Here is a 992500-nt window from a genome sequence, read left to right on the forward strand (position 1 = left end):
GTTTCACAGTCACCATTACTGTAACTGGCTTATAATTCCCGATTTATTACTTAATTGAATTAAAATTTCACCAGCTGTCATGGTGGGATTTGAACCCAAGCCCACAGTGACATTACCGCTATGCCACTGTCTCCCGTCATGGGTGCTTCATGGGGGTGTCGGGGGGAAGGGTGTCCCTTGTGACCCTGCCCCTTGCGGCCTTGCCCCTTTCTCGACCTGGGCCCGCCAAATCAGCCTGGATGTGTTCCGCGCCAACAGAAAATCCCAGTTGGCATGGCAACGGGGCCTTACACTAAATTGACTCGCTGCTTCTTGCTGGAGCCTAACCGCTTGTGACCCGGCCCAGCCTCTCTGAAAATGGCTCGAGATCGGGATTGTGGTGTCGAGCCAATACAGTGACCCAGCAGTGGGTCCGCCCATCTCCGATCCTGACCCCGATCTCCTTTGAAAATCAGCCCATTGTAGCTACGCCAGGCAGTGTAAAGAAGCAGCGCTGTGAGGCGGGTCAGTGTTAACACTGCCGATGCTGGGTGCCTTTATTTATCCAGCCACAGCTGGGATTGGCAGAATGTTCTTAAAGGCTGATGGTGACAATATCTCATGGTTTCGGGGTGCACCTCCTGGAATCAAATGGTTCTGTGCAGCCACAGGCTGTGAGCCTAATAACAACCCCTGGTGGAGTGTGAACACATTCCCATTCAGCCCGCAAAGCCGTTCAAACTGAACATTTCAGCAGGTTTAATGGGAAGGGTACACTTAAAGAAAGAAATACAGACTTGCATTTATATAGTGCCCTTCACAGCCACAGGACATCCCAAAGTGTTTTACCACCAATTAAGTATTTTTGAAATGTGGTTGCTGTTCTAACTTAAGGGACACAGCAGCCAATTTGCACACAGAAAGATCCAACAAGCAGCGATGTGATAATGAGCAGATGATCCATTTTTAGTGGTTGTTTGAGGGGTAAATATTGCTAGGACTCTGGAAAAAAAACTTCCTCATGCTTCCTAGAAATAGTTTCTGCTTTTTATGCTTCTGCTTTGGTTGTGCTGGCATCACAGACCATCATCCGTATTCTGCCAACATTTATGGATGCATTTAACAATATGATAATGAGCAGATAATCTATGTTTCTTTGTGTGTGTGATGTTGATAGAGGGGTAGGTCCATGGGATCTTTTGAGTGCACCTGAGAGGCGACCTCTAGCTGTCCAGGACAAAAGTGAGCACATCTAAACCCTTTCAATAGTTTTCAGTCTTTTATTGTAAATGTTCACACATTTTCCCTTCAGGTTACTGTACAAAGCAATTTTGTATGCAAGTCTGGGGTGTTTACACCAATGGGCCCTAGGTGAACAGGCAGTGCAATTACCCATCTACCTAGAGTCTTCCTGAAGCTGATTTCCCAATGAAGCACTTCACGGTGAGCAGTCCTGCCTTTATAACAAATCTAGCCATGGTGATCGAGTACACTACCGAAAGCAAATGGAACCATTTCCAGTAGCTGTGTCACATGGTATTGTGTACAGAATCTCTGATACAGTAAGAATGAAAATAAATTAGGAAAGTGTAAAACAAAAGACAACTGTGGAACAAAGTAAATAATTCAATGCAACATGCAAGGCATGCAGTCTATGGTTGGAAGGTTGAAGGTTACAGACACCAATACCCACAGATGGTCTCTAAGTCGAAAGTCGTCGGTTTATGAATCAAAACAATTGTGCTCTTTTTGTGTACACTACATGTAGCAGCGGGCCGGGGAATCTTTTTATGCTTACGGATGTTTTGCTTTACTGCCCAGTTTTTTGAACTCAGCTTCCATTCAACGTTGGCTCCCAAAGGTGAGTCAGTTGCAATTAAGTCCAGCCAGCTCTCCAGTCTTTTAAACAAGAGGGTCTTCCACGTGCCCCAGTATTACAAGAGCAGAAACGATGATTTGTGTGCACAGTGATTCATTGCAGAAGAAACAAGCAGAACTAGGGCTAAATTGTGACTTTGCGCAACGGTATTGAGACAAGTGGTAGTGAGCCAGTGGCCTGTTTTGCCTCCCTCCATTGAAGTCGAAGGAAATAAAAACTGGGATAGGCGTAAAACAGGCTGCGGCCTCGCTATCACCCATTTCACATTATTGCACCAAGTCATGATCAATCTTTACCACCACCATCCCTGGCACCCTCCCAGAATCAGAAAGTGGTATAATTGCTACACGCTTTGCAGCAGGGAGTTGAGTCAACATTTCTGAGATGAAATAAGAAGCACAGTTGCCGCTTCTTCTTGATAAATTGTAGGGATTATCCTATATTTGCTTTTGAAATGAGACTGAGAATCTGTAAAGACCATCCCCATATCACTGCACAGAGCTACAATACACAGTGGTTCCTCACGGATAAAGAATTATCTATAGGGAATTACTACAGTTCAGTGAGTTACTCTATACAAATTATTTGTCAGTAAAGGAGCCATTTATAATGAATGTCTTAAAGTTAGTGTGAACTACTTTGTAGAAGATTCTGGCTAGATTGAATAACTCTGCATAAAATATCAATTGACAGTGATATAGTCTGTATAAAGAGTCAGCTGATACGGAATCAATCTTGTGTAAAGACATTAAACATTAGTGTGCAAACCCATCTGGGTGCGAAATTAGGATCAGCAGCATCCGTTATTTGGGGCCAAAATGGTGTCCGTTGGGCACCTGCACACTTCTGCCACGAATTAGGCTGGACTGACATCTCGGTAAAGGATAAACAAGTGATGTCCTTTACCCACACCTGAAGCAGGTGCAAGTTCATTTACATATGCAAATGAGGGGCCTACTGCATGCTTCTGCTTCCTCTCTGGTTTTCACCGAGGAAGCCAGCTCTAGCGCTAATGGTCTCCAGCTAAGCATCGCCTAAGTGAAGAAAGGTAGGATCTACCACAATCAAGCCACACCCAGTCCAGAGATTTCTCACCACATTCCCGATTCCAACTTCTAGGCTCCTCCAATTTCTCCCACGTTACTTCCAAGATCTGCGACTTTCCTACCTGCCACCCACCAATGTTAACAATTTTCCTGTGGTCTGCAGTCTTTCTATCTGATCCATAAAATCACTCTGATCCACTCCTGGCCTCCAACAGCATTTTCTAGGTCTGCTCCCTTCATCCTGATCCCCGGCAGCACTCCCAGTCTTTCCTGAACAGTACCCCTGAGCCCTGGGGTCTTCCTACCCTAACCCCCACCGAATCTTGGTCACAGGCTGGTCCGAGGCCAACCCATTCCTTCTCCAGGCCCCCACAGCCCAAGCCGATCACATGCCTGGAATTTGGAGCACTAACCTGCGTGGCATCCCACCACAGCACCATTATGACGAGGATCGAAGAACCAAAATCCAGGCCCTCTCAGGCCTCCTCATTTGATCGTGGGCTGCTAACACTGTGCGGCTAAAGTGCCCAATAATGGGCTTGTCTGAATTTCGCGGCCCCTGTCTTTAATCACGCGATTTAAAACTGAGTTTCTGTCATGTGTGGAAAGGGGCTTCAAATAATAATCACTGCAGAAAGTAGTTTGTGTATTAAATGACGTGGCAGAGCTTGACTGGATATGAGGTAATAGGGCCTCCCATCGTGAACCCTGTAATGACTAGGCCAGCCCACACCAGCCAGACCGTGCCTTCGCAGTCATCAACATTTCATTTCTTTGGTGCTGCATCACACCAGTCGCAGACAAACCCAGATGAAAGTCTCATAATTATTAACAGTTTCATTCACGCAATTGGGGATTTGCTTGGCGGTGGGGGGGGCGTGGGGGAAAGATGGAAAAGAAAGGAATTAAAGAAAAAGTTTATCCCAAGGCTCTTCTTTAACATTTTTAAAGTCATTTTTTGGATTTCTTCAGAATACTTGAACCGCCTTTTCTTAGGCCAAAGAGACGGCAGCCACTCTATCTGATGGGTAGGGGTGTGACCTTTGCCTCGTCAAGTAGGCCCAGGCTGTACATGCCCAACTGGGGTGCTGTCCCACCCTCCCTCTTCAGCCTGATCTTGACCTGCGCCTATTCTGTAAGGCCCAGCCACACTGGCGGGGGGCAGGACATTCTCAACTTGTCGGTCAGTGAGAGTGGGCTGCCATCGAGGTGCCTTACTTTGGATCTCCCACCCTCTTCAAATCTGCACCACAGCCTAACTTTTTCACTAGAGACCTGAGCAAAGAGGACGGGGAAATAAATAAAAACATGGGCTTGACCCACAATTACACGAATGAGCAAATCAAAAAGCAACTACCAGTCACAAAGTATCACGTCAAAACCCAGAGCAAAATTTAACCAACACGAAAAAAAAGTTGCTCAAGATTACTCATGTTTCTTAAACAATCTCACTTCTTTGTGATTTTACACAAGCCTTTTATAACCAGAAAGAAAGGTATGCACACAACTATGTTGAAATTATCCATGCAGACTTCCTCTGAGAAAAAGGTATAATGCTTTGGACAAGACCAACAATCCAATGAGCTCAGCAGCAGGAACAGCATGTGGGCTAGACAGACTGGCTAACGTGTTGCACCCATCAAAAAAAAAAACTCAACTTGTACAGGACTAGCTTTTAATTTCTCATTGAAAAGAAAAGCATTACGAAGCAGATAGGGGTAGATAAGTCACTAGCAGCAGGAAATATAAGAGCACTTTTGAATATCAAGCTACTTCTTTGCTTCCTGTCCATCTGATTATCCCAGAGATTCCGCAGACAAGCTATTCCCTCTAGCTTCTTCCTCAAACTTCTAATGTCTCAGATCCGACCGATCTCATTTTCACAGCAAGCTGTGTCTGGGTTAAAAATATTCTTCTCAAGATACTTTGTTATCGCTAGAAGAAAGGGCATGCCTTTCATAATTGTGCCACTTGCGTCAAGTATGGTGAGTGTACAAGGTGTTTTGTCCACCTGGTCAAATATTCACAGTGTATGATGCTGTAGGAATGATGGTTTTATTTAGAGTGTAATGTACCTTTAAGAATAATTCTTGTTAGGCAAGATCACATGATATGTGATAACTAACAGGAGAGCAGCACGGGGCTACCTCAGGAGTCAGTGTAGAGATAGAGTTAGAGTTGAAAGCACACGTGTAGTTGCTGCTGAGTATATTGTAAGTAAACTTGATGTTTCCACCCAAGAAATGTCTACAGAATCAACCCTATCTTTAATAGCACAACTCAGCCACCCTACAACAAACTGGTGATGAGCATAAAACAGGATTGAACAGAAGAAATCAACTTAGAAAGAAATTGGCACTGCACATCCCCCGTAATCTCATTCACTTGAAAAAAGAATGTGAGGAGCTCTATGTATTGAGACCTATCATCTGTGGCTGGTTCTCCAAAATTGTGGCATTTTGAGACAGGGTAACTTCTTCAGCTTTAACGGAGCTCGCCAAGAAGCGGGAAACAGCCCCGCTGGCCGAAGAACAAGGAAAAATAACTTAGCAGTGAAATCAAAGAATAACTTTAATAGAGGTGGATTAGCAGTTTAAAAAAAATCGAATGCTACTATTGTCATAGAAGTGGATATATGATGAGGCAATGCAAGGAAAGGTTCAAGCAGGCTTGTAAACAGAAGAAGAAGCCCAATGAAATCTACAATGTAGAAGAGCCTGAAACAACAAATTCAGACATTTACTTGTTATTTAGTCTGAAAGTTGGAAAGACAGAACCAATATTTGTCACAGTGAAAGTAAATGGCAAACCTGTTAGAATGGAAGTGGACACAGGAGCTTCCACCACAGTAATTGGGGAACATACCTTCAGACATTTGAATAATGGTAAATATCAATTAAGTTTAGAAGAAACAGCCGCAAAGCTACAAACATACACGGCTGAAGACATTCAAGAGAAGGCATAAGCAGAGTAACTGTCCATTATGGAAGCCAATCGGCAAAGCTACCGGTGTTGATATTGAGAGGCAGAGGATCAAGCATTCTAGGGTGAAACTGGCTAAGGGAAATCAATCTCGATTGGCCACTGAGAGTCCAAAAGGAAGCTGGAAGCATTCCTGTATTGAAAGAGGAGAGTGCAAGGACTCAACAAGCTGAAGAAGTGCAGGCTGTCTTAAATCAAAATCTGGAAGAACAGCAGAAGGAACTCGAAGAGACCCTGCGTGATGACAGAGTTCGACACGCGGTGAACAACCTTTGAAAGGAAAAAGAAAACCTGCTCAAAGACTATCACACACTATAAGATTCCCTCAGGACAAAGTTTGTACCTCTGGAAAAGTATGAAGAAACAGAGAAAGAATTCAGCACCTCTTTGAACAAATTGAAGGATGAGTTGGCAGAGGAGCCACAACAATGTTCAATTTTCCAGGAGGCAGCAAACAAATACAGAAAAGAGACGGAAGAGCTGAAGAATCAGCTAAATGAAGCCAAAGAAGCTTTGGAAGCAAAAGTTCCTGAATTTCCCAAGAAGCAGAGACAGACAATGAAATTTTGGGAGATTCAGCCACTGAGCTCAGATAAGTTGAGCTTCCATCTGAGAGAAGTCTGGCCAACAGTGAAGTCAAAAAGAAGGCCAAGATTAAAGCCTGCGCTAGAAAGGAGAAGGCATGTAGAAAGGTACAGAAATACTAATAGGGCCTTAATTCTGGCAGCATACTAATACACTTTTGCACATACGCCTAGCAATCAAATCACAAACACTGATACCCTTAGCCATTTGCCTTTACAAGAAAATGATGAGCACATCCCAGTTCCACAGGAACTTGTTTCACTGTTAAATTTCTTAGATTCCTCGCCGGTATGTGCTCGACAGATCAGAGACTGGACAAGTTGGGACCCAGTCCTATCTCAGGTACGAGAACAAGTGCTACATGGTTGGTCACAGGAGCCCGTATCTGATTAAATGAAACTGTACTGCAGCAGAAGACATGAAATAACCAGCCAGAATGGCATCTTATTGTGGGGAGCACGAGTGATAATTCCTCCAAAGGGAAGGGAGCCACTTTAATTGAACTACACTGTGCACATCCAGGAATTCCCCGAATGAAGACCATAGCACTCAGCTAACTATGGTGGCCTGGGATGGATGTTAAAATGGAGAGTTTAGTAAAGCATTGTGTGCAATGTCAGCAACTGCAAAAGTTGCCAGTGATAGCTCCATTACACCAATGGGAGTGGTCAGGTAGACCCTGGGTGCGGTTACACATTGACTACGTTGGACCTTTCCTGGGAACAATGTTTCTGCTCATTGTCGATGCCCGTTCAAAATGGTTGGACGTATATGAGGTGAAGTCACCAATGTCGGCCGCTACAATTGAGAAACTACGTCAGAGTTTTGCCATTCACGGACTACCAGACGTAGTCGTTTCCGATAACGGCACAGCATTTACGAGTGCTGAGTTTCAACCGTTTATCAGCCTCAGAGATATCACTCATGTAAAAACTGCACTGTACCACCCTTACCCCAAACGGACTGGCCGAAAGGGCAGTTTAAACGTTCAAAGCCGGCATGAAAAAGCTAACTGGTGATTCCTTGGCAATCAAGCTAGCACGCCTTCTTTATCATTTCAGGGCGACCCCTCACACAATAACAGGTGTCACACCTGCCGAGTTATTGCTCACACGCTGTCTCAGGATGAGATTGAGCTTAATAATGCCAAATTTAGAGGGGAAGGTGGAAAGGAGTCAGGGAAATCAGAAAACTAGAGGCGACTGGCATAGTTACGAGAGGAAATTTACCCTGGGAGGGATGGCATACTTGAAAAATTTCAGGGAAGGACCAAAATGGTTACCGGGTGAAATAAGTGCGGTGACTGGACCTCTATCTTACTGCGTGGAGGTGGAAGGCTGGATCATCCGTAAACATGTGGGCCATTTAAGGAAGAGAGAGACAAATCACCAAGATATGGTTCCACCAGTGACCATGACCGGGTCTGCGTTTCCTGTTGAGAATACTCAACCCAGGACTGACATATCTGAGGTTCCTGTAAGAGTTGAGGATACAGAACTGCAAGTGCCCACCGAAGCACCTGATGTTCAGGCAACTCCGGAAAAGGAGGTTCCTGACAAAGAATCTGAAGCTGTGGAGCTGCGACATTCCACACGTACCAGGAAACCACCTGAAAGACTGAACTTGTACATTCCTTACCCAATATAAATATTATGTTATCTTGAAAAATATGTACTTGTAAATATAATATGTATAGCCAAGTTAAAGGGAAAGGAATGTAGTAATTATAGTTTTACTTAAATGTGTAATGTACCTTTAAGAGTAATACTTGTTAGGCATGATCACATGATCTGTGGTAACCAATAGGAGAGTAGTGCTGGCTACCTCGGCAGTCAGCGTAGAGATAGAGTTGGGGTTGAAAGCACACGCTGAGTATATTGTAAATAAACTTAGCGTTTCCACCCAAGAAATGTCTGCAGATCAGCTTTATCATTGATAGCACAACTCGGCCGCCCTACAACAGATGCATTCAACGTCTTTATTTTATGCCCTGTTTAAACTGTGGAAACTGCAGCCCTTTCAATCAGGCAACTGTATGTTCTGTTACGTAGAAAATGACTGCTTATGTGATATATATAAACAATTCAAAATAGATATGTTTCCACACATCTTTGCGATGTTTCTCCCGGAAGTCATAGGATTGTTCACTCATAGTCTGGCTCTATATAGACCATATGTCACGGTAACATCTGCTGTGTGCCCGGGATGAGCTACTGTCCCAATAGCCCCACTAGTTTCGCCACCCCATAACCACACACACCCCTCCACCCCCCAACAATCTTGCTATCATTTCAAATAAAGGTGTAGATCAGCCATAATTATTTTGAATGACAACATCTTGAGGGGCTGAATGGCCTACTCCTGATCCCACGTTTAAGACTCATTATTTATGCAACTTCCGGAAGCAATACTTTTAAGACTCTGAATGGCATTTCCCTTTATGTTCGTGCGCGGACGTGTTAAAGTGGCACGACAGCATTTATATTGAAACCCTTGGCACTGGCTTTTTGTTAAACTTGCCATCCAGAAAGAACTGAACAAGTATTCTGAAGAGAGTTGAGTTGACCTTTAGCTGGAACACCCCTTCCCCATAAATGCTTCAATTCTTTTCCATTTGTGACTACACGAGCAAGATTCCCAATATGTTATCGACACGTAAAAACTGGTTTTCAAAATTTACAGGACACGTAATCATATTAAAGGGAGTCTTTGCAACAGGCAAGTTTTCTACTGCCAGTCATGCTGTGCCTAAGCATTGTTGTCCAGTTCCTTCAATGAAACATTATTTTATTTATTCTTTTGGGTGGATTACTTCTCAGCAGCAAGGACTGGACATAATAATTGCTTTGGACGCGCTGCAGACTTTTCCACTTAAGAAGGGCAGTTGCCAGCGCTATTTTGTTCTCCTTAGTTGACTCTTCGGTTAGACAAACCTTCATCCAACTCAAGTTCAAATGACCCAACAGCATCCAAATACCTCCCTCCCACCCCCACCCACACCCCTTTGTCGTTTAGTAAAAACCCTTCTGTAAGGCAAGAAAGCTCTTAGTGATTGATGAAGATACAGGACAGTCCTCTACAAAATGTCTTGTGGTTTTTCTTTAAATATTTGTAGGATGTATGCTGCCCTCTTCAATGGGACCACCTCCAGTGTTTTTTCCTTAAAGAGTGGAATATTGTTGGCAAGTATTGCACTGTGTTCGAAGAGATTTCAAGTGACGTGTCTCTTTGGGGCTAGCAGAGGGGTCTCCTTTGCTTTAGAACCCCTTGATGTAGCAGTAGGCTTCCAAACAAGAAAACAGAATGTACAGTAACCACAATCCTCCAAATAACATGGCGGTGACAATGCGAGGTCCCCACGGACCGCCGAGCTCTCCCCCAATGTGCGGCCGCCTCCTGTACAGCAGGATGCTGATGCTGACGAAAGCGAAGATGGTGAAGAGAGTGACGGAGAACGCCAAGGTGCCTGCATCGACATGGAACTCCTTGCCCTGGGACGCCCAGTAGATGGCAGCAACGGACCACGCCAATCCTATGCCCAGGAAAACATTGACTGCATTGCTTCCAGTGACATTTCCAATGGAGGCGTCGGCATAGTGGTCCTGGACGGCCGCCACTTTGCTGGCAAAGGTATCTGTAAAGTAACAAGAGGCACAGCAGATTAGAACAACAATGAGGCAAAAACTTCCGTATCATTCCCTGCAGCACCAGAAATAACGCCCCCCAAAAACGATTGGGATTGAGTTACTCACTTTGCTTTCCATTCCAACTCCCTTCATCCAAATGTCTTATGTTATGCTGTTACTTATAAGTTGGAAATGACTGGTCCTGGTCTGAACTGGAGTTCCATTTTAAGGTATACAAGACCAGTTTGGATCAGCACCAATCATTTCCCAAGTTTTACAGTTTTTTTTTCCCTGCAGGCCAATGCTAGCCGAAATGTTCATTCCTCATGCGTTTGGCTAAGAGTGTCAACAACCTATTACCCTACCCAGGGGCAATACAGCCAAGTCAACCATGTCCTCACCTGTCACTCTTGCACCTTACAGCAGGAGTCATGGGGCAGCGATCAGGAGTGGGAACCCTGGCTGGCTTCTAAGATCATAAGAAATAGGAGCAGGAGTAGGCCATTCGTTCCATCGAACCTGCTCAACGGGATCATGGCTAATCTGATTGTGCCCTTAATGGCCTGTCCCCCATAACCTTTAACTCCCGTGTCAATCAAAAATCTGTCTAATTCAACCTTGAATATATTCAATGACCCAGCCTCCAGTGCTCTCTGTGGGAGAGAATTCCAAAGATTTAATGAAACTCAGAGAAGGAATTCCTCTTCATCTCTGACTTAAATGGGAGGCCCCTTATTTTTAAACGATGCCTCCAGTTCCAGATTTCCCCACTAGGAACCATCCCCACAGCATCTACCCTGTCAAGTCCCCTCAGAATCTTATATGTTTCATCAAGATCACCTCTCATTCTTCTAAACACCAATGAGTGTAGGTCTAACCTGATCAATGTTTCCTTATGGGAAAAACACCTTTATGCCCAGGAATCAGACTTATGAACCTTCTCTGAACTGCTTCCAATACAAGTATGTCCTTCTTTTAGTAAGGTGGCCAAAACTGTACACACTCTTGGTGCGATCTCACCAATGCCCTGTACAGATGTAGCAAGACCTCCCTACTTTTATACTCCATCCCCCTTGCAATAAAGGCCCTGCCTATATATCCACCTGAAGCATCGGAACCTGAACTATCAGAACGGGCTGTCGTTGCCCCATGAGCTTGACTACAAGAGTTAGCAGAGATTAGCTGTAGGGGCCTTCCTGCTCACTTCTGCACTTGGGACGATGTTTACCAACCCAGTCTTTGGTATAATACCCAGACTTTGTTTGGTACAAGGAGCTAAGACCTAAACCTTTGGCTGGTGGACGAGGTAATAAAGCTACCCTTCAGCAAGTCTGAAACCTGAGAGGCTCTAATATTACATTGCCTCATCTACTGGGTAACAGAATAGGTCTGGGGCCGCCATCTCTTGCACTACAGCATTATTTTATCACTATGCACAGGGCTTCAGGCAACCTAGAATTTCTAAGGGATACAAATCGAGACCAGTACCAGATACTCCTACTACAAACAATCTGGGAACCTCCTGGCTGAATGGAAACATTACTGAGGCATTAAGGTGTGAAATGCAAATTGCAAGATTATGGTGGTAGTCTCTATGCGTGAGCTACAGAAGATTCCTCCAAGTTACATCTAGGTCTAATGAAAATGCATTGAAGAATGTAGATTCCTACGTCCCATTCCCTGGTGCGAGATGGGAGTAGTGTAGTCAAAGTGCATGCTGGACTCCGGATATCAGAACCTTGTATAAATATCCCCACCTGAAACTCTATGCCCATCTCCGGGATCTCCCTGGACCCTCTCTGGTCAGCAGGTATCTGCGAGCCAGTCACTGGGGCACATTATCTGAGCGGACATGCCTGAGGTACCCCACAAACAAACAAATCTAGTACTGAGGCGGGAGACAGGGAAGTACCTGCTTCTTTTATTTATCCTTTCATGGGACGTGAGCGTCGCTGACAAGGGCAGTATTTATTGCCCATCCCTAATTGCCCTTGAACTGAATGGCTTGCTCGGCCATTTCAGAGGGCAGTTAAGAGTCAACCGCATTGATGTGGGTCTGGACAGAACAGAATTGGAGTTATTCAGCCACATGTTACTCAGTTGCTCTGATAGTGCTTTTCTATTTTATGCAGCATAACATTCCTACTGTAGGCCAGACCAGGTAAGGAGGGCAGATTTCCTTCCCTAAAGGACATTATTGAACCAGATGGATTGTTACAACAATCAACAAATTGTTGAGACTAGCTTTCAATTCTAGATTTTTATTAATTGAATTTAAATTCAGTTAGCTGCCGTGGTGAGATTTGAACCATGGGTGGAATTTTACAGCCCTGGCGCAGTGGTGGTGGGGTGGGGGGGGGGGCTCAAAAATACAGCGAGTTATTCGAAACTCCATTAACTTCAGCGTGACCGGGAGGTGCCGCCAACGCGAGCGGCTGTAAAATTCCATCCCGTGTGTCTAGGACATTAGCCTGGGCCTCTGGATTACTAGTCCAGTGACATTACCACTATGCCACCATCTCCCTACTTGCCTCATTTGTATATCTCTGTCTGGCCTGCATCAACTCCAGGCGCTGTACCAGGAGGTGAAAGCCTGCACCATTCCATTTTTGTGTACAGCAAAACGTCCACTGAGTGTGACCACTTTGCCCGACTCATTTTGTTGATTTGACAGAACAGAATTGAATTTATTCAGCCACAGTTGCTCAGTTGCTCTGATCGTGCGTTCTGTTTTATATAGCATAACACCCCTCCTGTTATATAGTGTGCCATTCCCATGAAGAATATACTAAGGCACTTCATGGATAGGCATGTGGAGACCAGAGATCGAGAGGTTAGGAGGAGTGACCTAAAACTTGGTTGAAGGGATGGGTTTTGAGGAGCTTTTTCAAGCACAAGGGAGAGGTAGAGACACAAAGAAGGGAATTCAAGGGTAGGAGTCAGAAGGGTCGACCAATTATGGTGATGTGAATGAAGGAGAGGTTCGTGTATGTGCAGTGGTGTTGGCTGAAGGAGGAATAATGATCCCAGCCTCTGCCGATTTTCCAGCGGAACTTGTTTGTGTTGGAACTCCCATCTATACCAAATGAGGATCCCTATCTCACAGGGGGAACGTGGTCAGGGGAGAGGGCAACCTGCTCAGGCATTTCCATGTTCCTGGTCTGGCTGGTCCTGATAAAATGGCCGCAACTGACCGCATGCTGGTTTCTGGAAGATTCTAAGCAGTTTTAATGGACAAAGGCTACCTCATCTTCCTGGAATGTTACTTGTATTGTATAAACATTCCAGCCAAGCCAACACAAAGGATTTGTAGACGATAAGTCTGTACCAGTCAGCTATGGGCAAAGGGAGAGCTATTTGTGACTCTAATCTCCAATGTCGTGCTAATGGCCCCACCGTTACCTGCTCCAAAACACAATAGGTTTTAACCAGGCACCTTGTTAGCTGAATAGCTCGACCCAAAACCACCCAGTCACATGATCAAGACTGAGCTTTTTGAATTAATTTAATCATACAGCTCGAATTTTATCCTCAGTCCCTGTTGGACCTCGAAAAGAAGCATGAATCCAGGCATGCAGCCTGCCTCTGTCTACCCTTTTATCACCTAACAGGTAGCAGCAGAAAGAGCTCTGTCCAGGTCAATGGCCTTGCTCATATCTACACTGTGAACTACCGGAATCTTGGAGCATCTGTATCCATGCTGTCGAGGCTAATTCATCTCTACGCGCCTTCTCCCATTGTGCAAGTCCTCGCTTCTGGAAAGTCGAATCACCCCGCAACAGCTTCAGCCTCTAAGCTCTGAAGGAATACGCCATTGGACTTTTGGTTCTGGACTCTGGACTCATGTGAAACCATAATTCTTATTTTTATTGTGGTCTTTGCCCTGAACCCCTTTATTTCCCTTATCCTTCTTTTGTTCCATGAATGTAAAAAAGGGGCAGATGTTGCGAGACCCCTTCCCGCATTGTGTGCGTTTCTGTAAAATAAACTATCCCTCTTATTTTACCTTATCTCAAGTTTGCTGTGGGGTTATTAATAGAGGATTGGATAACTCCAAAACTGACAGGTTGGGGAAAATACGCCACCACTTATGAAGGGGGAAATCAAAAATCAAAAACACCTTTCTGTTTATGGATGAGTAGTGAGAGGAGAAATCAGGGCTGTTTAAATTAAGCCCCCTCCAATCCATTACATTATAGAAGACCTTGGGATTCACTTTTATGTTCGCTGCCAGCCTCTTTTCGTGCTCCGTCCTTGCTTTTCTTATTAGTTTCTTCACTTCTCCTCTGGTCCTTCTATATTCAGCCTGATTCTCCATTGTATTTTCTCCCTGACACTTGTCGAAAGTGCACTTATTCCTTTTCACCTTTACTTCTATCTCTCCCATCATCCAGGGTGCTCTGGATTTATTTTATCCTAACTTTCCCCTTCAAGGGAACATACCTTGACATTGCTTGCAATATTTTTTCTTCGAAAGTAGCCCATTGTTCAGCCACTGTCTTCTCTGCCAATATTTGATTCCAGCTCACACGACTCAGATGCATTCCCATCCCATCGAAGTTGGCTTTCCCCCAATTAATTATCCCTGCTCTGGATTGTTCCCTGTCCTTTTCCATGATTAACCTGAACCTTATGATACAATGGTCACTTGTCTCCTAAATGTTCTCCCACTGATATTTGATCCAGTTGGCCCAACTCATTCCTCAGAACCAGGTCCAACAGTGCCTGCCCTCTCGTTGGACCGGAAACATACTGCTGCAGAAAATGATCCTGAACACATTCCAGGATCTCTCGCCCCCCTCTTGCCCCTTTGCACGATTCCTATCCCAGTCGATTTTTGGCTGTGTCAGAGGGTAAGTAGCAGCTCTGTCGAGGTTGAGGTTTTCTTGCTGCAGATATTTCCAGAATCTCTCCCTCCCTTCCCCACCATCCCCCCACCACAATTATTGCGCAATAACAGCAGTAAGGGGAGGTGAGGTGCGATTTTGTATTTATGTATCTCTGTTCATCAACTCATAAACCTGGAACCCGCTCGCGCACGCTATTGGCTTTCCATGACATCACTTCCACCGACATCACCCGGAGCATGTCCGGCCAGAGTTGACAATTCTAAGTACTAAGGGAATGCTGTGCTGTATTGTCAATGATGTATTGGCCCATGATCCTGGCTACTACATTGGGATTGTGCCCCCAGTGATCCTCTGGTCTTCACCTGTCTACCGTCTTCCAGCCTGTGTTGTGCTTGGGGGGGGTGGTGGGGGGGGAGGGCTAAGAGGCCTAATGCAACCTCTGAGGCCCACTTTAAGTGGGTGTTGCAGTGTTTCTGTTTCAATCATGAGGAAACCATAGAAAATGGAAAGGGAGGTTTTGCGGCATGATTTTCCATATCATATATTTGCTGAACATCTGGTTGTCTATTGCTCAGGCAGCCACACTCCTGTCGAGCGCAAAAATGGCTGCCGCCTTAACAACACTCGCTGCACTTCCAAAAGTAATTCATTGCAGCCGAAGCGTTTGGAGAAATTTCAATAAGATAACATGTAAGTGCTGAAGATACTGGAAAAAAAAACTCAGCAAGTCTGGCTGCATCTGTGGAGAGAGAAACAGAGTTGACGTTTCGAGTTCTTCAGAGCTCTGAAGAAGAGTCATGCGGACTTGAAACGTTTCTCTCTCCACAGACGCTGCCAGACCTGCTGAGTTTATCCAGCATTTTCTGTTTTTATTTCAGATTTCCAGCATCTGCTGTATTTTGCTTTAAACATATCAATTTCTCCCGAGTTGAAGTTCTTTAAGTTAACGTGAAAATTCTCCAGCAATTTTAATAGAATAAAACTTTTTTAAAAAATTTTACAAACAGGGAGTGAGTAGCACTCAGGTTTTTTTTTTGGGGCGTCCTTATGTTCATTTACCTGGTACTGAAGTGCCAAGAGCTACAAATACCACAGCTGTGACTGAATCCTTCAGGCCAATCGTGCAGCCAAAGTGAGAGGCCAGATCACCAATGATGGCTGTCAGGAGGCCAATGATGATAATGGACGTAACAAAGCAGGCCCATCCATTCCAGTATTCAGTGGGAGGCACACAGGCAAACAGGACCTTCCAGAAGACGGTCAGAAAATGCATCACGTAGTCAAAACATGAAGGCAGCCGTTCCTCTCCCGTGTCTTCATCCTCTTCATCACCTGCTGGACATATCACAGAGAGATCGCGTTAAGTCAGCAGGAAATCACATGGGACACAAGCAGGTCAACCACTCAGGGTCATTTAAATAAAACCCGTGCAGCCATGAAGATGTAAGCATTCCCCCTTCATAGTGAAGAACTGAGTCATGAGGACCAGGAAGATTACAATTTTGATCCACAAATTCTACTGAGCTGCATTCAGTGAGGAAGATAGTACAGGTGCCAATAAATAACCTCAACTTCCCTTGACTAAAGTACAGCACCATCAATAAGTGAAGCCCCCTGCTGCAAGGTGTAGCTATGTGGATGTAAAGGCCAGTGATGACCTCTGCAGTTGAATAACCATATGACCCTCACTAACCAGATTCACATATGGATATGTGAATGGATATATGGATATGTCAACAATCAATTGGTGAGCTAGCAGATTGCTGTCAGAACCTGTGGGAGAGTCACTATCCCGAGAAAAGTAAAGGAGTCTTAAGCAGAAAGAAAACTCAAGCTCATATTTCTTAAGGAATGTCTTCAGAACTTTTTATTTCTTTTGTGGCTTTTATCCTGCCATCAGGCAGCTTTCGGAGCAGTCGCAATGCTCCAGCTCTTGCAAAGGTGTCAGTGAACATCTGTCACTGAATCAACATTTACTAAAATTGTCACTGCATCTGTATGTGGACTTCATTCACAGTCACTCAAGGTGTACAACATTTTCTCCAATAAATAACGAGAGCAACATAAACAGAAAAGGTGCCACACTGTCCAGAGGCTCCTTTAGTCAGCACAGTGAGAAATTCTTTCCAAAGCAGTATGTAGTAACCTTGCTGAACCTGGCTGTCAGAGAACGAAGTACTGTATTACACACATATTGCACCCCCATGGTCCTCTATTTTGACCTGCTCTTCTGAGCAGGCTGCATGGACACCCACCTAATCTGGTGAGGGTCCTTCATTAACTACGCAGATCGGGCCCCGAAGGACCCCAGGGGTAGAATCTCCAGCTCGGTGAGCAGGGGCAGGGCCCGTTTGCTGAGGGGTAAAACAACGCGCAGTGATGACGGGCGTGTGTCCCAACGTCACCGTGTGTCATTTAGGTTTTCGGTTCGGCGGGCACACAGCTGAGTCGGCTGCGCACCCACCAAACTGTCAAAGGCCTATCAAGGCCATTTACAAAGCCAATAAAGCAATTAGCTGAGCTGCCCATCCAACCTTAAGGTTGGCGGGCAGGCGAAGAGTCCAGGCAGCCTTCACATTTTCCACAGGCGGGATGACATTTTTAAAACGTTTGAAAAATTTTTAATAAAATTAATGGACATTTCCCAGCTCATGTGACAGTTTCACATGAGGGGACATGTCCTTAAATTTTTTCTTTACCTTTATTCAATGTTTATCAGTGAAAGTAATCTCCCTGAGCCACAGAGGTGCCTGAGGGAGACTTCTGCGCTCTTTGGCCCGCCCACATAAAATGGCGGCGCCCGGCCAATCGGGGGCGCCGTTCGGCTGCCAGCCCGCCCCCACACAACTCCCCCGACGGGGAGAAAACTCCGCCCGAGGTCTCAAATGCTATGGTTACTGGTGTGGTGCGTCAGGGGTGGTGGGGACAGGGGCAGGGGGGAGGGAGGTGTCGCAGTGTTTCCAATTCAATCATGAGGAAGCCATAGAAAAATGGCAAGGGAGGTGTAGTGACATAATTTTCCATGTCATGCATTTACTAAACACCTGGTCGTTTGTTCCTCAGGCAGCCGCACCCTGCTCCTTCTCCCTCTGCTTTGAGCCTGGAAAATAGGCACAGCCCGATGGGAAAGCAGGAGAAAATCAGCCCCGTTAATTACCCAAGATGCTGCTTGTGGAATCTTGCCGAGTGCGAAAATGGCTGCCGCCTTCACCACTGCACATCAAAAGTAATTCACTGCAGCTGAAGCAATGTGGTTTTCTTGCCAGTAGGCAGCAGAACAGAAGAACATAAGAAATAGGAGCAGGAGTAGGCCATAAGGCCCGTCGAGCCTGTTCAGCCATTGAATACGATCATGGCTGATCTGCAGCCTCAACTCCAGTTTCCTGCCCTGTGGTAATTATGGTTTTATTTAGTGTGTAATGTACCTTTAAGAATAATACTTGTTAGGCAAGATCACATGATTTGTAGTCGCCAATAGGAGGGTAGTGCGGGCTACCTCACAAGTCAGTATGGAGATAGAGTTGGAGTTGAGAGCACACGTGTAGTTGCTGCTGAGTATAGTGTAAGTAAACTTAATGTTTCCACCCAAGAAGTGTCAGCATTTCAACTCTATCATTAATAGGACAGCTCGGCCACCCTACAACACACCCACTCCCCATATCCCTTGATTCGCTGAGAGACCTAAAATCTGTTAATCTCTGCCTTAAAGATATTCAACAATGAAGCATCCAGAACCCCCTGGGGGAGAAAATTCCAAAGATTCAAAACCCTTTGAGTGAAGAAATTTCTTGTTTTCTCAGTCCTAAATGATCGGCCCCCTTACCCTGAGGCTGTGCCCTGGGGCAGAATCTTGCCCTTGTCAGGCGGGTTCAGCGAGGGGCAGTCAGGAAGCTGCCCGCCGCCCGCGATCAAGACTGGAAGGCGATTTCACGCTGGTGGGCCAACTAAGGCCCGCCCAGCGTGAAACGTGAGCGGCAGCGCTCAGCGCTACTACCTGTGCAGGTGAGGGAAGGAGGGCCAGCGCAAACTTGGTGCACGCGCGTGAGAGCATGCTTCATAATTTCCCCGAGGCTCAGAGCTGCCTCAAGGGGATGAAGAGTTTTAAAGAAAAATAATAAAGAAATTAAAAATCTTATAAAACATGTCCCCGCTTACGTGACTCTGTCCATGGTGACATTTGAACTCACGGCCTCTAGGTTTTACGTTCAGTATCACAACCAGGATACTGCCGTACACGAGAGGCAGCTGTTCATTTTTTATATTGTAGCTTGTATTTTAGTCATTTGACAGAAGAAAAGTCAAACTGGTAGCGATGACTCAAGGCAACATAATTAAAGCCTCAATATGACTCTGTCACAGCAGCAGGGTCATGTTATTAATTAGAGTCTTAACTTTTAATTTGATTTTTATTTGCTTTAGGAAACCTCAACCCGCCCATGGATGTGGTTTCCTAAAAAGTGCAAAGGCCCCCTTGGCCTTTTCGCCTGCAGCGAGAAATGTCAGTCAGCTGATACTTCAATGGCCTTCACAGGCCTTTCAATTGTCGGCGGGCACGCTGCCAATTCTCACACGCGCCCACTGACCGAAATATTGCACGGCCGACCCTCACCCGACATCAACGTACGTCATTTTACACTCGAGCACCCACTCGCCGAGCAAAAAGTTTTGCCCCGGTGTTCTAGATTTCCCAGCCAGGGGAAGTGTTTACCCTGTCAAGATATTGTACGCTTCAATGAGATCCCCTCTCATTCTTTTAAGCTCCAGGGAATGTAAACCCAATTTACTCAGTTTCTCATCGTAGGACAACCCCCTCATCCCAGCAACCAATCGCTGCAATGTTTCCCCCCCCCCAACTTTCTTCCATCTGTGTGCAGAATGAATTTTGTTGCGTGCACCAATGTCAACTTCATGTGCGGATGTGTGCCACCAGTAGAAACAAAACTACCGATATGTAAAATATACTTTGAAAAAGTTACCATGGATACGGAAGAAGAAGAAAGAACACCACCCTCAGCCATCTCCATGGTAACATGCTAATCCATAAATCACCAACTTTGCTAAATTCAATTTCAAATTTACCATGGTGCCATTCGTACTCACAACCTCTAGGTTATACGTTCAGTACCACAACCAAGACACTACTATACACGAGAAGCAGCTGTTCGTTTTTTATATTGTAGCTTGTATTTTAGTCATTTGACAGAAGAAAGTCAAACTGGTAGCGATGACTCAAGGCAACATAGTTAAAGCCTCAATATGACAAGCTCAAACTAGAAATCGATAAGGAGGCTTGCCTTTTGAACTGGTAGAAAATGTGGAAAAGGAACAATTTTTCCAGCTTATTGAATGTTTTCTTCGCTTAAAACAGCGATGAATAGTGAGGAAAACAGCTCAGACATTTCTTCATATCAACAAACTCAATCAGGCAGAGGTAAAGTGGGAAATGACTTGGTGAATTTGGAGAAGGGCTGGCTCTTGTTAACTAGGAGGGTGAAGGTCAGAGCAGGGCAGGGTCAGGGCAGTGCCATACCAGAATTGCAACAAGTGCGGTAGTGAGCGGGAAAAAGGACATTTTACCTGCCGGCCGTAATGGCGGCTTTTTGTGCCGTATTGTCCCACTCTCGGCGCGTCCTGCCTCATTAATGATGTATTCACAGGGAACATGTCAGTTTTCACTGGCGGGTGAGCTCAGATCTTCCCACCACGCCGTGGCCTCAGCACTTCCTCACTCCGGGCGCCATACTTCAAGCACACCAGATGGGCTGCCTACTTCATGTCTTCAGACCAGGACTGCTCCAGGCGACAAGTGGCCCCAAAACCAAAACAGACGGCAGCCCCCAAATTTAGTGACGCCACTCTGGGGCGCCTGCTAGATGCAGTGGAAGGCCGCTGCGATGTCCTCTACACCCGCTCTGGCTGCAGGAGGTCCACCAGAGTCACCAATCCGGTCTGGGAGGTGGTGGCAGCGGCAGTCAGCGCCATTGGAGCACAGCAGAGGTCACCCATCTGGTGCAGGAAGAGGATGAATGCTCTCATCCATTCCACCAGGGTAATTCAACCACCTCATCACTCTCAACTCACACACTCACAAACCCATCACACATCCACAGGGATCTCACACCTCAAGGGATAATACCACTAACTCTCACACACACCCTCACATCTCCATCAGGCTCATACCCTCTGGAGCTCGCGTCCTCATCCCGTCCATGGCTCCGCTCTCCACACAAACATTCCACACAGTGTCATGTGTCCTGCTCACACTCTCTCCATCTGTTTTCATGCAGGAGAAGCTGCCTCACATCAGCAGGGAGAGGTCCCAGACCGGGGGTGGATTGCCCCACATTAGATCCCTCACTCACTTTGAGCAGCGTGCCATTGCGCTGATTGGTGAGGATGTGGACTGTGCCTGCGGTGACGGTGAGGTCGGCAGCGAACACCCACATAAGGATCCTGCACCACATCATCCCTTTCTCAACCTAACTGTGAGTGCTCTCTCCCTGCCTTTGACTTTGTTGCCATGGACTAATTATCTCGACATTGGTTCGCAGGGAACACTGCTAAGCGACCGACACCCTCAGCCAGCCACTCCCTCAGCTCCATCCAGGTCCTCACCTCCAGCCAAGAGGACACCTCCTGGACTCTAAAGATGTCCAGGGGTATGGGGAGAGAGTGGGAGTACGGCTTTGAGATAGAGGATCAGCCATGATCATACTGAACAGCACAGCAGGCTCTAAGGACCGAATGACCTACTGCTGCTCCTATTTTCTATGTTTCTCCTCCTAAGCAGCCAGGAAGACCCGTCACAGCGCTTACCCTCACCCTCCACCAGCACAGAGACACTCACCTTGGTGGGACCTAGATCTAGAGCAGGCTCGGGTTCACAATCTGGTGGTCACCGCACGGACACCTGCCCAAAGCAGGAGGAGGCAGGATCAGCCGAGCTCCCTGGCACTTGGAGGGCTGCTGGGGAAGAGGCATCTGTGAGGCCCGAGTCAGATGACGAGCCTCTGGATTCAGCCTTCCAACTCATCCTGGAGAGTCAGCAGAAGGTGGGGGAACATCACGCAGAGCTGTTGTAAGCCCGCAACAGAGTGACACGTGAGTCGGAGGGCTTCGTCTGCCTGCTCTCTGATGAAGTGGTGCCCACATGTGCGTGTATGGAGGTCTCCATGGGAAAGATGGCGGACGGCATGGAAAGCCTGGTCCAACAGAACGTGGAGATGTGCACAGACCTGTGCTCCATCATGATAGCCATGGATGAGTCCATGGAAACGCAAGAGGGAAACGGGGCACCTCAACATCCCTCCAGGTGCCCCTTCCCCTCAAGGAGTCAGGCCGGGGCCCTTGGGCAGCTGAAGGGAGGAGGAGCGACAGCTGGATACCCCTGGGAGATCCACTCGGAAATCTCAGAAAATATCCGCTCCCTTCGAGTGTCCCCCTCAACCTCATCCTCTGTCACTAAAATGGGTGCAGCTGGCCCACAGGATAACAGCCAAAACAAGCTGGGACCCTAAAGGCTTCAGCTCTCCTGAGGACCCACGCTGAAGTCACCAGATGCAACAGAGCCAACCATTGCACAGGCTGTCTCCACCTTTCCTGCGGATGTCAGGGCAGCACCTAGAAGTGGTAGGCCTGGAAAAGTAAGAATTTTTAGATCACAATTGGTTGCACGGATGAACACATTTTGCCACTTTATAATCTGAAAATATATCCACTTTCACTGAGTAATGTGTAATGGTGTCTTTTAGCTTCATTTACAGCCTTTGCGAGATCTCCCAGTGTATACCACCACCACTAGCAGTTCAGCTGCACGCAGCCAGACCATGAGTGATTCCGGAGGGAGAAGTGTGTGTGTGGCAGGGCCTTTCGGAGCCTCCTGCGAGCACACTCCCATGCACGTGGCTCCTTCCCCCATCACACTCATCTCAATGTCCCGAGCATTCTCAATGCTGCCTGCTGGGGTTCTCTTTCCGTTGTCTATCTGAGCTGACCTGTATCTCCGCCCACCCACCGATCACATTCCCATGTAGCACCTGTGGCTGCCCAACATGAGGCTCGATTTGAAAAACATGGTCAAAGCAAGGTTTCTTCTCAGCTCCCCATCCTTTCCCCTATCCCAGCCACCCACGTCCTGTCCCCCATCAATGTTGACCACCCCGGCATCACCTTCCACCTCCCCACCATCACCTACCAACCAGAACCCTTTTCTTTCCAGGATGTCCAGGTGAATGTGCATGTCCCCTACCTTTCCTGAGAATCCCACCCCCATCCACATTGACCTCCCCAATCTCTTCCTTCCCACCCGCAGGTTCTGAGTCTGCCGAGTTCCCACCAACCACCCTTGCCATTACTTCTGCAGCTACTGCCACACCCTCATCCTCCCACCTTTCTGGCTCACTCGGTGCCCTCATACTCACCATTCCCTCCTATCACACCCACCATCAGTTCACTCTCCAGGAGGTAATCATTGACTCCACAGACACCCCACTTGCACGTTCACCTGGACAACCCCCTCCTTACTCCCTCCTCTACCCTTACCCCGTCCTCCACTCTTATTCCCTCCTTCCCACAGAGTCCTTATTCCACCCTTACCACTTCCTCCCCCTGGATTCCCTCCCTCCGACACCTTCATTCCTCCTTCCGGTACAGCTTCCTCTCCCAGCCAAACATAGACCTTCCTCTCCACCCACAGCTGGATCTTCCTCTCCCCCTCCCCCACCTCGCTGATCAACTATAAAAGCCCAAGGCCAAGACCGTGATGTTCTGAAGCAGACCCGAGACATCAATGGACACCTCCCACTTCCTGTGAGCTGCTTCGCGGCAGAGCCACATCCATGAGAATCCACCCAGTATGCGATGCACGCGTTCCTCCAGGGTCCAGTAGCTGTAGGGCTGCAACAGCTTAAGCTCCTCAGATGTCCATGATCTGAGCAAGGCCCTAAGGGTATGTCCCGACTTCTGCATGTCACACTCGCCCAGACGTGTTCCGGGCCGGTGTCATGAAGAGATATTAATGTCTATAATGTTATTGGAAATGATTTTTAAATTGGAATTGTAGTGGGGTCTGTGTCTATGTGTGTGTCTGTGTGTGTCTTAATTGGGTTAAAGCCAGCCAGCCTGGGTGCTTTGATGTATAACAGTTTGAGATGTTAATTGGGTAAACAGTATGGAGGATAGAAGGTTAAGTGTAAATTTGCATTTGTTGAATAAAGCATTCAGGAGTGGGAGTAAAATCTTGCACCTAGCTAGGAAATGCCAAGCAATGTGTTTATATTACTAATAAAATTAGTGGGATGAAAATGTTATTGTTAGTAGGTGTGACGTTAAATCCTAGGATACCCTGGAAAATTTACATTCAAAGGGCAAGTTAGGTATAAAGAGGGAAAGGAGATTGTGTGTAAGGCAGAGGCATTTAAGATCTAACCGGCCTGTAAGCCTACAACAGTGTCTGCAAAGGAACCAAATTACAAGGGACCTCATTTTGAATTCGTAAGGTCAAATGTGCTTTGCCTGGTGTCTGTTTAAAGTCTATGGGTTATTGTTGCCTTTGTGAAGATTTACCTGGGAATGATTAATTTGGGGATTTGTTTAAAAATTATTATGGTAGTAATTTGTAGACATGTGTATGTGTTTAATTTGATGTTAAATTAATAAATGTTTAATTTAGTTTTATACAAAAAACCTCTTGAGGCTCAGTGGTCTTATTCCTGAATTCAGAGCTGCGTCTCAAACAATTGTCAATATAGGTTATGACAGTTGTTCAAGTTTCCCTCGGGCATTTAAACAGCTTAGCCTTTACCAGCTGCTGTGTCATAACAACTGGGGCTCTTGGCAGGATAATATTTGTAATTCCTTGATTGGTTTGGAATTGGTGAATCTTAAGGCTATGAATATGAGAAGCACTTTGAATTCAGGAGTTGGTGAGGTTTTTTGTAAGTGGTGAGACTGCAAGATGGCTTTGGAAATTGTCAAGACTGGCCTGGGAGTAGAAGATATAACTCTGATTGAGCTACAAAAAGTAACCAAGAATAAGTTAACAGAGTTGGCAGATAAGTTAAAATTGGGGTTACTTGTAGGGGTGAAGAAAGCAGATATAATTAAAGGTATAGCACAGCATCTATAGTTGGAAGTGATACCTGACACTAGTGAGTTACAGCTGGAGGTAGTGATACTTCATTTACAAATGAAGACGCTTGAACTTGAACAAGCAGAGGAATTGAAAAAACCTGAACTAGAAGCAAAGAAAAGAGAAAGGGCATTTCAAAGAGAGCAAGCAGGAAGGCAGGAGAAAGAAAGGAAGCTGGAAGTGGAATTTCAGGCAAGAGACAAAGATAAAAAAAGAGGCAAGGGAAAGAGAGAAAGAGAATACATGCTTAAAAGGTTGGAAGTTAAAAAAAAAATCTCAGATTCTGAGGAGAGTTCTGATGATGAAAAAAATCTTTAACCTAAAACCCAGCGGGGAGATGTTTAGATCTGTACAAGCTCTTCCAAGTTTGACTAAAAAGATGTTGAAGCATTCTTTATTTCAGTTGAGGAGATAGCTAAGCTGTTGAAATGGTCACAGGAAAACTGGACATTGTTGTTGCAATCCAGGTTGGTGGGTAGAGCGCATAAGGTATATGTTTTGCTATCTGAAGAGGTATCAGTGAATTATGATGTGGTGAAAAAGACTATTTTGAGTGCATATGAGTTTGTTCCTGAGGCATACAGGCAGAAATTTAGGAATATGAGAAAACAGCCTGGGCAAACTTATATTGAGTTTGAGAGAGTAAAACAAAGTAATTTTGACCGGTGGATACCGGTAGGCGTTAAAAATAGAGAAAACATATGCAGCTGTTAGAGAGGTAATTCTTTTGGAAGAATTTGAAGATTCAATTCCTTCCATAGTGAGAACTCATGTGGAGGAACAGAGGGTTCAAATGGTAAGACAAGCAGCAGAGATAGCTGATGATTATTAGTTAGTGCTTGGAGCAAAACCTTTTTTTCTGTAAGCCCTTTAAATCTGAAAAGGATAGAAAGTGGGAAGGTGAAAGGAAGGTGGGTAGTCAAGGAAGAGAAGGAGTAGCTGGAAATTCCCAGGAAGTTATTTCTCAGAATGAAAAGAAAGGTGCTGAGGTAGGAGTGACATTTGAAAATTGAAGTGTTTTCATTGTAATAAAGTGGGGTATCTGAAGTCAGTGTGTTGGAAATTACTAGGAAAATCTGTTGGAATTATTGAGGTGCAGAAAAGTTCTGGAAATAAAAGTACCATGGGTTCTGAGGTTCAGGTAGGAAAAAACAGTGGTGTGTGTACAGGTAAAACAGAAAGAATCAGTGATGGGTAAAGAAATGGGAATGTGTTCACAATTTACCAAGAGAATTCTGAGGGGCAAGTTGCATAAATGTTTAAAGGCTGTGGGCTGAATTTTTCCCCTGTCAGGGGGGACATTGAAGAGCGGGTGCGCACAGGCGCGCTTCCGATTGGTGTCATTTTATGTGGGCGGGCCAATTAAGGCCTGCCCAGCGTGACGTCCGCATGGAAGCGTTATGCGCTCCCTGCTCCCCGCCCCCACTCGCCGATGCATTAAAATCTTGCCCTTTGTGTGTGATGGGTAAATCTTTCCATGTGTACAGGGTACAGTAGGTAAAGATGTTAAAATTATAAGAGGCACAGGCGCTAGTCAATCCTTAATGATGACATCTGTTGTTCAGAGGGATTATTGCAGGAGCAAGTGATAATAAGTGGGGTTCAGGGAGATGCTAAACCTATCCCATTGTGGAAGATAAATTTAAAGAGCAAATGGAAGACAGGTGAATCTATTGTTGGAGTAGTGGAAAAATTGCCCATTGCAAGGGTTCAATTTATTTTGGGTAATGATATAGTTGGGTCACAGATTTGGGTGATGCCTATGGTAGTTGAGCAGTGTAGAAGTGGTTTGAACAGAGGTGTTACAGAGAGCATCCTTGATTGTTTCCAGATTACGTGGTAACGCGATCACAGGCTCATAGATTGAAACAAGAAAAACAAGAAGGGCAGGTAGTTCAAAGGCAAGAAGAAGGTGTTGAAATCCAATTAGCTGGTACTGTGTTTGATAACATTGTTCAGGAATAATGACTACAGGGCAATTCAGCTGAAGTGTTTAACTCAAGGAGGCTAGTGCAGTTACAGAAAAATGATTTGCAATTAAAACAGTTATATCAGGCAGCTTACTCTGAAGCAAGCAAAATGTATTTCAGTATGTTATTACCTAAGGGGTGATATTTTAATCAGAAAATGGAGGCCTGATCATGTCTCAGCAAATAAAAGCTGTAGTGAGGTGCATCAGATTGTTATCCCAGTTGGGTATAGAAGTGAAATGTTGAGGATTGCTCATGAAATTCCAATGGAGGGACATTTAGAAATTAGGAAAATACAGTAAAAGATACTCACATGCTCTGTTCAATCTTTCCCTGAAATTTGATACCTAATCTAGGAGAATAGTTTTTGAATTTTTGACCCACCAATTTCTCATGAATCAATTTCAGTGGCCCCCTTACCTCATGACCATAAACGAGCTCAAAAGGGCAAAAACCAGTCAATGCATTAGGAGTGTCGCTAATAACAAATAACAAGAATAGAATTCCTGTATCCCAGTCCTGTGGATAATCCTGACAGTACGTTGTTATCATAGTTGCATAAGGATGTAGTCAAATTCTGTAGGACATGGCACACATGTCAGGTAATAGGAAAACCACAAGCAGTGATTAAGCTGGCACCTTTAATCCCAATACCAACATTTGAAGAACCTTTTATCAGGGTCATTATTGATTGTGTAGGACCCCTCCCTAAGACTAAAAGTGGAAAGTAGTACTTACTGACATTAATGAATGTGTCTACCAGGTTTTCTGAAGCGATACCTTTAAGAAATATTACAACCAAGAAGATTGTGGAAGAGTTAATTACATTTTTTACAAGATATAGTTTACCTAAAGAAATACAATCAGATCAGGGGTCAAATTTCATATCATGACTGTTTAAGGAAGTAATGAACAGTTTGGGGATAAAACAGTTTAAGTCAACAACTTACCATTTGGAGTCCCGAGGGGCTTTGGAAAGATGGCATCAAACTTTAAAAACTATGCTAACAATGTACTATCAGGATTATCCACAGGATTGGGATACAGGAATTCTATTCTTGTTATTTGCTATTAGCGACCCTCCTAATGCATCGACTGTTTTTTGCCCTTTTGAACTAGTTTATGGTCATAAGGTAAAGGGGCCACTGAAATTGATGGGTCAAAAATTCAGAAACTATTCTCCTGGATTAGGTATCAAATTTCAGGGAAAGATTGAACAGAGCATGTGAGTTGGTTAGGGAACGTATAAAGATGTCACAGCAAGTAATAAAAAATGAAGGCAGACAAGAAAGCAACAGCTCGCAGTTCTGTTTCTGGTGAGAAAGTGCTAGTTCTGTCACTAGTACTTGGTGATTCATTAAATGCGAGGTTTAGTGGACCTTACAGGGTTGAAAAGAAATTGAGTGAAGTAAATTATTTAATAAATACTCCAGATAGAAGAAAGAAGCAGAGGGTGTTTCATGTAAATATGCTTAAAAAGTACTTTGACAGGGAAGAGGAACAAAAAGAGGTATTAGTGATGGTGGATGATAAGAAAGAGGTAGATGTGCAGGACTCTGAAATTGATTTTCCGCAAATCAAATTGGATAATGAGGGGGTGCTTGAAAATTTAAATGAAACATTGAGTTACCTTCCAAACAGGTGTCAAAGTAATTTGGAAAACCTATTACAATCACACAAACCTATTTGTGGGAATAAGTTGGGGAAGACAGATTTAGCTATACATGATGTATATGTAAACATTTCATCTTCAATAAGGCAACATCCTTATAGATTAAATCCAGCAAAGTTATCACATGTACAAAAAGAAATTGACTTCATGCTTCAAAATGATATCTTGAGTCTAGTTGCAGTAACTGGAGTTCACCTATTGCGTTGGCATCGAAACTAATGGAACACAAAGACTGTCTGTGGACTATTGACTATTGAAAGGTGAATGCAGTGACAAAAGCAGATTCATATCCTAAACCATGGTTGGAAGATTGCATTGAGAAAGTGGGATAATCGAAATTTATCACAAAGATTGACTTGCTAAAACGACATTGGTAGGTACCATTGTCAGAAAGAACAAATGATATATCAGCTTTTGTGATGCCAGATGGATTATATCAGTTTAAAGTCATGCCATTTGGTATGAAGAATGCACCTGTAACATTTCAAAGACTGACAAACAAAGTAATTGCAGGTCCTAGCAATTGTGCTGTTTATACTGATGATCTAATAGTTTTCAGTCAGACATGAGAGGAGCATTCACAGCATCTGGAAGAATTATTTACTCAATTACAAGAAGCTAATTTGGTGATGAACTTGACTAAAAGTTAAGTTGCAAAGGCGCAAGTTACGTATCTAGGCCATACCATTGGACATGGTAAGCTGGCTCCAAGAGATGTGAAAGTCAAGGTTATTGTGGATTTTCCAGTGCCAGCAAAAGAGAAGTTTTGAGATTTCTGGGCATGAGTGAGTTTTACTGAAAATTTGCACCAAATTTTAGCCATGTGGCTGCTCCACTGACTGAGCTATTCAAAAAGAACAAGAGGTTTCAATGGACACTGGAGAGTCAGAAGTCTTTACCAGTTTGAAAACTGTATTAACCACGATACCAGTTTTGGCAGTACCCAATTATGCCAAGCAATTTAAGTTGGCCATTGACATGAGCGATAAAGGCATAGGAGCCATACTGTCACAACAGAATGATACTAGAATTGAAAAACTGATATTTTTCATGGAAGCTGAATGTACAACAGGGAAGATATTTAATGATTGAAAAAGAGACCTTGGGTTTGGTGGTTAGCATTTTGAAATTTATGTTGCAAACAATTCATCAGAAACAACTGATATTATACAGACCACAATCCTTTGAGGTTTTTGGCCAAATTTCGAGACAAAAGTGCAAGACTTTTCAGCTGGAGTCTATTATTATAACCATTTAATCTACGGATTATACATGTTGCTGGTAGAGAAAATCTGTTTGCAGATGCGTTATCAAGAGTTTGGAGCTTAAAGGGAAAATTGGATATTTTTAAAAATCTGGACACCTTTTGGAGTGATTTCTGTTGATACCAAGGATTTGTATATATGTATTGTTATGTTATTGCATGCATCTGGTAATGTAATAGTTAAGTATAGGAGATGGTGTGAGATGGGATATTCAAAATGAAGCTGTCTTTTAAAATTATGATGGTTCATTTTTTGATAGGGAGGGGGATGTCATGAAGAGATATTAATGTCTATAATGTTATTGGAAATTATTTTTAAATTGGAATTGTAGTAGGGTCTGTGTGTGTCTTAATTGGGTTAAAGCCAGCTAGTCTGGGTGCTTTGATGTATAATAGTTTGAGATGTTAATTGGGTAAACAGTATGGAGGATAGAAGGTAAAGTGTAAATTTGCATTTATTGAATAAAGCATTCAGGAGTGGGAGTAAAATCTTGTACCTAGCTGGGAGATGCCAAGCAATGTGTTTATATTACTAATAAAATTAGTGGGATGAAAATGTTATTGTTAGAAGATGTGACATTAAAAGCCTAGGATACCCTGGAAAATTTACATTCAAAGGGGAAGCTTAGTATAAAGAGGGAAAGGAGATTGTGTGTAAGGCAGAGGCATTTAAGATCTAACCAGCCTGTAAGCCTACAGCTGTGTCTGCAAAGGAACTAAATTACAAGGAACCTCATTTTGAATTTGTAAGGTCAAATGTGCTTTGTCTGGTGTCTGTTTAAAGTCTATGGGTTACTGTTGACTTGGTGAAGATTTACCTGGGAATGATTAATTTGGGGATTTGTTTAAAAGTTATTATGGTAGTAATTTGTAGACATGTGTATGTGTTTAATTTGTTGTTAAATGAATAAATGGTTAACTTAGCTTCATATAAAAAAACCTCTTGAGGCTCGGTGGTCTTATTCCTGAATTCAGAGCTGCATCTCAAACATACCAATTGACAATGTAGGTTATGACAGTTGTTCAAGTTTTTCCTCTGGGATTTAAATCGCTCAGCCTTTACCAACTGCTGTGTCATAACAGCTGTCATGTTTCCCTACCAGTGTAACGGTCAATCTGGCATGGGGGGACGATTCCGCTCGGGCCTTACCTTGCATCCATTAGCAGGATGGAAAGTGGGTTCATGCCAGTCTCCAGCAGCATTGGCATTCTGCCATGGCAGACACCATCAGGTGATCCCGCTGGGCTTTCACACCAGCGTGAAACTAATTATTGGCCTTCCTGCCAGATTGAACCCCCACCCACCGCGAAGCCTAATGCCAACAGGGGCAGAAAATTCCAACCACAGTGTCCCTGTAAATCGAGTGAATACTGAAGGGGAAACTACATCTGGGAACTGGAGAAGAGAGCATTCTGCTGAAGAGAGATTGGAATCTCAGGAGGGAGGATGACCGTTGATGAAGAAGTGGCATTTATTCCACCTACAGCACTGAGCTACCAGTCGCCTGCCCACCGCCCTCCCCACTCCTGATTCTCCCGCCCACCGCTCCCCTCCCCTCCCCGACCATCCCACTTGCCCCTTCAGAGTGCAATATGGCAAGCGAGCTCTGTGTGCTATACTGGAGTCCTTAAACATCTCTATTGCCCTGTCTGTGGGCCCTCTTCCCCGCCCCCCCAATCTCTCCTTATGGCAGGTTCAAAAAAATGAATATATGAAGTGAAAATCTGGCAAAAGACATGGTCCCACTTGCAGCCCTTTTTATCTGCCCTTGCACCACCTCCTCATACCCAGCATGACTCACTCCCAATGACTTTCCGGCATGTGCAGCGTCAGCTACACAAAATCAGAGTCGACTGTCTTGCTAACAAGCTGAATTGGTCTTTGGTTTGTTTTTAAAAAATGGCAGCTGGGCTGCCGGTTTTGGTGCCCGTGCACCTTCTGTATAATCACAGACCGGCCTGATGCCGAACCGATGTTACCATGCCAAGTTTTTCGCCCCGAAAGGGGCAGTGGGTGGCGCGCCCGATTTGGCAATGTAAAATCCAGCCAATAGACCTGAGGAAGGAGCAGTCTAAAACAAGGACTTTGTCATGGAACAAGATTGGTATTTAGGAAGCTGTTTTCTTTGGTGATAGGTACAGGTTTCAAGGAAATAGAGTGTTCATTCCGCGAATAATATTGAGCCCATCAGATGTAAACCTGTCTTTTCAACACAGGAGAAAACAGTCCCCAGCTAGACTTTCATATTCTATGACTATAAACAAGTCAGAAGGCCAGGCTCTTGACAAAATTTGTATTTACATCCCTAGGCTGGGAGGCCTTGTGGTGTAGAGGTAGTGTCCTTAGCTCTGGGTTCAAGCCCACTTCAGGACTTGATGGCTGTATGTGAATGTATGCTCATAATGTGACCAAACAGGTTGATTATCAGCCTATAAATCCTTCCAGTGTGGCAGGTGGTAAGAACAGAAGAGTTTTCTGGTCAGCCATACTGCAGAAGGCAATGGCAAAGCTCTGCAGCACTTTGCCAGGTATGATCATGGACCAGTCCCTGGTTACCAATGCCCTCTTAGGGCATGGCACCCGGAGGAGGAGGATTCTGAAGCCTGTTCTTGGGCTTTATGTAGATTTTCACAGAGTGAGATTTTTTGATTCTGTTAAAGTCTTTGATGAAAATGTAACTAGAGATCCTGCATTTAAAGAAGAACTTCTGCAATAAAAACACTAATTTGAAGGCAAATATTTTGCGGATCTCTGTTCAGCTTCATATAATGCAAATATATAAGGGTACATAGAAAATAACCAATAATACACTCTTTAAATTGTTCTGAAAATAAAAAAAGCTCTTAAGAGTCCTTTACAAATCTTTTGATTGACTCTCTGATTAAAGCTTTGCAGCAAAAGTACCTGGACCTCTTTATACTGTCAAACCCACTATCAGGACAGTGGGATTTAAATCCAAGAAAACCCCACATGTCTTTTGGAATTTTGTCTTGTGCTTCTCAAGGACAAACATCACCACTCCAATGAAAAGTAAGTACTGGAAAAAGACGTTAATGAGAACGCGAACATCCATCAGCTGGGTCTCTTCACCAAGGCCAAAAATCAGTTGTCACTGGAATTTCAATGAGTGTGAAAATATACTGAGGACTTGGGATAGTGAACTTCTTCTACTTTTCCCATCTGCAGTCTGCAATTTCTGATGCAATTAATTTATGAATTCAAACAATAACACCACAGTTCAGGGCCAGATGGGACAGACAGTCATCAACTGAGTCCTCACCATAGCTTCCCTGTATTAAATTTCACCCCAACAAAGGCAAGAACATAAGAACATAAGAACTAGGAGCAGGAGTAGGCAATTCAGCCCCTCAAGCCTGCCTCACCATTCATTACGATCGTGGCTGATCTCATTTCGGCCTCAACTCCAATTTCCTGCCCTCTCCCCATAACCTTTCAACCCATTATTAATTAAAATTAAAAATCTGTCTATCTCCTCCTTAAATTTATTCAGCGTCCTGGCATCCACTGCACTCTGAGGTAGTGAATTCCACAGATTCACGACCCTTTGAGAAAAGTAATTCCTCCTCATCTCTGATTAAATCTACCACCCCTTAGCCTAAAACTATGGCCTCTCGTTCCAGAATTCCCCACAAGGGAAACATCCACTCTACGTCTACTTTGTCTATCCCCTTTAGCATCTTATAAACCTCAATTACCTCCTCTCATCCTTCTAAACTCTAGCGAGTATAGGCCTAAACTGCTCAATCTCTCCTCATAAAACAAGCCCCACGTGTCTGGAATCAATCTAGTGAACCTCCTCTGAACCGCCTCCAGTGCAACTACATCCTTCCTCAAATAAAGGGACCAAAACTGTGCACAGTACTCCAGGTGCGGTCTCACCAATGCCTTGTACAGTTGCAACACTTCCCTATTTTTATACTCTATTCCTTTAGCAATAAATGCCAAAATTCCATTTGCCTTCCTTATTACCTGCTGTACCTGTATACTAGCTGTTAGCGATTCATGCACAGGGACACCCAGATCCCTCTGCACTGAAGCATTCTGAAGTTTCTCTCCATTTAAATAATAAGTCGTCTTTTTTATTCTTCCGACCAAAATCGATAACCTCACACTTATCCATGTTAAACTCCATCTGCCAAATTTTGGCCCATTCACCTAACCTGTCCATATCCATTTGTAAATTTCTTATTTCTTCATTGTAACTTACTTTCCCACCTATTTTGGTGTCATCTGCAAATTTAGCTATAGTACCTTCTATCCCTGAATCCAAGTCATTAATATAGGTTGTAAATAGTTGGGGCCCAAGGACCAAACCCTGTGGCACCCCGCTAGTTACAGCTTGCCATCCAGAAAAAGACCCATTTATCCCAACTCTCTGCTTTCTGTTAGTTAGCCAATCCTCTATCCAAGCTAATACCCCTAACCCCGTGTGATCTTATCTTGTCTATTAATCTTTTGCGCGGCACCTTATCAAAGGCCTTCTGGAAGTCCAGATATACTACATCTACAGGATCCCCATTATCCACTTTGCTTGTTACATCTTCAAAGAACTCTAGCAAATTAGTCAAACATGATTTACTCTTCATAAAACCATGCTGACTCTGATGCATTTTGACTTTCCAAATGCCCCATTACTACTTCCTTAATAATGGATTCCAACAATTTCCCAATGACAGAGGTTAAACTAACTGGTCTAAAGTTTCCTACTTTCTGCCTTCATCCCTTTTTGAATAAGGACGTTATATTAGCATTTTTCCAATCCACTGGAACCTTTCCAGAATCTAGGGAATTTTGGAATATTATAGCCAATGCATCCACTATCTCCGCTGCCACTTCCTTTAAGACCCTGGGATGTAGGCTTTCAGGTCCTGGGGACTTGTCACCCTTTAATCCCAATAGTTTGCTCAGTACTTTTTCTCCAGTGATGGTGATTGTTCTAAGCTCCTCCTTCTCTATACCCTCCACACTACCTGTCACTATTGGGGTGGTACTAGTGCCCTCCACCGTGAAAACTGAGGCAAAATATTGATTAAGTGTCTGTGCCATTTCTGCATTCCCCACTATTAACTCCCCAGTCTCATCCTCCAAGGGACCAACATTCACTTTAGCTATTCTCTTTCCTTTTATATACTTGTAGAAGCTTTTGCTATCAGTTTTTACATTTTGCACTAGGTTTCTTTCATAATTTACCTTTGGTCTTTTTATTATTTTTTAAGTAATACTTTGTTGATCTTTAAAAGTTTCCCAATCTTCCAGCCTGCCACTGACCTTCGCAATTTGGTATGCCTTAGTTTTTGCCTTTATGCTATCTTTAACTTCCTTGCTTAGCCATGGATGCTTTTTCCCCCTCTTATCATCTTTCTTCTTCTTTGGAATATATTTTACTTGGGAGGAATTGAATATCTCCTTAAATATCTGCCACTGTTCATCAACTGTCCTACCTTGTAGTCTTCCTGCCCAGTCTACTAGGGCCAAATCTGCCCTCATGTCTATATAGTTACCTTTGTTTAACTCCAGAACACTAGTGTGGGACTCAGGTTTCTCGCTCTCAAACTGAACTTGAAATTCTAGCATGCTATGATCACTCTTCCCTAGGGGATCCTTTACTATGAGATCATTAATTAATCCCATCTCATTACACAAAACCAAATCCAGAATAGCCTGTTCCCTAGTTGGTTCCACAGCATATTGCTCCAAGAAAAAATCTCTAACACACTCTATGAACTCTCCTTCAAGGCTACCCTTGCTAATTTGATTAGTCCAGTCTATATGCATATTAAAATCACCAATGATTATTGCCGTGCCTTTTTTATATGTTCCCAATATTTCCTGGTTTATACTGTTCCCTACTGCTGAACTACTGTTTGGTGACCTATAGATTACTCCCACCAAGGACTTCTTTCCATTGCTATCTCTTATTTCTACCCAGACTGACTCTACGTCTTGCTTTCCAGTGCCTATATCATTCCTCGCTATAGCACTGATCTCTTCCTTTACCAACAAAGCTACACCACCTCCTTTTCCTTCCTGCCTATCCTTCCGAAACACTGAGTACCCTTGGATACTCAACTCCCAAACCTGTTCTCCCCGTAACCACATCTCAGAAATCGCCACCAAATCGTATTTATTTATCTCTATTTGCGCTGTTAACTCATTAGTTTTATTCCAAATACTATGCGCATTCAGATACAAAGCCTATAAGCTTGCCCTATTTTCCATTTTCCCTACTCTTATATGATTCTTTAGTGCAATACGGAATTCACACACTCTGTCCCTTCCTTTCACTTCTTGGTAACAATCAGCCTCGTCACTAACCTACATTCTTATCCTCTCCTTAAACTTTGATTTCTTATATTTCCATGCAACTGAACCCTCCCCCCAACTATTTAGTTTAAAGCCCTGTCTACAACCCTAGTTATACGATTCGCCAGGGCACTGGTCCCAGCATGATTCAAGTAGAGCCCGTCCGAACAGAATAGCTCCCTTCTCCCAGTACTGCCAATGTCCCATGAATTCAAACCCATTTCTCCCACACCAATCTTTGAGCCACGCATTTACCTCTTTAACCTTATTGACCCTGTGCCAATTAATTTGTGGCTCAGATAGTAATCCGGAGATTATTACCTTTTTGGTTCTGCTTTTTAATTTAGCCCCAAGCTGCTCGTATTCCCTCAGCAGAACCTCTTTCCTCGTTCTACCTATATCGTTGGTACCTACGTGGACCACGACAACTGGATCTTTCCCCTCCCACTCCAAGTTCCTCTCCAACCCAAAAGAGATGCCCTGAACATTGGCCCCAGGTAGGCAACACAGCCTTTAGGACTCTTGATTCTGGCTACAGAGAACAGTATCTATTCCCCTAACTATACTATCCCCGATTGCAAGGTAACTTTTCAGAACATAATTACCCAGATGTTTAAGTTGTATTAGCCTAACCAAAAAAAAACACACACAAGTTCTTATTTGAGGCATCATATATATTGTTTTCATCATATTGCTCAGATGGCTATGTTAAAAAAGAGTTTATGTTAGTGGCTGTTTCATATACTGGGTGTGTGGCCTGTGTTACCTCGAGTAACTGTGGTCTGACTCAGGTAGTTACTTCAAACTGCTTTATTTACACTAAAAACATTATGAACTACTAGGTGGGCACATCTCTCGAGTGTAGACCATTCCATCTTGTTTTTTACTCATTTACGGGATGTGGGCAAAGCTGGCTAGGCCAGCATTTATTGCGCATCCCTAATTGTCCTTGAGAAGGTATTGGTGAGCTGCCTTCTTGAACTGCTGCAGTCCTGTGGTGTAGGTACATCCATAGTGCTGTTAGGGAGGGAGTTCCAGGATTTTGACCCAGCGACAGTGAAGGAATGGCGATATATTCCCAAGTCAGGATGGTGAGTGGCTTGGAGGGGAACTTGCAGGTGGTGGTGTTCCCATGTGTCTGCTGCCCTTGTCCTTCTAGTTGGTAACAGTCGTCAGTTAGGAAGATGCTGCCTAAGGAGCCTTGGTGAGTTCCTGCAGTGCATCTTGTAGATGGTACATACTGCTGCCACTGTGCATTGGTGGAGGAGGGAGTGAATGTCTGTCAAAGAGGTCCCAACCAAGTGGGCAGCTTTGTCTTGGATGGTGTGAAGCTTCTTGAGTGTTGTTGGAGCTGCACTCATCCAGGCAAATTCACACACTCATTTCACATCACCCTTCTGACTTGCGCCTTGTAGATGATGAACAGCCTTTGGAGAGTCAGGAAGTGAGTTACTCGCAGCAGAATTCCTAGCCTCTGGTCTACTCTTGTAGCCACAGTATTTATATGGCTAGTCCAGTTCAGTTTCTAATCAATGGTAACCCCGCGGATGTTGATAGTGGGGGATTCAGCGACGGTAATGCCATTGAGTGTTAATGGGTGATGGTTAGATTCTCCCTTGTTGGAGATGGTCATTGCCTGGCACTTGTGTGGCACAAATGTTACTTGCCACTTGTCAGCCCAAGCCTGGATATTATCCAGGCTGCTACATTTGGACATAGACTACTTCAGTATCTCAGGAGTCGCGAATGGTGCTGAACATTGTACAATCATCAGCGAACATCCCCACTTCTGACATTATGAAGGAAGAAAGGTCATCGATGAAGCGGCTGAAGATGGTTGGGCCGAGGACACTACCCTGAGGAACTCCTGCAGTGATGTCCTGGGCTTTACAGAGTCTCTAGCACATGACTGCTGATGTCATTGTCACATCATGATCTACATCAGTCATTACCATAGCTATTATTAAAATGCATTATACTACAACAATCATCATTATGATGTTCACTCAGTATCAGCACCAGTCATTCTGAGATCAGGTACAGCACAGTCAGCTGCAGAACAAAACTCCCTTGTTTTGTGCCAGCACCATGTCTTATAACTCCAACCTTGGAAGAGCAACCCCATCACAAGCAATGCCAATATTTCCGCTTTCCACACCAGCCACCCTTATGGCTCAGGCTGAAACGCTCATGCCAATTTATGATAGCTTTGTCCTGTGGGCCAGTGCTCAGTCGGAACCTCTCCAAAACAAAGGAGCCAGCCAGCCAGCTACACAAAGCAGGCTTTCATCTGATTAGTCTGAATTGGACTCTGAGGCAGGTGGCGGAGGTGAAAGCTCAGTGTGCTAAAAGACAGCATCACCAAGCTTCATCACTCTTTGCCAAGTCTTCAAATGAATTCTGATGGAATCAGGGAAAACTGGAGCAAAAACAATTAAGAGCTACGAAGGATGCAGTCAAATAGCTAAAGCTGGATCTGTAGGGCATTGTCATCTTCCATTTAACAGCAGCTCTGCACCACCTTTATAATCCAATGTGATGGGGGGATGCTTCATTCATTCAGAAACAGTCAAACTGGGTATTGGTAAATGCATTTGCATCTTCAATCTAGAACAGTTATCCAGTGAGTATTATTCTCCATAAATGTTAGGAAAATATACACAGAGCGCACTTCAAGCAGGTAATGGGCTAGGAATTCTGCAGCAAGTAACTCACCTCCTGACTCCCCAAAGCCTGTCCGCCATCTACAAAGCACAAGTCAGGAATGTGACTGGATACTTCCCATTTGCCTGGATGAGTGCAGTTCCATCAGCACTCAAGAAGCTCAACACTATCCAGGCCAAAGCAGCCCGCTTGATCGGTACCCCATCCACCACCTTCAACATTCACTCCCTCCACCACCGACGCACAGTGGCAGCAGTGTGCATCATCGACAAGATGCACTGCAGCAACTCACCAAGGCTCCTTAGCACCTTCCAAGCCCGTGACCACTACCATCTAGAAGGACAAGGGCAGGAGGCACATGAAAATACCACCTCCCCCAAGTTCCCCTCAAAGTCACACATCATGCTGGCTTGGAATCGTATTACTATTCCTTCATTGTCGGTGGGTCATAATACTGGAGCCACCGACCAAACAGCAATGTGGTGGTAATTTTGCCACAGATACTGCAACAGTTTAAGAAAACAACTCACCATCATCTTCTCAATGGCAATTGGAATGGGCAATAGTTGCTGGCCGAGCCAGTGACGCCCACATCATGTGAACGAACAAATAAAAGAAAAAACCCTTCGTACATGAAATCCCGATGGGTAAATTCAAACATTGAAGGCACAACATTGTGCTGCATTTCAAGGGAGGTTTAGGTGCACGGTTTCTGAACAAATCTTTGAATTTTTACTTAACAGTGATGCATTCTAATCAATTTTAAAAGTACAACATCTTTCATTATTAATGGATCTTTAGTCCAAATAACACCAAGTAAATTTGGCTTTTCACTAGACCATCATTTCCCCACCAATAGAGATTAAACAAATTAACGATTTTTTAAAATGTTATTTTGGAAGTTGTGAACAGCTAATGTGTTTCTTGGCTTTAAAACCCTGATTACTTGTGGCAGGACAAAAGACTGGAGTGAGTGGTAAGGAGCTTCACAGAGAAGGATGACTTAGGCAAAGACATTGTGCAATGAGTCTTCACCACCAGATTAGAGGAAGAAGAACATTTCATGCTGTTTGTGGAGTCTTGCTGTGTGTAAAATAACAGCTATATTTCCCTACATAAATGTCAGTATGGGCTTTGGCCTTGCAGCCATTACAATGTAGTTGAGACTGGCTAAACTGATTGTATACAGAACCTGTACCATGAGTTAGCAAACACTTTCACCCTATTAGCCTGGGCCAGTTTTGAACATAGATCCCAGATGGGACAACTTCTGATGTCCAACCCAGTCCCCTAGATTCTAGGGTTTTTACACTCTATTCACAGCTCCTGGCGGGTTTAACAGCACCATCTGCAACTACCTTTGTTGTTCTCAATCTCAAACTGGATTATATTTAACAGCCAATTAACTTTTGTGAGGTCAAGTACTTCTGCAATGTCATTGAAAATATCAGGGCGAGTGTCAGTCTTTAGGCATTGATGATAAATAATTAATCATATTTTCATTATTAATGCCCATCATTGTTAAAAAAGAAATGTGCAGTAATCCTGCATTCAAAAAATACATATCCATAAAAGAGACTCATTAAAACTCAATTGAAATACAGCACTCCAATGTAGCAGCATGAAGATTAATTAAGATTGAGATTAGAGTAAAATAATGGCAACACAGGCCTCCAATCATTAGAATTAATAATTTAATCAAGATAAATCACCAGATTCAAAAGTAATTAGATTAGAAAAATAACAACTGTTGATTTTGGTTAACGAGAGCAGAAATCTTGCTGCTCGCAGTCTGTCACGGTTGGGTCCCCGTTGTATTTTCAGTTTTGATATTTCCTTCGCTCTCTTCATTTTTTTTGTAACCACAGCAATGTGGTTAACTCTTAACTGCCCTCAGCAAGCATTCAGTTTCAAGGCCGTTAAGGATGGGCAACCTGGATAGGCTGTTCCTGCCAGGGACACCCACATCCCATGAATAAATTAAGAAAAAACTTCAGTACTAACATTGTATAATGACATTTTCAAATTACCCCATCTGCATGAATCCTTTACAAACCGGTCTCCCTGTTGTTTCATTTTACTTCTGCTAATTTCTAAGTTATACGTCGAATGGTTTGGCTTTATCCACTGTCAGGCCTCAGTATAAGTAACTACAAAACCCCAATACAACAACAAACCTTCTCTCTGATTCTTGTCTATCTGATTTGATGTTTGCAGTTTTACAAACCTCTTTCCTCTCTCTCTTTTACGGTTTAGGGAGTTTAAATCTAACAAATGTACTCTGTTTTTTACCTCTGTCCTTCTGAAATATGCTTTCCCTGCCAACATAGGAGGAATGTACCTCCAGACCAGAAACTCCTCAACCTATTAAGATTGAAAGCCAATGAAGTGCAGCACCTCCTGATCAGGGAACTTCTGCATGCTGATGATGCTGCACTAGTCGCCTAAACAGAAGACCAGCTCCAAAGGCGCCTGGGTCCTCTGTCCCATGCCTGTGTCCTGTTCTTCCTTGCTACCAGTGTTAAGAAAACTGTAGTTATGGGATAGGGTGTTGTGCTTCTGTCTGTAATCAGACTAACAACACACCAGTGGAAGCAATCAGCAAACTCTGCTATCTTGAAACGAAGATGACCGACAGCCTGTCATTTGATGAAGAGATTGGCACATGCATTGGCAAGGCAGCCACCAACTTTGGCCGACTAACAAAACGGGCATGGAGTAACAACAAGCTGACCTGTAGGATCAAGATACTTATCTATGAGGTCGGTGAGGAGTCAGCACAATGCTGCATGGCAACAAAGCCTGGACAACTTACACCTACCAAGAAAAAAGTCTCGATAACTTCCATCTCTGAAGTCTATGATGACATCACAATGTCAGCAATGAAGCAGTCCTTTCAAGAGTAAACATGCCAAGCATGCTAATGCTAATCAAGCAAAGAAGGTTTGTTGACTTGGGCATGTGCACAGGATGGAAGAAAGCTGCATCCTTAATGATATGCTATACAGGGAGGTAGCCCAAGCCAAGGGACCAGCAGGGTTCCCAAAGCTCTGATTGAAGGATACTGTCAAAACAGACGTGAATCACAACAAGTGGGAAATTCTAGCTGACGATTGATGCAAATGACGACACCAGCTGTGAGCAGGAACTCGCCGCCATGACGACATATGGTTTCAGAAGCTCCAAAGCAGACACCAGCCCTGCAAACAAGGTCTCAGCAGAGATCGTTCTGCACCTCCGGCAAGGGACAACCTCATGTGCGGCACTTCTGGCAGGCTTTGCCTTTCTAGAATCAGCTTGTTCAGCAATCAGAAAAAGTGCATCGGATGATCTCACCTGGCCTCACTGAAGTTCTGAGGTTGCATTCCCATCATCATCTCACAGATGGAAGGATGTCAATCAATCAGGTCTAACAATTAACCCCAATTATGTTAAATTACTGGAGAAATCGTGGGACACCCACCATTTTTTCTGGTCACCTCAGTAAGTGGGAAAGTGTCACATCTCTACACCACAATCTTGAGGCCAAACCTACTCCAAATGTATTTTTTAATGACGCAAAATGTGTGTGGGAGTTAGGAATTGGGATGAAATAGGCTCTAAGCTGATCTGGAAACAGTAGAAGAATGGGTCTGGGTATCATTGATACCCTTTAATTGTAATAAAGGAAATGGGCTACACGTGGGCCAGTGTAATTCCTGGCACATGTTACCTGTTTGTGGCTGTGGGAGAGGAGAAGGACCTGGAGTCATGGATCATGAGATGCTGAAGGTCCTCAAGCAGTGTCACAAGACCAGAGGGAAAGTTGACTGCTCTGAAAACTGGATGTACAGTGAGCAGAAGGGGCTGAAGCACTGCTATTGACATGGGGGGGCGCGGGGGGGTGGGGTTGTCATAATTGCTCAGCACATTGCGTTGGATAGACCCAAAAGATAAAAAGTAATTTTTAAAAATCCTTAACCAAAAAATAAAAATACCTGGAAAAACTCAGTATCTTACAGCATCTGCGGAGAGGAATACAGTTAACGTTTCGAGTCCGTATGACTCTTCAACAGAACTAAGGAAAAACAGAAGAGAGGTGAGATATAAGCTGGTTTAAGGGGGGCTGGGACAAGTGGCAAAAGAGAGATGCGGAAATCCTGTCAGAGAGAAGAGCAATACTTCTTCAAGGTAGGCATTCCTTGAAGAGAAGTGGCAGTCAATTAAACACTAAGATAAAAGCAAAAAACTGCAGATGCTGGAAATCCAAAACCAAAAAATAAAAAATAAAAATACCTGGAAAAACTCAGCAGGTCTGACAGCATCTGAAAATCCTTTTTTTCTGTCAGCTGGGAAAGTCCAAGTAACTGCCTTGTTATGACACCAAGGTTGTAAATATCTCTCAGACCTGGGTGTTTGGCATCTCTATGGTGGGTGGAAGTCTTACTCTTCCAAAAATGCCTCTCACAGGAAAATGTAAGATTATTCTTACTGGGGTTGCATTGATAAAAGGCATGGAAAATAGAGAGGTGAAGAGCACAGGAGCCCCCAGGTTCAAAGAAAATCTCTCCTCGAAATCAGCATTACCCATTCAATTTTAATGGATTTTGGCATACTCGCAATAGTGGCATCTTACCCCATGACTGTGACAGCAATCTTAAATTGCTTTGTCAACATAAAACACAGGGTCAGCTGCATCCATTAGATAATCATAATCACTAGAGATAGAGCATCACAGATGTTACATCTCCATCTTAGAAGCTTCCCACATGTTCCCACACATAACATATGCTTACATCTGTTTCCATAGTTGTTTTTTTATCCTGGAACAAGTCGCTAGCCTGTCACCTGAGGCTATAGCTTGAGGGGCACCACTCCAAGTCACTCATGGCTGACCAGGAGATTCTCCCACTCTTACCACCTGCCATAGGCGTATTGGAAGGATTTTCAGGTTGATAATCAACTTCAACAACATTATGAACACACGTTCCATAGCTATCAAGTTCATGGAAGTAGGCACTTGATCCCAAAGCTCCCACTGCACCACAAGACCATGCACGGAAGCTTCTAAGACAGGGATGTAACATTTGTAATGCCCTAACTCTGGTGATTGTGATTAACTGATGAATGCAGGTGACCCTGAGTTTTATGATTGCAAAGTAAGTTGATCAATCTGGGTCAAGCTGCCTGGTTTAAATTTCCAACAATTCTTGGCAGTTAACTGTCAGTCACTATCACTGGTGCATTCTTCATGGCAGCACCTCTATCAATCAGACTCCACTTGCTAACCAATCAGCACTCTCTTCTCATACAGTGTAAATTGTTGTTTTCCCTTATATTGGTATTCTCGTGTAGTGTCCTGATGAGTGCAAGTCAAAAAGCTTTGATGTCTCTTTTTTCAGCAATACTCAAATTAAGCTCTATTGACAAGTGTGATTTAAGATTGGTGTCACAGTCATGGATTCTGATATCACTATAAATAAATATAAATGAAATGTTATCACCAAGTTTCACCACCAAGGCATGAGAGAGCATCCAAACTCAGCTCAACCTACCATCCCAACACTCCATCTATCCACACCACCCACATTCATATTTGTGAAGAGATATTTACTGCAATCCAAGTAAATCAGTGGAAATCTCACACCATCGCAGCTCTAAAGCAAGAGCAGTATATTCACGAAAGACTAAAGCAATCTTTGGTAGTGTAGTAATTATGGTTTTATTTAGTGTGCAATGTATCTTTAAGAATAATACTTGTTAAGGAAGATCACGTGATCTGTAGTAACCAATAGGAGAATAGCGCAGGCTACCTTAGCAGTCAGCGTAGAGATAGAGTTGGAGTTGAAAGCCCACGTGTAGTTGCTGCTGAGTATATTGTAAATAAACTTAACGTTTCCACCCAAAAAGTGTTTGCAGGTCAACTCTATCATTAATAGCACAACTCAGCCACCCTACAACAAACTGGTGATGAGGATGGGATCAGACCTGGCGCTTTCCCTTGCCCGGCTCCCTTGTGAGTGTTTAAGATAATTAAAGAGAAAAGAAGATAGACTCACTGTTGTCGCTTTAAGTTAAAGAAAAAATGGGCCTCGATCCAAATGGCTGAGAAATCTTCCGGAGCACTCCTGACATTTAAAAAAAAATACCAAAATTGCAAGATCCCTAAGTGAGAATGTGCAAGACAGGTGAGCAAACCACAAAAAAAAAGAGAATCTGCACTTAACTTATAAAATAGGCAGCAGAAGGCCCACAATCATGGGGATCCTGCCAAAATTTGAAAAGCATGGGAAACACATCACAGAAAAGCCAACAGCTGCAGAGACAAAAAAACAGTGACTGCACTTAAAGTGGCAATACATTTAAAGTGGTAAATACAAGAAAAATGGCTATGGTCAGAAAATTAGAAGAGATCCCAGAGAGAGGGCAACACTGCCAAAGGAAACAAGAGACCCCAGAGAGAGGGCAACTCCCCTAAGGGCAATAGGAGACCCCAGAGGGAGGGCAACAAGAAATTAAACAGTTAAAAGAACAGCTGATTGTTCTTCAAGATCAAATGTAAAAGGAATGTGTAGCCATTCAGCAATGTGAAGAAATGAAGGCCGTCTCAATGGAATGGAAGCACAGCAGACGAAACGTGAAGAGGGCTCAGTGGAAGCCCTGGTGATTGGAAAGGGCTCAAGGGTAGCCCTGGTAATAAGAGAGCACTCAGGGGATGCCCTGGTAATCAGAGAGGGCTCAGGGGACACCCCGGTAATTGGAGAGAGCTCACAAGAAGCCCTGGGAGTCGTGTATAGCTGGATACAGTCAGGCGACAGGAGTTCTGATAAACTCCAAGGCAGTGCCAGCTCAGTGAAGTTAGCTGTCTAGCAAAGAGCTGAGGAATCAGCTCAATGAAGCCAAAGAGGCCTTGGAAGCAAAAAGTCACAGAATTTCCCAAGAAGCAGATAGATAATGAAATTTTGGGAGACTCAGCCACTAAGCGTAGACAAGTTTAGCTTGCATCTGAGAAAAGTCTGGCCAATAGTGAAGTAAAAAAGGCCGAGATTAAAGTCTGTACTAGAAAGAAAAAGGCATTTAGAAAGATACAGAAATACTAATAGGTCCTCCACCTGGTTGAGATAAAGTGAGAGCCATAAGATAGGCACCTGCTCCAAGGAACGCCTCAGAGCTCAAATCATTCCTAGGAATTATCAACTATTATGGGCAGTTCTTACCCAATTTGTCTACACTGCTGGCCCCCCTGCATTCTCTACTCAAAGAGAACCAACATTGGTCTTGGGAGCCGCCCCAGAAAGAAGCTTTCATAAAGGTGAAACGATTGTTGCACTCGTCCAATCTATTAGTGTATTAAGACCCGATGAAAGAATTGGTGCCTTTTATACATATGTAAAAAGCAAGAGGGTAGCCAGGGAAAGGGTAGGCCTACTAAGGGACAGAGGTGGGAATTTGTGTGTGGAGCCAGAAGAAATGGAGAGATACTAAATGAATACTTCTCATCAGTATTCACCAAAAAGAAGGACTTAGCGGTCGATTTGTCTAGGGAAGAGTGTGTAGATAGCCTGGATCATTTTGAGATCAAAAGAGAGGTGTTAGGCGTCTTGAAGAATATTAAGGTGGATAAGTCCCCTGGGCCAGATGGGATCTACCCCAGTGTACTGAGGGAGGCAAGGGAGGAGGTTTCTGGGGCCTTGACAGAAATCTTTGCATCCTCACTGGCTACGGGTGAGATCCCAGAGGACTGGAGAATGGCCAATGTTGTTCCATTGTTTAAGAAGGGTAGCAGAGATAATCCAGGAAATTACAGGCCGGTGAGCCTTACGTCAGTGGTAGGGAAATTATTGGAGAAGATTCTTTGTGACTACCATTTGGAAGCAAATGGGCATACTAGTGAGAGGCAGCATGGTTTTGTGAAGGGGAGGTCGTGTCTCACTAACTTGATCGAGTTTTTGGAGGAAGTGACAAAGATTATCGATGGTGGAAGGGCAGTGGATGTTATATACATGGATTTCAGTAAGGCCTTTGACAAGGTCCCTCATGGCAGACTGGTACAGAAGGTAAAGTCGCACGGGATCAGAGGTGAGCTGGCAAGATGGATACAGAATTGGCTTGGTCATGGAAGACAGAGGGTAGCAGTGGAAGGGTGCTTTTCTGAATGGAGAGCTGTGACTAGGTGTAATACAGGCAGGAATTATACAGTAAATGGCAGAACCCTTAAGTGCATTGACGGGCAGAGGGATCTGGGTGTACAGGTCCACAGGTCACTGAAAGTGGCAACGCAGGTGGATAAGGTAGTCAGGAAGGCATATGGCATGCTTGCCTTCATTGGCAGGGGTATTGAGTATAAAAGCTCTGAAGTCATGCTGCAGCTGTATAGAACCTTGGTTAGGCCACACTTGGAACATTGCGTGCAATTCTGGTCGCCACATTACCAGAAGGATATGGAGGCGTTGGAGAAGGTGCAGAGGAGGTTTACCAGGATGCTGCCTGGTCTGGAGGTTATTAGCTATGAGGAGAGGTTGGAGAAACTCGGATTGTTCTCACTGGAGTGATGGAGATTGAGGGGCAATTTGATAGAAGTTTACAAAATTATGAGTGGCATGGACAGAGTAGATAGTCAGAAGCTTTTTCCCAGGGTGGAAGAGTCAATTACTAGGGGATATAGATTTAAGGTGAGAGGAGAAAACTATAGAGGAGATGTGCAGGGCCAAGTTTTTTACGCAGAGGGTAGTGAGTGTCTGGAATTCGCTGACAGAGGAGGTGGTGGAAGCAGGTATGATAGTGGTGTTTAAGAGGCAGCTTGACAAATACATGAATAGGATGGGAATAGAGGGATATGGACTCCGGAAGTGCAAAATGTTTTAGTTGACGGGCAATATGATTGGCGCAGGCTTGGAGGGCCGAAGGGCCTGTTCCTGTGCTGTACTTTTCTTTGTTCTTTGTTCTTTGTATGTGACGCATCTCCCTGTGGAGTGGGAGCAGTGCTCTCTCTCATCGGATGGGTGACGGCACGGAATGGCCAATAGGTTACGTATCAAGAACACTTACCACAGCGGAAAAGAGACACTCACAGATCGAAAAAGGCCTGTCCATCATCTTTGGTGTCAAGAAATTTCACCTGTTGCTATTTTACAATTGTTTCAGACCACAAACCATTGCTAGGATTGTTTAGTGAGGACAAGGCTATACCACCCACAACCTCAGCAAGAATACAATGATGGGCTTCAATTCTGGCAGTATACGAATTCACTATCATATATAGGCCTGGCAATCAAATCACAAACACTGATACCCTTAGCCATTTGCCTTTACAAGAAAATGATGAGCACACCCCAGTTCCACAGGAATTTGTTTTACTGTTAAATTTCTTAGATTCCTTGCCGGTATGTGCTCGACAGATCAGCGACTGGACAAGTCGGATCCTAGTCCTATCTCAGGTACGAGAACAAGTGCTACATGGTTGGTCACAGGAGCCCGTATCTGACAAAATGAAACTGTACTTCAACAGAAGACATGAAATAACCAGCCAGAATGGCATCTTATTGTGGGGAGCACGAGTGATAATTCCTCCAAAGGAAAGGGAGCCACTTTTAATTGAACTACACAGTGCCCATCCAGGAATTTCCCAAATGAAGACCATAGCACTCAGCTAACTATGGTGGCCTGGGACGGATGACGAAATAGAGAGTTTAGTAAAGCACTGTGTGCAATGTCAGCAACTGCAAAAGTTGCCTGTGACAGCTCCATTACACCCATGGGAGCGGCCAGGTAGACCCTGGGTGCGGTTACACATTGACTACGTTGGACCTTTCCTAGGAACAATGTTTCTGCTCATTGTCGAAGCCCATTCAAAATGGTTGGACGTAAATGAGGTGAAGTCACCAACATCGGCCGCTACAATTGAGAAACTCCGTCAGGGTTTTGCCATTCACGGACTACCAGACGTAGTCGTTTCCGATAACGGCACAGCATTTACGAGTGCTGAGTTTCAACCGTTTATCAGCCTCATGTGAAACCTGCATCGTACCACCCTTCCTCAAACGGACTGGCCGAAAGGGCGGTTCAAACATTCAAGACAGGCATGAAAAAGCTAACTGGCGATTCCTTGGCAACCAAGCTAACACACTTTCTTTTTCATTTCAGGACTACCCCTCACACAACAACAGGTGTCACACCTGCGGAGTTATTGTTGAAACGCTGCCTCAAGACAAGATTGAGTTTAATAATGCCAAATTTAGAGGGGAAGTTGGAAAGGAGTCAGGGAAGCCAGAAAACTAGACACAACTGGCATAGTCGCAAGAGGAAATTTACCCTGGGAGAGCCGGTATACATGAAAACTTTCGGGGAAGGACCAAATTGGTTACCGGGTGAAATAAGTGCGGTGACTGGACCTCTATCTTACTGCGTGGAGGTGGAAGGCCGGATCATCCGTAAACATGTGGACTGTTTAAGGAAAAGAGAGACAAATCACTAACATTTGGTTCCACCAGTGACCACGACCGGGTCTGTGTTTCCTGTTGAGGATACTCAACCCAGGACTGACATGTCTGATGTTCCCGTAAGAGTTGAGGATACAGAACTGCAAGTGTGCATCGAAGCACCTGATGTTTAGGCAACTCTGGAAAAGGAGGTTCCTGACAAAGAATCTGAAGTTGTGGAGCTATCGACGTTCCACACGTACCAGGAAACCACCTGAAAGACTGAACTTGTACGTTTCTTACCCAATGTAAATATTATGTTGTTTTGAAAAATATGTACTTGTAAATATATGTATAGCTGAATTAAAGGGGAGGAATGTAGTAGTTATGGTTTTACTTAGTGTGCAATGGACCTTTAAGAATAATACTTGTTAGGCAAGATCACATGATCTGTAGTGACCAATAGGAGAGTAGCGTTGGACACCTCAGCAGTCAGTGTAGAGATAGAGTTGGGGTTGAAAGCACATGTGTAGTTCTGCTGAGTATATTGAAATTAAAATTAATGTTTCAATCCAAGAAGTGTCTGCAGATCAACTCTATCATCAATAGCACAACGCGGCTACCCTACAACAGGTAGTAAGGAAATTAAGTCTAGCTTGCCACTTAAAAGTGTTCAAGAAACATCTATCATATTGTCTGATCACTTCAACTGGACTCCTCTGTAGTAAACACAATGGCAACATCAGTTTGATATTGATTGTGTCTTCCTAATCTTGGCAAGTTGATATTCATTGTTTTCCTCTGGAAATGTCAAGAGCTGAGGTGCCTGAATTTTAAAATGCGACTCAGTTCAGGTGACTTCAGTCTTTGCCATGACTGTTCAGCAGTGACACTAACTACACTCTGCTCAGGGCCAATGCAATGCTTTGTGCGTTTCCAGACAAATGAGTTCAAATAGAAAAAAAAAATTGTGAATTCTGATTCCTGTAAATAAAGCATTGTGGATCATCTGAGAGAGAAGGTTGAAATTGGTGTGGCGCAATATCAGTAAGGAGTGTGAACAAAGCCTGCTGATTTCAAACAGGCATTTGCACAAATGACAGGGAAATTTCACACAATTGAGATTTAATACCAATAATACGCTCTGACTCAAATTGTTAGCTGGTGACAGTGTCATACAATATCACATATGACTTACAAAACTGTTGACATGGTTCCTAATGGTAATAAGATTATTTACTTTTGAGAAAAGAGTGACATGTGCATATGCCGGCCCCCAGTACCTGATATTAAGTAACAATGGCACCTCCAATTAATGGTGCAAAAGCACAAACTGATTCACTAATCAGCCATAGAGGTGAGGTGAATTTGCAGATTGATTTTCTGTCAATACAAAAAATAAGTGGCTGTGGAACATTACACAGACCTGTAGGACTTAGTTCAAATTGGTAATGAATCTTTGAGTTCAGGTTTGGCTCTATCTGATATGTTAATTATTTTGACAGGTTAAAAGCTAAACTCAATTCTGAATGCTGATAACAATTGAATTCTCATCAGAGCTAATTATTGGATTAGAGTGTTCAGGGCTGAAAGAGTTAATGTGTGGGACTGGGGAAACAGGACTGCCCACATGATGATGTAAGAGGGAATCACATGACCAGGAGTCTAGGTGTAAGCTCATGGCTCAGACATAGGATGGAATCGGCACAGAATTGCACTAAGTGCGGTAGCGGGTGGGAAAAACGACATTTTACCTGCTGACCGCAATGGCGGCTTTTCACACCATGTCACCCCAAACACGCTGCATTAATGATGCATTCCCAGGAAACACGCCGTTTCCATGGCAGGCGGGCTCTCATTCGCCCGCCACGCCATCACCTCACCACTTCATCACACCAGGCGCCATATTTAAAGTGCAGCCGCACACACACCTCTCAGTGCTTCCAGCCCAAGACTGCTGCATGGAAGACATGGCCCCGAAAGGCAAGAAGACTGCAGCTCCCAAGTTCAATGATGTGTCCCTTGAGCGCCTTTTGGATGCAGTGGAGGCTCGCCATTATGTCCTCGACCCCCGCTCTGGTCGCAGGATGGGCAGCAACATCACCATCTGGCTTGGGAGGCAGCAGTAGTCAGTGCCAATGCCCTGCAAAAGAGGACATTCACCCAGTGCCACAAAAGGATGAATGATCTCCTCCGTTCCGCCAGGGTAAATCACTTTCAACTCACACACTCGCAAACCCATCACACATCCACAGGGCCCTCACTCACTGCCAGTTCAAGGGACATCACCATTCACTCTCGCACACGCACCTTCATTGTCCTCATCCCATCCACTGGACCACTCACCACCCACACATGCCAGGTATATGTAACATCTGGCCTGGCAGGCATTCTGTTTACACTCTCCATCTCTATTCATGCGGGACAAGCTGGCACACAACAAGGAGAGGTCGCAGACTGGTGGAGGAATGCCTGAAATCAAGGTCCTCACAGATTTCGAAAACAGAGCCATCCAGCTGGCTGGTGATGATCTGGACCGGTCCTGTGCTGACGGTGAGATTAGTGGTGCTCTACCAAGTGAGGATCCAGCAGTGCAACATCCATCAGACAACCATGCTGTGCGTGATGTGTCCTGTTTCACAGGCCACTGCCATGCACTAATTATCTCCCCTTGCTTTCGAGATACATCTGGGAAACTGCCAAGGAAGTCCATGACCCAGGGCCCTCCAATCAAGCCCTGAGGGAATATCAGAAGAGGAATCCACTTAAGCCCCCCGTGAAGACCTGTCACAGCGCTCACCCACACCCTCCACCAGCGCAGACACACACCTCGACGGGACCTAGCTTTACAGTAGCCTTGGGATCACAATCTGGTGAGCACATCGCACTATCTAACCCAAAGCAGGCAGTAGCAGGGGCTGCCTACGTGTTGAGCACTAGGAGGACTATTGGAGGCCACAAATTTATCAAGTCCAAATCAGATGACAAGTCTCTGGACTCGGTCATGTCACAGTTGCTGGAGCTCCAAAGGCAAGCTCGGGAACATCAGGAAGGGATGTCCACTGTACTCCTCAGATTGCAAGGCACGATGGAGGAGTCCGTCCACCTTCAGGCTGAGGTGATAGCACTGGCATGTCAACGCACCAAGGTCAACACTGGTAGGATGGCGGCCGCCATGGAGACCTTGGTCCAGGACATCAATCCTGCACTGATGTGCGGGCTCAACTCCATAGCCGACGCCATAGTTGGCCTCCAACACTGTGTACACGAGAGGGGTGCAGGGAAGCCTGGTCTCACTCCAGCTACCTTCAATGGTGGGACAGCCCTTGCCCCCAACCCCCAACCTTCAATTCACCTCAACCGCAGGGCAGCCCTTGCCCCCATGCAACGCGCTTCAACCTTGAAGTCCAACAGGCAGTGTTACTGTGTACTCACCTCCGAGTTCCCCTCAGAGTGCAGCCCACCAAGTGCGCAGCTTTTAAATGCTGTTGTGAAACACGTCGGCGTGCAATCCCGCCGAGTGGGCAGGCGATCCAGTTGGGGGTGGGTGATTCCAGCAAGCTGTCCTTATAATGATAGGCAGATGTATTACAATGAGGTTCCCGATGTCCGATGGCGGGAAACGTGGCCCGCCATCCACGAACTGAGTGGACGATTGCAAACTGGATTTTAGGCCTTCTCGCCATATTGTCCGCTCACATCACCAGGCACGCCCAACACCAGCGGGCACAGATGATTCTGCCCATTGTAATACCTGTCGTCTTGTATATGTGTAAATAGTTATGTGATACAATAAACCAGTTATTGTTCAGGCATACCTATGTATCCACAACCATTCCTTAACCAGTCACAACCAACATACAACACTAATTATTAGCATCATTTATTTCATAAATAAAACACATCTTGGCTGTTGCAGTCAAAGTGACCATAATGATTGCAAGAAAACCTTCAGCTCAAAAGAGAAAAGCTATTGTACATTTGAAGAAAGGATATTTTTGTCACTCTGCACATGTACCTACCTACCGATGTCGCACTTTTTAAAAGAGACAGTGCATAACTAAATCATAAAAGCTCTGACCATGTTAAGATTCTCAGCAGCAAGTCTCAAATTCAGACCAATTTTCATTCAACAGCCACTTAAGACTTTGAGTGCGCTGCTGCTTGAACAATAGGATATTTTGTAGACATCTTCGTGAAGACATTCACAAAATGGAGCAATGTCAACCATCAGCATGGTGAGGTGACCTCATGCAATGACCTTTGAGGCAATCAGACCAGTAATCCCGGAAAGAATTTATTACCACCTTTGGGAATTTCTAATCTGATGTCTCCGTCAACACCTGTATTATCATGTACACATTTTTGGTTCTGACGAGCCAGAAATTCCTGAAAACATAGGCCTCACATTCAGAAAATAATCTGTTTTTAAACTACTCATAGAGCACTGGCACAATGACAAAAAGACTGACGTTCAGAGGGAAAAAATAGCTTTAGTGTCATTTTTAATTCGCTTTTTCTCTGAGGTTTGTTTTTTTCATGCACATCAGGACTGGTACGTTAAGACAAGATTCATGCTGCTCTTCACATTCATCAGTTCCAGACTCTGCCATTGAACTGACCTTACAGACACATATTTACAGCGAGGGATTGACAGGCAGAAGCACAAGCGGAGAGAGAAAGATAAACACACACACGCACGCACACACACACACACACACGCACAGACACAAACACACACACACACACACACACACAAACACTGACTGAATGAGATATAAGTGTAGAAATTAGTCATTGTTGGGCTTGTTATCAGCATGGAAACACGGTCTGCCATGGGCCATATTCATGCCGAATGATTTTTCATGAAATAGGCCGAGATCCCTTGTCTATGTTAATAAAAGTCCTCATGCCTTTTTTAAGCATTGCTCGGGGAAATTGGGCTTCCCTGACTGGAGCAATGTCAGGTTCTGTTGGCATGAATGCAAAGTGGTAAGTGGCCGCCACCAAAAGGCTGCATACATTTTTATTAGCATGAAGCTGGGAGGGGGAGGAGTACCCTCAGCCTCGCCGCACTCCTGATGGCCATTGCTCTGCCCGTCCTCTCCTGGTTTAATTTTCCTGAAGGGTGAACTGCCTGTAGAGGGGTGTCAGATGGCGGAGCCTTGCCTAGAATATTTGGATAAGGTCCCTATGGCTCAATCTTGGGCTGACTGTGGGCCTCTCAATTAATTTAGACGGACAGGTTACAATGCACCACATGGCCTCCTACATGCGCAGTTATCTTGTGAATAAACAGCATATCATGGTTTCTTTTCATTTAACCAGGAGTGAAGTAAACAGACTTCCTGTTCTTCCCAACTTTTCCACAAACTTGCCAGGTATTTACTAAATGGCCCCACCAGAGGGAACACAAGAGTTAACAGCTGCTGTGTCAGAAACCTTGATACTCTGCACTGAGTTGCAAACTGTAAATAAAATGGCTATGTTATCACAGATCGCAAGGGTTGGCGATGACAATCAGATCTGATATTGGATTAGGCAGTAATACAATTATGTTCTAAAACCAATTATAAGAAGATGGAACACCAATTGTCTACAATTCTCTGATGAAATCTTCATAATCCTTTTAAGATATTGGCTCGGCGGCATAGCTGATGCATAATGGATGTGGCGAAAGGGTGGGGGACATCAATGCGGAATACCAGGATATCCTTTGATCGCTGTACTTTGTCAGTATGAACTGGCAGGATTTTCGGGTCATCGGGCGGGCGTGGTGGGCGGGCCTGGAAGCAGCTGGGGAACAGGCCGCTGCCCGCGATCGGCCCCCGACCGCGATTTCACGCTGGCTGGCCAGGCAGGGTGAAACGCACGCTGAAAGGCTCAGCGCTTCCGGGGTGGGGGGTGGGAAGGGGACGAGCGCTGAAGTCTGCGTGGGCGCAGGGGGAGCGCGTAATGGAAGCTCCCTGAAGGCAGAGAGCTGCCTCAGGGAAGCGGAAGAACTTTAAACCATGAAATAAAGATTTGGAAAGGCAGGGAAAAAAAATGTCCACACATCAGACTCCCTCACATGAACATATAGATTATAAAAATCCTGTCAAAACGTTTTTTTAAAGCTAATATAGGAGACCTCATCCTGCCCATGGATGAGGTTTCCTCAAAAGTCCAAAGGCCGCCTGGCCGATTCGCTCGCCCAGCAACCGTAACATTGGATGGACAGCGAAAAATCGCGCTTAATTCATACATTATTGGCCTTTATAGGCTTCTTAATTGTCGGCAGACGCACTGCCGATTCTCGCGCGCACCCACCGACTGAAACATCGCGCGCTATTTTATGCCCGATCGGGCCAGGTGCGCGATTGCCCTTGGGACATAAAATTCTGCCCTAAGTGTTTGGTTATTGGCAAGTTGTTTACGGCAATCGCTTCCAGTAGAACCTATAAATGTAATTTTTTACATCTATCCTGAGTTTTCCACAGGACTACACTAAGATATTAGTTCCGCTTAAAGCAACACAAAGATGTCACAGTGATTAGATCATATTGTAGACTGACTACTCAGTATCTTCTACTTATTGAACTGTTGTTTTCCATTAGTCATGATGGATCCATCTTATTACCAAGTCTTCTACCGTGGTTCTAAAATGTAATCATTAGGTGCATCGTGTTGCAGCCATTTTAACCCCATGGATGATAGCCATGTTATTTATTAAACAAGTGTGGGTTTTAACTCTTGCTTAGGTGAACGCCAGGGGCCCTTCAGGTGTAGCACACCTCAGCAAAAAATGCAAGCAAGCACTGCTGTTATTTATCCTGGGGTGAGGGACGTATTTTATGAAGAAAGGTTGAACAGGTTTGGCCTGTACCCACTGGAGTTTAGAAGAATGAGAGCTGATCTTACTGAAACATATCAGATCCTGAGGGGATTTGATAGGGTGGATACCAGGAGGATATTTCCACTTGTGGGAGAGACTAGAACCGAGGACACAGTTTTAGAATAAGAGGTCTGCTGTTTAAGACAGAGATGAGGAGAATTTTTTTTTTCTCAAAGGGTTGTTATTATGTGGAATTCTCTTCCCCAGAAAGCAGTGGAGGCTGGGTCATTGAATTTATTCAAAGCTGAGTTAGATAGATTTTTTGATCAACAAGGGAGTCAAGAGTTATGGGACGCAGACAGGAAAGTGGAGTTGAGACAAGAACCAGATCAGCCATGATCTTATTGAATAGTGCAGCAGGCCCGAAGGACTGAATGGCCTACTCCTACTCTTAAGTCCTATGTTCCTATGTGCTGACCAACACCCTATTCTAGACTCTACCAACTGGAGCTGTTTCAGCAGCATCTCCTTGCCTCTATTCCAAATAGGCATCGAGCCCTAATTATATCAGTACACATTCTCAAAAATGGCCTCAAGCTAATGCCTTTCAGCAGCTGTCTTTCCAAGTCTTAGGAATCCAAGATTTCCCACATACACAAACCTCACCACAATTGTGATGTAATGGGCAGGAATGGTGCCCACCAGAGGCCATGCACATCGAATCTGTTGTTCATTAGGGTCAGTCTTATTTGGAACAAGGAGAGTGAACTCCTTGTGTTAGAAGTATCTCTAAATGGGTGCTTGCCAATGCTGGGAGGGGGAGGGGAGGCGTTAAAAAATAACATGTTGTAAAATGGGTTAAATCCCTGCAGTAGCCTATAAGAAACAGACATTAGAAACATTATTAGAAGAGTTACATTTATGATTGCCAAAATGTCAAGAGAGATCAGTTGACATGGAAGGTTGTAGGCTGACATGGAAGACTTCGGTTAAGCTGATGGTGCCCCAAGGAAAGCTGCAGGAACAATGGAAATCAGTAGATACTAAGTGCTCGTCCAACCACTCCAGGCATGGCCATTCAGTGCAGGAAAAAGGTTAAAGGTCCTACCAGGTCAGGAAAGGTAAGAGAAGTCAAGCGTGCCTACCAATAATGCACTATCCTAAATGCATCTGCCATTTACAATGGCCTTCCTTATATACTGTGCTGAAGTGCTTAAACTACTAGTTTATGTAGCGGCCTTCAACACCCCTGACCTTCACATGGAAATGCTGCTTATCTCACATCCTTCTGTGTATTCATCACACATATAGAACTTGTGCACTCACTTTCAGCACAACCTTTATGGGCTGCATGTCAGTTTTATTATACATTATAGGAATTGAAGGTAACCAAATGTTTTGAGTTTTCTTTTTAAACGCTAAAAGAAATTGGTGACACATAGTGTCCCCCAAACTTGTGATCTTTCACCTTCTGGTGAGGAGGAAATCTTGCAGGTGCAGACTCGATGGGCCGAAGGGCCTCTTCTGCACTGTGTGATTCTGTAATTCTGAGGAGGGAAGCATTAGAGGCTGTCCGGGATGGAGAAGTAGGAAGTATAAGGTTAACTGAGGATTCATTATGACATGTTGCTTCATTATGACATGTTGCTTCTCTCCTTTCTTGACCCTACAGTAACTGTCAGCAAAACATATCAGAAAATCCTCATGTGATTCAATTTTTTCTAAATGTGTCACAATATGAAGAGGAAGCAGACCATTCATCATCTGTCAATGCCCATGCTTTACAGGACATACCTTCACTCACTCTAACCCTCCCAAGCACCAGCTCCATGGCCTCCACTGTGAGATACAGAGAGTGCAATGGGTAACATACAGATCATGGGTGAGGAGAAGCCAGGAGTGTCCCATTAGCAAGAGGATGTTCCTAGCCACAATCACCTCAGGGGATTGGCAGTTCGCGGCTCCTCCATTTAAAACAACGATGCCGGCAAATGTTGGTGAAGGCAGTGGGGGCTGTATCAGACTGTGCTCTGCCAATGGCCGACTGAATGGAGGAGTCTACTAGAGACTAATAACATGCATTGGAGGATGGGTTTTACCAGCAAAAGCTCTGACAGTATCTGCAACATGAGACAGGTGCTCAGGACAATATGCGATTCCTCTTTGGATGCTGAGGCTGCTTTTGTGTTGGCTTGGATGCCAATTGAAGGGGACTATCTCTCCCAGCTTCGCAGTTCTTAGGGGTAACATTAGGTTTGCTATCCTGAAAATGAATGGCAATTGACTTCCGTTTCCATTAATACTGGTAGAGCAGGAAAGTGCTCAGATGATAATGCTGTCTATCAAGACAGCAAGATATGTACGTCATCCTACCAGCCATCTCCGATTCTTGCATGGGAGGGGAAGGGAGGAAGACCAGGTTGTCCAAGTAGCAGCACAAGAGGTGTAGTCTGCAGTAAGTTCATCTTAGCTACCATGAGATGAGGGCCACCTCAGTCCCAATAGGCTTGCAGTGGCACACAATAACCAGCCATCTGCAGCACTTCTGCATTTCGGATAGCACCTAGGATAAGCACAAGTTAGCATTGAGATTTCATATTTCATTACACTGACACCATTGGAAAGGGCAGCAACGAAAAAAATGTTACATTTATATAGTGTCTTTCTCAACCACCCGACATTGCAAAGTGCTTTATTGCCAAAGAAGTACGTTTGAAGTGTCTTCACTGTTGTAATGTAGGAAATGTATTAAGAAACGCCAGGAACATACAGTGTGGATTGCCAATAAAATTACAGTGGCATTAAATTTGCATGCGCAAACTTCATATTTGTAAAACACATACACTCAGTGAATATACATGAGAGCGTAATGTGTTGTGTAGCAAATTATGGCATTTTTCTGGAAGGTGATAAAACTGATAATGGAAAATGGGACAGGTGCTGAAAGGGAGAACTCTCATCCCTTTCACACCACCAATTTCTTCTTCTTGAGTTATCTGCGTGTAGGCAGGGGCTTGGCAATTACTTACTGAACCATGGCAAAGTGCTATGATTTTTTACTACAGGTAGAACAAGGAGCCAGGCCCTGAGTCTACTTCAGCTGGAACGACATTAAGCTGATCCACACGCTAGCCACCAAGCCAACTGAGCTAACCAGCCCTAACCCCCATCACTCCCTGACTACCAATGCATATGAACATACAAACTAGGAGCAGCAGTAGGCCACTTGGCCCCTCGAGCCGGCTTTGCCATTCAATATTATCATAGCTGATCTGATTGTAACCTCAAATCCACATTCCCGCTTATCCCCGATAAACTTTCACCCCCTTGTTTATCAAGAAACTATCTAGCTCTGTCTTAAAAATATAATGCTTCCATTGCTTTTTGAGGAAGAGAGTTCCAAAGACTCACAACCCTCTGAGAGAAAAAATTCTCCTCATCTCTGTCTTAAATGAGTGACCCCTTATTTTTAAGCAGTGACCCCTAGTTCTAGGTTCTCCCACAAAAGGAAACATCCTCTCCACATCCACTGCGTCAAGACCCTTCAGTATCTTATATGTTTCAATCAAATTGCCTCTTTCTCTTCTAACGTCCAGCAGATACAAGCCTAGCCTGTCCAACCTTTCTTTATAAGACAACCTGTCCAATCCAGCTATTAGTTTAGTAAACATTCTCTGAACTGCTTCCAATGCATTTGCATCCTTCCTTAAATAAGGAGACCGATATTGTACACAGTCCTCCAGATGTGGTCTCACCAGTGCCCTGTATAACTGAAGCATAGCCTCCCTACTTTTGTGTTCAATTCATCTCGCAATAAATGATAACATTCTATTGGTTTTCCTAATTACTTGCTGTACCTGCATACTAATCTTTTTGTGATTTGTGCAGTAGGACACCCAGATCGCCCTGAATCTCAGAGCTCTGCAATCTCTCGCCGTTTAGATAATATGCTTTATTTACTCTCCCTGCCAAAATGAATAATTTCACTTTCCCACATTATACTCCATTTGCCAGGTCTTTGCCCACTCACTTAACCTATGTCCCTTTGTAGCCTCCTTATGTCCTCTTTGCAGCTTACTTGCCTACCTATCTTTGTGTCATCAGCAAATTTAGCAACCATACCTTTGGTCCCTTCATCCAAGTCATTTATATAAATTGCAAAAAGTTGAGGCCCCAGCACACCACTCGTTACATCTTGCCAACCTGAAAAAGACCCATTTATGCCTACTCTCTGTTTCCTGTGATTGCCATTCTTCTATCCATGCCAATACGTTACCTCCTATACCATGAGCTTTTATTTTCCGCAATAACCTTTGATGTGGCACCTTATAAAATGCAGGATATACACAGGCTAGAAGGGACCATACAAACTCCCTTGATGCTCTAAATGTTTGTGTTGGTGCAGTTCGAGGGAAAGTTTTCATTTTTCACGTTTTTGTCCACGTTGCTGGATGATTAACTGCGATATTATCACAGCAATTTTTTTAAATGGTAAGGGGGGAACTGGTCATCCAACCATAAAAGAAATTTTGAGACGTGTCCAACACATGGTGCCGCACATTAACATTTCTCAGTCAAAATTAAGTGGGAACACAAAAAGAAGGAAAGAAAGCCAATGAATTCCACAGCGGAAAATAACCTCTATTCAAGCTCAGGGGCCTGAATGTTCAGGTCAGCGGGTGGATGGGCGTGATCGGCAGGCCCAGGAGTGGTCAGGAAATGGACCGCCGACCGCGATCAGCCCCCAACCTCAATTTTGCACTGGCTGGTCAATTAATGGCCTCAGAGAGCTACCTCAGGGAGCTGAAGACTTTAAAACCAATAAATAAAGTTTTTAAAATCTGGAAAAAAATGTTCACGCATCATAATCAGTCACCTGAGCATATACGTGGTAAAAATTCTGTCCACATATTTTTTAAAAATTGAATAACGGAAACCTCATCCCGCCCTTGGATGAGGTTTCATGAAAAATGCAAAGGCCGCCTGGCTGATTAGCCCGCCCGCCAACCAGAAGGTTGGATGGACCACGAAAAATCAGAGACAATTACAACCTTAATTCTCTTAACTGGCCTCTTAATAGTTGGCGGGCGTGCTTCTGACTTTTGTGTGCGTCCGCCGACCGAAATATCGCCTGAGCACGGGATGACATCGGGACGCTCACCCGACATCATCCAGCGCGATTTCGCAGCCAATTGGGTTGGGCGCGCGTCCACATGCTGACCTCAAAATTCTGCCCAGGGTATAATTCAAAGCAAATAGCTTTGAATTGACCTCAGGATGTGATTAACCAATGGAATACATCTTTGTGGCCCTAAAGGAACAAACAATGTTACACACATAAACTTTTATGTATATTAAAGTATTCAAGAATAATACTTTAAGCATTACACAGTACTGTCCTGCTGTTTTCTAAAAGCACAGGGATGAAATTTAACTTTGGCACAAAGCAGGGTGGTAACTGATTGGCTGCCCATTATGTATCCTATCATTTTCATTGGCTTCAACCTTCATATCTTCTAAAGCAGCAACATTCAAGGACAGTGGAAATTATCACAATGTCAATTAATAGGAGTGAAGATTTTCTGTAACTTCATATAATACATTTCTCTAGATTGTTTACCATGAATTACCACATAAGTATATGGAAATCGCTGCTTTGCCTCTACATGGTCTTGTGGCGCAATGGGTAGCATCCCTGCCTCTGAGCCAGAAGCTATGGCTTCAAGCCCCACCCCAGGACTTGATGGCCAAGGAAGGTGAGTTTGTAAGAAGGCCAAACAGGTTGAGTATCAAATCCTTCCAACATGCACCAATGATGGACAGTAAGAGTGGGAGGAATTCCTGGTCGGCCATGTGGTGGAAAGAAAGTTGGAGCCTCTCCCACCACCATCCATAGCTCCAGATACAATATGCATGTGAACGTGCATGTTGCCACAGCAACTCAGATTCCCAAGTGATCTGTAACTCACCACCACCGTCTCTGCATGAAGATACTGAAGTGGCAACTTGCATATTGCTGCACCAAGTTCTGAGATCATCTCGAGGTGTTTTGTGACCAAGTCACTTTAGTTCAACAGGTAAAGTGTCACTCAGTACATCGAAAGCAATTAAGGCCCCACAGATAGCAAATTAGGTGGAGGACCAATTAAAGGGATAAGTTTAGGATGGATATTCAAGGCACGGTAATGGGCCCAAAATGGGGCAAGTAGACTTATATCCCTGTTAGCACCACCGAGTGACCCATTGCCACTTCAATGGGTCCTATCGCTGGCCAGCCCATGTATTTGCCTGTTTCAGGCCACAGGCCTCATTTGTCATAGAACCCCAGTTTCCAATTTAGGCCCCACAGAAATAATACTGGCTGCTGCCAGCCTGCACTACTGCCACTCCCTGATTTTGTTACTCACCCTCGTATCCTTACTGGCAGCCCAGCAGCCTCCGTGCTGCCCTATACTGGACCAGGCTGAATCTGTTGAGCTGCAATGGCCCCTCTGTGTTTTGAGTCTAGAGCTTGTTGGCCACATTCAAATGGGCCTCATAATGGCTTTGGGCCTCTTCACTCCCAGAGTGGGCAAGCTGCTGATTGGCCCTGCAGCCAGAAGTTAACACTGACCCCAGTCCATTTGTGATTATGTTGGCTGAGGGAGCAGAGCTGGCTAAGTCACCTGAACTCCCTGCTCTTTTACGAATAGTGCAGTGGGATACTTAACAAACACTTAAAGATGGGGGCTTAGCTTAACACCTCATGTGAAAGGTCACCTAAATTCAGGGTGACCAGCTCTCATCGTGGAAATTTAAGGGACACTTTGGCGGGGCTGCGTGGGAGGGTTTTAGTGTGGGCTTACTGCAGAGGTGAGAGCAGAGGGGTTCTACTAGAGCTGTCAGGGGGGGGAGGAAGGGAGAGCGTTTACTACGCATGCGTGAGAGGTCCAAATTACAGGAAAGAAAGTGTCCCAGATGCATCTAGCCCGGGACGCGGGACAGTGTCCCGTGCAGCCTGGGGCGTGGGACAGTGTCCGCAAATACGGGACAATCCCATAAAGTAAGGGATGTTTAGTCACCCTGCCTGAATTATGTCCTCTGCAATGGGATCTGACCCATAACTCAGAGGCACGAGTGCTGCGGACTGAACACATTAATAGAATGTAAAAACCCGAAACTTTATAGTACATTCTTAGATACTTCTCAAGGGACAATTATAATCTAGTGGGGATTCTGCACCACTTGTTAATTGACGAACCACATGGAAGAAATAAACTGTGTCCCTTTGACTTCCAGTCTTTGAGTTATGTTCTCAGCTACAATACATGCAAAACTGCCCCTTATCTCACTCAATCTCAGGTTGCATAGATTTGGGTTGTATTCCCTTGAGTCTAGAACAATGTTTAATGAAGTATTTAAGATGATTAAAGGATAGAGAGGGTAGATAGCGAGAAACTATTTCCTCTGGAAGGTAGAATCCAGAACAAGGGGGTAGAACTTTAACATTAGAACTAGGCCATTCAAGCAGATGCACAATAACATAAGAATTAGGAGCAGGAGTGGGCCATTCGACCCCTCGTCCTACTCCACCATTCGATAAGATCATGGCTGATCTGATTGCGGCCTCAACTACACTTTCCTGTTTGCCTACCATAACCCTTGACTCCCTTGTCGATTAAAAATCTTTCAAACTCAGCCTTGAATACATTCAACGGCCCAGCATCCACTGATCTCTGGGGAAGAGAATTCCACAGACTGACAATCTCAGAGAGAAAAAAGTTCTTCTCACTTCAGTCTTAAATTGGACACCCCTAATTTTAAAACTGTCCCCCTCCACCAATTCCAGGCTCCCCTCAAGGGGAAACATCCTCTCAACATTCAGTCTGTCAAGTGATGTCAGGATGTAACTCCTTCCCACTAGGTGTCGTGGATACCTGGAATTTTTACCCCAAAAGAAAACTGTTGAGGTGAGGTCAACTAAAAATTTCAAAAATGACATTAATATATTTTTGCTTGGCAAGGATGTGTAAGGGCAGTGGAACCTTGGTGGGTAGATGGAGTTAAGATACAGCTCAACTTTAATCTAACTGATTGGTGGAACAGGCTCAATAATGATCCACTCCTGTTTCTATATATCTTCCGATGTCTCCCTCAATGGAATTTCCAGCTTGCAACAGCAAACTGATCCTGCCCAATTTTTCCAGGGATCTGAAAAAGCCTGACAGGGTCAGCATAGGCCCCTGCAGACACAATCCCAATAGGAAATTCTGCACTTTTCCCCGGCCCATTTCCGCAGTGGTGTGTTCTCTCCGGGAGAGCCCGTCCTGCGTGGTTAATGATTCCTAAGCCTGGAAGATGGGTCAGGGGTCAAGTGACTAGAAGAGGTCCTGCTTGATCCCTCTCTGCTGGTGAGCCAGACTCGGGGGAAAGTCCTCGCATGTGCCTGCTTGAAGCAGCCAGTACTGCGCAAAGAGGGCATAAAATGAAGAGGGAAAAAGTATGTGGTGTGCAACTATGTCGGATAACAGAACTCCATGCAATTTCAAACCAATTGTGAGCTGAAGATGTCCATTTCAAGTTCACATGAAAAACTTGACTGGAATCCATCCTAAGTTCCTGACCCATTCCTGCCCTTAGACCCGGGCACCATACTGCCGATGTCAAACTGTAAAGCAATTTGTTCAAAGCGTCAGCTCAGAAGGCAGTGTGATCAGTCAGGTCAAATTCAGCTCAGGCGTCTAGGTCCAAAATCTGTCTGATATCCTCTGAAAAGTGAGCTGTGCTTATAAAAACACCTCGGGGCTACTTCTCAGGCGCGCTGTGAGAGCAGCAGGGAATAGGTTTGTGTAGGCAAGCAGAATACAGAGATTCAGGAGTCAACCAATAATGCAGTCTCCTGACATGATGGCCTGGGATTCTCCTCCCACTGCCAGTATGCCACGCAGTGCCTCTATTGCCCATTAAGATTCCATCACTAATTCTTCCCAAAACCCTCGACAACCACGCAAGGCATCCTGGATGCTAAGAAATTGCCCCTCATTAGTTTAATAACATTGGGAGGGACAGAGTGAAGAAGGGAGGGAGGGAGGAAAATACTGCTCTGGTGCAGCCTTTAAAATGCTGCGGCCAGTTAAAGGGAATCTTGCCATTTACTGCTCCAGATATTGTAAAGATTTCTGGGGGGGAACTGAAGTCTCAGACATGGGAGCAGTAACAAGGGATCTGCGAAGAGGCTGGTCAGCAAACATAAAGTGCAAGGAAGCACAGTCTCAAGGACACTGGGGGTAGAACATCCCATAAGAGGGTGGCACAGACCAAGAACTGCCGTGCATTGCCATAGTAGGCTCATTTACCTCACATGAGTGGCCAAAGTAAGTCCAGGCAGCCATAACACTCTACCATCAATGGAGCTTTCACTCACTCCCATACAATAACTACCTCAGCCTGGTCATCAGGGGAAATCCTAATACAAAAGCCGACAACCTCAAAAACTCAAGCACTATCTATACAATCCGGCCACTCTCTTCACTCACTTCTCCTGCCATGCCGGCTGCCGCTGGTCTTCAAGCACAATGCATTTTCAATTCTCATCATCATGGGATTGATGCACTCACATGGGGGAAGTGCCTCTTACAGGACTGTAATGTAGGACTGAATTTTTGGGGTACGGGCTGGGAGCAGGAAGGCTGGCAAAATGGTGTGGGGTTGTGCCAGCTGGAGTGCCCATCTGCTTTCCATTGCCATTGACATTTTTCCAGCAGCATGAAAGGTGACAGGTAGCCCATCCTCTCAGAGACAAACTCAGCTACTTAAGTAGCCAATTAAAGGCCTTTTCCAACCTGTGCTGGCACTTTACTAGCCACTGGGGGGCCCACCACCGCAAGCCCAAGGCAGGTGGGAAAATTGTGGTGCCTCCATTTTGTAGGCTCTTTGGCCCACAAAGGGGCATGGCAACGACACTGCCTGCCCCCACCGAACCCCAGCACCTCCACCTCTGGCCGGGGCCTGCCTGACTGACCTTGGCATTCCCAGAGCCCACTTCCCTGACTTTAAGGGCGCACAGTCCAGATGTGCCCTCATCCTCCAGCTGCAGCCCCAGGAATGGCCACCGCTCACAGTGGCGCTGCTGAGGCTGCCAAGCTGCTGGCCCTCTGATTGGTCGGCAGCTCTTGGAGGTGGGCCACCATCCTTAACAAGGACAGCATCCCCAACGGCAGCCAATTGGCTGCTGACAGGAAAAGGCGGCTCCGGGTCCCACTGCCCACTGAAGAGGGGTTGTCCCCCGCTTTCAACTCTGGCAACAGGACCCCTGCCGCCTACATAAAATCCAGCCTATAGTCTTTCTACTCTCCAGAGGAAAGGCTGGCCTACAACCTGCACGAAAAAAATACCACCTTCTGTGATGATGGGAGATGCTGAGTCCAGAGGAAACTCTTTCGAGTTACCAACAGTCACAGATTGCAACTTCTTTCGAGTACAATCACAGTTCTTGGTTTTCCAGGAGTGGGACATGAACCCACAACCCTCTGAAACTCTTTCGAGTTATCAACAGTCACAGATTGCAACTCGTTTGAGTACAATCACAGTTCTTGGTTTCCGGGAGTGGGACATGAACCCACAACCCTCTGATTCAAAGGCGAGGGTGCTATGAACTGAGCCACAGCTGACACCTCCAACACAACCCTCTGAAGAGAGAGGAAATGTACCAGCAGCAATAGGCTATTCAGCCCCTCAAACCTGTGCTGCCATTCAATTAGATCATGGCTGATCTGTATCTTAATTCAATTCACCTGCCTTGGTTTGGTTACCTTTAGCAACTTTGCCTAACAAGAATCCATCAATCTCACTTTTGAATTTTTCAACTGACCCTCCCGGCCTCAACAACGTTTTGAAGAAGAGTTCTAGATTTCCACCACCCTTCGTGTGAATAAATACTTCCTGACATCACCCCTGAATGGCCTGGCTCTATTTTTAAGGTTACACCCCCCGTGTTTTGGACTCCCTCACTAGAAGAAATAATTTTTTGCTTTCGCCCTTTTGATCATCTTAAGCACCTCAGTTAGGTCACCCCTGAATCTTCTATCCTGAGCGGAATGCAAGCATAGTCTTTGCAACCCTGTCCTCACAACTTACCCCTTTCGGCCTAAGTGCCATTCTGCAAGTGACCCAAATTCTGGGCAGGAGCAGTGGAAGCCAATTCTGCTGGAATTCTGCCAGCTCTATTGATATGTTGCTGCCAGGCCTTCTGAGGTCAGGACTGGCGAGAAGGGGGAGGGGGGCAGTGAATAGGGGTCCTTATTTCCTTGGCAATGGTGAGCATGCCTGCTGCTACGGGTACTTGGCTGCCTAAGAAGTCCAAAAGCCCAGTCAAAAATTGCCCAACTGGGAGGTAGATGCTAATTTCCTGCCTCCTCCTGGAGTGGGTGGAATTTCTGCTACAAAAATCTTTGAGGACCCTACTGGCATGAGGGTGGGACCTCAATGGTATCAGCCATCCTGATGTAGCATCCATCAAAGTTACAGTGGGGATGTGCTTGGACCACCAAATGACCTTTGACTCTTTTTTTTAACATTTGGAGGGGAGGATTTTAAACCTAAGAAAAAGAATTTTAAAACTCAGGATAAGGTCTGTGAGTCCCACAGTACTTTCGCTTCTCACACAGCAGCCTCAGTTTCAAATATATCAGAAAAATTACTCGTGAACCCAGGATGGTTGTGTCACTGGACTGATAATCCAGAGAATGCGAGTTTAAATTCAGCCATGGCAGTTCAAAATTTTGAATTCAATTTAAAAAGAAATCTGGAATTAAAGAAGATGGCACCAGTTAAATTGATTTACTTGATTGGCACCCCATCCACCACCTTCAACATTCACTACCTTCACCACCGACACTCAGTAGCAGCAGTGTGCACCAGTGTGCACAAGATGCACTACTGCAACACACCAAGAGTCCTTCAACAACACCTTTCAAACCCACTACTACCTAGAAGGACAAGGGCAGCGGATGCATGGGAACACCACCCCCGGAAAGTTCCCCTCCAAGCCACACATCATCCTGAGTTGGAAATATGTCACCGTTCCTTCACTGTCGCTGGGTCAAAGTCCAGGAACTCCCTCCCTAACAGCACTGTGGGTGTACCTACACCACATGGACAGCAGCGGTTCAAGAAGGCAGCTCACCACCACCTTCTCAAGGGCAATTAGGGCTGGGTAATAAATGCTGGCCCAGCCAGGGACGCCCACATCCCATGAACAAATAAAAAAAAAAGTTGCCACTTTGATGTAAAAATCCAAGTAGTTCATTCATGTCATTATTGGGAAGGAAATCTGCTGTCCTTGCCCAGTCTATCCTATATATGACTCAAGTCCCACACCAACATGGTTGGTTGTTAATGGCCTTATGTGCAAATGACTGAGTTGTGTAAAACTGCTAAAAAGATCTTAGGGCAAGAAAAATAAATGACAGCCTTGCCAGCGAGAATGAACAAAAGAAATAAAAGCACAATATGGAAGATGCACAAATTTATTTCACATTTTGAACTGTCATTTTGTTTCTTCGCCTGTTAAGCGATGCTGATTTTTGCAACACTGGTACCTATGAGTAAATTCAATGCTTAAATGTTATGACAGTGATGAAGAGTACATCTGAGGATTGTTTCGATTCCTGGACAGTCAATTCGGACTCTGAATTCTGACAAAATGGGGGCTCTCCCTAAATGTTATTTATCAAATAACATAGCCTTCATTCTTTAACACAATGTTCCAATGTCAAACTAAATCTGCCCGCAAACCAAGCAAAAGCATGCTCTTAGTAATTTAAATACTGCCAGGCAGGATAGTTTGACATGGGCCTTGTGGTTCATGTTTGGGACTTGCCCATCATTAATTCCATAGAAAATATCCTGTTGCCTATTACATACGCTGGGTGTGGATCAGCTGAATCAGCGTTAACATGTCAGAACAATAACTAATAATGTTTGCATGGCCTGGAAACTGCCATGTTGTCAGCCAGCATACTGCCTCATGAGATGGCCTGTCCAGTAACAGGAAACGCACATGCTCCTCTGTCCATCTTACTCATGTGCAACTCTTATGACGCGGCAGATAACGTGTGCCAGGCAGATCGAATCCACGAGGGAAACTTGATCACGCTATCACAACAGTTTTGCAATTTGTATTTATTTTGAAATGTGTGCCCTGAATTCAGAAGTAATAAGTCCACCAGGACTCCAGATTTTTAAAATAAAACTAAATTAAACATTTTTTAACAAAAGAAAAGGTTTCAAGCACATACACAGGTCTACAAATTACTACCATACTAACTCCTAAAATCCCTAATTAATCTGGCTTCCAGTTACACCCCCCGCTAAGGCAATGGTAAAAAAATAGATTTTAAACTGATTCCAGCAAGTTACCACAATACCCTGGACAGCAGAATTCAAAGAGGTTTTTCCCAGCTATGGTTTCTGTAGACAGCAGGCTTAATGTACAAATACTGGAGGCTTCTCACACTTCTGTTGAATCCTACAATATCTTCCTCCTTTATACATGCTTCCCCCTTTAATGTGTAAATTCCACTGTCCATGTGTCTTTGAAACTTTACTTGTCTCATAATATAAATCTTTCATGTTGCCACTATATCTTGTCAATAACCCTTGAGAAAAATAAACACATTCCTCAGCTTGCTTGTCTGGCTATTTGTAAACAGACTGAGATCTCTTTGAAAACCAAATCCCCCTGTCTATCTAAAAATGCAAATTCCCTTTACACCTTACATGCTAAGACCCCAACCATGTTTACTTATTAACAAATTAAAGACACTTCCACATCTTACCTCTTTTAATAGCTTCAACCTGTAGTCTGCCTGGCTACAAGATGTAATTAAATCACACACAGACAGAACACAAACCTCCACAAACTTACTTGACACTAAACTAGAAAAATATTATGAAAATTATTATTAACCCTCTTGTTCAGATCTGACGCAATTCTACTTTCCAGGGAGTAGCTAACGATGGTTTTGAAGGGTCACTTACCTTCCTTGTGGTCCATCAAAAATGCATTCCCATTATGTGATTCATAGAGTCACGTACAGCACAGGAGGAGGCCATTCAGCCCATTGTGCCTGTGCTGGCTCTTTGAAAGAGCAATCATGCCTAGCCCCATACGACCGTTTTTTGACCGTAATCCTGTAAATTTCCTCCTCCTCAAGTCCTTCAGACTATTTCTGGAATCAGTTTCCACCCTCTTTCCGGATCAAGCATTCCAGATTCCAACAACTCTCTGAGTGAGGAAATTTCTCCTCATCCTCCGTCTAGATCTTTTGCAATTGATTTTAAATCTATAGCCTCTGGTAAGTGATCCACTCACTAGAGGGAACAGGTTTTCTCCATATCAAAGCCTCTTGTCATCTTGAAAACCTCAATTAGATCATCTCCTAACTTTTTCTGTTCCAATCACAACCTTTGCAAATTCTCCCCGTATATGATGTCCTTCATATTAAGTGGATTTGAACACCAAAGTTTTGCTGCTTATCTATATTAATCAAAGTTGCACTAGACAGTCTTTCCATATTAATTCTCCCAAAGTCCATCATCACACCAGTGCATTGAACTCCATCTGTACGCTTCTGCCTATTTCACCATTCTATATATATTGTTCTGAAGTCTACAGCTATCCACATTGTTTTTCAGTATGTTGCCAAGTTTGACATCATCTCCAAACATTATAATGTTGCTCCCTACACCTGGGCAGCAGGGTCCATTCCTAAATTGCTGAAATTAGCTCTTCCCTAGGAAAGCATGTTGTTATAAGTCTGTCAATGAAATGCATGCACTCATTTTAAGTGAGAATAGTTGTTACTAATTGGGGAAATTTTAGGGTATTATTCTTCTTATAAGAACAGGTGTGAGGGAAGGAAAAGGAGTTCCGTGCCTATGTTCTCTGGGTTTTGTGAATAAATCTATGATAAGGAATGACTGGTATGAGATTCTTCCTTTACTCAGTGATTGAGCAGCAAATTATAACAGAGCATTATTGCTTGCCTGTTTCCCTTTTCAGCTTTTCCAATGTTACATGGGGTCACCACAATGCTGGCTGATCATCCTCCATATTAACCATCATTGCTTTATTAGGCAGTTTGGCAGGTGCTTTCACAGCCCTTCATGCGTTAACCCTCCCCATTTAACTGGGCTGAGGACCAGCACCAACACACACTGGCTTGCCTGCACCAGTGGTTGGGCCAGTTCAGTGTTATTACCTTGAACATTTTCTGGTCTCTTTCCATAATTACTCTAAATAGAATTATGTTAGCTAGATGATCTCCTAGTGTTTAAAAAAAATTCCACTTGAATTACTTCACTTCCCAGAACCAGATCCTTGTTGGACTGGAGAGATATTGATCAATGATTTATTTCCAGGCCCCATTCAGCATTTTGGAAATTACCAGTGAATTACTGCTGTTTCAGTTTTGCCCAGGTTTTGTGCAGTTTAAGTGGTGCTGTACACTGGGGAATGGTTTTTTTACTAAAAATTAAACAGTTTTGATTTCTAATATTCCGTTTATCTAGGATGTGAAGAATATCCTCACAGCTCCCAATAAAGAGGCATTGAATGCAAGGACCATAATTTTTTTAGAATGGGGCAAGGCACGTGTTCCAAAATGTCTCTCCATTTTTGATTACTGTTAACTTCAGATACCCAAAACATATCACACCCATTTATCTCTTGTAAAACCATTTATTGGCCTGAATTTTCTGTTTGGCGGGCGGAGCAGGAGCATCCGTGGGCGGGTGCTGACCCGAAGATCACACGGGCGCCTGAAAAATCGGCATCGATTGACGAAGGGCCTTAACTAGCCTGTTAATTAATGGCGGGCGCGCGTTGAACTTCATCGTGCGCCCGCCCAGTGAAATATCGCGATGGCGCGCGGTGACATCAGGATGCTCGCCTGACGTCACCACGTTTCATTTTACACACTGACGTGCGGGGCCCAGGCCCACCCCCACCCCCCCCCCCCCCCGCACGTCAAGCAGAAAATTCTGCCCATCGTCTTTCTCAAAGGGCCTTCTCTGGTAACGCAGCCCAGAATTATACCAGCCTGTGTGGACGTTCATACAACAAACCTCCTCATTTTTTATCTTGTATCTCCCTGTAATGGCTACTTGCACCAAACAGAACAATTTGCCATGTTTGATTTTGCTATAGTTCTCTTCATGTTTTTATGCCGGAAGGTGCCTTCCACAAGATATGTCAGCGTGTCACATGACTAAGAGGAAGGAATAAACTTCAACACATTGACTGGGTGGTTCAACCGCTGAAAATTCTTCAGGACTGTACTACCTTGGGGTGGCAGTGAAAAGATTGTTGCACACCTCCCTCTGTCCCTGAGCTTATAGAGAAAACTGGGAAAAGTGAACTTTTTCCTATCAACTGTGCAACACTTTCACAACCGCAGACCCTTGTGCTGTGGACTATATCCCCGAGCATATTTTGAGAAAGATTTCCACTGCGGCTAGAAACTGGATCCTTCAAGTGGTCCACCTGGAATTTGCTGGTTTCCTGACATTTTCTTACAGACTCACACATTCCATAGTCCTGGGCGAGATGTCCGGAGATGCACTTAGGCTTCAAGGCAACTGTTGCAAAGGCAAGTGGCAAGTGTATGGCTACTTAATGTTTCCGTACACTCAACTGTTTTCTCTTTGGAAGAGACAAGCATTTCTGGGCCAAGTTTCTTCAAATAAAATGTTCAAACAAATTGGTCAGTTAACATTGCACAAGTTTGGTTACCTACAAAGCTGGACTGCCCTCAGTGTAGCCTTTCTGTAAAGAGCTTCTTTATTTTCCAACTCAATGGGCGGTATTTAAGGGAGCCCATCGTGGCGGGAACCATGGCATAATCGCGGAGAGACCCCGCGTCATTCTCCTGGTGGCGGTAAAACCTCCCCCAATAAAGTCGGAGGGCAGAGGTTGCTGACGCAGGATTCCCAGCCGCCGGCAACGGAATGTCAATTAAGCTCATTAATGAGCCAATTATCACTGGTTATCGGTAAGCCCACTGCAATTTAGTGGCGCCTCAGGGATTAAATGGGAGCCATCTGGCTTTCCTGAAGGCTGCAGCACAAATGCTGTTGGCTTTGCCAGCGGGCTGCCAGGACGGGCCCCTCCTTATTGTGCATTCGATGCCGGACATTGGGAAGGTGGGGGAGTGTATTGAAAACCACCCCCCTTCCCCTTGCCTCTGACCTCCCTGCCCTCCCCACCGCGCAACCCCCCATGGTGCTCTCACTCACCATTGGCCCAGAGTCCCTCGGTGATCCTGGGCCTCTGGTGGGTGCATTACCAGCGACTGCCATGTCCCAGTGGGCGCTGACAGCAATGAACTGTCGGCAGCTCTTGGCGAGCGCAATTTCTAGCACCGGGGTCCTCAATAGTGGGGAAGGCCCGGCGGTGGCCACCAAAGTGCCTGAAAGGCACTTGATTCAGTCAGGCCTCCCCTTTGGAACAGCAGGGCTTCCCCACCAGTTCTCTGACCAGTAGGTGAGACCCTCATTGGATGGTTAAATCCTGCCCAATAACAGAGTTTTTATTTAGTCACTACCCTGCAAATTTAAGTGATCAAACTTACATCCCATCAACAAGCATCTCCAATGACAAAATCCACCCAAATGTGCAAGCTACTTTGTTAGCAAAGAGAAGTGAAAGCTGTCCTTGTGGGTTACGACCATGCCTAGGTTTGACTCTTCATCCAGATCATAGGAAGATTATGTCCCATGTTAAAAACACCCAACAAAGCTCACACATTTAAGGTAATAGTTCTTACCAGCGCTGACTGTGATGGCCTCCATGAACTGATCCCGCCAGGAATGTGTCCCCACCACGAGTGCAAGGTTCGTCTTCTTTATGAGCTTGTCCACTGTGCTCTGCCAGTTAAAGGACACAGAATAAATCACTGGACAAACAGCACATCACAGAATCACAGAAACATACAGCACAGGAGGATGACATTTGGCCATTGTACCTGTACTGGATCTTTGAGAGAACTATCCAATTAGTTCCATTCACCTGCTATTGCCCCACAGTGCTGCAAGTTACATCTACTGTAATCTCTTTTTGCGGTAATGCTTTTATACATACAAAAGTAATGGACAAGAAAAGATCTAGTTTGTCCCACCCAAATGTGATGCTTTGTGGATCAGAATATATACACTCCCACGCTATCTAAAGCCACATCGGAAAATCAGATAAAAACCGAGACCAATTAGGGAAATTTCCTCTTCGATCCTCCTTGGTGATTGAAACTAGTACAAGAGATCATGCTGGGCCTGATTTATGTTACACAATACCTGCCTCTAGTATGAGGTGATCTTCACCCCAGCCAGATAAAGATGTGAGTCTAAGTTTGAAAGAACACAGCAAAATCAGCGAATTCACTGCATGAACTGACAACCTGTTCCCCAGGTCCACCATTCACAGAGAAAAGAAACACTCATCAGCAACCTGATTCTGAGCTTGCATAATATGTAAACAAGGTCCCATGTCTTCCCCAACCTATTCAGTTGAAATAATTGGGCTTTTAAACACAATCTAGTCCTTTCATGATTTTATAAACCTGGATCAAACTACCCCAAATTCAAACATTTCTCTGAAGAATAAAGACCAAGCTCATTGAGCCTATTTGAGTAACAAAGGTGCTATGAACTGGGAATTAATCTCGTGGTACTCCTCTGTACCCTTTTCAAAGTCTCAATAGCCCTACCGAATGAGGAGGCCAAAACTGGACACACTGTTCTAACTGAGGCATAACCAAAGTATTCTACAAGAAGAAAATGAAATGCTTTGTTTTATAGTGTATCGTCCTATGAATACTGTTATAGGGTTGATTTGCCAGGCAGCTTTTCTTGGTGGAAACATTGAACTTTATTTACATGAAAGCAGCAGCAACTACATGTGTGCATCTAACTCTATAGCTAAAGAAGAACCTTCCCCTAGAGGTTCCCTGTGCTGTTAACTCATCGGTTTACACAGATCATGTGATTTTACAACACAGGATTATTTTTAAAGCTACAGTCCTATGTTTATCAAAACTACAATTACTACAAATACACTCTAGAATCTTCTTTGCTTTAGCTATAGATTTACAGCATGGGTACAGCCTCTAGAGGTTCTTGTGCTAACTCACCTGGATCACTTTCTTCCACCACTGACTTTAACTCTTTTCATTGTAGGCAGGTTTGCATCTGGCCTACCCACCTGCCTACCACCACTTCTTATATTAGCCATAATTTTCTGAGTGTGGGCACAATTGCCCAGCATATCTGGATCTGCTTGTGGTAACAGAGTGTCCTGTCGAGTCCTCTCACTGATATCTTGGTGTCATCCACAAACTTGTGCATCATTGCCCCAACACCTAAGTCCAGATCATTAATAAAAACAGTTCACAGCAAAAGCCCCAATACTGATCGCTGGGGAAAACCATTGGTAGCCGGGATTCAAGCAGATCCAAATCCACTGACAACAACTGACCTGCCTACGAGCATTCAGTCAATCACCAATCCACTGTGGCAGATTACCACTAATTGCTCTAGAGTCTATATTGAAGTTAGGTGCCTTGTCAATAGTTCCTCAAAGTCCAGGTAGACAATGTCCACCAGGTTAGCCTCATTCACTAACCTGGTGACTTCTAAAAATTCAAATTGCTAAGGCACAACATACTTTTTTGGAAGCCACGTTGAGATATGGCCTTCCCTGTCAATGATAATATACTCCATCCACTGATGTCATGTTAATGGGCCTATAATTACCTGATTCCGCTTTATCCAATTGTTTAAAAAAAACTGGAACCACATTGGCATGATTCCAGTATAAGGGAACAGTTCCTTACTCAAGCAAACTGTTCTTTCAAAAGCCATATCCATACCTATTTTAATTGTTTTCTTTGTCAATAGTATCATTTAATACTGGCAGTTGCTCATCGTTCTGCATAGTGAAGCAAAGTACTCATTTAGTAACTTTGCTATACCCTAAGATTCCTTTCTTACTTGTTCTTGAGCAGCTTTCTCTGTACTAATACAGTCCATAATAATCTATAATCAATCTGTAATCATCCTGTCATTCATTGAGCTGAAAGAGCTTTCCCATTACTATCACAGTAGTCCACGATATAATCTTTTCCACTGACTTTTTTGCTGATCTGATTGTGGCTTCAGTTATTTTTAACTTCTTTGCTGTGTATAATTTGTTTTAATTAAGAAGTAAGTTTGTTTAAGTCATATTTATTTTTGTGCATGACAAGTCAGCAAGCTTGGTTTCCGATTACCACAGTTTCTTCTCTTGGGGACATACGTGGTTTCTACCTGTTTGACTTTGCTCTTAAAAAAAACTTCCCTATCTATATTCCGCATTGAACTGGAACTCACTTGTTCCAAATGCTCTGCCATTCGGTTAGTGTTAGCCCTTCTTAAATCTGGAATTAATTGTAGATTTTCAATATCTTTAGTTCCACCAGCTAATTGAAATCTTAAAGTATTGTGATCACATTCCTCCAGGTGAACTCCCAAATAGAGGTCTGATACGAAGTTAGGCTCAATAGGAGCGGGATTTTCCGGTCCCGCCAGCAGCAGGCATTGTTGCGGGTGGGGCGAGAAAATTTGGAGAGCGGCCAAAACTCAGGCCGCTCCCCAAATGTTCCCATCCTGCCTGTGACGATGCCTGCTGCTGGGGGAACCAGAAAATCCCAGCCTGGGTCTAATATATGATTGCCGCTGACATACTGAAATGGCTCTGTGTTATTTTGACAAATTTTACAGTTCCACTCCCAGCACGTCTTTTATGAATACGTAACCACCCACCCAAATTTCCAAGCTCCTTTTGAGATATCTGAGGACCTATCTTGGTCCAATTCATTTAGTTCCCATGAACGAATAAATTTTTAAAAATTAGTCCCCTGAGGCAAATGAATAATCGCAGGTAAAGCTTACAAAAGAACTTTGAGATTTACACCTCGATACATCATACCATCTTACATTGAACCACTGGCATCTCGAAGCGCATACATTTGTTTGTTTGGCTGTGATGAATTTGTCCATCTTACATGGGTCAACAGTAAGGGGTGCTATAATTGATCTCAGCATCCCTAGGCCGGGAAAGGGAAAAAATAATCACTAAGCGTTCCCATCCTTAATTGCCCTTCAGCAGCCCCACTCGAAAAGCCAAGTGAACAGAGAGCTTGGGTCATTGTGATGGATCTCCAAAGCACAGAAGTCAGAATTCTGAGGTCCAAGGAGCTTGGATGGTGCCACCATGTATGTCAAAGTTTGAGTGGAAGTCAAAGTTTCCACCCATTTGGGAAAGTGCAACAAGTAAGTGTGAACAGGACACGTGTAGAAAATTCCCTGGGCTTTCCCAGGAATGTGACCACTCCAATCTGACACGACAGAACAGCGAGCCCTCAGATTAGTTCCATTCAGGCCCTAACAAAGGCCCAAAGTGATCAAGATTAATGTAAACAATTCCATAACATATTGATTGCTTTTAAACTTATGGCCTGATCCCCTTTTGGAGTAGAAATGATCTGTGGGCCACTCTGACTACAACTTATTGGGGTGTGCACTTCATTTAATTTGGCATAAGGTTAGCAGGCTTCTCCATGGGCAGCTGGAATTTCTACAATGCCACACTTCTGCTGGCACACAGACAGCCCCCAAATTTCAGTGCCTCTGGGTTGGGTTTTCCCATCTACCTGGGGCTGAAATGCATCTGGTGGGCTTTAAAAATGGTGGACAGGACCTCAATCTGGAATTCCGCCCCCATTCCTAGTGGCGGCAATTTTCATTGGCGGTAATTTTCATTGGTGCAGGATAAGAGGGCAGATCAACAGCCTGCATGTTGCTGTCCCAACACTGGCAGCACCATTACAGAAGTGGGCATTTCCAAACTTACATAATTTTGATGGAAGATGGAGGGCTTTGGTAGGCAACATGAATCACACCAGCACAAGGGTGTTGTGAGCCATGAGTGAATCATGGTTTGCAGGTGGGAACCGTTTGGAAGTTCAATACAAAAGGTGCTGTCTACTTCACATGTCATAATGAAATGCTGTTGCATAAATCATATCTGTTTTAACTACTGTGAGTAATCATAATGTTTTGTTTCAAAAAGGTAAATGACTACTAAATAATGTGGCTGCCAGATTGTTATATCTGACAACTGGAAATTGTCAAAGGACAGAACAGCATTGCAAAAGTGGAAACATCTTCAGGTGCATTAGAATACATTATCCACTAAACAAAATGCTATTCTGCATTGTGCAATATTGAAATACAGATCTGATTGTGTGTAATGTTCCCATTACTTTCAGTTTTTACAACTCAGTCACTTGTTTTGTTGTTTTGAAGCTTTGACAGATAGCTTAGCTGGCTGTTCAAAGTCTCTAATGGATTCTGCTCAGGAGGGTTTCATGGCACAGTTGTTCAGTGGAATCTCATTAAGAATGTTTGGTTGCCTTCCAACCCACTATTGTATTATGCTCAGCAGGGTTTGTTGACACAGCTGTACAGGGGAATAAGAGCTTGTTTTTTTTGACAGATTTATGAGCTTTTAAGGGAGTTTTTTTAAGGGGCTATTCAAGTAATATTTGGTTATTTGACATATTTATGAGCTTTTCAAAGACTTCCAAATGTTAATTATAGGGCTCTTGAGTTCTGTTTAATGTAGGTACAGAGTGAGTGGGTTGGGGAGGGTATGGGGGGAGTAAGGGGGTTGTGGTGGGGGCGAAGGGAGGTGAGAGAATAATGGGGCATCACATTCATCTCCAGAACTGGGCCGATGTCTCAGCAAACAGAGGTGGGCCTTTTAACCTGCACACGTCAGCATCAGCCCACCTCCATCTCCAATTCAGGCCTCTGTGAGGCACTTCTGGGTAAGAGGCAGGATCACAATATCAGGAAATCTTCCATCTCCGATTTGCACCTCAAAGATGAAAATGCGGCCTGCTGCCTCCAATGTTTAATATGAAGAACAGATGTGGCAGCTAGCACCTCCGTGTTTCATACCAGGGTGGGGGTGAGAGGGGCAGGAGTGGTCATTGGCATTTTTCAGTTGAGAGTAGAACGTCAGAGGAGGAAATGAAGCAGACTCTGATATTTCACCTTAACCCCTAAACATTATGAATCTTATCTTTTAGTTATCAATCCAACATTAGGAAGGACACAAAACTCAGTTTTATTTTCCTCTTATGATTTCATATGATTCTTCCATTTTAGTGGAAATTAAACTCTAACAAAGTAAATATATGTAACCATGACAGAGTAAAAGCTGCCCGTTCATCCACATGGCATATTATTGATATATATCTCTGTGCCAAACCCTGACCATTTACGTTATAAAATGGCTGTTGGGATAAACAAGTGGACTATCCTTTATCACTCTTTATTTGTCTTCATAACAATAAAGCTACTGTTTTTATAAGCATATCCATGCCTCCTATGAACCAAGATTTCTTTGTGTTTGGAGTGGATGCCACAGGGTTAATAATCTATTGCAGTCAGACAGGATGCCAATCATGTGCTTCAACAGGTAGAAGAGCATACATTGTGTCCGGTGAGAAGGTACAAAGAAGAAAAAATCTAAACGAAATTTGTTTCTCTTCCATATTCTCTTGTTTAAATTCTGTTTTTTTAAAATGGACAAATGACGGGACTGATAAAATGGCCACCGCTGACCACATGATGGAAGTTTCTGAGCAGTTTAAAAATGGGCAATGGCTAACATATCAAACCTCTGGAATGTAACACTCCTTGCATTGCATAAACATTCCAGTCAAGCCAACACAAAGGATAGTAGACGAGACGTCTTCACCAATCAGCTGTGGTCAAAAGCAGAGCTATTTGGGACTCCTCATCGTCCACGTTGTGCTAATGGTTCTACAGTTACCTGTCCAAAACACAATGGATTTTAACAAGGGGGCCTCGTGAACTAAATAGCTTGCCCCAAAACCACCCTGTCACATGACCGAGACTTGATCTTCAGTCACTGTTTAAACTCAGAGGGGAACCAGGACTCCAGGCTAGTAGTCTGCCTCTGCCTGCCATCTTCCATCAACAGAGCAGCAACGGAACCAGGGCTCTTGCCCAGGTTTTAAATTACATGGCCCTCATCTACACTGTTTATTACTAGAATATCTGAACTTCTATATCTGTGCCTAAAAGACTAATTCTTCTCTACGTGCCTTCTTCCATCATGGAAGTTATCCCTTTTGGCAAAACAGATCACTCTGCAAAAGTTTCAGCCTGTTAACCTCTGTAGGAATACACCATTGGACTTTTTGATTCTCAACTCTGGACTCAAGTAAAATCATAATTCTTATTTTTATCGTGGTCTCTGCCCTAAACCACTTTCTTTCCCTTATCCCTCTCTTATTGTATGAATGCAAAAACGGGGTGGATGTTGCGAAACCCCTTCCCACGTCTTGTGTGTGTGTAAAATAAAACTAACCTTACTATTTTACCTTACCTCGAGTTTGCTGTGGAGTTACTAATTAAGGATTGGATCACTCCAAACTGAAGGGTTGGGGAAAATATGCCACCACTTATAAAGGGGGAAATCAAAAATCAAAAACGCCTTTCTGTTTATGGATGGGTAGCGAGTGGAGAAATCAGGGCTGTTGTAAATTAAATCCCCGCCTGTCCATTACAATAGATAGGTCATGTAATTCAGGCTAAATCTACAAAACTGCTTATTTGCTAGACATAAGTTCACACAGAAGCAAGGTAGCTCAGCTGACAAACAATAGTTTACAACAATACTTTAAATCATTATGTTGCAATCAAAATAATTAAATATTTGAAAGTCTCTTCATCCTTTGTGACTCTTGGATGAATGTAGCATGAACACTTCAGCTTGACTTGTGTGATATAATTTACTGAGTGAACCATAAAAGTGGAAGAGCTGGCAATTTAGAAAAAATTAGTGATTAGTTAAGAGATGCAAACCTCAATTCCAAATAGTTTTTAACCTAGCCCAAATTATAGTCCACTTTCATATGTACATGCATCAGCACCATCTTCTGAGTGAGAAGTTTGTGGGTTCAAGTCCCAGTTGAGCACAAAATCTAGGTTGACACTCCAGTGCCACAGTGACAGAGTGCTGCACTGTTACAGTCTGTCCTCTCATGTGGGCATGAATGATCCTGGGGATCTATTTCTAAGAAAACAAGGGGAGGTCTTAAATTGCTGCTGGTGGGAGAATGCTGCATTTCCTATATTGTAGCAGTGACTACAGTTCAAAAGTACCTCATTGGCCGTTGGCTGTGAAGCGCTTTGGAACATCTTGAGGTCTCGAAAGGTGTTATATAAATACAAGTTCTTTCTTTTCCTCCTTCAGTCTTTCTAATGTTTAATTGGAGGAGATTGTAGCTCAACCAAAACAGGATATCGGACAAGCCGTCTGGCAACCCAGCAATGTGGCTAAGAGATGCTGGAGGGGTTGAGTTGGGTGTTGTCAACAGACAAGTGGAACCTAACCCTAGGTCAGTGGATGTTGCTGCCAAGGGGCAGCATGTAGATGAGGAACAAGAGTGAGCTAATGTTAGTTCTTTGGGGGAACCCGGAGACATGAGCATGTAAAAAATAGCCATTGCTGAAAGTTCCCTGCCTATAATGAGATTGGTAAAATTGAAGCCAAGGGAAAGCAGCCCAACAGATTGAGATAATGGGGGACATGTGATGGAGGTGAAACTGCGTGAAAGATAACAGAGAGGTCAAGGAGAGGAGCGCCACAGACCCGTCACAGAGAACTAATTTTTATGTGACTTTGATTCTGGCTGTTCCGTTGGTGTGGTGGGACAAAATCTGTTTGGAGAGATTCAAGCATGGTGTCCCAGCAGATGTTAAGCCAATAACATCTTGGTAAGCACCTTTACTAAGTTGGAAATTAATAAAGATTCAATGGCCATCATATCATCCTGAACTCCCAGGGGATGAGGTCCCAGTATTTTTAATGCAATTGTTAAATCTTGTTAGTATCGAATGATAAATTCTAACGAGAAGCTGACTTTAAATGAAGTTACATACCTCTTAGTCCCTCGTCCATCATCTTCATCAACTGCCTTGACTGAAGAGTTTGAGCCAACCTACTTAAATTAACTTTAAGCACCGTCGAGGTTTTCAAAACATAGAATTGTAACTGCAAACAGGTTTTATTTACTGTAAATTCCTCGCTTCTGTGTATACACTGCTTGTGTTAATTGCTACAGCCAATATGAGCTCTTCCATTTCTCTGTGTAACATATTGACTGAGGGGAATATAAGTAAATGCTTCGTGTGCATTTTGCGCGGTGGAGAATGCAGGGCTGTTTATGTTTTCACAGCAGTTTATAAGTCAATCTCAAATATATGTTAGGAAAGTGATAGCCTTTTAATTAAATGGAAGGCATTTCAAAAGTAATCTCAGTTTTTTAAATAAAAATATCTGGCACTGAGGAGACATTTATCTCAAACATGTTTACTTGAATGGCTCACCAATCAAATCTCATTTTCACCATTAGAATCACAGTCATTTGAAGATTTGCCTTTCTAATTCCCAGCATATTGCTTGTAACTCTTTCGAGTTATCAACAGATCGCATGTAACTCTTTCAAGTACATTCCCAGTTCTTGGTTTCCGGGAGTGGGACATGAACCCACAACCTTCTGAATCAAAGGCGAGGGTGCTATGAACTGAGCCACAGCTGACACCTCGTTTAAGATGTAACTCTTTCGCGTACATTCACAGTTCTTTGACTTTTTTTTTCCGGGAGTGGGACATGAACCCACAACCTTCTGACTCAAAGGCGAGGGTGCTATGAACTGAGCCACAGCTGACACCTCGCATATTGCTTGTAGGTGACTGAAGGAGCCTGTCTCTGCAATCAGTGTCTGACCTTGTCTGGGTCTTGGGTTTGGGGTGAAGCCTGGCTCGCCACTGAGATGAAGTTGTACCTTCCCCCAATTAATGTGAATGGAGATGATCGCAATGGGTGATCAATGCTGGATGTGGGGGCTGTCACACTCTGCTGGGGTGCTGCGAATCATTATATATTTGGGGAAGGAGGCCTTGAGAATCAGTGATGTGCAAATGGCACACAGTACAACACAGAAGTTCAGCTCACATCAGCAGTCCTATCCCTTTCAAACTTTCCCTTAATCTTCAATATTTCCTGAAGGTAAATAAAGTCAAATTGAATTATTTAGTAAGGCAAGTGGCCAAATTTCCACACCCGCCTTCCGGCCAGGTAGTCAACCTGGTTGGGGACGGTGGAGTTTTATTTAAATGAGGACCTATTATTAAGGTGACCTTTCCAGGTTCACCGGTGGCTACCAGTACACATTCCTTCACCCATCCTGCCTCCCATGAAAATCAAAGCCATTGTGTCACCTGAAAGCATTAATTTCATCATAGTAATCATTGCCCTCAACACAAAGAAAACCCTCCTTTAAAATTCATGGGGCTCTGTGCGCTCATTGCTTCAGCAGGTGGTTTGCCTCAGTCACTGTTTGAACACTGCTCTCTGAATACTGATTGAATTGCTCTATACTGATTAATTATGTTATCATTATCTTCCAGCAGCTCCAGCAAACAACTGATTGGCACAATTCGTGCACAATGAACATAAATCAGAGTATCAAATGGTCTTGCTTTTACACACCTTCCAATCGATAGATTCATTCCTTTCTGCCAAGCGGGTCACCTTCCGTTACTTATGTTTAATTCTAAGAGACTCCTAACTGTACACTTCCAAAGCTATCAGACATTTGATCCAGTGACTTTCTGCCACACTTCAGAGACTTAAATACTTTCAGAGACCACATATACAATGGACTTTGCTCCAGTTTTCTGGTCCCCATTGACAAAAAAAATGTGGCATAACCATGGATGTGAAGTTGATAAACTGACACCATGTTGCACTTTAGCGTGTGGCATGACACCACCTTGAGTTGGAATCGTTTCACAGATTGATGCAAAGTGAAGTTTCACTAATTCCAATATGCATTTTGCACGCCTTCATTTTTAACCGTTCTAGTGTCGATGCTGAGATGCAAATATAACTTGGTTCTTTCTGCTCTATATCAGACTTACCCTCAAACCAGCAACTGGAATCAGAGAAGTTCACTTCACAAACACAGACCTGTGAGCCCATCAAGTCTGGTCTATTTTTCTCCACATGAGCCTCCTTATTCCACTCACCTCCTCAGGCAATTTAGCATTTATTATTCCTCCTTTGCAAGCAACGATCTAAATGTCATGAAACCACTTGTGGACATTTTACATTACAACAATAAACATTTGGGACAACCTGAGGCGATGGAAGGTTTTTGTTCTTTCTTTCTAGCCACTCTCTGTTCTGATCATAATCGTTCATTATCTTGAAGCCCTCAAACAGATGATCCCTTAAATTTATAAGCTGTGGTGAAACAAGTCCCATCTTCTCAAGACTCTTTTAGGGCTGATTTATACAAGGTGTTGGATTCCCCTCCGTTATTAGGCTGCGGACAGAATTTCCGCCCCTCAGGAACAGGAGGTCCCATCTCAAAGAGCTGATGGCCAATAAGAGGCTGGCTTCTCTCCCATGCTTTGGGACAGAGACGGGTGGCTTTGGATCAGGCATTGGTTATGTGTTTGGGGGTCTCACCGGCTGCCAAGCTGGCAGGTCCCAGCAATACGGGAGAGGGGGGGGGTCTGAAAATCCACCCCCCCACTCCGCCTGCCACCAGTCCACACAGGGAAACCTCTCCCACAGTCGGATTAATCCCAGCAGCAGTGCGATGGGCTCTTAAGTGGGAATTAACTACCCACTGAAGGACCACAATTGACCCACTGACAGGAAGGCAGCCCAACACTCCCTCTGTCACTGGTATAGTTGCGGTTGGGACAGGGATGGATGGGTAGATGATGGGCAGTTGAATTTAACGAGCCTCCTACCTTCAAACCCCACAGGCGGGAGAGAGTAAAATCTAGCCACTCATAACTGTAACCCCTCACCTCGATTCGATCCTAATGAAATAATGCTGCATTCTTCCCACAGTTTCAATATCCTTCCTATAGTGGGCTTCTCAAGCTATACACTAACCTCCAACTGCAGCCTAACTAACTTAAACCTCAGGCAGCCTGAATGAAGTCATCATGTGTTTGTTTTTCTATTTTGTTAGTGTTTGCTTTTTCTATGTCGTTAAAGATAAAGCAGGGAGAAATGTATCCTGCTGCGATCCCTCAGTTGTCTGTTTACCTCACTCTCTCCAGTCCCGGGTGTTTCTCAAGAAAGCTCAGAATTCTTGGCCTGTGCTTTAATTCTCAATCTCCACTGTTCTTTTTTCCCATCAGCAAAATGGATTTTACTGCACAGCCCTCCCCATTGCATTCACACGCGAACGTCTGAAAAGCAGTCACACTGCCAAACAGGTGAGGCTGTCAGTCAAGTGGATACTCAGCAAACCTGACAGCGCCCCTCCTTACCTGTGCGAGAATCTTAAGGGTTATAATTTGCAATTGCGCTGTGGAAATGATACTCAAACAAAAAGGGTTGTTATTTTGGAAGAATGCTTGACATTGCAATTTTCTGAAAGATATGCCAATCACTTTAATGGTTGTGGTTATATTGTCACTAATTAAAGCAGCAGTTTGTCAAATGTTCTGTTTGTTTTGTTTTCGAGCGGTGCAATAAGATAGATTATTTTTAAAAACGAGAATGACTATCTTTAAAATAACCGAGGGCGCTCCTAACTCACAGACTTCTGTTTGCCGGCCGCTAGATCGTCACTTCTGCCATTTTTTCTGTCTAGGGAAATGGAGCCATGTCTTGCAGGGGAGTGAGAATGTACGATTGCAGTTTGCTCAGCCTGCCCATGTTAAAAACCCCAGCTCCATTGGGCTAGCTGGAGTGACATTCAAAAATATGTAACCCCCATATTTTAATTAGTAAGACAATTACCAATGAGATGCTAGCTTCTCGGCTGCGAGCAGACACCAATTAAGGTACGCTGCTATTTAAAGTTGGCCCATGCTTATTCTCACCATTGTAAGCTGTACTGGTGACATGTTGCACAGTGAAGCACTGAGCTGGATCTGAGACACAGGAGGGGGTGTCAGTGCTACTATAACATCTGTGGATCTGAATATTCATGGGAAATTACAATGAGGCTTAATGAGATATCATCATTGTTAGTGATACCCGCAGCAAGTTAAGAGAGCAAGCTGTGTGGCCTACATATTGCCCAGGTTTTATCAGCACCAAAGTAATGACACAGCCTCATAATTTTAAAAGGCATTTCTCTTCACTGTGTTAAAAAAAAATATTTGGCAAACAATCATGTTTCGTTGACTTCCTTCCCATTCAGAGGGGAACAGTTACACAGACCCCCAATTAGGTCATCCAAATGGCCATTTTTCATTTGCTTTTGCAGCCCCTCTCTCCCCCTTTTGCACCCCTGCTCCCCTTTGACAGACCCTCTCTCCCCCTTTTTGCACCCCCTCTCCCCTTTCGCAGCCCCACTCTACCCCTTTTGCAGCTCCTCTCTCCCCCTTCACAGCCCCTCTGCCCTTTGCAGGCCTTTCTCCAACCTGTGCAGCCACTTTCTCCCTCTTTTGCATCCCCTCTCACCCCTTTGCAGCCCTTCTCTCCCCCCTTTGCAATCTCACTCTCCCCCTTTTGCAGTCCCTCTTTTCCCCCACTTTGCAGCCCCTCCTGCCCATTCTCGCAAGCCTCACTTCCCACTGAGGTCACTTCCCCCATCTTTGCTTCCCTCCAGCCTCACCTCCTCCCCACAATCTAGCTCCCCGCTCCCGGCCTCACCGCCTCGCATCCCGCACAGCCCCACTTTCACCTCTTGCCCCCACCCCTCCTCCCCCCTCCCCCAATCCAGTTTCACTTCCCTACCCCAAGCCTGCCAGCCTCCCACTGCCACTTCTCCGGTCCTCAGGCCTCGCCCGCCGCCGCCACTCACCTTTCCACTGCTTGCCTGTCCTCCAATCACAGGCTGTTGCTCTCCCACGCTCGCTGCTGATAGGCCCACTAGTAAGCCTATCAGCAGCAAGCGTGGGAAAGAGCCAGCCTCTGATTGAGGGAGTAGCTCCTTACAGAATCTCTCATTGCCAATGCAGGGTTTCTCTGGCTGCCCCCACAATTGAACTTTCCAGGGATTTCTGGGGGCTTTTGGGGGCTAATTCGCTCACCGCTCCTGTGTATTTTGAGCTCTGCAGGTGAGACAGAGGCTGGCACCCGTGGCAGGACAGAGCCTTGCTTCATTGATGCCGACCTGGATCTAATGCTGGGGGCTGCGAGGAAGAAGAGGGAGGTCCACTTCCCAGAGGGTGGCAGGAAGAGGATGCAGCAGAGGCACCTCTCGATTCAGCCTCCTCTCCCTCTACCTCCAATGCCTCATCCCCTCTTATCTCCTGCTCCTTCTCCGATGAGCTGTCTCCTTCCAGGGCCTCACCATCCTCAAGGTCCAAACCTCTCTGGAGGGCCATGTTATGGAGAGTGTAGGTGATCACCATAATGACAGAACCCCTTGCAGGAGAGTACTGGAGGGCCACCACACGACGGGTCCAGACTTTGGGGTCTCACCTTCAGAAGCCCAATGGCCAGCTCAACGGGTGTCCTGCTGAGCAGGTGGCGTTGGTTCTATCGCATCTGTGCCTTTGTCTGGGGCTCCCACAGACGGGTCAGTAACCCTCTCTTCAAGGATTTCCCTCATCCTCTGGGATCTATCCATGCACTTTGGGGGTTGGAGTGAAGATCTGAGGCAGCCTGGACTGAAGGATGATGAAGGGGTCATGACAACTGCCAGGAAAATGAGCGCACATATGGAGGAAACTCTTGTTGTGGTCGCAGACCAGTTGCATATTGATGGAGTGGAAGCCCTTCCTCTTGATGGGTTTTACTGGCCAGTCACTGGGTGTCTTGATGGCAACATGAGTGCAATCAATGATGCCCTGCACTTGGGGAAATTCAGCAAAAGTGGCAAAACCCAGTGCCCTCTGTGCCTGTGATGCCCCATCAATTGTGAATCTGATGTGTTATCCAGCCTTGACAAAGAGGGCATCTGTCGCCTGGGTGATGCATTGGTGTGCAGCTGCCTGTGAGATGGGGCGGAGGTCTGCAACTGACCCTTCAAAGGATCCAGCGGTGAAGAAATTCAAGGTCACAGTGACCATAACTGCTACTGGAAAGGCATGGCAATCAGTGGTGTGAGACCTATATTGACGAGAGTACAGATGTCTGTGACCATCTCCCCAGAGAGTCACAGCCTCCTTCATCGCTGACTCTCTGATGTCCAGCTGGCTTTGCCTCTGCCTGTAGACGCTGTGCTCAAGGCAGTGTCTCCTTCTCCTTTGTATCTCTTGTGTCTCTCCTCTGGCCTCCTGATGCCCAGAGCTCTGCCTTTCCTGTGCAGGCTGGTGCTCTTCACCTCCAATGGCCTCGATCTCTGAGGGGACAGCACCCATTTCCAGCTGCAGCCGCCTTGGTGCCCAGGTGGAGTCTGAATAGCCTTGCCCACTGTTCTGATGCCTGTGTGATGCCAGGATGATGATGATCTCTCTGACCTGGAAAAGTTCTTACTGCTTTCTCCCCCCCTGACCCCCGATGGGCTGCTACAACCTTTCCTTTATAGGGATAAGCCATTTCAGCTTGGATCAGCCTTTGGACTTACCTGCAAACACTCTTCTGGCCTCCCCAACAGTCACCAGATTTGGTCCACGCCTGCCTTCAGCTAGTCTGAGGCAGACAGCTCCTGAATGCCGGCTGCCTTCAACAAATTTAAAACCTGATAGAAAGCGAGGTAGAAGGCCCTTACCTATTTTAGTTGGCCTAAGCAGCAGTGTGAGTGAATTTGCAGACCTTCACTCTCCCTGCTCTCACTAAGACTTCTGATATAAGGGCCCGAGGCAGGACATTGGCACACACAAAGTCGGAGCCATTATTTTGAGTCACCCGCCTCCATTCCAACCTAACCTGGTGCTCGAAAAGCCAGCCCCAATTTGGGAAAGGGAAGTGGACTTGGCCCAAAAGGACAGCTACAGCGGTTGATGGAGTTGAGATTCATATGACTCTGGCAGGTTTGAACAGTATTCATCCATTAGAGAATACAGACTACTCATTTTTGATCATGTCAACACAGAGTCAATTACCATCCAGTGTTCATTATTCCTACTGGCTGAAGGCCTAGAATTTATCTGTTGCTATGGTGGCTGTAAGAAGGACTTTACAATATTAAATAATCCATCTAGTAAAAGCAAGTTGTTGTCAAGTGAGTAAAGATGCATTATCGCTATGTACCTCTGCCTCACAAAGAATTTAACCTTGCACTAATTCATAGCAATTTTCTCAATGTTGGTGTTTTGCGGTAGCTTTTAAATCATATTTTAAAATCTGTAATAGGCTAATTCCTGATAGCACTCTGTTTAAAATAATTAGTGAGATTCACTTTTAGAAATCAGGCTACTTAAAAAAAAGACCAAGCTTAATGCTCTTATTTCTCTTTAAATAGTCATCGCTGCTGATAACATAATTGGTTGAGTTGACAGCCAGAATTCTGCATCCTAATATGTAATATAACAGTCGGGAACAGCCAGTGACAAACATTACAAGAACAGATGTCTTAGCACTCTAACATTGGCAAGAGTTCAGAGAGCACAGACAAGACACGGGAGAATGGAATGGAACAAATTAGGTGTGAATTTTCCATCCCCTTAAGACTTGCTCCCCATAAGTAACAACAACAATTTGCTCTTTTTACATTGTGATATATCACAAAGCATTTCACAGAAGCGTTATCCAATTTGATAGCAAGCTGCAAAAGCAACATTCGGACCACGGGCTCCAACCACCACACTGGAACAGGAAGTCAGTGCTGCTGACATCATCATTGTGGGTCTGGAACAGGAAGTGGGCACCCAGTCCACCCTAGACGCATGCGTGGTGCCGCTGATGTCATCATTGTGGGCCTGGTGAACGCACGCCACCCACTTGCTCACTTCGCTCACCGCCCCACTTGCCACTCTGCTTGCTGCCCAGCTCCCAACCCTTGGCCTCTTTGCTCGCTGCCCAGTTCGCTGCCTGTGGACAGTGAGGGTACAGGGCAGTGAGTGAGAGGGAAGTGGCAAGTGCGAGGCAGCGAAGGGTTGGGAGCGGGGCGGCCAGTGAGGCAGTGGCAAGGCGGTAAGCAAGTCACAATCACGATCCCAGGATTTTTAACTGGTGTTTTGGGGTTGAATATTCTGTGAAAACCTTAATCATGGTGAAAACAAACCCACACACTTTACTGGTGCTGCACTTGCTTAAATATCTTTACACTGCTCAATATTATGGTTGGTCCTACTCTTTGATGCAGGCAGCTACCTGTGGCTGGCAGCGACAACACGGGCACTGCGATTGCGTGTCCTCTACAGTTGCAGTGGCAGCAAATGCAGCCCATTAGGACAGGTGACCATAAGCTTAGTTAAAGAAGTAGGTTTCAAGGAGAGTCTGGAAGGAAGGAGGGGAGGTAAAAGGGGTGAGGAGGTTTAGGGAAGGAATTCCAGAATTTGGGGGCGGAATTTTATGTCCCTGTCGCGGTGGGGCCATAAAATGCGGTGAGCCATTCAAAAGTCCATTGGCTTCAGCGGGACAGTAAATTCCCGCCAGCGTAAAATTCCATCCTAGGAGTCTGACAGCTGAAGGCACAGCCACCAAATGTAGAATGATGAAAAATGGAGAGGAGCCAGATACAGAGATTTTAGAGGGTTGTAGGCAGATTACAGAGAGAGGGAGGGGTGAGTCCATGGAATGAGCTGTAAACAAGGATGAAAATTTTAAATTTGAGGCAATGCTGGATCTGGAACCAATAAAGATCAGTGAACACAGAGTTAATGGATGAACGGCACTTGGTGCGAGTCAGGCCATCCATTGTAGAACCTGCCTGATTGATAGAGGTATTCTGACTACAATGGAATAATTTATTCTAGGCTGGGTTAGACAAAATTGTGACAGACAAGGGAGTCAAGGGTAATGGGGGGCAGACAGGAAATTGGAGTTGAGACCACAGCCAGATCAGCCATGACCTTATTGAATGGTGGAGTAGTCTCAAAGGGCCGAATGGCCTACTCCTGCTCCTAAATGCTATGTTCCTAGGTAAGCGTGGAATTAAATGAATGTAGACTAACGAAGCTTGACGGCAGAGAGGCACTGGGGAAGCATAGTGCTACCGAGTGTGTAAAGGTTTCAGAGAGTGTTAGAGGACAAAGAAGGATACACCATGGGCACAGTCAATTATTCATCATTGGTTAAAGCCATTTTGAGGCTAGGGTGGAATTCAAACAGGAGCTGCAGCAGAGATGGGCATGGATCTGCAAGATGATACCATGTTCAAGCACTTTGGAGAGGAAAGAGAGGGTGGGAATGGGGTGGTAATGAAGATTGGGTTTTTTGGGGAGGGAATGATGACAGTAGTTTTGAAAGTGAGGAGGTCAATACCTGCAGAGGTAGATGGGAGAAAAACTAGAAAGACAGGTGATAAGGACTAAGATAGGTAGTGGATTAGAGGGAGAGATTTTGGCTAATAAAGGGAAGGAGGAGATGCAACAAAGGCAAGGGAAAAGGTGTTGTCTATTACGATGATGTAAAAAGCTCTGCGTTCCCTGCCCTTCTTGTTACAAGTGAGGGATAAGAGCATGGAAGAAGAAATTAAAGAGAGTTTGTTTTACTCTTTAGGAGCATTCGCTTTAATTGAGTAAAGAAGCCAGGAGTTATCTTTGGTCTCCTGGATGATCTCATAATAGTGAATGGTTTTGGCAGAGAAGAGTGAGGTTCAGTCATGTGTGAAGTGGTACAGTCAAATCTAAGTTGCATAGATTTTTGATTGGAGAGGGAGTGAAGGGTTATGGGTGGGGTGCATATAGGAAAGTGGAGTTGAGACCACCATCAGATCAACCATGATCTTAATGAATGATGGAGCAGGTTTGGAGAGCTGAATGGCCAATTCCTGCTCCTAAGTCCTATGTTCCCAGTAATGGATGGCTAAGCCAGTTGTGCTGAATTCTGTTTCCGTTAGAGTTGATGAAACAAAGGTGGGGCCTACACCTGGGTAACAACCAGGATGAAATATGGGAAAAGATTTTGCTGGGGACAAGGTCACCAATCGTGGAGGCCAGGGAGTTGTAGCGTAAATCCACTCCTCCCATGGTTTCGAATATGCTCAGGTATGTAGATGGGGAGTCAGTGCTATCTGAAATGGGAGGAGACCACAAAGGCAAAGCAATAGAAGCCAAGGCCGAGGTGAGCATCGCCTGAGAAAGGGAAGGTTTAAGTAAGACATAGGGAAACATTGCTGAGAGCTGGGAGGTTGTTTTTTTTTCAAATAATTTATACCAAGAGAGATTACCAGAAGCAGGTAGCTTAAGTTTCTTCGAGATGGAATTGGAGAGATATCTCAGAGAGGAATACGTTACCAGATTTAACACTGTGGATAATAGGTGAGGGTGCAGTTTCCTCAAGAGAAAGACTGGCTTATCAGCATAATTCCAGCAATTTACGGGTTGTGGGGGAGGGGTAGAGGATAAGGTGGAGGAAAGGATATTGTGCAAACAACTATTCCACTGGATTCCCATGACCTGGCACCACTTCTGGGATTTCCCATTGGAACTGATGTCAGCTATTCAATATATTTTCCCATATATGAGCTGCTTTATTCTAATGAGATGCAAATGACAGGAATATGTTGAATAATCAAGATTGCACACCACAGCAACTCTGGGTGCTTGGGACACCATGCATTCTTGGCATACATTACTGCTATGGCATGAGGAGGAGAGATGTACATTTTAACAGGGAGTATAATCAGTTATGAGGCAAATTAAGTTTGCCGCTTCAGAAAAGCCACCGGTATTGATTTCCCTCCATTTCCCAAGGTGGGCTCCTGATGCAAGCAAGAATCCTGCCATGTGCCCGCTGAACATATTCAAATGACCCTGATCCCATGAACCTGCCAGGATCGAGGACTGCAGATGTGGGGCGAGTGAAAATGCTATCAAAGCTGTGACAGCTTAAGGGTCTAACACCTTCCTGAAAGCAAGGCGACTGCAATAGTTAAAAGCTCACCACAACATTCTCCAAACAACTAGGAATGGGGAATAAATGTGCCACGCCAATATCTTTGCTACTAAGATACACTTGACTTCAATAACGTCTTAATTCTGGTTCCAAAATGTAAAGCAATTCCCTTTATTCATGTGAATTTATTCAGTGAAGGCCTAATAATAGTAGCCCTGTGTTCTAAATTAACTTCAGAGGCTTGTAACTAAAATTTTATCACAACAAAGTAGAGATTGCAAACAGTGAATATATCCTTTTAACCTTTAATTTAATCTCATTTCCCTAGAGACTTTCATAAGCTACCCAGGTCTATTAGGTAAATTACTTCTATATTATTTATTGCTAACTGTATCTCTCTCTCTTCAGGTACCATGCCCTATGTGGGCACTGGTGACCAAGGACCTCCATGTTAATACTCCTCTAGAGGCATGGATCATCCTCATTGGTGGTACATTCAGCCAGTTTGCAAGTCTCTTTAAAGATAGTTCTTTGTCTACCTCGATCTCTTTGACCATCGATCTTTCCCATCAGCATCAGACTTTCTAAATCATGGTTTCTTATTACGGCCCAAGAAATTCCAACTGTCTGTTTCTGATCTTGCTCAGCAGCATTCTTTTGGTCTCAGGTTTTACAAGCACCTCTTCATTGGTAGTGTGACTTGTCCAAGATAGCTTCATTATTCACCTCAAATACCACAACTCTGCGGCCTCAATTTTTCCCTCCATTGCTTCACTGATCGTCCAGACTCGCCACCATGTGTCAAAATTGGTCTGATGTAGCATTCCAGGATTCTCAGCCTTGTTTTCATGACTAATTTTGTGTTGATCGCAATCTGTTATTCCAATTTGTCAAGTGCTCTTCCATAATTTGAAAATGAAATGCAATGATTTCTTACCTTGAATTCATAGGATTCTTCAATGATGACCTCCAGTTTTGGATGCTCGCCCAAAATGGGTTTCCCCATTTCTGCAATCCGTTTTGCCTCCTCCTCTTCAATCGTCAGCTTCCTGCCCGTGTCCTCTGTAAAACAAACATCTCATTCATCAGTTAAAGCTGCAGTGTGGAATATTTCCTGCGCATGGGACTTCCCCCATTGATTCTAGAGCTTCCCGGAGCCTGGGCAGTAACTGGATGCAGTACTGCTGCACCTTTACTCTGAGATCCGCAAGACAACAGTCAATTGTTTCATGTAAATTTTGTATTGATCCAAGCTAATACCTGAGCAGCTAAATGGCTACAAATCCTGTTGAATTTAACATTATATTTAAACTCCAATCCTGAGCCTGGATGACGGGTCTGCCTTTGGTTTCAATGGTTTCCTCTTGGCACAGACTGACAAATACACACAGGACTAAAACTAAGTTAAAATTAACTAACCCACGATTAATTTTTGTAATGTTCTCAGTGCTTTCCCCAACCCACTCTTCCAGGTATTCACAGCACCCTTCTCAATCAAGAGTGCAGGGCAGACTTTCTAGAAATGGGATTGTGTTGTTGCTAAGTCGATGTGGTAAAAGGCATGTTGGGTGACTTTCCTTCTTTGTCTCATGCACTGCCACACAGTGTGTTGCTCTCCAGCAGAAACCTGATTGTTTCAGTGAAGATGAAGGGTAAAACTTGGTACCAGAGTTGGACACGCGAAAATGTCTTACAGCAATAGGACGTTGTGTGAAATATATTAAAAGCTTGTGCCATTCCTAATATCTGGGAGTCTAAAGTGACACTTAGTACATTTGGTTACATGCCATGCCTTTGGTGATTCTTCATCCATATAAAATTGTCACCTGGTTAGAAGGCTTGAACCAGCCACTATGAAGGGTGTTAAGTGTAGTCTAAGGTAATTCATCTCATAATCTTCCCTCTCACTCTCTGAGTCTTCTCACTGGCACCTTCCTCAGAAGACAGTGGCAAGTTCATGATCGTGTTACTTGAGATTCAGGAACATGAGTCTAAGTTCTAGAGTTCCATGGATTGGCTCATACATCGAAATACTGCACCATTACTCCACATACGAATTAGCAGCAAGAGTAGGCCACTTGGCCCCTCAAGCCTGCTTCGCCATTCAATAAGATCATGGCTGATCTGAATGTAACCTCAACCCCACATTCCTCCCTATCCTCGATAACCATTCACCCCCTTGTTAATCAAGAATCTATCTAGCTCTGCCTTAAAAATATTCAAAGACTCTGGTTCCACCACCTTTTGAGGAAGAGAGTTCCAAAGACTCACAACCCTCTGGGAGAAGAAATTTCTCCTCGTCTCTGTCTTAAATGAGTGGCCCCCTTTTTTTAAACAGTGACCCCTAGTCCTAGATTCTCTCACAAGAGGAAAATCCTCTCCACATCCATCCTGTCAAGACACCTCAGGATCATAAAGGTTTCGAGTCAATGTCACTGATATAAAATAAAGGCTGTTAAATGGTGTTGAGCCAGTTTTGGATTTGACTCAGACATGACAGCAACTTACAGAAGTTTCCCTTGCAATATTTTTACATTCTTGCTCAAGTTAGGAGTATGATATTCAATATTTTATAACTGAAAAATTTGAACATGTTTTTGCATATAGGTCAATGATAAACATATTATTAGCTAAAGGCTAAAAGACAGAGAGAACAATCTAACGTTCCAGAGCAGTCTAGCATTGAACCATGTGCCATGGGCTCACAACTGTGATTTCCCATATGCTGAGGTCCTGATCCCACTTGGCATGCGGGAGGAGTCAAGGTGGAAAAATAGACTGTGCACTTTTAGTGTTCTATCGGCTTTACCCTTCTCCACCTCTGTAACCTCCTCCGGCCCTACAACTCTCCAAAACCTCTCCTCAAATTCCGGCCTCTTGTGCAACCATGATTTTCATCATTTCACCATTGGTGGTTATGCCTTCAGTTGCCTCTGTCTAACTTCACAATTCCCTCCCCAAACCTCTCTACCTCCCTCTCCTCTTTTAAGAAACTCCCTCCTACCTCCCTCTTTGACCAAGTTTTTGGGTGCCAGTGCAAATATTTCCTTATGTCAGAGTTTGTTTAATAACTTGGCTTGGGATGTTTTATTATGTTAAGAGCATAAAGTAAATGTGCAGTGTTGTAGAACAATGTTGACAGTGCTTTCGCCCACCGTCAAGAGCTAAGGAATGCTTTTTACAAAGGACACGCCTCATGAATAATTGTTTCTTGATACCAAAGCTGTAGCCATAGTGCAAATGCAGCTAAATCCAGACTTGGGGCTTGACTTCATATCTCAGCAAAGTGCAGTGAGTCTCCCTGGGAAGATAAGGTCTCACTCCACTTTGCTGCAGTGTCATTTGGGTCTTAATATCTGAATTACGCTCCAAGTTCAGTGAGAGTTAAAAGGCAAAACCCTTTTCAGCTACTTTAAGCCTGCTGTGTAAATGCACCCTCAGATGGTCAGGAAGCAGATCATTCAATTGATTTTGACACCTGAATGATTTTAAGGTGCGTCAAATGAAAGTTTAATCAGTGTAGAAAACTCAGGGTGTCTTGTTTGCCTTCCTATGAGACTGCGTAAACAGACGGACCGGACGCAGGGATGATGTTCCCTCTGGCTGGCGGGGGCTGGGCCTAAAACAAGGGGGTCACGGTCTCAGGATACGGACTGAGATGAGGAGGATTTTCTTCACTCAGAGGTTGGTGAACCTGTGGAACTCACTACCACAGAAGGCTGTGGAGGCCAAGTCATTGAATATACTTAAGAAGGAAACGGATAGATTTCTTGGCTCTAAAGGTGTCAAGGGGTATGGGGGGGAGAGCGGGAGGGAGGCGCCGAGATAGAGAATCAGCCAGGATCATACTGAGTGGCAAAGCAGCCTCAAAGGGCCGAATGACCTACTGCTGCTCCGGTTTTAAACCTTGTGCATGCTTTTATCCCCCCCACCCAAAAAAAAGCGTAAACAATTTGGCTCCTTCCACAAAATAAAAATTATCAGTCACCTGAAAGATGCTGACCTTTCAGAGCTCTCTTAATCAATGATTCAAGAAAGCAATACAGCTAGCAGTGCCGGTCACGTTCCAGGAGTTTAGTGATGGCTCGGTAAGAAAGCAGACAGGGCTGTCTTCATAACGATTAATTAGCTCAGTGGCAGGCCTCTCGAATTTGCTTAATCACTTTGCCTTGCACATAAGGTTAGCATATTGAAGATAAATACTCAAGGGAGAAATGGAGATAAGGAGGTCTAGCTGTAGTGCCGCAGTGTTAGATTCCCATTTGCAAAGTCCTGTCAGCCCCATGTTTGCTTGTGATTTTCCCACAGTTTCAATTAATGTCTATGTTTTGTTTGCTACAACTGGGATGCGAAGGACAATAGTCGATTATCGCATCACCTAGGAGATGCAGGAAGGAGGAGAAGATAAGGCACAAAGAAAAAGCATTTTCTAACTAAACGCAATACAATAGTGTGTGATCCTTGGATTTGCTGCTGTACCAGATGATGCTCAAAGAATTTCAGAGACATTAAGATCCCATCACTCACTGTCGCCCCCCCCTCATCCCTCAGTCCTGGAGCCAAGTGAACTGACTGAGTGCTGTCGTTTGGAAATGGGGAGGGGGAATATCTGCAGAGAGCATGTCCCATCTTTCTCCCCAATCCTCCACCATCCACGTGTGCAAGGCTCCCAGCTAGCTCAGTCTGGCACTCCTAATCCCAGAGTTGTGGGTTCAAGCCCCATGTTGGGCATGTAACTGTTTTCCTGTGTACGCAAATCTAGAATTAGGGGGGGGCACCAAGAGGTCTCCCATTTAAGGTGGAGATGAGAAGGAATCTCTTCTCTTGGAGGGTTTTTAGTATTTGGAATTCTCTCCCCCAGCAAGCAGCGGAGACTGGGTAATTTAGTATTTGTATTCAAGGCTGAGTTGGACACATTTATGATCTACAAGGGAGTCAAGGAGCATGGGGGACAGGCAGGAAAGTGGAGTTGAGCCTACATTAGATCGGCCATTATCTTATTGACCAGCGGAGCAGATATGAGGGGCCGAATGGCCTACTCCTGCTCCTATTTCTTATGTTCATATGTTCAAAGGAACATGTTGCAGATGCCAGCTTCCTATCACAATCTGGGGACAGTTGATGGAGGAGTGGGGAGCAGAAATGGGCATCTTAAAAAAAGGTAAAACAAATGCAGTGAAATACAAAGATAATAGGCAAGAGCTCAAAGTAAGAGAATGGTGTAAATGTATTTTGTGCAAAGCTACTCGAAATGCAAAGGACGATCCAAAGCTCAGCCTTCTCAATGGATCAAAATTGCACCTGGTACTGAATGCCTTGTTGCCAACTGACCATCACCAGTGCTCGTATCATCAGTATGTGAATTCTATCCTACCAACGTTTCACTGGGAAACCCATACACTATTTGCTATCCAGTTACAAGTTTATGACTCCTGCACTCCAAAAAATGTCAGAGAGCCAGAAACAGAACTGACGTCTGCCACTTTGGACTGCAGCATCTTCTGACCGACCTTAACTCCTATGCTGCGCCTAAAATCCCATCTCACCCCTTCAAACCACTGCTGGGAAAATATTTTCAAAGCCAAGGCCAGGGCCCTCAGGCACCCGAAGGGAGGAGGGGCAGCAACTGGACACCCCTGGGTCATCCAATCAGGAATCTCAGAGGCTGTCCGCTCCCTCTGAGTCCCCTTTGCCTGTGACCCCCCCTCAACCTCGTCCTCTGTCACCGCAGAGGGAGAAGCTGGCCCACAGGAGGACAGTCAAAGCAAACCCAGGGCCCTCAAGACCTCAGCTCTCCAGAGGACAGACACCAAAGTCATCAGAGGCAACAGGACCAACCATTGCACAGGATGTCTCCAACCCTGCTTTGGATTTCAGGGCAGGGCCTAGAAGAAGTGGTAGGCTTAGAAAAGTTAGGAAATTCTGATCACAAGTGGTTGCATGGGTGAACATATTTTGTGACTTTATAATCTGAAAATATATTCACTTTCACTGAATAGTGTGTAATGTCTTTCAAGTTCATTGAGAGGCTTCGTGAGTCCTTCCATTGTATCACCCCCAACTATCAGTTCAGCTGCAAGCAGCCGGACCACGAGTGATTCTGGAGGGAGAAGTGTGTGTGACAAGGATTTTTGGAGCCTCATGCGAGCACACTCCCAAACATGTGGAGCCCTCATCCATCACACTCATCTTACTGTCCTGAGCATTCTCAATGCTGCCTGCTGGGGTCTCTATCAGTTGTCCATCTGAGCTGTCCCTTCTAGTGTTACTAATGCACCCTCACCCTCCCACCCGACTGGCTCTCTCTGACCCCTCTCGCACTTACCATTCCCTCCTACCGCGCCCACCCTCAGTTCACTCCCCAGGAAGCAGTCATTGACTCCACAGACCCCTCCCAAGCATGTTCACCTGGACATTCTCCCGCCCCACTCCCTCCTCCACCCTTACTCCCTACTCCATCCTTACTCCTTCCTTCCCACGGACACCTTCCTCTCTCCAAACTCTCTACTTTATAACTTCCTGCCCCCTTACACCTAGCTCCCCGCTTGCAGCATTGTTCCCCATTATGCCCTCCTCCCCCCACGCACCCTCCTTCCCCCTCCCAACATCACTCCCCCCGACACCTTTGTCCCCCATTCCCAACCTCAACCCCCTAACGCATTCACTCTCCCCTCCCATCCTCAGCCCTCCTCCCCCCACCCTGGTACACCTTCCTCTCCCGCTCACACCTAGACCTTCCTCTCCCCGTGCCCCCACCCCGGTATACCTTCCTCTCCCGCTCACAGCTTTCCCTACCCCGACCCTCGCCGATCATCAACAGCTGCCCATGGCCAAGACCGAGATGTTCCGAAGTAGACCTGAAGCATCAACGGAGACCTCCCACCTTCAGAGAGCTGCTTCACGGTGAAGCCAAGTCCATGAGAATGCAGCCAGCATGCCATGAAGATGTTCCTCCAGGGTCCGGTAGCTGTAGGGCTCCAGCATCTTTCCTCTCCTCGGATGTCCACGATCTCAGCAAGGCCCTAATGGTAAGTCCCGACTTCTGCACGTCCCACCTTTCCAGATGTGTTCTAGGCTGGTGGGCTTTCCCACCAGTGTAATGGTAAGTCAGGCGCGGGGTACGATTCCGGTCAGGTCTTCCTTTGTATCCCATTACTGGGATGCAAATTTGGTTCACACCTTCCTCCAGTGAGATTCGCGTCCCGCCATGGCGGACACTGTCGGACGATCCCGCTGTGGCTTCACGTCAGCGTGAAACCAATTTCTGCCCCTACCGCCGAATTGTCCAACCGCCCCCTCCCCCCCACCCCCCCCCCCCCCCCCCCCCCCCCCGCGACCCTACCCACCATGACGCCCGCCACCAATGGGACCAGGTGATTCCACCCTGAGAGTGAGCCGGATAAACAAAATTTGACAATTTGACCTTCTCTCACTCTAATGATCATCTTTATTAATTAATCATTATTTAAATTATCAATTTATTGCTTTAACATTGCTTTATTTTTGCTCAGGGAATTGTCTCTTTCCTTCATACCTCAACATTTTATGAGATTCATGTTTAATGTTGCGCCGAACCTTCCCTTTTCGAAATGCTCATCGGCCCCTTGAGTGAGAAAAGAATTGAAATGTGGCCTCTCAGATGAGAAGGTTGCACCAGCCTGGTGTTGAGCATCTCATGACACTATTTTGATGAAGAGCAGGGGAGTTATCCTTGGTGTCCTGGCCAATATTTGTCCCTCAACCAAAATCACAAAAAACAGACTATCCGGCCTTGATCACATTCCTGATTGTGGGAGTTTGCTGTGTGTAAATTAGCTCCCGCGTTCCCTACATTACAACAGTAACTACACTTCAGAAAGTGCGTCAGCGTCTGTAAAGCACTTTGAACTGTCCGGTGGTCATGAAAAGCACTATATAAATTCACGTCTTTTTTTTTCTTTTACTAGCTGTTATATGAAATTGTCCAACCCTGGCTCTAACATCTATTGAATCCTTCTAACCCATCCAGGAGCAATGGTAGGGGGAGGGGTTTGAATTGGTTAGTTCCTGAAAATGGGCGTGGGGATCATGATGTACAATTAAATCACGTGTGTTGAGTGGAATGCAGGCTGCATGCCAACTTTGTGCTTCTTGTAAATGGCAATTTCTGTGTAGAGCGGTGCTCCTCATGCTGTTCATTGGCTGCAAGCATCAGTGGGTGGCCCAATACCGTGAGTGGCCAGCATTACTTAAAGCTAGCCTGCTCCTCTTAAAGGGGAGATGCACAATGGTTGGAGCAGCTGCAGGGAGTCGTTCTGCAACTGAATCTAAGTTGAGAAAAAGAGAACAATGGCTGAGCATGGGACAGCAAAGGCCTTTGGGTTTTCTGATGCTGCATTGGAGGTCTTCCTGGAGAAGGAGGAAAGGAGAGATATCCTGTATCCTCTGAGAGACAGGAGGCTCTCCAGACACATGATGGGAAGGCAGTGATAACAGATAGCCGCAGAGATGAATGCCAGGAGTATAGCCTCAAGGATGTAATTGCAGTGCCACGAGAAATTCAATATCCTGGCATGAGCCAACAAGGTCAGTACACCCATCTTCAAATGTTGTATCCCCACCAACTGCCTCAGCCACTGGTCAATTCACAACACCTCCATCACTCACTTACCAACAAGCACGATATACCTCACTGCCATATGCTTCACCTCACCCTCAGGCACTTAGCATTGTGCAAGCCTCATAGCTTGTGCACACTGTCAGATAGTTAACAATTATGGCCACATTGTCCAAACAGATTGCAAGGCAACTAAAGCACTTCCTTTTCTCTTACAGAAGCAAGTGGCCCAAAATTAGAAGCTGAACTAACCAACGGGGCATAGGCATGCCTCCGTGTTTTGAACCCCATGGATAAGATGGCGTTGGCCATTGCGGAAAGATTCATTGCTGATGCCAGAGGCAGGGCTGAAGCAATCGATGATGGTGGTATCTTTACATCTAATCCTCCTTTTCACATCTCACTTCTCTCTCATCCCTAACTCGCTCCTGACTGAGAGGCTGCAGATGGTGTGTGCGCATTGTAACAACCAGGTGAAAAGTGATCAAATGGCTCCCCTCGATGCACACCTCTTGGTTGACCACCGCAGGTGTTTTTAAAAGAATTTGTTTGCCATTTCAGCGAGTGTTTAACTGTTTAAATTCTGTGAGTGTAAACGACACACACGGACAAGTTCTCCTGTAAATTTTTAAAAGAAAAGGAAATGGCATTTATTGTATTTAACACCCAATATGTAAAAAAATTAAAAAATGCTCCAACACTCACTCACACTTGCATTCGAGAGGTTCACACACACATACACACAAGTAAATTACAAGAGAGAATGTAGGTAAATGGTTTAAGAGTCCAAAAAGAGAGTCAATCATATACAGTTGCTGTAAATTGATGACTTGGATGGTTTCAGGCTGAGTTTGGTGATCTTTCGGGATTCCGCATCGAGACAATTGAAAATGTTGACGGGCGGTCTCTGTCTCTTCTTCTAGAGTCAGCAACTGCTTGGTTTATGTTAAAGATGCTGCCTGCAGTGTTTTACAGGTCAGAATTCAGGCAAGGCAGCTTTGTGAAATAGCTGGAGAGAAAGAGAGGGAACCACGAGTCTTCTTTTTGTTGTTATCCACGCGTCGCCTTTCTGCACTCTGACCCTGGCAATCAGTGTCTCTTTACACAAAGAGCTGGTTTACAGTCACATGACCTTCCTTCACAAACTAACCAATTACCAAACATGGTCATAACAAGTTAATTCCAGGTCCATTGTTCAATGTGACTAGATTAAGATGGTAGGTGTCACCTTCCTTTCTCAGCCAGGGTTCATTGTCCAAAGCGATTGAGTTAACGGATTGGTCCTCATCTGAATAATTAGATTATGTCTGAATGCCTCTGAGTAGTTCAGGAAATGGTAGTTCACACTCACTTAAACTTATTATCCTTGGTGGGCTGCCTCTCCCAGACAGCTCCTTTCTGTTCAGATAGCTTTGTAAATTGTCAGGTGTAGTTATGTAAATGTTCGGCTGTTTTGAGACTCACTTGAGTCTTTTTAAAACTTATTCTGTGCCTTCAGCCCACTCCATAAACAAAATCATATTTTGATATAAAGCAGAGTTTTATAACAACACAGTTCTTACCATCTTTTCTCCCCTCACCAGAACTCTACCCTCGTCCCTTTTAATTTCAGCTACCCAAGAATAGCAAACTGCCAGACAGTGAAGGAGGAGCAGGAAGACAGTGATAATGAAGACACCATTGTCACCTGATTTCACGGGGTCAGGCATCAGCTCAGACAGTGACACTACATGTAATCTAGAGGATAGTATACAGGCAGGATCTGCACATAATGAGACACCAAGCACAAGGGCAAGGGGTAAGGATAGTGCAAATGCCAGTTCACCAAAGGGCAAAGTCACACCACAAGTTCTGCTGCAGAGGATTCAGGTGAGAGTTTCAATGGGAAAAGGAAAAGGCTGAAGGTGTACACACCCAAAAAGCTTGGCACCTTGGAAAGCCTGTCAGAGAGTCGGCGGTCAATGTCAAGGAGCATGGAGGAGTCCAGCATCAACTTGGCACAGGGCTTTATGCAGAACTTGCAGCCCATGCTCTATCCAGGATGGAACGGGTAGCTAACTCCATCAACACACTTGTGGACCCAACCATAATGCAGCATCTAAGATCTGATCATTCAGACTCTTTTTCAGTACTAGCTGGGCTGCGGTGCAGGCTCAAAATGCTGCCACCATGGTTCTGGATACCTTTGTTCAAAGAGAATTCCAGGAGTTCACAGCATTCCAGCAACCTGTCCTGCGACATATTACTAGGACTACTGAGGCACCATCCCACAAAGGTGCCAATGGGCCCATGGAGCATGAAGCTACTGTCCTCTCTGAGGGTGGCAGCATTCCTGCTCCCACCCCTGCCACTCCATCACTCTCCTTGCTCTTAACTGCCAGCCAGCCAGCCTAGGCTGCTACTGCCCATGGCAAGATGGTGCAGTCCGAAGCTGGGCTCTCAAGGCCCCGAACTGCTCGAGGGCATCCTACAAGGCCATCTTAATCTGCCCTTCCACCAGCCATGCTGCAATCACTGGGGTGGCAACTCATAGAAGCCCTAGGACAGGCCAAAGACACACAAAAGATTCACTAACGTAATGTACGAGCGTGAATACTCGACTTGTGTCTGCAATGTGATTTAATTTATAAGTTTACATTGGACTGTGTATTTTGTGTTGGCTTTTACTTTTTGCACTGTGGTTATGAATGATGGCCAGTAATGACAGGATGGTGAGGAGGGTGGCACTGGTTGGTGAATGGGGAATTGAGGTTGAGTTTACTGGTATTGCTCTTGAGTTAATCCTTTGTGTACAGCTTGGGCAGAAAGGAGCTCTCTAGACAGACTCCTTTCCTCTTCCTCCACCTCCTCAGCTTCTTGCTTGATAAGTGGTGGCAAGATTGTGCACTGTACAGTATATCACAACAAGACTCACTCAGCTGACTATTGTAGGGCTCCTCCACCCAGGCAGTGGTACTGTTGCTTTAGAACACCAGCGGTCTGCTCTGTTGTATTTCTTGTTGGCAGCATGACTTTCATTGTAGCCCTGCTGCACATGTGTGCGTGGGTTGCTGACCAGAGTCATGGCTGTCATCGGTACATGGCCCTTGTCGCCCAATAGAAACCCTTTGAGTTGCTATGATAGGTGAAATGTAGCTGGCACAGAGGATTGTCACTGAATGAATACATCGTGAGTGCTGTTGGGACACTGGCCATTCACCCGGGTGATACACTACCCATGGCCATATGCCTGCTGCACGTTAAGGACTGGAATCCTTTTAGGCTCAGGTACATGGCTGAGTTAGGACGCAAAGCAATGTCCATGTTGGCAATGGTACCCTGCATCATGAGGAAATCTGCGATCCTTGCAAGCTCTCCTGCTTGCTCTGCCTACTTCTCTCTTACAAGAGGGAACAGGATTAAGTTATCTGTCTTTGAATAGAGAGCCTCAGAATCCTCCCTTATGCAACACTGCACTGCAAACTGCCAGATGTTGCTAATATCTCCAGCATTATCCTGGACGGAGCCAGACACATACAAGTTCATAGGTCACGGTCACATTACCAGCTGCTGGCAATCTGGTCCTTGCCCTGCTCTGAGATTGGAATGGTGGCTGTAGCAGCTGGCAGAGTTCAGTCACAATCTCCTTAGTCTCACAGACGTCTCAAACATTGGTCCTTACTGAACTTCAGATAGGAGAATTGCTCCCTAAGGTCTCTGGGTGCATATGGCCAGCTGCTTAGTGCCCTTCTGCTCCTCCCTCTTCTAGTCGCTTGCCCTGCTCTCCATGGCCTCTGCTTATTCTCCCAGTTTTGCTCAATTCCAAGGGGAAAGGCCGCTTGTGCATCCAAGTCTGGCAGTAAAACTTTGAAATCTGCAAAAATGTAACTCAGCACCTGCCAAGTCATTCCCTGTCGGCTTTTGAAACTTTAAACAATCGCAGAAAGCACCTGAAACTCGTAGAATTACAGCAACGACCAGGAGAAATAAAGCAGAAACTAGCTCTTAAGTAGTTGATGATCCTGTTAAAGAGCACCAGTGGAGTGTGTGGGTTAGGATGGGTGGAGGTCCTTGATCATGCTCAGTTGTGTGATGTTAAGAGAGGGTATAGGGTGCAGCATGGAGGTCCAAAATGGCAGCATTGGTATCTAATTAGCATCACATGCTGATTGACACCATGATCTGCCTACTGCCGGTAGACATTAGATACACACACGCTACTTTCTTTGTCAGTTTGGGGTCTGGCACGCTTCACATTAGAATCATGTGCGTGAACCATGACCCCATTCCTTAGAGGTCCTCATGGTACCCAGAAAGTGGGTGCTGAGCTCAATTTCACCCACTGGGAATCAAAAATTAAGATAATTCAATAGTACTTCATTTGCATGTTGTTGAGTCATCACCACAGTCTGCAATTAAATTATTCTTAGGGTTTCGATCCAATTTTCCATTTGAAAAATCAACACAAACAAATTATTTCCACCTCCTCAAAACTCCACACTGGAAGCTAATAATATCGAAGATCTTACTGAACTACTTTTCATTGATGATCATTCTGTATTGTATTCAATTAAAAATTATAAAGCCTTTTGGTCTAATAATTGCACAGGGCAGCTGCTAGATAAAACACTCACATCCTTTCATACTCATGAGCAGCACAGAAGCCATTAGAGATGGATTGGGATGCATTGATATTTCATTGTAATCAACTGCAAATTATTTCTTGATAAACTTTATAACTTTGTCACAAAAGCTGATCCTTCAGCGAAGACCAAGGGAAAACTTTTCCCCCCGTTGGTGGGGGGAAGTGCAGGAACGGGCACGCCTCTGATCGATGCCTCCGATTGGGGGCGGGCCACCATTTTACTTAGGTGGGCCTATTAAGGCCCACTCAGCGTGATGTCCGCCAGGAAGCGCTATGCGCTCCCTGTGTGGACGGGGGGATTCCCTCAGCTGAGTGTGTGCTCTTTCGCGTATGCGCACAAGAGAGCACACTGATCTGCTTGAGGCTAAGTGCTGCCTCAGGGAGATCGGCTCCAAATGTTAAAATGTTAAAGACACAAAAACCCCAAATTTCCCTGACGTGTCCCCTCATGTGACACTGTCACATGAGCTGGGACATGTCCATCACTTTTAGTGAAACCTTCATTAAATATTTAAAAACCCTCATGAAACCTCATCCCGCCAGTGGATGAGGTTTCATGCTTTTTCTAATGCCCGCCAGGGCTCCCGGCCTGCCCGCCAACCTTAAGGTTGGTCCATTAATGATGTTAAGTACTTTTTAAATGGCCTCAATAGGCCGTTGACAGGTCGGGGGGGGAGGGGGCGCACAGCTGATTCAACTGCGCCCCCGCTGACCTGAATGGAAATGGCGCGGGATGACGTTGGGAGTTCCACCTGACATCATCCCGCGTCATTTTACGCGTCGGCGAGCGAGCTCCGCCCCCTCTTGCCGACCGGAAGATCCTGTCCCAAAAGCTGCTGCTGCCTCCAAAAGACTGAACAAAAGCATTGCCTAAGGTTCATGTTGTGTTTTAAACAGACAAGGTTAGATACCTGGGTGCCGACCATTTTAAAATCATTGTTTAGGTTCCGATATGACTGTTAGTTTCAAATATTATCTGTAATTTCAACATATTGCTACCTTGTAAGTGTGCACAAGAAAGGGGGTCTTGTGACGCAGTAGATATTGCCCCTACATTTGAGTCAGAGGCTTTGTGTTCAAGTCCCACCCAGGGCTTGATGACCAAGGAAGATGCGTGCTCAATGTGGCCAAACAGGTTTAGTATCAACTTGCAAATCCTGGGAAGAGTGGGAGAGATTCCTGGTCAGCCATGTGATGGAAGGAAACTTGGAGTCTTGACCATCACTATCCATAGCTCCAGGATACAACATGCTTGTTGCCACAGCAACCTGGGCCCTCTGAGTGAACTGTAACTTCCCAACAATTATTTGCATCAATCCATTATTATTGCTAGAATATGTCAATGCATAATCCTTTGCAATGTTATGGCTCTTTAAAGGTTACCATATGTGGGCAAACTGGGGACAAAAGCACACTGGACTTTCAACATGACAGTTCCATTAACACCAGCACCAACAAAAGCACACAGATAAAGCATTAAATTGCTGCTTGAAGCATGGGTCCCACTGCACAATCATTGAACCTTTGGGAAGATTTGATGTTATCCAGTGCCTGGCTCATTTCACATTTGAGTATCAGTGGATACAGGCCACTTCTAATTTCATCCCCGGATTCATCAGGGCAGGAATGTCGACTGCCAACAGTCTGCGAGAATCCACATCATGACCAATCAGCAGGGCTCATTTTATCAGGTGGGAATGAGATCGGGCAAGATTTTTAGGCCCCAATGGGGGAAGTGTGGAGACGGGCGGACGCAGAAATTCACATCGGCCAACAGGCATGCCACCACCATCCTGCCCCTGTGTCATTTACCAGAAGACGGAATGGGCGGGGGGTTGGGGGTGGTTTGTTGGTGATGGCAGGGTTACCTGGCTATAGGTCACAGGCAGCCAATTGAGGGTCTATAAAGGCCTATTAAGGTCCATTGTCAGAGGCCTACAGTCAGCTTCCGGATCCCCCGAGGCATTCAGGACATTTCTTTTTATTTATTCATGGGATGTGGGCTTCACTGGCTGAGCCAGCATTATGTGCCCATCCCCAGTTACCCTTGAGATGGTGGTGGAGCTGCCTTCTTGAACCACTGCAGTCCATGTGGTATAGGTACACCCACAGTGCTGTTAGGCCACTTGCGTCCAGGCAGAAGACAGCCAGCACTCCAGGCAGGCTTTGAGGCCTTCTCCACCTGCCTAGTCACAGCTGCAGGAGAGGCTCCTGCTCTATAATGGTAGCCCGGATGCTGAAGAAACTTATAAATGTAAAAATGTAATATGTTGGAGAGAAGGAACCTTAACATGGAGGTACACTCTCTCTCGCTTATCTGAACTGTAAATTTCAGCTTCTTCCAAGCCGCAAGGCCTCCTACTGGAGGCTGACTGTGCGGGTTGTGATCACCGTTTGACCCCGATGTTGGGGTCCTGACTCATAGGGTAGAATCCTACCCGTGAGTATTACAAGTAAAATGGATGAGTTAAGGGTGAGGATTGACACATGGAATTGTGATATAGTAGCCATCACAGAGACGTGGTTGAGGGAGGGGCAGGATTGGCAGCTCAACATTCTGGGATGTAGAATCTTCAGGGGAGAGGGTAAAAGAGGAGGAGGTATTGCATTATTAGTTAAGGAGTCAGTTACTGCAGTAAGGAGAGATGATATCTTGGAGGGGGCATCGAATGAAGCTTTGTGGGTAGAGCTTAGGAACAAAAAAGGGGCAGCCACACTGTTAGGTGTTTATTATAGACCCCCAGATAGTCAGCGGGAAATTGAGGAGCAAATATCTGCACAATTTGCAGAGGTGTGTAAAAACAATAACAATAGGGTAATTATATCAGGTGATTTCAACTTTCCCAACATTAATTGGGATAGACAGAGTGTTAAAGGCTTGGATGGAGTGGATTTCTTGATGTGTGTACAGGAGAACATTTTAGGTCAATATGTAGAGGGTCCAACAAGGGACGGCACAGTGCTGGACCTAATTCTAGGGAATGAAGCTGGACAGGTGGCTGAGGTGGTGGTGGGGGAGCATTTTAGTGATAGCGACCACAACATGGTACAATTTAAGCTTGTTATGGACAAAGAAATAGACAAGTTGCAAAAAAATGTTTTGGATTGGGGGAGAGTGGATTTTAGTAAAATAAGGCAGGATCTGGCCAAGGTAAACTGGGAACAGCTACTTGTGGGGAAATCTACAGAGGAGCAGGGGGGGGGGGCGTTCCAAGAGGAAATGGAGAGGGTACAGGTTCAACATGTCCCCTCTAGGATGATAGGAAGGAGTAACAAGCCCAGAGAACCATGGATGACCAGAGATATTCAGGATATGATGAGAAGGAAAAGAGCAGCTTTTAGCAGATACAAGGGGAGCAAATTAGCAGAGGCATTAGTGGAGTCCAGAAAGTGCAGGGTGGAGCTTAAGAGAGCAATTTGGAGAGCAAAGAGGGGATATGAGAAAGCTCTGGCTGGTAAAAGTAGGGAAAGTCCCAAGATATTCTATAGGTATTTCAATGGGAAGAGGATAACCAGGGAATGTGTAGGGCCCATTAGGGACGATGGGGGCAATCTATGTCCAGGGGACATCGGTAGACTGTTGAACGAATACTTCACATCCATCTTCACCCAAGAGAATGAGGAAGAAGGTATGGAACTCGGGGAGAGAGAGTGCGAGGTTCTTGAGCAAATTGATACAGGGAGTGACAAGGTATTGGAGGCGTTGGCAGACTCAAAAGTGGACAAATCTCCAGGTCCAGATGATTTGTGTCCTAGACTGCTGAGGGAGGCAAGGGAGGAGATCGCAGGGGCTCTGACTCAAAATTTTAATTCCTCTCTGGCCATGGGGGAGGTGTCAGAGGACTGGAGAACAGCTAATGTGATTCCGCTATTTAAGAAGCATTGTAGAGATAAGTCAGGGAACTACAGGCCAGTGAGTCTCATGTCAGTGGTAGGGAAACTATTGGAGAAAATTCTGAAGGAGAGAATCTATCTCCACTTGGAGAGGCAAGGTTTGATCAGGGATAGTCAGCATGGCTTTGTCAGAGGGAGGCCATGCCTAAAAAATTTGATTGAATTTTTGAGGAGGTGACCAGGTGTGTAGATGAGGGTAGTGCAGTTGATGTCATTTATATGGATTTCAGCAAAGCCTTTGACAAGGTCCCACATGGGAGACTTATGGCGGCACATGCACATGGGATAGAGGGTAATTTGATAAGGTGGATTCAAAATTGGCTTAGTTGTAGGAGACAGAGGGTGATGACAGAAGGATGCTTTAGTGAATGGAAGCCAGTGTCCAGTGGCGTACCACAGGGACTTGTGCTGGGTCCCCTATTATTCGTCATTTATATAAATGACATAGATGACTATGTGGGGTAGGATTAGTAAGTTTGCGGATGACACAAAGATTGGCCGGGTGGTTAACAGTGAGGTTGAGTGTCTTGGGCTACAGAAAGATATAGACGGGATTGTCAAATGGACAGATAAGTGGCAGATGGAATTTAACCCTGAAAAATGTGAGGTGATACACTTTGGAAGGAGTAATTTGACAAGGAAGTATTCAATGAACGGCATGACACTAAGAAGTTCTGAGGAACAAAGGGGCCTTGGCGTGTGTGCCCATACATCTCTGAAGGCGGAGGGGCATGTTAGTTGGGTGGTGAAAAAGGCATATGGGACACTTGCCTTTATCAATCGAGGCATAGATTACAAAAGTAGGGAGGTCATGTTGGAGTTTTATAGAACCTTGGTGAGGCCACAGCTGGAGTACTGTGTGCAGTCACCACATTATAGGAAGGATGTGATTGCACTGGAGGGGGTGCAGAAGAGATTCACCAGGATGTTGCCTGGGATGAAACATTTAAGTTATGAAGAGAGGTTGGATAGACTTGGGTTGTTTTCGTTGGAGCAGAGAAGACTGAAGGGCGACCTGATCATGGTGTATAAGATTATGAGGGGCTTGGACAGGGTGAAAAGGGAGCAACTGTTCCCCTTAGTTGAAGGGTCACAAGGGGACACAAGTTCAAGGTGAAGGGCAGGAGGTTTAGGGGGGATGTGAGGAAAAACCTTTTTACCCAAAGGGTGGTGCCGGTCTGGAATGCGCTGCCTGGGAGGGTGGTGGATGCGGGTTGCCTCACATCCTTTAAAAAGTACCTAGGTGAGCACTTGGCACATCATAACATTCAAGGCTATGGGCCAAGTGCTGGTAAATGGGATTAGGTAGGTAGGTCAGGTGATTCTCACGTGTCGGTGCAGACTCAATGGGCTGAAGGGCCTCTTCTGCACTCTGTGATTCTGTGTCAAAAATGGTTTCTACTTCCTAATTTTCAGTAGCTTGAACCATTAATTCAGTAGCAGGCATCTTGTTAGTTAGAAAAAGCTAGATTGGCTAATGCAATTAAGGCTGAGTAACATTCATAGCAAATAATACAAACGCACAGGAACCCTCGATAATTTATCAAAACCCTGTTGACAAAAATTTCATTCCTGTTTTGATTTTTCAGAGCCACCTTCTTCTGATATTCTGTTGGAGCTGAAAGAGCTCATTGAAAATCCTGAAAGGAGTTCAGATTTAAAAGTAATTGTACTCATTGTCATAATTTAAAGAGTTTCATGAAGGCAACCACTTAAGGCGTATTTTTTCAATTCATTCTCAGGATGTGGGCATCACTGGCGAGGCCAACAATTACTGGTCATCCTTGTTATCCTCGAGAAGGGTGATGGTGACCCTTCTTTTTGTGCTCTAACAGTGCTGATCGTGAGTTCCAGAGTTTTGACCCAGCTGTAATGAAGGAAGAGCAATGCATTTCCAAGTCAGGATGGTTTGTAAGGATGACTTGAGCGGGCGGACGCTGAGAGATTGTTTCCGCTAGGCTGAGGAATCTAAAACACGGGGGCAAAGTCTCACGAGAAAGGACCGATCATTTAGGGCTGAGATAAGGAGAACTTTGTTCACTCAAAGGGTTGTGAATCTCTGGAATTCTCCACCAATTGCGGATGCTCCATTGTTGAATACAGTTAAGGCTGGGGTAAACAGATTTTTGGTCACTCGGGGAAATCAAGGAATATGGGGAGCGGGCAGGAAAGTGGAGTTGAAGCCCAAGATTAGCCATGATCAAACAGAATGGTGGAACAGGATTGATGAGCCACATAGTCTACTCCTGCTCCTGCTCCTATTTCTGTGTTCTTCTGTGACTTGGAAATGATCCTGTGCCCATGCACTTGCTGCCCCTGCCCTTCACAGTGATGAATGCCCTGGGTTTGGGAGGCGCTATCGAAGAAGCATCAGCAAGTTGCTGCAATGCAGTCTCACACAGTACACACTGTAGCCATGTTGCCCCCGTAGTGGAGGGAGTGAATGTTTAAAGGCAGATAGGTTATCCTTGCACAGTGTCAAGATTCTTGAGTATTATTGCAGCTGCACCCATTCAGGCAAGTGGAGAGTATTCATTCCATCACATGCCTGACTTGTGCCTAATAAGTGGTGGATAGACTTTGGGGTGTCAAAAGATGAGCCCATCCGCCAAATATCCAGCCTTTGACTCATAGCCAGAGCATTTATATGGCTGGTCCGGTTGACTTTCTGGTCAATGAGGTCCCACCAAGGCCGGTAAATAACTATAAATGAAAACTCGTAATCTGAAAACTGCAAAAAACAAAAGCAACTTCAATTGTTATAAAATATGCAAAAAATAAATGATGCAAGTTTTGATCTTGGCCCAGATATTCTCTTGGTTACTGCGAGTTACTCCTGTAAGTGGTCTGAATGCTTACGATTTGGTGAGCATCCGTACAAAATCTAGATTGGAGATGAGGAAAAAATTTTTTCACTCAGAGTTGTCGAGATCTGGAACACTTTACCTGAAACGGTGCTGGAGGTTGATTCCATAAACAATTTTAAAAGGAAGATAGAAAGGTGTCACAGTGTCACAGTATCTTTACAGTGCAGAAGGAGGCCATTTGACCCATCGAGTCAGCACTGGCTCGATGAAAGAACATTCCACCTAGTCCCACTCCCCTGCCTTATCCTGTAACCTTGCACATTCTTTCTTTTCAGGTAGCAATCCAATTCCCTTTTGAGTACCTTGATCGAATACTTCTCTGCCTCCACCACCCCTTCAGGAAGTTTGTTCCAGACTCCAACCACTTTCTGGGTGAAAAAAAAAATTCCTCACATCACATTTACTCCTTTTGCCAATTATTTTGAATCTCTGCCCTCTCATTCTTGATGTTCTCTTGAGTGAAAACAGTTTCTCACTATTTACCTTGTCCATACTCCTCAGGATCTTGAATACCTCTATCAAGTCTCATCTCAGCCTTCTTTTCTCCAAAGAAAACAGTCCCAACTTCTCCAATCTGTCCTCATAGCTACAGTTCTTTATCCCTGGAATCATTCTTCTGAATCTCCTCTGTACTTTCTCCAAAGCCTTCACATCCTTCCTCAAGTATGGCACCCAGAACTGGACACAGTACTCCAAGTGAGGCCTAACTAGTGTCTTATACAGGTTCAAAATGACCTCCTTACTCCTGTATTCAATGCCCCTATTAATAAAGCCTAAGATACTATGTGTTTTATTAACTGCTCTCTCAACATGCCCTGCCATCTTCAATGACCTATGTACATATACACCGAGGTCCCTCTATTCCTGCACCTCCTTTAGAGGCTCTCCCTTTATTTTATACTGTCTTGCCATATTTTTCCTGCCAAAACGAATCACCACACACTTCTCTGAATTGAACTTCATCTGCCACTTGTCTGCCCAATCCACCAACATGTCTATGTCCTTCTAAAGTTCAAGACTCTCCTCATCACAGTTGACAACATTTCCAATCTTCATATCATCTGCAAATTTTGAAATCACGCCCTGCATACCACAGGTCATTAATATATATCAGGAAGAGCAAGGGTCCCTGAGGAACACCATTACAAACCTTTCTCCAATCTGAAAAACAACCATTTATCACTACTCTATTTCCTGTCACTCAGCCAATTTCCTATCCAAGTGCCCACTTTCCCTTTTATTCCCTTTTATGCCGCGACCTAGAATTTTGCTCACAAGTCTGTTGTGTGGCACTGTATCAAATGCCTTTGGAAAATCCATATACACCGCATCAACAAAGTTTCCTTTATCAACCTTCTCTGTTACCTCCTCGAAAAACTCCAGCAAGTTAGTTAAACTTGATTTTCCCTTGATGAATCCATGCTGGCTTTCCTTAATTATCCTGCACTTGTCGAAGTGATTATTAATTTTATCCCCTACTATAGTTACCAGAATTTTCCCTACCACTGAGGTGAAACTGACTGGGCTGTAGTTGCCAGCTTTTCCCTTGCATCCCTTTTTGAACAAGGGTGTAACAGTCACAATTCTCCAGTCCCCCGGCACCTCCCCTATGTCTAAGGAAGACTGGGAGAGTCTTCACTAGTGCCTCTGCAATCTCCACTCTCACTTCCCTCAGTACCCTTGGATGTATCTCATCCAGTCCTGGTACCTTATCTATTTTAAGTAAAGATAGCCTTTCCAACACCTCCTTCCTCTCAACTGTAAGTTCTTCTAGCATACCAGTTACCGCCTATTTGACCTCAGCCTAGAGGATACTTAGGGATGAGAAACTTATAGGGTTACGGACAAAAAGGACATCCGCTGGACCTGATGGCCTGCATCCTAGGTTCTTCAAAGAAGTGGCTGCAGAGTTGGTGGATGCATTGGTTGTAATCTTCCAAAATTCCTTAGATTCTGGATAGGTTCCAGTGGACTGGAAAACCAGAAATCTAACACCATTATTCAAGGATAGTGGCAGACAGAAGACAGAAAACTATAGGCCAGTTAGCCTAACATCTGTCATTGGGAAAATGTTGGAATCCATTATTGAGGAAGTGGTAGCAGGACACTTAGAAAATCACAATACAATCAAGCAGAGTCAGCCTGGCTTAACGAAGGGTTTCATCCTTTCAGAATTAGCTTTATTCCAATCTATTACCTTTGTCTGTGTCTTAGTAATGCCTTTCTCAATCTTTATCTTAAACTTTATTACTTTGTGATCACTATTGCCTAGATGTTGCTCTACGCTAATTTCTCTTACCTGCTCTGGTTTATTCCCCATTGCTAGATCCAGTTGTGATTCCTTTCTTGTTGGGCTTCCTACGAACTGGGTAAGGATGGAGTCCTGAACATACGATAAAATCTCCAGTCCCTTCTCCCCTTTCTCTCTCCTTCCCAGTTTAATTAATGGTCGTTGAAAACTTCCACAATTATTATTGTTTGTCCTTTACTCAGGTTCTTCCTCCATTTCTTTCCACTTTGAAGAAGGGTGTGGGGCAGTGGTAATAATTAGAGAAAACACAATGGAAAATATAGGCATATCTAACACTACTATAGGAACGGAATCCATTTGGAGTGAGATAAAAGATAAGAGAGATTGATCACACCCTTCTTTCTTCTTTATTAGCTATAGTGCCTGATTATGGAGGGTTGGTTGGCTCAGATGGCTTGAGTGTGGTGCAGAATGGTGCCAACAGTGTGGGTTCAATTCCTGTACCAGCTGTGGCAATTCAAGGAGAGCTGCACCTTATCTTACCCTGTGCTTGATGCTAAGTGGTACCCCTCAAGCTATATAACCCCTTGTCTCTCTCTAACAGAGAGAGATGCTTATGGTCCCTTGTGGACTTTGGCTCATTACCTCACCTAACTAATTGTCTCTGATTCACATGCTACACACAGTGACACATTATTAGAAAGACTCTCATCTTACACAGAGACTCAATTTGATTATTCCAATGCTCCCCTGGCTGGCCTCTCATCTTGCACTCTTCATAACCTTGAGCACATTGCAAACTCCCTTACCACAGCAAATCCCATTCACCCATCACTCCTGTGTTCACTGAGCTATATTGGCTCACAGTCCAGCAATGTCTTGACTTTAACATTCTCATCTGTTTTTACATCTCTCCATGGCCTAGCCCCTGCCTATCTCTGCAACTCCCTCCAACCCTACAACCTTCCGAGATCTGTGTGTTCCTCCAATCCTGGCCTCTAGTATATCACTGATTGTCATCGCTCCACCACTGACCATCACCCACACTGAAAATCAGCCGAACTGACAAGCGCCAGAAATAAAAACACCCGAACTGAAAACTAGCTGAATTGAAAATCACCAAAGTGAAAATCAACTGAAACTGAAGAGCACTTGAAACTGAAAACCGCCCTAAATGAAAAGAAACGAAAATCATTACCTTCAGCTTCCAAGATGCTAAGCTCTGGAATTCTACTCCTAACTCTCCCCACCTCGCTTTCCTTCTCAAAGCCTACATCTTTGACCAAGCTTTTGGTCACCAGTTCTAATGTTCCCTTATGTAGCTTAATGTCAAATTTTGTTTGAGTCTGCTCCTTTTGAATAGCCTTTGGAGTTTTTTTTACAAATTATTTTAAGGGCACTATAAAAATGCAAGTAGTTGTTGATACAGTACTGGCTCATATCTGATTCACCTCAAACACAGTGATAGCCTTGGACAGAGTAGTTGATTCTCCCTGTAAAAACAGTGATACAGTATTACACAGAGTTTCAAATTTCATCAGTACTCATTCACTGGAGCAGTTTTAAATTGTATGTCTACATCAAATGACCCTTGCTGGAAGGTGAGTGTGTGCGATCATTAATATTCAGATGTGACACCATCTCTTCTCCCCAACCGCAGTTAAACAACTTCCTGACACTCAACATGAAGACTGACAAATGAGCTAATTGGCGGTATCCACCACCCTGGGGTCATTCTCCAGCAAGCGACTGTCATGCTTTCAGGAGAGGACAGCGGAACAAAACATAAAGTAAGAATCCTCACCCTTAAAAGCCAGCTACTGAACCTATAAAAATCAATTACAAGCATGAGCATTGGTCCTCATGTTAGGAAGAAATCCATTGCTCGTCAATAATTTAAGCAGGTAGTCAACACTGAGCTGCAGTATTTCCTACTCAAGTTCAACTCAGACTTACAGAATCACAGAATGGTTACAGAATAGAAGGAGGCCATTTGTCCCCTTGCATCTGCGCAGGTTCTCTGTAGAACAATTTACTTATTGTCACTCCCTCACTTTCTCTTCATGACCCTCACATTCTTCCTTTTCAGATAACAATCCAATTCCCTCTTGAATGCCTCGATTGAATCTGCCTCCACCACACTCTCAGGCAGTGCATTCGAGATCTTAATCGCCCGCTGTGTGAAAAAGCTTTCCCTCATGTCACCATTGCTTCTTTTACCAGTTACCTTAAAGTTGTGTCCTCTGGTTCTCAATCCTTCCACCAATGGGAGCAGTTTTTCCCTAGCTATTCTGCCCAGACCTCTCATGATTTTGAATACCTTTATCAAATCTCCTCTCAATCTTCTCTTCTCCAAGGAAAACAGTCCTCATCTATGTGACTTTTCTTGTGAATCTTTTCTGCGCACTCTGTAATGCCCTCACATCTTCCCTAAAATATGGGGCTCAGAACTGGGCCTATACTCCAGTTGAGGCTTAACCAGTGTTCTATACAAGTTTAACATAACTTCCTTGCCTTTATACTCTAAGCCCCTATTAATAAAGCCCAGAATGCAATTGGCTTTATCAGCCTGTCCTGCCGCTTTCAATGATTTATGCACATATACATCCAGGTCCCTCTGCTCCTACACCCCCTTTAGAATTGTACCCTTTATTTTACATTTACTCTCTGTGTCCTTCCTACCAAAATGAATCACTTTACACTTCTCGGCACTAAAATTTCATCTGTTATTTGTCCCCCTTGTCTATGTCCTTTTGAAGTTCTACACTATCCTGCTCACAGTTCACAGTGCTTCCAAGTTTTGCATCATTCTCAAGTTTTAAAATTGTGCCCTGAACACCAAGGTCTAGGTCATTACTGTAGATCTGGAAGAGCAAAGGTGCCAACTGAACCCTGGGAAACTCCAATACAAACTTTCATCTAGTCCAAAAAAAATCCATTAACCACTAGTTTTTTGTTTCCTGTCACTCAGTCAATTTTGCATCCATGTTACGACTGTCCCCTTTTATTCCATAATTATCTTAAGCACATATGCTGTGTCATTAAATTATAGTAACATTTCTGCCCTCAGCATTCTATGGCTTGGCTGAAACACTGCTTCAAGTGATACAAAGCTCCACACTGCAACTGCCAGGTTACAGATAGACTCCTGTTGCACAGCAGGGACCAAAAACAATTAGTTCAAAAACAAACTGGCAAAATACTAATCAGCACCAAACCTGGAGCATTTCTGCGTCACTATAAACTGTGTTAATACAGGCACACACTCCTTTTTTATCTATCACAGTTGAAGTGAATGAAAGGGAGAAAGCTAAGCTCAGAGTTCATGTGCATTTCAAAATGCAATACTTAATACCATTTCAAATAGCACAGGAAAATCTTTACTCAGGATTTCTAGGTAACAGTTACTTAGAAATCCTAATTATCTGGCAGGAAGAATAAAAAAGAAACTTATTATCTAAATGGTGAGAGATTGCAGAGCTCTGAGGTTCAGGAGGATCTGGGTGTCCTGGTGCATGAATCACAAAAGGTTACTATGCAGGTCCAGCAGGTAATTAGGAAAGCTAATAAAATGTTATCATTTATTGTGAGAGGAATTGATTACAAAAGTAGGGAGGTTATGCTTCAGTTGTACAGGGCATTGGTGAGACCACGTCTGGAGTATTGCGTGCAGTACTGTCTCCTTATTTAAAGAAAGATGTAAATGCATTGGAAGCAGTTCAGAAGAGATTTACTAGACTAATACCAGGAATGGGCAGGTTGTCTTATGAGGAAAGGCTGGAAAGGTTAGGCTTGTATCCACTGGAATTTAGAAGAGTAAGAGGCTACTTAATTGAAACCTTAAGACCCTGAGGGGTCTTGACAGGGTGGATGTGGAGAGGATGTTTCCTCTTGTAGGAGAATCTAGAACTAGGGGTCACTGTTTAAAAATAAGGGGTCGCTCATTCAAGACAGAGATAAGGAAAAATTTTTCTCTCAGAGGGTTGTGAGTCTTTGGAACCCTCTTCCTCAAAAGGCGGTGGAAGCAGGGTCTTTGAATATTTTTAAGGCAGAGCTCGATAGATTCTTGATTAACAACAACACAGCCTCCCTATGGGGAGGTGATGGCATAGTGGTATTGTCACTGGTAGTAATCCAGAGACCCAGGGTAATGCTCAGGGGACCTGGGTTTGAATTGTGCTATAGCAGATGGTGGAATTTGAATTCAATAAAAATCTGTAATAATTCCAATAAAAGTCTAATGATGACCATGAAACCATTGTTGATTGTTGTAAAAAACTAATGTCCTTTAGAGAAATAAATCTGCTGCCTTTACCTGGTCTGGCCTACATGTGACTCTGGACCCACAGCATTGTGGTTGACACTTAACTGCCGCACTGCACAAGGGCAACTAGGGATGGGTAATAAATGCTGGCCTGGCCAGCAATGGCCACATCCAATGAATTAAAAAAAAGGGGGTGAAAGGTTATGGGGGTAAGCAGGAATGTGGGGTTGAGGTTATATTCAGATCAGCCATGATCCTGCTCGTATGTAAGCTTGAATCATTGTTACCACTACAATTCCAAATATGTACGTTTTAATCGACTGAGAGTAATTGTAACTTGTTACTGCTGAATATTTCATGCAGATTTTTACACAGAATTGTTGCAACATGGAATTCTTTGCTCGAGAGTAGTTGAGGCTGCCTACTGCATTTTTAAGTGAATGAATAAACATTGTTGGCATAGGGAGAAATAAGACAGCTTTCTTTTGGATTGCTGTGGTGTTCCATACACAACGAGCTCAATGGCTTCCTTTTAAACTGTAAACTAGGATTCTTTTTATGTAACTTTCTCAAGAAAGCACATTCACATTTCATGAATTATATACATTATAGATTCACAGATACTTTACAAAGCCACTGTGTATTCAATGCACATTTAGATACATATGAGGACATACCCAATACACGGTAAAATGGGTGGCCATTTCGGAGGGTAAGAAGAGCTGGGCATTGCAGGAATCCTCTGGGGCTGTGGAGCTCACTCACCAGTTTTCGGTACTGGTGAGGGCTATGACACCTTGGGGGAGTGCATGACGGAATCGTACAGCAAAGGGCTAGACAGGGAGACACAGCAATGCATAGGAATGCAGATGTTACATGATGTGTTGCCTCCATCGTGCCAGGGCCCTGTGGTGGGGGGGGTGTGTGTGCACAAGGTGCAAAACGCCGGGGCCCAGGGGGTTAGGGGGGGTCCCGAGTTCGTCATAAATGGAGTTCTCGTTATTGCCCAGACTGAGCAACCAGAGTTTCAGATCAGAAAGGGCAGCTTGAAAAAAAATCCAAGCTGTCAGGTTCATCTCGCTGACGGTCGCTGCACTGCTACTTCCGGTCTTCAGGCAGCTTTGTGGTTCCGATTTTTTTCAAAGAGCCCACCGGAAAACCAAGAAGGTGCCCTAGCAGCCTGAAATAATGTCTTATAAATATTCAGATCTGGTCCTGGATGTTGGGATCGTCGATTAGAGAAGTAAATAACTTCTCTGGAGAGGAAATTCAGCAGGAGTGAAAAATAAACATTCAACTCAAGCCTGTCCCTACTGGGTGAGTTAGGATAAAATCCTAAAATCCAACTTAGCTTGAGGTTATAATGTGAACACAAACAGAAACTATAACTGGTATGTGGAAGCCTGTCAGGTCTAAAATGAATTCCATTAACACATACACAAACAACCTGTTTCTTCGTAATATAAATTTATTACAAACATTACCCAAATAGAGTTTTTGTAATTTGCAGTTCCAGATTTTATTCAAATAATCTGAAAAATAACCAAAAAGATTTGGACTTGAATTTTCAGATGGTGGGGGCTCAATATCGCAGGGTCAGCGACGCATCCCCGCTGACTGCAGCAACCCCGATGCTATATTAGCCTCTAATGAGCATTGATTAGCACAAGACATGACTTCTGCCCTTCACTTGGGAGAAAATCCCGCCTTGGAGAGCTGCCAGCTAATCTGATTGGCAGGCAGCTATCCAGTCCCTCCAGGCACAGCGCTGCAGTGGCCGGAAGAGGCACTGCAGGGAGCGGCCTGGCACGAAGGCCAGGATTTTGCCCCCCCATCGGGCGGGCTCGGCGGGGGCGGGTAGGAGCAGTCGGGAAGCCGACCACCGCCTGTGATCGGGCCGCGATTTCACGCTGGTGGGCCAATTTAAGCCCCAGGGCAGGGAAGGTTGGGAAAGCCTGAGGGGTCACGGGGTGGGGGGGGGCGATCAGGGTCTCTCGGGATAGGCCAGGTGGGGAGGGAGGTACGGAAGTCACCAGGCCTTAAAGGGAGGGCACCCTCAGTCAGAAGGGGGCTTCTGATGGAGGCGCCTCTCCCTCCTCCCCCACATCCCACAGATCTAAGAAGGAATAAGAGGAGCAAAGGTAGAGCATGGGAATAACTTAGTGACAAACATAAAAGAGAACCTGGAAGTCTTTTATAAACATATAAATCGTAATATGGTAGTCAAAGGAAGGGTGGGCTCAACTTGGAGCACAGAGGAAACATTGTGGAAAAGAGGGGATGATTGATTCACCAAATGAGAACTTTGCATTTGTCTTCACTTGAAAAGAAGATGCTGTCATTGTAGCAGTGAAGGAAGAGGTACGAATGATATTTAATAGGATAAAAATAGTTAAAGAGGATATACTCACCATGTAAGCGCTCAAAGTAGAAAATCACCCAGTCTACATGGGGTGCTTCCTTAGGTACTGAGGGAGGTGAAAGTTAAAAACTGGGGAGGCTCTGACCACAATCTTCCAATTCACCTTGGATATGGAGGTGGTGCCAGAGGACTGGAAGATTGCAAATATTCAAACTCTTGTTCAAAAATATGCAGGGGGATAAAACCAGTCAACCTAATGTCAGTAGTGGGGAAACTTCTATAGAAAATAATCTGGAACAAAGCCAATGAGTAAAGTCTGGGTTAATAACTGAAAGTCAGCACAGATTTGGTCAAAGGCAAATTACGTTTAACCAACCTGATTGAGTTATTTGCTGAAGTAATGGAAAGAGGGTAGTGTATTTGATGTTGTGCAGATAAACTTGCAAAATAATACCGCATAACAGACTTTTTAGCAAAAGGATCAAAGGGGCAGTGGTTATAGGATAAGTACACGATTGGCTCAGGGACATAAGGTAGAAAGTTCTGTAGTCTGCCAGATTAGAGAAAGTATACAGTTGTCAGTATTAGAGCCATTGCTGCTTTTTGATATATATTCATGGTCTAGTGGAGGTCTTGTGGCTCAGTAGGTAATGCCCCTGTCTCCGAGCCAGAAGCTCTAGGTTCAAGTCCTATCCCAGGAGTTGTTGGCCATAGAAGAAGCATTCATGATGCAGTTCAATAAGTATATAACCAGCCTGCTAATCCTCCCAACACATCCCCAGTATTCCCAAATGGGGAAAAATAAAGCGCAGATACAAAACAATGGTCTGGTATTGGATTTGCAGGGCATAATGTCATAGTTTGCAGTTGACACAGAGGCAGTATGTCTGCAAGGACAAAAAGGGCCCTGACTCCTCAATTAAACCTCTCAAGATTCCAGACCTGGAAAAATACATTCTTTGTCCCAAACCCAGGAGAAGTGGTGGAAGCTATGCCACAGGACCACCCCGAAGCTGCTAGAACCTGTAATATTGCTGTGTGGAAGTAAACCCAGGCAGTCTACCATTTTAGCACCTCACAGGATCACAGAATTGTTACGGTGTAGGAGGCCATTTGGCCCATCTGTCTGCACCGGCTCTCTGAGCATTTTAACTTAGTGCCAATCTCCTGCCTTTTCCCCGCAACCCTGCACATTGTTTCTATTTAAATAATCATCCAATGCCCTCTTGAATGCCTCAACCGAATCTGCCTCCACCACACTTCCAGGCAGTGCATTCTAAACTCTAACTACTCGCTGTGTGAAAAAGTTTTCTCTCACCTTGCAGCTGTTTCTTTTGCAAAACACTTTAAAACTGTGCCCCCTGGTTCTCAATTGTTACTATCTACACTGTCCAGACCCCTCATGATTTTGAAAACTTCTATCAAGTCTCCTCTTAGATTTCTCCTGTCCAAGGATTTGACAGGTAGCAGCACAAAGAGCTCTGTCTAGGTAAACTGCCTGGCCCTAACCTATACTTGAATTACTGGAATATTGGAACTTCTGTATCTGGACCTATAAGACTAATTCATCTTTACCGCCTTCTTCCACCAGGGAAGTCCTCACTTCTGCACCCTGCAACAGTTTCAGCCTGCTAACTTCTGAAGGAATACACTATTGGACTTTTTATTCTGGACTCTGGACTCACGTGAAACAATAACTCTTACTTTGCTTGTGCTCTTGCCCTGAACCCCCTTTCTTTCCCTTATCCCTCTTTAATTGTTTGAGTGCAAAAAAAGGTCAGAAGTTGCGAAACCCCTTTCCATGTTTTGTGTGTGTGTAAAACAAAATAAAATAATTGCACTTCCTGCTTGCTGTATTGGAGACTTGTGAGGCCATTTATCCTGAGTGCCGCATGGCTGAAATCCTACGACAGTAAACAGTATGAAGTTGTTTTTGAACTGTAAATGTTCTAGTCAGGCCACCCCTGGAGTACTGTATCTAGTTGTGTTAACCAAGAAGAAGGGAGGTATTCAAACCATGTAGGTGATGCAGAGAAGAGCCACAAAACTGACCCCTAACCTCACAAACTGTGAAAGGAATGACCATATTGAAATGATTGCAATATTCATTGATTGTATTGATGCACCTCGTGATCCATGTGTAAAAGTTGAATCTGATTGTGCTTTTGTGATGGCGATTTTGAAATGTTTTGTAATGTTCTTCCAGATATTTTATGAATAAAGTATATTTTTCAAAAAAAAAGGTGATTTTTTAAAAAGCTTTTTAGAATAGTAAATAATAGCAAATATAAATCTGGAACTCTAAATGGTGACATCGGAAGAAGAAGAAGTGTTTAAACTAGTGAAAGATAAATGAAGATTAATACTTGGACGTTCTTCACACAGAGACAGAATAGACCTCTGGGTAAAATGGTAAAATGGAACCTAAAACCCTGGTAAAACGTAAGAAACGGCAGGATGTTGCTGAAAAAGAGCAGAAGGGTCTTTCTGAATTGGTCTGATAGTAGACGTAAATAGCTTTTCAATGCCATCCCTGTAGCGTGATCCCAGATTTAAGAACACGTTATCACTGAACCATAGAAACTTAGTGTGCACATCACAGAAACTGATGTCGTAAACTAAATAACCTAAATTACAGACGGAACTATTCAATTTATTTCACTGTTTTCATTTGCAAGTACATCATACAGGATTATGTTCAGAAGGGAAACGATGTGTGGCGCTGTCTTCGTTTGTGCCCATCAAGATGAGAGGTATTAGCTCTGGGAGCCAACATCAAGCATTTCCCAGGTGAGGTCCCACTACACTGCACAGGTAATGTCTCTCAGGCCAAAAATCTTGGCAGTATCCTTACCTTGTTTTTTCACATTTGAGAGATCAAGGCCCATAGTGCATCACGCTATAAAGGCCAGCAAAAATAAAACTGCTCGGGCAAATCAAGAAGGCTGACACGTCACTTGGATTTTAAAAGCCTGAAGAAAGGAAAGGTTAAGTCGTAAGGACCTTTACAGAAACAATAAAGTTAATGTGGGAAGCTGTGGATCCTAATTTCAACACAAGGGGGATGCAAGTTCTATTCTAATGGATCGTATTAGGTCCTTACCCACCACATGTTCTGATTTTCTTTACTGGAGGACAGTGAGTCTCTGAGAAAATAAGTATTTTCTGGGACCACACCTAACTCCTTGCTGAAGGAGTGTGCATGTACGCCCTCAGGTCTTATCACTTTTATCTCAAAAGGTACCAAATTGGATAGAGTGCTATTCCTTCCATTATTTCTAAAACCCTCAATCATATCTCACCCCACCCCTGCCCACCTCGACCTCAAGAATGTCTATCTCTGAAGTACAGCCCTAACTAATCAGATAACAGAACTGTATAACATCATTGTTGCTGCTTTGTTCAAAAACTATCAATTACAAGGACGTTGGATACTAAGACCAATGCAGACCATAAGGCAAATGAAGAGGTGCTTGAAATTGCCAGAGCAAAAAGTGACATCCAAAAAAGATGTCAGTATTTCAGCATTTGATCAGAACTCAAAAGCTCCAGAAACCTCTCCTCGATGGAAAAGTGGAGAGCAGCAGAAAGAGGGATTGTGTAGTTGGATGACGGATGTCACAGAGTGCATGCAGCTGAGCTACAGTGGATGCGTGAGGATGGCACAAGACAGGTGAGCATGACATACCATGACAGAAGAGCCCTGGGAGCAGTATCTACAAGGAAGACAGGGCAGGAAAGGAGGATATGTACTCCCATCGGAGCAAGGGGATTGGAAAGTGCATAGTTCCCAGACATTAAATGGTGCAACTCCATTGGAACTGACGTTAACTCACAAGCAATGAAAGAAAAGCTCAGGAAGCTTACATTCATCACTTGCAGAAGTGCCATAAAATCAATGAACTGTCTAAGGATCTCTTCTCATCAAAGCATTTCTGCCAACTGTGATCTGATTTCAATAGCAGTCAATGTGAAAGCAAGGGCAGCAATGCCTCCCTAAGTGTTGAGAACCACCTGATGAGGGTGTAATCATTCTCACAACTTGCACAAAGTTGTAGCTATGCTTCAGTGGCATTGGGTTGCTATTTCAAAATCCTATACAAAACCCTATAACTAGTTTATGGTATGAAATCTAAAGTTGTGCTAAATTTGTGACTAAGGTTATAATTTGACAATGGGTTACTGGAATTCACTCCTTTGTGTACGTAATTTGTACAAATAAGGATACCTAGGAGAATTGTAAGGTATTTTCTTTTTTTAAAGTTTGTTCTGTGGATCTGGATGATTCTGTCAAAGCTGCATTTAGTCGCCAACCTCTGTTAGAGGTGGGTCTTCTTTTTGAACCGTAGGAGATTCGATTATTAAGGGATAGTTAATGTCCTCTGTAGTCATGACTGAGAATTGAGGAGGGTGTGTTACCTACCTGGTACAAAGGAAACAGAGCAACTGGAGAAATTAGGTTAAGAATCCAGTAGTTTCAGGTCAATGTTGGGGCCAATGACATGGGAAAGAAAAGGGAGGAAGCCCCACTAAAGGAATATCAGAAGTTAGGAACTAAATTTTAAAAAATTGAACATCATGGGCAGTAATCTCAACACTATTACCCGAGCCATGGGATAGGCAAATCAGGAAGGTGAATGTGTGGCTGAAAGAGTTATGTGTGAAGAAGCGGTAACATTTCTTGGGACACTGGCACCTGTACTGTAGCTGTACTGTACTGTGCCAGTGCAGGGGTTGTACCGCTGGAATGGACTCCACCTGAACCAGGGTGGAACCAATGTCCGAGTGGAAAGGATAGACAGGGCTGTTACTAGGACTTTAAACTGGCAAGGAGGGAGAAGGATCTGGCGAAAATGACATAAGTCTGAACATGAAAGAGATAAGAGTAAAGGTCGGATCAAGGTAATAAACATACGCACAGGGGAGCAAATACAGTTAGAAGGATTTAACAATGAGGACGTAAATATAAAGTTAAAGGAACAGCTACTAAAGATAAATTAAACCGGTTGTACAGCAATGTGCACAGCATTCAGAATAAAATGATAGAACTGGAAACAATCTGCAGCGAGAAACCAGATGTAGTAGGAATAACTGAAACATGGCTATATAAGGAACAAGATTGACAACTAAATATTGCGCTTTATGATATAATCAGAAAGGAAAGGGAAGAAAGATGGAGGGGCAGTGGTGGGGGCGGGGTGGGGTGAGGGGGGTGATGTAGCTCCACTAATTAAACGTAATATGGGAGTAGAAAGAGACATTACCAAACAAAGGTGAGAAACAAAATCCATATGGATTGAAAAAGGCATTGATCATGTGAATAGGGGTATACTACAGATCACCTCATAGCGGAAGGTGAAATGAGTCAAGGGCTTAGAAGAATAATCAAGGGAGATTTTAACTACCCCAAACAAACTGGAAAGAAGAGATAGCAAAAAAAAAGGTACAGGGAATGGATTTTTAACAGTTTGTGAAAGACTCCTTTCTTATAGCAAGAAAAAGAGCACTTCTGGAGCTACCTTCTGGGAAATGAACCAGAACAGATGAGAGAAATAAGTGTAGGGAATATCTAAGCAATAGCAATCACAACATAATAAGGTTTAAGAAAAAGATTGATCAGGACATAAGTAAAACAAGACAAAAGTAATAAATTAGCAAAAAAGCAGATTTTTAAGGAGAAAATAAACAGGACAAAAATACTCAAAAAAGAAACAGTGACATTTAAAATGGTGATCAATGCAATCCAGGAGAAATGTATCCCACTAGAAAGCCAGAATAAACTAGCCAGTAATCATACGTCATGATGAAAAAGGAAATAAGGCAAAACCGAAACTAAATAAAACAGTATGCACTAAGTAAACAGGCAACAAAGGAGTGGATGACAAAAGGAATACAAAAAGTTTAGGAGGGAATTAAAAAAAACAATTCGGAAGGCAAAGAGAAATTACAAAAGTAAATTATCAAGGAATATAAAAACAAATAGTACAGTATTCAACGGACACGTACATAGCAAAAGAAAGATCAAGATAGGAATGGGGCCACTAAGGGATGTTATACTCCAGAAAGCCAGTTGGTAAAGTATGATAATGGAACAAATGTTTACTCAGTCTTAATTTATTTGCAGACTGAAACATTACCAACATACACCTCCTAACTCAACCACACCACATTTTCAGTGTCTTTTTAAAAGTGCTCAAATGAACTCCCTAATAATGCCCTCTACTTGCATAAAATTGAACACAACTGATATACAATTAACAAGGGATATGTGGGTATTCACAAGTAATAACAGTGAAAAGGCAGAAATATTAAATAATTATTTTGACTCAGTATTTACCAGGGAAACTAACATGGTGGATATGATAGTGGAAGATGCAAAAAGGATTTTAAAAATTGAAGGTAGAAGGGGAGGCGATAATTGATAAGCTAATCAAACTTTGAGAGGATAAAACCTCTAGTCCAGAAGGATTGCATCTGCGCATATTAAAAATGAGGGCAGAGATAGCAATGGCACTATTACATACATTATAAAAGCCACAAGGAATTAATTAGTGCCAGAGGTCTGGTAAAGAACTAATGCGATTTGTACATATAACAAAGGAGAAAGGACAAACCCAGAGTACCAATATGTTTAACATCAATGGGAGGAAAGATAATGGATAAAAGTTTCAGGATGGTGTGTTACTATAATCTTGTGGTTCGTTCTCCTGTTGGTGGTACAGCTCAAAGAGTGGGATTTGCTGTCAAAGTTAGTTTGTTGACTTGCTGCAGTGCGCCATTTGAAAACTGCAATTCTCAAGCCGCCATGGTGGGATTTAGACTTGTGTTCACTGGGTTAATCAGTGCAGATCATTTGATACTAATCCAGGAACATGACTGCTAAACTATTATAAATTCTGATAGTTCTTCACAAGTAGTTTCAGGTCAATGTTGGGGCCCCTGACATAGGAAAGAAAAAGCAGTGCCGCTAAGGGAATATCAGAAAATTTTTTAAATGTCGACACTATTACCCGAGCCATGAGATAGGCAATTCAGGAAGGTGAATGTGTGGCTGGGAGAGTTGTGTGCGAAGAAGCGGTAACATTTCATGGGACACTGGCACCAGTGCACCAGCACCAATGCATGACATGGATATCCGGGTAGAATAATGGAAGTGAAAGCCTTTGGATTATTTAAGAGCCAACTGAATGCGGCAAGGAGAGATCTGAGGGCTGTTCTACATGGAAGAGCTGAGATTGGCCAAACGGCCTCCATCCGGAATTATTTTCGGATCTTGTGTGAAACTCCAGAACACAGGGCAGCTCGACTGCAGTGGCATCCTTCTAAACTGCAGGCTCCTAACTGTCCAAAAGTCAATTTGCAAGTCACAATTTGGGTTGGTGCCTGCCTTTTTAAACATAGGTGTGTCTGAGACACAGCCACGCAATTGCGAATCAAGGGTTGACGTTCATGGTACTAGCACATAAGCTGCGACCAATGTCAGGGGAGAAACAGGCTCACTGCTGGCTCTTTCACACTCAACTTCAATGCCAGTGCTGATATCAGGCCTGATGTCTTTTCCCTGCCCAATCAGCAAAGAGACGTGGCGCATCAAGTTCAATTGGGACAGAACTGCGTGCAGCAGCTTAATGTCCCTTTTCTTTAATCTAGCATCCTAGAAATCAGCTTACTATACATGTCACTATGCAAAGCAAAAGTAGCCCTAATGCTTCATTCCTTCATATGCTTCTCATTTATTCAATGTGATACCTCTCAGGAAAGCATGTGTGTCGCGCTATTTATCACAGGCCTTAAGAACTGACTGACCAAATTATCCTAAAGTCTGGGGCTCTGCAGATTTCTCTCTGTATGTTCCACATTCCAGCCAGTATCTGTACGCTGCTCCCCCACCCAACACATGAAAGAACCAATCAGATGACACCGGTCTGAAGATATTTTTCTATTATAGTCATTATTTTGTCTAATTTAATGAGGCAATTTATTCCCTCCTGCATGACACTTCTAACAAAGATCAGTTAGTCCCTTTTCAAAGTCACTACGTGAAACCTTCAGGCAACATGTTGCTTTATTCATTCAGACTGAATGCAGGGATGGAAATGAATTGAATTAATTGGCCTGTGATCAAACCATCTAATAGTTTCAGGATTATAGTAAAATGAAAACAGCTATAGGGGAGGCGGTGTAGTGGCACTGTCACTGGACTAGTATTCCGGAGACCCAGGGTTTGATCCCACCATGGCAAATGGTGAAATTTGAATTCAATAAACATCTGGACTTAAAAGTCTAATGATGACCATGAAACCATTGTCAATTGTTGTAAAAACCCATCTGGTTCACTAATGTCCTTTAGGGAAGGAAATCTGCCATCCTTACCTGGTCTGGCCTACATGTGACTCCAGACCCACAGTGATATGGTTGACCCTTAAAAATGCTCTTTGAACAAGGGCAATTGGGGATGGGCAATAAATGCTGGCCTAGCCAGCGATGCCCATGTAAAAAAAAAAATTGTAAGAACAGCATCGTCTAACAGATCAGAGGAAAGCCAGGAAATTTGAGTTACTCTACTGCTCGCCTGCGTCTCTGGCAAATTTGAATCCAGAATGGAGCTGGGAGCACATTGAGCGGCTAACCAGCTTGTGTGAAAATACTTTGGGCAGAATTTTCTGCCTGTCGGGCAGGCAGGCCCGACCCAATCTCCAGCGGGCGTGGAGCCAATCGCCACCAGCGAAGTGGGCCGCACCGCCATTTTACGTGGGCGGGCCAATTAAGGCCCGCCCAGCGTGACGTCCGCCGGGAAGCGCTATGCGCTCCCTGTGCGGGCAGGGGGGAATCCCTAAAATCGAGAGTGCGCTCTTTCGCACATGCGCATGAAAGAGTGCACATCTCCCTGAGGCTAAGTGCTGCCTCAGGGAGATCGCTTCGACTTTTAAAACTATTAAAAATAGAGAAAAGAAAAATCCTTTACATGTCCCCTCATGTGACAATGTCACATGAGTTGGGACATGTTCATAATTTACAGAACAACTTTATTACAATTTTTAAAACCCTACATGAAACCTCATCCCGCCGCTGGATGAGGTTTCGTGTTTTTTCTATTCCCCGCCGGGGCTCCTGGCCGACCCACCAACCTTAAGGTTTGACGGGCAGGTCCTTTAATTGTTTAAATGATCCTGTTAATGGCCTCAATTGGCCATTGACAGGTCGGCGGGCGGACAGCTAATTTTGCTGCGCCCCCGCCTTCCTGAAAATTTAAATGGGGCGGAATGATGTCGGGAATTCCACCCGACGTCACTGTGTGTCATTTTACGCGTTGGCGAGCAGGCCCCACCCCCTGCTCGCCGACGGCAAAATTCAGCCCTTTGTGTTAGTTTTAAAATCATTAACCTTGTTAAGGCTTTGGCTTTTTAAAACGCTTTCCTTTTGTACTGTCGCCAGCTGCCTCAGCTCATGTGCTGCAGAAACCCGCATCCATGCTTTTGTTACCTCTAGAGACTTGACACACCGCTGGTCAGCCTCCCATTTTCTACGCTCTGTAAATGTGAGGACGTGCAAATTTAACCATCACACCCATGCTCGCTGACCCTACACTGGCTCCTGGTGAGGCAACGCATTGATTTTAAAACTCTCATCCTTCTTCTCAAAGCCTTCTATGACCTCGCCCCTCCCTATCCCGGTAATTTCCTGCAGCCCTCCAATCCTCCGAGATTTCTGCATTCATCCCAGCCTGACCTCCTCAACATCCTGGATTTTCATTGCTCCACCATGAACGGCTGACGTCTTCTCCTACCAAGGCCCCAAGCTCTGGAATTCCCTCCCGAAACCTCTCCACATCTTGGCCTCATTTTTTTTCCTTTAAGACGCTCTTTAAGATCTACCTCTTTGACCAAGCTTTTGGTCAATTGCACGAATATCTTCTAATGTGGCTCAGTGCAAAAGCTTGGTAATGCTCTGGTGAGGCACCTGGAGACGTTTAACATATTAAAGGCGCTATATAAATACAAGTTGTTTTTGCTGAAGTACCATTTTCCCTGTCAGCGAGCTGTGCCCCTCATGGATTGTATGAGCTGTGTAGCCCAGGATTAACAACTTACCTTACTTTCTAATCGCATAGGATTTCCACTGTCCGTTTTAATAATGGATTAAACAGGAGTTTTACACCAGCATTTTAACCAACGTAACAGAGTGAGTGAGGGACAATATGAACCATGGGCTTTGAGATTCCTACATCTGCTCAGAAGTGCAACTTTAAGAAACTGTAAATGTCAATGGCCAAGACAAAAGGTGGTAGTGCCATAAGAAATCATTAAAGGCAACTAAGATTAATTAGGAATGCTTCAGTCTTTTATCCTTTGAAGCTGGGAAATGTTCTTGTTTTGCTATGCTAAAGGCACTGTATAAATGCAAGGTGCTGCTGTTATTGTTATCCAACATTATTTTTCTCTTACGCTTAGTTTTAAGAAGAATTCTGGCTTACAATCTGGTGTTCATGAATACAACATTAACCTGCAAAAAGCACTGGCGTGCAGGGTACTTAACATAAACAACTGTTTACTGCCATTCTCGCTCATGTCATTATGCAGTATTATCACTAAATAGTTTACAGTAGATTACAAGGAAAGTCAATATCCTGCACTGATTGAGACTTGAATGTTTGATCCTTCATGCTGATTTGACCTATGAATGGAATCGGGCAGGTGTTTTTTCATTCCTCCTCTATTCCGAAATGGGCCCTAACTGGTGCTAGCTGACTCCATCGTCAATGTTCTTCTTTTTCTAACGTTTCCTTTCGTCTGAGGTGCATCTCAGGGCCTGTTGAATGTCACACAGAAAATAAATCACCTTTGAAGTTAAATCTCAAGTACAGAGGCGTACTCCAGTATCTGCCTACTCACTGATAGTTTTAGTGGCATCCTTGAAAGGTCAAAAGTATTTACGTTGTGAACATGATTTCCTGCTCATTGTCCTCTCAAGGTGCAGTGCGTATGCACGCCTCAACTCCAAAGAATTGTTCATGACAGGATTAAATGCTTTGTAATAAATCCTTCCAAACATGGCATCCCCAAGGCTGCTGGAGAAGGCATTCACTTTATTTTGTATGTTGAGCTAGGGGTAGCTATTTTGAACTGAGCAATGAAATGATATCTTAGTAATGGACGGAACCTCATTGACTAATTACACCACCTAGCTCTTTGTTGGCTGTCCAACTGATGATATAGTGATAGACAAAATAACCTTACAATCATTAACCCATCAGTCATTCTGATAGCATGGTTTGCAGGACACAAGTAGAGCTTGAACTGCAGTCTCCTGGCGTTCTTTCATGCACAGTAAACTTGGTAGGCATCACTGAGCAACATTACAAATTAAGGACTAGAACTAATTATTTCCTGCAGGACATAAAGGAGCTATTTCTTTGCTGAAGAATAAAGCCTCTTGATTTTATGGGGCTCTTGGGAAATACCAGAAATATGGAAAGCTTTTACTATGGTCCAAACCAATTTCACAACGTGTATAATAATGCATTCATGTTAAAACAAACGTGAGGTGCAATACAAATTTCCTATCAATACCTGGTGTTGCAAGATCATTAAAAAAACGAATCACCTGATCATAATTTGTATGCACACTAACTCACTGAGCTATAAAAGATACGGCTCCAAAGTGCAGCCGTTGGAGCATTTGTTTTGATCTTTTAAGTGAAAGAGTGACGCTCAATAGCACTGCTTCCTTTTATGAATGAGATTATTCACCCCAATCCTTATAGGAGGCGGGCAGGGGAAAGGTGGAAAATCCTGCAAGGCCAAGGATGTGGAGGACCCGCTGAATTTAATGTTAGGATCTCCTTATAATTGATGTCATCCCTTTCCCTCACGGCAGCCAGCCAAATTCATAGGGTGCCGAGTGGGAAAACCAGCACCATCAGGTTGCCGTCGTGGAGCCTTGGGGGCAGCCTGCCGGGTTACAGGACAGACTAGAGATCAGGGATTCAGGGGTGCGCTGGTTGAACGTGCACATTGCAGGGGCTAGAGAGAGTTCATGTTTGGCAGAAGGGAGGCTGGAGGCTTCCTTGAGGGTCCGAGGGGAGGAGCAATCCTGCTGCTCCTGATCCACATGGAGTGCTACATAGAGCACTTACCTTCTTGAGCTGACAGCTCTAGCTTTCCTTTTGCTGCCAGATTTCCCTGGTGGGGTGGGGGCGGGGTGGGTTCCTCCACATGATGCCCAAAACTGGAGTCCCCCTCAGCCTGAAAGAAGGCTCAATATCTCCTGCCACTGGTCAAATACCAGCGGCGGAAGGAGGAGTCCCTTAAGTAGCCATTAATTGCACACTTAAGGGTCTCATATGGCCCAGAATGGGCGGGCCACCTGATACTGCCCCCGCTGCTGGTAAAATAAAAGTGGAAGTGGGCAGGTGGTGGGCATGGCACCCGATTTTACAGCCCACCATGCCTGCCAGCCAACTCCCGAGAAGGCCAATAACTCAGTTTCTCTCCCCATGAGTGTTACCTGACCTGCTGAGTATCTCCAGCACTTTTTTGTTTTTTATTTCAGACTTCCACCATCTGTAGTATATTGCATTTGTTTCACATAGCTACTGCAAGAAGATACATGAGGTTCAGCTGAGCTGAGTTGCCCTTATATCTTTTGTTCACTACCTTCATTTGACAACCACCTAAGACTGTGCACCTTGCAGTTTTACTGAAGAATTTCAACAAGGCCAGCAGTTGATGAATGCCAATGGGCCATCACTGTAACAAACGCTAAAAATGTTACTGGTTACTATGCACCAGTATTCCAGGAGCAGTTTACAAAAAATTCTTGCACAGGAAATGTCTGGAGCAAATAAGCACGTTGGTTGGCTCTACAATATTTACTGGTCCATTAGGCCTGTCACACTCTCACTAATTCGCTGATGAATGCTCACACTGTCTGTGAGAGCAACCAAGATGCAAACATGCATCATCGATCTGCCAGCTCCAAACGTATTGTGGCGCTGGCCCACTGCTGATTAGGGTGCAGGACCCCAGGAAGCAACTTTCTAAAGTACTGACCATATTTTACCATTAGTATCTTTTGATGAAATGGCCTATAGCTGACACATTCCAATTGACCTGTACTAGTTTTGTGCAAGGCTGAAATATGAGCACCATGGAACACTTGCTCCTCAGTCACAATAAGAATGACTGCGGTTTGCGACTTCTTAAGTGAAGAAGAACAGATGAAAATATGCTTATGGCACTAGGTAGATTGATGCTGGCAATAGCTTGAGTTGTTTTAATTTGTTTAAGCTAATGAACCACGAGTAGCATTCTCCTTTTATTCCTATGTCATTATGGGGTTTTAATGTAACCTGAAGATATTTGATTTTGTAAGCTTTTGATACTTGAAAGAGTCAGCACCAATCGGGATTGTATATTTGTGGTTTCAGGCAGTTAATCTCCATCTTCATGCTGCATTTCTCCCTTCATGCTGCATTTCTCCAGGATTTCCATTCATTCCTTAAATCAGACAGGATCAATGATTTTCTATTTAAGATACACTTTTGCACTCTCGCAATTTGATTTCAGTACCAAGTTCATGTGCCTCATAAAAACTGAGCTGCATTGAGCCAAGGTCAAGGACTAATTTCACTGGACTAGTAATCTAGAGGCCCAGGCTAATGCTCTGGGGACATGGGTTCAAATCCCACCACTGTAGCTGGTGGAATTTAAATTCAATTAATAAATCTGGAATATAAAAGCTAGTTTCAGTAATGCTGACTATGAAACTATCATCGATAGTTGTAAAAACCCATCTGGTTCATTAATGTTCCTTAGGGAAGGAAATCTGCTGTCCTTACCCAGTCTGGTCTACATGTGATTCCAAACCCACAGCAATGTGGTTGACTCTTAACCGCTCTCTGAAATGGCCCTAGCAAGACATTCAGTTCAAGGGGGAATTAGGGATGGGCTGCAAATGCTGGCCTTGCCAGCGATGCCCACATCCCGTGAAAGAATAATTTTTAAAAAAAATCTTGTCAGACAGCAATTAAAGAAGGACCCCAAAGCCTCCTTGTAAATAGAAAGGCATTAATACAGTACAGTCCTAATTAGTTAAAGAAAAAATATGTAGTTATAATAATAACTGTTTTGCTTTCATCAATAAGGCAAAGCAGTCTTAATAAATATTTAATAGTAAATAAAGATTTAAATAAATAATGATCCTGAGCTAGGAGGGTTTCCGAAATATTAGATTCCCTCATACATTAACATATAGGGCCCCATCCATATTTGATGTTCTCATAGCCAATTAACCATGTTATTTGGAGTAACCGATCATTATTTGAGAGTTTAGCTTGGTCAGCACCTTGGGTGTTTAATGGGACTATTAATAGCTTTCATTTTTAAAAATTTATCTTTCCATCACTGAGCCTAGCTTTATATCCCAGATATATTAATGGAATTTAAATTCCACCAGTTGCCCATAACGGTGGGATTTGAACCTGTACCCCCCAGAGTACTAACCTGGGCCTTGGATTCTTAGCCCAGTGACACTGCTACAACAACACCATCTTCCCATGTTACCTGAAGCCATTCTACTAATGTCAAACAGCTCAGTTGAATTTGTCAATATAAGACTGTTGTAACCTAATCAACTTTATCAATAAGAAGGCTTTATCAATAATTATGCGTCCACTTTTCTGACAAGTTATCAAGCGTGTAGTGGGAACAAAGGTACTCATTCAGTCACACACAATAAAAGGTAACATGGAACAATTAAGATAGATCTTAGCCGGTTGCTCAGTTTACTTTCAACAAGATGGTAATGGGATTAAGTGTAGATCTCATCCATGCACATTGTTCCCAACCACTGCCAATAACTCATGATCTGGTCTCAGAAAACACAAAGGCAAAAATGTATACTGAAACAGTCTTACCAAGTCAAGTGCTTCATTGGAAAGGAGCCTCTTTACATCTGAACTCCAGAAATGCTTTGATTTCTTCCAAGGGTAATAAGTGGCACTAATGTTTGAAGGAATACCAAGAAGAAAAAGAAACAGAGCCTAGACATATGATATGGAGTGGCAGATATCATTCCTCTCAGATGATGCTTCATTCAGTCAAATGCTGGCCGGTCACACCTCAGCGGACAGTTCCACTTAAAGTTTGGGTTAGAATAAAAATACCTCAGATTTAAGAGTTTTGAAATGGTCTGGCACTGAGCATAACAAATGCAAACTGAATTTCTTACAAAACAAATGGATTAATCTTCCATTAACAAGGTCAGAGCTCAAGATGTGGAGGAAGGTAACGATAGATACATCTGTCCAAAGCAACAGTGTAGGGCAGTTGCTATTTTTTTCATACCCTCTTCATCTTTCCTCTGCCTCTGTTCTGTCAAACAGCTTGTCGCAATTTCCTCCATTTAACTAGGAAATCTAACGTCTTGGGTTTCTTCACTTTCAACCTTCGCATCAAACCTTTAGTCACTGATTCCATCCCCTTGAGTGGACGCTTTCTCATATTGAACCAGACTTTGGCACCCTATTTGATCCTGACTGGAGCTTCAGACACTTATATCCTATGCATCTCAAGGTCCGTCTATTTCCACTTCCACTATATGATCCATCTCCACCCCTACCCCAGCCGACTGACTGCTGAAACCCTCATTCGTGCCTCTGTCATTTCCAGACTCGACTGCTTCAATGGTAAAAACAAAAAGCTAAAAGCTACTGCAGATGCTGGAAATCCAAAACAAAAACAGAATTACCTGGAAAAACTCAGCAGGTCTGGCAGCATCGGCCAGACCTGCTGAGTTTTTCCAGGTAATTCTGTTTTTGTTTTGGATTTCCAACATCCGCAGTAGCTTTTAGCTTTTTGTTTTTATCTCTGTGTTTAATTGACCCCTCTTCAAGAAATGCCCTCTTTGAAGAAGTACGGTTCTAACTGATTTCTTCTCCGCCGATGCTGCCAGACCTGCTGAGTTTTTCCAGGTAATTCTGTTTTTGCTCCAATGGTTTGCCTGGCTGGTCTCCAATGCTCCCTCTAAATTCTCTGTGCTATGCATGGCTTGTTTTTTGCTTTGCGCAGTCCCTTTACGGTTGGTGCTTTCTCGCACAAGTGTGCACCTTACAGGGAACATTAACTGTGCATTGGTTCCCTGCATGGTAATTCTGGATTCTTGCAAGACTGCACACCCATGCAGCTTAGAGGGAAGACAGCTGGCATCCCATCCTTCTCCCCCCAAATAAATTTCAGCTCGTCCAACACCCATATCTCAGGTCACCTGTATAAAGTCCTGTTTACCCATCATTTCTATCCTTGCTAACCCACATTAGCCAAATCCCCTAACACCCCTCATTTAAAATTCACATATTCATGCATAAGTACCTTCGTGGCATTGCCTCTCCCTACCTCTGCACCCACCTCTACACCTACACCCCACCCCGGAGTTTTTTGTTGCTCCTGTACCCCTTAAGCTCATCATTGGCAGCCAAACCTACACAGCTTGCTCTGGAATTCCCTCCCTAAACCTCTTTGTCTCTCCACTTCCTTCAGTCCTTGAAGACTCTCCTTAAAACTTACTCCTAAGACCAAGCTTCTCATTCACCCTCCAGTTAGCTCCTTTCCTGCCTTGTTGTCCTGGTGTCTCATTATGTCTCTTACGCTCTTCGATGTTAAAGGTGCTATATAAATGTAAGTTGCAATGGCATTGCATTTGCTGACAAGGTGAGTGAAAGCTTTCTGAACGAGATGGCACAGTTATCCGAGAATGTGTGCCCACTGGTATGGTTTCATTTTTAAAGATTCACAACTTTCTAAGCAAAATGCTCAATGGGCTGGGTTTAATGCATGTGGCAAGGGTCTCGCCCGCCAGCTGGAGAGCCGGTGGGAACCCTGCATCGCCTCTTTTAGGGAAAGCCGGACAAATTAAGTGCCACTCAAGCGCTCGACTGAACAGCAGCAGGCCTTCCCCAGGATCAATGACCCCAGGGGAGATAGAGGACACGTCCCCTGAGAACTGCCAGCAGATCCATTCAGTGGCAACTCCACCAGGGAGATGGTGGCTACTCCCAATGCGGCACCCACCTGAGGCCTAGGATTTCCCAGGCCAGATGTGAGCGATGGCAGGAGGCGGGATTTGCGGGGTGGGGAGGAAGGGGGCTCAGCAGCAACGGGGGGGGGAGTGTGGCTGTAAGCGGGTCTCTGCCCCGGCTTCCCAATGCTGTGTCCCTCAGTCAGGCACTGAGTGCCTTTGCATGAGGGACCAGCCTCGGAGCCGGCAGGCAACCCTGCACGGGTTCGCTTGTTGTGCCCCCCTGCACACTTGAGCCCCCCGCCCACCACTGGTTAATACCAATGGCGGCGAAAGTGGGCATTAATTGCCCACTTAAGGGCTTCAGTTGGTGGTGGGGCAGGAAGGCCATCCAAGGGCCTTCCCATCACGGTCTTAATCAGGGTGGAGGTAGGAAGGCGGTGGGGTCTCCAACTGTCACCCTCCCACCTGAATAAGTGGTCCACCTCCACCAAACACGCCATGGAAAAGGGCATTAAATTCGGTCCAGTATATTTCAAGTCTGACTATTATCTAAATGAATTAGGATTTTCGTTGAGAAACTTACCTGAATAGTTAAGTCCCATAATGCCCAATGCAACCAAGTTTAAAAGCTGAGATAAATCAAGGAGTTAAATCAACTTACTTTGAGTAAGTCAAAGTAAAATCATTTGAGCAAATGTAAAAAGAAGACAGATACAGCTACGCAGCAAATAATGATATTGCAAATCTGAGGGTGAATTACTCTCAACTCAACTTTGTGACTGTAGGACTCAGTGACTTTTATGTGGCAGCTCTGTGATGGAATATCTTTAATCTCTATCTACATTCATTTGTTTTAATAGTTTCAAAAAATCCCATTAAACAATATTAAAATGCCTAGAAAAATCAATATTTAAAAGGTGAAATGTAATCCCAGGGATTCTGCTCAAGATGATCTTTTGTTTGATAAATCTATTCTGAAATCATAATTTGTAATGATACACTTAGTCACACGCCGCATCACACAAATTTATAATAATTTAATGGATCAATTGAGAGCTACGAACTAGGCAGAGGGCTGAAAGGGACTGCTCCTGGTATTATTACGGCATTTTATGTCACGTTCATCCACAAGTGCTTCCTGGATGTGGACACATGCACAAGGTAAATTTGTTTCTGTGTCAAATAATTTATTGCATGACTGAGTTTACCCCATTGCAACACCTTGTTAACAGCTGGGGGTTGTTAACATGCAAAAGAATGTGGAACATGGCAGTGCCAATATTGGAGCACTACAACCTTCAACACACAATGGTGTCTTCACATGGTCAATGTGAATTGAGGGTCAGTTGAGCTCTGTGGGCTGTGGAGGCACAGTCATCGAGTACGTTCAAGGCAGAGATCGATGGATTTCTAGATAGTAAAGACATCAAGGGATATGGAGATGGTGCAGGAAAATGGCATTGAGGTACAAGATCAGCCATGATCTAGATGAATGGTGGAGCAGGTTTGAAGGGTTGAATGATCCACTCCTGCTCCTATTTCCTATGTCAATCCAATGGATGAACAAGAGCACTGGCAGAGTGACAATGATGGAAGAACGAATCCTGTCATCCTAACACAGGATGGCAGATTCCTGCTCCATGGAGCCACTGCAGCTACCCCTTGGCACACCGCCCCCCACCAACTCCCCTCCAGCACTTCCAGGGTCGCATGTCAGCACTCCTAGCAACAGGTTGGAGGATAGATTGCTGGACTGCAGTGGAACGCTGCTATTCCCTTTGCAGACTGGTAATCACAGCTGTGCTGTCAGCAAGCTGAGCTTACATCAGAGCAGTTTGTGCTAGCACTGCAGCAGCAAGGCATTGGGTGGCTTCTGCTTGTGCTATAATGGAAGTTGAGACATCAGCCATCAGACACTGCATCGTGGCTTGGTCAGCAAGGGTGAAAATGGGGTTGATCACAGCTTCCATGTTGGAAGGGATGGGCTCCAAGGTCTGCGAAAAGCCCTGTGCCAAGTTGGTGATGGACTCCTCCATGTTCCTCGACAGTGATGCCAGCCCTCTAGCAGGCCTGATCATGCACCAAGCATTTCATTGTTCGTACCTGGCAGCGTTCTTCTGTAACATAGTCTGAAAATGCTAGAAAAACTCAGCAGGCCTGACCACATCTGTGGAGAGAGAAACAGAGTTAACGCTTCGAGTCCCGTATGACTCTTCTTCAGAACTCCAGAACGTTGGAACTATTTTAGTGTCCTTCTGTAGCCTGCGCCCCCATCAAAGTCCTCATCTGAGTCCTCACTAGTGGAACTTGTGTACGACCTTACCCTCCGGCAAGCTGGCACCTGTGCTAACCCTGCTCTGGCTGCAGTCTGCTCACGTCCAGTGTCTCAGCTTGTGTAGGTCCCATCTCTAGGCTGTCCTCTAAAGTATGCACAGCTGAGGGGGTGACTGTGAATGAGAGAGCGAGTGACAATATTTCATCACTGTCTTCCTGTTCTTCCACCTCTTGCTCTTGTGCTGCTGCCTGGTCAGATTACAGTCCTTGGGTATCTGAAAGGAGAAAGGCACAAGGGTATGTACGGCTGTGGGGAGGGCTGGAAAGCAAAAGGTACACGTTTACACACCTGTAGCTTGTAAATCAGAAGACAGCGTGGGATGGGAAGGAAGCGGAATGTGAAAAGGAGAGCTGTGTATGAACATACCCTCATTTTCAATATTTTCAGCGCCTTTGCTGGCCATAGCCTCAGTCATGGCCACCCCAAAGGTGACGATCACCTCTTCTGCATGGGTATGAGGACATGCAGCTGTGCCTGTCTCCCTGCTACCTTTGGTTCCGCAGCACATTATCCAGACGATAGAGTGAAGTGTGTCAGCGAGTGTGATAATGTGTTTGACTTTTGTAGCTGTCATGGTTTATTAGTTTGCAGTGTGTGCAAGCTGTGGGATGTGGGTGTGAGGCTTGTAGCGCAGTGTGAAGTATGTGAGGGTGAGGTTGATGATAGTTAGGCATGAGTTGTGATTGATAGGGATTGTTGGTAAGTTAGTAATGGGGGTGTGACACACTGAGCATGTGTGTGAGGCTAATGGTACAGTCAGTGGGTTTTGGTATTTGATGATGTAGTTACTGACCTCGATCACTCATGTGAGGTTATTAAACTTTTTGTGGCACTGCACCCAGGTCATTGACCGGTGCAGCTATCAGAAGCCACTGCTTTCTGAGAGTTTTTCTGGAGGGTCTCCTGGCCTTGTGTGGGTAGAGGACACCTTTCCTCTTCAACCAAGGCCTCCAGTACGATGTTGGACAATCATGCAGTTTGCTCTCTGTCATGTTGGCGCTATCATTCTGTGTTCTTCCAGTTCACACTCTCCTCTGCAACCAGTTCCTGCACCTGCTCCAGCCACAATGCACCTCCCCTTTTAAGAGAAGCAGCTGCCTTTAGTGAAGGTTGGCCCCTCATGATTTTACATCTCCTGTTTGGCTGTGCAGCCACACAGCAGCACACTACAGTCACTTAACTGAGCTGGCAGGGGGAAGCTTGCGCGCTGCCCGCATCGGAAGCAACGGGCACAGGGTTAATTGGGCAACCCAGACCCCCTCATCCATTTGAGCCCTATTGAATTTCACATCCAGGGAATCTCCATTGGAAAAAAAACAAGCAGCCAGCTGGAATTTCACCATACTGAATATTTATTAATCGAGGGCAGCCCAGGTATTGTGAATTTTAAGGTTTGATATATGTTTCCGTACCTGTGCGGGATCATCATGTGAAATAGCTGCCAGTTTCACAAGATGCCAGTTAGGAACCAGTACCCTGTCCTCTCCAAAGCCCAACAATCACTTAACTTGTGATAAATGGCATCTGCATGGACAGCAACTGAGTCATTTGTTCCAATGAGTATTTTAGCACTGATAGATACATTAGTCGGAAATAAATGATTATTTTTACTTCAAGCAAGCTTGAATGTATAATCTGTTGCCACTCTTCTGTCAATTCAGAACTTCATTCACGTGAGCACTTTTCTTGTCTAAGGATGCAGATGCAGTGTGGGTGTACTATTTGACTGTGTGTGTGGTAGGGGTGGAGGGCAGCTCACAGATCAGCCCAACTCAATTGTCATGGGCAGTTTCAACACCGTTCAAAACCTTGCCAATTCTTGGCACAAATTGGCAATAACTCAGCAGGCATGATAGGAGAAGGCTGGCGAACGCTTATTATGGGATATGGAACAGTCGCTGCTCGACTGTGACAAGTTAACTGTGTGTTCAGACCAGCCGATTTGTGTTTTTAGAGTCAGCAGGAGGCAGGTTTGCTGTTATTGTTGACTTTTTAATGGTGTCACGGCACCAGTGTACCACTTTGGATTTCTCCCCAGTACACAATAGGCTCCATCTTTCAGAGGCCGAGATGGCAGCTCAGAGCCTCTGTTGCTTGGTGAATATGGTCTGTCAGTCCTATATTGCATGTGCTGTTGCCTTGCCCCTCATCACCCTCTGGAGTAGCTTGACTTTCAGGTCAGGATCCTATGTCACCACACATAAACAAATTGCTTCATGCTCCAATGCATTTGATGTTCAATCTGGAAGTGACCCTGAGGTTGACCCTGCCAATGTGTATCATCTTGCACTTCTAATTGCCTGCTCTCACCAAAGAACTAAACGGCAGACTATTTTCTACTGGTAAGGAACACCGAATACTTGAAGGAAATGTATTTACTTTCTCACATTACAAACCACAAAGAAGGTGCCTCACTCTCAGAATTTATCCTTTTGCATGGAAGCCTCAATATGCAGACAGGCCACATACTAAATTGGCTTTGTTTATGCTTTATGCAGGCTGCCAAAGAATTTTTTTTAATCATTACAATATGTGATTGTAGGCAATATGGAAGGGGCAGACTGTATTTTAAAACCACTATTCAACTGGTTACACTGTGTAATACAAGGAGAGCGACATTCTGTCTGAGAATTAATTGTTAATCTATCAACACCCTGGGGGTTACCATTGACCAGAAACTGAACTGGACCAGCCATATAAACACTGTGGCTGCAAGAACAGGTCAGAGGCTGGGAAATCTGTGGAAAGTAGCTCACTTCCTGACTCCCCAAAGCCCACAAGGCACAAGTCAGGAGTGTGATGGAATACTCTCCACTTGCCTGGATGAGTGCAGCTCCAACATCACACAAGAAGCTCGACACCATCCAGGACAAAGCAGACCGCTTGACTGGCATTCCATCCACCACCTTAAGCATTCACTCCCTCCACCACTGATGCACAGTCGCAGCACTGTGTGCCAACTACAGGGTACACTGCAACAACTCCCCAAGGCTCCTTCAGCAGCATCTTCCAAACCCGCAACCTCTACCGCCTGGAAGGGCAAGATGCATGGGAACACCAGCACTTGCAAGTACCCCTCCAAGCCACACGCCATCCTGACTTGGAAATATATCGCCGTTCACTGCCTTCACTGTTGCTGGGTCAAAATCATGGAACTCGTTTCCTAACAGCACTATCGGTTTACCTACACTACATGGACTGCAGTGGTTCAAGAAGGCAGCTCACCACCACCTTCTCAAGGGCAATTAGGGATGGGCAATAAATACTGGCCTAAGCCAGCGATGCCCACAGCCCTTGAACAAATTTTTAAAAATTAATAGCTGATTTTCCACACTTCATTTTCCTTTATTATATTTGTGCTCTGCTTTAAGTCATACATTGGGAGTAATCAGCACCGATCCCTGATTATTCTGCAGGTAAATGTTGCACTATAGATATACATTGAGTTGTGCATACCTGGGAACATTTAAGATTCAGTACCTGGCCAGCTGATCTCAGCCAAATTTGCTGATAGGGCACTACAATGATGTGCTTCCCCCTTCCCATCTAACTTGTACAAAGGCCACTCGATTGGCAATGCTGGGAGAGAGACAGATATGCTGACTTCTGGTAAAGATTGACACTCAACAGGAAAGGCATCATTTCTCAAAGGAAAAAAATTGGGGGATGAAATCAGACATGGTAAGATCCACATTTTGGGCCCTATGAGTGCCCTTAGGGTTCCAAAATGATGATCATTACGCACACACTCACTTCTGCCAGAAATGGATGGCATCTTGGTAAAGGGATTAGTGCGTGCGTGTGCATTTAACATCGCTAAAGTATACACAATAGATAGATTGTGATGTCAATCTGCGTGTAATGCTGACTTGACGCTAGAATTGCCATTTTAGATTTCTATACACCAGCCAATGCCATGTCTTAACCTGGCACAGCTGAACATGCATTAAACAGCTCTATTTAAAGTAAATATAAACTACTTACAGGTTGATTTCTTTCAGTTTTTGCTACAACTCAACATACTTTTGGTGCTTTACACAGGTATTTCATGTTTGGTCTGGTAGGTGCTGAAATACCTTTTGCTCACTTTAAGGCTTCAGCCCAAAGCAGCCTCTTAGGTGCACGAGGAGGCCTCCTTCCTGGAACACAGCATGGCTTGGAGAATGAGCAGAGGTCACACAGAACAGGACAAGCTGCTGGAAGATGGAGTAGGAGGGAGGAGAGAAAGGCTCTTAGCATGAGGCCGGGGTAAGACATGACACGCCAAATGGCCTCCTTCTGTGCTGTAACAATTTTATGATTCTGTGGGTGCTTAGGGAACAATACTCCTGCCTAAACCTCAGCGATGATCAATGTTTAATACTTCTGCATTCCACTAAAGAGTTCATCACTAAAATCTAACAACTGCTGTAGCCACAACTCCAAGCTCAAAGCAGGGTAAGGACCACCATGGCTGTGAAGGTGACTGTGGTGATGAGCTTTACGTGTCTGGATTCTTCTAGGCTTGTGTTGTAGATATTAGCAACATCACAATGTTGCGTAAGAGCACCGAGGCTTTCTATACAAAGAAAGGTAACTACATTTTATTCCCCCATACCAGAGAGAAGCAGGCAGAAGGGTGAGGGTTTGCAAAGATTGCAAGCTTCCCCATTTTGCTGGGTGTCATTGCTTTGCCTGGGCCTCCTGTCAAAGTACCTGAACAGAAAGGGACTCCAGGGCCTCAGCATGCAACTGACACATGACCATTGGCAGCGCATCATCCCAGTCAACACCGGTATCCTGGCCGCAGTCATTCTAAGACAGTCTGCTGTGCCCGCTGTACTTCAGCCACCATTTCAAATCGAAGAATGGCTCCTAGGCGACGAGGGGCTATCATCTGCTGACAAAATGCCTCATGAGCCTAGTTTGAAAAGTGCACACATGTGCAGCATGGATGAGATGAGAACCACGCTGCCACAAGCAATGTGATAGGGCAGACCATTGGCGCGCTGAAGTAATAATTCTGCTACCTGGAGGAGAACTGCAGTACTTGGCTGACAGAATTTCAAAATCTGAGGCTGTATGCTGCACAAGCTGGCCATCCTGAGTGCCTCTGCCACCAGCCCACCCCGTCTGGTAAAAAAGTGAAGGGGAGGAGTGTGAGGAGGAGGAGGAGGAGAAGGTTGTGAATGAGGAAGGGGGGAGCCTGATGCCCATATAGCCATTTTCTGCCCAGGCTGTACACAATGACCTAATTCAAGTGCAAGGTCAATATCCTCAGCCCCAATTCCAGATTCACCAACAATCTCACACCTCGTAAATTCCCTCTCTCACTGACCATCACGTCATCCACGGCGCAAAAATAAAAGCCAACACATAATTGCTCCCTCTTCAAGCAACATCCTTGTTTAAATGAGGGTCAGCTAATCATGGCTTATGCCATGACATCACCATGGGGCAAGCTGAGGAGGCAGGCCCTGAGCTGGTACCTCAGCTGTAGCAGAACTTGCGTGTGACCTCGCCCCCTGGCAAGCTGGCACCTGAGCTATCTGTGCCCCTTGCCCAGAATCTCATCACATGCAGACCCCCAACTCTATATGTTCCTCTAAATTACACACGCTGTCAGTATCTGAGCCAGCGGCTGTACGTGAAATCATGGGATGATGCTGTGCCTTCAGCGTTACTGTCTTCTTGGTTTCCCCCTACTGCCTTGGGGGTGGGGGGTGGGGAAAAGGTTGCAGTTCTTGGATATCATTTTTTTTTTATTTGTTCATGGGATGTGGGCATCTCTGTCTAGACCAGAATACATTGCCTATCCCTAATTGCCCCTTGAGAAGGTGGTGGTGAGCTGCCTTCTTGAACTGCTGCAGTCCCTGCGGTGTACGTACACCCATAGTGCTGTTAGGGAGGAAGTTCCAGGATTTTGATCCAACGACAGCGAAGGCTCTGAAAGCAAAAAAAAACACACAAGTGTAGGGTTGTGGGGAGGGCAACAGGAAAAGTAAGAAGTGTATGATTATACCATCTGCAGCTTGTAAGCCAGAAGAGATTGTGGGATAAGGGGGAAATGGAATAGATGAAAGGAGAATTAGGTATGAAGAGACTGTCCTCTTCAGTCGATTCAGCCTTGTCACTGGCCACCACTTCAGCAATGGTCTTTTCAATAACACCGAGCACCGGAGGTGGCTAGAGGTGGGCCTCACTCCCTTCGGTTCACTCTTGCTGCCTCCAGATGTGTGCCACCTGACCCTGCAAGAGAGAGGGAAAGGGATGTCATGCAGTATGTTTGGGTGCTATGACTGTAATGATTGATTAGAGGGCAATGTGTGAAAAGTGTGAGGTAAGGGTTTGAAGCTTGCAGCAGTGCTACTAAATGTGTGAGGGGAAGGTCAAGTGTATGAGTATCAGGTATAAGTGCTGATTTTTAGAGGTTGTTGGTAGGTCAGTGATTGGGGTGTGTTGATTTGAACAGTGGCTGAGGCTAGTGGTGCAGTTGGTGAGTGATGGCATTTGAAGATGCATTCACTGACCTTGACCACTCTTGTAAGGTTATTGAACTTCCTGCAGCACTGCATCCAGGTCCTTGTGGATAAACTCCTGGCATTGAAGTCCAAGGCTCTCTGTTCCTACTGCCTTCTCATCGCCCTGAGGACCTCCTGCCACCCCTGCAGATACAAAACATCTCTCCTCCCTTCCACCTCCTCCACCTTATCCTCCAATGGAGCATCAGAAACACTTGGTGCGCGCGCTGCTGCAAGGTCAGCCATCAAACACAGCATCTCCAGCAGCCACGATATGCTTTCCCTTTAAGTGGCACAGGTAGCTTTAAGTCATGTGGGCCCACAGGCGTGCAGCCAAGAAACAGTGCAGTTAGCACTGGCTACATGCAGAGATCATGATAATGAACAGGCAACACAAAGATGGCGTGCTGTTTGCATTACATTTAACGGGCACGGGATAGCCACTAATCACTATTCTCGCGCCTGCTTTTGGGTGCTGCCCAATTTAACTAGCTTTTGGTATGACTTTCTGATTGAAATGCCATCCTTTACAGCTTCTCAGCTTGTTTCACTCTCTCTTTTCTTCTCTCTCTCTTATCAGGAATGTGTAGCTTGTGTGATAGGTGTGATGGCAGGGTACCCCCATCTATCCAACTTTGAAGCAGATGGCCCCATTTTCTTGATGTTAACCAGCTGTACCTGCACAATTAGACTCATTAGCTCAATTTGATCATGTATCTCGATGTAATGCAGGAAGCAATGGCCTGAAAATAGCACTGGGTCACTTGCAACCCCATTGAGCTGGATGGACAGCCTAGGCTTGTATCCACTGGAGACTTGATTGAAACATATAAAATCCTGAGTGGTCTTGACAGGGTGGATGTGGAAAAGATGTTTACTTTTGTTGGAGAATCTAGAACTAGGAGTCACTGTTTAAAAATAAGGGGTTGCCCATTTAACACAGAGATGAGAAAAAGACATTTCTCTCAGGAGGTTGTGAATCTTTGGTTGTGAGTCTTCCTCAAAGGCAATGGAAGCAGAGTCTTTGAATATTTCTAAGGCAGAGGTAGATAGATTCTTGATAAGCAAGGGGGTGAAAGGTTATCGGGGGTAGGTGGGAATGTGCAGTTGAGGTTAAAATCAAGTCAGTCATGATCTGACCGAATGGTGGAGCAGGCTCGAGGGGCTGAGTGGCCTACTCCTGCTCCTAATTTATGCGTGTGTGTGTGGGGCCAATGAGAGGCCTAAACAGCAGTGTTTAAAGGGACCAAGTAACCACTGAAAAAAAACAAAGATATGTTCAACTTTTGTGAGGCCTGATCGAACAGGAGGAACTGACCACACAAAAAATACTCCGGCCATCTGATCAGGACCCCTCCCCTCCCCCCACCAACTACCCTGGCATTGTCTCCCCTCCTACAATCCAATGTTAGTTCCACTTGGTTGCCTCTTCCCATAATCTCCAACTGGTCAGCTGGCTCCGAGGGCCAGTTTGGCATCAATAGCTCACAAAGGAGAACAGGCCTCAAATAATGGCTGAGTGACACACACATAAAATAAAAAAATTGACCCCTCTATGATTTCAACAACCCCCACCACCCCCACCCAGGTACCACCCCCCCTTCCCCTCCCCCTCCCCCTCCCCCTTGGATTTCCATTTAGTTTTGCACTGGGCAAATGATCCAACTGCAATGGCTGTGATATCATGCTGCCTGTATACACTGTGATATAAGGTGTATGAAACAGCAGTTGCCAATTAATTCAATTGCCTTGATAAACGGTATACAAAGTGGCTCTATCCCATCCAATGAGTGTGACAGCAATGATGAGACATTTTAAGGGATTCTACAAATCATAAGGCTTTAGGAAGAATGTGAAGACATTGGAGAGAGTGTCGAAAAAATTCACGAGAATGGTTTCAGGGATGAGGAACTTCAGTTATGAGGATAGATTGGAGAAGTTGTAACTGTTTCCTTGGAGAACAGAAGGCTGAGAGGAGATTTGATAGAGATATTGAAAATCATGAGGGGTCTGAACAGAGCAGATAGGGAGAAACTGTTCCCACTCGTAAAAGGTTCGAGGACGAGAGGGCACAGATTTAAAGTAATTGGCAAAAGAAGTAAAAGCAACTCAAGGAAGTGTGCATGCAGCGAGTGGATAGGGTCTGGAATGCGCTGCCTGAGTGCGGTGGAGACAGGTTCAATTGAAGCATTCGAAAGGGAATTAGACTGTTATCTGAAAAGGAAAAATGTGCAAATTTACAGGGAGAAGGTGGAGAAATGGCACTCGGCAAAATGCTCATTTGACGAGCTGCTGGAGACACGATGGGTTGAATGGCCTCCTTCTGTGCTGTACCAATTCTGTGGTTCTGTGATTTGATGTAATGATGAAACAGAGCACAACATAGTGGCTTGTGTGCTGTGCCTTGTGGTTTCTGCTGCAACGATTTAAATCGCTTACTTGTTCAGTTCCTCAACAAAAATCGGAATGCCAATAGAGCCCAGTAACAAGAAGGAAAGCCTTTCCCTCGACAAGAAACACAGGAGACAAACGGCTTCCTTATGAAGCAGATGATGATGGTGTAATAGAGAGAAAGTGTTCCCAGTGCCGAAAGGATCGATAAACAGAACACATCGATTTAAGGTACTTAGGGAGGCATGAGGAAAAAGATTTTTATGCAGTGCACAGTTAGGATCTAGAATGCATTGCTCGACAGTGCGGTGGAGGCAGGTTCAACTGGGAATTGGATCAATACCTGAAGAGAAGAAAGCTTCAGGGCTATCGGGAAAGGGTTGGGAGCGGGACAAGCTGAACAGCTCCTGTAGAGAGCGGCCATGGGCACGTCAGATGAATGGGGTCCTTCTGTGCTGCAACCATGCATATTTTTCTATGATGATGCACTGTCTATATAACACACATTTCTGGTGGATGGCCAGTTATGCTTTGTAGATTAATGCTCTTGGGGAAAGTTTACAGTGTATATTAGGTCCTTCCCTATCTCTGTATTCTCCAGCCCTAATTCTCCGGGTATTCCATGACGTTTCAATTCTGGCCTATTTTGCATGCCGGACTTCCTTCTCCTGACATTTGCAATCATGCCTTCAGCAGACTAGACCCTAAGCTCTGGAATTCCCTCCCTAAATTTCTCTGCCTCTCACGCCCGCTCTCACTCGCTCTCTGTCCTCCTTCAAGAAGTTCCTTAAAATCTACATCTTTGATCAAACTTTTAAGCAACGTTCTAATGTCTCCTCCTTTGTCATGGTATCAATGGTCTGATTAAGTTCCTGTGAAGTACCTTGGGAAATTTTAGTAAATTAAAGGCACTACATAGACGCAAGTTGTTGTTGTTGTGGGTCCAAATAGCATCATTAATTAATGTTATCCCGAACACAAAATTATACCCTTGAAGGTTCTTTAAGTTAAGATTAATTGTTTTTGTGTGATTGCATATCATGGAACCATACTTGCATATCATCAGCACACTTCAATACCAGCAGGTTTGATTATGATAACAAAATGTCCTTCTAAAGTTTTGCAAGTGTCTGGAGCTGTGCGTTTTGCATGAATAATGAAAATTTACAGACAAGGTCACACTGACAGACAGCACTCCACTCTAACTATTACACAGGGAAAGCAATGAGGAATTTGTAACATTAGATCATGCAGGTTGTAGGGTATTATGCTCTTATACATCACAGAATCCTTTGTGGATGACAACTGTTTATTAAAACTCACAGCAAAACAGAAATCAACTGAAAGTTTAACCAGTTAGAAATATTTAATTGGATCAGGAATTGTGCACAGGAAGTGCTGTGATAATCTGGTAGATGGGACTTGATATGTGCTTTCATAGAGGGAGTTGCGGATACCTAGGATTGTTAAAGTGTGTATGTATGTATAATGCATTCTTATTTAAATGTAAAGTTAGGTTAATTTTCTTTTAAGGTTTTTCCCTTGTACCATGCATCTATGGGAAGCAGTAGGATCAGCTCCTCCCACCACCTGCCCGCACCCACCACACACCCCAAGACCACCCCCTACCCCGGCCTCTAATCTGGGCTGTTCTAGTGGATTCCCGCATCCAGATAACATTTGAAGAAATCAATTGTTGACTCTCTGGGCAAAACTATGATGCATGGTGCCTTGAGATAGTGACAGGGATAAGATGAGAGTGCCCTGTCAGCACACTTAGATACAAACTCTGCCAAAAGCAGTGCTCAGTACACCACCGGAGATGACCAGGAAAGTCCTGGCCAACATTTAGCACAGGGATTAAAGCGAGAGGGCAGGCCACTAAATTCATCTGTTTCTTCTGGCTTAGTACTAGACCAAGTGAGCAGTAACATCTTTTAGAATAGGAAAGGCAGCAGCCTTGAAGACAAGGGGGAAACAAGAGCACAGGAGTCATCTTGGTGGTAATGAGGATGGTAATTGTGTTGGAAAAGGCTGTGTATGGAGTTTTTAGAAAATATATGAAAGATAGCTCGAGTGGGACTAGATGTGCTTCATTAAGATATCTATGACTGGAGATTTTGATGCATCAATATTCCCTCTTATAAACCTCCAATGTTCTAAGTAGCAACAGCCTAACAGCTCCTGTGCTTTATTGCTTTGTGATGCTTATAATAGGAGAAATATAAGCACAAAATCATTTTGACCCATTGTGCCTGTAGTACAGTGCTAGCCCTGGCACCAAAGCCATTTAATCTCGCTTTCTCATTCTTTCTCTGTACTATTTCGTAATGTTCTTCTTCAAGTACTTAACTAGCTCCTTCTTAAACATTGTAATTACATTGTAATAGCCACTGGGGGTAACATATTCAAAATTCTAATCATCAAAGTATCATTCAGCACAGAAGGAGGCCATTCAGCCCACTGTGCCTGTGCTGGCTCTCTGAAAATGCAACAAATTAGTCCCACCCCTTTACTCTTGCCCCATAGACCTACGATTGCTTTTCCTCATTATGTATGCATCCACTTACCTTTTGAAAGATACAATTGAATCTGCTTCCACCACCCTTTCAGTCCATTTCAGAGCATAACAACATGATGAATAATATGGCCACTGGATATTTTGCCAATCACCTTAAATCTGTGTTCTCTGGTATTCAATCCTTCTGTTAGTGGAAACAGCTTCTCTCCACAATTCCATTAAAATTCCTCATAATTTTGAGCTGCTTTATTAACTCTCCTTAAGCTCTTATGCTCCAAGGAGAACTATCCCAGGTACTCTCGTCTAATTTAAATAACTGAATTTCTCCATCCCCTGGTACCATTCTGGTAGATCTCCTCTGCACCCTTCCCAAGACCTTGACTTGTTTTCTAAAGTGTGGTGCCCAGGACTTTTTTTATTCTTTCATGTGATGTGGGCATCACTGGCAAGGCCATCATTTATTGTCATCCCCAACTGCCCGTGAGAAGGTGGTGGTGAGCCACCATCTTGAACAGCTGCAGTCCATCTGGTAGCAGTTTGGTACAACTTGCCAGACCATCTTAGAGGGCATTTAAGAGTCAACCACATTGCAGTGGGTCTGGAGTCACATGTAGGCCAGACCAGGTAAGGACAGCAGATTTCTTTCCCTAAAGGACATTAGTGAACCAGATGGGTTTTTACAACAATCAACGACAGCTTCATAGCAACCATTACTGAGACTAGCTTTTAAATTCAGGTTTATTAGTTAATTTAATTTAAATTCCACCAGCTGGTATGTTGGGATTTGAACCCATGTCCCCAAAGCATTAGCTTGGGCCTCAGAATAACTAGCCCAGTGACATTACCACTGAACCACCAACCCCCAGCTAAGGACAAGGTCTGACCAGTGATATATGAAGGTTTATCATAACATTCTTTTTGCCTCTATCAATAAACTCAAGAATTCTTTATGTTTTATTAACAGCCTTATTGACACCCTATCACCTTCAAAGTTTTCTTTATTTGAAACCCCAGGTCTCTCTGATTCACCATTAAAACGTTGTCATTTAGTTTATATTGCCTCTCCTCATTCCTCCTTCCAAAATGCACCACTTCACAATTCAATCCATTGAATAAAAATATTTATTTCGAATCCACCTTTCAGTTTATAGTACTGATCTCAAATCCTCGGTTAGAAAGGCATCCCGATTGAGGAAAAGTAGTGTGGGAAATTATTATACCTGGGTTCCAATCTAGTCTATCTCCAGTTTGAACTAGCATAATGTGAGACAGCTGTTCTTGCTCTTGTTTAGAGGAGTGCATGTACCTCATCTTCACCAACCCTTCCTCTGCTGCAGCCTGGCTGAGGGGTCATGAAGCTTATCGCACACGCGCTGCTAGATGGCTTAAGCGGCAGGCCTTACTAGATCTCCCCAAAGTCACGGAGATGTGAGGCAAGACAACTAAATCTATTCTATCGGATCGGCTGATTGCAAGAGTGCCTTTGGCTTTCAGAATGCATTTCAATATAGTTCACACAGAATAATTCAACAAAGAAGAATGCTGCTTTCAACTCAGCCTCTTTCCAAATGTGTATTTCATGCAGGGATGATGTCACTCTGGGTTATGTAATGCATAGCACCAAAACAAGTACAGAGGAGGAGACCAAATGTACTAGCATTAGAATCCATTGACTACATCATTCATTTAGTTATGAATTACACAATGAACAAGCCACAATTCACAGTCTGACTTATTCCAAACTGTGATCTTCGAGGAAAAGTTCAGCATTATAAATCAGAATGAAATGAGATGACGATCAGTGAGGAGGAAGCACAACAGGAGTAAAGAATCTAGGAATGTAAATGAAGATCTCAAGGTGGATTTAAAACCTTTTGGGTTGAAACTTTGTGTTGCAGCATTAAACAAACATGAAATTTTGTTGTCTGCTATTTTAAGGCAGCAAGTAAACCATTTAAAATAAACTGATTTGTTACTAATAGCACAATTTCCAACCCAGTGTATACTCATGAATCACCTTATGAGATTAGTCATGAGAATATAGGGCTATCCCTAAATAAATTACAATCTTGGCATTTTAGGTTATACCGTCATCAGAAACATTTTGTTTAATGTACGTATATTACAGTCACATCTATGCCTGTGGGAATACTGCACTGTATCAGGCAATGGAAATGGTTTCAAGAGTCATAAGATAATAATTTCACTAGATAATAATTATACAATTAGTTATCTGGAGGGAGAAGGGATTGACTATCATGGTGACAAATAATGGGAATGGGCTTGTTCAAGGGCAAAAAAAGAGATTCTTATTGGACCTGATGGTTATTCCAGCTCCTAAAGATTAGAATATATTTTTCAACTGGCCTTCTATGGTCTATCCTTTATTTTGTTCTCAGCTTCTGACCTATAGAAGCCTGGCTTGTGGAAGCTGATCACAGAATACCACTGGCAGCTGCTGTTAAGTCCATTGCCTAGGCCAGGGGCTGACAACCTTAACAACAAGAGGCATTCTTTAGATTTAGTCAAAAACGCAATATCTTCAGAGTCGCAATGGTGTTACTCCAATGTCAATACTAATGAAAACCAAGACACAGACAGGAGACAGGCATATTTATATTGGCATAAGTTAGACGACGGTTGCAAAAAGCAGGAAAAAAAAGTAACTTTTACTTTAATGCGATTTCTGCTGTTGGGTTTCTTCGGACAAGTTGAAAAACATGTTCAATTGACCAAGGCCGGGAGCTGCACATGAGTCCTTAACGAGCCGGATACGACTCCGGAACCTTAACGAGCCGGATACGACTCCGGAACCTTAACAAGCCGGATACGACTCCGGAACCTTAACGAGCCGGATACGACTCCGGAACCTTAACGAGCCGGATACGACTCCGGAACCTTAATGAGCCGGATACAACTCCAGAACCATGTGTTGCAGACCTCCAACCTCGGCCTTGTCACCATCTCAGTTTAAGAAGGAAGAAAAATGTCAGTGTATGACAGAAGGCTGGACTGTCTTACTCTCCGCTGAATCAGAATGAGCATGGCAGCAGCAAATAGCGCACTGCTCTCTTCTCTAAAGGAGGTAGATCCTGATGAACATCACTGGACGCTTTCCAAATCTATTATCATTAATTTCTTTCTTCTAATCTTGTGAGTGTTACCAAGAAATGGGAGGGTACATTTTTCAAGCTTACGTGCCAATGGTGGAACCCCTTGCATGACAAACACAATCAGAAAATTCGCGGCAGTGTGATTTTCCAATCCAACTGCACGCCATCTTTCACTGGCAGCATGAGATCTCAGAAGGTCCCTCCTGTATTCTCAAGGTCATGCTCATGATAATTCCCATGTGAAAGCCACTTCTAAAGAATACAAACTCTAGTCTTGTAAAACTAAAGTCACTTTGCTGCCATAACTTGCATCTCCAAAACAGATCTTCATGTACATTCATGCAGAATGGGTTAAAAAGGAATGACATTAGAAAAACCAAGGAAAAATCTGCTTACCCTGTGCCAACAAGAGCGCTGTGGAGAAAGAGAAGGAAAAGAGAGAAAGGATCAAATCTCAGTTACAATTATTAGCAGCCTTCCATTTTCGCTTGGAACAGATGAGGTAAGTGCAGCTGGCAATGACTCTCAGCTCCTTTCATTTTTTCATTTCTCTGGCTTGAAATGTTTGACATCATTCAGTTTTTATTCTTGCAACTTTTGCAGACTATCAAAGTGTATTTTATTAGCACACCCCAAATAGCACCTTAAGGATATGGAACAGTAAGAAATATATTCATTTACTCTTAATGAACAAATAAATAATTTTAATCAAAATAAATATATTTTGCGCCATTATGCAAAATTAGGTTATATCCTGATCAAGGCATAAAGCAGAGGGCATTTATTTTACACCTGGACTGGTTAGAAAATTCGCGGCAGTGTGATTTTCCAATCCAACTGCACCCCATCTTCCACTGGTAGCATGAGATCTCAGAAGGTCCCTCCTGTATTCTCAAGGTCACGATGGTCACTGAATGTGTCCGTGGTTACTTTGAGGTGGTTTTTATGATGTATTTCAACTGCCCAATCCAAATTCTTTTGGGTTTAGGGGGTTGGGGGGAGTGGTTTCCCACTCTACATTTATATAGCGCCTTTAGTTAAAAAGCCCCAAGGTGCTTCTCAGGGACATAATCAGACAAAAACTTACTCTGAGCCAAAGGAGGAGATATTAGGACAATTAACTAAAAGCTTGGCCAAAGAGGTAGGTTTAAAGTGTGTCTTACAGGATGAGAGAAAACTTGGTGCCTAGAGCCCTGCATGGATGAAGGTGCATGACTGCCAATGGTAGAGCCAAGATGTGGGGACGATGCAGAAGACGCCAGAGTTGGAGAAATGCAAAGCTCTCAGAAGGTTGTAGGGCTGGGTGAGGTTACAGAAATTTGGCGGGGGTGGGGGTGAAGAGGCTAAATCCATGGAGGGATTTGAACACAAGGATGAGTACTTTAAATTCAAGGCCTTGGTGGACAGGGAGCCAATGTAGGTCAATGCCCACAGACATGAAAGGTGAATGGAACTTGGTGCAAGTTAGGATACAGGGAGCAGGTTTTGGCTAATCCAAGTTCACAGTCACTGTACTTGAAAGTAATTGAATCCATTGAGCACAATGCGATACAGAGCTGTATCAAAATGCAAGTTGTGAAATTGGGGCCAATTGGGAACAGGGTCGCACATGTTATAATATGCCTAGATCAGGATTACCTGCATACTGAGGACGAAGGAGAACGGTCATCCTGCATGCTGGAATTTGGGACACAAATTTCAATTGGATTAAATAAACATTAGTGGAATCTGAATTTCTAACATTGCACTATATGAATCTCATGTTCCAGAATACTACACCAAATCCAAGGCCCTGTTCCATATCGAATAACACATTTCTGCATAGTCTTCTTAATATTGCTTATTTCACTAGGAATTGCTTTTTTGTAGCAACCGCTTGCTGTACACAGGGATTAGGTAATGAGCCAAAAAGAAAACAATGCGGAGTCAACAGTATCCACTCAATTCAATGTGCACAGGCCGGATTTCTAACAATCCAAAATAAAATAAACGCAACAGGAGTTTGACTAACAACACAGTGTAAAACGGCTAGCCAGTTCCTGCACTCCTTCTCCAGGGTATATCCCATTTTGGTAATTATTTAACTCCTTTGGCCACATTTTTAAACAAAGGGAGAAAGCAACAAAATAAAGTGTTTCAAACCCTTTTCTTTATCGTGCGATAACAGTTTAAAATAAATACTACGACCTGTATTTAGTTAACCATCATCTGAATAACTTTGATTGACTGTTCAATCAAGGTAACCTGGAGAGTGGGAGTATGCTGATTGGGCAATTCAGGCTTGCTCATCCAATTAGCTGGAATCAAAATGATCTAATTGGGTCCTTCAATTTAAAGGGAAGCCACTCTACAAATTTAATATGCTACAAAGTATGTGGCATGTGAGAATAAAAAAGACTAAGTGGTCCATCAAATCCACCCCATTTAAAATATCTGAAGAATGGTCATACAGACTTGAAACGTTAACTCTGTTTCTCTCTCCACAGATGCTGTCAGACCTGCTGAGCTTCTCCAGCATTTTCTTGTTTTTGTTCCAATTAAAATATACTTGCCTACAATTAAAACCCCAGTAAACTTGAAACAATTCAGTTAGGTACATTTAACTCAGTCAAATCGCTCAGGGGTAAAATGTCTGCAGGATCAATGTGATCTCCCGGACTGCCTAAGGGGTTTAGTGAGGGAATTTTCTAGATTTCCACCATTTTTTTTGTCGTGTGTTTTTTTTTTGCCTCTCCCAGGCGACTGGATGCCAGGGAGGAGAAGTATAGGAAGTGTCAAGTCATGATACTTCAGTCATTGTGAGTGTGTTATAGGCTAGACTGGACTTTTCCTGCTTGTCCATATGTAACTTTCCTCAATTAAGTGGCTCATTTTTCAGTTCTCTTTTTAAGAACGGAAAATGCTGTAAATGTGCACCAGGCAGAGAAAGGACAGCTTGTGTGTAGACAGTCCAACTGAGCCACCTTTTCCTTTTCTGGACAAGACTCCAAAGGGCCTGCATCTGAAATGTTAATCTGTCTTATCTTGTTTCCAATGCTAATGGGCCTGCTGTGTAGCTCCAACGTGTTCCCTTCATACTTTGGCTCCTAGTATTAGCAGTGTTTAATCTTATCATGTTGCTTTTGCTGTTTTTCACTTATTGCTGTCTACCACTGCTGGTCACGTGACTCTTGTGACCAACGGGGTGAGCAAATGGTCTGTTCCAAGCCTTTGGTTTATACGCCTGTTGAGTCAGCTGCTGTGAGGTGAGGAACAGCAGCCATCTTATGACTACCTTTCCTCTCATTCCCCTTTCCTGAGCGAGGAGGTGCCTGCCCTCATCACAAAAGTACAGTTGAAAGCAAGATCTCAGCAGATCAGGGGTTAGGGATTTGCTAGGAATCAAATACCTGCTGTGACATTCCACAACTTGTATTCGTTTATACATGCACCGGCTATAAGCATGTAACAAACCAATAGTAATTATAAATCACAGAATGGAAAAATCAAGTTTGGAAGTGCAATTTAAGTAGCTACATGAAGCGGAATAAAATCTGAAATAAAATCTGAATTAAATTGGAATAAAGTGGTTCTCTTTGGAAAGAGGATGTGCTAAATCTAAATAGAATTGTTCTTTTTGGAAAGGGGATGTGCTGACTTGCTCATGAGCTGCTCTTGGCATGGAGTGGCTCAGCTGTTGATCATGTCCTAACCCAAGGAAGAAGCTGCAGCAAACCAAACTTCTGGCCCAACACTGCATGCACTCAGAACTCCAGATCACATTCAAGAGAATAAATGCACAAAAGGCACATTGGATGGACTTTTTCAGGAATTAATGGTGCTCAGGTCTTGGCTTATAAGATTCCAACCTCCCAAAGCATTCCCCAGTGTGTTACTTTCTCCCATTCTAAATGCCATCAAAAGTGAACCAAGTCGCAGTGCTCGTACTGAATACTTTCGACACTGCTTTTTAATTTTTTGCAATATGCATAAACAGCATTGCATATCAAAGGTTAGTGACTCCTTCATCTCAGTTTTTTTTTATTATGTAACCTTTGTATTGCCAGAGCAACTGAGAGATGCAAAGCTCCTGAGAAGGTGAAAGGATCTGGGGGAGGGGAAACACTGTGCAAACTGCATTTTTTACACGGTTACTGAATCCGGTTTGTGTAGATCACGAGAATGATACTGTTGCTCCGTCAAACCTGCAGAGCCTCCACTTTGTTGGTAATTTCTGCCATGGTGAGTCTCAGAGCTTTTCTGGCATGCTTCTTTAACCAAACCAAGATACAACACATTCTTGTCATTCAACAGGCAGGACAGCAACAGAACGGGAGAGCAAACAAATGTGAAGAGGTGCACACAACTGATGACAGCACTGTCACAAGCAAAAATGAAAGTGTATTTAAAGAGACAGCATCCCCTTCATGATTATTATTCAGCATTACATTAGCTGAAAAACGACACCTGACTGAACCCTGGACTAGAAAGTTACAGCTTTTTATTTACTGAGGTGGGGCAGGAAAGGAAAATTATTTGAAATTTGAAAGCCACCAATTGAAATTGTTTAAATAGCTCATTTAGCATGTTCATCTTTTAAAAAGTAAACTGCATTTGATTAGACAAAATATTACATGGGAGTTTAATATTGTTGAGTGCTTTATTAAACAGCCACAAATATTCAACGGAAATTATTAATAATTTCAATAGCGAATTCTGCCCTGTTGTAAGACACAAAGAACTGGAATAAAATGTGTTCATTTAAAACTGGGCTCTGGCTGCCTGGTTTCTATTTTCAAACTTTCGAGACAACCCACGCACTATGCTATCCCAGCAACGCTAGTGTGGGGTGAAGTCAAAATTAATGATCACAGATGGCTCCTTAGACAGCATCTTCCAAGCCCACGACCACTACTACTTTTTTTATTCATTCATGGCTTGTAGGCGTCGCTGGCTAGGCCAGCGTTTATTGCCCATCCCTAATTGCCTTTGAGAAGGTGGTGGTAAGCTGCCTTCTTGAACCGCTACAGTCCATGTGGTGTAGGTACACCCACAGTGCTGTTAGGGAAGGAATTCCAGGATTTTGACCCAGCAACAGTGAAGGAACGGCGGTATATTTCCAAGTCAGGATGGTGAGTGGCTTGGAGGGGAACTTCCAGATGGTGGTGTTCATCTGCTGCCCTTGTCCTTCTAGGTGGTAGCGGTCGTGGGTTTGGAAGGTGCTGTCTAAGGAGCCTTGGCGAATTCCTGCAGTGCATCTTGTAAATGGTACAAACTACTGTCACTATGCATCGGTGGTGGAGGGAGTGAATGTTTATGGATGAGGTGCTAATCAAGTGGGTTGCTTTGTCCTGGATGGTGTCTAGCTTCTTGAGTGTTGTGGGAGCTGCACTCATCCAGGCAAGTGGAGAGAATTCCATTGTACACCTGACTTATGCCTTGTAGATGGTGGACAGGCTTTGGGGAGTCAGAAGGTGAATTACTCGCTGCAAGATTTCTAGCCTCTGACCTACTCTTGTAGCCACAGTATTTATATGGCTAGTCTAGTTCAGTTTCTGGTCAATGGTAACCCGCAGGATATTGATAGTGGGGGATTCAGCCATGGTAATGCCATTGAATGTCAAGAGGCAACAGTTTGATCCTCTCTTGTTGGAGATGGTCATTGTCTGACACTTGTGTGGTGCCAATGTTACTTGCCACTTGTCAGCCCAAGCCTGGATATTGTCCAGGTCTTGCTGCATTTGGACATGGACTGCTTCAGTATCTGAGGAGTTGCAAATGATGCTGAACATTGTGCAATCATCAGCGAACATCCCCATTTATGACTTTACGATGGAAGGAAGGTCATTGTGAAGCAGCTGAAGGTGGTTGGGTTGAGGACACTACCCTGAGGAACTCCTGCGGTGATGTCCTAGAGCTGAGATGACTGACCTCCAAAAACCACAACCATCTTCCTTTGTGCTAGGTATGACTCCAACCAGTGGAGAGTTTTCCCCCTGATTCCCATTGACTCCAGTTTTGCTGGGGCTCCTTGTTGCCACATTCAGTCAAATGCTGCCTTAATGTCAAGGGCAGTCACTCTCAACTCACCTCTGGAGTTCAGCTCTTTTGTCCATGTTTGAACCAAGGCTGTAATGAGGTCCAGAGCCGAGTGGCCCTGGCGGAACCCAAACTGAGCATCAGTGAGCAGGTTATTGCTAAGCAAGTGCTACTTGATAGCACTTTTGATGGCCCCTTTCATCACCTTACTGATGACAGTGGACTGATAGGGTGGTAGTTGGCCGGGTTGGATTTGTCTTGTTTTTTGTGTACAGGGCATACTTGGGCAATTTTCCACATAGCCGGGTAGATTCCAGTGTTGTAGCTGTACTGGAACAGCTTGGCTAGGGGTGCGGCAAGTTCTGGAGCACGAGTCTTCGGTACTTTTGCCGGAATATTGTCAGGGCCCATAGCCTTTTGTAGTATCCAGTGCCTTCAGCTGTTTCTTGATATCTAGTGGAGTGAATGAAATTGGCTGAAGACTGGCATCTGTGCTGCTGGGAACTCTGGACGAGGCTGAGATGGATCATCCAGTTGTTACCTCTGGCTGAAGATTGTTGCAAATGCTTCAGCCTTATCTTTTGCACTAATGTGCTGGGCTCCCTCATCACGGAGGATGGAAGTATTTGTGGAGCCTCCTCCTCCTCCAGTGAGATGTTTAATTGTCCACCACCATTCACAACTGTGGCTATCTAGAAGGACAAGGGCAGTAGACACATGGGAAAACCACCACCTAGAAGTTCCCCTCCAAGCCACTCACCATCCTGACTTAGAAATATATCGCTGTTCCTTCACTGTTGCTGGGTTAAAATTCTGGAGCTCTCTTCCTAACAGCACTGTGGGTGTACCTACACCACATGGACCGCATCGGTTCAAGAAGACAGCTCACCACCACCTTCTCAAGGACAGTTAGGAGTGGGCAACGAATGCTGGCCTAGCCAGCGACGCCCACATCCCATGAATGAATTTTTAAAATGTCAAATACTGTGTGCAACCTGATCTTTTAATCCAGACGTAAGTAAGTTGTCTTCGAAGAAGTGGAGAAGTAACTGAAAAGATGCGGTGTGAGGCAGGACCACTCATTGTGATGAGTCATTCATGGCCATTGTCATGATTTTCAAACTGTTTTGAATCAAACATGTGCCACTATACTGTGACCCTCACATTACACTGTGACCCCACACACTATAATGTGACCCCTCGTAGCTATTGTGACCCTTCATAACTATTCTGTGACCCCCTCACACACTGTGACCCCTCATAACTATTCTGTGACCCCTCACACTATTCTGTGCCATCTCACACTACATTGTGAACCCTTGCACTATTCTGTGACCCTTTACACTGTATTGTGACCCCTTACAGTATTCTGTAACCCCTTGCACTATTCTGTGACCCCTCACACTATACTATGACCCTCCCCCACACTCTACTGTGACCCTTCATACTATTGTGACCCCTCACACTATTCTGTGACCCTTCACATATTCTATGACCCCTCGCACTATACTGTGACCCCCATACTATCCTGTGACCCCTCACACTATACTTTAACACCTCACACTATTCAGTGACCTTCGCACTATACAGTGACCCTCACACTATTCTGTGACCCCTTACTCTATACTGTGACACCTGGCACTATCCTGATACCCCTCACACTATTTCATGACCCTTCACACTATACTGTGACCCCTCACACTATACTGTGACCCCTTGCTCTATATTGTAATCTCTTGCTAGGCCTCAATAGCTCCAAACCAATTCTGCTCAACAAACATTATTAGTCAAGGCTATTTTGACAAATTTGGTTAAAGTTTTGAATTCTTTTGCATGCTTTACTGTTTTTGACTGATCATTTGCTGTTAATCTTGGGTTAAGCCTCTCGTTCCCAAAGTTCATGACAGCCTCACACCACAGTAGCAAGCTATAAACATCAAAGGAACAGAGCGAAATCATTCCGATTTGCCACTTAGCATTGCTGCTCTTTTACTAGTGTCCCTTTTGTGTGGATTAGACAAGTCAAGATCAGGCCCTGTTGTAAGGGCACTTGAACGTCTCTTGGGGAAGCTGCTTACCCTGACATGGGTCAGAACCTGGAATCACAGGATCGTACAGCATGAAAGAATCGTTCAGTCAGGATCTGAATGATCACAGCTTGAAGTCTATGGGTAACAACAGTTAAGGATCCATCATAATGAACGGCCTATAACACTCCAACCGGTACTTCAGCTCTCCACTTCTTTGAAGGCAATTTCATTACTTCTGCATTAAAAGATCAGATTCCATGGAACATTTTCCTTATTCTGTGATTAGTAATGTGGTCCCTGCCTGGTCAGTCTTGACGGGAGAGCACAGTATGAGCGTGTCAGTGCTGCCTCTTTGAAAGAGCAATCCAATGACTCCCACTTCACCTGCTCTTTCCCCATAGCCCTGTAAATTTTACCCTTCAAGTATTCAAGTATCCAATTTTCTTTTGAAAGCCAATATCCATCGCCCTTTCAGGTTGGACATTCCAGATCACAACTAAGCGCCGTGTAGAAACATTTCTCTGGGCCTTCTCTCTGGTTCCTTTGCCAATTACCTTAAAACCTGCCAGGGTTAACAGTTTCACCCTATCTACCTGATCAAATCCCCTCTTAACTTTGGACCACTCAATTAATTGCCCCATAATCTTCTCTGCTCTAGAGAGAACAATCCCAGCTTCTCGAGCCTCTCCACAGGAGAGAGAGAATGGAAGGTTTGCGAGACAAGGTAGGGGAAAATGGAACAAAAAAATACTACTGTCATGATGAGCACAGTCATTTAAAGTTGGGTTATTTTCTTGTTATTCATTCATGGGATGTGAGTGTCACTGGCAAGGCCAGTATTTATTACCTTGAAACTATGCAAGTAGTTGCAGTCAGTTTAAGAAAATAAAATGGATGTGGTTGTTGCAAGGTCCCTGGGATTCTATTGGAGTTAACCCCCTTTCTCAATCCCATTGAACACTGATTAAAAAAACAGCTTGAAGAACATCCTTAGCTGCTCAAATCGAGGGGATGCTGTCTCCTCAGTGATGGACATGTACGGCTGACTGGCTGGAAAGATGCTAATCTTAAATTTTCTTAAAATAAAGTAATGACGAATAAAAGAGCAACAGAATTAAGCTGATCACAGGAAAATGGAGACATGTGCATTGCCTCAGGACCTCTGGAGTTTGGCTCACAGGAATAAAGAAGAGGCCTCATGCCCTTGTGGCAATGAGGCAAGAAGTACAAAATAATAGACCAGGCTGAGGCAATACAGTGCACGTTGTCTTGGAGAGAAACAAAAAAAGCACTAGGCGTAGATGACCGAAACAGGGTGAGAGCGGGAATACAGGAGGAAAAATGATAGATTTTCTCAAAAAGCCGTTACATCTCAGGATCTCACACCTGATATTCCTCGTTTCATCCATTTCGGTTCACCAAGCACAATGAAGAAATGTTCTTGCTTTTCGTATTCCTCATCATCATTTATTTTAACGCTTATGGCTTTCCTGTAAGGATATAAGAAAGAAAATGTACAATGGGTTGCTACAAAACCACTGCAGTCGCACATGCGATTTTTTATTTTTTGTAAACTTGCTTGACGGTTAGTGGGAGGCGGCCTGCAGCACACCCAGATTGGTGTCACATGTCACCATTCTCTTGGTTTATTAGTAGAACATATTAAAGCTAAATTTAGGCCTTCTTCCCCATTCATCCCTCCACACTCCACCCCCCCTCCCCCACACACTCCCTCCCCCCACCCCCAACTCTTAATTACATCAAGTGCTGGTAAAGAGATGACAAAGTTCCAGTCATATAACCTGCCAAACCCTTCAAGCGTCCAACTCTGAGTAGCTTTATTCTGAAGCCAACTTAAATCCCAACTCAAGCCGATGGGGAAAGCAAAAATAAGTCCGCACCCAGGACGCAAAAAACAGCTCAGACCAGAACTCTTATTTCCCAGTTTATGCTGGTGTCCTATTTTTAAGGTATACAAAACCAGTTCGGACCAGTGTTCTTATTTCCCGGTTTTTACTGTTTTTTTTCCCTTTTGGGCAGTTTTTATTTGGACGTCCTTGTCACTGCATTCCTGCCTGGTGAATACCTGGTTCAGTCAGTCAAGGCAGGTGAAGAAGGTGCTTCTAACGTGTTAAGTGTGGTTGTTATTGTGCAGTCTAAAAGTAGTGCAGGGACTGGCCAAAGTCTTTTGAAAGGGAAGGGTTTTTAAAAAAATTTTCATGGGATGTGGGCATCAGTATCGAGTTCAGCCTTTGTTGCCCATGCTTCATCGTGTCTGAACTGAGAGGCTTGCTAGGTCATTTCAGAGGGCAGTCAAGAGTCAACCACATTGCTGTGGGTCTGGAGTCACATGTAGGCCAGACCAGGTAAGGATGGCAGATTTCCTTCCCTCAAGGGGATTAGTGAACCAGATGGGTTTTCACTACAATCAATGAAAGTTGAAATATTGCTATCTTCCAGATTTATTAATTTGAATTTAAACCAACCCACCAGCTGCCATGGTGGGATTTGAATCCCTGTCTCCAGAGCGTGGCCTGAGCCTCTGAATTCCTAATTCAGTGACATTACCACTATACCACCATCACCCCATAAATGAGACATTTAATGCCAGCACACTTGCCCTGGTACGTTTATACAGGCCAGTCAAATTGCAGTCTGAATTCAACCATATCTCAGAGTTTCAGTGTCAACTCATGTGTGGTTGGTGATCAGCTTGCTAGACCACTGCATAGATCTGTTAAAAGTCAACCACGTTGTATGGGGCTGGAGTCACATCGAGGCCAGATTGGGTCATGTATTCTTCCCAAAGTTAGTGAACCAGCAAGGTTTAACAGAGTCTTTATTTTTAAAACTGAATTCCAATTCTCAAACTTTCATGATGAGATTTGAATTCAATATCCTCTGGATTATTAGTCCAGGCATTAGACCAGGTTTACAACTGCACTGTGCTATCATGTCCCTTCCTGCTGCCACCCCTAATCCCTTGCGCTAGAGGTGAAGGAAATCCTGCTTTGTGTGTGTTTAATTTGCCGACAGCTCATGTTGGTCTGTGAGGCCGTCAGGTCTCAAGATTGAGTTATTGTGCTGAGAACGACTTGGAAAATGCTGCAGCAAAGCACTGCGTTGTCATAGTACCATCAGAGTGTGCTCTCAGGCAAGATGGGGTTAGGATACATGCCCCTGTACCTGCCTGCTCCAGCTTTTGGAATAAACAGTGCAGCCCAGGTACTGCGAGCTAAGGGCAGTATGCACCACTCACACAGCAGAGCACTAGCCTCCCCTCAAGCGCCTTATCAAAGTAACCCTCCCCTTCAGTTATTTGATCTGGAATTTGAAGAAATGGTGTGATGTTTTAATATTTCAAATTCGGTGGCTCTCTGCAGGATGAAAAGTTAATTTTGGGCTGCAATTCCTTTTGCCTGGGATTCCCTCAGCCGTGGCATGGCCAAGAAGCCTTTCTGTTTCCAGGACACTGCACGCTTCTTGGCATCCTATGTTTATTGAACACAGGGAAGCACCATCTTGATTTCATTGCTGGTACGTCAAGGTCGTTGTGCCTTCTTTACAGTGCAATGCTGCCAGTGGAGGTGGTCTGGGCCTTTGGGACAACACTCCAGTTTAAATGTGGTGTTCCTGCCAGCAGAGGCAAAACGCACCATCTCCAGAGATGCTGCTAGCCTCCTCCTGCCAAGGCTGCAAATAGCTATTTCTTTCTGGCTGCTGACAGTCCAGCAATGCAACAACCATAGTGTTGGGCTGTACATACCCTACCCCTCGCCAAAACTGAATACCATGATTTGAACAGTGCAAATACATGATGGTTCTCCCCTGTCACCCATGCAGCACTGTTCAGCTTGAACCAGCTCAGGTATATGTTTATTTATATCAAGGGGTCATATTATTCAGCTTGCAGGGACCAAAGTTGGACCAGCACACTGACACATGCTCATGGGCCGCACTTTCTACAATGGGCACAAGAGACTGTAAGCTGTTGGCAACAGGAAAAAGCATGGTTGTCATTTAAAAAAGGCTCAGAGTTGGCAGGTTATTGAAACGGTGATGGGTGGGTCAGCTGGGCAGCTCACTAATACACCAAGGTCGAAATGGGCGGCATGTGACAGATCTGACTGCGAGAGTGCAGCAGTGTTAAATATCTCTTGGGAATCAAGCAGTCAAACAAGACAAAGAGAGAGGGGGAGGGGGAAATAAGAGAAAGGGAAAGAAGGAAGGAGAGAGGAGGGTCTTCAGCAGTGGCTCATTCTGGGCGAGTACTCCACCTTTCTGTGAACTCATATCCACCATGCGGGGGTCCATCAGCTCAATGAAGAAACTCTTGTTTTTTTCATATTCCTCATCATCAATTATTTTGATCTGAGCTCTTTTGCTGCAAATGAAAAACAATAATGTCACAAGGGAAGGGAAAGGAAGGGAGGAGGGGGAGGAAAAGAATGGGTGGGGGAAGGGTGGGACCATGGGTGCAGTGATGGGTGAGTATCGCCAATAAGGGCAATTAGTACCCCAGAGCAGAGATTACATTGTCAGTGATGAACTGTACTATACCTGTGGACAAACAACAAACAAAACCTGGAAAGCTCCGCTCTGGTGATCAGATGCATTTTGTGTATTAGTATAACCTACACAGTAATATGTTTGTGTAAAATTCCTCTGTCTGCTATTCTAACACAGACCAGTCTAAAATGCGTGGGCACCTCGCTGGGCTAAAATGCCGTCAAAGGAATTCACACTGATGTGTTGATGGTTCTCTCATGATCTCTCCCACAACGTGAGGCCTCCTCAGGATTAAGGCAGTCAAAATGCCGCTGCTATACAACGCTCGTTAGTCAACACAATGGGCTACTAGTTTCCCCCTCAGCAGATCACTGCTGGTACACTCTAATGGAAAACTCCTCCTATATGCGTTCAGAATTTAGTTAAAACTTCCACCAGTTAAAAAAAAATATTAAAAATAAAAATTCTTGAAGATAAAGTCCTCTCCTAAATTTCCACAAAATATATATATATTTAATTAGAACATAACATAAGAACACTTATAGGAGCTAATGGCAATAATCACCTCTTTGCATATATTTAGACCTGCTTTATGAGCCTCCCTTTAATATGCAATGATTATGTACATAACGAGCTGTTAGTAACCAGGCTAGAATTTGACTGAAAAGTTCTAATAAGATCAGAAATCACTAGACCCTGAGTGAATTGGCAGTATGAATATTTAATACAGTATATACCCTGTCATCAGTTCAAGGCCGTAATCCTATCTTGGCGACCTGTCAGCTATCTTCAACCAATACAATAAACACACTGCACGATGTTATCATAGATGTTGAATTGCTTGATGAGATTACTGGCTTTTTATCACTCTCCATCACCCTATACACAATTTGCACAGAATGTGTTACATTTCTTCAAAGCAGAGTGCCTTCAGAATAACTCTGGCAAGGGCTTGAATCAATTAAGAGTTGTATGAGCTTACGAACATGTGGAATAGGAGCAGAAGTAGGCCATTCGGCCCCTCAAGCCTGCTCTGCCATCCAATAAAGATCATGGCTGATCTGCTTGCGTTTTGAATTCCACATTCCCATCTACCCCTGGTAACCTTTGATACCCTTGCCTAACAAGAATCTACCTTAAAAATATTCAATGACCCCGCCTCCACCGCCTTCTGAGGCAGAGTTCCAAAGTCGCACAACCCTCAGGGAAAAAAAAAATTCTCCTCATCTCAGTCCTAAAACGGAAACCCTTAATTTTAAAACAGTGCCCCCTAGTTCTGGACTCACCCACAACAGGAAACATCCTTTTGACGTCCACCTTGTCAATACCGTTTACGATCTTATATACTTCAATCAAGTCACCCCTCACTCTTCTAAACTCCACTGGATACAAGCCTAGTCTGTCCAACTTTTCCTCATAAGACAACCCGCTCATTCCGGATATGAATCCAGTAAACCTCCTCTGAACCGCTTCCAATGCATTTACATCCTTCCTTAAATAAAGAGGTCAAAACTGCACATAGTATTTGAGGTGAGGTCTCACCAATGCCCTGTATAACTGAAGAATAAAATTCCTACTTTTTTGTTCAATTTCTTTTGTAATAAAGGAAAGCATTCCATTAGCCTTCTTAATTACTTGCTGTACCTGCATACTAACTTTTTGTGACTCATGCACTAGAACACCTAGATGTCTCTGCACTTCGGAATTCTGCAGCTGTTCTCTGTTTAAGTAATACTTATTTTTTTTATTCTTCCTGCCAAAGTGAACAACTTCACATTTTCCCACATTATACTCCAACTGCCAGATTTTGGCTCACTCACTCAACCTGTCTATAGCCATCTGTTACCTTATGTCCTTTTCACAACATACTTTCCTACCTATCTTTGTGTCATCTGCAAATTTAGCTATCATGCCTTCACTCCCCTCATCTAAGTCATTGATATAAGTTGTAAAATGTTGAGGCCCCAGCACAGACCCCTGTGGGACTCCACTCGTCACATCCTGCCAGTCAGATAAAAACCCTTTCATGCATACTCTCTGCTTCCTGTCAGCCAGCCAATCTTCTATCCAGGCTAATATGTTACCCCCTACACCATGCGCTTTAATTTTCCACAACAACCTTTGATGTGGCACCTCATCAAATGCCTTCTGGAAATCCAAGTATAGTACATCTACAGGCTCTCCTTTAACCACAGCGCATGTTACTCCTTCAAAGAACTCCAGTAAACTGATTAAACATGATTTCCCTTTCACAACGCTTACCTTGAGCTTCTCTAAGTGCCCAGCTATAACCTCCTTAATGATCGATTTTAACACCTTCCCCATGACAGAGGTCAGGCTAACTGGCCTATAGTTTCCTGTTTCTGCCTCCCTTCTCTGCATTCTTGAAAAGAGGGTTTATATTTGCTACTTTTCAGTCTGATGGAACCTTTCCGGAATCTAGGGAATTTTGGAAAATGAACACTGATGCATCTACTACCTCATTAGCCACCTCTGTTAAGACCCTAGGATGAAGCCCATCAGCACCCGGAGACTTGTCAGCCCGCGGCGCCATCAGTTTGCTCAGTGCTGCTTCACTAGTGATTGTAATTTCACCAAGGTCCCTTCTCCCTTTCACCTCCTGACTTACAGCTATTACTGGAATGTTTTTTGTATCCTGCAAGGCCTCTCTCATTCCAGGTTTCATTACGGTCATGTTTCTGATGGCTACATAGCGCCCACTGCTGGCAAGTGAACTTCTGGATGCAAATGTTGGCTGGGGACAGAGCCTGGCTGATCTGTAACATTCCCCTGGTGGAATACCTCACCGACAGTTTGGTGTCCAGGCTGACATATAATGAGCCTCTGGGCGAGGTATTCCAGCATGGGCTACAGGGTTTAGGCATGAAGGGAAAAGGCACACACTCCAAAGCCATTGTATTTAAACAGTTGAATTCCTGTCCTTGGATTAAAAGTGTGCCAAATAAAACATAGGATAGGCAACTACAGACCCTGTACCGTAAAGAACCAATAAAGCATCAGTCAACCCATTAACATCGAAAGTAATACAAGGAATCTAATACACTCAAATTAACAATCAAATGGTTGATTTTAATTATTGATTTATCACTGGCATTAAAAATATAAAAATCAAAGAGAAACACCCTCATTTATCGATCAACACCAACTTTCAGCTTAGATATCTGGGGCAAGTTCCAGTGGGAGTGTAACGGGAATAAATAAGTATTGTTTCATATTTATGAAATTTAACATTATTTGGTAATAAAATGAAAAGCCAGGTCAGATTATATTCAGGTGTCTCACATCTCTATAAATGCATAAAATTAGTCAATTTAAAGGCCAACGGTGGCTTGCTCACTATACGACATGAAGACATGACATTAGCCACAGGCCTCTTTGACTGTTTGGTCTTGACACTTTACGGGCAGTGCAGACTGAGCTGCCAGGAACTGACAGCAGGGTCATGTTGTTGGCTTGCTGTGACTCAAGGAGGTCCCTACCTGTACAAAGCAGTCGAAGGTGCAACGTGTTAACTTTACAGGAACCAGCCGTAGTCATGGTTTTATTCTTTCCATTTGATTGGGAGGATGAAGGTTGTGCAATGGCACTCTCTGCTCTTAGTTGGGTCAGTTGCAGAGTAAAGCTCTCTCCTTTGTGCCTTCAAAGGTGTACTTTTTAGCAAGAACATCAAACGAATCGAGCACCCCTACTAAAATTCCATGCAGCCCTCCTCCTCAGATTGCCAGTTTGCGGGCAGTTTGTGCTGTAGGCAGCTTCAAACACCCTCCCGGTTGTCAGTATGTGGGAATCTAAACTCATTTGGCATAAGACTCTTAAAATTTAGACATAAACCATCAGCCCAGGCCAGGGGTCGGCAGCCTGAGACTCATTAAGGACTCATGTGCAACTGCTGGCCTCAATCCATTTTCACTCGTTATTTATATTTCGAAAATAGTTATTGAAATGTGTTCCTGATTAAAAAGAGCATCAGGCATCTGAAAATCTCCTTGCCGATGGATATTTTAACACATAACAGCTAGCACTTGTGACAGGTTTAATCATAAAAATACGAAATTCTATCAAAACACCCAGGGATCAAAAATCATGATGAATTACAGTTGTACTGTATTTCTAAGCAAAATGACATCATGTGCCATTGCTTATCACCCACAGATATTGATGGCAATTAAGTGGCTTGTTTCATTTTCTTAAATGCTTATGAACATTGTACTTGTGTGAAAGTGTTATTCATTTAACAACTTTTTTGTTTAAAAAAACCTTTAAAATGTTTTTGGCAATCAAATGACTGCTTTCAATGATATTAATTCATGTATGTTTATGAGCGTCAGTGAAAAGATGTTGCACAGAAATCCAAAAGTGAAGCCCTGTCCTGTTTTTCATGATATGAGTAACTGCACTGCGGCTCTTACGATATTGCATTTTTGATTGCATTTTGAAAATGGCTCTTCGTGTTATTAAGATTGCCGAGCCCAGGCATAGAGAGTTTAATATCAAGGTCCTGAAAGGAAAATAAAACCCCTTGACCGGGATTTTCAGTGCCCGCTGACGTTGGGCATGTTCAGTGGCGTCGGCGGACAATATGGCACAATCGGTTTCAAGGGGGCGCGAAAGCAGCTTGTGATCGTCCGCTCTGCCCGCTGATGGCGGCCGTGTTTCCTGCCATCACGGACATCGTGCACCTCGCTGTAATATATCAGCATATCATAAAAGGCCAGCCCGTCGGACTCATCCCCCCCACTCCACCCGCTGGATCGTCCGCCCATGTTGGTGGGAAAACACGCCGACGTGTTTCATAACAGCACGTAAGTGACATGCACCTCGTTTGTCTGCCTACCTTGCTGCAGTCAGCACTCGAAGTCATTAGCACCAGGCCTCATAGGCAGCACCACATAACTTTTAGGGAGGCTCATGAGCAGGTCGCTACCTACCAGATCAGCCATATGTGGGTGGCTTTTCAACAGCTGCAGGGCTAGGGCTTGTTTGGGGAAGGGGAAGAAATGGCCTCAGGTAAGGGAAGGGGCTGCAGGATGAGGCCTGTACTGGGGAAAGAGGGTAACCCAGGGTGTGTGTTGATCTGTGCAAGTGGCCTCAAGATGGTGAGGGCTGAGGGGGCAGTCTCCAGAGGAGATGAGGCCAGATGGAGATGTGAGGGTGTGTGTGAGAGAGTGAGTGGTGATGTCCCTTGAGCTGGCAGTGAGTGAGATGCCAGTGAATGTGCGATGGGCTTGAGTGTATGAGTTTAGAGTGATGAGATGGTTGCCATACCCTTGCTGCACGGATGAGATCATTCGTCCTCTATCTGCATTGGATGGCCAATCTCTTCTGTGCAGCATTGGCACTGACCACCACTGCCACACCTGCCATGCTGGATTGGTGATGCCACTGCCCATCCTGCAGCCAGAGCGGGGACTAGAGGACATCACAGTTGGCCTCCATAGCGTCCACATGGCATTCCAGTGACGCGTCATTTAACCTGGGGGCTGAGGTTTTTTGCCTTTCGTGGACATCTTCCCTGCGATAGTCGTGGGCTGGAAACACTGCGAGGTGTGCGCGTGGCTGGACTTTAAATATAGCGCCCGGCGTGATGAAGCAGTGAGGTGATGGCATAGTGGGTGAATGAGAGCCCGCCTGCCATTGAAATGCTTGTTTCATGGGAATGCATAAGTAATGTGGCGGGTTTGGGACGATACAGCGTGAAAACTCGCCATCACGGCCGGCAGGAAAAACATCGTTTCACCCGCTTGCTACTGCACTTAGTGCAAATCTGGAGCGCTTCTGCCCTTTGTTTTAGCCCCTTCTTCCACACAGTTTGGAGAAAATATTGTTGGTGGGGATAAAAAAAGGCAGACAGTTAGCAATCAGCTTGAAATGGTTGGGGGGGGTGGGGGAGGTGGCGGTGCTGTGGGGCTGGGGGAAGGGTCCCACGTTTGTTGAATCTTTACCAGTGCAACAAAAGGCCTGATGATTGAGTCCAATCTAATGGAGGAAAGGTACAAGCCAACACCACACATGGCCCAGGTTCAATATCCCAGAGAGCTTTGCCAAAGAAAGGTCAGGGATGTGAAGGAACCTGTCAGTATTGGAAGGGTGAACAACATCTACAGCCATAGACAGACTTGTCTTGGTCCCCGGCAGGAAAAAAACATCCACGGAGCATCTTCATCACAATGTGATGCGATATTATTTTACTGACCACGCTTCTCGAAGTGGCTGGAATTTTACGGGACTTCACAGGGCATGCTGGGAGATGGGGTGGGGCAAACAAATCAGGTGGGAGGACTGGGGATGACAGGCCTGTCGCCTTGCCATTGGTATCTTACCCATAGGCCGCACCCCCACCCCCCCACCACCCTTCCCCACCCCGGCTGCAAGGATCAAAACTTCTTGGCTTTTATACTCTGTGCCTCCATTTATAAAGCCCATCGAAAGCTCAGGTTTCAGTATGATGCATTTTACAACCACAGCTTTGTCAGACAGTTACACACAACTTGGTCGTTCATATTATACAACCAGCTCAGTTTCTTTGAACCTGGCCCTATGCAATATCCAGACAGCAACATCCAAAAAAGTTGGCCTTCACAAGCACAGCAAGCAACAATCCAATGCACACATAAGAATTTCTTGAACTAACAATGACATGTTCTATTGGCGCATGACTCCTGGTTTCACTTCCAAGTTTAAAAATGGCAAAACCTTCCAGTAAATTAGCGCCAACCTATTCATATGTAATCGTGCGCTGTTTCTATCCACACAAGTGGCCTTTGTGAACAGAAAAATTACACTTTGCATTGAGTGATAAATATTTTCTCATTCTAAATTGAAACTCACCACACTTACAAATGCTCAGCATGAAGCATATAATAGGAGAGCAAAGTACTGCAGATGGTGGAAATCTGAAATATAAACAGAAAATGCTGGAGATACTCAGCAGGCCAGGCAGCATCTGTGGAGAGAGAAACAGAGTCAACGCTACAGGTCCACGATCTGCACTAGTTCTGCAAGAGGTCACTGACCTCTGTATCTCTCTGCACAGATGCCGCTAGATGTGCCGAGCATTTCCAACACTTCCTGTTTCTATTGGAGTTAAAATAACCCCTTTTGCCAGCCCCCCAAAAAGCCGTCAGACTTCTTGTGAGCCTTTCATTCCCCTTCAGCAAGAAGCCCAGCAGCAGCTGCCTGAGATCTGGTTTGGCACAACATTAAATTAAAGACCTGGGATAACAGAATCAGGCTCCCTATTCCCTTCCCAAAGGTGCAGATGGTAGACTACTCGTCTTCCCATTAGTGACTCAGTGTTTCTCTAACGGCAATTATGGTTGTATTAATCTGTATCAGTTCCCTGCTGTGGGATCCACACTGAGTAAACAACACAATGTATTAGTCAGAGCTACCTGTGACTCAATACAACCTCGTGTCATTGATATGTTACTTGTACTGCAGCCCTCAGCTGCACACTTCGGCTTAATTTGCACTTCTCTTGTTGACAAATACTGTTGCCTGTTTCCTATAAGTAAAAGATTTATAATATATATGCATTTATATTACACACGCACACACATACACGCACAAACAAACACACACGAATACATGCGCCCGCACACATATATACACTCACATACACACTCTCACGCACACATATAAGCACACATACACACACTCTCTCACACACATACAAGCACACACACATGCGCATGCACACATACACACACTCTCTCTCACACACACACACACACGTGCACAGATGCGCCCACACACTCACGCGCACACACACATATAAGCACACATTAAAGGGAGGTCATGTCTGACCAATTTGATTGAATTTTTTGAAGAGATGACCAGGTGTGTAGATGAGGGCAATGGATTTGACGTAGTCTACTTAGACTTCAGCAAGGCTTTTGATAAGGTCCCGCATGGGAGACTGATAATGAAGGTAAGAGCCCATGGGATCCAAGGCAATTTGGCAAATTGGATTCAGAATTGGCTGAGTGGCAGGAAGCAGAGGGTGATGGTCGAGAGGTGTTTTTGTGACTGGATGCCTGTGTCCAGTGGGGTTCCACAGGGATCGGTGTTGGGTCTCTTGCTGTTTGTGGTATATAAGAATGATTTAGACTTAAATGTAGGAGGGTTGATCAGTAAGTTCGTGGATGACACGAAAATTGGCGGGGTGGCAAATAGTGAGGAGGATATAAACGGGCTGGTCAGATGGGCTGATCAGTGGCAAATGGAATTTAATCTGGATAAGTGTGAGGTGATGCACTTGGGCAAGACAAAGAAGGCACGAGAATACACGATGAATGGTGGGACCCTGGGAAGTACCGAGGAGCAGAGGGACCTTGGTGTGCATGTCCACTGTTCCCTTAAGGTAGCGGGACAGGTAGATAAGGTGGTTAAGAAGGCATATGGGATACTTGTCTTTATTAGCTGAGGCATGGAATATAAGAGCAGGGAGGTTATACTGGAACTGTATAAAACGCTGGTTAGGCCACAGCTAGAGTATTGCGTGCAGTTCTGGAATCTGCATTATAGGAAGGATGTGAGTGCAGAGGAGATTTACCAGGATGTTGCCTGGGCTGGAGAGTTTTAGTTATGAGGAGAGATTGGATAGACTGGGGTTATTTTCCCTGGAGCAGAGGAGATTGAGGAGGGACATGATTGAGGTGTATAAAATTATGAGGGGCATAGATAGGGTAGACAGGAAGGAACTTTTCCCCTTGGTGGAGGGATCAATAACCAGGGGGCATAGATTTAATGTAAGGGGCAGGAGGTTTAGAGGGAATGTGAGGAAGAATTTTTTCACCCAGAAGGTGGTGGGAATCTGGAACTCACTACCTGAAAGGGTGGTAGAGGCAGATACCCTCTTAACATTTAAGAAGTATTTGGATGTGCACTTGCGATGCCATGGCATACAAGGCTATAGGCCTAATGCTGGAAAATGGGATTAAAATAGTTAAGTACTTGTTTGACCGGCGCAGACTCGATGGGCCAAAGGGTCTTTTTCTGTGCTGTAGACCTCTATGACATACACACACGCGCACACACACGTATATACGCACACACACACTCACACATGTGCAAACACACACACGCACACACACACTCTCACACATGCACACACGTGCAAACACACATGCACACACTCGCACACATGCACACCCGTGCAAACACACATGCACACGCACTCTCACACATGCACACCCGTCCAAACACACATGCACACACACTCTCACACGTGCAAACACACACACACATACGTAGGTTCCTTTATCACTTGTACTTGTTGCGTATTATCTCCAACCTAATATGTGTTTGCTGGTGTCAGACACACTGATTATTTCTATCTCTGGCAAATGTTCATTATAGTTCAATAGGTGGGGAAAAGAACAGCAGCAGCCTATTTTTTTCAGGACCTGGGTTTGTATTCTTTCTCAGACAGATGGATTGAAGCTTATTTCTCTCTCCTTTGAGCTGGCTGTAAAAGCATATATGTTAAACTAGAAAATCAATGGAAGCTGATCAATAGCTGGGAAAAGCTGACACAGATCTATGATATGTTGTTACATAGAATCTTTCAAACCTGAAACAGATCATTCGGTCCAATTGGTCTATGTCAGCGTGTTCCACACGAGCTTCTTCCCATCTTGCTTTATTTCAACCCTACCAACAAATCCTTCTATTTCATTCTCCTTCATAAGATCCTAAGAACATAAGAAGTAGGAGCAGGAGTAGACTATTCCGCCCCTCAAGCTTGCTCTGTCACTCACTAAGATCATGGTTGATATGAATTGTGGCCTCATTGCTACTTTCCTGCGCACCCCTTCAACCCCATAACCCTTCACTCCCTTGTCGATCAAAAATTGTCCAACTCCGCCTTGAATACATTCAATGGCCCAGCATTCACTCCTCGCTGGGGGAGAGTTCCTCATACTAATGACCCTCAGAGAAGAAATTCTTCCTCATCTCTGACTTAAATGGGAGACCTCTTATTTATAAACTGTGACCCCTAGTTCTAGGCTCCCCCAGAAAGGAAAACAGCATCCTAGCACCCACCCTGCCAGGTCCCCTCAGAATCTTTTATCTTTCAATAAGATCACCTCTAAACTCCAATGAGTACAGGCCTAACCTACTCAACCTTTTCTCATACAACAAAACTTATCTAAGTAAGTACTTCATGTACTTAACTTTACTCCCTTTAAATGCATTTCTGCCACTCGCCTTTTTTTATTCATGGGTATGAGCATCTCTGACATTTATTGTCCATCCCCAATTGCCCTTGAGAAGGTGGTAGTAAGCCACCTTCTTGAACTGCTTCAGTCCTTGTGCTATTAGGGAGGGAGTTCCAGGATTTTGACCCAGCAATAATGAAGGAACGGTGATATGTTCCATCACACTCCTGACTTGTGCCTTGTAGATGGTGGACAGGCTTTGGAGAGTCAGGAGATGAGTTACTCATCACAGGAATCCCAACCTCTGACCTGATCTTGTATGGTCAGTATTTATTTGGCTAGTCCAGTTAGGTTTCTGGTTAATGGTAATCACCAACCAACCCCCACCCCATACCCTGACAGGATGTTGATGAAGTTATGTTGAACCTTCATAAAGCTCTAGTTAGGCCACAACTAAAGTATTGCATCCAGTTCCGGTCTCCGCACTTTAGGAGAGATGCGAGGATCTTTGAGGGATGCACAGGAGATTTACCAGAATGGATCCAGGGATGAAGGATTGTAGCTAATGTTAGATTGGAGAAGCTGGGGTTGTTCTGTGGAGTAAAGGAGGTTGTGAGAAGAGATCTGATAGAGGTGTGCATAAGTATGGCAGTTTTAGATAGGATAAATAAAGGAAAAGTTGTTTCCATTAGCTGATAGTGCAAGGACTAGGGCACACAGATTTAAGGCTTTGGACAAAAGATACTGGGAGTTGGGAGGAAGAACTTTTTTACACAGCTATGGCTCAGTTGGTAGCACTCTTTCCTCTGAGACTGAAGGCTCTGGGTTCAACAGCATTGAAGGAGTACTGCACTGTTGGAAGGGCCTTCTTTTGGCTGAGATGCTAAACCAAGGCCTGGTCTACTCTCTAACATGGTTGTGTAAGAGTCCAAGGCACTATCCTGAAGAAGAGAAGCAGGGTTCTTACTCATGGCCTGGCCAATATTTATCCCTCAATCAACATCACTAAAACAGATGATCTGGTCATTTTCATATTGCTGTTTGTGGGAGCTTGCTGTCCGCAAATTGGCTACCGTGTTTCCTACATTGCAATCGTGACTAGACTTCCAAAGCACTTCATTGGCTGTGAAGTGCTTTGGGATATCCTGAGGTTGTGAATTGTAATACAAATGTAAGTTTTTCTTACCTGATCTTCCAAAATGCAACACATCACACTTACTTACATTGAGATTCACTTGCTATTGACATGCCCTTTCTGCCAGTTTGTTGTACTGATTGTCTAGTGGGGTGAAGGGCTTGTCATAGTATAAGCTGCGGGCATCCAAAGGTTTAGGGAGGGAGTTCTACAGTGTAAGGTTGAGGTGGTTGGAGGCTCATTGACTCAGTAAAGAGAGTGGGTGATGAACAAAATGGCCCAACTTAGAGGCTCAGTAGCAATGCCCTATATTCCATTCACTGCATTACTTCAATCTCTATATATGTTTCCATATAAGTGTACCATCAGCATGATATCACTGTAATGGTTGATGCTGTTAATCCAATCCTCATCTAATTCCCTGTTCTGAGTTCCGGATGTATCAAATATTAAGTGAAAAAGATTAATCAAACTATGCTCTCAACCTTCAAACCACCCCCATGACATATTACTTTGGACATTTCTCATAGAACTGATGCATTGCATTACCCAGTATTGAACCGTTGTGATGAAACACTGCACAGGGAACAAACCAATCTCATTCTGCCCATAATGTTGGACAATAAGGGCACAAACAAAATTAACAATTCCAACAGGAGTCAGACAGAACCCCGAACTGCTGAGCTCACTGTGGTCTTCCCAGAATCAAAATAATCTCATTAAGTGTTTCAGTATACGAATACAGCTCTTGTCATTCAAATACAAGCAATGCTAACCTGGACACTGAAATGCACTAACAATCCCTATCCAGCTGTTTGAGTATTAACAGCTCCTGTACAGCGGCTCAAGCACTAACAGCCCCTGTCCAGCTGTTTGATTATTAACAGTCCTGTCCAGCTTTTTGAGTACTAACAGCCCCTGTCCAGTTGTCCAGGTATTAACACCCCTGCCCAGCTGCTCAATGACTAACAGCCCCTATCCAGCTGTTCGAATAAGACTGCCCTGTCTACCTGTTCGAGTGCTAACAGCCCCTGTCCACCTGTTCGGCTACTAACAGCCCTTGTCGAGCTGTTCAATTATTAACAGCCCCTGTCCAGCTGTTCAATTATTAACAGCCCCTGTCCAGCTGTTTGATTATTAACAGCCCCTGTCCAGCTGTTTGATTATTAACAGCCCCTGTCCAGCTGTTTGATTATTAACAGCCCCTGTCCAGCTGTTAGATTATTAACAGCCCCAGTCCAGCTGTTTGATTATTAACAGCCCCTGTCCAGCTGTTTGAGTGCTCAAAGTCCATCTCCAACTATTTGAATATTAACAGCCCATGTCCAGCGGCTCGAGTACTAACAGCCTCTGTCCAGTTGTTTGAGTACTAACGATCACAGTCCAGCTGCAAGAAGTACAACTGTGTGGATTTTAGGCCGAGTTTACCTGTGGAGTCTTTGATCTGATCAGCCTGTTGAAGGCCACTGTCAAGGCTTACACCAGGAAAAAACAGTCAGCCAGGATCCCAAGGGCTGTCTCATGCCTGTGCCTCTGTATTCCAGCAAGAGGTCACTGTCATCAGAGGTGCAGGGCGGGAAAGAGTGGAGGGGAAAAGAAACTAAACTTGCCAGCACCCAGCCACTACTTCACGATTTCTCCCACTCACACACGCCCAGAAGTCACCACACGGACACAGGCCAGTGGGCCCATCCGGTCTGTATTGGCTTTTATCTTAAACAACAACAAATAGTTCGAATGGCATTTTCACATGTCTTTAGAACCTTTTTATTTATTTACCTATACAATCTAACCTAGTTTCTGTCTCAACCTCTACACCGAGAAGTGAATTCTTCTCCTGCTCTCTGTTCTCAATCTGTTACAATTAATCTTCTATCCATGGCCCCTCATTCTTTATCCCTCAAGTATTACAAACACTCTGCTTCCATCTATACTGTCCCATCCTTTCACAATTTTAAATACCCCGATCTCAACTGACCCATAATCTGCTTTATACGAACATTTTCAACTTTGATGATGTCCCGCCTTGACCCTTCATCTAGATTCCTCAATAGATCAATAACAAGCTCTGCTTAGGGGGCTATTGCACCATATTTGAAGTTAACTAAAGATTTGATTCATTTTTCAGTTTTTACTTCTCATGAGACAAGATTGAAAACCCACACAAGTGCATCGCCTCATCTGTGACCTTCTGTAGTTTATTTCTCTCCGAGGCCTCGCTGTTTCATGGCTATTTTATTGAAGTCATCAAGTGTTGACAGTTCCTTCTCCTAAGTCAACTGCAAATGTCTTGGATGGTTTATTGGGAATTTTTGAAAGGAACTTGGTGATCTATGAAAATGGAAACTGCCTTTTCAACTTGTAGCAAGCTCAAGGGCTTCATGGAGGCACATGATTGAAGACAGTGCCAGCGAAAGGAGCCTTCAAATAGTCAGTAAATATCGACTAGCCTACAAAGTTATATTGTTCACGGGTGAACGTCAGTCAACATGCTTCCTTCTCTGAGTCGTAAGGGTACTTTTCGAATTAGCACAAGGCGCTCAATGGTGGAGCACGTGGAACCTACTTTATCAATACAGGTGGAGTATCCTTTAACCAACCCCTCGGGACCGATCATTTCAGATAATTTTGGTTTTCGAATGCGCCATATAGACCTAGACCTACTTACATTACAATGGCCGAAGCCTACGCTAGCTATAGCCTAAAGTAATTAAAATGGCTAGAAAAGTAAGATGTATCACTGAGTAATAAATACAGGGGACTTGTAATAAGTTCCCACCATCTGCAATTCTGCTTATAGGAGAGGGTAAACAGTGCAGACAAACAACTAGACTTCCTGCTGTAAAGGTCGGGTGCAGTTGATGAGGTTCGTGTCTGCTCGGGTCACAAACTTCCCGTGGTAAAAGGTTGATGAGATTCAAAAAAAGTGCAGTTTTTGGTTGTGTTCGGTTTTTGGATTTACGATAAAGGATATTCGAACTGTATCTTGTGTAGGTGATCGGCCTAACCAGGCGCAGACCAGCTCTCATTTTCTAGATCTACCTTTTGAGGCTAGTGAAGTACCATTGTAAACCGCATGCTCCTTTAGGCACCATATTTTGCCTAAATCGAAGGAACATGCCACAGATAGGACCTTATGACATACCCATTCCTAAATCCCTTGAAAACAGTCTACTCATGTAAAGAGCTGTAGCTGTTTACGCCGAAGCTACTTCCCTCAAACAAGACTGCCTAGCTTAACTGTTCTCGAATCCTTTGAAGAGGAGACTGTTAACTATTATCTTTCAATACAATAGTTAGTAGATCCCTCTGCCCATGTGTATTATCCTAGCCACTAAATAAAGTTATACTTTAACCAGTCATGGTTGATATTGTGACTGTCACTTACATTCTGACAGAAGGACATCTTGTACACCATGATTTCTTCTCATCATTCTTTCAAGTCATTCTGTTTATACTGAAAACTTTGTTGCTCCGTGGTGGAAGGATTTTCAATTATTAATCCTTCGCTCCTCAAGACGTCCAATATTATATTGTCCCCACCTAAAAGAACAGTAAGCTCATAACAGCAACATGTGTAGGTTGATAGCCTTCCAGCTGGAAATCTGGATGGCAAGGTCTCCTTAGCTGCTACCTTGTACGAGAAAGGTCGAATGACTGAATATCTGCTTCTGCCTAAGATGGACTAATCCTTTACCAGGGACTGGGCCTTTTAAAAGAGTTTCGTATCCAGTTACAGTCTATTGCAAAGTTAACACATAATTGTTCATTGTACAAAATACTTTATTGATATTCTCTTAGCCGTATCCTGGCTGCTAAGTCATGCATGAAAGAAGGAAGAATTGATATAATGCCTCATTGTATCTCGATTTGCTTCAATTAACTTCTTTGTAAGACTGTTATTGTATAGACATACACAACAACCATTCCTGTGTTTAACAGAAATGACACAAATGCTGAGTTTTTATTTTCATTGGTGCTGATTGAAGGAGAGTTGTTTGTCCAGGACATTAGGAGAATGTCTCGCTCTTCTTTAGAGACCAACTCAAATGCAGCCTGAATCACTGGAATAGGTGGATATGGACTCAACTTGGATAATTCATTACACCACCTGAGTACCAGTCTTTTTCCTTCTGAAATCACTATAAAGAGCACCCATGCACAGCTTCCTTTCTGACACACAGATGGTTTCTCATGCGATGCACAGAAAATAATGATCGCCTTAACAAAAAATAATGATGACCAACTCCAAAACACATAGACCCACACTCACTCAGACAAAAAAGGACAGGTTGGTTCAATAAATAAGATGAACATCTTCAGTGCATAAGGCGAGCGATCCATCTCCAAACAAGGTAGGGGAGTCTCTGTGCTCGCTACCCCACATCCCATTGAAACTCTTCTCAGTAGTTAAGCTTCTAGGTTTTGTTTTCCTTTTCAAGATACAGTACAGCACAAGTGGCAAATTATAATAAACTGTAAGCTGTTTGTTAATGAAATTTGATGCATCCTGGCACATGCTTGCAATGCAACAGAACTAAGTACGTGAGCAAGTCCTGGGAACTTCATCTTTCTGACCTTCTACGATGAGGAAACACTCAAACAATCTGTTTGGAGATTGTCCTTAGGTAACCCTGCCTACTCTGCATTGAGTATGATAACTGGCTCAGCTGGATGGTGAAGTACGAAACTATACACAAGTCCTTTTCTTGATTGTTCCTTTATTTACAGAATACAGCATTACATATGTCTGCCTTCTACTTATCAACCCAGTGCCCTAGCAGTCCTTCTTTACATGTGCTCGATACTTCACCAATCAATAACCTTAACAATATAATTAACATAAAATTAACAAGTATCCACCTCCATCTCTTCTTCATTCCCAGTCCCTAATATATGAGGTTCCGCAAATGCATTCCCTCACACTAAGGGGACAAGATGAGGCACACCTTAGGCCCATGATTCCAGGTGGAGACATTGGCCCAGGTTTTGCTGTCAAAGTTATGGAAAAGCTGATGATTCTCACAGCTATTTATTGATAAATGCTATAGAAACTTCAGGCAAGGAGCAAATGTGCAGTTAAATGTGGATATCCAAAAGGCTAAGTATTCTTTTCATAACATATTAAATGTTAGTGATTGCCAAACGACTTTGCTAGAACTGAAAATGAACTATTCCAAGTGTGGAGCCTCATTCCTTGGCTTTTCTGAATTTTTTGGTGAGATTTTAAAAATGTAAAATTTTAATAATTTTTCTTACTTTTTCTTTCTGTCTTTTCTCTCTCTACGTCTAACCTTTCTTCCCCTCAATTTATTTCCCTTCCTGAGCCTGATCTGACATTGAATTCACTCTCTTAATCATCCTCCTTCTCAGTCCTTGTACTGTTTATGACCCAACCTTTCCATCTCATTGGTTAAGGATATACACAGTTGCTTGCCCTGTTCCCTCAGGCTCCTGAAGCCCTGCTTCCCTCGCTGCTCTGTCATAAGCTCGTACTTTCAGCAACTTTGTGGGCATAGGTACTCTGAGCTGAAGGGTGCAGGGTTGAGTCTAAATAACAGCAGATGCCGGCAGGTGCCCTGCCACAGCAAAATCTGGCCCACGATCATTTCTGTGGCTACTGGAGGCTTTGAGCCCTGCACTCTAGACCTTAGAGGAAACTGCAAGACACACAGGAAAAAAGGAAAGGAGATAATGTGCATAAGAAATAAACACACTAGATATTTAGCAAAAGACAGAAAGACATATACAGAAATTTCATGAGCAGCATAGTGATAGGGTTAAATTAAGCAGGGGGGGGGAAGAGGCTCGTGTGGAACATAAACAATGACACACGCCAGTTGAGCCAAATGGTCTGTTTCTGTAGTGTAAATGTTTCATCCTTCACGCGTGCTCTGCCTGAAGGCAGGACCCTGCTCATTGCTGATGTTTCACCCTGAACCACTTTCTTGACAGTTTTTGCTAGCGGCAGCTTGCCACGGGGGTCAGGGGCAGCACGAGGAGGCAGGTCCCAAGTCTACCTCAGCCAGGACAGGGATGGAGCCCACGCTGTTGGCATTGTTCTGAATCACATGCTAGCCATCTAACCGACTGAGCTAACCAACCCCCATTGTAAATACAATGGCCGGGATTTTCCGACCCGCCGTGGGTGAGGCAGTGCCCCAGCCAGATGCCCATTGACTTGCGGCGGAACCGGAAGATCCCAGCGGCGGGCAGGTGCGGAAAATCCCGCCCTATGAGTTCTCAGAAGGAAAAAACAGTAAAAACTGGGAAATAAGAGTACTCGTCTGAACTGGTTTTTCCTGCTGGGTTACTAATAATTCACAGAATGCATCACGGGGTGTCTGGTTACATTAAGTATGCAACTTGGAGCCCATCATCAGCTTTGTCAGTTTTGGTTTCTGGACAATTCTGTTACTCAGCTTAAAGTAGCGTGTAGCATGTGCCCCTGTTGATGCCACATGGTTCGTGCACATGTCACGGCCACATTCCCAATTAAATCCCAAACTCAGTTCCACACCCAGCTAACTTACACAAAATCACCAGTAAATCTAACAGGTTTACGGGGTCACTGTGGAATGAACAGAATTGGAGACTTTGCATCAGGGTCTGCCCTGGGGACTCGCACACGACTCCCCAAATTAATGGCACGCTTGCGATAACCATTGTTCTATCAGTGAAAGTGACAGTTTTAAGGTGAACTGCTTCTTAACTCTTAAGCAATTCACTTTCCTGAACGGAGGCTCAGGGTCAGAGGAGGGCCAAGCCAAAAATGGCCCCTGCTGGCTGGTATGCCAGTTCTCCTGCTCCACCTCACCTCGGGTGCAGTAGAGCGGAAGAACTGACACACCAGGAGGTGTAGAGGCAGGATCAAGGGCTGGCAGGACTACCTGCCTGCACAGCAGCATTATGAACCTTACTGAGTTTAAATAAAGGTGAACATCTGGAATTTTCCAATTGGCCTCCAGATTCTTGCAGGCAGTGGGGGCCAGTTTAGGTGTCTGGAGGTGAACATCACTGGGGTCCAGAGAGGCCTCGAGGTTGTTCTTGCCTGCCAGGGTGCAGAAGCAGCCATAAACTGCCCTGCAGAGGAGTTCCCCCTCACCACAGTGGTGGCCTGGTAGCTAAATTTTATTTTCACAATAAAGTTGGAGAAAGGGCATCTCCATTTTTGAAGCTCCCTCTCTCTTTCTTACCCATTAAAACCCGCTGCTCCTCTTAAGCTGGAAGGCCTCTAATTGGCCTGCCGGTTTCAAAAGCCCGCCCACTATCCTTAATTGGACAACAAACCTGTCTCCAGGCAAGTAATTGGATGCCCTGTGGAAAATCACAGTTGAGTGACTTTCCCCCCCCCACCCACAACAGGGGTGGGTTCAGGACCCAGAAACCCAGAAGAGAAAGTCCAACTCTAGGAAAATGAAGCTGAATGTCACTGGCATGAAGTTATCTAATCCCAGCTGCACTGATTCTCTGCTACTTGGCCCTCTCCTTGTGTAGGGCCTACTTTAGAGGCTGTTGGCCTTGTAGTTTCTCCACAAGCTGGGTGAGGTATCTCCTACACCTGAGAAAGCTTGCGACATACCATCAGTCCGGCCTGCCTGTCACCCGGGTAAATCACCGCATGAACACGAGCATCCTCCAGGAAGCGGGATGGGCTGCTGCATCAGAATGCTGAATACTTTGCCTTCAGAAGTTTGCTCTCTACTACCAAATCGTGCAGCGGGAAAGTTTCAAAGATACCCTGAAAGCCTGTTTGAAGAAGACTGGCTGGGAAGAGAGTGCACTGGACCGCCCACGATGGCGAGCTCTGCTTCACCAAGGTGTCGCTGGTTTTGAAGCGGGGTGGATAATAAAGGCCGAAGACGCAAAAGCAAGAAGAAAGCTTAAGAAGGCGCTAAACTCCTCATCGACCATGGACTGACCAACTGGCTGACTAATGACTGACTGCCGATGTGGATTTTGGATTTTTTTCTCCTGTTAATGCTGTTTCTCCCTTAGCCTTTTCCTTTCCCTTTTCCACTTTCTTTATGTTGCACTAACCTCATCCCTATCTCTTACAGCCTCTCTTTCTTTCTCTCCCCCTTCTCTCTCTCTCCCTCTCCCTACTCTAGGACTCTATGGCAAGCGTCCTCCTCGCTCCGAGAGCCCACGATTAGTTTCCCCAATGATGGAATGCAACAGATCCCGGTGTTGCACTGGCCCAATCCTTCATACCAAAGCTTCACACTTGCCTTTGTCCTTCACTAGCTACTGAAGAAAACAAAACTGAACAATGGATGAAAAAATGCATCAGCCCCACACAGCATCCCACACATACCAGGTGGAAATCACATACGCCATACCATTGTCAGCTGTGGCTGACCTTTAGGTCAGGATGCTGTGGGTTCAAGCATCACTCCGCACATAATCTAGACTGACACTTCAATGCAGCGCTGATTGATCACTGCCAGAAGCACCATCGTTTGGAGGAGGTCTTAAACCATCTTCTCAGGATGGTGCAAAAAAATCCCATGGTACCATTTTGGAGAAGAACGGTTGACTTCTCCTCAGTGTCCTGGCCAATATTTGTCCCACACCCAACCTTTAAAGCAATTTTTAAAAAAATTATTCTTTCACGGGATGTGGGCATCGCTGGCAAGGCCAGCACTTATTGTCCATCCCTAACTGCCCTTGAGAAGATGGTGGTGAGTTGCCTTTTTGAACCACTGCAGTCCATGTGTTGTAGGAACACCCACAGTGCCGTTTGGAAGGAGGTTCCAGGATGTTAACTCAGCAACAGTGAAGGAATGGAGATATATTCCCGAGTCAGGACAGTGTGTGACTTGGAGGGGAACTTGTAGGTGGTGGTGTCCCCATGCACCTGTTACCCTTGTCCTTCTAAGTTTGGGGGTTTGGAAGGGGCTGTCGAAGGAGGCTTGATGAGTTGCTGTAGTGCATCTCAAAGATGGTAAACGCTGCTGCCAGTGTGCATCGGTGGTGGAGGGAGTGAATATTTGTGGAAGGGGTGCCAGTCAAGCGGGGCTGCTTTGCTCTGGATAGTGCCAAGCTTATTGAGTGTTGTGAGAGCTGCACTCATCCAGGCAAGTGAAGAGTATTCCTTCATACCCCTGACTTGTGCCTTGTAGATGGTGGACAGGCTTTGGGGAGTCAGCAGGTGAGTTACCTGCTGCAGAATTCCTAGCCCCTAACCTGCTCTTGTAGCCACAGTATTTATATGGCTAGTCCAGTTCAGGTTCTGGTCAATGGTAACCCCCAGGATGTTGATAGAGGGGGATTCTGTGATGATAATGCCACTGACTGTCAAGGCAATATATATGACCATGCCATTATATCTGGCCATTATCACATTTCTGTTTGTGGGAATTTGCTGGAACATATTTGACTGCTGAGTTTTCAGCATTACAACAGTCACTACACTACTAAATGCTTTGGGATGTCCTGAGATTGTGCAAGGTGCTATGCATTTCCCTGGGAAAATCCATGTACATCGATATCATACGAGGAAAGGATCGGTCTCAAACACGGCGCCCCAAGTGGTTGAATAGCTCACCAGCACTCACAGCCCTATCTCACTCATGAGGAATTACCATGTAATGGAGGTAGCTTCCATCTTGGATCAGCACCAACAGCAGAGAGGGGAGGGAGAAGAAAATTGTAACAAATGTGCTTCATACTATGACAGTAAAAGCTGCCCCTTTTTAATAATAAATGAATACAGAATATTAAAACACATAATCAGCTTTATTTTCCCTCTCCCAGTGTGATTAAAACATAATCTTTAGCTGCCTCATTAAAGGATAATTCATTTTTCATAAACTTCCCAACAGCTCTGCAATTTAAAACACCCTGCACCGGATGAATGTTTGGAACTTCTAAATCCATATTTCAATTTACTGCAGCATAAAACGCATCTCGCACCCACGCTTTGCCTCAGAACACTCCAGCACTCCCCTGTTCCCAAGCACAGGTTTCATATTTTGCCAATAAACCACCCACACTGCAGAAAAACAAATTACTACATTAGCACTTGCTAATGCGCCAATTCCATTTCAAATAGATATGTCCACATGATATGTGCTGCTCCAAGTGTATCATAAATCTCGCTTCGGCTAAAGACTCATGTTAGGAAAGGTAGAGTGGGATGGGAGTGGGGGAGAGCAGACATGCCTGTTAAACATTATGCAGAGAATCTTTCCGATTAAAGAGTAGGAGGGCCGATTTTCCAATTGCGCGCTCCAAGCGCTTGCCAGGAACTCACGGATCCCCAGATTCTTATTTTTTCCTTTTATTTTTCCAACGGATAGGGCAAGGCCAGCAATTGTTGCCCATCCCTAATTGACCTTGAACAGAGTGGCTTAGCTAGGCCACTTCAGAGGGCAGTTAACGACATGGCTGTGGGTCTGGAGTCACATGTAGATCAGACCAGCTAAGGATGGCAGAAAGCCTTCCCTAAAGGACATCAGTGAGCCAGATGGGTTGTTGCATTGGTCACCATTCCTGAGGCAAGCTTTATATTCCAGATTTAGTAATTAAACTTAAATTCCACCAGTTGCTATGGTGGGGTTTGAATATATCCCCAAAAGCATTAGGCCAGGCCTCTGGATTACTAGTCCAGCGACATTACCACTGTGTCATCATATTCCCTGTTTATTTGAATTAATGGGCAGAAAAATGGACAAGCTGATGATTTCCTGACTCGTGGCCCCGGTGAATGCCACACCCTGAAATCAGCCCTAGGTCAGGATTTTCCCTTTGTCAGGCGGGCGCACTGGGCAGCCTGGGAGTGGCCACGAAATGGACCGCCACCTGCAATCGGGCCTCGACTGTGGTTTCACACCGGCCGGCCAATTAACAGCCAGCCAACGTCAAAGGCCCGTTGAAAGGCTCAGCCCTGCCATGGTGGGTGCTGGAGGAGGGCGAGCGTGGAAGTCTGCGGACGGGCGGGGGGAGTGCGCGCTAACAGCTCCCTGAGGGCACAGGGCTGCCTCAGGGAGCTGAAGATTCGAATAAAGGAGAATAAAGCTTTAATAAATTATATGAACTTGTCCCCATGTGTGGTTCAATCACATGAAGAGGGACATGTTTAAAATGAAGTGGAAACGTTTTGTTCTTCCCGTTGGAAACCTCATCCGGCCTGTGGATGAGGTTTCATAAAAAATGCAAAGGCCGCCCGGTCTATTCGCCGGCCCGCCAACCGAATGTTTGAGCGGGCAACGAAAATAGAACTTAATTAATGATAGGCCTTAGTAGGCCCCTTAATTGTCGGCGGACACGCTGCTGACGCTCGCACGGGCCAGCCAACCGAAAGTGCGCGAAGGCATCGGGACACTGGCAATGGGAGCCAAGTTAGAATAAAGTCAAAATTATGGGATGTGGATCTGCTCCATCTCTCTCTTCCTCAGCAAGTCTCACTCCAATAGTTTCAAAATGAAATCCATTTTAATCTCTTCTCATTCTTAGCAAGTGAAAGCTTAACACACTTGCGCAATATGGTTTTGATAATTATTTTAAGCAGCGTGAAAGTTACGAGCAACGATTAGACGCTGTATGCTTGCAATGAGCCTTTTTCTTTGTCATTCATCTTTGGAATGAGATTTCAGGCCAGATAACAGAGATAGTAACACCAGAGATACTCGGAACCCAGCTGGTTGCAGGTGTTACAATTTGGCTCTTTAGTCATGCTCACCACAGGAAGAAAATTCCAGAACCACGTAGAATGAATGAATTCCCCAGGGTAACAATCTACCTTCCTACAGGATTCTGTTGGATATAATAGGTTTCCTACCATATAATTTCTTCAGTAGGTGGAAAACCGTCATGTTCACAGAGCAGACCTCAAGCTAAATTGTGAATTATGAGAAAGAAATATGAATCAAAAGCAAACTCAATCAGCAGATAAAGTGCAATACTTTGCCTTCTTGCATACTTAGATGTTATAAAATTTTTGCAATTTTCCATTCATTTCCTTTACCTGAAATGTTCATCTAAATGCACTCTCCTGGCAATGGCCTAAACATATAGTTGAATTGAATCAAATGCTAACTTTGAGATCTCCACAGTGTTACTGGCAGACAGCCCCTGTCCCCATTCTGAGGGTACAGTCTTACAAATAAAGGCTCAGTCTATCTCCCTCAGGGGTAAGCTGTATGCCGCGTACAGTGGGCAGAATTTAATGTGGGTGACAGGGGTCTCGCATGGGGCTGGTGAGAGCCCTGCGCACCTCTTTTTGGGAAGGCCTGCCGAATTAAGTGCCACCAATCAGGCACTTAACTGGGCAGCGACAGGCCTGTCCCGCAAACATCCCCGCCCACCAAGAAATGCCAGCCAATCAGAGGCCAGCAGCTCTTCGCTGCTCGGCAGTGCCACCAGGGAGGCGGTAGCCACTGCCAGCAATGCACCAAGGATTGCCAAGGTACCCAGGCACAGGTGAGTGATGCAGGAGAGGGATCACATAGTGGAAGTTGCGGGGGAGGGGTGGTCAGCAGCAAAGTCGATGGGTGACTCTCTGTGGGCCCTGCCTTCCCGATGCTGCATCCATTGATCAGGCACGGAGGAGGGATCCCACCACCACCCAACCCTCCTTCAAAGCCTGCAAGCTAAGATGCCAGGGTTCAGGGTGACCAGCTTTGAAGAAGCAAAATAAGGGTCACTTGGAGGGAGTGGTGGAGGTATGGGTCGAACATTACTGAGAGGAAGAACTTGCATGTGCACCATCAATCCAGCACCCTGCTCTTCCATGCTTGCCCTCCTCCTTGTGGCCACTAGCAAGAGCCTACTGCACCTGTGCAAAAGGGAAAAAGACACAAAGGCAGTGACACAGTAAATAGCCCCACTACCATCTAGAAGGACAAGGACAGCAGATAGATGGGAACACCACCACCTGGAAGTTCCCCTCCAAGTCACTCACCATCCTGACTTGGAAATATATCGCTGTTCCTTCACTGTCTCTGGGTCAAAATCCTGGAACTCCCTCTCTGACAGCACTGTGGGTGTACCTACACCACATGGACTGCAGCAGTTCAAGAAGGCAACTCACCACCATCTTCTCAAGGGCAATGAGGGATGGGCAATAAATGCTGGCCCAGCCAGCGACGCCCACATCCGGTGAACAAATATTTTTAAAAATTACTACCACACGGAGTGGTTGAGGTAAATAGCACAGATGCATGTAAAGGGAGGTTAGAGAATCATATAAGTGAGAAGATTGGAGGGTTATGCTGACAGGGCTAAATGAGGAAGTTTCTTTATTCTTTCATGGGATGTGCGCAACACTGGCAAGGCCAGAATTTGTTGCCCATCCCTAATTACCCTTGAACTGAGTGGCTTGCTAGGCCATTTCAGAGGGCAATTAAGAGTCAACCATGTTGCTGCAGGTCTGGAGTCACATGTAGGCCAGACTGGATGGCAGATTTCCTTCCCTAATGGACATTAGTGAACCAGATAGGTCTTTACGACAATCGATGATTGTTGTCATGGTCACCATTACTGAGACTAGCTTTCAATTCCAGATTTTATTAATTGAATTTAAATTCCACCAGCTGCCGTGGTGGGATTTGAACCCATGTCCCCAGAGCGTTATCCTGGGCCACTGGATTACTGGTCCAGTGACATTACCACTACCATCTCCCCAAGGGAGATGGCTTGAATGGCTGGGCTGAATGGCCTCTTTCTGTGCAGTATATCCTATGCAATTCTAAGAATTAAAGTCACTGTTGTGTGGAGTGGCAGATAATTTGTGCACTGAGCAGCAATCTGATGAATGACCTTTGCCTCTGTTGGTGATGTTGTTTGTTAGTGAATGACAGATACTGGTCAGTACACCGGAGAGAACTCCCCCCTGCTCTTGGCTAAAATAGTGCCATGGGATCTTTTACATCTTATATAAGAGAGCAGGTATCTCATCAGAAAGATGGCATCTCCAACAGTGCAGCATTCCCTCACTACCGCACTGAAGTGCTGGCTTAGGTCATGTTCTCAAGTTTATGGAAATGGCCTTCGAGGCTTTTAAGAAGCCAATGCTGTTGCAGGAAAGCCGGAGCTGGAATATGGGAAGTGAAATTCTCACCCTGCTACAGAGAATGCTCCTCTTGCGGCTGGGAGGTTAAGCTACATTCTCAGTATAGAGCAAGAGCGGCTTTACTCTGCAGCTTAACGTGCAAGACAGTAAAAGCCTTCACTTACTAATATAACTGAGCTGACAAACAAACAAATAACATATAACTGAAAAGAGAGAGAATAAGCAGGCAATATCACCACAAAATGCTTTTATAAAGTTCAAAAGACTACATGTTTGGATTGAGTGTTAGCCCATAATTTTTCTCCATGTTCCCCTTTTTGCTGTCACTGGCCCATATATCTTCTGTAACGCATTCCTGGTTAAGTAGCAAGGTGCAAGGACAGACACTGATTGCTGCATTGACCCTTCCCTGCCTCCTGTGAAACTATCCGGTCTTAATGCACTGAACAGGCACAGAATCAAACATCAACTTATTTGAATCCCACCACAGCTCAATGAACAAAACAGTCCTTCAGCTCTCCAACAACTACAATGGAGATGGAACATCTCTCTGCTGGTGGAGACTGACCCCCGATGAAGCAAAGCAGATACCATAAGAAGAAATTGCAGTTTACAAAGCCTATCTGTCTCTTCATCGCCTGCAGTTAATTCAGGGAATTGTATATGTTCTTGTAAAAAGAAAAAGAGACTGCAGTACAATGGGAAAAGAGCGACGGATTGGCACTAATTGGATGGCTCTAATTGGAATCACAGAAACAATAGGCTGAATGACTCTTTTTGCAGCGCAAGATTCTATGATTATCACAGTAGTGGCAACCCTTAACCAAAGTCAATTGTTTACCATCTTTTGGCAGCAGTGGTAGCACCATCTTACCTCTCGGCAAGATGTAAGAGATCCACTATTTCGAAGTAGAGCAGGGGAGTTGCCCCCTGGTGTCCTGGCCAGTATTTATCCCTCAGCCAACGTCGCTAAAATAAATCAGATCACCTGGTCATATCACACGCTCTGTTTGTGGGAGCTTGCTGTGCGCAAATTGACTGCCAGGTTTCCCGCATTACAACAGTGGCCACACTTCAAAAGTGCTTCTGTGGTTGTGCTTTGGGGTGTCCCATGGCTGTGAAGGGTGCTTTTGAAATGCAAATCTATATTTTTACCAGAGGCACAAAAGGAAATTTTACATGGGGTGTGGAGGAGAGATATTACTACAGTAAGTAGCTCAGGGGGCTGTCCAACCTTGTTTCTAAGGCCTTCAACGCCACATTCATAAACCACAGAGCCCTCTTTTTGTCCTGGCATTACACTTGACGGGTCTCCAATTGCAGCACTGTCAGTCAGTCGCAGCATCCTGTGATTCAGTGCGGCTTCCCTTCAAGAGAGACAGGCTGCCTAGTTGAGCTGGAGGCCAGCTGCAACACATGCAGGCCTCACACTGTGTTAGACCCTCTGTCGTGCGTGCAGCCAGCCAGCAGTGCCAGTCACACTAGGTTGCCCACAGAAATCATGAATATGAGGAAGAAGCATGAGGTTTGCCTGCTACCTGCCTCGACGGGCGGGAGTGCAGTCAGATTGAGAATTGCAGTCCCCAAGCCTGAAACCTAGTCGAATTTTCCCCCCACCACATCTCCAGTCCAATAAGGACGAAAGCAGAATTTGATCTGGATCTAAGAAGTGAAGGAAGGCAAGAGGAATGTGCTTTTTTTATTCTTTCATGGGATGTGGGCATCAGTAGCAAGGCCAACATTTGTTGCCCATCTCTAATTGCCCTCGAGAAGCTGGCGATGAGGCACCTTCTTGAACTCCTGCAAATCATGTGATGTCGGTACATGCACAGTGCTGTTAGGGAGGGAGTTCCAAGATTTTAACTCAACAACAGTAAAGGAATGACGATAATGTTCGAAGTCAGGATGGTGAGTGGCCTGGAGGGGAACTTGCAGGTGGCGGTTTTCCCATGTGTCCGCTGCCCTTGTCCTTCTAGGTGGTAGGGGTCATGGGTTTGGAAGGTGCTGTTGAAGGAGCATTGGTAAGTTGCTGCAGTGCATCTCTTGCCACTGTGCATTGGTGATGGAGGGAGTGAGTGTTTAAGTTGATGGAAGAAATGCTGGTCTAAAGGGCTGCTTTGTCCTGGTTGGTGTTGAGCTTCTTGACTGTTGTTGGAGCTATACTCATTCAGGCAAGTGCAGAGTATTCCATCACACTCCTGACTTGTGCCTTGTAGATAGTGGGCAGGCTTTGGGGAGTCATTACGCTAAAAGTGAAGAGGGAAGTTACAGGTAGGACAGTAATAGAGAAAACGCAGTCACCTGATCCAGATGGAATGTATCCTAGGTTGCTGAAAGAAGCAAAGATAGAAATAGTAGAGACATTGATCACAATCTTTCAAACCTTATTGGGTACAGGAGTAATGCTGGGGAACTGGAAGGTTGCTAATGTTATATTACTATTCAAGAAAAGGGAAAGGGATAAATCAGGAAGCGATAAACCAGTCAGCCCAACATGGTGGGTAAGTTATTGGAAACTATTATCAGGGACAAAATAAACATTTATTTATCTTGGCTCACCAAGAAGAACCAGCAAGGATTTGCTAAAGGCAAATCTAATTTGATTAAAGATCTGATTATTTGATGAAAGATCGAACAGTACATCCCTTCAGCCATTTTCAATAGGCAGAGTACTAACTGTATTCAACTAGCATGCGCTTTCAAAACCCAGAACATAGGGCAGAATCTTCGGGTCAGCCGTTCGCCGACGCGTAAAATGACGCGTGGTGACGTCGGGCGTGTGTCCCAATGTCACTGCGCGTAATTCAGGTCTTCAGTTCGGCGGGTGTGCACCAGAGTTGGCTGCGCGCCGGCCAAATTGTCAAAGGCCTATTAAGGCCATTTAAACGTCAAATCAAATGCTTAACTGAGCTTAGTTGAGCTTAAGTCCGACCTTAAGACAGGCCAAGAGCCCAAGTGGCCTATGCATTTATCATGAAACTTCATTCATGGGCGGGATGAGGTTTCATGAAGGTTTTTAAAGTGTAATAAAATTTTTACGTAAAATTCATTGACATGTCCCAGCTCATGTCACATGAGGGGACATTTCTTAAAACTTCTTTTTTTTGGCTTTATTAAAATGTTTTTAAAAAACAAACTGATCTCCCTGAGGCAGCTCTTTGCCTCAGGGAGATTGCTGCGCTCTTTCGCGCGTAGGCCCCAACTCAGCCTACTCCCCCTGCCCACACAGGGAGCGCTCAGTGCTTCCGGGTATGCGTCACGCTGGGTGAGCTTTAATTGGCCAGCCCACATAAAATGGCGGCCCGCAGCCGATCGTGGGCGGCGATCGGCTGCACGCCCGCTCCTGCCCAACCCCCCCGATGGGGAGAAAATTCTCCCCATAATGTTTAAAGTTAGATGTGATTCCATTATTGTACAGCACTCGCTGAACTATCCTGACTGTGCTAAGAATTGCACTAACAATGAATTTAAGATTATCAGCCAGTTTTACAATGTGGCTCACTTATACTTGCTAGAAGCTGCATATATTCTTATGCAGGGACCTGTTCTCCGCAGGGAAAAGGAACATGTCCAAGCATTGAGCCTTTTTGAATTAAACAAAAGCCGGGGGGACAATAGTTCCCTTGTACATTCTCCATGGCAATGACTCGATGACTCAGAATTGACTTGCCAATCAATCAGCACCCTTTTTTCATGTAGTATAAGTTGTTCCTCCCTTTCAAATTTGGTATTCTTGCATCTGTCCTGATGAGTGCAAGAAGAAAAGCTTTGATAACTTGTCTCTTTCTTCAGCTATACTTAACTTGATTGAATTCTTTTGGGGTAGCAGAGAAGATTGATCAAGGTAGTAGAATAGATGTTGTGCACATGGATTTTTGGAAGACATTTGACAAAGTGCCACAAAGGAGATGTATTAAAAAGATGAACGTCCATGGGAATTAATGGGAAAATGGTGGTATGGATACAGAATTGGCTCAGTGACAGGAAACAAAGTGGATGCGTGTTTTTTAGACTGCAAGGTGGTTTGCAGAGGTGATTCCCCGACGGCCAGTTTTGGGACCATTACTCTTCACAATTTTTGTAACCAACCTAGACTAAGATGTAGAGAGCAGCATTAGAAAGTTTGGAGATGACATGGATCTTGGCAACATCACAGAGATTGATGAATGGCAGATGGTGTACAATGCAGAGAAGTGTGACGTGATGAACTCAGGAAGGACCAATATGGAAAGACAGCGTACTATAATTTTGAGTAATGCAATTTTGAGAAGCGTAGATGAGCAGAGAGACTTTGGTGTTCATACATACAAATCCATAAACCTGGCACAGCAAGCTGATACGGTGGTTAAAAAAGCCCTTGGTTACTTGGGCCAGGATTTCCCGGTCGATGAGCGGGGCCCACTCGCCGACATGTAAAATGACGCAGGATGGCATCGGGCGGAAATCCTGACATCACCGCACCCCATTTAAATTTTCAGGTAGGCAAGGGTTCAGCAGAATCGGCTGTGCGCCCGCCGACTTGTCAATGGCCAATTAAAGCCATTGACAGAGTCATTAAACTAATTAATGGAGCTGCCCATCCAGCCTTAAGGTTGGCGGGCAGGCCGGGAGCCCTGGCGGGCATTAGAAAAAGGCCACGAGCAGGATGAGGTTTCATGTAGGTTTTTAAAAATGTAATTAAACTGTATTTAAAAGCGATAGACATGTCCCAACTCATGTCAGGGAAATTATTTTTTCTATTTTTCAGATTTTTTATTGTGGAGCCGATCTCCCTGAGGCAGCACCTAGCCGCAGAGAGATGAGTGTGCTCTTTCGTGCGCATGCATGAGAGAGTGCAGTCTCAGCTCAGGGAATCCACCCCACCCCCCGCCCGCACAGGGAGCGCATAGCGCCTCCTTGCGGATGTCACACTGGGTAGGCCTTAATTGGCCCGCCCACATAAAATAGCGGCGCACCCCCAATCAGGGGCGCCGATCGGAGGCGCACCTCTGCGCACCCGCTCCTAAACTTCCCCCCCAACAGAGAGAAAATTCTGCTCTTGGAGTTTTAAATAGAAGCATCAAGTATAAAAGCAAGGACCATGTTTCAACTTTATAAATTACTGTATTGTTTGGATTTAAGTGAGACTACTGTGGACAGTTCTGGCCACCGGACTTCAGGAAACATGTAAAGGCTTTCAAAAGGGTCCACAGGAGGTTTACTAGAATGTTACCAGATGTGAAGGAGTTCAGTTAGGAGGAGAGTTTGGAATAGTTAGGACTGTTCTCCTTTGGAAAGAGAATGTTAAGATTATTAGAGATCAAAGGAAGGTTTACATTATTTTACTGAGAAGAAGATGCAAGGTATCTACACTTGAGGACAATGGCAGTAGTCTCAGAGTTTACAATGAGTAGACTTTGAGTTTCCCAAAGTCCCAGAAGGTGTTGCAGATACTGGGTTGTAAACAGTTATGCTGTAAACTGTCCATTTACTTTTAAGGTAAAAGGGAGTTGGGATCAAGAATAGCTAATTAGCATTTCTACCCAGATAAAGTTAAGGTGTTTCATATTGTCATGCGGAAGAAGGCAGAGGAAGCAATTTTTGAGATCAGGTTGCAGGCTTCCCTATAAACTCAATGAATATCACAAACAGGAGCAGTCCTGTGTGGTCATCAGAGAGAAAAGGCTACTTGGCTTGTGAACCACCACAGCCAGGTGTAGGAGGGAGACAGTCTCGCGTAGAAGAGATGCATCCTGCAGCCTTCTAAGGGTTCCAGGAGATTTGTTCTGGCATGGCCAGGGGAAGAGGAATTGTTGGAACAGGCTTTAATGCTGGTGGACTTACTAAATGCTCCAAAAACTAAGGGCCTTGAGACAGTCATTCAAAGTTACTACTTGGTGAAACAGGGATACGGGATCCCAACAGAAGCTGGAAGCAACAGTGAACTGTTTGCGATCAGGACTGTAATTCCATAGAGAGTAAAATATGTGCAAAATACAAGAGGGGAATGTTCTTTTCTGCAGTTTAAAGTATAAGTTGCCTACAAAAATAGTGTTTAGTCAATAGTGTTTTAGTCATTAGTTACAGTAAAAGTTTTAAAACGTGAAATCTTGATGTGTAATCCTTTCAGCTATTAACTGGAAGTTCGGGCTTTTTTTTAAAGTTATCAGTCTCTACAGGGATTCTGGCACACTCTACCTGAAAAGGAGGCGGAAGGTGTTTTCATAAATAATCTTAGAAGGTTGTCAGACCACTTACTTGATGATGAGGAATTTAGGATTACGGGCAAAAAAACAGGGATGTGAGACTAAAGAGCCAGCACAGGTACATCGGGCTGAATGGCCTCCCTCTATGCCATAAATTTCTATGGTTAAATGAGCTTTGGTGCATCCCTACTTGAGGAAACTAGCTCACAGTACTAATCCTGAACTGCTGTTAACACTGCTAAAATAATTTCAATAATATAATCATGCTGAGAGCAGTTGGACCTTTAACTCTACACAAGTTCTCTGCAGCTCAAAAACTGCCTTCTTAAAACACCTGTGAAATGGCCTCTATGACTTTGAAAGCTCTTATAGGTCTTAAAATAGGTTGGATTATTGCTTCTATAATATCTAATAGGTTTACACTATAACATATATGAACTTGTTCCAAATATTAGGAGTTGCAAATATTAATGCAACACCCAAACATTCAAATATACACGGACCTACACTAACAAGGATGATTTTGTTTTAAAGCCGTGATTTATCCTTTGAACTTTTTTTTAAAAGGGAAATTGGAGCATAGATGAAATTTCCAGAGAAGGTAGTTCACTTGGAGTCAACTGTCAATTTTAAAAGGCAGCTAAATCAATATTTATAGAAAAGGAAGATTTGTGGGGCAGAGAGAGGTCAATAGTATTGCAATTATTTGAGCAACATTGGTGGAATACCAGTCAAGGCCTCTGATTGGAACCGTGTAAGAGACTGTCCTTGGCACTGAAAATATTTCAATTGAACTGGCCTCATATTTCACAAGCAATGAGTATGTTATATAGATCAAGGTATGGGCTGGTTGCCATATGACAATACTGTATCAATTGGAGCAGCAAACAATTTTCTATCTACACCACCAAAGTACTTTGAACCATTGACTCAGAAATGGAACAAATTCAGACAGTGATTACTCCATGCATTTCAATTTTGTTCCTTGGCTCAAGTACAAATACAAACATGGATAAGTATATACATATAGATAATATCTGTTTCCCCCTACGTTTACAACAAATCACTTCAGTCTCTTTCATTTCTGCTATATTGAATTGTCTAGAATGCAGCAACAGCACAGGGTTAAACTCTTCAGCTACCAGAAGATAAGGGCACTGTGTGCTATTTCCATTAATGCAGTTGAACTTTCTAACACCACCATTCTGCTCCACAGTGAGGGACTCTCTCACATAACCTCTCTTTCCAGCCCAAAATAGTTACCGAGCCATATGACTCCTGCGATGTGACTTCTTTGCATAACCATACATCATTGCTGAGGTGTAATGTCAAGATCCAAGTAGCTCCACCATCCAGGCTATGCAAACAAAGCTATTCCAATGTCCATGGGGGCTCTTTTATCCCATGGCATGATATTTTAGATTGGCGGTCACGCTTCAGATGCACAAGTGTGGTTTTGCAAATGGCTGCCTTTGTTGCGGAGTTGCTATTTGTTTTATCTTAGACTGAACAATCTTGTTTCCTGAGTCCTGTGCCCCAGAAATGATTCAAATGAAACCTGGATGCCAAAATCCTGATTTGTATTACAGACGCTACTATTTTCTGTGTCCCGTGATATCAAGGCATTGAAGATTCCAACGAATATTCACCAATAGCAGAACGGAAGCCAGGATTCCATCCATTACACGCTGCTTCTTTTGTCATCCTGTCCAGTTCTGAATTTGAGAAACCTTATACCGGGGAAAGGATGGGATAAGGGAGAGGTTCTCTCCCTCTGGAGGGAGACGGCATGCTTGTACAAGATCCTGCTGTGTGAAACAGCTACTCTTAAGCTGCACCTTCTGTGACAAACTAGACCCAAGCTCTGTACATGTTAAGTAAACTGAACAGCAAGACTACTCAAGCTGGCTAAATATTCAATGACAAGGGCCTGAATCTAGAAAGGTGAAGGCCATGTTCCAGGAGTGAAACAGGCTTCCAACAATCCAACATGGCAGGTGGGATGTGTGCACGAATTCCACACATTAGACAAGGTCCCTGCGACAGGATCTGTAAATAGGTGCACACAACAGCAGTTCAAGGCCCTTATTGCAAAATCCAATTGCCACTGACGATAGCCGGAACTGCGCATGATGTGATCAACATTCTAAGCTTAGTATTTTTTTCCACTTACATTATGTAGGAGTGCTTCTCCCAACTGCACATTAAAGTCATGGGCCAGTGCTGCCACTTACTCTCCTCCCCACACAATGGCTCCACCAGCACCCCAGTCCCTACTGCCACACCCACCATTGCCTCCAACACCCTCCCAGGCTTCAGTTACAGCCTCAGCCTCCCACCACCTAAGCTGGTCAATTCTGATGCCTCCCTAGACTGAAGAGTTGCCTTGGTACCATGATTGGCATCCACGGCTCATCGGGAATAAGCCAACGAGGCAAGTGGACCAATCTGCTATTGCCCTACTGCCAACCACCACATAGGCATGCACAGCACACCCTAATTTACATGTCATCCAATTCGTAGGCCATCCATATATCCTATTTCAAAATGGTGAAAATCTGTAGGCTTTACAGTCAGGGAATGGGGGGCCGGGGTGATGAGGGGTGGGTGGGGGGATTGCCTCAAGAATTTACCAAGTTGTTAAGACTCAATTCTCCTCCACACAGACACCCACTGTTTGTCCCTCACATTCATAGGAGAAACCCAAAAACTCAACTGGGTATTCCAAACCATTTATAAATCATGTAAGATGAGAGTAAATAAATTGTTCATCTAAGAAACATACGTACTTTATGCATGTTGAGCCTCTGTTTGTAGCACTGTCAAGATACAGTGCCCTGGACTCTAAATTTCCATCAATACTTGGTATAAACGTAGTTAAATAAAATCAACGAACACCGGTACAATGTATAAATGCGAGTGTCAGTGGCTGCCTGTGCAGCAATTCATTCTACCAAATCGCAATACTCCATTGGGACTTATCCATTCAATTGCAACATGCTATTAAGTATCTCCTTAATCCGCTGTCGCTATTAATAGACTCACACGGGGCTCTGGGGATGTCCTCAGTTAGTATCAGCATTTCCACCAACGCCTCAGTCTCAGAGCGTGATATCAACAGTGGCAGCTTATTACTGCCCTTTCACACAATGTTCCTTCTCTCTGCTTCTTTATCTCTTATTTAGGAGCATAAGAACAGTAGACCATCCAGCCCCTGTAGCCAGTTCTACCATTCAGTTCGATCCTGACAGATCTGTATCTGAACTCCATCTACCCACTTTGGTTCCATAACTCTTAAGACCCCTGCCTAGCAAAAATATATCAACCTCATGTTTGACATTCTCAATTGCCTCCCAACCTCAACAATTGTTTTGGGGGAGAGATTTCCAGATTTCCATTATACTTTGTATGAAGGAGTGCTTCCTGGCTTCACCCCTCTATGGCCTAACCCTGATTTTAAACGGCTGGGCTACCCTGCCAGGGGAAATGGTTTCACTTTCTGTCCACATTAGCAAATCCTTAATCACCTTACGCAATAAACATGCTTTCAGATAATCTTGCAGAGTTGGCTGACACCTCACAAGTCAAGTGGGAATTCTTCATGCCTCAGCCAAGGGTGCCCAGCTGCAGAGACATGCCTGTTCCTGTCCTCACCAAGATTTTCAGAGCATCAGCAGCGTCCCACATGAAAGACTCTTGCACTAAAATTAATGGAATAAATGGGGATGCGCTGAATTCAATAAAAACGGCTCATTGAAAGAAAGCAAGGAACAACAGTAAATGAGAGGACATTGGACGAGGATTCTGTTGTTGGTGACGTGCCTTAAGAATTAGTGTTGGGATCATTGCTGTCTATCATCATCATCAAAAAAAGTGTTGTAAATGACTTGGAGATAAGAGTTAGTCCAAACATGTCTAAGTTTTCGAGTGGCACTAAAATGGGAACAGTGAAGTATAGTGAAAACTAATGCACATGAATTCAAAAATACTTGAAGATGCTAGGCCCTGTGGGCAGAAAAAGTTGGCAAATACAGTTTAATGTATGAAAATATGAAGTGAATCCTGTTTTTTGAATAATTCCATGGACTGTGCTGTACTCCAATTTTCCTGGCTACGCCAACCTGCATGAGTATAGTACGAAATATGGAATTTATCTTGGTGAATCATTCAGCTATTCATTCTGAAGATCCGTGGAGTTCGTACTCATTGGCTGCATGTGGAGCTCAATATATCTGGTGTGCAAGGGAATGGCGTTTTAGTGCTACCTGACCAGGAAGCAACATCAGACCACTGAGACCCTAAGTCGCTACATAGCCTGATCTGGAAGTAACACTGTCAGGTGACTGATATTGGAAGTAGCTGTATAGTGCCACTAATCATTCCATAAAATGATTGGGCCAGTGCAAAACTGTAAATGGCAAATTCAAACAAGGTCAAAAATGACAATATTCATTCCTGGGCTGATAAGTGGCAGAGAACGTTTATGTCACACTAGTGCCAGATAACGAATATCTCCAACAAGAGAGAGTCCAATCCCTTCCCCTTGACATTCAATACCATTACCATAGTCAAATCCCCCACCGTTAACAAGCTGAGCATCACCATTGACCAGAAATCTAACTGGGCCAGCCACATAAATACTGTGGATATACAAGAGTAGGTCAGAGACTGGGTGTTCTGTAGTGAGTAACTCACCTCCTGACCGCCCAACCTACAAGGCACAAGTCAGGAGTGCCATGGAATATTCTCCACTTGCCTGGATGAGTGCAGCTCCAACAACACTCAAGAAGCTCGACATCATCCAGGACAAAGCAACCTGCCTGATTGGCACCCCATCCACCACCTTCAACATTCACTCCCTCCACCATTGGCACACAGCATCAACAGTGTGTGTCACCTACTAGGTGCACTGCAGCAACTTGGCAAGGCTCCTTCAATAGCACCTTCCAAACCCACAACCTCTAACACCTAGAAGGACAAGGCAGCAGATGCATGGGAACATCACTGCCTGCAAGTTGCCCCTCCAAGTCACATGCCGTCCTGACTATCGCTGTTCCTTTACTGTGACTTGGTGAAAAATCTGGAACTCCCTCCCTAACAGCACCGTGGGTGTACCTACAACACATGGACTGCAGTGGTTCAAGAAGATGACTCACCACCACCTTCTCAAGAACAATTAGGGATAGGCAATAAATGTTAACCTTGCCAACAATACCCACATCCGATGATGAATTAAACAAATTAATATGTTATAAAGGGGTCAAATGCCTTTTAAGGGCCTCTATAAAATTGTTACTATTGAGGTGGGACAGTGTCATTAGGCCCTCACTGCTCAGGTTTCTTCAGTTGTTCTTGTGGCTGGCAACTAAATATCAGCAGGTGTGCTCCCCGCAACTCCCAGTCCTTGCAGCCAACAAAGCAGCTAAGACAGTGGCCAGGATTTTCCACTCAGCGATTTGGGTGCGAGGCCCGCTCGCCGAGGGGAAAATGACGTGGGATGACGTCGGGAGGAATCCCCGACATCATCCCTGTCCCTTTAAATTTTTAGGAAGGTGGGCGGACGGCGAAATCAGCTGTCCACCCGCCAACCTGTCAATGGCCAATTGAGGCCATTGACAGGCTAGTTAAGATAATTAAAGACCTACCCATCCGAGCTTAAGGCTGGTGGGCAGGCCAGGAGCCCCAGCGGGCTTCTGATAATACGTGAAACCTCATCCACTGGCGGGATGAAGTTTCATGTCTATTTTTTTAAAATGTAATAAATTTTAAGTGTTTATTATTAACATGTCCCATCTCGCGTGACATTGTCACATGAGGAGGACACGTTAATAATTTTAATATTTTTCTATTTTTAGACTTTACTTACCTCTCACGAATCTCCCTGAGATAGGACTTTGCCTCAGGGAGCTGTGCGCATGTGTGAAAGAGCGCACTTTTACAGATGGGGATTCCCTCCACCCCCACACAGGAAGCGCATAGTGTTTCCTGTCGGGCAGCCCGCTGGGTGGGCCTTAATTGGCCCGCCCACTCAAAATGGTGGCGGGCCCCATTTCGGTGGTGGGGGTCAGCTGTCTGCCCACCGCCGAGCCGGTGGGGCCCACCCGCCATCCGAGGGCAAAATTCTGCCCAGTGATACCTCACAAAGGCAAAGGCTGCACAGATGCATTTTGTTTACTTCCCTGGGGATAGGGGTTCAAATCCCACCACAGCAGCAGCTGGTAGAACTTGAATTCAGTTAATAAATCTGGAATATAAAGCGAGTCTCAGTAATGGTGACCATGAAACTATCATTGGTTGTTGTAAAAACCCATCTGGGGTTCAGGAATGGGAATCCGCCATCCTTACCTGGTCTGGCCTACTGGTTACTCCAGACCACGGCAACTCTGTGGTTGACTCTTTACCTCCCTCTGAAATGACCTAGCAAGGTCAGTTCAGAGGGCAGTTAGGGGATGGGCATCAAATGCTGGCCTTGCCAGTGACACCCACACCCGAAGAAAGAATAAAGAAAAAAAACTGTTGCTGTCCTTGTTCTATTGTACCTTAAATCATGCACAATGCCACACAGACAATACACGCAAGTAAGTCTCTGGGTCTATGGAATGAGGTCAGCTGCTTCATTCAAATTTAACTGCGCTGTCAGAGGTATTAATGTCTCACTTGTGATAAAGTCTTACATTTGGAGACACTGTCCTTCAGAAGAAGGTTCTGCACAAACAGAACTTTCTCTGTGTGCTATTTACTAACAAGAACCACTCGCTTTCAGACAGAACCATTAATGTGTCTGATGGTGCTTTGGGATCTTAAAGGAGGAGGGAGAGACAGATGTCAAAGTTGTTTAGGGATGGAATTGCAGACCATACGGTCGAGGTGGATGAAAGAAGGGCTGCCAATGCTATTACTGGGGTAAGGGAAGGAGTGAGGAATGCACCAGAGGTCAGGATTACAGATGTGCAAAAATCTCAGAGATTTATAGGGCTGGAAGAGATTACAGACATCAGGAGGGGCAAGGCTGTGAAGGGATTTAAACACAATGATAAAAATCACAAATGAGGCATTTGGGGTCCAGGAGCCAACACAGTTCAGCGAGGATGAGAGTTATTGGCTAAGAGAAGCAGAGTTTTGGATGAGCTAGCATTTACAGATGTTGAAAAGTGGGATGGTGGCTCAGAAAGTATTGGAGCAGTCAGTCTGGAGTTGACAAATGCATGGATGAGGATTTCAGCTGCCGATTGGTCGATGCAGAAGTGAAGATAGGCAATGATACCGAGATTGAAGAAAGTGGACTCAATGTTGGGAGAGAAACAGTGAAAGGTCATAAGTACTGAAAAGTGAGTCATTGGAAAAAGGGCATAAATTTAGGGGAAGTAAAAGAGGCAGATTGCCTTTTGCTTAGAGGGTTGTTAGAACATAGACTACATTATGCAAGGGACTACCAGAGCTGAACCAACTGTGGCATTTGAGAGGGAATTAGATAGGAAGAAAAATGTAAAAATGCACCAAGAAAGAATGCTAAAGTAGGACTAGAGTGGATGGTTCTGGTGTGGAGCGGATATTGACACATGGCCTCCTTCTGTGATGAAATGTCTATGATTGATAATGTGTGATTCGTGGTATTTGGGAAGTAAATGTACAGGACTCAGTGTACATTTTCATTCAGTTGCACTCCATTGATAGACTCTGGGCAGAATGGCATGTGCCCGCTGGTGTCGGGCATGCTTGGTGGCATGAGCAGACAATATGGCGAGAAGGCCAAAAATCAATTTCACGACTCATGAAATCAGTTTGCGATCGTCCGTTCAGCCCATTGATGGTGGGCCATTTACCTGCCGTTGGACGTCGGGAACCTCATTGTAATATATCTCCATATCAGTATAAGGCTAGCTCACCAGACTCATCCCCCCCATGCTGGATTGTCCAACCCAATCACACCGACGTGTTTCACAACAGCACATGAGCAATGTGCACCTGGTGAGCTGCACTTTGCTCGGGACTTTGAGGTTTGTTTGCCTGCCTTTGGGCAGCACTCGCAGTCATCAGCACCAGGCTTCGCAGTCAGCACCACATCACTTTTAGGGGGGCTCACGGGCAGGTCTCTACCTACCAGATCAGTCATAAGGTGGGGGTGGCTTTGTATAGCTTCAGGGCTAGGGCTTGTTTGGGGAAGGGGGAGAAGTGGCCTCAGGCAAGGGAAGAGCTGCAGGGTGTGGGCTGTACTGGGGAAGGCGGGTATCCCAGGGTGTATGTGGGGGCACATGTTGATCTGTGCAAATGGCCTCAAGATGGTGAGGGCTGAGGAGGCAGCCTCCACAGGAGATGAGGCCAGACGGAGATGTGAGGGTGTGTGTGAGAGAGTGAGTGGTGATGTCCCTGGAGCTGGCAGTGAGTGAGATGCCAGTGAATGTGTGATGGGCTTGTGAGTGTGTAAGTTTAGAGTGATGAGATCTTACCCTGGTGGCACAGATGAGATCATTCATCCTCTATCTGCATTGGATGGCCAAACTCTTCTGTGCAGTGTTGGCACTGATCACCACTGCCATCGCCTACCAAGCCGGAGTGGTAACGTTGCTGCTCCTCCCGTGGCCAGAGCGGGGGTAGAGGGCATCATGATGGGCCTCCACAGTGTCCAAAGGGCACTCGAGGGATGCGTCACTAAACCAGGGGGCTGCAGTCTTTTTTGCCTTTCAGGGCCTTTTCTTATTTGCAGCAGTCCTGGGCTGGAAGCACTGAGAGATGTGCACGCAACTGTACTTTAAATGTGGCACCCAGCATGACGAAGCAGGGAGGTGATGGCATGGCGGGCGAATCGGAGCCTGCCCACCATGGAAACGGCGTGTATCCCGGGAATGCATAATTAATGCAGCGGGTTTGGGATGATACGGCTTCAAAAGCCGCAATTGCAGCTGGCGGGTAAAACGCCCACTACCGCACTTAGTGCAAATCTGGGACGATTCCGCCCTCTGTCTGTGCAGAATCGCTGGAGTATTTTTAATAAACTCAGGATCAAATTGATCTTTATTCATTCAACAATTAGCGGCTGGAGCGTGGATACCAAAGCACTTTAATTTATCAAACAGGAGACGGAACTGAAAGGCATAGTGATTCATTCTTGGTGCTTTGTTTTCAAGTTCCCCTCCTCACTTTTCCCCATTACTCTTCCAACTCATGCAAGCGTGTGGTTTCAGTTACCAACTATAGCCCAACGCCTCACTCAAGTGGCCATTTTATCATCTATAAGCCCTGACAGAGAGAAAGGGAAATGGGAGACAGACTATTTATTTTCTGCCTCATTAGTCAAATGGTGGGAACGCAATTATCTTTCAAGCATGCCTGAGAATACGATTGTGTTAGTGGGTCATCAGCTACGGAGGTAGTTGGGATTCTCCCATGTTTTACTAAAGAAGCGTATTTCAACTTCCAAATGCTGGTGGGCTATTTGACTAAAGAGTCGCCACAAGCAAGCCCAATTGCGCTCTTAGTGGATCTCGTTTAGCATGAGTCAATGGATGGCAACCAGGGGTTTTGGATCAGAATCCCTAAGTCAGGGTCAAATGCAGGTCCCGTCCCTGCAATGTGTGGGGAACAGTCACCAGGCAGTGATTTACCATGAATTGGCCAATTAGTGGCCAGATGGCGCCCTCGCCCTCCAAATAACAATGGCCGATGGGCTCTCAATGCCGGCAGGCCAAATGGAGGCCCTCCTCCAGCTCGGAATGAGTGGCAGCCCGCCATTTCAGGCAACAGAGGGAGAGGGTGCCCCGTCTTCCAGCGCCCTCTCAGCATTTCAGTGAAAATAGCCAGAGCTGCCAGCTCAACATCGTGGAGGGGGGAAGCCCCTCGGCAGGGCGGCCTGTGGTCGCAGCTGTAGCCAGGTAGGTGGGGAAGGCCTCAAAGCCTGCCTGGAGTACTGATCCACTGGTTTGCTGCCAGGGAACCACTTCCAGGCAACTGGCTTGTTCTCGTTGCCGTGGGGGCCCGTAAGCCAGCTGGAAAATTCTTCCCCCCCCCCACCCCCCCACCACCACTGGGAAAATGGCCCAGGGGCAGGATGGGTGCTGACAAGCCGGCACCCCAACCAGCAGCGAGAAATACCTGTCCCCCTTCACACTCACCCCCATACTGAGGTGAAAGTTCAGCCCCAGGAGCTAATACCTGGGCTAACCTTTCCTCTCTCATCGGGTGACATAGGGCCTAACTGTTAGGAACATAATTTAAACAGGACTTTTTGTAAACCCTAAAACTGTTTAATGAATTATTGAGCGACAATTGCAAAGTGTCAAAGGAAATACTGACGTACCAGCATCTAAATAAATCCACCCTCCTGCATTTTCACAGTGCGACTGCTTACAGTACCTGAATTCTGTTATCAGCAGGTAATTAAAAACTCTAAATATAGATCTACGCTTTGGGGATTCCAAGCTTTTAAAATCAAAGGCTAAAAAAATGTTTAAATAAATTCAACTTTGTGCCCAATGCTTCAGGAATTAATGAAAACAGTTTGTTTGTTATTTGTCAGCTGCTCGATATAAAGAGTGATGTGTGAATAGCCTCTAGATGGAACTAAAGCCAGTTTTCAATTGGGGAAAGGGTGTGTCACCTTCCGGCTCAATTTCTGCAATTGTCAGTGCCAAAAACTGTGTGATGTGCATGCACCTTTAAGGGAACATATTTTAAATTGCTGTCCATCACTATCTACCACGAGAGAGGATGTGATGTATAATGCCATGTACTCGGTAGATGGAACATAGCAGCAATCCTACAGGTTAGACATGTCTACATAGCCTCCCACTTACCATTACATTACCCAGTACATAGTCTTATCTTCAAATAAAGAATCCAGATTATTGTTTTACCAATCCTTGCTGTATGATTGGTACATTTGTGATAAACAGAAGAACACAACAAAAACTACATTCAAAAAGAAAGAAAGGTTTGCATTTTGAACACACCTTTCATGACCTCAGGACATCCCAAAGTGCTTTACAACCAATGAGGTTGTAGAGCAGTCACTGCTGTAATGTAGGAATACCTGCAAATACATGGAGGAGAGTTCGCCATGTGCGTAACCCCTTTGGTAAGTGTGGCACCCATTGTAGCACTGAGAAATACAGATTGGGAGGATGGGGGTGTTGGGCCAGTTGGGTTCCTGGTCTGAGTGGAGACCAGAAGTGGGGAAGATGACGATTTAAAACTAACCTGGCCTTTGGAAAACTGATGAGATTGGACGTAATGACGGCTTCTCACCCTGCTTGATTTTACTCTCCACTGAAGTAACATAGGACGGGGTGTTAAACCAGCATCCCATCCAATCCTATGGCGAGTTAGGTTAAAATTACAACACCCCCCACCACCCCCACCAAGCCCCCCTGCCAGTAATAGGGTTGCTACAAATGGCCCTTGTGTCCCGGGTTAGGGAAGGGATTTTAAGCCAGGATTCTCACTCCTGATTCCTTGCCGGTGACTTGTGCTGGTCAAGCCCCACATGTGATAGTCAGATGAGGATGTAGGATTGAACTCGGCTGTTGTATGTGAAAAGTGTGCCAATGTTCACCACCTCATCTCATCTGTGGCGAGTTACCATTCGATAGAGGCTGCAGGAGGCAGTAGCTGACAGTGCAGCTGTAACACAGTCCATTCCTCTTGAAAAGGCAATGGCTGAATGGAGACTTAATCACAATGATCAGAGTGGCTGTGCCTACATGAGTGTGAAATTGTGCCGCATTCCTTTCCCTGCTGATTGATAAAATAATATAGTGGTCAATATAATGGGTGACATGATCTGGCAAATTTTAATCCCAAAAATGGGTGGATTCGGGTTGAGATGTTAAAATAGCTCAAAGCTGAACCCAACCTGCCTAACGGAGGTGGAATATAGAGGGCAGAATATTACAGCCGCTGTTCAAAAGCCCATTGACTTCGGCGGGACTGTAAAATCCCACCAGCGTAAATTTCCACCCAGGGGATGGGAAACCCACTTTTAATGAGACTGTGTGTCTCAGACACTGTCTCTGTTGCAGCTTTACTGCTGGCTGCCTGGGTTTCTCAGGTCCCAGGAAACCTTTGAAGGGGGCGGGCGTGGCAAGGGCTGCTTATTGGAAGATATGAGTGTTGTTCCAGCTCTGCTTGTGGGTCAGGAGGAGCAGGACTGCTTTGCCTCGGCCCCCATGTCAACCTGTTTCCCACTCCGTGTGCTCAGAACCTTCCCCACGATTAATGACACCCTACCCCAGCACCCCCAGCCCCGAGATCGGTGATCCCCACCCCCAATCTCCCTCTGATGCGCCTCCCCGACTCTCATGATCACCCCCTCAACTCTACAAATCACCAGGCCCGCTCATACAATCCATAACCTGAGCTGCAAGAAACCTACCAGCACATAGGCCAGGGCTTCTTCTGCAGTATTTTCCACCCGGAAGATGGTCGAACCTGTAAATCAGGCTGGTTCCGGCTGGGGAACACAGTGAAATTTGGATTTTACAGCCCCAATCGAAACTTCTCCCCAGCCCCCCAACCCCCTTGCAAACCTTGCCCCAGGGAATATCAGGACCAAGATGTCATCATTGCACCAGTGCTATCAGTCCATATGCCTTTTGTCTTCAAACTTGAGGTCTTGTGCATGATATTATACACCAGAAACTACCCCTTTGAAATACTCAAGCACATTTTATATGTTAATGAATACAGCCTTGACATCTCGTCATTATAATCCACTATTTATCTTGTTCCCAAACATTGCTCTAATGAGGTGCTACAGAGGTTATATGCAGCAACTAGGTATCAATTTAATATGATAATCTGCTCCCAAGTCGAGACAGAAAGGGAGAGAGATCCACAAGGGTGGAACATATTTTAAAGATTTCTTCCAATGAATATCAGAATAATGCAACATTAACTGGTGAGATATTCTGCTTATTTTTCAGGTTACTTTGAGACAGATTGCAATTCACTGTGGAGATCTACACTCAGCAGACTCTATTAGGGAGTATGTATTACCTATTGAGATTATTATTACTTACATACGAGCATACGAATTAGGCGCAGGAGTAGGCCACTCAGCCCCTTGATCCTGCTTCACCATTCAATAAGATCATGGCTGATCTTATTTTAACCTCAACCCCACATTCCTGCCTACCCTGATAACCTTCCGCACCCTTGTTAATCAAGAATCTATCTCGCTCTGCCTTAAAAATATTCAAAGACCCTGCTTCCACCAGCTTTAGAGGAAGGGAGTTCCAAAGACTCACAACCCCGAGAGAAAAAAATTTCTCCTCATCTCTGTCTTAAATGGGCGACCCCTTATTTTTAAGCAGTGACCCCTAGTTCTAGGTTATCCCACAAGAGGAAACATCCTCTCCACATTCACCATGTCAAGACCCCTCAGGATATTCGAACAAAAACAAAAATACCTGGAAAAACTCAGCAGGTCTGACAACATCTGCGGAGAGGAATACAGCTGACATTTCAAGTCTGTATGACTCTTCATCAGAACTGAGCAAATATAGAAATGAGGTGAAATATAAGCTGGTAGAAGGGGTGGGACAGGTGGAGCTCAATAGGGGGCCTGTGAAAGGTGGAGGCCAAGAAGAGACTGCCAAAGATGTCATAGATAAAAGGACAAAGGGGTGTTGACAGTGGTGATATTATCTAAGGAATGTGCTAATGGGGACATTAAGGGTAGCAAGCAGGACAAGCTAGTGGCAGATGGAAAACAAAAACAAAAATAGCTGGAAAAACTCAACTGGTCTGACAGCATCTGCGGAGAGGAACACAGTCAACTCTTCGAGTCCGAATGACTTTGCCCTAGTGGGGGTGGGGTGGGGGGAAGGGATTCGAAATGGGCTAAAAGGTGGAGATAAAACAATAGATCAAAATAAATTTAAAATTAGGCGGGAAAAGAAGAATATATTTGTAAAAATATTATAAATTATTGGAAAAAGGGGGATCGGAAAGGGGATGGGGATGGAGGAGAGAGGTCATGATCTAAATTGTTGAACTCAATATTAAGTCCGGAAGGCTGTAAAGTGCCTAGTCGGAAGATGAGGTGCTGTTCCCCCAGTTTGCGCTGAGCTTCACTGGAACAATGCAGCAGGCCAAGGACGGACATGTGGGCAAGAGAGCAGGGTGGTGTGTTGAAATGGCAAGCGACAGGGAGGTCTGGGTCATGCTTGCGGACAGACCGAAGGTGTTCCGCAAAGCGGTCGCCCAGTCTGCGTTTGGTCTCTCCAACGTAGAGGAAACCGCATTGGGAGCAGCGAATGCAGTAGACTAAATTGAGGGAAGTGCAAGTGAAATGCTGCTTCACTTGAAAGGAGTATTTGGGCCCTTGGACGGTGCGGAGGGGGGAAGTAAAGGGGCGGGTGTTACACCTTCTGCGGTTGCATGGGAAGGTGCTGTGGGAGGGGGTTGAGGTGTAGGGGATGATGGAGGAGTGGGCCAGTGTGTCCCGGAGGGAACGATCCCTGTGGAAAGCCGCCAGGGGGGTGAAGGGTAGATGCGTTTGGTGGTGGCATCATGCTGGAGTTGGCGGAAATGGCGGAGGTTGATCCTTTGAAAGCGGAGGCTGGTGGGGTGATAAGTGAGGACAAGGGGGACCCTATCATGGTTCTGGGAGGGAGAGGAAGGTGTGAGGGTGGATGCGCGGGAGATGGGCTAGACACGGTTGAGGGCCCTGTCAACCGCCGTGGGTGGAAAAACTCGGTTAAGGAAGAAGGAAGACATGTCAGAGGAACTGGTTTGGAAAGTGGTATCACCAGAACAGATGCGACAGAGGCGAAGGAACTGAGAGAATGGGATGGAGTCCTTACTAGAAGCGGGGTATGAGGATCTGTAGTCGAGGTAGCTGTGGGAGTCGGTAGGCTTGTAATGAATATTGGTGGACAGTCTATCACCAGAAATTGAGACTGAGAGGTCAGGGAAGGGAAGTGTCAGTGATGGACCACGTGAAAATGATGGAGGAGTGGAGATTGGAAGCAAAATTAATACATTTTTCCAGATTCAGACGAGAGCATGAAGCAGCACCGAAGCAGTCATCAATGTACCAGAGAAAGAGTTGTGAGAGGGGTCCTGAGTAGGACTGGAACAAGGAATATTCCACATACCCCATAAAGAGACAGGCATAACTGTCTCCGTCTTCGACTTACCCCACGTGGATTCCACCTATCACTGGCCCCCTATTGAACTCTACCTGTCTCATCCCCCTCTACCAGCTTATATTTCACCTCATTTCTCTATTTCCTTAGTTCTGATGAAGGGTCATACGGACTGGAAACGTCAACGGTATTCCTCTCCGCAGATGCTGTCAGACCTGCTGAGTTTTTCCAGGTATTTTTGTTTTTGTTCTAGATTTCCAGCATCTGCAGTATTTTGCTTTTATCCCCTCAAGACATTAAAGGTTTCAATTAAGTCACCTCTTACTCTTCTTAACTCCAGTGGGTACAAGCCTAACTTGTCCAGCCTTTCCTCATAATTTGATGACTAGCAGCCTTGGCTTAGCAATGGTTAGGCAAAAATAGAAGATTTTCCCTTATGGCTCACTGACAACAAATTATGTAAGAAACTCTCATTGGTGGAATGTAAATAGACATTACACATGTGCCAAATATATATCCTACAGGTCACTTTGGGCGGGGAGAGTCTATTAAATAAGGTGGTGTAGTACACTGAAAGGAGAATAATTTTGTGAGAAAGTGTTTGACGAAGTGTTCCACTCAGGAGCAGAAGCAGCTGGAAAACCATAATTTCTGTCATGAACAAGTGATAATTTCTACGCAATTTGCATTACTGCATTGTTTTCCCATAAGCAAATGCAAGACCAAACGCTTACACAAACACTTACACAATTAGGCTGATGTATAATGTCACAGGAGAAAGCTCCTGTGATATCACATTAGTCAATGTGATATAGTATAAAGATCTTGCAAGCTGTTTATATTTCACAATTAACACATTACTTCTGGTAGAAAAACTCAGAAATTACTATATGATTGCGTGTGGGATCTTGTTCCTCAGCAAGAGGTATACCTCTACTGTCTGTCATCCTCTCTGTATCTTTCAATTTCTGAGTCCAATCCAAGTTCTATGTTCCCTTTTGTGTAAGTACAATAGCCAGTATTTCCTTTTAAATAAATTCATATGGTTTGTTGCCAACCGGTGGGATTGCTATCGCAACTATTGTGAACACTGCTGTATAGTTTTATCTTGAGAAATGTGTATGCCTATCTACAGCTGTTACTTTGCCTGACTGCATTTCTGGATATTTTCTCTACCAGTCAGGCTGGGGAGTGTTTGTTCTTTTTTTGATTATCTGTGAGAAGAGAAGTGCCCTGTTCTAAAGACTGCTCTTATCACCATAAAGTGAACTGTTGCCACCTCCCCCAACATTCTCCCTCTCTTCTTCCTGCCGAACTTCCCTCGGCTTATTACTATACCCAGGATACCATACACCTTCTGCAGTACACTGCTAAAATATCATCAAATAGGAACAAAGTTCAGAGAAAGGAGCTAACCTCTGGCAATCCACATCCAAGACTGCAGCATTTTAGAGATCTAATCCTGAGAGTTATACTGTCCAATATTAACTGAACAATGCTCAACACATTGATATCAAGTTAGCCTCTCCATTCCCTCCCATGCTCCAATCCATCTTGTCACTACACTTCAACTATACGAACACAAATCCAAGGCCACTGCACATACACTAACAAAGGGACGAGAGGGTGTATTAAATCATCAGTCGCTCAATGGAGAAAATCAATGATAAAAGCTCAGTCAATGTGATTGCAATTCCTAGGAGGTTAACAGGCACAGATATAGCCACATATCAAGAAGACTCAGCGCTCTTCTGGAAATGGGATTGAGTCTGAGGGGCAGTGAGGTCTCACATCTAGGAAGGTCTACAAGTCCATGCAGGCAGAGGGGCTAAAAATGTAATGGTCTAGGGTCCCCTAAATGCTCACAGCTCCAGGGACACAGCAAAGAGCAACAAAAAGTTCCTAAGAGAGAAGCAAGCAAATGTAAGGTAAAGTAGAATTCATTTGTATCAATTATAAGGTTAGTTTATGGCAACTTTAGTGATTGTTGCCAGTTTAAATTTTCATGATTTTATGAAGGTTTAAATATTATTTTCAGAAGAAGTTAGCTGGCTAGGCATCAAATATTTTGGTGGAAAGGTGCCTATAGTTGAAAGCGTTTAATTGCATGGCTTTGTGGTGCTTGTTGGTTGTCCAATGATAGCTTTTCAATAACTGGATATTTTTTAGAAAGTTATTTAGTAAATTTTGTGTAAATATTGGTTTTCGTTTGCTTGTTTTATTGTTATTATTATTAATTAACTAGCATGTTTTGTCCAACAGATGGTTTGTGATTCATTCATTTTTTTTTTGTGATTCGGGTATTTGACCCATTCAGGTACTTCGTACTGGCGGACACTTTCCCCCATCCTGACACTTCCCAGACCTCGGATAGGCATAGATCCAAGAAACGGAATATTTAATGCTCTAGCTGGGCATGAAGGCCGGGGCAGAAAGGTGTTCCGCTTTCATTCTCGTCAGCCTGTGATTTTTAATTCAATCATTAATGGGTGGAATAATCACTGGCTGCCAAACACAGATGTGGAACCCTACTTCCCTACAGCTCTGGAGAAGGGGCATACGGACTCGAAACATTAACTATCGCCGCAGATGCTGCCAGGCCGGCTGAGTTTTTGCAGCATTTCCTGTTTTTGTTTCTGATTTCCAGCATCCGCAGTGTTTTGCTTCCATACAGATGTGGAAAGCCGCAGCTGACGCGATCACAGGTCAACCACAACCATCTGACTCAGGAATCTGATCAACAGTTAACGGTGTGACACGTGACGAATGACCACATCAAACAAAAAGTGCGTTACATGTGATGATTTCAGAACAGCCAACAATGGACATGCTTTAAAAGTGTTATCTCTTTTTTTTTGACGACATCTTCACATGTGTTCCTTTGCCTGGGTCATGCTCTCTCTTGCGACGGAAGGTCAAGTAGATCACCTGCCCCCAGCCTTCTGTCAACACTTTGCTAAAGTCAGAACCTTGAAATAAATGAAGCTAGCTTCGGGATGCTTCCACCTTGAATTATTCCTCCTCCTCTGTTTAAAACTGCCTTCCCTGTCACGTAGCACAAGCGTCATAGGAATGAACTTACTTCCATCCTCTCCATGCCCCAGTTTGTCAGCGTTGCACTGCATTATGTCACCATGCCATTAAAGAGACATTAATTTCAAATGTGCTCTTGAGCTCAGTAATAGATATACACTTAGTTGGATTAAATGTCTGGGCTTCCTGCCTCAAGGTTTAAATTGACTCCCTAGCTGTTTATGGCCTGCTACATTCCCTGGCAATGCATGCTCATGCTTCATGATCTCACTGGGGCACTTGCTGGGTACTCCTCATTCCAAAAAGCACACCACAGTGCTTATATGCTGCCCATCATAACAAATATTGACACTGCAGATGCTAGAATACCAAGGCAAAATTCTAAAGTAATGAAACATTCATGGCACTTGTTATAGTGTCCAAGTGACACTAGAGACAGAGATGGTGGAGGTCCGAACAAGATAACAACTTTATTACAAGTGTGCACACAGGGGACACAGCTTGTGGAGAGACTGCCTCCCCGGTCGTAGTTCGTTTTACAGATTTATACACTTTACAATGAAGTTGGTTACTTAGGTGTTCTGATTATCATGTGACTACAAGCTATGCAGAGCTATTACAGTACTTTACATTTCTTTGCGAAACCATTCGAGTCTCTAGCTGAGGCATTTTACAGTGGTCATGTATCTTTGTGTTTTAAAACAGGTTTACAGCAATCATTTCATTTTAAAGTTAAACGAGTTTTACATATATTACTATGGCCATGTCCTCTTTGTGTTTTAAACAGGTCTCGGTTTTGAGTTAAATATGTCTCGGCCCCTTTTGATGCCGACAGCCATGTGTCGCCCCCCTTTCTATATACCTGGCTAATCGTTTCTGTATCTATGGGCAGAATTTTCTGCTCATCGGGCGGGTGCGCGCCCGACCCAAACGAGCGTAAAATGACGCACGATGACATCGGGACGCTTACCTAACGTCATCGTACGCTCGGCACGATATTTCGCTCAGTGGACGGGTGCGGGTGTTGGCAGTGCACCCACCGACAATTAACAGGCCCATTAAGGCCAATAGCAGCCCAGTTGACTTAAATTTTTCGCTGCCATCCAACCTTACAGAGCAGGCAGTATCGGCGGGGATGTGCTCTCTGCCGACTCTTCGGATGGTGGGAAGGGAAACCCCGCCATCCTAAAAATCCTGGCCCAGGAGTCTATTCCACATGGTCATCACGTGTGAAGAACCCCCAGACATCAGTAATTGCACCACTATTTTGAACCTATTGAATTTGAAGTCATGCGTTGGATTTCCCTCTTCTGTTTAACATCTTATTTCTCTGTGGCCAGTCTCCTCCTCTAAAGGCTGAAATGCCCAGGTTGTTCCAGTCTTTCCTCATGACTCAGTCTTCTGTGCACTGTCTTCAGTCTCCTTTGGGATTGACCAGAACTGGACACAACACTCAAAATAATGGCCTGAGCAGAGGCCCGGACATGCACTACCTTATTTTGCTCATGTAGATCAGCATCATTCTAGCTCAGCCCTAGAAACATTGGAAAAACATGGGGATGCTTGGGGCGGGGGGTGCGGGCAGGCTATAAGTTATTTCAAAGATGTTAAAAATTGTAGGAAATAGTACACATTAGAGAGAATTGTCTCTCCTTTATGACATTTTGTATTAGAAGCTAGTTCCACACGCTACACTTCTGATTTAAATAGCAAAATATGCAGGTCATATTTTGACTACTTTCAATAATTAATTCTCTGAGCTCAGATGAACCGTGATCTTACTGAATGGCGTACTAGGCTCAATGGGCCGAAGGGCCTACTCCTGTTCCTATTTCGTATGTTTGTATGTTCTATGTCTTTAATGGTATTCATCCACTAATCCAGCAAACTTCATCTGTACATTGTTGTTAATAATCTCAATCATTGACACACAAATTCAGTGAGTGCAGTGACGAGCAGCAGTGTCTCTCAATGTGTCTCTAAGCTTCGTGTTGTGTTGCTTCCGTTACTTCAAAGAAAAATAACGTACTCTTAAAAAGTGAAAAAATCCAAATTGCTCTTTTGTCTCTGAATTGAACACAGATATAGTCAGCATCCGTGGAACTTTGGGAGCGAACCAGAGTAAACCCACACACGTACAAACTCCACACAGACAGGCACCTGAGGTCAGAATCACACCTGAATCCCTGGAGCTGTGAGGCAGCAGTGCTAACCGCTGCGCCACCATGCCACCCCACACCCAAACAGTGACTGTCAAACTCATATTAATGTCCTGTTGCCTCCTACTTTCCTATCTATTGACACACCTGTCTGGAAATTGGTAATAGGCCATGTTTAAAACCAACTGTTAAACTTCAATTTCGGCCTGAACAATCAAATCTATCCGCTCTGATATTCATGTAAGCTTTGTTACTTAACGGGGTATAGATCTTTCCAATGAAGAGATTTATGTTCCTACACTCAAATTCTCTGGCCCAGAAAGATAGCAATGGGAATTGTGAATCTTAGTTTCAAATTGTTGTTAGGGTTTTAAAAAAAATAACTGGCTTTACTTTACTGTACTCTTTCTTTTCCTCTCTTTATTTCTCTTTCTGTATCTAATTCAGCCTATTCCCTCCCCTGTTTCTTTCTTGATTCTTAAATCTCATCATTTGAGGAGACACACTGTTTGGTCCCATCTGTCACCAAGGTCCCAGAGGCCCTGTTGCCCTCACCCTGTTATTATCAGCTTGCACGTCAATAGTTAATGGCAAAAAACTTTCGAACAAAAAGGTCCAACTAGCAGGATGCAAACTCTAAGACAGTATATTTTAGAAGTAATCAACTGCAAACACTCTTGCATTGTAGAGAGGAGAGGGGACTGAACAGTCAGTGCTTTGCTTTGATCCTTTTCTGCACACTATTTGGCACAGTGACTGATGCAGCCTTGCTAACCTAGGCGCAGTCTGGTTAACACATCGGTGCACTGACAAGGAACGAGGAGGAGTTCATTAAAGTTGCAATAAGCAAAAGATAATAAAAGGTGTACGGTCCATTTAAGAAGTTTCATCAAATCTATAAAGCAAAACTCAAATCACCTGGAAGTGGCAGGTGCTTTGTCCTGGAGCCTGAACTCTGGACTGTGCTGTTTCAAATCTCTGCTGCCAAAGCACTATACTGTTGAATACTGCATTCTGGCTGGAGCGTGAACTTATCCTATGTGATGCTCGGGTTTTGTCCCAGTTACAATAACAAGTATGTACAACAATGTAAAATATTTTTGCTTAAATACCATGAGGCACATTTTCCAGCCACTCTTTACCATCCGCAGTGTTCACATTTCTAGCCCAACTACCAGAAATAGGCTAATACACATCTATTTGAATATTTCATTTAGTCACTACGAATATCTGTGTCTTTTCTGCCAGTGGTTGCTCACTAAAGTTCACTAATAGCAAAATCCCGGTCCCAAAAGGTGGACGCTGAAGATACTATGGGGTTGAATTTGTGTTGAGCAACAATAGCAATGAATAATTTATCAATTTTATGACCTTTGTCACCTATGACAAGCCTTGGTCTCTAATCATTTGTCCTTCGATCACCTCCCCCTGCTCCATCTCTCTTACCTCTGTTTTAACACCCTGTTCATTTTCCATACCCCCAAACCTGACCCTGTGAAATCCTCCCTTTCTTCTTCCTCAGTTTCTGAACCAAATGAAGTTTTTAATTCAGTTATTTAAATTTTCATCATAGCCCCCCTGCTCTTCTGAATTGACCATCCACATGTCCCCCCTATATCTTCCCTTCATATAAATCCTCCCACCTATGTACACAGCAAACTCCTTGACCTCGCCAATTCTCATGCTGTCCATCAGTGATGGAGCTATCTCTGACCACTTCCTTATATTCCCCAGTTCCTCAAAAAAACACCCTGAACCTTTCTATCCATGTTAATAACTGCCCTTTCTCCAAGCACCATTTCCTCTGTAAAGTCTTTGAAGATGTTGTTCCTCTCCCAGATCTCTTCCCATAGCTTTCTGAATCTCTCCAGGTAGGAATCCACCCTACCCAAATCACTGAAATAGCCCTAGGCATTGCCATGAACAACATTCTCTGTGCCTGTGGCCATGGTGTATAATCTCTCTTCAGCCCCTCCGCAGCGTTTGACATGGTATAACTCCAATTCCTTTCTTCCCTCCATCAGCACCAAAGACACCCTATGCTTAGTTCCAATCTTATCTATCCAATTGTAGATAGGGCATCCCTGCCAATGGCTTGTTCTCCTACCCCGTACTATCACCTCTGAAATTTCCAAGAATACATTCTTCACTCCCTCCTCTTCCGTTGGTGATATCATCCAAAGATATGGGGTCAATGTCTACATGTACACCAATCATAGTATGCTCATCTCTCTACTACTTCTTTCGACTGTGTCCATGCTTCAGACTGCTTCTCTAACTTCCACACTTGAATTACCTTAACTTACTCTGAAGCTATCGTTTTTAGCTCCCACAACAAACTCCTTATTGCACCACTTATTCAATCCCTGAATATTGACTCAAGCTGGTTCTCGACATCCTGAGCTTCCTCGTCATCGCCTACTGCCACCGAAACCCATTTATACTCCTTAACTCAGTCTACTTCCTGTTGAAACCCTCTGTCATCTCCAGACTTAACCACACCAACACTCTCCTAACCAGCCTTTCATCCTCCATAATCTTTGGCTCATTGAAATCTCTGCTGCTCATATCCTAGTCCACAAATCTGGCTCATCCGTGGATCTTGGAATCCAGACCACCAACCCGACAAACTTAAAATCCTTAATCTTATGTCTTCATCGTGCCTTTCATTTGTCAAACGTTCCGGGGTACTTCACAGGAGCGTAAGCAAACGAAAGCTGACATCGTGCCACAAAAGGAGTTATTAGGACAGGTGACCAACACGTTGGTGAAAGAAGTAGGTCTTAAAGAGCATCTTACAGGAGGAGACAGAGGTGGAATAGTTTATGGAAGAAATTCCAGAGCTTAGAGGCCAGGCAGCTGGTGGAGGAATGAAAATCTAGAATTGGAGGAGGGTAATGATTGGCGGGCAATAGGGCTGTACCAGGTTACAGAGATAGGCAGAGGTGAGTACATAAAGGGATTTGAACACAAGAATGAGAATTTTAAAATCAAGGCATGCAAAATACCATTTATAACCACATTTAGATAGTTTTATTTTGTAAACTGTACACACAATCAGACATAACACAGCAAATAGATAGATAGCCTAGCTCCAACCTTTGCTCATCATTCACTCACTCCTACAGTTCATCTATTTATTCCCTAGTTAATGTTTGAGCTGATTTATCCTTTCATGGGACATCACTGGCAAGACCAGCATTTGTTGCCCATCCCTAATTGCCCTTGAACTGAGTAGCTAGCTAGGCTATTTCAGAGGGTAGCTATGAGTCAACTCCATTGCTGTGGGTCAGGAGTCACATGTAGGTCAGGCCAGGTAAGGACGGCAGATTTCCTTCCCTAAAGGGCATTAGTGAACTAGATGGGTTTTTGTGACAATTGCTGATAGTTGTTACAGTCACCATTACTGAAACTAGTTTCCAACTCCAGACTTATTAAATGAATTTAAATTCCACCAGCTACCATGATGGGATTTGAACCCATGTCCCCTGAGCATATGCCTGGGCACCTAGATTATTAGTCCAGTGACATTACCATTACACCACCATCTCCCCAGTTGTGCACTCTTTTCATCTCATGTCAGTGCCAAGTACTCTTTGCTTCAGCATGATGCAGGCTAAATATAGAGTAAAACTTTCCTCATTCTGTCCCAAGAATATGCTTTAAATCCAACCTTAGGGCAGAATTTCTCAAAATGAATTATCCATTCTCACATATCTGTCATTCTGCAAACCTTGTACTTTGTGCAAGCAGAGATACATATATCTTGATTTTAAAATAGTTAAGATCAGCAAGGCTCTCACCTTCTTGCTAAGCCGGATTCTGTAGTTAATTCTGAACTCCCCTGCACTCTCATCAGCTCCCCGTTCATATCGAGAGCATGGACACAGGTAGAAGACAAACAGAGGCCTGAATTTTCATAGGGTTGGAAAGGGTCTCTGGTTTAGCCAAAATGGCACCGGAGACCCAATTCCAGTAGTCCAGCCTCCAAACCCAGAACTCACCTTTTCCACTGGGGGGAGGGGGGGGCGGGGCTAGTGCAAATCCGTGGTTCAAGGAGGCAGTGTACATTGAAAAGTGCAGCTACTTTCAAACAGTTCCAATTTTCGTTGGTGGGATGTCAAAAGCATGACTCGTGGGCTTTCGACCTTGGAAGAAAAGGTCCAAAGCTGCCAGAATTATTTGGCGAGGTCAGGTATTTTTTTTGTATAGGTCCAGCGACCCCTTTTGGATAGAGGTAAGGTACATTTTGAGATTGGGAGAGGTAAGGTACCTTTTGAGATTGGTAAGAGTACACATAAATTTGCTTTAGAAGTGGATAAGCTCTGTGGAACTGCAAAGCTTTCCATGAATTTAAATCTACTGCCCTTTAAATTAAAAAGAAGTTTTTTAAAAAATTAGCGCTTGCAATTTCACTCTGTCTGTTGACATAAGCCTGAAGGCTATCATTATAGGATTTGTGCTACATGACTGATTTCACAACCTACCATTATCACAGTGGAATATAGCACTTTTTCACAGAGATCATGTCAGATTAAAAATGTTAAAAGCAAAACATCAGTCCGGGGATGGCGTTTGCAAAGGATAATATTCAATCTGAAATATCTCACAGCTTCTTGTAGTTGAGCCACTTCTTTCACTAGAGTCGGACTTCTAGTTAGAAGAGCCAACATGGCACTAAACATTCTCACTTCAGAAATGGAGAATTTCTTCTCAAAGGCACAACATATTTTTAGCCATATTTGCTGGGTGAAAGGGGTTTGTGGTTTATATGGAATGAATTTTCCTCCACCCAGGATAACATTCTCTTCTCTCATTTTTTTGCAGATTCTTACACTGTTGGTGGAAAAGGAGATGAAAGCAGTTAAAATAGACCACTTTCATTTCCTCCTGTGTTAGAACATAAGAAGGAGGAGCAGGAGTAGGCCATTCGGACCCTCAAGCTTGCCCCACCATTCAGTAAGATCATGGCTGATCTGCCCCAGGCCTCCATTCCTCTTTCATGCCAGCTCCCAGTAGCCCTCAACTCCCTAATATTTCATAAATCTATCTTCCTCCTCTTTAAGTACTTTCAGTGATCTAGCCTCCACAACTCTCTGGGGTAGAGAGTTCCAGACATTCACTACCCTCTGAGAGAAGAAATTTCTTCACATCTCGGTTTTAAATGAGTGTCCCCTTATTCTGTAGCTATGTGTCCTGGTTCAAGATTCCCCCACTAGCGGAAACATCTTCTCAACATCTACCCTGTCAAGCCCCCTCGGAATCTTGTACGTTTCAATAAGATCGTCCCTCATTCTTCTAAACTCTAATGAATAAAGGCCTAACCTGTTTAGCCGTTCTTGATAAGTCAACCCCTTCATCCCAGGAATTAGTGTTGCCAGTTTTTAACACCACAGCTTTTGATAGTAGACATGCCTCCAGTCAGACTTTGGCAAGAGTCTCGTTAATAATACGAGTCAGGGTCCGGTGATGTGCATAGGATCCTGTTGGCCTTTAAAACCCCCTCCTGGGTCAGGTGCCTGCTGTGGCCACCCAGTCAGGTAAAGCAGTTCAGTGATCAGCGAAGCCCACTTAAAGTAAGTTAAGCAAGTAGGATCAGGACAGACTCCAGACGCGTATTCTGCTGAGCCAGACACTCCACCCCCCAACCGAACTAACCCTTACCCAGCTGTGGGGCCCAGTCACAACATCGCACCACAATCAGACTTCCTTTGGTGCCAGCAGCCTTCTCTCGGAGGTGCCCACCTGATTTTTAGCCAACCCATGTGCACCCGCCCGCAACCACCCCCCAAAAGTGTTGCTTTCCTAGCAAAGCGGATGAGCAGTGCCCCAGCAGTGTTCAACTGATGCCCAATGGTCAAAGTCCGACAGAGGCTCCAGCTGGGATTGCTGTCTAACCTCCCACAGAAGTTCCCCATTAGGAGTGAAAACAGGCCTTAGTGAGTCTTCTGGTGTAGTTGTATGCAGGGGCTGGGGCTGGCTGTGTGGGCACTTGTCAAGCTTCCAGAGTTTGCCTGCGAATGCTTCTGTATTATCAGCACTCTGGCCCAAAACCCCTTACCCCCTCTAACTCCGAGACACCCACAGAACCCCGTGCTCTTTTGGAATCAATCTTCTTCTTGTAGTGTATCATGTTTCTTGAGGTTGTAGTTATGGTGGATTAATGTGGTGGAACAGAGTGACTTAGACTCTGGATTCAACCTATGCTTGGTGAAAGCGATGATGGGGTTTAAAAACAAAGAGAGACAATATCATTCTCCTGTACTCCCATTTCCTTCAGCACGAGCACCACATCATTTATTTTTAGTTCAAATTTCTTTAAGAATTGGCAACTATACATAATTATTTTTTCTCATGAATTGATTTAGTGGCAATAGAAAAAGACGAGATGCACTTGGAGATTTGACAGATCACTAACTCGAAGAGTCAGCTTGCCACTCTGACAACCCGAGTTTACAATCTTTCAGAAAGACCAGCATTAGCTGACAGAGGGAGCAGCAGAGCTGTTGCGAGAAGTGATTGAATATTTAGCAGCAAGAAGAGCCCTGCGTCTCCTTTTAATTAAACATAACTGCTCGAAAAATATATATCAACAGAGGACGGGATAATCAACAAATCCCTCCACAAACCTATACCGAGAGATGTTGTTCAGTTATTCGACAACCGTTATCTGAATTATCAGTGTTTACGTATTTTTAAGTTTAGAGTGGAAATGTGAATTAGCTTTCCCTTATAGTAGTTAAATAATAATACAGTAATCGTTTGCCTCTAGTTTTCAGTGTACCATGCTCCAGGCATTTCTACAAAGATTACTCAGGGATGATGCAGGGTTGGTCTAGTGTCTCTTCAGTTTCTAGATTCAAAATCTATAATCTGACCTTGTATCCATGGTAACCATCTTTGCACAGATTCATTTAGGCATCACAATCTCCATTTTAAAAAAAATATATATACCTGTTAAAAAATCAATTCATGATACATATTATTTGCATTTTTAACATTCTCTAGCGTTAACAGTCAAAGCACATAACCCCCTGGGGAATCGAATAGAAGTTCATTTGAAATCTGCTTTTTAAACATTAACTAATATCTTTGAGCTCCACGCCACATCTCATTCTGCTAAAGTCTAGACTCATGCGCTATGCATCAGCTATTGCTGTAATGTTGACCTTCTGTACAGGCCAGGAGAAGAGGGGCATGTTTTAAAAATAGACTATTTAAAGGCTTGTTAAAGGGACAATGCTGGGATATAGGGTGAAATTGAATACCCACTACCCCCTACCCCGACCCGGGTGAGTTCAGAGGTGTGGGGGAAGGTGAGGGCCTCATCGCGCCACCTCTGGTATTCAACAAGTGGTGGGCAGGGGACTCGTCATTTTGAGAGGCCGCCCCCCCAGAAGGAAAGACCAGTTCAGACCAGTACCCTTATTTCCCAGTTTTTACTGATGTTCCATTTTAAGATATAAAAGACCAGTTCAGACCAGTACCCTTATTTCCCAGTTTTTACTGATGTTCCATTTTAAGATATACAAGACCAGTTTGGACCAGTACTCTTATTTCCCAGGTTTTACTGTTCTTTCCTTCTGGGCCAGAAAACCCTATTGGGTTTGCCAGTGACCTACCAGAGATTTGGGGCAGTGAGAGGAGGGAGGGTCCCTCATTCCTGGGTACTCCGTACCTGATTGAGGGACCCGACTCACCTGGCATCTGAAGAGGGCAACCCCGCAGGAAATCACTCCCCTGCCCGTGCTCCTGACCCCCTCACCCAGTCCACGTGACCTCCATCCCGCCCATACTCACCTCTATTGGGATCCATCGGAGATCCTCAAAGTAGGCCCCACCGTAATGCCGGCAGTTGGCATTACTGGCACTGGACAGTTGTTGGCCTCTGATTGGCCAGAAGCTCTCAGGGTGGGATTTCCTCTCTACAGGGGGCTTGATTCAACAGGAAGCTCAGCACTGCCCATTTGGGTGCGTGACTACCTTGAAGCAGCATCAGGCCCTCCCGGAAAAAAGTGACACAGGGCTCCTACAAATTCTCCAACTGGTATGCGAGACCTCCCCATTACTCACATCAAATCCCAGCCATAGTCTCAAACCAGGAGTTGATCTACAAATATTACATTCGGAATATATTATTTCCTAGACATACTTTCCATCCAGAAATTTTTGTAAGTCAACATGGTGGACTGCCACCAAACTATCCTGAGCCCATTATGACGCTGACTCACTTTGTCACACTGGCCTGTCATGTCTTACTATAGGAAACAGCTTCAATACCTACTGGTCCTTGAAGCAGGCATGTATGGTTATATGCCCTTTGAACCAGCACAGCGAAGGTGGCCATGTCACCAAAGATCAGATCAAACCGCCAAAGGTTTTTCAACTGAGGTCGGGGGGATGTTTTAACCTAATTCACCCAGCAGGCAACTGACGGCACTGGGTCAAGCACCCGGGTTACATGCTACCCAAGTTTGATTTCAATTGAAGTCAGTATGGTCGAATCTCACAGCCTGAGGTAAAGGCGTTACAATGAAAAGCAAATGAAACACCAGAAATTTTTTAAAAATTCAATCTCCCATTAAAATCTCCTGACTAAAACTAATCATGACGTGATGCCTACACCCATCATTCACCTTCCTACCTTTTCAAAGTGCATTGTGGAACAAAGTTTATTTTTTTAAATGAGCATTGCTGAAAAAGGACACTTTGTCGAAGCTTTTCGTCTCACACTCACCAGGACAATTGCAAGAATACCAATGTCAGAGGAAACAACAACTTTATACTGTATGAGAAGAGAGTGCTGACTGGTTGGCAAGTGGACGTACTAGTTGAAAAATCTGACGGGGGGTTCTCTGCCACAGTCTACCGTCAGCCTACATTCACTGGTCAATACACGCGTTAGGATTCTTACAGATCTGCGTGCTATATAACTGGCCTTATCGGCAACCTAGTAAATAGTGCCCAAGCCATTTGCTCACCATGCAAGATTGAAGCTGAAATAGGGCACATCAAAGACATCCTGCGGGATAATGGCTACCCTGATCAGATCATTTTGCGCTGTATATCACGCAAACTCATGAACAGACAAAGGCTGTCACCTATGGCCCTGAAAAGTGCCCAGTCTACCTTAGATTACCCTGGAAGGGCAAAGTATCTCAAAAATTTGAGCAGCAGGTGAAGTTGGCTGTTTTACGCTGTTACTATGCAGTAGCAACATGAGTGGTATTCACCACTAACAGGATGCTGCTGTCAAGCCAAAAAGATGCTCTGCCTATCACACAAATGAGTAATGTAGTATATGAATTTCAGTGCCAGTATGATGTGAGGTATATAGGCCGTACGTCCCAAAGACTGGCAGATCATGTCAAACAACATCTCCCTTTCACTGTTCACAATGGGCAAGGTACACACTGTACCCAACCAGCCCGTATTTGTAAACCTCAAGACAGTGTCCAGCATTAGATATGATTCTGCGATTGGGTATTCGCTAAATAATCCTCAGCATGTTAAAAATTATGCTGACAACCAGTTTAAGATTGTCAGTCAGGCTCACAGTGGGACACATTTGCGTGTACTGGAAGCTACATAGATTAGTACACAGGACCCTGTTCTTTGCAGACAGAAAGAACATGTATACACTTTGTGCCTGTTTCAGCTAAACAAAATAATTGACAGTCATTCGCTGGTTCATTTCTCAGGGCAATGCCTTGACCAATCAGAATCAAGCTGCCTGGTTTAAATTTCAAACAAAGCTTGGTTTTTAACGGTCAGTGACCATTAACTGGTGCATTCTCCATGGCAACGTCTCAACCAATCAGAGTCCACTTACCAAGCAATCAGCACTCTTTTCTCATACAGTATAAAGTTGTTGCTTCCACTGACATTGGTATTCTTGCGATTGTGCTGATGGGTGCAAGATGAAAGGCTTTGACAAAATGTCTTTTTTCAGCAGTACTCAAGTTCTGTACTCCCAAACAGCTATTTTTAAAATGTCCTAAATAAAATGCAAGCTTTTTTGTGCTGGTATGGCTAATATTGCCTCAGAAGAACGTTCTGACACTTGAAGAGGTTATGGGTAATAAAGAAAGGATGTCTGTTGCTTGGGATGCCAACTGAGACATTGCCTTGCCTTCCAATGGACTATTAATTAAGCTAAAAGCTGGTGGGATTCCAAGAAAACCTTAGGAATGGACAAGAAGGAAAGGAATGTTAATTATGTCAGATGTGGGAGGTTACTGAGTAGTATACTTCAGAGCTCGGGACTGAGACAATGACTGTTTCAAATTTATAGAATTGGTCAGGATTTAGAAAATAAGTAGTACGTTTTTAGATTTTGAGATGATGCCAGACTAGGAAAGGCAGTGAAACTGGAAGAGGCAGCTGAGAAATTACACAGCATGCTGACAAAATGTGCAAGTGGGCAGAACAATGCTAGATGAGATATAATGGCAATTTAAGGGCAATCAGAGATGGGCAATAATTGCTGGCCTTGCCAGCAACACTCACATATGAATGAATAAAAAAAATTATAGCGTGCTACACATCGGAAGGAAAAATGGACAGCATGCACTCTGCAAATAGTTTTGGAATATCCAAGGATAAAGAGACCATCAGGCTTAAGATGGTTCAATGCTAAACACAACCAGCCACTGCAAAGTAGCAATCAGAAAACCATTAGGACATTGAACTACACAAAAAAAAATGCATAAGCTACATGAAAATAGAAAATTGCTGTTGTGCTTATTTAGCTGTGCACACTAAACTGTTTTGCAAGTTTCCAGCATTTAAACAGTGACTACACTTCAAATGTACTTTGTTGGCTGCAAAGCAATTTGGGAAATCCTGAGGTTCTGAATGGCATTATACCGAAGCAAGTCTATCTTTGAACTCCAAGGACAGAGCAGCGGAATTAATGATCAAACCATTAGACTGCAGCTTGAATATGCGTCCAGCTCTGATTGCAAAAAAAACAATTGGAGGCATTGCAGAGAAAAGCCATGAGGCTGATGGCCAGAGAAGGGGTCCAGGATTTTCATGGCTCTGTCCAAGTCAGAATGGATGGAGGTTGCAGAGGGTGTGGGTGGGGGGGGCGGTGTGGGGTGGGATTAAAACATGGCAGCCAGGGCCCGACTCCAGGATTCCTGCTGCCATTGTCGGCATGTGGGATTTTTAATGGATAAGGGTGCAGATGGCAATCTCGCACACAACAATCCTGCCCTTGCCTACTTTATTTACTCCTTTGCAGGGGTGGGCATTTTAGACCTCCTGCTATTTTCATGGAGTCTGGCCCATTAGGATACATGGTTCACTGCATGTCAGAGGAGTCAGGAAGCCTGTTGTGGAGTGGGGAACCTATTGACAGGTAAATGTAAAAGATCTTAGCAACTTCAACTGTCATATGTGATGCTCTATAGGTGGAATATGTTTTTTTTAATACAGTGATTGATCAAAGAGCTCTGTTCTTAAAAGTTGACCATTAACTTGACCAGCAGTATGTCAGTGTTCATATTCATTAGAGTACTTTATCCAGTGGATAAAGTTCTCTTCTCCATTCAGGATTATTGAGAATCTGACTTTAATGCATCCACTAGACAACTGCTTTCATTTTTCCATTGATCTAAAGTCCAGAAATCTGTTGAACCTTTGAAGAATGTTTCCAGTATCTATTATGGGCTGAACTGCTCATGAAACTGTCAAAATACGCAAACATCCATTTAAACCTCTTGAAAGATAAAGCTTAAATCCAGTAAGTGCTCAGAAACTGTCAAGATAAACAAACAGGCATCCAAAAAGCACTTTAAAGGCACCAAAGCCCCTCAGTGGCTCATAAAACTGCCAATCAAACAATGCACATGGAGCCATTCACAGATTTGTAAAGTACCCCTAGAGAGCTGAATCCAATTTTAGGGCTTGGAGCTCAGCCAAACACTCATAATTAGATTCCATTTCATAGTTACATAAACAGAGGCTCTAGAGATTAATCCATTTAATCCATTGAAGCAGGTTGAAGAGATGGCCATCTGACTCAACAGATGGCTGAATTCTTTGCTTGACAGGTGATTCAAAGCTGAGGTGGAGAGTTGGTGGGAGTTGAGGTGTAGAGAGCCTAACTATTATTTACAGAACTGGGCCATTGTCTCAGTGAATAACCTACCCGCCTCAGCATCTGCCCGACTCCATTCCTGCTTTGGGCCTGGTTCAGGAGGTGATGGCCCCGGCTCCAGCTGGTCCCACCCTCCCCAACATGAAAATAGCATTGGCAGGCATTGCTGGGCAGAAGACAGGATTGCAAGGTTGGAAAATTGCCCGATCATGATTCCTGCCTCATGGGTGAAAATCTAGGCCCAGGTTTTTGTTATGTGGAAAGATGAGGGAGACCAGGCCGCAAAATTCAATAAGGCCTGAAAATGGGTGTGGAGATCACGATGCATGACTAACTAATGACCATTGCTTGCTTGCTCATTTAAAGGATTGCTGCCTGCAGCCAATGCTAAAGTACAGGCCGTATACAGGCTGCATGCCTGGGCAGGGTATAAAACCATGAGAGGCAAGCACCATTTAAAGATAGTGCGTACTACTCAAAGCCAGCCTGCACCTCTTATGGCTGCAGCAGGTGCTGGACCATGTTTCAGAAGAGAGTATGAGCTACTGGAACATTGAATGATGGTGTAACATGGGAGAGAGCAGACTCCAAGATTTTCCGACCCAGTTCTGGAGGCCTTGGTTAAGGTGGTGCAGAGGAAAAGAGGTGTAATCGATCTACTGCAGGCAGGAGATTCTCCAGACAATTCCCAGACATTTCATGGGAAATCTTGGGACCAAATAGCTGTGGCAGTCATTGCTAAGAGTCTAGCCTCGATGCAGTGCTGCAGCCAGTTCAATGACCTCACTTGAACGGTCAAGGTCAGTATGTGCACCAAGTGCCAAATCTCACCTACTGAACCATTAGTCTCACACATTGCTCAGTACAACACATCCCCATCACTCTCCAGCCAACAATCTCTATCAGGCCTCAGACCTAACATTCATATACTTCCCCTCATGCTCACTCATTTGCACTTCTGCAACCCTCACACATATGGCAGTTATAACATCTGAATACATTGCATCACACTCAGTGGCACCCTTCCCTCTCTCTTACATGACAGTATGGCGTTTAACCAGAGGGAGCAGTAGCTAACCTGCGGCAGACAGGTGTCCCTGGTGTCCTCACACCCATGGAGGAGACACTGCTAGCTAATATTTGAGCAGCCATTGTTAATTGTATATCAATTGCATGTTAACTGGGGAGCCACACGTGCCTATTTATGGAGGTTGACAGACAGTTTTTGGTTGGAGGTGCATTGTGTGTCTCTGTAAATAAAAATTTGTTTAGAATATAGACAAGTCTTCAGTGTTCTCTCCTGTCTGTGTGAGCCACAGCTGAAGTCATGGTCAATGGTGGGCCTGAAACCATCAGGGATGATTATATTCTCATACCTAATCTTCCTTTTCACTTACCATTTCCCCCTCATAACACAAACGCTTGTGATTTACAAACTGCTTTTTTAAAAAATTCATTCATGGGATGTGGATGTCGCTGGCTAGGTCAGCATTTATTGCCCATCCCTAATTGCCCTTGAGAAGGTGGTGGTGAGCTGCCTTCTTGAACCACTGCAGTCCCTGTGGTGTAGGTACACCCACAGTGCTGTTAGGGAGGGAGTTCCAGGATTTTGACTCAACAACAGTGTAGGAACACCGATATATTTAGTTTGCCGTTGTCATTTTCAGTGTCTAGGTTGATGCCGGGTGGTCTGTCTGGTTTCATTCCTTTTAGACTTTTTAGCAGTTTGATAAAACTGAATGGCTCAAAGGACATTAGTGAACCAGATGAGTTTTTCCGACAATCAACAATGATTTTTATGGTCAGCATTGGACTTTTGATTCCAGATTTTTCTTCACTGAATTCAAATTCCACCATCTAGAGCATTGTCCTGGGTCTCCGGATTACCGGTCCAGTGACAATACCACAGGCACCATCGCCTCCCTCAATGCTGATGGTGCAAGCATGCATCTCTCACTTACCACACCCACTACCCCCACACTTTCCTCACCACAATCCAATCCTTGTGCCTTTCTCCTTTCAGACACCCAGGAAATGCAACTTGGCCAGGCAGTGGGCAGAAAAGGAGATGGAAAAGTAAGAAGAGTGTGATAAAGAGGAATCGCTGTCATCGGTCTGACACTCGCGTGCAGATTACTGGACAACATAGATGGGATCTGCACATGTTGAGGCAGCTGGCACAAGTGGCCTGCAGCCTTGGCAGGAATTAAGCTCTGCTCAGATGAGGACTTTGATGGGGTGCCACAGGAGATGGCTGACGGGTATCCATGCTAAATTGGCAGACCTACCCGAAAGCCTACAGTCACTGTCAAGATGCAGAGAGGAATCCAACATCAACTTGCCACATGACTTTGCACAGAGCTTGCAGCCCATTCTATCCAATGTGGAAGTGAAGGCCAACTCCATTAGCACACTTGCAGATCCAACTAAGATGCAATATCTGATGGCTGATGCCTTAGCTTCCATTGCAGTATAAACAGAAACTACCTAGTACCTTGCATGGAATCATGCGAGCTCAGCTTCCTGCTACCCAAGTTCGTGCTGCTGCTATCATAGCTGCAGATATCGGTGTGCAAGAGACTTTTTGGGTCTGACAGAGGTCTAGCAATCTGTCCTCCAACAGATTTGTTTAATTTTATTCTTTCACGGGATGTGGGCTTTGTTGGCTGGGCCAGCATTAATTGCCCATCCCTAATTGCCCTTGAGAGGGTGGTGGTGAACTGCCTTCCTGAACCGCTGCAGTCCAGGTGGTGTAGGTACACCCACAGTGCTGTTAGGAAGGGGAGTTCCAGGATTTCGACCCAGCAACAGTGAAGGAACGGCGATATATTTCCAAGTCAGGATGGCGAGTGACTTGTAGGAGAACTTTCAGGTGGTGGTGTTCCCATGTAACTCCTTCCCTTATCCTTCTAGATGGTAGTGGTCGTGGGTTTGGAAGGTTCTGTCTAAGGCACCTTAGTGAATTCCTGCAGTGCATCTTGCACACTGCTGCTACTGTGTGTCAGTGGTGGAGGAAGTGAATGTTTGTGGATGTGGTGCCAATCAAGCGGGCTGCTTTGTCCTGGATGGTGTCCAGCTTTTTGAGTGTTGTGGGAGCTGCACTCATCCAGGCAAGTGGGGAGCATTCCATCACACTCCCTACTTGTGCCTTGTAGATGGTGGACAGGTTTTGAGGAGTCAGGAAGTGAGTTACTCGTCGCGAGATTCCTAGCCTCTGATTTGCTCCTGTAGCCACTGTATTTATATGGCTAGTCCAGTTCAGTTTCTGGTCAACCCCGAGGATGTTCCTGTGGGAGATTCAGTCATGGTAATGTCATTGAACATCAAGAGGCGATGGTTAGATTCTTTCTTGTTGGAGATGGTCATTGTCTGGCACTTGTGTGACGCGAATGTTACTTGTCACATGCCAGCCTAAGCCTGGATATTGTCCAGGCCTTGCTGCATTTGGACATGGACTGCTTCAGTAATTGAGGAGTCGTGAATGGTGCTGAACATTGTGCAATCATCAGCGAACATCCCTACTTCTGACCTTATGATGGAAGGAAGGCCATTGATGAAGCAGCTGAAGATGGTTGGGCCTAGGACACTATCCTGAGGATCTCCTGCAGTGATGTCCTGGAGCTGAGATGATTAACCTCCGACAACCACAACCATCTTCCTTTGTGCTAGGTATGACTGCAACTAGTGGAGACTTGTCCCCCTGATTCCCATTGACTCCAGTTTTGCTAGGGCTCCTTGATGCCACACTCGGTCAAATGCTGCCTTGATGTCAAGGGCAGCCACTCTCACCTCACCTCTGGCAATCAGTTCTTTTGTCTATGTTTGAACCAAGGCTGTAATAAGGCCAGGAGCTGAGTGGCACTGGTGGAACCCAAAGTGGGCATCAGTGAGCAGGTTATTGCTAAGAAAGTGCCGCTTGATAGCACTATTGATGACCCCTTCCATTACTTTACTGATGGAGAGTAGACTGATGGGGCGGTAATTTGCCACGTTGGATTTGTCCTTCTTTTTGTGTACAGGACATACCTGGGCAATTTTCCACAAAGCCTGTTAGATGCCAGTGTTGTAGCTGTACTGGAAGAACTTGGCTAGGGGCGCAGCAATTTCTGGAGCACAAGTCTTCAGTACTATTGCCGGAATATTGTCAGAGCCCATAGCCTTTGCAGTATCCAGTGCTTTCGGCCATTGCTTGATATCACGTAGAGTGAATCAAATTGGCTGAAGGCTGGCACCTGTGATGCTGGGGACCTCCGGAGGAAGCCGAGATGGATCATCCATTCGGCACTTTTGGCTGAAGATTGTTGTGAATGCTTCAGCCTTATCTTTTGCATTGATGTGCTGGGCTCCCCCATCATTGAGGATGGGGATATTTGTGGAGCCTCCTCCTCCAGTGAGTCCACCACCATTCATGACTGGATGTGGCAGGACTGCAAAACTTAGATCTGATCCATTGGTTGTGGGATCGCTTAGCTCTATCACTTGCTACTTATGCAAGTAGTTCTGAGTTATAGCTTCACCAGGTTGACATCTCATTTTTAGGTATGCCTGGTGCTGCTCCTGGCATGCCCCCCTGCACTCTTCACTCAACCAGGTTAATCCCCTGGCTTGATTGTAATGGTAGAGTGGGGGACATGCTGGGTCATGAGGTTATAGATTATGTTCAATTACAATTCTGCTGCTGCTAATGGCCCACAGTGCCTCATGGGCGCCCAATCTTGAGTTGCTATATCTGTTCGAAATCTATTCCATTTAGCATGGTGGTAGTGCCACACAACACAATGGAGGGTATCCCCAATGTGAAGGCGGGACTTCGTCTCCACAACGATTGTGTGGTGGTCACTCCTACCATTACTGCCGTGGACAAATGCATCTGCAGCAGGCAAGTTGGTGAAAATGAGGTACCTCTCCATTGGAATGGGAATGGCAATGGCTCCGTGGGGCACAAAACTGCTGTCCTCTGTCAGGGTAATAGTATTCATCCTCCAGCCACCAGTAGTGCTCTTGCTGTTGCCTGTCGGCTTAGACTGCTGACAGCTTACTCTCTCTGCCATGTTGTAGGCTGAGTGAGACAGCAAATATGGCACCCATGTTTGGGACCAAGCGGTCTGAGCAGAACTCTTGAAGTCACAACCAAGACCTTCCCTCCAAGGCTAAACTTCGGCAACTTTAAATATAACTTTAGGAAGCAGTACGTACCACCAAACACTTCCTAACTAACTCAGCAGCTGCCAACAAAAACCGATCAGCAACTAACCCGAAAGCAGTTGATGATCTCTTTCGATAGCAGTTGTGAAAGTTTCTTTCAGCTTCTGGATGCATGTTAAGAGGTTAAGGGAAGTCATTAGATGAAGCATCAAAAATGACACCACTGGTGCCAAATCAGCTACACATGCTGACTGGCACTACAATCGCCCTACTCTGCATAATGCAAGTACCCATTCTAATGCTATTACCAAAATAAAAGCAAAATACTGCGGATGCTGGAAATCTGAAATAAAAACAGAAAATACTGGAAAAACTGAGCAGAGCTCTGAAGAAGAGTTTTACAGACTCAAAACATTAACTCTGTTTCTCTCTCCACAGTTGCTGCCAGACCTGCTGAGTTTATCCAGCATTTTCTGTTTCTGTTACCAAAGTGAGGTCCAGTGCGGCCCACACCAGAAAGGTGTGCACAAGGGACGGACACCATTTTGAACCCACGGTGGCAGCCATAGTGTCAGAACTACAGGTATTATGCAACCGAATTTTGCAGCCTGGAGCTTTTCAACTTAATAAGGAGGGACCTGATGCATGACCCCTGGGATTATGTGACCGTTAGGGGTACAAAAGTCGTAAACACCATTAGTACTTTAAGCTAAACTGCATTAGACAAAAAGCGATGCAGATTCAGAAAGCATGAAGGCAAAAACCCTGGAAACAACTGGATGGTACAGAATGTGCAGATGCTCGGATCTTCTGGATGGATGAATTAATATGAGTCGAATATTCTTTTTCTCATCCATAACTGTCTTGTTAGTTTGTCACCCCCAAAGTTTAGATTCATGTGCAATTCCAGCCAGTTCTACCAAGTGTATTACACAAAGGAAGTCAGGGCACAGCAACAGTACAAGCCACATTGTTCATCATGCTAATTCATCTTAGAATTCATTTCTGAAACATACTTCTGAAAAATGTTGTACTTGTCCAATAAATATGATTTGTATAAACAATAGATTATGAAATACAGGCAAAATGCCAGGGAATGATGGCATTGCACAGATTGGACACAAGCATTACTGACCACAAACTCTTGGGCTGCAGAATTCTGAAATTGAGTTACAATTTCAAAACCAACTCAGCTATGCAGGGATTTACCGAGAGTCGTGCTATTACAGAATGCACAGCAGCTTCTGTCAGCTTATCGTGGAGCTAAGATCTAATTACTAGCTAACATAGAAAGAATATAATTGGCATTTGTCATTGACCAACCTTAAGGGTTTTGTACTCTATTAATTTAGGATCAGTAAAATTGTTAGGTGTTCAAAGAACATTTGCATAGCATTAAGTGCTTCATGGGCTGTGTCAGTACAAGCACAATATGCTTTAAAGCTGAAAGGATTTGAACATGTTTCTCACTGCACCACTGCAAAACGAATGATCGACATTTTGTGACATGTTGTAAAATTGCAAGAAAGCCACTGATACACAAGATAATTAGTATGAATTTTGTGAGCCACGCTTAAGGCTATTGTTTTGATGAGGTGTCTGATGGGTTGCTACAAGGTGCTATAACAGTAAGATTCCAGGAGCCTGACTCCCATTTGCAGCCTTCCCCGTTCACAGCTTCTAAAACTACAGCAAGACTACAGCAAAACTACAGCTCGACAGAACCTCGGTGGTACCAACAGCATAAGATAGCGGATTTAGTAGCATAAACCCTGGAAACCAGCACACAACTCTCAGTCTCCCTGAATCTGAACTGGAGGAACAACAGGGTAAAAGCCTACATAGGCTGGGAAAGCAGGGGAGTAACTTTTTTATCTTTAAAATTGGAGTTAGAGAACCAAGGCTGCTAATGCAGAGCATTTTAAGCACCATTCGCGACTCCTCGGGTACTAAAGCAGTCCATGTCCAAATGCAGCAAGATCTGGACAATATCCAGGCTTGGGCTTACAAATGACAAGTAACATTCGCACCACACACGTGCCAGGCAATGACTATCTCCAACAAGCTAGAATCCAACCATCACCTCTTGATGTTCAATGGCATTACCATCACTGAATCCCCCACTATCAACATCCTGGGGGTTACCATTGGCCAGAAACTGAACTGGACTAGCCATATAAATCCTGTGGCTATAACAGCAGGTCAGATGCTAGGCTAGGAATCATGTGACGATTAACTCACATCCTGACTCTCCAAAGCTGCCCACCATCTACAAGGCACAAGTCAGGAGTGTGATGGAATACTCCCCACTTGCCTGGATGAGTGCAGCTCCTACAACACTAAAGAAGCTTGACACTGTCCAGGACAAAGCTGCCCGCTTAATTGGCACCACATCCACAAATATTCACTCCCTCCACCACTGTTGCTTAGTAGCAGCAGTGTGTACCATCTACAAGATGCACTGCAGGAATTCACCAAGGCTCCTTCAACAGCACCTTCCAAACCCACAACCACTACCATCTAGAAGGACAAGGACAGCAGATAGATGGGAACACCACCACCTGCAAGTTCCCCTCCAAGTCACTCATCATCCTGACTTGGAAATATATCGCCGTTCCTTCACTGTCGCTGGGTCAAAATCCTGGAACTCCCTTCCTAACAGCTTTGCGGGTGTACCTACTCCACATGGACTGCAGCTGTTCAAGAAGGCAGCTCACCACCACCTTCTTAAGGGCAGCTAAGGATGGGCAATAAATGCTGGCCCAGCCAGCGAAGCCCACATCCCATGAATGAATATTAAAAAAAAGTTAAGATAGAAAAGAGTGAAAGAGATTAGGCAAGTCGGTCAGGGAATGATTGAAATAAGAAGGCACAAGAAAATCCTTGTGTGACTTTACAGTGTGTATGAGAGGTAGCAGCAGTACTAGCCCAGGTAATCCCAGGCAATTATTACTGTGCAAGTGTGATGTGGTACCAGTTGTGTAATAGAGTTGTGTAATATTTATCACCTTTACACAGCATGAGTGCACAGCTTTGCAAATGCAGAATTATGAAGCTGGTGCCACCCCTGCCTCCTGGTAAACTGATGCCACATCGCCCTGCTGGGCAAGCTGGTGTCATCTCACCCTGCAGGTAAATTGATGCCACCTCACCTTGCTGGGCAAGTTGGTGCCATCTCACCCTGTTGGGCAAGCTGGTGTCATCTCACCCTGCTGGTAAACTGGTGCCATCTCACCCTGTTGGGAAGATGGAAAAGGGAAATTTCTAGGTAAGGGCTCAAATCCATGGAACCAGCTTTTTCAAACCAATGTAAACATCTTAACGATTAAACAGAAATGTCAAGATAGTCTCCATTTTTCAAAATCTGGATGGCAGTAGAAGGATGACCATTTTCCCATTTGAAAAATAAACGTATGCCTATTTTTGCTGGACCTTTCTGGTCACTGATTATAAACTGCAGCCAATGTGCATCAAGGTGCAAGAGCAACTCTTCCAGACAGGTTTTGTTACAATTCAAGTCATTATCAATCAGTGTGTTTTATTTTTGCATTGCCGGCTCTGCTTTAATAAACAAGCCTGCACACTTACTACCAACACTAAATAACCCAGAACTAGACCTTATGCTTAATATGTATGATAGAGCATGCCATGGGACAAACTATGAATCCTACTACAGTTTGTATATGGAGCAGAATTGGTGCAAATTGCACACTTTGTCCTCCAAAACTCTGAATCAACTACAACATCATGCTGGAAGCCCATAAAACTCAGGCTAAATACCATTAATCAAGTTTATTGCAAAAAGTAAAGTTAAGCAGAAGCAAAAATAAATGAGCAGATTTGACAGCATAGATTAAATTAATTAATTTGCATGAGGTGACAACACTCAATCATCTTTTGAGACCAACATAATAAATGGTAACAAAAACAGAAAATGCTGGGAAAACTCAGCATCTGTGGAGAAAGAAACAGAGTTAGCATTTCAAGTGTATATGACCCTTCTTCAGAGCTACCTAAATAAATGGTTATCAAGCTACTCAGTCCTTCCCTTGAGCCCTTGTAATTTTGTTTGAGCAATACATGATCATGCACATTTCTAGCTCCTCGTGGCCTTATCTCGCCACATTGACATAGACCTGTGATAAATAAATGGAATACATGAACTCAGTTATCAATAGCTCATCATGCTTATCCCCAGACTCTGGATACAAAATAGGTGAATCAATACCAAGGGTAAAAACCGTTGATGTTTTATGGCATACCATGTTAATAAGCCACATTATCCTGTGATACTAAGGAATGTTGCTGTGATACAGTATGTATCTGCCTCAACATATTAAAACTGTAGGGTGGATTTTTCTACATAAGAACATAAGAAATAGGAGCAGGGGTAGACTGCATAACCCATCGAGCCTGCACGGCCATTCAATATGATCATGGCTGATCTGGACTTGAAACCCATTTTCCCGCCTGCTCCCCATATCCCTTAATTCCCTTAGAGACCAAAATTATGGTTATCCAGGCCTTAAACGTATTCAATGATGGAGCATCCACACCCTCCGGGATAAAGAATTCCAACGATTCACAACCCTTTGAGTGAAGAAATTTCTCCTCATCTCAGACCTAAATGATCAGCCCTTATCCTGAGACTGTGTCTCCGTGTTTTAGATTCCCCGACCAGCAGAAACAATCTCTCAGCGTCTACCCTATTAGGTCTCTTCAGCATTTTGTAGGTTTCGATGAGATCGCCTCTCATTCTTCTAAACTCCAGAGAATATAAGCCCAATTTACTCAGCCTCCCATCAAAGTAAAACCGCCTTCTCCCAGGAACAAATTCAGTGAACCTAGTGAATAGGTTCAAGTCATTATCAATCAATGTGTTTTATTTTTGCGCTGCCGGCTCTGCTTTAATAAACAAGCCTGCATACTTACTACCAACACCAGATAACCTATCTCGATTCGCAGATAAGTCAATAACCAGGATGCATGGATTGAAAGTAATTGGCAGAGGATTAGAGGGATTTGAGGAGTAAATATTTTGGTCAGAGTGGTGGGGGTCTGGAACTTGCTGCCTGAAAGTCAAAAAATCTTTATCCCTTAAAAAAAACCCACAGATATGCACTGGTGCCATAACCCACAGGGCAACGGACCAAGATCTGGAAGACATGATTAGACTTGATAGCCTCTTTTTTGATCTGGCATGGAGATGATGGGCCAAATAGTCTCCCTCTGTGCTGTAAATATTCCTATGTTATAAGAAACATATTTTGCGACCATCACTTTGCTTGATTCCACTTCTGGGTAGAAGGAGCAGAGATGCTGGCTGACAAGAAAAGTTTTGTGAGGGCAATCTATTTACCAGTATTTAATATGTGAAGATGGATGCTATATTTTTAAATATTTTTGGGAGAACGGTATTCTGTAAAGAAGGCTGTGTGTGTCTGTGTGTGTGTGTGTGTGTGTATGTGCGTGTGTGTGTGTTGGAGTGTGTTTGTGTGTTTGTGTGTGTGTGTGTGTTTGTGTGTTTGTGTGTGCCCATGAGTAACTGAGCTGGGGGAAGGTTAGTAAAGACTTTCTGTGGGAACTGAGAGATGGAAGGTAAAGGTGCTAGATGCAAGCATTTGTAATGAGAGGCTATGGTGAAGCTTGAATTACAAGTAAATAAATTAGGTTTAAAGTTTGCATTAGGTGATAGTTAAGGGCTTGACTTTTCAGCTGTTAAATTTCAAAGGGAGTTTAAGGCACTTTTACAACTCACAAAGGTTTCATAAGCAAACAAGGGAAGTTTATTAAATTTTACTTGACTCGAAAGTGGAGGCAATAGGAACACATGAAAAATGTTTATATTTTGTAAAAGTGGAGTTCAAAGAGGTGCTTAGGACAATGGAGTCTAGGATGAAAGAGGGAAAAAAGATACTTAAGGGAGATGTTTAGTTGATTTGAGGGACACAGTGGAAGAAATGCCCTGAGACCAGATGTGAGCTGTGAATTTGAAGCAGCCATTCAGTTTCAAGCCAGAAAAGTCTTTGTTTTCAGAAAGCAGTCTGTTTCTGAACTTCCACAGCAGAGTGGAAGGGAGCGAGGAGTCATGTGGTATACTTTATTAAAGTAGATGCAGCTTTTGCTTTGAGTAATACCACTTGATTTTTATGGTTAAAAATCTATAAACTATAAATATCTGTTGCCAAGTAGTTTACTTGTGTGTTCTGGCCAAGTGGGGTTATTTGGGGGGAATGTTTTGTAACACTGTTTCAACTGTGTAACTTTAAGGTTGTGTGTTATAAGTTTTATTTCTTTTTGTTAATAAATCTTCTAATTTTAAAATTCTGTGTTACTGGGATCCTATGCTTCTGGGATCAGCAGCTTTTCTCTTGTTTTCAAAATACAACAGGAAAGGTTATGATCAGTTAAGACAAGTTTCCCTCTGGGATTTGGCTTGTTCAGCGAATAACATCGGCTGTGGTCGGAAGAAATTACAATAATTTGTTAAATCCGCCTTATTACAGGATATGATCACATTCATTATTTACCTTCACCTCATGCCAGCTTCACTTTTCTATTTCTGAAATTATCGCCTCTCACTCTGGTTATTACTTCACCTCACAGGCTCCCCACTTGCAGCAGCAGAGTCAGCTGATAAAGCTACTTTCCAAGCTATCATGTTCAAACAAGCAGTCAGGCAGCAGATGACGTTGGGCCCTGTCGATCAGACAGTGTAAGTGACTCACAGCCCACCAGAGCCCTGGGGGAGAGCGGTGCACACGGTGCTAATCACCGGGGCCTGTGCCTTCAGGGGGCCCAGATTGGGCAGCTCTGCCCCTCTCTCAAAAAGCTGCCTCATGCTTCAACATGCGTACGGTGGGCCCTCCGCTCTGTGACACAGTTCTGTAGTATAAGGGGCTATTGCAGCAAGAGCCCAAGTCCACGCAGCCATTTATTTGACAACCAGGCTGCATTCTGGGTGATGTAGTTCACCCTTGGCCATGCCCTCGTCCTCCCACGCATGTGCCGACCCACTAAAGAACTACAAGAGCCAAGATGGCAGAGTGGGCCGGAGAGGCCAGAAAAAACGGCGCTTGCAGCAACAGCAAGGCTGGAGTGTTAGACAGGACAGGGCCACCTTCCCAGCTGTCCCAAACTCCTCCTCAGTGATCAAATCATTAAATCTCCTGGAGGGTGTGAGAGTGAGTGTGAGGGAATGAGAGAGTGAGCATGAAAGTGAGTGTATGTGAGAGCAAATGGGTGTGTGTGAGAGTGAGTGAAAGAGCGAGAAAGAGAACCCTGAGACTGGGAGCGAGCCGGGGGAACACTCACACAGACAGCTTGGTGCAGACACTCACACACAGACAGCTTGGTGCAGACACTCACACACAGACAGCTTGGTGCAGACACTCACACACAGACAGCTTGGTGCAGACACTCACACACAGACAGCTTGGTGCAGACACTCACACACAGACAGCTTGGTGCAGGCACTCACACACAGACAGCTTGGTGCAGACACACTCACACAGACAGCTTGGTGCAGACACACTCACACAGACAGCTTGGTGCAGACACACTCACACAGACAGCTTGGTGCAGACACTCACACACAGACAGCTTGGTGCAGACACTCACACACAGACAGCTTGGTGCAGACACACACACACAGACAGCTTGGTGCAGACACACTCACACAGACAGCTTGGTGCAGACACACTCACACAGACAGCTTGGTGCAGACACTCACACACAGACAGCTTGGTGCAGAGACACACACACAGACAGTTTGGTGCAGACACTCACACACAGACAGCTTGGTGCAGACACTCACACACACACACACACACACACAGACAGCTTGGTGCAGACACTCACACACAGACAGCTTGGTGCAGACACACACACACAGACAGCTTAGTGCAGACACTCACACACAGACAGCTTGGTGCAGACACTCTCACACACACACACACACACACACAGCTTGGTGCAGACACTCACACACACACACACACGCATACAGACAGCTTGGTGCAGACACTCACACACAGACAGCTTGGTGCAGACACACACACACACACACAGACAGCTTGGTGCAGACACTCACACACAGACAGCTTGGTGCAGACACACGCACACAGACAGCTTGGTGCAGACACACACACAGACAGCTTGGTGCAGACACACTCACACAGACAGCTTGGTGCAGACACTCACACACAGACAGCTTGGTGCAGACACACACACACAGACAGCTTGGTGCAGACACTCACACACAGACAGCTTGGTGCAGACACTCACACACACACACACACACACACACAGACAGCTTGGTGCAGACACTCACACACAGACAGCTTGGTGCAGACACACACACTCACACACAGACAGCTTAGTGCAGACACACACACAGACAGCTTGGTGCAGACACTCGCACACACACACACACAGACAGCTTGGTGCAGACACACACACACACACACACACACAGAGACAGCTTGGTGCAGACACTCACACACACGCACACAGACAGCTTGGTGCAGACACTCACACACACACACACGCACACAGACAGCTTGGTGCAGACACACTCACACAGACAGCTTGGTGCAGACACTCACACACACACACACACACATCCTCCTCCTCCTCCCTCCCCATGTGAATAATAAAAACTTATTCACACGCCAGACTGAGAAAGGAGGAACACCAGACTGAAAGGTAACCCACTTCAAACTCCACGTTCATATGAATTCTGCTGAGGCCAGCTCAGAGTGTGCACCACCAGAAGCGAACGCAAGGTCGGCGCTAGTTAAATTGTTTATGTTTTCTTCATACCTTAACTTTTTTTCTTGAAATCCATGTTTAGTGTTGTACCAAACCAGATCTCAGGCAGCTGCTGCTGGGCTTCTTGCTGAAGGGGAACGAGAGGCTCAGAAGAAGTCTGATTGGCTTTTGGAGGGCTGATAACAGGGGTTATTTTAGCTTTAATAGAAACGGGAAGTGTTGGAAATGCTCAGCACCTCTGGCACATCTGTGCTGAGAGATCCAGAGGTCAGTGACCCTTCGACAAAACTATGTAGATCATGGACCTGAAGCGTTGACTCTGTTTCTCCCTCTACAGATGCTGCCTGGCCTGCTGAGTATCTCCAGCATTTTCTGTTTATATTTCAGATTTCCAGTATTTACAGTACTTTGCTCTCCTATTGTATGCTTCATGATGTCATTTGTAAGCATGGTTAGTTTCAACTTAAAATGAGAAAATATTTATCACTCAGTGCAGAGTGTAATTTTTCTGTAAACAAAACCTACTTGTGTGGATAGAAACAGCACATGATTGCCAGTGAATAGGTTGCTGCTAATTTACTGGGACGTTTTGCCATTTCTAAACTTGGAAGCGAAACCAGGAGTCATGTGCCAATAGAATATGTCACTGTTGATTCTAGATATTCTCATTTGTGCATAAGATGGTTGTTTGCGGTGCTTGTGAGGTTCAAATCTTCTGGATGTTGTGGTCCGGATATTGCATAGGGCCAGATTCAAAGAAGCAGAGCCAGTTGCATAATATGAATGATCACGTTGTTGTATAACTGCCTGATAAAGCCATGATTGTAAAACGAATCATACTGAAACCTGAGCTTTCAACAGACTTTATGAATAGAGGCATCTAGGACAAAAGCCAAGAAGTTTTGCGAAACCTATATAAAACTTTTCAACCCCACAATGACCATGGGTTCCCAATTCTGGACATTCGAAGGATGTGATGGAGAGAGTTAAAAAATTGGGGGGGTTGGGGGTTGGGGGGGGGTGGCGGGGAAGGGTGGTGGATAAGGGCTCAGAATCAGGCAAAACATCAGGGCCCCCTGATTTCTCTCTCTGGCCCTGACAGCCACAGCTGGTTCAAAGTGGCTGATGGCACATAGATGTCAGTTTCAATGCATGTGCAGCCTATGTTGGTAAGGGGGCATCGCATCATTGTGAAGCCAAGTTGGAACTGCTGCATAATCCTTATAAACCCTTTCTGAAAACCAGATGCTTTAAAAAAAAAGCTTAGAAAGTTAAAGCTTTGTTCTGTTTAGTTGTAAAACATCATGGGAATGGCTTATCTTCACATTCACCATCAAAGAAAATCATTCATATCATACTTTTAAAAATAAGAAATCGTGTATCTGATTTGTATCCATCACCCTCCAAATAAAACAATCAAGACATCACATTCGGTTACATATACAATTTTTAAAAAAAGTCACTGAACTGAGACCAAGACTTAATAAGCGTTTACCAAGCTACAATGAAGTCTGATTGGTCTCATCCTCACTTAGCAGCAATTAGGCTTTGGCATCTGCAACTCGCAGCCGCGCCTTAGCAGGAGAATGCACAAAACTTAATACATGGTGGCAGCGTTACAGGTCATTCAGGAAGTCTGAGTATCTGTGGCAATATATTCTGGAGCTATGGATAGTGTTGGTTAAGGCTCCAATTTGCTTTCCATCACATGGCTGACCAGGAATCTCTCCCGCTCTTACCGCCTGCCATTGGCGTGCATTGGGAGGATTTGCTGATTGATACTCAACCAGCTTGACCACATTAAGGACGCACCTTCCTTGACCACCAAGTCCTGAAGTGGGACTCAAACCTGAAGCTTCTGACTCAGAGGAAAAGGACACTATCCTGCCACAAGATCTCCCTTAGATCTAGCTTAGTATTACACTTTCTAAAATAACACATCTACCTTATCATGAGCACATTCATTAGCTTTATAAAATTAGGTGTATAGAAGGTCATACATGAGTCACAAGAGAACAGCAGCCCATATTTATCCGTAAGCAACGTTCTCTTTAACTTCTGTTTGCTGTGAATGGCCGGCTTGTTGCACTGCACAGTCCTTTTAAGGTGGATGCGTTCCTGCGCATGTGCACATCTTAAAGGGGAACTCTACTTGTGCACGATAATAACTGAAAATGCTAGAAATACTTAGCAGGCCAGGTAGCATCTGTGGAGGGAAGCAATGTTAACCTTTCAGGTTGACGGCTCTTCAACAGAATGAAGGGAAAATAGAAATGTAATAGGTTCTGAGCAAATGAAAGGGGTGGGAGGGAGGGGAGGAAGAACAAAAGGAAAGGCCTGTGATAGGCTGGATGACAGGAGAAATTAAATGATAAAAAGGTGACATGATACAAAAGCCAAAGGCCGAATGTGAAGTAAAAAAAAAAGGCCGGAGTTTTACTGGCCCTTCGCACAGGGACAAGGCCGTAAAATAGATCCACTCAGAACTCCAATGGGCAGAATCTTCCTCTCGTTGGCTGGACGAGTGCCCCCCCCATGTCATCGCGCATTCTTGCGATACTTCACTCAATTAACTTCATGACCTCCTCCTTCTCTAGTAGAAAGTCTCATGGATTGTTTCCTTTGTGCAGGGAATCTTTTTTTTTTGTGGTAAGCTCGTGCTGATAAAATGTCAACACCGTGTTTTTTTACTGAAATGGACCACGTCTACCTATTAATTCATCTGGTAAATTATGTTGTTCTCTTTCGTACGTCCATGTGATTCTCCCATTGCTTCTCTCACAGTTTATACCTGAATATCTCATCTCTCTGACAGATTTAATAACGTCTTTTTATTCGGTTAATCACCTGACTATCCGGCTCGGTGAGCAGAATGCACGTCGTCTATCCTTTCAGATCATTAATCAGCTCACAGCTTCTCATCTTATCCTTCTAGAGCCTGCTTCTATTGCTGGTCCTTAGGTTTTAATGTGTTTAAGTGTGGTTACTGTTGAGAAATATTTAATAAAACTATTGGAATTATTCAGGTCTTCCCCACCTGGCCTCCCTCTGTCTACATTCCCCACCTCGAGGCTCAAGAAGGTTCATCTTTTTCAAAGCTTTTCTCTTGGTCAGTGCAAACATTTCCATTATGTTCTTTCTTTATATTTTGACTATTGAGGCCCTTAATCAATTAATTAAATTGGATTTTTCGCTGCCCGTCCACCTGTTGGCGAAAAGGCCAAGCGGCCATTGGATTTTTTTATGAAGCCTCATCCACGGGCAGGATGAGGTTTGCGACAGGAACTAAAAATAAAAAGAATGTTTAAATCTCATTTATAACCTGTCCCTGCTCATGGGACAGGGTCACATGAGGGGACATGTTTTTTTAACATTTGTAAGTTTTTTATTTTTTATTTTAAAAATCTTCAGCTCCCTGAGGCAGCTCTGGGCCTCAGGGAGCTTTCATTGCGCCCACCCGCACGCATGAGCCAACCTCTTTGCCCGCCCTCCTCCCTTGGAGGAAGAGGGGTGTGAGCGGTATAATTTTATTACATTTCAATGTTCCCTCAGTCCTGATGAAAGGAGATTGACCTGAAATGTTAACTTTGCTTCTCTTCACAGATCGTGCCTGACCAGCTGAATATTTCCAGCTTTTGCAGTATTTTGCTTTCGTTTCGGTCTTACTTGTCCACGGCCCGTTTGTTGCTTGCGTGGCCCATTCCCGATTCCCGTGTCCTATCTGGAACATTGTCCAGGCGTTAGTCTTTAATTTACAAGCAAAGCTGATTTTGCATTTCTGTACGATTTGAAGAGGATCATTGCTCCAAATCATACAGAAATGCAAAATCAGCTTTGCTTGTAAATAACAGGATTATTTGACTGTGGGGATCTTCAAGTTGAGTCCAATCCTATCATTCAAGTGTCCACTCCTTCCAGCAAGCAGTTCTAGACAGTGATCAGGAACCGAGCTCTGGCTGAAATTTCCTCGGACTAGCCGGTGGCCCCAGTGATGCCCCAGTGTGGCTTGATCGACAGCAGCAAACTCAACATTGAGTGGGGTGTCTTCCTGGGATTGAAAACAGAAAATGCCGGAAAAACTCAGCAGGTCTGGCAGCATTTGCAGAGTGAGAAACAGAGTTAACATTTCGTGTCCGTATGACTCTTCTTCATACAGACTTGAATCGCTAACTCTGTTTCTCTCTCCGCAGATGCTGCCAGGCCTGCTGAGTTTTTCCGGCATTTTCTGTTTTTATTTCAGATTTCCAGCATCCATGGTATTTTGTTTGTGTCTTCCTGCAATGTGTGGCTCAGCACCAATTTTATATTTCAGGGCTTTATGGCCAGTTTAGTGCAGAAAGAATCTGGAAACAAGCTCCATGTTCAGTGGTGTAAAACTCTAGCTTCAGGTACTGAAATAGAGAAGCGTTTAAATGTTCATAGGCGAGGTATTGAAGACGAGTTCCACAGCGACTGGGAACAAGAGCTGACCTCGTATTTCATTTCTGACTTCCTCCAGATATCCACACCCATTACTACTCGTGACATTATTTATTTTAGCCCAACACGAGGTTTCTGTTGCCAATCCACACGTGTGGATTGAGGGGGAAGGTAGCTGGCTGGTTTCATCAACAGGCCCACTGGCCACTCAATGAAGAGGGAGAAAGACAAACAGGAAATCCATCCTCCTGTCCACTTCCTGTGGTCAAAAGTAAGAGAAAGAGAATGGACCACGTGTTTAATTTAATGACCATGGTGGTGGCCCTGTCCACTGGTTGGAAAGCCAAAGCCAATCCCCATTTCAGGAAACCCCTATCAGGCTGTTACGTATCTGCCGTTGGGGTCCCTGGGGCTTTCAAGGTGACGATCCCATCTCCAATTAGAGGGCAGGCAGCTCTTCAGTCCCAGCAGTGCCACCAGGGGTGGTGACCACTGCTGGGGCTGCAGTAGGCACTGGAGACCTAGAGAAGAGATACTTGGGGCAGGTTCGCTGTGTCAGTCGGGCAGGCAGGCACTTGAGAGGGGCTGCAGTGGTGGTGCTCAGTGTGGAAGGCAGGGTCAGCGGGGCAGCCCTTGCCACTGCTGGGGCCATCTTTGCGGCATGGTGCCCAATCAGGAGGGTTCCCTTCCCCCGAGCCAGCAGGCTGCCCCCAGGGCATACCTGGTGACCTGCCCACGTGGCATGGCCATTCAACCCCACCATTGGTGGAATGCCACCGGAGGGAGGTTGAAGCCCTTAAGTGGCCCTTCAATGGCCGAGGGGCGGGAAGGCTGAACTCGACCTTCCCCGTCCCTGACAGCATCGGGTGCAGTCGGGAAGGTAACAGGTTTGCACCCTGTGGCTTCCTGCCCGTTTACATGGCCAACCCACCTCCCAGCTCTTTCCTGGGTGACCATAAAACCCCACATATATGTCATTCAGTTTGGTGTAAGTGCTGTTGAGGGAGAGAAGTGGAGGAGGGATTCCTTTGTTTAGGAGAGTCAACCGGTCCTTTGGAGAGCCAGTGAGATTCAGCAATTAGACTGACAAGGCATGGTGTGGGATGGAATGCACTGCCTGGGAGCGTGGTGGAGGCAGGTTCAATTGAGGCATTCAGGAGGACATTAGATGATTATTTAAATAGAAATGACATGCAGGGTTATGGGGAAAAGGCTGGAGAATGGCACTGAGCCATGTTGCTCATTCGAAGAGCCAGTGTAGGCATGATGGGCTGAATGGCCTCCATCTGCAATGTAACTACTCTGTGATTCTTTAGGCCATCACTTTCTGTAGTCGGATATCTAACAGCATCTGCCATTCATTAGACGTACCTTAGCACATTTAGGTTTCTTAATGTTTTGCGTGGCAAGTTACTGAAAATGTGAGCTGATAATGGCACAGCGAGGGAAATAGGGCATCAGGGACCTGTATAAATAAGGCAAGAAACAGTATATCTCCTCGGGAATCAGATTGAAGAATTGGCAATTAAACAGGGCAAGAGCTGAGAATGAAATGTAATTTAAAATGGGTGAACCCAAGTCAAATCAGATACAGAAAGAGAGGCAAAGTGAGGAAAAGAGAGATTGGATTGACAGAAAAGAGACGGAAAGGAAAAGTAAATATAAATTTAAATGTTTTTACATTTGACTTTTCTTTAAAAATCTCTAACAACAATTAAAACCCGAAGAAATGAGACTGCACACTTGTAAAAGCTCATTTACAGTGCCAGTGAAGTTAGCAATTAACATCTATCACATTGTTAATGCTTACAATTTTGTGACAAATTTAGATCATATCCACTGCACAAATACAGCAAATTCACGTTCAGTGCAATTCAGCGATGAGGCAGAAAATAAAACGCCGTCTTTGAATCACTAATGGTGGCGCAGTGCAATCTGAGCCAAAACCTTCTGTTGCTGTAGCATTATTAATGTCCAGTGCCATTTGTTACACAGGTATTTAGACAGAAAAACATATGGGCCAATATTTTATTTGCTGCGGGGAATAACCCGGTTACTACAAATGTTCTGTTTGCCTACTTTCCATTGGAGAAGAAAATGGTTGTGAATTTGCATTTTGCCTCCTTTCTTAAAAATATGAATCAGTTGCGTCGTCTGGGTTACGCCATTCGATAATGGGCTTTGAACTTTGAGGCAAAGCAGAGACGGATGGGAATGGCTAACACCGCTGAACCCGAGGAGATATCGAAGGTCGAAGCAAAATTGGGCGTGTATATGTCAAGCACCATCTGATCATGGTCAGCAATAATCATTGCCAGGTTGAAGAAGTGCAGTCAGGCAGCTGCAATAGGTATTTGCCAACCGAGGGAACACATTTTGTACTGAATCATCCACTTGGTGACTGCAACATAGGGCTGGGTCTCAGCAAGGTGGTTTTTGGGTGAAACGGAAGGTCCCTGGGTCTGCAGTACCTACTGCAGCTTCCTTGCCGGCCAGGACTTTTTGGATGGCGGGGTTTTCCGTCCCACCGTCCAAAGAGTCGGTTGGTAACACATCCCCACCGACACTGCCTGCCCCGCAGCCATTTCAGGCTCCAATGAGCATTAACCGGCTGCACATGGGACTTCCACTCATCACGCGAGAGGAAGTCCCGCCGTGGAGAGTGGCTGGCCAATCTGACCGGTCGGCAGCTCTCTAGCCTTTGCAGCACCAGAAGCTGCTGTGGAGGGAAATGAGGCTTCATGTGGTCCACGGGGCCTAAGGGTGTCATCCAAGAATTGCACTAAGTGTGGTACTGGGCGTGAAATACGATGTTTTTGCCGCTTACTGCAAGGGCGGGTTTTTGCGCTGTGTCGTCCACTTCCTGCCTCACTAATTATGCAGCCACAGGAAAGGCGCCGTCTCGCTGGCGAACGGCCTGTGAATTGCCCACCACACCGTTACCTCACCGATTCCTCACTCCGGGTGCCATATCTAAACTGCAGCCACACACACAGAGTTCTCAATGCTTACAGCCCAGAACTGCCCCAGTGAAGACATGGCCCTGAAAGCCGAGAAGGGTTCAGTGACCTGTCACTGGAATGTCTTTTGGAGGCACTCGTGATGTCCTCCACCCCAGCTCTGGCTGCAGGAGGCCCATCAGTCTCGCCACTCCGGCTTGGTAGGCAATGGCAATGGTGATCAGTGCCAATGCTGCACAGAAGAGGTTGGCCATCCAATGCAAATAGAGCATGAATGATCTCACCCGTGCTGCCAGGGTAAGGCAACCATCTCATCACTCTAAACTCACACACTCAAGCCCATCACACATTCACTGGCATCTCATTCACTGCCAGCTCAAGAGACATCACCACTCACTCTCTCACACACCGCCTCACATCACCATCTGGCCTCATCTCCTCTGGAGGCTGCCTCCTCAGCCCTCACTATCTTGAGGCCACTTGCAGAGATCAACATGTGCCCCCATGGGATCCCCTCCTTCCCCAGTACAGCCCTCGCCCTGCAGCCTTTGAAAAGCCACCCCCGTCTTACGGCTCATCTGGTAGGTAGAGACCTGCCCGTGAGACCCCTAAAAGTGATGTGGTGCGGCGGGCAGAGCCTGGTGCTGATGACTGTGAGTCCTGCCCGAAGCAAGGTAGGCAAACAAACCTTGATGTCCCGAGCAAAGTGCAGCTCACCAAGTGCACGTCGCTCGTGTACAGTTGCGAAACATGTTGGTGTGCAATCACACTGTCGTGTTCGGATGATCCAGCGTTGGGGGGGGGGGGGCGGATATCGGTGAGTGGGGCTTATAATAAGATGCTGAAGTATTGAAATTACCTTCCCGACGTGCGACGGTGGGAAATGCGGCCCGACATTGATGGGTGGAGCGGACGATCGCAAACTAGTTTTACAACAACGTGAAACTGATTTTTGGCCTTCTTGCCATATTGTTTGCTCACGCTGCCAAACTGGCCCACCACCAAACAGGCCCACCACCAAACATATCCACCGCCAAACAGATCCAACGCCAAACATATCCACCGCCAAACTGATCCAACGCCAAACAGATCCAACGCCAAACATATCCACCGCCAAAAAGATCCAACGCCAAACAGATCCACCGCCAAACAGATCCAACGCCAAACAGATCCAACGCCAAACAGATCCAATGCCAAACATAACCACCGTCAAACAGATCCAATGCCAAACATATCCACCGCCAAACATATCCACCGCCAAAAAGATCCAACGTCAAACATAACCACCGTCAAACAGATCCAATGCCAAACATATCCACCGCCAAACATATCCACCGCCAAAAAGATCCACCGCCAAACATATCCACCGCCAAACAGATCCACCGCCAAACAGATCCAATGCCAAACAGGCCCACCGCCAAACAGATCCAACGCCAAACAGATCCAACACCAAACAGGCCCACCGCCAAACAGATCCAACACCAAACAGATCCACCACCAAACAGGCCCACCGCCAAACAGATCCGCCGCCAAACAGATCCACCAATGGGAGCGGAAAATTCCGCCCCAAATCTCGGGGGTGCAGGAAAGGTTAAGATTTTGGAGTCTCAGGACGAGGAGCGTGGGGAAGGCCTGAGGTGTTGATAGTGATGGATTGGGGTGTCGGGGGAAAGGCCCATAGGGAAGGGAGGATCTTATGGTGGGGAGGTGGTGATGACCAAATTTAGAAGGGGGCTTCTGATGGAGGCACATTCCCCCTTTCCCACCTGAGGCCTAAAACAGATCATTCTCGGGCCTCCCCCATACCCAGAAAATTATTCTGCCAGCCTAAAAATTGAGGCTGGGTGGGAAACGGCCCTTAAGTGGTCAATAAATGGCACTTACCGGCCTCAAATGGGACAAGGGTGGGCGGGCTGGACGAGGTCCCGCCCACCCCAGCATAAAATTGGCAAGAGGTTGGGATGGGCGGGAACCCAGCAGGAAGTCCATTTGTGCTATTTCACACTCACTGTCTCCCCCTACGTCTAAAAACCCTCCATCAGGGGAGCATGAAATTAAGACCATATTCTCAGTTAACTCAGATCTTCTGCAACGGTGACACATATTACAATGAAGCATGGACACAAATCCATTTTTTGAGAATGTTTTATCATCCCTACACCATTGGAAAATGATAAATATGTTCAATGGGATGAACTACAGCACAAAAGATGTGTATTGTGACCAATACACTGTGCCCAAAACTAGAACATGGGGATGATCAGAGGCTCAAACAGCACAAATCCTTCTTTTTCCCAACACCCAATCGTCCTTACTGAAGAGAATGTGGCTCACAAGGGCAACCAATTCATAGAGAAACCAGGACAATGATCTGAAGCACAAGGACAAGAAAAAGTACAAGAGCAAGGAGCTTATGCTGAGTTTACATGAGACACTAGTTAGACCTCAGCTGGAGTATCGTGTACAGTTCTGGGCGCCACATTATAGAAAGGATGTGAACACATTGGGGAGAGTGCAGAAGAGGTTTGCAAGAATGGTTCCAGGGATGAGAAACTTCAGCTATGAGGATAGATTGGAGAGGTTGGGGCTGCCCTCCTTGGAGAGGGGAAGGCTGAGAGGAGATTTGATAGGGTTGTTCAAAATCATGAGGCGGCTGGATAGAGTAGATGGAGATAAACTGTTCCGGCTCGTAAAAGGATCAAGAACAAGAGGGCACAGATTTAAAGTGCTTTGCAAAAGAAGCAAATGTGATGCGAGAAAAAACATTTTCACACAGCGAGTGGTTCGAGTCTGGCACTGCCTGGAAGTGTGGTGGAGGCAGGTTCAATCGAAGCAATAAAGAGGGCATTAGATGATTATCTGAATAGGAACAATGTGCAAGGGTACGGGGAAAAGGCAGGAGAACGGCACTGAGTCATAATGCTCATTTAGAGAGCCAGTACAGACACGATGGGCTGAATGGCCTCTTTCAGTGCCATAACAATTCTGTGACTCTGATAAACTTGCATTGCTTCCAACTCCCAATTGTGGCAAGAAACCTATCAAAGAAACATCAATGTAAGCCTCCTAGAAGCACGAGGCACAATGCCTTGATAAAATATATATGCGATTGTAAAAATTCTGTAAAGTACAAGAAAAACAGGTCACTTGATCTAAAAAGACAAAAAGATTATCAATGCAGAAAGGGCTTGGCAGAGAGATCCTTAGATCTCTTTCTCCACTCTGTTGCTCTAACATAAGGTAAGCTATGATCGCATTTGACAGATATTACAGCTGAAAAGGGTATGCCTGGCTAACATTTTTATAATTCTCCATTAATATTTTATTATTAAGTCTTTGCTACAGATATTTCAGGCCCAATCGGAAACTCGCACCATTCTGCTTATGTAAGTGTTGAAAGTAATAATTACATGATGAGTCAATGAGCCACATACTGCACTCTTACCTTTGGGGCCTACATTAGAAGCCAGTCCAGATTGATGGGTTGAGTCTTCTTTGTCTACTGGGCATAACATACCTAAATGACATGAGGCTGGGCATGTTCAATCCAATTCTTGGTGGGCCCAAGGCCCAAAATTAGCACAAATGGGTTTAAGTTAGTTTTCAAATGTATGCTGATGACATTCAGCTGTGCTTCATCACCACCCCTCCCGACCCTTCCACTGTTCACGGAATCACAGAATTTTAATGGCACAGAAGGAGGCCATTTGGCCCATCGTGTCTGCTTGTTAAATGATCAGACTGCTCACCTGACATCCAGTACTGGATAAGCAGACATTTATCCTCCAATTTAATACTGGGAAAACTGAAGCCAGCGGGCAGAATTTTTGATTGCATGAGGAGGTGGGTCAGGCTCGATGGGCTGAATGGCTTCCTTCTGCTCCTGTTTCGGGTGGGCCCACAATTACCACACACTAGCTGGTGCGCAGACATGTTCCTGCCTCTGGGCCATTTTGGAACAGGGTTCAAAATACACAAGGACGGCGGGAGAATTCTCCCTCGAAACCTCACAAATAGACTGAAAAATCAAAAATGGGGGCGGAAAATTCAAAATATTGAAAGAAAGGTAGCCCTCGTGTATTTTGACTGGTGGAACTGCGAACATGGCTCCCCCCATGCCACCACCACATAACGTTCTGCCCAAGATGTCAAGATCAAGTGCAGCATTCAGGTCCAGCACTGAGAGGCAAAGTGATCATTAGGAACGGAATTTAACTGCCTCAGCTCTGGGATAAACAGAGCTTGTTGGGGGAACTGGGACTGGCTGCTTCACCTTTCATTGTTGTGTCCTCCTCCTTCAAATACCATGCCCTGGCAAGCATGGACTTCTATTGGATTGGTCCATGGCTACGCTTGGCAGAGTACTGCAGTGGTTCACCATTGCCATCTGCCGTATGGTTGGTCAGAAAACTCTCATGCTCTTACCACCTGCCGTCAAAGCATATTGGAAGGATTTACATTGATCTGTTTGGCCATGTTATACACACACCTTCCATGGATATCAAGTCCTGAAGTGGGACTTGAACCCAGAGCTTCTGGCCTAGAGATAAGACATAACCACTGCACCTCATGGCCATTCATTGTTGTGTCATCTGTTCAAAGGTAGATGGTATGGAGTTAGCTTCTCTTCCAGCTGAAGAACTCCCTTGGCAGGTAGAACCTTCGATTTTGAAAGCTTCTCTTCTAAGTTGCAGAAGGAGAGAGAGAACTGTCAATTGGTCAGGTTGTATGCTTTTGGGACGCTGTGCAGCAGACATGGCATAGGTTATCCAGGGTGCTACAACACTGGGTCATGTTGCTGGAGATGCTGCTTCAATTACTTCTGAAATACTCAAGTCTGTTTCACAGCATTTTGCCAATGCTTGAATACCCACTGAAAAATGGTTCTGAATGCTAATGCTTTCTGTGGCCATGGAAACTCCGTAGAATAGACGAAAGATTAAAAAAAAACTACCCATCAATAAACAAATGTTCGATAAACACAATTGGGGCCACCCTGTCCCAGATGAAGATGGCATAATGTGACCTTTCCATTTTACGCACCTGTGGCCTGTCAGATTGAGGTTGGCAATCTGGGGCTGTATTTTTTAGGCCTCGTGGCCTAAATAGGAGCTGGGTTTAAGGCTGTCCAGATATTGTTCCATACAGTATTCTTCAAGTCACAGGGCTAGACAGACTAGATGCAGGGAGGATGTTTCCCCTGATTGGGGAGTCTAGAACCAGAGGCCACAGTCTCAGGATACTCGGCAGGCCATTTAAGGCTGAGATGAGGAAAAATCTCTTCACTCAGAGGGTGGTCAACCTTGTGGAATTCTCTACCACTGAAGGCTGTGGAGGCCGGGTCACTAAGTACATTCAAGAAAGAAACTGATAAATTTTTGGACATTAGGGACATCAAGGGGTATGGAGAGAAAGTGAGAATAGAGGAGAATTGAGATAGGGGATCAGCCATGATCATATTGAATGGCGGAGCAGGCTCGAAGGGCTGAATGGCCTACTCCTGCTCCTAGTTTCTACAGGGTTTCTATGTATGTTTCTCTCCTATAAGCCAGGGCTAGGATTAAACATAGTTCATGAGGTGAAAGGACAGTGGCATCACCAAGTTCCCCTCGAATTTCTTACCCTTCCCTACCTCCACCTTACCCTCCCATTTGGGGGATCAACATCCCAGAAACGGGGATATCAGGTCACCTTCAAGCTTCTGTTTGTGGGAGCTTGCTGTGTATAAATTGGTATCACCTGATAAAGTAATTAATGAAAATGGAAAATGAGCTCCTAAAAACCATAAGTCGCCCTGAAAATCAAAAAGTAGCTCTCAAGAAAATTAAGCGAGGAAGGTTTATTTTTCCTCAAAAAAAGCCTGTTAAAAAATTACCTTGATCCCTGTTTTGGAACATGCTGGTTCAGGAGGGAAATGGCTTCCTGCCTGCAAGTGGCAGGTAGCCAATTATGCATGTTAAGGGGCCTTTCAATTGGCAAACCAGCCCCACCACGGTGCCAGGAATCCAGCCAGGGTGGCCTCCAGGGGTGGGGGGTGGGGAGGTGCAGTAGGGAGGAAGTGTTTCAACTAGTTTTTTAAATCTACCCCCCACTGCCCACAAATTATAAATATCCACAGTTACAGGGCTTTCCCCTCTACAATGGCATCTCTGGTAGCTGTGGACAGCTTTTATTACAGAAAATTTGTAAGCTTTGAAAGAGCACCTCCATTTTGAGGCTCTCTCTCTCTCTTACCTGCATCAACAGCATCTACTATTGTCAGATGAGCTACCACTCTCTCAGTGGTGCACGGCCTCCCTTGGCCTCTAGACTTAACTATTCCAATGCACTCATGGCTGGCACCCCACGTTCTACCCACTGTAAACCTGAGGTCACCAAAACTCTGTTGCCTGTGCAAGCCCCGTGCACCTATCACCCCTGTGCTCGCTGACCTACACTGGCTTCCAGTCAAGCAACATCTTGATATTAAAAATGTCTTACTTGTTTTCAAATCTATCCATGGCCTTGCCTCTGCCTGTCTCTGAAACCTCCTGTGCCCCATAACCCTCCATAAAGTATCCTTCAAGCCACCGTATGTAAAGGAGAGTCTGTTTCTCTCGTATAAGCCAGGGCTAGGATTAAATATAGTTTGTGAGGTGAAAGGACGGTGGCATCACTAAGTTCAAATTTCTCCCCCTTCCCTACCTCCGCCACACCCTCCAATCTGGGGGATCAACATTCCAGAAACAGGATATTTGGTCATCATCAGGTGTCTGTTTGTGGGAGCTTGCTGTGTATAAATTGGTATCATCTGATAAAGTAATTAGTGAAAATAAAAAATGAGCTCCTGAAAACCATAAGCAGCCCTGAAAATCTGTGCTCATCTAATTCTGGCCTCTCGCTGATTTTAATCCCTCCACTATCGGTGGCAGTGCCTTCAGTTGCCTAGGCCCCAAGCTCTGGAATACCTGCCTCCCAACATCATTTTCCTCCTTTAAGACCTTTAAGATATTCCTAAAACTTACCTCTTGTCCATCTGACCCAATATTCCATATATGGTTTGGCGTCATACTTTATTTTATAGTGCTTCTGTGAAGTGCCTTGGGATATGTTATTATTTTAAAGGCATTATATTTATACGATAAGGATAAAGAGAGCTAATTGATTAATACAGTATGATGTTTGCCATGGAATCACAGAATTGTTATGGTGTAGAAGGAGGCCATTCGGCCCATCGTGCCTGCACCGGCTCTCTGAGCATTTTAACTTAGCGCCAATCTCGTGCCTTTTCCCCGTGACCCTGCACATTGTTTCTATTTAAGTAATCATCCAATGCCCTCTTCAATGCCTCAACTGAACCAGATGGCTAGCATGTGGCTCAGATTAATGCCAACAGCACGGGGTTCAATCTCTGTTCCGGCTGATGCAGACTCTGGGCCTGCCTTTATATCCTACTCATCCTAAAGGAACCTTGGCCCTTTGCCATCGTTTGGCAAATAATTGCCCATGGTCTACCTTCTGGCAGAGAGCTCAAGAGAAAGATATTTGTCATAGCATTTCATCTTAATGTACCCTCAGCAGACACCCAAGAAGAATTTGTCCTTCACACTGGCTAACCTGTGGTGTAGATTAGAAGGCTTCCATAATTAACAATATGACAAATTGCTCTTATTGTTCTCGCAAGGTTATGCATGGGCAGAAAACAAGTAGTGTTGGCCTGGAGTAAATGCCATTGATGGTCAATGGCATTACCATCGCTGAATCCCCCACTATCAACATCCTGGGGGGGTTACCATTGGCCAGAAACTGAACTGGACTAGCCATATAAATACTGTGGCTACAAGAGCAGGTCAGAGGCTAGGAATCGTACAACAAGTAACTCACCTCCTGACTCCCCAAAGCCTGTCCACCGTCTACAAGGCACAAGTCAGGAGTGTGATGGAATACTCCCCACTTGCCTGCATGACTGCAGCTCCCACAACTCTCAAGAATCCCAGGAATGAGTAAAAATAAGTACCACCTAATAAACTTACACCAAGTAAAACTCCCTTCCTCAGGAAATGACTTGCTCAGTTACAAGGGAAACAGTGCAGGACTATCTATTAAAGTGCCATTTTGTCTTATCTATTGATTTCTCTGTTGAATTGAAGCATATTTCTGACTGAACTTCAGTATGAAATTAGGCCATGGAGGAATTGAGTGACACAGCAGGTTAGAGCACTCTCCTTTTACACATGGGATTCCTAAGAGGCCCAAGCTGATGAGATGAAAAGTCTCATCTCGCTAATTACTTTAATGAGTTTAATTCCCCCTGTACATTATTTTTTTAATACACTTGTTAACGCACTTACATGAATTTTTGTCTGCAGTAAAAATGGTGCAGACTGGAATTTATGCAAATACATTAATGAGTTCATTTAAAATTTCGCAGAGGGAATTAAAAACCTAAAGAGTCACAAGTCTTTAAGTAAGTTTGTGCCAATCTCAGCTGAGATCCTGTGGGGTCTGAGCCCACAGTACAAAACTGCCACTCATTTGGAGGCAATAGGTATTTCACGCTTGCACCAACAAGGCAAAAGTTAGAAAATATCACATTGTTCTCAGATTATAACTAAAGCGTATTCTGAGTTTGGTCTTTGTTGTACCTCTGCTTCAGGTATATTCTTTTGCTGGTACAGAACTTGGGTATTGCTGAAAAAAGAGACATGCTGTCAAAGCTTTACATCTTGCACTCATCAGGACAGATTTCAAAATTACCAATAGTAAAGGGAACAACAACTTAAACTGCATGAGAAGAGAGTGCTGATTGGTTGGGATGTGGATGCTGATTAGTAGAGGCATTGCCATGGAGAATGCAGCAGGGAACAGATAACTGACAAGATATTGTTCAAATTCAAACCAGGCAGATCGACTCTGATTGGTCAAGGCATTGCCATGGGGAATGAACCAAGGAATGGCTGTCCCTCAAGCTTTTGTTTAATTGAAAAAGGCACAATGTGTGGACCTGCTCATTCTATTTGCAAAGGACAGGGTCCCATGTGTGAACATATGTGGCTTCTAGCATGCGTAAGTGAGCCACACTGCTATCCCGACTGATAATCTTAAATTGGTTTTCAGTGTAATTCTTTGCAAAATCAGGATTGTTTAGCAAGTGTTGTCCAATCGCGGAATCGCATCTAAAATGTTGGACACTATATTTTGAGTTTTGCAAGCATGGACTGGTTGGGTATGTATGTTGTCTATTAGTACATTGCCTATTGCAAAGAGGAAAAAGCTTATACAGCATGTCTCTCTTGTCAGCAATACTAAAGCATATTTGGGAGAACATCCTACATAGAGTGCAATCCTGAAACTGCTCTGCATAAGCATACTCATAATTTTGTTAAGTAGGTGCCAAGGGCATCTTTCTCCATTGAAGGGGCATAGAGGATTCTATCTACCCTGTGTCCACACCATACCACATCTCACCTAGAATAGCACTGGTACACACAGCGATTAGCTTAATATGCAGAAAATTGCTTCCACTACAATGTCTTAAAATAAAAGTCCAATTCAGAAACATATACTGTATATGCCCTTGTAAATACTGACTCCATTAAAAGTTGACCAATGATTTTTGGTTTAAAATTTTGTAGTTTGTCGTATACTTCATTTAAAAGCCAACCTTTGTTCTCAAGGAAGAAAAGCCGTTCCTCTGCCTCACGCCCCTCACTTCCCACTCTTCTGGGAACCCATTCACACGCACCGAAAAAAAGGTGTCAGACAGGAGGCTACAGCCCAGGAAAGCCCTGACGCCAACCTGCTTGCCTGCCAGGAGCTGCGCGAACTAAAGTTCCGCTCCCATCGCCATTGCAGGCAGCCCAAATCACAGCACTCCCCAAGAAGGTGCAGTCATGTCCAAACAATCTGCTGATCTCAACCCGCCACACCAGGGCTCAGACCTAAAGGGCGCAACCTGTTTGACTGCAGCAGACCAGGCCTTGCCAAGGTACACCATTCCTGCCATAGCAACAAGCCGGGAACAATTGGCCAATCAGTAAATTCATCCGGATGTTCACTGTACACTCAGGATGCTGTGTGGGCCCAAATCAAGCATGTAAATCCCTCGAAAATATTACTCGTGTAAAGATCAACCCTTAACTTTTTGCCTAAAAGACTGGTCTCAAAAATTCAACTTTTGCACAGCTATGCATGTTAATCTTGCTGCTTTACTAATTCCCAGTAAAATTCAGAAATGTAAGGCAAACTCCAGGCATAACAAATAATAACAAATTGCAAAGCACCTCAACTAGGCTGATGATAGATTTGCAAATTCCCTATGTTCCAATGGCTGCTAAAGAAAATTCCTTTCCCTCTGTCCTCATTCTCCACTGAAAGTGCCACCCATCATTCAGCACGACAGCAACTTGTATTTATATCGCGCTTATAATATAGCAAAAACCCCAAGGCACTTCACAGGAGCATAATCAGACAAAGATTGACAGTGAACCATGGAAGAAGACATGAGTGACCAAAAGCTTGATCGAAAGGTAGGTTTTAAGGAGCTAAAACCTTAAAGGAGGGGAGAGAGAGAGAGGTGGGGATGTTTAGGGAGAGGATTCCCGAGTTTTGATCCTGGGCAGATGACAACATTGGTCGCCAATGTGGATGGGGTGGAACATAAGAACATACGAAATAGGAGCAGGAGTAGATCATTCGCCCCCTTTGGGCCCACTCCACTATTCAGTCAGATCACAGCTGATCTCCTACTTCAACCCCATTTCCCTGCACTATCTCCGTATCCCCTGATGTTTTGAATATGTAGAAATCTATCGATCTCAGTCTTGAACATACTCCATGACTGAGCCTCCACAGCCCCCTGAGGCAGAGAATTCCAAAGATTCATCACCCTCTGAGTGAAGAAATTCCTCCTCATCTCAGTCTCAAATGGCCTGCCCCTTATTCTGAGACTATGTCCCCTGGTTCTAGGTTCCCCAGCAGGGAAAACATCCTTCCTGCATCTACCCTGTTGAGCACTGTAAGAATTTTGTACATTTGAATGAGATCACCTCTCATTCTTCTAAACTCCAGCGAATAAAAGCCTAATCCATTCAACCTTTCCTGAATGGACAGTCCCTCCATCCCAAGAATTAGTTTGGTGAACCTTTGTTGCACTCCCTCACTGGCAAGTATATCTTTCTTCAGATAAAGAGACCAAAACTGCACACAATATTCCAGGTGCAGTCTCGCCAAAGCTTTATATAATTGTAGTAAGATATCTTTACTCGTATACGCAAATCCTCTTGTAATACAGGCCAACATACTATTTGCCTTCTTACTTGCGTGCTGTACCTGTATGTTAGCTTCCAGTGACTCACGAACAAGGACATCTAAGTCCCTTTGAAGCTTAACGCTCTCTAACCTCTCGCCATTTAAGAAATACTGTGTATTTCTGTTTTTCCTACCAAAGTGGATAGCCTTACATTTCTCCACATTGTATACCATCTGCCAAATTTTTTGCCCACTCGCTTAGCATCTCCAAATTCACTTGAAGCATCTTTGCATCCTCCTCACAACTCAGACTTCCAACTCGTTTTGTGTCAACGGCAAACTTGGAAATATTACATTTAATCCCCACATCCAAGTCATTGATATAGATTGTGAAGAGCTGAGGCCCCAGCACTGATCCTTGCCGTCAATTAGAGCTAATGCACTAATTGAGATTAAATTTGCAATATCTCCAAAGGAGGCAATAAGAACTTCCATGTCGCTGCCAGAAGCAGATTCCCTTTTCAGCTTGGAGGCAAAGGCATATTTATGTTGGCTGACCTGTGTCTGACCTGCTTGATATGTGGGGGAAAAAACCCTGCAGCACGATTCCAAAATAATGTTATATGGCTAAACTTAGAAAGTAATTAATGCCCGAAGTCTGTGATAAATGGGCACCTTCATCCGGTTGGTTCTCTTCTAACTCAATAATCTATAAAGTTAAATTATTTAAGAAGGCTAATATATTACAAACAATTCAATTGACCTGTGCGGCTACCTTCAATGCGAGTGTCTGAAGAAAATGAAATTAGGCAAAATAAAGGGATTTCTTTGCTGCGTGGGAAGGAAAGTGATAAATTAGAGACATATCTGAGAATAAGCGTCTTCCGTAAGCAAAGAGAAAGGCCAGTGCCTCAAACCGACACCTTCAATTCCGGTGCAGTTTATACATTTTATAGATAATAATTATAATGAGATTTCTAAGGCCTAATACTTAATGCTGCTGCTGCTGCTTGTAGCTACTCTGCCAGGAGATCTGCTGTCGTGGTTTGTCACGCTCGCCTGTCTTGCACCATCCTCACACGTCCACTGTAGCTCATCTGCAACTGTTCTGTGACGTCCATCATCCAACTACACCCAGGTCAACCCCTCTTTGTGCTGCCCTCCACTTTACCCTCTGGATTAGATCTCTTTAGCTTTTCAGCTCTGAACAAATCGCTGAAATACTGACATTTTCTTTTCTGGATGTTGCTTTTTAGAGTTCTTCATCCTCTTACAATTTCAAGCACCACTTTATTTGTCTTCAGGGGCAGAATTTTGCCCTTGGCATGCGGGCTTGGCGGGGGTGGTCCGGAAGCTGACCGCTGCCTGCGATCGGCGCTGCACCGTGATTTCATGCTGGGTGGGCCAATTGAGCGCTGCCTGTGCAGGCGGGAGGAGGAGGGCCAGTGGGCTGAGAGCGAACTTCCTGCATGCGTGCGAGTGCGCGCTACATGGGGCAGGATTTTACACGTCGGTGAGCGGGGGCGGGGCCCACTTGCCAACACATAAAATAACGCACGGTGACGTCGGGGGGAACTCCCAATGTCACCCCGCCCCATTTAAATTTTCAGGAAGGCGGGGGCGCAGCAAAATCAGCTGCGGGCCCACCGACCTGTCAATGGCCAATTGAGGCCATTGACAGAGGCTATTAAGACATTAAAGGACCTGCCCGTCCAACCTTAACGTTGGTGGACAGGCCAGGAGCCCTGGCATGAACTAGAAAAACATGAAACCTCATCCACCGGTGGGATGAGGTTTCATGTATGTTTTTAAAAAATTTAATAAAGTTTTTGTGAAAATGATGGACATGTCCCAACTCATGTGACATTGTCACATGAGGGGACATGTTAGGGAAATTTTACTTTTCTATTTTTAGGTTTTTTACATTTCGAGCTGATCTCCCTGAGGCTGCACTTAGCCTCAGGGAGATGACTGCGCTCTTTAGTGCGAAAGAGCGCACTCTCAGCTGAGGGATTCCCCCCCTCCCCCCCACCCCCCCTGCAGAGGAAGCGCATAGCACTTCTGTGTGGACGTCACGCTGGGCGGGCCTTTAACTTCGTCCCCAACGGAGGTGGGGGGGTGAAATTCAGCCCATAATCTCCTTGAGGCACGGAGCTGCCTCAGGGAGATGAAGCGCTGTTTAAAAAAAAAAATTTAAAAATAAAAATTTAATAAAACATGTCGCCTCATGTGACGTGAGCAGGGATGTGTTTTTAATTCAAGTCTAAAATTTTTATTTGTTTTTATTTGCTTTAGAAATCCCGCCCGTGGATTGGTTTCCTAAAAAGTGCAAAGGCTGCTTGGCCTTTTCGCCTGCCCGCCAGCCGCAAGGTTGGACAGGCAGCGTAAATTTGATTTTAATTACCTTGAAAATGGCTTTAACAGGCCTTTTAATTATCGCTGAACAAAATATCGCAGGGCTGCGCAATGATGTTGGGACGCTCGCCCGACGTCAGCATGTGCCATTTTACGCTCGGTCAGGCCGGGCGCGCACCCGCCCACCAAGCTTAATATTCTGCCCCTGGTCTGTATATGGAATTTTAAACGTACGTCTTAGCATCCACATTTCAAAGGCCTCTACTTTCTTCCGCAGATCTTTATTTAATGCCCAGGCTTCTGAGGCAGACAGGCAAGTGGATAGAATGTCGCACCTCATGGCCTGAATTCTCCTGTCACCCCACTCACCATTGAGTAAAATGACACGGGGTGACATTGGGCGGGCGTCCTGACATCACCGCGCGTCATTTAGATTTCCAGGTCGGCGGGCGCGCAGCTGACTCGGCTGCCCACCCGCCGAACTGTCGAAGGCCCTTTAAGGCCTGTTAAAAACTACTTAAAGCAATTAAATGAGCTGCCCGTCCAACCTTAAGGTTGGCGGGGGGCAGGTGAAGAGCCCAGGCGGCCTTCGCATTTTTCATGAAACCTCATCCACGGGCGGGATGAGGTTTCAGGAAGGGTTTTAAAATTCAATAAAAATTTTTAAAGTAATTATTTGACATGTCCCGTGTCACATGAGGGGACATGTTTTAAAAGCTTTTAAATGCTTTTTTTCAGGTTTTAAATGTCAAACCGATCTCCCTGAGGGACAGAGGTGCCTCGGGGAGATTTCTGTGCTCTTTCGCGTGCGCAGGCCCCGACTCAGGGAATTCCCCCCACCCCCACAGGGAGCGCTCAGCGCTTCCGGGCGAGCATCACGCTGGGGGGGGCCTTAATTGGCCCGCCCACGTAAAATGGCGGCGCGTCCCCGGTTGGGGGTGTCGATCGGGTTCACACACACCCCCGCTCCTTGTTGTTAACACATCCTATCATCTTCACTAAATTACTTCTGGCTTTCTCTATCCTTCTTCTGGCTTCGGCATCACATCAACCATCTCCTGTTATCATTTTCCTTATTTATTTATTTGTCCATATTTAATACACATGGGGAAATTATACTTCAGCTTGACATAGATTGGGCTCTAAGGCACGACCGCATTTGGTGTTCTGCTTCTTTCGTGCTATCAAGTGTGGTGGTAGCTTTGCAGATTTTTTCCCAGCTAAGTAATGGCTTATTATCAGTTTTGGCTGCAAGAGCCATAATTAAACCCCTCATCAACGTTTCTATGAGCTCCAAAACTCCAACGTTGCCAGCAAAGGAAAAACATACTGTACCATCCACCAAGCAACAGCATTAATGCACTTGGAAGTAGATCCTCCAGAGACTGAAACAAGTCACAGGCTCATTAACTAGAAAGGAATTCAGCCATTCTTCATTGGATTAGACTACGTAAAACATAAATCCTTTTTTTGCCTTGCACCTGCTGCCACTTTTACAGAATATCTAAGTATTAAAACTTTGTAGGTCTGAGACAGTATCTGTTTGCAGATTTATCTACATGCTTAAAAACACCAAAGACAAATTGTGTTATCTAGGTTTTTTTTTTGACAACATTCCCAGTCTAGGAGAATCCTTTGGAAGCACTTCCCTCATGGCTACAAATAAAGACGTCAGACAATCAAATGAGGCATTTGTGGCTGTGTTCATCATTTGCGATAAAATCTGTTATCAGCCTGAAACGCTGGCTATAGCTTTCTACATGCTGAAGGGGGAGGGGGGCAGGGGGATTCAACCCTACTTTATTCTAATTTAACATTAGTTGTGATTCTACTGCTCTACTCTAGTATTCCATCTAGTTATCTGATATTGCTGTGAATCGGTGATTAAATTCACCCTGCCTTTCTGACTTTCCTTGACTAAACATTTCTTTTGGCAAAGGTAACCCTCCTTCAAGAAAAATGTCCTGTTGCAATTATTTTGGGCTTCATAGAAAGGGCACTAAAGCAATCTGCTGAGAGTGGGCCCTTTGGCTACTACAGTATGACTTCTTAATGTATTTAAATACAACCTCATTGCTATTTAACACAGGCACTACCCAGATAAAATATGAGTTGGCACTGTTAATATACTGAACAACACAACTTAATTGATGTATTAAGCATTCATGCGATAATACTCAGAGAACTCTAACTTCAAGGTGTACTCGAAGCGTTATTTGATTATTTTCATATAAATAAATACAGATTTTCCTCCAAAATTGTTGGCGAGACTAGAAAATTTTAGCTATGAGGAAAGATTAGATAGGCTGGCATTGCTTTCTTTGGAACAGAGGATGCAGAGGGAAGATTTAATTGAGGTGTATAAAATTATGAGGGATCCAGATGGAATGGATAGGGAGGGTCTATTTCTCTTGTCAAGAGCTCAATAGCCAGGGGCCATCGATTTAAAGTAATCGGTAGAAAGATTAGCGGGCAGTCGAGGATATATTTATTCACCCAGAAAGAGTGTTTGGGGCCTGGGACTCACTGCCCGAAAGGATAATAGAAGCAGAAACCCTCATCGTATTTAAAAAAATACTTCGATTTGCACTTGAAGCACCGCTACAAATGCTGCAAATCTTAGAGCTAGAGAGTGGGGTTAAAATGGACAGCTCTTTTCTGGCTGGCACAGACATGAGTTGAATGGCCTCCTCCTGTGCCATAAATCTCCATGATTCCATTTTGTGAAATGGATGCCATGACAACTCAATATTTCTAACAGGGGGCAGCACTGGCAGTTGAGTGCATGCTCGAATGTGGTGGCTGTACGGTCACAGGGATGAGCTGACTCCTTAGAAATCATCTGGTTAATTAATCTAGGATTGATTAAATTTATGTTGTGAGGGGAAATCATCATCAAGATGAGGGACATCAGAGCGGAGGAATGGGACATTGCTGCTTTGTGCACTTCTGGTGTCTGTGTCAAGCCCTGTCTGGTTAGGCCATTGGGTAATACCTCCTCTTTTCTCCCTGAACTGCAACCATAGGGAGTTAGACTGCATACACATAGGGAAGAATTTTCCCCCCGTTGTGGGGGAAGTGCAGGTGTGGGCGCGCCTCCAACCGGCGCCCCAATTGGGGGCGTGCCGCCATTTTACGTGGGTGGGCCTTAGTGGCATCCACCAGAAAGCGCTACACGCTCTCTGTGCGGGTGGGGTGGGATTCCCTCAGCCGGCAGTGCACTCCTTCATGCATGCGCGCAAAAGAACGCACTCATCTCCCTGAGGCTAAGTGCTGCCTCAGGGAGATCAGCACCAAATTTAAAAATGGTCAATGGACAAAAATAAAATTTCCCTGACATGTCCCCTTCATGTGACACTGTCACATGAGTTGGGACATGTCCATCACTTTTATTCAAACTTTTATTCAATTTTTAAAAACACTCATGAAACCTCATCCCGCTGGTGGATGAGGTTCCACGCTTTTTCTGAAGCCCACCAGGGCTCCTGGCCTACCCGCCAACCTTAAGGTTGGACGGGCAGGTCCACTAATTACTTGAATTAGTTTTTAAATGGCCTCAATTGGCTGTTGACAGGTCGGCGGGCGCACAGCTGATTCGGCTGCGCCCCCGCCAACCTGAAAATTGAAATGACGCGGGGTGACGTCAGGAGTTCCACCCGACGCCATCCTGTGTCATTTTACACGTCAGCGAGTGGGCTCCGCACCCTCGCTCGCCGACCTCAATATCCTAGCCATACACATGAAAATTGTGGTCAGAATCCAGGGGAATGTGGGGAGTGGATTTGAGTAAATTGTCACACTTTTTCCTACTATATATCTATAAGAATGCATAACAATGCTAGCTATCTACTTTGTTTGAGTCCATCTTGCATTTGAGCCCTGCACAGGAATCAGGGAGCGAAGATTTTGGGAGACTTGGCTGGGCAAAACTGAAAAACCAAACGGAGAAGTGCCTGAGACTCAGAACATGAAGAATGAAAAGTTGAAGATGATGAGGTAAAAAGCAAAAACAGTAAGACATATGGGATATCATCAAAACCGGCTCCCTGTTCTATAAGAGAGAGGATAAAAGAAACAAGCTTTAATGTCATGGTGCTAAATTGGCTCCCGAGACATGTTTGAAAGACACTGGTCAAAACAGGGACAGATTAGGTTTTTAAGTCTACAACACTCTTCAGCAATTGAAGATGATAGGAGACCAATGAGATTCTATGGGCCTACTGGAGTTCAGTGGGACCTTCTCAAGGTTCTAGTTCATTACGATGAAGATTCAATTACTGGCTTAAAGATTTTTTAATTTGGTATTCAGCATCTGCAGTGTCACAAATCAGGTTTAACCATGACACAAAAACCCATGACTCTTAAGAACATTAAAAAAAGAGCAAGGAGAGGTTAATCCCTTCACAGTATAAACTTGTTCCTCCACAGTCTATAAACATTTCATCCTTTCACAGTACCTATCCACCCCATTGGGTCTCCTGAGGAAACTAATCAGCTAGACATAGGCCCTCCAAGGTAAAGCTCAAGGCTGTTCAGCTACTTGCACTCTTGGGAGACAGTGGCATAGTGGTAGTGTCACTGGATTAATAATCTGGAGGCTGAGGCTGTTTCTCTGGGGACATGGATTCAAATCTCATTACAGCAGCTGGTGGAATTTAAATTCAATTAATAAATCTGGAGTATAATGCTAGTCACAGTAACGGTGACCATGACACAATCATTCATTGTTGTAAAAACCCATCTGCTTCACAAATGTCCATTAAAGAAAGGAGTCTTCCATCTTTGCATGGCCTACATGTGACTCCAGATCCACAGCAATGTGGTTGACTCTTAACTGCCCTCTGAAATGACCTAACAAGCCACTCAGTTCAAGGGCAATTAGGGATTGGCAATAAATGATGGCCTTGCCAGTGACACCCACATCCCATGGAAGAATGAAAAGAAAGTCAAGTAATCAGGGTTATTAATCCTATTGCGCATCCTTTTCTATTCAGTTGCAAACCACAGGCCCATTATCACTTGTGTCAGAGGCACCCAATTATGTCCTTTAGGGTATTTGACCATAGATTTTTACAGTTGCCCTCATATCTGCAATCTATGCTTCAATGGATTTTTTATCCAGCATTTTCACAAAAGCATTAGGTACTGCATTGACTGGTTTGCATGGTGTTATGACGCGGTAGATGATGTGTGCCTGGCAGACCAAATCCATGAGGGAAATTTGATTGCGCTATCACAATGGTTTTGCAACTAGTATTTATTTTGAGATGCGTGCACTGACTTCAGAAGTAATAAGTCCACCAAGACTTCTAGAGATATTAAAAAATTAAAATTAAAATATTTATTAACAACAGAAAAGATTTCAAGCACATACATAAGACTACAAATTACTACTATAATAAATCCTAAAATTCCTAATTAACCTGACTCCCAATTACACCCCCTTTAAGGCAACGGTCCAAAAATAGATTTTAGATTTTAAACAGGTCCAGAAAATTAACACATCACCTTGGACAGTGGAACTCAAAATGGCTTTTCTCCAGCTCCAGTTTTGATACACAGCTGGCTTATGCACAAATGCAGGAGGCTTCATTAAGACTATTTCACATACTTCTGTTAGATCTCACAGGGCCTTCTCCTGTCACATAGCCTCATTCTCTTTTATATATGTTTCCCTCTTTTTAATATGTAAATTTTATTGTTTCATAAGTCTTTGAAACTATAACTTCCTCACAATATAAAAACTTTCATGCTGCCACTATGTATTGTCAGTAACCTTTGGGAAAAACAAACACATTCCTTAGCCTTGCTTATCTGGTTAGTTGTAAACACACTTTGAGATCCTTTTGAAATCCAAATCCCCCTTCACCTATCTCAAAATGCAAACTCCCTTCGCATCTTACATTCTAAGCCAACATCCATGTTTACTAATTAGCATGTCAAGTACCTAACTTCTTTTGGTTAGTTGGAGCTTGCAGTCTACTTGATTCCAACTGTAATTAAATCAAACACAGACATCCAACTATACTTACCCCGATAAACCTACTTCCCAATAAAACATAAAAATATTATGAACATTTTACTTTCATGACAAAGGGAAGCCATTCTACATACATAATACTCTATAAGGAAGCAAAGTATTTCTCATCTCGAGTCTCGTTCGAAACGGATTATTTCTTTTGTACTCATGTCCTCTATTTCTACACCTAGGCCAGGATATTGAGGTCGGCGAGCCGGGGTCGGGACCCGCTCACTGATGCGTAAAATAATGCAGGATGGCATCGGGTGGAACTCCCGACGTCACCCTGCGTCATTTCAATTTCCAGGTCGGCTGGGGGGGGCACAGCCGAATCAGCTGTGCACCCACCAACCTGTCAACGGCCAATTGAGACCATTTAAAAAGTAATTGAGCTAGTTAATGGACCTGCCCGTCCAACCTTAAGGTTGGCGGGCAGGCCGGGAGCCCTGTTGGGCTTCAGATAAAGCATGGAACCTCATCCACCAGCGGGATGGGGTTTCATGTAGGTTTTTAAAAATTTAATCAAAGTTTGATTGAAAGTGATGGACATGTCCCAACTCATGTGACAGTGTCACACGAGGGGACATATCAGGAAAATTTTATTTCTCAACATTTACCATTTTTAAATTTGGCGCCGATCTCCCTGAGGCAGCACTTAGCCTCAGAGAGATGAGTGTGCTCTTTTGTGCGCATGCGCGAGAGAGTTCAGGGAAGGCCACCCCCGCCCACCGGCCCACACAGGGAGTGCATAGCGCTCCCTTAATTGCCTTAACTGGCCCACCCACGTAAAATGGTGGCACGCCCACAATCAGGGGTGCCAATCGGAGGGACGCCCACTCCTGAACTTCCCCCCCAACGGGGGGAAAATTCTGCCCCTACAATATAGGTTAAATAATCTGGTTGCATTATCCATTCTTCTCATGATTGCAAAAGGACCCACATTACGGCATGCTTATTCTCAATCACCTTTTATGTACCAGGTACAGGTTCGGTTCTGGCAGTCCACCTTCATAACTTGTAGCGCCTCAGCATCAGAATCATCCTTTTATTTTGTACTCTTTCCAATGTTCCATTCAAGAATAAGGTGCTCAAAAGTGCTCAGATTATTCCACCTGCCACATTATCAGTGATTAGTGTCATGAAATCATTTTCATAATACTGTTGTGATTTATTGTAAAGGTGGGTTCATAGTGGGGTTTGGATTAGTTTCTCTGAGTGTATGTGTGTGGGGGGATTTAATTGAATTGAAGACAGATAGTCTGGAGCTTTTGAGTTAGAAATGCTAAATATGTAAACATGGTTGAAGTTTTAGAATGTGAGGTGTGAGGAACATTTGCATTTTTAGATAAACCAGAGTAGTTTGAATTTCAAAGAGATGGTAAGGTATTACACCTAGCCATAAGAGGCTAAGCCAAACAGTGTGTTTATTTTTCTCAAAGGTTACTGATAATATGGGTACTATGAAAGATTTATATTATGAGAGAAGTAAAGTCGCAAAGTCATATTGGAACAATGGAAGTTACAGTAAAAAGGGAGAAACATGTATAAAGGAGCTGAGGTTATGTGTAAGGGGGAAGGCATTCTAAGATCTAAGGAGTGTGAAAAGCCTCCAGCCTCTGTGCACCTCTGTCTACAGGAACCAAAGCTAAGAAAACTCACTGTGAATATGACTGTCCAGGATATTATGCGCTTTGCCTCAGTCTATTGAAATCAAGTTTGTTTTTACTGTTGCCTTAAGGGAGGCGTAACTGGGGGTCAGGTTAATTAGGGGAGCTAGGAGTTATTATAGTTATAATTTGCAGACTTATGTATGTGCTTAAAATCTTTTCTTCTATTAATAAATGTTTCATTTAGTTTTGTAAAAAAACCTCTAAGACTTGGTGGACTTATTACTACTGAATTCAAGGCACGCATCTTGAAATAAAATACAAATTGCAAAGAAAAGTCGGGGCAGCTGTTTCAAGTTTCCCTCTGGGATTTGAGCAGCTCAGCATTTACCATCCGGCTGTGCCATAACAAAATTGGGGGCTCTTTGTGGGATATATTTGAAATTCCTTGGTTTGGAGTTGGTGAATCTTAAGGTTACGAGTACAAGAAGCACTTTGAATTCAGGAGCTGGTGTGAGGTGTTTTTTTTTAAAGTGGTGAGACTGCAATATGGCTTTGGCAGTTGCTAAGACTTATCTGGGATCTGAAGTTATAATTTTGGTTGGTTTACAAAAGGCAAATAAATCCAAGTTAATGGAATTGGCAGATAAGTTACAATTAGTATTATCTGCAGGGGTAAGGATATCAGACATAACTGAAGGTATAGCACAGCATTTAAAATTGGAAGGAACACCCAAGAGACCAAGTTCTCCAAGGTCGTGGGTCATTGGAATGGGCTTAAATTCAGTTGCAAATGAAAAAACTGGAACTAGAGGCAGCAGAAAAAGAAAAAAAAAAGAAAGGGCATTACTAAGGGAAACAGGCAGAAATGCAGGAGGGGGAAAGAAAACAGGAAAGGGAATCTCTGACTCAGAGATGAGAATGCATTGAGCCAGCCTTACAATATAAAAATATTATTCCATTGTGGTCACACAATACACATTTTTCACAGCAACCCAGCACATAAGCAGCCCTGTCAAAGGCCCATTGAAATCTAACATTGAGGATAACTGCACACACTGAATGAAACATTTTATTTCTTCTCATTCTGATTGGCAACAGCGAGATGTTTTAATTTCTTTCTGCCTCCTTGGATTAGGGTTCTAACAGCTGCAACTGCTTTCCAACAAGCTGCCCAGGTGGCCTTGCATTAACTTGAACAGTTAGACAGCTCGGCTATTTGACTGCAGTGCACCTCACAGTCAGGCCTCGGCCTGTCTTTACCTCCTGCAACTCCAGCTGAGGTCAGCAAACGTAGCACAGACCAGACCTCCAATCCACAGAGCCTGCAACTGTGTGTTGAGTACAGCGCAAAGGAGGAGATATTATTCCAAAGCTTTCCAGTACCTTTCATTAAAGCTGGACACGTCCACGAATTCGACACTTTGCTAAGGATCACAGCTTTCCCAGTTTTAGGTACTTGGCTGGCAAACTGGATGAAGTGACAATGTTATGACGAGGTGAGAAGGAGTGAACTGACTTCCCTCTATTCAACCTCCTTGGTTGGTCACAACAAAGTTTAAGTTTCTTCTTCACGAGGATTTGCATTTTCCAAATCCAAACGTATTTAACTATGTTAGCTGTGAGCAATGAGGAGCCAATCAAACAAGGTTTTCTTGAGTCAGAGAAAGAGCAAATTTATTAACCACTAAACCAGAGGGTAAAAAATAATAAAAAGGTGACATCACACACACACGGGTATCAGGAATAATGGAAGTTAGAGTCCAATAAAAAACATTAAAAGAATGTACGGTTAAGTGTCCTTTGATTAGAAACATAGAAAATAGGAGCAGGAGTGGATCATTCGGCCCTTCAAGCCTGCTCCGCCATTCAATATGATCATGGTCGATCCTCTATTTCGACACCATACTCCCACTCTCTCCCCATACCCCTTGAAACCTCTACAGTCTAGAAATCTATGTATTTCCTTCTTAAATATATTCAATGACTTGGCCTCCATAGCCTTCTGTGGTAGAGAATTTCACAGGTTCACCACCCTCTGAGTAAAGAAATTTCTCTTTATCTCAGTCCTAAATGGCCTACCCCGTATCCTGAGACTGTGATTCCTTGTTCTAGACTCCTCAGCCGGAGGAAACATCATCCCTACATCCAGTCTGTCCTGCCCTGTCAGAATTATATACGTTTCAATGAGGTCCCCTCTCATTTTTCTAAACTCCAGCGAATACAGGCCCAATCAATCCAATCTGTCTGCATATGACAATTCTGCCATCCCAGGAATCAGTCTGGTGAACCTTCACTGCACTCCCTCTATGGCAAGTATATCCTTTCCTAGGTAATGAAACCAGAACTGCACACAATACTCCAGGTGTGGTCTCACCAAGGCCCTGTTCAGTAAGACATCCTTGTTCCTGTACTCAAATCCTCTTGCAATGAAGGCCAACATACCATTTGCCTTCTTAACTGCTTGCTGCACCTGCATGCTTGCTTTCAGTGATTGGTGTACAAGGACGCCCAGGTCACTTTGCATCTCAATATTTCCCAGTCTATCACCACTTAAATAACACTGCCATTCTGTTTTTCCTACCAAAGTGGATAACTTCACACTTATCCATATTATACTGCATCTGCCATGTATTTGCTCACTCACTCAACCTGTCTAAATTTCCTTGAAGCCTCTTAACATCCTCCTCACCACTCACTTTCTCACCTAGTTTTGTGCGGTCAGCAAACTTGGAAATATTACATTTGGTTTCCTCATCCAAATCATTGATATATATTGTGAATAGCTGGGGCCCAAGCACTGATCCCTGTGGTACCCCACTAGTCACCACCTGCCACTCCATTTATTCCTACTCTCCGTTTCCTATCTGCTAACCAATTCTCAATCCATGCTAATATATTAACCCCAATCCCATGTGCTTTAATTTTGCACACTGACCTCTTATGTGGACTTTTAGGTTTTCTGAAAATCCAAATACACCACCACATCCACTGGTTCTCCCTTATCTATTCTGCTAATTACATCCTCAAAACAGTAGGTTTGTCAAACATGATTTCCCTTTCATAAATCCATGTTGACTTTGTCTAATCCCATTGATATTTTCTAGGGGGAGAATTTTCTCCCCATCGGGGGGGGGTGGGGGGTGCTGAGCAATAGCAGACATGCAGCCAATCGCCGCCCGCAATCTGCTGCGCGCCGCCATTTTACGTGGGCGGGCCAATTAAGGCTCGTCCAGTGTGACGCGCACCTGGAAGTGCTGAGCGCTTCCTGTACTGGCGGGGGGAGGGGGTTGAGTCCAGGCCTGCGGTCTTTCACGCATGCACACGAAAGAGCGCAGAAATCTCCCTGAGGCATGGAGCTGCCTTGAATTGATATTTAAATGGCCTTAATAGGCCTTTGACAGTTCAATGGGCACCCTGCCGACTCCAGTGCACGCCCGTCAAACTGAAAGTCTGAATGACGCACGGTGATGTCGGGATGCACACCCGACCTCACCACAACCAATATATCCACTATTTCCATGGCCACTTCCTTTAGTACCCTGGAATGTAGAATGTCAGGCCCCGAGGATTTATCAGCTTTCAGTCCCATTCATTTCTCCAACACTACTTTTTTTTACTAATACTAATTTCCTTCAATTCCTCCTGCTCACTAGACCCTTGGTTCCCTGGCATTCCTGTGAAGTTACTTGTGTTTTCTTCTGTGAAGTCAGAATTAAAATAGTTGTTTAATTGCTCTACTATTTTCTTGTTCTCTATTATAGATTCTCCCGTTTCAGATTGTAAGGGACCTACATTTATCTTCACTAATCTTTTTCTTTTTACATGTTTATTGAAGCTTTTACAGTCCGCTTTTATGTTTACTCTCATGCACTATTTTTTTCCTCTTATCAATCTCTTGGTCCTCCTTTGCCAAATTCTAAGTTGTTCCCAATCCTTAGGCTTGATACTTTTTCGAGCAACTTTATATGATTCTTCTTTAGATCTAATACTATCCTTAATTTCTTTTGTTAGCCATGGTTGGGCCACTTTACCTGTTGTGTTTTTGCACCAGAAAGGCATGTATAACTGTTGCAATGCATACATTAGTTCCTTAAATATTGTCTATCTATTGTCACGTTGTTTAATGGAGTTCTCCAGTCTATCATAGCAAACTCATCCCTCATACCTTCATAGTTTCCTTTGTTCAGATTTAGGGCGCTAGTTTAGGATTGGATTACTTCACTTTCCATCCTAATGAAGAATTCTATCATGTTATGGTCACTCTTCCCTAAAGGGGAGAGGCACAACAAGATTGTTAATTAACTCCTTCTCACTGCACAATACCAAATCTAGGATAGCCTGTTTCCTAAATTGGTTCCTCAGCATACTCCAAAAAACCATCCTGTATACACTCCAGGAATTCATCCACCAGAGCATTATTGCTAATTTGGTTTGCCCAATCTATATATAAATTAAAGTCACCCACGATGACTGTAGTTACATGTCTGATGCCATCCCCTACCTTACCACTATTGTTTGGAGGCCTATACACAGCTCCCTCTAATGTTTTCCACCCCTTGTTGCTTTTTAGTTCCACTCAGGCTAATTCTACATCTAGATTTTCTGAGCCAATATCCTTTTTCACTATTATACTCATTTCACCCTTAACTAACAACGCCACCCCACCTCCTTTTTCTTTTTGCCTGTCCTTCCTTGTAGCATAGGTTTATAAGCACTGCAGCCGATCTGGATTAGCTGGTTTCATGGATGTGATCAGAAGTAGAAGATGTTGCAATTATGATGAGATCTTGGCTTGCTGATAGATTTCTAATGGTGTTGGCTTCCGAACTGGGTAATACACTTGTTTCAAAAGAGAGAGAGACAGCCCAGCTTTCAGCCTGTTTCCTCTACTGAAGTCTCGCTTGCAATCTCTCTGCAGTAGCTGCAGCCTGGCCTGTTATACTTCACCCATTGTGTAAGGGGTTTTGGGTGGGTCTGTCTGTGGCAGCCATTATTTCAATATCCAGCACTTTGCATTTTAATGTCCCTTCCTTAGACGGTGATGAGTTTCGCTGGGTCTCTGAATTATAGGAAATGTCTCTCTCTCTCTTCTCACTCCCCTGCCTGATTCTCACCTTTACCTTAGAAGGTGGCCTTGCGTTTTTAAGTAGTTTATTCTGCCTCAATTCGATTGCAAAATTTCCAGTCAGTTAAAAGTTGAAAAATCATACTTTCAAAAAATAAAGGGGTATAGCCTCGTGACAACTTGTGGACAACTGTTTCCCCTTTAAGAAGCTGTTTACATACTTGAGAAGTCACAGTTTACAAAAAGCACTGCCGCCTTCCAAGTATCAACAAACCCTGAATAGGTTTCTTTTCCTGCTGACTGTGCGGTGAGAATTTCAATGTCCGTGCTCATTGTGGTATTCAGTGCCTGCTGTCAACTGTCAACAGATGGAATGTTAAGTGTAGATAGTTGCAAGTCATTAATTATAGAGATCAGAGTGATATACTATCGAGCTACCCTCTAATCCTTTTCTCTCAGCTTCATGGTCACGGCTGAAGCTTAGACAAATCCTCAAAATCAGATTCTGCACCAAGAAATGGCTATGCCATTTTAAACCTTAATCTTTCTTGCCAACTCCAACCCACGTAGCAAAGAATTATGTAAAAGATGGCCCGCCCTATCCAGACAAACTGTGTCATTAATTATCAATGACAAACAAAAAGTCCTGTTACTTCAGAAACACAATCATTGATGTTGACCTTATTTAGCAAAGTGTCAGCATTGACGGCTTAAAGAGTTTTGTATTAATCAAGTTGCAACGATACTGACTAGCCAATAATTTATGGCAGCAATTCGCAGTACATTCTTAAATTCAAAGCCTGCTGCTCAGAAATAGATCAACCCATGCCAGACCAGTTGGTTTCTGAGATCCACAGCAGATAACGTGGAGTGGTTCCCCACGGCGGGATTTATTCTAAAAACATTGATAGGACCACGCAAATGAGGGCTTAACTAAAATGCCTGTTCCAGTTACCAAGGCAAAATACTGAATCACTCTTGATATGTGAAACAATGGCAGCAGCAGTGACAAACCTGCATTAATGAGCTCCAGCTTGTTATCAGCACGCTCGAATTTACCTCCTGAAAGGCTTGCCCTGTACGAGTGAGAAACTCGTTTGCATGGCATCTCCCTGCAGGAACTGTCATTACACAAAGGCCTGCCTGGTCAACTGGGAAAGGAAGCCAAGTGTAAGTGTGTGAGTCAATGTCGGTGTGCATGTGCATGAAGGGAGCAAGAGTGCACGTTTGAGAGCGTGTATGTGAGTGTGAAAGGAGAGAGCAATTGTGCGAGTGTGCATGAGTGAATGTGAAGGGAGAGGGTGTGGGTGTATCACAATATGTGTGTGTGAGTGGTGTAGGTGTGAAGGTATAGAGAGCATGCTTGTGTGCGCACGTGTGTATGAGTGGCTGTGAAGTGTGTGCGCGCGCTTGCCTTCGTGCGGTGCGTGCGTGTGTGCGCAGTGCGTATATGTGAGAGTTTTGCTGAATAAGTGAGCGAATGTCTAAGTGATTGTGCAGTGCATATGTGTCAATTTAAGTTTATGAGAGCCAGTTGGAGGATGTCACAATTGAAATATAGGGCGGAATTTTATGCCCCATTGCCGCTGGGGTGGAGCTGTAAAATACAGCGAGCCGTTCAAAAGTCCACTGACTTTGGCGCGACTGGAAAATCCCGCCGGTGTAAAATTCTGCTAATAATTAAATAACTCAAGAAGTTGACTAACTCAATACAGTGGGAGGTACAGCATGAAGCCAAGGGATACCAGTTAAATGCACAAACAAGTCAAAAACATTCAATAATAGGCAACAGAGCTTTACAAAATATTTTTGGTGGGCAGCAATTATAATCATTCCAATTGCCAGTAAACTTCAGGGTGAAGATGTTGCGCTGGGATTTAATTGTTATGTCATTGTTCCTCATATTATCAAAGGAGTGTTTTACTGACACAAAAGGAACATTGCCAATTGCAAAAGAAAAGGACCTGGGAGTGGTTTTTGTCACATCACACACAGATAAACATGTGTGTCCAGTTTCACAATGGAGCTTTCTGATGGAAAGTGCATAATTGCATCATAAAATCAGAAAACATACTAATATGCTGGCCATGGCCTTTTATGCCTTATTCTCTTTTCTAGTGCAGCTGGTAACATTGGGGCATGGTTGCACAGCAATCGGGCAAAGGGATTGAATTGTTTTGGTTTACTTCTCCAGGTTTTTGTCACTTAAGACACTGATTCATGGTAGAGTATAATTCCATAGTGCTGGCCACTTTCTGGTGTTTTGTTAACACTGGGAACAGAGGACAAGGGGAGGCCATTCAGTACAACACTCATGTTCTGCCATTTTGTTAGCCATGGTGATTTGTTGTCTTTTTGATCCAAATTTCCCATTCTTTCTTCATATGTCTTAACCAGTACTTGCCAAGTAAGTAACTATTTTTAAAGACTCCAATTAATTCTGCATTCATGACCTTCATCGAGATCAAAATCGGGATTTATATCATGTCTTTTGTGAACTTAGGACGTCCCAAAGTGCTTTACAGCCAAAGAAATGCATTGGAAGTGTGGTTACTGCTGTCATGCAAAAACAACGGCAGCCAATTTGCGGACAGCAAGCTCCCATCAACAGCAGTGTGATAATGACCAGATCATCTGTTGTTGACATTGGCTGAGTGTTAAATATTGGCCAAGGCACTGGGAGAAGTTCACTGCACTCCTTCAAAATAGTTCCATGGAATCCACTTGGAAAGGCAGAGGGTCTCATCTGAAATACGGCACCTTAGACAATACAATACTGCACTCCTTCAGTATTGCACCAGAGTGACGGCCAAGATTTTGTGCTCAAGCGTTTGGAGTGGGAATTAGACCCTCCAACTTCTGACTCAGAGGCCATATCGTAAACTGAAGCAGTGTTATTCAAAATTCAGGCGGCATCATAACCAAGCCTAACTCTGTCCAACATGTACTCTTTATCTTGCCATCAAGAGCAACCTTGAATGACTATACCCTGAAGACGCAGAAAATTTGGATTTATTTTAAAGTGCCAGCCAGGGCCAGCAGCTAGGGCACCAAAGCATACACAGACAATCCCAGCCTTACATGAAAACTAAAAGCTTGTACAAAGGGCTCAACTGTAAATTTGCAATTAGGAAATGGGAGACACACACGGGCGGGAACACGGGAAGACTCGATCAAGAAATGGGGAAGGCCATTTAACACCGTCTGATAGCCTCGAACCACATCCAGTCAGCCCCCCGTAGACCTATTGTGTAAAACAAACAAACATTCTTTGCTATCTTCAAAAGGACAATGCCCAGTCTCCGCACTGCAATTACTGTACAAGAACATAATTATCAGCCCACCAGGGGGGTCATTGCGCTGTGGCCTTTGTCTAACTAATACCATTAAGTTGTAACTGACAGTAAAAAATATATAAACTGTGCTCATTTGAACCTCAGTGGAGAAGCGCCTGGATTACCCAGCGTTTGCTCCCCACGTGCGTAATAAAGGAACCACTTGAATATTGCATCTGGACTCCGAGTGTTGAAATTTTGTACCAGAGTGTTCCTCGGACCTTTCAATCCCAAGTACAATAATCTGACCGAATGATGATCATGGGCTGAACTTTGTATCTTCCTGCTCCATCAGGTTCAGCTCCGCACCTTACTGCCTCACTAGAGTTTGCAAGGGTGCCAGCTGAGCAGAGGAGAATTCTGCTTAGGCATTCAGTGGCTGTGCCTCAGGTCTGACTTCTCTGACAGCGGGTGTTATGGAGATGGATGAAGTCAGCTCATTGCTGCATCAGTCAATCCAACTGACAAGGAGGGAGGTGGAACTGACTATGTGTCCGTGCAGGTACTTGCGAGCACCCATGTGTCAAGAAGTGGTTCATTCCACTAACTAATGATGCAATGGGATAGAAAATGGGGGTGGGGCAGGGGGAATGTCTCCAAATCAGCTGTAGTAATGGTGTGAACATTTCAGTGAGGTTTCTGCTCCGAGTTTCGGCAGGTCATCAGGAAAACTTCCACAGATATTCTATCAAAATAAATCAGATCTGTTTTCACATAGTATTACTCTCCCTTTAAAAGGAGCACTCACTTTGTGCATTTTTTTCTCTCTCATTAGCAGGCACACAATGGAATGGCACCTCAATTGAAAAACACTGTTATGCTGCCTTTGTGCAAGGCTATCAAGAAAGCATAAACAAACTAACATTTGTATATTCACTTTACACATTTTCCAGATGTCCCAAAGCATTTCACAGCCAATGAAGTACTTCTTTATTGCTGAAATAAAGAGACATACTGTCAAAGCTTTTTCACTTGCACTCATCAGGACAGATGCAAGGATACCAAATTTCAAAGGAAGGAACAATTTATACTGCATGAGAAAAGGGTGCCGATTGGTTGACAACTCAACTTTGATTGGTCAAAGCATTGTCATGGAGAATGCACCAGGGAACTATTGTCCCCCATGCTTTTGCTTAACTCAGAAAAGGCGCAATGTCTGGACATGTTCTTCCTGCTTGCAGGCAGGGCCCTGTCTATAAATATAGGTGGCTTCTAGCAAGCATAAGTGAGTCACATTGCAAACCCGACTGTTAATCTTAAATTCATTGTTAGTGTAATTCTTAGAACATTCGGGATTGTTCAGCAAGTGCTGTCCAATTGTGGAATCACATCTAATGTTAGACATCATGTTTTGAGTTTTGCAAGTACGGGCTGGTTGAGTATGGTCGGTACTCTGCTTATTGTGAGCAGCCGAAGGGAAGTGCTGTTTGATACGATCTGCCAGTCACTGGTACATACAGCCTATGTTTCTAGCCTCACACCGGCACTGAAATTCATATTTACATTGTTCAGGGAAAACATCTTTTTGGCTTGACGGCAGCATTCAATTAGTGGAAAATACCACTCGTGTTGTCACCGCATAGTAGCAATGTGAAACGGCTAGCTTAATCTGTTGCTCAATTTTTTGAGGTACCTTACCCTCCTAGGGTAATATGAGGTAGACTGGGCACTTTTCAAGTCTGAAAGTGGCAGCCTTAGGCCCGTTCGTGAGTATGCGTGATACACAGCGAGCAATGATTTGACTGAGGTAGCCATTATTCCGCAGGGAAGCTTTGATGCGCCCTATATCGGTGTCAAGTTTGCACAGTAAGCAAACGTTTCGGGCCCTATTTATAAGGTTGCCAATAAGACCAATCTTATAGAGGTGCAGCTGTAGAAATCCCAACATGTACAGTGTTTTGCGTTATAGTCACTGTTGTAAAGTAGGAAATGCAGCAGCCAATTTGCCCATAGCAGGGTTCCTCAAATGACCACGGGATAAATGACCAGATAATCTGTTTCAGTGAAAATGGTTGAGAGATAAATGTTGGCCAGATGATTGGAAGAAACCTCCTGGTCATCTCTGAATATTTCAAGGGGAATGTCTGCATTGTCCAGAAGGATAGATGGACCCTCAGTTTAACCACTCCTCTGAAAGGCAGCAATTCCAGTGGAGCACCCTCTCAGAGTTGCTAAACCAGTCTGGAATGTGTGCACAAATCTGGGAAGCCATGGGCCAGGATTTTACAGTCCCTCCCGCCGCGTGGGATATTACAGTCCTGCTGAACTAAATGGGGAGTTAAGTGGCTTGCCACCTCCACCGGGGGGGCAGAGGGGGAGGGGTGGGGGCAGTGGGGGAGGGGGGAGGCATGCTGCGGCAGGGCTGTAAAATCCTGGCCCATGTGTACTTGAAACCACGAGCTTCTGATTCGGGGTGAGTGCTACCACTGAGGCAAGGTTAACACTGATGCAAAAATGAAATCATCGCACGAGCCTGCCCTTCCCCCCCAAGCACCTTTCCATCAAGATGGAGTTCTTTTAACGGAGAAGACAATAACGAGGCACGCTAAGCTTTTACTCGTTTCTATCAGTGTTAACAGTCAATAGAGTAATGGAATTCAACGTGTATGCGATCATTTTGGATTTGGATTTGCTCCTACTAAGCAAAGTCCTGCCAACAGTTTCTGCTCCCTGCAGTCACGCTCCTGGCAACTGTTTGCAAGATCCCTGTAAAGACTGGGAGGAAAGGATCCATGACTGTGTGTCACAGCGTGTTGTGAAGTGCTATAAAATTTCAATTGTTCGGTTTGGAGAGCAAATGTAAGGTCCTAAGAGATGAGTTTCTGCAATGGAGACAGCTAAAATGAGCCTTCAGCTATTTTCACAGGGGATTTTCAAAAAAAATAGATGACAGAACTGTATTTCTACCCTTTCGAAAGTAGCTGACAAATGGGATTTCAACTTGGAAGCTTCCAGGTGTATGTGGCTGGTGCTGGCAGAACTCCACATCATTATTCAGGAAACTCGAGCTCAAAGGATACAAATTGATTTATGCAGATTCCAGGTTGCGTGTCATTTTTTATGACTTAAAAAATGGAGGCTTCATGTCATTTGAATCTTAAGCATATTCAATATGCAGTGCCAAACAATTTGGCAGGGGCAAATTTACTTTGGTTCGTCCCCATGGTCACCTTCATCTTTGTTCTCAATACTGACTGAACAATGGATCTGAATGAACACCATAAGTGAGAAAGAACTCGCATTTATTTAGCGCCTTTCACAGCCTCAAGGTGTCCCAAAGCATTTAAGCCTGGGCACAATTCTTCAGGGCTCTGCTGAGTGGCTGCTCCGAGTTGTTGTCAGCTGTGGCTCAGGGAAGGTGGTAGCATTGTAGTTTTGTCACTGGACTGGTGTTCCGGAGACAATGCTCTGGGGACCAGGTTCAAATCCCACCATGGCAAATGGTGAAATTTGAATTCAATGAAAAATCTGGAATTAAAAGTCTGATGATGACCACAAAACCATTGTCAATTGTTGTAAAAACCCACCTGGTTCACTAATGCCCTTTAGGGAAGGAAATCTGCCGTCCTTACCTGGTCTGGCCTACATGTGACTCCAGTTCTGCAGCAATGTGATTGACTCTTAAATGCCCTCTGAACATGGGCAATTAAGGATGGGCAATAAATGCTGGCCTAGCCAGCGACACCCACATCCCATGAATGAGTAAAAAATAGAGCTGTTAATACAGTTGTCCCCTGAATCATGGGGCCCTGGGTTCAAATCCCACTCTTGGACTTGAGCACAAAAATCAAGGCTGACTCTGCTGCCACCTTTTCAATGAGATGAATGGGGATTTAAATGAATTTACTTTTCTGAGGCCCCGTCTGCCTGCTTGGATGGATGTAAAAGATCCCATGGCACTACTTTGAAGAAGAGCAAGGACTTATCCCTGGTCTCAGGGGCAATAGTTATCCCTCAATCAGCATTACAGAAAAACAGCTTACCTGGCCATGATCACATTTCTGTTTGTGGGAGTTTGCACAAACTACCTACTGTATTTCCTACATTACAACAGTAACCATACCTCAAAAAGTATGGCTGCAAAGTACTTGAGAGGTCTGACGGTCATAAAAAGTATTATATAAATGCGAGTCTATCTTTTCTCTTTGACCTTTTTCCAACAACAAAAATGGAGAACAGGGAGGGAGAGCTGCAATCTATAATGAATTTGTTACTTTGTAACTTGCAATTGAAGTTGGCCTCACATTATCTCTCAAATGTAATATTAAGCAGTTGGTCTTGTGGCACAGTGGGTAGCATCCCTGCCTCTAGGCTAGAAGCTCTGGGTTTGAGTTGATGGCCAAGGAAGGTGCATTCATAATGCGGCTAAACAGGTTGAATATCCACCCACACATCCTGCCTACACACACCAATGGCAGGCGGTAAGAGTGGGATAGGTTCCTGGTCAGCCATGTGATGGAAAGAACATTGGAGCCACTGTTGTTATCCATAGCTCCATGTAAAAAGTGTATGTTGCCATAGCAACTTGGGCTCCCTGAGTGAACTGTAACAGCCTCTACTGGATGTAGAATATAAGGCTGCCTTGCATAGGCCCTTCCAATCTGCTAATGCCCCAAGAATAGTTCATGAAGAGACTCTACACAACAGTTCCAGGAGGTGTTATGAAGGCAATAAGCACGAGACTTCATGCTTCTATGTTGGGAACAACCTGAGGTTATGAATTCACACCACGTCATGGTAAGTTGTGGAGCTGAATTCAATAAACCTGGTGCAGAAGCATCAGAAAGAAATGACCAGGAAAGAAACCCAACTGGTTCATTGATGTCCTCCAGGGAAAGGAACCAGACAGCCTTAGCAAATCAGGCCCAGTATCCTCTGTAAAAGACCATCAAACCACTCAACTGGACAGGGCAACTAGGGTGAGCAATAAATGCAGGCATGCTAGTGGTGCCAACATTGCATTCCCAAAGTTCATGGTTGGCACTTAGGCAGCAGATAGACAAGCAGACTCTACTGAAGCTTTGATCTTCCATCTGGGTGGAATCACCATTTCTATTGGATTATAGAGTGTGTCCATGCTGTGGTCAAGACAATGGTGGCAATGGACTCACATTTTACAGCAAGCTGTGCCATTTACCACTTGTCATGTGAGTAGTTCCTGGTCTGTGCTGTCTGCCAACTGAGGGCTCACCTTCAGTTGTTAGTTGTTTAATGACAGAGTGGTGAGCACTGACCTGGGACAATAGGAATATAACCACAAAACCAAAGACCCTTACACAATGGAGGAGGCTATTCATGTCTGTGTCAACACTTTGAAAGAGCTATTTAATTAGTCCCACAGCTTTGCTCTTTCTCCGTGGGCCTGCAAGGTTTCCTTCTTAAGTATGTGTCCAATTTCCTTTTGAAAGTTATTTATTAGGGGCTCTTTTGGCTCCATGCTAGTTTAATTCATCAGGTAGCCATGCCAGCCAGGCCTGTTTTAGCCTGGGCACTATTGATAATTGACCTACCTCATTGACGGAACACGGAGGATAACCTTATCACTGTTACTAAGACTCCTTTGCTCTATCAGACCCACTGGACAGTGGGAAACAATCCTGTGCATGTGTCCTGATAAACTGCACACCTTTAACTAGTTAAACTTGGGCAATATCGATGTGCATACTTACAAATCCAAAAGCACTGAGACAACAAGAAAGTTGCTGCTGGGGAAATCTTGACCAGCTTGGGTTGGATTTGGAAACTCTTAAACATGCTGGTGGATTTTTGCACAGGAGGTGTGATCAAAAAATCAGCCCCAGCTACCATTGCACCCCCTACTGAGTCAACAGCAATAAAGGTTTCTGAATCTACCAGGAGTTGTAACGTTATGGATACATTTTAGGGTAATAACTGTAATTACAACATTAATTGATACCGATACATCGGTTATTGCGTAGTTGAGTGTAGTTCCACCAATAACCATATGTTACAGATGAATAACTTAACATAGTAATTACAAAGTAAATGAAGCATCGATTAAAGCATTAACATCACAATAATACTTTTGCAGTTACACGCTCATTCACTGGTGTTTGATGGGTAACAGTGCCATTCTTCACAATTTTCATTCACTAACCAGCAATTCTCTGATGGTGCACCTCATGACAGGATAGAGGATAAATATGCTCTTTCATAAAGACACCGTGCATATGCCTTATGACATCCACTGTATTATTCTGCTGGTGTGTGTAAATTAGCAGGTCCCCTTAAGGCCAGAAAAACGGTTGGTGCCATCCTGGGCGAAAGAGAGGTCAGCTTGTTTTCTTATTAAAACGTTTTCTTTTTAAATTGTGGCTCCTTAAGGTAAGAGATCGACCTGCATGATTGACAGTGCACCATCTTACCTGTGTTGGCCACGAACATACGTTGTGAGCTGCGTTTCTCAGCCGAGCCTCAGGTCAAACAGAATTTAATTGTTTGGTGAGGGAACTGTCAAAGGTGAGGTCAGATTGTGATTGCAAGTCAGATTCCAGACCACAATATCTGGCTTTTTCCCTCTTGTTTTTTTTTTAAGCGTGATTATCGAACGTACTTTTTAAGTGACACACTACGAGAAAACCGTCTCCTGTCTCAGTAAGGTACTTTTTGTTGCTGATAAGTTCTTAATGTTCCGAATGACTACTTTCTCTTATTTGCCTGGGAGAAATCTGCATGCAAGCTAATTAACTGCCTCAAATTAAATATGACATTTGACAAGCAGTTCAAATCCTCTCACATTATGGCTTGTGGACTGCCATCTACAATCACGGGTTACTCCTGCCAGACACGGCAGTCAAGAGATTTTACCTTACTTTTGCAGAAAGGCTAAGATAGAGTGAACCATTTTTCCGTTACCTCAGGGAGGAGAGGGTGAGGCAGCTAGAGCTGAGTGCGCCTCCGAGGGTTGATATCTGGTCAATATTGCATAGGGCATGCCACAAGGTTCTTTGTCACTTACGACAGCGCAATTAAGTTCTGATAACGTCATGAATTATGCACCTCGCGTAAGCCAGAAAGTTATGTGTATCAGCTTGGTTCTGTTGGCAGTAACTCTCATCTTGAAGTCAGATGGTAGCCTCAAGTGCTGCGGAGTATGGCTGACGTTGAATCATGTAAGAGATTCTTTCTGTTTTCCCTCCTTAGTATGCAGGTTTTCCAGAAGAACTTGGCCAGGTTTTTACACCCTCCCCCAAACCCAGTGTGAACTGTTAGACCGGGGGTTGGGAGGTGTGTGTAAAATTGCATGGGATGGTGGGGGGGACGTGCTGTGCCCATCATCTACCAGCCTCCACTGGTATTTTTCCAGCAGTGGGATAGGTGGCAGGCAACCCACCCTCCCTTGAGCCAACCAAGGCACTCAAGTTAAAAGCAAAATTCTGCGGATGTTGGAAATCTGAAATAAAAACAGAAAATGCTGGAAAAGCTCAACAGGTCTCACAGCATCTGTGGGGAGAGAAACAGAGCTGATGTTTAGAGTTCGTATGACTCTTCTTCAAGGCCCAGAAGTGTTCAATTAATGGCCACCTAAGGGTCCTTTCCTGTGGGGTCAAGGGAGCATAGGGAGGGGTGGGGGGTGCCTTCTGACTGGGTGCACTGATGTGAATAGAATTTTGCTGGGAAATGAGTTCAAGGCCTGAGTTTTACCCTTGGCGGGTGCGTGCTTCAGCGATTTCACACTGGCTGACCAATTAAGGCCCAGTCAGCATGAAACGTGTCTTCCTAATGGTCAGGAAGGGGCGGGTGGGGGCCTGTCAGCCCCTTTCATCTTGGACTGCCTGCTGGTCCTGCCCCCCTTGTGCCTGTGCCTCTCCTCCGACAGGAGTCTCCCCTGGAAACTGCATTGGGACACCTGGCCTCCTCTCCTTTCTGCCCCTCTCTTCATCCTCAGAGGAGATGCCTTCAGCGGAGACCACAATCCCCATTACCAGGGTACGGAGGCTGTCTGATACCTGGAAGGGTCCATAACGGTCAAAATCCTCCGGGGGCCTTGGAGACACCAATAAGCCCTGGAATGGGGCCTAGTTATGCTAAGACTGAACAGAGGTGAAGCTGTCAGGTTCAAATAAGCAACCAGCAGCAAACTATCTCCAAAACTCCTCACTACTTACACTGGCAATGCTGCTGACCCTTTTTATCCCGCGCTTGGATGAAGTTTCGCAAAATGTGGGCTGCCCGCCTGCCCATTTTGCCCGTGCGACGAGTGCAAAAGTGCACGGGCAATGTAAAATCGGGTTCAATTGGGTTTTTAGTGGCCTTTTAATTGATGGCAGGCGTGGCTCTGACCCCTGTGCATGCCAGTCAACCTGAGGATTGCATGCGTGCGGGAAGACATCGGGACGCTTATCCGACGTCTTCTCACGCTATTTTATGCCCAATCGGATGCCTGCCTGCCCGTGAGGCATAAAATTCTGCCCCAAGAGATAGTGAGACAAGGCAGCGGGCAGCCAACGGGAAACGCGCACTGAGAACCTCAGCGCTGCCAGGGTGGGGGCGGGAGGAGCGCGAGCGCTGAAGTCAGCGCATGCGCGGAGGGTGCGCTCAGCGAAAGCTCCCTGAAGGCACAGAGCTGCCTCAGGGAGATAAAGAATTTTAAAATGAAAAATTAAGATTTTACATACGATATAAACAAGTGACTCAGTCTCATGAAGAGGGGCATGTTAAAAATTGTAAAAAAAAAATTCTATTGTCTATTTATTTATCATTGGAAACCTGATCCGGCCCATGGATGAGGTTTCGCAAAAAATGCAAAGGCCGCCTGGCCTATTTGCCCACCCACCAAACGAACGGTTGAGTGGGCAAATGAAAAGTACAAATTAATTACTCCTTTAAGGGCCTTAATAGGCCTCGTAACCATTGGCGGGCGCACTGTCGACTCTCACACGTGCCCGACGACCGAAAGATCACGAGAGTGCGCAATGATGTCGGGATGCTTGCCTGATGTCACCGCGCACTAGTTTACTCCCGATCGGGTCGGGCGTGCACCCGCCCGCTGGATGAAAAATTCTGCCGTCTGTTTTGACTACTACCCCAAAAAACAGCGTTCAAAACGCCTCCAGTACGTTCCTGGCTCGACGTCGCAGAGGAGAAGGAATCGATTCGCAAATGGATCTGCTTCCCGTCCCTCTCCACCTCTCTCAGTGAGAATGACTCGGCATCCGATGTTAGGCCCAAATAACACACCCGGCTATTGAAAGAATAGGAAAATGAGGCCAGACGTGTGGGAACCACCCTTACCTCCCAGTTTAAAATGACTGCTGCGACCTGCTCCTGTTGCAAGTGCAAGCTGTGTGCTGAGACCTTCCCCGGAAACCCCTGTTAATGTTGAGGGAGGGTGACCAAGTGCCCCAGGTCTCCATCGGCTTCCTGTGTTTAGCATCCACGGAATCAGCATGCCTCACAAAAAAAACTCTCTCTTTCCCCGCTGTTTAATAAATTAGTACATGCTGTAATATTCCAAACGTCTAAATCCTGCCGAATATCTTTACACAATGGAAAATTAAATAAACAAAGCTAAAAGAAATAATTTAGAGTAAGATCAGCCAAAAATAGTTAATTCAACATGAATTAACTGTCAGTAGTGTTATCTGCATGAATGAGCAAACTTGTGTCTTGGCCTATGTATTTCCCTCAAGGCACATGTCAAGAAAATCTATATTAGCTATAGCTTTTACCACTGCTACTTGTTGTGGACATATCATGTCAGAGGCTGACAGTAATAGATTTAGATCTAATTATGAATTATATTATGGACCATTTAGAATTGCTACATTATTCAAACAGATACTGATATGTTGATTAACTCTCTTACCTTTGCCCCAAAAAATGTACTGTATAAATGGCTAGAGGTAGATGAATGCAGCATATATATGGAATTCAAACTCCCCTCTTAACTCCCCTCCCCTTTTATATAGGATACAACTTTCCCTCCTCTTTCTACTGTCCTGAATCATAGATGAACCCTTAAACAGTCGGTCTTTATCTTCCCCACAATCTTTTCCCGTTCTTCCCTCAGACTTACTTAGCCTTAGAGGGCTTCTGCTCTTAGAGACACGAGACAGACAAAGCACATGCTTTTCCATAGCTGGTGTTTCCCAAAACAGGTTGCAAGGCTGAAGCAGGAGGCAACAGCTTCTAGGCACTACTCTGCATCAATTGTCACTGAGTGAGTGACTCTCCCACCCTTACCACCCGCCACAGGCAGGTTAAAGGATTCACAGGTTGGCAATCAACACATTACCAACCTGCCTTCCATAGTCTTCAAATCCTGGAGTGGGACTTAAAGCCTGAGCTTCTGGCTCAGGAGTAGCAATGCTACCCACTGCACCACAAGACCTCCCTTGCCTGAGGGTGGTGAATCTTATCATAACATGCTTCCACAACCAGAAACCGCTCCCCAGGGCCTTGCCCTAATCATCATTCTTCAGCAGGTTAATCAGTCACAAGAGCCAAGTCAAATCCAAGAGTAATTTCCAACAGGGTCATGAAAGGTCAGTCAACAGCAGAACCCCGTGGCATTTTCTGTCTTTTCCTAGCCCAGGGACACTCAAATCAATTGCACCATATATATTGCCACATGGAGGCCTTGTGGTGCAGTGGGAGCGTCCCTACCTCTGAGCCAGAAGCTTTGCGTTCAAATCCCATTCCAGGACTTGGTGGTCATGGAAGGTGCTTTTGTAACATGGCCATATAGGTTGATTTTTTAAAAATTCAGCCTGTAAATCCTTCCACTAAGCCTGATATTAGGCAGCAAGAGTGGAAGAGTTTCTGCCATACTGCAGAAAGCAACAGCAAACCACTGAGGTATTTTGCCAAGCATAACCATGGACCAGCCCAATGGAAGTCCATAGTTGCCAACACCCACTTGTTATGGAACCAGGACGAGGAGGATATTGAAACATGTGTATGTTTTATAGGGTCATGTTAATAAAGAAACTATACACTGAAAGTTTCTTTCAAGCTTTCTCTGCACTCACTGCAAAATAACTCGTCCTCTCAGCTTACTTACACAGGTAAAGCAAGTGGATTACTGATCTGCATCCAGCCACAAGCTGCCATGATACTAGATCACTCTTCAAGGAGCATCACCAATATATTGCACATTGTCTTGACAAACGCAGGGTATTGTTATCCTGTGCCAAGTAGGCAAAGATTTATGGGTTATACATTTTTTTTTACATTAGAAAGGCCAGCTATTTGGCATTTTAAAATTGGTGTCTGATACCTTTGTTAATGTAAAGTGGATAGCCCTCACATGCTAGACACCGACGATCATTCCCAAAGATGACCCTTCACCCTGCAACGAACCACACGTGTCTCCTCTCAGCAAAATGTCGGGTATCATAGAATCGTCCAGGGTTTGACCTGCACAACCACCTCACCGTGAGTGGCTCACAGGAATTGAGATGAAGCCTCTCGTGAGATCCTATTTTTTGGATTAATGAAAGACTAACCATTCTGTTAGACCAGGTGGTTTAGGCTATCGTCTTTGAATTATATGAATCAGGCTTTTTTTAAAGTGATTTCTGGAGTTACCACACAGTGTAACGCTGATGCATCCTGTTAAATAAGGAATCAGGTGTAACAGCAAGCCTGCCTCCACTCCATCCTGCAGGCATAATGTAATGCTGCTATAGAGGGAAGGTGCTGTAGAATGGCACACAGAAACACAGAGAAACACTCCCTTTAACTGACCTCATTCCTTTAAATTTCACATATGCTCAATTTTCCTCTCCCACCACCCGTTTGCTCTGTACATTTACCCAAGCTTACTTCCGAAGCTTTGCTAATGAGTTGACCAAGGAAAACTTAGTTAAAATCCCTCCTCCACAGCAACCTGTCTGAGCTCTGTAGTCATTCTGGCAGGAAACACGAGGCAGATATCATGCAAGACTGTCCTGATTCATCTACATTTTCAACAGAGAGGAACTGTCTCTGTGACCATTCTTCTAGTCATTAAATGGATTAGCGGTACCCTGAAGAGCAACAGGGTAAACAAACATAACCAGCTGCATATAATGTCACCTTTATTCCTAGCTAAAATGAAGATGCTTGGGTAAATGCCCTGTCAATCACATCTGGAGGTCACCCGACTATAACTAACTGGGATTAATTTATGCACATAATTCATATAATGTAACCATTCTCCATTCACTGCATTTTGCTGGAGAGATCACCCTACCTATATTAAGGGATGTTGCTGCAGTTTTGATCATGAATTCCATTTGCTGGAGTTCATGGAGGCTCTTCTTAAATAGACTCTGTTTGCTGAGCAAATAGACCTTATTTGCTCTAAAATAAACGTTGCTGTGAGTCATGCCCCACTTCCAACTCATTGGCTGACACAGTCACGTTAATGGACACTGAGTTTCTCTTCTAGTCATTAAATGGATTAGCAGTACCCTGAAGAGCAACAGGGATTACACTTGTAAATGTCAGCGACTGTCTATCAGAGATTATTGCTGACAAGCTTTTAGGGGGGTTTTGCAGAGTTGAGAAAGCAGACTAATTCAAAACAGCAAGAACTGTCCACTTCCATGCCCACCAGTCTTTGATTCTCTGTCCATTCATCTTAATGGAAGGGACATTATGGGTTGTCGAGCACAAAAACAGAAAACCCTCACCACCTTTAGCGGCTGACCAATTGAAGACTACACTGGACAGGGAGGTGTAAAACCTTGGGATGACACTTGTGTCATGACTGACCTCTTTCGACATTGCCACAGTGATTTAGTTTAGTTCAGATATCAAGCTTTGCATAGTTTCTCGCTTTTTGAGCCTCGCTTTCCAATGATCACTAATGAGGGTGATGACACACACGTGTTAAAAATAACACCAATCAGAACATCCAAAGTTCTGTATTTCATGCAGTAGGAAGGAATATTACCTCAGCTACACGCAAGTATCATATTAGCAAAACCGTTTCCTTCAAAGTCTTGCTGATATATCAGACTACATACTCTTAGGGATCATCTCTAAAGTTTTTTTTCTAGAGAAACATGTTTCTGGAGTGTTTGGTCTCACTACATACAGAATGCGTTTAAAGGAAGATATTTAAGTCCCTTGTAGATTGATCTATCCTTATTGACTTCAAACCAGCTGATTTTAATTCTGGTGCAATTCCAGGAGGGAAGGAGGGCTGGAAAGGAAGCCCTTTCGAGCGGGAAGGGCGGAGGTCCATGGACAGTGAGATCCAAACTTTTCTAAAGGGGCTCAGAGGCGCATTCCTGATCATGGTATCCTGATTTGCATTTATTAATGATGTCTCACTGGAGTCCAGAGGGAGGCCCAGCTGTCAGCAAAACTAGCAGCTAAACTTGCAGAACAGTGTGGGAGAGGGATCCCATTCCATTTTAACCGCTCCCTACTCCATTCCCTTAAGTATTTGTAACATTAATACTTGCTATGTGTTTCTGATTCTATGTAATTATGGGCAGAATTTCCCTCCCATCGGGGGGGAAGTTCAGGAGCGGGCGCGTGGAGGCATGCCTCCAATCGGTGCCCCTGATTGGGGGCACGCTGCCATTTTACGTGGGCGGGCCAATTAAGGCCCGCCCATCGTGACGTCCGCCAGGAAGCGCTATGCGCTCCCTGTGCGGGCTGGGGGGGGGGGAAATTCCCTGAGCCGAGAGTGTGCTCTTTCACGCTTGCGCACGAGAGAGCGCACTCATCTCCCTGAGGCTAAGTGCTGCCTCAAGGAGATCGGCTCCAAATGTAAAAATGCTAAAAATAGAAAAATAAAATTTCTCTGACATGTCACGAGTTGGGACATGTCCATCACTTTTAGTTAAACTTTTATTAAATTTTTAAAAACCTACATGAAACCTCATCCCGCCCGTGGATGAGGTCTCATGCTTTCTCTGAAGCCCGCCAGGGCTCCCAGCCTGCCCGCCAACCTTAAGGTTGGACAGCCAGGTCCATTAATGAGGTTAATGAGTTTGTCAATGGCCTCAATAGGCAATTGACAGGTCGGTGAACACACAGCTGATTCAGCTGAGCCCCCGCCAACCTGAAAATTGAAATGACACGGGGTGAGGTCGGGAGTTCCGCCCGATGTCATCCTGCGTCATTTTACGCGTCAGCGCGTGGGCCCCGCCCCCCGCTCGCCAACCGGGAAATCCTGCCCTATGTTACTTTTAATAAATTTCGCTATTAATTTTAGCCTGAAGCTTCTCAAAATATACAGAAAAGTATAGTGGGAATCCTTACTGATTGGAGATGCACTGTAATGTATCCGAACAGTTAATCGTTTGTCTTGAGACTAACTAATATTCACAGATCTGAGTCTCACATGATAAGTTGAACACAAGTTAAAAGTACTGGGAGATAGCCAATCTGTAACATTTTGTTCAGAGAAGCTAAGCTTGCACGGTCTGGGGCTTGAATCTAGGGCCTGTCTTGTATTTCTGTATTTATCCACTGAAACATCTGGGCAGCTGTATTTTGTCTCTTCTCACATACCCACTCCCTTTCCCTAAAGACTCGGTAATTATGGTACATATGTCCTCAAAGAAGTTGCATCAGCAAGAAAGTTGTGTTGAACAGTTTTATTTTGGTAATAAGTATCCTTGCCAGTAAACATGTTAAACGAAAATTGATTGGTAGCTGCTCAATTCCAATTAGTAGAATCAGAATCGCACCAAGCAGATTGCACAGAATGTCACCAGTTACAGCCCAGGACTTGCACTGCAATGTAGCTGGTTTTCTCCAAAGCATTGTTACATTGGCTAGAATACTTAATTAAAGGTGACAGGTCTAGCTGAATAAGTTTGCTTCCATTGGCTGGAGAGTCTAGAACTAAGGGTTACAGTCTCAGTACATTTAGGACTGAGATGAGAAAAAATTTCCTTCACTCAAAAGGTTGTGAATCTTTGGAATTCTCTACCCCAGAGGGCTGTGGATGCTCAGTTGTTCAATATGTTCAAGACTGAGATCAATATATTCTTAGGCACAAAGGAAAGTCAGGGATTTATGGGGATATGACAGGAAAGGGGAGTTGATACAGAAGTTCAACCAGGATCTTATTGAATGGTGGAACAGGCTTGAGAGGCTCTATGGCCTACTCCTGCTCTTATTTCTAATGCTCTGATGTTGTAATGGAGGCTTGGCAAAGCCTTTGTTATTCAGGGCAAGAGAAGATTTCTTTGCGTCATTAAGGCATTAGCACAAGTGATGCAATGCTGCCTTTTGTCATGAGTGTATCATGAGTTTGTGACCAAAATAAGTGTCTGCCAAATATTTCTTTGCCTAGGCCCTGAAGCTCAAGCCCAGTTCTGATCACCTAGAGGTGGTTCAGGTAAGAGGCAGAAAATTAACCTAGCGACACAGGATGGTATTAATCAGGAAACTGCGAATCCTGGGCTTTTTTAATGCAGGGAGGAGGTGACTGAACTGACTTCAGAGAAATCGCATAGATCCAAACACTCCCTTAATTAGATAAAAGCAAATTACTGTGGATGCTGGAAATCTGAAACAAAAGTAAAAATAGCTGGAAAAACTCAGCAGGTCTGACAGCATCTGCGGAGAGGAACACAGTTAATGTTTCGAGTCCGTATGACTCTTCATCAGAGCTGAGGAAATGTAGAAATGAGGTGAAATATAAGCTGGTTGAGGGACTGGGACAGCGTGACCAGAGGTCACAAGTTTAAACCAATGAAAAACTATTGTAGGACTGATGTCAGGAAGCTCTTCACCTAAGAAGTGATCAACGCGTGGAATGTGCTCTGGATATAGCAGTATAAGTGAAAACCTGAAATAATTCAAAAAACACAGGTGAATGCCTTCCTGAGCAGATTCTTTCTGCAGAGGGAAATGAAAATGAACAAATGGCTTCTTTCAACCTTCTCTCTCTCACGACGTCTCAGTTTGTGTAATTCAAAATATAAACTGACCTTGAACCCGAAGGTACCATTCTAACTTCCAATGTGATGGTCTGGATAGAACAACCAAAATGCCAGGAACTCCAGTATTGAATGCTTATCCAGTGCATGTCAGATATATGAGAGGATTCCCATACATTATGAGACTCCGGCGATTATGGAATGTAGAAGTGATTTCCAAAGGTTAACATTTAGTAGGTTGCAATACATCCACTTACCAAGTTAAAATGACAGCACCGCTAAGACGTGTTTGGAAAATGGCAGCAGAATTGAGTCAGAGGCAGAGGCAGAGGTTCTTCAGGGTGTGTTGCAAATCCTACACAGAGAAGATGCATTTGTTTTCTTCCCCCACCCTGTATGGTGCCTGGTGCAAGCAGAAGGCAACATGTCATTAACCACATGATGGGCAAAGAATACATACGTAGAAAGAAAGAAACCCTACACTGAGACAGAGAGAGAAAGAGAAGAGGAAGGGACGAGGCTGCATTTTGCATTCGCAAAGCGAGCGTGCTACACCCCCTCCCCCTACTCCCCACCTCCCCATGCGCTGACAAAATATTTGGTGTATTGATGCCGTGTCAGTAAAGCTACGTCATCACACCAGTCTCCCAAATCATGGCAGGCGAGAGAGCACAGAGGTCGCAGCTCACCCGCCATTTTTGACATCACTAGTTTACAAGCTATTGTTAACAACCTAGTCATCCTCAATTTCTCGTTGCCTACTGCATCTTTCAGATGTCGAAAGGTTTGGGAGCTGTACCGAGGTGGCACCATGGCTGAATGTACCGGCAGATTCTGCTGGGGAAGGTGGCAGGGTCTGTACGATTTTTTAATGACAAATTTTTACATTCTTTATCACGCCTTCAATAAAAATGAAGACTGATTCTGAGAGAAGGGGGTCTTTACAATTCTAGTTGTGACCGACTTCCTATTTTACCACCACATGACATCCTGGCCTGCAGGTCCGATTGGGTGCGGAGCTCCCTACCCCTTGCTCCTCGAGTTGGCTTCCTTCCCACCGGACAGCCACTAACTGGCCATCCGATGTTTGATTGGACGATGGGGGTGGGACCAAGCAGACCCCTCTGTTTCCATTCAGCCTCTCTCAGCCTGCCGAGAAATGTAAAATCCAGGCCAAGGAGTGGAGGTAAAAGGCCAATAAAGTATGCGGTAAAACTGGGAGGCTTGGTAGGAGGGAGAAATGCAAAAACAAAGCAAAAGGACGGGGAAAAGTCCCAAAAGGTATGAGAGTTCCTCACTAGGCAGTGATGCAGAGAAGCTGAACTGTCACAAAATCTTGAACGGTTTAAAGGGAGAAATTAGTCCATTTACCTAGGTCTCCCTACCAATACTTTGGGCAGAATGTTACCAATTAGGCAGATGGCCCAACATGGGAAGGGAATGAGGGTTGCCGGTAAGCAGGGGTGGAGAGGGGCCTTCCACCTGGAATTCTACAGGTGGCAGCCCCCAGGTGCTATCAGGCCGCTCAGAGGGCCAGCAGCTCAGGGCCAGCAGCGGCCTCAGCTGAGCCAGACCTGGAGACCTGCTGCGTTTAGCAGGAAAGGTAAAAAAAAAAGTCAACAATTGCACAGGGCTGATTGCTGGAGGGGGAAACCACTCCCGGGAATCTGTGGGGGCCGGGGGCGGGGTGGTGGGCCTACCCTTCTCCGCCTGCGCCCTTCTTTGCTTAAGGCAATCTCCTAGGCTCCATTTAGCTGGCAGCCTCCCCAAGTGGCGGGGGGGGTCAATCTGCCATCGGCAACATGCCTTCACAGACTAAAACTGACTGCCCGCTTCTTTGAGGCAGGCAGCCTACCTGATGTCAATCGTGCTGCCGGTAAAATCTCCAGACAGCAAGACATGGTCGGGGGGGTGGGGGTGGGGGGGTGCCAATCTGCCACGGCTCCCCCACGGTTTTACTGCTCCCCCTTGCCTCCATTCCCGCCTCCTGTGGGAGGCCAGTAAAATCCTGCCCTTCGGTGCCACATTTCAAATCACCACGACTAAAACTGACCTAGTTGCAAAACTAGGCCAGAGGATTTTGACCCACGCAAGTTTGTGATGCTAACATGCATGGAAACAAAAATGTAATTGTATTCTTCAAAGGATTACAGTGTCATGACGACTAGTGTTTCCATGGAGACAATCGCGACTAAATCCATTTTCCCAATACTTGATTGCGGAGTGTTTCAGAACTGCACAGTATGACAAGATTAGTCAACACTGTGTGAGGAAACCATTGAACGTGTTACTTTGCTAACGTGTTTGACAACATTAATGGGTAGGCTACATGAATGGACAAATTTGGCGTTTTAAAATAAACCAACCTCTCATTCTTTCTGCAATACTTGGTTTTCTCAATACTCAAATTGTTTTATAAATTCTCCAAGCTGGGAGGACTGAGTGCAGTTAAACTTTCAACTAAGTCCCATGTGGATCCAGTTCAGAAGGATGCCATAAAATTTAGCTTCTACCCAGTGGTTCTAAGGGTTCTAACTGAAATGAGTTTGTACAGTGTTGTCCCAAGTACCATTGAGTGCTAGCTGACATTATAAACTTATAGCACATAAAATCCAAACCGTAGAGCAACAAAAATAATCAAAAGGTTCAAAGTACTCCAGGCAAAATCAAGCAAATGGCTTTTGTTTGAGTTTTTACCAGGTAAAGAACTTGTATTGCTATGGGACCTTTCATAGCCCTAGGGTGTCACAGGATGTTGCACAGTCAATTCAATACTGTTCAAGCCTAACCTCTGTCACAGAAACACGTAGCAGCCAATTTCCATACAGCAAGGTTGCAAAAAACAGTAAACTGAGAATGTTCAGTTAGCCTGTTTGACGATGTTGGTTGAAGGATAAATATTGGCCAGAACGCCTGGGATTATTCACCTACTTCTCTTTGATATACCATTGTATCACTTATGCCTATTTAAGGGGTCTCAGTTTAGCATTGCATCTGAAAACTAGCACCTCCGACACTGTGGCACTCCCTCAGTACTGCACTAGAGTGTCAACCTTGATTAGGCGCTCAAGTCAATGGAGATGGGCTTAAACCTATAGCCTTCTGATTCAGGCACAAAAGTGCTGCCATTAAACCAAGACTCCAATCCTTAAAGGGCTTTGCTCAGGGAGGGAGAAAAACGAAAAGATCCATGTGTCATTACTCCACAACAACGTCAACACCCATCATGCCATTGACTGTTTCTCATGTTTTTAAACAAATAAAATCAAGTTTCACCGAGAGCTTTTATCGCAGAAATTCCAATATAAATTCAGATATGAAGTTGACGTATGCCCACAAGCCTAGTCATTTTATTTTTGATGCTATATATGTATTCTCCTGGTCATTGTAGAGTCCAGCATTCACTTTAGGAACACAATGACCGGAAAGTTCTCAACACTCACTGTACTCCCTGACTGCAGTGCTGACTCACCAGAAAATTCCATTAGACTCTCACAGCGTCCGCTGAGCAGGCAGCATTTTCACACTCACCGTCTCATTAACTGCAAGCTGGCCCACATCTGAGTGCTTTTCCATTTACTCCCACGGGAGTGGATTCCAAGCGCATACACGGCATTATACTTATTAACAGTTTGCCACCTGCAGCACGTCCCAGCTATGTAAAGGTGACCTTGTTCCATGTTGTGCTGTTGCCTTCAACCATTAATCACCCAGGGCAGCGTTGCAAAATGTGTCTGAATATGCTAATAGCCCATTGTCAAAAGTGAAAATACAGGAACAGTTCATCTCTACATCACACATACACCTCGGATTTCCCAGCAGGATGTCCAAGCTGGGAAGCCTAGTCTCTTGCAATCAAGATCAAGAAGCCCTTATCTGAGCTTATGGTTCTTATTTGCTGGCTTGAACTGTTTAAATTTTCAATGCCTGGATGTATTAGCATCAGCATCTTGAGATATATGCAAATTAAAGTGTATACGAATTCCAACTTTATATACAGCCATCAGGGACGCATAACGTGCCCTTGCAACCTCTTAAAGATGAGCGTATTTTCAAAGCGGGTGTCAGGAACCCAACACCTGGATGAATTCTGCACCCCAATCCTACGCCTCAACTGCGTCACTCTCGCAGCACGAATTTTGAATGTAAATGTAGTTGGCCAGGAGGCTAGCTCGCTGCCCAAATAGTGGTGCCAAGTGCCTCCAGGTAGCGGGAGCTGCCTGCCTGGCGCCAATGGCAAAGGCAGGCGGCAGCCATGTTAGAGCCTGCCACTGCCTTGCCAAGGAGAGCAGGTAGCTCCTCAAAGGGCCAGCAAGGGATAAATACTTGAGAATGATGGCAGGCAGGTCAAACCAAGTTAACATGCACGTTCAGGGGCAGATTACCCGAGGGCTCGATAAATTAGACCATTAGAAGAAATGCTTTCCATTGGCCTGGCAGCAACCCAATCAGCTGTGTACTAACATGTGACCAGGCTGTTCGGGTTCGCCAAAATAAACATTAAAAATTGCACTCCCGACAGCCCTAGCCTCTTAAAAAGCTCCTCAAGGAGCATAATAGGCCCTTCATTAGCAGTGAGTGGGTTCCCTATTCCCTTCCCACCCACCAACTCCCCCCCACCACTGGCACTTTCAAAATTTCAGACAGTCCCTGAGACATTGGAATCCTGAGGCAACCACGGGGGCTGTGATTATTAAATCATGCCCACACTGAGTCCCAAACCCACTGGCATTTGAAAATCTGGCCCAAGAAGTTTGAACACACCTGCAGTAATGCACAGCTAGTTTACCTTTTGCTTTTAACCATTTAGGGTTCTATTTTCCAATTACAAAATCGAGCAGCAGAGGGTGTTCCAAAAAAGTTGGCTCGGACACCACCAGCTGTAATTCCCCCTCCAAGCCACATGCCATCCCGATTTGGAACTTTACTGACGTTCCTTCACTGTCACTGGTTCAAAGTCCTGGAACTGCCTTCCTAACAGCACTGTGGGTGTGCCTTCACCAGATGGACTGCAGCGCTTCAAGAAGGCGGCTCACCACCAGCTTCTCCAGGGCAATTAGTGATGGGCAACAAATGCTGGCCCAGCCAGTGACTCCACGCCCCATGAATGAATGAATTAAGAAGAAATTCTTGCTCAGGTAATGTCACTGGACTAGTTATCCAAAGGCCCAGGCTAACACTCTGGGGCACTGCAACAGCTGGCAGAAAGAAAAATGACCATTTTCTCCCTCCATATAACATGAACATACTTTAATGAATCAATAATTTCAGAACAGGATCCTGGGTTGTTCACTGAGAAGCCATTTCAGGCCTTACGCTTGAGAGGAATTGACACAATGGCCTAGACTGAGAATGAAGAGAGTTATATGACGGCTATGGAGAAGGAACCTGCAAATCACAAAGATGGGAAATCTGACCTCGGTGAGCTGTGGTCTCATTTCAAACAGGCAGCACTGCCGATGCCAACTTTATACAATCTATATTTCTCAGCCTGCAATGAGCTGAGAGGGTGAAACCCAGATGCACATTTGGGGTACTAGTGTAGTTTTGTGTTGAGCCTCCAAGTAAGCCATCTTTACGCCTGTCAATTTGTCTGACTGTGCGCTTATGAAGCCCATTGGAACACTGTACCACACCTCAAGGATAATTCAGAATAACTTTCCAGGCAAGTGCGGAAATTCATGCCGGCTGCAGGCACCCTCCTGCCCCTGGGCATTGATGGCAAAAAGGCGAACCACCACTTGTGGCCGATTAAGAGAGGCTGATTGGAATTTTCCAGACAGCGTGTGGGTCCCCCCAACAGGCAATTTTCCTGGAGGGTGGCCCCCAACCCCCAGCAACAGACCAGGGGGGTGGCCAGCAGTCCAGGCAGCTTTGAGGCACCCCCTGCCTGCCTGGCACAGCTGCAGTCACAGGCCGCCCTGTGCAGGGATTCCCCAGTTATTGCTGCGGCTGGTGTTCTCTGGCTGCTGTTGCCATTTTGAATTTAACACTTTTAAAAGTTGTAGAGAGGTGCCCTCCGTCTCTCTCTTACCTGGGCTGCAGGCTGTTGCTCCTTCTGAACGGGAGGGCCTTCTATTAGGCTTGCAACTCTGAGAACCTGCAGGCCCAACCTTTGGCCACCAAGCGGCCTATTCACTGTCGGATGGCTGTTTCCCACATAGTGCGGGGTTGTGACCCCCAGTTGACTCTGATGAGAGGTGAGGACCCAAAACCCAAAATCCTGCCCGTAATTCTTCATTCAAAACTAAGGTGGGATCTTTTACTGTTGACTGCGAATGGATGGGAGTGAGGGAGAAGGAGGAAGAGCTAACTCCAGTTCTGGCAATCAGCAGAGTGCAGCCACTCTGGGCAATTTTCCAAAAGGCTGTCCTGGAACGTACTCACCCCAAGTGCTGATTGGCACTTTACAATTACGGTTTGATAAGAATTGATACACTCTGCCGCTTCACAGAGAGGGTTGATGTGCAATGCTTCTTGTTCATAATTCTATCAAAACAAAAGTTGGCACAAGCACAAAACTGAATTTCACTCTCATTTCTTCAGTAGAACTATTGACAGCGCTTCCCTGTGCTAGAAAGCAGGTCACTCTCTCCACTAAAAGCAAACTTCCTGTCATTCTACACATCTAAATTTACTATTCTCATACAAGGCTATGAATCACTATGGTTGTGCTCCCAGCCTCTGTAGTTTCCAAGCTCTTCTACAGAGCACCCTCTTTGGCCTGTTTCAGACCAGAATCGTGGATAGCCAACTTGAAAACCAAGAAATAAGATGAAAGGAGAGAAAATAAAACAGTTTGAAGGGACTGAGTGTCCCTCAGCAACTCAGGATTATGTTCAAGCCTTGCACATTTGTCCAATCACCTGGGAGCTCAGGGAGCCCAGTGTTCCCTTTAGCTCCCTCCATAGCAACATCTCGGCCAGAGTCAACTTGCCAACAAATCAGCCTCCTTTCTGCCCGTAGCATAAATTGTTGTGATCATTTGAAATTTGGCATTCGTGCATTTGTCCTGATGAGTATAAGACAAAAAGTTTTGGCGACATGTCTCTCCTTTCAACAACAACTAAGATCTTAATTTTTTTTCTCGCTACTTATTTCATTTAGCTTTCGCTCCAGCGGAGGGAAGGGAAAAGTTCTCAGTGAGGTGGGGAACGGAAATAGGAATGTGGAATGGGAGGAGGCTACTCAGTCCCCTAGAGACAACACCACCATTCAATGGCTCACCTGTACTTCAACACCACTTATTCACATTAGCTCCATATCCACTTCATGACCTGATCTAACAAAATGCTTTTGATGCCTGGAGGAAAATTTCAGTCCAATTGGCAATTCAAACGCTGTGGTTTTCTGCTGTGCCTTTGGTGTGGGAAGGGGGGAGGGGAGGTGAGAAACATGAGGATGGAGGAAGGCAAGAGTATTCTTGATATGTCCTGACCCACAGGCAAGAAACCGCACCTCGAATACTGTGTGCAGTTTTGGCCTCCTTATTTAAGGAAGGATGTAAATGCATTGGAGGAGGTTTACTAGATTGGAGGTTTACTAGATTGATAACAAAAATAAAAATAAAAATACCTGGAAAAACTCAGCAGGTCTGGCAGCATCTGCGGAGAGGAACACAGTTAACATTTCGAGTCCATATGACTCTTCAACAGAACTAAGGAAAAATAGAAACGGGGTGAAATATAAGCTGGTTTAAGGGAGGATGGGATAAGTAGAGCTGGATAGAGGGCCTGTGATAGGTGGAGATAGCCAAAAGATGTCATAGACAAAAAGACAAAGAGGTGTTAAAGGTGGTGATATTATCTAAGGAATGTGCTATTAGGTTACATTAAGGGTAGAAAGCAGGACGAACAAGGTACAGATAGCCCTAGTGGGGGTGGGGTGGGAGGAAGGGATCGAAATAGGCTAAAAGGTAGAGATAAAACAATGGATGGAAATACATTTAAAAATAATGGAAATAGGTGGGAAAAGAAAAATCTATATAAATTATTGGAAAAAAGGGGGATCGGAAAGGGGGTGGGGATGGAGCAGAGAGTTCATGATCTAAAATTGTTGAACTCAATATTCAATCCAGAAGGCTGTAAAGTGCCTAGTCGGAAGATGAGGTGCTGTTCCTCCAGTTTGTGTTGAGCTTCAATGGAACATTGCAGCAGGCCAAGGACGTACATGTGGGCATGAGAGCAGGGTGGAGGGTTGAAATGGCAAGCGACAGGGAGGTCTGGGTCATGCTTGCGGACAGACCGAAGGTGTTCCGCAAAGCGGTCACCCAGTCTGCGTTTGGTCTCTCCAATGTAGAGGAAACCGCATTGGGAGAAGCGAATGCAGTAGACTAAATTGAGGGAAGTGCAAGTGAAATGCTGCTTCACCTGAAATGAGTGTTTGGGCCCATGGATGGTGAGGAGAGGGGAAGTAAAGGGGCAGGTGTTACACCTTCTGCAGTTGCATGGGAAGGTGCCGTGGGAGGGGGTTGAGGTGCAGGAGGTGATGGAGGAGTGGGCCAGGGTGTCCCGGAGGGAACGATCCCTGAAGAATGCCGCCGGTGGTGGGGGTGAAGGGAAGATGTGTTTGGTGGTGGCGTCATGCTGGAGTTGGCGGAAATGGCAGAGGATGGTCCTTTGAATGCGGAGGCTGGTGAGGTGATAAGTGAGGACAAGGGGGACCCTATCATGGTTCTGGGAGGGAGAAGAAGGTATGAGGGCGGATGCATGGGAGATGGGTTGGACATGGTTGAGGGCCCTGTCAACCACCGTGGGTGGAAAACTTCGGTTAAGGAAGAAGGAAGACATGTCAGAGGAACTGTTTTTGAAAGTGGAATCATCAAAACAGATGCGACGGAGGCGAAGGAACTGAGAGAATGGGATGGAGTCCTTACAGGAAGCGGGGTATGAGGAGCTGTAGTCAAGGTAGCTGTGGGAGTCGGTAGGCTTGTAATGAATATTCGTGGACAGTCTATCACCAGAAATAGAGATAGTGAGGTCAAGGAAGGGAAGGAAAGTGTCAGAGATGGACCATGTGAAAATGATAGAGGGGTGGAAATTGTAAGCAAAATTAATAAATGTTTCCAGGTCCAGACGAGAGCATGAAGCAGCACCGAAGCAATCATCGATGTACCGGAGAAAGAGTTGTGGGAGGGGGCCGGAGTAGGTCTGGAACAAGGAATGTTCCACGTAGCCCATAAAGAGACAGGCATAGCTTCCAGAACCATGATAGGGTCCCCCTTATCCTCACTTATCACCCCACCAGTCTCTGCATTTAAAGGATCATCCTCCGCCATTTCCGCCAACTCCAGCATGATGCCACCACCAAACACATCTTCCCTTCACCCCCCCGGCGGCATTCCGCAGGGATCGTTCCCTCCGGGACACCTTGGTCCACTCCTCCATCACCCCCTACGCCTCAACCCCCTCCCACGGCACCTTCCCATGCAACCGCAGAAGGTGTAAAACCTGCCCCTTTCCTTCCCCTCTCCTCACCGTCCAAGGGCCCAAACATTCCTTTCAAGTGAAGCAGCATTTCACTTGCACTTCCCTCAATTTAGTCTACTGCATTCGCTGCTCCCAATGCGGTTTCCTCTATATTGGAGAGACCAAACGCAGACTGGGTGACCGCTTGGCGGAACACCTTCGGTATGTCCGCAAGCATGACCCAGACCTCTCTGTCGCTTGCCATTCCAACACTCCACCCTGCTCTCATGCCCACGTGTCCATCCTTGGCCTGCTGCATTGTTCCAGTGAAGCTCAACACAATCTGGAGGAACAGCACCCCATCTTCCAACTAGGCACTTTACAGCCTTTCGGACTGAATATTGAGTTCAACAATTTTAGATCATGAACTCTCTCCTCCATCCCCACCCCCTTTCCGATCCCCCTTTTTTCCAATAGTTTATATAGATTTTTCTTTTCTCACCTACTTCCATTATTTTTAAATGTATTTCCATCCATTGTTTTATCTCTACCTTTTAGCCTATTTTGATCCCTTCCCCCCACCCCACCCCCACTAGGGCTATCTGTACCTTGCTTGTCCTGCTTTCTACCCTTAATTAGCACATTCCTTAGATAATATCACCACCTTCAGCACCTCTTTGTCCTTTTGTCTATGACATCTTTTGGTTATCTCCACCTATCACTGGCCCTCTATCCAGCTCTACTTGTCCCACCCCCCTCAACCAGCTTATATTTCACCTCTTCTCTATTTTTCCTTAGTTCTGTTGAAGAGTCATACGGACTCGAAACATTAACTGTGTTCCTCTCCGCAGATGCTGTCGGACCTGCTGAGTTTTTCCAGCTATTTTTATTTTTGTTTTGGATTTCCAGCATCCGCAGTTTTTTGCTTTTACTAGATTGAGGCCTGGAATGAGTCGGTTGTCTTACGAGGGAAGGTTGGACAGACTGGGTTTGTTTCCACTGGAGTTTAGAAGAGTGAGGGGTGATTTGATTGAAGTGTACAAGATCCTGAACGGCTTTGACAAGGTGGACGCTGAAAGGATGTTTCGTCTTGTGGGTGAGTCCTGGCACTGTTTTAAAATTAGGGGTCGCCCTTTTAGGACAGAGATGAGGAGAAATTTTTTTCTCTCAGAAGGTTGTGCGACTTTAGAATTCTCTGCCTGAAAAGGTGGTGGAGGCGGGGTATATTTTTAAGACAGAGGTAGATAGATTCTTGTTAGGCAAGGGAATCAAAGGTTATCGGGATTAGATGGGAATGTGGAAATCGAAACACAAGAAGATCAGCCATGATCTTATTGAATGGCGGAGCAGGCTCGAGGGGCAAAACGGTCTATTCCTGTTCCTATTTCTTATGCTCTTATGTTCTTAAAGGAGGCTGAGAAGGGAAGGTACAGGGGAATCATAGGCAAACTGTTGTCCTCCTTCCTTAATCCACCTGAAAAAAATAGCCCAGGGGCTCAGGAGATGAATTGGCTGTAAAAGAAACTCAGAGCACCGCATCAAACTGTCAAAGCATCAGATTTACTGCCAGGTTAACCTGTTACCGGCTATAAATGCACTTGAATACAAATGACACAGTGGGTCTACTCTGACAGGATGACAAATAGTCAGTAAAGGAAATTGAAAAGAACAAAAAAAAACAAAGCTACACAACTAATGAGGGGTTAGTTCTTCTTGCTACCTGTTCTAGAGTAGAGACGCCAGCACATTACTTAACCTGAAAGAGGAACTTTTTAACCAGTTAAGAATCTCGAGTCCCAAAAATATTTTTCTCCAATAAGTCATACTGAATAGCACCGGAAAAGTATCACTGGAGGATCTCAGAGGTCATTTTGCCAATCAACTTGCCCCCCCCGCTTAAATGAAAGTTTGATGTATTGAAGCCTTTAAGTATTACTGAAAGCTGGGCAAAATACATAGCACGCAGTGAAATCTTTCACTGATTCATATTTCATATACCTCTGCATAAAGGTTCTTTTTAATCAAGGCAATGCTCTACTGCTTCAGGCAGATTTTGATGTGCTGGGAGATTGGGGCTCACGAATGGCAAATGATGTTTAATTTGGAAAAGTGCAGGGTTATGAATGTGGACAGAGCAAATACTCAACAGACACACACCCTTCAGTGAAAAGCATTAGAGAAGGTGGAGAAAGAAAAAGACCCAGGCGGTTTGTGTATCTATCGCGAAGCAGCAATTAAAGTGAATAGGGTATTGGGGGTATATTCATAAAGTGAGCGATTATAAGACCAGGCATATTATTTTGTCCTTGTTAAATATCTCAGTTAGACCTCACTTGTAATATGGTGTCTACTTTTGATCTCCTCAAATGGTGGATGATATTGAGGTTTTGGAAAGGCTACAGGGAGGAGCCAGTGGATTCATTCCCAATATAAAGCAGCTTAGTTATCAAGATAGGTGAAAAGAGTTGCGACAATCCGCTTTAGAGATTCAAAGATTTAGGAGTGATCTGATCAAGGTTTATAAGATGATGAAGGGGGTAGCTTGTGATCAAGACAACAGTTTGTTCCAATTAATTAGTTTATGGGGGACTGAAGTTGCCATTTTAAGTTGCATAAGACCATATCTAGGTTTGATGTCTAGAGATCCTTTTCCCAGAGAATGGTGGATCTCCGATACAGGCTACCAGCTTGTGTGGTGGATGCTGATTCGCTGAATTCCTTCAAGCAAGAGCTGGACACATTTCTGGCTGGGTTGGAGATCACCTTTTAAAAACGGTGGGCTCTCTAGGGAACTCAGGGCCAAAGTGGTCTCATGGACTAGTTTTGATCGCCAAGAGGGATTGGAGAGGAACTTCCCAGAACTTATTTTTTGTCTGTCATGGTTTGCCTCTCCCAGGAGGCCACGTGAGTTTTTGGGTAGGATGGTTCATGATACACAAAAGTAGCATGAGTGTGTAAGGTCAGCTGGATAGACCAGAGGGTCTTCCTCTGTCCGTCACTGCTTTTGTGTTCATTAATTACCTGAAGGACCAAGGCCGCAAGAAGCGATTCTGTGTTGCATTGAGATAAAAGCTGAAGTTATTATGAACATCTGGTGTTGGGGCTCTGACTGTGGCTGTACAGATGGTTGAGACTGAAGTACAGGACACAAACAAGATTAAAAAGAAAGAGAAGCAGTCTCTGCCAATAACCAAAATATGATTTTTCTCTCTATTTTATTTGATTTTAATTACTCCCTACAATATTCTCTGGCTGAGAGTGGTGGAAGGTCAGATGAAGTTGTGATGAGGTGAAAAGAGGAAGGGAGCGGGTAAAGGATTGAAGTTCTGAGAAACATGTATTGGTAGAGAATGATGTGAGCAGTCTAGTTTTCAAAACAGTTAGAATACACAGAGGAGGGAGACTATGGAGGATGGCAGATTGACAGCTAAAGGGGAACAAAAAAGGGCTGAAATATGTAGAGTAATTCAGAATATTTTTCTCCAGCAAGTGCAAGCAAGGGGTTTTGCTTTAGTGCTTCACTGCTCTCTGAAGCTCTACCAGTACAGCATGCTCCCACAGTGTAAACCGTCAGGTTTCAGATATAATCAGGAGCATACCCAACGTCAAACCGCAGATAAAAAAACAAGTTCCCTGTGGCCCATTTTCCTGTTAAACATGGTTCGCTGAACACAACTACTGATCATCTCCGCTGCAGGAGGCTATCATTACCTTTATTTCTCCAACTCACTGCAATTGTGATTCTATGTATGATTACATGAAGAGGAAATACCAGAAAACAAGCCCTTTTAGCAAAGCACGTCACCATAGCAACAGAAATAATGGGAGGGTTAGAAGCTGTTGCCCTCCCGACATGCGAGACACATCACCAAATGCAGGTACTGCCCTGCGTTCCTCTGTAGTTGGCACCTGGTACCCATGCTGCTGGCTATGCACCAAGTGTGCAGAGTACTTCCTTGCTGAAGTGCTTTGCAAACCTCTTAACTGTTTCCCAAAGGTGTAAGCGATGACGCAAGAATCTATTTGAGGTGTTTAAGATAACCTAAGGGTAGGATAGATCGAGAGAAACTATTTTAGTCCAGAAGAAAGGGGGAATTATCCTGAAGATTAGAGCTGGGCCATTGAGAGGGGCTATCAGGAAACACTTCTTCACACAAAAAGCCCTTGAGGCTGGAGGTCAATTGAAAATGTCAAAACTGATATTGATGATTTTTTGTCAGGCAAGGGGATTATGGATAATGGTATCAAGTCAGATAGATGGAGTTCAGATACAGATCAGCAATAATCTACTTGAATGATGGAACAGGCTCAAGGGTTGAGTGGATTCTTCCTGCTCCAATGTGCCTAAGTGTGATTGTCCCACAAAATACAACTGCAAAAATTGATCAGGACATCAGGTGTAAAAATAGCAACCAGCCATTGCACTGTTCCACTCCCAGTACAAAGAGAGCAGTGTTGTTTGATCCAAGTTGCTGTCCTCCTTCCCTGCGAGGGTTGGCTCCTATATCTTTCTCAAGTGGCCATTCTTCATGTGTCAGAAAATGACTGTCACAGACATGGCCAGTCCTGCCTCAACTTGTACACATGGGGTTGAACTTCTGGGGGAGAAAGCAGGGTAAGAGAGGGGTCTTCCTAATCATGTCCCGTAAGGCCAGCAGAATATTCTCCGAAGACGCTGTTTACGCTATCTCTCTGCGGTTTCTGCGAACATTCTGCTAATGTTATGGCAGAGGATCGGGGGAACCCCCGTGGAAATTCAACTCCATTGCCTCATTTAGCACGAAACATTGGATAATGATCAATAATGGGGACATGGCTAAATGGTTTTCTGTGTGTAGCTCCTCAGGACAGGAGGGTCAACTGTAGTGTTCCCATCATCAGCCAGCTAAATGCATGAAATGAGAGTGGAACGTGGATCTTCCCCAGTCTGTATGGCTTCACTGGTACCATATTGGGCAGTAACATGAGCTACAGAGGGGACTTCTTTCCTCAAATATAGTGTACACATTCCTTTTTACACTACCCATGCAGACTGAATATCGGCGGTTCATTTGTAGTGGATTATTTTTGGCAGTGGTACGTCTGTTGGTTCCCACAATCCCATAATTGATGCATGTTTGTGCCAAATGATGGCATCATGATAGAGTAGATAAAGAAAAACTATTCCCTCTGGCGTCGGGGGTCATAGATTTAAATTCATTGACAAAAGATCCAAAGGGGAGGTGAGGAGATGTTTATGCACTCAGGGAATTGTTGCGATCTGGGATGCTCTAACCAAAAAGCTGATACCATAAATAATTCTAAAGGGAGTTGGGCAGGTACTGAAGAACATAAGAAACAGGAGCTTGAGTAGGCCATTCGCCCCCTCAAGCCTGCTGCACCATTCAATGAGATCATTGCTGATCTGATGTGGTCTGAACTCCATGTTATTGACTGTCCCCCCAATGACCTTTGACTCCCTTGTCAGTCTAACTCAGCCTTGAATATATTAAATGAGCCAGACTCCACTGCTCTCCGTGGAAGAGAATTCCAAAGACTAATGACCTGGTGAGGGGAGGAATTCCTCATCTCCATCTTAAATGGGAGGTCCCTTACTTTGAAACTGTGTCCTAGTTCTAGATTCCCCCAGGAGGGGAAACATTCTTTCAGCATCTACCCTGTTAAGTTTCCTCAAAACTTTAAACCCTGCAATAAGATCACCTCTCATTCTTCTAAACTCCAATGGGCATAGAATTGACCTGCTCAACCTTTCCTCATGAGATTCACCCCAGGAATCAGCCTAGGCAACCTTCTCTAAACTGCTTCCAATGGAAGTATGTCCCTCCTTAAGTAGGGACAAGGAACTTATAGGAATATGGACAAAAAGCCAGGTTGAGAGATTAAGTGTGATTGCTCTTTCAAAGAGCCAGCACAGACTGGATAGGATGAATGGCCTCCTTTTGTGCTGTAAATTTCTCCTCACACCGGCACCGTATCAGTCACAATGGTCTTGTCATTGCTACAGGAGTCATCGCTCCGCTGAACCACGTGACTGCTCCTGTGACAGCAACACTATCACAGCACAGGCAGCCCACCTTCCATCATGGTAAAGCATAGGGACCTTTCAACAAAATCACCTCCATATACTTCTTAGCTCCACCAATGTTGTACAGGAACCTAGGTGGCCAGGTAAGTTGCCGTAGAACTCAAGAAGACAGTGAAAGGCACTCACAGTCACTCTGAGGGTAAGAGAATGCACACCGTAACAATCTACCAGCGTAACTTTACTTTCTTATACCTGACCATGGAGCAGGTGTACAGAGGCTGAGGCAGACACCGAGTGGTGTGTAGGTCAGTGGAAACCTCTCAAAAAATCTTTTGTTGCAAAATCTCAACACCTGGGTACAGGCACGTGAGACTGCGGGGGAAGGGTAGGGTCTAAGGTCTAACAATTGGAGAATACGATACAGGACGAATGAATATAGCAATGTACACAAAGATCTTTCAGTGTTGGGTGAACAATCCAAGAACCAGCATCAAAACATATCTGAAAGGAAAACACCCCGAAGCAAGCTTGAATTTTCAAATCCATTCCATGGACTTCACTATAAATAATCTCAATGTCTTTTGATTTGTGACGATTTACTTCTAACAGGTTGTTCTCTCAAAGTGCTTTCAGGGCACAGCCAAAGAGCTGCATCCCTGTAAGATCCTCGCCATTTGAACACATGCCGAAAAATAATGGCTGTGCTGTAATTATTCAGCTGCTGTCTGACAGGAAAGGAGAAAAGACCAAGCGATGCATTCCTTTGTTCATTTGCCAGTGGCAACTGTTGTGCTGGCAGTATACAGGAAGTACCCACATGGATCTCACCCTGCAAGAAATGCTTTCAGTAGCACAGTCAAGTTAAAGGGAAGAGCTGAGGAAACATATTCCTTGGAAATCAATGTTTCCAAATTACCAGAACTGCAAACCACACGGACAAAAGACATTCCCCAAAAGATTGTAGATTTGTCTCTGTCCCCTGTAATTATTTATGCTGGCAGCAGAACACTGAGCTAGGTAAAAACAGGAGCAGGCCATGTTGATCCATAAATCCTTCTCCTCCTATCCCAGCCTCACATTTAATAAAGCTAACAGGCCAGCTCATTGACGTCATCATCTGCAAACTGCGCTTGTTGGAAAGGATTACTGAATCCCTTTATTACTCTCTTGCCTTTTCACTTCAGTTTAACAGGAAGTTAAGATTGGTCTGTGATCAGCAGCTAATTAATAAATGATATGGATATAATGGAATTTCATTTAAAAGAAATTCAGCCTTACTTCAAACAACCTACAGTAAGAGCTCCTCTGAGCACCAAGTGCATTATCAACGTATGTGCGTCGGTGTAAGATTTCCTGTGCCAGGTCATTCTAGAAAAATCATAAATACTAACAGTTGCTTGATAGTACAGGACTTGAATATTGCTGAAAAGAGAGAACATGTTGCTGAAGATTTTTGCCTTGCACTCATCAGGACAAACACAAGAGTGCCAAATTTCAAACTCTCATAACAATTAATACTGCACGAGAAATGGGTGCTGATTGGTTGGCAAAGCAAGGGGCAGCTCAGTTTAAAGGACAAGGGGTATCTTTCCACGGCGGTGGCTCTTGGTAGGCTCGACAGGGTATATCTGGCAGTTTGCCCACACGGTGCACCCTGTACCCGCCCTCACTGCTCTAGAACACCACCAGTGGCGGGATGAGGCTTTGAAGTGAGCACCTGAGGGCATCAACTGGCGGAAGTCTGCCCCTGACCCTGCCCACTCTGAACTTAACTGGGTGGAGTCGGGAAGGTGCCAGCCTCTCCACCCTGCGCCTTCCTGTCCCAGTTTTAGGGCCTCCCAGCCTGCTCCCGGGTGGCAGGGTAGGGGGAGGTAATTAAATTCTTCCTAAATAAATATTAGAGTAGGCAACCAAAAGAAAACTGTTGGCTGAAGGAGGAGAGAGAGGTAGAGTGGCAGCAAGGTTAGGGGGGAATTCCCAAGTTTACAATCGAGGGAACTAAAGACACGGACACCAATTGTGGAGTGATGGACAAGATTGGAGGAGTGCAGAGATCTCAGAAGGTTATAATCCAAGTACACTTCTCATCTCCTTCTGCCTGGCCTCATAGTTAAATGTGAAATAAAGGAGCTTAACATCTAAAGTGAATAAATAGGTTTTGTTTTCCCTTGAAATTAGGAAAGCATGAAATAGATTTTAAATTGAACTTTCATAATAAATTGCTGAGACAAATCATTACATTAGTTAGAGGCTGACGTGTATGTGTAGCACGATTGGTCTGGCATCTATTAGAACATTTCCAACCTATCAGAATTAAGCCGCATCGTGACTCTAACATGTGTTGCTTTTCCCAATTTAAGAAAAACTCAATTGATTTAGGTGACACAGAGCTCAAGGTAATATTTGAAGGAAAGTAAACCTTCAGGATGGATACAGGGATTGCATATTCAGAATCTTACCTTTAGTATTACAGCATTTAATGGTCCAGGAATAAATGCTGATAAATGTTAATGTTAACGACAAATGGGACAGTTTAGGCTGAGGATTAGGACACTAACCCCCAGGACCATGGGTGAGAACAAAGAGGCTTATGTCTCCTTCCACTCAGCTGCCAACATTCAGGGGACAAGTGTGAGGAGGAATCATCTAGAAGGAAAAGGAAAAGTAAGAAAGACGGGAAAGATGGAAGGAAGGAGGGAAGAGTGAGAGAGTGGGAGAAAGGCAAGAGAGAGAGGAAGCCGTTGTAAGGGTTTGTTCAGTAGGTCTCATAAAGAGGTTCAAAGGTTTGTAAGGTTGAACAGTAACTGTTTATTGGTAACACATAACTATATATATATATGTACAAAGTATAGCCCAAACTAGGAGCTAACTTCATGTTGGCTTCTCCTCAACTCTCTCCACACAGCTCAGTCTCCTGTCTACTGTCATGTGACTCTCTACATCACAATGTGGGCGGTACTGTTCTCCAGTCCTATATTAACCCTTGCTATGCTGAACACCTTTATACTACAAAAGCGAGGGAGGGAGAGAGAGAGAGAGGGAGGGAGGAAGGGAGGGAGGGAGAGGGAAGGGGGTGGGAGAAAGAGGGAGGGAGGGAGAGAGAGGGGGGAGAGAGCGAGGGAGAGAAATGGAGGGAGGAAGGAAGGAAAGGAGCCGGAGGGAGGGAGAGGGAAGGAGGGAGGAAGGGAGGGATGGAGGGAGGGAGAGGGAAGGGGAGGGAGAGAAAGGGAGGGAGAGGGGGAGGGAGAGAGGGTGGGGGGAGGGAGGGAGGGAGGAGGGAGAGAGCGAGGGAGAGATTTGGAGGGAGAAAGGAAGGAATGAAGGAAGAAACTTGCATTTATTTAGTGCTTTTCACATACATAAATTGGTAACAGCACAAAAATTATGCCAAAACGAGACACGACATATTATTTTGTCACCCATGTGTAATATTTCTGCTCATCCTATTCATCAGAGCTATTGCATCATCCTTTTCTCCTCCATACTGACTGTGATTGCCCATTAAGGGTCTTCATTGAAAATATGGTTTTAGCCTCATCACATTTGCCAATAGACATCAGAGTTAAGTACAAAACTGTGCATAATTTGGCTTTAACAGTGATGACATGAACACTCTGCTTGTGGAGAGAATGGCATAGGAACTAGCATGCCTCTGCAGTGGGGAGTGCACTGGAGAGGTTGGCGCGAGGGCACTTTGTTAGTCAGATCAGAGAGAATTTTATATCACATCTGGCTTGTACTGTGATTGACCTTGGAGACAAGCCTAGAAAAATATTCCATTCCTCACAGCATCAAAGTAAATGAATAAATCATTCACTTTGAACACACATCCTGAACACATTCCCGTGATCAGAGTGACATTTCTGAAGCTTGTGAGTGAAAGATTCTAGTCATGTGACTTATAGTAATGTACTTCTTACAAGGGGTACCTGGTGTGCACCATCTATGACTTATTTGAACAACAACGGCATTTTCTATTAGTGCACATCAAAGGAAAGAATCCACATACTGAGTAATAGAGCATTTCAGCATGTTGTGCCAGCATCAAACACTCACAGATTAGATATAGCCTCAGAATAAAGGTCCCTTGTGCGCTGTCACTTGCGTTCCTCAGCTTTAGGCTCAAAAGACTAGCCCGTTCTACTTCAGTGTGACATTTCCATCTTTGTGGTTTCTTGGCGTGAGGATACAGCATTGCTACTCGTTCCCAAGTTGGAGTTTTATTGTAACGTTCATGATTCAATGTGGGACACCTAAACATGCAACGACCAGTGCTTATACTTATTGTGCAGATCTCGAGGCTCATAAGCGAATTGTGACTGTCGCCCACACAAAGGCTGCCAATTTAATGCTAATTTAAGCCAACTTCAAAAGCAATTAAAGAAGAAAAGACCATTAAACCAACTTGCTTCAGTTCATGTACAACTGGCACTTTAATAGGTTCTAATCAACTGGCTTCTTCTCCTGAGGGGAGCAGTTTGTCACAGGCAAAACCTCCAAGCAACTGATGTTCCAATTCCCTCTCTTTCCTGTCACTAACTCCAAAAAGATATTCATTGAACTCACACTCACAGCATTTACCAGTTGCACAACACAAGTGACTCATCCCTGCACGCAGAAATGCAGAAATGGTGGAGGATCATTGACCGGAAACATTGGACGAGATTTTAAGTCACCCAAAACCCATTCAATTGCGCAAAGTTAAAATCAGGCCTACTAACTTCTGTTTCTCTCTCCACAGATGCTGCCTGTTGTGCTGGGCATTCCCAATGTTTTTGGTTTTTAATTGCAGGTTTCCAGCATTGGCAGTATTTCACTTCTGTTTCACTGCAAGAATGATTGCAATGCGTAGAATATGTTCACCTAGGTCTATGCTTAGAACCTTCAGCCCCAACCTTCAACGTATTTACCCAGCTTCTCCTTCAAAGAATCAATCAACATAACATAACTACATTTCATTTTCCTCAATCTCTATTCAATTCATTCAGTACACTGACTGTTACTCTAACTCGTTCATTCTGGGCATTCATATCGGTAGAACTCCACATCACTTCAACTGCCTCTTCGTTCTACAATCCACAGAGTTTGATGGCATCAGATACCATTAATCCCCAGTTCCTTGCACCTCCATTCCTGTTCTACTCAACCTTGGTGGTGACTTTTTATGAGCCTTGAACCTTCACCTAGATTTCCCAATTAGAAAAGAACTGCATATTGCTTTTATCAGCAGTACTACTTTGAGAAGTATGGGGGATCTCTTTTAGGTATAGCAGTTCTATACTGCGATCTTTATCTTCTTGAACAGAGGTCAAGTCAGCCCAAACTTATTCCGCTAAATAAAACTGCAGCCTACATTTGTAGAGCCAAGGCAAAAAGAGAAGATTTTATGAGGGAGTGAACAATGGCTACAAGCACAGCTACCAATGGTAAGGAAAAGGGCTATGAGGAGCTGCACAAGAGGGGGTGTCAGTGGAATAGTCAGAGGGGGGAAAGGGGTTTTAATAGCATGGGAGGAGGTTACAGAGATAGGGAGAGGCTAGTCCCTCAATGGATTTAAACATAAGGATGCAAATTTGAATTTTGAGGCATTAGGGACATTAGGAGCTAAAGTAGTCATAGTTTGCTTTGCAAATATGAAAGATTTGCCAAACATCTGTCCCAATGTTACTGATTACAGCATGCACCGCAGAGTCCAAAACCTTCTGGATTTTAAATTTCTCTCTGGCACATTCCCAGGATTTGCTCCGACTTGCCTTGAATAATTCTGCTTGATTCTATCGGGTACTGTCAAGTACGGATGAGCACCTATGATATAAATCATTCCCTTATCACTATTATTCTGCCAAACACAAAGTAGCGCTATTTTGTTTTTTGAATTCAGCAGTATCACACATTATTTTAATCTATTTTTTAAAATAGGTTATCATACAAAGAATTCAAAATGGAAAAAGGAGTGAAAGAGAGTTTTTCTTTACTTGAGTAAAGTCAATTGTAAAGGCCAGAGATGACATCACAGCAGAACATTTGGCCTTAAAAGTGCAAGTTAAATGTAGGTGTCATTGATCTGCTTGTCCACATATCCATATTGTGAGCAATGAATTTGTATTAGATGATAGTTTTGGCTCAGTGGTAGCACACTTACCTCTAAGTCAGAAGGTTGTGGGCTCAAGTCCCACTTGAGCGCAAATTTTACTGACACTCTAGTGCCGGTCTGAGGGAGTCCTGTATTGTCAGAGTTGCCATCTTTCGGATAAGACATTCAAACAAAGCCCACTTCTGCCTTCTTGAGGGCAGAGCCAGTCTCCCAATGTCCTGGCTAATCAACATTCCATTCCACAACCAACACCTTTTAACAAACAGGTGACGTGGTCACTTATTTCACCGCTATTTGTGGAACCTTGTAAATTTCCCATGTGACAACAGTGATTACTTTTCAGAGGGACGTCACTGGCTGTGAAGCACTGTGGGATATCCTGGGGTCATGAAAGTTGCAATAGAGACGCAAGTTGTTTCTTTCTTTATAGGCTGTACGTCACTGTGGATCGGAAATAGAAGTTCAACTATGGCTACCAAATCTCCATATTTGATAACCCAAGCATGACCCTCTGAAGTCCACGTCAAATATTATGCACTGTTGTTAAAATGAGCAAATGTTAGGTAACTGGTCAGCTTTGCCTGAAGATAAGTAGCCTATTATTTCTATGAATGGTCCAGGATTATTGCTCCTTTCAGTAAATACAATGAGTAAGAAATAAATACATTTATACTGGAGGCCTAGGCATTAAAATGTTACCGACATGTAATTTGCAGATTGCAAGTGGGTTTGTGCTGATTTCTTCCCTTTGCAGAGTAAACAGTTTAACAAAAACATTTAGAGCATTATAAATTTCATTACAAACATGAAACAATATGCAGCATTGAAGTTTTCCAATTTCAAGAGATGTAAGCTTGAGGTGAATGATTGATTCAACTTCAAACAAGTTCACATTGATTTTATCATTAGTTGAAACATCTGATGAAGTTTACTGGCATTCCACAATTATCAGTAATTCAAATGTTAGTTGACTTTTTTAAAAAAGCCTTTAGGAAAGGGGGGCAAATTCAAAAAGAATAAATACCCAATTTTGCTAGGGATGCTCTCTGTAGCATAATGGGTTAATAATTATGGTAATGAGAGAGTGACATGTATCATGATGTAACAGTGACATCAGCAGTCATGTGCTAGAGGCTCTGTTAGAAAGATGGAATAGTCCGCACACCAGAGAGAAGTACTTACCTCGTAGCTTATCATGCATATAGTGTGAATAAAGTAGTTTTGAAGAAACCTACCTGAGTCTGACCAGAGTCACTCATGAGCAGAAAGAAACCTTCCCAGGATAGAATAGGCCACAAGATTAACCATAAAACACTCTCCAGAGAAAATCTTTGGGAGCACATTTAGCGTTGTGACGCTAATTGCTATGATTTTTCTCCTCTTGTTTGCAAGTTTTATAGCATCAAGCACAACTCGAGTTACTGAGTACGTCTGTGTAACTGTGTCACAAAATAGGAACATTTAGGGCAGAATTTTTCATCCCACAGGCAGGCACACACCCGACCCGAACGGGAGTGAAATAGTATGCGATGATGTCGGGCGAGCTTCCCAACGTCATCGCGATCTATCAGACAGCGGGCACGCGCGAGAGGCAGCAGCGCACCCACCAACAATTAAGAGGTCTATTTAGGCCCTTAAGTAACTAATTAAGTTGCCTTGTTTGCTTCCCGCTCAACCGTTCGGTTGACGGGCGGGCGGGCAAAAAGGCCAGGCGACCTGTGCATTTTTAACGAAGCCTCATCCATGGGCGGGATGAGGTTTCCAACGCTTACTGAAAAAAAAAATCATTTTTACCATCCTTTTTTACATGTGACTGAGTCACATGTGGGAACATGTTTATCTCATGAGTAAGAGTTTATTCTTGTATTTAAAATCCGTCAGCTCCCTGAGGCAGCTCTGTGCCTTCAGGAATCTGTCAGTGCGCGCTCCACGGCACATGCACACACTTCGTCCCTCGCGCTCCTCCCGCCCCCGACCCCCGACCCCAGCACCGCCGAGGCTCTCAGTGCACCTTTCGCGCTGGCTGGCCATTAATTGGCCAGCTGGCATGAAATCGGCGCCCCGATCGTGGGTGGCAGTCAGTCTCGTGGCTGTTCCCGGGCCCGCCCGCCATGCCCACCTGACAAGGTAAAAGTCCTGCCCCTTAGATTTCATCTGCAAATCTTTACCCGCACTAGTCTTAAACAATGCATTGTTTAAACCAGAAGCCCTTCACTTTGGCACATTTAATTCCCTGCAGGCTGTAATTAATCATTTTACGGCAGAGAAAATTGGGAGCAGAATGTGTCCACCAAGCGCAGACCAGATGTGACTGTTATTAGGCACAGAATATAAGCTGAACTGCCTTGGTATTGTTCACACGTAGCCTGGCAGCTGTAGCGCAGTTGTGTGTTGCCATTCTGTGCCAGGCTGCCGAGCACAGCTGTGGAGGAATGGGCAGCTGCGCTCAGCAAAGCGGGGAAACAAGTAGAGTACTGAGGCTGGCTACCGCAAGGATGATACCAGAACTGAGGGGAGATGCTGATTAGGAAAGGCTGAACAGACTGGGGCTCGTTTCTCTAGAAATGGCTGAGGGGGAGTAATCTGATAAATGGCCTTTAAGACGATGAGATAGTGTCATAGGGTGGACATGGAGAAAGAAATTCCACCTGTGAGGGATTGAAACCTAGGATGGTCACTCATGAATTGAACAGGAAATTCAGGAGAAAAGTCTTTTCCTAAACAGTGAAAGAATGTGGAATTTGCAACTACAAGGAGCAGTTGAATGAAACAGCCTAGGTGCGTTTAAGGGGAAGCTAGATAACCACATGAGGGAAAATGGAACAGAAGTATATGTTGATAGGAATAGGTGAGGAGGGGTAGGACGAGGCTTACGGGACGCATAAACATCAGCATATACCAGTCGGGCCGAATGGCCTGTTTCTGTGCTACAGGCACGATGCAATGGGACGGGAGAGGGCGGCTAGGGATTGGACCATGTTGGTTGAGGGGGTTGTTAAAGAGAGCATGTTAATGGGGAGGCAGGATTGGAGTCCAGCAGAACACTGGAAAAACAGAAATCAAATTTTATAGTAAAGTTTTGTGCTATCCAGCACCCTACCAACCAGAATTCTCTACTAACTGGAATTTCTGATGTTCCACGAATACAATTCATCACTTTACCAACTGGAAGCAATTACAAAGTTATCTGGAACCCATACCTGTGTGTTGTATTGTTTTATACTTTAATTTTAGAATTTAAGATTAGAAGAAAAAGGAATATTGCTCTTTACTTCCTGAGTACTTGCATATTAGTTCAGGCTACAAGTATTGCGCTGTATTCCATCGGTAAATGGATTAACTGGCATTGCCCATTCCCCATGCATGCTGGATAATAAAGATTTTATTGTACATCCACTGGGCTTTGAAGATCCTCCCAATGTTATAGAGACAGGGGTGTGCCAGGTTGTGATGGGGCTGCTTAGAGGATTATCCTTCCTGAATTGGATTTCCAATTGGACGCGCTTATCTGGAATGGATTTTTTAGAATCTGCGGTGACTGGCTATGATTGGCCAAAGTTTGTCTAAATACTTATTTTTTGTATGTTAAATTCTAACTGTTCATCAAGAACTGAACAAAGACCAACCAGTCTGTAAGATTGTTTTTGCTTATTTAGAGAATTAACGTTGTTTACAGTTGCTGATTTACCTCCTGTGGCCTTAACAACAATTTTTGTTTTTTTTTGTATCATATTTATAGCTTTTCCTTTTTATGATGCTGTTCATTTATGTTTCCATAAAGCCTGTCAAAATCCACCAGAATACTACAGGTTGTGCTGTGTATGAAACTCACAGCAGTACTGGAAAGACCAAAATCAGTCTCTCAGTACCTATTTAAAACACATACTGTAGTCGTTTGGTAGTACAGAACTTGAGAATTGCTGAACAAAGAGACACATTGAAGCTTTTTGTCTTGCACTCATCAGGACGCTTCGTGAGAATGCTAATATAAGGGGAAAACAACAATTTATACTGTACGTGAAGAGAGTGCTGATTGTTTGGCAAGTGGTAGAGGCATTGCCATGGAGAATGCACCAGTGATGGTGATTGACAGTATTCTCGTGTGTCCTGATGAGTACAAGATGAAAAGCTTTGACATGTCTCTTTTTTCAGCAATACTTTAACACACTATTCAGAACTGAAGTTTCATTTTAATTATTGCTGACTGACTCTTACCACTTGGGAATTTCCATTGAATTGAAATGTGCAATCCAGATTTCTCAGTTTATAATTAATGTTTACTTGTTCGCCTCACCCTCTTTTGGATCTCCAGAAAAGGATAACAATTAGCAATCAGGCTATGAGGGGGTGTATGTTCACACCATTGAACATATTGGCTGTAAACTGAATAAAACTTGAGGCATTTTCAGACAAGCACCTGCTAAGATTTCTAGCTCCCTGTTATGACATCCATGAAAGGAGTCTCCAAATGTTTTGGCTTTGCTTTGGATAATTATCTGAAGAGAACAAAGGTGCAGGACTACGAGGAAGAGGTGAGGGAGAGGGACTCGCTGTGTTGCTTTTGCAGGGAGCTGGAACAGACACAATGGGCAGAATGGCCTCCATCTGTGCTGTAACAACTCTATAATTCTATTTGTAGTTCACAGCTCCATTACTTAACAATTTCTTGTTTTGGTAATTCATTGCTAAAATTGTTCTTCAACTTTTGTGTTACTTGTAGGTGTGTAAAATGCCATACGAGCTCAATAAATGCAGAGATCTCCTGCGCTAGGTCCAGGAACCTGTGAAGTAGGCTGCACAGTCACAATATTCATTTCAATTTTGGGGCAAGAGACTAACTATTTTTATATCTTCTCTGAGCTAGATTGTAAATTCGGTGTTGAGTCCAGTCTGCTATGAATGAGGCGGAGGTAACCTCAAACATATTTTATCTTAAAGGTGGGACCAAAGGGAGATTGCCATACCATCAATCTGAGCTGAATTCAAACATAGGACAGGGGAACATCAAAAACTCATCGCCAGGACAGGTGTCTCCATGCCTGTATCTCTGAACATTACGAAAGACTAATTAAAAAAGCAATCAGTAAAACGAAGCTGTAATTAATTATCCAAAACATTATCACACTCAGACTCTATTAGATGCAAATAGCCTGTAAACTGTTGTGCAATGCACACACTCTCTCCTCACACTATCTCTGATGCAAATGCTAGCAGCTTTTACCATTCTCAGCCCTCTTGATCATATTCTGCCATTAAAGTTTCCGAAAGAGAAATTAAAGACAGCGGACGGCCAACAGGAAGGAGAGCTGGTGATCTACTGGAGGGTTCTTCCACTTATGCTGTTGTCTCTGTCACTTTGGGCTACCCACTTTCCATTTTAAGAGCTTGAAACTCAGCTTGTTCCACCAAAACTTCTGAGCCCCCAGATACATGCCAATTCTGATTTTCTCTAGTTATCACCTTCTGATTAGCACTCAGCAAGTTGGCTGGGATTTACAGAGTCACAGAATTATTACAGCACAGAAGGAGGCCATTTGGCCCTTCGAGTCTGCACCAGCTCTCTTGAGTCAGCAATTCAGCCAGTGCCATTCCCCGCCTCCACCCCGTGACCCTGCAAATTCTTCCTTTTCAGATAATAATCCAATTCCCTCTTGAATGCCTCAATTGAACCTGTCTCCACCACACACTCAGGCAGTACATTACAGATCTTAACCACTTGCTGTGTGAAAGGGTTTATCGTGTCCCCATTGCTTCCTTTACCAATTGCCTTAAATCAGTGCCCTCTCATTCTTGATCCTTCCACCAGCAGTTTTTCCCTACCTACTTTGTCCAGGCCCCTCATGATTTTGAACACATCTATCAAGTCTCCCCTCAACCTTCTCTCCTCCAAGGAAAACAGTCCCAACTTCTCCAATCTATGTAACTGAAGTTCCTCGTGCCTGGAACCATTCTCGTGAATCTTTTCTGCGTCCTCTCTTGAAGCTTTCTCATCTTTCCTAAAGTGTGGTGCCCAGAAATGGATGCCATATTCCAGTTGAAGCCAAACCAATGTTTTATATAAGTTTAACACAACCTCCTTGCTCTTATACTCCATGATTGTCTAACACTTACTAAACCTTCAGTGAGGATGTTACAGAGTGTCAGAGAGCTTCCTGGCTGATGTCTGCCATGATACTCACCCCTAAACGCAAAACTGCAAAAGCGGAGAAAAACTGCCCCCCCCTCATAATAACCTGTATTTATGTAGCTGGTTTAATGTAGTAAAACCTCCCAAGTCATCCCGAATTCCCAGGACACATTATGCAAAATAACAAATTCAACCTTAAAGCCGTGATCAGGGCCCAGATGCTAAACTAAAAACCAACCCTATGCCCTTCAAGTGAGCTCAATGCCACGTACTCACTCCTGAGGAACCGTTCTTCCCTATTCAGAATCCAAATGAGATTTTACGTCTTTGATCGCATTAAAAGCATGAGATCATTCCAAGTCCTTTGTCCTTCAGCATTCATTGCTGTGCTCCAACCTGACAAACAGGTAATGGATCTGAACCGTTCCCAATGAGATGGACAGGGATTGCTTGCTTTCTTGGCACTGCAGTTAAGCTATCAGCCAACAGGGAGATCTCTAAGATTGATATCCCTCCCTGTGGATGGCCTGATAACTCTCCTTATCACAGCAGCTTGGATAACCCCGAACTAAAGCCTTTTCTTGCAATGATCATACTGCTGTACATTCCACAGTCTACTTTCTATACTTCACATTCTACCTGAATTATGGGCTGCAGCAAGGCAGTGCAGACATTTATGAAGATATAAACAGAGGTTCATAATATTGCTGATGGGCATTAATGAGCAAAACCTGAAATTGTTGTAATTCTCACTGGTAAATGATCTGCAGCGCTAACTGAAATAGTATCAGGGCAGTTTCCTTTTTCTCTTCGTTTACAGGATGTGGGCATCGCTGGCTGGGTCAGCATTTATTGCCCGTCCCTAATTGCCCTTGAGAAGGTGGTGGTTGAGCTGCTTGAACCGCTGCAGTCCATGTGGTGTAGGTACACCCACAGCACTGTTAGGGAGGGAGTGCCAGGGTTTTGACAGTGAAGGAACGGTGAGATATTTCCAAGTCAGGATGGTAAGTGACTTGGAAGGGAACCTGCTGGTCGTGATGTTCCCAGCTATCTGCTGTCCTTGTCCTTCTAGGTGGTAGTGGCCGTGGGTTTGGAAGATGCTGCCTAAGGAGCCTTGGTGAGTTCCTGCAGTGCATCTTGTACATGGTACACAATGCTGCCATTGTTCGTTGGTGGTGGAGAGAGTGAATGTTTGTGGAAGGGGTACCAATCAAGTGGGTTGTTTTGTCCTGGATGGTGTCAAGCTTCTTGAGCGTTGTTGGAGCTGCCTTCATCCAGGCAAGTGAAGAGTATTCCATCACACTCCTGAGTTGTGCCTTGTAGATGGTGAACAGGCTTTGGGGTGACAGGAGCTGAGTTACTCGCTGCAGGACTCCTAGCCTCTGACCTGCTCATGTAGCCACAGCATTTATATGGCTAGTCCAGTTCAGTTTCTGGTCAATGGTAACCCTCCAGGATGTTGACAGTGGGGGATTCAGCAATCGTAATGCCACTGAATGTTATGGGATGATAGTTAGATTCTCTCTTGTTGGAAATAGTCATTGCCTGGCACTTGTCTGGCACGAATGTTACTTGCCATTTGTCAGCCCAAACCTGGGTATTGTTCAGGTCTTGCTGCATTTGGGCATGGACTGCTTTAGTATCTGAGGAGTCGCGAATGGTGCTGAACATTGTGCAATCATCAGCGAACATCCCCACTTCTGACCTTATGATGGAAGGAAGGTCATTGACACAGGTGGAATGCCAATGCCTCAAATTTCAAACTGCAGCAATAACTTTACGAAATAGTCAATTGCAACCAGGCTTCAGACACATAGCAACACCAAATATAATAGAGATAAAAACAAAAAGCTAAAAGCTACTGCGGATGCTGGAAATCCAAAACAAAAACAGAATTACCTGGAAAAACTCAGCAGGTCTGGCAGCATCGGCGGAGAAGAAAACAGTTGACGTTTCGAGTCCTCACGACCCTTAGGATGATTTAATATGCAGCCAAGTCCCCTCTCTAAGTTCAACCCTGCATCCCTGCACCAAGCCCCCCACCACACCCCACTCCACACACTAGTTTATGCTGTTGACAGCATTGAGCCTTAAGTATTTGGACTTCTGTTCAGCGCAGACGGTCTAACAACTAAAAGACAAGAAATGAAAAAGGAAAACGGAAAAACTCAGCAGGTCTGGCAGCATCTGCGGAGAGAGGAACAGAGTTCACGTTTCAAGTCCAATATGACTCTTCTTTGGCATATAAGTCAACCTTTGAAGCCTCAAAATCCTTCCAAAAATGGGGGTCGACTCATACTCCGAGTATAAAATGTGAGCGGCTGGTGTTGTCCTAGGTGGTCACCATTTTGAAACGTGAAAAAAATAACACAGGTAATTCAAATCAAATCTATGAGACACATTTTATTGGATGAATTAATTCAGCAAACACACCTTAAACACAACTATCAATTTCATTGTCTTCAGCATCCGATGCAGAGTTCATCAAATTCATTGAGTCACTTTGGCTATGGCATCATAGGCCAAAGCAAGGATCTCACTCTGGATTAGATTTGGCCCTTTCGGTTTCAGAATCATCCGCCCACAACAAATCATCTTCCTCTCCATCCATTTAATTGGATATTCCGCATTTTTTGAACCATCTGATGACACTTAGTGCACTAAAAGCATCCCACAATTTGATAATGAAACCTCACAAGACATTAAGTGGGGCAGTGTATTTTCACTTTTTGTGAAGGTTTTTTTTTCCCATCCACCTACTCCATTCGGCATAAACATGATTCTTGAATGGCCTGTTGAGACACACATCCAAAGTTTGAACTACAGGCATTAGAACACCAGTATAACTGCAATCTAGGTGTTATTTCCTCACAGGGGCCTCTTGAGCTCATCGGTTATGTGGGATCTGAACATGTCCCACATTGATTAGCTGCATTCTTAACGTCAGCCACTAGGGCACCAATTCAGATAATCGATCCATAACTTCATTCCATCCTCATCTATCCAACGGTTGTCATGGATATGCACAAAATCTCCTGCGGGGAACTTGACTTCCAGCATGGTTTTACATTTGAAAATTACCGTAGGCTTTCATTTTGTTCCATCAGCCATGCTGGCTAGTGCCACCACGTGAATCATGTCTTCATGTCCTGTCATTTTCACTAGGCCTGTTTTCAAAACTTTCAACTCCACAGTTTGGCTTCTGGGGCACATAAAAGTTCATGGGTGTTTCATCCGTGTTGCTAATGTGACACAACGGGTGCTCATGTTTTTGCTGCTGCCTGATGGTGATTCGTTAGAAACTGGTTACTTCAGCATCAAGCAGTCTTGGTCTTCTGAGCAGCATTGGTCTTCTGCTGCAACACTAGACTGTTTTGTTCCAGAAAGTGGCTACACCAACTAGATGTTACTCTGAAATCTTTGCTAGACTCAGGGTTTGATTTGGCCCACTTAAATGCGTCTATACACATTACATTTCTGATGTGGCCATGGCAACGATTTTCGAGGACCCATTCTGATGCAGGCGTCTCAAGATTAGGCCAGTGGCTCGTCGCCGTTCTGATCTGGTCTTGGGGCATCTTGTTCAGGGTAGATTCCTTCTTCTTCCATTGTCACAGTTGTTTAATTACATTGTCAACAATTAAAACTAATATGATCATTATTATCAGAAGAGATTTACTACCTGCAGTGACATCACACATGTAAAATAGTATATTTGCATATCCAATTAAAGGGTACAATCATGGCATACACTGTAATATCAAAATCCTGGAACTCCCACCCTAACAGCACTGTGGGTGTACCTACACCGCATGGACTGCAGCAGTTCAAGAAGGCAGCTCACCACCACCCTCTCAAGGGCAATTAGCGATGGGCAATAAATGCTGGCCTAGCCAGCGGTGCCCACATCCCTTGAATAAATTTTTTTAAAACTCTGTAATGCATTACCATTAAACATGAGGTCTAAATCTCTGATACAAGAGCAAAATACTGCAGGTGCTGGAAATCTTAAATAAAAACAAAAAATGTTGGAAATACTCAGCAGGTCTGACAGCACCTGTTGAGAGAGAAATAGAGCTTAGGGCAGGATTTTAGTGGAGTTGGAACAACTCCAGAGCCTTTTAAAAATGGCATGCACAACTTGATTCCAGGGGTCTCGGATCCATTTCCTGGCACCCCCAATTTTCACTGGCATGGGATAAGATGAGGGTAGCCAGCCCAAGACCTGGCCAATTCCATTGCAGCGGGAGGCATCTCCTTAGCACCGCCCCCTCCACTCCACCCCGCCCCCCCCACCCCCCCACCCCCCCCAGACCCACCCACCAGAAATTTTCGTGGTGTTGGGTTAGCTTCTCCATAACTCATGACTCATGGCCCCTCAGAGGAGTCGTGAAGGCAGAATCCGGATTCAGGAGCCTTGCGAAAGGTATGTTCACCCAAGATCCCCATGTCCCTTCCATTCCAACTCAGTGCCAACTCATGCCCCTTTCATGCCCATTCACCCACTATGCACATAACAAATGGGCCATATAATAACAATGGCAAGTGTTGAACTGCTGAGAGAAAGAAAACCATTCACAAATCTTTTGAAAAAAAACTTCTGTTCCTACAAACCTGTAAAAAAGTGTCAGACAGACCAAACTGTCAATAGCAGGGGTTTTAAACACTTCATACCTCTTCATCTTATCCAAATAAAAATTGAGACATTGACAAAAGAGATCACCAAAGAGCCACTTATTATAACCATTTAAAGATGTAGTTCAAGCAAAGTCAACATTTCACTTCAGTTATCAAAACAGAACTCCCTGCTGAACTAATGCCTTGATTAGTCAAAGCCAGACTAGGTGGCAGTTCTTGGGTATCCGAAAGGAGAAAGATACGAGGGTAGGCCTCTAGTGAGGGAAGAGGTGGAAAGCAAGAGGTACATGCTTGCACCTTCTGCATCTCGTAGATCAGAAGACATTGTAAAATGAGAGGGATATGGGATGTGAGAAGGTGGATTAGGTAGGAACAGATCTTTACCTTCTATGATTTTAGCCCAGCGATGATCATGATCTCATTGGTGGCTACTCCAATGATTGCCAGCTTCATCTCCACCATGGCTATACTGACATGAGAAACGTGTCTGTCCCCCACCAGTTAGGTGCTGTCTCTAATTCTGTGCCATGTAGTCCTGCAAGAGTGCATGTCAGTGAGAGGGGGGCAATGTGTTTGGGTGATATGCCTGTTGTAGTTGAATAGCTTGTAGCGTGTACATGGTAAGAGATGTTTGTGAGGCTTGCAGCACTGCTAGGTTTGTGAGGCTGAGGTGAGGCTATAAATGTTTGGTTTGATTTATGCTTGATTGAGATTGTTGGTAGGTAAGTAAGCAGGGCTGGTAAATGAAGCAGTGTGTGAGGCTGGTGGTTCATTTGTAAGGATATGGCATTTGAAAATACATTCACTGACCTTGAGACTCATGAGAGGTTATTAAAAGTTTTCCTGCACTGTGTTGAGGTCCTCTGGCCTAGACTGCTTGCATCCACAGTGATAGTTATCTGCCCGCTCTGCCTTCTGAGTCTACCCACAATGCCTCCTGCTCCTCCATCCTCCTGGGCATGCTCTCTGCCCTGTTGTGCCATTTGCATAGTTCCTCCCGCTCAGAAATTCTTCTGCAGGCAGAATGCACCTCACCTTTAAGAGGTGTTGGCTGCCTTTAAGAAGCACGGGTTAGCTTTTAAGTGGTGCTATCCTCACACAAACTTGAGGCCCCCAGGCATGCAGCCAATCAACTGCGCACTGAGCATTGGGTTGCTTGCTACTATGATTATAATGGGGAAGTGGCACAAAGTTTGTGTGCTGCCTACATCACAACGCATGAGTGGCAGTTCATAGCGCATCGCGCTCCTGCACCTGCTTTTGGGCCTTATCCCCACTGAGTCTAAGGGTGACTAAAGCTGGGAGAAGGATTTCAGGTGAGGGGCTGAAGTCAGAGCACAGGTAATGTTAGAGAGGTGGGAGTCTGGGCAATGGATTGGAAATGGAGGTTGAAGCTCAAGCTACAAGGAAAGTGACGGAAAGTTAGCGTAGGTCAACGGTTCAATGGTTTGGACAAATCCTGCGGATAACATCATTGAAGCGCAGCATGTAACTGAGGAAGAGGAGGCGGCCATAGATAGGAAAACTCTGGGAAGTGACTGCTCCAGGTAAGAAAAGAAGCCATCACTGCACTTGTGTTGACTGTGATTGAACAGATTAGGAATGGAGTTACAGAAGACAACAGTGAAGAGGCAGTGGATAATGATAGCATGGGTCAACCACGGAGGAATAAAGCACCATCTTCAGTGGCCCAGAGAGTGTGACTTTGGCGAAGGTGACCATAGTGACAGAAGCAGGGGAGAAGCCAGACTGAAAGGATTCTAACAAGCAGTCCTGGGAGAGATAGGTAGTGAGCCAGCAGGCAAGGACATATAGAGGTCCTCTATCCATAGCAAGTGATAAGTTTTAAGAAAAATCCCTGTTTACGCAGCAGCTTCAGAGTCCGAAACACTAAAATAACTTCAGTGCTGAATGGAGACAATGAGCTGGAGAGATACAGTTCAATGAAGTCCATGCATTACCTTCCCTTCCCTCCCATTGTGTCGGGGCAGAAAAGAGGCCCCAATTATCTATTTTTGTTCCTGCTGAATGCACTCCACATTAAATATAATTAAAACACTGACAAACTGCATCCAGGGACAGTGGCACATTTTTGAAATCTAATCACTTTTAAGCAAATTATAGGTGTTTGTTCATTATTTTCAGTTGTTTTCATTCAGATTGAATCACTGGATGGATGATTAAATGAGCTGTGGTGCAAAGGTTTGCAAATTAGCTGTTCTTTGTAGCAAGCAAAGGCCATTCAGTCCTTGAACTCAGATGAATTGTTTAAATCCATGTAGCTACTCCATGGGCCAGCTTATAATTATGAAGTAGGTGTAGTGAAGAACAAAAGTGAATGATGAACTGACAAACTGGCAGGATGTCCTTTTTAGTTTCAAAGGCATCACTGCATTTGAGCATTGCACAGGAATAGGCTGGCTTCATTGATTAAGCTTCATATAATTTCTTCAGGCAGATATTTTATAACCTTGGGTGCTTCTGGAAAGATGTAAAGAAAGTAGCGAGGCAGAGGATATCTTTGCCAGTTTGCAAAAGCTTTCTTGGGACTGATCGTCTCGTCACACAGCTCGCCCATGCCCGTCGCGCCCGCCCATCCATTCCCAGCCCTGGTCTGGCCCCTTTTCTCTGGCATCTTCACTGGGCTTGGCTTGGCTCATTATGCCTGCCTGACTCCCTTGCTTATGGCTACAATGAAGAGGACAGCTAATCACCTGCCAGTCTGAGATCTGGGCACAAGGCATTGAGTGGTCCTGATGTGGAGGATCCACTCCAATTATTTTTACCTGCCATGATGGAAGACCCTATTCGTGTCTGCTCCTCAGGAAACCAGGAATCTGGTTAGCGCAAAATGTCTCCCACCCAAATCCTTTCCATAAAGCAATTGTGTCCATCAGGATAAAAAGTAGATAAAAATAAACTTTGCATAACAGTGAGCTCCCTTGGCATGACATTCCTAAACAACCCTTAATAGGAAGCAATAAAGATCAGCCATTTTCTCAACTTACGGGATCTGAAAATAATGCTTTGTGAGCTTTCACAGATATCGTTGAATGCCCAGGCTCAGATCTATCACGATTACGTTATCAGTTATAAATTCCCTATTCCCCAGGTTAGTACAACTTTCAAGCTGGAGCGCCTTTTGCAATCACAAGTGAAAGGTGGAGCTTTACATTTTGATCAAAAACTATCCAAGGCTCTCAATCAGCAGACCAGATATTGGAAGATCAGGTCCATGTAATCGTTCACTTCCTGGACCATGACAATGATGGAGGGAGAGAGACACATGTATCAACTCTGAACAAATAGGCAGCAGGAAGGTGTGGTTTAATGTTGGATCACAAGATAAAGAAGGATAAGGAAATTCATTTGATCCAACATTGCTCTTCACTCAAAAGGAACCTAAATTCTCCCCCTGCCCATATCACAGTATCTCATTATTTTAAAAATCATATCAGGAGGTTTGTCTCTACCACCCAACCTCAAAGTTTGTCATGAATTGTACAAATCTCACATCAGTCTCACATTTCACCTTTCATTATTTGAGCCTAACCTGCTGTCACAGTTCGTCTTAACCTAGAGTTTAACCCCTCTATTCTAGTTACTTTTTAAATAAACATCTATCTACCTCAATGTAATAAAAGCAAAATACTGCGGATGCTGGAAATCTGAAATAAAAAACAGAAAATGTTGGAAAAACTCAGCAGGTCTGACAGCATCTGTGGAGGGAGAAACAGAGTTAACGTTTCGAGTCCGTATGACTCTTCTTCAGAGCACCTCAGAGCCTCAGAGCACTCTGAAGAAGAGTCACATGGATTTGAAACATTAACTCTGTTTCTCTCTCTCTCCACAGATGCTGCCAGACCTGCTGAGCTTTCCCAGCATTTTCTGTACCTATCTACCTCAGCCTTGAAAGCTCCAAGTCTTAGTATTCTCCATTTTGGAGGGAGTTCCAGGTTGCAGGAGAGCTCCACATTTCACAGTGATAAAGGTACGGAAAAAATGAAAAAAAGCTGTCACTTCCTGTTTCGTCTTTGATACCCTCCCCTGCTGTCAGGTGAATTTACAAGCCGCTGTCTACATGGAGTCGGTTCTCACAGAAAATAACCTCTTAGGCCTGGATTTTCGATCCCAAGGTGGGTACACTTCTGGAAAAAACTACCCCAAATGGCCAGATGCTCGTTGCTGGGGGAGGAGGGATGGGGGTGGTGGTGGGGGTGGTGGTGGTGAGGGGAGGAAGAAGGGGGATGGGGGCAGTGGGATGGGGTTGGGCCCACTGCCGCAGGATCAGAGACAATCACAGAGGCTGCCAAGTGCCGAGGTGGGCTGCTTAAAAGGCCCACCTCAGTTGTTTGGGATTTCATCTCTATTGTTTCCTTAGACATTAGGTCCTCTAGCTCTCACCCTTCATACTCCTTCACTTCCTACCCACTCCTCAGGCCCATACATGCCAACTCATGACAACCCATGCCTCCACCCACCCCAAATGGCCTCTCATACCCTCCATGCCAACTCATGCCACCCACCCACTCCCATGGCCCCTTTATAGCCCCATGCCAACTTAGTGCTAACTCATGCCAACTCATGACACCCCACCCACCACCCTTTGCCCTTTCACCCTCCAAGCCAATTCACCCAGTATCCACCATGGGAAGATCTCAGGAACTATGCTCAGATGAAATAAAATAAAATAAAGTTCTACATCTCTATTACAGACTTCACTATATAAAGAAAACTATCATTCATGATAGGCTTTTCCATGCATTTACATCCCGTGAAGTACTTAATCTCTTATAAAAATAAACTTTGTATTCATGGCCCCACATCAAAGACAGTTAATTCTTCAATAACTTCTTTGAGCTGTCAATAAAACCGTGAACTTACAATGCTCACTATGATAATGACAGGTTGTGGAAAGTAGTCAAGCAGTGATAATGTTATAATGTTAACATTTAATGTGATGTCAACAAACAGCTATTGAAACTACTAGAACAGATTTTGTTTTCAATTTTCACAAACAGGCATGCTGTTTTTTCAATTTTTAAAAGGCTGGTCATTTAAATAACTTGACAACTGACAGTTCTACAGATCTTATTCACTCTTCATGAGCATTTACGACTTCTCTAAAGATTCATAACTCTCACACTGTGGAATAAGGCCCTTGCTCCACCGAAAATGGAGTCTGTTTAAACTCAGCACTGAGTTGAAATGACCCTGCTGAGTGTGGGTTTCCTGTGTGTGGGGGTCACATCCTGCCCTCCATGGAACCACCCCACCCTCAGTGAAAATGGTTTCTGCCAGAAACGGGGGCAGGGCTACCAGCTCTGGGGGCCGTCCACCATTTTGGATATGCTGTAGAGTCTCCATGACTCTGAGACAATCCAGGCCTATATCCGTTTAACCCATTAATCACTGGGAACCCTGGGGCATTGGTCTTAAAGAACAGGGCCACATTAACCATAGCACCATTCTGAATGTCACTATTGTGCCATTGACGTCATCCACAAGATTTCAGTTAGCACCCAAAAATAGTCCGTATATGCCTCCCTTCTGACTAAATAGAATCAAATTACATGTTTGGTCAAAGATAAATTTCTTCTATATAATTTGAAGCTTATGTCATTTACATTTCTATCTGATGATACAAAACTTAGGAGCAATCATTATTTGTAGTGGGATTATTGTAGCAACACATGGCAGCACTGATTGTAGAACATCTTGAGGTTTGCTGTCAATTTGTGTTAAAATAGCACTTCAGTATCAAAATATTACATCGGTGTGCATCTTGCAATCAGTCAATATGACACCAGATTCTGCCAATATGGGTGACTTAATTATTACTTTTGACAAATTCTCGCAAAAAAAAGGTTTGCGTTTACATGGTGCTTTCCATAATTTTCCAGAGCACTTAACTGCCAATGAGGTATTTTTTCAAAGAACACATTTAAATCCCCTCAATTTAAACTTAAAATTTAGGAAATGGGACAGCCAATTTACATGCGGCAAGCTCCCACAAACAGCTATACGTTAATGGCCAGATAATCTGTTTACATGACGATGATTGAGGGTAAATATTGGCGAGGACATTAGGACTCCTGCTGCTCTTCTTCAAAATAGTGCCCTAGGATTTTTTACATCCTCCTGAGAGGGCAGTTGGGGCCTGAGTTTTAATGTTTCATCTGAAAGACAATACCTCCGACAGTGCAGCACTCCCTCAGAGCTGCACTGTCAGCCTCGGCTTTTGAGCTCAAAGTTCTGGAGTGAGGCTTAAGCTCACTTTCCGACTCAGGGCGGGATTGTAACAACTGAGCCACAGCTGACACACAAATGATGTAATTCCCTCACTTCATTCACTGCCAGCTGCAGAGGTCTCTCTGCACTGCGCCTCTGCATTCGCCTGTTGGCACAGTGAAAGCATATTTCCAACAAACACTCCCTCAGATCTACTTTCCGTGGAGTCATTCCAATATGTTGGGTTCCCTAGCGCAGCTTCTGAACACCTGAGTGTGGAAGTAAGAATTGGGATTTGATCATGAGACATCCAGAGTTCACAAGCTCAGTCTCCCTTCAGCTTCCTCACCCATATAATATTTTTGCTGTCAGTGACTCCACAATGAGCTCAACACTGTAAATGTTTACAGCTCCCCAGCTAGGAAGCTCAAGCAAACTGGTTTTTTTCTCCTTTTAACTCAATCACCAGTCAGTTTCAGACTATGCCTGTGTAACTGTGTCCATATAAAATGGGTTAATCGTTAATTGTGTCTCTATATTTTTTAGATGAATAACTATGATTTTTTTAACTAGAATGCACTGTGCTTCATATGAAATTATTTTCCAGGGAATTTTGCCCCATGTTCCACTGAAAATGTGGGTCTCCGGGTGTCGGGCAGGCTATTAATCCTTTTGTGCATTGGCTTGAGGTCAAATTAGACATAAGGCACAAAAACATAAGAAACAAAGCTTAACCCCAAATGACTGCCCCAAATGTGAGCTCTCAGGCTCAGGCCATCTCTGGGCACCACTGTCTGCTGCTCAAGTACTTCACTTCAGGAAAATGAAGTCAACCTTGAATCGTTTCTACGGGCAGAATTTTACGACAGCGGGATTTTACGTTCCCGCTGAAGTCAATGGGGTTTATAATGGCTCCCCGCATTTTACAGCCCAGTCCCCACCGAAACAGAGCCATAAAATTCCGCCCAATGCCTTTCCATGCTGGATCTTGGCAACAGGCTAGCTTCTTCATATAATCAGAAGAAGAACCAACATTGAAGTGAGTTAGGTTTTGTATTTTTCATTCATACTCATCATGCTGTCGCCTACAACTCATGACTTTCCCCACAGCTTAAAACAGAAGACCTCATTACCCTCCTCAGCCTTTGTTTGTTCCGACACTCCAGATGCTTCTAAACCCTGTTTTGCCATTACCTAAGACGTTTGAATTAATTCCGCTCCTACCCTTTACAACTGTGATGGTGTCCTACAGCCTGGGCCTTGTCCCAGTACCTAGCTCTGCCAACTAAAAAATTCAAAAATTAATAACAGACACAAAATTAAAGCAACTAGAAAATCTCCAAACACATAAACAATACTGTTTTTAGTTGGAGATTTGTTACTAGGGCAGAGATAATTCAATTTATTCACATTCATTCCATTCATTTTTATCTAGAGTAGTGGGTAGAGAATTAATGTGGCATGTCCATGGCAGGGGAAGTTCCTCTTTCCAGTTTGGGCCTCAAGCAGACCTGTATAAATTAAGATAAATTATAAGTAATTTTGGAGTGGGTAGAATTACTTTTACGTTCCTTTACTTTATTCATTCATGGGTGGCGTCGTTGGCAAGGCCAGCATTTGTTGCCCATCCCTAATTGCCCATGAACTGAGCAGCTCGCTAGGCCTTTTCAGAGTCAACCACATTGCTGTGGGTCTGGAGTCACATGTAGGCCAGGCCAGGTAAGGACGGCAGATTTCCCTCCCTAAAGGGCATTTGTGAACCAGGTGGGCTTTTACGACAATCGATGATAGCTTCATGAGAATAGTCATTCCAGGTTTTTTTTAAAAATTGAATTGACCTTAAATCCCACCAGCTGCCATTTTGGGATTTGAACCTAAGCGCACAGAACATTAGCTTTTGCCCCAGGAATAACAATCCAGTAACATTACCATGACACCACCATCACCCTCCAATTGTCAATCCGATACTAACACATGGGGCGGAATCAGCCCAGAACTGCGCCGAGTGTGGTAGCGAGCATGAAAAAAGCTGTTTTACCAGCCGGTCACAATAGCGGGTTTTTATACCTCATCATCCCATTCCCGGCGGGTCCCGCCTCATTAATTATGCATTCAAGGCAAACACCCTAGATCACTGGCGGGCGGGGCTCAGATTTGCCCACCACACTGTGGCCTCAGTGTTTCCTCACTCCGGCATCATATTTAAAGTGCACCAAAGCGTAACCTACTTCATGTTCAGTGCGTGGGGGCAGGCCCCGCTCGCCGATGTGTAAAATGACGCGGGGTGATGTCGGGCGTGCGTCCTGACTTCACCGCGCGTCATTCCGATTTTCAGTTCGGCGGACGCACACTGGAGTCGCTGCGTCCCCGCCGAACTGTCAAAGACCTATTAAGGCCATTTAAAAACTAATTAAAACAATCACTGGAGCTGCCCGTCTAACCTTAAGGTTGTCGGGCAGGTGAAGAGCCCAGGCGGCCTTCGCATTTGTCATGAAACCTCATCCACAGGCGAGATGAGGTTTCATGAAGGATTTAGAAATCCAATGAATTTTTTAATTAAAATTCATTGACATGTCCCAGCTCATGAGACACTGTCACATGAGGCGACATGTCTGGAAATTTCATTTCTTTATTTAAATTTTGAAAAATGAAATTAAACTCCCCGAGGCAGCTCTGTACCTCAGGGAGATTTCTGCGCTCTCTCACACGCATGCGGGAAAATGGCGGTGCACAGCCGATCACGGGCACCGAGCAGCTGCGCGCCCACCTGTGCCTGTTCCTGCTCAGTCACCCCACCAAAGGGGGGGAAATTCTCCCCCATGTCTCCAGACCAGGACTGCTCCAGGTGACAGGTGGCCCCGAAAGCAAAGGTGACGGCAGCCCCCAAATTTACTGACGTCTCTCTGGGACGCCTGCTGGACGCAGTGGAAGGCCGCCGCAATGTCCTCTACCCCCACTCTGGCTGCAGGAGGTCCACCAGAGTCACCAATCTGGCCTGGGAGGTGGTGGCAGCGGCAGTCAGAGCCACTGGAGCACAGAGGAAGTCACTCATCCGGTGCAGGGAGAGGATGAATGGTCTCATCCATTCCGCCAGGGAAAGTCAACCACCTCATCACTCTCAACTCACACACTCCCCAACCCATCACACATCCACAGGGATCTCACACCTCAATGGGCAACACCACTAACTCTCACACACACCCTCACATCTCCATCAGGCTCATACCCTCTGGAGCTCAAGTCCTCATCCCGTCCATGGCTCTGCTCACCACACAAACATTCCACACAGTGTCATAAATCCTGCTCACACTCTCTCCATGCAGAAGAAGCTGGCTCACAACAGCAGGGAGAGGTCCCAGACCGGAGTTGGAGTGGCCCACATTAGGCCCCTCACTCACCTTAAAGACCATACATCGTGCTGACTGGTGATGATGTGGACTGTGCCTGTGGCGATAGTGAGGTCAGTGTGAACACCCACGTGAGGACCCTGCATCACATCATCCCCCTCTCAATGCAACTGCGAATGCTCTCTCTCCTGCTTTTGACTCTGCTGCGGTGCACTAATTATCTCTACTTTGGTTCACAGGGAGCTCTGCCAAGCAACCGACACCCTCAGCCAGCCAGTCCCTCAGCTTCATCCAGGTCCTCACCTCCAGCCAAGAAGACACCTCCTCCATTGAAGAGCTGGAAATAAGCAGCCTGGGAGACCCGTCACAGCGCTTACCCACACCCTCCACCAGCGCAGAGACACACACCTCGATAGGACCTAGAGCTAGAGCAGGCTCGGGTTCACAATTTGCTGGTCACCACATGGACATCTGTCCGCAGCAGGAGGAGGCAGGTTCAGCCAAGCTCCCCGGCACTCGGTGAGCTGCTGGGGAAGAAGCATCTATGAGGCCCGAGTCAGATGACGAGCCTCTGGGTTTGGCCTTCCAACTCACCCTGGAGAGTCAGCAGAACGTGGGGGAACCTCACACAAAGATATTGGAAAGCCCTCAACAGAGTGGCACATGAGTCAGAGGAGTGCTTCCGCCTGCTCTCTGATGAGGTGGTGCCCAAATGTGCGCGTATTGAGGTCTCCATGGGGAGGCCCTGGTCCAGCAGGAAGTGGAGATGCACAAGGACCTGCACTCCATCGCGGTAGCTATGGGTGAGTTCCTGCAGTGGTAATGTGACAGGGAAATGGGGCACCTCGACATCCCTCCAGGTGCTCCTTCACCTCAAGGAGTCAGGTTGGGGCCCCCCGGAACCCAAGGGGAGGGGGAGCGGCAACCCAGCTCCCCGCCTTTTCCCTTCACCTAGTCACCCATTTCCTTTTCCCCACCACAGCTGAACCCCTTGCACGCCCCTCTCCGGACCCCTTCCCTTCCTGGAACTCCATCCCTCCCTCTGGATCCCTTCCCCCCACCCAGAACCCCTTCCCCCCTTGGAACCTCTCCCCCCACAGGACCCCCTTGGAACCCCTTCCTCCCCCATAAGCCCTTCCCACCACCCTCCCCCACCGCTTAGTCTTCCCTTCCCCCCGGACTCCCCCCACCACTTAGTCCCTCCCCCTCCCTGACTTCCTCAGATACCATTATTTTTGCCCCACCCTTAGTCCCCCTCACCAAAACTCCTTCCTCCGACCTTACTTCTTCGTCTCGCCTTACTCCTTTCCTGTTCCTGACTCCCTCAGACACCCTCACTTCTTCCTCCAGCTTTACTCCTTCCTCTTTACCGACTTCTTCCTCCACCCTTACTTCTTCCTCCACTCTTACTCCTTCCCCTCTTCGCACTCCTTCCTCTCCCCAGACTCCCTCCTCTCTCACTCCTTCCTCCCTCCGGACTCCTTCCCTTCTCTGCACTCCTCCCCCCCCCACCCCACCCACCCGAACACCTCTGCACTCTTTCCACCTCCCTCTCCCTCACACCTACCTCCCCAGTTGCCATCTTCTCCCCCGTTACCCAATCCCCCCCTGTACCTCCCCAAAACCTTAGCCCCCGAAACCTTCATTCCACCGCCCCCCCCCTTCCAACCTCACCCCCCCCCTGACCGCTCATCCTCTCCCAGTCGATCCTAGACCTTCCTCTCCCACCCGCTCGACCATCATCCATTGTGAGCATCAACAGTGACTTTCCAACTTCCGTGAGCTGCTTCACAGCAGAGCCATGTCCATGAGAATCCACCCACCATGCCATGGATGTTCCTCCAGGATCCCGTTGGTGTCGGGCTCCAGCCTCTTCTCAGACGTCTGCGAGGTGAGCAAGGCCCTGGCGGTAAGTCACGACTTCTGTACGTCAAAGTTGTCAAGACATCTTCGGCACCATTGTGCTTTCTCGCTGAGGTGGGCGGATGATCCAGCAGGGGGCACGGGGGGTGAGTCCAGCGGGCTGGCCTTATAATAATATGCTGGTGCATTACAATGAGGTTCCCGACATCCGATGGCAGGGAACGCGGCCCACCACCGACAGGCGGAGCAGGCAATCACAAGCTGGTTTCACGACGCCATTAAACCAATTTCTGGCCTTCTCACCATATTGTCTACTCATGCCATCGAACGCGCCCGACGCCAGCGAGCACGGAAAATCCCGGCCATTGACTTGGTAACTTCAGCAGCTCCAGCATCAGAGCAGAATTGCTGAGAGAGGTCAAGCATATTGAGCTGCGCCCAGAGCTCAGACAGAGAGTAAAGGCGGAATGAGTGGTCAAGTTCCTGCCTTGGTTGGTTAAGTATAATTCTTGTTTCTTACTAAATTCTCTTGATTTACTGCATCAAAATATTTCCTCTTGCCTTTGTTATAATCTCGGTCGAGAACAGTAACTATTTTTTCTAAAAAGTAGGCAAATTCAAAATCCCAGTTATTTACAAAGAGAATGAAACCACAAGATCCCATTAAAACAGAGGAATTTTTACTATACAAGAGACAACAAAACAAACATTAAATACTGTCAATCCTATACGCTAACATCTCAGAATTAGCATGAATTAAACATGAATTAACAGACAAATCGTGGTGGAATGGAAACTATTAACTGCAAATTAAACAGTAAACTAAGACCAATCTTATGAATTGGCTCAGCAATCCATTCAGGTTTTAGTGATCACAGTGAGTCACAAAGTACTTCAAACTCTGTCTTCCTCATGAGGAATTTCAGACCCTCCTTCTCGGAGCTGGTCTGAACTCCAGCCAACAGCAGTGCAGAACCAACCCGAGTTCCATGGGCATGGTCTTCACCACAACTGGTACATGTCTGCAGAACCTTGTCAACCTGGTCTAGATGGCATGGATCTTCCATTGTTATCTTCAGCTAACAGAAACAGCTGCAACAACTTCTTCCCTTTGCTTATTATCAGCTTTTGGATCTAGTCCCTTATTCTTGAGTCTTCTTCACCTCGCCTGTTCTGCTCTGGTGACCTCAACAACTGTTACTGTCCAGCTTGGACTGACTGTGTCCTTTTATATCTTTCAGCAGAGTTTAGTTTTGACTTCCCAACCTCAGCTTGCTCCCGATTTCCTTAAAGACAGGGAGGTTCAGTTTCATTTCTGTGTTTACCTTTACTGCTTTCCTTTCAGTTTCATTTTCAGTTCAGCTTCTGTTTTGAGATAGGGTCTGCCTCAAAAACCATAGAAATTAAGTGTAAAAATACAGGTTCCCTCACACCTTATTTGTTTTCGTCTTGTTGAACTCAATCTGGAGTGAGCCCAAAAGCTTACAATAGGTGCCTGAATAGCAGTAGCACTGAATAAGGTGCCTTAATCCCAATCACAGGACAGTTTTCACCCCCTTTGTCCCTCCATCAATCTGTCCACAGTCTCTAACTGATTAATGTCCAGGCAGTTTGGAATTGTCTTGTCGCCCTTATGCATAATATGAAGTCTCTTTACTCAGCTGCTTGAAAGAGCTATCAGACCATATTTATGCAGCGACACAATGATCTTCTTGCTTCTTTAAAGGGCAGCTGTCACGATGGAAAAGTTTCCCCTGAGAATCTTTATCACGTCTGTATACGGCTGAGTGCACAATGATATGATGATTGATGTTGTTATGTCTGGCAGCGTACGCTGTTTCTTTTTATAATACGCTGGCAAAAAAACTGATCCCATTGCAAAAGAGAAGAGACAAATGCATCAGGAATGTCACACGGCAATGATGCAGCATCTGCTACAGTGAGAACTTTCTCTGGCACCCACCAAAGTGGATGTTTGGGAGTGATTCTGAACCTGGCACAGAAGCTGTCAGAAAGGCTCCCAATGTAACGTCCGTTTAAAGGAAAAACCTCCTGAAATGATGCACCAATTGTCCTAAAGGAGCTTTATAACTACAAGGTGACGCTCTTATTGTATGGCACCTCGTTGCTTTATATTGGCTTCTATGAACCACTGTCAGGAGCATTTACATTTCGAAAATGTTGCAGTTACATAAGAGAAACTACTTTCTGTGGATATTTCTTGGACCTCGGAGTTACACAAAGAGAGAGTGTAAACGTTGCCATTGTTACTGAGCTGCTTTCAAGTCATTCAATGGGTGAAATTAAGGCTGAAAACAATCCAACTTGCTTCCAACGAACGGCAGCATTTTATAGCCTTTCTCTTATCATTGAGAAGCCGAGGTGAAGGGCCACAACCCACACGGCACAACTCCAATGAGAAAAAAAAAGAAAAGCTTGTATTCGTTTACACGCGGCCTTCCACAGTCTCCTAGCACCTCAGAGCGGCTGGCAGCCGATACAATACCTTTGAAGCGGGGTCACGAGTCGTAAAAGGCAGCAGCTAAGTTGTGCACAGCAAGATCCCAAAAAAAACAGAACCGTGGTTCAAACCAAATCATCTGGTTGAGGGAGAAATATTGGCCAGGATGTACCCCAAACAGAATTTGCTCTTCAAATAGTGCCAAGGGATCATTTGTGTCCAACTAGGCGGGCATATGGGACTTCGATTTAACATCTCATCTGAAGGATGGCATTTCTGACAGATCAGTACTGCATCGAAACATCAGTCTAGACTGTGCGCTCAAGTCTCTGGAATGGGACTTGAGTTCCCAACCTTCTGATTCAGAGATGACAGTGCTACCACTGAGCCAATACTGAGGCAAGTAAGACAGAAAACAGGTTAAATCAGGCAATAGTAATTATCTGATTCAATGTTTGAGTTTTAAAATGATGACAGGCTGCGGGAGGAAGATGTCTAAAGGAGGCATGTCACTGTATAATGTTGAGCTCCTGAATGAGATGAAGCCAGAGTCAATGATGTTATCATAAGTCAGCACAAAAGCAAAATACTGCAAAGGCTGGAAATCTGAAATAAAAAACAGAAAGTGCCGGGAATCCTGGAAGGATGGCCTGAAACGTCAACGCTGTTTCTCTCCACAGATGCTGCCTGACCTGCCGAGTGTTTTCCAGGGTGTTCTGTTTTTAACTTGTGCTGCTAAAAGGTCACAATTTTAAAAGAGTGAGGATGCAGGGAGGAGGAGGAGAGTACAGACTGATGAATGTGCAGCTTAGGAGGAACAAGTGTCAAAGTAATGATCATATTTAATATTAAATATGATGAGAGGGACAGAGACAGGGAGATGAGGACACAAGGGGAAAAGAAAGTGAGGTAAGGTGAGATGAGGTAAGGTGATGTGAGGTGAGGTGAGGTGAGGTGAGGTGAGGTGAGCTGAGACACCACAATCACTTACCAGACAAAAACAGGGAATTTAATTTGATGGTTTTGACCTATGTAACCAATCCAATAACAAATCCAATTTTGCTACTGGACATCTCGAAGCTGAAGGTGAAACCTTGGGCAGAATTTTACGGCCTCGTCGCGGTGGGGGTGGGGCCAGAAAACTCAGCGAGACATTCAAAACTCCACTGAGGACCGGAAGATCCTGCTGGCAGAAGGGACCGTAAAATCCCGCCCCTTCTCATCGGCTCGGGCAAGCTGCTGGAGACGCTAATGCATTTTTTAAGAAACACGCGATGCAAGCTACGGGTACCCAAATTTTTGTTTCCGATGTGTGCTTACAGAGCTAAGCATGCACTTTGATATTGAGCGCAGCCTGCTGTACTTGACAAATCCTGAATCTCCCCTTCAGCTATTACTGCAAAATTCCCTTCCCTCGAGGTAAGGTTGTTGCTGCGTCTTTGTAAATCGCCTTATAAAGGCAGGGGTTTGGCAAGGTACCTGGCAGCTCTCATTGTTAATGGCAAGCGGTTGAGATAAACCTCTAATGCTGCCCCCCTCATGTACTAGAACTTTGTTGGCTGCTGACAGCTCTCCCTGAAGGACCTATTCTGCAAAGCCATTTCTCATTCTTGTTTGTATGCCAACTCTTTCAGATGTGCAACTGCATAAGCTGTCCCTGTGGCATCCCTTGCAACAGCTTAGGAAAGCCGAACACCTTGTGTTTGATGTTCGTGCGTGAAAGTCAAAGCAATAATAAAAGTGCGCTGGCAGGACTCTGTTTCTCGCTTCACCCAACAAGAACATTATCAAAGCAAAACTCCGTGGATACTGGAAATCTGAAACAAATACAGAAAACGCGGGAAAAGCTCAGCAGGTCTGGCGGCAGCTGTGGAGAGAGAAACAGAGTTAACGTTTCGGGTCCGTATGACCCTTCTTCAGGACATTATCAACTTTATTCAGGGTCCAAGGGCAACTTATTGGCAATGTTTGTAAATCAGCAAGTCAACAGATAAGAAGACCTGCATGGATCATAGGGTTTGTCAAATCCACGGGGGGCTTCCTAAAGGGAATATATACTTAACAAGGTAGCAAAATAAATCCGAAATAATACCAACAGATATGCTGGGCAACAGGATAAAAGAGCACTGGTTCATGGTTGTGAAGGGAAAATTAGAGCAGACATTTAGAAGTATCTCTTTTGCACAGATTGGACTGCACATCTTATTTGCACAGATTGGACTGCGTATTTGTTTGTACAGATTGGACTGCGTATCTTTTTTGCGCAGATTGGACTGCATTGTTTTGCACAGATTGGACTGCGTATCTTTTTTGCACAGATTGGGCTGCATTTCTTTGCACAGATTGGACTGTGTATCTTTTTTGCACAGATTGGACTGCGTATATTTTTTGCACAGATTGGACTGCGTATCTTTTTTGCACAGATTGGACTGCGTATCTTTTTTGTGCAGATTGGACTGCGTATTTTTTGCACATATTGGACTGCGTATTTTTTTGCACAGATTGGACTGCATATCTTTTTTGCACAGATTGGACAGTGTATTTTTTTGCACAGATTGGACTGTGTATCTTTTTTGCACAGATTGGGCAGCGTATTTTTTTGCACAGATTGGACTGTGTATCTTTTTTGCACAGATTGAACTGCATTTTTTTTTGCACAGATTGAACTGCATAACTTTTTTGCACAGATTGGACTGAGTATCTTTTTTGCACAGATTCGACTGCGTATCTTTTTTGTACAGATTCGACTGCGTATCTTTTTGCACAGATTGGACTGCATATCTTTTTTGCACAGGTTGGGCTGCGTATTTTTTTTGCACAGATTGGACTGCATATCTTTTTTGCACAGATTGGGCTGCTGTCAGGAAGGATGGTTGAGAGCATGACACTGGTTTTAAATAAGAAACAGCTAGATGTTATCAACAGGGGAAAAAAGAGGACCTGGGTGTCAGTCTTGGCTCAGTGATAAAATGTTTGCTTCTAAATCAGATGTTAAGGGGTTCAAACCCCACTCCAAGGCATAATCTATACTGGCACCAATGCAGTACTCAGGGGGTGCTGCACTGCTGGGAATGCTGTCTTCCATTGTTGGTGGCAGTGAAAGATGCCATGAAAGTCTTCAAAGATTGGGGGAGTTCTCCTGGCACCCTGCATGATATTTACCGAAAATACAATACTCAATAATTTATCTCGCTGCTGTTTTCTGGGTGTAAACTGATTGCTGAACTTCCCTATGCTGCATCATTGACTACATTTCAAAAGTACTTCATTGGCTGAGAAACACGTTGGGATTTCATGAGGTGCCATTCTGATAAATCTCCTGTGCATCCTCTCCAAAGTCTTGATGTCCTTCCGAATGTATAGTACCCAGAAAAATACTTCAACTGAGGCCTAACCAGTGACTTACAATGTTTTGGCATATCTTTCTTGCTATTATACTCCATACTCTATTTATAAAACCAAGGATCCCATATACTTTTTAACAGCCTTATCAAGTTGCCTTTCCACCTTCAAAGAATTGTGTTCGTATACTGCCCAGGTCTCTCTGTCCCTGCACGTTCTACAACTACAGCAGTTAGCATGTGTTTAAATTTCTCACACTACAGCTTTGCCCACTAGCACCGTCTTTCTTGGGAAGATTGAGCTCAGACTATATGTACTTGGAACATTCACAATGTTATGAAATAGTTTACGGTCTCAAAGGTAAGATTTTTCAAAAGTGTTTAGGGGATGGGTTTCCTAGGGAGACACAGGCAATCTTCAAAGAGAAAGAGAGATCACAGCACAGTCCTGTTAATTGGATGAAAGATGACAAGCTATATTGTATTCAGAAACCAAGAGACAGGGATTTTGTAAATTATATATCTGTGTGTATGTATTCATATATAATATATACGTATGTGCGTGTGTGCTTTAATAATATACAAATATAATGTTTACTTACTTTGTTTCTCTTTTCATACAATGAGTTGCCCATTACGGTTTGTACTTTGGTGATGATGTCTTTTTCCAGAGATAGGATGCCCCATTGTATAGGGTCATTAATCTCACAACCTAGCCAAGCTAGGCAAATTCTCCAGTCTTCCTTGTCCTCTGAGGAGATGGGATAGTCCAAGTCCTGGACTCCTCCAATTTGCAATTAGCCAGCGATTCAATTCCTTCCTCTCCCAAACACACAATACTCCATGGGCAGCATTTTCTGGTCGCTGAGCGGGGGCAGGGCCTGCTCGCTGATACGTAAAATGATGCGGGGTGATGTCGGGTGTGCGTCCTGACATCACCCCGCATCCTCTAGATTCTTAGTTCGGCGGGCGCACAGCCGACTCAGTTGCGCGCCCGCCAACCTGTCAACGGCCACTCAAGGCCATTAGTGAGGTACTTAAAACACTTAATGGACCTGCCCATCCGACCTTAAGGTTGGCGGGCAGGCCGGGAGCCCTGACGGGCTTCAGAAAAAACATGAAACCTCATCCACGAGCGGGAAGAGGTTTCATGAGGGTTTTAAAATCTTAACATACTCTTCAAATAAAAGTTATGGACACGTCCCAGCTCATGTGACAGTGTCGCATGAGGGGACATGTCAGTGAAATATTTTCTATTCTTTAATCTGTTTTTCACATTTGAGCCGATCTCCCTGAGGCAGCACTTAGCCTCAGGGAGATCTGTGCACTCTTTCGCGTGCATGCACAAAAGAGTGCACTCCCAGCTCAGGGAATCCCCCCCTTCCCCCCGCCTGCACAGGGAGCGCAGAGCACTTCTGGGCGTACGTCACGATGGGCGGGCCTTAATTGGGCCACCCACGTAAAATGGCGGCGCAATCAGGAACCCGCCCGCCCGTGCCTGCTCCCGCACAAGCCCCCACAATGGGGGGGAAAATGCTGCCCCATAAACCATTCAAGAAAGATGCCTGTATACTTGTCGTTTTCTATTGTACTTGACTATTCAAATTTACTCATGGTTCTACCCCAGTAACGAGATCAGAGGATGTTGGTGTTTCTGACTCCATTACATTCCTATTAAAACAACAATTAGTAGCTATCATATATTTTAGATATGTATGGTCGGTAGTTCCTCAGGTTCAGTGTCACTGGGCACTCTTATAAGCAATGTTCACGCTCCTATCTTAAATATTTATATTAAATTTTAGCAAAATCCAGGGATTATAACAGAGCTCTTACACTGTACATCTGCTACTGAAATCTATCACTGTCCGTATGGTTCTCTTCTCTCAGAATAACAGGCCAAAAAGCATACTGTCAACGTCTGACACTGAATTAACAAATGGCTTCATTCACATGAGACAGGTGAATATATATGTAGAAATCACACAGTTCCCTAGCCTCCTTTACAGGTATCATAAAAGCGTCTCTCACTTTCTCTGAAGACACAGACAATAAATTATATTTGTACATAGACTCTGTTTACTGCAATCCGGCCCAGCTTCTGAACCGACTGGCAAAAAAAACTTGAACAACGTTTGGCTGCTGCAGCAAAATTAATACTCGTTGACTGAACTTCTTGTACCAAAGAAATACAACTGAAATCACTTTAAAGTTATACAGAAACAAAAGGCAATAGACAAATGCATGCCATAATAACGTTAGATCTATTGATATTGAATGGATAACAATCTTTGCAAAGAAATCTGTGATTGAATGTAATAGCTCCAACCAAGTAAGGAATTAACATCTTGGCCTCCTTATTCTGCTTTCCCCTATTTCCTGGCAACTTGTAAAACTCTTGCAGCTTGCCTTTCTGGACTCAGATTGTTGCTTTTCTGTTGAGAAATACACTGTGTGATGTTGGCTGTTAGTCCCATCCTTACAAGATGTTTCCAATGAGGCCACATACAGCCAACACAAACAAAAATCCAATATGCACAAAGTAAAACGATAAAAGCTATCGCCATGTTGTTTACTTTTCCTGAATAGCTGAAATATTGTTGATGTGTTCACCCCGAAGTAGCATGGTAATTAAGAACAAAGGATCTGGATCTGACAGTGCAAACACATCCACAGTACTGGATTCATTGAATGCAGTGTGGCCTAAGCCTGCTGCTCTTCCTGCTTTCGGACTGCATTCAACTACATCTGGTAGAGCACTTTAATACTTTAAAATGGAACTAAATCAACACAACTTTGCAGCCTGGCCTTTACATTCAATTGAGTCCCACAAATCCATTTATTAATATGTGTAAGAGTCTGTATGGCTATTATGCTGCTAAATAATAATTGCTCTCTTTGCTACTCTGTAATAAATTACAGTATGTTTGATATTTATTTTAATCAAAGATTGGGCAATAACTCTTTCCTTTGACGTAGCTTCTCCACAATTAAAAATGGATTATACTTTAAACTCTTATTTTGATGTAATTGCCTTCCCACTGAGCAAATTAGGCAGCTTGCAGTGCGAAACAGAATAAAGAAAATTCTATATTTAAGAGATGGAATTGCTCATTAAGGCTAAACACTTTGTCACTCTGTTAGAACGTGCATATTTGTATTTCCAAAACCCAAAATCCATTCGATTCATGGTACGAAGGAGCGCACAGCATTCTATGCTTGCATTCCAACCTGACTGAAGCTTTGATGGTCAATTAGCAAACAAGTAGCCAAAATTACAATCTCAGTTTGCAGTATCCTTTCAAGTCTTACTCACCATCACGTTCACCCTCGATGAAAGCATTAGCCGATCCACTATAGTTTAAATTAGTGTTTCGTCCATTAACTTTCTTGGTCAATGCTGGGTTTGCTATTTCATGACACTCCATTCTCCAGTTAGAGCAAAAGCAAAGTAGCCTCCAACCCTGACTATCACTCCATTAGACTGGTTCTCCCTTTCTACCTCTTCCAGTTCTAACTAAGGGCAGGATTGTCCAGTCAGCAAGCGGGCCCCACCCCCTGCGGAACTCCCGACGTCACCGCGCCCCATTTAAATTTCCAGGTAGGCGGGGGCTCAGCAGAATCAGCTGTGCGCCCACAGACCTGTCAATGGCCAATTGAGGCCACTGACAGAGTCATTAAACTAATTAATGGACTTGCCCGTCCAACGTTAAGGTTGGTGGACAGGCCAGGAGCCCCAGCGGGAATTAGAAAAAGCAATGAAACCTCATCCACGGGCGGGATGAGGTCTCAGGTAGGTTTTAAAAAATGTAATTGAAGTTTTTTAAGAAATTATGGACATGACCCAACTCAGGTGACAGCATCACATGAGGGGACATGTCAAAGAATTTTCTTTTTCTATTTTTAATATTTTTGACAGTAGAGACGATCTCCCTGAGGCTGCACTTAGCCTCAGGGAGATGAGTGCGCTCTTTCATGCGCATGCATGAGAGAGCACACTCCCAGGTTTAGGGATTTCCCCCCCTGCGTGCATAGCACTTCCGTGAGGACGTCACACTGGGCGGGCCTTAATTGGCCCACCCACGTAAAATGGCGGCCCGGAGGCGCACCTCCGCGCACCCGCAATTCAAATTCGCCCCGATGGGGGGGAAAATCCTGCCCTAATAATGGATCTACTGACCTATCACATCTCGTCCTCCATCTGTACAAATATTTGGAAATCTGGGTACGATGTTTGCCATTAGTGGATTATGTTATTGTTTTCATTTTTCCATGAGTAACCCCTCGTCTCTCTTTGGCAATCTAGCTTGGCACAAAAGTGTATGAAATTCACCCACACTCAGCCCAGAGGCCGTGAACCTGAATAGAGCTCAGCAATATCTGAAACTTGGCCTTGTAAACCTAAATCAAGCCAGACCAAAACAACTTTAAAATAAAAAGGGTAGTCTTTTAATATTTTTTAAGATCTTGCATTTTGCTTTATTTTAACTTTGATTATCTGGTTTGATTATTTAAGGGACCTTAATTGACTGCATGCGAAACTCATTCCAAATTAGAACATTTGATATCAAATGATCGATTTTGAGTGTATTTGAATGTAAAAATTATGTCAAAATTTTCGGGTAAATTATCTCCTGGTATCTTTTCTTCCAAGACACTTTACCAGGTTTTTAAAGGTACAAAAACATTACAAAGTTTCTTCAGAGTGCTGAAGGAGAGTCATCCTGACTTGAAACGTTAGCTCCGTTTCTCTCTCCACAGATGCTGTCAGGCCTGCTGAGGTTTTCCAGCATTTTTTTCTTTTTACTCCAGTTTTTGATCTGATGGGAAGAGCTTTTTTTTCCCCCCCTTGGGTGAAAGAGCTAAGGTTCTCCACATGGTCTTCCTCATCTGTGTTTATCTTGTGATCTCGGAATACATTGGAAGAGCTGAAGAAAACATCCCACTTCAGGAGCTGAGTGTGGCATCCCTGTGTTTTTTTTCAATCTGAGAAATATTCCAATACGTTTGAAAGAGGGAATCTAAAATCCCTTAAGCGTGAAGTGCACAAATATCACTGTAACTAATCTTCATTGCCTGGAATTCATTTCCCACTGAAGTGTATAAAAACTTGAAGCTGTACATTTTCAAGGAACAACACTGTCAGGCTGATGTGCCAGTGTGATTTCTGCACTTTATTGATGCTGTTTAATAGCAGCTGCAATCGTGAATATCAAGCAACTTAAACTACGTAGCTTCAGAGGTTCAGAGTGAGCTCAGACTGCAAATGAGAGCTACCACAAGCAAACCACTAACCTTACAGCCACCTTTCGGTCTTTGACTTATTTTTGTCAAACCTCGCCAACGTATCCTCGATTCCTTCATATAGACGGTACTGACATCTCGCACCGCCATGTGGAATTCTGAATTCAAAAGTTCAATGGTGTGAAGTCTCTGTGCCAGTAATATACGCATGAAAGCAACTAATAAATTCTACAACAGCTCCATGCTGGTTTATCTTCAAGCCTCCCATCGGTAAGACGGGAGACGCCAGGGTGAGTTGCCATCTGAGATTCATTCCCTTTGAATAAAATCGAATAAAATCATGTGTTGCATTTTCTTTCACAAGAGCTGAAAAGGAAACCCTGGCTTCATGCATGATTTAAATAACAGCCCAGCAAGAAAGCAGGAGCGCTGAAAATAAATAAAACTCCCCCTCTTTCGGTAATTTGGGTGAGTTCTCTGATGGCCTGGCTGAAAACGAGAGATCATTGACAAAGCTAACGGTCCTAGTCGTGGGTCAACCATGGGAGGCAGGAGGCAACGTTAAAATCCTACGGGCAGAATCTTCGGCTCAGCGAGTGGGGGCGGGGCCCGCTCGCCCAGGCGTAAAATGACGCGCGGTGACGTTCGGATCACTAAGGTTTTCAGTTCGGGCGGGCGCGCATCCGACTCGGCTGTGCGGCCGCCGAGCCGTCAAAGGCCTATTAAGGCCAGTTAGCTATCAGTTAAATCAATTAACGGAGCTGCCCGTCCAACCTTAAGTTTGTCGGGGGGCAGGCGAAGAGCCCAGGCGGCCTTCGCATTTTTCATGGAACCTCATCCACGGGCGGGATGAGATTTCATGGAGGTTTTTTAAAGTCTTGTAAAAAATTTTAATAAAATTAATAGACGTGTCCCAGCTCATGTGACAGTTTCACATGAGGGGACATGTATTAAAAATTTTTTTTTCCCTTTATTAAATTTTTTTGCACTTAAACTAATCTCCCCGTGGCAGCTCGGTGCCTCAGTGAGATTTCTGCACTCTTTTGCACGCATCCCCCGCCCGCACAGGGAGCGCTAGCGCTTCCGGGCGCGTCACGCTGGGCGGGCCATGTAAAATGGCGGCGCGCAGCCGATCGTGGGCGGCGATTGGCCACGCGCATGCCCATGCCTGCTCCCACCCAACCCTCCCCACTCCCGTCCCCACCCCCAAAGGGGAGAAAATTCTCCCCTTTTTCTTCTGGTAAAGACAATGCCACAGGTGACATAGGATAATCCAATACTAACAGAATTGTGTATGTGAATGGCATCATTGTATTAATTACTTGCTGATTACAGACAGAAAGACTTGCATTTATATAGTACCCTTCACAACCACTGGATGTCCTGAAGCACATTACAGCCAATGAGGTACCCTTGAAGTGTAGTCACATTATGTAGAAAAATGCAGCAGCCAACTTTGCACACAGCTAAGCTCCCACAAACAATACTATGATAATGAACAGACATTCTGTTTTTGTGATGCTGATTGTGGAATAAATATTGGCCAGGCCATCAAGGGTAATTCCTGTGCTCTTCTTCAAAGTAGTGCCTTGGGATCTTTTACATCCATCTAAGAGACATGGCCTCGGCTTAGCGGCTGTTCTGACAGACATTGCCTCCAACAGTGCAGCACTCCGTCAGTACTGCATTTCAGTGTCAGCCTAAATTTATTGTACTCAAGGCCTGTACTGGGGCTTGAGCCAAAAAACGTCTGAGTCAGAGGTGAGAGTGCTACCAACTAAAACATGGCTGTCACTTGCAAAGCGCAATAAGGGATGGGCAACAAATGCTGGCCCAGCCAGCGACACTCACACCCCGTGCAAGAATAAAAAGAAAGTTTACTGTATGTGAAGTGTTTTGAGATGTTTCTGAGCAATGCAATAAGTCACAATGGTTACAATTTGGGTTGTCTGCCAATCCACTTTATTAATTCTCACTGCAAAAAGCAGCTTCAATAAGTAGGCTTGTGCCTTGCATGAACCAAGACTACGTGAATGCTGAATGGTACATAATGGGCTTCAGGGATAAAAGTCTTACCATTGGTGGGAATAGTATCAAAGGCAACCCATGCACATGCAGGCACATAAAGCCAGAAAAAGGGCCGATGAAATTTGCGGTTTGATAAATGGGGTATTTGATGCAAAGGCATTGAAATGTTGATGATTTTGCACAGCATATTGGCTGGGTCACAGTGAGAGTGGGGTGTGCCATTTTGGACACCCTGTTTTAGAAGGACATTAAGGCCACAAAGATCATACAGCACGTGATGATGGCAGGGTGGGAAATATAGTATGGGAGACCTGATGACTTCCACGCTAGGGTATTAAAACAAACAGGAGAGGAAATTACAGATGTGTCCCGCCTAATTTTTCAAAGAGCTGCTAGATTTTATTTCTCTCTCTCTTCATCCAATCTTTGATCTTTCCCTCTCTTTCGTTTTCTTTCTAAACCCAGGTTTGACTTTGAATTCACCCACTCTAATTCACATTTCCTGGTTCAGACTTTGTGCTGCTCATTTCACAATCCTTCGATCTGATCGGTTCAGGAGGTACATCTGCGAGGCTGGGTTTTCCATTTGGGGTCGGGGGGCCTGACGTTAGGGCCAAATGTGGGTCGCGGCCCCGCACCATGTCGGGAATAGTCACCCCGTACGACTTTTGGAAAACTGGCCAACCAGGGGCCAGGGAGAGCCCTCACTGTCCAATTAAGGATGGCAGGTGTGGCTCCTGAGGCTAGAAAGCCAATTGAAGGTCCTCCAGCAATGCCACATTGGCAGCCCCACTATCTGAGGTGTGATGTCTCCAGAGAGAGAATGAGAATGCCTCACAAAGGAAGCACTGCCCTCTAAAAACCAGACAAAGAAATTTGACTTAAAATGGCCACAACTGCCAGGCTGTGATCATAGAGGGGCAAACCCTCGACTGGGTAGTCAACAGCCACAGTTATGGCCCAAATGCCTTGGCATGTGCTGGGAGAGGGGTAATATCCCCAGCAGAATGAAGCATTGCCCCCCCTCCCCCACCCCACCACACATCCTCCCCACTACTGCCTGCAGGCTGCCTCTTCTTACTGGCCTTGTTTCAGCCGGAGTGGAAAATTCCAGTTGGCGTTTGCCCAGAAATAACCTCAACTGTCTGCCCGCCACTTTCCAGCGATGGCTCAGGGGTGGGCGGGGCGGGGCGGTGACAAATCGGCACACCGGCTGGGGGCGTGAAATTTCGGGCCCTCCCATCTCCGGTCCTGCCCACATCAGCCTCCGAATCCTGCCCGCGGAGACTGTCGTCATTCTGCGATTCTGCTTGTCCTGTTCACTCAGGTTCCAGGTGACAAGTGGAGGGCTCTATAATGTTTCCACCTCACACTTACAGCAACCTGCAACGCGAAACATTGTGTGTTCAAACAAGCAAGGATAAGCCTAACCAACTGGTTGTAGGAATTTTACGCTGTGGTGTTTAAGGCTTGTTGCAGTTTGTACTGACTTCAAGAGGCACAGGGCAAGATGTAATAATTATCCATAGTTTGGAACACCAACGTAATCCTGATAAATACTATAACAGGCAGGGGATTATGTGGCTATTCTCCTTTTGACAAGTGCTTGTCCATTTTATAGGTATCCGCAATGAAAGCAAACTTGGCTATGGGACTTAACCTTTCATATTGGGAGTAAGAAGAAGGTTCCACTGACACTGGAATAACAATCAGCACTTTGTACATTCTGCTGCAGAACAATTAGCAGATACACAGCACTGCACTCAGGTTACAGCTACAAAGCCTTTGATGAGTTGCCGCGAAAGAGTGACGCGACGGAGAACAAGCTAGGGGAAAAGAAAAGGATTTGCCTCTCACATGAGGAATCCAAGGATCCGAGAGGTTTCACAAGAGTGTCCCCGAGCCCCATGTGTCCAGTTTTCTGTGTCTGCCTGTGGTTTGATCGCCGAAATTTCCTCATTTGTGGACTGGCTGCCACTTTAGTTCTGCAGCTCTGTAGCGATGAATAAAAACACATTTCATGCAATGGCGGGGTCGACTTGCTTTGGATAGCCAACGCAGTGTTTCAGGATTCAGAGCTGGAGGAGTCGGCATTGCGGTGGAGTTGGGGGAGGGTGGGGTGGGGGGGTGGGGGGAGGGTGGGGTGGGGGGGTGGGGGAGTGTGGGGCAGTGGGGTGGGGGAAGGGTGGGGCGGTGGGGTGGGGGGAGGGTGGGGCGATGGGGTGGGGGGAGGGTGGGGTGGTGGGGTGGGGGGAGGGTGGGGTGAGGGGGTGGTGGGCTGGGGGTTGGACCTGGCTGCTTGCTAATAATTGCATGGGGTCCTTAAAATTGTGCTAATCTTCAATAAAGTGTTACCTAGAATGACTCAAAATTTGTGAGGAGGCCATTCCTCAGGAAGTCTCAAACTCTGTAAGGCTAACAAAAAGGTTTGAAAGCCACTGTTACATACAACACAAAAATAGGTTTTAAAGGATTATATGGAAAAACCCTAAAGTTGATCTTCTACACACAAAAATTGGACTTAAAGATATTGCATTATCACTTGTTTGTCCTTTGATGCAAGGGTGACCATGTTAATCATCTGGGGTGTTTAGTAGAGTTCCCATGGGTACGTAGGTAGCTGCTAAGGTCAAACTGTGCCCAGGAGGTTGTGCTGCCAATAGGATGGGATGTCACAGACAATTGAGTTTTGGACAGGTTGCTAGCTCCTTGCATTTTATCTCTGCCTCTGATCTGCCCCTGTTTTCGAAGGAGGCCTCACTGTTTTTTATTTGGTTGCGCCAGGTGCAGTGACCCTGGGCGAGCTTTTCCCAGGGCTCGGAGTCGATATCAAAACTCCTGAGTGAACACTTCACACGAGCATACGAATTAGGAGCAGGGGTAGGCCATACTGGCCCTCAAGCCTGCTCAGCTTTCCTGAATTAAAGGCTCTGTGTCTGACTGCAGATAGCATTTGTAATGAAACTAGATGAATTGACAGCTCAAGTAGAAATAAATGTGTATGATCTGATAGCCATTACAGAGGCATGCCTGCAAGATGGCAAAGACTGGGACCTGAATATTCAAGGGTACATGACATTTCGGAAAGGCAGGAAGCTAGGAAAAGGTGGAGGGGTAGCTCTGTTAATTGAGGATGACATTAGTACAATAGAGAGAGATGACATTAGTTCTAAAGATTAAGATGTAGAATCAGCTTGGAGATAAGAAATAGTAAAGGTTAGGATGTCACTTGTGGGAGCAGTTTATAGACTTCCTAACAGTAGGAAGGAGTACACAGGAAGAAATAATGGGGGCTTGTGAGAAAAGTATGGTGATAATCATGGGAGATTTTATTCAACATATGGATTGGGCAAATCAGATTGGCAAAGGTAGCCTGCAAGATGAGTTCATAGAGTGTTTTCTGGACATTTTTTCTGAGCTTTATCTCGGCAGCATACTCTCTTGAGCTGTCTATATTGACAACAAGACACATGCAAGAATTGCCAAAGCAGTTGCAGCCTTTGGTGGACTTCGAATGTTAGTCTGGGAACGAAGAGAAGTAAGTCTGCTTATAAAACTGAAAGTCTATGAAACAATAGTCTTGCCCACTCTGCTCCACACATGAAAGACTTGGACTGTATACCAGAGCCATGCCAAGAAGCACAACCACTTTCACCGTATAATATCTTTATCGAGAAAGATTAAGGAAGAGACAGAGAATCCATCACATTTTTGTAAAGCTTGTTATGTTTGCTTATAGTAACAACATTGTGGTGGGATCAATTTGCATTTAAATGAGTACTTCTTTGATACAATCCACAAATAACAACATTTTAATAGCTTAATCACAGACTTTTCTGTGCAGGCAAGTGTAAGTCAGGTTAATGACCTGTCTATAATGTTACAGAAGCAATTCAGATTATGATTCTGCTGGACTCAAAAGCAATGGAGGTAACAAACTCCCCGAAGTGCCTTCAGGCACAGTGGAGGAGTAGAACAAGAGGCCGCCCATGAACATTCAAACCGATGGTGCTGTGGGGTTTACGTTTTCATAAATGTGTTTACAAATTGCAAGTGCATAACTTCAGTGAACAGCCCAATTGAGGTGTCTTTAATCAGAGGTAATCAGCAGTTAAACAAAGTTTAATTTGATGTTAAGCAGTGATGATGATGCTGCCCAGATGTCAGTGTTTTTTCAAAAAATTATTCTTCTTTCAAGTATTTCACAGTAATACATGGATAACACAGATGGAGATAAAACTGCACATGCTATAGACTCTTATACAAAAAAAAATTCTTCACTAAGTATTCTACATAACTCCTCACTCGTTTTTAGTAACTCTACTTCTTCCCTGAATTACCAACACAGTCCCTTTATCCTCCTCTCAGCTTTGTCATGCTGTCATTCACTGTACTGTTAATACACCATTCACCCTCTCCCCGACCCCTAATTGCTCTCCCCAAGGATGTGGATAATAAGCCGAAGTAACAATACAATCAACAAAACACATTTGGTCTCCCTCTCATCTCTCTATCAGTGGGAAGGGAAGCATTTATCAGCACGCTTACCCTGCACAAAGGCAAGCCCTTGGCTCATTATCTGCTGGTGCTTCACCCTGAAGCTGTTTCCCTTGGCAGTTTTTGTCCATGGTATTTGGCATTGTCTTCCATTCTAAGGGGGAGGGCGAGGAAACAGGTCCCAAGTCTACCTCAGGTGGGGCAGGAGTCGAACCAGTGCTGGTTGGCATTGTTCTGAACCACAAGCTAGCCATCTAACCAACAGAGGCTGGGGCTAGTGCTTGAGGTACAGAAGTCCAAATGCCACCACAGCAGCTCATGGAATTTAAATTCAACTAATTAATAGTCTGGAATTTAAAAAATAATCTCAGTTACGGTGACCATGAAACTATTAGATTGTCATAAAAACCCATCTGGTTCATGAATGCCCTTTAGGGAAGGAAATCTGCCACCCTTACCTGGTCTGGCCTACATGTGACTCCAGGCCCACAGTATAAGTGGTTGACTTTTAACTGCCCTCTGAAGTGGCCTAGCAAGGCTCTTAGGTGTATTAAACCACTACAGCCAAGATGAATAAGAATTAAACTGACGGACCACCTAGCATCAACCTAAACATCGGGAATGACAATGGCACACATCTAGCCCTGTTGACCCTGCAAAGTTCTCCTGATTAACATTGGTGGACTGGTGCGAAAAGTGGGAGATCTGTCTGACGGACTAGTCAAGCAACAGCCTGGTATAGTCATACTCACTGAATCCCACCTTACAGCTAATGTCCCAGATTCCTTCAACCCCATCTCTGGGCACATCTTGTCCCACTGGCAGGGTTGACCCACTATACAGTGGTATACAGTTGGGCGGGAGCAGCCAGGGGAATCCTCAACATGGACCCCAGACCCCATGAAGTCTCAGTGAACATCAGTTCAAACATGGGCAAGGTAACCTCCAGCTGATTACACCTACCACCCTCCCTGAGGTGGTGACACGATACCCCTCCATGTTGAACACCACTTGGAGGAAGCACAGAGGGTAACAAGAGCACAGAATGCACTCTGGGTGGGGAACTTCAATGTCCATCACCAAGAGTAGCTCGGTACCACCATCACCATAGTCCTTGTGGAAACTTAGTTCCATCTTCATACTGAGGACACCCGTCATCATTTTGTGTGGTACCATCACCGTGCTAATGGGAATTAATTCAGAACAGACCTAGCATCTCAAATTTAGGCATGCATGAGGTGCTTGGTGCCATCAGCTAGAGCAGAATTGTATTCCACCAAAATCTTTAACCTCACGGTCTGGCACATCCCCACTCTACCATTACCATCAAACCGGGAGATCTGAGTCAATGAAGAGTGCAATGAGGAGGATGCCATGAGCAGTGTCAGGCATATCTAAAATTAGGTGCAAGCCTGGCGATGCTACATGCATACTGAAAAGTGAAAGCAGCATATGATAGACAGGGCTAAGCAATCTCATAACCAACAGATAAGATCAAAGTTCTGCAGTCCTGCCACATCAAGTAGTGAATCCATGGATAATTAAAGAACTCACTAGAGAACAAGGCTCCACAGACACCCCCATCTCAATTATGGGGGAGCTCTGCACATCAGTGCAAGGACAAGCCCGAAGCATTTTCAACCACCTTCAGCCAGAAGTGCCAAGTGGATGATCCATCTCGGCCTCCTCCTGAGGTCACAGCACCACAGCTGCCAATCTTCAGCCAATTCGATTCACTCCACGTAATATCAAGAAATGGCTGATGGCAATGGATACAGCAACGGCCATGGGCCCTGACAACATCATGGCTGTAGTACTGAAGGTTTGTGCTCCAGAGCTAGTCATATCACTAATCAAGCTGTTCCAGTGCAGCTACAAGACTGGCATCTAGCCGGTAATGTGGAAAATTGCCCAGTTATGTCCACAAAGAGCAAGACAAATCCAACCCGGCCAACTACAGTCCCATCCGTCTACTCTCGATCATCAGCAAAGTGATGGAAGGGGACGTCACCAGTGCTATCAAGCAGCACTTACTTAGCAATAACCTGCTCACTGACGCTCAGTTTGGGTTCCGCCAGGGCCACTCAGCTCCTGACCTCATTGCAACCTTGGTTCAAACACGGACAAAAGAGCTGAACTCCAGCGATGAGGTGAGAGTGATTACCCTTGACATCATGGCAGCATTTGACAGAGTATGGTAACAAGGAGCCCTAACAAAACTGGAGTCAATGGGAATCAGGGGGGAAACTCTCTGCTGGTTGGAGTCATACCTAGCACAAAGGAAAATGGTTGTGGTTATTGGAGGTCAATCATCTCAGTTCCAGCACATCACTGCAGGAGTTCCTCAGGTGTCCTAGGCCCAACCATCTTCAGCTACTTCATTAATGACCTTCCTTTCATCATAAAATCAAAAGTGGGGATGTTCACTCAGTATCATTCACGACTCCTCAGATACTGAAGCAGTTCATTCCCATGTGCAGCAAGACCTGGACAACATTCAGGCTTGGGCTGATAAGTAACATTCACGCCACACAAGTGACAGGCAATGATCATCCCCAATAAAAGAGAATCTAACCATCTGTCCTTGACTTTCAACAGCATTGCCATTGCTGAATCTCCCACCATCAACATTCCACTGACCAGAAATTTAACTTGATCAGCCATATAAATACTATGGCTACAAGAGCAGGTCAGGCTGGGAATTCTTTGGTGAGTAACTCACCTCCTGACTCCCTAAAGCCTGTCCAACATCTACAAGGCACAAATCAGGAGTGTGATGGAATACTCTTCACCTGCCTGGATGAGTACAGTTCCAAAAACAGTCAAGAAGCTTGACACCACCCAGGACAAAGCAGCCCGCTTCATTGGCATCCAATCTAACACCTTAAATATCCACTCCCTCCACCACTGATGCACAGTGGCAGCAGTGTATGCTATCTACAAGATGCACTGCATTAATTTGCTTCTTTGACAGCATCTTCCAAACCTGAGTTAAGCCCCACCTGGAAGGATAAGGGAGCAGATATATGGGAACACCACCACCTGTAAGTTCCCCCAATCCACTCACCATCCTGACATGGAAATATATCGCCGTTCCTTCACTGTCGCTGGGTCAAAATCCTGGGACCCCCTCCCTGACAGCACTGTGGGTGTACCTACAGCACATGGACTGCAGCGGTTCAAGAAGGTGGCTCATCACCACCTTCTCAAGGGCAATTCGGGATGGGCAATAAATTGTTGGCCTAGACATCCCATGAAAGAATATCTTTTAAAAAATCTACCTTCTTCTCTTTCTGCCAGTAAAAGGCACAAATCAACAGCTTGCATTTCTGAAGCACATTTAACGTGAAAGAAGATCACAAGGTGATTCACAAAAGGTTATTAAAAGACACAAAGGGCAATCAGCTGATAAAACCTAATTGTGTTGTTGTGGCATATGCAGTATTTTTAAAATATTTTGCTTAAGCCCTAAATGTTTCTAACTGAGAAACCATTTACAGGATACATTTTGAGAGAAGTGGAAACCCAGAGGCCACACTGCACAGAGTGATGTGCAAAGGCAGAGCAAACCCTGACTGAATAGGCATTGGAATTTATGATGGGCCTTAATGTGTGACAAGAGCGTGAAAACAGCAAGTCAGACAGAAGCTGTTCACGGGCTTAAGAATTTAAATTTGTGACTGGTTAATAATTACGCCGCAAAATTTTTTGGCTGTTTAAATAGGGGGGAAGCAACCCTGGTTGGAATATCAGTCTTTCTACATCAAGCAGCCTGAGAATCTGGTGGGGCACGAAATGAAGATTCTACCACAGCCCAGCTCACCAGGGTTACAAGTGTAGCGTGACACATTTATGCTGAGGAGGTGAGGTGTTGCAGGCTTCCATTATAAAATGGGGATGCTAGAATGGAATGTGCAATGGGAAAATTGACAGGAAAGCGAGTAAAAATTTGACACCAGGAAGCAATATTTTGTGGCCAGGAAGTATATTTCAGTATAGGTGGACACGTGGACACACGTGGCAGCAGAATGGGCAGTGAGGTCCCATCTACGGAATCATATTCCATCTGCAGACTGATAAGTAGGCCAACTGGTAGCATTGACTTTGAACTGTTTTCAGGCCAATTTTGTTTCCCTGAGTCCCTGCTGATTCTTGTCTTGTACCATTCAGGATGCTGACCATGTCTTCACTGCGGCTTTTTACGCTGTACCCTAACTGTCCTGCTTTCATTACAAACGCAAGTAATGTAAGCTTGGCACAAATTTTACTAATCCAGGAGAGCCATCTAAAACTGGCATCACATCCCTCAGGTATGTAAATTGAAATCCTACACTGGTCGCAGGACAATGCAGGTGTGATTCAGGTTCAGTCACCGGCCGACTTCCTGCCCTTCCCAGCCAGCGAGCAGCAGCGGAGTGTCCGCCCGACATTCGCAGCTTGACGGCGGCATTATAAACGAAGCTCAAAACCAACATGAGCTGGGGCCTCAGGGCACATTGCGCGGGCACACAGGATTCTGCTGAATTTATGCCTGTTTTGGGCTCAAGTCAAATTTCTCCACCGTAACATCATGGTGGAGGTAATGAGCACATAGCCGAAGAGCTATATTTTGCAGAAGCTTCAGAGGGTGGGGGGAGCAATGGATAGATGAAGGGGCTTAACTGCTCCACGTTATAGGGTTGAGATGGCGAAAGGCCCTGCCACTTGAAGGTGGAGCAGAAGGAGGAGGGAATGGCCAGAGAGCCAGAGGCAAATGGACAAAGGACATGGTGGGGATTGAGGGATAGTGAGCAGCAAGACCATGGAGGGAACTGTGGACAAGAATAAAGATTTTGAATTCAATGTACCAGGTGAACCAAAGCCAGTGGTGGGGGGGTATCAGCAGGAGTAGGATGGGAGTGTTGGATTTTGACAAAATAAACCATGCAAGGTGAAGTTTGGGGAACTAGTGAGGAGGACATTGGAGATGTTGAGCTGGGTGATAAAGTTGGGCTTCAACAGTGACAAATGTGAGGTAGGGGTTGAGGTTATGTTATTGAGATGGGTATAGGAAGTCATGGTATTGGAAAGTATGTTGTTATAACTGTCTCTTTCATGGGTTATATTAAGGGTTAAAGATGTAGAGTTTTGATTTCAATTTGAAGTGAATTGGGGGCTGTTTACTTTCGGTTAGGTTTAGTACGCCTGTGTGTGTTTACAAACCATGCTTGAATTTTTGACCCAGCTGAGAGGTTTTTAGAAGCAAGAAAACCCTGAGGTTACCTATGGAGAACATTTCTGATGGTGGAGCTCTGCTGTAAAAGGAAAACTGGTTGGTTTTGTTTTTTTTAAAGTAAGTGTAAGTGAAGCTGACCTGCAGGTTGCAGATATCCAGTCTGTTGTGTTTAATCAGAGAATTCAGCTCTGTATGTTTAGAGAGGAAAAGGGGGAGTTCTAGAGAATTGCATTGGACTAAGTAGCTCTGCAAAGAGAGGAAAAGTCCAGCTACAGAATAGATGCTAAAGGAGTGTCTGCGTGTGTCTGGTGGGTCACAGCATGTGACTATCAGCAACACCTATACTTGGACCAGCAGATTGTATTGACAGGAATATACCATACACCTGAGCTGTGACCTGTGCAGCCAGGCCCAGAGAAAAGGAAATGCCTTCAAGAGTACAAGTATGTTTAAAAGCCTATCGGAGTGAAAGCCACAGTAAAAAGGTTAAACTGGGATAAATCTGTTCGATTGAGTTTAAGTTAGAAGCTCATATTGTTTGGAATCATTGGGGAGAATTCTCTCCCCATCGGGGGGAGGGATGTGCTAGGGCGGGTGTGGACTTGATTGGCACCCCCAATCGGGTCCGTGCCGCCATTTTACGTGGGTGGACCAATTAAGGCCTGCCCAAGGTGATGTGCGCCCTGAAGCGCTGAGCGCTCCCTGTGCAGGCAGGGAGGGGTTTCCCTGAGTCGAGGCCTGCACTCTTTCACACAGAGGTGCCTCAGGGAGATTAGTTTAAGTTTAAAAGTTTAAATAAAGAAAAGAAAAGATTTTGAGACATGTCCCCTCATGTGACAGTGTCACACAAGCTGGGACATGTCAATGAATTTTTATAAAAATTTTTATTCAATTTATAAACACTTCATGAAACCTCATCTCGCCCGTGGATGAGGTTCCATGAAAAATGCGGAGGCCGCCTGGGCTCTTCGCCTGCCCCCCGACAACCTCAATGTTGGACGGGCAGCTCAGTTTATTAGTTTAAATAGCTCTTAAATGGCCTTAATAGGCCTTTGACAGTTCAACTCGGCTGCGCGTCTGCCGAACTGAAAATCTAAATGACGCGCACCCGACATCACCCAGCATCATTTTACACCTCAGCGAGTGGGCCCCGTCCCCACTCGCTGAGCCGAAAATTCTGGCCACTATCTTATTTGCTCAGTGTACCTATTTAGTCATTATCGCTTGCGCTTGTTTTGTCCAAGTTTGGATAGTAAAGATTCTTTTGGGGCAGGATTTTCACCTCGGCATGCGGGCACGTGCCCGACACGCATGAGCGTGAAATAACACGCAGTGGCATCCAGCGAGCGTCCCAATGCCACCACGCATTCGTGTGATATTTGTCGGCAGGCACGCACGAGAGTTGGCAGTGTGCCCACTGACAATTAAGAGGGCTAATAAGCCCATTAATCAACTACTAAATAGAATTTTACGCTGCCCGTCCAACCTTACAGTTGACCAGGCGGCCTTTGTAATTTTTGCAAAACCTCATCCACGGGCGGGATGAGGTTTCCAACAGTGACTGAGAAAGCAATAAATATTTTTAAAGCTAATTTTTCACATGTCCCTGTTCATGTGACAGAGTCACATGGGGGGGACATGTTTTCCTTATTTTTCGAATCTTTATTTTTCCATTTCAAAAATCTTCAGCTCCCCTGAGGCAGCACTGTGCCTCCAGGGAGCTTTCGCTCAGCGCACCCTCCGCACATGCGCTGACTTCAGCGCTCGCGCTCCTCCCACCCCCGCCCCGGCAGCACTGAGGCTCTCAGCGCGCGTTTCGTGCTGGCTGACCGTTAACTGGCCAGCCAGTGTGAAATCGCGGTCAGGGCCCAATCGCGGGCGGTGGTCAGTTTCATGGCCGCTGCTGGACCCATCTGCTGAGCCCACCTGAGGGTCCTGCCCTTGGTCTTTCAACTTAACCTTCAAGTCCTGCCATTTATTTCCTTACCCTTGGTTCTTCTACACATTACATTCTTTAAATGATGATGGTCTAGCAAGCCAAACCCTAACAACTATCCGGCATGACCAGTATTCTCATAGCCGGGATCATAACAAGATGGAGATTAAAACCGAGCTCAGGGTCGAAGAGAACATCTTGACTGCAGAGTCAGGTTCAGCCCAAGTAAGCAACGAGTGAAAGGGTATTGGATGAGGTGCCGAGTTTCTGACCAAAGCTCAATTGATCCCTTTCTGCCTCATCCACAACAATGTTGAACAAGCAGTCGTTACACGTTGGCGGAAGAGGAATTGATAGTGTGCTGCCAAAGCCATGATGTCATTGGCACATGTAAGCTTCTATGAATGTTATCACCAAGTGGAAACACGCAGCCAAGGAACAGGAATCCAGCCAAGGACGAAACTTTGCAGCAGACCCAAGGGGCAGAACTTTGCTGTCGGTGAGCAGGGGGCGGGGCCTGCTCGCCGACACGTAAAATGATGCAGGATGACGTTGGGCGGAACCCCCGACATCACCCCGCCCCATTTAAATTTTCAGGATGGCGGGGGCGCAGCAAAATCAGCTGTGGGCCCACCGACCTGTCAATGGCCAATTGAGGCCATTGACAGGATCATTTAAACAATTAAAGGACCTGCCCGTCCAACCTTAAGGTTGGTGGGTCGGCCAGAGCCCCGGCGGCAAATAGAAAAAACATGAAACCTCATCCAGAGGCAGGATGAGGTTTCATGTAGAGTTTAAAAAAGTTTAATAAAGTTTTACTGTAATTATGAACATGTCCCATCTCATGTGACATTGTCACATGAGGGGGATATGTTAGGGAATTTTTTTTTTCTATTTTTAATCTTTTTAAAAGTGTCAACGATCTCCCTGAGGCTGCACTTAGCCTCAGGGAGATGTGCGCTCTTTTGTGCGCATGCGCGAAAGAGCGCACTCTCACTTTTGGGGAATCGCCCCCCGCCCGCACAGGGAGCGCATAGTGCTTCCCACCGGACGTCACGCTGCACGGGCCTTAATTGGCCTGCCCACGTAAAATGGAGGCGGGGCCCGCTTCTCCGGCGGGGATCGTCTCCCTGTCTGTCGGAGATTGGGTCGGGCCCGCTCGCTCGACAGGCAGAAAATTCTGCCCAAGGTGACTGCGACAATGGGAAAAAGTGCAATGGGGATATACTGGCTCAGTACGAGGCCATGGAGGGAGACCAAAGAGGACAGACAGTAGAGAGATCTTAACCAAGAAAGTGGCAGCATCATGGGAAGACTGGAAGCTAGCTATTAGATATTAAAAATCACAATTAAAATATGAAACTGTTCTGCTATTTTTTAAGAAGGAAATAACCCCTGAAGAAACAAATTGTGTGAAACTTTCACAAGTAACACAAAAAGTTACATTTAGCTGACTGCAGAGCTTGGGACTCCCATGTTAACAGGTTTGACCAATCTTAACAGCTCACAGTAAAATTGAATTGGTGAGGTATTTCTGTGACCCAAGCTGCAAACTGGTTTCATCAAGCAAAACAAAACCAAAATTTAAACAGACATGTTCCTCCTCAACGGATTGAAAATGATGGATGTTTGTATTCTCACATTCATCGTAAAGCAGGGAGCCGTGAACTAGCTACAAGAGCATTCGCAGCTCCCGTGCTCTCTTACGTCCTACTGAAGCATTTATCACCGTCTCAGTTCCGAGTCCTGTTGTTTCGCAGCCACATTTACGGAGCAGAATAAAAGGTTCTCTGCATTGTCCTTGAGTTCGAAATGGACAACAAGCATTGTTTAAACATAGGCAAAGACAAAGGCCATAAGGAAGGAGCTACCGACAAATATGGTGGGTTGAACTTTACCACCCCCTGGCAAAAGGTTGGCAGGCGGGAGGGCTGTAAAATGTCATGGGTGTGTCCTCGCCACCTACCCACCGACCCCTACCGTAATTTTTCCAGCAGCAGTGGAGCAGTGGGGAGGCCCACCCAACCCATGGGCCAATTGAGGCCCTTAAGCGGCCAATTCATGGTAAAGTTTATTCCGTTTGTTTAAAACCATGGAATCTTCTGGCTTTAATCTCCTAGCGGGTAACTTGGATTTCAAACTTTGCCTTCTGAAAACAAAAAGTTACTGGTTCCCTAACCAGATCGCAACACAGCACGGAAGGGAAAAGCTATTGGGCGGGATTTTCCTCATCTGCCCGCCTCCGGGATCTTCCGGTCCCTCCGTAGGTCAACGGGCTTCCGGCTGGGGCACCGCCTCACCCACGGCGGGTCCCACCCGCGATGGGGCCGGAAAATCCCGGCCATTGTTTCCAATTCAGAACAGTTGCCATTTTAACATCCCTCAGGCAGGGAAAGATTCTTCCACTAGGGTTTTGCTTCCCTGCTTGCAGTTGTTTATTGGGCTGAGGTGTAAGAATTTCAATAGAAGTAGAAATTGGATAAAAAAGAGGGGCCTTTTTTTAGTTTTAAGTCCCTTACCAATGAGCCCTGCTTTATTTTAGATTTAATAAAGTGCAATTGGGCAGATTCCTTTGTAAATGTCTAATAAACAAACATCTTCTGAAATTGGGGTAGGGAGAACCCATTTCTCAACACACCAAAACTACTCCTGGCGCGTTGGCCCTGAGGTAACGGCAAACTCTGATCCAAGTGACACTCAGACCTTCCAAAATGAGTCTAGTCTCACACACCACGGTGCCCGATGCAAAAAACGCCTCAGGTGCTGGGTGAGCAAAGAATCATTGGCCGGGATTTTCCAGCTCCGTCACCGACGTCACTGACTTGCGGCAGGACCGGGAGGTCACGGCAGCGGGCGGGTCCGGAAAATCCCGCCCATTGGCATAGAGTCACGGAGGTCTACAGCACAGAAAAAGGCCCTTCGGCCCATCGAGTCTGCGCCAGTCAAACAACTACCTAACTATTCTAATCCCATTTCCCAGCACTAGGCCCATAGCCTTGTATGCCATGACATCGCAAGTGCACATCCAAATACTTCTTAAATGTTATGAGGGTTTCTGCCTCCACCACCCTTTCAGGCAGTGAGTTCCAGATTCCCACCACCCTCTGGGTGAAATAATTCTTCTTCATATCCCCTCTAAACCTCCTGTCCCTTACCTTAAATCTATGCCCCCTGGTTATTGATCCCTCCACCAAGTGGAAAAGTTCCTTCCTGTCTACCCTATCTATGCCCCTCATAATTTTATACACCTCAATCATGTCCCCCCTCAATCTCCTCTGCTCCAGGGAAAATAACCCCAGTCTATCCAATCTCTCCTCATAACTAAAACTCTCCAGCCCAGGCAACATCCTGGTAAATCTCCTCTGCACTCTCTCTAATGCAATCACATCCTTCATATAATGCGGATTCCAGAACTGCACGCAATACTCCAGCTGTGGCCTAACCAGCGTTTTATACAGCTCCAGTGTAACCTCCCTGCTCTTACATTCTATACCTCGGCTAATAAAGGCAAGTAAAGCAATAAAGGCATTGTCTGGGAAAGGGGGAAAGCTGTACAGTGGTAAATGTTGGGTAGCTGTAAAAATCAGTGTGTTTTAATCACATCATTCTAGTAAATACCTTTAAAAATATATATATTATATATCTATTGGTTAGCCTGTTGCAATTGCGGTAAACCTACAAGAGTCAGAGATAAGTGAAAAGAAAAATAAGCATCAATAACATTTTGACTGCCATATAAAACCTAGAATATACTTCTTCATGAATAGACAGCTTCATTCTTCATATAAGTAACCCTGAGTGGAATCTTGTGCTCTCACTGGTGGCAGGCTTGGAGCCAGGAAGGGCATGTCCTTAGGCAGGATGGTGGCGTACCAGGACCCCGGGCAGTGGGTATGGTCCCTTGATCAAAGACAAATCAGTGCCCGATCAAAGGACTGGGCATCGGGAAGAGGTCAGCCGACTGAGATCCACACCCTTGCCCTTGTTACTGACCCCCCCCCCGCACCCCTCTCTCCATGAACCTCACCCAACCCCAAGATTATTTACCAGAGGCCTGGGTCACTCCACGATCCTGGAGCTTTAGTGACTGTCCTTCTGGCAGCAGCCACGGCCTCCCCTGGTTGGACGGCAGCTCTGGATAGGTGAGATTTCCACCCTCGGGGTCTTGATTCCAGGGGAAGGCCTTGCCACTGCAGCAGGCCTTCCCAAAAAGAGGCAGTGAGGGTCTCTCACTGGCTCTCCAGCTGGCAGGCAAGACCTCCGATGCCTCAGCAAGGTTCCACCCCATACCTAGGCCTGAATTTTCGCTCCCTAACACAGTGTCAGGACAATTCCTTGCTCCATGAAACCGACTCCTGAAAAACTGCCCCAAAGTTCCGATTTTTGTTCCAGGAGGGCGGGGGGAGGCGGGGTGTAATGGGAGTCAGGCCTGCTGACCCCAGAAACAGCTCAGTGGCAGCACAGGGCCTGCCAGGTGCCATGGTGGGCTGAGCAAAAGGCCGGCCTTGCTGATCCGGCACTTTCCCCCAGCTACGAAAGAAACAATAAAACAAAAAAACAGTCCTCTAGCCCTATCCCCCTCACAACCCCTCACCCCTCACACATTCCCCATGCCCCATCCATGCCTCATTAATGCCACACCCCCTTACTCCACCCATTAGCCCATGCCACTTCTTTCCCCCCATCCACCCCTCTCATGGCCCCTCATACCCTCCATGCCACCTTATGGCCCTACCCGCCCTTCATGGCCGCTCATACACCCCATGCCAACCTGTGCCCCCCACTCACCCCCATGGCCCCTCATACCATCCATGCCACATTATATCCATACCTACCCCTCAAGGCCCCTCATATGCTCCATGCCAATCTTTGTTCCTCTACCCACCCCTATGGTCCTTTATAGTCCATGCCAACTTAGTGCCAACTCATGCCAATTCCCCACCCACCTTCCACCCTCCATGCCAACTCACCCTGTATCCACCAAGGGTAGACCTCAGGACCCCATGCTGAGAGGAAATAAAATAAAGTTGGGTCTTTTGATAAATTCACTATTTAAAAAACAACACTCATTGATAAAAATTCATTCACTACATTTAAATTCCTTCAACTAGTTAATCCCTTAGAACAACAAGCATCTGTATTCATAGCCCCACTTCAAAGACTTCAGAAGCACTTGGATCTGTCAATCAAACTGTGAACTGACAGGCATCCCTAATGATAATGTTAGGTTGTGAAAAAAGTAATGCAGAACTAATACTATAATGATAATCCTCAGGCTTATGCCAGACAGAGTGAAATAGCGAGTACTGATTTTTTTTTAAACTGCAGGCAGCTTTTTTTCAAATATTTATAGAGCTGGGTATTTAAATTCCTTGACAGCTCCCTTGGCAGTTCCAATGAGCTTGAACGTTCCAATGACTTTATCCACTTTTTAAACACATTCACTTCTACCCTTCTAACAATCGTAAAGGGCACTTTACCTCTCTCAAAGGACACACCGCCTCTCCCATAGGTGTCTGGAGGCCATATTCAAAAGGGTACCAGACTTCTCCAAAAGGGTACTCTACCTCTCCAAAGAGTTTAACAAACTTTAGACCTTCTCCTGTTAGGCCTAAAGTGCACAAGTCATGTTTTGGACATCACACTAATCACAAAATTGGATCTGATGGGAGGCAACTGTACCATGTAAACAGAGGAATTTGGAAATGTTTAGTGAATCACAGCATCTGTCCCTAAACTGCAATTTGATTAACCATCAGAATACTCCTGTTTTGATAGAAAAAATAACAGTGGGTGATTTCAGGAATATTGCATTTATTTTTAAATTACATTTGTTGCCTTAATAGTATCATGCCATCGCACTTTGCAAACACTTCTCTTTCAACTGTTTTATACTGATATCTACATTCCTGAATAATTAATGTAAAATCTAAATTCAATCAGAACATGAACAATCTAGTTTGAATCCCGTGAAATTCACTTTTTAATTAAAAAAACATACACAAAATAAAAAAAGTACGTCAACTGTCAAACGTGAATACTGATGTGCCCAATAAAGTGCCAAATTTAATTTAGATCTTAGTCTATTTTGTAAAGCTCACTCCCAAGGGATGCAGAATTTCAATCTACTTGCAAAACTGTAATTATTAGTGATCGCCAGAGAGGCAGAAACAATTTTCAGACCTGAGACCCAAGCGAGAGCTCATCAGGGAATAACAAGGTGAAGATGACCTGTTTGAAAAGGCAATTTTTCCTTCAAGGTTTTGATTGAGAAGACCAGTTGATTTTGCACTAATGGAGCAAAGTGACTTTTGCTTTATAATTAAAAGACTCCTTCATGCCAAGCAGCTAGGAGCATGCATCCATTGCTTGGGTAGAAGGGAGAGGCAGTAGGAAGAGGGAAGCTCACAATAATCTTGATTTAATAGTAGGGAAAACCACCGCTGGCTGGTCAAGGGCTTGGGCAGAGGCAACATTGCTGTGTGTCTGGAATCACACGTAGGTCAGTATTTTGGCTGATTGGCATTCATCGCTAGGTCAGAAAATTGTGGATTTGAATTCCACACTGGTTTTTCGCAGTTATCCTTCAATCATCTAGGCTAACGTTTCAATGCATGACTTGTGCACTTTAGGCCTAACAGGAGAAGGTCTAAAGTTTGTGAAACTCTTTGGAGAGGTAGAGTACCCTTTTGGAGAAGTCTGGTACCCTTTTGAATATTGCCTCCGGACACCTATGGGAGAGGCGGTGTGTCCTTTGAGAGAGGTAAAGTGCCCTTTACGATTGTTAGAAGTAGACATGAATGTGTTTAAACATTTCCAAATTCCTCTGTTTACATGGTACAGTTGCCTCCCTTCAGATCCCTCTAACAACACTGTCGGGCCACTTTCACCACATGGACTGCTGGGCCAGGGTTTTACAGCAACTCCCGCCCGGCGGGCTATTACGGTCCTGCCGAACTGAATGGAGGTTCAAATGGCTTCACCGCATCTGCCAGGGGGTGAGACACGCCGCAGCCGGGCTGTAAAATCCTGGCCCTGGAGTTCAAGAAGGTTCGCCACCAGCTTCTCAGGAGCAAGCTCGCCAGATAAATGCTCTGTGTGTGAGAGCAGGTCAGAGCCTGGGGATTCTGCAGTGAGCGGCTCACTCCTTTACTCCCCAGAGCCTCTTCACTGCCTATCAGCTACAAACCGAGTGGCTTACTTCTGCTCCTAATTCATAAGTATGTATATTAACCCAGTGTCTGTTTAGAATACTCTCTATTTACCTAGGAAGTTGCAGCTCCAACAAACCCAAGGGGCAGAAATTTTTGCTTGGTGGGCGGGCGTGTGCCCGACCCGCGGAAGTGTGAAATGATGCGAGTTGACATTGGCCAAACGTGCCGACGTCAACGCGCAGTCGCACGATAGTTCGGTCGGCGGGCTCGCACTGGAGTCGGCAGCACGCCCGCTGACAATTAAAAGGCCTGTTAAGGCCATTAAAAAATCAATTAAGCCAAATTTTGCATTGCCCATCCAACCTAACGGTCGGCAGGCAGGCGAAAAGGCCAAGCGGCCTTTGCATTTTTTTTGGAAACCTCATCCACAGGAGGGATGAGGTTTCCAAAAGCAAATAAAAATAAAAGTTTTACAATTGAATTAATAATGTGTCCCTGATCACGTGACAAAGTCACATGAGGGGACACGGCTTTATTACATTTTCATTTTCTTTTTCTTTTATATCTCTTCATCTCCCCGAGGTAGCTCCCTGTGCCTCAGGGAGATGATGAACCGTCATTCGTGCTCATGTGTGAAGTTCCCACGCAGCCCGCTTGCCCTCGTTCCCCACCCACGCCCCCCGACCCCAGCACAGGCAGCACTGAGTGCTGCTGCTTGCGTTTCATGCTAGGCGGGCCTTAATTGGCCCACCAGCATGAAATCGCGGTGCGGTGCTGACCGCAGGCGGTGGTTGGCATCCCAACCGCCTCCACCTGCCCCCACCGAGCCCACCCACCAAGGGGAAAATTCTGCCCAAGAAGCCTAACATCCCAAAACAAAATAGCCCGCTTTGTTGGCAACCCAATCGTCAACTCAAACACCCATCCCCCCCTTCACCACCAGCACACCATGGCTGCAGTGCGCTGTACTCACAGGATGCACTGCAGCAACTCACCAAGGCTTCTACGACAGCACGTCCCAAATCCATGACCTCTACCACCCAGGGAGACCATGGCAGCAAATGGTCAGGAACACCACCACTTCCAAGTTCCCCTCCAAATCGCACACCACCTTGACTTGTAACTAAATCGTCATATCTTCGTCACCGCTGGGTCAGCATTGCAGAGCTCCCTCTAACAACATTATCGGGCCACTTTCACCACACGGACTGCTGGGCCAGGGTTTTACAGCAACTCCCGCCCGGCGGGATATTACGGTCCTGCCGAACTGACTGGAGGTTTAAATGGTTTCACCGCATCTGCCGGGGGGTGAGACACGCCGCAGCCGGGCTGTAAAATCCTGGCCCCTGGAGTTCAAGAAGGTTCGCCACCGACTTCTCAGGAGCAACTCAAGATGAGCACTAAACGTTGGTCTTGCTCAAGATGCCCACCTGGTGAGATTTATTTTACTTTTTAAAGTGACTCGGTCAGCCAGACCAGAAATGCTCTAAATTTGAACCGTGGTCTGTGCTATTAGATAATCTCAGCCCAGACAATGACAGAGTGATCACACTGGCTTTGTCAACCCTGAGCTACAGAGGAGTAAAAGGTATTCAGCTAAATGTTCCTACTGGGAAACGTACATGCCAGTGCCAGGCAAGATAACAGCCAGAAACAGAAATACCTGGAAAAACTCAGCAGGTCTGGCAGCATCGGTGGAGAAGAGCACAGTTGACGTTCCGAGTCCTCGAGGACTCGAAACATCAGCTGTGCTCTTCTCCGCCAATGCTGCCAGACCTGCTGAGTTTTTCCAGGTATTTCTGTTTCTGTTTTTGTTTTGGATTTCCAGCATCCGCAGTTCTTTGCTTTTATCTCTGAAGATAACAGCCAGGTTTGCTTGTCAGTCTCATCTGCCAACGCACTAATAGTACACTTAAAGAATGGCTACTTGGGTAAGGCAGAGCATGTACCCATACAATACTACCTCACAGTAAACATTTGGGGGAGGAAGGAAAAATGGAGGAAAGGAAGAAAATAGAACGTGGAAACTTAGATACGAAAAAGCAACAGCTGCATTCATCTAGTATGCCACAAGACTATAGGCTATACCCTTGATGCCTTTTTCGTAATGATTGATCCAATAAGGAGAACCCTAGAGAGCAGCAGAGTTGCACCAATCTAAAGACTGATGAGGCAAATGTGTTTCGGGAGGAAAACTGGATTTTCAAAGTGGGAATTTTCTAACAAACAAAAGTGTGCCAAATGTTATTAAACACTGGCTGCTTGCCACTTAATTATTTTTCATTAGCTTTAAGCATTCTAAGTGTTCCCATTTAGAAAATAGACTCAGTTCATTTTTTTTTATTTGCTGGCTTTAGTGAATTAAGGAATTGATGTTTCGGCTCATGGGTTCTTATTCAAAACGGTTTAATAAATATCCAGGTCGGTATTTTACTGTTTTGCAGCATTCTGAAAGGATGATGCAAAGGGTGTTAACTTAGTCGCTTCCAATATGAACACAAGAACACAAGAAATAGGAGCGGGAGTTGACAAGATGGCCATCGCGCCTGCTCCGCCATTCAATACGATCACGGCTGACCTTGGGTTTCAACTCCATCTTCCCGCCTACTCTCCATATCCCTTAATTCGCAGAGAATCCAAAAAATCTGCCTGTCCCAGCCTTAAATGTATTCAATGATGGAGCATCCACAACCCTCTTACCTGAAGTGAAAAAAGGGCAATAAAAATGGCAAAGAGAATGCTTTTCAAAAATTATTTCTATCTTTTCACGGAATTTATGGGTGTCACTGGCAGGGCCAGCATTTGTTGCCCATCCTAACTGCCCTTTGACCTGAGTGGCTTCCTGGGCCATTTCAGATGGAAGTAAGGAATCAACCACATTGCTGTGTGTCCAGAGTCACATGTAGGCCAGAGTGGGTAAGGATGGCAGGTTTACGTCCCTAAAGGGCATTAGTGAACCAGATGGATCTTTACAACAATCAATGGTAGCTGTCATGGTCACCAGTACTGAGGCTAGCTTTCAATTCCCAATGTATTAACTGAATTTAAATACCACCAGCTGCTGTGCCATTAGCCTGGGCCTCTGGATTACTAGCCCAGTGACATTACCACTACGCCACCACCTCCCTCAGAATGCAGGGATACAGAGCCAGCATGTCTGAGTACAACTGTACTTTATAATGTATCAGTCAGACCTTACTCAAGAGTACTCTGCAATCCTAGTAATCATATTAAAACAATGTCAGGCATCTGAGCTGCAGAGAAGGGTGGCAGGAATTAACCCAAATGTAATGTGGGGGATGAGCTGCGAGGAAAGCCTAGAGAAAAGATAATTAAGGGCCAATCTCTTAAGGTGTAAATGGAATCGATAAGCTGAATCCAGAATATTACTACAAGGTCAGTATGGTCAGTAGAATTTAGACTAATGAAAAGTAGTTACATTTAGTTAAAAAATCCTTATACATGGGCTAAGAAATATTTGGAGCTAAGGAATTAGAATCAAAGAATCCAGGGAAATCCAGGATACATTGGATGCTACGCTGGGTGACTTGAGATTTTATTGGATGCCAGGTTGAATAAGTTGAGATATTAGAGGGACAAACTAAATGATCTTTCCTTGCCCTGATTTTTCCTTCCATTCTGTTCTTTATCGTTGACATCTTCCAGTTTTGCATTTTTAACCTACTTCTGCCTTCACGTCAGATTACATAGGATTTATATCACAGAAGCAGCAACCAGTCCATGCCGGGTTTATGCTCTACTCAAGCCTCCTCCCATCTTATCTCATCTAAATCCATCATTGTAACAATCTATTCACTTCAACCTCACCTTGTGGTAGCAAGTTCCATATTCTCACCACACTTTGGGTAAAGAAGTTTCTTCTGAATTCTCTATTGGATTTCTTGGTGACTATTTTATATTGATGGCCTCCAGTTATGCACTTCCTCACAAGAGGAAACATTCTCGCTCTATCCACTCCATCAAAACCTTTCAGAATTTTAAATGCCTCTTCAGCCTTCTTCAGTCAAGAGAAAAGAGACTCAGCTTGCCAATCCTTTCATGATAACGTATACATACACATTTCTGGTAAATCTTCACTGCACCCTCTCCAGGGCCTCTATGTCCTTTTTATAATATGGCAAACAGAGCTGCACACAGTGCTCTAACTGTGGTCTAACCAAGGTTCAATACAGATTTGACATAACTTCCCTACCTTTCAATTCTATCCCTCTAGAAACAACGCCCACAGCACGGCTTGCATTTTTTTTCATGGCTTGCTAACCTGTGGTGCAATTTTTAGTGATTGATGTATTTACACTCCCTTTGTCCACAAGAACTAGGAGCAGGAGTAGGCCATTCGGTCCCTCGAGCCTGCTCCGCCATTTGATAAGGTAATCGCTGATCTGATGGGATTCCTCTACCTCACCTAGACTTGCACCTTTTAAGTAATAAGTACCTCCCTATTCTTCCTACCAAAATGTACTACCTCACATTTATCTGTGTTGAACTTCACTTGCCAATTTTTTGTCCCCCTGTAATTTGTTGCAGCGCTCCTTGGTATTGAATACCCCCTCAATTTGGTGGCATCCATAGACTTAGAAAAAGTATTTTTTGTTCCAAAGTCGAAATTGTTAATGTAAACTGTGAACAACAGTGGTCCCAGCACTGATCCTTGTGGAACGCAGCATCCCCCCTTCTCCCACTGTGAATAACTACCCTTTACTCCCTCTCCCTGCTTCTTGTCTTGAAACCATCCTGCCACTTGTCCCCTCTCTGACTTGTCCCATTCTCTGACCTTATTCATTAGTCTATGATGGGGTACCTTATCTAAGGCCTTTTGAAAATCTAGTGAAATCACGTCCACTGCATGCATTACCATTGTCACTCTCTCGTGTTACCTCCTCAAAAAATTCAATAAGATTGATCAAACCCACGTTGACTATTCATTATTATATTTCCCATTTCTCAATGTTCTTCTATTCTCTCCTTTAGCAAGAGTTCCATTATTTTTCTTACCATCAATGCTAAGCTGACCGCTCTATAATTTCCTGGCCATGTTCTGTTCCCCTTCCTCAATATAGGAATTACATTAGCTGCCCACCATCTGGCACTACACCTTTCAGTAACAAATTATAATATATGAATAGTAGTGCCTCTGCTATCTCTTCCCTAGATTATTTAAAAATACCTGGATGTAATCCATTTGAACCGGGGGGTTTACCTTCTTTGATTTTGTTTAGTTTATTCAATACCTCCCCTTTTTTTATTTTAAATGGGCTTATCTCATTACTCATCTCATCATTCAATGTCATATCTACCTGTCCTATCTTCTAGCTAGGTGCTAAAGCTAAATAATTATCGTATATAATACTCATGTAAAAGCCAAATTATTGAGACCAATGTTTTAAGTCCAAAGTCGTGGGGTTGGCTTTTACATGGGGAATGTTTTTGAGAAGTTGATATGTTGCTTAATATGGGCCCGAGTGAAATCTATAAAAGGTCATCGGCCTTTTATAGGATTTTTATTTTAAAAAATGGAAAAAATAAAAAGCCACCGACACCGAAGACATCATATTAATTATCAAACAGTTATTTGTTTTATAACATTACAAACCGGAAACATTTCATCACTATTAATTATCTAACATGTATTCATTGGTTTATTGGTATTCATTTTCATTAGTATTTACAATGAAATTGAATCAATAACATCTCCGGGATTATACTTTGCTTCCGAAATTTTGGGGTTTTGATCCCTGAAAAACTCGGGTCGACTTTCACACAAAGTTCATGAAACATTACGGGGTTTTATCGGCCAAAAATCATGGGGTTGATTTTTACATAAGATTGGCTTTTACATGAGTAATTACGGTATTTAATATTTCTGCCATCTCTGCATTGTTTCCTGTCATATCATAGAACTGTAGAAAAGTTACAGCACAGAAAAAGGCCATTCAGCCCATCATGTTTATCCCTTAATGGTCCTATTCCCACTGCATCCTTCATTTTATATTGATGTGCCTGAAACATATTTCCTATTTTGTTTTATATTTCTTTATGATTTAATTCCATAGCTCCTCTTTAATTGTTTCTTTCAACTTCTCTTCTAATCTCTTCATATTTTCAATTATCATGCACTCCTCTGTTGCCTATGTACAATGTGGGTGACTCTTAACTGCCCTCTGAAATGGCCAAGCAAGCCATTCAGCTCAGGGGCAATTAGGGATGGGCAACAAATGCTGGCCTTGCTAACAACGCCCACATCCCTTGAAAGAATAAAGAACTTAATGTCTGCCTCTTTCCTAACCTTCAATTGTTCCTTTATGCCTTTATTCATCTATTGTAGTCCAACTAGTGTTTGCTTTGCTCTTTCATCGTAGCAGAATATGTTTTCCCTGTACTCTGTTGAACGTCGTTTTAAATGTTTCCCAAGGTTGCTTTCCATGGTTGTTTGTCAATATACATGCCCATTTTATTTTCCCTAATTCTAACCCCAGACCCTCAAAATCAGCTTACCGTCATCCATCTTACATTGGCAACTCTTTCCTCCCTACTGTTTCCAGCCCAGACTCCTCCTCCACACTGTTATTATCAGTTATAGTTCAGAGCAGTAGGTACAGCTGTGACAGACAGAGCTCCTTTTCTCAATGGGGCAAGGTGACTCATCCATCACCAGTATTCCAAAGAGGCTGTCATCCCTGAACAATCAAGAGTCGTCAGAAACCCTCACAGGGCAACACAATTCACCTCACCTAGGAAGCACCCTATTTTTATTATCCAGAAGTCTGTTAAGGGGTGTGACATGGCCTTTGTAATCAAATCATAAGCCTTCCAAATGCCAGGACAACATTTGAGAAAAAGAGCTTGTCAATGTTGGAACACGTGTGCAAGTATATGGCACATTCGCTACACGTTAGAGGCTTCACTTGAGGGTAAAAAACATCCTAAACAAACAGGTGGTAAACAAAAGGCAACAAACTTCACCTCTCCCTTTGGAAGAAAAGATTAAGTTCACAGCAATTCTCGGAGAGCAGCAGCAAACTGACAGAATGAGGTCACAAAGGGGCCAGTTGACTCTGAAGACTTTGTGCTTGTAACACGAAGGGAGTGGAAATTGTTCCAATTCTCAGATTTAACCATTATAACAGGTATGTGTTACCCAGATAATCGACTTGTCTCATATATTTCCTGGCGCTGTGCATTTTCATTCAAGTCGGTACCTCTCGCCTGTGACATTCTCCAAGTGTATGAGATGTGGGTCTATCCACAAACTCATAATTAATGGCAGCTGTGCACTGAAAGCTGGTGAAGAGGCAGCGAGGAAACAGAGGTTTGTACATCCAGCTGATCAATCCGAGCGATTTCAATTGCATTTACATATAAATTGGAAAGAGACAGGAACATTGTATCAATAAATCTGCAGTTTTTGCTAGCAGGTTCCTGATGTACAAATTAATAGCCACAATGGTTTTTATCTCCAGCATTCCCACCGCTCCAAATTTATGCCGGGGCATCGCGCCTAACTATCAATCAAATGGGAAATGAAATGCAGGAACACATTCGGTAGCCATGGTCACCATGACAGTAGCACTGATAAATTACTTCAGTAAAAGTGGAGCGGAACAAACCAAATATTATTTTCTTCTGAAGACAAACTACTGTTTTTAAAAAACAGAAAGCTGAGCTCTGCTCATTGAACGTGACATATATGGCCGGCTTATCAGGATATTCTCTGCTTAGTTTTCCATCTTTATCATAAAGAGAAGGTTATCACAGCATGGAATACTTTACCACGCTGGGGGTTTGAGTCAGAGACCATTTAAAGGAAAGGTGACTATAAGGAGGCAGTAGCGTAATGGTAATGTCACTGGACTAGTAACCCGGAGGCTAAAACTAATGGTTCCCTAACCCACCAAAGCTGGTGAAGCTCAGATTAAAGAATCTAGAATCCTGGCAATGGTGACCGTTGTCATATACAAAAACCAATCCGGTTGACTAACGTTCTTTTTTTAGGGAAGGAAATTTGCCAGCCTCACCTGGTCTGGCTGACCTGTGACTCCAGGCCCACAGCAATGCGGTTGGCTCTTAACTGCCTTTGGGAATGGCCGAGCAAGCCTCTCAGCTGCACCAAACCCACTGCAGCAAAGTTGCATTGGACTGCAGCGGCTCAAGAAGGCAGCTCACCACCACCTTCTCAAGGGCAGTTAGGGGATGGGCAACAAATGCTGGCCCAGCCAGCGACACCCACATTCCATCAAAGAAGGCATGAAGTGAAAGAAAACAAAGGGCAAGAGGGTAATGGAATTAATTTTGGATCTCGCAGCAAAAAGCCAACATGGACATGATGGACTGAATGGTTTCCTTCCTTGTTGTAAACATCTGTTGTCCGGTGGTTATTTTTTCAGTTTAAATGAACGTGCTGCTAGAAAATTGTTTATTCACCATTTAGACATAAAAATAATAGGCACCCTGTCAACACCCATGGCCAAACTCTGAAAATCTGCCAACCGTTGCTCAAACACTACTTACATTGATCAGCTAAAATAAGTGCCATTTTGTTCACAAAGTCTTAGGCTAAATGAATGTGACATGCCATTCAAAAACAAGAACGACATTTCGCCAAGCCTTTAAACAAGTAGAAGCCTGATATTTTTATTGTTGAGGTGACTATCTGAGAAATACATCATTCTCCATCTTTGGGGCAGCTGGTGTGAAGCATCAAGAAGTGTTCCCAGATGAGGCAGATCATGAGTTGCGTGCTAAGTAAGATTTCTTCGACTCTGCTCCCACAACATGCCTCAAGGCCACTGCACAGCCGACATCTCTACTTACCAGGGAGCCTTCCTTGTGGACTGAGTTAAATCACCAGTTCAAAAACTATAAATATAAGATAGTCAGTAATAAATTGAATAGGGAATTCGGAAGAAACCTCCTAGAGAGTGGTGAGAAAGTGGAACTTGCTACCACATGGAGTGGTTGAGGCGATTAGCATAGGTGTATTTAAGGGGAAGCTAGATATATGCATGAGGGAGAGAGGAGTAGAAGGAGATGCTAATAGGGTAGGATGAAATAAGATGGGGGGAGGCTTGAGTGGAGCATAAACACCAGCTTTTGGTTCAGCCAAATGCACTGTTTCTGTGCTGTAAATGTAAAATAACAAAAAAGAATGCACAGCTAAGAATACCATGATCTAGGACTAAGTTAAATGTGAGTGCATCTTAAGGAGCAAGTGGGGACATCCTGAGGCCTAGCTTTTTCAGCCACTGACCAGCCATTTTCCACAAGTGTTGATCATGTTCAGCAAGGGAGGAAATTAGAAATTGGCGACCCATTTCACTGTTGAATGTGGACTATAAGATTCTATCCAAGGTCATCGCCAATCGGGTCAAGTCCGCTCTGGAATTGGTGATCCACCCTGACCAGACCTGCACTGTGCCGGGCAGGAAGATCTCTGACAGCCTCGCGCTGCTCAGGGATACGATTGCCAATGTGCAGGACAGGGGTGTGGACACCTGCCTCATCAGCCTGGATCAGGAGAAGGCCTTTGACAGAATATCGCACACCTACATGGTGGATGTGCTCTCCAAAATAGGGTTTGAGGAGGGAATTCGCAAATGGATCCAACTGCTCTACACTAACATCAGTAGCGCAGTCTCAATCAATGGGTGGGAATCAGATAGCTTTCCTATTAAATCTGGAGTCAGGCAGGGCTGCCCTCTTTCCCCTGTCCTGTTTGTGTGTTGCACAGAACCCTTTGCTAGTCCATCAGGAAGGATCCGGGCATAAGAGGAGTGACAATCCCAGGCAGTGGAGGAACTCAGGTCAAAGCCTCCCTGTACATGGGCGATGTCACCGTCTTCTGCTCGGATCCGCTGTCGGTGCGCAGACTGATCCACATCTGCGACCAGTTCGAACTGGCCTCGGGAGCCAAGGTAAATCGTGGGAAGAGCGAGGCCATGTTCTTTGGAAACTGGGCTGACCGATCCTTTGTCCCCTTCAGCTTCAGGGCTGACGGCCTGAAGGTGCTGGGGATATGGTTCGGAGGGACCGGGGCATGCGTTAGAAACTGGAAGGAGCGAGTGTCTATGGTGAAAAGAAAACTGGGCATGTGGGAGCGACACTCCCTCTCCATTGCAGGTAAGAACCTGGTCATCAGGAGTGAGGCACTCTCGCTGTTGCTGTACGTGGCGCAGGTCTGGCCCATTCCAGACTCCTGCGCGATGGCGATCACCCGAGCCATCTTTCGCTTTATCTGGAGGTCGAAAATGGATCGTGTCCGCAGGGACGTGATGTACAAGCCTCTAGATAAAGGGGGAAAAAACGTGCCCAACATCGCCCTCATCCTGATGGCCACCTTTGTGTGCGGTAGCATCAAACTGTGCGTAGACCCTCGGTACGCAAACACCAAGTGTCACTACGTGCTGAGGTTCTGCCTGTCCCCGGTGTTGCGAAGGATGGGTCTGGCCACGCTGCCGCGGAACGCTCCAAGTAGTTGGACCGTGCTGTACCACCTGTCCCTCGTGGAAAAATTTAAGCAGAGAAACACCTTTGACCACAAGTCCATCAGGCAGTGGTCGGCAGGTAACGTCTTAGAGGCCCTGCGGGAAAAGGAGAGGGTGGATCCTGTGGGATGGTTCCCCGAGCAGACTGTCAAAGTCATTTGGCAGAATGCCTCATCGCCAGAACTTTCCAACAAACACCAAGACGTAGCTTGGCTGGTGGTGAGAAAGGCCCTCCCCGTCAGATCCTTCCAACACGCCAGGAGTCTCACCCCCTCGGCACGTTGCCCTCGAGGTGACTGTGATGGGGACGAGACCGTTGTTCACCTCCTTGTGGATTGTGCCTTTGCAAAGAAGGTCTGGAGAGAGATGCAGTGGTTTCTGTCGAGGTTCATCCTGTGCAGTTCTGTGACACAGGACTCTGTGCTCTACGGGCTGTTCCCAGGGACACACACCAAGACAAACATCAACTGCAGCTGGAGGATCATCAACTCGGTGAAAGATGCTCTTTGGTCTGCCCGAAACTTGGTCTTCCAGCACAAAGAGTTGTCCCCAACCGAGTGTTGCAGACTGGCACATTCCAAAGTCCAGGACTACATGCTGAGGGACGCACTAAAGCTTGGGGCAGCCGCCGCAAAGGCGCAATGGGGAAAGGTCTCTGTCTAAGATCTTTCTGCCACAGCGCATCGATGGGCTGGGAACTGTTGAGAGCCCCTCGGGCTGTACAGCTCAAAATGAATGTCTGCATTGAATACTAATTGTATTATAAATGTATTGAAGCACCTCAGAGTGCAACATGATGTATGTTGACAGCTCCAATATCATTGTCTGATTGTCTGCATTGACCAGATTGAAATGATTGTAATATTCATTGATTGTATTGATGCACCTTGTGATACATGTGTAAAAATTGAACCTGATTGTACTTTTGTGATGGTGATTTTGAAATGGTTTGGAATGTTCTTCCAGATATTTTAAGAACAAATTATATTTTTCAAAAAAAAAATCATGTTCAGCAAGTGCAAAGTAAATATAAACTTTAATCTTCCAAACAGAGAACGCAGCAACAAAGAAACTAATGCAGGTGCTAAGAGTGCAAGGTTACGAGATGGAATAAATTCACTTTACATTTTTTTAGCTTACATCTAATGTTTCATCAAGTGTGACTTTTTCCCCAGCTCTGCAATTTTCCTCTGATAAATTTACCACAAAAGATAACTGAATTACAACCGGAAAGGCAAATCAGTTTGTTTTAATAATCAGGGCTGTTGCTTTATGATTGTGGACATTTTGATTTTGATGCTACACCGAGCCGGGTAATTAATGCCACATTGCAAAGGACTGATGAGGAGACGTATACAACCATAACAGCAGACATGAAGAACGGCCTTTTCACGATAGATGTTACTGTCCATATCTTGCTGCTGGTGTCGTGTGGTATCAGGCACTATGGGCTGCATTTTCAAGCTGACGTTGGGAATCCAAAGCCTGGGATACTCCCGGATCCCAACCTTGTCAGAATCAGCGATGCAACACAATTTTAAAATGCAAAGAGTCTAACTGGCCCGGGGCCCCCAGAAGGAAAAAACGGTTCGGACCAGTACTCTTCTTTCCCAGTTTTTACTGGTGTTCTATTTTAAAGCATACAAGGCCAGTTCGGACCAGTATTCTTATTCCCCAGTTTTACTGTTTTTTCCTTCTGGGCAAGAGTTCGCCGCCCAATTAGCGGCGCAGGGAGCTGCCGAGAGGCGAGCGGAAACCATGAGCAGCCTTGCCATTCACTGGGGAGATGGCACTGGAGGGTTTGCAGAAGGTCAGTGTTGGCAGGGGGGGGGTCCCCAAGGTCCCCAGCCACCACCCTCCCATCTGATTAAATGCCCCTCCCCACCGCCAAACAGGCCTCAGCGGGGTGCACAAGGTTCCACCCACCATTCTCTCCTCACCCTGCAGGGAAAGAGAGCTCACAACAGTCATGAGATATCTCGAAAGGCTGGTGGTGTGGCAGACCTGCACAATCTGACATGGATGGAGGAGACGGCACAAGGGAGATTGTGAGGGTGCCATCATGACAGGCTATGGGTGATGGCGAGGCAGCGGGCCATGAAGAGCAGGGTCATTTGGTTGCACGGACTTCAGGTGAAGGACATGGAGGAAATGCCTGCCCGATGTGCCTGTGGCTCTTAGACCGCTGACATTTATGGAGTTGGTTGTGCCGATGCACCTGCAGAGTAGCCCTGGGTTCTCATCATCAACTTCTTGTGTTTCCCCCAGGGCCTGTAGCGGAGGGGGAGCCAGGAGTCCCTGCAGAGTACTCTCCTCAGCCTCCTCCACAGGAAGGGGAGTGGCGGTGGGGTGCCAGGCACCTCAGAGCCTGCGCTGTCACATCATACCTCTGCACCGTCCACCAGCACAGACACTTACTCACCTCGGTTGGGCCTAAATCAAGATTAGAACGGGAAGCACTGTGCAAGCAGCACATCACGAGTGAGGAGGAGGAGGAGGGGGGCGAGGTAGAGTCAGCGGTGGCCAGTTTCCCTCAGAGAATGGAGGACAGGCACACCCAAGGTCCACTGGGCGGAGATGTTGGGCCTCGGGTGTCACACACAAGGAAGGGTTTTTCTGGGGCAGCAGAAGCAGACGAGCTCCCTATTGTCGGAGCTCTCTGAGGTATTGCAGAGCCATGGAAAGACAATGGAGGAATCCGTGCAGCAACTATGCACCATGATGTCTGGGGAATTTGAGTGCATGAGTGGCCACCCTCATTATACTGCACCACACTGAGTGGGTGCAAGAGCAGCGCACTCACCTGCACAAAGAGTGAGCCTCTCTGTATAGCTGACCACTCAGTGTTGCTGATGGTACAGAAATACAAGGAGTGGATGCCAGCTGTGTTCATGACCGCTGCAGCCCGACGTGTCCCAGGCACTGCGTATTTCCCCCTGTCTGCCAATTAAAAATTTCAAACTGCTCGTCTGGGGCCTGTCAATGAGCTCCAGAAGCTGCTAACCGGAGACCTGTGGGTTTCCTGAACCCTCCTCCCTTTTAAAAGTGCATCACCTTCCAGAGACATCAGGGTCCAGTCACACCCACCGGAAACATGATTTCAATGCATGCCCACACCCGTGCCCACCCCCATCACCTACTGAAAACCCAGCCCTATGTCTGCGCCATCCTGGGTTTTGTAAAGCCAGGGTATCTTGTGGAGACTTTCACCCTTTTTTTCCTAAAAGGAATTACACGTAGCTGTGTCTGTTGGCCATGGTTCAGTGGCTGCACTCTTGCCTCTGAATAAAATCTGCCTCAAGTCCCACTCCAGAGATTCCAGGCTGACACTCCAGTCCAGCACTGAGGGAGTGCTGCCCTGTCAGAGGTGTCACCTTGCAGATGAGATGGCAAACCAAGGCTCTCTCAGGTGAATGTAAGAGATCCCTTGGCCTTGTTTGGAGAACAGTAGGGGGGTTTTTCAGGCATCCTTGCCAAAACTTATCCCCCATTCAATATCAGTTAAAAAAAAATGGGTGATCCGGTCATTATCACATTGCTGTTTGTGGGGGTTTGCTGCCATTTCTCTGCATTACAACAATGACCATACTTCATAAATAAAACACTTTGGGACATCCTGGAGGTCACAGAAGATGCGATATAAATGTACATTTGTTTTCCCCTTATTTAGCAGAGGTGCAGCAATTTTTTCCCCAATTCACAATGGATTCAGTACGTGATGAAATCTCCAAGCAAACAGTGTGCCAGTCATTACTGTCCCTGACCTATAATTTAAATACTCCATTTCGCACCACAATACCCAGCCCTGAATACAATTTTCAAACGGATACAGGTGAACCATTGTGGAAGCGATTACAACCCTCGTGTCATTATGATTGACTTGGAGTTTTCTAGCATAGCTGACATTTCTTCTTAAACTGAAACATCCGCCTGAAGCCAGAATTTTGCAGAAATGCAATTAGCTAGATTATACTATTTCTGACTTTCATTGGTTTTGCTCCTATTGTCCCTGGTTGCTTTTCAGACAGAAGGGAGACATGCAGTCCCCAGGAGTTGACCCTAGGACCACTGCATTTCTTGACACATATTAATGAGCTAGACTTGGCATAATTTCAGTTGGCACAAAACTTGGAAGGATTGTGAAGGAGGATAGTGATAGACTTCAGGGGCACAGAGACAGTTGCTGGTATGGGCGGATGAGTGGGAGATGCGATTTAATGCACAGAAGTATGAAGTGGTACATTTTGGTATAAAGACTGAGGAGAAGCAAGATAAAATTATGAGTGTAATTGTGAAGGGGGGTGCAAGAACAGAGCAACCTGGGTTATATCTGCACAAATCGTTGAAGATGGCAGGACAGGTTGAGACAATGGTTAAAAAGACATACAGGATCCTAGGCCTTGTAAATGGAGGCATAGAGTACACAAGTAAGGAAGTTATGATGGATCTTTGTCAAACTGTTGTTCAGTCTCAACTGGAGTATCATGTCCAATTCTGGGCACTACACTTGAGGAAGGATCTGAAAGCATTAGAGAGGTTGCAGAAAAGATTTATGAGAACGGTTGCAGGTCTGTGAGGCTTCAGTTACGTGGAGAGGTTGGGGGAGTTAGGGCTGTTGCTCTTTCATAGCGCACCCGTACCTACTATATCATCAGCCGGCAGCGGGTTCCACCAGCGAAAATCTTCCCCCTGCCACAGCCAGGATTTTCCGGCCCCCGTTGTGGTGAAACGCACCACAGGGGGGAGGGTTTGGCAGCGCAGCCAAAAGTCCGATGGCTTTCAGCGGGCCCGGAAAATCCCGGCCCACCTGATCGCGCATGTCTCCCGCGCACGCCGCCGGTTGCTTTAATATCGATTGGAATCGCCTGGGAGCCAGCAAAATGCAAGAGAGCTGAAGGGGTGACAACTTCCTGTTCCACCGCCAGGGACCGTGTGCCGTGGCTGAACCTCCGCCTTCTGGTTCTGTTCTATGGTTCATCTTTGTTCGTCATTTTTGCACTTCCCCAGCATTTTTATATCCTTTTGTAACCAGAATCGTGGATGGTATCCCACTTGTGGTCTAACCAAGGTCCTGTGTAAGCTCAAAATAACTTCCCTACGTTTGAATTCCATTCCTCTAAAAATAAACCCCTGTGCTTTGTTTGCACTTTTTATGGTTCTGTTAGCATGTGTTGCTGCTTTTAATGATTTATGAAGCCGTACCTCCAGCTTACTTTGCATTTCTGCGCCATTTAGATGCTTATTTTCCAAGAAGCAGATGGTATTCCATCAAAATGCATCACTTTGCACTGACTTACATTGAAATTAATTTCCTATTTGCATGCAAATTTCTTACTGTCCGCTTGTATTTTGCCACAGTCTGCCTCAGTGCCTCAGTGCTAACTACGCAACCCAAATTGGTGTCATGCAAACATTTTGAGGGACGGAATTTAGTGTGAAGCCCGCCAGAGCCCGGGGGAGGGGGGGTGGCGAGAGAATTGGGTGGGAATACCCGCTTCAGATTCCCAGCGGTAGGATAACTCCCAAATTTAGTCGGTGGGGAGTGGGGTGGCAGGGAGGGTCTGACGCAGGACTCCCACCTGCTGGTACAGGATTGATGAGCCACTTAAAGTCAATTATCCCTCAGCCCACCGGGATTTAATGGCACCCGCGCAGGTCTCCCATGCCTCCCAAAAGCCACCCAGCAAACGCTGTCAGCTTTGTCAGCGGTTTACCAAGAGGGTTCCTTGCTCACAGGCACTCAGTGCCCGATTGAGGGACCCGGCGTCAGGAAGGGAGTGGGGGTGTGCTGCTGAAAGCCAAACCCCTGCCCTTGCTTCCGAACCCTTTGCCAGCGACTCCCCCACCATGAGCCCCATTCCACCCCACATCTGTCTCTGGGGATCCCGCGGCTTCCCTTGAAGGCCTCAGGGCATTGCCGGGAGCAGCCAGCGCACCCAGTGGCACTGCCCGCCAATGGCCAACTGGCGGCTTCTGATTGGTCAGCAGCTCTTGGGGGCGGGATTTTGCTTTTCTGGCGCCTTATTCGCATGGCAACACCGGCCAGGTAAGTGTCTGTTTGCACTTAAATTCCATTGGGCCTTCTAGAGAGAAGCAACGTGGAGCTCCCGCCAGTTGGAGATGGGGACCCCCATTGCACAAACTAAATTCTGCCTGACATTGACTTCCAACTGCTGATTCTGAATCATTTATTTAAATGGTGAACAACAATGGTCCCAGCACTGATCCCTGTGAAGCACCATTATCCACCTTGCGCCGGTCTCTAACTGCTTTTAACCTCCTACTCCCTGTTTTGTAGCCAGTTTACTACACATTCTACAGCTTATCCCAATTCCACATGCTCCAGAATCTTGGTCATGAGTCTACCATGTCCTGACTGAACGCTTTTGGAAGTCCATGACATCTACTACTTTACCCTTATCTGCTCTTTCTGGAACTTCTTCAAAGAAGTATCATTGTTTTTTTTTTAATTTGTGAGTCTGATCATAACTCTTACTCTCCTTATTCACATGGATTTAGAGATTTATGTCTGGCCTCGCTTCAACATGTGACTACTCGGTCCCACTTTGGGGAATTTGAAGAGGTTCGCATCCAAACGACATAAATATCGGGTTCTGATCATAAGGGGACAAGACTGTTAACCGTCACGTTGTTATATATTACACAGTGTGAGCACGTTGCCAAAATGTAAGATGCTCAAACTACTTGCAGGACTATACCTGACTTCTCACCACAACACCACTACACCTGAGAATTTGTGGTGTGAGTCTTAAACCTTCTTTAAGGGACCTTGCTGACCAGCTGTGGACGGCCAACGTTCTTCTACATTATCAGAAGTGAACCATTGACTCCTGATCGAGAGACAGCTCCCTCCCACTCATTGACCTGCTCCTTACCAAGAACATGCAGAACTTTCTTAAGATAATAGCAGACTCCACTATTACTATAAACCAGTACACCAGAGGGCTCAAAGATTGAACCTATTTGGTTCAGAGTTAAGGAACAGGAAAGGAACTGTTACACTGTTGAGCATTGAGTATGGCCCCCTCCAAAAATGAGAAGAAGGTAGGAGGAAATCTGTAGACAAAGGTCAAAAAATACAAAAACAACAGGGAAACAACAGTGGGAAGTTTCAACTAGCCTAATGCAGACTGGGGAAAAATCATTGTAAAAGAGAATGAAAACGTGTACAGGAGAACCTTTTAATCAGTATGTTTCTAGCCATGAGCTATAAGATTCTATGCTTGTTTGCCTTCCACCCTGCAACACTCTCCTTCACTACAAAATAAATTATTATTTTCAATACCTCTAAACAGAGGTATTGTTCCTTATATTGTTTCTTATATTGTTCCTTGCCCCTGCACCCTGGCCAGAATTCTCATTCAGACTTTGGAAACTATGACAGAAGTAGAATTTGCCACATGGTAAGTGAGGACCGACTGAGTGGGTTAAGGCTGACTACCAATGGGATCAGCTCTACCAGCAACCTATGGCAGAGGTTTCAGACTGAATGATCTGTCATCATGTCCTGATCGAGGTGGTACATTACATGATTCATACTGGGGTACCAGGTGCTCTTATTCTTGAGTCTGACACAGGCACATTGCAGTTTTCTGTATATATGTACACAGCACGTATACTACCTATGTCCCAATAAAATCCAAATTCACAATTAGACAGGAAGTAGACTTCAGCCGATACGCTCATCGAATCTCCAATCACTTGATGGTCCAAACACTGGAATCAAAAGCACTTTCTGCACAAACCAAAATAGTCTCATCTATGTCTGCTGCCCTTTCAGTGACCTGTAGCCTCATCCCATATCCACAGGGTATATCACAGTCTCATGCTGCAAAGCTCCCAAATCCAACTCTTGCCTTAAGTTTTCCCTGTTTGGTCAGGGGTATTCCGACATATTTTTTGCAACGATCAAGTTATTTATTTCTCCCAGCGAGTGCTTATCTCAAATGCTTGAGTGATTGCAAAGGTGGAGGTTGTGTGTGCTGTTCTGAATAAGCAGACAATAGGAAGCGCGAGCTGCAGCTGACTCTAGTAGTTTCAAAGTAGGAGCTAAAATCTAATTTATTTTGGCTGGTTTGTTGGCCGCAGGAAAAGCAGTTGCGGGAAAATGCCTCCATCCTGTGCTCCGACAGTTTAAACCTTTAACCTTTGAGTAGCCAAAGCCACCTCCTGACTGTGACTCTCTCCATAGGTAGAATTCAGTTCACTCCTCCTCACAGGTTCCAGTAATGAGACACCTCTTCACATCTTCAGCTCTTTCGAATGAGTTCCCTGGAAAGATGCCAAAGGGAACTGCTGCAGCATCAATGCATCTTTTAGTAGCATTCCTTACAGTCATGGGAGTTTCCCAAGCAAAGATTAGCTGATTGAAACAGCAGTCTCTTAACATATTGCACCTTTCAGATTGGGTCCAAGATAGATTGAGATTCAAATCACAGTGATTTGGACCTAGCAGTAACAAAACAAAGGCAGCTTATTTAATAAATGCAATGAACCCATTCATTGTGAATGCCTTACAGCTGTTGGGTTAGACAAATTTACTGTTGACTCCTAACACCACTACGAACCCATCAACATTGGTTAAACTGAGAACTAAATAAATTAGTTAAACAGCAATGAATAATGGGAATTAGTCCCACTAGGATTTTCATTGCACAGTAATTATCCTCCCTCTCTCTGGCATTTCCCATGTCTAGCACATTGGCGTTACTCCTATGGTTAATGAATATAGATGAATCCTCCACTAACCTTCTGCAATCTGGTGGAAGAGAGAGTGAAAATGAGACAGGGCCATGTTTTCTTTACAACTTTCTAGGCAGTTTTATGTGGAGATGGTGGTGTAGTGATAGTGTCACTGGACTAGTAATTCAGCAGCCGAGGCTAACGCTCTGGGGGTATGGGTTCAAATCCCACCTGGACAGCTGGTTAGTTAACTTTATTAATTAATATAATCTGGAATTAAAAGACGGTCTCAGTAATGGTGACCATGAAACTATCATCGATTGTTGTAAAAACGCTTCTCCCTTTAGGGAAGGAAATCTGCCATCCTTACCTGGTCTGACCTACTCGTGACTCCAGATCCACAATAATGTAGTTGACCCTCTGCCACCCTCTGAAATGGCCTAGCAAGCCACTTGGTTCAAGAACAATTAGGGGTGGTCAACAAATGCTGGCCTGGCCATTCACACCCACATTCCATGAAACAATATAAAAGAAACAAGGAGGCTCACTTGCAATGGTGACCGCAGAAAGGAGTCAAAGATATATGTGACAAAAGGGTTCATTTGTCTTGAAGTGTCTTTATATTGTAGTAATATTAACAAACAGATTTGTCTGTTACATGAGTCTCTGATAGTGTAATCATAAGACAGGCTTGCTTTATTTTGGTTAATATAGGAAGTAGTGAAGTGCAACAGTGATGTTGGACGGTAAGTGTAATTAAAACACAATCCAGTAATTAGTTGATCACAAATTCTGAAGAAGGATACATGTACAAGCACATCATACTTATTAGAGGTACAAGTATAGAGAAATAACTAGTGAAAACAAAAGTTATTTGAATCTGCGCTGGCTTTTCTTAATCAACACTTTGTCCCAAACTATCTTTTCTAACCGCCGAGGTTAAACTGACTGGCCTGCAGTTGCTGCTTTATCCTTACATCCTTTACTCAACAAGGCTGCAACACTTATAATTCCCCAGTCCTCTGGCACCGCCCCTGTATCTGCAGTCCATGTGATTTTTTTTTGTAGCAGATTGGTACAACTGAGTGGCTTTTAGAGGGCAGTTAAAGGTCTGGAATCACATATAGGCCCAATTTGATGAAGCCAGTCGACTTTCATCCTCAAACAACATTCATGAACCCGGGTTTTTCCTGACAATCTAATGGTGTCACAGCCAGCTTTGCAGAAACTAACTTTTTAAGGCAGTTTTTAAAAATTTAACGAATTGAATTTAAATTCCTTAGCTGCTGTGGTCGCCTTTGAGTCCACGTCACCAGATAATTAGTTCATGTCTCAGGATTACTAGTCCCGTAACATAACCGCTATGCAATCGTATTGATTAAGTCTTTACTAGAAACAAGTGCAAGCAGTCACCAACTGAGTCACTCTAAGCAAATGAGCGTGAACGGAAACTTCTGCCATTTATAGAAAACATGTCCTCCCCCGAGTACAGGTTTCGACCAGAACATTACCTGTTCCACTCCCTGAAACTGCAGTGTCAGACTCACAGTTAACATTACCCCAATAAGCTGGCCAGATGCTGAGTAAGTGGATGTTCCCTGACTAGTAACAGGTTGTTATATCAATTTTCACAAGTGTAAAAATTCTGCAGCTCATGAAGCCCTGAGTAAAAAGCCAACAACACCACCAACTTGTGTTCACGCAACACCCATAATTAGCAAAGCATCCCTAGGCACTTCATAGAAGGGTTATCAAACAAAATGTGACACCGAGGCGGGTAAGGAGATATTAGAACAGATGACTAAATGCTTGGATAAAGAGGTCAGGTTTAAGGAGCATCTTAAAGGAGGAAAGTAGAGAGGTGGAGAGGTGGAGAAGTTTAGGGTGGGAATTCGGGAGCTAATAGGGCAAGGCAACTGAAGGGATGGCAGCCAATGGTGGGCAACTTAAAATCGGAGATCCCCAAGAGGGCAAAATTGGAGGAGTGCAAAGATCGCCGAGAGTTGTCAGGCTAGAGGAAGTTACATAAAACTAGATGCCATTGGTGCATGAATATCTGTAGGTTGCCTGATGCACTTCAAAAATTATTCTGAAAAAAAAAATTGGATTAATTTTACGATGCCCGAGATGAGAGATACCAATACTGGAGAATACAATACTTTTCATACCTGGTGATAACAACGGGCTCTCCTAAGTGAATCATTGTACTGTATAGCCTAGTTTCAGCATAAAGTTCATTAAACTTTCCACAACATACAGTAGTCCTTCCTGATCAGTGGAACACTGTCTCTCTGAATGCGATTACAATTTAGTACTACCAGGTGCTGAATTATGGCCAACGTTTTATACTCCTCAAACACTCTACAAATTAAGTTCATACTGCCAGCAGGAGCAATGCGTGGATCCTAATAGTCTGAGCTAGTTTTAAACCCAGGGGCAAAATTTTTAGCTCAGCAGGCGGGTGCGCACCCGCCCCACTCAAGTGTAAAATGACACGCACAGGCGTCAGGTGAGCATCCCAGTGTCAATGCACAGTCGTGCGATATTTCAGTCAGTGGGTGTGCCAGAGTTGTCAGCTGCCCGCTGACAATTAGAAGGCCTGTTAAGGCCATTAACACGGTTATTGAAAGAAATTGTTCACTGCCCATCCAACCTTATGGCTGACGGGCAGGCAAAAAGGCCAAGCAGCCTTTGCACTTTTCAGGAAACCTCATCCACGGGTGGGATGAGGTTTCCTAAAGCAAATAAAAATCAAATAAAATTTAAAATATTTAATGAATAACATGTCCCTGCTCATGTGACAGAGTCAATGAGGGGACATGTTTTTCAATTCTTCATTTTTTTTGGAAAATTCTTCACCTCCCTGAAGCAGTCTGTACCTCGGGGAGATTCTGAAGGGTGCACTTGTGCGCGTGCGCAAAGGTCATGCTCGCCCCGCTTGCACTCCTACACCCTTCCCCACCCCGCCCACCCGCACAGGCAGCACTGAGCACTGCCGCCCGCCAGTCGCGGGCAGCGGTCAGCTTCCTGACCACCCCCACCCACCCAACATGGGCTAAATTCTGCCCCAGGTTTCAAATATAAGGACCAGGATATTTTAGATAGTGGGGTTTCACTTCCCGCCATCTGAAGAATCAGCAGGGAACATAACCCCACAGACTCTACCCGCCCTGCAGCCATTTCACGCTCGAATGAGCCTCAATTGGCTGCAGCCGGGACTTCCGTCCCTTACTCAAGAGGAAATCCTGCCTTAGAGAGCTGCCGGCCAATCTGGTTGGCCAGCAGCTCTCTAGTCCCTGCAGCAAAAGAAGCTGCAGTGGACAGAAGAGGAACTTCCTGAAGGCAATGGAGTCTAAGTCCCAGGACTGGATGGAAAGGTAGGTTTTCTGGGTCTGAGGGCAGGGAGGGTAGGGAAGGCCTGGGAGGGGGGAGTGGAAAGTGGGCAATTCGGATGTCGGGGGAGGAGGTGGGGAAAGGGAGGTCCAGTGGCTACCATACCTTGGGAGGTGGGAGGGGTACCCGAAGTAGAAGGGGGCTTCTGATGGAGATGCACCTTCCCCCTCTCTTCCCACCCAAGGCCTAAACCCAATCATTTTCCCGCTTCTCCCATGCCCGGGAAATCCTTCCGCCAGCCTCAAAGTTGAGGCTGGGCAGGGAACAGCCCTTAAATGGCTAATAATTGGAGGCAAGGGTGGGCAGCCCCAGTGTAAAATCGCTGAGAGGTCGGGGCAAGTGGGAGCCCAGCAGGGAGTCCATTAGTCTTATTTCACGCTCACCCCTTCCTTCCCGCCTAAAAACCCACCTGCGGGGGAGCATGAAATTCAGGCCAAGGCAACAGTTTCCTCCATATTCTCCTTTCTCTCCCCATGTCTAGTTTCAATTTATTCTGGGCAAGGTAATGGAGACAAATCTCCCAAGTCACTCAAGGTACAGTTAATACTCTGGGAGCTGGGGTAGCATATCAATTTTTAGGGAAGGATAGGCCATGATGGCCTCTCTAGCCTGTACTCTGATGAAGGGTGCACAATATTGTGTGTAATTATAATTCACTTGGTGCCATATTTGCTTGCAAATTAAGATAGCATGCTCTAGTAACTTACAATTCAATAAATTTTAATCTTGTAGCACCTTACTATCCATTTATACATGAACAAACACACACAAATAGTCATACAATACTGCAGATTAATTGTACCTTCATTTCCCCTGCAAACAGAAACTCTGTCCAGATCAAGGGCTCTGTTATGATCGGAACTCGTTTGCTTCCTAATTGGATTTAGCCTCCACTAATTAGTGCTGTCAGGTAGGCTGTGAGGCCTGGAAATTAGCCAAAGTAATTTCTCCTTGTACCCTCGCATTGCTGATTAATCTGATCAAAATCAACAAAGTTTTAGCGGAAATGCTCTGTGCAGACATTACAAGGTAAGTTTGGATGAAGAAGATCCTTCGACTCATTTGATCTCCTCTTCCCAGAATACAGGCTGTTTCTTAAATGAGCCTGCTGTCCTGGCTTCAACAACTGTGGTAAAGTGAGGTACCCTGTCCCTTTAAGAGAATGCAAGTGTACTGATCATGTGACAGCACTGATGAATCACAGCATGAGCCACTGGGAACTGTAAGTCTAGTTCTGGAGGTTTCTGAGTGAGCATGTATGATCTGGTGCTCTGCCCTATGTCTCAATAAACCATCACTGTTTATTCTTACATAAGTCTTTCCCCATTATTGATTGCAAGCAGCAATTGAGGAGAACATAGGAAGGCTGCAGTTAGAGTTTGGTTGGCCAACAAACTCATTTACCCAAGACATAAAACAACCCTTCTTGGAAAACTATCCCAATTCTCCATCACTGTCTGCATAAAGAAATATTTTCTATTACTTATCCAAGCTTTCTCTTTATTGCCTGAACCTGCACATTCTTTTCATGATGCGGTATTGTATCTGAAAGTGTTGCTTGGGGTTTACCTTCTCTATTCTATGAGGTATCTTATACATCTAGAGAGTCTCCCTCGAGATGACCCTTTTTGAGGCCGAACACTCCTAATTCATCTAAAAAAAAAGCTAAGTATTGCGGATGCTGGAAACCTGAAACAAAAGCAGAAAATGCTGGAAAAACTCAACAGGTCTAGCAGCATCTGTGAAGAGAGAAACAGAGTTAACATTTCGAGTCCGCATGACCCTCTTCAGAGCTGAAGAAGGGTCATACGGACTCGAAATTTTAACTCTGTTTCTCACCCCTAATTCATCTACTTGATCCACATAGCACATTCCTCTAACAAACAGGGAAGAACCCTACTGTTCTCTCTATTATAGGGCAAACCATGCCTGCATTTAAGTAGGGGCAGTCTAACGTAAATGATGCTCAACTAAGAATTGTTGATGGTATCATGGTTTCCGCTCATTGTGACAGAGGATAATCAGGTGGTAGAATATCCATTGGGTTTAAGCTAGAATGGGTCAACTGTGAGATGCTTGGTTGGCGGGCGGAGGTTACAAACACTTCATCGAAACCAGCGAGGATTGTTCTAATAGGCACTTCATTATTTTCTCACAAGCACTATTTTGGCTTGAAGCTCATGGCTGTGAGGAAGTACACCGGTTTCTATAATAGTAATTGGGTGGCAGAGCAAAACATCCGGTTGCCTCCAGCTATTTTTGAACAGGGCTATATATTTCCCCCGCCCTCCCCCACCCCTACTTTTCCATTCAAACTCCTCCATGCTCCCCATCCCGTGCCACAAATTACTCTGCAGCCAAGATGAATGGGCCACTGGAATGCTCCTTTACTTCATCTGCTGCTATATCTGAAGTTGACCAGCAGGAGTTGCTGGATAACATCCCATGACAATTAGCCCTCTAATTTTTACTAGTCTCTGTTCACTCATCTCATGGGGCTTTGGCTATCAATATTAAGATGGCAAAATGGTGCATAATTTTCCTCCGACGCATGTAAATCCTGAGGTACTTAGAGTATATTTAAAAATTAAGCTATTTTCCCATGGAAAGTGCCAAATTAAGTAGAATACCTTTTCTGGGGCGGGGTTGAGATTAAAGAGGAGGAGAAGGGTGCAGTGGGCTTTGATTCACTTTAGACAATAATCTCACCACATTTTTTTCACACAAGAGGTTTTTCTCACAATAGAAATCTGGAATTGTCTCTGCAAAAGGCTGTGGATGCTTTCAAGAATGAGGCTGAGGAATTTTTGCTAGGTGGGGTTATCAAGCAACTCGGAGCTAAGCAGGATCGATTCAGCTGAGGTAAAGATCAGCTCTGATCTAACAGAAAGGTCGCGTATGCTCAATGGCCTACTCCTGTTCCTAGTTTCCTGTGAAATACAGTGACACTGAAGCCGCAGTTATACTTGGACTGTTACCGTGCCTCTGCTTCCTTGGCCCTCCCCCCACCTCCTTCCCTCCCAGCAGCCCCAATTTCTGCCCTGAACAATGGATTATTCGCAATCCGTTGTTTGATTTCCAGGGATCCAGAAAGAGCTCGCAGGTCCCTGTTCTTCAAGAGTCAGGCTAAAAGACGGAGAGATCATATATTGGCCAGAATATTTGTGAGCTTTCGAAAGAGAAGAAATTTAAGGTGAGACTATCGTTTTCTTCTATCAGGAGCAACCCTTTGAACAAAAGTAATATAACCCTGGAGGTTATTAGAAATTGAAAAAGATTTTAAAGTCCTTGCTTCTTAAATGCAAAAGAACATCTGTAATATTTTGACTAAGCTTCTCAGCTGAATGACTCAGGAGTGGATTTTATCTAACGTAAAGATAAAATGTGATCGCCGTGAAGGATATGATTATAAATTAAATGATAGGATTTTAAGAACATAAGAGCAGAAATAAGCCTTTGGCCTTTCGAGCATGCTCAGCCATTCAATATGATCGTAGCTCACCCTCTGCCTCAACTCCACTTTCCTGCCCACTCCCCCAGATCCCTCGATTCCCTGAGAGATCTTAAATCTATCGCTCTCAGTCTTGAATATACTTACAATGGAGCATCCATAACACTCTCCAGTAGACAATTCCAATGGTTCACCACCCTCTGAGCGAAGAAATTTCTCCTCATCTCGGTCCTAAATGATCTTATCCTGAGGCTGTACCCTCGTGAACAAGATTCCCCAGACAGGGGGAACAATCTCTCAGTATCTACCCTATCAAGCCCCTTCAGAGTCCTTTACATTTCAATGAGATCATCTCTAATTCTTTTAAACTCCAGAGAGTATAAGCCCAATTTCCTCAGCCTCTCGTCATAGGACTACCCCCTCATCCCAGGCACCAACTTAGTGAGGTTTCACAGTACTGCCTCCAAAACTGCGCACAGTGCCCCAGGTGTGATCTCACCAAAGCACTGTACAATTGTAGCTAGACTTCTTAATTCTTGCACTCCAATCCTCTTACGGTAAAGGCCAAAATGCCACTTGCCTTCCTAATTGCTTGCTGTTCCTTCTGCTAACTTTCTGATTTCCTTGCACGAGGACACCCAAGTCTCTCTGAATATTGACATTTTAGTTTCACACCTTTAAAAAAAATTTTTTTTCCTATTCTTACTACCAAAGTGAATAACCTCACACTTCCCCACATAATATTTCATCTTCCACCTTGTTGCCTACTCACTTGACCAACTTAACCTATCTATATCTCTGTGCGGCTTCTTTGTGTCCTCCTCACAGCTTATGTTCTCACCCAACTTTGTATCGTTAGCCAATTTAGGCGCATTACTCATGGTCTCTTCATCTAAGTCGTTAATGTAGATTGTGAATAGCCGAAGCTCCAGTCATTTGTAGCTCAAGACTGTAAGATCCCTTATGTCATCAAAACATAATTCCTTCAAAGGTCTGTAATTCAGCTCAGCAAATCATTGTAATCATCTTGAACGCCTCAATTTTAGATATAATCTACAGCTGCTCTCTAGCTTGTTCTGAATACTGAAGTCCACCAATAGTGTCCACTTTCAATGCAACTTTAACGTTGATGCATACTGCAAAGTGGTTTGTATCAATGCTAAAGTTATGCTGCAAATTCAGAGTTAGGACCTGACCAAATCGAACATCCTGGAGAGGTCATATATCACCATTTGGATTTGATAGCATCTCAAGCATAACTGCAGTGCACTTGTCAAATTGGGTTTCAATATTGCTTGGAGATTTCTTGGACTCCTTACAATGCTTTTTACAGCTACCTGCAATAAATATTCAGACAGTGCAGATATTCTTAACAGGGATCCTGAGAGGAGGTTCAGCAGGGGGAGATGCACAGCCAAAATTAAAAGAGAGAGCAAGTGAGTCTGGAAGGCATAGAAATTATAGGCCAGTTAAGGTACAAGGGAGCTTGGCAAGGTTGGATGGTATTTATTTTAATGCAAGGAGTCTGACGAATAAGACAGATGAGTTGAGGGCACAAATTAACACATGGGAGTATGATGTCATTGTTGTCACAGAGGCATGGTTGAGAGAGGGGCAGGATTGGCAGCTCAATATTCCAGAATATAAGGTCTTCAGGCGAGACAGAGAAGGTGGTAGAAGAGGAGGGGGGTATCGCAGTATTGATCAAGGAATCAATTACAGCAGTAAGGAGGGATGACATCTCAGAAGGCTCCTCAAATGAAGCCATATGGGTAGAATTTAAAAACAAAAAAGGAGCAATCACATTGCTGGGAGTGTACTATAGGCCCCCAAACAGCCAAAGAGAAATAGAAGAGCAGATATGTAGGCAAATTTCAGAGAAGTGTAAAAATAATAGGATAGTAATAGTGGAGGATTTCAACTTCCCCAACAGTAACTGGGTTTGTCATACTGTGATAGGTTTAGAGGGAGCAGAATTCTTAAAATGCATCCAGGAGAGCTTTTTAAGCCAGTACATAGAAGGTCCTACAGAGAGGGGGCGGTCCTGGACTTAATTTTGAGGGAATGAAGCCGGGCAAGTGGTAGAGGTATCTGTGGGGGCGCATTTTGCAGATAGTGATCATAACTTCGTTAGATTCAAGGTTGTTATGGAAAAGGGCAAGGATGGGCCAGAAATCAGAGTTCTAAATTGGGGGAAGGCCGATTTTAATAAGATCAGATTTAGCCAGAGTGGACTGGGAGCAGCTACTTTTAAGTAAATCTGTGTCAGAGCAGTGGGACTCATTCAAGAAGGAAATAGGGAGAGTACAGAGCCAACATATTCCAATAAAGACAAAGGGTGGGACCAACAAATCCAGGGAACCCTGGATATCGGGGGATATACAGGATTGGATAAAGAGAAAAAGGGAGGCTTATGGCAGATACCGAGGGCTCAAAACAGCAGAAGCCCTAGAGAAGTACAGAATGTGTATGGGGGAACTTAAAAAGGAAATTCGGAGAGCAAAAAGGGGGCATGAAAAAGATTGGCAGGCAAAATAAAGGAAAATCCAAAGTTATTTTACAAGTCCATTAAGAGTAAGAGGATAACTAGGGAAAGAGTAGGGCCCATTAAGGAGCATAGTGGTAATTTGTGTGTGAAGCCGGAAGATGTAGGTAGGGTTCTAAATTAATACTTTATGTCGGTGTTCACGGTCAGAATTTTGCCGTCGGCAAACAGGGGTCAGGGCCCGCTCGCCGACGCGTAAAATGACGTGGGATGACATTGGATGGAACCCCCGACATCACCCCGCCCCATTTAAATTTTCAAGAAGGCGGGGGCGCAGCAAAATCAGCTGTCTGCCCACTAACCTGTCAATGGCCAATTGAGGCCATTGACAGGATCATTTAAATAATTAAAGGACCTGCCCGTCCAACCTTAAGGTTGGTGGGCAGGCCAGGAGCCCTGGCGGGGAATAGGAAAAACACGAAACCTCATCCACTAGAGGGATGAGGTTTCATGCAGGGTTTTAAAAAGTTTAATTAAGTTGTTATGTAAATTATGAACATGTCCCATCTCATGTGACATTGTCACATGAGGGGGACGTGTTAGGGAATTTTTTTTCTATTTTTCATATTTTTCAAAGTATCAGCGATCTCCCTGAGGCTGCACTTAGCTTCAGGGAGATGTGCGCTCTTTCGTGTGCACTCTCGGTTTGGGGGAATGCCCCCCACTCGCACAGGGAGTGCATAGCACTTCCCGCCAGACATCACGCTGGGCGAGCCTTTATTGGCCCACCCACGTAAAACGGCGGTGGAGGGGGGGGGGGGGCCCGCTTCTCCTGCGGGGATCGGCTCCCGCCCGCCGGAGATTGGGTCAGGCCCACCCGCCCGACAGGCAGAAAATTCTGCCCCACAAGTGAGAGGGACGACGTGGGTATGGAAATCAGGCAGAAGGACTGTGATTTAAGTAAAGAAATTAGCATAGAAAGGGAGGAGGTTCTAAGTGATCTGGCAGATTTAAAAGTAGATAAATCTCCAGGCCCGGATGAAATGTATCCCAGGCTGTTGAGTGAGGCAAAAGAGGAGATAGCAGGGGCACTGGCAATAATTTTCAATACCTCTCTGGCCACAGGAGAGGTGCCAGAGGACTGGAGGATAGCCAATGTGGTACCGTTATTCAAGGAGGGAGGAAGGGATAAACCAGGGAACTACAAGCCAGTCATTCTAACCTCAGTGGTGAGGAAACTATTGGAAGCAATTCTATGGGACAGAATTGATCTACACTTGGAGAGGCAGGAATTAATCAAGGACAGTCAGCATAGTTTTGTTAAGGGTAGGTCATGTCTTACCGATTTGATTGAGTTTTTCGAAGAGGTGACCAGGTGTGTAGATGAGGGCAATGCAATTGACGTAGTCTACTTGGACTTCAGCAAGGTTTTTGATAAGGTCCCGCATGGGAGACTGATAACGAAGGTAAGAGCCCATGGGATCCAAGGCAATTTGGCAAATTGGATCCAGAATTGGCCGAGTGGCAGGAAGCAGAAGGTGATGGTTGAGTGGTGTTTTTGTGACTGGATGCCTGTGTCCAGTGGGGTTCCACAGGGATCGGTGTTGGGTCCCTTGCTGTTTGTGGTATATATTAACAATTTAGACTTGAATGTAGGAGGGTTGATCAGTAAGTTCGGATGACACGAAAATTGGCAGGGTGGTAAATAGTGAGGAGGATAGCCTTAGATTACAGGAGGTTATAGACAGGCTGGTCAGATGGGCTGATCAGTGGCAAATGGAATTTAATCCGGATAAGTGTGAGGTGATGCACTTGGGCAGGACAAACAAGGCATGGGAATACAAGATGAATGGTAGGACTCTAGGAAGTACTGAGGATCAGAGGAATCTTGGTGTGCATGTCCACCGGTCCCTTAAGGTAGCGGGACAGGTAGATAATGTGGTTAAAGAGGCAAATGGGATACTTGCCTTTATTAGCTGAGGCATAGAACATAAGAGCAGGGAGCTTATGCCGGAACTGTATAAAATGCTGGCTAGGCCACTGCTAGAGTATTGCGTGCAGTTCTGGAATTCACATTATAGGAAGGAGGTGATTGCATTAGATAGAGTGCAGAGGGGATTTACCAGGATGTTGCCTGGGCTGGAGAGTTTTAGTTATGAAGAGAGATTGGATAGACTGGGGTTATTTTCCCTGGAGCAGAGGAGATTGAGAGGGGACATGATTGAGGTGTATAAAATTATGAGGGGCATAGATAAGGTAGACAGGAAGGAACTTTTCCCCTTGGTGGAGGGATCAATAACCAGGGGGCATAGATTTAAGGTAAGGGGCAGGAGGTTTAGAGGGGATGTGAGGAAGAATTATTTCACCCAGAGGGTGGTGGAAATCTAGAACTCACTGCCTGAAAGGGTGGTAGAGGCAGAAACGCTCATAACATTTAAGAAGTATTTGGATGTGCACTTGCGATGCCATGGCATACAAGGCTATGGGCTTAGTGCTGGAAAATGGGATTAGAATAGTTAGGTACTTATTTGACCGGCGCAGACTCGATGGACTGAAGGGCCTTTTTCTGTGCTGTAGACCTCTATGACTCTATGGCTCTATTTAGAATTTAACTAGGAGGCAGGAGTTCTATGGATCCATGTATTCTTTCCTGCACTAATCAATTAGAGTTCCAGCCAGGCAGTGTGAAAGGGTTAGCTTTCTGGTTGGAACTAACACTGCTGCTACCTAAGATAAAAGCAAAATACTGCGGATGCTGGAAATCTGAAATAAAAGCAGAAAATGCTGGCAAAACTCAGCAGGTCTGGCAGCATCTGTGGAGAGGGAAACAGAGTTCACGTTTCAAGTCTGTATGATTCTTCTTCAGAGCTAAACAGAAGTAGAAATGTGACTGAGTTCATACTGTTTAAGAGGAGGTGGAGCAGGTGGAGCAAAATAGAAGGTCAGGGATAGGTAAGGGGAGATTTGACAAAGATGTAATGGACACAAGACAAAGGGAATGTTAATGGGAGTGTTAAAGACTAAAGAAGTTGCTGATAGCGGCTTAAAGGTAAGGGCAGAATGTGTAATAGCAGAACAAGGATCAGCGCTCTGTGAAAGCAAAACATAGAGACAAGTGACAGATGGCCCTGTGAGGGGAGCTGGGGGGGGCGGTTCGGGAAAAAGTATAAATGAAAGCTGTAAAAGAATGTGCAGGGTTACAAGGAGAGGCAGGGGAATGGCATTCAGGGGGTTCCTCATTGGGAGAGCTGGTGCAGACACAATGGGCCGAATGATTGAGAACTTTATTGAAAAAGGCCCCAAGGGTTTCTAAAAAGGCATTTGGAGCAAAAAAGAACTGACACCAATGTTGCACAGCATTCTTCTGAGATTGGGGCTGCTACGCACTTCACTTTCCATCTCGCTTGTACTGATTAGGGAGAGTCAGTATTGTTTTGTGAAAGGGATGGCAGGTGGATGCAGCAAGATCAATGAAGTTCCAGAGGGTATTCTCTACAAGAACACAAACTAAAATTGAGGAAACTGGAAATAAGAAACAACCTTTTATGAAGCACATTTATGAAACTGGTTGTGAAGAGGCAGCGAACAATTAGGCATTCTCATATTCTTGGGAAGTAGCAAATGGTCTCCTAACTGGGGCACAGTTTTTCACCGTATATAAATCACCTGGATTTGAAAATAAATGAGACTATATCCACACCTGTAGTGATTACTACACTGACAGGAATTGTTAATAATGAAGACAGCAGAAATTATAAAATATATTAATGACTATAGGAAATTTTTAACAATCTCCAAATAAACTGGCAAAAAGAGATGGTGAAAGGGGGGCAAAGAATATAGTTTTTACTATGTGTGCAGGACAACCTTTTTTATCCCTTAAGTAAAAAAGAGCATTAATAGAGGGAGAACTGCTGGATCTAGTAATGGAAAATGAACCAGAACAAATAAGAGATGTAGGGGAGCATCTAGGCAATTGCGATCACAACATAATAAGGTTCAATAAGATTGAGAAGGACATGAATACAACAAAGACCTAAGGAATACTTGGAAAATAAGAAGATTTTAAGAGGATAAGAAGGACACTAGGGAAAACAAACTAGAAGATTTTCAAAGAGAAATATATTATACTAAAAAGCAAGAACAAACGAGCCAGTAATGATACACCATGAATGGAGATAAAAGGGAAAAATAGAAATTGAAGAAAGAGGCACTGATCCTTGGGAAATACCACTTCTCACCTTTAGCTCATAAGAGTAACTACCTTTAACCCCACCCCACCTCCAAACTCTGTTTTCTATTTCACAGGCAGTTTGCTATCCATTCTGCTATTTGTCCCCTGACTCTACATGTCCTGACCTTTGTCATGAATGTACTATGTGGTACCTTACTGAAGGGAGCACAATTTCAAAATTTGCAGATGACGCCCAATCGGGGTTACGGTTAATACACAGAAGAACGATGATAGAATACAGGAATCCTTGTGCTTATTAATAAGCTTGCAGAATGGGTGTACAATTGGCAAATTAACAATATAGACAATTGTATGAGGTAGTCAATTCGGGCAGGAATAATAAGGAGGCCATATACTCCTTGGAAAACAAATGACTAAATGGGATTGAGGAACAGGGAGGGGTATAAGGATAGATACACACATATCACTAAAAGTAGCAATGCAGGTTAATAAACCATTTAAAAAAGTAATCAAAGCACAAGGATTCATTTTTGGAGGGCTAGTATTGAAAAGCAGAGAAGCTATGTTAAACTTGTAAACCTTGGTTAGATCATACTTGGAGTACTGTGTTGTGAACAACTCTAGCCTCCCATGTTATAAAAAGGATACAAAGGCGCTGACTTGATTGCCTGGTTGCCATCCTGTTCCCTGTACATCTTGTAGCCATCTCTGAAGTGTGACTCCAGTAGATGCCCTGGGTGAGGTTGCAAGTGGTGTGTTCACTCAGGGAGTCTGTGTTGCTGTGGCAACATGCACTGTTGTAGTCTGGAGCTATGGATAGTGATGGTAGAGGCTCAAGCTTTCTTTCCGTTACATGGCTGACCAGGAATCTCTCCCACTCTTGCCGCCTGCCATTGGGGTGTATTGGAAGGATTTGCAGGTTGACACTCAACCTGTTTGGCTGCATTACAAAAGCACCTTCTTGGCCATCAAGTCCTGGGGTGGGACTTGAACCCGGAGCTTTTGGCTCATAGGCAGGAACGCTGCCTGAGGTCGCATGCAGAATTCCTCAATTTAGGGAACCAATTCATGGGCCAGGATTTCCCGGGCAGTGAACGGGGGGTGGGGCCCGCTCGCCGACGTGTAAAATGACGCAGGATGACGTCGGGGGGATCTCCCAACATCACCCCGCCCCATTTCAATTTTCCGGTAGGCGGGGGCTCAGCAGAATCAGATGTGATCCCACCGACGTGTCAATGGTCAACTGAGGCCACTGACAGAGTCATTAAACTAATTAATGGACCTGCCCGTCCAACCTTAAGGTTAATGGACAGGCCAGGAGCCCTGGCGGGAATTTAAAAAAGCATGAAACCTCATCCACAGGTAACGGGGGGAAAATTCTGCCCATGGAACTGAAGTCCAATTGGAGCAGCTTCATCGCCACTGAGGCCAATTAACTTGCACAGACCAGGAGTTTCCTCTATCTGTCTTGCTCACTTCCACATGCTGTGATTAGTTATGTCAGCAGGGAATCTTGTACATTAAGGACTTTGTAAACTTCAAATGCAGAAAGTACTATACTAAGTGGCAATGCAAGCAAATTACCCAGTCATTGGAACAGTTTCAGACTACAGCATGTAATTGCAATTGTACCCAGGGGAAGGAGCTAGGCTTGGCGAGGACTCTCAGCATTGAGATAGCGACTTCATTCGTTTTGACTGCTCGCTAAGATAGGATTGTGGGGAGGGGGAAGTGGGTAAGATTGTGGGGAGGGGGAAGTGGGTAAGCAGTTGCAAAGGAAATAAACGTATGATACCTACCTACAATTTTATTCAGAGCTCAGTTCTGCATACGGCAGCCAACAACCAGTGAAAGTGATGAAACTATACACAGAATAAACTCATACAACCCAGGAGGAGGCCATTTGGCCAATGGCTGTGCTGGGTCCTAGAAAGAGTTGTCAAGTTAGTCCAAAATCCCTTACACTCTACCCATAGACATTCAAGGTTATCCTCAAATTCTCTTGAATATTGAACCTCCTTTTGCCTTGGATAAATTAGACTGTACAACAAGTAAGGGCTTGCCTTTAAAAGCTGGTTTTCCTCTGCCCTCTGCTTAGGTCTAGCAGTGAGCAGCCGAGCTAGATCCAGACTGTCCCAAATTCATTGCCTGCTCTGTGCTGAGATTTTCCCCAGAGGCCTCTCGTTTGGAAGGGTGTAACTGGCCAATGTTCCTGCCCCTGATCACAATTCCCTGGACCTCAGATTAGGACAGGCATGAGCTTGCCCAATGATACTCTGTTGACAGCCAAACTGCCTTCTAACACCCACTGTCAGGTCTCACACAAGCAATGGCCAGTGGGTCAAGGTACCAGAGGGTGAAGAAACCCATGCCTCACGGAGAACAGGCGGGGAAGGGGGCAAGAAAACTGGAAGCAAAATTCAAAGTGAAGAGAAACCCGCGGCAGTGGGGGAATCACCACTGGGCTGGAACTGTATCATTCAAAGGCTGGCTGCCTTGACAAACAGAATACTTAAAAAAAAATACCTTTAATGTTACTGTGTGATCCTCACTGCATAGCCCACCCACATAAGACGTGTTAAGCATCAGGTCCTTTTGGTACCAAAGCTAATTTGTTTCAGGGTAATCATGAATAAGTCATGGTTTTAGGGAAATGTAACCTGAATATGACGACAGCAGAGTCATTCTAAGTAGGTTGGAGCAGAATTAATTTCTTATTTTAACAGCGGAGATTTTCAAACTTGCAATATCTCGGTATTTTTTATTGCAATTCCAGCATAATAGCAAAACTGAAATCTAATTTCTTCTACATTACCTCACTGTCCTTCGCAAAATATTTAAAACTGTGTTTTCAAAGAATACTCTTTCAAGCGGTACTTTTATTTTTTTTCAACTCATTTAAACGGCACCTGGTAAAGACAGTTCCTGTGGAACTCCTTCCCTCTCTCAGCCTGTAATAATATTTCTTAAAACTCAAGCCTGACACCACCTGATTCTTCCCGATCCAATTAATCTTTTCTCTGATTTGTTTCGATCTTGACGACGTTCTCTTTCAAGCAGTACTTTTATTTTTTTTCAACTCATTGAAACAGCACCTGGATCTGCAGCTGAAATGCTGTAACCTGCAAGGCCATGGACCAGGTGCGGGAAAGTGAGACTAGAATGAGCGACTAGTTTCTTTCTTTCTCTCTCTTTTTTGGCCGGCGCAGACACAATGGGCTGAATGGCCTCTAACTGTGCCGTAACCTTTCTATGGTTCCATTTATGTACTTGAATTACTCTGAAGCGTACGTTGGATTTAACATTGTTCACCTCTGTACAATAAGAGAAGTTACCGAAAAAATCAGGGCAAGTAAGGAGAAAGGATGCATTCATACTTTGTGTGCAACTCTCCCTGACCACAGGTCTACATCAGAAATCTTTAACCTGTCTTTACCAATGTTGATGGATCTATTAGACATTTCCAGTATTCTTCTGGGTTTGTTTCAGATTTCTATCATTTACAGTCTTTTTTCCCCCTTTTTTTATATTTGTTCATGGGATGTAGACGTTGCTGGCTGGGCCCAGCATTTATTGCCCATCCCTTGTTCAGAGGGCATTTAAGAGTCAACCAGAGCAGGCCAGACCAGATAAGGATGGCAGACTTTTTTCCCTAAAGAACATTAGTGAACCAGATGGGTTTTATATGACAATCAGCAATGGCTTCAGAGTCATCGTTAGACTTATAATACCAGATTTTTATTGAATTCAAATTCCACCATCTCCCACCCCGAAAACATTCCCCTGGGTCCCTGGATTACCAGTCCAGTGACAATGCCCACAACACCACTGCCTCCCCCATATGGCAGGCTGTAGAGTGGTGTTTTTATTTCCCTCAGTAGCAGCTTTCAGGCACCAGTCGTGTGTCTGTAGCTCTCTTTCTGGTCACTGGCCATTGGTGATTAGCAGAGGAGAGTAACAATAATCAGCCATGAAGCACACAGAACCTTTTATTTTCTATTATCGATCTCTGCTATTTAATAAAGGGAACATTTTCAAACTGCTTCAAACAGCCCACATGGACTGCAGCGGTTCAAGAAGGCAGTTCACCACCACCTTCTCAAGTGCAACTAGGGATGAGCAATAAATGCTGGCCCAGCCAGCCCATATCCCATGAATGGATAAAAAAAAATTCGCTCTGAGGTTTTCCGAATAATTTGTTCTCTCCTGGATAATATTGAAGCTCAGGATCTGTTCTCAAACAGAGTCGTCAACCACCCTCTCTCTGTCTCTCTCTCTCTACTGCAACATTATTTGTCTTTATCTAGTATCAATGTTACGATAGCCAGTGTTCCTCAGAACCTTACTTTCATATAGACCACTCCCTTCTCCCTGCAATAGTCATTTTGTTGAATTCAAAATGTCTCCTACTTTAACTTATTGCTTTTCAGAACCTCAAGTCTGTGGAACTCCTTCCCTCTCTCATTACCTGTAATAATATTTCTTAAAACTCAAGCCTGATACCACTTGATTCTTCCCGATCCAATTAATCTTTTCTCTGATTTGTTTCGATCTTGACGATGTTCTCTACTGGATCCCTTCCCCTTTCATATGGGTTTCTCAATTAAAAAATTCCACTGACATTGCTACAGTTCAAAAAGTGAAACTCTTCCTGTATCTCTCATACTCCCTAATAATTCCTATTGTCCTATCTCTGCTTGTTTTTCATGGGCTAATTATCTTTGGTTTCTTTTCTCTCTTTGCTTGTTGTACACTCTAAAATTCGTTCCAGTGTGCCTCTACCACAGCCGCAGTCTGTCCCCAAATCTCCAACTTAAAATGCTGTCTGCAATAAGTGGACAGGAATCTCCAAAAGTTTCATACCTGAAAACAATGTTTTTTAATTTTCACCATTGTGAAATTATTTGGACAGGAACAGTTATATATTCAGCCAAAGACATTTAGAATTAGAGCGGCATGAGCTGTTAAACAAGGGTATTTTATTATCTCTTCCTGGCGGACTCGCTCTGCTGGTACATGTGTGTTTGGTAGCCTCAAATGGACAGATGCAGGTGCACAATGCAACACTACAGGCCCTTCCATCTTTCAGTTACCCTCCTACTCTTCCTCATTGTACACCTTGTTTCAGAATCGCTGTGTTTGTTAATGATTCCCTTTTCCTTTATTTAAGTCACTCATTTCTGTCTCGCCTGATCTGCATCTCTCTCTCTCCACGCATCTGTCAGAGTTTCAAGAAGAACTGATTAGAAAGAGACTTAATAAACAAGGGAAAGGAACATTGATAGACTGGATAACAAGTCATAACTGACACAAGAAATGCTATTATAAAGCTGTCAGGAATGTAACTCTTCTCTTTCCACAGGCTTTATGCTTTATTCCTTACAAAATGGACCAGTTTATGCTCACTAATTGGAGTGCAAAGTTTTTATGGGAATTAAACCAATTATGTATTTTTGCAAATGCATTTTCAGTAATACAATAATATATTTCAGTGTAAGTTTTCTGGGCATAATGGATACACCTAATGAGATATAAATAATGGAAACTGAACAGCAAACATGGAACTTCCATCACATGGTCATTGAAACTGTGATTCAACTTTAAATCTTCCTCAGCTAAATGCCTTGTTTAAAATGTTTCTTTTGAGTCTTTATCTGAACTTCTCTTTTGCTAATGCTTGGAATACTTTATATTCCTTCCCACAGTGTTATGTATGCTGGTCTGGACAGTTTTGGTAGTGTAATTAGCCATCAGAACGGCCCACAGAATATTGCTTCAAAGCTTTGAATTCACTACAGGAAATGCTGGAAGCTTCCTGTTATATAGGCCAGTACTTCGGCACAGTTCGGACAAATCCAATGCTTGAGTGCTTAAGTGGCTGTGATATATTCATTTGCCAAGGGTGTTAAAAATAATAGGGTAGAAGTAATCTATCCCAAAAATGGATGGGACATGTGTGGGGCTTAAAGAGATGCACTGTTGTGTGGGATTGTGGGGTAATCATTGGGGCCATATGAAGAGTAGGGGAATAGAGAACTTAAAGGGCGGAATTTAATGCCCCTCCTGAAGGTGAGTTTGGAGGCGGCGGGTGCATTAAATTCCAGGGGATCCCGCCACCTCCCCACCTCCGCCCGATTAAACACCGGGTGGGAAAGCTCGCGGGCGGCCTTCTTGTCCAGGTGCCAATTGAGGTCCTTCAGTGGGCAATTGATGCCAATTAATCCCGCAGCCATTGGAGGCAAGGGAGCCACCATGAGGGAAGCTCAAAAAGCAAATCTGATGGTCTCCCGGTGGAGTGGGGGAGGATGGTCCCTCATTCAAAGGCACTTAGTGCCTGACCAAAGCACCCAGGGGCGGTGGTGGGGGGACGGGTGCCACAGAAAGCCAACGGCAGAGACGCGGGGCTCCTGCCCATTCTCCAGCCAGCGGGCACATCGCAAACATTAAATGCCGCCCAAAATTCCCACTGGCCCAAACACTGCTGTTGGCCCCATCCCCTCCATCGCTGTTTGCCTCACCTGGCCTGGAGCTCTGATCCAGCACATAGTGGGTCTGAACGCTACACACAAACTGTCTCTGTCTTCGGCCTGCTGGTGACGAGCAGCAAAAGGAAGTGGAAACCAGGCACTTTCCCCCAGGACAGGATGGGAAACATGTTGTTTGATTGACTGCCGGGGCTACTCCAGCAACACCTCCCAGTGAAGGGTTCAGGGGCTTTGCAATGTATCATCCCAAGAAAGGCAGAAAAGGAAACACAATTTATCAGGCAATACAGAAAACCGGTAACTAATTTTTTAAAAACTGAAGTGACATTATTTGTCATAGGGCCCATTTCTTTCAATAAATAAGTTTTCTCCAAGCGGCTTCCGTATTGGAATTTGCAGCATCTCCGGTAATTGAGGGATGTCCATGACAGTTAATGGAAATTGGTGGATAGTTCCGAGTCCTCCCTGTACTTAGTGGCTGGGAAATTTCTCCGGACTCCCCGGCTCCATTCACTTTATTTTGCCAGATGTGCAGTAGGGCAGGGTTTAAAATGCACTCCCAGTGAAGTAGCATCAAGGGAGTGAGGCGGCTCCAAGGAGTTCTTAATTTAAATAAACTATCCAGCTGCTTATCTACTCAAGTTCCCTTTTTTGCACAAATAAAGGCCAATGCCATTCTCCTTTAAGGATGATCTATGTAGGTGCTCGAAAATGTTGTTGGCAGCCAGGTGACCTGATGCTCAAATGAACTCGATGCCCTGGCTTACACTGAGTTCCAGACAGAAGAGCTGCCCAAACAGTACCAGGTTCTGGACATTCACAACTCTCTTATCTTGGTGAACCAAGAACACAGGAGCTTAAAAATACATTGAAAATACCCTCCGTTGCATCTCAACTGCAAAGCTAAGTCTCAGCTTCCCAAACAATGCAGCAGGTAATCAGGAGGGTCAATGATATATTTTCAGATAATGGAGCTTTTGCCATACTTCATAACAGGGCCATAGTGTGGCATTGTGCATTTTGTGGCATTGTGCATTTTTAAGGGCCACTATTGCTTACCAGAGTAAAAATGAGGAAATGGACAAGGGGGCATTTAGTCTTTACCACTTCATGAGTGTTTGTTCAGATTCGGGATTTAAGGATTGTTCAAGCTCCCAGGTCTCAGCGAGTGCTTTATGCAGCAAATGCATAGGAACAGGAGTAGGCCATTCTGCCCATCAGGCCTGTTCTGCCATTCATTTACATCAAGGCTGATGCCATTAACCCACTTTAGCTTCATATCCCCAACCTTATCTAACATAAATCTATCCACCTTAGTTTTGAAAATTCCATTTGTCTTAGGGGGATACAATGTTCGAGTTCGACCATCCTTGGAGTGAAAAACACTTTCTTATCCAACAGTTCCTCTGCCTTTAATAGCTCTTCCAATAATGCATTCCTACAAGAGTGAAAACATAGCAAAGAATGGTACAGAATGGGCTATTCATCCTTTCCTAAATAATAATTTCCTAAATATTTTCTAAATACAATAATTATAATTGGTAAAGCACCAAGTCCATAATGGATTCCACACATTGGGTGGAGTTTTATGACAGCGGGATTTTACGGCCCGGTCCTCTCCGTAACGGGACAGTAAAATCCCGGCCGTTGAAAATTGTTATTTAGGTGGTGCTTGGTCATGTCCCAATAACCTCTGCCTGCTGTGCCTCACTTCACCCTGAAATCTCCCAGTTTTAAAATACAGATTCATTCTTTTCTTTCTCAGCCTCTATCTCTTAAACCTCCCCCCATCTCGGGATAACAAACCTTCCTGCTTTCTCTTCCCATATCACAGATCATTTCCTGGCAATACGCAATCATTCACATGGACGTTCAAACAATGAGGCCTATCTATACACCAGGTATTTAAAATATTCGTTGGGGTTCTTCACAAATTCATGAATCAATCGGCCAATAGGCAAACCTTTTTGCGGAGCCCATTTTGCGTACATACCTGATTAATAATTGGATTGAGTTCAGACAGATCTTTCATGACCTCAGGACCACCAAAGCATTTTACAGCCAATGAAGCACTTTTAAAATAAACACAGGAAATGATGGAAATACTCAGCAAGTCAGGCAGCGTCTGTGTAGAGAGAAACGGATTTAACATTTCAAGCCTATATGATTCTTCTTCAGAACTGTACTTCAGTGCTTTTAAAATGTAGCCTCTGTTGCAAAATAAGACATATTGTAATCAATTTGCACACAGCAAGCTCCCACAAACAATAATGTGATAATGGCCAGGTAGTCTGTTTTCTAGTGTAATTGGTTGAGGAATAACTGGTGAGGACACCAGGAATAACTCCCCTGCTCTTCTTCAAAATAGTGCCATGGGATCTTCTATGTTCACCTGAGAGGGCATGCCTTGGTTTAGCATCTAATCTGAAAGATGGTACCCACAACAGTGCAGCGCTCACCCAGTACTGCACTTGCTTATCAGCCCAAATCTTGTGCTGAGATCTCTGGGGTGGGGACTTGATCCCAACGGCGAGAGCAGTAGTCGAGAAAAGATGAAAGAGCAGTGGTCGGCTGTCATTGTGTGCTCGAGTGGGAGAGGAGCTGTACAACCCAACTCACACTTCACTTCAGCTGCTTTCCATTGTGTTCGGTGTCACTCTGGTTCCTAATGGATGGGTCCCCTGGAAATGATGGCAGCACCCGACCAAACATGCCAGAGTTCCAACCATGCAACCAGGAAGACCGGTCAATTGCCGTATCTTCTTAGCCTTCCTCCTAGATGAACCTGGTGAGATGTCTTCGGTGCTGCTGCTGACTGTATGAGCCCCTGACAGCAGGAGTTGATGGCAATAACACATCACAAGAAAATTACAACAACAGCCTTTATTGTTCCAGTAACTAGATAATCAATGCAGAGGCACTGATAGTGGGCTATTATTAGACACTTTTCCATGGTAGTAGTGCAAGGACTGCAGATGCACAGGTCCCCATTAGCTCCAGTCCGCTGTGTATAGAATTCTAGGATCCAGGAATCAAATGCATGACAAAAATGTGGGTCTTCATCCTGTCATTAGGAAAAGGGAACCCAGTTTCTGTAATATAAACACAGGAAGCCAGTCCCATACACTTGATCTGTAGGTCAAAGTTCCTTGCAACCACCATTAACAACAGCGTGATGTGGGGCTGTACCTTCATGATTGTGAAGAATTTCTGCCAAGTTCCCAAAAAAATGTAGTGACTGAAGGCCTTCCCAACTACTTTACATAACGTTTTATCCTTAAATGCTGTGGCTTGCAGAAAGAAAGACTTCTGTCCCCATGTGTAAAGCTGGAGAGTGCTGTGCGAAACTGCAACTTTTCAAACAGTTTGTGGTGTTAAGCAGACGCAATGTAGAAGTCTCTCTGGTTCCATGTTCTGATGCAGGGTCACTAACCTGAGATGTGAGCTCTGTTTCTCTCTCCACAGATGCTGCCAGACCTACTGAACATTTCCAGCATTTGCTGTTCTTGTTTCACATAGTTTAGGGAAGGAAATCGGCCATCCTTACTTGGTCTGGCCTACATGTGACGACAGACCCACAGCAATGTGGTTGACTCTTGAATGCCCTCTGAACGAGGGCAATTAGGGACGGGCAATAAATGCTGGCCTAGCCATGACACCTACATTCCATGAACAGGTAAAAATAAGATTTCAGCCTCAATCTCCTTTGCAGTCTTGAGATATAAATACTGTGGATTAATTGTCTGTGTCTGTACCATTATAGAGAGTATGAAATCACAGCACATGCATATAGCTAATGAAGAATGAAAGACATACTCTGTTTCAAACAGCCAGATGTTTTGAAATCCTTCTTTTAATAAAGAATGAGAGCATTCCAATGAACAATGAACCTCCCCGCACCCCCCAAAAAAAAACACAACTTCAAGGAATCTGGTTGTTAAAAAGCTTGGCATTCCCATGATTTTACAGTCAGTGACATCTTCAACAACACCCACAAGACTTCAGCCACCCTAGAAGGACAAGAACAGCTGGCTCATGAGAAGACTACCACCTCCAATTTCCTCTCCAGGTCATACAACATTCTGACTTGGAAACATATCGCCCTTCCTTCATCATCGCTGGGTCAAAATCCTGGAAATCTCTACCCAACAGCAGTGTGGGGGCAGCTTCACCACAGGCTCCAGCAGTTCAAGAAAGCAGCTCATCATCACCTTCTCAAGGAGAAACGGGTTGGACATTTAATGCTGACCTTACCAATGACGCTCATGACACCAGAGTGAATTTTTATTAAACCCTAGAGAAAAAGAGGTTTTTTTATCCCTTCTTTATTACTTCACTCACCTGTTTCAAGTCCAATATTTTTTCCCCCTACACTTTTTGTGTACCAGGAATTTCTTTACCCTCACATTCCTCATAATTTTGATACAAATGCAGGTCATTAAAGTTGACCGTACAAGTAGGTATAAAACAGGTAAACAAAATCCTTGACTAAATATCAAAATACAAATGCAAACAGGTAATGGTGGAAGAGTTTAGCTAGGCTGCAGTTGGAGTATTCTATAGGCTTCTGTTCAAAGCTGCATAGATTCACTCAGACTGCAGCAGAAACAAGCAACTGTAGTTACAGAATTCGCCTTAAGAAATTAGCACTTTTCCATTGATGCCGAGGAGACTGGAGGGTGACCCGACAGGGGTCTTCAAGGTCAAGAGGGGCTATTTTCGTATTTCAAGATTTGCTACTACTTCGCCCAGAAGGGATTTTGAGTTAAATTATAATGCATTTTCGATATGATGTCACATTCAGATTCAAAGGATTAATTTCAAAAATGCAACTTTTTTTTTTGAAATTTAGAGAAATAAGCCTGGAGCTGCTGGGATCAAGAATGAATAGATAGTTTGATGAGCTGTCTCGAAGGACAACTGGCCAGCTGTCAAAACTCATCCATATCAATTTGAGGCAACAGTGAGGTTGTTAAGATATTTCAGCACTTCCAAGTGACAGTCGCATATGAAACATCAAAATGGATTCATTCATATGAGCACAGCAACGAAGCTGTTGAAGAAGCCTCAGCATGCTGTGGCTCTGTTGGCAGTGCCCTTGTGTCAGAAAGTTGTGGGTTCAAGGCCCACTCTGGGGCTCCAAGTACAAAAATCAAGGCTGACACTCCAGGGCAACCCTGAGGGAGTGCCGCACTGTCAGAGGTGCCATCTTTTGGATGAAACATTAAACCAAGGCCTCCACTTCCCTCTCAGGTGGATGTAAACAATCCCAGGGCACTATTTTGAAAAAGTGCAGGGAAGTTACCCTGATGTCCTGGCCAATATTTATCCCTTAATTAACATCACAAAAACAGATTATCTCGTCATTATCATATTGCTGTTTGTGGGAGCTTGCTGTGTGCAAATTGGCTGCTGTGTTTCCTACATGACAGCAGTGGAATACACTTCAAAAAGTAGCTCACTGGCTGTAAAGCACTTTGAGACATCCTGTGGTCTTGAAAGCTGTTTTATAAATATGTCTTTCTTTCTTTTAGGAGGGAATGGCCAATATCCAATGTGGTGGACAGCTTAACTAGCCAATCCATAGACATGGACATGTAGGGTCAGAAGTCAAGGCTTTCCCTTCCTATCAAGCTAACAAAAAATGTATGGTCTGGAGCAAACCCTGATATGAGAAGACACAGAGACTGAAAGCTTTGATCTGAAGCATAGTGCTTAGTAGAGCCAGGGTGACAAGACAGAAAGTATATTAAGGGAACTAATGAGATCCTGAGGCATGCTTTGTTACTTTTCTGTATTAACAGGGAGTATTAAAAATGGTTAAAATTGAATGAAATAGTTACTCTATTCCATTACATATGTAAAATAAATCAATTTGATGACTTATAATTGGCCTCATCTCACTTGAATGTTCATCACAGTGTCTTTCGAAAAATAGGAGAAACGTACACGAGGTGCATTTGGAAGGATAGTATTCCAGTTCACATAACAGAGGATTGCCTTGTTACAACTTCATGATCGCACTACGATATGATTAGGTATCGGGTAGTGAAGGTGAACTCCTGATCATAAGGGATGCAGAGTCCAGTTAAAGAAGGGACTGAATGTCACAGAATATCCATTCATTCATTCAGTCATTCATGTGGGCTCTGCCCAAAGGCAGATCCTTGGCTCACTGCCTGCTGCTGCTTCAGCCTGTGCGCTTTTGTTGACAGCCTTTGTCAGTGGTGGCTTGCCATTGCCTCCCACCCAGGCCATCCATTGCAAACCCACAACTTTGAACAGTCACAACAAAGTAAACGATGACAGACTGGTGCGGCCATAGTAACAGGTCACAATTTTAAGATAATCACAAGCTGAAAGAGAAGAAATGTTTGCTGACACAGGAGGCGGTCAGAATTTGAAAATCTCCACCACAAACCACAAATTAAACTGAGAAGGGGTTAGACATTTGCTTGGAAAAAGAACTTGAAAGGTGCGGCAGTGAGGAGGAGATGGGGATTGGATTTAGCAGCTCATGTGGTGATAAACACCAGCACCAACTTGCTGGGCCAGGTGGCCTGCTTCTGTGCTGTAATCCAACGACTCTATGGAGGACGCTTGCCAGATGAATTTGTTTACGAGCATAATATTTAGGTGCAATTTTTGTCTTAAACTCGAGTGCCTCTAATGACAGAATTACTGTGAAGACTAATTACCGTTGTTTCAAACATTACTTGTCTACTGTTCGATCAAATGTCAAAATCTCCAAACGATTCATGAAATGCACCGCCACATAAATAATGAGACTGCATGTTAAGTGAGGTAGCAAAGGGCGGGAAATAATCATAACGTAGAAATATACAGCATGGGAATGGTAGGACAGCATTTCAGGCCATTAACAACCTCTGCTCGCTTCAGATTAAACCCCATAAATGTCTAGAATTGTGCCAGAGCTTCCTTAATTAATCTGAGTGCTTCATCGACCTATTGTGATAATAAGAATATTATTTCAAAAGAGTGCAGTTGTTCTTGTTTTTAATGTGAAGTAATTTATCATTTTTTTTAGAATTAATTACTCAATCGGCTTTAGAATTTTGACATCTCCACTGCAAACATAAACAAGCGATGAGGGATCTCAGTAGGAGTGCATACCTCCGCTGCTGTGGTGGGACCTACCGTGAGAGATTTGGTGGCCCAGCCAAAAGCCCACTGACATTTGGTGGGGCTGGATGATCCCAGCAGTGGACAAGACTGGAAAATCCCGCCCAATGTTATTACGATTACACAGTTCTTCCTTGAGGCTTTTCCCTGCCTGGTTGATGACCTGTAACTGCAAAACTGATTAAAGAAACCTTTTCATTAAGAGCTTTCGTCGTCTTGAGGAGGCTTCAGGCCATTCCACATCCAAAATCCTGCTCTGAAAACTCTGCTCATGTTTTGACAGCTGCGGCAAATTCCACCACAGCAGCTGAGACAATCCACAGCATTCTGGAGGGGGTGCAGAGGAGATTCACCAGGATGTTGCCTGGGATGAAACATTTAAGTTATGAAGAGAGGTTGGATAGACTTGGGTTGTTTTCGTTGGAGCAGAGAAGACTGAGGGGGCGACCTGATCGAGGGGTACAAGATTATGAGGGGCATGAACAGGGTGGATAGGGAGCAGCTGTTCCCCTTAGTTGAAGGGTCAGTCACAAGGGGGCATAAGTTCAAGGTGAGGGGCAGGAGGTTTAGGGGGGGGAAATGTGGAAAAACTTTTTTACCCAGAGGGTGGTGACGGTCTGGAATGCACTGCCTGGGAGGGTGGTGGAGGCGGGTTGCCTCACATCCTTTAAAAAGTACCTGGATGAGCACTTGGCACGTCATAACATTCAAGGCTATGGGCCAAGTGCTGGTAAATGGGATTAGGTAGGTAGGTCAGGTGTTTCTCACGTGTCGGTGCAGACTCGATGGGCCGAAGGGCCTCTTCTGCACTGTGATTCTGTGATTCTAAAATAATTAACAACAGCCTACAATATTCTAAAAAAACGTCAATTTTCCCCATTTCCCAATGTTAATAGATCTTTCAAAAAATTCCAAGATCTGGATTTGAAGCTTCGATAAAATCTAATCCTGTCTTCCTTGGGTTATACCTGATCTGTGTAGCAAGTTTCATTGAAATCTGTCCATTATTTTTTCAGATATTTGTTTACAAACAATAATAAACTGGAGCAAAAACATTACCTCCCTCTACCTTTAGCAGCAGAGCAAATTGAACTCAAAAACAATAGGCCTTGTTAAGTCAAAAAAACCTCACATAAATAAGACAATGGTAAAGTTCTGAGAGTCAACATTTTTCCTTTCTACCTGTAAGATCTAAGTTTGAATGCAGGCAAACTGATGGGTTGCTATTTATAAGCTAGAAGTGAAATGAGCTGGGGGCATTGTCAACCCAGTTCCTAATGGACACAAAGATCCAAAACTACACATAGCACAACATCAATAGACTCTATTTATATATACACGCTATATATTTAGCCATATACATCTATAGGCGCGCATTCATGTCATGCCACCCCTCCCCCTTCCTGGCACCGTCCGCACCCAGGCACCCCTGGGGAAGCTAATGATCCTACCAACAGGCTGAATTACAAGAGAAAATTAAAGGATTCTGAAAGAGCCCCCTTGCAGAACCCCAAGTTCCCTAGAACCGCCAGTCCCAACATTGAGCAGCCTTCTGGTTTTATGGCAACAGAGCATGCTATCTGAATCTCAACTTAATGTTGAGGGGCTATCAGCCGCCAAGCAAAACCTCATTGGATGTCTTGCCATCAACACTCCATTTGCATCATTTGTCGACAGGAGACTCATATTGGAAGTGAAGAGGCAGGTCACTATTACATCAAAGGCTCTGACCTACTTTGCTACTCCCCTCATGCTGAATACGGTCATGCCACCCATGTCCGATCCAACATCACCAACGCAACCCCCCTGTCATCAACCATGCTCTGTGACACAATTCAGGTCGGTGGTTTCCACATTGCAAACATACACAAGCCTCCAAATGCCAGCTGTGTCCTGCCAATGCTGCCTTATCCAGCCACCTATGTGGGAGGCTTCGACAGCCAGAACACCGGCTGGGATTACTCAGCACCAGACAGTGATGGTGAACAGCTCCTAGAGTGGGTTTCCAGAAATGACCTCACCCTGATCAACGACCCCATGCAACGAGGAACATTCCATTCAGCCAAATTGGGGTCGGACATACTCACCTGACCTGGGCTGGGTCAGTTCCCTTGATGGTCACCCCCAACCAACACAGTGCCTCGTTCTGGAAGACTTCTCACATAGTCAACACAGGTCATCGCTCTTTCACATTGGCCTTTACCTTCCAGTCACCAACAGTGCAAAGAAGATGCAATGGAATTTCCACAAAGCAGTTTAGCCAAAGTACACCAAGACCCAAGACCGTATCATTATAACTATACCTAGGAAACAGCAGGGCTCAATTTCACTCACTCCAATCGGACGTGCTGGAACCTAAGTCACGATCTTAGAGCAGCCCAAAAATCTCCAACACTAAATCGCCCATCAGTCACCCTGAACCAAGTTGCCAGTCACCTGCTCCATGTAGCATGGACACCATTGGAAAAGAATAGAAAATGCATCACCTATAACAAACTGAAAAAAACACCAGCAACATGCAGAGCACAGCAATCCTGATCCCTTCAAGATCACAGGACTGGAGAAAGTATTAAGGGAGCTGAATGAGGCATCGCAGCGGGATCTGCCAACGTCACACTAGAACTCCTGAAACAACTTGGTCCCCGTGCTTGGGCAGGGGAAGAAGTGCATGGAGAAGACAGACCAACGGACTACCACAGGGTTCAGCGCTAGCCCCAGCCCTGTTCAACATATGCCAACAACCACAGCCAGCAAGTTCATCTACGCTGATGACATCTGTTGTGTGACCCAAGCTCCATTCATCTGCACTCTGGGCCAGATCCTTAACAAATATGTTACAAAGTTGACGGACTACTGCAGCACATGACATCTCATGGTGAATCCTTCTAAAACCGTGTCTAGTGTATTCCTCCTCCACAACGTTAGTGCCAAAAAAGAACTAAATATCTCCATGGGTAATCAGGGACTAAAGCATGTTCAACATGCTTGGGAATGACTCTAGACAGGACTCTGTCCTTCCAGGAACATCTGAAGGAAACAGCAGCAAAAGCCAAAACCAGAAACAAACTACCAAGCAAATGTGCTGGATCTACGTGGGGCACTGCTGCCACAACACTCCAGGTCTCAGCATTTACCCTATCATACTCCACAGCACAAGTCACCACACATATATCTTGTCGACACTCAACTGAATGCAACAATGCACATCAAACTGGAACTCTGTGCTCAACAGCCCCCTCCTGGCTTCCTGTCCTTGCAAACATCACCCCCCACCCCGCACACATCTGCTGACTGACAAAAGCCCACAAGCTGGTTAAAACCACCCGTGCTGCACCTCACTTACCGCTCCATAATGACTTGTTCAACCCACCTACTGCCCGCCTTCCTTCTCAATGGCCAGTATGGAGCACCCTTCCTGAGCGAGATCTACCAACAGTCATCCTTCGGATCAAGGAATGGGAAACATGGGAAGTCACTAACAATTTCCTCGTGACAAACCCTATCTGTCAAATGGCAGGCTCTTAAGGTACTTTGTTGATGCTGAGCAGAGAGATCCTTAACAATTGTTGCCCAGTCCTGACATTAGGCCACATCCAAGAAACACAAGGGCTCTGATATTGACAGAGGCACATTGGGCAGGCTGGCGCGGAGTTGGTAGGGGAAGCCCGGAGGAAACAATCAAATATTTTTCTGGAAGTGGGTTGGTTGTTGACCCTCCAACCCCGACCCATCCCTCTCTTACAGGCCCATCTGGCCCAGACCGATGGCCTCATCCACATGGGAAGCCACCATGTGAACAATCGAAGATTCGAACTCAAGGTCTGCCAGAAGTTAATTCAACTTTGCTTCCCATGGGCGTCTTTTCCAAATGGTCGCTAACTGGGAATATAGTCTTATCTTTCTGCAGATGTAAGGAACCTATGATGAAATCCACTTGGGCGTTTTCAGTTCAGTTCCTGTACGAGCCGTAGATTTGATGCTGAAGTGGCAATCACATTCAGGGAGGATACAGGATGTGCAGGTGAGGGAAAAGAAAAAACCACTCTACAATGGAAGGGAGGTATCTCCAGTGTAAATTCAGTATATTGTTGTGACAAAGCAGCAGGACTTCTATTATGCACCTTCTGTATGGATAAACTGGGAATGCTCGACAATGGCATCGGGTGTGCATAATAATCATTCATTTCCAAGCACTACAATCCCTCAGTTCAATGAGAACAAATTTGCTGGTTAAATTATAGCCCTAGAGAGGAACCCATTTCAACATCCCTTCCAACCACAGTAATGTTCCTGTCATCTCACAAACTGAGACTACCATTCATTACCTTCATTACCTTGGGACATGTCTATGACCTGACTAGTAATGCCAGTGTGCCTTGTAGGTCTCCATTTCTCACTACGTTGAGTGAGAACTGAACTGCAGCACCATTCGTTTCAATTCAGTCGCTGAGGGACACAATTAGTTGGCCACTGGGTCGTATCGTAGATTGGTTCTGGAGTACACACATGACAAGATAGTTGGTAGAGTGGTTTTTAAGGAACCCTGCGATTCAATTAAATGGGCAAAACTGTCATCTCATCCGTTCTTCCAAGGCAAAGGCTTCCTGGCATCAAAAGAAAACAACAGACAGCTCTTCATAGCAATTCCATATCGACACATTTGTCATCAATGTGAGCTTGAAATATTTCCTTCTCTCTTTTTTAATATAAACACTGTGGTTCAGGACCCGAGATTGTTAAATGGGAAAATAAATCTTTAGGATAAGGTCAAACCCTTTATACAGCTAGCGTACTATGTAATCATGCTAGTGCCTTCCCAGAGGCAACAAATGCACTATTTAAACATGTTATTCTGGCTGTAGAAGTGACTCATGTACTATGTACATGTATCAGATTCCGCAAGCAGAGCCACCAAAGGCTTTTGTTTCACTGACGTCGTCTCTGACCTTGAAGTTACCCAAAAATATATCTGAAACACAGTGGGAATTTTAACCTCCCCTCCCCCACTCCCCTGCAAAAACAGGTGGTTTGGATCGGGTGAGAGGTGAAAATTTAAAAGCTCTTGAACTTAACAGCAACCTATTACCACCTGCTTCCCATTTTGGCTGATGTGGGAGGGGACATGGGCAACTAACCTGTCCCCAAGAGGAAGGTAGGTCATTTAAATATTATTAGGAGGACGCATGCCTCAGGTTTAACCCACCTTTGCAGGTTTAACCCTGGCTGGTCAGGCTTCCCAGACCTCAGGAAACCCAGCAGCTAAAGGGAGGCGAGGCTTGCTTTGTCTAAAGGGTATGTACCGTTACAGCGCTGCTTCTGGGCGAGGAGGAAGAGGACCCATGCACCCCCCCCCCCCCCCCCCCCCCAACCTCCCCAAGTTTACCTTCTTCCCTGCCTGCCATCAGAGCCCCTTCCGTGGTATCCTAAGAACCTCTCCAGCCTGCGATCAGACATCACCCTCCTGGGATTGGAGATCAGACTTGTGCGTCTTAAGGTGGTCGAGGACTCATAATAAACAAAGCTTCAAATCACTTAATTTTATTAAGAAGCAGCAGATTAGATGTGATGCATAAGCTAAATAGATAGGAAAAGTGTACACCCCATGACAGGTGAGAGCAGTTTACTGATTCCGCAGGACAAACAAGATGGATGGCACAAAGTGTGCAGATCTCTGTAACTTGTGATGTCAGCATTCTGCTCTGTAGCTGAAGCGTTAGGAAGTTCTTCCCCGGTCTTCCTCCATCTGACGACGACTGCCTCTGAGTACCCGTTAATCTACTTTATTTTTATGGGCTGACTGTTTACCCTATGCCAATCATGTTCGAGTAGCTCTGGCCAATGACTGCAGAACAGTTACCCAAGAGGTCATCTCCCCGCGTCTCCATCATTTAAGTAGAGGTCATCTTTTAGCTTATCTCATGCTGGGTGCCATTGTTTAACTCCAGCCAGGCATTTCTATAGGTAAAAGGGCACAAGACGCTGGCCTATCGACTTGGGAATGTCAACATGGAAGCCTGAACCAGAAGGCCTCGACATTTAGACTCACAGACGTTTACAGCACAGAAGGAAGCCATTCAGCCCATCATATCTACGCCAGTCAACAAAGATCTGACTACACTAATCCCATTTTCCAGCACTTGGCCCATAGCCCCGGAGGCTATGGCAACACAAATGTCTAGGGAGTGTTTGTGTGTTTTGCTAAAGGGAGAAGAGAAACAACCATTCTGCCAGGTGGCCTCATGCTGTACCCACTAGCTCCATAAGAATTCTATAATAACAATAATAATAATTGTATTCTACAATAATAAGGATTCTATAATATTCTGAAAAGTGCCATTTCTTACAGGCCCCCCCTCCGTCCCTGGGATCAGAGATCGGACCTCAATACGACGTCAGCAAACTCCACCCCCCCCTCTCAATATTCAGACCACTGCACTGCCCCCACCAGCCCCATACCCCCCAGCCTACACTTATCCAGATGCAAACTCTCTGCTGCTTCAAGCCTGAAACCTCTCTCGGAGCATTCCCTGCCTGGTAAGGAGCCAATCCTGTCAATCAGGCCCGGGAACCTGCCTGAAGAAATCAGGTGCACGCTGTGATATGAAAGCTCGGCAGCATGTAGGGAAACCCAGACTTCGGGCGAAAACTCTGTGCCCTCAACTCACAAAATCCGTCCCAGTAGGTATCGGAGCTGTGCCCCCCTGCAACCACCCCCCCCGCCCTGCCTCCCCACCAACTCACAAATAAATATTGGGGCTGTGGGCTTTACAAAGATAAACAATCAGTCAACATTGGCGCAGTTACGTTGCGAGTTCCTAACCAAGGGGGGCAATTCAGTGAAGGACGGAGGGGCTTCTGTTGTGCCGGAGATGCTTTCCTTTCTAAGGCAAGTGTTAAAGCAAAGGGCCCATCTACAAGTTCAGGTGGAGTTAAAGATCCCACGGTGTTATTTAAACAGAAGCAGAGAGACCTAGGAAACATTCCTCCTTTAACCAACACCTCCAAAAGTAGAATGACTGCGTGGTCACTGGACTCATTGAAATTCATGGGATTTTGCTTCGTGTGAAATGGTTGCCGTACAGTATCAGTGACGGCACTTGAGAGTTAATTGTATCTTTTCTTTCTGATGTCCCCCAATAATGTGCCATTCTGTCAGTACTGCACTGAAGTGTCAAGCCTAGGTTATGTGCTCATGTCCTGGAGTGAGGAGTGAACCTATTATCTACTGACTGGAGGGTTCAAGCACTGTCCCACTGAGCCAACACTGGTTTAATTTTGTTTTGAAGTTCCCACTGACTGTAATGGCAGATCAGAAAGTCTGCGCTTCAGCTTCATGGTCTGTGCTACGTCACCTATTGTCTACCAGGGCTGGGACGCGGGCTGGCCAAACTTCTCTGGAAGGAAGAGAAAAAAGCACCCTGTTCCTAATTCCAATTGCTCTACAGTGGCTCTTGCTGAGGAGTAAGCACGTATGGACATCAGGCTGAGCTGCAATAATGCCCAGTCGAAAAGCCAGTCAAAATGCAGCCGAAACTACTCTCCACGCCAATACTGCAAAATCTGCGCAAAGTGCCAGTTGGTTTTCTTCCACTGAAGCCAATGGAAAAGGAAGCTGGGCATTGTGTAAAACAGGCAACAATTAGTCAGGAGCCTGGTGCGTGTCTGCGCATGTGCAGCACTTGCTGAACTATTCTGAGTGCACGGGCAGCTACACAAAAAAAAAAACAAGTTTAAGATAATCGGCCGAGCGTATAATGTGGCTCATTTATACTTGCTAGAATTGATATACATTCATAAGCAACAACCCATTCTCTGCAAACAAAAGGATCGTGTTCAAGCCTTGCGCCTTTTTTGAATTACCCAGGAGCTTGGGGAGCCAATAGTTCCCTGTTGCTTTCTCCATGGCAACGTCCTGGTCAACCAGAGTCGACTTGCCAACCAATCAGCACCCTTTTCTCCTGTTGTACAAATTGTTGCAATCGTTTGAAATTTGACATTCTTGTGGTTGTCCTGATGAGTGCAAGACAAAAAGCCTCAGAAACATGTCTCTCTTTTCAGCAGTACTGGAGTAAGGCAATTTCACTCTCAGTATCTTCACTAAGTGAAGTGCAAGGTAGCTATTCGTTTCCACAGAGGCACATCCCCACCTGGTTAGCACCTTCAAGAACTGAGTGGAGAACGTTAAAACGAATAAATGGAAACTTCTGTTTAATTCCTTAATCATTTCAAGGGAAATAATTGCCGTTTTCTGTGGCATCTCGTCTCATCCATTTAATCTCGCTGTTCCAATTCTGCACAAAAGCCCAGCCTCAAAGTTGGGAATGAAATCAATGCATAACAATTTCTTCACCTCTCCATCAGCATTTTACAAAATGGCAATTGATTCACTAATAGGAGGATTCCTGCTGCCATATGCACAGCCTGTTTTCCAACCAAAGGTGGGAAGTGGACAAAAGATAATTGAATTTTCTGCACTAACGTGTGATAATGAAAGCAACGACAAAAGGTTCAGCACTATTTCAATGCATGGCCGCATAGTGGGAGATAAAGGCAAGGACTGCCTGGCAAATACCAAGCCTACACCTGCCAATGCACACAGAGCTTGACAATTTAATGAGGCAATTAGGCCCTTTAGTCACTAGGGCTCCCTCCTACAGCACTCACCCCCTCACCACCTTCCTACAACATTTCCTCCCTCAGGTTCCTCTCAAATTCACTGACTAAAACTGATCAGTCATTTCCTTTGCAAGGCACTGAATGTATAAATGGCATCACCAACTTGTTTTATTCTAGTGAATGCTCCGTGAGAGCTCTGAATCAGGCCGTGCTTGATTGATTGGGAATTTCACCATTTTCTTTATTTTGAGGGAATTCACAAATTCGCATCTCCTCATCAATGACACAGACCTGAAGAGGACAGATGTGCAGGAAATTACGTGCAGCTGACTGAACGCTCAACGGTGACGTGGAATTCAGCCAGCTCCGAGCTCTCATCTGTTTAACCCTTTTCCACTTGGAGTAAACATGAAGCAATTTCTTAAACTGTACCAAATATGGTGTTCCAGAGCCCAGGAATTCTTACTGGTCCATAGCAAACGTTTTGAGTTACAGGTACCAGACCCCGTATCCGGGGAGCTCAGGACCGGACGTGTGCCGGATATGGGGATTTTCCAGATTTAAGGTTCTAGGGGTGTCGGGTGGGCTGGGGGGGGGGGGGGGGTAGGAATAGAGCAGGGGATCAGTGCACTGAGACCCAGCTATGCAGTGCACCAGAAGTACAAACCCCCTCCCAGTAACGCCAAAAGAATTAACAACAGTAAAAGAACTAACTAACAGGGGGAGAAATAATTGCATTTGGGGCCATCAATGGAATCTTGTAAATCGACTCTTTGACAATAGAAGCTATGACAGACAGCAATGCCTGACCTGGTTTTTGGGTCCTTCGGATTCTGGGACACCAGATAAAGGGTCCAGTGCCTGTACATAAAAATATTCAGGAGTGTTTCTGTATATTATATCTTTGGGCAGGCTACATGCCTTTTTAATACATTATTCAAATATACAATTCAGTAATAAGTAGAGTACAACAGGACAAATTCATTTCCGTGAGTGATTATCTAAATATGTTAATTGATAGTCATTGTTAGACTGTGTGTGTGTGTATGCGCGCATGCATGTGCATGACCATGTGTGTGTATATATATTTATATCTGTGTTTCTATTAGACTGTGTGTATCTGTATTTCTATTAGACTGTTTGTATATCTTTATTTCTATTAGGCTGTGTGTATTTCTGTATTTCCATTAGACTGTGTGTGTATATCTTTATTTCTATTAGACTGTGTGTATATCTTTATTTCTATTAGGCTGTGTGTATTTCTGTATTTCTATTAGACTGTGTGTATATCTTTATTTCTATTAGACTGTTTGTATATCTGTATTTCTATTAGGCTGTGTGTATTTCTGTATTTCCATTAGACTGTGTGTATAACTGTATTTCCATTAGATTGTGTGTATATCTGTATTTCCATTAGACTGTGTGTATATCTGTATTTCCATTAGACAGTGTGTATATCTGTATTTCCATTAGACTGTGTGTGTATCTGCATTTCTATTAGACTGTTTGTATATCTGTATTTCTATTACACTGTGTGTATTTCTGTATTTCCATTAGACTGTGTGTATATCTTTATTTCTATTAGATTGTGTGTATATCTTTATTTCTATTAGACTGTTTGTATATCTGTATTTCTATTACACTGTGTGTATTTCTGTAATTCCATTAGACTGTGTGTATATCTTTATTTCTATTAGACTGTGCGTATATCTGTATTTCTATTAGACTGTGTGTATATCTCTATTTCTATTAGACTGTGTGTATATCTATATTTCTATTAGACTGTGTGTATATCTTTATTTCTATTAGACTGTGTGTATATCTCTATTTCTATTAGACTGTGTGTATATCTTTATTTCTATTAGACTGTGTGTATATCTTTATTTCTATTAGGCTGTGTGTATTTCTGTATTTCCATTAGACTGTGTGTATATCTGTATTTCTATTAGACTGTGTGTATATCTCTATTTCTATTAGACTGTGTGTATCTGTATTTCTATTAGACTGTGTGTATATCTCTATTTCTATTAGACTGTGTGTATATCTTTATTTCTATTAGACTGTGTGTATATCTCTATTTCTATTAGACTGTGTGTATATCTTTATTTCTATTAGACTGTGTGTATATCTCTATTTCTATTAGACTGTGTGTATATCTTTATTTCTATTAGACTGCATGTATATCTGTATTTCTATTAGACTGTGTGTATATCTGTATTTCTATTAGGCTGCGTGTATATCTATATTTCTATTAGACTGTGTGTATATCTGTATTTCTATTAGACTGTGTGTATATCTATATTTCTATTAGACTGTGTGTATATCTGTATTTCTATTAGACTGTGTGTATCTATATTTCTATTAGACTGTGTGTATATCTGTATTTCTATTAGACTGTGTGTATATCTATATTTCTATTAGATTGTGTGTATATCTGTATTTCTATTAGACTGTGTGTATATCTGTATTTCTGGTGAACAGTGTGTGTATCTATGGCGAGGACTTTTTGGATGATGGGCACTTCCCACCATTGAGGATTTGATGGGGGGAGCACAGTGACATTGATAATGCCTGCCCTGCAGCCATTTAACGCTCCAAGGAACATTAATTGACTGGAGATGGGACTTCTGCCCCTCAGTCGGAAGGAAGTCCCCCTCTGATTGACTGGTGCAACAGCGCCAGAAGCTGCAAAGGACAAGACTGGAACTGCAAGCAGTCCCCGTAAGTTCCAAGAGCCCAGGACCAGGTGGGTTTTGGGGGTCTCAGGGCAGGAAGAAGAGGTGAGGCCCGGGGCAGTGGGCAGAGGGGGCTAGCGGTGTTGGTGGAGAACCGAGGGTTGGGGGGGAGGGGCAGCGGGGAGAGGAAGCACCTGCAGGGACCAGGCTTTTTTGAGGTGCCCAATGATGAAGGTACCCGCACCCCCTCCTCCCCCCACAACCTCCCTCCTGAACAGGGTCACTTTTCTGACTTCCCCCCCAGTGCCTGAACTCTTGCTGCCCGCCTGAAAATTGAGGCTGGGTGGGAAACGGACCTCGAGTGATCAATAATTGGCCACTTAAGGGTCTCAATTAGGGGAAGAGTGGCGGGGGGTTGGCCAACCTAGGCCTCACTCGTCCCACTGCAAAACTGTGGAGAGGTCAGGGCGGGCGGGGAAGCTTTCTGAGGAACTTCACAGGCCACCCTTCCTACCCCCACCTACAACCCACCTGCAAATGTAAAATTCTGCCCTATAGATCTATTAGGGCCTATTGTCGGAGACGGACTGGCATTTCCCACTCCACTTCCATGTTCCCACAGGCAACGGCCTGGAGGTGGCAGACGGAGGCGGGGCCAGTGCTCCAGACAGGCTTTGAAGTTGTCCCTGCCTGTCTGTCTTCAGCACCCAGCAGCAGGCCGCCTGTGGATTGGTTAATCCACCCAGCAATGGTGGCCTGGCCGCAAAAGGCCTTTTTTATTTTAATTTTAGATTTTAAAAAGCGGGAGAGAGGGGGCCTCCATTTTGGTGCACCCTCTCCCTCGCTTGCCTGTTCAGGGTATCCTGCCATAGCCTCAAGAGCTGCAGGATCTCCTGTCGGTCCTCCAGATCCAAGAGCCTGTCCTCCGTCCTTAACTGGACCCCGAGCCTGCCCTCTGGCCGCTAACTGGCCAATTCGGGGAAAATCACAGGTGAGTGACTGTTACCCCACATAGTGCAGGCTTCTGACCCTCCGTTTGAGCCTGATGGCAGCAAAACAACGGCCTGTGTTTCTAATAAACTGCGTGTGTATCCGCGTTTTTATTAGACTGCTTGGCCGGAATTTTCCAGCACCCTCCTGGCGGGACTGGCGAGCCATTGAAACCTCCGTTCACGTCGGTGGGACCCACCAGCCTGAGAGGCTGGGAAATTCCGGCCTTTACGTGTATATCTATTTTTATTGCAGACTGTGTGTGAATCTGTATTTCTATTAGACTGTGTCTGTATTTCTGTTTCTGACTGTGTGCCTGTGGATCTATATGTATTTCAGACTCTTTGGCATTGCCTACGCTCCCAGCTCTTGCAGCAACACAGCTTAGTGAGGTATGATTTCCACGAACGGATATCTTTATCCCTGATCCTCCGAGCTTAATTCCCTCAATAGTTGAGTCCATGTGGGATTCTACCCGCGGGGTAGAAGGGAGGGCACTGATGCAGAGCTTAAGTACATAACAGTGGAGTCATCCCTAGCATGGATATGGCATGAGGTTCGCTGACACATCCCAGTCATTTTGAATGAATTTCAGAGCGACTGCCAGTATTTGGGTGCCAGGTTTTCTTGCCCGTAATCACTTCAGTAGATATTGGCGTATTTGCCATCAGGTGGCACAGAGGCAGCAGAAAACTCCCCATGAGTTTCCTCCGTCACCTGCTGGAGTTACCTCAGTTTGTTTGTATACCCTAAAGGGGGAAATCCATCCAGCCTGTGCACTCTTATTCCCATTTTCAATAGATTAGAAGCGCCTGGAGGTGCGTTTTAAACTGCGTCCCCTTTTCCATTTTAGACTGCCTCTGCCTGCATTTTCATTTTAGACAATGTCGTGTACTTGCATTTCCATTTTGGACTGTGTTCTATCAGACAGTTAGTCCTGTCGATTCACCTTAAAGGCAACACTCATTAACAAAAGTACCAATACACCACAAGTGCATTGTGTGCATCGCTCAAAGTTATCTATTTAATTTTCTAAGTTCATTGCTATTCATCTCCACGTCTGACCATGCAAGAACATTGCTTATCAAATCTGGGACACCAACTGAATGATGCCTTTGGTGTCCTACTTTCAGCCACACTGAAGATTATCTTTATCTGGCTGTAAACTCATTCCATAAAACAACCTGTATTGAAATCAAAATTCTGAAACCGAGCCAACGGATTTCATTGCATGCAGTACATCATTACTGTTCCTGTCTTTGAATCCTGCAATTTGTAACTCGCATGCAACAGGATATGGCAATCTTTGAGGAAAAGGCTTTTGTCCGAATTAAATCATCTGTCTTTGTAAAAATTAAAAGTGCAACTGCAACTGCAGTGGTTTTGTTGTGTGGGTCTAACTTCTGTAAATTGGGTAACTGCAGCAAATTGGCCTCAACACACAGCGAATGTTGAATTTTTAAGAAGACATTGACTCCTAGATTTCACCCACTGAAAGCTAAAACTGTTTTACTGTTCTTCCATCCATAACAGCTGTTATTGTCTTCATCCCTTCCTGTCTTCTCTCTTCTGCTACCTGTAACCCATTCTCTCTCACTCGATCTGCAATTCACCTTTATCTTTCCCTTTCTTCCTCTATATGTAACTCTTCTGGTCTTCACTTCCCTCTGTTATGCTCCCCAATAATTTTAAAATATATATACTGAAACTTAAAGGGCTAGAAACTCATTTGTCCCAACCTTGGGGGCACGATTCACGACTCACCTGCATCTACTGAAAACAAAGTGGGTAGCATGTAGAATTTGAGTGTTGGTGTGTGGTATTTCGCTCAGGGAGTCCGGGTTGCCGTGGCAACATGCACTTTTTAACATGCATGTTAGAGTCTGGGGCTATGGATAGTGAAGGTATAATTTTATTTCCGCCACATGGTTGACCAGGAATCTCTCCTGCTCTAACCGCCTGCCAATGGCGTGTGTTGGAAGGGTGTGTGAGTGGATACTCAACCTGTTTGGCAGATCACCGCGCCAATCTGATATCTCGCTCAAACGCTCAGGTAGTGAGTGCCAGGAGGCCACTAGGGAGCATCACAGCTAAGCCTGACTCCGCTCGTACTTTAATTCCAGATAAATCCTGGCAGCGGGGATATGAGGTCCTTAAACGGGCATTCACTGTCCGCTTAAGGGCCTCAACTGGCCCACTGGCAGGTGGGCCACCCGACGCCAACTCTGCTGCTGGTAAAACTGCGGTGGGGGAAGAGTGGGTATGGTGGGCAGGCCGCCCACTGGATTTAACGAGCCCCATCCACCTTCAAACCCGCTGGCAGGGGAGTGTAAAATCCAGGCCCTTGTCAAAAGTCCGCATTCTACTCGCATGTTTTAGGGAGGTGAGAAAATCATTTGCTTTTTATTATAAAACCTTCCACTTGGCAGCTGCTCTCCTAAAGGTTTTTTCTGGAATACTATAAAACTCATGAATAATAAGGAACAGGACTATTAGTCAATAATTCTTATGATGACACATCATTCTGCATCAAAGATACAAACTCAAAAGCCTATGAAAGTGAAACCATATACATTAGAAATACAGGCCTGAATATTTCAGACGCAGAGTTCCCCCTTCCTGAACATCCAAACAATTGGCACGGGTACAGGTGCCCGCCAACTCTGCCTGCCTGCAGCCATTTCACACTCAAATGAGCGTCAATTGGCCACAGGTGGGACTTCTGCCCCTCACTTGGCCAATCTGATTGGCCGGCAGCTCTCTAGTCCCTACAGTGACGGGGGCTAGAAGGGTAGAAGATGAAGTGCATGATGATGCAAGAGCCTAAGTCCCGGGACTAGGTAGCAAGGTAAGTTTTCGGGCTTCAGGACGGGGAGTGTAGGGAAGGCCTGGGGGAGGGGGAGGGGTGGTGGTGGGAAGTTGGTGATTGGGGTGTTGGGGGAGAGTCTAGTGGGTGGGAGTGAGGTCCAGCAGCCACCCTACCTTAAGTGGGGGAGGGGGGAGGTGCCCGAAGTTAAAAGGGGGCTTCTGGCGGAGGAGGCCCCTTCAACCAACCCCCACCCCTCGCCCAAGGCCTAAGCCCAATCATTTTCGCGCTTCCCTCACACCCAGGAAATCCTCTTGCCAGCCTAAAAATTGAGGCTGGGTGGGAAACGGTCCTATTGGCCACTTTAGGGGCCTCAATTGGGGCAAGGGCGGGGCCTAGCCCGTCCCAGTGTAAAACCGCGAGGTTGGGGTAGGCGGGAACCCAGAGGGAAACCTGTTCCTTCATTTTCATGGTTCTCCCACCCCCACCACCTAAAGGCCTGCTGGGGGAGTGGGGGGAGTTGCGGGGGGGTGGGGGGCGTGAAATTAAGGCCAAAGAAACAGGTATCAGGGTATAATTCCCAGGTTACAATCTAATCTCAGAATTCAGGTGACATGGAAGCTACACAGTCGATGCTTGCATAGTTCATAATATCACTGGAACTCCTCGACTCTGCTTGACAATGCTTTCCAATGACAGACCCCTCTTATTCTGCATTCCCTCTTCTCACATGTTTATACAATGTCACGCCTTCCATGGGAAGCATGACCACAACATGTGAAGGCAGCTTGTGCCGTGAGGCAGAATCACAGTACTGTTGAGCACTGGAACAAACACGTACTTGTTCCAATCGCGTGACTGCCCCTTTAAGATAGCTGCCCTAACTGCACCAGGAATTTTTATTTTACCTTGCGAGGCTAAGTCTCCCCCGTGTAGGCATGTGTCTAGAAGGTGGTGATGTGCAAAGCACGCTGGTATTTTCTGCGGACAGGCTGAAAGAAAGATTTACTCTCTGCCTGTGGCTGCATTGCAGCAAGTGGTGTCTCAATGCCACTAGCTTCACCTCATTTACGTGAGGGCACTATATATCTAAAGCACGACCTCTCTCTGAAGGGAAAGCTGTAATATAAATGCCATATTAATCATTCCACCTCCTCAATATTCTAATAATACCTGGCGTTTCCAGCAATGCTCCTTGCCAATCTGCAATCAAACCATATTAGGCCACCAGACACCAAACCGACAGATGCACGTTCCTCAGGTAGCCACTGTGTGCTGAGGGAATCCTTGGAGTGGAGTAAACAAACTAGTCTTTAAAATTCTTGTGCCTTTCTTTCGAAGCAGACTGGGGAGTTAAAACATGTTAGCAGCAATTTGAAAAATCACCAAGGAAACTGCAAAGAAAATATATACACAGCATCTGTTCAGATGAAGGATCATCTGAGAGATGTATATATATTTTCTTGCGGGGGGATGGTGGAATCGTGGCAATGTCACTGGACTAGTAATCCAGAGGCCCAGGCTAAGGCTCTGAGGACATGGGTTCAAACCCCACCACAGCAGCTGGTGGAATCTAAATGCAATTAATAAATCTGGAATTGAAAGCTAGTCTCAGTAATAGTGACCATGAATCTATCATTGATCATTGTAAAAACCCAACTGGTTCACTGATGTCCTTTACAGAGGGAAATCTGCCATCCTTGCCTCATCTGGCCTACATATGACTCCAGACTCACAGCAAAGTGGAACTACCCTCTGAAATGGCCTAACAAGCCACTCAGTTCAAGGGCAATTAGGGATGGGCAATAAATGGGATGGTCAAAACCCTGGAATTCCCTCACCAACAGCACTGTGGGTGTACCTACACCACAGGGACTGCAGTGGTTCAAGAAGGCAGCTCACCCCCACCCTCTCACAGACAGTTAGGGATGGGCAATAAATGCTGGCCTAGTCAGCGAAGCCCACATCCCATGAAAGAATAAAGAAAAAAAAACCTGAGATGTTAACCTAAGCTCCTTTCTTTCTCCATTGATGCTTGCTGACCTGCTGAGTGGTCCTCAGTGTTTCCTGCTTTGATTTCAGTTACTTGTACTGTTTACTGTAGTTTGCTAATTGGATTATGGTGTCATTCTGGTGTAAGGGTACACTGAGATTGGAAAGTGCAACCATTTTAGGAAAGGAAATTCGCTCTTCTCCATCACAACTCACTCCAAGTAAAGAAGAACGCTTCTCATTTAATGCACAGGTCCAAAATCCGACACACTTAGCACTGAGACTGTGCCAGATTTCCAATTTCCCAGATTTTGGACAATATAATCAGGTGGCCTATCCGAGGCCAAATTCAATGAATAAGGGTTACATGAAATAAAGTATGAAAAAGAATAATTAATAATGTATACATAAAGTTTGGAAAAGAAAAATTAATAACTATTTTTGTACCAACTCCTCATTCAGCTTTCGCAATGATGCACTCCTATCTAACTTCTGAAGTAATTTCACTTTCTAGGCGACAGGCAACGAATTATGACGTCTTCTTGCAGTGCTACCCATGGGGATGTCTGCTGGCCTTTCTTTTTACTGGTTCAGGGGATGTGGCTGTCACTGGCTAGGCCAGCATTTATTGCCCATCCCTATTTTGACATGATTGCGATGGCAAAAAACACAGGAAGCCATGATAAAGACCAGAGTGTCTGAATGATACAGGTACAACAACAGCACTATCAGTATATGTGCAAATAAGGCCAGGGATGTTCGGGTTGGGTTAGGTGGTTCGGGCCAGGTCAGGTCAAGTGGGGTCGAGGGTCATTCAGGTCAACTCAGAGCACAGGAGCTAGACCAGTGCGCCACTGTAAACAAAGCAGCAAAGCCGATAACTAGTCCGGTGCACCAATGAAAACTAGCAATAGCCAAATTGTCCCAGTGTTTGGACAATAAGTCCAGATTTCATTTGGCTGAATATAAAAAAGAAAATTTTCAAAAACGTCCAGTTTTTCCACAATTCTGGCATTCAGGCATCTAACCGGAGGAATTCTGCTCTGTTTAATATTGCTTTTAACTGATAGATGGGGACTTGAAAACCTGTTGAAATTTCTGTCTTTATTAATTTTAGTCAGAAGAGGAAACACCACTTTTGCTCAGGTTAACTTTGCCTCTACCGCCGGGTCAAAACCCAGCCCTGGGATCTTTGCAAAGTAAATGAATGAAAGACCCATGGACAATGTCCAGGAATTTACCTCTCTGGTTCCCCCCAAGTTTCCAATACAATATCCCACACAATCAGTTAGATTTAATGCGGCCCAATGTGGTGCACTGGTCTAGTTCAACCAATGCGGCCGGCGTCACTTAAGCACAGGCAAGGCCGCATCTCAGTCTGCCAGCAGCAGGAAAACCTCCCGGAAAGAGGAACAGTCCAATGTGGGAAACTTACCCGCACGCGACGGGATGTCAATTAGGCTCACTAATGAGCCAATTGGCAACAATTATCCAAGCTCAGCAGAACTTAGTGGTGGTTCAGGGATTAAATGTGAGTGGCATGGCTTTCCCGCCAGGCAGCCTTCTGGGGGGGTTGGTTCCCCTTTCAAAGGTACTTAGTACCTGACTGAGGGAGCCAGCTATAGTTTTCAGTGGCTCATTTGTCCTGTGTTTGTTTATCAGTCTGTTCACTATTGATTCTCACTGTTCTTGATTGGTTAAGCATAGGTGTGGACTCAGAGTAAAGTAAACAAAGCTGTCGAAAGAGCTGGAAGCCAGAGCTGTAAGCATGGAGTAGACATTTTAAAACACTGTGAATAAAGCCTGTTACACACGTGCGGCGGGATTTTCTGGTCCCGCCAGCGGCAGGCATTGTCGCTGGCAGGACCAGAAAATCCCAGCTACAGAAACTGGTATCATCTCTTCATAGATCCGTGATATAAAACATACAATACCAGCATGGGGAAGGTGGGGGCAGGGTGACCGCTGAAAGTCACCCCGCTGCCCTCACCTCCAACCCCCTGATTCCCTGTCCTGTGACACTCCCCCCCCACCGCTTTCGGTAGCGTGCTGGCAATGGAGACCTGCTGGCCTCTGATTGGTCAGCAGCTCTTAGTGGGTGGAATTTCCACCTGAATCCCAGGGAAGTCCTGACGCTGGCCAGTTAAGTGCCAACCAGCACTTAAATCAGTCGGGCTTCCCCGACAGAAGCTCGAACTGGTGGGTGGGATCCATACTGGCAACATTAAATTCCAACCAATCCTTCACCTCTCTGCATTGAGATTGTGCTGTTATGAAGGTTTGTAGCAGCATGTGCTACTCTAACTCATTCTCTCCAAGGACCTCCACTTTCTCCTACTATCTAAAGTTTTATTAAGCCCCCAGCTAGGCAACCACATAACCATTATTTTATGTACCTCCCTTTCTATCCTACTCTTACCATGCTGTCCTACCCAATGGGTCTTAGACTTCCATCTAAGCTTCTCATTGAATGTAAATTGTCAGCAATTGTGTTGTGTTGTGAAGGACTGGTTGTTGTGTGCTGCTCATACCATCAAGCCTTCGACAGAGTGGCACCTTGAGATGGGATTTTCATCTGTTTAATTGAGTGGCAGACACTCCAGAACGGCTCACAACAGTACAAGCCAGTTGCCAACTAATTGTGTCCCACAGCAGCTAAATTGAAGCAGAAGGCATGGCAGGTCTGACTGAAAGTAATGAGGAGTGGAGGCCTACAGGCAACAGTGTGGCACTTAGTAGTTAGGCCAAAGGCAATGGGCTCTGCAAAGCGGCAGGAGTGTCATTCTGTATAAGGAAGACAGCTTTACTGCAGTTGGCGGGGTCACTGAAATACATGTTCACAGAGTTATTTCCAAACCAGTCAATTTTGTTCTTGTCAAGGTGAGGGATGGTATTGCTTCAAAATGCAACACATTCACTGAACTTTTCTATCTTGTTCTTTCTAAACTCCAGGCGCAAACTCATACCCCCATCCTTCACATTGAAATTAAGACTCAATGTGCCACCTCTTACCATTCTCTCCGAGAATCTTAATCCTGGGGTCTTGAGGGCCTCTTGCGATTTTCCCTTTCTTCCACAAGCTAGATTTTTAAAAGTCACTGTTGGTGTCGCTTAAATGCCTTTCTAATTTCTCTTATACTGACTACTTGTGCCCTGCACTACCCATTTTCATCCAGGCTCTTCAAAAAGGAAAAGAATGCTCCATCGACCTTGGTAAGACTGGTGATAGAAAAAAATGCATCAGCTTATCAACTTGGGACTGGATTTAGAGCCAGCTTGTTGCAGCGGAAACCATGGTGACCGGGCCCACGTAATCTCCCCATCAGTCTCCTGGTGGGGGGTGAGGGGGGGTTGGGCAGAGAGGGCTGATGCGGGATTCCTGGCCACTGGCAGCGGGATGTCAATTGAGCTCATTAGCGAGCCAATTGATGCCCACTATCCCTGAGCTCACCACCACTTAATGGTGGCTCAGTATTTGCCAGCAGCCTCCCAAGGGGTGTTCCCCCGTTATCAGGCCTGACCGAGGGACCTGGCAGCAGAATGGTGAGGGTGAGGGGGAGGGAACACTGAATGCCACCCCCTGCCCTTGCCTCCGACCCCTCCTGCTCTCCCCTCCCTTGTGACCCCCATCCCACAATCCCCATGCCACCCTCACTCACTTTTGGCCTGGGGTCCCTTGGCGATCCTGGGCCTCTGGTAGCTGCATTGCCGCCAGCTGGCACAACTCCCATTGACGCTGATGAGCAAAGGTTTGGCCGGCAGCTCTTGGCAGGGGGGCGCGGTGGGGGGGTGGTTTCCAGAGTCCTGAATCCCGGGAAAGGCCCGACGGTGGCCCTTTAAGCACCTGAAGGGCACTTGATTCCTTCAGGCCTCCCCTAGGGATCTGCCAATTCTCCTAGTGGTGGACAAGGCCCCTGTTGGGCCAACTAAATTCAGCCCCACGTCTCTTTGCCCAGCATAGCTCCAGTTTTCTCTGAGTTTGATGGTCCAGTTCTGCTAATCTCCAAAATTAGCACCATTCCCTTGTAATTAAGCATGAAAGTGGCATTCATTAAGGTGTTACCTGCAAATGGTGCAGTCTCATGAATTCATGGAGCCAGGGTTGGTTTTTGTTCTGAGATATAGGGGAAAGAGTGGATGATAATGAAGCTAATTTGCATAGATAAACTGTATTCAATTAGTATGAATCATTAATAATAGCGCAATAATTATGGTCTGAATCATAATGCCAGCACTTGTGCATTTTAAATTATTTTGGATAATCATTAACAGATGGACTCAAATGTGTAACGATCATCACTGGAGCCTTTTGAAGTCAGGGCCTACAGATTTCAAGTTAATAAAGATCAGAAAGGCTTTAATTGAGTTCTCTGTATATTCAGTCTTGACTCTGTCCACCCAATGGAGACATATAAAGGGACTGACCGAAGGAGGTACTGAGGACAGTCCTTCCTTTTCTCTTATGGAACCTCAAAGGCGCTCGCTGTATTCTTAAAGTACCATGAATGGATTATGATAACAAGGTAATGGCATCCAATTGTACTCTTTCCTTTTCCAACCTCTGGGAAATTTCTGGAAAAGTTCCTAGGGAGCTTCCAGGTTAAAAATTAATTTATCAGCGATTGACATTCCCTTTCGTTTCCCTGGGAGCAGAGGATGGTGATAGACAAGATTGATTAAGAGACAAATACTTCGAGCCTCAGATAACAATTAAGGGAACAAACCACTGCACCTGCTCTTCCACTTTCTGAATTGATTCTTGCTTTTTGCAGCTCCTGTGTTAAGATTTTCCCATCATGGGTCAGTGTTTCATTAATTGCTGAGTTGCATTTTCTACTGAGTAGATAAAGGCGATGCATTGGATATAATATACATGGACTTTCAAAAGACCTTCGATAAAGTACCACATGACTAAGGTCAGAACATCTGGACTCAGGGGATAAGGTGCAGAATGGATCGCAAACTGGCTACAAAACAGAAAACAGAGAGCAGGGCTTAAAGATAGTTCCTTGGGCTGGGAAGTGGCGTTTCGTAAGCTGGGACTACTGTTTACATAAATGGTTAAGACTCAGGAATCAGAAGTACAACATCAATACTGAGGAGAGGTGTCAGCTGTGGCTCAGTTCATAGCACCCTCGCCTTTGAATCAGAGGGTTGTGGGTTCATGTCCCACTCCCGGAAACCAAGAACTGTGATTGTACTCAAAAGAGTTGCAATCTGTGACTGTTGATAACGCGAAAAGAGTATCAATACTGAGGAAGACTGCAACAAAATCCAAGCAGACATTAATAACCTTGCAAAATGGGCATGTAGATGGCAAAGGAATGTCAATTTAGACAGGTGTGAGGTGCTGCATTTTAACGAGGAATGGAGGCCGCCTACCCCTTGGGAAACTAAGGCTGGAATTGTCCCAGATTTACATTAAAGATCGATACAAGGTAGGCAACTAAACCTTGAAGTCCCGAGCGAAGTGCAGCCTGCCAAGTGCATGCCTTATATGTGCTGTTGTGAAACACGTCAGTGTGTTTTCCCGCTGACATGGGCGGACGATCCAGCAGGTGGGGGATGAGTCCAGCAGGCTGGGCTTATAATGATATGCAGATGTATTACAATGAGGTTCCCGATGTCCGATGGCAAGGAGTGCAGCCTGCCATTGATGGGCTGAGCGGACGATCGCAAACTGGTTTCACGACGCCGTGAAACCGCTTTTTTGGCCGTCTCGCCATATTGTCCGCTCATGCCACCGAGCACGCCCGACACCAGCGGGCATGGAAAATCCCAGCCCAGGAGTCTGAATGGGATACAGGCATAAAGTGATCCAGAGGTACAGGTTCGCAGATCATTAATCATTGAGCATGTTCAAGACACAAATTGATAAATTACTAGAGACCAGTGACATCAAAGGATATGGGGATAGTGCGGGAAAGTGGCATTGAGGTAGCTAATCAGTCATGATCTAATTGAATGGCAGAGCAGGCTCGAGGGGCCAAATGGCCTGTTCCTGCTCCTATGTTCCTAAATGGAGCAATACAGGTTAACAAAGCCACAATTAGTGCTAGCAAAGCACTAGACTTTATTTCTAGAGGATCGGAATGCAACAAACAGAAAAGTTACTTGACGCTTATACAGAAGCTTGATTCGCTCACACTTAGAAAGTACAGTGTACAGTTCTGATCTCATGTTATAACAAGAATATTGAAGTACTGGAAAATGCAAAGAAAAGGTTCACAAGGATGCTACCTGAACTGAGAGAGTGCAACAGTCTTGAGAGAGTGAATAGGTTGTGGATGACTGACAGATGACCTGACAGAGGTCTTTCCAATGCTGAAGAAGTTCAACAGGGGAGACATAGGGAAAATGATTCCATTTGTGGGCAAGTCTTTATTGTTCTATGACCTTCTGTCTTGCACCATCATCCCTTTTATAATTTAATCCCTCCTTCCCTTCACCTCATTGCAGACGTTCCCCTTTTTTTTCCATCTCACCTCATACTCTTTCTCCCCCTGACAACGTACTTGCTTATAAATTATTAAATCTCTAAATACCCAAACTAATCCCACTCTCCAGCTCTTGGTCCAGAGCCCTGCTGGTTACAACACTTCAAATGCCTATCCAGTGGGAGTCTCTGCTTCTACCACCCTTTCAGGGAGAGTGTTCTGGGAACCCTCCAACCTCTGGGTGAAAAAATGTCTCAACTCCCCACTAAACTATCTTCCAATTATTTTAAATCCATGCCCCCTCTGCTACTGGGAATAGGTTCTCCCCATCCACTCTGCCTAGGCCCCTCATTATTTTATACACCTCATTTAATCTTCCCTTAGCCTCTGTCCCAGGGTAAACAAACAGTCTATCCGCAATTTTTCCTCTTAGCTACAATCCTCCCACTCCTGGCAATCCTTGTAAACCTTCACTGTCCGCTGTTCAGTGTGATTGCATCCTTTCTGTAACAGTGACCAGAACTCAGTGCTCCAACTGTGGCCTACCTAGTGTTTGACACAGTTCCAGCATAGCCTATCTGCTCTTCCATGCCTTGGCTAATAAAGAAAAGTATCCCGCATACTTTCTGAACAACCTTACCTACCTGTTATGCTACCTTCAAAGATTTGTGGACATGCCCCATGGTCTCTCTTGTCTGGTACCTTATTAAATTATTTTTGAAAATCCAAATACATTACATTTACTAGTTTCCTTCTTATCCATCCTGCTCGTTATGTACTAAAACACTCTAACAGATTCTTCAAACACAATTTCCTTCTCATGAATCTGGTTGACTCTGGTTAATCGTATCATGCTCTCTTTTTCTAGCTGCCCTGCTACCACATCCCCAGTAATAGATTCCACTACTGATGTTAGATTAACTGGCCTATAGTATCCCTTTTTCTCTTTTCCTCCTTTCTTAAATAGCAGGCTCTTTTACCATCAGCCCATTAATAATTTCCTGCAGTCTACAGCTTCCTCACTGTTAACCACATGGGCCAATTTTCGTATCATCTGCAAACTTCTTCATAATGCCTCCTAATTTAAGGCTAAATCATTGATATTTACCACAAACAGTGAGGAAATGCCAGAGTCTTTCAGTCACAACAACACCTTTCAACTAATACTCTTTACTTCTTGCCACTAAGCCAATTTTGGATCCAACTACCCACCTTCCCTTGGACCCATGGGTTCATACTTTTCTGTCCAGCCGACTATGTGAGACCTTGTCAAAATCCTTGCTGACATCCATGTGGACTGCGTCAAATGCGCTATCCTGACTGACCCTCCTTGTCGCCTCCTCAAAAGATTCAATCAAGTCAGTCAGACATCACTTAATAAATTAATGCTGACTGTCCTTGATTAATCTGTACCTTTCCAAATGGTGATCTATACTGTGCTCAAATTTTTTCCAATAATTTACCCACCAAAGAGGTTAGGCTGACTGGTCTGCATTTACTCGGTCTATCCTTTCCTCCCTTTTTAAACAATGGTACAACATTACGAGTTCTCCAGTCCTCTGGCACCAAGCCTGTAACCAGAGAGCACTGGAAAATGATAATCACAGCGTCCGCTACTTCCTCCCTGGTTTCCCATAGCAGCCTGGGAAATATTTCACCTGGGCCTGGTGATTTATTCTCTTTCAAAAGGTACTAGGGCCCTTAATATTTTCTTTCTCAAAATGTTTATTCCTTCCAATATTTTCACTCCTCCTCCTTAACTGTAATGTTTGCATCTTTTGTGAAGACAAAGACAAAGTATTCATCAAGGACCAAGCTGACATTTTCCACCTCCACATTGTTAACTTTTTGCTTTTGGCCATAAATATAAGACAGCCAGTAATAAATCCAAAAAAAAAGGAATTCAGGAGAAACTTCTTTACTCAGAAAATGGTGAGAATGTGGAATTTGCTACCACAGTGTAGTTGAGGTGAATACTTTAAATGCTTTTAAGGGGAAGTGAAATAAGTAGTTGAAGGAGAAGCGAGTAGAAGGATACGCTGATAGGGTGAAATGCAGTAAGGTGGGAGGAGGCTCATGTGGAGCATAAATACAGGCATGGCCTAGGAGGGCCAAATGGTTTTCTTCTGTGCTATAAATTCTATGTATTGCTGACAAGAGAGACATGCCACCGAAGCTTTTCATCTTGCACTCATCAGGACAAATGCAAGAATGCCAAATTTCAAACAATTTACACTACAGGGGAAAGGGGTGCTGATTGGTTGGCAGGTTTACTCTGATTGGTCAAGGCAATGAGGTGGAAGAAGCAACAGGGAACTCTCGGCTCCCTAGGCCCCGATCTAAGATATTCAGTCGAGATTGTAATGTGGCTCATTTACGTTTGCTAGGAGCAATGTACAGGGACTCATTCTCTGCAAACAAAAGGAATATATTCAAGCCTTGCACCTCTTTTGAATCACTCGTGAGCTTGGGGGAGCCTATAGTTCTTCGATGCTTTCTCCGTGGCAACACCTTAGCCAATCAGAGTCGACCTGACAACCAATCAGTATCCTTTCCTCCTGCAGTATAAATTGTTGTGGTTGTTTGTAATTTGGCATTCTTGTATTTGTTCTGATGAGTGCAAGATGAAAAGCTTTGGCAATACGTCTCTCTTTTCAGCAATATTCAAATTCAATGTAATTCAATGTGACTCACCAATTGAAATATTGAGAAAGATAACCGAAGCGGCACTGGGAGCTTCTCAAGGAAGCTGTGTCGTTCTGATGACTTGGCACTGCCAGGCAATTATCTACTATTGTGTATCACAGGCTGGTGTTTTAATTTTTACCAGGCATGCACAAACAGCAGCTATGTCAGACTAATACACATCTTTCAATATAGCAAATGTATCACCTCTGAGCTAAGGCTGACGCTGGGTAACAAAACTCCAGGTTCGAATGGTCCCAAAGGTATAGAGGGACCCTGTTGTACTGGAATGGAGGCAGAGAGTGGGGATAAGGGGGTCCTTCTCAGGATGGCGGCCGGTGACTAGCGGAGTTCTGTAAGGGTCAGTGTTGGGACCGCAACTTTTCACTTTATACATTAATGATCTAGATGAAGGAACTGAGCGCATTCTGGCTAAGTTTGCAGATGATACAAAGATAAGTGGAGGGACAGGTAGTATTGAGGAGGCGGGGAGGCTGCAGAGGGATTTGGACAGGTTAGGAGAATGGGCAAAGAAGTGGCAGATGGAACACAACGTGGGGAAGTGTGAGGTCATGCACTTTGGTTGGAAGAATAGAGGCATAGACTATTTTCTAAATGGGGAGAGAATTCAGAAATCTGAAGTGCAAAGGGACGTGGCAGGATTCTCTTAAGGTTAACTTGCAGGTTGGGTCAGTAGTTAGGAAGGCAAATGCAATGTTGACATTTATTTCGAGAGGACTAGAATATAAAAGCAGGGATGTGCTGCTGAGGCTTTATAAGGCTCTAGTCAGACCACATTTAGAATTTTGTGAGCAATTTTGGGCCCCGTATCGCAGGAAGGATGTGCTGGCCCTGGAGAGGGTCCAGAGGAGGTTCACGAGAATGATCCCAGGAATGAAAGGCTTAACATATGAGGAACGTTTGAGGACTCTGGGTCTATACTCGATGGAGTTTAGAAGGATGAGGGGGGATCTGATTGAAACTTACAGAATACTGAAAGGCCTGGGTAGAGTGGATGTGGGGAAGATGTTTCTATTAGTAGGAGAGACTAGGACCCGAGGGCACAGCCTCAGAGTAAAGGGGAGACCTTTTAGAACAGAGATGAGGAGAAACGTCTTTAGCCAGAGAGTGGTGAATCTATGGAATTCATTGCCACAGAAGGCTGTGGAGGCCAGGTCATTGAGTGTATTTAAGACCGAGATAGATAGGTTCTTGATTGGTAAGGGGATCAAAGGTTACGGGGAGAAGGCGGGAGAATGGGGTTGAGAAACTTATCAGCCATGATTGAATGGCGGAGCTGACTCGATGGGCCGAATGGCCTAATTTCTGCTCCTATGTATTATGGTCTTATGTCTTATGGTCTTATGGAGTGATTTCCAATCTAACCCGGATAAGATGGAGCGATCACATACGCATATGTCTTTCAAATCTTATCACAAATATACCTTTAAATGCATCCTGTATGATAAACTCTAAATTCACCAGACCCTGCGTTGCCCCGGTGAACAATGAACCAACATTATGTATACAGGTATTCCCCAGTATGACAGCTGCTGTTCTTTGATGCTGGAAACACAGGTCTCAGGTTTTGGTTTAGAACTTCAGCAGCCTATTTCCTCAAAGTGCCAGAAGAATCTGGCACACAAATATTCCGAAGTGCAGAACATATTTGCAAATTTTTTTTTGCTGATATTGAATCGCACATATTGTCAGTTGGGCTACATACTAAATCAGAGAGACTGCAATGATTTTGTTTACCATGCAGTCAGGGGGATTTTTTTTTATTGCAGGCATTTTCTCTGCAATGCAGCAGCCCTCGAAAGTTTCCTGGAATGCTCAACTTTGGGCCAATCTTCAAGTCCCCAAGAGGACGGGTTCTCCAGTGTTTTAAAGTCTGAGTCGCTGACAGTATCTTTGAGAGTGGAGTAAGGTATCTTTGCACAAATAACCTGCATCCAGTGGAAACTCGGCTTATTATAAACCTCTCAATGGAACACAACTTAGGCTGCTCTGGCCTCAGTGGAACACCATTATAGGCATGGCTAGAATACAAAACTGACACCCAGAAGCAAAGGGACACCTCTGATCTCTGGAATGCACTCAGAGAAGGACCACCAAGCACAGTGTCAGATGATTAAGCTTTGAAGGAAGGTTAGAAAATTGTAGATTCTTCAGTCTGGAAAGCAGACAGACCCTACAGAGGAAATAAAGTTATTTATTTGTACAGCACCTTCCATGACCTAAATGTTTTTGTTTTATTTTTTCATGGGATGTGGGCATCACTTGAAAGGCCAGCATTTCTTGCCCCTCCCTAATTGCCCTTGATCTGAGTGGCTTGCTAGGCCATTTCAGAGGGCAGTTAAGAGTCAACCATGTTCCTGTGGGTCTGGAGTCACTAGTAGGCCAGACTGACAGATTTCCTTCCCTACATTAGGGAAGCAAATGGCCTTTTACAACAACCAATGATAGTTTCATGGTCACCATTACTGAGGTGAGCTTTTAATTCCAGATTTATTAATTGAAATCAAATCCCACCAACTGCCATGGTGGGATTTGAACCCATGTCCCAGGAGCATTAGCCTGGGCCACTAGTCCAGTGACATCACCTCTATGCCACCCATCTCCATTGTTTTATAAGCAATGGAGTACTGATGTGATGTAGGAAATGAGCTGTCAATTTGCAGACAGAAAAGTCCCACAAATCTCAAGGTGATGATGACCAGATAGTTTGTTTTTGTGATATTGGTTGAGGATGAATGTTAACTCGGACACCAGAGAGAGCTCCACGACTCTCCTTCAAAAAGTGACAGGGGATCTTTTCGTAGAGCTGAGTTTAACATCTCACCCTAAAGACAGCACCTCCAATAGTGCAGCACTCCCTCGGCACCACACTGGAGTGTCAATCTAGATTTTAAGTACTCAAGTCCTGGAGGGGAACTTGAATGCACAATCTTCATATTCAGAGCAGAGTGCTACCACTGAGACATGGCTAACAGCTAAATAAAAAACGTTAATGCTAAACATTATTTCAAGTTAAAATTGTTTCTGGACTGATATCACGCAGAACATCTTCACACAAAGAGAATAATCTTCCAGGTAGGGTAGAAAGCCAACAACTCTGGGATCACTCAAAGTGATGGAAGCGATGTTGAGATTGAGTTTCTATGGATGGATGAATTCGCTTGGTCAAATGGCATCCTTCATCTGTATCCAACTTTCTGATGAGATTAATCTCAATTACAGGACTCCAATCGCTTTCTATGAGTTTTAAATGATAAGTGATTTTTGCTGCTTTTCATAACTCAGGTTTTCACTGCAGTATTATCTTTTCTCCGTCTCCACCCTGAAGACACTGACTCATGTGGGCTTTGGTTCCAAAGACTCTGGCAGCCCTCCAGCACCTCACCCAAGCAACCCATCCTTCATGCAGGTGTCTAGACAATGACAAGCAGGTCAATAGTGAGAGAAGCATTAAATTTAATACGCCCTCAACTGATGTCCATTTATGCAGACTTCCCAGTCAGAATTATTGGAGAGCGGACAGTAGACTGTTCCCTCAAACACCCAGGGACACTGAGCCCTTCCTGTCCCAGATGATGGGTTCAAGCAGGGATGTATAACCCAGTTCCACTGTGGACAATGAGAAACTGTCACCGGAGGAATCCAATGTATTTGTTAACAATTTATCACTCAACTAACAACGCCGTGAAGCATGTGGAAATCCAAAATATCACAGCAACTACTCTATTATAGAGCTTGTATCACAGCTGCATTACATAAGAACATAAGAACAGGAATAGGCCACTGGCCCTCCTCAGGCCTACTTCACCATTCAATCAGATCACGGCTGATCTGTGATCTAACTTCATCTACCCATCATTGACCCATTTCCCTTAAAATCTTTGGATAACAAAACTCTATCATCAAATTAAAACCAAACAACTGATCTAGTATAAACTGCCATTTGTGAACAAGAGTTCCAAACCTCTGTCACTGTTGCTTTGTCCCCTAGTTCTGGACTCCCCAACCAGTGGAAAGAGTTTCTCCAGATCTACCCCATCAGTTCCCCTTAATACCTTGAAAACCTCGATCAAATCACACCTTAACCTTTTAAATTTCAGAGAATATAACTCTTGTTCGTGTAATCTGTCTTCATAATTTAACCCTTAGAGTTTAGGTATCGTTCTAATAAATCAACTCCCCCCATAGACCAATATAACCTTCCTAAGATGCATTGCCCAGAACTTAGCAATGTACTCCAGGTGTGGTCTAACCAGACCTTTGAACAGCTGTAGCTTAACTTCTATCCACTTGTATTCTAGTCCTCTAGGTCTAAAGGCAAGTACTCCATTTGCCCTTTTCTGTGCCCGTCCTGTCCATGAAATTTTAATAATCTATGCATTTGGATCCCCAAGTCCCCTTTGAGCTCTACTGTTCCTAGCTTTTCACCATTTAAAAAATCCACTGATTTATCCTTTTCCGATCCAAAGTGAATGGTCTCACACTTGCCTGTATTGAACCCATTTGCCACAGTTTTTCCTTCTCACTTAATCTATTAATGGCCGAGATTTTCCAGCCCTGTCATGGGTGGGAACCGCTGCGGGTGAGGCGGTGCCCCAGCCAGGAGTCCATTGACTTGCAGCGGGACCGGAAGATTCCGGCGGTGGGCGGGTGCGCAAAATCCCGTCCAATATCTCTTTGCAATGTTATACTTACATCTACATTGCTTCCAATGCCAGTTAAATTTGTGTCAACTGCAAACTTGGGCATGTGGTTTTCTATCCCATCATCTTAAGTCTTTAATAAATATGGTGAATAATTGAAGCACTAACACAGATCCTTGTGGACACCGCTAGTTATATATTGCCAATAACAGTACCTGCCCATTATTTCTACACTCTGTATCCTACCACTCAACCAGTTTCTTCATCAAATCAATAATTTTCTTTTAATTCCATCAGCCTCAACTTTAGCTAAGATTCTCTTATCACCTCTTCAAAAACTCAAACAGGTTCATCAGGTCTGACTTACCCCCTACAAATCCATGGATCTATCTTTTGGATCAGCTGAAAATTTTCAAAATGTTCAGTCACTCTGCCTTTCATTATAGGGCCAGACTTGCAATGGCTGCAAGGTTGGGATCTGGTGCCAATGAGCAGCCCATTGAGCTCCTTGTAAAGGGGTCGGTGCAGTCAAGAATGCAATTTTTAATGTTTATCATGTCTGATGCATGTTAGTGCACAGCTTCAGGTTCACCGCTCAGCCTAGGAAAAGTCCTTCCTGTGACAGGGGAAAGTTATCAGAGCCTCAGATAACCTGCAATGGAATGTGCACATTACCTTGATTTGGCCAACCTGCCATCATTTATGGAGTATTTATCCAGCTAGCCATCTGAGGAGCTTCCTGCTCTCCTTGCAAGGCAGTGGCAGGCCACAATATGGCTGCCGCCTGTCTTTGCAGCTGGCACCAAACAGGCAGCTCCCACCTCATGCAGGCATTCGGCACCACTAATCGGGCACTGATTAAGGCATTTGAATTTCAAAATAGCATTGTGAGCATGGGTTGGGACGCGGAATTCATGCGACTGTCAGATTTCCAACTCTGCTTTGAAAATCCGGCCCTTGGCATTTCTCCAACAACAGATGTTAGGCTAACTGATCTATAATTCACTGACTTCCCTCTCTCACCTTTCTTAAACAATGGGTGACATAGTCAATTTTCCAATCTAAAGGGATGGTTCCTGAATCAAGAGAACTTTGTAAAATTGTTAATTTATGTGCAATATTATCACTACTTCCTTTAAAATGCTAGGATGGAAATCATCTGGTCCTGGGGATCTTTCACACTTTAGTGCTATTATTTTCTTCACTACAGTTATTTTGCTTACATTAATTTTGGTAAATCCCCATCCCTGATTCATTATTAGCGTCTATGGGAAGTCCTCTATCCTGACCTCTTCCTCTACTGTAAATACTGGTTCAAAGTAATTATTCACCATGTCCACCATTTCCTAACTTTTATTTACATTATCACCACCTGCAGTTTTCAAGAGAACCACATTGCTCTTCACCATCCTGTTTTTTCTCATGTCACAGTAAAAAACAATTGGGCTGTATAGCCCAAGCATCCCGTGCATTGGCTGATCAAATCAAACAGCATCTTCTTAGGTTTTTCATAATAGGCAAAGTACAGACCATACTCAACCAGCTTGCACTTGCAAAACCAAAAACAAAACATCTACTGTTAGATGTGATTCCACAATTGGGCAGCACTTGCTGAACAATCCTGAGTGCGCTAATAGCTACACTAACAACCAATTTAAGATAATCAGTCAAGCTCATAGCATGGCTCATTTACACTTGCTAAAGTGACGTACATTCATACGTGGAGACCTGTTCTTGCAACAAAAGGAACATGTTCAAACCTTACACCTTTTTTTGAATTACCCAGGAGCTTAGGGAGCCTATCGTTCCCCACTGCTTTCTCCATGGCAATGCCTAATCCAATCAGAGTCAACTTGTCAACCAATCAGCACCCTTTTCTCCTACAGTATAAATTGTTGTGATCATTTGAAATTAGGTGTTCTTGTATTTGTCCTGGTGAGTGCAAAATGAAAAGCTTCAGCAACACACCTCTCTTTTCAGCAATAAGAACATTTGCGTAAAATATGCAATAACTGTGTATGCCTGTGAGATAATGGCCACACTAACTCTAGGAGTAATAATATGAGCTGCTCTCTTTGTCACAACCAAGACAAGCATTGTGGCTCAAGTTATGTGATGTCCTCCTGTGTAACCAAGTATAAGGAAGGATCAGCTTCAGGAGAGAAGGGGAGAAGTCAGGAATTTTAAAAATAAGTTAGACCTTTTCAAAAGGATGTTTGGGAATAGTGTGAAATCAAATATTTGTTTGCTATTCTCAGTCCTTGCTGATGAAAGAATACAGCGCTGACAGTGGGGAGGTGATGAAAGCTGTCTGCTGCATGCTGTAGGAGACAGAGACAATTAGGACTCTGAAAACTAATCCTCTTTACTCTGTGCCTGCTGTACTGCGAATCAAGCAGCGCTTGCATGATGAATTCTGCAGCACAAACAGGTGACCGCAAGGATAAGTTATTTTAGGAACCTGTCAAGTAGACCTGAGATAAAGACAGACCTATTGAAAATGTGTGCAGGTATGTCTTATTATGGAATTACCAATGTTAAAATTAATACAAATGGAGACTTGTCATGTCCTGTTCCCTTCTAGTTAACTATATACAAAGGCAAAAACCAGAGTGACATTCTTAATATGATTATTGTTGAACTCATCAAAAATGTCAGTTTAGTTTTTGTGTGTGTAAATAGTTAACTAGAATGGAACAAGGCACGACAAGCCTCCATTTGTATTAATTTTTCAAGTTCACTGCATTTGTTGCCCGAGTACTCTGGCAACGTGACATCAACATCGCCACTCTGAATGAGACCCGGTGAGCTGGAGAGAGACAGCTCTAGGAACTCCGAGGCAGCGATACTTTCTTCTGGAAAGGCAAATAAGAAGAACGCAGAGTTCACAAAGTTGGATTTGCATCAAGAATGAGCTTGTGAACCAGCTTCATGAGTTTCCTCTTAGAAGAAGTGAACACCTCATGGCTCTTTGTCTCAAACTGGCAAGGAGCCAATTTGTCACCATGGTCAGTGCGTATGCTCCAACTCTGGATGCTGATAACAAAACCAAGGAAGATTTTTATGCCAAAGTTGACTAATTTCTCTGTGGGGTTCCAAAGGGGGCCAAACTGGCTCCCAAACGATGGGTGCAACAGCAGAGATGTCCACGAAAGATCAATGTTGAAGCTCTAAACGATCCAATCAAAAGAGACCAATTCCAACAATGCCTTAGGGAAAAGTGTCCTCAGTGCTTGGCATGTCCTTAAGGCCAATATCGTCAATGCCTACAAATAAACACTTGGGTTTTCTGTCAGGAGACATCAAGATTGGTTTGATGAAAATGATCCGGATATCAACAAACTGATTGTTCACAAGCGCAAGGCTTTCTGATCCTGGCGGAATAACCCAAACTCAAAGCAAAAGAAACTGGCTTACCAACAAGTAAAGGCCAAGGTACAAAGGTGCACCCACAACATGAAGGACATGTGGTGGGCAGACAAGGCAAAGAAAATTCAACATCTCACTGATATGAATGATACCCATAGCTTCTTCACAGCCTCAAAAGGCCATGTGTGCCCAACTGCCCAGCTCCTCTGAGGCTTAAGGACGGGAGGCGTCTGATCAAGGAAAGAAAAGGTGTCAACACCCATTGGAGGGAGCATTTTGGAGACCTTTTCAATTGAGAATCAATTGCTGGCAAGAGTGTTTTCAACTCCATCCCACAATGCCCAGTTAGAGATGTGCTCAGAGCTCCGCCAAAACCTATGGGGGTGATGAAAGCCATCACGCAAATTAAAAACCATAAAGCAGCAGGAGGTGATGGAGTCCCCACTGAAATCTTTAAGCATGAAGGAGAGGAACTAACATTCCAGCTCCATGCCCTCACCCTGGATCTGGGATGAAGAGGAAGCCCGGAATGATCTCAAGGACGCCATGATTGTGACAATCTTCAAGAAAAGAGACAAATCCAACTGTGGGAAACATAGAGGCATCTCCCTACTTTCCATCGCAGGAAAGATCATTCCAAGAACCCTTCTGGATCGACGGATTACATTTTCTGAAGAGCTACTCGCCGTATCTCAGTGTGGGTTTAGGTCATCAAGAGGCACAGCCAATATAATTTTTACAGCCCACCAACTACAAGAAAAGTGTCACAAACAATGTCAACCTCACTACATAGCCTTCTTTGACTTGACAAAAGCCTTCAACTCTGTAAATTTTGAGACACTCTGGAAGATTCTGCTGAAGTATGGATGTCCTCCAAAGATCATTATCATCCTTCGCCTGCTTCATGATGATACGCGAGCAATGATCCATTACAGACCCTTTTGAGGTGAAGACAAGAGTCAAATAAGGTTGTGTCATTGTTCCAACTCTTTTAATCGATCTTCCTTGCTGCTGCGCTCTGTCTGACTAAAGACAGGCTCCCTGCTGGAGTGCAGTTTATTTATCAAATGGACGGTAAACTATTTAATCTCAGACAACTCCAATCAAGAACTAAGACCACCCTGACCTCAGTCAATGAGCTCCAGTACACTGATGATGCTGCAGTAAGTGCTGTGTCGGAAACGGATTTCCAGGGAATCATTGACATATTTACTGAGGCATACGAGAAGATGGGGCTTACACTCAACATTCAGAAGACCAAAGTGAAGACAACAAGCTCCAAATGCACACACCCCAGCCCCAATGATTAGGATTCATGAAAACGTGGAACACTTCCAGTACCTTGAGGGCTATCTCTCACAGAAGGCAGATCCTGATGAAGAACTCCAGCATCACCTGAAATCTGCTGCTTTGGCCTTTGGCCACCTGAGGGAGCGAGGGAAGATCGCCACATCAAAACTGACGCCAAGTTCATGGTCTACCATGCGGTCATGATCCTTTCCTTACTGTACGGGGTTGAAACATGGACAATGTATAGGAGGCACCTCAAAGCACTGGAGTCATACCATCAACGCTGCCTCGGAAGCTCTAACATATTGAGTGGGAAGACAGATGCACCAGCATCAGCGTTCGCTCACGAGTAGGCACCACAAGCATCGAGGCTATGATCATCCGGCATCAGCTTCATTGGGTCGGTCCTATAGTTTGGATGTCAGATACCGTGCTCCCAGCTTAGTCAGGGCAGAGGCAGGACAGGAAAAAGGGGGAGATGGTGGCGTAGTGCTAATGTCACTGGACTGGTAATCCACAGGCCCAGGCTAGTGCTCTGGGGACATGGGTTCAAATCCCACTAAGGCAGCTGAAGGAATTTAAATTCAAATTAATAAATTTGGAATTAAAAGCTAGTCTCGATGATGATGAGCACAAAACTATCATTGATTGTCGTAAAAACCCTTCTGGATCACTAATGCCTCTTTAGGGAAGGAAATCTGCCATCCTACATGTGACTCCACACGCTCAGCAATGTAGTTAACTCTTACACTGGCCTAGCAAGCCACTAAGGACAATTAGGATGAGCAACCAATTCTTCTCTTGCCATCAACACCCATCTCCCGTGAAAGAATAAAGAAACAAAAGCACTTTAAGGATGTGCTGAAAACCAACGTGAAGAAATGCAACACTGACATGAACTCCTGGGAGACCATTGCCTTGGACCGAACCAAATGGGAGCAGAGCCTGTGAGATGGATCCCAGCATTTGGAGACCCAACAGCAACAAAATGAAGAGGGAGAGTGGTGAAAAGAACACACCATGGCCTGAACTGATAATACATGACCTGACAACAAATGACCTACATACCATAACATCTGCAGATCCTGAATCGGCCTCATCAGCCATCTTCAGACCCCCGGGTGACAATCACCCTCGCTAGTGAGGGATAGCCAATAAAAAATATTGTTGAACTGTACTCGTTGTTAAATAAAGAAAATTAATGTGCACACCAACCTCACATTGTACTCCAGACTCACACTACCAGTAAGATACAGACATTCCAACCTCGCATCACCAGTAATATACACACCCTGACCTCACACTAACAGTAACTCACAGGTATTTGCTACAGTCATCAAAGTGGCTGTCGGTATTAGTAAAGGATGTTCATGCATTGTTTTGGATCCTGGGAAAATTCTGCCTGCCGATTATTTTTCTCATGTTCCAGCATGAAAAGCTGGAGAAAACTATAGAGAGAGACAGAGAGAGGGAGAATGAAGGAGAACGAAGTGAGCTGGTGGAAGGTATTAGAGGGGACAGGGAAAATGGAGAAGGCAGAAAGTGGAGAATACATTGAAAAGAATGATGGAAAGGGCAGGCAACAGCAAAGAGAAATAAGAACATGACGGCAGATTCCTAGGAGATAAATATGGCTCACTTTGCAAAACATGTGAAACATTATTCTTTGTGTTAGTCTATTAAAAAACACAACTCCCTTGCCACTTGAAGTCACATTTCTGCTAAGAGGTACGGTACGGTAAGGCTACAACTCCCTCCTTTCCTCTTCCCACACATACCTGAGCCTCACGTATGGTGCAGCCAGTGCTGAAAACCCCACAGCAAGTATCTGTCTCATATGTCAAGCGCTCTCAGAAAATCACAGTCTTGACTTTTTTCTGTTAAGGCCATGCTGCTTATATACTATCGAGATGTCTTATCAACAGAAACAGAAAAAATAACATGGCCAAATTTTTAATGCCCCAACCTTCCGCCCCCCGTGTGGGAGAATGTTGGGGGTTGGGGTGGGTGTGAGCGAGGGAATGGTATTTAAAATATCAAGATCAAACAACCCAATCCCATCCCTTTAAATTTTAAACTGAAGAAATCAGTCCCGATGGCCAGACCTCCCCAGCCCTTCCAATTGCCAGTCAGAGTTGGTGCTGTCTTTCCATTGTCGGGGATCTTGTCCAAGGGTCCAGGCTGCTGCTTCCTGCCCCCTCACCCGTCAGCCAGGCTGTTCATCTGGCCGACTGCAGGTGGGAGAGGGGCCTCTAAGATGTTAATGCAGCCCTGCCATTTGGGTCAGCAGCACTTCCACACCTTGGCACCCCGTTCACACTGGGATCATGGTCACTGCAAAAACAAAACCTGGACTGCAACTGGGTAAAAACCTCCTTGCTCCCCATTCTATAGGAAACAAGCCTGTGTTGTTGTCACTTGCGGTGACTGAATATATTGGAAAACAGGAGGGTTTTATTTTCTTCCCAAAATCATTGCACCTGCACCTACAGCAGTGACAAGATTTTTTTTTTAACTTTTATTTTTGGTTCCAATTCCCATCGCCTGAGAAAGTGGAGTCAAGTCAGCATCACTACCTGCAAATTAGGCATGGGGAGAGAAAGAAAGAGAACAAGTGGGACTCACTAACGGCATTGGTGACTGTGCTTATTTAAGTTGGCACTGTTTGTGCTCCTGCTGCCACAGACATTTCTAATGGTGTCAAGATCGAAAGTGGATTTCGATTTAAGAAGTCTCTTCTAGATATTGACTGGATTCATTCAGCTCCCACTAGTCTAGGGATTCATGTTGTGGCTTTGTCGGTGATGAAATAACTATCAGTGCCATCGCCATGTGTTAATTCTGCCAGATAATTATTCTAACGTGCAGCGAAACTGATTGTGCATTGTTGTATTTTTTACTTACAATGTTTATATGAGGGGTCCACACATTGTCAGCTATCTATTATCTGATTTCAGGCTGCACTGCTTCAGCCACTAATTTCAACTAAACAGAAGGGAAGAAGTGACCAGGTACTTACAGCAGCTCCATGACTACATCTCCCTCCAGCTCTCCTATGTCCTAAGTATTTATGAGCCCAATGTTTTGTACTCTGAACTTTAGATACACTCCACTGGCCTCCTCAGCTAAACGTGGAGAAGGTGCTGGCATAATGGTGATGTCACTGAGCTCATGCTCTGGGGTCACAGGCTCATAACCCTGGTGGAATTTAAATTCAATGAATTAATAAATTAAAAGCCAGTCTCAGGAATGGTGATCATGACCACCACCATTTAGTGTCATAAAAACCCATCTGGTTCACTAATGTTCTTTCAGGAAGGAAATCTGCCATCCTTACCTGGTCTGGCCTATGTGTGACTCCAGACCCACAGCAATTTGGCTTACTCTTAACTGCCCTCAGCTCGCACAGTGAGCAAGCCACTCAGTTCAAGGGCAATTAGGGATGGGCAACGAATGTTGGCCTTGCCAGTGACGCCCACATCCCGAAGAAAGAGCACAAAACACATGATCAGAAGGAAACCTGAAGATTCTGAGGCTCTATGTTGAAGCTTGTTTGAAGCTTGGAAAACAGTGCCTATTTCAAGCAAAGTACTTCAATGCTGAAATAAAATGTGCTCTTCACCTTATGGATGTAAAGCTGTTCATAGCTGTCCCAATTCTGATTCAGTAACTGTCTCTTTAAAACTCAAGTTATTGTGCAGAGAGAGTAACAGCCAGCTGGAGCCATATTGCAGCTGTCCCCATACAATGCTGGAGGGTTTCTTGTGCAGTCTCCCCGGTGACAGGCTCAAGATGCAGTCCAACATTCAATTTTTAAATCTATGCAAGCTTCCCGATTGGTTCAGCTTGTATTTGATTTACAGTTCCCTTTTGAATTTGAAATGGTGAAACATTCAAAATCCATGTTGTTCCAGTAGCTCTTTTTCCAGGTGTAAATAGGAGCCAATTGCGTTCACTCATAAACAACTAGGGAGGCCTTGTGGTGCACTCTGGGCCAGAAGCTCCAGGTTCGAGTCCCACTTCAGGACTTGATGGACAGGGAAGGTGCTTTCATAACATGGCAAAACAGGTTGATTATCAAACTGTAAATCCTTCAAATACGCCTATGGCAAGCGGTAAGAGGAGAATTTCCTTGTCAGCGATGCTTGATGCGGAATCACGCCCCCTCAAGCTATTGCCTCTGGTAACAGGCTAGTGGCCTGTTTCAGGAAAATCTAACTGTGGAAACAGATGTAAACACATGCTTTGTCTGCCTCGTACGCCGCAAGGTGTGTTAAGAGAAACGAAAGAAGTGAATGGTCAAAAAATGATGAAGAGAGTAATTAGCAAAGCTAATAGAATGTTATCATTTATTGCAAGGGGAATTGAATACCAAAGTAGGGAGGTTATGTCTCATAATAAAAACAGAAAATGCTGGAAAAACTCAGCAGGTCTGACAGCATCTGTGGAGAAACATCGCGAAATGTTAACTCTGTTTCTCTCTCCACAGATGCTGTCAGACCTGCTGAGTTTTTCCAGCATTTTCTGTTTTTATTTCAGATTTCCAGCATCCGCAGTATTTTGCTTTCATCTTAGAGGTTATGCTTCAGTTGTACAGGGCACTAGTGGACACATTTGCAGTACTGTGTACCGTATCGGTCACCTTATTTAAGGAAGCATTGGAAGCAGTTCAGAGAAGGTTTAGCAGACTAATACCTGGAATGGGTGGGTTGTCTTATGAGGAAAGGCTGGACAGGCTAGGTTTGTATCTGCTGGAGTCTAGAAGAGTAAGAGGTGACTTGATTGAAACATATAAGATCCTGAGGGGTCTTTGACGGGTGGATGTGGAGAGGATACTTCCGATTATGGGAGAATCTAGAACTAGGGGTCACTGTTTAAAAATAATGGGTCGCCCATTTAAAACAGAGATGAGGCGAAATTTTTTTCACTCAGAGGGTTGTGAGTCTTTGGAACTCTCTGAAAAGGTGGTGGAAGCAGGGTCTTTGAATATTTCTAAGGCAGAGGTGGATAGATTCTTGGTAAGCAAGGGGCTGATAAGTTATTGGTGGTAGGTGGAATGCAGATTTCGGGTAACTATCAGATCAGCCATGACCTTAATAAATGGTGGAGCAGGCTTGAGGGGCTGAATGGCCTCCTCTTGCTCCTTGTTTGTATATAAGAGCAGCCAAGAGGCGGTTTGGGAATCACAAAACCAAAAGGTTGATATTTCAGTGTGTATCTATGACTAAACTATAAAAGATTTAGCTCTTAGAGCTGCGATCTTTAATTATTTTATCTCATTTAGGGGTTTAGACAAGAAACATTCTGCTGTAAGCAATTGTATTTCATTGTTTGATTATTCATTTGTTCATTATTAGTTCAACAAACCAGAGTTTACTTTAGAATCTTTGCTTCAATTATGGAAGTGTCATTTATAAGAGAGGCATAGAATTTAAACCATAAGTTAAGTAAAGGAGGAACAAAACATCCCATAGCCCAACTATTACTTACTTTGCATTATGGCAAAGTACATATAATTAAGGAGATTGGCCTGTCAAGGCTTCCTATAACTTAGCCAACGTGCAACAGAACATTGCAAAGTTTTGAACACATTGACAAAGTATCTGTTATAACTTGTACGCCATCCCAAACATGACTTGCACTCACCACAAAACGCAGCTGGACTAAACAAGATCATTCACCTTTAAAACTCTTCTAAAACCTACTTCTTTAACTGAACACTTGGTCACCTGTCCAAACACCTTTCTTTGGCTCCTGGTCAATTTTATTTTCCCCTGATTACGCTCCCGTGATGTGCCTTGTGCCAATTTTGCTACAGTAAAGGCACTACTTAAATACAAGTTGTTGTTGTCACAGACATAAACTAAAGTTGAAGTGTGTAATGAACAAATTCCAAGCCATCAATGTACCCTTTCGATGTCAGGGTTTTACAGAATGCTCACCAGGTACTTCAGTCTCCCCAACAGGTGGAAAAACACAATGCTACCAGATCAGGGATTAATGTTTAAGATGAAGATGAGGAGAATTTTTTTCTCTCAGAAGGTCGTTAGTGTGTGGAATTCTCTTGCCCAGAAAGCAGCAGAGGCTGGGTCATTGAATTTACTCAAGGGGGAGTTAGACAGATTTTTGATAGACAAGGGAGTGAAGGGTTATGGGGGGGCACAGACAGCAAAGTGGAGTTAAGACCACAACCAGATCAGCCATGATCTCCATGAATGCTGGACCAGGCTGAAAGGGCGAATGACCTTCTCCTGCTCCTAAGTCCTATGCTCTATGTTCCTATCATTTCTAACAGGCTAAGCAACAACTACAATTTCTTACAAGAAATAAATACAAGCAGAAGTGAAATCAGCAGATAAAAAATAGCAATGTACTATAGTGTTTGACTTTCACCAGTACATTAAACTGCTCTATGCGATGAATTGTTCCTAAATTTTTATAGGCTCTTTTCAGAGTCCTTTGAATTGAACTGTTGCACAAAAGCATATCTTGGAACTCAGGGAGTTCTGCTTTGCCACAATGAGGTGGTGGACTTCAGAGGACTAATAAGCTGATCAACAGCTTCTGATATGCATCACAGCCTAAAGAGGCCTCCAAGCACAAAGCTGTCAATAAGCCAGCTTCAAAGATGAAGTGGAGCATCTTCAGCTTGGCACCTTTTGATGGAATGACAGTTCCTTTCTTATCCATGCCTTGCACTCCCAATTAGTACTTTGATGAGGCGCTATCAGCATTCTGACTGATTTGTAAATCGATGTACTTGGCTTGTATCCTGCAGATCACTAAGGATGAGTCTGCTATCTTGCATTTGCTGTCAACTACCAGTCTAGAGCCCACAATATGAAAATATACAAATACACATGTACACATGCCCACACAGAGACAGGGTAAACCTTGTTGAGGAAGTAATCAACAAAATACAGTTTAAATGTGTCAACTTTGACCGTGCTAAAATTTGAATGAAAACATGCAACATTGAAATGTTATAAATTTAAAACAGCACAGGTCTCAAATCCATTATTTTGAGGAAATCAGACCTTTACCAATTTTTGTGATACTGAGTGCATTAAGAGGATCATTCTTGGGCCACTGGTTGATGGAGGTTGTGCTAAGTGTGTGCAACATCACCAGGTGTGGCAATGGAAGCAAGTAACTAGGTGAAGGTTTGAGTATGCAGTCTGTCACACGGTGGGTTCCTGATTGCATTTTGACCATCATAAGAAAGCCACAAAACAGAGATCTGTTCAGGACTTCAATAATGCTCCCACATCTGAGAAGGCTATTCCATCAATCATATTGCACTATTAGACAGGATGCAAGAAAAAACTTACTGCCTAATAAGGGATCCCTCTCTCTTCCCATCACAACTTTTGAATGTAATTGCTTCTATTAGCTCTCCAGGCCTTCCTCAGCACCAAATATGCTATGTCATGTTGACTACAGGCAAGTCATATTATGAACCTTCATTCAATACTTCAAAAAATTGGACACAGAACGAGCTGTTAAGATGACTGCTGCAAATCATCTAACTTTTGGCATTTGGACTATAGACTGTATCATGTCTCCAGTGCATACCTTATTAAACATGGACAAAGGTGGGAGTTTACAGCCATTTGTGGAATTCACATGCCTCATTGTCTAAGGACGAGACAACAACTAAAGACTATATAGAGTTTTCAGACTGCCTGTCTCCATGTTTCATACTGGACCAAAGGGAAGATTGAAACTCAATAGCTACTTTCCCATTGTATCACAATGGCTTCCCTCATCCAAACTAGAGTGGGTATGCCTCCGAAGTGTTAATCCAGCAGTCATGTGATCGAAAGTGGTTTCGTGGACTGCACCCTTATTAACCACGACCCAGCAGATCCATCAGAACTATTAATCATCAGCCCGTCATAGGGACATAGGACTTAGGAGTAGGAGCAGGCCCTTCGAACCTGCTCCTCATTTCAATAAGATCATGGCTGATCTGGTTATGGTCTCAACTCCACTTTCCTCTCTGCCCTCCATAACCCTTGACTCCGTTGTCTCTCAAAACTCTGCCTAACTTTGCCTTGAATAAACTCAATCACTCAGCCAGCACTGCTTTCTGGGGAACAGAACTCCATAGACTGAAAACCCTCTGAGAGAAAAGATTTCTCCCCATCCCCATCTTAAAAGAGGGACCTCTTATTCTTAAACTGTGTCCCCTAGTCCTAGTCTATCCCACAAGTGGAAACATCCTCCCGGTATCAACCCGATCAAGTCCCCTCAGGATCTTATATTTCTCAAAAGATCAATTGTCGTTCTTCTAAGCTCCAAAATAAACCATCTAAATTCTGAGAACCAGACTATAAACTTAGATGCAAGTCATGAAGCAGCCAAAATACTTAACACATTCCAGTTTCAAAAGTTCACCTGAGAACCAACCTCCTAGATATTCGACAACAAGAAACCTCACAATCTGCTGTGGACCCTTCGTTTTACAAGACCCTCACTTCAACTTTAAGTCATCAAATCCATTCAAGAAACCAGAGGCCTGTCAGGTGGGAGACTGGAAATCGTAAAGCAGAGGCTGAATTAAATGTAAAAATGCACTATTATCTGTATTCAATGTGTGTGTGTATATGTGTGTGTGTGTTTGTGTGTGTACGCACGCATACAGGCACACGTGTGGGACAGAGTGTGTGATGTTGCGTTAATTGGGATAGGTGTGTGAGAATAAATAACCTGCTTTATTTTAAACTCACAAAAGCTTGCTGCTGAATTGTTTAATTGGACTACATGCTTCTAGGGTAAAAGACACACCACTTTCCATACTACACATACTGATGATGGACAGAATAAAGAAAATACATTCTGTCCGCGGCACATATCTTAAGCACGTTCCCTCATGTAGGTAGAACCTACCACTATCTACTACTCAAGTCCTTTGCTGAGACCACAAAAAATCTTACTTGCATCAGTTTTGTCTTCTTCCAACTATCATACAGCTTTGTAAAACCAAAGCCTTCCATTGCCTAACCACCTTAGTTCAGCTGCTGTCCTATGCTTTTCAACCTTGGTAGCGTTTCGAAATAGGGGCCTCAACTTTTCTTCCAGGATTCTCAATTTTTAAAAAATAACAGCACAGGAGAAACCCTTTAACGCTGACGTTTGAAACCTTAATGACATTCCAGTACAATTATGATTGATAGGTGCATGCTGTTTGAGATTATAAACACCAAATGAAGGGTTAACAGCACTGATGTAATTGCAGATTACAATTAAATTCTGACAAGGCAGAGTCTGTGCAAAGGAGTTTGTATTATACTGAAAGCAATAAACAGAAGTCGAATAGAACATCAGAGTATCACGTGTGAGAATACAATCGTGTTTTATTAGCTATATATTTGTGCTTGTGCACTGCAGTGAACTCTATCTACAAATAGTCTTTTGTCTCACTTGTTACAAAGACCTGGACTGACTCACTAGATATATAGATAGGAACTAGATCAGTGCAGTATCAACTTTGGTTTATGCCTCCCTTAAAATACAGTGTCCGTTAATGATCCAAACATAATACCTCATCTCTATTGAAATTCAGATGGTGGCAATCAATGCAGAACATAGATAACATGAGTTTGACTGTTAATCTGATGTATATCTTTCCTCTTTTAATCTGAGGAGTTATCTATTCTCTTCACTATTTTTCCCATGAGAAACAAAGGATGTTAAAGCCACATTTTAAGAGAAACTACTGGTTTTAGTGTCATAATCCTCGCAACCTGGCACATCAAAACATCTTCAACTTACTCAACAGTTGCTGCTGTCTGCCAAATGCGCTGCACTACACAGCTGTGGTACTCTAGGTGTGGCCTGTAGGCCACTGCCCCTTCACCTTGACAATCCTGCTGTAATTTTTTTCAAAGATAACAGATATTTTAAAAATAGCTTTTAAAAAAAACATATAGGAACATATTTTCACCAGGAATGTTTCTCCCTGGACCTTCCTTCCTCCTTTTACTGAGCTATTTGATCTGACCAATTCTCTAGAGCTTCCCCAGTTCCTCTCTAAGCATACAGAGCTGAGTTCTTTGGTTAAACACAACAGACTGGATGTCTGAAGCCTCCAGGTCAGCTTCTCTTACGCTTACTTCATCCCTAAAAAAAAAAACAAATTTCACCACTCTTCCTTTTACAGCACAGCTCTACCCGCAGCAATTTTATCCATAGCAACCTCAGGGCTTTCTTGCTTCTAAAAGCCACTCAGCTAAATCAAAAGTTCAAGCATGGTTTGTAAACACACATAGGGGCCAGGACTTTCCGGCACCATTGCGGACGGGACCCGCCGCGAGCGAGACGGCGCCCCAGCCAGAAGTCCATTGAATTGCGGCGGGACCGGAAGAGCACGGCAGCGGGCAGGTGAGGAAAATCCCGCCGAGGCACGCTAAACCTAACTGAAAATAAATAGCCCACAACTCACCTTGAACAAAAACTCTACATTCTTAACCCTTGATATAACCCATGATACAGACAGTTATAACACCCTCAAAGTGTAAGAAAACCACACCTTAGGAAGGATGTCAAGATCCTGGCAAGAGTGCAGAGGAGGTTTACTGGAATAATACCAAGGAGGGGCTTCAGTTTTATTGGGAGTCTAGAGCAGCTGGGATTGTTCTCCTTAGGGCAGAGATGGTTAAGGGGAGATTTAATATAGGTTTTCAAATTATGAAAGGTCTCGGTTGGGTAGATAGGGACCATCTTTTTTCACTGGCAAGAGGGTCGGGAAACAGAGGACACAGATTTAAGATAATTGGAAAAGAACTGGCAAGTTGTTATGTCTTGGAATATACAAGGTGGTAGGAGCAGATTGAATAGTAACTTTCAAAACAAAATTGGATAAATACTTGGAAAGAAAAACTTTGCAGGAATATGGAGAAGGAGCAGGGAAGTGGAGCTACAATAACTACCAGGATTTATACAGCACCATTAGCATAGTAAAGCACCCCACAGTACTACATAAGAGCATTATCTAACAAAATTTGCCATCAAGGCACACAAGGAGATAATAGGGTAGATGACCAAAAGCTTGGTCAAATGGGTTGGTTTTAAAGAGCATCTTAAAGGAAGAAAGAAAAGCAGAGAGGTTTAGGGAGAGAATTTCAGAGCTCAGGGTCTGTACAGCTGGAGGCAAGGCCACCAATGGTGGAGCGATTAAAATCAGGGATGCTCAAGAGGCCGGAATTGGAGGAGCGCAGATATCCCAGAGGGCTGGAGGAGGTTACAGATTTAGCGAGGGGAGAGGCAGTGGAGGGGTTTGAAAGCAAGGATGGGAATCTTAAAACTGAGGTGTTGCTTAACTGGGAACCAAATTAAGTCAGTGAGCACAGGGGTGTTGGGTGAACAGAACTTGGTGTAGTTTAGGACGTGGGCAGCAGTTTCAGATTATCTCAAGTTTTCAGAGAATAAAATGTGGGAGGCTGGCCATGAGTGTTTTTTTTTATTTGTTCATGGGATGTGGGCATCGCTAGCACAGCTGGCATTTGTTGCCCATCCCTAATTGCCCCTGAGGAGTGATGATGTCAGTGGCTAGGGAACAGGGTTTTTTTGGTCCAGGGAGGCTGTGGTGGGGACTGAAGGTATCACCTTTGGCCTTCCCAATATTTAATTGGAGGAAATTTCTGCTCCCCTAGTCATGGATATCAAACAACCAGTCCGGTAATTTAGAGTCAGTGGACGGGTCTAAAATGGTGGTGGTATGATAACTTGAAGTTCTCTGCTTACATGTTGTAACTGATTCTGTGCTATTGGATGCTGTCACCGGGGGACAGCATGTCAATGGAAAATAGGAAGGAACCTAAGGTAAATCATTGGCGGACATCAGAGGTAATGTTTAAGGGAGGGCAAGAGAAGCCATTGATGCTGATTGTCTGGCTATGATTGGATAGACTAACTAAAGAGATGGCAAAGGCACAATGGGCTAAATGTAAGATTAGGATAAAAATATACTTTGAAACAGCACCATAATAAGGCTTAATGCTGAGCTCCAATAACTAGCACACACATCAATTCATTTCATTACATCTCTTTAACAATGAATCTCTGAGCTAGATTCTTTCATTTAGCTGTAAATAACTTTTCAAAGATACAGTGACGGAGATTTGAGTGGGGGAATTCTGCCATGGAGTCTTGGAGAAAAAAAACATCAAAATTGACAAGATTATGCAAACGTATTGAATTATGCAAATATATTCAAACACTGCATCTCCAAACACGCTTATAAACACCAATGCATCTTGACGTGGTAAACATAGGATAAACATGAGAATTTACTTTTTTTTCCGACCAGGATAATTGTAAATGGTGATAATTGTGACAAATCAACAAGGAAGCGTTGTTAAGGAAACAACAGGAAAGGCCTTTTGCCTCAGAGCAGTTGGCACAGCACATTAGTACTAAGTCAATGAAGTTCACGCCCCTGCCTTGGCTAATACTGGTACTCTCTCCACTTCACAACTGCTGCAGGCTTGCTCATCCTGGCCAGGTTATCAGGTACAGTCAAAGGGAGCAAAACCATCAGGCAGAACAAAAATTTGGACAGATTTCTTGCTATATATTGTCTAATGTCTAATTCTAAACTTATCCTTGATGATCAGCAAGCCTATTGAGGCTTCATGCAGTAAAGGTTAAACTAACTTGCATTTATATAGCACCATCAACAGAGTAAAACATCCCACAGCGCTTCACAGACAAGAAAAACATTAGGACAATTGATCAAATGCTTGGCAAGTTTAAGGAGCTTAAAGGAGGAAGGTGGAGAGGTTTAGGGGATGACATCTAGAGCTTAGTCATCCATAGTGAGGTGAAGACGGTCAGAGATGCAGAAGAGGCCAGAGTCAGAGGAATGGACGGTTCTCATAAGAGGGTAGCATTGGAGGAGGCTACAGGGATGGGTAGGATCAAGGCCATGAAGGATTTTAAACATGTGTTTCGTCAGTTTTAAAACTGAAGTATTCAGGGCCATGAGGCAATGTGGATTAGTAAAAAGAGGGATAATGAATGAACGGGACTTGGTGCGAATGAGAATCCAGCCAAAGTTTTGGATCCCATATATAGAGAATTGGAGAGGGAGATTAGGCCCAGGATATGATGCAGATCAAGAGAGGCTACAACCTATGTGCAATCATGAGGACCAACTAAAAAGACCAAAATGTCCTTCTAGTCCAGCATATTGATATAATGAAAAATAAAATTAAAGGAGCAATATGACTCTTTCCCCTACCATTTCCCGAATTGGTATCTCTATGTACTGTGATATATCAAACATTCCTACTTTCCTACTCCATCTACACGATGCACTGCAGGAACTCACCAAGGCTCCTTAGGCAGCACCTTCCAAACCAACAATCGCTACCACCTAGAAGGACAATGGTAGCAGACCACCGCCTAGAAGTTCCCCTCCAAACCACTCACCATCCTGACTTGGAAATGTATCACTGTTCCTTCACTGCCGCTAGGTCAAAATCCTGGAACTCCCTTCCTAACAGCACTGTGGATGTACCTACACCACGTGGACTGCAGCGGTTCAAGAAGGCAGCTCACCACCACCTTCTCAATGGCAACTAGGGATGGACAATAAATGCTGGTTTAGCCAGCAACGCCCACATCCCATTAATTAATTTTTAAAAACTTTTCATATTGCAAGTGTTCAAATACTTTGAGTTATCGTAAATTGGACATCACGTGAAATCTCAGATATTGCAATCCAATCGGTTCCAGGATTATGAAGACGCTTTACCTCTCCTAAGATGGGGATGGGGAGGAATTTCTCTCTGAAATGACTCTACAAGCCATTCAGTTCACAGGAAATTAGGGATGGACATCAAATGCTGGCCTTGCCAGCGACACCCACATCGCACGAAACAATAAAGCCAGAGGGATGTTGGGTTGGGAAATGAAATATTAGCTTTTTCGGCACCTGGTGTTACAATCAAGCTCTATCAGTTCAGGTATAATCCAGTTAGATACAGGATAGAGCTCCCGTTACTTTGCTCCAACCACGCACAACACCTTCAACCTCAGGAAAGCATCCTCCACTGATTCATCGTGCAATCTCCCATTTTGTGGTCCCTCTTGACTGAGAGTGTCAACCAGTGCCAAAATATGGGGTAGTCCTGTGCTCTGGGAAGGGGCCTAAAACCACCCAAATTCAATCAATTTACAGTCCTTACAGTAGACAAACAGAAGGTTATCATGGTATCTGTCAGAGCTGCCTTTCTACACAGGGCCCTGACGGAAAAGCCTAGCGCATGCTTAGCCTTGCTAAGAAAGTTTGCAAATTTAGTGCTGCTTTTTTCCCTTTGTGCTGCCTTCGGCAGGTTGAATGATACTGGGTTAAAATTCTGGGTTGACGGGGTTGTCTTGTAAGGAAAGGTTGAGCAGAGTGGACCTATACCCAATGGAGTTTAAAAAGGAAAAGAAGTGATCTTATTGAAGCATATGAGATTCTGTGGGGGCTTGGCAGGGTAGAATGTTTCCCCTCGTGGGGAAATCTAGAACTAGGAGGCACAGTTTCAAAATAAGAGAGACTCATATTTAAGACAGAGATGAGGAGGAAATTCTCCTCTTAGAGTGTCATGAATCTTTAGAATTCTCTACTTCAGACAGCAGTGGAGGCTGGGCCATTGAATATATTCAAGCCTGAACTAGACAGATTTTTGATCGACAAGAGAGTCAAGAGTTATGGGAGACAGGAAGGAAAGTGGAGTTAAGGCCACAATCAGATCAGCCATGACCTTGCTGAGTGGTGAAGCAGGCTCAAGGGGCTGAATGGCCTACTCCTGCTCCTATTTTCTTGTGCTCCTTATGTTCTTAGAAGATCGATTAGAGGGAAATGAACTTTACACCAAGGTAGAAGAGAAGTGAAAACAGCCTCCGCAGCTCCTGTCCTTGGACTAAATGGCAGGGTCAGATGGGTGGGCTGGTGGTTTTTTCTAATGTCTACTTTCTTGTATCGATTCAAAGCATCATTTGCCCTGCTGGGGGTGGTGCAACTTCAAATTGGAGCACCAGGTTACACCAGGCTCTCCCAGTCATGTCCTCACTCTGCTGAGTTCGCAGTTCCAGCCTAGCAGTACGCAGGGGTACCAGATGAAGGTCTGGCATCTCTCTGCGGTAGAGAAATCAGATAAAATATCTCTCTAGTCGACTGCTGCAATGTCTCTGCTGGCAGCCAGCTAAGAGCAGTATTGGAGCCAAGGGTACCCACCTCACACCCTCAGTCTGAGAGGCATCACAAAGGATGCCCTAAAATTAAGAAGAGGGGGAAAGCACAGGCCCATTTCTTCACTGGTGAGTAACGACCCTTCAGTAAAAACACTGCACAGATTATTTTCAAAACAGATGGCAGAAGGATCTGATGGTAATCTCTTTTGTTAGGTTGGCCCAATTTCAGCTCTTTCTTAACTATGCATGCAACTATCTTTGGGCTCTACTATTCAACCAGTCTAAAAGTACCTGAGGTTGTTAGTGATAGGCATGACACACCCGAGATTTTGGATACACTTACATTATACCAATTACCCTATGACCCCACACTTCTTTCACTCAGTACAGAGGGTAACAAAGAGCAGAAACTATTTTCTATATCCGAAGTGTGCGAAGAATTACACTAACAGCCAATTTAAGATTATTAGTCTGGCTTGCAGTGTGGCTCACTTATACTTGCTAGAAGCTACATATATTCATAAGCAGGAACCTGTCCTCTGCAAGCCAAAGGAACATATCCAGGTATTGTGCCTTTCGTTTGAATTAAACAAAAGCCTGGGGGAACAATAGTTCCTTGGTGCATTCTCCATGACAACACCCTGACTAATCAGGGGTGACTTGCCAACCAATTAACACTCTTTTCCTTTTTTGGCATTCTTGCATCTCTCCTGATGAGTACATGGTGAAAAATTTCAACAGCCTGTCTCTATTTTACAGCAATACTTTCTGTAACTTTTTTAAACTGTAAAAATACCCATATCTTTTAGATAGAGGTCTGCCTCAATTCCCTATTATCTTCCACAAAATTATCAGAACCTCCTGGAAATCTATTGGCAAATTGGTGGATTTTTAGATAATCCCTCTACTAGCAGTAACTAACTGTACTTGACGTGAATAGCATAGAATGTGGTGCGAGCCAAGAATCTCTGCACAATTGAGGATGTGACTGGCCTCTTGAGCAACCCCAAATTTAATTGCTCCACTATTAGTGGCCGTACCTTTAACTGCCTCGGCCCCAAGCTCTGGAATTCCCTCCCTAAATCTCTCCACCTCTTGAACTCTCATTCCTTTTGAAACGCTCCTTAAAACCTGCCTCTTTGGCCAAGACTTTGGTTGTCTGCCCTAATAGTTCCTTATATGGCTCAGTATTGTCTTATTTTGGTCCTCAGAAGTGCCTTGGGATATTTCATTAAAGGTGCTATATAAATACAAGTTGTTGTACAAATACTGTCGCTGTCACAGGACACCAATGTCTAATCTGACGAAGATCAGCTCTTCATGTGTAGCCAATAGAGGTGATGCAATTCATTTAATTTTTTTGCTTTAGAGTAATAGGCTGGGATTTTCTGGCCCCATTGTAGAGGGACCGGCTGCAAGAGATTCGACAGCCCAGCCAAAAGCCCATTGACTTTCGGTGGGACTGGACGATCCCAGCAGTGGAGGAGGCCAGAAAATCCCATCCATAGTTCGTGACTGTTAGCTGAATTAAGTGAACAAGAGAGTAGGGGTGTTCCACTATTGGTCTCTAGAGGTGGTCCATCGATTGAAAGGACTAGCTCCTACAATAGTCTTTTAACTAGTATAATGTGAAGTCAATCTGATGCAAGCTAAACTTGCCAAAATATCCTAACTTGTTTAAATTGCCCCATTAGCAATGGGAACAGTCCTGCTGTATCAATAAAGGATGAAGTTGTATTTATATTGTGTCTTATTACCTCCCCAGAATGTCCCAAAGCATTTTAATGTCATGCATCACTTCTGACGCACAGTAACTGCTATGTGAGCTAACACAGCAACCAATTTCTACGTGCAACAATTGAACGAATTGATTAGGGGGAAGAATGTTTGCCAAAAAAACAGGAGAATTCCCCGTTGTTCCCTGAAATAGCGTCATGGGGTCTTTTACCTCCTCAAGTCCACCTGAATGTTGTAATATGCCTTTAAGGGATAGCAGCATGGCTATATATGTGTCATGTGATCCAGAGGGGACCTTATTGAAGCGCATAAAATTCTGACAGGACGAAAAGACTGGATGCAGGGATGATGTTTCCTCTAGCAGGGGGGTCTAGAACAAGGGGTCACAATCTCAGGATACAGGGTAGGACATTTAGGACTGAGATGAGGAGAAACTTCTTCACTCAGAGGGTGGTGAATCTGTGGAATTCACTACCACAGAAGGCTGTGGAGGCCAAGTCATAGAATATATTTAATAGATTTCTAGACTCTAAAGGCATCAAGGAGTATGGGAAGAGAGTGGGAGTGTGGCGTTGAGTTAGAGGATCAGCCATGATCATATTGAATGCCGGAGAAGGCTCAATGGGCCAAATGACCTATTCCTGCTCCTATTTTCTATGTCTCTATGTCTCAGTTTCACTTTGGCCTGTAAGCAGAACACACACAGCTCCGCTGCTGATGTTTTCAATTTTTCTACCTTTGTATAAATGTTCCCATGTGCCTAGTCTGAATAAATTAACCCACAACATGTTTACACAATCCCTTATGAGTGATCGGTGCCTTTATATCATTATAGAAGCATGACACTGAGTAGGAGCCCTTAGTATAAGGCCTCATCCCACAATGCAGCCTCCCTTCAGCAATGCACTGAAATATAGGCTAAATGACATGTCTAAGTCTGATGGGGCTTCAACCTACATCCTCCTAATCCAAAGCAAGACCACTACCAAACAGGCCCAGCTGCCACTTGTACAAACTGGGTTAATTTTAGCTTTTGTATGCCCATGACCCATTCCACACTACAAAGGATAAGATGTTAAACCGTACACGTCTGTCCTGCTGATTGTAGTGGATGTTGAAGATCCCACATTACTATTCGAAGAGCAGGGAGGTCTCGACATAAGCCATAACAGTCCTTCTTCTACCAGTAACCAAAAACAAATGAGCTCGACCTTCGTCTCCTGGTTCATGGGGAGAAGTTCTCCCACAGAAGACAAACATGCCATCGGTAATGGCCACCGCACCTCAATAATAATTCATTGTATGTACAATACTTTGAGCTGCTTGGATGAGATAAGGCGCTATGCAAATGCAAGTCTTTTTTCATTATTAAAGCATGTGGCAAGTTTCCACTGTACTTATGTTCATTTTACGGGAACTCAAATGAATTCCTTCCTATTCACTGTCAAAATAAAATCAATTGAAGCAATTGTTTGAGTCACATTACCACATTCTTGATTTTCTGTTTTTAATAAAAGAAAATTCTATGCAAGCCTTTCAACAGAATAAATTTGTAAATATGACTTCTCTAAACTCTCAGATTTGCGTACAATGTCCTATTAGCTAATGCAAACATCATTTTTATCTCAAATGGGAATAATTAACAAATGGGAATAATGGGTTAGTTCCACACAATTTGCTCTTACCGTAGAGAATTCAGGTTGATATCTTCATTCAATTAGCCAGATCGTGTAAACAATTAGAAGAAAAAGTACTAAAATGAACTCTCTCCCTCTTCCAAGTAATGCATTAATGTAGGTTTTTCTGAACTCAACTGGTGCTCTGTGAGTTAACCAATTATTCTAAAACATCTCATTTGAATAACTGGTATTGGATCCCTGCTTAACACAAATGTAAATTAGATGTATACAAACAGATGTTCCACTACATGTGTACATAAATCATCAGGTATGTTGCTATTTAACAATAGGGGTGCTAATAACAAAATGTTATGTTAACATTCCACTGTGATTCAATGCCACTCACCACTTGCCCAAAATGGCCTTACATCCCCTATGATCTGGAGCGAGGCTTTACCATTTAATATTTAGCTAAGTGGTAGAAAGACACAATTGAACAGAATCACCACTCCAGTGCATGCAAACTTCCTGATATGCATCATGTGCCACCACATAATTCTCCATTTGTTCCATAGATGACACACACTTCTCAGACCCTGTATTAGACTGAGACTCTAGTCGTAAACCAACAGTTTCTTTAAACAAAGGTTAGATCAATGAACAGCATTCAGTCCAAATAGTACAACTTACAGTCATTACAAAGAGAGTACATATCAAAACAATAGACACTTTTTCTGACACGAACCCTCACTTTCAAACCCAATGAAAAACCATGTGCGCACATCTTTAGTGCAACCATTCCTTTATTGCTAACCCATTCTTGTACCTCCCTACATTCACCTCAAAGCCTCTGTCCAGTTCTGTGCTCTTTCGAATCAAGTCTCCTATTATTCCTAGGCATTCCCTATATGGCAAGAATATATGACATAGATGGTGGCTGAAATTTTGTAGGATCCTTTTTGGACAGAGAAAAGCCTGGCTGCATTGCTTTCATCATCGCAAGAGCAGCATGCGCTCACCTCACTCTTTCCATAAGCTCAGTGGGAGGTTGAGGAGGGGACAATTACTGTCAGGCTTTCCCATTCCATTCCATTCCAAAATTGGAATGTCCTGGCCTCAGTGTTGAGGCACATGCATAATAATGGCTGCTTGAGCAAGGCGTTAGTAGCTGCATCACACCTACTGAATCAAAAAATGTCCAGGAAAGAAGTGAAACGTCACTCTGGGATTGCAAGTCCAGAATAATAGAAATAGTGAATTATGAAACACGGCCCATGACTGGACAACTGGCTCCCACAAAATAATGGACCTAGGTAGATTTTTCTGAAAGTAATGAGTTTTTTCCAAGGTAAAATTGGCCCTGTATAACTTTCTTTGCAAAGCTAATTATTATTATCTTACCCTCCATTCTGCGGAATCCCGAGAATGCATATATGAGGACCAATATTACCAATGGGTTCTGCTGCCAAGGAGTCTTGCTCTCTGGGAGTGCAGACTGATAACCTGGGCATGCACTTCCCACAATTTGCTGACCGTTCAGTGATTCAGATGTGTTCAAATGTCCCCTGAAGCATGCAAGACCTTACTTCATTTCTATTTGAAATAATGCCAAATGCTGCCATTCCCTGATCATCAGCTGTAGTGGGATTTGTAGTTGAGTATCATTTACAGTTGTGATGAAGTACAGGATATCTGGCATGTTTAGTCAGCCAGTTGCAGCTCACAGGCTGGTGCATCCATGGCTGTGGTCAATGCTGCTTCACAATAACTGGCGACGACCACTCCATGACTTTGGTGCAAATGCTTCATCATCGAGTGACAGGATGGGAAATTTAATCAAAAATCTGATTTGATGTCAGATTTTCCTTTGTTCCTCCTTCCTCTCTTTCCTGATTGAATGCCTCACTGACGTAGCACACTCATTTTAAAAGACTGAAATATTGGTGCAGGCAAATTGGAACGTGAAAGGACCCCGGCCTGAAACCCATGATCTTACAGATCAAAGACAAGTGCTCAACTCCTTGAGCTACCAGCCTGATGGTTTCTCTTTATTGCGACAATTTGAAGATGAGCCTGGCAAGGCCTCATTACCTCCAGAAAGAAAACCAGCTGAGAGAAACAAACACACAAACCCTGAAGCATGAGAAGCATGGCTTTTGCCTAACAGCCAACAAATATCCAATTTATCTTGGTGAAATACCTCTGTAGTTAACACTGGGTTCCCCAGAGAGAACAGGGCATTACAATGATTAAAACGTTGTCAAAACAAATTATGGATGAGAGATAACAATAAAAGTAGGGCGCCAAGTAATGTCCTTCGAAAGGATGCTTTTATTTTTAAAATAAGAATATAAAAACCGATTAAGTGCTGTCATTCCCAGCAACCACTTATCTCTTGCAACTGTTTGTTCTCAACTGCCTTCATACCTCACCTCAAAGAGACGCTGTTTGAAGAAGGAATTAGGCTAATGGCCAATGGGTTGGGCAAATGGAATATAACTAAACTGATGAGCGTGAAATAGAAGAGCAAAAAGTAGCCGGTAGCTGAAAGGACAGATTGGCCTCGGCTAACCATTTGAACACTAAGGCATGTACAGCACATCTACATGCCTCTTTGCAATCAGTCAGCCTGTTTGAAGCCTGTTTGACCCTGAGCTGAACTTCCGGCCCCGTATCCACCCTGTCACAAAGATCACCTACTTCCACCTCTGTAACATTGCCCATATCTAACGATGCCTCAGTGCATTTGCCTCCGTATCCCTCAAAAATGCCTTTTTCCTAACCGGCCTCCCATCTTTCACCCTTCACAAACAAGCTCCTCCAGAACTCTGCCCATACCCTACCCCACGCCAAGCTTTGTTCGCCCATCACCCCTGTGCCCACTCACCTATTTTGGCTCCTAGGCCATCAACACCTTGATTTAAAAACTCTCATCTATGTGTTCAAACCCCTCTCTATCTCTGTAACCTCCTCCAGCCTTGTGAAAAGTCATGAGACAATTTTCTGCATTAAAGGCACTATTTAAACACAAGTTGCTGTTGAATGCAGCACTCGAGTATGTGGAGATGTTAGAATCAATTCCCTACCTGCACACTGTGAGACAGTGAGTGCTGATGTAATTCTCATTTTACTGGAAGAGAACATTATGACAACTTATATTGAGCACAGTGATGAGCTACTGCTTAACTATTTCCAGCCAAGGATATCTCCTATTGCTAAGCATCCATCAGTGAAGGCAGTGCCTGTGCGACTTGACCTACTCAACAGCACGGGGGTTTTTTATCCTAAATTTTTCCCTGCTCACCTGACTGTGTTAGCTTCCCATGTGCAGCAAGTATCCTAGTGGTGCCCAGGCAGAGAGCGCCAACAGGACGGGGCATCACAGACAACCTTTTATTTATTCGTTCACGAGATATGGGCCAGCTTTTATTGCCGATCCCTAAATGCCCTTGAGAAGGTGGTGGTGAGCTGCCTTCTTGAACCGCTGCAGTCCAGGTACACCCACAGCGCTGTTAGGGAGGGTGTTCCAGGATTTTGACCCAGCAACAGTGAAGGAACGCCGATATAAATCAGGATGGGGTGTGGCTTGGAGGGCAGCTTCCAGGTGGTGGTGTTCCCATATATCCACTGCCCTTCTCCTTCTAGATGGTAGAGGTCACGGGTTTGGAAGGCACTGTTGAAGGAGGCTTGGTGAGTGGCTGCAGTGCATCTTATAGATAGTACACACTGCTGCCAATGTGCGTCAGTGGTGGAAGGAGTGAACCCAACCCAGCACTCACCAGACATCCAACATTCCAGCAGGAGTTACTAGACAGGAATCTGGAACAGGATCTTTGTTCCCACCCTAGGAAAAACTGAGGCCAACAATAGAGTCCCAACTACTGGATAGCAAGGATCCAAAATGCAGCACAAACTGGGGCCAAACCTGTAACCTCTGGTGTTGTGGTTCAGTATCATACCATGCAATGCATTTACCCAGTACATCACTGAGAAGTTTTTTGGCACTTTACCTTCAGATAAAGTTGCTTCCAGAGATAGAATTCTGAAACTTCCTTGGAGACATGGCAAGAGAATTTCTTTTTCTCTCGTTGATGAATGTTATCTATTCTTAGACTTTCAACATTTTAAAATCTCACAAATGAAGTATGCACATAGGAATTCAGGACCTGACATTACTTGGCACAGTGAGGAGGGATGTGTTGGGTTTGGTATATTTTACCAAAATTCACATTTCGAAATTGTAAATCTTGACCGTTAATTTCTCCATCCTTTATCCTCCCCCAGCCCCTCTAGTCTCCGAGGCAAGAGGGAATCTGGCCAGACAGCATACAATCCTTGGAGATGATAGGAAGTCCTCGGAGGCAAAGGAAACTATCTGTCAATTTGTCCATAGACAATGGGAAATTGTTTTGGAGATGGCAGGAAGCCAAGTCAGAATAGCTTTTTCCTGGAGTCAAAATTCTTTCTTTAGTGGTTTTGCATGGGAAAATACTGAGATTGTTACAGCAAATCTGGCAAGTATCACATTTTGAGAACAGCTCTTCAGATCTGCTGAGAACATTCAAAATGTTGCTGATTCTTAAATCTGTCGGCTATGAAACAGTTTTTCACTTGGAAGGTCAGTAAATACAAAAGATGACAGAATAGCAATCAGCAATTGTGCGACAAAAGGTATATGCACATTGTTTTATAATCTCAGAATTAATTGTGAGATCAGGTCAATTTGATTGGCAGCAAACCTAATAATCTCTTCAAATTCTGTTGCCGTCACCTTTAATCTGGAACTTTCTGGTCTCCGCACATTTAAGCCACATTGTGTTTTTGTTCTGCCCTATTTTTAGAATATTTTGATTGGAACGATAATCACTTAGAAGAATTTAAAATCCTTGTCCACAAATCCTTTTATAATCTCATCCCTCTCCACCTCTGGAATCTGTTTGAGCCCCACCTGTATCTTCTAGTTTGCTGAATATAGCCCTTGGTGCCTTTCTATCTCCCTCCTCAATGACCTCCAGTCTTGAAGTTTTCAGCTTGCTTGGCCCTATTCTTTAGGGAATTTCATTCTTGAGCACCTCCTCCACTCAACCCTCCCCTCCCTATCTTTAGAAGTCTTCTCAAAAGAAGATTGAAGTCACCTCTCTTGCAAAGACTGGACCATTATTCCACTCAGAATGTTTTCCTTATGTTAAAAATATTGTAAAAATACAAACCGAAATAGTTATTATAGCTATTCTGGTAGTACAGTGGAAAACCCACTTATAATAATACAACTGTTAGGAGCATGGAAAAGCACATAGGAACATAGGGACAGGAGTAGGCCATTCAGCCTATTGAGCCTGCTCCACCATTCAATATGATCATGGCTGATCATCCACTTCAATGCCTTTTTCCCACACTATCCCCATAACGATTTATGTTATTGGCATTTAGAAATCTATCAATCTCTGCTTTAAACATACTCAGTAACTGAGCTTCCAAAGCCCTATGGGGTGCTGAATTTCAAAGATTCACAACTCTCTAAGTAAAAAATTTCTCTTCATCTCAATTCTAAGTGGTTTCCCTCTTATTTTGAAATTGAGTCCCCTGGTTCTAGATTCCCCAACCAGGGGAAACATCTTACCTGCATCTACCCTGTCCATCCCTTTAAGTACTTTGTAGGTTTCAATGAGGTCACCTCTCATTCTTCGAAACTCTGGAGAATACAGGCTCAGCCAGTTTCCCAAATCTCTCTTCACAGGACAGCGCCAACCATCCCAGGAACAAACCTGGAGAACCTTTGTTGCACTCCCTCTTTGACATTAATATCCTTCCTAACGTAAAGGGGGCAAAACCGTACACAGTACTCCATGTGCCGTCTAACCAAGGTTCTATACAATTGAAGCAAGACTTCACTACTGCTGTACTCAAATCCTCTTGCGATAAAGGCCAACATACCATTGGCCTTTCTAATTGCCTACTGCACCTGCACGTTAGCCTTCAGTGACTTATTGACAAGGACACCCAGGTCCCTTTGTACATCTACAATTTCTAAACTCTTACCAGTTAAGAAATACTCTGTGCATCTGTTCCTCCTACAAGTGGAAAACCTCACATTTTTCCATGTTATGCTCCATCTGCCATGTTCTTGCCCACACACTTAGCCTGTCCAAATCCTCTTGAAGCCGCTTTGCTTCTTCCTCACAACACACATTCCGACCTAACTTTTTGTCATCCACAAACTTGGAATTTTACATTTGGCCCCCGTATCCAAATCATTGATATATATTGTGAACAGCTTGGGCCCGAGTACTGATCCCTGCGGTACCTCACAAGTCACATCCTGCCATCGCGAGAATGACCCGTTTATTCCTACTCTCTGTTTTCTCTCTGTTAATCAATCCTTAATCCACGGCAGTATATTACCTCCTATCCCACCTGCTTTAATTTTGCTAACCAACCTACTGTGGGGGACTTTATCAAAAGCCTTCTGAAAATTCAGGTATACTCCCCTTTATCAATTCTGTTAGTAACATCCTCAAAAAACTCCAACAGGTTCCTCAAACATGACCTCCCGTTCATAAATCCATGCTGACCATGCCAAATCAGATCATTATTATCCAAATGTCCATTTATCACATCCTTTATAATAGATTCTAGCATTTTCCCTGCTACTGATGTAAGGCTAATAGGTCTGTAATTCCCAGTTTTCTCTCTCTCTCCCTTCTTTAATAGCGGAGTGACATTTGCTACTTTCTAATCTGTAAGAACCATTCCAGAATCTATCGAATTTTGGAAGATGATCACCAATGCATCCACTATCTCCATAGCAACCTCTTTCAACACTCTGGGGTGCAGATCATCAGGTCCCAGGGACCTATCAATCTTCAGTCCCATTAATTTCTCCAATACAACCTTCTAACTAATACAAATTTCTTTCAATTCCTCATTTCCCCCTAGTCCCTTGGATCTCTAATTTTGGAAGATTTCTTGTATCTTCCTCAGTGAAGACAGGCACAATGTAATCATTTAGCTTCTCTGCTATTTCTCTATTCTCCATTATAAATTCTCCTGACTCTGCTTGTAATGGACCCACGTTTGCCTTAGCCAAATATTTTCTTTTGATGTACCAATAGAAGCTTTTACAGTCCGTTTTTATGCTTTTGCTAGTTTACATTAATATTCTATTCTCCCTTTATCAGTTTCTTGGTCCTCCTTTGCTGTATTCTAAAATGCTCCCAATCCTCAGGTTTACTATTTCTGGCAACTTTATAGGCCTTTTCTCCTTTTCTTTTACAATCCTTAACTTCCTTTGTTAGCCATGGTTGATTGACTTTTCTTTTTGGGTTCTTGTAACTTGAGGGAATGTATAATTGCTGTACACTATATAATAATTCTTTAAAAACTGTCCATTACCTATGTACCATAATACCTTTTAATGTATTTTCCCAATCCACCTCAGCCAATTTGCCCCTCATATCTTTGTTCAAATTTAACACTCTGGCTTCAGATTGAACTGCCTCACTCTCAAAAAGAATGTAAAATTCTACCATATTTTGGTCACCCATCCCTAAAGATTCTCTTACAAGATTATTAATTAGCCTTTAAATCATTTACCTTGTTACGAATGCTGCATGTACTCAGGTAGAGTGTCCTTAACTTAGTCTTTTTGACATTATTCCGCACTCTAGGTTTAGTTGACACTCATCTTCATTTCGCCTGCCTTCTGATTTCACTTGTTGCTTTTCTACTTCCTGTTACCAGCTTTACTTCCTTCCAATTTGAGCTACCCTTCAGGTTCTCACCCCCCACCCCCGGCAAGTTAGTTTAAACCCTCCCCAACAGCACTAGCAAATCTCCTTGCCAGGGTATTAGTCCCAATCCTGTTAAGGTGCAACCCATCCAGCTTGTACAGGTCCCACCTGCCCCAGAACTGGTCCCAATGCCACGGAAATCTGATGCCCTCCCTCCGACACCAATACTCCAGCCATGTGTTCAATCGCTCAATCCCCCTATCCCTATGCTCACTACACATGGCACTGGGAGTAATCCTGAGATTACTGCTCTTGACATCCTGCTTTTTAATTTCCTTCCTAACTCACTAAAATCTGCTTTCCAGACCTCATCCCTCTTCCTACCTACGTCATTGTCACTAATGTGGACCACAGCCCCTGACTGTTCACCCTCCCCCATAAGGATGTCTTGCAGCTGCTCCGTGACATCTTTGACCCTGGCGCCAGGGAGGCAACACACCATCCTGGAGTTAAGTTTACTGCTGCAGAAACACCTGTCCAATCTCTTGACAATGGAATCCCCTATTACTATTGCTCTCCCACTCTCCTTCCTCCCATCCTGTGCAACTGAGCTACCCATGGTGCCACAGACCTGGCACTGGCTGCACTCCCCTGAGAAACCATCACCCTCACCAATATCCAAAATGGAACACCGATTAGCAAGCATGATAGACTCAGGGAACTCCTGCAATACCTGCCTGGATCTCTTAGACTGCCTGGTGGTCACCCACTCTGCCTGCAAGCTCTTAACCTGTGGTATGACCACCTCCCTAAATGTGCTATCCGGATAATTCTCTTCCTTACGGATGCACAACAGTGACTCCAGCCGCCGCTTGAGTTCTGTAATCCGGAGCTCAAGCTTCTGCAGCCAGTGACACTTCCTGCAGAAGTATTCGTCTGGGACACATGGTGTGTCCGTGACTTCCCATATACCGCAGGATGTACATTCCACTCGGCTGAGCTGACCTGTTATACCGTAACTTTAAAAACTATTTCTATTAGAATAAGAAGAATAAATTACCAGTTACTCACCAATCAGCTTCTTCCCCTGTATCAAAGTAAGAGTCAACTACTGGAGGCTGAAAATGTAGACAATGAAAGGATCACCTCCTTCCCTGTTCACCGAACTCCCTCACTCACCAAACTCCAACTTTACCCCTCTTATGCACCCAAAGCAGGGCTCCAGTACAGGACCTATAAAGACTGTCCTGTGCACAGAAACTAATATCTGTCGATGGTTCACTCCCTCAAATAACCATCAGCTTCTCCCTGAGAGTTTTCCACACTTTCACCTTCCCTGGACACTCCATTTCCTAGCAGCCTGTGCACAAAGTGGTTAAATCTTACTTCTCCTAAGCTTGTGCCCGTGATGCCTGGTTTCAGAGTTTGTGACAATTTCGAACATATTGTCGAGGTGCGCTTTATCCATTCCTTTAAGAATCATTGAATAATATCTCCCGTGAGCTCTTTTCTCCATAAGAAACCTCCCAGTGATGTACTGGGTAAATACGTTGCATAGTCTGGTACTGAGCCACAGCACCAGAGGTTACAGGTTTAACCTCAGTTTGTGCTGGATAACTGCATCACAGCTTTCCAATAGTTGGGACTCTACAGTTGGCCTCAGTTTCACCTAGGAAGGGAATAAAGATCCTGCTCCCGATTCCTGTCTAGTAACTCTTGCTGGAATATGCAGATGTATGGATGTCAGGGGAGGGCGCTTAACCTTCTCAGAAGTCAAGTGTTTTAAGCTAGATGTCCATTTATTTTCCGTTCTCTTCATTATGCCTGAATCTGCTTGCTGTAGTGTAGTGACTGGGCAGCATGGTGGTGCAGTGGGTTAGTGCTCCCACCTCACAGCTCCAAGGACCGGGTTTTGATCCTGATCTCGGGTGTCTGCCTGTGTGGAGATTGCACATTCTCCCTGTGTCCATGTGAGTTTCTGCTGGGTGCTCTGGTTCCCCCCCACCATCCAAAGATGTGCAGGTTAAGTGGATTGGTTACAGTTAAATTGTGAGCGTGTGGCCTGTGATGGACAAGCATTCTGTCCTGGGTGTGCCCTTTGCCTGTCTGGATAGGCTCTGGAACCCTGAATTGGATGGAGTGGTTCTGGTCAAGTGGGTACAGTGACTGGAAGAATATGTAGCACTTCAGGTATGGCTTTACCAATGCCTCATATAGGCTCATTATTGCCTCTTGGGATCTGTGCTCTGTCCCTCTATAAATATACCTCTAGGCCTGTTAAGCTTTTCTTGCTGCTGCTGTACACTGTGCTGTTGGCTGCAGTGAGCTACACAATACTCCACAGCACTCTCCTGTAGCCTAGGGTTGCTTCATCTATACAGTGTTCTGCCTTTCCTCAGTCTCATTATCTTACATTTTCCCATTTTAAGGGTCATTTACCAGCCAACAAGCCTAACTTTCCAAGCTAACCCAGCCCCTTTGTAAGTTGCTATTTCATTCGCATTGTTTGAATCCTCCTCCCCAAAAATGAAGTACTCTGCAAAACTGGCTTATGTCAAACCGCAGCTCCAGTGCATGCTCTACACAATGAACAGCACCCTCCCCAGCACCGATTGCAGTGCTGCCCTTACCCGCAGCTCTCTGTCATAGTGACACAGTTCATTTTGCTATCTGTGGCTTAGTGGATTTACAGAGGCTTATTTCCTACCTGGACAGCTCAAACGCTGCAATTAGTTTCTATAATAGGACACAAGCAAGCTCCCCTTGACAATGTGATGGATGGCAACGGAGCGACAGGAATTCCAGGCTGGCCCGGTCGGCTGTGTTACATGTCAGTGTGGTCACCATCTTGTGCTCGTTTGCACGTTTAGATTGCTAACGATAAAAATTCATCAGCAACTTTAATAACTTGAGGGGAACATTTCTTTTTTGCACTGGAGGTGTTTGTTGAAGAGAGCATTATGAATTCACTAGTCCTCGTGCGCAGAGAAGTAATTTGCTCTCCCTCACAGCTCATGTCATCACACCTTAAAACCCAGAACAGAAAGAAATTTCCACGTAAAAAAATAAAACTTTTGCTGCTGTGTCTTCAGTTTCAGAAATTCACAACAGCCCACGATTAAAAACTCAGGCGGGTCCACATCCAGACATGTTAGTAATAACAGCAACATGATACTTAAATGGACAGGGACTGCAGAACTCTACGTTACAGAGAGATCTGGGTGTCCCGGTACATGACTTATAAAAAGTTAATTTGCAGGTACAGCCAATGATGAGGGCGGCAAGTGGAATGTTGGTGCTTACTGCAAGGGCAAATCGAGCATAAAAGCGGGGAAGTGTTGCTCCAGCTGTACAGGGCCTTAGTGAGACCACATCTGGAGGACTGTGCGCCAGTTTGATCTCTTTACTTATGAAAGGATATAATTGCATTAGAGGCAGTTCAAAAAAGGCTCACTCGACTGAGTCCTGGGATGAAGGGGTTATTTTCTGAGAAAAGGTTGAGCAGGTTGGACCTATGCCCATTGAAGTTTGAAGAATGAGAAGTGAAGGAACTTGACAAGGTGGATGTTGAGAGGATGTTTCCCCTTGTTGCGGGGGGTGGTGGGGGGCGCGAATCTAGAACTAGGGGAAACAGTTTAAAAATGAGGGGTCCCCATTTAAGACTGAGATGAGGAGAAATTTTTTTCTCTCAGAAGGTCATTAGTCTATGGAATTCTCTTTCCCAGGGAACACAGAGGCAAGGTCATTGGATATATTCAAGGCTGAGTTAGATAGAATTTTGATCCACAAGGGAGTCAAGGGTTAAAGGGGAGCAGGCAGGAAAGTGGAGTTGAAACCACAATTAGATCAGCTATGAGATCATAGAATGGCACAGCAGGCTCGAGGATCCAAATGGCCTACTCCTGCTCCCAATTCTTGTGCTTTCGTTCTTGTGTTTATGTATGTGGCCTTCCAATTTGTTAGAACAGTTCAACTGTGCATTAACACTAGCTGTTCTTAGTCTTGGCGATGGCAGTGAATCCAGTCACAAGGCTGGAGCGCATTTCTTGATGGCTACATTACAAGATGCCACACATAGCAAAACCACTCACAGCTGCGCACACAATTTCAGGATGTGGAGGCATGTCCTTGATTGCAAAGGGTAGAGATGCTAATAGTCCTGACTGCAGCACAGTAGATCCCAGCAAAGTTGTAACCCTTTAGAGGAGTGCTCTACCTGCATTGTATCATAAATCAAGCGCAGAAAATGCCTTGGAGTATCCTTGATTGATTTTCCCAACTGCCCACATGGTTCTGCATGTGCTACAATCGGGGCAGCAGGGATAAAGCTCATGCTCCACATGGTTTATTCAATGAAAGGTTAAGTATCTTTGCTCTCCGAGTACAGTATACAACTTCAACATGCTCTCTGCTGCGCTGTATGCACAGATGTCATTAGGCTATTTTTTTGGTCCTGTGGGAACCCATTAGAATCGTGTGAGGCACCAGCTGCCATACATTTAAAAGGACATTGTCCTCTGTTGGCAGATTTTGTATGAGTTTGCACAGGATTTATTACCTGGGTGCACAGAGGAGTCACTGGCGACAATCTGGCCAATCCATTTGCCCTGCTGAATTCCCTAAGCTTTTGAAAACACTTTTGTTTAGAAAAAAATGATAGAAAAACACTATGTCAAGTTCCCCTTTCACGACCAATATTCACTCTGAATTGCGTGAGTGCGTGACCAGGCAACAATCCGGAAAGTACCGCGGAGGGAATAAGCGGGCCATGTATGAGCCCATAAAATCTGTAGGGTCCTTCCCTAAAGGGGCATTAGTGATGGGTTTTTACAACAATCATTAGATTTTTAATTCCAGATTTTTATTGAATTCAAATTCCACCATCTGCTGTGGCAGGATTCAAACCCTGGTCCCCAGAGCATTACCTTGGCTCTCTGGATCACTAGTCAAGCGACAATACCACTATACCACCGCCTCCCCATAAATGGCAAAACAGCCAGAGGGGAATTGAGAACTGTTCTACACAGCGAGCTATTGTGATCTGAATTGCACTGCCTAAAAGGAAGTGGAAGAGGATTCAATAATAATTTTCAAGAGAGATTGGGAATATACTAGAAAAGGAAAATTTGCAATTTACAAAAAAGGGGAGCTGGACTAATTGTATAGCTACTTCAGAGAGTTGACACAGGCACTAAGGGCCAAATAGAATCATACAGCACAGAAGGAGGTCATGTTAGCTTTTAAACTCTGGCAATGTTAGCGATGCAGCAATCCTATAGCACCGTATGCACCAGGCCAATGATCAAATGTTCCTGAGGTACTTCTTGTTGGTCTCGTTCCTGTGTCACTCATGGCATTATCCAGGCTCCATTGCCAAAGCTACCTTGCCTTCTTTCATTGCAGCCTACAGGCAGAGGTATTATAAACCATTGCATTTTCTCAGCCCAACAGCAAAATCTTGCTACAAGCTAACCGTGGTTTGCTTTATGATCTGCCATTGTTTCTTGTGCGACATCTGCCAGTTGGTTGTCTCAGTAACCCAGTAGGAGAAAGATGATGACTAGTGGGGTAAGGCAGATCACTTGCGTCCAGTCTAAAGTGGGCAGGGAACAACTGTTGTCCCTTTATAGCAGCAACTCCAGTCATTCTGTAGGTTTAGCGTTCAACTGCTTAACTGTCCTAAAGACCAGACGGGCTTGTTAAAATTGGCCAGGTGGTTTACCTGCCAATACGCCTCTCTGATTCCACCTACCACTCTCCCACCACCAAACCGCGCCACGGGGGAGGGCTTTAAGTTCTGCCCAATGTGACGCCGTGACCCCCATTTGATCCCAGTGTCCGGGTCCTGGCCCAAAACTCAAAACCCCGCCCTCTGGCTCTCGATGTACAAAATCCGCTCACTTCTACGTTACAGTCGCAGCATGAATGTGGTGTTTAAAAAACCGTGTGGCTTGCGGGGGAAGTAAATACCTCCAGGGCTTGCATGAAAGGTTTAAGAACGTTTGCCATATTTTTCTCTGACATTTAGTGTCACCAACCTGGAATTCAAAAAAAAAAATTGTTGTTTTGTGTGAATTTTGCTGCTCGTTAAAGAAGATGTTGGTGCTTTTCTATTTCTGGCAGCCAGTGTCTGCACTCAAGAATTCATAGCTGATGGTGTTGCGGAGATTAATAAGGCCTGCCTCTCCACAGGTCACCACCGCCCCAACCACCCCCCCGCCCAAACACTGCTCCCTGCTATTGGCTTGACATCCTGCCTCTCAACACTGGCCATCCCAGGGCATCCCTGAGACTGTGGAAGTGAAAGAAGCGAGTTGGAAATTACAAGCCCAGTGAACCAAAAGACAGGACTATTTTTAGAAACCAAAAGACAGGTTTCTACAAAAAACAGATGGACCCTTCTGGGAATCTCAGGTTTGAAGAGATGCTGAAGTGTTACATTATGCATTTAATTGTTGCCCCGAATTCCTACGTTTCAGGCATTCTTTGCCTTTTCTTTTAGGTTCCCCTTCCCACCCTATAAATTTTTGAAATGATACTCTCATCTATCCTCTCCCCCTCTTGCAATTTGCCCCAACACAATATCTAACATAAATATCACCGATAACTGATCGTTTTATTTTATTCCCAGCGTGTGTGAGGTACCAGAAATACGGACTACAACTCAAACTGCAAATCAACAGAGCCGACCACTCCTTCAAAATGTGACCCGAATGAGATCTGGAAGAAATCGTCAAGCTTCCAGACCGCCTGAATTTATAAAGTCAGACTTGTGCTCTAGGACTAGCCGCACCCCTAGCCAAGCTGTTTCAGTGGAGCTACAACACTGACATCGGTCTGGCAATGTGCAAAATTTTCCAAGTATGTTCTAGCCAAAAAGGCAGGACAAATACGTCAGTCATCGCCCCATCATTCTACTCTCGATCATAAGCAAAGGTGTCATTGACAGTGCTATCAAGTAGCACTTACACAGTAATAACCTACTCACTGACGCTCAGTTTGGGTTCCACCAGGGCAGCTCAGCTCCCGACCTCATTACAGCCTTGCTCCAAACATCGATAGAAGAGCTGAATTAAGAGCTTAGGAACCAGCAATTGCCCGTGACATCAAGCCAGCATTTGACCGAGTGTGGCATCAAGGAGCCCTGCAAAACTGAAGTCAGTGGGAATCAGGGGGGAAAACTCTTCACTGGCTGGAGTCATATCTAGCATAAAGGAAGATGGTTGTGGTTGTTGGAGGTCGATTATCTCAGTCCCAGGACATCACTGCAGGAGTTCCTCAGGGTAGTGTCCTCGGCCCAAACATCTTCAACTACTTCATTAGTGACCTTCCCTCCATAATAAGGGCAGAAGTGGGAATGTTCAATAATGTTTCAGGTTTCAGTACCATTCGCAATACTTCAGATACTGAAGCAGTCCATGCCCACATGCAGCAAGACCTGGACAACATCAAGGTTTGGGCTGATAATTGGCAAGCAACATTAGTGCTACACAAGTGTCAACCAACGACCATCTCCAACAAGAGAGAATCTAGCCATCTTGCCTTGACATTCAATGGCATTACCATCACTGAATCCCCTGCTATCAACATCCTGAGGGTTACCATTGACCAGAAACCATATAAACACTGTGGCTACAAGAGCAAGTCAGGTGCTGGGAACTCTGCGGTGAGTAACTCACCTCTTGACTCTCCAAAGTCTGTCCACCATCTATAAGGCACTATCAGGAGTGTGATGGAATTTTGTCCACTTGCCTGGATGAGTGCAGCAACACTCAAGAAACTATCCAAGCCATCCACCATCCAAGACAAAGCAGACCGCTCGATTGACACCCCATTCGCCATCCTAAACATGCACTCCCTCCACCAGCGGCACACCATGACAGCAGTGTGTACCTTCTACAAGATGCACTGCAGCAGCAACAAGGCTCCTTCAACAGCACCTTCCAAACCCTCAACCTCTACCACCTAGAAGAACAAGTGCAGCAGATACATGGGAACACTAATTGTAAATTCTCTTGAAAGCCACTTGCCGTCCTGACTTGGAACTATATCGCCACTCCCTCGCTGTCACTGGGTCAAAACCCTGGAACTCCCTTCCTAACAGCACAGTAAGTATATCTACAGCAGACAGACTGCAGCAGTTCAAGTAGGTGGCTTACCATCACCCTCACAAAGGCAATTAGGGATGAGAAACAAATGCTGGCCTAGCATTAGTAATATTAAAAAAATCCCTCAGTGCTGCACTCGAGCTTCAGTGAGATTTTTGTGCTCTAGGCTGTATACCAGCACTTGAGCTAACAACCTTCTGACTCCAAGGCGAGTGTGTTACCACAGAGCCACAACTGGCATCACCAGTCACGTGACATATCCCTCAAAAGTGCATTCTGGGGCATGCCCAACTATTATTGTATACAAAGTAAGTTGTAAAGAGGAGATAGACAGTCAGCAAAGAGATATACACAAGTTAAGTGAGTGGGCAAAAATTTGGCAGATTGAGCATCATGTGGGAAAATATGAACTTGTCCACTTTTGCAGGAAGAATAGAAAATCAGAGGGCAACATTCCTCCCCCTCCCCCGTCAGGGTCGATGTGCGGGAGTGGGCGCGGGAGGGTGGGTTCCCGATCGGTGGCCCCAGTCGGGGGCACGCCACCATTTAACTTGGGCAAGCCAATTAAGGCCCGCCCAACGTGACATCCACCAGGAAGCGCTGTGCGTTCCCTGTGTGGGCAGGGGAAGGGGGTTCCCTGAGCCGGGAGTGTGCGTGAAAGTGCGCACAGATCTCCCTGAGGCCCCCCTGCCTCAGGGAGATCGACTCAGGTTTGAAACTTCAAATAAAGATGAGAGAAAAATTTTGCTGCCATGTCCCCTCATGTGACACTGTCCCCGCTCACCGAACAGAAGATTCTGCCCAGGATATTCTTTAAATGGAGAGAGAGATTGCAGAACGCAGTGGTGCCGAGCAAACTCGGTGTCCTGGTACATGAATCACAAAAGGTGATTCTTCACAACTAGGGTAACTAGGTGCAGCAGGGATACCTTTGGCTTTACTAAACATTCCGAGTCACTGAACAGCCAGAGTCACCAGGGGTTGAGAACACTGTGGGACAGAAATGGTGAAGAGTTCCACCTAACTTAAACACAATTCCAATATTTAGGATTTTACAGAACTTTGGCTAATTTGTGCGGGAGTCACAGGGCCCAGAGTTATATTCTATCACTTAGCCGCATTCCATGTGCTTATGTGCACACCGTTAAGATGCCTTGGTTCCTCTGGAATGCACAGGAAAAGGCCAATATCGCTTATGTCAGAGCAGTCAACGTTCACTAGGAAATATGAGCGGTTATAATAATCAATAACAGTAACATGGTCACCGCCAGACTGGAGGCCATCAGACAAGTGCCTCTGAGGGCAAAAATGCAGATCATCATGCCTGGTCCAGGAAACCACCTATTTCCAAAAAACTGATTGCGGTGTGTAATGACTTTTATTTCCAGAGGCAGAAAATAAACCTTTTTGACAGGTTCAACAGAGCAAAACAAGCTAGTAATTACTGCTGGGAATAATAGCAGGTGAATACCCATCACATTCCTTTGATGTTCCTCTGTCCGTTAACTCGTTGATTTTGACTTCCTTTCGCCTGCCAAAACGTTTTGAATTGAATATATTTAAAATTCGTGGAACTCTCCTCAGCAGAATTACAGTGGGTGGGGGTGAGGGGGTCCAAAATGTTGAAAAATGCACTAATAAAGCAGCAAATGTGAGGAATAACTTCAGATCTCTCACAAAAACCATTCTTACAAGTTCAGTCCTCGCATTTGTCACTCCCTCCACCATCCCCCCCATCACTCTCCCGCTTCAGTCAGTTCTGCGTTCGCCCCTCCTGTAAAAATGGTCAGACGTTAAAAGCCTGTTCATTTATCACCTGCCTGTATTCCAAAGCATTTTCAGTGAAAACCCCTGAAATTCTCCTGTCGTAAATCCTAATTCAAGGCTGTTGAGCTGTCACCTTTTCTAGCGTTGTGTCAGTCAGCTGGTGTTTCTCTTCTGTGTTGCTATCCGTGGTCTGATTTCCACAAAAATTCTTCTTTAAAAAAGGTTCGTCTTAGAGAAGGACATGCTGTTGACATCACCAATCACCTAAAAACAAAGGACTATAAGCGCATGACACTTAGGAGTAGGCCATTCGGCCCCTCGAGCCCCTCTGCCATTCAACAAGATCGTGGCTGATCTGTTTGTGGCCTCAACTCCACTTTCCTGTCTGCCTCCCATAACCCCTGGCTCCGTTGTATATCAAAAGTCTATCTAACTCAATGACCCAGCCTTCATTGTCTCTGTGGAAGAAAATTCCACAGACTAACAAACCTCTGGGAGAAAACATTTTTCCTCATCACCCATCTTTAAAGGTAGACCTCTTATTCTTAAACTGTGTCCCCTAGTCTTAGTTTCCCCCACAAGAGGAAACATCCTCCAGGTGTTCACCCTATCAAATCCCCTCAAGATCGTATGTTTCAATAAGATAACCTTTCATTCTACTAAACTCCAATGAATATAGGCCCAACCTGTTCAACCTTTCTTCAAAAGATAAGCCCTTGATCCCAAGAATGAGTCTAGTGAACCTTCACTGAACTGCTTCTAATGCAATACCTTTTTATTCCAAATAAGGAGACCAAAAATGTACACAGTATTCCAGGTGTGGTCTCACCAAGGTCCTTTACAGCTGTAGTAAAATTTCTCTACTTTTATATTCCATTCCCCTTGCAATAAACGCCAACATTTCATTGCCTTCCCAATCACTTGCTGCACCTGCATACAAACCTTTTGTGATTCATGTACCAGAACACCCAGATCACTCGGTACCATAGCATTCTGCAATCTCTCTCTCCATTTTCATAATATTGTGATTTTCTATTCTTCCTGCCAAAGTAGACAAGTTCACATTTTCCCACATTATACTCCATCTGGCAATTTTTTGCCCACTCACTTAACCTGTCTATTTCCCTTTGCAGACCCTCTACCTCCTCTTGACAACTTACTTTCCTATCTATCTTGGTGTCATCAGCAAATTTCGCTACGATACATTCAGTCTCTTCGTCCAAGTCATTAATATAGATTGTAAATGGTTGAGGTCCCAGCACTCCACTCATTACAGCTTGCCAACGTGAAAGAGACCCATTTATCCCTATGCTCTGCTACCCGTTAGTGAACCAATCCTTTATCAATGCTAATACGTTACCCCCTACACCATGTGTTTTTATCTTGTTCAGTAACTTTTGATGTGGCACCTTATCAAATGCCTTTTGAAAATCCAAGCGCGCCACGCCTACAGGTGCATTATTCATTTTGCTTGTTATTTCCTCAAAGAACTCTAATAAAGCGGTCAAACATGATTTTCCTTTCACAAAACCGTGTTGATTCTGCCTGATCCCATTATAATTTTCTAAGTACCCTCCTATAATCTCCTCAATAATGGATTCTAACACTTTCCCTATGACAGATGTTAGGCTAACTGGCCTATAGTTTCCTGCTTTCTGCCTCCCTCCTTTCTTGACTAAAGGTGTTACATTTGCTATTTTCCAATCCACTGGGACCCTTCCAGAATCTAAGGGATTTTGGAAGATCAGAACCAATGTCTTTACTGATCTGCAGCCACTTCCTTTAAAACCATAGGGATCAGGCCATCTGGTCCTGGGGACTTGTCAGCCTTTAGGTCTAATAGTTTTCCCAGCACCTTTTCCCTAGCGATTGTTTTTAGTTCCTCCTTCTCTTTCACCTCTTGATTTTCAAGTATCTTTGGGAAGTTTTTCAAGTCTTCTGCAGTGAAGACGGACACAAAATACTGTTCAACATCTCCGCCTATTCCTTGTTTTCCATGATCAATTCCCCACACTCACTCCCCTAGGACCAACACTAGCTTTAATTATTCTTTTCCTATTTAAATACTTGTAGAAACTCTTACCATCTGTTTTTATATTAATTATGATATTATTTTTCTCATACTCTACTTTCCCCCCTTTATATTTTTTTAGCCGTTCTTGGCTGGTTCTTATAATTTGACCAATCTTCTAGCCTACCACTAATCTTTGCAGATTTGTACAGTTTTTCTTTCAATTTGATACAACCCTTAACTTCCTTACTTAGCCACGGCTGATGCATCCTTCTCAAAGAGTCTCTCTTTCTCACTGGGATAAATCTTTGCTGAATGTTGTTAGTAGTCTGCAACTGCAGTTCTGCTGTCCTACCTTTTACCAGTTTCCCAGCTCACTTTGGCCAGCTCTGCCTTCATATCATTATAGTTACCTTTCTTTAGGTTTGATAATATTATGAGGCTGAAGAGGTTGTCAACTAAAAGCCATCATCAGCACAATAGCACCAATGCCTGCCTCAATACAAGTAAAACTCCCGCTTTTAGCTAAGAGTCCCAGCTCAGGGATCAGCTAGCACCAGGCAACACGCTTTACAGCACTGTTGTCACCCGCACTTGTGAAGCATTTGAATACCTTGTGAAACGTTCTGTCAGTAATAAGATAAATATATAGGACAGAATTTTCCCCCCATCGGGGGCTAAGTTGAATGGCGGGTGCGCGGCGCCATTTTACATGTGCGGGCCAATTAAGGTTTCTGATATGCACTCCCTGTGCGGGTGGGGGGGGGGGGGGGGGGGGGAATCCCAAAATCAAGAGTGCACTCTTTTGTGCACGCGCACGAAAGAGCGCACTCATCTCCCTGAGGCTAAGTGCAGCCTCAGGGAGATCGGCTGTTCTGTCACAAATATTATAAATAGAAAAAAAAAATTCCTGACATGTCCCCTCATGTAACACTCTCACATGAGTTGGGACATGTCCATAATTTTTACAAAAACTTTAATAAAATTTTTTAAAACCTACATGAAACTTCATCCTGCCGGTGGATGAGGTTTCATGTTTTTTCTATTCCCCGCCAGGGCTCCTGGCCTGCCCACTAACCTTAAGGTTGGACGGGCAGGTCCACTAATTAGTTAAATGACTCTGTCAATGCCCTCAATTGGCCATTGATAGGTCAGCGGGTGCACAGCTGATTTTGCTGCGCCCCCGCCTACCGGAAAATTTAAATGGGGCGTGGTGACGTCGGGAGTTCCGCCCGACATCACTGCACATCATTTTACGCGTCGGTGAGCGGGCCCCGCCCCCCAATGGAAAAATCCTGCCCATAGGTTTTTTTTTAAGAAAGAATTTGCCAATCTTAAAACGAAAAGAAAGCAAAAAAAACATTGCCGAAAAGAGAGACATGTTGCCGAAGATTTTCATCTTGAACTCATCAGGACAAACGCAAGAGTGCCAAATTTCAAACGATCACAACAATTTATACTCCAAGAGAAAAGAGTACTGATTGGTTGGCACGTCAATTCTGATTGGCCGAGGCGTTGCCATGGAGAATGCAATGGAGAAATAAAGGCTCCTCAAGCTCCCGAATAATTCAAAAAAGGCACAAGGCTTCCAAAAAGGGAGCTTCCAATCCTGCACATTAATGAGAAATGATTGACACATTGGGTTTTTTTAAACAAGCGATGAACAGCTATCACCAACAAAATCCTATCACGCTCAGAAGTATTTCATAGGAAAAGAAAAATCGCTGGAGACTTCATTTTCAAGCTGAACTGAGAGACTCCCCAACCCCCCATATCTTTGGTCAAATTCTCTTATTTATAAAGCAAAGCGCTTAGTCCATCATGCCAGCAGGAATCTGCTTTTTGTTTGTTTCTTTTTGTACGTGACAAAACACAAAGCAATATTTTTGAAAAAAGGCGAGAACTATAGCCAAATAAAACAGGTTTTGCCTGTTCCATCAAGGTTTTTAACAATGAAAAGCGTTTAACATCATGAATGGTCTAGCTAGAGTAAATGGTGGGAAACTTTCTAAAGACTGAAGGTTCCATCTATTCTGATGGAATCGATTTATGGCCATGGGTAATGTAACATGAGGACAATTATTATGCAACAAACGGTTAGGATTTGCAATGCACTGCCTGACAGGGTGGTGGATGCAAGCTCAATAGTGACCTTCAAAAAGGAATTGGATACATACTTGAAGGAGAAAAGAGGGCAGGAGTATGGGGAAAGAGCAAGGGAGTGGAACTAACAGTTTGCTCTTGGAAAGAGCCAGCCCAGGCTTGTTGGGCCAAATAGCCTCCTTCTGTGCTGTATGATTCTCTAAGAGTGCGAATGCTTGAATTCTGAAATTGGACCAGAAAAGGTCAGAAATGCACAGCAGACCCAACGGCATCTAAAGGAGGAAGACAGTTAATGTTTCTGGCAGGATCTTGAACCAGCCCAAAGTGCTTGGCAGCTAATGTTTTTAAGTGTAGTCACTGCTGTAGGCACCGGAGTGGCGGCAGCCAATTGGTACACAGAAAGATCCCACCAACTATAATGAGATAATGGAGATCATTGAGCCCATGCAGAGCAACTTACATTTCTCATTGCACCATTAAATTATACCTCGAATGAGGTAAGCTTTTTGCCTTTAACACCTCACCAGAAGGATGTCGCAAGTGTTGATAATCCCTCGCCTGAGGAAAACCAGCCTGAGCACTGTCTTAAATGTTCCTTTCATAGTTTCAATCTATGGCCTCTTGTTCTAGTCTCCGGGCATTCCTTGATTCAGTACTCAGGTTTAGGTTACTGATACCACTTAATATCTCAAATACTTCTGTTAAGGGCCACTCTCTGTTCCTTCCTTTAAAGGCTAACAGCTCCATCTTTTCCAGTCTTTCCTCGTGATTCAATCATCGGAGATGCCTGAGATCAATCTCATGCTGTTCTCTGCGCAGTCTGGCTTGCAATAATTGACAGCAGTGAGGTCCATTTCTACCAGTCCCACTTACTGCCTCTCGTTATCTCACTCTCAGTAATTCCATTTTCTCTCTTTTTTTCAACAGTCCTCTTTGTCAGTGTGCTCAAAAGGGAGCTGAAATCTCTCCTGAATATTAGATACTCGCTAGCACTGGTGCACAAAAAGTGCCTCAGCTGATATCACATCAGACGCTTGCTGCCTACATCACAAATAAAATAATATTTTACAAATAAGCTAAATTTCACTCTTCGTTTTAAAAATGTTGTGGCAGAGCACTGCCAAAGTCAATCGCAGGCATTCTATCTTTACATAACCCATACAGGCATCGGGTCTCAGGCCAACTTTTGCTATCTGAGACTTCTACAGCTGTAGCGAGACTTCTACAGCTGCTCTCATATGAAGACAGATGGACTGCGGCTGCTTCACAGTGCATTCCTCACATTGGGTGTATAAAATTAAAAGATCCATTCAGTTACATAACAGCTTGTTCATTGTAGGCAGAGCATGCAATAAGCCGGTAATAGGTCAGATCTTGCTGAAGCAGCTCATCTATTTTTTTACTCTTTCATGGGATGTGGGTGGCACTGACAAGGCCAGCATTTGTTGCCCATCCCTAATTGCCCTTGAACTGAGTGACTTGCCAGGCCATTTCAGAGGGCAATTAAAAGTTAACCATATCGCTGTGGATCTGGAGTCACATGTAGGCCAGACTGGGTAAGGACAACAGATTTCCTCCCTTAAAGGACATTTGTGAGCCAGATAATTTTTTACAAGAATCAATGATAGTCGCCATCACTGAGAATAACTTTCAATTCCAGATTTATTAACTGAACTTTAAATTCCACCAGCTGCCATAGTGGGATTTGAACCCATGTCCCCAGAGGATTAGCCTGGGCTGCTGGCTTACTAGTCCAATGCTAGCGACATTACCACTACACCACTACCTCCCCAGCTTGCTGTGTACCCAACTTGCATTTCATCCAACACTCTTCAGCTCGAAAAATACTTGCTCCAAAAAGTTGCTGGAAGTTCCAGCTGATAACAACATGATGAAAGCAACAGGGGATCTGTCACCTTGGTGAACAATGGGACCAACAGTGTTGAGAATAAACAGAGAAAGGACTGAAAAGGACAGTGAAGTAAAACGGGTGAATTCAATGTTAAATCAGGTACAGAAAGTGAAATAAAGAGAAGGAAAGAAAGATTGGATTAAGAAAAAGAAGAAAAAAAGAGGCAGAGAGGAAAAATAAGAAAAAAAAAATGCATTTTCAAATCTGGCAATTTTTAAAAATCCCCAGCAATTAAAATCCTGAAGGAATGGGATGTCAGACTTTTCACTTTCTGGGAAAGAGGGGCTCCAGTCCATGTGCTGCTGTTGGGGAGGAAGTTCCAGGATTTTGATCCAGCGACAGTGAAAGAATGACAATATAGTTCCAAGTCAGGATGGTGTTTGGTTTAATGGGGAACTTGCTTATCTTAAACAATATCATGTCTGTGAAGACTGGTCTCTCATTTTGAGAATCATCCTATTCAACATTCAAAGGGTTTTGCGAAGCTCTAAGATTTAGCCATTGACAATACATTTTGAAGACATTCCAATTCTAAAATGAATACAGCCACAGGCAGAATTTACAACACTGATACATCTTTTCAAAGAGTGACCAGAAAAAATAAAGCTTTAAAAGTTCCGCAAGACATTGCTGGATATTTATGGAAACTTGAGAATTAAGTTCTCGAGGATTCTCACAGTTTCACCTCCAGTTGTGATGCAAAGAGTTTTAAAGTAAGTGTTTCAATACAGAGACAGTCCTGGTTTGATTGTCTGCAGTCACTGATGTGCCAAGGGAAGAGATAATGGGAAGTTGGTCATTAAGAAACTGTTCTGTTGCAGAAATATAAACACAACTAAAAATAGCGTCAGCTTTAGGCTAATTCAACAGACATCCATGTCATTAAATTCATCTGCCAGGAGTACATGTCAGGCTGCTGGTGATGCTTATTCAAATTATCCACTCTGCTCACCACTTCAGAATATTAAAAATTGTTATAATATAAATAATTGCTTTTACATGGCATCTTTCAAACAGAAACATCTTTAAGCTCTTTGTACAATGAATTACTTTTTTTGGAGTGGCAGTTAATATTGATATATATTGCTGAATATTTTATGCCTCTTCTGCAAGCCCTTATTCTATTTTGATTAACAGGGCAATTTGGATGTGCAGGGCAATGGGATCCTGTCACAAAGAAATGAAAGTTGATATAAATCTGCAAAACTCACAAAGCTACCAGTATCTCTTTACACACACACACACACACACACACACACACCCCCCCAAACGTTGGCTATTTATTTGACTGTATGCAGCAGCACAGTCAAAGCCTATCCTCTTCTTACTGGACATCCACAAACCTGCAGTTTCAGCAAGTGAGTCAAGATACTACAGAGGAGCAAGACTCCTCCAATATTTCTTTATCCCTTCTTTTTCAGGTCATCTGAGACTAATGGTGATGTCCCAGATCAGCAACAAAACAAAACTTAGCACGGACCAAGAATCAAACTTGGCAACAAACAACAGAAGATGCCAGAAACAATCGGAGCCAGGCAGCATCCATGGAAGAAACAGGCAAGTTGAGGTCTCGAGTGTGGATCCTTCTTTGCAAAGACTGACTCTTCATCAGCCGTCATTGATGGCCCACACCAATGTTCCCACTAAGCTGCGCATGTGCACAACTGTGCTGCGGCCTGAAAGATACTGCACAGGCCTTGTTCTGGGATAAATAATGTGTGTGCGGGCCACAGGAAAAAATATAAAGGTGCTGGACCTGAGAAAAAACAAAGGGCCGTGCACAGCAACTAAATTTCCTAGTGAACACTGCATGGTCCACACCCAAGATGTCGGCATGCAGATCATTCCCACCTGCCGGGTGCTTTTGGCACCTTCTGAATTTCAGCTTCTGCTGTTTTTTTGATCAAACGTGGAACCCTTCTGCTCTTAGGGGCTCAGTCAGACATCATGCCGACCAGCTGAGCCATCAGGCTGAGGGCAACAGGAGAAGAAAAAGGCAGGACCTTTAGTGAAACAGCTGCTGCATTCTGGCAAGGGGCAGGCATGCCTGATGCCAGGTGGGGAACAGGCGAGCCCTGGCTCCAACTCAGGCATGCCCCTGTTGCAGTAGAATGCAAACTGGACTGAAGTCGGTCAATGTGCTTCCTATTCAGTTATTCCCAAGGGCAGCACTGTTACTTATCTTGCCCAGTCCAGGAAGTCATGTAACTTTGGTGCGACAAGCCAGTGAGGTTGTATGTGAAATAATTTATTTCTCCCCTCACTGCCTAGTCACCCTTCTTGACTTGATTCAATAGGGTAGCGATAACCACTTAACATAGGGAGTCCATGGAACACCTCCACGTACTGATCAATAAATAACAATGAAAAGCTACTATTCTACATACACAGGCACAAAGACCCACACATACAAACAGACTCAGACCTACCCACTTTGATGAAAGTCCAATTAGCATGAAGATATGAAACATCCCTGCAACAGTTTAATTGTTATACATTTACGCTTGGATAGGTATCAGGAGAAATGCATTCTAAACTCTCTTCATTCCATAATCAACTTGCTAAACTTCAATTCAACTATTCAATCCCATGGATCTTTTACCTTCAGCTATTATTTTGGATTTTTTTTTTTAAATCCATGCATTTGGAAAAGCAGCTAATGACAACACATCGAGTGAATTGCTGATGTTTCAAAGCTTTTTTTTTTTGTGTGGGCAAACGTGCCTGATAATCTGCAGCAGCACAAACAGTTATGAAGTGAACAACAGGTTCATTTGCTGTTGGGTGACCAAACAAAAACCAGTATAACTCCCTGTTATAATTCAATTAGTAAGGTCTTTAATATTCACAATATTGCAGATTAGGATGGCGGCAAAGGATGGATGAGTGTCCATGCATGCACATACATAACAATAGGACAGGTAGACAGGGTACATCTGAGAAATGGCACAGGGAGTCAATTGTGCATCAATATAGTCAGATTGCACTGTCTTAAGATCAAAACAACAGATATAATCTGAGTCACTGCTTGGCGATATTATTGCCTGAGCAGTCACTGCAGGGTACTTTTTCTCCTTGTAATACAGAAGCAAGTTAATACGACCTGTAACAGGTACCAAACTCTATTCAAGGAAATTGGCACCGCAAATACAGTATTAGAACTGATTTTGCGTTCTTCTAATGCTCTCTGGTAAAAAGTGACCTCCTATACAGCACGTCGGCGAGAAAATGATCTCCGATCAGTGTTCCTGGTAAAATACAAGTGTGCCAGTTGTTTTTAACACCCAGTACCTATTTTCTGTGTGGTATTTAACAAGGGGCTAGGCCTATGTGGTACTTTTCAGGCCGCAGGGCACAGCTTAGTTGAAACATTGCCTCTGCTAGAACATTTCTGTCTCTTCCATTTGCAGATTAACAAAACAGTATTTGCCATCGGCTCCAAACGGTGTGTTATTGAAAAGAAGCAAAAAGACCAAGGCCTGAATTTTCCCTCGTCAGGCGGGCTCGACGGGAGTGGGCAGTGGGGGAGCCAATCGCTGCCCACAATCGGCTCCGCGCCGCGATTTCATGCGGCGGGCCAATTAAGGCCCGCCCAGCGTGGGTCGCGAGCTGTAGTGAGCGCTACCTATGCGGGCAGGGGGTGGGGGAGGGAGAGTCGGGTCAAGCGCGCGAGATTGAAGCTCTTTTTAAAAAAATAATAAAGACGTTAATAACTTGATGAAACGTCCCCTCATGTGAAAGAAGCAAGCAACAACATTCCCGTGCCCATTCCCTACAAATTGCTGGGAAGTTTATCATAGCATTTTATCCCGAAAATGCTGCTGTGTGAAAGAATTTGGTAGTGATGAGTAAATCGGGACTGGTTTAAGAACATAAGGAATGGGAGCGGGAGTAGGCCATTCTGGCCCTCCAGCCTGCTCCGCCATTTAATAAGATCATGTTTAATCTTCAATTTCAGTTCAGTTTCCTGTCCTATCCCCTTATATTGTGCTTCGACTGGGGAAAAATAAAACTGATTTGAGACTACATTAGCATCTTTTACAAAGGATGCAGCCATACATCCCCCCACTCCCCCCTGCCAAGGTGGGGGTTGTGGGGAAATATGGAGCCCGTTATGGGGCCTCACTCCGTAAGATGGTGAAAAAGATTGAGATCAGCCAACGCGCCAAGTACACCTGCTCCTTCTGTGGGAAAACAGAGATGAAGCAGAGGGCAGTCGGTATCTGGCATTGCAGACCTCGCACGACAACAGTGGCTGGAGGAACTCGGGCCTACAACACCACCTCCGCCGTTACAGTAAATTCTGCAATTCGCCGTCTGCGGGAGCTGAAGGGTCAGTGAGCACTGGCCGTGGAGTCTGACTTCTTCTTCCAGAGGTTAATGTGTCCTCAAGCTTGTTAACAAAATGTTAAATGAAGAAGCAAAAAAATAAACAAACTAAGACACTGCACTGCAGGAAGTAAATTGTCGGCTCTTGCCCTACCTGGGGACGTTATCTTAATCAACTTATTCTTTTTAGTCGTGGCAAACCTAAGGGTAAAATGGCACACTGAAAGATAAACTGAATCATAAAACAGAACTGCCCAGTAAATGCATAAATATATGTCTTTTTACGCGCCTAACGGTTTGGTTAACAAACAGAACCAATTAAAGAAATACTATATTTGTCTGAATTTAGAGGACAACCAAGGCAGGAATGAAGATGTAGCTTATGCAGCAGATGTTACTGTAGAAAAAATTGCTCATAATGATAGTGCTTTTTATTGACGATGCTTGAAAATGCAAATTCCTGTTTCAGCAATACGTTTTTTTCACCTCACATCCTTTTAACTTTGCTGTAATGTTTGGTTTACCAGCGGGTGAGGTGACCATTCGGTCAGCAAACCAAATGGAATGCTGAACTATATAGGCAAAAGAGGGCAGCACCAAGACATGCTTAAACCTAGCGCTCAGGTCAGGCCACATCTCGAATAGCGCGGCCACTTTTAGACATGAGAAATAAAGAAACATTAAAGCCTTTCAGGCTGCCCACAGAGCAGCTACCAGGCTGATCCCCAGCGTCGGAAGATTAAGGCATGAAAAGTGACTGGATAACCTTGGACCTTTTCAGCATTCATAGGAAGGGAATGCGAGGCGACCTCATTGAAGTATACAAGATAGTAAAAGGTGTGGGCAAATCTGGACCACTACTTCAAGTGAAGCCATAGCAGTCGGACAAGAGGACAGTAGACTTAAACTGGTTAACAGTAAAGTCAGAACTGATAGGGGGAAGTTCTTCTTAGCAATAAAGAGTGACTAAGACATGGAATGGTCTCCTGAGGTGGATATTTCTTTTTCTTTATTCTTTGATGGGTTGTAGATGCCGCTGGCAAGGTCAGCATTTGTTGCCCATCCCTAACTGCCCTTGAACTGAATGGCTTGCTAGACCATAGCAAAGAGCAGTTAAGGGTCAATGACACTGTGGATTTGGAGTCAGATGTAGGCCAGGCCGGGTAAGGGTGGCAGATTTCCTTCCCTAAAAGACATTAGTGAACCAGATAGGTTTTTGCAACAATCAATGATAGTTGGCATGGTCACCATTACTGGGAATAGCTTTTATATTCCAGATTTATTAATTGAATTTAAATTGCACCAGGTGCCATAATGGGATTTGAACCATTAGCCTGGGCCTCAGGATTACTAGTCTATTCACATTACTCCTAGGCCACCATCTCTCGAAATAGATGCCAAAACCACTGAAATCACTTGTGACAATGTGGGATGCAGTACAGGGGTAAGAGGTTGGATTTGTTTTCTGGATGGACAAAATGGACTACATGACCTTCTTGGCCCCTAATTACATTTTGACCCTGGGATCAGGCAAACATTTCTGATCAAGCAGGACTTCTCCCATCCTGCAGGGGGAGGGTGCCAGGTATGTTGGCCAGAGATTTCCACGTGCATCCTCCCAGAAGGAATTCTCTCCACGTTCACATCAACAAACAGGAGTACTGTGAGCTGAAGAGCCAGGGAACAGGAAGCCACACCCTCAGTCATCAGGGGGTCGGACAGGATGTGAACACATTGGCGAGAGCGCAGAAGAGGTTTACAAGAATGGTCCTAGGGACGAGAAACTTCAGCTACGAGGATAGATTGGAGAAATTGGGACTGTTCTCCTTGAAGAGAAGAAGGCTGAGAGGAGACTTGATAGAAGTTTTCAAAATCATGAGGGGGCTGGACAGAGTAGATAGGGAGAAGCTGTTCCCACTCATAAAAGGATCAAGAATGAGAGGGCACAGATTTAAAGTGATTTGCAAAAGAAGCAAATGTGACGTGAGAAAAAACTTTTTCACACAGCGAGTGGTTCAGGTCTGGAATGCACTGCCTGGAAGTGTGGTGGAGGCAGGTTCAATCGAGGCATTCAAGAGGGCATTAGATGATTATTTGAATAGAAACAATGTGCAGGGGTATGGGGAAAAGGCAAGGCAATGGCACTAGTTATAATGCTCATTTGGAGAGCTGGTGCAGAAACGTTGGGCCAAATGGTCTCCTTCTGTGCTGTTAAGATTCTGTGATTTTGTGTGAAAACTGGCTATTGGCAACCTAATCAGTTCACCTTCATCCACTGAGATATTGGTTTCTAATGTCAAATTTCTCCCAGGCAGAAGTGGGATGGCGTATGAAAAGTATGCACCAGACAACCATAAAATCAATTGCAAGAACATCCTTCCTCAGGGACTGCAAGGTTAATTAGATGTTTTTGAAACATTGCACAGATCTGCATGATGTCAACCACTAGAACGACAAATCTGATTATTAATTTTCCCCTCTCCGACGCATGCAAAAAAAAACTAAATCACACGGCACTATTCTGAAGAAGAGCCAGACATTTCTTCTGCGTGCAATCCAACGCTTGTCCCCGAAGCTCCACCGCTGAAATAGTTTGCCTGGTCATGTATCACATTGCTGTTTGTGGGATCTTGCTGTGCGCAAATTGACTGCTGTACTTCCTACACTACAACTGCAGGGGTACTTCATTGGCCGTGAAGCACTTTGGGGCACACTAAGGATGTGAAAGCCTCTTTATCAATGCCAGTTCTTTCTTACTTTGTGCTCGAGTTGAGCAGTCAGTGCTGAGGAATGGAACATTTTTATCACTGGTTTGTGCCCAGTGGCAAGATGAATAACCTCACCGCAGGGACAACATTATGGGCGCAGGGGCTTCCTCTGCTCTGCCTGGATCACAGCTACCCCAGAGGGCCATGCAGACCTCCGGGGTCAATTGCCTACGTCCGTCATTCCTCAGTACTACTTGTCCTGGAGTATTTCCAAACGGCTGCGACAGCCCCAGCCTACTTCGTGGATCATTCTGATAGCGAGCAAAAAAGAAAAATGGGAGCTGCCTCCCTGCCCATCCCACCTGGGTAGAAGCACAAATCAGAGAGAGGTGAGAGGGCAACTTGCAGAGCTATTGCGCTACCCAGTTCCTCTCAGAATCAAGCCCGGCAAATATTGCAAACGCAAAAAAATACTCCAGGTTGCTGGAGATCTAAAATAACTTGGCAACTATTACTTTCGGTTGTCTTGTCAAAACTTGGCATTGCTCAACCATTTACTTCCACAGATGCTGCCTTTAACTCCATGCTAGCCAGTCTATTTACAGCGTTTTCATCAAAACTGGGCAAAAAAAAAAAAGGGGTAACCAGACAGCGTTTCAATGGTCAATCTCCTGCTTCAATTATCGGAGAGAGGCAGACATGCGAATTTCATTCTATTCCAGTCCCATGCTGATGATCTACAGAATATCTACCAATCAGCAGAAATGAGATCAGGCCAGCCAGGTGCTCTGTCAGTTAAGCCGAGAAAGGGTATGTGCAGGGGATTTAATCTCTGACTTTCGACATCCTGAACAGTATTGCACAGATCTGCAACAGCAGCAGTAGCCCCGCACCACAGTCCCCGACAAAAATACTTCACGGGCAAACTATTGCCGCGTTTATATATGGATCAGTCCAAGTTGCCTAAGCCGGAGAGTCCAGCAATGCAGTCGGCATGCAGCTTATCAACGTCAGCTTCTCAGCCAGCCTGCTGCTGCAAAGCCAGTCATGCATTAATAGGTCAGATTCAGCTAAACGTTGGCTACTGGGAAATCCACTAAAGAATTACAATGCTCCAGTGTTTCCCCTAGTCGTTTCTCTCCCCCACACTTAAAGCAGAAGCCTTTCTGGTGGTTACAGGCAGTGTCGACTTGCACTTTTTGACAATCTGCACTTTTATTGCAAGCCGCTCCTTAAGTTAAATATTAAAGATGGGATCCAGGGAGGATGTGTGCATCAGGACAGTGATCAATCAGTGAAACTGCTCTATTCCAGGTTGTACGTTCTCTGCTGACACTTTTCCATTGTGAAGTTAATAAAGCTCATATGGAACATGCATTGCATTCATAAACTCCCTTCTGTACCAATATTAGGCCTTGTAATGTGGATTGTCGGCTATCAAAGTTTTGGGGCAGGATTTTTCGGAAGGCGGGATTTCCTGCCCCATCACCCAAAGAGTGGGAGGGGAACACATTCTGGTACATCCCAACTGCCCTGCAGCTATTTTATGTTCAGCAGCATGTTAATTGGCTCGGGGTCAGACACCCGCCCCCATCTGAGGAGGAAGTCCCGCCTTAGGGAGCTGCCGGCCAACTCTGTAGTCCCAACAGCTCCAGGTTGGGAGGTGGGTTTGAAAGGCCAGGGGGAGGGCTAAAAGTGCGCTATGGCCTTGTGGGGATGCTTTGAATCAGCACAGACAGAGGGCCCCCAAAGGACGTCCCCCCCACCCCCCACTCTTGCCCAGCACCAGTTCGCTCAGTAAAAGCTACTGGGCTATCCAGCTGCCTTGGGCCTCCCCCTGCCACAGATAACATAGCAGTGGGGACCAAAGTAGGTACTTAAGTTGCCATCACTTGACCACTTAAGGGCCTCAATAGGCCCAAGGGCGAGTAGGCCACCCAACGTCTCCATCCCTGCTCCCTGTACATGTACAGTGACGTCTGCAACTGGGTGCTGTCACTGCTCTGCCAATGGTCTGATGTCAAACACTAACTGCATACTATTGCATTTACAATACTGAAGAATGGTTTACATCAGAGCTGAGAGTTTCTTGAAATCTCAAAGCCAGCTGGGCATAACACACAATATCTAAAAATGTAAAGATTCACCCTTTATCAGACTGATTCAAATACAGCAACTGCTTCTTGGATGGGGGCCCAGAGAAACAGAAGAGATAGAACATTAATGTGATCCAGTATTGGAGGTATAATTGCCACGACAACCTGAAAATGTTCATACGATACCAATATTCACCACCAGATGTAGCGACAGCCTGTACTGCACCACATTGTACACACAAGAGACATCTAGTGGTGGCCCCTCACAACACTGAGCTCATCCTCTGGGACAGAGGGCATAAGAAATAATCCTGAGGTTTATCTGGTCTGAATATATTGATTTACATTCAGTTGGTCTTGTACCTATGAACCTGCAATACATTAAATGTGAAAAGGCCTTGCAGATGGAATAAAACTTTATTTTAAGCTTTCTTCCAATCATGGCTGGACATAATATATTGGAAATTAAATAACTATAGGAAGCTCTATATGAAGCTTTGGTACTAGAGTATAAGGATGGATGAGTACATTAGACTCAAATTGACTCGGCCATTTGGATGCTTTAGCTCACAGGTCTGGAAGCCCAAGACACTCCTTAACACAGGCTAAGGCTATTCGAATAAACAGCGAGCGTGTCTGAGGATACTGATCGCATAACAGAAAATACAAGTAGCTTCTATACTGAACACATGAAGAAAGTGATTTTTTTTTTCCCTCTGATGTTGGAACTTGCACAACAGTTTTCAATTTTTCGAGATGACCCAGGCCCAGAATTATAAAGTTCGCAGATGATATGAAATCTGGCAAACTGGTGGATCACGGTGAGGACAGGCTTCAGGAGGACGTGGACAAGTTGGTGAAATGGGCAGCAGCACGGCAGATGGAGATCAGAGCATTAATATGGAAAGACCATCATGGCACAACTTTGAAAAGTGTTGATGAACAGAGAGACCTCGGTGCCTACATCCGAAAATCTTTAAAGGCGGCAGGTCAGGTTGGTAAGGTGGTTTAAAAAAAAAGCATACAGGTTTCCTGGGTTTGCAAATAGAGGAATAGACAATAAAAGCAAAGAAGATAATGCTAGAACTTTACAAATCACTTGTTAGGCCTCAGCTGGGCTAATGTGGACGATTCTGTGCACCACATTTCAGGAAAGATAGAAAGGCCTTAGAGAGGTCCCAGAGGAGGTTTGTTAGGATGTTACCAGGAATGAGGGACTCAGTTATGAGGAGAGGTCAGGACTGGTTTCCTCGAATTTGAGTGGTTAAGAAGCGACCTAATAGAGCTGAGCTTTCATGAGAGGCTCTGATAAGGGTAGACAGATAATTTCTATTCCGTCTGGTGAGTGACCAATAACCAGAGATTCAAAATCAATTGGCAAAAGATGGAGAGGGGAGATCTGATTGCTGCGATCTGGAACATTCTATCTGAAAACATGGTGAAAGCTGATTCCATAAATAACTTTAAAAGGCAGTTGGGCAGGTACTTGAGAATGAGGAACTTACAAAGTTAATGACAAAAAGCGGGAAGGTAGGATTAAGCACACCACTTTCAAAAAGCCAGCATAGGCAGAATGGGCTGAATGGCCTCCACCTGTGCTGTATAACTCTAGGGCAGAGTCTATGGAGCGTTGTGGCTGGGGAGGAAATGTGGAGTCTAGTCAAAGTAATTACTGGTTGCTTCGCCTGTGAATGATGAATCAAAATCAAATCAGCTGTGACCCATGGACCAGCGTGTTCATCTCTTGCAGTGAGCTATCGGCAAGGAAAGAAACTCTGCCTTTCCCACTGCTACATCAGTAAAAATTCTCCAAGTGGTTCCTACCGTTTCAGCAGCCACTGAGATCGGCATGGTGATTTCTTTTTAATGATTTCCCCCAGCTGCACCTTGTTGTTCTATCGCCTGGTTATACAATATAAAAAGGGGGAAACAATCTAAAAGATAACTAGAATTATACAGAATCACTATACTGCTTTTTCAGGTCCTTTCAATCTGTCCTTTGAGCACGGGAGTGTCTTGAGTAGAGTTAGAGGCCAAGGAGTTTATGGTCTTCCTTACAGTTTTATGAAGCAATGCTCAAAACTAAACTAAGATTGACACACAAACCAGAGTTAGCGGATTCCACTCAGAATCCCATTTGCACCGAAGAACCATACTTATAATTGGCTCCGTACAGGCACAGATCCTCCCCTTCTCTGGCCCAATAACCCCACCACCACCCACCCCCCCTTGCCAAAACTACTAGCCCAACTTTCACTCAGTGGGTGACAGGACACCAACACAGGGCAAAGAGAGTGTGGGAAGCTGCACTCCCTACCAACACCTAACTCGTCATGAAACCATCACAAGATAAAATGCGAATGCTGAAAACCTGAAATGAAAAAAAAACAGAACAGTGTTGGGCACACACAGCAGGTCTGTCAGCATTTGTGAAAACAGAAATGTCAGATTAATGTTTCAGGTGTGAACCATTTGTCACAGCCAGAAAAGGAAAACTGGTAAGCCGCAAAATTATAGTACATGTTTATTTCTTACTTTCAATGCCCCTGTACATTTCCAGGCTGTGTTTAGTTTTGACAGTGCACAGAACACTGTTTAAAGCTACGCAGGGCCATTTTGAGAAGGAGCCAGTCAGGAGCTTAGCACTCTGCACACCGTTCTTAACTGTTGTATGTATATTTTACCTCAAATGTTACCTCTCCCTTCCCTTGGTGACAGACAGGTGCCCATTTTAACCATATTGTAATGATTGTAAGTTAAACCATTTCTTGATGTTATGGGGATTATGTGACTGTACAGACAAATCAGCCCTAAGCGCAGGGGATCTTAGGGGTGGAGCTTTTTAGCCTTGGTCTTGGAACAAACGTGTAGCCTCATCTGGAGTCTGTAAATAAAGTTTACTGTTTCTTATAAGAAACTAGTCCTGCATTCCAAGTTTATTATGCATATCCTCTCTCAGGCTCATTATCTCCTCCAGAACTGATGACACCATTATTCTGAATATAACCAGTAAGAACATACAAAATAGGAGAAGTAGGCCATTCGGCCCCTCGAGTCTGCTCCACCATTCATTAAGATCACGGCTGATCTGTTTGTGTTTTGAATTCCACGTTCCCATCTATCCCCATTAATCTTTGATTCCTTTGCCTAATGAGAATCTATCTACCTCTGCCTTAAAAATAGTCAATGACCCCACCTCCACCACCTTCTGGGGCAGAGAGTTCCAAAGTCGGACAGCCCTCTTAGAGAAAAAAATTCTCCTCATCTCTGTCCTAAAAGGGCGACCCCTAATTTTAAAACAGTGGCCCCTAGTTCTGGACTCACCCACAAGGGGAAACATCCTTTCCACGTCCACCTTGTCAATACCGTTCAGGATCTTATATACTTCACTCAAGTCACCCCTCACTCTTCTAAATGCCAGCGGAAACAAACCCAGTCTGTCTAACCTTTCCTCCTAAGACAACCAACTCATTCCAGATATCAATCCAATAAACCTCCTCTGAAGCACCTCCAATGCATTGGATTATAAAGCCCTGGATCAACTTGTACCCCTCAGCGGTCACAGTAATTTTTAACCACTCATCACCAATGCACCACGCTGCCCCCAACCCCCCACTTTCCCACCCCCCCGACCCAAATATACTCTATTTTTCTCCAATATTGTACCATTTCCATACCAAAAAACTGATGTTGGAAGGATGCGGCTGAGTAAAGGTGCGCCATTGTAGGGCTCCAGCGTACTGAGGAGTTGTTAGTTTATCAGTACATAAATAATATTAACATATGGTCAGATGATTTATATTTAAAGCAATATGTTTTTGCATTGTGCCAACTGCACCATGCCTATCACCTCAAATTGATTCCACGCTCACTTGCTGTGAAGCCGTTACCACCAATGCTTCACCTCGGTTTTACAGGGCCTCTACAAGTTTGTAAGGATAAAACCTGTTTTTTTCCCCCCCACTTGCTGTCTCTCCACATACCCCTGCAACTCAACGCAACTCAACTCAAGGGAACAGAGTATGAAAAGTTCACACAGCCATCTTTACACTTCACCGAAATACTTGTGAAGAACGCTCTTCTGCTTTCTCGACTAGAGCGATTGTATGGCGAATGGTCAAAAAGAATGACATGACCTAGAAATGTCCGAAGGGCCAAAAAAATATAAAATAAAGATGATTCTTCCTTCAAAACCGCTCTGTCGAAGCTCAGTTTCAACTATTTTCTCTAATCAATTGATGCCGCACCCAATGTTGTGCCATGAAATGCTAGGATGCGCATTTCCATCGCGAGTGCCAGGTGGAGAGCCCCTGGTCTCAGCCAGGCTGACTGGCACAGTGCAGTGCCCAAGCAGAGGCCGTGCCACCCGAGGAGAGTGACAAAGAAAAATCAAAAGTGGCCATACCAATCCACTCCATTGAGGGGAGATGGTGGCGTGGTGGTAACATCACTGGGCTGGTAATCCCAAGGCTAATTTTCTGGGGACCCGGGTCCCATGGTGGAATTTAAGTTCAATTAATTAATTTAAAAACTAATTAAAACAAAAAAAAATCTGAAATTGAAAGCTCGTCTCAGTAATGGTGACCATGAAATTATCATCGATTGTTATAAAAAATCTACCAGGTTCACTAATGTCCTTTAGGGAAGGAAATCTGCCATCCTTACCTGGTCTGGCCTACATGTGACTTCCAGGCCCACAACGTTGTGGTTGACTCTTAGATGTAGTTTGTCAGGTCAAAAAGCACAGAAGGATTTAAAAAAAAACCTAAAGAAGGTTTTTGTTTTAAAAACTTGCATAGACTGATAAAAGACTTAGTGACATGAACCAATGTCCTTTACCTCAGGATGGGACAATGCAGGCTCACCCTTAGGGATGGCAATTGAGTCAGAGCATCTGCTTGCACATTTCCACATGAGCACCAGCGACTGAGTCAGTTGTCTGAGTTCTTAGTTAGGGAATCATTGGGCAGGAGTTTAAATTGTTAAAATAATACTGCAGCTGAATCAGATAGAGGTGTGTATGAAGAGAACATGGTTGCATCCAATGTCACTGCTGTTGAAAGTTTTAAGGATTACAAAAACTTGGAACTCATTCAGGGATTTTGGGCCAGATTTTCCAGGACCAAAATTCCCACCCAGAGTCAACCTTTTGCTTGTCCGTCAAATTCTCCGTCCCGCCAGCTACAATTCCTGCGGTGGGCGGGACCGGAAAATCCCACCCTATAAATCGAATTCTTTGGAACCAATATTGGATTCAGAGGCCCCAGGACTACCAGAGCTGGAGAGGGAGAATTTCCAGTCCACTGGCAGCCAGGTGGCTAAAAATGGAGGTCTGTCCGGGAAGCTGCAGAAGTGGTTTCACAATGGACCAGGTCACAATTGGGCAAACACATGATGGCACAATGTGAATGATAGAACATGTTTTAGGGTGCATTTACCAACATCCTGGGGGTTACCATTGGCCAGAAACTGAACAGGACTAGCCATATAAATACTGTGGCTAAAAGAGGTCAGAGGCTAGGAATCCTGTGGCGAGTAACTCACTTCCTGATTCCCCAAAGCCTGTCCACCATCTACAAGGCACAAGTCAGGATTGTGATGGAACACTCTCCATTTGCCTGGATAAGTGCAGCTCCAACAACATTGAAGAAGCTTGACACCATCCAGAACAAAGCAGCCCGCTTGATTGGCACCCCATCCACAAACATTCTCTCCCTTCACTACTGACGCACAGTGGCAGCAGTGTGTACCATCTACAAGATGCACTGCAGGAACTTACCAAGGCTCCTTCGACAGTACCTTCCACACCCACGACCGCTACCATCAAGGGCAGCAGACACATGGGAACGCCACCACCTGGAAGTTCCCCTCCAAGCTACTCACCACCCTGACTTGGAAATATATCGCCATTCAATCACTGGGTCAAAATCCCTCCCTAACAGCACTGTGGGTGTACCTACACCACATGGACTGCAGCGGTTCAATAAGGCAGCTCACCACCACCTTCTCAAGGGCAATTAGGCTTGGGCAATAAATGCTGGCCTAGCCAGCGACGCCCACTTCCAATGAATGAATTTTTAAAAAACTGGTAAAGCTGGACACCAGAGGTACCTGTGAGGCCCCGACATCCAATCTTGCTTGGGATGTGGACGGAGAGGAGTCTCAAAACTCAAAAGCAGTGGAGCCTGTGCCTCAGTGAACTTCCTTCCCTCCATCTCCCTACTCGGGTAGACCTCCCTGATTCATCGTGAACTGCGCAGGAGCCCACCCAAAACATTTAAATGGCACTGACCCCAAGATTTCAGGCAGGATCAGGATTGGCAGCAGCGAGTGGGTTGTTAATTGTGTATTTGTTGGTGTTTAACTGGGTTCAGGTGGTGGACATTAAGTGGGGGATTTACCTCTGCTCAAACACAGGAGTAAACTGAAACGGGGATTGTTGGATTCGGAGGTGCAGTTGTTTCTCTGTAAATAAATGCTTCTACGCGTGTAAATACTAAGGGCCAGATTTTTGCAGTCAGGAAGACTCCATGGACCTTTAAGAATGGCTAACAGGACCCAGACGTAGAAACACTGCCCCATTTCTGACAGGTCCAATTTTTGCCAGAAGTGGGTGGGTGTGATTCGCACATGAATAGTCTTTGTCTTGTTATGCTAACGCGGAATATTTAAAGCCTGCCAAAGTAAGGAAAACATTAACTTTTATTTGACAACTATCTAACAGGGTTTCAGCTTGCCATGAGGTCTAAAAGACAATTGCATCACTTCCTGTGATGATGTATACTGTCTCATTAGCGTATCAGTTAGCATTAACCCCTTATACTACACACAGGAGGGAAGCTCAAACTGAGTTTGGCCATTTGAATTTAGTGCTCAGGTTCAATCAGGTCCCATTTGGATGTTGCATGGGCTTTAAACCACAGTGCAAGAGTCACAAATTGATGGACTAGACGTAAATACTCTTGAAGGGCGGACAAGATGCGTTTAAGTGTCACGGTCGGAAGTTTTTTTAAGTGTTGAACATAAAAGACACAGGCTGCAGCTGTCAAAAAGAGTTAAAACACTGCTGGGCTGCTTTAATTGACATGCCATCTGGTGTAGGCTAGAAAAAAACTAGCACCTGTTCGTGTAGATTCAATCGAGCTCCTTTTTGACCCCACTCCAGGTCTTGAGCACAAAAATCAAGGCTGATACTCCAGTGCAGAGCTGAGGGAGCACTGCACTGCCAGAGATGCCATTTGTTGGATGAGATGTTCTCTCTGGGGCTCCACCTGCCTGCTCGGGTGGATGTGAAAGCTATTTTGAAGAACAACAACAAAGTTATCCCCTGACCAACATTTACCCCTCAATCACCATGGCAAAAAACCAGTCATTATCACACTGCTGTTTGCAGCAGTTTGCTGTGTGCAAATTAGCTTCTGTGTTTCCTACGTGTGCAACAGTTCAGCAGCAGCAAATACGCGTCAAAAAGTACTCCATTGGCTGTAAAGTGCTTTGAGACATCCACTAATCGTGAAAAGTGTTACATAAATGCAAGCCTTTCTTTCTTTTTATTTACTCTAGCAGGTTATGTACAGTGTCAAAGTATTTCCAACCAACTTTTAAACATAAGAGCTATGATTCGCAGACCAAATTCCACAGATGGTTGCTCCAGGCTGCTCTCCCGAGGGCACTGCCTCCTGCTGAGATACAGTTCCACACGTGGCAGCTGCCCTCTGATTGCTCACCCAAGCGGGCATTCTTCACGTGTGGCGTCCAGTTAATGAGAGTGGACAGGCCATTCAGCGGCCATCGTTATAACTGAGCCTGCTCCGGCCCTCGCTGCGTAACTACACACGTGTGCATCCCAGCAGGGGACACTGCACTGGGAGTGCTGGCTAACATTGCCCCCTTCGTAGCCCAGAGGCGGGTTCAAACATGCTTACAACTCCTGCGGCTGCAATCCACAAATCCAACAGAGGCCAACAGCGAAACCTGGAGTTGCCAAGCAGTTGATAATCTCAACCTTGCAGTCTATCCGTCTCTAATTTAATTAAATCAGCCACAAAGACAGTACCATCCACACACACCCAAACATAAGTCTACTTTACGGTACCCCACAATAATAATATGATAAATATGTTATATTTCATGACAGCATCACTGAATATTTTTAAGGCAGAGGTAGATAGATTCTTAGATAAAAGCAAAAAACTGCGGATGCTGGAAATCCAAAACAAAAACAAAAATACCTGGAAAAACTCAGCAGGTCTGACAGCATCTGCGGAGAGGAACGCAGTTAACGTTTCGAGTCCGCGTGACTCTTCAACAGAGTCATACAGACTCTAAACATTAACTGTGTTCCTCTCCGCAGATGCTGTCAGACCTGCGGAGTTTTTCCAGGTATTTTTGTTTTTGTTGTAGACAGATTCTTGTTAGGCAAGGGAATCAAAGGTTATCGGGGGGTCGGTGGGAATGTAGAAATCGAAACACAAACAGATCAGCCATGTTCTTATTGCATGGTGGAGCAGGCTCGAGGGGCCGAATGGCCTACTCCTGCTCATAATTCATATGTTCATATGTGACACAGTCACACACTGGATTGATTACTTGAACCATTACTCAAACCTTTCAGTAAATGTTATAATAGTCCATCACAAAAGGAGTTCTAATTCTGCAGCCTCAATTTTACCTTGGACACAAGTTCTAATAAGGCCTGTTGCCTAAAAGTACTCGATCAATTATCATATTTTCAATTGACTTTGCACACAGTACTAAAATAAATCACAGTTAACCCCTTAAGCCAAAACCTGTTACTTCCTTCAATGCTCCAAGTAGCACAGGGTCAAAGGGCTTTGTTAGGGAATGTTGGCGCTGTGTTGTTGGATGTAGAATTTAAACGAGTTTTTGGAGATCTCTTTAAGGACGTTGGGCAGGCTCCTGACAGTGAGGACAGCTCTGATGCCTCAGCAGTGTCATCGGGAGAGGTGGTCACTGCTGAAGCAGGCCGGAGACCTCGGGAGCTGAGCCATGTATGGTTAAAAAAACAAAATGGAAAATTCAGGGACCGAGGGTCAGAGGGAAAACCCCACTAGGGAGATCACTGGGGCCGAGGGGAATGTCTTCTCCCAACTACAGCCCCCTCTTTGGGCCATCGAGCCTCCAGCTCCAATGGTGCCCCCTGGTTACCAATGGAAGGTCGCCTCCATTTAGCTGGCGGCCTCCCCACACGGCAGGAGGGAGTCACCCCGCCCTCAGCAAAATGTCAAAGGCCCTGTAAAATGACCCCCAACTGGGCCTTTAATGACACTAATCAGCTGCCCGCCTCCTTGGAGTGGACACTCTTTCCGCATCCGGTCTCGCCACGGCTAAAATGCCGTGGCGTCCGGAACCGCATCAGGGAGCTGAGCACATGGGCTCCCCACAATTTTACCGACACCCCCCAGCACCCTTCAACACCCCACCCCCCCCACCCCACCCTGCCCCAGTGAGGGGGCAGAAACTCCACGCTTCCCCTCCTTGGCCTGCCTGCAGCACGTTATGACTGCGGGGGCAGGGTGACGTGGAGTAGGTTAGCTCCAGACCGACTTTGCTTCCGGAGGTGGGGGTGGGGTTGGCGGGGGCACTGAGGAGGGGGTGCATGTGCCATCCACTCTCCTGTGATATTCTGCCCATTGTTTCCGCTGTCCATTCACAAATTTCAGCCTTTGCATCCCTGTGAAAAGCCTGTCAGTACCCACTGACAGAGGAGTGAGTTAGCACGAAATGGCCAGACATTGTTTACTCAAGAAGATCAAACCCTGAACATCATTTCATTCACACATTGGATTGATTACTTGAACCATTACTCAAACCTTTCAGTAAATGTTATAATAGTCCATCACAAAAGCAGTTCTAATTCTGCAGCCTCAATTTTACCACGGACACAGGGTCTAATAAGGCCTGTTGCCTAAAATTTCTCTTCGTGAAATTCCCACAAAGCTACAAACCAGGTCTCACGCCACACTGTTAGATGCAGTGAATAGTTCAAATTATCTTTAAGCCTGGTGTTTTCCTGGTATAAGCCCGCTTCAAGTCATCCTGACACTCAGAATATGCAAAATGGTCAAACGTACTATAACCATCATATAAAATGCTCGTCTTTTTTGACCATCTATATTCCATTGCATGAAAGAAATGGACCATTTCCAAGAATTTTTTTTTAAATAACCTGTATAATAAATCAATAGATTTGTTGCAACGCACTGGAATGCCTATATCAACACTGATCTGGAAACAGATATTAGGAAGTTCATGAGGCTATGATAACACAGCTAACAACATCCAATATTACTGCAACAGAACCACGCAACACATCAATTGATTCATCAGAGCCAGTCCACTAAGCAGCCTGTAAGCCAGTGTGTGCAGCCTTGCTTTCTAACACGTACACCTAACTACATGACAATGCCTAAGAATGTGACTTTGTCTAGTCAACAAAGAATAATTACAATTAAATATTTGCGATACCTATCACTTAACATGTTTGGATAATCTCTGAATTAATTCGTTACTGAACAGCATTTTATTTCAACGAAAGCTTTTTCTAGATACAATCCCTGTGCGAACACTTCCTGAAAACACAAAGTCATTTGTTAAGGAATCTAGACAGGGTGAGCAACAGACCCATCACTACCCCATCTCGTTCCTCTCAGGGACAAATTACAATGGTATGCAAATCTCTGAGGGGTAGGTTGCAAAGAGTGTATTCCAGATGGATTCCCACCTTTCAACAGGTAGAAGCCACAAGGTCCATAGAAACATGCCCCCTGAGTCCAGCTCTAATTATACATCTTTAAACCGGTGCTGCTTAGTGTCGCTCTATAACTCTACATAATTAACAGCAACAACAAAATAAAGAAGCCCTTCAGCATGTGCTACACCAGTGGTTCCCAAGCGTTTACGGTAGTGTACCCCCTATTCAGATTTACCAACTTTTTGTGTACCATTACAGGCTGTTTAGTTTTTTAACTACCCCTCTAATGACAACACACTTTGTAAATCATTATAATTACACATTACAGGTAAGCAAATATCCATAATTTTTTACATATCACTCAGCTGCCCCTCTTCCCAAACTCCCTCCTCCTCTCACTCACTAGCATCCCCTCACCCCAAAAACCCTACCACCCTTCACACATTCAGCAACCTCTATTCCCAAACCCCCTCCCCCTCACCAGCATCCCCCCTCTCCAAAACCCTCTCCCCAACGCCCACCCCCCAACTCACTCACCAAGCAGCTCCCCTCACCAATCCACCTCCCCCCACTCACTCAGCAGCCCCTCTTCCCAATTCACCCTCCCCACTGACTCACTAGCATCGCCTCTCCCCAAAACCCTCTCCCCTCTCTCACTAAGCAGATCCACTCCCCAATCCCCTCCCCCCACTCACTCAGCAGCCCCTCCCCTCTTCCCAAATCTCCTCCCCCCAAATCAGCTCAGCAGCTCCTCTCCCCAATCCCCATCCCCCACTCACTCACTAAGCAGCTCCTCTCCACAGTCCCCCTCCCCCCACCCACTCGCTGAACAGCTCCTCTCCCCAGTCCCCCTTCCCCCCACCCGCTCACTAAGCAGCTCCTCTCCCCAATCCCCTCCCCCCACCCACTCACTAAGCAGCTCCTTTCCCCAGTCCCCCTCCCCCCACCCACTTGCTAAACAGCTCCTCTCCCCAGTCCCCCTCCCCCCACCCGCTCACTAAGCAGCCCCTCTCCCCACCCGCTCACTAAGCAGCCCCTCTCCCCAGTCCCCCTCCCCCTAGTTGCTCACTAAGCAGCTCCTCTCCCCAGTCCTCCCCACTTCCCCCCATACTCACTCCTTTGTGAGATGGCTTCACCAGTGTGGGAAGCTGGTGCAGTGGTAATCTCACTGGACCAGTAATCCAGAGGCCCAGGCTAATGCTTTGGGGACATGGGTTCAAATCCCAACATGGCAGCTGGCGGAACTTAAATTCCAATTAATAAAATCTGGAATTATAAAACTAATATCAGTAATGGTGACCATGAACCTATCGCGAATGTCCTTCAGGGAAGGAAATCTGCCATCCTTACCTGGTCTGGCCTACATGTGACTCCAAAGTGGTTAACTGCTCTATGAAACAGCCTAGGAAGCCTTTCAATTAGTAAATATCCACCATCCAATGAAAGAATAAAACAAAAATGGTCTGAGGCAGGCTGAGTCTGCCCAGCAGCCATCTCTCCCACTTGGCCGGCTGCTGCTCTTGCACGGCCTTCCCGCTGCTCCTCCAATCACAGGCTGCTTCTCTCCCATACTAGCTGCTGATAGGCACTGCTGCATCTCAACTAGTGTGTCTGTTAGCAGGAGAGGAAACAACCTGTGATTGGAGGAGCAGTGGGAAGGTGAGTGGTGACACACTAGCCTGAGATGCCAGAGACGTTTGCGTTTGGGAGGCGAAGGTCGGAAATAATTTCTCATTTGGGAACATCCGCCATTACACCATGAAGAGAAAACATATCACCACTTATATCTGCCACTTTGGGAATCATTGTAGACATCAGGCCAAAGTCACTAAGGAAGGTCAATCATTAAGCAATATTTCCAAGAAACTTGTGTGTTTAATACATTCAATTTCTGATTACTTGATCAAATCACCATAGCCGCATTCAGATACAGGGATCCAGAGTTGTCCGTCCTTTCAAAGGTTCTTAATCTATAGCTTGGCATGGAGGTGCCACTTGGGGATGCAATCAGCAAAAATGCGCTGGGCACTGTGCTTCCTTTGCCAGTTCAAAGTTATGTTCAGGTTTCCATGCAAACTCATTGAGCATAAACCCATGAACGTAAAATCTTCCATGAATCAGTGTAGTCACGCTAGTGTAATCAATTATAATTGATTCATGACTGCAACTGGGCGTTCTCGAGCATCACGAAGAGGGGTATGATTGTCAGAAAATGAGCCTTTCTTCAACTGACTGATTTAATGTTTTTGGTCTTACTTTTTAATTGGCATCTTTACTGCTTTGATCTGCTTTTGGTATGGAAGGATCAGCCACTGATTGAAGCCATATAGATACGTCCTGCCTGATTGTAATTGACTGAATTTCGGCTAATTTAAACAGAATTTCAAGTAATTTACAGCAATTATAGTAGCAGCGGGGAGTACACAACAGGGTCAGGCTGCAATGGGCTGTTGGTCACTGCAGGTACAGGTGATTAATGCTGGATTAATGTGACCATGGGTGCCCGATGATGTGGTAAACTGGTTGGTTCTGTTCAATAGCTGCCGCCTTTATTCCTGGCCAGCTATTGCTGTAAATTCTGCATTTTGAACAAAATGAATATTTAATAGTTGGCTCTCCAACTACACATCAACACAGACATTCAAGGACAAGGGATAAGAACGCTTTCAAGGTGCTAGACATCCTCAAAATAGGCACAAACAGCAGAAACCTGCCATGCCAACTTGAGGGTGAGGCCAGTTTGTTGGGTGGAGACTGCTTCAGCCAAATTAAGTTTCAAATCAGCATAAAAGGTTGCGGGTACGCAGATGTACAGTGATCATGATCGCAACTAACTTACACTTAAAACTCAAATCTTTAACACTATTAAATTGCACTGGTATATGGGCAGAAATTACACAGGAACACAAGGCTGTTGTATATATTCAGAAAAGATAAATCTTTCCCAACAAATGTCACCATTGTACACCACTACACCACACTTTAAATAAGGCTTTACTTTTTAACCTAGCACTTTAAATGATTTATTAAGAGTTGCAAAGAAAATGAAATATAAACACAGAAGGAGCTTGCTTAAAACACACACAAATTACATAGGAATGTGATTATTTACTGGATACTCGATCCATGTCCTAAAAGGGCAACCTGGCTGTTACTCAGTCATCAGCAGATTCCAGCACTTGATACTATGGAGAGATTTGGTGACATGTAGTGCCCACTGCAAGAAATGTAATGGGGGGTTTGCAAACTGGTGTGCAGTCTAATTGGAAAAGTTGCCCTCAACTCCACCAGCTTTACAAACATTCAAATATTTAAACAGTATTTTACCTAAACCAGTGTCCTTGGTTTCATTGCAAACTTCGATTTCCGGCAAGCCAATAGTCATGAAGCAATGTCTGACCCTGTTAATACCCAATTACTTTAACATTTATGTAAATTTTGTACACTTTCAGGTAATCCACCAAAATAAGCTATAAAGGCAATGATGTATAGTATCAGTTACTCTCGGTGGGTGAAGCTTATGCATTCAAGGGCAAAAGTATACCTTGCTCTCAGCTTTGTGGCTGTACTAAATCACCAAGTCAAAATGAAGTTTAAAGAAAAACATCTTTCAAGTTTTTCCCAAATTGCACTGGCTGGTTCGGGTCAATAGCATCTTCTTTTATCCTGACTGAACATTCCTGCAAATTCTGCAGCATTTTGAACAAAATAAGTTTTTAATAGTTGGTTCTCCATCTACACGTCAACACAGACATGCAAGGACAAGGGATAAGAGCATTACTTACAGAGTCTCGTCATTTTTAAATTCCAGCTCTCCATAAGTGTCCTCAAAGTCTTCTCCGCCCCCTTTGGCTGTCCCTTCTATTGTTCTAAAGGGGACAATGACTGTCCCGCGTGCCCCAGATGTTCTTAACACTTTCACTTCCATCACACCAATGCTCTCACTCACATGGGCGACATCACTCTCAAAGGTAAAGATACCCGCGTGGTCGTCATCTAAAATAGTCACTGTTGCAACTAATGGGGAAACAATTAAAGCTTTCGGATAGGGCACGTTATTCGGCTCGAGAGCATCTTCCAGCTCCAACACTCTGATGTTATTGAGGCGCACGAAGAAATGCTCATCTTCCTCAAAGATGTCATCGTCGATGATGCCGACTATGATTTCCTTCTGTGTTTCCCCCGACTTGAACACCAGGGTCCCTTCACTGAACTCATAATCTGCGCCAGCGTTGGCCGAGCCGTCCTCCGTCTTGTAGTCCACCACCACCGTTTTGGAGATGTCGCCGCCTTTGCGCACGACCGTCAGCGAAACAGCGCCACAGTTCTCCAGGCACTGGTAAGCGCAGGGGTCAAAGTAGACGTGGGAGCAGAGGTCGTCAGGTGTTTCCGCCCTCACCTCGTGCATGCTTGTGCTGCGTTTGGCCTGCTCTGCTACGTGCTTTTTCAGGATGTTGCCCGCCCCGGTCATCATCCTGGTGGCCTGGATACGGTAGAAGGCCCGACTCTTCTGCTGATGAGAAAGAGCATGGTAGTTTGCCATCTCCACCAGTTGATCCAGCTCTTTTTCAGGGTGCTTTTGCTTCAGCTCCTTAAGGATGCAGATCATCTCCTTGCGAGACTCGTCCACTTCTTTCCCTTCCAAACTGACCAGCATCCCATCGGCGAAGTGCGAGTTGACCAGCTTGCCGTCCATCTCGATGCCTTTGGGAGGCTCACCTTCAGTCTCGATGACCAGGCCTCGGTTCTTGTTGGTGCGATACTTCTTGTGCATGTACTTATAAAAGAGGAGCCTCCGGTCGGCAATCCAGGCCAGCAGGACACAAACTGGGAAAAACAAAAAGGTGGCCAGTCCTTCCCACACTTGCACAATGCCTGGCGAAAAGACAGCGAGAATCATGTACAGCCAGATGTAGGCAAAGATGCTCCAAGCAGCTGTGACAAAAAACACACGCAGATGCTTAATTTTCCTGGTTTCACCATCGGGAATGGCATACACACAGATGGCAATAATGACAAACATATTAAAAGCAGCACTGCCCACAATTGTGCTGGGGCCCAGCTCACCGGCTTTAAACCCATGGCCGCACACTTCAACTAGGGACAGCATGATTTCGGGAGCGGATGAGCCCAGAGCCATGAGGGTCAAGTTGGACACGGTGTCATTCCAGACTCGAACCATGGCGGTGCTTGTCTCTCCGTTAGGCTTGTTGATGGTAATCTCTTTCTCTTGCGATGTAATCACCTCTATAGACGCCATAAAGCGATCAGCCACAATGGAGACTCCCAGGAACATGTAGATCAGAGCCACAAAATAAACTATAACCCTGGCAATTTTATCCCCCAGGGACGGGTCTTCTGGGTACCAAATTGGCAAAATAACTCCTTGTTTGCATTCATACGTGCCCGCACAGGATTTATTTTGCTTAGGAGAATTTGTAGGTCCGGGTGTATCAGCATCCACCTGAGGAGGATGCATTAGCAGCATGACTGCTATGAGGCCCAAATGCAGGCAAAACGACATGAACGTCTGCAACTTAAACCACGCCATGCAAACAGGTTCAGTCCCAATGTCCTCTATGAATCAAGTCAACCTTCCGAGCCAAAGAGCCTCCACTGCAGGATCTGAAATAAATTTGAAAAAGGAAAGCATAAATTTTCAGCTGGAGCCAAGTAGCTAAGCTGCCCCCTGCAGACAATGAGGTGCACTCCTGCAGCATCTCTTACTCCTCCGCAAAGTTAAAAAAACTCACAAGAGCCTCGCAAGGAGATGCCCAGGAATCAACAGCAGTAAACAATCCACAGTGCAGGTTCTGAGCTGTTTAAACAGAAGTCTGCGACTGTGGTGTGGGATGGCCTGTGCTGTACCATGGGGCTGTCGGAAGTGGGTTCCAAGCAGCATGAGTATGTGGTTATGTGGTTTCACCCATGGAGCCAAGCAGAGGTCAGGGATCACCTCACAGGCAGCACAGGGGGACAACAGGTTAAAATTAGAGACTGAGTCACCTCAGGCTGCTCCAGGACTTAAAAAGCCAATCCTTGGAATTAACATCAGCAGTGAGGCCTGGGGGCAGACTGTCAAGCAACCTCAGCTATGAAATAAGATGCAGATCAGGAAGCTAAAGAGAGAATAACTATCATGAGGCAATTTCAGACATTTGCTTCTCATTCACGACAGTCAAATCATGTTAATATTTTCATACATACAAACATACGAGTTAGGAGCAGGAATAGGCCACTCAGCCCTTCAAGCCTGTTCCGCCATTCAATAAGATCATGGCTGATCTGATTGTAACCTCCCGCCTATCCCGATAACATTTCACCTCCTTGTTACTCAAGAATCTATTTAGCTCTGCCTTAAAAACATTCAAAGACTCTGCTTCCACTGCTTTTGAGGAAGGGAGTTCCAGAGACTCACAACCTTCTGAGAGAAAAAAAATGTCTTAAATGGGCGACCCCTTATTTTTAAACAGTAACCCCTAGTTCTAGATTCTCCCACAAGAGGAAACATCCTCTCCACATCCACCCTGTCAAGACCCCTCAGAATCATATATGTTTCAATCAAGTCACCTCTTACTCTTCTAAACTCCAGCAGATCCAATCCTAGCCTGACCAATCTTTCCTCGTAAGATAACCTGCCCATTCCTGGTATTAGTCTAGTAAATCTTCTCTGAACTGCTTCTAATGCATTTACATCCTTCCTTAAATAAGGAGACCAATACTGTACACAGTACTCCAGATGTGGCCTTACCAGTGTCCTATACTTATGATGTATTACCTCCCTACTTCTATATTCAATTCCCCCCACAATAAATGATAAAATTCTATTAGCTTTCCTAATTAACCTTTTGTCATTCATGCACTAGGATCCCCAGATCCCTCTGCATCTCAGAACTTTGCAATCTCTCACCATTCAGATAATATGCTTCTTTTTGATTCTTCCGGCCAAAATGGACAATTTCACATTTTCCCACATTATAACCATTTGCCAGATCTTTGCATTTCTGAACCAGTCAGTTGCAAGAAGTCTATTATCAGTGGATATAATCCAGGGATAGTTTATTCACGAGGGAAGCTCTGACTTTCTCATGTTAACAATAGTTAACATTGTTCCCACTCATCAGGTTTGAAAGGGTGTGGACTTCATGAAAGACATTTGTCAAATCCTTTTGTTTAGGAATATTAGTCTCATTTCAATGCACTTTACATCATCATGCAGTGTGCTTGCTCCTTTAGTAATGATTTATTGTCTAATGCTGCATTTATGTATTTATATTACAATGCTACTGCTAGTGACAGTCCAGGTTTCAGGGGCAGTGCTATGACAGAAATGAGGCATTGGGCAATATTGTACCATCTCAAGTGATATCCAGAAACAACTGTTCCTAATCTAATTCCACATGATCCCTTCAGCCTCTTTCCCCAACTGTGAGTAAGATGGGAAGTCAACTCAACTTGCACTGTGTAGCAAAGCTGTTGTTACACAGCCGCCTTGTACAGGCCTTTCCAAACTGCAAGGCAACTTGTTTGAATGTCCCCTTAAATGGGCTGGATTCTATAGTGCCGGGGCCATAACCTACATTCAAAGTGTGTCTATGTAAACAAGAGAGAGAGCACTGGATGCATGGGAACATCAACCTCTCTAAATACCTCTCCAAGTTGCACACCATCCTAACTTGGACCATATAAGAATTGTTCCTTCAATTCCACCTCCTCCTCCTTCAGGTACCATGCCCTAAGAGGGCGTTGCTGACCATGCACTCCCATTGGCCTAGCTCATGATTATGCTTGGCAAAGTATTGCAGTGGTTTGCCATTGCCTTCTGCAGTACGGCTGACCAGGAAACTCTCCCACTCTTACTGCCTGCCATCAGGTGTATTGGAAGGATTTACAGGCTGATAATCAACCTGTTTGGCCACATTATTAGTGCACCTTCCTTGTCCTGGAGGAGGACTTAAATCGGGAGCTTCTGGGATGCTACCACTGTACCACAAGCCCTTCCCACTTCACTGCCGCTGGGTCAGAGTCTTGGAATACCCTGCTTAACAGCATTGTGGGAATCTCTGCACCACACGGACTGCAGCGGTTCAAAAAGGTGGCTCCCCACAGCCTTCTCAAAGGAAATTAGAGATGGGCACCGGCCTTCCAGTGACACCCACACCCCAGGAACATTTTTTTTTAACTCATTGGGAGGAAGCTTGCATAGTCAAGACCAAACATGGTGATGACTGTTACTTGTTAAGTTTAGTAGTATATTTCTATTTGGGGAATTGCATGAAACTTACAAAAGATATCCGAAGTAAATGGAATAACTTAATTGATAAGATGCAACAGTGACAGAAGATGCAGACATTGGCACTCAGTCCCAGCACACAGACAGAACCCCAAACACTGTGAAACTCATGCACCCAGGACCAGGAGAGCCTTATAATGGCCACTCATGGCATCACTGTTTTCACTGTCTGCAGGAATGGGTTACAAGAAAAACAAGTGTTAAACAGCACCCAGTCTGCAGATTAAGCAGAGCTGAATGCCATCTTGAAAGGAACTCACCAACCCAATTAACTGCTGGTAATTTATGGCTGAACACAATACATTGAAAAGAACAGATAAACAGGAACAAAGCCCGACAGATCCCAGGGTAAAATAATGTTTAACGGTGAGGCTGATAAAGAGCAGCCTGCAGATTAGAAAGAAATTTACAGTGTGCAAACCAGCTCGAGTGGTCTAACTGTGAAACACTGCCCTGGAGACCAGCTCCACTGACTGAAACTAAAGAGACACATGTGGCCCGTGGGCAACTTTGGATTCAGATGATCACGTACCACACGATGGCAAAGTGTGCCAATCTGGGGGGGTCTTCCTCTTCACTAAGGGAGTGTGGGGTCTGCCAGGTAGCTGCATCCTATGTATGTGTGGGTATGTGTGTGTGGGTGTGTGTGTGGGTGAGGGGGGGTTGCTGTTCAGTCAGCTCTGAGCAGGTAGCCACAGCTTGCGGCTGTGGCTGGTAGGAAGGCCTGAAGTGCAAAACCAGAGTCCCCAAAGCCCCAGCATCCGCAGACCGCCTGGAGGAGAGAGCGCTTGCCCTATTTAGGGAAGACGGTGGCGCAGTCGCTAAATTTGACCGAGGTAAACAAGAGCTCAGCATGAAGTGAATGAACACGACAGCTGTCAGGATGTGGCCCCGGAATGCAATATGTATTTACATTAACTGCCTGCCCATTCCCACCAACACTGCAGATTCATTCTTTTTTTTTTAAAAAAAAAGAACATTGGAAATATTGTGCAGAACCCGAACTGCGTTGCAAAGTATAAGTGCTATCTTTTTGATGACTGCAAGCAAAAGTGTTTCTCTCCCCCCCACTGAATTCGGCTGATTTGCATTTGGGGGAGGGGAGAAGTGGGGGGGGGTGTTGATTGGCTTTTTTTGACACTGTAACCAATGGGAAAAGCAAACGAGCCAGAAAAGACCATAGTGACATATAAAACAATATATATTGAATGGGGGGGGGGGGAATAATTCATGTGTGCAAAAATAAAACTTCATTTTGTCATAAGTAAATAGGTTTCCCCCCCTCCCCAGATTCATTGGAAAGTAGCAGGTTAACAGAGATCCTATCCATTTAAAGCGAGGCAACTGATTATTAAGGAGCCAAAGCAGATCGAGCTCTGCTGATCGTGTTATATAATCCACAGTGTGTCTTTAAGTAAAATTAAATATATATATATAAATATAGTGTTACCTGCTGTTTCCTTTCTCCACTCTCATACACACACACAACTAAACAAAAATACTGAATTCTAAGCACTCCACATTGTATCCGCTGCCTTCTCCTGGAATAAAGTAACTGTCGAGATCCTGTGTTTGGTACCAACTTGCCTGGCTGGTTAAAAACGGGAAGATTCTGCAGCTGGCGGTGTGGATGTGCTGCTAGGAGATGTGCTGGCGAGAGAGCTCCATTCGGCCGCTGCTGGGTTTAGGGGGCTTCCTCGGTCTTGGCGGAATGGTTGATGATGGTGTCGGCTGACTTGTCCACACAAAAAAAAACACCCCCCACACCACTGCGGTGACCGTGTGTGTGTGTGAGAGAGAGAGAGAGAGTGTGTGTGTGTGAGAGAGAGAGTGTGTGTGTGTGTGTGATTGTGGCGAGGGGGGGGGTGGGGGAGAGAACTGCTCAAACCCACCCCCACCCCTAGAGAGGGACTTCCCTACATAATCTTAGGCAGCAGCAGATAGAGAGAGAGAGAGAGTGGGTGGGAGAGAGGGGAGGGGAGGGGGGGAGATCAGCAGCTCTGACAGCTACAGCAAACCATAGCCCAGCCTCGCTGCCTGCTTTTAGCGTCAGTCCATCTATCAGCCGGACAGCGATACAGCGCACGGCCAAGCCAGGCACCCAGAGAGAGAGAGAGAGACAGGGGGGAGGGGGGGGGCACTGCCAAGCTGTACCGCACCCTCTCAAGGCGACTGGGCATCCCAGAGTGCTGACTGGCTCTCTCACTGGGGCAGATTAGATCAGGCATGTGCTGAACCAGGGGCCATACCCTGCCCTGTTAGCTCTCCGCTCTGCCATCCATTCATTCATTCATCCATCCATTCATTCATACATTCAGATCCGGCGCTGATTCCTAATCCAGCTTTAAACCCCATACCCCGAGCCACAGCACAGGAATGCATGCAGTTCAGCTTGACACTGAGCCTAGGGTACCAAAACTACCCTATTGCTGATAATATTGCTCCAATGCATCGACTCTCCCGGTTATATAAGACGATGACATCTGCTGGCGCTGTGCGGATCGGTTTGGTGCTTACCTCCAGGTTTGCTGGGGTTCTCGTTGCTGAGCTGGGGGCTACATTCCAGGGGTTCCTCGGCACCTGCAGCTGCTCACATCCCCCATCCTCCTCCAGATGATGGAGGTAGGGCTGACCCGAATTGCAGAGAGACCGGACTACAGCGTGGCCCGCAGACCCCGTCCCTTGGATTTAAAGGCACCTCGGACCCGTCTGAGCTGGAGGTGAGGGATGCCCCACACCCCCCCCCCACACACACACACAGACACACAGACAGAAGCCACTTGCACTAAAAGATGTGCAGACGCGTGATCCAAATTCACCAGCGAGCTAAATGGGCGATTTGGAAACTCTCTCGCTTTATTTCTGTTGAGTCAGACGTAAACGTGCGTTAATATTACCCCCCACACCACCCCCCCTTTCAGTTCTGGCAAAATAGCAGCCAGGCCACAGCAAAAAAAAGAAGCGTCCAGCAAACTCACATTGAAATTCCGTTGCCTCCAGATTCGTGCCCTGGTCTTTCAGCCCCGCCTGGAGTCTTCTTATCAGTTTTCATGAACGTTTAATTTATCAGATGCTTCGTAAACACTTCCTCAGAGCAACTGTGCAACAAAAAAATATACAGGTAGCTAGTAGATGCACTGCTGCTTTCGGCTTCACAAGCTTTAGTTTATGGCTCTGAACTGATCTACCAGAATCGGTAGCCCTGGTTCAGAATGTGAATGACCAGAAGCCAGTGGCTGTCGTTGAGAATAGGGAGCGTCAGGACGGGGAACTCGCTTTAGGATGTAAAGCACGAGAATTGGTCGACTGGATTCGCAATGTGAATTGCCAGAATTGTTGAGGTTGTAAATGATCAGAATCAGAGCTTTGAAACTTTGGGATTTTAGCCCCAATTCAATACTATTTCTGCCGAGGTCATTAGTGTACAGCCAAACACAGAATGGCCACAAATCAGAGTAAAACCAGCATCATTCAAATGTAATTGGAACATAACTGTTGTGGACTCAAGGCGTTAGGTGGGATCTGTAAAAGTGAGTGTGGGGATGAGGAAATTATCCTTCCGTAAGGCAAGGTAATGCAAGACAAGTAATACATCTATCTCTCTGACATAAAGGTTTTGGAAAAAAAAACCATTGAAAACTTTCAATGGAGTCACTTCAATATCTCCGATCTTTCCCTTCTCACAAATGGCTGAATCATAGCAGCCAGAAACAAGGCTCTGGATATTGTTGGAAAGAGCGGCATGCTGCTGAAGATGTTCATCTTGCGCTTATTAGGACAAACACAAGAATGCAAAATTTCAAGCCATCACCACAATTTATACTGTAGGAGAAAAGGGTGCTGATTGGTTGGCAAGTCAACTCTGATTGGGCGAAGCATTGCCATGGAGAAAGCAACGGGAAAACTATAGGCTCCCCAAGCTCCCAGGTAATTCAAAAAAGGCGCAAAGCTTGAACATATTCCTTTTACTTGCAGAGAACGGATCCCTATGTATGAATGTATGTTGCTTCTAGCAAGTGGAAATAAGCCACATTAAGGGTTCAACTGATTATCTTAAAATAGTTGTTAGTGTAACTTTAAGCGCACTCAGGATTGTTCAGCAAGTGCTGCCTAATCACATCTAACATAGATGTTTTGGGTTTTGCAAGTGCAGGTTGGTTGAGTATGTGCTCTGCCTGTTACAACTGACCGAAGGAACATGCTGTTTGATTTGATGAGCCAACCATTGTGACAGATGGCCTACGTACCTGGCATTGCTCTGGCTTTCTTTTCCACATAGGTCAACTGGACAATAGCCAGAAGTTGGGACTGGCTCCTCAGTTTCTCCACATCCCAACCTTCGCATGTGAGTAGGAGGTGGGCATGAATGGAGGTGGCAGAGATGCTGAAAGGCACATCAATTGTGCCCAGGATGGTGGAGCAGTGGCACAAGAATTTCAACAACCTGACCAGAGAAGGAAACACTCACCATGTTCTCCATCACCCACTACAGGCAATGCGCTCAGGTCTGAGGAGGAAGCAGTTGACCTTGCAGTAAAACCCAAGGAAATTTACACATCAGTAAAACCTTCAATTATTTCACACAGTGAAGCAACAGCAAGCCTAATTCTCCACTTTTTCTCTTTTCAGGAAAAGATGGTGCAGCACCCAGGAGAGAATGGAGGAGAGGGACACTCAAAAACCTCTGTTCTCTGACTCTTCCCATGAAAATGTAGTGCAGTCCTGGGTTGCCACAGCATTGTGACCTTGGTGGGGGCAGATGTGGGCAGTGATATTAGCTGTTATGGTCCCAGCTGATGTTAATACTGGACAAGTCAGATCCCAGAGTGAAAACTGGCCTGGTAGATCCTAACTTTGTGTAGACAGTATACTGGCAGACTCTTGTGAATGTGTTCAGTAACTGACCTGCATGGTTTCCAAAAGAAAACAAAGAATAAAACATTTATTAAACAAGTAAACATGAACTATATTACACTAAACATAAAGGTTGGAAAGATTTCAATACAGATACCAGAAAATGATTCAAACTCTCACTATTCCTTTTATCCCAGCAACCCTTACAGACACAAAACCCCAGTGAAGATTTACCACTGCCTCAACACCAAGGTTTCTTGTTTGGGTTAGCTCAGTTTCAAACAGTTTTCTTCCAGTGGACTGCAGAGCATTCACTAGATGCTTTTATTCAGCTGGTATCTCTCCCTGAGACACCCAAAAACCACAATCTAAACTCACTATTACTTCAACTTTAAAGCAAACAGATGGGTTCCCTAAACTCAGTTCCCCAGCAGGCTTGCAGGATTTCTTATGAGAGAGATTAGACCTTCTGCCTGTCCTGTTTGGTATAAACACGCTAACTGACTGTCCTTCTGTATTTCCCTGTCTCTCTGTGTCTCTCTGGACCCCTGTCACTAGGCAACAGCACAGTTTTTCCTACTTTATGTTTTTTTTAACTTCTCTAAACTACTAATTCCTTGGTAACCCATCTCTTCACTTCAAGAGTAGTAAAACCTCATTAAAAATGCATGGATACAAGCAGACCTGTTACAACTGACCAAACCTCAGACCTCCCAACACCCAGCTCACAAAAGCCTCTAAATGAAACTAAAACCAGGTTTCACCTTTCTTAATACCCAAATACAAACATATAAGTTAAACTTAAAGCTATACATTGTTCCTAACATGGCACTGTGGCAGGGAACAAGTTCAGAGCAAGATGAGTACCAGTCTGCCTGCTATCTCTCAGTACTCAGTACAGGAGCCCATTCTCACCTTACCCATCCTTCCAATGAGATATCTCAGCACTTGTAAAGACAAATGGTCAAACTCTTTGATTTTTCTTTCAACAGATCTTTCAATGCTCCATGACGGCAAGTGGAGGAGGGGCTGAATGTGCAGTTGGGGCAGGGAAAGCTGGTTCTAGGGGAAATGGAAAGCACAGAGCCTGGTTTTGTTGTGTAACCTGTCCTGACTGAGCTGTCAGACAAGGAATAGATGCAAATCCAAAGCTGCAACACTGCACCAACATTGCAGTCACAGGTAATGTTAATGCTGCAAGCAATAGTGCAGCATGAAGTAGCTACATTGGGACATGCAGTGGGTACTCTGGCAGGGGATGGAGAGGGAGCAGTTAAAGTTTCTCTTCATGAGACTTTAAATGACAGACTGGAGGCCTGATGAATTATGGCTTCTGTTCTTTTTTTAATACATGGGATATGAGCCAGCACTTATTGACCATCTCTAGTTGTTCTTGAGAAGGTGGTGGTGAGCCACTTGAACTGCCATAGTCCATGTGATGTTTGTACAACCACAGTGCTGTTAGGGAGGGAGTTCCAGGATTTTTCTCAGTGACAGCGGTATACTTCCAAATCAGGATGGTGTTCGACTTGGAGGGGAATTTGCAAGTGATGGTGTTCCCATCCACCTGTTGCCCTCATTCTTCTAGGCGGCAAAGGTTGAATGCATGGAAGGAGCCCTCAAAGAAGTCTCGGCATATTGCTGCAGTCCATTTTGTAGATGATATGCACTGATGCCACTGTGTGCCTGCAGTTACTGAGGATCTGATAGTCGACAGCATTCCAGACCTCAGGGAGATGACTGGAGTAGAAAATTAAGACCTCACTGGTAGAGCGGCTGGTTTGGCCCAAGTGTCTGTTTTCAGTGGCAGCACCAACCCTGCTTAGCCTCCCAACAGCAGGCACGGTGCCATCGGTACATGGCAAGTTGAGTAAGGCAGCTCAGGAACGCCCTCAGTGCAGGCAGTAATAGCCCTGGTACAGGAGCACATGGACATCAGCATGGACAACCACAGGCTCACAAGTCATCAGCTTTCCACAGCAATGCACTTTTCCAGTCCTAAGAAAAGCATTGGCTGAATGGCTGGTCGAAGCACAAGTGCCAGGCGGTGCCTTGCGGGAGTGGTGGGAGTGTGTGCCACTTCTTCTTCAAAAAAGGAGAGAGACAAAAAACAGGAAAATAGGCCAGTTAGCTTAACATCTGTCATTGGGAAAATGTTGGAGTCTATTATAAAAGATGTAATAGCAGAGCATTTAGAAATGCATAATATAATCAAGCAGAGTCAGCATGGATTCATGAAGGGGAAATCATGCCTGACAAATTTATTAGAATTCTTTGAGGAGGTAACAAGCAGGGTAGATAAAGGGGAACCAGCAGATGTAATATGTTTGGATTTCCAAAAGGCATTTGGTAAGGTACCACACATAAGGCTACTTAATAAGATAAGAGTCCATGGTGTTGGAGGTAGTATATTAGCATGGATAGAGGTTTGGCTCACTAATAGAAGACAGAGAGTTGGGATAAGGGGAGCATTTTCAGGATGGCAACCTGTAACTAGTGGAGTGCCACAGGGATCAGTGCTAGAGCCACAATTATTTACAATATATATTAATGACTTTGATGAGGGAAGTGAATGAACTATTGCCATAGGTGGGAAGGCAAGTAGTCAGGATGACACAAAGAGTCTACAGAGGGATATATACAGGTTAAGAGAGTGGGCAAAACTTGGCAGATGGGATATAATGTGGGAAAATGTGAGGTTATGCACTTTGGCAGGAAGAATAGAGGAGCTAATTATTATTTAAACAGAGAAAGACTGCAGAAAGCTGCAGTACAAAGGGATTTGGGGGTCCTCATGCATGAATCTCAAAAAGCTAGCATACAAGTTCAGCAGGTAATGGAGAAGGCAAATGGAATGTTGGCCTTTATTTCAAAGGGAATGGAGTATAAAAATAGGGAAGTCTTGTTAAATCGATACAAGGCACTAGTTAGACCACACCTAGAATACTGTGAACAGTTTTGGTCCCCGTATCTAAGGATAGATATATCGGCATAGGAGGCAGTCCAGAGACGGTTCACTAGGCTGATCCCAGTGTTGGAGGGGTTTTCTTATGAGGAGAGGTTGAGTATGTTGGACCTGTACTCATAGGAGTTTAGAAGAATGAGAGACGACCTTATTGAAACATAAGGATTCTTAGGGGGCTTGACAGGGTAGATGCTGAGAGGTTGTTTCCACTTGTGGGAGAGTCTAGGACCAGAGGGCATAATCTCAGAGTAAGGGGGCACCCACTTAAAACAGAGATGAGGAGGAATTTCTTCTCTCAGAGGTTAGTGAATCTGTGGAATTTTTTACCGCAAAGGGCTGTAGAGGTTGGGTCATTAAGTATATTCAAGGCTGAGACAGACAGGTTTTTAATCAGTAAGGGAATCAAGGGTTATGGGGAAAAGGCAGGAAAGTGGAGTTGAGGATTATCAGATCAGCCATGATCCCATTGAATGGCAGAGCAGACTCGATGGGCCAAATGGCCTCCTGCTCCTACCTCTTATGGTCTTATGGTCTCTTTCACCTTCTTTATTGGGAAAAGGGGGCAGCTTCGTGTCTGGAATGTTGTGACTATCACAGTCATGACCAGCTTGCTCAATGACTACCTTTTTTTGAACTATTACAGCTGCAAAGTTAAAAAAAAGACTGAATGGGGTTATATACTTAAATAAATTAGCTAATATTTGCCAATGTTGTAACATTTGCTAAATTTGGTAAAAGGTTTATCACTGCAAAGAATTGTTCAAGTTTCTAAACAGTGTTTAACATTGGTGTAAAACTGATAGTAATTAAAATACATTCTTGGGGTCAGGTTTTTTGGATTTTCTGTAAGAATTTGTTGCAATGTCTAAATTGTGTTTAACTTTTTGTAGGCAACATTTGTTGTCATTTGTAACAAATTTCACTTAAAGTTTTAGTTTTGGATTACCAGAAGCAACTGGGGGTCCTTGTTTCTGGCCAGAAATTTCTATTTGGGACATTCATCATATTACCAGATGCTCAGGGCCTGATAGTGGGAAGCCCCCTCCCCTTCATCACTGCAATGGTCCGTTCATTCATATCACAAACCAAGCACTCAATGCACATTCTTCCAGCCCAGATAAGATGCTCACTGGAGACACAGTGGCCCTCCTTGGTTATATCATGCGACAGCATAACCTCCCACAGAAAGGTATGGTTTCTTGTGTTTTGCTCACTGGTGTGTTTCTCAGAGACCACTGTCACCCAGAAAAAGGGCCAGAGCCACACAAGGTAGCCTAATTGTTAGAGCAACAGGTCAACTTGTGAATGAGAAAATCTGGTGAGCGGGTGATTATAATTTCATATTTGCAAGGACAGTGAGTTATTTTCTATTGTGCCGATGTGTAAAATGACACAGGACGATGTCGGGTGGAACTCCCAATGTCACCTCGCGTCATTTCATATATAGGGACCTTTCTCTGCAGGAAAAAAGGAACATGTCCAGGCATTATGCCTTTTTGAACTAAACAAAAGCATGGAGGGGCAATAGTTTCCTGGTGCATTACCCATGGCAATGCCTTGAACAATCAGAGTCGACTTTCCAACCAATCAGCATCCTTTCCTCATGCAGTATAAATTTTTGCTCCCTTTGAAATTTGGCATTCTTGCATCTGTCCTGATGAGTGCAAGACAAAAAGCTTTGACAGCATGTCTCTTTTTTGCACAATACTCAAGGCCTGTACTACCAAGTAACTACTAGTATCTCTTTGTAAATTTATGCTTCCATCTACAGTGTTTACATCTTTGTGGCATTGGCAAACTTGGATATGTGGCTTTCCATCCCATTATCAAAGTCATTAATAAATACCGGAATAGTTGAAGCCTCAACACAAATCCTTGTGGCACACTACTTATCACATCCTGCCAATTGGAGTATATGTCCATTATCCCTGCACTCTGTCTCCTGCCAGTCAGCCAATTTCTTAACCAGGTCAATAATTTGCCTTCAATTCCATGAGCTTCAACTATAGCTAAGAGTCTCTTATGTAGGACTTCTTATAAATAACATGCAGGGAGACTCTGCTGCCCATTGCCTTAAACACCTCTTCAAAAATCAGGTTCATCAGGCGTAACTTACCCTTTGTAAATTCATGCTGGATTTTTCTAATCAAGTGAACATTTTCAAGGTGTTCATTCATGCTATCCTTAATTATAAACTCCAGGAATTTCCTGACAACAGGAATGTTAGGCTAATTAATTCCCTTGTTTCCTTTCGTCATCTTTGTGAAATAACAGACTAACATGTCCAATTTTCCAACCTGAAGCAACAGTTCCCTGGTCAAGAGAACTTCAGAAGAATATAGTTAGGTCATCAGCAATTCCAACCCAGTTATGGAATCTATCTGGTCTTGGAGAATCTATCACTCTTTAGTGCCATTATTCTCTTTAGGCAGAATTTTGCCCTCATTGGGCAGGCTCGGCGGGGCGAGCAGGAGTGGTCAGGATGCCAACCGCTGCCCTCTATTGGGCCGCAACTGCAATTTCACGCTGGCGGGCCAATTAAGGCCTCCTAGCGTGAAACACGCGCTGCAGCGCTGCCTGTGTAGTGGGTGGGGGGGAGGAGGGCGAGTGCGCACAATGAAAGCTCCATGAGGCACAGAGCTGCCTCAGGGAGATGAAGATTTAAAAATTAAATAAATGAAGAATTTTAAAATATTAAAAGACTCTGTCACATGAGCAGGGACATGTTATTAATGAAATGTTAAATTTTTCATTTAATTTTTAATTGCTGTTGGAAACCTCATACCGCCTGTGGATGAGGTTTCCTAAAAAATCCAAAGGCTGCTTGGCCTTTTTGCCTGCCCGCCAACCGTTAGATTGGATGGGCAACGAAAAATATCATTTAATTGGTATTTTAATGCCCTTAATAGGTCTTTTAATCGTCAGCGGGCGCACTGCCGACTCCTGCACGTGCCTGCCAGCCAAAATATTGCACGAGTGAGCGATGACATCGGGACGCTCGCCCAACGCCATTGCGCGTCATTTTACGCTCGCTCGAGTCGGGTGTGCCCCTGCCCAACAAGCAGAAAATACTGGCCTTCATTACTGTGATTTAGTTTATGTGAATTTTGGTGAGCCCCTCTCCCTGATTCAATATTATTTTCCATGGGATGGATGTCCGGCATGCTTGTCTTTTCCTCCAATCTAAATGCTGGTGCAAATTATGTTCAATGTATGTGCAATTTCCTTATTTTCATTAGTCTCACAGAGTAAAAGATTGGGGCAAAAGGACAGGTCGGGGTGTGTGGCCAAATACATGGAGTATAAAGAACAAAATCTAATATCAGTTAGGGGTGCACATTCTGGCAATGTTCTTTTCCCTGACATAATCAGTTAATTTAGTGTTCCTCAGAAAGTTTCTATTTATACTTCATTTTGTACGATATGTCTTGTCTCTTTTTGTTGTTCTTTATATCTTTCCTGAAATCTATGCCAAGTTTTGTGTTTTTGTATGCTTTTCCTGTTAATTGTCACTTCTGCCTTTAGTTGGCCCTGGGTGTTTTTCTTTTGGCATTTCCCCTTTGGGGTAAAAACTCTCTTATCATATTAATTTTTTTTAACACTTCCCACTGATCTTCCATCATTTTCCCCATTAATCAGTTTGCCCAGTTTACTGTGGAGGGTTTCTGTATCTTTCCCATTGAAGTTAGATTTACCTAAATCTAGAATCTTAGTGCTAGGTATGACTCCAAGCAGAGGAGGGTTTTCTCCCTCATTCCCATTGACTTCAACAAAAACAAAAATTGCTGGAAAAACTCAGCAGGGGCTGACAGCATCTGTGAAGAGAAAGAGTTAGCGTTTTGAGTCCAGATGACTCTTCTATTCTGAAGAAGAGTCATCTGGACTCAAAACATTAACTGTTTCTCTCCACAGATGCTGTCAGACCGACTGAGTTTTTCCAGCAATTTTTGTTTTTGTTTCAGATTTTCAGCATCTGCAGTATTTTGCTTTTATCCCATTGACTTCAATTTTGCTCTGGTTCCACAATGTCACACTCGACCAAATGCTGCCTTAATGTTGAGGGCAATCACTTCACCTCTTGAGGTCAGCCCTTTCGTCCATGTTTGGACCAAGGCTATAATGAGGTCTGGAGTGGCCCGGGCAGAACCCAAACTGAGCTTTGGGGAACAGGTTGTTGCTGACTAAATGCCACATGACAGCACTGTTGATGACACCTTCCATCACTTTGCTCACAATCGAGAGCAGACCGATGGAGCAGTGATTGGCTGGATTGAATTTGCCCTGCTTTTTGGGGGCAGGACATACTTGAGAAATGTTCCATGTTGCCGAGCAGATGCCAATGTTGTAGCTGGAACAGCTTCGCTAGGGCTGTGGCTAATGCTGGAGCACAAGTCTTCAGGACTACAGCTGGGATGTTGTCAAGGCCCACAACCTTTGCTGTGTCCAGTGCCTTTAGCTGTTTTTTGCTATCATGTGGAGTGAATTCAAAAGGTCTGAAGATTGGCATCTGCAGAGCCCAAGTGGGGGCTGAGATCTATCATCCACTTGGCACTTCTGGTTGAAGATGGTTGCAAATGTTTCAGCCTTGTCTTTCTCACTGATGCGCTGAGCTCCACCATCATTGAGGATGGGGTTTCCTCCTCTGGCTAGTTGTTTAACTGTCCACCACTATTTGCAACCAGATGTGGCAGGACTGTAGATCTGATCTATTGGTTGTAGGATCACTGAGCTCTGACAGTAGCTTGCTGCTTCCGCTGTTTGGCAGTCTTATCTTGTATCTTCGCCAGGTTGGCCTCTCATTTTAGGAATGCCTAGTGCTGCTCCTGGCATGCTTTCCTAAATGCCTCATTAAACCGGCGTTGGGTCCACTGGCTGCTGATGGCACACTGTGCCACATGGATGCCCAGTTTGGAGCTGCTAGATCCTTTATGAATCTATCCCATTTAGCACCATGGTAGTGTCACACAACATGATGGGGGATGCCCTCAGTATGAAGACAGGACTTCATCTCCACAAGGAATATGCGGTAGTCAGTCCTACCAATGCTATCATGGACGGTATCTGTGGCAGGTAGATTGGTGAACGTAAGGGCATGTAAGTTATTTCCTTTAGTTGGTTTTCTTACCACCTGCCACAGGCCCTGTCTGGCAGACAGGTCCTTCAAGACTCGGCCGGCTCGGTCAGTAGTGAGGCCACCAAATCACTCCTGGCGATGGACATTGAAGCAACCCAGCTAATATACATTCTGTACCCTTGTTACCCTCAGTGCTTCTTCCAAATGGCATCCATCATGGAGGAGGACTGATTCATCAGCTGAGGGAAGGTGGTAAGTGGTAATCAGCAGAAGATTTCCTTGCCCATGTCTGACCTGGTGCCATGGGATTTGATGGGCTTTGGTGTCAATGTTGAGAACTCTCAGGGTCACTTCCTCCCAATTGTATACCAATGAGCTGCCACCTCTGGTAGTTCTTCCTGCTGGTGGGACAGGGCATATCCAGTGATGGTGATAGAATTGTTTGGCTATAAGGTATGATTTGCTGAGAATGACTGTGTCAGGCTGTTAATTGACTAGTCTGTGGGACATCTCTCCCAATTTTGGCACAAGTCCATAGTGAGTAGGACTTTTTAGGCTCGACTAGGCAGAGTGTGTCTTCATCGTTTCAGGTGCCTGCAGTGGTCTGTCCAATTTTATTCTTATTCAGCTTTTCTGTAGTGGTTTGATACAACTGAATGGCTTGCTAGGCCCTTTCAGAAGGAAGGTAAGAGTCAGCCACATTGTTGTGGGCCTGGAGTCACATATAGGCCAGACCAGGTAAGGAGGACAGATTTCCTTTCCTAAAGGTCATTAGTGAGCCAGAGGGGTTTTAAGCGACAATCCAATAGTTTCATGATCATCAGTAGGGGGACTGGCTTAGTTTACCAAATGACCCAGAATGCCAAGAGAAAAAGTAAATAATACATTTTGAAAACGCTGAAAATAAAAATGCATTTTCTGCTCCAATACCTTTGCGTGCTCTTTTTATACACACAATTTTTTTGCTCCGCATTTTCTTGGGTGGCCCAGTTACATCAGCCATGGTTTATGTGTTACATGGTTAATCGGTGGAGTGACCAGCAATGGCGTCATTGAAACTTCATAGTTCGATCAACAGAGGAAATTCAACTGACCTGTGGTGCCAGATTGTGATACTGCTTCTACACCGTGGAGTAATCCACTGCTTAGTCACTAGTTAACTCTCCCGAACTCTTGCATTACAGCATCAGGAACAATTTCAGCTCCATCATATTCCTCAACAGCCTACTTGCATGTCTTTGAACTTCACCTGTCAACATCATTTTTTCTGTATTGCTTCTCTTGCTACATTTGCCGATCGTTCCCTCTTCATCCACCCCTTGATTTTCTTTTCTCCTCCTCCAAAATCATTTATCAGCTGACGTTCTCACCTTTATCATTTGCTGAGAGGGTGTTTTCAACCATGTTGAGGTGTACAGCAAACATCTACAACCACCTGAACTTAGAGATCATGTTCTTGTCCAGATGATAAACTGTCCTGAAGGGATATGATGTAGTTCACTTACTGTAAGGCACAGGAGTCACGGAAGCACTAGGAACATGGTGGCTAGGAGCTGGCACTAAGGCAGAATGCTAAGCTGGTGACCTTACACATTTACACCAACTATGCACCTGCACGAGATTTTACACAGCACCTGAGTTACTCATTGAGCAACATTCAGATATATAAATAGTTGCTTGGTCTGCTCTGGGTTGAATGTGCATTAGAAAATTAAAATCATTTCTCGACAGATCATGCTTTCTTGCATCAGACTTTAGCCTTTGTATATTCTGCAGAGCACCAAGTTCCATTATTTGGTTTGCACTGCTGCCGATTGCCTATGAATGAAATGAATTACTCTCCATGAAGATTGAATACTTCCTTGCAGTAACTGGTGGAACATTAAAAAGAAAGCTTCCTATATTTTTCCCCTTTGAATTCTGTGGCTTTACAGTATGCTCATTAGTGCAAGTGACTCAAAATTCAATCAAACTCCTGATAATCAATTTAACATAGGCGTATACCTGAGTAATTCTAGACATTTTTTAGCCCTTACCACTACCACTAACACTCCCTTTGTCCTTTAGTTCATGACACCTTTGTCATTCTCTCCTTTGTCCCCACCTATCACTGGCCTGCTATCCAGCTTCACCTGCTCCACCCCACCGTAAACAGCATAAATTTCATCACATTTCCACTTCTCTTCAGCTCTGAAGAGGGGTCATATGGACTCAAAATGTTAACTCTGTTTCTCTCTCCACAGATGCTTCGGGACCTGCTGAGTTTTTCCAGCATTTTCTGTTTTTGTTTTAATTCTGGGCTAATTAGGTTCACATGTGCTGTCAAACTCGCCTCTTCACCATGAGACAAATGGAGGCAATAATATATTAATAGAATCGGAGCCAGTTGGTGAAATCAAAACCAAGGCACAGAGCTTTACGGAGAGAGTTTATTGGCTTTGTTCAATCTTATAGCTACCCTCTCACACACCCAGTGTCCAGCTGTCCCTTATGTATATGTTCTCAAAGTGCTTAATTAAACAATTCCCCTCGCCTGTATCTTACCAATATAATTAACAAGCTATTAACATAATAGATAAGACAAGTGAAATATTGATATTTTAATATTTGAAGATGAAATTGAAGATAAGGCACTTTGTAAACCTCAGCTGGATCAAATAGAAAGGGTAGGAGAAATTGATATTTTACTTGTGGCATAATAAATGACTAATTAGTCCATTTTGACCGATCAAGAGCACTGCGGTTTTGAATCTGTTCTACTTACTGGGCACACAGTAACAAATCATTATTTTATAAAGGGTCGAGTTTTCATGGGAACTATTAAATTATACACATGGGCATTCCTTCTTGTTTTATTGACCATATGTAAAAGGAAAGAAATGTCCACAAATCACATCTATATTCAGCCTTTTCATGAGACAATAAAACCTCACACACCACAATGCCCAACTGCTGTCTCCAGGAGAAGCACCAAACAAAGTATTAATAAGTCATGGCTAATCTCAGAAGTAAATCTCTATGGGGTTCCTTCTCATCTGCCTAAGGCAATCAAGTAAGATGCAGAAAATATCACTCGACATACTTAACCCCTCACACCCATGTGATCCAATGTCCTTAAGAACACAGAACTTGTGGCTTATCCTATATTTAACTTGTGGCAAACTTCCTGCACAATACAGAGATCAAGGAAGAATGGTGCAAAAAAGATGTGGTTAAATTGGGCGATTTTACTTTTCACATAGAATAGGGGGAGCAGAATAGCAAAGGCGACACATTTCTAGAATGTATGCGGAACAGTTTTCTAGAAAAAAATGTTTCAGAACCAACAAGACCTGCTAGAGATTCTGAAGGAGTCTCGTTGGGTAGATGTAGAGAAAATGTTTCCACGTGCAAAAGAGTCCAAAACTGGAGATCATAATGTAAAATAGGCACTAATAAATCCAACATGGAAATAAGGAGAATCATTTTTAACACAGACTGGTTAGAATGTGGAATTCTCTGCACAAGGAGCAGGTGAGGCAAAAAGCATAGGGGCATTTAAGGATAAGTTAGATAAGCAGATAGGGAGAAAGGAACAGATGATACCTAAAGGGGGAGATGAAGCATGGTGGGAGGAGGTTCATACCGAGCATAAATGTTAGTATAGAGCTGTTGGCCTGTTGCTGTTCTGTACACTGGATCTTAACAGGACTGGAAACAGCCACCCGTGTAGTTGAACCCAAAAGTCACAAGGCTTTACTCACTTTTTTTCCCTCAAAACCATTCATTCAAAATGTACGTCACCCTCTCGAAATGTATAACATCCTCTGCTTCCACTACTTTCTGGGTACGATATTAGACACTGTTACCACCTTCTGTGAAGGATTTGTATCTTAATGGTGTACCACCTTCTCATCTGAGTTTCAAGCAATGTCCCCTGACCTGAGAGCTCATATTAATATTGATCACTCCAAGACTCCATTTGTCTATTAATTTGAAGATCATAAATACCTCAATAAGCTAAACTGACACCTTTTCTTTATTAATGCAGATATCCCTGTTATTTAGTTGGTTCCCCATCATCCAGGTTCCAAATCCGACTTATTTTGTCCTTCTTTGTGCTCCCTCCTAGGATTACATGCCCACTTGGAACAGTGCCTAGAACTGTACAGTCTCAAGGTGTGCTAAATGGAGCTGGCTTTCCGCTGGCTCAGTTGAAATGCAGAGGCCTAATCCCAGGTACAAAAACAAAAATAGCTGGAAAAATTCAGCAGGTCTGACAGCATCTGCGGAGAGGAACACAGTTAATGTTTCGAGTCCGTATGACTCTTCATCAGAACTAAAGAAAAATAGAAAAGAGGTAAAATATAAGCTGGTTGAGGCGGGTGGGACAGGTAGAGCTGGATAGAGGGCCAGTGATAGGTGGAGGCAAAGAAGCGATTGCCAAAGATATCATAGACAAAAGGACAAAGGGGTGTTGACGGTGGTGATATTAGCTAAGGAATGTGCTAATGGTGACATTAAGGGTAGAAAGCAGGACGAGCAAGTGACAGATAGCCCTAGTGGGGGTGGGGTGGGGGGAAGGGATCGGAATAGGCTAAAAGGTAGAGATAAAACAATGGATGGAAATAAATGTAAAAATAATAGAAATAGGTGGGAAAAGAAAAATATGTTTTTAAAAATATTTTTAAATGATAAATTATTGGAAAAAGGGGGATCAGAAAGGGGGTGGGGATGGTTGTGCTGGGTTAGCTGATCTCAGCTGTGGCGGTGCAGGGGTGGGGGAAGCATTGGATTTAGCTTTGGGACTACTGAAATAGAGCAGGAGAAAAACTAGTCAAGAAAGAGTTGCTGCCCCCATGATGTTTGTCCAGAGTTGGGTCTGTACACAAAATATTATTTTTTTTCTTCGTAGCTGCTGGAGGATCTTATGTGTAAGTCCAACACTTTGGTCTTTATTTCAGATTGCCAGCATCTTTTGTTTTCTTTCTAATGCTCCTTGCTAGAAATCCCCATAAATGGATGATAGACGAGGGCTAAATTGAGCTCAGTTGTGGCACCCTTACATTTTTAATCTACTGATAGTTTGGGCTGAATTTTCCGAGGCCCTGTAACATTCAAGGGGCCTCACGTACATTAGGAAACTTACTGGAAAACTATGGACACACTGCTTGTCATTTTACATCCGTTTACACTAAAAACGGAAAATCACAGGGAAAACACCCTACGATTTTCCAATAAATTACCTGTAAGTCTCAGCCTGTGGCGTGGGAGTCTCAAAAAGCTCCGGCCCCCATGATCACACATGAAGAATTGCTATTTAGCAGAGTTGCCAACGCCCATAGGACTGTATCTCAGCAACAGTCATCATCATCACAAGGGGAATGGAGAAAATCATAGCTATTACCATTGGATCGAATTTCCAGCACTTTTGTGCCCCATCAGGGATAATACGATATTATAAAGTGAGACGCATGCATACTGCTGCTAAAGTATCAACTCTGGGTTCAGTGATAGCACCCCACTCTGAGTCAGAAGATTGAAGGTTCAAATCTCACTTCAGAGCACATAATACAGGCTGGCACTTCAGTGCAGTAGAGGGGAGTGCCACCTTTTGTGAGAAATGTTAAACCAAGGTCGCGGCAAAGGACTTTAAGAGGAGCTGGGGAGATCTCTCAGTGTCCTGGCCAACATTTATCTCTCAACAAATGCCTATCAATACATAATCTGATCACCTTCCAGTACCTCAGATGGGAACCTACGCAAGTGCTGCCAGGCTGCTTGATCAGAGGGATAATAAGCACGGCCCAATCCTTCTCTCTCTCAGTATTCACACAGTCGTTCCAGCATGTGTTATTGGATAGTGAACAAGATACTTTGCGAACACAGTTACAGATATCCATCCATTCGAAGAGAATTTATTTTGCGTTTATAAAAATCATGTTGAGTTTTTTGAATAGATTGAGAACGGCACTTGGCTCCTTACAGCAATGTGACCTGTTAGTTCTATGTTGCAAAGTGAATTTAATCAGCTAAAAACTGAGGTTCTAGTGTGGAAGTGAGAATCTACAGGCAAGTGTCTCCAAGTGCTATTGTAAATATCTATGATGGTTACTTGTCCTTAAAGTCATTTTTGCATTTTGAGTTATTCAATGAACAATGACAAAGTTGTGGCAGACTCATTCTACCTACAAAAAAGGCTTTAACACTTCTGACTTGCTTCACTAAAGGATTACTTCAACTGACAGAGCGTAGAATAAAATGTTCATGTCACAAACACACACAAGGGCAACTAAATTACAACAGCAGTCACGACTGATCCTTCAGTGAAGGAAGACTTGCTGATGCTTGAAAATACATGTAGTTTTGAGCTTAGGGTTTGAATTCCAACCTCATTGTGTGGACGGGTTGTAAACTGGCCCAGGACAATGCTTTTCTGATACTTGCACATCATTTGTTAAATAGCATTTTGTCTTACCAGCAATATTCATCCTATCCTTTGAAGCCCTTGACACCAATAGCCAATTAGCATTTCTATCTAGATACAAGGTTAATGAGGTTTACCTTACCATGAGGAAGGAGGTGTCAGCTGTGGCTCAGTTCATAGCACCCTCGCCTTTGAATCAGAAGGTTGTGGGTTCATGTCCCACTCCCGGAAACCAAGAACTGTGAATGTACTCGAAAGAGTTACAATCTGTGACTGTCGATAACTCGAAAGAGTTACCATGAGAAGGAGGTGTCAGCTGTGGCTCAGTTCATAGCACCCTCACCTTTGAATCAGAAGGTTGTGGGTTCATGTCCCACTCCCAGAAAAAAAAAAGTCAAGAACTGTGAATGTACTCGAAAGAGTTACCATGGGGAAGAGGACAGAGGAAGTCATTTTTGAGAACAGGTTATAGGCTTCCCTACAAATCAGTGAATATCACAGACAGCAGTTCTGTGTGGTCAGCAGAGAGAAAAGGCTACCTGACTTTGCGAACTAAAACAGCCAGATGCGGGAGGGAGACGGTCTCTCGTTAAAGAGATGCATCCTGCAGCCTTCCCATGGATTCCCAGAGATTTGTTCTGGCATGGCCGGAGGAAAGAAGAATCAGTGGAACAGGCTTTATTGCTGTTACTAAGAAAATCTCTGAAAACTGAGGAAAGTGCCTGAAGACGGTCACTTGAAGTTACTACACAATGACATGGAAGCTGGGACCAACTGTAGACTGATTGCTATAAGGACTGTAATTCCATGCAGAGTGTGATGTTTGAAAGGAATAAAGGAGGAATGTTCCTTTCTGTAGTTTAAAATATAGGTTGCCTAAAAAAAGAAAATAGTGTTTAGTTAGTAGTGCTTTTCATTATTTCTTACAGTGAAAATTTTGAAACATGAAATCTTATCATATAATTCTTTCAGCTATCAACTGGAAGTTCAAATCTCTTTTTAAAGGTTGTAGGTCTCTACAGGGATCATAACAATCTATGGAGAGACAGACAGAGTTAATGGGCTGAATTTTCTGGTTGGCAGGAAGGGTGGAGTGGGAGTGGGCACAGGCAGGCACGGACCCAATTGGCGCCCACGCTGCCATTTTACATGGGCGGGCCAATTAAGGCCTACCCAGCGTAATGCGCGACTCCCAAGGATAGCGGGAGTGGGCAGGCAGCAGCAGGAGTGCACTGTCCAATGGCGACCCGGCAGGCTGTTTATCAGAAGCGCTGACAGCCTTTGCAAGGCTGCTCACAATGGCAAGTAGAAGGGCTCACCAGAGGGCTTCTGGTAAGCAGGCCAGGCCGGAGGGCACGGCCAACGGAGCAGGCCAGGCCTTCAGGATACAGCTGGGGGCCAGTGTGTCCCTCGTTTTTTGGATGACTGCCTTGCTGCCCTCCTCGCGGAGGTGGCAGCATGGCGAGAGGTGCTGGTTCCCCAGGACGGGAGGAGGAGGCCCCCCCACATGATGAAACGTGCCTGGGAGGAGGTGGCGGAGGTGGTGAGCTCCTGCAACGTGGTGCGGTGCACCTGGATCCAGTGTCACAAGCGCTTCAACGACTTGTTACGCTCAGGGAGGGTGAGGACAATGATGGCATTGGTCACTTAACCCAGCAAGCCGGCTTTCCCCCCTGCTGTTCCCCCCACCGCGCAACCCCCCACCCCCCCCACCGCCCCTCCCCAGTAGGGACTGCACTGAATCATTGACAGCACTTGTCCTTCGCTGGGTGGGTCAGCAGATACTGCCCATGCCGAGGTCACCCTGAGAGGGTGATGAAGAGATGGGTTCTGCGCCCGCAGCATGTGGTACACTGAGTCCCACATGACTGTTTTGGGGGCAACCTGGAGGAGCTGCACCCAGGCGCAGTGCTGGAACTCCAGGACATGTCAAAGTCAGGGTGATGAGATGCTGGGAGGGGAGCTTCAAGATGGCGTGGCAACAAACCATCTGCTGCCCTCTGCACGCCACGTGCTTGCGCCTCCTTGCTGTGGAAGGATATACTGTGTGGTCCCTAATGTGATGTAGGCAGCATTTGTCCAAGGGGAGGATGGGAGGGTGGGGAACAGGCCTAGCACCTTTGTGTGAGTGATCGGCAGCAGTGGGGTGAGGAGACTCTGGAGCCCTGAAAAGTTCCAACACTGGTTGGGGTGGGCCGTGTGCGAACAGAGTCCGTGTGCAATTTGCACAAATCAATGCTTGTCTCTCATTTTCAGGAGAAGAATGCTCAGAATGCTGCAGAGCGGGTGAGGACTGGAGGAGGCCAGGCACAGTTAGCTATTCTCAGCCAGTTTGAGCAGGAGGCCCTGAATTTGGAGAGGCGCCATGCACCCAGGTCCACTGGTATCAGTGAGGCTGGGTTGCCATGGCCAAGTATTTATGCCCAGCAGTGAGGTCAGCATTGTTCTCCCAGCAGCCATAGCAGTGCTGAATGTTAATTGATTTAATTTTGCAACATGGCTTGACCATTGGTTATGGAAGGATGAGCGCGTAATGATCCAGGGGACAGGGATGCACTTTGTCATTGTCTCCACGTTAACTGATCCAATGTCCTTGTTCTTCCTTTCAGCATCAGTGGAGCAGGGCCAGGGGGAGGAGCAGCAGAGGCCCCCTCTCACACCTGAGGAGCCTGAAGTCTCACCAGTGTCACACCATCTCTGCCAGGCAGGCACCAGCGCAGATACTAGCACCTTGGTGGGAATTTGAACATTGGCTAGTGTCCCGGGGCACAGTGGTGAGGGCACTTCACAGTCGCTGGAGGAGCTGGCAGCGACAGAGAGTGCCCACTCGGAGGACTGCAGTGCCTGATGATGTGCCTCTGGAGTCGTCCGTGAGGCAGCAGGTGCAGGAAATGTGGCCGGGTGTGCGGGAGTATCTGGTGGAGATACATGAGGCTATACTTGGCTTGGTCTCCATGATGGAGGAGTCCACGCAGACGCTCGCTGAAGCAATGAGCTACATGTCCGAGCGCCAAGCGTCCTCCATGGAGAGAGTGGCAACTCTCGTGGAAATCTGAAACAAAAACAGAAAATGCTGGAAACACTCAGCAGGTCTAACAGCATCTGTGGAGAGAAAAACAGAGTTAACCTTTTGAGTCTGTATGACTCTTCTTCAGAGCTAAAGAGAGGTAAAAATGTGATGAAATTTATACTGTTAGAGAGGGGTGGAGCAGGTGAAGCTGGATAGAAGGCCAACGATAGGTGGGGGCAAAGGAGATATTGACAAAGATGTCATGAACAAAAGGACAAAGGAGGTGCTGATAGTGGCATTAAGGTAAGAAAGCAGAATGTGATAATCACAGGACAAGGGTATTTACACTTGGAGACAATGGCAGCAGCTCCTTTAGCCCTCAGCACTACCATTAACACCCCCTTTGTCCTATTGTTAATGACGTATTTGTCAATCTCTCCTTTGCCCCCATCTATTGCTGGCCTTCTATCCAGCTTTCACCTGCTCCATCCCACTTCCTTCCATGTCTGCTCTGCAAAAACCCTCCCGCAAAGTTACTTACAACAGCACTTCCAAAGTCTCAACTTTTTCATCCTTTTGCACCACAACATTTCTACAGCCATTGTTCCATTTTTAAAATTCTTTCATGGGATGTAACTGTTGCTGGCTAAGCCAGTGTTTGTTGCTCATCCCTAGTTGCCCTTGAGAAGGTGGTGGTGAGCTGCCTTCTTGAACCGCTGCAGTCCATGTGGTGTAGGTACACCCACAGTGCTGTTAGGGAGGGAGTTCCAGGATTTTGACCCAGCGACAGTGAGGGAACGGCAATATATTTCCAAGGCAAGTGGTGAGTGGCTTGGAGGGGAACTATCAGGTGGTGGTGTTCCCATGGGTCTGCAGCCTTTGTCCTTCTAGATGGTAGTGGTCATGGGTTTGGAAGGTGCTGTCTAAGGAGCCTTGGTGAGTTCCTGCAGTGCATCTTGTAGATGGTACACACTGCTGCTACTGTGCATCGGTGGTGGAGGGAGTGAATGTTTGTAGAAGGGGTGCCAATCAAGCAGGCTGTTTTGTCCTGGATGGTGCCAAGCTTCTTGAGTGTTGTTGGAGCTGCACTCATCCAGGCAAATGGAGAGTATTCCATCACGCTCCTGACTTGTGGCTTGTAGCTGGTGGACAGGCTTTGGGGAGTCAGGAGGTGAGTTATTTGCTGCAGGATTCCTAGCCTCTGACCTGCTCTTGTAGCCACGGTATTTATATGGCTCATCCAGTTCAGTTTCTGGTCAATGATAACTCCTAGGTGTTGACACTTTACTATGTTAAAGGCACTATGTAAATACAAGCTGTTGTTTATTGGCTATGTACAAATTAGCTAACATATTTGTCTGTACAACAACAGTGGCAACAGTTTAAAAGTAATTCAATGGTTTCAAAGTGTTTTGGATCTACTGAAGACGTAAGAGGTATTGCATAAGTATTTAGAACTGCAATTTTACATTAATATAAAAGCAAAATACCGCGGATGCTGGAAATGTGAAACAAAAGCAGAAAATGCTGGAAAAACTCAGCAGGTCTGACAGCATCTGTGGAGAGAAAAACAGAGTTAACGTTTTGAGTCCGTATGACCCTTCTTCAGCTCTTTAGAAGAGTCATATGGACTCAAAATGTTATCTCTGTTTTTCGCTCCACAGATTCTGTTAGACCTGCTGAGTTTTTCCAGCATTTTCTGTTTTTGTTTCCAATTTTACATTATTTTGTTACACCTACTCCATTTAGATTTACTTGCGTCTTTCATTGGCCAAGATGTGAGATAACTGAACGCCTCAGCCCAATGTTTGTATTTGGAGGAGAGAGAATAAACTGGATTTCCACATTTCAATGTTCCTTTGCAGAAGATGGAGTGACTCACTTTTACTTAGCTTTTCAAGCCAAGGTTGGAACTTTATGAACATAAACCATGAGATCTTATTCAAAACGTTCTAACTCTGACTGGTTGCTGATGCAGCAAATTCCCAACCTCAAGCACTCAAATTGTTATATTCATGGATAACATCAATCAGTGTATACCATGGAGTTCTACATTTTAAATTAACTTCTCATTAATATCCATATATCTCAAGTTTTTATTTTATTTATTCTTTCATGGGATGTGGGTATCGTTGGCTAGGCCAGAATTTATGCCCAACCCTAATTGCCCTCACCTTCTTGAACCACTGTAGCCCATGTGATGTAGTACACCCACAGTGCTATGAGGGAGGGAGCTCCAGAGATTTGACCAAGTGACAGAGAAGGAACAGCATTAAAGTTCCAAGTCGGTGTGGCTTTGAGGGGAACTTACAGGTGATATTGTTCTCTTGCATCTGCTGCCATTGTTCTTCTAGGTAATAAAGGTCGCAGGTTTGGAAGGTGCTGTCAAAGGAGGTTTGATGGGTTGCTGTAGTGCCTCCTGTATATGGTATACACTGCTGCCACTATGTGTTGATGGTGGAGGGAGTGAACATTTAAGATGGTGGATGGGGTGTCAATCAAACAGACTGCTTTGACCTAGATGGTGTTGAGCTTCTTAAGTGTTGTTGGAGCTGCATTCATCCAGGCAAGTGGGGAGTATTCCATCACACTCCTGACTTGTGGCTTGTAGATGGTGGACAGGCTTTGGGGAGTCAGGAGGTGAGTTACTCGCCACAGAATTCCCAGCTTCTGACCTACTCTTGCATCCACAGTACTTATATGGCTGGCCCAGTTCAGCTGCAGGTCAATGGTAACCCTCAGGAATTTGATAGAGGTGGATTCAGCGATTGTAATGTAAAAAGGAAATGGTTAGGTTCTCTCTTGTTGGAGATGGCTATTGCCTGGCACTTGTGTGGGATGAACATTACTTGCCACTTATCAGTCCAAGCCTGGATGTTGTCCAGGACTTGATGCTTATAGGAGTCACAAATGGTGCTGAACATTGTGCAATCATCAGAGAACTTTCCCACTTCTGATCTTATGTTGGAGGGAGGGTCATTGATGAAGCAGCTGAAGATGGTTGGGCCTAGGACACTACCCTGAGGAACTCCTGCAGTAATATCCTGGGACTGAGATGATTGACCTCCAACAACTGCAACCTTCCTCCTTTTTGCCAGGTACGGCTCCAACCAACGGAGAGCTTTCCCCCTGATTCCCATTGACTTCAGTTTGGCCATGGCTTCTTGAATTCACACTTGGTTAAATGTTGCCTAGATGTCAAGGGCAGACATTCTCACCTCACCTGGAGTTCAACTGTTTTGTTCATGTTTGGACCAAGGCTGTGAGGTCAGGTCAAGTTGCTGATACAAGTAGATCTTGGTGGTTTGATTGGAGGACTTATCAGCAATGTGACAACTGCTCTGTAACCGCTCCAGTCCAGAAACCCATTGTTCAGGAACACCAGTTGTCTGGAAATCTTTTGAGTAGACCCATGAGACACACGGATTCATTTTAGTTTGGTACTTTCCATGGAGACATGGAAAATACAGTATGTGGATAAGTAAAATAACTTTTATTACTGCTTTATAATGTTTTATCACTGTTTTATGCTTCAGGTAAATATTTATATCTTCAGTGTTTTCCGGTTCACATCCTTGTGGTTAGACATTCTAACGTCATTCTATAATCCACAAAATTCCGAAATTCAGAAATGACTTGGGTCGGAATTTTCCAGCCCCTCCCGCTGGCAGGATTGTCTGGTCCTGCCGGAGTGAATGGAAGTTTGAATGGCCCCCACCGGATATGTCACGGCCAGGGCCAGGAATTCCTAGCCTTAGCCCCGAGCATTCTGTAGCGGCCAAGGTGTATTCTAAAAACATCCCGTCTAAATCTCCAGACCATCGAAATTCAAATTGGAAATGTACGTGTAATTAAGAGTCTGTACCTGGGGTTTGGGGCGCTAGGTTGCCAAGATCAATTGGGGCACCGCTGCCAAGAAACCCTTTTCTATTGCACAGCTGCTGTGCAGAGGCCAGTTGCTCCCTCATAAGGAACAGAACCAGAGCAAGTCACCCTGCAGTGCTCTCATGCACATCCTAGTGGTCAAACATAAGATGACACTGGCAGGAACTCAGGAGCAAAGAATCCACATGTCCTCTCTGCCAGGAATTATAAGTGACATGAGCCCGGAGGATAAAAAATTTAAAAACAAACACAATGTAAACTTGCAAAGAGAAAAATCCTGCATTATGTTCTATAAGGAACGCAGGAGAAGGTCAGAAAGTTCTCTCCAAAAAGGTATTTTCTAATGTAAACAGTCATTTTAGAAACTCCAGTGTTTTTGTTCAAAAAATCATTGCCAAATGTAAAAGTGATTACTTTTATTTTCCATTCCAAGGGGAAAGGTTTTTTAAAAAAAGTAAATGAATATTATACTTTCAAAGAAAATACATACAAGGGCTATTTAAAGCACATAAGAACAAAAGAAATGGGAGCAGGAGTGGACCATTCGGCCCCTCGAACCTGCTGTGCCATTCAATAAGATCATGGCTGATCTGATTGTAGCCTTAACTCCACTTTCCTGTCTGTCCCCCATAACTCTTGACTCCCTTGTCAATCAAAAATCTGTCTAAGTCAATATATTCAATGAAACAGCCTCCACTGCTCTCTGAGATAAGAAATTCCTCCTTTTTGTCTTAAATGGGAGATCCCCACTTCTGTAGTTAAGCAATCTTACTATTGTGAAATGGCTCTTTTAGTACCCATTCTCCTCCTCCTTTGGGAGGTACCATGCCCTAAAAGGGTGTTAACAACCATGGATTTCCATCAGATTGGTCCATCATTATACTTCATAAAGTGCTGCAATGTGGCTGACTGAGAAACTCTTTCATTCTTACCACTACAGGTATTGGAAGGATTTACAGGCTGGTAATCAACTTGATTGGCCACATTATGAACACACCTTCCATGGCTATCAAGTCCTGAAGTGGGACTTGAACCCAGAGTTTCCTGGCTCAAAGGTAGGGAACACTACCATTGTGCCACAAGACCATCTGTTAGTACTCACTGCTGGTATTAAATACAGCTAGATAAGGCAGATCAAGTTGTAAACAGCTCCTTGCCCTACATTGTCACTGATAATACCATTTACTACATAATACAATTTAATTTAAGTGTATATTAGTTTCATTAGATTTTATGTTTAATTATATTGGAGATTCTGCCTCAGTTTAAGGGGGCACTTCTGCAGTTGCCATTGTTAGTGCCACCTCGGTTGGTTTCCTTAAAATAGGCAACAACTCTAACTGATTATCTGCAAAAAATTGTTAAAGGAAACTACATTTGCAATGTATGAGCACAAACACTAACATACAATAATGTATACTGTAATGTGGAATAACAATAGGTCCGGTGGGGCACCATTATACCTGATCTATAGGCTTGAGGAAACTTGCAGTCAATGAACCTGTTCTTGCTTTCAACTTCCACCTCAGTTTTAATATAGCACTTAAATTAATCTTTCACGTTTAATAGGATAAAGGATTACATTATTTTTAACAACATATGGAGTTTCTTAATGTAGTTTCTGGGTTTCGTATACCTTATACAATATGTACTGGGAGTGTGTTTCAATTCATAAACATTCATAAATGTTGACTCAAAAAATGAGGAATTAGTGACCGTGGTGTTATCACTGGAAGCGACAATTCTTGGAAATCAACTGCAGGCTCACATTCGATTTTCTTTCTTGCATTTTGAAGGCACTGATGTGCTGGGAATATAGAAGTTCTCTGGTACCTTAACCACGTGGATGCACTTGGTGTGTGAGCTTCCACATCAAGCAGCATCAAACTATTTGATCATTGAAGGTAACGTCAGACCGATCCCCTTCTCACTAGACTTTTATGTGCACTTTTAAGCATGAGGTCACGACCCAGCAATCAAGATCCAGAATACTGGTTCATTTTTGCTTACTTCCTCCCCTAACCAGGATCACCAAAATCATTTGTAGAACCCATGCTACTAGCCCAGGTGAAAGCAGTAATCAGAGAAGATATCAATCCTTCCTGGTCTTCTTAACTGAGTTTTTTGTTGAAAATGACACTGAGTTGTGTGTTGTTTCAGAAAAGGCTTTTGGTAGGGACATGTACTTTAAGATTCATTCTCAGTATTAACATCATACTGAACCTTTAGGATTTGCATTTCTTTGCAATTGATCTTGAATTTGGCTAAATATCCAAATATAAACATGGATTTTGCTTCTGCTTTTCAAAGATGTATTAAATCTTATACTAAAATAAAAGCAAAGTGCTGCGGGTGCTGGAGATCTCAAAAAAAAACAGAAAGTTCTGGAAAAACTCAGCAGGTCTGGTGGCACCTGTGGAGAGAGAAACAGAGAAATAATATCAGAACAAGTGTTAGCACCTTTTGCTGTGAACGCTATTTGGATTAATGAAGGAAAAGCCATATTAACTGATTCAAGTCAACTAGTTGCCATACATAAAATGAACAATATCCTTCTCGTAAGATTAAAACAGCTCCTGTTGAGATGGAAGCACTGTTCACTCTGAACTAGGGTAAGAGATGCATGGAGACAATGTGATTTGTTTACTCCCTCTTCACTCTCTTGTGTAAGGGAAGCCATCATTGCTGAGATAAACTCGCTCAGTTTGGAGAACCCAGAGGCATACTGCTCTCATAGTCTAGCTGTAGTCTATCAGAGGGATGGTCAACACCAAGTGAACATTATTGGAATGTTGTGAAGAACTGAGGCAGACATTTTTGAAATAATATAGATACTGTTTGAAATCACTGGGTGTAGATGGTAGTAGCACAAGGTAATCAGTGTGTTGCCTTTTGTGAGTGTCCTCAGTCATACCAAGGAGTTCTCAATCAGATCTGTCCAAGCAATCAGAATGCTAGACTTCATCAATCAACAATTACATTTCAAATGAGCACAGTTCCACCACATCACACTGTGCCAAACACTGCCTTAAAGAGCACTTCTGTCCAAGCCTAGCTTGCCAGTGCAGTAGTAAAACCATTGCAAGGATATTTATAGCTAATAAAAGCAGCATGAAGGTAGCTAACTGACCTGTCAAATCAGGATTTTAAAAAAATTATTCATATTGCATTTCTATATTTAGAACCATGACACAAATTAGATGAAAACAGCTCCCTAGAGTGGTACTGCATTAAAATGTGCATGACATCATTCTCCGTTTGTATTGGACACAATTGTGGCTCCTGTGACCCATCTCAAAATAAAGATTGAATAGAGACTGCCTATGACCAGAGAGAGTAAAGGCATTGAGTCATATTTTAAATCATAGTTATCCTTGCATCATGCACCATTTCTGAACAAGCCATTTAATAAAGTTAAGTGCACAGTAGACAGAATTAAATATGTGGCGTGTAAGGATCTAATCTGGGATTTTAATAAGAACAGTCAATAAATAGTCTTAGAATTTTTTTTAGATACTATGAATGCTTTTCATTCTCTAATTCATAATTTTAAAACAATTTTGTTATTCCCATACTTTATTCTCTAGTTCTGCTATGCTTTACCCAGGCGATACATGTAAAGGGTTAACGGTTATGTTAATAACACAATGATGTTAATAATGATGTAAGCATGACATCAGGGTCAGATGACTAAAAGGCTGCAAGAGAGCAAGACACAGACTGTCTGCATCCAGAGATCAATGTACTTACCAAGAGGTCTTGGATGTAAATAGTTCTAAATAAATAGTTTCAAGAAAAACTATATACTACTATCTTCGACTCACTGACAGATTAAGTGAGACCACATCGAAACAATAGACAGCCTGACTCATCTAGCTCTTCCCCAAAAAGAAGAAATATGGTGAAGGAAATTATGTTTTCAGAAAAAGCCAGTTGCCCCCATGCAGGTCTATTTTCCCATTAGGGCATAAGATCTCTCAAAGTTACTTCATTTCATCATGGAGGTGAACACTAAAACATTCATAAAAGGAATCTGGAACTTCTTCCCAATTCCCCAGTAAATAAAGAGAAAGATTCCAGGCTGCCAATCTGAAATTACAATTATTCAACATAGGTGACAAAAAAAAATAATGAACTTGTCTATATTAAATTGATTGGGATTCATTATGGTTGAAACAACGAGAGGTTAAATCCTGTAGTCACAGCTTTCATTGAAGAATGCAATTAGCTCAGAAACCAGATAGGGTGGGTGCAGTGGAGCTCACCATGTATGCAGTGTCATTGAAATACAGTAAGGAGGTAAAGCTGTTAATACAGATTTCAGGGCCACAGATTTCACATAGAATCAAAGAATGATTACAGCATAGGCCATTTAGCTAGTTGAGCTGTACTAGTTCTCTGCAAGAGCAATTTAATTAGTCCCGCACCCTCGCCCTTTCCCCATAGCTCCACAATTTTTTTTTTCCTTTAGGTGTTTATCCAATTCTCTTTTAAAAGCCACGACCGAATCTGTCTCCACCACTCGCGAGCATTGCATTCCACATTGTAGCCCCTGGCTGTGTGGAAAATGTTTTTCCTCATGTTGCATTCCATTCTTTTGCCAATCACTTTAAATCTGGGCCCTCTGCTTCACAATCCTTCCACCATGGAAATAGTTTCTCCTTATACATTCTACCTAGACCCCTCATGCTTTTGAATACTTCTATCAAATCTCCTCTCAACTTCCTCTTCTCCAAGGAGAACCACCTCGGCTCCAATTTATCCTCATAGCTGAAGTCCCTTGTTCCTGGATCCACTCTTGCCAATCTTTTCTGCAATCCCTCTACAGCCTTCACATCCTTCCTAAAGTGCGGTGCCCAGAATTGGGCGCAATACACCAGTTGAGGCTGAACCAGTGTTTTAGAAAGGTTCATCATACCTCCTTACTTTTGTACTCTCTGCCTCAATTTATGAAGCCCATGACCCCATATGCCTTTTTAACCACTTTCTCAACCAGCCCTATCACATTCAACAATTCTGTGCACATAAATCCCCACAATCTCTCTAGTCCTGCACCCACTTTCAAAAATTGTATCCTTTATTTTATATTACCTTGCCTCATTCGTCCTACTTCACTTCACTCTTCTCTGAGTTAACTTGCATCTGCCACATGTCCGCTCATTCCACAAACTTAGCTACGTCCTCTTATGCAGCTGACGTGGCTGAGTGGCGCATTTTGTTTCAGAATGCGCTTATGAAGTGCTTTGTTAAAGGATCTACATCAATAGAAGTTGTTGTTGTTGTTGAAGTCTTTCACTATCCTCTTTCCAGTTCACTACACATCCACGCTTTATGTCATTTGCAAATTTGGAATTGCGCCCTTTACACCCATGTCATGCGTTATCGCACTGCATGACAAACAGTGCACTGTAAAGGATTTTTGTTGTCAAAAGCATTTGCTTAGCAAATCTGATTAACTCTATGGGTAGTTGTTTATTCTGTTAATTTTCAGCTGCAAAATAATCATGTTTGCGCCAAGCCAGCAGAGAAATTAGGAAAGTGTGAAGTGGGGTATAAAGTGAGCTTCTGTTTAAAGTCAAAGTAGACAGTGAAAGTGAGTGGCACTCCATTGTATCGAGGAGGAGAGTGAAGTATCTGATTCACTGTCATATAGAATACATTTTCCTGTTTTATGTAAATAAACAGTCCATTAGGCAAAAGCATGAGCTTTGGTCATTGAGTGTGTATGTTCAGCCAGCTTTCTAAAGAGATGAGATGCACAGGGCAGCACGTGGTACATTCCTGTAGCTGCCATACTAAGAAAATATAAATTAGGAGCAGGAGTAGGCCATTCAGCTCCTTGAGCTTGCTCTGCCATTCAATAAGATCATGACTGTTCTGATTGTGGCCTCAACGCTACTGTCCTGCCTACTCCTGATACCCTTTGTCTCCCTTGTTAATCAAGAATCTATCTACCTTTCACCTTAAAAATATTCCATGACCCTGCCTCTACCACCTTCTGGGGAATAGAGTTCCACAGTCTGACGACCCTCAGAGAAAAAAATTATCCTCATCTCTGTCTTAAATAAAGCTTCTCTATTACAATCACTGGGTCCAGCCGTCCACCACCCCAGGCAAGTTACACGATGGATTGAAGGAGACACAAAGCTTGTTTATGGTGATGCTGAATCCAAGAACATATCCTGGAGGACACTCACTTTTCAACAGGCCTGGAGCTACAACCTCCAAAATTATGAAAACCTCTGTGGGAAAGCTCTTCTCATTTTGGTACAAGTCCCCAGATGTTCGTAAGGATGACCTTGCATGGATGACAGGGCTGGATGTGCCTTTGTTATTCCGGTATCTAAGGCTTAGGTGGCCTGTCCAGTTTTATTCCTTTTTCTGTTGAGGCTTGGTCCAACTGAGTGGCTTTCTAGGCCATTTGAAAGGCCAGTTAAGAGTCAGCCGCATTGCCGTGGAGCTCGAGTCACATGTAAGCCAGACCAACTAAAGATGGCAGATTTCCTTCCCTAAAACGACATTAGTGAACCAAATAGTTTTTATGACAATTGATTGTAGCACCATTACTGAGACCAGCTTTCAGTTCCAGGTTTGATGGGGTTTGGGCCTGTGTCCTCAGGGCATTAGCCTGGGCCTCCAGATTACTAGTCCAGCGACATTACCACCATGCCACCACCTTCCCCACGAGTTCATCACAAGTATCATCACTTTAGGTGCAGCAAAGTATTAAACAATGCAACCCCACAAATTGAAAGTTCATCAGGAGTCAACCATCTCCAACAAGAGAGAATCTAATCATCATCATTGACATTCATTGGCATTACCATCACTGTAACCCCCATTATCAACATCCTGGGGAGTTGCCATTAACGAGAAACTGAACTAGCCTTATAAATATTGTGGCTACAAGGGCAGGTCAGAGGCTAGGACTCCTGCAGCGAGTAACTCACCTCCTAACTCCCCAAAGCCTGTCCATCATCTACAGGGCACAAGAATACTCTCCATTTGCCTGGGTGAGTGCAGCTCTAACAACACTCAAGAAGCCTGACACCATCCAGGACAAAGCAGCCCGCTTGATTGGCACCCCATCCATAAATATTCACTCCCTCCGCCACTGACGCACAGTGGCTGCAGTGTGTACCATCTACAAGATGCACTGCAGGAACTCACCAAGGCTCCTTCGACAGCACCTTCCAAACCCATAACCTCTACCATCTAGAAGGGCGACGGCAATAGATACATGGGAACACTACCACCTGGAAATTCCCCTCCAAGCCACTCAGCATCCTGACTTAGAAATATATTGCCATTCCTTCACTGCCACTGGGTCAAAATCCTGGAACTCCCTCCCTTCCAGTACTGTGGGTGTACCTACACCATGTACTGCAGCAGTTCAAGAAGATAGCTCACCACCACCATCAAGGGCAATTAGGGATAGGCAATAAATGCTGGCCAAGCCAGCGATGCCCACATCCCATGAATTAATTTTTTAAAAATGGCATCAAGCTGCTTTTTAAAACAAATCTCATATGCTGGATGGCGATAAACCTAAAGCAAGTGAACCAGGTGCCTGCAATTGTTTGGCCAGGAGATGACTGGAGGTATGAGATTTTCTCAAAGTTACCATTTCGCCTCGTAACAATTCAAAGTCTATGTTCCCAAGCTTGAGTCAAGGCTAATTTGAACATTGAAAGGGAAAGGCAAAATGAGATGGAAACATCTATCCAATATTTAATTTAATGAACAGCATCAAGGTCACATTCTTTTCTTTTCCTGGTGAATAGCTGAAGCAAGATACCTAAAGGAAAAACCGAATGACAAACAGATTTTCTCCAGCGTTCTGCTTTATCAAACTGTTAACAGGACAAATGTTCCAGTTAGAGTTCTGTTTACACAGTGAAAATTCCACAAAACGTACTAGGAGAAATTTTAGGGATGTGCAATTATAGGGGCAATTATACGAATGCAGGAAACAGGCACATTGCTTAGTTCCGGGCCTCGATAATGAAAGCCGACACCGACAGGCTCATGACAAGCAGCATCTTGCACAGATCCAGTACCATGTTAATTTAGAGTTACTGCAACTGGTTGCCAGGAAACAGAGGAAGGCTGCTGCTTGACAGCAGTGTACTAATACTAACTGGAGAAATAAATAAAGTCGGTGTTTGGTTGCAATTTCTAACAGCAATAGTTCAAAACGCTTTGCATTGTACATTCAATGAAACCTTCCAGGATGATTTTATTTTTTAAAAACACCAAGAAACAAACCGATATTTTGGGACAGATTTACAATCTAATCCACAGGTCCTCTTTCACGTCACCTCCGATCTGCCATTTTAAATTACATTTCAATAAAGTTCCATTATCATTCAATCATTTCAACAGTACAAATAGATTCACTTCTTACAATTTTCAGGAAAACCTACCAGTCTTCAGTTCACCTCAGCTATATATCCAGTTACCAGATGTAAATATATAAGTAATAGTGATTCACATTAATACTATGTATCGTTCGCATTTAGACTCTTCCGCTGCTGCTCTTGGTGAGTTTTGGAGTCTTCCCAGGGACGTGGTCCTCGGATGTTTACCCAGTCATCTAAGCTCTGCTCCTGTAGTTTCTGTTTTAAAAAAAAAAATTGGACATTCTCACTGTCTCACATAAACATAACCAATGCTTCATGCTCTAGCCCAAGTGAAAGGAAAGCATGTAGGCTACTGAACATTTATGGGACAATGGAAATGGTAGTAATTCAGTGGGTTGAAGGACATCACAAAGCGTTTTTACAAATTTAAAAGATACCACACCCCATCAAAAATTATGATGCACCTCACCAGTGAAGTCTAGATCATAAATAACACATCAGCACCTGCTCCATTGTCCCTCAACTTAAGAATTTGCCTTTAAAGATGTGAAATTTGTCATAGGGACTTCATTTTATAATAATCCATGCATAAATCTTTAGTGCAAGATCCAACAATATCAATACACTGAGATCCAGATATTTTATGATTGAATGCGCAAATCAGAGAAGCTTTGTTTCTCCTGTAAAAGTGAAGTATTGAAAATGCCACAGGAATTTGCTCCTGTGTTACACAGTACACATCACATAGCTCAGAAATAACTAGGCAGAATAAGAATTAACAATGCATGACAAATCCTTCTCACGGGACAGCACTGATATAAAGGTCACTGTAATCAATCCGATGGTGGTCGCACATTAATCATCATACTAACTTCAGTCAATCGCAACAGCCTAAGCCCTCCAGTAAGCATTTCTCTTTCCTTCCTCCCTGCCAGCCAGTCTCCGCAAAGACCATCATCACATGGATGGCGCATTATAACAGTTAGGGGAAAGCAATAAGAGTCAACGGAACAAACCGCTCTAGGCCATGACAATGATAAACAGGGAGGAGTATAAAGTAAAATGGAAACAGGGAACAGTGCAAAACAGGAAAAGAAAGGAAAACAATGTTGGTTAAAGCCAATGAACGGTTCCTCGATGATTCAGTGGGCGAGTACACCAGCCAGTCTGGAAACTGAGCCATCCATATGAGGAAGATTCTGGGATGATCCCTGGTAGGTGTTGAGTTAACCAGCTCAAAGCTGGGGAGTCAGGTAAGGCTCCTGTTCCTGGCTGTGATTCAGCAATTTCTGCTGAAAAATGCAAACGTGCAGGTGTAGGGTGACATCAGCATTGGTCTTATGTGATAAGAATGTTCACCATCTTGTGTGAATGGCCAATAGTCATGGTACTAAGGCGGAAAATAAAAAGGCACATCATGGTGCTGTGGTATTCGAAACTTTGCTTCGTCATTTTAACTCTTCACTGATGAGCAAGGCCAGGTCTACTTTATAAAATACTCATTCTCACAACTCTCTGAAAATCAATTATGTTGTTAATTCTAGGACAGCTTCTTAATTTTTTTCTTATAGTCATCCTTGAGCCCATTATCCAGCTTAAAACACTCCAAACCAAACAGCAAAGAAATCCAAACGAGTGGTTACTCTTTGCCCAATATTGAGTTCAAATTGTCTTCCAATGAGGGCAACTCTGCTATTTAAGCCCTGAGAGCCTCAGATCCAGTTTGACTAAAGGCCATTTCACTAGTCCTCCAGCATCTTAAATACACAGAATCTATAGCAAAGCAAAACGCCGTTCGGGCCAATTGGCCTATGCTAGCCTTTATGCTCCCCATGAGTCCCCTCTTATCCCTCTTTATCTAACCCTTTAGTATATTCTTCTACTCCATTCTCCCTCATGCGTTTATCTAGCTTATCACGTTGCTATTTATTTGTAAAAACTTGTGCTAACAGAGATCATCATGGATCCCAATGACATCATCTCAATATCTGTCATTCAGATATGTGCACACTCAACAGGACTGTCTTGGTAATGATCAAGAGTGGAAATTCTTGCTGATCAATTTTCATTCACCAAGACAACAGCGCTAAGGCTATTCATAGGATCGACTGGCTAAAATTTACTGGCAAAATGGTGAGTGTAACGTGCATGGCGTTAATAGTGTACAAATAAACCTACAATTTCTGGTGAGGAAAAAATATCTTGTGAGCTGTCAATTGCCACAAAGCATTGGCAATTTCCGTCACTCCACTCGCCTTGCAGAAATGGAAACTCCCCAGGAGTTTCAGGAAGTTGCTCAGCTTGCGCACTAATTGTGAATTAAACTTGCATCAGAAAGTCACAGCTGGTACTTAACAGCGTAAAGGCCCTGTCAATGATGTGATTTACTTTCTTCCCAACGTCACGCAATCTCTCTGGCCCAAAAAAGGAACAATTCAAACCATGAAATCTCACTCCTGCAGGTAGTACATTGTTCCTTGAGGTTTTAAAATTAGAACAGTAAAACTTTGTCTTTTTCTCACCCAAAGTCATTCTTTCTTTCCCTCTTCCATTTCTCTTTCTGTACCTCATTTGATTCTAATTTACCATATATCCCTCTCCATTGGTCTGCTTTTTCTCCTCTTTAAGAATCCCCGTTGGACCTCACTCACCGTGTCATTACCAGCTCATACTTTCAGCAATTTGCCATCCAAAATTTTTGAGCTCAAGGGACAGGGAAGAAGTCTAACTAACAGGGCAAGATGCCCTGCTCCAGTAAATTCATTGACCAGCTAAAGACTGAATGTAGAAACTTCTAACCCATTATTGTTCATCGACGGTCTGGATAACATTTTTAAAATTCTTTCATGAGGTGCAGGCGTCACTGGCAAGACCAGCATTTGTTGCCTATCCCCAATTGCCATTGAACTGATTTGTTTACTAGACCATTTCAGAGGGCAGTTAAGAGTCAGCCACATTGCTGTGGGTCTAGAGTCACATGTAGGCCAGGCCAGGTAAGGACAGCAGATTTCCTTCCTTAAAGGGCATCAGTGAAGCAGATGGGTTTTTACGATAATCAATGATAGTTTCATGGTCACCGCTGCTAGCTATTGAATTCCAGGTTTTATTAATTGAATTTAAATTCCACCAGCTGCTGTGGTGGGTTTTGAACCCATGTCCCCAGAGCTTCAGCCCGGACCTCTGGAATACTAGCCCAGTGACACTACCTCTGCGCCATTATCCCCACCCCACCCAATACCCCCACTTTTCTTATGAAGAAATGTTGTTCATTTTTATTACGAAACAACAAACCAATCTTGTAGGAAAACATCAGCTAAGTGAAATCATACAGAAGGGAGGAGTAAAGGTGGCTGGAGGAGCATTCAAGCTGCTGGCAAGAAGATAGATAAGATGAGGACCATAATGTTTTGACACGACAGCGTTGGGGGATTACCAAGAAACAAGGAGGCACCATGGAGGGTGGCGGGAGGTCTGAGGTAACATCAAATGATATGATCTAAGGAACAATGTGCATTGTGATGCATCCAGAAATTTTGAACCAAAAGGATTAAACAATTTAAAATCGCAGTGAAATGGCCTCAAACTTAGATTATGAACATTAATCTCTTTGAGATCTGTTGTTCAGGCTACACAGTTTTTATACTCCACCTGGTACTCTGATTCCACTGTAACTTCATTTTTATTCTTGTTCAATTGAGCTTCAAGGGCTGGATCAATCTGAAAAGTGAGGAGAGACAAATGATTTAACTTAAAATAATAAACTCAGAAGGAAGCTAAAAACAACTACAATCATAATCTTAATTATGATTGTATCTTAATCAGGTTACAATATTTATTCTGCTCAAATTCAGAGCCACTTGAACTTTCATGGCATTCCTAAAAATTATTAGCATATGACACCTAAACTGTGCAATGACCCGGAATTTTTAGCACTTTACTCCTTATATCAACATTGAAAGCAGGATTGCTTCAGTTATTCAGCAGGCTGTCTCGAGAGCATCGACATGCTATGTAACCACAAAGGGTATCCCAGCTAAACCTGAGCCATTCACCTCCTAATGTCCACAAATGAGCAATTTCCCCACAAAAAAAGGCCACTGGATAGCAATAAGGAGCAGGAACTCATGAGTTTGGTTTTTCCTTAACGCAAGGATATGTAGTCAATCGTAGCATTGCAAAACTGTCCTTGGGATTAATCAACTATGGACCGGGATCTTCCATTCTAGCATTACACCAATAATTACCTTATCCAGTAAGGCACTGGAGGGGGGTCACTCATTATTCCTACAAGAGCTCTTATTATGGCATCATATTCAGACAGCTTTTACAGCCGGTGCTTTGAAGTTTCTTTTCATTTGACTTTAGCTCTGAGTGCAAAGTCACTTGCAATTTCTGATTATATGATCTTTGGAAGATATGCAACATAATAGGTTTAAGCAATTTTTTTTTTTACACGTTGTTTAAAGCCTTTGAACAGAATGGCGATTTGGGAATTTTGATGGTATGGTGGGTTAGGACAGCAATCCATTTTCACCAGAGACAAGTTACAAATCCAATGCAGGTAGGAAAGGTGACCGCACCCTTCTATAGCAAGTTCCCAATCTTTGCCACAACCTCAGGGAGCGGCAGTGAATATGGTGAAGTTTTCAGCTTGACCAAGTGGGAGAGAGTCTCTCATCTGAGCCAGAATGCTGAAGCATGTGACAAGAATCAAGTATTTTTGTGTCCTTGTGGTTAGCAGTTGATCCAATCACTGTGCAGAGCAGTTAAATAATAAAATTGCATCACAAACCTTAGTTTGATACAATTCTGAAGCTTTCCGTGATAGAGGGAGATCATTCAAATTTAAACAAGTGCTGTGCAATTGCTTTAACTTGTATTTAAATGACAGTTCCTTTTCAAATTTAAGGTAAAAATAATGTCTATATTAAAGTTAGATAATTGCTGACTGCCCATATATAAGCTGGTTTGCTCAAATCAAAGGATGGCAGTAAAAATCGCACAAGAAGCAATTTGAAGATTCATAGAGGAAGTCAGCAATCAACTAAATGTGACATTCTTGAAGGGAGAAACACCACTGAAAAGTTATCGCCAAAAGGTTTAGTTTGGTTCTTGAAGTTGTGATCTTTATTTAGCATTTTGTCTACTCGACAAGTTAGATGGAAGGCTGCTTCTTGTAAGTATAAAACTACTGGTCAGCCTCTGATAGCACTGCACACAGGATATCAAGACTAAATGAGGTCTTTAGATGAAGCAGAGTTAGACAACAGCAACTAATGGGACCAGGTTGTGTCGATGTGATTCAGTCACCATTTCAAGATTGCACATTGTCACTTTTATATATGTATAGTTAAATATGGAAAAGGAAGTGAAATGGTGAGTGGTGCTGGTTGGAGCATAGGAGTTGCTCTGCAGTACACTGCAGTACAAGCTGAGGCGCTGCTGATGTAAAAACTGAGATTATAGTACAACATCCTGCCAGCGCTGTTAGCTATAGTGTGACCAAAAGGATTAGACAATTTAAGATTACAGTTATTTAATTACAGATTTAATTTTGAATGTGTACGTAGGAATTTATAACAGAAAAGGCTAACATATTTAGCTGATAGTTACATGCTTGTTCATCTTTTGTGAAATAAGTTAACATTTCATTCTTAAAACAAGGTCTGTGATAATGAAGTTTATAAGGAAGAAGCTTATTAAATATTAGGTATGTCCAGTACCCAAAGGCAATGGTTGGACCAGGGTTTTTGTTCTCCTGGGCACATCACTGAAGGTTTACCTAGATCTTCTGGTAAGGATAGACATCAAAGTATGGAGAGCTGAGGCTCATTCATTAGGGCGGTTTAAGATACAAGAGTCAAAACAATCTTGGCAAAGGTTAGAAGGCCGCAGAACTTGAACACATATATCTAGGCTGTTATTTCAATGTGGTGCTGCAAAAGATGTTTGCCATGTTTCAACTTATTTTTCCCAATTGGTCTGAAAAGAATTTTTGGTTCTCTCTGTTAGAAGGTCAGGCTCAAGATTGTAATGATGAATTCTCAAAGGTTCAGCAAACCTTGATCTGAAAGCAATAAAAAAGTAACTATCTTGGAGCAGCTGAAGCGAAGGCTGGCTATGAATTCTGATGAACTTACTCGAAGGGTTAGGCTTTAAGAACTGTTGAGCTCATCAGTTTGAGCCAATAAGCTTGGTAGCAGATCCCAGAGAGAATTAGTTGTAAGGCTTGAATGGCTTCCATTTATTGACCACAGAAGCGTCCTAGTTGCCAGATAGGTTGTCATGGCTGCTGTGCCAAAGGGAGGGGTGAGGTCTGAGGCAGGTCTGATTGGCAGTAAGATGAGATACTTGACACCTGGTGAAGGGTCAGCGATCAAGTCTTTGTGCTCAAGTTTGAATTTGCAAGTCAGAGGGGGAGAAAATTTCTGTCGCCTCTGCTGTTTACACCAGTCACTTCAGCAAATAATAACTATAAAGTAAAGCTAAGCCGATACCAAGAGCTACGTTTACACAATTATGTTTGGAGTTGTGGGCAACAATAGGAAATGGGCAACATTTCACTCAAAACTGTTTCACTAGTTCTGAAGAAGAGACATATTGGAGTCAAAACATTAACTCTGTTTCTCCCTCCACAGATGCTGCCAGACCGGTTGAGTTTTTCCTGCACTTTGCCTTCATTTCAGATCACCATCCACACTATTTTGCTTTCATTAAAGTGACAATCTATATGCCTGTGGCAGTGATGTTCCAGATCCTATTGCACTGTACAAAGAACAGGGAGTTCTGCCAGTACATTGGCAAAAAAAAACTCATTCTCCAATTAGCACCAACAAAATCAGATTAACTGATCATTTAGCTCATTGAGAGATTTAGTTTCAAAAACAGGCTGCCTCATTTAAACAAAGTGATTATTTTACATAAGACTCTGGAGTATTTCAGAGAGACACTATTTCAATGCAAGTATTTTCCTTTCCAGCTTTGAGCACATCATCTGGTTGTCAATGGCTGGGAATGGGGACATTCTTCGACAGCAGCCAGAAGAACATGGGCAGCAGGCGCACCACCACCAGCAAGTTCCTTTCCAAGTCACAAACTACCCTGTCTTAGAACTATAATCACTGTTCCTTTACTGTCATATTTCCAAGTCAGGATGCTGAGTGGCTTGGAGGGGAACTTGCAGGTGGTGGTGTTCCCATGTATCTGCTGCCCTTGTCCTTGTAGATGATAGTGATCGTGGGTTTGAAAGCTACTGTCTAAGGGGCCTAGGTGAGTTCCTGCAATCCATCTTGCAGATGTTGGACACTGCTGCCTGTGGTGGAGGGAGTGAATGTTTGTGGAAGGGGTGCCAATCAAGCGGGCTTGCTTTGTCCTGGATGGTGTCAAACTTCTTGAGTGTTGTGGGAGCTGCACTCATCCAGGCAAGCGGAGAGTATTCCATCACATTCCTGACTTGTGCCTTGTAGATGGAAGACAGGCTTTGGGGAGTCAGGAGGTGAGTTACTCACTGCAGGATTCCTAGCCTTTGACCAGCTCTTGTAGTCAGTGTTTATATGGCTAGTCCAGTTCAGTTTCTGGTCAATGATAACCCCCCAGGATGTTGATAGTGGGGGGATTCGGTGATGTTAATGCCATTGAATGTCAAGGGCCGATGGTTAGATTCTCCCTTGTTGGAGATGGTCATTGCCTGGCACTTGTGTGGTGCGAATATTACCTGCCACTTGTCAACCCAAGCCTGGATATGGACTGCTTCAGTCGCAAATGGTGCTGGACATTGCTAAACATTTGGTCTGAGACCAAAAGAACTCTGCTGACCAAGATCAGGAAGAGACAGTTGGAATTTTTTGGGTATGTAATAAGAAATCATGGTTTAGAAAGTCTGATGCTGATGGAAAAGATTGATGATAAAATAGATCGAGGTAGACAAAGTATAATCTTTCTAAAGAGTCTTGCAGACTGGATGAATGTACCACCAACGAAGATGATCCACACCTCCAGAGCAAGATTAACATGGATTAACATGGAGATCTATGGTCTCCAATGCCCTCTTAGGGCATCGTACCTGAAGAAAGAGAGAGACAGACTCCAGCTGAGGCCTAACCAGTGACGTGTCAAGGTTTCGAGTAACTTTTTTCCTTCTGTACTCTATGCGTCTATTTATAAAGCCGTGGGTCTTGTATGCTTTTAGAACAGCCTTATCAATTTGCCAACTTCAAAGATTTGTGGACCTAAAGCTCTAGGTATCTCTGTTCCTACACCCCTCTTTAAAACTGTACTATGTAGTTCACGTTGACTTTCCTCATTCTTCCTTATTAAATGCATCATTTCACACTTCTCTGCATTAAATTTCATCGACCATGTATTGGCCCATTTGACCAGTCTGTATGACTTCACCTCCTGAAAGCTTACTATCCTCCTCATTGCTTACAACATTTACAGCATTTCCAAGTTTGGAGTGGTCTGCGAACTTTGAAATGTTGTCTCCTATACCCAAGTCCAGATCAATATCAATCAAAAATACCTGTGGACTGAGCACTGGCCCTTGGGGGGGCATCATAGTATGCATGTTCTTATGACAGTGCAGTGAAGCAAACAGGAGCATTAGCTACACACTTACAGCAGATTTCAGAAGAATCTGCACAAAGCAAGACCTGGACAATATTCAGGCTTGGGCTGATAAGTGACAAGTAACATTCGTGCCACACAAGTGCCAGGCAATAGTCTCCTCCAACAAAACAAGTCTAACCGCCTTCCCTTACATTCAATGGCATTACCAGCCAGCACTGAATCCTCTACCATCAACACCCTGAGATCACAATTGTCCAAAAATTTAACTGGACCAGCCATGTAAATGCCGTGGTTACAAGAGGAGGCCAAAGGTTAGGAATCCTATTACAAGCGCCTCCCAACTCCCCAAAGCCTGTCCATCATCCAAACGGCACAGATCATGAATAATCTCCACCTTCCTGAATGAGTGAAATTCCAAGAACACTCAAAAAGCTTAACACCATTCAAGGCAAAACCATCCGCTTGATTGGTAACCCCCTGCCACCTTAAACATTCACTCTCTCCACCACCTGCGCATGGTGGCTGCAGTGTGCACCATCTACAAGATGGAGCAGTTCAAGGCAGCAGCTCACCACCAACTTCTCAGGGGCAATTAAGGATGGGCAATAAATGCTGATCTTGCCAGTGACACCCACATCCCATAAATGAATGAATGAATGAATATGAATATATTGTATATATATATATATATATATATATACACAAATATATATGAATAATATATATATTTATATATATATATATTATATATATATATATCAGAAGGACATAGAAGCACTGGGGAATCTGCAAAGATTTACAGGGATGGTATCATATCCAAGATATTACAGCTATCAGGAAAGATTGAACAGATTAATGCATTTTCATTTGAAAAAGAGAAGTCTTCGAGATGACCTGATAAAGGTGTTTAAAATTATGAATGTATTGAATAGTGTAATGAAGAGTGAATGTGTCCACTTGTGAGAATCCAAAATTAGAGGCCATCAATACAAGACAGATACTGGTGAATCAAATAGAGAAAGGAGGAGAGTTTTCTTTATTCAGAGTGCCTAGAGTGTGGAGCTTACTACCATAGGAAATGGTTGAGGTAAATAACACAGGTGCTTTCAAAAGGAAACGGTCAAGTACACAAAAGAAAAGGTAATAGGTTATGGTTAAAAAGATTATGCTGAAAGGCTGAGGTGGATGAAATGGGAGGAGACTTGTGTGTAGTATAAACACCAGTACAGACTAGTTGGGCCGAATGGCCTATTTCTGTGTTGCGCATTCTATGCAATTCTTTGTGATCTACTGCATAAAAACAGTAACTTCACACTAATGCATTTCAATAGTGAGACGGATGGCGAAATGCTGTTTTTGTGAAGCTAATGGTAGATTGGTGCAACTAGGACAGCAACTTCAGGATATTTGAGTTTACTGCATATCTGCTTCTTGCCTTGCTATACCAGTTGCACATAGATAATTGAAGTTAGTCTCACCATTACTTTGACAGGAAAATCTGGGCCAGTGTGTCCTTGCAGTGTCAAAACTCTGTACATCAGGTGGTTAGTGTATTAAGCATTGTTATAACAAATTCGATAATATAAATATAGAATTCAGCACATAAACACATCATTACCAGGTTTCTACATGATTATTGTACAAGATTGCAGCTCTGGATTTATGACAGCACCATTATGTAGTGCTTTACTAAGTGAGACATAAACAAAACCTTATTAATCAGGAGCTTGGGTTCATAAACTGCTGCTATTATTAGCAAAAAGCATCTAATATACATAGCACTGAATCTGGAAACTTAAAGATCGCAGCTCCAACTACCGGATTTCCAAGAACTAAACCACTTCCTAATACAGAGAGCTTCCCAATACATTCCCTAAATGATCCAGACATTAGTGCTCAGCATAGCAGCAAGAGTTGACCCAGTGCCAAATTTCTAGCAATAAGTAAAGTCTTTCTTGGAAACTTGGTTTTGTGGAGACACCTAGCTGGGAGTGTATGTACACAAATCTTTGAAGGTGGCAGGACAAGTTGGGAAGACTGCTTAAAAAGCACATGGAATCTTTGGGTTTATTAATAGCGGCAATGAGTACAAAAACAAGGAAGTTATGCGAGACCTTCATAAAACACTGGTTAGACCTCAGAAGGAGTGCACGCTCAATTTTGCGCAACACAATTTAGGAAGGATGTCAAAGCCTTAGAAAGTGTGCAGGCGAGGATTATTAGAATAGTACCAGGTATGAGGGACTTTGGCTGTATGGAGAGACTGGAGAAAAGCAGAGTTGCTCTCCTTCAGCATATTCCAAATCATGAAGTGTTCCAATGGAGTAAATCATGAAAACTATTCCTAGTGACGGACAATCAGCAACCCAAGGACACAAGTGGTGAGGTAAAAAGCCACAGGAGGCATGCTTTTTTAAAAAAAACGTAAGAAGTTATGATCTGGAATTAAAGAGGGGTGAAAGCAAATTTCAAATAAATACTTGAAGCGAAAAAAATTACAGGCTGTGGGGAAAAGGAGGGGAATGGCACTAGCTGGATAACTCCACCAAGCAGTTAGCTGAACATCCTCAATGTGCTCTACCATACAACGATACTATGGAAAGGCATGACTGAGGTGCCTCTTTAAAAACTATTAAGGTCACTGCAATACTCAACTTCCACACAACAGGATTCTAGATAAGCCATTGTATAAAACAAGATACTGATCCCAAATTTGCCAAGGAAAACATCTTTTATTACTTTCCCAGTGAAAAGCAGCCAGCAACTGGAGAGGAGACAGAACTTTTATCATGCGATAGATTTTCCAAGACTCAGATGGTACAGGTAACATCCATATAGCTTCCAAGAGGTCACACATCAATACAAATGTACTTGTCTAAAGGAAGTGATGCTGCTCCATAAATGCTCATGTTTCAGATCACAAATTATTGTCTTTTATCCTGAGAGCAACCATTAGGTTTTTATTTGCAAAGACCAGATTATTTTCAAATTGTCTTTTGGTCTCGCCCCTACCTATCTCCAGTTCTACAACCTTCCGAAATCTCGGCTTTCCTCCATTTCCGGCCTCTTGTGCATCCCCGGATATTAACCGCTCTAAAAACTGACAGCCATGCTTTCAGGTGCCTGGGCCCTAAGTTCTAGAGTTCCCTCCCTAAACATTGTTGCCCCTCTCTCTTCCTTTAAGACACTCCTCAAAACCTATCATACTTGCCCTAATATTTCATGGCTGGATGTTACACTCCACCTCCAGCAGGTTTGAAGACAGGGAGGGGGAAGCATGTGAAATACACCGGATGGCCTTCCTGCCATCTACCCGCCCACCCCCAACCTGTCTGAAATTTTACAGTGGGGGATGGGGAAACTTTGTGCAGCCCGTCCTTAGACCTATGGATACCAATCAGTGGTCATTCAATGGCCACTTAAGGGCCTCATTCCACTGTCACCAATATGGCAGGGGTGGCCCTATGCCATGCAGGAAGTCTGGTAGCTTTAGCTGCACTGGCTGGTATTGGGGGACAGGGGAGGAGGGAACCTCCTTTGTGGGTCCCTGGGGCCTATTGGAGGCACCCTCCCCAATGTCACATCCTTATCCCCTCCCCGCCAGCCTGAATCCAGCCCTTCACCCTTTTCACTGAGACCCCCGACCCTGGGCTTACCTCAGCAAGGTGGGACTACCTGTAGTCCTCAGCAATGGCCACCGCTCCCAGCTGGCGCCACTGGGACCTACAGAGCTGCTGGCCACCCAATCGGACGGCAGCTCTCTAAAGGCAGGACTTCTTCCCAAGGTGGGATGGAAGTCTCGTCTTAATACTGTACCCAGTCGTTTGGTAGTGCAGATCTTAGGTATTGATGAAAAAGAGAGACATGCTGTGTTAGCTTTACGCCTTGCACTCATCAGGACAGATCGCAAGATTTACAACAGTAAAGAGAACAACAATTTATATTGCACGACTGATAGAGGCATTGCCATGGAGAATGAACCGGGGAATGGTGGTCCCCCAAGCTTTTGTTCAGTTGAAAAAGTCGCAATGCGTGGATATGCTCCTTCTGTCTGCAAAGGACAGGGCCCCATGTGTGAACGTGTGTGGCTTCTAGCATGTGTAAGTGAGCCACACCGCGAGCCCGAGTGATAATCTTAAATTAGTCTTCAGTGTAATTCTTAGCACAATCAGGATTGTTTAACAAATGAAGTGTGGCCCAATCGCAGAATCACATCTAATGTTGGACATTATGTTTTAAGTTTTGCAAACACAGCCTGGTTGGGTACAGTCAGTACTTTGCCTGGTGCAAGGTATGTTCTGTTTGATGCAATTTGCCAGTCATTGGGACATAAGACCTACATACCTGGCAGCACACTAGCACTGAGGTTCATATACCACTTTACTCATTTGCGATAGGCAGAACATCTTTTTGGCTTGACAGCAAAATCCTGTTAGTGGCGAATACCACTCGCGTTGCTACAGCATAGTAACAGTGTGAAAAGGCTAGCTTCGCCTGTTGCTCAAATTTTTGAGACACCTTACCCTTCCAGGATAATCTGAGGTAAACAGGGCACTTTCATAACCCAAAGTTGGCTAGTGGTGGCCTTAAGCCCATTTATGAGTTTGTGTGATATATAGGGTCGTCATTATCCCACAGAACGACTCTGGTGTGCCTTATTTCAACATCGAGATTGCAAAGTGAACAAATGGCTCAGGCCCCATTTATGGTTGCCGATAAGGTCAATCTTATAGCATGTGGGACTGTAGGAATCCCAACGCGTATATTGACCAGTGAAGCTACCTTTCACTGTTCCCAGTCTTAATTGCTGCCGGACAACCATCAGGATCATGGGCGGGATCCCCATCTCCGACCTTTTAGCCCTAGTGGGGGAGGGGGGGCAGGGACCCCTGTAAGATCCAGCCCCATGTGTCTGAGTATCAAATTTTGCTCGATAGCCTTTTACTACATTTAAAGTGCTATATATTGAAAATTGTTGTTGTTAAAATTTTTGACTAGATTAAATGTGCACTTTAGCAGGCTGAGGTAGGATTTCTCTACAAATTAATAGAGATGCTGACTGAAGATATACAGGTCAGTACACTAGTTGGAATTCACAAGATTTTTGTTTGATCTATACGATTGTGTGCACACAAGCACGACAAAGATGTTACATCTTTAGAAAGGAATTAATTGTTACAGTGCATTCAAGAAGCTGGTTTCTTGGTTCATCATTTAAAAAAAGGTTCTGCTTGTGTTCTGGTATTTTTAGATACAGGTCCAATTAGTCCTGGTGGCCTCATATCCTAGTGACGCACAAGCTGTAAAAACTACTCTTTATGAATAAAGCTTAGGAACATAAGATCAGGAGTGGGGTGTTCAGGCCCTCAAGCCTGTTAAACCATTTATCAGCTCACGGCTAACCTGTACCTCAACTCCATCTGCCACCCTTTCGCCATCTCTCTCGATAACTTAACCCAAAAAAAATCTTAACAACCCCAGTCTTGAAAATTTCAATTGACCCAACAACCACAGGCTTTTGGGGGAATGAGAGCTCAAGGCTTTTTACCACCCTGTGGGCAGAAAATGCTCCCTAATTTCACTCCCAATTAATCCAGCTCTAATTTTAAGATGAAAACCCTTTTGGATCATCGGAGCAGAGGGAATGGTTTCTCCACGTCTGCCAACCAAACTCCCTTTTCATTTTAAAGGCTTCAATTAGATCAGTTCTCAGTCTAAAACAAGGAAATGCAAACTTCATATCTTTATTCATCTCTCCTCAGTCGTATCCTTATTCTCCATACTTTTAAGGCAATAACACATTCCAGAATCTTATAGGTGTCCATGAAGCCTCCAATGATTAACAACTCATAGTTTGACCTAGAAGATAATTCAAAATGACAAACCCAGTTTGAATCTCAATACAGAAATTTGAGGGGTCTCATTTATTGCACACTTAAAACAAAAGCCATGGCACAGCCATAAATCTGAAATATCTACACTTGCTGACATGATAATGCAAAATGTCACGAAACCACAAAAGTGTGTTTTTAACATCAAGCACACACTGACGCATTTCAGTGTCAGCTCAGATATATTTAGATTAAAACCTAATAAAGCAGCGGAACAAAGCAATTTCATTTTAATGGGGGATATTGCAAAGATAGGAATGTAAGAAAGAGCAGGAGTAGGCCCATTCAGCCCTTCAAGCCTGCTCTGCCATTTAGTGAGATCATGGTTGATTTTCTACTTCAACACCATTTTCCTGCACTACCCCTGTAAGCCTTGATGTTTTTAATATCTATCGATCTCAATCTTGAGCATATGCGATAGTTGAACAGTCACTGCTGCATTATGTCAGCTGTCTCACACTTGTCCAAGAAGATACTAAAACATGTCCACTACCTTAACTCTTATTGCAAGAGACAAAGGACCAGGTGACATTTCGGTGGCAACTTAGGCTCAGTTGGTAGCAAACTCGCCTCAGTCAGAAGGGTACGGGTTTAAGGCCCAATATCGGCACAGGGCATATAAACCTCAGGGCATAACTGAAGTGCAGCACTGGCTGGGGGGGCGGAGCATCCTTTGCCTTCCTGTTCAAGTGGAGGTTGAAGAACTCTGGGACAATTCAAACAATATCAGGGAGCTCTCCCCATGTCAGTCAATATTCCTTCCTGAATTCCCACCAACAGATTTACTGGCCATTCATCTGAATGCAAATTTGTGGGATCTTGCTGTGCACAGCCATATGCTTGCCTATGCAATAACTCATAATATCTGAATCAAGAGACATTTTAAAGAGTTACATTTATATAGTGCTTTATAGCATCTCTTTGTGGGACTGCACCTCACTGGGACCACCACATGCTATCAGATAGTTATCAGATTTACACTGTTGCAACTACTTGAACCTTTCAATATTTTTCTTTCAATGTAATCGCAACTGCAAACTTACCAGCACCACCACTCCTGCTCCAGCTGTCACTCTACAGGTGTATAAAGCACTGCATATCCTCTATTAATTACAGGGCTGCATCTAGAGCAGTAAGGGATAACAGCATGGTGCTCACATACTGAGAGACAGCTGAAGCAAAGGTGGTAGGAATGGGAGCAATGCTGACACGTAGGTTTGGCATAGGAGAGGCAGAACTGGCACATAAAGGCACAGTTGGAGCTGGTGCAGCAGTACTGATGTACAGATAGAATTAAGGGATTGCACTGACACATGGAAATACTGGTGCTGGAATAGGCAGGGTAGTACTGATCACATTTATTGCACAAAGTGTGTGTGTTTGATTCGAGGTTGGCCCCATACAAAATAGACTGTACACAAAAGGTGCTGGTTTTACGGTAAACTCCCCTACACGATGACTGCATGCGGAAGTACTGATCCATGCAGACCAGTGAGCTCTCAGATCTGAGCTCAGTTCTAGGTTCATTCGAACAGGGGTAATGGTGATGGGACAACTGTTGACTTTGGTGTCCCTGGGCTAAGGAAGGAAATAGAGGAAGACCTGTCGAGGAAAAAAAGTCCCAGCTCGTGCTCCTGGATCACTATCCACTAACTCCCAGCCAGAAGGTGTATGGGTGTAAACACTGGAGGAGGGTAGGTTAAGAAATGCTGGAAATAGTGGGTTATGGCAGAATCTGTGGAGAGAAACAGAGATAACTGTAATAAACTTAGAGTGCAGTACAGGTAAGAAAGTGAGCTTTATTAACAAACTCCAGATGAGGCTACATGCTTGCTCCAAGACAAAGGCTAAAAAGCTCCACCCCTAAGATTTCCCACACTTAGGGCTGATTGGTCTATACAGTCACATGATCCCCAAAACAGTAAGAAATGGTTTAACTTACAATCATTATATTCTTCCCCCTTTACTTTTGTTTTACCCTCTTATTTACAAAACATCTTAACCCGTATTATATACAATTATATACAGTTCATACCATTATAAATTTAGTCTTTGAGGAGGTTTTCGGATTCGGGTAGAGCGACACAACTTGACAACAGGAGGTTCTTCCATTGGGTCAACTTACACAGGAACTGCAGCCTCAGGAATATCCCTAGACAACTGCAGCTCAGAATTACTTACTTCAGCAGAGACATCAGGTATGTCTATTGTTTGTCAAACTGGCATCTCGGGTGTCAAAGTTTCAACTTCGATTTCAAGTGGATTAATTAGCTGTTGGAGGGTTTTTCGACTTTTGAGATGTATGTTTGACTCGTGATTTCTAAGAATCCTGTTTTCCACTTCTACCTGATAAGAGAAAGGTCCTGTTTCAGAGACGATTGTACCAGGGACCCATCTCAGTCCAGTTGCAAAATCTTGTACAAAAGTCGTCTCTCACGCAGTAAACTCTTGACCTTTACTGTCACCGTCATGATTTGCTTTGACTCCCCTAGTTTCTCTCCACCTTCCCCTCTAAATTAGGGAATACTAGACTCAATCTCATATGAAGTCGGTGCTTGATTAACAATCCTGAAGGTGTTAAACCAGTGGTCGTATTAGGAGTTGTGCAATAGCTGAACAGGAATCTTGAAATTCATGTTTCTAATGTTCTCTTTAATATTTTCCTTCATGTCTGTTTTAAAGGTTTTACCGCTCTTTCGGCCAAGCCATTAGATGAGGGATGGTACGGTGCTGTTCTGATGTGTTTAATTCCATTTAAGTTCAGGAATCTTTGGAATTCAGCACTAATGAAAGCCGTGCCATTGTCTGACACAATAGCTTCAGGTAAACCATGAACACAAACTCTGGCGCAGTTTATCAATGGTTGCAGACTAAGTAGGTGATCTCACTTCAAACATGACCATCCATTTGGAATATGCGTTGATAATCACGAGAAACATGGTACCTAGAAATGGTTCTACATAGTCCATATGCAGTCTAACCCAGGGCCGAGCAGGCCACTCACATGGATGCAGTGGAGCTGAAATGGGCACCTTCTGCTGTTGCTGACACTGGAGACGGTGTTTCACCATTTTTTATATATCACTGTCTATACCTAGCCACCAGATATAACTTTGTGCAAACATCTTCACTTTTGAAATACCAGGATGCGCACTATGAAGTTCCTCTAACAATGGTTCTCTTCCTTGTACAGGGATAACTACTTTTATTCCCCATAATAAGATACCTTCTTGACAACTCAGTTCAAATCTACGTTCAAAGAATGGTTTTAATTCTTCAGGAACTTGTGCATTTGACCATCCTTGTAACACTTGTTCACGGGTTCTTGCTAAAATTGGATCCCGATTTGTCCAATTCTTTATCTGTCTCATGCAGACTGGTGAGTCCAGGAAATTTAATGCAAGTGCTACCTCTTGAGGTACTGGAACATGTGGAACGCTATCTGGCAAAGGGAGACGACTGAAGGCATCTGCATTTGCTATATGCACACCCGGACGATGCATAAAAGTGTAGCCGTATCTTGACACGGCTGTAGAAAGGGTTCTGGATATATATCCTATGGATCCATCCTCCATCTTGTGTGACAACACTGCTCCTGCTCCATAGGGAGATGCATCCTGTATCAATTCTTTAGATGGGTCATAGTGCACTAACAGACACGATGAGTGTAAAAGCTTCTTAACTCTAGTGAAAGCTTCCTCTTGCTGAGCTTTCCAGGACCATCTGTGGCTCTTCTTCAATAGTAAATGTAAAGGGGCTAACATTGTAAACAGATTAGGCAAAAATCAACCATAATAGTTTACCTTGCCCAAAAAAGGCTTGAACTCCGTGACATTGGTCAGAGAGGGCTCTTCCTTGATGGCCCTGACTTTCTCCTCTAATGGATGCAACCCTTGGGCATCCACTTGATGACCCAGATATGCAACTTCCTTTGCTTGGAAGGTGCACTTTTCTCTTTTTAAACTAACGCCAGCCTATAAAATTCTCTTCCAGGTTTGCAACATGCTCTGCTTCTGTGGATCCTGTGATTAGGACATTGTCCAGGTACGCTATAACTTGGGGGAGTTCTTGTAGTAAGCTTTCTATTGTTCTTTGGAAAATCGCACATGCAGGCGACACACCCAAGAGTAGGCTTGTATACTGGTACAGGCCCTTGTGCGTGTTTATGGTGACATCACTTCTTAATGCGTGTCCAACTCGAACTGCTGATACGTATGGCTCATATCCAGTTTTGTGTAGGATCTTCCTCCTGCAAGTTTAGCAAACAGGTTTTCAATCTTTTGGACTAGGTACTTGTCCAATTTCACAGTCTTGGTTACCGTTGATTTATAAGCCCCACAGATGCGAATGGTTTGGTCTGGCTTTAGTACAGGGATTATGGGTGCTACCCACTCTGAAAACTGGATTGGCTGTATTATTCCTAATTTCTCCAAATGGCATTATTCTGTACCTTTTCTCTCAGAGTAATGCACAGGCCTTGCCTTAAAAAACTTGCTTCAGAGTCCATGTATATTTTAGCTTGCAGACCTTTGATTTTCCCCAACTCATCTTGAAATACTCTGTCATTTTTTTTTTTGTTTAGCAACTCTGGAATTCCTCCAGTCCTGACCTGAAAATTTCTGACCAATTTAATTTGATTTCCTTCAATCAATCACGGCCCAGAAGACTAGGTCCTTCTCCTGTTACAACAATTATTGGCAACTGAGCTGTTGTCTTTATGATACAGGTACAGAGGTGATGCCTTTCACCTGTTTTGCTTCTCCTGTTTATGTTTTTAACTGAGCAGCGGTTTTCTCCAAACTCAATGGTTGGGTACCTTCTCTGAGGTATTTAAAGATGTGTTCTCCCACCACTGTGGTCGATGCTCCTGTGTCCACCTCCATAAGCAGAGGCTTTCCATTTATTTGAAGTGTATTTGGTTCAGTTTTCCTGGACTACAGATTGTGTAGGGAATAAACGTCAGCCTCAGTAACTTCTGGCTCATCTATATTGAGCAATTCACTTAACTTGTCCTGTTGTCTGAATGGCTGTCTTGATCGAGTCCTGCACTGTTCAACAACATGTCCTTTTTTGTGGCAGTAGTGGCATTCTGCCTCTTTAAATCTACAGACTTCGGGTGCATGATTTCCCCCACAACGGTAACACTTTAACTTCTGGGTTACTGGTGAGCTGCCTCCTGTATTTCTTTTCATTTTTCTGGTGGTAGGGACTGTGTCCTGCTTCACTGCAGTCTCCCTGATCTTTGCACCACACCCGGCATCAGGTTCCCATCCTAACTGTAAAACGGTGCCATGTTGCACACTCTGCAGAGCCTGCGAGTCCCTCTCAGCACGCTCCATTGCTATCGCTATCTCCATGGCGCACTTCAGATCTATCGCCACTTCTGCAAGCAAACGGCACTGAATGGCGTCGTCATTTATGCTGCAAACTAAACGGTCACGGAACATGTCGTTTAAAGTATCACCAAAGTCACAGTGTTCCTTTAACTGTTATAGCTTCGTGGTATACATTGTAATCAACTCGAGAATTAAACTTGAATCTTTGCACAATCACAGAAAGTTTAGGCTCAAAATGTCCTTTCACGAGGTCGACCAGCTCAGTGAAGGATCTGGAATTTGGTACGTTCAGAGCCGTCAGACTATAGATTAGGTTATAGGTTTTGCTCCCGCAGACACTTAGGAGAATTCCCTTCTGTTTCTCCTCCGCCATTATTTTGTTAGCTACAAAGTAGAATCTAATCACTCAATGTATTGACTCCAGTCCTCGGCGGATGAGTTGTTCCGATCAATTCTGCCAAAGTGAGGCATTGCTTGTCAGTATACTTCTTTACTTCCCTTAAAATATGGGAATACTCACAGTCGCAAGGCAAGGTGCTGCGTCAGCGCTTTTTATCCTCATTGCCAGCTGTAATAAACCTGGAGTGCAGGATGGGGGGTTTCTTGTACGGAACAGTGAACTTTATTAACAGGCTTCAGAGGAGACTACGAGCTTGTTTCCAGACCAAGGCTCAAAGGTTCCGCCCCGAAGATTCCCAGCGCTTAGGGCTGATTGGTCCATACAGTCACCTGATCCCCATAACAGTAAGAAATGGTTTAGCTTACGACCAGTACATTAACATTTCAGACCTGCGACCTTTCATCAGAGCTGGGGCAAGTTAGAAATGCGATAGGCTTTGAGCGAGGAGTGAGTGAGACAAGGACAGAAGGAAATTCTGTGGCAGGATGGAAGACAGGAGAGATTGAATGACAGGAAGATTTAGTCTTCCAGGATCAACGAGAATGATGATGCGACATGAAAAGAAACAAAGAGACAAAAGGTGTTCCTAAAGCAGGTGTGCTGCTGAGTGCAAGGCAAAAATAAGAGGAAAACCAAAATATGCAAAGAAAAGGAAACAAAATGGGCACCAAGATTATGGTCTGAATTCACTGAACTCGATGTTGAGACCTGAAGGCTGCAAAGTACCTAACCGAAAGATGAGGTGCTGTTCCTCAAGCTTAGACTGAGCTTCACTGGATCAGCGTGGCAGGCCTAGTACAGGAAACGATTGGCTGGGATACCTCCTGCTCTTGAATAAACCATTGACACAATCTGGGCTAAAACATGAGAAAGGACCACTTGAGTATGAGATACAAGATGGCTGCCGATATGCATGCAAGTACATTCCAGAATGAGTCAACACCTTCAGGAGATGAAGGAACAAAAGCCATATTCATAAGGGAAAGAGTGGAGGAATAATTTTGGCCGGAGAAAACCACAAGGATGAAATTGTCAGTCTCTGCAATTGATGCCACATTCATGAAAGTATCGGTCACTCAAGATATGTGATTTGCAATGCTTTACAGTAAGAACTTGACTGTGAGTAAGTAAAAATATAGTGTACTCCTGATCAGTGCATGACAAGTAGAAGGGAAAATATGATTGGCAGCAAGTTAGCATAGGAACAGTTCTACATACATTATAATGTTTCAAGGAATCTAATGCTATCGAATGTCAATACAATTCATCCAGTGAATTATTGTTTCTGTTGCACCTACATATAAACATTGGTTTTCTAGTAACTCTGTGCTGCTGGCATGTTGCACTTGGTAGAGACAGCACAAATATGAAAGGATGATGAGGACCTAGGAGTAGAAGCAAAGATGTGTCTCGAGCTTCTCACTTCAGAAATATTTTTTTATAATTTTGGCTTTGAACACAGGATCAATATTTTTTTTAAAATTACAATGATTGCTATGGAGATACAAGTAGCTGCCATTCAAAATAAGCAACATATCAGAAACAAGTAGCAGAAACAGCCAGACTTCTGTGTGTCTGGTTTAGTTTAGGGAGAAGTGTTCAAACGGACAACCTCCTGACCTATTTTGAATATGACTTTGAGATCCTCAACATCTAACTGAACCTCCGAAACAGACAGACTGGACTTACCTTATATCTCACTGGGCAGAACACCCAACAGAGCACTTCTTTTCCGTATTGCAAGAGGTATCGGCCTATGCTGTTTAAGCTCCAGCCTTGCAGTAAGGCTCTAAGCCTCAGGAGGAACCAACTGAGTCAAGCTAACATTGCAAAGGATGTTTTTTTTTATAAAAAGGGAGAGAAGGGGGATAGAGCAGTCAAGGTATTCCGGAAAATCAACTGTGCATAACATATAATAAATGCATGCATTATGTATTTAATATGTAAACACTTAGAATGGGAGAATCAAATGCTGCATTTGACAGCGATGCAATACACAGGTTTTGAATTATATTCCTAATGACCTTTTATGGGCAGTTACACGTTATTTCACTTTAATTTTAAACCATGCATTTGTATCTGACTATATAGCATATTATCTCCTATTACTATACTGCTGAAAGGGTAAAAAATTGCTATTTTTTACATCTGTTGCAATGTCACAATTGTAGCCTTTTCTCTAGTGCAGGCCACATTGAAATACCTACCAGCAATAAATGTTACAAAAAAGCTTCACCTGCAAATCTGCTCCTCTGCTTCCCACTATTTAGTAGCCGACATTAAATATTTATCAACACTGCCACCACCCCACTTTACTTCACGAGTTCCTTATCTTTCTCAAATACCTTGTAGCAAGGAATATTAAATTCCTAACCCTCCCCTTCTCTGAGCCAGGTTTTCGTTACTGCCACTATATCATAGCCACATATGGTCACTTGTGCCTCAGTCATCTTATTCTCCATGCGTTTAGGTACATGCACTCCATCCTAATCTGCCTCATATTTCCTACATATGAATTATCCTTTATTCTAATGCTGCTATCTCTCCCACTCCTCTACGTACCTTGCTCGAATACTTCATGCTGGTGGCCTCCCCCACTGTCATAGTTCAAAGCCTCCCCCGTAGAACCAGTTACACTCCCTGTGAGGACATTTGTCCCAGCTCTATTGAGGTGCAACTTTTCCATCTTCCACTGGTCCCTCCTGCCCCACAACTCACCCAATATTCCTGGAATCTAAAGCCCTCTCTCCTGCACCATTCCTCCAGCCAGGTTATTCTAACTGAACTCACTGCTCCTGGACTCACTAGCATGTGGTGCTGGTAATAATCCAGAAATAACTACCTTTGAGGTCTTGGTGTTGAACTTCACCCCCCGCAACTCCTGAAACTCTGACCAAAGGACCACAAGCGTTTTCCTTCCTGTGCCTCTGTTTTTTTTTTAAATTTGTTCATGGGATGTGGGTGTCGCTGGCTGGGCCAGCATCTATTGCCCATCCTCTAGTTGGCCTTGAGAAGGTGGTAGCGATCCACCTTCTTGAACCACTGCAGTCCATGTGGTGTAGGTACACTCACAGTGCTGTTAGGAAGGGACTTCCAGGATTTTGACCCAGCGACGGTGATCGAACAGCAATATATTTCCAAGTCAGGATTATGAGTGGCTTGGAGGGGAACTTGCAGATGGTGGTGTTCCCATGTATCTTCTGCCCTTGTCCTTCTAGATGGTAGAGGTCATGGGTTTGGAAGGTATTGTCTAGGGTTCCAAAACGTACCATCACTTCTGGCTGTTCCCCTTCACTCTACAGCATGTTTCTCAAAAACCCTTTCCCTCAGTCAGCCGAAGGCTAATCTGGCACATTGGAGGCAAAGACGAATTTCATCATCCAAGTCTGCCTTTGTCGAGAGGAGGCACAGCCAGAGGGGACGCTAGTGCCCCCGGCCCGGCATCGGCGCCCCCCGGCCCGGCAGTGGCCCCTCCCGGCCCTCCTGGCCTGGCAGCAGCGCCCACCCGGCCCGGCCAGAGCCAGCACGTGTGAATTGCCCAAAAAGAAAAACAGCTCATTGTCACACTTGCACTGTAGATGTACCAAAACTATCAAGGAAATTTCAGACCACCATGTCTAACCTGATCACCATTCACAATAAAGAGGTTAGAGCCAGAGTTATTCAACATGAAGACCAATTAAACTCAGACCTCTTCTTTTAAACTTGTGGCTTAAATAGCTTTATTGTGGTTGCCGAAAGCCCAATGTATTGCATGGGATATTGTTTCTGGTCTTTTAAGAGAATGCAGCATTTGACTTACTGTGAGCAACTGCAGAGAATATGTGCATATGGTATACAAACCAGAACTAGAGAACTGGTAGGATTCTAGGTTTTAAAAAAATGTATATATACAATGTGTTATTAGACTATAGCAGAAGACTTGACTCAAACTTTCTTCTGCTTGCCCATGTGACTAGATAACTTTCTGTACAGCTCCCCAACTAGGAAATGGAATTAGAAAACTTGCATCATTTGGAACCTGAAAGTTCCAATACATAGTTCAGCAAGTGCTTGCTGATTAAGGTTGCGGGTATGATAAATTAGGCAAGGTTAAGGCACCTCGTTCATTAATACATATTTTTGGAAGTCTATGTTTTCAGCACCCACCAAGGCTAATTTTGCAAGACAGCTATCTTTTCAATTGCCTCTGGGTTTTTCGTTTTATTTGCAATCACCTATAAAACCATTCAGGCCATGCAATGTATGCTGTGTGACAGGGTAAAGCTGCAGAGCCACAATTAAGCTTTGGGTTTTTGGCAAAACCAATTATTCCACCCTTTCTACCAAACGAGCTGGCAGTACAAATATCTGTACCACCTGCAAGCACCCCCTACACCGCCAACAACAATTCCTAATGGCAGAACGACATCAAAGGTTCCCCTGTTCCAGCTGCTCCACCACATCTGGGTTTTAAATCCTGCCAACAAGCCATCTGCTGTTGACTCAAAGTGCTTTGAACTATGTGAAAACTTTGCACTTCGTGCATGGTTCCTTAGCCAGCAGCAGATTGCAGATCTGAGCATTACAAATAACAGAGAAGTGCAATTGAGGTCTTGCATGTCAACACTATCATTTATTTTTAACTCCACAAAATCTCTGTGCAATGGGAAGTTCAGAATACATAACAAAGCAAAGTAGGATTGACCTGATTAACTGTGCACCTAGTCACCGAAGATCAGGGTTGGGGAATCAACGTGTGAGTTTCCAGATTCGTGACTAAACAAAAAAATTCGAAATTTAGCACAGATATTGAAAATGTGCTTTATGTACAGTACACGGGAACACAAAAACACTTTAATTTATTTTAACACCCAAGTGAAGGCACAAGGTGATTCTTTCTCTATGTGTGGTGCACTTGTCGTCTTAGGGTTGCTAATCATGGCCATGATATCACTATGGCACAGGTGTGAAGAGATTAATGTCTATAATGTTACTGGAAACTATTTTTTAAAATAGAGTTTAGTGGTGTCTGTGTGTGTGTGTGTGTGTGTGTGTGTGTGTCTTAATTCGATTAAAGCCAGCTGTTCTAGAGGCTTTGATTTATAGAAATAAGGAGATTCAAAATGGTAATTAGATAAAACATGGGGAAGTTTAGAAACATGGGTGCCAAGGGGGCAATTTGCATTCTTAAATAAACCATTCGAAAGCATGGGTGAAATCTTGCACCTAGCTAGAAGATGCCAAGCAATGTGTTTATTTTTTTCAGCTTACTAATGAAATTGGTGGAATCAAAGGATGTTATTGTTAAAAGAGATAAAATTAAAAGCCTAGTGATACAACTGAAAATTTACATTCAAAGAGAAAGGTATAAAGGAGAAAGAAGATTGTGGGTAAGATTTTAAGATCCAAGTGTGAGAAGCCTCAAGCTGTCTGCAAGGACCCAAAGCTGAAAGAAACTCATTTTGGATGTGACTGTCCAGGTGTGCTTTGCCAGGTGTCTGTTAATCTATGCGATTTACTGTTGCCTTACCAAGGGTCTAACTAAGAGTCAGATTAATTGGGGGATTTTTGTAGTTATTATAGTAGTAATTTTGTAGACATATGTATGTGTTTACAATTTTCTTGAACTAATAACTGTTTAATTTAGTTTTATAAAACCCTCTTGAGACTCAGTGGTCTTATTACTACTGAATTGAAAGCCTGCATCTCGAAACATACAAATTGCAAAAATGGGTTATAACAGTTGCTTCAAGTTTCCCTCTGGGATTTGAACAACTCAGCCTTTACCATCGGCTGTGTAATAATGCAGGGCCAAAAGGTAGGCCCCAAGAACTACCTCAACCAGTACGGGGATTGAACCTTCATTTGTTGGCATTATTCTACACTGCACTCTAGCCAACTGAGCTAACCAACTTCCTGCAACGTGATTACAGCGTGTACAAAATACCTTCTAATTCAAGAAATCAATACTTTAATACTAAAAATTATAAATGAGAGTCACTATTTCAGTATTATTAAGTATATTAGATTCTCCAAGACAGCTTTGCCTGTTGTACTGGGTGGTCACTGTAACAGTCAATGCACCTGAAGTGTTTTGTCACTTTTTAATAATTAAGCGTGCACACGCGCACACGGACACACAGCTACAAAGCTATATGCTTCTGGATCCCAAATTTCTGTGTAAAAAACAGAAGGTTCCTTTATTCCTTGTTCTACACCAGAGGGCAATACATGTGGGACTTAGCACACCCTACTGTCAGGTTTTTTATATAGCACTTCCTTTTAACTAAAATGTCCTTTTACAAAAATAGCATTAACATTAAACACAAACATCACATCTTGTCCCCCTTCAACCCGGAACAAATCGGTCAGGCGGTTTGCAGATTTGCTTTGGTCTATAGAGGAGAGTTGGCTTAGGTGTCTCAGTTTGTTTGTTTAGAAACGGAAGGTTCTGCTGTTCCACTTGTTTCTGTTCAGGTTCAACAGTTGCAGCTACTAGTGCTAGAGGTTTGAGAGTTGAATTAAGTCGGGTCTCACCAACTGGAGCAGATGCTTCGCAGAAATCTTCCACTGTGACTGGAGATCCCTGGAAATTTGGTTCCTTGGATTTGGCTTCTCTAATCTGGTCAGTGTGTCTCTGCCAGATTCCACAGGAAGATTTAACATCATAGGTCAGTGGTCTTCGACGCTTGATGATTCTTCCCAGGAGCCACTTTGGTGTTTCACAGTAATTTTGGACCCAAACAGACTGATCCAGGTTAAACTCACGAGCTGGTTTACTTGCGTCATGTGACCTTTTCTGACCAAGTTGCCTTGAACCAATCTTTCCTTTCAAATTCGGACATAGCAAATCCATTCTGGTACGCAGTCATCTTCCAAACATCAGCTCAGCAGGAGATATGCCTGTTGTTGAATGTGAAGTGTTACAATACCTCATCAAAAAGTTCTTCAGCTTCAACTTCCAATCAGTTTGCGTCCTCCCCTTCAATATTTGAATGTTTGGACAAAGCGTTCTGCTTCACCATTTGAGGATAGGTGGTAAGGTGAGATGAGAATCTGCTTGATCCCATTGTTTTTCAGGAATATTTGAAATTCATATGATGTAAACTGTGTGCCATTGTCAGACACGATCTACTCCGGCAATCCAAAAGTAGTGAACACATTCCGAAGAACATAAATGGTCTTTGTTGGGTTGACTTCATGGGAATAACATGAGGCCACTTTGTAGAAGGAATGTATGACTAAAAAGTGGTCCAGCAAAATCCACATGAAGTGTTTGCCCTGGGTGGTTAGACCAAGCCCACGGGTGTAATAGGGCAGGAGCAGGAGAAGACTTCATTTCTTGGCATGGACGGCAATCACTGACCATGCCTTCGATGTCTTTATCCAATTGTAGCCACCGTGCATGTAGACGAACCAATGCTTTCATTTTGATGATTCCCATGTGGCTGAGGTGAAGTTCTTCTGACACTTGTGCTTGGAATTTGAGGAATAACAACTCTGATTCCCCATAACAAACAAAGGTCTTGCAGAGTCAGCTCAAATCTACGCATGTAGTAATATTTATCTCAGCAGTTACTTCTTGAGGTACACACCAACCCTTCTGTGTTTGTGTTCAGACTTTCAATGTCCATTATCTTTTTAAAATTTCACAAGTCCCAAAAACGATCGAAGCTCCTTAACATTTTTGGGCTGTGGCGCTTTCACCACTGCCTCCCCGCCTCTCTGGGTGAGGTTGAGAGGCCAGTTTCATCAATCACATGTCCCAGGTACTCCACTGAGGGCTTCACAAACAAACATTTGAATTTCTTACAGCAGATGCCATATTTTTCCAGTCTACACAGGATCCTGCCTAGGTTCTATAAATGAGTTGGGAGGTTTTTCCCGGTGATAAGCATGTCACCTTGGAAGCAGATTACACCAGGGAGGCCCAAGCAGTATTTTGTCCATAGCTTGTTGGAATAAGGCTGGTGATGACGCAATTCCAAATGGTGGTTGTTCATATTGGTATAGACCTCTGTGTGCTGATAGTTGTATACTTGCTGGAATCTTCACTCAGCTTCATTTGCAAAAATGCCTGTGATAGATCAAGCTTTGCAAATAATTCACCTCCATTCAGAGCAGCGAACAGATCCTCAATTTTCGGTAGCGGGTTCTGATGCACTTTCAGGAAAGGGTTAAAGTCACCACATATTCTGATAGACCCGTCATCCTTCACTGCTGGAACTATTAGAGCTGCCCACACTGCATAACCAACTTTCTCAGTTATCTGAAAGTTTTCAAGTTATTCTAGTTACTGCTCGATTTTCTGTTGCATTGAGTAGGGGACTGAACGTGATTTGAAGAACCTTGGAGAAGCTTCGGCCTTCACAGCAAGTTTGGCTTCAATGTCCTTAATAACTCCAAGACCTTCTTTGAAGACATCAGTATGCTTGTCTTACAAGGACTGCAACATGGGGTTGCAATGCACTTTATTTATTTTATTCCACTGAATTTCTTTTAGCCAGTTCCTGCCCATAAGCGATGGACAATCACCTTTCACAATGATAAGTGGCAACCTTGCTATTTGATCTCCATATTTAGCTTGAGCGGACATTTTTCCAAGTATATTCATAGGCTCACCAGTGTAGGTGCTATGCTGGAGGAGGGTTTTCTCCAATGGGCATTTCTTGAAAATTTTCTCCCATGTCTTCTCTGAAGCAACAGAAACAGATGCTCCAGTGTCAACCTCCATTTCAACCATTTTACCATTTAAGGCAATGCCAACTTTTAGTCCTTCATCTATTTTCAGGCCATACTGAATGCAATGCAATTACTCTTCTGCATTATCGCTGTTAGTTTCACTTTGTCTCGTCTGGACTCACATTCCTTTTATATTTTGTTTCCAAGTAATTTGTGTTTTTAAACTGCCTGTTTATTTTCAAGCGCGACTTGTCTGTGTGCACATCGTGATACCCTTTTTTTGGCAGTACTACTTTATTATGATTAACCTTGGATCTACATGCATGCTGTATGTGTCCTTTTTTTCCCCACATAGCGACAATCAGCAGTTTTCCACTTACAGGCTTCTGCATTATGCCCTATTCCATTACAGAGGTAGCATGTTTGAAAGTGAGCATACCCTAACTTTACTATTTTAACTTTGGCATTCCTAGAATGAGCTTTCAAATCTCCAGCTTGTTTCTTTGCCATTTCTATGCTTTCTACAGTGTCAACTCTTGCTCCGCTGACAATCTACACTGAATTCTTTCATTTCTTAGTCCACAAACCAAGTGATCACACAATGCTTCTTCCAGGTAACCTTTAAAGTCACAATGTTCTGTTAATTTTCTCAACTCAGCCAGGAACTGGGAAACTGGCTCACTCGCATGCTGTTCTCTTCGGTGAAACTTGAATCTCTTGGCAATAATTGCTGGTCTGGGATTGAAGTGCTTTTCCAAAACATACACAAGCTCTTTAAAGGTTTTATCTGCTGGCTTGTCAGGAGCAATGAGATTTCTCAGTAAAGTGAAATTTTTCAATCTGATGACTAAGAAACACTGAGGCCTGTTTTTCCTCTTCAATCTCATTCACAATGAAAAACTGTTCCATTTGCTTGACATAAACTATAAAGTCCAGCGTAGCTGGATCAAAAGGCTCTGAAGAATATTGATGATTCCATCCTCGTCGCCATTTGAAGTGTTCTGTCACTTCTTAACAATTGAGAATACACACAGACACACCTGCTTCTGAACCCCAGCTTCATCCGGGACTTAGCACACCCTACTGTCAGGTTTTTTTATATAACACTTCTTTTTAACTAAAATGTCCTTCTACAAAAAAAGCAATAACATTAAACACAAACATCCACAGCACCCATTACAGCATTCATCCTCTGATCGAGATTCAATGGTTTGCATTTTATACAGCATTAGAAGGCATCCACAAAATTAATTTCAAGTGCTGCAATTGTCAGGGCAGCTACAATGAAAAGCATACTAATAGGCCACAAACCCCAGAAGTTGTCAGAGTGAATTACATAGCAAACGAGATTTAGAAGTGAATAAAGGAAGGGAGCTGAACACAACTCACTTATTGAACCAACCATACTGATGGCAAAATAAATTGAGGCAGTGACAAAAAAATGTTACACAAGGCCCAAATGACGCCAAGGACTTCTGTTCTGCATTGTTCACAGAAGTCAAGTGCAGAACAAAGCATCAACCATATAAGTACTACACACAAGTAGCACTCTTTACATCAAAATGTCTCACTTACTGAAACCCAGAGTTTAGTTATGTAATGTTTTTCAATAATAACTGATAAAAATATTTTCTCTCAGTTATGAGACTAACATGCCGACCATGGTAGGCACAAAATGAAGGTATTAAAAGAGTAGCAGTGAGGACAAGAGCACTGCGGCTGATAAAACACTAATATAGTCCCCATTATTTAAGACGTCCACATTTGAAGAGGGCAATTGTTTAAAATCATCCATAAAGTGTTTTACCAGTTTGCATTTCCATTGGTCAATTTTAAACTTACATCGTTCTTAGTGTTCCATGTCATTTGAGCAGGAACAGGTGTTTACTCAACAGTTCAATGCCTCAATGAACAGTCTTGAATAAATGCTACAAATCAATGAGGTATTGACTGTGATTAATTAATAATGATACTTTTTGATGGGTTTATCCTGTTATTGCTTGATAGGGCTCAGTTTCTCTCCTCTCATATCTCTTTCCCTTCACCTGTCGATGAATGCTCATCAATTGGTGCAATTGCCCCAAGGCACCTCAGGGGGATAGAACAGATTGTAGATAAAGGAACGGGTTTTGAGACATGGCATGGGAGAGGTGCTTGGTTGAAAAGTTACCAGGAGAACCCCCTGCTCAGCTTCAAGTACTGTCATAGGATTTTTAACATCCACCTGAGCCACCAGAGTAGACAACAATAGCTTTAATGTCTTAACTAAGGAACAAACAATGTTGTGGCTGTCTTACTTTCACCCCTTTCTAGTTCCTTCACCCCCACAAAAAATTTAAGTACAAAATGCGATTTTGCTATTGAACTTGGCCAGAACTCCACTGGCAGCATTCACATACAGCTAGAATACTCCAATAAGCAAATTAAAAGTAGAGTCCAAGGCTTGTACTCAAAGATGTGAATTAAATGCAACAAACTGAAGAAAACCTGGAACAATTGCTATGGGTGCTGAGATTTGGGAAACACCTGGAATAGAAAGATTTACGTCTTTAGTTATAGTTTGCAATACAGTCAGCCAAGGCGAGCTATTTTAAAAAGCAAGTACCATCACTTTTCGGCGATGATTAGTCTGCAATGTAAAGATGAACGCATCTGACAGAGATTGGAACTAAATCATTGTCATAACAATATCCACAGGCTGGCTACTGCAGGAAACAGAAATGTCACATTGGTGCAATGTGTCATCCCCTTGTTGAGATATAAAATGAACTCCTTAGATAGTATCACATTACCAGAATTCAGGAGGTATTCAAAATGGGAAACCTCTACCAGTGGGGTCGCCAACTGGAGGGGGGGGGTCACAAGGCTGGCCAGGCATCTGAGCACTAGGAGCCAGGGCACATTCCTCATCTTATATACAAGCGTGCCTACCTTGTCAGCAATTAAACGAATCACAAACACCGTAGCACATCTATGCCTTCCAGTTGGCATCTGCTCCTCCAACGATCGTCGACATACATTATCAGTTTGGCAGTTCAAGCAGGTGAATTACCTCATTTCCAAACGCATTCTTTGGAACATGTTTCAGAATCACTGAATAAAAATAGTTCACTGCCTAAAAGACATGCACCAGCACAATGCGCAAACTGCAGAGATTGCACGCTTCCTCAACTTGGCATTTCTACCCAAGTCAGGGTATACACATTACTTGAAACCTGATGAAGCAGAATTTAATTTAACATCTGCTCAGAGAAATTAGCGCCACTTGAATTTCTAAGATAGCCCCTAGCCCTCGTCTTCACTAGGATTGTTCCCCTTATTCCAGCTTCTAAAATCTTACAATGCCATTGCTGCAAATACAATGACAAGATGAAAATAACGGTTAGAAAATATACTGCTTTGAGAGAAATAGTCTACTCTGTTCGTCATCAGGTAGCCGCAATGAACATAAAACTGTCCAATCTATCTTCACTCACTCATGCCAAGCCATAACCAAATTGAAATTTAGACTGGTATAGGCACTTTTTTTCCTTTAACTTACTATCTTGTTGCAAGACGAACAGAATATCAAAAATTAAACGCATAGCCTTGATCCTGCTAGAGAGGAGTCACGGGCCTTTTGATAGGAAAATTCAGCTTCGAATCACACACACAATGCATGCGCATGGACAAGAGGTGAGGTGAGCATCAAGTACAGCTGTGATTCTCTCTGCAGATGAATAGCCGGTAACACACAGTGCCCTGCTTGGCTCTCACATTATAAAGGGCTGCCTAGATAAAACGCCAGAAAAAAGTTGGCACCTTCAGGAGAGGTAGGAAGCAAGGGCAAAGAAAATACATGTGGTAACATGTTTTATACCTACAGTTCAACTTCATTAGATAATTACCAAAGTATCAAGCTTAAGAAGCTCAGAGTTAGGGGAAGAGGAAACTTACAGCTCATTTGAAAAAGCACTGCACAACACTGCTTCAAAAATAACTTCAATTTCCTAGATTAACAATGTCATCGATTTAATAATACAAATTGCAGAGCTGAGACAGAGTTAGCCATAGAATGGGTTTCAGCTGCTAACATTGATCATTATGCACGGCAAGTTTCAGATTAACGTGCTTTGCAGCAAATACAGGCTATGAATTGCCTGCGGATTCCTTTATTGCTCACCTTTCTCTTCACCTTTTGGACATCGTACCGAACTTGCGCAAATTCGCGGAGGCCAAAGGATCCACCAGTAATAAGCAGCTGTGAAACAAAAATAAAAAATTAGGTTAGCAAAATAAATCTGTGCATCATGCACAAATACTCTGGAGGTGTCTGTCAGTTCATCTTATAATTTTTGCAAGTAGGGACCTCAGTGACGTGGAGAGACAAGAGACGCTGGGGTTGTTTTCCTTAGGGAAGGGATAGTTTTGAGGAAATTTAATAGGACTGTTCAAAATTGAAGGGGGATGTGATAGAAAAGATAGGGCAACACTGTTTCTACTGGCAGGAAGGTCAGTAGCCAGAGAACATAGACTTAAGGTAATTAGAAAAGGAAATGGCAGGAGTGAGCAGAGAAAGGAGAGTTTTTTTAATGCAGTGACTTCTTTGGCCTGGAATGCACTGCCCGAAAGACGATCCAATGGTAATTTTCAACAGGAAAATAGATAAACATATGATAAAGAAAAAAATTGCAGGGTTATGGGGAAGAGCAGGAGCATCGGAGTAATTGGATAGCTCTTTCAAAGGGCTGGCCCAGGAACAATGGGCCAAGTGGCCTCCTTGTGCTATATAATTCTCATTTCATTTTGCCGATGTTTACAGGTTTTAAAATCCTGTGAATGGTTCCGGCTTTAAAGCAATGTAGATCACAAGGAAGAAAATGAAGGAAAAAAATGAGAATTTTACAATCTATAGAAATACAATCTATAAAAGAAGCTGTACTCCATGTTGGGTGCAACCTTAAAAAGGTTTGTAAAAGCATGAACACAATCGTACAAATTGGATCACAACTCATCACTGGATCATGAAACACAATCATTGTAAAGGATTGTAAAGAATGCCTGCTCTCTCACAAGTGTAAAGAGACAAGCACCCTTTTCAGAAATGTGAAAGTTCCTGGCAGTTTTACACATCGGCAACAGTTTGATGAGGACATGAAAGGACTAAGGGTATGTGCACTGGAATATAATGTGCCACTCCAAGGATTTTAGGGAGACTATACTCTTTGCATGTTGCAAGTAAAAGCTACCTGCATTTTAAATGGTAGAACATGGCATTAAAATAAAATAGCTATCCAATGCTCCCAAGCATTTTACACAGCACTTCCATGTGGCTCTTTATACAACATGACCTTCCCTCCATCATGTCAGGAGTGGGGGTGTTTGCTGATGATTGCACAGTGTTTAGTACCATTTGCAATTCCTCAGATACTGAAGCAGTACATGGCTTCATTAGCAAGTAACATTCATGTCACACAAGTAGTAGGCAATGGCCATGTCCAACAAGAGAGAATCCAGCCATCTCCATTTGACATTCAATGGCACTACCATCACTTTATTCCCCACCATCAACATCCTGGGAGTTACCATTGACCAGAAACTTAACTGGACTAGCCATGAATGCTGTGGCTACAAGAGCAGGTCAGAGGCTGGGAATTCTGCAGTGAGTAACTCAACTCTTGACTCACCAAAGCTTGTCCACCACCCAACAAGTCACAAGTCAGGAGTGTGATGGAATCTCTCCACTTGCCTGGATGAATGCAGCTCCAACAAAATTCAAGTAGCTCGTCACAATCCAGGACAAAGCAGCCTACTGGATTGGCACCTTATCCACCGCCACACAGTGGCAGCAGCGTGTATCATGTACAAGATATACTGCAGCAACTCATCAAGGCTCCTTCAAAAGCACCTTCCAACCGCATAACCTCTACCACCTAGAGGGACAAGGGCAGCAGATGCATGGGAACCTCACCACCTACAAGATCCACTCCAACCCATACGCCATCCTGACTTGGAACTATATCACCGTTCTTTCACTGTCACTGGGCCAAATTCCTGGATCTCCCTTCCTTGCAGCACTGTAGATGTACCTGCACCAGATAGACTGTAGTAGTTCAAGGTGGTGGCTTATCACCCACCTTCTCAAGGGCAATTAGGTATGGCCAACAAATGCTGGCCTAGCCAGTGATTCTCACGTCCCATCGATAAATTAAAAGAACGCTGTTTGAAGCAAGTTCACCAGCATTAATCCTGAAGTGCATCAAATTCTGCCCCAGTCCACACCATTCCAGATAGCAAGTAAATGCGCAAAACATCCCCTTTAAAGCATTAACTCCTGCTACGTTTTGTGTGTTAAATACGAGTGTATTAATCCACTTTAGATACACATTATCCTATGCATTTTGCGCTATGGAATTAGTTATGGAAAACTGATGCAAGATCTTTCGATGCTGAAGAAAAATGGAAAAAAAGTAGTTTATTCTACATGGTGGAACTCTGCAAAGCAAGAAACAGCTGTGCAGAATATTATGCAGCCAAAACAGTTTATATCAAACGCTGTAAGTAAAGAGAGAACCCACAGGGGCAGCACTCGGTGGCGCAGTCTCTCAGGGTTGCATGATGTGTTGCGACGTTCCAGGATAATAGGATAGGAACATTCCTGTCAAGGCAGGGAGGATAAACCAAGCAGACATTTACCATCCCATCCATCGTTTCATAATGGAGTTTTTTTAGTCAGCTTTAACCACTGTAAATGTTATAATAAATGCTACACTCAGGGTCTTGTAATGTGTTTGTGGCAACACGGATTTAACATATTGGGAATAATATATGATTAAAACAGACGCACTTAAACCTTAAACTTAAAAAAAGCAAAACATTAAATGAAAGCTTTGATTTTTTTTGCCAGTATACTTATGCAACATTCCTAATTCACTCCAAATTGTTGCTGCAACTAATAAGCTCCCTTATACTTGTGAAAAACTATTAGAAACTCATCAGGCACAGAGAAACAGACAAAGTGACAGGTCACAAAGTAGTGCAATTCAGGCAGGCCATTCAGACTATCCAGCTCACCCTTCCTTAAAAACCTATGATCACCCCCATCCTGGTAACTATTTCTTGACTGACTTCTCTATCATTCCAGAAGGATGTTCCAGGTACTAATCATTGTGACGAAATCCTTCTCTGTATCAGGGCTGAATTCGCATTTTACCAAAAATAAAAGCGGAGTGACAGAAGAGCTGATTCATGTCCCATAGCATTGGCCATGTAACTACACGAGGAATGGGTTAGCACCAAAGTCCTGGTAATGCACCTGCATACTTGACAAGTTTCATTATGTCATCTGTAGCCTTTTTCAAAAGATGAAATTCTTTCACCTAATCCAGACCCGATACTGTAGTCACAAAAAGGTAGAAATATTGAAGCAAAATGAAAAGATAACAAGAATGAAAGAAAAAATATGCATTTATATAGTGCCTTGCACAACTTCAGGACGTGTCATGGCATTTTAGAGACAAATGACATACTTTTTGAAGTGTTGTAGTCACTGTTGCAATGTAGGGAATGTAACAGCTAATTTGTACACAGCAAACTCCTAGAAGCAGCAATGTGAGGAGCGGCAGATAATCTGTTTTTCTTAGTGAAGTTGGTTGAGGACAGGACACCCAGGAGAACTTCCCTGCTCTTCTTCATGAAATGGAAAGGAAGTCCAAGATCACGAGTCATCAGGAGCTGAGATAGGATCTGAATGTACCATTGTTAGAAGAATGGAGGATTCTTATCAAAGGAATCACTTGATGGAAGTGGAACACTCTCATTTTGTGCTGCCCATTAACTGTTTCACATTTAGATTTAGCTTACAGAGTAAATTGCCACCAAGTCAGTGAACCATTCACAGAAAGAAACGGTCAGATTCCTGAGTCAAGGAGCAGAGGGTTACAAGTTTAGTAGCAAAGGAGGAAAGGGTGGGGAATGGTCAGGGTGAATCCTTCTATATTAGCAGGAAAAGACAATGGTGCTGAAAAGCCTTTTCACATTTCAACCTTTTTTTTTAAAAAAGCAGATGTTTCAGTCGACCACCTCTTTCCAGTAAGAAAGAATCATTATAATACTTACTCAATTGACAAAGATGGTTGAAAGATATTTTTCTGGTGCAGACGAGACAACCACTCCAGACAAGAAAAAGAACCAAGGCAGAGGGACACCCGATGAGCTCCTCACAACCAAATCACTGATCTTGGGCACACAAAGGAGGCGAACAGAGGAAAAGTCGTAAGGAAAGCTGCTTAAATGCTGAACGACATTACCAGGAGCCTGAGTGAAAATCAGTTACAAGATGTGTGGGGCTCAGGGAACATGGGACTAAAAAAGTCGATGGAAGTGACAAAGCAGTTCTTAAAATACGCGAAGATGATAAATAGAAGTGCTGACTGCTGCTTTCATTTTTATCACCAATATAATTTAGTGATTCAGAGAGAAGATACTGTGGAGTAAGATTTACAATGTGCAACTGGGCTGACATGAGGACTCTCAATTTTATCGATCGCAAGGTAAAGCCAGTGCCAAAGGTAGAATAGAATTTACATCCCTTAAGACATCATATAATGGCTTACGGTGAAAAGTAAAAATCAAAACTGCTTCTGAGCTATTTCTTGCAATGGCTACCAGCTACATCAATGTGTAGCCAGTTTCTCAGCAGTTCCCAATCTGTACTCATCTCCATGATGAAATAAAAATATACTGGAGATGCAACTGTGTGCATCATAGTAAAAAGTACAACACTTGAAAACCATTGAGCTGTTACATATAGAACAATCAATACCTGGGGGTAATTACAAGATAGGAATCCAGGCTGAGTGGATAAGAACTGCAAGATCATCAACATTAACAATTGTCAAAGCACTCCATTGTGTTGGCTAGTGCTTGTAATACGGGTCATTGATGATTCACTTCTTGCTTAACCATCACCCTCGGAAAATATTGCCTCTTTAGACTGATTTCAAGATCCATTCAGCTGTCCCATGTTTCCATAGCATATATTTTGTTCCCTTTTCCTATTTACTGTCTAAAAGGAAAAAGCAAACCGTTGCAATTACCTACAGATGGGGACATGAATGAAATCAGGCAGTCACTGCATTTAGTGAAGCAGCCCTGGGCCTCAGCTACCCACTGTGGAACAGGTTGCAGCATTTCCGAAACGTTCTTCAAATAAGGCTATGTTTGAAGTTCGACCCTTCAAATAAACGTTCATTGGTAATGCTGCTTTATAAGTCAAGTTAGTAGAGGCCTGTCCCTTGCATGAAGCTACATACAGAACACATGACCCCAGGTTTGGTTCCTGATCTAGAGTGAACTAGTTGACCTTAATGAGTGAAGGAAAAGGGCAGTAACAGCTTACCTCAGTCCTTCTCGTTTGCGTGGTGGAAGAAGGAAAGGTAGAGGGCAGTGTCCAAAAGGTTAACATATTGGCGCTGATGGTTACTATCCAATGCCTCTTGGTGGTAAGTGTGTATCTACACTTCTCAAATGAAACCATGAACAGATTTTACGATTCCCACATTACAATAGCTTATGGTCTAATGCTCAATGTTTAAATCATGCACGAAGAATATGACTGTATTGGTGTAACCAGCCTAAAAGCCCTGTACCTCAACAGGAGCCCACCTCTTCAGGAGAGAAGTGCAGAAATATATAGATCCATGTTGAGTTAAAGGTATGTACCATTTATTTGGGACAAGGAAGAAATGAGCCATGAATTGCGAATCCTCACAAATAGCTGAACGATTTGTGCCTCTCCCCCTCAGTTAGTCTCAGAAAATGGGTGTTCACCCTCAACCTCCCAGGAACTTCAAGAGGTTGCTGCATTTGCACTGTTAAAGCAAATGAAGCCTGCTGCAGAAAGTCAGAGCCAGTACCTAGCAACATAAGGACCATTTTAATGATGAAAATTTTGTTCCTGAAATGGCACTCAACATCTCAGGCCCAAGAAGGCAAATCAAAATCAAAATGTGACATTGACAGGGAGGCTGCGAGTTGATTGGCTGGTGAGTACTGCAGCTTTGTTGCCTCTCTCCAGAGTTAGGCATTTGATCTAAATTACCTGCCAGTAATAAAATGTATTCCAAGATAAATAGCTTGAAAGTTATCAGATAGATTGAAGACTATAATTAGACAACAGAGCAATGCAACCCTACTTGAAAAACACAGGTGGCTGATTAGTAAGTAAAACAGTAAGTATACGAGTATTTTGATTTTATCTGTTAAGTGAGTTAATTTAATAAATAGAAGCGTGGCAGGGCGCGCCTCAGACCTGTGGAATGCTCATCCTGTCCCACGTGGGAACTCCATGCTCCAGGCAACCACAGGGGCTGGAAGTGTTGCCAGCTAAAGGAGCTCGAGCTCTGGATTTTGAAGCTTGAGCAACAGCTGACATCATTGCAGTCCATCAGCAAGGATGAGTGCTTCATGGATAACACATTTCAGGAAGTGGTCACCCCACTGCTTAAGAAGGTGCAGACAGGGTGGGTCTGGGAGACTGTCAGATAGACAAAAAGGAACAGGCAGGAAGTTCAGGAGAACCATGCTCCCGATGCCATGCATGAGTGAGTCCATAAATAGGTTAGAAATAAACACGTGGTTGGAGAGATGATGCAGGAGGGAGGGCTTTAGATTCTTGAGGCATTGGGATCAATTCTGGTGAAGGTGGGAATTTTGCAGGCTGGACAGGTTACACCTCAACAGGGCCAGGACCAATATCCTCATGGGCAGGCTTGCTATTAGGGTGGGTTTAAACTCTCTAGGCAGGGAGAGTGGGAAGCTGAGTATAGATTTATAAAGGGAAAAAGCAGGCAGAAAATTAGTAAGAGTATGGAAAGCAGAGGAAACAAGGTTTGAAAACAGACAAAAAAGGTGTCTGGCTGTGCTTAATGGCATATGCCTAAATGCAAAGAATATAGTGAATAAGGGAGATGAACTGAGGGCCGATTGAGCTGACAAGTGGAAGCGTGTTTTTTTTTAGCAATTACTGAAACATGGTTTAGAATGAGGCAGGAATGACAGCTTAACATTCCCGGTTACATGATTTTCAGGTGAAATAAAGAGGGGGATAAAAATAGAGATGGGGGTGACAATATTGATTAATGAAGCAATTACAACCATGACAAGGGATGATATATTACAGGGATCATCAAATGAGCCTCTATGCTTGAATGAAGGAATAAAAAAAGGGAGGAAACAGCATTGCTGTGAGTGCACTATAGACCTGCAAACAATCAGAGGAAGATAGAAGAGCAAATTTGTGACAAATGCAAAAACAATAAGGAAGGACTCTGGGGCATTTCAATGACCCTAATAACGGAGATACATTTAGTGTAAAAGATACAGAGGACACAGGATTCCTGAATTATGTTCAGAAGAAGTATTTTAGCCAGTAACCAAAACAAAAAAAATGCTGGAAAAACTCAGCAGGTCTGACAGCATCTGTGGTGAGAGGAACAGAGTCGACGTTTCGAGTCTGTATGGCCCTTCTTCAGAGCTGAAGAGAAGTAGAAATGTGATGAAATTTATACTGTTGGGGGGGTGGGGGGGGGGGCGGTGGGGGGGAGAGCAGGTGAAGCTGGATAGAAGACCAGACCAGGTGGGGTCAAAGGAGAGATTGACAAAAATGTCATGAACTAAAGGACAAAGTGAGTGTTAATGGTAGTGCTAAGGGCTAAAAAAATAGGTGCTGATAGTGGCAAAGGTAAGAAAGCAGAATGTGATAATAGCAGAACAAGGGTAAGCACTCTGTGAAATAACAACATGAACAAGTAACAGATGGCCCCTGTGGGGGTGGTAAAGAGAAGTAGATATGGGATTTCTCTCTCCACAGATGCTGTCAGAACTGCTGAGTGTTTCCAACATTTTCAGTTTTTGTTTCAGATTTCCAGCATCCGCAGTATTTTGCTTTTACTTTAGCCAGTGTGTGGCAAGCCCAACAAGACTTGGAGTGGGGGAGAGGAGTGGGTGGCAGAGGCAGATTTAGTTTGAGGGAATGAAGCTGAGCTGGTGGAAGAATACTTTTGTGATAATCATCATAATTCAGCTAGATTTAACATAGTTATGGAAAAGAACAAAAGTGAAATAGGAGTAAGGGTTCTAAATTGGGGGGAAAACCAACTTTACAAGGCTGAGAAGTGACTTCGCAGAAGAGGACTGAAAACAGTTACTTGAAAGTAAATGGGTGTTGGAACAATGGGAGGCATTCAAGAAAGGCTCAAGGAGTTCAAAGCAAACATGTTTCCACAAAGAAAAAGAGGAAAAAGGGCAGGGCAGCCATATCTAGAGCCCCCTGAATGACAAGGTACATAGAGGGTAAAGTAAGACAAAAAAAGGAAAGCTTGTGTCAGACACCAAGTGCTCAACACTGCAGAAAGCTTAGTTGTGTACAGAAAATATAGGGCTGAAGCTTAAAGGGAAATTAAGAAAGCAAAGAGAGGGCATGAATAAAAGCTGGCAAGTAAAATCAAGAAATAAAACATCTTTGGATTTAAGTTCCTAAAGAGTTAGAGGATAATTAAGAAAAGGGTAAATCAAAAAGGTAAGCTGTGTGTGGAGGCAGAGGATGTGGGTAAGGTTCTTAAAGAATACTTTGCAGCTGTCCTCACAAAAGAGGGGACCTACAATGACATTGTAGTTAAGGGGGAAGAGTGTGAAATATTTGGTGGGATAAACATTGAGAGGCAGGAAGCATTAAAGGGTTGACACTTCTGAAAGTAGGTAGGGTGCCAAACTCAAAATGAAATATATCCCAGGTTGTTAAAAGCAAGGGAGGAAATTGCAGAAGCTCTGACCATCATATTTCAACCGCTTTTAGCTGTAAACGTGGGTGCCAGAGGATTGGAGGGCTGCCAAATTTGTATCGTTATTTTAAAAGGGAGGAATAATCTGAGTAATGATAGACCAGTTAGCTCTGGTTGTGGGCAAATTATTGGAACTAATTGTGAGGGAGACAGTATAAACCTTCACTTAGAAAGGCACAAATTAATTAAGGAAAGTCAGCATGGATTTGTTAAGGGAAGGTCATATCTGACTAATTTCACTGAATTCTTTTGAGGAGATGACAAGTAGGGTTGATGAGGGCAGTGTGGTGGATGTGGTCTACATAGAGATTAGAAAGGCTTTTGAAAAGTCTCACATAGCCTGGTGAAAAAAGTAAAAGCCTTGGGGTCTCTGAGAGTGGTAAATTGGAGCTAAAATTGGCTTAGTGGCAGGGCGCAATGGTGGATGAGTACTTTTGCGATTAGGAGGCTGCTACCAGTGAGGTGTGGCAGGGCTCAGTACTCAGTCCCATACTTTTTGTTGTTTATCTTAATGATTTAGACTCAAACATAGGGGACATGATAAAAAAGTTTGCAGATGATACAAAAATTGTCCATGTGGCTGACTGTGAGGAGGAAAGTTTTAAATTGCAGGAGATGGTTTGATCAGTTGGGCAGAAAAGTGGAAAATCAAATTCGATCTGAAAAGTGGGAGGTAATACATTTTGAGAGGAGCAACAAGGCAAGGGAATACACAATAAATGTGAGGATACTGAGTAGAATGGAGGAACAGACAGACTTTGGAGTGTATGTCCATGGATCCTTAAAGGTAGCAAGACAGGTCAATAAGGTAGTTAAGGCAGCATATGGCATGTTTTCCTATATTAGCTGAGGCATAGAATATAAGAACAGGGAGGTTATGCCTGAACTGTATAAAGCACTTGTTAGACCACAACTTGAGTACTCCGTACAGTTCTGGTCACATTACAGGAAAGGCGTGATTGCACTGGAGAGGGTACGGAGGGAATTTATGAGGGTGTTCACAGGACTGAAATATTTTAGCTATGATTGGATAGGCTGGGGTTGTTTTCCTTGAAACAGGGGAGGCTGAGGGGGTGACTTATGAGGTGTATAAAATTCCGAGGGGCCTAGACTAAATAGGGGCAACCTAGCTACCTTAGCTGAGGAGTCAAAAAACCCAAGGAGACACAGGCTTAAAGTAATTGGTAGATGGATTAGAGGGAGATGAGGAAGCATTTTTTTCATCCAGAACTCACTGCCTGAAGAGTGGTAGAAATGGAAGCCCTCACCACAATCAAAAAGTACTTGGGTGTCTACTTGAAGAGCCATGACCTGCAGAGTTTATGGAGCAGGAAGGTGGGACTCATGACTGGCATGGACACAATGGGCTGAATGGCCTTCTCCTGTGTCATAAATTCTCCAAGATGTGAAACTATCTATGGGTTCTCATTCCTGCAGCTAGTAAATTGTTGCTAGAGGTTTTTTTTAAAATTGCTCTTACTTTTCCCCTCTTACAAACCGATTTGTCTATTCCATTCTGACTCCAATTCAGCCTGTTGCATTCTACATCATTCCACTGCTTCCACTTTTATCCTTAAATCACATTGGTTAAGAAGAGTGTGTGTTGGCCCTCATGCTGACCAAGGCCCTGGATGCTCAGTTGACATCTCCACACCACTTTCAGCTCACCCTTCAGGCCATTTGCAGCACAAAGAAAATGAAGTTGGAGGGTGAGGGAAAAAAAAATCTATCAAATATCTCCAAAACCAATTACACTTTTTACTTTCTGCAATCTTTTACATTGATTCAATCTGCCAGATCAAATCCTGCACGCTGGCCAAGCCCCCAGGTCAAAAGTGCAAGATTTCACCGACTGCAGTAGTTTAAGAAGGCTCTTTTATCTATGATTCATTGGATTCCAGTCAAGCAACACCTCAATTTTAAAATTCTTATCCTTGTTTTCAAATCCCTCCTTGGCCTCATCTCTCTCCTCATAGGTACTGAGTGAATATGTTGAGTGGAAGGCATTTCACTAACTTTGGGTCCCCTTTTGGTACATGTTAAGTTATGTCTACACCTCAATACATTCACCGTCACCTATTCCTACTGCCCACACTAGCATCACATTCTCACACGGTCGCTTTATTCCTTTAACCTCAACGTTCACTGAGCTGCACCCACCTCCAGCTCAAACGCCAGCCGCAGTCCTCTCAGATACTCTACCCCTTAAGCTGCAGTGTCCCTCACCGCCTCATCTCACCCTTTGCAACAGTCTCGCTCTGCCTCTCAGCTCCCCACTTTTGTGTGACTGCTAAAAAGGTGGTGCGGAGAAAAAGAAAAGCAGGGTTTAATGTGTGAACTATTTACTGTGTGCTGGTTGATCTCGCAGGGCATTGCAAATGAAGTGGGGTTACAGGGTGAGGAACAGTCATCCATTTTTCTTACTTTCCAAATGGATTTTGTTTTATATCATAGTTTAGGAGCAGGGTAATTTGGGAAGCAGAGAAATTGAGTCCAGTCGGAGTATATTTTATTTATTTAGTGAACGCAAATCCCTGAAGCCAAGTGATAGCCTCTTCATTTGCTGGGTTTAAGGTGATTAGTACACCACAGTTTGTAGAGGGGACACCCCTCGGTTATGTGCAGTATTGTTTGTGTCTTCTACAAGTGCATAAGGCGTTTGTACTGAGGTGCCAGCGGTACAGGATTGCTGCACAAGGACCTTGGCCTGTCCTGAACCTATTTAGCAAGAAGCACTCTCGCCATGGTAGTTCAAAGCCTGCTGTTCGACAGATGGGGTTTGTCACAAGGAACAAGCGACTTCCTGTGTTTCCCATTCTTTGATCCAAAGGGTGTCTGTTACTCAGCAAGGATGCTCCATATGGGGCACCGAGATGGAAGGGGGGTTGAACAAATATATTAACTTCTTTTGTACTGACTTAAGGAGCTGGGAGATCTTAAAACAGCCTCAGTTTCCACTCTCCACACCCAATTCCACCTGAGCATCACCTCTCTCGACCCCTCCACTGTCTCTAAATGGGCAGTTGCTTGTCCGACATTCAACATGGGATGAGAAATTTCATCCTACTCAATATTGGGAAGACAAAAGCCATTGACTTTGATCGCAGTTGTAAACTTTGTTCCATAGCCACCAACTCCATCCCTGTCCCTGGCAATGGTGTGGCTAAACCAGACTGTTCTCAACCTTAGTGTCATCATTGGCCCAGTAATGGTGACCATTTAACTTATTGTCATAAAAACCTTCCCGGTTCACTAATGTCCTTTAGGGAAGGAAATCTGCCGTCCTTAACTGGTCTGGTTTACAGGTGGCTCCAGACCCACAGCAATGTGGTTGACTCTTAAGCGCCCTCTGAAATGGCGATGGCAAGCTACTCAGTTCAAGGACAATTGGGGATGGGTAACAAATGCTGGCCTTGCCAGTGACACCCACACCCCATGAAAGAACAAATTAAAAAAATTCTACTTCCCCAGCTTTGCTTCATATCAATCGATTCCTTTACCTATTAAAAAATCTATTGATGTCAGCGTTGAAAATTTCAGTTGATTCAATGACAACAGCCATTTGAGGGAGAGAGCTCCAGATTCTCACTATTGTGTGAAATCATGCCCGAGTGGCCCCAGCTCTAATTTTAAGATTATGCCCTCTTGCTCTGGATTCTCTCACCAGGCAAAATAGCTTCTTTGCATTTACCGTATCAAATCCCTTGATCATTTTGAACCACTCAATTAGGTCGCCCCTAATTCTCAACTCAACAGAGCGCAAACCAGGTTTATGCAACCTGTTCTCTCAATTTAACATCTGAAGCTCTGTTATCATTCTCATGACTCTACACCATACCGCCAATAAGGCCAACATATTTTTGAAGAGGTTTGCTGCCCTGAATGGAATGCAGGTCTCCAGATGGGGTCTGACCAAGACTCCACAGTGCTGGGTGGTATTCAGGGCTGTAACATGACCAGGGAGGCAGGTTGATTCAGGAAGGGAGAGGGGCAAGAGCCCTGGTCTAGTTTGGGCTTGAAATAACTTACAGCAGAGGCTAAAGCAGGAAGTAATTCAAGAGCTGCAAGAAATATGCAAAGAAACAAATGTTAAAGTAATTTGAAATAACTGGGAAAAATTCCTCGTTGTCTTACCCATCCCCTCTTCCTTCAGCTCCCAAGTTCCCTTGCCCCCTTTCTAATCCTGCTTCACTTTGTTCTGGCCGTCTCCCCATTACTCATCTATCCCATCCCTTCCTCCACTCCCCATTTCCTCCTATCTCAACTCCCACGCCATTCTCACCTCTACTCTCCCCATCTCTTCACCCACCAGCCTCTCTGCTTCCTTCCCTACCACCTCTTGCTCCATTTCTGCCCCTATTCCCACCAACCCCTCCCCTATCCAACCTCTTCCTCATTCCCTCCATAAAAACCTTCCCCCTTATCTTTTCCCTCTCCCCCCTTATCCCCAACCCTCTCCCTCCATCCTCTCCCCTTCCTCTCCTGCTCATCACCACCAATCCGTTCCCTCCATCCTCTCCCCTCCCCCTAAATCCAACCGCACCACCTCACTCCATCAGCTCCATTCTCCCTCCCTTCCCCCGACTCCCCCTCCCTCCTCTTCCCCCTCCCCCTCCCTCCTCTTCCCCCTCCCCCTCCCTCCTCTTCCCCCTCCCCCTCCCTCCTCTTCCCCCTCCCCCTCCCTCCTCTTCCCCCTCCCCCTCCTCTTCTCCCTCCCCCTCCCTCCTCTTCCCCCTCCCCCTCCCTCCTCTTCCCCCTCCCCCTCCCTCCTCTTCCCCCTCCCCCTCCCTCCTCTTCCCCCTCCCCCTCCCTCCTCTTCCCCCTCCCCCTCCTCTTCTCCCTCCCCCTCCCTCCTCTTCCCCCTCCCCCTCCCTCCTCTTCCTCCTCCCCCTCCCTCCTCTTCCTCCTCCCCCTCCCTCCTCTTCCTCCTCCCCCTCCCTCCTCTTCCTCCTCCCCCTCCCTCCTCTTCCCCCTTCCCCCCTTCCCCCTTCCTCCGCTTCCTCCTCCCCCTCCCTCCTCTTCCTCCTCCCCCTCCCTCCTCTTCCTCCTCCCCCTCCCTCCTCTTCCTCCTCCCCCTCCCTCCTCTTCCCCCTTCCCCCCTTCCCCCTTCCTCCGCTTCCCCCTCCCCCTCCATCCTCTTCCCCCTCCCCCCTCCATCCTCTTCCCCCTCCCCCCTCCATCCTCTTCCCCCTCCCCCCTCCATCCTCTTCCCCCTCCCCCCTCCATCCTCTTCCCCCTCCCCCCTCCATCCTCTTCCCCCTCCCCCCTCCATCCTCTTCCCCCTCCCCCCTCCATCCTCTTCCCCCTCCCCCCTCCGTCCTCTCCCCCTCCCCTCCATCCTCTCACCAACATGGGGAGTCCGTATTTCAGCGTCCTGCTCCTGCCCAGGAGGCCCATGACATCCAGACCGGGGGCTCCGTCGGCTGGAACCGCTCGACACTAACTCTCCTCCCGGGAACCAGACGGGTTGGGGGCAGAAAGTCAAACCAAGAAGTTTGATCTCCGGGGGATGTTTTTAACCGCTGCACGCACACTTCCGGTTCCGTGTGTGCAGCGCGGATCCCGTTCCGGCCTGCAGAGGGGCCGGGGACATTAGGGCCGGGCTGCAGCCTGGAGACACTCAGGCAATTCCAATGTGAGAGGCCCCCCACTGTTTGCAGTATTTCCATTCAATGTTGTTAAATACTGGTGTTAGGATGCTCTGTGTTTTGGAACATAGCACTTAGGAGCAGGCCATTCGGCCCTTCAAACCTGCTCCTCTATTCAATAATCACAGAATCGTTATGGTGCAGGAGGCCATTCAGCCCATCATGTCTGCACCAGTTCTCTGAGCATTTTAACTTAGTGCCAATCTCCTGCCTTTTCCCCATAACCTTGCACATTGTTTCTATCTAAATAATCATCCAATGCCCTCTTGAATGCCTCAAGGGAACCTGCCTCCACCACACGTCCAGGCAGTGCACATTCCAAGCCCTAACTAACTATCTGGCTGTGCCCCCCAGTCTAGCCTTCCACATAGGTGAAAGCATTTTCCCAGTGTCTACCCTGTCAAGTCACCTCAGGATCTTATATCTTTCAATAAGATCACCTTCTAAACTCCAATGTGTATAGGCTCAACCTGTTCCACCTTTCTTCATAGGTTAAGCCCTAAGCTCTTCATCCCAGGAATGAGTTGAGTGAATCTCCTTTGAACTGCTTCGAACACAATTATAACTTTTTTCAAATACGAAGACCAAACCTGTACACAGTATTCCAGATATGGTTTCACCAATGCCCTGTACAGCTGCAGTAAAACTTCCCCACTTTAATATTCCATTCCCCTTGCAATAAATGTCGACATTCAATTTGCCTTCACTTGCTGCACCTGCATACTCACCTTTTGTAATTCATGAACCAGGACACCCAGATCCCTCTGTACCACTGAGTTCTGCAATCTCTCTCCATTTAGATAATATTGCGACTTTCTATTCTTCTGCCAAAGTGGACAAGTTCACATTTTCCCACATTATACTCCATCTGTCAAATTTTTACCCCCTCACTTAACCTCTCCATATCCCTTTGCAGATTCTCTACTTCCTCTTGACAACTGACTTTCACACCGATCTTAATGTCATTGATAAATTTAGCTACCATACATTTGGTCCCTTCATCGAAATCACTGATGTAGTTGGCAAATAGTTGTGGCCCCAGCACTGAGGCTTGTGGCGCTCCAGCAGTTACAGCTTCCAACCTGGTAAGGGCCCATTTAACGCTACTCTCTGCTTGCTGTCAGTGAACCAATCATTTATCCGTGCTAATATGTTACCCCCAACACCACGTGCTCTTATCTTATGTAGTAAGGGCTGTGGCACCTTATCAAATGCCTTTTGGAAATCTGAGTATATTCTTTTTACATGAACAGGGTATCATGAGTGAATTTTTAGCTCTGATTGTTTTGTTTTAACTGATTTTTTAAAAATTAACTGTAAAGCAAACAATTGAACTCTGCTCTCTAGATAAGGACGTGAACAGTGGTCAAGGTAGGTACTAAGAGGAGTCAAGGCTCCTTTCATGGGTGAAAGGGGAAAGGTTTAGGGGGAACATTAGGGGGAACTTCTTCACTCAGAGAGTGGTGAGAGTGTGGAATGAGCTACCATCTGATGTAGATGCGGGCTCACTCTTAAGTTTTAAGAATAAATTAGATAGATACATGGATGGGAGAGGTCTGGAGGGTTATGGACTAGGTGCAGGTCAATGGGACTAGCGGAATAATATTTCGGCACAGACTAGAAGGGCTGAATGGCCTGTTTTCTGTGCTGTAGTGTTCTATGGTTCTATGGTTCTAAGGCCCAAAGAGCCATTCCCCACTTTGGAGTTACAGCAGATCAAATGGGAAGAGGAAAAAAAATTATTTGATCCTTTATTTTTAATGTTGCTACGTTTGGAACATCGCGGAGACAAAATGTTGCATAGCACCCGTAATTTTCAGCGTGCATACCCATCAGCCATTTCCTGTAAGCTGCCCCATTGAAGTCCTTACCTGAGTCCTCAGCAGCAGAGCTCCTGTGAGACTTTGCCCTCTGGCAGTTTGGCACCAGCGCTACCTTTGTCCCTTGCTCTGGCTCCAGGTTACTTGTTCCCAGTGACCTACATGCAGATCCACCTCTAAGCTACTCTCTAAAGTACGCATAGTGTCAGTATCTGAGCTGGTGTCTGTAAATATGAGAACAAGTAACAGTGTTCCTTTTCATCACTGATTCCTGCTCTTCCACCCCATTCATTTCCACCCCTCATCACATTGCGGTTTTCAGGTGTCTGAAAGGCAAAAGGCATGAGGGTAGAGTTGTGGTGAGGGGAGGGAGAGAAAGTAAGAGTTGAATGCCATGTGCAGCGGGTAAATCGAAGATTTTTATTTATTCATGCATGGGAAGTGGGTGTCAGTGGATAGGCCAGCAATTATTGCCCATCCCTAATTGCCCTTGAGAAGATGGTGGTGAGCTGCCTTCTTGAACCACTGCAGTCCATGTGGTGTAGGTACACCCACAGTGCTGTTAGAGAAGGAGTTCCAGGATTTTGACCCAGCGACAGTGAAGGAACGGCGATATATTTCCAAGTCAGGATGGTGAATGTCTTGGAGGGGAACTTGCAGGTAGTGGTGTTCCCATGCATCTGCTGCCCTTGTCCTTCCAGGTGGTAGAGAGTGCAGTTTTGGAAGGTGCTGTTGAAGGAGGCTTGGTGAGTTGTTGAAGTGCATCTTATAGATGGTACACACTGTTGCCACTGTGCATTGGTGGTGGAGGGACTGAATGTTGAAGGTGGTGGATGGAGTGCCAATCAAGCGGGTTGCTTTGTCCTGGATGGTGTTGAGCTTCTTGAGTATTGTTGGAGCCGCACTCATCCAGACAAGTGGAAAGTATTCCATCACACCGCTGACTTGTGCCTTGCAGATGATGGACAGGTTTTTTGGAGTCAGGAGGTGAGTTGCTCGCAGCAGTATTCCCAACCTCTGACCTGCTCTTGTAACCACATGGCTAGTCCAGTTCAGTTTCTGGTCAATGGTAACCCCCAGAATGTTGATGGTGGAGGATTCAGCAATAGGAATGCCAAGGGGAGATGGTTGGATTCTCTCTTACTGGAGATGGTCATTGCCTGGCACTTATGTGGTGCGAATGTTACTTGCCATTTATCAGCCCAAGCCTGGATATTGTCCAGGTCTTGCTGCGCATGTACCAGGACTGCTTCAGTATCTGAGGAGTCACAAATGGTGCTGAACATTGTACAATCATCAGCAAACATCCCCATTTCTGACCTTATGATGGAAGGAAGGTCATTGATGAAGCAGCTGAAGATGGTTGGGCCGAGGATACTACCCTGAGGAACTCCTGCAGTGATGTCCTTGAGCTGAGGTGATTGACCTCCAACAACAACCACAACCATCTCCCTTTGTGCTAGGTATGACTCCAACCAGCAGAGAGTTTTCCCCCTGATTCTCATTGAATCCAGTTTTGCTAGGGCTCCTTGATGCCACACTCGGTCAAATGCTGCCTTGATGTCAAGGGCAGTCACTCGTTCACCTCTTGAGGTGTTTGGACCACAGCTTTAATGAGATCAGGAGATGAGTTGCCCTGGCAGAACCCAAACTGAGCATCAGTGAGCAGGTTACTGCTGTGGAAGTGCCACTTGATAGCACTGTGAATGATACCTTCCATCTCTTAGTTGATGATTGAGAATAGATTGGCAGGATGGTAGTTGGTAGTGTTCGATTTTCTTGCTTTTGGTAGACAGGACATACCTGGCCAATTTTTCACATTGCCGGGTAGCTGCCAGAGTTGTAGCTATACTGAAACAGCTTGGCTAGGGGCATGGCTACCTTTGGAACACAAGTCTTCAGTACAAGTGCCGGAATGTTGTCAGGGCCCATAGCCTTTGTAACTATCCAGTGCCTTCAGCCGTTTCTTGATGTCACGTGAAATGAATCAAATTGGCTGAAGACTGGCATCTGTGATGATGGAGGCAGTAAGAGGAGGCCGAGGTGGGTCATCCGCTTGGCACTTCTAGCTGTGCTTCAGCCTTGTCCTTTGCACTGATGTGTTCTTGTACTGGGCTCCCCCATCATTGACTGCAGAGCTTAGATCTGATCCATCGGTTGTAGGATCGCTATTAGTTCTGTCTATCGCATGCTGCTTCCACTGTTTAGCATACAAGTAGTCCTGTGATATAGCTTGACCAGGTTGACACCTCATTTTTAGGTATGCCTGGTGCTGCTCCTGGCATGCCCTCCTGCACTCTTCATTGAACCAGGGTTAATCCCTTGTGGAAGGTGAGAAGGAGGATTAAGTATGAATATGCCATCACCTTCAGTGCTCTCAGCACTGCTATTGTGCCACATCTTCAGTAATGGCCTGTCCAATGATGGCAAGCACTGGCTTCTGTATAGGTGTAACATAGCTATGCCTGTGCTCTCCTGGCTTGATGTTGCTGCTTTTGGTTATGCACTACCTTGTTCTACAAGAGGAACGGAAGTGTGTCAGTGAGTGTGGCACAACGTGCTTGGGTAATCTGGCAGTCATGGTTGAACAGCTGGCAGTGTTTGCAATCTGGGAGATGTGGGTGTGAGGCTCTCAGCAGCACTGTGAGTGCCTGAGGGTGAGGGAAAGCATATGGATGTCAGGTTTGTGTTGTGATTGATAGAGATTGTCGGTAGGTGAGTGAGAGGAGTGTGGTGCATTGAGCAGTGAATGAGCCTAGTGCTGCAGTTGGTGGAATACGAAGATGCGTTTACTGATCTTGACCACTTGTGTGAGGTCATTGAACATTTTGCCTCAGTGCATCCAGATTCTTGGGGGTGGGATCCTAGCATTGACCACCACGGCTAACTGGTCTCACTGCCTTTGAAAGGCTTGTTTGGAGGGCCTCCTAGCCCCATGTGGATAAGCAACATCTCTCCTCCTCGGCATCTCCTCGACCAAGGCCTCCAGTCCAAACTCAGATCATTTTGGAGTTCGCTGTCTGCTATGTTTTGCCATCATTCAGTGCTCTTCATGCTCACACTCTCTTCTCCAATGAGTTACAGCATCTGCTGCAGCCAGAGTGCACCTCTCCTTTCAGAGCTGCAGGCTGGCTTTAAGGAGTCCAGGCTGCCCAGTTGGAAAAAAAACAGTTTGGACCAGTACTCTTATTTCCCAGTTTTTACTGGTGTTCCATTTTAAGGTATACGAGACTAGTTCGGACCAGCACTCTTATTTCCCAGTTTTTACTGTTATTTTGTCCTGGGTGGCTTTAACTCTCTCACTCTCTCACTCTCTTGACTCTGTGCCCCTGCTCAGATGTGCAGCCGCTCAACGGTGTGCTGGTGCTGGATGCATTCAGAAATCATGTATTTTAGCCGGCAGCACCGAGTTTGAGTGCGCTGCCTGCACCTGAAGCAACAGGCGTGTATTCATCACACGCCCAGGGCGGCCAGACGTCCGGTTCATCGATGGACGGTCCGGATTTCAGTCTGGCATCTGGCCCCGTTCCAGGCGTCCAGCTGCTGGACTGGTCACAACGCCACAACCCAGTCCATTCATTCGCAGACACTCGCCGGCCAATCCGGAGCCGATTCAAAAGTGAATCATATCAAAATCAACCAATTGGAGGCTGGGCGTCTCCGAAAGATCACACAGCCTTGTGGGTTAAATGTCGGCCATGATCATTTCAGACTTGGTGAGAAAAGATCCGATCGGATTTGTCCTTCTGATGCTGTTCCAAACATTACGCAATGTTGTCCTACCAGCCCCACTGGCTAATACCGACATCCATCATGCAAAGTCATCTCCAGGTCAGTATTATACTATACATATTAGTTATTATATGATATATATTAGTTATTAGCCGCTATTATTAGTGATTTAATCAATAAACTTAATCCATGAAGTGATTAAAGCAATTGCAGCCCCTCCCATGCTCATTTTAATATTGGGCAGGCCTGAAGCTTGTAGTCATTGTTGTGTGTGTACATGGGTGGGGGTTTACAGTCCAGGGTCAGTGTCCAGTACTTCTGGCCTCTGCCAGTGGTCACCCTACGTGCATTGCGATCTCCGCGCCTGCTTTCAGGCCTTATTGAATTTTGCGTCCCGAACCTTTAATAACATGTACTATTATATCCAAACTGTAGGTGGCAGTATGGTAAAATGGGAACAATAGCATGAGCCATGCAAAAACTTGCATTTATATAGCACCTTATAAGGTCTCTCAAAAAAGGCCACAAAGTGCATGGTGTGTTGTTATACAGGCAAACACCTGAAGCTTTAATAATTACAGCAGAAACCCTTTCCCTTAGCTTCAACGTGATCCATTAAATAATCATCTGCTCTTGGAGGCAAAGGTTTTTTTTTCAAATGACTAATGCAGCATTAAACTCAGCAGCTGGAGCTTGAAACATTTTAGACAATTATATTTCTGGCTTTTGTTGCTGGGCTGGCAGCTGAAAAGAATTAAGGCTTATAAATACAGTCCTCAACATTCACAGTTGGTGTTCAAGCAACTTTGCCCACCATAAGCAGCGGATGATAGAAGCACAACAGGCTGATAAATGTGTTATTATGTCCAGTGCTTGAGAAGCCTCCTCACTCTTGTGAACATCTATGTCACTGTTTGAGGTCTGCGCCGCCTCATGGTCGGAGTTCTGGTAAGTCACTGCGATGAAACTGCTACACAGTAGTTAAAAACAACAGAGGAAACATTGAATAGCTTAACGACCCATTCATCTGGAATCTAATCGCCGCGGCGAAGGGACCAGTTTCACAAGTAAAAGACCCTTCCCCAGACCTGGCCTGCCTCCAAGATTTTAAAACAAAAGTTTGAAAATCGGTAAAGATAGTGGTGTATATCAAAATGTGGAGAATGTACTGTAAGGTAAAGCAGAAAAAGGAAGCTTGTGACAGTAACGAAAAACTTAATACTGTAGAAAGCGTAGAGGAGTATAGAAAGTACAGGGGGTGAAGTACAAAAGGTAATTAGGAAAGCAAAGAGGGGATATGAAAAAATATTGGCAGGTAAAAAAATAAAGAGGGAGAAGATAAACTTTGAGGGTGAACTAGTAAGTAATATAAAAACAGCCAGTAAGAGCTTCTTTAAATATCTGAAAAGGAAGAGAGAGTGATCATAGGCCGCTTAGAGAATGAGGCTGGGGAAATAATAATGGGGAACCAGGAAATAGCAGAGGAGTTGGATGAATACGTTGCATCAGTCTTCACAGTAGAAGACACTAATAGCATTCCAAAAATACTAAATAATCATGGGGCAAAACAGGGGGGGTGGGGGGAAATAAATACAATATCGTCACTACAGAAAAAGTACTAGGAAAACTAATGGGGCTAAAGGCCAATAAGTCCCCTGGACTTGATGGGTTGCATCCTAGGATATTAAAGGAAGTAGCTACAGAGATAGCAGATCACTGATAGTAATCTTCCTAGATTCCTTAGATTCTGGAAAAGTCCCAGAGGATTGGAAAATTGCCAATGTAACATCCTTATTCAAAAAAGGGAGGGAGACAAAAAACAGGTACCTATAGGCCAGTTAGTTTAACATCTGTCATTGGGAAAATGTTAGACTCTATTATAAAAGATGTAATCGCAGAACATTTAGAAATACATAATCTAATCAAGCAGAGTCAGCATGGATTCATGAAGGGGAAATCATGCCTGACAAATTTATTAGGATTCTTTGAGGAGGTAAAAAGCAGGATAGATAAAGAGGAACCAGTAAAAGTAATATATTTGGATTTCCAAAAGGTATTTGATAAGGTACCGCACATAAGGCTACTTAATAAGATAAGAGCCCATGGTGTTGGAGGTAGTATATTAGCATGGATAGAGGACTGGCTAACTAATAGAAGACAGAGAGTTGGGATAAGGGGGGGCATTTTCAAGATGGCAACCTGCAACTAGTGGAGTGCCACAGGGATCAATGCTAGAACCACAATTATTCACAATGTATATTAATGACTTGGATGAGGGACGTGAATGTACTATCACCAAGTTTGCGGATGACATAAAAATAGGTGGGAGGGCAAGTGGTAAGGATGACACAAAGAGTGTACAGAGAGATTAAGACATGTTAAGTGAGTGGGTAAAAACATGGCAGATAGAATATAATGTGGGAAAATATGAGGTTATGCACTTCAGCAGGAAGAATAGAGGAGCTGAATATTGTTTAAATGGAGAAAGACTGCAGAAAGCTGCAGCACAGAGGGATTTGGGAGTCCCCGTGCATGAACCACCAAAAGCTAACATACTAGTTCAGAAGGTAATAGGGAAGGCAAAAGGAATGTTGGCCTTTATTTCAAAGGGAATGGAGTATAAAAATAGAGAAGTCTTGCTACAAGGCACTAGTTAGACCACACTGAGATTACTATGAACAGTTTTGGTCTCTGTGTCTAAGGAAAGATATCCTGGCATTGGAGGCAGTCCAGAGAAGGTTCACTAGGTTGCTCCCGAGTATGGAGGGATTTTCTTATGAGGAGAGGTTGAGTAGGTTGGCCTGTACTCATTGGGGTTTAGAAGAATAAGAGGTGACCTTATTGAAACCTATAAAATTCTTAGAGGGCTTGACAGGATAGATGCTAAGAGGTTGTTTTAGAGAGAGTCTAGGACCAGAGAGCATAATCTCAGAGTAAGGGGTCGCCCATTCATAAAACAGAGACAAGGAGGAATTTCTTCTCTTAGAGGGCAGTGAATCTGTGGAATTCTCTACCTCGAGGGAGGCTGGGTCGTTAAGTATTTTTAAGGCTAAGATAGACAGATTTTTAATCAGTAAGGGAAACAAGGGTTATGGGGAAAAAGCAGTTGAGGATTATCAGATCAGCCATGATCTCATTGAATGGTGGAGCAGACTCGATGGGCCGAATGGCCTACTTCTGCTCCTACGTCTTATGGTTTTGTGGTCTTGTAAAATCAAAGAAAACCCAAAGATATTTTACCAGTACACTAAGAGGAAGACAATAACCAAGGGTAGGTCAGAAATGTACATAGTAACGTCAACTCTGATGCTGAAGATGTGGACAGGGTTCTCAATGAGTACTTTGTTTCTGTCTTCACTAAGGAGAGGTATGAAGCAGACATTCTAGTTAAAGAGGAGGAGTGTAAACTATTAGATATATTAAGCATAATGAGAGAAGGTGTACTGGAGGGACTTACATCCTTGAAGGTGGATAATTCACCAGGGCTGGATGGATTGTATCCCAGGTTATTAAAGGACGCCAGGGAGGAAATAGCAGATGCTCTGAGGATCATTTTCCAACCTTCACTACAAACAGGAGAGGTGCCAGAGGATTTGAGGTCTGCGAACATTGTACCATAATTTATAAAAGGTGCAAGGGACAGACAAATAATTGTAGGCCGATCAGTCTGACTTCAATGGTGGGCAATTTACTAGAATCAATTCTGAGAGACAGGATAAACTGTCACTTAGAAAGAATGGATTAATCAGAGATAGTCAGCATGGTGTTGTTAGGGAAGGTTGTGTTTTACTAATTTAATCAAATTTTTTGAGGCAGTAACAAGAAGGATTGATGATGGTGGCGCGGTGGATGTTGTCTACATGGATTTCAGTAAGGCATTTGACAAGGTCCCACATGGCAGACTGGTCAGAATAGTTAAAGCCCATGGGATACAGAGAAATGTGGCGAGTTGGATTCAAAATTGGCTCAGCAACAGGAAACAGGGTAATGGTTGATGGATGTTTTTGCAAGCGGAAAACAGTTTCCAGTGGCGTTCCACAGGGCTCAGTGTTGGGTCCCTTGCTGTTTGTTGTATATATTAATGATTTGGACTTAAATGTGCGAGGCATGATTGGGAAATTTGCAGATGACACAACAGTTGACCGTGTAATTGATAGTGAAAAGGATAGCTGTTGTCTCCAGAAGGATATATATGGTTTGGTTGAGTGGGAAGAAAATGGCAGACGGAAGTCAATACAGAGAAGTGTGAGGTGATGCATTTGAGGAGGGTAAACAAAGCAAGGGAATACACAATAAATGGGAGGATTTTGAGAGGGGTTGAGGAAGTGAGAGACCTTGGTGTGTGTGTCCACAAGTCCCTGAAAGTGGCAGGGCAGGTGGATGAGGTGGTAAAGAAAGCATATGGAATGCTTTCCTTTATTGGATGAGGTATTGAATACAAAAGCAGGGATGTAATGCTGGAACTGTATAAAATGCTGGTTATTATGCCCTTCCTGGAATTTTGTGTACAGTTCTGGTCACCACATTACAGGAAGGACATAATTGCTCTGGAGAAAGTACAGAGGAGATTTACAAGAATGTTGCCAGGAGTTGAAAATTGCAGCTATAATGAGAGATTGGATAGGCTGGGGTTGTTTTCCTTAGAACAGAGGAGGCTGGGGGGGTGACCTGATTGAGGTGTACAAGATTATGAGGGGCCTGGATAGAGTAGACAGGGATAGCCTGTTTCCTATAGCAGAGAGGTCAATTACCAGGGGGCAGAGACTTAAGGTGATTGGTAGGAGGATTAGAGGGGACATGAGGAAAAACATCCTCATACAGAGGGTGGTGAGTATTTGGAATTCGCTGTCTGGTTTGGTGGTGGAGGCAGAAACCCTCAACTCATTTAAAAGGCACCAGGATCTGCACCTGAAGTGCTGTAACCTGCAAGGCTATGGACTGGGTGCTGGAAGGTGAGATCAAAATGGGCAGCTTGTTTTTTTCTTTTTTCTTTTTTGACTGGCACAGACAAGATGGGCTGAATGGCCTCTTTCTGTGCTGTAACTTTTCTGTAGTTCCATGGCACTAACTGTCTGAAATGGCCGGCGCACTTAATACATTATAAAGCAGTACCTTTGCAATTGACAGCAATGGTACAGTACTGGTAAATGGTTAATGGTGATTGTCTAAAATTGTGGGTGCCGTGGTGATTATGAATGATGTAAGTGGTGGGGACTACAAATGCAAGTGGTGTTTCGCTTTATACACTTTGTAGTCCCAGTGCGTGGTCTCCCATAATATAGAAAAGAGCCGTAGCCTTAGAGAGTAATGTTCAGCATCTTTATGGCACCACATATTTTAGTAACATCAAACAGAGCTTTCAAATAAAAAAACCTTCCTTCTTTCACACTTCGAGTCAATGGCAGAATTTTATGGCCCTGTTGTGGCAGAGCACGGGCTGTAACATGCAGCAAGCCATTCAAAAGTCCATCGAAAGGATTGTAAAATCCCACCAGCGTAAAACTTAGCCCAATGAGTCACAAAGGTACTGAAGGGGCCATTCTGCTTATCAACTCCATTCCAGCTCTCTAGAGCAATCCAGTTAGTCCCATTACCTCACTCTATCCCCATAGCTCTGTAGGTTTATTTCCCTCAAGTGCCCATCCAATTTCCTTTAGAAATCATTCATCATCTCCACTGCCACCACCCTCATAGGCAGATAGTTCTCAGTGATTACCACTCACTGCATAAAAAAGTTCTTCCTCATACATCTTCCCTGTGTCACGGACAGAATGTATGTGCTCTCTTACTGCCCATGATCAATATGTTTTGTAGGGAAAGAGGTGTGTGTTTTCTTACCCTTGGGGTGTGTATTCCAATTAAAAAATTCAGCAGCAAGCTTTTGCGAGTTAAAAGAATAAAGACAGTTATTTATTCTCCTGTAATGTTACACACACACTCGGTCTCACACACCCACACACACTGAGATTGGATACAGATAAAGATCATGTACTTTTACAGATTATACCAGGCTTTTGGATGTATTTGATGTTTTAAAATTCAAACGAGGGTCTTGTAAAGCAAAAGGTTCAGAGCAGGTTGTGAGGTTTCTTGTAGTCGGATAGCTAGGAGGCTGGATCTCATGCGGACTTTAAACTGAAACAGGTTACCTGTTCTGGCCACCTGATGTCTCACAGTTTGTTTTTGTGGTTGGTTCACAGACTGGCTGAACTAATGCTTCTTATGGCTGTGATGGAACTGCCTGCACACAATTCCTAACTGATCTCCTCAAAGGACAAAGAAAACAAGGCTGTCTCCATGTGGCTTCTCAAAAGTTCAAGGCCTTTTCCAAGTAAGGTGTGGTGCTCATGTTGATTCCACATTGTGTGTTGTGGGTTAATACCTTTGAAGGTTTGGGACAGTCAGTGGCTTTGTTTTAGAATGACCCATTCAATTAGATATTAGATGATTGGTTTCAGGGATGGGCAACGACTCACATCTGTCTGAAATGTTCATTGGCCCCCCACTCTTGAGATAGGGGAGTGGTTCTAATCCACAAAAGAGGAAGGTGACCTTGGGTGGCCATCTATCCTCTTTGTCCAGTTTTTTAAAACATAAAATTAGTTTAGAGTTCAAAATATGACATGCCGGTACTGGGCATGACACAAAATATTAAGGGCGGAATTTTACTGCCCTGTCACGGCAGGTGGGGCCATAAACTGCGGCGAGCGGTTCAAAAGTCCATTGACTTTGACAGGACTGTAAAATTCCGCTGGTGTAAAATTCTGTCCTAAATCTTCGCCTCCTAGTACCATCAGCTAATGCGAATAGCTTTTGTTTGTCAATCTTACCTAAACCTGTCATTATCTTGTGCACATCTTTCAAATCTTCTCTCAACTTCCTTTGTTCCAGAGGGAAGAACCCAGCTTCTCCAACCTAACCTTGTAACTAAAAATCCCTCATCCCTGGAACCATTTTGATAAATCTCCACTGCACCCGCTTAAGGGCCTTTGCATCCTTCCTAAAGTGTGGTGATCGAAACTGGACCCAAGCTCTAGTTGTGGCCGAACCAGAGCTTAATAAAGGTTCAGCGTAACTTCCCTACTTCAGTAAAGAATTTAGAAAATAACTGTAAGCATATCTGGTCGTGAACACAACAATATTCAAACGCAATTAAGAATGCAAATATTATTTTCAAAATGTTCTAAGAAATGACTTTGCTTCACATCTTCGCCCTGCAGACTCGATGGGCCGAAGGGCCTCTTCTGCACTCTGTGATTCTGTGATTCTGGACCACATGCCACAAGGACCCAACTATTGGTGTATTAAACAAATCATTGTGTGCACAGGTAGCGTACTATAATGCTGGGCATGACTATGAGGAAGCACATTCCTGTAGCTTTGAACAATGAAAGGCCCATTAGGATGCAGTATAACACCCTGTGGTGGAGTTCTGCATTGTCACAGGTGGTGTTCTGCAGATGGAATGTTAAAGCACAGTCCTTTGTGCCTGTTCTGGTGATTCAGTTGGGTATTAAAGATCCCATGACACTATTTGGAGAACACTGGGGGGAGGGGAGGGGGGTGGGCAGTTTCCCAACTTCCCTTGGGTTCTTGCTGAGTGAAAAATGACTGACACACTTAGCATACATAAAAGCAATCAGTGTGCTTGAAAATAATTGGACGCCTGTGAAGTCCCAGAAGGGGAATGGTCGAAACAGCTGCCAACTGCGAGTTGGGACTAGTGTTAAACAGTTGGTCCCAGTAGCTGGGTAGACGGCTTCTCCCAGTTGGAGACAGCAGACAGTGGTTGCTGGCTGGTTGGCTGTTACCGGCTTGGAACAATCATCGGCGGTCGGCTTTCCCCAGCTGTGGAAATAGTTGTCGCCTGTGGGTTTTTTTTGTTTATCTCACTTGAGCCCAACTTATGAAAGATGCTTTGGAATATTTTAGACAGATGTGACAAAATGCTTTATAAGGGCACGACTTTGTGTAAGACGGTACCTCAATTGCTCATGGCCAAAGTTTTCGGTTTGGTGGGTGGGCGGAGCAGGAGTGGATGTGGGCGGGCACGGACCTGATAGGCACCCATGATCGGGGCCGCGCCGCCATTTTGCATGGGCAGGCCAATTAAGGCCCGCCCAGCGCATTTCAGACTCCTGTGGATAGCGGGAGTGTGCGGGCAGCGGGGGGGCGTGCACAGACTGCGGGGTCCAATGGCGACCCAGCTGCCTGTTTAAAGGAAGGCCTGGCAGCCTCCTGTAGGCTGCTCACAATGGCCACCTGGAGATCCAACCGCAGGGGATCTGCTCAGCAGGGCAATCTGGAGGGAAGGGCAGAGGAGCAGGGCAGGCTGCAGAGTCTGCCCCAGGAGCAGGCCAGGCTGCAGGGTAAGCCAATGTGCCCCTCGCTTTTCTGATGACTGCCTTGCTGCCCTCCTCCAGGAGGTGGCAGCATTGTGGGAGTTGCTGGTTCCCCAGGGTGGGAGGAGGAGGCTCCCCCACATGACCAAACGTGCCAGGGAGGAGGTGGCGGAGACGGTGAGCTCCCGCGATGTGGTGCGGCGCACCTGGATCCAGTGTCTCAAGTGCTTCAATGATTTGTTGCGCTCTGGAAGGGTGAGTACCATGTTGGCATTGGGCATTTAACCCAGCAGGTACCTTAGCCTTTGAGGGCCCCACCCCAAGTCTTATTGTTGTGACTGCATTGAATCATGTTGGGCATTTCTCGTACGCTGGGTGGGCAAGCAGATAGTGCCCATGCTTACATCAGCCTGAGTGGTTCGTGAGGAGATGAGTTCTCCCCAGCACCATGTATTGCTCTTAGTCACACATGACTAGTCTGGGGCAAACCTGCAGGAGTTCAGCTCGGCGCATACTCAGAACTCCAGCACATGTCCTATTCACGGTGATGAGATTGTGGAAGGGGAGCCTCAAGGTCTCGTGGTCAAGTGCCATCTGCTGCCCTCGACGCTGCACCTAGTTGCGCCTCCTCGCTATGGGAGCAAAGACCGTGTGTTTCCTAAAGTGATGGACGCAGAATGTATCCAAGGGGTCATTGGGGGGGGGTTGGGAGCAAGCGTATTATCTTTGTGTGAGTGATCAGTAGTAGCGGGAAGAGGAGGCACTGGAGGCCTGAGATGGGCCACTGTGGTTGGGGTGCGGCGTGCACATGCAGAGTCCATGTGCGATTATCGTAATGAAAGGTGGTCTCCGTTTTTCAGGAGGAAAATGCTCACAATGCGTGTGAGTGTTCGAGGACTGGAGGCGGCCAGGCCCAGCTCATGATGTTAAGCCGCTTCAAGCAGGAGGCCCTGGAGCTTGAGAGGCGCCATGCACCCTGGTCAACTGGTGTCAGTGAGGCTGGGGTGGAACGGTCAGGTATTTGAGGCCAACAGTGAGATCCGCTCTGTCCTCCCAACATCCACAGCACTGATGATTGTTTAATTTGTTATTGTTGCAACATTGCTTAGTCACAGACTGATAGAGTCAGAGGTGTGGGTCATAGACAAAAGTCCCTCGGCCCTTCGAAGATGCACATGTCAAACACCTTCCAAAGTCTCCTTATTCCATTTCCCAGCACTGTCCCCATGGCCTTGTATGCCATGGCATGGCAACTGCACATCCAAATACTTGTTACATGTTAGGAGGGTTTCTGCGTTCACCACCCTTTCAGGCAGTGTGTCCCACATCACTGTGTGCAAAAGTTCCTCATCACCTCACCTGTCAACCTCGTGCCCCTTACCTTAAATCTATGCCACCAGGTTACTCATCTCTCCGCCAAGGGGAAAAGTTCCTTTCTGTCGACCCTATCTATGCCCCTCATAATGTTATAAACCTCAATCATGTCACCCCCTCAATCTCCTCTGCTCCAGGGGAAATAACCCCAGTCTATGCTATGTCTCCTCATAAGTCAAACTCTCCAGCCCAGCCAGCATCCTGGTCAGCGACCTCTGCACTCTCTCTACTCCAATCACATCCCTCCCATGAAGCGCATTTCACAGCTGCACACAGAACTATAGCTGTGGCCTAGGCAGCGTTTTCTGCACTTGGAACATTACCTCCCTGTTCCTATATTCTATTCCTCGGCTAATAAAGGCAAGTATGGCATTTACCTTCTTCAACACCTTATGTACCTGTCCTGCTACCTTAACGGGCCTGTCGACATGCACAGCAAGGTCCCTCTGATCCTTCTTACTTTCCACAGTCCTACCATTCCTCGTGTATTCCCGTACCTTGTTTCTCCTGCTCAAGTTCATCACCTCACACTTATCCACATAACATTCCATTTGGCATTCCTTAGGCCACCTGACCAGCCTGTCTGTACCCGCCTGTAATGTAAGGGTATCCTCCTAACTATTTGCCACCCCACCAATATTAGTTTCCATAGGTTCTGGAAGGTTGAGCGCATAATGAGCCAGGGGGAAAGGGATGAAGTGTGTCACTGTGTGGACGCTAACTGATCCACCGTCCTTGTTGTTATTTTCAGCATCATCAGAGCCTGGCGACCGGGGTCGATTGCAGATGCCACCTCTCACACCTGAAGGCCCTCAACTGTCACCAGCATCACACCATTTCTGCGAGGCAGGCACCAGCGCAGAGAGTAACACCTCGGTGAGTATTGCAACATCGGCTAGTGTCCCAGGGCACAGCGGAGAGGACACTTCACAGTCGCTGGAGGAGCTGACAGAGACAGAGAGTGCTGATGGCACCAGCAGTCGGAGGACTGCAGGGGACCAGGCACATGCTCAGTCGGTGCCTGACGATGTGACTCTGGAGTCGTCCGCGACACAGCATCTGCAGGAAATGCGGCCAGGTGTGCGGGAGCATCTGGGTGTGATACATGAGGCTGTGCTTCACTTGGTGTCCGTGGTGGAGGAATCCACGCAGAGCATCACTGATGCAATGAGCCTCAAGGCAGAGCGTCAGGCTTCCTCCATGGAGAGAGTGGCCACTCTTGTGGAGAGGGGCCTCCAGGAGAACAAGCATCTTCTCCTGGAGTAACGCTCGGACCTGCAAGCCCTCACAGCGCCAGTGGCCAGAGCTGGTCAGTGCCAATGTGGGAGATGGTCTGGGCTTCAAGCTTCCCAGCTCATTGCCCATCCATCGACGGTGAGCAGGGAGGACCGGGGCGACCTCATGTCAGCGGAGCAGCTGCCTGGCGTCTCTGCGGGCTCCTCTCAGGGCGCTCCGGATGAGGGCACCATCTGCTCCGCCCCTCTCCCAGTGACCGCTTCATCGGGTGAGGCTGCGACAACTGGGGAGATGCCAGCTGTGAACCTGGCAGATCCCTCCCAGGCGGGGCCAGCACAGGCTCCACGGGCCAGAGGACACCCGCCAAGGTCATCGAGGCCAACAGGACAGCAGAGTCAGCAGGCTGTCTCAGGTGCCACTCCCAGTGATGGGGCAGCACCAAGACGTAGCACCTGGAAGTGTAAGCAGAAGGCACCTTAGGCACACCATGGGTTTCTCACTGGTACTTTTGTGTTGGCCTGAGATTAGGGATTTATTATTTGTTTATGCTTGAAAAAGGTTTTGGTTTGACTTTGTGTGACCTAATGATGGTGAAAATTAAAACCAGATGTGTTACCATGGCTGAGGGTGGCTCCTTTGTTCTGCATTTGTATGTTTTACATACATGTCATGAGTGTTTGAGTGGACATTGAGGTTTATGTCCAAAGCCCTTAGTTGCAGCTGATGAAGTGGCAGGTGTAACACTTAAGTGCTGAATATGAAAATGCCAGGCAAGGCTGGTCCTGCAGATCCATGTGTGTGGAGCCAGCTGAAGGTTTGTTGCATTAAAGTATCCCGGGTGTCCCTGCCTCCTTGGTGTAGTACAAAGTCAGCGTTTAGCTCTTCATCATTCCTCTGTGCTTCCTCATCCCCTGAATCACTGCTGGACCCATCATGTGCAGCCGCATCCACTGTGTCAACATCTTCATCGTCCACTGTGTCCCCCTTTTCCAGCGCAAGATTGTGCAGAGTGCAGCATGCTACCACTATCACCGAGACACGACCTGGGGGGTACTGGAGTGCGCCCCCTGAGCGGTCCAGGCACCGGAAGTGCCTCTTGAGAAGACCGATGGGTCTCTCCACCACAGCCCTTGTGGTGCCCTGGCTCCTATTGTACCGCTACTCAGCCTCTGTTCTTTGATGGCGGAGAGGTCCCTTGTCACCCAGCAGCCAACCATCCACCCGGGCTGGAGCACTGAAGAGCTCCGACACCTGGGAGTGTCTGAGGATGTAGGTGTCGTGGGAGCTGCCTGGGTACCTTGCACAGACTTGGAGAATCAATATCCTGTGATCACACACTATCTGCACGTTCATGGAGTGGAAGCCCTTCCTGTTGACGAAGGCACCGGGCTCACCTGCTGGTGCCTTGATGGCCACGTGTGTACAGCCTATTGCACCCTGGACGCGGGGGAAGTCAGCAATGGCCACGAAGCCTCTGGCTCGCTGTGTCTGGCTTGCCTGGTCCCAGCGGAAGTGGATGAAGGTCAATGCGCGTCTGAACAGGGCGTCTGTGACCTGCTTGACACAAATGTGGATAACTGATTGGGAAACACCACAAAGATCACCCACCGACCCCTGGAAGGAGCCAGAGGCATAGAGGTTGAGGACAGCTGTGACCTTCAGAGCCGCTGGCATTGGGTGTCCACCCACACAGTTAGCGGAGATCTCAGGGCCAATCATCTGACAGATATGGTTCACTGTCTCCCTTGACAGTCGGAGCCTCCTTCGGCACTGCACCTCAGTCATATTGAGGTAGCTGCTTTGCTGCCTGTAAACCCTGGCAGCAGGATAGTGGCGTCTTCTGCAGCCCCTTCCACCTTGGGCAACCTCTTGGCCCTGCACCTGTCCTCCCAAAGGTGGCTCCCCTGGAGGCTGATTGTACACTCTTGGCCTCCTCCTTATTCTAGCCCTCCCTTCCTCCTCAGAGCTTTTCCAGCATTTTCTGTTTTTGTTTCAAACTCTTCCTTTAGCTGTTCACAAGGTTGTTTCTGCATAGGAATGCCATCATGTGTAAATGCTAATTAGACAATCGCAGTACATCTTTATTGAGTGATAATCTGCATGTGACTGCCACAGAATTAGTGATAATAAATTAATGATCTGCATAAAATTGATAAAAATTTCCATATTGAGCTATTTAAATTTTAAAATATCTGCATTTACCTAATGTTACTGTGTCCAAACATCTCAGTGCTTCATGTGATGAATTATTTTCCAATATATAGAGAAAGCAGCAGCTATTCTGTATCAGTAACACTCCATAAACAGCAACAGGATGACTCCGAATTCATTCGGCCTATGAGACACACCTGCTCCATTGAGCCTAGTCTCCCTAAGCAGCTGTCCTCAACTTCCCTTCCTGGCTCCTATGTTAGCTCATATTGTTAATGATGCGATCTCCTTAGGTCCTGTCTCACTCTCCTTCACAACTGCCATCATTGAATGGTTACAGCAAAAAAAATGGAGGCCATTCAACCCATCAAACTCTCTGCAGGAGCAATTTAGATAGTCCCACTTCCCACCCATTTCCTGTAGCCCCTCTCCTAAAAAAAACCCAACCCTTTATCCCTCTGGGCCTTACAAAATGCACCCCAACTCCAACCTCACTTTTCTTGAATGTGCTGTAACCTCCCAAATCCATGGCAATGATTCCTGGAACTCAATCTTTGAATCCCTCCAATTTAGTTTCTCATCTTTGTTTTCTAATCATTCTATGGTGTTGTCCCTGCCTATCTCTGTAACCTCCTCCAGCCCTACATCCTTAAAAGATCTTTGTGTTCCTTCAATTCTGGCTTCTTGCTCATCCCCAATTTTAATTGCTCTGCCATTGTTGGCCATGCCTTCCACCAAGGCACTTTTCGACCTCTCTTTCATCCTTCAAGTTGCACCTTAAACCAACCTCATTGGCTAAGCTTTTGGTCATCCAGTTTAGTGTGTCCTTATATGAATCGATGTCAGATTTTGTTTGATAATATTCTTGTGAAGGGAGTGTGAGTTTGCTCCATGGAAGGAGCTTCATAAGTACAAGTTGTTGCTGGCTAATGAATTGGCTTTCAGTGGTATTGGTTAATGGAGAAAGCGACCAGGATATAGAGAAAAGCCCTTGTGCTTCTTCAAGTAGTGTAATTTACCTGAACCATTGTAATAGGCTGATAGGATATTAGTTTAAGTATGATATCCTTAAATGCAAGGGGGATGGAATATAAAAGTAGGTAAGACTTGTTATAACCGTAAAGGGCACTGGTGAGACCACAACAATTTTGGTCTCCTTACTTAAGGAAGGATATACTTCCTTTGGAGGCAGTTCAGAGATGGCTCATGAGATTGAAGGAACGGTCCTATGAGGAAAGGTTGAACAAGCTGGGCCTATACCCATTGGAGTTTAGAAGAATGAGAGGTGATCTTATTGAAACATATAAGATTCTGAGGGGGCTTGACAGGGTGAATGCTGAGAGGATGTTTCCCCTCATGGGGGAATCTAGAACTAGGGCACACAGTTTCAAAATAAGGGGTTCCCATTTAAGATGAAGATGAGGAGGTATTTCTTCTCTCAGAGGGTTGTTAATCTTTGGAATTCTCTTCCACAGAGAGCAGCGGAGGCTGGGTCAGTGAATATATCCAAGGCTGAGTTAGACAGATTTTTGATCTACAAGGGAGTCAACGATTCTGGGGGCAGGCAGGAAAGTGGATTTAAGGCCACAGTCAGATCAGCCATGTTATTATTGAATGATGGAGCAGGCTCAAGGGGCCGAATGGCTTACTCTTGCTCCTTTTCTTATGTTCTTGTCCCTGACAATGCAGTGGTACTTCTACATTAAATGAGAGTTTCACCTTGCTTGATGTTCACAGGTACCAGTCCATGACTTAAACCCCCAGTCTTCCGACCTGGAGATAAGGGGGACAACATAACAAAAAAGTAATTTATTTTATAACGCATAATTATTGTGCAGAAAAAAAGTACAGTTTCTTCACATTTGTGAAATGAAATGAAATACTGAAAAATGTATGTGCCAGCAGCACAATTAGTGTGCAATTCTTAGTGTATTATTCCGTGCTCTACCTAACAGGATATTTCACTCATTCTCCATTGTTCAATCAGATTTTTAGACCCAGCACATTTCATTGCTTGTGATATTATGGATCAAAGGTTAAATTTCAGGTGTGCTTCGAAGAGCTTAAACAAGAATCATATAAAAGTATAATCTTGCATCTTTTTGCTCATATATATAAAAAAATAGAGATACCTAAAATTCAGATTGCTATCCAGTTCTTTAATGAGTGACATTCTACTGAGGGTGATAAAGCAAGCCTCTGCAGTCAAGTGATACACTTTAACCCTAATCCTCCTGCCCTTGATGAAACTGGTAAATATTTGCGAATGTACTGTTTGACCTGAGAAAGCATGGAAGGTTAAAAAACTTATCAAATAAACTCAGCAATGCAACTGAAGTGGTCAGCGAGAAAGAAGGCCTACAATTTATGTCAGTATAGCAAAGTTTTCATGTCAACATCTCATACGGCTTCCCACATCAAACTGATCTGCCATTACCACACAAACGGTACATGGTGGGAATGGTAAAAGCTATAACTATGAAAGCCTCATTTTTGCCTTTCCAAAGTTAATTGAGTAGTCAGGGTATTATAAGTTCACAGAAAGAGCAAGGGGGTGATTACAGTGGGTTAGAGCAATGTCCTTTCTCTGTGACATTCCCCACCTTAGTGGCATCCTATTTATTATGTCTCCCCTCCTTTCACTCTCTGCCATGTTCAGTCTTCCCCTTTCTCTCCTCAGCTGAGCTGAGGGGTCCTTTGTGGAAAAAATTGTGCAGAGAAACACCTTTGACCTCAAGTCCATCAGGCAGTGGTCGGCACGTAACGTCCTAGAGACCCTGAGGGGAAAAGGAAATGATGGATCCTGTCGGATGGTTCCCCGAGCAGACTGTCAAAGTCATTTGGCAGAATGCCTCATCGCCAGAACTTTCCAACAAGCACCAAGGTGTAGCTTGGCTCGTGATGAGAAAGGCCTTCCCCATCAGATCCTTCCTACAGCTCGGAGTCTCACCCCCTCTGCACATTGCCCTCAAGGTAGTTGTGCTGGGGAAGAGACCATTGTCCACCTCCTTGTGGAATGTGCCTTTGCAAAGAAGGTCTGGGACAGATATGCAGTAGTTTTTGTCAAGGTTCCACCTGAGCAGTTCTGTGACACAGGACTCTGTGCTCTATGGGCTGTTTCCAGGGACACACACCGAGACAAACATCAACTGCAGCTGGAGGATCATCAACTCAGTGAAAGAAGCTCTTTGGTCTGCCCGAAACCTGTTGGTCTTCCATTGCAAAGAGTCCTCATCCAAGACTTCAGTAGTAGGGAAAAGTAGGGAAAATGATAGAATCAATTATAAAGGATGTGATAACTGGACACTTAGAAAATAATGGTAGGAATCAGCAGAGTCAACGTGGATTTATGAAAGGAAAATCATGCTTGACAAACCTGTTGGAGTTTTCTGAAGATGTAATTAGCAGAATGGATAAAGGAGAACCAGTGGATGTTGTGTATTTGGATTTTCAGAAGGCCTTTGATAAGGTCCCACACTGGAGATTAATAAGAAAAATTAGAGCGCGTGGGATTGGGGGTAACATAGTGGCATAGATTGAGAGATTGTTAACAGACAGAAAACAGAGAGTAGGAATAAATGGGTCACCCTCAGGTTGGCAGGCTGTGACTAATGGGGTAGGACAAGGGTCAGTGCTTGGGTCCTAGCTATTCCCAATCTATATCAATGATTTGGACCTGGGAACCAAATGTGATGCTTTCAAGTTTGCTGATGATGGAAACTAGGTGGGAATTTTATTGCTTTTTAAATTGTTGTTATTATTATTGTTATTAATTTATTTATTATAATTATGTTGAATATAGGCGGTACGATCAAGAAGTTCAAGGATGACACGAAAATTGCTAGGGTGGTAAATAGTGAGGAGGATAGCCATAAACTGCAGGAGGATATCAATGGATTGGTCAGGTGAGCAGAGCAGTGGTAATTGGAATTCAACCCTGAAAAGTGTGAGGTAATGCACTTGGGGAGGGCTAACAAGGTAAGGGATTACAATATGAATGGTAGGACCCTGGAAAGTACTGAAGATCAGAGGGATCTTGGTGTGCATATCCACAGATCCCTGAAGGTAACAGGACAGGTAGATAAGGTGGTTAAGAAGGCATATGGGATATTTGCCTTTATTAACCGAGGCATGGGAGCAGGGAGGTTATGCTGGAACTGTATAAAACACTGGTTAGGCCACAACTGGAGTACTGCGTGCAGTTCTGGTCATCAGATTATAGGGTGTGATTGCACTGGAGAGGGTGCAGAGGAGATTTACCAGGATGTTGCCAGGGCTGGAGTGTCTGAGCTGTGAGGAAAGATTGGATAGGCTGGGGTTGTTTTCCTTGGAGCAACAAAGGTTGAGTCAGTCCTGATAGAGGTGTATAAGATTATGAGGGGCATAGATAGGGTGGATAGGAAGGCACTTTTTCCATTAGTAGAGGGGTCAATAACCAGGGGACATAGATTTAAGGTAAGAGGTAGAAGGCTAAGAGGGTAGTTGAGAAATAGTTTCACCCAGAGGGTGGTGGGAGTCTGGAACTCACTGCCTGAAAGGGTGGTTGAGTCAGAGACTCTCATAACATTTAAGAAGTATTTAGATATTCACTTGCATTGCCATAGCCTCCACGGCTATGGGTCAAGCGCTGGAAAATAGGATTAGTGTAGTCAGATCTTTGTTGACTGGAGTGGACATGATGGGCCGAAAGGCCTCCTTCTAATGCTGTAAACGTCTATGAGTCTATAATCAGCCATGATCTTATTGAATGGCGGAGCAGGCTTGAGGGCCCGAATGGCCTTCTCCAGCTCCTGTTTCGTATGGGCAGAGTTTCCCCCCCCCCTCCATTGTCGGGGGGAAGTATAAGGAGCGGGCGCGTGGAGCGCGCACGGCCATTTTACGTGGGTGGGTCACTTAAGGCCCACCCAGCATGACATCCGCCAGGAAGCGTTGTGCACTCCCTGTGAGGGTCCCTGAGCCGAGAGTGTGCTCTTTCACGCATGCGCACGAAAGATCACACTCATCTCTCTGAGGCTAAGTGCTGCCTCAGGGAGATCGGCTCCAAATATAAAAATGCTAAAAATAGAAAAATAAAATTTCCTTGACATGTCCCCTCATGTGACACTGTCACATGTCCATCACTTTTAGTTAAACTTTTATTAAATTTTTAAAAATCTACACGAAATCCCATCCCGCCCGTGGATGAGGTCTCACGCTTTCTCTGAAGCCCGCCAGGGCTCCCGGCCTGTCCGCCAACCTTAAGGTTGGACGGGCAGGTCCATTAATGATGTTAATGAGTTTGTCAATGGCCTCAATTGGCCATTGACAGGTCGGTGGGTGCACAGCTGATTCGGCTGAGCCCCCGCCGACCTGAAAACGGAAATGAGGCGGGGTGACGTCGGGAGTTCCGCCCGATGTCATCCCGCGTCATTTTACGCGTCGGCAAGCGGGCCCTGCCCCCCGCTCACCGACCGGGAAATCCTGCCCTATGTTCCTATTTTCCTTCCACCCCACACTCCTCTCTCCACTTGTTGCATTGTCAGGGGTTAAGGATGGTGCCAGGTGCCATCATGCAGGAAAGCCAGTGAATCAGCAAGTGACTGGTGGCCAGAAAAGAGGTTTCATAAAAGTACTAAGGCAAAGCAGCAAAATTAGGATGCTCTTCGTGGAATGGCAACATCAGGAATGACAACTTTCAACCCGTGTGACTGGGAGATTAGAGGTCTTGAAGATCGATGCGTTGAAAATCTCTTGAATGAAATGAGTTTGGATAATCTCATCCGTGCACCTAATGGGCATCAGTCCACATCTCAAGATTGCCAATAATTTGGCACTGATTAGGTAATTCCCCTCTGATCAGCCACAAGGATAGCTGGTCCAAATTAACCCCAGAAGTGTCATGTTGGTGCAGTCAGTGATATTATTCCAGGGTTGAGTTTAAGGCGCATTATTTGGAATGGAGGGATGGAATCTTTATCTTGCGTTTACCCAGTCTGTAGCCCAACCAGGAATGTTTTGTTGCTGACATGAATGAAAATAGCAGAAGATCTCCCTCCGTTCCATGGCATTAGTGTCCAACAGAAAAATCTTCCGCCACAATTTTGTTTCCCCTCAAACTCAATGAGAATTGCCAGTCATAAACAATATGGTGTAAACAGGACTGACTCTGAGCTGAGAGAGATCTAATCTGATTAGCTCACTTACCACTTAATTAGCCATGGCTTGTAATATAATTGGCAGCTTTTTTTTAATCGAATATTTCCACATCCTACTCAAATGGATTTGACATCTGTTTATGATGCTAAGAATCCAATACTGATCGCTCTTCCCAGTCATATGGCATTGGGATTGCTGACTCCCAGTGGGATCCACTATTTGACTTGCCAACCTTATCTCCTGCTGCCACCTGTAGTTTTATTGTATGGATGTCACCTTATCAGGTCAGACTGAGGATGTGAATGCAAAGGCTGAAACATCCTTGTGAAACTGGCTGCGCCCTTTCACGAAGCTGGGCTACCAGTGCTATTTTCTTTCGAACACAAAGGCTCCATTCAGTGGGGTCAACGTTGACTCTGTGCCTTAGTGCAAAATGAATGATTGAGAGTTAGCAGCCCCACAATAACAAGAAACTCATGGAAATAGAATCTGGGAGAGATTCAGCTGACTCGCCTGCACCCATTTTACATTAATGCACAGAGTGAAAGGTCGGCCCTTTCACCTTTGGCCATTCCTTTCAAAAGTGCAGCCTCTAATCAGTCATCAATGAGACTGTTGCATGAGCACAATACTTGGGAACTAGTATGGGTCCAATCAATTGAAGGGCTCGATTGATCAAAATGTGTTGGCCTCCCTCCATTGCTGGCTGCAGTACTTATATTATTATTAAGCAGAGTTGCTAGCCAACCTGGTTTGAATCAGACAGTCGGTGTTTTGTGGTATACTATCCAGAAATGATCTAAAATGTGAAACCTGTTTTGCCCCCTCCACCCCCCCAACTTTTTCATGGAACTCTTGCATCTGTGACCTAAGCAGCAGTTTAGCATTATATCATTGACTGAGAGACAAATTAAAACTCCTTCCAGTTTCTAACACCTCCTGGTAGTGCAGTCTACAAATAGCTCCCACTGGCTAGGACATTTTTGTAGGCTTGTACTGCATTTTAGCACCAGTCCCTGGTGGCTGCTTTGAAACGCTGAACTACAGACTGCAGCCAGAATATCTGGCAGAGTCCAATTTTGTGCTTAGCAAAAGGTGGAGAATCTATTAAAGGAATTCAAGCATTGAAAAAAAATGAGGTCAGAGTTAATTGGAAAAAAAAAGTGTAGGATTTTAAAGTAAATCACGGCTGGCAAAGAACTGAGCCCTTGTGGCTATAAACACTGACAGGCTAGTTTCAAGGGTTCTTTGTGAGGAGAACCTGTTAATTTGTGTTCCATGTTTCTCGTTATATCTGAAGACCCCTTTTGCAGAGAATTTGCAGCACTGCTGAAAGCAGGAGGTTATTTATTTTTCAGGTTTTGTGCTCCAGTCTCTGGATCGGGATTTAAACTCATGACCTTCTGACTCAGAGGCGAGAGTGCTACCAATGAGCCAGAAAATCCTGAACCATTAAAGCGGCACACCTGGGGATTTCAGACACTATCCTTTGCATGGTTTAATTTCAAAACCAATAATGTCTACTTGAAAATAATTTCTTAAATTCTGATTGCATTCTATGTTAAAGGGGCAGACCAAGTTTGATATTTCTGTACCATTTGCTGCTCATCAGACTGAAAACTGCAGAGCTGATTTTATATTGTGTAGGTGGATGGAATTTGAATGAGTTAAGATTTCTCCCGTTACTTCCAAGGAATGTTTCCATTTCATGCATCCTGTGTCAGGTCCAAACTCTTCCAGGTCAAGATACGTTAGAAACAGAGTAATGTTAAAATATTGGGAATTTCTTCATAAAACCTTGTTAAACAATGCATCCCATGGGCTGAGAGCTTGGAACAGAACTGTTTGACAGTTCGAAACCAGAAGCTACATCACTGGCTTAGCACACTGGCCTTTTATCTCCTGAGGCCCTAATTCAAATTTGACCCTGATAGATTGGATGTAAGTCCACTCTTGATGCCAGCTGTAGGTTGTTAATGTCTTATCAATTACATTATTAAGGTTAATGGAAACAGGTGATGGGTACTTGAGCACATATAAATAGGGGATAGCCAGGACACTGAGCGGAATGGGAGGAGAGCTGTGAGGCTGAACAAGTTCGCAAACTCCTTCAATAAAGAAAAGCTCTGTGTCTTGGCTTCGGCTTCAGGATCAGCTTGGATCCTGTTAACACAGGATGTTAACAAAATGAATATTGATAATCTAACCCAGTTCCAAATGGACATATACTCATAGCACAAGAAGAGAATTAAGTTATCAATTTCACTGCTGGAAGCCATTGGTAGATCAGTACAATGGGACCAGAGGTGGGGCTCAGGGGTGGTGATGCTGAGAGAGTTAAGGACATTTGAGGCTTTATTAGAGGGAAACTTGCTCTGCCTCTCACCATATAGTGACCTGGTATAGCCTGGATCTGACACAGGATGTGTGAAATAGAAATATGTTCCATTCCTCAGAACTGACTTCTTTCACCTTGTTGAGTATAAATCTTCAGCAAAAGACAGAGAATGGTTGCTGCAGGGCCAACTCTGGTCATCATTATTGACTTTTAATAAGGCCAACACAGCTATAGTGCTTGGCACACTTGACAATACGATCAATCTGACTGTGTTGTCACATGTCCACATACAAACATGGCAACATTTCTGTTCAAACTAACCACACTGACCATGAAATTCCACAGGCCTTCACCAGGTTCTCAGCAGGAAGACTAGCAGAACTGCCCAGAGACACGGTGGAAATAGCCTTTTCCAGTTGTTTTTCTAGGGACTCCTGCTAAAATTACGGGAAGAGATTAGGAGAACCCCACCACCCCACCACAAACCCTAAAATTTCAGAGGCACTCTCTCCGTTATTATTGAAGCTTCTTTAGGATATATTTTCTTCTGGTTCCTAATTTTAGCCAATAAGAGCAGGCATGAATATAAATTGGAAGCATTGCCTTATTCTCAAATGCAATTCTTCCTTAAAAATATTAACAGGGTTAAATAGACCGCAAGTTGATTACAGAATGCATAGTTGTTCTATTGTTCCAGAAAGCCAGGTGGTGTAGGATGGAATGGGAACCAATCTGTTAGAAATATTTATTTACAGAGATGAACTTTACAAGCGTGCACCTCCTAACCCAACAACCACAGTTTCAGTCTGTTCCTATTTAGAGGAGCACCAATGAATCCCCAGTTAATATCCATCAGCTGCAAACAAGTAAATATAATTCATAAAAGTTGGTTTAATAATATGCATCCAGCGTAAAAACACAGTTCCATGTAATCATACGTCACATGGTTAGTTATAATTAGGGATTAAATGTTTCAGCAAAGAACCTAATACAGGCTTGCAAGGTAACTTTCTCTGACACAAACCACTAAGTAGCCAGCTCCACTTCAAGAGCTAGCACCAATAGCCTGATGACAACTGAGTATTGTGAACAAGAGTTTCTGGCTTGTAACCCAGTCAGTAAAATGAAAGACAGGCTTGAAACAAATAGAAACAAATTTAGCCAATCGAGACTATAGCGTCCAACATCTATCCAGCTGTCCATATTCAATGAAAATTAGATTAGACAAGAGCATCAGAATATTAAAAAAAAGAAAAACTTGGATGTATACAGCACCTTTCACAATGGCGGGGCCTCCCAAGCAGTTTCTAGCTTTTTTTTTAAAGTGTTTGTCACTGTTGTAATGCAGAAAATATGGCAGCCAATTTTTGCACAGCAAAGTCCCATAAACTAAAATGAGTGTTTTTTTCTTAATTTAAGGGATGTGAGTGTTACTGGTAAGGCCAGCATTTAATGTCCATCCCTAATTGCTCTTGGGAAGATAGTGGTGAGCCACCTTCTTGAACCGCTACAGACTATGTGGTTTAGGTATTCACAGAAGTGCTGTTACGGAGGGGTTTCTAGGATTTTGATTCAGCACCGATGCAGGAACGTTAATATACTTCCAAGTCAGGATGGTTGTGTGACTTGGAGAAGAACATGAGGCTGATGCTGCTACCATGTACCTGCTGCCCTTGTCCTTCTAATCTAAGCAGTAGAGGTTGTAGGTTTAGAAGGTGTTGTCGAAGGAGCCTTGATGAGTTGCTGCAGTGCATTCCGTAGATGGCAGACACGAGAGCAACAGTGCACCAGTGGTGGAGGGTGTGAGCTTTTAAGGTGGAGGAGGATTGGATGCCAGTCAAGTGGGCAGCTTTGCCCTGGACAGTGTTGAGCTTCTTGAGTGTTGTTGAAGTTGGAGCTGCACTCAAGCCAAGCAAGTGAAGAGCACTCCTTCACACTCCTGATTTGTGCCTTGTAGATGGTTAAAAGGCTTTGGAGAGTCTGGAGGTGAGTTACTCTCTGGAGAATTCCCAGACTCTGACCTGCTGTTATAGCTATAGTAGTAATCTGGCTGGTCCAGTTAAGTTTCTGATCAATGGTAATCCCAGGATGTTGATGATGGGGAATTCAGCTATGGCAATGCTGTTGAATGTCAAGGTAAGGTGGTTAGATTCTCTCTCTCTCCTTGGAAATGGCTATTGCCTTGCATTTGTATGGCATGAATGTTACTTATCACTCATCAGACCAAACCCAAATATTGCCCAGGTCTTGCTGCATGTGGACATGAATTCTTGCACTATCAGAGGAGTTGTGAATGGTGCACTCATCAGCAAATGTCCCTACTTCTGACTTTATGATGGAGGAGAGGTCATTCATGAAGCAGCTGAGAGTAGTTGACCTTAGGACACGACCCTGAAAAACTCCTGCAGCAATGTCCTGGGGTTGAGGTGATTGGCCTCAACCATTTTCCTTTATGTTAGCAATGTCATCAGCCAGTGAAGCGTTTTCCCCGGATTCCCATTGCTTTCAGTTTTCCACTTTGTCAGGTAGATGTCAGTGTTGTATACTAGAGTAGGTTAGCTAGGGGTACAACTAGTTCTGAAGCACAAGTCTTCAGCACTACAGTCCTTGGCAAGGAAGAGATCAAGTAGGTTTTTTCCCTCATGTTGGTTCTCTCTCCGCCTGCTGCAGGTCCAGCCTGGCAGATGTGTCCTTCAGGGCTCTGCCAGCTCTGTCAGTGGTGGTGCTGCCAAACCAATTGTGGTGATTGAAGTCTCCCACCCAGAGTACATTCTGTCTCCTTGTTACCCTCAGTGTTTCTTGCATAGGGTGTTCAACACAGAGGAGCACTGATTTAACAGCTAAGGCGGTGGTAGGTGGTAATCAGCAGGAGGTTTCCTTGGCCACATTTGACCTGATGGCATGAGACTTCATGGAATTGGAGTCAAGGGGAAATGGTGGCATAGTGGTAATGTCACTGGACTAATAATCCAGAGGCCCTGACTAATGCTCTTGGGACATGGGTTCAAATCCTACCATGGCAGCTGGTGGAATCTAAATTCTGTTAATAAATCCGGAATATAAAAGCTAGGGCAGAATATTGCCATCGATATGCCTGGGCGAGCCTGACACACCAACATGTAAAATGAGATGCGATGACATCATCGCGTGTCATTTCAATATTTTATTCGGCGGGTCCACACCAGAGGCAGCTGCGCACCCGCTGAACTGTCAAAGGCCTATTAAGGCCATTAAAAAAGTAATTTAACTTATTAACAACGCCTCCTGTCCAACCTTACGGCCTTCGCGTTTTTCAGCAAACCTCATCCACGGGCGGGATGAGGTTTCCTGAAGGTTTTATAAAATAAATTTTGCAAACTTCACAAACATGTCCCAGCTCATGTGACACTGCCACATGAGGGGACATGTTTAAATAATTTTTAACTTTATTTTCAAAAAAAGTTTTATTATCTACTTAATCTCCCTGAGGCAGCTTCGTGCGAAAGAGCACAGGCCCTGATTCCCCCCCCTCTCCCCGCCCGCACAGGTAGCACTGAGCGTGACCGGCCATGTGCTATGCTTGGCAGGCCTTAATTGGCCCGCCCACATAAAATGGTGGCGCGCAGCCCATCGCGGACGGCGATCGGGTCTGCACCCACCCCACCCATTCCCGCCCAGCCCGCCCGACACAGGAAAAATTCTCCCTCTGGTCTCAATAATGGTGACCATGGAACTATCATCAATTGTCACAAAAACTCCTTTGCTTCACTAATCTCCTTTAGGGAAGGAAATCTGCCCTCCTTACCCAGTCAAGCTACTCAAGGGCAATTAGGGTGGGTTACAAATTATGGCCTTGTCAGTGATGCCCACATGCCATGAAAGAATAAAGAAAAAAAAAATCACCGTTGAGGACTCCAGGCCACAAGTTCTTAAAAATATACCATTGTGTTGCAAGCACTGGTGGATCTGCCCTGCTGGTGGTGCAGGGGATACCCAGGATGGTGACGGGGCAGTCAGGGATATTGGCTGTGAGGGATGATGGTTGAAGGTATGAGAATGATGGTTGACTTGTCAATGAAACAACTCTCCCAATGTTGACACAAGTTGCTAAATGTTAACAAGCAGGACATTGAAGAGTTGACTGGGCTGAATGTGCCTTTGCCATGCCTGGTGCCCAGGCCAATGCTGGTGGTTTGTCCAGTTTTTACTTATTACACAGTAGATTTCTTTGTAGCAGATTGATTCAACTGAGTGGCTTGCTAGGCCGTTCCAGAGGGCAGTTAAGAGTCAACCACATTGTGTGGGATCTGGAGTCACATGTAGGCCAGACCAGATAAGGACAGCAGATTTACTCCCCCAAAGAACATTAGTGAACCAGATGGGTTGCTTTTTTTTGATAACCTGGTAGTTTCCTGGTTACCATTACTGATACTGGATTTGAATTCCCTAAGTTGCCTTGGTGGGATTTGAACTAATGCCTTTGGATCATTTATCCAAGCCTTTTGATTACTAGGCCAGTACCATAACCATTATGCTACCTATCCCAACTAATTAGTTTTGTTAAGTGATGTTCATTGAGGGCTAAGGATTGGTCAGGACACCAGAGAGAACTCACCTTATCTATTTTCAAATAATTCCATGGGATATCTTACATCCACTTGAGAGGGGGGGGTAGGAGCCTCAATTTAACACCTCAGCTGGGATTTTCCAGTCCTGCCAGTGGCACTGCCCGCTGCGGGTGGGACCGGAAAATCCCACCCCTTGTCTAAAAGGCAATATCTCTGATAGGGCAACACTTACTGTTAGCCTAAATTTTGTGTCCAAATGTCATAGAGTTATACAGACACATCATGTCCATGCCGGCCATCAAGCACCTATCTATTCTAATCCCATTTTCCAGCACTTGGCCCGTAGCCCTGTACACTATGGCGTTTCAAGTGCTCATCTAAATACTTCTTAAATATTGTGGGGGTTCCTGCCTCTACCACCCCCTCAGGCAGTGTGTTCCAGATTCCAACCACCCCCTGGGTGAAAAAATATTTCTTCAAATCCCCTTAAACCTCCTGCCCCTTACATTAAATCTATGCCCCCTGGTTATTGACACCTTCGCTAAGGGCAAATGTTTCTTCCTATCTACCTTATCTATGCCCCTCACAATGTTGTATACCTCTATCAGGTCCCCCCTGGGCCTTCTCCGCTCTAAGGAAAACAATCCTAGCCTCTCCAGTTTCTCTTCATAGCTGAAACGCTCCAGCCCAGGCAACACCCTGGTGAATCTTCCTCTGCACCCTCTCCAGTGCAATCACATCCTTCCTATAGTGTGGCAACCAGAACTGCACACAGTACTACAGGCATGGCCTAACTAGTGTTTTATACAGCTCCAACCTAACCTCCCTGCTCTTATATTCTCTGCCTCAGGTAATAAAAGCAAGTATCCCATACGACTTCTTAACCACCTTACCTGGGGTTTTGAACCCATGACCTTCTGAACTAAGAGGCAAGGGCGTGTTGCTGACTCAGGCACAGCTGACAGTTTGTTTAACAACATGGTGAAAAAATAGCTACCCAGCTTGGAATCCTTCCACAGTAAAGCTTTTCCAACCAGTCGTCCAAGAAGTTCAGCTCCTTTTAGTTAGTAAATTACATTGTCGTGATGGCTCATTGAGTCAGGCAATGAGTTGTCAAGTCACATAGACTAGGAACATATCAGATTTGATCAGTAGTCAGATGGGAGTTAGTTGATCTCTCACAGTGGGGATGCTGTAATTGGCTTCCTTGCTGCCAAGATAGCAAGGGAAATCAGCCTTGAATGAACCCTATTAGCAATGTATGTCTGTGGATGTTGGAGGAGGTTAGGACAGTATCAGGCTTCCCTGTGATGGCGTCCACCCATTGCTGCGTAAGGCAACTTCATGGCTTCCAATTTAGCTGGAGTGCTGCTGTAATTTACTCCTGGCTGTCCGCTGAACTTGCCAACAGGAACTTACAATCAGGTTAGCATGTGGCCGGTTTGAAAACCAGCGTAAAACAAGCGAATATAATCGTAAATAATCGAGGTCTGAAGAAACCACGGAACATACGCAACCTTCCTTCCCGCTCTATCTGATTGATGCAATGAGAATTAAAGTTGGAGGCCATCAAGCCATCAGAAAAAAAGCATTCAAAGATTTAGAGAATACAGTTCAGGTCTCAGAACGGGGAAATGAATTAAATCGCTGTAAAATATCGGAAGGAGTGACTTTGGGTGCTGCTTTACCTAAAGTTTTGGGTATCTAGAACTTGTATATTGTTGGAAAAAGAGACAGGCTGTTGATGTTTTTTCAGCAATACTCAAGTTCTGTACCACCAAGTGACTATTTTTACACCTGAGAACTTCTATAGATACAGGAAATCTCCTCTGAGTGGGGTTAGGGGGGTAAAGTTGTGCTTATTGGGCTTTTGGTGCATCTAACGTGGGCACAGCACAAATCTTTCATGTGTATTGATGTTTCAATGTAAAAGTGAGGTAAATCAATTTCATATGAATTTCATCAGAAAAAATATGGCACAACTCCACTTCCATGCTGCATTTTCGCTGAAACCTCTCAGGAATTGGTAGGCCTCACTGTTAAAGCAAATGCCTTAACTATTTCTCTCCCCTTCCACTCTCTCCTGAAGGTGCTGACTTCTTGCTAGCTGATTGGCTTTATTGGTCTATGGACACTGGTTGTCCACTAGTGCCAGACCAATTAGTGACTGCCTCTTTAGGGCAAAGTAAACACTGGCAATGAATTACTTTTGAAGCGTAAGCACTTTTATTGAGCAATTCTAAAGGGGGCGCAGGATCAGGGACTTGGGTGCGTATGTGCATAAGCCATTGAAGGTGACAGGACAGGTTGAGAGTGTGGTTCAAAAGCATACAGTATGCTATGTTTTATCAATAGGGCCATAGAGTACAAGAGCAAGGAGGTTATGTTGAATTAAAAACAGAAAAAGCTGGAAGAACTCAGAACGTCTGGCAGCATCTGTGGAGCGAGAATGAGAGTCTTAGGCAGGAGGGTGGTTGGTGGGTGGGAACCCCCTCACCTCCCCACCTCCAACCCGATTAAACCTGTGGCAGGAAGGCCCCACTTAAGAGTCTCACCCGCCCCTGCTGGTATTAACCCAATGGCGGGCAGGGGGCTCAGCACACGGGGAACATGACAAGCAAACCCATGCAGGGGTTAGGGGTCTCTCATTCAAAGGTACTTCAGTGCGTGATCGAGGGAACTGGCATCGGGAAGCTGGGCCCGCTGAGGGACAATCCCTTGCTCTTGTGCCAATTCCCCTGTGACCCCTCACTCTGTGACTTCCCCCCTCCCGCATCACTCACCTGTGACCTGGGACCCCCCCATTATCTAAGGCCTCAGGTGGATGTCGCACCAGTAGCATTCACCGTCTCCCTGGTGGTGCTGCCATTCAATACAGCTGCCAGCCTCTGATTGGCCAGCAGTTCTTGGTGGGTGGGTCCTGGGGTCCTTGATCCTGGAGGAAGGCCCACCACTGTCCAGGCAAGTGCCTGAGTAACACTTGTTGTGGTGGGCTTTCCTGAAAAGAGGTGATATGGGCCTCTCGCTGGCCAATGCGTGAGACCCCTGCCATGTCCATCAAATGTTTCTGACTGGAAAATCCCGGCAGTTAACTCTGTTTCCCTCTCCACAGATGCCGCCTGACCTCCTGCGATTTTCCAGCACTTTCTGTTTTTATTTCAGATCTCCAGCATCCGCAGCATTTTATTTTTATTTTAGTAAGAAACGGGCAGGATTGGGTGCAATTCTGGTCTTACAACCCCTGAAGTCAACGAGCAGGGTGTATGACTGGTATTCCACCTGATCCCATAGGTTTCCCACTGGTAAGTTCAGTTAAAATGACCCTGCCTCAAGTCTGCTTTCTTTCCCCACGTAATTCTGTATTTCACAATGTGGAGTCACTGATTAGCGGTAACTATTTCCAATGATTTTCATCAGTAGCAAAGAACACTTTACAATCTAAGCACTGACCCCTTGTTCTACCCAATCTGATTTTGGTCCTTCCAAGATACGGCTAACTTTGAACAGAAAAAATGCAACATTTTAGCTGCCAAATGTGAGCACTGGACTAATTGTTAAGTGAGAGTAAACTGGCAAATCATGATTGGGAAGCTGAGAAACACTGGACAAGGCCAACAAACAAAGCCCCTGAAGTTGCTACACATTGCTGCCAGGTTTGTCTGGTATAGGGTTCAGGACTGAAGGCTCCAGTCTGACTGGAGCCTCTTATTTTAGTCACACAACATAGTTAATCAACAGCCCTGAAAAATAAACACCACCGCTGTCATGTTGCATCTTGGTGACTTTAGTTTTCAAATTGTAGTTATTTTGGCAAGTATTTGAGAATAAAATATACAGAAAATTATGTAACCGTTATCCTTCTAATCTTGGTTCAACGCAGATGTGCCAGCTGCCTCGCTTTCGTTTCTATTTGAACGAGGAGTCGGTGACGGATGGCGATCAACTTAAAATGGTCAACAAGAGAACAGAGAGGGAGGTTAGCCGAAATTTCTTTCCGCACAGGGTCATCAGATAATGCCCACAGTGAATAGTTGAGGCAGAGACCGTGGCATGTTTAGTTAAAGTCCATAAACATTTGAAAAACAGGAAGATACAAGACCTTGGGGAGAGACATTGGATCTAGTTTTGTATTGTTTTGTTAATCATTCATTTATAAGATATGGGTCTTGCTAACAAGGTCAGTATTCATTAATTGCCCTTGAGAAGGTGGTCTATGTAGTGTAGGTACACCCATTGTGCTCTTTGGAAGGGAATTCCAAGATTTTGACCCAGCAACAGTGAAGGATTGACAATATATTTCCAAGTCTGGATGGTGTGTGACTTGGAGGGGAATTTGCAGGTGGTGGTGTTCCCATAAGAACATAAGAATCTAAGAAATAGGAACAGGAGTAGACCATTCGGCTCCTCGAGCCTGCTCCTCCTTTCAATAAGGTCATGGCTGATCTTCTTGTGTTTCAATTTTCACATTCCAATCTAACCCCAATAATCTTTGATTCCCTTGCCTAACAAGAATCTATCTACAACAAAAACAAAAATGCCTGGAAAAACTCAGCAGGTCTGGCAGCATCTGTGGAGAGGAACACAGTTAACATTTCAAGTCCGCATGACTATTCAACAGAACTAAGGAAAAAAAGAAAAGGGGTGAAATATAAGCTGGTTTAAGGTGGGGGGGGGTGGGTCAAGAAGAGCTGGATAGAGGGCCAGTGATAGGTGGAGATAACCAAAAGATGTCACAGACAAAAGGACAAAGAGGTGTTGAAGGTGGTGATATTATCTAAAGGAATGTGCTAATTAAGGGTAGAAAGCAGGACAAGCAAGGTACAGATAGCCCTAGTGGGGGGTGGGATGGGGAGAAGGAATCGAAAAAGGCTAAAAGGTAGAGATAAAACAATGGATGGAAATACATTTAAAAATAATGGAAATAGGTGGGAAAAGAAAAATCTATATAAATTATTGGAAAAAACAAAAAGGAGGGGGAAAATCGGAAAAGGGGTGGGGATGGAGGAGAGAGTTCATGATCTAAAATTGTTGAACTCAATATTCAGTCCGGAATGCTGTAAAGTGCCTAGTCGGAAGATGAGGTGCTGTTCCTCCAGTTTGCGTTGAGCTTCACTGGAACAATGCAGCAAGCCAAGGACGGACATGTGGGCATGTGGGTTGAAATGGCAAGTGACAGGGAGGTCTGGGTAATGCTTGCGGACAGACCGAAGGTGTTCTGCAAAGCGGTCACCGAGTCTGCGTTTGGTCTCTCCAATGTAGAGGAAACCGCATTAGGAGCAGTGAATGCAGTAGACTAAATTGAAGGAAGTGCAAGTGAAATGCTGCTTTACTTGAAATGAGTGTTTGGGCCCTTGGACGGTGAGGAGAGGGGAAGTAAAGGGGCAGGTGTTGCATCTTCTGCGGTTGCATGGGAAGGTGCCGTGGGAGGGGGTTGAGGTGTAGGGGGTGATGGAGGAGTGGACCAGGGTGTCATGGAAGGAACGATCCCTACGGAATGCCACCAGGGGGGATGAAGGGAAGACGTGTTTGGTGGTGGCATCATGCTGGAGTTGGCGGAAATGGCGGAGGATGATCCTTTGAATGTGGAGGCTGGTGGGGTGATAAATGAGGACAAGGGGGACCCTATCATGTTTCTGGGAGGGAGAAGAAGGTGTGAGGGCGGATGCGCGGGAGATGGGCCAGACACGGTTGAGGGCCCTGTCAACGACCGTGGGTGGAAAACCTCGGTTAAGGAAGAAGGAGAACAGTCAGAGGAACTGTTTTTGAAAGTGGCATTATCAGAACAGATGCGACGGAGGCGAAGGAACTGAGAGAATGGGATGGAGTCTTTACAGGAAGCGGGGTGTGAGGAGCTGTAGTCGAGGTAGCTGTGGGAGTCGGTAGGCTTGTAATGGATATTGGTGGACAGTCTATCACCAGAAATTGAGACAGAGAGGTCAAGGAAGGGAAGGGAAGTGTCAGAGATGGACCATGTGAAAATGATGGAGGGGTGGAAATTGGAAGCAAAATTAATAAATTTTTCCAGGTCCAGACGAGAGCATGAAGCAGCACCAAAGCAATCATCGATGTACCAGAGAAAGAGTTGTGGGAGGGGGCCAGAGTAGGACTGGAACAAGGAATGTTCCACATACCCCATAAAGAGACAGGCATAGCTGGGGCCCAAGCAGGTACCCATAGCCACACCTTTTATTTGGAGGAAGTGAGAGGAGTTTAAAGAGAATCTATCTACCTCTACCTTAAAAATATTCAATGTGCCCGCCTCCACCACCTTCTGGAGCAGAGAATTCCAAAGTCACACAACCCTCTGAGAGAAAAAAAATTCTCATCTCTGTCCTAAAAGGGCGGCCCTTAATTGTAAAACTAGTGCCTCCTAGTTCTGAACTCACCCACAAGCGGGAACATCCTTTCGATGCCCAACTTGTCAAGGCCATTCAGGATCTTGTATACTTCAATCAAGTCACCCCTCACTCTTCTAAACTCCAGTGGAAACAAGCCCAGTCTGTCCAACCTTTCCTCATAAGACAACCCACCTCATTCCAGGTATCAATCTAACATACCTCCTTTGAACTGCCTCCAATGCATTTACATCCTTCCTTAAATAAAGAGACCAAAACTGCACACAGTATTCGAGGTGTGGTCTCACCAATGCCCTGTATAACTGAAACATAACATCCTTACTTTTATGTTCAATCCCTCTCATAATAAAGCCTCCTTTAGCCTTCTTAATTACATGCTGTACCTGCATACCAACTTTTTGTGACTCATGTACTAGAACACCTAGGCCTGAATCTTCTGGTCGGCGTGTGGGGGCGGGCCCCGCTCACTGACGCATAAACTGACGCGTGGTGAAGTTGAGCCTGTGTCCCGATGTCACCGCGCGTCATTCCGATCCTCAGTCAAAGGCCTATTAAGGCCATTAATTAACTAACTAAACTGATCTTCGGGGCTGCTCATCCAACCTTAAGGTTGACGGGCTGGTGAAGAGCCAGGCGGCCTTCGCATTTTTCATGGAACCTCATCCACGGTCGGGGTGAGGTTTCATGAAGGTTTTATAACTTTAATAAAAAATTTAAATAAAATTCATAGACATGTCCCAGCTCATGTGACACTGTCACATGAGGGGACATGTCCAATTAATTTTTTCAAATCTTTTTTGTCAGGTTTTCACAATGAAATTAAACTCCCTGTGGCAGCTGCATGCAGCTGAGCGCTTCTGGGTGCGTGTCACGCTGGGCGGGTTTTAATTGGCCCACCCACGTGAAAAATGGTGCGCAGCCTATCGCGGGTGGCCATTGGCTGCATACCCGCCTGTGCCCGCTCCCGTCCAGCCAATACGACAGGGAGAAAATTCTCCCCCTAGATCCCTCTGCACCTCAGAATTATACAGCCCTTCTCCATTTCAGTAATATTCCGCTTTTTTGTTCTTCCTGCCAAAGTGACCAACTTCACATTTTCCCACATTAAACTCCATTTGCCAGATCTTTGCCCGCTCATGTCTATATCCATCTGCAACCTCCTCATGTCCTCTTCACAACATACTTTCCTACCTATCTTTGTGTCATCTGCAAATTTAGCTACCATGTCTTCACTCCGCTCATCTAAGTCATTGATGTAAATCATAAAATGTTGAGGCCCCAGTACAGACCCCTGTGGGACGCCACTCGTCACATCCTGCCAATCAGTAAAAGACCCATTTATGCATACTCTCTGCTTTCTGCCAGCCAGCCAATCTTCTATTCATGCTAATATGTTACCCACTACACCATGCACTTTTATTTTCCATGATAATCTTTGATGTGGCATCTTATCAAATGCCTTCTCTAAATCCAAGTACAGTACATCTACAGGCTCCCCTTTATCCAATGTGCATGTTACTCCTTCAAAAAACTCCAATAAATTGGTTAAACATGATTTTCTTTTCACAAAACCATGCTGACTCTACCCTATTGCTTGCGCTCTTCTAAGTGCCCAGCCATAACCTCCTTAATAATCGATCCATTCTAATAACTTCCCCACGACAGACGTCAAGCTGACTGGCTTATAGTTTCCTGTTTTCTGCCTCCCTCCCTCCTTGAATAGAGGGGTTATATTTGCTACTTTCCAATCTGATGGAACCTTTCCAGAATCTAGCGAATTTTGGAAAATTAACACCAGCGCATCAACTACCTCATTAGCCACCTCTTTTAAGGCTCTAGGATATAGTCCATCGGGACTGGGAGACTTGCACTCCATCAATTGCTCAGTACCATTTCCCTAGCGATTTCAATTTCACCAAGTTCCTTTCTCCCATTTGCCTCCTGATTTTCAGCTATTACTGGAATGCTTTTTGTATTCTCTATAGTGAACACAGAAGCAAAATATTTGTTCATTTCTTCCACCATTTCCTTATTATCTATGATTAACTCCCCACTCTCACTCTCTAGAGGACCAACACTCACTTTACTTACTCTTTTCCTTTTTAAATACCTGTAGAAACTCTTTCTATCTGTTTTTACATTTCTAGATAGCTTCCTCTTATACTCTAATTTCTTTCTTCTGATTAACCTTTTTGTCATTCTCTGCTGTTCTTTATATTCTGTCTAATCATTTGCCCTGCCGCTCATCTTAGCGGAGTTGTATGCTTTTTTCTTAAGTTTGACGCTTTCCTTAACATCTTTAGTTAACCACGGATAGTGGATCATCCCCTTAGAATTTTTCTTTTTAGTAGGAATGTACTTACTCTGAATACCCTGAAATATCCCCATAAATGTCTGCCACTGCTTCTCTATTGATCTATCCTCTAGCCAAGTTCACTTCAGCTCGCTCAGCTTTCATCCCCACATAATTGCCCTTATTTAAGTTTAAGATACTAGTCTTAGACTCGCTCTTCTCCCTTTCAAACTGGATGTAAAATTCAATCATATTGTGGTTGCTGCTACCTTTGGGTGCCTTTACTCTGAGGTCATTAATTAATCCTGTCACGTTACACAATATCAAATCTACTATAACCTGCTCTCTGATTGGTTCCAGAAGATACTGCTCTAAGAAACTATCTTGAAAGCATTCTAAGAACTCCTCATCCAGGCTACTACTGACAACCTGATTTTTCCAGTTTATGTGTAGATTAAAATCACCCATGACTATTACTTTACCTTTATCACGAGCACACAATATTTTCTCTTGAATACTTTGGTCCTACGCTGTGGCTACTGATAGGGGCCCTGTAGATCACTCCCACTAATGACGTTTTTCCTCTACTATTCCCCATCTCCACCCAGTCTGATTCTACATCCTGATCTCCTGAACCAATGCCATCTCTAACTATTGCACCAATGCCCTCTTTGATTAACAGTGCTACCCCTCCACCTTTACCTAGCTTCCTATTTTTCTTGACTGTCATGTGCCCTTCAATGTTAAGGACCCAATCTTTGAAGTCCTCCATCCACGTCTCCATAATTGCTATAAGATCATATTAGCTTACTTCAGTGTGGGCCATCAATTCATTTAGTGTTATGAATGCTACGTGCATTCAGATAGAGAGCCTTCAGTTTTGTCTTTTTGTTACCTTTGTAACATCTAGTCTTGACTATTGATGTATTCTTAGGTTTTTTCTCTCTGTCTGTTCCTACCATTCTCTGACCCTCATTTCTCATGTTACTATTTTGCTCTCCTGTCTTGATACTACACCTTGAATTGCTACCTCTACCCAGGCTTGATCCTTCACCCCTCTTGTTTAGTTTAAAGCCCTCTCTACTTCCCCAGTTATGCAATTTGCGAGGACACTTATCCCAGCACGGTTGAGGTGTAAACCATCCCAACGGTACAGCCCCCACTTTCCCCAGTATTGATGCCAGTACCACACAACCCAGAACCCACTTCACCCACACCAGTCTTTGAGCCACGCATTCATCTCTCTAATCTTATTTGCTCTATGCCAATTTGCACGTGGCTCAGGCAATAATCCAGAGATTATTACCTTTGAGGTTCTTCTTCTTAATTTGGTACCTAGCTCCTCATACTGACTTTGCAGAACCTCTTTCCTAGTTCTACCTATGTCATTGGTACCAACATGGACCACGACAACTGGATCCTCCCCCTCCCATTGCAAGTTCCTCTCCAGCCCTGAGCAGATGTCCTGAACCCTGGCACCGGGCAGGCAGCATAGCCGTCTGGACTCTCACTCTTTGTTGCAGAGAACAATGTCAATCCCCCTCACTATACTATCCCCTACTACCACTACATTCCTTTTTGTTCCCTCCATTTGAATGGCTTCCTGTACCACAGTGCCGTGGCCAGCCAGCTGATCCATCTTGCAGACTTCGCTTTCACCCACACAGGATGTGAGCACCTCAAACCTGTTTGACAATTACAAAGCCTGAGGATCCTCCCCTACTATCTGCTCAGTCCCATTACCCTGCCTCACTGACAGTCCCATCATCCTGACCCTCACTGCTGACCAAAACAGACCCTATTCTAAGAGGAGTGACTGTCTTCTGGAACAACATATCCAGGTATTTCGCCCCCTCCCTTATGTTGGGCAGTGTCTACATTTCGGCTTCCAGGTCAATAATCCTGATCCAGAATTCCTCAAGCTGCTTACACTTCCTGCAGACGTGTTTGTCAAAGGTCGCCTTGGCGTCCATAAGCTCCCACATCTCACAGGTGCAACATTACACCTGTCCCGCCATTCTAACCTATGTTATTTAATTTACTAAGTAATTATTTACTTTTTTGCTGTGTATGCTTCAATTTACTGTGCTTACTGAATGCTACTACCGCTGACAACTAAGGTTATATGCTTCTTAACTGCAAGGTATATCTTTGCGCTCTTTTATCCTGTGTCTCTGCTCTCCTCGCGCATTTTTATCCTGTGTCTCCGCTCTTCTCGCGCTCTTTTATCCTGTGTCTCCGCTCTCCTCGCGCTCTTTTATCCTGTGTCTCCGCTCTCCTCGTGCTCTTTTATCCTGTGTCTCCACTCTCCTCGTGCTCTTTTATCCTGTGTCTCCACTCTCCTCGCGCTCTTTTATCCTGTGTCTCCGCTCTCCTCGCGCTCTTTTATCCTGTGTCTCCGCTCTCCTTGCGCTCTTTTATCCTGTGTCTTCGCTCTCCTCGCGCTCTTTTATCCTGTGTCTCCGCTCTCCTTGCGCTCTTTTATCCTGTGTCTCCACTGTCCTCATGCTCTTTTACCCTGTTTCTCCACTCTCCTCGCGTTCTTTTATCCTGTGTCTCCGCTCTCCTCGCGCTCTTTTATCCTGTGTCTCCGCTCTCCTCGCGCTCTTTTATCCTGTGTCTCCGCTCTCCTCGCGCTCTTTTATCCTGTGTCTCCGCTCTCCTCGCGCTCTTTTATCCTGTGTCTCCGCTCTCCTCATGCTCTTTTACCCTGTTTCCCCACTCTCCTCGCGCTCTTTTATCCTGTGTCTCCGCTCTCCTCGTGCTCTTTTATCCTGTGTCTCTGCCACTCTCCTTGCGCTCTTTTATCCTGTGTCTCCGCTCTCCTCGTGCTCTTTTATCCTGTGTCTCCACTCTCCTCGTGCTCTTTAATCCTGTGTCTCCACTCTCCTCACGCTCTTTTATCCTGTGTCTCCGCTCTCCTCGTGCTCTTTTATCCTGTGTCTCCGCCACTCTCCTTGCGCTCTTTTATCCTGTGTCTCCGCTCTCCTCGTGCTCTTTTATCCTGTCCCATGTACTCGCTGCCCTTGTCTTTCTGGGTGGTAAAGATCACGGGTTTGAGAGGTTCTGTTGAAGAAGCCTTGGAAAGTTTCTGCAGTACATCATGTGGAGATGGTACACACTGCTGACACTGTTTACCAGTGGCGGAGGGAGTGGATGCTTAAGATGGTAGATGGAGTGCCGATGAACCTACATTGTCCTGGATGGTGTTAAGCTTCTTGGTGTTGTTGAAGCAGCACTCATCCAGGCAAATATAAAGAATTCCAACACACTCCAGACTTGTAACTTACAGATGATGGAACAGAGGAGGTTTTTTTATTCATTCATGGGATGTAGGAATCACTGGCCCTTGAGAAGGTGGTGGTGAGCTGCCTTCTTGAACCGCTGCAGTCCAGGTGGTGTAGGTACACCCATAGTGCTGTTAGGGAGGGAGTTCCAGGATTTTGACCCAGTGACAGTGAAGGTACGGCTGATATATTTCCAAGTCAGGATGGTGAGTGGCTTGGAGGGGAAATTCCAGGCGGTAGTGTTCCCATCTATCTGCTGCCCTTGCCCTTTTAGATGGTAGTGGTTGTGGGTTTGGAAGATGCTGCCTAAGGAGCCTTGGTGAATTCCTGCAGTGCATCTTGTAGATGGTACACTTTTCTACCACTGTGTATCAGTGGCGGAGGGAGTGCCAGTCAAGTGGGCTGCTTTACCATGGATGGTGTCGAGCTTCTTGAGTGTTATTGGAGCTGCACTTATTCAGGCAAGTGGAGAGTATTCCATCACACTCCTGACTTGTGCCTTGTAGATGCTGGACAGGCTTTGGGGAGTCAGGAGGTGAGTTGCTCGCTGCAGGGTTCCTAGCCTCTGACCTGCTTTTGTAGCCACAGTATTTATATGGCTCATCTAGTTCAGCTTCTGGTCAATGGTAACCCCCAGGATGTTGATAGCGGGGGATTCAGTGATGGTAATGCCATTGAACTTTGAGGGGCGATGATTGGATTCTCTTTTGTTGGAGATGGTCATTGCCTGACATTTGTGTTGTGCAAATGTTACTTGCCACTTGTCAGCCCAAGCCTGGATATTGTCCAGGTCTTGCTGCATTTGGACATGGACTGCTTCAGTATCTGAGGAGTTGCGAATGGTGCTGAACATTGTGCAATCATCAGCGAACATCCCCACTTCTGACTTCATGATGGAAGGAAGGTTATTGATGAAACAGCTGAAGATGGCTTGGCCGAGGACACTACCCTGAGGAACTCCTGCAGTGATGTCCTGGAGCTGAGATGACTGACCTCCAACAACCACAACCATCTTCCTTTGTGCTAGGTATGACTCCAACCAGTGAAGAGTTTTCCCCCTGATTCCCATTCCAGTTTTGCTGGGGCTCCTTGATGCCACACTCGGTCAAATACTGCCTTGATGTCAAGGGAAGTCACTCTCATCTCACCCCTGGAGTTCAGCTCTTTTGTCCATCTTTGAACCAAGGCTGTAATGAGGTCAGGAGCTGAGCAATCCTGGTGGAACCCAAACTGAGCATCAGTGAACAGGTTATTTCTGAGCAAGTGCTGCTAGATAGCATTGTTGATGACCCCTTCCATCACTTTACTGATGATCGAGAATAGACTGATGGGGCGGTAATTGGCTGGGTTGGATTTGTCCTGTTTTTTGTGCACAGGACATACCTGGGCAATTTTCCACATTGCTGGGGAGATGTTAATGTTGTAGCTGTACTGGAATAACTTGGTTAGGAATATGGCAAGTTCTGGAGCATAAGACTGCAGTATTATTGCCAGAACATTGTCAGGGCCCATAGCCTTTGCAGTATCCAGTGCCTTCAGCTGTTTCTTGATATCACATGGACTGAATCAAATTGACTGAAGACTGGCATCTCTGATGCTGGGGAACTCCAGAGGAGGCCGAGATGGATCATCTGCTCAGCACTTCTGGCTGAAGATTGTTACAAACGCTTCAGCCTTATCTTTTTGCACTGATGCGCTGGGCTCCCCCGTCACATCATTGAGCATGGGGATATTTGTGGAACCTCCCCTTGGTACGCTAAGTACCATACCCAGCCTCTGACCTGTTATTGTAAACACAGTGGGCATATTTTCAAGCCTTAGTCCCTAGTGAAACAGTAAGACCTGTAGTGGATCGAGAATCTGTTAGGATCTGCAATGGGCATTGCCTTGGCTCTTTAGCTCAGCCATGGTATTAGCAAGCCTCCTTTGGGCTTGTCAATCGGAGAGGGTCTGTGGAATGGTGTAAGGAATTTGTCAAAGGAAGGATTTTTATTTAAGGGAACCTGGCATGGGTCAGAAAGTCTCAATGGATGTGGATTCTTGGGGCTGCAGTAACCAGAGGAATGGGAAGGCTGCTCCCTGTATCGCTCACTCTTACCTGGAGATCCAGCTGTGGGAGGGCCACCTGTAACCACCTGTAGCCAACCTAGCTTTCACCTCTGGCCACTAGTAGACCAATATTTCTTTTGTGGGAACCTTGGCTGTGAATTCCTATCCAGAAGTGCAAGAGAAGGAATAGATAAAGCATGAAATCCTCCAGCAACATTTCACTGTCAAGCGGGCCATTAATGAGGGGAATTCCATGGGAAGAAAAGAAAGATTTGCCTTGTATTGCCTTTCACAAACATTGGACATCCCAATGCACTTCACAGACAATGAAGTATTTTTGAAGCAGTCATTGTAAGAAATACAGCAGCCAATTTGCATACAGTAAACCCCAACAAACAGCAATGTGCTAATGACCAGATCATCTGTTTTTGTGATGCTGATTGAGGGATAAATATTGGCCAGGATACTGGAGGTAATTCCTCTGCTCTTTTTCAAAATAGTGCCATGGGATCTGTTATGCCCACCTGGGAGGACCTCAGTTTAATATTTCATCCAGTAGTCCCTCAGTAGCATAAGCTTGGATCTTTACACAAGCCCGCAGAGGGACTTGAACCCACAAACAACCATCGTCTCAAAAAAGCAAGAATGCTACAACTGAGGCACAGCAGCTACTGTTGGTACAGCTCTTATCTTTTCAATCAATAATGTGGTTTGCTGCAACAATGCTGATACTGTCCCTCCACTGGAGGGCTTGCTAAGAAGCACCAAAGCACAGACTGTCAGCACTGCTGTAGATGATCACTTCAGTTTTGTTTGTTCCCTCAGCTCTGAATATGCGTTACTTTCTCTTGCATTTTCACTGAATTTCTTCTTACTCTGAATACGTTTTTTCAAGGATCTCGAAACACTGCAGGTCTAGATCTCCATTCATATTTCTGTCCTCCTACTTGCAGGGCTTTGAAACCCAAACTGAGCGTTATATGAATGCTAATTCTTAATTTATTCCACATGCTTCATTCCAACTTTGGTGCTATAAGACCACAAGACCATAAGAAGTCGGAGCAGAAGTAGGCCATTCGGCCCATCGAGCCTGCTCCACCATTCAATGAGATCATGGCTGATCTGATAATCCTCAACTCCACTTTCCTGCCTTTTCCCCATAACCCTTGATTCCCTTCCTGATTAAAAATCTGTCTATCTCCGCCTTGAATATATTTAATGACCCAGACTCTACAGCCCTTTGGGTAAAGAATTCCACAGATTCACTACCCTCTGAGAGAAGAAATTCCTCCTCATCTCTGTCTTAAATGGGTGACCCCTTATTCTGAGATTATGCTCTCTGGTCCTAGACTCTCTCTCAAGGGGAAGCAACCTCTCAACACCTACCCTGTCAAGCCCCCTATGAATCTTATGTGTTTCAATAAGGTTGCCTCTCATTCTTTTAAACTCCAATGAGCATAGGCCCAACCTACTCAACCTATCCTCATAAGAAAATCCCTCCATCCCCGGGATCAACCTAGTGAACTTTCTCTGGGTTGCCTCCAATGCCAGTATATCTTTATTTAGATGAGGGGACCAAAACTGTTCACAGTATTCTAGGTGTGGTCTAACTAGTGCCTTGTATAGTTTAGGCAAGACTTCCCTATTTTTATACTCCATTCCCTGTGAAATAAAGGCCAACATTCCATTTGCCTTTTCTATTACCTTCTGAACTAGTATGCTAGCTTTTTGAGATTCATGCACAAAGACTCCCAAATCCTTTTGTACTGCAGCTTCCTTCAATCTTTCTCCATTTAAATAATATTCAGCTCCTCTATTTTTCCTGCCAAAGTGCATAACCTCATTTTCCCACATTATATTCCATCTGCCAAGTTTTTGCCCATTCACTTAACCTGTCTATATCCCTCTGTATACTCTTTGTGTCATCTTCACCGCTTGCTTTCCCACCTCTTATTGTGTCATCCACAAACTTGGTGATAGTACATTTACTTCCCTCATCAAAGTCATTAATATATATTGTAAATAATTGTGGTCCCAGCACTAATCCCTGTGGAACTCCACAAGTTGCAGGTTGCCATCCTGAAAATGCCGCCCCTTATCCCAACTCCCTGTCTTCTATTAGTTAGCCAGTCCTCTATCCATGCTAATATACTACCTCCAACACCATGGACTCTTATCTTATTAAGTAGCTTTATGTGCATCACCTTATCAAACGCTTTTTGGAAATCCAAATATATTACATCTGCTGGTTCCCCTCTATCTATCCTGCTTGTTACTTCCTCAAAGAATTCTAATAAATTTGTTAAGCATGATTTCCCCTTCATGAAGCCATGCTGGCCCTGCTTGATTATATTTTGCATTTCTAAATGCTTTGCCATTGCATCCTTTATAATAGACTCTAACATTTTCCCAAGGATGGATATTAAACTAACTGGCCTAACTGGCCTCACTCTCAAACCTGTTTTTTGTCTGTCTACTTTTTTGAATCAGGGTGTTACATTGGCAGTTTTCCAATCCTCTGGGACTTTTCCAGAATCTAAGGAATCTTGGAAGATTACTACCAGTGCATCCACTATCTCTGCAGCTACTTCCTTTAATATCCTAGAGTGCAACCCATCAAGTCCAGGGGACTTACCGGCCTTTAGCCCCATTAGATTCCCTAGTACTTTTTCTCTAGTGATAGTTATTGTATTTATTTCCTCATCCCCTTTTGCCCCTTGATTAATTAGTATTTTTTGAATGCTATTAGTGTCTTCTACCATGAAGACTGATGCAAAGTAATCATTCAACTCCTCTGCCATTTCCTAGTTCCCCATTATTATGTCCCCAGCCTCATTCACATACCTCTGAATATTTAGTTCCCAACTTTGATCTCCTTGTAACCATGACCAGAATTTTCAGCTCGGTGAGCGGGGGTGGGGCCCACTCACCGAGGCGTAAAATGACGCGGGGTGATGTCGGGCGTGCGTCCCGACGTCACCGTGCGGCATTTAGATTTCCAGCTCTGCGGGCGCGCAGCCGACTCAGCTGCGCACTCACTGCACTGGCAAAGGCCGATTAAGGCCATTTAAGTATCAATTAAACTAATAAACTGAGCTGCCCGTCCAACTTTAAGGTTGGCAAGGCAGGCGAAGAGCCCAGGCAGCCTTCACATTTTTCATGGAATCTCATCCATGGGCAGGATGACACTGTCACATGAGGGGGCATGTCTTAAAATATTTTATTTTCTTTATTTAAATTTTTTAACCTTAAACTAATCTCCCTGAGGTGCCTCTGTGCCTCAGGGAGTTTATGTGCTCTTTCACGCGCATGCACGAAACAGCGCAGGCCCCGACTCAGGGAACCCCCCCATCCCACCCACACAGTCAGCGCTCAGCGCTTCCGGGCGAGCGTCACTCTGGGCGGGCCTTAATTGGCCCACCCACGTAAAATGGTGGCTCGGACCCGATCAGAGATCACACCCGCCCTCGCCCGCCCCCGCACAACCCCCCTGACCGGGGGAGAATTCAGCCCAATGTCTCCGTAATGGCTATATGATCATAGCCATTAACCTCTATTTGTACCGTTGATTCATTTATTCTGATCCAAATACTACGTGCACTTAAGTAAAGAGCCATTAATTTTGCCTTTTTCCCATTTTTTTCCCCCTTTGACCCTATTTGCTGCCGTTTTTTTATGTTTGTACACTCAGTCCCTTCCTGTCACACTGTGGGTATCATTAACTAAGTAGTTGTCCAGCAATGCTGCCATATCCTTTTGCTTTATTTGCCTATGTATGCCCTCTCCAGAACCCTCCCCCTCCACCCCCCGACCCCTATTTAGTTTAAAGGCCTCTCTACAGCCCTAGTTATTTGATTCAACAGGACACAGGTCCCAGCACGGTTCAAGTGAAGCGTGAAGCTCATTCCACTGGAACAGCTCCCTTCTACCCCAGTACTGGTGCCAGTGGCCCATGAACTGAAACCCATTCCTCCCACACCAATCTCTGTGCCACGCATTTAACTCCTTGACTTTATTTACCCTATGCCAGTTTGCCCGTGGCTTAGGTAGTGATCCCGAGATTATTACCTTGGAGGTTCTGCTTTTTAATTTAGCTTCTAACTGTTCAAATTCTTTCAGCAGAATCTCTTTTCTAGTTCTATTGATGTCGTTGGCACCAACGTGGGTGACAACAACTGGATCCTTCCTCTCCCACTCCAAGTTCCTCTCCAGCCCTGAGGAGATGTCCTTAACCCTGGCACCGGGCAGACAACTCAGCCTTCGGGACTCACGCTCACGGCTGCAGAGAACAATATCTATCCCCATAATTATACTGTTCCCTACCAGTAATACCTCTCTATTTCCTCCCCCGACTTGGATGGCTCCCTGTACCACAGTGTCGTGGTCAGTTCGCTCACCCTCCCTGCAGTCCCTGCTCTTGTCCACACAGCTTGCAAAAATCTCATAACTGTTGGACAATTGCAGGGGCCAAGGCTCCTCGAACATTACCCCCTCAGTCCGCATACCTGCCTCACCTGCAGTCACACCCTCCTGTCCCTGATCACTGACCTAATTTGAATTGCCTAATCTGAGGGGTGTGACCGCCTCCTGGAGCAAAGTGTCCAGGTAGCTTTCCCCCTCCCTGATGTGGCGCAATGTCTGCAGCTCGGACTCCAGCTCCTTAACTCAGATCCAAAGTTTCTCAAGCTGCAAATACTTACGCTCTGGATCACCTTGGTGTCCAGCAGCTCCCACATGCTGCAGCAGCAACACACCACCCGTCCTGCCATCACTATCGTATTTTATTTAATTTATTAATTAATTACTCTAGTATTCCTGCTCTTTGCACTTGAAGAATCCCCTGCTCTTTACACTTTATTGTAATTAATTTGTTTACACCAGTATCGATCTTATACTTTACAAGCTATTTTTAAGAAAAGAAAGAAAAAAAGACGAGAGACCTAAACACAGACTAAAGAACTTACTTTTACTTTAAAGACTAGAAATACTTACCAATCCCACTCACCAATCAGCTGCTTTCCCTGCACTCGCATCATGTTGTGGTTCGTGCCGTCACTCTGCTGGTGGTCTCACTGCAGTCTCCCTGCTCTTTTTTAAATGAAGTCTCCCTGCTTTCCACGCTCTTTTAAAATGAACCCTCCCCTCTCTCTGCACTCTTTTTTAAATGAACCCTCCCCTCTCTCTGCGCTCCTTTTTAAGAGCACTGTGTTATGAAACTAACATTTTTTTCATTATATTATGGTGGTTTATTGTAAAATAGGTTTATGGATGTAAGTGTGGATGGGTCTGTCTGTGTGATTTAATTGAATTAGAGTCAGATAGACTGCCAGCTAGAAATTATCAACAGAAGTTAGGTGTAAAAGGCATTTGAAATGCTAATGAGTAAACATGGATGAGGGCGTGAAGGAAATTTGCATTTTTAGATAAGTGAAGAGTTGTTTGGGTTTCAAAGGGATGATAGGATGTTTACAACTAACAAGCTAAGCAAGGCCAAGCAGCGTGTTTATTTTCCCAAAGGTACTGACCATATTGGCAACACAAAAAAATTTTATATTATGGGAAAAGTAAATTTCAAAAGACATATAGAACAATGGAATTTACAGATTAAAGAGGAATGGAAGGCTATGTCGGGGGGCCATGTAAGATCTAAAAGGAGTGTGTAAAACAACCTTGGGGAAGCCTCCAGCCAATTTTGCAGAAGCCTGCTCTGCCCAGTAACCAAAGGTGCAGGAAAGTCTTTGGGAATTCCACTGTCAAGTGGGTGCTGTGGCAAACTTGCTGGGTTGTTTTCTTTTAAGTTAAAATCTATGTTGGACAGTTGTCTTAAAGGGGGTGTATAGTTGGGAGTCAGGTTAATTAGAAATTTGGGGATTTTTTATAGTATTAAGTAACTGTAATCTCATATATGTGCTTGAAATCTTTTCTTTTGTTGATAAATGTTTTAATTTATTTTTTTAAATCTCTAAAGGTGTAGTGGACTCATTACTTCTGAATTCAGTGCACAAATCTTCTTGTAATAAATACAAATTGCAAAACCATTGTGATAGTATGGCCAAGTTTCCCTTGTGGATTTGGCCCACCTGGCACACATCACAGTAGATATGGGCATTAAAGGTAGAGACAACATATGTAACACTTAGAGTAGTAATTCTTTTGGAAGAATTTAAAGATTCAATTCCTTTGGTAGTGAGAACTCATGTGGAAGAACGGAGGATTAAAACGGCAAGGCAAGCAGCAGAGATAGCTGGTGATTATGAGTTAGTTCTTGGATCTAAACCTTTTCATCATCACCCTTTTAAATCCAAGAAGGATAGAAAGTGGGAAGGTGAAAGGAAAGTAGGTGACGTCAAGCATGCATCCCGACGTCACTGCGCGTCATTCCGATCTTCAGTTCGGCGTGCACCAGAGTCGGCTGCTCGTCCGCTGAACTGTCAAAGACCTATTAAGGCCATTAATCAACTAACTGAAGTACTTGTCAGGGCTGCCCGTCCAACCTTAAGGTTGGCGAGGCAGGAGAAGAGCCCAGGCGGCCTTTGCATTTTTCATGGAACCTCATCCATGGGCGGGATGATGAAGAGATTATTAATTGAATTAATTGAATTGAATAAAATGTTTCATGTAAATTTGTAAACATGTCCCAGCTCATGTGACAATGTCACATGAGGGAACATGTCTGAATAATTTTATTTTTTTAAATGTTCATATTTTTATGGGTTTTCTTAATCTCCCTGAGGCAGCTCTGTGCCTCAGGGAGATTTCTGCGCATTTTCACATGCAAGCACGTGAAAGAACGCAGATCCCGACTCTCCCTCCTCCCCCTGCCGTATATGTAGCGCCGAGTGCTTCCGGGTGAGTGTCACGCTGGGCGGGCCTTAATTGGCCGGCCCACGTAAAATGGCGGCATGCAGCCAATCGCGGGCAGTGATCGGCTGTGTGCCTGCCCACACCCGCTCCCTCCCAACCCGCCCGACAGAGAAAATTCTCCCCAATGTGTTGGGGGGTTACAGGGAAAACCTGTCGCAGTAATGGGAATGCAGAAACATCCTGGAAATAATAGTACTGTGGGCTCTGAGATCCAGACACAGGAAAAAACGATGGTTTGTGTACAGGGTGGAGCAGATAAAGATAATAAAATTTTAAGATACACAGCAGATAGTCAATCCTTAATGTGATGGGATAGTGATATTTGTTGTTCAGAGGAAGCATTGCAGAAAAAGGTGATAATAAGTGGGACTCATGGAGATGCTAAACCTATCCCATTGTGGAAGGTAAATTTAAAGAGTAAATGGAAAACAGGTGCGGTGATTGTTGGAGAAGTGGAGAAATTGCCCATTGCAGGGGTTCAGTTTACTTTAAGTAATGATATAGCTGGGTCACAGATGTTGGTGATGCCTACAGTAGTCGAGCAGACTGTGGAGCTGCATTCAACAGAAGTGTTGCACAAGGAGCATTCTGGATTGTTTCCAGATTGTGTAGTAATGAGATGACTAACTCACAGGTTGAAACAGGAAGAGGAGGAATTTAAAAGGCAGGGAAAAGATGTTGATATCCAATCAGCTGATACTATCTTTGATAAGATTGTTCAGGGAGAGAAAATGGAGGAGAATGAAGCTGAAGTATTTAGCTCAGTTATACTGGTAGAATTATAACAGAAAGATCCATGAGTATAGCAGTTATATCAGCAGTCTCAGAAACAGCACTGTGAGAATGACCAGATAATCTGTTTTTAGTGATGTTGTGAGAGGTATATATTAATGACCCATCTCAGCCTCCTCCTGAGGTCCCCAGCATCACAGATGCCAGTCTTCAGCCAATTCGGTTCACTCCATTGATCTCAAGGAATGGCTGAAACCACTGTATTCAGCAAAGGTTACAGGCCCTGACAACACCCCAGCAGCAACACTGAAGACTTGTGCTCCAGAACTAGCCATGCCCCTAGTCAAGTTGTTCCAGTACAGCTACAACACTGACACTGATAATGTGGAAAATTTTCATTATGTTGAATTTTCACCATCTTGTTGGTGAGATCAGCCAGGAGCTACAGAGTGATGGAGTGGTAACCTTTTCTATTCTGCCGGCTGGTGTTCTGTTGCTGTGATGGCAACACGTATACAGTCAGTGACACCTTGCACATGGAGGAAGCCCAACCACTGCTGCAAACCCTAAACCTCCCTCCTGCTGGCTGTTGAAATGATTGGTGAAGGTGATGTGCTTGCTCAGCGCCTGGCCTACTTTAACACAATTCTGCTCCGCAGACGGTGAAAAGCAGCTGAGACTGAGGACGATGAAAAGATGGTAAGTTGGCAGTGAAGTGTGGCACCTCCTGCTCCAACAGGCAGCAGGCCCTGTTTCAGGAAGCTGCACATGTCCAAACTATCTTACCTGGAGAAGTGTAGCCCTCTGATACACTACTCTTCAGATAGGTGCAAGAAAAATCCTGTACACATTGAGTGCTGGGTATGTCCTCCTACAGGTAATGCCCCTCACCTATGTCAACAGTAGCAACTTGCATTTATATAGCATCTTTAACAAAGTAAGACACTCCAAGATGCTTCAGAAGACCATGATGATAAATTTGGTACCAAGTAACCAAAGGTTAACTCAGAAGTAGGTTTGAGGGGCATCCAACCAGTGCTGGTTAGAAGTTTAAGGAGGGGATTCCAGAGTCGGAGGCCCTTGGCAGCTGAAGGCACGGCCACCAATGATGGGGCAATTAGAATGCACAAGACGCCAGAATTGAGGAGTGCAGATATCTCAGAGGGCTGCGAGGTTGGAAGAGATTACAAAGACAGAGAGGGATAAAGTCATGGAGGGATTTGAAAATTAAGGATGAGGATTTTAAAATCGAGGCACTGCCAAACCAGGACCATTTGCAGGTCAGCGAACTCGGGGCTGATGGATGGACTCCAAAGCAGTGTAGCTGCTGCTGGAACTAGCCGTTGCTGCGCCTCTTCCCCCAAGTCTTGCTCTATCCAAAAGAAATGAGAAATAATAGCTCCCATGATAAGCACAGAACGTTTACTGAGAGTGAGAAGACAAAGTAACAAAGAAGCCATCAGAGGAATGGAAACTCTCTTGGCAAAGCGAACAGCAAATGATCCCCTGACACACTGACCTGTACACTAATGTCCCTTTAAGTACAGCTTCAGTGTCCTGGTACAACAATCCAAGTCAAGTTTTACTGGCGAGTGGATGAGTGTGTGTTGGAGTCCTAATTACATCATGGGACCATGACTTTTATGTGTTAATAATGCCCTCATCTGACTGTGGTGGCCAACTTCCTATTTCCTGATGACTGGAAGGCTGGTTGGGTAAGATGGTGGTGGATGGAAACCAAGCAAGAATTGCCTGTCCGCCACATTAAAGCACTCACTGTGCGGGCAGGGTTAAAATCCGGCTTTATCTTTCAGATGGAACAAGTTACTCTGCGAGCAGTTTACTTTTATCGGAGTTTGGAAAAGCATTTTATCTTTTCCTCTTATTAACATATCAGGCTGCACACAGAGGAAAGTCATATTTTTGGTATTTTAAAGCCATTTCACTGAAACAAAGAGGAAGGGAAAAAATGTGTCTGGAATCAGTTTTGAAAATGCCAGATTAGGAAGCGCCAAACAGTCTGGTTTTAAAAGACCGCTAAATTTCCAGGACATAATGTCGAAGGGTTTACAGAAGATATTTGATTTCATAATGATGCGCCAATTCAGACATTTCATCATTACAAGTTGGCAGGACTGGCCTTCAGACAGGAAGTCAGCTGCTTCCATTTAAAACCAGTGAAAGGCTCTGTGGATTTGGCTACTCCTGCACTGTCTTGTGCGCAAGTGGAATTGGCAAGACTGCTCTCACAGGTTGTTCATACTGTACAGGCTGATCAAGCCTTTTGCTTTCATTTCATGTGCGGAATGTAAATGTGCATTAAATAAAAATTTTCTCCTTTGAGGAGAAGTCATGGGGCATTAGGCCATTATTTCATCGTTTTGATGGTGTTTTGTTTGTCTCCCTTGTCCCCTCCAGACCCACACATGCCGTGCACACAACTGCATTGGTGAAACACGAACACTGATCTCCTTCCAGCTGTCTGTAAATGTTGCTCTTGATATAGCCACGAGTTGATGTCTCATTTCAGTGATCCTTTCTTTTTAAAGAGGCATTCCCTTCTTTAGGTGTCTCAGTGGATAGCAATCTCAATTCTGAGTCAGAGGTCATGGATTCAAGTCCCACACCAAAGCACATAATCTAATCTGACATATCAATCTGGTTGGAGATGCTGTCCTTTGCATACGATATTAATTCGAGGTCCTGTCTGCCCTCCCAGCTTGATGTAAAAGATCGCACGGCGTTATTAAAAGAATCGCAGAGGAGTTCTCCCCAGAACTCTGGCCAGTACCTCAATCAACATTACTCAAACTGATGTTTGGGTCGCTCGTGCAGAATTTGCTGAAAAGACATGGTGTGGGAACAATGTTCACTGTTACTAATACACAAATTGATCAGCATTTTGTAGCGAAGAAATGATGCCCTAGGAATTGTGAATCACTACAAGTCGCTGGATGCTCCGTTCCATCGTTAGCTTCCCCAAAAAGGCACCTTACCCTTAAATTCACCGTGTGTTTCATGAAGTTTCTGAATTTTGGGCATTAATTGCCCATGAAACCCACAGCAGAAAGTGAAGCCTAATAATTCATAGCATGCGTACCCTTTTAACAATGCAATAATTGTTAATACTGCCAATAAACTCTCTAGCCCAGAAAGTGAAGAATTATAAGTGGGGAGTTACATTCCTTCAGGTAGTGAATTAATGCTGATAATTTTAAAAATATTAAATTTTAAATAGTTTTTTCTTACTTTTCCTTTCTCATTTTTTTCTCTCCCTTAAACCAATCCATCTTTCCCCCTCTATTTTTCTTATTGTACTTGTTTGGATATTAAATTCATCCTCCTTCTCAATCCTTTTTGGTTATTTAGTTGTTTAAGGAGACACACTTTTGCTGCTGTCACTCAACAAGGTTGTATGTGTTACAATTACATTGTTAAGGTTTGGTAACGTCAATTACATTGTTACGGTTAAGAGAAACAGGTGATGGGTATTAATTGTCTTTGAGCATGTATAAATAGGGGATAGCTGGGACACTGGGTTGAGTGGGAGGAGAGTTGTGAGGCTGAACAAGTCAATAAGCTCTCCCAATAAAGAAAAGTTCTATGTCTTGGTTTGGATTCACCAATCAGCATTGATCCTATTAACAACAGATGCCCTGATGCCCTATTATCAACTCACACTTTAAGCAACTTACAGGGCAGAAAATTTGACCTGAACAGGTCAGGGAAGGTCAGATTAATTAGACTGTGGGGCATAGGGTGCTGGGGACCTGAAAGTTTCATAAACAGACTGCTAAGGTCAGGAATTTAGTACAAGCAGGATCCCTCTGGTCAGTACTTCTGAAATTGAATTTAACATTTTTAATTTTACTCAGAACTCTGAAAGCGTAAAAGAAACAACAAGCTAGCTAAGATACGTACTAAACAGAAACTGCCTGTCAGTGGCGTTTAACTGTTAACCAGCTGAAAGTGGGTTCCTGAATAGCTTTAGCAGGAAGCTGATTTAGCAGTTGTAACATGGGTGTGAACCATAAGCTTTAGACAGTAATTGTTGTTGCACAGTGTGGAGCACGGAGGATCGGGGGAACTGAATGCTTCATGAACAGAGTGCTAAAGGTGGAAATTTGGTGCAAGTGGGAATTGTGCTAAAGTAAATGTTGGTGTCTGAGAGGCAGCGACAGTAGAAATTATCATGGGGAATGAGGAAATGGATGAACATTTTTTTTTTATTTGTCTTCACAGTAGAAGACAAAAATTACATACCAGAAATAGAGGGTAATCAAGGGGCTATTAGAGTGAGGAGCTTAAGTAATTAATATCAGCAGAGAAAAGCTATTAAAGAAATTTAGGGGATTAAAAGCTGACAAATCCCCAGGACCTGATCGCCTGCATCCTAGGGTTCTAAACAAGATAAGTGCAGAGATAGTGGGGGGGTGTGTTGGTTATGATTTTCCAAAAATCCCCAAATTCTAGAATGGCCCAAGCAGATCGGAAGTTAGCAAATGTAACACCATCATTCAAAAGAGAGAAAATAGGGTACTACAGTCCAGTTAGCTTGACATCAGTTGGGATAACACTAGAATCTATTATTATGGAAGTTTTAACAATACACTTAGAATATTATCGTATGATCAGACAGAGTCAACATCATTTTACAAAAGGGAAATCATGTTTGACAAATTTATTAGGTTTTTTTGGCGGCTGTAACACATAGGGAGGTCAGTAGATGTAATATACTTAGATTTCCAAAAGGCATTTGATAAGGTGACACATAAAAGGTGAATACGCAGGACAAGGGCTCGTGGAGTTGGGTGTAATATATTAGCGTGGATGGAAGTTTGTTTAACAGACAGAAAGGAGAGAGTAGGGATTAACAGAGTATTTTCAAGTTGACATGCTGTAACTAATGGAGTGCCGCAAGGGTTAGTACTGAACTCTCAGCTATTTACAATCTATATTAATGACTTTGAAGAAGAGACCAAGAGTAATGTATCTAAGATTGCTTATGATACAAAGCTAGCTGGGAATGTAAGCTGTTGGGAGGACACAAAAAGGCTGCAGAGAGACATAGACTAAATGAGTGGCAATAAGGTGGCAGATAGGATATAACGCGGGGTTATTCACGTTGGTAATAGTGAGTTAGCTCAGTTTTTTTAGTTGGAACCTTCTTATCTTTTTGTTATTTGAAGAGCTATCTGAAGGATACCCAAAGTAAATTATAAACCTGTAATATGTGACTGATATTTTTTGTGAAATAAATACACTTCTAGGTTTTAAGCTTATATGCAAGATCTGAAGGTGTAATGGTCATCCATCAGCGTTGAGGAGAATTCTGTAAGTCCAGTAGCTAAAAGGAGTTAAGGATCAGAGCTTTCTGAATTGTTATTCTGGCAGTTTACCTAAAGCTTACCTTGAGTTCAAGATTTGAATAAACTTGAGAATTTGGAACTTGTCCATAAGAGTGATCAAAAGTAGGAGAGCCAAGGTCTTCTGGATAAGAAGGTTGGAAAAGTCCCAAAACTGCAACAGTAACATATATTCACCTTATTTAGTACTGTATGCAAGCAAATATTCACACTATCTTATACTATAAGCTAACATATTCACCACTGTTTATTTTATTTATCTTACACTATCCTTCAGATGAAAAGTTAGGCCAAAGTCTGATCTGCCTCTCAGGTGGACAAAGAGGATTCCATGACATTATTTTGAAGAAAAGCAGGGTAGGGTGGAGGGTCATCCTCAGGTCCTGCCCAATGTTTATCAATCAACATCACAAAAACAGATGATCTGGTTCATTTTCATATTGCTGTTTGTGGGAGTTGCTATGCACAAATTGGCCACCATGGTTCCTACTTTGCAACAATGATTACACTTTAAAAGTACTTCACTGGCTGTAAAGCACTTTGAGAAGTCCAGTAGTCGTGAAAGGCATTATGTAAATGCAAGTCTTTTTTATATAAAAGTATTAACACTGTGGTATACTGTCAGTAACATGCATTCGCTCTACTTTGAACAATACGTAAGATAAACTTACACTGTTGTGCTCTACATATATAGGGAGGAGGCTATTGCATAAACAAGAGGCTGTGGTTATAGTGGTAATGTCACTGGCTTAGTAATTCAGTGCCCCAGGCCAATGCGGATGGAATACTGGTTCAAATCCCACCACAGCAGCTGGTGAAATTTAAATTTAGGTCAGTAAGGGACGTGCGAGGAGACAGGTGACTATGCCAGAGTAAGACAGAGACCAATTGAATTAAGCTTATGTTCTGGTAAGTTCTGATAAGTCCTTTTCAGGTTTGACCATAAATTAAGTATCAAGATCTGACATAAGCAAGTTAGGATAGCTTGTTGAGAACTGCCTGGAGTGTTATCTGAAAGCAGTTGACTCAAGTGATGTTAATTACTGTAGCAGGAAGCTAAGCTAGCTAGTGACTCATCAGAGGGTCTATAAAAGAGACAGGCTTTTCAAACTCACGGTCAGTAAGGGGCATGCGAGGAGACAGGCGACTATGCTGGTGTGAGCTAGAGACCGAGTGAGTAACGAATTAGGCTCACAAGGGGATTCAGGGAAAGAAGTGTGATATACACAGGAATTATTCTAAGTTAGGAGCAGGAGCAGCTGAGCAGAAATGGGTGTTAAGCTCACCTTAGGACCTGAGTTTGAGAATCAAATCGAACAAGTGACATCACAGGAAAACTGTTGGTTGGTAAGAAACTTCTGTTAGGGAGTGTCTTTAAATAGCTGTAAATTAGAAAAATGTATTATTTTTAAAGAAGTGGCTACTTGGATTTGAGTAGAAAACAATAGGAATAAGGAGAAGTCAGGGTGGGTAATGTAAAGTAATATAAGTAAATCAAAGTAAAATAAAATTAACATAAGGGAAGTAAAGTTAAGAGGTGGCAGGGCAGCTCAGCTGTGTGGTATGTTATATGTGGGAAGCCGTGGACACTACTGGTGACCTAGGTGACCACATGTGCAGGAAGTGTTGCCAGCTGCAGAAACTTGAGCTCCAGGTTTTGGAGCTCGAGTTGGGGCTGGAGTCACTGTGGCACATCCGCGAGGCTGAGAACTACGTGGATAGCACATTCAGAGAGGTGGTCGCACCACAGGTTAGGAGCATGGAGGCAGAAAGGGAATGGGTGACTGCCAGGCAGTGCAAGAGAACCAGGCAGGTAGTGCAGGAGCCCTGTGGGGTCCCACTCTCTAATCGGTTTTCCATTTTGGATACTGGTTGGTTCCTCAGAGGAGTGCAGTCAGACCCTAGTCTGTGGCACCACAAACGGCTCAGCTGTAAAGGGGGGGAGGAAGAAGAATGGAAGAGAAATAGTGATAGGAGATTCGTTAGTGAGGGGAAAAGACAGGTATTTCTGTGGTCATAGACATGACTCCAGGATGGTATGTTGCCTTCCTGATGCCACTGAGCAGCTACAGAACATTCTTCTGGGGGAGGGTGAACAGCTAGAGCTGATAGTCCACAGTGTTACCAATGACTTAGGTAGGAAGGGGGTGTGATCCTGCAGTCAGAATTTAGGGAGCTAGTTTGAAAATAAGCAAGCAGGGCCTCAAATGTAGTAATCTCCAGATTACTCTCAGTGCTACGTGCAAGTGAGTACAGAAATAGTAGAATAAGGCAGATGAATGCTTGGCTGGCACAATGGTGCAGGAGGGAGGGCTTTAGATTCCTGAGACACTGGGACTGGCTCTTGGGAAGATGGTACCTGTACAAGCTGGACAGGTTGCATCTGAACAGATGTTCCTTGCAGGGCGTTTTGCTAGTGCTGTTGGAGGGGCTTTAAACTAACTTGGCAGGGGTGTGGGAACCAGGAGAGAATATTAGAGAGGAATACCAAGGCTCACAAAATACTAGGAGAGACAGACTAGAATGGGGAATAGTAAGTTAAAAGGTGGAGCCGGAGTAAGGGACAAAGTAATGAAGTCTAAATCAGGCTTATACTGTATGTATGTGAATGCACAGAGTATAGTAAATAAGATTGGTGAGTTATTGGCTCAGATTGCCATGCAGAATTATGACGTAGTGGTGATAGGTGATAACCGAGACCTGGCTCAAGGAAGGTCAGGACTGGGTGTTAAATATTCCTGGGTGCGAGGTGTTCAGGAAAGATAGGGCAGGAAGAAAGGGAGGAGGGATGGCTGTATTGGTTAAGGAGAGCATTGCAGTGCTGGAGAAAGAGGATGTCCCATGGGTTCAAGGACAGAATCAATTTGGCTAGAGCTAAGGGACAAAAAGGATGCCATTACATTGCTCGGTGTAGTCTATAGATCGCCAACTAGTGGGAAGGATGTAGAGGAACAATCTGCAGTGAAATTACAGAGAGGTGCAGACCTTATTGCGTTGTTATAATGAGGGGACTTTGGTTACCCGAATGTGGGATAGTGGTAGTGTAAAGGGCAGAGAGGGGCAAGGGTTCCTAAAGTGTGTTCAGGAGAATTTTCTACATCAGTATGTATCCAGTCCAACAAGAAAGGAGGCACTGGCAGACCTGGTTCTTGGAAATGAGGTGAACCAAGCAGATCAATTGTCAGTAGGGGAACATTTAGGAGACAGTGATCATTGTATCATAACATTTAGGATGATGGTAGAAAAGGACAAAGGGCAATCCAGAGTAAGAATAATTAGCTGGGGGGGACCCAACTTCAATGGGACAAGAACAGAGCTGGGCCAATTAGACTGAAACCAAAGACTGAACATTGGGCTACCTTCAAAGAAGAAATGGTTCAGGCACAATCAGGGTATATTCCCTCAAAGGGGAAAGGTAGGGCAAACAAATCTAGAGCTCTCAGGATGAAAAACGAGATAGGAGTTAAGATAAAGAAGAAAAAGTGTACTTAGGACAGGTGTCAGGTAGAAAACGCCATCGAGACCCAAACTGAATACAGAAGGTTCAGAGGAGAGGTGAAGAAGCAAATAAGAGACGTGAAAAGGGATTATGAGAAAAGGCTGGCAGCCAAAATAAATGGGAACTGTAAAGTCTTCTATAGGCATATAAATAGTAAAAGGGTGGTAAAAAGGGGAATAGGGCCAATTAGGGACCAAAAAAGAGGATTTACACGTGAAGGCAGGGGTCATGGCTGGGGTGTTAAATGAACACTTTGCATCTGTATTTACCAAGGAAGCAGATGCTACCCAGGCCATGGTGACAGAAGAGGCACCTCTGTCATTAGAAATGTTCAAAATCGGTAAGGGGGAAGCATTGGATAAACTGTCAATACTTAAAGTTGACAAGGCACCAGGACCGGATGAGATGCACCCAAGGATATTGAAGGAAGTGAGAATAGAATTGTAGGGGCACTGGCCATAATTTTTCAGTCTTCCCTGGAGAATTGCAAATGTTACACCCTTGTTCAAAAAAGGTTGTAAGGATAAGCCCAGCAATTACAGATCAGTCAGTTTAGCTTTGGTGATGGGGAAGCTACTGGAAACAATTATTTCAGGTAGAATTAATAGTCACATAGAAAAATGTGGGTTGATAAGGAAGAGCCAGCATGGATTTCTTAAGGGAAAATCATGTTTAACAAACTTGCTGGAATTTTTTGAAGAGGGAACAGAGGGTTGATGAGGGTAATGCTATTGATCTGGTGTACGTGGACTTCCAAAAGACATTCAATAATGCGCCGCACAACAGGCTTGTGAGAAAAGTTACAGCTCATGCAATAAAAGGGACAGTAGCAACGTGGATACAAAATTGGCTGAGTAGTGGGAGACAGTAAGTAATAGTTAATAGATACTTTTCAGGCTGGAGGAAGGTTTATAGTGGCGTTCCCCGGGGGTCAGTATTGGGACCCTTGTTTTTCCTGATATAAATTAATTATCTAAATCTTGGTATGCAGGGGACAATTTCAAAGTTTGTGGGTGATACAAAACTTGGAAGCATTGTAAACTGTGAGGAGTTCAGTGTAGAACTTCAAAGGGACATAGACAAGTTGGTGGAGTGGGCAGATAGGTGGCAGATGAAGTTCAATGTGGAGAAGTGTGAGGTGATTCATTTCGGTAGGAAGAACAGAGACAATACAAAATAAGGGGTAAAACTCTGAAGCGTGTGCAGGAGCAGAGGGACTGGGTGTAGACATGCATAAATCATTAAAGGTGGCAGGACAGGTGGAGAGAGCAGCTAATAAAGCACACGGTATCTTGGGCTTTTTTAATAGGAGTATAGAGTACAAGAGCAAGGAGGTTATGCTGAACTTGTATAGGACACTAGTTAGACCTCACCTGGAGTATTGTTTACAGTTCTGAGCACCACACTTTAGGAAGGATGTGAACACATTGGAGAGAGTGCAGAAGAGGTTTACAAAAATGGTTCTAGAGATGAGGAACTTCAGTTATAAAGATAGATTGGAGAAGTTGGGACTGTTCAACCCCTCCCCTCCCTTACCACCTCCTCCTGAGCCTGCCTACTTCGACTTCCGTAATGTTGCCCAGCTCTGTCCCGCCTCAGCTCACCTGCTGCTGGAATATCCACCCATGCCTTTGTTACCTTTCCTGGCTCGCCTACCTATTTCCATCCTCTCCAAACTCTCCTGACCTATATTGGCTCCCAGCCTGGAAACGCCTCAATTTTCATCCTTGTTTTCAATTCCCTCCATGGCCTTGGCCCTCTGTAACCTTTTTCAGCCCAACAACTGACCGAGACCTCTGAACTTGTCTAATTCTGGCCTTTTCTACCTCATGTATTATAAATGCTCCAAAGTTGGCACCTGTGTTTTCAGCAGCCTAGGACCTAAGCTTGGGAATTCCCTCTCTAAACCTCTTTGCTTTTCCTCTTCTCTTCTCCGTAAAACCCATCTCTTTGAACAAGATCCTTGTCATCTATTTTAATTTAATCTCTTTTATGGCTCAGTGTCAAATTTTGTTTGACGATGTGCCTGTGAAGATGTTTTTTACTATGCTAAAGGTGCTATATAAATGCAAGTCGTTCTTGTTTTTGTTTGTTTTTAACTAATAGCACTTTTATGTTATACCAAATCACCCCTAGTGCCTGGTTTAATTTGGTTACCAGTGCTGAAATCTGTTCCAGTAATATCTCAGAGCAGGTCTCAGAGTTAATGGAAAACCATGCACACGCAAACTTGTGTACACACAATGGCTTCTGGCCCTAAGACTTTCCTCAGTTAAAGCAGTGCAGAGCCGCAATGCGAATGCAGCAATGCTGGTCTTCATGGGTAGGCTGCGTTAACTGGATCCAATCCAGACAATGAAGTACAAAACAGGACATAGATCTTTTTCTTGTTCGTAGATTTATTCACAGGTTGCAACATTTTGGATCCTTGCCTCCCAACTACAAACCCAATATCCCAGTAAACTCTCTCTGTATGTGATCTCAGTCTTAATAATCAAACAATGCTCATCATCTGTGCGTCTTTAAGAACATAATCAACCAGCCATTAACAGGCTTCATGCTCAACCTGGCCATATCTGGAAAGTGATGGCTCATGACATGGGTAGCAAATAGGCAGATTGCTGTGCCAATTATGGCATCAGTACCACCTCCTGAAGTGGGACAGCTGCCAGTTGCTAAAGATGGGGCTGGCATTGGTGATGATACCCTGACATAGGTGTAACATTACATAGAAATGATAATGCTTGCGTGTAAAAGCCTCCTTATCTTATGTGTGAATAAGATTTTTATATCATGAAGGAGTTTGCTTCAAAAGTAGTCCTCAGATTGTAGATGATTACTTTTGTCAGCCCTCTTCACACTGGTTTATCTCTAGATAGATCCCACCATCTCCATTGCATTTAGTCATGGGATTGCTGTGTTTCAACCTATTTTATAATAATTGCTTTTCATTGAGAACCTGCAAAACCTTTTACTATATTGTTACAATCCCCAAAGAGACAGAAAACTTTCAAAAAGAGATTAATTTCCCATCGATTAACAAAAATGACCGAAGGACAAGATTTTACATTTTAAGACTTTTACTGTAACAAACAAAAATCAACATTGACTAAACATTACTTAATCGGCAACTACTACACCAAAATAAAGAAATGGTACTTCCCCATTAATTAATTAACATAACCAAAATATTCTTAATGACTCATTTTTACTTTACACCACACTTCCAGCTGATAGGTAGCCCTAAAGATTAAGTTTCAAGCTTCTCCTGGCTTTTCAGCAGGCTCCCTTCACCCTGCCATGGCAGGGCAAGTCTTCCAGTGTCCTTTGAAAATCATTCCACTAAGCCTCCTGAATATCCCCAAACTGACCTCCAGCAGCAAGGCGCACTTTGGCAAATTTCTCTTCCATAAATACTCACAAGTCCCGATTCTTCGAACAGAGAAGCAGCTCTCACAGCATCCTGTTTGGATGATAACACAAAAACAATCTTCTCCTCTGCTCTTTATAGCAGCAGCAGTTCCTGTCTCTCTCTTTCCGTGTCTCTGTTTCTTTGTGTTCCATGTGTGAAACCTGTCACTTGATTTTCAATATGTGTTGGTTACAGGTCACGTGGGCCTGTCTCTAGGCAGACTTAGTACAGTCAGCACTCCGCATCTATCGAGGACATTCCATTTCCACCTTAAATTAAAGTAGACATTTTAAAACATAGCCACCTTGCAAAGTCTTGCATTCGTAACAATACATGCATTCTCTTCCCCAGCCTTTGTACTTGCGATTTCTCCTCTGACATCTTCCTTTCCCCCATAATTGCATAGTTAAACCCAAGCAGACGGGCTACAGATTCTACTTTGACTTTCAGGGCAAACAACTCTGTGAATTAGCTGACACCAAAAGCACTTCCATACTGGCTAAATGTCACAGAAAAAAAAATCCCGACCTCACAACCATTGCTGGAACTTTAATCAATGTCACCAGTGGCATTAGACAAGGATCCTGACCCTGACCATAACAGATTGATGCGGCTGCATGTGGAATTTGCTAAATACTTTAATTGCTATGTTTGCAAGAGATTTCAGTTCAACATGATTTGCACAAGCCACTGCAGGGATATGGTCATCTCATAAAAAGAAACAAGAGAGGGGAGAAACATTGACAGAAGTGATGTTATTAATGTAGTAAGACATAGAGGCAGCATTCTAAACTACATGCATTCACATTTAAATGATTACAGTTGAGAATTGTCAAAAATCATATTGTTATTAATAATTTTATGTTACAGTATTAGGTTTCATTCCCTGATCAAAAAAAGCTTCAGCTATGTGGACAATAATGTATCCCAAATATCATTTCATTTGATGTATTCAAAACTCAGGGAACAAAAAAATATAAATAAATCGCAGAGCTAAACTACAGCGCAATGCCTGGGGAAGTTGACTGGTTTTAACAACACAAGATGTTGGGAATTTGTTCAATTTACAATGGGAAGCAGGTCCACTATTGGCAGATGTGTGGCTTTCATCATATGAAATATGGAAGGGAAAAGGGCTGCATTAGACAACTCTAGGTTCAGGCTATACTGAAATGGCTGAAAATTACCACACACACACATATCTACACCTATACAGACACACACACACACACACACACCTATACAAACATACACCCGCACACACACACGCATCTACACCTATACAGACACACACACAACTACACAAACACACACACACACACATCTACACCTATACAGACACACACACAACTACACAAACACACATACACACATCTACACCTATACAGACACACACACACACCTACACAAACACACATGCGCACGCGCGCGCACACACACACACACATCTACACCTATACAAACACACGCACACATCTACACCTGTACAGACATACACAACTGCACACACACAAACACACACACACCCACACGCACATATCTACACCTATACAAACACACACACACATACACACATGCACATATCTACACCTACACAGACACACACACACCTACACACATGCACACACATACCCCTACACATGAACATACCTACACCTACACACACACAGCTATAGACACGCACACACCTACACACACACAGCTATAGACACGCACACACCTACACACACACACTTACACACACACACGCACATATCTACATCTATACAGACACACACACACCTACACACAAACAACATACATACACACCCACACGCACATATCTACACCTTTACAGACACACACACGCACACACACGCACCCCACTACACACAAACATACCTACACCTACACACACACGCAGACACACCTACACATGAACATACCTACAACTAAGCGCACACACGCACATATCTCCACCTATACAGACACGCACACACCTACACACATACACACACACATACCTACACACATACATGCACATGCACACAAACACGCACACATATACACATCCCTACACACACACACCCCTACATCTATACAGGTGCACACACACAAACAAACCTACACCTACACACACACACCTACATAAACACACAAGCACACACACACACACACACACACATCCCTACACATGAACATACCTACACCTACACACACACAACTGCAGACACACACACACACAAACACCTATACAGACACGCACATACCTACACACACACACCTACACACACATATACACATGCGCACACACACACTCACACACCCCCTATACAGACACACACACCTATGTACACATCTACAACTACACACACACACACCTACACCTACTCACTTACACACATCTATAGACACACACACACCTATGCACACATCTACACCTAAACACCTACACACACACATGCACACACACTCCAGACTATAGCATGCATGTAAAAATGCATGTTGCCATGGCAATTCAGACTCTTGAGTGGACTGTAAGATGCTAGCATTCCATTAGCCTTTATGTTTACATTCTGTACCTATTCATGGCATTTTAACTATCTACGTACTCAAGTTTCTTTGGACCACCACTGTTTCTAGCTTCTCACTATTTTCTTCTATCTAAAGTGAGTGCCCTCACATTTACCTAAATTGAAATCCATTTGCTACAGCTTTACCCATTCACTTAACCATCAATACCTCTGTAATCTTATGCTTCCACCTACACTGCTTACAATGCTGCCTATCACCCGCAAACTTGGATATGTGGCTTTCTATTCGATCGAACAAATACCCAACACAAATCGTTGCACTGGTCACATCCTGCCGATCGATTATCCCTACCCTGTTTCCTGCCCCTCAACCAATTTCCTGACCAGGTTAATATTTTGCATTCAATTCCATGAACTTTAACTTTAACTAACAGTTTCTTTTGTTTTATTCTTTCATGGGATGCTGGCATCACTGGCTGGGCCAGCATTTATTGCCCTTCTCCAATTGCCCTTGAGAAGGTGGTGGTGAGCTGCCTTCTTGAACCGCTGCAGTCCATGTGGTGTAGGTACACCCACGGTGCGGTTAGGAAGGGAGTTCCAGGATTTTGACCCAATGACAGTGAAGGAACGGTGATGCAGTTCCAAGGCAGGATGGTGTGTGACTTGGAGGGGAACTTGCTGGAGGTGATGTTCCCGTGCATCCGCTGCCCTTGTCCTTCTCAGTGGCACAACTCACGGGTTAATGCAGCACAAGCTGAGCTTGAGCTGCATGACTCTGTATTATGTAAAGCTCATTTCTATTTTTAGTTCAAGCTGTTAGGGAGGGAGTTCCAGGATTTTGACCCAGCAACAGTGAAGGAACGGCAATATATTTCCAAGTCAGGATGGTGAGTGGCTTGGAGGGGAACTTCCAGGTGCTGGTTTTCCCATGTGTCTGCTGCCCTTGTCCTTCTAGATGGTAGTGGTCGTGGGTTTGGAAGGCGTTGTCTAAGGAGCTTAGGTGAGTTCCTGCAGTGCATCTTGTAGATGGTACACACACTGCTGCTACTGTGTGTCAGTGGTGGAGGGAGTGAATATTTGTGGATTGGGTGCCAATCAAGTGGGCTGTTTTGTCCTGGATGGTGTCAAGCTTCTTGAATGTTGTTGGAGCTGCACTCATCCAGGCAAGTAGGGTGTATTCCATCACACTCCTGACTTGTGCCTTGTAGATGGTGGACAGGCTTTGGGGAGCCAGGAGACGGGTTACTTATGAGGGACTTTTATCAAACGTCTTCTGGAAATCCAAATAAATAACATTTATAGGCATTCCCCTGTACTGTTCTCTAGCCACCTCCTCAAAAAAATTAAACAGGTTTAACAGGCATAACCTACTCCTTACAAATCGATGCTAATTCTCCCTGAGAAGTTGTGAATTTTCAAGGGGTTCAGTCACTCTATTTCCTGGTTAATCTGTAATTCCTTGCGTTTTCTCTCCAATTTTTCTTGATTAGTGGAATGACATGTACAGTATTTCAATCTAAGAGAACAGTTCTGAGGCAAGAAAGCTTTCTGAACATCATCGTTAGGGCATCTGCAATGCTCTTACCTACTTCTGTTAAAACTCTAGGATGGAAACTATCTGGCCCTGGATATTTGTCACTTTCTGGTGCCACTATTTTCTTCACTACTATCCACGTTAACTTTGGTGAGTCCCTGTCACTGATTCAATATTAGATTTCTTGGGATGTTTAGCGTGCTAACCTCTTCCTCTACTGTAAATACTGACATAAAGTCATTGCCCAATGTGTCCACCATTTCCTTGTTTCCATTGACAATATCACTGTTATCAGTGCACCAAATGGATCACCTTCAGGTCACTGCTCCTAAGGCTCTGCCAGAGTTGGTTTGCAAACTCAGTGTCTTATTTGACCCTGAGGCAAGCTTCCAACCCCATATCAGTACCACCACTGGGACCGATTATTTCCACTTCCTTCTCATCGCCCCACTCTGCCCCATTTCAGCTCATCTGGTGCTCAAACCCTCGTTTCATGCCTTTGTTGCCTCTAGACCTGACTGTTCCAATGCAATCCTGGCTGGCTTCTCACGTTCTGTCATCTATAAACTTGAGGCCATCCAAGACCCTGCTGCCCATGTCCTAACCTGCACCAAGGGCTTTTCACCCATCACCCTGCTGCTCACTGACCTAAGTTGGCTCTGAGTTGAGCAAGGCCTCAATGTTAAACCTCTCATCCTCATTTTCAAATCTCTCCGTGGCCTTGCTCCTCCCTAACTAGGTAGTCTCTCCCCGCACCATAACCCTCCAAGAGTTTAGCGTTGATCTAATTCTGGCCTTCATGAATATCCCAGTTGTAATGCCTCCGCCATTGGTGGCCATGTGTCCAATTGCCTCAGCTGTAAATTCTGGAACTGTGCCTCTCTGCCTCTCTCTCCTCTTTTAAGGGTTCCCCTTAAAATCAATCTCTTTGCCTAATCTATTGATTGCTTTGCCCTTAACGTCTCCTTATGTGGCTCAATGTCCAACATTGTCTGATCGCACTCCTATGAGGTGCCTTGAGACGTTTTATTTCATAGGCGGAATTTTACATTCGGTGTGCGGGTGCACACCCGACACGTGCCAGAACGTAAAATGACGCGCGATGACGTTGGGCGTGCGTCCCCGACGTCATCGCGAAGACGCACGATATTTCCTTCAGCGGGCGCGAGCCGGAGTCGGCTACATGCCCGTCGATAATTGAAAGGCCTTTGAAGGCCAATAACCAGGTAATTAACCTGGTTACGGTTGGCGGGCGGGCGAAAAGGCCAAGCGGCCTTCACGTTTTTCAGGAAACCTCATCCATGAGCGGGTTGAGGTTTCCTGAAGCTATTACAAATCAAATAAAAATTTTCATTAGAACTTAAAAACGTGTCCCATCTCACGTGACACAGTCACATGAGGGGGCAGGTTCCATTGAATTTTTCTGCTCTTTATTAAGTTTTCCAAAAAGCGCTTCGATCTCCCTGAGGGAGCTCCGTGCCTCAGGGAGATTGAATCGCTCTTTCACGCGCATGCACAAACTGCGAGCTAGGCCCGGCTCTCCCTCCTCCCCCTCGCCCGCACGGGCAGCGCTCAGCGCTACCGCTCGTGATTCACGCAGGGCGGGCCTTAATTGGCTGGCCCGCTCGAAATGGCAGTGCGGAGCCAATCGCGGGCGGCGGTAGGCTCCACCACCACCCCTGCCCACTCTCGCCAAGCCCACCCGACGAATGGAAAATCCTGGCCCATTCGTGGCCTTATGGAGCTACAAGCTGTTGTTCTGAAACTGGCCACCAGGAGGTGTGTGAGACTGGCCTATGTCTCTTATTTATTTGCTTTCTGGCTGGAAATGTCTGACCTCCTTTCAGTGTCTCCTTATGATAGTGCAACCTGAGGAATGAGGCTGCAGAGGTTAAGCTATTCCAGAGCATTTTTAGCAAGAACTTGCATTTATATCGTGCCGTGACACATCTCTCAGAAACACCTCAAAGTATTTGACGCACAATGCCTTACCCTCAAGTGCAGTGAATGCTGTTATACGCCCGAATCTATAAACAAAGTCCCACAAATAACAATGAAGCGAATGGCCAGTTAATTTGTTTTTGGTGGTGTGGGCCTTGAGAAGAATGTTGACCAGGATACCTAGAGAACACGTTGCTCTTCAGATTGATCAGTGAGGTCCTTAGTGATCCCTGGAAATGCATACAGGACATGGGGATTTAACATTTCATCTGAGGGACAGCACCTTTATAATGCCTCACTCTCTTGGTTTTTTTGGGGCGGGTGGTGCAGAGAAGGTGGAGTGGTTAAATTTCTGGACTAGTAATCCAGAGGCCCAAGCCAATGCCCTGGGTCAAGGGTTCAAATACCCCCATGGCAGCTGGTGGAATTTAAAATTCAATTAATAAACCTGGAATTGAAAGCTAGTCCCAGTAATGGTGGCCATGAAACCATTGCCGATTGTTGTAAAAACCCATCTAGTTCACTAATGTCCTTGAGGGAAGGAAATCTGCCGCCCTTCACCTGGTCTGGCCTACGTGCAACTCCAGACCCACAGCAATGTGGTTGGCTCTTAACTGCCCTCTGAAATGGCCTAGCAAGCCACTCATTTCAAAGGGCAATTAGGGATAGGCAACAAATACTGGCCTTGCCAGCGATGCCCACATCTCATGAAAGAATGAAACAAAGTATTGCACAGCAAAGCTGGATTATATGCTGAAGGTCTTGAATGTGGTTAATGATTAAAATACAAGTCTGTGAATTAGCCAAGAGCCTAGAAACCAAATCCATCCAATACAACAATACAGTCGCACCTCACTTACCTAAGGCCGGAAAACTCAATGCACAGCTTGTCAGAGCCACAGCTTTGTGAATATATATGTGTGTGTATATCTAAGGGTTTTACTCCAGTTCAACCAACTAACCAGTTTCTCAGCATAGAGTATGCTGTACCATATCACATTCGCACAACAATGCACAATATTTTTGTGTTGGACCTTGATTTGGGGCTCCAGTTCATTGCATGCTGTTAGCCCATGGATTGACTGCAATAAACGTCATCTTATTGAAACCCTGTTAATTTGTTAGGTTAGTACAATGTCAAATATCAGTGATAAAGACACTCTAATCAAGCATTGCTATTACCTAGACACTAATTACAGAAATCAACTGTGGCTCTCTCAGCCCTCTTCACGTCAAAACTGAACAAATGCAATTCCATTCACTCTCTAATGTGACAAATTAAATAATCATGCACAAATTCTTTACTGCAAGTCAGTGCACAATTGCATTACTCATTGACTAAAAGTGAATAATCTCTGTGCCATCCAAAGATAAAAAAAAAAGCTTAAATGAACCAGTTGAAAATTTGAGTGAAATTTAATTCTAATCTGTCATTAATCAATTAAATGAATAATTACTGCATCAAATTTGATCACTCAATTGGAACATATGCTTAAAATGTCAATTCATACTAAGTATAGGTAGGAATCACAGGTGTTGTAATAATAGCCTTACAAATGTGCACCAGATAGGTTATTTCACCACAGAAAAGGTACTATAGTACCATCATGTTACTCATCTGCAGAGACCTGGACTAATGCCACACGTTATGTAGGAAAATCCTTTATGAAACGCAAATGATAAAGCATACCATTATATTGTCTTGGCCTCAACAGGATATACACTTGCATTTTAAATGGATTAAGAGCATCAAATTGGGCTGTGTAGCGTTGCTTTTGCCAGCACTATAGAAGCCCTGAAGTAAGGAAATGGTACAAAGTGCCCTTCTGACACGGCACATGCAGCACCCCATGCTGGGATAGGGTGCTAGTGCGGGCGCGCTGTGCGTACACCGGAAATGGTCAGGAGTGGTCAGATCATGATGTCAAACAACCGTTCCTGCTGATGTGACAGACGTTACGGGAACTCTGACCATACGGATTCAGTGCACATATGAGCTAACCACTCTCAGCTGAACACGCATTCAGCCACAGGAGGGACCTCCAACTGATGTTATTTAAAAGGACAGGTATCCAACTCGCAGCTGAGGTGCTTCTGATTTACTTGTTTCTGTACAAAGCTTGTGGAAGTATTGGGGCTTGCTTCTGGGGGTCCTTTAATGAGTTGGTGCATCCAATCAAGGGGGACAGAGGCATTGCTGTTACAACTCAGATAGGCAGGTGGATAAAACTGGAGCCTACTCTTCAAATACTTCCAAACTTCCATTTACAGAAACGCACATTATATATCACACCCCTCCAATCCAATAATCACAGATTCAACCTGCTGTTATATTTATGAGCAGAAATGAATTCCCCAGTTAATGCTCACCGTCTGACCATAATCACCGTGTGTTCTCTGCCCAGAGGAGGATCCTTTTCCTTCTACGTCTCTCTACCCTGTGCCAGTCCTTTCATTTGCCAATAACTTTCTTCAATTTTCAAGCCATCCAGCATTGATATTCTCTCCCTTCCTCTTCCTTCTAGAAACCCTCCCTCCATAACATCTTTTACAAGTCAGTTTCATCTTAAGATGTACCCTACCTCTGTCCATTCCTAATGATGTCCAACAAATTTCTTTGTTCATTCACGCTTCTCAGCTCTCCATCATCTGTTACTTTTTCTGCCCAGCTGAACCTTTCCATTGCCCTCCAAACCTACATTCCAAAGCAAGTTGGTCTCGTTTTTTGCCAAGTCCATGTCTCACATCCATACAAAACAACATTCCAAACCAAGTTCTTTACAACTCACTTCTTCAGTTGTTTATTCAGCTTTCCGGTTAGAAATCATCTCCTTACCAAATACGGCCATTCCCATTACAATCCTTGTTCTTATTTCTTTGTTGCATCTTCCATCTGCAGATATTAAGCTTCCTAAATACTCGAACGTTTGCACTCGTCTGGTTCTCTTCCTTCTATGAATATATAAACTTTTCTTGGTGATTTTGAGATATGCATCCTTTGCTTTTGCCAATGTTCACTTTCATTCCAAAGCTCATGCTGCTGTTTAGTCTATCTACTAATTTTAGTAATCCTTCTGTTCTTGTTATGCTTAATGCTTTGTCATCTGCAAGTCGAACTGATGTTATCATTCACACACACACCCCCACCCCACCAATCTTAACACCAGATTCTGTGTTTTTCCATCATTGATCATTGTTTCTGATTAGTCATTGAAGAGGACTGCTGATAAACAACACTCTGATTGAACTCGTCTTGCAATTACATATGGTTCTGACTCTCTGTTATGATTTGTCCTATATACATATTTCCTATGAGTCCTCCATCTCTCCAGTCTATTCCAATGTCTTTCAACACTGTCAGAAGCTTAGTCCAGTCAACCCTTTATTGCAAGGGGATTTGAATGCATGAGTAAAGATGCCTTGCTGCAATTGTATAGAGCCTTGGTGAGACCGTGCCTGGACGTATTGCGTACAGTCTTGGTTTCCTTAGCTGAGGAAGGATATCCTTGCCAAAGAGGGAGTCCGACAAAGCTTCACTAGACTGATTCTTTGGATGGCGGGATTGTCCTTTGAGAAGAGATTGAGGAGACTGGGCCTGTGTTCTCTACAGTCAACCTGGACTGGGAACCACCTAGGCCTAGTGTAGACTATGGGCAGGATTTTTAAATCAGCGGGCTCAAGAGCGGCCGGGGAGTGGGCCCCCGACTGTGATTGGCCCCCGACCGTGCACTGAAAGGCTCAGCGCTGCCGGGGTGGGAGCGGGAGGTGGGTGAGCACTGAAGTCAGCGCGGGCGTGGGGGGAGCGCTCACAGAAAGCACCCTGAAGGAAGACAGCTGCCTCTGGGAGCTGAAGAATCCAAATGGCAAAGATAAAGATTGTAAAAACCGGGAAAAAATGCCCACGCATCAGAATCAGTCACCGGAACATATATACCAGGTGAAAATTCTGTGCAAACATTTTTTTTTTCAATTAATATCAGAAGCCTCATCCTGTCCTTGGATGAGGTTTCCTCAAGAAGGCAAAGGCCTCCTGGCCGATTCGCCCACCCGCCAACTGTAACGATGGACGGACAACAAAAAAATCACAGTTGATTAATTCGTTAATGGCCTTAATAGGCCTCTTAATTGTCAGCGGGCGCGCTACTGATTCTCGCGCCCGCCTGCCGACCGAAATATCGCGTGAGTGCGCGATGGCATCGGGACGCTCGCCCGACGTCAGCGCACGCTATTTCACGCTCGGGCGTGTCGGGCCCAACGCCCACACGCCAAGCGAAAAATTCTGCCCCATGTGTGAGGGCAGAGCTGGCTCGGCTGAGATGCCCTCTCAGGGCAAATGGCCACTTGGCAAGAAATCGGAGGGCCGCCGCCAGGGTGTTTCAGGATGTCTCAGCATCATCCGGAGAGGAAATCCCTGGCCGAATACCAGAAAGAGGGAGAAACTACATGAGAATTTGGACTGTCCGGCTTAATGTCTTCTGTCTGGATCCACGACTCTTAGATTGCTGATCGAAAGCCATACTTCAACCACTGTGTGTGTGTGGGTTTGTTTTTATATACACAGGAAGTTTTCATCTTTTCCGATCGTATATTTTATTATCTACTGAGGAACATTTGAACAAAAAAGAAAGAACATGAAAGCTGGGCAATCAGAAAATCCCACAGGTTGGCCAGAGCGTAGTAAGGGGATGTAAATTATTCTTTAATCTGTTAAAATAAATGCTCTCAGTGTTCAGCTCTAAATATAATTCATTTGAAGGTTTATGCTAATAAATTAATGCATTCCTATCAGACGGAGTATCACCATTCAATTTCATGTGTTTACAGAATGGCTTCTTGAATGTTCCAGCTCTTGCAAGTAACCTCGGAGAGGCGGGAGTCTTGTCTGGAGTATTTTTTTTTACTTCCTAAATGGGAGCAATGAGTTTCTCTCCCTGTATCATACACAATGCATTCCAACCGTGCCGAGCAAGTAGAATCTGTTTATTATGCTCCCTTCTTCCCACCAGGCCTGGATCTTCTGTTATGACAAGAGGAAAAAGCGGGTGGTGGCCAATTTCTAAAGGTTACCCATTTAAGGAATTTCAAAGTTTTTTTTTTCTCTCTCTATTCAACAGATTATTTGGCTGATTGAGGAAGTGCAGAAAAAGCACTTTAAATTAAGTGCCATTCCAAGGGTTTTGTTTGAGGTTATTGCACATATGTGGGATTGACATTTAATAAGTTGACTTGCCTCGAGTAAGCTCCGGAGTTGCCTCATTCTGTGGCATCCACAAAATGGAATGAAAACAGACCAGAGACAGAGTTCCTATGAGCCCTAACTGTAATGAGATTGTGAGCCAGTTTAAAAAGAAAAATTTATCGTCTCATCACATCTAGTGCGCAGAGAAAATGTTTCCCTATTGTCCGGTTATTATGAGATATTGCAGCACATAACCATTCAGCCTGAAAAGTCCCTACCTCTTTATTTAACCTCACCGACATACTTCAATACTTTTTGCCCTCATGTGCTTATCTAGCTTCCCCTCAATGCACCTAATCTATTTGCCTCCTGTGAAAAAGGCAGACTAGCATTTATATAGCACCATTCACGAGCACAGACCAATGAGGTGTTTTTGAAGTGTAGTCTCTGTTGTAATGTAGGAAACACAGCACTCGCGTCCAGCAAGCCTTCACAAATGACAAGTGATAATGACCAGATAACCTGTTTTTGTAAGCTTTGATTGAGGGATAAATATTGGCCAGGACACCAGGGATAACTCCTCTGCTCTTCTTCAGAATAGTGCCATGCAATCTTTTATGACCATTTGAGAAGGTTCGTTTAATGTCTCAAACAAAAAGATGCTGCAGTCCCTCAGTGCTGCTTTGGAGCATCAGCCTTGATTCCTGTGTACAAGTCCTGACGTGGGACTTGAACTCATGACCTTCTGACTGAGACAGCCACGAACTGAGCCACAACTGACCTGACTTGGTAATGAGTTCCACATTCCAAACACTCTGAGTAAAGAAGTTTCTCCTGAAGTCCACATTGGATTTATTGACGACTTATCTTACCCTCATAGCTTCCAGCTCCAATCTCACGTTAAGCCTTATGGCGCAGTAGCAGCGAGTCTGTCTCTGAGCCAGAAGCTCTGGTTAGAGTCCAGCTCCAGGACTGGATGACCATGGATGGTCCGTTCATAATCTGACCAAACAGGTTGATCAGCCTGCAAATCCTTCAAATATGCCTTTGGCAGGTGGTAAGAGTAGGAGAGCCCCCTGGTCAGCCGGACTGTGTAGTAGCTGCAATGCAACAGCTCTCCCATGCTAAAAGACTCTACCTTCATGTTCTTGACATTGGTTGTACTCCAGACAAGCATCCTCCTCACTTTGAGAGGCTACCAGTCATCACCATCGATATCGGATCTTGCCTACAAGTGGAAACATCTCTAAGTTTCCCCTATCAAACCCTTTCACAATCTTGAAGATTTTTATCATGTCAGCGCTCCATCATCTCTTTTCTAGAGAACAGAGCCTCAGCCTGAGAGGCATAACCTTCCAGTTCTGGGATAATTCTAGTATATCTTTTTCTGCACCTTCTCTAGTGCCTCTATGTTTTTTTATAACATGGAGACCAGAACTATTGACAATATTCCAAGTGTGATTTAACAAAGATTCTACACAAGTTGAACATAACTACCTGCTTTGTAATTCTATCCCCCTAGAAATGAACCCTCTGTGCCATGTTTGCTTTTCTTACGGCCTTATTAACCCATGTTGTTACTTTGTGTATCTGCACCCCTCTCTGTTCCTCTCCCTCATTCAGAGAATTATGTGGCCTTATTCTTCCATCCAAAATGTATTATCTTGCACTAATCAATATTAAGGTTCATTTTCCTATAAAATACCCATTCTGCAGGTTTATTAATGTCTTCCTGTATTTTGTCATGGTCCTCTTCAGTACTAACAATGCCCCCCCAATCTGGTGCCATCACCAATTTTTGAAACTGTACTTCCAATTCCCGCTTCCAAATCTTTTGTGTAAACAGAGACCAACAGTTGACCCGGCACCGATCCTTGTAGAATACCACTTCCCACCATTTGCCAATCTAAATAACTATCTCTGACCCCCTTGGGCAGAATCTTGTGCTGGCGACAGTCTCCCAGCTGCTGACTGAGAGCCGGCCACAGCCCCACGTCACCTCTCTCCGGGGAGGCCCGCTGGTATTACATGCCAATCAGGTACTTGACAGGCCAGTGGCGGGCCTTGCCCCAGGATCAGGGCCCCGCAGTTGGATGTCCTGTCTGCCGAGAGGTGCAAGCCAACCAGAGGCAGTGGCTGCTGCCGGAATGACACCCGCTGGAGACCCAGGATCGAGGAATGGCCTAGGCCAGCCGTTGGCGATGGCAAGACGGGTTTTGCAGGTTGAGGGTCATAGGGAGGAGGTTGGCAGCAAGAGGAAGGGGTGGCTCTTGGAAGGCCCCGCCTTTCTGATGCTGGGCCCCTTGATCAGGTGCTGAGTGCGCGCCACATAGCAACCCTTACTCGCCGCTGGGTTAATACCAGAGGTGGCAGCATGAGGACCTTAAATGAACATTAATTGTCCACTTAAGGGCCTCAATTAGCATCAGGGTGGGAAGAATATCCATGGGCCTCCCCACCCTGGGCTTAATTGGGGTGGAGGTGGGAAGATGGTAGGGTCCCTAACCACCACCCTCCCACCCAATTAAATGCCCCCCCCCCACCACGGGGGAGGGCGCAATGTTCCACTCCAAGTCTCTGTTATGTAGTCAGTTTGCTATCCATTCTACTATCTGCCCACTGACTCCACATGTTTTGACCTCATCATCTCCAATACAGTACCATATCAAAGGTTTTTGGAAATCTAAATATATTACGTCTACTACATTACCCTTATCCAACTTTTCTGTCAATTCTTTAAAGAATTCAATAAGGTTGATGAAGCATGACATAAAATTACGTAAAATTTTCGAGGCCAACAGATCTGTGCCAGTGTCTGCACTCCACACAAGTCTCTTCCCATCTCACTCCATCAGCATGTCCTTCTATTCCCTTCTTCCCCATTTTCTTCCCTAGCTTTGGAATGCACTGTCTGAAAGGAAAGCGGACTCAACAGTAATATTCAAAAGGGAATTGGATAAATACTTGAGGGAAATAAAAATTACTGTGTTAAGGAGGCAGAGTAGGGGAATGGGGTTAATTGAATATCGCTACCAAAGATCAGCCACATGGATGATGGGCCAAATGGTCTCCTTCTGTGCTGTAACATTTTACGGTTCCTCCTTAAATGCATCAATGCCAATCGCTTCAACCACACACCATGCGGTAGTGAGTTCCACATTATCACCACTCTCCTTATTGGATTTATTAGTGGCTAACTTATGTTCGAGGCCTCTCCCTCACAAGAGGAAATATATTATCTACATCTATCCTATCAAACCCCTTTATAATTTTAAAGACTTCTATCAGGCCACTTCTCAGTCTTCTCCTAGAGAGAAGAGACCCAACTATTTAGTCTTTCTTGGTAGTTCTATCATAATAAGTCAGATATTAAATTTGTATATACACTTTGATGTATTGGATGGAATTCTGGAAAAACCTCTTGATAAATTCAGAGGCAAACTTATGTATATGATAGTCACACTTTATCTGTGAATGTAGATGCTCACGGTTAGTCCATGACCTGGAGTGTAGTTTCTTCTCTTTATCCAGGTCTTGATGTAACCCAAACAGAATGGGGTAGATAAAAGCAAAATACTGCGGATACTGGAAATCTGAAATGTTGACATCACATAACATATCACATTCAGCTATTATCACATTCTGCTTTCTTACCGTTACGCCACTATCAACACCTTTTTTAGCCCTTTATCACCACCATTAACATTCCCTTTGTCCTTTAGTTCATGACATCTTTGCCAATCTCTCCTTTGTCCCCACCTATCGCTGGCCTTCTATCCAGCTTCACCTGCCCCACCCACCCCCCGTTAAACAGTATAAATCTCATCACATTTCCACTTCTCTTCAGCTCTGAAGAAGGGTCATACGGACTCGAAACGTTAACTCTGTTTTTCTCGCCACAGATGCTGCCAGACTTGCTGAGTTTTTCCAGCATTTTCTGCTTTTGTTTCAGAATGGGGTGGATCTTGATCTTGTGCCATAATGTGAAACAAGTCCACAGCTCATTTTACCTCCTTTTCAAATACAATGGAACTAAAAATTTGAGGATGTAAAACAAGTTACTGACTCATCAGCACCATCTATTTTTACATTAATGTGCAAAGTTAAGATCAGCCTCAACATCTGAAGTGTGAAATTTGCTGATGCAGTATGATCAACATGTGATAAGAGTATTCCAGATTTCATTGCTCGCTCCTCCTCTCCTCCTCTCAGATGCTCATGCTTACTCAGGCTCTGTTCTTTGCTTTGTGGAAACCCATCTGACTTTCCAACTGCTTCCTCTTGGGCAGAGGAGAGAGCTGGTATGGATGGCACAGGATTCGTGCAGCTGGAGGGGTTCACACGTTCCCCTGAAAGTTTCCCCTCATGCTCGAAGCCAATCCCTAGAACATCAAAAATACCAAAGGTGCTTTCACTGTGTAAGTAATGATATGGTTCCTTGAAGAAACAGTGGCTGAGTCAAAATATTGATGGTGCATAGGGGGCTGAAGCCAACTGTATTCTTCTTTGTCCTGTCTTAACCAACACGCTGATAACAGTTCGCCTCCCCTTTCCTGGATCCTCACCTCCCCTGTGTGCCTCCTAACGAACTGCAAAACTTTTTCCTTGTGTGCACGCAAACTTTACTGTTCCTCTTCCAACTCTATTTCTTGGTCCATCGCGCAGTGAGTGCCTGGGAGGGTGGTGAAGGAAAATTCCATTGTGGCTTCCAAAAGGGAATTGGCTAAGCACCTGAAGATCAAAATAAAACAGCAGTGTTACAGAGAAAGGGCAGGAGAGTGGACCAGCTGAATTGCCCTTGCAGAGAGCCAACATGAACTCTACAGGCCGAATGGGCTTCTCCTGTGCTGTAGCCATACTATATTACTATGTGTGAGTCTTTTCCATTGCAAACAGAGCATTGTCATGATCAGAAGACAGGAAGGAAAATATATATACGTATATCATCCTGGATACTTTATAAACTTATTACTATTTTTAAAATGGACTAATGGCTGGACTGATAAAATGGCCACAGCTAACTGCACAATCATAGTTCTAAGCTGTTCCAATGGATCATTCTCCTGGAATGTGACTTGTATTGTATAAACATTCCAGCCAAGCCAACGCAAAGGAATCATAGATGATACGTCTGCACCAGCCGGCTCTAGACAAAGGCAGAGCTGTGTGGGGCTCTCATCTCCAAAGCTGTACTAATGGTTCTTCAGTTACCTGCTCAAAGCACAATGGGTTGTAACAAGGGGCCTCGTTAGCTGAATAGCTCAACCTGAAACCACCCTGTCATATGACTGAGACTTGAATTCCGTTAATTATATAGTTGCGGTTTAACTTCAGAAGAGAAAACCAGACTCCAGGCTATCAGCCTGTCTCTGACCTCCATCTCTCTCAGGATCTGATCTCCAGAAAGGGCCCTATATTTCACCTACAGATACAAGGATACAAGAATACTTTGTTGTATCTTCATCGGACTCAACCTGCAGCCGAGTTCCTAGGACTAAGACCAGGAATTCTGCCAGACAAAGCCACCGAAAAGCACATTGGTTCTGGACTCTGGACTCACATGAACACATAATTCATATTTTTATTGTGATCTTTGTCCTGAACCCCTTTCTTTACCTAATCCCTCTTTTATTGTATGACTCCAAAAGAGGTGGATGTTGCAAAACCCCTTCCCACATTTTGTGCATGTGTAAGATAAAACTAACCATCTTATTTTACCTTACCTCGAGTTTGCTCTGGGGTTATTAACAGAGGATTGGATAACTCGAAAATGAAAGGGTTGCGGAAAATACGCCACCATTTATAAAGGGGGAAATCAAAACTCAAAAGCAGCTTTCCGCTTATGGACGGGTAGTGAGAGGAGAAATCAGGGCTGTTTAAATTAACCCCACTCCTGTCCGTAACAATATAATCCACTCCCTGATTGCAGGGGGCGGGGAAAGGGAAGGAAGAAAACAATTCAGAAGGAGAAGTAGAGGGTTGTGGAGAAGAGGAAAGTTTCCCCATCGTTCTGAAAGTGCTGCCTCTGACAGTGATATCTAATCTCTGGAAGCAATTGCTAATGTTTTTATTGTTACAAGGCTAAGCCGCCTTATTTCTGAAAATATGATTTTTCAACTTACAACTGGCTGGAACGTTTGTAATTTGAACTGGGACAGAGCAAACTGATTAAAAATGCAGGGCCACACGTCAAGGCAGAGGTGAGAAACTAACAAATCACCTTCAGTGTGAAGAGAGAGACATTTCCTATAATCCAGACACCCATCGGAACTCATAACTGTCTCAGGAAGAGACAGTAAAAATGCAAAGTATGGGTGTTGAAACAATGGCTGCCACAGACAGACACACCTATACCAGCGATCAAAGATCTCGTAATAATTGCAGCATCTTCTAAGCCTGACTGCCTCCAAGAAATGAGTGAACGCAAATCAGCCTCAACGTTTAAAATCTACGCCTCAAGGACAATCGGAGGATACTTAACCGTATATTCTTTTACTCTTTTTTTGTTGGATTCTAACTCCCCTTATTTCTGATACGTGTGTATGTGTGTGCGTGTGTGTGCGTATGTATGGTATGTGTGTGTGTGTGTGTGTGTGTGTGTATGTGTGTGTATGTGCGTGTGTATGGTATGTGTGTGTGTGTGTGTGTGTGTGCATGTGTATTTGTGTGTGTGTGTGTGTGTGTGTATGTGTGTGTGTGCATGTGTGTGTATGTGTGTGTGTGCATGTGTGTGTGTGTGTGTGTCCAAATGATTGCATGTGGGCCGAATACTTAATGTCACATTTTTGTTATTTTCTTCGGACTTAGTAATTAATAAATTCGCTCTTTCTTTGACTCAAGAAAACCTTGTTTGATTGGCTCCTTATTGCTCACAGATTAAATAGTTACATACATTCTGATTTGGAAAATTTTCACGTATCCTCGTGAAAAAGAGACTTAAACCTTTGTTGTGACCAACCGAGGAGGTTGAATAGAAGGGAGCCAGTTCACCCTTTCTCACCTGCTCAGAACACTGTTGAAGTTGTGCCTGGGTGTTTGGTTTATATATGCGTGTGAATTGCAAATCTTGGGCATATGTAATGCGTCGTTCCATCTTTCAAAGATGTCACACTTTCAAATAACTTTTTTTCTTAATTCTTTCTTGGGATGTGGGCGTCACTGGCAAGGCTGGCATTTGTTGCCCACCGCCAATGGCCCTTGAACTGAGTGGCTTGCTAGGCAGGTAAGAGTCAACCACATTGTTGTGGGTCTGGGATCACATGCAGCAGTGGATTTCATTCCCTAAAGGGGCAATAATGAAACAGACGGGTTTTTACGTCAATCTACGAGAGCGATCATTGTCATGATTACTGAGACTAGGGCTGGAATTTTACAGTCCTACCAAAGTCAATGGACTTTTGAATGACTTGCCGCATTTTATGGCACCGCCCCTGTCGTGACAGAGAGGTAAACTCCCACCCTGGCTTTCAATTCCAGATTTATTAATTAAATTTAAATCCCACCAGCTGCCCATGGTGGGATTTCAACCCATGTCCCCAAAGCAATAGCTTTGGTCTCTGGATGATTAGTCCGGTGACATTTCCACTACGGCATCATCTTCCCTGTAACGTGGCACATCATGGGCAGAATCTTCCTCTGCGTGGCAGGTTAGTGGTGGGATGGCGGGAGGGGAATGTGGAGCGGAATTTCTTGCGATTCCATCGCTAACCTGCAGAAGCTTTCCTCCCCAGCAGCTCCTTTATCGCACAAAGTCAAGCCTGGCAGTGGTTGCTGCTTTAGAATATCAATATTCAGCTATTAATCTAATTAGATTTAAATGAAATTCTATCCATGACTGGAAAAAAGGAAGATTAAAGTTCAGATAGTTATGTTTACAAAGTGGCTTCTACAACTTTGCAGACTGTCACAGCTAATTTAAAGTCAGGAGATCTACCTAGGAATGTTCTTTCTTTCCTAAATGGGATAAATAAGCAGGCTTTTATTCATGCACCAATTAAGTATAATGAGCCTGAAAATTAGTCCCAGCAGTATCGGCGAGTACACATGTGGAACAGCCCAGATTGCAATGGAGCTCACATATTCTCCGACCAAGGCTACAACACTATTATTACAGGTGGAAACTTTGTGCAATTGAGTTCTTCCCCCCACAGTCCACCTCCAAAAAACGCCAGTGGGCTCACTTTAAGCTCCTAACTCACCAGAAACCCGAAGTATATTTGGTGCCCTTGTGTGACTGTTAAATAAGGCAGCACCAACAATGTTGTCTTTCCACTGCATGTACTGCGCCTGACTGCATTACGACATTAGCATAAGTGAGCATCACAGCACGTGTATGTCACAGGGGGACTGGGGGCCAGGTAGAGTTCTGATTATTTAAACTTAGCTACGCCGAGCCCCACTATCGATTGCATTGTGGTGTCAAACAATTTCTTTTGGTTGAGAAGTGCTAATGGAAAGCTTTTCCAGTTTTTTTTTTGTCCCCTTATTGCCTCTCCCCGTTGGTTACGTGGCTATGAGGAGAGGGTGGGGGAATGGTTGGAAGTGTCTAGTCTAGATGCTCCGGGCATCATGAACGTGGGGCAGGTACTGAAGCTGATTTTTTTTCCTGACCGTCATTGTCACGCATTAGAATTCAAAAAGCCACCTGTGTTCCCCCAGCCCCCATGCCCCACCCCAGGGACTGATAGTTAAAAACTAACTACTACAAGTCAAAAAAATAAACATTGCTGAGCTGTGGGAATACTCCCCACAGACGCATAAATGATGCGAGACTACATCCTGGCAGTGGCCTCACTTGCACCAATACCCTCGCAATAACCTTTGGATAGCGTTTACACCAACATGAAAAGGCAACTTTACACTTGAATCTCAGCCTGTGAGTCCCCAGGCGAAACAAGAGCAAAGGAAGTGTGTTTGTTTAATTGAGAACCTTGGTGAAGGGCCAAAGCACGTCACTGCCCAGCGTGCAAATGGGAGGTGAGGAGACTGGGTGACTCAGGGACAAATGATCAGAGGAGGCAAGTAAAATTCGAGTTTGAATTTTAAAAGGCCAAGCATTGTAGAAGTGTAAGATAGGCACATTAATACCAGGGTAGGTGGCCGCATTAGGCTTTGCCCTGGAAGTGATTTTAGAATGATGAATCTTGGACAGTTGGAAACAGGCTTAAAGCATTTCATTTATAATGTCACGGTGGGCAGGAAGTTGTGGAATTATTACCATTATTTCTGCTGGGAGCAGGCAGGCCCTTGTCTAGTACTAATTTATTTCATTGTGATTTCTCTATGTATAAAAACCTTTAAGAAGCCTAGGTGCCACTTTGGAATATCACTAGGCATTAAAGAAGTAAAAAGCTGGCATATATTGGGATTTTTACCATGCCTATGATAACTTGACTGCTAAAGCAGTGGCCAAAGTGTTAAAATCCACAGTTTTAATTTCTCGTTGCCATTAAGCCATCAAAAGTGATGGATGTTTGTGGTCACTGGCTGTTCACACTGAGCATTAAGCTTTCATTGCTGATTTTCCCTCCCAATCTTCTCCCCTTCTCTTCCTAAAGTGTGCTAACGGGCACGATACCGCGAGAGCCGCACAGTCAGTAGACTTTTCAACCCAATGTAAGTAATCCCAACCTTGCCCTGGCCTGATGTCTGCAAGCCCACACTTTCCAAATCACGATCTGATTTTCTTTCTGTCCCACTCTAGTCCAGCAGCACCATAGCTAATTGTAGAAAGGTTCCAACTCCCATCCTAACTGAGATTCTTAAAAGTTACCTGCTCACAGGACGCAGGTGTCACTGACTGGGCCAGCATTTATTGCCCATCCCTAATTGCCCTTGAGAAGGTGGTGGTGAGCTGCCTTCTTGAACCGCTGCAGTCCCTGTGGTGTAGGTACACCCACAGTGCTGTTAGGAAGGGAGTTCCAGGATTTTGACCCAATGACAGTGAAGGAACAGAGATGCAGTTCCAAGGCAGGATGATGAGTGACTTGGGGGGGAACTTGCTGGAGGTGATGTTCCCGTGCATCCACTGCCCTTGTCCTTCTCAGTGGCACAACTCACGGGTTAATGCAGCACAAGCTGAGCTTGAGCTGCATGACTCTGCATTATGTAAAGCTCATTTCCATTGTTAGATCAAGCTAACACTGAGAAAACAAACCTAATCTCTGGCTTAAATAATGGCCATCCAGCCGCCCCTGGGGGTGCTAGCACAGAGTTAATCTGCTGCAGATGATGTTGATGCAGCTTCCTCGCTGGTTTAGATTGACCTTCCTTTCTCAAACACTATTTATTTTTTTCTAACGTACTGATGTTAATCTTCCACGGGTGAATTATAGCCTAATCTGACTCACATTGAAAGTTGAAAAGTAAATTCTGTACCATGGGTCTAATATACGGCCTGGTTGAATCATACTCTTATCTGACTCACAAACTGGAAGATTGAGAAAGAACATCTGTATTGTGGACTAGAATCTCTGCTATAGGTAATGGCATTGCAGGCATGTTGAAGTCTGCCTAATTTATAAAGCACGTTCTAATGAAAAGAGCAGGGGAGCCAAATGTTTCAAGGAGGTGCGTTTATTAATCTAAAAACCAGCCTCAATAAAATCTTATATGAATTCACTGGCACCCACCACATTCCAAAGCTTCAGCACACCCCACATTCTCGCTGTGGCAATCCTCTGGTTCAGGGCTTTCACTTTCCACCAAAGCACCTTTCAAACAAACGAACCTATGACATAGGAGCAGGAGTAGGCCATTCGGCCCCTCGAGCCTGCTCCGCCATTCAATAAGATCATGGCTGAGCTGTTTGTGTTTCGAGTTCCACATTCCCATTCTCCCCCGATTAACCTTTGATTCCCTTGCCTAACAAGAATCTATCTACCTCTGTCTTAAAAATATTCAGTGACTCTGCCTCCACCACCTTCTGAGGTAGAGAGTTCCAAAGTCGCACAACCTTCTGAGAGAAAAACATTCTTCTCATCTCTGTCCTATAAGGGTGATCCCTAATTTTAAAACAGTGGCCCCTAGTTCTGGACTCACCCACAAAAGGAAACATCCTTTCCACATCCACTTTGTCAAGACCGTTCAGGATCTTGTATACTTCAATAAAATCACCCCTCACTCTTCTAAACTCCAGTGGAAACAAGCCCAATCTGTCCAACCTTTCCTCATAAGACAACCCACCTCATTCCAGATATCAATCCAGTAAACTTTCTCTGAACTGCCTCCAATTCAGCCTTTCAGCCACAGACTGAAAAAACTGAGATTGATTATTTGGAAGCTTGTTTTTTGCTTCTCCCTTGGAGGTAACCGAACAGACAGCATATAGCTGTTGAGTACATATACCGGTGATAACAAGCCCACATCTCATAGGGCTGCACACATCACAAACTCCCTACACTGGATTCCGTCATACAGTTCCATCCAACCCATTTTGGTCACCGATATTATGAAAAATTGTAAAGACATTTTCTCCAGCATCATCGATGATTTTCATACCAATCTAGAATTATGTTCAACTTGACCTGTATGTCACATGTCCAGTTCAAAAGTCTCATGGCAAAATTTCCTAAAGAAAACCTCCTACAGGTCACGTATCCTTTACCTTAAACCCTCGGAGCCGATTACGTTCCTGATTTCAGATCATTTTGGTTTTTGGATACGCCATATAGGACTAGGCCTACTTATACTACAGTGGCCGAAGCCTAGGCTAGCTATAGTCTAAAGTAAATAAAATGGCTAGAAAAGTAAGATGTACCACTGAATATTAAAGGTCGGGTGCGGTTGGTGAGGTTGGCTCGGGTGTTACCGGCTCCCATCACAGGTTCCCCACACAAAAGGTCAATGAGGTTCAAAAGAAGTGCACTTTTTGGATGTGTTCATTTTTCAGATTTATGGATCAAGGATACTCGACCTGTATTAAAGAGCAAGATTTTTTGTCCTGTGTCCGCCCAACCTGCACAGGAATGAAATAGTGCGCGATGACGTCGGGCGAGCGTCCCACCATCATCGCGCACTCTCGCGATCTTTTAGTCGGCAGGCACGTGCAAGACGCGGCATTGCGCCTGCCGACAACTAAGAGGCTTATTAAGGCCCTTAAGCAATTAATTAATTTGTATTATTGCTGCCCGCTCAACCGTTCGGTTGGTGGGTGGGCAAATAGGCCAGGCGGCCTTTGCATTTTTTTACTAAACCTCATCCATGGGCGGAATGAGGTTTCCAACGGTTACTAAAAAACAATTAAAAATTTTTAACATAATTCTTTACATGTCCCTCTTCATGTGACTGAGTCACATGTGGGGATATGTTTATATCATTTGTAAAATGGTTCTTTCTGTATTTAAAATTCTTCAGCTCCCTGAGGCAGCTCTGTGCCTTCAGGGAGCTTTCAGTGCGCGACCACCTACGCTTGCGCAGACTTCAGCGCTCACGCTCCTCCCGTCCCCACCCAAGCAGCGCTGAGGCTCTTAGCACGTGTTTCACGCTGGCTGGCCGTTAATTGGCCAGCCAGCCGGAAATCACAGTCGGAACCCGAACGCGGGCGGCGGTCTGTCTCGTGGCTGTTCCCAGGCCCACCCAACCATGGGAAAATCCTGCCCAAAATATTCATATTGCTGTTAACTTTAGCTTCCACTAGCGGAGTGGTGTGACAGGAGCTTCAGTAAATGCTGAGTTGAGAAGTCACATTGTCCATAGCTCACTGGTTTTCTGCAGGGCACACATGTCGGTTCCCCATAAATCACTCAAACTGCTTTCTCTGAAAAAAAATCATCTTCCAATTTTTCTCAACAAGTGAAATTAAAAGTCCAATATAAGATTTTTCAGACAAAATTAAATAGCCAAGAATATATTTTTCACAATAACATGGCTACATTTATTAATTAAATTGTGTTTTGTTAACATTCGTCTTTAAAAATTCAGACCCTTCCATAAATTGGGGTTTGGGTGAAACATATTTGCCCGGAGCTGTGATTTTTCCAAGCTCACCATCTGAGTGTATGCCGAGTGCCAAGTTCCCCAGAGCGCATCAAAACTATTTGATCAATTGTCTTTCTTCTGCTCCTAGCAGTTTCTGTCCAGTTTATTTTTGCTTCTGGAGAAAAAAGGGGGAGGGTCTTTAAAAGCATTATTCAAGTAAGGTTTATGCCCAGACTTATTTTTAAAACAAAGGCTGTGTGTGGATTATAAGAAACAAATTACAGTATTACTGACAACACACTTGTTACGGCTTATGTTTTGTGATCTATCAATGCCAGAAAGTGTATTAAGCTGAGAGAGGGAGCATTTTTTCTTACAGCAATCCTTTCCTTATTTTTGCAAGAGAAGTTGAATTTAGAAATTCTAATTATCTCACCTTAGTTTAGGCAATTACTCCCTTCTTATCTGACAAAGAAGCTGAACTTTAAAACCAAGAAAGCCTCTTTGGGGGAAATGGATATGCAGAGGGGGAAGGATGGAACATAACAGGAAGCCTGAGGGCAAGCTTCTTGTTGTATGATGTGCCTGCATGCAATTGTAATGTAAAGGTGCTCAGCAGAGTAAGGGTTAATAAGTAAGTGAAGAATAGAGATAAAAACAAAAAGCTAAAAGCTACTGCGAATGCTGGAAATCCAAAACAAAAACAGAATTACCTGGAAAAACTCAGCAGGTCTGGCAGTTCTGCCGAAGGGTCATGAGGACTCGAAACGTCAACTGTTTTCTTCTCCACCGATGCTGCCAGACCTGCTGAGTTTTTCCAGGTAATTCTGTTTTTGTGTTGAAGTGAAGAATAGCACTGCCCATAGCATTGTATAGAGTCACATGGTAATAGACTGGGAAAATAGTCTAGAGAGAACACTCTGGGACCAGCCTGCATGGAGGTAACAACACCATGCATGACCATACTTTGGATCTATAAATGGTTAAAGGTTAACAATAAAGGGTTCATGTTTAAATAAAAAAAGTTTCAAGATCTCATCATTGAGACACCACTGCGCACCATATTACAACATGGTTGGCAGTGGTGGTCACCTCTACAAGATATCACATCAGGTATCGTACCATAATCCGACATGGTAATCTGCAGTGATATGGAAGGTGGCAGCTAAATGCATGAACCCAGAACAGCATCCCAAGGTATGAAAACTGAAAGCAACAGAAGCCTAACTAGAGAGACGCGCACCTAAGAAAAAAATATGAAGAAAAAATTGAAGAAGCTTCACTACAAGCTTGGAAGTGAGGAATCCACCAGAGTGAGTGGAAGCCCATTACAAAAAATTGTAAGAGCCTGAGTGACACAGTTCATGAGATGGTGAGCAAAAGTACAAAAAAAGTAGCTGCAGTTACATTTTAGAATAGGTGGCAGTCCCAAGGGCTCAGCATCCAGAGGGCAGCTGAAAGAGAGCTGCAAGTAAAAAATACAGATTTAAAAAAAAACCTGTACAAATTGGCTGGCAGTCAAAAGTTTAAGCAGAACCTATGGAGTTTTTAAAAAGTGAGAAACCTGCAAGGCACAGTAAATAAAAAAAGGAAAAAGCCTGCAGAGTTTAAGAGAAAGGGAATCCTTTTCCGTTGGGAGAAGTAAAGTTTTCTAGTAAAAAAAGAAGTGCTGCCCAGAACAGTACAAAAAGCTGAAACACTCTGTACCTGGTTTGATACATCTGTTGCAAAAAACAGCGCCTACAAAGCAGTTTCTTTTATTGAGTCAAAAATCTCCCCAGCACAAGGCTTAAAAAAAAGGAAGAAGGAGGTCAACTGCATCTTAGCAACTACAGCCTGAGTTTTTTTTTTAAATGGTTACTGCACTCACAGTCTTAAAGAGGCAATGCAATTTAATGCTGTAACTACAACAAAAAAGAAAACAGCCATGGACAGAAAATTGGAAGAGACCCCAGATGGGTAGCAACTCTGCTGAGGGAAACAAGAGACCCCAAAGAGACGGCAACTTTGCCGAGGGCAGCAAAAGACCCCAGAGAGAGGGCAACTGCATTGTGGGCAACAAGAGTCCCCGGAGAGGGAGGGAAATGCCACTGAAGGCAACAAGGGACCCCAGAGAGAGGGAAACCCTGCTGAGGGCCGCAAATGGAGAGGGCAACTCTGCCGAAGCAAAAAGAGACCCCAGAGAGCAGGCAATTCCCAATAATATGCCAAGGGAAACAAACACACCGGAGTGAGAGCAACAAAAGACCCCAGAGAAAGGGCAACAAAAGACCTCAGAAAGAAGACAACACACGACCCCAGAGCCTAGGGCAAGCAGAGACCCCAGAGCATGAGGTAATTCAAAAGAAGCAAAATGTGCAAAAAGTATATGGAGCTGTTCTTCAGGAAAATGCTTGCATCAGAGCTGAACTGGAAGATTTGAAATGCAAGATTCAAGCTGAGTATATACCACTGAAAACGCACAATAAACTGAAGTCTTCAATGAACCAAGCTGTTCAAGATCTGAACAAACAAATTTTACAGGTAACACAAAGGTATCAAGAGGAAATAACAGCCCTCAATTCCGTAGTTGGTAAATCAAAGCGGGAGTTGGGAAACCTCAACCAGCTGTACGGTCAGGCAAAACAGCAATCAGAAAAGGCACACAAAGTTGCGACCCTGAAAGACTCCTTTCAGAATCGATACGTAGTCATAGAAAAACATGAGGAGCTAAAAAGGACATTGAATATTACTTCAGAAAAAGCTGCATAGGAATTATCAGTAGCAATAAAATGATGCACTGAAGCCCAGAGTGAGTTGGCAAGACATCAACAAGAAAATAAGCAGTTGAAAGAATAATTGATTGTCCTTCAAGATCAAATGCAAAAGGAATGCATAGCCATTCAGCAACATGAAGAAGTGAAGACTGTCTTCAATAGCAGAATGGATGCATAGTAGAAGAAACTCGAAGAGACTCTATTGAATTACAGGAAAACTCAAGATGAAGGAAGTAGTCTTCGCAAAGAAATGAAAAACCTGTTGACAGACCTTCACACGCTACAAGAATTCCTCAGGCCAAAGTTTATTCTTCTGGAAAATTATGAAGAGAAGCAAAATGAATGTATCATCACTCTGAACAAACTGAAGAACCAGTTGGCAGAGAAGACTCAGCAATATTCCAGGAGGAAGCCGAAAGCTACAGGAAACAGACTGAAGAACTGGAGAAACAGTTGAATGGAAAAGAGGAGACATTGAAAGGAAAATCTGTAGAATTTTCCAAACTGCAAGTAGATAATGAAGCCGTGAACTGGACAATTCCAGAACTGAAAAAAGTTAAGACTTTGCCAGAGACAGACCTGGGCAACAGTGAATCTGAAATGAACGACAAGGACAAAGTTCTGTTGCAGACAGAAAAAGAAAAGATAGAGATAAGGTTGTAAAATGCAAATTTGGCACTGAAGGGCAAGGCACTAGAAGAAGAAAGAGCATTGGATGTCTCAGGCATACTGAGAACCATTGAACTGAATGAAAAGATTAATAAGCTTGCATGATAATTTGAAAATAAAATAGCTAACATTTGGCTCAGATTGTGAACAAGGTGAAATGAAGGTTCCATTTGTGAAACACTTTTTAGCAAGAACATGGCGGTCATCACAGAAAAGAAAATTCGAGTCCACTCTAGGAACGAAGGGATTGTACATTCCCTTCAGAAGGAACAGGACAAACCCACAGGGGAGAATCTTTGGCCTGGCGAGCGGGGGTGGGGCCCGCTCGCCGAGGTATAAAATGACATGGGGTGACGTCGGGTGTGCATCCTGACGTCACCGTGCATCACTTAGATTTTCAGTTTGGCGGACGTGCAGCCAACTCAACTGCGCACCCGCTGAACTGTCAAAGTCCTATTAAGTCCATTTGACTAACAATTAAAATAATTAACAGAGCTGCCTGTCCAACCTTTCGCATGCACGTGAAAGAGCATACTCCCAACTCAGGGAACCCCCTCCCCTGCCCGCATGGGGAGCGCACAGCGCTTCCGGGTAGACGTCACGCTGGGTGGACCTTAAATAGACAGCCCACTTAAAGTGGCGGCGCAGACCCGATCGGGGGCATTGATCGTGTCTGTGCCCGCCCCACACAACCCCCCTAATGGGGGAAAAATTCTACCCACAGTGTCCAAAAAAGCAGACGAGTTGTTAATAAAGCAAAATGCAACTTGAAGGAGTGCCAAAGACGATACAAATGGAGATAGCCAAGTACCAGAAAGAACCAAAGTACTACTACCATTCATTCAGCATGACAGACCGAGATGTGGAAGAACTGTCAATCCTCAGGATCACCTGAATTTATAAAGTCAGAGACTTGAGGTGGGGGAGAAGGGATAGCAATTAAAGATTGTATGACAAATAGTTATATTCCATTGGAAGGGAAAATTTTCTTTGAAGAAGAAAGGGGGATGTTGTATGATGTGCCTGCATGCCATTGTAATGTAATGGTGCTCAGCAGAGCAATGGTTAATGTGGGACTGAAGAATAGCACTGCCCACAGTATGATGTATGGAGTCACATGGTAATAGGCTGGGAGAACAGTCTAGAGAGAACCAGCCTGCATGGAGGTAACAGCTCCATGCATGACAGTAACCCTGGATCTGTGAATAATTAAAGGTTAACAATAAAGGGCTCATGTTTAAATATGCAAGTCTCAATTCCTCATCATTGAGACATTTAAAGAACCCATATTTCCGCACTTCTCACCACCAACTTATTTTTGGGGACTGAGTTGGAAGGAGGAAAGTGGATTGAGCTTTAAGCATGTGACCACAGAGAAAGGTAGATTATTAAAGAATTACATAGAATTATAAAGCATTTGCAACACGGAAGGTGGCCATTTGGCCCTCTGCCCTACATCAGTGTTTATGTCCCACATGAACCTCTTCACACTCTACTTCATCTAACCCTACCAACATGCCTTTCTAATTCCTCCTCCTTCACATGTTTACCTAATTTCACCTTAAATGCATCTATACTGCTCAGCACAACCACTAGCAAGTTCCACATTCTAAGCACTCCCAGGGTAAAGAAGTTTCTCCTGAATTCCTTAATGGAGTTATTAGTGACTATATTTATAACCTTAGTTTTTGACTCTAAGGCAAAGTAGTTTAAAATGGAAGAGGTAAAGATATTGATGAGTCTCATACATAGGATATAATCATAGACTTTCTGAAAGCCCAGGTAGACCATATCCATTGCACTGTCCTGTTTACCCCTTTACAAAGAATTCAATAAAATAGTTTGAATATGACCTTCCTTTTAGTAATTCATGCTGACTATTTTGATTATATTATCTATCATCGTGGCATTTTGTGAAATGACCTTTTAGCATCAAATCTAGTATATTTCCTACCACTGCTGTTAAGCTGACTGATCTATAGATTCCTTTTTAAAGACAAGAGTCAGAACAACATAAGAAATAGGAACAGGACAGCCCGTCGAACCTGTTCCACCATTCAACATGATCATGGCTTAACTTGAGCTTAAACTCCACTTTTCCTTCTGCTCACCTTATCTCTTGATTCACGAGTGACTAAAAATCGGTCAATCTCAGCCTTAAATATATTCACTGATAACGCATCCAAACCCCACTGGGGTAGAGCATTCCAAAGGTTCACAACCCTTCGAGTAAAGAAATTTCCACTCATCTGAGTCCTAAATGATCACCCTCTTATGCTGAGACTGTGCCCCTTTGTTTTAGATTCCCCAGCTAGGGGGAACAACCTCTCAACCTCTCAACAGCCTTTCTATTTCAGATTTCCAGCACCTGCAGTATTTTGATTTTCTTAAACAACGGCCTGGATTTTTCGCTGAGTGGGTGGGTGCGCGCCCCGGCCGCTCGAGCGTAAAGTGACGCGCGATGACGTTAGGCGAGCATGCCGACGTCATCGCACGCTCACGCGATATTTCGGTCGGCGGGCATGAGTGTGAGTTGGCAGCGCGCCCGCCGACAATTAAAATGCCTGGTAAGCCCATTAACGATCCAACTGATTTAAATTTTTGCTGCCCGTCCAACCTTATGGTTGGCAGGCAGGCGAAAAGGTCAGGCAGCCTTTGCATTTTTAGCGAAACCTCACCCGCGGGCGGGAAGAGGTTTCGATCCCTCTTTTAAAAAAAAACCATCCTAATTTCTAACATGTCCTTGCTCAGAGTCACATGAGGGGACATGTTTGTTAACATCTTAAAAATCTTTATTTTTTATTTTCAAAACTGTCCATCTCCCTGAGGCAGCTCTGTGCCTCCCACCCCCACGCATGCATGAAGTTGGCGTTCGCCCTGCTTATCCCCCGCCCTCCACACACACAGGCGGCGCTGAGCGCTGCAGCACACGTTTCACGCTGGGCGGGCCTTAGTTGGCCCACCAGCGCGAGATCGCTGTCCGGCCCCGATCGTGGGAGACGGGCGGCTTCCTGACTGCCCCTGCCGAACCCGCCCGACAAGGGCATAATTCTGCCCAACCTCTCGTTGCCTACTCTGTCAAGCCCCTTCCTAATCTTGATTGTTTCAATGAGATCACTTCTCAATCTTCTAAAGTCCAGAGAATATAGACTGAATGTGTTCAGCCTCTCACCATCGGCCAACCCTCTCACCACAGGGAGCAATCCCAGGGAACCTTCACTGTACTGTCTCCAAAGCAAGTATTTCCTTCCTTAAAAATGGAGATCATAATTGCACCCAATATTCCATGTGTGGTCTCACCAAAGCCTTGTACGATTGTAGGAATACTTCTTTATTCTTGTACTCCAATCCCCTTGCAATAAAGACCAACATGCCATTTGCTTTCCTAGTTGCTTGCTATACCTGCATATAACTTTCTTGTGTTCCTTACCCAGTATACTCAAGTATCTCTGAACATCAACATTTACAAGTTTTAGCCTTTTCAAAAAATATTTTGTTTTTCTATTCTCACGACCAGAGTGAATAACCTTACACTTCCCCACATTATGCTCCATCTGCCAACTTGTTGCCTGCTCACTTAACCAGTCTATATCTTGAAAATGGCCCATTTTCTGCTTTCTATCTGTTAAACAATCCTCTATACATGCTAATATATCACACCCAACTCCATGAACCTTTATCTTGTGTGGTAATCTTTTTTGTGGCAACTTATCAAATGTCCTTTAGAAATCCAAGTATACTACATCTACTGGTTCCCCTTTATCCACCCTGCTAGTTACATCCTCAACAAACTCTAAGAAATATGTCAAACAGGATTTCCTTTTCGTAATACCATGTTGATTTGTTTTAATCATATTATGTTTTTCATGGTGCATTGTTAAGATTTGCTTAATAATAGATCTCAGCACTTTGTTGATGACTGATGTTAGATGAATGGCCTGTAGTTTCCTGTTTTCTCTTTCCTTCCATTCTCAAATAGTGGTGTCACATTTGCGAGCTTCCAACCTGCTGGGACTGTTCCAGAATCTAGGGAATTTTGGAAAATCATGGCCTCTGCAGCTATGTCTTTTTTAGAACCCGAGGGTGTTGATTATCAGGTCCTGGGGATTTGTCATATTTTAGTCCCTTCAGTTTCTCCAATACTTTTTCTCTGCTGATATTAATTACCTTAAGTTCCTCATTCCTATAAGACACTAGGTTACCCTCTATTTCTAGTATGTAACTTGTGTCTTCTACTATGAGAACAGGCACAAAATATTTGGTCAATGTTTCTGCAATTTCCTCATTTCCCATGATAATTTCTCCAATTTGTCTCTATTTGTGCCATTAGTTCATCTATCTTATTGTGGATACTCCGTGCATTCAGATAAAGTGGCTTCAGTTTTATTATTTTGCTACTATTCCCTGTGTGGGCCTTATTCTCTGATGCACTATTACTGTTAAACTCTCTGTCCCTTCCTGTCCCACTCAATTTGTCTTTACCCACATCGATATCCTTTTCTACTGCCTCACTGTTTATCTTTGGATTTCTAAATCTCCTTTCACCTGAACTCTGTTTGATTAAAGCCATTTTTCCCCCACTCTGATTATATTTGCTGGTGCACTCTAATATTTGTACACTCCCTCCCTTCCTGTCACACTCTGGTTACCATTACGAATATCACCACCCTGCAATATTACCTTGTCCTTTCTCTTTAACTTTCCAAATCTCCTCTTGTGTGGACATCCACCCCCCCTCTCCCCCCACCCTCACCTGCCCCCACCCCCATCACAATTAAACGCCCTCTCTACAGCCCTAGATATGCAACTTGCCAGCAGACTGGTCCCAGCATGGCTCAGATGAAGACAGTCCCAACTATACAGCTTCCTCTTTCCCCAGTACTGGTGCCAGTGCCCCAAGAAGCAAAACCCATTACTCCCATGCCAGTCTTTGAGCCACCCATTCAATCTCTGATTTTATTTACCCTAAGCCAATTTGCCAGTGTCTCAGGTAGCAATCATCTTCAGCAGCTTCCTTCCATCATAAGATCAGATGTAGGGATATTGGCTGATGATTACACAATGCCCAGAATGTTCCCGTTGGTGTGTGGGGGCAGGCCCCTCACACCCACACGTAAAATGACGCATGGAGACGTCAGGCGAGAGTCCCGACATCACCGCGATATTTCGTTGGGCGGGCACGCGTTGATGTCCGAAGCGTGCCCGCCATTAATTAACGGGCCACTTAAGGCCCTTGAGGCACCAATTGATTATGAATTTTTGGCGCCCATGCAATCGTCAGGTTGGCGCATGGGCACAATGGGCAGGCAGGTAGGACACATTTGTATTAACCTCATCCACGGGTGGGATAAGAGGGCTCAGTGCGGTCGTGAGTGTGCTCTGTTAAATATTGATGTTTCAAAGTTTCTGAAACTTGCCTGTGTGATCGGCAATACTTCAAAATGCATCCCAGCTGCTTGGTCTGGACTCACAACCTTCAGGTCAGCTCTCTGCAATGAGGAATCTTTTTTGGGCCTGCAGGTTTCAGGAAGCCTTCCCTTAGCCTGGGAATGGGAGCTGAACTCTCCACTGGAGGCAGCTCCTCTGAGGAGGAAGGGAGGGCTAGAAGGGGGAGGAGGCCAGGAGCGCACATTCAGCCTCCAGGGGAGCCACCTTTGGGAGGACAGGCGCAGGCACAAGGGGCGCAGGGCCAAGAGGTAGACCAAGGCGGAAGGCTCCACAGAAGACGCCACTATCCTGCTGCCAGGGTTTACAAGCGGCAAAGCAGCTACCTCAATATGTCTGAGGTGCAGTGCCGAAGGAGGCTCCGTCTCTCAAGGGAGACAGTCAACTATATCTGTCAGATGATTGGCCCTGAGATCTCCGCTAACTGTGTGGGTGGACACCCCATGCCAATGGCCCTAAAGGTCACAGCTGCCCTCAACTTCTATGCCTCTGGCTCCTTCCAGGGGTCGGTGGGTGATCTTTGTGGTGTCTCCCAATCAGCTGTCCACACTTGTGTCAAGCAGGTCACAGACGCTCTGGTCAGACGGGCATTGACCTTCATCCACTTCCGTTGGGACCAGGCAAGCCAGACACAGCGAGCCAGAGGCTTCGCGGCCATTGCTGGGCTTCCCCCGTGTCCAGGGTGCTGTAGACTGTACACATGTGGCCATCAAGGCGCCAGCAGGTGAGCCCGGTGCCTTCGTCAACAGGAAGGGCTTCCACTCCATGAACGTGCAGATAGTGTGTGATCACAGGATGTTGATTCTACAAGTCTGTGCAAGGTACCCAGGCAGCTCCCACGATGCCTACATCCTCAGACACTCCCAGTTGCCGGGGCTCTTCAGTGCTCCAGCCCGGCTGGATGGATGGCTGCTGGGTGACAAGGGCTATCCCCTCAGAAGGTGGCTCATGACGCCTCTCCGCCATCCAAGAACAGAAGCTGAGCAGCGGTACAATAGGAGCCACGGCTCCACAAGGGCTGAGGTGGAGAGAACCATCGGTCTTCTCAAGATGCGCTTCCGATGCCTGGACCGCTCAGGGGGCGCACTCCAATACCCCCCAGATCATGTGTCACTGATAGTGGGTGCATGCTGCACTCTGCACAATCTTGCGCTGGAAAGGGGGGACGCAGTGGACAATGAAGACGTCGACACAGTGGCTGCGGCTGCACACGGTGAGTTCAGCAGTGAGTCCGAGGATGAGCATGCACAGGGAAATGCTGAGGGGGTAGACACTGACCCGGGCATACTCCAGGGAGGCAGGGACACCCGGGATGCTTTAATCCATTGAATCTTCAGATAGCACACCACATGTGGACCTCCAGGACAAGCCTGGGCTGTAGGCTCCATACTCGATAAGTGTAAAATCTGCCTGGTTAGGAACATTAACTAAGGGCCTTGTTAATAAAGCTGACAAAACACTCATAACGTTTTTGGAAACCATTCACCTGCTGAAGAAAAGAGGCACCCTCAGCCATGGTGACATGTCTGAATTTAATATCACAGGCAAAGAAACTTTAGGAATCAAAATGACAAGGGTGTTCAAAATCAAAGCAAATCATAAGGACCTCATCTTGGGCCAACACAAAAGCACTAGTGAGAAACCCGTGCTGTGCCTAAGGTGCCTTATGTTTACGTTTTCGGGTGCTACGTCTTGGTGCTGCCCCATCGCTGGGAGTGGTATCTGAGACAGCCTGCTGACTCTGCTGTCCTGTTGGCCTCAGTGACCTTGGTGGTCGTCCTCTGGCCCTGGAGCCTGTGCTGGCCCCGCCTGGGAGTTCCACAGCTGGCATCTCCCCAGTCGTCACAGCCTCACCGGATGCAACGGTCACTGGGAGAGGGACGGAGGAGCTGCCGCCCTCATCCGGAGCGCCCTGAGAGGAGCCCACAGAGATGACCGGCAGCTGCTGCGCCGACATAACCTCCCTGCTTACCGTGGATGGATGGGCACCGAACTGGGAAACTTGGTGCCCAGACCATCTCCCACATTGGCAGTGACCAGCTGAGGTCAATGCCGTTGTGAGGGTTTGCTGGTCAGAGCGCATCCCCAGGAAGCCCTGGCGGGTCTCCTGGAGGAGCCTCTCCACGAGAGTCACCACTCTCTCCATGGAGGACGCTTGGCGCTCGGACATGTGGCTCACTGCTTCAGCGATTATCCACATAAACTCCTCCACCACGGAGACCAAGCCAAGCATAGTTTCAGATATCATCCCTAAATGGTCCCACACACCCGGCCACATTTCCTGCACCTGCTGCATCGTGGACGACTCCAGAGTCACATCATCAGGCACCAACTGACCATGTGCCTGGTCCCCTACAGTCCTCCAACTGCTGGCGCCATGGGCACTCTCTGTCTCTACCAGCTCCTTCAGCGACTGTTAACTGCCCTCAACGCTGTGCCCTGGGGCACTAGCCGACGTTCTAACTCCCATCAAGGTGCTAGTATCTGTGCTGGTGCCTGCCTGGCAGAGATGGTGTGACGCTAGTGAGACTTCAGGGCCCTCAGGTGTGAGAGGGGCCTCTGCTGCTCCTCCTCCCGGCCCTGCTCCACTGATGCTGAAAGGAAGAATAAGGACATTGGATCAGTTAACGTTGAGACAATGACAAAGTGCATCCCTGTCCCCCGGATCATTATGCGCTCATCCTTCCTTAAGCAATGGTCAAGCCATGTTGCAAACTTCAATCACTGAACATTCAGCACTGCTATGGCTGTTGGGAGAACAATGCTGACCTCACTGCTGGGCAAACGTACCTGCCTGTGGCACCCCAGCCTCACCGACACTGGTGGACCTGAGCGCATGGCGCCTCTCCGAATCTAGGGCCTCTTGCCTGAAGCGGCTGAGAATCGCTAATTGTGCCAGGCCGTCGCCAGTCCTCACCCGCTCGGTGGCATTATGTACACTCTTCTCCTGAAAAAGAGAGAAGATCATTGATTAGTGCTAATTGTACCTGGACTCTCTTCATGCACGGCCCACCCCAACCAGAGTGGAACATTGCAGGGCTCAAGTGCCTCCTCACCCCGCTGCTGCCGAACACTCACACAAAGATGCCAGGTCTGTACCCCCACACCCCCCCCACCCCCTTGGCCAAATGCTGCCTACATCACATTAGGCACCGCACGGTATATCCTTCCATAGCAAGGAGACACAAGCATGTGGAGCACAGAGGGCAGCAGATGGCTTGTTGCCACGCCACCTTGAAGCTCCCCTCCCAGCATCTCATGACCCTGACTTGGACATGTCCTGGAGTTCCAGCACTGTGCTCAGGTGCAGCTTCTCCAGGTTGCCCCCAAACCAGTCATGTGGGTCTCAGTGTACCACATGCTGCGGGCGCAGAACCCATCTCTTCACCACCCTCTCAGGCTGACCTTGGCATGGGCAATATCTGCTGGCCCACCCAGCGAAGGACAGATGCTGTCAATGATTCAGTGCAGCCACTACACTTAGACTTGGGGTGGGGGGGGTGGGGGGGGGTGGGACAGCAGTGGGGAAAGCCTTCCTGTTGGGTTAAGTGACCAATGCCAACATTGTCCTCACCCTTCCTGAGCGCAATAGGCCGTTGAAGCACTTGCGGCACTGGATCCAGGTGCGCCACACCACATCGCGGGAGCTCACCACCTCCGCCACCTCCGCCCAGGCACGTTTCGTCATGTGGTGGGGGGCCTCCTCCTCCCGTCCTGGGAAACCAGCACCTCCTGCCGTGCTGCCACCTCCTCGAGTAGAGCAGCAAGGCAATCATCGGAAAAATGAGGGGCACAGTGCCCCCCTGCCCTACCCTCCTGCCTGGCCTGCTCACCAGCAGCGCCCTGGGGAGCCCTCCCACTGGCCGTGATTCACAGCCTTGGAGAGTCTGCAGCAACTATTTAAAACAGGCCGCCGGGTCGCCATTGGACCCGGTGTTCACTGCAGTCCCATCGCTACCCGCCCACTCCCGCTGTCCTCCCGAGCCGCGATTCATGCTGGGCAGCCATAATTGGCCCGCCTGTGTAAAATGGCATCGAGGACCCAATCGCAGGCAGCGATTGGTCTGTGCCCGCCCCCATTCCGCCTCCCAAACCCCACCCCGCCCCCCCCCCACCCCCCGCCATCCAGAAAATTCTGCCCAATGTTCAGCACCATTCACAAGTTCTCAGATACTAAGATACTTAAGCAGTCCATGACCATATTCAGCAAGACCCGGACAACATTCAGTCTTGGGCTGACAAGTGGCGAGTAACATTCACACAAGTACCAGGCAATGACCATCTCCAACAAGGGAGAATCTAAACATCGCCCCTCAACATTCATTGGCATTACCATCGCTGAATCCCCAACTATCAACATCCTGGGGGTTACCATTGACCAGAAACTGAACAGGACCAGCCATATAAATACTGTGGCTACAAGAGCAGGTCAGAGGCTAGGAATCGTGTGATGAGTGACTCACCACCTGACTCCCCAAAGCCTGTCCACCATCTACAAGGCACAAGTCAGGAGTGTGATGAAATACTCCCCACTTGCCTGGATGAGTGCAGCTCCCACAACACTCAAGAAGCTAGACACCATCCAGGACAAAGCAGCCCGCTTGATTGGCATCACATCCACCACCTGAAACATTCACTCCCTCCACCACTGACACACAATGGCAGCAGTGTGTACAAAATGCACTGCAGCAACTCACCAAACTTCCTTCGACAGCACCTTCCAAATCCGTGACCTCTACCACCTAGTAGGACAAGGGCAGCAGATGCATGGGAACACCACCATCCACAAGTTCCCCTCCAAGTCACTCACCATCCTGACTTGGAAATATATCGCCGTTCCTTCACTGTCGCTGGTTCAAAATCCTGGAACTCCCTTCCTAACAGCACTGTGGGTGTACCTACACCAAACCGACTGCAGCGGTTCAAGAAGGCAGCTCACCACCACCTTCTCAAGGGCAATTAGGGATGGGAGACAAATGCTGGCCTAGCCAGTGACACCCACATCCTGTGAAAGAATGAAAAATCCTGCTGGGGTCCCGGTGCCCCATCGTACCTGTGCACTCCGTGTAAAATGTGAACAGGCCGGTAAAATACCCTCAATTGGGTCTTCAACAATCTTAACATTCCCTCAGTTGTTGGATTTGGAAAAACATGTGCCGTTTGCACTCGACTTGCCGTCCGCCACCAGTAAACTGCGGACCCAGCGTGATGATGCCAGGGAGCTGATCCGACACCACTTCATGTTATTTCATGCAGTCCCCCCCATTCCCCCCCCACCCAACACAGTCACCAACACCATCTGCTTCGGAGCTGTTAAAATCCCAGCCCTACAGACCAGAAAGGTTCCATGTTAAATCCATGGTCTGTGATGAATGAGATCTCAGGATGGAGCTGGAATTGAGTGAGACAAGGAGAATGTCTCCTTTGCAGGATGATGGATACCTGGATCAGATTCCACATGGAAGTATTTTCCTTAAAAAAAAACTAGAAAAATATCGGAGAATAGGCTTTAAGGCCAAAAAAATAAATTTAGAAAACAGTGATTTCTATCTTGGGGGTTCCACCTGCATAGGGCAACCAGCCAAGGTTTAATTATGGTGATAGATTGATGATCCACATATTTCCCTTAATAACCTTTGGGACATGCAATATATGTGTGCAGAGAATTCCCTCAGGGAATAATCCATGATAGGCTAGATGAAAGGAGATGAAATATGCAGGTCTGTCGGGCAGAATGACCTGACATCTTTTCTCAAGATCCAGCATAGACCCGATGGGTCAAGTGGCCTCCTTCTGTAACATAAATGCCTCCATGACTCTGGTGCAAAGCAAGGTCCACCTTGTGGGTCTTTTCATTCATTCCTTAAACTCTTCTCATTTTCACTGCAGCTGTCATGTTCCTATGTTTGGAAATATTGGCCGAATCTCTTGGACTTATCAAATTCTTGGCGTCAGCATCATTTCCAGGCCCCAACCACGGTCCTGTCAGCAGTGCATCCTCCGGCGTGATGTTAAGGTAGCCAGCTAATTAACAGACTCCCTCTGTTCTCCATTCAGGGGTGGCGGGCAGGAGACTGTGTCAGCAGCACGATTGAGAGTGTTATATTTACAGGGACATCAGCTGCCTTGACACTGGGCCTCCCAGTATTGATTGACTCCCACAAAAATGACTGTCAATGCTTTGCATGTCTTCTCCCTTGGCTCTCTCTACTCCAGGAGAAGGAACCTATTCACGGAGAATCATTTGTTTTTGAGCCCTTTCAGTCTGTCTTGGCCTTCCAGCTGATTTATGCTGAAGTTAGCTCCACTTGGAGTATCATTACCAAGAGAGAACATGGTGCTCATTATTTTCTCCTAGTATTTATTAGGAAAGAATCATTTATGATATTAACCATCTCAGGCTCACCCTCAGTTTCTGCCTTGTTCACATCTTTTCACCTACTTTCTTATTGTTTTACTGCAATAGAAACTTACTGTTCTGTTTTATAGCTCAGGTCCTTCTTTGACACTCTGACAATTCTCTTATTTATTCCTGTATGTCCCGCATTCAACCTGGTGAATCCCTTCCCCTTTCTCCCTACAGGGTTTATACATGTTATCCTTCCTTTGTATTTGGCTCTGATTAATTTGTTAATTCATTGAGCCTTACTTTGAGCCTTGCTATCCTGTGTAGATTAATGGGTTAATGGTTATGTTGATGAAACCATGAAGCTATTAATAATGTAACGGTGACATCAGCAGCCAGATGGCCAGTGGCTCCAAGAGAGCTGGGCACAGAACAGTCTGTGTCCTGGAAACCATGTGCTTACCCTGAGTTTTTCGTAAATTGTTGCTAATAAATTGTTTCATGTAAAACTATCCCAAGTCTGTCACAGCAGAAGCAATGCCTCATCAATGTATAGTAAGACAAGAAGACATGGGGTAACAGTGAAACCTCACCAAAGCTCAATGACAATACCAAACATTTTGTTCCATTGTTGACCTGAATGCCTGTGCATTGCAGGTAATGATGACTCCCTGCTATAATCCTGCTGCCTCCTCTGAGCTGACGAGCTCCTGATACTGTGTGGGATTCATGCCACATTCAGGATCTTTCATTGCACTGGTGGAATAGGATGTTAACTGTACATTTAATGATCTGAATTGGCCTCCTACTGTAACTGCCCCCAGTAAAAGCACTGAGGCGGGAACACGTCACAATGTGTCTCTTTCAGAATTTCTGTGCCTTGCCCTCCCCCAACCCCCACCTCAGCTCCAAAGCTGGGGGCTGGGAAAATTCCGGCCATCTAAAGAACCAATCACCAACAACCACAACTTGTACTTACATAGAAACATAGAAAATAGGAGCAGGAGTAGGCCATTTGGCCCTTCGAGCCTGCTCCGCCATTCATTATGATCATGGCTGATCATCCAACTCAATAGCCTGCTCCCGCTTTCTCCCCATACCCTTTGATCCCTTTCGCCCCAAGAGCTAAATCTGACTCCTTCTTGAAAACATACAAAGTTTTGGCCTCAACTACTTTCTGTGGTAGCGAATTCCACAGGCTCACCACTCTCCTGGGTGAAGAAATTTCTCCTCACCTCAGTACCTCATATAGCACCTTTAATCTAGTGAAACATCCCAAGGTGCTTTGCAGGAGTGTTAGTAAACAAAACTTGACACCGGGCCACTTAAGGAAGTGTTCAAGCAGGTGACCCAAAGTCTGTGTCCTGAAAACCATGTGCTTACCCTGAGTTTTTCGTAAATTGTCCAAAGAACCAGGTTTTAATGAACATCTTTTAAGGAGGAGAGAGACGTAGAGAGGTGGAGAGGCTTTGGAAGGGAATCCCAGAGTTTAGCACCCAGGCAGCTGAAGGCACGGCTGATAATACTCTACCCAAATGTCTACACCAGAGGTTCCCAAACTGGGGGATATAACAAGGTTATGGGGGTGAGGGGGGCGGTGGGGGCAAGTAGGACAGGATGGCCTAAGCTATCATGCAAGAGTCACCGATGCAGCCTTGCACAGCCAGAGAGGCCAAATCATGGAGCGGTTTTAGCACAGTGTAGGATATTTAAATCACCATTGAGCTGTACAAGTAGATGTTGAATTTAACGGAGCTGCTTGACTGTGGCACTGTGCTGAGATTACCCAATAATGTACCACATCAGGCGGTGCAAGGCTCTTGCACTTGTTAGTTTAGGCAACTGCAGACACACACCAAGTAAACAGCTTCGGCAGTGAGCCAAAGCTTGTTGGAATAGGACATCCTGCAGTATATGCCTTTAGCTAGACTTTGGCCGGAATCTTCCGGCCCTGCCATGGAGGGACCCACCACGGGACATTCGGTGACCCAGACAAAAGTGCATTGATTTCGGGTGGGATTGGACAATCCCAGCGGTGGGCGGGGCCCTAAGTCGTGCACCCTTTAGCTTGAGTAAAAACTATTTGCCATTACTTGTGGAAGTCAAGCTGATAGTGATACAGCAAGGGCAACAGGGCACCAGGCCCTTAGTCAACAATGGGACCATCAGTTTATTTCCTTAGCCAATGAGATTGAAGGCTAAAGAAAGAAACAGAGGAACGACAAAGAAGGGGGGGTGAATTAGAGTCAGTCAGGCACAGATAGAGAAATAAATGGCTGGATTTAATGGAGGCGACAGGGGTCCAGCCAGCATTATTTGCCCATTTAAGTGCCTCAATTGGTGGCGCAGCAGGACGACTGTACATGAACTTTCCCGCCACGGACTGAATCAAGGTGGTGGTGAGAAGGTGGTGGAATGCCCAACCACCACCCTCCCACCCGATTAAATTCCACCCCCCCCCCCCCCCCCCCTCCCTCCCCCCCACCACCAACCTCATCACAGGAGAGGGCATTACATCCCACCCAAAGAGACAGGAAGAAAGATTAGATTGAGGGGGAGAACAAAAAGAGAGAGAAAGGAAAAGCCATTTCGAAATGGATAGTTTGACATTTTAAACATTTCTAACAATTTAGCCCATGCAGGAACGAAACTGAAAAGTTTAAATTCTTCCCTTTCTGGGCTGGAGAAATTGTTTGACATTGCGTCAACAATTATCACATTGTTAAAAAGACGCTTATGCCATTAATAATGAGCCCTAACATTCTGCTACAAGTTAATGGGCAACTAACCCGGCAAGTTCTTAAAGTAAACAGGGAGGCTAAGGGTGAGATGCCATTTGTGAGAATCAAATGGTGGAGTAGCATAAATCAAACAGCAAGTTCTGGAGATTTGGACTCATGACGCATCTCTTGATCACCTGACCTCGCTCGCCAATTTGCACATTAATAGCGACATGTGTCGTTAACAAGCTGTTAATTTTCCAGCAAGGCTTGGTCTAATATTATAACAGTTAGTTACACATACAGATAGATTCTGACCTGATTTGACATCTGCACTGGCCTGTCATTTCAAATTAAAGCACTCAGCATACCCTGAGACAACTTCCCGGGCGAGTAGAAAGATTGGGGGGCATGAATAGGGTTTACTGTGGCTTAACGTGTTCCTGGAGGTTTCATCTTTATTCTTTCATGGGATGTGGGCAGCACTGGCAAGGCCAGCGTTTGTTGCCCATCCCTAATTACCCTTGAACTGAGTGGTTTGCTTGGCCACTTCAGAGCGCAGATAAGAATCAACCACATTGCTTTTGGTTTGGAGTCACATGTAGGCCAGACCAGGTAACAATGGCAGATTTCCTTCCATAAAGGACATTGGTGAACCAGATGGGCTTTTACAACAACCAATGATATCTGTCCATGGTCACCATTACTGCAGCTAGCTTTCTATTCCAGATTTATTAATTGAACTTAAATTCCACCAGCTGCCGTGATGGGATATGAACCCTTGACCCCAGAACATTAGTTCATCAGTTCTGATGAAGAGTCATACGGACTCGAAACGTTAACTCTGTCTTCCTCGCCACAGATGCTGTCAGACCTGCTGAGTTTTTCCAGCTATTTTTGTTTTTGCCCCAGAACATTAGCCTTGGCCTCTGGGTTACTAGTCCAGTGATATTACTACTACGCCCCCGGTAACCTTGTCTTTAATCACATGACTTCCCCGACGCTCTTGCCATTAGTTGGCCAACACATCCATCCTTGTGACATAATGCCTTCCTACGCCAATTGGAAAGCATAAGACCCGTTACCTAATAGGATAATGCTTAACTGTCGGCCGAGCAGCCTTTTTTTCCCCTCATTTTGAATATTTTTATATCTGGTTAAGAGAAATGTTCAAAGAAAATTTTTTTTTAAAAAAAACTCCTTAATATCCTGATGATTTTTCTCCAGGGTTGCACACTCAAGTGTCCCGGAGATGGAGCTTCAATTCCTGGAGACTCCAGGCCAATCCTGGAGGGCTGGCAACCCTAGACATGAATAGGACGTGCATCTCCGAAGCAAGGCCCAGTAAATATAGTTAGTGAGACTCTGTGTTAAGGTACACCATAAGGCCATTGCCGTGTGGGGATTGGATGAATCAGTTTGCATCATGCCCACAATGAATTTTTCCTAATCCACTACAATACCTTTATCTCATGGAGAGAATTTATGAGTTTAATTTTGAAGCGATTCTACCTACAATGCTGCTTGCACTGTGCTGTATGCTGCAATCTCCATGGTGATTTATAACTGTTTATTACTCATATAAAATCCAAAGAGGCTAAAACTAATGTTGCTCATATAGGAGAATGCTCCAGTTGCCACTTAACCTTTGACCTGCTGGCTGCTCGCGAGTATTTACATCGTCAAGTGTTGATAAGATGTATGCTTTTGATTTACTGATCAGGATTAGCTCCAGTTCTTTGATTTATTTGGCTCATCCATTAAACTTGAAAAGGTCTTTAAGGTCTTTTATGTGAGCTTCAAAGTATTTTTTTTTAAAAGTGCAAGGTTTCGCTCGTCAATTTTTTTTTCCTGGCTGACCAAATCTTATTTTGCAATTGTAAATTTTCTCTGCTCCAAAAAAGATTGCAAGGAAAATAAAAAACTTGTGCATTAAAATTTATTAAATGATGTGTCTTTTTTGGAATTCTCAGAACAGATTTTTAGAGCAGATGAGGTAACTCCATTTTTTGTAATATGAAGGCAATGCTTTATTTTTATTCTTTCTCGGGATGTGTGCATCACTGGCTAAGCCAGCGTTTATTGCCCATCCCTAATTGCCCTTGAGAAGGTGGTAGTGAGCTGCCTTCTTGAGCCGCTGCAGTCCCTGTGGTGTAGGTACACCCACAGTGCTGTTAGGGAGGGAGTTCCAGGATTTTGACCCGGTGACAGTGAAGGAACGGCGATATATTTCCAAGTCAGGATGGTGAGTGACTTGGAGGGGCACTTTCAGTTGATGGTGTTCCCATGAATCTGCTGCCCTTGTCCTAGGTGGCAACAGTTGTGGGTTTGGAAGGTGCTGCCTAAGGAGCCTTGGTGAGTTTCTGCAGTGCATCTTGCAGATTGTACACACTGTTGCCGCAGTGTGTCAGTGGTGGAGTGAATGAATGTTGATGGTGGTGGATGGGGTGCCGGTCAAGCAGGCTGGTTTGTCTTGGACGGTGTCAAGCTTCTTGAGTATTGTTGGAGCCGCACTCATCCAGGCAAGTGGGGAGTATTCCATCACACTCCTGACTTGTAGCTTCTAGATGGTGGAAAGTCTTTGGGGAGCCAGGAACTGAGTAACTTGCTGGAGAATTTCCAGCCTCTGACCTGCTCTTGTAGCCACAGCATAATATATATTTATATGGCTGTTCTAGTTCAGTTTCTGGTCAATGGTAATGCATAAAATGTTGATAGTGTGGGATTCAGCAATGGTAATGCTATTGAATGTCAAGAGGAGATGGCTGGATTCTCTAGGACAATAAAGAAAAGCAGGACTTGCATTTATTTAGTGCCATCCATGGCCTCAGGTTGTCCCAAAGAATTTACAACTAATGAAGTACCTTTGAAGGGCAGTCACCTTTGTTATGTCAGAAAGTCAGCAGCAAATTTACACACAGCAAGATCTCAAAAACAGCAACAAGGTAATAACCATGATAATCAATTTTATTGAGGTTGCTTGAAGAATTGACCAGAACACCAGGAAGAACAGTGTCATGTAACCTTTTACATCCACCTAAGAGAGGTTTAATCCAAAAGCCAGCAATGCAGCACTTGCTCGGTACTGCACTGGAGTGTCAACCTAAGCTTTTGTGGTCAAATGGCTGTGAACCCACAGCCTCCTGAGTTAGAGGCAAGTGTGCTACAGCTGGTACCTTTTTACAGTTTCCAATCCATAAAAGTTCATGCATGGAAATATTGCGTGACTAGTGCATTTTAGCAATGTTGACAGAAAGTGAACCCGAACCCATTGTCGTGGATCTGGGTTAGTTGTCCATAGCTGGAGTCCGCCACTGCAACCATGCAGAGTCCAGTGGTGCTGCAACAGGAAGGGGAGCGGCCGAAGTGAGGGGGTGGGGCATGTATATGCTGAAGAAGGAAAATCAATTTCCCTAGAATGGCTTTGCAAGAGCCTACATCGTTTCATGTATAAGGACAGCTGTACTTCTTCAGTGTGCACGTAGTGAGAGGCTTTATTGAACTTAAGAGAAATGGCAGCTTGCCTCATGGCAGAGTCACATGACTATGGCAAGCCATGTACAACACTTACTAACACTTTGGCATTTCCAAAACCCAAACACACATCACAGCAGCCAGCATGGAACTCGATTCAGAGAGGTCTCAGTGGCCGGAGTCCTCTTCTTCTATCAGTGGCACTATAAGTGAGTATTAACACCCTCAATTTATTGTTACCAGGAGTTGGAGGGACTGCATTGGGACCAGAGGGAAATCCATAGCCTGATGCTCCCCTGCTGTAATGTAAGTGCGGCAGAGTGGTCAAGGAGTGCAGGTGGCTTCAGGTCTCTATTGGGTTATGGGTGAGGGGAAGGAAGGAAAGACTAACACCATGGAAAAAGTGTGAGAAAATGTTTAATTTCCCAATACTGAACCCCTTCATGCCAACCATTGAAATACACCCTAAAATGAATTGTTGAAAATTAAAACCTTGTTTATTTTTCAAGTTTCGAGTTGTTGAAAAAAATATATAATTTTATCATTTCCGACGGCTTGTGAATCTTGTAGCAGAAAAGAAGGAAGTAAAGGATAAAATTTACACATAGCTTTTTCCTGGTTTTTTTTGTTCTAACTGCGAGAGAGTGGGAAGAGATTAACATTACAGTTCCTTGACCTATATCATGCCATAAAGGCTTCTCGGAGGTATGAGTAAAGATCTGGTACAGTGAGATCCTACAACCAATTCCACAAAGGTGTTTATTTAATGCACGCTGGATAATTTGCTGCATGCATCCTACATAAACTGGGAGAGTGAAAAGGTAACTTTCTGTGTATATCCGAGTGACAACAAATCACTTTTTCTTGTCCCCAGGTTGACTCTTCCAGTAACTATCCACCCTTCCCATCCCTCCCTGTTCCAAAGCATTTCACCTCATCACACCGAAGAAAATTGTGTGCACAATATCGAGCTGTACATCTCCACAAAAAAGTGCATCAGTTACAATCATATCTCCCTTTCTTGCTGAGACACCAAAAGGCAAAGAGAACTAGAACAAAGAGAACTAATAAAGAAAGGCATTTTGGAATGAAGACATTTTAAAATAGGGAACTGAGTTCCAAAGGACTCTTATTTCTTGAATAAAAGCTAAAGCTATTGCAAAACAAGACAGTTTTATGGTGCTTGAAGCACATGATCAGTTAAAACCCCCCACTTGGAATTAAAGTTACTAACTGTCAGATCTCTGAGGATATAGCTGGCCAATATTAATAACAGTAAAAATGAACTGTAGCAAACCAGCACCTAACATATCCCAGTCTACCAAGGTCAACCAGCTTGACATAAATTTTGTTGAGGATGGAGCAATACAGAAAACCATTGGCAAGTGTCCCCTCTCTTTTGTAAAGGGTCTGTAACAAAATATTATATATCAACTGGCTGTTCTACTGGATTAGTAAAGAAATATAAAACTTTTGTTAAGCATGTTGATGTTGTAAAAGTGCGTTCTGAGATTTGTACTTTACTGCCTGCAATTTTAACCAAAGTAAACAAGCCATAAAGCCATATTTTGTTCAAAAGAAGCAGACAGTTATTGGGAACTTTAGTTGAATGAAATACTGAATTTAGAAACAATACTGACTTGGTTAATCCTCTGCTGACGCTTTACAGCTGTGTGACATTTTCCTTTGTGACCAGGCTTTTTGCTTGTATTCCACTGGCACTTTCTAGTGCCTGTTGACATTCAAACACCTCAACTGTGCCAGCTGATATTACACTTGTAGGAGTTTAAATTGTTGGCAATTTTGTGCTGCACACTAATACCCACAAGAACGTTGGTGCCAAGTGATCCAGGAATAACCAGTTTATCTTTTTATAAGGAAGCTTCTTCTTAACCAAGAGCGCTTGTCCATTGTTTAAAATTAACAATTCTATGATATGCCCACGACAGCTTTCACTGGCCGCAGCGGTTTTGCCACATTGCGGATTGTAAACGTAAGAGAGGAAGGCACATATCTGTGCATCATGCCACTAGCTAGCGCTAAGGTTTAGTTTGGGGAGACGGTGATGTAGTATAAGGGTCTGCCACGTATCGGGTTAACGTGGGGCTGAGTACAGTACTGCTCACACAGTGATGTAAGAGAACACATGATCTGCACTTAGGAGTCAGCCTAGTGTTGGACAGAGCCATGTGCACAAGCAAGCACGGAGACAGTTTCTAGCTTGAACCCTTTACTGTATATATGTGTGTAGTTCTTGTAGTTAATAAATACAATACAGTTAACCTACTCGGGGTGGCACAGTGGTGCATGGTTAGTCCTGCTGCCTCACAGCTCCAGGCACCCGGGTTCGATCCTGACCTTGGGCATCTGTCTTTTTGGAGTTTGCACGTTCTCCCCGTGTCCGTGTGGGTTTTCACCGGATGCTCCGGTTTCCTCCCACAGTCCAAAGATGTGCTGGTTAGGTGGACAGTTAAATTGCCCCTTAGGGTATATGTGAGTCTGTGCCCTGTGATGGACTGGCATCCTGTCCCGAGTGTGCCCCGAGTGTGCCCATTGCCTGTCGGGATAGGCTCCGACTCTCCACAATCCTGCATTGGATAAAGTGGTTCTGGAAAAGTGAGTTAACCTACTCAAGATTACGAAGACTTCAGTATTCAACACCCAACAACTGGTGGCGTTGTGGTAATATCTCTGGACTAGTAATCCAGAGGCCCAGCTAGGCTAATGCTCTGGGGACAATGGTTTCCAATCCCAATCTCACCATCCTAGAAGGAAAAATCAGTAAAACTTGTCCAAACTGGTCTTGCATACCTCAAAGTGGAACTCCAGTACTATTGAATTTTACTGGGATTTGAACGTTTTGAATTGGTTTTTCCTTCTAGGATGGCAGCTGGTGGAATTTAAATTCAATTAATTAAATTTGTAATTGAAAGTTAGTCTCAGTGACGGTGACCATGAAACTATCATTGATTGTTGTAAAAACCCACTTGGTTCACTAAGTCTGCCATCCTTACCTGGTCTGGCCTACACATGACGTCATCCGCTCTCAAGGGCAATTAGGGATGAACAACAAATTAAGGCCCTGCCAACAATTCCCACACCCCATGAACAAATGAAACAAAAGTGAGTGATATTTTAAAGGTGCACTGCAAATATTCTCCTGCTGTAATATAGTGGGGTGAGCGGGAGACAGGAGTGTTGATAGTGCGGTGGGCGGGAGCAGCTGGGGGTGGATGGGGTTTGGGGTTGGAGGGGGGAGTGGGGAATATTCTCCATTGCATTGTGAAAGAATTTTCTGTATGACACATGCAGAATGTAACAAAGGGACTTTCTTTCATATCTCCAGATTTTGAATTGTACAAGGAGTGTAGCACTTTATAGACTTATTCTGGTGCAATAGTGTAAACCCAATCCCATTAGCTTGTTGCCTGATACTTATTAGCCTTTTATGCAACTTCACAATCTCTGGTCTTCTTCCCACCTTATTCCCGCATTCCTGTATGATTGGGCTTGTCTCTGCCCCTGCTAATGTCCTATTGCGTTTGCCATTTCCTTCCTTCACTCACTACTGACAACCATCGATATAGCAGACATCTCAGCCATATAACACAACATTTTCCACCACCATTGACAAACTAGCTGGGGATACTTGGCAAAATGGAAAGGGGGTAAAGCAAAACTAAATTGGGGGCTTTGTTATAGTTCCGCAGGTGTAAGGATACTCTTGGCAATCAATAGGCAGTCTTTTTACCGTCAATCCCAAAGACATATCAGGAAAAGTGTGCTGGATTTTACACCAACCCCTGCCAGAGGTGGGTTGGCAGATGGGGGGTGGGGGCCATAAAATTGGGCACCATGCCATGGGCACTGTTCCTGGGGCCCACTTACTTGCCCCCTCCCCCACCAAAATCTTACCAGTGGCAGGGGAGTCGATGGGCCAACTGAGGCTTTAAGTGGGCCAACAGCCCAGCCAGGCGGGTTTCACTGGGTAAGTTGGTGGTCGGTCAAGGGGTTGTTTTGTGTCTCCTTTATGAGCCCCTATGCCCATCGCCAGTCCGCCCCATCCCCCTGGCAAACTCATCTACTCCCCCCACATTTCCCCAGCCCACCCACAGCAACCCCCCACCCCCCCCCCCCCCACCCCCGCCCTCCCCCACCCCACCCCACCCACCCCTCCCTAGGTCCTGCCAGCTGGCCCCGGCAAGGACCCCGGACTTACCTTCAAATCCTGGCTCCAATGCTGAATGCTTCCCTCGGGGACTGGCTGCAGTGCCAGCAGTGGCCACTGCTCCCTTTGGCGCTGCTGAGACCTTGAGACAAATGCCGGTTATCTGATTGGTTCCCGATGGGGGTGGCAGGCCCGACTGAAGTCAATCCAGCTTGAGTTGGTCCAAGTCGAGTGGAATGCCTGGGGTGGCGGCTGCGGTGAAGGGCGGTGCGCAAGGGCAACGCGTCGAAGCAGCTGCTGACTAACGTCACCAAGAAGCCACCCAAGAAGCGGAGGAAATCTCGCAAGCAGAGCTATTCCACTTACGTGTACAGGGGGCTGACCCAGGTCCACCCCTCCACCAGGATCTCGACCAAGGCCATGAGTGTTATGAATTCCTTCATTGTCGGCATTTTCGAGCGCATCACCTCCGAGGCCTCGCACCTCATTCACCACAACAAGCGCCCACACCATCTCGGCCAGGGAGATCCAGAGCGCTGTCTGCTTCATGCTGCCAGGGGAACTGGCCAAACACGCTGTCTCTGAAGGCACCAAAGCGGTCACCAAATACGCCAACTCCGTTTAGGTCGATCATTCTAAAGATTATTAAAAAAACTGTTGGCTGTTAAATGACTGCGGGACAAGCTGGCAAAGTGGGCCCAAGCTTGCCCCTGTCATTTACGCTGCTGCCCCCCTCCTCCACCACATAAAACCCAGCCCAGCACGTTAGTTGGCAATGATATTTAGCACAGCCAAGTGTAAAGTACAGCACATAGAAAGAAAAAATGGCATACATCAATATTCCATAAATGGTGTCACAGTAGCTAAATTGAAAAGGATCTATGGGTCTTTGAAGACTTGAAGTTCATCATGTCGACTCACTGAAAAATGGCATTTAATAAAGCAAGTGGAGTGCAAAACTACATACGTATCCAAACCACTACAGTACAATTTGGAGGAATTTATGCTTAACCTACATAGTCCCCTGGTTCGAATACATCTTGTATACTTTGGCCCATTCTCATCGCCAAGACACAAGGGAGACAATTCAAACTTAGGAAAATTCAGAGAGAAGACACAAGACTGGTCCCTTGCTTTGGTCCCCAAGAACGGTGGATTTGGAGCTGGTGGTGAGGGGAATAAAAGCATTTTAGAACAGGATTGCAATCCGATCCAATCTCAGCCAGCCCACTTCCAGGTTTAACGGAGGCACATTTGACATGTCAGCAAGAAACCTATTCACTGCGGTCAGCTATTTCCTAACTGTATATTGGCGGGTACTTATTGGCACAAGTAACGTCCTTAGGAGACATTAATGATATCTATTTAAATTGTTTTTAAACTGGCTCCAAATTCCCCTTGAGCAGCACATGGAAATCGGAGGCAAGTTTCAGAGGCAGCTCAGGTCAGTATTTAAACCTGCCCTTGCCCCATCTGAATAAAGGCTCACCTCTGACTGTCTCTGGCAAATGTTTTGCTGAGAGCGCTTGCAGAGATCTGACTTTTTCTAACCTTTGAGGATTTCAAATTGGTAAGAGGAGAATGGGAGGCATCTCGAATGTATTTGAAAGCACTTCAGGTTAGGAAGACATCACCATTTATGGCCTGAGAAGACAAAGAGAGTCACAATCTTGATAATCCCCATTCTCAGCCTTCCCATAGTTTGGTCATGTATGAAATAAGGTCAGCACATGTGTGTCGGATTTTGTAATTCTGTCACCAGCAATCCATGAGCCCCTTGTCTCTCTATCTACAACTGAGTGGGGTGCAGATGTAGTGCTTCTCGACAGGGCCGCCTCACCTATATCAGTGAGCTATACTGTGATGGCTCACCTCCAGCCCTACCCCTCTCCCTTGAGTGTTACACTCTTCTCCTTTCAGTGGCTAACAAAAAGACCTGTGGATAAGTTACGGTGAGGTACCAGATGGAGGCAGTGCACTTGTGGACCATGGGACAGATGTGTCATATTGCATAAGGATTAGAATGAGTGGAAGTGGAGGCCGGAAGAATGGGCAAGTGATGAAGTGCATAGAAGCTGAAGGCTGGGTGCTGCTGCAAGTTGAGTGGGTGTGCGGGGTAATGTGATGCAGAACACTTAGCAAGACAGAGTGAATGGGGACAATAGGTTTAGGTATAGGTGAATCAGCAAATGTACTCACCTTTCCTGACCTGATTGGGTCATTGAACAACATCCTACATCGCATACAAGACCAGGGCGCGACATTCCTGCTATTCATCTCCTCAGTTACTTCCACCATGCCTCCTTGGTGACTGTAGCTGATTTCTTTGTCCCATTCTTGGGGCAAGACCTGCCCTGCCTCTTCCTCCTGACTGTACCCAGCAGGAATTCCAGTGAGGCAAATCTGGCACCATCCATTCCTGAACCCCTCCAATTTCCATTTGTGAACTGGACCTCTAAATACAGCTGAAGCCACATTCTGTGTGCACCCATCACGCCCGCTGTGTAGGTTAGAGATACAAAACCCAGAAGCCAACATTAATTGGTACAATTAAGTCGAGGTTGCAGATTTCAACTCTCTCATTGACTTCCGAGATTCCACCATGCAATTCCACCTCACCCCACACAGCAGCCACCTTCAGGTTAATATCGGGACCCTGTACTGCTTTGGATGGAACATGAGGAAAATTGGAGAAAATGGGGCTCTTCAGCCTCAAGAGATGGGAACTGAAAAGAGTTATCTGAGATAGTAATGCTACCATGGCAGTTTGAGAATTTCCTTTCAGCTTTAAAGAAGCTGAAAATACAAAGCTGGTATTGATAATGGTGACCATGAAGATCTCATACTGTCACAAAAACCCATCTGGTTTCCTTTAGGGAAGTGAATCTGCCATCCTTACCTGGTCTGACCTCTGTCTGACACTCCAGTGCAGTTCTGAGTAAGTGCTGTACTGTCAGAGGTGGCACTTTTCAGATGCGATATTAAGCGTCTGCCCTCTCAGGTGGATGTAAACGATTCCATGATGTGACTCAAAGAAGAGCAGGAGAATCTCTCTGGTGTCCTGGCCAATATTTATTTCAGCATCACTGGTCATTATCACACTGTTAATTGTAGAGGCCTGGCTGTGTGCCAATTGGCTGTCACATTTCCTAAATTACAACAGCAACTACATTTCAAAAGTACTTCAGCAGCTTCACCTTCACAGCTAGTGAGATGCAGAGTCTTCCTTCGCTGTTCTGCCATTCAGAACTTCTTGGACTTTGATGGATTGGACAAGGGCCAGTGAGAGAGACCATGGGCCCTGATGCTTCTCCTTGTTTCCAGGCCCCTTACTCCCCAATTTTAACCCTCCCCCTTACAGCCTTTGGGCACCCAGAATTGGGAACCACAGTGACAGAAGGGTTGAACTGTTTGATAAAGGTTTAGTAAAACTTATTGGCTTTTGTACTCTGCGCCGCTATTTATAAAGTCCATCAAAAGCTCAGTTTTTGGTATGATATACTGTCCAAATAGATCCTTGTCAGACAGTTACACACAACTTGGTCGTTCATATTATGCAACCAGCTCCACTTCTTTGATCCTGGCCCTGCGCAATATCCAGACAGCAACATCCAAAAGACTTGAACCTCACAAGCAGCGCAAACAAAAATCCTATGCACAAATAAGAACATCTTGAGCTAACAGTGACATATTCTATTGGCGCATGACTCCTGGTTTCACTTCCAAGTTTAAAAATGGCAAAACCTTCCAGTAAATTAGCACCAACCTATTCACATGTAATCGTGTGCTGTTTCTATCCACACAAGTGACCTTTGTGAACAGAAAAATTACACTTTGCATTGAGTGATAAATATTTTCTCATTTTAAATCAAAACTCACCACACTTACAAATGCCCAGCATGAAGCATATAATAGGAGAGCAAAGTACTGCAGGTGGTGGAAATCCGAAATATAACAGAAAATGCTGGAGATACTCAGCAGGCCAGGCAGCATCTGTGGAGAGAGAAACAGAGTCAACGCTTCAGGTCCACGATCTGCACGAGTTCTGATGAGGGGTCACTGACCTCTGTATCTCTCTGCACAGATACTGCCAAACATGCTGAGCATTTCCAACACTTCCCATTTCTATTGGGGCTAAAATAACCCCTTTTCCAGCCCTCCAAAAAGCAGTCAGACTTCTTGTGAGAGACCTGGTTTGGCACAACATTAAACATGAATTTTAAAACAAAGTTAAAGTATGAAGAAAACATAAACAACTGGCTGAGAAAAAAAAAGTTGAAGGCAATAAATCGATAATTATCAAAAAATGAGCAATTAATAAAAATAGCCATTAAAAAGTGCCAAGCAGCAGAGCTAACTTATAAAACCTCTTTTTTGCCTTTTCACTTAAGAAGAAGAGCTAGAGAGAGAGAGGAAGACGAGGCCCCAAGTCTGGGTCACCAGGGAAGGAGACGGGGCCAGGGCCAAGCTAAGGACTTGGGTTTAACTAACACCAATCTTGTGTTCGCCTCTGGTGGTGCACACTCCAAACTAGCCTCAGTAGAACTCATATGAAAGCGGTGGTCAGCAGCGAGTTGCCTTTCAGCCTGGATTTTCCTACTCTCCTGGCCCAGTGTCGAACAAGGGGGCAGAGAATGGTGTGTGTGTGTGTGTGTGTGCGTGTGTGTGTGTGTGCGTGTGTGTGTGTGGGTGTGTGTGCGTGTGAGTGTGTGTGTGTATATGTGTGTACACCTCCTCAGGGCCACACACATCGAGAGGAAATTTATTTTTGACTTTGTTTTTATTTTGTTTTGAAATAGTGTGCATTTTGCAGTTCAAATAAAAAAGTAATTTAGAAATGCGTTAGATAATTGAATTGAAAGCATAGTTGCTAAGAGCGTTCCATATGTACCACATATATATAGCAGTGGGTATTTGACTTTAGTAGTCAAAACAGATAAAATAATTTTATAAATTACATAGAAAACTAGTAATTAAGAAATATAAAGAGCTTTTGAAGTAGTTCATAGTATAGGGATTATTTACATGACTTATGATAGTAATTAAGATATTATCCAATCAGCAATTAATCAAAGAAATACGGTGAGAACAAGAGAGAAATAGAAGAGTAATGGTCCAATGGTAATGGTCCACTAGCTATGTGTAACCTGTCATGCATGAGTAAAACAACTAGAGCAATGTTAAAACCATGGGAATAAATCAGAGGAAATTGTAGAGGAGAGAAATACAAACTTAAAAACTCAGAGGGCTTACCTGCATCTTCACTCCGTCAAGCTCGAGTGAAGATATTTCAGTCACCCATAGGGGGACACCGTGCTCTGAAAATAGCACATGGAGCCCTTCAGGGGGAGCTGCCTGCAGGGGCGGGCAAGAGCATGGCCAAGGACAGATGTGGACCACATCATCCAGAATGCGCTCTGGCTGTCAAAACAAATGTCCGCACGGACTTGGGCTCTCGCCCCGGGACAATCAGATCTTGAGCGCTGGAACTTTGTCCCAGAGTAGAGCGCCCACCACACACTTGTTTGTGAGCGCACTGAGGCATGAGACAACCAGTTGAGAGCAGGACGGTGCTGCTCAAACCCGGGCCCCTGAAGGCACAGGCTCTGGTGATTAGCATTGTGTGCACCGCCTTCTCCCAGGCCCTGAGCTGGACACTCTACTCAGATAGTCAAAAAGTGTCCCCTCCACCAGGACCTGTTTCTCAACTCTCAACTGGCCAACATTCCAGAGGAGGACTAAGAGAACGTTCCAAAGACTCGTTGAAGCCCTCCTCGAAGAACGGCAGCATTGACATTAATGACTGGGAGCAGCTTGCTACCTACCTTTCAAAATGGTGACAACTTGCCCACCATCACGCATTGAGTCACTATGTCTTAATGATGAGGCAGCACGACAGCAGGGAAGGAAAGCAAAGGAAGCCAATTCTCTACCCTGGACCCCGCTACCTTGTGGGACATCCTGCCCCATGTGCCCAAAGGTGTGCTGTCGAGAATCGGCCAATTCAGTCACATGAAGGCCCATGGCAGGAAGTCACGACCCTGAGTAGATGTCATCTTCGAAACGAGGGACAGCCATCCACGATGACTCCAGCAGCTGTAAATGGCTTTGGGATGCCCTGAGGTTTTGAAAGGTGCTACATGAATGCAAATTATTTCCTTTCTTTGAAATTATGTTGTCTCCAATTCTTCCCTTAACTTTAACAAGTACATATGTGTGTTGTCGTACAGTAAATACCTTCCCTGCCAGCCTTTGCTTTCTTCAGACACCCAATGGCAAGTGTTATATTGTATATATAATGATCTACTTGACCTTGGTAACTTAACTTGGTTGCAATGCTCTACCATTAAAATGACAAAGACTGTCAAGCACTACGACTGAAATCAGAAGAACATTAATGTGAAGGTGGGCTACAAATTCTTATTAAAATGAAAAATAAAGTGTATGTTGTACTTGGCATTTCCCCAGTTAGAATGGCGGTGGTGTTAAAATGTCTGGACGTTAATTGCCCATAATAATAAAGCTCCAGGAATTACCAGGAATTTCAAAGACTGGCACGAAAGGATGAATGGTTTTGGAATGTTGATTAGGATAAAAGTGACCCAAAGAGCACTGGTATGTCACCCAGGGAATGATAAGCATGAGCAGAAGATAAGTGGTCCAGATATTTTATCTATTGAGAGAAGGTAAAAAACAGTTCATTGGAATGTTTTGATTCGGGTAAGTAGCCTTTATAACATGTAACATTTTGTCCCATTGGTAAATGAGAAATGTTACTGTGATATTTGTAATTATCTCACATTTGATGAGAAATATGTATAAAATACTTCAGCCCCTATTAGTCAGCAGGATGCAGGATTCTAAAAATGGGATGTGGGCATCACTGCCTGGGCCAGCATTTATTGCCCATCCCTAATTACCCTTGTTCAGAGGGCATTTTAAGAGTCAACCATATTGCTGTGGGTCTGGAGTCATATGTAGGCCAGACCAGGTAAGGACAGCAGATTTCCTCCCCTAAAGGACATTAGTGAAGCAGATGGGTTTTTATGGCAATGGTTTCGTGGTCATCATCAGACTTTCAATTCTACAGGGTTTTAACACACTGCACACACTGACACCCCCCTCCCTTTGCCTGAGAAAAACCTCACTCACTCAGGTCCTAGAAGTGTTTTTATAGACATACACTGCAACTTATTCTACCATGTATGGGGAGACAGTGACAAAGTGATGATGTCACTGGGCTAGTAATCCAGAGGCCCAGGCTAATGCTCTGGAGATATGGGTTCTTAACTGCCCTGTGAAATGGTGTGGCAAACCACTTGTTTCAAGGGCAATTAGGGATGGGCAACAAATGCTGCCCTTGTCAGTGACGAGCACATCTCATGGGACAGAATCTTCGGTGTAAAATGACACACGGTGATATCGGGTGTGCATCCCGACGTCACCGCGCGCCATTCAGATTTTCAGTTCGGCGGGCGCGCACTGGAGTCGGCTATGCGCACGCCCGTGCCCACTCCCGCACAACCGCCCCCCTCCCCCGACGGGGAGAAAATTCTCCCCATGAAAGAATTTTTTTTAAATCCCAATAAGGCAGCTGGTGGAATTTAAATTCAGTCAATAAAATCTGGGGTATAAAGCTAGTCTCAGTGATGGTCACCACGACAACGGTCATTGAATAGTGTTTAAAATAAACATCTGGTTCACTCATGCCTGAAGGAAATCTGCCACCCTAACCGGGTCTGGCCTACATGTGACTCCACACTCGCAGCAATGTGGGTGCCTCTTAGCTGCTCTTTAAAATGGCCTTATAAGCCACTCAATTCAAGGGCAATTAGGGACGGGCAACACATGCTGGCCTTGCAGGCGATGCCCATGTCCGATGAAAGAATAAAGGAAAAAAAAAATTCACCATCAACTCCAAATCATGAGTAGTTTTATTAAAATGTTATGCGTTTTAAACAGCAAAAAAGGCAACAAATGGCATGTTCTATATTGGCGCGGATTAGCTCTAAACACAGCACGCAGGAACCAATGAGCCTCTGTTAATATGGAAAGATCGATTCTCTGCAATTAATTTTTTTTTATATGGAACAAGCAAGTTCAGCATAACAAAAGGAACCAAGCAATACAATTTAATTTAAGACCCACTGAGTTATATTACATAATAGAGTTTGAATCCAGTTCAGGGAGAGGTAATAAAAAGAAAAATTATCTTATAACAATATGAAACAGCCATGGGTTTTTTGCAGACACAGCAGAGACAGAAACATGTACTTTCAGCCAAGTTGTCTGAATCTCTCATTTATTACTGTTGCCGTGCTCCATACAGTTACATTTTCCCCATGCATAAGACAAAGGGAATTGTATGGGCAAAAAAAAAAAGTGATTCCTCTAACTGCCTCCCACAGCCTTTCACCTCGTAGCCAGGATTGGATCTGTCACACGAGGCTGATATATTTATAGCACTGGGATCATGGATGAAATCTTTCAGATATCTTGAAGATATATATCACTGTTTCTTCATTGCCGCTGGGTCATTATCCTGAAACTCCCGACCCCATTGCATTGTCAGTGTACCTAGGCCACAAGAACCACAGTGGTTCAGGAATGCAGTTCACCACAACCCTCGTGAGCAACAAGGGAGGGGTCATTGCTGGCCTTGCCAGCGATGCCCACATCCTCAGAGTGAATTCAGAAAACAGAATACTGACTGACCCGCTGTGCATTCCCACCGTTTTCTGTTTTCATTTCAGATTCCCAGAACTTTTCTTTTATTTTATCTTCACCGTTTGTGTCTAAATATTTTCCATAGATTTCACATGCAAGTTGCTTGTGGGTAAGAACCCTACACTCCTCCCTTCACAGGCAAGATATCAGGGAGGAATCTACACTTCTCTACCACCAACCCCTACACCTCTCTATCTAACTGTCTCTTAAATGATTCCAGGATTTATGTCTCCACAGCTCACTATAGCAGTCTGTTTCTGTGAAGATAATTCTGTGTGAAAATGAACCTGGACAGCCCTAAAGTTACCTTTTACTAGCTTGACGTTGACATTCTCTCATTGCTCCACTTAAAATATTATCTAAGCTTTATTCTTTCCATACCAGTTATTATCTAATATTCCTCTAAGCGATCGCCTCTCGGATGTGTCTTTATTTGCTGAGATGCCCAACCACAAGCCTAATTTCCTTGGGGTTTCTTTCTGCTTGACAGTTGTACCTTTGGCAGAAATCCCATTCACAAGTGTGCCCTGGGCTTCTGTCAAACTTAAGCCAATCTTACGCAGCAGAAGAATGTTTGAGGAAGATCCCGACTTTCCTCATTGACATTAGGGATCAGCCTCACGATTCCTCTCTGCACTGTCGTCCACTGCTTGAATATCTCCCTAGTTTCTTGGTGACTAAATCTAAATGTAATGCTCAAGGTGCCAAAAAAAGCTATGGCAGTATGGCAAACAGTTTGATCGTAACTTCCTCTTAGCCATATAGTTCAACATTGTCGATTGTCACTCTGCATTTGTTGAACATTTTAAGCCTTAAGTCTATTGAACTCCTAGGTCTTTTTCAACTTTATGCTACGCGTACATGCAGGTACGATTCAGAGTTCATACACCTATGTGGGAAAATGAAGAATCTGGGAACATTGGTTGGAATTTCCTTTTTTTACACCCAGCAGAGAATTTCAGGCTAGCAAGTGGTGCGATCTTCAGATATCAAATTGAAAACGATTTAGACAACCGGTACATATGATTGACCTCTGGTGGGATACCACCAGATAGAAATTCTGGTGGCACCAGCACTGTGTTGGACTGGATTTGAGTGTGCACATGCCTAGGCAGAAGTCGGAAAGCTGATTTTACCAGAGACCTCTGGGTTAAACTCCCGTCAAATAAATCCGACATGCCCTTGGTGCACATTGGGCAAAGCACATAGCCTGGATTTTCAACGAACCAGCAGAAGGAATGCAAATACCTCAACGGTGCACTGGAGGTGAGTTAACGCCTGAGAAAATCAGAGGCCTCATACAAGTATTGCAGATCACCACCTTGAATGCAAGGGGCAAGCAAGCATCCAAGCTGCTGGTCAAAGAGTGGCTAGACGGTGTGGACTGACCTAAAAAATGAGAGGGGGAAAATGGTCTGTAAAACTAAGAGTGAGATATAATGATATGACCTTAGTTCATTCAGTTTTTTAATCTTTCCCTTTTTTGATTTGCGCAGACTTGGTCCATTGGCTAAAGCTGTGTAATGCACCAGAGGCATTATATACATCACCTATTTTTAATATTTGCACAGGTTCAAAGCAGCAAACTTTAGAGCATTGTTTTTTAGGATGTGTCTTTTAAATCATTGTAAATCTGTGGAGTGTTGATGTTGTGTGTTGGTTATGGGAACTAAAGTCAATAGGTGGTGCACAAAATCCCCTTACTGATGGTACAACAACAGCATCTGGAAGCACGATGTGAGCGGATTATAATGTTAAACATAAAGAATTAGTTCATATGAGCGTAACAGGATTTTGGAAGAGAAATGGGTTTTTTTTTTGCTCAGGTTTTTCACCATTGCATGGACATGAATAAAGTTGCACCAACAGGCGTCCAATCCGGCAATGGAGCACACAAGTGTGGATTTTAGAAAGGCATCAAAGTAGCCAGGGCACTTATTGATCACTGGGGGCTAAGAGATGCCCAGAAAGATGCTTTACCCCAATTGAGACCAGCACCAACCAGAACTGACATCCATACAGACCAGAAAGGACATGGTTCTTGTTGGCAAAGAGGACTGGCAATCAAAGGTGGGCAAAATGCACAATGATAGGAAATGAGGAACGGATAGTCTGACTTCTTGTGCCTCCAGTAGGAAACTAGCGTTAATCTGGGCATTGTAAAGAGTTAATTCCATTCTGACCAGTTGCTATATCGTGATAAACCTATTTTGAAGCATGCAATAAAAGTTAAGAAGAGCTGAGTAGCAAGGGATGCAAGGTCATCAAGGCAGAATAGAAACTCCTATGCAAAGCATGGGCTCAACCCTAAAGAGGATGAAGTCAAATCTTTTCATTGTCCAGTGAAAAGTTTAGTTAGCTGTAGAGTTTGGCGGCTCAGAACTCACCATTGATGACCTTTTTGGCCCACACTCCATAATAGTCAATATTCCTACTTTTGAATTGAAATACTGCAGGTTGCTCCTGATCCTGTGCACCAAGAAACTACTATGTCCTCCAAGGAGATTGTATATATTCATACAAACATATGAACAGAGATGGAAGAAACCATATTCAATGGGAGTTATTAAAATCCACATGCTCAAGTAACAACTTGTCAGTAAGAAGACTCATACAGACTCGGAATGTTAAGGAGAGTCATACGGACTCAAAACGTTAACTCTGTTTATACCTCCACAGATGCTGCCGGACCTGCTGAGTTTTTCCAGCATTTTTTGTTTTTATTTAACATTTATTTAACTCCTGGCTAGTGATAACAATTTTACAGTGTTTAGGTTATAATTCAGGAGGAATGGGTAGAATATTTTACTAATAGATGAGCCTCCTTTGGTTCCTGGACCATAATCAAATTTAATATTTAAGGACTCAGTTAGCTTGCTTCAGTTAAAAATGGTAGCTTAACACAGGGTAGCACTCCTTCAGTACTGCACTGAAGCACCAGCCAAGAGTTTGTGCTGGAGTGGGGCTTAAACCTACAATCTTCTGCCTCTAGGCTGATTGTGCTACCATTGAGCCAAGGCTGACAAGTAAGTTCTCATCTCTGTGATTCAAATTGATTCCAGCCTTAAATAAAAATTGGACAGCATTATAAAACCCTTCAAATGATTAAGCAGACATTTGCAGCTCAAATATCATGACTATGGTCGCAAGGTCCTCAGTGAAAAGAGTTCAGAAAGCCTTAGCTCGCTTCCTAGTTCATGATGCAAAACTGTGCAAAATTCTGCTGAGATTTACAATGTCACAGTGATGCCACAAGGACATAGAAGAAAATGAGAATGTCAAAAGGGAGGTTATAAGTATTGGGAAAAGTCACAATTTTCCACTCTTAACACTCAGTGTCAGTATTGAATGCTGGCAATGCCTGATTGATCTCTCTTAATTGCAGCAATTTACCTTAACCCAATCTTAGAAGAGCACTTCCTTTGACATGTTTCGGCCAATGATTGCATTTCCCATAACAGCCACTATTGTGCTCCCTTGAAGTGAGACAACTTAATTGAAGTGCGATTCAATTGATGGCTCAGTGATCGCTGTCCGTCAGCCTTACTGGAAAGACTCAGCTTCTATCCCTATTGTGTGCTGAGATAGCCGATCAGGATGCTAATGGAGATAACTGCAGCTGGTGGCACTAGGCTAAAAGCTTCCTGTCCTCCTTGTAGCTACTCCTAACAGGAGACATGCTACCCGTGGCATGTCACTGGCATCCATTGTAGCCCGTCAGCAACTGCTTTGTGATGTCCGTCATCCGACTACACCCAGGTCGACCCCTCTTTCTGGTGCCCTCCACTTTACCCTCTAGAAACGACCTCTGTAGCTTTTCAGCTCTGAGCAAATGGACGAAATACCGACATTTTCTTTTCTGGATGTCACTTTTTAGAGTCCATTTGCTGTTGCAATTTCAAGCACCTCTTCATTTGCTTTACGGTCTGCATATGGAATTTTGAGCATACATCTTAGCATCCACATTTCAAAAGCCTCTATTTTCTTCCACAGATTTATTGTTCATGTATCTGAGGCATACAGGAAAGTGGATTGAATGTGTAGTACAAGCATCTGGCACATATAGGGTCAATGTGGGACTGAGTACAGAGCTGCCCACACAGCGACATGACCCACACCCAGTGTTATGACCCACACCCAGCGTCAGTCTAGTGTTGGACAGAGCTGTGTGTACTAGCAAGCATGGAGATAGCTCCAAGCTTCTACCCGTTACTGTATATTTGTAAATAGACCTGAGAGTCAATAAAGACTTACAGCTAACCTGCATACAACTACGAAGACTTCTTCAGACCTACCGAACTGTAACTAACATCCTACAACAGAATTTAGCTTAACAACAAGAAAACACAAGCTGGTAACAAGAAAAACACTCATGATGCTACATTCTTTGGTAGAGAGAAAAATCAGTTTTGTTTCCATTGTTGTGATGTGGCCAGAGGCAAAATAGATAAGAACTTGGCCTCCCCGGGTGATGCCAAATCTGCGCCTCATAGCTGCTGTCCTCAAAGAGCATAAGAGGGAACAACCAGAAAGTGCAGGAACTGAGGTGCTAGCAGTTGTGACAGGGCCATCTAATGACCCTGCAGAAACAGGGCATTTGCCATACGTAAGTCACAAGGACTCCACTGAGGAGCAGTAATGAGACTCCACAGGATGTAAATGTGTTGGAAGCAGGGAAGGTTTACTAGACTAATACCTGGGCTGGGTGGGTTGTCTTATGAGAAAAGATTGGACAGGCTAGGCTTGTATCTGCTGGAGTTCAGAAGACTAAGAAGCGACTTGATTGAAACCTTTAAGATCCTGAGGGGTCTTGATAGGGTCGATGTGGAGAGGATGCTTCCTCTTGTGGGAACTGGAGGTCATTGTTTAAGAATAAGCGGTCGACCATTTAAAACAGAGACGAGGAGAATTTTTTTCTCTCAGAGGGATGTGAATCTTTGGAACTCTCTTCGTCAAAAGGCAGTGGAAGCAGAATCTTTGAATATTTTTAAGGCAGAGCTAGATAGATTTTTAATAAGCAAGGGAGTATAACGTTATCGGGGTGGGTGAGAATGTGGAGTTGAGGGTACAATCAGATCTTATTGAATGGCGGAGCAGGGTCGAGGGGCTGAATGGCCTATTCCTGCTCCTAATTTGTGTGTGCATATGTCCATCTTACTTGCTCCTCCTACTGAGCTGAGACTTACCAAGAGCATAGGAGTAGGAAGTGGATGACATGTGCCCAACACACACTGATGAGTCACACATTGGCGCAACGCATTCTTTTGAACATTTGAGGATAGAAAAGATATATTGTTATTGGTTTTTGGGGTTAATAAATAGGAATGGCAAGGAAGGCTGGGAGATTTGCATCACGATGTTGATGTGGGAACACAGTCCTCTGGGCTGCACGTGTGTAGTTACAGTCTCATGAAGTCACCTACGTTATCGTGTTGTGGTGGCTTGGCGCATCACATTGATTCAAAAGAAATGCTTTGCAAAGTTAAGTTGGTCAAGAGTTTCCTTATCATGCCATAATAGCAACATTGGTGCCATAGCCATTAGTTAAAATAATTCTGATGTGCCTAAGAAAACCTATAGTCTATTCCTGGTGACTCAAGAGTGGAGCACTACATGTGCACATATCTACTGGTCTAATCTCATGAACCTTGCAAGGAAGAGTCATATGGACTTGAAACTTTAACTCTGTTTCTCTCTCCACAGATGCTGTCAGACCTGCTGAGTTTTTCTAGCATTTCCTGTTTTTTTTTCAGATTCCCAGCATCCGCAATATTTTGGGCCGGAATTTTCCAGCCCACCCCCCACGACAGGCTCCCCCCCGAGTGGAGTCGGTGAGCCTTTAAAGCCTCTGCTCACAGCGATGGGACCGGAAGATCCCACCAGCGAGAGGGGCTGGAAAATTCTGGCCTTGCTTTTATTATTGGGGTCCTTTAATACCTGGTCAATCCTGGACATGGGTCGAATGTGTCCAAAGGGTTGGATAATCTGTTCCTTTTCTGACTTTTATAAAGTGATGTTGCTGAGATTAAGCTACAAAAGAGCTAAATGGAGCCTGATTTCAAATTTACCTGTCAAGTTGCTCCATTTTCCATTGGGGACAGAGGAATTTGGAGGAAAAGTTATCCAGTCTCACCCTTGAGGAATTTCACGGTGAAGAAAGAGATGACTGATGGTACCTTGGGGTTTTGATTGAAATACAAACTTGATCCACATGAGTGATCACCTCAATATTTCTTTCTGACAAGTAGGTTGATGGGATAATAAAGCGCAGCCTGTATTTTCCATAACACGATTCCTGCCAGAAGTGTGGCAGGGCTAGACTGGAATGTCACTGTCAGGGATTCTGGAGTTAACTTAATTGGAATAACTTGGGTGAGCTCCAAACATTACTCTTACTTGTTGGATGAGGAGGTGGGGGGGGTGGTGTGGAGGTGGGGGCAAGTACTATATAAAGACCCAAGCATCTGTAAAACTGCTTTGAATGCTGGCTTTGTAGATTCTCTATGGCTGGATGTTGAGACCTCTTTTTTTTCTTTATTCTTTCATGGAATGTGGGCCTCATTGGCAAGGCCAGCATTTGTTGCCCATCCCGAATTGCCCTTGAGCTGAGCGGCTTGCCCCACCATTTCAGAGAGCGGTTAAGAGTCAACCTCATTGCTTTGGGTCTGGAGTCACATGTAGGTCAGACCAGATAAAGGCGACATTTTTCCTTCCCTAAAGGACATTTGTGAGCTGGATGATCTTTTTTCACAGCAATGGACAATGGTTTCATGGTCACTGTTACTAGCTTTCAATTCCAGATTATTAAGTGAACTTAAATTTCACCAGCTGCTATTGGGGGATTTGAACCCGTATCCTCAGACCATTAGCCTGGACCCCTCGACTACTAGTCCAGTGACCCTACCACTAGGTCACCATCTTCCCCCATTGACTCCCTTAGGAACCTAAGGTAATTCGCATTCTTTACATTAGTTTTCAAGAAGACGACAATTACTCATAACCAGATGGGTGGCAGGGAACCATCTTCTCAGTTTGCAGTCTCTCACCTGGTATTCAGAGGAAGCCTCACAGACCCTTTCCAAAGTGGAGCTAGTGATCAACTGCATGACAGCCCATCCGGACCAACCCTATGATGGAGCGTCTGCTGGCAGCTATCTCAGCTTCCATTGCAGCACAGGCAGAGGCCTCTCACTATCTCAAGATGCAGTGGAAGCTCAGATAGAGGTCATGAGATGCTGTCATGCAAGCTCAGGCTGATACCATCACGGATGCAGATCTCAGTGCGCAATGGGGTATGCAGGCTCTCACAGCAGTCCAGCGATCCATGCTCCAACAGATCACTAGGATTACTAAGGAATGCAAAACCACTGTCCTCTCTCAGAACAACAGCATTTGTGCCCCTACCACTGCCAATCCGCCAATCTGTCAGCCAGTCCAGAATGTAGCCGCCCATGTCAAGGTGGCCCAGCCTGAAACTAGGCCTTCTAGGCTCAGAGCTGGTGGTGGTCCTTCTGCAAGGCCATCCACAATCTCCCCCCCACTGAAAGTAGGTAGACTTCCACCAGCCACACTGCAACCCTTGGGGAACACTAAAGGCAAAGTGATAGGCACGAAGGGAATGGAAAAGGGTGACTAGTTCATTGGTGTTTGTATCTGTGAATGTGTTGCTGGATAAAGATATTTTGCGAAGGTTTTTGGCCCTGGCTTTTAGTATTGAATGTTTCTCTCTCCACAGATGCTGCCAGACCTGCTGAGTTTTTCCAGCACTTACTGTAAATGAAGTGACTGCAGGGCGGTGAACCAGTGGGCACAGATTTAAAGTGATTGACAAAAGAACCAGAAGCAATATGGGGAAAAACTTTTCCACACAATGAGCTTGGTGTTCAAATGAACTGCCTGCCACTGCCTGATAGCTTTCAAACAGGAATGGGATAAATAATTGAAAGAAAAGAATTGCAGGGAAATCGGGGAAGAGCTGGGGAGTAACTGGATTTCCTTCGAAAGAGCTAGCACAGACTTGATGGGCTGAATGGCACCTTTCTGTGCTGAAATATTCTATTGGAGGAATTTTCCAGTTCCCCCGCCCCCACAACCCCCGCAGTGGGTTTAATGGCGGGTGGCAAGGGGGGGGCAAGCAGGCTGAAAAATCATTCCCGCCGGTCTAAAACAAGGGTGGGAACATGTACTCCTGCCTGTCCTGGTGGGTCGCCATTCCTGCCAGAGGCCAGCGTGAAACATTTTGCTTCCCACTAATGGGATGCAGACGAAGGCTCGACCAGAATTGTCCCACGCGCCCCCACCCGCTCCCCCCCCCCACCCGTCCGCCAGCGGGATAGCATTCCGGTCTGGAACACATCCAGACCAACGTGGTGTGGACATGCTGGGCCTCACCTGGAAGAAGGCCTGGGGCAGCCTGTGGAGATCGGAAGATGGAGGCCTCCAGAGGGCCCTGGGACAGCATGTGCGGCAGTGGGTGGGTGGAGCATCTACCACATGGCTCTTCTAACTTCAAGATCGTCAAGGAGGTGGATCTTCTCCTTCAGCAGTGGGTAAGTTGATGTCCGGGTGCCTTTTAGATATAGCGCAGAATGGAAAATTCCGCCCTATGATTCTACCTCTGCCTTTTCTGAATCCACATCGGTTATTAGGCAAGTCGTTCACAGCTATATGGCCAATGTAAACACTTAGGACAACCCTAGCAATGATATAGATCACCTGCAAGAACAAATAAGGAGATTTCTCTGTGACTGTCACACACATAGGACTGAATTTGATGACTGAGGTGATGGCCCCATCCACTGGCTGGAAAGCTGCTGGCAATGCCGCGGTGGCCATTTCCCACGGGATAAAATCCCGGTCAGGTGCTTACTTGGAGGCCAAGATCCCGCCTCCAAGAGCTGCGGGCCAATCAGTCCCAGTAGCACCACTGGAATCACTGGCCACTGCTGGGACTGCCTTTAGTTCAAGACCAGGAGCAGTGCGAGGCCAGGGGGAATGGTAAGTGGGGCAGTTTCGCTGAGGTCAGTCAGGAAGGCCCCAGTGAGGGTGAGTGGAGGGCAGAGGGAGTCTCTCCCTACCTGGGGGCCACTGCGGGCCACAGCGTGCCCAATCAGGAGGTCTCCACCCTCTCCCTGCCCCCAGCCCTCAGGCAAGCCACCGCATACAGGCCTCAATTAGCCTAAGGGCGTGAAAGCCGACCTGGAACTTCAGCTGACTTAACCAGGGGAGTGGGGCAGGAATTTGGCAGGTGACAGGCTCTCTACCTTTTGCCCTCCTGCCAGGTTAAATGACACACACCGCCACCTCCCCGAACTTTGTCCTTATTTGCTGCCTTTGTGTTTGAGTGGAGGAATAATGGATGCGTCTCTATACTCTAACGGAATGGTTTATTTTTGTCACATCAGCTGGGAAAGTTCACCCGTCTGTGCTGAAGCACAAAGGTAGATTTCTTCCTTTCAATATCTTCAAGTTTTGTTACAGTTTAAGAATAAGCGGCCTCCCATTTAGGACAGGGGTGAGGATAAATTTTCTCCCAGGGGGTCGTTAGTCTGTGGAATTCTCTTCCCCAGAAAGCAGTGGAGGCTGGGTCATTGAATATATTCAAGGCTGAGTTAGATAGATTTTTGATGGACAAGGGAGTCAAGGGTTATGTTGGGGGGCAGAGAGGAAAATGGAGCTGAGACCACAACCAGATCAGCCATGATCCCATCGAATGGCGGAGCAAGCTCGAGGGGCCGAATGGCCTAACCTTATGTTCCTATGTTTAGGAAGGTGGTATCAGCCTCCTCTGCAGATCATTAAGAATTGACTTGCATTCATATAGCATCTTTTACGACCACTGGATGTCTCAAAGCACTTTACAGCCAAAGAAGAGCCTTATTTAGGAAGTGCAGTCACAGTCGTGCTTCTAAAAATGTGCTGCTATTTTTCAAGAAGCCTAAAATATTCATTCTTACTGAAAAAAAAAATGATCTCCCCAATGCATAATCACCGTACCCAGTGTAGTAACTCATAACGAATATTGCTTTGGTGCCCTGATGCTGTAAACCAATACCGCCAGTACGGTGCCAATTTTAAACATAGGCTTCCCTCTCAATTTCAATGGCAAAATGAGGGTCATGCACAGTAACAGTTGTTTGTGTTTTCAGAAGCTGTCTGTCTTTCCTCTAGCTTGCAGACTCCAGGGAGCCTGTACAGCAAAACCCAAGCGAAATGTTTTGCAGCCCACTGTACCTATAATTCAATTTGAAAATGCTCTGTTTCCCATCGGAACCGTTGGGGAACACATTGCAAACAAGCTCCGATAAAGCTGACAGTATGTTGGCTTTGAATATGTGCTGGGTGGTGGCGAGATGGGGTGGGGGGTGGTGGGTGTGGTGTCGTGGGGAAGTTGAGTGGTGTTAAAGACAGCTCATGGTACAAGAGGAATACAGACATGACAAAGTTGTATAAATCCTTTGTTACTCCAATACAGCCCTGTCCAAACATGTGACTTTCATAAATTAGAATACTTGCTTGCTGCGGGCAAACAAATGTCAGGAGATTTCTTAAACCTCCTTTGTCTCACCAAACCTCCCACCATGGATTGTTGTCTATTCCTTTTTTAAGCTTCACTTCCTCTGTCAAACAGCTTGGGGTTTTTCGTATGTTAACAACATCATGTAAATATCACATGGTGGTATTCGCGCCTGAACGCGCCTGGCTTGCATTTATAGAGCAGCTCCAGACATCCCAAAACACTTCCCAGCCTTATTTTTTTGAAGCGTTGGGCGGATTGGCCCCGGATTTGCACTAAGTGAGGTTTTACCCGCTGGCCGCAATGGCAGATTTTCGCACCCCATTGTCCCCTTCCCGGCGCATCCCACCTCATTAATAATGCACTGATGGGAAACACGCCAGGTCGCTGGCGGGTGAGCTCAGATTTGCTCACCACGGCGTGACCCCAATGCCCCGGGCGCCATGTTTACAGTGCACCAAAGCGTAGTCTACTTCATGTCTCCAGACCAGGACTGCTGTAGGTGACAGGTGGCCCCGAAAGCAAAGGTGACGGCAGCCCCCAAATTTAGTCACGTCTCTCTGGGACGCCTGCTAGATGCAGTGGAAGGTCGCCGCGATGTCCTCTACCCCCGCTCTGGCTGCAGGAGGCCCACCAAAGTCACCAATCCGGCCTGGGAGGTGGTGGCAGCGGCAGTCAGCGCCACCGGAGCACAGAGGAGGTCAACCATCCAGTGCAGGAAGAGGATGAATGATCTCATCCATTCCGCCAGGGAAAGTCAACCACCTCATCACTCTCAACTCACACACTCCCAAACCCATCACACATCCACAGGGATCTCACACCTCAAGGGATAATACCACTAACTCTCACACACACCCTCACATCTCCATCAGGCTCATACCCTCTGGAGCTCGTGTCCTCATCCCGTCCATGTCTCTGCTCACCACACAAACATTCCACACAGTGTCATGTGTCCTGCTCACACTCTCTCCATCTGTTTTCATGCAGGAGAAGCTGGCTCACATCAGCAGGGAGAGGTCCCAGACCGGGGGTGGAGTGACCCACATTAACCCTTCACTCACTTTGAGGAGTGTGCCATCGTGCTGACTGGTGAGGACGTGGACTGTGCCTGTGGCGATGGTGAGGTCAGTGTGAACACCCACGTGAGGATCCTGCATCACATCATCCCCCTCTCAATGTAACAGTGAGTGCTCTCTCTCCTGCTTTTGACTTTGCTGCCATGCACTAATTATCTCTACTTTGGTTCACAGGAGCTCTGACAAGCGACCGACACCCTCAGCCAGCCAGTCCCTCAGTTCAGTCCAGGTCCTCACCTCCAGCCAAGAGGACACCTCCTCCATTGAAGAGCTGGAAATAAGCAGCCTGGAAGACCCGTCACAGCGCTTACCCACACCCTCCACCAGCGCAGAGACACACACCTCGACAGGCTCAGGTTCACAATCTGGTGGTCACCACACGGACACGTGTCCGCAGCAGGAGGAGGCAGGTTCAGCCGAGCTCCCTGGCACGCAGAGGGCTGCTGGGGAAGAGGCATCTGTGAGGTCCCAGTCAGATGACGATCCTCTGGATTCAGTCTTCCACCTCATTGTGGAGAGTCAGCAGAAGGTGAAAGAACATCACGCAGAGATATTCGAAGTCCTCAATAGAGTGGCATGTGAGTCAGAGGAGTACGTCCGCCTGCTCTCTGATGAAGTGGTGCCCACATGTGCTTGAATAGAGGTCTCCATGGGGAGGATGGGGTGGAAGTCATGGAGACCCTGGCCCAGCAGAACGAGGAGATGCGCGCAGACCTGCCCTCCATTGCAGTAGCCATGGGTGAGTTCCTGCAATGGAGAGGGAAACGGAGCACTTTGACGTCCCTCCCAGTGCCCCTTCTCCTCAAGGAGTCAGGCCGGGGCCCTAGGGCACCCGAAGGGAGGAGGGGCGGCAGCTGGATACCCCCGTGTCATCCACTCAGGAATCTCAGAGGCTGCCCTCTCTCTCAAAGTCCCCTTTGCCTTTGGCTCCCTCAATCTCTTCCTCTGTCACTACAGTGGGAGCAGCTGTCCCACAGGGGGGTCAGTCAAAATAAGCCGGGGCCCTCAAGGCCTTAGCTTTCCAGAGGACCCACGTCGAAGTCGTCAGAAGCAACAGGGCCAACCATTGCACAGGCTGTCTCCACCCCTGCTGCGGATGTCAGGGCAGCACCTAGAATAAGTGGTAGGCCTAGAAAAGTTAAGAATTTCTAATCACAAGTGGTTGCACGGGTGAACACATTTTGTCACTTTATAATCTGAAAATATATTCACTTTCACTGAATAGTGTGTAATGTTGTCTTTCAACTTCACTGACAGGTTTTGTGAGTCCTCCTCCCTGCATCGCCCCATCAACTATCAGTTCAGCTGCACACAGCCGGACCACGAGTGATTCTGGAGGGAGGTGTGTGTGTGGCAGGGCCTTTCGGAGCCTCGTGTGAGCACACTCCCGTGCACATGTATCCTTCCCCCATCCCACTCATCTCACTGTCCTGAGCATTCTCAATGCTGCCAGCTGGGCTTCTCTTTCCGTTGTCTATCTGAGCTGACCTGCATCTCCGCCCACCCACCGATCACACTCCCATGCAGCACCTGTGCCCGTCCAACACGAGGCTCCGCTCACGTTCAATTTGAGAAACTGGTAGTCATTAAGTTTCTGATCAGCTCCCCCATCCTTTCCCCTCCCTCAGCCACCCCCTTCCTTTCCCCTGTCAATGTCAACCCCCACCCCAGCCCCCCAGCATCACCTTCCACCTCCCCACTGTTACCCTACAGCCCAAAGCCTTGTCACTTCAGGATGTCCAGGTGAACGTGCATGTTCCCTGCCTTCCTGAAATTCCTCCCCCCATCCACATTGACCTCCCTGACCTCCTCCTGCCCACCCCCAGGGTCCATGTTTGCCTCCAAGTCCCCACCAACCACCCTCGCTATCCCTTCTACCGGTACCGATGCACCCTTACCCTGCCACCCTACCAGCTCGGTCTGCCCCCTCTCACACTCACCATTCCACCCCACCACACCCACCCTCAGTTCACTCTCCAGGAGGCAGTCATTGGCTCCACAGACCCCTCCCATGTCTATCTGGACATTCCACCCCTCTTATTCCTTCCCCCAGCCTTACTCCCTCCTCTACCCTTACTCCTTCCTCCCACCGGACACCTTCCCCCCTCTGACCTCCCTCCTCCCCCCGGACACCCTCACCCCCTCTGAATTCCCTCCCTTACACCTTCCTCCCCTTTTACACCCAGCTACCCACTTGCAGCATTCTCCCCCATTACATCCTCCTCCCTCCCATACTCCCTCCTCCACCCACTCTGGACACCCTCCTTCCCCCTTCCCAACCTCACCTCCGATACCTCCATCGCTGCCGTCTGAAGCTCACCCCCTCCCCCCGCCAACCCGGGTACACCTTCCTCTCTCTCACACACCTGGAACTTCCTCTCCCCCCACCCTTCATCGATAATCCATTCCAACCCTTGGTGAAGATCTGAAGCAGGCCGGAATCATGAATGGAGACCATGGAAGACAGTACGAGCCCACAGGGGAAACCGGGAACATCTGAAACCTCAGCAAAGTCAAACCTTCCACAAGGAGACCTCCCACCTTCCGACAGCTGCTTCACGGTGGAGCAATGTGTGTGAAGATCCATCCACCACGCGATCCACGTGTCCTCCAGTGTCGGGCTCCAGCATCTCCATCTCCTCCGATGTCCGCGGTCTGAGAAAGGCCCTAAAGGTGAGTCCCACCTTCTGCACGTCCCGCTCGTCCAGACGCGTTCTGGGCTGGGTGTGTTTCCCCGGCAAACCTGGCATGGGGGGGGGGTCGATTCCGGTTTGGCCTTACTCTGTATCCCATTAGCGGGATGGGAGTCGGCTTCACGCCGGCCTCCAGCGGGATTCGCGATCCACCATGTCGGACACCATCGGATGACCCGGCTGTGATTTCCTGCCTCTGCGAAGCCGATTTTTGGCCTTCGCGCCATGACGCCCGCCGCCAACAGGAGTGGAACATTCCGGCCATAGTCACTGTTGTAGTGTAGGAAACACAGAAGCCAATTTGCACACAGCAAGCTCCTACAAACAGCAATATGATAATGACTAGATACTCTGTGTTCACACCACAGGTTGGAGTCTCTCAGCCGTCCTGACTCATTTCATACAAGGGCGGATTCACCATGGAGCACACTGTGCCCTGGCACGTGGCCTGCAAACGAAGGGGAGGGACCAAAACGCAGGATAGTGGCAGGCTAGGGCGAGGCAGCAGGCCCCGTGAGGGCGAGGCAGTGGGTCCCAGGTGAGGGCAAGGCTGTGGGCCCAAAACAAGGGTGAGGCAGCACACTCCAGGCAGGGCAGCTGACCTCGTGTGAGGCAGCAGGGAGCAGTGGACCCCAGCCGAGATGAGAGAGAGAGAGAGAGAGAGAGACGTGAGGGCGGTGGGGGAGAGAGAGAGAGTGCGAGGCTGATGGGGGTGGAGAGGGGGTGTGTGAGGGTGGTGAGGGGGAGAGAGAGTGTGTGAGGGTGGTGAGGGGGAGAGAGAGTGTGTGAGGGTGGTGCGGGGAGAGAGTGTGTGAGGGTGGTGGGGGGAGAGAGTGTGTGAGGGTGGTGGGGGGAGAGACAGTGTGAGGGCGGTAAGAGCAGAGAGAGTGTGTGAGAGGGATGGGGGAGAGAGAGTGTGAGGGGGATGGGGGGAGAGAGAGTGTGTGGGGGATGGGGGAGAGAGAGTGTGAGGGGGATGGGGGGAGAGAGAGTGTGAGGGGGATGGGGGGGAGAGAGTGTGAGGGGGTTGGGGGAGAGAGTGTGAGGGGGATGGGGGGAGAGAGTGTGAGGGGATGGGGGGAGCGAGAGTGTGAGGGGGATGGGGGGGAGAGAGAGTGTGAGGGGCTGGGCAGGGGGGGAGAGAGTTGTAGGAAATCCATGATGAGAATCACAGCTTCATTGTTAAAAGATAAATCTCATTTTTGCAGAGCCTGATGAAAAGGTGAGTTTGAGTATGTGAGACCCGGCTCTGTCAGACATTCTTAATCTGTCTAAACTCAAGGTCAGATTTTTATGAAGTGACACTATTTCTCTGGCAGCCAAAAACACAAAATAATGAAGGCGGGGCAAGAAGATGAGGCTGAGCAAAAAGACAATTTGTCATCTTATTTTTAAAAGTTTGAACTATTGAATAGTGGACATTCATCAATAAGTATGGGCGATTAGAGATCTGAAATATCTGATCACTTGCCGAGTTGTGGAGATACCACAACGACTGCAAAAGCCGACCAAGTGGACTCTGAAGAGACAATGGAACTACAAAATATTGGTGGTTTTATTGAAGTAAGGGAAGAATCCTCCCCTGGAGACATTGCATTGTGGCCAAAATCTGTTTCATTGGATACGAAAGAATATTCCTTACTAAATAAACAGAAAATTGTAGGCAATGTGGAAAATCTGAGGAAAGAGAATGAGGTTGGAGGCTGTAAGCAATTTAAAGGTCTTCATCAGTCCCATTTTCCAAGGAGGAAGAAAAATGGGATGACAGAAATAGAAATTGGTTGATTTTTTTTCAGAAATCACTAAGGCAGTCTAGTGTTTCTCTTGCAAATTATTCCCTGACCCTAGTAAAGGAAAACAAATATTCGTTGACGGGCCCTCTAATTGGAGAAATGTTGGAGGAGATATTGCTGATCATGAAACTTGCAAAGCTCAAATTCATTACACACTCAAAGGTGTAAATTACCTGGAAGAATTGATTCTGTGGCACTGGCTCTGTTTAAAAAGGAGTTTTCTGATTGGAAGGGAGCGCTGAGATGTGTTGTGCCACAGTCAAACATCTGTCTTCTTTGGGACTACCTCTAAGAGGACATGATGGGCACATCCTTTAAAAAGTACCTGGATGAGCACTTGACACGTCATAACATTCAAGGCTGTGGGCCAAGTGCTGGTAAATGGGATTAGGTAGGTAGGTCAGGTGTTTCTCACGTGTCGGTGCAGACTCGATGGGCCGAAGGGCCTCTTCTGCATGCTGTGATTCTGTGATCATTGTCAAAGCAAAAAGGTAATTCTTTTAGCCTGCCTTGAATACCTTTGCGAGTTTGACAATTTTCTCAAAGCGCATTTGAAAAGTTATCGGTATTGTGGCTCAGGGAGGACCAGCTTTTTAACATCTCAGCAAATCTAAGATGAATTCATCACTATAATGGCAGAGCAACTCAGGAACCAATTCACTGATGAAATAAAGAACGCCAAGTACTACTCCATAATAGTTGATTCAACACCAGATGTGAGTCATGTAGACCAATTAACATTAATTTTAAGATATGAGACCGCTGATGGAAGTGGTAGAGCAATTTCTTTGTATCATCTTGCCAAAACCCCACAATTCTGAATGTCTAGAGACAGCTGTTTTGGAAATCATTGCAAATTTAGGTTTGGCCTAATCAAAAATTGTCGTGGGCAGAGCTTTGATAGCGTCGCAAATATGACAGGGAAACATTCAGGTCTACAGGCACGACTGAACAATGCAAGCCCCTCTGCTTTATTCATAACACGTTCCAGCCGTTCCTTCACTTTAATCCGCAACACTGCAGCCGAAGGTTGTGAGGGAGCTACACATTTTTTTGGCGTTGTTCAAAGCGTGTATGCTTTTGGTTTCGATTTCCACCCATCGGCGGAGCACGTTAGAATCACGCTCGGAGCAGGCAAATGAAAACCATGCGACAGTCAAAATAATCTGTGACACCAGCTGGTCTGCTTGTGCAGATGCCGTTTTGCCTTTGAAAATGATCTATGATGATATGAAGGAAACCTTATTAGGCATGGCCACATCACATTCAGAAAAACCACATGTGAAAACTGAGGCAAAATCCTCAGTGGAAATGTTTGACAAGTATGATATTGCCGTTTTTACTCTTGTGCGGTACTGCTTACTTCAAAGAATTAGTGAGAATCAGCAAATCGCTGCAAAAGGCTGATGCGAATGTATTGAACGCTGCACAGTTGTTAGCCTCAGTTAAAAATTTTGTCATGGAAGCTCAAAGTGACCTATAGCTCGGTAGAAGCAGAGGCACTTAACATTGACAGAAAATATAGGTTCCTCTGATATACCTGATGGGGGGCATAAAAGGAACAGGAAGTTATTTTTCGATGAAACTAGAGACAATGAAATCAATTTGCAAGGGAAAGAGAAGACCATCGTTGAGGCTGCCAGTGTTATTTGTGACACAATAATGGTGCAATTGCGGAGCAGAGGTGAATTTCTAAAGAAAACTTGATTTATTTCGCGTATTTTTTTGACAGAAGTATGGGCGAAAATGCCAAAAGTCACTGCAACAAAAAGTTTAGTTTTTTCTACTTAGAGGACATAGTGTTATGGACTTGATTTTCCAGGCAGGTTTCTCATTAGAAACATCGGAATTTATTTACAGGCTGCGGCAGCAGTTACATGCTTCCATCAAGCTCCACAGCTAGAAGAAGAGCTCCCACTCTCAGGTTCCCCGCGCTTAGAGCTGATTCGTTCACACTGTCGCCTAATATTATACAACACAATAAGTCTTAAAGCTACAGTCACTACATTCCTCAAAGCTATAGACACAAATCTTTTTGAAGATGAAGTGAGACAGTTCATTCATTTTATCGAAAATAATGAGGCCTGTGCTTCGAGATTTGTATCGACTTGTACTGTTTGCAGGCAACCTTTCCAAATGTGTAAACCAATCTGAAAATATGTTTAACAATACCTGTCACAAATGCTTCTGGTGAACGTCCTTTTTCTGTATTGAAACGAGTTAAAAAGTTATTTGTGAAATATGATGAGTTAGGAACATTTGACAAGCTTGGCAATATTGACAATTGAAAGTGCCTCTTTCCAAGATATTACTTACAATGATGTAATAAGAAGCGTAGACAAAAAGCTATCTAACTTGTCATGTCAACAAGGCATGAAGAAAAAAAAAATCTTAAAAATCTGTTTCTCTTCCACATTCTCTTGTTTAAATTCTGCTTTGCAAAATGGACAATTGCTGGGCTGGTAAAATGGCTGCAGCTGGTCACTGTAAAGTCTGGCTCTAAAGTTACCTGCTCACAACACAATGGGCAGAATTTTCTGCCTGTCGGGCAGGCGGGCCCAACCCAATCTCCGGCGGGTGGGGAGACGATCGCCGCCAGCGAAGTGGGCCGCACCGCCATTTTACATGGACGGGCTAATTAAGGCCCGCTCAGTCTGATGTCCGGCGGGAAGTGCTGTGTGCTTCCTGTGCGGGCAGGGGGGATTCCCTAAAAGCGAGAGTGTGCTCTTTCGCGCATGCACACGATGGAGCGCACATCTCCCTGAGGCTAAGTGCTGCCTCAGGGAGATCGCTTCCACTTTGAACAATATTAAAAATAGAAAAAAAAAATTCCCTAACATGTCCCCCTCATGTGACAATGTCACATGAGTTGGGACATGTTCATAATTTACAGATTAACTTTATTACAATTTTTAAAACCCTACGTGAAACCTCATCCCGCCGCTGGATGAGGTTTCATGTTTCCTCTATTCCCCGCCGGGGCTCCTGGCCTGCCCGCCGACTTTAAGGTTGGATGGGCGGGTCCTTTAATTGTTTAAATGATCCTGTCAATGGCCTCAATTGGCCATTGACAGGTTGGCGGGTGCACAGCTGATTTTGCTGCGGGCCTGCCTTCCTGAAAATTTAAATGGGGCGCGGTGATGTCAGGGGTTCCGCCCAACGTCATCCTACATAATTTTACGTGTTGTCGAGCGGGCCCCGCCCCCTGCTCGCCGATGGCAAAATTCTGCCCAATGGGCTTTAGAAAGGGGGCCTCATTAGCCAAATAGCTCCACCTGAAATCACCCTTTCACATGACCAATATTTGAGCTGTTTGAATTGCTTTAACTAGACAGCTTTCGAATTCCACCTTCAGTCTCTGTTTTAACCTCTGAAGAGAAGCTGGACTTCACGCGATAGCAGCCTGCCTCTGACCACCATCTCGCTCCAAGACTGGTCTCCAGAAAGAATCCTGTTTCTCGCCCACAAAGTGGACGAATTCCCGGAACACTAGAATACTTTTCTGCATCTTCAACTGCCTCAAGCAAGTTCCTAGGACGAGGACTTGGAATTCTGCCAGACAAAGCGAACCTGAAATCGGACTTGGACTCGCTGGATTCCACTCACCCGAATTTATGCCAGTACCTTTTCTGGTTTCTTCAGAGGAAGTGAACTCTTATTTTTCAAGCTAAATGAGAATCTATGCAATATTGTGAATGGCAGCCCATGCATCTTGTTGATTGGAGTATGTGTCCCTGCACAGGCTCATTGCCAATAAATCCTAATCGTGATGGATGAATCTTTTAAAAAAAAACGAGTTGCTAGGCAATGTTTTTACTAGCTGTACAGGTCATTTACAACATTTAATTAAAATTATCCAACAAAGGACTTGACCATTCAAAATGCTGCTACGTGCATAGCCACATAGTTTGCATTTCCTTATAGATCATAAAAAGAGCATATAAAATAAACTGTGAAAAAATAAGCGCACTTCCAGATCCCTGCGGCACCAGTTTCCTGTAACAATTCAGCCTCGCCACCTTGGGGCTGTCTGTGCTGCGCTGACGTCATCGGCTGAGTCTTCCATCTCACTTCTCCTCAGCAAGTTCCACGTCACAATATTTACCATCATTCAGACGAGAGGTAAGCTTGGATTTCAGCAAGGCAATTATTCGTACAGGCATGTTTTTCAAGTGAAGAAGCACTGATCCATTTGTGGCTTCAGCCTTCGGGTCCCAGGCAGGGTGTCCCAAAAGTGAAGTGGAGCACAGGGCCCCACTGACTGTAAAACCACCACTGCTTGAGTGTGAGGTCTTTCTGATTGGGGATGGAAAGAGGAGTAATGAAAAACATATAAATTGTCCTTACATCTTATTTGAAACCAGGCCCAATTGGATCATATGCTTCCAATGTGCGAGAATATGTAAAAGATGTTGCTATTGAGATAAACTAAGCTTTGAGAATGTTGCATTCAGAGGATAGGAGCCATTGAATAACAGGCTTCAGGTAGAGTATCTGAAGCAACATTCCCACACACATTGGCAGACTTCCGTCTCGTGAGACCAAAGTTTGCCCCACGGTGATTAACTCTGTGCTAAGCATGGCCTGGTGTGCTGCATTTGGCGCAGACAACAGTGGGCTGAGAAGGTGCATGATTCGCTGGCCTCTGCTTTCCCCGGGCCTTCTTTGTGGCCAGGTGAGCTTTTTGCTTCTGCTCACCTCTTCCAGTGCCTCTCCATAGTGCATGGCCATTAGCGACCATCTCCCAGTTGCCAGTGTCAATGATCCACCACCTTCATATATCTCGCTTGCAGGTTTCCTTGTAGTGGAGGTTGGATGCTCAGGAGGTCGTGACCTGGTGGCCAGCTCAACGTACAGAAGGTCTTTGGGTATACGGCTGTCATCCATTCAATGAACATGGCCCAGCCAACACAGATGTCGTTGGCTCAGCAGTGAGTGTTTGCTGATGGAAGTGGCATGTTTCAGGACTTCTGAATGGGTGACCCTGTCCTCCCAAGAGGTGTCGAGGATATGTCTGAGACAGTGAAGGTGGAGTCCCTTCAGCCTTTTCTCCTGCCTCACATATATTGTCCAAGTCTCCCCACTGTAGAGGAATGTGCTGAGGACACATGCTGGCACACTTCATCCGATGATGTGGAATGGGGATGGGGGTGGTGGGGGTGGGGGTGGCGGGGGTGCTGCAGGTTTACTAAATAAACACAAACAGGCAAGAACAAGAGGAGACTTGCACGCTCAATCTCCCACAGGCTGTTCCAGAAATAAGGGACCAAATTCCTTCAGGAACGCAGGACAGTCAAAATAAGACACCCTCCCTTAAAATATTGGACAGTTGGTCACCCTCCTTTGTAGACTTGCAGTTTGGCGTTGAGGTTGTTTTTGTTCGCACTGTGACTCCTGCCAACGCAAGATGGCCGCCGATACCTGCCTGCCCGTGCGCAGAAAATCAATGACGCCATTTGCAGGAGACACGGCGCCGGTTGGATCTTATTTGGATCTTGAAGCCGTTCACCCAGTTCCTGAGCCCCCAGCAGCCGGCGGTCAGTCAGGGCGCGTCCTCCCCGCAGCTTCCAGGAATCCGGGTGGGTGGGGAGGGAGGGGAGGCTTCTGACCCACCCGGTGATGGCCACAATTCCGGATTACAGCCTCCATGTCCCGCTTTTGCGGCTCTGGGTTTTCTTCCCTGTGACAGGCCCGGGTGAAGGGGATGAAACTCCTGAGGGGGAGATTCAGAAACTGTAGGGAGGCCAAGCCCCCCCACCCCCCCACCCCCTCCCCCACCCCCCAACTGCCCGGCTGCCGTGGGGGCTCGAAAAGTACGTGAACGGCTTCAGGTTCCAAATAAAATCCAATCAGAAGAAGCCCCAGAGCTCCGAAGGCAGGGCATTGAGGCTGGAATCCGGAATTGCAGCCATCTCCGGGTGGATCAGAAGCCTCTCCCCCCTCACCATCCCAATCCCTGGCTCCGTTCCTCCCCTCCATCCCACCCACTCGGAGAAGGTGAGGCTTTTCGAATCGCTGCCTTTAATGTCTGTTTGATAAGCAGCTCTGCTCCTGGCCGCTGCCTAGCCACTCGGTCACTCGCCACGGCATCATGGGGGTAAAAGGGTACAACTGCACATGCTCAGAGTAGGCGGCAGACGAAGCGTTTTGTCCCACACTCTCTTACCCAGCTGGGACATGATGGGCAGATTTTTTATCCCACGGGCGGGCGTGTGCCCGACCCAAAGGGGAATGAAATAGGCCGCGCGTCCCGACGCCATTGCGCACTATTGCGATCTATCAGAGGGTGGGCACGCGTGAGAGGTGGCAGCGTGTCCACCTATTAAGGCCATTAAGTAATGGATTAAGCTTCATTTCTCGCTGCCCGCTCAGCCGTTCGGTTGGCGGGTGGGTGAATAGGCCGGGCGGCCTTTGCATTTTTAACAAATCCTCATCCACGGGCGGGATGAGGTTTCCAACGGTTACTAAAATAAAATAATACATTTTTTCACATGTCCTTCTTCGTGTGGCTGAGTCACACGTGGGGACATGTTTGTACCACATGTAAAAAGTTTCATTTCCATTTTCAAATCCTTCAGCTCCCTGAGGCAGCTCTGCGCCTTCAGGGAGCTGTCAGTGTGCGCTCCCACCACACACGCGCGGACTTCAGCGCTCACGCTCCTCCCGACCCCACCCCGGCAGTGCTGAGGCTCCCAGCGCACCTTCCACACTGGCTGGCCGTTAATTGGCCAACCGGCCTGAAATCGCGGTCGGGGGCCTGGTCGCAGCGGTCAGTCTCGTGGCTGTTCCCGGGTCCGCCCGCCCGACAAGGGGGAAATCCTGCCCAACCTGTGCGCTGATTTCAGCATCAAGTGACAGAGTGCTGGTAATTGTGAAGCCTAGATATGTGAAGCCTAGATATGTGAAGCCTAGATATGTGAAGCTGCATCCTGAAGACAAAGAATGATAAACTGATGTTCCAGTGACCATTCATACTTAGAGCTGTTGTGAAACTCAATAGGGATCATTGATAAGTTGGACTCCCCAGTCAGGAGGGAGGCAGTGGCTTTGACTAAAAGATGACACTACAGTGGTGCGTTTATAAAAGCCAAACAGACAGCAAAAGTCAGCCTGGCTGTATGCTGAATGACAGCAAGAAAGCAACTGCATTCCCAGCTGCAATGCATCCCATCAGCTGGTCTGTGTCCAGCAACATTATGTCATGCTGACCAATGACTGCAGTTGTCACAAAGCTGCCAATTTACACCAATCTTCTATGGCAAACTTAACTGATGGAAGAAGGAGATGTGAAAGAAGGCTCTTAACTCTTCATCCCGAGCATGCCACCCTTACAGAGTGCGCTGAGCATACCAGCACCATCTGGAAGCCTGGCATTAACTCCCCCGACAGCTCAGAGTGGGGGCGGGGTGGGGTGGGGGGGGATGGGAGGGGGAGGTGCAGCCCCAGGAATTCCAACATCACCATCATTTGCTGCACACTCCACAGCTTTATCAAGAGACCTAACTATGGAGAATGAGGAGGTCAACGTCTGAATCAAGGCCAGGGAAGCACACAGGCACTGACCAAGTAGATGTACCTGTAGAAACGCCACATCTGCAGCCAGGAATGCTAGTGTGAGGCCCTCTGCCAAGTATATTTGTCAAAGTGCCTGCTTTAAGTCCCTGGCAGTCCACAGAGACTCAAAGCACAATGTCCTCTGCTCTTTCTCAACTATCATTAATGCCTTTTTTATATATATATACGTTCCTGGGATGTGGGCGTCGCTGGCCGGGCCAGCATTTATTGCCCATTCCAAATTGCCCTTGAGAAGATGGTGGTGACTCACCTCCTTGATCTACTGCAGTCCACGTGCTGTACATACCAAAGGAATGGTCCCAGCAAGGTCACAGAGAAGGGGCTAGGGGCCCGGAATGATCATGGTTGAAGTCGGAGGGGGTGAGATTGGGAGGGAAAGCCAGCAGGGAGAGGATGTCCGGGTTTTCCTTGTTGAGCCAGCAGGAGCACCCCTGATCTTCTTGGAGCCCCAGGTGCCTTAAGAAAACATTTTTAACCACTGACCTGACCCTCCTTATTTTCTGGTTTAGCGATGTTCAGGCATCCGGATCCCTGGAATTAAAATTACATCAAAGTGCCGATGACACTACTGGGTTGCAATTTTCCCATAGGAGTTAGGCTTCGGCCTACTTGGTGCTTGAGACAGAAACGCGCCAGGAACATGGTGTGAAACCCATCTCACCATTTTAACTATCTATCCGCCCTGTCTGTGTTGGGCGGGTTGAGTTGAAATATGTGCTTTTATTCCTGTCATGAACCCAATTACTATAGGTTATGCAGGTAGGATTTAACCTGTCGGCTATCTTCTACCCAATCATTTGAGGAAAATCCCGTCCAGTACTGCAGTGGTCTAAGTGCGTCAGCTTCATCTTTATCTTTATTCATTTTATTTTTCAGCTTTATCAGGAGGGGAGGTAGAGCATTGTCCAGGGGGCAGTGAGGGTTGGGGACTGAAATCTAGCAACTGAGGGCTGGAGGGATGATGTGTGTAGTAATGAGGGGCATGATGTGAGGTGTGTGGGCTGCGGCGGGGCCCCTTTGCACTGGGGGACACACACACGCCCGTGCACGATCATGCACAGACCGTGGTAATGTTCCACAGCAGAATCTACCCTCCAATCATCCTGGAACCCTCTTTGCCATTGGACCAAGGCCCTGCTCTGTCGAGGCTGTGTGGTGACCAGCGTGCAACGACCACCCCCATTTTTAAAAAAAATCACACATCTTTTGCACTCATCAATTTGAGATCCCATTGAGCTGGAGTGGAAGCAAGTCACCTCGATCCTGAGGGTCTGCCTAGGAAGAAGTATCGCACTCGAGATGTCAAAAACCTCACGGTGTTAACCCCTACCCTACTCTCCTATCTTCAGTAGTAGCGGTTATTCAGCTGCTTAGAGTGTGCATTGGCCGGCCTGCTGGGAGACTGGGAAATTGCTTGAGTTACATTGTGATGGGATGTAAGATCCCTGCAGTGAGCAGATGTGTGTTCTCTGGAAAACCGTCAGCGACATGTCATTAAATCCGCGGCTCATGCAGCTACCCCCATGTCCAAGCTCACATTCGGAATGTCTAATGCTTCTTTCCACCCCTATCGTTTTCTCCGGTGCTGCTTGTGCTTGGATACCACTGGGGAACCACCTCATAGCCAACCCCCTCATTTACTGCACGGCAGAGGGTAAGCAGACACAGGAATCCTGACTGATTTTCCCCGCCCTATCCCAGGGCGCTTACATCAGAAGCGGGCACCCCGAGTGCAGCCTGAGATCAGCACAGAATGGGCATTGAACCAGGTATCTACCTGCCTGAGATTAGCTGAGTGAGCACAGACCCAGTGATCCTGTACACCTTGGCTACTCACTGGTCACGTCAGCAAGAGATGGAAAGCTGTGAACCACTTTATTTTGGAAACTTGGGGAGTTTAGAATTAAATAAATTAAATTGCCCTGGCACTCCCTTACTTCTGGTGGTTTTCCCTGGGCCTCCATGTTAATGATAAAGGTCTAAGAGTAGTCAGCTAAGTCCTTTCTTTAATACCCCATGGCCCATATTAACCTTAGTTGACCAGTCACAAGGGGCCATAAGTTCAAGGTGAGGGGCAGGAGGTTTAGGGGAGGATGTGAGGAAAAACTTTTTTACCCAGAGGGTGGTGACGGTCTGAAATGCGCTGCCTGGGAGGGTGGTGGAGGCGGGTTGCCTCACATCCTTTAAAAAGTACCCAGATGAGCACTTGGCACGTCATAACATTCAAGGCTGTGGGCCAAGTGCTGGTAAATGGGATTAGGCAGGTAGGTCAGGTGTTTCTCATGTGTCGGTGCAGACTCGATGGGCCGAAGGGCCTCTTTTGCACCGTGAGATTCTGTGATTCCGTGAAAACATCAGTAACGCCAATAATCAACTTTTCTCCCAGAATTTAAATATGCTTAAAAATACACGGGTCGGGATTTTCCGGCCCCATAGCGGGTGAGACCCGCCGCGGGTGAGGCAGTGCCCCAGCCAGGAGCCCATTGACTTGCGGCGGGACCGGACGATCCTGGCAGCGCTCGGGTGTGGAACATCCCACCCTCTGTTTCATACCTTACAAAATTTTAAAAATGTATTATTTACAGAGCCTCCTTCTCTGTTAAAAGTAATGGGTTCTGCTGTTGTGAATTAGTACTTTATAATGTTCAACAGATGTGCCCTTTTTAACAGTCAAATACTATACAGTTTGTTTGCCAGTTAGGTGTAGTAGAATTTGCCAAACTAGATTGCATGCAGAGAGTCATCAAATAGAATTGAAAACTAATGGCGCCAGTAACAGTAGCAGAACAGCTGGGGAGCCAGATACAGACAAAGAAAACCAAACCGATTTACTCTTCACATTTACAAATAGAATATTGTTCCGCAGGCGCTTCAGAAGGATTGTAATGATATTATGGTTTGTGCATCGAATAAACCCCAGCCAGTCTGTTTCTGTGATGATTTAGCTGTGGTTACACGTTACAGGCTGAAAGCAAAGACTTTATATTTGCATCTAAGCTACACAGAAGGCATCAAGGTCCATTTGTGTCTTCCACAACTTGCTTTTTTTTCTCTCTCCCTGTAAAAGGGCTGTTAACTCCCACGAATAAAACTGGTCCACAGCAGAAAAACAAATTGGCACCGGCTTAAGTCTTGCTGTCAGAACTGCAGGATTGGAAGAGGGGTGACTGGCAGTGCCATGCTAATGTAATCCCGGCTGGTACAGGAAGGGAACATTGTAGGGAAGTGAGAAGGGGAGGAAAGCATATAAATAGGCCTACAGCTGCAATACCTTTATTCATATGGTGTCTAAGTGTGACTGATTTGATTTCATGAAGTGACATTGTTCTGTTGTTGAGAATGTTCAGAATATGTAATATAATTAGGCCCAGATCTTCTGGTGTCCGGATCGTTGGAAGATGCGCTACGGGGTTCCCTTGGAAGTCTCAACGCACTGACCTCATGGGAATTGCCTGGGAAGTTTGAACTTCCAGTGGGAAATTCACCTGATCCTCAGGGCCCTCTGAAAAAGTCTCCAACTCTGAGTTCAAGTCAGAGACATCGGACAGCTCTGTGGGACTTACCCAGATAGTTACCCAGGAAATGTTCGACAGGAAAAAAACAGGTCTAACTCCTGGATAACTATACAACTGACCCTCCCAATTACTCACGTAGACCTCCCGATTCCCCCCTACTCGATCTGACTAGCCTCTGACCTGACTGATTACCCTCACCCACCTGGTACTCTACACACCTGCCACCTCACACACCTGCCACTCTGCCCACATTACCTACCTGCCACCCTGTCCATCTGCCACCCCACCCACCTGCCACCCTCCCACGCTACCCAGCTGCTACCATGCCACCATATACAACTGCCACCCAACCCCATTACTCCCCCACACTAGCCCCTCACCACCCTACCCCTTACCTATTTACCTTACCCACCTTACCCCTTGACCTCACCTACCCTACCCCCTCACCCACTCTACCCCCTTACACACTTACCTTCTCTCCATAACTTTTCAAAGAAGCTTCGGGACATTTAAACTCTTTTCTTACTAGAATACAACAGCTAGTGTCATTAAAAAAAAGGGGCTTGGCTTTTCTTAGCCTAACGATCCAGAGCTACGATCACCATCGGACTGCCACTCCTCTGAGGATTTGGGCCTTAATATTTCTTAATTGTTACCATTTATCATTGTTGTAAGCAATAAGGGATGGTATTTTAACCAAAAGATGAAATTGAGAGCTAAATGGGTGCAGTGCTAGTAAGAAATGTTTGTTTAAAAGTCTGGATTTAGCACACAATTTTGGTCCAAACCGCTAATTGCCATAATCTGAACATGACCATCAGCGCGAGCCAGACATCCATGAGTTTAACGCTCACGTACTGATTAGGCAAAGTTTCCAAGGAGCAGCGAGATGAGAGTGACTGCCCTTGACATCAAGGCAGCATTTGACCGAGTGTGGCATCAAGGAGCCCCAGCAAAACTGGAGTCAATGGGAATCAGGGGAAAAACTCTCCACTGGTTGGAGTCATACCTAGCACAAAGGAAGATGGGTGTGTTTGTTGGAGATCAGTCATCTCAGCTCCAGGACATCACTGCAGGAGTTCCTCAGGGTAGTGTCCTCAGCCCAACCATCTTCAGCTGCTTCATCAATGACCTTCCTTCCATCATAAGGTCAGAAGTGGGGATGTTTGCTGATGATTGCACAATGTTCACCATTTGCAACTCCTCAGATACTGAAGCAGTCCATGTCCAAATGCAGCAAGACCTGGACAATATCCAGGCTTGGGCTGACAAGTGGCAAGTAACATTTGCACCACACAAGTGCCAGACAATGACCATCTCCAACAAGAGAGAATCCAGCCATCACCCCTTGATGTTCAATGGCATTACCATCACTCAATCCCTCACTATCAACATCCTGGGGGTTACCATTGACCAGAAACTGAACTGGACTAGCCATATAAATACTGTGGCTACAAGAGCAGGTCAGAGGCTAGGAATTGTGAGACGAGTAACTCACCTCCTGACTCCCCAAAGCCTGTCCACAATCTACAAGGCACAAGTCAGGAGTGTGATGGAATACTCTCCACTTGCCTGTGATGAGTGCAGCTCCCACAACACTCAAGAAGTTTGACACCATCCAGGACAAAGCAGACCGTTTGATTGGCACCACATCCACAAACATTCACTCCCTCCACCAGCGACGCACAGTAGCAGCAGTGTGTACCATCTACAAGATCCACTGCAGGAATTCACCTAGACTCCTTTGACAGCATCTTCCAGGTCCATGACCAGTAGCATCTAGAAGGCCAAGGGCAGCAGATAGATGGGAACACCACCACCTGGAAGTTCCCCTCCAAGCCACTCACCATCCCGACTTGGAAATATATCACCGTTCCTTCACTGTCACTGGGTCAAAATCCGGGAACTCCCTCCCTAACAGCACTGTGGATGTACCTACACCACATGGACTGCAGCGGTTCAAGAAGGCAGCTCACCACCACCCTCTCAAGGGCAACTAGGGATGGGCAATAAATGCTGGCCCAGCCAGCGAAGCCCACATCCCGTGAATGAATTTTAAATAAGTATAGGTGATCGCCACACACCTATTTCCACTAAAGGTGTAGGAAGTTCCAGCTGGCACACAGTGGCACAGTGGAGGAGAGCTCAGGGGCTGAGGGAGAGGGCGCACATGCAGGATCTCAGACAGGGCACTGGAGGCTCTAGTGCAGAATGTTCAGAGAAGTAAAAGTTTTCCTGCATCCTCGTGGGGGAGAGGAAGACATTTCATCCTCTTGTTCCTCTCTTCTGAAGCTACGAGTGTTGCCCTGTCAGGCCTCATCTACTCCTCCCATTCCTCACCTCACCCTCCCTAACAGTACTGTGGGTGTACCTACACCACAGGGACTGCAGTTCACCACCACCTTCTCAAGGGGCACCTAGGGATGGGCAATAAATGCTGGCCCAGCCAGTGATGCCCACATCCTGTAAATGAATTTTTTTAAAAATCCAGTCCAACAGGGTGAGTTGGGGTTAGAGGGAGATGCTCATGGCCAAGCACTCACTTTCTCTGGGGGAGGGGTTTTCCCTCATTGTGGGGGGGGTCTGGGCGGGGGCAGTCAGGAAGCCAACTGCCGACATCCCGCCCAGCGTGAAAACGCGAGCGGCAGCGCTGCCTGTGTGGGGGAGGGGGGAGGAGGGAGGAGGGCAAGTGCGCAAGTTCACGCCCACTGTGGGTCCACGCTTGAAAACATCTCTGAGGCACAGGCCTGCCTCAGGGAAATGAACAGTTTAAAACATTAAAAATAAAGATCTCTAAAGTGTTATAAAACATGTCCCCTCGTGTGACTCTGTCCCATGAGCAGGGACGTTATTCATTAAACTTTTAAATTTTGATTTGATTTTTATTGGCTGTTGGAACCCTCATCCCGCCCGTGGTTGGAGGTTCCCTAAAAGATGCAAAGGCCGCTTGGCCTTTTCGCCTGCCTGCTGACCGTAAGGTTGGACGGGCAGCGAAAAATTCATTTCAATTACCTTTCTAATGGCCTTAATGGGCCTTTTAATTGTCGGCGGGAGCGCTGTCGACTCCGGTACCTGTCCGCCGAACGAAATATCGCACGAGTGCGTGATGATGTCGGGACGCTCGCCCAACGTCACCGCGTGTCATTTTATGCTCGGTTGGATCGGGCGCACACCCACCTGACGAGCTAGACATTCTCCCCTGGTTATTCCTATAAGGTGCCCAATAAAGTAGCACTTTGGCTTCATAGGTGAAATCCTCAGGGAATTTCGAGAGATAGCGCTGATAGAGTGTTGGTGAAGACTTGACACCTTTTGTAAGATATGCCACGATTTAATACTAAAACCTTTTAATTTTTTTTTAATTCATCCATGAGAATGACCCAGGGGTTCCAACATCGCTGTCATTTTCTGCACCTTCCACAACTTAACAAAAAGGCCTGACCGTGGAGAATAAGGAGACAGACCTTTGAAACAAGGGCAGAGCAGAGGACACAGACACCTGCAGAAATGTCACTTCAGGCAGGAGTACTGATGGGAGGCCCTCAGCCAAGGCCTATTTGTCAAAGAGACTGTACTGTCCCTTTAAGGGCCTGGTAGTCCACAGAGGCTCAAGGCACAATCAGCAACAGTCTCCTCTGCTCTTTCTCAACAATCATTAATGTCATTTCTTTTCCTTCTTGGGATGTGGGCCTCACTTCCATGGCCAGCATTTATTGCCCATCCCTAATTGCCCTTGAGAAGGTGTTGGTGAGCTGCCTTCTTGAATTGCGGCATATGCACAATGGTAAGTGCAACTGTCTTGTTTATGAAACTCAAAATTACTATTTTCCCCCTCACCAGAATGAACATTTTACCATTGACAATGAGCTAATTCAACATAAGGACCCAATTTGCAAATGATTTGGAACCTGATTTGAACAGGTCTGACCGAGTGACTAGACTAAAACTCAAGCTTCCCTTCTCTCCCCTAAGGTTTCACTCTACTCAAAGTTCGTGTTCACCATCGCTGCCTTAGGCAATGTTCCTCCTGGGTGGGTGATCTCCACCTGACATTTCCGGTGCCCTGGAATCACATTCATTTTGTTAAGGATTCGACAACTTGATGCTCCATTTGGCCTTCTCCGGAGTCTTCCACAAACCCATGCTACCATGGTAACTATCATCGTCCACATTTATATATGCAAGTTTTAAAACAATAGTGTTTGGGTCACATTCAGGCAGAAGGACTTCACTCAGCCTGAGCCTGTGCTCATCTGTACTGCAGCTGTTAGCAGATTATCATATTCTTATCGGTTCCAAGGGTATTGTGACCAGGTGAGAAGGGGTGAACTGGCTCCCCTCCACTTAACCTCCTCGGCTGGTCACAACAAATATTTAAGTCCTTCTTCACGAAGATATGCCTTTTCCAAATCAGAATGTATTTAACTATTGAAGCTGTGAGCAATGAGGAGCCAATCAAACAAGGTTTTCTTCAGTCAAAGAAAGAGAAAATTTATTAACCACTAAACCCGAGAAAAATAATAAAAATTTGACGTCAAGCATTGGGCCCTCAAGCAGTCATTTGGGCAGATACACACAAACAAACACACACACAGACACACACACACACACACAGACACAGACACACACACACACACACAGACACAGACACACACACACAGACACACACAGACACAGACACACACAGACACACACACACAAACAGACACACACAGACACACAAACACACACGCAGACACACACAGACACACAGACACACAAACACACACACAAACACACACAGAGATACACACACACACAGACACACACAGACACACACAAACACAGACACACACACACACACACAGACACACACACAGACACACACAGATACAGACACACACACACAAACAGACACACACACAGACACACAAACACACACACAGACACACAAACACACAGACAAGCAGACACACACACACAAACACACACACAAACAGATACAGACACACACAAACAGACACACACAGACACACAAACACACACAGACACACAAACACACACACAGACACACACACAGACACAGACACACACAAACACAGACACAAAGACACAGACACACACACACACACAAACACACACACAGACACACACACAGACACAAACACACACACACACAGATACAGACACACACACACAAACAGACACACACACAGACACACAAACACACACACAGACACACAAACACACAGACAAGCAGACACACACACACAAACACACACAGACACACAAACACCTACGCAGACACACACACACAGACACACACACAAACACACAGACACACACAAACACACACACACACAGACACAAACACACACACAGACACACACAAACACACACACACACACACAAACACAGACACACACAAACACACACACACAGACACACACACACACACAGGCACACACAGACACACACAAACATACACACAAACACACACACACAAATACACACACACAAACACACAGACACACACAAACACACACACACACAAACAGACACAAACACACACACAGACACACACAAACACACACACACACAAGCACACACACGCACACACAAACACAGACACACACAGACACACAAACACACACACACAGACACACACACACAGACACACAGACACACACAAACATACACACAAACACACACACACAAATACACACACACAAACACACACACACACACATACACACACACACACACACATACAGACACACACATACAGATACAGATATCAAAAATAAGGGGAGCTAGAGTCCAATTTTAAAAAAGGTAAAATAATATATGGTTAAATGTCCTTTGATTGTCCTTGAGAAGCAAATTGTAAATATTGCAGCCGATTTGGGTTAAATGGTTTCTTGGATACGGTCAGATGTAGAAGATGGTGCAATTATTACGAGATCTCGGTTCGCTGGTAGGTTTCTGGTAGAATTGGCTCCTCGAAACAGGTGACACACTTGTTCCAAAAGAGAGTGAGAGAGAGGGAGCAGCCTTCAGCCTGTTTTCTCTGCTAAAGGCCTTCTTGACAGCCCCTGTGTCACTTGCAATCTCTCCCAAGCGGCTGGGTAGCCTTGCCTTGAAATACTTCACCCATTGTGTATTTTCAAGGGGTTCGGGTGTGTCTGTCTATCGCAATCATTGTTTCAATATCCAGTACTTTGCATTTTTAATGTATTTTCCTTAGACAGTTATGGGTTTTGATGGGTGTCTGGATTGTAGGAAATGTCTCTCTCTCCACATTCCCCTGAGGGTGATTTGTTTGTTTCTCACCTCCACCCTGGAATGTGGCCTTGCATTCTAGAGCAGTTTGCTCTGTCTCAGTTCAAATTGCAAAACTTTCAGTCAGTTGAAAGTTGATAAATCATATTTTCAAAAATAAAAGGGCACACCTTCGTGACAAAGGTTTCAATGAAAGTTGCGAAGTGAAAAGGCAAAAGATTGAGGCATGGCCAAGCTGAATTTAAATCCTTGTTCACAAGAACAGCAACAACAGCTTGAATTTATATAACGCTGTTAATTTAATAAAACATCCCAAGATGCTTCACAGGAGTGTTATCAAGCTTAAGTGTACACTGAGCCACATAAGGAGGAATGAATGCAGATGGACAAAAGCTTGGTCAAAGAGGTAAGAGTGTCTTAAAGTAGGAGAGAGAGAGAGACAGAGAGGTTTAGTTAGGGGATTCCAGAGCTTAGTTCCTAGGCAGCAGAAGGCACAGCCACCAATGGTGGAATGATTAAAATTGGGATGTTCCAAATGCCAGAATTAGATGAATGAAGATATCTCGGAGAGTTGTGGGGCTGGAGGAGATTACAGAGATAGGGAAGGAAGAGGCCATGGAGAGATTTGAAAAGATGACAATTTTCAAATCAAGACATTGCTTGACTGGGATCCAGTGTAGGTTAGCGAGCACAGGGTCAAGGGTGAATGGGACTTGATGCGAGGTAAGGCAGCCAGGTTTTGGGTGACCTCAAGCTTACAGAGGGTAGAATGTTGGAGATCAGCCTGAGGTGCTTCGGAATACTCGAGTCTAGAGATAATAAAGGCAATGGGTGGGCGAGGGTTTCAGCAGCAGGTGAGCTGAAGTAGGGTCAGAGTTGGGCAATTGTGCAGAGGTGGGAATAGGCAGTCTTCATTGATGACATACCAACAGCGTAGGGTCGGCCTCCACTTTCAGCCATGGCAGAGGCATTTGATCCTCAACAGAAAAGTTCAGCCCCAAGCCTGTGAACAATCCATTTCAACCTCAGACAATTGTCAGGGAGACTGACGGAGCTGATAGCTAGGGAACAGCAAAGACTGAAGATGATGGCTTCGGTCTTGCCAATGTTTAGATGGAGGAAATTTCTGCTCACCCAGTACTGGGTGTCAACAGTTTGATCATTTTAGCAACAGTGGAAGAGTCGAGAGAGGTGGTGGTGAGGTAGAGCTAAATGTCACCTGGGTACATTTAAGTAGTTGTTCATCATTACATAATGAGACATCTAGGGGTGATTTTCACCTGCCAGCTGCCCTGTTTTTTAGGAGGGTGGCAGAGAGAAATATATCTAAAAATGGTGACTTAACCTCAGTTGCAATTTCCAGGTGGCCCTGGGTTTAGATGGCCAGTAGCCATGTCAGAATCAGGTTAGGACAGAATTAATGTTATACGTACGTTAATTGTTAACAGATGTTTTTAGCACCCGACTGCCATTTTCATCTGAATGTGTGCTGCTACTGCTACCCACAAACCTTGAGCTGTGCATGACGAGAGACAGCTAGTTCCAGCGCTAATTAAGATGGTATTCCTTCCCCTGTTTCGTTTATATCACTGTAACCTTTCGGTAGATAGATTGCTGTTAATTCAGCATCGTTTGGAATGTGTCAGCTGTGGTTCAGTTGGTAGCATTCTTATCTCTGGGTTACAAGGCTTGGGGTTCAAGTCGCACATCCGGACTTGTGCATGAAAGTCAAGGCTAACACTCTAGTACAGGACGGAGTGGGTGCTGCACCGGTGAAGGTGCACCTTTTGGATGAGGCGTTAAACTGAGGCCTGTTCAGGTGGGAGTAATGGATCCCATGGCAATATTTTGAAGAAGAGCAGGGGACATCCCCTCCCCCAGTGTCCCGGCCAATATTCATCCCTCAGTCAAGATCACAAAAAACAGGTTGTCTGGTCATTATCACATTGCTATTTGTGGGAGCTTGCTATGCGCGGATTGGCTGCAACAGACATTACAACAGTGACTATACTTCAAAGAATACGCCATTGGCTGTAAACTACTATGAGGTGTCCAGTGGTTGTGAAAAGCACTAGAAACACAAGTCCTTTTTATTTCGGTGCAGCGTCACAATGCTTTGACTCGTCGTTGCTGGAAGGTAAGCTTGGGAGGATGTACTTGTGGCTGTTCTGGCTGGAAGAAGAGGATAACAAGGGGCAGGAGCCACAGTTTGAAGGGCCACACGAAGCAGCATTTGGAGCAAGAGTACAGAGCAGGAGGGGAGCTCAGATTTCCTTACCCTCCACATGCTGCCCGGTTGACCGCACTGCGTTGATGCCATATGCACCAAAACCCAACCCAAGTTTGTAATGAACTTCCCCACCATCTCCAACAAGGTGACATAGCTCCTTGTCAGACTGTCTAATCTGTTCAATAGTTGCTGGTGTGTATAAAGCATTATTCTTTTGTAGGCTGGGCCCTTACTGTCTGCATCTCTGTCCTCTTCAGCATAGTTAGTACCCAAGCCTGCCCTCTAGTGAAGTTGTTTTCTGGCCTGTTATATCCATATTTGTACTTTCTCCTGGCTGACACTGCTGAGTGAATCACCCTGTACAGACTGCTCTGACTCACTTTCTATATCAACTGGAGTGGTGACTTCTCTGCTGGTTCTTGGGAGGGTACATCTATGCAACAATGCTTCTACAGCATGGCGGTATTAACTCTCTGTCTACTTGTTGCAGGACCTGAGCTACCGGGAGGATCTAGATAAAAGGCAACCGGACCCGGATTAGGATGTAATGACAGCAGCAGATGAGTGGAAGTATAATGCTTCCCAAAAAAACCGGGTGGTGAGTGGGTGAGAGAGAGCTAGAGAGTTGAGTGGAGGAAGTTAAGAAAGGGGAAGCAGCCAAACACCCTGCTACACATGACCTTCGGTTTTTCCATTCCCAATGCTGCGTTTGCTAATAATGTAGGTGGCGGCATCCTTCATTGGAGTGAGCTTTTGCAACATGGCTGCCACTCCCCCAGTTCTTGCAACATTCGCTCCGTGGTGTGTTAACCTATATGAACATACATACCAATTAGGAGCAGGAGTAGGCCATTCGGCCCCTCGGGCCTGCTCCGGCATTCAATAAGATCATGGCTGATCTGATTGTGGCCTCAGTGCCACTTTCCTACCTACCCCTTATACCCTTTGACTCCCTTGTTAGCCAAAAAACTTTCTACAGCCGCCTTAAGAATATTCAACGACCCTTCCTCTACCACTGTCTGGGGAAGTAAGTTCCAAAGACCTATGACCCTCTGAGGGAAAAGAATTCTCCTCACCTCCATCTTAATTGGAGACTGCTTATTTTTAAACTGTGTCCCCCAGTTCTAGTCTCTCCCACATGGGGAAACATCCATTCTGCATCCACCCTGTCAAGTACCCTCAGGGACTTTTATGTTCCTATGAAATCACCTCTCATTTTTCTAAACTCCAATGGATACAGACCCAACATGTCCAACCTTTCGTCATAGGATAACCCCCTCATCCCAGGAATCAGTCTGGTGAACCTTCTCTGAACTGCTTCTAATGTAATGATGTCCTTCCTTGGATAAGGAGACCAAACCTGTGCACAGTATTCTAGGGGCAGAATTTTCCCTCCTTCGGGGGGGAAGTTTAGGACCGGGCGCATGGAGGTGCGCCTCCAATTGGTACCCCCGATCAGGGGTGCGCCGCCATTTTACGTGTGCAGGCCAATAAGGCCCACACAGCATGACATCTGCAAGGAAGTACTATGCGCTCCCTGTGTGGGCGGAGGGGGAGATTCCCTGACCCGAGAGTGCGCACTGATCTCCCTGAGGCTAAGTGCTGCCTCAGGGAGATCGGCTCCTGTGTGTAAAAATTTTAAAAACAGAACGGACAAATTCCCCTGACATGTCCCCTCGTATGACACTGTCACATGAGTTGGGACATGCATTGACACTTTTATTAAAAATTTTAAAACATACATGAAACCTCATCCCACCCGTGGATGAGGTTTCATTGCTTTTTCTTAAGCCCACCAGGGCTCCCGGCCTGCCCGCCAACCTTAAGGTTGGACGGGCAGGTCCATTAATCACTTTAACTACTTTGTCAATGGCCTCAATTAGCCATTGACAGGTCGGCGGGCGCGCAGCTGAATCTGCTGAGCCCCTACCGACCTGAAAATTGAAATGGGGCAGGGTGACGTCGGGAGTTCCGCCCGGCATCATCCCACGTCATTTTATGTGTTGGCAAGCGGGAAATCCTGGCCTAGGTGTTTTTGAATTTCTAAATACCAATGACATAAAGGGATAATGTGGGAGAAAGGCATGGAAGTGGATGATCAGCCAAGATTGTATTGAATGGCAGAGGAGGCTTGATGGGCTGAATGGCCTACTCCTGCCCCTATGTTCCTATGTGTTCTCACCAATGTCCTGTATAACTATAGCAGAACATCCCTACTTTTATATTCCATTCACTTCACAATAAATGACTAATATTGAGATTAGGTGAGGATTTGCTCTGAGTGGGTAAGGAGATCTGTGAGGCAGCTTAGCGTAGCTGAGGGGAAGAAATAGTTATTGCAAGAGGTGAAAGCGTTGACAATGTGATTATCGAATGATTTAACAGAAATGTGAGACTTAATCCAAGTCCAACCAAATGAAAAGCAGAATGTTGCTTGCATCGGATCTGAGGTCAGGTGAAGGTATTAAGTGTAGCAGGAGTTGTTGTGACTGGTAGAGAAGCTTGTGCAACATGGGAGGAAAGAATTGGTAGTCCCACAGGAAACATGTGGAGCTGTATTCAGAGTAGGAGAGATGTGAAGACAAGTGTTGTAGTGTGGCCTGGTGGCCTATTTGTAATAGAGTTGACCTGCAGACAACTTTCTAAGTGGAAACACTGGGCAGAATTTTACGGTAGCGGGATTTCACGTTCCCGCTGAAGTCAATGGGGTTTATAATGGCTCCCCGCATTTTACAGCCCTGTCTCCGCTGAAACAGGGCCACAAAATTCTGCCCATTAGGTTTATTTACAATACAACTATATGTGTGCTTTCAACTCCATCTCTATCTCTACACTGACTGTCGAGGTAGCCCACGCTGCTATCACATTGGCTTACACAGATCATGTGATCTTACATCACAGGACTATTCTTCAAGGTACAGTCCAACATTTAACAAAAGCATAATTACTATATCCCTTGTCCTTTAACTTTGTGGTACATATTGTATTTACAAGTATTTTTATCTCTTAACATTATAATATTTACACAGGTCACAAAATTTACAAGTTCAGTCTTTCAGGTGGTTCCCTGATTTGTGTGGAACGTCGCAGCTCCACGATTTCAGATTCCTTTCCAGGAACCACATTCTCTGGAACTGCATGAACATCAGGGACCTCGGTGGGCACTTGCAGTTCAGTGTCTTCCACTCTGGTAGAGACATCAAACATGTTAGCCCTTGGTTCAGTAATGCTTACAGGTGGAACCATATCTTGTTGTGGTATCTCCTTTTCTCTTAAATGGTCCACATGCTAAGGGGTGATCCGACCTTCTACTCCCACGTGGTGTGATAATGGTCCGGTCACTGAACTTACTTTACCCGGTAACCACTTCGGTCCTCCACCGAAATTCTTCACATATTCTCCTTCTCCAACAGTAAATTGTCTCTCACGACTATCCAAGTCATGAGCCGCTTTTGGTTTCCTTGACTCCTCCTCGCCTTCCCCTCCAAATTTGGAAATATTAGGCTCAGTCTTGTCCTAAGATGGCGTCTCATCAACAATCCTGCAGGTGTTGCTCCTGTCGTCGTGTGGGGTGGTCATTCTGTAGAGAGAAAGAAAGCTTGGTCTCCAACGAATCGCCTGTTAACTTCTTCATATTTGTCTACAGCATCCAGAGTTCTTTCCAGATAAGGCCTTGGGAGTAACTTGTGCCTCTTTGGTTTTACCTTCAGCATCATCATCATCCAGTAAACCACTGTGAGGGGCTGGAATAATATCAAAGTAGGCACAGTCCGATAATTTATTCATTGCCTCCTTTTGAGTGTTTCTAGATGCTACCAGCCACCATTTTATTGCCTTATTGGAAACTTCTTCCTTTTTGCCTTCTTCCTACCACAGAGTTTAGTCTCGTCCTTCATTTTGACTTCACTGTCGGCCAGAATTCTCTCAGGTGAAATCTGAACTCGCCTTAGTTCAGAAGCTGAGGCTCCCAAAATTTCATTATCTGCTCATCTCTTGGAAAGCTCTCCAATTTTTGCTTTCAAAGCCTCTTTGACTTCATTTAGCTGATGCTTCAGCCTTTCTGTCTCTCGTTTGGATTTGTTGGCTGCCCCCTGGAAACTTGAAATGTGTCTTCTCCTCCGCCGAGATTTCGTTCGCTTGAAGGCATTAGCGGCCAGCCAGCACGAGACACATGCTGCAACGCTGAGCGCTGCCTGGGTGGGGGTGGGGGTGGGAGGAGGGCGAGTGCGGAGGTTGGCACATGCGCGTGGGTGGGCGCAATGAAAGCTCCCTGATGGGCCTGAGGGAGCTGAAGATTTTTTAAATTTTTTTAAAAAAGAATTTACAAATGTTAAAAACATATCCCCTCATGTGACTCTGTCATGGAACATGTTATAAATGATGTTTCAAAATTTTTATTTTAGTATTAATTCCAGTTGGAAACCTCATCCCGCCCGTGGACGAGGTTTCATAAAAAATTGAAAGGCTGGAAGGGCAGCGAAAAATTGCATTCAATTAATACTTCGATGGCCTTAACAGACCCGTTAATTGTCGGCTGCTCAGCGAAAAACTCAGCCCATTAGGTTTATTTACAATACAGCCAGGAGCAACTACATGGGAAGGATTTTTCACTGAGCCAGCGGGTATGTGCCCGCCCACACGAGCATAAACTGACGCACGATGACATCGGGCGAGCGTCCTGACGTCATCGCCTACTTCAGCAATATTTCGGTCGACGGGCGTGTACAGTAATCGTCAGCGCACCCGCTGACAACTTAAAGGCCAATTAAAGCCATTAAAAACGTAATTCAAGTAAACTTTTCGCTCCCCGTCCAGCCTTACGGTCAGCGGGCAGGTGAAAAGGCCAAGTGGCCTTTGCATTGTTTAGGAAACCTCATCCACCGGCGGGATGGGGTTTCCAACAGCCAATAAAAATCAAATAAAAACTTTAACTTTTCATTAATAACATGTCCCTGCTCATGTGGCAGAGTCACGTGAGGGTACATGTTACAGTTTGTTATGTTTTTATATATCTCCCTCTCCCTGGGGCAGCTCTGTGCCTCAGGGAGCTTTTCCAGCGCGCACTCGCACACATGCGCGAACTTGTGCTCTCGCCCTCCTCCCCCCTGCCCCCCCCAGCACAGGCAGCGCTGAACCCTGACGCACGTGTTTCACGCTGGGCAGGCTTTAATTGGCCCGCCAGTCGTGAAATCGCGGCGCAGCCCCGATCGCGGGCGGCAGTCGGCTTCCCGAACGCTCCCGCCCACCACCGCCGATCCCGCCTGCTCAGTGAAAAATCCTGCCCCCTGTGTGCTTTCAACCCCATCTCTATCTCTGCACTGATTGTGGAGGGAGCCCGCGCTGCTAACACATTGGCTTACACAGATCATGTGACCTTACATCACAGGGCTATTCTTAAAGGTGCAGTCCAACATTTAACAAAACCGCAATTACCACAGCCAGTTTTACCTTGGCAGTTTTCTGAAGAAGGGTCACATTGGACTCGAAACATTAACTCTGTTTCTCTCTCCACAGATGCTGCCAGACCTGCTGAGCTTTTCCGGCACTTTCTATTTTAATTTTATCCAGACTGTCCTGGGAAGGTCATTAATCTTTTCTTGTGGAAATTCAGCCCGATCCCAGGAATGATACTGCTGTCCGTGTCCGCTGACATATTTGGTGTAGCGCCAAATTGCAATCTAAAAGAAACATGGCCCTCCCCTTTTCTTCCCTGACACCTTCAGTAAGTAACTCTGCTGCAGCACCTGACAATCGGGATAGTCGGCATTGTGCTGGCTGCTTCACAAACGTGCTTTCCATAAATCACCAGTGAAACTCCATCTCCCCTTTAAGTGGTGCAGGTTCCCTTTTAAGAAATGATAGAGCAGCCAGATGTCCTACTTCCCCGCCCCACCCTCCCCTCCGCCCCGACAATTAACATCGTCAACTAAAGTCAAATGAGGCTTGACACCCAAACGGCATCGGGCCCCCTGCCAACATCAGGGGGGCATAGCAGTCACCCCGCCAACCTCTGCAGATAAAGATCAGCCCCCATAATGGAATAAAACCAATGGCAGTATGATGTAACAGTACAGAACCAATAATGGTGTCATCTAATAATACAGAATCATACAGCATGAATTTAAAGTGTGTGACCTTGGAGCCTTTTCTTTCCATTTTTCCTCTAGAGGTAAATTTCCCAGCTGTGTAAGATATTCTTCATTTATTTTTGCCTGCATGCTCTAAACGCAACCCCACTCACCAACACGCCTTCATTTCTGTCAATAATTGGTTCTGCCCCAACTTCAAGCAAGAGCTCCTTCAGGAGCTGGGGAGCCTTCAAAGGTTAGGCTAAAGCAGTGGTGGGAAACCTGTGGCCCACAGGCCGCATGCAGCCCATCAGGGTTCTGAGTGTGGCCCGCAGGCATTTTATTGATTATTGCCTGGGCATAGGACTGTCAGATTCCATTGGTTTCCGTCCCTGTAGTTTTTTTTCCTACCGGTATTACTAAAGTGATACGCATGCAAAGCAAGGGCAGGTGAAGTGCTGGTTTCACACAACATTGACTGTGAGAGCCGTGCGCTCCCTCTGCGTCCAATCAAAGCGCTGCTATGGTTCGATTGGCATGTCCCGCAAATTCTTATGGGCTCACGGTTAGTGCACATGTGTGACTTCAATCTTGCGGCCAACTGAGATGAAGGTGGGCCACTCACCCAGCCCACTCACCAGCCTAGATTGTGCCTTTTGCTCCTCTTTTACTGGGCCAGTGTTTCATCCTTTACTTTAATTTCTCCTACCTTCTGGTATTGCCAAAACTGAATCCCCACACCCCCCCCCACCATCAACAGCCGGGGGGGGTTACCATTGACCAGAAACTGAACTGGGCTAGACATATAAATACTGAGGCTACAAGAGCAGGTCAGAGGCTGGGAATTCCGCAGCGAGTAACTCATCTCCTGACTCCCCAAAGCCTGTCCACCATCTACAAGGCACAAATCACAAGAGTGATGGAATACTCACCATTTGCCTGAATGCGTGCAGCTCCCGCAACACTCAAGGAGATCAACACAATCCTGGGAAAAGCAGATTGCTTGATCAGCACCCCATCCGCCATCTTAAATATTCACTCCCTCCATCACGAGTGCACAGTGGCAGCAGTGTGTACCGTCTACAGGATGCACTGCAGGAACTCACCAAGTCTCCTTAGACAGCACCTTCCAAACCTGCAACAAGGACAAGGGAAGCACATGCACGGGAACACCACCATTTGCAAGTCCCCTCCGAGCCTCGCACCATTCTGACATGTAACTATATCGCTGTTCCTTCACTGCTGGGTCAGAAACCTGGATCTCTCCTGCCTAACAGCACTGTGGGTGTAGCTACACCACATGGGCCAGAGTCTTCGGGTTGGCATGTGGGCCCCACTCACTGATGCGTAAAGTGACGCGGGGTGACATCGGGCGTACGTCCCGACATCACCGCTCGTCATTCAGACCTTCAGTTCGGCGGGCACGCAGCCGATTCCGTTGCATACCCGCTGAAGTGTCAAAGGCCTATTAAAGCCACTTAAAAACTAATTAAAGTAATTAACAGAGCTGTCCGTCCAACCTTAAGGTTGTCGGGCAGGCGAAGAGCCCAGGCGGCCTTCGCATTTTTCATGGAACCTCATTCACGGGCGGGATGAGGTTTCATGAAGGGTTTATAAATTAAATAATTTTTAAAATTAAAGTTCATTGACATGTCCCAGCTCATGTGACACTGTCACATGAGGGGACATGTCTTAAATGTTTTTTTCTCTTTATTAAGCTTTTTGAAAATCAACCTAACCTCCCCGAGGCAGCTCTGTGCCTCAGGGAGATTTCTGAGCTCTTTCACACACATGCGCGAAACAGCACAGGCCCCGACTCAGTCTACTCCACCCCCCCCCCCCCGCCCGCACAGGGAGCGTTAAGCGCTTCCAGGTGCACGTCGTGCTGGACAGGCCTTAATTGGCCCACGCGCGCAAAATGGCGGCGCCCAGCCGATCGCGGGCAGTGCCCACCCACGCCCGCTCCTGCTCAGCCCCCCTGAGCGGTGAGAAAATTCTCCCCATGGACTGCAGCGGTTCAAGAAGGCAGCTCACCACCAGTTTCTTAAGGACAATTAGGGATGAGCAACAAATGCTGGCCTTGCCTGTGACACTCAAAACCCTACGAAAGAATGGAAAAAAAGGAACAGTCACAGGTGATTTAATGCTTAAAACGTTACTATTACCTTTTGAAGCTTGTGAGCGAAATATTCTGGAACTTTGATGGATTAAGAAAAGCCTTTTATCGGGTTTTCTATTCCTTGTGACTCCTGTCGGTGATTAAAGTAACATTTATTAAGAAGAGACACTAACCCTCTTTCCTGGCTTGTGTAACCTTTGACATCCCCATCCCCAGAAATATTTACCTCGTTCAATCACTATTCATCAGCTTCGAATATGATCATTAGCATACCCTGCTTTCAATTGAAGGCAATCATTAAATCTTTCACTGAGACTTTTGTATGTTGGCAATTCTTAATCAGTGCTCAGCATGCGAATCTTGACTGATGGATTGAGTGGCATGGGATTGTTTACACAGCAGGTTCACCACAAGGTGACCCATTGCTGAAGTGGATCATTTTTCTGGCACCTGCAACACTGCATCTTTACTTTGGCTTGTTTGTGTGCGGTTGTCGATATAATAGCCAAGACAGAACGACAGGCTGAGCAAACTGGTCCAGATACAGCAGCAAATCTGGCTAAACACGCTTACTGGACTGCTTCCATCTTGGCTCATGCAGCCTACCAGGTGGATTTACCTCAGGCTGGAATTATTTGGAGAGCAGAGGTCAGTGAGTTGACTCTGTCACTTGGAGTTTGGGCCGAGGTTGGTGTGGGCCTGCCTTTGGTCATGGAGGCATTGCAGTGAGAGTACCTCAAGTCCGGGAACCTCGGGATCGAGTCCAATGCTAGAGTTCGGAATTTGCCAGTTTCCGGAATAAAAATCGGAACCCCTTATTCCGGTGAATAGGGAACACAATATGATCTCTCTTCTCTCTGGGTGGGGTCAAGGTTCACTTAGCCACTCAGAGAGTGGAAGAAAATGTCCGATTTTCGGACAGTGCCAGTTTTTGCACAGCTGGATTTGTGGTCCTCTACCTTATATACAGAGGTTTAGTGATTCCTGTTGAGTCTGCCATGATACATGCTTAAGTAAACAAAATAAAAATATATACATTTCTTGTTGCTTTTCAAAGGTCAAGGAAAGTTAAATTCATTTTTATTTTTTTGAATATAATAAAAAGAAACAAATATATTCAATTAGTGCCCCCTTCTTATATTTGCTGCTTAGCTTCTCTCTTTACTCCCTTCACCCGAAATAAGTTACCTCACACGTTTAAGGTCAACAGATTGTTTGCAGCAGGGACAGTGAGGGTATAGGGTGTGAACTGGCAGCAGGGCAGACAGAGGATGACCAACTGAACCGGGAGTAAGAACAGCGTGACTGCGCTGGCACCAGGAAGAGGAGCATCACACAATCTCTGCAGATAAATAACATTGCTACCAGGAATACTGTCTGCAAACATACATTTTAACATTTAAAAGCAAGCTATTTTCCTACAGTAATGCACACATGAACTGTATGTGTCATAGAGAGAACTGTGAATTGAAGTGTTGAGGATTTTACTAATCCTAGGACACCTTCAGTATTAGTGAAAAAATCTGCATGAGCTTGAGTAATTTAAGGACTAATAGGGCCAAGAACCAGAATAGTACGCTGGACAATTCCATCCCTTAACCCCTGGTCCAGGTCCCCACACGAGGAGGGGTGTTGATCTCGCTAGTATTCAATAAGGAGGCTGCATGACATTTTGGTGTCGAGCACTTCTCCTAATGTTCTCTCCTCACAGCGACCAGCTCTTTAGGAGCAAACATGGCATTGATGTAGCTTTCAATTGCTACTTAAAGGAATACTCGTCAATTCATTTTCCTTGGTGCCAGAGCTGTGAAGATTACCTCCGAAACACGTCAAGATACTTTCGGGATCACTTAGACAAGACCCCACCAATGCTCCATCAGCATTTATTCTCAAAATTCCCTGAGGACTTCATCTAAAAAAGCTTAAGTTCATTGGATACCAAGAAAAAGGGAGTGCTTGGTTATTGGCATCTTGCTAGAGGCCCTCCTTGGTCTGGTTGAGGAATGGAGGACTACATGAGGGCAGGAAGTGCAGCACCAGCTGCTGTAGGAGAGAGGGACAGGAAGGAAAGGTTGTGTCCTGCCCCCACTGTGGGTACAAGTCGTCCTATGCTCGCTGGACCTCCTCCACCAGGACATCCAAGGTGGCATCCAAGGACCTGTGCGTCCTCTCACTTGGTATGTGATCCAACCTGCTATGTGCTACCATGTGTCAATCAGAGCACTTTGACCCTTCAGTGGAAATGGGTATGAAGTGGAAATGGGTACATAAAATTTCGTCTAATCAGTACTTGAGTGTCAAACTTGCAGGAGTTTGGTCTCAAACCTCTAGGCAACTTCAAATTATCAACAGGCGATCAACAGTTAGGAGCAAAATATGATGCTAAATCCAGACTTTCAAACAGGTATGCCTTAAATAGCACTGCACCTTGTTTTCAGTGCCTGTTTTCACCCTTCAGCCAAAATGGCGCCCTAGTCTTCATCTTAACCATTTCTCACACAACTATTTTTCACTTTGACCTTTGAGGCCGGTGTCATAGTGCTGACTGGTGGCATCTCCTTTCACAACCCAAGGCCTGGCCATTTAATTCCTGTGTTGGGATCTTGATTTGAATGTGTGTTTATTCCATTAACAGTTTAACACTAACTATTTATATTGATTGATGATATACATTGCAAATAGGTAAGGGGGGGTTTGTTGATTCTGCCTTTAAAAAGGAATTAAATCGACATCTGTCGAAGAAAGAGTTGATGGTTAAAGAGATGCTAATAATTTGCTTCATAAAGTAGTTGTGACAAAATGAAGTATAATTTTCCTGTTTTAGTTTGGTAGAGATCCCTTTAAAGACCTTGAGGAGGATAATTATGTATTATCTTGGCTCAGAGGCTTCCCATTGGAAAAGCCAATGGTGTGAGTAAATGGAGTTGGGGCAAAAACAGAACTTTTAATTGACACGAAGATTCAAGAAAACCTAAGAAGCAGCAGGGGAAGAAAAGGGATTCCAAAAGATTATAGAATTGACCAGAAACAACTTGAGTTTCCTCTAGTGTAATCGTCCAAGCCAACGCAAAAACAAATCAAAGTATTTTAAGTGCGTTACATCAAGCATAAATCGAGTTTTCGCGATCTTTAACATCATTTAAGAAACATCGCACTGGAAGTTGACCCCACAATAGATTGAAAGGTTTTTTATTCATTGGATGTGGGCATCACTGGCTAGGCCAACAACTTATTGCTCATCCCTAATTACCTATTTAAGAGTCAACGACATTGCTGTGGGTCTGGAGTCATATGTCGACCAGACCAGGTAGGGACAGCAGATTTCCTTCCCTAAAGGACATTATTGAACCAGACGGGCCTTTACAACAATCATTAGACTTTTAATTCCAGATTTTTATTGAATTCAAATTTCACCACCTGCTGTGGTGGGTTTCAAACCCAGGTCCCCAGAGAATTATCCTGGGTCTTTAGAACACCGGGCCAGTGATACTACCACTATGCCACCTTTATTTTTATAACTATAACAACTACATTGGCAGAAACTAGAAACCTAATTCCACTTAAGAAAGACAGCACAATTTCAAATGAGATTTGTGCCCATATTGCCAATTGGGTCCAAAGCGGAAACTCTTGGCCATATTATCTTTAAAATCTTATCCTTTAAATGATCTATTTCATAGCAACCATGGATGCCAAGTTCCCTGGACAGGCTTCGGATTCAACATCTAGCACACCTACCAGTTTTAGACTGGAATTGGACCTTTTGTGACCCTTGTGATCTGCTGTCTAAGCCTTGAATTCCCTCCCTAAACTGCAGTATTAGGGTCCTTGGGACTGTAAGGGTTAATGTGGGACTGGGGAAACAGTACCACCCATATTATGATGTAGAGAGTCACATGGGAGTAGTAGAGTGCAGTGGTGAGTCTGGTAGAAGTTGGCATGGAGATGGCACCTAGCCAGGACTGTGTTCTGTATATATCTATATAGTTATGTATTATTAATAAACAGTTATTGTTCAACCATACAAGTCTCTAGACCTCTTCATGAGACGACATACAACCATACAACATAAACATCACTGTCTCTTCAGGTCTCGCTCCTCCTTTAATAAGCTCCTTAAAATCTAACTCTTTGATCAAGCATATGGTCACTGCGTTAATATTTCCTTTTGTAGCCCAACATTAAATCTTCTTTGATACACTGCATTAATTGGAGGCCTTTTACTACATTAAAGGGACTAAGGCTGGGCATGAAGAGAGTTTTTTTAATGGTCTGGAATGTACAATGTGAAAGGGCATTGGAAGCAGATGCAACAGTAACTTCCAAGAATGAATTGGATATATACTTAAAGGAGGAATTTACAGGGCTATGGGGAAAGAGCAGGGGAGGGGACGGCTAACTCTTTCAAGGAGATGGCACAAGCATGATGGGCTGAAGGGCCATGGATGCCAAGTTCCCTGGGCAGGCTTCGGATTCAACATCTAGCACACCTACCAGTTTTAGACTGGAATTGGACCTTTTGTGACCCTTATGATCTGCTGTCTAAGCCTTGAATTCCCTCCCTAAACTGCAGTATTAGAGTGCTTGGGACTGTAAGGGTTAATGTGGGACTGGGGAAACAGTACCACCCATATTATGATGTAGAGAGTCACATGGGAGTAGTAGAATGCAGTGGTGAGTCTGGTAGAAGTTGGCATGGAGATGGCATCTAGCCAGGACTGTGTTCTGTATATATCTATATAGTTATGTATTATTAATAAACAGTTATTGTTTATTACTAATAAACAATTATTATTTCTGTGTTGTATGTTTCGATAAATGGAAACTATCATTGTAAGGAAGCCCCTGCCTGCCATAGATAACACCTTCTAGTGCTACCTCAGGCCTGACTGGAGAGTTAAGTGGCCCTGAAAGTAGGTAGAAGTCAGACAGGACTTTTAAAGCGGAGCACCTAACACCAGCCCTGAAGGTGTTCTAAACCACCTGCAGCCCAAGCAGCCCCAAGCTCACTTGATATAAACATTGCAAGTGCAATCTGGTCTGATTTTCCGACTGAGAGGTTGGAAAGCCTCACTAAGCCACACTTAAACAAATCCATACACTGCGAGCTGCACAGTTATTGGTATGATTGTCAGTTACGTCTTAATATATGTGACAAGTTGTCAATTCCAGGAAGCCCCAGAAACTGTTTCCAGTTGTGCTTAACAAGGTGGCCGTTCAACAGTTAAGCTGACTGGAGGAGCACTAGGTTAAGTGAGTTGGGACCTTCAGCTGCCATGGTTAGAAAAGACTATGGGCAGAATTTTACAGTCGGTGTGCGGGGGTGGGCCCGACACACAGACACGTAAAATGTCGCGCAATGACGTTGAGCATGTGTCCTGACGTTGAGTGTGTACACTCTCGCAATATTTCGTTCGGCAGGTACATGCCAGAGTCGGCTGCGCGCCCGCCGATAATTGAAAGGCCTATTAAGGCCAGTAACAAGGTAATTAAGTTGAATTTTACGCTGCCCATCCAACCTTACGGTTGGCGGGCAGGCGAAAAGGCCAAGTGGCCTTTATGTTTTATAGGAAACCTCATCCACAAGCGGGATGAGGTTTCCTAAAGCTAATACTAATTAAATAAAAACTTTCTTTTGAAAATAAAAACAGGTCCCATCTCATGTGACACAGCCACGTGAGGGGGCATGTTTAAATAAATTTTTATTGCCTTCAGTTATTTTTTTAAATAGCGCTTCAATCTCCCTGAAGCAGCTCTGTGACTCAGGGAGATTGAATCGCTCTTTCGTGCGCATGCACAAACTGCGCGCTGGACCTGACTCCCCCTCCTCCTCCTCCCGCCCGCACAGGTAGCGCTACAGCTCACAATCCACGCAGGGTGGGCTTTGGTTGGCCCGCCCATGTGAAATCGCGGTGCGGAGCTGATCGCGGGCGGCAGTCGGCTTCCTGACCGCCCACGCCCATTCCCGCCGAACCCGCCCGACAACTGGAAAATCCTGGCCTACGAAAAGAAAACTGTGTCTATATTTATTATGGGTGAGTCTGGAACTAGGGGGCGCTGTTTTAACATTAGGGGTCGCCCTTTTAGGACAGAAATGAGGAGAATTTTTTTCTCTCAGAGGATTGTGTGACTTCAGGAAGCAGTGGAGATGGGGTCATTGAATATTTTTAAGGTCGAGGTAGATGGATTCTTGTTAGGCAAGGGAATTAATGGATATTGGGGTTGGATGGGAATGCGGAACTCAAAACACAAACAGAGCAGCCATGATCTTAGTGACTGGCGGAGCAGGCTCGAGGAGCCAAATGGCCTTCTCCTGCTCCCATTTCATATGCTCGTATGTCCAAGTGAACCATAGACTCACTGATAGTTAGTACCTTAAAATGAGATCTGATGCTCTTCCACTTTTCAAAGACAGAAGAAAGTTCCAGTGTCAGCACAGGATCGATCGAACAGCTCAATTAATTAACAGAAATGTTTCCTGTTCATTCCGCTGGAGGTGCAGTCAGGAAAGTACCTATACATCAGGGTCAGTGATGATATTCCTGAAACCTTAGAGAGCTATGAGAGCAACATAAAATACAGAAGCTACAATAGCCAGAGTAAGATAGGCAGAAAAGACACAAGAACATCATTTCTGCAGGTATTGGTTTATTGATGACAAAAAAGACAAGCAAATTCTCTTCTTCCAAATCTTCTGTCTTCTTCCTCTTCAGTTTTAGCAATGGTGTCTTCATTAGAAAATGAAGTCCTCAGTGGAATTTTGGATCAATCCTTGACCAAGTGGCTATTGTTCACATGTTATCCTAGGAAGTAAGTGTCAGCAATTTTTTCTAATGTTTCTTTTTTCATCCAAAAGTAATTCAAAGTCATGTTAGAGGAAGATTGGACTCTATGGGCTGAATCGTCCAGATTTGCACTAAGTGCGGTAGCGGACGTGAAAAAAGACGTTGTACCCTTCGGCCGCAATGGCGGATTTTCACACCATATCGTCTGCTTCCCGCCTCATTAACTACGCAGCCACAGGAAACATACCATCATACCAGCGGGCAGCTGCTGAATCGCCAGTCACGCCGTTATCTCACTCTGGGTGCCACACAGAGTTCTCAATTCTTGCAGCCCAGGGCTGCTCCAGTGAAGACATGGTTCTGAAAGCCAAGAAGAGTTCGGCGGCCCATCACTGGAATGTCTTTTGGAGGCCCAACGTGATGTCCTCCATTCCCGCTCAGGCCACAGGAGATCCAGCAATTTCACCACTCCGGCTTGGTAGGCGATGGCAGTGGTGGTCAGTGCTAATGCGACACAGAAGAGGTCGGCCATCCAGTGCAGATAGAGGATAAATGATCTCATCCGTGCCGCCAGGGTAAAGCAACCATCTCATCACTCTAAACTCACACTCACAAGCCCATCACACATTCACTGGCATCTCACTCACTGCCAGCTCAAGGGACATCACCACTCACTCTCTCACACACACCCTCACATCCCCATCTGGCCTCATCTCCTCTGGAGACTGCCTCCTCAGCCCTCACCACCTTGAGGCCACTTGCACAGATCGACATGTGCCTCAACATACACCCTGGGATACCCCCCTTCCCCAGTACAGCCCTCACCCTGCAGCCTCTTTCCTTGCCTGAGGCCACTTTTCCCCCTTCCCCAAGCAAGCCCTAGCCCTGCAGCCATTGAAAAGCCACCCCACCCCCACCCCCGCCTTACGGCCGGTCTGGTAAGTAGAGACCTCTGCCTATGAGGCTCCTAAAAGTGATGTGGTGCTGCCTGTGAAGCCTGGTGCTGATGACCACAAGTGCTGCCTGGAGCATGGTAGGCAAATAAACCTTGAAGTCCTGAACAGCTCACCAGGCGCGTGTCGCTTATGTACAGTTGTGAAACACATCGGCGTGCAAGCACGCCAACGTGCCCGAACGATCCAGCGTGGGGCGGATGATTCCAGTGAGCAGGGCTTGTAATGAGGTGCTAAAGTATTGAAATTAGGTTCCTATGTGCGACAGTGAGAAACGCAGCCCATCATTGTTGGGCGGAGCAGACAATCGCAAACTGGTTCCACAATGGCGTAACACCGATTTTTGGCCTTCTTGCCATATTGTCTGCTCACGCCACCAAACACGCCCATCACCAATGGGAGTGGAAAATTCCACCCTATATGTCAGGAAAACATTTTTATCCATTACTCCAGTTTTGTTCCGTTTTCTTCTGAAGGTTCTAACTCTTGCTGTGGTATACTCCCATAGGCATGGCAACCTTTGACACTTCGTTGAAGTGATTATTGTTCATTCACAAATGTCGGCACATTATTCAATTACATAACACCTCAGGATGACCCAGAACACTTCACAGCCAATGAATTAATTTTGGTTCCTGTTGAAAGATGAATTAACACAATATGCATCATGCAAAGGCCACAGTGTAACACAACTGAAATAAGTGTCTGGGTTGGTGGTGATAATTGAGAGAGGAATGTCAACCTTGAGATCTCTTCGCCAAATAAGTATCATAAGATCTTTTATGCGCGTGTAAACAGGCAGAACAGACAGCAATTTAACATCGCATCAGAAAGACAGCACTCCCAACAATACAAGTCTCCCTCACTGGGGTGTCAGCCCACATTAGGAGTGGAATTTACTCTTGGTGACAGGGGTCTCACTTGTCGCCTGGAGAGTTAGCAAAAACCCAGAGATACCTCTTTTCGCTAAGGTCCACCACACCGAGTGCCAATCAGGCACTTCATAGGGCAGCAGGATCAAGGACCCCAGGGGCGGAAGTCCCGCTCACTGAGAGCTGGCTGCTAATTGGCCATGTCATTCGCGAAATAAATGATACATTAACAAAATTAGGATCTAATGCGCAACATAAGCAGTGTTGGAAAATGAATAGGTGATTTGCTTAGTTTGGATGGTTTTTTATATGTAAGTATATATTTATGTGTGTAAAGTGCAACAATCCTTTTCCTGGATGCACAGTATTTCAAGCCTCTGAGTTACCTTAGGCAGGGAAGTAAGTGATTGTAATTGTGGAAAAGAATCATTCAAATGCCCTCCCTTTTACTATTAAGAAAATTAGACCCCATCATGGGGAAGATAAAGGGGATTGAATGGGACTGGTTGACAGAGAGAAGGTTAGGACAAGGGGGCGTGACCTAAAAATCAGAGCCAGGTCATTCAGGAGCGAAGTTCTTTTTCATGCAAAGGATGCTAGAGGTGTGGGAACTCTCTTCCACAAAAAATAACTGGATGCTAGCTCCATAAATAATGTTAAATCTGAGATCCAAAGAGAATGGTACTATGAGTACGTAGCTAAAGCGGATTTATCGAGTCAGGATCTCATTGATTGGCGGAACAGGCTTGTAGGGCAGAATGACTCACTCCTGTTCCTAGGTAAGAAAAATCTTAGATGTAAATATTTAACATCTGCCACCATTTTTCCATATTCGGAAGCAATATGTGAAATCAGCTCATTGTACTGTTAGTTATATATGATGAGGGCTACTGAGCTCAGGAGAAAGCTTTGGAAATTTATTTGCACCTGTGAGGCACTTGAGAATTAGGGAACTTTTCCGTATGAAGCCAATCGTATGTCATTTGTTTCTTCCTTTGGACATTCCGCTATCAACAAGGGTGGGCAGAAAGTCCACAGCTTTGACTCTGTCAATGTTCACCAGGTTTGGCTCCACCAGCTTTCTGTCAGTCTGGTTATTTTTCCCTCCTTTCCCATTGGGAAGTGCCACACCTTTCATTGACAAGCAGCCGTGACTATATGGTTGACATTGACAACTCCTTCCCTATATAGCCTGCCAATTTGCCCCTAGCAAAGTAAGATAAAATAAGGGTGAAATTCGCCTTGGGAGATAGTGAATTGGCAATGCGTTTAACTGATGGGGAATATCACGGAGTGTGTAAAATGCTTCAATTCACTACCATCTGTTTAGTATTACTGCTCAAGATGATTTTCCTCGTGAAAATGCTGTGCCTCTCCGCTTCTTCTACAAGGCAGGTTAAAGTTAATTATTCTCTTGCTTCAAAGCCGCGCAGATATCTAGGCCATATCTTCAGAGTACGTGATACCACCATGTATTCAAGTATCAGCAAAGCATATCAGTGAATGGGACACATTACATAGAAACATAGGACTTAGGAACAGGAGCAGGCCATTCAGCCCATCGAGCCTGCTCTGCCATTCAGTAAGATCATGGCTGATCTGATTTTGGTCTCAACTCTACTTTGCCGTTTGCCCCATAACCCTTAACTCCCTTGTCTATCAAAAATCTATCTAACTCAGCCTTGAATAAATTCAATGACCTAGCCTCCACTGCTTTCTGGGGAAGAGAATTCCACATACTAATAACCCTTTGAGAGAAGAAGTTTCTTCTCATCTCCATCTTAAATGACCTCTTATTGTTAAACTGTGTCCCCAAGTTCTAGTCTGTCCTACAAGTGGAGACATCCTCCCGGTATCCACACTATCAAATCCCCTCAGATTCTTATATGTTTCAATAAGATCACCTCTTAGTCTTCTAAACTCCAATGGGTGAAGGCCTAACCTGCCCAACCTTTCTACATATGATAAGCCCCTCATCCCAGGAATGAGTCAATTCTGTCATAACCGGTAGGTAGTCCATGGACTTTCCAACACTGGCTGTTACTACTGCAATGAAGTCATTGACAGAGGGGAAAATTTGATTGATTCACATGATGTTCAATTGCACCCCTGACAGAAGCGATGTTATCAGTTGTATCCGAATATACGAAATAGGAGCAGAAGTAGGCCAATTGGCTCCTTGAGCCTGTTCTGCCATTCAGTAAGATCATGGCTGATTTGTTTGTGTTTCGAGTTCCACATACCCATCTATCACTGATAACCTTTGACTCCCTTGCCTAACAAGAATCTATCTACCTCTGCCTTAAAAGTATTCAGTGACTCCACCTCCACCACCTTCTGAGGCAGAGAGTTCCAAAGTCACGCAACCCTCTGAGGGGAAAAAAATCTCCTCATCTCTGTCCTAAAAGGGTGACCCCTAATTTTAAAACAGTGCCCCTTGGTTCTGGACTCAACCACAAGAGGAAATATTATTTCCACATCCACCGTGTCAAGACCGTTCAGGATCTTATATACTGCAATCAAATCACCCCTCACTCTTCTAAACTCCAGTGGAAATAGGTCCAGCCCATTGAACCTATCCTCATATATCCACCCATTCCAGGTATCAATCTCCTAAACCACCTCTGAACCGCCTCTAATGCATTTACATCCTTCGTTAAATAAGGACACCAAAACTGCACACAGTATTTCGAGATGTGGTTTCACCAATGCCCTGTATAATTGAAGCATAACATATTTACTTTTATGCTCAATTCCTCTCATAACAAAGGATAGCATCCCATTAGCATTCCTGATTACTTGTATATGTGACCCCCAGCAGTCTCCAAATGTGGACATAAACCCTAGGTTCAGCAAGCCTGGATGTGAACAGTCTGTGCCAGAGAATTCCCCAACCAACAGCAAATTTAGACCGAAGAAGTCTTGCCATCCTAATGGATAATCTGGTAATACTGAAGCCTCAGGCACATCAATAGCCTGAGTGTGTTGTCTGAGATTTCTTCCTATGTGGTGTGTTATGGACAGACCAACAGCCTTTAACCATTTCTTTGCTGCACTGTGCACTGCTTAAAAGAAAGTGGCTTTTCTGTTTGGTAAATCAAACCAGGATATGTTGCTGAAATCACTGTCATTGGGCAGCCTTTGTGTCGATAGATTTACTCTAAGCAACTAAAGTGAAAACAGAAAAAGGGGGAACAAAGTAGCAAGCAATTTCTTTTATGTTTGATTTTATTTTAGCGAACACGAAATCTGAACCAAAAAGCTAATAAAATGTTGCTCCATGTGACGGATGAAAACAGGGGGTTTTATTACAGTCTACTGCCACATTTATAGGAATGGCTGAGTTCAGTTTCTCAGGCATGGTGATGTGTATGTGTCCAAAAAAGACAAGTGCCGTGTCTGTTTAGCATGAAAATATTTGCCCAGATTTTGACACCCTCTCCCTGTCCTGTGGTGTCTATTAATGATTAGAAACTAAAAAAAACTCATTCCGGTTCCCAAAACAGAGTGCTGAGTTTATTAGTCATAGTTGGAATACCAGCTGTCAATGCCTCATTTCAGGGCCAGATGGCTTTTGATTTGTGGGTTTTTATGTGTGCTATGCAAGTTATGTAACAAAGTCCATAAGGGACAAATAATATTTAACTTTTCAAGTTCGGCTGTTTAACTGTTGCATATTGTTTTTACCTCCAATTTAACAATGTGTTACGACGAGGATGAGAGGAGTGCGCAGTTTATCTAGCCCTACTACTCCATGGGTCGCACCATTAGTTTAAAACTTTAATTCACTCACCAAAATGGCCAATTATTTACCTTTGCTACTGTTAGGCCCAGAATAAAAGAGGCTTTAACCAGGCCTCTTTCAATAAACTCAGAAGTATTGATTTATTATAAAGCAAAACTTCTTTTTTAAAACATGCTGCAAGAACTGGTTAACGCACAATTTAATCTGGAAATATAACTATCTACCTCTTTTAAAATTCCCCAGCATGCACACACACACACACACACACACAAACAAACAGAAGACAAACAGATAACGTCTCTGCAGAGATGGCCTTCGGAAGATGGACTTTATAAAATCAAGAATAAAGTTTATAGGGTTTTGACGCTGTTGGTCTGGAGCTCCCTTACTGAAGGTGGGTCACTAGTCCCATAGATGTCTGGAGGTTCTCACCAACAGCGCTTCAGCATGGAGGAGAAGATAGCTGGAGCAATCCTTCTTGTCTCAGCCACTTAGGATTCCAAAGACAGGCAAGTTCCACTCAGATGAGGATTCCTAGCTGGATACTGACAATCACACAGTTTCAGGCAAGGCAATGAGAGTGCGAGCTGGGTAGCTTATCATTTTATCAGTTCAGTCCCAACTGAATTCAAAAAACTAAGTCCAAGACTTTAAACTCATCCTTATCATGTGATTTCCAGTAAATCACAAGCCTTTGCCTTTAAACCAGTTTTTTTTTCACCCATTAAAATAATTACAGTGCAAACAAGCAAACAGCTCTTCCCTCTCAATTACCATGCTGGTCATGTGATTTCTTAGAAAAGGACTGCTTGCTCGCAGTCCAAAGATGAACTTATGATCCTTTTTAAAAATCCAGGTCAGCTTCCAAGTGACCAGATAATGCAATGCCCTTCCATATTTTAAAAATATATATGGTTTTTAACAAATGCAATTAATGAAAAGGGCCTATACCTCAATTACCTATACCTCAATTACTGTAAGGGTTTTAATTGCCTTTGCTATGTAATCCTTCCCAGCAAAGGGAGTGAGCAATTTTAGTGGTTGGTAGGAGGTGTCACAAAACACTGACCTTTTATCATCTGCGTCCTCCGTTCAAATTCAGTCCAAACAGATGTGATGGGTTCTCCAATGGCTGTAATTTCCATTAAATGCCCTATTAGTGCAATGCCTTTGAAAAATCTTGAAATCCAGTTTGTTCCTCATGAACATGAATTAAGGCCTTCGTCATATTCCTTATTCTCTTGCACCAATTTACTTATTTTGCTTTAAAAGGTCAATGGGATGGATTTTGATGGGGGGAGGGTAATTGAGATGTAATGGCAGAGCCATGGGTCATTTCATTTCAGCTTTAAGGAAGTGCCTTCACAGAATCACAGAATGTTTACAGTGCAGAAAGACGCCTTTCAGCCCATCGTGTCTGTGCTGGCTCTCCAAAGGAGCAGTTTACCTAGTGCCGCTTCCTGGCCTTCTGCCCGTTGCCCTGCACATTCTTCCTTTTTAGATAACAATCCAATTCCCTTTGAATGCCTCGACTGAACCTGCCCCTACTACACTCTCAGGCAGCGCATTCCAGATCCCAACCGCTCGCTGCCTGAAAAACCTTTTGCTCATGTTGCCATTGCTCCTTTTGCCAGTTATCTTAAATCTGTGCCCTCTTGTTTTCGAACATTCGACCAATGGGGACAGTTTCTTCCTGTCCACTCTGTGCAGACTACTCATGAGCTTGAATACTTCTGTCAAACCTCCTCTCAGCCTTCTCTTCACCAAGGACAACAATCCCAACCTCTCCAATCCATCCACATCATTGAAGCCTTACCTGATGAAATGCCACTCTTTGGCCAACATTATGACTCCTGGATTTGGCAGTGCCAGTTAATCTGGATACTTGATCACCACCTTGAGGGACTTTTTTTGTAATTTTGTTACACTTTTCTGACACAAGCTCACAAGAAAATTATGCCTGAGGAAAACCATTCAGCCCATCTTATTTTTTCTATCCCAAAGGCTATGAACTGTATCACCAGCCCCTACTTGCACAATTGTAGCAGCCAATTCTTACATAGTTTCCACCTCCACCACTCAGTCTTGAGCTTTATCCCACATGTCATGGATACTATCTTATAAGTGCGTTGTTAAACCAAAGACCCTTCTGCCTGTTGAGTTAGTCATAAAAATCCCATGGCAGTTTTGAAGTAAAGCAGGGGACTTCTCGTGCCCTGGCTAACAGTTACCCCACAACCAACATTTCCACTCTGCAATCTGGGGAAAGGTGGAGCCCAAGACAGGGAAGATGCAAGGCTTCCCGGGGAGCTCTAGAGCATCACTCCTGCACTTCCTGGTCCACAAGGATATGTGCCGGGCATCTTCAGGCCCATGATATGGCTCCAAGCCAGGTCTGATGGCAGGACTGTCACTGCTTCCCCACTCAGGCCTCTTTACTTACATTTCAGAACAGGTTTCCATGACATCCCTTTCAAATTTGGATCATGCCACAAAGAGGATCCCCTACCAATAAGGCACAGGAGCGTGATAGCAAGAGCCACATGGAGAGATGGTGGTGTAGTGGTAATGTCACTGGACTAGTAATCCAGAGGCCCGGGCTAATGATCAGGCGACATGGGTTCAAATCATATCACAGCAGCTGGCGGAATCTGAATTCTGTTAATAAACCTGGACTTGAAAGCTAGTCTCAGTAATGGTGACCACGAACCATTGATTGTTGTGAAAACCCATCTGGTTCACTAATTCCCTTTGGGGAGGGGAATCTGCCATCCTTACCTGGTCTGGCCTACATGTGACTCCAGACCCATTGCAATGTGATTGACTCTTACGGTCTAGCAAGCCATTCAGTTCAAGGGCAATTAGGGATGGGCAACAAATAACAGCCTTATGATTGACGCCCACATCCCACAAAAGAATAAAGAGAAAAGAAACATCACCTGTGTCATAGCATAAGCCATTGGAATGCTGAATGTGCTTCACATGCATAGAAAGCTCTGGTGGTGTCCTTCAGTACTCACCGGCCTGGGTATCCAGAATGATGGTGATGTGCTGCTTAATGCCCAACAATGCACAACAGAGGGGGTTGCAGATGAAGGAGGACAAAAGAGTTCATCAGTTATCTTCGGATGAGGAGAGGGTGAAGAAATATGAAGGTGGCGCATCTGTTTATCAGACATTGCCAGGATGCCTTAATAACCTAATCAGCTAGTGCTAACTCACACAGGAAAGAAAAAATCACAAGTGAAATCCTGTGGCCCTGCTCCCACCACCAGCAGCAGCTACAACCCTCTTCAGCATAAAACCTTCCTTCAACCATGTACTTGCTTCCACTGAGTGCTGTCATGAACTGACACTCATTGTAAAGCAAGTGTAAGGGCGAGTTAATACTCAGGACACAATAATGAGCAAGATGTGGAAGCGATGCTAAGCAATAAGTTTGATGATTCAATATAAGAAATGGAAACTAAAGAACATAACATTTTGCCAAACAGCCATGTATATACCCTTGGTCGATTACAATAACATTCTCATATGTTTCTGATCATTTCTACATGGTTCTTACCATGTGGCTTCAGCAGAGGTGGAGGGAGGCTACTCACATGACTGCTCTGACTGCTGAGAAACATTGGGTCAACGACTTCTGAGTTTTGGAGTCCATGCGGTCCTTACCAAAGACCACTGCACCCGGACCTGTGCAGAGACAGGGTCAATCTTTGGGAGATGAGTCCACAATTTGGGTACTGCCTATGAGTGAAAAGCAGCAATTCCTTGAGTGGAGTTCCCACTTCCATGTCCACTTTCATCGTCTGCTTGGTCAGCATCACATTACTCCTACCACTCTTCTGTAGACCAGCTTGGTGAAGATGAGACCCCATTCTCAGTAGTGAGACCATACTGCGAGCAATGAGTGTTTTGTTTATATTTATGGCTAATATTTTTATTTTGTGAAAAAGGCTGTGTTAGGTTTGAAGTACAAGTGAATAGGTTGGATCTAACATTTGCATTTGTATATAAGTTGAGAGTTTGTTTGAAAATCAAAGGGAAGTCAGAGGTGTAAGAAACATGTTTGCATCTTGCAGGAGTTCCATAGGTAAATAGAAGGAGGTATATTATATTTTATTGACCCAAAAGCAAAGACAGAATAGAGATATGAAAGATTTTATATTTGGAAGGATCTGGGTTTCAAAGAGATGTGAGAACAATGGAATCTGAGATGAAAGGGGGAGAAAAGGTATTTTAGCATTACTGTAACTGTGAGCTATAGCTGGAGTTGCTGTTGAGCTGGAGCTGTGAGGTGTAGCCATAGCTGAGTTGTGAGCTGCAGAGCTGTGGCTCTGGGTTGAGAGGAGATATAGCTTGAATCAGCCATCCTGTCAAGCCAGGAAAGTCTTCGGCTGCAAAAAGCAGTTTTATTCTTAAGTTTGGATTTCCACAGCAGAGTGGAAGAGAGTTACAGGCCATGTGGTATGCCTTTATTGAAGATACAGCAGTTTGCCTTGGGTAATATTGCTGGATTTTTATAGTTAAACATTTATAAGGGAGTGTTGTCTGGAAGGTGTTGATTTGTGGGTCTGACCAAGTAGAGCCTATTGGGGGAGGATGTTTTGTAAGACTAACTTTAATTGTGCAACTATAATCTTGTGTGCTTAAATTTTCTTTTATTCTGGTTAATGAAATTTTTACTTTTAATTTTTAAAATCCCAGAAGTGTTACTGGACTTCTTACTGCTGAAGTTAACACGTCTTCTTCTCAGTTTCAGAATACAAAAAAAAGGGGTATGGACCGTAAACCAAGTTTCCCACTGGGATTTGGTTTGTGCATCTATGACATTAGCTGCGGTATAACAATACCTAGATTACTGTGTTCAATTTTGGGCTTCACACATTTGGCCTTGGAGGGAGTGTAGAGGAGGTTGATTTTAAACCTGAGATTGATAGATTTTAGTTAACCAAGGGTGTTGAGGGAAATGGGGATAAGGTGGATATGGAGTTAGGTCACAGATCAGCCTCGAGGGGTTAAATGGCCCACTCCTGTTCCTAAATTCATATGATCTGGGATGTGTTATAAGGCCACAAATAAGTTGTCTAGCATTCAGTTTAAGATGGCAGCAATGTTGGTATCTAAAGTCAGCACGGCCATGCCAATGGCCTCCATGGACTGCAGATGATTCAGCTGAGGACTTTGGTTGGGCAGCATGCAGAAGAACACTGATGGGTATGCACAATGAAATGCTTGGTGCATTGGCATACCTGCCAGAAAGCTTACAGGCAATGTCGATGGGTATGGTAGAGATGAGGTTTCATCATGTGGGTGTGCACCTTCCCTGTTGTGCAGCTTGGAGATGTAAAAGCCAGAGGTCAAATTGCATCAATTCAGTTGTGATCACCGATTCCAATCTGTTGACTTGACTTTTGGGTTTTGCCCACACCCTTCCAACTCTTCTTGCCCATTGTAAACCACCTCCAGATTAACACTGGGGCCAATTGTGACTAACATTTGCACAAAAATTGTTCATCCATCCGTTTGATTCCATTCTACCTGAATACCAAATCTAACGGCCAAAGTTTTCTGCAAATGTAACAGTATGTTAATAGCACACACCATTGTTAATGGCACACACCGTTGTTAATGTACAAAGCAGCCAGCGACTTGTAGAGAGGAAGAGGTACTCTATGAATTGCAAGCTGGCGCATGTTTCTGGCTGATTTGTGCCAGCCCAGAATTAGCCTCACAGAAACAACATCTTGCCATTAACTCTCCATGCATTTCGGGAAATTATTGCATTGCACACCAATTGGTTGGTAGCCAATCAGGCTGTAATCTGTGAGTTTGAATTGAATAGGAGATGAGAAAAAGGAAAAATAATCATGATCACAGGATAAGGAGAACCTTGAGGTAAGTACACTGGTAAACTTTTTAATTTCATCTAAATTAATCAACTATAAAGAAATACTTGGTTGATTAATTGGCATAAAAATTAAAAACCAAAGCCAATTTGATAGTTCATCATTTAAATAAAATTAGCGTTCAATTAATCAATCAAATCAAGGGAATAAAATTAAAATTAAATAATAGTGATAACAAAGCTGAAGAAGTCTGATTTTTTCAGTTAATTAAAATTTAGTATTTTTAGATAAGAGTTCATTAAAAACATTTCAGTTAACCTCCCTATAAAATAAAGTGACATCAGCATAGCAGAAGCAGCTGATTGGTGAGTAGCTGGTGACTCCTTATTTATTTAAGTTGTAACTTTATTAGCCTAATAAATAGAGGCATGGAAGGGCAAGCTGGACCCATGGAGTGTGCATCCTGTTTCATGTGGGAATTGTAGGACACTTCTTGTGTCCTAGATATCCACATGTCCAGGAGGTGCCATCAGCTGGAGGATCTCCAGCTGTGAGTTTCAGAGCTTGTTTAGCAGCTGGTGACACTGTGATACATCAATAAGAATGAGAGTTTCATGGATAGCACATTTAGATGTGGTCATCCCATAGCTTACAGGTATGCAGGCAGAGAGTGACTGAGTAGCCACTAAGCAGTCAAGAATGACTAGGCAGGTAGTGCTGATCTGTTCTGTTGCCATTCCTTGTTATTGTATACTTCTTGGACACCATGAAGCAGTCTTCTTGAAGTTACAAAGAAGCCTTTATTAACAGCACTGAGCTGTGTACAAATTTGCAGTAGAGGGTAAAGGTATGGAGAGGACCCCGCACTAGGTCCTGACATGTTGCTACCTATCTCTAGACCGGGCCTTAGCTCTAGGTCATGTGCCTTTTTATATCACCATTGTGGGCAGTACTGTACTCAGTCCCATGTTAACCCTTTAGGTACCAGATCCCTCTATTACAGTGCACATGTCGCCTGAGAACATTTTACGCTCCAACCAGTTTTCTATTCTGGATACTGGTGAGCTAATGATTCCTCTGGACGTGTAGCCAGAGCCTAGTTCACAGCACCAAAGCCGCTTCAGTTAAACATGAGGGCAGGATAAATATTGTAAAAGCAATAGTGATAGGGGATTTGATATTTAGGGGAACTGACAGGCATTTTTCCGTGAATCCCAGATTGTATATTGCCTCCCTAGTGCCAAGGTCAAGTATGTCGCTGAGTGAATGCAGAGCACTTTGAGGGAGAGAGTGAAAATTCAGCAGTTTTGATCCATATAGGTACCAACAACATAGGTAGAAACAGGGATGATGTCCTGCCGGCAGAGTTTAGGGAGTTAGGGAAGAAAATAGCAAACAGGACCTCAAAGGTATCATGTGCTACTGAGTAGAGATTGGAGGGTAGAGCAGAAGAATACAGGAGAGACAGTCCAGGAGGGAGGGTTTTAGATTCCTGATTTGCTACTATTATTAGAGAGGATTTAAATTAACATGGCTAGAGGAAAGGCAACTTCGATGGGGTGAGAATGGATCCAGCCCAGGTAAATTGGAATCAAAGATTGGCAGGCAAAACTGCAATGGAATAATGGGCTGCCTTTAGAGAGCAGATAGTTCGAGTACAGTCAAAGTAGGTTTACACAAGGGGAAAAGGCAGAACAATCAAATCCAGAGCTCCCTGGGTGATGAAAGAGTTAGAGAGTAAGATGGAGCAGAAAAAGGGTATGACATGTGGATAATACAATTGAGAACCAGGCTGAATATAGTAGGTTCAGAGGAGAAGTGAAAAAACAGATAAGAGAAGCAATGAGAGAGGATGAGAAGAGACTGGCAGTAACATAAGAGGGAACATAAAAGTCTTCTATCGGCTAATGAATAGTAAAAAAGTGGTAAAAGGAGGAGTGAGGCCCTTTAGGGGCCTTAAAAGGAAATTACACATGGAAGCCTTACACATGGAGGCAGTGGCCAGGGCTGAGGTATTAATTATGTACTTTACCAAGGAAGAAGATGCTATCAAAAGGGACCTGGGTGTCTTTGTTCAGAAGTCGCTAAAATTTAGCATGCAGGTGCAGCAACCAATTAAGGAGTCAAATGGTATGTTGGCCTTCATCGTAAGGGGATTTGAGTACAGGGGTAAAGATGTCTTGCTGCAGTTATGTAGAGCCTTGGTGGGACCTCACCTGCTGTATTATGTACAGTTTTGCTTCCCCTTATCTAAGGAGGGATATACTTGCCGTAGAGGGAGTGCAACAGAGGTTGACCGGGTTAATCCCTGGGATGGTGGGATTGGTTTATGAGGAGAGATTGAAGAGACTGGGTCTGCATTCCCTAGAGTTTCAAAGAATGAGGAGTAACCCCCGTGAAACTTACAAAATTCTTACAGGGCGTGAAAGGGTGGATGTAGGTAAGATATTTACCCGGGCTGGTGAGTCTAAAACCAGGGGACATAATCTCAGGTTAAGAGGTAGGCCATTTAAGACTGAAATGAGTAGAAATTTCTTCACTCAGAGGGTGGTGAATCTTTGGAATTCTCTACCCCAGGGGGCTGTGGAGGCTCAGTCATTGAGTATGTTCAGAACAGAAATTGATAGATACTTGGAGACTAATGACATCAAGGGGTACGAGAATAGCACGGGAAAATGGTGTTGAGGTAGATGATCAGCCATGATCTAACTGAATGGCGGAGCAGGCTCGAGGGAACTAATGGCCCACTCCTGTTACTATTTCCTAAGCCATAGTAAAAGAGGAAGGAGTTAAGACACTGGATGGACTAAAAATTGATAAAGCAGAGGCGTTAGATAGGCTGTCTGTGCTTAATGTTGATAAGCCTCCTGGACTGGCTGAGATGCATCCACGGATAGTGAGGGAAGAATGGGTGTAGATAGCAAAGGCAGGAGGCTTTGACCATAATTTTCTGATCCTCCTTAGAGGCAGTGGTGGTGCCAGAGGACTGGAGATTGCAAATGTTACACTCTTGTTCAAGAAAGGGCATAAGGATAAACCCAGTCTACAACTACAGGCCAGTCAGTTTAACATTGGTGGTGAGGTAGCTTTTAGAAATCATAATTCGGGACAAATGAACAGTCACTTGGATAAATATGGATTAAGTAAGGAAAGCCTGCTCTGATTTGTTAAGGGCAAATCATGTTTAACTAACTTGCTTGAGTTTATTCTTGGGGTAACAGAGAAGGTTGATGAGGGTAATGCGGTTGATGGGGTGGACATGGACTTCCAAAAGGCAATGGATAAAGTGCCACTAAACAGGCTTGTCAGCAAAGTTACAGCCCAGTGAAATTTAAGATTCAGTAGCAGCATGAATACGAAATGTGGCCAGGTGACAGGGAACAGACAGTAGTGGTGAACGGTTGTTTCTCGGGCTGGAGGAAGGTGTGCAGTGTTCCCACGGCTCAGTATTAGGACCCCTGCTTTTCCAAAAAGAAATTAATGATCTAGACTTGGTTGCACAGGGCACAATTTCAAAATTTTGTACATGACACAAAGCTTGGAAGTATTGTGACAACTGTGAGGATGGTGATTAATTTCAAGAGGACATAATTAGGCTGATAGAATAGGCAGACAAGATGTAGGTGAAATTTAATGTGGAGAAGTGGGAAATAATTCATTTTGGTAGGAAGAACAAGGAGAGGTAATATAAAGGGTATAATTCGAATAGGGGGTGCAGGAACAGAAGGACCTGTTGTTATATGAGAACATGACAAGTTGAGAAGTGGTTAACAAGGCATATGGGATCCTGGGCTTTATAAGTAGGGACATAGGCCAGGATTTTTCCCTTGTCAGGAGGGATCGGCAGGAATGGGCGAGAGCATTCGGGAGCCAACCGCTGCCCGCGATCGGGGCTGGACCACGATTTCACACTGGCAGACCAATTAAGGCCCGCCCAGCGTAAAACGCGTGCAGCAGCGCTCAGCGCTGCCTGTGTGCAGGGGAGGAGGGCGAGCAGGGAACTTCACACATGCCTCAGGGAGGTGAAGATTTTAACAAATGAAAACAAAGAATTTTAAATTGTTAAAAAACATGTCCCCTCATATGACTCTGTCACATGAACAGGGACATGTTATTAATGAAATATTTAAATTTTTATTTAATTTTTAATAGCTGTTGGAAACCTCATCCCGCCCATGGATGAGGTTTCCTAAAAAATCCAAAGGCCACTTGGCCTTTTCGCCTGCCCGACAACTGGAAGGTTGGACGGTCAGCAAAAAATGTAATTCAATCATTACTTTAATGGTCTGAATAGGCCTTTTAATTGGCGGCGGGCACACTGCTGACTCCCGCGCACACCCCTCGACCGAAATGTCGCACGAGTGCGCGATGACGTAGGGACGCTCGCCCGACGTCATCGTACATCATTTTACGCTCGTTAGGGTCAGGCACATCTGCCCAGCGAGCTGAAAGTTCTGGCCATAGAGTGCAACAGCAAGGAAGCTATGGTAAGCTTGTATAAAACTCTGGTTCAGCCTCAACTGGAGTATTGTGTCAAGTTCTGGGCACCCCCTTTGAGGGAAGGTGTGAAGCCATTAGAGAAAGTGCAGAAAAGATTGACGGGAATGATTTCAGGGATGAGGGATTTCAGTTTGGAGAAGCTAGGGATGTTCTCCTTGGAGAAGAGAAGGTTGCAAGGTGATTTGATAGAGGTGTTCAAAATCATGAGGGGCCTGGATAGAGGAGAGAGGAAGAAACTGCTCCTGTTGGTGGAGGATCGAGTACCAGAGGGCACAGATTTAAGATGATTGCAAAAAGAAGCAAGAGCGATGTGAGACAAACTTTTTTACTCAGCGAGTGGTTAGGATCTGGAATGCACTGCCTGAGAGTGTGGTGGAGACAGATTCAATTATGGCTTCTAAAAGATAATTGGACAATTATCTGAAAAGAAATCATTTGCAGGGCTATGGGGAAAAGGCAGGGGAGTGGAACTAGGAGAGTTGTTCTTGCAGAGAGACAGCTCAGACACAGTGGGCTGGATGGTCTCCTTCTCTGCTGCAACCATTCTATGATTCTATGAATTGCCTACCCTCACTATAGATAGTTAAGTCTTGTGAATAACAGCATAATTACACTTTTAACAACGTGATCACTGTTAACGACTGCCAATCAACCTCTTGGGCCCAAAAAATGAACAATTAAAACAGTGAAGCCTCATTACTCCTGGTTGTGAATTGTTTTTTGAGATTTAAATATATCAAATTTAAATGTTTTCATTTTTTTACCCTTTTTTCTTTGTTAATTCAGTCTTTCTTTCCCTCTCTTTATTTTTTATTTTGTACTTGATTTGACTATGAATTTAGCCGCTTTAATTCACCCTCCTTCTCAGGTCTTGTGCTTTTAATTTCACAATCTTTAAGTCTCATTGGTTAAGGGTATACACTGTTGGTCCCATCATTCACCAATATATATAATGTCTGTCCCTCTCACTGCACCATTATCAGCTCACAGATCTTGCAATCTGGTGGGTAACAAATTTTAAAACTTAAACGTGCAAATTCTCCCGTAAAATCTGGACCATTTTCTTACCAATAGGCAACTGGCGGTGGGTTGTTCGAACTGTGGCCCATGGGCTATATACAGCCTTCAAGGCCTGGCAATTTAGTCCATGAACGCACACACGGTCCCAATGTTGGGACATGTCCCCTTCCAACAAAATCCCGGCTGACAAGTTTCATTTCTTCAGTCAGCTCCTCACCTTAGAATGCTAATGCCAGGTGCTTGGCATGGTTGCAACTAATTGCCTTTGGAGGATATAAGGAGCTTATTTTTTTCTTTATTCTTTCATGGGATGTGGGCGTCACTGGCAAGGCCAGCATTTGTTGCCCATCCCGAATTGTCTCGAACTGAATGTCTTGCTCGGCCATTTCAGAGGGCAGCTTAAGAGTGAACCACATTTCTGTGGGGCCTGGAGACACATGTAGGCCAGACAGTGTAAGGATGGAAGATTTCCTACCCATTAGTAAGCCAGAATCGAAGATAGTTTCGTGGTCACCATTACTAAAACTAGCTTTATAATTCCAGATTTATTAATTGAAGTTAAATTCCATCAGCTGCCAGGGTAGGATTTGAAGCCTTGCCTCCCAGAGCATGAGTCTAGGCATCTGGATTGTTAGTCTAGTGGTGTTAACTCTACGCTGCCATATCGACCGAATTGATGATGGTGCTAGCACAGTCAGAACTGAACCATCTTTTGGTGCTGGGCAAGTCTAAGTTTTAAGATACTTTTGTGGCATCGAGGAGAAGATTTTAGCTAAGTCTGAAATATGTGTCTTTCCTCTTGTCAGTGTAAAGCCTGGCATGCTCCGCTGCGTGATGTATGTGATACATACCACTTCTCTGGATCGTAAAAGGAGAAGAGAGTTGAAAGAAGCTGTGAAGATACATCAGGCACTCAGCCAGTGAATATTCCTCACAGAACTGCTTCTGTATGGCTATTTCAGAACGGTCCCATTATTTCATGGCTCTCAAAGCATATTACAGCTTAAACCCTCCGTGGTATGAAAGCGGTTTTAGTCAGGTTATAACTGGCTAATTCGTTTCTGTTGAGAGCATTTAAAGCAGGATTATCCTTTCAATGAAATGCCTTGCAAGTCACTTATGAGAGCTTAATTGCACAGAGGTATTGTAACAAAGAAGCTAGTGTGTTTATATGAAATTCATTAATGTGTTTGTTCATCTGTTTATTTCAAATTAGTTAATAGAGGCCGTAATATAGCACAGAGAAGTGTTTGAAATGTCAGGCTAATGCCATCATTGTAGCACAGAGAGCAATTCTAATGTCTAACTATATGGTGAATGATGATGTAATCATGTACCCTTGGGCAGACTAAGCTGTGAAGTTTATAAATATTAAAACAAATTAGGAGGCTGGCGTCAACCACACTAGAAAACCCTGCAGCGTAAATCATCCCTCCCGTGTGCAGCCCAGTGCTTTTGAAGGTTAAAAGATTCAAGGCACTCCTTTTTGGCCTGCTCAAGCCAATTCCACTCCTTTCCGAAGTTTAATAAAAATGCTTCACTGAACAGGCTTTCCGTGTACTGTTCAGCAATGAGGAGGTGAGGAAAACCACTTGAAACGATGTCAAATGCCATTTGCTTCAGGTCAACTTAACCTGCCCAGCACGTTGACAATGAGAGAAGGAAAAGTCACCCGCTGTGGTATGTCACAGCACAATTCAACCTGACCATTTAACTTTATACCGTAGATGTCGGCGTATAAGTCGACATTGGAAGCCTGGAAAAATCCCTCCAAAAACGGGAGTTGACTTATATGCCAAGTATAAAAATGAACCGCTGGCGTGGGTGTGGGTGGTCACCATCCTTCTCGCTCGCCACATGGGATCCTGCTCTGCGTGGGCTTGTCTCCTAATCTCCCGCTCATCTTCCCAACACAGCCCGTATTGCCTACTTGATCCCTTGCACCCATTTACAAGGTACCAGCAAGTAAAACATTCATTTGTGGAGTGAAAACTTAAGGCTGACTACTAATATGAGTATAGCACGGCATGGCTGAAAAGGAGCTGGCGGGGGGGGGTCAACTTATGCGCTGAATATGTGCAAAAACATGATTTTTGAGGCCGAAAAAGTTGTCTTAAACACCAAGTTGACTTTTTGTTATTCATTTATGGAATGTGGGTGTCACTGGCTAGGCCAGTGTTTATTGCCCATCCCTAATTGCCCTTGAGAAGGTGGTGGTGAGCTGCCTTCTTGAACCGCTGCAGTCCATGTGGTGTAGGTACACCCACAGTGCTGTTAGGGAGGGAGTTCCAGGATTTTGACCCAGCGACAGTGAAGGAACGGCGATATATTTCCAAGTCAAGATGGTGAGTGACTTGGAGGGGAACTTCCAGGTGGTGATGTTCCCATGTATCTGCTGCCCCTGTCCTTCTAGGTGGCAGTGGTCGTCAGTTTGGAAGGTGCTGCCTAAGGAGCCTTGGTGAATTTCTGCAGTGCATCTTGTAGATGGTACATACTGCTGCTACTGTGCATCGGTGGTGGAGGGAGTGAACATTTGTGGAAGGGGTGCTAATCCAGCGGGCTGCTTTGCCCTGGATGGTGTCAAGCTTCTTGAGTATTGTTGGAGCTGCACTCATCCAGGCAAATGGACAATATCCCATCACACTCCTGACTTGTGCCTTGTAGATGGTGGACAGGCTTTGGAGAGTCAGGAGGTGGGTTACTCACTGCAGGATTCCTAGGCTCTGACCTGCTCTTGTAGCCACACTATTTATATGACTATCCCAGTTCAGCTTCTGGTCAATGGTAACCCCAGGATGTTAATAGTGTGGGATTCAGTGATGGTAATGCCATTGAACATCAAGGGTCGATGGTTAGATTCTCTCTTGTTGGAGATGGTCATTGTGTGGCGCGAATGTTACTTGCCACATGTCAACCCAAGCCTGGATATTGTTCAGGTCTTGCTGCATTTCAGCTTGGGCTGCTTATACACTGTGGTCTACAGTAACTCAAATATATGATGCATGTTGTTCATTGGACACCTCCCCTTCACCATGTACTCTTCGATCATACACCCTCACCTAAACTCCTTCCTGTTTTTGTCACCTGATTTAGTGCCTCTATTACAAAGCTGACATGGCCGTACTCCAATACACCTTTCACAAAACATGCAGTGGAATACCTCGAGCATTAGTAATGTAACAAATGGTGGGGCGAGAGGTCAACTTTCTCAAGCTGTGTACACACCGTTCAGAAACTGTTCTATTGAGCCACTTATCTCTGCTCTCTACATTAAAAGACTTCTCCACGGTGTATTAATTTTATGTGAAATAGACAATTGGCTGGAAAGGTCCAGCCCCTCCCTCCGGCAGGATCTTCCTGTCCAATGGACGTTTGAATGTCTCGGCACATCCTGCCGCCGCGGTGGGGCCAGAAAATTCCGGCCAGTATGTTTTTTTGCGCGTTCTTCAAAATGAGGGATACAGTGCCGGAAAAATGGATCACTTTTACATTGAAGTACATAGAACATAAAGCACAGAAACAGACCGCTCTGTCCAACCAGTCTCTGTTAGCACTCGAGCTTCCTCTCATCCATCCCATCTAACTCTGTCAGCATAATTCACCTCTCTCCCTCATACCCCCCTCTACCTTGCTCCCCTTAAATGCATCTATACTGTTCGCCTCAGCCACACTATATAGTAGTGGGTTCCACATTCTCACAATTCTCTGGATAAAGAAGTTTATTCTGAATTCCCTAACTGATTTCTTGGTGACTAGTTTATATTGATAGCCTCTAGTTCTGCTCTTCCCCAAAATTGGAAACACTCTGAAAAACTTTCATAATTTTAAAGGCCTGGATTCCCTGTTCCTGCTTTTTACTTTTAGCTTCCATTAAACACACCCACACAGGGCATGGCGTGGGCCATGTTGTGACTAAAGATCCCTCCGCTCTTCCCTGAAATGTGCCTCAACCCCAATTCAAACGAGCACACACCATTGTGAAATAAGAACAGAAGATGCTGGCTAAACTCAGCAGGTCTGGCAGCATCTGCAGAGAGAGGAACAGAGTTAACGTTTCGAGTCCGTATGACTCTTCTTCAGACGTGCAGAGAGGTAGAAATGTGATGGGTTTTATGCTGTTGGCAAGGGGGTGCTGGAGCAGATGGAGAAAAACAGAAGGTCAGGGATAGGTTGGAGATTTGACAAAGATGACATCAACACAAGACAAAGGACCGAATCGTCCCAGATTTACAGTAAGTGCGGGAAAAAGCATTTCACCTGCCGGCCGCAATGGCGGCTTTTCATGCTGTGTCATCCCAAACCTGCCGCATTAATCATCCCGGGAAACACACCGTTTCATTGGCAGACAGGCTATGATTCGCCCACCACACCGTCAAACCTCAACGTTTCCTCACACCGGGCCCCATATTTAAAGTGCAGCCGCACTCAGACCTCTCAGTGCTTCCAGTCCAGGACTGCTGCACAGAGGACATGGCCCCGAAACACATGAAGACTGCAGCCCCACAAATCAGTGACATATCCCTGGGATGCCTTCTAGACACCATTGGAGCCCGCCACAATGTCCTCTACCGCTATTCTGGCCGCAGGAGGCCCATCAGTGTCACCGCTCCGGCTTGGTAGGCGATGGCACTGGTGACCAGTGTTAATGCTGCACAGAAGAGTTAAAAGCAAAGAACTGCGGATGCTGGAAATCCAAAACAAAAACAGAAACAGAAATACCTGGAAAAGAGGTCGGCCACCCAATGCAGATAGAGGATGAATGATCTCATCCATGCAGCCAGGGTAAGGCAGCCATCTCATCACTAAACTCACACATTCACAAGGCCATCACACATTCACTGGCATATCACTCACTGCCAGCTCAAGGGACATCACCTCTCACTCTCTCACACACACCCTCACATCTCCATCTGGCCTCATTTCCTCTGGAGACTGCAACCTCAGCCCTCACCATCTAGCGGCCACTTGCACAGATCAACATGTGCCCCCACACACACCCTGGGATACCCCCCCTTCCCCAGTACAGCCCTCGCACTGCAGCCTCTTCTCTTGCCTGAGGCCACTACCCCCCCTTCCCCAAGCAAACCCTAACCCTGCAACTGTTGAAAAACCACCCCTTGCCTTATGGCTGCTCTGGTAGGTAGAGACCTGCTCATGAGCCCCCCTAAAAGTGATGTTGTTCTGCCTGCGAAGCCTGGTGCCGATGATCATGAGTGCTGCCCGAAGCAAGGTAGGTAAAGAAGCCTCAAAGTCCCGAGTGAAGTGCAGCTCACCAGGTGCTTATTGCATGTTGTCATGTACAGTTGTGAAACACGTCGGTGTGCTCTGGTGATCCAGCATGGGGGGATGATCCTGGTGAGCTGGGTTTATAATGATATGCAGGTGTATTACAATGAAGCTCCCGGCGTCTGACAGTGGGAAACACAGCCCGCCATTGATGGGCAGAGGGAACAATTGGAAACTGGTTGCCAATGGATCCCCAGATAGAGGTGAGTGTGGGTGGGGATGCGGGGGGAGTTGGAATTCAAGGGCAAGGGGCTGGCTTCCTGCAGGACCACCCCTTCCCAATGCTAAGTCTCCTGAACAAAGGACATCGACCCCCATCCGCCCACTAGCCCAGCCTGGTAGGCCACTGGCAAACCCAATATAGTTTGTTGATTGGCCTTCCTGGATGGTGAGTCCCCCACCCGCTGCTGGTAAACAACCAGCGGCAGCAGGATGAGGGCTTTAAGGGGCCCTTAAGTGGCCTCTTAAGGGTCTGAATTGGCTTCCAGGTGGGAAGGCCGCCCACAAACCTTCCGCCTTCGGACCTGATCGGAGGGAGGCTGGAGTGTGGTGGCTCTCCCATCTCCAAACTCACCTGGCGAGGGAATGGGGGGTCGTGGGGGGTGCTTTAAATTTTAAATCCCTCTCAATAAGTCAATAATACAGTAATAATAAAAAATAAAGCAATAATTTCCTGACTTATAGACACTTTGCTTTTACAATTTCCTGATTGATACTCCTTATGAGTCTAATGGTGGAACCAGATTTATATTTTTAGTATTTCTTTATGGAAACTTGTAGTTATGGTCACTTTAATTTGGTTACTGCTTTGACTGAGTAACATTGAGTGACCAGTTATTGTAGTCAGTGGCTCATTAAAGTTATTTCTTCTCAGAAACCCTTCATTACTTATATTTTAAGAAACTATGCTTGGCCTCAGGCCAGATATGTGATTGGGAAATTTTCTCACCTTAACCGTGCCCAAGTTGTTATTACAGTCAAGTGAGTCGCAGCTATCTGTTTAATCGACAATGAAGAACAATTGATAGTGTTCCAACTCTCTCAGAACAGAAAGAGATCATTATCTTGCAGTGGTTCACCAGTTGCACTCACACCTCCGAGTCAGAAGGTTGTGAGTTCAAATTCAGAGACTTGAGCACCAATCTGTGCTGACACTCCAGTGCAGTACTGAGGGAATGCTGCACTGTTGGAAGTGCCATCTTTTGGATCAGGTGTTAAAATGAGGTCCCATATGGTCTCTCAGGTGGATGATATAGCTCCCATGGCATTATTCCGAAGAAGACTTGAAAGAAGTTTGCAAAATTATGAGTGGCTTGGACAGAGAAGATAGTCAGAAGCTTTTTCCCAGGGTGGAAGAGTCAATTACTAGGGGACATAGATTTAAGGTGAGAGGAGAAAACTATAGAGGAGATGTGCAGGGCCAAGTTTTTTACGCAGAATGTAGTGAGTGTCTGGAATTCGCTGCAAGAGGAGGTGGTGGAAGCAGGTACGATAGCGGTGTTTAAGAGGCAGCTTGACAAATACATGAATAGGATGGGAATAGAGGGATACGGACCCCGGAAGTGCAAAATGTTTTAGCTGACGGGCAATATGATCGGCGCAGGCTTGGAGGGCCGAAGGGCCTGTTCCTGTGCTGTGCTTTTCTTTGTTCTTTGTTCTTTGTTCTAAGAGCAGGAGAGTTCTCCCTTATGTCCTGACCAATAATTATCCTTCAACAAATATCTTTAAAATGTTATCTGGCCATTATCACATCAGTGTTTATGGGAGCTTGCTGTGCACAAATTGGTTGCCACTTTTTCTACATTCAAAAAGTCACTACATTTCAGAAGTATTTCATTGGCTGTCACTTTGGGACATCCTGAGGTCGGAGAAGACGCTATATAAATGCAAATGTTTCTTCCTTTCAAAAGATTGATGACCAACTGTTAGGAGGATTCAAATCTATTCATTGGGATCGCTGAGCCGTCAGCATTTTATAGTTCGATTTGAACCTGCACTTCATCCAGTGTAGCTGAAGTTATCACTGATTGTCAGCTCTATACTCAGAGCCTTTCTGGCTCAGTGATGTTAGCGAATGCATTCTACCAGTCGATCAGTCCAGGTATTCTTGTAAAGTTTTGCTGGTAGAACCAACAACTCTGATAATAACCAGCAACTCTGATTAGCTATTCCTCACCAACGCGTGTTCCAGTTTACAAAAAATACTATTATTGCTGTTCTCCTTAATAAACCTGATTCATTGTTTACAGCTTGAGATAACCAATCTCAGTGACATCTCTACCTAGATAAGCGATGCAGAGTTACGATATTCAGTAAGCTTGTCAGCAACAAATGGAATTCATTGTTCACTCCGAGCACGCTTCCTTCCAGATTGACGCACACATCAAGTCCCTGTTTGGTCCCGGGGGAAATGGGCTCACCTGTGGAAATTGTTCTTTGTGCTGGGTGTTGGTAAAAGCATAGCAGCACGGCTGCTTAGCTGTATCAGCAGAGTGGCTGTACAAATGAGCTAAATAGATTTGCTGAGTGAACCATGCCTTAGGAGAACATATTAAAGCTGCATTTATCAATCAGACTGGCTCTGGCTTTGACACCAGCTGCATATTTCTATTATTTAACAGCGTTGTTTTCTTTAACACCATCACAGGATATTTTTTTGTAAAAGCAAGATCTGTACTGTGAGACAGGACATAATAACCTGGAATTCAACAATGGGAACACTGCCCTTTCCAGTTCTGGTGTGCTTCATCGAAAGGTCACTCAGGAAATGTAGCTTTGATATCCTGGTTCTTCAAAAAATACACATCAAACACATACACGTGTTCAACATGAGAGGACATATTACAGGTTTCAACTCAATCGCTTCCAACACCCACTCCAGATTTGGCCTGGCATGCTATGTCAGTCAAGGCATTGAAGCTTGCGCAAAACTCGAGCACACCTTTCTAGCTTTTCCCAATTCTGGAAAGCAGGATGCATTAAATGACAATAGGTTTCACAAAGCCAAATGGAGTGGTAATGGGTATAGTACAGAAACAAAAGATATGTCCAGATGAGGTGTGAATGGCTGGATAGCAGCCATCCGATTGGAAAGGAAATGAATGAATAAAGAAATGAAGAGAAGCAACAATAGGGTATAGAAAAAAGGTGAACCAGCAAAAAAAAAACCACATACAAAACAAATTGGAAGCAAAGGTTAGGATCTAAAATTGTTGAAATCAATGATCAGTCCAGAAGGTTATAGAGTACCATATCAAAAAATGAGGTGCAGTTCCTCGAGCTTGTGTTGAGCTTCATTGAGACACTGTGGCAGGCCAAGGACAGAAAGGTCAGAGTGAGAGCAAGATAAAGAATTGAAAAGAGAAGCGACAGGAAACTCAGAGTCATGCTTGCAGACTGAGTGGAGGTGTTCCGCAAAGCAGTCATCCTGTTTGCATTTGGTCGCCCCAATGATGAGCTGACCACATCATGAGCAGCGAATACAATGGGCTAGATTGAAAGAAGAGCAAGTAAATCACTGTTTCACTTGGAAGGAGTGTTTGGGGTCTTGAATGCTGAGAAGGGAGGAGGTAAAAGGACAAGTGTTGCATCTGCTGTGCTTGCATGGAAAGCTGCCGTAGGAAAGGGAGGGGAGTTTTGAGGGTGACTGAGGAGTGGACCCGGGTGTCATGGGGGAACAGCCTCTTTGGAATGTGGAGGGGTAGCAGGATGGGTTTGGTGGTGGCATCATGCTGGAGCTGGCGGAAATGGCGGAGGATGAAGCGTTGAAAAGGAAGGCTGGTGTGATGGAAGGTGAGGGAACCCTACTTTAGTTGTGGAAAGGAGGGGTAAGGATGAGAGCAGAAGTGTGTGCAATAGATCGTGTTGAAATTCCTCTTCCCTCATTTCCTATTGTCTGCTATGGATTCTTCCACAGGAGTTACTTGTATCCTTCATTTCATATCATTCCATTAAGTCGCTGCTTGTTGATTTTACAAAGGGCCCAAGTGTTGATGTACCTGGGTTCCTGCGTGTATTAAAACATCTTCTGATAAAACATCTGCTTGTGACATTTTAAATGGGGCTTTCTTTTTGCCAAACTTTCTCTCACAGCATCATCTTCATTTTGTTATTAAAAAGTGTTTGTTTGTCAGGGCAAGGGTCAACTGCACTCGGAAATGGTACAATTTTCCACTTGTCAGACTTGTCAAAATCTCTTCAGAAGCATAGTGAAGTCTAAGCCCTTGCGCTTTTGACTCCATGAGTTCTCAGTAGAAGAGTTCTGCTAGACCTCAAACCCACCTGGTTTCTCTTTGTTTTTCATCTGCAACAATTTAGAACATATGAGTCCAATTAAAGATAGTAACACTTCCATTTAGGATTATCTGCCAACCTGCACTTCAATGTCAATTTTGTCTCTCTCATCGTGGTTCAAACAGACAACACTAAATTGGAACTGATTCTCCGAATTTAAAGAAAAAGATTGTAGGTTCTTCATTTGTTTTCTCATCTCTAGTTTACTCTCATGCTGGATCTCGTATCCATATCCTCTAAACTCTGGATTTGTCTATAGTGATAAATATTCATATACTCGTCTAGTGGTAATCATTTGGCTACTTTAAAAAAAGGCTTGCATTCATATATCGCTTTTCACAATCACCAGGCATTTCAAAACACTTTACAGCTAATGAAGCATTGTTTGAAGGGTTGTATTGTAGGAAAGAAACGACAGCTAACTTCCACAAACAGCAATGTGATAATGATCAGATAAGCTGTTTTTGTAATGCACTGAGGGATAAACATTGACCAGGACACCAGTAGGGGTAACATCCCTGCTCTTCTTTGAATTAACGCCATGGCATCTTTTACACCTACACAAGGGGCTGAACCTTCGGCTCGGTGAGCAAGTCACAATGTCACAAGCAGGGGGCTCACCGAGGCGTAAAATGACAGGGGGGTGACATCGGGCGTGCGTCCCAACGCCACCACATGTCATTTAGATTTTCGGTTCGGCTGAACTATCAAAGGCCTGTTATGGCCATGAATGAACTAATTAAGCCTATTGAAAAAACTGCCCATCCAACCTTAAGGTTGGCGGGGGGCAGGCGAAGAGCCCAGACGGCCTTCGTATTTTTCATGGAACCTCATCCACGGGCAGGATGAGGTTTCATGAATGATTTAAAATGTTCAGAAAATTTTTTATTAAAATTAATGCACATGTCCCAGCTCATGTGACAGTTTCACATGAGGGGACATGTCATAAAAATTTTTACAACACTTTATTACAAAAATTGTTTAAGTGTTTACAATTAAAACTAATCTCCCTGAGGCACCTCTGTGCCTCAGGGAGATTTCTGATGCGCGCGAAAGAGCGCACCCCCGACTCAGGGAAACCCCACCCCGCCTGCACAGGGAGCGCTCAGCACTTCCAGGCGCACGTCACGCTGGGCGGGCCTTAATTGGCCCGCTCACGCAAAATGGCGGCACGGACCCAGTCAGGTCCACGCCCGCCCCCGCATAACACCCCCACCCACCCCCCGCCAACGGGGGGAAAATTCTACCCAAGCAGGCAGACTTGGTTTAAACGTCCCATCCAAAGGACAGTACCTCCAACCCTGCAAAACTCCCTCAGCACTGCATTGGAGTATCAGCTTTCATTTTTGCGCCCAAGACTTGCAGTGGGACTTGAACCAAGGATTTGTGATTCAGAGGTGAGGGGGCTACCATCTGAGACATGGCTAACACTCGAGAATGCATCATCGCCCAGTGCAATCCAATATCCACACACACTCACTGGGTAGAAACTAATGTCATACCAATGGTTGATTTTTCTTCCTGGTAGCCTTGTCAGCCATAGTGTTCCTGCTGCCATTCGAGCTAGTCCATATAAAGCAAAACAGACCTGAGGGTAAAACTGAGACTCTCTCAATCTGTATAACTTGTTGCTATAGACCTGCATACATTTTCTACTTTTAACATTCAAATTAACTTTACTAATTTATTTATTTACATTACAATTATTTTATAAGTAAAAATTCTAGGGACAATGCTTAAATTAAATAATTAAAATTGACCCATTAGAGAAGTAAGAAGGGTGTGTTTAATATCACACTCGTAGAGATAGGTGCTAATTTTGGGCCAACTAGGTTAATAGGTGTTGAATAGAATCAATACAACTTATGTGGAATTTAAGTATTTGCCTTGACAAGGGTCAATGTATATAAGATACCCGCATTACAATTAACTCGAAAAGATCCAAACATACTTTCATTTTCATCTGAACAGCAGAATGAAATCTTATAACATTTGCGTATCAAATGTTAATATTTGATAGCCTGTGACATTAAGTGTCCTGTTCCATCACTCTTCATAATGTCTGTGCAGATCTCAACATACAATGTGGCCAATTTAGCTCTGAAGAAGTCATACGGACTCGAAATATTAACTCTGTTTCTCTCTCCACAGATGCTGTCAGACCAGCTGAGTTTTTCCAGCATTTTCTATTTTTGTTTCAGATTTCCAGCATCCGCAGTATTTTGCTTTTATACCATCCAGCTGCTTAAACTGAATTTACACAAGCCATTTTGCAACCAAAATGAAGCCAATGTTTATAACAATCTAATGTTTAAAATTCATTGTTAAATGTTTTATGTTGACAGATTGCCCAACTGTTCTATTGAGATTGTGAGCTGAATAGAGCTAGAAACTCTTTCAAGTTACCAACAGTCACAGATTGCAACTTCTTTCAAGTACAATCACAGTTCTTGGTTTTCCAGGAATGGGACACGAACCCACAGATTCAAAGGCGAGGGTGCTATGAACTGAGCCACAGCTGACACCTCTGAATAGAGCTGGAAACTCTTTCGAGTTATCAACAGTCACAGATTGCAACTTTTTCGAGTACAATCACAGTTCTTGGTTTCCAGGAGTGGGACATGAACCCACAACCCTCTGATTCAAAGGCGAGGGTGCTATGGACTGAGCCACAGCTGACACCTCTTGAATAGAGCTGGAAACTCTTTCGAGTTATCAACAGTCACAGATTGCAACTTTTTCGAGTACAATCACAATTTTCTTGGTTTCCGGGAGTGGGACATGAACCCACAACCCTCTAATTCAAAGGCGAGGGTGCTATGAACTGAGCCACAGCTGACACCTCTTGAATAGAGCTGGAACTGGAACCTAATCTTTTTAACACTTAAATGCCTTTATTTACAGAGACACATTACAAACATGCATCTCCAAAACCAACAACCACAGTTTAAGTTGCTCCTATGTGTAAGAGCTTAAGGGACTCCCCAGTTAATAGCCAACACCTGAATACAATTAAACAGTGAGTTCGGATCAAAGGTTACAGACCTGAAATATAAAGGTGTTTCTCTTCACACAAATGCTGCCTGATCAACTGAGTATTTCCAGCACTTTTTGTTTTTATTTCAGATTTCCAGCATCTGCAGTATTTTGCTTTTGTGCAGAATTAAACAATCAATTAATATACAATTAACATCATCAACCCCTTGTTAACATTAAATACTGATCTGCACTTTGTGATTTTTTTTCATTCATGGGATGTGGGCATCACTGGCTAGGCCAGCATTTATTGCCCATCCCTAATTGCCCTTGAGAAGGTGGTGGTGAGCTGCCTTCTTGAACTGCTGTACACCATGTGGTGTAGGTACACCCACAGTGCTGTTAGGAAGGGAGTTCCAGGATTTTGATCCAGCGACAGTGAAGGAACGGAGATATATTTCCAAGTCAGAATGGTGAGTGACTTGGAGGGGAGCTTCCAGTTGGTGGTGTTCCTGTGTGTCTGCTACCCTTGTCCTTCTAGAAGGTAGTGGTCGTGGGTTTGGAAGGTGCTGTCTAAGGAGCCTTGGGAGTTCCTGCAGTGCATCTTGTAGATGGTACACACTGCTGCTCCTGTGCGTCTGTGGTGGAGGGAGTGAATGTTTGTGGATGTGGTGCCAATCAAGTGGGCTGCTTTGTCCTTGATGGTGTCTAGATTCTTGAGTGTTGTTGGAGCTGCACTCATCCAGGCAAGTGGAGAATATTCCATCACACTCCTGACTTTGCCTTGTAGATGGTGGGCAGGTTTTGGGGAGTCAGAAGGTGAGTTACTCTCCACAGGATTCCCAGCCTCTGACCTGCTCTTGTAGCCACACTATTTATATGACTAGTCCAGTTCAGTTTCTGGTCAATGGTAACCCCAGGATGTTGATAGTGGGGGATACAGCGATGGTAATGCCATTGAATGTCAAGGGGCGATGGTTAGATTCTCTATTGTTGGAGTTGGTCATTGCCTGGCACTTGTGTGGCATGAATGTTACTTGACACGCGTCAGCCCAAGCCTGGATATTGTCAAGGTCTTGCTGCATTTAGACATAGACTGTTTCAGTACCTGTCACAAATGGTGCTGAACATTGTGCAATCATCAGCGAACATCCCCACTTCTGACCTTATGATAGAAGGAAGGTCATTGATGAAGCAGTTGAAGATGGTTGGGCCTAGGACACTACCCTGAGGAATTCCTGCAGTGATGTCCTGGAACTGAGATGACTGACCTCCAACAACTACAACCATCTGCCTTTGTGCTAGGTATGACTCCAACCAGTGGAGAGTTTTCCCCGATTCCCATTGGCTCCAGTTTTGCTAGGGCTCCTTACTGCAACACTCGGTCAAATGCTGCCTTGAAGTCAAGGGCAGTCCCCACTCTCACCTCACCTCTGGAGTTCAGCTCCTTTGCCCATGTTTGAACCAAGGCTGTAATGAGGTCAGGAGCTGAGTGACCCTGGCGGAACCCAAACTGAGCGTCAGTGAGCAGGTTATTGCTAAGCAAGTGCCACCTGATAGTACTGTTCATGACCCTTCCATTACTTTACTGATAATCGAGAGTAGACCGATGGGTCGGTAATTGGCCAGGGTGGATTTGTCCTGCTTTTTGCGTACAGGACATAGCTGGGCAATTTTCCACATAGCCGGTAGATTCCAGTGTTGTAGCCGTACTGGAGCAACTTGACTAGGGGCGCGGCAAGTTCTGGAGCACAAGTCTTCAGCGCTATTGCCAGAATATTATCAGGACCCATAGCCTTTGCAGTATCCAGTGCCTTCATGTGTTTCTTGATGTCATGTGGACTGAATCGAATTGGCTGAAGGCTGGCATCTGTGTTGCTGGAGACCTCTGGAGGAGGCCGAGATGGATCATCCACTCAGTGCTTCTGGCTACAGATTGTTGAAATGTGATGTCTATAACTCTCTTCTCCTGACTAAAGACCGATGTAGAACTGTGAGCCTTCTGTTTTTTCTTCAGGGTAAGTAAATACCAGTCTCGAGCAATACCTGCATTGTAACTGTGCCCTTAGAGGTGGAAGATGTTGATTTGTTTTTTAGTTCCTACCACTGTCTTTGTACAATTTAAAAATGTCATTCAACAATAAACAGCAACAATAAACCATTGGGATAAATGGTAAGTTGTGAAACCCACAGCCCAGGAACTGTTTAATGGTAGCCTTAGATTTACTTGAGATGATGGATGTAAAAAAGAAACTTTACCCAGAACAGTATGATTATTTAACACTACTTCATTTCTTGTAGTCATACTTGCAGCACACTGTGGTCAGTCTGTCCAATTCTTCATCTGAACTTCAGAAGTGCAGCTGGGTTTTGAGATTAACACAAAATAATTAATCCCTAAACCTCCTTGGAGCTCCTTGGTCTGACATCCAGCCTCAAATATCCAGAGGCCTTGTACCAGCCCTAAGAAGGTGGCTTCACCTTCCACCCCACCATTTTAGAAATGCGCAAAGATTGTTATTTTAAATTCTTTAAGGTTAAGTTATTTAAATTCTTTAATGGCTAGTTCGGTACGTCTTGTTTCACTGTTTGCGTTTTATCCTCTGATGTTCACAGTCTGGCTTTGCTGTGGATGTTCACCTCTATCTGACACGACTGGCCAAAGTGGGTCGATTCAGAGTTGGAATAAAACCACTCAAAAATAAGGTAAACACAATGTCTATAATTAAACAGAGCAATGAGAGGCAATAATATGTTGCGGGGAGCCAGATGTAGAAGGGGATTACTGAGACAAGGCAATAGAAAAATGACTGGAAATTAAACATTGCGGAGTATAACGTCAAGAAAAGATATAGAAGGAGAAAGGAACAGTGATCATGTCAGCAGAAAGGGGTGATGCAGCCATGAGTAAGACAGAAATAGAATCCATGTAGATAGAGATAAAAAATAACATTAAAGGATCGAGTACTCTAATAGGGGAGGTCTACAAACCACCTAATAGCGAAAGGGAGGTGGGGGAAGAAACGTAGAAAAATTAAGGAGATGAGTGAAAAAACATAGAATTATAACCATGGGGGATTTCAACTCTCTCAAAGTTCATTGGCTGAAAGAGGTAGGTACAGGAGATAAGGGACTGGGAGTTCCTACACTGTGTACAGGACTCCTTTCTAACCCAGTATGTGAGAAGCCCAAGGAGAGAAGATTTATTACTGCATCCAGTAATGGGCATTACATTAGAGCAAATGAGAGAAATAAAAATAGAGGAGCAATTAGACCCGTGGTGGGCAACCTGCGGGAAAATCCTGCCCATTAGCTCAAAGGTGAGGGATTAAATTCTCTGTTTCAACACTGCTGGCTCATGCCTGGAATACAAGTTGGGATATTCTGCACCCTGAACTCATGTTTTTTTCTGCATATTAAATTAATGGTTGGAAAAATCACACAACTAGCGTGTGGAGTTTATTCGCATGTCCTTCTGCCACATGCCAAGAGACCTAAGCAGACAATTTTAGCGAGGATGCTTTGGAAGTTTTGCGTTTGCTTGTTGATATTTTAATTGCAAAGTTGTCTCATCAGAACTCTGCCAATTAATCATTTACTTAAATTGAATAGCAATTGCATTTCAAAAACAGAATTACCTGGAAAAACTCAGCAGGTCTGGCAGCATCGGCGGAGAAGAAATCAGCCAACGTTTCGAGCCTTCATGGCCCTTCGGCAGAACTCAAAAAAGCTTTTAGCTTTTTGTTTTTAGCAATTGCATTTGCCTTATTGTAGCTTGTTTCCTTGTTGAATTGAAATGTAAATGATCTGGTTCGAAATGCTGAAAATTACCTGATAACGCATTTATATCAAACGGAAACCAAGGCTGTCAAAATTTTGGAGCTGCTGACTTTCATTTGGTTTAATTGTGTCTTGCTGCGAAGCATAGGGGTGGAGAAGGAGTCTATAAATACATGTCTGCATAGTTCCTACACAATGGATACAGTTTTTGCAAACACTAAACATTTCTCCTCCAGTACCCTGTACTTTGCTACCCCAAGCTCTGCAAGGAAGTTTTCTAGGGGTCTCGTTATCCTTGCTTGTTCGATCCTTTCTAGATTCACTCTTGACCGCTGTATCCACTTTTACACTTCTGTAAATCGCCCCTTCTCTGAATAAACCTGTTCAGTCACTGAACATAAGGCACCTGGAGCGACTGATACTTTCCTGCAGCTGAATGATAAAACTATCATGGAACACTAAACCAAAAATTGGATACTTGGAGGCCCTGTCCGTGAACAATGAGGTCTAAAGATTGAATCGGAGGTGATAAAGGTGTAGCACAAGCTGAGGGCACCTAAAAATTCCAACGGCAAAACCATGGCAAATTGGTCCGCCAGCCTCTTTACCAAGCAAAGGCAGCTCACTGTGCTTGAGGGAGTCTGTTTCAGTGGCGCACCTGGGTGGCCAACAGAAAAGCCGCTACCAATATGGCTGGTAGCACACTGCTGCCCGTGAATGAGTGCACCCTATCCACCATATCAGGCCCTAGGGCCCCCATTTCTATGCCTGAAAAACAGGTGGAGCATGATCCAATTTCGAGGACGTAAGATTAAGTTTCAGATCATCGGGAATGAAATGTTTCCCATGGAAGCTGTCTTCTCCGGTGAGTACTGGGGACAAGATTAACCAGAACAGGTGTGATGGTGGCAATGATTCAAAGGATTGAATTGATAAAACCGTGCCTTGAGTTACATGAGATATTGATACATTATCTTGCTCCCTACCTCTGTAATCTCTTCCTGCCTACAACCGTCTGAAATTTCTGTGTACTATTGATTCTGGCCTCTTGAGCATTTCTAAGTTTAATCGTTCCACCATTGGTGTTGTGCTTTCAGCTCCTAAGAAGCAACTTAGGACATTTTACTATGTTAAAGGTGCTATATAAATGTAAATTCTTGTTGTTTATAAATAGGCTTTTCCACCACGGAGCTCCCAGGAATGGAAGGAGTACCTTAACAAAGTCCAATGTTCCATTGCAAATGTGCAAGAGCACACTTCTATCATGACTAGGCTATGCAGTTGAAGAAGGACAGTCCATCGTTGTGGTATCAACACATTAGACTGAGGACGCCATCTTCCCAGTCCTCTCAGATCATTGCAGTTCCCAACGGAGATCAACCCCAGGAACTCCTCATCGCCCATGCCATTAATAAATACTTTGCAGACGTTGATGATGATATGGCACCTCTGCATTTGCCGAACTACCGAAGCTCCTACCAGCGAGTAAACTTCCTATGATTCAACAGTAGGAAGTCTTCCGGGAGTTCTTGAAAAACCTGGAAAGTCAGCCGGTCCAGTCAACGTTCCAGCCAAACTGATCTGAGTCTTCACCTTTGAGCTTTGTGTCCTGTTATGTGATGTCTTGAATGCTTCCTTTGCTGAGGGAGTAGTTCCACGTCAGTGGAAGCAATTACTGTCCTCATGCTGAAGCAGCAGCCAACAACACTTGTGTCCCATCACATTGACAGATCATTCCTCTAAGATTGCGGAGCAGTTCATGGCTAAGTGGTTACTCTCAGACATCGTTCCTCTACGTGATCATCACTATGAATGCCAGACTGGAAGATCAACAACCCACTGTCTGGCTGATGTTGTGAACTTTCTTTGTAAAAATGCTGATAAGCTGGGAACAACCTCAAACATTATTACAATATTATTACAAATTTTCAAAGGCGTTTGACTGGGTTGATCATACAGTTGTGGTTAAGGAGTTCATAAAGTTAAACGTACATGAGATCGTGGTCTAATAGATTTCCAACTTCCCCACTCAGCGTGTCAGATGCCGTGGCTGCCCATCGAAAGCATTATGTCTCTGGGCACTCGGCTGGAGACAACTCTAGTCCTAGCCCTCATTCATGATGCTCTCTCACCTTCTGGCCTCAAATACTGGAAATATGTGGACAAAAGACAATTGCGGAGTCCAGGCCACAGACTGGGGTCAGTGAGGTTCAGGAGATTCTCAAAGCTCCCAATGAGTGTGAGGAAAACAGTATGCGGCAAAATGCAACTAGATGTAATGTCATGCAAGTAAACATTGAGAGATATGAGAACATGCTCCTTGACATAAAATTAGGCAATTACACCTTGGTGGAGGTGTAATTGAAGCTGACTTGAAGTGGGATGGCCAAGTAGACAGTATTTTTTTTCAATAAAACACAAATAAATGGATGTTCATTCTCAGATCCCTCAATCCTTTCAGACTCCCTGTCCATGACTTGTGGTGCTCTGCTGCTTCCTCTTCAGCTGTGACTGCAGTCTGATTGGAGGTTGGTTGTGTCCGTGTACTCCTGAGTCACCGCTGTTCATTCACTTTCAAAGTCCCAAAGAAGTCGACAGATAAATCAGTCAGGAGGTTATCATGGCCTTTAAATATCCTGGCAAAGCAACAGTAGAACAAGAGGTTGCAATTCACCGCATTAGAATTACCTTGACCAGCCCGAATGTAAAATCACTTGAGAAAGTTTGTGCTGATCTAATTCGTGGTGCCAAAGAGAAGAATCTGAAGGTCAAGGGGCCTATTGGCACGCCCACCAAGACTCTGCGTATCACAACAAGAAAGACTCAATGTGGTGAAGGTTCCAAAACCTGGAATCGCTTCCAAATGAGGATCCACAAGCGCCTAATTTTGATTTACACAGTCCACCTGAAATTGTGAAACAGATCACCATCAGTATCGAGCCTGGTGTTGAAGTGGAGGTTACAATTGCCGATGCTTAAACGTCTATGGAAATAAGTACAATAAAAGAAATTTAAAATCCTAAAAAAAAAACACTGGCCGCTCCCATCTCTGGGTCGTATAGGCTGTGCCTGTCCGGTACCCACACGTGCGCAAACCCAGGTCGAAAGGATACAGAAGCGTGTGCTGAGATTGATCTTAGGCCCACGGTACCGGTTGCACATCAACGCTGATCATGTCACAAAGCTGTAAACTGTACAAACAAGAAGAGTTAATAATTGTACCAAGTTTGGAAAACCCCTTGGCCAGTTCTGAAATTGGGTAGATTGCATTACACTGCCCAACACAATCAAGACAAGAGGGTTGGCTAAATTGATCCTGTAAGGTATAGGACAGAAAGGTCCTGATGTAGCCCTATTCCTTACATGGCTCAGGGCCTCAACTAAGTACTTTAATGATGAAATCAATGGGCAGAATTTTCACCTCGGCTGACGGGAGCGCGCCCGACCCGCTCGAGCATGAAATGACGGGTGATGACATCGGGCGAGCATCCTGACATCAACGCACAGTCGCACGATAGTTCGGTCGGCAGGCATGCGCAGGAATCGGCAGCACGCCTGCCGACAATTAGAAGGCCTATTGAGGCCATTAAGGTATTAATTAACTTAAATTTTTCGCTGACCGTCCAACCTTACAGGCGAAAAGGCCAAGCGGCCTTTGCATTTTTTGGAAACCTCGTCTACGGGCGGGAGAAGCTTTCCAACAGCAAATAAAAATGAAATAAAAATTTTTACATCTCATTCATAACCTGTCCCTGTTCATGTGACAGAGCCACATGAGGAGACGTGTTTTTTAACATTTAAAAGTTCTTTATTTTTGTTTTTCAGAATTCTTCATTTCCCTGAGGCAGCTCTGTGCCTCAGGGAGCTTCTCCTGTGCGCACCCACAGACATACGCAGACATGGCTCGCCCCTCTCGCACCCACCCCCTCCCCACGCAGGCAGCGCTGGCCCGCCAGCGTGAAATTGCGGTCTGGCCCCGATCGGGGGCGACGGTTGACTTCCCGACCACCCCCACCGGCCCCCGCCGAGCCCGCCCAATGAGGGCAAAATTCTGCCCTATATGTACTTCAGTGGCTGTAATGTAGGAACACTGTATTGGTTTGCAGCTTTCCTGTCATTTTAATTCAATATTCCTTCTTTTAATATCCCGTCTACCACTCCCCTATTACCTGGTGAATCTGTTTGCCTATTTTTGTTATTAAATGATCGTCATGTGTTTCCATGTTTTTAACTTGGTTTCTTGAACTATACATGAACTTAATGGCCAGAATATTTCCGTCGGCGAGTTGGGGGCGGGGCCCGCTCGCCAACACGAAATTGACGCGGGATGATGTTGGGAGGAACCCCCGACATCATCCCGCCCCATTTAAATATTCAGGAAGGCGGGCGGACAGCAAAATCAGCTGTCCACCCGCTGACCTGTCAATGGCCAATTGAGGACATTGACAGGATAATTAAGCCAATTAAAGCCTTCAGGCTGGCGGGCAGGCCAGGAGCCCTGGCGGGCTTCTGAAAAAACATGAAACCTCATCCACCGGCAGGATGAGATTTCATGTCAGTTTTTTAAAAGTTTAATAAAGTTTCAGTCATATTTATTTACATGTCCCATCTCGTGTGACATTGTCACAGGAGGGGGTCATGTTAATAATTTTTTTATTATTCTATTTTTGATGTTCTAAACACTGTTAGTGATCTCCCTGAGACAGCACTTAGTCTCAGGGAGCAGTGCGCGAAAGAGCCCACTCTGACAGTTGAGGAATCCCTCCGCCCCCGGACAGGAAGCACATAACGCTTCCTGACAGGCAGCCCGCTGGGCGGGCCTTAATTGGTCCGCCCACTCAAAATGGCGGCGGGCCCCATTTCGGTGGTGGGGGTCGGCTGCCCACCCGCCGCCGAGCCGGTGGGGCCCACCCGCCCACCAAGGGCAAAATTCTGCCCAATGAATTTGTTTTGATATAAGTTACACTGCAATACAGCCTTTGAGCTGCAAGTGTGTTTCTTGAATAAAATACCATTATTACTATATGATAACAATTCATAGCTCTGTTGACCTTGATTGGTCATTGTGAATATGCATTTTGAATTTACACTTCCGGTCCCAGCTTGGGCCGTTTTAGAAATGTATTCTTACATGGGATGTAGCTGTCACTGGCAAGGCCAACATTTGTTGCCCATCCCTAATTGCCCTTGAACTGCGTGGCTTACTAGACCATTTCAGAGGACAGTTAAGAGTCAACTACATTGCTGTGGGTCTGGAGTCCCTTGTAAGTCAGACCAGGTAAGGATGGCAGATTTCCTTTTCTGAAGAACATGATTGAACCAGGTGTTAATGTCATATCAATTACATTGTTATGGTTAAGAGAAACAAGTGAAGGGTATTAATTGTCTTTGAGCATGTATAAATAGGGGATATCTGGGATACTGGGTTGAGTGGGAGGAGAGCTGTGAGACTGGATAAGTCAATAAACTCTCTCAATAAAGCAAATCTCTGTGTCTTGGTTTCTGCTTCATCTACCAGCTTCGATCCTATTAATACCAGGTGGATATTTACAACAATCAACAATAGTTTCATGATAACCATGACTAAGACTAGCTTCATATTCCAGATTTTATTAATTGAATTCAAATTCCTCCAGCTGCTGTGGCGAGATTCGAACCCACAATCTCAGAGAATTAGCCTGGACCTCTGGATTACTAGCCTAGGCTATAAAAAAAAACTAGAATATGCTGAAGCTCCCAGTTGTGCTAAGGCTGGTTTCATTAATGAAGAAATAGACCATCATGAACTACATTGAAGAATCAGATGGTTCAAAATGTATGTGCAGAGAAACCAAGCTGTAATTAAAAGTATTCAATTCTGGGATTACGCTCATTGTTGCGAAAGCCACATATGCAAAGTACAAAATGTGACTAGCTGAAAATAATCAAATAAGTTACAACAAGCTTTTCACTCTTCAGTTTTAAAACTTGTCCATTCAAAACTAATGCCAAAATGCTCGCTCCGTTGCCAATATGAGCAAATTCCTCAGCATGACTTGTCATCTTCCTGATTGAATGTAAGGGGAATATAAAAGTGTAGCCTTTCAAGGAAAGGCTCTATCCAATGGATTTCAGGGTGACGGGGAGGATTGTAACAGTGCCAGGTAAAGCTATAGACATGTTAAAACAAACAAATTAAGTCTGTGGTATCAAAGCGACATGCAGGATTCATGTAAAGGCAAAGTAAAGGGTTTCTATGTTTAATGGCGCAAAGTAAAGGTTCACTCAGGCCTGATAGGTAAGTTTGAGCTGAGTGCTGCAATATCTGGTGTAACGTAATTTCTCCATGGCAAGACTGTAAAATAAATCAAGCTTGCAGCACGTTCTGGAGAAGAAATTAAGTAGTTAGCCAGTGAAATGCTTTGCAAATTTCCTAAGGGAGAAATTTGTTGGAAAGCATTCATTTGAACTGGTCAAATATAAAAACAGCTAATTTAGGATTTCATTGCAAATCAGGCCAACAGTACAACTTGTCAAATGGAGTCCTCCAAGGGATTGGACATGTTCAAGGTGTGAAAGCAATGCTGAAGCTCAGAGGTTTGCAAAGCACTCGGTAAATCTTCCTTCACTAGTTGATGAATGCTTTTCTATTTTACTTTTTCGTTGGACCTCGTGAGTGTACCAGCAGGCCATGCAAACAAATTGGACAGCATACATGTCAGGAGCCAGCTCACTAATACTGGAATCCAAACTAGAAGGACAATCAAAAAACACTGCTTGTGACTTCTGTCAAAATGGTAATCGGAACCTATTGGAGATTGCAATATAGAAAACGCGTAACAAATGTTTAATCCCTTAGACAACATGTATAGCAAACATTTTTTTCCACCCGCCTCCACCATAGCATCTCTTTAAAGGAGGAATAGTCATTAAAGGGGCAATTTTAACTCTGTCTGCCTCTAATCGCACTGTTTTTGTGCAGGTTGTATGTAATATTAACCTGCTTCTCTGAGTGGGTGAGAGGGACACCTGCTAGGAAACAGCAGGATCCTTCACTAATTAGGATTGCTCCTCTGGTCCCCACAAGGAAATTTTCAGCCTCCTTTTCCCTGGTCTTCCTCCAGTTCCTTCAAACCTTTGATCTGCATGCCTGGCAGCCATTCCTTTGGGTCCCACCTGCTGTCCAACATCCCATTCCTGTCTCCTATTTGCCCCCCAACCAGCTATTGCTTCCCATCAAGAATGAACAGAAGACTGGCAAGGACTCTGCAGGTGACACCTAGGCCTTAAGATCTTCCTGGCCTCGCACTGTGGATGTCCGGATGGTTTGTTGCCCACCTTGGCCCTGGTCATATGATTCGCATCCCTAATTAGAACTGATGCTTATAATTGTTTAGGGGGGATTTGGCTTATAGATTCAGCTGTGCCAGGAGTTTGCTGGCAAGTGTATTGCCCTATAGTCAATGTCCTTCAACCCTGTAGTGACATTTGCAATGCAGTGTTCGGCCTCCAGTGTGTGGTCGTATTGCACACTATTTACAGCACAGAAACAGCCCATTTGGTACAGTGGTGTTTATGCTCCACATAAGCCTCCTCCCAATTTACTTTATCTCAACCTATCAACACGCCCTAGCCCTTTCTTCCTCATGTACTTATCTAGCTTCCCCTATTCACCTCAACCGCTGCCTGTGGTAGTGGGCTCCACACCCTAACAGCTCTCTGGGTAAAGAAGCTTCTGCTAAATGTGGACCCTAGCCCCTCAGAGTGGAAGTATCTCTATATCTACTGCAATGAATTCTTTCATTAAATTAAAAACCTTTAATCAAGTCACTTTTTCAGAGAAAATAACCTTCTCGGATAGTTTAATATTTGACAACATTTAATATGGTTCCACATAATCACCATTCTCTGCATCAAAATCCAAAGGGTTTAAATCTAAGCTTTTTTTTACTATAAATAAATGATGCTGAAGAAAGGTTAAGGGATTACTATATATATATATATATTCACCACCAAGTTTTTGTAGAGTAGTGCAATTGCTCTGGCCCCAAAGAACAGATGGATATAATCTTCAACCATTCCCTGTGTTTTGTGACCTACATGATCTGGTAATGACTTGAATAAATAACGTGCAACATTTAATGAGCTGAGAGGTCTTAACTTGTTTTCATGAAAATGCTGTTATGCTGAAGCTGCTAACACATTCCGTCAAACACAGCGTAGGCCACAATCTACAGATAAGTGGAATAAAATTTTGTTTTCTTTAAAGATCAGACTGTGCGCTTTGATCCAATGAGTTTTCACAGCTTGGGTCCTCTGTGAAAAATTATTTGTTCTGATCCATGTGAACTGGCCACGTGAATTCAGGACCTGAAACAGTGACTGGGAAACTCCTCAAAGCTGACGCTCTTCCAGAGCGAATTTGCCGGAATTGTGGCAGAAGCCTCATTTGCACAAAGTAACATAGGGTGAAGTGGGGGCAGCTTGGAGGAATCTCCCAGCCATTGTATTTATTTAGTGTCAATGTGTGCCTGGTAAAGTCTAGTAAAGCTACTTCAATGGACGCTTTGATCTAACCTAATGGGTGAAAAGCTGGACCAGTTGTAGGCCAGGATTTTCCAGTCGTCAGGCGGGATTTTCCAGTCGTCAGGCGGGTTTGGCGGGAGCAGGGGGCAGACGGGGGTGGTCACAGAGCAATTGCAGCTGCAACTGCAGCGGGACTTCTTTACTCTTGCACTCAAACCCTCTTGCAATAAAGACCAACATACCATTTGCCTTCCTAGTTGCTTGCTGCATCTGCATGTTAGCTTTCAGTGAGTTATTAACAAGGACACCCGGGTCCCTTTGGACATCGTCGCTTCCCAATCTCTCACCATTTAACAAATACTCTGCATTTCTGTTTTCGCTACCCAAGTGGATAGCTTCATATTTTTCCACATTATATTCCATCTGCCATGTTCTTGCCCACTCACTTCGCCTGTCTAAATCCCCTTAAAGCCTTTTTGCATCTCCCCCACAACTTGCAGAAACACAGGGCAGAATTTTACGACAGCGGGATTTTACGTTCCCGCTGAAGTCAACAGGGTTTATAACGGCCCCGCCACATTTTACAGCCCCGTCCCCGCCGAAATGGGGCCGTAAAATTCTACCCACAGAATTTTTACAGTTCAGAAGGAGGCCACTCAGCCCATCATGTCTGGGCCAACATGCTATTTACCTTTTGTCATGAAGAGATTAATGTCTACAATGTTATTGGAATTTTTTTTAAAATAGAACTTAGTTGTGTCTATGTGTGTGTTTGTGTGTGTGTCTTAATTGGGTTAAAGCTAGCTAGTCCTGGGTGCTTTGATATATAGAAAGAAGCAGGTTTGAAATGGTAATTAAATAAACATGGAGAAGAAACATAGGTGTCATGGGTCAATTTGCAATTTTAAATAAACCACTCAAAAGAATGAGTGAAACTTTGCACCTAGCTAGAAGACACCAAGCGATGTGTTTATATTACTAATAAAATTAGTGGCATGAACATGTTATTGTTAGAAGATGTGACGGTAAATCCTAAGATACTCTGGAAAATTTACATTCAAAGGAAAAGCTAGGTACAAACAGAAAGGAGTTTGTGTGTGCAAGGCAGGGGCATTTAAGATCTAACCAGCCTGTAAGCCTACAACTGTGTCTGCAAAGGAACCATATTGCAAGGAACCTCATTTAGAATTAGTAAGGTCAAATGTGCTTTGCCTGGTCTCTGTTTAAAGTCTATGGGTTATTGTTACCTTGGTGATGATTTACCTAGGAGTGATTAATTTGGGGATTGATTTAAAAGTTATCACATTAGTAATTTGTAAACATGTGTATGTGTTTAATGTGTTGTTAAATTAATAAATGTTTAATTTAGTTTTATATTAAAAAAAACCTCTGGAGGCTCAGTGATCTTATTCCTGAATTCAGAGCTGCATCTCCAACATACTAATTGACAATATAGGTTATGACAGTTGTTCAAGTTTCCCTCTGGGATTTAAACAACTCAGCCTTTACCAACTGCTGTGTCATAAAACTTCCTAATTGCTTGCAGCACCAGCCTGTTAGCTTTCAGAGACTTATGAACAAGGCAACTTTGGACAAATACTTCCCAATCTCTCACTATTTAAGAAATACATTCAAAAAAGGATAAATGTTTGAGCATTAATATCCATTTTTTCGTGTGCTTCTTTTTGAAATTATACTTGAAGAGGTAGGGATTTCCTTTGTTTGACTCAGTCGATTTAGTCAGTAAACAGCTTAGTTATACTGACTGGAAGGTCGAAAGATTCCTGCTCCTGTATTGTTTTACCTGCTAGATTTGTGTGTGTGAGGGTGTGAATAGGGTGGGGCTTAGATGTCCCTGCAGTGCTTGATGCTAAAGTTTTTCACATGAGTAATGTTCTATGGCACCGTACCCGAGTGAGCAATCAAAATCGCCAAAAGGAGAGTGGGCATCACCATAGAAACCTCAGAGCTAACCCTCCGCTATGGAAAGCAGTGCCATGGCATTCTACAGTTACTTCAGTCAGTGGGAAACCTTGATGATGGGTGATGGTTCCTTCCTTCGCTAATGAAACCTCCCCTCCTGGCTATACCTTACACCATTTTCTCTGCCAGTGGGATCATATACATCTGTTTACTGATCTCGGCAATGTATATGCTCTGTCTCTAAACTGATTTTAGTTTGAAAGGCAACCCGGTTGGAGTTTTAACAGCACCTTGGCATGGGATAAGTCTAAACGTTCCTCTGAATGAATTACTGTTTTCATTTTTGATACTGACAATAGCCACTTCCCACCAGCTAGTTCAACAGCCATTGTGTCACCGGCGTACCTCCATATGCAGCAATAACAACTTGCATTTGTATAGCCCCTTTGATCTTGCAAAGTGTTCCAAAACAAAATTTGACACCAAGCCACATCAGGAGACATTAGGACAGATGGCCAAGCCCTTGGTCAAAAGAGGCAGGTGTTAATGAGCATTTCAAAGAAAAAAAGCAAGGTAGAGCGTGGAGAGATTTAGGGAGGGAATTGTCAAGCTTAGGGCTGAGGTAGCTGAAGAGGGACACTCAAGTGGCCAAGATTAGCGGAACACAGATATCTCGGAGGGTTATGGGGCTGGAGAAGATTATTGAGATAGATGAAGTCATGGAGGGAATGGAAAATAAGGGTGAGAATTTTAAAACCAAGATTCCAAAAATCTGAGTCGATTTAGGACAGTGAACACAGGGTGATGGGTGAACAGGACGTGGGGTGAGTTTGGATACAGGCAGTGAGCACAGGGTGATGGGTGAACAGGACTTGGGGTGAGTTTGGATACAGGCAGTGAGCACAGGGTGATGGGTGAACAGGACTTGGGGTGAATTTGGATACAGGCAGTGAACACAGGGTGATGGGTGAACAGGACTTGAGGTGAGTTTGGATACAGGCAGTGAGCACAGGGTGATGGGTGAACAGGACTTGGGGTGAGTTTGGATACAGGCAGTGAGCACAGGGTGATGGGTGAACAGGACTTGGGGTGAGTTTGGATACAGGCAGTGAGCACAGGGTGATGGGTGAACAGGACTTGGGGTGAGTTTGGATACAGGCAGCAAAGTTTTGAGTGAGCTCAAGTTTATGTGGGGTGGAAGACAAGAGGCTGTCCGGGAGAGCTTTGGAATAATCGAGTGAGAAGAAATGCTAACGGTAGGACTGTTGTGGTGAATGGGGGGTCTCGGGCTAGACGGTGGGGAGGTTGAAAGTGAAGTTGTCATTGAGTTGTAGGAAAGTTTTTGCGTGACATACCATGACAGCAGGTCTGGTAGGAGTAGCCACAAGCATCAGCAGCAGCAAAAAGACACAGAATGAATTGGAGCTGCAAGGGGGAACAGGGGTGTGGCTAGAGAGCAATACAAGGAAGTGATCAGAGATAGCCTTACCTGTGATTGTCAATGGGAGTAGTGGCCAGGTGAGATGGAGAAATCAAGGGAGTGAGGCTCTAAATATGGGTTGGGTAGTTTATAGAGAGAGAAATTAAGGGATGATGGGAGGGCAGTGAACCAGAGGAGAGAGCGTGTGAAGAACTGAAATGGAGGTTGAAGTCTCCAAGAATGAGAAGTCTCTCGGTGCGGAGGCTGAGGGAGGGAAGCAGTGAAGATGTCGCAGTGAGAAATTTGGGCGGGCGGCGGAGAATCAGGAGTGAGGGGGATGAAAGAAGGTGAAATTCTCAAAGGTGAAGAAGTGTGATGTGGCGCTAACAACCTCACCACCGCCATGACGGTTTGGGCAGAGCACGTGGTGTAAGGTATAGCCAGGAGGGAAGGTTTCATTAGTGAAGGAAGGCGCCATCACCCATCATCAAGATTTCCATCAAGGCCACGGCATCATGGGCAAGATATGCCCCATGGATGGGTGCGTGCCCGACCCGATTGGGTGTAAAATCACGCACGATGACGTCGGGCCAGTGTCCCAATGCCAACGCGCACTCCCTCAATCTTTCAGTTGACGGGCGCATGCGAAAGTCAGCAGCGCACCCGCCAACAATTAAGAGGCCCTTAAGCGGGTAATTAATTTGTATTCTTCGCTGCTCGTCCAACCATTCGGTTGGCGAGCAGGCGAATCAGCAAGGCGGCCATTGCATTTTTAATGAAACTTTATCCACCGGGGGTGGGGGATGAGGTTTCCAGAAGCAATTCAAAAAGAGGAATAAAATAATAAGCATTTTTAAACACCGTTTTAAACACCTCCCTCTTCATGTGACTGAGTCAGATGTGGGGATGTGGTTCTCTCATTCTTAAAATATTTAATTTTGTGTCCACAATTCCTCGGCTCCCTGAGGCAGCTCCGTGCCCTCAGGGAGCGTTCAGTGCGCGCTCCCTCCGGGCAAGCGCAGACTTCCGCGCTTGCCCTCCTCCCCCGCCCCCCATCCCCACCCCCACCCCGGCAGCGCTGAACTCCTCGGCGCGCGTTTCACGCCGGCCGGCCAGCCGTTAACTGGCCGGACAGCGTGAAATCGCGGCTGGAGCCCGATTGCGGACGGCAGACCGTTTCGCGGACGCTCCCGGGCCCGGCCGCTGCGCCCCGTCTATAATGACCGCAAAATCCTGCCCCATAAAATCATCCGCAATCAGCCCAAGAACGATGCACAGGATGGGAGGTCAATGACAGAAAGAGAAAGGCATTAAAATAGAAAGAGTGGGTGGGGAGGGGAATATTTCAACAGGCCTAGGATAAGAGTAAGAAAATCTATTTTTATTGTGTTTATTCAGACATAGAAAATGCAGAGTTTATCAAATTGTACATCAATCCTCGATCTCAGCTAGAACTCAGCCCAACTGAACTTCTTGGTGGAACGTCACATTCCAGTAAATTATAACGGTAATGCGTTTGAAATTCAGAACTTCCCTCGGCTCTCGACAGGCTGGGAGTGCCAATTAGAGGCAAGCTCCAAATCAAACTACATTCAAGGGTTCAATCTTTGAACCTTTGATCAAAATTGTGCAAGATGTTTATCATTTTCCATTGAAATTGGTACATTTTTGTACCATTTCCCAGTCTTGAATCTGCCAGTTTGTCAAAGCCTTGTATTTCATATTCAGTAAAATGGCAGGCTGCTCTAATAATCTACATTCAGCCATCCACTCATAACGTTTCAAACCCAGGGTCTTTGATCAGGATTCTACGAGATTTTTATCATTTCTATTGAGAATGCTGCATTTGAGCAGACTGTAGTACGTGTTTCAGATCTGTATCCTTTGATCAAAATGGTGCAAGATTTTATCATTTTCTATTGCGTATTATGCAGCATTTCACTTATCTTCACTTTCTAGTCGTTCTGACAAAATGTCAAGCCCCATGCTTCATTCTGAGTACAATAGTAGGCAATCCTGAGCTGTGCTCCCTGTAGTTGGGCTGGGAAACACTGGGGCTTTAAGCAGCAGAAAACTGTGGTGACTTGGCTGAAGTGGTTCAGCTCGGGGGGAAGAGCTGCGTAGAAGGCCTGGGAGGCTTACCTGGCCTGTGAATGCCTATCTGCTGTAGTTTGGAGAAAGCTGCAGCTGAAGAAACTGTTCTCGTCCCTGGGTGAAGTAAGAGGTCCTCTGTACGTTTTACAGGAGCCAAGGATAAAGCCAAGCTCTCAGTCTGAGGCACTGAATAATTGGAACATTCAGGAATGTAAAAAGACCTGAGAGATCACTTGGCAGGTCCAAAGTTCCCAAAAATACTGTGCAAAAAAACACCAGAAACAGGAAATGCTGCATACATGCAGTGTTCAGGCAGCGTATGTGGAGAGAATGGGTGCATGACCTTCATGTGAAATAGTTAAACTATCTTCATCTTCCTTCTTCTGTGCTGGAGGCCATGCCCCCGGTTACAGAATTTGTTACACTTACCCAGAATGGAATCTAGACCGAAACCCCAATTGGGTCACCCCTATATAATAAGGTCTGTCTCCTCAGCTTATCCCCCTCGTTCAGCTAATCCCCGGCAGCCTCCTTAATTCCCATCCTCAGTCCAATTGCCTACCTCTATAAATTGAAGATGCATTTCAGGTAGTCTTGATCAGTGCCTTGTGCAAGTGCACCATTAGTCCCTCAACTTGCATTCGTTCCCTTTGGTTCAGACCTCCAGATCTCATTATTACACTTGTACAGTGCATTGTTAGTTTCTATCTAGCTAGCTATCCATCAGTATCCGCAGGCCCCCAGCTCTTTTGTGTTGTGTTATACAGTTTATGATTCACGTTCTACCCTCTTGTTTCCCTCCTTCGACTCATCACCTTGTATTTGTCTATGTTGAATCTCCAGGACTTGTCAGCGCAGCCCTCCACTCAATCTCAGTCCCTCTGTATATTGACCTGCTTGTTACCGATTCATCACAAGAGGCATCAAGGAAGGTACAATGCCAACTGAAAGATCCAGAAATGGTTGCAATATCCAATTCAGTACAGGCAGTTGATGAGAAAGATATTAAAATTGGCTAGGATAGTGCCACAGTCTAATAACTGGCCAATAATTAAGTTGAGGCTTATGTGTAAGCAATGGCTCTTCAGACTGTTGACTGCGGAGCCCAATCCCAATAAGTAATCAGCACCTTAGAGAACAGAAGAAAGGGCATTGGCGAGAAGGAGTGAGTGGAAAATCGGTCCTTTTTTTTGGAAACTACAAGTGCTTTTCGTGATCATAAGTACATAAGAAATAGAAGCAAGAGTAGACCATTGAGCCCCTTAAACCTGACCCGCCATTAAATACGATCATGGCTAATTTTTTCCCTCAACTCCACTTCCCACCAATCCACATATTCCTTGATTCCAAGATAGTCCAAATATCTGTCTATCTCAGCCTTAAATATAATGACGGAGCATCCATAATCCTCTGGGATAGAGAATTCCAAAGATTTACAACCCTTTGAGTTGAAGAAATTTCTCCTCATCTCAGTCCTAAATGATCCACTCCTTATCCTGAGAGTGTGCCCCATGTTCTAGATTCCCCAGCCAGGGGAAACAACCTCTCAGCATCTACCCTTTCAAGCCCCTTCAGAATATTGTGTTTCAATGAAATTGCCCCTCATTCTTCAAAACTCCAGAGAGTAAAGGCCCAATTTATTCAGCCTCTCTTCATAAGACAACTCTTTCATCAAGGGGATCAATTTAGTGAATTTTCACTGAACTGCGTCCAATGCAAGCATACCCTTCCTTAGATGTGGAGACCAAGACTGCACAAGGTGCTCTAGGTCTGATCTCACCAAAGCCCTGTACAATTGTAGCAAGACTTCCTTATTCCTATACTCCAATCCCCCTTGGTGACATACAACGTAAACACATACATGCAATTTGTCTTCCAAACTACTTGCGGTACCAGCATGCTAACTTTCTGTGTTCCTTGTATGAGTCCATCTGAATCTCAACATCTAGAAGTTTCATGCTTATAAAAATATGCGCCCATGTTGTGCCACAGAGAGAGCCTCACGGAAAAACCCTCACTGTACAAGACAGTTCTCCAGAGTTAAAAGTGTTTTTTTGTTTATTCTTTCACAGGGCATGAGTATTGCTGGCTAGGCCAGCATTTATTGCCCATCCCTAATTGCCCTTGAGAAGGTAGAGGTGAGCTGCCTTCTTGAACCGCTGCAATGCATGTGGTGTAGGTGCACCCAGAGTGCTGTTAGGGAGGGAGTTCCAGGATTTTGACCCAGCGACAGTGAAGGAACGGCGATATGTTTCCAAGTCAGGATGGTGAGTGACTTGGAGGGGAGCTTGCAGGTAGTGGCGTTCCCATGCATCTGTTACCCTTGTCCTTCTAGGTGGCAGAGGTTGCGGGCTTGGAAGGTGCTGCCTAAGGAGACTTGGTGAGTTGCTGCAGTGGCATCGTGTAGATGATACACACTGCTGCCACTGTGCATCGGTGGTGGTGGGAGTGGATGTCGAAGGTGGTGGAGGGAATGAATGTTTGTGGATGGGGTGCCAATCAAGCGGGCGGCTTTGTCCTGGATGGTGTCAAGCTTCTCGAGTGTTGTGGGAGCTGCACTCATTTAGGCAAGTGGAGAGTATTCCATCACACTCCTGACTTGTGCCTTGTAGATGGTGGACAAGATTTGGGGAGTCAGGAGGTGAGTTACTCTGCACAGAATTCCCAGCCACAGTGTTTACATGGCTAGTCCAGTTCAGTTTCTGGTTCAGGCTGGGAAAGGAAAGGAATGGAAGTAAACCCTCAGGAGCTAAGAATCACTCTGAACCGACTCCAGGAAAATCGATAACTGCTTAAGTGACAGTGTAAAATATACCTGTGAAGTGGTATTGTTGGTTGTGTTAAAAGTAAAAGGCGAAAGTTCTGTTCTATAGTTTACAGTTTAAGTTGCCTACAAAAATAATATTTAGTCAATAGTACTTTTAGCTGTTTGTTACAGTAAAAGTCTTAAACTTGAAGTCTTGATGTGCTATCCTTTAAGCTATTCACTGGAAGTTCGGATTTTGTTTTTTTAAAGCTATTGGCCTCTACGGGGACTGTAAAAGACCTTTGAAATGGATAAGGCACGAGTTGTATCAATTGGACATCGCTACTGACAAGAATGCCAAATATTGTATAGTTAACAGTATTTTTATTCCAGTTGGGGCATGCCTTCTAATTGACACCAAAGCAGTGATTGTACAACATGGGCACCAGCCACAGCTACAGAACCCCTCACTGATGTGCTTTGTCTGGTAAAACTATAAATAATTGATAATATAGATCTAAATATCTCTTTGACCGCCAAACATTTTACTTGGTTTCAATGTATGAGATTATTTTCCAACCAATTTGAGTGTCATTGATTATCATTGTCATTGTTTCTTTCAGTACTTGAGAGGTACAGATAAGGAAAAATAGAGTAATATAGTACTACACTCAATACATCGGCAATGACACAATGTAGGAAAACTTGACCATTTGAAGTATCCTATTAAGGCCCAGTCTAAACCCAGCTTTAAACTGAAGACGGCTTATCTCTTTAGGAGATTATTATTAAATTAAATGCTCTTTTTTTAAAAAAAATCTTAAAATAATTTACTTTCACCTTTATTATCACTAGGGAGAAAATATGACATTGGTGTTACTTCATTTCACTTATTGACCCAAACCCGATTTTAAAAAGAAAAAGTATGCTTTTTCCATCAATGTAAATGGAAAGATCTATGAAGCACATTGTTAAATAGGATCATTCAGGGACCATGAGGTTCATGGACTCTCCAGGGCTTAGACTAACCTGCTGAACACTGCTGCCAAACAATCTCAGGAGAAACAGCACAGGGGCATTTAAAATTGAGTTTTCTTTTTGTGCTTCCTGCTGATTAATATGATTGCAGTGTGCAGCCAGTGGCAACCGTGCTGTTGAGTGGCTGTATCCTCAGCAGCATGCTCAAAATCATGAGATGTTAGCACCAGTTAAAGCTAGCCTGCACGACTTAAAACCAGTCGTACCTCTTAAAGAGGAGGGACATTGTGGCTGGGGTATATGCTGGAAGTCATTCTACAACAGACTCTGACCTGGGAAAGGTATAAGAATGGCACAACATAGGAGAGAGTGAGCTCCGAGATTTTCTGATGCTGCACCAGAGGCCTTGGTCGAGGAGATGCAAAGGAGGAGGGACGTGTTCATCCACAGGGGCCCGGACGCCTTTCAGAGAAACACGCCTGTGTACACTGCTACAAGTCTCACACCCGTACCTCACAGCTTGCACACACCAATCAGCTATTCAACCATGACAGACACATCACCCAAACATAGCACAGCACTGGCTGATGCACATTCCTCTCTCTTACATGACAAGGTGGTGCCCAACTGGAGGCAGTAGTTGCCAACTGGTAGGGAACAGACACGGCTGCATACCCTCACCCGGATGGAGGGAGCGGTGCTCGCCATTATTTTAGTGGCCTGTTATGAAGCCGTGACAGGCTGGGATAATAGGAGATGACAGTATGATGGTATTCCCATAACTAATGTGACGGCCTTTGACCCGGAAGAGTGTAACAGTAAGGAGAATTTGTGATTACTTTAAAATGTTTGGGGAATCTTGAATCGTTTTTTAAAAATGTTGGGTTGAGATTTTTGTCTTGTAAAGTGATAGAATTTCTGGACAATAAGAAATACTGGTCTGCGTGACCTGGTGAACCTTGACCTGGAAGTAGTACCAACAGGAAGGAAGTTAAAATTCAGAGACCATGTGGACACAGACAAGACCAGAGAGAACAAGAGGAGAGAGGAGCTGGGAGTTCACAAGGTTCTCAAAAAGAAACGCAGAATGTAGGGAAGATTGCACGGGTGGAATCCTATTTATGCTGAAGCTGCTGGCTGAAGAAAATCAGCTAAGCCCTTGAAGGATAGGGGCTGGGAATTTTGTTTGGAAAATCTATGCAGCTGGAACTAGGACTATATAGGTGTTCAGATTGCATATAGGATTCATGAAATAGTTTTTGCGATGCCTCCTATTCCAAGCATAATTATATTTCCTACTGATTGTGATTTGCCTGTTAATTTATGTTTTAATTGCATTGATTTAGATTCATGTTAAAGTGAAAGTTACAAAAGATGAAACATTGTTGGGTAAATTTCTTCATTTGGGATTAGTTTGGTAAATCTTTTGGTTTTCGGATAACCATGGGGATCACAACATTAATCCTCTTTCTCGTATCCCACTCCCCCCTCATCCCACACTCTTTTCCGACATACAAGCTCCAAATGGTATGAGCATGTACCTCTTACTATCCATGCCACCCCTCCCCACAAACCTACCCTCGCACCTTTCTCTTTTCAGACGCTTGAGAATTGTGATTTGGCAGCAGTGGAAGAGCAACTGAATACAGGGCAAGAAAACGTTAATGATGAAGAAACATTGGCGCTCGATCTCACTTTCATAGCCACCAGCTCACATTTTTTTAAATTTAATTTTTCATGGGATGTGGGTGACGCTGGCTAGGCCAGCATTTGTTGCCCATCTATAATTGCCCTTGAGAAGGTGGTGGTGAGCCACCACTTTGAATCTCTGCGGTCCATGTGGTGTAGGTATACCCACAGTGCTGTTAGGAAAGGAGAATATTGGCTGCATTTAATTTAAAGCTAGCCCAGATATGGGAAATGCACTTGGGGAGACATTGGCCATGAGTGACCTGCAGCCAGGGCAGTGGGCAACGATAGTGAGGAGGTCATTGTCGTTCACTGGTTTTGCCGCATTTTGTAACTGCTCAGCTACAGAGCAGTGAACTCCTCACGCAATCCATGTCTTCAGTCACTTGAGGCAAGGGGAATGCGTGTACGTTTTAAGGGGAAACTCTTTCAATGAATTCTTATTACTTCACAGTGACTGATTAGTAACTTCATGAGAGAAAAATAGATCATTTTCTCAACCAACGTCTTTATACACTGAAGTATAAAGGTAATCATGATTATCCAATTTAAAGTGTACAGAAGACATTACATAATGTAACCAAACAATATTGAAAATGTCAGTCATTTTTATTAAATAGAAATGTTTCCACTGCTGGATAAAGATTTCAGTGGGCTGATGGCTATGCAAACTGAAATGCATAGTGTGTTGACAGGCCTGCCTGAAAGCTTGTGTGTAAAGCCAAGGAGCATGGAGGACTCCAGACCCCAAATTTGAATGGGCTTTGGGCACTGCCTGGAGCCCATTCTTTCCAGCGTGGGCACCTTGATCAACTCCATTAGCCCACACGTGGACCTAACCATGACATAGCGTTTCATGGCCGGCGTTTCAGCTCCCATTGCAGCTCAGGCAGCTTCCACCAAAATTCGGAGAACTACAGCGGATGTTCAGACTGCTGTCATGCAAACTCAGTCTGCTCTCGGAAGCACAACTTGGTGCCGCGTAAGCCCAGGCTGCTGCCACCACGGCTGCAGATACCAGTGTTCAAAGGGGCATTCAGAGAGTCTCACAGTAATCCAGCAACCTGCCCTCCAACAAGTTAGCAGGATTGCTGAGGCTGGGACCTGGGGGAGCGGCAGTATCTCCGTGGTGCACGAACCCCGCTGGCCTCGGTTGGTTGTGGCGCACCTCAGAGTCGCCGTGCAGGGTCTGCAAAGCGACTGGCGTGCAGCCCATGGCACCCTGCGCCTCAGGGGAGCCTGCAACCTTCTCCGGTTTACTCCGCTAGCTAGGGAGAATGCAATGTGGTCATCTCTCAATGAACAGAGAAGGTCGGTGGGCAGTAAACTGCTAGATGTTGCAAATACCTCCTGCTCTAGCCTGGATGGGGCATGATGCAAAAATGGTTCATGGCCACTGTCACCTTCACAGTCACAGGCAATGCAATCCTTACTCTGCCCTGAGGCTGCAGTTGTGGCCGTGGCGGGTAGCAGGTTTCAATGAGGATTAGTGGAGTGCAGACGTCTAACATGGAGTTTCTCACAGAGGCTCAGGCAGGAGAATTACTCCCTGGAAACCCTGGGTGAATATTAAGAGCAATTCTCCCCCTCCCCCTCCTCCCTATTCTGCTCAGTGTCACTTCTGCTCATTCTTGCAGTCATACTGTGTTCCAAAGGGAATAATGTTTACTGCAACCACGACTTGGAGTATTTGATTTGTGCAGAAGCCTTGAAGTCAAGACCAACTGCTTCAGCACCTGCCACGCCACACCTGTAGTTATTAGTAACTTTAAAGAACTAATGAAAGCACCAAACACTTCTATAATCACAGCAACAGATGGTAGAAATCAAACAGCTACTAACCTGTGAGTAGTTGATGATCCTTTTAAATTGTCCTGGTGGGGAGTTCTTCCTGCTACTGAACACGTGTTCACCATGTGTGCTGAAAATGGGCATTAGCTGGAGTGTTGAGCTCCAAAATGGCAGTGCTGATGTTAAACCAGCTTTACACATTGACTATAGTCACGATCTGACTAATCTGCGGACAGCCCCCGTGCTAACGCCCTCACCAATATGGCTTCCGACGCAACCCACACCAGAAATATTTGCCAGAGACGCCATCTTGAGCCTCCGTGGTCACAAGTAGTTCCATATAACACCCGCAAAGCGGCTTGTGTACCTGCGCACGTGGCATCCGGGGTTTGTGTCATTACATCCTACACCGCCTCATCGACAAGTCACAGGATTCCCTATGCATTCTGACTATCTTTGTGAATCTGGCACAGGACGGGATTGTGATGAGAATGATGGAGTTGTCGATGCTTTTAAGTAAATTGAACATCAGGATACCTCACAAGCGACAGAAAGTGACCTCGCTAAGTGTGTTTGTTTCAACAAGAGGTTCATGCTCATGACCACAGAGGAAGAAGAAAAAAGAAAGTAGCAGCTGATTAAAGGAAGAGACTTGCATTTATATAGCCCCTTTCACAATCTCAGAACACACCAAAGCGCTTTACAGCCAATGAAAAACTTTTGAAGTATAGTCATTGTTTTAATGTGGGCAACGCAGCAGCTAATTTGTGCACAGCAAGCTCCCAAAAACCACAGTGTGACAATGACCAGATGGCCCATTATTGTAATTATTGATGTATAAATATTGGCCTAGACACAAGAAGAACATTTCCTCAAAGTAGCACCTTGGGATCTTTACATCCACCTGAGAAAACAGACTGGGTTTCACGTAACTTTTGATCTGAGAAACAGCACCAGGGCAGAACTCCCGAACCTGAACTGGAATGTCAACATTGGGCAGGGTTTTCCCTTCGTCAGGTGGGCATGGTGAGCAGGCCCGGGAGCGGCTGTGAAATAGACCACTGCCCGCGAACGGGCCCCAACCACGATTTCACCCTGGTGGGCCCATTAAGCCCCGTCCAGTGTGAAACGGAGTTCTGCACTGACCGGGCAGAGACGAGCGGGGACGTGGGCCTGTCAACCACCGGGTCCAATGGAAACCCGGCGGCCGGTTTAAAAGCAGCCCAGGCAGCCCCTGGAAGGCTGCCATGGAGTACATTCCCTGAGCCGGCATTATGGACGCAAGTGCAGCTGGACACGGCAGGCGGGAGGGCAGGTCGGGTGGACACTCAGTCCCCCGCTTTTCTGATGAGGGCCTTGCCATCCACCTGGAGGAGGTGGCTGCCAGGAGGGACACCCTTGTCCCCAGGGATGGGAGGAGGAGGCCACCGCACCTCACCAAGAGGGCATGGGAGGAGGTGGCAGCACTGGTCAGCAGCCGTGACGTGGTGCGGCGCTCCTGGGTGCAGTGCCAGAGGTGCTTCAATGACCTGCTGCACTCAGGAAGGGTGAGCACCGTGTTGGCCTGGGTCAGTGTGCAGATGTGTTAAGGTCTTTCTGTCCCCCCCGTGGACCTCAGCGGTGCTAGGGTCTGAGTGCCAGCTGTCAATCATGCCGGAGCTCGCCAAGTGGGTGAGCCCTGGCTGCTTGGACTGAGTGCCTTGCAGCTCGAGGGCCACAACTCAGATGTGCCCTGCCAGGTGTTCCTCAGCTGGGGTTGGCCAGGCTGCAATGGCGCTGCAGGTAGAGGGTGGACTAAACAATGCTCCTCCGTTGTTTCAGGAGAAGACACCCCATAACAATATAGAAGGGTTGTGAACCAGCGGAGGCCCCGCTAGCCTCCTAAACCTCTCAAGGTATGAGTAAGACACCCTAGAGCTCGAGAGCTGGCATGCCCCATGTGCAACCGGGCACGGAGAGGTTGGGGTGTCAGACAAAGGTAAGAGCACAGTGCACAGAGGTGAGACTTTCTAGTGTAGCCTCTTCATTGATGTGAGCCTTGAACCTGGAGTCCCCATTGATCATTGGAAGACGATGGCACCATGATGCAGATCTCCATTGTCTCACCAGGGTGCCAGGCATGTACAGTGACAGTGTGATGGCTTTAACTAATGACATGTCCTTCGTCTCTCTTTTAGGTTCACCAGCAGGTGTTCACTCTCCGGACCCTGAAGGGCTACCCCTGACACTGGAGGACAACCAGGCATCATTTGCACCTGCATTACACCCGATCTCTGAAGCAGGCACCAGTGCAGATACCAGCACCTCATTGGGCATTAGAGTGGCGCCTAGTACCTTGGTGCACATTGGTGAGGATGCATCACAATCACTTGAGGTGCAGGTGGAGGCAGAGAGTCCCCAGAGCGCTGGCAAGTGGAGGACTGCTGGGGTCCAGGGCTCAGCCGAAGGCTGATGATGAGCCTCTGGAGTCGTCCATTAGGCGGCAGATGCTGGATGTCCAACGAGATGTGCAGCAGGATCTGGATCCATGAGGGCCTGCGTGTCATGGTCTGCATGATGGAGGAGTCCTTGCGGACAGCAGAGTCAGCAGGCTGTCTCCAATGTCAGTGCCAGCAAGGGGAGGAGCACCAAGATGTAACACCCACAAACATAAGTTAAAGGCACCATGAGCACAAGAGGGACAGGCCACGGGTGATTTTATGTTTATTTTTGTTAACTTTATGTATATTGGTCTGACATTGAATACCAGAAACATTTCTGTTAAGATTATTGAACTGTCAGAATGATATAATTTGTGTTTTTGTCATCATGGCCTGAGTATGCTTCACCTTTTTATTTCATTGGTGCAGGAAACGCCAGTGTGTAATGCTGGACATAGGTGGCTCTGAACTTTATTGCAGAGACACTGATTGTTCTTTGTGTTCAAATGAAAGGCTCATTTCAGACGTCCGGGATGGAGGCGGCAGCCCTGGCGTGTGTTTGGAGCTGATCTTTGGTAGCCTAGCTGAAGGAGCGTTGGATCAAGGTGGCCCTGGGTCCCTGTCTCCCTGCAGGTCACCGAGGTCTGGCTCCGCACCCTCAGCATTCTTCTCACCGTGCTCATCTTCGGACTCACTACTGAACTCATCATCTCTGGCCAGTGGAGTTTCGTCAAGACCCTCTTTCTCCACTGGGTCCGCCCTCACCAGTGCCAGGTTGTGGAGAGCACAGCATGCAACTGTGACACCCGCTCTGGGGGTTATTGTAGGGCTCCCTCGAACAGTCCAGGCATCGGAAGCACATCTTGAGAAGATCTATGATCCTCTCTACCACCACCCTTATAGCGCTTCTCTGCCTCTGTTCTTGGATGGTGGAGAGGCGTCATGAGCCACCTTCTGAGGGGATAGCCCTTGTCACCCAGCAGCCATCCATCCAGTCGGGCGGGAGCACTGAAGAGCCTCGGCATCTGGGAGTGTCTGAGGATGTACGTGTCATGGGAACTGTCAGTATACCTTGCACAGACTCACAGAATCTGCATCCTGTAGTCACACACTATCTACATGCTCATGGATTGGAATCCCTTCTTGTTGACAAAGGCACCCGGCTGACCCACTGATACCTTGGTGGCCACATGTGTGCAGTCGATTACACCCTGGATGTGGAGGAACCCAGCAATCACAGCAAAGCCTGTGGCTCGCTCAGCCTGTCTGGCCTCGTCTGTACAGTAAAGAATTAAGGCCAGTACCTGTCTGAACAAAGCTTCTGTCACCAGTTTGACGTAACTGTGGATAGTTGATTGGGAGACTCCACACAGATCCTCCACTGACCCTGGAAAGAGCCGGAGGCATAGATGTTAGGGCCACTGTGACCTTCAGAGCCACTGGCATGGGGTGTCCACCCATACAGTCGGAGCTGATCTGAGACCCAATCATCTGGCCAGTGGAGGTCACAGTTTCCCTGCAGAGGTGAAGCCTCCTTCGGCATTGCACCTTGGACATATTGAGGTAGCTGCATCGCTACCTGTAAACCCTGGCAGCAGGATAGTGGTGTCTTCTGCGGCCCCTTCCGCCTTGGTCTACCTGCTGGCCCTGCGCCCCTTGTGCCTGTGCCTCTCCTCCCATAGGCCCCACCTCTGGAAGCTGCACTGGGACATGTGGCCTCCTCTCCCTTCTGCCCCTCTCTTCCTCCTCAGAGGAGGTGCCTCCAGCGGAGACCACAATCCCCATGACCAGGGTAAGGGAAGGCTGTCTGATACCTGGAAGATGTCACACGGTCTGAATCCTCTGGGGGCCTGGCAGACAGCAATGAGCCCTGAAATGAAGCCTGGAAATGTTAAGGATGAAGCCGTGAACAGAGATGAAGCTGCCAAGTACCAATAAGCAACCAGCTGCAAACGATCTCCAAAACTCCTCACTACTCACACTGGCAATGCCGCTGACCCTTTTATCCCGCCCTTGGATGAGGTTTGTGAAAATGTCGGCTGGCCGCCTGCCCGTTTTGCCCGTGTGACGAGCAGAAAATCGCACGGGCAAGGAAAAATCACAGTCGGTTGGACTGTTAAAGGGCCTTAAGTGGCCTCTTAATTATTGGCGGACACCACTCTGGCACCAGCACATGCCCACCGAGTGAAATATCACGTGAATGCGCGATGATGTCAGGGCGCTCGCCCGACGTCATCGCACACTATTTTGCTCCCGTTCAGGTCAGGCGCCCGCCCGCGGGATATAAAGTTCTGGCCCTTGACTTTTGTACTCAATTCTCTGGAGTGGGGCTTGAACTCACAACATGTGATTCGATGACTGGAATGCTACCACTGCACAAAGCCGACACAGAGACAGATTCTTTGTTGGTTTCCATTCCAAACCACCAACCCATTGTCAATGTCCCAGGCTACAGTGGCAGAAGCATCAGTTGAGCAAGTACAGTATGGCATTATTGGCCTTGTAGCTGTATACATATTTATAATGGACAACTGCAAACGTTTTTTGAACTTCACAGTTTGACTGATCCCACATGTTCTTATCTGAGGCAGATGACTAACAGCTGTTTCTTTCCTTGTGCTCAACCTTCTGTGACACAACCTTCTGAAGCACAACTCTAACACATTGCTGATTCACTAACCGCAAGGTTGCTAAAACCGATTAACCTATACACTTGTGATATTAACGCTGAACGTCAAATGCCATCATTTGAAAGAAGCTTGCGCAACGAAAGTGAAACCCCTGCATTAAAAAAATGCCCGAGCATACCTGATTGCAGACCAGTTTCTACAGACTGTTCATCGAATTGATCCTTCAGATGCAGCCCCCATTTAATGGGTAAATCACAATTTCCTGTTCTCCCGTTTCACATCTGATTTTCAGCAAATATTAGCAATCTTACAATTGTGCCACATTTCTTCAGCGCATACCTGCCATAGCTGCATTTCACCCATTCATTCTGTGACATGTTCAGGAATCACCTGTAGGACTGCTGGTACCGTTTTAACCTTTTAGTGAGCTTACATATAATTGGAAACATTTGAACGGCATACTTTAAAGATTCCAATCTTTGCGCTTTTAAAATGCTTTAGATTAATATATGATAGTATCTTAACTCTGCAATGGTGTGGTGAGTCATTTCTAGCTGATTTCACACTAGCGTGAGGATGTAGTACCCTCTTCCGAGATGTTTAGTTAACATTAGTGCAGAGGGATGAGTAATACGTCTGCGGCTTTAAATCCATGTTTCACTGCAACAAGAGACGCTCACATGGAGGTGAAGGATGTCATTCGCCATCACTAAATGGATGACTGCATTATAAAAATATTCCTGGAAGAAGCAGAACACATCGTTTGATACCATTGAGGGACCTTTTTTTTTGAAGTCCGTGGTCTTTCCCACTTAAAAAGTACTCTTGAGGCACGTAGATGCTGTTGACTCAAGCTGTGTAGGCCTCTTGTAGCCATCAGTGCTCCCAGCATAAATCACTTGACTGGTTGTTCTAATAGTGGAGATCCACATATCGTGGACCTCTGGATATAGATCCATGAACCTAGTCGGCCTACAGAAGACCTGTGACACCCTCCCTTTGTTAAACGGACCAGCGAGGCATGTGATCCTGTTGGCAGATTCCTTCCAGGACTGGCATAGCCTCAAAACCATAATGCGAAAGCAACTTTAAATAGTGGGGTCTTTCTTGCTGCAGATGGACCCTGTATCATTTGTCATTCCCTTCTTGCCCACTGTGCACTGTAACGTACTTAAGTAATATATGCTATGGTAAGATTAAATCATAAATCCTCATGTTAATGTTAAGATCAATGGTGTAAAGTTAGGCAACACTGGTTAATTACAAGACCAATTAATTTTATTTAAACATAGCTATCTAATTTACAGCAGTATGAGCCTATTTTTGGTGACCAAACTCCTCCAGTATGTTGGGGAAGTGTTAGTTACTGGGTTTGTAAACCAGGTGTCACCTTTGCCTCAGTGAGAGCAGTTACATCTCTTGTGAGTTCAAGTGCCATCCCAGAGATGTCATGTATATTAACCCAGACTGACACTCTACTGCAATACAGAGAGTGGGAGGAGAAGTGAAGGGCTTATACTTATATGGCAGCTGGGGCTCAGTTTCTAGCACTTTTGCCTCTGAATCAAAAAGTCAAGGGTTCAAGTCCCACTTCAGGGCTTGGGCACAAAAATCTATGTACCAAATATTCTGGTCTCCAGACTCTCGGAGACCAGACGTGCGATCCATGATGCAAGTCAGGACCCCACGGAAGTCCTGACGGGCTGACCTCCGTGGGATTTGACCAGGATGTTTGAACTTCCGATGGGAAATTCCTCAGCTCCCCGGGACCCTCGATCAATGTCTCCGTCTCAACTCAGAGTTGGAGACTGCGGGTAGTTCTGCAATACCCAGCTGAATTATCACCCAGGAAATGTTAGACGGATTAAAACCTAGTCTAACTCCTGGGTAACTACACAACTGACACCCCCCACACCCTCAATTACTCACACTGACCCCTCGACACTCTGACTACCCTATCTGGCCACGCAAGTATCCCTTTATCCCCCGACCACCCACTCAATCCCCCCACCATCCCATCTGGCCACACCTCCCGACCACCCAACCACACCCCTGACTTGACCTGACCAGCCCTCGGCACGACTACCCCACCTGAACCAGCCTGACCCAACTACCCCACCGACCCACTTACCCAGTCACCCACCTCACCCACCCTACCCAACTACCCATTTACCTCACCCACCCTATCTAGTTACCCACGTACCTCACCCACCTACCCACCCTACTCATTCTCTCATTCGCCCACTCATCGGTTCAAGAGCATTCATTCACTACCATTCACGCTGGACCTTTAAACTTACACCTTGTTAGCTAGTGCTGTAACAGGGGGTGTGTCTTGTCCTCCCTCCGGATGTGACAGTTCTGCGACAGAGCTTTCGGAGGGACACTGAACTCTGCATTTCTGATAAAGCCAGGCTTGGAAGACCCAGCAAGAAATGTGGGGTAAGTTTGAGCGGAGCAGCGAACCGACGTTGATTGTCACTCCTTGGAAGATCTGGGCGTATGCTGATGTTCTAGTGCAGTATTGAGGGAACACCGCACCGTTGGAAGTGCTGTCTTCTCGATGAGATGTTAAACCATCTGCCTACTTGAGTGGATGTAAAAGATGCCGTGGCACTTTATCCAAGTAGGGCCTGGTGCCCTGCCCAACATTTCCCCCTCAGTCAACATGATGAGAAACAGGTTATCTGGTTGTTGTCGTATTGCTGTTTGTGGCAGTTTACTGTAGGTATACCGGCCGCTGTATTTCCTACATTAAATACACTTCAAAAAGTGTATTTCATCGGTTGTAAAGTGCTTTGAGATGTCCCATGGTTATGAAAAGCGCTATCTAAATGCAAGCCTTTCTTTTTCTTTTTATATGGTGCTTTTCATGATATCAGGTCATCCCAAAGCACTTCACATAATCACAGAATTGTTACAACGCAGAAGGGGGCCATTTGGCCCATCGGGTCTGCACTGGCTCTCCAAAAGAGCATCGTAACTTAGTGCCATTCTCCTGCTTTTTCCCCATCCCCTTGCACATTGTTTCTATTCAAATAATCACCTCTTGCCCTCTTGAATGCCTCGATTGAACCTGCCTCCACCACGACCAAGGAAATTTTTTTGAAGTGTAGTCGCCAGTGTAAGGGAGGGAGTGCTTCTACACGATTGCATGTCTCCTTGCTGTCACCAGTGCCCAGTAATATAAATGGCTCAGATTGTGACCCAATGTCAGTTGGGTGACCACTTCCGCTGGGCAGCACCCCCTTAGCGTAAAGTCCTGGCCCACGACCACAGATCAACCCCCTTGTCAATGGCCAATATTTCCAATGCTGGGGTTTGGGTCCTGGAGTTTCTGGCTGACATCAGTATGTTGGTGCCAGGGAAGTGCGCTGTGTAACGATTTTGTCTACATCTCCTATCGTCGTGAGGAGGCCTCCAAATGACCCTGCAAACTTCAGCAGACTCAGTCCCAGAAAGCAGCACCTCACACAATCCTAAAGTAACTGCTGGAACCCCAATCAAAATAATTTCACTACCACTGACCTTCGCATCCATTTGCTTCTTTATAATTTACTCTGTTTAACTGTTAGAGACAAACGTTAATTCTCACTCTCAAACCATGAGGAGGTGTCATGTGAAACCCTGGGCACAGATCTGAGTTAACTTGTAACAGTGCTATTGTCATAATACTCAATAGCAGGGTAAATAGCTTGTGTGAGCTTTATCTATTAGACTGACTGGTCAGATACTAATCTAGCTTATTATCAGTGGCTCTCATGTGACATTACTCAAGGTGAGTTGAAAGATATGAAAATAAGTTTGAGAGAGACTGCGACATAAGTGAATGCTCAAATTAACCCCCCCAAAAAAGTGTGATAAAATTTCTTTGTACAATGGATACCATTGAAGTTAGGTGTACAATTATGTTACTGATAACTTCAAGTTATCTTCTTATATCCTAATCAAATTATTATTTGGGCTATTTAAGTTTCTAATGGGCCATTTGTTTAGCATTGTTTATTCATCCTTTTTTTCCTTTAATCTTTCATGGGCTGTGGACATCACTGACAAGGCCAGCATTCTTGGAGAGGCAGTGGCATAGTGGTATTGTCACCAGACTGGTAATCCAGGGACCCAGGGTAATGCTCTGGGATTCTGGGTTTGAATCCCACCACAGCCGATGGTGGAATTTGAATTCAGTAAAAAATCTGGAATTAAAAGTCTAATGAAACCAATGTCAATTGTCGTAAAAACCCATCTGGTTCTGCCATCCTGGTCTGGCCTACATGTGGCTCCAGACCCACAGCAATGTGGTTGACTCTTAAAATGGCCTCTGAACAAAGGCAATTAAGAGTGGGCAATAAATGCTAGCCTAGCCAGTGGTGCTCACATCCCATGCATGGGAAAAAAACACCTTTGTTGCCCATCCCTACTTGCCCTTGAACTGATTGGCTTGCTAGGCCATTTCAGCTGCAGTTGAGAGTTAGCCACATTGCTGTGAGTCTGGAGTAGGCCAGAAAACGTAAGGATGGTAGATTTCCTTCCCTTACAGGGCATTAGTGAATTCCAAATTCATTAGTCCAGTATTAAAGTGTCATTCTGAAATATTGATATTGAAAAAAAGAGCCCTGTATCAAAGCCTGAAGAAAACATGGCAGAAACATAGTCTTCACAGCACTCAACAAAAGATTGCTCAGTTCTCTGACTGATTTTAAGCAGTTAACAAATTTACTGAGTAGCTAGACTTCTTAAAAAGAATAATTTCTTGGGTTGTGAGCATGACTGGCAAGCATTTAGTGTCCATCTCTAATTTCCCTTGAGAAGGTGAGTGAGCCACCTATAAATGAGTGGCTTCACTAGGCCTAAAAGGGTTGTTGAGCGTTAACCACATTGCTGTGGGTCGTGAGCCACATGTAGGCCAGACCGGGTAAGGTTGGCAGATTTCCTCCCCTGGAGGGGCATTAGTGAACCAGATGAGTTTTTACCACAACCTGGCAGTTTCACGGCCATTATTAATGAAGGTAGAATTTTAGTCCAGATTTTCTTTATTGAAGTTAAAGACCCACAATCTGTCATGGTGGAATTCAAACTCATGTCCCCAGAGCATTCATTCAGGCCTCTGGATTACTAGTCCAGTAACGTTACCACTATGCCACCATCCCCTTAATCATCTGGTTTGGAGGAAGGCGGAGGTCAAATTGAAAATTCTTCACAAGAAATCATGCCCGTTCTTTCTCAAATGAACCATTTTGGTCCTTTCAGGTTGAGACCCTGGACCAAGGGATCACACAGATAATCAAATGATCAATCCAACATACAAGGTCTTCATTCTATAGTTTTATTAGTAAATCAGTAATGCACTGTGTTGGAAAACAATATGCATTTTATTTGTAATGGAAAGAAAAAGCCGTAAGATTGAATAATTTTTGTAAGCTTTGACATCTACAAGACATTGCTTCCATTAGCCATTGGAGTATAGCTCTCTTCTGTTCTAACAGTCTTTTTCACTAGTCGTACTTTGTTCCTCAGGTTGTGACTAAAATTAGCAACAAAGGATCTGTCAATGAAAAGCCTGTTGATTATAGAAACCACACATACATTGTATGTGATTAAGGACAAGGGCAGCACTAAATGCCACAGACGCAGTGATGCAACCAACTGTACACCAGAACTGTACAATTAAATATCTCCTCAAGTTTTGTTCTGTCCAAACCACTAAGGTTTAACTTTTAAAAAAAAAAATCAGTAGCTGTTTAGAAACTTGCATCTTTCTTCTATAATCAATCTATAATGGTATACAATTTTTTAAAAAGTGCAAACTTTTGGCGACACTTCTTGCATTCAGGTTATTGCCATTTTGTCGTGCCCACTTATAGAAGCACTGGTTTTATCCACTGTCTTCCTTCAAGGCTCCACTTTGTCCTTCACACCAAACGTCCTACTACAAACAAAGAGAAATGAGATTATATTCGATTTTAGTCTAGCCAAGCAGAGCTACTCAGATAGTTACCAGCTGTCACCTTCAATCTGATTCTAAAAGGAGTAAATACATAATCATTAGCTAGCAACCATGCAATGCTCAAAGTGTAGAAACCTGGAACTTGTATATTTTCTTGCCCCAGGTGCCTGGCCAAGATAATAAGGCTGCAGACCTGTCCTCAAGGCTCCCCCATGTCACTCTTTATGGCCAACCTATAAGGAGGAGCACCAGAACAGTCCAAAGTGACTTTGCCTTCTTGTGTGATGTATATGCCCCCTTTGTTTGGTTCACCTTCAAGGACAGTAGAAAACTCATCGTCCTCAGAATCACAGGCGTGAACCAATATCTTAACACGTAATGTATGATGTGCTGGCCACTTACCTCACCATCTCTAAAATGAGGTATAAAAGAAAGACAAATATATATTATACATAACTTTTAATGACCACTGGACATCTCAAATTGCTTTACAGCCAATGAAGTTCTTTTGAAGTGTAGTCACTGTTGTATGTAGGAAATGCAGTAGCCAATTTGTGCACAGTAAACTCCCACAAACAGCAATGTGGTAATGACTGGATCATCTGTTTTTTTGTGATGTTGTTTGAGGGATAAATATTGGCCAGGGCACTGGGGATAATTCCCCTGCTCCTCTTTGAAATAGTGCAATGGGATCTTTTACATTGATCCAAGCGGGCAGACGAGGCCTCGGTTTAACGTCTCACCCAAAAGACAGCGCCTCCAACAATGCAGCACTCCCTCAGCACTGCACTGAAGTATCAGCCTTGATTTTTGTGCTCAAGCCCTGGAGTATGCACTTTCCAACTTTTCCAACATGTAGGAATACTTAAAAACTGATGTCCCTTTTAAATATAAATAGCTAGACTTTGAAAATGTAGTTGTAAGTATTTCTTTTTTAAAAAGTGCTTTCTCTTTCCTTTCCTGCCAAGTAATTCTGAAAAGGCAAGAAGGTGACCTACTCCTGACCATTGAAAAATGCTATTGTTACAATTACAAGGTCATGAGATGGTTATGTTTAGGGACTGTGCCTTTAAGTTAAAATGAAGGGGATCGTGTGAGGTGTTCTGACAGCAAGCCCGGATGTTGATTGCTAAATATTAAAGGAAGGCCTAGATTGTTTTACTGGGAAAAAATGTGCAAAGTATTCACACTTGCAGACAAGGGTGAAGGCAGACATGATGCCAGTGGACCAACTGTGAGTCTCCAAGTTCCAGAACAGTGTTGAGAATGTTGGGTTGTAAACAGTTGTGCCTTAAACTGTCCATTTAGTTCAAAATGAGAGTTGAGCTCTCAGGGATAACTGCTCAGCATCTCTACCTGGATACCAGACCCATGTGATTCACATTGTCACGGTGATGGGTTTCGAGATGGTAAGGGTACAGAACAAGCCACTGTGATATCAGATTACAGGCTTTCCTAAAGTATCACTGAATATCACAGACAGGTTAGTCTTCCAGAGTCGTGGACAGAGAGAACAGCTAGTAGCCGAAAGCCTCTCTGGCTCACTCACCAGAATATGGGTGGAAGCTCATGCTCAGATTGAAAAGACCAAAATCCTGAGGAATTAAAACAAAGTTGGAATAGTCATCTAGGTTGTGCTAGAGAGAGAATGTCCAGTAATACTCTCATCATGAAGAACAGTCCTGGGGTTAGAAGTTACCAGAATGAGAAAGGAAAAGGGCAGAAGTAAGCTCTTGGGAGTTTAGAGTTATTTTGGACTGACTGTGGGAGAATTGAATGTGTACTTAAAGGACCATGTAATGTATACCCTCTTTTTGGTTGTGTTAAAGTTTGGTTTTGTAGTTTAAAGTATAAGCTGCTTACAAAAACAGCGTTTAGCCAATAGTGCTTATAATCAATCTGTTAGTAAATGTCTTAAAACGTGAAATCTTGTGTCATCCATTCAGCTATTACCTAGAAGTTGAAATTTCTTTTTAAAAGTTATTGGTCTCTACGGGGGTCTTAACACTATTCCTTAATTGGGTAAGACACTGTTCCTCTCCTTCCATATGGGAAGGACACGTCTAGTTGAAAAATTCTGGAGAGATCTGAGCTCAGCCATTTTGAATAAAGTTAAGGGAAAAAAACCTGCATTTATATAGCCTCTTTCACAACCTCCGATGTCCCAAAGTGCTTTACAGCCAATGAAATACTTCTGAAGTGTAGGAACTGTGCAGTAAATGTGGCAACTTTTCATGCACATTGCAAAGTCCCACAAACAACAATGAGCAATTTAATGTTGGTTGGGTGAAGAAACAGACAGACTCATTCTTCACAATTATCGGACATCTTGACATTTTACAGCCAATGAAGTACGTATTGAAGTGTGGTCACTGTTGTAATGGAAGAAATGCGGCAGCCAATTTGTGTTCAGCAAACTCCCACAAACATCAAGGTGATAATAACCAGATAATCGTTGGGCCTTTTTTGTGATGTGTATTGAGGGATAAATTTGGGCCAAGACATCAGAGATTACCTAGAGATTACCTAACGCTGTAAGATCTTTTACAGCCACCTGAGGGGGCAGATGAGGCTTCAGTTTAACATCCCCTCAGAAAAATAGCTCCTCCAGCTCTCAGTACTGCACTGCAGTATCAGCCTGGATTTTTAGGTTTAAGTTCAGGAGTGGGACTTGAACCTCGAACCTTATGATTCACAGGCAAAAGCACTACCAACCGAGCAACGGCTGAAGAACAGGAAAAACACGGAGAAACAGCAATAAAGAAAACACTGAGCCCGAGAAGGAACCATTTACTTCATACAATAAGGGCATTCTGGCTGATGTAAAATATGATATGAAGCTTTTGCCTAATGCACAATACTTGATCTACTGACTTGCACGACAATAGTCCTGCCTTTTCCTTAGGCGATCATAGGTTCAAGTCCAGCTGGGACACTTGCCTTTAAACCTAATGACCACACTTACGCCATTGAAAAAGGCGTTAAGTTGAAATCTGAAGGATGCTAAAAGAAAAAATCATCCCTGGGCGCTGGCCAAAAAAATGAATGAATCCTCCCAACAGCTTGCATCTCCCAGGGTCCAAGCTTATGGGGATTGATTCCCTCGTTGGAATATCCTTAATTTGTACGCAGCGACAGGTCTTTGACCCAGTCCAGGAAATTCCTTGAATGAACCCATTGCTCACGTACATTTTTTTTTATTTGAAACAATGTGACGGGTGAAAGCAGCACATCCTTAGTGCAGCATGAACAACCATCAGCATGTTAGTAGCTGAAAAACTGGTAGCGTAGCTGGCATTTGGCAAGAGCATATTTTGACAGAGATCAGATTGGATCCAGATGTTCCGGCAAAGGTGAACTTCTGGGAAATTTTGTGTAATGAGTAAATTGTACCCTGTAGAAACATAGCGGGGAATAGTTTTCTAATCTATGCCATACTTTCCCTTTTAGACAGTGGCAGCTGAGCATAATAAAATAAATATGCGATGAATAAAACATCTTGTCAGAAGCAATTATTTTCATGTTTCACTTCCCCAGACACCTGATTCTGCCATGGCTGGGAAGCAGATTGACAACCATCCAGCCATTCTAATGTAAAATTATTAACACTGTTTTATATTGTATAAAATACGGACACATCTTTCTCCAGTTTGTGAACCGTGAGCAGGGGGCTGCATGAACATCCACTCCCTGAATGATAGTGGAGCTCAGCGTATAAGAGGCAAACGGTTGAAGTGTTCTGAACCATCTTTACTTAGGATTAAGGGAAACTCTCACTGGCTTGAGTCATACCTAGCACAAAAGAAGATGTTTGTGGCTGTTTAGAGACCAATCATCTCAGCCCCAGGACATTACTGCAGGAGTTCCTCAGGCCAGTGCCCTCGGCCCAACTATCTTCTGCTGCTTCAGACCTTCCATCTGTCATAAGGTGGGGATGTTTGCTGATGATTGCAAAATGTTCAGTTCTATTTGCAACTTCTCCTCCTGAGGTCCCCACAATCATAGAGAGTCTTTAGTCAATTAGATTTACTCCACGTGGTATCAAGACACTGCTCAGTGCCCTGGGTGAACCCTGCGAACACCCCGGCTGTACTACTGAAGACTTGTGCTTGAGAACTAGCCATGCCTCTAGCCAAGCTCTTCCAATACAGCAACAACAATGACATCTACCTGACAATGTAGAAAAATGTCCAGGTATGTCCTCTCCACAAAAAAACAGGGCAAATCCAACACAGTCTACTTTCCATCAGCAGAAAAGTGATGGAAGGTGTCGTTGGCAGTGCTATCGAGCAGCACTCACAAATAACTTGCTCTCCAATGCTCAGACTGGGTTCCACAAGGAGCACTCGTCTCCTGACCATGTTACAGCCTTGGTCTAATCATGGACAAAAGAGCTGAATCCCAGGAATGAAATAAGAATGACTGCCCTTGACATCGAGGGAGCACTTGACTGACCCATAGCATCAATGACTCATAGCAAAATTGACGTCAATGGGAATCAGGGGGAAAACTGTCACTGGCTTGAGTCATACCTAGCATAAAGGGAGATGGTTGTGGTCGTTGGAGACCATTCATCTCAGTCTCAGGAAATCGTTGCAGGAGCTCCTCAGGCCAGTACCCTAGGCCCAGCCATCATCAACTGCTTCATCAATGACCTTCCATCTATCATAAGGTCAGAAAGGGGGGATGCTCACAAATGATTCCACAGTGTTCAGTTCCATTTACAACTCCTCAGATACTGAAACAGTTCCTGCCCACATGTAGCAAGATATGGACAACATTTATGCTTTGACTGATAAGTGACAGCAAGAGAAAATCTAATCATCTCTCCTTGAGGTTCAATGGCATTACCATCGCTGAATTCTCCCACCATCAACATCCTAGGCATTACCATTGACCAGAAACACAACTGGACCAGCCAGATAAATACTGTGGCTACAGGAAGAAGTCAGAAGGTGGGTATTCTGTTGAGAGTAACTCACCTCCTGACATCCCAAAGCCTGTTCACCATCTACAAGGCACAAGTCAGGAAGTGTGATGGAATACTCTCCATTTGAACAAAGAAAGAACAAAGAAAAGTACAGCACAGGAACAGGCCCTTTGGCCCTCCAAGCCTGCGCCGATCATATTGCCTGTCAAACTAAAACATTTTGCACTTCCGGGGTCCGTATCCCTCTATTCCCATCCTATTCAGGTATTTGTCAAGCTACCTCTTAAACACCACTATCGTTCCTGCTTCCACCACCTCCTCTGGCAGCAAATTCCTCTGCGTAAAAAACTTGCCCCGCACATCACCTTTATAGTTTTCTCCTCTCACCTTAAATCTATGTCCCCTAGTAATTGCCTCTTCCACCCTGGGAAAAAGCTTCTGACTATCTACTCTGTCCATGCCACTCATAATTTTGTAAACTTCTATCAAGTCGCCCCTCAATCTCCGTCCCTCTAGTGAGAACAATCTCCTCTGCACCCTCTCCAATGCCTCCATATCCTTCTGGTAATGTGGCGACCAGAATTGCACGCAATATTCCAAGTGACGCCTAACCAAGGTTCTATACAGCTGCAGCATGACTTCCCAGCTTTTATAATTAATAACCCTGCCGATGAAGGCAAGCATGCCATATGCCTTCCTGACTACCTTATCCACCTGTGTTGCCACTTTCAGTGACCTGTGGACCTGTACACCCAGATCCCTCTGCCCGTCGATGCACTTAAGGGTTCTGCCATTTACTGTATAATTCCTACCTGTATTAGACCTTCCAAAATGCATTACCTCGCATTTGTCCAGATTAAACTCCATCTGCCATTTCTCCACCCAAGTCTCCAACCGATCTATATCCCGTTGTATCTTTTGACAATCCTCTTCACTATCCTGGAGCCTGGAGCTCCAACAACACTAGAGAAGAGTGGCACAATCCAGGGTAAAGCAGCCCACTTTATTGGCCCCAATCCACTTACTTAAACATTCACTCCCTCTGCCACCGACGCAACATGGATAGTGTGTAATGCAGCGACTCAGCAAGTCTTCTTTGACCGCACCTTCCAAACCCGCAACCACCACCAACTAGAAGAACAAGTGCAGTAGGCCCATGGGAACACCACCAGCTACAAGGTCCCCTCCAACTAACACACAATTCTGAGTTGGAAATATATTGCCATTCCTTCATCGTCGTTGGGTCAAAATCCTGGAACTCCCTCCCTACCAGCACTGTGGGTGAACCTACGTCACACAAACTGCATCAGTTCTAAATGGCAACTCACCACCACCTTCTCCAGGGAAATTTGGGATGGGCAATAAATGCTGGCCTTGCCAATGATGCCCACATCCACCACCAAGTACAACGTACATCAAGGGACAACTGAGCTGACCTAACCCAAGTTTATTCTTGACTACCTTCCTTTCAATTGAACCAAAATTTGAATTAATTTTATTTCATTTTTTAAATTTCAACTGTGTTGGATAGAAAGTTGTATTGGGCAGAAGCACAAATAAGATGGTTTCTCAGCTGCTTATTATAAGTCCCACCCGGTATGCAGTTCCCTTGGGGGTAATACAGGTGGCCGATGAGATACTGTCCAAGACAAATTTGAATCCACATAGCAGGTGTTTTCACTTCCCGCACTGATTCATTCCTTAAAATAAGAATTCTCATTCTCGGAGGGGGGGCAGGCCATTTAGGACTGAGATGAGGAGGATTTTCTTCACTCAGAGGGTGGTGAATCCTTGGAATTCTCTGCCCCTGGGGGCTGTGGAGGCTCAGTTATTGAGTATGTTCAGGACTGAGATCGATAGATTTCTACATATTAAAAACATTAAGGAATACGGGGATAGTGCAAGGAAATGGGGTTGAAGTAGAAGATCAGCCATGATCTCATTGAATGCCGGGGGGAGCAGGCATGAAGGGCCGAATGGCCTACTCCTGCTCCTATTTCTTATGTTCTTAAATTGGCAATTTTTCTGATGTCCTAACTGTTTCATATTTAGAGTTTTAATTCTTTATCCCTAAGCTAAGCCATATTCACACTCAATCTCCATGGCTCTGGATTTGCCGTGGCCAAATTCAACTCCAAGAGCCTGGCGAGTTTGGATTTGCAGTTTGGCTGGACTTTTTTCTTCCTGACTGCATCTCGGAGAATCAGCATTTGCCACATGCAAAGGAAGTGTTCTTCCGGGGCAGGGAGTGGAGTCCACTTCAAGCTCATTTAGAGCCAATCACACAGTTGCATTGAGAATGAGTTCAGTAGGCGATGGGACATGTGAACAAAAAGTCAAATGTCAATCTCAAAAAGCTACCACATCTTTTTAATGTTCTTCACTCTGTTGGTTTATGATAGATCTCAACGTTTGGCCCACCATGGTGATTAGTGTTCAGACAGTGATTTTTACTTTATCAAGATTGATGCTGTGAGCTCTGGAATACAAGACAGAGCCGATTAAACTATGCCAAATGCTTAAATGGACTTCTGACATAAATGTTTCCCAACCAAAGATTTTGTACTTAAAATAATTACTGAAATGCTTAACCTTTAGCTCTGGGATCTGATATCTTTAAACATGTGCCATTTTTATGTTATTCATAGCCCTTAGTGAATATGTTTCTTCATTGAGTTGATGGACACCAATTATGGGAATGCTTCACACATCCATTTCTGACACGCAGCCCGGGATTTTCATCCTTGAGGCAGGAATTGTGAGCCAGGCCATTTCCCAATGGCATAATCCTGCCTCCTGCCTGGCAGTGCCCACTCACGCTCCTGGTGGAGTGGTGCAGACAGGCTAGAGTCAGGACTGCTGCCTCCAGAAGCAGGGTGGAGGTGGGAACAGGGGCGGATGGTTAGGTGAGCCTCTGTTCACTGCGGCAGTGGTCCAGTTCTGTAAATGAGTCTTAGGCACCACAGCCCTCACCCCAATCCATTTTCCCCAGGCTCACTCATATCCTCCCATGCCCCATTAATACGTCCCATTGGCCCCTTCATTTCCCCATGCTCCTCACACTCTCCAAGACCATTCACCCATTATCCACTATGGACAGAACTCATGAGCCCTTCAATAGCATTAGGAAGTCTTTGAGATGCTCATGAAACTGTCAAAATAAATTTCAAAAACTGCAATCCTATTAACTGGTCATAAAACTGTCAAAACAAAGCCTATAGTCCACTTGAATCCATCAGTGGGACTCAGAGTTCAGCCAAGCATTCATAGTGGGATTCCAAAGTACAGCTGTATCAACAAAGTCTCACAGACTGCAGCTGAATATATTAAAACCTTTTGAAGCAATGGAGCAGATGGTAATCTTCAAAGGGCTGAACAGATGACTAGACTGTCAATCATGAAATTATTAAATTACAGGGAGAAACTGACACATTAGAATCTTAATCTCAATACTGCTGAATGCAGAAGAGCACTTTATCCATGGGACACTTCCACAATGCTGATCAATTTAATCATCACTCACCTTTTAAGAACAAAGCCCTATCATTAATTACTCTATTAAAGCCATACTTAACTTATCAGACACCATTACATTACGACGCAAAATTGTCAGCACCTTTTGAACTTAACTGTCAAAAGGTTCCGACTCCAGACTAGGCTTCCCACATGGTTCGCAACTCTTCTGAGGCGCTGTGAACCATGTCTCCTAACAAAACATTCCCGACTCCATGGAAACAGTGGGACCTCTAAAATGCCCACCCCTGCAATGGGTTAGGCAAGGGTGGGATTTCTGCGTGCGGGCTTGCTACCGACACCCTTATCCCAAAGCCCTAAAAATCCCATAGGATGGGAACGGGCCAGGAATCCAGGAAACGGGTCCTGCCCAGCATTTTAAAATCCCTCGTATCTCCAGTCCGACATGGACAGAAGCATGGAAACCTGGTCCCCAGTGTTAGCATCAAGCACTCTGAAGCCAGGTATAACATTCATTAGCCCTAACCCCCATGTTTCCCATCTGTCAGCTAACATTCTATCACTTCTACACTGTCTCTCATACTAACTATCTGAACTTTTGCAACAAGCCTTCTGAGAAACATTTTTATCATTTTGTCTTGATAATTCAAACCACTACTTCTGCTGAATTCCTTTTATCTGTATAGTCAGCTTCTTCTTCAAAATAAAAACTCTAAAATTTATTGCACATGGCTCGTGTTTAACAAATCTTGATATTCTTGATTATCCCGTTGTTTTTAAATGCTTATGAATTTGACCTCTGTTTTTACCTACAATTGACAGACTGCTAGGGCTATAATTACCTAGTATTTCATTCTCTCCCTCATTAAGCAGAGGTATCAACTTGGCTACCCCCAATCCATTTTCCCAATTTGATTATCTAATGACCAGTGGGATACCTCACATGACCTTTTCCCTTTTCTGATCCCGTTTTACTCTTTCCTGGATACCTTGCCCCTCTTGCTTTCATTTCTTCTTCCTTGTCTTGCTTTATGACTGCCTCTTGCCATATAGGGTTGCCAACTGTGATTAAATGTATTCACGGAGGTTTCATCACATGACTAGTCCCCACGTTTCAGACATCAGTCGGCCAACACATCCATCCTTGTGATGTCCTGCCTTCCTAACCCAATTAAATGATGTTTGACTGTCAGCCAAACCCCCATTTTTTTCCCTTGTTTTCAATATTTTAATAAGTGGTAAAGGGAAACGTTCAAAGAGAATGACAAAAGAAACAATCTTTTTTAATGTTCCAATTATTTTTTCTCCAGGGCTGCACACAGCAGTATCCTGGAGATTGATCTTCAATTCCTGAGGACCCCAGGCTAATCCTGGAAGGTTGGCAACCCTACTGCCATATTAACTTACATTCTCCTCGACAGTAATGAACCTAACGCTGTTCAAATTAAGTCCAGCAATCCTGTTCAGGCTACTCCAGTCCCATCTGCAGCCCTAACTTCTTAGGAATTTGAACCCTACCCTTCTCGACCCTCTGTCCAACCATGCATTTACCTTCCTTATCTTGCTAGTCTTAGTCTGACTACTGCTTTGCATGAGGCGTAAGCTTGAGATTACTGCCTGTGAAGTCATTTGTCTCTTGATTCCTAAAACTCCATTTGCAGGGCCTCAGTTTATTCCTTCCTACAGCAGAAAAATTCCTTGGCTCTTGCACTTCCAATATTACTTTGTTGGAAGGTAATTGATGCCAGAAGCATCTGAGTAATTTCCTGGCCATTTCATCGGTTTTAACATGTTCCCGATTGGGTTGGAGGACATTGACATGGTATGCGCTAGGTGTGAGGGATACAATGTTCTCAACATATTTGGCTTTTGGGCATAGGAAGTATATAATAGAAAACACTGGATGAAAAAAGACCAAGGTCCATCCAGTTTGCTGTCTACCATCCAGGTAGTTGCATGGTGCACTAATAACGGAGTTGTTGACTAATCATGGCAATCGATCACCATCAGTTGGACTGCAACAGACTCAGATATCAGCTAAGGAAAGCCCACCAGTGGTCAAAGGCCTTTGGAACTACACGCCCAAAGTCATCTTTTAATACCACTCTTGATATGCATATCATATGTTATGTCTCAAATTGCTCATATACTGTGGGCGGAGATTCATGTTGGCAATGGGGGTCCCACACATCGGTTGAAGAACCGGTGGAAACACCACATTGCTTCTCTCTGCGAGGCTCAATGCAATTACGAGATTACGAGGAAATCCAACACTTTGCCTGGACAGCGCAGCACCCCCACCCCCCCCACCCCCCTCAATCAAGCCCCCAGTAGGGCAGAAACCCCACTCCCAAGAGCTGCTGATCAATCCGAGGCCGGCCACATTCCAGTACTGGCAGTGCCACCGGGAGCAATGGCCATTGGTGGTATTATGCTCAGGCCTACATTGAGGACCACCACTGGATCTCCACATAGGGTTGAGTGTGGGCGGGATGGAGGTCACAGGGAGGGGTTTGCCAGCAAGGAGGGCGGGGATGGGGGTTGAGGAGCAAGGGCAGGGAGGTGACTCTCAGCCAAAAAGTTAAACCTAAAAATCCTTTAAATGATGAGATAAGTGTCAATTACCGACAGTCAACTTCTCTGGCATTGAAAATTTATTTTTTGTAAGTGTGGAGTCTCATGCCTTCAGGTTTAATTGTTGAAGATGTCATCTAAAATGTTGAAGTTTTTTTTACTGTTCTTTTCTACCTTTTATTTTTCTCTTAATCCAATCTTTATTTCTAACTCCTTATTTTTCATTCTGCACCTGATTTGGTACTGAGTTTACCCACTTTAATTTACACTTCCTCTCAGTCCTTGCACTGCTTATTTCTCAATCCATGAATTTGATTGCCCTATTTGGATGCCTTGGATGCATTCACTGCGTCGTTGTCAGCTCACACTTTTAGCATCTTGCCAGGTAAAAAAAAATTAAGAACTCGGGAAAGTCTAGGTAACGGCCGGTGCTATTAGATACCTGCCCCAGCAAGCGACAGCCCTACAAACTGTAAGGCCAGGTTTTTGGGAGTGATGACAGCTTCAGCTACAAGCATTACTGAAGGTATCAATAGGCAACTGGATAGGTCTATTCGATTATTGTTTTTGGGAAAGCAGCTGATTTTATTTTATTTTAAAACTTACCCTGACCATCCAAAAATTTTAGCTAGTAAAGGAAAAATGAGGAACGGAAATGTCTTCATAAACCTATTGAGATTCCATTTTCTCGCTTTTGTTATTCTATGTAATTTGCCCTCAGTGAGTTCTCCTGACACATCATGCAGAAGTGGTTGTGTCTAATTGGCAGTTTTCCAACCAGTTTCCTTACATTTGATTTATGCCCTTCAGCCCTCAGCTGCTGCTGCTGCTGCTTTATTCTGAGCCAGTCAACAAAGGGTGACAGAAAAAAAAAAGGTGTGGCGGCTACAGCATAACGAGGTTTCTGTCAGTGCGGAACGAGTGACAAGAGGTTCCTTGGAACTGGTGAGTCAGACATGAGCAGAGTCAGGCCGTCAGGCTCTAGCTGACTGCCAATCATCTTGTGGAGAAGCTTTCAATAGCAATTCAAAAGCAGAAAATGCCACAGGCGCATTTGTCTCTCCACGGTTAAGGGCTGACATTTTTTAATGTCAGGAATAGGTTTATAGGGAGGTTGAATCACACCTCCAGACAACATGAGATTGTCATGTTGTGAACCAACTAGTTGGAGATCAATTTTCAGAAGGACAGATAAACTATTGTTGCTGATTGGCATTGAGAAATTGAGCACAGGAAAGATTACTGATTACAGATGCGTTTAGGAATTCAGAAGCACACAGTTTCTCAATTTCAATGTCTTTTTTCACTTTGTCCTACTTCTAATTTTTATTTTTGTACATCTTAAATGTTGGCAGCCCAGTAATGTTTGGGTCTTATGCAAAGCCACGGATTTGCTCCATCCCAAAAGTACCTCGGTCTTGGGTGAAAATGCAGCCTCCATCAGCCCCTGAATCTCAAGTGAAATTTAGTGGCTGTGTGGCTGTCCACTCAGAAATATCTTGGGCTTGTGCGCAAGATAGAGGAAGAGAATCTGTCCACTTTGTCTGTGATTGGCACAATTGAAAACTGATCTCACTGCCTGTACCCATACCCTATTTCTATCGCCTGTATCTTACTCTGCATCAATTAGTTTATTTTCTCTTTATTCTTTCATGGGATGTGGGCATCGCTGACAAGGCCAGCATTTGTTGCCCATCCTTAATTGACCTGCATGGAGGGGATTGGCTAGGGCAGTCAAGAGTCAACTCTGTGGGAATGAAGTCACATGTAGGCTAGACAAGTTAAGGATGGCAGGGTTCCTTCCCCTAAAGGGGCATTAGTCTTTTAAATAGGCAATAGTGAACCAGATGGGTTTTTACGACAATAGTTGTCATGGCCATCACTGAGACTAGCTTTATATTCCAGATTTATTAATTGAATTTAAACTCCATCAGCTGCCATGTCCCCAGAGTATTAGCCTGAGCTTCTGGATTACTAGTCCAGTGACATTACCCATGATGCCACCATCTCTCAGGCAGAGTTATCCAATTTCCCCCAAAGCACAAAATGGTCTCTGCCTCAACCACTCCCTATGGCAAAGCATTTGGTGAACCAACAACTTTGTGTGTGAAGATTTTTATACTATCATTTCTCCTTACTCTCTGTGGTATGTTTAAATTAATGAGCTACATCATTGACTCCCCAAATCTTAAAAAAGCCTTAATTAAATCTCATAGCTTTCACTGGCCCAGTGGAATTAGTCCAAATATCTCCAGTGTCTCCTCATAGCTATAATCTCCCATCTCTGGCTTCATTCTGATGGATCTATGTGGTTTGCTTGCTATGGCTTTAATTCATTTGCTAGAATGGGATGCCAAAACAGTATGCAGTACTTTGTGGCCTAACCAAGTTAGCTGTAAAAATTTATCTTTAACCCTTTGCTCTTGTATTCTGTGCTTCTATTTATAAACTTGAAGTGTAATATCTACAAGGCCACAGATCAAGAGCTAGAAAGTGGGATCAGGCTGGATGGTTACTTGTCGGCAGGCACAGACATGATGGGCCAAATGGTCTTCTTCCATGCTGTAAATTTCTATGATTCTACAAAGTCCCAAAATGCTGCGGGCCTTTAATTTATGCCTTAATCAACCAACATACTCAGGGGTACTCACTGGAGTTATCAGCCATGTCATCAGCAGATAGCCCTTGTTGCCTAGTAACCACCCTTTGGCTTGTCATGGTGGCTCAGATACAGCTGGCACAGTGGACTGCCGCAGAATGAAGTCACCATAACTGCTGCGAGGACACTGGACACTGACCTGCCTTTGTTCACACAACAGCTGGACGCTGAAGGAGCGAAATCCCTTTTGGCTCTCATAAAGGGTGCAGCTGGCATGCAGCACCCCCAAAGCAGTCGATGGTGCCTTACGCTAGCGAAGGCACATGCCCACTCTGCCTGCTTGTCGCTGGCAAGAGGGAATGAAATGTCTTTGGCCCTCGTAAGTAGAGAGCCTCAGTGACTTCCCTTATGGAACAATGAACAACAAACTGAGAGACGTTGCAAATATCTCCAGCTCCAGCTTGGGAGTCCTTTGCATCCACGACCAATGCAGTCCTTCCCCTTCAGTTGTGACTGCAGCAGGTGGCAAATTTCAGTGACCACATCCTTACTGAAGTGCAGATGTCGCATATGTTGTTCTCCACAGAGGTTCAGGTAGGAGAATTGCTCCATGAACACCCTGGGCAAATAGGGGCCTCTTGCTAAGAGCCCTTCACCGCCCCCCCCCACCACCACCCCCACCCCACATCCTTCTCCCTCTTCCAGCCGCTTGTCCTGCTCTGTGTGGCCTCCGCTCACTCTCCAAGTCATGGTTATTCCAAGGAGAGTGTCTACTCATAAACCCAGGTCTTGGAGTAACTTGTTAATGCAGAAGCATAGAAGCCAGCAAAGTCTCCCTCAACACCTAATCCATAAGTAGCTGAAGATTCCTTTAAAAGGTACCGATGGAGTGGCCTTTCCTGTTGCTGAATGCACATTCAGCTCTGCGAGAGTAAGAGAGAGCATTTGCTGGAGCATTAAGTTCCAAAATATCACTGCTGGTGATGTCATGAACTGTCTACTCTGAACACTGCCAATGGATGTTCACTGCGTGTGGGCTAACACCTTCACTAATATGGCATCCAGTGTGATTTGCCCCACAAGTACATAGCTGTGCTGCGGACACCAATTTCTTGCCCTCACTTTCAGGAAATTATGTATTTGAGCCTTTGGTTACTGTGTTTATCATCACCCATCAGTATCTTTGTATTTAGAGTAACTCACATTCCTAATTTTTCCTCCCAAAATGCATCACACTGCAGTCCTCCACATTAAGTTGATTTCTGTCTACCCATTAAACTAACTTGTCTTTGTCCTCCTGAAGTCTCTTACTGTTTGCTGTTGGCCATGTTGTGCTCCCTGTGCCCAAGTCAAGTATTAGTGATGGTTGGGAAAGATCATCACTGGTGACCATAGATATTTAGCCACAAAGTACCTCTTAGCTTCAGCTTTGTTATTTGTAAACATTTACTTTCTTTTTAAAGTATTCACATTTCCAGTGACGCAGAGCCACTGGGTTGGACTCTGTTTTGAGAATTTCCTCCTCAGTTCTGTATAGCATGTTGACAGCTTCTTTGGAGCTGGGCTTTAAACCAGGTGGGCATATTTTTAAACTTTTAGTGATTGTTTATGAGGCCTTGTGATGCAGGACAGTGTCCCCGCCTCTGAGCCAGAACCTCCGGGTTCAAATCCCACTCCAGGGCTTGATGGCCATGGAAGGTGCCAGCTTGTAAATCCTGCCAATGTATGCCAATGGCAAGAGGAGGAGAGCTTCCTGGTGAACCATGTGATGGAAAGGGAAAATGGAACCTCTATCTTCACTATCCATTGCTCCAGACTACAACATGCATGCAAAAATGTATGATGCCACAATAACTCAGCTCCTTGCGGGGGTGGCGGGCACTCATTGGCTGGATGGCCGGTATGAATCAGATTGGTGCCAACAGCACGGGAGTTTGGTCCCCGTTCTGGGTGGGATGGATTTGGGACCTGCCTCCTTGCCCTACCCATGCTGGAGGTTGTGGTGCTATGGGTCGGGCCTACCTTTGTTCAAAGAACTGAAGAAGAAGTGATTATTTGTTACAAATCAGCAAGTGGGCTGACCCTAAAAAGCTCTTAGGCCCGGCAGGCCTGCAGCTGATGGAGGGAGTGAAGCCTGCCAATAACATGAAGTGCACTCACTGCAACAAGATTCGAGGGCAAAGGTAAGTCTGCTCTATTCTACCCTCTACAAAATGGATGATTTGAGGGCTCTGCACAACCATTTAAAGCTCCAGAGATCACTGTGAATCAATGCCTACTCCTTCAGTGGTTAATAGACATGGTAAAGTGGAAAATGCTTGTTCCGATGTCATAGGATGCTATCACTGGCAACTGAGAAGCCATAAATGCAAGATAAATTGGAAGTCATAAGTCATGCATCAGAAATCAACTGGAATTCTTTGAGGATGGAGCTAATTTTGTTGATGAAGCATATAGTTCTAAGTATATATGTTTTCATATATATATGATATACATAACGAATTAAAATTAACTGACTGAACTTAAAATTGCATTGACAATAGAAGGTAGAGTTCAGGAGAGAAAGATAACTCATGATATGTGGGGGTTGTATGACCAGATAAGTTATCCAGTGTCCCCTACTGTTCAAATCATTCAACAATGATAATGGAGGTGAACATTTCCAATGAATTCAATTAGTTAATGACACCAAACTATGTGGCCAGGTGACCTTTTTTGTTTATTCATTCATGGATGTGGACATCACTGGCTAGGCCAGCATTTATTGTCCATCTCTAATTGCCCTTGAGAAGGTGGTGGTGAGCTGCCTCCTTGAACCGCTGCAGTCCCTGTGGTGTAGGTACACCCACAGTGCTGTTAGGGAGGGAGCTCCAGGGTTTTGACCCAGCAACAGTGAAAGAATGGTGAGATATTTCCAAGTCAGGATGGTAAGTGGCTTGGAGGAGAACTTCCAGGTGATGGTGTTCCTATGCATCTGCTGCTCTTGCCCTTCTAGATGGTAGCGGTTGTGGGTTTGGAAGATGCTGTCTAAGGAGCCTTGGTGAGTTCCTGCAGTGCATCTTGTAGATGGTACACACATGGAAGGGGACATTGACAGCATTCAAACAAATCTGGACAAGTTAAGTAGATGGGTTAAGAAATAGTAGATGGTATTTAATGTGGATAAATGGGAAGTGTACACAATGGAACAGGAAGCATGAAACATCTGTACAGACTGGGTGGGTGGCAGCAACAATGGAAAAGCATTTGCTTGCAATTATCAACAGTTCAGTGAAAATATCCAATCAGTGCTGGCTTGTTAACTCAAAGGCTGCTTCAATACAGAAATGGATCTTCAGGATTCTTGATTATTAATAAATGAAAAGTATGACATCCTGGGGTAACTCATGTGTAAGGTGGCATTTGCAATAGTGGTACTGTGCAAATGTTTGGGTGTTCTCCCTCTAAAAGAACACTGATACGTTGTAATGTGTTCAAAAAGTAGTTAAATGGGGCTTTAAAATGATAAATTATGAGGAGAAGTTGGCAGATGAACTGGCCATTCGCTTCATTATGTGCAGCTTGGCTGCCTTAGACAGTAGCAACACTTCAAAAGAGATTCACTGGCTGCAAAGTGCTTTAGTAATGCCTGGAGAAAGTGAAATGGGCTGTATAAATGCAAATTAGACAGGACCCACGTTTAAGAAGAAAACTAAAATCTAGAAGAATGGAAGTGGGCATATTTGGCAGTTCAAATGGGCAGAGAGAAATGCCACCCCCACCTCCGACACCTCCACCCCCCCACCATTAGTTCAATCTGTTCCTCTTACTGGTTGACCTTCCTCTCCACAACTGGACCCCAATTGTTCAATCACCATGTCCTGACGGTTAATAACTTTCTCCCTAAAGCACTGCACCTCATCACCTCTCCCCTTTCTTTTACAAGACTTCTAAACACACCGCTCTTGAATTGTGTGTTCGCTTTCCCCTTTGTGTTCATTTGTCCTGCCTCTTGCTCACTGTTCCTTTTTCTCCCATCCTGTGTTGTGACCTGAACCGTTTTTCCACCTGACAGAGACCATATCAATGCGAGCTGATGCACCTTCATTACAAAAAGTATTGTAAACAACTAGCTCGAGGCGAATCTTTTCCTCTTCTGACTTTAGAGGGGAAAGCGTATCTTGCCCACAGTCTGCAGCAGTGCAGGGGGATTTAGTGGGAGCCACACAACCCTGAAATGCTGCGTTGCTGGAGAGGAGGAGGAGGGTGTCTTAGAATGTAGAGAAAGTGAACCTTTTTTGCTTTAATTTAGAGGATTCTACTCTGCCCCATCCTCCAGCTGCACCTGTCAATCACCCCATCCCCGGGGAGTCAGGTCCCAGTCACTAATAGTTGCAAACAGTAAGAGAAGCAAAGCCTTACTGAAAGGATTCGCTCCTTGTCTTCTTCCATTTGAGAGGCCACCAGCACTGCTACCTGTGAAGGGAAGACCAAAAGACCAAAGGTTAATTTAGTTGCCCCGACAGTGACAGAGAAACAAACATAAGCATTTAAGATTGATGATCAGAAAGGAGTGTGACCAAGTGTGGACCCCGGGCTAGCTAGAGGGGAAATCATCCAAGCTAACCCCCATAGTTGGACAACTTACAGACACTTAGATTTGCACATACAGAACTGTCAGCTGGGCAAGATACTGGAGTGACCATGGAAACCATAGCCCAGCAAATAAAAAGGCAAAGAGAAAATTGGCAGGAAAAGCAGCTGAAAACGTCGTGGCTCTCTGGGGGCAAATCATTATTCCCACCTCTTGCTCACATTTCTAAAGCAGGATTGCCAACTGTGATTAAAAATATCCCTGGAGGGTTCATCACGTGACTTGCCCCATTCTCCAGCTATCAATCGACTAACACATCTACCCTTATGATGCACTGCCTTCCTACGCCAATTGGCAAGCAAAAAGACTCATTATCCAATTGGATGATGCTTGCTTGTCAGCCAAATAGCCTTTTATCCCCCCGCCACCCCCATTTTCAATATTTTTATATCTGGTAAAGAGATTCAAAGAAAAAGAAATGAAAAATCTTTCTTCATGTCCCGATGAATCTTTCTCCAGGGTTGCGCACAGCAGTGTCCTAGAGATTGATCGTCAATCCCTGGAGACTCCAGGCCAATCCTGGAGGGTTGGCAGCCCTATTTTAAAGCCGAATGAAGGAGGCTGCGTGGGTTGGATCGAGACCCTGATGCCATGGATGAAAGGGCAAACGTGCTAGCTCAATGGGCCACCCAGTCCCTACCCCGTTTTATTCCGGGCAGTCATTTCCGGACCCTGTGTGAAGAAAAGTGGGGCCTGCTAAGATTCGCAGCATAATGATGCCTTTGCAGTTGGTAATATGCATTGCTGAGAGAAAATAAGTTCGCACTTTAGGTGAAGTGCTGCATCTTGCAAAAGCCTGTGCTGCAGCAGACCTCACAACGACTGCCGCCAGCATTCGCCTCCGGTCGTGAAGGTGTTTAGTTCGTGCTGTTCCTGACCTTTGAAAGAACTGAGCCTTTTTGCCACTTACACCAAGGGCCTACTTCGACATTTAGCATCCGATTTTACTCGGGGCATCATGTTGGTGGCGAGTTAGGGAAAATGCAACTCTCGGATAGGGGAGAAGAAGCATAAAGCGGCTTTTAAAAGAAAATTTGTTCTTGAATTCGGAATCCCAGGTGAAGGGACGTGGACCCGATCAGAGCAGGAGCACATCAAGTGAGAAAAATAAGAGTAGACGGCCAGGTCAGTTCAGAATAACAATTTGCTGATGCAGGGATTTCCTTTCAAAAGCCTACTGGAGGTGCCATTTTACAGAGGGGACATTAAACCAAAGCACCATCTGCCCTTTCAGGTGGATGTAAAAGATCCCATGGCACTATTTCAAAGCTTGGTCATCCCTGGTGTGCTGGCCCATACTTATCCCTCGATCAACATCGCTGAACAATAGATTACGTGGTCTGTATCAAGTCGCTGTTCATGGGATCTTGCTGAGCACAAACTGAATGCCTACCTCCTGCCTTACAACAGTATGTAGGCTGCAGAAGTGCTTAATTGGCTGTGAAACACTTTGGAATGTCCTGAGATTGTGAGAAGTGCTATATGAATGCAATCTTTGTCTTTGAAAATCTGGGGGAAGCACAGAGTTCTAAGGTCCCAGAAAGCCGTGAGTTAGAATTAAGATTTGATTTAGCACAGTGAGAATGCACAAAGAATGAGGACAACACAGGCACTTAACGACCTGTCATTGTCATTGAATGTCTCAATGTCATTGAAAGAAAAAGCAGCTATAATGAAGAAATCTGCACTGCAAAAGAGCTTTCTTTAACAAAATCTACAGAACTGTTTTCTTTTTCCTGTACCGAGGGCTTCTTATCTCATTTCACTGATTGGTGCACAAGCTGTGTCTACTGTTGGGAGATGACTACTAATAAAAGCCTGAAGAGTTACTTGTTTTAAAACTGGAATTGAGATGAATTCCCGTCTCTGCTTTACTCCGTGCTGCCCCAAATGTGCCAGCCTCGAATGCAACGGTGAAATTTAATTTGCATCACATACCCTCACCCTAAGTTAGGGAGAAAAAAAAACGTGGCTGAAACAATATCTAAATAAAGCCAAAACATTGCTAAGGCCAGGAACCCGGTGTCTGCAGTAATGTTCTGCTCATCCATCAAAATCACAGAGCCCTTTTTTAATCTGAAACATCCTGTACAAATCGGTCCAGTCCACCACATTCTAAGATGTTTCTTGATCACTACGTGTAAAAGAATGTCAGTTTACTTTGTGGCCCGTTTATAGCACTTGACCATCTAGTCATCTGTTAAATTTGTGTTAGCGTGTAAACGAGCATTTTGAAACACCTTTTAATGGAACATTTGGATTCTGTGATCTCGTTAGCTGTTGGAAGCCAACATATTTGTCAGGGAAAGGAATGCTGATGATTAGCCCTGCCAGAGCTTATTTTATGTACCACTGTGCCATGCCACTACCTTGTAAGGTGTGCAGTTCTTTAGGGCAATTTGACACTTGGCAAGTTCTGCACACAAGTGCAAAGGAAAGGTCATTTCCTGTATGCAGGTCAAAGTAGATTCTAAATCACTCTGGGTTATCTGCATGCACCTCTGAGCATTCTGTCCAGCGGGAAATTGGCAAGAGGCCTGTGTTCCATCTCTGGGATGAAAGAAAGGAATAAAGAAAGCTTAAAAAGCTGGACTGGTCATTAATAGTTCAGAACTCCAAAATTACAGACTTCACGATGAAGTAATATGTGTTTGAATTCTTAGCTGAGCGCGTGAGTTCAAGTAGCTTTGCTTACTTAGAAGAATTATTACTTAAAGGTAAATCTTAGTTCCATATATTTTTGGTTGAGCAAAGTCTTGATTTTAAAAGTCCATCCTTGCTTTCAAATCCTTCCACGGCCTTGTCCCTTTCTATCTCTGTAACCTCATCCAGCCCTACAACCCTCCAAGACATCTATGCTCCTCTGGTTCTGATCTCTTGAGAGCCCCAATTTTAATTGCTCCAATTGGAGGCTGTGCCTACAATGCCTAGTCTCCAAGCTCTGGAATACCTTCCCTACACCTCTCTGCCTCTCTACCTCGAGATAGGATTAACTATGCAGCAAGATAGGATTAATGGATGACCTCATAGTCCTAGGTAGCAGAGATCATAATATGATTGAATTTTACATTCAGTTTGAGGGAGAGAAGAGTGGGTCCAAGACTAGTATTTTAAACTTAAATAAGGACAATTATGAGGACATGAAAGCACAGCTAGCTAAAGTGAACTGGCAAGTTAGGTTAAGGGATTGATCAGTAGAGATGCAGTGGCAGACATTTAAGAGGATATTTCAGAATACACAGGATAAACATATTCCAACAAGAAAGAAAACATCCAAGGAGAGGACCCACCATCTGTGGTTAACTAAAAAAAGTTAAAGATAGTACCAAACTTAAAGAAAAAGCATATAATTGCAGAAATATCGTTGGCAGGTCAGAGGATTGGACAGAATATAAAAAACAGCACAGAATGACCAATAGATTGATAAAGAAGGAAAAATTAGAGTACAAGAGAAATATAAAGACAAATAAGTAGGAGCTTCTATAGATATTTAAAAAAGAAAAGTTAACAAAGTGAGTGTTGGTCCTATAGAAAGTGAGTCTGGGGAATTAATAATGAAAATAAGCAGATGGCAGATGAATTGAACTGGTATTTTGCATCGATTTTCATTATAGAAAATACAAGTAACATCCCAGAAATAGCTGTAAATCAGGAAATGGAAGGGAGGGAGGAACTCAGGAAAATTACAATCAACAGGAAAGTAGTACTGAGAAAATTATGGGATCTGCTGGCTGACAAGTCCCAGGATCCTGATGAACTTCACCCTAGGGTCTTAAAAGAAGTGGCTAGTGAGATAGCTGATGCATTGGTTTTAATTTTCCAAAATTCCCTAGATTCGAGAATGGTTCCAATAGACTGAAAAATAGAGAACAATTCCTTATTCAAAAAGGGAGACATGCAGAAAGCAGGAAACTACAGGGCTGCTAGCTTAACACCTGTCATAGGGAAAATGTTAGAAGCTATTATTAAAGACATTATAACAGGGCACTTGGAAAAATTCAGGGTAAGCGGGCCAAGTCAACATGGTTTTGTGAAAGGGAAATCATGTTTAGCCAATTTATTGGAGTTCTTTGATGAAGTAACATATGCCGTGGATAAAGGAGAACTGGTGGAGGTACTGCATTTAGATTTCCAGAAGACATTTGATAAGGTGCCACATCAAAGGTTATTGCAAAAAATAAAAGCTCATGGTGCATGGGGTAGCATACTAGAAGATTGGCTAGCTACAGAAAACAGGGGGTAGGCATAAATGAGCATTTTTCTGGTTGGCAGGATGTAATGAGCGGTGTGCCACAGGGATCAGTGCTGGGGCCTCAACATTTTACAATTTATATCAATGACATGGATGAAGGGACCGAAGGTATGGTTGCTAAATTTGCTGAGCTCTGAGCTGCAGAGGGATCTAGGTGTCCTAGTGCATGAATTGCAAAAGGCTAGCATGCAGGTACAGCAAGTAATTAGGAAAGCTAATAGAATGTTATCATTTATTGCGAGAGGAATTGAATACAAAAGTAAGGAGGTTATGCTTCAGTTGTAAAGGGCATTGGTGAGACCACATCTGGAATACTGTGTACAGTATTGGCCTCCTTATTTAAGGAAGGATGCAAATGTGTTGGAAGCAGATCAGAGAAGGTCTACTAGACTAATACCTTGTTTTATGAGGAAAGGTTGGACAGGCTATGCCTGAATTCACTGAAGTTTAGAAGCGACATGATTGAAACATATAAGATCCTGAGGGGTCTTGACAGGGTCGATGTGGAGAAGATTCTTCCTCTATTGGGAGAATTTAGTACTAGGGGCCACTGTTTAAAAATAAGGCGTCGCCCACTTAGGACAGAGATGAGGAGAATTTCTTTTTCAGAGGGTTGTGAGTCTTTGGAACTCTCTTCCTCAAAAGACATTGGAAGCAGAGTCTTTGAATGTTTTTAAGACAAAGCTAGATATATTCTTGATAAACAAAGGGGTGAAAGGCTATTGGGGGTAGGTGGAAATGTGGAGATGAGGTTACAATCAGATCAGCCATGATCTTGCTGAATCATGGAGCAGGCTTGAGTGGCCTACTCCTCCTAGTTCGTATGTTCATACCTTGCTATTCTCCTTTGACACGCCTTAAAACTCACCTCTTTGACCAAGCTTTCAGTCATCTCACCTGATATCTCCTTTTGTGGCTTGGTGTCATACCTTGTTTTATAATGCTCCTGTCAAAGACCTTGGGATGTTTCATTACATTAAAGGTGCTATACAAATATACGTTGTTGTTGTTATTGTTGGTTGGAAAGCTTCAACTGCTCCACAATGTACCAGTAGAAACAAGTCAATTTGTTTTGTTTTGAGGATAGCTTTGCGAATTCAGTACTTCTACCGACATGCAAATTATTATTTAGCACATATTGGCATATTTTGGCATATTGCCTGTTCCCCATATTCCTGTTTTCCATACCTCTTCTCTCTTTAAGGTGGTGGATCATGCTGAGACAACACAGCTCCATCAGTGATGGTAACCCTACAGTAGCTGGTAGAGCGTTAACAGACTATTTGATATTATAATTTGACCATAAGGGCTGTTGAAGGCCAAACAAGCCAAGTCCAAACCTGTCTGCCACCCAACCCACCCCCCAACATCAAACACATCCATCTCCAAAACCATGATGAGTGATCAGGAGCAGGACTAATGACTGCTTGCTCCCTGACCCATCCAGTCTGGGAGCACTGAGGCCAGATGCAGCACCCACACCATCACCTTAGCTGATTCAGTAAAGAGAAGAGATTGAACCTGGACCTTCCTGGCCTGTAGCATTAAGACAAATTCTAAATCTACACAATTTCGGTCCAACAACAAAGTCAAGTAATCAAAAATCTATATTGAGATAAATTGGTGGAGCTCGGAGGTTACAAATCACCCAGAAAAAAGGCAGGAGGGGGAGGGAATGGACAACATTCTGAGTCACACCAATATCCGTATTGTTGTATACAGCGCTGAGAAAAGATTAACATGTGGACTCACAGCCAGCAGCCATTATTGATCTAACTTTATTTACACTTCCTCAGCAGAGCAGGTAGTAGAGAGGGCAGTACAACAAAATGCCCAGATCTTGCAATATACTACACTCCCTCCCTACTTAGAAAAACAAATTATACATTAAAATGTAAAATGGTGCATGTACATAATTTCCCAAAATATATGTTTAAACCAATATCAACAACATCTGAAATTTAACAGCTGGGTTACATACTTGTGTTTACACTAATCATAACCAAACCACATATGATCAATACTACCAGAGTAATTTACATGTAACAAAATTATTTTTCTTTAACACCAGCACGTGTTTAACAAAAATATCATAATTTGACAAGAAATAATGAAAAGAACAACTTTTTTTCTTCTTCTTTCCTACATACTGTCAATTAGCTTATCTGGCTTCTTTCTCTTTCTATCTGTGTGTCTGCTTCCATTTTCATTAACTTGACTTTGCTCTCTCAACATCTCTGACTGTGTCAACCCTGAACTTTGACTACCAATTGCACTTAATGGTTGGGACTGTGACATTGATCAATCTGTCTTAATCAAAGACACTGACTCACTTTGCTTTACCGATGGATTCTGTAATATCGGCAAACTTTCAGTTCTTTTTGGCTTTCGCTTTGGGCTGTAGGAGGAATTTGGACTACAGAAAGTTTCTCATGCTCTCCTTTTGTCAGATTTGCTCTTTCTAGCAGATGATTTTCATGCCAATAATGGAGCCTCTCTCCAATCTTCACTAGATATATGAATGCATCTAGTCTCTTTACAACAACTCCATTCACATACTTCTAATCACCTCAGCGATTTTTCACCATGACCTTCTGACTAGCACTGAACTTTCTAAGTTTCATGCCTGGCAGATCATGACTCATCCTCAGTTTTTCTTACTTTTCTATTTTCTATTTCTATTATCTATTCAATAAGAGACGTGCGATCAATGAGTGGAGACTTCAGCCTGAGTGAGACAGTGAATATATTTGGGAATTTGGTTCAAGTGGGAATTCAGTGCATAGGGGAAACGAGGTGCTGTAGGTAAGGTTTACTGCAAGAAGGGCAACTTAGAATAGAGTGTTGGGAGTTTGGTAATTAAGGGAGTGAGGGAAGGAAGAGAAAGAGATGCTCTTTGCTTTCTGCTTTCTAACTTCCTCAGCCTTCAGAAGGTGGCCATACTCTGCTACAGGAGAATAAGCTAGTTATTTGGTGAGTATCTGGTAAGTGACTAAGGTTTATTTTATTCCTAAAGTTCAAAATAGTCTAGCAACTGGTGGTAAGGTTAATAAAATATATAAAAACAAAAGCAAAATATAAAACTCAATAAAAGAATTAAACAGTTAGTTATAACACATTAAGGATGTCAGGACAGGTGATGTGTCACAGCTGCAGCATGTGGGAGTTCCTGGAATCCAGTCTGATCCAGGGTAAACACGTCTGCAGTAAGTGGACTATTACCTGAGCCACGTGAAAATTGGCATAGGGCAAATCAGATTAGGGAGATTAATGTGTGGCTCAAAGGCTGGTGTGGGAGAAGTGGTTTCTGGTTCATGGGGCACTGGCACCAGTACTGGGGAAAGTGGGATCTGTACCGTTGGGATGGTCTGCACCCAAACCGTGCTGGCACCAGTGTTCTTGCGAGTCACAGGACTAGGCAAGTAGAGAGTGTTTTTAATTAAAGAGTGGGGGCGAGAGATCAAATTTGGGAAGATGTGGTAATCCAAAGAGTAGAGACAAGGGAAAATCTAAAGGTATTATACCGGGAAATGAAAAACAGACCATGACGGGAAGGGATAGAGAGTATAAATCTAACAGTAAATCAACAGATGAAACTAGAAGTTATAAAAAGAATAAAAGGATAAAACTAAAAGCTCTGTAACTGAATGCATGTAGCATTCGAAACAAAACAAATGAACTGAGAGCACACATAGAAATAAATAATTACAATTTGATAACCATTACAGAGACATGGCTGCTGAGGAGGTCATGGATTGGGGCCTGAATATTGAAGGGTAGACGATATTTGGTTAGGACAGGAAGTGAGGAAAAGGTGGATAGTCGGCTCTGTTAGTTAATGATGGTATTAGCATAATAGAGAGGGATGGCCTAAGTTCAGGAAACCAGGATGTGGAAACAGTTTGGGTAGAGATGAGAAATGGTAAAGCAAGAAGTCACTTATGGGAATTGTGTACAGGCCTCCTAAGAGTAACCGTATGGTAGGATTGAGCATAAAGGAAAAAATAATTTGAGCTTGTCAGAAATGCACGGCGATAATCATGGGAGATTTTAATTTACATATAGACTGGAAAAGTCAGATGGGGGCAAAGATAGCTTAGATGAGGAATACATTTTCGGGATTGTTTCTTGGAACAGCATGTTCTGGAGCCAACCAGAGAGCAGGTTATACTAGACCTGGTATTGTGCAATGAGAGCAGAGTAATTAATGATCTCATAGTGAAGGCACTCTTATGTATCAGTGACCATAATATGATTGAATTTTGCATTCAGTTTGAGGGAGAGAGGAGTGGGTCTGAGTTTTTAAACTTAAATAAGAGCAATTATGAGGGAATGAAAGCTGAGACGGCGAAAGTGAGTTGGCAAATTGGGTTAAGGGATAGGTGAATATAGATGCCGTGGCTAATATTTAAGGGGATTTTCAGAATGCATAGAATAGAATTCCAACAAGTAAGAAAAAGTCCAAGGGATGGACACATCACCTATGGTTGACTAGAAAGGTTAAAGAATGTATCAAACTTAAAGAAAAAGCATATAATTGTGCAAAGATAGGTGGAAGGCCAGAAGATTGGACAGGATATAAGGAACAGGAAAGAATGACTAAAAGACTAACAGGAGGGAAAAATTAGAGTATGAGAGAAGGCTAGCCAGAAATATAAAAACAGATAGTAAGAGTTTTTATAAATATTTTAAAAAGAAAAGAGTTAACAAAGTGAGCGTTGGTCCTCTAGAAAAGTTTGGAGAATTGATAATGGAAAACAAGGTGATGGCAGATGAATTGAACAGGTGTTTTGCATCAGTTTTCACTATAGAGGATACAAATAACATCCCAGAAGCAGCTATAAATCAGGAAATGGAAGTGGAGAAGGAAGTCAGGAAAATTGAGTAAATTGTTGGAGCTGCAACTGACAAGAGCCTGGGTTCTGATGGATTTCATCCGAGGGTCTTAAAAGAAATGTCCAGTGAGATAGTTGATGTATTGACTTTAATTTTCCAAAACTCCCTAGGTTCGGGGAAGGTCCCATTAGATTGGAAGATAGCAAATGTAACTCCATTATTCAAAAAGGGAGACAAAAAGTGGGAAGCTACAGACCAGTTAGCTTAACATCTGTCATAGGGAAAATGTTAGAAGCTAATATTAAAGAAGTTACAGCAGGGCACTTGGATGAGCTCAAGGTCGTCAGACAGAGTCAATATGGTTTGTGAAAGGGAAATAGGGTTTAAGCAACTCATTGGAGTCCTTTGAGAAAATAACATGTGCTGTGGTTAAAGGGGAGCCAATGGATGTACTGTACTTAGATTTCCAAAAGGCATTTGTTAAAGGGTCACATCAAAGGTTATTGCGGAAAATAAAAGCTCATGGTATAGTGGGTAACATATTGGTATGGATGGAAGATTGGTTGGCTAACAGGAAGCAGAGAGTAGGCACAAATGGGTCTTTTTCAGGTTAGCAAGCTGTAATGAGTGGTGTGCCACAGAGATCAGTGCTGGGACCTCAACTGTTTACAATTTTTATAAAAGATTTGGATGAAGGGATTGAAGTGATGGTTGCCAAATTTGCTGATGACACAAAGATAGGTAGGAAAGTAAGTTGTGAAGAGGACATAAGGAGGTTACAAACAGGTATAGACAGGTTAAGTGAGTGGGCAAAGACCTGGCAGATAGCGTTTAATAAGGGAAAATGTGAAATTGTCCACTTTGGCAGGAGGAATAACAGAGAAGCATATTATCTAAATGGCGAGAGATTGCAGAGCTCTGAGGTGTAGGGGGATCTGGGTGTCTTAGTGCATGAATCGCAAAAGGTTAGTATGCAAGTACAGCAAGTAATTAGGAAAGCTAATAGAATGCTATCAGCGAGGTGAATTAATTACAAAAGTAGGGAGGTTATGCTTCAGTTGTACAGGGCATTGGTGAGACCACATTTGGAGTACTGTGTACAGTATTGGTCACCTTATTTAAGGAAGGATGTAAATGCATTGGAAGCAGTTCAGAGAAGGTTTACCTGGAATGGGTAGGTTGTCTTATGAGGAAAGGTTGGACAGACTAGGCTTGTATCTGCTGGAGTTTAGAAGAGTAAGAGGCGACTTGATTTAAACATACAGGCCAGGATTTCCTGGTCGGCAAGCGGGGGGTGGGGCCCGCTCGTCAACCTGTAAAATGACACGGGATGACATCGGGCGGAACTCCCGATTTCACCGCGCCCCATTTAAATTTTCCAGTAGGCAGGGGCTCAGCAGAATCAGCTGTGCACCCACCGACCTGTCAATGGCCAATTGAGGCCACTGACAGAGTCATTAAACTAATTAATGGACCTGCCCGTCCAACCTTAAGGTTGGTGGGCAGGCCGGGAGCCCTGGCGGGCATTAGAAAAAGCATGAAACCTCATCCACGGGCGGGATGAGGTTTCATGTAGGTTTTAAAAAATGTAATTAAGGTGTATTTAAAAGTGATGGACATGTCCCAACTCATGTGACAGTGTCACATGAGGGAACATGTCAGGGAAATTTTTTTTCTCTATTCTTCCGATTTTTTATTGTGGAGCCGATCTCCCTGAAGCAGCACTTAGCCTCAGGGAGATGAGTGTGATCTTTCGTGTGCATGCGTGAAAGAGCGCACTCTCAGCTCAGGGAATCCCTCCCCCACCTGCACAGGGAGCGCCTAGCGCTTCCTGGTGGATGTCACGCTGGGTGGGCCTTAATTGGCCGCCCACGTAAAATAGCGGCACACCCCCAATTGGGGGCGCCAATCAGAGGCACACCGCCGCACGCCCACTCTTAAACATCCCCCCCAACGGTGGGAAAATTCTGCCCATAAGATCCTGAGGGGTCTTGACAGGGTGGATGCGGAGAGGATGTTTCCTCTTGTGGGAGAATCTAGAACTACGGGGTCATTGTTTAAAAATAAGGTGTCACCCATTTAAAACAGAGGTGAGGCAATTATTTTTCTCTCAGAGGGTCGTTAGTCTTTGGAACTCCCTTCCTGGAAAGGTGGTGGAAGCAGAGCCTTTGAATATTTTTAAAGGCAGAGGTGGATAGATTCTTGGTAAGCAAGGGGGTGATAGGTTTTCGGGGGTAGGTGAGATGCAGATTTCAGGTTACTTTCAGGTCAGTCCTGATCTTGTTAAATGGTGGAACAGGCTCGAGGGGCTGAATGGCCTACTCCTGCTCCTTGTTTACATATTCGTATGTATTGATGTCAGGCTTAAGCAAACTAAACCTTGTCCCGGGAGTATGTTTAAACACTAACTCATAAGGTGAGCAATCTGTTGTAGACTGTGGGGTTATTCTGTAAGAGAACAGAAAGTTGTCTACCTTGTGTCGAAGAGAAAAACGAACATTACTGCCTAGCTTGTCACCCAGCAAATACTTCTGTAAAGACCCCTTCACAATCTGCACCACTTCTTCCTGCAGCACCATTCGATGTTGGGTGATATGCCAGTATTAGCGTGTGTTTTGCTCCATTTTACTCAGAAATATTTCAGACTCTTCTGATGTAAGAACAACTTTGCAAAGCCTCAACGGTTTTGGCACTTGGGCATTGGCTCAAAATTTGTCCACTTGCTGTGACAATTGACTTTCGCTTCAAAGAAATCAACATGTACTCGCTCCCATGGTTTTCTTATGTTTGCCCATGGAATGAAAGGAACCTGATTGGATCGTTTCTCATTCTGAGATAGACTTCACAACTTTTCATCAACTCTTCAATATACCTACCTGCCTTTGGATACCAAAAATAGCTTCTTGCTACTGTTTTCATACGGAGAATCCCTGTGCGCTCTTAATGAAGTTCCTCTAACAATCCCTCTCTAAACTTTTGCAGAATAATGACTCTTAAACCCCATCGGAGGCAGCCTCAGTTTATTTCTACGTGTTGAATACCCCTGCAATTTTCTCATTATCACACTCTTCAGGCCAGCCATTCAGGACATAACTGAGCACTTTACTGAGCACCACATCTCTAGCACATTTCTTCACTGATTTTTCTGGCAGACACTGGCATGTCATTTGTGCATGCAAAGTAATTCACGGGTAACTCAGTAGCTAAGATTGGATCAGTCTTCACCACCGTGAAGTACCACTTGTACTTTTTAACTTTGATGCCATACTCTTGAAGTCAATCTAGGACTTTGCTCAACCTTACAAAGTGCTCTTTCTATGTCTTCTGCTAATTAGAATGTCTTTTATCCCACTCCTTTTATCCCACTTAGTACCTGATCCATGATGCTCTGGAACATTGCGGGGGGGAGTAGACACCCCAATTAGTAACCTTTTGTACTGAGACAGCCCTTTGTGTGTATGAATGGGAAGGAGTTCCTTGCTCTTGTCAGCTAATTCTAATTGCAAATGTGCATTTGACAATCCTACCTTACCGAACAGCTTTCCATTGGCTAAATTAGAAAACAAATCTTCACTGGTAGGGAATGGGCAAGCATTGCTCTCAATCACCTTGTTTTCCATTTACTTATAATCTCCACAAATCTGAATACATCTGCTTTTTGAACGACCACAATGGGTGCAGTCCAGTCAATGCTCTTCATGTTCTTAATTGCCCCTGTTCTTTCTAATCTAACCAAATCTTTACTGATTGTTTCTAGCTCTGCATATGGCACTGGCCTTTGCAAAATGTCAGCTGTGCATTGTCCTTTACCTTGACTTTGGCCTTGCGATGACTAGTTTTATCATTTTTTCCCCCTTGCTTAAAGACCACTTTGTGCTCTCTTAGCACTTACTCAATGTCAAACATGCTCTTACTGATTCCTACTGTAAATAACTCGGCCAAGTTTATCCATATCTTCTTAAACCAATTCCTTCCCATCAGGGAGATTTTGTTCCAACGTCCTCCCATCAATGGCAAGTAATAGGAAGTATCATCATATTCCACCCCAACAGTAACTTCACCTCACAACGGAATAGTGTTATTGGAGTAACTAGTCAGTTTCACACCAGTTCTGCATAAGGGGAATGTGACATAGAGACCTGTTGTTCTCTCCTTCTGAGATAACAGACACTGCTGTAGCTATATTAATGATGAAAGTAAACTGTGAATCTTGGACTTTCAATTCTACAGTGGACGCTGGAATTATATCTTCATCCCTATTATTCTCATGTTCCATGTGCTGTTTCTCTTGCTTTCTGAATGAGTGCAACTCTTGATCTTCCTGCTCAATAATATCGACTTCTGTTTCCATATCTATCATTTGTGCATTCAAGGACTTCCAAACTCCTGAACTCGCTTTAGATCTACCATGACCATGACCCGGTACATGCCTGCAACCTGGAGCTTTACCACAACCTGGAGCTTTACTGTTTCCTCTAGTCCTGCATGCAGTCTGGATATAACTAGCTTTCACACAGTCGTAGCACTTTGACTGGAAATATTTGCATTTATTTGGCTTGTGGCTTCCACGGCAATGGTAGCATCTCAATTTCTGACTCTGAGACTATGAACTTGCCTGCTGTGGCCTGGATCTTGCTGAAATCCCATGGACCTCCCCTGATAGCTCAAGAAGTGAACTCATTTACAAATTGCAGCTATCTCTTTCTGCCAATTCCATGGCCATGATCACATCAGAGGCCCTCCTTCCATATCAGCTAATTACTCAAAGGTTTGCCCTGGGTTAAATTCTTCTTTAGACTTCCTACAAACGTGTCTCTACGGTCGATTTCTAAGTTTGCACCGTACTCACAGCAGCAAGAGAGTCTCTTTAACTCGAGAATGTAATCTGCAACAGTCTCACTTGGCAACTGCTTCCTTTGATGGAATATAACTCTTAGTGCAATTTCATTCTTAGTCGTACCATAATATGAATCCAGTATTTCATTAATTTCACAATATTCCATGGTACTGTAGTCCTGTGGCTAACATTGGTTGACACTGCTTCAAAAGCATCTGGCCCCATCATGGTGAGGAAAACATTTACTTTATCCTCATCTCCTATTTTATTCAGTTTCAGCCAATTGTTTAACATTTGTTTGTAATTACCCCAGCCCTCTTTGTCTGGGTTGAATTCCCCCATCATCCCCAAAGAAGACTTCAGTGCCACCTTTTCAATCAGGTGTGTTTACCTGAATACGATGTGCAAATGGAGCAATCTTTCAAACTGCTCAAACTTCCTCAACATCAACTTTAGGGGCAGAATTTTACCACAGCGGGATTTTACGTTCCCGCTGTCGTCAACGGGGTTTATAACTGCCCGCCGCATTTTACGGTACCATTTCGGTGAGGACGGGGCTGTAAAATGCAGCGGGCAGTTATAAATCCCATTGACAACAGCGGGAACGTAAAATCCCACTGTCGTAAAATTCTGCCCTAGGAGTTCCAAAAACGTGTCACAATGTTTTTCAGTCCTTAATCTCGCAAATGAAATGTGAAAGAAAATTCCATCCCGCCATCTTTTTTGCTGTGTGTTGCACTGAGAAAAGACTAACATGTGGGCTCACTGCCGGTAGCCATTATTAAACTAACTTTATTTACACCTCCCCAACAGAGAGGGCAATATACCAAAATGCTCAGATCTTGCAATTTACAACACCTGCCTTCCTGCTTAGCAACTACAAAGGCTTCAAATGACGCCAATGATTGGGAATATTCATGCATTTAATTGGACATAGAATCCCTAAGGCTCATGTGGAGAAATTGCAGCTAAAGCTAACAGGGTATTGGGTGGTATTAATAGAACCATTCAGTATTAATCAAAGGACGTCATTTTAAAATTATACAGCTCTCTGGTCAGACTACATCTGGGCCACTGTGCTCACTTTTAATCACCCTCACATGTGTGATACAGTGGCCTTGAATAAGATCTCGAGGAGACCTACAAGAATGATTCCTGGTATAAAGAACACTGGCTTCTCAGGTAGGCTCAAGGATCTTGGGTTACTTACAGGAACAAAGACTTAAGATGAGCCCTGATAAAATAATTATAGGGCTGGATAGTGTCCCTGTTGATGGATTATTCCAGTTTAATAGAGTAGGGAGGACCAGGGAACCATGAGTTTAAACAATGCAGGAGGAGGAATAAATTGCATATTATTCATTGGCTCTCCTTTGCCTAGAGAATAATGAGCCTCTGTAACGCATTGTTGGCTGGTTACTCTCTGCATTCTATCAAGTGGGAGCTGGACGGTTCTTGTCTGGGGCAGAGGTCACATAATTTAGAGCGTAAATGACTTATAGATAACACTTAGCCCATGTGATCTCTTGGTCTGGTTTTGGAAAAAGAAGCAATGGAGACATGAGGAGAAACTTTTTACGCAGCCAGTGGTTAAGATCTGGAATTTGCTGCCTGGGAGTGCGATGGGGATAGGTTCAATCGAGGCATTCAAAAGGGAATTGGATAATTATCTGAAAAGGAAGAATGTGCAGGTTTACGGGAAGAAGACAGAGGACTGGCACGAGGTGCATTGCCCATTTGGAGACCTCGCCCAGACAGGAAAGGCAGTATGGCCTCCACCTGTGCTATAACATTTCTGTGATTACGGGCAGAATTCTCAGGTCGGCGGGGCCCGCTCGCCGATGCGCGGTGATGTCAGGTGGGCAAAATTTAGATTTTCAGTTTGGCGGGCGTGCAGCCAACTGCCAAAGGCCTATTAAGGCCATTTAAATAATAATTAATTCAATTAACTGAGCTGCCCGTCCAACCTTAAGGTTGTCGGGCAGGCAAAGAGCCCAGGCGGCCTTCGTATTTTTCATGAAACCTCATCCACGGGCGGGATGAGGTTTCATGAAGTGTTTTAAAAGTCAATAAAAAGTCTTAAAATAAATTCTTTCACATGTCCCAGCTCAGGTGGCAGCTCAGTGCTTCCGGGCGAGCATCACGCTGGGCGGGCCTTAATTGGCCGGCCCACGTAAAATGGCGGCGTGTCCCCGATCGGGGCCACCGATCGGGTTCACGTCCGCCCCCACCCACCCCCACAAAACCCCCCCGACGGAGGGGGAATTCAGCCCTACCTTAATTTGCTTGAACATAAAATAACATGCAGCTCATGTTGTGAGTATTTCACTAACCCCTGACTACACCTCCCCTTCTGTGAACTATGGCTTCTTCAGTGCTGAAGCAAGCAGAGTATTCATTGGACAAATTTTTTTAATTGAAAAGAAAGACTTACGTTTATGTAATGTTTTATCAAGCCTGTCAGAAGCTTCAAATAGTGCACTGCAGCTTAAGTGCAGTGACTGCTCACATGTAGGCAAATGGCAGATTTATAGGCCAGGATTTTACATTGGTCGGGCGGGCTCAGCGGGGGCAGGCGTGAAGCCGATTAGCTCCGCGCCGCGATTTCACGCGGGCGGGCCAATTAAGGCCCGCCCAGCGTGGATCGCGAGCGGTAGCGCTGAGCGCTGCCTGTGCAGGTGGGGAGAAGAGGGAGAGCCGGGCCTAGTTTGTGCATGTGCGCGAAAGAGCGCTTCAATCTCCTTGAGGCACGGAGCTGCCTCAGGGGAGATGGAAGCGCTTTTTAAAAAAATAAATAAAGACATGAAAATTTTAATGAAACCTGTCCCCTCGTGTGACTGTGTCACGGGACATGTTTTTATTTTGAAAATAAGGGTTTTATTTAAGTTGTATTAGCTTTCGGAAACCTTATCCCGTTCGTGGGTGAGGTTTCCTGAAAAACGTGAAGGCCGCTTGGCCTTTTCGCCTGCCCGCCAAACGTTAGGTTGGACGGGCAGCATAAATTGCAACTTAATTACCTAGTTCATGGCCTTAATAGGCCTTTCAAATATTGGCGGGCGCGCAGCCAACTCCAGCGTGCGCCCGCCGAACAAAATATCACACGAGTTCGCGATGACATCGGGACGCACGCCCAACGTCATCGCGTACCATTTTACATTCCGGTGTGTCGGTCCCGCCCCTGCACACGGAATGTAAAATTCTACCCATAATGTATAACGTGTTTCACGTAATGGGAGAGCCAGCTGTAGAAAGTGTTCACTGTCAGTAAGCAATTACCGTTCATATTTATTTATCTCTGCAAATGTGGTGAAACAAAAAAAATTGTAAAGATTTTAAACCGCTTGATTGCAGCCCAAGAACTCAATGGCCATCAATTTGCATGTCATCTTGGACCATTCTGCTGCTAATTTAGAATCAAACTGATTGTGATCTTTGCTACATTGTAAGGTGCAAATAACATGCATAATGTAAAAAAATATTGTCACTCATAAATTCTGTTCCAACAGCGCTTGAAAATAAAAAGAATCCTTGCGCTGGTGACCTTTCTCTAGGTGACCTACCTCACATGTTCTCAAACGATGTTTCTAAAGTCTTAAAGAGAATTAGTCACAGTCTTATTGACGTGAGGTGTTCTGACTGTTCTGCATTCACCAGGCTCACACCTGTCTGCTTCCCTCATAGTGTCAACAGGTAAATGGATGGTTCGTGTGAGACAGACCCACAGGAATGAGAAAGTGTCTGGTTTCACACCCTGCTTCCTAAGAGTTGTCTGATCTGAGGCCAGGACGGCAGTAAGGTCACTACAAGAGGTCTTGGTATTCGGTGATTGCAGCTCGAAAAAGCACACATGTGAAGGGCAAGTGACTCAGCTGGGCCTTGTTGACTAAACAGTCGACTGGCCAACATTCCCCCTAAGCTGGGTGGCTGCGCAGTTATCAGGATGCCCGCAGGGGACAGACTGGCCGCACACAGTCAAGGTTTCCGTTAAGATGCATGGTCGTGTAGCAATCGTAAAGGGTCCATGCACGCCGCATACACCAAAGAGAACATTCCCACTGACACACGTACTGACATTCACACGTGAAAACTGGTCACTTGACAGAGGTGCTGGGAGGAGGGCAACTGTCTCCTGTGGAATTGCACCCCAGCAAGGGACATCCCATTGAAGGGGAGAATGGAAAATTTCTCAACTGGGACAAAAGTCTAGGCAGCCCTTCTTTCTTGCACACAAGAGCAAATTCTCCATCAAAGGCGTAAGACACAAAGGCAGAATTCAGACAGAATGCCCAGTTCCTGCACCTTCCCTGAGAATCTACCCCTTATCACTTAAAAACCCAATCAGTAATTTATTAAGTCAGCAAATTCAAGCGACAGCTTCATAATTATTTCCTGTTTATTATTTAAATAATTGGATAATTTAATACCAAATGTGAAAGACAAATATATACTGAAAAGAAATAAATGTAAGGGTCACAAGTTGTCTCCAAAATGGAACAGCAGAGAAATTAAGAGAGAGGACAAGGAAGAAGATGTACTGGTGAACCAACAGGGGAAGTAAGTGGGAGAACCTGCCTCTAAGCCAGAAGCTCTGGGTTCGAATCCCACTCCAGCATTTGATGACCATGGAAGGTGTGTTTATAATGAAGCCAAACAGGTCGAGTATCAACCTACAAATCCTTCTAACATATGCCAATGGCAGGCAGGCAGAGTGGCAGAGTCTCCTGGTCAGCCATGCTTGATGTGGAGCGGTGCTCCTCAAGCTGTGACTTCTCGTGACCTGTTCCAGGAAAAACAAGCTATGGAAAACATACGCCTGTGCTTTGACTGCCTCATGCGTCTGTAGATGTGAGAAGTTGTCTCAGTCTGTGAGCAGCAAGGTGCCTCCCACTTTCGGCAACATAACAGATAAAGGAAAACAACCAGAAACCCCTCATCAGCTGCTGAGCTTTCTCTCCAGAGCCTCTTCATTGTAACCAATGTCTGTTTCCTTACCACAGAGCACGATTATGGGTGTCAGCAGCAACGCCAGCATTAATTGTCTATCACTACCTGTCCTTGAGAAGGTGGTGGTGAGCTGCCTTCTTGAACCGCTGCAGTCCATGTGGTGTAGGTATACCCACGGTGCTGTTAGGGAGGGGGGGTTCCAGGATTTTGGCCCAGCGACCACCAAGGAATGGTGATATATTTACATGTCAGCGTTATGATATTGAATGGAGTTGCTCTCAGATGTTGCAGTGGCCTCCCTCATTGGATCTACTTACAGACGCATGTCATTGAATCAGCTCACAACGTGAGAGGGGCCTAAAGTAGCGGCTATCATAAGAGGCAAAATCTGTTACCAAACTCTAGAGGTGTCCAATCAAGAAGTTCGGCAGTCTCTGCCGTTTTTAAGGGAATCTTGCACCGAAAGTACTCCCTGATCCAACTTCAGGCTTTTCTCCCCCTTCACCTGTTATGAGAAGGAAGATATCTCAGGTGTGTGTGTTCTTAAGGGATAGTTGGGAGGCACAGGAAGACACAGGGCAAGCAACTTCCTTCGCTAGTTTCAACCAAGGTTCTTGAGAGCTATTGTTCCAGTAGACACCAGATAGAGTTACCAGATGCTCTATGTACATTTTTAGACAGAGCACTACAGGATTGTGGAATGAAAGGCTTCAGATATTCTAACAAATTTATAAGGAACAACAGAACTGAAACGCACTTGTAAATAGTGGCTGAAAAACGCCTTTAGTTTCAACAAGCAATCAGAAGAGTGATGCACATAACTGAGTCAGTGCCTTCAATAGAGGAGGGAGAGAGAAAAGCCACAGGCTGGAGAGATAGCAATACATGCTAGATAGAACATGTCAAATATTTTTGCCGAAACGGAAAGGTGCTGGACCTCAACGTTCTGTCGCTGTTGCAGTGTTTCTGTCTAACCTGGGTTGGTTAATGGATCATTTTAATTACAATAGTCACTTACCTCCTTCCTTCACTCCTAAGCATCCTTTCAACTCGTGCAGTGAAATGGTTTTGTCCTCGTTCAAGTCGCAGTAATCGGTGAATTTCCGTCCACATTTCTTTGGCTTGGCTTTCTTCCTCAAGAAGCGCTTAAACGGCTTCATTTCCTTCTTGTGGATGTTGTTGCTGCCGTTTTTGTCCAGTTGGCCAAAGTACCAGTGAACAACCCGTTCCTCCAGTGTGTGGTTTGGATCGGGTTCGGGAAACCTGCATCAATAACACAAGAGCTGTGACTGACAGCTGGTACGATGAATAAACACAGCTGAGGCACATTGTTAGCTTCATGATCTTTTCACTGACAGGCGGCAACAAAGAGCCTTTACTGTTCAATAGCTCTATATGGTTTCAGCTTCACTAACTCACACGAAACAAAAAACAACATAGCAAAGCTGCACAACAAAGGAGTGGGGTGCTGGTGCCAACAGCTATTTGGTAACCTGAATGGGGCAGCCTGGACTATTTGCCTTTTGACAAAAAGGATGATGTTTTTTTTTAATGCTATAAACTCAATCAAATGAAGATTTAAGACACCAGAAGCTGTTGCTTGGTCTTGAGGTCTGAGGCTTGTGATGGTGGGGATGAACCCCCAGCAAAAGTGCACGTTTTAAAGGATAGAGGAAGGAATTGCAACCTTGGGGCATCTCAAAGCAATTCACAGTCAGTGAATTATTTTTGATTTGTAGTCATTGTAGTTTTGTAGGGAAGCAGAGCAGCTAGTTTGCCCGCAGCAATGAGAGAAATGACCAGCTAAGCTGTTCTGGTGGTATTAGCTGAGCAGCGAATGTTGGCCAGGACACTGAGAGAAATCCTCTGCTCTTCTCTGAATAGTGTTCCTGGAGTGGCTGCACCTACAACAAACACAGGCACCAGGCAGGTGTGCAGATTAGACAGGAGAAGGCAATCCTCAACATTCTGCCTCATTCCCCTGAAGGGCACCTGACCACCCTCAGCTCAGAGGGTCTAAGTGGACAAGCAAGCGCCAAGGAGGGACCTGCCGGAGAAGAGAAAGTTGAGAGATTTGATAGAGGTACTCAAAATTATGCAGACAGAGTAGATGAAGGGCAACCAGGAGACAGTGGTGTAGTGCTAATGTTATTGGACTTATAATCCAGAGGCCCAGGCTAATGCTCAGGAAGACACAGATTCAAATCCCAACATAGCAACTGGTTAATTCAATTAATTAAAATAAAATCTGTAGTGGTTGTTATCGCTGATTGTTATAAAAACCCATCTAGTTCACTAATGTCTTTTAGGGAAGGAAATCTGCCATCCTTACCTGGTCTGGCTGGCATGTGACTCCAGGCCCACAGCAATGTGGTTGATTCTTAGCTGTTCTCAAGGGATGGGCAATGAATGTTGGCTATGCCAGTAATGCCCACATCCCTTGAACGAATAAAGGAAACTGCTCCATTGGTGAAGGATCAAAAACCAGAGGAGACTGATTGAAGTTGATTGACAAAAAAAAACAAAACCAAAGGTGACCTGAGGAAAAATGTTTGTACCCAGCAAGTGGTTAGGATGTGGAATGCATTGCCTAAAAATGCTTTCAAAAGGAGATTGGATAATTATCTGAAGAGAAAATGTTTACAGGGCTACAGGGAAAAGACAGGGGAAAGGGACTAGCAGAATTGTTCTTGCACAGGCACTATAGGCTGAATGGCCTCTATCTGTGATGTGACCATTCTGTGATTCTAATGAAGGCCCCAAAAAGATATATGGCCTTTTTGTTTCTCTGTCCATAAAGGAAACTATTGGATCCTTGAGGCTGCAGACTTTCTGGCTATTATTATAATTATTATACACACAAACATACACTCACACACATACACATAGACATACATACACACACATACATATACACACACACAAGACACACAAACATACACACGCACTCACATACACAAGACACGCACACCCATGCACACACACCCACGCGCATGCACACACACAATGTATATATACAAACACAAACGCACACACACACAGACATATATATATATACACACATTCACACGCAAACAAGATGCACACCCGTGCTCATGCACACACACTCACGCATGCACGTGCACACACACACACAAAGATGTATATACACACAGACAGATGTATACACACACACACACACACAGATGTACATACACAGGCACACACATCCCTTAATCAAGTTATAAATGTTGCACTTCTGACCAGGGCCTGAATTCTACTGATGATTCTGTAAAACCATATACCTACATGTTTATCAGTGAAGCAATGTTCTTGAATGGCAAATCCACATTCAGTGAGTGCTTCAGGAAAGCAGAACTAGACCATGCATGGATTTTGAGACTTATTTGGGATGGCTGTCACCAGTAAATAGGATCTAAACATATTAATGCCAGTCTCCTAACTTGTGGTGTGTCCATTGCTCCTGGGTATACGGTGTTATGTGGAAGGCTGATCGTCATGGGGTCCACGGCCATCACAGTTTTCCACAGATATATTGTATTGGACACTTGGAAGTAAAGCACCTTCAGAAAAGAGTTCTCCACTGCTGCTCATCTTACAACCTCCATTAAGTTAAGATCATCTAAATTTCTGCTGCCCACACCCTTACTCATAACAAGTCCCATTTAACCATCTCTCCTGTGCTCACTGACCTACGTTGACCCCCGATCTGGCAACGCCTCAATTTAAAATATCATCCCTGTTATCAAATCCTTCCACGGCCTTGTCTCTCCCTCTCTCTGTAACCTCCTTCAGCTATACAACCCTCCAAGATATCTGTACTCCTCCAATTCAGCCCTTTTGCGCATCCCCCCAGTTCCTTTGTTCCACCTATGGCACCCATGCCTTTAGCTGCTTAGGCCCAAAGCTCAGGAATTCCCTCCCTAAACCTCTCCGCCTCTCCCCTTTTCTACAATGTTCCTTAAAAAACCACCTCTTCGACCAAGCTTTTGGTCACCTTCCCTATTGTCTCCTATGGCCCGGTGTTAATTTTTATCTGACTGCAGTCCTCTGCAGTACCTTGGGCTGTTTCACTGTATTAAAGGTGCTATATAAATGCAAGTTGTTGTTGTTGTTAGAAATGGGTTACTTGGCCCTTTCATTCATTTGAGTGTAGCTCATGAAGAGAAAGCAGCTGTGAGCCATTAGCTGTACTTTTATACCATAACAATACCTCAGATGTTCTTCTATAAGTGAAGCTGCATTCTAGTCAATAACAGCTCACAGAGGTGAGATGAACCGTGACTGGAAGAACTGCAATAGATTAAAATTGACTACAAGCTTCTATGAGAAGCTTGACAGTAGGCCTGATTTCTCCAAGCATCTGAATATATTGTGAACGCTGCCAAGTTATTAGCGAGGGCAGAGGGCACAGATTTCTGCCTAACCACAAATCAGTGTGGTTGAACTTTCACATCATAGGTCATTGAAACCTTTCTCCAAGTGAAATTATTGGGCCAGATTCAAAGTGATAGTGAAGCTAATAGTGCTTGCTGTTGTCTGAGCGCTAATGGGAAAACCACTTTGGCAAAGAAGCAGGTACACGATTAAATGTGATTATTCAAAGGTTTCTGTGTGAGTTGCTTCAATCCTCTGTTAGCTGTGTGGAAACAACAGTGATGCCTTTCTCACCATTGAGACACATTGAATGGTGTGCAGCTGTTGTACCTGTTTGGTAGATACAAGCTAAACTCGGCACTGAAAGTTAAATCCTGTAATTTCTAATGCAAGTACACTGTTAACAATAAGGGTCAATTACTGCCAATCAGCTTCTCTGGCACTGAAAATTAACTAATGCAAATATGAAGTCTCATTCCTTCAGGATTTGATTATTGATAGAGATCTAAAAAGTGTCACAAATTTAAAACTTTAAAAAATTGCTTTTCCTATTTGTCTTTTCTTTTCTCTTGCTTTCTTTAGTTGTGTTAGCCATGGCTCAGTTGGTAGCACTCTTGTCTCTTCATCACACGGTTCTGGGTTCAAGTTCCACTCCAGGTCTTGAGCACAAAAATCGGGGAGCGGTGCATTGTCAGAGGTGCCATATTTTGGATGAGACATATGTTATCACTTTTGCATTGACATAAAATGATTTTGGCACACAGCAATGCTAAAGTAGCATTTGATGAGACATCAAACCAAAGCCCCATCTGCCTGCTTGGGTTGGGTTAAAAGATCCCATGGCACCACTTTGAGGAAGAGCAGGGGAGTTATTCTGGTGTCTTGGCCAATAATTATCCCTCAATCCATATCACAAAATATAGATTATAAGGTCATCTATCATATTGCTGTTTGTGTCAGTTTGCTGGACAATAGTGAATATGCTTCAAAAAGTACTTCAATGGCTGTAAAGAGCTTTGCAATGCCTGGTGGTTGTGGAAAGCCCTATATATAAATGCAGCCTTTTTTCCTTTTCAATCCAATCTTTCTTTCCCTCACTTTATTTCTCTTTCTATACCCGAGTTTACATGGAATTCTCCCTCGCCAAGCCACATTTTCTTCTCAGTCCTCATGCTGTGTGTTTCTCAATCCTTCAATCTGGTTGGTTAAGGAGGTGCACAGTTTCTTGCTATGTTCATTCAGGCTCTTGATGTCCTGTTTCCCTCACTGCGCTGTGATCAGTTCACGCTTTCGGCAACTTGCCACACAAAACATTTAAAAACTTAGGGTGCAAGGGCAAGTCAGACTAATGGCCGGTGCCCTGCTACAGAAAAATCCATATGTGATATTTCATACTCCCAAAAGGAACTATGATGCTGTCTGGTGACTAGGGGAGTTTTACCTTTGTATACACATGTATTATATAAACGTTGTTAACTCCATGCATTATTCGTTTAAACTGGAGATGATTTACACTTAATGAGAAGTCAAACTGTTGTACAACAGTCTCCTGCTTGGGGACTCACACCTCAAGGCTCCAGGAGCTTTGATGGCAGCACAAGTTATATTGCCGCTTTAGCATTGGTGTGTGCCAAAATCATTCGTCAATGCGAAAGCGAGAGCATATGTGGGCTCATAAATATCACTGCTTATCTATTTTGTGACTCAAGTACAGTTGGCAATTGATACAAGAACGACCCTGCCAGCAAAAAAAAAGCTAATGAAAATTGAAAAAAAATAAACACTGGTCAGTAATGACTAAGTTTGTATATATTATAAAGTGCAATAGACTCCAATATGTTCTTGGACAGTGATACATCTCAGGGTTGACGTGCCATTGGCATCTGAGGTCATCTCAACATCAGGATATATAATTTCATGGCAAAACACGACAGGCTGTATTTGCTGTTCCCTGCGCATTGCTTAAATATGTGCATACGATCGACAAAAATGAGGGGCAAGCTGCCTTTTAAGATTAAAGTATAACCTACGTTAAGAAAAGATGATGGCCTTGGAATTTTTTTGTTCATCGGGCGTGCTGATCGCGGGCCCGGAAGCGGACGGGAAATGGGCCTCTGGCTGCAATCGGCTCCCACCACACCCCCTCCCCCCCCACCGACCGCGATTTCGCGCTGACTGGGCCAATTAATGGCTGGCCAGAGTGAAACACGCGCTGAAATGCTCGGCGCTTCCGGGGTGGGGGCAGGAAGAGAGCGGGCGTCAACTGTGAATGTGGACGGGCCATGTAAGATTGCTGTTAATTGCATCCTAATCAAAACTGAAGCAATTTTTAGCACCGAAGAGGTGTGAAGGGAGTTTCAAGACAAGGATTAGACAAGCGTTAATCGTTTCTCTACTCTGGTCACTGATGCCAGTCATAGTTTTCACAGCTACTGGTCGCAAATGTTTCTAACTGTGAACTGCGAACAGGAAACCTCACTAACTTATTTTGAATCTGGCAATAAAAGCCTGAACCATGTTTCCCCTCGCGCTGTTCAAATGCGCATCAACAACAAAACTGCACCCTGCACGGGGGAGAATAACAACCAGGGCCTTACTGTGACGTCTGTCAGATGCAAACCGAATGAGGAAGTACAGAGAGAGCAGCTTTCTAGCAGATATCACCTGTCCTCTCGCACTGGACCCAGGTTTCATGGTCGATGCTCATTCCAACCAAAGCTACATCGAGAGTGCTGCAAGAACACTATGCCCCCAAAATTCATTTAATGGTTATTTCAACCTGCTTTCCTTTAACAAAAAAATAAGAGACGGACAAATAAATTCTTTTTTTTTTTGGCATCATTTTCTCAGGGGTTTGTGCCACACCATCATCTGAAACCATGGTAATCTGTCGAAATACTTAGGCCCAGGCTTTCGCCACAATGGAGAGGCTCTCCGGCATGGCAAGGATAGTGGAAATGCCCGAAAGTCGGAAGTTCCAGCCCCGAACACAGCACTTCCCACTTTCGGGAGACAGGGGGGTTGGGGGGGCTGGGTGCATTTAGCACATGCGCAGCTTACAGAGGCAGCAGGCCATTGGAATCATCAGCTGTCCCCCCACTGAAGCGTGATTTTGGTAAGCCAGGGGAGTGAAACCCAGAGTGTGCAGATTAGACCAGGTAAGAGCTGGTCTGAACTTGGTGGATTTGTTTGGATAGGCAGGGTACCCCTTTGGAGAGGGGTCCAGGAAACCTTTGGGGGAGGTAAGGCGCTCTTTGGTGGAGGTCAGGTGCCTTATGGGGTAGGTCAGTTTCCCATTGGAAGTGTTAAAAGTAGGCTTGAATGTGTGGAAAAAGTGCAAAAACTTATTACTGTCAAGCTCATTGGAACTGTCAACAGACCCGTCAAAATCAACGGTCAAAGCTGTCAGAAGCACCTGTTAAAGGGAGCTGTCAAGCATATGGGGCTATAAAAGACCATGGGAGGTGGGTACAGGGCATATAGTGGCATGGATTGTCATGGATGGGGCATGGGGACTGTGTGTGGGCATGGGTGAGGGGACATGAGGGGTGAGGGCTGGAGGGATATTTTATATGTTTAAATCTTTATTTTTTATTTTTGGACATTGTGCCGAAACCCTGAGGGTGGCCTGTGGCTAGCCCACCTCCGCACCCATCAGCCTCCTCACTTCTTCCCCAGTCGCCCGCCCTGAGCCTTATTCCAGCCCACCAACCTGAACTGAAAGTCCAATGTCTAGGCAGCCGTCTTTAAAGCTGGGATTGGCGGAGCAGGGAATGTTGCTGTCTCTGCACACCCAACCCAGGAGTGAAAATCTGGACCTTATCCTGTAGAGGCTGGGCTTGGGTGATTGACATTGCCACGAGAAATGAACTATTGAACTGGTTAAGTCAGTGCAGTATTGTTGTTTCAGGAAACACGAGTGTCTGCCCAGTGCTGTGTGAAAATATTTTCACAAGCAAGATGTAGTCCACTAGCACAAACTGCATATAAGGAATTCAATGGCTGTAAATGTGAATAAAAAAAACTGGACATTTCTTCTCTCTCTCTCTCTCCCTCTGTGATAAGCTGTTGTCTTTCTCTTGACATCCCCACAGACTTGTCAATCTAAGATCAGGAATTCATTGGTAGTACAGGTAGCAACCATGATAGTTGTTTCACTCTGTGGAAAAGTCAGAATGTAACTGGCCATTCACAGTGACCAATGTGGTATAAGTTCACAGTAGACTAGTTCAGAAATTCATCGCTGCCACACAAAACCTGCCAGGATGAGTGCAGCTTCCACAACATTGAAGAAGCTGGACACCATCCAGGACAAAGCAGCCCGCTTGATTGGCACCACATCCTCAAACATTTACTCCCTCCACCGCCAACGCACAGTAGCAGCAGTGTGTGTACCATCTACCAGATGCACTGCAGGAATTCACCAAGGTTCCTTAGACAGCGCCTTCCAAACCCATGACCACTACCATCTAGAAGGACAAGGACAGCAGATAGATGGGAACACCACCACCTGGAGGTTCCCCTCCAAGTAACTCACCATCCTGACTTGGAAATATGTCGCCGTTCCTTCACTGTCACTGGGTTAAAATCCTGGAGCTCCCTCCCTAACAGCACTGTGGGTGTACCTACACAACGTGTACTGCAGTGGTTCAAGAAGGCAGCTCACCACCACCTTCTCAAGGGCAACTAGGGATGGGCAATAAATGCTACAGTTGCGTCAAGCTGGTGACAGAAGCTCTGTTCAGGTGGGTACTGACCTTCATTCTTTACCGTACAGATGAGGCCAGCCAGGGTGAGCGAGCCAAAGGCTCTGCACTGATTGCTGGCTTCCCCCATGTCCAGGGTGCTATAGACTGTACACATGTGGCCATCAAGGCACCAGCAGGTGAGCCCGGTACCTTCATCAACAGGAAGGGCTTCCACTCCATGAACGTGCAGATAGTGTGTGACCACAGGATGCTGATTCTACAAGTCTGTGCAAGGTACCCAGGCAGCGCCCACGACACCTACATCCTCAGACACTCCCAGGTGCCAGGGCTCTTCAGTGCTCCAGCCCGACTGGATGGATGGCTGCTGGGTGACAAGGGCTATCCATTGAAGAGATGACTCATGATGCCTCTCTGCCATCCAAGAACAGAGGAAGAGAAGCTCTACAATACAAGTCATGGCTCCAAAAGGGGAGTGGTAGAGAGGATCATAGGTCTTCTCAAGCTGCGCTTCCAATGCCCGGATTGTTCAGGGGGCGCACTACAATACCCCCCAGAGTGGGTATCACTGATAGTGGTTACATGCTGCCCTCTCCACAACCTGGCACTGGCAAGGGGGGACCCACCGAAGGAAGAGGGTCTTAACAAAGCTCCACAGGCCAGAGATGATGAGTCCAGTAGTGAGTCTGAAGATGAGCACGGTGAGAAGAATGCTGAGGGTGTGGAGCCAGACCTCGGTGACCTGCAGGGAGACAGGGACACGAGGGCCACCTTGATCCAACGCTCCTTCAGCTAGGCTACCAGAGATCATCTTCAAACACATGCCAGGGCTGCCGACTCCATCCCAGACGTCTGAGATGAGCCTTTCATTTGAACACTCAGTGCCTGTGCAATAAAGTTCAGAGCCACCTACGTCCATCATTCAATACTAGCGTTCCCCATACCAAAGAAATAAAAAGCTGAAACATACTCAGTCCATGATGACAAAACACAATTTATCTCATTCTGACACTTCAATAATATTTACATAAACGCTTCTGGTCTTCAACCCCAGACCAGTATACACAAAGTCAATATAGATGAACATAAAATCACCCATGACCTGTCCCTCTTGTGCTCATGGTGCCTTTAATTTACGTTTGCGAGTGCTCCATCTAGGTGCTCCCCCTCGCCGGTAGCGGCATTGGAGACAGTCTGCTGACTCTGCTGTCCTGTTGGCCTTGATGACCTTGTCAGTCATCCTCTGGCCAGTGGACCCTGTGCTGGCCCCGCCTGGGAGGGAGCGGCCAGTGCCACGGCTGGCATCTCCCCAGTCCCAAATCACTGGCAAAGGGGTGGAGGAGCTGCTGCCATCATCCAGGGTGCCCTGAGAGGAGCCCGCAGAGATGATAAGCAGCTCATGTGCCAACGTGAGGTTGCTCTGGACCTCCCTGCTCATGATTGATGGACGGGCACCTAGCTGGGATACTGGCTGCTCCGTCCATCTCACACATGGACACTGACCAGCTGAGGTCAGTGCCTGTGTGAGGGCTTGCAGGTCCAAGCATAACCCCAGGAACCCCTGATTCTGTTCCTGGAGCTGCCTGTCCATGAGAGTCACCACTGTCTCCATGAAGGAGGCAGTGCGCTCGGCCATGATGGTCAACATAGTGCTGATGCTCTGCATGGACTCCTCCATCATGCAGACCATGACACGCAGACCTTCATGGACCCAACCAGATCCTTCTGCACATCTCGCTGGACATCCAGCATCTGCTGCCTAATGGACGACTCCAGAGGCTCATCATCAGCCTTCGGCTGAGCCCTGGACCCCAGCAGTCCTCCGACTACCAGCACCCTGGGCACTCTCTGCCTCCACCTGCACCTCAAGCAAGTGTGAAATGCCCTGACCAACGTGCATCGAGATACTAGCCGCCGATCTAATGCCCACCAAGATGCTGATATCTGCACTGGTGCCTGCTTTTGAGAGTGGGTGTGACACAGGTGCAACAGAAGCTCAGTGATCCTCCGGTGTCAGGGGTGTCCCTTCAGGGTCCACAGAGTGAACACCTGCTGGCAAACCTAAAAGAGAGAACAAGGACATGTCATTAGTTAAAGCCATCACACTGTCACTGTGCACACCAGGCACCCTGGTGAGACAATGGAGATCTGCATCACGGTGCCCTCGTCTTCCAATGATCAATGGGGACTCCAGGTTCGAGGCTTCCATCAATGAAGGGACTACACTAGAATGGGTGCACAAACCAAAACTCTCACCTCTGTGCACTGCACTCTTACCTTCGTCTGGCACCCTCCACCTCTCCACGCCCGGCGTGCTGGCTCTCCAGCTCCTGGGCATCTTGCTCATATCTGGAAAGGATTAGGAGGCTAGTGGGGCCTCCGCCAGTCCAGGACCTTTCAATATTGTTGTGGGCCGTCTTCTCCTGAAATAGGAGGGGAGCATTGATGAGTCCACTCTCTACCTGCAGCGCCATTGCAGCCTGGCCAACCCCAGCTGAGGAACACCTGGCAGGGCACATCCAAGTCGTGGGCCTCGAGCTGCAAGGCACTCAGTCCAAGCAGCCAGGGCTCACCCGCTTGGCCAGCTCCGGCGTGATTGACAGTTGGCACTCAGACCCTAGCACCGCCGAGATCCATGGTGGGGGAGACGGCCACACCTTAACACATCTCCACACTGAGCCATGCCAACACGGTGCTCACCCTTCCTGAGCGCAGCAGGTCATTGAATGCATCTGGGCACTGCACCCAGGGGCACCGCACCATGTCACGGCTACTGACCAGCGCTACCACCTTTGCCATGCCCTCTTGGTGAGGTGCAGTGGCCTCCTCCTCCCATCCCTGGGGACAAGGGTGTCCCTCCTGGCAGCCACCTCCTCCAGGAGGATGGTGAGGCCCTTATCAGAAAAGCGGGGGACTGAGTGCCCACCCAACCTGCCCTCCCGCCTGCCGTGTCCAGCTGCACTTGGGTCCATAGCGAAAGTACAGGAGACGCCCTTCCATTGGCAGCCTTCCAGCAGCTGCCTGGGCCACTTTTAAACCAGACGCCGGGTCACCATTGGACCCGACGGCTAACAGGCCCCCACCCCCAGTCGGCCCTTCCCGGCCAGTGTGGAGCCTCATTTCACGCTGGGCACCTCTTATTTTATGCGGCCCCCCACTCAATCAAAAACATGCCTGGCGGGGGCATGTAAAATCCAGCCCATGATGTCCCTCCAGGTACTCTATTGCATCCTCTCCCCCAAGAAATGATTCTTCTGCCTTAAGTCTGACACTCTCTTTTAGAAGCAGTCTATATCCAAATGCAGCAAGACCTGGACAATATCCAGCCTTGTGCTGACAAATGGCAAGTAACATTCGCACCACACAAGTGCCAGGCAATGACCATCTCCAACAAGAGAGAATCCAACTGTCGCCCCTTGATGTTCAACGGCATTATCATCACTGAATCCCCCACTATCAACATCCTGGTTACCATTATCCAGAAACTGAACTGGACTAGCCATATAAATACTGTGGCTACAAGAGCAGGTCAGAGGCTAGGAATCCTGCAGCAAGTAACTCACCTCCTGACTTCCCACAGCCTGTCTACCATCTACAAGGCACAAGTCAGGAGTGTGATGGAATACTCCCCACCTGCCTGGATGAGTGCGGCTCCAACACTCAAGAAGCTTGACACCGTCCAGAACAAAGTAGCCCGTTTGGTCAGCACCACATCCACAAACATTCACTCCCTCTACCACCGATGCACAGTAGCAGCAGTGTGCACCAACTACAAGATGCACTGCAGGAATTCACCAAGGTTCTTTAGACGTCACCTTCCAAACCCACGACCACTACCATCTAGAAGGACAAGGGCAGCAGATAGATGGGAACACCACCACCTGGAAGTTCCCCTCCAAGTCACTCACCATCCTGACTTGGAAATATATCACTGTTCCTTCACTGTCACTGGGTCAAAATCCTGGAACTCCCTCCCTAACAGCACTGTGGGCGTACCTACACCACATGGACTGCAGCGATTCAAGAAGGCAGCTCACTTCTCAATGGCAACGAGGGATGGGCAATAAATGCTGGCCCTGCCAGCGACGCCCACATCCCGTGAATGAATAAAAAAAAAACATTCTGAAGCCAGCCCTGCAAAAAAAATGCTGTTTTGTCTAATTTATTTTTTCCCCTACATTACTCTAAAGCCCTGCCCATTGGCCTACAATTCAGGGCTTTATTTTGGTTGTTTTCTAAGTTGTCAACATGATGAAGGCTGTCTCAGCTTTCCCTTCTGACTGTTCAGCTTTTCCAGCTCGCTTAGGCTGCAGAACTCTGCCAGACTTTGTGTGGCTTCACATGCTGAAGGCATGAGCTCCACATTGCGAGGGGACATCTGCCTGTGTTTGACAATTCCTGATGCCTGGAAATGTTTAAAGTTTACAATTTGCAGGGAGAGGAAGCTGGTGTTTAACTGGTGTTTTGCAGTTCACTGAGCCGAGGACATAAGATATACCCTCAGTAATTGTTTTAAATTGCACTTATCCCTCTCCATGTTATTTGGAAAGTTTTTTTTTTCCAACTGAAGTGATTGTGATGGGAATGGAATATGCGGGGAAACCTGTGGGGAACTTGAGGTTTTTTGCTCAAGTTTGTATGAGTGAATAGAATATTTTCCTCCATTTGCCATGCAAATATATACGCAAAAAGTAAAAGTGTCTCAGAAGTCCGTGAAAAGGACACTTCTGTCTCAAATACCGGCTATCCCTAAGGTTTTCCAGTGTAAGATTGCAAATGAATTATAGATATAAAGAAACAAAAGAACTGCAAAAATACTAAAAATGCTGAAATAAAAACTGAAAATGCCCTCTGAGAAAAAAACATGACAGCTAACATTTTAGGTAGGAATACTTTGCCAGATCCCAATTTTAATGAATGTTAGCCAATCTCTTTCAGATGTTGACAGACCTTCTGCCGATTCAGAGCATTTTTTTTTTTGTTTATGCCTTGGCTCTGAGTGGTTTCGAGACTGCACAAACTCATCTGACATAGGACCCTTGTAGCAGCAGTCCTTGAGGTGTGGAGGGGTGAAATTCTGTGTACAAACACACTGCAACATTTCACCCTTGTTAGTCAAGAGGCTAAGGGTATCAGGGGTAGGCAGGATAGTGGTGTTGAGGCCACAATCAGATCAGCCATGGTCTTATTGAATGGCGGAGCAGGCTCGAGGGGTCAAATGGCCTACTCCTGCTCTAATTCATACATCCATATGAAGCAGATTGACCTGAAGGTAATCAGTAATGTATATATGTTACATATATAATATATACTTGTGTGTGTGTGTGCGTCTGTGCACGCGTCCATGCATGCGTGTGTGTGTGTGTGTGTGTTTGTGTGCGTGTGTGTGTGTGTGGTCCAATTCCTCAGTTGGCCTGAGACAGTCTGATATTTATCAGGCTGAATCCTGTTCGCCAGCGTAGCAGAAAACTGAAAGCCTTTGCTTCTCTGAAGTTCAGCAGTACATTTGCCAGAGTCCAGTCCTTTCAGCGTGGTATCACTGTTTAAAGTTTGAAGATCTGTCTCTTCTTGTTCTGCTGTCTGGTATGTAGGCTGCCTTTTACGGAAGTGTTTTTACTTATACTGCACCGTTTATGTGATACCCCAGCAGATCGCTGCATTGTTAATAAACAATTGGCAGTTTTCTTTTAAAACCATTCATTGCATTTCCAATTTCATTAGTCTAACTTCACCATGAATCCAGTGCCTTGCACTCTGTTAAGTCTCTGGCATGTTCCATATAAACATTCCTTTAATTCTGTTTTCTTTTTATTTGGTCCCATGTTTAAATATTTTTCTTTTCTCCTCTTATGATCTCCAATACATCACGCACCAGACCCTCTAATACAATCAGGGCATGGAGGCAATGGTGGCTTTGTCTAGTGGTGGGAAATCACACCAGCCCACACCTGCCTCTCCCCCTTCAGGGGTAATGCAAAGACTGAGACCTGATGTCCTTCCGTCACGACGTAGAACCGAATGGGCTGATAACTCCAGACCTCCGGCTGGGTGGGGACAAGGCGGGAACGCCCTTAGAATGGCGGGGGGACAATGACTGAGCGCCATCACGTCACCATTGCTGTGCCTGCAGTAATGCTCACCTACCACTAGATGGCAGAGTTTGCCCCGAGTTGGGTTGCAAACGCTAATCGGGGTCCCTTGACAGAGATGGGACTTCGGTTGGCTGGCCTTTCAAAACCGAGACAGGAAAGGTTTGCATTTATATAGGGTCTCAAAAGTGCTTCACAACCAATGAAGTACTTGTGAAGTGTATTCACTGTTGTAGTGTAGGAAACACAGCAGCCAATTTGCACACAGCAAGCTCCCACAAACAGCAATATGATAATGAACAGGTTTTCTCCATGTTGTCTGAGGGATAAACACTGCCCACAACACCAGGGATAGCTCACGTGCTCTACTTGAAATAGTGCCGCAGGATCTTTTACATTCACCCAAGCAGGTAGGTGGGGCCACTGAAAGATGGCAGCTCTGACAAGTGCAGCACTCCCTCAGTACTGCACTGGAGTGTCTGGAGCTAACCCAAGTCAGAGCTGTTGATTTTTGTGCTCAAGCTCTGGAGTGAGACTTGAACCTGGAATCTTGGGGCTCTGAGGTGAGAGCGTCGCCAACTGAGCCACATCTGAGCTGGGAGGGAACTCACACTTTAGACACGTCAACCAAAATCCACGAGAGGGTGCGGCGGGGACAAAGACGATTCCGAAGATCATTTCACCTTCATTTTTGTGGATTTCTCCAGGGTCTGCAAACCAAGCCCCTGCAGCCACCATTCCATCTCCCTACACCCACCCCCCCCGCCGACCTCGACACCCACTGCAGGTGCCCTCAGACTGAGACCCTCTATAGGAGCCTACCCTCCTTTGACCTATAGCCTGGGGCTGCTCTACCTCCAACCAACAGCTCGCCAGCTGATGCAGAAGAGTTTCTGGCCCTCAGAGTGAGCCAGTCAGGATGGTGGAGCAGCCAGACAGGGCATTCCACAAGCAAACCCTGCTCTAAAGGTTGATCCACCCAAATATCGTTCCATCGGAGCCTCTTGTTCCTGCTATGGACACAATCAGGAAACACTTAAGTCACTGCCATTACTCGTTTGAGGAAGCTCATAAATAAAATCCCTGAGAAGGATATTTTAAAATTTAATACATCACACTTCAGACTAGTCACACTCCATAACTCTTATAGTTGTTCACTGACTTCCAGCTACAGCTATAGAAACATTTCAACCTGGTGGATTTCCAGGAATGACACATTTTACACTCGCTGCCAAAGAAACATATTCCATTGTTTAAACTAGTGATGGTTCCACACTGGCGGAAGGACATCTGTAGGACACCATGACTGTAAAATGGGGCGGAATTTTATGTCCCCCCTGCCGACGGCTTTTATAGGTGGCGGTGGCCGTGAAATTCCTCCGGTGGGCTTCCCACCAGGTTCTCGCCCACCCCGACCTCTCCGCAATCTTACACTGGGACAGACAAGGCCTAGACAGGCCTGCCTGCCCTTGTCCCGATTGAGGCCCTTTATTGCCCAATTATTGTCCACTTAAGAGTCGTTTCCCACCCAGCCTCAATTTTTAGGCTGGTGGGAGGAGCTCAGGGGCAGGAGGGAAGCCCGAAAAGTGACCCCATTCCCGGTGGGAAGGGTGGGGCGCCTCCATCAGCAGCCTCCTTTTAACATCAAAAGTAAAGATTTGCAAATTCTGAAAAAAAAAATGTCCCCACCTCGGAGTGACTGACAGGAACGGTTACCTGATAAACATCCTGTCAAAACACTTCTAAAAAATGAACGTTGGAGACGTCATCTCGCCCGAGGATGAGGTTTCCTCAAAAATGCAAAGGCCGTCTGGCCAATTCGCCCGCCCGCCCGCTGGACGCACATCGGAAAATCTCTTTTAATTAATAAATGAATGGCCTTAATAGGCCTCTTAATTGTCGGTGGGTTCGCTGCTGACTCGTGCGAGCGCCCGCCGACCAAAATATCGCGCGAGTGCACGTTAACGTCGGGACACTCGCCCGACGCCATCGCTGCCAATTTTACACCCAATTGGATCCGGCACACGCCCCCCCCCCCCCCCCCCCCCCCCACCCCACGGGACTAAAATTCTGCTCTTAGACTCTGGGGAAGGCTTGTAGTCCCGGCCGTGTCCACTGCAACTCCTGGCGCTGCAGGGACCGGGGAAGCTGCTGGCCAATCAGATTGGCTGGCAGCTCTTTGAGGCGGGACTTCCTCCTGAGTGAGGGGCGGAGGGCCCTCCTCCGGCAAATCAGCACTCACTGGAGCGTTAAGGGGCTGCAGTGGTGGGCAGGGTTGGCAGGGGGTGTGTCCCCTGCCGACCCCTCGGATGGCAGCAAGGGAAACCCCGTGCCAGCCTAAAAATCCGGCCACAGTGCTGCCTGTATCTCCAAACAATGTAGGATGGACATAACTCTATACCCATTCTTTGTAACTATCTTTTATATGCTGCCCCACCAATGGGGGCACGGGCATGGACGGAGGCATTTGATTCTTTGCTAATTAGAATATTTGGCAGAGGTAAAGAACATAGGGGACAGGAATAGGCCATTCAGCCCATCAGGCAATGCTTCAACATTCATGAGATCACGGTTGATCTGCATTTCAACTCCATTTTGCTGCCTTTGCTCCTTATCCCTTATTTAACAAAAATCCACGAAAGCTCTCATTACCTCCCCAAAAGGCTGCAGATGGTGTTGCAAGTTTCCCCAGCTTTTTGTGGGAAAGCCTAATGCACGGCTTCCTGCCTAGATGGTCTGGCTTTAATTTTAAGATCATACCTCCTTGCTCTTGATCCCTCCACCAAAGGAAACAAGTTTCTCCATTTCTGCCTTTTCCAACTCCTTTGAGCATCTTAAACATTTTCCTAAGAGCACCCCTCGATCTCCTGCATTCAAGGGCTTGTGAGCGAGGGTCATGCAATCTGTCGTCTAACCCCTTTTATTGCCTGGTATCTTTCTGATGCTTCAGAAAACTCTCCAAGGCCAGTATAGCGTTCCCGAGGGGCTCCGTACTCAGTACTCCGGTTGGGTTTGACCAATGTTCCATTACCTGTGACGCATAAGTTCTTTGCTATTGTGTTTCTAGCCACCTTCAGACTAAAAGGTCAAACTTCCAAAAGGCCTTTTGACCTCGAAAGTTCCAAAACTGTCTCTGAGTTCCTCCAATCAGCTCCAGGAATTCCTCCAGTGTAAGTACTCCTTCTTTCAAGGCTTACAGATGTTGAGAAATGCTCCGCTTGGGTACTGGCAAACCTTCGACATGCACTCACCTACAACAAGTTTGTAAAGCGCCTGCAGAATGCAGCCGGCAGTCCAGCTTTGAAAGTGCGTTTTGTGAGGCAGTGAAAGTTTTTCACCGTCACATCACTCTCATAAAGTGAAGCATCCACCACCTACCCTTCCAACCCCATTGGGAATCAGTGTAAGCTATAAAGGTACTTCACAGAGCTCTCCTATTAACTAAGCCTCACGTACGGCCTAGAACGTGTGGAGGTCAAGTCGGTGATGTAATGCAAGCAGTCTTCCAGTTGTCCCAGCTGAAGTCAATGAAATACAATTGCAAACAGATTCTTAGCTCGTTACTAACCGCAGTGAAACAGCACCAAAGGCAGCAGCTCAGTGCTACACCGCCTGAACCGGGGTAATTTTGCATTTGATAAATAATGCACCTTTGACTCTCTTTTTATCCTGTTTGAACTGACCCATTTCTGAGCCCCTCTGCTGAAAACAATACAGGAACGCCTGTCGACGCTGCTTCACAATTTGTTACCCGGTTTCACTTACATTAGAAGTGAGCCCAAAATGGTCAGGAATTTCTCTGTTGCCGCAGTCTGAGTTTTACTGAATCATACTTCTGTTTTTTTTTAAAATTATTCATCATTGCTGTTCCCATGAGGAACGGGAGTGGCTGGAACTGACTTCGTTCAGAGCTGCAGGCTCCAAAATAAACATCAAAACAGTGACAGTTTTTTTTTTCTTTCACATACTCCTTCAGCTCCATAATATTTTGGGCAAAGGCACAGTGTCTCTAATGGTATGGAAGCAGCTGCTAACTCTTAAATTATCCATCACTTTGTATGTTGTCCTAATTCATGACCACTGGTATGGTTTCCAGAGCAATTCCACTAGTGAGCATGTGGTGCTCTATGCATACGAACCCTGTATTATACATAACTGCCTTGGCCATCTCCAGATCCTTTGATAGGATCTGGCATCTTCGTGCTTCCCACTAAAACCACACTCATCACGGTCTAAATCCCTCTCAAATTTCATGTGCTGCGCTCATCTCCTGCCTGTTTCCCCCTGACTCAACAACTCTCCAAATCTCCGTCCTCTTTACCACGCTTACAGCCTATGTTCATCCACCCCCTTTACAGAGTGCACATCCTCAGGGAGCACCATCTGTATTCCGCTTTCAATGCCGCGACTGAATCATTAAAACTTGGGCTGCAATTTCCCCGTCCCAAATCTGACAATTTTCCCAAGGATGTTGTTTGGGGGGTAGGGGTGGGGTGGAGGGGGAGGTTGGGGAGAGGGGAGCGGAGGGCAATGAAGTCGTCCATCTTGTTAACTGGGCATGTTGACGTCTTTAGAAAGCCCATTAAGCGCTCGCCTTCTAACTTCCCAAGGTTTGCATGGGGTCAGGCGCCTGTTACCAGCTCCAGCCTGGCAGAAACAGGGGCAGCCTGAAACAGTTTGATCCGCTAGAAAAAAAAGTGCAAGTTTGGGAAAAGTGGAAAGCAACTTTTAAGAACCGGCCTTTCCCCACCCTATCCCCGGGTCCCAGCTCTCCCTTTGCCCTGGCCGCTTTGAGCATGAGGAACCTCTCAGTCTTTCAGGCCTCGCCAGAGCGCGTGACCCGCCTCCCTGGTGACCCACCCCCCGTCCCGGCCACTAACTGAGCGGCAGACCAATTTCTGGAGCCATTTTAAGACCCTGACCCTGTGAGAAGCCCGCAGGAGAAAAGAGGCAAGAGCGCGAGGCGGGTTGGGTTCCACCTCCTACGGGAAAATCCAGCCCCTGGTCTCTCAACACTCATCGGTGGAGCAATGGGAATCTCATTTCTTTCAATTCTCCAAAGACACAATCTCTTCACATAACTCGCAAATATAAGTGACTGTATAACAAATGGAACTAACAGCCAACTAACAACATTCTTTGCCTCTTTATTTTCCCTGACCACAAACAGAGTGCCCCACATCTTCTCCAACGCAGAGCTGAACGCTTCATTTTCCCAAAAAAAAACTCTTAATTCTCTATCAGCCCCAAAGCTGTTCAAAAATAATCTAATGCTCCTCTGTGGATGAGACTCTTCCAATATCTCTCTCACATAGGGAGAGGAATGAAGAAAAAGCTTGTCATCTGATGGGTGCTGTCTCTCACTCTCTCTCTCCCTCTCTTTTACAGCTCTCTTTCCATTGCAGTTTTCCTTCTCTCAATTTATCCAAAATGCTCTGGTCAGTGTCGGTCCGAACATTCCTATTTTGTCCTTCCTAATTTGTAAATCCGTCTTTTTAACTGATCTTTCTCCTCCCTACGTTCTCCCTCTGTCAAAATCAGGTTCCATCACGCATCCTCCCCCCGAAACCTAGGCTGGAATTTTATGTCCCTCCTGGGGGTGGGCTGCGAGGCGGGGGTACGTAAGATCTGCTATGACGGTGAGGGGTGCCATGCCCTCATCAACCCCCCTCCACTGGAATTCTACCAGTGGCGAGGTAGGTGTTAGGCAGCTGGATTACGCTTGGGCCGATTGTGGTCCTTAAGAGAATGCTGCATAAACCCTGGGGAGGACCTCCCTCCTATTCAGGCCCCCCCTCCAGCAGGAAAGGCTACTCCTGCTTGAACAGCCCTTCCACTGGCCTCCTAAACGTGGCCCAGCACCCCCCCCCACATTCTCCCTCACCGGGGCCTGCTTGACTGGCTCCAATGAGGCAGCCCAACTCACCTTCCAAGCCAGCCTCCTCCATGGCTGCCTGTCGGGGACTGACTGCAGTTCCAGCAGTGGCCAGCACACCCGGCAGCTCTGCTGGGGCTAGAGAGCTGCCAGCCATCTGATTGGCCAACAGCTCTCGGAGGCGGGAGATCCTCCCACAAGGGGCCGGAAGCCAAGGCCTCAGGCAGTTCACTGCCTGACGACCATAAAAATCCACTGGTGGCTTCCTGGGCCGGTGGAGGCGGGTTCACCCCAGACACCTTCAGACCGTGGGTGGGGGTAAAATCCCAGCCTCTCAGCTCCCAGAGGCTAAAACTGTAACAACCTTTACTTCACTCAGTTTTTCATTCCTCCTAAAAATGCCTTTACATCCAAAGGTGGTTTCAACTCTTATGACATCCTGATTTATCTCATCGCCTCCCTTATTCCTCTCCACCTTGTTGTCGTGTCATGTATTAGCACTGGTCCTTCACCGTGGATCCTCAGTTTAAAAGGAGCATTAAATGGGAGTGCAAATGTGCTCCACTGAATATCCATATCCTTTCAACTAACAATGAGGGCATTTAGAGTGGTCCTCAGCTCTCTTTTACTCAGGGGGATAGGGAGTTAACATGCGGCCGATCCAACAACATTCATTTTGCTCCCTGATCAAAGATGAAAATTCCCCCCACATGCGTCTCACGCCCTGCCCACCCACTTCAATGCGCGGTTGCATTAATTGTTTTGTGTGCGCAGGTACCCACCATGCTCTCAGAGCCACTTGTGAGCGACCCTGCCTGCTATGTTCTGGGTTTCTGTGTACAAGTACACCTTGGAGAGATCATTGCTCTTGAGCGGTGGGTGTGAAAGCACCAGAAAGCATCCCAGTGCGGCTTCCGCCTCTTCTCGTGATAACGTTGGGAGAAACTTCCCAAGGGCGCTCCGCAGCAACATGAGAGGAATATGGATGCCAAGTCAAAGAGGGAGATACTGGGAGTGTGGCCAAGAACGCCGTCAAAGAGATGGATTTTAGTGGGGGGGGGTGTTAAAAGGGCAGAGAAAGGCAGCAGAGTTTAGGAGTTTATTCCTGACCATGAGCTCTGGGTAGCTGAAGGTAACAACGATGGGACAAAGGAATCTGAGTAAGAGAGCGGAATAGGAGGAATGGAAGGTCTTGGGTGAGGGCTGTTGGCTGGAGCGGGTTGCAGAAATGTGGGGTAAGTTTAATGGAAGTGACAGGAGTCTCACCCGCTGCTCGCCCCCTTCCAGATGCTGGGTCCCTCGATCAGGCACTGAGTACCCTTGAATGAGGGACCACCCCCTCCTCCACCCCACCGCCCTCTGACACCTGGAAGCCTGCGAGCGACATCACACCATTAATTTCCCACTTAATGGCCACAATTGGTGGTGAACTTGATTGAAGTGGAGGCAGTAAGACAGCAGAGTTCCCACCCGCCACCCTCCCACCTGATTAAATGTGCCCCCTCTACCAAACTCGCCACGAGAGAGAGAGCATTAAATTCCACCCAGAGAGTGGTGAGGACATGATGTAAACGTGAGGACTGGAATTTTAAATCCAAGGCACTGGGGGACTGGGAAGCAATGGAGATCGGTGAAGAAACGGATCATGTGTAAGTGGAACATGCTGCGGGATAAGCTCTGAGTTTTAGAGGAGCTGAAATTTACCTCAGACGGAGATGGGAAGCAAACAGAACAAGACTCGGACACCATTTACACTTGGGCTGATACACAGCAAGTAGCTTCAGGCTGCACAAGTGCCAGGCAATGCCCATTTCCATCAGGAAAGAGTCTAACTACCTCCCCATGACATTGAATAATACTACAATCACCAAACGCTCTACCATCTACATTCTGAGGTTTATCATTGAGCAGAAACTCAACTGGACCAGCCACACGAATGCCACGGACAGTAAGCAGGTCATTGGCTAATGTCTTACTCCTAAATCCTCGAAGCCTGTCTACTGTCTACTACAAGACGCAACACGGGCGAGTGATGGAAGGTATTCCACTCGCCTGGATGGGCGCAGCTGCAAGGACTCTCAAGAAACTTGATCCCATCCAAGCTAAACAGTCAGCCTGATCCGCAGCCCCTACACCACCTTAGACATCCAATCTCTCAACCACCTGTGCTTTACGTCTACAGCGTGTACTCTGCATAGGCTGGATTGCAGCAATCCACCAAGACTTCGTCAGCAGCACCTCCATCTTGACTTAGATTTTAATCGCTCACTTAAGTAAACCCTGGAATGATACCCCTTGAATGCTGCAAATTCTAACTGCTGTTGGGTGAGCACCGGAGGTGCATGGACTGCAGCGGTTCAAGAAGGCGGCTCACCACCACCTTCTCAAGGGACATTTGGGATCGGCATCAAATGCTGGTCTAGCCAGCGACGCCCACATCCTGTGAAAGAATAAAGGAAAGAAATGATGAGCTCATTCAGAGTATAATTACTGTTCAGGCTGCAATTCGAAACCCTTCCTTGTTTGTTCTTTTTTTCTTTCAATGGGCGCGATCAATTAACAGAAAGGAACAGAAAGAACTTGCATTTAAATAGCAGTTTTCACAACCTCAGAGCATCCCAAAATGCTTCACGACCAATGTGGTACTTTCGAAGTGTAGTCACTGTTGTAATTTATGGGGTGCGCAGCAACAATATGCGCACAGCAAGCTCCCACAAACAGTAATGAAATAAATAATCTAGGTAATTTTGAACCAAGAGTGGGGTCAGTCCAACAGGCCTATATGTATTCCCTCATGGATTCTATAGATAACTGCACTCTCTATAAACACGGGTTTTAGCCCACCTATTTAATCACCTGAAAGCAAGTTCTGTGTAAACATTTCAAATCCCCAAAGATAATCAAACACAACTCTGGAATAAGTATCCATCTTCAAATTTCCACTAGTTAAACTGTCTTTCCACCATCAGAGGCCATGCTTTCAGCTGCCTACGCTCCTAGCTCAGGAATTCCCTCAGTAAAACCCCGCCAATTTTCTACCTCTCTCAGCTTCTTTAAGATCCTGCTTGAAACCTACCCCTTCAACCAAGTTTTTGACCACTTTCTGTAGCTCAGTGTACAATTTGGTACAATAATGCTCCCGTGAGGTGCCCTGGGCCGTTTCACTATGCAAAAGGTGCTTTATGAATGTAATTTGTTGTTGTAGCCCACAAAGAACAATCTTCCTTTCTGCCCGAGAAGCAAAGGAATTACTGTCTCCCATGGATCACTTCATCATCTCCGGCCACACATGTCCCTGTAACCTGGAATTTTGTTGCCAAACTGACGGTTCTCATGAAAGACCTGTGTCCTTTAACCTGCACACACCATCTAAGTCATATAGCCCTTTAACGTTATCTACGCCTCTCCGTACATTGAGCACTGGCATCCAGTATCATTTTGTCTCAAAACCAAAATAACTTCAGTTTTGTGAGTCTCTTCTCATAACCTAGATTCTTATGTTTCAGATAAACTCTGTTTTATTTGTCTGAACCCTCCTCAATGTGTTAATATTGTCATGAAGATGTGCTTTATGCCAAATTAGGATTTTGAATCTACTGGCTGGAAACATGAATAGGACTTTTTAAAAAAGCAGAACTTTTTAAAAACAGAACTTTTAAAGCACAAACTAAACTGACTTGAACTCACAGCCAAGATGGCTACCTAATTTGCATTACTGTACATTCCACATTCCAACCCCATCGTGATGGAGATGGCATGTCTGCAGAAACCCATCTAAGACAATGACCTCAGAGGAATGTGGATGAACCATATTTCCTATTTCATTAGCCCAATGTCCAGATACTCAACTGGGTGGAGACAAACCATCAAACTTAATCACCTGAACAAAGGGACCCTGGCTAAGAGGGAGAAATCCCTGATCTGACCTAATCAAGTTACAATTGGAATACACAATCATGTTGACTCACTAGCCAGTTGGAGGGGGCGATCACATAACAAGCCAAGCCTTTGTGTGTTTTAAGCACATGTTTTCTCAGCAGAGCTGAGGACAAGCAGCTGAGAAGCTGAGGGAGATCCTTCCTCTCTCTCTCTCTCTCTCTCTCTCTCTCCAGCCAACTTGCAAGCTTTTGGCCCCTGTCTGTTATTGTCTGACTCTCTCTCCATGTGCAGGAGACAGAGATTTTGAAGAAAAAGCTCAACTCCACAGCTGTGTCTCCAGGAGAACAGGTAGATCATCCATCTGCGGTTTTAAACCACCTCGATGCTGAGAGCAGCAAGACCACCAGATTCAGCCTAAAGCCAGCCCAGTCACCAAACTACAGACTGAATTCCTTTCAACTTTTATGACTCTAACTTGACCAATCTATCCTTCTCCAATCTGTAATCTGTAATTTTGTGTGTGTGAACTTCAAGTTTGTGTGTGTGTGTGAGAAAGTAGGTGCGTGTTTTATTATTTTACTTTGATGGGTTTAAGTATAATAAATCTAACCTCTTTCTTTGCTAAACTCAAGAAAACCTGTCCTGTTGATTCTTTTATGGTCACAGTGCATAAACAGTTAAGCATTTACTAAACTTGCAAGTATACCCTTTTCACACAAAAAAACAAACTGTTGCGGACAAATGAGGAGAGGGCAATGAAGGCCATCCAACTCCTCCTCATTTGATCATAATAATATCCTTTTGAAGACAGGGTGCCCACAACTGCACATAATATTCTAAATAGGGCAGGTATAGGGAAGGTAGACTAAACAGTGCTGTTGCCATCAGCTAATAGCACAAAGCTGAGGGGACACAGGCTTAAGGTTTGGGACAAAAGATGCAGCGGGAATGTTTAATGCCATGAGTGATAATGGTCTGGAAGGTGGTGGAAGCAGAAATGATCAACAATTTCAAAAGGAAATTGGATGGGCACTTGAGAAATAAACATACAGGGCTACGGGGATAGAGCAGAGTGAATGGGACTGACTGGAATGCTCTACGGGGAGATTCGTTGGGCCGAATGGCCTCCCCCAGTGCTGCAGTGACTCTTTGTGGCAAAATAAGGCAAAGTACAACCGAGGTCGGAAGCCTAAAATAAAAACAGGATTTTTTATTCGTTTACGGGATGTGGGTGTCGCTGACTGGGCCAGCATTTATTGCCCATCCCTAATTGCCCTTGAGAAGGTGGTGGTGAGCTGCCTTCTTGAACCACTGCAGTCCATGTGGTGTAGGTACACCCACAGTGCTGTTAGGGAGGGAGTTCCAGGATTTTGACCCAGCGACAGTGAAGGAACGGCGATATATTTCCAAGTCAGGATGTTGAGTGTCTTGGAGGGGAACTTCCAGGTGGTGGTTTTCCCCTCCAGGAAATGTTCTTCAGGTCAAGCGGCATCTGTGCAGGGAGGACACCGGGGCTAATATTTCAGATTGTGGCTAATAGCCATAGACCTGAAACAGTAATTCTACCTTGTTTTCTCCACACAGATGCTGGCTGACCTAGTGAGTGTTTCCAGCATTTTCTGTTTGTATCCTAAGTGCAGCCTCAGCACTGATTTTTACAGTTAGAGCATCATACTTGACCTTTAGTCAAATATTCTCAAGCTGTAACCAAGTAGTTCATTAGACCACAGATGCCAAATGTTTTCCCACAAGGAGGAAGGATATGTTCGAGGATCAATCCCATTAGGCTGCCCTGCCCCACTTCTTGGCAACGGCAGCAACATTGTCAGAGACCTGGGATCTGGGTGGAAGAGCAAATGGTTCCCAGGCTTCTGTTAATAGCACTATCATCTGGAGCAGAACTGGCACTACTCTCCTCTCCTCTGCCCTTATGAAGTCTGCACAATAGCCACAGACTAGATCATCCTGAAAGCTGAGAGTGTTAGAGTGAAAATCAGTAATTGACAGTTTTCACTGGCAACTACAAAATTCACGCTAACGCTGCCAACCCAGGACAGCAAAGTGAAAAATTGCCTGCAAAATAGTCATCTTTCCAACTGTTGTCTCTTGGTTCACATTTACAGGCCAGTCCAAGCCTCAGATACCGAACTTCAGTCAACAGATCCACAGACTGCTGGCTTGCTGTTCCACCCGCTTAGCCATGAGTAGCCAATTTGCTGGATGTTTTGGAGGATGTTGCTTCAGGCTGGTGCTGGTTGGCTAACGGGAGTAGGAGCAAAGAAATGTTTACTGCGCTGCCTAGTTAACTTCCCTCGTTTACCACTTTAGCATTGCTTCTCCTGGCACCTTAGACTAAATCCCAATCAAAGCATCTTAGTTATTAAAGCTGCCTAGGAGGTTCTGGTGGCCAAGGGAGGTGCGTTCCTAACGCAGCCAAACAGGTTGAGTATCAACCTCCATATCCTTCCAACACACACCAATGGCAAGCGGTAAGAGCGGGAAAAATTCCTGGTCAGCCATGTGGAGCCTCTCCCATCACTTTCCATAGCTCCCAACGACAACATGCATGTCACTGACGTGTATATTGCAACAACAACTCCAACTCCTTTGCTGGGTGTGATTGGTGGTGGTGGGGGTGATTGGTGGGGGTGGGGTGATTAGTGGGGGTGGGAGTGGGTGTGATTGGTGGTGGTGGGGGTCGTGGTGGGTGTGATTGGTGGTGGTGGGGGTGGGTGTGATTGGTGGGGGTGGGTGTGATTGGTGGGGGTGGGTGTGATTGGTGGGGGTGGGGGTGGGGGTGATTGGTGGGGGTGGGGGTGGAGGTGATTGGTGGGGGTGATTGGTGGGGGTGGGTGTCATTGGTGGGGGTGGGGGTGGTGGTGGGTGTGATTGGTGGTGATGGGGCTGGATGTAATTGGTGGTGGTGGGGGTGGGTGTGATTGGTGGTGGTGGTGGTGCGGGTGGGGGTGGGTGTGATTGGTGGTGGTGGGGTTGGTGGGGGTGGTGGTGGGTGTGATTGGTGGTGGTGGGGGTGGGGGGTGGGTGTGATTGGTGGTGGTGGGGGTGGTGGTGGGTGTGATTGGTGGTGGTGGGGGTGGGTGTGATTGGTGGGGGTAGGTGTGATTGGTGGGGGTGGGGGTGATTGGTGGTGGTGGGGGTGGTGGTGGGTGTGATTGGTGGTGGTGAGGGTGGGTGTGATTGGTGGGGGTAGGTGTGATTGGTGGGGGTGGGTGTGATTGGCGGTGGTGGGGGTAGATGTGATTGGTGGGGGTGGGGGTGGGTGTGATTGGTGGTGGTGGGGGTGGGGGTGGGTGTGATTGGTGGGGGTGGGGGTGGGTGTGATTGGTGGTGGTGGTGGTGGGGGTGGGTGTGATTGGTGGGGGTGGTGGTGGGTGTGATTGGTGGGGGTGGGGGTGGGTGTGATTGGTGGTGGTGGTGGTGGGGGTGGGTGTGATTGGTGGGGGTGGGTGTGATTGGTGGGGGTGGTGGTGGGTGTGATTGGTGGTGGTGGGGGTGGGTGTGATTGGTGGTGGTGGTGGTGGGGGTGGGTGTGATTGGTGGGGGTGGTGGTGGGTGTGATTGGTGGGGGTGGGGGTGGATGTGATTGGTGGTGGTGGTGGTGGGGGTGGGTGTGATTGGTGGGGGTGGGTGTGATTGATGGGGGTGGTGGTGGGTGTGATTGGTGGTGGTGGGGGTGGATGTGATTGGTGGTGGTGGTGGTGGGGGTGGGTGTGATTGGTGGGGGTGGGTGTGATTGATGGGGGTGGTGGTGGGTGTGATTGGTGGGGGTGGGTGTGATTGATGGGGGTGGTGGTGGGTGTGATTGGTGGTGGGGGTGGTGGCCAGCTGGCTGGCTGGACGGCAAGCGTGGATCAAACTGGTGTCAACAGCAGGGGGTTCGATCCCCGTTCCAGCTGGGGTGGATTCGGGGCCTGCCTCCTTACCCTACCCACGGTGGAGGTTGTGATATTGTGGGTTGGAACTCAATAACAAGTTATACAGGCTTAAGGAGGTGGGACTCTGCACTTTGGATTGATGTTTAAAGATAATGAAAGGACTAGATTGTGTTCCAGTTGATTGTTTAGTCCAATTGTGATCATTTTAAATTGCATGTGTCCACATGTAGGTTTGATGCCAGATTGTTCTTTATCCAGAGAATGGTGGACCTCTGAAACAGGCCGCCCTCTCTCTGAAACAGGCCGCCCGCTCTCCGATACAGGCCGCCCGCTCTCCGATACAGGCCGCCCGCTCTCCGATACAGGCCGCCCGCTCTCCGATACAGGCCGCCCGCTCTCCGATACAGGCCGCCCGCTCTCTGATACAGGCTCCCCGCTCTCCGATACAGGCTGCCCGCTCTCCGATACAGGCCGCCCGCTCTCTGATACAGGCCGCCCGCTCTCTGATACAGGCTCCCCGCTCTCCGATACAGGCTGCCCGCTCTCTGATACAGGCTGCCCGCTCTCTGATACAGGCCGCCCGCTCTCTGATACAGACCACCCGCTCTCTGATACAGACCACCCGCTCTCTGATACAGGCTCCCCGCTCTCTGATACAGGCTGCCCGCTCTCTGATACAGGCTGCCCGCTCTCTGATACAGGCCGCCCGCTCTCTGATACAGGCTCCCCGCTCTCTGATACAGGCTGCCCGCTCTCTGATACAGGCCGCCCGCTCTCCGATACAGGCCGCCCGCTCTCTGATACAGGCTCCCCGCTCTCTGATACAGGCCGCCCGCTCTCTGATACAGGCCGCCCGCTCTCTGATACAGGCTGCCCACTCAGGTGATGGATGCTTATTTGCTAAATTCCTTCAAACAAGACCTGTGCAAGTTTCTGGTTGGGACAGAGATCAACATTTATAAAAAAAACTGAGTACTGCAGAGAATTATTAAGACCAGAGTGATCTCCTGGACTAGTTTAGGTTACTTGGAAGCGGAGTTGGGGTGGGGGCCGGAGAGGAATTTTCCAGAATTATCTGTCCAAACCGGCCTGAGTTTTGATGAGATTTTTTGTTAACCCCTCCCAATTCACCCCGTGGTTTTCGGGTGGAGTGCGGAGTGTATATATTGTGCTACATTGGGTATTATAATTGTGTGGGATAGGCTGGTTAAACCAGAGGGTGTTTTCCTGTCTAGTATTGTTCACATGTTCATATGGCGTTCCAACCGAAAGTGTGAGTTGGCACACTTCCAAAGTGTGACCAACCGAAAACAAAAGTAGCTGAAAAGCCCCCAATCTGGGTTACTCCTCAGAAACCCAAATTCAGTTTGGTTAAAATACTTCTGCTCAGGTGTCGGTGCTTCTGTTTTGAATTACATCTGCCAGATGTTTGACACAATTAGTCGATTTACACTTGAATACCATTTCATACACCCCTGCCCCACAACTCCTTGCCGCTGCGATAATAATTGGGCAACAACTAGAATCAACAGTACAAGTCACAGCAAGAGACACAATGCAAGAGGGGCATCCATCTTTTGTGGAAGGAAAGAGTCCATCGCACCTCTGTAACTTCACTATGATTTGGACTTGTTCAGTAGGTGGTCCCTCTCCCTGATTTAAATCTGTTTATTAGTATCAGGCAGCCATGGATGTGGAATCTCAGGATATAGGGGTAGGCCACTTAAGACTGAGATGAGGAGGAATTTCTTCACTCGCAGGATGGTGAATCTTTGGAATTCTCTACCCCAGAGGGCTGTGGAAGTTCGGTCATTGAGCATGTTCAAGACAGAAGTTGACAGATTTCTGGATACTAAGGATATCAAGGGATATGGAGATAGTGCGGGAAAGGGGCATTGAGGTAGATGATCAGGCATGATCAAAATGAAAGGTGGAGCAGGCCCGACAGGCCGAATGGCCTACTCCTGTTCCTATGTTCCCAGGAATCAACTGAGGTGTTTATAATGGTGTTCGATACTTAAGAGGCAAAAGTACCAATCAGCACAGACAGGAGAGTGGAAATTAGGTTTAAAGAAATCACAGATGTGCAGAGTATGGAACAAGTAGCCGACTCTAGTTACCATGGGGATGAAATTTATCTTTGGTTCTTTGGCAGTGCTGCAAGACAAACGAGCGCGAATCGGAATCCCCTTTGTATTCCACCCAATTTTTCTATGAAAGAGGGAAAGAAACACGAACGGCAGACAAAACCGCCCCAGATGAATTTCCCTCCTGATGTTCCTAGTTAATGGCTTTATAATTGATGGAACTTAAGCTGTGAGGCAAGCACTTTTCCCCAAGTTTATATCTCATAGACTGGGACAGTCCCTAAAGCTGTGTGACAAATTGGCTAGAAATGTGTGGAAGTGTACAGATATTTATAAACAGATCCCTCGATTTAATCCATGTGGTTACGCCACCAAAACAAAATATCAGGCAGCTGTCGCAAAAGAAAAGCTTTTTTTCTCCCCGATAGAGAATAATTTGATCATATACATACATCTGGGATCTATGTTGGATACTGGATTGGACAGATTACCCGACAAGTGCGTCTGCTATTTGATTAATCGGGACATCTCAACTTTGTACTGATCCACTGGTGAGTGTGGGATGTAACCTTTGTCATACTGGCTGTTTTCAATGGAAATTTTCCCAAGGTCAGTTCCCCTCAACTCTTCACACAGTTAATAAAGGGACACATACCTTCCTCCTGCTACGGGTGCTGGGGAGTTGATAGCTTGCACCATGTCCGTGGTGAGAGCGTCCAAAACGCTGGTGATGAACTCCAACTTCTTCGCTCCAGGGCAACCTGCAAAAGGTGAAAGGTTAACACTCATAACTATAATGGTGGCAAGTGTGGCTGATAAGTAGCGTTTGATGCCATTTCCCCCAGTCTGTAGAGCTATTATTTATTTGTAATCATTTCCTTTCCACCCGGAAGTGATTTCTTTGGGTTTTATGGCCTGGTGGTTGGGGGGGAGAGCTAAAGGGGTCAAGGTGGCACGAACCTTACTCCATTCTCACCCGATTCATCCTGTTCCTGATCAAGTCACATAACGGTACAGTACAAAATACTACACCACAGAACCTGTCCTAGCATCAGAGACTTGAAGCGGTTCACAGGCCAAGCAGCCAGGCCTTCTGACAGGGCCAGCAGCTCCTGGAGGAGGGTCGCCCTCCCTGACAGGGCCAGCGGCTCCTGGAGGAGGGTCACCCTCCCTGACAGGGCCAGCGGCTCCTGGAGGAGGGTCGCCCTCCTTGACAGGGCCAGCAGCTCCTGGTGGCAGCCACTGAATTGGCGAGAGCCCGTGCAAAACGCATTTCTCCCTGACGTCGGGACCCCTGCACAAATGGTAAAACCCTGTCCCACCTCTTTCTGCCTTCGGGAAACATTTCCTTGATTAAAATCTGACTGGGGCGATTAAAAATAAAATCGATTAAAAAGTTCTAGGGCTTGATTTTTAGTGCCCCCCTGGGGCTGGGATCAGAAGCAGGTGGGCAGGCACTAAAATTAGCACTGCCGCCTGACAGGTGGGCTGCCAACTTGCCCCCGCACCCCCACCCCACCCCACAACCACCCCGGGCCAACTTCACAGAGGCAGGGTGGAGGGCCAGCAGCAGGGCTTCCTGCCCACATATGGCGGGTAGCTGATTAAAGTCACTGATGGCCACTTACAGCCAATTAAAGGAAACCTTCTCCAGGTTCCCACAGGTAGCGAGGGCCAGTTGAGCAGCCTGAAGGCCGCCTCCTGGTCGTAGACAAGAGGGCTCTCTGACTATCTGGGTGCAGCAACAGCTGCAGGCCACTCTGTGGAGAGGCTCTCCTTTCCCCTCCCTCTCCACACCATGCCCCCGCCACCTCCTCTTCCCCACACCCCCCACCTCCGCCCCCTCTCCTCATCCACAGTGGTGGCCTGGCTGCAAAAGCTATTTTGAATTTAAACTTTAAAAAGGTCGGGAGAGAAGGCACCTCCATTTTGAAGCACCCTCTCCCTTACCTTCATCACAGCCTACTGCAATCTTAAAGCTGAAAGGCCTCTCTCTCTCCGGCTTCGAGAGACCACCCACCCATCCTTAATTGTACCCACTTTCTGGCCATCAATTGATTGTCCTTGAGAAAATCACTATGAGTGACCATTTCCTACACAGTGTGGGCTTCAGACCAACACTTCAGCCCGTCGGCAGCGTTCTGAATCCCGTGGGGGCAATTTTTCAGTACACTTACCCTCTTCTCTCTGAAGTCAAGATCAGTTGCCCTAATTCACTCTCCTCCAAGACCTCACAACTGAGGAATTCCCCACCTCCCTCAGTCTTCCTGCAGTCAACAGACTTTACTAACCTCAGCCTGACATCACCTAACCATGACTATCTGATTTCACCATTCTCCCCTACGTCTTTCAATAATGATGGCATTGTGCACTCTTAGCCTTTCACTTATATTTCTCAATGAATAAATCTTTGATTTTTATTTAGTATTGCTGAGACACACACTAATGTTTCGTCAACATAACTTTGTTTACATGACCGAGTTTCCTGATGGCAAACTCTTAATCACTATCATCGCCAGATGTAAATGGGCAAGGGATTCAATACTGCTTTCGCAACAGCAAATACAGGAGCCATTGTAGTGTGAATGTCAACACTGTACTTAATTCTCTAACATTTAGCTAAAGCTGTACGTAGTCCACTTGCACCAAAGAGCATATGTAGAAATTCCTAATGCTTTACAGAGATAATCAAATTAAACTTATTTCGACTGGCACCATACATGCCTGTGAAAGGTCAAAGAGTCCTGAGCAAAGCAAAGAAGTCTATCTATGACATCGTTGGCTTTTTAAGAGATATTAGCCCATCGATGACATCATTAACTTGGCAACAGAGTTTCTCTGGCCGAGGCAAATTTGATTCTTACTCAAAGGGCTCCTTTTGTACCAGTAAAGAGGCAGCGCCGTGTTAATATCTTGGACGCAGTGATGTAAAAGGATTGGCTTTACCAGGTGGAAAGGAGTAAACACACAGAACAGAGGCAGCTGTGCAAAAACACACACCATCAATCTTGCACATTAATAGTATTAGATTACAATTCTATACTGTGTGTTTTATTCACAAGGTTCCTAATCATCAGAGACTATAAAGCACGGCATGTGACAACAGGCAGGGACATAAAGCAGATTCCCTGGTTTCCAAAAGTACTTTTAATTTTGACTGTTTCCCTGCAATAGGTGGATCATCCAATCTCAGGACCTTCTCAAAAGTTGCATGTGTTTTTTGGCTTCACTGTGCACCTATTCAAAGCAAGTACTTACATGGTAGAATCCATGACATTATAATTTCCTTTTAAAATAAACATAAAGGGCAGAATCGTCCCAGATTTGCAATGGGGGGTTTTCGAGCTGTATCGGCCCATTCCTGCACGTCCCGCCTCATTAATTGTGCATTCCCGGGAAACACGCCAGGTCACTGGCAGGGCGGCCTCTGACTTGCCCGCCCTGCCAGTCACCTCAGGCCTTCACTAATCTGGGCACCATATTTAAAGGGCACCCCTGCACAGAGCCCGCACTCGGGGATTGGGAGCTGCTGCAAAGTCATGGCTACCAGAGGAGGGAAACATGCTGACCCCAAATTTCGTGACACCTCCCTCGAGTGCTTACTGGACGCTGTGGAGGCCCACTGTGAAGTCCGCTAGCCCTGCTCTGGTTGGAGACCAGCAAGCAAGGTCACCAATTCTGTATGGGAGGTGGTGGCAGTGGTGGTCAGCACCAACGCCCTGCAAAAGAGGACAGCCACCCAGTGCCGAAAAAGGATGGATGATCTCCGTTATGCCACTCCACCGTAAGTCGCTCTTCTCGTCAGTCTCAACTCACACATTCACAGGGATCTCACTCACTGCCAATTCAAAGAACATCACCATTCATTCTCTCACACACACCTTCATCTGCCCTGTGGATCATGTCCTCTCACCATCCACACATGTCAGGCATCCTTATCATCTGGCCTAAAAGGCACCCTGCTTACACCCTCTCCATCTGTCCTCAGACAGGACAAGCTGGCACACAACAAAAGGTAGAGGTCGCAGACTGGTGGAGGAATGCCCGACATCAAGGTTCTCACAGTCTTTGAAAATAGAGTCATCCAGCTGGCTGGCGATGATCAGAACCATTCCTGTGCTGAAGGTGATGTTGGCAGTGCCCAACCAAGTGAGGATCCAACAGTGCAACATCCATCAGACAACCATGCTGTGAGTCAGTTCCCCTGTTCCACAGTCCCTGCCATGCACTAATTCTCTCTCCTTGCTTTCACAGGCACATCTGGGAAGCAACAGAGCGGGTCCACGAGCCAGGCCCTCGACTCAAGCCCTGAAGACCCCTCAGAAGAAGAATGTGAAGACACCATAATTGATAACACATCACAGCGCTCACCCACACCCTGCACCAGCGCAGAGACACACACCTCGGTGGGGCCTAGCTCTAGAGTAGCCTCGGGGTTAAAATCTGGTGAGTTCATCGCATTGTCTGATCCAAAGCAGTTGGCGGCAGGGACTTCCCAGGTTTCCAGCACCAGGAGGACCACTGGAGGCCAGAAATCTGCTGAGTCCGAGTCAGATGAGGAGCCTCTAGACTCGGTCATGCCTCAGTTGCTGGAGCTGCAAAGGCAAGCTCAGGAACATCAGGAAGGGATGTCTGCTGCACTCTGGAGGCACGATGGAGGAGTCCGTCTGCCTTCAGTCTGAGCTACTAGCACTAGCATGCCAACACACCGAGGTCAACACTGGTAGGATGGCCATGGATGCTATGAACACCTTAGTCCAGGTCATCAGTCTTGCACTGCTGCGTGGGCTCAACTCCATTGCTGACGCCATAGTTGGCTTCCAACAGTGTCAATGTGAGAAGGGTGTGGGGCAGCCCAATCTCACTCCAGCTTCCCTTTCCCCTCAAGGAGTCAGGAGGGGCCCTCGGGCACCCATAGGGAGGAGGATCAGCAGGTGCACACCTCAGGGCCATTCACCCGGGTGACTCCAGGAGTGTTCGGCCCATCTGAATCCCCTCTTCCTCCGCAGGTCCAGCTTCACAGGCCAAGGAGGGTGCCATTGCCACACAGGAGGCCAGGGCCCTCCAGGTCTTGGCCCTTCAGACTGCCTCCACCTCCACTGTGGATGTCAGGGGAGCACCAAGGAGTAGCAGCAGGGTTAGGAAGGATAAGACAATTGCACAGCTTGGGCATGGGTGTTAATCACTTGTGCTTAATGTTCACTGTTGTAAATAAACACCCAAGAATGTCTCCCTGCCTATGGCTCCTTATTATGATGAGCAGTGTTTGTGTCACTCAGATGTGAAACCTTGGCTCCTGCACAAGATAAAGGCAGGTGTCTCAGTCCATGGCCCCTTCCCTGCGCAGTGATAGTCCGGCCTCACACTCACTGGACAAATTGCTGATGCCTGCACCTCGACGATGCTGGTCATTGCTGCCAGAATGTCGTGGGCAGGCATCACAGAGTTCGGTCATTCTCTCCGTGTGCTCTCAGCACCTTTAAGGTGGGGCTGGCCCCCATCTCTTCAGCACCGGTGACCAGTGACGTTGTGCTCCTGAAGGGGTCAGGTGCTGATGGCTGACAAAGGATCCGATGCACTTAAAGTTTCACAGCTGCGACTCCATGATATGATCCTGATCACAGAGCGCAAATAACCTGCCCTCAGCCAGACAGCAGTTAGACATTCACAGAGGCTATGTGAAGATCAATGGAGTGTCTCACTGCATGTCATCATCACCCTCCTGGAATCTTGTGCCTATTAGGGCCTCGCTGCATCAACATGACACGAGCCTGAGCGCTGATTGTATGTGAGCTACCATCAGCCATACAGGAGTGAAACATTCACAGATGCAAGGTGAGGATGTCAGGATTGTCCTCACTGCATCTCATCATCCTCCACAAATCTTGCAGCTATGAGGGCCTCCTGTGCGCATCTGCCTTACCTGGCCAGTGCAATGGCCTCATCGCCGGAAACCAAGGGCAGGTTTAATAAATGATCTCAGAGTAAAGGTTCCCCTAGGAAACAGTGACCATAATATGGTAGAATTTAACATTAAGTTTGAGAGCAAGAAACTTGGATCGGAAACAATTGTGCTAAACTCAAATAAGGGTAATTACAATGGAATGAGAGCAGAGTTGACTGGAGTGGACTGGGAAAGGAGTTTAGCAGAAAAGATGATTGATGAACAATGGCAGACATTTAAGAATAGTTCTGACTCTCAACAAAGATATATCCCATTGTGGAAGAAGGATTCAAGGAAGAGGATAAATCAACCACGCTTAACCAAGGAAATTAAGGTCAGTGTCAAATTCAAAGAGAAAACATACAATGTGGCAAAGATTAGTGGTAAGCCAGAGGATTGGGAAAGTTTTAAAAACCAACAAAAGATGACAAAAAAAAATAAAGAGGGAGAAAACAAACTTTGAGGGTAAACTAGCAAGTAACATGAAAATGGACAGTAAGAGCTTCTTTAAATATATAAAAAGGAAGAGAGAGGCCAAAGTGAACATAGGCCTCTTAGAGAATGAGGCAGGAAAAATAATAATGGGCAACCAGGAAATGGCAGAGGAGTTGAATAAATACTTTGCTTCAGTCTTCACGGTAGAAAACACTAATAGCATACCAAAAATACTAAATAATCAAGAGGTAAAAGGGGTGGAGGAGGAAATAAATACAATAACTATCACTAGAGAAAAAGTACTAGGGAAGCTAATGGGGCTAAAAGCCGGTAAGTCCCCTGGGCCTGATGGGTTGCATCCTAGGATATTAAAGGAAGTAGCTACAGAGATAGTGGATGCACTGGTAATAATCTTCCAAGAATCCTTAGATTCTGGAAAAGTCCCAGAGGATTAGAAAACTTCTAATGTAACTTTCCTTATTCAAAAAGGGAGGGAGACAACAAACAGACAACTATAGGCCACTTAGCTTAACATCTATCATTGGGAAAATGTTGGAGTCTATTATAAAGGATGTAATAGCAAAGCATTTAGAAATGCATAATCTAATCAAGCAGAGTCAGCATGGATTCATGAAGGGGACATCATGCCTGACAAATTTATTAGAATTCTTTGGGGAGGTAACAAGCAGGATAGATAAAGGGGAACCAGTAGACATAATATATTTGGATTTCCAAAAGGCGTTCGATAAGGTAGCACACATAAGGATACTTAATAAGATAAGAGTCCATGGTGTTGGGGTAGTATATTAGCATGGATAGAGGATTGGCTAACTAACAGAAGACAGAGAGTTGGGATAAGGGGGATATTTTTGGGATGGCAACCCGTAACTAGTGGAGTGCCACAGGTATCAGTGCTGGGGCCTTAATTATTTACAATAGATATTAATGGCTTAGATGAAGGAAGTGAATGTACTATCGCCAAGTTTGCAGATGACACAAAAATAGGTGGGAAGGCAAGTGGTGAGGATGACACAAGGAGTCTACAGAGGGATATAGACAGGTTAAGTGAGTGGGCAAAATCTAGGCAGATGGAATATAATGTGGGAAAATGTGAGGTTATGCACTTTGGCAGGAAGAATAGAGGAGCTGAATATTATTTAAATGGAAAAAGACTGCAAAAGGCTGCAGTCCTTGTGCATGAATCCCAAAAGGATAACATGCAAGTTCAACTGGTAGTAGGAAAGGAAAATGGAATGTTGGCCTTTATTTCAAAGGGAATAGAGTATAAAAATAGGGAAGTCTTGCTAAAACTATACAAGACACTAGTTAGACCACACCCAGAATACTGTGAACAGTTTTGGTCCCCTTATCTAAGGATAGATATACTGGCATTGGAGGCAGTCCAGAGAAGGTTCACTAGGTTGATCCCGGAGTTGGAGGAATTTTCTTATGAGGAGAGGTTGAGTAGGTTGGGCCTGTGCTCATTGGAGTTTAGAAGAATGAGAGGCAGCCTTATTGAAACATATAAGATTCTTAGGGGGTTTGACAGGGTAGAGGCTGAGAGGTTGCTTCCCCTTGTGGGAGAGTCTAGGACCAGAGAGCATAATCTCAGAGTAAGGGGGCACCCACTTAAAACAGAGATGAGGAGGAATTTCTTCTCTCAGAGGGTAGTGAATCTGTGGAATTCTTTACCCAAAGGGCTGTAGAGGCTGGGTCATTAAGTATATTCAAAGTGGAGACAGACAGATTTTTAATCAGGAAGGGAATCAAGGGTTATGGGGAAAAGGCAGGAAAGTGGAGTTGAGGATTATCAGATCAGCCATGATCTCATTGAATGGCAGAGCAGACTCGATGGGCTGAATGGCCTACTTCTGCTCCTACATCTTATGGTCTTATAGGACCTCATCATTGTCATCCCCTTCCATATCCTCCTCATCGGAGGATATGTGCAACTCCTCCATCTCCTCCTCAGCCAGGTCCAGCCCCTTGCATTAGTTGCTGCAAAGTGCCAGGTTGTGGAGCACACAGCAAGCGACGGTGATGCATGACACCCTCTGGGGACCGTTTTGCAGTGCTCCACCAGACCAGTCGAGGCACAAGAACCTCATTTTCAACATGCCTATCGTTTCTCCACCAAAGTCCAGGCCGCGGCATGAGCCTTTGTTGCTCTGCTGCAGCCTGAGGCCGCCGCATGGGTGTCATCAGCCACGTCCTCTGTGGGTGGCCCTTGTCCCTCAGGAGCCAACCCTGCAGCCTCTCTGCACCCTGGGAGATGTCAGGGATCTGAGACCTGCTAAGGATGTCGGAACGCTCCCTGGGAATCGTACGCAGACCTGCAGGATGTACTTGTGGTGGTTGCACACCAGCTGAACTTTCAGAACACTCAGCTGAACATTGTGGTTCACGTAGTTGACTGTTTGTTGCCATGGAGATCTAAGCGCCACATGAGTGCAGCCAATGGTACCCTACACCTGCGGAAAACCTGAGATCTGCGCAAATCCCAGTGCTCCCCCTTCCTGATCCCGGGTGAAATGCACAAAACTCTGTGCCTTTGCAAAGATGGTGTCCGTGACCTCCTGGATATACTTTTGTGTGGAGCCTTGCGAAATCCCGCACAGGTCACCTGCGGAGCCGTGGAAGGAGCCACTGGGGTAATAATTGAGTGTCGCAGTCACTTTCACGGCCACAAGCAGCGGATGCCCTCCATGTCCCCGTGGCGCCAAATCCTGCAGTAGGTGGGATATGTGCCCCACCAGTTCCTTAAGCATGTGCAACCTTCAGCGACACTGGTTCTCAGTCATCTGCAGGAATGACAGGCGCCATCTACAGACCCTGGGTCTAATGAGGCACCCACGAGCGAGGGCTTCCTGTGGATCCTCAGCTGCGTGTGCAGCAAGTCCTGCCTCCCCTTCATCTTGAGGGAGGTGCTCCTCCCTTTGCCGGGCCCGGCACCTCTGCCGCTCTCTTCCTCTTTATCTTCTCTGCTCCCTGTAAGCCATGAGGCACACCGCTAAATCACAGGCTCCATGATCCTGATGTTCTCTGACAGCAGGATCTAAGAGAGTGATGCAGGGGTTAGCATATGTGTCCTACAAACCTCTCTTGGTTAAGTCTGAAGGCTGCTTCACGCACACAGGAGAGTGCTGGCCACCACTTGGATGGCCAGTGTGTAGTGCGCTCATTGGCTGTCCGAAACCCCAACCACCTCCACCCCACCCTGCCTGACTGATTGGCTGTAGCTTCGGTCACTGGACTGCATGCTGTGCTCTCAGCTCAGGTGCAGGCATCTCCTAACCTGCACTGCAAGGCTGCACTGTTAGCTTGAACCATAATGGATACTGGCCCAAACCCTAATAAAGACGTTACAAGGGGCTGTAAGCGCCTCCGCCAGTGACTGTACCATGGCCCCTTTCAAAAGGGGATTTTACAACTTGCCCAGTCGGCTAATTGTTCTGTTGCTCCCTAAAACGCACATTAGTTTGCAGTCTGTGCCCGAGGGGTGAAAAGTTCTGGACCATTTGGTGGCACTTTCAGGCTTTTGTGTTGCTTGAGTGGGCAGAAAAGCTTCAGAGGCCCGACTCCAAACATGTCAGCTATGGAAGATTGCTCACTTTTGACAAGTTTTTCCAAGTGCATGGCCGCACTTCCCACACCCCCCCCCCTCCGCGCCCCCCCCCCCCCCCCCCCCCCCCCCAAACACCGCCCCCACCCCCCCAGCACGTGCTTGTGTATTTCCTCCAGTCCGTCTGCGCTGCCTTGTCCCCCAACCCCTCCCTCCCCCGGCCTGACCCGCACTGGAGACCCTGCCCTGGCACCGCACTGAAAGCCAGGCGGGAGAAAGCGACTTGCCTGTGCCCCTGCGAATGCGCGGCGCCTCTTCCTTGATGTCCTAGGGGTGACGCTCACGGGCGCTGCGTCAGGTTCTGTGCCCTCACCTCCGAGTTCCCTCGAAGTTCAGGTTGCCAGCTGCAGGCCTTTGGAAGGCAGCCGTGAAGCTTGCTGTTCTCAAGTCACGCCAACGTGGGCGGCAAATTTGAGGTGGGTGGATGATTCCAGCGAGCAGGGCTTGTAATTGGATGCAAATGTATTAAAATGTTCCCAACGTGTGGCAGGAACTGGCAGGAACCGCGGCCCACCATTGACAGGTGGAGCGGACCATCGCAAACTGGTTGCACAGCAGCGTAAAACTGATTTTTGGCCTTCTCGCTATACAGTCTCCACCCACCCACCCACCATGACATCAACGAGGCCAAAACATTCTGGCCAAAGGCTTCATTCTGGCCCTCTATCCAGCTCTACCTGTCCCACCCCCCTCTACCAGCTTATATTTCACCTCATTTCTCTATTTCCTTAGTTCTGATGAAGAGTCATACGGACTCAAAACGTTAACTGTGTCCCTCTCCACAGATGCTGTCAGACCTGCTGAGTTTTTCCAGGTATTTTTGTTTTGGCTCCATTCTATAGGTGTCTTTAAGAGGAAACTTTAGCCAGTCAAACTAAAATCAAATTAGATAATAATAGCTGACTCCAAATGGACAAACATTGTCATATTTTCTGTAACACATACTCAACATCCAGGTCATGCCGCACCTGATTAATAAATGGCTCACGCCTCATTCCTCATTGGGTATAGTCAATTCTGGTTCCCAGGATGTGAGGGGTTTGCCACATTCCTCGAGGGGATGAAGAGGAATGTCACTGTAAGCAGGATGACATATGGATAACAAATGGGTGAGCTCAAGTCCTTTTGCCTTAGATACCAAAGTCTCAGTGGGGACCTTAACATAAGGTTCCATTCCAATTCCAAGGGTGCTCTACCTGACGGCAGGTCCTTGGCTCATTGACTCAGGATGAAGCATCTGCAGACATTTTCTTGGTAGTTTTTCTCAACGATAGTTTACCACTTCCTTCCACTGTCAAGGGCAGGGCGAGGAGGCAGGTCCTACGTCTACCTCAGCTGGAGCCAGAATGTTGGCGTTAATCTGAACCACACACTAGCCATCCAAGCGAACCATGCCCTTACTATAAGATACCTGGCTGAACTGAGACAGTAAAACCGGAAGAGTACCCTCTGGGCAGGAAGTCCATAGCCAGGATTTTACAGCCCCACCGTGGACTGTCTCCCCCACCCGGCGGATGCAGCGAGCCATTGAAATCTCCATTCAGCTCGGCAGGACCGTACCATCTCGCCGGGCAGGAGGGGCCATAAAATCCTGGCCTATGGGTACAAGTTCAAACTGTCTTGCGCACATTTAGGACAGGCACAAAAGTACATTTTCTTGGTGGATAGTGACCGTCAGCTTGTTGCCAGGAGCAGTGGGAGAGGCCACGGCACTGGGCTCATTTAAGAACTGGCTCCATGCTGGAATGAGGAGATGGTGGGTTTGGCTTTCTAGAATTAAATTAAATTAGCTGATTGTCCCTGGTCATTCAAACCCATCTTGTGGCCACTTTTACTTGCATCTTGAGTGAATTTTCTCTATTCCCAGCCCGCACAGTTGTGCATCCTCAGTATTGACAACTGATTCCCAATCACCAACCATTCACATCACATCTCATTCCTTCACACTGCACTTCATGTTCCATATCCCTCACTACCATGCACGTCCACTCAAACCAGCAAGCTCCTCGGAGCTCATATCTCATCTCATAATGCCTACCCTTTCTCAACATCTACCTGACTAAAAACCATCTTGAAATCATCAGCAATTTCTGTGGGCAGCTGATATCTATAGATGCACATGATCCTACACTTCAAGGTTCTATTGCTGAACTTTCAGTGCTCCATCTTCTGAACCTGTATTTCTTGCTCTGCATACATGCAAGGTGGGCCCCATGCCTTGACCTGTATATATTGGAGGGTATTTTCTGACCTCCCAAATGCACAACTACACTGTGCAACTGTGTGGCCCGATCACTGATGCAGAAGTAACCAACGACATTACCTAAAAATGAGTAGGAAATCCGTCAAAAGGCTCAGAGAGGCAGTAGGGCTAGAATCACTGTAAAGCATGTGTTCCTAGCAACGGTGATGGGCGGAATTTAATCCAGGCAATGGGGAGGGCCCAGAAATCAGCGGGATTCTGGAGAAGTTGGGAATGAGCCAGACAAACGTGATCACATGGCGGTCCGCCAATTAGGGGAAGTGACGTGCGGGGCCCGTCCAATCACATGACGAGGACAGGCCCTTTTGCTGCTCCTGCCTGTCTAATAATGATGCGTCTGGTGCCTGCAGACATCTCCCTCAATGCTGCTTTCGTCCAATAATAGGTGGCAGGGGTGGGGGGTTGGGTTGGAAATTTTATTAGGGATGGGCAACAAATGCTGATCTTGCCACAGACTGAGCCTGTGATTGTTAGATTGTTGGTACACATAATATAGCACATGTCTCTAAATAATATGCCAGGAAGAGTATAAAGATTGGCTCCAGTTCCATCCTTCACTGCTTGGCTATTTAAGCTCACCTTTCCAGAACCACTTCATCCAACTCAGAGTCACAGGGAGTCAGAGCTTATCCTGATAGGCAATGGGCACAGTATGCCCAGGACAGGATGCCAGTCTATCACAGGACACACACACACTGAGGGACAATTTAACCACAGCCAATCCACCTAACCAGCACATCTTTGGACAGTGGGAGGAAACCCACACAGACAGAGGGAGAATGTGTGCACTCCACACAGGCAGGTACCTGAGGTGAGAATCAAACCTGGGTCCCTGGAGTTGTGGGGCAGCAGCACTAACCACTGCGCCACCGTGCCGCTCCGCTATTTAAATGGTAACCCATGCAAAAGATCCCACGGCACAATTTTGAAGGAGAGCAGGGGAATTACCTCTGGTCTCCTCACCAACGGTTATCCTTCAACTAAAATCACTAAAATCAGATTATCTGATCATTACTGTAGGCTTGTGGGGCCTAGCAAATTGGCTGCTGTATTTCCTACTTTGCAGGTGACTTCACTTTGCAAGTACCTCATTGACTGCAAAGTGCTTTGGGACATTCTGAGGGCTCTCCAGAAATGAGAGTCTTCCTTTTTCTTTTCTTTTGACCTCATCAAGTAACAGATCACACAGACCCCCTCGGAAACTGGGCCTTTTGCTCTGGAACTTTTTACGCCCAATTGCGATATTCAATTTAAAATTGCAGTACCCAAGGTAAGCACTTATTTGTTGCACTGCAGCTCATGACACTTCTCTGTTTTATTCGCTGTATTCGTCCTGCCCCTTCAGAAATGGGTCTGATTGCGGCAGATGTTGTACAATCTCACAAAGCATTAGAAAGCATGTGGATATACGCGCAACCATCTGGTACCATCAATGATGACCTCAGGGGACGATTATTTAATGGTTGCCGGATTTTGTTCAGGAAGGGTTGCGGTGGGGGTGGTGTGCTGTTAAGGAAGAGGAGAAATTACGAACCAGGATCTCCGCTGTGTATAGATACCGCATGTCGTGCTAATCCAGAATGAAGTGATTTCCTGAGGTTAGTTGAACCTTTTCAATTTTAAAAAGATTAAAGTGCCTAAAAGGTGAATGACTGACAACAAGGTTCAGCCTAACCAACAGAATGGATAATAATGGTGCCTTTGCCAGTAAATTTCAACGTGAGTTATTGGCCTCTACATTTCCACCCGCTCATCCATATTTTCCTTGCTTCAGTTTCTCAAGTTGCCTCAAGCTGTTATGTGCCTTCCTTCAGCTGAGGAAACAGGACCGATTGCTATGCAGTCAACAAGTAACTGCCAGGAGGCTCTCTGCATGGAATAACTCCTCTGCAGTGGATTACGTTCTGAATTTAATTCCGTCCTTTTCGTGAAGTTTCGAATGGCTGACTGTATTTTGGTTGTTAAACTCTTCCCCGAGTTCTAACGCAGCTTCCTCCTCGAAAGCGCTCGGACAGAAGTCGTCTTGGATTTAAGGAGTCAAATAGCTGGCTTCTCTTTTCACCTTTCTCTTGCGGTAACGTTCGTCAGAGCTGGGAAAGTGTTCCAAGCAGCCCCGAAACCAGGAATGACGTGGGCTTGCAGTGTCCAAAGAGCAGTAATGGCAAAGAATCCATTCACCACAAACACAGAGCATTGTGCCGGTTCTCTAGTTAGAAGCATAGACGTTCACAGCACAGAACAGAAACATTCCGTTTTTTTTTGTATACAGCCTTGCCCTTGTAAGAACTATCCAAAATGAATCATAGAACAACCCAAAGTCTCATCCCACTGCTCTGTGTTTCTGCCATACTTCTCCATCTTTATTTGCTTCAATTACTTTAGAATTGTAGAATGATACAGTATGGAAGGAGAGGCCATTCAGCCCATTGTGTTTGTGCCAGCTCTTTGCCAGAATTATCTCATTAGTCCTGTTCCCCTGCCCTTTGCCCTGTAGACAGTGTATTCCAGATCATAACAACTTTCCCTTCTTATTTCCCCTCTTTTGCCAAATTACCTTAAATTTGTACCTTCTGGTTACCGACTCTTCTGCCAGTGGGGACTATTTCTCCTTACTTACTTTATCAAAGGCCTTCATGGTGTTAACATCTCTCCCCAATCTCCCCTAAACCTTCTCTGCCTGTGGAGAGCAGCCCCAGTCTCTCCATTTTACTGAAGTCCCTCAGCCCTGGTACCAATCCAGTAAATTGCTGCAGATGCTGGAGACCTGAAATAAAAACAGAAAATGCTGGAAAACCTCAGCCGGTCTGACAGCCTCTGTGGAGAGAGAAACAGAGTTAACGTCTCGAGTCCAATGTGGATTTACTTCAGGATGTTGGACTTGAGACGTTAACTCTGTTTCTCTCTCCACAGAGGCTGCCAGACCTGCTGAGGTTTTCCAGCACTTTCTGTTTTTATTACCATTCTGGTAAATCTCCTCTGAATCCTCTAAGACCTTGACATCCTTCCGAAAGCGTGGTGCCCAAAACTGCACACAATCCTACAACCCGGGCCTAGTTTATAAAGTTATAAAAGTGACTTATAAAGGTTTAGTATAATTTCCTTGCTTTTGTACTCTGTCCTCTGTTCCTAAAGCTAATGATCCCATTTGCCTTTTAACAACCTTCTCAATTAACTTGTTCCTCCACTTTCAAAGATTTGAATGCACATGTCCCCACCCCCAGGTCTCTTTGTTCCGGCGCTCCATTTAAAATCGTACCATTTAGTTTATATTGCCTCTCCCTATTCTTTCTATCCAACTTTACTAAAAATGGTCTCTGCTTCTACCACTTCTTGGGGCAACACCCTTCATGCTAATACAAACATAACAAACCAGGAGGAGGCCCTTCAGCCCCTCGAGCCTGCTCCGCCATTCAATAAGGTCATGGCTGATCTGACTGGGGCCACAACTCCACATTCCTGCCTGCCCTCGATAACCTTTGACTCCCTTGTTAATGCTGAACAACTCTCTACATAAAGAAATATCTTATAATCTCTCACCGCAGTCTCTCAGTTACAATTTAGCTTCTTAAGGCAGTCAGGGTCAGCTGTGAACCATGGGGAAAGTTTTACAGCCCCCACCAGCATACCTTCAGGCGGGAGGAGGGAGGGGGGAAAAGGAAAATAAAATAGGTGGCCTGCCCACCGCCTTTCCACTTACCCCCCCGAGCTGCCCCCCCCATATTATGGGCGGGGCCGGTAGGGTGCCAACCAGCCCACCTGCCTGCCCTTAGGCCTATTGAGGCACCTCAACCAATTAATGGCCAGTTAAGGGCCTCATTTCACCTCTGCCGCAATAATAGGTGTAGCTGGGGGAAGATGGAATGAAGGAAGCCAGCCTGCTATTTTTTGCAACTCAGTCTAAAAGGCTGGAAGGAAGTTGGGGGGGTGGTTTGGCGGGGGAGGGGGGTATTCCCTGTGCCCATGGGGGACCCCCCCTCCCCCCACCCCACCGGCCCCATCAAGATCATATCTCTCCCTTTGTGCCTTTCACCCTAACCTCCAAAACATGATGCCCCACCGCCCCTCCTCTCCCCAACCTTAGGGTCGCCAATTCTTCCCCGACCAATAGCCTTGGACTTACCCAAGTCCAGTAGGCACGTTACCTTCTTCGCTGGGCTCCTCTGTAGTTCCAGCAGCGGCCACTGCTGAGTTCTGGCGCTGTTGGGACTGCCGGCAGCTTGCATGGGCGGGACTTCCTGTCTCTGAGGGGCAGAATTCCCACACTCACCTTGTTAAGGCCACCCCCGGTGTATAAAGTCGGCGGGCTCAGGACTATTCTACCGGGGGAAGCGATCAACACGCTGTAAAATTCACCCCAATGTGTCAGTGTAATGGCAGAAAATCCCAGCCTCAGTGAACAGTCATACTTCATGCTCCCCAGGTACTAAGTTACAATGCTAGTTAGTCAGTCAGACACAATCTATCTAACAACAGGGAGGGAAGATCAACAAGAACTTCCCCCGTGAATCACACCAACACCCATACTGGTTGATCAGAGAGCAGCTTTGGAGTTATGGAGATATCAACGGTTGTCTATCCAATAAGCAGGAAAACAATGTACAAATGGGAAAAACACAACCTAATTCAGACAATTACATAGGATTTGCAGCACAAAAACAGACCATTCAGCCCAACCAGTCCTTGTCAGTGATGATGCCCCACCCAAGTCTTCTCCCATCTTTTCTTATCTAAATCTACCTTCGTAACCTATTCCCTTCTCCCTCAAGCGCTTGTCTGGCTTCCCCTTAAGTGTATCTATACTATTTGCTTCAACCACTCCCTGTGGTAGCGAGTTCCAGATTCTCGCCACTGCCATTGTGCTAAATGGGATAGATTTCGAACAGATCTAGCAACTCAAGACTGGTCATCCATGAGGCACTGTGGGCCATCAGCAGCAGCAGAATTGTACTTGAACACAATCTGTAACCTCATGGCCCGGCATATTCGTCACTCTACCATTACCACCAAGCCAGGGGATCAACCGTGGTTCAATGAAGAGTGCAGAAGGGCATGCCAGGAGCAGCACCAGGCATATCTAAAAATGAGGTGTTAACCTGGTGAAGCTATAACACAGGACTACTGGCTTGCCAAACAGCATAAGCAGCAAGTGATTGCCAGAGCTAAGCGATTCCACAGCCAATGGATCAGATCTAAGCTCTGCAGTCCTGCCACATCCAGTTGTGAATGGTGGTGGACAATTAAGCAACTCACTGCAAGAGAAGGCTCCACGAATATCCCCATCCTCAATGATGGAGGAGCCCAGCACATCAGAGCAAAAGATAAGGCTGAAGCATTCGCAACATCTTCAGCCAGAAGTGCCAAGTGGATGATCCATCTCGGCCTCCTCTGGAGGTCCCCAGCATCACAGATGCCAGTCTTCAGCCAATCCGTTTCACTCCATGTGATATCAAGCAACAGCTGAAGGCACTGGATATTGCAAAGGCTATGGGCCCTGACAATATTCCGGCAATAGTACTGAAGACTTGTGCTCCAGAACTTGCCACGCCCCTAGCCAAGCTGTTCCAGTACAGCTACAATACTGACATCTACCCAGCTATGTGGAAAATTGCCCAGGTATGTCCTGTACACAAAAAGCAGGACAAATCCAACCCGGCCAATTACCAATCCATCAGTCTACTCTTGATCATCAGTAAAGTAATGGAAGGGGTCATCAACAGTGCTATCAAGTGGCACTTGCTTAGCAATAACCTGTTAACTGGCGCTCAGTTTAGGTTCTGCCAGGGTCACTCATCTTCTGACCTCATTACAGCCTTGGTTCAAACATGGATGAAAGAGTTCAACTCCAGAGGTGAGGTGAGAGTGACTGCCCTTGACATCTAGGCAGCATTTGACCGAGTGTGGCATGAAGGAGCCCCAGCAAAACTGGAGTCAATGAAAATCAGGGGGATAACTCTCCACTGGTTGGAGTCATACCTAGCACAAAGGAAGATGGTTGTGATTGTGGAGGTCAATCATCTCAGCTCCAGGACATCACTGCAAGAGTTCCTCAGGGTGATGTCCTAGGCCCAACCATCTTCAGCTGCTTTATCAATGAACTTCCTTCCATCATAAGGTCAGACGTGGGGATGTTCGCTGATGATTGCACAATGTTCAGCACCATTCGCAACTCCTCAGATACTGAAGCAGTCCATGTCCAAATGCAGCAAGGCCTGGGTGATATCCAGGCTTGGGCTGACAAGTGGCAAGTAACATTCACGCTACAAAGTACCAGGCAATGACCATCTCCAACAAGAGAGAATCCAACCATCGCCTAACATTCAATGGCATTACCACAGGTGATGTCTGCAGGATATCACAGGGCTCCATCCACTAATGCAGCCATGAGGTTATGAATGCCATCTTCGTGAGGGCACACAACTTTGTGCATTTTGCCCGGGACCAGAAAAGCCAGGATGCAAGAGCAATTGGATTTGCCCAGATCTCAGGTTTCCCACAGGTGCAGGGTGCGATCGACTGCACTCACATGGCGCTCAGATCTCCGTCGCAACAAATGGTCAACTGTGTCAAACACAAGGGGTTCCATTCGCTGAATGTGCAGCTGGTGTGCGACCACCACAAACGCATCCAGCAGGTCTGTGCACGGTTTCCAGGGAGTGTACACGGCTCCTATATTCTCAGTCAGTCACAGATCCTTGACGTCTTCCAGGGTCCACAGATGCTGCAGGGATGGCTCCTCGGGGGCAAGGGATACCCACAGAGGACGTGGCTGATGACACCCATGCAGCAGCCTCAGACTGCAGCAGAGCGACGGTATAACGAGGCTCATGCTGCAACTCGCACCTTGGTGGAGCAAACCATCGGGATGCTGAAAATGAGGTTCCAGTGCCTGGACTGGTCTGGTGGAGCCCTGCAATATAGTCCGCAGAGGGTGTCACGCATCATCGTCATTACCTGCTGTGCCCTTTACAACCTGGCACTCCAATGGGGAGAGGAGCTGGCTGAGGAGGAGATGCATGAGCTGGAGGTCTCCTCCAATGAGGAGGATTTCGATGGGGATGAGGGTGAGGAGGTCCTCGAAGGCAACGATGACGGCAATGATGCCCTTGCACTGGCCAGACAAAGCAGGGGCGCTCAGGGGGCCCTCATAGCTGCTAGATTTGTAGAGAATGAAGACAAAATGCACTGAGGAGACACCATAAGATCCTCACATTGCATCTATGTACGTTTGACTCCAGTCTGGCTTATGGCAGCGCACATACCCCCTGTGAGAATGCTCATGTCATGGAGACACAGTGGAGGCCCTAATAGTCGCTCGTTTGCAGGAGGATGATGATAACATGCAGTGAGGACACTCCATAGATTCTCATATAGCCTCTGAGAATGTCTGACTCCTGTCTGGCTGAGGGCAGCTTGCTTACGCTCTGTGATCAGGGTTATATCATTGAGAAGCAGCCATGAAACTTTAAAAGCATCTTATCCTTAGTCAGCCTTCAGCACCTGATCCCTTCAGGAGAACAGCATCACTGGTCACAAACACTGAAGAGATGGGGGGCCAGCCCCAGCTTCAAGGTGCTGAGAGCACACAGAGGGAATGATGAACTCTGTGACACCTGCCCACTGCATTCTGGCAGCAATGACCAGCACTGTCGAGGTGCAGGCATCAGTAATGTTTCCAGGGAGTGTGAGGCCGGACCATCACTTTGGTCTGAAGGCTGCACAGGGAAGAGGCCCTGGACTGAGACACCTGCCTTTATCTTGTGCCGAAAGGTTTCACACTTGAGTGACATGAACACTGTTCATCAGAAAAGGAGCCACAGGCAGGGAGATATTCTTGGGAGTTTGTTGATAATAGTGAACATTAAGCACAAGTGATTAACACCGTGCCCAGGCTGTGCAGCTACATGTTCTTATCCTTCCTAACCCTGCCACTACATCTTGGTGCTCCCTGGACATCCACAGCGGAGGTGGAGGCAGCCTGCTGACTGCTACGCACTGTCTGTGATGACCTTGGCGGGCGTCCTCTGGAGGGCCGAGACTGGGGGTGGGCTCCAGCCTGCTTTTGGGCTCCTGCTGTGTGGCAGTGGCACCCTCCTCAGCCTGTGGAGCTGGAGATGCTGAGGTCACAGGAGGAGGGGAGCCGGAATGGCTGGACACTCCCGGAGTCACCTGGATGGATGGGCCTGGAGTGTGCACCTGCTGATCCTCCTCCCTATGGGTGCCTGGGGGTCCCAGGCTGACTCCTTGAGGAGAAGGGGTAGCTGGAGTGAGATCGAGCTGCCCCACACCCCTCTTCCATACACACTGTTGGTGGCCAACTATGGTGTCAGCAATGGAGTTGAGCCCACGCAGCAGTGCAGGAGCGATGTCCTGGACCAAGGTCTCCATGGCAGCCGCCATCCTACCAGTGTTGACCTCGGTGCGTTGGCATGCCGGCGCTATCACCTCAGCCTGAAGGCGGATGGACTCCTCCATCGTGCTTTGCAATCTGAGGAGTGCAGCGGACATCCCTTCCTGATGTCCCCGAGCTTGTCTTTGCAGCTCCAGCAACTGTGACATGACCGAACCCCGAGGCTCATCACCGCTTCGGACTCAGCAAATTTCTGGCCTCCAGCAATCCTCCGAGTGCTGGGGACCTGGGAAGTCCCTGCCTCTGCCTGCTGTGGATCAGACAGAGCGATGTGCTCACCAGATTGTGATCCTGCGTCTATTCTAAAGCTAGGCCCCATCGAGGCGTGTGTCTCTGTGCTGTTGGAAGGTGTGGGTGAGGGCTGTGATGGGACTTCGAGGAGGATGCATTCAGATTCCTCTTCAGAGGTTTCTTCGGGGCTTGATTGGAGTCTGTCGGCTGTTTGGCAGATGTGCCTGCGAAAGCGAGGGGAGATAATGAGTGCGTGGCAGTGGCCTGTGAAACAGGACACATCACTCACAGCATGGTTATCTGATGGATGTTGCACTGCTGGATCCTCACTTGGTTGAGCACCACCGACCTCACCGTCAGCACAGGACCGGTCCAGATCCTCGCCGACCAGCTGGATGGCTCTGTTTTCAAAGTCCATACGGCTCTTGATTTCAGGTATTCCTCCACCAGTCTGTGACCTCACCCTCTTATTGTGTACCAGCTTGTCCTGCATGAATAGAGAAACGCGGCTACACTTTAAATATGGCGCCCGGTGTGATGAAGCGGCGAGACATTGGCGTGACAGGCGAATAAGGGCCTGCTCACCATGGAAACGGCGTGTTTCCTGGCAATGCATCATTAATGCGGCGGGTTTGGGGGCGATACGACAGGAAGAGCCGCCTTTGCGGCCAGCGGGTAAAACGACGCTCCCACACTCAATGCAAATCTGGGACAATTCCGCCCCTATTTTCCAAAATTGTTTCAGTTCCGCAGCCCCAATGAAAGTTTAAGCTAAATATGCTTCAGAACTTCAGCCTGTGGGCATCTATTATGAAACCTTCAAAGTCGGTCTTTTCTGGAAACAGACTCATGAATTTAGGGTGTTGGGCTGACATGAGGTCGATCCTTGTTTTTTTTTTGTCACAAACAGGATTATTCCTTCAGGCCTATTTCTGCAAATGAGCGCTGGGAAAAAGCATAACAAAAAAATTGTTTGCAAGCAATACACATGCATGAATGTCAAGCGAGTAATTGGAAAATTCTTCAACAACCTCAGACCGCGAACTCTGTCCTCCATTTTGACTTTTTCCCACCCCCACCCTTCTTCCCCCACCCCAAGTGCCAGTCTGTACCTTGTTCTCATATTTTGCCTTCAGAAAGCATTGACCCTTGTTCTGCTATTAACACTTTCTGCTAACTTGCTTTCAGACAGGGTTGACCTTTATGCCGCTATTAACACCTGTTTTAGTCTTTAACACAATCACTCCCACTCCCTTTATCTTGTATCCAATGACATCTGTACTGGGATACGGGGTGATCTGCACTGGGATACGACGTGATCCGCACAGGGATACGGGGTGATCTGTACTGGGATACGGGGTGATCTGCACTGGGATATGGAGTGACCTGTACTGGGATACGGAGCGATCTGTACTGGGATATGGCGTATCTCTCCTGATCTTCAACCTGTCCTTGCCCTTCAATGTTGCTCCACCTGCTCCACGCCATCCCCCCCGCCACCACCCCCTCTTCAACAGCATAAAACCCGTCACAATTCTATCTCTCTTCTGCTCTGACGAAGAGTGCTACGGACTCGAGACGTCAACTCTATCTCTCTCTCCACAGGTGCTGCCCGACCTGCTGAGCTTTTCCAGCAATTTCCGTTTTTATTCCAGATTTCCAGCATCCGCGGTTTATTACTTTTACATTAATTGGAAAATGCTGGTTGGCTGTATGTCAAAATCTCAAATCCATAAAGTAGGAACATGTTAGTTAGACTGGAGCTAGTCCACTCTGTTCCTCCCTCGCTTACAGCCATTTTTAGCCTAGTCGCCCAGTCCACTTTCCCTTCGTGCTTCCCGAACGTTTTCCCGGTGGGACTCCATCTTAATGCCCAGAATTTGCCTGACCCTGGAGCGAAAATTTACTGGGGGCGGTGGGGGGGCAGGTACAAGAGTTGTCGAGCGGAGCTGAGTGGCCTTCAGCTGCTGTACGTGTGGGGGGCTGCTGAGCTAAGGGGCAGGGGCATGGTGGGAAATGTCTAAACTACAGGGTTTTTAAAGGAAAAACACCCATCTTTTCACAGTCTTTTTTTGCAGCAGCAGCAGCAGCAGCAATCAGGCCCCAAAGATCTGTCCATTAGACCACACGCACCATTAGAAGATAAAGTGAGGATTTAAAGGGGCCTCACAGGCTGTTAGCACTCAGTCCGAGTTCCACGGCAGCCATCGCTGCCTCGGAGTTCACGACCCCAAAATCCCGCCTCGCAACCCCACTGGGGATCGCCGTGCGCAGTTTGGAAAGCGCTGTCTTAAGCCTTCTGTACTCTCTTTGTCTTTCTCACTGCCACTGGGGCTCTGTTTCACATCCCACTGGACGCAGCACTTGATAGAAAAAGAAAGGCTTGCATTTGTATAGCGCCTTTCACTGCCTCAGAACGCAAACACTTTATAGCCAGTTGAATGCTTTTGAAGTGTGGTCACTCTTGTAATGTGGGGATTGTTGCAGTCAATTTGCGCATAGTGAGGTCCTACAAGCAGCAGTGAGATAGATGACCAGGTAGATCATTTACTGTGGCGATGTTAGTTGAGGGATAAACATTGGCCAGTACACTGAGGAGGATTCTCCTTCTCTCCTTTAGCACAGTGCCACGGGGTGTTTTACATGCCTCTGATGGGGCAGATGAGGCGTCAGTTCAATGTCTTATCTCAAAGTCGACCCCTCCAACAGCACTGTGAGGCGTCAGCCTCAATTTCACGCTGATGTCTCCGCTTTGGAATTTGAACAGAAAGAGGGGAAGCTGCAGCCTTTACTCGAATCGCGTTCAATAGTACACGTAGTTTAAGGATCCACCAGATTACTGAACCTAAGATGGAGGTTTCAAATTGCGCATAAGTTCTGCTCTCTCTCTTAAAAGGGTCAGCTTCAGTGTCGTCTACAAGGTTTAAAGGGGGAAGAACATTTAATTACAAAAATACAAAATCAGCCGCAAAGGATCGATTAAAAAACCAAAAGCTATAATTGAAATATGTTACATTCTTTAGGGAATGCAAGAAAAACAAAAGGGAAGGATTTCAAGAATTAACATGAAACCTGAAAGTTATTTATTGGAAAAGAACAAAAAGTATTTAAAGCTTATTATATGCTGGTCACTAAGGCGCAACCCCTCTCGCGTTATGTCAAAGTGTCCAAATTCATAAAGACTGATCTGTTGCTTTTCTAACCTTAGAACAAGTCCAGGTTTGCAGGTGCAGCATCAATACTGCTTCAGTATAATGAGACTGAATACATATTGATTCCCTGTCAAACATATTGATGTTTACAGGGCAATCCAGCAGCACCTGTGCGAAGGACTAAGCAGTTTCGAATGTATTCAGTCTTTGATTATCACAGCCGAATCAGCTCATTACCACAAGACAAACATACTCGAATGCTGCATTGGGGTTGTGCAGCACAAAGAGCTATTGCCAAGACCTACCCCTCAAAACATGTCATCTGTACTAAATCCTCTCTTGTGTTTTGCCACGCAAGAGGAACACTCCACAATGAGTGAGCTTTCTTATCATGTTTAGCTTGAACGAACGCAGCTGGTGGAGAGAACATCAACTAATACAACATCAAACACATCTGACTGGGTATTGTATTGAGAGCACAATTCTCAGAGGTGCACCTGAACAAACTGACCTGGGCATAAGTGACAATTCTGTTCAGCAAGCTCGCTGTTCTTGTACTCACTCTGAACAAACTAAAGGGATAAAATTAAAAGAGGAACAATAGCTACACAATACTGGTAATCTGCAGGCCAGACATCACACCACACTCACTTGGTGATTTTTTGGAAGTGCCCTTATTTAATTCTCCCAAGCAACTTTCAAGTGAAACATTATTGCAACATTTTAAAGCTATTTCTCTGCTGCGTATTCTGCTGTGCTGATAAGAAACAGAGTTAGGAAAAAAGATTGTTGAAAATTAGCCAGGTTTAAATATAGGTTCACTGGTTGTTTTCACTTACAGCCTTGTCCTACATAGTGCCATATTAAAGAGGAATAACAAGTTTTGTATTAAGCACATACACACACACACACTCCACACACACGGACATTTATTGAAAAACTCTCCAGTAGCTCATGCAACCCATCACAGTGGGAACCATGGCAACCAGGCCCACTTAATCGCAGATGAGATCCCATGTCAGACTCCTGACGGTGGCAAAACCTCCACCAATTAAATCGGAGGGCGGAAGGAGCTGACGCGGGATTCCCAGCAACCCCTGGCAATGGGATGTCAATTAGCCTCATTAATGAGCCAACTGATACCCATTATCCCGGAGCCCACCGCAATTTAGTGGTGGCTTGGGGTAAATATGGCCCGCATGGCTTTCTTGCACCTCCTGAAGGCTGCCCAGCAACACCTTGACGCAACTGCTTGACGCAACTGTGGCTTTTATTGCCCATCCCTAGTTGCCCTTGAGAAGGTGGTGGTGAGCTTCTTTCTTGAACCACTGCTGTACACGTTGTGTAGGCACACCTGCAGTGCTGTTAGGGAGGGAGCTCCAGGATTTTGACCCCGCGACAGTGAAGGAACGACGATATATTTCCAAGTCAGGGTAGTGAGTGACTTGGGGGGGAACTTCCAGGTGGCGGTGTTCCCATCTATCTGTTACCCTTGTCCTTCTAGATGGTCGTGGTCATGGATTTAGAAGGTGCTGTCAAAGGTGCCTTGGTGAATTCCTGCAGTGCATTTTGTAGATGGTATATACTGCTGCTACTGTGCGTCAGTGATGGAGGGAGTGAATGTTTGTGGATGGGGTGCCAATCAAGCGGGCTGCTTTGTCCTGGATGGTGTCAAGCCTCTTGAGTGTTGTGGGAGCTGCACTCATCCAGGCAAGTGGGGAGTATTCCATCACACTCCTGACTTGTGCCTTGTAGATGGTGGACAGGATTCGGGGAGTCAGGAGGTGGGTTACTCGTCGCACTATTCCTACTCTCTGACCTACTCTTGTAGCCACAGTATTTATATGTCTAGTCCAGTTCAGTTTCTGGTCAATGGTAACCCCCAGGATGTTGATAGTGGGGGATTCAGCGTTGGTAATGCCATTGAACATCAAGAGGCGATCTTAATTTCATAGAACCCACCTTATTGTCTCCCTGGCATGATTTTATAAAGTTTATTCAACATCTGTCCAGGATTTTGAAATTACAAAGAAACTAATGGCGTCTCCATCTGCTAAATTCCTGTTTAAAAATAAGGGGTTGCCCATTTAAGACAGAGATAAGGAGAAAACCTTTCTTCAGGTGGGTCACAAGTCTTTGGAACTCTCTTCCTCAAAAGGCGGTGGAAGCAGAGTCTTTGAATGTTTTTAAGGCAGAGCTAGGTAGATTCTTGATAAGTAAGGGGGTGAAAGGTTATTGGGGGTAGATGGGAATGTGGAGTTGAGGTCAGCCATGATCTTATTGAATGGCAGAGCAGGCTCGAGGGGATGAGGGGCCTACTCCTGCTCCTAATTCGTATGTTCATATATTAATTCTTAAGTCAAGAGTATCTGAGTGTTTTGTTTTCACGGGCTGTGAAAGTGTGTAGTATACAGCCTTGCCGGTCATGTATGAAGTTTACATCCATGTTTTTCTTAATTTGCATGTGTCTCAAGTTGCTGATGACTACAGTTCCTGGCATTTAGGGTTTATTCACCAATGAGGTAATAGCACTCAGAGGACCCTTTCCAAACCTATATGTTGACAAAATTCCAACAATAACAATGACTTGGATTTAAATATCAAGTGACATTGCACTTCTAAGCATTTATATAAAAAACAGCCAGGAGTTAGCTTTGGAAAACCTCTGTAATCTTTTCCTGCTGAGCATGCTGCTTTCAGATGTGCGAGATATACTCTGCCATTTCGTCAACGTGGTCAAGCATGTTGGATTGTGTTCCTGCTTCTTATCGATGGCCTCAATCAGGAGTGATCGGCCACCATTGGTGGTCGGTTTTGAGGCTCCTAATCACCCCCTGATCCATTGGCTGGAGCTTGGCTGTGGTGTTGGGAGGCAAGAGCAACAACACTCTTCAAGCCAACGATGTCAGGGTGCGCGGGGCAGTTGTCTGTAATGATGACAATCTTCTTTTTCTTGCATTGATACATTTTGTCCACTCTCCTGATCCAGGTCTCAAAAATGCTGGAGGTCACCCAGGCGGTTTTGTTAGTGGGCAGTGCCCCAAAGCACCATGGCTTCTTGAACTTTCCTATCACAAGAAGTGGCAGATATTCGGTGCCATCCATGTTGACGCAGACTATAGCAGTGACATGTTCCTTCCACCTTTACATTGTTCACCTTTAACATCAAAGAGCAGTCTGGCAAAAGAGGGTAAAATAGTTCGATTTCATCCGTGTTAAAATTGCCTCTTGGCGCATACTCGTTCAAGACATTTTGGAGCCAATCATCTGCCACTGATGTCGTAACCACTGCACCCTCACCGCTTACTGCGCGGAAGAGGATGCGGTGTCTTGTCTCGAATCGGCCCAGCCATCTGTGACTGCCGGTGAACTCCATGTGACCCAGCTTCTTTTACCGGGGCGGCTCCCTCTACCTGCAGGGTTGGACCGGAGATGGGAACATTCTCTGCTCAGGCTGCCTTAAGTTTTGTTAGCCGAGCTTCTTCAACATCAGGATAAGCAGCCGTTTTCATCCTCTTCCTTGCTGGAGAGAATGCCAGCTTGTCCAAATGTTCCAAGGTGTTCACCTTGTGTTTCATAATGGTGGACTAGCTCGATGATGGAGTCTCCCAATCCTTTCCAATGTCCGCATTCCGCTTCATGCCATGGTTTTCCATTTGTTCTATCAACTTCACCTTCTCTCCAATCGACAACACTTCTAACTTTCTCACAGGTTCAGTCACACTCGCACGGGGAGATCTCAATGTCAAATGATGGCTTGTCCAGTGCTCCGTGATTTTGCGTGGTCTACCTCTGCTCTAATTGGCCAGTGTGGTCATTTGACACACTTAGACAAGTTTGCGGAATTACCAATGTGGAATTTCAGCTTATCATCAACATTGTTCCATGGGATTTGCTATTCTGCAGGCGGGAATGTTGATGACTTCGACATAACCGGAATTTTCTGTCATCTGAGTTTGACTCATTGCAATTTCACTGTATGCTGATGCACGATCTGAAAATCTCAACTGAGCAAAAATAGTGTGAATTTTGAATCAGCTTCCCTTCTGTAAATGTCAGATGTGGGCCCTTTAAATAGCTGCAGCAGTCCATGAAGTTCTGCGATTGTTTTGTGCACAGCAACCAGCTTGATTGGTACAACATCCACCATCTTCAACATCCACTCCCTCCACTACCGACGCACAGTAGCAGCAGTATGTACCATCTACAAGATACACTGCAGAAACTCACCATGGCTCCTTCAGCAGCACTTTCCAAACCCGTGACCTCTACTACCTAGAAGGACAAGGGCAGCAGATCGATGGGAACATCACCACCTGGAAGTTCCCCTCCAAGTCACTCACCATCCTGACTTGGAAATATATCGCTGTCCCTTCACTGTCGCTGGGTCAAAATCCTGGAGCTCCCTCCCTAACAGCACTGTGGGTATACCTACACCACATGGACTGCAGCGGCTTAAGAAGGTGGCTCACCACCATCTACTCAAGGGCAGTTAGGGATCGGCAATAAATGTTGACTTTGCCAGAGGCGCTTACAGCCCATGAAAGAATTTTGAAAAGCCAATCTGCGCACAGCAAGTGCCCACAAACAGCAATGTGGTGTTTATTGAGGGATAAATATTGACTGAGGAACATTCCCCCACTCTTCTTTAAAATAGTGACATTGGATCTTTTATACCCACCTGAAAGGACATGCAAGCCTCACTTTAACATCTTATCCAAAGGCAAGCACCTCCAACAGTGCAGCACTCCCTCAGTACTGCACGAGAGTGCCAATCTTGCTTTATTATACCCAAGTCCTTTTGTAGGACTTGAACCCACAGCTTTTCTAATTCACAGGCACGAGTGCTGCCAACTGAGCCACAGCTAACACTCTAGTATTGAAAAATTTATTCAAAGGTTTAATCAGCACCATTGCAGTAATTGGAAATATTCGACCAAAATAGCAGCTAAAGTGGGACATGCTAATCTGTGACTAACACCTATCGAGATGACAAGTAGGTTCAGATTTTAATGGTAGTTGCCTCATTAATGCTCTCCGGCACTGTACATTTTATATACTGCCACAGCTCAATTATCAAAAGCCTGATATTCCTGACATATTGGAGATTGTGAATTAACTGGAATCCTCTTTCAACAGGTTTAAACCACAATAACAACCAATGACAAAAAAGGAATAGTAAACAACAAGATCTAACAACCATCTGAACTCAGAAGGTGCACCACTCGATCACACAGGTATTGTAGGTATTGTAGTCACTTGACGAGAAATGTTCTACTGGGTCTAAAAGGAGCCACTAGCCTGGGTGGGGCAACTGGAGCTCCCAAGACTGAAATGGATAGATTTTTGTGAGGTGAGGGTATCACAGGATATACAGCAAAGCTGGGTAAATGGGGTTGAGGTGCAGAACAGCTATGATAGAACCAAAGGGCAGCACAGAGCCAGGTGGTCGAATGGCCTATTCCTGTTCCGGAAGTTTCTATGGAAGCATTCTTGTGTAGAGCCCGGGTGAGAGCACTATCCTGATCGCCAGCCTCAAGATTCCCACTGTCCATGTTCACAGTTGAATAATGGTCACCTGGACAAGTTGGCAGGGGGCCACTGCCAACTGCAAACTGTGCCAGTCAGGACAGGCAATAGTTGAGACCCCCTTTGTTAAACCAATTTGTGCACTTTATTGACATTACCTAATAAATAAACCAGCTCCTCCTGCCATTATTTTGTTCAAATGATTTCAGCTCCCTGCAAGTACTGAACACGATGTCAACACAGCAATCTTTTCATATTCTTCTCAACGCCAGTAAAAGTAGAAGCTAATCTGCTTCAGGTAACCACTCCTTTCCTTTTCAACTTACTTCGGTAATAAAATTCTTCCAAATTTCACTAAACAATTTAAACAATCGTCTCAGCTTTGCTTCTCACCCCCTATATTTTATTTTGGCCCTACTTTTATTTCAATCAGTTATTTAAAATAAAGATCACGACAAGAATGTATTTGCAAATAAAGAGTCTGGAAATTTAAGTACCATGTGAATCTGAGTAGAACAACCAAAAGGGAAACAAATATATACGCTTATGTTACTTGGGTTTGTGCCTTTAACTCTTTTGAACATGTGTGGCCAGAACAAAGTCCCAGCTGATGAGACTGGCAGTCTTTTTTGAAATTGTGTCCCCTGGTTCTAGACTCCCCAACCAGGGGAAACATCTTACCTGCCTCTAGCCTCTCTATCCCTTCAAGTGGATAGTGGGCCTTTGGGGTGTTGGGTAAGAGACGTGGGGTTGGGAGGGGGAAGGGAGGTTCAGCAGCCACCAGACCTTAAGAGGGGTGGGGCTGCCCGAAGTTAGAAGGGGGCTTCTAATGGACGTGCCCCCCACACTCCACACCCCCCATAAAATTGCTGAGAGGTTGGGGAGGGCGGGAAGCCCATTCATTCTATTTCACGCTGCCTCCCCCCCCCAACAAAACCCCCCTCCCCCACCCCCGACCCCACACACAGCACCTAAAAACCCACCGGCGGAGGAGTGTGAAATTCAGGCCATACTGTCTATTGGATTAAATGCATCGCCCAGTTGGATGAAAAGAGCACACGCACGGATTTCCTCTGAAATTTGGAAAATCACTGCTCATATGTTGGCAGCATTTGCTTTGTCTTGTTTGTATTCCTGTGCGCATGAGGTGGTGCCTGGAGTTCCAGTGGAGACCAAAGGCACTAAAGTAGCAAACTCAGTGGCTAATGCAAACAAAGCAGCACCTCATTCCCAAATAATAGTAAACAGTCACAAGGCCACAAGTTTGGACAGTTGCAAAACTGCGCTTGGGCCTTGGTCTTCATTAGAAAAGTACAAATTATCTTTCCGAACATGTTTAGCAAACTCCATTCGATGCTCATCGCCTGATAACGTTGTGGGTTCAAGTCTCATTCCAGAGATTCGAGCACCTAAGTCAAAACAAAAAATGTTGGAAAAACTCAGCAGGTCTGGCAGCATCTGTGGAGAGAGAACTCTCTGATGAACAGGTCACTCAAGCCGAAACGTTAGCTCTGCTTCTCTCCACAGATGCTGCCAGACTGGCTGAGTTTTTCCAACATTTTTTTTTTTGTTTTTATTTCAGATTTAAATCATCTGCAGTATTTTGCTTTTGAATTTGAGCATTTAATCTAGGCTGGCAACTCCAAGGCAATGGCAATTTGTCCTCTCCAATGGATGTAAAAAATCCTAGGGCACTGTTTTGGACAGCAGAATTCTCCCACTATCCTGGCCAATATTTATCCCTCCAACAAAAGCATTAAGAACAGATTATCCGGGCATTAGCATGTTGCCGTTTGTGGGATCTTGTTGTTCCAAATTGGGTGTCATGTTAGTCATGTTACAACAGCACTTCAAAAGTACTTCATTGGTTGTGAAGTGCTTTGGATCATCCTAGGGTTGTGGAAACGCTACATTACTGAAAGCCGCTAATACACATGGGAGCCTTTCCTTGCTCTATCCACTTGGCTGTAAGCTTTTTTTAAATTCATTCACAGGATGTGGGTGTCACTGGCTCGGCCAGCATTTCTTGCCCATCCCTAATTGCCCTTGAGAAACTGGTGGTGAGCCATCTTCTTGAACCGCTGCAGTCCATGTGCTGTAGATACACCCACAGTGCTGTTAGGGAGAGGGTTCCAGGATTTTGACCCAGCGACAGTGATGCTAGGTGGTCCACCCGGGTTCATTCATTTTAGACTCCATAGCAGTTTGATACAACCAAGTGGCTTGCTAGAGCATTTCAGAGGGCAGCTAAGAGTCAACCACATTGCTGTGGGTCTGGAGTCACATGTAGGCCAGACCACATAAGGATCGCAGATTTCCTCCCCTAAAGGGCAGTAGTGAACCAAATGGTTTTTTAAAAATGATTTCATGGCCATCATTGGCTTTCAATTCCAAATTTATAATTTGAATTTAGAATTCTACCAGCTGTTGTGGTGAGATTTGAACCTGCTTCCCCAGAGAATTAGCCTGGGCCATTTGGATTACTAAGCCAGTGACAGTAATACTACACCACCACTGCCCCCAGTTGCTATTGTTATCGAGGTCGCTAACAGTACAATGCTACCTACAATGATTCCTATCTTCCCTGTCCACTTAAGCCACAGTTGAACGTTCAGACTTAAACATAAGCGCTTTGGGATGCTTTACTACGTTAAAGGTGCTATGTAAATTAAGTTGTTGTTATAAGAACACTCTGGTCTACATCCAGAATGTCTGGGCGGTGAAATTTCTCGTGTAGTAGAGGAACGTCTATTTCTCTCATTAATTAATGACCTGCTAATGTAAACTCGTTCTCAGAAATTCACATTTCAGAGCGCTGTGTTCCTGCGCGTATCATTGGGTCATGAACGTTTTTGGGTTGGGAAAGGAAAGTGACCTCTTCCCCCATTCCTGTCACCCTAAGATCAGTCCTAAAACTGATGCAGGCAGCTCACCAACTCTGTACCGCCTGTTCATTATAATGATTTCTGCATGTAGCCAGCACTAACTGCGCTATTCATTGGCTATGCGGAGGACCAATGTCATTACTTGCCAGTGCCCCTTAAAGCTAGGCTACACCTCTCAAGGAATAGGTGCATTACTCCGCTGGAGATGCTGAGATCTTTCGAAATCTCCTGTGCAACAATCAACAATGGTTGACCATGGAAAAGTGTGTGCATCAAGGTTCCCTGATGTTGCACTGGAGGCCTTCGGGAGGGGGTGGAAAGGCGGGGAGATGTCCAATGGTGGGGGCAGGGGGAGCAGAAAGCCCTCCAAACATGATAAGAAGGTAACGGGAGTAGAAAGCCATTGATGTAAATTCCAAGCGTTTATTCCTGGGGCACTGCAAGAAGTTCAACAGCCTCACACAAGTGACCAAGGCTGTGAATGCATGCTCAAATACCTTAACCCACCAACTGCCTCAGCCACTACTCAATTGATAACACTTCCATCATTCACCTACCAACAATCACTGTCCATCAGGACTCATACCTGACCTATATACTTTGCTTTATCCTCACATTTAGCACTGTTGAAAGCATCACATCCACAGCTCGCAGCTTGTACACACTACCGGCTATTCGACCATAGCAGTCATCCTCCATTTCTGCACCTCCAGCAGGACGCCACCACCATCCTCCCCTCCCCGTTCAGCATTCTGAAGGGACCGTTCCCTCCGTGACACCCTAGTCCATTCCTCAATCACCCCCCCAACATACCCCTCACCACACCCTTCCCTTCTCACAGATTCCTCCCATGCAAGGGCAGCAGATAGGTCAGAACACCACCACCTGGAAGCTCCCCTCCAAGACACTCACCATCCTGACTTGGAAATATATCGACATTCCTTCACTGTGATTGGGTCAAAATCCTGGAACTCCCTCTCTAACAGCACTGTGGGTGTACCTACACCACATGGACTGGGGTGGTTCAAAAAGGCAGCTCACCACCACCTTCTCAAGGGCAATTAGGGATGGGCAATAAATGCTGGCTCAGCCAGCGAAGCCCACATCCCTTGAATGAATAGAAAAAAAGCACAGTGGATGCAACTCCTGCCCTTTTCCCAAACACTGCTTCCAGATGAAACAGCGATTTACTTGAACTTCTTTCAGTTTAGTCTACTGCATCGCTGTCCACAGTGAGCCCTGCTTACATCGTTAACAGGGTGGCCATTTTGTGGAACACTCCCCGAGCATGAGCCCGAACTTCCAGTCACTTGTCTTTTCAGCCCTCCACCATTGCTCTCACACCGACCTCCCTGTCCTCGGCCTCCTGCAGTGTTCCAATTAGGCTCAATGTAAGCTCGTGGGGGCAGCACCTCATTTTTCAATTAGGCACTTTGCGGTCTTCCAGGCTCAACCCCGAGTTCAACAATTTCAAACCGTAGTCTCTGCCCTCGTTTTGTTTCTCCTTCCTTTGCAGGTTTTGGTTTTAGTCTCACTTATCTCATTTCTGATTTTGTATCCCAGTTTTCATTCACACCTCCTCCAGATACTTTCTTTACTTGTCTTATTAACACTCCCTTTGGTCCTACACCACTAGCTCTAACATCATTTCATCGCTCCTCCCCTCCACCCTCTAACAGACCTTCCCTCTTGTTCTTTTTCCACCCTCCCCCATTTCACCTCCTTAAATCCTTGTTACATCTCTAAATTTTCTAATCCAGCATCTCCGGATTCAACAGTTCGTCCTCCACCACTTCAGGTCGTGACCCTGAAACTTTAACTGTTTCTCTCTCCGCAGACGCTGCCTGACCTGCTGAGTATTTCCGGCATTTTCTGTTTTCATTTCAGATTTCCAGCATTTATAATATTTCACAGTTATATTTTCTCAGTTATTTTGGAATGTTCTAATTCGGGCCACTTTCATGCCCCATTGTAACTAATATATGCAGAACGAAACTGGTAAAATAGTAGATGCTGAGAAAAATACATGCACACATGAACCCTTTCTGTTCTGGTCTGATTGAGCAGTGCCTGGTGAACTGCTATACAGAGACAAGACATCTGCAGTCCCCAGAAAGAAAATCCAATTAAATGTTTTCACAGATGGGCATGAGTATTGTGCGTTGGACTTGGCATACACAAACATATCTTCTTTATCCAGGATGTCTTGCCCAGTAGGTTGCCTTCATTCAGTTCACGCACTGAAGGGATCATCTGCATCTCGTGAAATGCTAAATACTATACTGGGACATGTACCAACATATTGTTATCCATCGCTGGAAGAAATATGTCTGGTCTGCATTAGCAACTGGGCTTTAAATCATGCTACAAAAGCTCCATTTATAGTACGGCTTCAATTCCCCATTTACTCTAAATCTGTGGATAATTTACTTGGAATAGCGAAGTGTAAAAGGTGAGCCATTGTTTACTCTGATCTCACGCGGAGCAAGATCCCTAAATTCAGCCCATCAGCATCGGCTTCATGGTTCAGTTGCTGCTGTCTGAGGGTGAACATTTGTAACAAGTAGGTTTTAAGAAGTAGGCAATTCGCCTCTAAAATTTAAATAACTCGGGAGTTAGTCTTCAGGATAAGGAATAATCACATTGCATCCTCCAGACCCAAACTGTTCAGAGTTACTTAAGGGTTGAAAGTAGATATAAAATTTAGGAATAGGAAGATTGTACAAAACAATGCAAATTTAAAGGACACTTTTAACTTTACATGAACTTCATGCAGGTCCTGGGATGTGTAGCATTCACGATACTGTCAGCTCTATTTAATAATCTTCAAATGGATAACTTGCTTAGCTTTTTTATTACGATTCCTTGAGTCTGCTCTAATGGTTCAGCCCCTTCAGACGCCCTTGGAAAGTCCCAGGGCAATTGCCCACCCAGGCTTTCCTCCAACATCCACATTGCAGTTGAAGTCATACCTAGCGCAAAGGAAGATGGTTGTGGTTGTTGGGAGTCAATCATCTCAGCTCCAGGACATCACTGCAGGAGTTCCTCAGGGTAGTGTCCTAAGCCTAACCATCTTCAGCTGCTTCATCAATGACCTTCCTTCCATCATAAGGTCAGAAGTGGGGATGTTCGCTGATGATTGCACAATATTCAGCACCATTCATGACTCCTCAGATGCTGAAGCCGTCCATGTCCAAATGCAGCAAGACCTGGACAATATCCAGGCTTGGGCTGACAAGTGGCAAGTAACATTCACGCCACACAAGTGCCAGGCAATGACCATCTCCAACAAGAGAGAATCCAACCATCGCCCCTTGACATTCAATGGCATTAACATCACTAAATTCCCCACTATTAAGATCCTGGGAATTACCACTGCCCAGAAACTGAACTGGACTAGCCATATAAATACTGTGGCTACAAGAGCAGGTCAGAGGATAGGAATCCTGTGGCGAGTAACTCACCTCCTGACTCCCCAAGCCACAAGTCAGGAATGTGATGGAATACCCCCCACTTGCCTGGATGGCAAGCCCCAACAACACATAAGAAGCTTGACACCTTCCAGGACAAAGCAGCCCGCTTGATTGGCACCACATCCTCAACCATTCACTCCCTCCACCACCTAATGCATAGCGGCAGCAGTGTGTATCACTTACAAGATGTACTGTAGGAACTCACCAAGCCTTCTTAGACAGTGCCTTCCAAACCCATGACCACGGCCATCGAGATGGACAAGGGCAGCAGACATATGGAAACACCAAGACCTGGAACTTCCCCCACAAGCCACTCACCATCCTGACTTGGTAATATATCGCCATTCCTTCACCGTCGCTGGGTCAAAATCCTGAAACTCCCTCCCTAACAGCACTATGGGTGTACCTACACCACATGGACTGCAGTGGTTCAAGAAGGCAGCTCCCCACCACCTTCTCAAGGGCAATTAGGGATGGGCAATAAATGCTGGTCTAGCCAGTGATGCCCACATCATATGAATGAATAAAAATAAATAGTGCATTGGGTGCACTAGGGCTTCTACAGCACCATGGCTTAAGGGAGGGAAAATCCTCAGTAATTGTTCAGTAAAAGTCAGTAAAAGTGCCAGGGCCTTGGATGAGGATGTGATCAGGCTCAGCTATGACAACCTCCAGAGTCACCTGGCCTACTGGCACTCACTGTCAGGGGCCATACATAAGCAGTGGCCTTCTTGGGTGAGATACCAGACAATGGGCAAGAGAGACAGCTTGCATTTATCTAGCACCTTTCATGACATTCATAGCCAAAATGCGCTTTCCAGCCAATGAAGTACTTTTGAAGAAAAGCCATTGTTGTGATCTAGGAAATGTGGCAACCAGTTTGTGCACAGCAAGATCTCACAAACAGCAAAATAATTGACTGGTCAGCCTGTAGGTTGAGGGATATATATTGATCAAGGCTCTAGGACAACTTCTCTGCTCTTCTCTGAAATAGGTACCATATCTCATCTGAAGGACAGCAGGTCCAATGGCGCAGCACTCCCTCGGCACTGCACTCTAGCGTCTGCCTGGATTTTGTACTCGGGTTCCTGGGTCTCTGAACTTTCTGACTCAGAGGTGAGAATGCTGCCTCTGATTCACAGGGCGGCTCTGGAACCACACCTAACACCGGAGAAAAAAGCGAAGCGAAAAGTCAAATCAGAAGAACAGCTAATATTGTTAAAAGGATGCTTTATTGCAAAGTCTTAGATGTACCATTCAAACCACCCTCACTACGTCAGCGGCTTTGGAATGTCATACTATATTATTCAATGGAAATCATACATTGCCACAATGTAATCAGTTCTTTATTGCGCAAAGAGGATTTCAAAGCAAGTCTCACAAGTCAGTCACAGGACTTCCTTGTTCAGCTGTGTGATCTCTTTATTGCACAGGGGGATTTATATTCAGTTCTGCTTCTCCTGTAACACTAAACAAGTATTGTGTTGTCATGAAGGCAACGATCTCTGCATTCCTTTGAAGAGATCTCTGATATCTATATGGCAGCAAGATTATCAGTATTGGATTTTCCAGATATTACAACCACATCCTTAAAATAAAATGGGATACAATGGTAACTATTCTTAAACCCAGGCAATGTTGGGTTGTTAAGCTTCTCTCATAGATATGCTTTACAGGAACTAAGCCTTACTGTAGTGATGCAGAGCTTGGTTTATACTTTACCGTGCATGAGTTGAGGCATCTACCAAGGTTAACAAGCGATGTGCCGCCCTGTATCTGGAGTGAGGAAAGCATCAGGGGGAATGGGCCTCCTTTCCTGCTTGTCCAGCCCAACACCCCGCAACCATTGGCCAATCTGTGAGCAGACAAATCTCCAGGCCTACTGAGCTCCTTACTGCAAACAGGTACCAAGTAAAGCATTAATCTGATGCTTGAAAAGCAGCCTGTTGCCTGGTGCTATATAACCTGAGACCACTGGAAGGCAGGCTCAGGGTAGGAGCCATGGAGAGGGGGCAGCCAATTTAGATGTTTAAGGCCCCAGTTAGGAGTGATTTTGGGAGCTCGCCTGCTGCATGAGGGGGCTGTCAGGTCAATGGAGGCAGCTTCCCTGGTGCGCACTGTGGCGAGGTGGGGAGGGGGGAAGGTCATTAGAGCCAGAGGCTCCATTCCCCAAAGAGGGGGCCACAGGCAAGAAAGGCTGCACCTGTGACCCAAACAATTCACCTGCTGGTGTTTCCCCTCCTCTTGGGCAGACGGTGAATGGCTTCGCTCCTTATAATTTTTATTTTAGATCCAGGGCTCCTGGGGCCCCTCTATGGTGTGGCGCCTGCACGGTCCCCAACCTGCCTCAGTACAGCTGGTTCAGGGAGGGAGAAAAGAAACCACCAAGTCAACAGTAGGAGGAAAGAGTTAGTCGTACTGACTTAAAATGGGCCAATCTGCTATGGAGTTTTTATTGTACAGTAGTAATGTTAGTTTTTTGTTTGTTAAACTTGTTGGACGGGCTCGGAGGGAGCGGGCGTGGGTGGGCGGGAAGAAGACCACCGCCCGCGATCAGCTCCGCGCTGCGATTTTGCCAATTAAGGCCCGCCCTGCGTGGATCGCGAGCGGCAGCACCTGTGCAGGGCGGGGGGTGGGGGGGGGAGAGAGAGAGAGCGAGTCTGGTGCACAGTTCGTGCATGCACGTGAAAGAGCGCTTCAATCTCCCTGAGGCACGGAGCTCCCTTAGGGAGATTGAAGCGCTTTTTAAAAAAAATTAATAAAGACAGTAGAAAAATGTTTTAAATGTTCCCTCATGTGACTCTGTCACATGAACTGGGACATGATTTTAATTCAAAAATGAAGTTTTTAGTTCATGTTTATTTGCTTTAGGAAAACTCACCCCGCTCGTGGATGGAGGTTTCGTAAAAAATGTGAAGGCCGCTTGGCCTATTCGCCCGCCAACCGTAAGGTTGGACGCGCAGCATAAACTTCAACTTACTTAGCGCGTTAATGGCCTTCATAGGCCTTTCAATTATTGGCGGGCCCGCAGCTGACTCCAGCGCACACCCGCCGAATGAAACGTCGTGCGAGTGCCCGGTGACATCGGGACGCACGCCCAACGCCATCACACGTCATTTTACACTGGGGCATGTCGGGCACGCGCCCGCACACCGAACGTAAAATTCTGCCCGTGTTTCAATTCAATCGGATCGGCCAGGAGCTGGGCGGCAGGTCCCATTCGACCCCCGTCAGTCCGCCCTGCAGCGCTTTATGGCTGTGGGTCAGGTGGGCTTGGGGGATTTCGACTCCACACCGAAGTGGTTTTCGGGGGTGCATGCTGTCCGCCACCCCAGCCTGTGTGTTTCTTTTCTTAATTTTCTGTTTAGTTATAAAAATACCGGACGTGGGATTAAAAAAAGGCTGTTGTTGGGCCATCAACTGCCTTGTTGCTTCCCAGTTGGCGTGGACAGGCCGTGCACCAAGAGAATAGGCCTGTTGGATGAGCGATGGTGGGTGTATGGGGGAGGGGCAGTTGGAGGCAGGAGGCCATGTGACAAGCCTCCAGAAAAACATTCAACCAGAGTTGGCAACCATGCAACCATCAGGTGTGGTTGTGCGTACAAGATTTTAAGGGCATGTCTAGGTGCTATTGCATAAGATGTGAGCTTAATAAAACCATAAACACTTGAGCCAAACATTTGAAAACCTATACCAATTTTGATGAACAGATAGAACTATTGATGAATAAAAGAGACATGCTGTCGAAGGTTTTCATCTTGCACTCATCAGGACACTTCACAAGAAAACCAATAGAAAAGGGAACAACAATTTATGTTGCATGAGAAGAGAGTGCTGATTGGTTGGCAAGTCGACTCTGATTGGTAGAGGCGTTGCCATGGAGAATGCACCCAGGGACAGTTAACTGCTAAGCTTTTGTTCAAATCAAACCTCTAATTGGTCATGGCATTGTCAAGGGGAATGAGCAAGGGAATGGCTGTCCCGCAAGCTTTTGTTTAGTTGAAAAAGGCGCAATGCGTGGACATGCCTCTACCAATCAGAGTCCACTTGCCAACCAATCAGCACTCTCTTCTCATGCAGTATAAATTGTTGTTCCCTTTACTATTGGTATTCTTGCGAAGTATCCTGCTGAGTGGAAGACAAAAAGCTTCAACAGCATGTCTCTTTTTTCAGCAATACTCAAGTTATGTACGACCAAACGACGAGATAGAACTGTCTAATCATAAATACAAATCAACCTTAAACAATTGGAACCCCAGAGCATATTGCCATAGATAGAACAGAAACTTAAGAGTTGCAACCTGATTTTTCTGATAGGGAGGGATGGTGCTTCAATTCTTCTATCATGTTTTCTCTCCATCCACTTCTCCTCCTTGAAGACCCTCCTTAAAACCCATTTCTTTAACCAAGCTTTGAGTGACCCGCTTCTTTGGCTCAGTGTCCATTTTTATCTGATCACGTTTCTGTGAAGCCTTTAGAATGTTTTTCTACCCTAAAGGTGCTACATAAATACACATCCTGGTGACTTCTTCCAGTGATTGGCAGCTCTCTGCAAAGGGAATAACTCCTAGCGTCTAACTTGATCAAATAGTCCCTCCTAACCTACTTAATTCAATTGGCTGCTCCACTGAGACCAAAACTAACCCTTCCATTATTTTAATGACCTCAAACAAATCTATACGTTTTTAGAGTTTTCTTTATTTCTTCATGGGGTGTGGGAATCACGGGCAAGGCCAGCGTTTGTTGTCCATCCCTAATTGCCCTTTGAACTGAGAGGCTTGCTCGGCCATTTCAGAGGGCAGTTAAAACCCATTGCTGTGGGTCTGGAGTCACATGTAGGCCAGACCGGGTAAGGATGGCAGATTTCCTTCCCTAAAGGAACAATTAGTGAACCAGATGGGTTTTTACAACAATCAATGATAGTTGTCATGGTCACCATTACTGAGACTAGCTTTATATTGGCGATTTATTAATTGAATTTAAATTCCACCAGCTACCCTGGTGGCATTTGAACCCATGTCCCTAGAACAATAGCCTGGGCCTCTAGATTACTACAAGCTACCCATCTGCCTTTAAAGTGAGTGTTTTTAAAGAATAACATAGCTTCAATCCTCTTAGCTTCTCCTGGTAACTGAGCATTGCCTTCCTCTAGGCTCTTTACATCATCCACCATTTAAGCAGGAGATGTCTTACCTTGAATTCAGGGCACAGATATGTTGAACAATAGACCCTTCTCCTTGTAAAGGAGTGGCCTCAAAAAACAATGGGTTGACATTTTAGTTTACAAATCTAGTTTTTTTTTAATTATTACTTAATGAAACCACAAAGTCATGGAAATTCTCAAAATAAATCAGAACCTCATATTGGGTGGGCATTCTATAAAATGAAGGATAATTTACCGGCCAGTTTAACTTTAATTAGTAAGCCTGGCTTTCTTCAACAAAATAGCAATGACACAAATAAGCAAACAATGTCTTTTGAATTAATATCCAGTTGCTTTACTGCTGGCCAGAATTTTTCAATTAAAAATACCGTGTCTCTGGAGTAAATCTCATCCTATCTCCATGCTGAGTCAAGAGTCTCCTTCACATACCCCGCTTTTTAATGAATTTTGTTTCCAAATCCTATCAGTCCAGATCACTTGTTGGAACCAAACCTGGCACCAATTATAATGGTTAGAAGTGTGCCTCTCCGGTTCTGTTATCTTGCACGCCCCTGATTTTCTTCACCCTGCCTTTGGTAGCCGTGCCTTCTGCTGCCTGGGCCCTCAGCTCAGAGGTTGCCTTACTAAACCTCGGCTGCTCTCTACCTCTCTTTCCTCCTTTAAGATGCGCCTTAAAATCTACCTCTTTGACCAAGCTTTTCTCACTTGTCCTAGTATGACTTGGCATCAGATTTTGACTGGCAATGTTCCTTTCAAGCACCTTAGGACATTATAAATTGCTTTTGTAGGACGGGTCTCACAAGAACCCCCATGTCAACCCGAAGGGTAGAATTGGCCAACCATTTTCCTGTTTCTCGAGCATGTCAAAGGAGTTCCCTGTGCATCGTGGTTACAGGTCCACCGACATACGATCAGAAGTCAACACTTAGAGCTGAAAAAGGCTGCCAGATTTCTTCCTCACTACTGTTTAAAAACCCTGAATTGCTCATGAAACGCTAGAGATCTTAACCAACGTGACAATCTGAACCACTATACCTGGTTTCAATGTCTCCTTGCTGGAGAAGTGGGAAAAAATCAGCCAGGGGTTCCTACTATTGATTGATACACAGTGACTCCTGCTGGGAGATATGTACATGTGGACTCTGGGCACGGGCAGAACCTGGCTTATTTGCAATGTCCAATTTATTGTCCCAGCTCACACCTGAACAATGCCTCTGAAGACTATCTCTGCCGTGGAACCAAACTCCAGCATAAATAACCACCTTGAAGAGATGGGGAAGAAAACTGAAAGCTAAGAAAGTTCCTGATGTCTCTGACTTGGGCACTTCTTAGCCCCCTGCAGCCATGTAATCTCCTGGGGGAGGCAAAACCAATCAGAGGAAAGCCATCAGAGAAGCTATATCTATCTCCTTTCTAAGCGTTAAACTCAACATAACCGACCATGGGGTGCATTATTTTCCGGCATGTGAGACTGGATAAACAAAACGACTAACAAAGTAAATTGCCAACTGTCGTGTTTAACAGTGTAATTGATCTGTGTTTGATTATGTTAATCTGTTCACTGATCTATGTTCACTGTATTTAATTGCTTGAGCCTGTGAGTGGAGCTGGAGAGTCAAGTAACTGACACCTTAGAGAGAATCCTGGAAAGATCTGAGTTCTGAGATAAATTAGATATATAAGATATACAGCAAACCAGCAAATATGTAACGCCAACCATCTTTCTTTCTCCAACAATGATCATTCACTGCATTTCTCTCCCCATCTTCAATGATTTCCTAAGCTCCTGTCTCTCTCAATCCTTATGCAAATTCTTCACTGCATGACTCGGCCGTCAAATGTCTAGTCTTTCGCGATACACTATGCTTCTCCCTCCACTTTTAATTCTGGATGGCTTGTTTCTCTACTGCTGCAACAGCATTTAGCAATCATCTCTGTCCTCTCTGAACCACGGTTTACTGGCCCACAACAAAGGCATATTTTATTTCATGACGAATTTCCCAAATCTTAAGTTGCCATATTCTGCCAGTGGAAAGTTAATTTGTGTTAATAGCCAAGTTGTATTTTTTTCAAACTATCAAGTACTGGATACCAAAACAGCCTCCCTGAACTGTTCGCAAAGAACTGTTGTTATTCTTGGAGACTGTCAAAAAGTAAAATGCTATCTACCTGATGCATGGTCAAGGCTGCGTCTACTTCCAAATCATTCAATTGCGCTAGCCTCGCCCCAAATTTCAATCTTTCTCTCAATATTATTTTTATTATATAGGAACCTCTGTGATTTTTAGTTGATTAACTGTTGGCAATCTCTAATAAAAGGCTAGCTCTTACATAGTCACATCAGTGTAGCAGGTGCCTTGTAAATTTGAACCATATTCCAATACTGATCGGGATCTTTCACACAATTTGGCCACAAATGGATAATTGTCCCCATGCAAACAATTCCCACATGCATTTAATGCTAATTGGGAAGTTCCTCACTTACAGGTCACATTCGCCAATAATGACTAACAGTCACGACTGACATCTGCTGAAGCCAAGGTCAGCACAAGCAGCAACAGGAAGAGAGTATTTTGGTTGAATGTGAGCCTCTCAGCCTGCACTCAGCTCCGAACTGTGCGCACACCCTCAATCCCCTGGGACAGTGCAAAGTCGTTAGGTGTGGTAAACAGAAACTCGCAATGTCAGAGGGGAAAGAAAGGCATATGACATTTTGCAAATACACGGTTCAAGTCTTTTCCACCACGAGTGGTGACGACAGCGAGAGAGAGAGGGACATAAACACTTATACAGTCAATATCTTTATACACATGAATTAGCAAAGAGAAGGAGCTATGAGTGAGTGGTTCATCAATAACCTTTTCCAACCAGCAACATTGAGACCAAAACCTCAAAATCTTCCCTTGCCTTCAAAAGTGGAAGAGTAAAGATAAGACAGCTGACCAAGCAGTTGTATGATATTCATCGGGGCCAAGGAAATCTCCAAGACTATTTTCAATTTCCTAAAGGAGTCTGAGTAGAATTTTCCAGGTTTTTTTCAATCTGATTTTTTTTTTATTTATTCTTTCAAGGGATGTGGGCGTTGCTGGCAAGACCAGCATCTGCTGTCCATCCCTAATAGCCCTTGACCTGAGTGGCTTGCTAGGGCATTTCAGAGGGCAGTTAAGAGTCAACCACATTGCTGTGGATCTGGAGTCACATGTGGGCCAGGCCAGGTAAAGAGGGCAGATTTCCTTCCCTCACTAGTGAGCCAGATGGGTTTTTATGATAGTTGTCATGGTCACCAGGTGATAGTTGTCATGGTCAACATTACTGAGACTAGCTTTCAATTCCAGATTTTATTAATTGAGCTTAAATTCCACCAGCTACCATGATGGGATTTGAACCCATGTCCCCAGGGAACTAGCCTGGACCTCTGGATTACTAGCCCAGTGACAGTACCATTATGGCACTGTTCTCCACCCATGAAACTGGGGTGGGAAGGATGGAGCCTTTACATTGTGATGCACAAGGCTTGTACTGGACAGGCTAGATGGACCAAATGGTCTTTGCTTGAATGTCACTGTTCATGTGCATGAGCCATAGGGGATACCAGTCACTGAAATCTGACAGCCATTGTTAAAGATAAACTTTGGGGTTTTGCCGGTACATTAGTTTGAGTACTGCAGCCGGGTGCAGTGACACCCTCTTGTAGGATAATGGAGGTAGGATTGCAAGAATGAATACTTGCTTTGCTGGAAGTCTTGGCTAAGTACAGCTGGGAGGCCACAAACCTGGACCTTGCTCCTAACTGAAGGAGGAATCCTTTGCAAGAGTATCCATGGCAGTACAGAAATTCAAAAAGCCTAAGATGCATTAAAATGCAAAAGGAGAGAATATATATGGAGCTACCTTTTACAACGCTGCAAGAAGGAGTTCCATCCAACAGCAGTTGAGGGAGATTGGGCTGAGGTATTACCTTCACTGTTAGATTAATGGTTTTGCCAAAGGGTTGCAAGTGTGCACAACAATGAGATTTAGCTGTTAAAGTGTCCCTTTATGATGACTGCTCAAGCAGTCGCTGTGGAGAAACACTCTAAAGTGGCAAATGAAGTTAAGTGCTGATGCTTATAAAATGCTAAGGACAATCAGAGGACTATCATAAATTTAGATTTTTGGCTCCAATTTAGAAGAATCCATCAGAAAATGAGTGCTTTTTGTTTCTGCTGTTTGCAAAAGTAATGAAGAGTAACGCCTGGAGTGTGATAGATAGAAGCCAGATGTTAGGTTTTCATATATAATGATGGATCTAACATGGTGTTTGATCAGTCAGAGGAATCTTTCTCTTCCCTGTCCCTGCAGGGTTTTTTTTTACTCTTCTTTATTGCTTGTTCTGCTTCTCTCTCTCTTCGTTTTCTCTCCAGTTTCAGCTTCTGACTTTCTGTCTTTCTTTTCTGTTCTGCTTCTCTCTCTGGTTTTAGCCTTCTGCTGCTCTCTTTCTTTCTCTGTCTCTTGTGTTACATTCTCTTTTTCTCTTGTGCTGATTTCTCACTTTCTCTCTCTCTCTATCTCGTGCCGCGTTCTCTCTCATGCGGAATTTTCTCTCTCCCTTGTCCTGCGTTCATTCTCTTATGTTGAGATCTCTGTCTCGCGCTACGTTCGCTCCCACTTCCTTCTGCTGCATCCGCTCTCTTTCTCTCGTGCTGTGTTTTTTTTCCTCTCTCTCATGTTGCTTTCTCTCTCCCGCATGCTTCGCTCTCTTTATCTCTCCTCTTGTGCTGATCTCTTTTCTTTCGGCCTCTGATTTCCTTCCCCTCTGCTGGTCTTTTTCTACTCCTCTGTTTCTCGCATCTTTCTTTCTCGTCACACCCTCTGCTCTTTTAATTCTGTGCGCTTATCATTTTGGCTGTGATGTTGCAGATAGCGGGTACAGTCTTTTGGAGGTGAGGGACCCAGCAGCCCCAGGGCACAGGCTGGCAAGAAGTGGCGGGCAATCAATGAGGGGAGGGGAAGATCCAATCAAGGCCGCGGGCAAGCAAACTATGGCAGGTGGCAGATGGGATCCAGGCAAAAAGGTTTTAGGGTATGTATCTAGAGCGGTGAGGGGTCAGTAAAACTGCATTGAAGTGGATAGCGCTCTGGAGCATGTCACTAGGGCAGTACAGAGGACTGAGCAGCAAATAGAAGTTTGCTTTCCTAGCTTTTGGAAACCTGCTTAACAGTAACACACAAGCACAAGGGAAATAGCGTGACAGCTAAATCATGACACAGGAAATAGGCATAACACAAACACAGAATCACAAAACTTTTAACATAATGTAGATGGGTTGGGTCATATTTTGGATAGGCCCGTGTTGGAGCAAGCAGAGGGAAACTACACGAACACATTGATGTATTCATATTGTATAGGCCCTTTTTCACTGCAGGCAAGACAAGTTAATGCAATTCTTCATGGGCTAGCCTGAAAAAGTAATCTTTAATAACCTCAAAACTCATGTCAAACTTTGGCTACTGAAGTTTCACTGAATGATTTAACGGAATTTCCAAAGCTTTTGGCAATACTTGTGGTCACTTACAATGTTTAAGATAAATGTATGCTGAGTTCCAGAGCTTAAGCTAATTAAACAAAGGTTAACCCTTTCACCGGTATTAGTCTTTCCATTCGTTTGAACCAATTAAGGATAGCAGGAAGTTCAATTTTTAAAATCACAAATTATATGTTTAATAAGCAGCAGTGGACAGGCATATACTGACAAGCTAAGCTAAGGTGAAATTGGGAATCAGGCAAGGGTTCATTTCTATTGGTCCTTTGGACCAGATATTATATTCTTGATAAACTGAAGATAGCCTGCTGCGTCTATGTGAAAAGCTTTTCCAGTTATCAATTATCACTTGATAAAGCATGCCTCGTCTAAGTCCCTGTTTTTAATCCTTCACTGTGGACATCAAATTGTCCTAAGTTCAGGAGATCATAAGAAATAGGAGCAGGAATAGGCCATGGAGCCTTGAGCCTGCTCCGCCATTCAATAAGATCATGGCTGATCTGATGGTGGCCTTAAGTCCGCTTTCCTGCTCCCAATAAGCCTTGATTCACATGTCAATCAAAAATCTGTCTAACTCAGTCTTGTACAATGACCCAGCCTCCACTGCTCCCTGGGGAAGAGAATAACAATAACCCTCTGACAGAAGAAATTGTTTCTTATCTCTGTCTTAAATGGGAGACTCCTTATTTTGAAACTATGTCCCTCTAGTTCTAGATTCCCGCACAAGGGGAAAGATCCTCTCAGCATCTACCCTGTAAAGCCCCCTCAGAATCTTTTATGTTTCAATAAGATCACCTCTCATTCTTCTGAACTCCAATCAGTATAGACCCAACCTCTCCTCATAAGAAAACCCCACCATCCCAGGAATTTGGCTTTCGCGACCTGCCATTACACCTGCTGTCAGCCAAGTAAGACTCCATAGAGATAGAAACGTTATGACACAGGGAAAGGCCTTTCAGCCCACTGTCAAAGCTGAATACAACTGCTGCCCTGGGTAAAGTGTGTCAACCTCTGAGTGAGAAGCCAAGACTAAACTGCAGAACTTTCCAAACTTCAAAGTATTAGCCTTCACAATTAGGCCCTGATACTTTGCCAACCTTGGGTATGATACTTAAAGCTCTCGCTCTCAAATCAGCTTTACCCGCAAGTTGATGGTGGGAGAGAGTACAATGCCATAGGGTAGATTTCAACTTTTGGGCATCTGACCACAATGCAACCCAGAGTGACTTTGGTGTCACAGATCACGCAGGGAGTCCGGGTTGCTGTGGAAACATGCACTTTTTACATGCTTGTTGCAGTCTGGAGCTATGGACAGTGATGGTAGAGACTCCATCTTTCTTTCCATCACATGCTTGACCAGGAATCTCTCCCGCTCTTACCACTTGCCATTGGCATGTCTTAGAAGGATTTGCAGGTTGATAACCTGTTTGGCCGTGGTCTGAACGCACCTTCCCTGGCCATCAAGTCCCGGAGTGAAACTTGTACCCAGAGCTTCTGGCTCAGAGGCAGGGATGCTACCCACTGCACCACAAGACCTCCATGAATGGCTTTGAGGATCCATTAAATTCACATAAGGAGCTGCAGAGGACCAAACAGATGCACCGTACTAGACAGAGGTGATGGTCAATGCTGCAGATTTATAGGTTCCGACGAGTTTCCTTTTGGGGTATGAGAATGTGTTGATACTCTGTCATTGTACAAACCAGGAGTCAATTGTACCTTACAACATGGTACAGATTATCAAGTAGTTATATTTTAGTTAGCACTCAGATATCCAACCAGGTTCTTCAATCCCATCGGGGGAGGAAAAAAGGATGGGGTAATATCTTGGGGAGGGGGGTGTGACCGATGTGCAAAGAGCAACAACACCCCCCAAATGCTGTGGCCCCCTCCTTCCTGCCTTGAGAATTTTTTTTAAACAGCCTGCCCAATGCCGCACACCTGCCCACGCCAACCACTTTCTCGCCAGCGTATTGTACGTGTCATTGGTCCTTAATTATTGATGGCAGGCTGGTTCAGTGCCCATCTGCCTGGTATTATGGGGGGGTGGGGGCAGCTCGGGAGGGCGGTGGGCTCGTCACCCCTCGTATTTTACGTGCTCTGCCCCACCGAAAACACACCTGGTAGGGCGGGGGTGGGGGGGCAGTAGAATTAGCCCTTTATATTTTTAACTGAACTTTTTTATTGGTGAGCGATCTATGGCTGGAATTTTAGCCCCCACCACCCCCTCCCCCCACTCAAAACAGGATGACAGCTGGGTGGGGTGGAGGTGGGGTGGGGGGGGAAGCATATAATTCATGGAATTGAAGCAGTATCGGCCACGTACCCACCCCTGCCTGTCCCCACTGAAATTTTACTCGAGGCGGGAGTGACATCAGGTGGCCCACTCACCCATACGCCAACTGAAGGCCTTAAGCGGCCAATGAGAGGCCATTTCAGGACCACCACCCACCACCGCTGGCATTTCGCCTGCGGCCGGAGAAACAGAGGGGTGTTGCATCCTTTTCAGGGTCCCGGTGCCTATCAGAGGGCCCCCCACCATATCCCCCGACAAGATAATTGTCCCCGCACCCTGACGTAATAATGGACACTGACCTTGTTTGTTTGGCTAACAGAGCCTGGTGTTCCAGATCGTGCAAACCCAACACAAGTCAGCCATTGTCCTCTCACGGGGAAGCGAGATTTCAGAAGTTAGCAGAATTGAGGAAACTGTAAGGACAACTGTCAGCCTCATTAAACTAAAGGACACCCATGATCACCTCTGCAGCTTCGAGAGAAAGGGATCAGCAGATGTATGGGTGGAAGGACATCTTTGTCCTACTAGACCCATTGCCAGGAATACGCAAGAGCTCTGGCTCTGATCAATGTGTGCTAAGATTGAAGAACCTGGTTGGATATCTGAGTGCTAACTAAAATATAACTACTTGATAATCTGTACCATATTGTAAGGTACAATTGACTCCTGGTTTGTACCATGACAGAGTATCAACACATTCTCATACCCCAAAAGGAAACTCGTCGGAACCTATAAATCTGCAGCATCGACCATCACCTCTGTCCTTGCTCAGTGGCTCTCCATCCCTCAACACCTTCATTTTGTCAAAATCTCTGCTCTCTCCCACAAATGCCTCCCTGGCCTCAATTTATCTTCTCCCTGCAACCAGCCCGTTTCTATGTGAGGGCTCCTTGCTCTTCTCCATCTGGTGATTTAGTGTCCCAGCCAACATTTATCCCTCAATCAACATCACGAGAAACAAGATTATTTGCCCGTTGTCACACATTGTGGCTTGTGGGAACTTGCTGTGTGCAAATCTGCTGATGTGGTTCCTCCATTACCACAGTGACCTCACTTCACACAAACATAACTGGTTGTAAAGCACTTCAGGTTTGGCACATCATGCAGAGCGTAATATAAATGCAAATCTTTTTTTTCCTCCTCTCCGCCATCAATGGCAGAGCCTTCTGCTGCTTTTCCTTCACACACTGTCACTCTCTGCCTAAACCTCCCCACTTTACCTCATCTCTCAAGATCCACCTCATGGGCCACACACTTGATCATCTCATCTAACTTCTCTCGCTCTTCTTGCTTGGGGTTGACCCCCACCTATTAGCAGCCTTGGAGTGATTCATTGCACCAAAACACTATTTAATTACAAGTTGGCACGCCTAACGTACTGGAATTTTTCTCATCGCTCACACCAAGTCAGTCTTGTGGTTTCTCTAATGGGATTTCTAAATTACCAGCATTGTTGATCCTGGCAAACTTGAATTGGTTAGAGACTGCCCAAATTAATTTAACGTAGGTCTGCTGAACGAGAAGACTTTTCAGCCTGATTTTAACTCTGTGCAAATGGATGGGTTTGCGGTGAGTTAAAATCTCGCCCCTTCATTCTTTTGGCCCAGCACGAATTTGAACCCAAGTTTTAGAGTTCAAAGAACATCATACAAATACAGTCAGGCACCCAACACTAGAGCAAAAAGAAATGATCTATTGGAAATATCCTATTTAAAATGCGCAGTGTTTTCTTTTAGAACGGAGAACTTAATGGTGCAATGGGAGTTTTGTAATCTTAACATATTCAATGAAACAAAGTTAAGGAAAAAGTGTTTGTATTTATATAAAAGCAAAATACCGCAGATACTGGAAATCTGAAACAAAAACAAAAATTGCTGAAAAAACTCAGCAGGTCTGACAGCATCTGTGGAGAGAAAGACAGAGTTAACGTTTTGCGTCCATGCGGACTCGAAACGTTAGCTCTGTCTTTGTCTTCACAGATGCTGTCAGACCTGTTGAGTTTTTCCAGCAATTTTTGTTTTTGTTTGTATTTATATAGCCTCTCTGGATGTCCCAAAGCACTTTACAACCAATAAAATACTTTTGAAGTGTCGTCACTGTTGGAGAACATGGCAGCCAATTTGCACACAGCAAGGTCCCACAAACAGCGATGTGATAATGACTGGATAATCTGTTTTTTTTAGTGACGTTGGTTGAGGGATAAATATTGACCAGGTCACTGGGGAAAACTCCTCTGCACTTCTTCCAGATAACGGAATGGGACCATTTATGTCCGCCACAGTTGAGCGTCTCGTCGGAAAAACAGCACCGCTGACAGTACAGCACTCAGTAAGTTGGTCACAGTGTCACTCCAAGTTTTCCTGAGACAGATGACATAACTTACCAGACTTCAGAGCGTAACACCATGTGGGATTCAGAGCCCCCAGTGCACAGCTTGCCAGTGTTGCAAACATATTGAAAGCTCAAAGACCTTTGACCCTTTGAGGGCCGTCATGCGGTTTATAAACAGGTATGAATTGTGTAAACGGTGCTATTTAATAGACTGGTGAGGGTCAGTCCACTTCAACCAATACATTAAGCAACTTTAAAACATTCAGATAAATCTGGCCCCATTGCAACTCCATATGACATTCCCAAATTGAGCTGCAGAACATTCTGGGTTTCTCTGAGTGCAGCTCCATGTGTTATTTGCAGCTTATGTGGGTATCTCCCACAGCAACTCCCTCCACACGGTGCAAGGCTAGAGTCATAATCCCTAAAGTTACTGAAATAATATTGAATTGTTTGTTTTTGTAATGCTTTCCTTACTCCTACAGTCTTTATCCTCTGTTAACCCAGAATCAAAATTCAAGCGACTGCTTAATTTCACTTCTATTAGTGGTGTCACATAAAACAAGATCAATTAAAAATTCTCTTTGGCATCATCAAAGATCTTGACAGAGGCATGGTTATGGTGCCAAGCATACCAAGCCAACCAAGAAGCAAGTCATGGCATATTTCTGCTAAAGCACTATTTGTAAGTTTAGGTCCAGTTGACTAAGTTTCTTCCTGCTGCCAACATTACGACATGCCCTGGGAGTTGTGTTATTCTCAACTGGATGTGAGATTTGCCATGCATTGCCAGGCTTCAGTGGGCAGGTCACAAAGATAGAGCAGGACACAGGACAGGCATGTTCTGCGCTTTCTATGGTGGATGAGAGTGGGGGGGGTGGGGGGGGCGGACCTGTGATGAAAGCTGTGCTTCTCATCGAACTCAGTGTCCTGGATGAAGATAAAACATTCGGCCACCACCATCGAACATCTTAAAGCAAAACACTGGAGGGCAGATAAAGCTGCAGCAAAGGTTTGTGAGCAACTCGAGGTGTCAGGCTGATTGGAAACCAAAGCCAAGGCCTCGCCATCTTACATATGGAATAAAAGTTTTAAAATGCTCTAAAGTACTTATGAACGATCCACCTTAATTCGAGAAACAGCCAACCCCGCACCGTGAGGATTAAACTAAGCACTCAGAACGACCCATGCCATTGCTCCGACGCTTCGGAATATGCAAGGTCTTTAAAGTGGCCACGGAATTCAGTCTGGGGCAATTATTGTTTCCACAAAGCTAATCTTTGGCAAATCAGAGTGATAAAAGATTTCTCACTCCATGGCTGGATGGAGTAAGCCTTAAAAAAATACTGATGACCATAAAACAGCTATTCATCAAACACTATTAAACACCATGGAGCCTGTCCCATCTAGCACGGAGACAATTGCCAGAAACTGAATGGATGTTTGCCAAAAACTACACAACGTACTACTAAATCTACAACTCCAATTCTACCAATAAATTCAGATATTAAATACATCTTCAAATTTTAATGAATTTCTTTTAGTGGGGACACTTTGTGCTATAAGTTTTAAATCAACAGAACTAATGATGATTACATTGCTAGTAATGTTTATGTTTGTTAAAACAATTTATGCCTGCTGTTAATTATTTCTGTGCAATTGAATTTTTGAGGGATTGTTGTCAGAGAGATATGGCTGCTGCTTGAGTAGCAATGAGCTCAGCTGCTGTTGCACATCGCAGCCCATGGAATCTTTTACTCAAAGGTTGCCTGCTTTCAAGCGGCATTGAGTCACTGAAGTTATATTTTCCAATTCTGGCACTGCAGGTTGGTAACAGGGATTGGCAGCCGGCTGGCGCGCCAGGTGACGGTGATGTGGCACAGCAAGAGTGGGGCTGAGTTTTGTCTGTGCCTGGCTGTACGATAGCACAGAGAATGTGAACTCACCTATTTTTTTTTAAATTGACTAGTCTCAAACTTGCCATTTTCCCCAGAAGGTGGTCAGTTGCTCTGTGATTAGGAGGCCTGTTTGGTGCTGGTGTACAAAGCCTCAAGGGTAAGGGAATTCGAAAAGATGATGTTATTGTTAATGGTATGTTAATTGTATTATCAAGGTTTAAGTATAAACTTAAGGGCATTGATTTATTAAGTATCTTGAGCACATATAAAGAAAGACTTCCGTGTTCCATATGTGTATAGAGTTGAGGGGGCTGCTCCTCAGCTTTTGGTTGCCACACTCCTGATCTTTGGCCACCTGGTATGGAGGGGGTTGGGTGGGGGACAGATCAGAGGACCACCTTGTTAGCCTGCTCCTGGGCCTGGCCAAGGTGGCTATAAACAGGCCCAAGCAGAGGGCAGTTGAGGAGGTTGTATGTCTCGAATATCTGCCTTTCTTCCGTGCTTATGTCAGCGCCCGGATGTCCTTGGAGAGGGTGCGCGCTTGACACCTCCCACGACTGGTGGACGCTGCAAGGGCTGGAGTGTATCATCTTCCCCCTGGAATATTATTTTAATTTAAATAAGTTTCTTTTCAAGTTTTGATTTTTATTAGAGTGACCATTTAAAGGGCTGTTAACTTGTTACTTTGCTCAGTTAATTTGTTAATTAGTTTATCTGTTGGTATACTCTAAAAAAAAAGCATAGAGAAAGACCTCTGAGACACTTGGTGTTGTGGGGTAGGAGGCAGACATATGTAATGCTGCATTCTATAAATAAACCTACTACTGAGAAAAGGATTTGTGTCTAGCTGCATACTTCACCATCTGACTTGGGATAACAGTTATCCTGCTGCTCCGATCTCTTTCTGTCATGTCCACAGAGATGTGGTTGCGGGCAAGGGATACGTCCTCCACCATCCCTGTCCCCTTCTCCGCTCAATGCTCTCTCACCTGAACAAACTGAACTACAGCAAAAACCTGGCCGAACCAGGTCCCACCCCTAATTCTTCCCCCCATGCACCCCACCCCCCACCCCCACCACCACTCCACCGCCAGCAAACCTGCCCAGACCTTGAATTTTGTTTCCTGCCATAGGCAAGAAATATACAGAGAGTGGGCAGTACTGAGGCTTCAAGCTGTGAGCAAACAGCATGACAGCAACATTGCAGCAGCTGTCCATAGACTGTTATTCAACCGGTTCTTATTCTTTGACCATAAGTGTGAGCTTGAAGAGTGATCTGGCTTTGAGTTGAATCTAAAATACTATCTCAGGACATAGAGAGGTCAGTGCAAGGTAAAAGGACTTTCTCCTTGGGTTTTGTAACCCTGCTCAGGTCTGTGAGCTACCGGGCACTGGGCTGGGTATTAACCGTGTGGGAACTACAGGCTCCCCAGCCTCCAGTGCCCCTATCTGATATGCAATCCAGAGATATGAGCTGAAAGTTTCTTCTTTCTGATAACGCTTAAGTAAAAACTGACTGTATTTTTTGGAGTCTCAGTACAATTTGGAATGCGTGAAAATAATTTGGCACCAATCAAAGAATCTCAGAAGGTTGCCCACTATTACTGCAACAATAGCTTGCATTTATATAGCAGCTTTAAATGCCCACAGGCATAATCAGACAAAAATTACCACTGAGCTAAAGAAAGAGATATTAGGACAGATGATCAACAACTTAAGAAACAGGAGTAGGCCATTCAGCCCCTTGAGCCTGCTCCCGTTCAATAAGGTCATGGCTGATCTGATTGTGGCCTAACTCCACTTTCCTGCCTGCTCCCCCATAACCCTTGACTTCCTTATCAATCCGCCTAACTCAGCCTTGAATGTTTTCAATGACCCAGTCTCCCCTGCTTGCTGGGGGAGAGAATTCCAAACACTAACAAGCCTCTGAGAGAAGAAATTCCTCCTCATCTCCGTCTTAAGTGGAAGACTGGAAGCTTGGTCACAAAGGAACGCTTTATGGAGCATTATAAAGGAGCAGAGAGCGAGAGGTGGAGAGGCTTAAGGGGGGAATTCCTGAGCTCAGGGCGCATACAGATGAAGGCACTGCCATCAATGTTCGTGAAGATAGTGGGGGATGCACAAGAGGCCAGAGTTGGAGAAATGTAGAACTCATGGAGGATTGCAGAGCTAGAGACATGGACAGATGAGGCTGTGTAGGGATTTGAACACCAAGGATGAGAATTTTAAAATGAAGTCCTAGGGGACTGGGAGCTAATGTTGGTCAGTAAGCACAGATGTGATAGATGCATGAGACCCAGTGCAGGTTAGGATACAGGCAGCACAGTTTAGGATTAGTTCAAATCTATGGAGGGTGGAAGATGAGAGGTCATGAATCCATTGCAATAGTGAAGTCCAGAGATAACAGTAGTATGGTAGGGCTAGTGTGAAGAATCCATGTCATGTAGCATTCTGAGGGGGTGTTGGAAATACTGTCATAGTAAAAGCATCAATATTCCGATCAAGCTTGTTGAATAGCTAGAGCTGGGAAGCCCAGTTGGTTTTCCCTCCCCTAATTCAGGCCTATAAAGTCAATTGTAGGGTCTCCAGTGGCATGCAGCCTGAGGTTAGCTGACTCAGCGCAACCCAAGGTTTGGACGATGGTTGCTGCCTGATGTGTATGACTCAGCTACTCACTGGATAAACTTGATGAGCCATCAGTGCAGCCAGAAAGCAGCAAACAACATATTGCCTTGTCAGTAACCTTCAGCAGTCTATTATTTGAGAATTGTTCACAGTTGGAACTTTGTAAGGAAATCAAGTACATTATTTTGATGTCTTATTTCTACATACTACTTCTGCAGCAAATATGGATATATTTCCCCCTTCCACATTTGGCCATTTTATTCTGACAGACTGTCCTCCAATTATTCTCTTCAGGAATCTCACCTTTAGCTTCATTCAGCTGGAGTTTGCTTCCACCAGGATATGCTCAACTAGATTAACTTTCTGTTAGTAGTACAGAACTTGAATATTGCTGAAAAGACAGGCATGTTGCTGAAGCTTTTCATCTTGCACTCATCAGGACAAATGCAAGAATGCCAAATTTCAAACAATCACGACAATTTATACTACAGGAGAAAGGGGTGATTATTAGCAAGTCAACTCTGATTGACCGAGACGTTGCCATGGAGAAAGCAATGGGGAACTATAGGCTCCCCAGGCTCCTGAGCACCCTTTTCTCTTGCAGTATAAATTGTTGCGATCCTTTGAAATTTGGCATTCTTGCATTTGTCCTGATGAGTGTAAGACGAAAAGCTTTGATAGCGTCTCTCTTTTCAGCAATGTATTAATCTCCTGCACTGTAGCTGTTGTGTGAGAACACAAAGCAAACTCATTTTATTATAACTCTAAAAGTCAGAAATGTGGAAGGGGGAAATATACCCATATTTGCTGCAAAGAAAAATTGCCAGCCTAAAAGGTGGGAGAGGAAAAGGGGTGTGGAAAGGATTATATCTGGGGGCAATGCTATAGACAATGCTAAAGGTTTACTTCACAAGCATGAGTTAGAAGGCATTTACTTGAGAAAGCAAAGTGTGGCCCTTTAATTCCTGCCTGCCTTCTAACGAGCTCTAACACTAACCCCATCTTAACCTCGGATTTGTTTTTTAAACTACAAGAATTATGGTCAAAAATATAAAACAAGGACAAGGGAAAACCACTTCACTCCCAGTCATCAGTCTGAAGATGAAAATGATGACCATGTGTTTTTTGAAGGAGATATAAAAATGTCTGATGGCTGCCAAAACATAGATCTTTCTGAAAGCTGACTAGATTCAGGATCAAATCTACGTATATTATTTAAACCAGCACAATACCAAAGGTCAGCAAACTGCGTTGCTTTCTGAGTGTAATGATTCACGTTATCATTCTTGGGATGTTCTGTGGCAAACAGTTATTAGACATATTTTATAGTTTAGTTTGCATTTTTTAAATTTTGGCTTCGCCCCTGGAAAAATATGATTGCGAATACGCAAAGGAAGAACTTGCATTTATATAGCACCTCTCACAACCTCAGGATGCCCCAAAGCGCTTTACAACCCATAAAGTGTTCTTGAAGTGTAGTCACTGTTGTAATGTAGTAAAATGCAGTAACCAATTTGCACACAGTAATCTCCCACAGACAGCAATGAAATAAATGACCAATTAATCTGTTGGTTAAGATAGGAACATTGGCCAGGACATCAGGGAGAACTCACCCTGCTCATCTTTGAAATAGTGTCACGGGATCTTTTCCATAAACCTGACAGGATGAATGGAGCCTCAGCTTAATGTTTCATCCAATTGTAAAACAGCATGAGCTAAGTACCTTGAGTTGCTTAAAACTGGAGACCATCATCTGGTCAAGCATTTACTTCCTGCAATGAGTTCTGGTGTTGGCCTTTTCAAATGTAGAGGCAGAAATAACAGTTCCTGAAAATGCACACGCATTTCCTGGGACCCAATTGGGAGCAATTGGGGGCGGGGGGGGTTGACCACAAAGTGTTCAACCAGTGAAGTTTCAGGGTTATTAAAGAGGAGCCAAGCCTCCTGAATGTTTCCAATGTTCCTTGGCTATCTCCTAGTACCACAATGTCAAGACATCCCACTTTACTGGCAGCGATACGTTAGGCTGTAGGTTGTAGGCTCAGAGTTGATCAATTAAATGACAAGTGACAAACCCTGTATAGGCTATGATCCAGCTCGAGAATGAGGATATTCATGTTGCATGGCTTGCTGCAGTATTATCTGTTTGTGGGGGGACTTCAACTGAATTAATCTCATTTAAATTTGTATTTTTTGTAGCTCAAATGAATCGTGTAAAGCTGTTTTGTGATGTTCATTCTCACAGTTACACCTGTGGAAATAGTAAATTAGATTTTCCCTGGTTTTCTTACATGCAGAGTGATTATTGGAATATCTCAGAAGAGATTCTTGCACAGTTGGGGTTTTGGTGCATTTACTGAGAAGCATAGGTATATCATTTCAAATGTGCACATATATATCCGTTTGACTGCTTATCTTTGCATTCACGTGCCTTCCCAGAATTTATAGAGGGCTGCTTTTTTTTTATGTTTGTTCATGGGATGGGATGTGGGTGTTGCTGGTTAGGCCAGCATTTATTACCCATCCCTAATTGCCCTTGTTCAGAGGGCATTTAAGAGTCAAGCACATTGTTGTGGGTTTGGAGTTACACGTGGTCCAGAACATCAGATTTCCTTCCATAAAGGGCACTAGTGAACCAGATGGGTTTTTATGACAATCGTCAATGGTTTCATGGTCATCATTAGACTTATAATTCCAGATTTTTATTGAATTCAAATTCCACCATCTGCCATGGTGGGATTTGAACCCAGGTCCCCAGAGCATTATCCTGGGTCTCTGGATTACCAGTCTGGTGACAATAACCACTACACCACCAATTCCCAATTCCTATTCTACATTCTTCATTCACCAATGAGTTTCGTTATAAAGAGGTCTATATACTGACTCTATTTCAGTGCCTTATATTTTGCTGAACTGGTTGAATCCGATGAACCTAGGATCTTGGACTGTGTGGCTGATTAAGTCACTGAGCTAAGGTTCCTCTCTAAAAGCTTGTGACTCCAGAGCTAATCAGCGGCTCTTATTGGAGCACCCGGTTCCTGAGGCATAGCCATAAGTTCCCAGTGCCACTGGCAGATGAGATCTTCAAGAGGCAGGGGATCAGGCCTTAACATTGTCAGAGAGGGAGCTCTTTACGTTGACGAGGGGGGTAGGCTGGTGGGGGTGGGTGGCAGCTGGTGGGGGGAGGCTACTGTTTTTTCTAGTAATTAACCATCAATATTTTAGATGGTTTCATCTGCAATCACTTAAAAGTCAATTAGCCGAGTCACTTGTGTCTCTTATATAGGGTAATCATACAAAATTACTCAAGGAGAGCAGCATGTGGCAATGGTTTCACCATTGATCACTCCCTGCTGTGCTGATGAGGCAACGGTGAGCTGGAAATGGCTTACCTTGTAGCTCTTTGTCTTTGAATGGATCATCTCCCTCCATGAGCTTGGATCTGGCGTTGCTGTCACAATCCGGGGTTTGGTAACTGGAAGAAGCAAGAGCAGCACTCAAAACACATGTTAGAAACCAGTGGGGCTTGTGCCAGACAGGCTTGTGAGCTACTAGACTGCGTTTGCACTTGGGCTGAAATATGGCAATTAACGTTTGCGCCAGGCAATGACCATCCCCAACAAAAGAGAATCTAACCATCTCCCCAGAACATTCAATGGCATTGCTATCACTAAAACACCCACCAGCAACATCTGGGGGTTACCAATCATCAGGAATTTAATTGGATCAGCCATATAAATACAGTGGATGCAAGAGCAGGTTAGAGGCGGGGAATTCTGCAGTGACTAAGTCACCTCCTGACTCCCTAAAACCTGTTCACCATCTACAAGGTACAAATCAGGCACGTGATGGAACACTCTCCACTTGCCTGGACGAGTACGGCTCCAAAAACACTCAGAGAGCTCAACACCATCCAGAACAAAGCAGCCCACTTGATTGGCACATCATCCACCACCTTCGACATTCACTTCCTCCACCACTGACACACAGTGACAACAGTGTGTGCCAACGACAAGTTGCACTGCAGCAACTCATCAAGGCTCCTTCGACAGCACAGTTAAAACCCGAGATCTCTACCACCTTGAACGACAAGGGCAGCAGACACACGGGAACACCACCACCTGCAAGTCCACTCCAAGCCTCTCACCACCCTGACTTGGAAATATATCAACCTTCCTTCACCATCGCTGGATCAAAATTCTGGAACTCCCTTCTTAACAGCACTATGGGTGTACCTACACCACAGGGACTGCAGTGGTTCAAGAAGGTGGCTCATCACGGCCTTCTCAAGGGCAATTAGGGATGGGCAATATATGCTGGCCTAACCAGTGACATTCCCATCTCCTGAACGAATAAAAAAAACTACTAAGCTACGTTATAGTCATGATTGCTGAGCTACTCCTGTGTCCAGGACAAGACATAAGTGGTTCCCCATCATAACACAGGTGGCTTCGGAGAAAGGAAAGGCAATAATTCATAAGTCAAAAATTGGAACTTACTATGGAATTTTTGCCCTGCTGGAGGACATGTCACTGAGCAGCACCATAACTGGTTTTCCAACTCATGACATTTGGTTTACTAACAAGTTTTAAAGATTTTAAAAGTTGTGAAGAATTTTGAATGTAAACAGGGAAAGAATATCTCTGAGTGGGGGTCTGGTTAGCTTAGATGACTAGACTGTGGTGCATAACGGGTTCAATTCCGCTTTGATGGTTCTGGAAGGCCTGCTTCCTCACACCGCCCCGTGTTTGCGGAGTGGTGCTCCTCAAGCTCTACATAACCAATTATCTCTCTAATGGAGAGAGATGCCAGTGGTCCTTTGTGGACCATGGCTAATAAGTCACTGTTAAAACAATTTACTCGTATCAACTTTTACTGTTGCCAGCCATGTTTTTTATAAGAGGAAACCGCCATATCTTTGGCTCTTGGGTGACCAGTATAACTGAGAATCAGGAAACTAAGATTGTTCAACAATTTCTCCGTCCCTTTCAACAAAGAATTATTTAGTCATTTGGTAGCACAGCACTTGAGTATTGCTGAAAAAAAGAGACATGTCAAAGCTTTTCATCTTGCGCTCATCAGGTCACTTCGCAAGAATACCAACATAAGGGGAAAACAACAATTTATACTGCATGAGAAGAGAGTGCTGATTGATTGGCAAGTGGACTCTGATTGGTAGAGGTGTTGACATGGAGAATGCGCCAATTGATGGTGACTGGCAGTTAATTGCCAAGCATTGTTTGAAATTTAAACCAGGCAGTCTGACCCTGATTGGTCAAGGCATTGCCCTGAGGAATGAGTCGGCGAATGGCTGTCACTTATTTTGCTTCGCTGAAGCGGGCGCAATGTGTGTACACGTTCTTTCTGCCTGCAAAGATAAAAGCAAGACAAAAAGCTTTGACATGTGTCTTTCTTCAGCAATACTAAAGAATTATTTCAAGTGCCTATGACACTTCAATTGAATATTGCTTTCATATCAGTATTGTGCTTTATATAGTGCAGTATATAGTGGTGACACATTTTCCCCATGGTAACTCATGACGAATACCAGAAGTGTACCAGGCACAGTTGTGCAGTGGGTTAGCATGCTGTCCATTCTTTGTTTGGGCAGTCGTAACCCAGTACATAAAGGGCTTAAAATTGTCCACGCTTAGGCACGAATTGCCTCTACATTAACAATAGTCAGTGGGGATATAAATATGCTTATAGAAGATGAAACATTCCATAACATTAAGCAATTTCCTATTGAACTGGCAGCCAAGGCACTGGTGAAATTTTGAGTGGTGGGAGTTATGGTATTTGCATATCTGCCTGATGCTGTCTCTGACAGGGGGATGCTGTTTTAACTTTTGAGACTGAGTATTGAGATGAAAGAATATTTCTCTTCCCATCATGATGGACAGTAAAACGTGGGTGGCTTTCAGCTCAATTGTGCTTCAAATCCTGTTGTAAAAATCAAGCGATCAAAGAGGTTAATCTAACAGCACTAAACCCCATCTATGTTGCTGAGGCCCTGTGTTATGATGGTTTAAGAGCAGACACAATCGAGCATGCTGTCTACACGGCAGGTCACAGTGACGGCGCATTTTAACGTACAACAGCTGACACACAGCCCTGGCCCATTCATGGAGGTTAGTCCCACCTGGTTCGACCCCAGCCTGTGTACAAAGCAAACTGAAACCACTCTGATCGCACAAGGAACTGTGAGGTCACTTAGTGCACCACACTGACCCGGCACCCTGTGAACTTTCACTGGCTCCCCTGTGCAACGTGCCCCCACCCCAACCCACTCCCACCCACCCACCCCCAACCCACACCCCTGTGTTATCTCAAAGCAAGAATAAACAAAGCACTCTGGCACCTGTAACAACATCTGACCATAGTAAGTCACAGTCAATAGGTCACATGCAGTCTTCCATCAATAGTAGATTTCAATAGGACGGCACTGTTTAAATAACAGACCAAAAGAATAATTGTGCAGCAGGGAGGAAAATAGGAGGGAGGGAATAACACTTACACTCATATTATTTCCAGTAAATCCACACAATCCCTTACAGCTCGATAGTGCACTGGTGTTATACACTCATGGCAAATTCTGCACCCTGGAAAATACCTAACTCTGCAAACATTCCCAAATATACTTACAGCTCTCATGGGAAAATGAGGCTGGGAGTATATTTCCTCATAATTTTGTGAGCAATTTTGCTCAGCTGATCCCTTTTTAAAATTAAGATTAAAACGAGCATTTTTAAATGCACTGACTGTGCTTCACATTTCCTTGCATCACCGCACTGTAACTTTCTTCGGTGTTTTAAGTAAACATTTCAACTCAATGTCAATATTAGCTGTGGCATTAAGTTTCTGGAAAAATCCTTGATTTTGGATGCATTGGCAGTCCGACGACGACATGATTTTTCTATTATAAAATGAAGTTAAACAGGGTGAGCTTAGTCATCCCCCCCTCCAGGTACCTTGCCCTAAGAGGGCATTGGCAACATAGGGCAGGATTTCTCTCGCATCGGGCGGATGTGTGCCCGACCCGAAGGGGAGAAAAGTGACGCGCGATGACAACGGGCACGCGTCCCGACGCCATCGCACACTCGCAGGATATTTCGGTCCCAGCGGGCACATGCGGGAGTTGGCTGTGTGCCCGCCAACAATTAAGAGGGCCGTTAGGCCCATGAATTAATTGATTAAATGGAATTTTTCCCCTGCCCGTCTAACCTTACGGCTGGCGGGCAGGCGGGCGGGCGAAAAGGCCAAGCGGCCTTTGGAATTTTGAGGAAACCTCATCCAAGGGCCGGGTGAGGTTTCCGATGTTAATTAGAAATGAAATAAAAATGCTTAAATCTCATTTCCAACATGACCCCACTCACGTGACAGAGACACATGAGCGGGGACACGTTTGCCTTAATTTTTAAATCTTTATTTTTAACGTTATAAATCTTCAGCTCCCTGAGGCAGCTCTGTGCCTTCATAGGGTTTTCTGTGAGTGCGCCCGCGCGCCTGCGCTGACACCCACGCTCGCCCTCCTACATCACCCCCCCCCCCCCCCCCCCCCCCCCCGCTGCCCTCAGGCTGCGTTGAACATTTCAGCGCGTGATTCACGCTGGCTGGCCGATTAAATTGCGGTCAGGGCCCATTTGCGGGCGATGGATCATTGTGTGGCCACTACTCCACCCAATAAGGGGAAAATTCTCCCCATAGATAATGAAAGACGCAGGAAAAATTATGAGCAGGAGTAGGCCATTTGGCCCCTCAAGCCTGCTCCGCCATTCATTATGACCATGGCTGATCCTCTATCTCAATGCTGTACTTCCACTCTCTCCCCCCAGACCTCTTGACACCTTTAATGTCTAGAAATCTATCCATCTCCTTCTTAAATATATTCAGTGACTTGACCTCCACAGCCTTCTGTGGCAGAGAATTCCACAGGCTCTGTGTAAAGAAATTTCTCCTCATCTCAGTCCTAACTGGCCTATCCATATCCTGAGATTGTGACCCCTTGTTCTAGACCCCCCCCGCCCAAAACAGCCAGGGGTAACATCATCCCTGCAGTATGTCCAGCTCTGTTAGAATTTGATGTTTCAATGCAACCATGGACTTCCATTGAATTAGTCCACATTTATGCTTGGCAAAGTACTGCAATGGTTTGCCACTGCCTTCTGTAGTATGGCTGACCAAGAAACCCCTCCCCCCCTTGCCATTGGGCATTTTAGAAGGATTTTCAGGCTGATAATCAACCTGTTTGGCCATGTTACGAACATGCCTTCCATGGTCAGCAAGTCCTGAAGCAAGACCTGAACCGGAAAGCTTCTGGCCCAGAGGTAGGGACGCTACCACTGCACCACAAGAAAACAGACCGCACTGTGGCCTTTTCAAGTGGCATAATAGATTCTGCCATCACTGCTGTTTCTGGTAGGACATCTCATGCCCTCTACATCTCTTCAGTTTTTGGTGATTATCTTAATTTTATGTCTTAAACAAACTCATTGACCAATGAAAATAGATTTTCTTAATTCTCCTGACTGTGAATACAACAACGGCAACTTGCATTTATATAGCACCTTTTAAAGTATTAAAACGTCCCAAGGCACTTCACAGAAACATCAAAAGCAAAGTTAGGCACTGAGCCACATAAGGCAGATGGCCAAAGCATTTCTTTTATTCTTTCGTGGGACATGAGCATTGCGGGCAAGGCCAGCATTTATTGCCTATCACTAATTGCCCTTGAGAAGATGGTGGTGAGGTTTAGTAAGGGTATTCCAAAGCGTAGGGCCTAGGCATCAATGGTGGAGCGCTTAGAATCAGGGATGCTCAAGAGGCCGGAATTAGATGAGCATAGATATCTGGGAGGTTTGTGGGGCTGGAGGAGATGACAGAGTTAGGGAAGGGTGAGGCTATGGCCAAACTTGAAACAAGATTGAGAATTTTAAAAGCAATGTGTTGCTTGGCCAGGGAGCACCAGGGCGGTAGGTGAGCAGGACTTGGTGTGACCTACAGCAGAGTGTTGGATGACCTCAAGTTTATGGAGGTTGGAATGTGGAAGGCCAGCCAGAAATATGTTGGAATAATCAGGACTAGAAATGACAAATGCATGAATGAGGGTTTCAGCAGCAGGGCAGCTGCTGGAGATAGGCAGGTTTAGTGCTGGCACGGACATGTGGCAGAAGCTTACCTCGGGGTCAAATATGACACCAAGGTTGCAATCATTTTAGCTGGGACTCAGGGCAGTTGCCAGGGAGAGGGATGGAGCCGGTCGTTAGGGAACAGAGTTTGGAGCAGGGTCCAAAGACAATGGCTTCAGTCTTCCCAATATTTAATTGGAGGAAATTTCTGCTCATAGAGTCATAGAGGTCTACAGCACAGAAAAAGGCCCTTCGGCCCATCAAGTCTGCGCCGGTCAAACAAGTATCTAACTATTCTAATCCCATTTTCTAGCACTAGGCCCATAGCCTTGTATGCCGTGGCATCGCAAGTGCACATCCAAATACTTCTTAAATGTTGAGGGTTTCTGCCTCCACCACCCTTTCAGGCAGTGAGTTCCAGATTCCCACCACCATCTAGGTGAAAAAACACTTCCTCACATCCCCACTAAACCTCCTGCTCCTTACCTTAAATCTATGCCCCCTGGTTATTGATCCCTCCACCAAGGGGAAAAGTTCAATCCTGTCTACCCTATCTATGCCCCTCATAATTTTATACACCTCAATCATGTCCCTCCTCAATCTCCTCTGCTCCAGGGAAAATAACCCCAGTCTATCCAATCTCTCCTCATAACTAAAACTCTCCAGTCCAGGCAACATCCTGGTAAATCTCCTCTGCACTCTCTCTCTCTAGTGCAATCACATCCTTCCTATAATGCGGATTCCAGAACTGCATGCAATACTCTAGCTGTGGCCTAACCAGCGTTTTATACAGTTCCAGCATAACCTCCCTACTCTTATGTTCTATGCCTCGGCTAATAAAGGCAAGTATCCCATATGCCTTCTTAACCATCTTATCTACCTGTCCTGCTACCTTAAGGGACCGGTGGACATGTACACCAAGATCCCTCTGATCCTCAGTACTTCCCAAGGTCCTACCATTCATTGTGTATTCCCATGCCTTGTTTGTCCTGCCCAAATGCATCACCTCACACTTAGCAGGATTAAATTCCATTTGCCACCAATCAGCCCATCTGACCAGGATCGAGGGAGCAGGAGGGATCGAGGGTCGCGTGGACAAGATGAGCTCAGAGAGGGCACGAGGGGAGATGGGAGCGAAACTAGAGAAAGATATGAGTTAGGGGCTGGGGCGGGGGTGGGAGCTTTAGAGGAAGCTTGGCCCAGCGAGCTAGTGGAAGGAAGGGAAGTGGCAGAAGCAACTGATCGGATGGCCTCGATCTTGGTAGCAAAAAAAAAATCCATGAGCTTCCGCACTTATTGTTTGAAGTGAGGGTGGAGGGGACAGGGGAGCAGGGTTTAAGAAGACCATCTGCAGTGGAGAGAAGATAAGTTGGGGGTTATCTTTACATTCCAGTATTACCCTGGGATAGTTGAGCCATTTTAGCAGACTAGAGCAAGAGCCAGTAGTGTTTTATGTTGTTCAGCCAGGTCAGGTGGTGAATGGCTAAACCAATTGTTCACCATATTCTTTCAGGTTTGGATTTCTATCCCATTTCCTGTGAATCTCTTTGTTCAATGTTAAAAAGCCCTAGTTTCCCTGGTCTCCCATAACGAGAGCCTATCATCCTTGGAATCACCTCAGTGCCCGGAATTCAGTCCGGTTCACAGAGGGTCCTGTCCACCAGTCGGAAAACCATCGGCGACCCCCTGGCAGTTCCGTGGGGGAGCCAAGTGCCCTTCTGAAGACCCGCCCACCAAGAGCTGCCTGCCAATCAGAGGCCGGCAATTCATCATTATCAGCAGTGCCAGTCGGAGCAATGGCTGCTGGCGGCACCGCTCACACCCAAAGCCCAGGATGGCGGAGGGACCTCAGGCGAGTGAAGGGGCGATGGGGGTTACGGGAGGCAGGGAGGGTGTGGAAGAGTGGTCAGAGGTGAAGTGGGGGTTCGGCTTGGGATGGCTTTCAGCAGCCCAATGCTGGGTCCCTCGATCAAGGGCAAAGTGCTCGTTAGCGAGGGACCCCCCCCACTCAAAATCGGGAGGCTGCTGGCAACAGAACCAACAGGCAGCTAGCCAAGGAGGCGAGAGACCCATGCAGCCTCCATTTAACCCCTGAGTCACCACTAAATTGCAGTGGGCTCAGGGATAATGGATGTCAATTGGCTCATTAATGAGCCTAATTGACATCCTGCCACTGGCTGCTGGGAACTCCACAACAGTCTATTCCGCACACCCCCCACCATCTCCTCTCACCTCCCTCCCTCCCCTCCACCCCCCCCCCCCCCACCCCCCACCCCCACCCACCCCCCCTACCCTACCCCCCTCCCCGCCCCCCACCCCAACCCCGACTTAATCATCCTCCGGCAGGCTGACCCGGGACTTTCCCATGATTAATTGGGCCTGGTAGCTCGGCTGCCACCAGGATGGGCTGCATAAAACCCAACCCAGCAAATCTTTACCACATCCTCCCCTTGGCTGTAAAGAGTTTTGGAATGTCCAGGGGTTGTGAAAGGCACTATATAAATGCAAGCCTTTTCTTTCTCACATGCGACTCGTTGATATCAACTCCGGGACACAAATAGGTAAAAAACAAATGCCAGCTAAACCCTTCCGTGAGAACTCTGCTTTCTACTCCCCCTGGGGCACCTCTCACTTTCTACGTAAACTAACAGAACCCCTTCCTCACAGGATCTATCCGTCACTGTGTAAAACTCTCGACAAGTGATTTTGTTTTTCTCTCTCTCTTCTTGTTAAAAAAAGCCTGCAGTGGTTTTTGTGGAGGTTATTGTGAAGAGAGGTCCTGTAGCTTCTCGAGCTTTAACTTGCAGACAACGTTAAGCCTCCTTCAGTTGGCAAGTCATTCTTATCCCCAATCAAAGTGAAACTTGTATCATCAACATTGGGCAGTTTGAGACAAGTTTTATGGCAACAGTTACCAAAAACAGAACCATGGTTAATCGGTTTTTCAGCCATCCTGAATGTATTGCAAATACCTTGTCACTTTTCAAACGGTTGGAATGTGTTCAGGATAATTGTGCAATAGTTGGAACTTTCAACTTCTTATATGAGTGTATTTTTTTTACATTTAGCCACTGAGTATCTACAAAGGGATAGTGTCTCTTTAAAGCGTGAGCTCATTGCAAAGAATCAAACCTTATTCCACACTGCAGACATTACATACTTATTGGGCCAGGTCATGCTGGAAAAATAACGACCTGTTAACGAAGCACCCCATTATTAATGCACAAATTGGCCAGCAAGTCCTAGAAAATAAGCGACAGACTGAGTTACAAATCTCCAGGACTTTAAGACACTCTGCTGTGTAGAATTGGCTTCTGACCCTTGGCCTAATTGCACATTAATTGTCCATTCAACTCATTGCAGAAAGTTAAGTCTTTTTAACAACATAATTGTTAATGCAATGGCGATCAAACTGTCTGACCCAGTGAGGGAACAATTTAAGCTGCTCAATCTCACTCCGACATGGCGTCAATTGTTAGAGATTTTTTAAAAATGCCAAATTTAAAACGTTAACATTTTCTCTTACTTTTCTTTCCTGACTCTTTTCTCCCCTCTCTCTTTACCCAATCTTTCTTCCCTCTCCTTCTCGCCTGCTTTAACGCCCAAGATAGATTCGGGTTGGATCAGGTGTTAAGGGTTTTAGGGGAAAATTTTCCGCATGTCGGGCGGGCCGGTCGGGAGTGGGCGCGGGAGAGCGTGGAGCCGATCGCCGCCCATGATCGGCTGCGCGCCGCCATTTTACGTGGGCGGGCCAATTGAGGCCCATCCAGTGTGACGCGCAGCCGGTAGCGCTCAGCGTGCAGGCGGGGGGAGGAGGGAGAGTTGCGACACACGCGCGAAAGAGCCCTGGAATCTCCCTGAGGCACGGAGCTGCCACAGGGAGATGAAGTACATAATAAAAGTTTTTACATAGTAAAGCTAAAAATGATCTAAACACGTCCCCTCAGGCGACAGTGTCACATGAGCTGGGACATGTTTGTGAATCGTGCAAAAATTAATTAATAATTTTATAAAACCTTCAGGAAACCTCACCCCGCCCGTGGATGAGGTTTCCTGAAAAATGCAAAGGTCGCCTGGGCTCTTCGCCTGCCCCCCGCAGCCTTAAGGTTGGACGGGCAGCATTGATAACTACTTTAATAGGTTTTTTAATGGCCTTAATAGGCCGTTGACAGTTCGGTGGGTGCACAGCCGCCTCTGGCGCACAACCGCCGAACGTAATATCGAAATGACACGCGATGACATCAGAATGCACGCCCAACGTCACCGAGCGTCATTTTGCGCATCGGTGTGTTGACGTCAAAATTCTGGCCTTAAGATCTTATGCCCAATTCCATGTTTCAGGGGCGAGGGGTGGGCAACCACCTGCCTCCAGGGGGTGGGCTTTCTCTTTAAATATTTTAATGAGACTGCCAGCCTCCAGTTTTAAAACCTGAACTGCAGGTTTTGCAGAGAACTGCTGAGTACCCCAGAACCATTGCAGCTGAGGAAAGGTGAGAATTGAATTGAGATGAAGTTAAGTGCTTCCCTTTTCACCCCACACCCCCCACCTTCCTGCCCCGCACCCCCATACAAAGACTCCCAGGGTCAGGTATTGGACACCCCAGGGTCAGAGATTGAACCCAACCCCCTCCCCTGCCCTCCCCTCCTCGTCCTGGTCCCCCAGCCACCCAGGTCACCACACTCAACCGACTGGTGAGGTTACACGTTTTCTTTTAGCCAGAAGACTTCAGTGCCTTGCACGTCACTCACCCAATCACTGGGCTGGATTTAGCATTCCCGCATGGGTCCTGCCCACCAGTTGGAGAACTGGCCGGAGACCCGTTGTCAGCTCGGTGAGGGAGGCCAGACCAAATTAAGTGCCTGGTAGATGTTAAAAAAGGATTCCACGCCAGACGGCGAAGCATGAACCCAGACGCTGATCCCTTTCATGGTAACAGGTTTATTTACAGGGTGCAGCATTGCATATGTCTGCTTCCTACCTTCAATCCCCATGTGCCAGCAGCCTTCCTTTATCCTCTTTTGAGCGTCACAAATAGAACAAATGGTCAAATTAACCCAGTAAATTAAAGTGATAGTCCCTAAGGGACACTGTAACGGCAGAAAAAAATTCAAAGAAACCTGACCGAATTCAATGAGAGTGTCATTTTCGGGGTGGATGAGGCACTCCAGCACCCCCACGGTGCCCACTGATCCCAGAAGGCCTCAGGCTTCCCGTCAGACACCGCGTGCTCCCTCTCCAGGGACACCTGGTCGCAACCTGAGCCCCAGTCTTTCTTTCCACTCTTTTGAGTATCAGTAGAACAAATTTAACAAATTAACGAATTAACCAATTTTTTAAAAAAGCCAATTAAGCCAATCGATAGCCCCTAGGGGCCACTGTAAGTAAAGAATGGATTTAGAGGAACCTTACAAAATTAAATTGAAATGTCATTTTGGAGGCTAATGAAGCACTCAAGCCCCCGTGGTGCCCACCAGTCGCAGGCCTCAAACAGGCCAATGGACACCGCGTGCTCCCTCTCCAAGAACACCCGGCTGCGAACGCAGCCATAGTCTTTCTTTACAAGTGTTCTAATTTCTTAATTACACAATGCCCTTCGCCTCTGTATCTTAACAATATAACTAACATGCCATTAACATCAGGCACTTAAGCGGCCAGTGTCGGGCCTGCCCCAGGATTTAGGACCCCGGGGTCGGAAATCCCGCCCCCCCACCCCGAGAGCTGCCGGCCAGAGATCAGCAGCTCTCCTTCTCCTTTAAATATTTTAATGAGACTGCCAGCCTCTGATTTTAAAACCTGAACTGCAGGTTTTGCAGAGAACTGCTGAGTACCCCAGAACCATTGCAGCTGAGGAAAGGTGAGAATTGAACCGAGATGAAGTTAAGTGCTTCCCTTTTCACCCCGCACTCCCCACCTCCCCACCCCGCACCGCACCCCCATGCAAAGACTCCCAGGGTCAGGTATTGGACACCTCAGGGTCAGAGACTGAACCCAACCCCCTACCCTACCCTCCTCGTCCTGGTCCCCCTGCCACCCAGGTCACCACCTGACTGGTGAGGTTACCCGTTTTCTTTTAGCCAGAAGACATCGGTGCCTTGCACTTGAGGGGGAAGGCCCAACCCAGGCCACTTATAAATGCTTAACAGGCACTTAATTCTATGAGGCCTCCTCCTCTGAAGCGATGTGGATTTCCCACTGGTTGGAGAACCAGTGGGAAAGGTCCGCATTGGGAACACTAAATCCAGCCCTACATTTTTAACTGAACCTTTCTTTTTGTTCACCAGTGACGCGTGGGTCATGGAGCGAGTCTACCTGCTCGAGAGTACTGTCTGCCTGACTGGAAGCCAAGCCTGTCAATCAGGCTGACTCCCAGGCGTGAAACCTCTCGAGAACAAAGACTTTCCCTGATTTCCCATCTGAGACTATGTGCACCATACCCACAGCCCCCACCCACCCACCCACGGAACCCATTCCTATATATCCAAGCCTTTATTTCGCTTTCGCTGCCTAATTGGATTCTAATTCATCCTACTACATTGTTCTTGTTTCTTTCTCAATCCTCAAAACACATGGGTTAAGCCCTGTTGGTCCTATGCACCGAAGAGTTTTGAGCTGATGGTGCAGAAAGACATTCAACAGGACACGACCATGAGATTCCCCTCTCCAGCTGCAAACATTTGTGTTTGTTTCCTTTATTCTTTCATGGGATGTGGTTGTCACTGACAAGGCCAGCATTTGTTGCCCATCCCTAATTGCCCTTGAACAGAGTAGCTCACTAAGCCAACCACATTGCTGTGGGTCTGGAGTCACATATAGGCCAGGCCAAGATGGCAGGTTTCCTTCCCTAAAGGGGATTAGTGAATCAGATGGGTTTTTATGACAACTTCATTCCTGAGACCAGCTTTCAATCCAGATTTTAATTAACTGAATTTAAATTCCACCACAGCCATGGTGAGATTTGAACCCTTGTCCCCAGAGCATTAGCCTGGACCTCTAGGTTACCATTCACAGTGATATTACCACAATGCCACCATATCCCACATGCTGCAGGAAGCTATGGGGCATTGCATAATCCTTCCTTTGTAGCGTTAAACAATGTGCAAAAGTAAGAAGCCAGTTTTCTAGCCAAGTATCGAACAGCTATTTGAGTTGTTATTTTCACCCTGCACCAGGCTGTGCTCCGACTGCTTAAAACTGTTCATCATCAAAAGCAGGTGATACTAGAGTCAACTTGTCAGAGGGAGCTGCAAAGGAGCTTCCTTTAGCGGGAGGGTAATAGTGGTTACAACTTACTAAACACAAGGCATCCAAAATACTTTGCTTTATTTGGGAAAATTCAAGCCTGTTTGAATACACACCAGGAACATAGAGTTTGACTTTGTGCAAGGGTGTGGAACAGGCAACACCGCCCATTTCACACTAAGGCACTAAAAGCCCAAAATACCCCACATGTGTGCGTTTTGCAATATCATGTTTTCATTCTAAAAATCAGGTCTACCAAGGTCTTGTTTTTGGAGAAGGGCATTCATTTCCACTCCTCTTCTCTCCCCTCCTGATGTGTTGACACTTGCTGGGGTGAAGGTCTGTAGGTCCCAGCGGCCTGATGTTTCAGGGGTCTTGACAGCGCCAACAGTACTGACTTTGGGACGGGCATCAAAGCCATGTCTAAACCGGTCCTCAATCCATTCCCACGCAGGCAGAAGGAATTACTGGATAACCTTCGGCTGTGAAAACCCTTGCTGATTTCCCCACCACCCCTAGACTGAAAGCACAGAGGGCAATCGTAGGGCTCCTACCACAGTCCCAGCACTGACCTTGTTGATCTGTAGGAGAGGGGAGGAATATTTTTCCCCCACCATGACACCAATGTCAAATTCAAGTAGTCCCAGATCAGTTAATCCACAGATTACATCCAGATTAAAGTGCTGTCTGCTTTGTCCCAACAACCTGCCCTAAACTTGGAAGAACTGCAGCTGTTTTACCCAAGTAAATATTTTCCTTTTATCACATCGGCTCTCCTCTTTAAACCAGCTTCCTAGCTGAGTGGCAATTCGAGTTGAATGCACTGTAGAATTGTACCCACTGGGGAATCACTCGAGTCCGTCCAAACTCATTTTCCACTGATCCCTTATTGTCAGCAGAGAGAGAGGAGATTTTCAGCCTGAGACAAATTCGAACCTAGATCCCAGAGGTGAAGGGATAATATTCTAACCCTGAGTGTCACCCAGTCTCTCTCTATTTATGCTGCTTCATAAAAGACTTTTGTGATGCAACATCTTTCTCACTGGCTGTCCAGCCATTGGAGCTACTGTTGGAAAAGCACTTCAAGCTTATCATGCTGAGATATGACAGTGCTGAAGAATGAAGCAACTCTACTTTGTGCACAGGCTCAATACTGAGCTTTGTTAGAGTGGGTGAGGTTTAAAGTAGTAGACTCAAAACTTTGAGCTCCCCTGCCTCGTTGTGACAAAGCAGCACAATCTATTCCAGTACTGTCAGTCTTTTTTACTTTTAACATAACCACAAACCACAGTGGCTAGCCGATAAAACAATATTTTCATAATGGATCCAAAACGTATAACAGAGCAGACAGTCTAGAAGGGCACTGTCAGTGCTCCGCATAAGATCCTGGCTCAAATTAGAACACCATTTCTCTCACAAGGAAACATGCACTATTGCTAATATTGCAAGCGCAAACACACACATATACACACTTGTACTTACACACACATGCCACACACACACACACTCGTAAGCTCACTGCTCATGCACACGTGCATGTGCTCACACTCACATGCACACACTTGCATGCACTCCTGCATGCACACACACTCGCATGCGCTCACACTCGCATGCGCTCACACTCGCATGCGCACACACTCGCATGCACACACACAATTGATAAGGGGAATCAAGAGTTATAGGAACATGGGACATAGGAGCTGGACTAGGCCACTTGGCCCTTTAAGCCTGCTCCGCCATTCAATAAGACCATGGCTGATCTGATTGTGGTCTCAACTCTCCTTTCCTGTCTGCACCCCCATAACCCTTGGCCCCCTTGTCAATCAAAATCTATCTAACTCAGCCTTGAATATATTCAATGACCCAGCCTCCACTGCTTTCTGGGGAAGAGAGTTCCACAGACTAACGATCCTCAGAGAGAAAAAAACTTCTCCTAATCTCCGTCTTAAATGGGAGACATCTTATTTTTAAACTGTGTCCCCTACTTATAGTCTCCCCCACAAGAGGAAACATCCTCCCTATATCCACCCTTTAAAGTCCCTTCAGGATCTTATGTGTTTTAATAAGATCACCTGTCATTCTTCTAAAAAGATTAGCAGTTTTCTCCAGCTTGTCCTAACCTTGAGTGGATGACAGGGTGTCCAAAACGTTAGACTGGCTCTTTTCTTTTCCTTCATTGGTTTTCTGTCCCCAGACCTCCTGACAGCATTGTCCATTGTTTGGTGTGTTTCCTCATGGCATGACTGTATCACAACCCAGTGGTCATCCTTAATGTGTGAGCCATAACAACGAGTGCCGCCGGGCTAGTCAACTGCAGGGTGCCTCTTAACTAAGCACAACCTTCCTCTTACCCATCATCCATGCACACTCACTCACATACACACATTCACTCATATACACTCTTCCTCTCGCACACACACACTCCCTCACATACGCTCTTTCTCACACATGCACACAAACACACACTCATATACACTCACACACACACTCACATACGCTCTTTCACACACACACACACTCACTCATACACTGGGCAGGATTTATCACTCGACATGTGGGCACGTGCTCGACAAACCCGAGCATAAAATAGTGCGCAATGATGCCGGACGAGCGTCCCTACATCATTGCGCATTCGCACCATATTTTGGTCAGCGGGCGCACGCCGGAGTTGGCAACGCACCCACTGACAATTAAGAGGCCTATTAAGGCCATTAATGTATTCGTTATCCTAGATTTTTCGCTGCCCGTCCAACGTTACAGCTGGCGGGCGGGCGAATCGGCCAGGCGGCATTTGGATTTTTGAGGAAACCTCATCCAAGGGTGGGATGAGGTTTCCGATATTAATTTTTTAAAAATGTTTGGGCAGATAATCTATATGTTTAGGTGAGTGAGTCCGATGTGTGGGCGTTCTTTTCTAAATTTTAAAATCTTTATTTGATGGTTTGAAATTCAGCTCCCTGAGGGAGTGTGAAACCGCGGCCGGAGGCCGATCGCGGGCCGATCGCGGGCAGCAGACTGTTTCCCGGCTGCTCCCGGGCCCGCCCACCACACCCACCCACCACACCCACCCACAACCTCAAAATCCTAAAATAAAAGGAAAATACTGCGGATGCTGGAAATCTGAAGCAAAAACAGAAAATGCTGGAAAAACTCAGCAGGTTTGACAGCATCTGTGGAGAGAAAAACAGAGTTAACGCTTCGAGTCCGGGTGGCTCTTCTTCAGAGCTAGAGAGAAGTAACAATGTGATGAAATTTATGCTGTTTAAGGGGGTGGAGCGGGTGACGCTGGGTAGAAGGCCAGTGATAGGCGGAGGCAAAGGAGAAATTGACAAAAGCGTCATGAAGAAATGGACAAAGGGGTGTTAATGATAGTGGTGAGGGCTAAAGGAGATGCTGATGGTGGCATTAAGGTAAGAAAGCAGAAAGTGATAATAGCAGGACAAGGACAAGCTCTCTGGAAAGAACAATATGAACAAGTGACAGATGGTCCTTATGGGGGTGTGCCGGGGGGAGG

At 44.9% G+C, this 992500-nt stretch overlaps 3 protein-coding genes, 1 long non-coding RNA gene and 2 pseudogenes across 10 annotated transcripts in view; 3 read left to right on the top strand and 3 right to left on the bottom strand.

Annotated features, from left to right (window-relative positions):
* Nucleotides 1-9483: 9483 nt before the first annotated feature.
* On the bottom strand, nt 9484-524323 carry slc8a3 (solute carrier family 8 member 3). 3 transcript variants are annotated; one of them, XM_078563166.1, is made up of 8 exons: nt 352043-352187; nt 168290-168396; nt 165399-165502; nt 156361-156378; nt 94165-94289; nt 73990-74089; nt 16007-16282; nt 9484-10105 (listed from the first exon to the last, which is right to left on the bottom strand). In XM_078563166.1, the coding sequence occupies exons 3-8, from the start codon at nt 165415-165417 to the stop codon at nt 9729-9731; spliced, it is 915 nt and encodes a 304-aa protein (XP_078419292.1). In that variant the 5' UTR covers nt 165418-165502; nt 168290-168396; nt 352043-352187; the 3' UTR covers nt 9484-9728. The 3 variants fall into 3 exon arrangements, with proteins under 3 accessions (XP_078419292.1, XP_078419291.1, XP_078419293.1); XM_078563165.1 differs by lacking the exons at nt 168290-168396; nt 352043-352187 and adding an exon at nt 522490-524323; XM_078563167.1 differs by lacking the exons at nt 165399-165502; nt 352043-352187 and adding an exon at nt 522490-524323.
* Nucleotides 502944-503198, top strand: LOC144693348 (large ribosomal subunit protein eL43 pseudogene; annotated as a pseudogene).
* Nucleotides 524324-560914: 36591 nt separating the features above from the next.
* cox16 (cytochrome c oxidase assembly factor COX16) lies at nt 560915-610903 on the bottom strand. The gene is made up of 5 exons (XM_078563301.1): nt 610865-610903; nt 609826-609999; nt 594576-594653; nt 565203-565271; nt 560915-561809 (listed from the first exon to the last, which is right to left on the bottom strand). Exons 1-5 carry the CDS (start codon nt 610901-610903, stop codon nt 561693-561695), a joined length of 477 nt encoding a protein of 158 aa, XP_078419427.1. The 3' UTR covers nt 560915-561692.
* A 57711-nt stretch (nt 610904-668614) lies between these two features.
* LOC144693351 (uncharacterized) lies at nt 668615-722004 on the top strand. The gene is made up of 3 exons (XR_013579519.1): nt 668615-668677; nt 720055-720119; nt 720785-722004. It is a non-coding gene; the product is annotated as an uncharacterized LOC144693351 (long non-coding RNA).
* Nucleotides 722005-817940: 95936 nt separating this feature from the next.
* On the top strand, nt 817941-819744 carry LOC144693350 (small ribosomal subunit protein uS10 pseudogene; annotated as a pseudogene).
* A 28474-nt stretch (nt 819745-848218) lies between these two features.
* Nucleotides 848219-992500, bottom strand: part of smoc1 (SPARC related modular calcium binding 1) — a 270261-nt gene continuing 125979 nt past the window's right edge. For 2 of the 5 annotated variants that reach the window (XM_078563172.1, XM_078563170.1), the window contains exons 9-13: nt 976011-976093; nt 917497-917602; nt 886951-887195; nt 866832-866885; nt 848219-848832 (exon numbers count right to left, since the gene is read on the bottom strand). In XM_078563172.1, the coding sequence (XP_078419298.1) occupies nt 848819-848832; nt 866832-866885; nt 886951-887195; nt 917497-917602; nt 976011-976093 (502 nt within the window). In that variant the 3' untranslated portion in view covers nt 848219-848818. Of the gene's footprint in view, nt 848836-866831; nt 866886-886942; nt 887196-917496; nt 917603-976010; nt 976094-992500 lie in introns of those variants that run through there. The other 3 variants (XM_078563171.1, XM_078563168.1, XM_078563173.1) reach the window with 2 other exon arrangements.

This window comes from Cetorhinus maximus, chromosome 18 (assembly GCF_964194155.1).
Source record: "Cetorhinus maximus chromosome 18, sCetMax3.hap1.1, whole genome shotgun sequence".
Lineage (NCBI taxonomy): Eukaryota > Metazoa > Chordata > Chondrichthyes > Lamniformes > Cetorhinidae > Cetorhinus > Cetorhinus maximus.

What these genes read in the sequence shown, in the direction of transcription:
- slc8a3 (XM_078563167.1), bottom strand. Translation starts at nt 524,255, where the DNA reads ATGGCGTGGTTTAAGTTGCAGACGTTCATGTCGTTTTGCCTGCATTTG. An exon ending in AAGAATCCTATGAATTCAAG is followed by an intron (nt 74,090 to 94,164) that starts GTAAGAAATCAT and finishes TTTAACTGGCAG; the next exon opens with AGCACAGTGGACAAGCTCAT. An exon ending in GGCCATCACAGTCAGCGCTG is followed by an intron (nt 16,283 to 73,989) that starts GTAAGAACTATT and finishes TGATATGTCCAG; the next exon opens with CAGGTGATGAAGAGGATGAA.
- cox16 (XM_078563301.1), bottom strand. Translation starts at nt 610,903, where the DNA reads ATGCGTACTTTAGAGAGTAGCTTAGAGGTGGATCTGCAT. An exon ending in ACATTAAGATCGGTGTGAAA is followed by an intron (nt 594,654 to 609,825) that starts GTCAGTTGTCAA and finishes TTTGTTTCACAG; the next exon opens with CTGCTTATTACTGGTGGATC. An exon ending in CAGTGGAATCAGAGTACCAG is followed by an intron (nt 561,810 to 565,202) that starts GTGGAGTATAAA and finishes TTTTTAAAACAG; the next exon opens with AAACTACAGGAGCAGAGCTT.